The sequence below is a fragment of the Heterodontus francisci genome, chromosome 27 (assembly GCF_036365525.1).
Source record: "Heterodontus francisci isolate sHetFra1 chromosome 27, sHetFra1.hap1, whole genome shotgun sequence".
NCBI lineage: Eukaryota > Metazoa > Chordata > Chondrichthyes > Heterodontiformes > Heterodontidae > Heterodontus > Heterodontus francisci.
This window is the reverse complement of record NC_090397.1, coordinates 74,209,826-75,288,251: the sequence shown is the minus strand read 5'-3', so window position 1 is coordinate 75,288,251 and position 1,078,426 is coordinate 74,209,826. Positions and strand designations below refer to the sequence as shown.

The following is a 1,078,426-nucleotide window of genomic DNA, read 5'->3' as shown; positions in this document are numbered from 1 at the left end:
AGAACCCTCGCCACACTCAGAACCCTCGCCACACTCAGAACCCTCGCCACACTCAGAACCCTCGCCACACTCAGAACCCTCTCGCCACACTCAGAACCCTCGCCACACTCAGAACCCTCGCCACACTCAGAACCCTCGCCACACTCAGAACCCTCGCCACACTCAGAACCCTCGCCACACTCAGAACCCTCGCCACACTCAGAACCCTCGCCACACTCAGAACCCTCGCCACACTCAGAACCCTCGCCACACTCAGAACCCTCGCCACACTCAGAACCCTCGCCACACTCAGAACCCTCGCCACACTCAGAACCCTCGCCACACTCAGAACCCTCGCCACACTCAGAACCCTCGCCACACTCAGAACCCTCGCCACACTCAGAACCCTCGCCACACTCAGAACCCTCGCCACACTCAGAACCCTCGCCACACTCAGAACCCTCGCCACACTCAGAACCCTCGCCACACTCAGAACCCTCGCCACACTCAGAACCCTCGCCACACTCAGAACCCTCGCCACACTCAGAACCCTCGCCACACTCAGAACCCTCGCCACACTCAGAACCCTCGCCACACTCAGAACCCTCGCCACACTCAGAACCCTCGCCACACTCAGAACCCTCGCCACACTCAGAACCCTCGCCACACTCAGAACCCTCGCCACACTCAGAACCCTCGCCACACTCAGAACCCTCGCCACACTCAGAACCCTCGCCACACTCAGAACCCTCGCCACACTCAGAACCCTCGCCACACTCAGAACCCTCGCCACACTCAGAACCCTCGCCACACTCAGAACCCTCGCCACACTCAGAACCCTCGCCACACTCAGAACCCTCGCCACACTCAGAACCCTCGCCACACTCAGAACCCTCGCCACACTCAGAACCCTCGCCACACTCAGAACCCTCGCCACACTCAGAACCCTCGCCACACTCAGAACCCTCGCCACACTCAGAACCCTCGCCACACTCAGAACCCTCGCCACACTCAGAACCCTCGCCACACTCAGAACCCTCGCCACACTCAGAACCCTCGCCACACTCAGAACCCTCGCCACACTCAGAACCCTCGCCACACTCAGAACCCTCGCCACACTCAGAACCCTCGCCACACTCAGAACCCTCGCCACACTCAGAACCCTCGCCACACTCAGAACCCTCGCCACACTCAGAACCCTCGCCACACTCAGAACCCTCGCCACACTCAGAACCCTCGCCACACTCAGAACCCTCGCCACACTCAGAACCCTCGCCACACTCAGAACCCTCGCCACACTCAGAACCCTCGCCACACTCAGAACCCTCGCCACACTCAGAACCCTCGCCACACTCAGAACCCTCGCCACACTCAGAACCCTCGCCACACTCAGAACCCTCGCCACACTCAGAACCCTCGCCACACTCAGAACCCTCGCCACACTCAGAACCCTCGCCACACTCAGAACCCTCGCCACACTCAGAACCCTCGCCACACTCAGAACCCTCGCCACACTCAGAACCCTCGCCACACTCAGAACCCTCGCCACACTCAGAACCCTCGCCACACTCAGAACCCTCGCCACACTCAGAACCCTCGCCACACTCAGAACCCTCGCCACACTCAGAACCCTCGCCACACTCAGAACCCTCGCCACACTCAGAACCCTCGCCACACTCAGAACCCTCGCCACACTCAGAACCCTCGCCACACTCAGAACCCTCGCCACACTCAGAACCCTCGCCACACTCAGAACCCTCGCCACACTCAGAACCCTCGCCACACTCAGAACCCTCGCCACACTCAGAACCCTCGCCACACTCAGAACCCTCGCCACACTCAGAACCCTCGCCACACTCAGAACCCTCGCCACACTCAGAACCCTCGCCACACTCAGAACCCTCGCCACACTCAGAACCCTCGCCACACTCAGAACCCTCGCCACACTCAGAACCCTCGCCACACTCAGAACCCTCGCCACACTCAGAACCCTCGCCACACTCAGAACCCTCGCCACACTCAGAACCCTCGCCACACTCAGAACCCTCGCCACACTCAGAACCCTCGCCACACTCAGAACCCTCGCCACACTCAGAACCCTCGCCACACTCAGAACCCTCGCCACACTCAGAACCCTCGCCACACTCAGAACCCTCGCCACACTCAGAACCCTCGCCACACTCAGAACCCTCGCCACACTCAGAACCCTCGCCACACTCAGAACCCTCGCCACACTCAGAACCCTCGCCACACTCAGAACCCTCGCCACACTCAGAACCCTCGCCACACTCAGAACCCTCGCCACACTCAGAACCCTCGCCACACTCAGAACCCTCGCCACACTCAGAACCCTCGCCACACTCAGAACCCTCGCCACACTCAGAACCCTCGCCACACTCAGAACCCTCGCCACACTCAGAACCCTCGCCACACTCAGAACCCTCGCCACACTCAGAACCCTCGCCACACTCAGAACCCTCGCCACACTCAGAACCCTCGCCACACTCAGAACCCTCGCCACACTCAGAACCCTCGCCACACTCAGAACCCTCGCCACACTCAGAACCCTCGCCACACTCAGAACCCTCGCCACACTCAGAACCCTCGCCACACTCAGAACCCTCGCCACACTCAGAACCCTCGCCACACTCAGAACCCTCGCCACACTCAGAACCCTCGCCACACTCAGAACCCTCGCCACACTCAGAACCCTCGCCACACTCAGAACCCTCGCCACACTCAGAACCCTCGCCACACTCAGAACCCTCGCCACACTCAGAACCCTCGCCACACTCAGAACCCTCGCCACACTCAGAACCCTCGCCACACTCAGAACCCTCGCCACACTCAGAACCCTCGCCACACTCAGAACCCTCGCCACACTCAGAACCCTCGCCACACTCAGAACCCTCGCCACACTCAGAACCCTCGCCACACTCAGAACCCTCGCCACACTCAGAACCCTCGCCACACTCAGAACCCTCGCCACACTCAGAACCCTCGCCACACTCAGAACCCTCGCCACACTCAGAACCCTCGCCACACTCAGAACCCTCGCCACACTCAGAACCCTCGCCACACTCAGAACCCTCGCCACACTCAGAACCCTCGCCACACTCAGAACCCTCGCCACACTCAGAACCCTCGCCACACTCAGAACCCTCGCCACACTCAGAACCCTCGCCACACTCAGAACCCTCGCCACACTCAGAACCCTCGCCACACTCAGAACCCTCGCCACACTCAGAACCCTCGCCACACTCAGAACCCTCGCCACACTCAGAACCCTCGCCACACTCAGAACCCTCGCCACACTCAGAACCCTCGCCACACTCAGAACCCTCGCCACACTCAGAACCCTCGCCACACTCAGAACCCTCGCCACACTCAGAACCCTCGCCACACTCAGAACCCTCGCCACACTCAGAACCCTCGCCACACTCAGAACCCTCGCCACACTCAGAACCCTCGCCACACTCAGAACCCTCGCCACACTCAGAACCCTCGCCACACTCAGAACCCTCGCCACACTCAGAACCCTCGCCACACTCAGAACCCTCGCCACACTCAGAACCCTCGCCACACTCAGAACCCTCGCCACACTCAGAACCCTCGCCACACTCAGAACCCTCGCCACACTCAGAACCCTCGCCACACTCAGAACCCTCGCCACACTCAGAACCCTCGCCACACTCAGAACCCTCGCCACACTCAGAACCCTCGCCACACTCAGAACCCTCGCCACACTCAGAACCCTCGCCACACTCAGAACCCTCGCCACACTCAGAACCCTCGCCACACTCAGAACCCTCGCCACACTCAGAACCCTCGCCACACTCAGAACCCTCGCCACACTCAGAACCCTCGCCACACTCAGAACCCTCGCCACACTCAGAACCCTCGCCACACTCAGAACCCTCGCCACACTCAGAACCCTCGCCACACTCAGAACCCTCGCCACACTCAGAACCCTCGCCACACTCAGAACCCTCGCCACACTCAGAACCCTCGCCACACTCAGAACCCTCGCCACACTCAGAACCCTCGCCACACTCAGAACCCTCGCCACACTCAGAACCCTCGCCACACTCAGAACCCTCGCCACACTCAGAACCCTCGCCACACTCAGAACCCTCGCCACACTCAGAACCCTCGCCACACTCAGAACCCTCGCCACACTCAGAACCCTCGCCACACTCAGAACCCTCGCCACACTCAGAACCCTCGCCACACTCAGAACCCTCGCCACACTCAGAACCCTCGCCACACTCAGAACCCTCGCCACACTCAGAACCCTCGCCACACTCAGAACCCTCGCCACACTCAGAACCCTCGCCACACTCAGAACCCTCGCCACACTCAGAACCCTCGCCACACTCAGAACCCTCGCCACACTCAGAACCCTCGCCACACTCAGAACCCTCGCCACACTCAGAACCCTCGCCACACTCAGAACCCTCGCCACACTCAGAACCCTCGCCACACTCAGAACCCTCGCCACACTCAGAACCCTCGCCACACTCAGAACCCTCGCCACACTCAGAACCCTCGCCACACTCAGAACCCTCGCCACACTCAGAACCCTCGCCACACTCAGAACCCTCGCCACACTCAGAACCCTCGCCACACTCAGAACCCTCGCCACACTCAGAACCCTCGCCACACTCAGAACCCTCGCCACACTCAGAACCCTCGCCACACTCAGAACCCTCGCCACACTCAGAACCCTCGCCACACTCAGAACCCTCGCCACACTCAGAACCCTCGCCACACTCAGAACCCTCGCCACACTCAGAACCCTCGCCACACTCAGAACCCTCGCCACACTCAGAACCCTCGCCACACTCAGAACCCTCGCCACACTCAGAACCCTCGCCACACTCAGAACCCTCGCCACACTCAGAACCCTCGCCACACTCAGAACCCTCGCCACACTCAGAACCCTCGCCACACTCAGAACCCTCGCCACACTCAGAACCCTCGCCACACTCAGAACCCTCGCCACACTCAGAACCCTCGCCACACTCAGAACCCTCGCCACACTCAGAACCCTCGCCACACTCAGAACCCTCGCCACACTCAGAACCCTCGCCACACTCAGAACCCTCGCCACACTCAGAACCCTCGCCACACTCAGAACCCTCGCCACACTCAGAACCCTCGCCACACTCAGAACCCTCGCCACACTCAGAACCCTCGCCACACTCAGAACCCTCGCCACACTCAGAACCCTCGCCACACTCAGAACCCTCGCCACACTCAGAACCCTCGCCACACTCAGAACCCTCGCCACACTCAGAACCCTCGCCACACTCAGAACCCTCGCCACACTCAGAACCCTCGCCACACTCAGAACCCTCGCCACACTCAGAACCCTCGCCACACTCAGAACCCTCGCCACACTCAGAACCCTCGCCACACTCAGAACCCTCGCCACACTCAGAACCCTCGCCACACTCAGAACCCTCGCCACACTCAGAACCCTCGCCACACTCAGAACCCTCGCCACACTCAGAACCCTCGCCACACTCAGAACCCTCGCCACACTCAGAACCCTCGCCACACTCAGAACCCTCGCCACACTCAGAACCCTCGCCACACTCAGAACCCTCGCCACACTCAGAACCCTCGCCACACTCAGAACCCTCGCCACACTCAGAACCCTCGCCACACTCAGAACCCTCGCCACACTCAGAACCCTCGCCACACTCAGAACCCTCGCCACACTCAGAACCCTCGCCACACTCAGAACCCTCGCCACACTCAGAACCCTCGCCACACTCAGAACCCTCGCCACACTCAGAACCCTCGCCACACTCAGAACCCTCGCCACACTCAGAACCCTCGCCACACTCAGAACCCTCGCCACACTCAGAACCCTCGCCACACTCAGAACCCTCGCCACACTCAGAACCCTCGCCACACTCAGAACCCTCGCCACACTCAGAACCCTCGCCACACTCAGAACCCTCGCCACACTCAGAACCCTCGCCACACTCAGAACCCTCGCCACACTCAGAACCCTCGCCACACTCAGAACCCTCGCCACACTCAGAACCCTCGCCACACTCAGAACCCTCGCCACACTCAGAACCCTCGCCACACTCAGAACCCTCGCCACACTCAGAACCCTCGCCACACTCAGAACCCTCGCCACACTCAGAACCCTCGCCACACTCAGAACCCTCGCCACACTCAGAACCCTCGCCACACTCAGAACCCTCGCCACACTCAGAACCCTCGCCACACTCAGAACCCTCGCCACACTCAGAACCCTCGCCACACTCAGAACCCTCGCCACACTCAGAACCCTCGCCACACTCAGAACCCTCGCCACACTCAGAACCCTCGCCACACTCAGAACCCTCGCCACACTCAGAACCCTCGCCACACTCAGAACCCTCGCCACACTCAGAACCCTCGCCACACTCAGAACCCTCGCCACACTCAGAACCCTCGCCACACTCAGAACCCTCGCCACACTCAGAACCCTCGCCACACTCAGAACCCTCGCCACACTCAGAACCCTCGCCACACTCAGAACCCTCGCCACACTCAGAACCCTCGCCACACTCAGAACCCTCGCCACACTCAGAACCCTCGCCACACTCAGAACCCTCGCCACACTCAGAACCCTCGCCACACTCAGAACCCTCGCCACACTCAGAACCCTCGCCACACTCAGAACCCTCGCCACACTCAGAACCCTCGCCACACTCAGAACCCTCGCCACACTCAGAACCCTCGCCACACTCAGAACCCTCGCCACACTCAGAACCCTCGCCACACTCAGAACCCTCGCCACACTCAGAACCCTCGCCACACTCAGAACCCTCGCCACACTCAGAACCCTCGCCACACTCAGAACCCTCGCCACACTCAGAACCCTCGCCACACTCAGAACCCTCGCCACACTCAGAACCCTCGCCACACTCAGAACCCTCGCCACACTCAGAACCCTCGCCACACTCAGAACCCTCGCCACACTCAGAACCCTCGCCACACTCAGAACCCTCGCCACACTCAGAACCCTCGCCACACTCAGAACCCTCGCCACACTCAGAACCCTCGCCACACTCAGAACCCTCGCCACACTCAGAACCCTCGCCACACTCAGAACCCTCGCCACACTCAGAACCCTCGCCACACTCAGAACCCTCGCCACACTCAGAACCCTCGCCACACTCAGAACCCTCGCCACACTCAGAACCCTCGCCACACTCAGAACCCTCGCCACACTCAGAACCCTCGCCACACTCAGAACCCTCGCCACACTCAGAACCCTCGCCACACTCAGAACCCTCGCCACACTCAGAACCCTCGCCACACTCAGAACCCTCGCCACACTCAGAACCCTCGCCACACTCAGAACCCTCGCCACACTCAGAACCCTCGCCACACTCAGAACCCTCGCCACACTCAGAACCCTCGCCACACTCAGAACCCTCGCCACACTCAGAACCCTCGCCACACTCAGAACCCTCGCCACACTCAGAACCCTCGCCACACTCAGAACCCTCGCCACACTCAGAACCCTCGCCACACTCAGAACCCTCGCCACACTCAGAACCCTCGCCACACTCAGAACCCTCGCCACACTCAGAACCCTCGCCACACTCAGAACCCTCGCCACACTCAGAACCCTCGCCACACTCAGAACCCTCGCCACACTCAGAACCCTCGCCACACTCAGAACCCTCGCCACACTCAGAACCCTCGCCACACTCAGAACCCTCGCCACACTCAGAACCCTCGCCACACTCAGAACCCTCGCCACACTCAGAACCCTCGCCACACTCAGAACCCTCGCCACACTCAGAACCCTCGCCACACTCAGAACCCTCGCCACACTCAGAACCCCCTCGCCACACTCAGAACCCTCGCCACACTCAGAACCCTCGCCACACTCAGAACCCTCGCCACACTCAGAACCCTCGCCACACTCAGAACCCTCGCCACACTCAGAACCCTCGCCACACTCAGAACCCTCGCCACACTCAGAACCCTCGCCACACTCAGAACCCTCGCCACACTCAGAACCCTCGCCACACTCAGAACCCTCGCCACACTCAGAACCCTCGCCACACTCAGAACCCTCGCCACACTCAGAACCCTCGCCACACTCAGAACCCTCGCCACACTCAGAACCCTCGCCACACTCAGAACCCTCGCCACACTCAGAACCCTCGCCACACTCAGAACCCTCGCCACACTCAGAACCCTCGCCACACTCAGAACCCTCGCCACACTCAGAACCCTCGCCACACTCAGAACCCTCGCCACACTCAGAACCCTCGCCACACTCAGAACCCTCGCCACACTCAGAACCCTCGCCACACTCAGAACCCTCGCCACACTCAGAACCCTCGCCACACTCAGAACCCTCGCCACACTCAGAACCCTCGCCACACTCAGAACCCTCGCCACACTCAGAACCCTCGCCACACTCAGAACCCTCGCCACACTCAGAACCCTCGCCACACTCAGAACCCTCGCCACACTCAGAACCCTCGCCACACTCAGAACCCTCGCCACACTCAGAACCCTCGCCACACTCAGAACCCTCGCCACACTCAGAACCCTCGCCACACTCAGAACCCTCGCCACACTCAGAACCCTCGCCACACTCAGAACCCTCGCCACACTCAGAACCCTCGCCACACTCAGAACCCTCGCCACACTCAGAACCCTCGCCACACTCAGAACCCTCGCCACACTCAGAACCCTCGCCACACTCAGAACCCTCGCCACACTCAGAACCCTCGCCACACTCAGAACCCTCGCCACACTCAGAACCCTCGCCACACTCAGAACCCTCGCCACACTCAGAACCCTCGCCACACTCAGAACCCTCGCCACACTCAGAACCCTCGCCACACTCAGAACCCTCGCCACACTCAGAACCCTCGCCACACTCAGAACCCTCGCCACACTCAGAACCCTCGCCACACTCAGAACCCTCGCCACACTCAGAACCCTCGCCACACTCAGAACCCTCGCCACACTCAGAACCCTCGCCACACTCAGAACCCTCGCCACACTCAGAACCCTCGCCACACTCAGAACCCTCGCCACACTCAGAACCCTCGCCACACTCAGAACCCTCGCCACACTCAGAACCCTCGCCACACTCAGAACCCTCGCCACACTCAGAACCCTCGCCACACTCAGAACCCTCGCCACACTCAGAACCCTCGCCACACTCAGAACCCTCGCCACACTCAGAACCCTCGCCACACTCAGAACCCTCGCCACACTCAGAACCCTCGCCACACTCAGAACCCTCGCCACACTCAGAACCCTCGCCACACTCAGAACCCTCGCCACACTCAGAACCCTCGCCACACTCAGAACCCTCGCCACACTCAGAACCCTCGCCACACTCAGAACCCTCGCCACACTCAGAACCCTCGCCACACTCAGAACCCTCGCCACACTCAGAACCCTCGCCACACTCAGAACCCTCGCCACACTCAGAACCCTCGCCACACTCAGAACCCTCGCCACACTCAGAACCCTCGCCACACTCAGAACCCTCGCCACACTCAGAACCCTCGCCACACTCAGAACCCTCGCCACACTCAGAACCCTCGCCACACTCAGAACCCTCGCCACACTCAGAACCCTCGCCACACTCAGAACCCTCGCCACACTCAGAACCCTCGCCACACTCAGAACCCTCGCCACACTCAGAACCCTCGCCACACTCAGAACCCTCGCCACACTCAGAACCCTCGCCACACTCAGAACCCTCGCCACACTCAGAACCCTCGCCACACTCAGAACCCTCGCCACACTCAGAACCCTCGCCACACTCAGAACCCTCGCCACACTCAGAACCCTCGCCACACTCAGAACCCTCGCCACACTCAGAACCCTCGCCACACTCAGAACCCTCGCCACACTCAGAACCCTCGCCACACTCAGAACCCTCGCCACACTCAGAACCCTCGCCACACTCAGAACCCTCGCCACACTCAGAACCCTCGCCACACTCAGAACCCTCGCCACACTCAGAACCCTCGCCACACTCAGAACCCTCGCCACACTCAGAACCCTCGCCACACTCAGAACCCTCGCCACACTCAGAACCCTCGCCACTCAGAACCCTCGCCACACTCAGAACCCTCGCCACACTCAGAACCCTCGCCACACTCAGAACCCTCGCCACACTCAGAACCCTCGCCACACTCAGAACCCTCGCCACACTCAGAACCCTCGCCACACTCAGAACCCTCGCCACACTCAGAACCCTCGCCACACTCAGAACCCTCGCCACACTCAGAACCCTCGCCACACTCAGAACCCTCGCCACACTCAGAACCCTCGCCACACTCAGAACCCTCGCCACACTCAGAACCCTCGCCACACTCAGAACCCTCGCCACACTCAGAACCCTCGCCACACTCAGAACCCTCGCCACACTCAGAACCCTCGCCACACTCAGAACCCTCGCCACACTCAGAACCCTCGCCACACTCAGAACCCTCGCCACACTCAGAACCCTCGCCACACTCAGAACCCTCGCCACACTCAGAACCCTCGCCACACTCAGAACCCTCGCCACACTCAGAACCCTCGCCACACTCAGAACCCTCGCCACACTCAGAACCCTCGCCACACTCAGAACCCTCGCCACACTCAGAACCCTCGCCACACTCAGAACCCTCGCCACACTCAGAACCCTCGCCACACTCAGAACCCTCGCCACACTCAGAACCCTCGCCACACTCAGAACCCTCGCCACACTCAGAACCCTCGCCACACTCAGAACCCTCGCCACACTCAGAACCCTCGCCACACTCAGAACCCTCGCCACACTCAGAACCCTCGCCACACTCAGAACCCTCGCCACACTCAGAACCCTCGCCACACTCAGAACCCTCGCCACACTCAGAACCCTCGCCACACTCAGAACCCTCGCCACACTCAGAACCCTCGCCACACTCAGAACCCTCGCCACACTCAGAACCCTCGCCACACTCAGAACCCTCGCCACACTCAGAACCCTCGCCACACTCAGAACCCTCGCCACACTCAGAACCCTCGCCACACTCAGAACCCTCGCCACACTCAGAACCCTCGCCACACTCAGAACCCTCGCCACACTCAGAACCCTCGCCACACTCAGAACCCTCGCCACACTCAGAACCCTCGCCACACTCAGAACCCTCGCCACACTCAGAACCCTCGCCACACTCAGAACCCTCGCCACACTCAGAACCCTCGCCACACTCAGAACCCTCGCCACACTCAGAACCCTCGCCACACTCAGAACCCTCGCCACACTCAGAACCCTCGCCACACTCAGAACCCTCGCCACACTCAGAACCCTCGCCACACTCAGAACCCTCGCCACACTCAGAACCCTCGCCACACTCAGAACCCTCGCCACACTCAGAACCCTCGCCACACTCAGAACCCTCGCCACACTCAGAACCCTCGCCACACTCAGAACCCTCGCCACACTCAGAACCCTCGCCACACTCAGAACCCTCGCCACACTCAGAACCCTCGCCACACTCAGAACCCTCGCCACACTCAGAACCCTCGCCACACTCAGAACCCTCGCCACACTCAGAACCCTCGCCACACTCAGAACCCTCGCCACACTCAGAACCCTCGCCACACTCAGAACCCTCGCCACACTCAGAACCCTCGCCACACTCAGAACCCTCGCCACACTCAGAACCCTCGCCACACTCAGAACCCTCGCCACACTCAGAACCCTCGCCACACTCAGAACCCTCGCCACACTCAGAACCCTCGCCACACTCAGAACCCTCGCCACACTCAGAACCCTCGCCACACTCAGAACCCTCGCCACACTCAGAACCCTCGCCACACTCAGAACCCTCGCCACACTCAGAACCCTCGCCACACTCAGAACCCTCGCCACACTCAGAACCCTCGCCACACTCAGAACCCTCGCCACACTCAGAACCCTCGCCACACTCAGAACCCTCGCCACACTCAGAACCCTCGCCACACTCAGAACCCTCGCCACACTCAGAACCCTCGCCACACTCAGAACCCTCGCCACACTCAGAACCCTCGCCACACTCAGAACCCTCGCCACACTCAGAACCCTCGCCACACTCAGAACCCTCGCCACACTCAGAACCCTCGCCACACTCAGAACCCTCGCCACACTCAGAACCCTCGCCACACTCAGAACCCTCGCCACACTCAGAACCCTCGCCACACTCAGAACCCTCGCCACACTCAGAACCCTCGCCACACTCAGAACCCTCGCCACACTCAGAACCCTCGCCACACTCATTTTAATTATGACAGTTACATATGCCTGGCCGACATCTTAACTGCCAGAGTTTTGGTAGGATCTGTAACCTTTGTTACTACATGATATCAAATAGTGCATTCAGTTGGTTTAAAACTGCTACATGCAATGCTTCATATTTCTGGTAGAGGATCCCCCACCACTCAGTGGGAATATTTGTGCAGCCAGCTCTTTAGATGTTAATAGCAGTGGACAATTCAAATAATGTGGCAGAATTGCAAAGCTTATATCTGATTTGTTACTTGCAGGATGCTTCGCTCCATCAGATGCTGCTTCTGCTTTATGGCATACTAATAGTCTTGAGTTGTTGCTTCAGTAGTTTGACAACTCATGGTAGGCATGGTGGTATTCCTGGCAAATGTCAAACTTCAATTCTTTCAAGGACAAAAGTTCCAGGAGCTAAAATTCATTACAACTCCAATGCAATTACTACTCTTAGCAGAGAACTATTTTGGGAACTTTGAAGTTATTAGTTCCAGACCTCCTGATGGCTCGTCAGGCCAGTCACCTGCCAATTCTCCAACAGAACGTACTAATTAGTGTTGCTGCTGGGGGCAATTGGATACATCAATTCATCGTTTTCCCACTCCAAGTTGCCAGTGCTGCTCAAACTGTACTATCTCCTGGAAACACAATTTATGGCCTGCATTTTCCACTGGCAATGGTTGATGTGGTAGAGGAACTTCCAAGGAGTCCCTGCAACATTTGCATGAGGCCCCTCTTTACTTCTGGTCATCTCCATACAAGACCAGCTTGGGCAGATGACTAGAGCCTATGTGGGCAACATTACATGTCCAACAGTAAGCTTTGCACCTGTTAGTTGTTTCCATGAAAATTTTGTGATGCAGTCCTGCCAGCAGATCTTGAAACTGCCAAGGCAGTGATGGGAGTGCTCAAGGTGTACACAGACAGCATTACAGGACACATTACTACCAGCCACATGAGCAGCAACAATGGATTTGTCCCCTTCTGTCCACAGGTTAAGCCTGCCAAATTATTTTTCTTTATGATTAAATATGCTAGACTAGGAAATAGACAATGCTGGCATCAAACTAGAGGGTGCTCCCCAAATCAGTAAATTCCTTTAAAGCATTCAGCTTTGTTAACTGACAATGTTTGGCTATCTGTATTCTGCTTAGATTGCTCCTTCACCCCGACAGTTGTGCTGGCTCTAAAAAAAAAAAAAGCATTTTATTTGACTGTGGGCAAACAAAGTGCTGCGAAATGACTGAAAATTGCACAGAACAGTCTTTGTATTGGAGCCTGAAGACATGTTTGAAAAGGGCTTCAGTCCAGCTGCTTACATAAAAACCCTCCGTAAACTCTGGCATTGCCTGCTGCAGAATTATGCTCAAAAAGATGGTCAACATGGTTGGAGTCAGCCCATACCATTAGGAGATACACAGGGGATGGAAGGTCACTTTTGCTGTATTTGAAGTTTACTTTCATGCAACTGCTTCACAGAAGCTAGGAATCTGGGTGGGCAAAAGTATATGAAATGTTTGAAGTCCATCTGCTGACTGTCAAATGCCTTTCTCAGGCACAGCAAATTAAAAACGTACAGGCCTTTGTTTTGCTCTCCAATTACTAGTGTCAATTGAATGTTTTTGGTGCCTGTTTGCTCTGAAGCTATACTGGCTCTAAAATGGTCTTAGACAAAATGGTAAGCAGAAGCCCATTTAGAATTTCTCACCACAATCTTCCCAGCAATAAAAACACAAGGGTGAACCCATTGTCGATGGAACAGTCCAGATTTTTTTATTTTTATTTTGGCTCCAGGGGCTTTGTTCTTTTTCAATCTGCTTTATAGCAGTTTACTGCAGAGTTGGGTTCTCATCCACTTATTTGAAAGGATGTTTTGTTATTGATGGCAGTATCATGCACTGCGCACTTAGGACCACAAAGAATTTCAAACTACTCAGACCAGCTTTCCACTGCTGATTCCTTGTCAGTGTGCAGATCTTTTGCCTTTGGTGTGCTGGTCAAACACCAGATTTTAGTGCTTCAGGGAAAGTTGTTGCCAGTCTTGGTGTAAATTTCAGTTTTTTTTCCACCTGCAACTGCAAACCACCAGTCCTTTCAGATATTCAACTTAGATTGAAAGGTGCTGCAGGCTTTAGACTGACAGTCTTTGCCCCTTGGCTTGTGAACCCAATGAGCATGAGCCAACAGTTTTATTAGCACAACTTAAATTTCCTTGTCATTTTTAAATTAAACCAGTCCCCGTTTTTTCTTTTTTTGAAGTTTGATGTATCTAGTACTGCAGCTTTCCTGTGTTCCCAGAATTCTTCAACAGAATCAATGAAGTCAGGATGTTCCAGTTTAGGCTTGAAGATCATTTAATATCTGGCTCTAAGCCTGTTTTTTGGGTTTAGGCTTGAAGACAAACAGCTTAGAATGACAAAGCCAGTGGTCTGATGTGCACAGTGCAGACTGGGCACATCTCATGTGCAGGACATCCTTTAAGTCACACTTGCCCAAAGATGCAATCTCAGGTACCAGAATTAAGAGTGAGGATGCATCAATCTGTTCTTGAAGCAATCCAATTCTTCAAAAGAAAGCATTTGTTATGGACAGCTACTTTTCTGTAGAATTCCATCTGTAAGTAAAAACAAAGAAATGCTGCACTCCGGAAGCATCTGTGGAGAGAAGCAGAAATAACGCCATGTTAGTGACCCTTCATTTGAACTCGCAATTGTTTATAATGTAACAGGTGAATCAAGTCAAGTGGGGTGGGGAAAGAAAAAAAAAAGGCAAGGTGATTGGATATAGGGCCACAGAATACATGACTAGGTCATGCAAAGCCAAACAGTATCTTAATAGTGTGCTGAAAAGACAAAGCCTTACTGCAGAAGTTTTGTTTTTAATATATAAATTGATGCAAATGAAGAGCCCTGACCTAAAGCACAAAACATTAACAGGGAGCAGGCACCTTATTTTTTTCCCAAGTAACAAAACAAAGGGGGACAGTGATGCTCAGACATTGAAATTAATGTTCAGTCTGGCAGGCTGTAGCGTGACTAAAATCAATGATGCTGTTCAAGCTTGTGTTGATATTCACTGGAACACTACAGCAAGTCCAGGACAGGTATGGCTATGAGATTATGAGGGGGATGCTGTTGCAATTGAAAGCAACTGGAAACTGTTAGGCTTTTGCACAAAGCCAAGATGTTGTTCAAAGCAGTCACCGCATCAGCGCTTGGTCTCCAGTGAGCACATGACAACCAGCCGATACGGTATACTCTTTGAAAGTGCAGGTAAATTGGGCCAGCACAGTTGTTAGCACCTTCGCCTCACAGCACCAGCCACCCAGGTCCAGTTCTGGGTACTGCCTGTGTGGGGTTTGTAAGTTCTCCTGGTGACCATGTGGATTTCTGCCAGGTGCTCTGGTTTCCTCCCACAGCCAAAGACTTACAGGTTGATAGGTCAATTCTAATTTTCCCCTAGTGTAGGTCGGTGGTAGGAGAATGGTGGGGATGTGTTAAGGAATATGGGATTAATGTAAGATTAGTATAAATAGGTGGTTGTTGGTCAACACAGACTCATTGGGCCTGTTTCAGGGCTGTATCTTTTCATGTCCAAGTCTGTCTAAATTGCTGCTAAACTTGAAAAGGAGTGTTTGGGCCATTGGATAGTGAAGAGAGGGGAAGTTTAAAAAAAAAAAGGCAGGTGTCACATTCTGCAATTGCATGAGAAGCTGCTGTGCAAAACAGGAAGTGTTGAGATAATGGAGGAGTGGACCAGGGTGTCAGAGGGAATGATCCTTAGGAATGCTGACAGGGGAGGGGGAATATGCTTTTGGTAGTGGCATCACACTGGATGTGGCAGTAATGGCAAGGCCGAATGCTTTGGATGCAGAGGCTTATGAGGTGGAAAGGAGGACAAAAAGTAACCCTTGTATGTTAGTAGGAAGGAGGCAAAGGGGGTAGGGTAGAAGTGCCACTAACATGCTTGACACTGGTCAAGGACCCTGTTGAGCACAGTAGTGCTGAGCGAGGGGAATCTGTTGAGGGAGGGAGGGAGGGAGGATGGATGGACTGAGATGTACCAGAAGCCTAGTTGTGGAGGGTTGCATCATCCTCAGAACATAATGGAATTAAATAGGTTTCTTGACTCGATGTAGATAGTCTCCCTTCTAGTCAGCCTAGGTTGGACTTGGTGCTTGGCAACGAATCAGGCCAGGTGGCAGATCTCAGTGGGAGAGCATTTCAGTGATGATGACCATAACTCCCTGACTTATAGTCATGGAGAGGGACAGGAGCAGACAGGGTGGGATAATATTTAATTGGGGGAGGGGGAATTACAGTGCTATTAGGCAGGAACTGGGTAGCATAAATTGAGAACAGATGTTCAGGGAAATGCACGACAAATGTGGAGGTTGTTAGGAGAACTTGCTGCGACTGCGGAACAAACCTATCCAGATGAGGCAGGGAAGGGATGGTAGGGCGAAGGAACCTTGGATGACAAGGGATGTGGAACAGCTAGTCAAGAGGAAGAAGAAAGCTTAAGGTTGAGGAAGCAAGGATCAGACAGGGCCCCCAGAGGGTTACAAAGGTAGCCAGGAAGGAACTGAAGAATGGACTTAGGAGAGCTAGAAGGGAACATGAAAAAAGTCTTGGCGGGTAGGATTAAAGGAAAATCCAAGGCGTTCTACACTTGAGGAACAAGAGGGTGGCCAGAGTGAGGTTAGGGCTAATCAGGGATAGTGGAGGGAACTTCTGCATGGAGTTGGAGGAGGTAGGGGAGGTCCCAAAATGAATACTTTGCTTCTGTATTCATGAGGGGGACCTGGTCATTTGTGAGGACAGCATGGAACAGGCTGAGGTTAAGAGGGAGGATGTGCTGGAAATTTTGAACGATATGAGGACAGATAAGTCCCCAGGGCCAGACGGGATTTACCCAAGGATATTACGGGAAGCGAGGGAAGATATTGCCACGCCTTTGGCGATGATCTTTGCATCTTCATTGTCCACTGGAGTAGTACCGGATGATTGGAAGGTGGCAAATGTTGTTCCCTTGTTCAAGAAAGGGAATACGGATAACCCTGGGAATTATAGACCAGTCAGTCTTAAGTCAGTAATGGGCAAATTATTGGAGAGGATTCTAAGACAGGATTTATGATTTGGAAAAGCATGGTTTGATTAGAGACAGTCAGCATGGCTTTGTGAGGGGCAGGTCATGCCTCACAAGCCTTGTTGAAATCTATGAAGATGTGACAAAACACGATGAAGGAAGAGCAGTGGATGTGGAGTATATGGATTTTAGCAAGGCGTTTGATGAAGGTTCCCCATGGTAGGCTCATTCAGAAAGTAAGGAGGCATGGGATTCAGGGAAGGTTGGCTGTCTGGATACAGAATTGGCTGGCCCATAGAAGTCAGAGGGTCGTAGTAGATGGAAAGTATTCAGCATGGAGCTCGGTGACCAGTAGTGTTCCACAAGGATCTGTTCTGGGACCTCTGCTCTTTGTGATTTTTATAAATGACTTGGATGAGGAAGTGGAAGGCTGGGTTAGCAAGTTTGCCAATGACACGAAGGTTGCTGGAGTTGTGGATAGTGTGGAAGGCTGTTGTAGGTTGCAACGGGACATTGACAGGATGCAGAGCTCGGCTGAGTAGTGACAGATGGAGTTCAACCTGGAAAAGTGTGAAGTGATTCATTTTGGAAGGTCACACTTGAATGCAGAATACAGGCTTAAAGACAGGATTCTTGGTAGTGTGGAGGAACAGAGGGATCTTGGGGTCCACGTCCATAGATCGGTCAAAGTTGCCACCCAAGTTGATAGGGTTAAGAAGGTGTATGGTGTGTTGGCTTTCATTAACAGGGGGATTGAATTTAAGCGCCATGAGGTTATGCTGCAGCTCTATAAGGCCCTGGTTTGACCACACTTGGAATATTGTGTTCAGTTCTGGTCGCCTCATTATGGGAAGGATGTGGCAGCTTCAGAGAGGGTGCAGAAGAGATTTACCAGGATGCTGCCTGGACTGGAGGGCATGTCTTACGAAGAAATATTGAGGGAGCTAGGGCTTTTCTCATTGGAGCGAAGAAGGATGAGAGGTGACTTGATAGAGGGGTACAAGATGATGAGAGGCATTGATAGAGTGGATAGCCAGAGACTTTTTCCCCAGGGTGGAAATGGCCATCACCAGGGGGTATAATTTGAAAGGTGATTGGAGGAAGGTTTTGGGGAGATGTCAGGAGGTAGGTTCTTTACACAGTGGTGGGTGCGTGGAATGCACTGCCAGCGGTGGTAGTAGAAGCAGATACATTAGGGGCATTTAAGCAACTCTTGGATAGGTACATGGATGATAGTAGAATGAAGGGTAGGTAGTTAGTTTGATCTTAGAGTAAGTTAAAGGTTTGGCACACTGTGGGCCAAAGGGCCTGCACTGTGCAATGTTCTAATAGCAGTAGGTAATTCAGCCCCTTGAATGTGCTCTGCCATTCAAAACCATGACTGATCTCACCTCAGCATCAACTCTACTTTCCTGCCCATTCTTCATAACCCTTCAAGCCTTTAGTAAAAATCTGTCACATTTACTCAATGCCCTGGCATCCACCACACTCTGGAGTAGTGAATTCCAGAGACCCTTTGAGAAGTAATTTCTCCTCATCTCTGGTTTAAATCTGCAATCCCTTATCCTAAAACTATGACTTCTCATTCTAGTTTGCCCCACCAGAGCAAACATCCTCTACATCTACTTTGTCAATTCCCTTAATCATTTATGTACCTCAATTAGATCTCCTCTCATTCTTCTAAACTCTGGAGTCAAGGCCTAAACTGCTCAACCTCTTAAACAAACCCCTTATGTCTCCAGGGTTAAAGGAAAATCCCAAAGCCTTTTATTCATATATAAAAAAGGAGCAAGAGGATAACTAGAGAAAGGATTGGCCCACAAAGACAAAAGAAGGAAAGTTATGCATGGAGTTAGTGAAAATGGGAGAGATTCTAAACGAGTACTTTGCATCGGTATTCACCGAGGAGAGGGACATGACGGATGTTGAGGTTAGGGATAGATGTTTGATTACTCCAGGTCAAGTCGGCATAAGGAGGGAAGTAGTGTTGGGTATTCTAAAAGGCATTAAAGGTGGACAAGTCCCCAGGTCCGGATGGGATCTATCCCAGCTTACTGAGGGAAGAGAGAGGAAATAGCTGGGGCCTTAACAGATATCTTTGCAGCATCCTTAAACATGGGTGAGGTCCTGGAGGACTGGAGAATTGCTAATGTTGTCCTTGTTTAAGAAGGGTAGCAGGGATAATCCAGGTAATTATAGACCGGTGAGCCTGACGTCAGTGGTAGGGAAGCTGCTGGAGAAGATACTGAGGGATAGAATCTTTTCCCATTTGGAAGAAAATGGGCTTATCAGTGATCGGCAACATGGTTTTGTGCAGGGAAGGTCATGTCTTACCAACTTTATAGAATTCTTTGAGGAAGTGACAAAGTTGATTGATGAGGGAAGGGCTGTCGATGTCATATACATGGACTTCAGTAAGGCGTTTGATAAGGTTCCCCATGGTAGGCTGATGGAGAAAGTGAAGTCGCATGGGGTCCAGAGTGTACTATCTAGATGGATAAAGAACTGGCTGGGCAACAGGAGACGGAGTAGCAGTGGAAGGGAGTCTCTCAAAATGGAGACGTGTGACCAGTGGTGTTCCACAGGGATCCGTGCTGGGACCACTGTTGTTTGTGATATACATAAATGATTTGGAGGAAAGTATAGGTGGTCTGATTAGCAAGTTTGCAGACGACACTAAGATTGGTGGAGTAGCAGATAGTGAAGGGGACTGTCAGAATACAGCAGAATATAGATAGATTGGAGTTGGGCAGAGAAATGGCAGATGGAGTTCAATCAGGGCAAATGTGAGGTGATGCATTTTGGAAGATCCAATTCAAGAGTGAACTATACAGTAAATGGAAAAGTCCTGGGGAAAATTGATGTCCAGAGAGATTTGGGTGTTCAGGTCCATTGTTCCCTGAAGGTGGCAACGCAGGTCAATATAGTCAAGGCAGCATACGGCATGCTTTCCTTCATCGGACGGGGTATTGAGTACAAGGGTTGGCAGGTCATGTTACAGTTGTATAAGCCTTTGGCTGGGCCACATTTGGAATACTGCGTGCAGTTTAGAGATACTGCACTGAAACAGGCCCTTCAGCCACATTACCAAAAGGATGTAGATGCTTTGGAGAGGGTGCAGAGGTGGTTCACCAGGATGTTGCCTGGTATGGAGGGCGCTGGCTATGAAGAGAGGTTGAGTAGATTAGGATTATTTTCATTAGTAAGACGGAGGTTGAGGGGGGGACCTGATTGAGGTGTACAAAATCATGAGATATAGACAGGGTGGATAGCAAGAAGCTTTCTCCCCCCCCCCCCCCAGAGTGGGGGATTCAGTTACTAGGGGTCACGAGTTCAAAGAGAGGGCAAAAGTTTAGGGGGATATGAGTGGAAAGTTCTTTACGCAGAGTGTGTTGGGTGCCTGGAACGTGTTTCCAGCAGAGGTGGTAAACATGGGCACGATAGTGTCTTTTAAGATGTATCTGTCCAGATACATGAATGGGCAGGAAACAGAGATATAGAGACCCTTAGAAAATGGGCAACATGTTTAGATAGAGGATTTGGATCGGCACAGGCTTGGAGGGCCGAAGGGCCTGTTCCTGTGCTGTAATTTTCTTTGCTCTCTGGAACCAATCTTGTGAACCTCATCTGAACTGCCTCCAAATCCAACTACTTCCCTTTTCAACTCAGGGGACCAAAACTGTACACAATACTCCAGATGCAGTCTCATTACTGCTTTGTATAGTTGCAGCAACACTTCCCTACTTTTATACTCTATTCCTTTAGCAATAAATGCCAACATTTCATTGGCCTTCCTTTTTTACTTGCTGCACCTGCATACTACATTGACAACTCATATCAGCACACTCCAATCCCTCAGCATCAAAGCTGAGTTCTCTTGTAGCTAATTTACCTTTCTAACCGTCCAACAAAAATGGATAACCTCACTTATCCACATCGAAACCCATCTGCAAAATTTAGGCACATTCACCGAAGAACAAAGAAAATTACAGCACAGGAACAGGCCCTTCGGCCCTCCAAGCCGACACCGATCCAAATCCTCTATCTAAACCTGTCGCCCATTTTCTAAGGGTCTGTATCTCTTACTGCCCATTCATGCATCTGTCTAGTTACATCTTAAAAGATGCTATCGTGCCCGCATCTACCACCTCCGCTGGCAAAGCGTTCCATGCACCCACCACCCTCTGCGTAAAGAACTTTCCACGCATATCCCCCCTAAACCTTTCCCTTTGAACTAGTGTCCTTGTAATTGAATCCCCCACTCTGGGAAAAAGCTTCTTGCTATCCACCCCATCTGTACCCCTCATGATTTTGTACACCTCAATCAGGTCCCCCCTCAACCTCAGTCTTTCTAATGAAAATAATCCTAATCTACTCAACCTCTCTTCATAGCCAGTGCCCTCCATACCAGGCAACATCCTGGTGAACCTCCTCTGCACCCTCTCCAAAGCATCCACATCCTTTTGGTAATGTGGCGACCAGAACTGCACGCAGTATTCCAAATGTGGCCGAACCAAAGTCCTGTACAACTGTAACGTGTCCTAACTCTTGTACTCAATACCCCGTCCGATGAAGGAAAGCATGCCGTATGCCTTCTTGACCACTATTGACCTGCGTTGCCACCTTCAGGGAACAATGGACCTGAACACCCAAATCTCTCTGGACATCAATTTTCCACAGGACTTCCATTTACTGTATAGTTCACTCTTGAATTGGATCTTCCAAAATGCATCACCTCACATTTGCCCTGATTGAACTCCATCTGCCATTTCTCTGCCCAACTCCAATCTATCTATATTCTGCTGTAGTCTGACAGTCCCCTTCACTATCTGCTACTCCACCAATCTTAGTGTCGTCTGCAAACTTGATCAGACCACCTATACTTCCCTCCAAATCATTTATGTATATCACAAAGTGGTCCCAGCACAGATCCCTGTGGAACACCACTGGTCACACGTCTCCATTGAGAAACTCCCTTCCACTGCTACTGTCTCCTGTTGCCCAGCCAGTTCTTTATCCATCTAGCTAGTACATCTTGGACCCCATGCGCCTATCCATAGCCATTTGTACATTTATTTATTGCAATTTAGTTTCACCATTTTAATGTTAGCTTACAATAGCAACATAAGAGGCATCTTGACAAATACAATGGGAATATAGGGATACAGTCCCCAGAAGTGCAGAAGGTTTTAGTTTAGACAGACATCAAGATCAGTGCAGGCTTGGAGGTTCAAATGGCCTGTTCTTGTGCTGTACTGTTCTTTGCTCTTGTTAATCTGCAAATTTGACAAAAGTACCTTCTATCCCTGCATCCAATTACAGATTGTAAACAGTTGGGGCCTCAAGGAACTAACCTTGTGGCACCCTACTAGTTACATCTTGCCAACCATAAAAGGTCCCATCTATCCTATCCTCTAGCCAAGGGGATAAATTGTCCCTACCCACATTTGATCTTAAGTTATGCAGCACCTTATCAAATGCCTTCTGGAAGTCCAGATATACTACATGTACAGGATCCCCATTATTCTCTTCACTTGTTACATCTGCGAAGAACTGTAGCAAATTAGTTAAACACAATTTACCCTTCATAAAACCATGCTGACTGATAAAGTCAAAACACAATCTAAGTGTCCTATTGCTTCCTTAATAATGGATCCCAACAACTTCACTGACCCGTTAAACTAATTTGTAGTTTCTGAATTTGTGCCTCCCTCCCTTTTGAATGAGCTTAATATGAGCATTTTTCCAATGCACTGGAACCTTTCCCACATCCAGGGAATTTACAGTTTGTTAACTACTGCCCCTGCCACATACTTCAAGACCCCAAGATGTAAGCCATCAGGCCTTGAGGACTTTTTGGCCTTCAATCCCAATAGTTTGCACAGTTCCCCCATGTCATTCAGAGCAGATGACATTGGCGACAAACTAATAACAGAATTCTTCCAGGAGCCAATGTGGGACGTCTAGTTGACAGCTGTTGGATCATGTGGCCTTTAATATTTGTAGACAGCCAATCCCTATTAGATGGAGGGAGAAGTCGAGAAAGGGATAGGTCAGATGAACTGTTTTTCGTTTTAAAAACAGTGATTTAAGGGGGGGGGGGGGGGGGGAAATTGGAAGTAAAGTTTATCAAGTTTTCCAGTTCCAGGCAAGAGCAGGAAACTGCACTGCCAATGTACTGGAAAAAAGTTGGTAAGGGAACAGAGTAAGCCTAGAACATGTTTGACATATCCCACAAAAAAGACAAGCATTACTAGTACCCATGCAGGTACCCTTATCATTTATTTGAAAGTAAAGAGTGTAGTTGTCGAAGTTGTTCAATTTGAAAGCAGGTTCAGCCAGGGGGAGTGGGGCGGTGGCGGTGGTCATGGTAGATGGAGACTGATCATGCTTCTTTAAAAAAAGGAAGCAGAGAGCCCTCACACTGTCTTGGTGGGGCACGGAGGTGCAAAGGCATTGGACGTCCATAGTTTAGAGGCAGCAGTTTGTGGGGGGGGGGGGGTGGAAGACCAGCAAATTAGAAATTATCCTGATGAAATATGGCATCTGAAGAGTCACCGATGTACATGTTGGAGGCTGGACCACAGAACAATCTATAGTGTCAAGATAGCAAGAAAAATAATTCAGTGGGACAGGAACATGCAGAAAACAATGCATCTATCATGATGGTCATGTTAGTGGATTTTATGCAAGAGTTGTAAGTGGGCTGTCTGGGGTTGCAGGATTCTGAGTTTGGAAGCTGCAGAGGGCAGATGTCCAGAAGGGGGGGTTGGGGGGAGGGGCAGCAGTTGGAGACAATTTGTGAGCTGGTACTGAGCTTCTGCAAGTTGTAAGTCAGGACAACAGAGGAGAACAGTACTCCTCTTGTCTGCAAGTTTGTTAACAAGGTCAGGGTTAGACTAGAGACAAAGTGAAAACAGGTTGAGTGAGCAAGGGTGTAGAGGAATTTAGACAGCTGATCTCAGACAGAGACACTCTTCAATGACAAGATAGAGAGCAGCTAAGGAGGCACAGCTTGAGAATGCTGGAGGTGGCGGAATGAGTCTGCTGGTCAGGGAGATGACGCCAAGTCAAAAAAAAAGTGAGCCTAGAGGCTAATTGCGACAAACATTACAAAGTTAAAGCAGACTATCTTACCTAGTTATTGAAACATGCCAGGTGGCTTTGCCTGCTGACACTTCAATGCTCAGACCATTTTAATTTTATACTACAGCTATGACAAGATACAAATTATTCCACAATAGACATTAAACTAAATACACTTTCACACAACTTGGTTGCTTTTTTTTTTTTAATAGTTCAGTTGGAATATTTTATGTCCAACCATACCTTTGTGCTTGTACATAATGATTATTACAGGACTCTTTACAGCATCATTGCCTTTGTGTTTTAAGGCTTTGTGATGAGCAGCGTCTGGTACCACTGTTTTCTTCATATTCAATCCTGCATGGTATGCAATAGATAACTATGCCCAACCCCTGAACAAAAGCATAAATGCAACCTGTAATAACCTACATTCTATACTGTTTACTGCAAAAACATTGTTTTTGGATCTAATCTGTTATTTGACCATACATTAGACTTGAAGATTTATATCTATGGTAATATGGTCAAGTTAAGCTCCATGCATCATTACTTCACATTTGCAGTCTGTGTGGAATTGGTCACATTCTATAGTAGCATCTGCTCCATTTAGTCATTAGATACATAAAGTTCAATTTGATTGAAGTATAGTTTACCAAAGTGTAATTAATCCTCAGGTCCATTAGCAAAAAAATTAAATGGTTTTACCTACTTGGAATGTGTTGAACCCAATTGCACTACACACCCAAGCACCAATCTTTGACAATACAAGCTACTGAGATTAACTGCACTAAGAAATAGCAAGCTTCTGATAGCATTTGTAACATTGTAATTAATCAAACTATGACAAGTATCAGCAGGATTTAATCTCTCACCTTCACTTGGTTTTACCAAGCTTCAGCCCAGTAGCTTTTCACTGATTGAAGGTTATATGTTTGAGCAAACTTTTGTCCCCAAAGAGGCCAGAAAAAAAAAAAAAGAGAACGGGCGGCACAGTGGCTAGCACCGCAGCCTCACAGCTCGTGACAGGTTCAATTCTGGGTACTGCCTGTGTGGAAGAAAATAGAGCAGAATAAATCAAACTTCCTCACATGAGTACTCGCAAACTACTTTATTAACTTGTGCACGAGAACACAGTAGAGCTCACATTGAGACTCTGATGTTCTGAAGAATTAGTCAAACAGTGGCAATTATACTATTCTGCAACCAATAATCTTAATCATATTTTAATCGTTAATTTGCATTCTAAAGCACCAATATTACAATTGAATTCTTGCTCTAAATGAATAAAATAGTCATTTTCAATCCTTCGTTTACATATCAATCTCACCATTGGCCTTGCAGCTGGCACAGCGCAACAGAAAGAGACATCAGGCTTCAACAACACTATCAGCCAGACATGGTACATTCCTAAGGAGCAGTTTGCGTGAGAAACATTCTGACCAAGCAAACTCTCACCCCTAGTCCAAGGATGGCTCACCTCAAGTTCCACACCTGTGGAGTTTGCAAGTTCTGTGGGTTTTCACTGGGTACTCCGGTTTCCTCCCACCACCAAAAGACTTGCAGGTTGATAGGTGAATTGGCCATTATAAATTGCCCCTCGTATAGGTAGGTGGTAGGAGAATATAGGCACAGATGGGGATGTGGTAGGAATGTAGGCTTTGTATAAATGGGTGGTCGGTCGGCACAGACTCAGTGGGCTGAAGGGCCTGTTCCAGTGCTGTATCTAAATAAAAAAAAAAGTACAAAACAGGAACAGGCCATTTGCAAGTTGACAAATCAAAGTTAATCCAGCTTCAAAAGGCTGCATACTAATCTGGAGGACTGCAATATTTCCCTTTAGAAAAACATGTCTTTGCAAAACCAAGACCCACTTTTAATCTGGCAGCTTGAACTTAACAGAAATGTTCAAGTTTGGGCCCCTTAAAATGACTTTCTTGCTCCAACTTTCAAATTTTTTTTTTTTAAACCTTAAGCTCTAAGATTAGTCAAAGCACAACAGTTTCTTTAATAATGTTGGCAATGTTTTTTCAGGTCCACTTTCTTATACAAACCTGTTACATCCTTTGGTAAAAGTAAAGTTTTTGCCTAATTTTTCTTCATCTCCATTTTGTACCAATTTTGAGCTCTGCAGCATTTGACAGATTGATTAACAGCTGAAAAGGGAGGTTCAGATTTAGTCTGACCTATGTTACAGGCCACATTTTATACCAGCTAACTGAACAAGGTTGCACCCTATCTAGTCTTAAAAATCATAGCACCCATTTTTTTTTTTAAATATATAAAACTAGTGGTACCCCCAGTTTTTCAATTTGTGAACTGCTAGTTTTTCCTCAAATCTTAAGAGGAAATTTGAACTGAGTTTAAAAAGTCAGATTGGTAAATAAAAGGATGCTTGAGCACATCAAGAGACTTCAAAAACACTGCCTCTTCTGCATTTATTGCATCTCATGCTGAGCTGCCAGATTTTACAAAGCTATTTTCTGACCCATATAAAATTCTGGACCCAAGCTGCTTTTTAACTGAGTATTTCAGATTACACTAATTTTTTTTTCCCCCATAATTAATAGTGCAGAATTAAATGCAGCAGCTTTTTACAAAGCAAGGTAAATGACTAAGTTTGAGCTCCCCTCTAATAGACAGCTTTAACAGATTTACCAAAGTTTCACACTACAGCTTTTCAAAACCTTAACACAGACCAAGCTGGATTTTCTCCAACCAAGCTTTAAACAGCAGCTATTCAGATACCTTCACATTTGCACCCCCAGCTCAATTTAAAGCCCTGATGCAGACTGATGGTGCTTCCAGGAGATCTCTGCTTTCATGCAGTATTGCCAGCTTTCCACATACCTGGATCATTTGACATTTGAACCAGACTAGACATTGGCAAATAAAAGCATATAGCAAAGTGTTGCAAAGCTCAAGTTAACCCGTTTGCCAACAGGTTTAAAAATTAGACTTCTGACACCAGGCTGGAGCCAAGCAGCTTTTCTAGACTAAAGTTAAAGCCAAACTTGAGCCTGCAGGCAGTCATATTTTTAGTGACCTGAAATTATAAGTTCATGACACCCAGCTTTTATTGCAACTGCAGTTTGAGGCCAGCAGCTTTTTCATGACTAACATAACAAAATTTTCTTTAACATAAAAGTAAAACACTTACAATGTTAGAGGAACTGCTGCTCTGTTAATTACCAGTTGCATACAAAAATGGTTACCACCCAGCCTTTTACTGTGCACTAGAGAATTTTCAAACCTACGATTGTTCCTTTTAACGAGGAGTTTACTACCCAGTGCTTTTGGGGCACTTACAGTTGCAAGTGACCAATTTCACAGCCTTTTGTTGAGTGCTATTTAGAGTGCTTGAGACCAAGTTTGTAGCCTGCAGGTTTACACAAACTAATGTTGCAGACCAATGTTTGATACTAGATCGGAGGCCCACACTTGAATACATGAACACTCCAATTTCAGTCAAAATTGTTAAAGCTAAGCAGTGTTTTTCTTCAAGCCGCAAGACAAACTGCTTCCTCTACGCAAGTGTTGTAGACCATAAGACCGAAGTTTAAACCGGACTTAAAATTCAGTTACAAAATGGTTCAGCTCGCAGCTTTGTGGTTTATTACTAAATTCATATTTAGACATTTGCAACGCACCGGCTTTCTACATACCAAGGATAGATTAGGGTTTTTAAAACCAGCAGCTTGTCCCAGATGGAACTATGCAACTTTGTAACCAACTGTGCAGATACAATTAGCTAAAACACAGGCACAAGCTTCCAAGTCAAAAGGTCACATATGAAGCTCAAGTCACCCAGCTTTTTACTGACTAAAGTTGCATCTTGCTTTTGTTCGCACCTCTGAAGACCAACGTTCAATCCAAACATCAATAGCTGGAGCTTTTTCACAGCCACGTCAAACTGGTGACCCATGTTAAGGCCCCCCAGATTTTTAACCTTGGATTTGTGAAAGGACAGCTGAAGACTCAATTTGACCGCAGCAAATTTTTTACTGCTCCAAATAATCAGGTGAGATGCCCCGGCTTTTTAATAAAACATAGCAAGGTTGAGCCCTGCAATTTATTTTACTGACAAAGGTTGCATGCCCAGCTTGTTGCCAAAACTCATGTTACACATGAAGGTTGAAACCCCAACTGCTTTTCACAGCAAAGTTCCAGGCCCAGCTATTTTAACTGCAGTTTTTTTTTCTCCACGCCTCTTGGGTATCAATCTGACCAAGGTTGATAAAAATATGAGGGCAGTTCTGACTTGAGAATCAAAGTGAAAGTCCAGCATGTTTTTTTTTTAAATATAAAAAAGTCACCAGAGCCTGACATTTTGTCCACAATCTATCAACAGACCACATGAGCCTGGTAGCTTTGGTCAGACACAAGGTTGAATGCAGAGGTAGAAGCTGGCAGATTAGAACAAGGTTGCAGGCTAAAGTGAAACCTGGCTTACTTTCAAAATTACCACCAATATTTCACACCAAGTTTAAGCAAGCAAGCTTTGTAAAGCCATTGCACACCACGTTTGACAGGTACAGCTTTAACACACTAAGGGTTCACATCAGCTTCAGTGAAGTTACACCCCAGCTTTTTTTTTTTTACAAGTTAACATGTGAAGCTTCAGATTCCAGTTCATCCCACAGTAATACAGACAAGAGTTGATGACTGCAAGTTCAGACCAAAACGGATTCTGGCAACTTTAAAAAAAAAAAATTGAAGTTGAAACCCTCATCTTCAGGCTGACAAATTCCAAACAAAATGCTTTTGCCATTTTTTGTAGAAACATTTATATGCCAATGTTGACTTTCATGACCAGAGTTCTAGATAAATTGACCATTGCTGCTTTTGGAGTCATGATGCAGACCAAGTGATTCTCCATCCACTATATGACAGATGTACATACTTATTTACCTCAATATACTGGAGACACAATTATCTCATGTTAAAGGGAGGAGCTCCATACACTCAACTGAGGCATGCTCTGGAGGTTTGCTACCAAATTTTATTATGCTTTGAAACATTTGCACTTCTGACTGTAGAGTGCCTTTTATTTAAGCTCCCATCATTAATGTGCATTTCTCCTTGATCTTGATTAAATCTTCTCCATACAACACGTGTAGTTTAACCCAACTCAACATTAAGATGCTGACCATGCTAAATGTGAAGAATTTTATTGTTAAGCTCATGTTCTCTTCGAATTTATTGACAAACGAACACTCTTGCTTGGTGCCAACTCATTAAGCACGTTGTGTTTTACATTGAAAAGCACATTTACAGGCAAGATAAACGCAACATTTCACACTGCATAACCTCTATAATCCAGAGGATTTGTATGAATGACGAGATGCTGTGCAAATACTTAATACACTGGAAGCACATTTAAACTGCATGTGTAGAAGCTAGTTTTTGATCGAATAGTGATACCAAATAAAAAATTATTGACACACCCAAATAAAGTCAATTAAATGCTCCGAAACATTGAAACGGTGTCCCGTTGGGCAGAACGCTACCGTGAGCTCTATTACTGACATACTCACATCTCCCAATCTGCGCTTCATGCTCTGCAGTTTACCATGATCATGCAGTTACATTTAAAACCATCATCCCTATTTGGATCAAGCTTGATAGCGCCAATAGAACAGTACTCAACCAATGCAGTTTAATCTGTTTCAACATCGCAAGTCCCTTCTCTGCTCACACCTTTAATGACCTTGGTCTCTAATTTAAATGAGATGACACTAAAAACACACTTTTCTTACCATTAAAAAATGCGACATTTTGCTACTACAAAAAAGGACCTCACTTAGTTAATTGGAAAGGCCTTTGCTGCACTCTTGTCGGATTATTAACTTCCAGACTGAACGTACAAACTAAAACAACTTCTATGCCGGCAGGACTTATACAGATGATTTGCACATGCGAACTGCATTATTTGAGTTTATAAAAACATTCACATGACTTCAATCTCAATTCGACATTGTCCAGTTTAGGAAAGCCACCAAAGCCCCTCACATATCCACTACCTCCCGGTGTGCATCTTTCCACGTTACCAAGATTGCAATATCTTGGTCTTTGTCATTAAGACCTTTGAACGAGTCATGAATTTTGCTCCTTTTCCCTCGTTTGTGGCATTGAGGAGTTGATTGAACTCTCGTGACTGAGCTAAAAGTAATAAAGAATAAATATCCAAGTTAGAACTAAAAACGTGTACACTGCAGTTCTACCGTTCCAATCTGCTGACTGCTCGATTTGAATTCTGCTTGGTCTTATTTTTGTCCAACCAATTCTGAATTCGCACCACTGCGCCTAATAGGAGTTGCTGTTAATACCGTCTTTACCAAGTATTTGCAATGTACCAACCCTTAGGTTTCCTTAAAACATACTGGAAATTGAGCGTACCATTTCACTCAAGAAAACAACAAATACATCATTTCTGACTGAACCGTTTGAGGAACGAAGAGCATCACAACAAAGTTTTTTTCTGTAGTATTTAAGTAACCACTTCGCCTTCCAACCGTTTCAGGCGGTCAAATTAGATAAAAGTTTAATCCTGCGTTAGGCGATTCAATGTAACTGAACCGAACTGAAACATTGACGCTCAGGCTCAATTTCAGCCCTACCTCGTATTTGTAGTTATCCGCAAACAATCTCCAAATCTAGAGTACGAACACTCAGACCAAGAGGCGGCGACTTAAACTATTTGAGGGTGTTACTGCAGAACTAATAGTCACCTTTAGTAGAATACGTTTTGAAAATCCCAATAGCATTTTAATTCAGCGTTACAAATTTCATGTGCTTGTTCCACCCCTTCAAACACTATTGAATGAATGAGTTAGCTGGAACGACCGATGATGAGTGCGAGTTCCAGCTGTAGAAAAGACCGAGCTTGAATCGCAATTGCACGGTCATGAAGCAAGTCGGATCAACAGGAGTTAACTTTGTTTAACAATTACAGGCTTCAGTTCTCGCCTCTTTCTCCCCACTTCACAAACAGTATAGATAAGGAAATGAAACCTTTTCTTTCCAGATGCGTTTCTAATGACTACACAATACTTGACAGCGTGGTGAAAACAAACATTTAGTATTGTATTTTTGGACGTTTCCGTGTATTCTTCAAACTACAAGATATGACTAAGGGTCGGTTGCCACGCTCTCCACTCAAGGTTCTTTACCTTGACTCTCATCGACATGAAGCACAAAGGCACCAAGTACCAAACCAATTATTATTAACAAGGAGCCATTATGAAGGCTTTGGAGAATTCTATTTCAACCTTTAACATTTATAATTACAGTTGAATAAAAAACTTGACGAGTTACGTAATTGGCATAAAACAGGAGTTAACACCGAAAAATGCCGTGACAGAGACAGAGACACATACAATTGGGACTCTGGCTGGTGAGATAGCTTCAACCTTTAAATTACTCGCCACGAATACACAGAAGCACAAATTTGATCACAAACCCATTTTGCACACGAATGAGTTTCTGTAATTATTGACTTGCATTGTATTTACACAACGTCACTTCATAAACAGCAAGTTCAGATTTTTCTCACCTGCTCCTAGGCAACAAAACGTTTAGTGACTACATTTATTCCAAGAATAAAGTTTGGTTTCTAACTTCAAAGTGACGTACTTGACCATTAAAAACGTATTTATAAGCAAACAGAATAACCGTTTCTGTTTGAAACTGCAATTATTAGGATCAGGATTTCTTAAACCAAGTCTGAGTAATTAGACTTAAAACATATGCAGTGCGGTCCAGAGATAATTCTCATTAATTTGTGAAAACAAATGCCAAGTGAAAGACACCATCCCAACTACTTAAAAAGTTGAATAGTCAAACGTACCACTATTAGATCTCCACCAACAGTAGTATCACTATTATTACTAGCATTACACAGCGCAGAGAAAAAAAAACAGACCAGCATCAATTATTTGCTGAAATAAAACAAGCCGAAGCCACGGAAAAACAGAGCAACGTTATTCTTAATTCCAAGAAGTTGCGCAAGTACTCAATAAACTAAATGACTTCATTAAAAACGCCTGAAAAAGCTGCAAACCATGAAATCATTCGAACTCAAACATGGAACATCAATCTTAAATGAACATTTCAACAAAACGCAGTAAAAAAAAAAAACCAATCCTAGATATTTCTCGGTTAAAAACTCTTCAGTCCCCAAGAGTTAAAAAAAACTATAACCTGGACACCTGCTTTACTCAATTTCAAAACCACTTTTGTACCTTTCAGGAAAAAAAGTCAATAACAAATATTTCAGAAACAATCAAAACGTTGCTGTTACAACACTCAGTCCTCACTCTCACTCACGCAATCTTTCACTCCCCCCACCAAAAAAAACCACAAAAAACCTTAACTTTCAATGAAGGTCTGTCCAAAGTCTTCTTTCACCAGTTCTGACTCCTCTCTCCAGTCTCCCGGAGTCCATTTAAATCTCCCGCGCCCTGTCAATCATCCCCGGTCCCGCCCCGCCGGCACAAACGCAACAAAACATTTGTCTTTTTACATCTTATTTATCTTCTCCTTCTTTGGCCTCCTTATCTCGAGAGACAATGGGTAAGCGCCTGGAGGTGGTCAGTGGTTTGTAAAGCAGCGCCTGGAGTGGTTATAAAGGCCAATTCTAGAGTGGCAGGCTCTTCCACAGGTGCTGCAGAGACATTTGTTTGTCGGGGCTGTTACACAGTTGGCTCTCCCCTTGCGCTTCTGTCTTTTTTCCTGCCAACTACTAAGTCTCTTCGACTCGCCACTCTTTAGCCCCGCCTTTATGGCTGCCCGCCAGCTCTGGCGAACGCTGGCAACTGAGTCCCACGACTTGTGATCAATGTCACAGGACTTCATGTCGCGTTTGTAGACGTCTTTAAAGTGGATACATGGACGGCCGGTGGGTCTGATACCAGTGGCGAGCTCGCTGTACAATGTGTCTTTGGGGATCCTGCCATCTTCCATGCGGCTCACATGGCCAAGCCATCTCGAGCGCCGCTGACTCAGTAGTGTGTATAAGCTGGGGATGTTGGCCGCCTCGAGGACTTCTGTGTTGGAGATACGGTCCTGCCACCTGATGCCAAGTATTCTCTGGAGGCAGCAAAGATGGAATGAATTGAGACGTCGCTCTTGGCTGACATACGTTGTCCAGGCCTCGCTGCCGTAGAGCAAGGTACTGAGGACACAGGCTTGATACACTCGGACTTTTGTGTTCCGTGTCAGTGCGCCATTTTCCCACACTCTCTTGGCCAGTCTGGACATAGCAGTGGAAGCCTTTCCCATGCGCTTGTTGATTTGTGCATCGAGAGACAGGTTACTGGTGATAGTTGAGCCTAGGTAGGTGAACTCTTGAACCACTTCCAGAGCGTGGTCAGTCATATTGATGGATGGAGCATTTCTGACGTCCTGCCCCATGATGTTCGTTTTCTTGAAGCTGATGTTTAGGCCAAATTCGTTGCAGGCAGCCGCAAACCTGTCGATGAGACTCTGCAGGCACTCGTCAGTGTGAGATGTTAAAGCAGCATCGTCAGCAAAGAGGAGTTCCCTGATGAGGACTTTCCGTACTTTGGACTTCGCTCTTAGACGGGCAAGGTTGAACTGCTATTTATCTAAGATCAAAATAACATCAACAAAATCTCTTTGTAATAGCTAGAGAATATTGACAGAATATCTGAATAATATTTCACAGATCGAAGGTCTGATTGGCAGAAAGACACCTAAGCACCAGCCCCGCCCCCTACGGGTTGCTCGCATCTGCCCCTGTCCCGCCCTTCTCGCCAATGGGGTAGTGCAGGCCCCGCCCCCTTTCAACCCCGGTTTACTGCCCCTCCCCATCCCCTTCCCCCTCCCGCAATGATCACTCCGAACCTTGTGACATTCCTTTCTACATTTTAGACGATGATATTCGCATTTAATTCTTCTTCTTAAAATCTCTAAATTAATTTAAGGTGACGTCATTTTATAATCAGTAAATGTCAATCGTTTCAGAATTTCATGTACTTTTGGCATTTTTTTACTTTGAATTTGATCTCCAGTGAATTTCTTGATGTAAAGTGATGTTATATGGCTTATTATTTGGAGTGAGATGTAAGAACTGTGAACTGTTACTAATTGAATGTTATGTCAAATTCTTAGCTCACGAGTTTAATCTTAGTGTAATGCGAAGATTGAGTAAAGTGGTCATTTTATTTAAATTGAGCAATTATACTTATCAATTAAAGATAGTTACTTGTATTGTGTATAATTTGAATAATTGAGTTATTACATTTTGAGTGAAATGAAATCATTTGATCAATTTAATGTGCTTAATCTTATTTCTTCTTTTAATGTGATGTACCTTCACTAATTTCTTTTCTAAACTTTAATTCCAGCTGATCTAATTATATTCATGGTATGACGAATGTTCGGGATAGGACAATAAATACTGGAATAGCCGGCGACGCCCACATTTCCCGATAATAATTAAAAAGAAAAAAGGTCATTTATTTAGTTTAATGAAGTAATTTGATTAATGTTGAGTTAAAGTTATTTGTTAATTGACAATTACATTATATTGACTTGATGGAATATTATTTATGAATTGTATAAGTAATTTTACTTTAATGTGATCTCACATGATTAATTTCATGTCATTTCATTTAAGATGTTATTGCAATAACTTTCAACTAACTTTACTATTTCAATGCGATTTTAGGATTACTCAATTTATTGTGGTGTGATTAATGTAACCTGAGTTAATTTAATGAAATAATTTTATTGCTTGCAAATAGTCATTTGTTTAATGTTTCATTTTTTCAATGTGTTGCTATTTATTCATTGAAAACGGAATAATTTTGTTTCCTCAATTAACGTGAAATAACTCTTCGGGACTTTGCAGTCAGGGTTCTGTACACGGAAGTTGGGTCAGGTTTTGGGTTGGGGTGAGATTTCATAGCAGCATTTTCTGCAGGTCATTTAAATTTACAGTCTAGCTGAAAGTTTTGCTGCCTTCTTTCTGATTGAGACGATCTGGGGGAAGGACATTTCGAACTTTGCAAACGAATCTCTGTCTCCTCTTGTCCACTTCATACTTGTTTCAAGCCCCATAATTTCCACGAATTAAACCCCACATTCCATTCAATTTCCACTGATAGCTTGGTCTTCGTTATGGGGGCATGAGCCTGTTCCATTTTCATTATATGTGACACAAGATGAGCTAACAGAAAGGGTTAATTACAGACTTCCGAAAAGCTTTTCATCCAAGTCCATTAACGTCAATAAAATGGACAGTGGAAACCAGGTACAAAAACAAGAAATGCTGGAATCACTCAGCAGGTCTGGCAGCATCTGTGGAAAGAGAAGCAGAGTTAACGTTTCGGGTCAGTGACCCTTCTTTGGAACCGGATGCTGCCAGACCTGCTGAGTGATTCCAGCTTTTCTTGTTTTTGTTTCAGATTTCCAGCATCCGCAGTATTTTGCTTTTATTTTAGTGGAAACCAGGTACTAAGTTTGCTTCGAGACGGGAAACAGAATCGTGGTGAAAGCTTGTTTTTCACACTGGATGCCAGCCCCCAAGGGTGGGTCCGAGGACCTTTTGCTTTCCTTGCTATATATTAATGAATTAGACTTGCATCAACAGGGCACAATTTCAAAAGTTGCAGTGCGACGGGATCGAGCGGCGGAATGGGAATGACTGAAGAGCTCCGTTGGAGACCTGGCATGGACTCGACGGGCCGAATGGCCTGCGTTTGTGGTGAAAATGAGTCTGAATCTGACACAAAACCTTGAAAGATAGTAAATCGTGAGAATAGTGGCAGATTTCAAAAGTCCATAAATAGGCTGATGGAATGGAAGAGGTCACGAATTAGAACATTAGAACATTAGAACATTAGAACATTACAGCGCAGTACAGGCCCTTCGGCCCTCGATGTTGCGCCGATCATCTGACCTACACTATTCCATTTTCATCCATATGTCTATCCAATGACCACTTAAATGCCCTTAAAGTTGGCGAGTCTACTACTGTTGCAGGCAGGGCGTTCCACGCCCCTACTACTCTCTGCGTAAAGAAACTACCTGTGACATCTGTCCTATATCTTTCACCCCTCAACTTAAAGCTATGCCCCCTCGTGTTTGCCATCATCATCCGAGGAAAAAGACTCTCACTATCCACCCTATCTAACCCTCTGATTATCTTGTATGTCTCTATTAAGTCACCTCTCCTCCTCCTTCTCTCCAACGAAAACAACCTCAAGTCCCTCAGCCTTTCCTCGTAAGACCTTCCTTCCATACCAGGCAACATCCTAGTAAATCTCCTCTGCACCCTTTCCAAAGCTTCCACATCCTTCCTATAATGCGGTGACCAGAACTGCACGAAATACTCAAGGTGCGGCCTCACCAGAGTTTTGTACAGCTGCATCATGACCTCGTGGCTCCGAAACTCGATCCCCCTACTAATAAAAGCTAACACACCATATGCCTTCTTAACAGCCCTATTAACCTGGGTAGCAACTTTCAGGGATTTATGTACCTGGACACCAAGATCTCTCTGCTCATCTACACTACCAAGAATCTTCCCATTAGCCCAGTACTCTGCATTGCTGTTACTCCTTCCAAAGTGAATCACCTCACACTTCTCCGCATTAAACTCCATTTGCCATCTCTCAGCCCAGCTCTGCAGCCTATCTATGTCCCTCTGTACCCTACAACACCCTTCGACACTATCCACAACTCCACCGACCTTCGTGTCATCCGCAAATTTACTAACCCACCCTTCCACACCCTCATCCAGGTCATTTATTAAAATGACAAACAGCAGTGGCCCCAAAACAGAACCTTGCGGTACACCACTAGTAACTAAACTCCAGGATGAACATTTGCCATCAACCACCACCCTCTGTCTTCTTTCAGCTAGCCAATTTCTGATCCAAAGCTCTAAATCACCTTCAACCCCATACTTCCGTATTTTCTGCAATAGCCTACCGTGGGGAACCTTATCAAACGCCTTACTGAAATCCATATACACCACATCCACGGCTTTACCCTCATCCACCTGTTTGGTCACCTTCTCGAAAAACTCAATAAGGTTTGTGAGGCACGACCTACCTTTCACAAAACCGTGCTGACTATCGCAAATGAACTTATTCTTTTCAAGATGATTATAAATCCTATCTCTTATAACCCTTTCCAACATTTTACCCACAACCGAAGTAAGGCTCACAGGTCTATAATTACCAGGGCTGTCTCTACTCCCCTTCTTGAACAAGGGGACAACATTTGCTATCCTCCAGTCCTCCGGCACTACTCCTGTCGACAATGACGACATAAAGATCAACAACAACGGCTCTGCAATCTCCTCCCTGGCTTCCCAGAGAATCCTAGGATAAATCCCATCTGGCCCAGGGGACTTATCTATTTTCACACTTTCCAAAATTGCTAACACCTCCTCCTTGTGAATCTCAATCCCATCTAGCCTAGTAGGCTGTATCTCAGTAATCTCCTCGGCAACATTTTCTTTCTCTACTGTAAATACTGACGAAAAATATTCATTTAACGCTTCCCCTATCTCCTCTGATTCCGCACACAACTTCCCACTACTATCCTTGATTGGCCCTGTTCTAACTCTTATCATTCTTTTATTCCTGATATACCTATAGAAAGCCTTAGGGTTTTCTTTGATCCTATCCGCCAATGACTTCTCGTGTCCTTGCTCTTCTTAGCCCTCCCTTTAGATCCTTCCTGGCTAGCTTGTAACTCTCAAGCGCCCTAACTGAGCCTTCACGTCTCATCCTAACATAAGCCGCCCTCTTCCTCTTGACAAGCGCTTCAACTTCTTGAGTAAACCACGGCTCCCTCGCTCGACAACTTCCTCCCTGCCTGACAGGTACATACTTATCAAGGACACGCAGTAGCTGCTCCTTGAATAAGCTCCACATTTCGTTTGTGCCCATCCCCTGCAGTTTCCTTCCCCATCCTACACATCCTAAATCTTGCCTAATCGCGTCATAATTTCCTTTCCCCCAGCTATAATTCTTGCCCTGCGGTATATACCTGTCCCTGCCCATCGCTAAGGTAAACCTAACCGAATTGTGATCACTATCGCCAAAGTGCTCACCTACATCTAAATCGAACACCTGGCCGAGTTCATTACCCAGTACCAAATCCAATGTGGCATCGCCCCTGGTTGGCCTGTCCACATACTGTGTCAGAAAACCCTCCTGCACACACTGGACAAAAACTGACCCATCTAAAGTACTCGAACTATAGTATTTCCAGTCGATATTTGGAAAGTTAAAGTCCCCCATAACCAGTACCCTGTTACTCTCGCTCCTGTCGAGAATCATCTTCGCTATCCTTTCCTCTACATTTCTGGAACTATTCAGAGGTCTATAGAAAACTCCCAACAGGGTGACCTCTCCTCTCCTGTTTCTAACCTCGGCCCATACTACCTCAGTAGACGAGTCCTCAAACGTCCTTTCTGCCGCTGTAATACTTTCCTTGATTGACAATGCCACACCCCCCCCTCTTTTACCCTCTTCTCTGTTCTTACTGAAACATCTAAATCCCGGAACCTGCAACATCCATTCCTGCCCCTGCTCTACCCATGTCTCTGAAATGGCCACAACATCAGGATCCCAGGTACCAACCCATGCTGCAAGCTCACCCACCTTATTCCGGATGCTCCTGGCGTTGAAGTAGACACACTTTAAACCAAGTTCTTGCTTGCCAGTGCCCTCTTGCGTCCCTGTAACCTTATCCCCTACCTCACTACTCTCAACAGCCTGTACACTGGAACTACAATTTAGGTTCCCATTCCCCTGCTGATTTAGTTTAAACCCCACCGAAGAGCACTAACAAATCTCCCCCCCAGGATATTGGTACCCCTCTGGTTCAGGTGAAGACAATCCTGTTTGTAGAGGTCCCACCTACCCCAGAAATTGAAATGTAACTCTGACCAGCGTGAAGTATGGTTGGAATAAGTCATCGAAACCAGTCCATTGTAACGGGCATGCAGAAACAGAAATCTGGATGGAGGTTTTTATGGACAAATTGTGGAAAGTGCCATGGCTGTTTCAGGAACTGGTGGAAAAGGCATTTCTGATCCTTACCATTATCAATGTGCGCATTGAGTCCAAAGTATAGTAAGTTACAATGAACCTTTGAATAAATTATTGCTTCAGCCGTTATTACAGTATTGTGTCCAATTCTGGTGCACAAATATTCAAGAGTTACATGGAGGAGGGATTCCCGTTCATCACATGAACAGATTAACAAACTATTTTTGCCTCTTTCAACCACAAAACGTTTATTGCACTTTTAAGTGAGTTTCAACTTATATAAACTTTCCTTTTTGTTTCGGCAGTTTCCTTTTGCAGCGGCGACAGGGAGAGCGAGGTGGCAGCTGGGTAAGTAAGTCCTATATATTTGGGCAGCGGCTGAACCCGAGACACTACACCTGTAGTGTCTCCCACCCGCCCTCCTCCTCTAACCAAAAAAAAAAGGACTCGGTGGTGTGTAGATAAGGTAGGGCTTTTTCTATTTCTCTTTTTTTGCCCCGTGTGATTGGTAAAAACTTTTTGTTCCTTTTTCATTTATCTAAGTTAAGCTTAAGATTAAAAATGGCAGGAGATCTCAGACCCGTGTTATGCTCCTCATGCTCAATGTGGGAGCTCAGGGACACGGCTGATGTCCCTGACTCCCTCACGTGCTGGAAGTGTGTCCAGCTGCAGCGCTTGTTAGACCGCATGACGGCTCTGGAGCTGCGGATGGACTCACTTTGGAGCATCCGCGATGCTGAGGAGGTCGTGGATAGCACGTTTAGCGAATTGGTCACACCGCAGATTAGGATTGCTGAGGGAGAAAGGGAATGGGTGACCAAAAGGCAGAGAAAGAGCAGGAAGGCAGCACAGGTGTCCCCTGTGGTCATCTCCCTCCACAACAGGTATACTGTTTTGGATATTGTTGGGGGAGATGGCTCACCAGGGGAAGGCAGCAGTAGCCAGGTTCATGGCACCGTGGCTGGCTCTGCTGTTCAGAAGGGCGGGAAAAAGAGTGGAAGGGCTATAGTCATAGGGGATTCAATTGTAAGGGGAGTAGATAGGCGGTTCTGTGGTCAAAAACGAGACTCCCGAATGGTATGTTGCCTCCCAGGTGCATGGGTCAGGGATGTCTCAGATCGGCTGCAGAACATTCTGAAGGAGGAGGGTGAACAGCCAGTTGTCGTTGTGCACATAGGCACCAATGATATAGGTAAAAAACGGGATGAGGTCCTACAAGCAGAATTTAGGGAGTTAGGAGCCAAGTTAAAAAGCAGGACCTCAGAGGTAGTAATCTCAGGATTGCTACCAGTGCCACATGATAGTCAGAGTAGAAATGAAAAAATAGTCAGGGTGAATGCGTGGCTTGAGAGATGGTGCAGGAGGGAGGGGTTCAGATTTTTGGTACATTGGGACCGGTTCTGGGGGAGGTGGGACTATTACAAATTGGACGGTCGACACCTGGGCCGGACTGGAACCAATGTCCTTGGGGGGGCTTTTGCTAACACTGTTGGGGAGGGTTTAAACTAATGTGGCAGGGGGATGGGATCCAAATGAGGAGGTCAGTGGACAGTAAGGAGGTAGTAACTAAAGCCTGTAAGGAACTAGATAATGAAGTCAGCGTGACTAAGGGAAAGAGTAGGCAGGGAGCAGATAATGAACGCAAAGGGACTGGTGGTCTGAGGTGCATTTGTTTTAATGCAAGAAGTGTAGTAGGTAAGGCAGATGAACTTAGGGCTTGGATTAGTACCTGGGAGTATGATGTTATTGCTATTACTGAGACTTGGTTGAAGGAAGGGCACGATTGGCAACTAAATATCCCAGGATATCGATGCTTCAGGCGGGATAGAGAAGGAGGTAAAAGGGGTGGAGGAGTTGCATTACTGGTCAAAGAGGATATCACAGCTGTGCTGAAGGAGGGCACTATGGAGGACTCGAGCAGTGAGGCAATATGGGCAGAACTCAGAAATAGGAAGGGTGTGGTAACAATGTTGGGGCTGTACTCCAGGCCTCCCAACAGCGAGCATGAGATAGAGGTACAAATATGTAAACAGATTATGGAAAGATGTAGGAGCAACAGGGTGGTGGTGATAGGAGATTTTAATTTTCCCAACATTGACAGGGATTCACTTAGTGTTAGAGGTCTAGATGGAGCAGAATTTGTAAGGAGCATCCAGGAGGGTTTTCTAGAGCAGTATGTAAATAGTCCAACTCGGGAAGGGGCCATACTGGACCTGGTGTTGGGGAATGAGCCCGGCCAGGTGGTTGAAGTTTCAGTCGGGGACTACTTTGGGAATAGTGATCACAATTCCGTAAGTTTTAGAATACTCATGGACAAAGACGAGAGTGGTCCTAAAGGAAGATTGGGGGAAGGCCAACGATACCAAAATTTGGCAGGAGCTGGGGAATGTAGATTGGGAGCAGCTGTTTGAAGATAAATCCACATTTGATATGTGGGAGGCTTTTAAAGAGAGGTTGATTAGCGTGCAGGAGAGACATGTTCCTGTGAAAATGAGGGATAGAAATGGCAAGATTAGGGAACCATGGATGACAGGTGAAATTGTGAAACTAGCTAAGAGGAAAAAGGAAGCATACATAAGGTCTAGGCGGCTGAAGAAAGACCAAGCTTTGGACCAATCTGAAACGAGGAATTAAGAGGGCGAAAAGGGGTCATGAAATATCTTTAGCAAACAGGGTTAAGGAAAATCCCAAAGCCTTTTATTCATATATAAGAAGCAAGAGGGTAACTAGAGAAAGGATTGGCCCACTCAAGGACAAAGGAGGAAAGTTATGCGTGGAGTCAGAGAAAATGGGTGAGATTCTAAACGAGTACTTTGCATCGGTATTCACCGAGGAGAGGGACATGACGGATGTTGAGGTTAGGGACAGATGTTTGATTACTCTAGGTCAAGTCGGCATAAGGAGGGAGGAAGTGTTGGGTATTCTAAAAGGCATTAAGGTGGACAAGTCCCCAGGTCCAGATGGGATCTATCCCAGGTTACTGAGGGAAGCGAGAGAGGAAATAGCTGGGGCCTTAACAGATATCTTTGCAGCATCCTTAAACACGGGTGAGGTCCCGGAGGACTGGAGAATTGCTAATGTTGTCCCCTTGTTTAAGAAGGGTAGCAGGGATAATCCAGGTAATTATAGACCGGTGAGCCTGACGTCAGTGGTAGGGAAGCTGCTGGAGAAGATACTGAGGGATAGGATCTATTCCCATCTGGAAGAAAATGGGCTTATCAGTGATAGGCAACATGGTTTTGTGCAGGGAAGGTCATGTCTTACCAACTTAATAGAATTCTTTGAGGAAGTGACAAAGTTGATTGATGAGGGAAGGGCTGTAGATGTCATATACATGGACTTCAGTAAGGCGTTTGATAAGGTTCCCAATGGCAGGCTGATGGAGAGAGTGAAGGCGCATGGGATCCAGGGTGTACTAGCTAGATGGATAAAGAACTGGCTGGGCAACAGGAGACGGAGAGTAGCAGTGGAAGGGAGTTTCTCAAAATGGAGACGTGTGACCAGTGGTGTTCCACAGGGATCCGTGCTGGGACCACTGTTGTTTCTGATATACATAAATGATTTGGAGGAAATTATAGGTGGTCTGATTAGCAAGTTTGCAGACGACACTAAGATTGGTGGAGTAACAGATAGTGAATTGTCAGAGAATACAGCAGAAAATAGATAGATTGGAGAGTTGGACGGAGAAATGGCAGATGGAGTTCAATCAGGGTAAATGCGAGGTGATGCATTTTGGAAGATCCAATTCAAGAGTGAACTATACAGTAAATGGAAAGGTCCTGGGGAAAATTGATGTACAGAGAGATTTGGGTGTTCAGGTCCATTGTTCCCTGAAGGTGGCAACGCAGTGGTCAAGAAGGCATACGGCATGCTTTCCTTCATCGGACGGGGTATTGAGTACAAGAGTTGGCAGGTCACGTTACAGTTGTATAGGAGTTTGGTTCGGCCACATTTGGAATACTGCGTGCAGTTCTGGTCGCCACATTACCAAAAGGATGTGGATGCTTTGGAGAGGGTGCAGAGGAGGTTCACCAGGATGTTGCCTGGTATGGAGGGCACTGGCTATGAAGAGAGGTTGAGTAGATTAGGATTATTTTCATTAGAAAGGCGGAGGTTGAGGGGGGACCTGATTGAGGTGTACAAAATCATGAGAGGTATAGACAGGGTGGATAGCAAGAAGCTTTTTCCCAGAGTGGGGGATTCAAATACTAGGGGTCATGAGTTCAAAGTGAGAGGGGAAAAGTTTAGGGGGGATATGCGTGGAAAGTTCTTTACGCAGAGGGTGGTGGGTGCCTGGAACGCGTTGCCAGCTGAGGTGGTAGACGCGGGCACGATAGCGTCTTTTAAGATGTATCTAGACAGATACATGAATGGGCAGGAAGCAAAGAGATACAGACCCTTAGAAAATAGGCGACATGTTTAGGTAGAGGATCTGGATCGGTGCAGGCTTGGAGGGCCGAAAAGCCTGTTCCTGTGCTATAATTTTCTTTGTTCTTTGTTCTTTGTTTAATACGCACAGGACACGTTACCAGGTGAACAGTATAAGTGAGGCGAGTGTGGTTCCCTGATGGTTTAATACACAATGGATTCGTCACCAAGAATCCAACCCCAGATCCTCAAATCACCCAGACCACCTACTTCCACCTCCATAACATCACCATTTCTGTTCCTGATTCCAAACCCCAGATCCTCAAATCACCCAGACCACCTACTTCCACCTCCATAACATCACCGTCTCTGTCCCTGATTCCAAATCCCAGATCCTCAAATCACCCAGACCAACTACTTCCACCTGCATAACATCACCGTCTCTGTCTCTGATTCCAAACCCCAGATCCTCAAATCACCCAGACCACCTACTTCCACCTGCATAACATCACCGTCTCTGTCCCTGATTCCAAACCCCAGATCCTCAAATCACCCAGACCACCTACTTCCACCTGCATAACATCACCGTCTCTGTCCCTGATTCCAAACCCCAGATCCTCAAATCACACAGACCACCTCCTTCCACCTCCATAACATCACCGTCTCTGTCCCTGATTCCAAACCCCAGATCCTCAAATTACCCAGACCACCTACTTCCACCTGCATAACATCACCGTCTCTGTCCCTGATTCCAAACCCCAGATCCTCAAATCACCCAGACTGTCTACTTCCACCTGCATAACATCACCGTCTGTGTCCCTGATTCCAAACCCCAGATCCTCAAATCACCCAGACCACCTACTTCCACCTCCATAACATCACCGTCTCTGTCCCTGATTCCAAACCCAGATCCTCAAATCACCCAGACCACCTACTTCCACCTCCATAACATCACCGTCTCTGTGCCTGATTCTAAACCCCAGATCCTCAAATCACCCAGACCACCTACTTCCACCTGCATAACATCACTGTCTCTGAACCTGATTCCAAACCCAGATCCTCAAATCACCCAGACCACCTCCTTCCACCTCCATAACATCACCATCTCTGTCCCTGATTCTAAACCCCTGATCCTCAAATCACCCAGACCACCTACTTCCACCTCCATAACATCACCGTCTCTGTGCCTGATTCTAAACCCCAGATCCTCAAATCATGCAGACCACCGACTTCCACCTCCATAACATCACCGTCTCTGTCTCTGATTCCAAACCCCAGATCCTCAAATCACCCAGACCACCTACTTCCACCTCCATAACATCACCGTCTCTGACCCTGATTCCAAACCCCAGATCCTCAAATCACCCAGACCACCTACTTCCACCTCCATAACATCACCGTCTCTGTGCCTGATTCTAAACCCCAGATCCTCAAATCATGCAGACCACTGACTTCCACCTCCATAACATCACCGTCTCTGTCTCTGATTCCAAACCCCAGATCCACAAATCCCCCAGACCACCTACTTCCACCTCCATAACATCATCGTCTCTGTGCCTGATTCTAAACCCCAGATCCTCAAATCACCCAGACCACCTCCTTCCACCTCCATAACATCACCGTCTCTGTGCCTGATTCTAAACCCCAGATCCTCAAATCACCCAGACCGTCTACTTCCACCTCCATAACATCACCGTCTCTGTCCCTGATTCCAAACCCCAGATCCTCAAATCACCCAGACCGTCTACTTCCACCTCCATAACATCACCGTCTCTGTGCCTGATTCCATACCCCTGATCCTCAAATCACCCAGACCACCTACTTCCACCTCCATAACATCACCGTCTCTGTGCCTGATTCTAAACCCCAGATCCTCAAATCATGCAGACCACCGACTTCCACCTCCATAACATCACCGACTCTGTCCCTGATTCCAAACCCCAGATCCTCAAATCACCCAGACCGTCTACTTCCACCTCCATAACATCACCGTCTCTGTCCCTGATTCCAAACCCCAGATCCTCAAATCACCCAGACCACCTACTTCCACCTCCATAACATCACCGTCTCGGTCTCTGCCTCAGCTCCTCTGTTGCTGAGTCCTTCGTCTGTGTTTTTTTGGCTCCACACTCGACTATTCCAATTCTCTCCACCTTGTCCCTCCCATAAACTGAGCTCATCTGAACCTCTGCTGCCCGTATCCTACCTTGCATGAAGTTCCGTTCACCCATCACCCTGTGCTCCCTAACGTACATTGTCTCTTGGTCTCTGTTTTAAACTTTTCATCATCCTTTTCAGCCCCAGCTCATTACCAATAGCCTAGAAAGTGAACTGCATCCCCAAATGTCAACCCTTTGTTTTTGGTATTTTACCATAATTACTTTTCACGTTCAGGGTGACAGTAGGATTCCTACAATTGGTATAAAGGGGACAGGAGACAGAGGGGAGGGGGTGGAATTTGGCTCAGACTCAAATGAAACACCATCACCTCCATATTCCCTCCTCCAGGCCACACCCCATCTAGACTTGGACATATATTACTGTTCCTGCATCATCACTCGGTCAAAAGCCTGAAATCCTTTCTGTTACAGTATTGTGGGAACACCTTCACAACAGGGACTGCAGTGGTTCAGGATGAAGACCCACCATTTTCTCACGGTAACACGGGAAAGTAATGCCATCCTTGACAGCGTCACCCATATCCTGAGAAAAAATAGACACGAGATAAAATCAATGAGTTTATAATTGACTAACTGAAAGCAGGCGAGGGCTGCGATCACAGTGGGACGTCATAACCCCATAAACAAATTGTTAGCACAACTTGCCTCACCAGCATCTTGTGCTTGCCTTTCTGCTGTTGTCTTCATCACAAAACAAGCAACGTTTAAACTCTGACTTAAAAATCTACTGAACGTCAATTGTACACACGAGATACGTGCTCAATGGTTTCTGTTACCAAACAGTCAGAGAGTCTCCTCTGTGCTCACTGACCTACATTGGCTCCCCATCTGTCAGCACCTTAATTTTCTCATTCTTGTGTTTGAATCTCTCCATGGTCTCACCCTCCCCCAATTCGTCCCATTGCCCTGTCCATTCCCCTATTCCTGTTAATCTTATGCCTTCGAGTCTTCTTTTCCCAACTCCCTTTTTAAAGTGAGTTGCTTTCCCTCTCTCTCTCTCTCCCAGCTGTAATTTTCACTCTATGGCACGACTGGTGCCAACCTTACAGAAACTTGGATCTATAAAGTGATGTGAACTGCACAGCTGGCCATTTCTGGTGCGGCCAGCACAGTGTCCTATGCTCGGCTGGGATCTAGTGCAGGCATTGCATGTATGTGCTGTTAGTGTGAGGAGGGGTTTGAAGTAAAACCTGGTTACCCGACCAAACCCATTCAAAGCGCTTTTAGTGTTTGATTCACTGCTACTTCTCTTCCAGGAATGCCTACCTTGAAGAAGTTCTGCTCTTCTCTCCGACAGGATTTTCGTTTGCATTTGCTTAAAGCCTGTTAACATTTCTAACCTTTGCCTGTTCTGAGGAAGGGTCACTGAGCTGAAACGTTAACTCTGCTTCTCTCTCCGCAGATGCTGCCAGACCTGCGGAGTATTTCCAGCGCGTTTTGGTTTTATTGCAGATTTCCAGCATCTGCAGCAATTTGCTTTTATATTACCGACAATCTGCCTGTTGCCGAGCTCTGATTGACGACTCCCACGTACGTCAGGTGGAGGGCAGACCTGTGCCTGGCGGGCAGGGGGAAGGGGATTAGTCACTCTCTCTGACTGACAGGTGCTGCCCAGGTAGCGTTAGCACTGATTGGTGGAATACAGGACAGGTGTTGTGGGAGCAGCCGCTTCGACTGCTTTTGCACAGTTCAGTAAATCCTGCAAACTGGACAGGTCACCACCTCCACTCAACACAATTTAAATAATACAGGCATGGTAAGTGTCGGGTTGTGGAAATGGCTGCTGCAGGGAACACTGAACGGGGAGTGGGGAACTCAGAAGACACAGGGGGTGGGGAGGTGGAGAAGGGGAGAGAGTGATAGAGAGAGGAGGGAGAGAGACAGAAACAGACAGAGAGGGGGGAGAGAGACTCCTCAGATACAGAAGCAGTCCGCATAGAAATGCCAAAGGCGTGGGCTGATAAGTGGCAAGTAACATTCGTGCCACACAAGTGCCAGGCAAATGACACTTGAACCGCTGCAGTCCATTTGGGGTAGGTACACCCACAGTGCTGTTAGGAAGTGAGTTCTAGGATTTTGACCCAGCGACAGTGAAGGAACGGCAATATAGTTCCAAGTCAGGATGGTGTGTGACTTGGAGGGGAACTTGCAGGTGTTGGTGTTCCCATGCGTCTGCTGCCCTTGTCCTTCTAGTTGGTAGAGCTCACGGGTTTGGAAGGTGCTGTCTAAGAAGACTTGGTGCATTGCTGCAGTGCCTCTTGTAGATGGTACACACTGCTGCCACTGTGCGTCGGTGGTGGAGGGAGTGAATGTTTGTAGATGGGGTGCCAATCAAGTGGGCTGCTTTGTCCCGGATGGTGTCGAGCTTCTTGAGTGTTGTTGGAGCTGCACCCATCCAGGCAAGTGGAGAGTATTCCATCACACTCCTGACTTGTGCCTTGTAGATGGTGGACAGGCTTTGGGGAGTCAGGAAGTGAGTTACTCACCACACAATTCCCATCCTCTGACCTGCTCTTGTAGCCACGGTATTTATGTGGCCGGTCTAGTTCAGTTTCTGGTCACTGGTAACCCCCAAGATGTTGATAGTGGGGGGATTCAGCGATCGTAATGACATCAAACATCAAGGGGAGACGGTTAGATTCTCTCTTGTTTGAGATGGTCATTGCCTGGCACTTGCATGGGGTGAATGTTAACTGTGCTGACACTTGGAGGAAAACAGTCATGCTTAGGTTCACACCTGTTTCAAACCTGGAAGTTATTAATCCTCAGAAACATGACCAATTTCTGCATAACTCCTTAAATGAAAATAAAAATTCAGAAAATAAAATGAACTTTTAAACTCGACATATTAGCATAGCAGTGTTTTGTCACATAGTGCCAAAACAGGAAGGTAAACTACATCCAAACCTCTACTCTACTTTCCAGTTTGGAAAATTATTTTACACAGACCTGTAGGTACCTGGCAAAACAACTAGATGGCAGTGTTGTATTACCCTAAAACAAAATAGAAAATTTAACAAAGTCTAAAATTAAAGAAAACACTTTGTGAATTCAACTAGCTTGGGGCAGGAGACAAAATAGTGAACAACAAAACGTCGGAGAGAATTATTCTCTGTGGGAAAAGACCTGGCAAATGGAATATTTTTATTTATTTTATTTTAATTTTATTTCGAGATACAGCACTGAAACAGGCCCTTCGGCCCACCGAGTCTCTGCCAACCAACAACCACCCATTTATACTAATCCCATATTCGGTACCACATCCCCACCATCTACTTACACTAGGGGCAATTTACAATGGCCAATTTACCTATCAACCTGCAAGTCTTTGGGAGGAAACCGGAGCACCCAACGGAAACCCACGCAGTCACAGGAAGAACTTGCAAACTCCGCACAGGCAGTACCCAGAATCGAACCCGGGTCGCTGGAGCTGTGAGGCTATGGTGCTAACCACTGCGAAAGTGTGAAATTGTCCACTTTGGCAGGAAGAATAAAAAAGAAGCATATTATCTAAATGGTGAGAGATTGCAGAGCTCTGAGACGCAAAGGGATCTGGGTGGTCCGAGTGCACGAATCACAAAAGGTCAGTATGCAGGTACAGCAGGTAATTAGGAAAGCTAATAGAATATTATTGTTTATCACAAGGGGAATTGAATACAAAAGTAGGGAGGTTATGCTTCAGCTATACAGGGCATTGGTGAGACCACATCTGGAGTACTGTGTACAGTACTGGTCTCCTTATTTAAGGAAGGATGTGAATGCATTGGAAGCAATTCAGAGAAGGTTTACTAGATTGATACCTGGAATGGGTGGGTTGTCTTATGAGGAAAGATTGGACAGGCTAGGCTTGTATCCACTGGAGTTTAGAAGAGTAAGAGGCGACTTGATTGAAACATATAAGATCCTGAGTGGTTTTGACAGGGTGGATGTGGAAAGGATGTTTCCCCTTGTGGGAGAATCTAGAACTAGGGGTCATTGTTTAAAAATAAGGGGTTACCCATTTAAGACAGAGATGAGGAGAAATTTTTTTCTCTCCGAGGGTCGTGAGACTTTGGAATTCTCTTCCTCAAAAGGCAGTGGAAGCAGTCTTTGAATATTTTTAAGGCAGAGGTAGATAGATTTTTGATAAGCAAGGGGGTGGAAGTTATCAGGGGTAGGTGGAAACATGGAGCAATCAGTTCAGCCTTGAACCTATTGAAGCGGAGCAGGATCAAGGGGTTGAGTGGCCTACTCCTGCTCCTAATTCATATATTCGACACATCAGTGGTAGGCTGGCGGGAATCCCATGGTAACAGCTTTTCAACCTCTTTTTGCACTTTCTACACAGAGAGTGGACAATATAATGGACGTCATGCGGGCGTGAAGGTGTTCCAACTTTGGTACACACACATTTCCGTTAGCTAGACACAGCTTTCCTATCACAGTTGGACCAATTTATAAAATGGCCCAGACAATTCACCATCTATTATTGGCAGAGAGTCAAAGCCAGCCTCATAAAGGCATTGTAAGACAGGCAGATACATTAACAATTTTCCTAAAACCAGAAAACCCCATCATGGAAAACACTGAGAAAAAAAAATGGCTTCAAATTCCCAAAACTGGGCGAAGCAGACAAAACAAATTTTAATCGACCATTACAAAACTAACCTTCAAAAAAAATTGGATGATTTTATTTAATTTTATTTTTATTTAGAGATACAGCACTGAAACAGGCCCTTCGGCCCACCGAGTCTGTGCCGACCATCAACCACCCATTTATACTAATCCTACACTAATCCCATGGTCCTACCACATCCCTACCTGTCCCTATATTCCCCCACCATCTACCTACACTAGGGGCAATTTATAATGGCCAATTTACCTATCAACCTGCAAGTCTTTGGTGGTTGGAGGAAACCAGAGCACCTGGCGAAAACCCACACAGACACAGGGAGAACGTGCAAACTCCACACAGGCAGTACCCAGAATTGAACCCGGGTCGCTGGAGCTGTGAGGCTGTGGTTGATATCGGGCTGATCGCCTGAAAGAAGCTATTGCCAAAGCAAAAAGTTGGAACCCTAAAAAAAAACCTTTCAAGGCAAACTTAAAATACAAACAATGGTTGAGGTTAAAGGGAGTCACAACAAACCACGGGAAACCGGATTACAAATAATCCAATCCTAACACCAGCCGTATTGGATGACGCTTGACCCCATTCCCTCAGATTAACAGAACACTCACATTGTCACTGCAATCCTGGACAAATTGGAATCACAGAAATGTGAAAAATCTTGCTTTCAATTGTCACTAATCACTGACTCAATCCAGGAGTTAAATCAGTGATAAAAACCAGGAGCTACATTCCAGCACCAGCGGCCAAATCTTTCCAGGATTAGTCTCTGAACACATTCACTGGAGAGAGAATGCAGCAAGTATTATAATTAATAAATGGATGAAATCCTTAAACAGCAAAAGAGTTTAACCCGAGGAAAGCAGAGCCTTGGCCGAGGGGAAATCTATCAAAGGCATTTCCCACCCTACAGGACCACAGGAGAAGGTTAAGATTAAACTGACAGATGACTTCAGTGACTCAGTTTCAGACAATCTTTCACACAAACGGGCAGACCGAGGTTTTAATTTCTACTAAAGAAAGTCAATCAGAAACAGAAAAAAAAAATCCCTGCATCAAAAGACAAACAAAGTCTCACCGGAAGAGAAAGGCAGGCGATTAGGGAATTAAAAACTAACCCGAACATCATCATAAAACCAGCAGATAAGGGCAGTAGTATAGTTCTCATGGACAAACAACAGTACCTGTTTGAAGCACACAGACAATTAAATAATACGGACCACTACATTAAATTAACAAAACCCATCTTTCAGGAAACACAAAAAGAGATTGACAATATATTAGAACGACTCCAAAAGTCTAAATTTATTAAACGGAAACAGGTTGAATACCTGAGAGGGGAACAACCGCGGCCCAGAAAGTTTTACATACTGCCCAAAATACATAAACATCCGGATACATGGACAATTCCAGGGGAGATACCACCGGGAAGACCCATTGTGTCAGACTGTGGTAGTGAATCCTACAGGGTAGCTGAATACATTGATTCATTCCTGAACCCCTTGGCCCAGAAACATCCCAGTTATATCAAGGACACATATCACTTCACAGAAATAGTTAACTCGTTGACCGTACCCCCTAATGCCCTTCTTTTTACCATGGACATCGAAAGCCTATATACAAATATAGAAACAAACAGAGGTATACAGGCGGTTAAAAATACCCTCGCTAAATTGCCCCACACTAAAAGACCAGATGAAGCTATAATTCAGCTACTACATCTGGGTTTAACAAAAAATGACTTTGAATTCGATGGGGCATCTTATCTCCAAATTAAGGGCACAGCTATGGGCAAAAGGTTTGCCCCGGCCTATGCAAATATTTACATGGCAGACTGGGAGGAGAGTGTCTTCAAAAAGTGTCCCAAGCGCCCAATGTGCTATTATAGGTACTTGGATGATGTATGGGGTGTTTGGACCCACACAGAATCAGAATTAGAAGATTTCATCAACACTGTCAATAATCATCACCCCTCCATTAAAATTAAAGCCACAACTCACAAGGAAAGCATTGACTTTCTCGACACTACAGTTTTTAAGTTGCCACTAGAGAACAACAGTCACAAATTAGCAACAAAGGTATTCTTCAAAGTAACTGACACACATACACTCCTGCACACTAAAAGCCATCATCCCAGGCACACCTTTAGAGGACTGGTAAAGTCACAACTCATGCGGTTCCACCGCATATCCACAAAACTAGAAGATTTCAACAAAGCGGTCACCACCCTTTTCACCGCACTGAGACGGAGGGGGTACACAAAGAGATTCCTCAGACATATCAAGTCCAATTTCCTGAGGGAGATGGAGAACCCACAGCCACGGGATAGGCAAACTACAAGACTACCACTTGTTACAACATACTGCGCAAGAACTCAACAGATAAATAGGGTAGTGAGAAACCATTTTGAAAAATTAAAAGAGGATGTTAACTCACTGAGCCAATATAGCATAACATCAGCTTTTAAAAGAGGCAAAAACCTAAAAGACCTATTGGTCACAAGTAGCGTAAAGGCACAAGCCGTACCAAATTGCGGTGACAGACAATGTGGAACATGTAAACACCTAAAGGTCTTAAAAATCTTGCAAAACGAGAACACAGGAAAAACCGCTTTAATAAAGCAAAGAATTACATACGAGCAACAAAATGTAGTCTATGCAATTCGATGTAAACAGTGCCACATTTTATATATAGGGGTAACAGGGAACACTTTAAGAACTAGATTTACAGGACACCTTAGTTCCATCCGGACAGGGAAGGAAGACAAGGCGATAACCAGACATTTTATGCAACATGGAATTCAGTCCCTGGAAATCATGGGGCTTGAAATTAACTTGAATTGGACACCAATACAAAGGAAAAGGAAAGAGAGATGGTGGATCTTAACATTACAAACCCAGTTACCAAAGGGTCTGAACCAAATGTAGGGCAGCAAATATTTCTTCACCCATACTTAAAACGTAACACATCCAAAACAATCCTGAACTCCACATACCCCGAATCCATGGGAACACAGCACACCATCCACAACCATCTCGGACAATAACACCAGCCTTAGAAGTAGCCCATCTACCCAAAGAAAATTGGTGCACTGGGGAACCCAATTAAACAATATTAATAATCTAAAACCCAAAAGCCCAAATGGACTAGGCCGAAAATGACAAAAGTCATAATCGGTTGACCGCATTCGTTGACAACGCGAACGGTAGGTGGCGCTGTTTTGGCACATGCGCAAATACAGCATGTGCCACGAAAACGTCACAGATTGCGACTGTAGCAGCTGCCAGGACTAAAGATGGCGCTGCTCAAAGAATCACACAGAGGCAACCTAACGAACACATGGCAGTATACAATGGCCGGAGTGAGAGAGCAGCACGGGGGCCGGGGAGAGCAGCGCGGGGGCCGGGGAGAGCAGCGCGGGGGCCGGGGAGAGCAGCGTTGAGGGTGTCGGGGGGGGGGGGGGCGGGAAAGAAAAGAGGGGGAGGGGAAGAGAGGAGGGAGGGGGGGAAAGAGTGGAGGGAGGGGGGGGAAGAGAGGAGGGGGGGAAAGAGAGGAGGGAGTGGGGGGGAAGAGAGGGTGGGTTGGGGGTGAAGGGCAGGAGTGGGGGGGTGAGGGAGAGTGGGGGGGGGGAGCAGCGGAGCGCAAGAGGAGTGCCTTTTTCTGTGCATTCGCCAGAAACACAACAGCAAAAGACTTACCAGCCAGTCCCTGGACCCGGCGACACTGAGGTCTTCGCACACTCGCTCCCCGCAGCTCTCTACGGCCTCTCGCATCCGGCCCTCTCCATTCAGCCGTTCCCTCCAGCTGCGGATGCCCAATCCAATTGCTTCTCCCCTACTTCTCCACAGTACTTCAGGCATTGCAACTGTCTGGTCCCTGCATTTTGCATGCTCCCTCTCCCCACCCCTCCCTGCCCTCCCCACCCCTCCCCCCTCTCCATCTACCCCCCTACCTCCACCCCTCCCTCTACCCCCCTTCCTCCACCCCTCCCTCTACCCCCCTACCTCCACCCCTCCACCACAGTTGAATATCTGAAGTGCAGTTGCAAAGTCGGGGAAATAGCATGCAAAACAAATCCTCAACAATTCTGGGGTTAATTATTGAGAAGTTTTATTAAGTTTATTAAGCATCCGAGGCACTGCTGTGCATGGATACATGAGTGTTGTGTCCAGCATTCCCGTTAGACAGACAGGCCGAGTCTCTGCTATGCACAGCTAAAGAGATTGTTCCTGGAGAGCCTTGTGGTGAATGAACGCTTGGCTCTCTATTCCACTACTGTATTGTCCATGTGAAGAAGGCAAAGTCACAAGAGTCTGAGCTCAGTCTATTCTTGTTGAATGTTCCCCAAACGCATCCCAATGTGCACTCCCAATTCATCCATAAATGCAATGTTCCTTTCCACATCGTGACCAGCTCCGCAGCATAATCCAGTTGCCTTCGTTGCTTGAATGCTGACCTTAAGTCTCAAGGATTGTTTTCTCAACGGCATGTTTTACATGAAAAGAAATAAAGCAAATCAGAGTCAGAGCTTGCCTCCCTCCATCCACTGAAATTACTGTTGTGCACACCTTTTTAAGTTCTGCAGTGAAGGCACCAATTGATAACGTCGCCAATGAAGCACTTATTACCCACCTCAGGTGCAGGAATCAGCACATCCTTGCGTCCTCTCCCGCACTGCCTCCTTTGCTTGAATGCCGTCCTTAAGTGTCAAGGATTGTTTTCTCAAGGGCACGTTTTACATGAAAGGAAATAAGGAAAGAACATCAGTGTCAGAGCTTTCCTCCCTCCAATGAAATTACTGTTGAGCAATGTACTGATAAGGCATGTACTGATAACACCGCCAATGAATCACTTAGTACCCACCTCAGCTGTAGGAGGCAGGATGATGTTACTGCCCCTATCTCGTGATGGTTCAATGCTGCTCTCAGGGAAAACATGAATGATGTGAGGGTGCTGGAAAAGAAGCACATTTCTTTTGGGCTATGAACATAAAGCTGGCCATTTAGCCCAGCAGTTCCCTGCTAGTGGTTATGTTACTCATGCGTCTTCCCATCCATTCCCATTTAATCCTGCCTACTACTATCACCAGTTGTGTTCACAGCAAGAGCATTCACATTTCTGCTACCACTGGACACGGCATGCTTATTTCTTTTAGTGCTCAGTCTCTTCTTGCTGAATGTTCCCCAAGTGCTTGACCCCTTTGGACGCCCTCTCTGCTTGACAGTCAGCAGCTGGCAATTGCGGAGTCTCACAAGGCTCTGCATGGTTGTTTCAAAGGCGGATGGGGAAACAGGTGGCTGTGTGCCCATGTGCACTGCTCTGATGGGTGTAGGAGCAGGTAACTGTGTGTCCATGTGCACTGCCCTGATGGGCATAGGAACAGGTGGCTGTGTGCCCATGTGCGCTGCTCTGATGGGTGTAGGAGCAGGTAACTGTGTGTCCATGTGCACTGCTCTGATGGGTGTAGGAGCAGGTAACTGTGTCCATGTGCACTGCTCTGATGGGTGTAGGAGCAGGTAACTGTGTGTCCATGTGCACTGCTCTGATGGGTGTAGGAACAAGTGGCTGTGTGCCCATGTGCACTGCTCTGATGGGTGTAGGAGCAGGTAACTGTGTCCATGTGCACTGCTCTGATGGGTGTAGGAGCAGGTAACTGTGTGTCCATGTGCACTGCTCTGATGGGTGTAGGAACAAGTGGCTGTGTGCCCATGTGCACTGCTCTGATGGGTGTAGGAGCAGGTAACTGTGTCCATGTGCACTGCTCTGATGGGTGTAGGAGCAGGTAACTGTGTGCCCATGTGCACTGCTCTGATGGGTGTAGGAGCAGGTAACTGTGTGCCCATGTGCACTGCTCTGATGGGTGTAGGAGCAGGTAACTGTGTGTCCCTGTGCACTGCTCTGATGGGTGTAGGAACAGGTGGCTGTGTGCCCATGTGCACTGCTCTAATGGGTGTAGGAGCAGGTAACTGTGTGTCCATGTGCACTGCTCTGATGGGTGTAGGAACAGGTAACTGTGTGTCCATGTGCACTGCTCTGATGGGTGTAGGAACAAGTGGCTGTGTGCCCATGTGCACTGCTCTGATGGGTGTAGGAGCAGGTAACTGTGTGTCCATGTGCACTGCTCTGATGGGTGTAGGAGCAGGTAACTGTGTGTCCATGTGCACTGCTCTGATGGGTGTAGGAGCAGGTAACTGTGTGTCCATGTGCACTGCTCTGATGGGTGTAGGAGCAGGTAACTGTGTGTCCATGTGCACTGCCCTGATGGGTGCAGTAACAGGTGACTGTGTAACTGAGCAGCAAGGAGAGGGTACCGCAGGTAGGGGAAGTGGAGCTTTGAACAGGCAGGCATATGTATGGTCCATCAGATCATTAGGCCAGGGGGTGAGACGCTCAGGATCCAGGGTTTGTGACACGTGACTGATGTCCAGCGCGTGGCCACCTCCATCCGAAGGTGCTTCCGGGCAATTGTTGGGCATAGTAAATGGCTCCATCTCATCAGCCAGTCCTTGCTGCCAGCGGAGAGTCTGTTGTCGCAGCCAGTCCAGTCTCCTCACGGGAAACATGAGATGAGATAAGAAATACAGAATGCACTCCATTAAAACGTTACAAAAACGAAAGTGACCGTTAAGACGGTAGGTTGCAGCACATGTACTGCCTGCACACAGCAACTCACAACAGGGACTGGAGAACATGTGATGCCCAGACAATGGAAATGTTTTCAAAGCAACTTACAAAGGCAGAGCAACTTACCTTGGAACAATCTCCTGTGTCAAATAAAAATGAAGCAAGTCTCCAAAACGAATAAATAATTCAGATAAAATGCGAGAAAATGCCCGACGAAACCTCTCCTCCTTCCACTTTCAAAAACTCGCGCCGAAGCTTTGATGCATGCGCAGAGGTCAACCTGGCGCGTTGCCCGAGGAAGACGACGTAACGCGATGACGTCATCTGCGCATGCGCAAAATAGTCCTGGCAAGCCGGACCGCAGCGCATGCGCAGAGGGCATGAGACCGTCTGCGCATGTGTGTACCGCGGCGCATACTGATGACGTCGGCGATGACGTAGCGTTGTCATGAATTACTTTGTAATCGGTTACACGTACTATGGCAGAACCCTTGACAAACCCCTGTTGCCCAAATACCCTAATGCCAACCTAGAACTTAATGTAACCAAACCCTGAGGCTGGCCCGGATTCCTGACCCGCACCTGCGACCGTGACTGGCCCGCTGTGGCCCTCGCTCCCTAGATGCGTGGAAAGTTCTTTACGCAGAGGGTGGTGGGTGCCTGGAATGCGTTGCCAGCGGAGGTGGTAGACGCGGGCACGATAGCGTCTTTTAAGATGTATCTAGACAGATACATGAATGGGCAGGAAGCAAAGAGATACAGACCCTTAGAAAATAGGCGACATGTTTAGATAGAGGATCTGGATCGGCGCAGGCTTGGAGGGCCGAAGGGCCTGTTCCTGTGTTGTAATTTTCTTTGTTCTTTGTTCTTAGACCCAGCCCTAACCTTAACGCCCCCTAACCCTAAACCCAAAGACCGAAACTTAAGGCCCCGACCCCAGCCCCAGCCTTAGCCCTAACCCAAATCCCCACAACACTCATATAACCCCCACCCCAGACCCATCCAGGACCCTAAAATCTAACCCCAAAACCAACGGCCCGACCCCAGCCCCAACCCTAGCCCAACCCCCCGTAACATCAATTCCCATCGAGACTTCCAGTTGTTTTATTTATGTGTCTGTAAAATATTTTACTCTTTGTTTTATATTCCTTGATAATTTAATTTCACACTTCCTCTTTGCCCTCATTGTTTTTTTTTAACCTTCCTTCTAATCTTTGTATTTGCCCTTGTCTTGCTGTCCCCTGCTCTCCATGTATTTAATGTATGTCTCTTTCCTTCCCACCAGTTTGTATTTGGGCAAGTTTTGGGTCAGGTGGGACTGACTGGGTGTGCGGCTCCAGTCAAGATCTATCACAGGCACGATGGGCCGAATGGTCTTCTGTGCTGTACCACTCCATCGCTTGTCACAGGCTCGTCACCCTCTGGAACAAACACGTGTAACAGAGAGACCTTTAAAAGAGGAACTGGCTAAGGTCCTGAGAGGACATTGTGAGTTCCATGGAGTTAGTGGCCAGGTTAGATTATGATGCGTCCTCCTGGAGCCTCAGGGTGTTGACAGAGCAGCTGCCCAGAGGATTTTCCTGAATTGGTGAGGGTCCTTTCCATTCCAAGAGATTACATTAATTTGTAAGGAGGGATGGGAGAGCGTGAGGTTCTACTGTCTACTGGATGGGGCGAGCTCGATGGATCTGATAGTCTTTATGTACGTTTGTGTGGCTGACTGGGGATTCAGTTCAGGTCATAACTGGTAAGTGGCTCAGAGAGTTCACCCAATCAGCAGCTCTGTCTAAGGGCAATAGAATGGCATCGTGGTCATATTACTGGACTAGTAATCCAGAGACATGAGTTCAAATCCCACCAAGACAGCTGGGGAATTGAAATTCAGTTAATCAAATCAGAATTTGGAATTAAAAATCTAGTATCAGTGATGGTGTGCATGAAAGTAGGGGATTGTTGTAGCAACCCATCTGGCTCACTAATGTCCTTCAGGGAAGGAAATCTGCCATCCTGGTTGACTCTAAGCAGCCCTCTGAAATAGCCTCACAAACCACACAGCTTTCTTCAAGAAGGGATTGGCAATAAGTGCTGGCCTTGCCAGCAACGCCCGCATCCCGTGAATGAATAAAACAAACTGAAGATGAAGGGAACTCTTCTTTTCTTCACTTTTCTGGTCCTTATTCTAGCCCGCGCACAAATCAGAAAAAAACACAGAATGTTTGTCCAATTTGAATCCACGTTTATTTCCAGATTTCACATTGAAGTCGTTGAATTAACGTGACTTGATAGAGAATTGACGGATGGATAGGTTCCTGTCTGCTCCGTCCAGCACGTCCCACACAACTGCGATTCCTTCTCATCACAACACAGATTGACTCCCCACCCCACCCTCGACCATGTGATCTCCTGAGAGAGGCGAAAAACCAGACATAAAAACCCAGGCCAATTTGGGAAAAAGATCTGGGAAATTCCTCTCCGACCCCCTTAGGCGATCAAAACGAGTCCAGGAGATCACTCTAGCCCTCTTCAGCCACTGCTTTCCAAGACAATAGCTTTCCCAGTCACCATCTGAACACACTGCCCCAGAGCTTAGTCTCCAACCATCTGCACTCTAGCTCTGTACTAGCATGTCCAGGGTTCCCACTTCCCTGCTAACTGTGACATCTTTGAATTTGTTGGGAACTGATGCCATTCCTTTAGTCTGTGCTGGGCTCTCAGTGGATTGGAACTGAGTTACATAGCCAGCAATGTTTGGATGGAACATCAGCTCTGAAATATTGACGGCCAAATGTGGGGGAATGTGGATCTAATTATCGGGATGCATCGGCACAATTTCCCTGGGGAAAACTTGGTAAGGCGTGACCTCCTTTTTAAGCCATTTTTTCAATGCCTTATCCGTCAAGGGCACGCCCACATGCTTTTCCCCTCCCTCCGTCCCTCCCCGGCTCCCGTGCTGTGTTCAATTTTAGCACACCCCAGAACTCAGCTTGTTGACACCCAAAGACAACCCAGAACGAGGAAACTACATACCAAACACCCCCTCCAATTCCCAAGGGGCACCCAGGTGGGTGGAAAAAGCCTCGTCACTCGGAAAATGAAGAGAACCTTACAAGGGAGCAGCTTGCAAAGGATCAGCTTCCAAGGGCGCTGATCATCATTCAGACATTCTAGACGCACTGCTGCCGACGAACCAAGTGGTGCTGAGGACGAGGAGGGTGGAGGGGCCTGTCTGTGAACAGGGGCTAAAGAGACCAAGGACAGACATGATAAAAGTGAGCATCACAACCATGAGTGTCACATTGCTGCTATACCCTAATCTGATGGGCATTCCATCTGAACAGCCAGACCGTCAATCAGAAGCTGGAAAGACCCAAATCTCCTTCAGCTTACTGTTTGGTTCTGGCGCTGACTCCCACGAATAACACTCACTTTTATCAACTTGTCCTGGGAGCCGGAATCTGTTCCCATGCAGGTTCCACCCTTCTAACCCTGAGCACCAGTTGGACAGTGTCCAGCCGTGTGTGGAGGACGCTGGAATGAAAACTGATGTTCCCCTTACTAAAAGTAGGGTCATCTTTAATCTCCAAATAACTTGGCTTTCTCCGTGGGCTCCTGAAATCAGACCGGCAGTATTCAACACCAGGATGTAGAAGGAGGACGGTTTGTGAGGTCAATGAAGGGTTAACCAGAACCACCATCTGCTGTAAATTTCCCGAGCATCCTGGAGATCAGGCTACCCTGAGCAACAGAACCTCGAAACCAAAGAACCACAGACAGTCCAGCCTCCACCATGACTGCCTGAGGTCCCCCAGCAGATTGGGGATTGTCCAGTGATACGAGTAAGTCGATCGATCTGGTAAACCACCCACTCCGCTAAGTCCTGAAGATATTCTGGACCACCTCAGTGTGGATCATCCACTCGGAAGGTGAACTACACACAGCAGCTGAGTGTGTCGACTGTTGTGTTGTTCACCCCAGCCAAATGTGGCAGCAAAAGTGTCACCCTGTCCGACAAGCACCAATGAGAAGCAGCGTATCTCCTTGACAGAGGGACCCAGGAGGGACTCCCACCCTGTCCCATACCGGACTACTGTCATATTGTCTGTCTGCAGACACACTGACTTACCCCGCCGTCCCGAGTCTGAAAGTGCACACTGTCCTAATATACCGTTCACACCCTGACCGAGCCTGTTGAAATGCCAAGTGAGCTCAAGCACGCCCACTGGCCTGGAAGCCCATTCATCCTGAATGTGACCTCCCCCAACAGCACCCATTTGTCAAAGCATTAGCTGAAGAACCTGGAGAAGACAGTGTTCCCCAAGAGCATCAGCTCGAGTTCAGATGCTGTGACAAAGGCGAGCTGTGGAAACATTACTGGCAGTGGGGATAGTTATCCAGAAGTTTCACCTGGAGAAATCTCCCCAACAGTTCTCTTCTGGAGAATTATCCCTGACTCTCAGTCCCAATACTAAAAGACCATGGTGTCACCTGCCAGAATGGCCACTGGTAGATGGTTCCTCTGAGCATCAAAGCAAACCACATTGTGAGAAACATGGAGGCTCAAGCTGCCAATCCAGAGGATACTCACTACTTCTGGTCTCTTTAACCCAAGAGTGATCCCCCCCTTTCCAACTGGCAAAGGCAGGATCACTGCTTGGGGGGGTGCAGCCGGACAGGGTATCAAAGATGAAGTGTTGCTAGCTGCCTGAATTCCAGGTCCTAATCTGCAATGCAGGGAGCTAGCATGGTACAAAGGACATTCCGTTCCGGATACAGCCTGGGAAAGGCTGTTGGAGGTGAGTGGATTGGTGACTGTGAGTGTATTGGTGGGTTGATGGAAGGGGCTTACAGACTAAGTTCTAGAGTGAGCAGTGTCCACATCTTAAATGCCAATTGGGGAATGCCTGAAGGTTCTGCCGCAGCAGCTCCTCCACTTGCTCACCAAAGAAGGCCTCGGCACCAAGGGGCATCTGCAGTACCTGAAGAAAGCCCAAGGTGCTTGGCCATACTAATCAGTGATGCAAGATCCACTGGGCGATAGACTCTGCTCCTACAATGAGGGCATCCACACAGCCAGCTGCTGCAGTCGATGTTCTCTGTAGGGGGTCCACACTCTGTACCCACTCACCTGCCAGTGAGGCCACCCCCCAGTGGATATGGTGGTAGGGAATTGGGGGAGATGTGCCAAACCCTGCAGGAAGCTGCGCCAGATCCCACTTGTGGGTGGAACCAGGCGATAACTTTCCTTCTGATACCTTCACGACTACAGTTGACCAGATACCAGTAAACTGCAAGGTGTGAAGCAGGGTGCTGGAGGTCCTATGGATACTGTCTAACTTGGCCTTAACCGGAGGACGCTTATCAAGGGAAAAAGAATCCAGCAAAGGTCGATGCTTGTGGCTTTTTGTAAAACCCCAAGCATGGACTCAAACCCCCAAGTGAAGGGACTTCCAGAAGCCACAGTTTCAGACTCAAGGTCACCCTCGTGTTAAATACATGAAAGCCTAAACGACTGGAGGTCGTGGTCCGACTCAGGCTCCCAACTGGGCTTCCGAGGCAGGATGCCTCCAGGAAGCTTCCAAGGGCTCAACCGACAGGGAAGGTTGATAATAGTAAATCTCGGGGAACAGAGTCGAGGGCGGCTGGATTAGCTACGAGCTCATGAACACGAGGGCCGATGGAGATAAACCCTCGAGACATGTTCCCCTGCCACTCGGGGGAGCTGCCAGTGAGGCACACGTACCCTCCCTGCGTGAGAGAGCCCTTGGAACCTAGATACCCCTTAAGAATTGCAGGGAGTGGCTGAAGGTGAGTCCAAAGAGGTGAGGAGGCAGACACAGATCTATAAAAAGTGAACAGAGACCTGCGACTGCTCTCACCAAAGTGGCAATCACCCCCAACATAGGTGACCCTGAGTGGGGTCGAGTCCCCCAAGGGTGGTGTCCCCCAGATAAGCTGCCGCCAACTGGAGACCAATGTCCCAGGGCTGCGTTGGTGTCACCAGAGGATGGCTCTGGTGAAGGACCACCAACACTAGCTGGTGGCGCTTGGGGGAACCAGCCTTATACTGGCACCAATCGGCACGGACTCCTCAGAGCTGGCTGGCGCCAGAGGAGGACTCTTCCTCAAATTCTGGGAGGTCTCGGTACAAGTTGGTACCGGGGCCTCAATCGATTGTGCAGAGGGGATGGCAGCAACTGGCAGGCGAGTGGCCTGAACCAGCCGGTCCCACTCGACACAATCGAGGCAACAACCAGAGCGTTCCCCCTTCGAGACCTTCAACTTCAGTCCCAAGGTGGAGCTCCAGCCGATATTGGTCAGAGCTGACTGTACGGACTGGGTCCTAGCCAGTGCCAGTGCAGTTAGTCCTGAGCAATATCAAACTGAGCCTGGATGGAGCAGGGTTACTGCTTGATGCCGATGCGGGGACATGAGGGCCGGACGTGAAGGTCCAGCCTGGGGGCTAAGATGGGGAAGGGGGTGTGGGGCAAATTTCCCAATTTGGGCGGCACAGTGGCGCAGTGGTTAGCACTGCAGCCTCACAGCTCCAGTGACCCGGGTTCAATTCTGGGTACTGCCTGTGTGGAGTTTGCAAGTTCTCCCTGTGTCTGCGTGGGTTTCCTCCGGGTGCTCCGGTTTCCTCCCACAAGCCAAAAGACTTGCAGGTTGGTAGGTAAATTGGCCATTATAAATTGCCCCTAGTATAGGTAGGTAGTAGGGAAATATAGGGACAGGTGAGGATGTGCTAGGAATATGGGATTAGTGTAGGATTAGTATAAATGGGTGGTTGATGGTCGGCACAGACTCGGTGGGCCGAAGGGCCTGTTTCAGTGCTGGATCTTTAAACATAAACATAAACAACAATAAAAATAGATGTCGAAGTAAATCTAGGAGGAGCTGGTGGGGATGATAGACCTGGTGGGGATGGGAAATAAACCAGAAGGGAGAGAGAGTCGGTTTCACACCATCTCCAGCCATCGGAGGAGTGTCTAGATGGACCAGTGGCTGGGTTGTTGTTGGCCGTCAAATTAAACCAACAAATGAACAGATGTGGAGTTGGCACTGAGAAGTGGATGGGACACAGAGGGATGGGGTGAGGAGAATTTCAGGGACACGGCTCCCTCCTTTGTAGTATTTTGAGTTGGTTTGGGGCAGGATGTGCTGCTTGTTGTGTGTCGTGCTGCACTTGTTCTTTGTGCTTTTGTTACTCATCCTTTAGTCTGTGGGTAATTTGATGGAAGTTTCCTCTTGCTCATCCTGACACCAACCATGTATGTCTGGAAGAAGAAGCAAAAAACAGATCAGAATCACTGGATTGTAACGAGACATCTCTAGGCATTTTCTAATTCCACTGCTAGTTAAACCATTTAACCTGGAAATGCTGAATGCAGATTCAGAGTGCACCATTACTTCTGGACGTGTCTCTTTTCTAGTGATGTTCCTGGCCACAGATTCTGATGTTAGCTGAGTATTAAAGATTCTGGAGTCAATCAGTTGATTCCTTCTCTAGAATCACAGTGAAGCTCCAGAATGGCTGCAATGCCATCAGGTGATCCAGGGTGACTGGCACCAGGAGCTTGTCTGACACAATGAGAGGCTTTTAGAGGGCAGTACCTGAGGCATCTGACCTGGGAGGAGGGCCTTGGCATGGAGCCAGGGATTGATGAGGTCAGAGGACAGCAGAAATGCTTGGGACAAGTGTTTCTAACCGATTCCTTCAGTATCATTGACTGAGGCCCAGACTGAGCTCCAGATTTTTTACAGTTTTAAATAAGATCTAAACTTTTTCGGAACGGAACTCGAGCAATATTTCCATGATCTGTTTAACACACACACTCCCTTCCCTCACCCCCTGGAAGACATGACTACCTACAGACCATGTTACCTACAGCTCCAAAGAATGGAAGGGATTGATAACGTACCTATTTGCTCCAATAGCTAGCTCTGTCAGTCGCACCATCTTGTGAAGGTTTTCTTCCTCCCTCCCTCTCTCAGCTCGCTGTCTTCTCCATCACAAAACTGCTCAGATCTTCTCCCCGACCACATTCACTCCGAGACAGATCAGCCAGTTAGTTGCATTCAGTGCAGCTCCCTTTCCTTCACTAAAACTGCTCGTACAGCCTCCTGCCTCAAATTAACTCAGTTTACAAACCGATTGTGATGTCTGATCTCACTGTGATGTACAGTGTGAGGGTCAGATTTGCTCTGTGATGTCACGGTTTGACCCGTCCAGTTAAACAAGTCTCACCTTGATCAAACAGAGTGTTACAAAACCCTGTGAGTTTCCTTGGATTACAATAACTTGATATTTTAGAATGCACTAACACTTTTCCAGTCTCTGTAATCCACTGATTTTGACCTGTCTCTGGGATCCGTGAGTTTTCCAATGCCAGTTAAGTTTGGGGTGTGTTCAAAGCTGACAACTTCAATTTTATTCTTTGGAACTGCAGTCTGAGTTGCTCATGAATCATTTTTTTGTTTGTGAAATATTTCATTAGAGAATGGGAATTATCATGGGAAACACAGTGGTTAGCACCGCAGCCTCACAGCTCCAGCGACCCGGGTTCAATTCTGGGTACTGCCTGTGTGGAGTTTGCAAGTTCTCCCTGTGTCTGCGTGGGTTTCCTCCGGGTGCTCCGGTTTCCTCTCACATGCCAAAGACTTGCAGGTTGATAGGTGAATTGGCCATTATAAATTGCCCCTAGTATAGGTAGGTGGTCGGGGAATATAGGGACAGGTGGGGATGTGGTAGGGATGTAGGATTAGTATAAATGGGTGGTTGATGGTCGGCTCTGACTCGGTGGGCCGAAGGGCCTGTTTCAGTGCTGTATCTCTAAACTAAACTAAACTCTTTGATAAGCCAGATTGCCGATGCTTAACACATTCATATGATGCTGTTGCCAAAATATAATCCATGTTGAAATTCTTTTGCCTATTATATACCCATTCTGAAGGTTTGTTCATAGCTTCTTGCACTGTGTCGCAGTCTTGCACGACGTTGACACCCCTCCCTCCCTGTTTGGTGTGAACTGCATTCATATACGTTATGAACAGCACTGATTCTTGTGGAACATCACTTCCCACCTTCTGCCGCTCCAAATAACAACCCTTTACCCCGACAGTCTGTCTTGCAATTGGCTAACTAATTATTCTGCTACTTGTCCCCTGACTCCTCATTCTCTGACCTGATTCATGAGTCTATTACGTGGTATCATATCCCAGATCATTGAAAACCCACAGAATCACAGAATTGTTACAGTGCAGAAGGAGGTCACACAGCCCATCGTGTCTGCACGGGCTCTCCGAAAGAGCAATTCGCTCAGTTCCATTCCCCGCCTTCTCCCGGTAACCCTGCACATTCTTCCTTTTCATATAACTGTCTGATTCCGTTTTGTATGCGTCAGTTGAACCTGTCTCCACCATGTTCTCAGGCAGTGCGTTCCAGACCTGAACCACTCACTTTGTGAAAAAGTTTTTCCCCGTGTCACTTTTGCTTCTCTTTGCGAATACTTGAAATCTGTGCCTCTCATTCTCGATCCTTTCACGAATGGGAACAGTTTCTCTCCATTTACTCTGTCCAGACCCCACATGGTTTGAATACCTCTATCAAATCACCTCTCAGCCTTCTCTTCTGCAAGGAAAATTGTCCTAACTTCTCCAATCTGAAGTTCCTCATCCCTGGAACCATTCTGATGAATCTCTTCTGTACTCTCTCCAATGCCCTCACATATACCCTAAAGTGCGGTGCCCAGAACTGGACGCAGCACTCCAGCTGAGGCCTAACTAGTGTCTTATACAAGTTCAACATAACCTCCTTGCTCTTGCACTCTATGCCCCTATTAATAAAGCCCAGGATACTGTGTGCTTTATTAACCGCACTCTCAACCTGTCCCGCTACCTTCAATGACTTATGTGCATATGCATGCAGGTCCCTCTGCTCCTGCAGCCTCTTTAGAATTGTACCCTTTGTTTTATGTTGTCTCTCCATGTCTTTCCTCCCAAAATTAATCACTTCACATTTCTCTGCATTGAACTTCATCTTCCCATTCCACCAACCTGCCCATGTCCTTTTGAAGTTCTACACTATCCTTCTCACAGTTCACAATGCTTCCAAGTTTCGTATCATCTGCAGACTTTGAAATTGTGCCCTGTACACCAGGGTCTAGGTCATTAATATATATCAGGAAAAGCAAGGCTCCCAACACTGACACCTGGGAAACTCCATCACAAACCTTCCTCCAGCCTAAAATCATCCATTAACCACAACTCTCTGTTTCCTGTCACTCAGCCGATTTCGTATCCATGTTGCTACCGTCCCTTTTATTCAATGAACTACAAGTTTGCTCACAAGTCTGTTGTGTGGCACTGTATCAAACACCTTTTGTAATCCATGTACACCACATCAACAGTATTGCCCTCATCAACCCTCTCTGTTACCTCCTCAAAAAACTCCAGCAAGTTAGTTAAACATGATTTTCCCGGTCCATGCTGGCTTTCCTTAATTAACCCACATTTGTCCAAGTGACTAGTAATTATTCTTTTGAGCAATTTCCCCACCTGACTGGCCTGTAGTTTCTGGGCTTATCTTTACACCCTTTTTTGAACAATTCTCCAGTCCTCTGGCATCACCCCCAAATCGAAGGAAAAGTGAAACATTATGGCCAGTGCCTCTGCAATTTCCACCCTCACATCCCTCAGTATCCATGGATGCATCTCATCCGGTCCTGGTGTTTTATCCACTTTCAGTACAGACAGCCTATATAATATATCTTCTTTATCAATTTTAAACCCCTCCAGTGTCTGAATACCTCCTCTTTCACCATTGCCTGGGTTGCAAGGAGGGAGACAGAAAGCAGGAAACTACAGGCCAGTTAGCTTAACATCTGTCTTAGGGAAAATGTTGGAAGCTATTATTTAAGATGTAATAGCAAAAATTGGAGGAGCAAGGTTATCTTGGAGAGTTGTGGGGCTGGACGAGATTACAGAGGTAGCACTTGAACCACAAGGCTTTCATATCTGTCTCCATTCGCTAAAGTGGGCAATGGTCCCACCGCAATATGGGCAGTCAATGTGAGAGGCTCGGTACCATCAGGAAGAATTGGTCATGTCCTGTATTCTTGTGAGTGTGTTTGACAAGTGCCTTCAGCTCCAAAATCAAGTATGATATCTGACTAATCAGGTGCCATTTTCTCAGTGGTGGGAAAACTGCCATTACATCTGGGCATATCCCCGACAACGGTCACAAATAAAATGCAGGGAACTAACAACAGAAAGGAGCCTTACTGCGTTCTTTACGGCATTCATTGAAAACAATCTCAAAATTGCTTTTTCCTTTCAAAGCCTCATCTGTTAAAGTGGAGACCAATTTAGCCACCAGATGCTGAATCCCCAACAGTCCTCAGTGTTATCCTCTTGTGACATGCTAACAGTTAGAACATAGAACATAGAACAGTACAGCACAGTACAGGCCCTTCGGCCCACGATGTTGTGCCGACCCTTTAACCTACTCTAAGATCAAACTACCTACATACCATTCATTCTACTATCATCCATGTATCATCCAGTTAGCTGGCGTTGCCTGTGGGTTTCTACAGCTGAGGCATTTTGCACGGGTTTTGCGACCTCAGTACATTTTCGCAGAGCCACAGGACAGCTGGGCGGAAAGGAACGGAAGAATGTAGTACAGTTACTCGCAACTGAACTCTGCAGGTTTTACCCAACCAGCCTAATCTTACATGTGCTTGTGGGTGTGAGGCTACATTCTCCATCCTCGACCATGAACAATACGCAAAGCTCTGATGTTCTGCAAAACCTGCGAGGAGCTTCACTGCCCTCTTTAGCCAGTCTGTGTGATACTAAGAAACATGATTATCCCCTCAGCACGGAATAGTTTATTCTGGAACATTATTCAATGGAAACCACCTCCCAGATAAATGATGCATTCAGTAAGGCTCCGGCATGTATCCGTAGTTTTACGACATACCTACACGATATATAGAAACTGTATAAGTGACTGTTCATCATTGTATCTCAATCCAAACATTCTACGTAGCAGTATTTTAACACAGTTTGAATTCTGATTGTGATTTTTCCATCGAATTTGCTGCACGTAAACAGGCCATTTGGTCAGAATATGGGTATGGTAGCCTACTGCTGAAAGTAACCCAGAATGCCTGGACTAATGATTGGAAATTGTCAGTTCAAATCCCACTGTGACCACTGGGGAGTTCAAAATTCTGTTAATTAAATACATTTTGAATTATCAGCAATAGTGACTATGATTGTCACAAAAAAACCCATCTGGTTCACTCATGCCCTTTCGACAAGAAAATCTACCGTTCTTACTCAGTCTGGTCTCTCTGTGACTCCAGAACCAAAGCTATGTGGTTGACTCTTCAATGTCTTCTGAATTAGCCTCACAAACCTCTCAGCTGTATTCAGGAAGTTGGCTCGCCACCAGTTTCTCGAGGGCACTTAGGGATGGGTAATAAATACTGGCCTTGCCAGTGATGTTTAATGAATGATATTTTTAAAAAACAATCCATGCCAGTATTTATGCTCCACATGAGCCTCCTCCCACCCTTCTTCATCCAATCACCCTTCTTCATCCAATCCTGTCAGCATAGCTTTCTATTCTTTTCCACTGCTAATATGATAATGAGTTCTACATTTTCACCATTCCCCAGGTAAAGGAGTTTCTCTTGAATTCCTTATTGGATTTATTGGCTACTATTATAGTGATAGCCCCAAGTCCTGGTTTCCCCCAATGAGTGGTTTGTGCATGATTTACATTAACCTGCTGTTAGTGTCATGTGGAGCACAATTTTCATCAAATCATTCAATATTTTTGCACTTTATTTTAATGTCAGCTGTGGCTCAGTTGATCGCGCTCTCACAGCTGGAGGTTGTGGTTAAGTTAAACCCCGACACAAAAAGATTCCTCAGACATATCAAGTCCAATTTCCTGAGGGAAATGGAGAACCCACAGCCACGGGATAGGCCAACCACAAGACTACCACTTGTTACAACGTACCGCGCAACAACCCAAGGCCCTAATGCCCCCTACCCCTGAACCCAAAAACCTAAACTGAAGGCCCTGCCCTTAGGCCCAAGACCCCAACCCCAGCCCTAGCCCTAACCCCAATCCCCACAACACTCATGTAACCCCCACCCCAGACCCAGCCAGGACCATAAAATCTAACCCCAAAACCAACGTCCCGACCCCAGACCAACCCTAGCCCAACCCCCCATAACATCAATGTAACTCTTGCCCCTAGATCCAGACCCAAGCTTAAGGCTTAACTCCAAAGCCTAACGCCCCGACCACAACCCCAACTCCAACACGTAACCCTAACCCTAACCCTAACCCTAACCCTAACCCCTGAGGAAGCTGGAGTAACAGCGAAACGTCGGGAAATACTATTCCTAGCCGGAATACTCATTGAGTCAAAGAGAATTTTTTTCCACAGGTTGGAGAGAGAGAGAGAAAGGGAGAGAGAAGGATTGACTGGGTAGAGGGACTTCGGGAAACCGGAGAACCTTCCCGGAGAAGGAGAGAGAGAGGGAGCGACCAGGTAGAGGGACTTCGGGACGCCGGAGAACCTCCCTGGGGAAGGAGAGAGAGAGGGAGAGAGAGAAGGAGCGACCGGGCAGAGGGACTTCGGGACACCGGAGAACCTTAGTGCGGTAGAGTATTGTTACGAGGGGACATCCCACAGTAACTTTTCTTGCACATTTTACACCCAAACAATGCAACGTAATACACAAAGAAAACGTGGGCCTTTCCCACCACGTAGGAATTACGCACACACGGTTCCAGTAGGTAGAGGTAACTTAATTAGAGATAGTTTTGCTACAACGGTTAGATTAATTTATAAAATAGCCCAGACGATTCACCATTTAGTGTTACTAGAGAGCCAAAGGGAGCCTCCTAAAGGAATTCTCAGGCAATCAGATAAATTAACATTTTTTATAAAACCAGCAAACCCATCACGGGAAACGCTGAGAAAATTGGCTTTAAATTCGGAAAACTGGGCAAAACAAACAAGACAAATTCTAATTGAGCATTACCAAATAAACCTCAAGAAATTGGATGATGACTGGCAAACAACAGAAATTACTGACCGGCTCCAGGAAGCCATTGCCAAAGCAATAAATTGGAATAAAAAGAATCTTAAGAACAGATTTAAAGCTCAAACAATGGATTTTGTAAGAAAACACATCCGGCATCTGGCCACACGGAAAAACACAGGACAGCAGGTCAGCCCACAGACCAGGACTGCCTTGCCCCGTAGACCGGGTACTCAGACCTCCAATGTGGCCACCACCTTGAACCTCGACATCATGCCTGCTTCCCAAGAGTCCGAGCCTCAAAGGCCTCGGCAGAGCGAGGGGAACGACCGACAGCTGGCTATACCGAACCGGACTATGACTAATCGCACACACCAAGTCCCAACCTCCACCAGACCGAGCCATCCCCCTCCCCACCCCCCCAGACCATCGACGAGTCGCTCCCCCACACATTGCTTCCCTCAGACCGTGGTAGAAGAACAGCCCGTGCCACAGAGGCAGGACCAAACCAGGCCAACCTCTCCAACTCCACTGACAACCTCCTTAGCTAATTGGTACCCCGACATTACAGTTGAACGTGAACCCCTCCCGCAGAGACAGAGAGAAGGCTGGAATGAGCCGACGGCTTCGACTTCCACAACGGCCCCCTCCACTGGACAGATGAACCCCTCCCCTCCGAGTTTACACCCGAGGGCTACAGGGACACCCCCACCACAGAGGCAAAGCAGGAGCCGAACTCAGGCGACATCCTCGACCTCACCGACAAATTCTGTGACTGCATCCGCAGGCCCTGCGCCTGTCAGGGTGGACCCCGGGACGGTGACAACACGCTCACCCCCGCTACAAGGACAGAGTGAGGGCCATTCTGAATCTGACACTGATAGGGACAATCCACAGCCAGTGACAAGGCATCCTAATACTTGCCAGAAAAACAGAAATTGGCAACTCAAACCTGTTAAGCCAATCTTGATCATGGGGGACTCTAATCTCTCCCAAATAAAAAGCTGCCCAAACCCAATCACATAAATTGACAGCTTTCCAGGAGCTAAATTCATTCATGCCACGGCTGTCCTAAACAAGTTACAACCTTCCCCAGAAATTAAGAAAGTGGTGCTGGCAATTGGCATTAACCACCGCACGCAAAGACCACTGACTGCAATTAAGCAACTACAAATTCTCCTAAAAGTGGCTAAAACTAAATTCCCTAATGCACAGATTTGGGTGCCCGAAATAAATTTTAGCCAATCACTCCCAGAAGGGGAGAAGGATACAATCCGTCAGTTAAATGAATTCATTAAAACCCAATCTTACATACCAGCCATAGCTGCCAGGTCCTTCAGGGTAAGCAGGGATCACATTCACTGGACGGAGAACACGGCACTGATCATGATCAATAAATGGATGAAACATTTAAACTAAATAGTACTGCAACCCTAGAAAAGCGGTGCCTTAACTTAGGAGAAACTATTGTCAATATTTCCAAACTCTTTACCCCTACAGAAACACAGAAAGGGGTCCTAAACAAGGGTCTTACATTTGTGCCAGTCACAAAGCCATGTAAAAAGCAGATTCAGAATGACTTAGAAAGCTTTTACAGAAGAATTAAACTCACAGATTACTTTAGGGACTCAATTACAGACAAACAACCCTTCATGCCGTCATCGGACTGGACCCCAGAAGACACTGAAATACACCCAGAGATAGTAAATTTTATGAGAGTAACTCAAAAGGAAATAGAAAAAATCCCCATATTAAAAGATAAACAGAATCTCACCAGAAGAGAAAGGCAGGCGATTAGGGAATTAAAAACTAACCCGAACATCATTATAAAACCAGCAGATAAGGGCAGTAGTATAGTTCTCATGGACAAACAACAGTACCTGTTTGAAGCACACAGACAATTAAATAATACGGACCACTACATTAAATTAACAAAACCCATCTTTCAGGAAACACAAAAAGAGATTGACAATATATTAGAACGACTCCATAAGTCTAAATTTATTAAACAGAAACAGGTTGAATACCTGAGAGGGGAACAACCGCGGCCCAGAAAGTTTTACATACTGCCCAAAATACATAAACATCCAGATACATGGACAATTCCAGGGGAGATACCACCGGGAAGACCCATTGTGTCAGACTGTGGTAGTGAATCCTACAGGGTAGCTGAATACATTGATTCATTCCTGAACCCCTTGGCCCAGAAACATCCCAGTTATATCAAGGACACATATCACTTCACAGAAATAGTTAACTCGTTGACCGTACCCCCTAATGCCCTTCTTTTTACCATGGACATCGAAAGCCTATATACAAATATAGAAACAAACAGAGGTATACAGGCGGTTAAAAATACCCTCGCTAAATTTCCCCACACTAAAAGACCAGATGAAGCTATAATTCAGCTACTACATCTGGGTTTAACAAAAAATGACTTTGAATTCGATGGGGCATCTTATCTCCAAATTAAGGGCACAGCTATGGGCAAAAGGTTTGCCCCGGCCTATGCAAATATTTACATGGCAGACTGGGAGGAGAGTGTCTTCAAAAAGTGTCCCAAGCGCCCAATGTGCTATTATAGGTACTTGGATGATATATGGGGTGTTTGGACCCACACAGAATCAGAATTAGAAGATTTCATCAACACTGTCAATAATCATCACCCCTCCATTAAAATTAAAGCCACAACTCACAAGGAAAGCATTGACTTTCTCGACACTACAGTTTTTAAGTTGCCACTAGAGAACAACAGTCACAAATTAGCAACAAAGGTATTCTTCAAAGTAACTGACACACATACACTCCTGCACACTAAAAGCCATCATCCCAGGCACACCTTTAGAGGACTGGTAAAGTCACAACTCATGCGGTTCCACCGCATATCCACAAAACTAGAAGATTTCAACAAAGCGGTCACCACCCTTTTCACCGCACTGAGACGGAGGGGGTACACAAAGAGATTCCTCAGACATATCAAGTCCTATATCAAGGACCTATTGGTCACCAGTAGCGTAAAGGCACAAACCGTACCAAATTGCGTTGACAGACAATGTGGAACATGTAAACACCTAAAGGTCTTAAAAATCTTGCAAAACGAGAACACAGGAAAAACCGCTTTAATAAAGCAAAGAATTACATGCGAGCAACAAAATGTAGTCTATGCAATTCGATGTAAACAGTGCCACATTTTATATATCGGGGAAACAGGGAACACTTTAAGAACTAGATTTACAGGACACCTTAGTTCCATCCGGACAGGGAAGGAAGACAAGGCGATAACCAGACATTTTATACAACATGGAATTCAGTCCCTGGAAATCATGGGGCTTGAAACTAACTTGAATTGGACACCAATACAAAGGAAAAGGAAAGAGAGATGGTGGATCTTAACATTACAAACCCAGTTACCAAAGGGTCTGAACCAAATGTAGGACAGCAAATATTTCTTCACCCATACTTAAAACGTAACACATCCAAAACAATGCTGAACCCCACATATCCCGAATCCATGGGAACACAGCACACCATCCACAACCATCTCGGATAATAACACCAGCCTTAGAAGTAGCCCATCTACCCAAAGAAAATTGGTGCACTGGGGAACCCAATTCAACAAGTTTAATAATCTAAAACCCCAAAACCCAAATGGACTAGGCCAAAAATGACAAAAGTCGTAATTGGTTACACATACTATACCAGAACCCTAGACAAACCCCTGTTGCCCAAATACCCTAATGCTAACCTAGAACTTAATGTAACCAAACACTGAGGCTGGCCCGGATTCCTGACCCGCGCCTGCGACCGTGACTGGCCCGCTGTGGCCCTCGTTCCCTAGACCCAGCCCTAACCTTAACGCCCCCGAACCCTAAACCCAAAGACCTAAACTTAAGGCCTAGGCCCAAGGCCCCGACCCCAGCCCCAACCCTAGCCCTAACCCCAATCCCCACAACACTCATGTAACCCCTGCCCCAGACCCATCCAGGACCCTAAAATCTAACCCCAAAACCAACAGCCCGACTCAGCCCCAACCCTAGCCCAACCCCCCATAACATCAATGTAAGTCTTACCCCTGGATCCAGACCAAACCCTAAGACTTAACTCCAAAGTCTAACGCCCCGACCACAGCCCCAACTCCAACACGTAACCCTAAGCCTAGCTCCAACATGTAACCCTAAGCCCAACTCCAACACGTAACCCTAAGCCTAACTCCAACACGTAACCCTAAGCCCAACTCCAACACGTAACCCTCAGCCCAACTCCAACACGTAACCCTAAGCCCAACTCCAACACGTAACCTTAAGCCTAACTCCAACACACAACCCTAAGCCTAACTCCAACACGTCACCCTAAGCCTAACTCCAACACGTAACCCCAGCCCTAACCCTAACCCCTAAACCTAATGTGAAACCCTAACCCCTAAACCTAATGCGTAACCCTAACCCCTAAACCTAATGCGTAACCCTAACCCCTAAACCCCTAAATCTAATGCCTAACCCTAACCCCTAAACTCCTAAATCTAATCCCTAACCCTAACCCCTAAATCTAATGCGTAACCCTAACCCCTAAACCCCTAACCCTAACGCCTAACCCCTAATGCCTAACCCTCCCCCCCCAGACCGAACCCTAAACCCAAGCTAAGCCTAGTCCTAATCGGCCAAACATCCCCCCGCCCACCTATTCCTATCCTACCCAAAACACCCCCACCCCGACCCGGATGCGGACCCTGACCGAACCTCTGAATCTTCTTGATGGCCCCCACTCTAAAATCCAAACTTTGTCCAGCCCTTAGACACGACTGGTCCTTCAATTAGATATACTCATTGCAAAATTAATAGCACATGCTTTTCATTGCAATCCCACTGATAATCCGAGCTGGAAAGGCAAGCGGACTTGGATGGACACTAACGTAAGGCATGAGCCGAATAAAAGTGGCAGCTGCTCGTGAAATTAAACTCAAGAAATGAGTATATAAACACAAACCTGCCCGATTACCTTAACCTCAGTTAAAAGTGACACGCCTTCCGTTGTGCCTGGTCCAAGTGCTGCCAGCACCCAGTTCCTCTGATCAAGCTGTAGTTGACAGCGAAAAGTTGGGAAGCATCCGTAATCCAAGTTGGCAAGGCAAGCGGACAGACACCAACTCAAGGCGTGGGCCAAATAAAAGTGGCACCTGCCCGATTGCCCTAACCCCAACCCCAACCCCAACCCTGAACCCAAGCCTAGGCTAGTCCGAACCTACCAAACACCCCCACCTATTCTTAACCAACCAACCCCTCCCCACCTATTCCTAACCTATCCAAAACAACCCCACCCCCGACCTAGATGCAGACCCTGATCTAACCTCTTGGTGGCCCCCACCCTAAAATCCAAACTTTGTCCAGCTCTTAGACACGACTGATCCTTCAATTAGATATATTCATTGCAAAATCAACAGTACATGCTTTGCATTCCAATTCCACTGATAATCCTCACGGGAAAGGCAAGCGGATCTCGATGGACACTAACTCAAGGCGTGAGCCAAATAAAAGTGGCAGCTGCTAGTGAAATTAAACTCAAGAAATGAGTATATAAACACAAGAGGGGAGGCTTTCCAAGCCTTGCTGCCCGTTTACCCTAACCCCTAACCCTGACCCCTTACCCTAACCCTAACCCCTAACCCTCCTCACCGAACTCCTCCCTTGCTTCCCATGGCATCCTAGGATACACCTGATCAGGACCTGGGGATTTATCCACCTTAATGCGCTTCAAAACCTCCAACACCTCCTCCTTTGTAATGTTGATATGCTTCAGGATATTGGTGTTCCCTCCCTTGAACTCACTGGCTTCCATGCCCTTCTCCATGGTAAATACGGACGAGAAATATTCATTTAAGACCTCGCCCGTTTCCCGTGGCTCCACACATAGATTGCCACACTGATCCTTAAGGGGACCTACTCTCTCCCTAGCTACCCTTTACTCATAATATACTTATAGAATCTTTTAGGATTCTCCTTTATCTTATCTGCCAGGGAAATCTCATGGCCCCTTTTTGTCCTCCTAATTTTCTTCTTAAGTGTAGTCCTACATCCCCTATACTCCTCGAGGGACTCGCTCGATCCCAGCTGTCTATACCTGACATATGCCTTCTTCATTGTCCTGACCAGACCCTCAATATCCCTCGTCAACCAAGGTTCCCTAAACTTGCCAGCTTTGCCCTTCCATCTAACAGGAACATGCCGGCCCTGAACTCTTCCTATCTCACTTTTAAAAGCCTCCCACTTGCCAGACGTCCCTTTACCTGTAAACAGCCTCTCCCATTCAACTTTTGACGTTCCTGTCTGATGCCATCGAAATTAGCCTTCCCCCAATTTAGGACTTCAACCTGAGGACTAGTCCTATCCTTTTCCATAACTATCTTGAAGCTAATGGAGTTATGGTCACTGGTCCCAAAGTGCTCCCCCACTGACACATCAACCACCTGCCCAGCCTCATTTCCTAAGAGGAGGTCGAGTGTAGCCCCTTCTCTAGTAGGGCCATCCACATACTGCTTCAGAAAACTATCCTGGACACACTTAACAAATTCTTCCCCATCTGATCCCTTAGCACTAAGGCAGTCCTCGTCAATATTAGGGAAGTTAAAATCACCTACTATTACAACCCTATAATTCCTACACCTATCTGTTATTTCCCTCCATATATGCTCCTCTACTTCCCTCTGACTATTGGGGAGCCTATAGTATAATCCCATCAAAGTGATCACCCCTTTCTTATTTCTAAGTTCTACCCATATGGCCTTGCTGGACATTCCCCCGGAGATATCCTCTCTAAGTACTGCCGTGATGTCCTCCCTAATCAATAGTGCAACTCCCCCTCCTCTCTTACTTCCACCTCTGTCACACCAGAAAGATCGGTACCCCGGAACATTGAGCTGCCAGTCCTGCCCATCCCTCAACCACGTTTCCGTAATAGCTATAATATCACAATCCCATGTACCGATCCATGCTCTGAGTTCATCTGCCTTACCTGTAAGGCTTCTTGCATTAAAGTACATTCAGTTTAGCCTACCAGACCTTCCACGCTCCCGTCCTGCCCCTGCCCAGCCTGCCTATGGGACGTGCTTGCTTTAACCTCTACATTTGTCTCGACTATCTCATCTGAGAGACTACTACTTTGGGTCCCACCCCCCTGCAAGACTAGTTTAAACCCTCCTGAGTAGTACTAGCAAACCTCCCCACAAGGATATTGGTTCCCCTCCAGTTTAGATGCAATCCGTCCTTCTTGTACAGGTCACCTCTGCACCAGAAGAGAACCCAATGATCCAAGTAGCTGAAGCCCTCCCACCTACACCAGCTCTTCAGCCACACATTCATTTGCCTAATCCTCCTATTCCTACCCTCACTAGCACGTGGCACAGGGAGTAATCCTGAGATTACAACCCTAGCGTTCCTGCTTTTTAACCTTCTGCCTAACTCCCTATATTCACTTTGCAGGACCTCATATCTCTTCCTGCCTATGTTGTTAGTACCATTATTGACCACGACCTCTGGCTGCTCACCCCCCTCTTTCAGAATGTCCTGCAGCCGCTCTGAGACATCCTTGAACCTAACACCAGGGAGGCAACATACAATCCCGGAATCTCATTTGTGGCCACAGAAACGCCTATCTGCACCCCTTACAATAGAATTCCCGATCATTATAGCTCTTCCAACCCTTTTCCACCCCTGCTGTGCAGCAGAGCCCTCCGTGGTGCCACGAACTTGGCTATTGCTACTTTCCCCTGGGACGTCATTCCCCCCAACTGTATCCAAAGCAGTATATCTGTTTGAGAGGGGGATGGCCACAGGGGACTCCTGCACTACCTGCCTGTGCCTACTATTCCGTCTGGTGGTCACCCATCTCTTTTTTGCCTGTGCAGTCATTACCTGCAGTGTGACCACCTCATTAAACATGCTATCCACGACTTCCTCAGCATCGCGGATGCTCCACAGTGAATCCACCTGCAGCTCCAGCTCTGTAATGTGGGTAGTCAGTAGCTGCAGATGGATACACTTCCTGCACACATGGTCATCAGTGACACTGGAAGCATCCCTGATTTCCCACATAGCACAGGAGGAGCATATCACAGGGCTGAGCTCTCCTGCCATGACTTACCCTTAGATTAATTAGTTACTCCCTTCATTAAAAAAATACCAATTATACTAGTTCTACCCACTTCAATCTAAAGTCCTTAAAAAAACACTTTAGTAGTACTCACCTTGTCACCAGAGGTTTTATTTTCAACAATAAAACTAACCCCTTTTTTAAGATATTCTAACAGCTGCTACTCACCAATCAATCACCTTGCAGCTCTCCTGTGATGTCACTGTTGGCTTTTTTTGTCAAAACTCAGGCGCACTGCCGCTGCTCTTTTTAAACACTGCTGGTCTCACTCAGTCTCCTTCTTTCTCGCTGTCGCTGCTCTTTTTAAACACTGCTGGTCTCACTCAATCTCCTTCTTTCCTGCTGTCGCTGCTCTTTTTAAACACTGCTGGTCTCACTCAGTCTCCTTCTTTCCTGCTGTCGGTGCTCTTTTTAAACACTGCTGGTCTCACTCAGTCTCCTTCTTTCCTGCTGCTGCTGCACTTTGGAAACACCGCTGGTCTCACTCAGTCTCTTTCTTTCTCGCCGTCGCTGTTCTTTTTAAACACCACTGGTCTCACTCAGTCTCCTTCTTTCCCACTGCCGCTGCTCTTTTTAAACACCGCCAGTCTCACTCAGTCTCCATCTTTCCTGCTGCCACTGCTCTTTTTAAACACCGCTGGTCTCACTCAGTCTCCTTCTTTCTCGCTGTCGCTGCTCTTTTTAAACACTGCTGGTCTCACTCAGTCTCCTTCTTTCCCGCCATCGCTGCTCTTTTTAAACACCGCTGGTCTCACTCACTGTCATGCTCTGAAATTACTGAACTCAATGTTCAGTCCAGTAGATTAGGCGCACTACAGCCTGCCGGACTGAACATTGAGTTCAATAATTTCAGAGCATGACGGGCCCCCCATTTTTCTTTTATTTTTTGTTATTTTTTCTTTTTTTCTTTTTTATGCATATATTCTTTTGTTTATTTTATTTTATTTTATCTTAGTTTGTTCAGTTTGCCTGCCCACTGTTTTTTTTATGTTTGTTCAGTTTTCAGTCCATTAACACCCTCTCTGTACTAATGCTTTGTCTTTCAACACACCATTAACATATTGTTTGCCTTTGCTCCATGACCTTCTGGTCAGTTATTCTCTGTGGTCTTGTTCTCGCTACACCTTCTCCTTTGTTATCTCTTGCCCCACCCCTGCTTTACTTGCTTAAAACCTTTCACATTTCTAATATCTGCTAGTAATGAAGAAGGGTCACTGACCTGAAATGTTAACTCTGCTTCTCTCTCTGCTGATGCTGCCAGACCTGCTGAGTATTTCCAGCATTTCTTGTTTTTATTTTTAGTCCAAACTTCTGTGCTGTTTATTGAGCTGGAAGTCAGGTGGTTTCCCAGAAAATCCTATTTTCCTCACAAGATCTCAGTGCTCCTTTTAAAAAATGTTTCCAGGAACCGTTTTTCAAAGTCAAGTGGCCTTTACATAACCCCTTTGAAAACCCTAAAGTTTAATATTTCTGCGATGGTGGTGGTGGTGGTTGCTGGGGAAGGGTTTGGGTAAAGGGACATTTATAAATCCAAAGAGAGAGATCAGGGCATCAGAGCAGAATAGTGATGTGGATAATTGCCAACAGAATGGGATGGAAGGGACAGAGAGTTTAACAAAAATTGTACATCAGCAAATAAGGCCATTGCATGGAATAGAGGTAAAAAATGAAATTAAAGTTCCTTGGTCTGAATGCATGAAGCATCTGTAATAAGATAGATGAACTAGTGGCAAGAATCAAGGTAAATGATCTGGATCAAATTGCCATCACCGAGACACGGTTACAAGGAGAGACAGACAGAATGGCAAAGGAGGAGGGGTAGCCCTGATAGTAAAGGATAGCATAAGGACATTGATTCTGACCTCAGAATGCCATGAAGTAGAATCTGTTAGGGTGAAAATTAGGAATAGCAGAAGTCAGAAAACACTGGTGGGAGAAGTTTACAGGCCCTCTAATAGTAGTTATATTATTGAACAGGACATTAAACAGGAAAGTATTGGAGCATGTAAAAAAGGTAATGTATTAATTGTGGGGGATTTTAATCTGCATGTAGACCGGGACAATCAAATTGGCAACAGTGGTCTAGAAGATGAATTTATAGAATCTTTTCATGACAGTTTCTTGGAGTAATACATTGTAGAACCAATTAGGGATAAAGCTATCATAGATCTTGTACTGTGTAATGAAACAGGGTTAATTAGCAATGTCACAGTAAAAGAGCCATTGGGAATAGTGATAATAATACTATTTAATTTCATGTTAAGTTTGAAAGTGAAACTTGCTATGATTCTATGATTCAAACCTAGCATTGGAGCTATTTCTAGAGGGATAAAACTGAAAAATAAAGAGGTTATGCTCAACCTGTATTGAACCTTGGTTAGACCACACCTGAAGTACTGTGTACAATTCTGGTTGCCATATTAAAAAAAAGGTATAGACCTGGATTTCCTGCCGGCAGTGGGTGATCCCACTGCTGGGCCTAAAAGTGGGGGTGGGGCTGCCGAACCTGCTTTGGTGGTTAGCGGGACCCAGGGCAGGATTGTGTCAGTGGCAGACTGTTAATTAATTGGTTGCCACTAGGGCAGCTGTTCCTATAAACCGGGAATGGTGGCCACTGCTGGGGCTGCACCTGGAGGAGAAGGGCATATCGATGGATGTGCACCCTCATAACCAGGTAAGTGGGGTCTGGGGGTGCTGGGGCCAGTCAAGCAGGCGCCTGCAAGGAGGGGTGGGTGCTGAGGGCAGGCAACACCATTGCCATGGGGCAGTCATTACCGATTGGAGGCCCTTCTCATTGAGTCAGAGTTATACAGCACAGAAACAGGCCCTTCAGCCAATCGTGTCTGTGTCAACTAAGCACCTATCTATTCTAATTCCATTTTCCAGCCCTTGGTCTGTCGCCTTGTATGCTATGGCATTTCAAGTGCTCATATAAATACTTTTTAAATGTTGTGAGGGTTCCTGCCTCTACCACCCCCGCACCCCCTCCCCACCCCCCGCACTTTCAGGCAGTGTGTTCCAGATTCCAACCACCCTCTGGGTGAAAAGAATTTTCCTCAAATCCCTTCTAAACCTCCTGCCCCTTACCTTAAATCTGTGTCCCCGGTTATTGACTCTCCACTAAGGGAAAAAGTTTCTCCCTGTCTGTCCTATCTATGCCCCTCATAATTTTGTATACCTCAATCAGGTCCTCTTCAGCCTTCTCTGCTCTAAAGAAAACAACCCTAGCCCATCCAGTCTCTCTTCATAGCTGAAATGCTCCAACCCAGGCAACATCATGGTGAATCTCCTCTGCACCCTCTCCGGTGCAATCACATCCTTCCTATAGAGTGGCAACCAGAACTGCACACAGTACTCCAGCTGTGACCGAACTAGCATTTTATACAGCTCCATCATAACCTCCCTGCTCTTATATACTATGCCTTGGCTAATAAAGGCAAGTATCCCATATGCCTTCCTAACCACCATATCTACCTATGCTGCTTCCTTCAGTAATCTATGAACAAAAGTACACCAAGGTCCCTCTGACCCTCTGTACTTCCTAGGGTCCTACCATCCATTGTATGTTCCCTTGCCTTGTCAGTCCTCCCAAAATGCATCACCTCACACTTCTCAGGATTAAATTCCATTTCCCACTGCTCTGCCCATCTTACCAGCCCATCTATATCATCTTGTAATCTAAGGCTTTCCTCCTCACTATTTACGACACCACCAATTTTCGTGTCATCTGCGAACTTACTGATCATACCTCTTATATTCATGACCTGGAAGAGGGTGTAGAAGGGTGGGTTAGTAAATTTGCGGATGACACTAAGGTCGGTGGAGTTGTGGATAGTGCCGAAGGATGTTGTAGGGTACAGAGGGACATAGATAGGCTGCAGAGCTGGGCTGAGAGATGGCAAATGGAGTTTAATGCGGAAAAGTGTGAGGTGATTCACTTTGGAAGGAGTAACAGGAATGCAGAGTACTGGGCTAATGGGAAGATTCTTGGTAGTGTAGATGAACAGAGAGATCTTGGTGTCCAGGTACATAAATCCCTGAAGGTTGCTACCCAGGTTAATAGGGCTGTTAAGAAGGCATATGGTGTGTTAGCTTTTATTAGTAGGGAGATCGAGTTTCGGAGCCACGAGGTCATGCTGCAGCTGTACAAAACTCTGGTGAGACCGCACCTGGAGTATTGCGTGCAGTTCTGGTCACCGCATTATAGGAAGGATGTGGAAGCTTTGGAAAGGGTGCAGAGGAGATTTACTAGGATGTTGCCTGGTATGGAGGGAAGGTCTTACGAGGAAAGGCTGAGGGACTTGAGGTTGTTTTCGTTGGAGAGAAGGAGGAGGAGAGGTGACTTAATAGAGACATATAAGATAATCAGAGGGTTAGATAGGGTGGATAGTGAGAGTCTTTTTCCTCGGATGGTGATGGCAAACACGAGGGGACATAGCTTTAAGTTGAGGGGTGATAGATATAGGACAGATGTCAGAGGTAGTTTCTTTACGCAGAGAGTAGTAGGGGCGTGGAACGCCCTGCCTGCAACAGTAGTAGACTCGCCAACTTTAAGGGCATTTAAGTGGTCATTAGATAGACATATGGATGAAAATGGAATAGTGTAGGTCAGATGGTTTCACAGGTCGGCGCAACATCGAGGGCCGAAGGGCCTGTACTGCGCTGTAATGTTCTAATTCTAATTCTAAATCATTAATGTACACTACAAACAGCAAGGGTCCCAGCACCGATCCCTGCGGTACACCACTGGTCACATGCTTCCACTAGCAAAAACAACCCTCGACCATTACCCTCTGCCTCCTGCCACTAAGCCAATTTTGGATCCAATATGCCAAATTACCCTGGATCCCGTGGGCTCTTACCTTCTTAACCAATCTCCCATGCGGGACCTTATCAAAAGCCTTACTGTAGTCCATGTAGACTACATCAACTGCTTTACCCTCATCTACACATCCAGTTACCTTCTCGAAAAATTCAATCAAGTTAGTTAGACACGATCTCCCCCTGACAAAGCCATGCTGACTATCTCTGATTAATCCCTGCCTCTCCAAGTGGAGCTTAATCCTGTCCCTCAGAATTTCTACTGACAAAGTCCCCAAAAAAGGAAGCCTAGCCATCTCTCCACGTGGTGGATGTTCCCCCCCCCGCCCCCCCCCCCCCCACCCACCGATGTTTAAATGCCAGAGCAGGTGGGAAGAAGCACTTAATTGGCACTTAAGTGGCTCAATTGGGCTCTGGGTGGGATGGCCATCTGCCATCTCTCCCACCTCTGGTAAAATGGCACGATGGTGGGAAGACGCAGGTCCGTCACCCATTGCCTTCTTGTGCCATTTGGTCAGGCTTCCCATCTTCCAGCCTGTCCCCAAAGGGCTGCTCAAATCCAGCCCATAGTACCACTGGAGAGGGTGCAAAAAGGAATAATGCCAGAATTGTGAGGTTATATCTTTCAGGAAAGGACAGAAAGGCTGGGTCTGTTTTTTTCTTGAAAAGAGAAGGCTCTTGGGCACCTAATAGAGATGTTTCATATTATGAAAAGTTTTGTTAGAGTAGACTCCAAGACACTTGTGGGGAAGAGCAAAACTAGACGACATCAATATAAGATAGTCACCAAGAAAACCTATGTAAAATTCAGAAGATCCAGATTCTCTAACTAAATCTGTCGCCTATTTTATCAGGGTCTGTATCTCTTTGCTTCCTGCCCATTCATGTATCTGTCTAGATACATCTTAAAAGACACTATCGTGCCCGCGTCTACCACCTCCGCTGGCAACGCGTTCCAAGCACCCACCACCCTCTGCGTAAAGAACTTTCCACGCATATCCCCCCTAAACTTTTCCCCTTTCACTTTGAACTCGTGTCCCCCTGTAATTGAATCCCCCACTCTGGGAAAAAACTTCTTGCTATCCACCCTGTCTATACCTCTCATGATTTTGTATACCTCAATCAGGTCCCCCCTCAACCTCTTTCTAATGAAAATAATCCTAATCTACTCAACCTCCATTCATAGCTAGTGCCCTCCATACCAGGCAACATCCTGGTGAACCTCCTCTGCACCCTCTCCAAAGCATCCACATCCTTTTGGTAATGTGTCGACCAGAACTGCACGCAGTATTCCAAATGTGGCCGAACCAAAGTCCTATACAACTGTAACATGACCTGCCAACTCTTGTACTCAATACCCCGTCCGATGAAGGAAAGCATGCCGTATGCCTTCTTGACCACTCTATTGACCTGCGTTGCCACCTTCAGGGAACAATGGACCTGAACACCCAAATCTCTCTCGACATCAATTTTCCCCAGGACTTTTCCATTTACTGTCTAGTTCACTCTTGAATTGGATCTTCCAAAATGCATCACCTCGCATTTGCCCTGATTGAACTCCATCTGCCATTTCTCTGCCCAACTCTCCAATCTATCTATATTCTGCTGTATTCTCTGACAGTCCCCTTCACTATCTGCTACTCCACCAATCTTAGTGTTGTCTGCAAACTTGCTAATCAGACCACCTATACTTTCCTCCAAATCATTTATGTATATCACAAACAACAGTGGTCCCAGCACAGATCCCTGTGGAACACCACTGGTCACACGTCTCCATTTTGAGAAACTGCCTTCCACTGCTACTCTCTGTCTCCTGTTGCCCAGCCAGTTCTTTATCCATCTAGCTAGTACACCCTGGACTCCATGCGACTTCACTTTCTCCATCAGCCTACCATGGGGAACCTTATCAAACGCCTTACTGAAGTCCATGTATATGACATCTACAGACCTTCCCTCATCAATCAACTTTGTCACTTCCTCGCACTCTCTGCTTCCGAATAAGCTGCTGCAATGAAAGGTAAGTTATTTTAAACGGCCCAAATATATAGGCGTTTTACTTACCCAGAAGCCCCCTGGTCCGCCGAAAACAAAAGGAAATTAAGTTTAAGTGGAAACTGACCTTCCCAGCTGATCACTCGCTCGCACTCTCTGCTTCCGAATAAGCTGCTGCAATGAAAGTACCTGGATGAACACTTGGCACGTCATAACATTCACGGCTGTGGGCCAAGTGCTGGCAAATGGCATTAGGTAGACATGTCAGGTGTCTTTAATGCATCGGTGCAGACTCGATGGGCCGAAGGGCCTCTTCTGCACTACATTATTCTGTGATTCTGTGCTTAAGTTTAAGATTCTTCTTTGTGATTGAAATGTGTCACTTTCAAACTTAACATAAAATTCAGTCGTATTATGATCACTATTTCCCAGTGGGTCTTGTACTATGATATTGCTTATTAACCCTGCTTCAGTACACAATATGAGATCTATGATAGCTTTATTCCTAGTTGGTTCAACAATGTATTGCCCCAAGAAACTGTCACAAAAGCATTCTATAAATTTATCTTCCATACCACTGTTGCCAATTTAATTCTCCCAGTCTATATGCAGATTAAAATCCCCCACAATTAATACATTATATTTTTACATGCTCCAATAATTTCCTGTTTAATGTTCTATCGAGCAATATAACTACAGTTAGGGGACCTGCAAACTACTCCCACCAGTGATTTCTGACTCCTGCTATTACTAATTTCTACTTCATGATCTTCTGAGGCCAGATCCCTTCTTATTAATGTCCTTATGCCATCCTTTACTTTTCATCTGTGAAGAAGGACAATGTTGGTGTAGAGATCAGGGATGGGGATTGTGATATACTTGAACATATTATCTTTGAAATGGAGGAAGTATGAGCTGTTTCAGCGGGCTAAAAAATGGATAAATCCCCAGGCCCAGAGGAGATGTATCCCAGGCTGTTATGTGAGGCAAGGGAGGAGATTGCAGGGGACACAAATTTTCAAATCCTCTCTGGCCACAGGAGAGGTACCAGAGGACTGGAGGACAGCGAATGTGGTCCCATTATTCAAGAAGGGTAGCAGGAACAAACCAGGTAATTACAGGCCAGTGAGTCTAACATCAGTGGTAGGGAAACTACTGGACACGTGTAGTGTCTCCCACCCACCCTCCTCCTCTAACCAAAAAAAAAAGGACTCTGGTGTGTTGATAAGGTAAGCTTTTTATTTAAAAAGTTCAGTCCATCGGATTGCTAAGCGAACAAGTTTTGACTTTTTTTTTTTCGTTTGGTTTTTCAGTAGATTTGTTGGGAATCTAGAATAGTGGGAATGGAGGTAAAGGCAGTTGTATGTTCCTCCTGCAGAACGTGGGAAGTAGGGGTCGCCAAGAGTGTCCCTGCTGACTGCATCTGCGGGAAGTGCACCCAACTCCAGCTCCTCGCAGACCGCGTTAGGGAACTGGAGCTGGATGAACTTTGGATCATTCGGGAGGCGGAGGGGATTATTGACAGGAGTTATAGGGAGGCAGTCACACCTCAGGTAAAAGAAGTAGGTAGATGGGTTACCGTCAGGGGAAGGAAAGGGAACCAGCAGGCAGTGCAGGGATCCCCTGTGGCCGTTTCCCTCAACAACAGGTATACCGTTTTGGATACTGTTGAGGGGGACGACTTACCAGGGGTAAGCAATGGGGTGCAGGTCTCTGGCACAGAGTCTGTCCCTGTTGCTCAGAAGGGAAAGGGGAAGAGGAGCAGAGCATTAGTCATTGGGGACTCCATAGTTAGGGGAACAGATAGGAGGTTCTGTGGGAACGAGAGAGACTCACGGTTGGTGTGTTGCCTCCCAGGTGCCAGGGTACGTGATGTCTCTGATCGTGTTTTTGGGATCCTTAAGGGGGAGGGGGAGCACCCCCAAGCCGTGGTCCACATAGGCACCAATGACATAGGTAGGAAGAGAGATGGGGATTTAAGGCAGAAATTCAGGGAGCTAGGGTGGAAGCTTAGAGCGATAACAACCAGAGTTGTTATCTCTGGGTTGTTGCCCGTGCCACGTGCTAGCGAAGAGAGGAATAGGGAGAGAGAGGAGTTGAACACGTGGCTGCAGGGATGGTGTAGGAGGGAGGGTTTTGGTTTCCTGGATAATTGGGGCTCTTTCTGGGGTAGGTGGGACCTCTACAAACAGGATGGTCTTCACCTGAACCAGAGGGGTACCAATATCCTGGGGGGGAGATTTGTTAGTGCTCTTCGGGGGGGTTTAAACTAAATCAGCAGGGGAATGGGAACCTAAATTGTAGTTCCAGTGTACAGGCTGTTGAGAGTAGTGAGGTAGGGGATAAGGTTACAGGGACGCAAGAGGGCACTGGCAAGCAAGAACTTGGTTTAAAGTGTGTCTACTTCAACGCCAGGAGCATCCGGAATAAGGTGGGTGAGCTTGCAGCATGGGTTGGTACCTGGGATCCTGATGTTGTGGCCATTTCAGAGACATGGGTAGAGCAGGGGCAGGAATGGATGTTGCAGGTTCCGGGATTTAGATGTTTCAGTAAGAACAGAGAAGAGGGTAAAAGAGGGGGGGGTGTGGCATTTTTAATCAAGGAAAGTATTACAGCGGCAGAAAGGACGTTTGAGGACTCGTCTACTGAGGTAGTATAGGCCGAGGATAGAAACAGGAGAGGAGAGGTCACCCTGTTGGGAGTTTTCTATAGACCTCCGAATAGTTCCAGAGATGTAGAGGAAAGGATAGCGAAGATGATTCTCGACAGGAGCGAGAGTAACAGGGTAGTTGTTATGGGGGACTTTAACTTTCCAAATATTGACTGGAAATACTATAGTTCGAGTACTTTAGATGGGTCTGTTTTTGTCCAGTGTGTGCAGGAGGGTTTTCTGACACAGTATGCGGACAGGCCAACCAGGGGCGATGCCACATTGGATTTGGTACTGGGTAATGAACCCGGCCAGGTGTTCGATTTAGATGTAGGTGAGCACTTTGGCGATAGTGATCACAATTCGGTTAGGTTTACCTTAGCGATGGGCAGGGACAGGTATATACCGCAGGGCAAGAATTATAGCTGGGGGAAAGGAAATTATGACGCGATTAGGCAAGATTTAGGATGTGTAGGATGGGGAAGGAAACTGCAGGGGATGGGCACAAACGAAATGTGGAGCTTATTCAAGGAGCAGCTAATGCGTGTCCTTGATAAGTATGTACCTGTCAGGCAGGGAGGAAGTTGTCGAGCGAGGGAGCCGTGGTTTACTCAAGAAGTTGAAGCGCTTGTCAAGAGGAAGAGGGCGGCTTATGTTAGGATGAGACGTGAAGGCTCAGTTAGGGCGCTTGAGAGTTACAAGCTAGCCAGGAAGGATCTAAAGAGAGGGCTAAGAAGAGCAAGGAGAGGACACGAGAAGTCATTGGCGGATAGGATCAAAGAAAACCCTAAGGCTTTCTATAGGTATATCAGGAATAAAAGAATGATAAGAGTTAGAACAGGGCCAATCAAGGATAGTAGTGGGAAGTTGTGTGCGGAATCAGAGGAGATAGGGGAAGCGTTAAATGAATATTTTTCGTCAGTATTTACAGTAGAGAAAGAAAATGTTGCCGAGGAGATTACTGAGATACAGCCTACTAGGCTAGATGGGATTGAGATTCACAAGGAGGAGGTGTTAGCAATTTTGGAAAGAGTGAAAATAGATAAGTCCCTGGGCCAGATGGGATTTATCCTAGGATTCTCTGGGAAGCCAGGGAGGAGATTGCAGAGCCGTTGTTGTTGATCTTTATGTCGTCATTGTCGACAGGAGTAGGGCCGGAAGACTGGAGGATAGCAAATGTTGTCCCCTTGTTCAAGAAGGGGAGTAGAGACAGCCCTGGTAATTATAGACCTGTGAGCCTTACTTCGGTTGTGGGTAAAATGTTGGAAAAGGTTATAAGAGATAGGATTTATAATCATCTTGAAAATAATAAGTTCATTTGCGATAGTCAGCACGGTTTTGTGAAAGGTAGGTCGTGCCTCACAAACCTTATTGAGTTTTTCGAGAAGGTGACCAAACAGGTGGATGAGGGTAAAGCCGTGGATGTGGTGTATATGGATTTCAGTAAGGCGTTTGATAAGGTTCCCCACGGTAGGCTATTGCAGAAAATACGGAAGTATGGGGTTGAAGGTGATTTAGAGCTTTGGATCAGAAATTGGCTAGCTGAAAGAAGACAGAGGGTGGTGGTTGATGGCAAATGTTCATCCTGGAGTTTAGTTACTAGTGGTGTACCGCAAGGTTCTGTTTTGGGGCCACTGCTGTTTGTCATTTTAATAAATGACCTGGATGAGGGTGTGGAAGGGTGGGTTAGTAAATTTGCGGATGACACGAAGGTCGGTGGAGTTGTGGATAGTGTCGAAGGGTGTTGTAGGGTACAGAGGGACATAGATAGGCTGCAGAGCTGGGCTGAGAGATGGCAAATGGAGTTTAATGCGGAGAAGTGTGAGGTGATTCACTTTGGAAGGAGTAACAGCAATGCAGAGTACTGGGCTAATGGGAAGATTCTTGGTAGTGTAGATGAGCAGAGAGATCTTGGTGTCCAGGTACATAAATCCCTGAAAGTTGCTACCCAGGTTAATAGGGCTGTTAAGAAGGCATATGGTGTGTTAGCTTTTATTAGTAGGGGGATCGAGTTTCGGAGCCACGAGGTCATGATGCAGCTGTACAAAACTCTGGTGAGGCCGCACCTTGAGTATTTCGTGCAGTTCTGGTCACCGCATTATAGGAAGGATGTGGAAGCTTTGGTAAGAGTGCAGAGGAGATTTACTAGGATGTTGCCTGGTATGGAGGGAAGGTCTTACGAGGAAAGGCTGAGGGACTTGGGGTTGTTTTCGTTAGAGAGAAGGAGGAGGAGAGGTGACTTAATAGAGACATACAAGATAATCAGAGGGTTAGATAGGGTGGATAGTGAGAGTCTTTTTCCTCGGATGATGATGGCAAACACGAGGGGACATAGCTTTAAGTTGAGGGGTGAAAGATATAGGACAGATGTCAGAGGTAGTTTCTTTACGCAGAGAGTAGTAGGGGCATGGAACGCCCTGCCTGCAACAGTAGTAGACTCGCCAACTTTAAGGGCATTTAAGTGGTCATTGGATAGACATATGGATGAAAATGGAATAGTGTAGGTCAGATGGTCGGCGCAACATCGAGGGCCGAAGGGCCTGTACTGCGCTGTAATGTCCTAATTCTAATTCTAATTCTTAAAAAAAAATTCTAAAAAAGTTCTGTGGGACAGGATTAATCTCCACGGAGAGGGAGGGGTTAATCAGGGATAGTCATCATGGCTTTGTCAGGGGGAGATCGTGTCTGACAAACATGATTGAATTTTTTGAGGCGGTGACTAGATGTGTAGATGAGGGTAAAGCAGTTGATGTAGTTTACATGGTCTTCAGTAGGGCTTTTGATATGGTCCCGCAAGGGAGATTGGTTAAGAAGGTAAGAGCCTATGGGATCCAGGACAATTTAGCAAATTGGATCTAAAATTGGCTTATTGGCAGGAGGCAGAGGGTGATGGTCGAGAGTTGTTTTTGCGATTGGAAGCCTGTGACCAGTGGTGTACCACAGGGATCGGTGCTGGGACCCTCGCTGTTTGTAGTGTACATTAATGATTTAGCCATGAATATAGGAGGTATAATCAGTAAGTTCGCAGATGACACAAAAATTGGTGGTGTTGTAAATAGTGAGGAGGAAAGCCTTAGATTACAGGACGATCTAGATGGGCTGGTCAGATGGGCAGAGCAGTGACAAATGGAATTTAATCCTTCGAAGTGTGAGGTGATGCATTTTGGGAGGACTAACAAAGCAAGGGAATATACAATGGATGCTAGGACCCTAGGAAGTACAAAGAACCTTGGTGATCTTGTCCGTAGATCACTGAAGGCAGCAGCACAGGTAGATAAGGTGGTTAGGATGGCATATGGGATACTTGCCTTTATTAGCCGAGGCATAGATTATAAGAGCAGGGAGGTTATAATGGAGCTGTATAAAACACTAGTTAGGCCACAGCTGGAGTACTGTGTCCAGGTCTGGTCACCACACTATAGGAAGGACGTGATTGCACTGGAGAGGGTGCAGAGGAGATTCACCAGGATATTGCCTGGGCTGGAGCATTTCAGCTATGAAGAGAGACTGAAAAGGCTATGGCTGTTTCCCTGAGAGCAGAGAAGGCTGAGGGAGACCTGTTGGGGTATACAAAATTATGCAAAATTTGATATGATAGGTAGGAAGAAACTTTTTCCCTTAGCAGAGGGATCAATAACCAGGGGGCATAGATTTAAGGTAAGGGGCAGGAGGTTTAGAGGGGATTTGTGGAAAAGATTTTTCACCCAGTGGGTGTTTGGAATCTGGAACACACTACCTGAAGGGGTGGTAGAGGCAGGAACCCTCACAACATTTAAGAAGTACTTAGATAAGCACTTGGAACGCCATAGCATACAAGGCTATGGGCCAAGTGCTGGAAAATGGGATTAGAATAGATAGGTGCTTGATGGCTGGCACAGACACGATGAGCCGAAGGGCCTGTTTCAGTGCTGTATAACTCTATGACTCCTCCTTTGCCAGTCTGTCTGTCTCTCCGAAATATTGTGTGCCCTGGAATATTCATTTGCCAACCTCATGTCTCTGTAATGGTAATTAGTTCCAGATCATTTACCTCTATTCCTGCCACTGGTTCATCTATCTTATTACAGATGGTTCATGCATTAGGATGAAGGAACTTTAATTTCATATTTTTTGCCTCTACTCTCTGCAATGACCTTATTTGCCACTGTACAATTTTTGTTCAACGTCCTGTCTCTTTCTGTCCCATTCTGTTGAGAGTTACCCACATCACAATCTTGCTCTGATGCCCTGACCTCTCTCTTTGGATTTCTAAATTTGACTTTACCCAAACCTTTCCCCAGCCCCTCTGTTAGTTTAAACCCCTGTCCACAGCCCTAGTTATGTGATTGACCAGGACACTGGTTCCAGCCCGGTTCAAGTAAAGCCCATCCCAACGGAATAGCTCCCTCTTCCCTGAGTACTGATGCCAGTGCCCTAAGAATCAAAACCCCTTCTTCCTTCACCAGTCTTTGAACTACGCATTTATTTCTCTAATCTGCTTGACCCTGTGCCAATTTGCGCATGGCTCAGGTAACAATCCAGAGATGATTATCTTTGATGTTCTTCATTTTAGTTTGGATGCTAACTCCTCAAATTCTCTGAGCAGGACATCATTTCTGGTCAGTGACTTTTCATCAGAACTGGCCAAGGTTAGAAATGTAGTAGGTTTTAAGCAAATAAAGCAGGTTGGGCGAAAAAAGAACAAAATGAAAGGTGTTGATAGTACAGAGGGTCACAGAGAATAACTGACAAGGAGGTCATGGGGGAAAAGCAAAGAGTGTGCTAATGGTGTGGTGAAAGACAAAGCATTAGTGCAGAGAGCGTTTTAAATGACAGAATAATGAACAGCCCTAGCCAAAAGCACAAACATGAAAAAACAGTGGGCAGGCACATGCTAAAAAAAAAATGAAGAAACAAACGAAAATAAAATTAAAAATAAAAATGGGCCAGTCATGCTCTGAAATTATTGAACTCAATGTTCAGTCCGGCAGGCTGTAGTATGCCTAATCGGTAAATGAGATGCTGTTCCTCGAGCTTGCGTTGACGTTCACTGGAACACTGCAGCAATCCCAGGACAGACATGTGAGCATGAGGCAGGGGGGAGAGTTGAAATGGCAAACCACAGGAAGCTCGGGGTCATGTTTTCGGACTGAGTGGAGGTGTTCCGCAAAGCGGTCACCCAATGTAGAGGGGAGGACGAGGTGTCAGGGAAATTGAGAAGTGGACCAGGGTGTCGCAAAGGGAATGATCCCTTTGGAATGCTGACAGGGGAGGGGAGAGGGTGGAAGATGCATTTGGTAGTGGCATCACATGGAGGTGGCGGAAATGGTGGAGGATGATCCTTTGGATATGGAGGCTGATGGAGTGGAAAATGAGGACAAGGGGAACCCTGTCGGGATTCTGGGAGGGAGGGGAAGGGGTGAGGGTAGAGGTGCGGGAAATGGGTCGGACACGGTTGAGGGCCCTGTCAACCACAGTGCGGGGAATCCTCAGTTGAGGAAAAAGGAAGACATATCAGAAGCGCTGTTGTGGAAGGTTGCATCATCAGAGCAGATGCATCAGAAATGGAGAAACTGGGAGAATGGAATGTTGTGCTTACAGGAGGCAGGGTGTGAAGAAGTGTAATCGAGGTAGCTGTGGGAGTCGGTGGGCTTAAATCAATATTAGTGGACAGCCTATCCCCAGAGATGGAGACAGAGAAGTCGAGGTAGGGAAGGGAAGTGTCGGAGGTGGACCATGTAAAGGTGAGAGAAGGGTGGAAATTGGAAACAAAATTGATAAATTTTCCAGTTCGTTCCGGGAGCCCGAAACACCACCGATACAGTCATCAATGTACTGGAAAGAGATTTGGGGGAGGGGACCTGAGTAGGACCGGAACAAGGAATGTTGGGCATATCCCACAAAAAGACAGGCATAACTAGGATCCATGCGGGTACTCATAGCAACACCTTTTATTTGAACAAGTGAGTGGAGTTGAAGGAGAAGTTGTTCACTGTGAGAAGAGGTTCAGCCAGGCGGAGGAAGGTGGTGGTGGATGGGGACTGGTTGGGCTTCTGTTCAAGGAAGAAGCGGAGAGCCCTCAAACCGTCCTAGTAGGGCATGGAGGTGTAGAGAGATTGGACGTCCATAGTGAAGAGGAGGCGGTTAGGGCCAGGAAATTGGAAATTGTCAAAATGACATAGGGCATCAGAAGAGTCATAGATGTAGGTGGGAAGAGACTGGACCGGGGAGAAAAGATAGAGTCAAGATAGGAAGAAATAAGATCAGTGGGGCAGGAAGAGGCTGTAACAATGGGTCTGCCAGGACAGTCCTGTGTGTGGATTTTAAGAAGGGGGTAGAAGCGGTCTGGAATTGCGGGACTATGAGGTTGGAAGCTGTAGAGGGAAGATCTATAGAGGAAATGAGGTCAGTGACAGCCCTGTGGACCGAAGCTTAATGTTCGGTGGTGGGGTCATGGTCCAGGGGAAGGTAGTAAGAAGTGTCTGAGAGTTGGCCCTCAGCCTCTGCAAAGAAGATGTCGGTACGCCAGACAACAACAGCACCACCTTTGTCGGCAGATTTGACCACAATGTGGGGGCTAGACCTGAGAGAATGCAGTGCAGCCTCATCCCCTTCCCACGGCACCTTCCCGTGCAATCACAGAAGGTGTAATACCTGTCCTTTTACCTCCTCTCTACTCACTATCCAAGGCCCCAAGCACTCCTTTCAGGTGAAGCAGTGATTTACTTGTACTTCTTTCAATTTAGTATACTGTATTCGCTGCTCACAATGCAGTCTCCTCTACATTGGGGAGACCAAATGCAGTTTGGGTGACCGCTTTGCCGAACGCCTCCACTCAGTCCGAAAACATGACCCTGAGTTTCCTGTCGCTTACCATTGCAACACTCCCCCCTGCTCTCATGTTCACTTCTCTGTCCTGGGATTGCTGCAGTGTTCCAGTGAACATCAACACAAGCTCGAGGAACAGCATCTCATTTACTGATTAGGCACACTACAGCCTGCCAGACTGAACATTGAGTTCAATCATTTCAGAGCATGACTGGCCCATTTTTATTTTTGTTTTTATTTTTTATTTTAATTTTATTTTAGTTTGATTCATTATTCATTTTTTTACTATGTGCCTGCCCACTGTTTTTCTAATGTTTGTGCTTTTGGCTAGGGTTGTTCATTATTTTGTCATTTAATAGCCTCTCTGCACTAATGCTTTGCTTTTCATCACATCATTAGCACACTCTTTGCCTTTGCCCCATGACCTCCTTGTCAGTTAATCCCTCTGATCCTCTGTCCTATCAACACCTTCCCTTTTGTTCTCTTTTCCCCCACCTACACTTTACTTGTTTAAAACCTATTACATTTCTAACCTTTGCCAGTTCTGATGAAAGGTCACTGACCTGCAATGTTAACTCTGCTTCACTCTCCACAGATGCTGCCAGACCTGCTGAATACTTCCAGCACATTTTATTTTTATTTCAGATTTCCAGCATCTACAGTATTTTGATTTTATTACATCATTTCTAGTTCTACCTATGTCATTGGTTCCCACATGGACTACAACTGGATCCTGTCCCTCCCACTCCAGGTTCCTTTCCAGCCGCGAGGAGATGTCCTTAATCCTGGCACCAGGCAGGCAACACAGCCGTCAGAACTCCCAGTCACAGCTACAGAGAACAGTATCTATCCCCCTGACCATACTGTTTCCGATCACTACCACATTCCTCTTCACTCCCCCAACTGGAATGGTATCTTTCACCATGGTGCCAATGTCAGCCTGCTCATCCACCTTGCAGTCCTTCTCTTCAGCCACACAGGTAGCAAGGACCTCGTACCTGTTGGACAAGGTCAGGGGCTGAGGCTCCTCCATCACTACATGCTGATTCCCCCTATCTGCCTCACTTGCAGTCACACCCTCCAGTCCCTGACCATTGGTCATCTCTGATGGCCTCCCTACTCGAAGGGGTATGACTGCCTTCTGGAACAAAGTGTCCAGGTAACTCTCCCTCTTCCTGATACTCTGCAATGTCTGCAACTCAGTCTCTAGCTCAGACACCTCAAGGAGCCTGGTTATATTTTCTATTTGAAGACAATTGAATTCAGCCCTAATCAGCATTTTACACCTCCTACCATCTGATACTAAGTGTTAATTAAGCTTGCAATTGCAATGAATATTTTGTAGACTTACAGATGTAGATTGATGACTTCAACTCGTGGGAGAGGTTTGTGTGTGATTTCTCAACGTGCACGTTAAATCCAGCACTATATGTGTTCAGTTGCTTGGAAAAAACATTTATGTGAAAAACTGCTGGTCAGATAAAGTGATCTGTTAAAACTTTAGCAAAGGATATAAGAGTTTGAATTTTTACAAGATGTTGCTAAGTGCATAGTACATCAACAATTCTGTTCATTGATCTTGAACAAAATCTCACATGGGAACACTGTAGCTTCTCGCAAAACTTAAAATTTCAGCTTTAGTGACTTTCTTTCATTTGTTTCAGAGTTAGGTGCTCAAAGAATACAGCAGGATTCTATTTTTATATTTGTTCATGGGATGTTGGCGTTGTTGTTTCGGTCAGCATTTACTGCACATCCCTAATTGCCCTTGAAAAGGTGGTGGTGAGCTGCCTTCTTGAACCTTGTGGTCAAGGTACTCCTACAGTGCTGTTAGGAAGGGAGTTCTAGAATTTTGACCCAGCGACAATGAACGCGATAGTTGCAAGTCAGGATGGTGTGTGGCTTGGAGGGGAATTTGCAGGTGGTGGTGTTCCCATACATCTGCTGCCTTTATCCATCTAAGTGGTAGAGGTCACATGTTTGGAAGGTGCTGTCTAAGGAGTCTTGGTGAGTTGCTGCAGTGCATCTTGTAGATGGTACACACTGCTGCCACTGTGCATCAGTGGTGGAGGGAGTGAATGTTGAAGGTGGTGGATGGGGTGCCAATCAAGTGGGCTGCTTTGTCTTGGATGGTGTCGAGCTTCTTGAGTGTTGTTGGAGCTGTACCCATCCAGGCAAGTGGCGAGTATTCCATCACATTCCTAACTTGTGCCTTGTAGATGGTCGACAGGCATTGGGGAGACAGAAGGTGAGCTGCCTGCTACAGAATTCCTAGCCTCTGAGCAACTTCTTGTAGCCATAGCATTTATGTGGCTGGTCCAGTTCAGTTTCTGGTCAATCGTAACCCACAAGATGTTGATAGTAGGGGATTCAGCGATGGTAATGCCATTGAACATCAAGGGGAGATGGTTAGATTCTCTTTTGTTGGAGATAGTCATTGCCTGGCACTTGTGTGGTGTGAATGTTACTTTCCAATTACCAGCCCAAGCCTGGATGTTGTCCAGGTCTTGCAGCATCTGGATGTGGCTGCTTCAGTATTTGAGGAGTCGCGAATGGTGCTGAATATTGTGCAATCATCAGCGAACCTCCCTACTTCTGACTTTATGATTAAAGGAAGGTCATTGATGAAGCAGCTGAAGATGTTTGGGCCTAGGACACTACCCTGAGGAACCCCTGCAGTGATGTCCTGGTACTGAGATGATTGATCTCCAACAAACACAACCATCTTCCTTTGTGCTAGATATGACTCCAACCAGTGAAGCATTTTCCCCCTGATTCCCATTGGCTCAAGTTTTGCTAGCACTCCTTGATGCCATACTCGGTCAAATGCTGCCTTGATGTCAAGGGCAGTCACTCTCTCCTCACCTCTGGAGTTCAGCTCTTATGTCTATGTTTGGGTCAAGGCTGTAATGAGGTTAGGAGCTGAGTGGACCTGGCGGAACCCAAACTGAGTGTCACTGAGCAGGTTATTGCTGAGCAAGTGTACCTTGATAGTACTGTTGACGACCCCTTCCATCACTTTGCTGATAATTGAGAAGAGACTGATGGGGCAGTAATTGGCTGTGTTGAACTTGTCCTGCTTTTTGTGTACAGGACATATCTGGGCAATTTTCCACATTGCCGGGTAGATGCCAGTGTTGTGGCTGTACTGGAACAGCTTGGCTAGGGAGCAGCTAGTTCTGGAGCACAAGTCTTCAGTACTATTGCCAGAAAGTTGTCAGGGCCCATAGCCTTTGCAGTATCCAGTGCCTTCAGCCATTTCTTGATATCATGTGGAGGGAATCGGATTGGCTGAAAACTGGCATCTGTGATGCTGCGGACCTCAGGAGAAGGCCGATTTGTATCATCCCCTCAGCACTTCTGGGTGAAGATGGATGCAAATGCTTCAGCCTTATCTTTTGCACTGATGTGCTGGGCCCCCCCATCTTTGGGGATATTTGTAGAGCCTCCTCCTGTCAGTTGTTTAATTGTCCACCACCATTCATGACTGGATGTGGCAGGACTGCAGAGCTTTGATCTGATCTGTTGATTGTGGGATCGCTTAGCTCTGTCTATTGCATACTGCTTCCGCTGTTTGGCATGCAAGTAGTCCTGTGTTGTAGTTTCACCAAGCTGACACCTCATTTTGAGGTATGCCTGGTGCTGCTCCTGGCATGCCCTCCCGCATTCTTTATTGAACCAGGGTTGGTACCCCGGCTTGATGTTAATGGTAGAGTGAGGGATATGCCGGGCCATGAGGTTACAGATTGTGGTTCAGTACAATTCTGCTGCTGCTGATGGCCCACAGCGCATCATGGATGCCCAGTTTTGCTTTGCTAGATCTGTTCGAAATCTATCCCATTTAGCACGGTGGTAGTGCCACACAACACGATGGAGGATATCCTGAATGTGAAAACGGGGCATCGTTTCCAAAAGGACTGTGCGGTGGTCACTCCTACCAATACTGTTATGGACAGATGTACCTGAGACAGTTAAATTGGTGAGGATGAGCTCAAGTATGTTTTTCCCTCTTGTTGGTTCCCCCCCCTCCCCCACCTGCCACAGATCCAGTCTAGCAGCTATGTCCTTCAGGACTCAGCCAGCTCGCCAGTAGTGGTGCTACCGAGCCACTATTGTTGACATTGAAGTGCCCCATCTGGAGTACATTTTGTGCCCTTGCTACCCTCAGTTTTTCGTCCAATTGGTGTTCAACATGGAGAAGCAATGACTCATCAGCCAAGGGGGAGGCAGTATGTGGTAATCAGCAGGAGGTTTCCTTGTCCATGTTTGACCTGATGCCATGAGACTTCATGGGGTCCGGAGTCAATGTTGAGTACTCCCAGGGCAATTCCCTATCGACTGTTTCCCACTGTGCCACCACCTCTGCTGGGTCTGTCCTGCTGGTGGTGATGGTGGTGGCTGGGACATTGCCTGCAAGGTATGATTCCGTGAGTATGACTATGTCAGTCTGTTGCTTGACTAGTCTGTGAGACAGCTCTCTCAATTTTGACACAAGCCGCCAGATGTTAGTAAGGAGGACTTTGCACAGTCGACAGGGCTGGATTTGCCATTGTCATTTCCAGTGCCAGGTCGTCCGTCCCATTTCATTCCTTTTCATAAGAACAGGAGTACGCCGTTCGGGCCCTCAAGCCTGCTCTGCCATTCAATTAGATCATGGCTGATCTGTATCTCAACCATTTCCCACCTTAGCTCCATATTCCTTGATATCCTTACTCAACAAAAGTATCTCAGTCTTGAACCTCCAACTGTCTCAGCATCCACAGTCTTTTGTGGGAAAGAGCTCCGATATTCTAATTTGCACTCAGAGCGGCAGGGATAACAATACTGTAGCAGTAATGTTCACCAATTTTCTTCCTAGTAAAACGCTAATATAAAACAAATTTAATAATATTTGAAGTTAATAAAAGGCAATGGTTGTCTTTGAAAATCAGACTCTTTATGGATTAAGCTGACCTGGTAACAATATGACCAATAGCAGTTTGCTGAGTAGAACATTATTCCAAATTCTGCATTTTTCTTATCAAAAAGGCTTGTGGAGAATTTGTCCATTTTTATTATTCTTTCATGGGATGTGGGTGTCACTGGCCAGGCCAGCATTTATTGCCCATCCCTAATGCCCTTGAGAAGGTGGTGGTGAGTTGCCTTCTTGAACCACTGCAGTCCATGTGGTATAAGTACACCCACAGTGCTGTTAGGAGGGAGTTCCAGGATTTTGACCCAGCGACAGTGAAGGAACAGTGATATAGTTCCAAGTCAGGATGGTGTATGGCTTGGAGGGGAATTTGAAGGTGGTGGTGTTCCCAGGCATCTGCTGCCCTTGTCCTTCTAGGTGGCAGAGGCCACAGGTGTGGAAAGTGCTTTTGAAGGAGCCTTGGTGAGTTGCTGCAGTGCATCTTGCAGATGGTACACACTGCTGCCACTGTGTGTCAGTGGTGGAGGGAGTGAATGTTGAAGGTGATGGATGGGGTGCCAGTCAAGCGGGCTGATTTGTCCTGGATGGTATTGAGCTTCTTGAGTCTTGTTACAGCTGCACCCATCCAGGGAAATAGAGAGTGTTCCATCACACTCCTGACTTGTGCCTTGTAGATGGTGGCAAGCATTGGGGAATCAGGAGGTGAGTTACTCACTACAGAATTCGCAGCCTCTGACCTGCTCCTGTAGCAAAGTTGAGGGGAAAGACAAAAACTTAAAACGAAAGTGATTTGAAGACACAGTGCTATGTAACAGGGAGCTGAATTTTATCAGCCGGTTGTGGGTCCTGGCAATGGGATCAGATGAGGGTGGCATCGCCGCTCGTCACGTGTCCAGCCAGCCTACCGTGATCGTGTAGCGACTGGCCCATTTGAATGCCGGAGGCGTGGGGCCCGTCCGCAAGGTGAGTCCTCCATACCCATATCAGTTTTTGGGCTTGCATGTGGTCATGCAGGAGGGAGCATGACATGCTCAGGGAGTGGCTGCAAAAGGGGTGCAAAGGGGCTGAGAGGGAACCATGCAATGCTACTCATGCATCCTGGCAAATAGTGAAAATCAAATCAAACCAAGCCCAGGCTTTAACTACAGATATTCAAAGATACAAAACAATTCAGTTAAATTTAATCATGGTATTGTCAAATGTATATATTTTTTTGTTTTTTAACATTTTATTTAAACCTATAAACTGGAGCACTATAAAAGTCAGTTACTATGGGAACCCCATGATGTCAAGTGATTCATGCAGAAATAGTAACAGAAAATCATTTCTGTAGAAAGATGGCATTATAAAATGCTTATGTTGCAGTTTTAACTGTGAACCTACTTTGTGTTATTGACGTACAATAACAACTGCAATCTCAGAATTAACAATTACTATTTAATTTTTATTAAACAAAATTGGAAAATGTTATGGCTGGTATGTGTTATACAAATATAATATATGGCAGCTATCTGCTCTGTAGTCATGTAACATTGTATTCAATATGCAAAGGTCCAAAGATTGTACTTTTTTTCTAATAGTCAATCATAAAAATAATTTTAAAAAATTAAGCCCAGTTCTGATGAAAGGTCATCGACTGCAACGTTTTCCAGAGTTTTTGCAGCCCCAAAAGGTGGCGGTGGGAGGGGTGCGGGGGGGTTGGGAGGGGTGCGGAGGGTGGGTGGGAGATGTGCGGGTGGGTGTGGGGGGGGGTGGGAGAGGTGCGGGGGGTGGGAGGGGTGCGGGGGGTGTGCGGGGGTGGGGGGGTGGGAGGTGTGCGGGGGGGTGGTGGTGTAAAATTTAGAATGCAGCACGTCCGGTTGGCTGTTTGATTTGTTCCTGTCCCCATGCAGGCTTCCAGCAGCAACAGTCATCTGCCCAGTAGCAGCAGGTAGCTAATTAACGTATTTTAAAGGGCAATTAGCCCCTATTCTTGCACTTCAATAAAACTGTATGAATGGTGCATGGGCCTCACACTGTGTCAGGATCTCAGCAATGCATTGGAGATGGCTTCATGGCGGGAGGTCAGGCCGTCATCGTATGATTTTAGACATTCATGTCTGAAGGAACAGAAAGCTTGTATACGGCACATCCGCAGTCAAATGCATTCATCTGGAGGTGTTCTCTGCAGTCATATGCCCCTGACATTTCTGGCCCTTAGTTTTTGCATGTCGTTTGGACTATTAGGTGAGCACCTGCATCTTGTGGTGTCGTCTCACTTTATGTCTGCCAGAGCAGAGCTCACCATTTCCAGTGGGGCTGCTTGCTGGCCCTCCCTTTGGTCCCTCCAATTGGCCCTCCTGTGTCCATGTGCCGTGTGGATGGCAAATGCAGAGGCGGCCTACTCTAATTGGCCACTTCCAGTAAAATTAAGCCAGCAGGCGCTACCAAAATGTGTGGCCTCGGGACCTGGAAATGGTCCTGACGCTGGGTTCCTGACTCCAGGAAAATTCAACCCATTAACTCTGTTTCCCTCTCCACAAATGCTGCCAGACCTGCTGAGTATTTCCAGCATTTTCTGTTTTTATTTAAAAGATTAACCCTGATGAATAAAATCTTGGGTAACCAAATAAGGAACAAAACACATTGTTTCTTTTCAATATTTAATAGTGAGGGTAGGGTAACAGCTTTTATACAGCACAGTCTGAATCTAGTGTCTCTAGAAACTTTCCGTGTACAATCACAATACCATGACATCATGATCTTTACATTGAATGAGATTCCAGACAGATTTACAAGCATTATTTATACAGGTATCATGTGGAATAATTCTTTATTTATACAACCTTCATATTGATTCTCTTTGTAGAGAATCTGGAAACAACAAAACATAATCAACTTAATTTAAAAATTAAAGATAGTGAGCCACCCATAAAACATGCAACATCTCCAAGTGGATCTGAAATGGGGCAACACATGACTTTTTTTCAAAATCAGGGATAACTGCAATTTATTTTCATAAAATAAAGAACAGGTTTGCTGTACAGGTACTGAAAGATTGACAGCACACAAGCAATTCAGCCATCACTGAACACCTGGAACAATTAATACACAATAGCTTATAGTGGATTTTTTCATGTTTCTTTTCGTCTTTTTTTAAAGTTTTTTTTCAAATGACCAGTACATTTTCACATTCACATGCTGAATGCCAGACCAAAAAAAGGTTCAAAATCTGCTGTAGAAAAACAGTTCTATTTACATAGTACAAAGGGACCACTTTATTCGCATCAGACAAATGTTTTATTCATACTTAAGACACTAGGACACTCATCCATCAGGTAAGGTTTAATGGGCATGGGATTCACTAAAACAGACAGCAAACAGCATTATTACAACAATATGGCATTAAAGAAACAGTGTCCTTTCTGCAGGTCAACATAGGCTGTATTTCAAGGTATTTAAATACAATTTCTACAGTTCTCTTACCAACACCACGAACAATTATTTAAAGATAGATTTTTATCAAGAGTTCAATAAAATTGAAGACTATTTTCAAAAATCAAAACCAGGGGAGTTAAAAACACAGGTTCCAGATTCTTGAATCAGACTGACATAAAGGCAAGCCAAAGTTAGATTTCTATTTTAAACCGAGCCCTGCTTCACTCCAACTTGTATTAAAACTGGAATGTATTCATGCTGTTAATTTTAATTTTCTCATTTTGAAATAAAAGAATTCCTTTAAAGCTACCTTAGGAAATGTAACATCTGTATGCACATAAATGTGATGTCCTCCTCAAACACCCAGAAATAAAGACAGTTGTCATTTATAACAGTTGATATTACTGCAATAATCCATATCAATAATATTGATATAAATGATCTATAGCACATATTGAAATTGCTGTCATCTTGTATGTTTCAACTATTTTCTCAGTTCCTAGTTTCTATAAATTATATTTTTATTTAAATGTAGAACGTTTGGATTGAAAACTGTTAGCAAGTAACATAAATCCTAAGAAATATTATAATATGGTGTCAGATCTAAAAAGTCCCCGTAATAAAAGTTATGTTACCTACAATGCAGTAACATCTTCATTATCTCTTACACACATAACACAGGCTGCATGGAAATGTTAAAGCCAGGCAGGCAGTGACATATTGGATAAATCTTATTGAGATTTTATTGTTGCAATTTGCTTTTTTACTTCAACATAAAGCCTGTGTAGGCAAGCAAAAGGAAACCCTCTCTTTAAAATAATGGATTACGACGGAAATTCACTGCTGTACAGTTTTGCCTAGTAACTGGTTATTCTATTTATCAGTTACTTTTTTTTTACAGTGGTTATATTTAATATAGTATCAGCACAACCTTTTTCGCTGTCAACGCTGTACACGTCACTGCATTGGAGTGCAACATGATAAGAAAACATATACACAATGTGCTTTTACTCACAGCTTAGCCCCAACTTCATGTCATTTTTTTTTTGTTTTAACAACTGCATCCATAATTTGTAGGGTCTGTTTTGCATAGAGTACCTCCAGTCAAATTGAGCAAGTCTTATTTTATATATATATATATATGTATATATATATATATATATATATGTATATGTATAGAACAGACCATACACACTTTGGAAGCATATTACAAACTCCTTACTGCATGATTTATCTTCAGGATTAATTCTTTCTTACCCAAGCTCCCTCCTCCCACATTTCCAAAAGTATACACGCACACATATATACAGAATTGAATTTATGTATACTGAATAAAACTAAGCAGCAATGGAATCTAATTAAACATTCAGGACTACAACAGAAGGAAAATTGGTTGAACATGCGCATGTCCTCAGCAAGCCCTCTGAAACTAGTAGCAAGTCATAACTGTAAAAGAAAATTGGTCTTTTTAGCAGAAGTAAAACATGATGTGATAACTCTGCTGCTAATTGGTGATGATTAGAGGTCTTCCAGCATCCTACTGGCTAGTTCTGGTACATACCTGAACCATCAAGGTGTGCCTTCACTATATATGAATGTCTCTGAAATATACTGCCAGCCAATTAATCACTCTACTCAAATCCCACACATCGGCAGTTAGCAAATCTTTCATCTCTAGCATCAGGTTGTTTAAACAAAGGCTGCAATTCTGGGAAGAAAGCAAGAATCCCATGTAGGATTTAATAAATGGCCTAGAAAATGCCAAATTTAAGAATGATATGTGATTACCTTCAAATTTCCTGTCAGACAATTTATCTCTTCCTATAATTTAGATTATGTCCACAAGTCAATACAAAACCATTCTGCCTTCTTGCTATTGATAAACCAGTATCTTTTTTTTTGCATATGGTTCATATCTATAGTCCTTCACCTGAGTATGTCAGAGAATTACAGTAATCCACACAAAGACTTCAAAAGTACATCAGACCAGCATTCAATGCCACATGTCTCCATACAGCCCCAATAGAAAAAGGCCTGGTCTGAAATGCACATTCCATTTATAATCTCTGACTCACACAGCTTTGCCTTGCTCCCTCAATAACCAGTTTTGTTGTAAAGCAACAAAGCCTGAATACCTTTATTTCAGAGCTATCTTTTTTGAACAATACAACTTGTAAGAATCTTTTTATACCATCAAAAATACTGCAAGTTTGTGTGTGTGACTGAACATCGGAGCGATATACTGATATTTTCACCTGTAAAAGGCAGTTAACTTTCTGCACCTATCAGGGCTCATCTTCCCTTTACACCATTTAAAGGATCAAATTCCATAACCAGATATCCTTTGTCTCAGCTGGACTCCATACTTGATGCATCAGCACCTGCCTATAGGTGTATGTTACTCCTCTCAGCACTTTATTTTCTTACATTTATACACAGTGAGGTGGTAAATATATTACTGCCTAGTTTCTTCCTTTTAAATGCTGTTGTTCTGAGCCATGTGAGACTGAACTATACTAGACCTTGGTGAGGCCTGATAGCTACAGTCCAAACAGACTGGGACACATTCCCTTTGGCCTTCTAGAAGAACCTAGCTGTACAAGATGACAGGGCCAGAGAGCTGGATTTCTGCTTTCACATGGTAACGATGTCAGTTTTGCAGATTGAAACTAGGTGCAGCTCCTCGCTGGCTTTCTGTAGAGCTGACTAATAATTTGTGCCAGTTAACCACTCTCTTCCTCAGATCCACTTTGTCGAGCCAGATGTATGCCTCACCAATCAGTGTCTTCCTCATGAACTTGCCACCATTTGAGACTAGCAAAATCTAAAACAGAGAAAGCAAGTGAATAATTCTATCATGCTGAAGTTTGCAAGGCACAGGTTAACAAGAGATTAATTCTGACAAAGATATAAATGTGTTATCTTTTCACAGGTGCTGTTGATATTTCCAATTTCATTGGGACAATTCCAAGTGTTAACTTTCAAAGGATGGGATTTCAATTCTGGGGACAGGATCCCCAACATTGCGTTCATTTCTGAGTCCTGACCCCACACCGCATTGGCAATGTTGCAATTTTATTTGGAAAACCAGTTAATTGGCCCAGGGTTGCATTCGCTGCTGTTATGGCCAAATGGTGAGGGGTTTGTGTGGTTCCCACTCTTTATTTCACACCTGACCGCAGCAAGTGTGCTTTGTTATTAGGGTTGTAACCCTTTCTGTTTTATTTGTCAAATAAACAACAGTGACAAATTACTTATGGGTTTAAAACAGAAATGATTTATTGATCAATACGCCTTAAACTGAAATTGTTGCGACTGCATCCACTTGCGCGCGGGCGCACACACACACACACACAAAGAGACAGGTAGAGAGGAAAAGGGGTAAGTGGCTGTGAGCGCAGGCCACCACGTTGGTAATGTCACTTTGTGGGTCACTTGGGTATTTCTGTTGTACATGACATTAAACTGTTATACAATAAAGCCCAGGGAATGTTGTTGCACTAAGGCAGATTTGTGTGTTTCCATTTCATCATGGCGAAAAGCAGGGGAATGGAAAGTAAGGATTAGCAAAGCAAAGGAGTGTGTTGGGGAAGAGGGTGTCAGGTGGAGACTTTGGAGTCTTGCAGTGATAGTGCCATTCTAGGTTTGCTGATTTTTGTTTTGAACAGATGCTTGCTGTCACTCAGATTAATGACACTCTCCTCTCCAAATATCCTGCACGCTGAATATAGCTCAGCTGAAACATGTCTGGATCAGAGTGGCCCCGGCATCTTGATAAGTGCTTCACCTCCTGAGCCTACCACAGCAACATCCCTGAAAAGCATGGGGACCATTCTTCCGTTCTCCTTCAGCCTCTTTGTCCTCATCTTCCTCCTTCTCTTCCTCCTCCTCCAAGCTGTGCCGTTCCAGCGCTTTTCCCTCTTCAAGGTCCACTCCTTCACTGCAGGGCCATATTATGGAGAGTGCAGCAGACCACCACAGTGTGAGACACCTTTGAGAGAGTGTACTGGAAGATGCCACCTGACTGGTCAAGATGCCTGAACCTCAAGGCCTCTCAATGATGACCATTGTGTTCAGGTGGCATCGGTTGTATTGTCTTTCAGCCTCCGTGGCAGGGTCATGCTCTGGAATTATCAGCCATCTCCGCACAGGATAAGCCTTATCTGCTAAAGGCCAGCCACTGATCTCCCATGGCTCCATGAAGAGCTGCGGCACCTGCGTTGGCCGAAGGATGAAGGTGACTTGACAGCTTCCAGGATAGCGTGCACACACCTGCATAAAATGCTTGCTGTGGTTGCAGACCAGCTGAATATTTAGGGAGTGGAATCCCTTCCTATTGAGGAATCTCCCTGGCTGGTCAGTCGGTCCCTTGATGGCCACATGGGTGCAATTGATGATCCCCTGCACCTGAGGGAATCCTAGCGAGCGAGGCAAATCCCACTGCTCTTTAAGCTTGAGTGCCAGTTGGATTGGTTGGTTGGCATCCTTCCATCTAGGAAAGATGATGGGCATGCAGCAAACAATCCATTTAAGTGGGGTGTCTTCTCTTGGTGCACCTTTGTTGACTGCTGTGAAGGCCAATCCTTGAGAGGCAGGTTCTGCCACAAGTGCCGCACGTGAATCTGCCAAGTAACGCTGTGAGTTATTGTTTTTGATGTTGGCACCTGTTGCCTAGCTGCTGCAGCAACTGGTCATCGTGGTAGTGCACACCAGTCTACAGGATGTGTCATCATTTCCCTCTTTCGTCAGCTAGTGACTCCCAAGTGTGATAGACGACATTTAGGTCCTTCATAGGGCGGCACAGTGGCGCAGTGGTTAGCACCGCAGCCTCACAGCTCCAGTGACCTGGGTTCAATTCTGGGTACTGCCTTTGTGGAGTTTGCAAGTTCTCCCTGTGTCTGCGTGGGTTTCCTCCGGGTGCTCCGGTTTCCTCCCACATGCCAAAGACTTGCAGGTTGATAGGTAAATTGGCCAGTAGCAATTGCCCCTAGTATAGGTAGGTGGTAGGGAAATATAGGGACAGGTGGGGATGTGGTCGGAATATGGAATTAGTGTAGGATTAGTATAAATGGGTGGTTGGTGGTCGGCACAGACTCGGTGGGCCGAAGGGCCTGTTTCAGTGCTGTATCTCTAAACTAAACTAAACTAAAAATATCACCCTTGCAAGCATCCTTGTGCTGCTATCCACCTTGAATTCAGTGTAATCCCCTGGCCCTCTCGAACAGAGCATCTGTCACTTCCGTGATGCAATGACGTGCTGCTGCTTGCGAGTTGCCACCAATGGCTGCTGCCACTCCTTGGAAGGACCCGGTTGCAAGAAACTACTTTTACAGTCACAGGAAGGCCATGACGATGGTTCCTGAAAACCCTCGAATGGCCCTCAATGAGGATATACAAGTCATAGAGTCATAGAGTTATACAGCACAGAAACAGGCCCTTCGGCCCATCATGTCTGTGCCAGCCATACAGCACCCAACTATTCTAATCCCATATTCCTGCACTTAGCCCGTAGCCCTGTATGCTATGGCGTTTCAAGTGGTCATCTAAATATTTCTTAAATGTTGTGAGGCTTCCTGCCTCCACCACCTCTTCAGGCAGTGCGTTCCAGATTCCAACCACCCACTGGGTGAAAAAATGTTCCCTCAAATCTCCCCTATACCTCCTGCCCCTTGCTCTAAATCAATGCCCCCTGGTTCTTGACCCCTCCGCTAAGGGAAACAGTTTCCTCCTATCGAACCTATCAATGCCCATCATAATCTTGTGCACCTCAATCATGTCCCCCCTCAGCCTTCTCTGCTCCAAGGAAAACAACCCTAGCCTTTTCAGTCTGTCTTCATAGCTGAAATGCTCCAGCCCAGGCAACATCCTGGTGAATCTCCTCTTCACCCTCTCCAGTGCAATCACATCCTTCCTATAGTGTGGTGACCAGAACTGTACACAGTACTCCAGCTGTGGCCTAACTAGCGTTTTATACAGCTCCATCATAACCTCCCTGCTCTTATATTCTATGCCTCGGCTAATAAAGGCAAGCATCGCATATGCCTTCCTAACCACCTTATCTACCTGTGCTGCTTCCTTCAGTGATCTATGGACAAGTACACCAAGGTCCTTCTGAGTTTCTGTACTTCCTAGGGTCCTACCATCCATTGCGTATTTGCTTGACTTGTTAGTCCTCCCAAAATGCATCACCTCTCACTTTTCAGGATTAAATTCCATTTGTCACTGCTCTGCCCATCTTACCAGCCCATCTATATCTCCCTAATCTAAGGATTTCCTCCTCACTATTTACAACACCACCAATTTTCATGTCATCTGCAAACTTACTGATCATACCTCCTATATTCACATCTAAATCATTAATGTACACTACAAACAGCAAGGGTCCCAGCACCGATCCCTGTGGTACACCACTGGTCACAGGCTTCCAATCGCAAAAACAACCCTCGACCATTACCCTCTGCCAATAAGCCATATTTTAGATCCAATTTGCCGAATTTCCCTGGATCCCATGGGCTCTTACCTCCTTAACCAATCTCCCATGCAGGACCTTATCAAAAGCCTTACTGAAATGCATCTACTGCTTTACCCCCATCTACACATCTAGTCACCTCCGCAAAATTCAATCAAGTTAGTTAGACACGATCTCCCCCTGACAAAGCCATGCTGACTATCCCTGATTAATCCCTGCCTCTCCAAGTGGAGATTAATCCTGTCCCTCAGAATTTTTTCCAATATTTTTCCAACCACGGATGTTAGACTCAGCGGCCTGCAATTACCTGGTTTATCCCGACTACCCTGCTTGAATAATGGTACCACATTCGCTGACCTCCAGTCTTCTGGTACCTCTCCTGTGGCCAGACAGGATTTGAAAATTTGTGTCAAAGCCCCTGCAATCTCCTTCCTTGCCTCACATAACAGCCTGGGATACATCTCATCTGGGCCTGAGGATTTATTCACTTTTAAGCCCGCTAAAACAGCTAATATTTCCTCTCTTTCAATGCTAATATGTTCAAGTATATCACAATCTCCCTCCCTGATCTCTACACCTACATCGTCCTTCTCCATAGTAAACACTAATGAAAAGTAATCATTTAAAACCTCACCTATGTCCTCCGGCTCCACACAAAGATTGCCACGTTGGTCCCTAATGGGCCCTACTCTTTCCCTGGTTATCCTTCTTTCTTTTTTTTTCTTTTGGGCCTCCTTATCTCGAGAGACAATGGATACGCGCCTGGAGGTGGTCAGTGGTTTGTGAAGCAGCGCCTGGAGTGGCTATAAAGGCCAATTCTGGAGTGACAGGCTCTTCCACAGGTGCTGCAGAGAAATTTGTTTGTTGGGGCTGTTGCACAGTTGGCTCTCCCCTTGCGCCTCTGTCTTTTTTCCTGCCAACTACTAAGTCTCTTCGACTCGCCACAATTTAGCCCTGTCTTTATGGCTGCCCGCCAGCTCTGGCGAATGCTGGCAACTGACTCCCACGACTTGTGATTAATGTCACACGATTTCATGTCGCGTTTGCAGACGTCTTTATAACGGAGACATGGACGGCCGGTGGGTCTGATACCAGTGGCGAGCTCGCTGTACAATGTGTCTTTGGGGATCCTGCCATCTTCCATGCGGCTCACATGGCCAAGCCATCTCAAGCGCCGCTGACTCAGTAGTGTGTATAAGCTGGGGGTGTTGGCCGCTTCAAGGACTTCTGTGTTGGAGATATAGTCCTGCCACCTGATGCCAAGTATTCTCCGAAGGCAGCGAAGATGGAATGAATTGAGACGTCGCTCTTGGCTGGCATACGTTGTCCAGGCCTCGCTGCCGTAGAGCAAGGTACTGAGGACACAGGCCTGATACACTCGGACTTTTGTGTTCCGTGTCAGTGCGCCATTTTCCCACACTCTCTTGGCCAGTCTGGACATAGCAGTGGAAGCCTTACCCATGCGCTTGTTGATTTCTGCATCTAGAGACAGGTTACTGGTGATAGTTGAGCCTAGGTAGGTGAACTCTTGAACCACTTCCAGAGCGTGGTCGCCAATATTGATGGATGGAGCATTTCTGACATCCTGCCCCATGATGTTCGTTTTCTTGAGGCTGATGGTTAGGCCAAATTCATTGCAGGCAGACGCAAACCTGTCGATGAGACTCTGCAGGCATTCTTCAGTGTGAGATGTTAAAGCAGCATCGTCAGCAAAGAGGAGTTCTCTGATGAGGACTTTCCGTACTTTGGACTTCGCTCTTAGACGGGCAAGGTTGAACAACCTGCCCCCTGATCTTGTGTGGAGGAAAATTCCTTCTTCAGAGGATTTGAACGCATGTGAAAGCAGCAGGGAGAAGAAAATCCCAAAAAGTGTGGGTGCGAGAACACAGCCCTGTTTCACACCACTCAGGATAGGAAAGGGCTCTGATGAGGAGCCACCATGTTGAATTGTGCCTTTCATATTGTCATGGAATGAGGTGATGATACTTAGTAGCTTTGGTGGACATCCGATCTTTTCTGGTAGTCTGAAGAGACCACGTCTGCTGACGAGGTCAAAGGCTTTGGTGAGATCAATGAAAGCAATGTAGAGGGGCATCTGTTGTTCACGGCATTTCTCCTGTATCTGACGAAGGGAGAACAGCATGTCAATAGTCGATCTCTCTGCACGAAAGCCACACTGTGCCTCAGGGTAGACGCGCTCGGCCAGCTTCTGGAGCCTGTTCAGAGCGACTCGAGCAAAGACTTTCCCCACTATGCTGAGCAGGGAGATTCCACGGTAGTTGTTGCAGTCACCGCGGTCACCTTTGTTTTTATAGAGGGTGATGATGTTGGCATCGCGCATGTCCTGGGGTACTGCTCCCTCGTCCCAGCACAGGCATAGCAGTTCATGTAGTGCTGAGAGTATAGCAGGCTTGGCACTCTTGATTATTTCAGGGGTAATGCTGTCCTTCCCAGGGGCTTTTCCGCTGGCTAGGGAATCAATGGCATCACTGAGTTCCGATTTGGTTGGCTGTATGTCCAGCTCATCCATGACTGGTAGAGGCTGGGCTGCATTGAGGGCAGTCTCAGTGACAGCATTCTCCCTGGAGTACAGTTCTAGGTAGTGCTCAACCCAGCGGTCCATCTGTTTGCGTTGGTCAGTGATTATGTCCCCCGATTTAGATTTGAGGGGGGTGATTGAGTCCATTGAGGTGAAGAAGGAGCTGCAGGACCCGAGAGAAGTCCTGTGAAAAGGTGCCCCGAACACCCAAAACATCCACGAACGGCCCCCCCGGCCGCAACTTCAAAGCGCCCGCGGGAGATGGCTCGGAGAGCATCTGCAGCGCACTGTCGGCAATGCTGCATGCCTTTATTTAAACCACTGCAAAAAAAAACCCTTAGCAAATGTAATCACCTCTAAGTCTGCCAAATGATGCTTCACCTCCCGAAGGACGTGGATGAGCTTTCCGGACGTCGATGGTGGGCACTGAGGAAATGGCTTATTACCTGCACCAGATTCCACCCCCCCTCCCCCCCCCTTTACCCCCCTTCCACCCCCCCCCACCCCCGTCCCCTTCCCTGCTCCACCCTCTCAGCTCACCCCCTCACAACCCCGTCCCAGCCCGCCCCCCCCTCGCACCATCTACACCCCGCACCCCCTTCCCCTGCACCCCCCCCCCCCACCCCCTCCCTCTACCCCTCCCCCTTGCATCCCCTCCTCCCACCGGCACCATCCTACACCTGTGTAGGGGCCCCAACAACCCCACTGCCTTGTGGGCGTCTCGGGAGAGACCAAGGCTAAGGGAGTAAACCCTAACAGAAAATCCGGAGCGGAACCCCGTAGGCGGTCATGTGTCACCTTTGGCATGTTTCCGGCAGTTCCTGCAGCCATACTGGTGCCAAATGTCGTGTCCTGCACTCCTTTGGACCCCACCAGAAAGGCCGGGAGGGGGGTTTTGACGACTGGGCAACTCTCAACCTCCATAAATTTGCCCAGGCATGCGCCATGGAGAGGTCACTCCATAGTTGCCTCACAGCGACTGAAACAACACGGAAGGCAGCAGTTACGGGTTATAAGTCCAGATAAATTGGCGTAGAAACTGGGCGCCACGGGTTGCCTTTGTCGGTGGGAGAGGTCATTGCACCTCACTGGACAGCTACCGCCCGCCTCAAACCGGGCAGCCCCCGGTCAATAAGGTTCTGTCCCGCCACAGTCTGCCTGCTTCAATGGGTGCTTGGAGCTCAGGGTCTTTGCCCGAAAGGTGGACTGATACACCGCACCAAACAACATGAAAAAAGGAAAGAAGGTACCAGCCCTTCGCTTTGCAAGCTGGAACGTCAGAACTATGTGTCCTGGCCTGTCGGAAGACCTTACACAAATCAACGATTCTCGGAAGACCGCCATCATTAACAACGAGCTCAGTAGACTCAATGTGGACATTGCAGCACTTCAGGGGACTCGCCTCCCCGCGAGTGGCTCTCTAGCAGAGCAAGACTACACCTTCTTCTGGCAGGGCAGGGATCCTGAAGAACCAAGACAGCATGGAGTGGGCTTCGCCATCAGAAACTCCTTGCTCAGCATGATAGAGCCTCCCTCAAATGGCTCGGAACGCATACTGTCCATCCGACTGCTCACCACCTCTGGTCCAGTACACCTACTCAGCATCTATGCTCCAACACTCTGTTCCGCACCTGAAGCTAAAGACCAGTTCTATGAACAACTCCATAACATCATTAGCAGCATCCCCAACACCGAACACCTATTCCTGCTGGGGGACTTTAATGCCAGGGTTGGGGCCGACCATGACTCATGGCCCTCCTGCCTTGGGCGCTATGGCGTTGGAAGGATGAATGAGAACGGGCAGAGACTGCTTGAGTTGTGTACCTATCATAACCTCTGCATCACCAACTCGTTCTTTCACACTAAACCCTGTCACCAGGTTTCATGGAGGCACCCAATATCACGTCGTTGGCACCAGCTAGACCTCATTGTCACAAGGCGAGCCGCCTTAAACAGTGTTCAAATCACATGCAGCTTCCACAGTGCGGACTGCGACACCGACCACTCCCTGGTGTGCAGCAAGGTTAGACTCAGACCAAAGAAGTTGCATCATTCCAAGCAGAAGGGCCACCCGCGCATCAACACGAGCAGAATTTCTCACCCACAGCTGTTACAAAAATTTCTAAATTCACTTGTAACAGCCCTTCAAAACACTCCCACAGGGGATGCTGAGACCAAGTGGGCCCACATCAGAGACGCCATCTATGAGTCAGCTTTGACCACCTACGGCAAAAGTGCGAAGAGAAATGCAGACTGGTTTCAATCTCATAATGAAGAGCTGGAACCTGTCATAGCCGCTAAGCGCATTGCACTTTTGAACTACAAGAAAGCCCCCAGCGATTTAACATCCGCAGCACTTAAAGCAGCCAGAAGTACTGCACAAAGAACAGCTAGGCGTTGCGCAAACGACTACTGGCAACACCTATGCAGTCATATTCAGCTGGCCTCAGACACCGGAAACATCAGAGGAATGTATGATGGCATGAAGAGAGCTCTTGGGCCAACCATCAAGAAGATCACCCCCCTCAAATCTAAATCGGGGGACATAATCACTGGTTATCCTCTTACCCTTAATATACTTATAAAACGCCTTGGGATTTTCCTTTATCTTGCCCGCCAGTGTTTTTCATGTCCCCTCTTCGCTCTCCTAATTACTTTTTAAAGAGCCACCCTACACTTTCTAAACTCCTCTAGGGCCTCCGCTATTTTCAGCGCTCTGAATCTGCCGTAAGCCTCCTTTTTTTTCCTGATCCAATCCTCTATATCTCTTGACATCTAGGGTTCCCTGGGCCTGTTAGTCCTACCCTTCACCTTATTGGGTACATGTTGGCTCTGAACTCTCACTATTTCCTCTTTGAATGATTCCCACTGGTCTGATGTAGACTTTCCTACAAGTAGCTGCTCTCAGTCCACTTTGGCCAGATCCTGTTTTATCATATTGAAATGGACCTTCCCCCAATTGAGTACCTTTATTTCTGGTCCATCTTTGTCCTTTTCCATAACTACCTTAAATCTTACAGAGTTATGGTCACTATCCCCAAAATGCTCCCCCACTGATATTTCTACCACTTGTCCAGCTTCATTCCCTAGGATTTGGTCCAGTACTGCCCCTCCCCTTGTAGGACTTTCTACATACTGGCTCAAAAAGCTCTCCTATTTGCATTTTAGGAATTCTGCCCCTTTTAAGCTTTTTGCACTCAGACTATCCCAGTTGATATTGGGGAAGTTGAAATCCCCTACTATTATTATCCTATTATTTTCACACCTCTCAGAGATTTGCCTACATATCTACTCCTCTATCTCTTCCTGACTGTTTGGAGACCAGTAGTAGACACCCAGCCAAGTGATTGCCCCCTTTTTGTTTTTAAGTTCTACCCAAATGGCCTCATTTGAGGAACCTTCTAAGATATCATCCCTCCTTACTGCAGTAATTGACTCCTTTGTCAACAGTGCAATGCCACCTCCTCTTTTATCCCCTCCCCTGTCGTGCCTGAAGATTCTATACCCTGGAATATTGAGCTGCCAGTCCTGCCCCTCCCTCAACCATGTCTCTGTGATAACAATAATATCATAATCCCATGTGCTAATCAACGCCCTCAATTCATCTGTGGCATCTACTAGTAAGACTCCTTGCATTAAAATAGATGCAATCTAGCCTTGCATTTTTCACTTGTGCCTTAACAGGTCTATATTTGCTCTGCCTTCCAGACTGACTCAGTTTCTCTTCTATATTTGACTATGCATCATCCCCTACTGTACCTCCACTCTATATCCCATCCCCTTGCCAAATTAGTTTAAACCCCCCCCCCACCCCCGACAGAACTAGCAAATCTCCTAGCAAGGATGTTGGTCCTGTTCCGGTTCAGGTGCAACCCGTCCAACTTGTACAGGTCCCTCCTTCGCCAGAAACAGACCCAGTGATCCAGGAAACTAAAGCCCTCCCTCCTGTACCATCTCCTCAGCCACACATTCATCTTCTCTATCCTCCTATTCCTGTACTCACTAGCACGTGGCACAGGGAGTAATACAGACATTACAACCTTTGAGGTCCTGCTTTTTGATCTGCGACCTAGCTCCGTAATTCTTGTTGCAGGACCTCATCCCTCTTTCTACCTCTGTCATTGGTACCAATGTATACCAAGACTTCTGATGGTTCACCCTCCCCCTTCAGAATTTCCTGCAGCCGCTCTGTGACATCCTTGGTCCCAGCACCAGGGAGGCAACATACCATCCTGGAATCATGTTTGCAGCCACAGAAACGCCTATCTGAACCCCTTATGATAGAATCCCCTATCACTGTAGCTCTCCCACTCTTTTTTCTGCCCTCCTGTGCAGCTGAGCCACCCATGGTGCTAAAGACTTGGCTCTTGCTGCATTCCCCTGAGAAGCTATCTCCCCCACCTCCAAAGTGGAATATCTGTTAGATAGGGAGATGGACCCAGGGGCCTCCTGCACTAGCTGCCTAGTTCTTCTACTCTGCCTGGCAGTCACCCATTCCCTTCCTGCCTGAGCAGTCTTTACCTGCTGTGTGAACACCTCCCTGTACATGCTATCCACAATGATCTGTCTCATGGATGCTCCAAAGTGTCTCCAGCCGCCGATCCAGATCCGAAATGTGGATTTCAAGTAGCTGCATCTGGAGACACTTACTGCACACGTGTTCGTCCTGGACACTGGAAGTGTCCCTGACTTCCCACATTGCACAGGAGGAGCACTTCACGTTGCCAAGCTGCCCTGCCATGACTTACCCTTAATTTATCCCCGTAAATTACCCAATTAGAAGCAGGAGTCGGCCACTCGGCACTTCAAGCCTGCTTCGCCATTCAATAAGTTCATGGCTGAACTGATTACTCCACATTTCCACCTACCCCCGATAACCTTTCACCCCCTTACTCATCAAGAATCTATCCACCTCTGCCTTAAAAATATTCAAAGACTCTGCTTCCACTGCCTTTTGAGGAACAGAATTCCAAAGACTCACAACCCTCAGAGAAAAAAACTCTCCTCATCTCTGTCTTAAATGGGCGACCCCTTATTTTTAAACAGTGACCCCCAGTTCTAGATTCTCCCACAAGGGGAAACATCCTTTCCACATCCACCCTGTCAAGACGCCTCAGAATTTTATATATTTCAATCAAGTCGCCTCTTACTCTTCTAAACTCCATGACAAACCACAAGGCTGAGCGCACCTGCTCAGTGCAACTGTTAGAGAGAGGGAGGGAGAGAGAAAGTGTGTGTGGGGGGGGGGGGGTGAAAGAGAGATGGGGAAAACAGAGAGAGGGTGAAAACAGAGAGGGGGGAACAGAGAGAGAGGGGGTAAACAGAGAGCAGGGACAGAGTGAGGGGGGGATCAGAGGGGGGACAGAGAGCGAGAGTGGGGGGAAAACAGAGGGGGGATAGAGTGAGAGGGGGAAACAAAGAATGGGGGAAAAGCAGAGAGACAGTGGGGGGAAAACAGAGAGGGGGAAACAAAGAGAGAGAGGGGGAACAGAGAGAGAGGGGGAACAGGGAGAGAAGGGAAAACAGAGAGGGAGAATACAGAGGGGAACAGAGAAAGGGGGAACAGCTAAAGGGAGGAACAGAGAGAGGGAGGAACAGAGAGAGGGGGAAGCAGAGAGAGAGGGGGAACAGAGAGAGGGGGGAACAGAGAAAAAGGGGGAACAGAAAGAAAGGAGGGGACAGAGAGAGAGACTCAGAGACAGAGATCTCACTCCTGAAAGATGGACATCTATCCAGAATACTCTGCATCGCTACATCAAGTGTGTGGGTACAGATTGACTATTTATGCAAGCAAAAGCAATGCCACGCATGTTACTAAATCAGTTTTCAATATAGTGATGAGAAAGTAAGTCGATAGATTTGTCTTCTCATTTAAAGCTTCTTCTCAAAAATGCACATTTGTTGTTGTTTTTATTCGTAAGATAAATTTTTAATGCCTTTATCTTTCGAAATTTGCTCACCGGTCCCCCAGGCTGAGCAAAAATCATAATGCGGCCCTCTGCCCGAAAAGGTTGGACAATCCTGGTTTAAATAATCACTGCCCCTGTTCCCGCCCTCTCATTGAAATAAAAATCCCGTGCATAGGTACTGTATTTTGATGAAAAACAGTAGAAAGAGAATTCTCTGGGTCACCAGTCTATTGTTATATTAACTTTTATTTAATACAACACGTGACTTGACACTGAAATTAGGGGAGCAGCAATTCAGCACTCTACAATGCTCTTTCATTAGAACATTACAGCGCAGTACAGGCCCTTTGGCCCTCGATGTTGCACCGACCTGTGAAACCATCTGACCTACACTATTCCATTTTCATCCATATGTCAATCCAATGACCACTTAAATGCCCTTAAAGTTGGCGAGTCTACTACTGTTGCAGGCAGGGCGTTCCACGCCCCTACTACTCTCTGAGTAAAGAAACTACCTCTAACATCTGTCCTATATCTATCACCCCTCAACTTAAAGCTATGTCCCCTCGTGTTTGCCATCACCATTCGAGGAAAAAGACTCTCACTATCCACCCTATCTAACCCTCTGATTATCTTATTTCTCTATTAAGTCACCTCTCCTCCTCCTTCTCTCCAACGAAAACAACCTCAAGTCCCTCAGCCTTTCCTCGTAAGACCTTCCCTCCATACCAGGCAACATCCTAGTAAATCTCCTCTGCACCCTTTCCAAAGCTTCCACATCCTTCCTATAATGTGGTGACCAGAACTGCACGCAATACTCCAGGTGCGGCCGCACCAGAGTTTTGTACAGCTGCAGCATGACCTCGTGGCTCCGAAACTCGATCCCCCTACTAATAAAAGCTAACACACCATATGCCTTCTTAACAGCCCTATTAACCTGGGTAGCAACTTTCAGGGATTTATGTACCTGGACACCAAGATCTCTCTGCTCATCTACACTACCAAGAATCTTCCCATTAGCCCGGTACTCTGCATTCCTGTTACTCCTTCCAAAGTGAATCACCTCACACTTCTCCGCATTAAACTCCATTTGCCATCTCTCAGCCCAGTTCTGCAGCCTATCTATGTCCCTCTGTACCCTACAACATCCTTCGGCACTATCCACAACTCCACCGACCTTCGTGTCATCCGCAAATTTACTAACCCACCCTTCTACATCCTCATCCAGGTCATTTATAAAAATGACAAACAGCAGTGGCCCCAAAACAGATCCTTGCGGTACACCACTAGTAACTAAACTCCAGGATGAACATTTGCCATCAACCACCACCCTCTGTCTTCTTTCAGCTAGCCAATTTCTGATCCAAAGCTCTAAATCACCTTCAACCCCATACTTCCGTATTTTCTGCAATAGCCTACCGTGGGGAACCTTATCAAACGCCTTACTGAAATCCATATACACCACATCCACTGCTTTACCCTCATCCACCTGTTTGGTCACCTTCTCGAAAAACTCAATAAGGTTTGTGAGGCACGACCTACCCTTCCCAAAACCGTGCTGACTATTGCTAATGAACTTATTCTTTTCAAGATGATTATAAATCCTATCTCTTTTAACCTTTTCCAACATTTTACCCACAACCGAAGTAAGGCTCACAGGTCTATAATTACCAGGGCTGTCTCTACTCCCCTTCTTGAACAAGGGGACAACATTTGCTATCCTCCAGTCTTCCGGCACTATTCCTGTTGACAATGACGACATAAAGATCAAGGACAAAGGCTCTGCAATCTCCTCCCTGGCTTCCCAGAGAATCCTAGGATAAATCCCATCTGGCCCAGGGGACTTATCTATTTTCACACTTTCCAAAATTTCACTCAGCATCATTTTCAAACACAAGAACGCAAGAAATAGGAGAAAGTGTAGACCATATGGCCCATCGAGCCTGCTCCCGCATTCAAAATGATCATGCCTGATCTTAGGATTCAACTTCACTTCCCCACCTGCTTGCCAAATCCCTTGATTCCCTGAGAGACCAAACATCTGTCTATTCCAACCTTAAATGTATTCAATGATGGAGAATCTGCAACCCTCTGGGGAGAGAATTTCAAAGATTCGCAACCCTTTGGGTGAAGCAATGTCTCCTCATCTCAGTCCTAAATGATCGGCCCCTTATCCTGAGATTGTGCCCCCGTGTTTTAGATTCTCTGACCAGCAGAAATAATCTCAGTGTTTACCCAATCCAGCCCCTTTAGAATCTTATATATTTAATTAGATCACCTCTCATTCTTCTAAACTCCAGAGAATAGAGGCCCAATTTACTTCGTCTCTTAGTGCTCTAGGAATTAATTTTGGAAGCAATAATCCCAATGCATATGATAGTGGTTAAGGAAAAGATAAAATAACAGAGGTAAGATTTACACCCAATTGTTTAATCAAAGGAGCTTTCAGTTACTATCCAAGGTTTCCAAACATGCATGGACTAAATTTTCTTGAGACAGCAGAAGCCCCACAACTGGGGCTGGAAGAGGCGACCCGCTTTGACGGGCAGTGGGACCCAGGACGGCATATCGCTGGCAGTGGCCATTGTTGAGGCTGCAGTTGCAGGATAACAATGGCTCAATGCTGGGGCGGCCTCAAAGAGAGTTCAGGTAGATTGGGGGAAGTTGGGGTCTGACAACCAGACTCTGGCAATCGACGGGGGTAGGGGTTGGTATGGCGATTGTGGAGCACTGGCAGTACTGTTGCCACGAGGATGGCCATTGCCACTGGGGGGCCCTCTGTGAGCCATGGAGTGCCCATAAATGAGGGCCCCTCCCCCAGAGCCCACTGGGAGGCAGTCAGCCTTTACTTGGCAGTCTCCCCATGTGGTGGCAGTCTCCCCATGTGGTGGCAGGCTCTCCCAATGCAGGCAGAACTCACTCGGAGGTGGGAAGTAATGGGCAGCTGATCTTCCAACTTTCCCACCGCTGGCAATATGGAATGGCTCCCACTCGTGCCTTCTTCTGTCACTTTATCAGCCGTCCCGCCTCCCAGCCTGTCGCCAAAGGGCCAGGAAAATTTCCATGACACTTTCCTGGAGAACTTTGATGGCATGAATGCCACCTCGGTAAGATTGATTCCATTTTGGTAAGGCCAGTTTGTGGTCTATATAAATGAAAAGTGTGCTTCCTGGTAAAGGAATTGCAACTCTGCCACAATGTTGACTATTTTTCAACAAAATTGCTCACTTTGCTCCATTTTCTTTTTCAAAAAATGTTGACATGCAGTAAAGCACCTCATGCTATAGCAGACAACTGCAATGAATTTCAGCCTCTCACCAGATAGTTCTCTTGTTCTCACTGTAAGAACCACTCATAAAATCAAACCCTTGCTACTTATGAATCAAAATGTGAACTTTCATGGACAAAATCTGGTACTATAGCATTGTCCAGGGTCAAACACAAAGCCTTGTTTCTGTAATTTGTTTACTGAAAAAATCATGACCCCTCCTGTCTTCTCATATTATTCAGATAACAGGAGAATTATAGCTCCGTCTGACACCATGGGCTGAATTTTCACCATGGAGGCAGGAAACAGGAGTCGGGATTGTTTTCATGTCAGAAACCTACCTCCGGTGGGAAACTGATTAAAGTCCCAATTTTCAAGTCGGGAAGCCCTTAATTGATATGGAGATGATTTTCCTGTCCAATTAGAGCCAGTGGGGGTGGGAATGGAGGTGTGTCAGATGAAGTTTGGGACTGATTTAGACTCCCCACAGCAGCCATCACTCAGGCTGCTGATTGTCCTGAGGGAGAGATATTTGGTTTGTGCCAAATTCTTCCACAGCATCAGAGGGAAGTGAGATGTCACAGGACAGCCAGAGGCCTCTTCCTAGGGGGTGGAAGGAGGTGGGGTAGGATGGCCGGAGGAGGCTGCTAGCTGAAACCAAAGAGGCCTGGGTGCAGACGGCTGCTGCCATCAGTGGCAGAAGTGAGACGAGAAAAACCTGGATTCAATGCTGTAAAAGATTCAATTACCTCATTCATTCTGGCAAGGTGAGTGCAACCGCCAACCCTTAGGACAGGTGTCAGGCTGGCACCCTCCAAAAAAAAAGCCACCTGAGGAGCCACAGGGTTCATGCTGCTCCTGAACATGGGCTGGTGTGTGCTCAGGCCTCACAGACATAGCAATGCCGATGTGCTGTCACCACAGAGACATGCAGCTCCTAATGGATAGGGCCAGATAACACTGGACATAGAAGATAGCAATGCCTCATCTCGCTCTTTTGTATGTGCAAGAGAAGCAGGCACATAATGTCCGGGAGAGGATCCAGATGGGAGGAGGGTGCCGTTCTTCTACCGCATCACCCCAATGGAGCAGACAGCGATAGAGATAGCCAGGATAGTGGAAGAGAAGGCAGTCGGGCCTGGCGAAATGGGAGCTCATGGTGGATTGGGTGATTACAAAGCACATGTGGTTATTAATGGGGTGCAGTGCACTCCAGTCCATCCGATAGCATGTCGTGCACTGAGTAACATTGGGCAGCCTCAGCATTTTCTACCCTCCTACGCTAGTTCTCATCATCTCAGGGGCAGACATCCAACCCAGGGCACCCTCTCCCCCTCCCTTTCAGGACCCAGAGCAGCAAGAAGAAGATGAAGAAGCACTGTCACACTTTACAAAGTGCACTGTCAACCAGCGCAGATACACTCGCCTCAGTGGGATCTTGTGCGCATGCAAATATGGTGGCACGGGGTGATGATCACGGCAATAGTGGGAAGGAGGAGGTGCCAGAGGCAGAGGAAGCTTTGGTCAGTTCCTCTCGGAGGAGGGAGGAAAGACGCAGCCCTGCTCAGCTGGGTATGGGTGCAGGGCTTCAGGAGTCACTGGAAAAGAGGGTCTGCCTTGATGGGCAGCAGGAGATGTGCACCCACATGTCAGAGTTCCCTGAGGCAGTGCAGGGTCATGGGCAGAAGATGGAGGAGTCCATCCAGCTCATGTGCACCACAACAGCTCAAGGTTATGAGTGCATGAGCTCCTCCATAGAGAGAGTGGCCAACTTCTCAGAGAACCATATACGGCATCACTTGGAGTGCATGCAGGAAACGTGCACTGATGTCCACGGGATGCGTGAGACACTGGGAAGCGTGAACCGGTCAGTGGTGCTGGTGGTGCAGAGATCTTTAAAGGGGGTGCAGGCTGCAGCTCAGCTGGTGTCCTCCAGGAATCTGGAGCACCCAGATAGGGCTGAGGATGTCACAGAGAAGGATGAGAGTGCCACCTCTCATGGGGAACTCTCATCATACTCGATCTCCATGGCCTCCCTGACTGAGGGATTATTTATGCATCAGGACCAAATGATAGAGGTTACCCCTGCAATGCTGCAGGGGCAGAAGCTCTGGAGATTCCCCCATGGACACCATGACAAAGACAACTGTCACATGCATCTAAGCCACAAGCTGAGACAAGTGAGCAGGCTGCCTCCACCTTCTCCTAGGCCACAAGGGGAGCAATGAGTAGAAGTGGCCACATGAAGAGGCCTTTGCATTGTGCAGAGCATTGAGTGGGTCACTGGGGTGTGTTCTTACTGTCTCCATCTACTGTTTTCCTCTCTTTACACTGTATAAATGATGGCACTTTAAGCCAGACACCTGAGACATCTTTTATTGCTGCTGTGACAGGAAAAGTGGTATATGAGATGGTAAAAAAGATAATGTGATCCTCCACAGTGAGGGCAAAGCCTCTGGCAAATGTACTTCCATCATTGCTGGAAAGTGATAAGGTCTTCCAGGTTGTGTTAGCTCAGGTATCTCAGACGCCCTTCCATGCCAACCTGGGTGAGAGGAGCTCAGTTGAAATGTTCCTGAATCAAGAAATCCATGACATTCATGGCATTCTAATGAGCCCTTCGCGCCCCGGGCCATGCCTGGCCACCTCATTGTGCAGCAGGGACATCTCTCTGATTAGCGTCATCTCCGGCTTCAATTCCTCCTCTCTTACCTCCCTCTCCTGCTCCTCCTCTGATGAGCTGTCTCTTTCCTGGGACTCACCATTCTCAAGGTCCACAGCTCTCTGGAGGTCCATGTAATGGAAAGCACAGCAGACCACCACAATCACCGAGACCCTGCAGGAGAGTATTGGAGGGCGCCACCCAACCAGTCCAGGCACTGGAATTGCATTTCAGAAGCCCGATGGCTTGCCCAATGGTTGCCCAAGTGACCAGGTGGCATTGTTTGTATCGCCACTGTGTCTCTGTCTGGGGCTCCCATAGAGGGATGAGGAGCCATCTCCTCAAGGAATATCCATACGAACATATGAACATACCAATTAGCAGCAGGAGAAGGCCACTCCTAATTCCCTTGCCCCCTAGGATCCATCCATGCAATTTGGGTGATGGAGTGAAGATCTGAGGCAGCCTGGACTGGCAGAGGATGGAGGAGTCATGGCAGCTCAGTAAAGCTCTTCGTATGGTCACAGACCAGTTGGACATTGAGGGAATGGAAGGCCTTCCTTTGATGAATCTGTTGGGTGGTTGTCTTGATGACCACATCGGTGCAATTGATGTTGCCCTGCACCTGGAGGAACCCAGCGATGGAACCCAATGCCCTCTGTCTCTGTGTCTGTCATAGAATTAATATACTGTCCAGCTCTGGCAAAGAGGGCATCAGTGACATACGAGATGCAGTGGTGTGCAGCCATTTGCAAGATGCCATTAAGGTTCATAGCTGATCTTTGGATGAGCCAGAAGCTAAGATGTTCAAGGCTACATTGACTTTGATGGCCACTGGCAGAGCATGGCGAGCAGTGCAAGGTGCGAGGTCTTCAGCAACAAGGTCACAAATGTCTGTAACCATCTGCCTGGAGTGTCAGTCTCCTGTGGCACTGGGTCTCGGTCATCTTCAGGTAACTCTGTCTTTGGTGATAGATTCTCTGGTGAGAGTGTGATTTCTGATGCCTTCCTGCCCCTCTTTGCTCTCCCCTGCCCTCCTGATGCCTGGGGTTCCACCATTCCTGCAGAGGGTGTTGCCCCTCATCACCACTGGGCCCAAAATCTAAGAGTCATGCTCCCATTGCCAGCTTTCCTCTGGGCAGGTGGTCACCCTTTTGTGATTGGCAGACTTGCCCTTTGCTCTTCTGCCTCTCTATCCTCTGCCTTCTAAAATTCATGGTCTAATACAAACATATGAATTAGGAGCAGAAGTAGGCCTTTCGGCCTGTCTATCCTGCTCCGCCATTCAATAAGATCATGGCTGATCTGTTTGTGTCTCAAATTCCACACTCCCATCTGATATCCTTTGAATCCCTTGCCTAACAAGAATCTATCTACCTCCACCTTAAAAATATTCAATGCCCCCGCCTCCACCAACTTCTGAGGCAGAGAGTTCCAAAGTCGCACAACCCTCTGAGAGAAAAAAAATGTTCTCATCTCTGTCCTAAAAGCGCAACCCCTAATTTTAAAACACTGCCCCCTAGTTCTGGACTCACCCACAAGTGGAAACATCCTTTCCACATCCACCTTGTCAAGACTGTTCAGGATCTTATAAACTTCAATCAAGTCTCCCCTCACTCTTCTAAACTCCAGTGAAAACGAGCCCAGTCTGTCCAACCTTTCCTCATAAGACAACCCACACATTCCAGGTATCAATCTAGTAAACCTCCTCTGAACTGCCTCCAACGCATTCACATCCTTCTTTAAATAAGGAGACCAAAACTGCACACAGTATCCGAGATGTGGTCTCACCAAGTAACTGAAGTATAACATCCTTACTTTTATTTTCAATTCCTCTCGTAATAAAGGATAGCATTCCATTAGCCTTTTTTATTACTTTCTGTACCTATATACTAACTTTTTGTGACTCATGCACTAGAACACCTAGATCTCTCTGAACTTTGTTCATTCTCCGTTTAAGTAATACTCTGCTTTTTTATTTTTCCTGCCAAAGTGAACAACTTCACATTTTCCCACATTATACTCCATCTGCCAGATCTTTGCCCACTGACTCAACCTATCTATATCGGTCTGCAACCTCCTTATGTCCTCTTCACAACACACTTTACTACCTATCTTTGTGTTATTACGACCAGGTGAGAAAGGGGTTTAGGGGTTCCCTCTCAGTCTTTGCCAGGTTTAACCATAACAGAGTTTAATTTTAAAAACACCGTGTTTTTAGCTTCCCCTCAGTGACTCCTTGTTCACTGCTCTCCAATTGTAAGGCAAAGAAATCAACCAGACAGGTTTTCTTAGATTTACAAAAGGAAGGCAGAAGTTTATTAACCTTAAACTCTAGTTCAGTTAATGACTATGAATATACGACACGACCACGCTAGCATGCAAACACGATAAACACACACGCAGATTTATTTACAGTCTTTTGAGTTTGATGTAGTTTTTAATTGCCGGTAAGTCTTGCTATTTCATTGGGGCCCAGTACATGCTTTAAAACTTGTTTCAATGTTGAAGTCTTTTTACTCTTGAGTGACTGCAGTGGATCTGGAGATTCGTGAGAGAGAGAGAGAGAGAGAGCCAGCCAGGAGAGAGACTCTCTTCGTCCAAGTTCAGTTGCAATCTGACCCAACCTGTGCTTTTCAAACAAAACCTGGGCCAGCAGGTTAGTCATGTGACTAGCTGTTTTAACAAACTCCTGCGATTGCGGATTCTCCATCTTAGCAGACACTCTGGAATGCTGGCTTTCTAACACATTCAATGTCTGGTGATCAAAATCCATTTGGGATAATTGGATCAGGGAGCCGTTCTGTTGTCTCCAGGCAGTCTCTCTTAGTATGCAAATGTTTTCCAGCCACTGCTGATCTCTTCAAACAAGTAATCTCTTCCTTCCAGCAACAGTTTAAAATTAACGTTCATATGATGCAATTAATATGCCTCATTCCTGGCTGGTGGGGTTTTCATGACAGTGTTATTTGCAAAGTTAGCTAGCATGCCATCGCTCCCCCTCATCTAAGTCATTGATATAAATTGTAAAAAGTTGTGGCCCCAGCACAGACCCCTCCGGGACTCCACTCGTCGCTTCCTGCCACTCAGAAAAGGTCCCATTTATGCATACTTTCTGTTTTCTGCCAGCCAGCCAATCTTCTATCCATGCTAATACTCCACTACCCCATGAGCTCCTATTTTGTGCAATAACCTTTTACGTGGCACCTTGTCAAATGCCTTCTGAAAATCCAAGTACAAAGAACAAAGAACAGTCCATTCAGCCCTCCAAGCCTACGCCGATCTTGATGCCTGTCTAAACTAAAACCTTCTGCACTTCCGGGGACCGTATCCCTCTATTCCCTTCCTATTCATGTATTTGTCAAGATGCCTCTTAAACGTCACTATCGTACCTGCTTCCACCACCTCCCCGGCAGCAAGTTCCAGGCACTCACCACCCTCTGTGTAAAGAACTTGCCACACACATCCCCTCTAAACTTTGCCCCTCTCACCTTAAACCTATGTCCCCTAGTAACTGACTCTTCCACCCTGGGAAAAAGCTTCTGACTATCCACTCAGTCCATGCCGCTCATAACTTTGTAAACCTCTATCATGTCGCCCCTCCACCTCAATCGTTCCAGTGAAAACAATCCGAGTTTATCCAACCTCTCCTCATAGCTAATGCCCTCCAGACCAGGCAACATCCTGGTAAACCTCTTCTGTACCCTCTCCAAAGCCTCCACGTCCTTCTGGTAGCGTGGTGACCAGAATTGCACACAGTACGTCAACGGGCTCTCCTTTATTCACAGTGCATGTTACTCCTTCAAAGAATTCCAATAAACATGATCTCCCTTTCACAAAGCCATGCTGACAATTCCCGATTACCTTGGGTTTGTCTCAGTGCCCAGCTACAGCCTCCTTAATGATCAATTCGAACACCTTCCCCACAACAGACGTCAAGCTAACTGGCCTATAGTTACCTATTTTCTGCCTCCCCCCTTCTTGAATAGAGGGGTTATATTTGCTATTTTCTAGTCTGATGGAACCTTTCCAACATCTAGTGAATTTTGAAAAATTAACGGCAATGCATCTACTACCTCATTAGCCACCTCTTTTAAGAGTCTAGGATGAAGCCCATCAGAACCTGAGGACTTGTCAGCCCGCAGCTCCATCAGTTTGCTCAGTACCGCTTCCCTGGTGATTGTAATTTCACCAAGTTCCTCTCTACCTTCCACCTCCTGATTTACAGCCATTACTGGAATGTTTTTTGTATCCTCTATCGTGAAACTCAATGTAAGCTCAAGGAACAGGACCTCATCTTTTGATTAGGCACTTTACAGCCTTCCAAACTCAATGCTGAGTTCAAAAATTTCAGATCATAACTGCTGCTCTCATTTTGTTTTGTATTTTTTGCTTTGTTTTGGATGGTAGTTGTTGGTAAAGATTCTGTATTCCCATTTACGCCTCCTGTAGATACATCTTTTATTTATATACTTGTCCCATTATCACCCCCTTTTGCCTTGCCTTGCATCATCATCCCTTTTGTCATTTAATGTTTCCTATTTTCCACCCTATGAAAGACCTTCCCTTTTGTTCTTTCCTCTCCTTCCCTCTTTCCCTGCTGCATCTGTACTTGCTTAAAACATGTTACATCGCTAACTTTTTCCATTTCTGATGAAAGGTCATCAATCTGAAATGTTAACTCTGTTTCTGTCGCCACAGATGCTGCCTGACTAGCTGAGTATTTCCAGCATTTTTTTGTTTTTATTTTAGGTAGTGCAATTTGCCCAAAAATTGGGAATCTGCCACAAAAGATTGCAGAATTGCAAGCACAAATTACGTTCAGACCTAATTTAGTTTCCACAATCTTTTGCGCTCGTTTAAAAAGCAACATGCTAGAAGCTGACCCCACCCACAAGTTTCTGCTAATTGCACCCTTTAGTGAGCCTTCGACAAGGCTGTTACAATTAAGTGTTTTTTTAGGTACAAGAACACTAATGACACATTTTAACAGCTTTGAATTTTTTTTTGTATTTACTAAGAAACTGACTACTGTATACCATTGCAATTATTAACTTTTTAAAAATTCAATTCCACTTATTTAAAATTGGGTTACTCACAGGTGGTAAGACTAGATATTCTTACTAAAATGCTTTTATTTTATGACAAATCCATTTTCAACTGCATTAATAAAACTGAACCAGTTTACCACTCAAACATATATTTCATATAAAAAAATGTTAAGAATAAATTACATTCTAAAATGCTGTCCGATTGTACTGGTTCACAGAAGGCTTTATGTTCATTGATAAGCAAATGAGTTTGAGTAGAAACTTCAGAAAAAAAAACACTTCTGAAAACGAGTGCCATTTTTAGCTCAATATGAACCCTGTCACTAATTGTGGTCAAAGCAGAAACTTCTGGTCAGTGCCCCTTCAACTGAAATTTAGAGCTAAAATATTCCAGCTAAGAAGAAATTAATTCACAGGAGATGGATGTTGCATATCAGACAATTATTGTGGTAACAATCAGGAGTCAGCACATTGCATCCTATTCTGGTTTCCAAAGCCTCAAAACTGTGAACCTCTTCAATTCCCTTGGTTTTTCCTTCCTCACCGAATCTTCAAGAGTTAAGTTTTTTGTCACCTAACCACTAAATCTTAATTGACCTTGTCTTCTTTCCCATCCTATTCAATTTTGGCAGTATCTTACATCAGGCATCTTGGCTTTTCACAAAGGCACCCGAGTAAAATAAATGAAGTGGTGATTTGATTGTTCTCTATTACTACAGTGTCCTTTAATGACTGCTGAGGATCTTTAGCACATTGATATTCTATGTGGGTTTTTTTATGGTTGAGTGGCATGAAGCAGATTCTGTACCCTTGTTTTCTTACTAAAGAAGAATCTAAAGGATTAAAAATTCACTGTTTCTCTGGAAATCATGGAAAGCTTTACCATAAACTTTAAAAATAATTGAGCAGGAGAATTAACTGAGCAGTCCAGTGATCTATCACATGTTCAAACACAGATGCTGTAATAACATTACCTGAAGGGAGTGTCCAGCTGGGTTAAGACTAAAGCGGAACGTCTCATTAAATGACGGCTCCCGGTCATGCCTGCAGACCCGAGTTTTCTTCTTAAACACTCGCTTTTGTGTTGAAATGTTTATGATGTATAATTTCACATACAGGTCTGTGAATAAAGAAAGACTTGTATTTACATCGCGCTTTTCAGGACCACCAGATGTCTCAAAGTGCTTTATAGCCAATGATGTAATGATAGCCTACTGTTGTAATGTAGGAACTGCAGCAGCTAATTTGTGCACAGCAAGCTTCCACAAAGAGCAATATGATAATGACCAGATATGTTTTTATGGTGTTGATTGAGGGATAAATATTGGCCAGGACACCGGCAAGAACTCCCCTGCTCTTCTTCGAAATAGTTCCATGAGATCTTTTACATCCACACAAGCAGCCACAATATACAGAATAACATATCATTCCAGTCGCTGAGTGAATAAATGCATTGCCCAATGCAGTACCGAGCCAGACAGAACAAGAAAGAACCAGGTTTGACACTTTGTCAGTCATAATTTAACAGATGTCAAATAGGGACTGGTGGGGATGTTAAAATTAGCCTTAGCATTCCTGCTACTGGGAGCAAAAAATAGAAAATCACACCCTCATGGTTACTATTCAATAAACCCTGCTAAACAGTACATGGAATCGCTCAGGTTCAGGCCCAGCTGTGATGCCTTATGTGGCAGATTGAACTGCTGCTACTAAGGCCCTGGAATTCTGCATGGTTCTTCCATTTTTCATTGAATCATAGAATGTTTACAGTGCAGAAGAAGGCCATTCATCCCATCGAGTCTGCACCAGCTCTCCAAATGAGCAATTCACCTAATACTATTCTCCCGCCTTCTCCCCATAGCACATTCTTCCTTTTCATATAACTGTCTAACTCCCTTTTGACTGTCGTGATTGAACCTGCCTCCACCACCCACTCAGGCAGTGCATTTCAAACTTTAACCACTCGCTGCGTGAAATAGTTTTTCCTCTTGTCGTTTTTGCTTCTTTTGCAAATTACTTTAAATCTGTGCTCTCTTGTTCTCAATCCTTTCATGAGTGGGAACAGTTTCACCCTATCTACGTCTATCAAATCTCCTCTCAATCTTCTCTTCTCCAAGGAAAACAGTCCTAAATTTTCCAATCTATCTTCATAACTGAAATTCCTATTCCCTGGAACCATTTTCGTGAATCTTTTCTAAATTTTCTCCAATGCCTTCACATCTTTCCTAAAGTGCGGTGCCCAGAACTGGACGCCATACTCCAGCTGAGGTTGAACTAGTTTCTGATACAAGTTCAACATAACCTCCTTGCTCTTGTACTCTATGCCCCCATTAATAAAGCCTTGGATGCTAAATGCTTTATTCACCACTCTCTCAACCTGTCCTGCCACCTTCAATGATTTATGCACATATACACCCAGGTCCCTCTGCTCCTGCACCCCTTCTAGAATTATACCCTTTATTTTATATTGTCTCTCCATGTTCTTCCTACCAAAAGGAATCACTTCAAACTTCTCTGCATTGAACCTCATCTGCCACTTGTCTGTCCATTCCACCAACGTGTCTATGTCCTTTTGAAGTTCTACACTCTCCTCCTCACAATTCAGAATGCTTCTAAGTTTCGAGTCATCTGCAAATTTTGAAATTGTGCCCTGCACACCAAGGTCTAGGTCATTAATCTTTATCAGGAAGAGCAGGGGTCCCAACTCTGACCCTTGGGAAACTCCACTACAAACCTTCCTCCAGTCCAAAAAACATGCATTAACCAATACTTTCTCGTCACTCAGCCAATTTTGTATCCATGTTGCTATTGTCCTGTTTATTCCATGAGCTATAACTTTGCTCACAAGTCTGTTGTGTGACACTGTCAAACGCCTTTTGGAAATCCATGTATGCCACATCAGCAGCATTGCCCTCATCGATCCTCTTTGTTGCCTCAGTCATAGAGTCATTTATGGCACAGAAGGAGGCCAATTGGTCCATTGAGTCCATCTGGCTCTCCATGGAACTATTCAGTCAGTCCCACTCCCTCGCTCAATCCCCGTAATCCTGTAAGCCTATTTCCTTCAAGTGGCCATCCCATTTCCTTTTGAATTCATTGATCATCTCTGCCTCCACCACCCTTGTGGGCAGCAAGGTGCAGGTCATTACCACTTGCTGTGTAAAAAAGTTCTTCCTTAAAAATTCCCCTGCATCTCTTGTCTAAAACTTCCAATCTGTGTTTCCTAGTCCTTGTACCATTATTAATGGGAACAGTCTTTTACCGTCTACCTGCTCAAAAAACTCCAGCAAGTTAATCAAATCCATGCTAGCCTTCTTTAATTAATCTGCATTTGTCCATGTGACTATTAATTTTGTCCTGAGTTATTCTTTCTAGAAGTTTCTCCACCACCGAAGTTAAACTGACTGGGCTGCAATTGCTGGGCTTATCTTTACATCCTCTTTTGAAATTTGTAATTAAGAACAAAAAACAAAGAACAGTACAGCACAGGAACAGGCCATTCAGCCCTCCAAGCCTGCGCCGATCATGATGCCTGTCTAAACTAAAACCTTCTGCACGTCCGGGGTCCATATCCCTCTATTCCCATCCTATTCATGTATTTGTCAAGATGCCTCTTAAACATCGCTATCATACCTGCTTCCACCACCTCCCCCGGCAGCAAGTTCCAGGCACTCACCACCCTCTGTGTAAAAAAACTTGCCTCGCACATCCCCTCTAAACTTTGCCCCTCGGACCTTAAACCTATGTCCCCTAGTAACTGACTCCTCCACCCTGGGAAAAAGCTTCTGACTATTCACTCTGTCCATGCCACTCATAACATAGAACATAGAACAGTACAGCACAGTACAGGCCCTTCGGCCCACGATGTTGTGCCGAACCTTGAACCTACTCTAAGATCAAACTACCTACATACCCTTCATTCTACTATCATCCATGTACCTATCCAAGAGTCGCTTAAATGTCCCTAATGTATCTGCTTCTACTACCACCGCTGGCAGTGCATTCCACACACCCACCACTCTCTGTGTAAAGAAACTACCTCTGACATCTCCCCGAAATCTTCCTCCAATCACCTTAAAATTATGCCCCCTGGTGATAGCCCTTTCCACCCTGGGAAAAAGTCTCTATCCACTGTAGCTATGCCTCTCATCATCTTGTACGCCTCTATCAAGTCACCTCTCATCCTTCTACGCTCCAATGAGAAAAGCCCTAGCTCCCTCAACCTTTCTTCATAAGACATGCCCTCCAGTCCAGGCAGCATCCTGGTAAATCTCCTCTGCACCCTCTCTAAAGCTTCCACATCCTTCCTATAATGAGGCGACCAGAACTGAACACAATATTCCAAGTGTGGTCTAACCAGGGCTTTATAGAGCTGCAGCATAACCTCGCGGCTCTTAAACTCAATCCCCCTGTTAATGAAAGCCAACACACCATTCGCCTTCTTAACAACCCTATCAACTTGGGTAGTAACTTTGAGGGATCTATGGACGCGGACCCCAAGATCCCTCTGTTCCTCCACACTGCCAAGAATCCTGTCTTTAAGCCTGTATTCTGCATTCAAATTCGACATTCCAAAATGAATCACTTCACACTTTTCCAGGTTGAACTCCATCTGCCACTTCTCAGCCCAGCTCTGCATCCTGTCAATGTCCTGTTGCAACCTACAACAGCCCTCCACACTATCCACAACTCCAGCAACCTTCGTGTCATCGGCAAACTTACTAACCCAGCCTTCCACTTCCTCATCCAAGTCATTTATAAAAATCACAAAGAGCAGACGTCCCAGAACAGATCCCTGCGGAACACCACTGGTCACCGAGCTCCAGGCTGAATACTTTCCATCTACTACCATCCTCTGTCTTCTATGAGCCAGCCAATTCTGTATCCAGACAGCCAAATCTCCCTGTATCCCATGCCTCCTTACTTTCTGAATGAGCCTACCATGGGGAACCTTATCAAACGCCTTGCTAAAATCCATATACACCACATCCACTGCTCTTCCTTCATCAATGTGTTTTGTCACATCCTCAAAGAATTTAATAAGGCTTGTGAGGCATGACCTGCCCCTCACAAAGCCATGCTGTCTATCTCTAATCAAACTATGCTTTTCCAAATAATCATAAATCCTGTCTCTCAGAATCCTCTCCAATAATTTGCCCACCACCGACTTTGTAAACCTCTATCAGGTCGCCCCTCCACCTCCAATTCTCCAGTTCTCTGGCATCATCCCTGATTCTAAGGAAGATTGGAAAATTATGGCCAGTGCCTCTTCAATTTCCACTCTCACTTCCCTCAATATCCTTGGATGCATCTCATCCGGCCCTGGTGCTTTATTAACTTTAAGTATGGACAGCTTATCTAATAAGCGGCACAGTGGCGCAGTGGTTAGCCTCACAGCTCCAGGGACCTGGGTTCGATTCTGGGTACTGCCTGTGCGGAGTTTGCAAGTTCTCCCTGTGACCGTGTGGGTTTTCGCCGGGTGCTCTGGTTTCCTCCCACAGCCAAAGACCTGCAGGTTGATAAGTAAATTGACCCCAGTGTAGGTAGGTGGTAGGGAATATGGGATTACTGTAGGGTTAGTATAAATGGGTGGTTGTTGGTCAGCACAGACTCGGTGGGCCGAAGGGACTGTTTCAGTGCTGTCTCTCTAAATAAATAATACCTCCTTATCAATTTTAAACCCTTCTAGTGTATTAATTACCTCCTCTTTCACTGTGGCCTGGGTTGCATCTTCCTCTTTGGCAAAGACAGATGCAAAGTATTCATTTAATACCTCAGCTGTGCATAAATCCCCCTTTTGATCCCTAATCGGCCCTGATCCACCTTTTATCACTCTTTTACTATTTATATGCCTATAGAAAACTTTGGGATTTCATTTACATTAGCTGTCTGTCTCTTTTCATACTCTTCCTTTGCTTCCCTATTTTGCTTTTTCACTTCCCTTCTGAACCTTCTATATTCAGCCTAGTATTCCATTGTGTTGTATATATTTCAATTGATGTTACGGAAAAAAACTCAAGAGTAACAGTGCAAATGATTGTTGTGAGCAATTTATTCAATTTCTCTCGGAGTTCCAGCAGTCAAAGAATCGCTCTGTAAATTCAATGCCTAACAAGGTCTAAATTTGGACATGAAGAATGGCTACGTGGCTAAGATAACCGAAGGCTGCAGTCGCCCAGAATAAGCCACTATCTGAAGAGGAGATCAAACTGGAAAATGTTTCAAAAGGTTATTCGAGGGAACACTGGATACCTTGGAGTGGTCACTCGGTAGTAATCTCATTGGAGGATTTACAATGTTTATTTGAACACCAAATGAGATTACTCCACGACATCATGTTAGTGTCTAATAAGTTCTGTTAATGGAAGTTAAATACCTAGCAGTTGAAGGTAATAGAGTGAACAGGTGTTGGGTGTTGATTAGTTAATTCTACTCGGATGTATATATAATGAGCCAGCCAGCACTAGCTGAGTGTATTGTTAGAAGTGGAGAGGTAAGCTCTATGGCAAGCAATAAATAGTCTCCACCAAATCATCCTAGTCACAGTGTCTGCTTCACAAATAGGCTTGGAGATTTCTCCAATATTGTTAGCAAAGAATGGTTGCCTGAAAGTGAAGATTGGAGACTAAGACTTGTTTTTAGACAGGAGATTAGAATTGGAGTTTTTTTTTTAAGAAGGCTGTAATTGGAGGGATCTTTTTGAAGAAAGATGACTGAAACCAAGTGTAAGGTGTTGGGATATGATTTTCTAAGTGTTTTGTGAAGCTGAACTTTATGATCAATGGAAGAATGAAGTTGATCTCTGGACATGGGTTACATTTTTCCCAGAAAGGAAGCAAGGAATAGCCCTTGCACTTTCACTTCTGTCAGAAGCAAGATCTGGGGCAAAGTGTTCTTGGAGCTAGAGGCTCATCATTTGGACAATCTCCAGTTTTATCCATACATTTTATGAAAGATGACTTATTGAGTCAAGTCTATAAGGTGTGGTCAGACTTTATTAATTTAGAAAAATGGATGGTTCTTCCATAGAAGGGCGGCACAGTGGCGCAGTGGTTAGCACTGCAGCCTCACAGCTCCAGGGACCCGGGTTCGATTCTGGGTACTGCCTGTGTGGAGTTTGCAAGTTCTCCCTGTGTCTGCGTGGGTTTTCTCCGGGTGCTCCGGTTTCCTCCCACAAGCCAAAAGACTTGCAGGTTGGTAGGTAAATTGGCCGTTATAAATTGTCACTAGTATAGGTAGGTGGTAGGGAAATATAGGGACAGATGGGGATGTTTGGTAGGAATATGGGATTAGTGTAGGATTAGTATAAAATGGGTGGTTGATGGTCGGCACAGACTCGGTGGGCCGAAGGGCCTGTTTCAGTGCTGTATCTCTAAAAAAAAAAGAAGAAAATATTCTGGGGTTTGACCAACTATATGCAAGGTTGCAGTAATTCTACTTGGAAATTCCTAAATCAGTACTTGCCTTCAAATTGTTGGATTGTGCTAGGATGTTGAACATGGCTAGCTGCTTGGTATTAACTTGAGTTAGACTCAGGTATGCTTTTTGATCAGCTGTCTGACTCCCTGAAAAGGTTTTTAGGAAAACATTCCTTTCTGGCTGCTTTCATGCACAAACGGGTTCTTCAGTGGTGACACCAAAAGTGGGAGATACAATGCTAGCAGCATTTTGAGGCTGTTCAACTGAGTCCCAAATGCCAGTGAGAAAAGGGAATCACAAACAAAATCTCTGAGGATAGAGATCCTTTTGGCAGTTTAACAGATGGCAGAAATTGGGCAATTATGGCAGAAGGTTGAACCCAGAAATAACCAAGGGGTGGTCAATGGGTGTTTCCTATGTGACTCAAAATATCATCATGTGTTATATTGTCCAAAAGGGAATAAGTGTTTTTGAGATGACACATGACCTGGAAGGCAAAGATGATGCTACTGATCAATCAGAAGGAATTGTACTGGTCACGAGCTGCTTCAGTCTGGTAATGATTGTCTTAGTTGCAGATTTGCTCAATGTGAGCAGTACTAGACCATGGATGTACATCCACTGTATGTGGAGTGGACTGGTTAACTTGTTACATGGATTCTTAAAGTAATGTCCAAGAATATGACCGTTCTACCTGTTTCAGGTTTGTGGATGACAACATGTTGAAAACCCTAACGAGTGGTAATTCCATGTAAAATATGGGCGGCACAGTGGCGCAGTGGTTAGCACCGCAGCCTCACAGCTCCAGGGACCTGGGTTCAATTCTGGGTACTGCCTGTGCGGAGTTTGCAAGTTCTCCCTGTGTCTGCGTGGGTTTTCGCCGGGTGCTCCGGTTTCCTCCTACATCCAAAGACTTGCAGGTAATAGGTAAATTGGCCATTGTAAATTGCCCCTAGTGTAGGCGGGTGATCGGGAATATGGGGTTACTGTAAGGTTAGTATAAATGGGTGGTTGTTGGTCGGCACAGACTCGGTGGGCCGAAGGGCCTGTTTCAGTGCTGTATCTCTAAATAAAAAATAAATAAAATAGCAGGGGTAAACCATTTTATCAGTATGGATGTAGTATCCAGTGAAATAACTTTGCTGTTAAGTTACCCATCTATGAAAAAGGCTCATGAAATTAGACATGGAACATAAGATGATTGTCTTTGGGAAATCTGCAGTTTATAGTCAGGGGACATTATTGTATTCCTTTAGCGAGACTTAACTTCTCTAAGCAGGATGTTAAAGAGTTATTAATGGCATCCGGGGGTAGAAATTTAAAGGAGAAAAGGCAAATTTATTTCAAAACTACAACAGTTTACAAATCCATCTTGTCATAGGTTGAAGATTCTGCAGGAGTAATAGATGATTACAGCAAACTAGTTGAGGATATGAGTGAAAAATGTGATATTGTGAAAACAAAAATACAGGAGGACACCATCGTGACTAGTGAGTTTGCCATTAGCAAGGGACTTTAATGAAACCGTAGCGATGGACTTGAAGGTATAGGATAAAGACAAAAATTTTTATTCTACACTTTATAGACAGAGCAACTAGATTCTGTCTGTCAGTGGTAATTTATAGTAAAGACAAAAAAGTAATATTGGACAAGATAATGGAAAGATGGATAGGAACAGGACTGGGAGCACTGGCTAGGTTTCTAACTGACAATGGAGGAGAATTTGACAATGATGAGTTCAGGAGTATGTGTGAAAATATGAATATTGTAGCAATGCACACGTCAGCAGAAAGTCCTTTCAGTAATGGGATTTGTGAGAAATCATGCTGTAATTGACAGTGCTCCAAAACGTTTTAGTTGACCAACCCAATGGTAAATTGATGACTGCACTGGTGTGGGCAGTACATGTGGAAAAACATACTTTAAAAAGTTGCAGGCTAGAGCCTAGAGTTTATGGCAGGAATCTGAAAATACCTTTCCCCTGGCTTTAGAGGGGATTACAATTAGTTCAATTTTTACAGAACACTTGAATGTCATGCATACAGGGAGAAGAGCATTTATTAAGGTGGAGGTTTAAAAAAAAATCAAGAGTTTTGAGGTATTGGATCAGGCCTACAGAAAAGAATTTTAAAACCAGGGACATGGTGTATTATAAAACAGAAGGGCAGAAAGAATGAAGAGGCCCAAGAAAAGTTATAGGCACTGAGAGCAAAAGAATAACTTTGCAACATAGAATCACAGAACTGTTACAGTACAAGAGGAGGCCATTCAGTTGATCATGTCTGCACTACCACTCAGAGCAGTTCCATTCCCCTGCCTTCTCCCCATAACCCTGCACATTCTTCCTTTTCATATAACTGTCGAATTCCGTTTTGAATGCTTCAACTGAACCTGCCTCCAGCACATTCCAGACCTTAACCACTCGCTGCATGAAACTGTTTTGCCTCATGTCACTTTTGCTTCTCTTAACAAATACTTCAAATCTGTGCCCTCTCATTCTCGATCCTTTCAAGAGTGGGAACAGTTTCTCTCTATCTACTGTCCAGACCCCTCATGATTTTGAATACCTCTATTAAATCATCTCTCTGCCTTCAAGGAAAACAGTTCTAAGTTCTCCAATCTATCTTCATAACTAAAGTTCCTCATCCCTGGAACCATTCTCGTGAATCTTTTCTGTACTCTGTCCAATGCCTTCACATAGTTCCTACAAATGCAGTGCCCAGAATGGGATGCAACGCTCCATTTGAGGCTGAACTAGTGTCTTATACAAGTTCAACATAACATCCTTGCTCTTGTACTCTGTGCCCCTATTAATAATGCCCAGGACACTATGCTCTATGCTTTATTAACTGTGCTCTCAACCTGTCCTACCACCTTCAATGACTTGTGCACATATACACCTAGGTCCCTCTGCTCCTGCACCCCATTTAGAATTGTGCCCTTTATTTTATAATATTTCTTCATGTTCTTCCTACCAAAATTAATCACTTCCCATTTCTTTGCATTGAACTTCATCTGCCACCTGTTTGTCCATTCCGCCAACTTGTCTATGTCCTTTTGAAGTTCTATGCTATCCTTCTCACAGTTCACAATGCTTCCATGTTTCATATCATAGAACATAGAACATTACAACGCAGTACAGGCCCTTCAGCCCTCGATGTTGCGCTGACCTGTGAAACCATCTGACCTACACTATTCCATTTTCATCCATATGTCTATCCAATGACCACTTAAATGCCCTTAAAGTTGGCGAGTCTACTACTGTTGCAGGCAGGGAGTTCCACGCCCCTACTACTCTCTGCGTAAAGAAACTACCTCTGACATCTGTCCTATATCTATCACCCCTCAACTTAAAGCTATGTCCCCTCGTGTTTGCCATCACCATCCGAGGAAAAAGGCTCTCACTATCCACCCTGTCCAACCCTCTGATTATCTTATATGTCTCTATTAAGTCACCTCTTATCCTCCTTCTCTCTAACAAAAACAACCTCAAGTCCCTCAGCCTTTCCTCGTAAGACCTTCCCTCCATACCAGGCAACATCCTAGTAAATCTCCTCTGCACCTTTTCCAAAGCTTCCACATCCTTCCTATAATGCGGTGACCAGAACTGCACGCAATACTCCAGGTGCGGCCGCACCAGAGTTCTGTACAGCTGCAGCATGACCTCGTGGCTCCTAAACTCGATCCCCCTACTAATAAAAGCTAACACACCATATGCCTTCTTAACAGCTCTATTAACCTGGGTGGCAACCTTCAGGGATTTATGTACCTGGACACCAAGATCTCTCTGCTCATCTACACTACCAAGAATCTTCCCATTAGCCCAGTATTCTGCAATCCTGTTACTCCTTCCGAAGTGAATCACCTCTCACTTTTCCGCATTAAACTCCATTTGCCATCTCTCAGCCCAGCTCTGCAGCCTATCTATGTCCCTCTGTAACCTACAACATCCTTCGGCACTATCCACAACTCCACCGACCTTCGTGTCATCCGCAAATCTACTAACCCACCCTTCTACACCCTCATCCAGGTCATTTATAAAAATGACAAACAGCAGTGGCCCCAAAACAGATCCTTGCGGTACACCACTAGAAACTATAGAAACTATCATCTGCAAACTTTGAAATTGTTCCCTGTACACCAAGGTCTAGGTCATTAATATATATCAGGAAAAGCAAGGGTCCCAACACTGACCTCTGGGGAACTCCACTACAAATCTTCCTCCAGCCCGAGAAACAACCATTAACCACTACTTTGTTTCCTGTCACTCAGCCAATTCCATATCCATGTTGCGACTGTCCCTTTTATTCCACGAGCTACAAGTTTGCTCAAGTCTTTTGTGTGGCACTTTATCAAATGCCTTTTCGAAGTCCATGCACACCACATCAACAGCATTGCCCTTATCAACCCAATGTTACTACCTCAAAAAAAAACTCCAGCAAATTACTTAAGCATGATTTTCCCTTAAAAAATTCATGCTGGCTTTCCTAAATTAACACATTTGTCTATATGACTATTGATTTTGTCGTGATTTTTTTTTTCTCTCAGCTTTCCCCCCACCGAAGTTAAACTGACTGGCCTGCAGTTGTTGGGCTAATCTTTACATGCTTTTTTTGAACAAGGGTGTAACGTTTGCAATTCTCCAATCCTCTGGCACCACCCCTGAGTCTAAGGAAGACTGAAATTATGGCCAGTGCCTCTGCGATTTTCACTCTCTCTTCCCTCAGTATCCTTGGATGCATCTTATCTGGTCCTGGTGTCTTATCTACTTTAAGTACAGACAGCCTAACTAATATTTCCTCATTATCAATTTTAAACCCCTCTAGTGTCTGACTTACCTCCTCTTTCAACATTGTCTGGGCTGCATCTTAGTCATAGTTATACAGCACAGAAACAGAAATCTTCTTCCTTGGTAAAGACAGATGCAACATATTCATTTAATACCTCAGCTCTGACCTCTACTTCCATGTGTAAATCCCCTTTCTGGTCCATAATCAGCCCCACTCCTCTTTTTTTACCACATTTTTATTATCTATGTGCCTATAGAAAACTTTGGGATTTCCTTTAATGCTAGCTGCCAGTCTCTTTTCATGCTCTCTCTTTGCTTCTCTTATTTGCTTTCTCACTTCCCCTCTGGACCTTCTATATTCAGCCTGGCTCTCAATGGTATTTTCTACCTGGCATCTGTCATAAGCACACTTTCTTCTTAATCTCTACCTCTTTTGTCATCCAGGGAGCTCTGGATTTCTTTGCCCTACTTTTTCCCTTCGAGGGAACATACCTTGACTGTGCCCAAACTATCTCTTCTTTGAAGGTAGCCCATGGTTCATCTACCAGTTTTTCTGCCAGCTGTTGACTCCAATTTATTCTCCCCAGCTCCATTCTTACCCCATTGAAGTTGGCCTTGCCCCAGCTAATTATTCTTACCCTGGATTGTTCTTTGTCCTTTTCCATAGTCAGCCTAAACCTTATGATACAATGATCACTATCCCCTAAATTCTTCCTTACTGATACTTGATCCATTTGGCGCACCTCATTCCCAAGAACCAGGCCTAGCAGTGCCTCCTTTCTCATTGGGCTAGCAACATACTGTCGTAGAAAATTCTCCTGAACACACTCTAGGAACTCTTGCCCCTCACTGCCCTTTACACTACTATTAGCCGAGTCTGTTTGGATAATTAAAGTCCCCCATTATAACTACTCTATAATTTTTGCACCTCTCTGTAATTTTCTTGCAAATTTGTTCTTCCACGTCCTTCCCACTAGCTGGTGGCCTCCAGACAACACCGAGAAATGTAACTGCACCATTTTTTTTAAAAAAGAGATACAGCACTGAAACAGGCCCTTCGGCCCACTGAGTCTGTGCCGACTATCAACCACCCATTTATACTAATCCTACACTAATTCCACATTCCTATCGCATTCCCACCCGTCCCTATATATTTCCCTACCACCTACCTATACTAGGGGCAATTTATAATGGCCAATTAACCTATCAACCTGCAAGTCTTTGGCATGTGGGAGGGAACCGGAGCACCCGGAGGAAACCCACGCAGACACAGGGAGAACTTGCAAACTCCACACAGGCAGTACCCATAATTGAACCCGGGTCGCTGGAGCTGTGAGGCTGCAGTGCTAACCACTGCGCCACCCACTTAGTTCCAGCCAAATTGATTCTGTCCTCGACCCCTTTGGGATGTCCTTTTTCTCCAGCACAGCAATGCTCTCCTTAATCAATATGGCCACCTCTCCCCCTTTTTTTCCCTTTCCTATCTCTCCTGAACACCTTGTATTCAGAAATATCTAACCCCCAGTCCTGCCCTTCTTTGAGCCAGGTCTTTGTTCAGGCTACAATATCATATTTTCCACATGGCAATCTGCACCTGTAGCTCACCAGTCTTATTAACCACACTGCGTGCATTCACATATATGCACAATAACCCTGATTCAGACTTTATTACTTTCTCCCTTACTCTGACCCTCCCTAATAACTTACTATTCTCTACTCTCTTGCTATCTATCTCCACCAGTATTCTCTGCTCCTTGGTATTCCTCTCTGATACTTGCTCCTGGTTCCCACACCCCTGACAAGTTACATAGCAACCAAACCATTACAGTGCATTCCTCATGGCTTATTGATACTGATTATACATTGACTGAATCTGAACAAATGATGGACATTGATGCGCCATGTACTTTGCATGCACATATGTCAGACCTTTTACAAGCAACACGACTGTGGCAGATAACGGGCTAACTGAGTGTTGACCAAGTGATAAGGCCATTTATCCCAAAGGTCAACTCCTGAAAGTTGGGACTCGAGTGACATATATGCCAGAAGCAGCTAGTGAATGGAAGGAAGCCACCATTATAGGAAGAGCAGGAAAGGCCACAGGGAAATACAAACATTGTCTGAATGTGCAAGACAAGGGACAGGATATCAGACCGAGAGATTGGCAGAAGCAAGTGAAAATGTGGAAGGCCAGAAAATGTAGTGTAAGTTCAGACAGTGGGCCTGAAGATGATCATAGTCCAAGAAAAAGGTCACGAGCTTGTGAAAGGAAGTCTGGTCATAGGAGGGACAGGTCGAGTTGTAGCAGTGCAGAAAGGGAGAGGAAATCTAGTAGGCGACGTGGTCTCACAAGAGCAAGGACCAGAGAGCAGGCGAAGAGCACCACAAGAGTAGGTGCCCTTACGATACAGAAGCTCGAGTGGCTATTAACAAGTTAGATGGTAAGTTGGTAAAGGATGCAAAATAAAAAATGCTTGACAGTTGGAGAGAGTTTGGCGTATACACAGAGGTGCCAGGTAGAGGACAACCAGCATTGTCCCATAGATGGATCTGTACAAAGAAAGTACTTCCCAATGGTACGAATAAAGCTAAGGTCAGACTTGTCGCTCGGGGATTTGAGGAACGACTGGGCGACCCTGAAGTTAGAGTAGATTCCCAACAGCAGGAAAAGTAAGTTTGAGGATTTTCCTAGTCCTTTTAGCGACACACATGGGAATGTAAGTCCACTGACATCAAAGCAGCATTTTTGCAAGGGGAGAAATTTCAAAGGGAAGTATTTTTAAAGCCACCAAAAGAAGTTGGAGATATAGAGGGGAAATTATGAAAGCTAAATGTTTGTCTATGTGCTAAATGGTGCATCCAAGATGTGGTATTTTTCAGTTAGGTCTGTCCTACTAAAAGCTGGTTATATTCAGCTGAAAGCAAATCTGGCAATGTTTTTTTGATACTATGAAGAAAAACTAGAGGGCATTTTCGAGATGCACGTAGATTTTCTGTGGGGAGGATCTGCGGCATTTGAGAAATTTGTGGTAGATGAAGATCTACAGGAATTTAAAATTGGAAATCGGGCTTCTGGAGCTTTTAAATATATAGGGTTGAATATTAGGCAGACTAAGTTAGGGTAACCCTAAAATCAACAGTCCTACCTAGAGAATGTTAAGGTCCCAATAAGTCTGGCCAGATCCTCAAAAGGAAGACTCTGCAACCAAGGAAGAAGCAGACCAGTTAAGGAGCTTACTCGGGCAATTAAACTAGGCTGGATGCTTGCTATGATGTATTAGAATTGAGCACCATGCTGAAACATATTACTGTTGGGCAAGTGTTGAAGGAAAATAAGACATTGAAGAAACTGGGTTTAGACAAATGTACAATTAAGTTTCCAGCACTGGGTGACCCAGAAGAAATTAGTCATTTTTAATGACGCCTCACGCTAATCTTCTCGATGGTTATTCGAGCGCAACAGGGTTCATTATCATTTCTTCCCACCAAAAATATAAAGGTTGTCCATTATCCTGGGAAGTGAAGAAAATAGAGGATAGTTAAAAGCACCTTAGCTGCTTAGACACTTGCACTGAAAGCGATTAGAAATGGGTATGTATTTATTGAGTATTTTAAAGGAACTCTTTTATGAGGTGCAATCAGTGAAACATTTTCCTATAGAATGTTATATAGATAACCATTCTCTCTGGGACAATGTCCATTCGACAAAAAGTGTCATGGAAAAGAGGTTGAGGATTGAGTATAAAAGAAATGTTGGAAAGAAAAGAAATTTCCAAAATAAAATGGATTGATGCAAGTCATTAATTGTCGGATTGTTTTATGAAGAGAGGTGCTTGTTCAAAGAAATTGTTGGATATCCTCGAAGAGAGCCGTCTTGTGTTATGATGATTTAGGAAAATGTGGACATTTTTCTTGTGTTAAGATTACTTTGTAATTCTTTAAAACAGTTTTTTTTAAAGGTGGAGAGAATATACAGTATGTTAATGACTGGTGCTGTTGATATAATAATGTAAGATACATTTTTCTGTATCTTTTTGTGTGTCAAAGAACAAAGAAAATTACAGCACAGGAACAGGCCCTTCGGCCCTCCAAGCCTACGCCGATCCAGATCCTCTATCTAAACCTGTCACCTATTTTCTAAGGGTCTGTATCTCTTTGCTTCCTGCCCATTCATGTATCTGTCTAGATACATCTTAAAAGACACTATCGTGCCCGCGTCTACCACCTCCGCTGGCAACGCGTTCCAAGCACCCACCACCCTCTGCGTAAAGAACTTTCCACGCATATCCCCCCTAAACTTTTCCCCTTTCACTTTGAACTCGTGTCCCCGAGTAATTGAATCCCCCACTCTGGGAAAAAGCTTCTTGCTATCCACCCTGTCTATACCTCTCATGAATTTGTACACCTCAATCAGGTCCCCCCTCAACCTCCGTCTTTCTAATGAAAATAATCCTAATCTACTCAACCTCTCTTCATAGCTAGTGCCCTCCATACCAGGCAACATCCTGGTGAACCTCCTCTGCACCCTCTCCAAAGCATCCACATCCTTTTAGTAATGTGTCGACCAGAACTGCACGCAGTATTCCAAATGTGGCCGAACCAAAGTCCTATACAACTGTAACATGACCTGCCAACTCTTGTACTCAATACCCCGTCCGATGAAGGAAAGCATGCCGTATGCCTTCTTGACCACTCTCTTGACCTGCGTTGCCACCTTCAGGGAACAATGGACCTGAACACCCAAATCTCTCTCGACATCAATTTTCCCCAGGACTTTTCCATTTACTGTCTAGTTCACTCTTGAATTGGATCTTCCAAAATGCATCACCTCGCATTTGCCCTGATTGAAATCCATCTGCCATTTCTCTGCCCAACTCTCCAATCTATCTATATTCTGCTGTATTCTCTGACAGTCCCCTTCACTATCTGCTACTCCACCAATCTTAGTGTCGTCTGCAAACTTGCTAATCAGACCACCTATACTTTCCTCCAAATCATTTATGTATATCACAAACAACAGTGGTCCCAGCACGGATCCCTGTGGAACACCACTGGTTACACGTCTCCATTTTGAGAAACTGCCTTCCACTGCTACTCTCTGTCTCCTGTTGCCCAGCCAGTTCTTTATCCATCTAGCTAGTACACCTTGGACCCCATGCGCCTTCACTTTCTCCATCAGCCTACCATGGGGAACCTTATCAAACGCCTTACTGAAGTCCATGTATATGACATCTACAGCCCTTCCCTCATCAATCAACTTTGTCACTTCCTCAAAGAATTCTATTAAGTTGGTAAGACATGACCTTCCCTGCACAAAACCATGTTGCCTATCACTGATGAGCCCATTTTCTTCCAAATGGGAATAGATCCTATCCCTCAGTATCTTCTCCAGCAGCTTCCCTACCACTGACGTCAGGCTCACCGGTCTATAATTACCTGGATTATCCCTGCTACCCTTCTGAAACAAGGGGACAACATTAGCAATTCTCCAGTCCTCCGGGACCTCACCCGTGTTTAAGGATGTTGCAAAGATATCTGTTAAGGCCCCAGCTATTTCCTCTCTCGCTTCCCACATTAATCTGGGATAGATCCCATCCGGACCTGGGGACTTGTCCACCTTAATGCCTTTTAGAATACCCAACACTTCCTCACTCCTTATGCCGACTTGACCTAGAGTAATCAAACATCTGTCCCTAACCTCAACATCCGTCATGTCCCTCTCCTCGGTGAATACCGATGCAAAGTACTCGTTTAGAATCTCACCCATTTTCTCTGACTCCACGCATAACTTTCCTCCTTTGTCCTTGAGTGGGCCAATCCTTTCTCTAGTTACCCTCTTGCTCCTTGTATATGAATATAAGGCTTTGGGATTTTCCTTAACCCTGTTTGCTAAAGATATTTCATGACCCCTTTTAGCCCTCCTAATTCCTCGTTTCAGATTGCGCCTACAATCCCGATATTCTTTCAAAGCTTTGTCTTTCTTCAGCCTCCTAGACCTTATGCATGCTTCCTTTTTCCTCTTAGCTAGTCTCACAATTTCACCTGTCATCCATGGTTCCCTAATCTTGCCATTTCTATCCCTCATTTTCACAGGAACATGTCTCTCCTGCACGCTAATCAACCTCTCTTTAAAAGCCTCCCACATATCACATGTGGATTTACCTTCAAACAGCTGCTCCCAATCTACATTCCCCAGCTCCTGCCGAATTTTGGTTTAGTTGGCCTTCCCCCAATTTAGCACTCTTCCTTTAGGACCACTCTCGTCTTTGTCCATGAATATTCTAAAACATATGGAATTGTGATCACTATTCCCAAAGTAGTCCCCGACTGAAACTTCAACCACCTGGCCGGGCTCATTCCCCAACACCAAGTCCAGTATGGCCCCTTCCCGAGTTGGAATATTTACATACTGCTCTGGAAAACCCTCCTGGATGCTCCTTACAAATTCTGCTCCATCTAGACCTCCAACACTAAGTGAATCCCAGTCAATGTTGGGAAAATTAAAATCTCCTATCACCACCACCCTGTTGCTCCGACATCTTTCCATAATCTGTTTACATATTTGTACCTCTATCTCACGCTCACTGTTGGGAGGCCTGTAGTACAGCCCCAACATTGTTACCGCACCCTTCCTATTTCTGAGTTCTGCCCATATTGCCTCACAGCTCGAGTCCTCCATAGTGCCTTCCTTCAGCACAGCTGTGATATCCTCTTTGACCAGTAATGCAACTCCTCCACCCCTTTTACCTCCCTCTCTATCCCGCCTGAAGCATCGGTATCCTGGGATATTTAGTTGCCAATCATGCCCTTCCCTCAACCAAGTCTCAGTAATAGCAATAACATCATACTCCCAGGTACTAATCCAAGCCCTAAGTTCATCTGCTTTACCTACTACACTTCTTGCATTAAAACAAATGCACCTCAGACCACCAGTCCCTTTCCTTTCATCATCTGCTCCCTGCCTACTCTTTCCCTTAGTCACGCTGACTTCATTATCTAGTTCCTTATAGGCTTTAGTTACTACCTCCTTACTGTCCACTGACCTCATTTGGTTCCCATCCCCCTGCCACATTAGTTTAAACCCTCCCCAACAGCGTTAGCAAAAGCACCCCCAAGGACATTGGTTCCAGTCCGGCCCAGGTGTAGACCGTCCAATTTGTAATAGTCCCACCTCCCCCAGAACCGGTCCCAATGTCCCAAAAATCTAAACCCCTCCCTCCTGCACCATCTCTCAAGCCACGCATTCATCCTGACTATTCTTTCATTTCTACTCTGACTATCACGTGGCACTGGTAGCAATCCTGAGATTACTACCTCTGAGGTCCTACTTTTTAACTTGGCTCCTAACTCCCTAAATTCTGCTTGTCGGACCTCATCCCGTTTTTTACCTATATCATTGGTGCCTATGTGCACAACGACAACTGGCTGTTCACCCTCCCCCTTCAGAATGTTCTGCAGCCGATCTGAGACATCCCTGACCCGTGCACCTGGGAGGCAACATACCATTCGGGAGTCTCGTTTTCGACCACAGAACCGCCTATCTACTCCCCTTACAATCGAATCCCCTATGACTATAGCCCTTCCACTCTTTTTCCCGCCCTTCTGAACAGCAGAGCCAGCCACGGTGCCATGAACCTGGCTACTGCTGCCTTCTCCTGGTGAGCCATCTCCCTCAACAGTATCCAAAACGGTATACCTGTTGTGGAGGGAGATGACCGCAGGGACACCTGCGCTGCCTTCCTGCTCTTTCTCTGCCTTTTGGTCACCCATTCCCTTTCTCCCTCAGCAATCCTAATCTGCGGTGTGACCAATTCGCTAAACGTGCTATCCACAACCTCCTCAGCATCGCGGATGCTCCAAAGTGAGTCCAAAGTGTCTCTCTCTCTCTATTTTATATATATATATGTACATGTGTGTGTAATATAAATATGTATTTAATTTAAAGAGGGGAATCTGTTAGCGTCTAATTTCTGTTAATGGATGTTAACTACCTATTAGTTGAAGGTAACAGGATGAATAGGTATTGGGTGTTGATTAGTTAATTGTATTCAGATGTATATATAAAGAGCCAGCCAGGACTGACTGGGTGTGCTGTTAAGAGTGGAGAAGTAAGCTCTGGGAAGCAATACACAGTCTCCACCAAAGCATCCTCGTCTTAGTCTCTTCACAAACAGGCTTGGAAGTTTCTCTAACACATCAGCTACTTTTAATCTACAATGTGAAGTTTGCAAAATGGTTTTACTCCATTTTGGGTTATTTTTCTGATTGTTATTGTCACTGCAGATGCTGATGGTTTTCATTGTTTCTCTAAAAAATTCTCGAACACGACAAATTTCAAAAGGGCATAAACATTTGATAGCTGATCGTCTGCCTGTTTTATAACCTGCCGAATTCATTTTTCCATTCACTTCAATGACTGAATACTTTTAATTTCCTATTCTCACTACAGATTCTATTTTCTCTCCCCGCTGAACTATTGTCATAGGCTACAAAATTGCATAGTTCGAGGTATATACGGACATGCATATGAATTAGGAGCAGGAGTAGGCCACTTGGCCCCTCGAGCCTGCTCTGCCATTCAATAAGTTCATGGCTGAATTGATTACTCCACATTACCACCTACCCCCGATAACCTTTCACCCCCTTGCTTATCAAGAATCTATCTCCCTCTGCCTTAAAATTATTCAAAAACTCTGCTTCCACTGCCTTTTGAGGAAGAGAATTCCAAAGACTCACGACCCTCAGAGAAAAAAAATTCTCCTCATCTCTGTCTTAAATGGGTGACCCCTTATTTTTAAACAGTGACGCCTAGTTCTAGATTCTCCCAGAAGGGGAAACATCCTTTCCACAGTCACCCTGTCAAAACCCTTCAGGATCTTATATTTCAATTGAGTCACCTCTTATTCTTCTAAATTTCAGCAGATACAAGCCTAGCCTGTCCAATCTTTCCTCGTAAGACAGCCCGCCCATTCCATTTATTAGGCTAGTAAACCTTCTCTGTACAGCCTCCAACACATTTGCATCCTTCCTTAAATAAGGAGATTAGTACTGCAAACAGTACTCCAGATGTGGTCTCACCAATGTCCTGTATAGCTGAAGGATAACCTCCTTACTTTTGTATTCAATTCCCCTCACGATCAACATTAATATTCTATTAACTTTCCTAATTACGTGATGTATCTACATACTAACTTTTTGTGATTCATGCACTAGGACACCCAGATTCCTCTGCATCTCAGAGCTCTACAATCTCTCACCATTTGGATAATGTGCTTTTTTATTCTTCCAGCCAAAGTGGACAAGTTCACACTTTCCTACATTATACTCCACTTGCCAGGTCTTTGCCCACTCACTTAACCTATCTATATCCCTTTTGTAGCCTCCTTATGTGCTCTTCACAAGTTACTTTCCTACCTATCTTTGTGTCATCAGCAAATTTAGCAACCATACCTTCAGTCCTTTCATCTAAGTCATTTATATAAATTGTAAAAAGTTGAGGCCCCAGCACTGATACCTGTGGCACACCACTCGTTACATCTTGCCAACCAAAAAATGACCTATTTATGCCTACTCTCTGTTTCCTGTTAGCTAGCCAATCTTCTATCCATGCCAATATGTTACCCTCTACACCATGAGCTTTTATTTTCTGGAATAACCTTTGATGTGGCACCGTATCAAATGCCTGCAGGAGGTAGGCTTGTTTTAGTGCAGAATCAAACTAAATGACACTCATTAAATTGATCTATCTTTGTGCATTATTGTCTCAATGATATGCTGCAGGGTCGACATCCTTTATTTTGTTCAACAATTTAAGAAAACATTATTTCAAAAAGACCGCAGTAAATAAATCACATCAGTAATCGGGTTAAAAATTCTTCTAACTGCAGATCTTCCCTGAGGAGATGTAAGGATATAAAACACTATGGAATTATATAACAACTTACATTTATTTGGTGCTTTTAATGTAGTAAAATGTCCCAAGGTGCTTCACAGGGGCTTTATCAAGAAAGGAAAAAATCATGCTGACTGTTAAGACCGTAGAAGCTTTTTTTCTGAGAAAAATGTTAATACCATGGTTCTGGCTATAATTTTAAAAAGGGAAGTTCCAGGACATGTGTTTAGTTTAGTTTAGTTTAGAGATACAGCACTGAAACAGGCCCTTCGGCCCACCGAGTCTGTGCCGACCATCAACCACCCATTTATACTAATCCTACACTAATCCCATATTCCTACCACATCCCCACCTGTCCCTATATTTCCCTACCACCTACCTATACTAGGGGCAATTTATAATGGCCAATTTACCTACCAACCTGCAAGTCTTTTGGCTTGTGGGAGGAAACCGGAGCACCCGGAGGAAACCCACGCAGACACAGGGAGAACTTGCAAACTCCACACAGGCAGTACCCAGAATTGAACCCGGGTCGCTGGAGCTGTGAGGCTGCAGTGCTAACCACTGCACCACTGTGACATGAAAGGAACCTCTTTCTGAAATTTCCTCACTTTTTTTCTTCCAAATTCCAAATATGCTACCCTCTCAGTCTCTTTCTGTTTCATCCTCATTGTGTTGATATGTTGACTCTTTACATCATCTTCTTTCTTAATGAATTATTTCCAGGAGCTCTTGATCTCCTTTACTCTTTTCTCCTCTCTGAAGGTATTGCAACTCAAAGGTTGGCATTTTTCCTTTGAGTTTTCCTGTCTTTTCTCTTACCCTTTTAAGTCTTTCACAAGGGTCCCTCCATTAAAGAAAAATATATTTCTTGGTAATTAATTGAGATGAAGTTCCAGCCACAGTGGGAGGCACAAAACAAATACTACATCTAATTCTCAGGTTATTTGGCACTACTTCTATCATATCCAACAATTTTACCTGAAATCAAAAGCATTGAACAGGTCTCTTTAATACAGTGTGGATTCTATGATTATTAATTGAGTGAAACTGTTTCAAGGCAGTAACATACCTCAGACTCCAATAAGTTTTTGATTGCATGGTTTACACCCTCCTGTGAACTCCGCAATGGGAGTTCTCAGTGTCGGACATAAGCTTTTCTTTTCTGCCTTATCTTACCCTGTAAGCTCATTGACATCCATGGGGCTCTAGATTTGGCCACCTCACCCTTTTTCTTTACTCTGAACCCCTTGAAACTCCCCTTTGAATGCCTCCCACTCCTCTCACACTGATTTACCTTCAAGTAGCTGTTTCCAGTCCACTTTCGCTAAATCAGTTTAGTAAAATTGGCCTTGCCCCAATTGAGAGCTCTAACTCCTGTTCTATCTCTGTCCTTTTCCATAATTATGATAAAACTGACTGAATTATGATCACTACCAGCAATAGCCAACTGCACCATCTTTCCAGCCACGCATTCATCTGTCTTATCCTGCTATTTCTATACTCACTCACACATGGCACTGGGAGTGATACGGAGATTACTAATTTTGAGGTTCTGCTTGCTAATTTCTTACCTGGCTCCCTAAATTCTGACTGCAAGACCACATCCCTCTTTCTACCTATGTCGTTGGTTCTGATGTGGACCACAACTGCTGGCTGTTCACCCTCCCGCTTCAGGATACTCTGCAGCGGCTCAGTGACTTCCTTGACCCTGGCACCAGGGAGGCAACACACCATCCTGGATTCATGTCTGCAGCCACGGAAACACCTGTCTGTTCCCCTGACTATTGAATCGCCTATCACTATGACTATATGTAACAAAATTTATCAACCTACTTATAAAGAATGTTTGATTTAGCTACAAATAGCGAATCTTCCCCCGATGTGCTTCTGCATTATATTCAAGCGCATGAAACAATGCAGCTGGATTTCAAATGGAGTAGCTCGACTGCAATGATCTGCCATCTATCATGACACAAGCTGCCAGCACAGATCAAAACCAGCTAAAATCTGAACACAAATCCACCCCTCCCCTAACCACACTGCAGCTGCTTCACAGGAATGAGATTTTGTGGATATACCACTGAGTTGTGCTGTTGAAGTTTCTGCCATCAGCTTTGAGTTACTGCCTTGTAACATATCCCTGCATACATGACTTCACATGTTACATACACCAAAGGGTTCCATTATTCTGTCTGATGTCAGTCAATACAAATACCTGGTAAATGATCAGGAGACTTAAATTTGTAAGTGATGTTTCTGCATTGAAGGATCTCCACAATTAGCTGCTCTCCATCTGTCTTCAATTCCTTCTTCAGTGCTATCTTAATCTCTCCCATCACTTGAGTTTTACCTGTGAACAGGTATGGAAGAAAAAGGAATTATATTTCAAAAAAACTGACTTGATGTTCAATTATGTCAGTATCCTTTCATTTCCCTTCATAGATCAGGACAATCATTTATAAGAAGTTTCATTCTGTTTTCATTATATTGGATCAGACATTCACAAGCAGCCCATCAGTACTGAGAATTCACCACTGGGTTTAAAAAGCACTGTGCAAAACTAATTAAAAATATGTTGATGTGTTCACATGAATTAACCTGCTCAAATAATATTGCACTGCATGATTTCAACATCTTTATTTGTTAAAGAGTGAGGGTCACAACATCAGTGCACAACATTTTATCCATAATTCTTTAATAATGATGACAACTCAGTCAGTCTGATTAATTGAGCAGAGAGTGCTCTAAAGTGAAGAATAAGAAAAAGGTGAGAAACAATCACTGCAGCTAAAAAGGAAAGAAAACTGAGGCTCAGCTTCAGTGTAGTTTAGTTCTCCTTTACATATTTGTCCTAGAGAACTGTGTCCATAAACTGAGAAAGCATGATGGTACAAAGCTTTATCTGTGCCTGCACTTACATAAAGACAAGGAACAGTGCTGAGTTTCAGCCAGGTGGTACTTTCTCAGATTGAATTTCTCATTCCCAGGCAGAATTGCACCCATGTGCAAAGCTCCATCCCTGTCATTATAATTTTAATTGAGTTCTGATGAAGGCTCACTGACCTGCTTCTCTCCACAGATGCTGCCAGACTTGCTGAGTATTTCCAGCATTTCTTGTTTTTATTTCAGATTTCCAGAATCTGCAGTATTTTACTTTTATTAAAATTTTAATGTTTTGCTTCCGAATATTTGACCAAGTTTTTTTTAAAAAGTGTTTAAAAGCTCTAAGAACCCCTGACTCCTTCCTAAACCACATTTGGTACATAGAATATCTAACTCATGAGGTGCAAGATTGTTTCCTTTGACAAGTCTCCACTGCTTCTCCTGGAGTCGGCTTGGGAGCTAGGTTTCAACTTTAGCATTGTTGCAAATAGAAAACTGCTTTCCAGCAATGCTAAAGTTGCAGTATAAATACACCCAAGAGCGCAGGCCTTTGTCTCTGTAGGCATTAAGTAACAGGTATATACAGCTAACTACTCGATGTTCTCTAGTGGTTGATAAAGGATTGTTCAAACAAAACAGATTGTAGCCTTACAGACGAACATATGAATTAGAAGCAGGAGTAGGCCACTCAGTCCCTCGTGCCTGCTCCACCATTCAATAAGATCATGGCTGATCTGATTGTAACTTCAATTCCACATTCCCACCTACCCCCAATAACCTTTCATCCCCTTACTTATCAAGAATCTATCTACCTCTGCCTTAAAAATATTCAAAGACTCTACTTCCACCGCCTATTGAGGAAGAAAGTCCCAAAGACTCATGACCCTCAGAAAAAAATTCTCCTAACCTGTCTTAAATCGACGACCCCTTATTTTGAGATAGTGACCCCTAGTTCTAGATTCTCCTACAAGAGGAAACATCCTTTCTACATTCACCCTGTCAAGACCCCTCAGCATCCACCCCTATTGCAGCCAGCTGGCATATATTTAGAGACATTATGGCAAGGAAGGAAGCTATTTGGCCCATTGAGTCCATGCCTACTCTCTGTAGCGCAATCCAGTCAGTCCCATTCCTCCGCTCTACCCTATAACCCTGCAGGTTTATTTCCCTGAAGTGCCCATGCAATTCCCTTTTGAAATCATTGATCATCTCTGCTTCCATCACCCCGAATTGAGGGCGAGTTGCAGGTCATTGCCACTCACTGCGTTAAAAAAAAAAGTTCTTCCTCAAATCTCCCTGTATCTCTTGCCCAAAATCCTAAATCTGTGTCCCCCTAGTACTTGCAACATCAACTAATGGATTTAGCTTTTCTTTGTCCACCTTATTTAAACCTGTCATAATCTTGTACATCTTTGAGATCTACCCTCAACCTCCTTTGTTCCAAGGAAAACAACCTTAGCTTCTCCAATGTAATATTATAGCTAAATCCCCTCATCCCGGGAATAATTCTCCTCTGTACCCTCCCAAAGACCCTCGCATCTTTCCTAAATTGTAGTGACCAGAACTGGACGCAATACCCTAGTTGGGGACTAACCAGAGCTTTATAAATGTTCATCATATAACTTCTCTGCTTTTTGTACTCAATACTTCTATTTATGAAGCCCCAGATCCTATATGCTTCTCAAAATACTCTCTCAATGTGTTCTGCCACCTTCAAAGATCCATGCTCATGAAGTCCCAGATCCTTCTGTTCCTGCATACTCTTTAGAATTATGCCAATAAATATATATTTCCTCTCCTTATCCCTTCTGCCAAAATGCATCACATCACACTTCTGTGCATTAAATTCCATCTGCCACTTGTTTGCCAATTCTGCTTGTTATAGTTGATTGGTAGCATCCTCATGCTGCAGTTCCAAATATGGTGGTATCGGCAAATTTTAAAATTTTACTCTATTCCAATATCTAGTATACTCAAAAAAGCAGTGGTCCTCGCACTGACCTTTAGAGAACACCACTGCCTACTGCCCTCCAGTCTAAAAAAAAACAACCATTTATCATTACTCTTACAGATAGATTTTTGAAATATCGGGGCGTTGAGGGCCATGAGGAGCTGGCATGAAAGAAGAGTTGAGGTTGGGGGCAGATCAGCCATGATCTTATTGAATGGCGGGGCAGGCTTGAGGGGCTGAATGGCCTACTCCTGCTCCTATTTCTTATGTTCCCTGTTTTCTGTCCTTAACCAATTTTTTTTTTTACCCAAGCTGACACTGATCCTCTTATTCCATGAGCCTCAATTTTGCCAACCAGCCTATTATGTGGTACTTTGCCAAACACTTCCTTAAAATCGATATAGACAACATCCATTGCATTCCCTTCATTAACCTTCCACGTTTCTTCATCAAAAAATCAATTACATTAGTCAAGCATGATCTGCCTTTTACAAGTCCGTGCTGGCTCTCCTCATTTCACCCAAACCCCTCCAACTGCTTTTTTTTTCCCCCTGATTATTCTTTCTAAAACCTTACCCACTGATAAACTGACTGCCTTGCAGTTACTAGGAATATCCTTGCACCCTTTCTTGAATAAGGGTGTCACATTTGCCACTTAACAATTTTCTGGCACCTCCCCCTATATCTTGGGAAGGTTGGAAGATTATGGCACGCCCTTCTGCGGTCTCCACTCCCACTTCCTTGAGCAACCTGGGATGCAAGCCATCCGGACAAGGCAATTTTATCCACTCTAAACACAGCCAGCCTTTCCAGTACATCCTGCCCATCAATTTTCACCCCATAAATTACCTGTATTATCTCCGCTTCTCCTGCTATTTTGTCAACATCCTCTTCCTTAGGAAACACCGATCCAAAGTACTCATTAAGTATTCTAGCCTTGCTGTGTATCTAAGCATATATCAACTTCTTTATCTCTAATAGACCTCACCTGTTACTACTTACTATTTACATGCCGCACAGCCCTGCACTTTCCTCTTCAGTTGCTCGGAAGAGCACCCCCCACCCCCCCCCCACCACCATTTTTTAAACCCCTCTGAGAAATGAGCAATGTCTTCCCTTCTTTGGCCTCCTTGTCTTGAGAGACAATGGGTAAGCACCTGGAGGTGGTCAGTGGTTTGTGAAGCAGCGCCTGGAGTGGCTATAAAGGCCAATTCCAGAGTGACAGACTCTTCCACAGGCACTGCAGATAAAATTGGTTGTCAGGGCTGTTACACAGTTGGCTCTCTCCTTGCACTTCTGTCTTTTTTCCTGCCAACTGCTAAGTCTCTTCGACTCGCCACTCTTTAGCCCTGCCTTGATGGCGGTCCGCCAGCTCTGGTGATCACTGGCAGCTGACTCCCACGACTTGTGATCAATGTCACAGGACTTCATGTCGTGTTTGCAGACGTCTTTAAAATGGAGACATGGACAGCCGGTGGGTCTGATACCAGTGGCGAGCTCGCTGTACAATGTGGCCTTGGGGATCCTGCCATCTTCCATGTGGCTCACATGGCCAAGCCATCTCAAGCACCGCTGGCTCTGTAGGGTGTATATGCTGGGGATGTTGGCCACCTCGAGGACTTCTGCATTGGAGATATAGTCCTGCCACCTGATGCCAAGGATTCTCCAGAGGCAGTGAAGATGGAATGAATTGAGATGTCGATACGCTGTCCAGGCCTCGCTGCCGTAGAGCAAGGTGCTGAAGACACAGGGTTGATACACTCGGACTTTTGTGTTCCGTGTCAGTGCGCAATTTTCCCACAGTCTTGGCCAGTCTGGACATAGCAGTGGATGCCTTTCCCATGCGCTTGTTGATTTCTGCATCGAGACAGGTTACTGGTGATAGTTGAGCCTTGGTAGGTGAACTCTTGAACCACTTCCAGAGCGTGGTCGCCAATATTGATGGATGGAGCATTTCTGACATCCTGTCCCATGATGTTTGTTTTCTTGAGGCTGATGGTTAGGTCAAATTTGTTGCAGGCAGCCGCAATCCTGTCGATGAATCTCTGCAGACACTCTTCAGTGTGAGATGTTAAAGCAGCATCGTCAGCAAAGAGGAGTTCCCTGATGAGGACTTTCCGTACTTTGGTCTTCGCTCTTAGACGGGCAAGGTTGAACAACCTGCCATCTGCTCTTGTGTGAAGGAAAATTCCTTCTTCTGAAGACCTGAACGCATGTGAGAGCAGCAGGGAGAAGATGATCCCAAACAGTGCAGGTGCGAGAACACAGTCCTGTTTCACATCACTCAGGATAGGAAAGGGATCTGATGAAGCGCTGCTATACTGAATTGTGCCTTTCATATTGTCATGGAATGAGGTAATAATACTTAGAAGCTTTGGTGGACATCCGATCTTTGCTAGTAGTTTGAAAAGACCACGTCTGCTGACTAGGTTAAAGGCTTTGGTGAGATCAATGAAAGCAACGTAGGGGGGCATCTGTTGTCCACAGCATCTCTCCTGTAGCTGGCAAAGGGAGAACAGCATGTCAATGGTGGATCTCTCTGCTCGAAAGCTGCACTATGCCTCAGGGTAGACACGCTCGGCCAGCTTCTGGAGTCTGTTTAAAGCGACTCGAGTGAAGACATTCCCCACTATACTGAGCAGGGAGATTCCACGGTAGTTGTTGCAGTCACCGCAGTCACCCTTGTTCTTATAGAGGGTGATGATATTGGCATCGCGCATGTCCTGTGGTACTGCTCCCTCCTCCCATCACAGGCAAAGCAGTTTGTGGAGTGCTGAAAGTATAGCAGGCTTGGCACTCTTGATTATTTCAGGGGTAATGCCATTCTTTCCAGGGGCCTTTCCACTGGCTGGAGAATCAATGGCATCACTGAGTTCTGATTTTGTTGGCTGTACGTCCAGCTCATCCATGACTGGCAGAGACTGGGCTGCATTGAGGGTGGTCTCAGTGGCAACATTTTCCCTGGAGTACAGTTCTAGGTAGTGTTCCACCCAGCAGTCCATTTGCTTGCGTTGGTCAGTGATTGTGTTCCCTGATTTAGACTTGAGGGGGGCGATCTTCTTGATGGTTGGCCCAAAAGCGCTCAATGCCATCATGCATTCCTCTGATATTTCCTGTGTCAGAGGCCAGCTGAATATGACTGCAAGGTGTTGCCAGTAGTCATTTGCGCAGCACCTGGCTGTTCTTTGTGCAGCGCTTCTGGCTGCTTTAAGCGCTACGGTTGTTAACTCGCTGGGGGCTTTCTTGTAGTTCAACAGTGCAATGCGCTTAGCGGCTATGACAGATTCCAGCTCTTCAAAGTGAGATTGAAACCAGTCTGCATTCCGCTTCACACGTTTGCCAGAAGAGGTCATTGCTGAGTCATAGATGGTGTCTCTGATGTGGGCCCACTTGGTCTCTGCATCCCCTGTAGGAGTGTTTTGAAGGGCTTTTTCAAGTGAATTTAGAAACTTGTGCAACAGCTGTGGATAAGAAATTCTGTTAGTGTTGATGTGCGGGCAGCCCTTCTGCTTGGAGTGATGCAGCTTCTTTGGTTTGAGTCTAACCTTGCTGCACACCAGGGAGTGGTCGGTGTCGCAGTCCACACTGTGGAAGCTGCGTGTGATTTAAACACTGTTTAAAGAGGCTCACCTTGTGACGATGAGGTCCAGCTGGTGCCAACGACGTGATCTTGGGTGCCTCCATGAAACCTGGTAGCAGGGTTTAGTGTGAAAGAATGAGTTGGTGATGCAGAGGTTATGATAGGTACACAACTCCAGCAGTCTCTGTCCATTCTCATTCATCCTTCCAATGCCATAGCACCCAAGGCAGGAGGGCCATGAGTCATGGTCGGCCCCAACCCTGACGTTAAAGTCCCCCAGCAGGAACAAATGTTCGGTATTGGGGATGCTGCTGATATTATGGAGTTCCTCGTAGAACTGGTCTTTAGCTTCAGGTGGGGAGCAGAGTGTTGGAGCATAGATGGTGAGTAGGTGTACTGGACCAGAGGAGGTGAGCAGTTGGATGGACAGTATGCGTTCCGAGCCATTTGAAGGTGGCTCTATCATGCTGAGCAAAGAGTTTCTGATGGCGAAGCCCACTCCATGCTGTCTTGGTTCTTCAGGATCCCTACCCTGCCAGAAGAAGGTGTAGTCTTGCTCTCTTAGAGATCCGCTCGCAGGTAGGCATGTCTCCTGAAGTGCTGCAATGTCCACATTGAGTCTAATGAACTTGTTGTTCATGATGGCGGTCTTCCGAGAGTCATTGATTTGTGTAAGGTCTTCCGACAGGCCAGGACACACAGTCTGACGCTCCAGCTTGCAAAACGAGGGGCTGGTACCTTCTTTCCTTTTTTGTTGTGCTGTTCGGTGCAGTGTTACAGTCCACTTGTCGGGCAATGACCCTGAGCTCCAAGTACCCATTGAAGCAGGTGGACTGTGGCAGGACAGAACCATACTGACCGGGGGCTGCCCAGTTTGAGGCGGGCGGTAGCTGTCCAGTGAGATGCGATGACCTCCCACCGACAAAGGCAACCCATGGCGTCCAATCTCTACGTCAATCGAGCTGGACTTATAACCCATAACTGCTGCCTTCCGTGTTGTTTTGGTCACTGAGGCGACTATGGAGTGACCTCTCCATGGCGCATGCCTGGGCGGATGTATGGAGGTTGAGTGTTGCTCAGGCATCAAAACCCCCCTTTCGGCCTTCCGAGTGCGGTCCAAAGGAGTGCAGAGCACGATGTATGGCAACGGTATGACTGCAGGAACTGCCGGAAACCTGCCAAAGGTGACATGACCACCTTCGGGATTCAGCTCCGGATTTTCTGTTAGAGTTTACTCCCTCAGACTTGGTCTCTTCCGAGACACCTACAAGGCAGTGGGGTTGTTAGGGCCCCTGCTCAGGAATAGGTGGATGCTGGTGGGGGGAAGGGGGTGCGAGGGGAGGAGCTGGGAAGGGGGTGAGCTGGGATGGGGATAGAGGGGTGGAAGGGGTGCAGGGGAAGACGGTGGGGGAAGTGGGTGCTGGGGGCGAAGGGGAGAGGCGTCCAGTGGGGGTCGTGACCCTGGCCAGTGGGCCAGCCCACAGCCTGTGCAGCCTCCTCGATATCAGCATCCTTCAGGCCAACGCTGCGCTCGTGGTTGCCATCCAGCTGATGGTGGAGCTTCTTTCCCGGCTCCCAGCAGTAACGGCAGAATGACGACCGAGGCCAGATTGGGCATGGGCACTCGGGCTGCCTTTCACGTCCCTGGCCAGCGCCTTCCAGGTGGGCATGTCGTTCACGTAGTGGCCACACCAGGACGAGTAGAACTCCACAACCCAGGCGGACAATGCGTTCCTCAGCAGATGATATCCAAGCAGTGATATCCAAGCAGTAATAAGGCGGTAAGCGCAAAGGATGAACATTTCCCTCGTCCTTTGGAGAGTAGATGGTCAGGTCACCATTGAGTTACTTCGGGTCTACAGCACTGTAAACTAGCAATTGATTAATACTTAGGGTTGAAATGCACCCACTATTCGAGGCAGGGGAACTGAAACAATGAAAGAGAGGAGATTGGGAAGGAAAGGGCAATGGATGGGAACGGATGGCCAAGGTTAGAGTTATACAGCCAGGAGCTCCCTTGCCTGTCCAGGAGCCATCTTGGGGCACTGGAAATGAGCAATGTGACCAGGGAAAAAGTAAATGAGGTGGTTTCCTGTTGCCTTCCTCACATGTGCTTTAAAAGAAACACAAGTCCTCTTCCCGAAGGATCCTCCATCTGCAAGCAGCCGTGGTCCCTCAAGGTTCTGGGACTGCTGGGTAAGTGAGGTTACATATTTGGGCGGTTGCTTTACCCGAAACACTACTCGGGTAGTTTCTCCCACCCATCCTCCTCCTCTAACCAACAAAAACGTTCTGTCCGTTGGATTGCTAAGCTAACAAGTTTTGACTTTTTTTTTGGTTTTCAGTAGATTTGTTGGGAATTTAGAATAGTGGGAATGGAGGTAAAGGCAGTTGTATGTTCCTCCTGCAGAATGTGGGAGGTAAGGGTCGCCAAGAGTGTCCCTGCTGACTGCATCTGCGGGAAGTGCACCCAACCCCAGCTCCTCGAGAACCGCGTTAGGGAACTGGAGCTGGAGCTGGATGAACTTCGGATCATTCTGGAGGCGGAGGGGGTTATTGAGAGGAGTTATAGGGAGGTAGTCACACCTCAGGTAAAAGAAGTAGATAGATGGGTTACCGTCAGGGGAAGGAGAGGGAACCAGCAGGCAGTGCAGGGATCCCCTGTGGCCGTTTCCCTCAACAGGTATACCGTTTTGGATACTGTTGGGGGGGACGACTTACCGGGGTAAGCAATGGGGTACAGGTCTCTGGCACAGAGTCTGTCCCTGTTGCTCAAAGGGAAGGGGGAAGAGGAGCAGAGCATTAGTCATTGGGGACTCCATAGTTAGGGGAACAGATAGGAGGTTCTGTGGGAACGAGAGAGACTCACGGTTGGTGTGTTGCCTCCCAGGTGCCAGGGTTCGTGATGTCTCGGATCGTGTTTTTGGGATCCTTAAGGGGGAGGGGGAGCAGCCCCAAGTCGTGGTCCACATAGGCACCAACGACATAGGTAGGAAGAGAGATGGGGATTTAAGGCAGAAATTCAGGGAGCTCGGGTGGAAGCTTAGAGCGAGAACAAACAGAGTTGTTATCTCTGGGTTGTTGCCCGTGCCACGTGCTAGCGAAGCGAGGAATAGGGAGAGAGAGGAGTTGAACACGTGGCTGCAGGGATGGTGTAGGAGGGAGGGTTTTGGTTTCCTGGATAATTGGGGCTCTTTCTGGGGGAGGTGGGACCTCTACAAACAGGATGGTCTTCACCTGAACCAGAGGGGTACCAATATCCTGGGGGGGAGATTTGCTAGTGCTCTTCGGGGGGGGGGTTTCAAATAATTCAACAGGGGAATGGGAACCTAAATTGTAGTTCCAGTGTACAGGATGTTGAGAGTAGTGAGGTCAGGGATAAGGTTACAGGGACGCAAGAGGGCACTGGCAAGCAAGAACTTGGTTTAAAGTGTGTCTACTTCAACGCAAGGAACATCTGGAATAAGGTGGGTGAGCTTGCAGCATGGGTTGGTACCTGGGATCTCGATGTTGTGGCCATTTCGGAGACATGGGTAGAGCAGGGACAGGAATGGATGTTGCAGGTTCCGGGATTTAGATGTTTCAGTAAGAACAGAGAAGAGGGTAAAAGAGGGGGGGTGTGGCATTGTTAATCAAGGAGAGTATTACGGCGGCAGAAAGGACGTTTGAGGACTCGTCTACTGAGGTAGTATGGGCCGAAGTTAGAAACAGGAGAGGAGAGGTCACCCTGTTGGGAGTTTTCTATAGACCTCCGAATAGTTGCAGAGATGTAGAGGAAAAGATAGCGAAGATGATTCTCGACAGGAGCGAGAGTAACAGGGTAGTTGTTATGGGGGACTTTAACTTTCCAAATATTGACTGGAAATACTATAGTTCGAGTACTTTAGATGGGTCAGTTTTTGTCCAGTGTGTGCAGGAGGGTTTTCTGACACAGTATGCGGACAGGCCAACCAGGGGCGATGCCACATTGGATTTGGTACTGGGTAATGAACCCGGCCAGGTGTTAGACTTAGATGTAGGTGAGCACTTTGGTGATAGTGATCACAATTCGGTTAGGTTCACCTTAGCAATGGGCAGGGACAGGTATATTCCGCAGGGCAAGAATTATAGCTGGGGGAAAGGAAATTATGATGCGATTTGGCAAGATTTAGGATGCGTAGGATGGGGAAGGAAACTGCAGGGGATGGGCACAATCGAAATGTGGAGCTTATTCAAGGAGCAGCTACTGCGTGTCCTTGATAAGTATGTACCTGTCAGGCAGGGAGGAAGTTGTCAAGTGAGGGAGCCGTGGTTTACTAAAGAGGTTGAAGCGCTTGTCAAGAGGAAGAAGGCGGCTTATGTTAGGATGAGACGTGAAGGCTCAGTTAGGGTGCTTGAGAGTTACAAGCTAGCCAGGAATGATCTAAAGGGAGAGCTTAGAAGAGCGAGGAAAGGACACGAGAAGTCATTGGCGGATAGGATCAAGGAAAACCCTAAGGCTTTCTATAGGAATATCAGGAATAAAAGAATGACTAGAGTTAGATTAGGGCCAATCAAGGATAGTAGTGGGAAGTTGTGTGTGGAATCAGAGGAGATAGGGGAAGCGTTAAATGAATATTTTTCGTCCATATTTACAGTAGAGAAAGAAAATGTTGTCGAGAATACTGAGATACAGACTACTAGGCTAGATGGGATTGAGGTTCACAAAGAGGAGGTGTTAGCGATTTTGGAAAGTGTGAAAATAGATAAGTCCCCTGGGCCAGATGGGATTTATCCTAGGATTCTCTGGGAAGCCAGGGAGGAGATTGCAGAGCCTTTGTCCTTGATCTTTATGTCGTCCTTGTCGACAGGAATAGTGCCGGAAGACTGGAGGATAGCAAATGTTGTCCCTTTGTTCAAGAAGGGGAGTAGAGACAGCCCTGGTAATTATAGACCTGTGAGCCTTACTTCGGTTGTGGGTAAAATGTTGGAAAAGGTTATAAGAGACAGGATTTATAATCATCTTGAAAAGAATAAGTTCATTAGCGATAGTCAGCACGGTTTTGTGAAGGGTAGGTCGTGCCTCACAAACCTTATTGAGTTTTTTGAGAAGGTGACCAAACAGGTGGATGAGGGTAAAGCCGAGGATGTGGTGTATATTGATTTCAGTAAGTCGTTTGATAAGGTTCCCCACGGTAGGCTATTGCAGAAAATATGGAAGTATGGGGTTGAAGCTGATTTAGTGCTTTGGATCAGAAATTGGCTAGCTGAAAGAAGACAGAGGGTGGTGGTTGATGGCAAATGTTCATCCTGGAGTTTAGTTACTAGTGGTGTAATGCAAGGTTCTGTTTTGGGGCCACTGCTGTTTGTCATTTTTATAAATGACTTGGGTGAGGGTGTAGAAGGGTGGGTTAGTAAATTTGCGGATGACACGAAGGTCGGTGGAGTTGTGGATAGTGCCGAAGGATGTTGTAGGTTACAGAGGGACATAGATAGGCTGCAGAGCTGGGCTGAGAGATGGCAAATGGAGTTTAATGCGGAAAAGTGTGAGGTGATTCACTTTGGAAGGAGTAACAGCAATGCAGAGTACTGGGCTAATGGGAAGATTCTTGGTAGTGTAGATGAGCAGAGAGATCTTGGTGTCCAGATACATAAATCCCTGAAAGTTGCCACCCAGGTTAATAGGGCTGTTAAGAAGGCATATGGTGTTAGCTTTTATTAGTAGGGGGATCGAGTTTCGGAGCCACGAGGTCATGCTGCAGCTGTACAAAACTCTGGTGCGGCCGCACCTGGAGTATTGCGTGCAGTTCTGGTCACCGCATTATAGGAAGGATGTGGAAGCTTTGGAAAGGGTGCAGAGGAGATTTACTAGGATGTTGCCTGGTATGGAGGGAAGGTCTTACGAGGAAAGGCTGAGGGACTTGAGGTTGTTTTCGTTGGAGAGAAGGAGGAGGAGAGGTGACTTTATAGAGACATATAAGATACTCAGAGGGTTAGATAGGGTGGATAGTGAGAGTCTTTTTCCTCGGATGGTGATGGCAAACACGAGGGGACATAGCTTTAAGTTGAGGGGTGATAGATATAGGGCAGATGTCAGAGGTAGTTTCTTTACTCAGAGAGTAGTAGTGGCGTGGAACGCCCTGCCTGCAACAGTAGTAGACTCGCCAACTTTAAGGGCATTTAAGTGGTCATTGGATAGACATATGGATGAAAATGGAATAGTGTAGGTCAGATGGTTTCACAGGTCGGCGCAACTTCGAGGGCCGAAGGGCCTGTACTGCGCTGTAATGTTCTATGTTCTTCTATGTTCTGTGTTCTAGCTCTTATAAACATAAACACAAGAAATAGGAGCAGAAGTAGACCATATGGCCCATCGAGCCTGCTCCGCCACTCAATATGATCATGACTGATCTTGGGCTTCATCTCCACTTTCCTGCCCACTCCCCATATCCCTTAATTCCCTGAGAGACCAAAAACCTGTCTATCTCAGCCTTCAATACATTGAATGCTGGAGCATCTACAGCTCTCTGGGGTAGACAATTCAAAAGATTCACAACCCTCTGAGTGAAGAATTTTCTCCTCATCTCCATTCTAAATGATCGGCCCTTTATCCTGAAACTGTGCACTCTTGTTCTAGATTCCCTAGCCAGAGGAAACAATGTCTCAGTATCTACCCTGTCAGGCCCCTTCATAATTTTGTATGTTTCAATGAGATCACCCCTCACTCTTCTAAACTCCAGGGAATATAGACCCAATCAACTCAGCCCCTCATCATAGGGCAACCCTCTCATCCCAGGGACCAATCTAATGAACCTTCTCTGTACTGTCTCCAATGCAAGTATATCCTTCCTTAAATATGGAGACCAAAATTGCACACAGTGGGCAGAATTTAATGTGGCTGTTTAATGGGGGTATAGTGGTGGGATGGAAAATTGCATCAGAACCGTCCACCCGTAACTCTGGCGATGTGACGTTGCTTCCGGATTTTATCAGCAGTGGGAAAGCATCAAGGTGGCAATGCCACCCCTTCATGACAGGAAGCTATCTTAAATTGCTGAGAGTTGTTTCGAATGCATTTACATCTCATTTTTTAAATTTAGTTTATTTTTATTTTTATTCTCATTTGCAATTTAATGGCTGGCTGTTGATTTGGTGGATGGCGGGCAGCACACGCATGCCTTTGTGTTTACAACTGTTCAAATTTGTGGCACTGAGGCAAGAGCCTTCAATCCTCAATGGGGAGGCAGACATAGGCATTGCTGCATAGGTGAAACGGGGGTTGTTAGGAAGTCACTACTGGACTGTGTTGCTATGTGCTCTGCAAGGGGGCTCGAACTGTTGGGGGCTCGAGTTGTCGGGAGCTCTGCAAGATGGCTTGGGGGTGTCGGGAGCTCTGCGAGGGAGATTGGGTTCTCGGGGGTCTGCAAAGGTTTTGCGTGGGTTTGGGGAGTACTGAAATGGATCACCAAACTGTGATGTGATATGTTTGGTCACTCATACAGCTGTAAGAGAGGTTTGGGTATCTGCAAGGTTGGGCTTTGAGTGCCATCTATATAAGAAAGGAGGGAGAGAAAATAGAACAAAGAACAGAACAGCACAGGAACAGGCCATTCGGCCCTCCAAGCCTGCGCCGATCTTGATGCCTGCCTAATCTAATACCTTCTGCACCTCCGGGGCCCATATCCCTCTATTCCCTTCCTATTCATACATTTGTCAAGATGTCTCTTAAAGGTCGCTATCATATCTGTTTCCACCACCTCCCCTGGCAGCACGTTCCAGGCACACTCCACCCTCTGTGCAAAGAACTTGCCGCGCACATCCCCTCTAAACCTTGCCCCTCGCACCTGAAACCGACTTCCCCTAGTAACTGATCCTTCCACCCTGGGAAAAAGCTTCTGACTATCCACTCTGTCCATGCCACTCATAACTTTGTAAACCTCTATCATGTCGCCCCTCCACCTCCGTCGTTCCAGTGAAAACAATCCGAGTTTATCCAACCTCTCCTCATAGCTAATGCCCTCCAGACCAGGCAACATCCTGGTAAACCTCCTCTGTCCCCCCTCCAAAGGCTCCACGTCCTTTTGGTAGCGTGGCGACCAGAATTGCACACAATATTCCAAGTGTGGCCTAACTAAGGTTCTGTACAGCTGCAACATGACTTGCCAATTTTTATACTCAATGCCCCGACCGATGAAGGCAAGCATGCCGTATGCCTTCTTAACTACCTTATCCACCTGCGTTGCCACTTTCAGTGACCTGTGGACCTGTACGCCCAGATCTCTCTGCCTGTCAATACTCCTAAGGGTTCTGCCATTTACTGTATACCTCCCACCTGCATTAGACCTTCCAAAATGCATTACCTCACATTTGTCCAGATTAAACTCCATCTGCCGTTTCTCCGCCCAAGTCTCCAACTGATCTATATCCTGCTGTATCCTCTGACAATCCTCATCATTATCCGCAACGCCACCAACCTTTGTGTCGTCCGCAAACTTACTAATCAGACCAGCTACATTTTCCTCCAAATCATTTCTATATACTACAAACAGCAAAGGTCCCAGCACTGATCACTGCGGAACACCACTAGTCACATCCCTCCATTCAGAAAAGCACCCATCCACTGATACCCTCTGTCTTCTATGATAGAGCCAGTTCTGTATCCATCTTGCCAGCTCACCTCTGATCACGTGTGACTTCACCTTTTGTACCAGTCTGCCACGAGGGACCTTGTCAAAGGCTTTACTGAAGTCCATATAGATAACATCCACTGCCCTTCCTTCATCAATCATCTTCGTCACTTCCTCAAAAAACTCTATCAAATTAGTAAGACACGACCTCCCCTTCACAAAACCATGCTGTCTCTCGCTAATAAGTTTGTTTGTTTCCAAATGGGAGTAAATCCTGTCCTGAATAATCCTCTCTAATAGTTTCCCTACCACTGACGTAAGGCTCACCGGCCTAAAATTTCCTGGATTATCCTTGCCACCCTTCTTAAACAAAGGCACAACATTGGCTATTCTCTAGTCCTCTGGGACCTCACCTGTAGCCAATAAGGATGCAAAGATTTCTGTCAAGGCCCCAGCAATTTCTTCCCTTGCCTCCCTTAGTATTCTAGGGTAGATCCCATTAGGCCCTGGGGACTTATCTACCTTAATGCTTTGCAAGACACCCAACACCTCCTCCTTTTTGATAATGAGATGACCGAGACTATCTGCACTCCCTTCCCTAGGCTCATCATCCACCAAGTCCCTCTCTTTGGTGAATACTGATGCAAAGTACTCATTTAGCACCTCGCCCATTTCCTCTGGCTCCACACACAGATTCCCTTCTCTGTCCTTGAGTGGGCCAACCCTTTCCCTGGTTACCCTCTTGCTCTATATATGTATATATGTATGTATATGTATAAAAAGCCTTGGGATTTTCCTTAATCCTGTTTGCCAATGACTCTTCATGACCCCTTTTAGCCCTCCTAACTCCTTGCTTAAGTTCCTTCCTACTGTCTTTATATTCCTCAAGTGCTTCCTTTTTCTTTTTGACTGGGCTCACAATATCCTGTGTTATCCGAGCTTCCCGAAACTTGCCAAACGTGTCTTTCTTCCTCACAGGAACATGCTGGTCCTGGACTCTAATCAGCTGACGTTTGAAAGACTCCCACATGTCAGATGTTGATTTACCCTCAAACAGCCGCCCCCAATCTAAATTTTTCAGTTCCTGCCTAATAGTGTTATAATTAGCCTTCCCCCAATTTAGCACCTTCACCCGAGGACTACTCTTATCCTTATCCACAAGTACCTTAAAACTTATGGAATTATGGTCACTGCTCCCGAAATGCACCCCCAATTGAAACTTTGACCACCTGGCCGGGCTCATTCCCCAATACCAGGTCCAGAATGGCCCCATCCCTCGTTGGACTATCTACAAACTGTTTCAAGAAGCCCTCCTGGATGCTTCTCACAAATTCTGCCCCATCCAGGCCCCTCGCACTAAGTGAGACCCAGTCAATATAGGGAAGTTAAAATCACCCACCACCACAACCCTGTTACCTTTAAATCTTTCTAAAATCTGTCTACATATCTGCACCTCTACCTCCCGCTGGCTGTTGGGAGGCCTGTAGTAAACCCCCAACATCGTGACTGCACCCTTCCTATTCCTGAGCTCCACCCATATTGCCTCGCTGCATGACCTCTCTGAGGTGTCCTCCCGCAGTACAGCTGTGATATTCTCCTTAACCAGTAATGCAACTCCCCCACCCCTTTTACATCCCCCTCTATCCCACCTGAAGCTTCTAAAGACTGGAATATTTAGCTGCCAATCCTGCCCTTCCCTCAACCAAATCTCTAATAGCAACAACATCATATTTCCAAGTACTAATCCAAGCTCTAAGTTCATCTGCGTTACCTGTTATACTTCTCGCATTGAAACAAACGCAATTCAGACCACCAGTCCCGCTGTGCTCAGCAACATCTCCCTGCCTGCTCTTCCTCTTAGTCCTACTAGCCTTATTTACTATGTTCTCATTTATTTCACTAGCTGTCCTACTGCTCTGGTTCCCACCCCCTGCCACACTAGTTTAGGGAACTACAGACCTGCTAGTTTGACGCCCTTATTAGGGAAGATGTTAAAATCTATTATAAAAGATGTGATAACCGGGCACATAGAAAATAATGATATTATTGGCCAGAGTCAACATGGATTTATGAAAGGGTAATCATGTTTGCCAAACCTGTTGGAGCTTTTGAGGATGTTACTTGTAGCATAGAAAGCATAACCAGTGGATGTGGTGTATTTGAATTTTCCAAAGACTTTTGATAAAGTCCCATACATGAAGTTAGTAAACAAAATTAGAGAACATGGGATTGAGGCTACTATACTGCAATGGATTGAGAATTGGTTAACAGACAGAAAACAGAGTAGGAATAAATGGGTCATTCTCAGGATGGTAGGCTGTTATTAATGGGGTACCGCAAGGGTCAGCGCTGCAAGCCTCAGCTGTTCACAATCTACATCAATGATTTGGATGTGGGGACCAAATGTAATATTTCCAAATTTGCTGATGACACAAGACCATGTGGGATGTAAGTTGTGAGGAGGATGCAAGGAGGCTTCAAGAGGATTTGGACAGACTAAGTGAATGGACAAGAACATGGCAGATGGAATATAATGTGAATAAGTGTGAAGTTATCTGCTTTGGTAGAAAAAAACAGAAAGACAGAGTATTTCTTAAATGGTGAGAGGTTAGGAAGTGTTGATATCGAAAGAGACCTGGGTGTCCTTGTTCATGGATCACTAAAAGCTAGCATGCAGGTGCAGTTTTCAATTAGGAAGGCAAATGGTATGTTGGCCTTCATTGCAAGGCGTTTTGAGTACAGGAGTAAAGAAGCCTTACTACAATTGTATAGAGCCTTGGTGAGACCACACCTGGAATATGGTGTACAGTTTTGCACTCCTTATCTAAGGAAGAATATAATTGCCATTGAGGGAGTGCAACAGAGGCTCACCAGACTAACCTCGGATGGTGGGATTGCCTTATGAGGAGAGATTGCAGAAATTGGGCCTGTATTCTCTTGAGTTTCGAAGAATGAGATGATCTCATTGAAACTTACAAAATTTTTAAAGGGTGTGACAGGATGGCTTTAGACAGGATGTTTGCCCTGGCTGGTGAGTCTAGAACTAGGGGACATGGTCTCAGAATAAGGGGTAGGCCATTTAAGACTGAGATGAGGAGAAATTTCTTCAGTGGCAAATCTGTGGAAGCTCAATCATTGAGCATGTTCAAGACAGAAATCGATAGATATCTGAATACAAATGACATCAAGGGATATGGCGATAGTGCTGGAAAGTGGCGTTGAGGTAGATGATCGGTCATGATCGAATTGAATGGCGGAGCAGGATCAATGGGTTGAATGGCCTACTCCTGCTCCTATATTCCTATGATCCTATCAGGGACTCTGCCAGGAGAATTATCAATAGATCAGTTGCCAAGGTAGGGCCATTTCTACATCGACAGTGCTCTGTCGGGCCACAAAGCACCTGGCATGTGTCTCATACACCCTATCTTTTTGGACCTTGTGTTGTGATGCAGCGCCTCAGAGAGAGGGCTAACAGTGGTTTCCAGAGTTGGGCCCCTCCTGTTTGTGGTATATATTTATAATTTGGATTTAAATGTGGGAGGTATGATTGGGAAATTTGCTGATGACAAAAAAACTGTCCGTGTAGTTGATAGTGAAGAGGATAGCTGTAGCAACATTTAAGAGGCATTTTGGACAGGTAGTTGAATGAGAAATGCATAGAGGTATATGGAATTAATGAAAGCAGGTGGGATTAGTATAGACAGGCATTATGGTCGGCATGGACGCGGTGGGCCGAAGGGCCTGTTTCTATGCTGTACGACTCTGACTCTGAGACTGGCAAGTTCCAATGACCCATCAGGCAAACGAAATCTCAGCCTTTCTCACCCCCGATGGCTTATTTCAATGCAAAGTAAAGCCATTTGCTTTGAACAATGTCCCAGCCATGTTCCAAAGATTAATGAACCAGGTGGTAGCTAGTTTGAACAACTGTGTTGTTTACCTTGATGACTTGTTAGTTTTCAGCAACATCTGGGAAGACCATTTAAGGGAACTCTTTAAGGGTCTACAGAAGGCACATCTGGTAGCCAACTAGGCAAAAGGAGAATTCGCCAAAGCCAAAGTAACCTATTTAAGCCACATTGTGGGCTAGGGTCCTGTGTTGCCAAGGGCAGCAAAAGTGCAAGTCCTGGTAGATTTCCCTATTCCAAAAACCAAGAGGGAAATCATTGGTTTCCTGGGAATGCCTGGGCTCTACCATAAATTTGTTGTGAACTTCAGTAGCTTACCTGCTCCTCTAACAGACCTGCTAAAGAAAAGTGCAAAAGTGGTGTGGTCAGAGCAATGCCAGCTAACATTCAAAAGTTGAAGGCAATCTTAACAAATGACCCAGTATTGGCAGCCCCAAATTTCAAAAACCTTTAAAGATGGCCATTGATGCCAGTGCTGTTGGTGTAGATGCCATTTTACTCCAAGGTGATGATTCAGGCTTTGAGAAACCAATTGGCTCTTTTAAAAAAAAACTAAACAGATCAAAAAAAAATCCACCATAGAAAAAGAAGCATTAGGGCTCTTCCTAGCTCTTCAACATTCTGAAGTCTACGCAAATAACAGACACACAGATTCAAATTTACACAGACCACAACCAACTCACGTTCCTGGAAAAATTCAAAGTTAAAAATGCCAGGCTTTTTCAATGGGGTTTCCTTCACCAACCATTTAACCTGAAAATTATACACAGAGCGGGAAGCCAAAACGTCTTAGCCGATGCACTGTGCAGAATGTGAAAAGCATTTTATCAGCAAAAGCTTGTACCAGAATCAGGTCTGAAAGCCTGAGGAATGTATGAGATGAATATGTAGTAGTGTGACCCTAATTTTTTCTTTCTAAACCACAAGAAACAAACAACAAAAAATCAAATCCAAGGAATTTCCTTTTTCGGGGGAGGTGTCACGCTCACGTGAAGTGCAGCAATGGAAATACAAAATAAACTGAAGAGTTATTTAAAAAAAAAAAGAACAACTGAAAAAGACTGGTACCTTCAACAAAATCGAGGACAAAGTCACATGACACGTACCTTACCCTGCACTGAAATACACATCCATGTCTGCTAGAACTGAAACTATTAACACTGTCTGCATTGAAATTAAACAGCTCATCACACAGGAATGTGAGCGATCCACGAAGTGAGCTAAAACAAAGGCATTAGCAGACACTTTGTCTTCAGCTACAATCACTACAATAAAGTCAAAATCCATCATCTTATCAAAATGAGCTGAGATCAGAAGCTATTGTACAGTCACTCAGGAACTGAAAGCCTAAAGTCACATGAGCGAAACTGACAATTTATGAATTTACCTATAAAGGTAACTATTTTAGAGAACAAAGGAAGTCATCAAGACATCAGAACATCAGTCTGGAATCTCCAGCAACAGAGAGAACATCGAAAGCCATCTGTAACTCCAGCATAATCCCTCCTTACTTGAGGGATGTAATTGCATTAGGGGATTGGCAAAGTAGACGTAGAGAAGATGTTTCCTCTTGTGGGGCAATCTAGAATGAGAGGTCATAGTTTTAGGATAAGGGGTAGAAGGTTTAAAACAGATGAGGAGAAATTACTTCTCTCAAAGGGTCATGAGTCTGTGGAACTCTCTACCCCAGAGTGCGGTGGGTGCCGGGACATTGAGTAAATTTAAGGAGGAAATAGACAAATTTTTAATTAGTAATGGGTTGAAGGGTTATGAAGAATGGGCAGGAAAGTGGAGTTAAGGCCGAGATGAGATCAGCCATGATCGCATTGAATGGCGGAGCAGGCTCGAGGGTCTGAATTGCCTATTCCTGCTTCTAGTTCCTATGTTCTTATAAAGCTGAGAGAGGGAGATCAATTCCGGCTAAGACAGTTAAACCCTGCTGAGACGAGTTTGTGGTTGTGATTCTGTTTTATAATGTAGCCCCTAGCTGCTCATACTCCCTCAGCAGAACCTCTTTCTTAGTCCTACCTATGTTGTTGGTACCCACATGCAGCACAACAACAGGATCCTCCCTTCCCACTCCAAGTTCTTCTCCAGCCCTGAGGAGATGGAGTAAACCTTGGCACTGGGCAGGCAACACAGCCTTCAGGACTCACCTGACACATGTCTAACATGCTTTTATTTGTTTCATTATTTCTCTATCTCCCTCATCATCCAAGTTTGGTTCCCCTGTCTTTCCCTTTTGTTGGAATGGATCTAGCTTGCACCTAAACCATCTCCTCCTTTAACGATCACCCATGAGACATGAGGATAGATAAGTCCCCAGGGCCAGACGGGATATACCCAAGGTTATAACGGGAAGCGAGGGAAGAGATTGCCGCGCCTTTGGCAATGATCTTTGCGTCCTCACTGTCCACTGGAGTAGTACCAGATGATTGGAGGGTGGCAAATGTTATTCCCTTGTTCAAGAAAGGGAATAGGGATAACGTGGGAATTACAGACCAGTTAGTCTGACGTCGGTGGTGGGCAAATTATTGGCGAGGATTCTGAGAGACAGGATTTATGATTATTTGGAAAAGCATAGTTTGATTAGAGATAGTCAGCAGAGCTTTGTGAGGGGCAGGTCATGCCTCACAAGCCTTACTGAATTCTTTGAGGATGTGACAAAACATATTGATGAAGGAAGAGCAGTGGATGTGGTGTATATGGATTTTAGCAAGGCGTTTGATAAGGTTCCCCATGGTAGGCTCATTCAGAAAGTAAGGAGGCATGGGATACAGGGAGATTTTGCTGTCTGGATACAGAATTGGCTGGCCCATAGAAGACAGAGGGTGGTAGTAGATGGAAAGTATTCAGCCTGGAGCTCGGTGACCAGTGGTGTTCCGCAGGGATCTGTTCTGGGACCTCTGCTCTTTGTGATTTTTATAAATGACTTGGATGAGGAAGTGGAAGGCTGGGTTAGTAAGTTTGCTGATGACACAAATGTTGCTGGAGTTGTGGATAGTGTGGAGGGCGGTTGTAGGTTGCAACAGGACATTGACAGGATGCAGAGCTGGGCTGAGAAGTGGCAGATGGAGTTCAACCTGGAAAAGTGTGAAGTGATTCTTTTTGGAAGGTCGAATTTGAATGCAGAATACAGGCTTAAAGACAGGATTCTTGGCAGTGTGGAGGAACAGAGGGATCTTGGGGTCCACGTCCATAGATCCCTCAAAGTTGCTACCCAAGTTGATAGGGTTGTTAAGAAGGCGTATGGTGTGTTGGCTTTCATTAACAGGGGGATTGAGTTTAAGAGCCGTGAGGTTATGCTGCAGCTCTATAAAGCCCTGGTTAGACCACACTTAGAATATTGTGTTCAGTTCTGGTCGCCTCATTATAGGAAGGATGTGGAAGCTTTAGAGAGGGTGCAGAGGAGATTTACCAGGATGCTGCCTGGACTGGAGGGCATGTCTTATGAAGAAAGGTTGAGGGAGCTAGGGCTTTTCTCATTGAAGCGAAGAAGGATGAGAGATGACTTGATAGAGGCGTACAAGATGATGAGAGGCATAGATAGAGTGGATAGCCAGAGACTTTTTCCCAGGGCGGAAAGGGCTATCACCAGGGGGCATAATTTTAAGGTGATTGGAGGAAGGTTTAGGGGAGATGTCAGAGGTAGTTTCTTTACACAGAGTGGTGGGTGCATGGAATGCACTGCCAGCGGTGGTAGTAGAAGCAGATACATTAGGGACATTTAAGCGACTCTTGGATAGGTACATGGATGAAAGTAGAATGAAGCGTATGTAGGTAGTTTGATCTTAGAGTAGGTTAAAGGGTCGGTACAACATCATGGGCCGAAGGGCCTGTGCTGTACTGTTCTATGTTCTATTGTTCTTACAGTTCATCCTGTCACATTTACCCAAGCATTCAACAAATACTTGGCCCATCTCATTCCCAGCATTAGATTCAACAATGCCTCCTTCCTAGTTGGCCTGAGCACACGCCGATCAAGGAAGTTCTCCCGAACACATTTCAAAAATTCCTCCCCCTCCTTTCCCTTTACTCTAACTTTATCTCAACGATATTTGGGTAATTAGTCTCCCAATATCACCACTGTATAGTTGTTGCACATCTCTGTGATTTCCATGAAGATATGCTCCTCTCTCTCTCACACACTATTTGGAGGCATATAGAATGCCCCCAATAGTATGATCATACCCTTCTCAACTCTAACCAAATGGATTCTCTGTTTCCTCGAGGATATCCTTTCTTTCTGGATGGGGATTTGGACAGAGAATCTGAGTTAGGAACACCAGGGATTGAATTTGGTCTGCTCAGTTCTACAATTGGTGAAGTATTTACCAGGGGAAAGCAGAGCTCCTTTACTCTGCCTTCAAAGACAACTTCCAGAATCATCTTAGGAACTAGGACTTTGTGAGGCTAGTGGAACTAACTCCCATATTTTACTCTCCTTTTTAGCCCTTGCCTGCTCTAAATGATTTTTTTCTGAAGCCCAATCCAAGCTGTGACGGACAGGTGGTAAGGATTGTGGATGGTTTCCACTATTCACCTCCAACTGACCGCAATTGTGTTTTGTTAAAATTATGCTTTAGCCCCTGAGTGTCTTTAGGGCTAAATAAACAGACAAATGACAGGTTTTCTCATAGGTAGAAAAATAATAATTTATTTTAAACATCCTGAAATGATCACAATATCGCACACACACGTTCACTCTCACACGCACTCTCAAGAGAAGATAGAAAAGTTTAGGATGAGGTGTTGAGAGCTCAGGTTATGAAAGTCCGTTGTTTCAGGAATAACTTGTAGGAACCCCTTGGGAGGTGAATTTTAAAGTTGCAGGCCTGTTTGCTGGTTGTCTGGTAATCGTTGGGCTGTTGCAATCTCCTGGCGGTTCACTTTGGGTTGAAGACAGTGCTGATGGCTTAGGTCAATTCTCACCAGTAGAAAAGGTATTTTTACAAAGGTACATTCTTGTCTCTGCTGTAGCTAGCTTCCACTTGTCTCAGCAGGGTTCAACTATATTGGCTGGGACCAATCTCTCTCTCTCTCTCTCTCTCTCTCTTAGCCATGCTAGATTCAAGATGACATTTTTGTTAATTATGTGGCTGAGAGCAGACAGACTAATGTCGTCTCTAGTCCTGTCCTGTGTTAGGACCGAGGCGGGAGGAGTGCACTGTTTATTCTCATTCCACTTCTCCACAGGTCACAACATATATTTAAATCTTTTCCCAGTTACCGATACAGCCAATTATAGACTCCATTTTTATTGCAGAATAAAACACACCAACCAGGTTTCTTTAATAAACAACAAAATTATCAGTTTATTATAAAACAAGACTTAACCAGTAATGAAGCAAAGCAGAAATACACAAATCAAAATATAAACTTCCCCTTTTTACCTTTGCTCCTCACATTCACACATACACATACACCGGTTAACCAGAAAAATAAAGGGACTTTTGTTTTTAGAGCTCTATTACAGACAAAAAACATGAGCTGAATACTTGCTCATTCTTGAAGAAACAGCAGATGAGATATGTTGTGTTCCAAAACTGGCATACAGTCTGGCTTCTGAATACACATAGACAGGTCACTGGGATTTTTAGAACAATTCTTTTCAGGCGACATTGAGAATTAATCTTTTCTTCAAAGACAGGAGATGAGATGAGTTGACACAGTGGACTTCTCAGGGTCTTTTAGAGAGGTGCTGGAAAGCCAAGCTGGGTTGTGGTCTTCTTTCCTTCCTTGGGAATTTTCTTCTCTCCTTGGAAGTTCTCTTCCTTTTTATACAGTTCAACCCCAACTCAAAATGCTTCAAAAGTGAAACTGACAACAGGAGGTCAACCGTTTGACCGCCATCAATCTTGACCTGTCACTTCTTTGTAAACACCTTCTCCGGATGTCCAAATTTCTCTGTTGTTTATTGAGCTGGAAGTCAGGTGGTTTTCAGAAAGTCTTGTTTTCCCCATAAGACCGCTCAGTGCACCTTTTAAAAACATTTCCAGGGACTGTTTTTCAAAGTCAAGTGGCCTTTACATGACCCCCTTTGAAAACCCCAAAGTTTAACATTTCTTCAATCTTTCAAAAATGAATCCTCAAAAAAATATATTTAATAAAACACAGAAGCACTTTTGGAACACCTGAAAGACCCCCCCCCCCCCCCCACCTTTGTTCCTCAAAATGATGACATTTTAAGGTGAATTTTACAAGGTTGGTTTTTCCCATGTGGCTTCAGGTTTTAGTTCTATCTGAGCTGTATAATGGCCTTGATGGCCCCATTCAGAGGAGATGAGAGCAGTTGATACTCCATGTAATGGAGGTCATTCAGAGACGAGAAGTCTGTGACAGGTCATGTCTCATGGTTTTTGAGTATAACTCACATCCAGGTGTGATTATCTATCACATTTCCATGCAGACGGGGCTTAATTGGGTTTCAGTCTCAATAGGCATGGGCAAGAGATGCTGAGGGTCATGTGTCTTGTCCTCCCTTTTGTTGACAGCACATGTATCAGTTTCTTTAAAATTTTGTTTTTTATAACATCAATTTGGTTCTGTATTTTCATTGCTGCATTTTTTAAAAATGTATTAACTTGAATGTTTCATAAATTTGGCCAAGAGGCTAGGACATCAAAAAAGAAGCAACAGATAAGAGAAAAAAAACAATCACTTCCTTCAGCCATCTGACAATCGTTGACATTCCAGCTGTATAATCCAAACCAATTTTCAATTCAGTACACACACAATTCCCTCTTGAGGCATGTTTTAGAATAGCCATAAACTACAAGTGAATTCTACAGACTTCCTGAACCGTACCTTTAAAATTATTATATTATAAAGGTAATTAAGTGTAATTGTTCGTGCATTGAGGCAAAATCTTCATAAATACAGTATGCAGCAGTTGGTAGTGATTGTGTTTACTATTTCTGGACACCCAGATTAAGACTCTATAAATGCATAACATAGTCCACTGTCTTCACAGGAGCAGCTGGTCTTTCCTTAGCAAGTGAACACACGATATGACTGCCAATAAAATATGATTAATTTATGGTATGGGTCAATAGATCACTTGCAGTCTATCACTAATATTTTCTGCCCATTCAAAATAGATGTCACAAAAGAGAGTTATATATGTCTTGCACTAATAATGAATCTGAATGATACTGCCAGGGAAATCGACCAGCTGGGGCTGGAAAGAAGCCTCAGTCTCTGCTTTTGCTACCTTGGCTTGCCAGGGTCAAATGCTGAAACTGAAAGGCCATTCTCTCTGATTAAAAAGCTTTACCAGTCAGAAACAGAGTAAGAATGTCCAAGGTAAACACTACAAATATGCATATGATTTATTATAAGTCTGATTTATGAACAATGACTCATTTTATGTGAAATGTAGTCTGTATTTTTGCTTTACTGTTTTGCTTTTTTAACCAATAAAATAAGATGATTAAGACTATATTTTGACTGAACATGCGATGTCTGATGGATATAATCTGTCGCTTGGAGCCCATTAAGATGTTTGCCTTAGATCTTTGAAGGTGGCAGGACATATTGAGAGAGTGGTTAGTAAAATGCATGGGATCTTGGGCCTCATAAATAGAGGCATTGAGTACAAAAGCAAGGAAGTTATGCTGAATCTTTATAAAGCTCTTATCAGGCCCCAACTAGAGTACTGCATCCAATTCTGGTCACCACACTTCAGGAAGGATGCGAGGGTCCTGGAGAGCTTGAGATTTACCAAAATGGTTCCAGGGATGGAGAATTTTAGTTACAAGGTTGGGGAGAACAAAGGAGGTTGGAGGGGATATTAAATACACATGTACAAGATTATAACAGGCTTAGATAAGTTAGACAAGGAAAAATGTCCCCATTAACAAATGGTACAGATTAAAAGTTTTGGGCAAAAGATGCAAGGGAATGTCAGGAAGCTATTTTTTGTGCAGCGAGTAGTAATGACCTGGAAATTACTGCCCACAAGGGTGGAGGAAGCAGAGACAATGAATGACTTCAAGAGGAAGTTGGATGGCCACCTGAGAGAAATAGACTTGCAGGACTATGAGGATCGAGCCAGGGAGTGGGACTGATTGCATAGCTCTGCAGAGAGCCAGCATGGACTTGATGGGCTAAATGGCCTCCTTATGTGCCATAAATAACTCTATGGCTCTATCTTTCTTAAAGTATGGTACCCAGAACTGCACACAATTCTCCATTTGAGGCAGAACCAGTGTTCCATACAAGTTTAATAATACACATTGACAGTAGCTTAAACTTAAAAAAAAAAATTATTATATATTTGTATGAATTTTGACAGAGAAAAATGCACCATACGTCTTCAGATGTTTGCAAACTAATGTGCTTTCCCCTTAAATTAGGTAGTGAATAATCAGATTATGCCTAAACACAGAGCACTGACAAATAATGTGATGACATTCACTTTATGGAGTCCATTTGACTGTCAGAGATTAGCAAGTAATAGCAATCTGAACTGGGACAGATTTATTAGCCTACTGCTTAAAAAGCACACTGTGTACACAAGAAATTATGCATTAATACTCAGAGATGTGGCATGAAAACCCAAAATGTGAACAGCTAATGTAGACCACATAATGGTTCCGCTTCAGGCACCATGTAGAAACACAGAAAATAGGAGCAGGAGTAGGGCATTCGGCCCTTCAAGCCTGCACCGCCATTCATTATGATCATGGCTGATCATCCAACCCAGTAACTTGTTCCTGCTTTCCCCCCATACCCTTTGATCCCTTTAGACCCAAGAGCTATATCTAACTCCTTCTTGAAAACATACATGTTTTGGCCTCAACTGCTTTCTGTGGTAGTGAATTCCACAGGCTCACCACTCTCTGGGTGAAGAAATTTCTCCTCATCTCAGTCCTAAAAGATTTACCCCGTATCCTTAGACTATGACCCCTGGTTCTGGACTCCCCCACCATCAGGAACATCCTTCCTGCATCAACCCTGTCAAGTCCTGTTAGAATTTTATAGGTTTCTATGAGATCCCCCCTCACTCTTCTGAACTCCAGTAAATATAATCCCAACCAACCAAATCTCTCCTCATACGTCAGACCCACCATCCCAGGAATCAGTCTGGTAAACCTTCGCTGCACTCCCTCTATAGAAAGAACATCCTTCCTCAGATAAGGAGACCAAAACTACACACAATATTCCAGGTGTGGCCTCACCAAGGCCCTGTACAATTGCAGCAAGACATCCCTGCTCCTGTATTCGAATCCTCTCGTTATGAGGGCCAACATACCATTTGCCTTTTTACTGCCTGTTGGACCTGCATGCTTACCTTCAGCGACTGATGTACGAGAACACCCAGGTCACGCTGCATATTCCCCTCTCTCAGTTTATAGCCATTCAGATAATAATCTGCCTTCTTTTGTTTTTGCTACCAAAGTGGATAACCTCACATTTATCCACATTATACTGCATCTGCCATGCATTTGCCCAATCACTCAACTTGTCCAAATCACCCTGAAGCCTCTTTGCATCCTCCTCACAACTCACCCTCCCACCCAGTTTTGTGTCATCTGCAAATTTGGAGATATATTTAATTCCCTCATCTCAATCATTAATATATTTTGTGAATAGCTGTGGTCCTAGCACCGTTCCCTGTGGTACCCCACTAGTCACTGTCTGCCATTCGGAAAAAGATTCATTTATTCCTTCTCTTTGTTCCTGTCTGCCAACCCATTTTCTATCCATCGCAATACACTACCCCCAATCCCATGCGCTTTAATTTTACACGTTAATCTCTTATGTGGGACTTTGTCGAAAGCCTTCTGAAAGTCCAAATAAACCACATCCACTGGCTCTCCCTCATCAACTCTAATAGTTACATCCTCGAAGAATTCTAGTAGATTTGTCAAGCATGATTTCCCTTTCATCAATCCATGCTGACTCTGTCCGATTCTACCACTGTTCTCTAAGTGCTCTGCTATAAAATCTTTGATTATGGACTCTAGAATTTTCCCCACTACTGACATCAGGCTGACTGGTCGATAATTCCCTGCTTTCTCTCTACCTCCCTTTTTAAATAGTGGGGTTACATTAGCTACCCTCCAATCTGTAGGAACTGTCCAGAGTCTATAGAATCTTGGAAGATGTCCACCTATACATCCAATATTTCTAGGGCCACTTCCATAAGTACTCTGGGATGTAGATTATCAGGCCCTGGGGATTTATCGGCCATCAATCCCATCAATTTCCCCAACACCATTTCTCGACTAATACTGATTTCTTTCAGTTCCTCTCTCTCACTAAGCCCTGTGTTCCCCAACATTTCTGGTATGATATTTGTGTCCTCCTTTGTGAAGACAGAACCAAAGTATGCACTTAGTTGATCTTCCCCTGTTTCTGACTGTAAGGGGCCTGCATTCGTCTTCAGCAATCTTTTTCTCTTCACATATCGATAGAAACTTTTACAGTCAGTTTTTATGTTCCCTGCAAGCTTGCTCTCGTACTTTGCTTTCCCCTTCTTAATCAATCGCTTGGTCCTCCTCTGCTGAATTCTAAACTGCTCCCAATCCTCAGGTCTGTTGTTTTTCCTGGTAAATTTATATGGTTCTTCCTTGGATCTAATGCTATCTCTAATTTCCCTTGTGAGCCATGGTTTGGCTACCTTTCCCGTTTTACTTTTGCACTAGACAGGGATAAACAATTGTTGCAGTTCATCCATGTGCTCTTTAAATGTTTGCCATTGCCTATCCACCGTCATCCCTTGAAGTAACGTTTCCCAATCCATCATGGCCAACCCGTGCCTCATACCTTCGTAGTTTCCTTTACTAAGATTCAGGACCCTAGTCTTAGAATCAACTACGTCACTCTCCATCAATAATGAGACCCGAGATCCAGTATTATCTGCGTCTCGGGGCCCATTCAATCCAGTGTAAGTATGTTTCTTACATCCTCCAATATATCTTTCCATATCTCTTCCTGCCATTGTATGTGTAGGTATATATTTATATACTAATATAATTTTAAACTAAATTTTTAAAGTTTCAAAAGAAATTATGAACAAAGAGCATTTACTCGATGGTTTTACGCAGGGGTTTACGCCGAACTGTTAGCATTCACTGTTATTAGCCCCTAAAGCTGAGCGCAAGTTCAGGATGTCAGATATGTCCAGATTAGCATGGACATCTTGAAGTTACAGCCTATCACTCTGGGCTCTGACACAGGCTGTCCTGAGGCTCTTCCCAGAGATGGAAATCACTGAAATCAGTGGGAACGTCCACTTTCCCACCCTCACATTATCATTTGAAACCCCATAGAAAGTTACACGTTGTTCAATCAGGTGTAATTGAGTTTTTAATGGTGAAGTGATTAATATCACTTGATTAAAAACAGAATTGGTCCTTAAAAAAATTATAATTGTTGAGTGCTGTTAAATGATTAAACAGTAGATTTTTAAGCTAATTATTTTTTACTAATTTTCTTTAAAATTTTTTTATCTTAATATGTTAACTTCCACCTTCACCTGTGTGTACGTCCCAATCTTTAATTTGCTCTCTGTAAAAGTTTTTAAACGTGATTTTATTTTACTGCTTTTTGTCTCCTATTTGAGTGTCTGTGAAAATCCTTTAATGCAATTGGCTACTTGGATAGCCTGATCACATCACTCTAGCTCCATACTGGGAATCCTTAGTAAAGATCGGAGCAATCAGTTACAGTACCACTACACTGCGATAGAGGGGAAATTCTCGCCAGGGTAGCAAGCACCCTTGATGACTGCAAACTCCGGGCCCATATTTTCGACAGTCTGTGTCAGCATTTCAGGTAACAAAATTTCTCACAAGCTCTCCCTGACTTGGAAACAGTCAGCCCCGCTGGATTTTGAGCCATTTTGCTCAGATTAAATTACCCAGCGCTGGAAACTTTTGACAGATGACAACCATTTAGAAGCATTTACTCCAAGGCTATTGCCTAGCTTCAAAGCAAGCAAAGATAGCTCATGAAGTGTATTGCTGCTGAAACAGCTAAAGCCATTACTGCAAAACAACAAAGGGACAGAAGTACCAATTTTTGTATATTTTCAAAATACTGATTTACTCATCTCTCCACTATTGGTGGCCATGCCTTCAGCAATCCTTCTTGATCTCTTATTACAAAAAGCTTAGAAAGACACCATCATCTCTGCATTGTCTTCGCATCTTACCATCAGTTTCTGCCAAGCCAAGTCCCTGCTGTTTCAACTGGTCAGATACTTTGTGTTTTTCACCTTTCAGCGTGAGATCAGTGTCTTGGCTCATCTTACCCCTATTGAAAAGCAAGAACAGGAAAAAAAAGTTGCACTTTATAGAGTTGCAAGTGGGCTCGATATTCAAAGTTTATCTTATCTTTTGTAGCCAATATACTTGTCACAGCAGATAAATGTACAAAAGTTGCTATGTATTCACACATTGGGAGCTGATGCAACAGTCTCATACCAGTACAATTATAGAATTACAACATATCTTAGTCCAAAATGTTGGTATCTTGGAAAGATTTTGAATTCACCAACAATATTAAATTAAAGCAAAATCTCAATGTTGTATCTGTGTATGAGGCTTTTACAGGATTATGAAAAAACTCCACTTTCCCAGCGGATCGCCATATCCTTCCATTTCCTTAGAGTCCAAAAATTTATTGATCTTAGCTTTGAATATACTCAATGACTGAGGACTCTTAGTCCTCTGGGGTAGAGAATTCCAAAGATTCACAACCCTCTAAGTGAAGAATTTCTCCTTATCTCAATGCTAAATGGCTGACCCCTTATCCTGAGACTATGTCCCAGTTCTAGACTCCCCATCCAGGAGAAAATAGCCACTCAGAATCGACCCTGTCAAGCCATTTCAGAATTTTATGTTTCAATGAGATCACTTCTCATTCTTCTAAACTCTAAAAAGTATCAGCACAATTTACTCAGCCTCTCATCATAGGACAACCCTCTCATCCCAGAAATCAGTCTGGTGAACCTTTGCTGTCCCCTCTCAAATAAGTATGTCCTTGCTTAGGTACAGAGACCAAAACTGTGTACAGTGCTCTAGGTGTGGTCTGTGACCGGCGGCAGCGGCCATAAAAGAGGAGCGAGGAGGACCCAGACAGCGGAATTCCAAGTGACGTCAGGATTCAAAAAGTGGCGCGGGCGCAGGGAAGCAGCTGATTGGTAAGTGGGTTCAGGTAAGTTTCTCTACTTTTTCTACTATTTATACTACTGCATTAGCTTCTAAAGTAAAGGTAAAGACTTTGGATTGCAGTGGGTAGAGTTTGGAGTAGAACAAGGCTCCTAGCGTAATTAGTATTTTTTTAATTAAAGGGAGTAACTAAGTAATCTAAAGGTAAGTCATGGCAGGAGAACTCGCACCCATGATATGCTCCTCCTGCGCTATGTGGGAAATCAGGGACGCTTCCAGTGTCCCTGACGACCACGTGTGCAGGAAGTGTATCCATCTGCAGCTAATGACTACCCCAATTACGGAGCTGCAGCTGTGGGTGGATTCACTGTGGAGCATCCGCGATGCTAAGGACGTTTAATGAGGTGGTCACACTGCAGGCAAATGCTGCAAAGGCAGAAAGGGAATGGGTGACCACCAGGCAGAGTAGAGGAAGGCAGATAGTGCAGGAGTCTGCTGTGGCCATCCCCCTCTCTTATCAGATATGCTGCTTTGGATATTGTTGGAGGAGATGGCTCAGGGGAAAGCAGCAAGAGCCAAATTCATGGCACCGTGGATGGCTCTGCTGCACAGGAGGGGAGGAAGAAGAGTGGCGGGGCTATAGTGATAGGGGATTCAATCATAAGGGGAACAGACAGGCATTTCTGCAGCTACAAAAGGGACTCCAGGATGGTATGTTGCCTCCCTGGTTCTTGGGTCAAGGATTTCTCTGAGCGGCTGCAGGGCATTCTGAGGAGGGAGGGCGAGCAGCCAGTTGTCATGGTATATATCAGTACCAACGACATAGGTTTAAAAAAAGGATGAGGTCCGAAAAGCTGAATGTAGGGAGTTAGGATGTAAATTAAAAAGTAGGACCTCAAAGATAGTAATCTCAGGATTACTACCAGTGCCACGTGCAAGTATGAGTAGAAATAGCAGGATATATCAGATGAATATGTGGCTGGAGAAATGGTGTAGGGGGGAGGGATTCAGATTCCTGGGACATCTGGACCAGTTCTGGGGAAGGTGGGACCAGTACAAGCTGGACAGGTTACATCTGGGCACGACTGGGACCAATTTCCTTGGGGGAGGGGGTTTGCTAGTGCTGTCGGGGAAGGTTTAAACTAGAATGGCAGGGGGATGGGAATCTGAGCAGGGAGACAGAGGAGGGGGAAATAAGGATAGAAATGAAAGACAGAAAGGTAAGAAGCAAAAGTGGAAGGCAGAGAAAACAAGGGCGAGAAACAAAAGGGGCCACAGTGCAAAATAAAGCTAAGATGGCGAACAATGTTAAAAAGACAAATCTAAAGGCCTTGTGTCTCAATGTGTGGAACATTCGCAATAAGATAGATGAATTAACAGCAAATAGATATAAATGGTTGTGATATAGTTGTGATTATGGAGACATGGTTGCAGGATGACCAAGGATGGGAACTGAACATCCAGCGGTATTCAATATTTAAGAAGGACAGGCAAAAAGGGAAAGGAGGAGGGGTAGCATTGTTAGTAAAGGAGGAAATCAATGCAATAGTGAGGAAGGATATTGGCTCAGAAAATCATGATGTGGAATCTGTATGGGTGCAGCTAAGAAACACCAAGGGGCAGAAAACATTGGTGGGATAGTATTAGATCCAAAGAGGAGGCATATAAAATTGCCAGAAAAAGCAGCAAGTCTGAATATTGGGAGCAGTTTAGAATTCAGCAAAGGAAGCCAAAGAGGTTGATTAAGTGAGGGAAGATCGAGTATGAGAGTAAACTTGCGGAGAACATAAAAACTGACTGTAAAAGCTCTATAAATATGTGCAGAGAAAAAGATTAGTGAAGACAAATGTAGGTCCATTACAGTCAGAAATGGGGGAAATTATAGTGGGGAAGCAAAGAAATGGCAGAACAATTAAACACATACTTTGGTTCTGTCTTCACAAATGAGGACACAAATAATCTCCCAGAAATGTTAGGGAACCAGGGATCAAATGAGAGGGAGGAACTGAAGGAAATCAGTATTAGTAAAAAAAAAAATAGTGCGAGGGGAATTAATAGGGTTAAAGGCTGACAAATCCCCAGGGCCTGATAATCTACATCCCAGAGTACTAAAGGAAGTGACACTGGAAATAGTGGATGTATTGGTGGTCATCTTCCAAAATCCTATAGACTCTGGAGCAGTTCCTACAGATTGGAGGGTGGCAAATGTAACCCCACTATTTAAAAAAGAAAGGAGAGAAAAAACAGGGAATTACAGACCAGTTAGCCTTACATCAGTAATGGGGAAAATGCTAGAGTCTATTATGAAGGATGTGATAGCAGAACACCTGGAAAGCATAAACGGAAGTGGGCAAAGTCAGCAATGGTTTATGAAACGGAAATCATGCTTAACAAATCTACTGGAGTTTTTTGAGGATGTAACTAGTAGAATAGATAAGGGAGAACCAGTGAATGTGGTATATTTGGATTTTCAGAAGGCTTTTGATAAGGTCCCACATAAGTGTGCAAAATTAAAGCACATGGGATTGGGGGTAATATACTGGCATGGTTAGAGAATTGGTTGACAGACAGGAAACAGAGAGTAAGAATAACTGGGTCTTTTTCCGGGTGGCAGGTAGTGACTAGTGGGGTACCGCAGGGCCCCAGCTATTCACAATATATATAAATAACTTGGGTGAGGGAACTAAATGTAAATTTCCAAGTTTGCAGACAACACAAAGATGGGGGGAAATGTGAGCTGTGAGGAGGTTGCAAAGAGGATCCAATGTGATTTGGACATGTTGGGTGAGTGGGCAAATGCATGGCAGATGCAGTATTCTTCTTTGGCATCCTTATCTCGAGAGACAATGGGAAAGCGCCTGGAGGTGGACAGTGGTTTGTGGAGCAGCGCCTGGAGTGGCTATAAAGGACAATTCTAGAGTGACAGGCTCTTCCACAGGTGCTGCAGAAAAATTTGTTTGTCGGGGCTGTTACACAGTTGGCTCTCCCCTTGCGATTCTGTCTTTTTTCCTGCCAACTGCTAAGTCTTTTCTACTCGCCACACTTTAGCCCCGCCTTTATGGCTGCCCGCCAGTGAATGCTGGCAACTGACTCCCACGACTTGTGATCAATGTCACAGGACTTTGTCACGTTTGCAGACTTCTTTAAAGCGGAGACATGGACAGCCGGTGGGTCTGATACCAGTGGCGAGCTCGCTATACAATGTGTCTTTGGGGATGCAGTATAATGTGGATAAATGTGAGGTTATCCACTTTGGTTGTAAAAACAGAAAGGCAGATTATTATCTGAATGGTGATAGATTGGGAAAGTGGGAGGTGCAACGGGACCTGGGTGTCCTTGAAAGCAAGCATTCAGGTGCAGCAACAATTAGAAAGGTGAATGTTATGTTGGCCTTCATTGCAAGAGGATTTGAGTACAGGAGCAAGGATGTCTTACTGCAGTTATACAGGGCCTTGGTGAGACCACATCTGGAGTATTGTGTGCAGTTTTGGTCTCCTTATCTGAGGAAGGATGTTCTTGCCGTGGAGGGAGTGCAAAGAAGATTTACTAGACTGATTCCTGGGATGGCAGAATTGACGTATGAGGAGAGATTGGGTCGACTAGGTCTATATTCAGTACAGTTTAGAAGAATGAGAGGGAATCTCATAGAAACCTGTAATATTCTAACAGGACTATACAGGCTAGATGCAGGGAGGATGTTCCCGATGGCTGGGGAGTCCAGAACCAGGGGTCACAGTCTCAGGATACGGGGTATGCCATTTAGAACCGAGTTGAGGAGAGATTTCTTCACTCAGAGGGTGGTGAGCCTGTTGAATTCTTTATTGCAGAAGGCAGCGGAGGCCAAGTCATTAAATATATTCAAAAAGGAGTTAGATATATTTCTTAATGCCAAAGGGATCAAGGGATGTGGGGAGACAGCGGGAACAGGGTACTGAATTCAACGATCAGCCATGATCTTTTTAGAATGGCGGAGCAGGCCCGAAGGGCCAAATGGCCTACTGCTGCTCCTATTTTTCTACGTTTCTATGTACAATTCTAGCAAGACTTCCTTACTGTTGTGCTCAGACCCCCTCGCAATAAAGTCCAACATACCTTTTTGCCGTCCTAATTGCTTGCTGTATCTACATGTTAACTTTCTGTATTTCTTGTACAAGAACACCCAAATCCCCTTGAACACCGATATTTAGTTTAGTTTAGTTTAGAGATACAGCACTGAAACAGGCCCTTCGGCCCACCGAGTCTGTGCCGACCATCAACCACCCATTTATACTAACCCTACACTAATTCCATATTCCTACCACATCCCCACCTGTCCCTATATTTCCCGACCACCTACCTATACTAGGGGCAATTGCTAATGGCCAATTTACCTATCAACCTGCAAGTCTTTGGCATGTGGGAGGAAACCGGAGCACCCGGAGGAAACCCACGCAAACACAGGGAGAACTTGCAAACTCCACACAGGCAGTACCCAGAATTGAACCCGGGTCACTGGAGCTGTGAGGTGCGGAGCTAACCACTGCGCCACTGTGCCGCCCATAATTTAATACTTTCTTAACATTTAAAAACTATTCAGTCTTTCTATTCTTCCAACCAAAGTGAATACCTTATTTCCACACGATACTCCATCAGCCATCTTCTTGCCCACTCACTTAACCTGTCTATATCTTTTTGCAGACTCAATGTTCTCCTCGCAACTTAATTTGCAATCTAGCTTTGTATCATCAGAAAACTTGCATACATTACACTCAATTCCGTCATCTAAGTCATTAATATAGATTGTAAATAGCTGAGACCCTGGCACTGATCCTTGCGGCACTCCACTACTAACAGCCTGCCAACCCGAAAATGAACTATTTCTTCCTTCTTGCTATTTTTTGTCACTTAATGGATCCGCTAACCATGCTAATATATTAGCCCCAGTCTCATGTGCCCTTATCTTGTGAAACATTTCATGGCACCCTATCAAATGCCTTTTGAAAATCCAAATATGCCACATTAACTGGTTCTCCTTTATCCACCCTGCTAGTTACATCTTCACAAACTCGAATAAATTTGTCAAATATGATTTCAATTTCATAAAACCTTGCTGATTCTGCCTAATATTATAATTTTCTAAGCGCCCTGTTACCACTTTCCTATTAATAGATTCCAGCAGGTCCGTAGACATTGAGGCTGGAATTTTATTCCAACGAACCTGCCTTGGCCCTCTGTCGGACCCCCCGTGACATTCCATGGTGGGCAGTCAATTAACTGTCTGCTGTCGGGGATGGCGTCCCTTTAATGAACAAGCTCCCGCCTCCAGAGCTGCCAGCCAATCAGGAGGCAGGCACCTCAGCAGTACCAGCAGTTCCACTGTGAGTGATGGCCACTGCTGGTATGCAGGAGGAGACTCCGGGACACAGGTAAGTCAGGTTGGGATCGCCGGGGACAATGAGGCAGGCCTCGATGAGGGGGTGGCTGGTGAGGGCGAGGTGGGCTTTTTGCCACAGAGGCAGCCATCACCACCAGAGGCCCCTCTGTGGGCCATTGATTGCCCCCAGAAAAGGGACTTCCCCACCGAAGCCGCTAGCAGGCTGCCAGGTCTCACCTAGTGATGTCTCCATGTGGTGGCGCACCCCTCCACAATTTGTGAAATGGGAGCGAAGGTAGAAGCTGCTCTTGTGGCCCTTAATTGGCCACTTAAGTGGCTCAATTGGCCTTGGGCAGGAGGTCCATCATCAAACTTTCCCGCCGTGAACAAAATGGCATGGGGGCAGGGCAACGTTGGGCACACCACTCGAAGCCACTCCATGTCATTTTGTGTGTCCCCTTCACCTCCATTCCATTCTCCAAGGGCAGATAAAATCCAGCCCTGAGGCTGTGGTCATTTATGTCCCGGGACAGTCTTTCTGTGCATTGTGAATTAAAGTTGCATTTCCCATACTTTTAAAAAGTATACTTTTGTAATAGACAGCATGTGATAGCTGAAAGACTCAGATAAAATTGTCTGCGTTTGCCGTTTTTATAAAATGAAGGGGGTTGTCCATTGTAAGATGGCTGATAAGTGAAATATTTATATTATAGATATAGATTGTAATATTATTTGTCCCTTGGTGTGTGAGCTGTTGTTAAGAGTCACAGGATTACAAGTAATATCCAAAAACAACTTGGGTTTTATTATAATAATAAAAACAAGAAATGCTGGAACCACTCAGCAGGTCTGGCAGCATCTGTGGAAAGAGAAGCAGAGTTAATGTTTCGGGTCAGTGACCCTTCTTCGAAACAGAAGGACCCGAAATGTTAACTCTGCTTCTCTTTCCACAGATGCTGCCAGACCTGCTGAGTGGTTCCAGCATTTCTTGTTTTTATTTCAGATTTCCAGCATCCGCAGTATTTTGCTTTTATTTTGGGTTTTATTATAACTGAACTGGAACTTATCCACATAAAAGGTTACTGCACAAGCTCATCTCCACATATCTTACTATCACAGGCTCCACCCACAACTGACTGGTCATGTGTGACTTGATATCAACTCCTTTGATGACCTGCACTATACTTAAGGTGGCCTGGGCTTAAGGTCAACCCACATCAACCTCCATTTTTTCCAACGATAGAAACATATGTACAATGTTGTGGTTCAGACTAACTATAAATGATTGAGCACAGATAAGCAAATTTAACAGTCTCTAAAACAGAGAGGAGGTTTGCTTATTCGTCTGGATCTGGTTGTCATATATCTCTTCCCTTGTTTGGAAAGCTCAGAAAAATGATGACTGGCAACATCACCAATCACTGGCAATTGCTCTGATCTCCCAGTACTTGCTGCAATGAATTGAAGTCATACAGTCACAGAGTCGTACAGCATAGAAACAGGTCCTTTGGCCCATCGCGTCCATGCCGACCATAATGCCTATTTATACTAATCCCACCTGCCTGTATTAATTCCATATCCCTCTATGCTTTGCTCATTCAAGTACCTGTCCAGACACCTCTTAAATGTCACTACTGTTCCTGCCTCCATCACCTCCTCAGGCAGCTCATTCCAGATACCCACTATTATTTGTGTGAACAATTTACCCCTTTGATCCCCTTTAAAACTCCTCCCTCTCACCTTAAATCTATGCCCTTGAGTTTTAGTCACCCCTACCATGGGAAACAGACTCTGTCTATCTACCCTATCTATGCCTCTCATAATTTTATATACCTCTATCATGTCCCCTCTCAGCCTCCTACGCTCCAGGGAAAACAGACCCAGCCTATCCAATCTCTCTTTATAACTCAAGCCCTCCAAACCAGGCAACATCCTTGTGAATCTTTTCTGCACCCTCTCTAGCTTAATCACATCATTCCTGTAGTGCGGTGACCAGAACTGCACACAGTACTCCAAATGCGGCCCAACCAACGTTATGTACAACTGTAACATGACGTCCCAACTCTTGTATTCAATGCCATATGCCTTCTTCACCACCCTGTCTACCTGTGTTGCCACTTTCAGGAAACTATGTACTTGTACCCCATGGTCTCTCTGCTCAACAACACTCCCCAGGGCCCTGCCATTCACTGTATATGTCCTGCCCTGGTTTAACTTCCCAAAATGCATCACTTTGCACTTGTCTGCGTTAAATTCCATTTGCCAATCCCTTGCCCACTTTCCAAGTTTATCTATATCCTGTTGTAACCTTAGACAACCTTCTTCACTGTCCACTATACCACCAATTTTGGTGTCATCTGCAAATTTACTAATCATGCCCCCTACATTCACATCCAAGTCATTAATATATATGACAAACAACAGAGGGCCCAGCACCGATCCCTGTGGCACACCACTGGTCACTGGCCTCCAATCTGAAAAACAACCCTCCACTACCACCCTCTGCCTCCTATCACCAAGCCAATTTTGTATCCAATTGGCTACCTCACCCTGGATCCCATGTGTTTGAACCTTCTGGACCAGCCTACCATGTGGGACCTTGTCAAAGGCCTTGCTAAAGTCCATGTAGACAACGTTCTCCGCCCTGCCCTCATCAATCCTCTTGGTCACCTCCTCGAAAAACTCAATCAAATTCGTGAGACGTGATTTCCCACGCACAAAGCCATGCTGACTATCCCTAATCAGACCATGCCTTTCCAAATGCATATAAATCCTGTCTCTCAGAATCCCTTCCAATAACTTTCCCACCACTGATGTAAGGCTCATCAGCCTGTAGTTCCCTGACTTATCCCTGCTGCCCTTCTTAAATAAAGGCACAACATTAGCTATCCTCCAGTCTTCCGGTACCTCACCCGTGGCTAACGATGATACAAAAATCTCTGCCAGGGCCCCAGCAATCTCCTCCCTTGCTTCCCATAGCATCCTAGGATACACCTGGTCAGGCCCTGAGGATTTATCCATCTTAAAGCGCTTCAAAACCTCCAACACCTCCTCCTTTGTAATGTTGATATGCTCCAGGATATTGCAGTTCCCTCCCTTGAACTCACTAGCTTCCATGACCTTCTCCACGGTAAATACAGACAAGAAGTATTCATTTAAGATCTCGACCATTTCCTGTGGCTCCACACATAGATTACCACACTGATCCTTAAGGGGACCTAGCTACCCTTTTACTCTTAACATACTTATAGAGTCTTTTAGGATTGTCCTTTATCTTATCTGCCAGGGAAATCTCATGGCCCCTTTTTGCCCTCCTAATTTCCTTCTAAAATGTAGTCCTACATCCCCTATACTCCTTGAGGGACTCACTGGATCCCAGCTGTCTATACCTGACATATGCCTCCTTCTTTGTCCTGACCAGACCCTCAATATCCCTCGTCAACCAAGGTTCCCTAAATTTGCCAGCCTTGCCCTTCCATCTAACAGGAAGATGCCGGCCCTGAACTCTTCCTATCTCACTTTTAAAAGCCTCCCACTTGCCAGACGTCCCTTTACCTGTAAACAGCCTCTCCCATTCAACTTTTGAGAGTTCCTGTCTGATGCCATCGAAATTAGCTTTCCCCCAATTTAGGACTTCAACCTGAGGACCAGTCCTATCCTTTTCCATAACTATCTTGAAGCTAATAGAGTTATGGTCACTGGTCCCAAAGTGCTCCCCCACTGACACATCAACCACCTGCCCATCCTCATTTCCTAAGAGGAGGTCGAGTGTAACCCCTTCTATAGTAGGGTCATCCACATACTGCTTCAGAAAACTGTCCTCGACACACTTAACAAATTCTTCCCCATCTGATCCCTTAGCACTAAGGCAGTCCCAGTTAAAATCACCTACTATTACAACCCTATAATTCCTACACCTATCTGATTTCCCTACATATATGCTCCTCCACTTCCCTCTGACTATTTGGGGCCTATAGTATAATCCCATCAAAGTGATCACCCCTTTCTTATTTCTAAGTTCTACCCATATGGCCTTGCAGGACCTTCCCCCAGGGATATCTCTCTAAGTACTGCCGTGATGTTCTCCCTAATCAATAGTGCAACTCCCCCTCCTCTCTTACCTCAAACTCTGTCACGCCGGAAGGATCGGTACCCCGGAACATTGAGCTGCCAGTCCTGCCCATCCCTCAACTACGTTTCCGTAATAGCTATAATATCACAATCCCATGTACCGATCCATGCTCGGAGTTCATTTGCCTTACCTGTAAGGTTTCTTGCATTAAAGTAAATGCAGTTTAGCCTACCAGACCTTCCACGCTCCTTGTCCTGCCCCTGCCCGGCCTGCCTACTGGACTTGCTTGCTTTAACCTCTACATTTGCCTCAACTATCTCATCGGAGAGACTACTACTTTGGGTCCCACGCCCCTGCAAGACTAGTTTAAACCCTCCCGAGTAGTACTAGCAAACCTCCCCGCAAGGATATTGGTCCCCTTCCAGTTTAGATGCAACCCATCCTTCTTGTACAGGTCACCTCTGCACCAGAAGAGATCCCAATGATCCAAGTAGCTGAAGCCCTGAGGAGTGATTCCTGATCGTACCGCCTCTTCATGCCAAGACTGCCAGCCTTTGAGTCGTCTTTTACATGGATTGACCAATTACACTCAACTTGAATATTTTCTGCCATCTTCGGTGTTTTACTGAATTCATGTATTGTGACAAATCGTAGACCTCAGTATGCTGGAAGTCCTGCAACAGCTGGTCCAGTTGTGTCTACAATGTAGAACATTTATGGTAGCCATTTGGAACTCCCATAGCTGCACTGCAAGGTTATTGTTCCAATGCACTGAGTTGGAGAACCATTGTAGGCCGTCAGCCTTGTTGCGGTGGGTTGCACCATGGATTCCCATTTCTTGGAGTACATGTCCTTCCGTATAAGGATGGGCAGAATATTTTCACTCTGAGCTTGCCGCTCTTCTGTGGACATATAATACCGATCATGGTGAATGCCTCAGATTGTCAAATAGCATTGACATGCTGATCCAGATTGACTATGTGGAATGCTTGCTCACTGTTCACACAGCGCATTCTTTATTCGTGTCCTGCTGACAATCTGTCTCTCTGCTGACCTGATGTACCTACTTGGGCTTTTGTTGTGTCTTGGCCTACCTCTTGCTGTGTTTTCCACCCCTTCTTGCAGATGTTGTCTCTGCATGTGATCTGCCACCATTCTTGTGTGCAGTATTTGAGCTTGGTATTCTGCACTGCCTTGCCCAATATCCTCGCATGCTACAAGTTTTACACAGGTCTCTGTACGCCAGACAATTGTGATTTGGGGGAGTCAGGCCACATTTTCCACAAGGCTTAGCAGACTTCCGAGCCTTGATTACGATACCAATTGTTGTAGCCACCCCCAACGCTTGTAACTGTTCACGCCCAGCCATGATGGCTTCAAATTTCCTTCCATCATCAAGCAATGCATCTATGGTGTGCTTTTCTTTACTAGCTGGTATTTTTGAAAGGACGCTATTGGGGTCGACGTGATTACTAGCTCTTTCATCCATTCTGACAATTCAGTATCTGTGAAGTCACAATATTGAGCTTTTTCTTGGCACCTTGCAACAAACTGGTCAATAGACTCATTTTGCCTTTTCCAGTGGGTCATAAGCTCAAGCCTACGCACCCGGTAATTCAGCTTTATCTTCAGTTGCTGCTCCAGGAATGTCCAAAACTTTCTAGGGTCTTTCAGATTCTCATCTGGTAATCCTGAGGTATTGAACCATTTCAAACTTTCATTGCCCAGTGTGAGCTTAATTTTGGTAGCTCATTTCCCTGGTTCAGTCACATCCTGCTCCCAAAGAAACAACTCCATTTGCTGTCGCAATAGTTTAAATGCAGATGCTATTTCCAACACCTTCCAGTCCATAACTGGATATCTGAAAGCCATGGTCATAATGATCCTTTTTGAATAAATACATATGGCTTTACAGACTGCATTTATCACAGGAATAGTTCTTTTCTTTTTCCTTTTAAGAGAGATTCGGTACGTGCCGCTTTTAAGAGTGAAAGGTGCTAGATCTCCTTATTTGCACAAACAGGCTGTTTGTGATACAGCTGTTTGAATTTTTTTGAACAGGGAGTTGTCTTTTTTTAAGAGAACTGGAGCTTGCAGTACTTGCAGCTGCCACAGGCTTTTGCATGGTGCTGGACCTCCTGTGGCTCTGTCTAGTTCTTCCCACTCTTTTGGGCTTAAGCCCTGCCCACAAAGCATCAATAGCTTCAACCACTGCTTTTAAAATTTTTTGATGCACTGCCCGATAGGTCAAAGCTCTGATCCCCTGGCAAATTGCCTTCTCAAAGTTCCAACCTCCCGGGGTTCTGGATGTGCTCTTGGCTCACTATAGTGTTGTGGCATCTCTTGCTAGCTGCTCTCCTGCTGGATCTTAGGCCACTCAGGTAGACAGCTTAGTGTTCCGTGTTCTCTCTTGATGTATTCTTCAAGAAAAGATCAAAAGTTGCCACAATGTGACGTTCGGTGGTCTTCAGAAAAAAATAAATAGATCCTGACACAGCCACCGTGTAATATTACTTGGCCCTTGTATTTGATCTGTTGTTAAGAGTCACAGGACTACAAATAATATCCAAAATAAACTTGGGTTTTATTATAATAGAACTAGAACATATCTACATAAAAACTTACTGCACAAGCTCATCTACACCTGTCTTACTATCACGGGCTCCACCCACAACTGACTGGTCATGTGTGACTCGACATCACTTCCTCCAATGACCTGAACTTAGTCCTTAAGGTGGTCTGGTCTTAAAGTCATTCCCACAACACAGATCACATTGATAATTCACAATTGCTGGTGTTATGCACTTCTGTCAGAATGCTTCCATTTATTATAGGCATTAAAATATTTTATTGATCAAGCAGTTTAAGAATAATTATTTGAAAGCTGTTTATCTGAAAAAGGGTCTGATGTTTATGCTGCTACCTTTGCAATTTGTAATTTACTCAGTCGTCACTGCCATTCTATAGGAAGATACTTAACTCAATATGAAACCGTAAAATTCTCTCATAATGTAAAACTCAATATGTTTGGTTAACTTACATTTGAGGGGCAGTGAACACGCTGTAATCCCCTCCTGTTGTGCTGCCTTCACTGTCAACACTGTAGCCACTTCCAACACTGCTGACGGATGAAGCAGTGGAAATAGAAGACTCAGTGTTCCTGTGACTGGTGGACCTCGCTATACAGAGAGCAGAACACTGGGTTAGCTCAAAATAGAAACATTCATCACTCTGGGCCAGACATGAAATTTAATCATTTCCTTTACAGGCAAGATTTATTGATTTACTCATTCATGGGATGTGGGTGTCACTGGCAAGGCCAGCATTTATTGTCCATTCCTAATTATCCTGGAGAAGGTGAGTCACCTTCTTGAACACAACTGAGTGGCTTGCTAGGCCACTACAGAGGGCAGTTAAGCATCAACCACATTGCTGTGGGATGTGGGGTCACTCAAAGGCCAGACCTGGTAAATACAGCAGATTTCTTTCCCTAAAGGACGTTAGTGAACCAGATGGGTTTTTACAACAATCTGGTGGTTTCATTGTCACCATTACTGATACTAGCTTTTCATTCCAGATTTATTTAACTAACTGAATTTAAATTCCCCAGCTCCCATCGTGGGATTTGAACTTATATCTCCAGATCATTAATCCAGGTATCTAGGATTACTAGTCGTATGCTACCGTACCCCCTAAAAGTGTGCAAAATCTGAAAACTTGATGAAGGTTACTAGCAGCAAATGTAGTCAGTAGAATGTGAGGAACATATTTACACTTCATTATAACAATCATACTTCACTATAACAGTTCTTTGAAGGAGTGCCATGTGCTGTGGATAAAGGGGAGCTTGTGACGTACTGTACTTGGATTTCCAGAAGGCATTTGACAGGGTGCCACATAAAAGGTTATTGCGCAAAGTAAGCGCTCATGGTATAGGGGGTAATATATGAGCATGGAGAGAAGATTGGCTGGCTGACAGAAAACAGAGTTGCATAAATGGGTCCTTTTCTGAGTGGCAGGGTGTGACGAGTGGAGTCCCGCAGGGGTCTGTGATGGGGCCACAACTTTTTACAATTTATATCAATGACTTAGATAAGGAAGAGCGATGGCATGGTAGCTAAATTTGCAGATGACACAAAGATAGGTAGGAAAGTATGTTGTAAAGAGGACATAAGGAGGTTGCAGACCGATATAGATAGGTTGAGTGAATGGGCAAAAATCTGGCAGATGGAGTATAATGTGGGAAAATGTGAAGTTGTTCACTTTGGCAGGAAGAATAAAAAAGCAGAGTATTACTTAAACAGAGAACGACTGCAGAATTCTGAAGTGCAGAGGGATCTAGGTGTTCCAGTGCATGAGTCACAAGAAGTTAGTATGCAGGTACAGCAGGTAATAAAGAGGACTAATGGAATGCTATCCTTTATTATGAGAGGAATTGAAAATAAAAGTAAGGATGTTATGCTTCAGTTATACAGAGCATTGGTGAGACCACATCTCGAATACTGTGGGCAGTTTTGGTCTCCTTAATTAAGGAAGGATGTGAATGCATTGGAGGTGGTTCAGAGAAGGTTTACTAGATTGATACCTGGAATGAGTGGGTTGTCTTATGAGGAAAGGTTGGACAGACTGGACTTGTTTTCACTGGAGCTTAGAAGAGTGAGGAGAGACTCGATTGAAGATAATAAGATCCTGAACGGTCTTGACAAGGTGGATGTGAAGGGATATTTCCTCTGTGGGTTAGCCCAGAACTAGGGGGCAATATTTTAAAATTAGCGGTTGCCCTTTTAGGACAGAGGTGAGGAGAATTTTTTTCTCTCAGAGGGTTGGAACTCTCTGCCTCAGAGGTGGTGGAGGCAGGGATATTGAATATTTTTAAGGCGGAGATGGATAGATTCTTGTTAGGCAAGGGAATCAAGGGTTATCGGGGGTAGATGGGAGTGTGGAATTGGAAACACAAACCGATCAGCCATGATCTTATTGAATGGCAGAGCAGGCTCGAGGGGCCGAATGGCCTACTTCTGCTCCTAATTCGTATGTTCATATTATAACAGATCCTTGTCATTAAAAATCTCCTCTTCCCACGAATATCCGTTGGACCTGATGATGATCCATCACACTCAGTAACAAAGCTTAAACTTCTGATAAGAAGGCCTACTATGTAAATCCTTATAATTGCTTAATAATTGACTTTGACTATATTCAGTGCGATACAAACACCTCCAAATAATGAATGATTTTTTTTCATAACATTGTAGCACTCTTTTAATCTCTTTTAACCCTAACCCTAAAGTGCAAATCTCAATTGAAATCATCTTTTATAGAATCAAGTTTCCATTATTAACATACTGATATATTAGTTTAATTTTTGGAATTAATTTTTATCAGAGACTGTTCATTAACCTAAACCACGAGGAGACTCCCTCCTCACTTTGGGATAAGTTACATGGTTGTAATATAATCAGCAATAATTATATATACATAGTTATAAGGAATACATGACATGTTTAGTGAGGCAGGTACTATCTCTGGTAGTCTGAGTACTAGCTGTTCCTGACAAACTATACTGTGGATTATGGGAGTACAGTCTTTTCCATGAGTGAAAACTGCTTTCCTTTCTCTCAAAGTAGTCATCTTAGTTTTATTTTTAATCAATTTTTATTTATTCTTTCATAATTGAACCTCTCGGTAAAATAAAAGCTGCTTTCTGCAATCTGGTGCTTGAATGTGCTGTTGTATGTGTTGTCACTTGATCAAAAGTCTGGCAGTTTTCTGTTGTCAATGGAATAGGGTTAAAATACAAAAACCTTGATGATCAAGGTTCCAGCCAATACAGTAAAGTTGACATTCAAATTGATGCTTTATATTAAAAGTGTGCTCACTGTAAAGGATTATTGCCAGCAGTGCATGAGCACATTCTATGGAACTTTGTAATATAATTCAAAATAATGAGTTACTTTTCATAATAATTGGAGATAGAAATACTGTACCTTCAAATAATTTCCTGTAAGGTTGTTAGAAAGGTGAAGAACACATCATAACAAAACTATTTGCAGAGTATTTTCAAATATCACCATAAAACTATTAGAGAAATTCAAAGTGAAGTTAATTTGGTGGTTTGATTTGCATTGAAAGAAGAGAAAGAAACAAAGGAAGTCACAGATGAAAGAAAGGATATCAAAAAGGAAAAAGGGTGTTGCTATGATTGACAACTGTTAATTAATTTAGAATAAAAGAGAGAAACTGCATAACTGTCTCTCTTTTATTCTTTTGATATCTCAGAACACCATATTGGGTCTATTAGATACATTATATTTACAGCAGGATTAGTGCCAGCATGGAACCTAACATATGGCCTCATTGTGCCAAATGAAGGAGCAGAGTCGAAAATCAACCTGCCAGGCTTATGAAATTCAGGCAGTTCAACCCAGCAGCATTACCAACAATAATATCGACATAGAACAAAGAACAGTACAGCACAGGAACAGGCCATTCGGCCCTCCAAGCCTGCGCCAATCTTGATGCCTGCCTAAACTAACACCTTCTGCACTTCCGGGGCCCATATCCCTCTATTCCCATCCTATTCATACATTTGTCAAGATGTCTCTTAAACGTCGCTTTCATACCTGCTTCCACCACCTCCCCCGGCAGCACGTTCCAGGCACTCACCACCCTCTGTGTAAAAAAACTTGCCTCGCACATCCCCTCTAAACTTTGCCCCTCGCACCTTAAACCTATGTCTCCTAGTAACTGACTCTTCCACCCTGGGAAAAAACTTCTGACTATCCACTCTGTCCATGCCGCTCATAACTTTGTAAACCTCTATCATGTCGCCCCCTCCACCTCTGTCGTTTCAGTGAAAACAATCTGAGTTTTTCCAACCTCTCCTCATAGCTAATGCCCTCCAGACCAGGCAACATCCTGGTAAACCTCCTCTGTACCCCCTCCAAAGCCTCCACATCCTTCTGGTAGTGTGGCGACCAGAATTGCACGCAATATTCTAAGTGTGGCCTAACTAAGGTTCTGTACAGCTGCAGCATGACTTGCCAATTTTTATACTCTATGCCCCGACCGATGAAGGCAAGCATGCCAAATGCCTTCTTGACTACCTTATCCACCTGCGTTGCCACTTTCAGTGACCTGTGGACCTGTACGCCCAGATCTCTCTGCCTGTCAATACTCCTTAGGGTTCTGCCATTTACTGTATACTTCCCACCTGCATTAGACCTTCCAAAATGCATTACCTCACATTTGTCCAGATTAAACTCCATCTGCCAATTCTCCGCCCAAGTCTCCAACCGATCTATATCCTGCTGTATCCTCTGACAATCCTCATCATTATCCGCAACTCCACCAATCTTTGTGTCGTCCGCAAACTTACTAATCAGACCAGCTACATTTTCCTCCAAATCATTTATATATACTACAAACAGCAAAGGTCCCAGCACTGATCCCTGCGGAACACCACTAGTCACATCCCTCCATTCAGAAAAACACCCATCCACTGATGCCCTCTGTCCTCTATGACAGAGCCAGTTCTGTATCCATCTTGCCAGCTCACCTCTGATCCCGTGTGACTTCACATTTTGTACCAGTCTGCCATGCGGGACCTTGTCAAAGGCTTTACGAAAGTCCATATAGATAACATCCACTGCCCTTCCTTCATCAATCATCTTCATCACTTCCTCAAAAAACTCAATCAATTTAGTAAGACACAACCTCCCCTTCACAAAACCATGCTGTCTCTCACTAATACGTTTGTTTGTTTCCAAATGGGAGTAAATCCTGTCCTGAATAATCCTCTCTAATAGTTTCCCCACCACTGACATAAAGCTCACCAGCCTATAATTTCCTGGATTATCCTTGCCACCCTTCTTAAACAAAGGAACAACATTGGCTATTCTCCAGTCCTCTGGGACCTCACCTGTCACCAATGAAGATGCGAAGATTTCTGTCAAGGCCCCAGCAATTTCTTCCCTTGCCTCCCTCAGTATTCCAGGGCACATCCCATCAGGCCCTGGGGACTTATCTACCTAATGCTTTTCAAGACACCCAACACCTCCTCCTTTTTGATCATGAGATGACTGAGACTATCTGCACTCCCTTCCCTCGGCTCATCATCCACCAAGTCCTTCTCTTTGGTGAATACTGATGCAAAGTACCCATTTAGCACCTCGCCCATTTCCTCTGGCTCCACACATAGATTCCCATCTCTGTCCTTGAGTGGGCCAACCCTTTCCCTGGTTACCCTCTTGCTCTTTATATATGTATAAAAAGCCTTGGGATTTTCCTTAATCCTGTTTGCCAATGACTTTTCATGACCCCTTTTAGCCCTCCTGACTCCTTGCTTAAGTTCCTTCCTACTGTCTTTATATTCCTCAAGTGCTTCATCTGTTCCTAGCCTTCCAGCCCTTACAAATGCTTTTTTTAACTTTTTGACGAGAGACATACAAACAGAGGCCGCAATTTTACGCCCGTCAAAAGAGCAGGCTTCTTGGTGGGGTGCTCTTCCTGACCCGTTCCCGCCTCCGCTGCCAATTTATTCGGGGCGGTGGCGGCGAAAAACGGCTCGCCCGCCCCAGGCCAGTCAAGGCCCTTAAGTGGCCAAATATTCGCCACTTAAGGACCTCCGCCCACCCCCATGGATATTTTATGTTTGGCTGGCGGGCAGCTGAGGCCTGATAAATCTAGATGTCTTTATGGTGGGCTGGGGGGTGGAACCCTCCTGATCGGGTACCCTGTGCCCCATGGAGGGTCGTTCCTGAAGTCCCAACGCACAACACCCCCCCCCCCCCCCCCCCCGCCCTCCTAACCGACCCCCTTGACCTGCCAGGGCCTGACTGATTGTCTCCGGCAAGGCCCTGTAAACTTACCTTCTTTCCAGGGCCATCTTTCCTCTTCCTCCTGCAGCTGGGTGTAGTTCCAGCAGTGGCCACCACTCCCGGTGGTGCTGCTGGGACTAAGAGCTACCGGCCTGCTGATTGTCCGGCAGCTCCATTCAGCAGGACTTCCTGCCTCAATAAGGTGGAAGTCCTGCCCAAGACCAATTCAGAGCCTGGGGATCGTAAAATCTGGTCTGGATTCCCTAAGCCTGGCGGAGGCGGACTTGCCACCGACTTTTCGGCTTGTGGATGGGTCCCCTTCGCCCACCGTAAAATTCCAGCCAGAGTGTTTTGGTAAATCTACAGTTTTAGTAGGTTAGGTTTTTGTGCAGCGTGACACCTTGCAATGCAAAAGCTACTGAATTTTTAAAAAAAACAACTAGCCCTGGTTGTTCACCCTCCTTCATGCAATACTCTGTTTGTATTTACTGTAATGTTCATTACACTGGCAATATTGCTAGGCTAACTTTTAATTTTGAAGGCCCAAGTGTCAGTTCTCTGTGCTGTTCTCTCATTGGTGGATACATCTTATCTTGCCACTTAAGAGATCTTGGAACTCAACCCAATCAAATGAGTCCTGGAATCAATTACTTCAATAGTGAGGTTCAGCTGTGTAATTCTCATACTTGGATTCTTGACCAGGAGACCAGTTTAAATTGCACACATATCTTCACTTATTATCAACTTGTACTTTAGCATCCATTCACTGTCAGATTGGCCTTCCCAAATAAGGGCTACATGCATCTGGTTGGAAATTGGCACATTGAACGGCAGCAAAGTAAATAAAGCCCAAAAATAAATAGTATGTAGTTTAGCAGCAGGCACATCAGAAAGCATCATAATGGATATGGAGACAAAGGAGAAGATATCATGGATCCTCCACAAACCACTTGCAAATGATGGAACGATCAGAAGTACACTTCGATACATACATTTGATCATCATGCAGTAATAAGATGTATTTGTTGCGATTTTCCTCAATCGCTGCCCAGGTGTATCAAATCATCCGGCCACAAGTGCATGTCAGAAAATTGGTGAGGTTGGAAGGTTGCCTCAGAGCAACTCATTCCCATTTAGAATTTTTTTTTAGAATTAGAACATTACAGCGCAGTACAGGCCCTTTGGCCCTCGATGTTGCGCCGACCTGTGAAACCATCTGACCTACACTATTCCATTTTCATCCATATGTCTATCCAATGACCACTTAAATGCCCTTAAAGTTGGCGAGTCTACTACTGTTGCAGGCAGGGCGTTCCACGCCCCTACTACTCTCTGAGTAAAGAAACTACCTCTAACATCTGTCCTATATCAATCACCCCTCAACTTAAAGCTATGTCCCCTCGTGTTTGCCATCACCAACCGAGGAAAAAGACTCTCACTATCCACCCTATCTAACCCACTGATTATCTTATATGTCTCTATTAAGTCACCTCTCCTCCTCCTTCTCTCCAACGAAAACAACCTCAAGTCCCTCAGCCTTTCCTCGTAAGACCTTCCCTCCATACCAGGCAACATCCTAGTAAATCTCCTCTGCACCCTTTCCAAAGCTTCCACATCCTTCCTATAATGCGGTGACCAGAACTGCACGCAATACTCCAGGTGCGGTCTCACCAGAGTTTTGTACAGCTGCAGCATGACCTCGTGGCTCTGAAACTCGACCCCCCTACTAATAAAAGGTAACACACCATATGCCTTCTTAACAGCCCTATTAACCTGGGTAGCAACTTTCAGGGATTTATGTACCTGGACACCAAGATCTCTCTGTTCATCTACACTACCAAGAATCTTCCCATTAGCCCAGTACTCTGCATTCCTGTTACTCCTTCCAAAGTGAATCACCTCACACTTTTCCGCATTAAACTCCATTTGCCATCTCTCAGCCCAGCTCTGCAGCCTATCTATGTCCCTCTGTACCCTACAACATCCTTCGGCACTATCCACAACTCCACCGACCTTCGTGTCATCCGCAAATTTACTAGGTGATTTAATTAATTGGTTGGCAATAAAATTAGGTTTGATTAATTTTCATTTCATTTTCTACACTATTGTAGAATACCTTTAACTTGATTCCAGAAAAATGTATCTCTAATCCAAGTACAGAATTCCAATATACCATTATATCATAGAGTCATAATGCTGCAGCGAGAGGCCATTTGGCCCATTGGGTCCATGCCAGCTCTCTGCAGAGCAATCCATCAGTCCTATGCCCCAGCTCTATCCCCGTAGCCCTGCAAGTTTATTTCGCTCAACTGCCTATCCAATTTCCTTTTGAAATCATTCATCGTCTCCGTTATCACCACCCTTGTGAGCAGTGAGTTCTAGGTCATTACCGCTCGCTGCATAAAAATGTTCTTCCTCACATCCTCCCATGCATCTCTTTCCCAAAACCATAAATCTGTGTCCCCTAGTCCTTGTACCATTAACTAATAGATTTTCTTTGTCTACCCTATCTAAAATTGTCATAGTCTGCCACCTCCAGGCGCTTACCCATTGTCTCTCTCGCCAAAGAAGTCTGGTACACCTCTATCAAATCTCCTTTGCTGCAAGGAGAACCCTAGTTTCTCCATTGTGGATAAGTTCCTTCATCCCTGGAACTATTCTGGTAAATCTTCTCTGCACCCTCTCAAGGACCCTCACATCTTTCCGAAAGTATGGTGACCACAACTGAACACAATACTCTAGCTGTGGCCTAGACAGAGCTTTATAAAGGTTCAGCTTAACTTCCCTGCTTTTGTACTCAATACCTCTATGTAGCCCAAGATTCCATATGTTTTGTGAACCACTCTCTCAATGGGCTGAATTTTATCAGCCCCCAATGTTGGGGGTCGTGGCGGGGGCCCCAGAAAATACTTCCGGGAGAGGCCCGCAACGGGCCTCGACGCTGGGAAGGCTCCGTTGCATGTTATAAGCGGTGAGGCCTCGTGTCGGCCTCCCCGCCGCACGGCGACAGAGACCTTATTTAAATATATTAGTTACAATAAAATCAATGAATAACGACAGCTTTTAGCGACGGCCGTCCCATGCCGGTATTCCTGCCGATTGCTAGAGGTCCCACGCCTTTGGATCTCCGATTGGAAATCCAAGGTGTAACACCAGTGGAGAGGGGGAGGAGTGAAATTTTCAGGGTGGTGGGGAGCGAGTAAAGCTGTTTCAATTGGCTGAGGGGATGGTGGGAAGGGGTTGAAGGGCAAAAATCTGTACATTTGGGGGTGAAAGGTCGGGACTGGCAAAACAGTGTTTTCGGGGGGAGAGAGGGAAATTAAAGACTTGGTAGGTCAGCGGAGGGTGAAAAAGGGGCTTCACCTGTTTTTTGACTGTGCAAATGACAACATAGTTTCATTTCCCTTTAAAAAGTTAAATGTGTTTAAAGGCTTGAAGCCCTAAAGAAAAATGGCGCCGGTGCCTGTGCAGTGGCACTGAACGCCATTGCCAGGGATAGAACGCCTGCCCCCTCTACGTCATCAGGGGCGGGTGCTAAGCCCCCTCCATGCTAGTGATCCCCCGCACAAAATATCGCGGCGACTCCGCAGCACACGTCTCGTGCATGCTTCATGTACTTTTTCAAGCTCAGAACAGCAGCAAGCTTTTAAAATTCAGCCCAATATGTTTTGCCACCTTTGACGATCGATGCACATGAATCCTGTTACGGCCAAGGCAGGAGGAGTGCACTGTTAATTCAGTCCCACTTCTCCACTGGTCACAACATATATTTAAAATTTTCCCACTTACCGAAAGTCAATCAGATATTCTATTTTACCCCAGAATAAAACACACTAACCAGGTTTCTTTCATAAACAACAAAATTATCAGTTTATTACAAACCAAGTTTGAACCAATAATGAAGCAAAACATACACACTAATTGCAGTATTAAAGCCCCTTATTTATCCTAGCCCAGACATACAGACACACACAACTGGTTAACCGAGAAAACAAAAGGAATTTTTGTGTACAGCTGTTGCAAAGAAATAGAAGGAATAAAAAAAACTACTTCGGCTTAAAAGAAGTCCTTTGTTTTGAAGTGTCGCAAAGGCGAATAAGTGGCTGTCAATGGGATCTTCCTGGAACAGCTCTTTCCAGGCGATGTCGATGATCAATCTGGGTAGGCTTCCAAGAGATGCACAGAAAGCTCCAGTCAGGCTTTACAGCAGGAAGTAGCAACAAGGATTTTCTTAGGTCTTTTAGCAGAAAAGTAGCAGTGAAGGTTTCTTCAAATACAGGAGGAAATAGTAAACACACTTGATACAGGAATTCTTCAAAGATGCTGGGATTCTTCAGAGAGAAAGATATTGGCTGTCTTCTCCTGGCAGGCACACAGCAACTCTTTTTCTGTTTTCAGGCCAAAATGCCAACTGGCTTTTTTAACAGTTGTTATGAATGAGGTGGGTAGAGTGCACTTTTAATTCAGTCCCACTTCTCCACAGGTCACAACATGTTTAAAGAAAAATTCCCACTTACTGAAAAAGTCAATCAGATACACTATTTTTCCCAGAATAGAACACACTAACCAGGTTTCTTTACTGAGCAACAAAATTAACAGTTTATTATTAAACAAGTCTTAACTTGTAATGAAGTAAAATAATATCACATAGATCAAAATTTTAATAATCCAACATTAAATTTTAAAAAGTCCCCTTTCTACCTTAACTGAATTTTAAAGTCACTTTTTTTATCTTAGTGCACACACACACACACACACACACACACACACACACACACACACACACACACACACACACACACACACACACACACACACACACACACACACACACACACACACACACACAAAAAAGTAAAAAAAAACGATTTTTACAACAGAGCTCTAGTCCAGGCAAAAAATACACCCGGGCATATCACTTGCCTACGCCTGGGAAAAAAAAAAATAGCAGATGAGGCACGCTGCACCAAACTGCATACAGTCCAACCTCTGAGCACACGCAGGCAGGATCTTTAGCACAGTTCTCATCAGGTGGCATTGAGAACTATAATTAGCAGGCTTTCTTAAAATACAGGAAACAAGACAAATCGACATAGTGAACTTCACAGAATCTTTTCGGGAATTATAAGAAAGCAAGCTGGGTTGTAGTCTTCTGCTCTTCCTTGAAATTCTCTCCTTCTGTCCCTTTTTTGACACTTCAGCAGCACTTGACTTTTATCTCCTTCTAGAAGGTAACACACACACGCACTAACAACCAAGAACCTTGGTGAGTTTTTTCTGCCCATCCCAGGTGTGCTCTGTTAATACTGGTCTTGTACAATCAAAGCAGTGCTTGTCACCTTTCCGGCCCAGTAACCAGGGTTTCTATTCGAAGCCTAACCCGAGCCATGTGACAATTAGCAACACTGTTGCCAATTCGGCTCCCTCACTGTCCTCTTGATTAAAAAACTGATCCAACATTTATTTATCTTAACTATAAATTCCTTTAAAAATATATTTTTTAACAAAACAAAGTCACTTTCATAACACCGCCACCCTTGGAGGAATGAAACACCATTTTTAAATGTGTTCCATTACAAAGTGTGGGAAAAATAGAAAACACATTTTCACACTATACTCATTCACTCTTTTCATTTAAATAACTTGAACAAAGTTAGATTCTCGATAAAGCATCTGCAACAATACTACCTTTACTCACAATGTGGACAATCTTCTAGTGACATTGTTGTAACAGTAAACTCCATCTGATTTTATTTTTTTCACAAAGGTTTATCACCAAATTTGGTGACTGTAACTTTCCAAACAGAACCCCCCAGTTGTTCCAAGTGAAGAATTAGGTAGGAGTTTGTCTTTGCGATTGCATTAACTTTTCTGCAGCCTATGCAAAATCTGGTTGAACCATCAGGTTTAGGCAAAAGACTATTAGTGAACTCCAACTACTTTGACTGGGATCCAGTAGGTGGCTCTCCAGCATGTACTGGATTTCTGCTTTGACCTGAGCCTATTTCTCTGGACTTAAGCTGTAAGGAGGTTATTTTATAGGAATAGATTCCCCTATATCTCATGTGTGACTAAGATTGTACATCCTAGCTTATTCCTAAAGACTCTGTTAAATGCTAAGAGTAGCCTTGTTAGGTTTTCTCATTGGTTTGCACCTAAATATGAAAGCATAGTGTCCAATCTCCCTAACAATTCAGTATTAGCTAACCGGATACTGGGAGGCTCAATTTGAGAATTGTCTTAGCCTCCTCCTGCCTCATGGAGTCATAGAGTCATAGGGGTATACAGCACAGAAACAGGCCCTTCGGCCCATCGTGTCTGTGCCAGCCATCCAGCACCCAACTATTCTAATCCCATTTTCCAGCACTTGGCCCATAGCCTTGTATGCTATAGTGTTTCAAGTGTTCATCTAAATACTTTTTAAACGTTGTGAGGGTTCCTGCCTCCAGCACCTCTTCAGGCAGTGTGTTCCAGATTGCAACCACCCTCTGGGTGAAATTTTTTTCCTTAAATACCCCCTGAACCTCCTGCCCCTTACCTTAAATCTATGTCCCCAGTTCTTGACCCCTCCGCTAAGGGAAAAAAGTTTCTTCCCATCTAATCTATCAATGCCCCTCATAATTTTGTACACCTCAATCATGTTCCCCCCTCAGCCTTCTCTGCTCCAAGGAAAACAACCCTAACCTTTTCAGTCTCTCTTCATAGCTGAAATGCTCCAGCCCAGGCAACATCCTGGTGAATCTCCTCTGCACCCTCTCCAGTGCAATCACATCCTTCCTATAGTGTGGTGCCCAGAACTGTACACAGTACTCCAGCTGTGGCCTAACTAGCATTTTATACAGCTCCATCATAACCTCCCTGCTCTTATATTCTGTGCCTCGGCTAATAAAGGCAAGTATCCCATATGCCTTCCTAACCACCTTATCTACCTGTGCTGCTGCCTTCAGTGATCTATCACTATTCCTTCCATCCTTCATGGTCCCCACTACCTGACATCCCTGTGCTTGCTTATCCTCTTCCCGGCAATAATATTGTTTTAACATATTGATATGACACAGCTGATTCTTTTTCTGGCAAACAGGGGTGTCAATCAAATAATTTACTTCACCAATTCTCTTGACCACTTTATATGGACCACTGAACCATGCTTTTAATGGTTCACCCTGTAAAGTCATCAATACCAACACTTCATCCCCTGGCCAAAATGTATGGGTGTTAGCATGCTTGTCTGCCCATTTTTTCATAATTGTCTGGGAAGCTTTAAGGTGTTCCTAAGCCATTTTGCAAGCTCTCATGAGTCATTCCCGGAACATGGATTCATAATCTAGCACAGAGGATTCATCCCTCTGTTACAAAAATCTTTATTTTATTAGTTTTAAAGGGCCTCTTATCTCATGTCCGGAAACTAATTCAAAAAGAATAAAACCTTCAGATGAATCCCAAACGGCAAACAAAAGAAATTCTAGCCCTTTATCCCAATCATGGGGATATTCATGACAGTCTGCCCTGATCATTGTTTTGAGGGTCTGATGGTACCTTTCTAAAGCTCCCTGTCTCTGTGACTGGTATGCTGAAGACCTTGACTGTGTTATACCTAAGTTACCCATAACTTCCTGAAAAATTTTAGACATGAAATTGGAACCTTGATCCGACTGCATCTCAGTCGGTAATCCATATCTAGTGAAGAACTGGGTTAGCTTCTCTACCACTACCTTAGCAGAAATTGTTCTCAAGGGAATGGTCTCTGGGAACCGAGTAGCCATCTTCATGATAGTGAGTATATATTGGTGTCCTGCTTTTGTTTTCGGTAAAGGTCCTACACAGTCTACCAACACCCTACTAAATGGTTCCCCAATAACTGGTATGGTAATTCGAGGTAAAAACAAGAAATGCTGGAACCTCTCAGCAGGTCTGGCAGCATCTGTGAAAAGAGAAGCAGAGTTAACGCTTTGGAAGAAGGGTCAGTGACCCGAAACGTTAACTCTGCTTCTCTTTTCACAGATGCTGCCAGACCTGCTGAGTGGTTCCAGCATTTCTTGTTTTAATTTCAGATTTCCAGCATCCGCAGTATTTTGCTTTTATTATATGGGAATTAGAGGCACCGGTTTTATGGCAGATTGCGGTTTTCGCACAATCTGGCACATGTGGCTCGTTTTGCAAAACTCCACCATGTCCTTGGAAAGACCTGGCCAGTAATAATGTTGACTTATACATGCTTTGGTCTTCCAGATCCCCATATGTCCTGCTAGAGGAATCCCATGTGCTAACCTTAATAGTTCCCAGCGATACTTTGGCGGTACCACTATCTAATGAACAACCGTCCAGTCTTCATCCGCAGGTCTGTGAGGTCTCCATTTCCTCATCAGGACCCCCATTTCAATAATAGCCTTTTCACTCAGCTTTTGCTGGATCTGATTGTGCCACCTTCTTCAACTCTGGATCAGCTTGCTGAGCTGTGATTAGAGAAGGTTTATTAAAGATTTCTTTTGGATTATCCAAATCCCCAAAGAAATCTTCAGATATTCGGCTATCTGACTGTGGAGTCAATCTTACCTCTGACAATGGAACTTGTTTAGTCATTGCTCAGGTTACTACACTAGAAGAAAAATTCCTGGAACCTTTTCCTGTAACTGTTCTGCCTCTTTATCTTGTTTTTTCCGTGACTACTGGCGAAGCTACTACTTTCGCTCTGGCCAAATCATTCCCCAGGAGTAGATCAAACCCGTCTACTGGCAAGCTATGGACAACTCCTACAGTTACCATTCTAGACATTAGGGGCTGAATTTTATGAGGCCACCGGTGTCAGGGGTCATGATGGGGGGGGCCCGGAAAATTCTTTTGGGAGAGGCCCGCCACGACCCCTGATGCTAAGAAGACCCCGCCACACTTTACCGGCAATGGTGAGGCCTTGATGTAGCGCCCGCGCTGCTCAGCAACGGGGTCTTCATTTAACTATTAAAATGAAGTAAAATAAATGCAAATTAACTTTCCTTGTCCTGGCGGCCATCCCATGTCAATATTCTAGCTGCCGGCTGTAACTCGCGCGCCTGCAGAATTCAGTTCAGAGTTCTGAGTTGTGACACTGGTGGGGAGGGGGGAGGAGAGAAAATTTCAGGGTGGCGGGGGGGTGCGGGGAAAACTGCTCCGATTGGTTGTGGGGATGATGCGAAGGGGTTTAGGGTCAAAGGGAATCAAGTTCAGGGGGGAAGGTCGTGAATGCAAACTCACCTTTTTGGGGAGATGGGACAAAAAAAATCATTGGTCGGGTGGGAGAGGGGATTGGAAGTATTAATAAAATTTTATTTTAGTTTTGTAACAACTCTGTCTCTTTAAACATGTAAATGGCACTGAAAGGCTTGAAGCCCTTTAAAAATGGCGCCGGTGCCTGCACAGTGGCGCCGGATGCTGTTGGTGGGGCCGGAACGGCCACCCCACTACCCACTGCAAAATATCGTGGGGGCTCAGCAACAGCACATCTCGCCTGAAGGTCACCGACTTCAAAGCACGCTGCCGCGATTTGTGGCGCACTAGTAAAATTCAACCTAAGGTCACACTCTAGCTGCATCTGATACAAAAGTACGGGTATATACTTCCTGTCAATACCATTTACTAAACCTTTAGCATTCAGTGTGTTGTCTGGTGGAAATGTTATGCCTTTCCCCAGCAAAAGAGTTTAGGTGGCTCTTGTATCCCTAAGTATAACTATAGGTTTGCCTGCCTCACTTGAGGGATAAGGAGTTACTTTTCCTTTTGATAAAAATTCCCAAAACTCTCAGGTATCTTATTCACAACTCCTTCATCACAGTGGTTTTGTACTTGGCCTTACAGCTGCAGTCAGAGCTCCAGCCTGATGTGCTGTAGTCTCAGTTAGGGCCTCTTTCACTGCATTGGCTTTGTATACCTCAATAAGTCCCATGGGTTTACCCTGCAACTTCTAGCATCCTGTACAAAATGTCCCACCTTGTGACAATGATAACATTTAGGCTTGTGGACCTTACTTCCACCCTCAGCACCATCCTTTCTGGTCTGAGGAGGAGATCCCGGGGCGTCCCCAGCTGTCCCTTCTTGTCCTCGGATACTTGTCTCCCACCTTCTATCCTTCTCAAGTTTGTGGGGGTGATGGACAAAGGGTTTGAGCTTATATGCAATCTCATAATCATCAGAAATTTCTGCTGCCTGTCTGGTGTCATGAAGACCCCCACCTGCCAAGAATGAAGCATATTAATTTCATCATACGAACATTAATTTTAAACTGTTGCTGGAGTGAAGAAATGACTTGTTTAAAGAGATCACCAGACACTTGGCTGGAAAACATTTGCATACTGAGAGACAGTGCTTGGAGAGACAAAAGAAATGCTCAGTGATCCAATTAACAGGGATTGGTCTGGGCAATGGTGATCCACATCTTGTTGGGGTGGGAGACAGCACTACAACACCCCACAGAGAGCTTTGGAATCCACAAACGCAGGAGTGGTTAAGCCAGCTGGTCACATGACTGGTCCAGGGTTTTTGAACTAGACACAGGACAGTTTAAATTCAGACTGCAGATTGCAACTGAACCTGGAACAAGACAGCCTCTCCCCTGGCTGGCTCTCTCGCTTGCTTTCTCACAAACCTCCAGACCCATTGAAGTTGCTTAAACCTCAAGAGAGAGAAGACTCCTACATCGAAAAATGTTAAAGCATCCAACGAACAGCAACTCTTACCGGCAACCAAAGATGCCCACATTGAATTCAAAGGACCGTAAATAACCACCAGATATTGCTTCAAACTTTTCCCCTTTATTCTTTCTACCTTTTCTGCCTCTATCTGCATTTGTGTTTATCACGTGGTCGCATTGCATTTTCTTGGTCGTTAACTGAATTAGAGTTTAAGATTAATAAACTTCCACCTTTCTTGTTTAAATCTAAGAAAACCTGTCCCATTTCTTTGCCTTACGATTGGAAAGCAGTGAACAAGGATTCACTGAGGGGGAACTAAAAACACAATGTTTTAAAATTAAAACCCTGTTACGGTTAAACCAGGCAAAGGCTGAGAGGGAACCCCTAGACCCCTATCTCACCTGGTCATAACACTGGCCATCGAATCCTTCTGGTTCTCTACACGGATTCTTACTAACTGAGGGAGTGAATTTTTAAATTCTTCCAGGAGAATTACTTCCCTAAGGTTCTCCTGTGGCTTCTGTCTTTAGTGCCCGTAACCAATGATCAAAATTAATTTGTTTTACTCTCTCAAATTCTATATAAGTCTGCCCAGACAATCTCTGGAGGTTCGGAAATTTCTGTCAGTCAGCTTCAGGGACCGACTCATATGCAGCGAGAATAGCCTTTTTTGCCATCTCATAATCTGCAGAAGCCTCCTCAGAAAGCATGGCATGAACTTTATGTCATCAAACCGCTTTGCATAAGCAGTGCCCAGCTTTCCTTTGGTCATTTTTTTTGGTCATCTTTTCAAAAGCAATGAAAAATGCCTCGACATCCCTTTTCTCAAATTTCAGGTGTGCTTGCACAAATTTAAAGAGTTCTCCACTGCTTTCTGAGCTGGAGACAGATCTTTCCCCACGAGAACTTTCACTGGAGTTACAACCTCTCTTTTGACTTAGTTCCAGCTTTCTAATTTGGTATTCCCTTTTTCTTTCTCTTTCCCTTCCCTTGTCCTCAAATTCAAGATTTTTCATTGTCACTTCTTTTCCAAACTCAAATTTAAGTTTTTCTATTTCTTTTTCCTGTTCAAGTTTTCTTGTTACTAATTCTTTTACTTTTTCTTTATCAAGTTCATGCTGACTCATCTGTAACTGAATTTTAGCTAATTCAACTGCATTACCCTCTGGTTTGCTTTCTTCTTCCAATTTCAAATGGTCTGCCATTACTTCAATTATTCCTGCTTTCTTAGCCCCTGGTTGTAACTCTAATGCCAACAGGTCTGCCAAATCCTTTAGTTTAATTTTGGTTAAGTATCTCAAAAATCACTGACGGATACATCCTCCTTCCCCAGAAAAGTTTCAGCAATTGGTAAAGATATTTCAGTGGTGTAAACTTTACATTATTGCGCAATAAACCATTTCTTTTTCTTTTCCAATTATTATTACCCTACTTACAATTGTACGTTGTCAGTGTTAGGTTTATCCCAGAAAGAGAGAGTCCCCAACTAAATACAGTAAAACTGAAACAGGAGGAGTGCACTGTTAATTCAGTCGCACTTCTCCACAGGTCACAGCATATTTAAAAAATGATCCCACTTACTGAAACAGTCATAGAAACATAGAAAATAGGAGCAGGAGTAGGCCATTCGGCCCTTCGAGCCTGCTTCGCCATTCATTATGATCATGGCTCATCATCCAACTCAGTAGCCTGTTCTGGCATTCGCCCCATACCCTTTGATCCCTTTAGACCCAAGAGCTATATCTAACTCCTTTTTGAAAACATACAATGTTTTGGCCTCAACTGCGTTCTGTGGTAGTGAATTCCACAGGCTCACCACTCTCTGGGTGAAGAAATTTCTCTTCATCTCAGTCCTGAAAGGTTTACCCCGTATCCTGAGACTATGTCCCCTGGTTCTGGACTCCCCCGCCATCGGGACCATCCTTCCTGCATCTAGCCTGTCAAGTCCTGTTAGAATTTTATAGGTTTCTATGAGATCCCCCCTCACTCTTCTGAACTCCAGCGAATATAATCCTAACCGACTCAATCTCTCCTCATACGTCAGTCACGCCATCCCAGAAATCAGCCTGGTAAACCTTCGCTGCACTCCCTCTATAGAAAGAACATCCTTCCTCAGATAAGGAGATCAAAACTGCACACAATATTCCAGGTGTGGCCTCACCAAGGCCCTGGATAATTGCAGCAAGACATCCCTGCTCCTGTACTCGAATCCTCTCGCTATGAAGGTCAACATACCATTTGCCTTTTTTACCACCTGTTGCATCTGCATGCTTACTTTCAGCGACTAGTGTACGAGAACACCCAGCTCTCGCTGCATATTCCCCTCTCTCAGTTTATAGCCGTTCAGATAATAATCTGCCTTCCTGTTTTTGCTACCAAAGTGGATAACCTCACATTTATCCACATTATACTGCATCTGCCATGCATTAGCCCACTCACTCAACTTGTTCAAATCACCCTGAAGCCTCTCTGCATCCTCCTCACAACTCACCCTCCCACCCAATTTTGTGTCATCTGCAAATTTGGAGATATTACATTTAGTTCCCTCATCTAAATCATTAATATATATTGTGAATAGCTGGGGTCCCAGCACCGATCCCTGCATTACCCCACTGGTCACTGCCTGCCATTTGGAAAAAGATCCATTTATCCCTACTCTTCGTTTCCTTTCCACCAACCAATTTTCTATCCATCGCAATACACTACCCCCAATCCCATGCGCTTTAAATTTACATGCTAATCTCTAATGTGGAACTTTGTCCAAAGCATTCTGGAAGTCCAAATAAACCACATCCATTGGCTTCCCCTCATCAACTCTACCTGTTACATCCTCAAAGAATTCTCGTAGATTTGTCAAGCATGATTTCTCTTTTGTAAATCCATGCTGACTCTGTCCGATTCTACAACTGTTCTCTAAGTGCTCTGCTATAAAATCTTTGATAATGGACTCTATAATTTTCCCCACTATTGACCTCAGGCTGACTGGTCTATAATTCCCTGCTTTCTCTCTGCCTCCCTTTTTAAATAGCACCCTCCAATGTGTAGGAACTGTTCCAGAATCTACAGAATCTTGGAAGATGACCACCAATGCATCCACTATTTCTAGGGCCACTTTCTTAAGTACTCTGGGATGCATACCATCAGGCCCTGAGGATTTATCGGCCTTCAATCCCATCAATTCCCCCAACACCATTTCTCTAGTAATACTGATTTCCTTCAGTTCCTCTCTCTCACTAAACCCTGTGTTCCCTAACATTTCTGGTATGATATTTGTGTCCTCCTTTGTGAAGACAGAACCAAAGTATGCATTTAGTTGGTCAGCCATTTCTTTATTCCCCATAATAAATTCCCCTGTTTCTGACTGTAAGGGACCTACATTTGTCTTCACCAATCATTTTCTCTTCACATACCTATAGAAACTTTTACGGTCAGTTTTTATGTTCCCCACAAGCTTGCTCTCATACTCTATTTTCCCCTTTTAGAATTAGAATTTGAATTAGAACAATTAGAACATTACAGCGCAGTACAGGCCCTTCGGCCCTCGATGTTGCGCCGACCTGTGAAACCATCTGACCTACACTATTCCATTTTCATCCATATGTCTATCCAATGACCACTTAAATGCCCTTAAAGTTGGCGAATCTACTACTGCTGCAGGCAGGGCGTTCCACGCCCTTACTACTCTCTGAGTAAAGAAACTACCTCTCACATCTGTCCTATATCTATCACCCCTCAACTTGAAGCTATGTCCCCTCGTGTTTGCCATCACCATCCGAGGAAAAAGACTCTCACTATCCACCCTATCTAACCCTCTGATTATCTTATATGTCTCTATTAAGTCACCTCTCCTCCTCCTTCTCTCCAACGAAAACAACCTCAAGTCCCTCAGCCTTTCCTCGTAAGACCTTCCCTCCATACCAGGCAACATCCTAGTAAATCTCCTCTGCACCCTTTCCATAGCTTCCACATCCTTCCTATAATGCGGTGACCAGAACTGCACGCAATACTCCAGGTGCGGTCTCACCAGAGTTTTGTACAGCTGCAGCATGACCTCGTGGCTCCGAAACTCGACCCCCCTACTAATAAAAGCTAACACACCATATGCCTTCTTAACAGCCCTATTAACCTGGTTGGCAACCTTCAGGGATTTATGCACCTGGACACCAAGATCTCTCTGTTCATCTACACTACCAAGAATCTTCCCATTAGCCCAGTACTCTGCATTCCTGTTACTCCTTCCAAAGTGAATCACCTCACACTTTTCCGCATTAAACTCCATTTGCCATCTCTCAGCCCAGCTCTGCAGCCTATCTATGTCCCTTTGTACCCTACAACATCCTTCGGCACTATCCACAACTCCACCGACCTTCGTGTCATCTGCAAATTTACTAACCCACCCTTCTACACCCTCTTCCAGGTCATTTATAAAAATGACAAACAGCAGTGGCCCCAAAACAGATCCTTGCGGTACACCACTAGTAACTAAACTCCAGGATGAACATTTGCCATCAACCACCACCCTCTGTCTTCTTTCAGCTAGCCAATTTCTGATTCAAAGCTCTAAATCACCTTCAACCCCATACTTCCGTATTTTCTGCAATAGCCTACCGTGGGGAACCTTATCAAACGCCTTACTGAAATCCATATACACCACATCCACTGCTTTACCCTCATCCACCTGTTTGGTCACCTTCTCGAAAAACTCAATAAGGTTTGTGAGGCACGACCTACTTAATCAATCTCTTGGTCGTCCTTTGCTGAATTCTAAACTGTTCCAAATCCTCAGGTCTGTTGTTTATCCTGGCAAATGTATCTGCCTGTTCCTTGGATCTAATGCTATCTCTAATATCCTTGTCAGCTATGGTTTGGCTACCTTTCCCATTTTACTTTTGCGCCAGACAGGGATAAACAATTGTTGCAGTTCATCCATGCGCTCTTTAAATGTTTGCCATTGCCTATCCACCGTCATCCCTTTAAGTAATGTTTCCCAATCCGTCATAGCCAACTCGTGCCTCATACCTTCGTAGTTTCCTTTACTAAGATTCAGGACCCTAATCTCAGAATCAACTACGTCACTCGCCATCTTGATGAAGAATTCTATCATATTATGGTCGCTCGTCCCCAAGTGGTCTCGCACAACTAGACTGTCAGTTATTCCTCTCTCATTACACAATACCCAGTCTAGGATGGCCTGTTCTCTAATTGGTTCCTCAACGTATTGGTCCAGAAAACCACCCCATATACACTCCAAGAATTCCTCCTCTGCGGTATTGTGACTGATTTGATTTGCCCAATCTATATGCAGATTAGAGTCACCCATAATTACAGGTGTTCTTTTATCGCATGCATCTCTAATTTCATGTTTAATGCCATTCCCAATATCACTACTACAGTTTGGGGGTCTATATACAACCCCCACTAACGTTTTTTGCCCCTTAGTGTTTCTCAGCTCTACCCATACAGATTCCACATCGTCAGAGCTAATATCTTTCCTCACTATTGTGTTAATTTCCTCTTTAACTAGCAATGCAACTCCACCACCTTTTGCTTTTCGTCTATTCTTACTAAATACTGAATATCCCTGGATATTCATTTCCCATCCCCGGTCACCTTGCACCCATGTCTCCATAATCCCGACTATATCATACCCGTTTACATCTTTCGCGCGATTAATTCATCCATTTTATTGCGAATGCTCCGCGCGTTAAGGCACGAAGCCTTAAGGCTTGTCTTTTTAACACTACTTGTCCTCTTCCCACTATTTTTCACTCTGGTCCTGTTTGATTCTGGCCCTTGATTTCTCTGCCTATCACTTTTCTTATTTCCCTTACTGTCTTTTGTTCTTGTCTTTGATCCCCCCTCCTCTGACTCGTTGCAAAGGTTCCCATCCCCTGTCATTTTAGTTTAAACCCTCCCCACCCACTCTAGCAAATACTGTCCCTCGGATATCAGTCCCGGTCCTGCCCAGGTGTAACCCATCCACCTTGTACTGGTCCCACCTCCCCCAGAACTGGTCCCAATACCCCAGGAATCTAAACCCCTCCCCCTCACACCATCTCTTCAGCCATGTACTCATCCGATATATCCTGCTATTTCTACTTTGACTAGCACGTGGCACTGGTAGTAATCCTGAGATCACTCCCTTTGAGGTCCTGCTTTTCAACTTACTTCCTTACTCCCTATATTCTGCTTTTAGGACCTCATCCTTTTATTTACCTACGTCGTTTGTACCAATGTGTACCACGACCACTGGCTGTTCACCCTCCCCCTCCAGTAACCGCTCTGAGACATCCTTGACCCTCGTACTAGGGAGGCAACATATCATCCTGGAGTCTCTTTTGCGGCCACAGAAACGCCTATCTATTCCCCTTACAATTGAATCCCCTGGAACTATTGCATTCCCATACTTTTTACTCCTCCCCTGTGCAGCAGAGCCAACTGTGGTGCAACGAATTGGGCTGTTGCTGCTTTCCCCTGAGAGGCCATTCCCCCCAACAGTATCCAAAGCAGTATATCTGTTTTGCAGGGGAATAGCCACAGGAGATTCCTGAACTGCCTGCCTAGTCCTCTTGCTCTGCCTGGTGGTCACCCATTCCCTTCCTGCCTGTGGAGTCTGAGCCTGCGGTGTGACCACCTCTCTATACGTGCTACCCACGATACTGTCTGCCTCGCGGATGCTCCACAGTGTCCCCAGCCGCCGCTCCAGCTCTGAAACCCGGGCTTCCAGGAGCTGCAGCTGGAGACACTTCCTGCACACATGCTGGTCCCGGGCACTGGAAGTGTTCCTGGCTTCCGACATGGAGCACGAGGAGCACACCACGGCTTTGAGCTCTCCTGCCATGACATAACCCTTTAAATTAAATTAAACCTTCTGGAAGATTTTAATATCCAATAATATCAGTTACTCTAAAACCCTTCTTCCCTGGTCCTCGTTACTGCAGGATCAATCAGATACACTATTTTTTCCAGAATAGAACACACTAAGCAGGTTTCTTTACTGAACAATAAAATTAACAGTTTATTATAAAACAATTCTGAACTAGTAATGAAGTAAAACAATATCACGTAGATTACATTTTTAAAAATCCAACATTAAATTTTAAAAAGTCCCCTTTCTACTTTTACCAAATTTTCAAGTCCCTTTTTCACACACACACTCACACACCCACACCACACCCACCACACACGCACCCACCACACACACCACACACTCACACACGCACACTCACACACACACACACGCACACTCACACACACTCACACCACACTCACACACCCACACCACACTCACACACCCACACACCCACACCACACCCATACACACACCCTCACACACCCACACCACACACTCACATACACACTCACACACACCCACACATACACACTCACACACACACACACACCCACACCACACTCACACACTCACATACACACACACACACACACACACACGTATATATACATCAGTTAACCAAAAAAGTTAAAAAAGGATTTTTAGATCAGAGCTCTAGTCCAGACAAAAACCACATTCGGGCAGATCATTTGCCCACCGTTAGAAAATGATAGCAGATGAGGCACGCTGCACCAAATTGGCACACAGTCAAACCTCTGAGCACACGCAGGCAGAATCTTTCACACAGTTCCCTTCAGGTGGTGTTGAGAATTATTTTTAGCAGGCTTTCTTAAAATGCAGGATACAAGACGAATCGACATAGTGAACTTCACAGAATCTTTTAGGGAATTGCGAGAAAACGAGTTGAGTTGTAGTCTTCTGTTCTTCCTTAGAATTCTCTTCCTCTTCTGTCCTTTTTTGACACTTCAGCAGCACTTGACTTATCTCCTACTAGAAGGTAACACACACACGCACTGACTAACACCCAAAACACTTGGTGAGTTTTTTCTGCCCATCCCAGGTGTGTTCTGGTACGACTGGGCGTGTCCAATCAAAGCAGTGCTTGTCACTTTTCTGCCCTTGTTACCAGGGTTTCTGTGCGAAGCCTAACCTGAGCTATGTGACAACCAGCAACACTGTTGCCAATCTGGCTCCTTCACTGCCCTCTTGATTAAAAACTTATCCAACAATTATTTCGCTTAACTATAAATTCCTTTAAAAATATTTTTTTTCAACAAAACCGGGTCACTTTCATAACACAGTTCAAATGAAACTAAAACTGTTCAGCAGCAAGTTGCATGACAACCATAAATCTTGGCTTGTCACTCTTCTGCAACCCAAAACAACCCCTGCTGTTTTTAACTTGAAAGCAAATGCCCTCCAGTAAGACTTGTTTACCAGCCAAACCTTTTGTTGACCTTCCTTTATTTAACACAAATTTCAGCAATCTCCAAATGACTCAATGTCCATAATTTAAATATAAGTTCTTAAAACATACCTTACAAAAAAAAACAGAAGTAATCTTGTAACAACCCCCAGGTCCCGCTGTTCCCACACACTTTTTCGAACTGTGCGATTATATTGCCTCTCCCTGTCCCTTTTGCCAAAATGGACCACCTCACATTTCTCTATTAAATTCTATTTGCCCCTTGTCTGCTAGCCTATCTATGTCTTGTTGAAGTTGATTGGTATCATCCTCACTGTCTGCCATACCTCCAAGTTCGGTATCATCGTCAAATTTTGAAATTTTACTCAGTGTTCCAATATCCAAGTCATTTATGTATATCAAAAAAAGCAATGGTCCCAGCACTGACGCTTGGAGGAACACCACTGTCTACCATCCTCCTGTGTGAAAAACAACCATTTACCACAACGCACTGTTTACTGTCCTTAAGCTAATTTTTTTTATCCATTCTGACAATGACCCTGCTATTGCATGAGCCTCAATTTTGGTAACCAGCCTTTTATGTGGTACCTGCGGTGGATGTTTATATAGATTTTAAGAAAGCGTTGATGGGCCTCGGACTCTCCCCTGAGGAACTCCTGCAGCCGTGTCCTGGGCCTGAGATGATCGGCCTCCAACAACCTCAACCGACTTCCTTTGAGCTAATTATGACTCCAACCAGTGGAAAGTTTTCCCCTTGATTCCCATTGACTTCAGTATGGCTATTGTTCCTTGATGCCACACTCAGTCAAATGCTGCCTCTATGTCAAGGGTAATCACTCTCACCTCACCTCTTGAGTTCAGCTCTTCTGTCCATACTTGGATCAAGGCTTTAATGAAGTCAGGAATGGGTGGCCCTGGTGGAACCCAAACTGAGCGTCACTGAGCAGGTTATTGCTGTTTAAGTGGCGCTTGATAACACTGTCAATGACACCTTCCAACACTTTGCTGATGATCGAGAGTAGACTGATGGGGTGGTAATTTGCCATATTGCATTTGTCCTGCTTTTTGTGCACAGGACATCCTGGACAATTTCCCACATTGTCGCTAGATGTCAGTGTTATAGCTGAACTGGAACAGCTTGGCTAGGGGGGGCAGCTAGTTCTGGAACACAAGTCTTCAGTACTACAGCCAAGATGTTGTCTGGGCCCATAGCCTTTACTACATCCAGTGCCTTCAGTCATTTCTTGATGTCACGTGGAGTGAACTGAATTGTCTGAAGTCTGGCATCTGTGATGCTGGGGACCTCAGGAGGAGACCAAGATGGATCATCAACTCGGCACTTCTGTCTGAAGATTGTTGCAAATGCTTCAGCCTTATCTTTCGCACTGATGTGCTGGGCTCCCCCATCATTGAGGATGGGGATATTTGTGGAGCTGCCTCCTCCTGTCAGTTGTTTAATTGTCCACCACCATTTATGACTGGATGTGGCAGGAGTGCAGAGGTTAGATCTGATATTTCAACATGAGTTCACTGCACTAGGACAATAAGGAACAGGTTATCTTTCAGATTCTTGGACGAAATTACTGGAGCACTAAAGCATGAATATATCCTGGGATTACACCCAGTTAATTTCGAAAAATAAAAACTGTGTAGTGTCTTTCACATAAATTGAACTCAAAGGGGTAAGAAGCATCTGGCCCGTTTGGATAAATAACTTTAAAATATACGGTCATGAAATTGTGTTCCAGTAGTGCCAGTGCTGAGGCCAGGGAATAGCGCTGCCCGTGCTTCCAATCACCCTATACTGATCACTCCCAGCTGATTAGGCATTGAGCAGCATGGGATTGAGGTTTTATGTCCTTCCAGGCAGGAGTGGGAGACATCTCTAACCTATCCCACTATACTGTCCATTGGAGCATCTGGGAAGTCCAGAAGAGGCGAGTACATTGTCTTCTCCCTTGACAGGGACAGGCAGGATGAAATGACACATGGCTTCACCAGGATAGCAGGAATCCCGATGGTGCTAGGCACTATTGACTGCATGCACGTGGTTCTGTGGGGTCTCCATGACAATGGGGGAGGTACAGGTAATGCAAGGGCAACATAGGAACGTAAGAAATAGGAGTAGAAGTAAAGCATATGGGCCCTTGAGCCTGTTCCGCCATTCAATACGATCACTACTACTGTGATTTTGACAGCAACTGAAAGCACCGTCCTTGCCCTGGTGTGAGGCTCCAGGTTGTGTTGAAGGAGGTAGCACAGTTCAGCTACCATCTCCTCACTGAACATGAGATACCTCAGATACTGCTGCTGGGTGAGGTGCAGATCTGAGAAGTGCTCTTGAAAAAACCCTGGTGGGTAGGGCTTTCTGTGGAGAGCCCTCCCTCTCCATCTTCACAGAGCTTGTATCCGCTGAAATTTAGAAGAGTAAGAGTCGACTTGATTGAAACATGTAAGATTCTGAGGGGTCTTGACAGGGTGGATGTGGAAAGGATGTTTCCTCTTTCAATGTGTGTCCCCTAGTCTTTGTACCGTTTGTTCATGGGAACAGCTTTTTCTTGTCTAACTTATCTGAGCCTATCATAATCTTGTACACTTCTATTAATTCTCCCCTAAATCTCCTTTATTCTAAGGAGAATAAACCCAGCTTTTCCAGCTGGAATCATTCTGGTAAATCCCCTCAGTACCTTCTCGAGGACCTTCACATCCTTAAGTGTGGTGACCAGAACTGGATGCAATACTCCAGTTGGGGCCTAACCAGAGCTTTATAAAGGTTCAGCATAACTTCTCTGCTTTTGTGCACAATACCTCTATTTATGAAGCCCAAGATCCATATGCTTTACTAACCACTCTCTCAATATGTCCTGCCACCTTCAAAGATCGATGCACATGCACCCCCTGATCCCTCTGTTCCCACACACACTTTAGAACTGTGCCATTAAGTATATATTGCCTCACCCTATCCCTTCTACCAAAATGCATCACCTCATGTTGTATGGGACAAACGTCTAGTTGTTAAAACTAAGCTGAATCAATTCCTACATTCCCTTGCATATTCTCTCTGCTCCCTCCAGATGGTGCCAGCTGGAGTTGGCATACAGTTCCACATTTACTGGCTACCCAGCAGTAATTTTATATGTTTCAGTCAAGAGAGTGAACATTGACGCAACACTTTCCTTAGAAAGCTACCGTTATAATAACCAGCATTCTGCTTTATTGTGTAAGAGTGGCTTTGATGTTCAACAAATGGATGGTTATCCTCTGCTAGTATATAAAATATTCATCTTTGTTTCAAAGCCATTGGTTACCTGAGGTCACCACCTCACCCATAGTTTCCCATTGTACTGCACTGTGCCAGGACACATTTGGATGTGACTGTGGATCATGCAGGCTACCAGAGTGTTGGAGAGTTGCTTTGAATATGAGTTTGACTTTGGCATTTTTTTTAACGTGTCACATGGTTCCCTTGAAATCTGCCTGACACAAAAATATATGTTTGAGAAAATTATTTGTTAACAAAGGGCTCTTGATTATAACGTTTTTATATTCTTTCATGGGATGTGGGCATCGTTGGCTAGGCCAGCATTTTTTAATCCATCCCAAACTGCCCTTGAGAAGGTGCTAGTGAGCTGCCTTCTTGAACCGCTGCAGTCCAGCTGGTGTCGGTACACCACAGAGCTGTTAGGACAGCACAGAAACAGGTCATTCCACTCAACAGTTCCATGCTGGTGTTTATGCCCTACACAAGCCTCCTCCCACTTCTGTTGATCTCACTCTATCAGCAGATCCTTATATTCCTTTCTTCCTCGTGTTTATCCAGCCTCCCGTTGCTCTTTCTGATATATATTAATGACCTGGACCTTGGTGTACAGGGCACAATTTCAACACATGCGGATGATACGAAATTTGGAACAATTGTGAACTGTGAGGAGGATAGTGTAGAACTTCAAAAGGACATAGACAAGTTGGTGGAATGGACAGACAAGTGGCAGATGAAGTTCAATGCAAAGAAATGAGAAGTCATTAATTTTGATAGGAAGAACATGGAGAGACAATATAAAATAAAGGGTACAATTCTAAAGGGGGTGCAGGAGAAGTGGGACCTTGGTGTATATGTGCATAAGTCTTTGAAAGTGGCAGGACTGGTTGAGAGAGTGATTAATAAAGCATACAGTATCCTGGGCTTTATTAATAGGGGCATAGAGTACAAGAGTAAGGAAGTTATGTTAAACTTGTATAAGACTCCAGTTTGGCCTCAGCTGGAGTACTGCATCCAGTGCTGGGTGCTGTACTTTAGGAAAGATGTGAAGGGATTGGAGAAGGTACAGAAAAGATTCACAAGAATGGTTCCAGGAATGAGGAACTTCAGTTATGAAGATTGGAGAATTTGAGACTGTTTTCTTTGGAGAAGAGAAGGCTGAGAGGTGATGTGATAAAGTTATTCAAAATCATGATGGGTCTGGACAGAGTAGTGTCAGGCAAACCCCACCTGCCAAGACTGAGGCACACATTATTTCACCACATGAACATTAAAACTTAAAACTGAAAATCCTGACCGGAAAGACATTTCCATGGTAACAGACAATGTGGAAACAATGGAGATCCAGCAGTCCCTGTCTCTCCAATACACAGAAGTGGTCAGACCAGTTTTAGTCACATGGCTAACTGGTTGTTGCAGAGAAAGTTGAACCTCCAACCAAGGATGTGAAGAGACTGTTCCATATAAGGAACTAGACACATGACTAACCTGCAGGGCAACCTGGGAGCTTTTTGAATTTGAGACTCCCAACAAAGGCAGACTGCTGAGTGCTCCTGGAACTGAAGCAAGAACATTTCCTGCCTATCTGTCTGCCCACTCATCTCTCAGGGAACTGAAACCATTGAAAACACGTGAAACTCAAAGAGAGAAAGGTTTGCAATGTGAACAAAGTTTTAAGATGATTACTGGGCCCCAACGGAACACAAGACTATATCTCCAATTAAGGACTACAGCAAACTCGAGAAACAGTAACAAAATATTGCCTCAAACTGTTCTACTTATCTTTTCTTATGCTCTTTTCTGATCCTATTTTATATGTTTATATCACGTGTGCATCGTATATCCGTAGGCATGAACCGTATTAGGGTTTAAGTTTAAGGTTCAATAAATTTCATCTTTCTGCTTTAAACCAAAGGAAGCCTTTTTGTGCTCAGTTATTTGTCTGATAATTGGAAACTGTGAACAAGAATTCACACAAAGGGGAGCTCAAAACACAGTATGTTCAAAATTAAACCCTGTTACAATAAGACCAGGTGAAGACAGCAACAGACCCCCTAGACACATTGCTCACCTGGTCGTAACAATAGATAGACAGAAATTGTTCCCACTCATGAAAGAATCGAGAATGAGAGGGCACAGATTTAAAGTGCTTGGCAAAAGAAGCAAAAGCAACAAGAGATAAAACTTTTCCACGCAGCAAATGGTTAGGATCTGGAAGGCACTGCCTGAGAGTATGGTGGAAGCAGGTTCAATCGAGGCATTCAAGAGGGAATTTGACAGTTATATAAAAAGGAAGATTGTACCCCCCGGGAACGGAGTGGAGCGGACCTGTGGGGAGAACACTGAGAGTGGAGCCCATAAATCGAACCCGAGGATCGAGGCCCAGTCTCTTACCTTCTGGGAGTGGAGCGGAGCTCTTCCAATGCGCCTGAGTTTTGAAAGAAAAGAAAAAACAAGCCAACAGTGACATCACGGGAGAGCTGCAAGGTGATTGGTTGGTGAGTCACTGCTGTTAAGGAATAGCTCTGAATAGTTGGGTAAGTATCTCAGGTAAGAAAAGTTTAAAGTTTATTTCAAATATAGTAAATAGAGTTTTTTTTTTAGTGAGTTCTGTAGTAACAAGGACCAGGGAAGAAAGGCCCTAGAGTAACTGATATTATTGGACATGAAGATCTTCCAGAAGGTTTAAATTAATTTAAAGGGTTAAGTCATGGCAGGAGAGCTCAAAGCCGTGGTGTGCTCCTTGTGCTCCATGTCGGAAGCCAGGAACAATTCTAGTGTCCGGGACCAGCGTGTGTGCAGGAAGTGTGCCCAGCTACTGCTCCTGCAAGCCCAGGTTTCGGAGCTGGAGTGGCAGCTGAGGACACTGTGGAGCATCCACAAGGCGGAGAGTATCGTGGATATCACGTATAGAGAGGTGGTCACACCACAGGCTCAGACCCCCCAGGCAGGAAGGGAATGGGTGACCACCAGGCAGAGCAAGAGGACGAGGCAGGCAGTGCAGGAATCTCCTGTGGCTATTCCCCTGCAAAACAGATATACTGTTTTGGATACTGTTGGGGGGAATGGCCTCTCAGGGGAAAGCAGCAACAGCCAAATTCATTGCACCACAGTTGGCTCTGCTGCACAGGGCAGGAGTAAAATGTGTGGGAATGCAATAGTTATAGGGGATTCAATTGTAAAGGAAATAGATAGGTGTTTCTGTGGCCACAAACAAGTCTCCAGGATGGTATGTTGCCTCCCTGGTGCTAGGGTCAAGGATGTCTCAGAGTGGTTACAGGACATTCTGAAGGGGGAGGGTGAACAGCCAGTGGTCGTGGGGAAAGGTAAAAAAAGAGGATGAAGTCCTAAAAGCGGAATATAGGGAGTTAGGAAGTAAGTTGAAAAGTAGGACCTCAAAGGTAGTGATCTCAGGATTACTACCAGTGCCACGTGCTAGTAGAAATAGCAGGATATATCGGATGAATACGTGGCTGAAGAGATGGTGTGAGGGGGAGGGTTTTACATTCCTGGGGCATTGGGACTGGTTCTGGGGGAGGTGGGACCAGTACAAACTGGACAGGTTACACCTGGGCAGGACCGGGACTGATATCCTGGGAGAATATTTGCTAGAGTGAGTGGGGAGGGTTTAAACTAAAATGGCAGGGGGATGGGAACCTTTGCAAAGAGTCAGAGGGGGCGGGATCAAAGACAAGAACAAAAGACAGTAAGGGAAATAAGAAAAGTGATAGGCAGAGAAATCAAGGGCCAGAATCAAACAGGACCAGAGTGAAAAATAGTGGGAAGAGGACAAGTAATGTTAAAAAGACAAGCCTGAAGGCTTTGTGCCTTAACACGCAGAGCATTCGCAATAAAGTGGATGAATTAATCGTGCAAATAGATGTAAACGGGTATGATATAGTTGGGATTACAGAGACATGGCTGCAAGGTGACCAGGGATGGGAAATGAATATCCAGGGATATTCCGTATTTAGGAAGGACAGACAAAAAGCAAAAGGCAGTGGAGTTGCATTGCTGGTTAAAGAGGAAATTAGTGCAATAGTGAGGAAAGATATTAGCTCTGACGATGTGGAATCTGTATGGGTAGAGCTGAGAAACACTAAGGGGCAAAAAATGTTAGTGGGGGTTGTATAGAGACCCCCAAACTGTAGTGGTGATGTTTGGAATGGCATTAAACAGGGAATTAGAGATGCATGCGATAAAGGAACATCTGTAATTATGGGTGCCTTTAATCTGCATATAGATTGGGCAAATCAAATTAGTCACAATACCGTAGAGGAGTAATTCTTGGAGTGTATACGGATGATACGGGATGGACCAATACGTTGAGGAACCAACTGGAGAATAGGCCATCCTAGACTGGGTATTGTGTAATCAGAGAGAAACAATTGACAATCTAGTTGTGCGAGACCCCTTGGGGTTGAGCGACCATTATATGATAAAATTCTTCATCAAGATGGAGAGTGACGTAGTTGATTCTGAGACAAGGGTACTGAATCCTGGTAAACGAAACTACGAAAATATGAGGCACGAGTTGGCTATGACGGATTGGGAAACGTTACTTAAAGGGATGACGGTGGATAGGCAATGGCAAACATTTAAAGAGCACATGGATGAAATGCAACAATTGTTTACCTCTGTCTGGCGCAAAAGTAAAACGGGAAAGGTAGCCAAACCATGGCTTACAAGGAAATTAGAGATAGCATTAGATCCAAGGAACAGGCAGATACATTTGCCAGAAAAAACAACAGACCTGAGGATTGGGAGCAGTTCAGAATTCAGCAAAGGAGGACCAAGGGATTGATTAAGAAGGGGAAAATAAAGTACGAGAGCAAGCTTGTGGTGAACATAAAAACTGAATGTAAAAATTTCTACAGGTATGTAACGAGAAAATGATTGGTGAAGACAAATGTAGGTCCCTTACAGTCAGAAACAGGGGAATTTATTATGGAGAATAAAGAAATTGCTGACCAACTAAATGCATACTTTGGTTCTGTCTTCCCAAAGGAGGACACAAATATCATACCAGAAATGTTGGGGAGCACAGGGCTTAGTGAGAGAGAAGAACTGAAGGAAATCAGTATTAGTAGAGAAATGGTGTTGGGGAAATTGATGGGAATGAAGGCCGATAAATCCCCAGGGCCTGATGGTATGCATCCCAGAGTACTTAAGCAAGTGGCCCTAGAAATAGTGGATGCATCGGTGGTCATCTTCCAAGATTCTATAGGCACAGGAACAGTTCCTACAGATTGGAAGCTAGCTAATGTAACCCCACTATTTAAAAAGGGTGGTAGAGAGAAAGCAGGGAATTATAGACCAGTCGGTGTTTTTCCGAATGGCAGACAGTGACCAGTGGGGTACCGCAGGGATCGATGCAAGGACCCCAGCTATTCACAATATACATGAATGATTTCGATGAGGGAACTAAATGTAATATCTCCAAATTTGCAGATGACACAAAACTGGGTGGGAGGGTGAGTTGTGAGGAGGATGCAGAGAGGCTTCAGGGTGATTTGGACAAATTGAGTGAGTGGGCTAATGCATGGCAGATGCAGTATAATGTGGATAAATGTGAGGTTATCCACTTTGGTAGCAAAAACAGGAAGACAGATTATTATCTGAATGGCTATAAACTGAGAGAGGGGAATATGCAGCGAGACCTGGGTGTTCTCGTACACCGGTCGCTGAAGGTCGGCATGCAGGTCCAACAGGCGGTAAAAAAGGCAAATGTATGTTGGCCTTCATAGTGAGAGGATTTGAGTACAGGAGCAGGGATGTCTTGCTGCAATTATACAGTGCCTTGGTGAGGCCACACCTGGAATATTGTGTGCAGTTTTGATCTCCTTATCTGAGGAAGGATGTTCTTTCTATAGAGGGAGTGCAGCGAAGGTTTACCAGACTGATTCCTGGGATGGCGGGACTGACATATAAGGAGAGATTGAGTCAGTTGGGATTATATTCGCTGGAGTTCAGAAGAGTGAGGGGGGATCTTATAGAAACCTATAGAATTCTAACAGGACTTAACAGGGTAGATGCAGGAAGGATGTTCCCAGTGGTGGGGGAGTCCAGAACCAGGGGTCATAGTCTAGGGATATGGGGTAAACCTTTTAGGACTGAGATGAGGAGAAATTTCTTCACCCAGAGAGTGGTGAGCCTGTGGAATCCGCTACCACAGAAAGCAGTTGAGGCCAAAACATTGAATGTTTTCAAGAAGGAGTTAGATATAGCTCTTGGGTCTAAAGGATTCAAAGGGATTGGGGCGAAAGCGGGAACAGGCTACTGAGTTGGATGATCAGTCATGATCATAATGAATGGCGGAGCAGGCTCAAAGGGCCGAATGGCCTATTCCTGCTCCTATTTTCTATGTTTCTATGTGCTGGGTAACAGGGAGAAGGTGCAGGAATGGCATTAGGTGAATTGCTCATTCGGCAAACCGTTGCAGACAAGATGGGCCGAATGGCTTTCTTCTGCGCTGAAATAATTCTGTGATTCTGTGATTCTTGTGGGAGAATCTGGAACAAAAAGTCACTGTTTAAAAATAAGGGGTCACCCATTTAAGCAAAGATGAGAAGAAATTTATTTCTCTCAAAGAGTCGTGAGTCTTTGGAATTCTCTTCCTCAAAAGGCGGGGGAAGCAGAGTCTTTGAGTATTTTTAAGGCAGGAGTAGATAGATTCTTGATAAGCAAGGGGGTGAAAGGTTATTGGGGGTAGGTGGGAATGTGGTGTTGAGGTTACAATCAGATTAACCATGATTTTGTTGAATGGCAGAGCAGGCTCGAAGGGCTGAGTGGCCTACTCCTGCTCCTAATTCGTATGTTCTGGGGTGGAAAGGAGGAGTGTGAAATATTAGATATGCTAAGCATAATGACAGAGGAAGTACTAGAGTGTCTGACATCCTTGAAAGTGGATAAATCACCAGGGCCAGATGGATTGCATCCCATGTTGTTAAAGGAAGCCAGGGAGGAAATAGTGGATACGCTGAGGATCATCCTCAAACCCTCACTGGATACGGGTGAGGTGCCAGAGGATTGGAGGTCTGCGAACGTTACACCATTGTTTAAAATGGGTGTGAGGTCAAATAATTATAGGCCGGTCACTCTGACCTCGGTGGGGGGTAAATTATTGGTATCAATTCTGAGGGACAGGTTAAACTACCACTTGGAAAGGCACGGATTAATCAGGGATAGTCAGCATGAATTTGTTCAGGGAAGGTCATGTCTTGCTAACTTAGCTGAATTTTTTGAGGAAGTAACAAGGAGGATTGATGAGGGTAGTGCAGTGGATGTGGTCTGCATGGATTTTAGTAAGGCATTTGACAAGGTTCCACATGGTAGACTGGTCAGAAAAATGAAATCTCATGGGATACAGGGGAATGTGGCAGGTTGGATCCAAATTGGCTCAGTGACAGGAAACAAAGGAAAGTAGTCGAGAGATGTTTTTGTGAATGGAAAGCAGTTTCCAGTGGCGTTCCACAGGGCTCAGTGTTGGGTCCCTTGCTGTTTGTGGGATATATTAATGATTTGAATTTAAATGTGGGAGGCATGATTGGAAAATTTGCGGATGACACAAAAGTTGGCCATTTAGTTGATAGTGAAAAGGATAGCTGTAGATTCCAGAATGATATCAATGGTTTAATTGAGTGGATGGAAAAGTGGCAAATGGAATTCAATCCAGAGAAATGTGAGGTAATGAATTTGGGGAGGACAAACAAAGCAAGGGAATACACAATAAACGGGAGGATATTGAGAGGGGTAGAAGAAGTGTGAAACCTTTGGAGTGCATGTCCACAGGTCCCTGAAGGTGGCAGGACAGGTAGATAGAGTGGTGAAGAAGGCATATGGAATGCTTTCCTTTATTGACCGAGGTATAGAATACAAAAGCAGGGATGTAATGCTGGAACTGTATAAAACGCTGGTGAGGCCACAGCTGGAGTAATGCGTATAGTTCTCGTCACCACATTACAGAAAGGACATAATTGCTCTGGAGAGAGTGCAGAGGAGATTTACAAGAATGTTGCCAGGGCTTGAAAGTTGCAGCTATTGGGAAAGATTGGATCGGCTAGGGTTGTTTTCCTTAGAACTGAGGAGGCTGAGGGGTGACTTAATTGAGGTGTACAAAATTATGACAGGCCTAGATAGAGTCATTAGCAAGAACCTGTTTCCCCTAGCGGAGAGGTCAATTTCTGGGGGGCACAGATTTAAGGTGATTGGTAGAAGGATTAGAGCGGACATGAGGAAAAACTTTTTCACCCAGAGGGTGGTGGGTGTCTGAAATTCACTGCCAGGAACAGTGGTGGAGGCAGAAACCCTCAACTCATTTAAAGGTACCTGGACCTGCACCTGAAGTGCTGTAACCTGCGAGGCTATGGACCAGGTGCTGGAAGGTGGGATTAGATTGGGTGGCTAGTTTTTTTTGGCTGACACAGACATGATGGGCTGAATGGCCTCCTTCTGTGCCGTAATTTTTCTATGGTTCTACAATTTTATTCCAGAAAGCCAGTGGGTGAAAGATAGAATTGGAGCCAATGTTTACACACTTTTATATTTACTTACAGAGTTGCACATAACAAGCATACACCTGTTTACTAAGGAAGAGGAATCTGACAAAATATCAGTAGAAGTGGAGAAAGCAGAGGCAATGGATAGAGTAAAAATTGAAGGAGGAGGTACTGGAAAGGCTTGCGAAGCTTAGGGTAGATAAGTCATCTGGTCTGGATGGCTTACATCCCAAGTTTTTAAAGGAAGTGGGGGTGGAGATAGCAGAAGGGCTTGGCATAATCTTCCAATCTTCCCTGAATATGGATTGGAGAGCGGAAAATGTGACACCCTCATTCAAAAAAGGAGTAAGGACAGTCCTAGCAACTATAGGCCACTTAGTTTAACAGTGGTGGGTAAGGTTTTAGAAACAATAATCAGGGAAAAAATCAACAGGCACTTGGAGTGGTTTGAGTTAATTAAAGATAGCCAGTGCAGATTTGTAAAGTGCAGATCATGCTTGATTAATCCGATTGTTAATGGTTTGTACACTAATAATGCACAGTGTAGTTTCCAGGCATATCCTCAATCACACTCTTGTTGATTGTTTAATGGACTGTTATGCTAGCATTGCTCAATAGGGGTCAGGATAGACCAATTCATTATGTTGAATACCAGGGGCTCAAGTTAAAACTTGCTGTGATTGAAAATGGAAGCTTAGTTCATTTGTACACTTGGCATAACTAGAACTCACCTATAAAATAACTACCTGTTGCATCATTTATTACAATTTTGGAGAACCAATGCATAAACCCTTGACATTGGCAGTAAATCAGAAAATTACCCCATGTCTATGCTCTTAAATTCAGCAGAGCACGTATCTTCTCCATTTTAATAAATAATTTATTATTTTCTGCCATTCTGTGACCCCATTTGACACACTCAATTCATGATTCTATAGCTGGACTATAGGAATCTGACAAGAGTGATGTGTAGGATGATTCCCCTTCTGAGTACAATCCAATCCTCTGCCTCTATGTCAGAATATATTAGATCTTACACTAACTGCACGACTTCACTTCTGCAGTGTTAAATGTTTCTAATCATTCTCTCACTTACATAGCCAAAAGGGCCAATGGTAATTGTTCTTAATTCATGTACATTGGCAGTTCTGGGCAAGACTCTTTGATGCCCAATGCAAAGCTTTCTTCAGTCAAACACTGATTCTTTGAAAATTATATCTACTTCCCTTTACATTTTATTTTTGTATTTCTCTCCCATGTATTCCTTTCATTTTTCTCAGTAATGGAGGTGAGATGTTCCACCTCTTCTCATCTTGATGGATACCATCCGTAGCTGGTTCAACTGAAAGTGTGCTTAAACAATGAGCTAAGAAACTCCACCCTAGCCAATTGCTGCTTCCCCAGGTGAGCTACTGAGGCTGGTATTTACCCAGCCCCCTATTTCCTAGAAGGTTAGCTGTAAATATGAGTTGTGATTAGAACTCATAGTTCGGTCTCCTAGCTGAAAAACTTATGTCCTACTATCACAGCTATCGTCTTATACTGCCTAATATCTTAAAACTGTAACTTTACCTCCCTTAGACTTCCTACAATCTAAAAATGTTTAAATCCTAACCTTGACATCATTGCACCACTAAGACTAGATTCACCTCATCTTCCCTCTTACTGTTCTGAACCTTGGTGTGTCCTACCGGCACTAAGTGCCAGGCTTTTCACCTAGGTTTCTCAACAGTTAAGCACTAGCAAGTATCCATTGTAATGATTTTATTATCTTTGCATTGTTACAAAACACATTATTTTCTGCCCTCTGGGCAAGATATGGTGCAAGACCTTTGCAGGCTGCAAGAGCAGGTCAGAGGCTAGGAATTTTGTGCGAGTAACTCACCTCCTGACTCCCCAATGCCTACCCACGATCTACAAGATACAAGTCAGGAGTGTGATGGAACACTCTCCACTTGCCTGGATGGGTGCAGTTCCAACAACACTCAAGAAATTCAACACCATCCAGGACAAAGCAGCTTGCTTGGCTGGCACCCCATTCAACACCTTCAACATTCACTCCCTTCACCACCGACGCTCAGTGGCAGCAGTGTGCCATCTACAAGATGCACTGCAGCAACTCACCAAGGTTCCTTTGACAGCAGTTTCCAAACCCTCGAGCTCTACCACCTAGAAAGACAAGGGCAGCAGATGCCAGTGAACACCACTACCTGCAAGTTCCCCTCCAAGTCACACACCATGCTGACTTGGAACTATATTGCCATTCCTTCACTGTCGCTGGGTCAAAATCCTGGAATTCCCTTCCTAACAGCACTGTTGGTGTACCTACACCCCACGGACAGCAGCGCTTCATGAAGGCAGCTCACTACCACCTTCTCGAGGGCAATTAGGGATGGGTATTAAATGTTGGCCTATCCAGCGATGCCCACATCCCATGAATAAATACAAAAAATTAATTCAATATTCTGGATATTCTTATCTCCTGTACAATGAAATGGTATTAACTTCATTCATCAGTCAGTATAATAGAACTCAATTTCATTAAACACAAGGAACAGTGAGGAATCTTTTGTTACTGTGAATCTGCATTGGTGTGTCATAAACTTAAGAACAAAGTGTTCAAGATATGTCAAATTTCCAAGGCAGTATCTGAAAACTGAAATCTGATTTATTGCTCAGCATTTTTCAATTAACAGACAAGTGTCATGACAGTTGACTGTGCTTGGGGTTGAGCCCTGATATCAGGCTGTCTATTCTTAACTGTAATCTACAAAATTATGTGCATTACTGTTATTTAGTTCTAATATACAGATGCCTGTATGAGTAGCTTAGACTTTTAGGAGGGAGGTCTGGGTGTAAGCGATATTGTACCCTTCTTAGCCAACATTATGTTGTTTTTACTGTCCAAATTCAGCACAAGGTCCTATAATGTCACATATTCTCAATAAAGTTTGCCTGTCCTGCAATCAGAATTGGGGAAAAGTTGCCAGCAGTTAAATTGTAGATTATGAGACCTTCAATTTCAACTGATGGATATTAGAAGCCAATCGATACCTAACAAAAGTCATTAATGATTACGTTGAATTACATTGAATGAAAAGCAAGGAACAGGCCATTTGGCAAAATTGATCCATTAACTGATGACATTGTGCAAAACTTTCATTGCAAGGTGGACGTGGATTTGGAGGCAGGTGGGCTGGTAATTTCTCGCTACCAGCCAGTGTGTGGGTCTGCTAGCACATTCCCGCCTCTGGCCTATTATCAGGGAGATGGCTTCAGGGGGTGACGGATATCCGCCCGCCTGCAATAGGTAGCCAATATGGCCAAGGAAGATGCCAATTAAGGACACTCATCGCACACCATCTGGATTTTCCAGATGGCGGACAGTTTCCCAGCGTGACCTCCTGGCGGCAGCCAGGGTGGAGTGGCTTGGGGGGTGGGAGGTGGTTGCCAGGAGCACATTTTGCAAAGCAGCCCAACTGGGGCTGCGTGGGTTTCAGCTGTGGCTGCAGGCCTTCCTGTGGAGGGGTTTCCTCACCACAATGATGGCCTGGCAGTTGTGGCCACAGTATATATTTTTTTTATCATTTACCTCTCCTGGTGAGGCTGCTAGCTACCCAGAGTGTCGTGTGCACCTAAGGCCCTGTGGCTGCAGAGTTCTCTCGCTGTCCTTAATTGGACGGAGCACCTGGGGTGGCCTCTTAATTGGGCCCCATCCTCAAAAACATCCTCCAGGATCCCGCCACAGCCACTGCTGGGTTTCTACCCTGGAATTCAGCCTGGCGTCAAGATTGGGACCCTGGAACTAAAATTCAGTCTATTAAATCTGGTTAAATCAGAGACACTGGGAAGGCAATATAGAGAGCTCAGTAAACTATGTAAATGCTGCGTCAAAGTCCTGGAACTCCCTTCTTGACAGCACTGTGGGTATACCTACACCACATGGACTGCAGCAGTTTAAGAAGGCAGCTCACCACCACCTTCTCAAGGGCAATTAGGGATAGGCGATAAATGCTGCCCCAGCCAGTGATGCCCACATCCCAGGAATGAATAATAAAAAAATCAGGGTTACAGACGTAAACTAAATATAGTGAACAAGCAGACTCACAGAGAGTTAAAGGTAAAGGTTGTCCTTTAATCCACTGTCTAACCTGATTTACTGTGTTACATTTCTGCATTACTACTCAGTTATATCAGTTAATTTTAGGATACAGTCTGGGATGCAGTCAGCAATTCTGGCAATGCTTTAGCTTCAGTCAGTCTGGTACAGGATGGACTCTAGTGTGGCTATTAGTTCACTGTGCTGCATGGTTTTGGACTGTACTGAGCTCAGACATGTCTTTCTTTAGCTTGTCAAATACAACTACAATATTCTTTTAGTGGTTATATACTGGACATTGTCAAAAGAGTTGAATAGCACCCAAAAAGCTGACAATTTAAATAACAACCAACAACTCAGAGTCCTGGACAGAAGCCTATGGCCAAAGCCATAGTTGAACAACATGCTCTTTCTATTAAGATGGTTGCATTTAATGGGAAGGTGCTCTTCTAGATATAGTAAACTCTTTATCTTTTGTAATGTCTTCCAAAATAGGTTTCTTCAATTACTAAGTACAAGGTTGACTAATCGAAAATAAATAATCTGCACTGACAAGCTCAACACATTGTGTGTGATTCTGCAATCTCAGCGCATGCATGCAATAGTTTCACCATTTTTTCACTTGTGTGTGCCACATCTCAGGCTGAAGAGACACACTTGAAGTCACAGATTCAACTTTTAACAAAGATTTAACAAACTTTAATAAAGAGACTTCTGTAGAGTTCTTGTTTACTGCTTCTCATTGTGGCTACAAAGCCTATCTGACCTTACAACAACCCCCAGGTCAGGTGTTTTCTACAAAATACTTTCAAGTACCATAGAGGCTGTAATATTCAAGCCCACACACACAACCATGATATTCCTCCCTTATCAGACTGAAACATATCCCTCATTTTCGTAACTCACTAAGTATATGAATTTCTTCAATTACATTAGTTTTCAAGGGCAGCGTTTGGCATACACCCTTTTATTGTAAACATAATCACAACACAAAATCTTCATATTGCTTTGGTGATCTGCTCTTGTGCAATGGCCTTCCTGTTGTCTCAGGAACTCTGGTCACGATAACAGGATTAGGAAATGTCAATGGCCCCTCTGGTGTTAGTGTCTAAGATCTGTTAATGGATGTTAAATACCTAGTAGTTGAAGGTAATAGGGTGAACAAGTAATGGGTGTGTCATGGTCCTGTACTTTTTTTTCCGGAATATGTGGTTTGCTTTTAAGGCTTGCAAGGGATCAGTGTTGCTTTAAGAACCAGGAAGCCTCAGGAGTTATAGGAAGGTGCATTTTTGTTGCCTTAGAAACAGCCACTTGGAGTGAGTGTCATGCGATACATTTGTTAGGATTCAGTTTTGAACTGGATTTTAGTTGAAGACAGTTTGTTCCAACATAGAACACTGACAGAGGACACAGCTGTGATGTTTAGCACACCTGAAAAAGAGCTGTCAACCATTTTAACTGAAGGAATAGGATTTTAGTCTGTTTAATTATTATCTCTCAAAATTCTAAAACTTCAAGCCAAAACAGAGATCTCTGGTAATTTAAACTGAAGGGAGGGAAGTTAGACTGTGACAATCTTTTATCCCTCAAAAACTCTAAAGTTAGATTGATTCTGTTGAAAGTGTTTGCAAGTCGTTAATTGTTGAAATTCGCTGGAGAAGCACTTCAAGCAACATTCTGTGAGGACTTCAAGCAACATTGGACTGTAAATTTGCAAGGACTCTAATTTTTTCTATTTTAAATGTTGTTTATATCTTCATAGTATTTAAGAATTTAGTTCTTCTAATTAAAGGGTTAATTGGTTGATTTAAAGACGCTTGGTTTGGTTAGCCTCATTCGGGGGGGGGGGGGGGGTGGTGGTTAATAGATGGTCCAATTTAGCTGGGTCTTTCTTTAATTTGGAACGTTTTAAATGATATGTTAGCTGATCTGTGGAGCGACGGGGTTGAATTAACAGTGTGTTGGTCCCACCACAATCAGAATCATATATTTTGATTGGGGGCTTTGACAGGAGCGGTCGGTCATAACATATTTATTGGGGGCTCGTCCACGACTTGAGTAACATATTTATTGGGGGCTCATCCCAGGATTTGAATAACATATTAATTGGGGGCTCATTCAAGATTTGAATCACATATTAATTGGGTTTCTGGATTTGAATCATATCTTAATTGGGGGCTCACTTGTAGTTGAATCACATTTAAATCAGTGGCTCACATCTGGGATCAGAATCAGAGTAATCTGGAGGGCTCACATTTGGAATCATAGTAATTACTCATCTCCAGGATAACATATTTAAATTGGGGTCTTGCGTTTGGCATCAGATTAATTGCTCTCAAGTCTGGGATCTTATCAATTGGAAACTTGATTGTTGGGATCAAAATCTGACACCAATTACAAAGAAATTAAAAGAACCAGGTCTCTTGTATAATAAGTGAAAGTCTATACCATTGTTATGGCATTAGTGGTTGCAGCAGAGTATTTGGGAAAGCAGAATGTTTCCCTGAGTGACTTGATAACTTTAACTAAGAGCAAATTAAAAGAATTGGCAGCAAAATTGGGGTTGAAATTGAAATTAGGTGCCAAAAAAGCAGAGATAATTGAAATAATAGCCAAACATCTGGAATTAATAGAAGAAGATGATGATGATAATACAGATGAAGGGCAATACGAGGAACAAGAAAGGGAATATGAGAGACATGAAGGTAATAGATCCGAGACTGCTGCAGTGGAATTGATTAGGATTCAATTCGGAATGAAAAGACTGGGGCTTCAGCAGGAAAAAGGATTTTAAAAATTTGAATTGAAAAAAGAGGAAAAGGAAACGGAAAAGGAAAAATAAAAAGCAATAACAATAAGAAAACTTGAATTGGAAGAAAGGGAGAAAGAGAGAGCATTTCAGCGAGAAAGTGAAAGAGATGAGAAGGAATTTAAATTAAAAGAGATGGAACTAAAACAAAGGGGTAGTCTTAAATCCAGAGAAAATTTGGGTCTGGAAGAATCTGAATTTAGATCAGGACCCAGCAAGAAGCTGTTTAAATTTATACAGGCTCTTCCTAAATTTGAGGAAAGGGACAAAGAACAACAAAGAACAAAGAACAGTACAGCACACGAACAGGCCATTCGGCCATCCAAGCCTGCACCGATCTTGATGCCTGTCCAAACTAAAACCTTCTGCACTTCCGGGGACCATATCCCTCTATTCCCATCCTATTCATGCATTTGTCAAGATACCTCTTGAACATCGCTATCGTACCTGCTTCCACCACCTCCCCCAGCAGCAGGTTCCAGGCACTCACCACCCTCTGTGTGAAGAACTTGCCGCGCACATCCCCTCTAAACCTTGCCCCTCGCACCTTAAACCTATGTCCCCTAGTAACTGATCCTTCCACCCTGGGAAAAAGCTTCTGACTATCCACTCTGTCCATGCCACTTATAACTTTGTAAACCTCTATCATGTCGCCCCTCCACCTCTGTCGTTCCAGTGAAAACAATTCGAGTTTATCCAAACTCTCCTCATAGCGAATACCCTCCAGACCAGGCAACATCCTGGTAAACCTCTTCTGTACCCTCTCCAAAGCCTACACATCCTTCTGGTAGTGTGGCGACCAGAATTGCACGCGATACTCTAAGTGTGGCCTAACTAAGGTTCTGTACAGCTGCAGCATGAATTGCCAAGTTTTATACTCTATGCTCCAACTGATGAAGGCAAACATGCCGTATGCCTTCTTGACTACTTTATCCACATACGTTGCCACTTTCAGTGACCTGTGGACCTGTACGCCCAGATCTCTCTGCCTGTCAATACTCCTAAGGGTTCTGCCATTTACTGTATACTTCCCACCTGCATTAGACCTTCCAAAATGCATTACCCCACCTTTGTCCGGATTAAACTCCATCTGCCATTTCTCCGCCCAAGTCTCCAACCGATCTATATCCTGCTGTATCCTCTGACAATCCTCATCACTATCCGCAACTCCACCAACCTTTGTGTCGTCTGCAAACTTACTAATCAGACCAGCTACATTTTCCTCCAAATCATTTATATATACTACAAACAGCAAAGGTCCCAGCACCGATCCCTGCGGAACACCACTAGTCACATCCCTCCATTCAGAAAAGCACCCTTCCACTGCTACCCTCTGTCTTCCATGACCGAGCCAGTTCTGTATCCATCTTGTCAGCTCACCTCTGATCCCGTGTGACTTCACCTTTTGTACCAGTCTGCCATGAGGGACCTTGTCAACGGCTTTACTGAAGTCCCTGTAGACAACATCCACTGCCCTTCCTTCATCAATCCTCTTCATCACTTCCTCAAAAAACTCAATCAAGTTAGTGAGACATGACCTCCCCTTCACAAAACCATGCTGCCTCTCGCTAATAAGTTCATTTGTTTCCAAATGGGAGTAAATCCTGTCCTGAAGAATCCTCGCTAACAATTTCCCGACCACTGATGTAAGGCTCACCAGCCTATAATTTCCTGGATTATCCTTGCTACCCTTCTTAAACAAAGGAACAACATTGGCTATTCTCCAGTCCTCTGGGACCTCACCTGTAGCCAATGAAGATGCAAAGATTTCTGTCCAGGCCCCCGCAATTTCTTCCCTTGCCTCCCTCAGTATTCTGGGGTAGATCCCATCAGGCCCTGGGGACTTATCTACCTTAATGCTTTGCAAGACGCCCAACACCTCCTCCTTTTTGATAACGACATGACCCAGACTATCTACACTCCCTTCCCGAGACTCATCATCCACCAAGTCCTTCTCTTTGGTGAATACTGATGCAAAGTACTCATTTAGTACTTCGCCCATTTTCTCTGGCTCCACACATAGATTACCTCCTCTGTCCTTGAGTGGGCCAACCCTTTCCCTGGCTCCCCTCTTGCTCTTTATATACATATAAAAAGCCTTGGGTTTCTCCTTAATCCTGTTTGCCAATGACTTTTCACGACCCCTTTTAGCCCTCCTGACTCCTTGCTTAAGTTCCTTCCTACTTTCTTTATATTCCTCATGGGCTTTGCTGTTCCTAGCCTTCTAGCCCTTATGAATGCTTCCTTTTTCTTTTTGACTAGGCTCATAATATCCCTCGTTATCCAAGGTTCCCGAAACTTGCCAAACTTATCCTTCTTTCTCACAGGAACATGCCGGTCCTGGATTCTAATCAACTGACGTTTGAAGGACCCCCACATGTCAGATGTTGATTTACCCTCAAACAGCCGCCCCCAATCTAAATTCTTCAGTTCCTGCCTAATATTGTTATAATTAGCCTTCCCCCAATTTAGCACGTTCACTCGAGGACTACTCTTATTCTCATCCACAAGTACCTTAAAACTTATGGAATTATGGTCACTGCTCCCGAAATGCTCCCCTACTGAGAATTCGACCACCTGGCCGGGCTCATTCCCCAATACCAGGTCCAGTACGGCCCGTTCCCTAGTTGGACTATCTACATATTGTTTCAAGAAGCCCTCCTGGATGCTCCTTACAAATTCTTCCCCATCCAAGCTCCTAGCACTAAGTGCGTCCCAGTCAATATAGGGGAAGTTAAAATCACCCACCACTACAACCTTGTTGCTTTTACATCTTTCCAAAATCTGTCTACATATCTGCTCCTCCACCTCATGCTGGCTGTTGGGAGGCCTGTAGTAAACCACCAACATCGTGACTGCACCCTTCCTATTCCTGAGCTCCACCCATATTGCCTCGCTGCATGACCCCTCCAAGGTGTCCTCCCGCAGTACAGCTGTGATATTCTCCTTAACCAGTAATTCAACTCCCCCATCCTTTTTACATCCCCCTCTATCCCGCCTGAAGCATCTAAATCCCGGAACATTTAGCTGCCAATCCTGTCCTTCCCTCAACCAAGTCTCTGTAATAGCAACAACATCATAGTTCGAAGTACTAATCCAAGCTTCTAGTTCATCTGCCTTACCTGTTATACTTCTCGCATTGACACAAATGCACTTCAGACCACCAGTCCCGCTGTGCTCCGCAACATCTCCCTGCCTGCTCTTTCTCTTAGTCTTACTGGCCTTATTTACTAGTCCCCCCTCAGTTATTTCACCTGCTGCCCTACTGCTCTGGTTCCCACCCCCCCCACTAGTATAACCCTCCCGGGTGACGCTAGCAAACCTCACAGCCAGGATATTTGTGCCCCTCCAGTTTAGATGCAACCCGTCCTTCTTGTACAGGTCCCACCTGTCCCTGAAGAGATCCCAATGGTCCAGATATCTGAAACCCTCCCTCCTGCACCAGCTGTTCAGCCACGTGTTTAGCTGCACTATCTTGCTATTTCTAGCCTCACTGGCACGTGGGACATGGAGGCATTTTTCATATCTTTTGAAAAAATAGCCAAACAGATGAAATGGCTGAAAGAAAGCTGGACACTGCTCATGCAGGGCAGGCTGATAGGCAGAGATTATGAAACTTATGCCATGCTTTCTGAAGAGGCTTCTGCAGATTATGAGATGGCAAAAAAGGCTATTCTCGCTGCGTATGAGTTAGTCCCTGCAGTTTAGGAACTTCCGGAGATTGACTGGGCAGACATATTTAGAATTTGACAGGGTGAAGCAAATAAATTTTGACCATTGGATACAGGCATTAAAGATAGAAACCACATATGAGAATCTTTGAGAATTGATTCTCTTAGAAGAGTTTAAAAGCTCCATTCCTTCAGTAGTGAGAACTCATATAGATAACCTGAAAGTTTTGAAAGCTCGGCAAGCAGCAGAGATTGCTGATGATTTTGAGCTCGTGAATAAGCCAACCTCTTTTGTCCGTCACCCCCATAAACCCGAGAAGGATAGAAAGTGGGAGAGTGAAAGGAAGGCAAGTAGCCGGGGACAAGAAGGAACAGCTGGGAATGTCCAAGATCACCTCCTCAGGTCAGAAAGGAAGGTGCTGAGGGTAGAAGTGAGGTTCACAAGCCAAAGTGTTATCATTGCAACAAAACAGGTCATCTTCTTTCAGAATGCTGGAAATTGTGAGGTAAACCCATGGGACTTATTGGGGTACGCACAGTTAGTACAGAGGAAAAGACTCTGACTGAGAGTATAGCAGACAAGCTGTAGTTTTAACGACAGCTGTGAATATGAAAGCAGATACTAAAACTAAGAGGATTGTAGAGGTTAAGAATAAACTACCTGAGAGTTATAATGATTTTTTGTCAAAGGGGAGAGTAACTCTGTATCCTGTAAGTGAGGCAGGAAAACCTATCATTATAGTCAGCGATACAGGAGCAACCCAAACACTCTTGCTGGGGAAAGATATGAGGTTTCCACCAGAGAGCGCCATGAATGCTAATGTTTTAATTAATGGAATTGGCGGGATGTGTATACCCGTACCTTTTTATAGAGTATGCCTAGAGAGTGACTTAATAACTGGGGTAGTAACTGTAGGTGTTGTCCACAGTTTACCAGTAAAGGGAATTGATTTACTCCTAGGAAACGATTTGGCAGGATCAAAAATATTAATTTCTCCTATAGATACAGAGGAACCATGTGAAGTTAAGGAAACGGAGCAATTACAGGAGCAAGCTCTGAGAATATTTCCTGCGTGTGTAGTTACCCGAGCAATGGCTAAACAGGATCCATTGTCAGAGGTAAAAGGGGCACCACAAATAGATAATCAGGCATCTGAAATCTTATTTGGGGATTTAGATAATCCAAATGAAATGTTTAACAGATCGTCTAGCATTGCAGCACAACAAGCTGATCCAGAGATCTACCAAACAGCAAAGGCGGCTCTGTCAGAAGCTGAGGTGAAAGGAGTTCCGGAAGGCTACTATATGGCAAACGGGGTTTTGAGGAGGAAATGGAGACCACCTCATGGACCTGCCGATGAAGACTGGACAGTTGTTGAACAGGTAGTGGTACCACCTAAATATCGACAAGGATTATTAAGGTTATCACACGACATTCCTCTTTCAGGACATAGGGGAATTTGGAAGACCAAATCACACATAAGCAAATATTATTACTGGCCAGGTCTTACAAAGGATGTGAGACAATTTTGTAGGACATGCTACACCTATAAAATGGTGGGAAAACCACAACCGACCATAAAACCAGGGGATTAAGTATTAGTGTTGTTACTGTCACAGGGAGAACCAGTGAAAGCACGGTTCAGTGGCCCACATAGAGTGATCAAAAGAGTGGGTAAAGTACATTATTTGATTGACCCCCCTGATCGCCAGATGAAGAACCGGTTGTGTCACATTAATTTTCTCAAACCATATTACCCACCTCAGGGAGGTGAATGAGCCAGTACAGTTTTGTCAGGTAATCGGGACTGTGGAGAAGGAAAAGGATAGTGAGGATGAGCCAGAAGTAGGCCAAGGAAATTCTCAGATTGAACCTCCAACTATCCAATCAGCGAATGCAGAATGGCTAGGAAAATTAAATAATAGACTTTTACACTTAGAGGCAAAACAGCGTTTTCACAATGTTTCAAAATGTTTGTGGGGATAAGCCAGGATGTACAACCTTAGCCACACATGATGTGGGTATAGAGGGAGCCATTCCTTTAAAATGACATCCTTGTTGATTAGGCCCAGACAGACAGGCCCAGGTGGAGGCAGAGGCGCAATGCATGCTGAAGGGAAGCTTAGATGAACCTCGTCAGGACAGCTGGAATTCGCAGATGGTCTTGATGATTAAACCTGGTGGATCAGCTCAAACTTGCATAGACTCTAGAAAAGTCACTGTTGTAAAGAAGGCAGACTCAAATTCTCATTTAAAGGACTGTAAGGACAGAGTGGGCAACACAATGTGTCTTAAAGAGACAGATGTGTTGGAAGGATACTGTCAAATTCCTTTGACACCCCAGGGTAAGAAAAAATCAGCTTCTGTTACACCGGACAGGGTTTTCCAGTGTCAAGTGATGCCACATAGGTTAAGGGGTACTCGAGAAACTTCTCAGAGAATAGTGAACCCAGTAGTGGTCAGTGATCCTAGCTGTGCAGCTCAAATGGCTGAGGTGATGGACAATAGGGACACTTGGAAGGAAAACATGAAACAATCGGAAGACTATGCTGGTAAATTTGAAATGGGTTAACTGGAACAACCTTTTGAAAATTTTAAGCCAAATGTTCTGGTAGAACTTGTTGCTGTAGTCTAAACATATTTTTTTACAAATGTGTATATCGGTAAATACATGAATTTTTTTTTAGCGTTTTTCCAATTTGTTTTTTTTTACCCATTGTAATGAAACGCATCATCTGGAATGGAGTTTCATTCTGCTAGGGGCTGGGTGTCATGGTCCTGTAGTTTTTCTTTTGGAATATGCGGTTTGCCTTCAAGGCTTGCAAGGGATCAGTATTGCTTTAGGAACCAGCAAGCCTCAGGAGTTATAGAAAGTTGCATTTTCATTGCCATTGGAGACTGCGATTCAAAGGGTGCATTCTCGTTACCATAGATACAGCCACTGGGCATGAGTGTCATGCGATACATTCGTTACAATTCAGTTTTGAACTGGCTTTTAGTTGAAGACAGTTTGTTCGAACATAAAACACAGACAGAGGACACAGCTGTGATGTTTAGCACACCTGAAAAAGATCTCTCAACCATTTTAACTGAAGGAATAGGATTTTAATCTGTTTAATTATTATCTCTCAAAATTCTAAAACATCAAGCTAAAACAGAGATCTCTGGTAATTTAAACTGAAGGGAGGGAAGTTAGACTGTGACAATCTTTTATCCGTCAAAAACTCTGAAGTCAGATTGATTCTGTTGAAAGTGTTTGCAAGTCGTTAATTGTTGAAATTCACTGGAGGACTTCAGCAAACATTCTGTGAGGACTTCAAGCAACGTTGGACTGTAAATTTACAAGGACACAAATTTTTTTCTATTTTAAATTTTGTTTATATCTTCATAGTGTTTAGGAATTTAGTTCTTCTAATTAAAGAGTTAATTTGTTGATTTTAAAACACCTGGTTTGATTAGCCTCATTCAGGGGTTAATAGATGGTACAATTTGGCTGGGTCTTTCTTTAATTTGGAAAGTTTAAAATGATATGTTAGCCGATCTGTGGAGCAACGGGGTTGAATTAACAGTGTGTTGGTCCCACCGCAATCAGAATCGTATATTTTGATTGGGGGCTTTGACAAGAACGGTCGATCATAACACGTGTTGATTAGTTAATTGTACTCAAATGTGTATATATAAAGAAGAGTCAGCCAGCATTGGCTGGGTGTTGTTAGGAGTGAAGAAGTAAGCCATGGCCCAGCAATAAACAGTCTCCACCATATCATCCTAGTCTCAGTGTCTTCTTCATAAACAGGCTTCGAAGTATCTCTAACATTGGTAGCAGAGGGTGGTTGCCTGAAAGTGCAGATTGGAGACTAAGATTTGTTTTCACTCATGTGATTAAAATTGGAGTTTTTTTTGAGAAGCTGTAATTGGAGTTTTTCTTTGAAGAAAGATGACTGAAACCAGATGTAAGATCTGGTAGCATCTGTGGAGAGAGAAGCAGAGTTAACGTTTCAAGTCAGTTATGCTTCATCAGAACTGGCAGATATTAGAAATGTAACATGTTTTAAGCAAGTAAAGCGGGAGTGGGGCAAGAGATAAGAAAAGAGGTGTTGATAGTACAAGGTCACAGAGAATAACTGACCAGATGGTGATGGAGCAAAGGCAAATGGTATGTTAATGGTGTGCTGAAAGACAAAGCATTAATACAGAGAGAGTGTTAATAGGCAGAAAACTGAGCAGCCTGGCCCCAAGCACAAACATGATAAAAACAGTTGGTAGGTACAGAAGAAACAAACTAAACAAACTAAAATAAAATAAACACATCAGAAATAAAAAAGAAAGAAGAAAAAATAGCTAAAAATAAAAATAAAAAGGGCAGCCCGTCATGCTCTGAAATTATTGAACTCAATGTTCAGTCCGGCAGGCTGTAGTGTGCCTAATGGGTAAATGAGATGCTGTTCCTTGAGCTTGCATTGATGTTCACTGGAACACTGCAGCAATCCCAGAACAGAGATGTGGGCATGAGAGCAGGGGGGAGTGTTGAAATGTCAAGCAACCGGAAGCTCAGGGTCCTGCTTGCGGACTGAGCAGAGGTGTTCCGCAAAGTGGTCACCCAGTCTGCGTTTGGTCTCCCCAATGTAGAGGAGACCACATTGTGAGCAGCGAATACAGTATCCTACATTGAAAAAAGTACAAGTAAATCGCTGCTTCACCTGAAAGGAGTGTTTGGGGCCTGGGATACTGAGGAGAGAGGAGGTAAATGGGCAGGTATTACATCTCCTGCGATTGCAGGGGAAGGTGCCGTGGGAAAGGGGTGAGGTAGTGGGGGTAATGGAGGAGTGGACCAGGGTGTCGCGGAGGGAACGATCCCTTCGGAATGCTGACAGGGGAAGGGAGGGGAAGATGTGTTTGGTAGTGCCATCACACTGGAAGTGGCTAAAATGGCGGAGGATGATCCATTGGATGTGGAGGCTGGTGGGGTGGAAAGTGAGGACAAGGGGAACCCTGCTGCGCTTCTGGTAGGGAGGGGAAGGGGTGAGGGTAGAGGTGCGGGAAATGGGCCGGACATGATTGAGGGCCCTATCCCCATCCAAAGGATCATCCTCCGCCATTTTTGCCACCTCCAGCGTGATGCCACTACGAAAGGCATCCTCCCCTCCCTTCCTCTGTCAGCATTCCGAAGGGATCGTGCCCCCCAAAACACCCTGGTCCACTCCTCCATTACCCCCACCACCTCATCCCCTTCCCACGGCACCTTCCCCTGCAATCACAAGAGATGTAATACCTGCCCATTTACCTCCTCTCTCCTCACTATCCACGGCCCCAAACACTCCTTTCAGGTGAAGCAGCAATTTACTTGTACTTCTTTCAATGTAGGATACTGTATTCGCTGCTCACAATGTGGTCTCCTCTACATTGGTGAGACCAAACGCAGATTGGGTGACCGCTTTGCAGAACACCTCCGCTCAGTTGGAAAACATGACCCCGAGCTTCTGGTTGCTTGCCATTTCAACACTCACCCTGCTCTCATGCTCATATCTCTGTCCTGGGATTGCTGTAGTGTTCCAGTGAACATCAACACAAGCTCGATGAACAGCATCTCATTTACCGATTAGGCACACTACAGCCTGCCGGACTGAACATTGAGTTCAATAATTTCAGAGCATGACGGGCCCCTTTTGTTATTTTTCTTTTTAGTTATTTTTTCTTTTTTATGTGTTTATTTTATTTTAGTTTTATTTAGTTTGTTTCTACAGTGCGTATGCACTGTTTTTTTCATGTTTGTGCTCGGGGCCAGGCTACTCAGTTTTCTGTCCATTAACACCCTCTTTGTACTAATGCTTTGTCTTTCAACACACCAATAACATACCGTTTGCCTTTGCTCCATCACCATCTGGTCAGTTATCCTATGTGAGTTGTCCTATCAACACCTCTTTTGTTATCTCTTGCCCCACTCCCGCTTTACTTGCTTAAAACCTTTTGTATTTCTAATATCTGCCAGTTCTGATGAAGCGTCACTGACCTGAAATGTTAACTCTGCTTCTCTCTCCATAGATGCTGCCAGATCTGCTGTGTATTTCCAGCATTTCTTGTTTGTGTTTCAGAATTCCAGCAGCTGCTTTTATATCCAGGTGTAAGGTGTTGGGATATGATTTTCCACCACTGTTTTGTGAAGCCGAACCTTATGATCAATGGAAGAATGAAATTGATCTATGGACAGGGGTTACGGTCTGTACCAAAAAGGAAGCAAGGAATAGACCTTGCACTTTCACTTCCCGTCAGAAGCAAGATCAGGGGCAAAGTGTTCTCGGAGCAAGAGGCTCATCATTTGGACAATGAGGAAGGTTTGGACAATCTCTTAAAATTTATGGATAAAATTTAAATGCAAGATGACTTATTGAGTGCCTATGAGGCGTGATCAGACTTTGATGAATTTAGAAAAATGGATGGTTCTTCCACAGAAGAATATGTTCTGGAGTTTAATTGACTATATGCAAGGTTGCAGTAATTCTACTTGGAAATTCCTAGATCAGTACTTGCCTTCAAATTAAAAGCAAAATACTGCGGATGCTGGAAACCTGAAATAAAAACAAGAAATGCTGGAACCACGCAGCAGGTCTGGCAGCATCTGTGGAAAGAGAAGCAGAGTTAACGTTTCGGGTCAGTGACCCTTCTTCGGAACTTGCCGTCAAATTGTTGGATTGTGCTAGGATATCGAAGATGGATAGGCTCTTGGTATTAACTTGAGTTAGATTCAAAGAAAGAGATACGCTTTTTAATTAGATGTCTGACACACTGAAAATTTTTGGGGAATACTGGCAGCATATTGAGGCCATTCAAATGTGGGGCCCACATGTACATACGAAAGGAGAATCACACACAAAATGAATGAGAGAACCCTTTTGGCAACTATAACAAATGGCAAGAATTGGGTAATTATGGCAGAAGGTTGAACCCCAGGAATAAACAAGAGGTGGTCAACAGGTGTTTTCGATGTGACTCAAAGCATCATCATGCATTGCATTGTACAAAAGGGAATAACAGGGATTTTGAGATGACACATGATGTGGAAGGTTCGGAAGGTTCGGATGACGCTACTGATCAATCAGAAGGAATTGTACTGGTCACGAGAAGCTTCAGTCCGGTAACGAGTGTCCTAGTCGCAGATTTGTTCAATTGCACAGTACTAGACAGTGGATGTATGTCCACAGTATGTGGAGTGGACTAGTTAAGGTGTTACATGGATTCTTTAAGTAAGGTCCAAGAATATGACCTGTTTCAGGTTTGGGGATGACAGCACATTGAAATCACTAAAAAGAGTGGTAATTCCGTGTAAAATAGCAGCGGTAAACCATTTTATTAGTACACATGTAGTATCCAGTCAATTACCTTTTCTGTTAAGTAAACCGTCTATGAAAAAGGTTCGGATGAAAGTGGATTATGGAACATGATAAGGCAATTGTGTTTGGGAAATTTGTATCTTTGCAGTTTACACAGTTGGGACATTATTGAAGTTCCGAAGAAGGGTCACTGACCCGAAACGTTAACTCTGCTTCTCTTTCCACAGATGCTGCCAGACCTGCTGAGTGATTCCAGCATTTCTTGTTTTTGTTTCAGATTTCCAGCATCCGCAGTATTTTGCTTTTATTTTTGGGACATTATTGTATTCCTTTAACATCTGTAACGCTCCTTTCAGGTGAAGCAGCGATTTACTTGTACTTCTTTCAATTTAGTATGCTGTATTCACTGCTCACAATGTGGTTTCCTCTACATTGGAGAGACCAAACACAGATTGGGTGACCGTTTTGCGGAACACCTCCACTCAGTCCGAAAGCATGACCCTGAGCTTACGGTTGCTTGCCATTTCAACACTTCCCCCTGCTCTTATTCCAACATTTCTGTCTTTGGCCTGCTCCAGCGTTCATCCCCAGCTTATACAAACTACTGAGTCAGCGGCGCTTGAGATGGCTTGGCCATGTGAGTCGCATGGAAGATGACAGGATCCCCAAAGACACATTGTACAGCGAGCTCGCCACTGGTATCAGACCCACTGGCTGTCCATGTCTCCGCTTTAAAGACGTCTGCAAACGCGACATGAAATCCTGTGACATTGATCACAAGTCATGGGAGTCAGTTGCCAGCATTCGCCAGAGCTGGCGGGCAGCCATAAAGACGGGGTTAAAGTGTGGCGAGTCGAAGAGACTTAGTAGTTGGCAGGAAAAAAGACAGAGGCGCAAGGGGAGAGCCAACTGTGTAACAGCCCCGACAAACAAATTTCTCTGCAGCACCTGTGGAAGAGCCTGTCACTCTAGAATTGGCCTTTATCGCCACTCCAGGCGCTGCTTCACAAAGCACTGACCACCTCCAGGCTCTTTCCCATTGTCTCTCGAGACAAGGAGGCCAAAGAAGTGTTCCAGTGAACATCAACGCAAACTCGTGGAGCAGCACCTGATCTTTCGATTAGGCAATCTACAGCCTTGCAGACTGAACATTGAGTTCAATAATTTCAGAGCATGACTGGCCTTTTTAAAATTTATTTTTTAACCATGTGCCTGCTTTTCATGCAGTCAGAGTTGCTCATTATTCCGCTATTAACAGTCTCTCTGAACTATTGATGTGTCTTTCACCACAAGCATTAACACACGCTTTGCCTTTGTCCCAGGACAGCTTTGTTATTTAATCTCTCCTGCCCTATCAAACACCTTCCCCTTTGTTCTCTTCCCCACCCCCTCCGCTTCATTTGCTTAAAACTTAATTCTTTTCTAACCTTTGCCAGTTCTGATGAAAGGTCACTGACCTGAAATGTTAACGTTACTTCTCTCTCCACAGATGCTGCCAGAGCTGCTGAGTATTTCCAGCACTTTTTGTTTTTGTTTCAGATTTCCGGCATCTGCAGTATTTTGCTTGTAATTTACCTAACATCTCTAAGCAGGATGTTAAAGAAGTATTAATGGCATCTGGGGGTAGGGATTTAAAGGAGTAAAGGCAAATTATTTCAAAACTACATCAACAGTTTGCACATCCATCATGTCACAGGTTGAAGATTCTGTTAAAAGATGCAGGGGTAATAGATGTTGACTACACGAAACTTATCGAAGGTATCAGTGGAAAATGTGATATCTGTAAAAGATACAGGAGGACACCATCGCAACACATAATGAGTCTCCCACTAGCAAGGGACTTTAATGAAAACATAGCGATGGACTTGAAGCTATGGGATAAAGACAAACATTTTTCTTCTACACTTTATAGACAGAGCAACTAGATTCCGTCTGTCAATGGTAATTTATAGTAAAGACAAAAAAGTAATATTGGACAAGATAATGGAAAGATGGATAGGAACAGGACTGGGAGCACTGACTCGGTTTCTAACTGACAATGGAGGAGAATTTGACAATGATGAGTTCAGGAGTATGTGTGAAAATATGAATATTGTAGCAATGCACACGTCAGCAGAAAGTTTTTTTAGTAATGGGATTTGTGAGAAATCCTGCTGTGATTGATGAAATGCTCTGAAAAATTTTAGCTGACAACCAAATTGTAAATTGACTACTGCTCTGGCATGGCAGTACATGCAAAAAACACGCTTCAAATAGATGGGGCTACAGCCCTTTTCAGTTGGTTTATGGCAGGAATCCGAAAATACATTTGGTAACGTGGGATCATCCTCCGGACTTAGAGGGACTATGATTAGCTCAATTTTTACACAACATTTGAATGCCATGCATGCTGGGAGAACAGCATTTATTAAGGCGGAGGTTTCAGAAAAAATCAGGAGGACTTTGAGGTATTGGATCAGGCCACCAGAAAAGAATTTTAATACCAGGGACATGGTGTATTATAAAAGAGAAGGGCGAAAAGAATGGCGAGGCACAGGAAAAGGTATATGCACTGATGGCAAAACAGTAATTTTGCAACGTGGCAACCAAACCGTTAGAGTACATTCCTCACAGCTTATTGGCAATGATTATACATTTACAGAACCTGAACAAATGATGGGCACTGATGATGCACATATGCCAGACCTTTACAAGCAACAGATTGTGGCAGATAATGGGCTGACTGAGAGTGGACCAAATGATAGTGAAGATCCAGAAAAGGCCATTTATCCCAAAGGTCAACTCCTGAAAGTTGGGACTAGAGTGACAGATATGCCAGAAGCAGCTAGTGAATGGAGGGAAGCCACCATTATAGGAAGTGCAATACAAACAGGGAAATACAAACATTGTCTGAATGTGCAAGACAAGGGACAGGATATCAGACCGAGAGATTGGCAGAAGCAAGTGAAAATGTGGAAGGCCAGAAAATGTAGTGTAAGTTCAGACAGTGGGCCTGAAGATGATCATAGTCCAAGAAAAAGGTCACGAGCTTGTGAAAGGAAGTCTGGTTGTAGGAAGGACAGGTTGAGTTGTAGCAGTGCAGAAAGGGATAGTAAATCTAGTAGGGGACGTGGTCTCACAAGAGCAAGGACCAGAGAGCAGGAGAGGAGTGCCACAAGAAATAGGTGCCCTTACGATAGAGAAGCTCTAGTGGCTATTAGCAAGTTAGATGGTAAGTTGGTAAAGGATGCAAAACAAAAAGAACTTGACAGTTGGAGAGAGTTTGGCGTATACACGGATGCCAGATAGAGGACAACCAGCATTGTCTCATAGATGGATCTGTACAGAGAAAGTACTTCCTGATGGTACGTATAAAGTGAAGGCCAGACTTGTAGCTCGGGGATTTGAGGAACGACTAGGCAACCAAGAAGTTAGAGTAGATTCCCAACAACAGGAAAAGTAAGTTTGAGGATTTTCCTAGTCCTTTTAGCGACACACTCATGGGAATGCAAGTCCACTGATGTCAAAGCAGCACTTTTGCAAGGGGAGAAATTTCAAAGGGAAGTATTTTTAAAGCCACCAAAAGAAGTTGGAGATATAGAGGGGAAATTATGGAAGCTAAACAAGTGTGTTTATGGGCTCAATGATGCATCCAAGATGTGGTATTTTTCAGTTAGGTCTGTGGTTTTTCAGTTAGATGTTGTGTCCTACTAAAAGCTGGTTATATTCAGCTAAAAGTTGATACTATGAAGAAAAGCTAGAGGGCATTTTCTTGTTGCACGTAGATGATTTTCTGTGGGGAGGATCTGCGGCATTTGAGAAATTTGTGGTGGATAAAATTTTATAGGAATTTAAAATTGGAAATCGGGCTTCCAGAGCTTTTAAATATATAGGGTTGAATATTAGGCAGACTAAGTTGGGGGGTAACCCTAAATCAACAGTCTTACCTAGAAAACTGAAACATAGAAAATAGGAGCAGGAGTAGGCCATTCGGCCCTTCGAGCCTGCTCCGCTATTCATTATGATCATGGCTGATCATCCAACTCAGTAACCTGTCCCCGCTTTCGCCCCATATCCTTAGATCCCTTTAGACTTCAAGAGCTATATCTAACACCTTCTTGAAAATATACAATGTTTTGGCCTCAACTGCTTTCTGTGGTAGCGAATTCCACAGGCTCATAGGATCCCAATAAATCAGGCCAGTTCCTCACAAAAGGAAAACTCTGCAACCAAGGAAGCAGTAGACCAGTTAAGGAGCTTAATCGAGCAATTAAACTGGTTGTGCACACTAACTAGGCCAGATGCTTGCTATGATGTATTAGAATTGAGCACCATGCTGAGACATGCTAGTGTTGGGCAAGTGCTGAAAGCAAATAAGACATTGAAGAAATTGAGTTTAGACAAATGTACAATCAAGTTTCCAGCACTGGGTGACCCAGAAGAAATGAAATTAGTCATTTTTAACAATGCCTTACACGCTAATCTTCTCAATGGTTATTCGAGCGCAGCAGGTTTCATTATATCTTTGGTGGGAAGAAATGATAAATGTTGTCCATTAGCCTGGAAATCGAAGAAAATAAAGATGATAGTTAAAAGCACCTTAGCTGCTGAGACACTTGCATTGGTAGAAGCGATTAGAAATGGGTATGTATTTATCGAGTATTTTAAAGGAACTCTTATATAAGGGGCAATCGGAGAAAACTTTTCCTATAGAATGCTTTATAGAGAACCATTCCCTCTGGGATAATGTCCATTCGACAAAGTGTCACGGAAAAGAGTTTGAGGATTGATCTCGCGAGAATAAAAGAAATGTTGGAAAGAAAAGAAATTTCAGAAATAAAATGGGACGATGCAAGTCATCAATTGTCAGATTGTTTTACGAAGAGAGGTGCTTGTTCAAAGAAATTGTTGGATGTCCTACAAGAGGGTTGCCTTGTGTTATGATGAGTTAAGAAAACGTGGATTTTTTTTTTTGTTAAGATCGCTTTGTAATTCTTTAAACAAGCTATTTTTTGTTTAAGGAGGAATATACAGTATGTTAATGGCTGGTGCTGTTGAAGGTTAATGGTATAAAAATGTAAGATATAGAAAATGTGTCATTATTTTGTCTCTTTTTCATTTTATTTTCATATATGTATGTATTTAATTTAAAGAAAAGAGGGGAATCTGTTAGTGTCTAAGTTCTGTTAATGGATGTTAAATGCCTAGTAGTTGAAGGTAATAGGATGAACAGGTGTTGGGTGTTGATTAATTAATTGTACTCCAATGTGTATATATAAAGATCCAGCCAGCACTGGCTGGGCATTATTAAGAGTGGAGAAGTAAGCTCTGTGGCAAGTGTTATTTTTTTAGTTTTTTTTTCAGGAAGAATGCGATGTGCCTTTAAGGCTGGAAAAAGAGCCGTACTGCTTTAAGCAAGCTCTAAAGACTGAGTCAAAGAATGCATTCTCGTTGCTTTGGATACAGCCATTTGGAGACTGCGATTCAAAGGGTGCATTCTCGTTACACCTTGGATACAACCACTCAGACTGAGCATCAAGAGATACATTTGTTACAATTTAATTTTGAACTGGCTTATAGTGCAAACAGACTGTTCTAAGAATGAACACAGACAGACAGCTATATGTTAGCACCTGAAAGAAGTGCTCTTAGCCCATTTAAACGGAAGGAAGAGAATTTTGAGAGAATAATAAATAAAGTCAACCCAAAACAGAGATCTTTGATAATTTAAACTGAAGGAAGGGAAGTTAGACTGTGACAATCTTTTATCCCTCAAAAATTCTAAAGCCAGATTGATTCAATTGCGAGTTGTTGATCTACCGTGGTCATCACTGGAAGAAAGAGGAGTTTGAAACTTTGGGTGTTGGACTGTTTTCCTTTCTTCATTGGACCCTGGAAGATTGGAAGACCCAGGAAGACCCGCCTAATGAAACTGCTGACCAATCAGCGGGCCAGCAGCTCTCTGTCCCAGCAGTGCCACAAGGAGCGGTGGCCACTGCTGGGACTGTAGTCCAGCTTCAAGAAGATGATGTCAGGGAGCCCCGGAATCAAGGCAAGGTTTTGTTGCCCCGCCGGGGTGATCGGTTGGACTCCGGCGAGGCAAGGCTGGTCAATTGGGGAGACGGCAGGTGGGACGTGATAGGTGTGATTGGGGCAGCGGGGGCGGCCGCCTGCTTTTGTCAGGCGGCTTTTGTTGGTGCTGGGCCGCCTGACTAGCCATGAGTATATTCCCCGTGGGGATTGGCCTGGGGCAGGCGTGCCATTTTTCGCCACCACTGCCCTGCGAAAAGTGGCGGCAGAGTTAGGAGAGGGTCGGGAAGGGCCCTCCGAGCCTCCCGCTCCATTTCCCCCACCCACCACTTTCCCACTCTTTGCGGGGGTGGGGGCGGTGGGTAAAATTCCGGCCTCTATTTCTCCCAGAATAAAACACACCAACCAGGTTTCTTTAATAAACCACAAAACTATCAGTTTATTATAAAACAAGTCTTAATCAATAATGAAATAAAGCATAAACACACAGATTGAAATATAAAAGTTCCCTGTTTTACCTTAGCGACACACACACACACAGGCCTGAAAGCAGAAATGTGGCAACAGGGGTTTCAATTCCCACACATTTGATATGCAGCGTTTTTTTCAAATACAGGAGGAAAGAGGAGACTGACACACAGGTTTATTTCAAAGGGAGAGAAAGAGATGAGCTGGGTTTCCTTGGCAGGCAAAAACCAACTGTCTTCCAAGCAATTTTCCCTCCACCTCCCTGTCCAAAGTGAAACCAAAACAATGTCACAAGAATCAAGCCTCCTGACCCCTATAAATCTTTACCTCTCACTTCTCTGTAAACATCTTCTCCAAGTCAATACAACAAGCTCCCTGCTGGTATTTTATCTGAAAACAGGTGCCTTCCAGTAGGGGTTTGTTTACAAGCCAAGTCCAGGAAATCTTCGGGTGACTTCTTTTAAAAAACACAAAGTTCAGCATCTCTTCAAGCTTCCGGATGAATCAATGTCCATAATTCAACCATACATCCTTAAAACCTATCTTAAAAAACAAAGAAGCACAGTGGTGTAGTGGTTAGCATTGCAGCTTCACAGCTCCAACAACCCAGCTTCGGTTCTGGGTACTGCCTGTGCGGAGTTCGCAAGTTCTCCCTGTGATCGCGTGGGTTTCCGCCGGGTGCTCCGGTTTCCTCCCACAGCCAAAGACTTGCAGGTTGATAGGTAAATTGGCCATTGTAAATTGCTCCCAGTGTAGGTAGGTGGTAGGAGAATGGTGGGGATGTGGTAGGGAATATGGGATTAATGTAGGATTAGTATAAATGGGTGGCTGATGGTCGGCACAGACTCGGTGGGCCGAAGGGCCTGTTTCAGTGCTGTATCTCTCTACTACCCATAACAACTGGTTCTGGTGGATTGGATCTATTGCCATCTTTTAACAAACTGCTCCACATCTTTCTCCATCCCTGACCACCATACTTTGGCTCGTAAGTTTTGCTTGGTACCAACCACTCCTAAGTGGCCCTCAGGTGCTAGCATCACCAGTCTAGGCCTAAGCTTTTGAGGCACTATAAGTCTGTTGCCTCTGCGAATACACCTCCCAGTTGTGCATAGTTCATCTCATATAACGATGTATGCTCTGAATGGGCAATTTTCCCAATTTCCAGCTCGGATTCTCTGTCTGATTTCATGCTGGATCGCTGTCTGACTCTCTTTCAATTTCTCTAGTTGTTATTACTCTGTGTGCAGCATGAACTGCCACAAACCGCAGCTTCCTTCTCTGGTGAAGATCTGTGTGTTTGTCTTTCAACTGGCTGTTATGATGTCTTGATGAACCGGTTCTTTCATCTTTGCTTCAACCTTCCCTCTCAGACCAAAAGGTGTTCTGCGTATCGGCAGAGCTACAGGCTTCATGTTCTCGTCAATTACTAATCTCACTTGGTAGTTGTGCAACTTCCCAATTCCTCGAAATACTGGTCTAAACTCCTTGCGAAACTCTGTATAGGATTTCACAGAATTCACTTTCAATCCAATGTGTAGCGCCCCAAAGGCTTGACCAGTTTCTCTACTCAGAAGAGGCTCACCATCCTCCTCAATCACTATGAATTCTGCCTCCATGCTCAGACTCCCAGCTCTCGCACTCACAGTGAAGCATCCAACAGTCTGAAGTGGGGTTTTAGATGTGTAAGGATAAAGCTTTTTGACACATTTTTGAGATGCTGCACTTGATTATCTTCAGTTCCTCACACAGTGCTCTGCTGATGACATTACTGTGACTGCCTGAATCTACAATAATGCTCACTTCAACACCCCCAACAATCACTGGAACGTTCTCATGGTTGCTTCCATTGACAGGAAACATGTATCAATGATTACTATTCATGTCCTCACTCACTGCATCTTCTTCAACTCATCTCACAGTTGTACTACTTCCATCTCTCTTTCCTTTACATGGTTTGCCAGGCTTCCCACTCTGTTCAACTTTGCTTCTGTACTTCTTGGAAAAATAGTCTCTTCCCCTACATTTTCTGCATATCTTTCCCTTGGCAGAGCAGCAATCATCTCTTCCAAAGTGCCCCAAGTTGCCACATCTGAAACACTCTCTTTCAGACTTTTGCTCTTTACATTTACGTGTATCTGGATTCCGTTTTGTCACTCGATTAACCTCAGATTTTGTTGTGCTGATGGTGGAGACAGGACTAAGTTTCATGCTGTGAACTTGTCCATCCACTGCTTCCAATGCAGCCGTCATTTTTGAAGTGTCAAAGAACAAAGAATAGTACAGCACAGGAACAGGCCATTTGGCCCTCCAGGCCTGCGCCGATCTTGATGCCTGCCTAAACTAAAACCTTCTGCACTTCCGAGGACCGAATCCCTCTATTCCCATCCTATTCATGTATTTGTCAAGATGCCTCTTAAACGTCATTATTGTACCTGCTTCCACCACCTCCCCTGGCAGCAAGTTCCAGGCACTCACCATCCTCTGTGTAAAGAACTTGCCTTGCACATCCCCTCTAAACTTTGCCCCTCTCACCTTAAACCTATGTCCCCTAGTAACTGACTCTTCCACCCTGGGAAAAAACTTCTGACTATCCACTCTGTCCATGCCGCTCATAACTTTGGAAACCTCTGTCATGTCACCCCTCCACCTCTGTCGTTCCAGTGACAACAATCCGAGTTTATCCAACCTCTCCTCATAGCTAATGCCCTCCAGACCAGGCAACATCCTGGTAAACCTCTTCTGTACCCTCTCCAAAGCCTCCACATCCTTCTGTAGTGTGGCGACCAGAATTGCACGCAATATTCTAAGTGTGGCCTAACTAAAATTCTGTACAGCTGCAGCATGACTTGCCCATTTTTATACTCTATGCCCCGACCGATGAAGGCAAGCATGCCGTATGCCTTCTTGACTACCTTATCCACCTGCGTTGCCACTTTCAGTGACCTGTGGACCTGTACGCCCAGATCTCTCTGCCTGTCAATACTCCTAAGGGTTCTGCCATTTACTGTATACTTCCCACCTGTATTAGACCTTCCAAAATGCATTACCGGGATTAAACTCCATCTGCCATTTCTCTGCCCAAGTCTCCAACCGATCTATATCCTGCTGTATCCTCTGACAATCCTCATCACTATCTGCAACTCCACCAACCTTTGTGTCGTCCGCAAACTTACTAATCAGACCAGCTACATTTTCCTCCAAATCATTTATATATACTACAAAGAGCAAAGGTCCCAGCACTGATCCCTGCGGAACACCACTAGTCACATCTCTCCGATGTCATCCGATGTTCAGTCACCTCCTCCTTCCAGCAGCCAATGTATCTGACTTGCAATATTGGACCACCTGATCCATTGTCTGGTTATTCAGATCTGTCACAACATAATTACATCCATCCGATGCCTTCCTCAAAAGAGTCACAAACTGAGCTACTGTCTCCCCCTCTTTCTGTCTCATTTGATGGAAAACTTGCCTTTTGGAATGTGGCATTTGGCATCACCATATAATGGTCCTTCAAAGCTTTCACTGCACGTTCATAATCCACCTTTTCTCCCATGTCAGGCAATGTCTTGAAAGTCTCCTTCACCAACGCACCCGCCTTGAACAGCAATAAGGCCCATCGCAGTGCTCTCTGTACCTCTGTCGCCCCATTGAAAAACAAACCGCAACTGTCAGCATACACTTCAAACTCCTCCTGGCATGCTTTCTATTTTACACTGACGGAACTGGCACCACCTGTCAGATCAAATGGCTCAATTCCCCGGACTGCAGACATATCAGCTTCAGTAAATGCCATGTTAGAAACTTAAATATCTCCAAATTTACCTCTGTATTGCTTCCCTTGATATCCTCATTGCCAATGTCACAGCTCAGGCTGAAGAATCACACTTGAAATCACAGATTTAACTTTAACAAAGATTTAACAAGCTTTAATAGAGTAGAGTTCTTGCTTCCTGCTGTTCATTGTGGCTGCAAAGCCTATCTGACCTTACAACAACCCCCAGGTCAGGTGTTTCCCCAAAACCCTGAATTCCTTTCACTTTCACTTCCAAGTATCATATAGTCTCTAATACACAAGCCCACACATACAATCAGGACATTGGGGACCTTTCTTGACTTGCACATATTTAAAATTCCAGGCATGCAAGAAAATCTCAGGGAATATTGTTCAAACATTGCTTTCCATCAGTACATCTAACTTACTGATTGAGCTATACAACGCTGACTGAGGTGTAGCACCAGTGAGTTTTATTTTCGTACTGTTGAGGCCTCAGTCTTCAAGGCAGTAACAGCTCACAACAAATCATCCCAAAGATTATGAATTGAGTATTTCTCTTTGAAACTGGCAGTGGAAAGCTCCCCTGATGGTTACATTGATACTGATTATGTGGCTAAGCCATACAGACCAGAGAATCGCAGGTTTGATTCCCAATTTGTCTCAGATTTACTCATGCTGGGGTTTGCAGTGTGACGAGGGGATCCCAGGGTGTAGCAGTCCATACATCTGGGCCTAGAAGAGCAATTTTGATCCACCAGGGCCAACAGATCTAAGTTTTACACAGACCTGACACAGTCTTTGTCTCTGCTGTGTGCCTGCCAGGTGTTCATGGCAAGCATTCTATTCAGTAGGCAGTTACATCAGCACTGCAGTCCCATCAAAGTGATAGTCTGATTTGAATATATTTAAGAGGTTTTGGTCTGAGTAAAGCATGCACCTAAACTGCCCAAGAAAATGGCCATGTTAAATCGGCCATGTGTATGAAACGAACAACTAGTGTCGTGCTTGAATTTTAACTTGTGCTTTGTTAGGTTTCAGCCACATAGAGGGAGTGAATAGAACCAACAGATTTAATTACAACAGATCGTAACTTATCTTTTTTGATTCTTTCATGGGATGTGAGCATTGCTGGCTAGGCCAACATTTGTTGCCCAACCCTAATTGCCCTTGAGAAGGTGGTGGTGAGCTATTTTCTTGAACTGCCGCAATCCATGTGGTGTAGGTACACCCAACGTGCTATTAGGGGGGAGTTCCAGGATTTTGACCCAGTGACAGTGAAGGAACGGCGATATAGTTCCAAGTCAGGATGGTGTGCAGCTTGGAGGAGAATTTGCAGGTGGTGGTGTTCCCATGCACCTGCTGCCTTGGTCCTAGGTCGTAGAGGCCATGGGTTTGGAAGGTGCTATCAAAGAAGGCTTGGTGAGTTGCTGCAGTATATCTTGTAGATGGTACACACTGCTGCTATTGTGCATTGGTGTTGGAGTATTGAATGTTTAAGGTGATGAATGGGGTGCCGATCAAGTGGGCTGCTTTGTCCTGGATGGTGTCGAGCTTCCTGAGTGTTGTTGGAGTCACACTCATCCAGGCAAATGGAGAGTATTCCATCACACTTCTAACTTGTGCCTTGTAGATGGTGGACAGGCATTAGGGAGAAAAGGAGGTGAATTACTCCCCATAGAATTCTCAGCCTCTGACCTGCTCTTGTTGCCATCGTATTTATGCGGCTGATCCAGTTCAGTTTCTGGTCAATGGTAACGCCCAGGATGTTGATTAGTGGGGGATTCAGCGATGGTAATGCCATTGAATGTCAAGGGGAGATGGTTAGATTCTCTCTTGTTGGAGATGGTCAGTGCCTGGCACTTGTGTGGCGCAAATGTTACTTATCAGCCCAAGCCTCAATGTTTTTTTCGTCTTGCTGCATGCGGGCATGGACTGCTTCAGTAGCTGAGGTGTCGCAAATGGTGCTGAACCCTGTGCAATGATCAGCGAACAGCCCCACTTCTGACCTTATGTTGGAGGGAAGGTAATTGATGAAGCAGCTGAAGATGGTTGGACCTGGGACACTACCTGAGGAACTCCTGCAGTGATGTCCTGGGACTTGACTGGGACCTGGGACTGGGACTGACCTGCAACAACCGTCTTCCTTTGTGCTAGGTATGATTCCAACCAGTGGAGAATTTTCCCTCTGATTCCCATTGACTTGAGTTTGGCTACCGCTCCTACTTCTTATGATCTTATAGACAGATTTTTGATCTACAAGGGAGTCAAGGGTTATGGGGGGCAGGCAGGAAAGTGGAGTTAAGTCAGCCATGATCTTATTGAATGGTGGAGCAGGCTCAAGGGGTGGAATGGCCTACTCCTGCTCCTATTTCTTATGATCTTATTCCATACTCAACTCAGTCAAGTGCTGCCATGATGTCAAGGACAATTGCTCTCACCTCACCTCTGGAGTACAGCTCTTTTATCCATGATTAGACCAAAGCTGTAATGAGGTGCTGGGATACATGCTGTTTTTAGTGTAAATTAATGATTTAGACGTGAATATAGGAGGTATGATCAGTAAGTTCGCCGATGACATGAAAATTGGTGGTGTCGTAAATAGTGAGGAGGTAAGCCTTAGATTACAGGATGGGCTGGTAAGACGGGCAGAGCAGTGGCAAATAGAATTTAATCCTAAAAAGTGTGAAGTGTTGCATTTTGGGAGGACTAACAAGGCAAGGGAATATACGATGGATGGTAGGACCATAAGAAGTACAGAGGGACCTTGGTGTACTTGTCCATAGATCACTGAAGGCAGCAGCACAGGTAGATAAGTTGGTTAGGAAGGCATATGGGATACTTGCCTTTATTAGCTGAAGCATAGAATGTAGAACAGGGAGGTTATGATGGAGCTGTATAAAATGCTAGTTAGACCACAGCTGGAGTACTGTGTACAGTCTGGGCACCACACTAAAGGAAGGATGTGATTGCACTGGAGAGGGAGCAGAGGAGATTCACCAGGAAGCTGCCTGGGCTGGAGCATTTCAGCTATGAAGAGAGACTGGATAGTCTAGGGTTGTTTTCCTTAGAGCAGAGAAGGCTGAGGGGGGGCGGGGGTGGAACCTAATTGAGGTCTACAAAAATATGAGGGGCATAGATAGGAAAAAATTTTTTTCCCTTAGCGGAGGTGTTAATAACCAGGGGACATAGATTTAAGGTAAGGGGCAGGAGGTTTAGAGGGGATTTGAGGAAAAAAAGTTTCATCCAGAGGGTGGTTGGAATCAGGAACACACTGCCTGAAGAGGTCGTAGAGGCAGGAACCCTCACAACATTTAAGAAGTATTTAGATGAGCACTTGAAATACCATAGCATACAAGGCTACGGGCCAAGTGCTGGAAAATGGGATTAGAATAGATAGGCTTGATGGCTAGCACGGACACAGTGGGTTGAAGGGCCTGTTTCTGTGCTATATAACTCTATGAGATCTTGAGCTGATTAGCCCTGGTGAAACCCAAACTGAGCATTTGTTGGTAGGTTGTTGCTGAGTAAGTGCCGCTTGATAGCACTGTCGACGAACCTTCCATCACTTTGCTGATAGTCCTGCGTTCTGTGTACAGGACATACCTGGGCAATTTTCTACATTGCCGGGTAGATGCCAGTGTTGTAGCTGTACTGGAACAGGTTGGCTAGGGGCGCAGCTAGTTCTGGAGCACAAGTCTTCAGTCCTACAGCCGTGATGTTGTCAGGACCCATAGCCTTTACTGTGTCCAGTGCATTCAGCTGTTTCTTGATATCACTTGAGTAAATCGAATTGGCTGAAGACTGGCATCTATGACGGTAGGGACTTTAGGAGAAGGCCGTGATGGATCATCCACTCGGCACTTCTGGCTGAAGATGGTTGCAATTGCTTCTGCCTTGTCTCTTGCACTGATGTGCTGGGCTTTCCCATCATTTAGGATGGGGATGTTTGTGGAATCTCCTCCTCAGTTAGTTGTTTAATTGTCCGCCATCATTCACATCTGGATGTGGTCGGCTGCAACCGTCGGTTGTGGGATCACTTAGCTCTGTCTATCTCATGCTGCTTCTGCTGTTTAGCATGTATGCAGTCCTGTGTTGTAGCTTCACCATTTTTAGGTATGCCTAATGCTGCTTCTGGCAGGCTCTCCTACACTCTTCATTGAACCAGGGTTGGTCCCCTGACTTGATGGTAATGGTCGATGGGGGATATGAAGGGCCATGAGATTGAAGATTGTAGTTGATGGCCCACAGCACCTCATGGATTCCCAGTTTTGAGCTGCTCGATCTGTTCTGAGTCTATCCCATTTAGCGCGGTGGTAGTGCCACGCAACAGAATGGTGAGTATCTTTCATCTCTACAAGGACTGTGTGGTGGTCATGCCTACCAATACTGCCATGGACAGATGTGTCTGCAATAGGTAGATTGATGAGGGTGGGTCAGGTAGGTTTTTCCCTCTTGTTGGTTCTCTCACCACCTGCCACAGGTCCAGTCTGGCAGCTATGCTCTTTAGGACTTGGCCAGCTTGGTCATTAGTGGTGCTGCCAAGCTACTCTTGGTGATGGGCATCGAGGTCTCCAACCCAGACACATTCTGTGTCCTTTCTACCCTTAGTGCTTCTTCCAAGTGGAGAAGCATTGATTTATCAGCTGAGGGAGGTCAGTTGGCAGTAATCAGAAGGAGGCTTCCTTGTCCATATTTGATCCGATGCCATGCATCGTCATGGAGGTCGGAAGCAATGTTGAGGATTCAAAGGGCCACTCCCTCCCGACTGTACACCACTGTTCCACCACCTCTTATGGGTCCTAACACTGGGACAGGACATATGCAGGGATGGTGATGAAGGAGTCTGGGACATTGGCTGTAAGGTATGATTCGGTAACTGTGACTATGCCAGGCTATTGATTGATTAGTCTGCGGGACAGCTCTCCCAATTCTGGCACGAGTCCCCAGATGTTGGTGAGGAGGACGTTGAAGGATTGACTGGACAAGGTGTGCCTTTGTCGTTTCGGCTGCCGATGTCAACACCCGCTGGGCTGTCCGGTTCATTCTTATTTGACTTTTCTGTACTGGTTTAATACAACTGAGTGGCTTGCTAAGCCACTTCAGAGGGCAGTTAAGAGGCAACCACATTATTGTGGGTCTGGAGTACATGTAGGCCAAAGAGTGGGAAGCACAGAGTGATCTGGGAACAGAGTGCTTGGCCAGGAATTGGTGCAAGTGGGAAGGAGGTGCTGCTTTCTATTTTTGTTTTATCTCCAGTAGCTGGTAAGTGTACTTCTTTTGACTGCAAACTAGGAGACTGTAACTTGCTACTACTTTAGCTAACTAGTTACTAATTTAGTAATCAAATAAATAAATAAAGTTAGACAGACAGGGCAAGAATGGTGTGCCGCGACTGCAGCATGTGGGAGTTTGTGGAAAGCAATGCAGTCCCAGACAACCATATCCGTGGTGTCTGCAGCTTGAGCAACTTCTGCTCAGAGTTGTTGATCTGGAGTCTGAGCTGTAGACATTGCAGAGCATCAGTGAGGACAGTTACCTGGGCACTTTGTTGCAGGAGGCAGGCACACACCTTAGGTTATGTCAATGGTGAGGGACAGGAGGGTGTGACTGTGAGTCAGGTAGAACATAGAACATAGAACAGTACAGCACAGAACAGGCCCTTCGGCCCACGATGTTGTGCCGACCCTTTAACCTACTCTAAGATCAAACTACCTACATACCCTTCATTCTACTATCATCCATGTACCTATCCAAGAGTCGCTTAAATGTCCCTAATGTATCTGCTTCTACTACCACCGCTGGCAGTGCATTCCACGCACCCACCACTCTCTGTGTAAAGAACCTACCTCTGACATCTCCCCTAAACCTTCCTCCAATCACCTTAAAATTATGCCCCCTGGTGATAGCCCTTTCCGCCCTGGGAAAAAGTCTCTGGCTATCCACTCTATCTATGCCTCTCATCATCTTGTACACCTCTATCAAATCACCTCTCATCCTTCTTCGCTCCAATGAGAAAAGCCCTAGCTCCCTCAACCTTTCTTCATAAGACATGCCCTCCAGTCCAGGCAGCATCCTGGTAAATCTCCTGTGCACCCTCTCTAAAGCTTCCACATCCTTCCGATAATGAGGCGACCAGAACTGAACACAATATTCCAAGTGTGGTCTAACCAGGGCTTTATAGAGCTGCAGCATAACCTCGCGGTTTTGTGAAAGGTAGGTCGTGCCTCACAAACCTTATTGAGTTTTACGAGAAGGTGACCAAACAGGTGGATGAGGGTAAAGCCGTGGATGTGGTGTATATGGATTTCAGTAAGGCATTTGATAAGGTTCCCCACGGTAGGCTATTGCAGAAAATACGGAAGTATGGGGTTGAAGGTGATTTAGAGCTTTGGATCAGAAATTGGCTAGCTGAAAGAAGACAGAGGGTGGTGGTTGATGGCAAATGTTCATCCTGGAGTTTAGTTACTAGTGGTGTACCGCAAGGTTCTGTTTTGGGGCCACTGCTGTTTGTCATTTTTATAAATGACCTGGATGAGGGTGTAGAAGGGTGGGTTAGTAAATTTGCGGATGACACGAAGGTCGGTGGAGTTGTGGATAGTGTCGAAGGGTGTTGTAGGGTACAGAGGGACATAGATAGGCTGCAGAGCTGGGCTGTGAGAAGGCAAATGGAGTTTAATGCGGAGAAGTGTGAGGTGATTCACTTTGGAAGGAGTAACAGCAATGCAGAGTACTGGGCTAATGGGAAGATTCTTGGTAGTGTAGATGAGCAGAGAGATCTTGGTGTCCAGGTACATAAATCCCTGAAAGTTGCTACCCAGGTTAATAGGGCTGTTAAGAAGGCATATGGTGTGCTAGCTTTTATTAGTAGGGGGATCGAGTTTCGGAGCCACGAGGTCATGATGCAGCTGTACAAAACTCTGGTGAGGCCGCACCTTGAGTATTGCGTGCAGTTCTGGTCACCGCATTATAGGAAGGATGTGGAAGCTTTGGAAAGGGTGCAGAGGAGATTTACTAGGATGTTGCCTGGTATGGAAGGAAGGTCTTACGAGGAAAGGCTGAGGGACTTGGGGTTGTTTTCGTTAGAGAGAAGGAGGAGGAGAGGTGACTTAATAGAGACATACAAGATAATCAGAGGGTTAGATAGGGTGGATAGTGAGAGTCTTTTTCCTCGGATGATGATGGCAAACACGAGGGGACATAGCTTTAAGTTGAGGGGTGAAAGATATAGGACAGATGTCAGAGGTAGTTTCTTTACGCAGAGAGTAGTAGGGGCGTGGAACACCCTGCCTGCAACAGTAGTAGACTCGCCAACTTTAAGGGCATTTAAGTGGTCATTGGATAGACATATGGATGAAAATGGAATAGTGTAGGTCAGATGGTCGGCGCAACATCGAGGGCCGAAGGGCCTGTACTGCGCTGTAATGTTCTAATGTTGTAAAAAAAAACTCAATCCCCCTGTTAATGAAAGCCAACACCCCATACGCCTTCTTAACAACCCTATCAACTTGGGTGGCAACTTTGAGCGATCTATGGACGTGGACCCCAAGATCCCTCTGTTCCTCTACACTGCCAAGAATCCTGTCTTTAAGCCTATATTCTGCATTCAAATTCGACCTTCTAAAATGAATCACTTCACACTTTTCCAGGTTGAACTCCATCTGTCACTTCTCAGCCCAGCTCTGCATCCTGTCAATGTCCCGTTGCAACCTACAACAGCCCTCCACACTATCCACAACTCCAGCAACCTTTGTGTCATCGGCAAACTTACTAACCCAGCCTTTCACTTCCTCTTCCAAGTCATTTATGAAAATCACAAAGAGCAGAGGTCCCAGAACAGATCCCTGCGGAACACCACTGGTCACCGAGCTCCAGGCTGAATACTTTCCATCTACTACCACCCTCTGTCTTCTATGGGCCAGCCAATTCTGTATCCAGACAGCCAAATTACCCTGTATCCCATGCCTCCTTACTTTCTGAATGAGCCTACCATGGGGAACCTTATCAAACGCCTTGCTAAAATCCATATACACCACTTCCACTGCTCTTCCTTCATCAATGTGTTTTGTCACATCCTCAAAGAATTCAATAAGGCTTGTGAGGCATGACCTGCCCCTCACAAAGTCATGCTGACTATCTCTAATCAAACTATGCTTTTCCAAATAATCATAAATCCTGTCTCTCAGAATCCTCTCCAATAATTTGCCCACCACCGACGTAAGACTGACTGGTCTGTAATTCCCAGGGTTATCCCTATTCCCTTTCTTGAACAAGGGAATAACAAGGTAGGTATGGGGATGTAGTATATTGTGATGGAGGAGACACAGCCCTTGACTTTGACCAACACTAATGAGGTACTTGCTACCTGTGTGGATGAAAATAAGGACTGCAGGGTGGATGAGCAAATTGAACATAGCACCATGGTGCAAGATGCTACTCATGCGGGGGAGTGAAAAGGAATGTAACTGTGATAGAGGACAGTATAGTCAGGGGCATAGATACTGTTCTCTGCAGCTGCAACCAGGAGTTCCGATGGCTGTGTTGCCTGCTAGGGTTAAGCACATTTCCTCATGGCTGGAGATGAACTTGGAGTGGGAGGGGGAGGATCCAGTTGTCATGGTCCATGTAGAAATCAACAACATTGATAGAGCTGGGAATGATGTTCTGCTGAGAGAGTTAGAGGAGATAGGGTCCAAATTAAAACGCAGAATCTCAAAGGTAATAATCTCTGAGCCACACACCAATTGGCATAGGGTCAAGCAGATTAGAGAATTAAACGTATGGTTCAAAGAGTGGTGTGGAAAGAAGGGGTTTTGATTCATGGGACACTGACACCAGTACTGGAGAAAGAGGGAGCTGTTCCTTTGGGATGGACTCCACTTAAACTGAGCTGGGGCCAGTGTCTTGGTGAATTGTATAACTAAGGCTGTGGATAGAGCTTTAAACTAAAAGAGGTACGGGAGGGTTCAGGTGAAAGGAGATTTAGAAATCTAAAGAGAAAAGTCAAGACTGTACAATAGTGTACTGATCTGGGTAAAGACAAGCAAAGTGGGACAGGAAGGGCCTGTTGAAAGGCAGAGCATGCTCGAGGGGCCGAGTGGCCTACTCCTGCTCCTAATTTGCATGTTCATATGATCATATGACAGTGTTTAACAGTAATAATTCATTAGCCAATCAGGTCCATGCAAATGGTGGAGGCAGTGGTGCAGTGGTAATGACACTGAACTAGCAATCTAGAGGCATAGGCTAATGTCATGGGGATATGGGTTCAATTACCACCATGGCAGCTGATGGAATTTAAATCCAATTAATTAATAAATTAATACAAATCTGGAATTAAAAGTTAGTCTCAGTAATGGTGACATGACACTATCATCGACTGTTGTAAAAATCCATCTGGTTCACTAATGTCCTTTAGGGAAGAAAATCTGCCATCCTTACCTGGTCTGGCCTACATGTGATCCCAGACCCACAGCAATGTGGTTAACTCTTAACTGCTCTCTGAAATGGCCGAGCAAGCCATTCAGTTATCAAGGACAATTAGGGCTGGGCAACAAATGCTGAACTTACCCCAGCGATGCCTACATCCCATGAATGAATAAAAAAATTTAAGGCTTTTTATCTGAATGCACAAAGTATTCGCAATAAGATAGATGAACCAATGGCACAAATATAGATAAATGATTTAGATCTAATCGCCATTATAGAGACATGGGACTTGACTTTCAATTTGGTGTTGGAACCTCAACGCCCAGATAACCTCCAGGTCCTGACACCATGCCCCTCATCCCCTACTAGGGTGTCACATATAGCTCATGCTCCCTTCCACTCTCAGGGGAGATAATAGGGGTGAGATATGAAACAGGGCAGCCTATGGCTGAAATCTTGTGTCATAATCTTTTATGCGGCATCTTATCGAATGCCTTTTGGAAATCCAAATACACTACATCTTTTTTTAGATTAGATTAGATTAGAGATACAGCACTGAAACAGGCCCTTCGGCCCACCGAGTCTGTGCCGAACACCCATTTATACTAATCCTACACTAATCCCATATTCCCAACAAACATCCCCACCTGTCCCTATATTCCCCTACCACCTACCTATACTGATGACAATTTATAATGGCCAATTTACCTGTCAACCTGCAAGTCTTTTGGCTTGTGGGAGGAAACCGGAGCACCCGGAGAAAACCCACGCAGACACAGGGAGAACTTGCAAACTCCACACAGGCAGTACCCAGAATCGAACCCGGGTCCCTGGAGCTATGAGGCTGCGGTGCTAACCACTGCGCCACTGTGCCGCCCCTCTGCCGCTACTGATTCCTCTTTATCTACTCTGCTTGTTACATCCTCAAAGAACTCTAAAAAATTTGTCAAACATGATTTCTCTTTCATAAAACCATGTTGAATCTGCTCGATTGCATTATGATTTTCTAAATGTCCTGTTACTACTTCCTTAACAATGGATTATAGCATTTTCCCAATGATAGATAGACTAACTGGCCTATAGTTTCCTGCTTTCTGTTTCCTTCCTTTCTTGAATAGAGCTGTTAACATTTGCGATTTTCCAATCCGCTGGGGCTTTCTAGCATCTTGGGAATTTTGGAAGATTACAACCAATGCATCCGCCATCTCTGCAGCCACTTCTTTTAAGATCCTAGGATGCAGACCATCAGGTCGTGGGGACTTGTCAACCTTTAGTCCTATAGTTTTAAGTTCCTCCCTCCCTTTCGCCTCTTGATTTTCTACTATTCTTGGGATGCTTTTTGTGTCTTCTGTGAAGACAGATACAAAATACTTGTTCAAAGTCTCTGTCATTTCCTTGCTTCCTATTATTAATTCCCCAGTCTCATTTTCTAAGGGACAAACACTTACTTTAGCTACTCTCTTCCTTTTTATATATTTCTAGAAGCTTTGACTGTTTTTATATTGCTTGCTAGTTTACTCTCATACTCCCCCCCCTTTTTAGTCATTCTCTGCTGGTTTCTAAAATGTTCCCAATCTTTTGGCCTACCACTAATCTTCACAGCATTGTTGCTGGGGGTGTTCTTTAAATTAGTCCAATCCCGAAATAAGCTGCTCCATTGCTTCCTGAGCTTTCTAGCCTTACCTTCCTCTTTAAGGTACTGTTGCAGGCCCATAATTAATGACTGTCCACCAGATATTTTGCCCTCCCAAATGTTGAGCAACTTATAAATAGCACAATTAACCAACAAAATTGATTGAGCCTCCTGTCTGCTTGATCTGCACTCCACACCAAAATAACCCCCCATTAATTTTAAGCTACAGTTTTTTCTTCAAAACAGACAACACTTTATGAAATCTATTAACTTCTGTACAATACTACTACTTCACACTGACATGCCAAGCTCCACAGATACATTTTACTCAGTGATTTCTTTCAACTTGCAAATATGGTGAGTTATAAATAGATACAGATTCTTCTTGCACATGTTAATAAAAAAATCAAAACACTTTAATGAAGTGAATGTGATGAAAGTGAAATTGTCCAAACGAACTGGCAGTGTAGTGATTAAAGAAGCTTTGTTTAGAAAGTAACACAAAGGAAATGGGGAGTAAGAGAATTCACAAAACTATTGGCCCAGTAAAGAGATCTTAAGAACAGAGCAATAGACTGGTCAGCCTGTGGGAAAATCTCAACCCCAGTTAACATTACTGCCAGATAGTGTACTGCCAATCTCAGTCAGATTACTAGGTATACCATGAGGTGTGACAGATACTCAACCAATGTAAAAAAGCTCGTGGGCAAAATAGATTTGCAGGAGGTTGCATATTAGATTGCACTTTAGAATTTAACTGTAGTTGATGATATAATGGCAAAGGTCAAGAAAATATCTGCTTAGCAATTGAATCCTCGCTGCTAGAATACAGGAGCCTGGAGGATTACATGGTGGGAGAAACTGAGCTGAAATGTGTTGACAAACAGTGCACAAACACACTATCTGCAATTCCATTATTAATTTAGAGAGGATTGCTGAGGTAAGATGAATGCTTTAAAACAATGATTCAATAAGTATTTAAAAATGTTGGCAAATCATTCCCACCTGCCCACTTGCATAGAGAATTATGAAAATCTTGAATAATGTTGATCTCCTTACCTCCTTCAGACTTGGGCGATCCTTCTGACATCACCTTTCTTATGGCAAGCTGGCTTTGGTCTTTGTTCTCATTGGCTGGTGAAGGCAGATTGTCAGACTGAGTTCTTTGAATAGGGACGCCTGCAATGCTGTGTCTGTGCTTCCTGGAATGATTCTGAACCTGACCGCTTTTATGTGCTGTGGCAGTGTGGGTGAAATGGAAACCCAGAGTATGTATCCTCAGATGGAACCAGCTTAAGTGTTTTTTCATGCAAACAGAAGTGTTCCATTTAAATAAGTTGTGTAAACACCAAAAAGAGACACATCATGCAGAGTATTAAGGAGTCAAAACTGGCCAGTTCCTTTGCTAAGACCTGATTCCACTTAATTTGGCCAAACATTACTGTGATCTAGAATGTTGACCACAAGTGTCCCACAGACAGAATTCAGAGTTGTAAACAATAATACAGTCAAAACGCATTAATAAGAACTCTGGTGGAATGAGACCCGACATATATATGAACTCAGTCTGCAGGTCCTGTAATTAAGTGTGTTATGGAACAGGATGATGATCTGATTCTGAGATAGTAATCTCTTTTTTTAGTCCTATGGAGTTCTTACTAATGATGATTATCTGTACATGTAATGGATTAATTATCCAACACTAACCTGCGTGCAATACCATAAATAAAAACAGATAATTTAATAATGTAAAACTATTATTTAGGATAAATAATATTTGAATAGAGGGATCCATATTCTTATCACATGAATTTCATACTGCAATTGACTATAACAGAAAACAGTCCAACAGGCCTGCTCTTTGTATTAAAATACAGCTGCAGTTTCTTGGTTTGTGCACAAACATGCCCTTATTGCAAAAGTGAACCATCATAAACCAGACTTTGGATGAACAAATTCTCTCAGAGATATAATGATAAATTATGCTGCGGTGATATGTTAAGCTTTGGCTTCTGCTGGGCAATGTGATTAAGAGTATAGGGGTACATTCCATTACTAAGACTGCTTATTTCCACCTCCATAACAGCGTTCAGCTCCGTCCCGCCTCAGTCCATCTGCTGCTGAAACCCTCAATCATGCCTTTGTTACCTCTAGACTTGACTATTTTAATGCACTCCTGGATGGTCTCCCACATTCTACCCTCCGTAAATTTGAGATAATCCAAAACTCCGCTGCCGACATCCTGATTCACACCATGGGAGAAGTTTTATGCTCTCCTGTTGGCAGGTTTGGAGGTGGGGACAGCATAAAATCGGGTTGATTCCCACCACCATCCCACCTCTGCCAAAATTCCATCTGGGGCGGGAAGACCTGTGAATGGCCTTCCCACTCCACTGCCAATTGAGGCCTTTGACTGGATAATTAACTCCCAATTAAGGGCCTCTTCCCACTGCAATTGGCCATGCGGTAGGCGGCCCTGTCGCTGCATGGGAAGGACCTCACGAAAAACTGTGTGGCTGCTTCCCGGCTCCGAAGGTGGGGGTTGGGAGGCGTGATCCCTCGTTCAAAGATACTAAGTGCCTGAATGAGGGACCCTGTATCGGAAAGGGGGTTGCTTGCTGAGGGCCACCCCTCTGCCCTTGCTGCCAACCCCCCTCCCCACCACTGCCGCGAGACCCCCCCTGACCTCACCTACCTGAGGCCTGGCTCCAGCGACGTTCCTCGGCCTCCAGCAGCAGCCATTGCCTTTACAGTGGCACTGCAGCTGCCAGCCTCTGATTGGCTGACAACTCTCCAAGTGCGGGACTTCCAGTAACGGGGTCCTACATCCTAAGGAGGCCTGCCGCTGTCCACTTAAGTGCCTGTTTGGCACTAATTCAGTGGGCCTTCCAGAAAAGAGGCAACGGGAGGATCTCTGCGTTGGTTTCTCCTGACGTTGAGACCCCTGCTGCCAGGATAAAATTCCCCCCAGGTCTCATTCACTCATCACCCCTGTGCTCGCTGACCTACATTGGCTTCCAGATAAGCAACATCTTGATTTTAAAATTCTCATCCTTGCTTTAAAATTCCTCCATGGCCTTTTCCCTCTCTATCTCTGTAATCTCCTCCAACCTCACAACCCTCTAAGATATCTGCATGCCTCCAATTCTGGTCACTTGAGCATCTCTGATTTTAACTGCTCCACCATTGGTGGCCGTGCCTTCAGCTGCCCAGGCCCTAAGATCTGGAATTCTGTCCCTAAACCTCTCTACCTCTCTTTGTTTCTTTAAAACCTACCTCTTAGACCAAGCTTTTGTTCATCTGACCTAATATTGCCTTCTGGTGGCTTGGTGTCATATCTTGTTTTATAATGCCCCTGGGACATTTTATTACATTAATGTTGCTATATAAATACAAGTTTCTGTTGTCCACAATATTTTTTAATGATTCACAATACATTTTGTGTTGTATTGGTCACAGGGCACTGCAGAGAGGTGTGCTAATCCTATATTTAATGATAATGCACACTATTGAGCATTTCAGTAATGTAGTCATTACCACTCTTGTCAATTACTAGTAGTTTCTTGTTTCTTCTGGCAATACAAGTATGGTACTGGAGCTAATACAGCAGAAGCTCTGGCTTATGCTCTAATTCATTGCTATTTGTCATAGAACAACTTTGTTGTGGTTTTTGGAGGTCGATCATCTCAGTCCCAGGACATCACTGCAGAAGTTCCTCAGGGTAATGTCCTAGGCCCAAACATCTTCAGCTGCTTCATCAATGACCTTCCTTCAATCATAAGGTCAAAAGTGGGGGTGCGCTGACGATTGCACAATGTTCAGCACCATTCGTGACTCCTCAAATACTGAAGCAGCCCATGTCCACATGCAACAAGACCTGGACAACATTCTGGTATGGGATGATAAGTAGCAGGTAACATTCACACCATACAAGTGCCAGGCAATGACCTCTCAAACAAGCGCGAATCTAACCATCTCTGCTTGAAATTCAACGACATCACCAATGCTGACTCCCCCACCATCAACATCCTAGGGGGTTACCATTGACCAGAAACGTAACTGTACCAGCCATATAAATACTGTGGCTACAAGAGCAGGTCAGAGACTGGGAATTCTATGGTCATTAACTCACCTCCTGACTCCCAAAAGCCTGCCCACCATCTACAAGGAATAAGTCAGGAGTGTGATGGAATACACTCCACTTGCTTGGATGAGCGCAGCTCCAACAACACTCAAGAAGCTCGACATCATCCAGGACAAAGCAGCCCGCTTGATTGGCGCCCCATCCATCACCTGCAACATTCACTCCCTCCACCACTGACGCACAGTGGCAGCAGTGTGTATCATTTACAAGATGCACTGCAGCAACTCACCAAGCCTCCTTGGACAGCACCTTCCAAACCCACGACCTCTACCACCTCGAAGGACAAAGGCAGCAGAAGCACGGGAAGACGACCAACTTCAAGTTCCCGTCCAAGCCACACACCATCCTGACTTGGAACTATATTGCCATTCCTTTACTGTTGCCAAAAACCTGGAACTCCCTCCCTGACAGCACTGTGGATGTACCTACACCCCAAGGACTGCAGCAGTTCAAGAAGGCAGCTCACCACCACCTTCTCAACAGCAATTAGGGATGGGAACCAAATACTGGCCTAGCCAGTGACACTCACGTCCCATGAAAGAATAAAAAAAAGGATAACATCCAACATTAATTTTAGAAACTAGGTGCTGATCATATATAGCCCAAAAAGCAGCTGACATCTGTTTTCAAGTGAAAAAAGACAGACTTGCATTAAAAAAATTTCAAATATGGTAGCTTTTCTCTTCCAGTTTTTTTCTAAGAAAAAATACAATGTATTCCATTGTACAATTAAAGGCAGTTTGTGAATACACCGACTACATCACCCCAACTGTGTCAAGCAGTTTTGTTCTGTTCTATCCAATTGCAGTGAACAAGCCAATGAAGCCAAAATCTCACGGTTGCAAGAAATGTGTAAGGTTGTCTGTTGCTTTTATTAAGATCTATCTTTAAGGTACTGTCAGCCCATTCACCTTTCCACCTCAGACAGTAAATGCTGAAAGCTCTGCATACAGTGTTTGAATTTGATCTCAATGAAAGAAACAGATTTTAAAGTGCTTTTTAACTGTTATCAACATGGTGTTCCCTAAATTATAGGATGTGGTACACACCAATGATTACCAGCACAGGATCTTCTGGCTTGTGGCAGAAGGAGATGAGGGGGAGAGAGAGAGAGAGCAAGATCAGTGTCAGAATCATAGGCAGTTCTTGGACGCCTCTTAGGATCTGCTCAGAATGTCACTTCAAGTGGTTTGGTATCAGGTCAACTGCTTAGCATGCGACTAAAAACACTCAAGGTCAGGAAGAAAATCAAAGTATTAAAACAAAGTGGCCAAGGGATACATTAACCAACAGAATGACAAATAAATGTGATCTTTGTGATTAACAAAAGCAATGCATACTGATTTATAGATTTATGTTGCCCATAAGATATTTTGTTCAAACCCGAATATACAGAACAGATTGTGTTGGTGAAGGGACTAACAGTACAGGAACTGCCAGTTTCACTGCCTTATTCCAAATTAAAGTCACAGTTAGGAAAGTGATTAGTGATATATAAATACGACTACACAAAGAGGTACGACTACATACAGTGAGCAGATGGTGCAGACAGTAAAAGAGAACTGAAGAAAACCAGAGTAACTGAGGCTCAGAAAGTTAAGGGAGCTAAGACAAAAGGCAACAGATGAACGTTAAGCTGCCATGCTGAGGAAGTTATTTGCGTCGTTTACTTGGCTGGAGTCGGAGCTGCTGCACGGCTGCTTCTGCTGCAGCAATGGCGGCCCCAGCATCTTCTAGGTGGGTCTGAGTGACGCTGCTTTTGCTTTGACTTCGTGATGGTCCATGAGAACGTAAATGTCCTTCTGAAGACGATTTTGAGCTGGCAGGACTGCTCTGTGATTTCTCAATGGTGGGCACGTGCATCTCTGGGGAAACAAACATTGGTAATGAATGTTGTTATTAGCTGCAATGGGATATTCAATGTTATTTATTTGAAGTGATTTATTTTTTACCTTACAGTCTTCACACATTTCCTCTTTGACCACAACCACAGGCCGCAAATCTGCTGCTAAGCCTCCTATTCTACCCTAGCGGGCTGTGGAAGCTCAATCATTGAGCATGTTCAAAACAGAAATCGATGGATATCTGGATACTAATAACATCAAGGGATATGAGGATAGCACAGGAAAGTGGCATTGAGGTAGATGAACAGCCATGATCTAACTGAATGGTGGAGCAGGCTCGATGGACTGAATGGCCTACTCCTGTTCCTATAAAGTTACTCTGTTATTGGCCATCAGAAATATCAAAGTAATCTGTGGGATAGGTCCTTCTCCAGTCCCTCCTCCTTCCTTATAGGGAAATGCTTGTCCTAAGCTTTCAGACCCCATACCTGCCTGAATGAGATTCAAACAGACACTATGGGATAAATTTACATCTTTACTGTATGGGCGATAATCTGGAAGAGCGGATCCACCCTTTGTTCTAGAACCCATCCAATATTTATAAAAATCCCACCAATTCACAAATATCTTAAGCTTTTGATACTAATAAATTTTGGCATTCAGATTGACAATTCAACCAGCAAAGAGGCAATTGTGCTAAGGACAGACGTTTGCAAACTAACCATAAGAAATTCAGACAAGTCAAACTAGCAGGTAAGAAACATTGGGCTGGATTTTATTTTCACACTGCCGGGAGCAGCAGCAGATGTACAAAATGGCGGCGGTCCCCTCTGTGAGGTTAGTGGCCGTGCCGCCGTGCCATTTAGCACAATGATGGTGGCCGTCCTCCCCCATCACATGGCGGGGGCAGCATTGGCAATGCCGTTAATGGCGTCTCCTGATGTTGGATTGCAGACTTCCACTGCCCCCCCGCAAACAGTATCCACTTGCAAAGGTCCCTCCTTCCCTCACACCTGCAGATTGAGCTCAGTGGCAATGTCCAATGTGAAAAAAAAATTCCATAAGATAAACAACAGATAACTTACCTAACCTTTTCAGGCACCGAGGACTCTCGCCTCGGTGGCACCAGCTTTTCAAAGACGAGAAAGTGAAGGCATGTGAGTGCCGCATGTCATGTGTAAGATTGTGAATGGCTGGTAGGATTGTGGCGAATGAGATACAAATTCATGCAAAACTGTATGAAACAGATTTAAATTGCGTCATGGCAGAGGTGACACCATGGAACTTTGTTGCATCCGAGAAAATCGGAAACTGCATTACAGCGGTGGGTTTCATGGTGGATGACTCTGCACCGATTCTCCAACTCCCCCGCCAAAAAAAACACCTTCTAACGGAGCAGAAAATCCAGCCCATTAAGCACCATTGGGCCTGTGTCGGCTGTATTGTCAATTCTTGAAGGTTACCTGCAGCCCATGCAACACAGCTTGAACACCACTGTTTTCAGTTCAGATACAACATTCTGAATGTCTATTCCCTCATTACACAACTTTATTCAGCAGCAGCAAAGCTCCAGTTCACAAAGAATAAGCAAACAGGAAATCACCGAAATAATTTTCTAGAATCATAGAAAGTTTAAGGCACAGAGAGAGGCCACTTGGCCTATCGTGTCTGTTCTGGCCGAAAAACAATCCACCTATTTTAATCCCACCTGCCCACATTTGGTCCGTAGCCCTGCAGATTACAGCACTTGAGGTGCATATCCAGACTCCTTTTGAATGAGCTGAGGGTTTCTGCCTCAACTACCCTTTCAGGCAGTGAGTTCCAGATCCCCACCACCCTCTGGGTGAAAAAGGTTTTTCTCATTTCCCCTCTAAATTTTTCTACCAATCACTTTAAATCTATGCCCCCTCATCACTGACCTCTCTGCTAAAGTGAATAGACCCTTCACCTCCACTCTATCCAGGCCACTCAAAATTTTATGCATTTCAATCAGATCTCCCCTCAGCCTTCACTGTTCCAAGGAGAACAACCCCAGCCTGTCCAATCTTTCCTCTTTGCTGCATTTTTCCGGTCCTGGCAACATCCTCGTAAATCTCCTCTGAACCCTCTCTAGTACAATTACATGCTTTCTGTAATGAGGTGACCAGAACTGTACACAGTACTCAAGTTGTGGCCTAACCAATGAGTTAGACAGCTCCAGTACAACCTCCCTGCTCTCATATTCTATACCTCAGCTAATAGAGGAAAGGATTCCATATGCCTTCTCAACCACCTTATCGACCTGTCCTGCTACCTTCAGGGAACTGTGGACATTCACTCCAAGGTCCCTCACTTCCTCTACACTTCTCAGTATTTTCCCATTAATCATGTATTCCTTTGCCTTGTTTGACCTCCCCAAATGCATCACCTCACACTTCTCCAAGTTGAATCCCATTTGCCACTTTTCTGCCCATCTGTCCAGACCATCAATATCTTCCGAAAATAAAAGCAAAATACTGCTGAATCTGGAAATCTGAAATAAAAACAAGAAATGCTGGAAATACTCAGCAGGTCTGGCAGCATCTGTGGAGAGAGAAGCAGAGTTAATGTTTCAGGTCAGTGACCCTTCTTCAGACCTGACAAATATTAGAAATGTGATAAGTTATAAGCAAGTACAGCGGGTGGAGGGCAAGAGATAACAAAGGAGGTGTAGATAGGACAAGGTCACAGAATAGCTGACTAGAAGGTCATGGATAAAGCAAACAATATGTTAATGGCGTGTCGAAAGACAAAGCATTAGTACAGATAGGGTGTTAATGGACTGTAAATTGAACAGCTGCAAGTACAAACATGAAAAAAAGTGGGTAAGCAAACTGAACAAACTAAGATGAAATAAAATAAAATAAACACAAAAAAAATAAAAAATAAAAAAATAACTAAAGATAAAAGTAAAATGGGGGGCCCGTCATGCTCTGAAATTATTGAACTCAGTGTTCAATCCGGCAGGCTGTAGTGTGCCTAATCGGTAAATGAGATGATGTTCCTTGAGCTTGCATTGATGTTCACTGGAACACTGCAGCAATCCCAGGACAGAGATGTGAGCATGAGAGCAGGGGGGAGTGTTGAAATGGCAAACAACCGGAAGCTCAGGGTCCTGCTTGCGGACTGAGCGGAGATGTTCCGCAAAGCATTCACCCAGTCTGCGTTTGGTCTCCCCAGTGTAGAGGAGACCACATTGTGAGCAGCGAATACAATATCCTACATTGAAAGAAGTACAAGTAAATCACTGCTTCACCTGAAAGGAGTGTTTGGGTCCTGGGATAGTGAGGAGAGAGGAGGTAAATGGGCAGGTATTACACCTCCTGCGACTGCAGGGGCAGGTGCCGTGGGAAGAGGGCGAGGTGGTGGGGGTAATGGAGGAGTGGACCAGGGTGTTGCGGAGGGAACGATCCCTTCGGAATGCTGACAGGGGAAAACATTTCTTGTTTTGATTTCAGATTTCCAGTATCCACAGTATTTTGCTTTTATTTTAGTGTTTAATTCACGGCCACTTCTCTTCCAGGAATGCCTACCTTGAAGAAGTTCTGCTCTTCTCTCCGACGGGATTTTCATTTGTCCCTTTTAACTTGTTTACCTTCATTGCTTTCTATTTCCCTCCTGGTGTTTGATAAAGTGTCTACCAAGACCCGTTTTCACAGCCACATCTCCTTCCTCAGTGACTGTCTCCGGCTCCAACTTATTCCACGTGGATTCCAACTGAAGTTTTATCCTTCATGTTTTGAATCCACAAAGGATTACAGGTATCTCCGAGAAATACAACATTCCTCGGACTGCTATCCTTGCCTCATCCTGAGATCCACACTCAGTGCCATGCACCGCTACATGTACACACTGAACCTCTCTCTCCAGAAGCACCGCCTCACCTTATCTCAAAGCTATTCTACTCCGCAGTTTCATTTCATCCTTCGTCTCATCCGATGCATTAACAAAAAACTTTTTTTCTTCCTTTCAGGTGTCAAGGAACGCAAGCTCCAGCAGCTGATGGGGACGAATGCTCCTCCAGATCCTTCTTCCGCTTCACTTCCCTCTGACCCCCACCCCTTCTGATCTGACCCCTTGCCGTGTATTCACTATACACTCTGACCTTTCCCTCTCTGATGCTGAACGTTCTGTACTCAGCAAAGGTCTCAGTTTTATCCCCTTACGCCCCCACCTCAATGAATTTCGCGCTTGGCATGACGTTGAGCTCTTCTTCCGTCACCTCCACCTCCGGGCTCTCTTCTTTGATCAGGAGTCCTCCCCCCGACCAGTAGACCCATTCATCTGCCTCCAGCATTCTCCCTCTACCTGGACCCCTCCTCCTGGCCTCTTACCCGCTCTTGATCTTTTCATTGAAAACTGTCGGCGAGACATTGGTCATCTCAACTTCTCCGCCCCCCTCACTCACTCTAACCTGTCTTCCTCTGAACTTGCCGCACTCCGTTCCCTCAGGTCTAACCATCAAACCTGCCGACAAGGGTGGTGCTGTTGTTGTCTGGCGTACCGACCTCTACCTTGCAGAGGCTCAGCGCCAACCCTCAGACACTTCTACCTCCCTATGGACCAAGCCAAAAGACTTGCAGGTTGGTAGGTAAATTGGCCATTATAAATTGCCCCTAGTATAAGTAGGTGGTAGGGAAATATAGGGACAGGTGGGGATGTGGTAGGAATATGGGATTAGTGTAGGATTAGTATATATGGGTGGTTGATGGTCGGCACAGACTCGGTGGGCCGAAGGGCCTGTTTCAGTACTGTATCTCTAAACTAAACTAAATAAACTAAATGACCCCACCACCGAACATCAAGCTACTGTCCACAGGACTGTCACTGACCTCATCTCCTCCGGAGAAATTCCCTCTACAGCTTCCAACCTCATAGTCCCGCAACCCCGGACTGCCCGCTTCTACCTCCTTCCCAAAATCCACAAACAGGACTGTCCCGGCAGACCCATTGCTGTCAGCCTGCTCCTGCCCCACTGAACTTGTTTCTTCCTATCTTGACCCTATCTTTTCTCCGCTGGTCCAGTCTCTTCCCACCTACATCCGTGACTCTTCTGATGCCCTACGTCATTTTGACAATTTCCAGTTTCCTGGCCCCAACCGCCTCCTCTTCACTATTGACATCCAATCTCTCTACACCTCCATCCCCCACCAGGACGGTTTGAAGGCTCTCCGCTTCTTCCTGGAATAGAGGCCCAACCAGTCCCCACCCACCACCACCCTCCTCTGCCTGGCTGAACTTGTTCTCACATTGAACAATTTCTCCTTCAACTCCACTCACTTCCTTCAAGTATGTTGCTATGGGTACCCAATGGGTCCTAGTTATGCCTGTCTTTTTGTGGGATATGTCGAACATTCCTTGTTCCAGCCCTACTCAGGACCCCTCCCCCAACTCTTTTTCTGGTACATTGATGACTGCATTGGTGCCGTTTCCTGCTCCTGCCCCGAACTGGAAAACTTTATCAACTTTGCTTCTAATTTCCACCGTTCTCTCACCTTTGCATGGTCCATCTCCAACACTTCTGTTCCCTTCCTTGACTTCTCTGTTTCCATCTCTGGGGATAGGCTGTCTACTAATATTCATTATAAGCCCACCGACTCTCACAGCTACCTCGACTACACTGCTTCACACCCTGCCTCCTGTAAGGACTCCATTCTATTCTTCCAGTTTCTCCGTCTCCGACACATCTGCTCTGATGATGCTACCTTCCATGTCCCTTTTTCCTCAACCGAGGATTCCCCCCCCACTGTGGTTGACAGGGCCCTCAACTGTGCCCAGCCCATTTCCCGCACCTCTACCCTCACCCCTTCCCCTCCCTCCCAGAACCGCGACAGGGTTCCCCTTGTCCTCACTTTCCACCCCAAAGGATCATCCTCCACCATTTCCGCCACCTCCAGCTTGATGCCACTACCAAACGCATCTTCCCCTCCCTTCCCCTGTCAGCATTCCGAAGGGATCGTTCCCTCCGCGACACCCTTGGTTTACAGTCTAATGCAAAAGACAGCACCTCCTACAGTGCAGGACTCCCTCTGTACGGTACTGGGAGTGTCAACCTAGCAAGACAAATACTATTCCTGACCAAAGCAGCAATACAAGAGCCTGCTTTCCGCCAATGCCTCCCAGTTAGACCAGAGGAGATTGTCAGAAATACAGAACATGAGTTGCTCTCATGAGTGAGTCTCAAAGTGAGTTCACTTTGGAAGTAGTAACAGCAATGCAGAGTACTGGGCTAATGGGAAGATTCTTGGTAGTGTAGATGAGCAGAGAGATCTTGGTGTCCAGGTACATAAATCCCTGAAAGTTGCTACCCAGGTTAATAGGGCTGTTAAGAAGGCATATGGTGTGTTAGCTTTTATTAGTAGGGGGATCGAGTTTCGGAGCCACGAGGTCATGATGCAGCTGTACAGAACTCTGGTGAGGCCGCACCTTGAGTATTGCGTGCAGTTCTGGTCACCGCATTATAGGAAGGATGTGGAAGCTTTGGAAAGGGTGCAGAGGAGATTTACTAGGATGTTGCCTGGTATGGAAGGAAGGTCTTACGAGGAAAGGCTGAGGGACTTGGGGTTGTTTTCGTTAGAGAGAAGCAGGAGGAGAGGTGACTTAATAGAGAAATACAAGATAATCAGAGGGTTAGATAGGGTGGATAGTGAGAGTCTTTTTCCTCGGATGATGATGGCAAACACGAGGGGACATAGCTTTAAGTTGAGGGGTGAAAGATATAGGACAGATGTCAGAGGTAGTTTCTTTACGCAGAGAGTAGTAGGGGCGTGGAACGCCCTGCCTGCAACAGTAGTAGACTTGCCAACTTTAAGGGCATTTAAGTGGTCATTGGATAGACATATGGATGAAAATGGAATAGTGTAGGTCAGATGATCGGCGCAACATCGAGGGCCGAAGGGCCTGTACTGCGCTGTAATGTTCTAATTCTAATTCTAATTCTAATTTTATTTTCTTCCCCCACCTTAAGAACCACATTGCCTCCACTTGCATGAAGATATTGGACTCCCTATTCATCGTTAATAGGCAGAAAATTGAGAATTATTAGCTCTAAAAGTCCTTGACCATGTGATTCCAGCAGTATGTTCAGGTCTGGGCCTGTTGTCTGGCCCTTCCTTCACACTCCTGCTGGATAAATAGTGGGAGTGCAAATTGCTTATTGACAATCACTAGTCAAAGCAGGGTTTTTCTTTACACAATGATACAACCTGTGTTATAACCGCACAGAACAATAAGGTAATTGGAAAAGGCCCTGAGCTGGGCTGGATGAGTACAAAGGGATATGGACTGCACTGTTTTTATTTGTTCTTATCTCGAATGCTCTTACTTAATACAGTAAAATCAGAAAAAATACAATTATCTTAGTGAAAAGTTGACAGATTATGGAATTATCAAATATGATAGCAACAGCAATGTGGTGTAAACAACAGTTTGTTTTGTGGCTCCTTTGCCTTGTGTTATGATCATCTGGTTCATGGTTCAGAATATAATTTTCTAAAGGTAACTTTTAATTCAGGATAGGCAGTGGCACAGTGGTATTATCACTGGACTAGTAACCCAGGGATCCAGGGTATTGCTCTGGGGACATGGGTTCAAATCCCACCACAGCAGAAGGTGGAATTTGAATTTAATTAATAAATCTGGAATTAAAAGCTAGTCTAATGATGGCCATGATTAGATTGTCGATTGTTGTAAAAACCCATCTTGCTCACTAATGTCCTTTAGGGAAGGAAATCTGCTGTCCTTAGCTGGTCTGGCCGACATGTGACTCCAGACCCACAGCAATGTGGTTAACTCTTACATGCCCTCTGAAATGGCCTAGCAAGCCACTCAGTTGTATCTGACCACTACGAAGACAATAAAAAGGAATGAAACTGGACGGACCACCCGGCATCGACCGAGGCACCAGAAACGACAACGACAAACCCAGCCTCGTCAACCCTGCAAATCCCTCCTTACTAATATCTGGGGGCTTGTGTCAAAATTGAGAGAGCTGTCCCACAGACTAGTCAAGCAACAGCCTGACATAGTCATACTCACGGAATCATACCTTACAGACAATATCCCAGACACTGCCATCACCATCCCTGGGTGTGTCCTGTCCTACTGGCAGGACAGACTCACAAAAGGTGGTGGCACGGTGGTATACAGGAGGGAGGGAGTTGCCCTGGGAGTCCTCAACATCGACTCCGGACCCCTTGAAGTCTCATGGCATCAGGTCAAACATGGGCAAGGTAACCTCCTACTGATTATCACCTACCGCCCTCCCTCAACTGATGACTCAGTACTCCTCCATGTTGAACACAACTTGGAGGAAGCACTGAGGGTGGCAAGGGCACAAAATGTACTCTGGGTGGGGGGACTTCAATGTCCATCACCAAGAGTGGCTTGGTAGCACCACTACTGACCGAGCTGGCCGAGTCCTCAAGGACATAGCTGCTAAACTGTGTCTGCAGCAAGTGGTGAGGGAACCAACACGAGGGAAAAGCATACTTGACCTCGTCCTCACCAATCTGCCTGCCGCAGATGCTTCTGTCCATGACTGTATTGGTAGGAGTGACCACCACACAGTCCTTGTGGAGACGAAGTCCCGCCTTCACTTTGAGAATACCATCCATCGTGTTGTGTGGCACTACCACCGTGCTAAATGGGATAGATTTCGAACAGATCTAGCAATGCAAAACTGGTCATCCATGAGGCGCTGTGGGCCATCAGCAGCAGCAGAATTGTACTCAACCACAATCTGTAACCTCATGGCCCGGCATATCCCCCACTCTACCATTACCATCAAGATAGGAGACCAACCCTGGTTCAATGAAGAGTGCAGGAGGGCATACCAGGAGCAGCACCAGGCATATCTCAAAATGAGGTGTCAACCTGGTGAAGCGACAACACAGGACAATCTGCGTGCCAAACTGTGTAAGCAGCATGCGATAGACAGAGCTAAGCGATCCCATAACCAACGGATCAGATCTAAATTCTGCAGTCCTGCCACATTCAGCTGTGAATGGTGGTGGACAATTAAACTAACTGGAGGAGGTGGCTCCACAAATATCCCCATCCTCAATGATGGGGGAGCCCAGCACATCAGTGCAAAAGATAAGGCTGAAGCATTTGCAACAATCTTCAGCCAGAAGTGCCGAGTTGATGATCCATCTCGGCCTCCTCCTGAAGTTGCCAGCATCACAGATGCCAGACTTCAGCCAATTCGATTCACTCCGTGTGATATCAAGAAACGACTGAAGGCACTGGATACTGCAAAAGCTATGGGCCCAGATAATATTCCGGCAATAGTACTGAAGACCTGTGCTCCAGAACTTGCCGCGTCCCTAGCCAAGCTGTTCCGGTACAGCTACAACACTGGCATCTATCCTGCAATGTGGAAAATTGCCCAGGTATGTCCTGTACACAAAAAGCAGGACAAGTCCAACCCGGCCAATTACCGCCCCATCAGCCTACTCTCTATCATCAGTAAAGTGATGGAAGGTGTCATCAACAGTGCCATCAAGCGGCACTTCACAGAATCACAGAATAATACAGTGCAGAAGAGGCCCTTCAGCCCATCGAGTCTGCACCGATGCATTAAAACACCTGACCTGTCAACCTAATCCCATTTGCCAGCACTTGGCCCATAGCCTTGAATGTTATGACGTGCCAAGCGCTCATCCAGGTACCTTTTAAAGGACGTGAGGCAACCCGCCTCTGCCACCCTCCCAGGCAGGGCATTCCAGACCGTCACCACCCTCTGGGTAAAAAAGTTCGTCCTCAAATCCCCCTTAAACCTCCCGCCCCTCATCTTAAACTTGTGATCCCTCGTAACTGACCCTTCAACTAAGGTGAACAGCTGCTCCCTATCCACCCTGTCCATGCCCCTCATAATCTTGGACACCTCGATCAGGTCACCTCTCAGTCTTCTCCGCTCCAGTGAAAACAACCCAAGCCTATCCTTCATAGCTTAAATGTTCCATCCCAGGCAACATCCTGGTGAATCGCCTCTGCACCCCCTCCAATGCAATCACATCCTTCCTATAATGTGGCGACCAGAATTGCACACAGTACTCCAGCTGTGGCCTTACCAAAGTTCTATACAACTCCAACATGACCTCCCTGCTTTTGTAATCTATGCCTCGATTGATAAAGGCAAGTGTCCCATATGCCTTTTTCACCACCCTATTAACCTGCCCTTCTGCCTTCAGAGATCTATGGACAAACATGCCAAGGTCCCTTTGTTTCTCGGAACTTCCCAGTGTCAGGCCATTCATTGAATACTTCCGTGTCACATTACTCCTTCCAAAGTGTATCACCTCACACTTTTCAGGGTTAAATTCCATCTGCCACTTTTCTGCCCATTTGACCATCCCGTCTATATCTTCCTGTAACCTAAGACACTCCACCTCACTGTTAACCACACGGCCAATCTTTGTGTCATCCGCAAACTTACTGATCCGACTCCCCACATAGTCATCTATGTCGTTAATATAAATGACAAACAATAGGGGACCCAGCACAGATCCCTGTGGTACGCCACTGGACACTGGCTTCCAGTCACTAAAACAGCCGTCTGTCATCACTCTCTGTCTCCTACAGCTAAGCCAATTTTGAATCCACCTTATCAAGTTACCTTATATCCCATGTGCATTTGCTTTCTTGATAAGTCTCCCATGTGGGACCTTGTCAAAGGCTTTGCTGAAATCCATGTAAACTACATCAACTGCACTACCCTCATCTACACACCTGGTCACATGCTCAAAAAAATCAATCAAATTTCACTTGCTTAGCAATAACCTGCTCAGTGATGCTCAGTTTGGGTTCCACCAGGGCCACTCAGCTCCTGACCTCATTTCGGCCTTGGTTCAAACATAGACAAAACAGCTGAACTCAAGAGGTGAGGTGAGAGTGACTGCCCTTGACATCAAGGCAGCATTTGACCGAGTATGGCTTCAAGGAGCCCTAGCAGAACTGGAGTCAATGGGAATCAGGGGGAAAACCCTCTGCTGGTTGGAGTCATACCGAGCGCAAAGGATGATGGTTGTGATTGTTGGAGGCCAATCATCTGAGCTCCAGGACATCACTGCAGGAGTTCCTCAGGGTAGTGTCCTAGGCCCAACCATCTTCAGCTGCTTCATCAATGACCTTCCTTCAATCATAAGGTCAGAAGTGGGGATGTTTGCTGATGATTGCACAATGTTCAGCACCATTCGTGACTCCTCAGATACTGAAACAGTCTGTGTAGAAATGCAGCAAGACCTGGACAATATCCAGGCTTGGGCTGATAAGTGGCAAGTAACATTCGTGCCACACAAGTGCCAGGCAATGACCATCTCCAACAAGAGAGAATCTAGCCATCTCCTCTTGACATTCAACAGCATTACCATCACTGAATCCCCCACTATCAACATCCTCGGGACTACCATTGACCAGAAACTGAACTGGAGTAGCCATATAAATACCGTGCCTACAAGAGCAGGTCAGAGGCTAGGAATCCTGAGGCGAGTAACTCACCTCCTGACCCACCAAAGCCTGTCCACCATCTACAAGGCACCAGTCGGAGTGTGATGGAATACTCTCCACTTGCCTGGATGGGTGCAGCTCCAACAACACTCAAGAAGCTCGACAACATCCAGGACAAAGCGGCCCGCTTGATTGGCACCCGATCCACAAACATTCACTCCCTCCACCACCGACGCACAGTGGCAGCAGTGTGTACCATCTACAAGATACTCTGCAGCAATGCACCAAGGCTCCTTAGACAGCACCTTCCAAACCCACGACCTCTACCAACTAGAAGGACAAGGGCAGCAAATGCATGGGAACACCATCACCTGCAAGTTCCCCTCCAAGTCACACACCATCCTGACTTGGAACGATATATCTGTTCCTTCACTGTCGTTGGGTCAAAATCCTGGAACTCCCTTCCTAACAACACTGTGAGTGTACCTACCTCACATGGACTGCAGCAGTTCAAGAAGGCAGCTCACCACCACCTTCTCAAGGGCAAATAGGGATGGGCAATAAATGCTGACCTGGCCAGCAACGCCCACATCCCTGAATGAATAAAAAAAAAATTGACCAATGAAAACAGAGGTTTAAGAAGCTGGCAAACAAACAGAGGGTGATTCCAAATCAAAGGGAAGCCCATGTTTATTTTGTAAGGTTATACTGGGAACTGTGAAGACCCTGCACAATGGGAACCCCTCTTAACTTGTTGATGGAGAAAGTGGGCTGGATTTTATCAGCCCCCCGATGTGCAGGCTCAAGGCAGAGGAGGCCTGTAAAATATTTCCGGGAGAGGCCTGCCAGAGGTCTCGACGCCGGGAGGACTCCACCCCATACTACCGCCGATGGCAAGGCCGCATGACGGCCCCTCCCCCCGCCGCTCAGCAATGGGGACCTAATTAAAATATGTTAATTAATTTAAATTACTTGTATAATGACCTACCTTGTAGCGACGGCCATCCTGCTCCGATATTCAGGCCGGCTGCTGGAACTCCCACACCTTCGGATTGCCATTCGGAGATCCGAGGCGGAACACTGGTGGGGAGGGGGAGGAGTGAAGTTTTCAGGGTGGAGTGGGGAAGGAATAGCAAAAACTAACGTAATTGGCAAAGGTGGGAAGGGGTTGAAGGTGAAAGTAAAGAAAGTTTGGAGGGGGCGATCAGGATCAAGAGTTTACTTTTTGGAGGGGGAGAGTACAAAAATTAAACTGAGTAGTCATTGGGTGGGGGGGGGGGGGGTGGGCGGTGGAGAGGGGATTGGAACAGGGAATAAATGTGTAATTTTATTTTTTAAAATGCTGTGACTTTAAAAATGCAAATGATGCGAAAGGGCCTGAAGCCTTTTAAAAATGGCACCAGTGCCAGTGTGGTGCTGTTGTCGGGGACGGTGCGCCTACCGCTTCTCTGCCATCGGGGGAGGGCGTTCTGCCCCCTCCATGTAAATGAGCCACCGCGCTAAATATCACAGCGGCTCAGCGGCAAATCTCGCGCAGACGCTGTGCCATTTTTGAGGCAAGCTGTAAAAATTCAGCCCAGTGTGTCTGCAGCTCCCTCACTCAGTTTAAATTATTCATCTGATTTCCCAGATCAAAGAGAAGATTTGGAGTTGGAAATAATTAGTTTTAGTTGCTATCTGCGACATCCAACGTGTACCACATTGCTATGGAGATAAATGACGCAATGGGGTGTCTGTTGGTTTCTTGATCTGTTTGCTTGCTGACACAGTGGACTGCATTTTAAAAGCCCAACGCTGAAATAGGCAGCGGGAGGAAACATTTTCAGCCCGCGCACACGGGGCCCACGTTCCAGAACCACTGCAATTCCCAATGCAGCAGCTCATTAGCATGGCTAGGGTGGTCGCTCACGCCCCTCAATGACGTGGACCGGGTGGGCGAGCCGTCCCTGACCACGGCGTCTGTTTCCCTGAATGGAGATTCGAAGGCGCGGCAATACCAGGCGCCGGAATGAAGATCCAAACCTGCTGGCAGAATTGCTGCGGCCTGCATATTAATTAAAGGTAAGTACCCATTGCATGTTATAACGCAGGTCCCGTCGCCAAGCGGTGGGGTGGCTGCCACGGGGCCTCAGCACCGCCACCGAGATCGGGACGGGCCCTGCCAGCATAAGGGTCGGTGGCATCATCCATTGCCATCTTCATGCCTCCACTGCCACCATTCCCAGCATTGAGGACACTTGAAAATCCAGTCCAGTCAGTCAGTTGGTTTTTGGAAGTCAGTTGGACTCAGGAGCGAAGAGGCCACCTGGAACCAGGGGTGTTTCTGTTTTGGGTAAGGCTCAAGCTGGGAAGCCCAGATCCAGGAGATCTGATGTCTGAAAACAGCTGAGAAAGTAAGGAAATAGAAGTGAATTCCTAAGAGCTGTTGCACACCTTGGATTGGTCACAAAAATGAACAAACACCAAGATCCCGTAATGAATAGGGGAATTTTGGGGGTGAAAATGCAGCAAGGCCTGGACAATATCCAGGCTTGGGCAAATAAGTGGCAAGTAGCATTCGTGCCACACAAGTACCAGGCAATGACCATCTCCAACAAGAGAGAATCTAACCATCTCCCCTTGACATTCAATGGCATTACCATCACTGAATCTCCCACTATCAATATCCTGGGGGTTACCATTGACCAGAAACTGAACTGGAGTAGCCATATAAATGCTGTGGCTACAAGAGCAGGTCAGAGGCTCGGAATCCTGCGGCGAGTAACTCACCTCCTGACTCCCCAAAGCCTGTCCACCATCTACAAGGCACAAGTCAGGAGTGTGATGGAATACTCTCCACTTGCCTGGATGGGTGCAGGTCCAACAACATTCAAGAATCTCGACACCATCCAGGACAAAGCAGCCCGCTTGATTGGCACCCCATCGCCAAACATTCACTCCCTCCATCACCGACACTCAGTGGCAGCCGTGTGTACCATTTACAAGATGCACTGCAGCAATGCACCAAGGCTCCTTCGACAGCACCTTCCAAACTGCAACCTCTACCACCTAGAAGGACAAGGGCAGCAGATGCATGGGAACACCACCACCTGCAAGTTCCCCTCCAAGCCACACACCATATATATCTGTGTTCCTTCACTGTTGCTGGGTCATAATCCCGGAACTCCCTTCGTAACAGCACTGTGGGTGTACATAGACATAGAAAATAGGAGCAGGAGTAGGCCTTTCGGCCCTTCGAGCCTGCTCCGCCATTCATTATGATCACAGCCGATCATCCAACTTAGTAACCTGTTCCTGCTTTCCCCCCATATCCTTTGATCCCTTTCACCCCAAGAGCTATATCTAACTCCTTCTTGAAAACATACAATGTTTTGGCCTCAACTGCTTTCTGTGGTAGCGAATTCCACAGGTTCACCACTCTCTGGGTGAAGAAATGTCTCCTCATCTCAGTCCTGAAAGGTTTACCCCGTATCGTTAGACTATGCCCCCTGGTTCTGGACTCCCCCACCATCGGGAACATCCTTCCTGCATCTACCCTGTCAATTCCTGTTAGAAATTTATTGGTACCTACCCTACATGGACTGTCGTGGTTCAAGAAGGCAGCTCACCACCACTTTCTCAAGGGCAATTAGGGATGGGTAATAAATGCTGACTTAGCCAACGACACCCACATCGCAGGAACAAATATAAAACTAACAGTCAAACAGGAGATTCTGTTGAGATTTAGAGTTTGAAGTATACGTTTTCACATTCTGTTGAGATTTTAAATTAACATTTTAAATGTTTCCAAATTGTAGTATTAAGATAGTAGTGTTTTGCTTTATTTGACTTTTGCACAGGTAAGTTTTTTGTTTAAAACATGAAATCTTGTGGCGTAATTCAGCAATAACTGGAAATTCAATTTTCTATTTTTAAAAGATAACTGTCCCGAATGTGATCGTAACACTTGCTTATCATAAGATTGTTAATAAATCAATTCAGCCATCCAGACCAGATCCCTCAAATTACTCAGTCAGACAACACCAACAAGCTGAAAGATGTCTTGATGTGTTTGCAACCAAACAACATTTTATTTCCATGGCAACTCAAAGCAACTTGCTTGGCCTTGTGCTCCAATGCCCAAAAATGTATCCCAGAATCTTGTTTACTGCAATATTACATTTAAGTCTGGAAAAATTTAAAAAACATGAAGGCAACTATTTCTGTTTCAGACATTTACATTCAATCGGCTACTGAATGCTGGAACCACAAAGTATACTTTTTGTAGTTCTGGAATGAGGGTGCTCCTCATTGCTCGGCAATGTACCTTCCTCTACTTGCCAGTCTTCTTCAAAGAACAAAGAACAGTACAGCACAGGAACAGGCCATTCGGCCCTCCAAGCCTGCGCCGATCTTGATGCCTGCCTAAACTAAAACCTTCTGCACTTCCGGGGTCCGTATCCCTCTATTCCCATCCTATTCATGTATTTGTCAAGATGCCTCTTAAACGTCGCTATCGTACCTGCTTCCACCACCTCCCCCGGCAGCAAGTTCCAGGCACTCACCACCCTTTGTGTGAAGAACTTGCCTTGCACATCCCCTCTAAACTTTGCCCCTCGCACCTTAAACCTATGTCCCCTAGTAACTGACTCTTCCACCCTAGGAAAAAGCTTCTGATTATCCACTCTGTCCATGCCGCTCATAACTTTGTAAACCTCTATCATGTCGCCCCTCCACCTCCGTCGCTCCAGTGAAAACAATCCGAGTTTATCCAACCTCTCCTCATAGCTAATGCCCTCCAGACCAGGCAACATCCTGGTAAACCTCCTCTGTACCCTCTCCAAAGCCTCCACGTCGTTCTGGTAGTGTGGCGACCAGAATTGCACGCAATATTCTAAGTGTGGCCTAACTAAAGTTCTGTACAGCTGCAGCATGACTTGCCAATTTTTATACTCTATGCCCCGGCCGATGAAGGCAAGCATGCCATATGCCTTCTTGACTACCTTATCCACCTGCGTTGCCACTTCCAGTGACCTGTGGACCTGTACGCCCAGATCTCTCTGCCTGTCAATACTCCTAAGGGTTCTGCCATTTACTGTATACTTCCCACCTGCATTAGACCTTCCAAAATGCATTACCTCCCATTTGTCCGGATTAAACTCCATCTGCCATTTCTCTGCCCAAGTCTCCAACCGATCTATATCCTGCTGTATTCTCTGACAATCCTCATCACTATCCGCAACTCCTCCAACCTTTGTGTCATCCGCAAACTTACTAATCAGACCCAGCTACATTTTCCTCCAAATCATTTATATATACTACAAACAGAAAAGGTCCCAGCACTGATCCCTGCGGAATGCCACTCGTCACATCCCTCCATTCAGAAAAGCACCCTTCCACTGCTACCCTCTGTCTTCTATGACAGAGCCAGTTCTGTATCCATCTTGCCAGCTCACCTCTGATCCCGTGTGACTTCACCTTTTGTACCAGTCTGCCATCAGGGACCTTGTCAAAGGCTTTACTGAAGTCCATATAGATAACATCCACTGCCCTTCCTTCATCAATCATCTTTGTCACTTCCTCAAAAAACTCAATCAAATTAGTGAGACACGACCTCCCCTTCACAAAACCATGCTGCCACTCGCTAAAAGGTTTGTTTGTTTCCAAATGGGAGTAAATCCTGTCCCGAAGAATCCTCTCTAATAATTTCCCGACCACCGACTTAAGGCTCCCCAGGCCTATAATTTCCTGGATTATCCTTGCCACCCTTCTTAAACAAAGGAACAACATTGGCTATTCGCCAGTCCTCTGGGACCTCACCTGTAGCCAATGAGGATGCAAAGATTTCTGTCAAGGCCCCAGCAATTTCTTCCCTTGCCTCCCTTAGTATTCTGAGGTAGATCCCATCAGGCCCTGGGGACTTATCTACCTTAATGCTTTGCAAGACACACAACACCTCCTCCTTTTTGATAATGAGATGACTGAGACTATCTACACTCCCTTCCCTAGGCTCATCATCCACCATGTCCTTCTCTTTGGTGAATACTGATGCAAAGTACTCATTTAGTACCTTGCCCATTTCCTCTGGCTCCACACATAGATTCCCTTCTCTGTCTCTAAATATTCCCTAAATATTTTTTGGTACAGCAACAAATGAAAGAGAAAGACTCTTTCTCCTTTGCAGTGGCATAAAATATAAATACATGAGATGACCAGAGGCATCAGCAAAGAAGGAATTGCTTAAGCACTTCAGAGAAATATGGAAAGAGTGTCACATACCCTTCGATGGATCTGGGAAGATACCATGGCTCCGACTCTTGATAACTGATGGTTTTGGCGACTGCTGGCTGCTTTGACCAGAATGGGACCTTGCATGGTCAATATTTTCTGCTTGTTCCTTTAGTGGATACCACCTCAGTGTGTTATCAAAGTGTGAGGTATTAGACAAGTCAATCAGCGCCTTAGAAAGAAAAAGATGACAAAGGTTCAAAAAAATAAACTAACTTGAATTTATGGAGATTAATTTATAATCAGAGCCTAATGGAATTCATTATATTTATCGAAAGGATGTAATTAAAGATGAAGCCAAGAATATAAAAATGACTTTTATTGAGAAGGCAATTTGATCACTGATGACATTTAGAAAGTGCCATTCCACAGCTGTGCATTTTTCTTATAACATTGTGTTTCCATGAGTGTATGGTATATGTTCTGAAAATGTACCTGCAGTTGTTTAAGTGGAGAGGCTTGAAATGATAGTCAATCAAATGAAAACTCAGACCTGTACTGTCAATCTGCATCTCAGATAAGCATGTGGTGACTGGGAAGCCAAATGTTTCAGTGAAACTGCCATGAGGAGGCAATTTAAAATAAATATCCTATAATTTCAGCAGGAAAAGCATTATTGCCACTGCAATGTTTGAATGAACCAGACAGAATGAAGATATGATAAAGTTGCAGTTTTGCTTCTCTTGATGCATTTGAAGGTTTGTATTAAATTCAAATCAAATCAACTGTGACCCTTGTCTAATTTCTCATTCCTTTCTCCTTGAGGGGAGCATTTCATTTCAATTACGATAATTTATTTGCTGACATTTAATTACATCAGTTACAGGCGAAGAAGAAGCAAACAGACATCCATTTCGCTAGAATGAAATCCACAAGTAATAAGAACATCTGGATTTCCTACTTCCACTTTGCAGCAAAATTACAGAGTGGAAATCTACAGTAGTTAGGGGGAAAGACTGGAGATGATCTTGGCTTAAACCAAGCTGAAATTGGATTCTTTTAAATTTTGTTCAACTTATGGTTTTTGTCCTTTGTACACCATACAATTTTCCATCTTAGAGGTGAAAGAAACCTGCATCCAGGGCTGTCAGTGCTACATATTGTAATGAGGTTTATTTATGTAGTGTATTGTTCAACTTAGCAGTTGGCAGGAAAAAAGACAGAAGCGCAAGGAGAGAACCAACTGTGTAACAGCCCCAACAACCAATTTTATCTGCAGCACCTGTGGAAGAGTTTGTCACTCTAGAATTGGCCTTTATAGCCACTCCAGGCACGGCTTCACAAACCACTGACCACCTCCAAGCGCTTACCCATTGTCTCTCGAGACAAGGAGGCCAAAGAAGTATTGTCCATTCATTGTTCATTTAGTATGTTGTGTATTGTTTATTTGAGGCCACAGTGCATGCTTGGTGTAGCATGTGCAGTGTGCCACTAGAGGGAGTCGATAATAAAGGTTCAGTTTACAGCAGCAATACAGAAGGTAGGGCTTCCAGAGATCTCCAATGTGAGACCTTACAATTTATATACAATAGTCAGCAGGCTGTATTGCCACTTTATGCTAGATTCTAGCTTTCAAATACATACAGAGTCACAGTATTGCTTCTGTAATCAGTATTAGATAGCTAATTTTATTCAGTTACTACACAATGAACTGATAGAGCACAGTGACCTCCAATCTGTGAAAGATACAGCTGTAACAATACCATTACCCTCTACCTCTGGCCCATTGACTCTCACAATAAGAAGTGAGATCGCTCCCACCCAGATTTTTTCTATCGATGTCCTGACTGAGGTTGATACTGATGAAATGAACTTCCAACATATCCCTATGTGCCATGGTAGGCCAATCAACTAGCTAAATGGCTGTCCTAAGATATGAGCCTATCTCTATTATCACTGTCCTGCTTCACAGTTGCTGATGTGAAATTAAGAGAACAACAATAATTTGTATTTATATAGCACCTTTAATATAGTAAAACATCCCAAGGTACTTCACATGAGTATATTAAATAAAATGTGACACAAGAGGATATCACAGCTGTGCTGAAGGAGGGCACTATGGAGGACTCGAGCAGTGAGGCAATATGGGCAGAACTCAGAAATAGGAAGGGTGCGGTAACAATGTTGGGGCTGTACTACAGGCCTCCCAACAGCGAGCGTGAGATAGAGGTACAAATATGTAAACAGATTATGGAAAGATGTAGGAGCAACAGGGTGGTGGTGATAGGAGATTTTAATTGACTGGGATTCACTTAGTGTTAGTGGTCCAGATGGAGCAGAATTTGTAAGGAGCATCCAGGAGGGTTTTCTAGAGCAGTATGTAAATAGTCCAACTCGGGAAGGGGCCATACTGGACCTGGTGTTGGGGAATGAGCCCGGCCAGGTGGTTGAAGTTTCAGTCGGGGACTACTTTGGGAATAGTGATCGCAATTCTGTAAGTTTTAGAATACTCATGGACAAAGACGAGAGTGGTCCCAAATGAAGAGTGCTAAATTGGAGGAAGGCCAACTATACCAAAATTCGGCAGGAGCTGGGGAATGTAGATTGGGAGCAGCTGTTTGAAGGTAAATCCACATTTGATATGTGGGAGGCTTTTAAAGAGAGGTTGATTAGTGTGCAGGAGAGACATGTTCCTGTGAAAATGAGGGATAGAAATGGCAAGATTAGGGAACCATGGATGACAGGTGAAATTGTGAGACTAGCTAAGAGGAAAAAGGAAGCATACATAAGGACTAGGAGGCTGAAGAAAGACGAAGCTTTGAAAGAATATCGGGAATGTAGGACCAATCTGAAACGAGGAATTAAGAGGGCTAAAAGGGGTCATGAAATATCTTTAGCAAACAGGGTTAAGGAAAATCCCAAAGCCTTTTATTCATATATAAGGAGAAAGAGGGTAACTAGAGAAAGGATTGGCCCACTCAAGGACAAAGGAGGAAAGTTATGCGTGGACTCAGAGAAAATGGGTGAGATTCTAAATGAGTACTTTGCATCGGTATTCACCGAGGAGAGGGACATGACGGATGTTGAGGTTAGGGACGGATGTTTGATTACTCTCGGTCAACTCGGCATAAGGAGGGAGGGAGTGTTGGGTATTCTAAAAGGCATTAAGGTGGACAAGTCCCCAGGTCCGGATGGGATCTATCCCAGGTTACTGAGGGAAGCGAGAGAGGAAATAGCTGGGGCCTTGACAGATATCTTTGCAGCATCCTTAAACACGGGTGAGGTCCCGGAGGACTGGAGAATTGCTAATGTTGTCCCCTTGTTTAAGAAGGGTAGCAGGAAAAATCCAGGTAATTATCGACCGGTGAGCCTGACGTCAGTGGTAGGGAAGCTGCTGGAGAAGATACTGAGGGATAGGATCTATTCCCATTTGGAAGAAAATGGGCTTATCAGTGATAGGCAACATGGTTTTGTGCAGGGAAGGTCATGTCTTACCAACTTAATCGAATTCTTTGAGGAAGTGACAAAGTTGATTGATGAGGGAAGGGCTGTAGATGTCATATACATGGACTTCAGTAAGGCATTTGATAAGGTTCCCCATGGTAGGCTGATGGAGAAAGTGAAGTCGCATGGGGTCCAGGGTGTACTAGCTAGATGGATAAAGAACTGGCTGGGCAACAGGAGACAGAGAGTAGCAGTGGAAGGGAGTTTCTCAAAATGGAGACGTGTGACCAGTGGTGTTCCACAGGCATCCGTGCTGGGACCACTGTTGTTTCTGATATACATAAATGATTTGAAGGAAAGTATAGGTGGTCTGATTAGCAAGTTTGCAGACGACACTAAGATTGGTGGAGTAGCAGATAGTGAAGGGGACTGTCAGAGAATACAGCAGAATATAAATAGATTGGAGAGTTGGGCAGAAAAATGGCAGATGGAGTTCAATCAGGGCAAATGCGAGGTGATGCATTTTGGAAGATCCAATTCAAGAGTGAATTATACAGTAAATGGAAAAGTCCTGGGGAAAATTGATGTACAGAGAGACTTGGGTGTTCAGGTCCATTGTTCCCTGAAGGTGGCAACGCAGGTCAATAGAGTGGTCAAGAAGGCATACGGCATGCTTTCCTTCATCGGACGGGGTATTGAGTACAAGAGTTGGCAGGTCACGTTACAGTTGTATAGGAGTTTGGTTCGGCCACATTTGGAATACTGCGTGCAGTTCTGGTCGCCACATTATCAAAAGGATGTAGATGCTTTGGAGAGGGTGCAGAGGAGGTTCACCAGGATGTTGCCTGGTATGGAGGGCGCCAGCTATGAAGAGAGGTTGAGCAGATTAGGATTATTTTCATTAGAAAGACGGAGGTTGAGGGGGGACCTGATTGAGGTATACAAAATCATGAGAGGTATAGACAGGGTGGATAGCAAGAAGCTTTTTCCCAGAGTGGGGGATTCAAATACTAGGGGTCACGAGTTCAAAGTGAGAGGGGAAAAGTTTAGGGGGGATATGCGTGGAAAGTTCTTTACGCAGAGGGTGGTGGTTGCCTGGAACACGTTGCCAGCGGAGGTGGTAGACGCGGGCACGATAGCGTCTTTTAAGATATATCTAGACAGATACATGAATGGGCAGGAAGCAAAGAGATACAGACCCTAAGAAAATAGGCGACATGTTTAGATAGAGGATCTGGATCGGCGCAGGCTTGGAGGGCCGAAGGGCCTGTTCCTGTGCTGTAATTTTCTTTGTTTGTTCTTTGTTAAGCCACAGAGAGAGATATCAGGAGAGGAGACCAAAAGCTTGGTGAAAAATGTAGGCTTTAAGGAGTGTCTTAAAGGAGGAGAGAGAAGTAGAGAGCTGGAGAGGTTTAGGGAGGGAATTCCAGAGCTGAGGGTCTCAGCAGCTGAAAGGCACGGCCGCCAACAGTGGAACAAATAAAATCGGGATGCTCAACAGGCCAGAGTTGGAGCACAACATACAGAGCCAAAAAAACTCACAGAATCATAAAATTGTTACAGCGCAGAATGAGGCTATTCGGCCCATCATGTCTGCACAGGCTCTCTAAATGAGCAATTCACTTAGTGCCATTCCCCCATCGTCCCCCCGTAACCCTGAACATTCTTCCTTTTAATATAACAGTCTAATTCCCTTTTGAATGCCTCGATTGAACCTGCGTCCACCACACTCTCAGGTAGCGCATTCCAGACCTTAACCACTCACTGCGTGAAAACGTTTTTCCTCATATCACTTTTGCTTCTCTTACCTATTACTTTAAATCTGTGACCTCTCGTTCTCGATCCTTCCACGAGTGGAAACAGTTTCTCTCTATCTAGTCTGTCTAAACCCCTCATGATTTTGAATACCTCTATCAAATCACCTCTCAGCCTTCTCTTCTCTAAGGAACACAGTCCCAACTTCTCCAATCTATCTTCATAACTGAAGTTCCTAATCCTTGGAACCATTCTAGTGAATCTTTTCTGCATCCTCTCTAACACCTTCATATCCTGCCTAAAGTGTGACACGCAGAACTGGACGCAGTACTGCAGCTGAGGCCGAACTAGTGTCTTATACAAGTTCAACATAACTTCCCTGCTCTTGTACTCTCGGCCCCTATTAATAAAGCCCAGGATACTGTATGCATTATTAACTACTCTCTCAACCTGTCTTGCCACCTTCAATGACTTATGCACATATACACCCAGGTCCCTCTGCTCCTGCACCCCCTTTAGAATTGTACTCTTTATTCAATATTGTCTCTCCCTGTTCTTCTCATCAAAATGAATCACTTCACATTTCCCTGCATTGAACGTCATCTGCCACCTGTCCTCCCATTCCACCAACATCTCTGTCCTTTTGAAGTTCTACACTATCCTCCTCACAGTTCACAATGCTTCCAAGTTTTGTATCATCTGCAAACTTTGAAATTATGCCCTGTACACCAAGGTCTAATCATTAATATATATCAGGAAAAATAAGGGTCCCAACACTGATCCCTGGGGAACTCCACTACAAACCTTCCTCCAGCCCGAAATAAATCCATTAACCAGTACTCTTTGTTTCCTGTCACTCACCCAAGTCTGTATCCATGTTGCTACTGTCCCGTTTATTCCACGGACTATAACTTTGCTCACAAGTCTGTTGTGTGGCACTGTATCAAATGCCTTTTGGAAGAGTCCATGTACTCTACATCAGCTGCATTACCCTCGTCAACCCTCTCTGTTACCTCTTCAAAAAACTCCAGCAAGTTAGTTAAACATGATTTTCCCTTAAGAAATCCATGCTTGCTTTCCTTAATTAACTCACATTTGTTCATGTGACTATTAATTTTGTCCCGAAATATTGTTTCTGGAGGTTTCCCCACCACCGAAGTTAAACTGATTGGCCTGTAGTTTCTGGGCTTATCTTTACACTCTTTTTTGAACAAGGGTGTAACATTTGCAATTCTCCAATCCTCTGGCACCACCCCTGAGTCTACAGAAGACTGAAAAATGATGGCCAGTGCCTCCATAATTTCCACTCTCACTTCCCTCGGTATCCTTGATGCATCTCATCCGGTCCTGGTGCCTTATTCACTTTAAATACGGACAGCATATCCAATACCTCCTCTTTATCAATTGTAAATCCTTCTATTGTCTGCATTACCTCCTCTTTCACCATTGTATGGGTTGCATCTTTCTTAGATGCAAAGAATTCATTTAATAGTTCAGCTATGCCCTTTGTCTCCATGCACAACTCCCCTTTTTGGTCCCTAATCTTTTCCATTTACAACCGTTTTACCACTTTGGGATTCCCTTTAATGATACCTGCCAGTTTCTTTTCATACTCTCTCTTTGCTTCCCTTATTTGCTTTTCCATTTCCCCTCTGAACTTTTTATTGTTATGACTGACTGCTCCAGTCAAATTCCCTAATCAAAATATACGATTCTGATTGTGGTGGGAGAAATGCACTGTTAATTCAATTCCATTTACTAAAACCTTAGCATTCAAGGCGCTCTCTGGTGGAAACCTCATATCTTTCCTCAGCAAGAGAGATTGGGTTGCTCCTGTGTCCCTGAATATAATAATAGGTTTAAGTGCCTCACTTACTGGATACTGAGTTACTCTCCGCTTTGACAAAAAAATCATTATAACTCTCAGGTATTTTAATCTTACCCTCTACACTGCTTTTAGTTTTAGTATCTGGTTTCACATTCACAGCTGTCGTTAAAGCTATAGCCTGGTCTGCTATACTCTCAGTCAGAGTCTTTTCCTCTGCACTAACTTTGCGTACCCTAACACGTCCTATGGATTTACCTCGCAATTTCCAGCACTCTGAACGAAGATGACTTGTTTTGTTGCAATGATAACACTTTGGCTTGTGAACCTCACTTTTACCCTCAGCACCTTCCTTTCTGACCTGAGGAGGTGATCCTGGGGCATTCCCAGCTGTTCCTTCTTGTCCCCGGCTACTTGCCTTCCTTTCACTCTCCCACTTTTCATCCTTCTTGGGTTTATGCGGGTGACAGATGAAAGAGGTTGGTTTATTCACAAGCTCAAAATCATCAGCAATCTCTGCTGCTTGTCTAGCTTTCAAAACTTTCAGGTTATCTATATGAATTCTCACTACCGAAGGAATGGAGTTTTTAAACTCTTCTAAGAGAATCGATTCTCAAAGGTTCTCATATGTGGTTTCTATCTTTAATGCCTGTATCCAACAGTCAAAATTCAGAAGTTCCTAAACTTCTGACGGTAAGCTTCAGGGTCTAACCCATACGCAGCAAGAATAGCCTTTTTTGCCATCTCAGTCTGCAGAAGCCTCTCATGAGCTCTGTCTACCAGCCTGCCCTGCATGAGCAATGTCCAGCTTTCTTTTGGCCATTTCATCTGTTTGGCTATTTTTTCAAAAGATATGAAAAATGCCTCTACGTCCCTTTCCTCGAACTTAGGAACAGCCTATATAAACTTAAACAACTTCTCGCTGGGTCCTGATCTAAACTCCGATTCTTCCTGACCAGAATTTTCCCTGGATTCAAGACTACCCTTTTGTCTTAGTTCCATCTCTTTCAATTTAAATTCCCTCTCTTCTCTTTCACTTTCTCTCAGAAATGGTCTCTCTTTCCCCCTTGCCTCTTTTTCCAATTCAAATTTTCTTAATTCTTTTTCTGTCTCAGGTTTTTTCATTTTTAACTGAATCCTAGCCAATACCACTGCATCACTCTCAGACCTACTACCTTCAGGTCTCTCATATTCTCTTTCTTGTTCTTCGTGTTGCCCTTCATCAGTATCATCATCATCATCATCTTCTTCTATTAATTCCAGATGTTCTGCTACTATGTCAATTATCTCTGCGTTTTTGGCACCTGTTTTTAATTCCAATCCCAATTTCATTGCCAAATCTTTTAATTTGTTCTTAGTTAAAGTTATCAAGTCACTCAGGGAAACATTCTGCTTTCCCAAAAACTCTGCTACAACCACTAATGCCAATAACAATGGTATAGACTGTACCTTATTATACAAGAGACCTGGTTCTTTTAATTTATTTGTAATTGGTGTCAGATTTAGATCCCAACAATAGAGTTTCCAATTGCTATGATCCCAGACTCAAGAGCAAATAATATGATGCCAAATGCAGGATCCCAATTTAAATGTTATTCCAGAGATGAGTAGTTACTATGATTCCAAATGCGAGCCCTCCAAATTTGTCTGATTCTGATCCCCAACAAGCCCCCAATTAATATGTTATGACCGAACACTCCAGTCAAAGCCCCCAATCAAAATATACAATTCTGATTGTGGTGGGAGAAACACACTGTTAATTCAATCCCATCCCTCCACAGATCACTTAACATATCATTTAAAACGTTCCAAATTAAAGAAAGACCCAGTCAAATTGTACCATCTATTAACCCCTTAATGACACTAACCAAACCAGGTGTCTTTAAAACAACAAATTAACTGGTTAATTCGAAAAACTAAATTCTTAAACAATATGGAGATTGCTACGTTTGAGCTCCTGCTTGCTGTCATGGTCCTGTAATTTTTTTTTGGAATATGCGGTTTGCCTTTATGGCTTGCAAGGGGTCAGTATTGCTTTAAAAGCTGGCAAGCCTTAGGAGTTATAGGAAGGTGCATTTTCGTTGCCTTAGAAACAGTCATTTGGCGACTGCGATTCAAAGGGTGCATTCTTGATACCACAGAAACAGCAACTGGGAGTGAGCCTGATGCGATACATTTGTTTCAATTCAGTTTGAACTGGCTTTTCGTGAGACAGTTTGTCCGAACAGAACACACTGACAGAAGACACAGATAGCTGTGATGAGCACATCTGAAAAACAGCTCTCTACCATTTAAATTGAGGGAATAGGATTTTAGTCTGTTTATTATTATCTCTGAAAATTCTAAGAAAAAGTAAAGCCAAAACAAAGGTCTCTGGTAATTTAAATTGAAGAAAGGGAAGTTAGACTGTGACAATCTTTTATCCCTCAAAAACTCTAAAGTTAGAGTTGAAAGTGTTTGCAAGTCGCTAACTGTTGAAATTCGCTGAAGAAGGAAAGCAACATCCTCCGAGGACTTCAAGCAACATCCCGTGAGAACATCAAGCAACATTGGACTGTAAATTTGCAAGGACTCTAATTTTTTCTATTTTAAATGTTGTTTATATCTTCATAGTGTTTAAGAATTTAGTTCTTCTAATTAAAGGGTTAATTTGTTGATTTAAAGACACCTGGTTTGGTTAGCCTCATTCAGTGGTTAATAGATGGTACAATTTGATTGGGTCTTTCTTTAATTTGGAACGTTTTAAATGATATGTTAGGTGATCTGTGGAATGACGGGATTGAATTAACAGTTCGTTGGTCCCACCACAATCAGAATTGTAAATTTTGATTGGGGGCTTTGACATGAGCAGTCAGTCGTAACATTGATAATTTCTTACCCAGCTCACTAAACTCTTTATGCAGGACCACATTCCTCTTCCTACCTGTGTCATTGATACCAATGTGGACCATGACTGCTGGTTGTTCACCCTTCCCCCTCATAGAGGACTGTCTGGCAGTCATCCAATCCCTCTCTTCCTGCACACTCTTAAGCTATAGGTGACCACATCTATAAATGTGTTATCCATGAAGCTCTCAACTTCGTGGATGCACCACAGTGATGGCAGCTGCTGTTCAAGTTCCGAAACCTGGAGCTCAAGCTGTTGCAACTGAAGACACTTCCTGCATATATGGTTATCCGGGATACAAGAAGGATCCTGGACTTCCCACATAGCACAGGATGTGCACTCGAGATTGAAGCAGCTCTGCTATTCCTTTGTCTGTTAGTTAAAAAGCTTGCTACTGCTAATAAACTTTACTACTACTAATAAACCTTTACCAATACTAATAATCCTTACTATTATTGCCACAAGAATTTTGTCTTTTTATTTGACAGCTTGGAATTCTGTGTGTTTTTAAAGAGACTGAGAAAAAGGATTTTTCTTTGTGAACATTCAATGCTGAAACTTGGTATTTGAACTGAGTGGGACAGACTGCAAGACACCTGTTCCAAACAACAGCAAGGGAAATTACAGGTCACATGACTTGATTGTTAGTGTTTCAGTTTCAGTTTTGCTTTATGGAGACCAGTAAGCTGGACAGGCAGGAGGCAGAACAAACTGGTTGGGACCTGTTTTTTGGAGACCGGAGAAAAAAGACCTCTCCCTGAAAAAGGTTTGTCTCTCTTGTAAATAGAAATTCTACATTTGAGGTGGTTGTTGTGGTCTGCCTGGAGAGAAAATAAAGACCCCCGGAGAGGAAAATACCCAGGTGCATTACTCCCACCTTGGTCATAACACTATTAATAAACCTTACTAATGCTAACAAACTGTATTAATACTGATAAACTCTACGAATACTTAATACATCTTACTAGTAGTAATAAACTTTACTTTAAAAGAAAGATAAGAGATGCCAATTTATTCCCTTGTTTAGATAAGATAACTAGGAAATACAAGCCAATCACCTACCTACTTTCCTGTGATGTAATACCTCGATTAAATTCAGGTATCATGTGAGTAGCATTGTGGCGCCAATCAGCTATTTGCCACCATATGACTAATCTCGGCTATGCCACCGTGTGGAGCCAAGTGACAATCGGCTCTGGACATTTCCTAACAACAACAACTTATATTTATATAGCACCTTTAGTGTAACAGAATTCCCCAAGGAACTTTACAGTAGCATTATAAAACAAAGTATGACATCGAACCACAAAAGGAGATATTCGGTCAGCAGACCAAAAGCTTGGTCAAAGAGGTTGGTTTTAAGGAGTGTCTAAAAGGAGGAAAGCGAGGTGGAGAGGCAGAGATGTGAGTTGCTGCAGTGAATCTTGTGGATGGTATACATTGCTGCCACTGTGTGTCGGTGGTGGAGGGAGTGAATGTTTAAGGTGGTGGGTGGGGTGCCGATCAAGCGGGCTGCTTTGTCTTGGTTGGTGTGGAGCTTCTTGAGTGTTGTTGGAACTGCACTTATTCGGGAAAGTGGATAGTATTCCAGCACACTCCTGACTTGTGCCTGGTCGATGGTGGACAGGCTGTGGGGAGTCAGGAGGTGGGCTACTTGCTGCAGAATTCACAGCCTCTGACTTGTCCTTTTAGCCACTGTTTTATATGGCTGGTTCAGTTAAGTTAGGGACCAGAAAGGGGATTTACACCTAGAGACAGAGGGCATAGCTGAGGTATTAAATGAATACTTTGCATCTGTCTTTACTGGGGAAGAAGATGCAACCCAGGCAATGTTGAAAGAGGAGGTAAGTCAGACACTAGAAGGGTTTAAAATTGAAAAGAGGAAGTATTAGATAGACTGTCTGTACTTAAAGCACTAGGATGAGATGAGATGCATCCAAGGAGACTGAAGGAAGTGAGGATGGAAATCATAGAGGCATTGGCCATAATTTTTCAGTCTTTCTTAGACTCGGAGTGGTGCCAGAGGACTGGAGAATTGCAAACAATACACCCTTGTTCAAAAAAGGGTTTAAAGATAAGCCCAGCAACTACAGGCCAGTCAGTTTAACTTCGGTGGTGGGGGAAACTTCTGGAAGAAATAATTCGGGAAAAATTAATAGTCACATGCACAAATGCGAGTTAATTAAGGAAAGCCAGCATGGTTTTCTTAAGGGAAAATCATGTTTAACTAACTTGCTGGAGTTTTTTGAGGAGGTAACAGAGAGGGTTGATGAGGGCAATGCTGTTGATCTGGTGTACATGGACTTTCAAAAGGCATTTGATACAGTGCCACACAACAGACTAGTGAGCAAACTTGTAGCTCATGGAATAAAAGGACGGTAGCAACATGGATACAAAATTGGCTGAGTGACAGGAAAGAAAATGTAGTGGTTAATGGATGTTTTTCTGGCGAGAGTAACATTTGTAGTGGAGTTCCCCAAGGATCAGTGTTGCAATTCTTGCTTTTTCTGATACATATTAATCACCTAGACCTTGGTGTACAGAGCACAATTTCAAAGTTTGCAGATGATACGAAACTTGGAAGCATTGTGAACTGTGAGGAGGATAGTGTAGAACTTCAAAAGGACATAGACAAGTTGGAATGGGCAGACAGGTGGCAGATGAAGTTCAATGTGGAGAAATGTGAAGTGATTCATTTTGGTAGGAAGAACATGGAGACACAATATAGAATAAATGGTAAAAATCTAAAGGGGGTGCAGGAGCAGAGGGACCTAGTGTATCTGTGCATAAGTTATTGAAGATGGCAGGACAGGTTGAGAGAGTGGTTAATAAAGCATACAGTATCCTGGGCTTTATTAATAGGGGCCTAGAGTACAACAGCAAGAAAGTTATGTTGAACTTGTATAAGACACTAGTTCAGCCTCAGCTGGAGTATTGCGTCCAGTTCTGGGCACCACTCTTTAGGAAAGACATGAGCGCATTGGAGAGAATACAGAAAATATTCAAGAGAATGGTTCCAGGGATGAAGAATTTCAGTTATGAAGATAGATTGGAGAAGTTAGAACTGTTTTCTTTGGAGAAGAGAAGGCTGAGAGGTGACTTGATAGAGGTGTTCAAAATCATGAGGGGTCTGGACAGAGTGAATAGAGAGAAACTGTTTGCACTCATGAAAGGATTGAGAATGAGAGATTTAAAGTATTTGGTAAGAGAAGCAAAAGTGACCTGAGGGAAAACTTTTTCACGCAGCGAGTGGTTAAGATCTGGAATGTGCTGCCTGAGAACGTGGTGGAGGCAGGTTCAAATGAAGCATTCAAAAGGGAATTTGACAGTTATATGAAAAGGAAGAATGTGCAGGGTTATGGGGAGAAGGCAGGGGAATGGAACTGAGGGAATTGGTCTTTCAGAGAGCCAGTGTGGACACGATGGGCTAAATGGCCTCCTTCTGCAATATTACGATTCTGTGAAGTTTCTATTCAATGGTAATCCCCTGGATGCTTTTGGTGGGGGATTCAGTGATGTTAACACCATTGAATGTCAAGGAGAGATGGTTAGATTCTCTCCTATTGGAGATGTTCACTGCCTGGCACTTGTGTGGCATGAATGTTACTTGAAAGACTTAATCAAAGGTACAGGAGCACATTAGTTCACCAAAAGGAAAATCAAAAAACAAATAAAAATGAGACATACCCATCATTCAACAATAATTCAGAACCCAAAGGTTTGTGTTATCCACTTACACCCAAGTCCTACCCACCTGGATTCTCAGCACTGTGGGTGTACCTACACCACATGGACTGCAGTGGTTCTAGAAGGCAGCTCACCACCATCTTCTCAAGGGCAATTAGGGATGGGCAATAAATGCTGGCCTTGCCAGTGACACCCACATCTCAAGAATGAATTTTTAAAAATCTTGCACCTATGTGCAAGCCCACTTGCACCCTTCAGAGGGTGATACGCCTCATTCTTTCAGCGTATCAACCCTCAATGCTATACTGAGTCCATTCTGATCTGAGCAAATAGGTATCACTGATATAGGGAGAACCAGTGTCTTGTTTTGTTCAGCCACTTAGTGTCATTTGCATTATAAAGACACGGTGGAGGTTCTGTCCCTTACAATGCTGACCAGAAACTCACTGACTCTATGGGGACCTGCCATATCCAAGTCCCTGTCTTATTCCAGAACCTTCCACTGGATTCCTGCTGGAGTTATGATGCAAGTCCAGTGGAACACATGAGGGTATTCTGAGTCCATTTGATGGTTGATAATGAAATTACAAAATTAACATCAAGATGAAACAAAAAACGACTGCATTAACCTTCCAAGTGGTAAATTTCCTTTCCTATTTCCATGATTGCATCTTTCCATATCAGCAAAATATTTCATTTTCAGCTCCCAATACCAAGTACAGTTGAGTGCACATCTAATGTTCCAAGAAATTACATACCTGGGTCATAATACATTAGGAAATGGCAGGCAGAAGGCTGGAATTTAACACTTGACATTTACTGGCAGAGATGTTGCAGAATGCTGAAGAACCACATAAATTAATAGAATGATAGAAATAAACTTTACTTCATGGTCTGCATACATCTACAAGATGCACTGCAGCAACTTGCCCACGTTCCTTAGACAGCACCTTCCAAACTGGTGACCTCTACCTCCTAGAAGGACAGGGGTAGCAGATGCATGGGAACATCACCACCTGCAAGTTCCCCTCCAAGTCACACACCATCCTGACTTGGAACTATATCGCCGTTCCTTCACTGTCGCTGGGTCAAAATCCTGGAACTCCCTTCCTAACAGCACTGTGGGTGTACCTACCCCAAATGAACTGCAGCGGTTCAACAAGGCAGCTCACCACCATCTTCTCAATTAGGGATGGACAACAAATGCTGGCCTAGCCAGCGATGTTCACATCCCATGAATGAATAATAAAAAAGTACATATGCAGACAGGTATTTCCTTTGTGCATTACTCTTATTTTTTTCCTGCTATGGCTTATTAAAACTTTCATCATCTGTTGCAGCATCTGTTGCTACTAACTTAAATGTTTGAAGATTCCCACTCACGTAATGCTCTGTCTTTTACAAGCAAGATAGGAGACCAATTCTGTAAGGGATCATAATTTAAATCATTCCTTGGTGGAAAAATAAAGTACTTTATGATTATGAACTGTGAGGCTAATTTTCAAAACAAACCCAATGTATTTTTTCTGCATTCATAGAACAGTAAGTGGCCCTGTCTAAATACTTATTTGCCAAATGCCTTAATGATTTTTACAGTGCTAAGAGAAGCCATTAGAGAAGATGCTTCATCTGCAATCAGCTTCCTGATGTTTGCAGGAGCATCTGCACTCTCTTCACAGGCAGTTTATCTAGACAATCTAGATAATTGGTATTCAGCTGTTATTTTTGATGACATGGTTCTATACACAATGTGCATCTCTGGCTGTATTTAAGATGAAGTGATAAGTCCATGATTTCCCCCACTCCTCCCCTATTCTTAACAGTACAACCAGATGGCCAGCTACAAAAGCAAAATACTGGAAATCTGAAATAAAATGGGAAATGTTGGAAACATTCTGAAGGTCAGGCAGCCTCTGTGGAGAGGGAAACAGTTAACCTTTTGCTACCTTCCAGGTCTGACAAAAGGTCATTCGCCTGAAATGTTTCTCTCTCCATAGAAGCTGCCTGACTTGCAGAGTGTTTCCAGCATTTCCTGTTTTCATTTTGGCCAATTACAATATTATGTTTGAAGAACAATTGTTTCAGTCTTCTCTGTGGGATACAAAGAATATTATAGCAAAACTTTTATTTTACTTACTTTTTAATGTTGCTGCTCATCCTACAGACTGCACTGCATTGTCCTCAACTGTTGCTCAGTAGCCATACTCTAAATTAACCCTGCTGTTCATTTTATGATTGTTGCCTTGGAAATTAATCTATAATCAATGATCTGTTAAATACGATCATGGCAATATCCCACAGTAATTATCCCGGCATCATTTTGATTCAGATACAAAGAACAAAATGGAAAAAAACTTTGATAATTTAGCTGCAGAAACACAGATTACTGAATATTATAGTTATTAAACAATATACATCAAGATATTGTACCTGAAATGTATTTTCCATTTGAGCCATTGATTCAACAAGAGAATCATTTCTGTTTCACTTGATACAGAAAGTGTTTAATATGAAGAGGAAGTACATTTATCCCATAAGTTAATGCAAAGGATTGTGAAGCATCCTACTCACTAATGAAAAAACTTGGTAGTATTTTATATGTATGCAGAGAATTGAAATGTGCTTGCAATAAGAAATAAGGCTGAAATTCAGAGGTTTCAATCATTACACCAACTTACAACTTTTTATTATTTACCGTACGAAGATATGAACATATGAATTAGGAGCAGGAGTAGGCCACTCGGCCCCTCGAGCCTGTTCCGCCATTCAATAAGATCATGGTTGATCTGATTGTAACCTCAACTCCACATTCCCACCTATCCCTGATAACCTTTCACTCCCTTGCTTATCAAGAATCTATCTACCTCTGCCTTAAAAATATTTAAAGCCTCTGTTTCCACTGCCTTTTTGAGGAAGAGAGTTCCAAAGATTCATAACTCTCTGACAGAAAAAAATTCTCCTCATCTCTGTCTTAAATGGGCTACCCCTTATTTTTAAACAATGACCCCAAGTTCTAGATTCTCACACAAGAGGAAACATCCTTTCCACATCCACCCTGTCAAGACCCCTCAGGACCTTATATGTTTCAATCAAGTCGCCTCTTACTCTTCTAAACTCCAGTGGATACAAGCCTATCCTGTCCAACCTTGCTTCATAAGACAACCCACCCATTCCAGGTATTAGTCTAGTAAACCTTTTCTGAACTGCTTCCAACATGTTTACATCCTTCCTTAAATAAGGAGACCAGTATTGTACAGAGTACTCCAGATGTGGTCTCACCAATGTCCTGTATAACTGAAGCATAACCTCACTACTTTTGTATTCAATTCCCCTTGCAATAAATGATAATATTGTATTAACTTTCCTAATTACGTGCTGTACCTGCATACTAACCTTTTTGCAATTCATGCACTAGGACACCCAGATCCCTCTGCATCTCAGAGCTGTGCAATCTCTCACCATTTAGATAATATGCTTCTTTTTTATTCTTCCTGCCAAAATGGACAATTTCACATTTTCCCACATTATACTCTATTTGTCAGATCTTTGCCCACTCAGTTAACCTATCTATATCCCTTTGTTACCTCCTTATATCCTCTTTTTTTATTCGTTCCTGGGATGTGGGCATTGCTGGCTAGGCCAGCATTTACTGCCCATCCCTAATTGCCCTTGAACTGAGTAGCTTGCTAGGCCATTTCAGAGGGCATTTAAAAGTTAACCACATTGTTGTGGGCCTGGAGTCACATGTAGGCCAGACCAGGTAAGGACAGCAGATTCCCTTCCTTAAAGGACATTAGTGAATCAGATTTTTTTTTTTTTTACATGAATTGACAATGGTTTTATGATCATCATTAGACTAGCTTTTAATTCCAGGTTTATTAATTGAATTCAAATTTCACCATCTGTTGTGGTGGGATTCAAACCCATGTCCCCAAAGCATTAGCCTAGGCTCCTATCACCTTCCCACCCTTTGTCCTTTTAGGATTTGTGGGTGTGACTAGGAAAGGTTTTCCCCTGGGGAATCTCAACTTGTATATTAGAGCAAACTCATCAGCCAGAACTGTAGCTTGCCTCACTCTATGTACTTTTTGCTCCTCCACATGGGTCTTTATGGAGAGTGGGAGAGAGTTCTTAAATTCCTCTCGCAAAATCACCTCTCTGAGGTTTTCATAGCTGGGCTGCACTTTAAGAGCCCTCAACCACTGGTCAAAGGTCAGCTGCTTACTTCTCCCAAACTCCAAGTAAGTTTGATCAGTCTGTTTCCTTAGTGTTTGGAACTTCTGGCGGTGGGATTCCGTTACTAGCTCATATGTACTGAGGATAGCATTTTTTGTCAGGGAATAAACCTCATGGGCTTTTCCTGTGAGTTTATTTTGCAACAGAAGAGTCCAACTCTCAGCTGGCCATTTTAACTGCCTTGCAAATTTCTCAAAAGATACAAAAATGCTTCCATGTCTCACTCGTTTAATTTTGGAATCAATTGGGAAAATTTTAAAAACTCAGTACACAGCCCTGCACCACCAGTATTTTCCATGCTTTCACTGGGGTTACTCTGTCGCCCCCCAGTTAATTCAAGCCACCTCAGCTCTCTTTCCTGCCATTCCTTCTGGAAATTTCTTTCTCTCTCTCTCCTGTCTTTCTTTCTCTTCTTCTCTCTCCTGTCTTTGTTTTTGTTTCTCCTGTTTCTCACTTTCTCCTTCTCTTTCCCTGTCTTCTAATTCAAGTTTCCTCTGTTCCAAATGTATCTTTGCTAGCAATACCCTGCCGGAGTCTATTTCTAACCCTGTTTCTGATTTTTCAGATGCGAGGGAAAAATGGCTGGCCACTAGTCTTAGGAGATCCAATTTCCTAGCTTTGGCACAGAAAGTGATCCCACACTGCTCAGCTATATTCCTCAACTCCTCCATAGACAGTGCCTTTAACTTATCTCAAGTTACTTCACCCTGACTTGGGAGTGTACTGGCTCCAGTCACGGACATGTTAGTATTCTAGCATACACAACCACAAGAAAACCTGTATTGAAATCTTTTCTCTTTTTGATTGGGATCAATTTGATTTCCAACTTCCAATTTCTCATTTGTCTGTGTCCACTCTTGGATGCTAGCCCCCAAATTTATGTTCCAACCGAGTGAAGGGGTCTCAGGCTCCCCTCTCGGCCCTTTCCTGGTTTGGCCATAACAGTGCTTAACCTTTAACACACAGTGTTTTAGCTTTCCCTCACTACTCTCTAATTGTAATTGTAAAGGAACCAATTAGACAGGCTTTCTCAGGTTTAAACAAGAAGGGTGTAAGTTTATTAACCTTAACACTCTAACTCAGTGAACACTACTAAAAATACATGACACAACTATGCAAGCATGCATATGCAATAAACACACACACAAATAGATACAGAGCAGGAGAAAGAATTAAAGGGGGAGGTTTGAGGTAGTAGATGGAATTTGGTTACAGCTTTTTTGGTTTTGCAGTGAAGTCTTTGATTGAAGTCAAGTCTTGCAGTTCTTGTTGGGGCCCAGTGCACACTTTCAAACTTGTTTTGTTGGTACCAGAAGGCTGCAGGGGTCTTCTGTCTTGAGGCTTAAGTTACTTCTGTGGGTCCCTGGAACTTTGTGAGAGAGAGAGGGAGAGAGAGAGAGACCTTGCTTCTCTTTGGTCTTCAAAATTGCAGTCTGTCTCAAAACTTTACTGTAATGTACAATTCAATCAATTCCCAGGTTGGCCAGCAGGTTAGTCATGTGACTAGGTCTTTGTTTGAAACTGAATCATCTGCGAGGGTTGTTGATTCTTCAAAGCTTACTGGACACACTCAGTGGGGGGATGGAGTGCTGGCTCTTACACAGACAATGACTCTCAATATCTGTTGAACTTCACTATTGACAAAACCTATCTGGCTAATTGAATCAGGGAGCACTTCCAATGTCTCTCTGTGCAACTGTCTCTCAGAATGCAAATGTGCAGCCATGTTTTCAGCCTTTCAGTTCGGTGGTCTTTTTAAACAAGTTATGTTCAATTGTCCAGTATACGTTCAAATAGTGTTCCATATGACAAAATTAATATGTTTCCATTTGGCAGGTGTGGTTTCCATCACACACCTAAGGATGGGAACTTCAGCACACATATATCGAGATTTAGTTTTTTTTAATGTTTTATTTGCCCTTAAAACATTCTCAACTTTCGGACGTTTCATCATCGTGCTTAACTCCAGCACATCAAAACTAGCATCAGACCTAGTCTGAGAGCACAACCAGTTTAATTGACCAATCAAGCTTCGCAATTGCTCAATCATTACTTTAAATATGGCATTATCTTTCTGTGATGACCTAACACGATTAACCAGGATGGGAGTAACACTCTCTAAATAGGATTGTTGATTTAAATGCTCTGTTTAACATCTAAACCAATATATTTAAAGGCCCCTCTTTGTCTACATGGACTTTAGCAAGGCCTTTGACATGGTCCCACATGGTAGGCTGGTCCGGAAGGTTCGAACACATGGGATCCAGGGTGAGCTAGCCAATTGGATACAAAATTGGCTTGGTGATAGGAGGCAGAGGGTGGTAGTGGAGGGTTGTTTTTCAGATTGGGGGCCGGTGACCAGTGGTGTGCCACAGGTATCGGTGCTGGGCTCTCTGTTGTTTGTCATATATATTAATGACTTGGATGCGAATGTAGGGGGCATGATTAGGAAGTTTGCAGATGACACCAAAATTGGTGGTATAGTGGACAGTGAAGATGGTTGGCTAAGGTTACAACAGGATATAGATCAACTGGGAAAGTGGGCAAGGATTTGGCAAATGGAATTTAATGCAGACAAGTGTGAAGTGATGCATTTTGGGAAGTTAAACCTGGGCAGGACATATACAGTGAATGGCAGGGCCCTGGGGAGTGTTGTTGAGCGGAGAGACCTTGGGGTGCAAGTACATATTTCCCTGAAAGTGGCAACACAGGTAGACAGGGTGGTGAAGAAGGCATATGGCATGCTTGCCTTCATCGGCCGAGGCATTGAATACAAGAGCTGGGACGTCATGTTACAGTTGTACATAATGTTGGTTAGGCCACACTTGGAGTACTGTGTGCAGTTCTGGTCGCCGCACTACAGGAAAGATGTGATTAAGCTAGAGAGGGTGCAGAAAAGATTCACAAGGATGTTGCCTGGTTTGGAGGGCTTGAGTTATAAAGAGAGATTGGATAGGCTGGGTCTGTTTTCCCTGGAGCGAAGGAGGCTGAGAGGGGACATGATGGAGGCATATAAAATTATGAGAGGCATAGACAGGGTAGATAGCCAGAGTCTGTTTCCCATGGTAGGGGTGACTAAAACTAGAGGGCATAGATTTAAGGTGAGAGGGAGGAGGTTTAAAGGGGATCAAAGGGGTAAATTTTTCACACAAAGAATAGTGGGTATCTGGAATGAGCTGCCTGAGGAGGTGATGGAGGCAGGAACAGTAGCGACATTTAAGAGGCATTTGAACAGGTACTTGAATGAGCAAGGCATAGAGGGATATGGAATTAATGCAGGCAGGTGGGATTCGTATAGATAGGCATTATGGTCAGCATGGACGTGGTGGGCCGAAGGGCCTGTTTCTATGCTGTACGACTCTATGACTCTAAATCTGACTCCCAATCTTAAATTCTTCCCTAATCTTATTCATAACATATTTCTCAAAATGCGCAGTACCTCCCCATAAGAAATCATCAAAGTGCATCATGAAGATGCCTGAAAATTTTCCTTTATGATACCAATAAAACATTGCAGGATCTGCTTTTAGTTGAGCACAACCAATTTTCAACAAAACCGATCTCACCGAGAAATACCACACCCTGGAAGCATCATTAAGGTCATAGACGCATTTGTTCAGTTTCCACAGTTTTCCTTCTGCATCGGCTGCCTCTTTAGGTGGTTTCAGAAACACTTCTCTCTGAAAAGTATTACCTTGCAGAAATGTGGCTTTTATGTCAATGGATCTACATTCCCATGAATATGTGGCCAAAAGGATTTTCAACATTACTTTCCAGCTGTGGGAGAGTCGACTCTAACATCGGTATCACCCAGTTGCTCTTCAAAACTCCTTACAACTAGCCTCGATTTAGCTTTATAAGTTGCATTGGGAAGGACTTTTTTAGTACAAATCTATCTATGTGACAAGGCTGGCTGTCACCTATCTGGTACCTCAGAATAAACTACAAACTCTCCCCAACTCTCTAATTCCTTATGTTTTGCTTCTCTTATTAGTTTATCCTCAAGTTTCTTGGCGGCCATTAAAACTTCACGGTCATGAGGATTTCTGCTTCTAGCTCTATTCTGAGACTGCTCTCTAGCCTTCATTTCATTGTGGAATATGTTCAAACTACGGCCTCTATTACTGCTAGAAGATCTCCCTCGCATATTCTCGGACGCTTTTTCTCCAGTACGTGATCACTTCCTTACGCAAGAGTCACTTCCAGACTCACTACTAGAACTTGCATCGCCTTTTCTTACCCTCCACTCTTTCACCCCATTCTACCAGTCCATAGACCTTGCTTCTTGCCCATCATCTTAAACATTTCGCTAATATTTAAACTTGCCTGCATATTTTCCTATATGTCCCACAATTGTTGCATCCCTCCATCTATTAGACACCTCTGAAATATATGTCACCTGAGTACCTACTCGGGGCAATTGTCTTTTGGATGTGATACCTCTATCACGAGCATCATGATTGCTCACATTACTATCCAACACTTGATCTACCTCATTCCGTTCCTCAGGACCTTCATCATAAAACACATGAGTATTTGAGGTACAAGGTGCCTCGTTTCCCTCTATCAACTGCTCAGATTCTGAGATTTTGTAATCAACCCCAATCAATCATGAGGAGTGAACCTTAACAGCTTGATTTCCATGCTTGATAACTACTGTCTTACCATCACGACCGATTACCTTACCAGGGCCCTTCCATTCCCTATGACCCTCTCTTTTATAATACACCAAATTTCCTGAATTAAATTCCGCCTCAGATGGCCTTGTACAATACCTCAGAGAGCTCTGAATTTTCTCAGATACCTCAGCCTTGATGAAAGCCAGTCTCCCTACATGTAAAGTATTCAAATATATAGAAAAAATTAACTTATTGTAGTACCTTCTAGAGCAGGAGGACTGTCACACAGTACAGAAGGCAATTTGGGATTCCGCCCACAGACCAATTGATAGGGATTATATCCTCCAACCATTTGAAGCAAATTCTTCTCATGAACTGCCCTTGCCAGAGCAGTTGTCAACTTGCAGTTTGGCTGGTCAGCTAAGATTTTATGCAACATTTCATCAACCACTGCGTGATTCCTTTCACTGAGCCCATTGCTGAAAGGACTTTCAGCTGCAGTAGTCATAACCATAATATTCATGTTTTCACACATGTTTCTGACCTCATCATTGGAAAATTCTGTTCCATTATCAGTCAGAAACTTAGCTGGTGCCCCAACTCCAGTCCCTATCCTTTTCTCCATAATGTTGTCCATAATCACCCTTTTGTCCTTTGTTACGAATGTGTTCCATTTTGTGTTTAATTTTGAGGACTTGTGTTTTCAAACTGAAAAGGATAACATGGATTTTTTTTAACAAGGGTCACTGAGAGGTTGTTTGAAAACAACATTTACTGGAAGTCATCTTTCTTCAGATAATTACCCAGTGGCGATTTTTTGACCCGGGAAAGATGTTTACAGAGTAGTGATAGGTCAAGATTTATAGACATCAGGAGGCTTGATTCGTGTGACATTGTTTTGGTTTCACCATCAATTGTAGTGTAGATATTGTTTTGAAAGGAGGTTAAAAAAATCAACCCGCCAAGGACAAAACCCCAGCTCAGCCTTTTTCATCTCTTTGAAAAGCCTGCCAGCTTTTCCATCTCTTTGAGAAGCTCTTAGAAGCGAGTATAAGAAATAGAGAAATTGATGCTCCATTCCTCTCAGTGACAACCATCTACACGTACTTGGGAGGCCAGAATAAAAGGGACAACTGACATCTTTCCACATCTTTTTTTTTCTTCTTCAAGAATTAGCAAGTATTTGGCCAAAGTATTCATTTTTGTCTTTTTTTGTAACAGAGTTCTGCAGAGAGAATTTTCATAGGAACTTTCATATTTTAATCTGTGTGTTAATGTTTTGCTTCGTTACTGGTTAAGTCTTGTTTTATAATAAACTGATAATTTAGTTGTTTATTAAAGAAACCTGCTTGTTGTATTTTATTCTGGGATAGAGTAGAGTATATAATCGACCATATCAGTAACTGGGTAAACATTTTAAAATATAAGTTGTGACCTGTGGAGAAGTGGGACTAGAAAAGACAGTGCACTCCTCCCACCTCGGTTGTGACACCTTGCTATTTATGATTGTAGAAAGACTAAATATAGTTGCTAGGTCTATAAAGTGTACACAAGAACACAAGAAATAAGGGCAGAAGTAGACCATATGGCCCATCGAGCCTGCTCCGCCATTCAATACGATTATGGCTGCTCTTGGGCTTCAATTCCACTATCCTGCCCACTCCCCATATCCCTTGATTCTCTGTGAGACCAAAGATCTATCTATCCCAGCCTTAAATGTATTCAATGATGGAGCATCCACAACGAACATATTGTTGTCTTTATCACACACCTTTAAATCCATGGCAACTACTTCATTAAAGTCACGTGCCAATGGAAGGCTGACAATAAGACGTGATGGTGTCCTCCGATACTTTTCACAAATTTCACACTTTTCACGAATCTCTTCTATTAACCTCATATACTCTTCATCAATCATACCTGCATCCTTTAGCAGGGTTTTTAATCTCTGACAAAAAGAGTGAGCAAATTGTCTATAACTTTAAGACAATTTATCTTTTATCTCTCTGATCCTTAACATCGGATGCCATTAATACTGTTCTTACATTCTGGCTAGAAACATCAGGTTTTGTTAAGGGTATACATTAATGCCCTGACTGGGTAAATAGCAAATCCACTGACTTTCCAAAAACAATTGCTTTAGCATGCTCCATATCAAGTTTCATTTGAACTTTTTCATTGAAGGCTTACTCAACAGTAAAAGCATCTCACTAGAGATTATATCAGTACTGATAAAGTGGATACTCCAGCTATTATACATGGAATTCCTACTCTCTTCAGTGATTTCAATGTGTTGTCATCACCAAACCTAAAGCTGGTAGTACTTTTATACTCCTTAACCTTGCATTGATTTTGACTACTGAGTGAATTCAGATAACACTGTAACCAATCAGTTCCACCTACTGTCAACGTGCAAGCACTATCCAATACAGCACAGTTGAATGAATCCACAACTAACATATTCATCACAGGACTAAAACTCATTGTGACTAGTACAATTCGTTCAGATTCATCAGTATCTTCCTCTTCTGCCTCACAATTCTCTGTATTGTGTGTTTTGAGGACTGTGCCCCTCTGCTAAGGGCAGTTAATTGCATAATGATACTTTGAATCACATCTGAAGCACCTATTAACTGCTCCTTGGGCATTCCTGGGATTCATTCGCCGATGATTACAGTTCCAATTATGCCTTCCACTGTAATAGTCAGACCTGTAAAGGTGCTTTCATCCTCATTTCCCCTGTCTTTAACTCTTCCATTGTATTTATGACTTGGTCCAGTATTTTTTTAAATTCATTTCATGGGATGTGGGCATCGCTGGCCAGGCCAGCAGTTAATGCCCATCCCTAATTGCCCAAGAGAAGGTGGTGGTGAGCTACCTTCTTGAACCACTGCAGTCCATGTAGGGTAGGTACACCCACAGTGCTATTTGGAAGGAAGTTTCAGGATTTTGACTCAGTGACAGTGAAGGAACGGCAATATAATTCCAAGTCAGGATGATGTGTGACTTGGAGGGGAACTTGCAGGTGGTGGTGTTCTCACACAACTGTTGCTCTTGTCCTTCTAGGTGGAAGAGGTCGCAGGTTTGGAAGGTGCTGCCGAAGTAGCCCTGGTGCATTGCTGCAGTGCATCTTGTAGATGGTACACACGGCTGCCACTGTGTGTCGATGGTGGAGGGAGTGATTGTTTGTGGATGGGATACAAATCAAGTGGGTTACTTTGTCTTGGATGGTGTTGAGCTTCTTGAGTGTTGTTGGAGCTGCACCCATCCAGGCAAGTGGAGGGTATTCCATCACACTCCTGACTTGTGCCTTGCAGATGGTGAACAGGCATTGGGGAGTCAGGAGGTGAGTTGCTCGCCGCAGTATTCCTAGCCTCTGACCTGCTCTTGTAGCCATGGTATTTATATGTCTACTCCAGTTCAGTTTCTGGTCAATGGTAAATCCCAGGATGTTGATAGTGGGGGATTCAGCCAACGTAATGCCGCTGAATGTCAAGGGGAGATGGTTAGATTCTCGCTTGTTTGAGAGGGTCATTGCCTAGCACTTGTGTGGCACGAATGTTACTTGTCACTTAACAGCCCAAGCCTGGATATTGTCCAGGTCTTGCTGCATTTCTACGCAGGCCACTTCAGTATCTGAGGAGTCGCGATTGGTACTGAACATTGTGCAATCATCAGCGAACATCCCCACTTCTGACCTTATGATTGAAGGAAGGTCATTGATGAAGCAGCTGAAGATGGTTGGGCCTAGGACACTGGACTATTTTGAAATCGAGTAAAGATCGAGTTCTCCATTCTTTGTGTCACTGCAGAGTGCCCTTTTTGTTCTTCCAGGCTGTAGGAAATGATTGTTTCCCCAGGAATTTCTTTAATGCAGCAGACATTTGATCCAACAGGGAGTCTTTGTCCAAGAACCCAAACCCCAGTTAGAACCAGGAGCCTGTCCATATGCTACTCCCTAGCACAATCTAGCACTGAACCAGGGATCTCCAAATTGAATTTCCTCAATCCTCTATACAGTCCATGCTATATTCCTCCATTGAATAAACATCTGTTTCCCAAAATCTATCAAAGTCTGACCATATCTGATACGCTTTCAATTGGTCATCTTTCTTGTAAATTTCATCCAAGACTTCGAACAGAAGATCCAACCCTTCATCAGTATCCAATGATGACCATCAAGTACACAAAATGCTTTACTTCTGATTTTACTTCTGGTAGGAAATCACAACATCAAGGCTATGCCTTGTTTCCTCTTTGGTAGAGATGTAACCCATGCCCTCAAATCGACTTCATTCTTCCACGAGTCATATGGTTCAGATTCAGAGAATATCGGAGGGTTATCTTACCCTGACAATTTACACTTGCTTTCTGCCATATTTTCCACAACAGACCATGAGATTTTAGTTTTCTATGTTCAAAAAAAAGATCCTAGCTTCCAATCTTCTGCTTTAGACAACCATACTCTGCTACCATGTTAAATTCCAGAACGCTTGTTATGGAAGGATAATGCTGGAGCCTACCTTTACTAAGTTTCACATTTATTGTACAAAGTAAAGGATTACAAACATGTAGGTCCTCACTCAAAACCCTCCACCAGTCTCAGTAAGTGTTTGCTTATAAGTGTTCAAGTAATTCTTCTGGGAGAGGAGCTCTGCCAGTGCACCGGAGTTTTGAAATAAAAGCCAACAGTGATGTCAGAGGAGAGCTGCAAGCTGATTTGTTGGTGAGCAGCAGCTGTTAGAATATCTTTAAAAAATAAGGGGAAAGTTGTTTTTTTTGTTGGAAAAAAAATCTCTGGTGATAAGTTGAGTACTACTAAAGTGTTTTTTTTAAGGGCTTTAGATTGAAGTGGGTAGAACAGGGCCCCTAGTATGACTAGTATTTTTTAATGAAGGGAGTAACTAATTAATCTAACGACATGGCAGGAGAGCTCAGCCCCGTGATATGCTCCTCCTGCGCTATGTGGGAAATCAGGGATGCTTCCAGTGTCCCTGACGACCATGTGTGCAGGAAGTGTATCCATCTGCAGCTACTGGCTACCCGCATTATGGAGCTGGAGCTGCGGGTGGATTCACTGTGGAGCATCCACGTTGCTGACGACGTTGTGGATAGCACATTTAGTGAGGTGGTCACACCGCAGGTAATGACTGCACAGGCAGAAAAGAGATGGGTGACCACCAGACGGAGTAGTAGGCGCAGGCAGGTAGTGCAGGAGTCCCCTGTGGCCATCCCCCTCTCAAACAGATATACCGCTTTGGATACTGTTGGGGGGGATGACCTCCCAGGGGAAAGCAACAACTGCCAAGTTCGTGGCATCACGGAGGGCTCTGCTGCACAGCAGGGGAGGAAAAGGGATGAAAGAGCTATAGTGATGGGAGATTCTATCGTAAGGCGTGCAGATAGGCGTTTCTGTGGCCACAAACGAGACTCCAGGATGGTATGTTGCCTCCCTGGTGCTAGGATCAAGGATGTCTCGGAGCAGCTGCAGGACATTCTGAAAGGGGAGGGTGAGCAGCCAGAGGTCGTGGTCCATATCAGTACTAACGACATAGGCAGGAAGAGAGATGAGGTCCTGCAAAGTGAATATAGGGAGTTAGGCAGAAGGTTAAAAGGCAGGACCTCTAGGGTTGTAATCTCAGGATTACTCCCTGTGCCATGTGCTAGCGAGGGTAGGAATAGGAGGATTAGGCAAATGAATGCATGGCTGAAGAGCTGGTGTAGGCGGGAGGGCTTCAGCTACTTGGATCATTGGGATCTCTTCTGGTGCAGAGGTGACCTGTACAAGAAGGACAGGTTGCATCTAAACTGGAGGGGAACCAATATCCTTGCGGGGAGGTTTTCTCGTACTACTCAGGAGGGTTTAAACTAGTCTTGCAGGTGGTGGGGGGAGGGGGGGGTGGGACCCAAAATAGTAGTCTCTCAGATGAGATAGCTGAGGCAAATGTAGAGGTTAAAGCAAGCAAGTCCAGTACATGAATGGGCAGGAAGCAAAGAGATACAGACCCTTAGAAAATAGGCGACAGGTTTAGATAGAGGATCTGGATCGGCGCAGGCTTGGAGGGCCGAAGGGCCTGTTCCTGTGCTGTAATTTTCTTTGTTCTTTGTAGGCAGGCCGGGCAGGGGCAGGACAGGGAGTGTGGAAGGTATGATAGGCTAAACTGCATTTACTTTAATGCAAGAAGCCTTACAGGTAAGGCAGATAAACTCAGAGCATGGATCGGTACATGGGATTGTGATATTATAGCTATTATGGAAACGTGGTTGAGGGATGGGCAGGACTGGCAGCTCAATGTTCCGGGGTACCGATCCTTCCGGCGTGACAGAAGTGGAAGTAAGAGAAGAGGGGGAGTTGCACTATTGATTAGGGAGAACATCACGGCAGTACTTAGAGGGGATATTCCGGGGGAAATGTCTTGCAAGGCCATATGGGCAGAACTTAGAAATAAGAAAGGGGTGATCACTTTGATGGGATTATACTATAGGCCCCCCAATAGTCAGAGGGAATTGGAGGAGCATATATGTAGGGAAGTCAGATAGGTGTAGGAATTATAGGATTGTAATATTAGGTGATTTTAACTTCCCTAATATTGCCTGGGACTGCCTTAGTGCTAAGAGATCAGATGGGGAAGAATTTGTTAAGTGTGTCCAGGATAGTTTTTTGAAGCAGCATGATTAGATATACAGCACTGAAACAGGCCCTTTGGCCCACCGAGTCTGTGCCGACCATCAACCACCCATTTATACTAATCCTACACTAATTCCATATTCCTACCAAACATCCCCACCTGTCCCTATATTTCCCTACCACCTACCTATACTAGTGACAATTTATAATGGCCAATTTACCTACCAACCTGCAAGCCTTTTGGCTTGTGGGAGGAAACCGGAGCACCCGGAGAAAACCCACGCAGACACAAGGAGAAATTGCAAACTCCACACAGGCAGTACCCAGAATCGAACCCGGGTCCCTGGAGCTGTGAGGATGCAGTGCTAACCACTGCGCCACTGTGCCGCCCCATGTGGATGGCCCTACTAGAGAAGGGGTTACACTCGACCTCCTCTTAGGAAATGAGGATGGGCAGGCGGTTGATGTGTCAGTGGGGGAGCACTTTGGGACCAGTGACCATAAGTCTATGAACTTCAAGATAGTTATGGAAAAGGATAGGACTGGTCCTCAGGTTGAAGTCCTAAATTGGGGGAAGGCTAATTTCGACGGCATCAGACAGGAACTCTCAAAAGTTGAATGGGAGAGGCTGTTTACAGGTAAAGGGACGTCTGGCAAGTGGGAGGCTTTTAAAAGTGAGTTAGGTAGAGTTCAGGACCGGCATGTTCCTGTTAGATGGAAGGGTAAAGCTGGCAAGTTTAGGGAACCTTGGTTGACGAGGGATATTGAGGGTCTGTTCAGGACAAAGAAGGAGGCATATATCAGGTATAGACAGCTGGGATCGAGCGAGTCCCTCGAGGACTATAGGGGATGTAGGACAACACTTAAGAAAGAAATTAGGAGGGCGAAAAGGGGCCATGAGATTTCCCTGGCAGATAAGATAAAGGAGAATCCTAAAAGATTCTGTAAGTATATTAAAAGTAAAAGAGTAGCTGGGAGAGAGTAGGTCCCCTTAAGGATCAGTGTGGCAATCTATGTGTGGAGCCACAGGAAATGGGCGAAGTCTTAAATGAATATTCCTCTTCCGTATTTACCGTGGAGAAGGTCATGGAAGCACGTGAGTTCAAGGGAGGGAACACCGATATCCTGGAGCATATCAACATTACAAAGGAGGAGGTGTTGGAGGTTTTGAAGCGCATTAAGGTGGGTAAATCCCCAGGGCCTGACCAGGTGTATCCTAGGATGCTATGGGAAGCAAGGGAGGAGATTGCAGGGGCCCTGGCAGAGATTTTTGTATCATCGTTAGCCACGGGTGAGGTACCGGAAGACTGGAGGATAGCTAATGTTGTGCCTTTATTTAAGAAGGGCATTAGGGATAAGCCAGGGAACTACAGGCCGGTGAGCCTTACATCAGTGGTGGGAAAGTTATTGGAAGGGATTCTGAAAGACAGGATTTATAAGCATTTGGAAAGGCATGGTCTGATTAGGGATAGTCAGCATGGCTTTGTGCGTGGGAAATCATGTCTCATGAATTTGATTGAGTTTTTCGAGGAGGTGACCAAGAGGATTGACGAGGGCAGGGTGGTGGAAGTTGTCTACATGGACGTTTGCAAGGCCTTTGACAAGGTCCTGCATGGTAGGCTGCTCCAGAAGGTTTGAACACATGGGATCCAGGGTGAGGTAGCAAATTGGATACAAAATTGGCTTGGTGATAGGAGGCAGAGGATGGTAGTGGAGTGTTGTTTTTCAGATTGGTGGCCGGTGACCAGTGGTGTGCCGCAGGCATCGGTGCTGAGCTCTCTGTTGTTTGTCATATATATTAATGACTTGGATGCGAATGTAAGGAGCATGATTAATAAGTTTGCAGATGACACCAAAATTGGTGCTATAGTGGACAGTGAAGAAGGTTGTCTAAGGTTACAACAGGATATAGATCAACTGGGAAAGTGGGCAAGGGAGTGGCAAATGGAATTTAATGCAGACAAATGTGAAGTGATGCATTTTGGGAAGTTAAACCTGGGCAGGACATATACAGTGAATGGCAGGGCCCTGGGGAGTGTTGTTGAGCAGAGAGACCTTGGGGTGCAAGTACATAGTTTCCTGAAAGTGGCAACACAGGTAGACAGGGTGGTGAAGAAGGCGTATGGCATGCTTGCCTTCATCGGCCGAGGCATTGAGTACAAGAGTTGGGACGTCATGTTACAGTTGTACATAACATTGGTTAGGCCGCATTTGGAGTACTGTGTGCAGTTCTGGTCACCGCACTACAGGAAAGATGTGATTAAGCTAGAGAGGGTGCAGAAAAGATTCACAAGGATGTTGCCTGGTTTGGAGGGCTTGAGTTATAAAAAAAGATTGGATAGGCTGGTTCTGTTTTCCCTGGAGCGAAGGAGGCTGAGAGGGGACATGATAGAGGTATATAAAATTATGAGAGGCAAAGATAGGGTAGATAACCAGAGTCTGTTTCCCATGGTAGGAGTGACTAAAACTAGAGGGCATAGATTTAAGGTGAGAGGGAGGAGGTTTATAGGGGATCAAAGGGGTAAATTTTTCACACAAAAATAGTGGGTATCTGGAATGAGCTGCCTGAGGAGGTGATGGAGGCAGGAACAGTAGCGACATTTAAGAGGCATTTGAACAGGTACTTGAATGAGCAAGGCATAGAGGGATATGGAATTAATGCAGGCAGGTGGGGTTAGCATAGATAGGCATTATGGTCGGCATGAATGCGGTGGGCCGAAAGGCCTGTTTTTATGCTGTACGACTCTATGACTTTATAAGACCCCAATTAACACCCTCCACCTGCATGTAATCAAACAATTTATACACAATTAACAGATTAACAGTGATGAATACTGAACAACCTCTCTGGCTCTGAAAAATTAATTTTACAAGTGTGGAGTCTCATTCCCTCAGAAGAAAAGCAATGTAGCAAATTTTTAAAAAGTAATGTCTCTGTTTTTCTCTTTTATGTCTTTCCCTTAATCCCATTTGTAAGTTCCAGTCTTTACTTTGCTTCCTGTGCAATGATTTAAATGTAATTCACATGTCCTATGTTTTACTTCGTATTTTACAGTTTGTGTGCCTCAGCACGGATTCTTCAGTCTGATCGAAGAAACCTCCTCGTAGCTTTCCCTGTTCACAGGCTTCAATGATTCCCCGTAGAGAACACCACACTAAAACAGATGCAGCATGATTGGATGTCTCTGCTAAAAGCCAGTGGGTAACAGTATGCAAGGTGAACAGTAAAATCTGTTCCTTTATCATTCATAGCAAAACCCAGGCAATTATTTCACTATATTTACTCCTATCAGTGGTATCTATAATATATTATTATATACTCGCTAATCTGTGTCATTCCTCATGGGTAGTCTGTGATTGGAAGACTGTTTCACTGGTAAATGGAGCTGTGTTAAATCTAGCCTGTTCCTTTCAGGCCATAGCTTAGGCACTCAGTGGGATCAGTAATTTAAACAGACTCATCCAGTGGTCAATTGGGGACTAATTGCTGAGGGAAGCCTCTGTATATTCAATCCTCAGTTCCGATCTTGGTGAGAGAGCAGGCTAACAATGTTAGAAAAATGCCTGACTTTCCATCATATTCCTTGATAATTTTTAACACATCATATCAACTCATAACCTTCTCATTTCCATTGAAAAGCTTCTCACATTTTCTAGTGTTTCTCGTGACTAAAGCTTCCCATTGCTGGTATAATCCTAGCATCTCTCTTCTGTATCCTCTCCATAGTCTTGGCATCCAAAACTAGACAGAGTTCTAAGTCTAGATTGTCCAATGATTTATATGCTCTTAGAATTAGTTCATTGCACTCAGTGCCCTTATTTATGAAACCTAGGATGCTATATATTTTATTTTATTAACTGCATTAACATTTTCTCCACTTTTAAACATTAGTGTATCTGGACTAAGTTTCTCTGCTCTTCTACCTCTTTTAATGGTTTACCATTTCACAGGAAATGGTAATATGCAAGCCCAGAAGTGATCATAATTATGGATATTGTCCTGGATAATAAAAACATTTATAAATAAGAACAGTTCAATAATAATGCAAAAAAACTGAATATAGGCAAATCTTTGGTTTAATTTCAACAATTGATTTACTGCGATTTAATACTATTTACTTGCTAGAACTTAGAAGTACTCACTTCACCAAGGAAGTCATTCGAGGAGAATCTATCATAATCCCAGACAGTAACTTCCAGTGTCTTCTTTTTGAGCTGCAGCCAAAACAAAATACTATTAACTGGAATTTATCATAACCTTTGCCATAGTTCGAGTCAATCATTTTCTCATTGCCACACATTTCCTCTCTCTCCATTCACTCAGGCAACAAGCAGTTTGATATACAATAACAGTCTTGGTCTATAGAATTAATTCTGGAAGAAAAAACATTGTTGGATTAATGGAGTAATATATAAAATGAGTACCTATTTCAGGCTAAGACTGTGGAGAGGTGATACTGACGTTGATAATTGTTTTTAACCTGAACCAGTAGGAATCACTGGAGAGGCAATGGTGAGTGAAGGCCCATAATGTGTATGAGACACAAATACTAAAACTGAAAGGTACTGAACAACATAGTGCTTGTGTTACCGATGGCAGTTCATCATTGAGCAGATTGAGTGCTGTACTCTAGGTATAGTTAAGCAGTTCACCATTTTCTTTAACTGAGTTTAATATTTCCTTTAAAACATAGAAACATACATAGAAAATAGGAACAGGAGTAGGCCATTTGGCCAATCAAGCCTGCTCCACCATTCATTATGATCATGGTTGATCATCCAACTCAGTAGCCTGTACTGGCTTTCGCCCCATACCCTTTGATCCCTTTAGACCCAAGAGCTATATCTAACTCCTTCTTGAAAACATACAATGTTTGGCCGCAACTGCTTTCTGTGGTAGTGAATTCCACAGGCTCACCACTCTCTGGGTGAAGAGATTTCTCCTCATCTCAGTCCTGAAAGGTTTACCCCGTGTCCTTTGACTATGACCCCTGGTTCTGGACTCCCCCACCATCAGGAACATCCTTCCTGCATCTACCCTGTCAAGTTCTGTTAGAATTTTATAGATTTCTACAAGATTCCCCCTCATTCTTCTGAACTCCAGCGAATATAATCCTAACCGACTCAATCTCTCCTCATACATCAGTCCCGCCATCCCAGGAATCAGTCTGGTAAACCTTCGATGCACTCCCTCGATAGCAAGAACATCCTTCCTCAGACAAACAGACCAAAACTACACACAATATTCCAGGTGTGGCCTCACCAAGGCCCTGTTTAATTGCAGCAAGACATCCCTGCTTCTGTACTCGAATCCTCTCGCTATGAACGCCAACATACCATTTTTACCACCTGTTGCACCTGCATGCTTACCTTCAGTGACTGGTGTACAAGAACACCGAGGTCTCGCTGCACATTCCCCTCTCTCAGTTTATAGCTGTTCAGATAATAATCTGCCTTCCTGTTTTTGCTACCAAAGTGGATAACCTCACATTTATCCACATTATACTGCATCTGCCATGCATTAGCCCACTCACTCTACTTGTCCAAATCACCCTGAAGCCTCTCTGTATCCTCTTCACAACTCACCCCCACCCCCCACCCAGTTTTGTGTCATCTGCAAACTTGGGATATTACATTTAGTTCCCTCATCTAAATCATTAATGTATATAGTGAATAGCTGGGGTCCAAGCACCGATCCCTGTGGTACCCCACTACTCACTGCCTGCCATTCGGAAAAAGACCCATTTATCCCTACTCTTTGTTTCATGTCTGCCAACCAATTTTCTATCCATTGCAATACACTACCCCCAATCCCATGCGCTTTAATTTTACACGCTAATCTCTTATGTGGGACTTTGTCGAAATCCTTCTGAAAGTCCAAATAAACCACATCCATTGGCTCCCCCTCATCAACTCCACTAGTTTCATCCTCGAAGAATTCTAGTCGATTTGTCAAACATGATTTCCCTATCATAAATCCATGCTGACTCTATCCAATTCTACTACTGTTCTCCGAGTGCTCTGCTATAAAATCTTTGATAATGGGCTCTAGAATTTTCCCCACTATTGACGTCAGGCTGACTGGTCTATAATTCCCTGCTATTTCTCTACCTCCCTTTTTAAATAGTGGGGTTACATTAGCAGGAAGGATGTTCCCGATGGTGGGGGAGTCCAGAACCAGGGGTCATAGTCTAAGGATACGGGGTCAACCTTTCAGGACTGAGATGAGGAGAAATCTCTTCACCCAGGGAGTGGTCAGCCTGTAGAATTCCCTACCACAGAAAGCACTTGAGGCCAAACATTGTATGTTTTCAAGAAGAATAGTAGGAACTGTTCCAGAGTCTATAGAATCTTGGAAGATGACCACCAATGCATCCACTATTTCTAGGGCCACTTCCTTAAGTACTCTGGGATGCATACCATCAGGCCCTGGGGATTTATCGGCCTTCAATCCCATCAATTTCCCCAACACCATTTCTCTACTAATACTGATTTCTTTCAGTTCCTCTTTCTCACGAAGCCCTGTGTTCCCCAACATTTCTGGTATGATATTTGTCTCCTCCTTTGTGAAGACAGAACCAAAGTATGCATTTAGTTGGTCAGCCATTTCTTTATTCCCCATAATAAATTCCCCTGTTTCTGACTGTAAAGGACCTACATTTGTCTTCACCAATCTTTTTCTCTTCACATACCTGTAGAAATTTTACAGTCAGTTTTTATGCTCCCCGCAAGCTTGCTCTCATACTCTATTTTCCCCTTCTGAATCAATCCCTTGATCCTCCTTTGCTGAATTCTAAACTGCTCCCAATCCTCAGGTCTGTTGCTTTTCCTGGCAAATTTATATGCCTCTTCCTTGGATCTAATGCTACCTCTAATTTCCTTTGTAAGCCATGGTTTGGCTACCTTTCCCGTTTTACTTTTGAGCCAGACAGGGATAAACAATTGTTGCAGTTCATCCATGCGCATCTTTAAATGTTTGCCATTGCCTATCCACCGTCATCCCTTTAAGTAACGTTTCCCAATCCGTCATGGCCAACTTGCGCCTCATAACTTTTGGTATGGATGAGTTAAAACTATATGTATTCTTTGCATTCTTCATTAAATATAATATAAAAAGCATATAAGCTTCAAAAGGAACACAAGTGTAAAATATTTATTAAGAATTAGATGTGTTGCATTTTACACAATACATTATTTGTCATCAAACAATATGAGGGTTTAGATTTAAGGGGTAGGATTTTGTGATGTTGGTTCCGCCATCGGGACAGGAAGCAGGTGCAGCTTATGTTGGGGCCAGGAGTGGCCGGCCACATGTAATCCAGTGGCGCGGCCAATTAAAAGCACTGAAGTGCAGGGGCTGACCAATTACGTGGACAGTGGCGGGGGGCAGAGACAATGACGCCAGTGTCAGTTGATGCCGCAGCAGGTGCAGGCGCCATTTTTAAAGAACTGCCCATCCTGCAATAAATGCTGCTGTCTGTATTGATAGGATTTCCAGAGTGCTGAAAGCCTGCAGAGTAATGGCGGACAGTAGATCTGGTTGGCCTGATGCTTTAGTGATGCCTCCCTCCAAGTGCTCTTACAGGCTGTCAGGGAACGGCAGGAGATTGTTTTCCCTAGGGCGTGGAGGATAAGAGCTGAGAGCCTGACCAAGCAAGCCTGGTTGCAGATTGCGGAGGAAGTCAGCAGTCGTGGAGTCAAGCCAAGGACATGGATTCAGTGCTGCCAGTGGCTCAATGATCTCATCTGGGCAGCGAAAGTGAGTAGCTCTTAAAGCCTTCAGTTCTTGGATCTTGCATCTATCAGAGGGGGAAAGTGTGTTGGTTGGAGAGGGAGTGCCCAACCAGACGTAGGCAAAGGGCCAGTGATGCAAACAAACAGCCTGAGGCATGGCGAAATGGCCCTGAAAGGAAGCTGTTAGTCATTGGAGACCCTTATGAAGTCCCTGGAAAGAGTTCGGACCCAGGAGTCATTTGTGTGCCCCCATCAGTAACTGATGGATAAACGCCAGCATGTGTCTGGGATTGTTCCCATTGGGAGACCAACAGCATGCATCCTTGTGTCTGCAGGAGAAGATTGCACAACAATCACAGAGAGTGGGCCAAGACCAGCAGCTGCCAACTCTCCATGTCCTGAGCCTGATGGAGGAGGAGGCCATGGAGATGGCTGGACTGCAGGATGGAGAGGTGCTGCAGACGGAGAGATGGGGCACCTACCCAAGACAGTGAGTAAGGTCGTCATCTGCATCTGCAGCGATGGAGCCATGTTGCTCATCAGGCATTGGGTGCCTGCAGGGATCTCCAAAGTAGGGATATGTGCTGTGTCAGGAGGAAATATCCTTGACCCTTCAATGTCTCCGTTCTCTCAAGCAGGTCATGCAGAACTTACTTGAAGAGCCTCCAAGACTGGTGGAGAGCCTGCCATCTCTGAGCGGGAGGACAGAGCCTCGGAGGGTGCATCATCACCTCATACCCCCGCACCCTCCACCAGCGCAGATGCTCTCATGTGAGTGGATGTGTGCCTGCTGTTAAATTTGGGTACACAACTGGGGAGCACATCACAGATGTGTCCAAACAGCTGACGAAGGCTGTGTCAGCCCAGGTCTCTGACAGTCAGAGGACTGGGGGAGGCCAGGTCCATGCTGAGCCCAAGGCTCATGACGTGCCTCTGGTGTTGCCAGCTTACAGGAAATGCTGCAGTTGCAGCAAGAGGTCAGGAAACATCTGGCAGAGATGCCAGAGTCTGTGTGTGCCCAAGTGCAGACGATGGAGGAGTCCATCCAGTCTTGGGTGCTGCATGGTGCACGAGTGGCATCCTCCATTGAGAAATTGGCAGAGCTCCTGGCGAATCGCATGCGACAGAACACTCAGTGTCTGCAGGATATTTGTGTAGACATGCATACCCATGTCTGGACCATGCGTGCAAGGCAGCAATGACAGGGCGAGAGGGAGACAGGGACCTGAAGTCAGCACCAGGTCCTCTACCCTCTCAGGTCAGTATGGAGGCACTAGTGTGCCTTGCAAGGGAGGGGAAGCATCTGTCCTTGAAATCCTTGCTGAGCATACTGAAGGGCTCAACTGGACTGATCTAGGCACTTGAATCTCATCTTCAGCAGTCCAATGCTCTGCTCTATGATCCCTCTCCTTTTCCCATGGCATGTTTTGTACTTTCCTCTGCATCTATGCATAGGTTCCTCACAGGCATCAATAGCCATGTCCTGAGTGGGTAGCCCTTGTCTCCAAGGATCCATTCCTGAAGGTGCACAGTTGGCCAGAAAAGTTCTGGCATCTGGAACTACCTCAAAATGTAGGCAACGTGGCAACTTCTCAGGACATGTGCACAGACCTGCAGGATCTGTTTACAGTGGTTACAAAGTTGTACATTGTGGCAGTAGAAGCCTTTCCTGTTGATGAAGGCCACTGGCTAGTGCTCAGGAGTCTTGATGGTCACATGCGTGTAGTCGATCACACCCTGAGGGAATCCAGCAATGGCCCTGAACACAATGGATTTCTCAGCTTGAGAACTAGGATCCATGCGGATGTGCACATAGTCACCTGCCCTCCTGAAAAGGGTATTGGTGACCTCCATGAGGCACCGATGGGCCGCTGACTGTGCGATCCCAAACTTGTTCCCAATGGATCCCAGCAATGATCCAGAGGCGTAGACGTTCGGTGCCACAGTGACCTCCAGCACTGCTGGCATTGGATTTCCACCCGATCTCCTAGGGCACAGCTCATCCTGCATCATAGCACATAGGTCAGTGATGGCCTCCTTGGAGAGGCGGAGTCTTCATTGACACTGCCTCTCGGACATCTGCAGGTAATTGAGCCTCAACCGGTAGACCCTCTCTGGAAGGTAGCTTCTTCTGCATTGGGGAGTCATCTGTCTTTCCCCTCACCACCATCTGGATGCTGCTGTTGACCCTCCTGTGGCCTCATAGGTCACTGCGGTGCCACTGCCGGTGCTTGGATCTTCCTCCCACTCTGCTGCACCTCCTCTTCAATAGGGTCCTCAAAACCTGGATGAATGAGGCCCATGATAGTTGGCCTCTCCCTAAGTACAAGGCCTTCACTGCCAGTGGGCCCTCAGTATGGCAGCTTTGCCCCCCTCCTCAGATGATGTCCCATGCCCTTCCTTTTCCACCCTGCCTGGCCGCCGATGCTGCCTCCCCTTGCAGCAGTACAGTGATGAGCTCCCACTTCCATGTCTCTCCCTTCAACCAGACGAGGCTCTGAAGCCCTGTAAATCCCGAGTGCCATTAATAAAATTGAAAACTATGAATAAAATCATTGTCAATGGGCCTCTTAAGTATCTTAATTGCCTGCCTACCACATTAATGTCTGATCTCCCCTCTCCATGTTTGCTTCCATGGACAAAATCAAGATGGGACATCACGACGTCTGACAGCCCGTCTTGATTTTAGGTCCTCCCGCCTCTATTTCTGCTCCTGAGATCCGCAAAAAATTCAGCCCAGCTGTTTGTTAGGAAACCCTGATATTGCCAATATTGGTGATGTGGTTTATTGATGTGAAATGACTTATGTTTCACAAGCATATAAAATTGGTAATGTAACTTGAGGGTTTAGTAATTATTCGTGCCTGTAAAACTTGTGCGGCACTATTGAATTCTGTGGCCCAGTGTCAGCTGCCATCAAATATGCCCAGGCCAGTTATAATAAAACATAGAGTACAACTCCTTCATTTCTGCTTTAAAATGCTTTAATCACAACCTCAGAATGACACCTCCAAGTGGATTCATGTGGCAATTTACCTATTTCCCATAGCAACCAACTTTAGGTCTGTCTGAGTGACATTGCCAGTTAATGCCCAAATAAGGGCACTTCTGTGCTGTAAGTCCATGCCTATTGGGTACTGGATTGAGGATACCCATACTCACTTCACAAGGACCCTTACAGGCAGCATGTGGAGGAGAGTTTCATCTATCAGTCTGGAGCAGATATGAACCCAGGTCTCAGAAAATACTGCATGAAATAGGCGGAGAAGTGAAAGCTACAGGCCCCTTTCAGCTCTTGGACTTGATTTGAGCAGTGAAATTCAACTTTATGTTATCTGTAACGGGAGGTAGGGGGGAGGCAGGGAGCCCATTTCCAAGCAGTTTTATTAGGAGCAGGATAGGCCGGCGACAGTTTCCCACCCAGAGGATATTTGTGGCCCTTAAGTGGCCTATTAACAACCACAGGTCTTTGAAGGGGTGGGGGGAGGGGTCCTCTCCTCTGTGGGCAAACTGGATCCCCCTCCCCCTGCAGCACATGCTCACCCTCCAAACCCCGCTTGCCAGAGCCTTCCAGCCTGGCCCTGGTGACCCTACCCCACTTACCTGAGGTCCAGGATTCCAGCGCTGGGCCTCGGTCCAAGGCTTCTTTTTTTTTTGCAGCGGCGACAGGGAGAGCGAGGTGGCAGCTGGGTAAGTAAGTCCTATATATTTGGGCAGCGGCTGAACCCGAGACACTACACCTGTAGTGTCCCCCACCCGCCCTCCTCCTCTAACCAAAAAAAAAGGACTCGTGGTGTGCAGATAAGGTAAGGCTTTTTCAATTTATTTATTTTATTCGTGTCATTGGTGAAAACTTTTCGTTCCTTTTTCGTTTATCCAAGTTAAGACTAACTTAAGCTTAAGATTGAAAATGGCAGGAGATCTCAGACACAAAAACAAGAAATGCTGGATTCACTCAGCAGGTCTGGCAGCATCTGTGGAAAGAGAAGCAGAGTTAACGTTTCGGGTCAGTGACCCTTCTTCGGAACCTTCTTCTTCCAGGAGATCTCAGACCCGTTATGCTCCTCTTGCTCAATGTGGGAGCTCAGGGACACGGCTGATGTCCCTGGCTCCTTCACGTGCTGGAAGTGTGTCCAGCTGCAGCTCTTGTTAGACCGCATGACGGCTCTGGAGCTGCGGATGGACTCACTTTGGAGCATCCGTGATGCTGAGGAGGTCTTGGATAGCACGTTTAGTGAATTGGTCACACCGCAGATTAGGATTGCTGAGGGTCAAAGGCAATGGGTGACCAAAAGGCAGAGAAAGAGCAGGAAGGCAGCGCAGGTGTCCCCTGCGGTCATCTCCCTCCAAAACAGGTATACCGTTTTGGATACTGTTGAGGGAGATGGCTCACCAGGGGAAGGCAGCAGTAGCCAGGTTCATGGTACCGTGGCTGGCTCTGCTGTTCGGAAGGGCGGGAAAAAGAGTGGAAGGGCTACAGTCATCGGGGATTCGATTGTAAGGGGAGTAGCTAGGCGGTTCTGTGGTCGAAAACGAGACTCCCGAATGGTATGTTGCCTCCCAGGTGCACGGGTCAGGGATGCCTCAGATCGGCTGCAGAACATTCTGAAAGGGGAGGGTGAACAGCCAGTTGTCGTTGTGCACATAGGCACCAATGATATAGGTAAAAAACGGGATGATGTCCTACAAGCAGAATTTAGGGAGTTAGGAGCCAAGTTAAAAAGTAGGACCTCAGAGGTAGTAATCTCAGGATTGCTACCAGTGCCACGTGATAGTCAGAGTAAAAATGAAAGAATAGTCAGGATGAATGCGTGACTTGAGAGATGGTGCAGGAAGGAGCGGTTCAGATTTTTGGGACATTGGGACCGGTTCTGGGGGAGGTGGGACTATTACAAATTGGACGGTCTACACCTGGGCTGGACTGGAACCAATGTCCTTGGGGGTGCTTTTGCTAATGCTGTTGGGGAGGGTTTAAACTAATGTGGCAGGGGGATGGGAACCAAATGAGGTCAGTGGACAGTAAGCAGGTAGTAACTAAAGCCTGTAAGGAATGATAATGAAGTCAGCGTGACTAAGGGAAAGAGTAGACAGGGAGCAGATGACGAACGCAAAGGGACTGGTGGTCTGAGGTGCATTTGTTTTAATGCAAGAAGTGAAGTAGGTAAGGCAGATGAACTTAGGGCCTGGATTAGTACCTGGGAGTATGATGTTATTGCTATTACTGAGACTTGGTTGAGGGAAGGGCATGATTGGCAACTAAATATCCCAGGATATCGATGCTTCCGGCGGGATAGAGAAGGAGGTAAAAGGGGTGGAGGAGTTGCAGTACTGGTCAAAGAGGATATCACAGCTGTGCTGAAGGAGGGCACTATGGAGGACTCGAGCAGTGAGGCAATATGGGCAGAACTCAGAAATAGGAAGGGTGCGGTAACAATGTTGGGGCTGTACTACAGGCCTCCCAACAGCGAGCGTGAGATAGAGGTACAAATATGTAAACAGATTATGGAAAGATGTAGGAGCAACAGGGTGGTGGTGAAAGGAGATTTTAATTTTCCCAACATTGACTGGGATTCACTTAGTGTTAGAGGTCCAGATGGAGCAGAATTTGTAAGGAGCATCCAGGAGGGTTTTCCAGAGCAGTATGTAAATAGTCCAACTCGGGAAGGGGCCATACTGGACTTGGTGTTGGGGAATGAGCCGGGCTAGGTGGTTGAAGTTTCAGTCGGGGACTACTTTGGGAATAGTGATCACAATTCCGTAAGTTTTAGAATACTCATGGACAAAGACGAGAGTGGTCCGAAAGGAAGAGTGCTAAATTGGGGGAAGGCCAACTATACCAAAATTCGGCAGGAGCTGGGGAATGTAGATTGGAAGCAGCTGTTTGAAGGTAAATCCACATTTGATATGTGGGAGGCTTTTAAAGAGAGGTTGATTAGCGTGCAGGAGAGACATGTTCCTGTGAAAATGAGGGATAGAAATGGCAAGATTAGGGAACCATGGATGACAGGTGAAATTGTGAGACTAGCTAAGAGGAAAAAGGAAACATACATAAGGTCTAGGAGGCTGAAGAAAGACGAAGCTTTGAAAGAATATCGGGAATGTAGGACCAATCTGAAACGAGGAATTAAGAGGGCTAAAAGGGGTCATGAAATATCTTTAGCAAACAGGGTTAAGGAAAATCCCAAAGCCTTTTATTCATATATAAGGAGCAAGAGGGTAACTAGAGAAAGGATTGGCCCACTCAAGGACAAAGGAGGAAAGTTATGCGTGGAGTCAGACAAAATGGGTGAGATTCTAAACGAGTACTTTGCATCGGTATTCACCGAGGAGAGGGACATGACGGATGTTGAGGTTAGGGACAGATGTTTGATTACTCTCGGTCAACTCGGCATAAGGAGGGAGGGAGTGTTGGGTATTCTAAAAGGCATTAAGGTGGACAAGTCCCCAGGTCTGGATGGGATCTATCCCAGGTTACTGAGGGAAGCGAGAGAGGAAATAGCTGGGGCCTTAACAGATATCTTTGCAGCATCCTTAAACACGGGTGAGGTCCCGGAGGACTGGAGAATTGCTAATGTTGTCCCCTTGTTTAAGAAGGGTAGCAGGGAAAATCCAGGTAATTATAGACCGGTGAGCCTGACGTCAGTGGTAGAAGATACTGAGGGATAGGATCTATTCCCATTTGGAAGAAAATGGGCTTATCAGTGATAGGCAACATGGTTTTGTGCAGGGAAGGTCATGTCTTACCAACTTGATAGAATTCTTTGAGGAAGTGACAAAGTTGATTGATGAGGGAAGGGCTGTAGATGTCATATACATGGACTTCAGTAAGGCGTTTGATAAGGTTCCCCATGGTAGGCTGTGGGGAAAGTGAAGTCGCATGGGATCCAGGGTGTACTAGCTGGATGGATAAAGAACTGGCTGGGCAACAGGAGACAGAGAGTAGCAGTGGAAGGGAGTTTCTCAAAATGGAGACGTGTGACCAGTGGTGTTTCACAGGGATCCGTGCTGGGACCACTGTTGTTTGTGATATACATAAATGATTTGGAGGAAAGTATAGGTGGTCTGATTAGCAAGTTTGCGGACGACACTAAGATTGGTGGAGTAGCAGATAGTGAAGGGGACTGTCAGAGAATACAGCAGAATATAAATAGATTGGAGAGTTGGGCAGATGCGAGGTGATGCATTTTGGAAGATCCAATTCAAGAGTGAACTATACAGTAAATGGAAAAGTTCTGGGGAAAATTGATGTACAGAGAGATTTGGGTGTTCAGGTCCATTGTTACCTGAAGGTGGCAACGCAGGTCAATAGAGTGGTCAAGAAGGCATACGGCATGCTTTCCTTCATCGGACGGGGTATTGAGTACAAGGGTTGGCAGGTCATGTTACAGTTGTATAAGACTTTGGTTCGGCCACATTTGGAATACTGCGTGCAGTTCTGGTCGCCACATTACCAAAAGGATGTAGATGCTTTGGGGAGGGTGCAGAGGAGGTTCACCAGGATGTTGCCTGGTATGGAGGGTGCTAGCTATGAAGAGAGGTTGAGCAGATTAGGATTATTTTCATTAGAAAGACGGAGGTTGAAGGGGGACCTGATTGAGGTGGACAAAATCATGAGAGGTATAGACAGGGTGGATAGCAAGAAGTTTTTTCCCAGAGTGGGGGATTCAATTACTAGGGGTCACGAGTTCAAAGTGAGAGGGGAAAAGTTTAGGGGGGATATGCGTGGAAAGTTCTTCACGCAGAGGGTGGTGGGTGGCTGGAATGCGTTGCGAGCGGAGGTGGTAGACGCGGGCACGATAGCGTCTTTTAAGATGTATCTAGACAGATACATGAATGGGCAGGAAGCAAAGAGATACAGACCCTTAGAAAATAGGCAACATGTTTAGATAGAGGATCTGGATCGGCGCAGGCTTGGAGGGCCTGTTCCTGTGCTGCAATTTTCTTTCTTCTTTGTTCTTTGATCTGCAGTACCAGCAATCGCCACCAATCCTGGTGGCGCTGCCGCTACGGCTGAGCTGCCAGCCCTGTGATTGGCCGGCAGCTCTTGGACGCGGGATTCCCGTCTTTAAAGGGACAGAGATCCCAGTGCTGGGCACCTAGCTTCCAGGTTCCACCTGCCTTTTCAGCCTGGTATTGGGAGCCCTGCCAGCGCCAGGCACTATAAAAGAAGCTTAGTATCATCCATAACTTTTATGAGTACAATATTCACACAAAAAAATACAATATTTTTAATGCAGTGTGAGCTTTTTAAAGATACAAACTGCAATGACTGCATTAATAATATTTAATGAAAAAGTCACTAAATATACTGAGATGGTATTCGACCAGGACCGTATCTCCAACACAGAAGTCCTCGAGGCGGCCAACATCCCCCAGCTTGTACACACTACTGAGTCAGCGGCGCTTGAGATGGCTTGGCCATGTGAGCCGCATGGAAGATGGCAGGATCCCCAAAGACACATTGTACAGCGAGCTCGCCACTGGTATCAGACCCACCGGCCGTCCATGTCTCCGCTTTAAAGACATCTGCAAACGCGACATGAAATCCTGTGACATTGATCACAAGTCGTGGGAGTCAGTTGCCAGCATTCGCCAGAGCTGGTGGACAGCCATAAAGACAGGGCTAAAATGTGGCGAGTCGAAGAGACTTAGTTGGCAGAAAAAAAGACAGAGGCGCAAGGGGAGAGCCAACTGTGCAACAGCCCCGACAAACAAATTTCTCTGCAGCACCTGTGGAAGAGCCTGTCACTCCAGAATTGGCCTTTATAGCCACTCCAGGCGCTGCTTCACAAACCACTGACCACCTCCAGGCACGTATCCATTGTCTCTCGAGATAAGGAGGCCCAAAAGAAAGAAAGAATTCGACATAAAAGGATCAGACCTATGAATGAGCAGGACTATTGTACACAGCAGGGTCAATGGGCTATGGGATATGGTCTGCTTCTATTTCTTGTGCTTTTGCATTCACATGCATTCATTTGGGTAAATTTCTGTTTGATAGATTCAGCAGATATGAGGCTGGATTTTAAAGTCCCTCTGCCACAGGAATGGTGGTGGGGTGGCGCAATGAAGATTGATGTGGCTGAGGCCCGTCACCCACCCCGACGGTGGCAGGCCACGTGCCCCGTGCCCCATGCCCCATTTCCATATGAAAACTAATTTACATACCTGATGTAATGAGGGTCCCATCACCTCCTTAATCTCCGCACCGATCTCCATTCATTCGGGAAATGTGGCAAGACACCTGTTGGGTGGCGGGTAGCAACGATGCGGATTGGCTGGGAGGGGGTTGATGGGAAGGGGTAAAGGGCAAAGTTGCCAAACTTTGGGGGCGGGGGGAAGGTCAAATTGTCAATATTCGAATTCTGGGAGGGAAAAGGGCACGAATGTCTGGAAATGCCATTGTGCAGGGATGGAGGGGGGAAAATGCATTTAAAGGTCATTGAAATCTGTTTTGTGGAAATTCTACTTGCCTGTCGCTTTAATTTTTAAATGTCTATTGAGGGCTGTCAACACTTTAAAAATGGCGCCGGTGCCTGCGCATTGGCACCGGAAGCCATTGCCTGCGGCAGCTCGCCTGTCCCCTCCACAGCCATGCAAATGAGCCGCCGCGTTTGAAATCACGGTGGCTCCGTAACGCGGTGCCCATGCGGGCAGGTCGTATTTTTTTACGTCCGCCACCTACTTCGGCGGCAAGTTTAATATAACAGCTGAACATGTTCAATATTGCTTCCATGTGGGTCAAAAGTATTTCAATCTACGTATGTTAAAAAAAAATTAAAGTGTAAATACATTAAGGTGCAAGGTTAACCCATCACTCTCCATCCTTTCCTTCAGTAGAAAAAAATGCAAGGTGCTTAAATATTGACAGACCTAAAGAGCTAAGTAGGAAGTCACTTAAATCAAAACAAGAAACACTGGAAATACTCAGCAGGTCTGGTAGCATCTGTGGAGAGAGAAACAGAGTTAATGTTTCAGGTCAGTGACCTTTCATCAGAACTGGAATTAGGAAGTCACTGAACTGAGTAATATTTATAAGTTCCATCTGTGGCTGTGAAAATTATAGATGGGAACTGCATATTTGAAGGTAACTTGGTGTTTTTTTCCGAAGATGAAAATATTTTTAGGAACTAAGCATCATCACAAAATGTTCAAATTTGAGAAATGTGATTAAAAAGACTGAGCATGCATCTATCTACCAGTACAAGTTTCCAATTCAATAATTTCCTTTCACCATATTTAGCTCATGAATTAATATACCAGCAAACATTAGCCTCAAGATGGCTTGTGCAGACCTCCATAATCTGCTACATATTTGAATTCTTTCCACAATTTATTGTGCTAATTTTGGTGTTGCACTATTCCAAGGAGTGGGTTGTTTTTCTGCTGCATCTTATTTGTCCAAAGGAATGTTTTGTTTGTTAATCACATTCTCTCAGTGTTAAATTACAGTATTACCTGCTCCACAGAGATGTTTTTGTAAATCACAGTTTGATTCCATTCTGGATTGAGGCTTTTCTGCACATGCTTAGTTCTGCGCTTGTTCTCTACACTGTTGCAAAACACAATGTATTATTAAATAAATTAGAGGCTCGGAATTGGATATATATTTATTTCAAGGCAAAAGCAAACATAGAAATAAGATATACAAGTCTGCAATTTCAGTTTTTTGGAGAAAATGTGAGAACAATTTCATTCTTAGCTTTTGCTCACCCAATTGCATTTAAAATTGGCAATATTTTTTACTTAAAGAGCAACTCCACTTTAAATAAAATGGATGAGAGGATAGGCCCATTACACTACCGTTAGTGTTTAAATTCAAAGTTCTAGTATCGCGCCTTGAGATTTTTCCTGCATTAAAGGCGTTACATGAATTCAAATTGTTATTTGAGTGAGCACTGACGTGTGATAGTCTGTTGGAGCACAGTATAAGTCTATGTTCACTAGTAGGAGGTAAATGCAATGTAAATTGGAGACTACATGGAAAATCTACCCTTGTCTTGGGTCACATGCGCTTGCCTCCTATTATTCTCAATAACAGTACTAATCCCTTGACCTTACACATATGCAATTCTGCTTATTTTTCACATAAGGGATATGATTCCTTTCTATATATAACTAGTTTGATACTGTATATTCATATAGTTTCTGTACAAAGCTTGGTCACTGATCTGTGAATTTTCAATTGATAAGTTATTTAAATTATTTTGTTTCTCTTTAAACTGATGTAGTAAGAATATGTATAAGGATTCTTCAGTACAAACACTTAGCGCTTGCTAATGTTTTCAACTATATATCCTAGAGAAAATTCTTGTCCATTATTATGTTACTACAGCTGAAGGAAAATGCCAAAGCAGATATACTGTGGGTTGAATGGAGCTAATTGGTGTAGTGCACTGCTGTCCCAATGCTGTGCATTTAGTGTGTCTGATCATCAGAGACAAGGTGCTGGTAATGTTTCCCAGAAGTGGTTTGTGAAATTAAAGGATAATTTAATTTATGATACCCTTGTGTACCCTTTTAGCACCTGGCTCAGTAACAATTGCAGAAATCTGTGAGCAGCTTGCGTGCTCTCTCATCCTGTAAATGAAGGCCTGTTATGTCAATGTTTTATAATTAATGGGAAAGGAGATAGTTATCATTGTATAGTTCTCATCAAATATTGTTTTAACCTCTTCCATCTCTCACAAAAAACCATGGGTATGAAAGAAACAGGCTTAACTGGATCAGAATTCAACCAAAAAAATCTGATGCCATCTATATATGGAATAGAATGAGATCTCTACTGATGCTCTTCACTTCAAACATCCATCCAGAAATAGTAATGTCAACTGTAACTGTCTTGAAATGAATTTACAATGTAACTGTTCAATCAATTACTAAATATCTGCTCTATTTGAATTCTGGAATGATTTTTTAAAAATGTGCTTTTACCCAAGTGATTTCAGTTTTCCTTAAGCAGTTCTGTTAAAAACTGAGAATGCAGAGACCTCAATGTTTTTGTACCAAATACATTTTTACCCTCACCAAAAATGTTTCTGTTTAAATGTATATCACTGAAAGCCTAGTTAAAGCAAATTGTTAATAACAATGTCCATGTTCTTGGCCTGCACTCATTTCCAATCTCATTTAGCTAATCCTTTGGATATTCAAGTTCTGCTAAAATATTTATTAGAATTTAATTTCACATTTTTAAGAAATACATTTATACACATGTAACATTAAATTGATATAATTGCATTCCCTTCTGTCCTCTGCCCAAAGAACCAGTGAGCTCTTTACACCGTCTGGACATAGAATTTTCTCTATGGGAGGGAGCTGTAATCAGGATCATGGGAGAGCTGATGACAAGTCAGTGGGCTTGGTGTTGAACAATTGATGCAAATGAACTTATGAACAAACTCAATTGAATAACTTGCTCGTGTAAAGATCACAAAACTCATTTTCTGAATTATAGACCTGAGGCAGAATGTCTAGGAGTGCACTGAACAGACATGAATCAGAAACCCACCCTGCTGGGAGAAAGGTAGGCTCAGAAGACTGGTGGATCTGTTGTTTAATTTTTATCCTGATTGGAGACACCAGCAGCAGTGGAGAATAAAAGAGAGAGCAGGGGAACAACACAGATCTGATTGGTGTATTTCCAAAAAAGCCAGGAGTGACATCACAGGATAGCAAGTAGGTGACACATTGGTCAGTATAAGTTTTTTTTTAACCAAGGCCAGTGATTTAAATCGGCCCAAGAATCTATAAAGCACTGTATTAAATTTATAGTTTAATAGTTAAACTAATTAATAAAATTTCAATCAGACTTTGTTTAACGGAAAGTGGATTAGAATTAAGAATATCAGCATAGAGCAGGTCTAGAGGCATTAATTAGTTTAAATACCGTTGGAATTATATTCTAAAATAAGGAATAGAATGTTTCTTAGATCATGGATGGGCAGCTGACACCTGTTCCTTGCAATTCCTGCACCATGTGGGAACTTCAGGGCACTTTATATATCTTGGGGGACCACGTGTGTAGGAAGTGTCTCCAGTTGCTTGAGCTCAAGCTCAGGATTTCTGAAATTGAGGGGCAGCTGCAGTCACTGCGGACCATCAGGGAGGATGAGTTTGCTGGATCTTACATTCCAGGAAGTGGTCACCCTGCAGGCAGTGAGAGTTCAGGATAGTAGTTGGGTGGACATCCAGAAGAGAAGCAAGAGGCAGGAGGTGCAGGAGTCTTTGGGGTGTGTGCCACTCTCAAACCGGTACTCAGCTTTGGAGACTGCTGGGAGTGGTGACACCTTCAAGGAGTGCAGTGCAGACCGTGGCACCAATGGACAAGGGACTGCACAGGAGGGACCAGCAAAGAGTCGAAAAGCAGTCATTATCAGAGATTCCATTGTTAGGGAATAGACATGCATTTCTGTAACTGTCATTGTGAGTCCCACATGATGTGTTGTCTCCCTGGTGCCATGGTGAAGGACATCACAGAGTGGGTACAGAATATTTTGGCAGAAGTTGTGGTACAATTGGTACAATGACATATAGAGATCAGGTATGAAGGTCCTATGCTCAGATTTTGAGGACCTAGGAAGGAAGTTCACAGAATCGTTACAGTGCAGAAGGAGGCTATGGATAGTCAGAAGCTTTTTCCCAGGGTGGAAGAGTCAGTTACTAGGGAACATAGGTTTAAGGTGTGAGGGGCAAAGTTTAGAAGAGATGTGCGAGGCAAGTTCTTTACACAGAGGGTGGGTGAGTGCCTGGAACTTGTTGCCGGGGGAGGTGGTGGAAACAGGTACCATAGCGACGTTTAAGAGGGATCTTGACAAATACATGAATAGGATAGGAATAGAGGGATATGGTCCCTGGAAGTGAAGAAGGTTTTAGTTTAGACAGGCATCAAGATTGGCGCAGGCTTGGAGGGCCGAATGGCCTATTCCTGTGCTGTACCGTTCTTTGTTCTATTCAGCCCATCGTGTCTGCACCCGCTCTCTGAAAGAGCAATTTATTCAGTTCCATTCCCCTGCCTTCACCCCATAACCCTGCACATTCTTCCTTTTCATATAACAGTCTAATTCCCTTTTGAATGCCTTGGTTGAACCTGCCTCCACCACCCTCTCAGGCAGCGCATTCCAGACCTTAACCACTCGCTGTGTGAAAAAGTTTTTCCTCATGTCACTCATGCTTCTCTTATCAAATATTTTAAATCTGTGCCCTCTCGTTCTCGATCCTTTCATGAGTGGGAACAGTTTCTCTCTATCTACTCTGTCCAGACCCCTCATGATTTTGAATAACTCTATCAAATCGCCTTCTCTTCTCCAAGGAAAACAGTCATAACTTCTCCAATCCAGCTTCATAACTGAAATTCCCCATCCCTGGAACCATTCTCGTGAATGTTTTCTGTACTCTCTCCAATGCCCTTATATGTTTCTTAAAGTGTGGGGCCCAGAACTGGACGCAATACTCCAGCTGGTTAATCTGTTAATAGTGTGTCAATGGTTTGATTATATGCAAGTGAAGGGTACTAATTGGGGTCTGAGTGGAGCTTTTATAAGCAGACACTCACTGAGGCTGGTGAAGGGTTTGAGTGAGGTGCTACATGTTTGTAATCTTTTATTGTGCACAATAAATGCAAAACTGAGTAAATATAAGCTCCAGCATTATCCTTCCATAACAAGCTTTCTGGATTTTAACACAGCTGAGGCTGAACTAGTGTCTTATACAAGTTCAACATAACTTCCTTGCTCTTGTACTCTATGCCCCTATTAATAAAGCCCAGGTTATTGAATGCTTTATTAACTGCTCTCTCAACCTGTCCTGCCACCTTCAAAGATTTATGCACATATACACCTAGGTCCCTCTGCTCCTGCACCCCCTTTAGAATTGTACCCTTTATTCTATATTTTCTCTCCATGTTCTTCCTACCGAATTGAATAACTTCACATTTCATTGCATTGAACTTCATCTGCCACCTGTCTGCCCATTCCACCAACTTGTCAATGTCCTTTTGAAGTTCTACACTTTCCTCCTCACAGTTCACAATGCTTCCAAGTTTTGTAGCATCTGCAAACTTTGAAATTGTGCCCTGTACACCAAGGTCTAGTCATTAATATATATCAGGAAAAGCAAGGGTCCCAACACTGTCCCCTGGGGAACTCCACTACAAACCTTATTCCAGCCCAAAAAATATCCATTCACCACTACTCTGTGTTTCCTGTCACTCAGCCAATTCCGTATCTGTATTGCTACTGTCCCTTTCATTCCATGAGCTATAACTTTGCTCACATGTCTGTGTGTGGCACTGTATCAAACGCCTTTTGAAGATCCATGTACACCACATCAACAGCATTGCCCTCATCAACCCTCTCTGTTACCTGCTCAAAAACCTACTGCAAGTTAGTTAAACATGATTTTCCCCTTAAGAAATCCATGCTGGCTTTCTTTAATTCACCCACGTTTGTCCATATGACTATTAATTTGTCCCAAATTATTTTTTCTAGAAGTTTTCCCACCACTGAAGTTAAACTGATTGGCCTGTAGTTGCAGGGCTTATCTTTACACCCTTTTTTGAACGTTTGCAATTCTCCAGTCCTCTGTTACCAGCCCCAAGTCTAAGGAAGATGAAAAATTATGGCCAGTGCCTCTGCAATTTCCATTGTCACTTCCCTCAGTATCCTTGGATGGATCTCATCCGGTCCTGGTGCCTTATCTACTTTAAGTACAGACAGCCTATCTAATACATCCTCCTTATCAATTTTAAACCATTCTAGTGTCTGAATTACCTCCTCTTTCACCATTGCCTGGGTTGCATCCTCTTCCTTGGTAAAGACAGATGCAAAGTATTCATTTAATACCTCAGCTATGCCCTCTGCCTTCGTGTGCAAATCCCCTTTCTGGTCCCTAATCGGCCCCACTTTTCCTTTTACAACCCTTTTACTATTTATAAGTCTGTAGAATAGTTTGGGATTTCCTTTATTGCTAGATTTAATGCTAAAAAATAAAATTAAAAAAAATTTAAAAAATAAAAAATAAAATAAAATAAAAAAATAATAAATAAAAAAAAAAATTAATGCTAGCTGCCAGTCTCTGTTCATGCTCTCTCTTTACTTCTCTTATTTGCTTTTTTACTTCCCCTCTGGACCTTCTATAGTCAGCTTGGTTCTCAATAGTATTTTCTATGTGGTATCTGTCTTGAGCACAGTTTTTCTTCTTTATCTTAATCTCTACCTCTTTTGTCATCCAGGGAGCTCTGGATTTGCTTGACCGGGCTTAGAAAAATGCGGGGGCCCACGTCATGGAGCCAACATGATTTCAAACGTGGTGGCTCATTTCATTGGCCGCTGCGTCTGCCCCGACACCATTTTTAAAGGGCATGCTGCCCGAAAAGAGTTTTGAAATTTTTAAAGGGCCAGTAGCTTTAAAGTTTAAAAAATGAATGCACAAGTCTTCCCATGCATTCTACCACACCCCCAATGGCATATCGCAACATTCCTGCCCTTTTCCCCCCAAAAAAACCTATGTTGAAAATCTGACCATTCCCCCTCCCCCAAATTTCGGCACCTTGGTCCTTTACCCTTTCCCAGCAACACCCCCCGCCAACCCATCCGAGTCGTTCTAACCCCGCTCCCCGCCTCCCGCACAGAGAAAAAAACAGCGATTCGAAGGCACAGCATTATCGGCCGCCAGACTGAAGATTGCAACGTGCTAGAAGAATCGCTGCAGCCTGCACGGTAAGTAACAATTAACTTATTTTAATGTGGGTCCCGTCGCTGAGCCGTGGGGTGGCCGCAACAAGGCCTTGCGCTACCACTGAGTTCGGTACGGGGACTGCCGGTGTCGGGGTCGGTGGTAGGCATCCGCTGTCCCAATCTTCATTGCCTCCCGCCACCATTCCCGGTGGTGGAGGGCCTTTAAAATCCAGCCCCATACCTTGACTGTGCCCAAAGTATCTCTTCTTTGAATTTAGCCCATTGTTCAGCTATTGGTTTTCCTGCCAACCTTTGACTCCGATTTATTTCTCCCAGCTCCATTCTTACACCACTGAAGTTGGCTTTCCCTCAGTTAATTGTTCTTACTCTGGATTGTTCTTTAACCTTTTCCATAGTCAGCCTAAACCTTATGATACAATCATCACTGTCCTGTAAATGCTCTCTTACTGATACTTGATCCACTTGCCCCACCTCATTCCCAAGAACCAGGTCTCTCAGTACTTCCTTTCTCGTTGGACTAGCAACATACTGTTGTAGAAAATTTCCTTGAACACACTCTAGGAACTCTTGCCCCTCACTGCCCTTTACACTACTATTATCTCAGTCTATGTTTTTACAATTAAAGTCCCCTATTATAACTATAATTTTTGCACCTAAAAAGTAGGATCTTGAAGGTAGTAATCTCTGGATAATGCCATTCCATATGCAAGCAAGAATAGAATTAGGAAGACAGGGAGTATCAATGCATGGCTTGAAACATGGTGCAGGAGGCAAGGCTTCAGATTCTTGGGGCCCTGGGAGCGGTTCTAGGGCAGGAGGCACCTATTCAAAAGATACGGGTTGCACCTCAACAGGATTTAGACCAATGTCCTTGTGGGGAGGTTCACTAGTGTGGTTGGGGAGGGATTAAACTAAATTGGCAGGGGGATGGGCACCAGCATATAGAAGTAGAAAAGAGGAATAAGGTGCATAATGTGAGAGTGTTGGATGGTACTAGAGAAGGAAGTAGTACTATATTATATAGGAGCAGAAAAAGGACTACAAGGAACACAAAGACAGGTTTACAATGCAAGTATGTAAACACACAGTGTGCTGAATAAGGTTGGTGAGCTACAAGCGCAAATAGTCATGTGGGAATATGATATAGTGGCAATAACAGAAATGTGGCTTAAAAATGGTGAGGACTGGGCACTTAATATAGCCTTTACTGTATCCACTGCCTTCAGCTGTTTCGAGTGAATCGAATTGGCTGAAGACTGGCATCTATGATCCTGGGAACCTCAGGAGGAGGCGGAGATGAATCATCCACTTGGTACTTCTGGCTGAAGGTGGTTGCAAATGCTTCAGCCTTTTCTTTTCTTTTATACTCGCATTAACATTTTCACAGAAATGTGTGAAAGTGGCAAAATATACTAGTCTGAAGTGTTTTGCCAACTGTCTACTGAACAAAATATGAAAACCTACAGAAGACAAGGGCTGAATTTTCAACACAATATGGGGCAAGAACAGAGGCAGATTGCACGGAATTTGCCACCACCAGCACCGTTTTGACCCCAGGCCATTTTTCTGTAGGTGGGATTCCAGGGATTGGGGGGTGGAAGGACTACCGGTCCGCAAGCAGTGGGTAGCCAATTAAAGTAAGTAACAGGCCAATTATCAGAATATTCCAGTCGGCCTTGCGGGTCCCCCACAGCATCGGAGAATAGACCGGCTGTCTGGAAGTGGCCTCCCGATGACAGACCAGGGTCCAGGTTTTGAGGCCCTCTTCATCTACCTGGCCATAGCTGTGGCTCCAGACCACCCTGTGAAGGGGTTCTTCCTCCTTAATGGTAGCCTGGCAGCTGTGGCCATCCTTTAGTTGAAAAATGTATAAAGTGCTGAGACTGCACCTCAAGATGGAGGTGCCCTTTCCGTCCCTTACTTGTAACACAGGCTGCAGCTCCTTCCATGCTGGAGGGCCTCCTATTGGCCCTTCAGCTTCAAGAGCCCATCGGCTAACTTTAATTGGATAGCGAGTGTGTCATCTGGCCACTAGTTGGACAACTCAGGGAACTGCCATTTTCCTGGAGTTGGGATTTGACTATGATGTCAGGGTCCTGACCCAAATGGTGAAATCCTGCCCCATATGTCCAACATTGGAAAACTTGATCTATATTGTCCTACATCAAGTGCAAATAACATTGGGTTATGATTGGTCGGCACTGGTTTGAGTAGCCAGAGGAGTGGTGAGTCCTAATTCCATTCATCTACTCTTGTAGTTAAAGGAAATTAACTGGACATAAATTGCTCTCTTGGGAAAGAAACACTAAAGAGAAATTTGCAACCGTGTTTTCACAGAAGAGATAATCTACAATGGTGACTCAGAATGATCTCAGAATCACAGAAATGTTATAGCGCAGAATGATTCGGCCCATCAAGTCTGTATTGGCTCTCCAAAAGAGCAATTCACCTAGTTCCATTCCCCCGCCTTCTCCCCATAACCCTGCACATTCTTCCTTTTCATATAACTGTCTAATTCCCTTTTGAATGCTTCAATTGAACCTGCCTCCACCACGTTCTCAGGCAGTGCATTCCAGGCCTTAACCACTCGCTGTGTGAAAAAGTTTTCTCTCATGTCACTTTTGCTTCTCTTACCCGTTACTTTAAATCTGTGCACTCTCATTCTCAATCGTTTCATGAGTGGGAATGGTTTCTCTCTATCTACTCTGTCCAGACCCTTCATGATTTTGAATTTTGAAGGCAAAGCTTGGTTAGAATTTACACATTAGGAAATAGGCAGGCCAAGGAAATGGAATATTGTCTTTTAACTGGGAGTGCCCCAGATTCAACACCCATTCAGATAATTTATTTTTCCATCATGCACAAAATGTTAATGATAAACTGAAACATTTGTCAAGAAGGGGTTGATTTTGACTTTTGCGATATTGTAAATGGGTGACAAAGAGTTGGCAGCTGATTTTGAAATTTGCCGAGGTGTAAAACAAGCTGCCAAATCTCATACAAAGTCAAAATCTATCCCAAAGACCTGCTAACCGGCGCTCTTGTCATGCACCTCTTGAATGGAAATGCTGCTTTGATTTTAAAAGAAATGGTTCACAGTCATTTCCATTTTCTTTTATTCCTTTAAACTTTTATTAAACAAAACAACAAATGAAAATGGAGAAGCTTGGAATCAAGATGTAAATCCTAATATTTTGCAAAATACTTTGCTTAAGAGTACATAGCAAAAAACATAGCAAAAAAATATTTAGCCTTGCATCAATTTAACCACACTAATCTACCTGGTTTGGACTCAATTCTTTAATATCGCTTCACAGTACACGCAACACAAAAGCTGACATTGCTGTACATATGTAGATCACATTGTATCCAATAATAACCATGAAGGGGATGTTTACCATTTCTGCAGGAGGTGCACAATTTATAATCTGATGCTAGAAAAGCAAACAATTGTTCCTCGAACATTAATTGTCCTAATTTCAAATATTGACTCATCTGCTATTGTCATGCAACATAGACAGTTTACAGAAGGAGTGGTGAAGGGGGCCCGTAGGCCACATGCAAATATCACAATGTGGGATATTAGCAAATCTGTAGGTTTTGCTTTAGCATGTAGCCGTCAATTAGATTACAGTGCTAAGAATAGCCCTTTCTGAATCTCCAGTCCCACAACTGAAACAGGACAAACTAAACAAGTACAAAAAGTTGTTGCAGATAGAGCAAAGTTACTTTGTCTTTGTGAGCAGACATGCAGAATTGGCAAGGTAAACATGGCCCATAGGCTTTACTTTGGCTACCTCAGCGGTGCAGGATTCGACACTGAGGGGATACTGAGCCACAGTAAGTTGTCAGATTTCATCTGGTGTGTACTGTACATGCACATTTGATAACTTAATATATATGCATTAGGTAGATACAAAAGATTCAAATATTATCCTTTGTTAATTACCCAAATTGTATGCTAATAGACTGTAATGTGGTCTGTAAGAATATTCAGCTATTAAAAAGGAAACACTGCTATATCTTCAGGTATCGCTAGCTTGCAGGATTTCCATTTGATTTTGAATCTTTTAAAATTGAATTCTCCATTTAAGAAGACATCATAACCATTGAAGGTACAATAGTATGTTGACAATATAGGGGAAAATTTCACTTCTTTGAAAGTTGTGTTGTTTATGTACAAGATTTCTCCACATCTGCTATTTTGCAAAAACCTGAACCCAAATTGATCTGATAAAAGTTGTGTTCCAGCTTGGTTTTACTGAAACAAATAAATTTTCACTGATTTATATTTGGAGCCAGAAGTATATTTCCACTGTTTATCTGTTCTACCCTCCACAGACCAAAAGCTGAAGACGCATAATATCTGGGTAACTAAGGCAGAAAATTGGAAATGCTTTTCCATTATTGCATTGCATCATTTCCATGAAGCTTAATAATTTCTAACTTTGATGGAACAAACAGTCAGATTATCATGTTTAAAAGCAAAATACTGCAGATGCTAGAAATGTGAAATAAAAACAGGAAGTGGTGGAAAAGCTCAGCAGGTCAGGCAGCATCTGTGGAGAGAGAAGCAGTGTTAAAGTTTCAGGTTTGTGACCTTTCATCAGAGCTGTTCTGATGAAAGGTCACAGACCTAAAACGTTAATTCTGCTTCTCTCTCCACAGATGCTGCCCGACCTGCTGAACATTTCCACCACTTTTGTTTTTTATTTCAGATTATCATGTTTCTTTTACACTCAGGAAGTGTCTAACTTTAGAGGTGCATTTTTATTTTGAAGTGTCAAGTAATCATCAAGAAAGTTATTGATTAGTAGAATAAATAAACAATGTTTGTTATGCCACAAAATCTGATACAAATGCACTAAGAAATCCAGCTCTAAAGTCAGTCCACCCAGGCTTTGTTAGTATAACTTGCACAAAGATCTGCTCAGCAGAAATTACAAGCAGAAGGAAAAAGCAAACACTACCTTGCATTCTGGACAACCATAACTTGGCTGAATACGCCCAAAGGTTGAGGAGTGAGCAGAGCAAATAGAAAATAAAGAAGATGCACAAAGGCAAAGACCAATCAGCATGAGATAGAGAATAAAGCTGAGCATGTGAACTAATTCATATTAAAAATGTAGGAAGAGGAGGGAGAAGAAATAACTATTTGGGTTACAACAATAAAACAAATAGCTAATGTAACATGAAACAGACGGTTACCAGCCTTCTTCCTTGGATTATGCAAATCTCTGCACACCAATTAAAATTAATATTTAATATAATAAAACAGGACAACACCAAAAACAAAATCAGTATTTTTAATTAGGTTTGTGGTAGAATGAATATGGAAACATTTTATTTCCTCCTTCTACCAGCCTGAATGAGATTCTAGAGAATGAGTGTCTGTCTCTGAGCTACTTTGTTACAAGCAGACTGAGCACTAAATTCAATCCTGCCCTCACTTGATGTGTATATTGAGGAATTTCACTGACCAGAACAAACATCCATGTTTCCCTAAACAGCTTAGACGCTTGGAAAAATAGTTAAGTTTTGGTTCTATTGGGATTCTGAATGGCCTTTTCCCTTGTTAAATGTATAGTGCTGTTGGTAGATGTCAGGTTAAATTATTTTATGGACTGCTTTTATCAACATGTGGGAGGCAGTAGAGTGGAAACAGTTTGGGATAATAAAGCCTCTGTCCATGTATATTTCTCGAGGTCCATCTTCAGCAGGCAAGGACAGCAGTCATGTGATTGAATGGGATTGACCTGTGGCAGGGTTGTTCATAAAAACTGTTTTCCCATTTAGCACACACGTCATTTCTGGTCCAGGTATCTCCCCCTTTGCCAATAGAAATAACCTTTATTTTGGTTGTTAAACTGAATACTCACAACAAAGAGTCTTAATATTCAAAATATGGAGTTAGAGCGAGTAGCAGAAAATAGTTGTGACAGCAGTGGCCTGTTTCTCTGCTGTAAAATTCTATGCAACTTCACCAAATACCCACGTACTGCAAAATACAGCCCTGTGTCAGAAACATTATACAGAAGATTTGCAGAAGGAAAATAAACACGTGAGGTACATTACTGATTGTTCGAGCTTTGGTAGCTCAGGATTGGCATTTTGCCCAAAACAATAATTTGTCCAGTAACTCAAATCATTGGAATGGCTCCATTGAGTATCTCTATGGGTCTCCATAAAAGTCAGAATTAATAATGTTCCTGCTGCAAGGGAACACTTGCTTCTTTTTTTGTATTATGTAGATAAAGGAGTACCTCATGCTGAAAGCATTGCTCTAAATATTTAAGATTTAGGGAAAGCACAACAACTGGCCCTTACCTCAGTGCCTATCCTGATGGGCTCCCCTTGCACAGTTCCAATGTGTCTGATTGTTTACAATATGACTGCCGCAAGCTGTTATGACAGCTCATATTGAATAATAAACTTTCAGAAGAAGTTTTATTCAGAATCAGACCACGTCAAATACAAATGGTCCAAATTTGAAGATTGAGAAAGCAGTCTGACTCAAGTGTGATGGCGGGAACCTTTTTGGATGACATTGGTACATCGGCCCATGAACCCTTAAAAATATTAATAAGATGCACCATACAGCAGGCATACTAGTAGAGTTTCAATTCTTTACTAAAGGGTTTACATAAATCCGTTTCTTCAAGGCATTTATAAAAGGAATGCATGGAGTGAGAGGGTAGGAATAGCACTCTTCTTTGACTTTCAGTGAATACTGCTTCAAACCATTTCTCTGAGCACTTGCTATGGCATTTTGATAAATTGGTCCATCTCACGTATCATAGATTAGATCAATAATTTAAAGGCCAGTATTTTCATGAAAAAAATGCTTGCATTCCCAGGGTATGGGCCAGGAAAATTTATCCTTGTATCTTCTGTTAAGGAATATGTGATGGTAAATGTAAACATTTTCAGTTGATTGACAGGTGGTCCTCGCAACAAGTACTTCCAGCTATCCTGAGCCAGATTAATTTGCTCACTCTACTTAATTCCAAAATGTACTTTAATCTAATCTTTTCCTGCATCTAGATGGTTTTTTTCCCTCTTTCACCCCAAGTATTCTTGTTGCCTCCCAATTTGTCCAAAACATACAACCATCTTTTCTTTTGGTGCATACTCCCTCAGCACTGGATTGAAACTGTCCCAAGATCCTGACAGAGACACAGGCAGAGAAAAAAAAAATACTATCTTTGGGATGGATTAGAACAAAGGATCTCAGAAGTGAAATGAGTGTTTTAACTCACTGAACTACCACAGCTACAAATGAAAACTGGGTTCTACTTTACATAAGCAAAATATTGCTGATGTTTCTCTCATTTAGGTCAGAGGATATTGTATGGTTCTTAATGAATCAATCAACAGCTATATAAAATTAAAATGTGTTATTAAAAGGCGCAAGGGGAGAGCCAACTGTGCAACAGCCCCGACAAACAAATTTCTCTGCAGCACCTGTGGAAGAGCCTGTCACTCTAGAATTGGCCTTTATAGCCACTCCAGGCGCTGCTTCACAAACCACTGATCACCTCCAGGCGCTTACCCATCGTCTCTCGAGATAAGGAGGCCCAAAAGAAATTAAAAACAGAAGAACTTAAGCATGATCTATAAAATGCTTTCTGGATTCCAAGAATATATAATTGGCCTTTATTATGATTAGCACAGTTTTGTTATTGGAACACCTTTGCTTTGCTTTGAGCATTCAGCACATATACAATCCTAAAATGAATATGTCGCAGAAGTTAAAAAATTTAATGTCTTTGTTCTACAGAACACACTGGTTTTATATTAATGCAATTGAGATAATATCTGGGACAGTATTTATTGTTCCAAGATCTGGTATCAAGCCCATCGTGTCCCTAAATTGCTTGGTGCAGGTAACTGAGATAGGAGATAACTCTGACAGTCAAGTGACTTTATTGTCTCCACCCTAATTCAAATTGCTTTCTGCAGGTAAATTGCAAAACACTGTTCATATTATGCCACAACTCTTTACAAAGTTTTAATACAGTAAACTCGCAAGCAGGAATCCTTTGGCTCAGAGTCAGCTTCTGTGTTCATTTTTTTTTTAATGTACTCAAAGGACTTAATAATGTCGCCAAGGTTACGAAGACTTAAAATGAAACTCTAACCAGCATCTTCATAGTCCTTAATATCTGCAAATAATTTCTGAGGAAAAGGCTGGAATCTCCATGAACATTATTCAACTGCAGTTCTATATTGTACAAAGAAAACATCATCTAATATCAGCCCTAAGCCTTTTTATAAGTGCATCAGGGGAGCAATGTTTAATTTTATAAAGACATTATAGTTCATGAGATACTTTCCTTACCCTCTGCCTGGAAGAAGATAAACCTTAACAAATGGATCTGAATAACCATTGTTGTCTCTCGGAGCAAGGTTCCGGGCTTGTAGAACATGAACAATGAGATTTCCAATGTGCTTGTCATAGTTCATTTGTAACTAAGGGAAAAAAAGATTCTAAGTAACAGTAAGAAAAAGGAGTTGATATCTCTTTTTGTTGCTGCTATTTTCTGATGCCTCTTCAAGTTGCAAAATGCAATAAATTAATTCATTTAGGTTCTGTAAGATTATTCACTTAATTCTTCTTCTCCTACTCCCCTGTTGAAATATCTAACTGCTTATTTCCATAAACCTTCCAGTAGTTTGCAGAATACCTAAAATGACAAGAGAATTGTATGTCCAATGCCATTTTATGATTTCACAAGATTATATAAGCAGGTATAATGCAACATCAAGTCGATGTCAGTTCTGAAAATAGGATTACCTGATCCTGATCCAATTGGATCTAGTCTGACCTTTATGACGCTTGGAACTAACTATAATGAAGCATGTCTCATACTCAACAAATCATCCATATTGGTACAATCCATCACAATTCTCCTGTCACTTGTCAGGAAGGAATAAAATCTGTAATTATTATGATCCCAATCATATCTTTCATTAAAGGAGCTTGCAACCAGAATGGAGGAAGGAAGGGAGGGAAGGTAAAGGAGTGGAGTCACAAATCATATTTTTTTGCTTCAGACAAACCGAGTGACTTTTAGTGTCAATATAAATTTCCAGCAGGAGCCTAAATGGTCTCCATGCTTCCAAATCCATTTCCATTTGAAAATAATCACTTATACTGTAGGATCATCCTAAACTCTAATAGCAATGTAATTTAAATAATACTACTTCTATCATTAACATGTACTTATGAAAAACATTTGGAACTGATCTGCAATTCTCTTGGTTTATAAATCTTTCACATTATGCACCATTCTGATATAACATCATAGATTTATTTGCTGTTCTAAATTGTGAGGCTTACAATTCAAAGGATGATATAAAGCTGGAATTACGACCTCGCTTTGCTTCCATCTGGTATTAATTTGTGAAATATACCTTTACCATCTGATTTCAGATCAATAATCTTATGTAGATATAAAACAGGACAGTAGACAGGTTTGAAAGAACAACTTTTGAAAGCTCAATTTAGTAATCATGTTTGATACTTGGTAGTGTTAAAAATGAAGCATCAACTGCAACATAACATAAAATGACACTTGAATTTTACCTGAATTTCACCAGTAATTGGATGTGATTTGTTTGCTGTTTCAGGAGGCTGCAAAATAATGAAAATAAGATGAAATAGCTCTTTTCTATAATGAAAAGATATTTCCTGTAATTGTTACTTTTTGCCCTTGTATAAATTTGGCCGAACCAACAGCCTCAAGAAAACGAACATCACGGGGCAGGACGTCAGAAATGCTCCATCCATCAATATTGGCGACCACGCTCTGGAAGTGGTTCAAGAGTTCACATACTTAGGCTCAACTATCACCAGTAACCTGTCTCTAGATGCAGAAATCAACTAGCGCATGGGAAAGGCTTCCACTGCTATGTCCAGACTGGCCAAGAGAGTGTGGGAAAATGGCGCACTGACAAGGAACACAAAAGTACGAGTGTATCAGGCCTGTGTCCTCAGTACCTTGCTCTATGGCAGCGAAGCCTGGACAACGTATGTCAGCCAAGAGCGACGTCTCAATTCATTCCATCTTCGCTGCCTCCGGAGAATACTTGGCATCAGGTGGCAGGACCGTATCTCCAACACAGAAGTCCTCGAGGCGGCCAACATCCCCAACTTGTACACACTACTGAGTCAGCGGCGCTTGAGATGGCTTGGCCATGTGAGCCGCATGGAAGATGGCAGGATCCCCAAAGACACATTGTACAGCGAGCTCCCCACTGGTATCAGACCCACCGGCCGTCCATGTCTCCGCTTTAAAGACGTCTGCAAACGCGACATGAAATCCTGTGACATTGATCACAAGTTGTGGGAGTCAGTTGCCAGCGTTCGCCAGAGCTGGCGGGCAGCCATAAAGACGGGGCTAAAGTGTGGCGAGTCGAAGAGACTTAGTAGTTGGCAGGAAAAAAGACAGAGGCGCAAGGGGAGAGCCAACTGTGTAACAGCCCCGACAAACAAATTTCTCTGCAGCAAAGAACAAAGAAAATTACAGCACAGGAACAGGCTCTTCAGCCCTCCAAGCCTGCGCCGATCCAGATCCTCTATCTAAACATGTCGCCTATTTTCTAAGGGTCTGTATCTCTTTGCTTCCTGCCCATTCATGTATCTGTCTAGATACATCTTAAAAGACGCTATCGTGCCCGCGTCTACCACCTCCGCTGGCAACGCGTTCCAGGCACCCACCACCCTCTGCGTAAAGAACTTTCCACGCATATCCCCCCTAAACTTTTCCCCTCTCACTTTGAACTAGTGACCCCTAGTAATTGAATCCCCCACTCTGGGAAAAAGCTTCTTGCTATCCAAGCTGTCTATACCTCTCATGATTTTGTACACCTCAATCAGGTCCCCCCTCAACCTCCGTCTTTCGAATGAAAATAATCCTAATCTACTCAACCTCTCTTCATAGCTAGCTCCCTCCATACCAGGCAACATCCTGGTGAACCTCCTCTGCACACTCTCCAAAGCATCCACATCCTTTTGGTAATGTGGCGACCAGAACTGCACGCAGTATTCCAAATGTGGCAGAACCAAAGTCCTATACAACTGTAACATGACCTGCCAACTCTTGTACTCAATACCCCGTCCGATGAAGGAAAGCATGCCGTATGCCTTCTTGACCACTCTATTGACCTGCGTTGCCACCTTCAGGGAACAATGGACCTGAACACCCAAATCTCTCTGCACATCAATTTTCCCCAGGACTTTTCCATTTACTGTATAATTCACTCTTGAATTGGATCTTCCAAAATGCATCACCTCGCATTTGCCCTGATTGAACTCCATCTGCCATTTCTCTGCCCAACTCTCCAATCTATTTATATTCTGCTGTATTCTCTGACAGTCCCCTTCACTATCTGCTCCTCCACCAATCTTAGTGTCGTCTGCAAACTTGCTAATCAGACCACCTATACTTTCCTCCAAATCATTTATGTATATCACAAACAACAGTGGTCCCAGCACGGATCCCTGTGGAACACCACTGGTCACACGTCTCCATTTTGAGAAACTCCCTTCCACTGCTACTCTCTGTCTCCTGTTGCCCAGCCAGTTCTTTATCCATCTAGCTAGTACACCCTGGACCCCATGCGACTTCACTTTCTCCATCAGCCTCCCATGGGGAACCTTATCAAACGCCTTACTGAAGTCCATGTATATGACCTCTACAGCCCTTCCCTCATCAATCAACTTTGTCACTTCCTCAAAGAATTCTATTAAGTTGGTAAGACATGACCTTCCCTGCACAAAACCATGTTCCCTATCACTGATAAGCCCATTTTCTTCCAAATGGAAATAGATCCTATCCCTCAGTATCTTCTCCAGCAGCTTCCCTACCACTGACGTCAGGCTCACCGGTCTATAATTACCTGGATTATCCCTGCTACTCTTCTTAAACAAGGGGACAACATTAGCAATTCTCCAGTCCTCCGGGACCTCACCCGTGTTTAAGGATGCTGCAAAGAAATCTGTTAAGGCCCCAGCTATTTCCTCTCTCGCTTCCCTCAGTAACCTGGGATAGATCCCATCCGGACCTGGGGACTTGTCCACCTTAATGCCTTTTAGAAAACCCAACACTTCCTCCCTCCTTATGCCGACTTGACCTAGAGTAATCAAACATCTGTTCCTAACCTCAACATCCGTCATGTCCCTCTCCTCGGTGAATACCGATGCAAAGTACTCGTTTAGAATCTCACCCATTTTCTCTGACTCCAAGCATAACATTCCTCCTTTGTCCTTTAGTGGGCCAATCCTTTCTCTAGTTACCCTCTTGCTCCCTATATATGAATAAAAGGCTTTGGGATTTTCTTTAACCCTGTTTGCTATAGATATTTCATGACCCCTTTTAGCCCTCTTAATTCCTCGTTTCAGATTGGTCCTACATTCCCGATATTCTTTCAAAGCTTCGTCTTTCATCAGCCGCCTAGACCTTATGTATGCTTCCTTTTTCCTCTTAGCTAGTCTCACAATTTCACCTGTCATCCATGGTTCCCTAATCTTGCCATTTCTGTCCCTCATTTTCACAGGAACATGTCTCTCCTGCACGCTAATCAACCTCTCTTTAAAAGCCTCCCACATATCACATGTGGATTTACCTTCAAACAGCTGCTCCCAATCTACATTCCCCAGCTCCTGCCGAATTTTGGTATCGTTGGCCTTCCCCCAATTTAGCACTCTTCCTTTAGGACCACTCTCGTCTTTGTCCATGAGTATTTTAAAGCTTACGGAATTATGATCACTATTCCCAAAGTAGTCCCCTACTGAAACTTCAAACACCTGGCTGGGCTCATTCCCCAACACCAGGTCCAGTATGGCCCCTTCCCGAGTTGGACTATTTACATACTGCTCTAGAAAACCCTCCTGGATGCTCCTTACAAATTCTGCTCCATCTAGACCTCTAACACTAAGTGAATCCCAGTCAATGTTGGGAAAATTAAAATCTCCTATCACCACCACCCTGTTGCTCCTACATCTTTCCATAATAATTCATCCTGACTATTCTTTCATTTCTACTCTGACTATCACGTGGCACTGGTAGCAATCCTGAGATTACTACCTCTGAGGTCCTACTTTTTAACTTGGCTCCTAACTCCCTAAATCCTGCTTGTAGGACCTGTGGAAGAGCCTGTCACTCTAGAATTGGCCTTTATAGCCACTCCAGGCGCTGCTTCACAAACCACTGACCACCTCCAGGCGCGTATCCATTGTCTCTTGAGATAAGGAGGCCAAAGAAGAAGATTTTCCTGGAACTTTGGGCTGTTTTTTAAATTTATACAGAGCAAAGAATACATAAATACATGAATATTGATTCAAAGTTACAACATTTATTTTTATATTATCCATATCGCTTATTCCTGTTTCAATCAGGTTCTCCCTTTTTATCATATTTATTTACTGCTTTAATTTTCTTTCTTTCATCCGATATTTCTGTGGTCAGTTGCTCACTGCTAAGCTTCTGTCAGACCTCTCATTTATCCCATTTTAATCAGATGTCCTGACATTAAACAGGGATGCTGGGAAACAGCACGAATAATGAAAAAGATAAAGGAAAGCACCAACCTCAATTCTACCCTTTTCATGGTTTGCAACCTCAGAGGTATTTCTTGTGTGTTTTTCTCTGCTATTTTTTCACTCTATTTGCTTCAATCTTTCTCTCCTTCTACTCTCTCTTTCCTACATTCTTTCTTAATTGTGCTTTACAACTAGAAGTAACTCTGTGATGATTCTTGAAATATATTTCTACGTAAATGTTGTGCTTTACCCAAATAAAAGGTCAGTTCTACAGAATGAAACACATGAACATAAGAGAGTTCAAAAAGAAAAGGCCAATTGACTCATTCAATAAACATTTGTCCAGTTTTATTATATGCTGTCATTATGAAGCACATTGATCCAAGTCAATACCTGGTTGAATCCACTGGACCTTAAATCTAGCTTTCGGAAAACACTACCTTACTGGGGTTACTTCCAGTTCCCAAACCAGCCATCCTCAAGTAAGACGGTCTATTCTGTGTAATTGTGAGGTTTGTGCTTTTGACTCATGACCAGTCAGAGCAATGTGAAGACTGATAAACTTAATTTCATTAAAGATAATTACATCCCTTAGAGAAAGGGTTCAATTTCATAGCCTGGATCCAAACCAAAGTTACAAGCTGCAAAATGTGGCTCAGTAGCACCTGGTTTGTTGGTGCCACAGGTGCCATTTTAGTGAGGCCGTTCGCATACACACAGGTTGCATCTATTGGATGTATGCAGAATAGGCAGATTGCGAACTGGCGTAAGCACTGATTTGATGCCAGCGCGGTCAATGTTCCAGCTAACACCCTCTCTGAAGCTTGCCAGCAGTGGGAAGGACACCCATCAGCACTACTTAAAGGGATCAACTTCTTTCAGGTTAGTTGCTGATTGATTTCTACCGGCTGTTTAGTTTAGTTTAGAGATACAGCACTGAAACAGGCCCTTCGACCCACCGAGTCTGTGCCGACCATCAACCACCCATTTATACTAATCCTACACTAATTCCATATTCCTACCACATCCCCACCTGTCCCTATATTTCCCTACCACCTACCTATACTAGGAGCAATTGCTAATGGCCAATTTACCTGTCAACCTGCAAGTCTTTGGCATGTGGGAGGAAACCAGAGCACCCGGAGGAAACCCACGCAGACACAGGGAGAACTTGCAAACTCCACACAGGCAGTACCCAGAATTGAACCCGGGTTGCTGGAGCTGTGAGGCTGCGGTGCTAACCACTGCGCCACTGTGCCGCCCACAGTGTTACTGTGATTGTGGAAGTGTTTGGTGGTTTGCAGAGTCTACAGGGACTGGAGTGGCAGGTGCAAGAGTCTGTCCTGACTTCATAGATTTGGCACAAACTACTTGCTCCCAGACATGGGTGCAGTAGTTTGTAACCCCCTTAGATGACAGCACGATAGGGAAAATGAGCAGATGCAGCACAGAGCACAACATGCTGCTGGAAGAGGGAGGAGGAGGAGGGAGCAAAGGGCTCTCAACAGGAGGCCATAGTCTCCCAAAGTGTTCAAGGAGCAATTCTCCTACCTGAACCTCAGTGAGGAACAGTGTGTCAGATGACTCTGCTTCACTAAGGAGGTGCTCACTGAAATCTGCCACCTGCTGCAGCATATCAGCAGTTGTAAAGTGCTTTGGGATCCCCTGAAGTCAGGTAAGTCACTATAAAATACAAGTCTTTCTTTTTCCTTTTCTATATTAACTTGCAGATGTGCAGGGAAAAGATGGTACTGCCAGTGAAGGTGACCGTGGACATGAACGTATACATCTGGTTCCTTCCAGGTTGGAGAAGGCAATATTTACATCTACCAGCATGCCGTCCACTGTTGTATATGGGATTTCAAGGGAGCTGAATACATTTCATTCTCTCTTGCCAGGGAGAAGCAAGCAGAGTGTGCATGCAGTTTTCAGAGGTTTGCAGGCTTCCCCATGCTGGAGGGTGCCAATAACTGCACAGTTTGCTTTTAAAGGGGGCATGGCAGAAAGCTCAACTTGCATGACTTCAGTCTGAGCTTTCACTCAGATGTTGGGTGGCTTGTGCTTGTGCTACAACGGAAGCTGAGAAATCAGCAATCAGACACTGCATCACGGTTGGGTCCTCAAGTGTGCTAACTGAGATGGGTACCACTTCCACACTGGAAAGGTTGGACTCCCACCTCTGCGCAAAGCCACATACCAGGTTGGTGCTGGACTCCTCCATGTTTCCCGACATTGACCACAGGCTTTCTGGCAGGCCTGCCAATGCACCAAGAATCTCTGCGTGCTTCTTTTGTATCCCACCCCATCAGAGTGCTCATCTAAGTCATCTGCACCCGTGTGCAAACTCACTCTCTGGTGAGCTGACACCTTCACTATCCTTTCCTCCTGCCCTGGCTCAAGCCACTCATGCCCGGTGACTCACCACATGCATATCCTGCCTCTATGCGAGACTCGAAAGTACATGCAGTGTCAGTATCTGAGCTGGTGACTGCGTGTGTGACCAGCAAGTGATGGTCTTTCATCTTCATCACTGTCTTACTGTTCTTCCTGTTCTTGCTCCTCCTCCGCTGCTGCACCATAATGCAGTTCTTGGGTATCTGTAAGGAGAAAAGTCCAAGGGTAGAGTTGTGTTGAGGGAAGTGGTGGGGGAAGCAATAGGCCTTTTTTATTCATTTCTGGGATGTAGGCATCACTGACTAGGCCAGCATTTATTGCCCATCCCTAAATTCCCTTGAACTGAATGGCTTGTCAGGCCATTTCAGAGGGCATTTAAGAGTCAACCACATTACTATGGGTCTGGAGTCACATGTAGGCCAGGCCAGGTAAGGGCAGTAAATTTCCTTCCCTCAATAATACGTATACCGTTTTGGATATGGTTGGGGGTGATGGGGGGGGGACGACCTACCAGAGGAAAGCCACAGTGGCCAGGTCTCTGGCACTGAGCCTGGCTCAGTGGCTCAGAAGGGAAGGGGGGAGAATAGGAGAGCGATAGTGATAGGAGATTCAATGGTTAGAGGAACAGACAAGAGATTCTGTGGTCGCGAACGAGACTCCCGGATGGTATGTTGCCTCCCGGGTGCCAGGGTCAGGGATGTCTCGGGTCGAGTCCACAGGATTCTTAAGGGGGAGGGGGAAGCAGCCAGAGGTCGTGGTACATATCGGTACCAATGACATAGCTAGGAAAAGGGATGAGGACCTGAAAAGCGAATATAGGGAGTTAGGTTGGAAGCTGAAAGGCAGGACGAGCAGAGTAGTAATCTCAGGATTGTTACTGGTGCCACGTGCTAGTGAGGCTAGAAACAGAGAGCGAGTGCAGCTGAACACGTGGCTACAGAACTGGTGTAGGAGGGAGGGATTCAGATATGTGGATCATTGGGATACCTTCTGGGGAAGGTGGGATCTGTACAAGGAGGACGGGTTGCATCTGAACTGGAGGGGCACCAATATCCTGGGCGGGAGGTTTGCTAGAGCTCTTCAGGAGGGTTTAAACTAGTTTGGCAGGGGGATGGGAACCGGAGCCACAGATCAGTGGATGGGGTAGCTGTTGAACAGGCAGATACCGAGTGCAGAGAGTCTGTGAGGAGGGTTAGACAGTTGACAGGGCAAAGTTGCAGCCAGTATGATGGGTTGAAGTGTTTCTATTTTAACGCAAGAAGTGTCAGGAATAAGGGTGATGAACTTAGAGCCTGGATCAGTACTTGGAGCTACGATGTTGTGGCCATTACGGAGACGTGGATATCACAGGGGCAGGAATGGATGTTGGATGTTCTGGGGTTGAGATGTTTCAAAAGGAATAGGGAGGGAGGTAAAAGAGGTGGGGGAGTGGCATTGTTAATCAGGGATAGTATCACAGCTGCAGAAAGGGAGTTCGTCGAGGAGGGTTTGTCTACTGAGTCATTATGGGTGGAAGTCAGAAACAGGAAAGGAGCAGTCACTTTGTTGGGAGTTTTCTATAGACCCCCCAATAGCAACAGAGACATGGAGGAACAGATTGGGAGGCAGATTTTGGAAAGGTGCAGAAGTAACAGGGTTGTTGTCATGGGTGACTTCAACTTCCCTAATATTGATTGGAACCTCCTTAGTGCAAATAGTTTGGATGGAGCAGTTTTTGTCAGGTGTGTCCAGGAAGGTTTCCTGACTCAATATGTAGATAGGCCGACTAAAGGGGAGACTATGTTGGACTTGGTGATTGGCAACGAACCAGGCCAGGTGGCAGATCTCTCGGTGGGAGAGCATTTCGGTGATAGTGATCACAATTCCCTGACCTTTACTATAGTCATGGAGAGGGACAGGAGCAGACGGGATGGGAAAATATTTAATTGGGGGAGGGGGAATTACAATGCTATTAGGCAGTAACTGGGGAGCATAAATTGGGAACAGATGTTCTCAGGGAAATGCACGACAGAAATGTGGAGGTTGTTTAGGGAGCACTTGCTGCGACTGCTGGATAGGTTTGTCCCGATGAAGCAGGGAAGGGATGGTAGGGTGAAGGAACCTTGGACGACAAGAAATGTGGAACAGCTAGTCAAGAGGAAGAAGGAAGCTTACTTAAGGTTGAGGAAGCAAGGATCAGACAGGGCTCTAGAGGGTTACAAGATAGCCAGGAAGGAACTGAAGAATGGACTTAGGAGAGCTAGAAGGGGACATGAAAAAGTCTTGGCGGGTAGGATTAAGGAAAATCCCAAGGCGTTCTACACTTATGTGAGGAACAAGAGGATGGCCAGAGTGAGGGTAGGGCCGATCAGGGATAGTGGAGGGAACTTGTGCCTGGAGTAGGAGGAGGTAGGGGAGGTCCTAAATGAATACTTTGCTTCAGTATTCACTGGTGAGAGGGACCTGGTCGTTTGTGAGGACAGCATGGAACAGGCTGATATGCTCGAACAGGTTGAGGTTAAGAGGGAGGATGTGCTGGAAATTTTGAATGATATGAGGACAGATAAGTCCCCGGGGCCAGACGGGATATACCCAAGGATATTACGGGAAGCGAGGGAAGAGATTGCTGCGCCTTTGGCGATGATCTTTGCGTCTTCACTGTCCACTGGAGTAGTACCGGATGATTGGAGGGTGGCAAATGTTGTTCCCTTGTTCAAGAAACGGAATAGGGATAACCCTGGGAATTATAGACCAGTCAGTCTTACGTCGGTAGTGGGCAAATTATTGGAGAGGATTCTGAGAGGCAGGATTTATGATTATTTGGAAAAGCATGGTTTGATTAGAGACAGTCAGCATGGCTTTGTGAGGGGCAGGTCATGCCTCACAAGCCTTATTGAATTCTTTGAAGATGTGACAAAACACATTGATGAAGGAAGAGCAGTGGATGTGGTGTATATGGATTTTAGCAAGGCGTTTGATAAGGTTCCCCATGGTAGGCTCATTCAGAAAGTAAGGAGGCATGGGATTCAGGGAAAGTTGGCTGTCTGGATACAAAATTGGCTGGCCCATAGAAGTCAGAGGGTGGTAGTAGATGGAAAGTATTCAGCATGGAGCTCGGTGACCAGTGGTGTTCCGCAAGGATCTGTTCTGGGACCTCTGCTCTTTGTGATTTTTATAAATGACTTGGATGAGGAAGTGGAAGGCTGGGTTAGCAAGTTTGCCGATGACACGAAGGTTGCTGGTGTTGTGGATAGTGTGGAAGGCTGTTGTAGGTTGCAACGGGACATTGACAGGATCCAGAGCTGGGCTGAGAAGTGGCAGATGGAGTTCAACCTGGAAAAGTGTGAAGTGATTCATTTTGGAAGGTGGAATTTGAATGCGGAATACAGGCTTAAAGACAGGATTCTTGGCAGTGTGGAGGAACAGAGGGATCTTGGGGTCCATGTCCATAGATCCCTCAAAGTTGCCACCCAAGTTGATAGGGTTGTTAAGAAGGCGTATGGCGTGTTGGCTTTCATTAACAGGGGGATTGAGTTTAAGAGCCGCGAGGTTATGCTGCAGCTCTATAAGGCCCTGGTTCGACCACACTTGGAATATTGTGTTCAGTTCTGGTCGCCTCATTATAGGAAGGATGTGGAAGCTTTAGAGAGGGTGCACAGGAGATTTAACAGGATGCTGCCTGGACTGGAGGGCATGTCCTACGACGAAAGATTGAGGGAGCTAGGGCTTTTCTCATTGGAGCGAAGAAGGATGAGAGGTGACTTGATAGAGGGGTACAAGATGATGAGAGGCATAGATAGAGTGGATAGCCAGAGACTATTTCCCAGGGTGGAAAGGGCCATCACCAGAGGGCATAATTTTAAGGTGATTGGAGGAAGGTTTCGGGGAGATGTCAGAGGTAGGTTCTTTACACAGAGAGTGGTGGGTGCGTGGAATGCGCTGCCAGCGGTGGTAGTAGAAGCAGATACATTAGGGACATTTAAGCGACTCTTGGATAGGTACATGGATGATAGTAGAATGAAGGGTAGGTAGTTAGTTTGATCTTAGAGTAGGTTAAAGGTTCGGCACAACATCGTGGGCCGAAGGGCCTGTACTGTGCTGTACTGTTCTATGTTCAGGATATTAGTGAACAAGATGGGCTTTTCCAACAATCGACAATGATTTTAGAGTCACCATTAGACTCGCTTTTAGATTCCAGATTTATTAATTGAATTCAAATGTCACCATCTGCCGTGATGGGATTCAAACTCATGTCCCCAGGGCATTAGCCTGGGCTCTGGATTACTAGTCCAGTAACATTACCACTCAACCACCGCCTCCCCTAAACATAGCTGACACCATGTTCAGCTTGTAAATCAGAAGAGATTGTGGGGTGAAAGGGAAGTGGGATGTGAGAAGGAGGATTACAGGCATAGACCAGGATTTTGTTGAGCTCCCAACATTGGGCTCCCTGGTGGGGTGGCTCAACAGATTGCACCAGCAGCGGTCTGCCATGGAGTCTGATGCCGGGATTGCCAGGCCTGATCTTCCTGGTGGAGGCGAAGCTCCGTTGAGGCCCCCCTGACGCTTGGCGATGGGACACAACTTTAAATATTTAAATAAAGGAAATGCATACATTTATATACCTTTCACCGCGATCTTCCATGCGATACCTGGCATTCCCATGTCTTCACTTTCCCGTTCAGGGAAAGCTGGCACCACTGAGGTGGGGAAAGGGCAAATGTAGGATTTTTAGAGGGGTAAAATCTGCATGTGTAGTGTCGGGGGTGGGGGGTTAGTGGTGGAAAGGGGTGACCTCTGCACTTTGTGCAGTTGTGAGTGGGGGGAAGATCGCATATTAAATGTAGGTGTTTTTTGGGGGAGGGGGGAACAGGGAAGCCATTTATTTTCTTTGTATGAGAGGGGGGGGGCGCTCGGAACAGGCCAGAAATCAATCCACAGTGTTTTTGGGGGGAGGAAGGGGGGGGATATGGGTTTCAACTACCTCTATTTTTTCTACCAATCACTTTAAATCTATGCCCCCTCATCACTGACCTCTCTGCTAAGGTGAATAGACCCTTCACCTCCACTCTATCCCCTCAACATCTTGTACATTTCAATCAGATCTCCCCTCAGCCTTCTCTGTTCCAAGGAAAACAACCCCAGCCTATACGATCTTTCCTCATAGCTGCATTTTTCAAGTCCTGGCAACATCCTCATAAATCTCCTCTGTACCCTCTCTAGCTCTCATCCTCATGAATGCACCGCAGTGTTGCTAGCTGTTGCTCAAGTTCCAAAACCCGGAGCTCAAGCTGCTTCATTTGACAATACTTCCTGCACAAATGGTTCTCCAGGATACGGGAAGCATCCTGGAGCTCCCACATAGCACAGGAGGTGCACTCTTGAGGTTGAAGCAACCCTGCCATTCCTTTATTTATTAGATGACCATTTGCTACTGCTAAAAAAAACCTTACTGATACTACAACAGCTTAGAATTATTAATAAAACCTTAGAAGTATTGATAAATCCTACTAAAAATCAATACAGTTCACTAGTTGAAAATAAACCTGACTCAAAAAAAAGCTACTCACTTGTTCCTTATTATTCAGCCATTTACACACGCACCCTAATAGCAGTGTACCAACCCAGCTATTTAGAGTTATTCCCTAACAGCAGTTACTTACCAGCCAATCACTTCGCAGATTTCCTGTGATGTCACTGTTCACTTTGTTTTCAAATTCCGGCTCGCCTGGAGTCCTTTCCGCTGCTCTCCCAGAAGGTAGGTGCTGTAGGCCGTGATCCTCAGGCTCTATTTATCCACTGCCCACTCCATGTTCTTCCTGCAGGTTCGCTCCTGTCCGGTGCTCTCCTGGAAGGTAAGTATTGTAGGCCATGATCCTCGGGCTCTATTCATCCACTCCTCATTCCGTGCTCTTCCCCAGGTCCGCTCCTCTCCGCTGCTCTCCTGGAAGGTAAGTGGATGGTAGACAGCGGTGTGCCCCAAAGGTCAGTACAAGGACCACTGCTTTTTTTGCTTCATATAAATGACATCAATCTTGTAATACAGAGTAGAATTTTAGAATTTGCCAATGATACCAAACTTGGAGGATTGGCAAAAGGTGAGGATGATATGAACCACCTGCAACAGGATATTGGTATGAATGCTGGATCTTGCAACATGATTAGGTTTTAAAAATTGTGATTTTTTTTTTAAAGTTCAAGATGGAGTCCAAAAGGTCAGGTGACCTCACCTCCACTCTGCGAAAGGACAAGACAGAAATCTTGGTTCCCAAGACAATAGAAAACACAGATCAAATATTTTCTTTTGAAAAACAGAGATTACAGGGCTAACACTGAAGAACAATGGTTTTGCCCTCCCAGACGTCCAGGTTGTAAAACAAGGAGACAGTAATTCGGAAGATGCAAATGTACCAGGCAGCTGTTAACACCTGGGAACAACAGAAGGCCCAAGAGGCTCTGTGAAACCAGACTTCTGGGGCTACATTTTAAAACTCTTTGAAGTTGGCGGCAGACATTAAAAAATGTGACCCAGATTACGGAGCCTCTGCGATTTCAAATGCGGTGGCTCATTTACATGGCCATGGCGCATGCCTCCCTGCAATAGTCCAATACGCAGGCACTGCCACCATTTTTAAAGGGCTGATAGCCCTGAATGAACATTTAAAATTTAAAGGACAAGTTAACTGAATGTTTTTCTCATATAAATGCAGTGAGCTTCCCAGGGCATTCTCCCACCACCCCCCCCCCCCCCCCCCCCGCCCCCACCACAATGGCATTGCACAACATTCCTGCCCTTTTCCCCCCAGAATTCCAATATTGAAACATCGACTTCTGCCCCACACCCACCCCCCCCCCCCACAAAGTTCGGCACTTTTGTCCTTTACCCCTTCCCATCAACCTCCCAACCAATCCGAGGCTTTGTAACCCCGCTCCCCACCTCCCGCACAGAGAAAAAAACCTCCTCCCCCCTCCCCACAGATGTCGCACCACATTTCCCTGAACAGGGATTCGAAGGCGCGGCATTGTCAGCAGCAAGAATGAAGATGACAACGTGATGACAGAATTGCTGTAGGATGAATGGTAAGTAGGCATTTACATATTTTAATGCAGGTCCCATTGCCAAGCGACGGGGCAGCCGCACCGAGGCCTCACTGCCGGTGCCGAGATCGGTATGGGGCCTGCCATGTCAGGGTCGGTGGCGGGCCTGTCCTGTCCCGAACCTCATTGCCACCCCTGCCACCATTCCAGACGGTAGAGGGGCATTAAAATCCAGCCTGTGGACTCTGCATATTGGAACAATGCAATAAGCTATTAACTTTTGAGTCCAGATAAATTTAACAGACATTCTGAAGGCAGACAGGCTGTAAAAAAGGAACTCAGCAGTTGCAGCCACACAGCACGCTGTAAGAAACGAAGATACCCAGCAGTGGTAGCTCAAGAGAGGGAGGGAACATCGGAAGCCAGATACAGTAAAAGGCCATGAAAACTTGAACCCGTTTTGAAAGTTTAAGCTTGCAGGGAAGTAAAGACGAACAAGATCACCAGGACATGCCTTATTTAAGGATGTCCAGGTCGGAAGTGCTTGGAGAAGTGAGTGAAGAGGATATTGATTTTTGAAGTGGTCTGGGAGATCCAACCCACTGCAAATGGGAAGAGTTTGGGACTTTTAACCGCAAACGATTTTGTCATCAAAAAGGACTGTGTAATGTATAAGTGTGGTGTGAGGTTTTCAAATATTTTAATAAGTAAAGAAAATGCCTTTCTTTGTAACCTGGGGTATAAGCTAATTAAAAGTACTATTCAGTTAATGGGGATTTCTTTTAGTTTAGTTGCTAGAATAAAGTCTTAAACATGAAATCTTGTCATGTAATGCTTGAAGTCGATCTGGGCGTTCATATCTTGTATTTTTCATGTTAAAAATCTCACTGAGGTCGTAACAATATAGATAGGTGAGCAGAACGGGCAGACAAGTGACAGATAGAATTTAATACAGACAAGTGTGAGGTGATGCATTTTGGCAGAAGGGATAGGGTGAGGCAATATAGACTTAATGGCATAGTTCTTTCTAAATAGTGTGCAGGAACAGACAGACCTGGGGGGTCATGTGCATCGATCTTTGAATCTGGCAGAACATATTGAGAGAGTGGTTAGCAATTATATGGAATCTTTGGCTTTATAAATAGAGGCACAGAGTACTAAAGCAGGGAAGTAATGCTGGACTTTTATAAAGCTCAGGTTAAGCCCCAACTAGAGTGATGGAAGGATGTGAGGGTCCTTGAGAGGGTGCAGAGGAGATTTACCTGAATGGTTCCAGTGATGGGAGATTTTATCTGCATGGTTAGGTTGGAGAAGCTGGGGTTGTTCTCTTTGGAGCAAAGGAGATGAGGGGAGATTTGATTGAGGTGAACAAGATTATGACAGGCTTTGATAAGTTAGACAAAGAAAACCTCTTCCCATTAAGTGATGGTACAAGGACTAGGGGACATGGATTGAAGATTTTGGGTAAAAGATGCAGGAGGAATGCGAAGAAGAACTTTTTTACGCAGTGAATGGTAATGACCTGGAACTTGCTGCCCACAAGGGAAGTGAAAGTGGAGACAATGATTTCAAAAGGAAATTGGATGGGCATTTGAAAGAAATATTCTTGCAGGGCTACAGGGATTGAGCTGGGAAGTGGGACTGACTGGATTGCTCCATGGAGAGCTGGCATGGACTCGCTGGGCTGAATGGACTCCTTCTAAGCCTTAAATGTAAAAATGACTATATAAAATGAATAAATGATGTGACCAAGTCTTATAGCTTCTCAATTCTAACCAAATGGACATCCTCTCTTTCCAACACTACAATGTCTTCGCTAATCAGCACTGCCACCCCCACCTCCCTTTTGTCCTTCCCTATCATTCTGAAGACTTTGTATCCTTGAATATTAAGTGCCCAGTCCTCACCGTTTTTAAACCATCTTTTGGTTATTGCCACTAAATCATATTCCCACATGGCTATTTGTGTTTGTAGCTCACCAACCTTATTCAGCACAGTTTGTACATTTACATACTTGCATTGTAAACCTGTCTTTGTATTCCTCGTAGTCCTTCTTAGTCTGCTCCTATATATGGTACTACTTCCTTCTCTAGTACTATCCAACAGGCTCACATTATGCACCTTATTCCTCTTTTCTACTTCTATATGCTGGTGTCCACCCTCCTGCCAATTTACTTTAAACCTTCCCCAACCACATGAGTGAACCTCACCGCGAGGACATTGGTCCCAGTCCTGTTCAGGTGCAACCCGTCCCTTTTGAATAGGTGCCTTCTGCCCCAGAACTGGTCCCAATGGCTCAAGAATCTGAAGCCCTCCCTCCTGCATCATGCCTCAAGCCACACATTAATCCACCCTATCTTCCTATTTGTACTTTCACTAGTATGTGGCATTGGGAGCAATCCATAAATTACTACCTTCAATGCCATAATTATTATCTTTCTCCTTAGGTCCTGAAAATCTGACCCTAGGACCTCAATACCTGCTCTCTGTATGTTGTTGGTTTGGACATGCACCACAACTTCTGGCTCACTCTCTTCCACCGCAGAATATTTTGCTATTCTGCACCCCCTCCGTGATGAACTTTATCCTCGCACCAGGGAGGCACGACACCATGCGGGACTCACGATGATGGTTACAGAAATGACTGCCTGTCTCCATAACTAGGGAATCTCTGATAATGACTGCATTGCTACTCTTTGCTGGTCCCTCCTGTGCAGTCCCTTGTCCATTGGCGCTATGGTCTGCACTGCACTCCTTGAAGGTGTCACCACTCCCAGCAATGCGGAGTACCGGTTTGAGACTGGCACACACCCCGAAGACTCCTGCACCTCCTGCCTCTTCCTGGCTTTTCCAACTCTTCCAGTTGGTCACCCATCTACGATCCTGAACTCAGGTTGCCAGTGGGATGACCACCTCCTGGAACATAAAATCCATGAAACTCTCATCTTCCCTGATGGTCCGCAGTGACTCCAGCTGCCCCTCAAGGTCGAAAATCTTGAGCCTGAGTTCAAGCAACTGGAGACACTTCCTACACACGTGGTCCCCCAAGATACATAAAGTGGCCTGAAGTTCCCACATGGTGCAGGAATTGCAAGGAACAGGTCGCAGTTGCCCATCCATGATCTAAGAAAAATATCTCTCTTCCTTCTTTTATAATCTAGTGAGCACCTTGTATAAACTATTAATTTTCATTAAAATGTGTTGCTATCTGCTCTGTGCGAATACTCTTACTATTTAAGCTACTATTATACTTACCCTGATTGGAATTCTATTAATTACTCTAAGTTGTAAATGTAATACAGTACTTTATAGTTTCCCAGTGCTAGTTTAAATGACTACCCTAGATTAGGGAGGAAAAAACCCTTAAAAACTCACCAATCACGTACCCACTATCCTCTGACGTCACTCTACTTTATCAGGAAAATGTTGTGGAAGGTTCACTCTATCCCCACTCTGATTTATCAGCTGCTGCTGCTGCTGCCCAGTCTCTCCTGCTCCCTCTCTCGGACTGCTGCTCATTTTTTAAAAAGACCAGAACAGTACCTCATCCTTCACTGACCAAATTCCAGAGTTACGTATTCTGTCACAGCAGTACTCTGTCGAGCTGGATTTTGTGCTACATACTTAGGTATGAGGATACTGTCATCTTTGATTTTCAGACCGCTGGCCATGGCTTCAACAATGCTGAGCACCACTGCCTCCATCGGACATGCAGCTGTACCCGTTCCCCCATCAGTTATCTTCTGCTGCCTCAGGTTGGGCGCTATCTTATCCAGCAAGAGAGAGGAAGTGTGTCTGTAAGGGTAATGCAATCTGTTTGGGTGCTGTGGCTGTTGTGGTTGGATAGCTATCAGTGTGTGCAAAGTGTGAGATGTGGCAGTGAGGCTTGCAGTGTTAAGTGTGTGATGAGGTGAAGCCATGAATGTCAGGCATGAGTTGTGATTGATCAAGATTGTCAGTAGGTGAGTGATGGGGGTGTGGTGCATTGGATAGTTTGTGAGGCTAGTGGTTTTTAGTTGGTGGAATATGGCATATGAAGATGCATTCACTAATCTTGACCATTTGTGTGAGGTCATTGAACTTCTGTGACACTTCACCCACATCCGCAGGACTAGACGGCTGGCATCAACCTGCACGGCTAACTGCTCCAACAGCCTTTGCAAAGTTTGTTTGGAGGGTATCCTGGCCCCCTGTGGAATAGGGGACCTCTCTCCTCGGTCCATCTCCTTCACCAAGGTGTTTGCAACAGCATCAGAGAACCTTAAAGCACAGTCTCTGCCGTCTTGCATCAAAATTCAGTGTTCTTTTGCTCACATTCTCTTCTGCATCCAGTTCCAGCACCTGGTCCAGCCAGAATGCACCTCCCCTTTAAGAGGTGCAGGCTGGCCTTAAGTGGTGCCAATGTCATATAAACTTGGGACCCTGCTGCATGTGCAGCCAGTCAACAGCACGGTTAGAGCACTGGCTGCATGCAGTGATCATGCAAATTAGCAGGCAGCATGAAGTTTGCGATCTGCCTGCATTGGAAGCAACAGGTGTGGGTTAATTACGCATTGCAATACCTGCACCCATTTTCGGGCCCTGTTCAATTATTTGGCCACAGAGTTTAAAGGCCACTATTGCTAACTGCTGCATTACCCAGATCTTAGGAAGACACTACTTTTGCTTTCTGATAGTTAAGTGAGTTTATTCAATCAGTAACTGATTCATACAAATCAGGAAGGCCTTAGGTTTGAGCCCTCATTATAGTGATCTTGAGGCATTACAATTGACCTCAATATTGGTGTGGTATGGGTGTAGAATAATTGGCTAAGGCTCTTGCTGCTGATCCAGTGACTCTCGCTAGAATGACTGGATGCCAGGAGAGGCCAGCATCAGTTGTCCTGTCACCACCCAGACAGTCAAATGCCTACTGAAACTCACTATCAATGCTCACACATCAGCACACATTATTTTGGGTGGATACTGGATGGTGTTTGGTGATGGTACCACTGTAAAGTGCCAATAACATCAGAACATAAAGGAAAAAGAAAGACTTGCATTTATATAGTGCCTTACATGACCCAAAGTGCTTTACAGCCAATGAAGTACTTTTGAAGCCAGGCAAAAGCAAAATGCTGCAGATGCTGGAAATCTGAAATAAAAACAGAAAATATCAGAGATACTCAACAGGTCTGGTAGAATCTTTGGAGATGGAAACAGAGTTAAAGTTTCAGGTCTGTGACCTTTCATCAGAACTGGGAAAAGTTAGAAATGTAATAACTAACTCTAACTAACTAACTAATAGGTTTTAAGCAAGTGAAAGGAGAGAGGATGGGAAAAAGAAAAAAAAAGGGAAGGTCTGTGATAGGGTGGAGGATAGGAGAGATTAAATGACAAAAAAGTTGGTGGTGCAGAGCCAAAGGGAGTGGTAACGGGACAAGTAAAGAAACAAAAGATGTGTCTAGAGGAAGCGTGAATTTTTATTTTTTATTTAGAGATACAGCACTGATGAAACAGGCCCTTCGGCCCACCGAGTCTGTGCCGACCAACAACCACCCATTTATACTAATCCTACATTAATCCCATATTCCCTACCACATCCCCACCATTCTCCTACCACCTACCTACACTACGGGCAATTTTTAATGGCCAATTTACCTATCAACCTGCAAGTTTTTGGCTGTGGGAGGAAACCGGAGCACCCGGCAGAAACCCACACAATCACAGCGAGAACTTGCAAACTCCGCACAGGCAATACCCAGAACTGAACCCGGGTCGCTGGAGCTGTGAGGCTGCGGTGCTAACCACTGTGCTACTGTGCCGCCCTGTGCCAAATGGCAGAATGATGAGCAGCTGCCATCGAAAGTAAAAACAAGAGAAAACAAGAGTAAGATCAAAACCTGCAAAGAGTAAGGAAACAAATTGGAGGCAGGGATTACGTTCTGAAATTGTTGAACTCAATGTTAAATCCAGAAGACTGTAAAGTGCCTTATCGAAAGATGAGCTGCTGGAAATCTAAATGGTGAGAAATTGTGAAGCTCTGAGATGCAGAGGGATCTGGGTGTCCCAGTGCATGAAGCGCAAAAGGTTAGTATGCAGGTACAGCACATAATTCGGAAAGCTAATAGAATGTTATCGTTTCTTTCTTTCTTTTGGGCCTCCTTATCTCGAGAGACAATGGATATGCGCCTGGAGGTGGTCAGTGGTTTGTGAAGCAGCGCCTGGAGTGGCTATAAAGGCCAATTCTGGAGTGACAGGCTCTTCCACAGGTGCTGCAGAGAAATTTGTTTGTTGGGGCTGTTGCACAGTTGGCTCTCCCCTTGCGCCTCTGTCTTTTTTCCTGCCAACTACTAAGTCTCTTCGAGTCGAAGAGACTTAGTAGTTATCGTTTATCGTGAGGGGAATTGAATACAAAAGTAGAGAGTTATGCTTCAGCTATACAGGGCATTGGTGAGACCACACCTGGAGTACTGTGTACAGTACTGGTCTCTTTTTTTAAGGAAGGATGTAAATGTGTTGGAGGCAGTACAGAGAAGGTTTACTAGACTAATACCTGGAATGGGCAGGCTGTATTACGAGGAAAGATTGGACAGGCTAGACTTGTATCCGCTGGAATTTAGAAGAGTAAGAGGCAATTTGATTGAAACATATAAGATCCTGAGTGGTTTTGACAGGGTGGATGTGCAAAGGATGTTTCCCCTTGTGGGAGAATCTAGAACTAGGGGGCACTGTTTAAAAATAAGGGATCACCCATTTAAGACAGAGATGAGGAGGAATTTCTTCTCTCAGAGGGTTGTGGGTCTTTGGAATTCTCTTCCTCAAAAGGCAGTGGAAGCAGAGTCTTTGAATATTTTTAAGGCAGAAGTAGATAGATAAGCAAGGGGGTGGAAGATTATCGAGGGTAGGTGGAAATGTGGAGTAATCAGTTCAGCCATGAACTTATTGAATGGCGGAGCAAACTCGAAGGGCCGAGTGGCCTACTCCTGCTCCTAATTCATATGTTCGTATGATTCAATGGGAGGACTGTCGAACAAACACTAGTGTCCTTCTTGAAGCCAGCTCCACAAGCATTCAGGCAAAACTCCTGCAAAACTAACTTCGATGGACTGGACACTGTGTCCGGATGGCCGAAAACTGTCTCCCCTGCCACGTCCTGTTTTCTCAACTCTCAAATGGCCAGCGTTCCAGGGGAGGAAAAAGAAAATGCTTCAAAGACACTCTGAAACTCTCTTTGAAGCACAGCAGCATTAACATTGATGACTGGGAGGAGCTTGCTACCAATTTTTCAAAATGGCGACAACTTGTCCATCAAGCTGCATCATGTTTTGAGTCCAAATGGCTTAATGATGAAGCAGAATGGCAGCAGAGAAGGAAAGAAAAGGAAGCAAATCCTGCATTTCAGATCCCACTACCTCGTGAGTTGTCCTGCCCCATTGAGAATTGGCCCTGTTCAGTCACCTGAAGACCCATTGCAGAAACTCATGACCTTGAGTAGACGTCATCTTCGAATCGAGGGACAGCTGACGATGAGGTACTTAGTCAAACGTTTTCTTACCTAGGGAAGATTGGAAGAATAAGGCCAGTCCTTCTGCTATTTCCACCCCAATTCCCTTAGCAACCTGAGATGTAAGGCATCAGGACTAGGTGACTTATCCACTCTAAGCATAGTCAGCCTTTCCAGTACATCCTGCCTATCAATTTTCACCCCATCCATTACCTCTACCATCTTCGATTCTACCGATATTTTGTCAGCTTCCTCTTCCTTTGTAAATACTGATGTAAAGTACTCATTAAATATTCTAGCCTTGCCATGCACCTCAAAGCATATATCATCACCTTTGTCCCTAATAGGCCTTGCTCTGCCTCTTACTACTGCTTAGATTACCTTTTGTTAACTGTCATTCGATTCTCATATTCTCTTTGCCAGTCTTATTTTCCTCTTCACTTCCCTCTCAACTTATTGCATTTGGCAAGGTTCTCCCTTGAAAAATTCACCTGACATGCATTATGCAGCCTCTTTCTGCGTTTCATCATATTCTCTATTTCCCTAGTTCGCCCTGGCTTTGGTTCCCCTGCCTTTTCCTCTTGTTGGAACATACCAAGCCTGTACCTGAAACATCCCATCCTTAAAGATGACCCATTGTTCCGTTACAGTTTTTCCTGTCGATCTTTGGTCTTTGATCTTTACATTTTAAGCAGCCCGATTTCCTCTCATCCCATTGAGGTTAGCCTTCTTCCAATTTAGAAGTTCAACTTCAGATGGTTCTTTGCTCTTCTCCATTACGAATCCAAACCTTATGATACAATGATCACTCATACGCAAGTGTTCTCCCACAGACACTTGGTCCACTTGGCCCACCTCATTCCCCAGCACCAGATCATGAAATGTCATAATGACCAGAGAATTTGTTTCTGTGATGTTGATTGAGGAATAAATACTGGCCAGAACACCAAGCATAACTCTCCTGCTCTTCTTCCAAATAGTGTCATGGGATCTTTTATGTCCATTTGAGAGAGCAGGTGGGGGCTCGGTTTAACATCTTATCTGAAAGAAGGCACCTCTGACAGTGTAGCACTCCCTCAGTACTGCACAGCACTGTGAACCTTAATTTTTGTGCTCAAATCCTGGTGTCGGACTTGAACCCATCACCTTCTGATTCTGGCAAGAATGCTACCAACTAAGCATTGGCTGAGAGAAGACGGAGAGAAGTTAAATAACAGAAGTACATTACTCTTAAAATTATTTAAGTGACCTTAAACATTGATTACACTAAATGCAGGAAACCTAATTTCATCAATTTACAGATTCAGAGTATGGTGTGTTCACAAAAAGCAGAATAACTTGAATAAAAGTAAGCATACAAACCTGGAGAATGAACCCATGGGGAACTATACAAGCTAGGATTTGCAAGCATTTAATTAGAAGATAACAAGCCTATATAATTGTAGAAAATGTCTATCCAGATAAAGCAGACAAAATAAACAGAATAAGATTTATTACAGTTATTCACAAAATCAGTTTCTTTATTTCAGATTTCTGTCACACTGGAACATTAATAGAGCAACGGAGAATCAGTTCACCACGATAAATCAGAAGCGAGGGTATGCAGGCAACTGGATTCCATAGGAGATGCATTGAAAAGGAGCAAAGTGTAAAAACTGTGTATGAACAAAATAAATCAGATACTTACAGAAACCTAATACCAGGAATAGCGGTATATGGAGCCAAATCTACAATGAGCGTACATGATTGAGTGCTGTAAGTATTAGGAATACAATACCTGAATTAGACACCATTGTGACACAATAGGGAGCCACAATGAAACATAGAAAAATAGGAGCAGGAGTAGGCCATTCGGCCCTTCGAGCCTGCTCCGCCATTCAATACGATCGTGGCTGATCATCCAAACTCAGTAACCTGTTCCCGTTTTCTCCCCGTATCCCTTGATCCCATTAGCCTTAACAACTATATCTAACTCGCACCTCCCCCTTACCCAATCTATCGCCGTTCAGATAATAATCTGCCTTTCGGCTTTTGCCACCAAAGTGGATAACGTTATATTTATCCACATTATACTGCATCTGCCATGTATTTGCCCACTCACTCAACCTGTCCAAATCACACTGGAGCTTCTCTGCATCCTCCTCACAGCTCACACTCCCACCTAGCTTTGTGTCCTCTGCAAACTTGGATATATTACGTTTAATTCCTTCATCTATATCATGAATATGTATTGTGAACAGCTGGGGTCCTAGCACTGATCCCTGCGGTACCCCACTAGTCACTGCCTGCCACTTGGAAAAAAGACCCGTTTATTCCTAGTCTTTATTTCCTGTCTGCCAACCAGTTCCCTATCCATGTCAATACCTTACCCCCAATCCCATGTGCTTTAATTTTGCCCGCTAATCTCTTATGTGGGACCTTATCGAAAGCCTTCTGAAAGTCCAAATACACCACATACACTGGTTCTCCCTTATCTATTCTACTAGTTACATCCTTAAAAAATTCCAGCAGATTTGTCAAGCATGATTTCCCTTTCATAAATCCATGTTGACTTTGTCTGATCCTGTCATTGTTTTCCAAGTGCTCTGCTATTACATGTTTTATAATGGACTGTAGCATTTTCCCCACTACTGATGTCAGGCTAACCGGTCTATAATTCCCTGTTTTCTCTCTGCCTCCTTTTTTAAATAGTGGGGTTACATTAGCTACCCTCCAATCCATTGGAACTGTTCCAGAGTCTATAAAACTTTGAAAAATGACCAGCAATGCATCTACTATTTCTCGGGCCACTCCCTGAAGTACTCTGGGATGTAGATTATCAGGCCCTGGGGATTTATCGGCCTTCAATCCCATCAATTTCCCTAACACCATTTCCCTACTAATACTGATTTCATACAGTTTCTCCTTCTCACAAGATCCAAGCTCCCCAACATTTCTGGGATATAATTTGTGTCCTCCTTTGTGAAGACAGAACCAAAGCACATGTTTAATTGTTCTGCCATTTCTTTGTTTCCCATTATAAATTCCCCTGTTTCTGACTGTAAGGGACCCACATTTGTCTTCACTAATCTTTTTCTCTTCACATATCTATAGAACCTTTTGCAGTCAGTTTTTATGTTCTCTGCAAGCTTACTCTCATACTCTATTTTCCTCTTCTTAATCAATCCCTTTGTCCTCCTTTGCTGAATTCTAAACTGCTCCCAATCCTCCAACTTGCTGCTTGTTCTGGCCATTTTATATTTCTCTTCCTTGGATCTAATACTATCCCTAATTTCTTTTGTAAGCCACGGTTGAGCCACCCTTCCTGTTTTATTTTTGCGTAAGACAAGAATGAACAATTGTTGTAATTCATCCATGCGCTCTTTAAATGCTAGCCATTGCCTATCCACTGTCATCCCTTTCAGTAACGTTCCCCAATCTATCATAGCCAACTCGTGCCTCATACCTTCATAGCTTCCTTTATTTAGATTCAGGACCCTAGTGTCGGTATCAACTCTCTCACTCTCCATCTTAATGAAGAATTCTATCATGTTATGGTCGCTCTTCCCCAAGGGACCTCGCACGACAAGATTCTTAACTAATCCTTTCTCATTACACAATCCCAGTCTAGGATGGCCTGTTCTCTAGTTGGTTCCTCAACGCATTGGTCCCAAAAACCATCAGGTACGCACTCTAGATATTCTTCCTCGACGGTATTATTGCTAATTTGGTTTGCCCAATCTATATGTAGATTAAGATCACCCATAATTACAGTTGCACTCTTATTGCATGCCTCTCTAATTTCCTGTTTAATGCCATCCTCTCCATCAGCACTTCTGTTTGGGGGTCTATCTACAATCCCCACCAACGTTTTCTGCCCCTTGGTGTTTCTTAGCTCTACCTATACGGATTCCACATCAGGATTCTCCGAGCTAATATCCTTCCTCACTATTGTATTGATTTCCTCTTTTACTAACAACCCAACTCCACCCCCTTTCCCTTTTTGCCTGTCCTTCCTAAATATTGAATACCCTTGGATGTTCAGTTTCCATCCTTGGTTACCCTGCAGCCATGTCTCCGTAATCATAACTATATCATATCCATTTACATCTATTTGTGCGGTTAATTCACCTATCTTATTGTGAATACTCCACGCATTGAGACACAATGCCTTTAAGCTTGTCTTTTTAACATTCTTAATCATCTTAGCATTATTTCGCACTATGGTCCTATTTGTTTCTTGCCCTTGATTTCTATGCGTTCCACTTTTGCCTTTTCGTTTCCTGTCTTTCCTTTCTATGCTTGTTTCCTCCTCCTCAGTCTCCCCACTCAGGTTCCCATCCCCCTGCCATTCTAGTTTAAATCGTCCCCAACAGCAATAACAAATGCCCCTGCGAGGACATCGGTTCCGGTCCTGCCTGGGTGTAATCCGTCCCGCTTGTACAGGTCTCACCTTCCCCAGAACCAGTCCCAATATCCCAGGAGTCTAAATCCCTCCCTCCTCCACCATTTATCCAGCCACGCATTCATCTGGTCTATTCTCCTGTTCCTAGACTCACTAACACATGGCACAGGAAGCAATCCCGAGATTACTACCTTTGAGGTCCTGCTTTTTAATTTAGCTCCTAACTTCTTAAATTCATCTTGCAGGACCTCATCCCATTTTAACGTATGTCGTTGGTACCGACATGTACCACGACCACTGGCTGTTCACCCTCCCCCTTCAGAATGTCCAGTAGCCGCTCCGAGACATCCTTGACCCGAGCACCAGGGAGGCAAAATACCATCCTGGAGTCTCGTTTGCGGCCACAGAAACGCCTATCTGTTCCCCTTACAATTGAATCCCCTATCACTATGGCTCTCCCAGTCTTCCCCACCACCTCTCCCCGCTGTGCAGTAGAGCCATCCGTGGTGCCATGAACTTGGCTGTTGCTGCTTTCCCCTGGGAGGCCATCCCTGCCAACAGTATCCAAAGCAGTATATCTGTTTGAGAGGGAGATGGCCACAGGGGACTCCTGTACTACCTGCCTGCACCTACTGCTCCGCCTGGTGGTCACCCATCCCTTTTCTGCCTGTGCAGCCATTACCTGCGGTGTGACCACCTCACTAAACGTGCTATCCATGATGTCCTCAGCATTGTAGATACATCAGAAGCATGACAGACACAGAAGGACAATAATAGCTATAATATACAAGGTTATAAGGTGCACAGAAAGATAGATGAACAGGTATTGTTCTATGTGCCAAAGACACCCGCAAAGTTTAATAGTTATAGAGGATTCAATTGCAAGGGGAATAGATAGGAGTTTCTGTGGCTGGATGGTAAGTTGCCTCCCTGGTGCTAGGGTCAAGGATGTCTCGGAGCAGCTACTGGACATTCTGAAGTGGGAGGGTGAACAGCCAGTGGTCGTGGTACACATTGGTACAAACGACGTAGGTTAAAAAAAAGGATGAGGTCCTAAAAGCGGAATATAGGGAGTTAGGGAGTAAGTTGAAAAGTAGGACCTCAAAGGTAGTGATCTCAGGATTACTACCAGTGCCACGTGCTAGTCAGAGTAGAAATAGCAGGATATATCGGATGAATACGTGGCTGAAGAGATAGTGTGAGGGGGAGTATTTTAGATTCCTGGGTCATTGGGACCAGTCCTGGGGGAGGTGGGACCAGTACAAACTGGACAGGTTACACCTGGGCAGGACCGGGACTGATGTCCTAGGGGGAGTATTTGCTGGAGTGGTTGGGGAAGGTTTAAATTAAAATAACAGGGGGATGGGAACCTTTGCAAGGAGTCAGTGGAGGGGGGAATCAAAGACAAGAACAAAAGACAGTAAGGGGACTAAGAAAATGTAAAGGCAGAGAAATCAAGGGCCATAATTAAACAGGGCCACAGTGAAAAATAGTGGGAAGAGGACAAGTAATGTTAAAAAGACAAGCCTTAAGGCTTTGTGCATTAACACACGGAGCATTCACAATACAAGGGTATAAGGTGCCGGGGTGGCACAGTGGTTAGCACAGCAGCCTCACAGCTCCAGGGACCCGGGTTCGATTCTGGGTACTGCCTGTGTGGAGTTTGCAAGTTCTCCCTGTGACCGCGTGGGTTTTCGCCGGGTGCTCCGGTTTCCTCACACAGCCAAAGACTTGCAGGTGATAGGTAAATTGGCCATTGTAAATTGCCCCTAGTGTAGGCAGGTGGTAGGGAATATGGGATTACTGTTTCTTTTGGGCCTCCTTATCTCGAGAGACAATGGATACGCGCCTGGAGGTGGTCAGTGGTTTGTGAAGCAGCGCCTGGAGTGGCTATAAAGGCCAATTCTGGAGTGACAGGCTCTTCCACAGGTGCTGCAGAGAAATTTGTTTGTCGGGGCTGTTGCACAGTTGGCTCTCCCCTTGCGCCTCTGTCTTTTTTCCTGCCAACTACTAAGTCTCTTCGACTCGCCACAATTTAGCCCTGTCTTTATGGCTGCCCACCAGCTCTGGCGAACGCTGGCAACTGACTCCCACGACTTGTGATCAATGTCACACGATTTCATGTCGCGTTTGCAGACGTCTTTATAGCGGAGACATGGACGGCCGGTGGGTCTGATACCAGTGGCGAGCTCGCTGTACAATGTGTCTTTGGGGATCCTGCCATCTTCCATGCGGCTCACATGGCCAAGCCATCTCAAGCGCCGCTGACTCAGTAGTGTGTATAAGCTGGGGGTGTTGGCCGCTTCAAGGACTTCTGTGTTGGAGATATAGTCCTGCCACCTGATGCCAAGTAGGGAATATGGGATTACTGTAGGGTTAGTATAAATGGGTGGTTGTTGGTCGGCACAAACTCGGTGGGCCGAAGCTCATGTTTCAGTGCTGTATCTCTAAAAAAAAAATAAAGTGGATGAATTAATCGTGCAAATAGATGTGAACGGGTATGATATAGTCGGGATTACAGAGACATGACTGCAAGGGGACCAGGGATGGGAAATGAACATCCAGGGTTATTCAGTATTTAGGAAGGACAGACAAAAAGCAAAAGGTGGTGGAGTTGCATTGCTGGTTAAAGAGGAAATTAACGCAATAGTGAGGAAAGATATTAGCTCTGATGATGTGGAATCTGCATGGGGAGAGCTGAGAAACACTAAGGGGCAAAAAATGTTAGTGGGGGGTTGTATATAGACCCCCAAACTGTAGCGGTGATGTTGGGAATGGCATTAAACAGGAAATTAGAGACATATACGATAAAGGAACATCTGTGATTATGGGTGACGTTAATCTGCATATAGATTGGGCAAATCACATTAGTCACAATACCGTTGAGGAGGAATTCTTGGAGTGTATACATATGGTTTTCTGGACCAATACATTGAAGAACCAACTGGCGAACAGGCCATCCTAGACTGGGTATTGTGTAATGAGAGAAGAATAATTGACAATCTAGTTGTGCGAGACCCCTTGGGGATAAACGATCATAATATGATAGAGTTTTTCATCAAGATGCAAAGTGACATAGTTGATTCTGAGACTAGGGTCCTGATACTTAGTAAAGGAAACTACGAAGGTATGAGACGCGAGTTGGCTATGATGGATTGGGGAACGTTACTTAAAGGGATGACAGTGGATAGGCAATGGCAAACATTCAAAGAATGCATGGATGAACTGCAACAATTGTTTACCTCTGTCTGGCGCAAATGTAAAATGGGAAAGGTGGCCAAACCATGGCTTACAAGGGTAATTAGAGATAGCATTAGATCCAAGGAAGAGACATATAAATTCACCAGAAAAAACAACAGACCTGAGGATTGGGAGTAGTTTAGAATTCAGCAAAGGAGGACCAAGGGATTGATTAAGAAGGGGAAAATAGAGTATGAGAGCAAGCTTGCGGGGAACATAAAAATTGACTGTAAAAGTTTCTCTAGGTATGTGAAGAGAAAAAGATTAGTGAAGACAAATGTAGGTTCCTTACAGTCAGAAACAGGGGAATTTATTATGGGGAACAAAGAAATGGCGGACCAACTAAATGCATACTTTGGTTCTGTGTTCACAAAGGAGGACACGAATACCATACCAGAAATGTTGGGGAACACAGGGCTTAGTGAGAGAGAAGAACTGAAGGAAATCAGTATTAGTAGAGACATGGTGTTTGGAAATTGATGGGATTGAAGGCTGATAAATCCCCAGGGCCTGATGGTATGCATCCCAGAGTACTTAAGGAAGTGGCCCCAGAAATAGTGGATGCATTGGTGGTCATCTTCCAAGATTCTATAGGCTCTGGAACAGTTTCTACAGATTGGAAGGTAGCTAATGTCACCCCACTATTTAAAAAGGGAAGTAGAGAGAAAGCAGGGAATTATAGACCAGTCAGCCTGACGTCAGTAGTGGGGAAAATTCTGGAGTCCATTCTCAAAGATTTTATAGCTGAGCACTTGGAGAACAGTGGTAGAATCGGACAGAGTCAGCATGGATTTATGATAGGGAAATCATGCTTGACAAATCTACTAGAATTCTTCGAGGATGTAACTAGTAGAGTTGATGAGGGGGAGTCAGTGGATGTGGTTTATTTGGAATTTCAGAAGGATTTCGACAAAGTCCCACATAAGAGATTAGCGTGTAAAATTAAAGCGCATGGAATTGGGGGTAGTGTATTGCGATAGATAGAAAATTGGTTGGCAGACACGAAACAAAGAGTAGGGATAAATGGGTCTTTTTCCGAATGGCAGGCAGTGACTAGTGGGGTACCGCAGGGATCGGTGCAAGGACCCCAGCTATTCACAATATATATTAATGATTTAGATGAGGGAACTAAATGTAATATCTCCAGATTTGCAGATGACACAAAACTGGGTGGTGGGGGCGGTGGGTGGGTGGGGGGGCTGCGAGTTGCGAGGAGGACACAGAGAGGCTTCAGGGTGATTTGGACAAGTTCAGTGAGTGGGCTAATGCATGGCAGATGCAGTATAATGTGGATAAATGTGAGGTTATCCAGTTTGGTAGCAAAAACAGGAAGGCAGATTATTATCTGAACAGCTATAAACTGAGAGAGGGGAATATGCAGCGAGACCTGGGTGTTCTCGTACACCAGTCACTGAAGGTAAACATGCAGGTGCAACAGGCGGTAAAAAGGCAAATGGTATGTTGGCCTTCATAGCGAGAGGATTCGAGTACAGGAGCAGGGATGTCTTGCTGCAATTATACAGGGCCTTGGTGAGGCCACACCTGGAATATTCTGTGGAGTTTTGGTCTCCTTATCTGAGAAAGGATGTTCTTGCTATAGAGGGAGTGCAGCGAAGGTTTACCAGACTGATTCCTGGGATGGCAGGACTGACGTATGAGGAGAGATTGAGTCGGTTAGGATTATATTCGCCGGAGTTCAGAAGAGTGAGGGGGGGATCTCATAGAAACTTATAAAATTCTAACAGGACTTGACAGGGTAGATGCAGGAAGGATGTTCCCGATGGTGGGGGAGTCCAGAACCAGGGGTCATAGTCAAAGGACACGGGGTAAACCTTTCAGGACTGAGATGAGGAGAAATTTCTTTACCCAGAGAGTGGTGAGCCTGTGGAATCCACTACCACAGAAAGCAGTTGAGGCCAAAACATTGTATGTTTTCAAGAAGGAGTTAGATATCGCTCTTGGGTTTAAAGAGATCAAAGGATATGGGGGGAAAGTGTGAACAGGTTGCTGAGTTGGATGATCAACCATGATCTTAATGAATGGCAGAGCAGGCTTGAAGGGCCGAATGGCCTACTCCTGCTCCTATTTTCTATGTTTCTATGTTAAAGAAGTTGATATTGTGAGAGACAAAACTGATGCATCTTGCAACAACAACTTATATTTATAGATCACCTTTAACATAGCAAGCACAGGCAGACTTGGGATGAGAGTCAGAAGACTGTCCTTGAACAATCTGGGTGGGGTTGGTGGTGGGGGCAGTTTAAATCAATCCCCTGGTGAGGGTGGCCCCTCATACTGATTTTACCATTGATCATAGAAGCATAGAAAGTTTATGGCACAGAAAGAGGCTACTTGGCCCATCATGTCTGTGCCGGCCGAAGAACGAGCCAACAAGTCTAATCCCATCTTCCAACATTTGGTCCGTAGCTCTGCAGTTTACGGCACTTGAGGTGCATAACCAGACTCCTTTTAAATGAGTTGAGGGTTTCTGCCTCTACTACCTTTTCAGGCAGTGAGTTCCAGATCCCCACCATCCTCTGGGTGAAAACATTTTTTCCTCATCTCCTCTCTAATCTTTCTACCAATCACTTTAAATCGATGCCCCCTCGTCACTGACCTCTTTGCTAAGGTGAATAGACCCTTCACCTCCACTCTATCCAGGCCCCTCACAATTTTGTAAATTTCAATCAGATCTCCCCCCAGCCTTCTCTGTTCCAAGGAGAACAACTGCAGCCTATCCAATCTTTCCTCATAGCTGTATTTTTCCAGTCCCGGCAACATCCTCATAAATTTCCTCTGTACCCTTTCTAGTACAATTACATCCTTTCTGGAATGAGGTGACCAGAACTGCACACAGTACTCAAGTTGTGGCCGAACCAATGAGTTATACAGTTCCATCATAACCTCCCTGCTCTTATATTCTGTACCACAGCTAATAAAGGAAAGGATTCATATGCCTTCTTAACCACCTTATTGACCTGTCCTGCTACCTTCAGGGATCTGTGGACATTTATTCCAAGATCCCTCACTTCCTTTACACCTCTCAGTATTTTCCCATTAATCGTGTATTCCTTTGCCTTGTTTAACCTCCCCAAATGCATCACCTCACATTTCTCCAGGTTGAATTCCATTTGCCATTTTTCTGCCTACCTGACCTGCCTATCTTCCTGCAGTCTACAGCTATCCTCCTCACTATCAACCACACAACCAATCTTTGTGCTAATAATACAGTGCGGAGCACAGAGTGATCAAAGAACTGAGTGCTTCGTAAACTGAATGCTAAAGTCGGGAACCTGGTGCAGAGGGGGAAAGAGCTGCTAGTTTTATTCTTTTTGTTTTACATCCAGTAGCTGGAGAGTGATTTTCCATTGTCTCCAAGCTAGGAACTGTAATGTGCTATTACTTTATTTTACTAAGTTAGTAACTAATCAAATAAAAAAAGAAATAAGGTTAAACAAACATCGCAGGGCAGGCGGTGTTCTATAATTGTAGCATGTGTGAGTTTGTGAAAGTCATTACAGTCCCGGACAACTATATCTACGGGAAGTATCTGCAGCCCATGCAAATTCGACTCAGAGTTGCTAAGCTGGAGTCTGAGTTGCAGACATTGCAGGGCATCAGTGAAGAGGAGAGTTGCCTGAACACTTTGTTCCAGGAGGCAGTCACACCCCTTAGGTTAAGTAGAATTTTAAAGTTGGTCAATGGTCAGGGACAGGAAGGTGTGACTGTGAGTCAGGCATGTATGGGGATCCAGCATGTAATGACGGAGGAGCCTCGGCCCTAGATTTTGGCCAACAAGTACTTGCTACCTGTGTGGATGAGAACAAGGACTGCAGAGTGGCTGGGCAAACTGACCATAGCACGATGGTGCAGGAAGACATTCAATTAAGGGGGAATGAAAAGGAATGTGGTAGTGATAGGGGACAGTATAGTCAGGGGAGAGATACTGTTCTCTACAGTCATTACTGGGAATTCCAAATGTGGTGTTGCCTACCTGGTGGGTTAAAGACATCTCCTTGCAGCTGGAGACGAACTTTGAGTGGGAGGGGGAACGATCCAGTTGTCATGGTCCACTTAGAAACCAATGATATTGGCAGTACTAGGAATGATGTTTTGCTGAGAGAATTTGAGGAGTTAGGGTCCAAATTAAAAAGCAGAACTTCAAAGGCAATAATCTTTGGATTGTTACCTGAGCCACACACCAATTGGCACTGGGTCAAGCAGATTAGAGAATTAAACACATATCTCAAAGAGTGGTGTGGCAAGAAGGGGTTTCTATTCATGGTGCACTGGCACCAGTACTGGGGAAAGAGGGAGCTGTTCCTTTGGAATGGGCAACACTTAAACCAGGCTGGGACCAGTGTCCTGATGAATTGTATAACTAGAGCTGTAGATAGGACTTAAAACTAAAAGGAGGCGGGCGGGGTCAGGTGAAGGGAGTTACAGGAACTGAAAGAGAAAAGTCAAGGCAATAGAGCAGCGTAGTATTTTAGGTAAAGACAAGCAGAGTGGGACAGGAAGGGTCAGAGAGTTTAACGGTAATACTGCAGTGAATAAGGTCCATGCAAAGAACAGTGGTAAAAAATAAACCTAAACACTCTTTATCTGAATGTGTGAAGCATTCGTAATAAGATAGATAAACTAGCGAGAGTATTAAGCAAGAAATACTTGGAGTTTGTAACAAAAGCAACGTAATAATTGTAGGGGAACTTTAATCTTCACATAGACTGGACAAATCAAATTAGCCAAGGTAGTGGAGAAGAGGAGTTTGTAGAATGTTTTCACGGTAATTCCCTAGAGCAATACATTGTGGAATCAACTAGGACAAAGCTATCGCAGATCCAGTATTGTGTAATGAGGCAGAGTTAATTAGTAATCTCTTGGTAAACGATTCTCTTGGAAAGGACAATCATAATACAGTTGAATTCGATATTAAGTTTGAGCATGACTTACTTGAGTCCAAAACAAGAATCCCGAACTTAAACAAAGCCAATTACATAGGTATGAGGAGAGAGCTGGCTAAGGTTGATTGGGTAAATAGATTAAAAGGTATAGTGATACATCAATTGTGGGGAACATTTAAAGAAAGTATTCAAAATTTTCAACAAAAATAAATTGTATTAAAAAACAAAAACTCAGCAAGAAAGATCCATCCATGGCTTACTGGGGAAATTAAGGATGTAATTAGGTGAGGTGCGAGTAACTGCCCTTGACATCAAAGTAGCATTTTACCGAATGTGGCATCAAGGAGCCCAAGCAAAACTGCAGTCAATGGGAATCGAGGGAAAACTCTTAGGTGGTTGGAGTCATACCTAGCACAAAGGAAAATGGCTGTGGTTGTTGGAGGTCAATCATCTCAGTCCCAGAACATCACTGCAGAAGTTCCTCAGGGTAGTGTCTAGGACCAACCATCTTCAGCTGCTTCCTCAATGACCTTCCCTCCATCATAAGTGGAGATATTCTTTGATACTTGCACAATGTTCAGCACCATTCGTGACACCTAAGATACTGAAGCAGTTTGTGTCCAGATGCAGCAAGACCTGGACAACATCCAGGCTTGGGCTGATAGGTGGCAAGTAACATTCGTGCCACACAAGTGCCAGGCAATGACCATCTCAAACAAGAGAGGATTTAACCATTGCTGAATCTCCCACTATCAACATCCTGGGGGTCACCATTGACCAGAAACTGAACGGGATCAGCCACATAAATGCTGTGGCTACAAGAGCATGTCAGATGCTAGGAATTCTGGAGTGAGTAACTCACCTCCTGACTTCCAAAAGCTGTCCACCTTCTACAAGGCACAAGTCGGGAGTGTGATGGAATACTCTCCACTTGCCTGGATGGGTGCAGCTCCAACAACACTCAAGAAGCTCGACACCATCCAGGACAAAGCAGCCCCTTTAATTGGCACCCCATCCACCACCTTCAACATTAACTCCCTTCATCACAAACGCACAACGGCAGAAGTGTGTACCATCTTCAAGATGCAAGCCTCTTTCGATAGCACCTTTCAAACCTACGACCTCTACCACCTAGAAGGACAAGGGCAGCAGATGCACGGGAACACTACCACCTGCAAGTTCCCCACCAAGCCACATACCATCCTGACTTGGAACTATTAGTCCGTTCTTTCACTGTCGCTGGGTCAAGATCCTGGAACTCCCTTCCAAACAGCACTGTGGGTGTACCTACCCCACATGGACTGCAGCAGTTCAAGAAGGCAGCTCACCATAAAGGGCAATTACGGATGGACAATAAATGCTGGCCTAGCCAGCAACACCCACATCCTATGAAAGAATTATAAAGAGTCCACATAGTTTTACAAAAGGAAAATAGCATTTGACAAATTTATTAGAGTTTTTTAAGGATGTAACTAGTAGGATAAATAAAGGGAAGCCAGTAGATGCAGTATACTTGGATTTCTAAAAGGCATTCAATAAAGTGCCACACAAGTGATACACAAGATGAGGCTCATGGAGTTGAGTGTTATATATTTGAGTAGATGGAGGATGGATGGGCAAGAAGCACAAAGAGTAGGGATAAACAGGGCATTTTCAAGTTGGCAGGCTATGAATAGTGGAGTAACGCAAAGATCAGTGCTGGGCCTCAGTTATTTACAATCTATATTAATCATTTAGACAAGAAACTGAGAGTAATGTATCCAGGTTTGCTGATGATACAAAGCTAAATGGGAATGTAAGATGTGAGGAGGACACAAAAAGGCTGCAAAGAGATATAGACAGGTTCAGTGAATGGGCAACAAGGTGGCAGATGAAGTATAATGTGGGAAAATGTGAAGTTATTCACTTTGCTAGTAATAATATTAGAACGGAGGTAGTGGTAATGTCACTGGACTAGTAATCCAGAGCCCAGGTTAATGTTCTGGGAACATGGGTTTGAATTCCACCATAGCAGCTGGGGAAATTTGAATTCAATTAATAAATCTGAAATTTAAAAAAAAGCTAGTCTAATGGTGACCGTGAAATCATTGTTGATTGTTGTAAAAACCCATCTGGTTCTCGAATGTTCTTTCAGGAAGGAAATCTGCCATCCTTACCTGGTCCAGACCCACAGCAATGTGGTTGACTTTTAAATGGCCTCGCAAGCCACTGAGTTCAAGGGCAATAAATACTGGTCTACTCAGCAATGCCCACATCGTACAAATGAGTAAAAGAAAAGCAGAATTTTTTTAAAAAGGCATTAAATGTTAATGTTCAGAGAGACTTAGCTGTACTCATACCAGGAACACAAAATGTTAGCATGCAGGTACAGCAAGCAATTAGGAAATGGCATGTTGGCCTTTATTGCAAGGGGAATGGAGTACATGAAAAAAGGAAGTCTTGCTGCAACTGTATAGGGCTTTGATGAGACAGCACCTGGAGTATTGTGTGCAGTTTTGGTCTCCATATCTGAGGAAGAATCTACTTGTTTTGGAGGTGCTAAAGTGAAGGTTCACTAGATTTGTCCCTGGGATGAGAGGGCGAGTAAATTGGCCCTATCCTCTCTGAAGAATGAGAAGTGATCTGATTGCAACATATAAGATTCTGAAGAGGCTTGACAGGGTAGACACTCAGAGGTTGTTTCCTCTGGCTGGGGAATCCAGAACATGGGAGCACAGTCTCAGGGTAAGGAGCCAATCATTTAGGACCAAGATGAGGAGAAATTTCATTACTCAGAGGATTGTGAATCTTCAGAATTCTCTCCCGCACAGGGTTGCTGTTGCTCCATTATTGAATATATTTCAGGCTGAGATGGAACGATTTTTCATCTCTCAGGGAATCAAGGGATATGGGGAGTGGGTGGAAAAGTGGAGTTGAGACATTTGTCTTACCCAAGAGAATGAGGATGTAGATATGGAACTCAGAGAGAGAGACTGGGGTTCTTGAGCAAATTGTCATAGGGAGTGACAAGGTATTAGAAGGCTTAAAAGTGGACAAATCTCCAGGTCCGGACGATTTGTGTCCCAGGATGCTGTGGGAGGCGAGGGTGGAGATTACAGGGGCTCTGACCCTCATTTTTAATTCCTCTCTGGCCACGGGGGAGGTGCCAGAGGACTGGAGAACAGCTAATGTGGTCCCACTATTTAAGAAAGGTTGTAGAGATAAGCCAGGGAATTATAGACCAGTGAGTCTCACGTCAGTGGTCGGGAAACTATTGGAGAAAATTCTGAAGGAGAGAATCTATCTCCACTTGGAGAGGCAAAATTTGATTAGGAATAGTCAACATGGCTTTGTCAGAGGGAGGTCATGCCTAACAAATTTGAATGAATTTTTTGAGCATGTGACCAGGTGTGTAGATGAGGGTAGTGCAGTTGATGTAGTTTACATGGATTTCAGCAAAGCCTTTGACAAGGTCCCACATGGGAGACTTATCAAGAAAGCAAATGCACATGGGATATAAGGTAACTTGATAAGGTGGATTCAAAATTGGCTTAGCTGTAGGAGACAGAGAGTGATGACAGACAGCTGTTTTAGTGACTGGAAGCCAGTGTCCAGTGGCATACCACAGGGATCTGTGCTGGGTCCCCTATTGTTTGTCATTTATATAAACGACATAGATGACTATGTGGGGGGTAGGATCAGTAAGTTCACAGATGACACAAAGATTGGCCAAGTGGTTAACAGTGAGGTGGAGTGTTTTAGGTTACAGGAAGATATAGACGGGATGGTCAAATGGGCAGAAAAGTGGCAGATGGAATATAACGCTGAAAAGTGTGAGGTGATACACTTTGGAAGGAGTAATGTGACACGGAAGTATTCAATGAATGGCCTGACACTGGGAAGTTCTGAGGAACAAAGGGACCTTAGCGTGGTTGTCCATAGATCTCTGAAGGCAGAAGGGCAGGTTAATAGGGTGGTGAAAAAGGCATATGGGACACTTGCCTTTATCAATCGAGGCATAGATTACAAAAGCAGGGAGATCATGTTGGAGTTGTACAGAACTTTGGTAAGGCCACAGCTCGAGTACTGTGTGCAATTCTGGTCGCCACATTATAGGAAGGATATGATTGCATTGGAGAGGGTGCAGAGGCGATTTACCAGGATGCTGCCTGGGATGGAACATTTAAGCTATGAAGAGAGGTTGGATAGGCTTGGGTTGTTTTCGCTGGAGCAGAGAAGACTGAGGGGTGACCTGATCGAGGTGTACAAGATGATGAGGGGCATGGATAGGGTGGATAGGGAGCAGCTGTTCCCCTTAGTTGAAGGGTCAGTTATGAGGGGTCACAAGTTTAAGGTGAGGGGCGGGAGGTTTAAGGGGGATTTGAGGAAGAACTTTTTTACCCAGAGGGTGGTGACGGTCTGGAATGCCCTGCCTGGGAAGGTGGTAGAGGCGGGTTGCCTCACATCCTTTAAAAGGTACCTGGATGAGAACGTGGCATGTCATAACATTCAAGGTTATGGGCCAAGTGCTGGCAAATGTAATTAGGTAGACAGGTCAGGTGTTTTAATGCATCGGTGCAGACTCGATGGGCCGAAGGGCCTCTTCTGCACTGTACTATTCTGTGATTCTGTGAAGATCAGCTATGATTGTATTGAATGGTTGAGTAGGTTCGACAGGCTGTATGGTCTACTCCTGCTCCTATTTCTTTTGTCTTATGTTAATAGATTCCCTGTGCATGTATAAAGAGTACAGTGAGGTTTGTGATTGGATTTCCTGCCACTGACCACAGCCAATGAGGGTGAGCCATCAACTCTCAAATGGGAGGTCATTCTGTAAAGTGAAAAGGTTTTTTATAATGTACAGCAATAAGTTTTGATTTCTGTACAAAGCCAAATAATGCAGCACATTGTCAATATCTCTGCATCCATTGCATCTGTCGTGTATGTCTAAGTGTATATATCTCTCTTCATCTTTGAAAAAATCTTGTTAATTATTTATTCGTGGGTGCAGTAATTCCATTCCTATTTTTCTAACATTTTCTTTCCCTGCCTCAAGTCTTCCTCAGCAATGCAATCGCTATAGCTGGAGGGACACATTGCCTACGCCACTCTGAAAAACCGCCATTAGGAAGAAATGCAGTATTAGGAAGCATGGCAAGAAAAGTGGAACTGAGTTGCTCTTGCAGAGGGCTAGCATGGACACGATGGGCTGAATGGCCTCCTTCTGTGCTGTAACCATTTTATGATTCAAAGCAGAAAAAGGCAAATTCTAACTGATGTTACTGAGTACTGTAAAAGCAAAGTTAAAAACGAATTCAGCAGGAATGAAAGGAATACAGTTTTGATTCCAAGGTAGATCTGTCAAACATAAAGTTAGTAGGCCTGATACGACGGGTGGGGGGTTGGCGGGGGGTAGGTGGGTGGCGATGGCAGGGGGGGATGGACTGACCAGGACTTAAAATGATTGGGTGGGCTGTACAACTGTCTTTTCTTTGCTCAACCATTTTATGTTATGTGTTTCAATCCATTTGTACCTTCATTTTGGCCATCTGTTAGGCTTACTCTCCACTTTAGTTCTAGTCTCTACTGATAGAATCTTTTGTCTTTTATTGACTGATCCCTAAATTGAACATGCCCATTAACTTTTTGCTGAAACAAAATATAATCCTTTAATCAATTACCAGATTTTTTTCACTTCATTAAACTTTCTTTTGCACATGTATAACTTAGAAACTATATTTCACTGAATTCAATCAGTCCAATGGCTGATGCACTTACATATTTCATTGACGACTGAGATCAGTTTTAGCAAACAAGTTATGGTTTGACGTATCAGCTCACCTTACTGCTGTGTCGCTTTTTGCTAACTGCAGGCGACCCAGGCTGCCCGGGGCTGGGGGCAGCACTAGAGGTAGCTGATGTGGTTCCTGAATGGCTGTGAGTTCCTTTCTCTGTGGCTGAGGTAATCACAGAAGGTGCCTGCTGAGACACCTTCTGTAGTTCCGCAGCCAGCTGTTTCGGGTTAACTCCTGGTGACCTTTGCTTTTCTCCTGCAAAAACAAAGATCAACACATTGTTTAAGAAAAGCACCAATATAACCACATACAAAATGATACTGATCCTACTGCAGCCTCAGTTAGTGACAGAAAACACAAGTGTAGTCATAATTCCATAATCTTTCTTTGGCTGAAGCGATCAACTTGAGAGGAGCAAGAATTTTCTTGTCACACAGAAGTGAAAATAACATTTACATAGGAAAGGCTCTGCACATCAAGTGGGTGATGTTGGTGTCGTGGTAATGTCATGGAACTAGTAATTCTGTGGCCCAGGCTAATGCCCTGGGGCATGGGTTCAAATTCCCCCATAGCAGTTGGTGTAATTTAAATTCAATAAAAAAAAATTCTAGAATTAAAAGCTAGTCTCAGTAATGGTGCCATGAAACTGTTATTGATTGTTGTAAAAACCCACCTGGTTCACTAATGTCCTTTAGGGAAGGAAACTTTATGTTAAGACTCGGTGAGAAAGGGGTCTAGGGCTTCCCTCTCAACCTTTGCCTAGTTTAACTGTAACAGGGTTTAATTTTAAAAACACCATGTTTTTAGTTCCCCCTCAGTGAATCCTTGTTCACTGCTCCAATTGTAAGACAAAGAATTAATTCAGAAAGGTTTTCTTAGATTTTAAAATAGAAAGGTAGAAGTTTATTAATCCTAAACTCTAATCCGGTTACCGACTACGAATATACGACCACGCAAGCATACATACGCGATAAACACACGATAAACACACACGCAGATAGAGACAGAAAAGTAAAAGAATAAAGGGGAAACGTTTGAGGCAATAGATGCGTTTCTATTTTGCTGGCCTTTGAGTTTGCTGTGAAGTCTTTGGTTGCCGATTAGACTTGCAATTGGTTGGGGCCCAGTGCATGCTTCAACTTGTTTCAAGGTCGGAGTCTTTTCTCTCTTGAGGTTTACGTGTCTTTCATGGATCCAGTGGCTTGGGAGAAAGTGAGAGAGAGAGAGATAGAGAGAAGCTTCCTTGCTCCAGGTTCCAGTTCAAACAGCCTTCTGCCTCCTTCTCCATGGCACAATTCAAAAAACCCCAAGTTGCCCAGTAGGTTAGTCATGTGACTAGCTGGTTTGACCACTTCTATTTGTGGATTCTGCCATCTGAGCAATCATCCTGGAATGTGAGCTTCCTCACCTTCAATGTCTGGTGATCACAGTCCATTTTGGGTTAAGTGGACCAGGGAACCGGGGACCAGTCTCTCCAAGCACTGTCTGTTAGTATGCAAATGTTTTTCCAGCCAAGTGTCTCGTGATTTTTTTTAACTAGTCATTTCTTCACTCCAGTTAAAAATCAATTTTCATATAACAAAATTAATACGCCTTATTCTTGGAAGGTGGGGGTCTGCATGACACTGGTCTGACCTACATATGGCTCCAAATGCTCAGCAATATGGTTGACCCTTAACTGCCCTTTGAAATGGCCTAGGAAGCCACTCAGTTGTCAAGGACAATTAGGGATGGGCAACCAATGCTGACCTTGCCAGTGATGCCGACATCCCATGAAAGAATAAAAAATAGTTCCTAATGATCTCACACTACCCATAAATCTAAATGTTTACTGATGCTGCTATTATCCAAGACCCTAAAGAAATCATCCAGCACTAAGAAATAACTGAAAATACAGATTTTAGGGCAGAAACATTGAGAGAAATATTGGGTACTGTTTTGTTACTAGGCTGTTTGCCTTTGAAACTAAAGCACAGCTTTCATGAAACAGTAATTGACGTAATGAATGCTAGATCTTGGGCCATCATTTCATTAAATAACCTTAAGGGCAGAGGCAAGTACATGTGTCAGAGTAGTCTTTTTGTGGAAGACTGATCAGTTCCAATAGTTAATAGGCAAGTACTTATTGTAATATTCTGCTAACTATTAAGGCTTAGTGGAGAATATATAAGAGGCTTATGTTTACTGAACACGTCTTGCATCTAAGATTTCCTCTACACTCTTCACTATGTTCTATACAGATTACATTACATCACTTCCTGTGATGATGCACACAGTCTATTTATATAATCTGCCCAAGTAACAATCCAATATATTACATTATAATACATCTCCTCCCAAGTCTCTGACTTCTCTTTTCAGATTGATAAGCGCTGTGGCCTTTTCACAACTCTGTCGTAACGAGTTCTTCTTTCTTTCAAAGGGTTTTGAAGCTTTGAGTCTTCTAGTTATTCCTTCTGGCTCTGCTGTGCTTGAGTAGAATTATTGGTGACTCAAGTTCTCATTCGGATTGTCATCTGGGTTGATGGCTGATTGAGGCATCACTGGCTCATTAAACCTTTGAGCTGATTGTTGCTGCTATATTTGCTGCTTCTTTGATGTCACCACCAATGACCTCCTGTTTCTTCTGATCATCTCTTGGTCAGTTTAGAGACATAGAGTCATAGAATTATACAGCACAGAACCAGGCCCTTCGGCTCATCGTGAGTGTGCCCGCCATCAAGCACCTATCTATTCTAATCCCATTTTCCAGCACTTGGCCTGTAGCCTTGTATGCTATGGCGTTTCAAGTGCTCATCTAAATATTTCTTAAATGTTGAGGGTTCCTGCCTCTACCACCTCTTCAGGCAGTGTGTTCCATATTACAACCACCCTCCGAGTGAAAAAATTTTCCTCAAATCCCCTCTAAACCTCCTGCCCTTACCTTAAATCTATGCCCCTTGGTAATTGACCCCTCCGCTAAGGGAAAAAGTTTCTTCCTAGCTAACCTCTCAATGCCCCTCATAATTTTGTATCCCTCAATCATATCTCCCCTCAGCCTTCTCTGCTCGAAGGAAAACAACCCTAACCTTTTCAGTCTCTCTTCATAGCTGAAATGCTCCAGCCCAGGCAACATCCTGGTGAATCTCCTCTGCACCCTCTCCAGTGCAATCACATCCTTCCTATAGTGTGGTGCCCAGAACTGTAAACAGTACTCCAGCTGTGACCAAACTAGCATTTTATACAGCTCCATCATAACCTCCCCGCTCTTATATTCTATGCCTCGGCTAATAAAGGCAAGTATCCCATATGCTTTCCTACCCACCTTATCTACCTGTGTTGCTGCCTTCAGTGATCTATGGACAAGGTCCCTCTGACCCTCTGTACTTCCTTGGGTCCTACCACCCATTGTATATTCCCTTGCCTTGTTAGTCCTCCCAAAGTGCATCACCTCACACTTCTCAGGATTAAATTCCATTTGCCACTGCTCCACCCATCTTACTAGCCCATCTATATCATCCTGTAATCTAAGGCTTTCCTCTTCACTATTTACGACACTACCAATTTTGGTGTCATCTGTGAACTCACTGATCATACCTCCTATAATTCACGTCTAAATCATTAATGTACACTACAAACAGCAAGAGTCCCAGCACCGATCCCTGTGGTACACCACTGGCCATAGGCTTCCACTCGCAAAAACAACCCTCGACCATTACCCTCTGCCTCCTGCCACGAAGCCAAGTTTGGACAATGTATGATCGTGGATGTGGTGATTGTTTGACTACTTCTCTATTACTGCTATTACTGAGACTTGGTTGAGGGAAGGGCATGATTGGCAACTAAATATCCCAGGATATCGATGCTTCAGGCGGGAGGTAAAACAGGTGGAGGAGTTGCATTACTGGTCAAAGAGGATATCACAGCTGTGCTGAAGGAGGGCACTATGGAGGACTCGAGCAGTGAGGCAATATGGGCAGAACTCAGAAATAGGAAGGGTGCGGTAACAATGTTGGGGCTTTACTACAGGCCTCCCAACAGCGAGCGTGAGATAGAGGTACAAATATGTAAACAGATTATGGAAAGAGGTAGGAGCAACAGGGTGGTGGTGATGGGAGATTTTAATTTTCCCAACATTGACAAGGATTCACTTAGTGTTAGAGGTCTAGATGGAGCAGAATTTGTCAGGAGCATCCAGGAGGGTTTTCTAGAGCAGTATGTAAATAGTCCAACTCGGGAAGGGGCCATACTGGACCTGGTGTTGGGGAATGAGCCCGGCCAGGTGGTTGAAGTTTCAGTAGGGGACTACTTTGGGAATAGTGATCACAATTCCGTAAGCTTTAAAATACTCATGGACAAAGACGAGAGTGGTCCTAAAGAAGAGTGCTAACTTGGGGGAAGGCCAACTATACCAAAATTCGGCAGGAGCTGGGGAATGTAGACTGGGAGCAGCTGTTTGAAGGTAAATCCACATGTGATATGTGGGAGGCTTTTAAAGAGAGGTTGATTAGCGTGCAGGAGAGACATGTTCCTGTGAAAATGAGGGATAGAAATGGCAAGATTAGGGAACCATGGATGACAGGTGAAATTGAGAGACTAGCTAATAGGAAAAAGGAAGCATACGTAAGGTCTCGGTGGCTGAAGAAAGACGAAGCTTTGGAATAATATCGGAAATGTAGGACCAATCTGAAAGGAGGAACTAAGAGGGCTAAAAGGGGTCATGAAATATCTTTAGCAAACAGGGTTAAGGAAAATCCCAAAGCCTTTTATTCATATATAAGGAGCAAGAGGGTAACTAGAGAAAGGATTGGCCCACTCAAGGACAAAGGAGGAAAGTTATGCGTGGAGTCAGAGAAAATGGGTGAGAATCTAAACGAGTACTTTGCACCGGTATTCACCGAGGAGAGGGACATGAAGGATGTTGAGGTTAGGAACAGATGTTTGATTACTCTAGCTCAAGTCGGCATAAGGAGGGAGGAAGTGTTGGGCATTAAGGTGGACAAGTCCCCAGGTCTGGATGGGACCTATCCCAGGTTACTGTGGGGAGCGAGAGAAGAAATAGCTGGGGCCTTAACAGATATCTTTGCAGCATCCTTAAACACGGGTGAGGTCCCGGAGGACTGGAGAATTGCTAATGTTGTCCCCTTGTTTAAGAAGGGTAGCAGGGATAATCCAGGTAATTATAGACCGGTGAGCCTGACGTCAGTGGTAGGGAAGCTGCTGGAGAAGTTACTGAGGGATAGGATCTATTCCCATTTGGAAGAAAATGGGCTTATCAGTGATAGGCAACATGGTTTTGTGCAGGGAAGGTCATGTCTTACCAACTTAATAGAATTCTTTGAGGAAGTGACAAAGTTGATTGATGAGGGAAGGGCTGTAGATGTCATATACATGGACTTCAGTAAAGTGTTTGATAAGGTTCCCCATGGTACGCTGATGGAGAAAGTGAAGGCGCATGGGGTCCAAGGTGTACTAGCTAGATGGATAAAGAACTGGCTGGGCAACAGGAGACAGAGAGTCGCAGTGGAAGGGAGTTTCTCAAAATGGAGACGTGTGACCAGTGGTGTTCCACAGGGATCCATGCTGGGACCACTGTTGTTTGTGATATACATAAATGATTTGGAGGAAAGTATAGGTGGTCTGATTAGCAAGTTTGCGGACGACACTAAGATTGGTGGAGTAGCAGATACTGAAGGGGACTGTCAGAGAATACAGCAGAATATAGATAGACTGGAGAGATGGGCAGAGAAATGGCAGGTGGAGTTCAATCAGGGCAAATGCGAGGTGATGCATTTTGGAAGATCCAATTCAAGAGTGAACTATACAGTAAATGGAAAAGTTCTGGGGAAAATTGATGTACAGAGAGATTTGGGTGTTCAGGTCCATTGTTACCTGAAGGTGGCAACGCAGGTCAATAGAGTGGTCAAGAAGGCATACGGCATGCTTTCCTTCATCGGACGGGGTATTGAGTACAAGAGTTGGCAGGTCATGTTACAGTTGTATAGGACTTTGGTTCTGCCACATTTGGAATACTGCGTGCAGTTCTGGTCGCCACATTACCAAAAGGATGTGGATGCTTTGGAGAGGGTGCAGAGGAGGTTCACCAGGATGTTGCCTGGTATGGAGGGCACTAGCTATGAAGAGAGGTTGAGTAGATTAGGATTATTTTCATTAGAAAGACGGAGGTTGAGGGGGGACCTGATTGAGGTGTACAAAATCATGAGAGGTATCGACAGGTTGGATAGCAAGAAGCTTTTTCCCCAGAGTGGGGGATTCAATTACAAGGGGTCACGAGTTCAAAGTGAGAGGGGAAAAGTTTAGGGGGGATATGCGTGGAAAGTTCTTTACGCAGAGGGTGGTGGGTGCCTGGAACGCGTTGCCAGCGGAGGTGGTAGACGCGGGCACGATAGCATCTTTTAAGATGTATCTGGACAGATACATGAATGGGCAGGAAGTAAAGAGATACAGACCCTTAGAAAATAGGCGACATGTTTAGATAGAGGATCTGGATCGGCGCAGGCTTGGAGGGCCGAAGGGCCTGTTCCTGTGCTGTAATTTTCTTTGTTCTTTGTTCTCGATACTGATTTTGGTCTTGAACCCAAACTGATTCCCCTGGTTCAATGTCTGATACATTTCTTGTTCTATGATGTCTGTCATAATTTTCTCATTGATTTGACCAATCTTTATCCTCTCCCTCACTTTTCCCAAGTCTTCTGCATATAATTGTGGCTTGAGTGAACTTGTGAGTGTAGGAAGTTGGGTCTTCAACCTTCTTCCCATTAACAATTCGTATGGGGCTAAACCATTCTGAAGTGGTGCCGATTGATAACTTAGAAGTGCTAGTTGAAGATCTTCATTCTTTTCCAACAATGCCTTCACAGTCCATACTCTTCTCTCTGCTTCACCACTAGCCTGAGGGTACCTTGGCGAACTAGTAATATGGACAAATCCGTATACTTCTGCAAACTCTCTGAAGCATTTATTTGCAAATTGCGGCCCATTGTCAGACATTAGAATATCTGGAATTCCCTGCGCAGCAAAGATTTCTCTCAAGGATTAGATTACAGCTTCTGAACTTTGACCTTGTAGCTGTTTAAATTCAAATCACCTTGAATAATAATCGATTACTATTAGGAACATTTTACTTATATATTCAATCAGATCCATTCCTAGACGCTCCCATAATCTAGACGGAAAAGAGGACTTTTGTCTCCTGACTATTGATAGCACATGTGATACATCTTGATATCTAACTCTTCAATTTCTTTCGATACACCAGGCCACCATACTGAATGTCTTGCCCTGGCTTGACATTTTGAAATACCCTGATGACCTCGGTGCAATCTCTCCAAAATGTCTAATCTCAAGACTCTAAGGATAACTAATCTCTCATCGTAGATCAGTGAGTCATCATGTTTAGATGACCCCTCTGTTCATAATACTGTTTTAGAACAGAGCTGTGTGGTACACACGTTGGCCATTCATTCAAGCAATATTCCCAGATTTTCACACATACTTCGTCTGTTTTCTGTACATTTCTGATCTCACTCAGTTTCTGAGCTATAGTAGGTAAAATTATTGTCATTGTCAAAGCAAAAGATTTCTACTTCAAGAAGCAAAATATTTCCTTTTACTGGTCCTGCTGTTGAAATAGGTGATAAAGCTGCTGCCGTGATCTGCTGTTTTCCTGGAACACATTCAGTTTTTGCATCAAATCTCATCAATCTTAACCTAAATTGCGTGCAATTCTGGTCGCCACACTACCAGAAGGACGTGGAGGCTTTGGAGAGGGTACAGAAGAGGTTTACCAGGATGTTGCCTGGTCTGGAGGAGAGGTTGGATAAACTATGAGGAGAGGTTGGATAAACTCTGATTGTTTTCACTGGAATGACAGAGGTGGAGGGGTGACATGATAGAGGTTTACAAAGTTATGAGCGGCATGGACAGAGTGGATAGTCAGAAGCTTTTTCCCAGGTGAAAGAGTCAGTTACCAGGGGACATAGGATTAAGGTGCGAGGGGCAAAGTTTAGAGGGGATGTGCGAGGCATGTTCTTTACACAGAGGAAGGTGAGTGCCTGGAACTTGCTGCCGGGGGAGGTGGTGGAAGCAGGTACCATAGAGACATTTAAGAGGCATCTTGACAAATACATGAATAGGATGGGAATAGAGGGATACGGTCCCCAGAAGTGCAGAAGGTTTTAGTTTAGGCAGGCATCAAGATCGGCGCAGGCTTGGAGGGCCAAATGGCCTGTTCCTGTGCTGTACCGTTCTTTGTTCTTTGTAAACCTCTGTACTCTTGGAGGCAGTTTTGCAAGCTCCTTTGAGTTTAATAGAATAACCAATGGGTTATGATCTGTTTCAATTTTAAATTAAAGTTCTAGGAGGTAATCTGAAAATGTTTCCACATGTCCAAGTTGCTGCCGAAGCTTCCTTTTCTTGTACTGTGTATTTCTGCTTGATTTCTGTTAACGAACGAGAAGCAAAATAAACAGGTCTGCGTCTCCCAACTCTCTGCACTTGAAATAGGACTGCTCGAAATCCACAACTATGATGGTAAATAACATTCCTTTGATTTTTTCAAATGAATCTTGCTGGGCTTCTTTCCAACACCAAACATTGCCATTTTTCAATAACTCATTCATCATGGCTAAATTGGGTAGAAATTTTCCTACATAATTCTCCATTCCCATAAACCTCTGAAGCTCCGTCACATTTTTAGGTGCTGAGAATTTCCTGATCACTTTTCTCTTTTGTGGATCTGCTCCAATATCGGACCCATCTATGATATGTCCAAGAAACATTACCATTGGCTGTGAAAAATGCATTCTTCATTCAGTGTGAGACCTGCTTCTTCCAATCTCCATAGTACTGCTCTTACTTTAGCATCATGTTCTTTTCATAATTTCATAAGAACTAGGAGCAGGAGTAGGCTGTCCGGCCCCTCGAGCCTGCTCCACCATTCAATAAGATCATGGCTGATCTTTTCGTGGACTCAGATCCACTTACCCACGTTCTCACCGTATCCCTTAATTCCTTTATTGTTCAAAAAGATATCTACCTTAGCTTTAAAAACGTTTACTGAAGAAGCGTCAACTACTTCACTGGGCAAGGAATTCCATAGATTAACAACCCTCTGGGTGAAGAAGTTCCTTCTTAATTCAGTCCTAAATATGCTCCCTCTAATCTTGAGGCTATGCCCTCTTGTCCTAGCTTCACCTGCCAGTGGAAACATCCTCTCTACTTGTATCTTATCTATTCCCTTCATAATTTTATATGTTTCTATAAGTTCCCCCCTCATTCTTCTGAATTCCAATGAATATAATCCCAATCTACTCAGTCTCTCCTCATAAGCCAACCCCCTCAACTCCGGAATCAACCTAGTGAACCTCCTCTGCACCCTCTCCAGTGCCAGTACATCCTTTCTCAAGTAAGGAGACCAAAACTGCACACAGTACTCCAGGTGCGGCCTCACCAGTACCTTATACAGCTGCAACATAACCTCTCTGCTTTTAAACTCAATCCCTTTAGCAATGAAGGACAAAATTCCATTTGCCTTCCTAATTACTTGCTGTACCTGCAGACTAACCTTCTGCGATTCATGCACAAGGACACCCAGGTCCCTCTGCATAGCAGCATGCTGCAACTTTTTACCATTCAAGTAATAATCCTTTTTACTGTTACTCCTACCGAAATGAATGACTTCACATTTATTAACATTGTATTCCATCTGCCAGACCTTTGCCCACTCACTCAATGTATCTATGTTCCTCTGCAAAGTTTCACAGTCATCTGCACACTTTGCTCTGCCACTCATCTTAGTGTCATCTGCAAACTTTGACACCCTACACGTGGTCTCCAACTCCAAATCTATATAAATTATAAATAATTGCGGTCCCAACACCGATCCCTGAGGCACACCACTAGTGACTGATTGCCAACCAGAATAGCACTCATTTATCCCCACTCTCTGCTTCCTGTTAGTCAACCAATCCTCTATCCATGCTAATACTTTACCCCTAACGCCATGCATCCTTTTTGATTGGCTCCATGGATTGGGACATCATCCATATGGCAAATAATTCTGTCCAATCCTTGCAGAATCCTCAACATTGTCCTTTGAAATATCTCAGGTGCTGATGTTATTCCAAATGGTAATCTGTTAAAACAGAATCCTCCAAATGGTGTTGTGAATGTTGTTAGAAGCTTAGATTCCTCATCTAAGGGTAATTGCCAAAATCTGCTGATGCTTCCAGTTTGGTAACGATTAAACTCCTTCCTAGTTTTGCCAAACTCGCATCTACTGATGACATTGGATGTATTTCTCTTTCCACTGCCTTATTCAGTTGTGTGAGGTCAACACAAATTCTAATTGAACTGTTTGGTTTCTTCACTGGAACCATAACTGAGCACCATCCTGTAGATTTTGTTACAGGTGAAATGACTCCTTGTTTTGTCATCAATTCAATTTCCTTTTTAACTTTTTCTGCAAGTGGAAGTGGGACTTTTCCAGGTGTATACAAACATACTGACTCTACTTCCTTCCTTAGGGTAGTAATATATGCCATTTTTAGCTCCCCCAATCCTCTAAATAACTTTGGAAACTTGGCTCTAAAATTTCTAGGCTGGTCTTCCTTACATTCAAGTTCTTCCACTCTATATATGAGTTATAAATCTATGCAAGCTTTCCTACTTAGGAGTGAACAACTTGGATTTTTAATTACATATAAAGTCTGAGGAATTTCTTTTCCCCGGTAACTCAATGCTGTTTGCAACTTTCCTATTACCTTCAACTCAATGCCTCCAGGCCCATATAATTTTTTACCCCTGTTGGTTTGAGAGTTTTCTTTTTCAGCCACGGTTCTGTGTCTGGCGGTACTGAAGCTGCTGCTCCTGTGTCCAGTTTAAAATTAGTCTTGTTGCCTTCCAGCAACTCTCACTGGTTCCCTGGATTTCCCCTAAAAAGATATTTCCACACCTGGTACATTATGTACTTCCTTAACTTTTCTGTTCTCTTGGGATTTTTGTTCAAATGTATTCGGTGCTGTCTTTTTTTACTGCAACACACTTACTGAAAGTGTCCCTTCTTTTTGCATGAAAAGCACTCTATTTCCTGGCCACACCTACTGAAATTGATTGCTGCTACCTCCAGATGCTCTACCCATCTTTCTTGTCTTTTATCGGCATTTTTCTCTTTCGTTCCCTTAACAAATTCAATGGAGTCTGCTACTCTCAAGTTCTGACTCTCCCTGTCCCTCAAATAACAGATTGGTTAAACATTCTAACCTCTGCTTGTCTGCTCCACTGAATCGCTTTTGTTAACATGAGATCTGTAGATGATCTGAAAGGCATCGTCTAATATCCTTACTACAATCGTGTCTCTAATCAGCTCTTCCTTTCAGCTGCCATATTCACAATCCTCCGCGAGTTTGTATAAATCATTGATAAATGAATGCTCTCCCCTTTCTGCTGGGTATGCTTATTGACTTTGGCTTGCTCGATGATGACATTTTTTCTTATATTAAATTAAGTCTTGAATGCCTTTATAGCTTCTTCATATTCTCTTCACCTATGCCTTGAGTAGTGAGGATGTCGTCTGCACACTCCCCTATAGCATACATTAGTGTACAGACTTGCTCTTTGCTTGGTTTCTGCATGAAACCCAATGCAGTACGATACCTTGCAAACCCCCAGACCCACTTCTGCCACACCTCAGCTTGGTTCACTCCAGCTACTTTTTCGATTTTCTCCGATAAAGGCAAAGATTTCTGCACCTTTGTTTCTAATTTACTGCTGCCAACGTATCATATTCTGCTAACTATTAAGGCTTTGTACGGAATATATAAGAGTCTGACGGTTAAAGCAACGGGAGTTTATTGAACACGAATTACATCTAAGGTTTCCTCTACACTTTTCACAATGTTCTGTACCGATTACATTAAATCACTTCTTGTGATGATGCACACAGTCTATTTACATGATCTGTCCAGTAACAACCCAATGTCCACTATATTACATAATACTACATTTAACAGAGTGAATGACAGTGAATGTGTACTGGTTTGTGGGGGTTAGGGGAAGAGAGGATGAGGGTCTGGAGATCTGGTTGCTATGAGGCTGGAATGTTGCTGAGACTCTTAAGGAATTTGAGGGCCAAGAGACGGGAGTGTAACTTGTGGGTTGCCTGCCAGGTCCTTTTGTGCTAAATAAGCATATGGGTACATTTTAGGCCTCAGGCCTTTGGTAGCCCTGATAGGGGAGCTAACACTCTTGCTCCCTCTGGCCCACAAGCAATGCTGTAAAGACATTTACCCCATGGATTCAGCACCTCTCACCTCCTTTCACCTGCTGGGTTTCCTGAAGCCTGGGAAACCCAGTCGACTGTGGCTAAAAATGTTGTCACTGTTAAAATAAAGGCAATGCAAACTCATTAAAATATTTAAATGGTCAACTCTCCTCCTGAGAATGGATTGGTTGCCTAATCCCCATCCAGTCTCTGTTAAAACTGGAAGTTTGAGACACATTGCTCTCCTGTTTCAGATCTTTAGATTTTTAACATGCCACCTAACCAAAATCACCCAGCTTTGGGTGTTAAAATTACCCCCTACATATCTGCTGATATGGAAAGTAATTATGATATTTGTCTTTATAGTTTAATAATAAATATTTAGCTTAGTATAAACACTGTCCTACCAGCCTTTGCTTGGGCGTGCAACTCCAAATGTTGGAGGTTCTCCGAATCCGACAGCATGTTGAGGTCCCTAAAGGAAATATCAATAGCATTTTCAGATCATTTTAAATGGCCCAAATGCATCTTGATGTTTCATCACAAAAATAATGTGAGCAGTGGTTAATGATGCAAGTGTGTTTTCCAGCCATCCCCCATTACCGATACACCAATGAACCGGCTGTGGTGTAGTGTCAAACAGCTGATGGATTTTTTTTTTTAAAGTGAAATCTAAATAAGTTTGAATAATTCTTATAATGTATTAGATTTTATACTGGCTAATCAAAAAAAAATAGCCATGTATCAATGAAGGTGACTGGTCATTGTTTTCTCTTCTACGTCTAACTGTACAGAACTGAAAGCTTCTTACTGCTATGCGCTATTAATACTGGTCTCTAGCTGTAAAATGCTTCTCATGCTTTAATTCATATGTTGTAGAAAATTGGGGAGCAGAAATAATGGTTTGTTGTTGAGATTGTGAAGTGGCATGCCCTCCCTCTATTCTCCAACAAACAAATCAATAAATTGCATGGCATGGTATTGAGCAATGCAGATCATAAAATTCCCAGATTTCCTACTTGGACTTTGCTTATTTAACCAGTCTCAGCTAGGAATTGCTAAATTTGACTTCCATATGTTGTGTTAGGAAGCGAGGCAAAGAGGAGGGGATGAGTTGCTATTATTGCCATTGTCAAATGTCTAATTAACACTGACTATAAGCTCATTTGAGTATATAGTATCATACTTCAGAGTGAGCTGCTCTCTTCAGTAGCAGAGGCAAAGAAATAAAGTTATAGAAGTAGAGATAATTCAATGTGGGTAGACAGATCCATCTAAAATGCATTTTATGGTTCATTTTCTTTCAATTGTCAGCTGTCACAGTTATAGAAAAACTTAAGTAGTGACTTAGTTTGAGGTACCTTTTGAAATGTTCAATTGTGAGTATGTTTCATAAAAACTCTGCATTTCAACATTTTTATCTTCACAATGAGGATTTAAGCCTAAAAATTTAGACCTGAGACACATTGAACTTACTTTGGGAAGGGTATATAATTTTAAGCTAAGAGAATAATATGTGCAATTATTAATACTGACAATTTTTACCTGAAGGAACAGCTTTAATGAAAAAGGCCAGTATTGTGATATTCCTCTGTATTTTATTGTACACCAATTATAGGAGATGATGGCAGTCATCATATAACAAGGAGTTTTATAAAGGTCTCACCTTAACGTGATGTAAAATAAAAGTCATGAAGTTTGAATGGTAAACAGAAAGGTGGGGAAAAACTCACAGTCTTACACAGATTTCAGCTTCCCCAATTGGTACACCAATGATGCTTTGAACTTCCTCATAAGTTTTACCAGTCAAAGGAATTCCATTCCATTCAAGAACTTGCATTCCTATCAAACAAAGCACACAGAATGAGATTGTCAAAAAAAAAACACAAGTATAGCATTGGCTATATATTAGTATCAGCCAAATTATTGAATCCTAGATAAATCACTTGATTTTCAATTAACTCTCCACCACCTAAAAGCCTGTCATAATCTCTATTAATGAAGAGTGTGATACATTGCCATGATCAAACAGTTAGTTGTCACTAATATATTTAACTGATATGGAAATGATGGCTGTTGAAAACCAACTCTTTAGAAATATCACAATACTTTGGAGCATGTCACATAATTTCTATTCCAGAAAGCCTGGCAGTGAAAGTTAGAACTGGAGCCTAATCTTTACACACTTCATAAGCTTTTATTTACATAATACAAACACACACCTTCAGATTCAACAACCAGACTTTCAGTCTGCTCCCATATATATAGGAGCCAAATTGAATATCCAGTTAATGCCCACCACCTGAACACAATTAAACACTCAATTACTGTACAATTAACAGCAGATATATGTTGCAGCATTCAAAATGTTTACATAAATTTGGAGGTTAATAATATCTAAAACACTTCAATGAGTTAAAGAGTTATTTCACAGCAAACCTAGGGAAAATCTGTTTAAAACACACCAAACATGCAATTTTTAAATAGAGTTTTTACATATCAAATCAAAACAGATTTCACATTTTTCAGAGAATGGCCAAAGATAAGAAGAAACAGTAAAGGTTAAGCAAAACAATTGATGCTCCAACTTACACTGACAGTAATGTTAGCGAGTCAATAGAAAGGGTCGGTAATTATGGCCAAAAACATTGAGCGCTGCACAAAATAAATGGCAAAATAAAAATTACAATAAATATGCATTTACAAAGACCACCATCTTTCCCATTCTGGCATCTTTTATTTTCTTTATTTCCCAAATACGATGGCCTGCTAAACAACAAGAGACAGCTTATAAAACTAGCTTTATATTGCATACCTTTAATAGCAAGACTGTTCTTGAATAGCTTGCAGAGTGCCACAAAGAGGGCTTATTGTAGCTTTTTCATCATCAATAGTAAACATCCTTCCATATTTCTTTTGCATTAGATACATCCATACAATCTTTTCAGACCACTGATATGCCCAAGACTGCTGTCCGCGCTAGGCTGCCATCCGTTAACAAAAGGAATGCTTAGAAGAAGTCAAACTAGCCAAAGTTATTTTGCTATCCTTATCAGCCTAATGGCCTGGATGAAAATTGACATAACTCATCACAAATAAACATGGGGGAAATTCAAGTGCCATGTACCCTCTGGTAACTGCTGGGCTGTCTCTGTATATGATTCTTAGAATTTCGATTCCTTGGATATGGAAGTTCAAACATAGTTATTGTTTTCTGCTGAAGAATGGCTGAAACATCCCAATAGGCCTATGAAAAATCTATGACCAACACATTCTGTTTAGTCTCTTTCTGGTTGTAGAGAAACATCTACCTTCATCACGTTTGTTCACTGTTATACCCTGTTGTTGTGACACCTGTTATATATAAAAAAGGATTCTGCAGAATACATTTTAACACTGTAGGATGCTGTGGCAAAAGAATCTTGAGGTCCCAGCACCGATATCTACTTTCATGTTTGAAGCAAAAATAACAATATTTCAATAATTCAGTTGTGTTTAAACTCCTATATATTCAAAAAGATATTTCAAAAGCAATTGGTACATTTTTACTCCCAGCCATGATCTGAAACTTCAGTATCAAAAAATAAAATGGGATGTGATTTTAATTTTTATGTCTGTTCGACCAATAGCATTCTTATTGTTCTGTTATTTTTTCACAAGATCAATTCAAGTATCGGTTGTACCTGAATAACTATTATTTTTTAGATATCATGTAGCATGTAGTTGACAGTTTACATAGAATGCTGGGATGTTTTATTTAATTTAGCCATTTTAAAAGACTCCTGTAGAAAGCATTCAGCAAGTAATTCCGATACCTGTGCCAAGACAAATGTATCAGTGGTGGACTTTACATTTCCAACAAATAGGGCTAAATTTTACAAGTGTGCTGCTGATTGCGGCAGTGCGCTTTGAAGATAGCGGTCTGCCTGCGCAGATCACCCGTCGCTGAGCCCCTGCTATATTAAGCATCACGGTGATGTGTCGCCTCCCCCGGTGGGACATCCGGTGCCATGATTGATGCTGGCTCAGATGTGTAGCAGGTGCTGGGGTCCTATTTAAAGCGCCCCAGCGCCTGCTTCCTGACAGCTGCCACATAAATATTGAAGAGTGGGGATGCTGTCAATTTGGCAGCAAAGCAGAAAATGCTGGAGAAACTCAGCAGGTCTGGCAGCATCTGTGTAGAGAGAAGCAGAGTTAACTTTCAAGTCTGTGGCTCCACAGATGCTGCCAGTAAAGGCCAGCTAAACGACCTGAACCCGACAGGACCCGATGACATGTGTTGGGTTCAGGTCGGGTCACACATCTGGGTCCAGCATTTGGGCTCGGGTCGGGTCGGGCCGGGTTGGACACGCTCTATCACCACCTCCGGTAAGTGGCTCCAATGTTAATATACTTCTTGGATTTGAAAGGTGCTTTTGTTACAGTTATTTAAAGTTTGTATAGATGAGCAACAAAGTGAAAATCGGAAGGTAGGTAGACTGATGGTCGGGCCGGGTTGGGTCGGGCGCGGGAAAAAATGGAAGGACTCATGGCGGGTCGGGCTCGGGGTCGGATGTAGTTCTTTAGGCCTCGGGTTGGGTTTCATGTGCAGACCCGAGCTGGCCTTTAGCTGTCAGACCTGCTGAGTTTCTCTAGCACTTCCTGCTTTGCTGCCACATACTTACTCTGCTTTGTCCCAGTGGCCTGTGCAGTTGAGATCCTCTTCTTCTACTCAAGTGTAACATTCCTTCTTGTAGGTGTGCCGTTCATGGGTGAAAATCTTAATTTTGCACATACCAGAACCTGAGACTGAATTGTATCATAAAAGGCTAATACACTATCAGAAATAAAAGCATAATTTAAGAATATCTACATACGATGGGCTTTTAATTACCTGAATGTGAAAAGCCGCAGACTAATATGCATTTGGAATCTGTGTTCATTTCTCTGCTAACTGTTATGTGAAAAGACATGTAACTGGAATTAAAAGTACTTCTTAAAGAACCAAGAAAATATGTTTCTATTCGAGCTGCATTGCAAACCAGAAATATTACATCAATAACTAGCATTAACTGCTGCAAAAGCAAAGTGTATGTGAACATGTGTCGATTTGTCATAGATGAAAAATCAAGACAACAGCACAGATTTCCTCACTAGGCCTGCATTAGTTTTCAAACATGTGCAAGAAAAACCTTGCAGCCAGAAGTTAGAGCAGTTACAGGATGATACGCAACGAGGAACAATTGTGAATTGTGAGGAAGATCGTGTAGATGTTCAAAAGGACAAAGACAAGTTGGTAGGATGGGCGGACAAGTGACAAATGAAGTTCAATGTGGAGAAATGTGAAGTGATTCATTTTGGTAGGAAGAAAATAGAGAGACAACATAATGTAAAGGGTACAATTCTAAAGGGCGTGCTGGAACAGAGGGGCCTGGGGGTATATGTGCACAAGTCATTGAAGGTGGCAGGACAGGTTCAGTGAGCGGTTAATAAAGCATACAGTATCCTAGGCAGGAAAGATGTGAAGGCATTGGAAAGAGTACAGAAAAGATTCATGAGAATGGTTCCAGGGATGAGGAACTTCAGTTATGAAGAAAGATTGGAGAAGTTGGGACTGTTTTCCTTGGAGAAGGCTGAGAGGAGATTTGATCGAGGTATTCAAAATCATGAGGTGTCTGGATAGAGTAGACAGAGAGAAACTGTTCCCACACATGAAGGGATCAAGAACGAGAGGGCACAAATTTAAAGTGATTGGTAAAAGAAGAAAAAGTGACATGAGGAAAAGCTTTTTCACACAGCGAGCGCTTAAGGTCTGGAATGCCTAAGAGTACGGTAGAGGAAGGTCCAATTGAAGCATTCAAAAGGGAATTAGACAGTTAAATGAAAAGGAAGAATGTGCAGAGTTAGAGGGTGAAGGCAGGGGAATGGCACTAGGTGAATTGCTCATTTGGAGAGCAGTTATTAAAGCATACCATATCCTAGGCAGGAAAGATGTGAAGACATTGGAGAGAGAGAAAATGCTGTGATTCTGTGATATTAAAATGTATAAATGGAGCCGGATTTTGTCAATCTTTTCTCAACATTGTACAGTTAATGAAGATTTTATAATTTTTTAAAATATTCTTGTTGCTCATATATTGATTTCCATTCAGTAAAGGTCTTTCTTTGTTCTATTTTGCACTCTCTGAAAAAATAATTATGCAATCCTATTTTTACAAATGTTACCCTGTTGAGGCAAAATAAAAAATAGTGACAGCTAACAGTGTGCTGTCTAAACTGATGATTCAGACCGTGACTGGAAATATTGAGCTAGTAAACTATTTACTAGTTTTCAGTAAAGTCTCAAACCCCTTTTTTGGGAGGACTTGTATCATTTTTTGGGGATAGTGAAATAACTAATAATTTAGTTGAATCATCTTCTGAACAAAGAACAAAGAACAGTACAGCACAGGAACAGGCCATTCGGCCCACCAAGCATGCGCCGATCTTGATGCCTGCCTAAACTAACACCTTCTGCACTTCCGGGGGCCATATCCCTCTATTCCCTTCCTATTCATATATTTGTCAAGATGTCTCTTAAACGTCGCTATCGTATCTGCTTCCACCACCTCCCCTGGCAGCAAGTTCCAGGCACTCACCACCCTCTGTGTAAAGAACTTGCCTCGCACATCCCCTCTAAACTTTGCCCCTCGCACCTTAAACCTATGTCCCCTAGTAACTGACTCTTCCACCCTGGGAAAAAGCTTCTGACTATCCACTCTGTCCATGCCACTCATAACTTTGTAAACCTCCATCATGTCGCCCCTCCACCTCCATCGTTCCAGTGAAAACAATCCGAGTTTATCCAACCTCTCCTCATAGCTAATGCCCTCCAGACCAGGCAACATCCTGGTAAACCTCCTCTGTACCCTCTCCAAAGCCTCCACGTCCTTCTGGTAGTGTGGCGACCAGAATTGCACGCAATATTCTAAGTGTGGCCTAACTAAGGTTCTGTACAGCTGCAACATGACTTGCCAATTTTTATACTCGATGCCCTGACCGATGAAGGTAAGGATGCCGTATGCCTTCTTGACTACCTTATCCACCTGCGTTGCCACTTTCAGTGACCTGTGGGCCTGTACGCCCAGATCTCTCTGCCTGTCAATACTCCTAAGGGCTCTGCCATTTACTGTATACCTTCTACCTGCATTAGACCTTCCAAAATGCATTACCTCACATTTGTCCGGATTAAACTCCATCTGTCATTTCTCCGCCCAAGTCTCCAACCGATCTATATCCTGCTGTATCCTCTGACAATCCTCATCATTATCCGCAACTCCACCAACCTTTGTGTCGTCCGCAAACTTACTAATCAGACCAGCTACATTTTCCTCCAAATCATTTATATATACTACAAACAGCAAAGGTCCCAGCACTGATCCCTGTGGAACACCACTAAACACATCCCTCCATTCAGAAAAACACACATCCACTGTTACCCTCTGTCTTCTATGACCGAGCCAGTTCTGCATCCATCTTGCCAGCTCACCTCTGATCCAGTGTGACTTCCCCTTTTGCACCAGTCTGCCATGCGGGATCTTGTCAAAGGCTTTACTAAAGTCCATATAGACAACATCCACCGTCCTTCCCTCATCAATCATCTTCGTCACTTCCTCAAAACACTCAATCAAATTAGTAAGACACGACCTCCCCTTCACAAAACCATGCTGTCTCTCGCTAATAAGTTCGTTTGTTTCCAAATGGGAGTAAATCCTGTCCCGAAGAATCCTCTCTAATAGTTTCCCTACCACTGACGTAAGGCTCACCGGCCTATAATTTTGTGGATTATCCTTACCACCCTTCTTAAACAAAGGAACAACATTGGTTATTCTCCAGTCCTCTGGGACCTCACCTGTAGCCAATGAGGATGCAAAGATTTCTGTCAAGGCCCCAGCAATTTCTTCCCTTGCCTCCCTCAGTATTCTAGGGTAGATCCCATCAGGCCCTGGGGACTTATCTACCTTGATGCTTTGCAAGACACCCAACACCTCCTCCTTTTTGATAATGAGATGACTGAGACTATCTGCACTCCCTTCCCTAGGCTCATCATCCACCAAGTCCTTCTCCTTGGTGAATACTGATGCAAAGTACTCATTTAGCACCTCACCCATTTCTTCTGGCTCCACGCATAGATTCCCATCTCTGTCCTTGAGTGTGCCAACCCTTTCCCTGGTTACCCTCTTGCTCTTTATATATGTATAAAAAGCCTTGGGATTTTCCTTAATCCTGTTTGCCAATGACTTTTCATGACCCCTTTTAGCCCTCCTAACTCCTTGCTTAAGTTCCTTCCTACTGTCTTTATATTCCTCAAGTGCTTCATCTGTTCCTAGCCTTCCAGCCCTTACAAATGCTTCCTTTTTCTTTTTGACTAGGCTCACAATATCGCGTGTTATCCAAGCTTCCCGAAACTTGCTAAACTTGTCTTTCTTCCTCACAGGAACATGCTGGTCCTGGATTCTAATCAGCTGACGTTTGAAAGACTCCCACATGTCAGATGTTGATTTACCCTCAAACAGCCGCCCCCAATCTAAATTCTGCAGTTCCTGCCAATATTGTTATAATTAGCCTTCCCCCAATTTAGCACGTTCACTCGAGGACTACTCTTATCCTTATCCACAAGTACCTTAAAACTTATGGAATTATGGTCACTGCTCCCGAAATGCTCCCCTACTGAAACTTCAACCACCTGGCCGGGCTCATTCCCCAATACCAGGTCCAGAATGGCCCCATCCCTAGTTGGACTATCTACATACTGTTTCAAGAAGCCTTCCTGGATGCTCCTCACAAATTATGCCTCATCCAAGCCCCTAGCACTAAGTGAGTCCCAGTCAATAGTGGGGAAGTTAAAATCACCCACCACTACAACCCTGTTACCTTTACATCTTTCCAAAATCTGTCTACATATCTGCTCCTCTACCTCCCGCTGGCTGTTGGGAGGCCTGTAGTAAACCCCCAACATCGTGACTGCACCCTTCCTATTCCTGTGCTCCACCCATATTGCCTCGCTGCATTACCTCTCTGAGGTGTCGTCCCGCAGTACAGCTGTGATATTCTCCTTAACCAGTAATGCAACTCCCCCATCCCTTTTACATCCCCCTCTATCCCGCCTGAAGCTTCTAAAGCCTGGAACATTTAGCTGCCAATCCTGCCCTTCCCTCAACCAATAGCATCAACATCATAGTTCCAAGTACTAATCCAAGCTCTAAGTTCATCTGCCTTACCTGTTATACTTATCGCATTGAAACAAACGCACTTCAGACCACCAGTCCCGCTGTGCTCAGCAACATCTCCCTGCCTGCTCTTCCTCTTAGTCCTACTGGCCTTATTTACTGTGTCCTCCTCATTTACTTCACTAGCTGTCCTACTGCTCTGGTTCCCACCCCCCTGCCACACTAGTTTAAACCCTCCCGAGTGACGCTAGCAAACCTTGCAGCCAGGATATTAGTGCCCTTCCAGTTTAGATGCAACCCGTCCTTCTTGTACAGGTCCCATCTGTCCCTGAAGAGAGCCCAATGGTCCAGATATCTGAAACCCTCCCTTCTACACCAGCTGCTCAGCCACGTGTTTAGCTGCACTATCTTCCTATTTCTAGCCTCACAGGCACGTGGCACAGGGAGTAATCCAGAGATTACAACCCTAGAGGTCCTGTTTTTTAATTTACTACCTAACTCCCTAAACTCCCCCTGCAGGACCTCATCACTCTTCCTGCCTATGTCGTTGGTACCGATGTGTACCACAACCTCTGGCTGTTCACCCTCCCCCTTCAGAATGCCCTCTGTCCGTTCAGAGATGGGCAATAATTACTGGCCCTGCCAGAGCTGCCCATGTTCCATGAACAAATAAAAAAAATTGACAGATTCCCATTTACAATTGATTTTTTTTTCATATTCGTCATGGGATGTGGGTGTCACTGGCTAGGCCAGTATTTATTGCCCATCCTTAATTGCCCTTGAGAAGGTGGTGGTGAGCTGCCTTCTTGAACCGCTGCAGTCCATGTGGTGCGGCCACACCCACACTGCTGTTAGGGAGGGAGTTCCAGGATTTTGACCCAGCGTATCAAGCATTTCAAAAATGATGCGGTTTGATTAGAAACCATTTCGTACTGTACATGGAAGCTAATTAATCATTGAGCAGAATCACAGACGATAAATACTTATTGGTGATTGCGAAATAAAAAGTTTACAATGGTTTAACTGACGATCTTAAATCTGCATTTTTGTTATTAAGTTTAGTAGTGACATAGGTAAAAAGAGGGATGAGGTCCTGCTGCCAGATTTTCGGGAGGTAGGAAGGCAATTAGCAAGCAGGAATTCAAAGGTAGTAATCTTTGGATTACTCGCAGTGCCACATGGTAATGAGTATAGAAATAGAAGGATAGAGTAGATGAATGTGTGGCAGAAGAGATGGTGCAAGATGGCGGGTTAAGGACATTGGGACTGGTTCTGAGGGGACCTGTATAGGCTGAGCGGAGTGCATCTCAACTGGGCTGGGATCAATGTCCTGTGGGGTGGTTTGCTAGTGCTATTGGGGAGGGTTTAAACTAACGTGGCAGGTGTCGGGCATTAGGATATACTGTTACAAATGAGAAACAAGGCGTACAAGGATTGGGAGGGACGGATAGCTCTCAGGTTAGAAATAGTAAGACATTAGGTGGGATCAGAGTAAGAGGGAATGCAATAGGTTTTAAGTTAGTTTTACAGAGCATGTATGTGACTGCACGGAGCACGATAAGTAAGTAACTTGGTGAGCTGCAGGCAGAGATAGTCACGTGGGAATATCATCAGATCTAAGGTCTGCAGTCCTGCCACATCCAGTCGTGAATGGTGGTGGACAATTAAACAATTAAAGAGTTAGATATCGTTCTTAGAGTTAATGGGATCAAGGCGATAGGTTGGTGAGTATTAGTTTTTTAAAAAATTAGGGCAGTGGTTTAAGCCAGGACCGAGAAACTATGAAGTACTGGGCTGAATTTTATTAGCGTGCCGTGCTTCGCGGCGACGCACTGTGAAAGAGGCGGTCTTCCAACACGGAAATGCCGCCACAGAGCCCCTGCGATATTACCCGTGCAGGCTCATTTAAATGGAGGGGCGGAGCAGCCATCCCTAATGACATAGAGGGGGCAGCCGCTGTGCCCCGGCAACAGCGTCTGTCACCAGTGCGCAGGCACCGGTGCCATTTTTAAAGGGCTGCAAACCCTTAGAAGTAATTGTAATTTTTAAAGTAATATTTTGGTGCATTTAGTGCACAAATTGTAATAAATGGAGGCCCTTTCCCACCCACCCCTCACTGTTTGTTTTCAGGGCAATATGAGCAACATGATCTTTATTCCCAACCCCAACTTTCCCCCCAACCTATTACTTTTGCCCTTCAACCCCTTCCCACCATCCCCACAACCAATAAAAAACGCTTCCCAGATCCCCCCCGCCCTGAAAATTTGACTTCTCCCCCCTCCCACCAGTTTCTCGCCTCAGAAATCCATATGGAGTTCCAATGGCGTTCGAGTTGCAACTGGCGGCTGTAAAATCGGGGTGGGACAGCTGCTGCCAGCAGGTAGGGTCATTTGCATCTTATTTATGTTCATTTAAATATTTAGAAGATGGTCCTGCCGCAAAGGGGTGGGGGGGGGGGCCGCACTGAGGTCCCCCAGACGCCAGTAATATGTGGGCCTCTCCCCGCAGAAGTTTACGGGCTCCTCACCGCAACCCACGGAGTCAAGGGGCTGGTAAAATTCAGCCCACTATTAAACTTACAGCTTAACGAGTTAAAATAGTTTTTTTTAATTAATTGGGGCAATTATAACAGTAAGGGAATTAAGATTTGGAGTATTAGCGCAGAGCAGGTCTGCAGGCATAAATTAAAATTAACAGTTTAATTTTGAAAGACGAAGCTTTGAAAGAATATCGGGATTGTAGGCACAATCTGAAACGAGGAATTAAGAGGGCTAAAAGGGGTCATGAAATATCTTTAGCAAACAGGGTTAAGGAAAATCCCAAAGCCTTTTATTCATATATAAGGAGCAAGAGGGTAACTAGAGAAAGGATTGGCCCACTCAAGGACAAAGGAGGAAAGTTATGCGTGGAGTCACAGAAAATGGGTGAGATTCTAAACGAGTACTTTGCATCGGTATTCACCGAGAAGAGGGACATGACGGATGTTGAGGTTAGGGACAGATGTTTGATTACTCTAGGTCAAGTCGGCATAAGGAGGGAGGAAGTGCTGGGTATTCTAAAAGGCATTAAGGTGGACAAGTCCCCAGCTCCGGATGGAATCTATCCCAGGTTACTGTGGGAAGCGAGAGAGGAAATAGTTGGGGCCTTAACAGATATCTTTGCAACATCCTTAAACACGGGTGAGGTCCCGGAGGACTGGAGAATTGCTAATGTTGTTCCCTTGTTTAAGAAGGGTAGCAGGGATAATCCAGGTAATTATAGACCGGTGAGCCTGACGTCAGTGGTAGGGAAGCTGCTGGAGAAGATACTGAGGGATAGGATCTATTCCCATCTGGAAGAAAATGGGCTTATCAGTGATAGGCAACATGGTTTTGTGCAGGGAAGGTCATGTCTTACCAACTTAATAGAATTCTTTGAGGAAGTGACAAAGTTGATTGATGAGGGAAGGGCTGTAGATGTCGTATACATGGACTTCAGTAAGGCGTTTGATAAGGTTCCCCATGGTAGGCTGATGGAGAAAGTGAAGGCGCATGGGGTCCAAGGTGTACTAGCTAGATGGATAAAGAACTGGCTGGGCAACAGGAGACAGAGAGTAGCAGTGGAAGGGAGTTTCTCAAAATGGAGACGTGTGACCAGTGGTGTTCCACAGGGATCTGTGCTGGGACCACTGTTGTTTGTGATATACATAAATGATTTGGAGGAAAGTATAGGTGGTCTGATTAGCAAGTTTGCAGACGACAGACGATTGGTGGAGTAGCAGATACTGAAGGGGACTGTCAGAGAATACAGCAGAATATAGATAGACTGGAGAGTTGAGCAGAGAAATGGCAGATGGAGTTCAATCAGGGCAAATGCGAGGTGATGCATTTTGGAAGATCCAATTCAAGAGTGAACTATACAGTAAATGGAAAAGTCCTGGGGAAAATTGATGTACAGAGAGATTTGGGTGTTCAGGTCCATTGTTCCCTGAAGGTGGCAACGCAGGTCAATAGAGTGGTCAAGAAGGCATACGGCATGCTTTCCTTCATCGGACGGGGTATTGAGTACAAGAGTTGGCAGGTCATGTTACAGTTGTACAGGACTTTGGTTCGGCCACATTTGGAATAATGCGTGCAGTTCTGGTCGCCACATTACCAAAAGGATGTGGATGCTTTGGAGAGGGTGCAGAGGAGGTTCACCAGGATGTTGCCTGGTATGGAGGGCGCTAGCTATGAAGAGAGGTTGAGTAGATTAAGATTATTTTCATTAGAAAGACGGAGGTTGAGGGGGGACCTGATTGAGGTGTACAAAATCATGAGAGGTATAGACAGAATGGATAGCAGGAAGCTTTTTCCCAGAGTGGGGAATTCAATTACAAGGGGACACGAGTTCAAAGTGAAAGGGGAAAAGTTTAGGGGGGATATGCGTGGAAATTTCTTTACGCAGAGGGTGGTGGGTGCATGGAACGCTTTGCCAGCGGAGGTGGTAGACGCGGGCACGATAGCGTCTTTTAAGATGTATCTCGACAGATACATGAATGGGCAGGAAGTAAAGAGATACAGACCCTTAGAAAATAGGCGACAGGTTTAGATAGAGGATTTGGATCGGCGTAGGCTTGGAGGGCCGAAGGGCCTGTTCCTGTGCCGTAATTTTCTTTGTTCTTTGTTCTTTTTTCTTTGTTTTATACAAGGTACTAACTAGATTCTGAAAGAGGGAAAAGAGTTTTTTTTTCTCAGTTTATGGGTGGGCAGCTGAGTCCTGTTGCTTTACTAATGGGGACTTCAGGACATCTCATGTGTCTTGGGGGATCATGTGAGACAGGTGTGTCTCCAGGTGCTTGAGATAGAGCTCTGAATTTCCGAGTTTGAGGGGCAGCTGGGGTCACTGCATGAGAGTTTCCTGGATCATACGTTTCAGGAAGTGGTCACCCCAAAGGGAGTGAGAGTTCAGGATAGATGAATGGCCATCTGGAAGAGTAGGAAGAGGCAGGAAGTGCAGGAATCTTTTGGGTGTGTGCCACTCTTAAACTGGTATTCAACTTTGAAGGCTGTTGGGAGTGAGAATACCTTGAAGGAGTGCAGTTCAGATCATGGCAAGTGACTAGGCAGGAGGGAGTAGCAATGCCGTCATTATAGGAGATTCCATAGTTAGGGGAACAGACATGCATTTCTGTAACCATCATCATAAGTCCCAAATGGTGTATTTCAACTCTGGTACCAAGGAAAAGGACATCATGGAAAGAATGCAAAATATTCTGCACTGGGAAGGGAGTGAGCCAGAAGTTGTGGAATATGTCGGTACGAAAAGCATAGAGAGGGCACGTATTGAGGTCCGATGCTTAGATTTTCAGGAACTAGGGAGGAACTTAAAAAGTAGGATCTCAAAGGGTGTAATTTCTGGATTACTCCCAATGCCACATGCTCACAAGAGTATGCTGCAGCTCTTCAGGGCCTTGGTTCGACCACACTTGGAATATTGTGTTCAGTTCTGGTCGCCTCATTATAGGAAGGATGTGGAAGCTTTAGAGAGGGTGCAGAGGAGATTTACCAGGATGCTGCCTGGACTGGAGGGCATGTCCTACGAAGAAAGGTTGAGGGAGCTAGGGCTTTTCTCATTGGAGCGAAGAAGGATGAGAGGTGACTTGATAGAGGGGTACAAGATGATGAGAGGCATAGATAGAGTGGATAGTCAGAGACTTTTTCCCAGGGTGGAAAGGGCTATCACCAGGGGGCATAATTTTAAGGTGATTGGAGGAAGGTTTCGGGGAGATGTCAGAGGTAGGTTCTTTACACAGAGAGTGGTGGGTGCGTGGAATGCGCTGCCAGCGGTGGTAGTAGAAGCAGATACATTAGGGACATTTAAGCGACTCTTGGATAGGTACATGGATGATAGTAGAATGAAGGGTAGGTAGTTAGTTTGATCTTAGAGTAGGTTAAAGGTTCAGCACAACATCGTGGGCTGAAGGGCCTGTACTGTGCTGTACTGTTCTATGTTCTAGTAGAATAGGAAGATAGGGAGGATCAATTCGTGGCTTGAGGCATGGTGCGGGAGGGAGGGCTTCAGATGCTTGGAACATTGAGACAGGTTCTATGGCAGGAGGCACTTATTTAAAAGGAATGGGTTGCACCTCAACAGGACTGGGACCAATATCCTCACGGTGAGGTTCACTAGTGTGGTTGGGGAGGGATTAAACTAAATTGGCAGGGGGGTGGGCACCAGCATATAGAAGTAGAAAAGAGGAATAAGGTGCGTAATGTGAGAGTGTTGGACACGTACTAGATAAGGGAATGGTACCATATCAGATAGGAGCGAACCTAGAAGAATTACAAGGATTACAAAGACAGCTTTACAGTGCATGTATGTAAATGCACAAAGTGTGCTGAATAAGGTTGGTGAGCTACAAACACAAATAGCTGTGTGGGAATATGATATAGTGGCAATAACAGAAACAAGGCTTAAAAATGGTGAGGACTAGGAGCTTAATATTCAAGGATACAAAATGTTCAGAAAGGATAGGGAATGAAAAAAGGGAGGTGGGGTGGGAGTGCTGTTTAGGGAAGACATTGTAGCTTTAGAAAGAAAGGATGTCCTTGAGGGAGCAAAGACAGAATCTATTTGGTTCGAGTTGAATTGTAAGAATGGTATAATCACATGACTGTGAGCCTGAACTGAAGGAGATATCTTTGGTCTCTGAAGATCCATCTGTCCATTCTTCAAGCCCCCACAAGTTAAAGTATTAGCATGGAAGATGTGAAGACTGAGACAGTGGTAGCAGGCATTGACCCACATAATCGGTCAGCAGCCAGCGGTGCTCTGATGGAGTGGAACCCCTTTCTGTTTTAGTAGGCTGTAATATCAGGGGTAGAGGCCTGTATGGTCACATAAATGCCATCAACATATCTCAAACTTTGGGGAAAACTGTCACAAAGACAAACATGCAGTTCTCAGTTGTGCTGCTACCTGCTTCCGTGAGAAACAGCACAGAGAAATATAGCATAAAAGCAAAATACTGCGGATGCTGTAAATCTGAAATAAAAACAAGAAATGCTAGAACCACTCAGCAGGTCTGGCAGCATCTGTGGAAAGAGAAGCAAAGTTAACGTTTCGGGTCAGTGACCCTTCTTCGGAACTGGGAGATATAGCATCTGTCACCTGCTTCAAGCCTTATTGTACAGCTGCTGTGAATATATCCCCTACTGTTACTCAAAGGATCCAGTTGTGTAGAAATTCAAGGATCTGGCCAAGTTGGCAGCCATAGGCAGACTCATTCATCTTATAGAACTTGTTCGAAAGTCTGGCTTGAGGAGACAGCAGATTTCCTTGATTCCGCTCTAGAGAAGAATAGTGGCAGAGGTAGACACCATGGTTGGGTAGGGGTGGATGTGGCAGGTCCACCTTACATGGAAATGCCTTTTCAGATCTTCCTTTTCCTCCTCCAAAGCAATCACGATGAAATACCGTCTTCAGAAGGATTGTAAAAACATAAATTACAGCTGGCAACAAGCCACACACATTACATGGTATATCCATAGTTCTTGTGTTAAGGTGGTAAATTGTGAAAACACCACAAGATCAGTAATTCTGGTGCTGGTGTATTTCTCCTTATACTGGTACACGTTCACATACCTTGCTCAAACTGCACAGCTTGGTGGATACTTCAAAAGAAAGTGCAACTTATTCCATTTCCAGTGCAAAGCCTGAACAGTGCTGAGGCAAGACTCGGAAATTGGGATGGCCCCAGACCAAAGGCCATAAAGGAGACCCCAGAAGACAGGTGAGTGGGGTGGACTCGCCAGAGCCAGTCGTGGATGGGGGAGGTGAGAGTGGGTTGATGTGGAGGGCAGGGGGACTCTTTCAGCACGGTTGGCCCTTGCCACCGAGGGGGCCCTCCATATGCCCGATCAGGAGAGCAAACACACCCCAAAAGCCCGAAGGGAGGCCACCAGGGTATACCACACAGCATACAGCTCCCCCCGCCACTGGTAGAATACCAGCAGTGGCGGGATGAGGCCCTTAAATGGCCATTAATTGGCCACTTAAGGGCCTCAATTGGCCTCCAGGTAGGAAGGACATTCTCAACCATCCCCGCCACTGACTTAATTGAGGGGCATCGGGAAGGTGATGGACTCTCCACCCCACAGCTCCCGCACCCCACCTCCCAGCCTGCTCCCGGAGGGCAGAGGAATTAATTTCTGCCTTGTGTGCAATGCCACTGGAGATCAACCAGTAGCTCTGATACAGACTAATCAAAACTTTGAGGAAATTTTATTGATAAGTATTTCAACTGTCTGAGACAGATGTCAAGCGCATAGTTTCTTGTCACTTGAATCCACCTGTCAAAACAATGATGTATTTTGATAGAGTTTGTCTTGGCTTCTTTGTGGAAGGATTCTGTAATTGTGGATTATTTAATCTGAGGGTGTATAGACCAGAGGAGAGAAGAGAAACTACACCCAGCTATAAGCTTGCTTACTGTTAGCTACAGGTACAACAATCATTGACAAACAACAGGGGATGAATCAAGAGGCTGGACCTCTTTGCCATGCTCGCTTTACTTTCAATGAAGATGTTAAGCAAAGATAAAGTCAGATAAAAGAATGGGATAAGCAAGGCATTACAAAATTGTTATTGGTATTAAACATCGTTTCTTCTATAAATTAAAATTAAGGGCTAGCTCATTTACAATATTTAATACAGTATCGTTAAAAGTTTTATTATTCTGGTAAGCTACTTCCATAAATATTATATCACTTCCAAAAATATTAAATTGCAATTAATCTTCAAAAAATCATCTTTTCTATCTCACATGGACAGAGTAAAATGCTAAAGAATAGGGTAATAAATGAGAAAGGACATATTAACATGGAGTGACATTTTACAAGACTAATTGGGAATCATTTGCCAATAAGAAATAATTATTTTAATACAGGGATTTCCTGATCATTTCATGTGCATTGATTGTTGCCCTGATCCCTCTGCTCCCAAACATGGGTTTGACGAACTCATGATGTTACTTGATACCCAACATGATGGGTATTCCCTGCAGACCAAATGGTCAAAAGAGACTTTATAATCTGAGTTCCACAACAGCTATTCTGCATATTTACATGGGTTTTACTGTGAAATTTCTGGAATATAAAGCAACCCATTCAGTCCCCTCTCCAATATCCAAGTATCACACGAGTAATTTCACTGATGCTCAGTAACAAGCAGCAAATCCTTTCTGCAAAGAATGAGGAGAAAACCGATTTGTAAATTTCCTGAATACATTCACAAATAATGGTATCATACTTAAAATACATTTAAGATCTAAAGGAGGACACCTTCATCAAATAAGCTGGGTTTAACAGTGTGAAACTTTGTTTTATGTTGTTATAGGTTGGGGTGAAACAATACATTATATAAGAAACAATGACTGGGATTTTCTGTCGGGGCGGAGACCCCACTCACCAGGTTAAAAGTCAGGGGTGAACCCACCTCCGCTGGACCTGGCAGCCTCACAGAGATTTTACGTGGCCCAGGCCCTTAATTGGTCTCAGGCGGGACTTCCGTTCCTCTGAGGCAGGAAGTCCCACCTCCGGGAGCTGGCAGCCAATCAAGGGACCGGCAGCTCCTCAGTCCCAGCACCGTCACCGGAAGCGGTGGCCTCGTTGGGACAGCTCCCAACATGCCAAAGAAGGTAACGGGGGTTTTGGGCATCGCCGGGTCAATCGGCCGGGCCCTGGCGCGGCAAGGGGGATCGGGTGGGAGGAGGGCAATGAGGTGCAGTGGGGGTCACCTGTGCTGTGGGGGGGGCCCTCTGTGGGTCACATGGTGCTGTATCAGGAGGGCCCCCCCACACAACCTGCAAGGAAGCTGCCTGGTATTACTGGGGGGCCTTCTGCAGGTTCCGAGCTGCCCGCCCGCAGCTGGTAATATACCAGCAGCGACGGGAGGAAGCCATTAAGTGGCAGATAGTTGGCCACTTAAAGGCCTTAATTGGCCTGGGGCAGTTGGGCCATTTCTCACCGCCTCTGCTCATAAAACTGAAAAAAATGAGACAACCGACAACTGCCAAGTTAACTGCATACAACGTGTTAGCAATTCCTTGCAGTGGCACATTAACAATGCAATGCAGCTATGGCAAGTCAGCATGCAAACCTTCTTTGGCCTCCTTGTCTCGAGAGACAATGGGTAAGTGCCTGGAGGTGGTCAGTGGTTTGTGGAGCAGCGCCTGGAGTGGCTATAAAGGCCAATTCTAGAGTGACAAACTCTTCCACAGGTGCTGCAGATAAAATTGGTTGTCGGGGCTGTTACACAGTTGGCTCTCCCCTTACGGTTCTGTCTTTTTTCCTGCCAACTGTTTAGCCCTGACTTTATGACTGCCCGCCAGCTCTGGCGATCACTGGCAACTGACTCCCATGACTTGTGATCAATGTCACAGGATTTCATGTCGCGTTTGCAGACGTCTTTAAAGCGGAGACATGGATGGCTGGTGGGTCTGATACCAGTGGCGAGCTCGCTGTACAATGTGTCCTTGGGGTTCCTGCCATCTTCCATGCGGCTCACATGGCCAAGCCATCTCAAGCGCCACTGGCTCAGTAGGATGTATAAGCTGGGGATGTTGGCTGCCTCGAGGACTTCTGTGTTGGAGATACAGTCCTGCCACTTGATGCCAAGGATTCTTCAGAGGCAGCGAAGATGGAATGAATTGAGACATCGCTCTTGGCTGACATACGTTGTCCAGGCCTCGCTGCCGTTGAGTAAGGTACTGAAGACACAGTCTTGATACACTCGGACTTTTGTGTTCCGTGTCAGTGCACCATTTTCCCACACTCTCTTGGCCAGTATGGACATAGCAGTGGATGCCTTTCCCATGCGTTTGTTGATTTCTGCATCGAGAGACAGGTTACTGGTGATAGTTGAGCCTAGGTAGGTGAACTCTTGAACCACTTCCAGAGCGTGGTCGCCGATATTGATGGATGGAGCATTTCTGACGTCCTGTCCCATGATGTTCGTTTTCTTGAGGCTGATGCTTAGGCCAAATTCTTTGCAGGCAGCCGCAAGCCTGTCCATGAGCCTCTGCAGACACTCTTCAGTGTGAGATGTTAAAGCAGCATAGTCAGCAAAGAGGAGTTCCCTGATGAGGACTTTCCTTACTTTGGACTTCGCTCTTAGACGGGCAAGGTTGAACAACCTGCCACCTGATCTTGTGTGGAGGAAAATTCCTTCTTCTGAAGACTTGAACGCGTGTGAGAGCAGCAGGGAGAAGAAGATCCCAAACAGTGTAGGTGCGAGAACACAGCCCTGTTTCATGCCACTCAGGATGGGAAAGGGGTCTGATGAGGCGCTGCTATGCTGAATTGTGCCTTTCATATTGTCATGGAATGAGGTGATGATACTTAGTAGCTTTGGTGGACATCAGATCTTTTCTAGTAGTCTGAAGAGACCACGTCTGCTGATGAGGACAAAGGCTTTGGTGAGATCAATGAAAGTAACGTAGAGGGGCATCTGTTGTTCACGGCATTTTTCCTGTAGCTGGCGAAGGGAGAACAGCATGTCAATGGTGGATCTCTCTGCTCGAAAGCCACACTGTGCCTCAGGGTAGACACGCTCAGCCAGCTTCTGGAGCCTGTTTAAAGCGACTCGAGCGAAGACTTTCCCCACTATGCTGAGCAGGGAGATTCCACGGTAGTTGTTGCAGTCACCACGGTCACCCTTGTTCTTATAGAGGGTGATGACATTGGCATCGCGCATGTCCTGTGGTACTGATCCCTCGTCCCGGCACAGGCAAAGCAGTTCGAACAGTGCTGCAAGTATAGCAGGCTTGGCACTCTTGATTATTTCAGGGGTAATGCCGTCCTTCCCAGGGGCTTTTCCGCTGGCTAGAGAATCAATGGCATCACTGAGGTCCGATTTTGACGGCTGTACGTCCAGCTCATCCATTGCTGGCAGAGACTGGGCTGCATTGAGGGCGGTCTCAGTGACCACATTTTCCCTGGAGTACAGTTCTAGGTAGTGTTCCACCCAGCGGTCCATTTGCTTGCGTTGGTCAGTGATTGTGTCCCCTGATTCAGATTTGAAGGGGGCGATCTTCCTGATGGTTGGCCCAAAAGCTCTCTTAATGCCTTCATACATTTCTCTGATGTTTCTGGTGTCAGAGGCCAGCTGAATATGACTGCATAGGTGTTGCCAGTAGTCATTTGCGTAGCACCTGGCTGTTCTTTGTGCAGTGCTTCTGGCTACTTTAAGTGCTACGGATGTTAACTCGCTGGGGGCTTTTTTAGAGTTCAACAGTGCAATGCGCTTAGCGACTATGACAGGTTCCAGCTCTTCAAAGTGAGATTGAAACCAGTCTGCATTCCGCTTCACACGTTTGCCATAGGTGGTGCACTGCTGAGTCATAGATGGCGTCTCTGATGTGGGCCCACTTGGTCTCTGCATCCCCTGTAGGAGTGTTTTGAAGGGCTTTTTCAAGTGAATTTAGGAATTTATGTAACAGCTGTGGATGAGAAATTCTGCTCGTGTTGATGCGCGGGTGGCCCTTCTGCTTGGAGTGATGCAGCTTCTTTGGTTTGAGTCTAACCTTGCTGCACACCAGGGAGTGGTCAGTGTCGCAGTCCGCACTGTGGAAGCTAACTATGCTAACAAGTATGCTGACTAGTAGACACAAGTGGACCAGCGGTGGCAGGATTACCAGCGTGTAAGGAACTCAATATCATAACTGCACAAGAGCATTGCCAAGGGGAAATCTCCAAGGACCGGAACCTGCTCATAGACTCTGGCCAGCATCAAACGATGCAGTCTGGCAATCCAGCAACAGCACAACTATGCCATGCCTTCATTTCTGCTATCGACAGAACTGCCAACACCACAATGAGGCAGAATGGACTGGTACTGTGATGAGGCCAAAAACTCTTCTCCCAACAAGTCCTCAACCTTGAGCCCAAGACTGTCAGATGCGGAGGATGAGGCGAGGAGATGTACACACAATGCCCTGAAGAGGCAGAGGAGAAATGAGTTGAAGCATTACCTGCTGGCTCTTCGAGATGGGGTGCTGGAACATTCCAAGAATGACAAAGCCGCAAAAGTGGTAATTTTGAGAAAAGCAGCAGAGTATGTTAGCAGGCTGAAGGCAGAGCAGCAGAAACTGAATGCAGAGAGGGAGAAACTTCAGAAAGAACTGCAACAGATGAGACACAAATTCTCCGAGCAAGAGTTGTCAAACCACCAAAATGATATATGGACTCTTAAGCCTCTATATTTGTAAAGTTCATAATCTCCATAACTGTGTAAATCATTTTGATGTTATCTAATTTTAAGTTTTTACTGTCAGCATACGAGGCTTATCTTTGGAAAGAAAGGGGATATTGTGTGATTGCCTTTAAGAGTGATGTCCCTTTAACATCTTAGTATGCAAATGAGCCAACTAACAGGACGCAGTCATGTGACTCTGAGCCAAAGTCACTCTGGAACTGTAACATCCAGAATAAGGTTCTGTAAATAGTTAGCTCTGCACTGTACATAAGAGTTTAGCTGTAATAAACTTGTTTGAGATCTGCAACCAACTGGACTGCACGCATCTCATAGAATCATAGAGTCATAGAGTCGTACAGCATAGAAACAGACCCTTCGACCCATCGCGTCCATGCTGACCATAAAGCCTATCTATACTAATCCCACCTGCCTGCATTAATTCCATATCTCTCTATGCCTTGCTCATTCAAGTACCTGTCCAGATGCCTCTTAAATGTCGTTACTGTTCCTGCCTCCACCACCTCCTCAGGCAGCTCATTCCAGATACCCACTATTCTTTGTGTGAAAAATTTACCCCTTTGATCCCCTTTAAACCTCCTCCCTCTCACCTTAAATCTATGCCCTCGAGTTTTGGTCACCCCTACCATGGGAAACAGACTCTGGTTATCTACCCTATCTATGCCTCTCATAATTTTATATACCTCTATCATGTCCCCTCTCAGACTCCTTTGCTCCAGGGAAAACAGACCCAGCCTATCCAATCTCTCTTTATAACTCAAGCCCTCCAAACCAGGCAACATCCTTGTGAATCTTTTCTGCACCCTCTCTAGCTTAATCACATCTTTCCTGTCGTGCGGCGACCAGAACTGCACACAGTACTCCAAATGCGGCCTAACCAATGTTATGTACAACTGTAACATGATGTTCCAATTATTGTACTCAGTGCCTCGGCTCATGAAGGCAAGCATGCCATACGCCTTCTTCACCACCCGGTCTACCTGTGTTGCCACTTTCAGGGAACTATGTACTTGCACCCCAAGGTCTCTCTGCTCAACAACACTCCCCAGGGCCCTGCCATTCACTGTATATGTCCTGCCCTGGTTTAACATCCCAAAATGCACTACTTCACACTTGTCTGCATTAAATTCCATTTGCCACTCCCTTGCTCACTTTCCCAGTTGATCTATATCCTGTTGTAACCTTAGACAACCTTCTTCACTGTCCACTATACCACCAATTTTGGTGTCATCTGCAAATTTACTAATCATGCCCCCTACATTCACATCCAAGTCATTCATATATATGACAAACAACAGAGGGCCCAGCACCGATCCCTGCGCACACCACTGGTCAACGGCCTCCAATCTGAAAAACAACCCTCCACTACCACCCTCTGCCTCCTATCACAAACCAATTTTGTATCCAATTTGCTAGCTCACCCTGGATCCCATGTGTTCGAACCTTCTGGACCAGCCTACCATGCGGGACCTTGTCAAAGGCCTTGCTAAAGTCCATGTAGACAACGTCCATCAAAAGGGAATTCTATCGTAAGGGGTACAGATAGGCGTTTCTGTGGCTGCAAACGTGACTCCAGGATAGTATGTTGCCTCCCTGGCACTAGGGTCAAGGATGTCACGGAGCGGCTGCAGGACATTCTGTAGGGGGGGGTGAACAGTCAGAAGTCGTGGCACACATTGGTATCAATGATATAGGTAGAAAGAAGAATGAGGTCCTGCAACAAGAATTTAGGGAGCTCGGCAGCAGATTATAAAGCAGGACCTCAAAGGTTGTAATCTCTGGATTATTCCCAGTGCCACGTGCTAGCGAGTATAGGAATAGAAGGATAGAGCAGATGAATGCGTGGCTGAGGAGATGGTGCAGGAGGGAGGGCTTTAGTTTCCTGGACAACTGGGTCTGTTTCTGGCGAAGGTGGGACCTGTACAAGTTGCACGGGTTGCACCTGAACCGGAACGGGACCAACATCCTTGCTGGGAGGTTTGGGAGTGCTGTTGTGGGGGCGGTTAAACTAATTTAGCAGGGGGATGGGATACAGCGTGGAGTTACAGTATGGGGTAGAAACATAGAAACTTAGAAAATAGGAGCAGAAGTAGTCCATTCGGCCCTTCGAGCCTGCTCCGCCGTTCATTCTGATCATGGCTGATCATCCAACTCAGTAACCTGTTCCTGCTTTCGCCCCATACCCTTTGATCCCTTTAGACCCAAGAGCTATATCTAACTCCCTCCTGAAAATGTACACTCAACTGCTTTCTGTGGTAGCGAATTCCACAGGCTCACCACTCTCTGGGTGAAGACATTTCTCCTCATCTCAGTCCTGAAAGGTTTACCCCGTGTCCTTAGACTATGACCCCTGGTTCTGGACTCCTCCACCATCGGGAACATCCTTCCTGCATCTACCCTGTTAAGTCCTGTTAGAATTTTATAGGTTTCTATGAGATCCCCCTCACTCTTCTGAACTCGAGCGAATATAATCCTAACCGACTCAATCTCTCCTCATACGTCAGTCACGCCATCCCAGAAATCAGCCTGGTAAACCTTTGCTGCACTCCCTCTATAGAAAGAACATCCTCCCTCAGATAAGGAAACCAAAACTCCACAGAATATTCCAGGTGTGGCCTCACCAAGGCCCTGTATAATTGCAGCAAGACATCCCTGCTCCTGTACTCGAATCCTCTCGCTATGAAGGCCAACATACCATTTGCCTTTTTTACCGCCTGTTGGACCTGCATGCTTACCTTCAGCGACTGGTGTATGAGAACACCCAGGTCTCGCTGCATATTCCCCTCTCTCAGTTTATAGCCGTTCAGATAATAACCTTCCTGTTTTTGTTACCAAAGTGGATAACCTCACATTAATCCACATTATGCTGCATCTGCCATGCATTAGCCCACTCACTCAACTTGTCCAAATCACCCTGAAGCCTCTCTGCATCCTCCTCACAACTCACCCTCCCACCCAGTTTTGTGTCATCTGCAAATTTGGAGATATTACATTTAGTTCCCTCATCTAAATCATCAATGTATATTGTGAATAGCTGGGGTCCCAGCACTGATCCCTGCGGTACCCCACTAGTCACTGCCTGCCATTTGGAAAAAGACACAATTATCCCTAATTTTTGTTTCCTGTCCGCCAACCAATTTTCCATCCATCGCAATACACTACCCCTAATCCCATGCGCTTTAATTTTACATGCTAATCTCTTATGTGGGACTTTGTCGAAATCCTTCTGAAAGTCCAAATAAACCCCATCCACTAGCTCCCCCTCATCAACTCTACCAGTTGTATCCTCAAAGAATTCTATTAGATTTATCAAGCATGATTTCCCTTTCGTAAATCCATGTTGACTCTGTCCGATTCTATCACTGTTCTCCGAGTGCCCTGCTATAAAATCTTTGATAATGGTCTCAAGAATTTTCCCCACTACCGACGTCAGGCTGACTGGTCTATAATTCCCTGCTTTCTCTCTACCTCCCTTTTTAAATAGTGGGGTTACATTAGCTACCCTCCAATCTGTAGGAACTGTTCCAGATTCTATAGAATCTTGGAAGATGACCATCAATGCATCCACTATTTCTAGGGCCACTTCCTTAAGTACTCTGGGATGCAGACCATCAGGCCCTGGGAATTTATCGGCCTTCAATCCCATCAATTTCCCCAACACCATTTCTCTACTAATACTGATTTCTTTCAGTTCCTCTCTCTCACTAAACCCTGTGTTCCCCAACATTTCTGGTATGATATTTGTGTTTTTTTTTATTCATTCATGGGATGTGGGCATCACTGGCTATGCCAGCATTTATTGCCCATCCCTAATTGCCCTTGAGAAGGTGGTGGTGAGCTGCCTTCTTGAACCGCTGCAGTCCATGTGAGGTAAGTACACCCACAGTGCTGTTAGGAAGAAAGTTCCAGGATTGTGACCCAACGACAGTGAAGGAACGGTGATATAGTTCCAAGTTAGGATGGTGTGTGACTTGGACGGGAACTTGCAGGTGGTGATGTTCCCATGCATTTGCTGCCCTTGTCCTTCAAGGTGGTAGAGGTTGCGGGTTTGGAAGGTGCTGTCTAAGGAGCCTTGGTGAGTTGCTGCAGTGCATCTTGTAGATGGTACACACTGCTGCCACTGTGCGTCAGTGGTGGAGGGGGTGATGTTTTGGTGGATGGTGTGCCATCAAATGGGCTGCTTTGTTCTGGATGGTGTTGAGCTTCATGAGTGTTGTTGGAACTGCACCCATCCAGGCAAGTGGAGAGTATTCCATCACACTCCTGACTTGTGCCTTGTAGATGGTGGACAGGCTTTGGGGAGTCAAGAGGTGAGTTACTTGCCACAGGAATCCTAGCCTCTGACCTGCTCTTGTAGCTATGGTATTTATATGGCTACTCCAGTTCAGTTTCTGGTCAATGGTAGCCCCTAGGATGCTGATAGTGGTGGATTCAGTGATGGTAATGCCATTGAATGTCAAGGGGAGTTGGTTAGATTCTCTCTTGTTGGAGATGGTCATTGCCTGGCACTTGTGTGGTGCAAATGCTACTTGCCACTTATTAGCCCAAGCCTGGATATTGTCCAGGTCTTGCTGCATTTCGACATGGACTGCTTCAGTATTTGAGGAGTTGTGCATTGTGCAATCATCAGCGAACATCCCCACTTCTGACCTTATGATTGAAGGAAGGTCATTGATGAAGCAGCTGAAGATGGTTGGGCCTGGGACACTACCCTGAGGAACTCCTGCAGTGATATCCTGGAGCTCAGATGATTGACCTCCAACAACCACAGCCATCTTTCTTTGCGCTAGGTATGACTCCAACTAGCAGAGAGTTTCCCCCCTGATTCCTATTGACTCCAGTTTTGCTAGGGCTCCTTGATGCCATACTCTGTCAAATGCTGCCTTGATGTCAAATGCAGTCACTCTCACGTCACGAGTTCAGCTCTTTTGTCCATGTTTGAACCAAAGCTGTAATGAGGTCAGGAGCTGAGTGGCCCTGGTGGAACCCAACTGAGCATCATTGCTCAGGTTATTGCTAAGCAAGTGCTGCTTGATGGCACTGTTGATGACATCTTCCATCACTTTACTGATGATTGAGAGTAGACTGATGGGGCAGTAATTGGCTGGGTTGGACTTGTCCTGCTTTTTGTGTACAGGACATACCTGGGCAATTTTCCACAGTGCCGGGTACATGCCAGTGGTGTAGCTGTACTGGAACAGTTTGGCTAGGGGTGCGGCAAGCTCTGGAGCACAGGTCTTCAGTACTATTGCCGGAATATTGGCAGGACCCATAGACTTCAGTCGTTTCTTGATATCATGCGGAGTGAATCGAATTGGCTGCAGTCTGGCATCTGTAATGCTGGGGACTTCAGGACGGGGCCGAGATGGATCATCAACTCGGCACTTCTGGCTGAAGATTGTTGCAAATGCATCAGCCTTAACTTTCGCACTGATGTGCTGGGCTCCCCCATCATTGAGGATGGGGATGTTTGTGGAGCCACCTCCTCCAGTTAGTTGTTTAATTGTCCACCACCATTCACGGCTGGATGTGGCAGGACTGCAGAGCTTAGTTCTGATCCGTTGGTTATGGGATCGCTTAGCTATGTCTATTGCATGCTGCTTATGCTGTTTGGCATGCAAGTAGTCCTGGGTTGAAGCTTTACCAGGTTGACACCTCATTTTGAGGTATGCGTGGTGCTGCTCCTGGCATGCCCTCCTGCACTCTTCATTGAACCAGGGTTGGTCTCCTGGCTTGATGGTAATGGTAGAGTGGGGGATATGCCAGGCCATGAGGTTACAGATTGTGGTTGAGTACAATTCTGCTGCTGCTGATGGCCCACAGCGCCTCATGGATGCCCAGTTTTGCATTGCTAGATCTGTTCAAAATCTATCCCATTTAGCACAGTGATAGTGCCACACAGCACGATGGATGGTATCCTCAATGTGAAGGCGGGACCTCATCTCCACAAGGACTGTGCGGTCGTCACTCCTACCAATACATTTGTGTCCTTCTTTGCGAAGACAGAACCAAAGTATGCATTTAGTTGGTCAGCCATTTCTTTATTCCCCATCATAAATGATGCACAGTCAAATACAAAAGAGAAACGGTGTCATTCTGGAAGGCAGAGCAAATATAGACCTTAAGGCATAAGTGAAAAATGCAAGGCTGGATTGCATCTATCTTAATGCAAGGAGTCTTACTAGTAAGGCAGATGAATTGAGGGCATTGATTAACACATGGCATTATGATATTATTGCTATCACAGAGACATGGTTGAGGGAGGGGCAGGACTGGCAGCTCAATATTCCAGGGTATAGAATCTACAGGTGAGACAAGGGAGGGAGTAAAGGAGGAGGTGGCATTGTACTGTTGATCAAGGAGTCAATTACTGCAGTGAGGAGGGATGATATCTTGGAAGGTTCCTCAAATGAGGCCTTATGGGTAGAACTTAAAACAAAAAGGGGCCAATCACTTGGCTGGGTGTGTACTACAGGCCTCCAAACAGTCAGAGAGAGATAGAAGAGCAGGCATGTAGTCAAATCTCAGAGAGGTGTAAAAATAATAGGATAATAATAGTAGGAGATTTCAACTTCCCCAATATCAACTGGGATAGTCTTAGTGCAAAAGGTTTAAAGGGGGCGGAATTCTTAAAATGCATACAGGAGAGCCTTTTGAGCCAGTAAGTAGAAAGTCCTCGAAGAGAAGGGGCAGCACTGGACCTAATCCTAGGGAATGAAGCTGGACAGGTGGTAGAAGTGTCAGTGGGGGAGCATTTCAGGGACTGTGACCATAACGGCACAGTGGCGCAGTGGTTAGCACCGCAGCCTCACAGCTCCAGGGACCCGGGTTCGATTCTGGGTGCTGTCTGTGCGGAGTTTGCAAGTTCTTCCTGTGACCGCGTGGGTTTTTGTCGGGTGCTCCGTTTTCCTCCCACTGCCAAAGACTTGCAGGTGATAGGTAAATTGGCTGTTTTAAATTGCCCCTATGTAGGCAGGTGGTAGGGAATATGGGATTACTGTAGGGTTAGTATAAATGGGTGGTTGTTGGTTGGCACAGACTCGGTGGGCCGAAGGGCCTGGTTCAGTGCTGTATCTCTAAATAAATAAAAAAACTCTGTAAGATTTAAGGTAGTTATGGAAAAGGACAAAGACAGACAAGAAATAAAGGTACTGAATTGGGGGAAGGCTGATTTCAATATGATAAAACAGGATCTGGCCAAAGTGGACTGGGAGCAGCTACTTGTAGGAAAGTCTACATCAGATCAGTGGGAGTCATTCAAAGAGGAAATAGTTCAGAGCCAACATGTACCCATTAAGGTGAAGGGCAGGACCAACAAGTCCTGGATATCAAGGGATATAGAGGATTGGATCAGGGAAAAAAGGAGGCTTATGGCAGATTCAGAGCACTGAAAACAATGGAGGCCCTAGAGGAGTAGAGAAAAGTGTTGGGGGGGTCCTTAAAAAAGTAATTATGAGAGCGAAGAGAGGACATGAAAACCACTGGTGGGCAAGATAAAGGAAAATCCTAAGGCGTTTTATAAATATATTCAGGGCAAGAGGATAACCAGGGAAAGATTAGGGACCAAAGTGGCAATCTTTGTGTGGAGCAGGAGGACATAGGTGAGGTTTTAAATTATTACTTTTCATCTGTGTTCACTATGAAGAAGGACAATGTAGGACAGAATCACAGAATAATATAGTGCAGAAGAGGCCCTTTGGCCCATCAAGACTGCACCGAAGCATGAAAGACACCTGACCTGTCTACCTAATCCCATTTGCCAGCACTTGGCCCATAGCCTTGTTTAATGTTATGATGTGCCAAGTGCTCATCCAGGTACTTTTTAAAGGATGTGAGGCAACCCGCCTCTACCACCCTCACAGGCAGGGCATTCCAGACCGTCACCACCCTCTGGGTAAAAAAGTTCTTCCTCAAATCCCCCTTAAACCTCCCACCCCTCACCTTAAACATGTGACCCCTCGTAACTGACCCTTCAACTAAGGGGAACAGCTGCTCCCTATCCACCCTGTCCATGCCCCTCATAATCTTGTACACCTCGATCAGGTCACCCCTCAGTCTTCTCTGCTCCAGCGAAAACAACCCAAGCCTATCCAACCTCTCTTCATAGCTTAAATATTCCATCCCAGGCAACATCCTGGTGAATCATCACAGCACCCCCTCCAATGCAATCACATCCTTCCTATAATGTGGCGACCAGAATTGCACACAGTACTCCAGCTGTGGTCTTACCAAAGTTCTATACAACTCCAACATGATCTCCCTGCTTTTGTAATCTATGCCTCGATTGATAAAGGCAAGTGTCCCATATGCCTTTTTCACCACCCTATTAACCTGCCCTTCTGCCTTCAGAGATCGATGGACAAACACGCCAAGGTCCCTTTGTTCCTTGGAACTTCCCAGTGTCAGGCCATTCATTGAATACTTACGTGTCACATTACTCCTTCCAAAGTGTATCACCTCACACTTTTCAGCGTTATATTCCATCTGCCACTTTTCTGCCCATTTGACCATCCCGTCTCTATCTTCCTGTAACCTAAGACACTCCACCTTACCGTTAACCACTCGGCCAATCTTTGTGTCATCCGCGAACTTACTGATCCTACCCCCCACATAGTCATCTATGTCGTTTATATAAATGACAAACAATAGGGGACCCAGCACAGATCCCTGTGAGACGCCACTGGACACTGGCTTCCAGTCACTAAAATAGCCGTCTGTCATCACTCTCTGTCTCCTACAGCTAAGCCAATTTTGAATCTACCTTATCAAGTTACCTTGTATCCCATGTGCATTTGCTTTCTTGATAAGTCTCCCATGTGGGACCTTGTCAAAGGCTTTGCTGAAATCCATGTAAACTACATCAACTGCACTACCCTCATCTACACACCTGGTCACATGCTCAAATAATTTAATCAAATTTGTTAGGCATGACCTCCCTCTGATAAAGCCATGTTGACTATTCCTAATCAAATTTTGCCTCTCCAAGTGGAAATAGATTCTCTCCTTCAGAATTTTCTCCAATAGTTTCGCTACCACTGACGTAAGACTCACTGGTCTGTAGTTCCCTGGCTTATCTCTACAACCTTTCTTAAATAGTGGGACCACATTAGCTGTTCTCCAGTCCTCTGGCACCTCCCCCGTGGCCAGAGAGGAATTAAAAATTAGGGTCAGAGCCCCTGTAATCTCCACCCTCGCCTCCCACAGCATCCTGGGAAACAAATCGTCCGGACCTGGAAATTTGTCCACTTTTAAGCCTTCCAAAACCTCCAATACCTTGTCACTCCCTGTGACAATTTGCTCAAGAACCTCACAGTCTCTCTCTCTCAGTTCCAAATCTACATCCTCATTCTCTTGGGTGAAGACAGATGTGAAGTATTCGTTCAACACCCTACCAATGTCCTCTGGCTCCACTCACAAATTTCCCCCTTGGTCCCTAATGGGTCCTACTCTTTCCCTGGTTATCCTCTTCCCATTGATATACTTATAGAATATCTTGGGATTTTCCCTACTTTTACCAGCCTGAGCTTTCTCATATCCCCTCTTTGCTCTCTTAAGCTCCATCCTACACTTTCTGTACTCCACTGATGCTTCCATTGATTTGATAAAAGCCTCTCTTTTCCTTCTCATCGTACCCTGAATGTTTCTGGTCATCCATGGTTCTCTGGGCTTGTTGCTCCTACCTATTACCCTAGAGGGAACATGTTGGGCCTGTACCCGCCCCATTTCCTTTTTGAATGCCCCCCACTGCTCTTCTGTCGATTTCCCGACAAGAGTCATACAGCACTGAAACAGGCCCTTCGGCCCACCGAGTCTGTGCCAACCAACAACCACCCATTTTATACGAATCCTACATTAATCCCATATTCCCCACCACATCCCCACCATTCTCCTACCACCTAACTACACTAGGGGCAATTTACAATGGCCAATTTACCTATCAACCTGCAAGTCTTTGGCTGTGGGAGGAAACTAGAGCACCCGGCGGAAACCCACATGGTCACAGGGAGAACTTACAAACTCTGCACAGGCAGTACCCAGAACAGAACCCGGGTCGCAGGAGCTGTGAGGCTGCGGTGCTAACCACTGCGCCACTGTGCCGTCCCCAGTGATCAGGGAGGGGGTTTGTGATATACTTGAACATAGTTGCATTGAAAGGGAGGAAGTATTAGCTGTTTTAGTGGGCTTAAAAGTGGATAAATCCCCAAGCCCAGATGAGATGTATCCCAGGCTGTTATGTGAGGCAAAGGAGGAGATAGCAGGGCTTCTGACACAAATTTTCAAATCCTCTCTGGCCACAGGAGAGATACCTGAGGATTGGAGGACAGTGAATGTGGTACCATTATTCAAGAAGGGTAGCAGGGATAAACCAGGTAATTACAGGCCGGTGAGTCTAACATCAGTGGTCGGGAAACTATTGGAAAACATTCTGAGGGACAGGATTAATCTCCACTTGGAGAAACAGGGATTACTCAGGGATAGTCAGCATGGCTTTGTCAGGGGGAGATTGTGTCTAACTAACTTGATTGAATTATTTGAGGAGGTGACTAAATGTGTAGATGTGGGTAAAGTTGTTGATGTAGTCTACAAGGACTTCAGTAAAGCTTTTGATAAGGTCCCGCATGGGAGATTGGTTAAGAAGGTAAGAGCCCATGGGATCAAGGGCAATTTGGCAAATTGGATCCAAAATTGGCTTCGTGGCAAGAGGCAGAGGGTGATGGTCAAGGGTTGTTTTTGCAAGTGGAAGCCTGTGACCAGTGGTGTACTGCAGGGATTGGTGCTGGGGCCCTTACTGTTTGTAGTGTACATTAATGATTTAGATGTGAATATCGGAGGTATGATCAGTAAGTTCACAGATGACATAAAAATTGGTGGTGTCGTAAATAGTGAAGAGGAAAGCTTTAGATTACAGGACGATATAGATAGGCTGGTAAGATGGGCGGAGCAGTGACAAATGGAATTTAATCCTGAGAAGTGTGAGGTGATGCATTTTGGGAGGACTAACAAGACAAGGGAATATACAATGGATGGTAGGATCCTAGGAAGTACAGAGGGTCAGAGGGACCTTGGTGTACTTGTCCATAGATCACTGAAGGCAGCAGCACAGGTAGATAAGGTGGTTAGGAAGGCATATGGGATGCTTGCCTTTATTAGCCAAGGCATAGAATATAAGAGCAGGGAGGTTATGATGGAGCTGTATAAAATGCTAGTTAGGCCACAGCTGGAGTACTGTGTACAGTTCTGGTCACCACACTATAGGAAGGATGTGATTGCACTGGAGAGGGTGCAAAGGAGATTCACCAGGATGTTGCCTGGGCTGGAGCATTTCAGTTATGAAGAGAGACTGAAAAGGTTAGGGTTGTTTTCCTTAGAGCAGAGAAGGCTGAGGGGAGATATGATTGAGGTATACAAAATTATGAGGGGCATTGATAGATTAGATAGGAAGAAGCTTTTTCCTTTAGCGGAGGGGTCAATAACCAGGAGGCATAGATTTAAGGTAGGGGGCAGGAGGTTTAGGATTTGAGGAAAAATGTTTTCACTCAGAGAGTGGTTGGAATCTGGAACGCACTGCCTGAAGAGGTGGTAGAGGCAGGAACCCTCACCCTTAAGAAGTATTTAGATGAGCACTTGAAACGCCATAGCATACAAGGCTACAGGCCAAGTTCTGGAAAATGAGATTATAATAGTTAGGTGCTTGATGGCTGGCACAGACACGATGGGCCGAAGGGCCTGTTTCTGTGCTGTATAACTCTATGACTCTATGATCCCGAGACAGCAATCATGAGCAAGAACCCTTACTGATGTTTTTCTTTATTTTCTGGAAGCATTGAGGCCTCCAAAAGCAGACTGCTAACTCAGCAAAAACCCTCAGATCTACTGGTCTGCATTATACCAGGTGGTGATTTTAAACACTAGGTTAACTAGGATCGCTTATAGGCAAATTTCTACATTAAAGATTAAGTGAACCCCTAATTAGTTAATGAATAACTATTGTAGCTTCAACAACATGACACTAGTAACAGAATTCCTAATTAGCAGAAACAGAAGCTAGTCATTCGAAAAATCACATGCACAACTTCTGATGACTCTATTAACATTACCTTTAAGTGCAGATTTATACACAGAATGGGTTTTTACCAAGGATATTGTAAATAATAACTCTTTATGAAGGATTTTTGCTGTGATATTTCTAAATATTCTTTTTATAACTTTCTGTTCTGATAACATTTCTCTCATTGAATATGGATAAAAAAGCATCAACAATTTCATGCAACAAATTTGCCACAGGAACCAAATAGAATGTAGCAACAGAGTATGTTGGTAATACACCCATTGAGGCAATAATGGTCTTTTTAATTTGTCTCTGTGATGGTAAAGGCAGCTTCAGTGCATCAAAACAACAGTACAAATTACACCAAACCAGAATCCACAAATATTATATCAGATCTAAAAGAAAGAAAAATTGCTGTACAAGTGTAAGGATTCTGCCATATCTTGAATTAGTGAATTAAAGATTTCTCAGTATAATTGGGAAGAGTTGATTTACCTTCCGTGAGCTTGCCTGTTTGCTCTGCTGTTCCACCAGGAAAGATCTTGGCAATGTAAGCGCCAATTTCTCCATTTTGTCCTGGAATCTCTTTCCCACCAATAATCTTGATTCCTAATCCATTTCCTGGTATAACAATAAATGATACATATTAACAATGAGAAAGAATAAATATTTTGGGACCACATAGTTCAAAGTAACATTTATTTGAATTTCACGCTAAGCTAATCTGTTAAAAAGTAATGTGGGGGTTCGACCGTAATGTGCTCTGCCACATAGTTGGAGGCTACAGACTCACCTCCACAACCATTTACTTGGCAAGTTCTTAAATTCAGTAAGGCTGTTTGGAACAGCACTGAGGAGAAGCCAGTCAGAGAGCGATGCAAATATTTAGAGGCCAAACCACCAAGAGTTTATTTGCACACAGTGGCTTTGCACTAAGTCGCTGGCTGAAGACAAAATCATTAGAAAATTAGGCCTTTGGCGTAGTCTCTCTGTTGGAGAATAGGTTTGTGTTAGTGTTAAGGTTAATGTGCAGTGACCTTATGAGGAGAAAAAAAAACTGAGCTTTGGGTTAGACATTTTACTAAATCTGAATAGGCTAAAATATTTGTATTTTCTATTCCAGAAACCTAATACAAGGTGTGCAGGCACGGTTTGAATGAAGTATTCAGTGAAGTCAAGGCCCTCTGTTGGGAAAGAGAGAGCCAAAGGAGTCAGTGAGGAGGCAATAATGGATAACAGAGGTTTGGACAATTGATTGGAGTTTGTGCAGAGTTTGGAAGGTTGATTAAGGAGAGCATGGAAGAAATTGAGTCTGGAGGTAATAAAAGTGTGGATAAGCATTTCTGCTGCATGGGAGTGAGGTCAGAGTGAAGGTATTTTTGAGGTGATGGATAGGATGTGGGGTTTGAAAGTGCAGACTCCCCAAAGGATATATCCTTGACTCCCCTCCTCTTCTTCATCTACATGCTACCACTTGATGACATAATATGAAGATAATGGGTCAGCTTCCACATGCACACTGTTGACAGCCAGCTCTATCTCTCCACCACCTCTCTCAACCTCTCCTCTACCTCTGCATTATCAGACTGCATATCTGACCTGCAATCTTGAATGAAGCACAGTTTTCTTCAGTGAAACATTGGGAAGACTTAAGTCATCATCTTCAGATCCCAGCACCACCTCTGTATCTTTACCACTAATTCCATACCTTGGCCGGCCAGTTCCACAGATTGGAACAGACGGTTTGCAACCTTAGCGTCCTACTGAATCATGAGCTAACCCCATATGCTCTCCATCAAGAAGACTGCCTACTTTCACCATCATAGCATCACCTGCCTATCTCCTCAAATCAGTCCATCTGCCACTAAAACCCTACACTATGGCTTTTTTACCTCTTTGCCGGCAATGCTTTGTTCTATTTCGGAAGTAGTTGTTGTCTTGGTTTTGGCTTTCAGCTGGTTGAGTTTGAAGAGTTTACCATCAGTGAGATTAGTTATGACCACATCTGGAGGGACCCTGTCAGTAGTAAGCTGCAGCATTGCTGCAAGAAAGATTGAGAATAGTGTTGGTGCAATGACACGCCCCTGTTTGGTGCCTGTTTTGAGAGGGAAGGGAACTGTGGTGGAGCCATTGCATAGTACTGTTATTTGCATATTGTCGTGTAGAAGATGGATGATCTTTATGAACTTAGCTAGGTGGTCCATACTATTGTAGCACCTTCCAAAGGGCCATTCGATTCACTGAGTCAAAGGCTTTTGTTAGATCGAAGAAAGCCAAGTACAAAAGGATGTTCTGCTCTCTGCACTTTTCCTGAAGTTGTCATGCTGTGAAAATCATGTCAGTTGTTCCTCTGGTTGGTCATAAGCCGCACTGGAACTCTGGAAGGATCTCACACTAAAATAAGCAAAATACTGCAGATGCTGGAAATCTGAAATAAAAACAAGAAATGCTGGAACCACTCAGCAGGTCTGGCAGCATCTGTGGAAAGAGAAGCAGAGTTAACGTTTCGGGTCAGTGACCCTTCTTCAGAACTAGCAAATATTAGAAATGTCAAAGGTTATAAGCAAGTGAGCTGGGGGTGGGGCAAGAGATAACAAAGGAGAAGGTGTAGATTGGACAAGGCCACTTAGCTGACCAAGAGGTCATGGAGCAAAGGCAAACAACATGTTAATGGTGTGTTGAAAGACAAAGCATTAGTACAGATAGGGTGTTAACGAACTGCAGATTGAACAGCAGCAAGTACAAACATGAAAAAAACAGTGGGTAAGCAAACTGAACAAACTACAATGAAATGAAATGAACAAAAGAAACAAAATTGTAAAAAATGTAAAAAAAGAAAAAGGAAAAAATAACTAAAAATAAAAGTAAAAAGGACAGCCCGTCATGCTCTGAAATTATTGAACTCAATGTTCAGTCCGTCAGGCTGTAGTGTGCCTAATCGGAAAATGAGATGCTGTTCCTCGAGCTTGCGTTGATGTTCACTGGAATATTGCAGCAATCCCAGGACAGAGATGTGAGCATGAGAGCAGGGGGGAGTGTTGAAATAGCAAGCAACCAGAAGCTCAGGGTCCTGCTTGCGGACTGAGCGAACCTGTGTTGGGGGGGCTCCCAGTGCAGAGGAACGCTTGAGGCAGAGCTGGTTGAGACATCACCGGCCTGCATGATTTTCTGTCCATGCAGTTAAATTGATGGGAAGTCAGGCACTGGGGTCTGTGATTTCCTAGCAAGTGCTCCCTGACCGTGTCAGACCTGGGGATTCAGTCCTGGAGAGTGTTGGTGTGAACAGAACCGATAGGATAGCGCACAGGAGAGCAATGATAGAACTGAAAAGGGAAGACGTCTTTGAGTCAGCTGTTTTTTTTAAGCAGTCAGTCTACATTCTTAGTTCTTCAAAGGCTTTGGTTTCTCTCAGAGTGCAGGGCTGATGCCGAGCAGCAATGTCTCTCTGCTCCTGGTTCATGGTGGGGGAAGAGAGAGACTGGGGGTGACACAGAGGGGGAAAGAGAGAGAGAGAGATACAGAGAGGGGCAGAGAGAGTAGGGGGGGAGTGGGGGGGAAGAGAGGGACATGGAGAGGGAAGAGAGAAGGGGGAGAGATGGACACAGAGAGGGGAGATGGGGGAGAGAGATGAACACAGAGGGGGAAGAGAGGGACACGGGGGGAGAGAGAGAGAGAGGAGAAAGAAGGACACCAAGGGGAGAGGAATGGACACAGAGAGGGGAGAGGGATGGACACAGAGAGGGAGAGAGAGGGGAGAGAAAGAGATCAAGATCACTCCGAATTCTCCACATCGCTACATCAAGTGTGTGGGCAGACATCGACAACTTGTACAAGCAAAATCAATGTCAGGTATCTCACTAAAATAGGGAGAAATGTGTTTTAAATCAGACTGTGTTTTGATGGCATTAGTTGGTTATACACTTTATACACAAATTAATTGCCCCCATGTCCACGGCTGAGCCAATAATATTGTCAAATGTTCATGGTGCAACATGTTGGTGTCTATCCCTACCCTTCACCCATCATTGAAAGCATTGCCTTCTGCTGCCTCGGCCTCATGCTCTAGAATTCCCTCCCTATGTTCCTTGGCCTCTCTATCTCTCCTCGTTCAAGATATTCCTTTAAATCCAGCTCTTTATCCATGTTTTGGTCACACCTCCCAGTACCTCCTCCTCTGGCTCAGCATCTTTTTGTTTTGTTACACCTCTATGAAGTACCTTGGGACATTCTTCTACATTAAAGGCGCTATATTTAAATGAAAGTCGATGTCGTTGTTGCTGACACCATAATTAGGGATAATGTTCCTGAGGGGCAACATGTAAACAAGGAAAAGAGGGAGTCAAGAGTGGAACACTGGGATACTGCAGAGGTCACTGATTGGCTGATGGAGGAGAAGCTATTGCAAGAAAGATTTTGGAAGCATTGGGAATGGAACTGAGAATCCCAGACAACTTTCCTCAATGCAGCACCACTGCTGCACCAACCTTCGAGGAATGAAAATAACCCACAGAAAGTGTACTATTTCTCATTCTTGTTACTATTACTCTTCTTGTCTGTTAATGAATTAGAATTCTAGTTTTGTGTCAAAACACTGGAGAACTGTTTTTATATCTGAAGCAGAGCTGCACAAAATTGGTGTCTGTGGTGGAAGTGAGAATGAGAAAAAAGCTGTTGATGAAATCAAACAGAAAACTTCCAAAAACACTTCAAAAACAAAAGGCAAACTCAATTATTTCTGGGAGTACATTCATGATTTCAACACATTGTTAGGATATTTGAGATTTGATTACATCATCTAACCCAGGTATTATAGATCAGGGATATTTCCAGGTAATCTGCTGCCAATTAATTTCCTGCACTTTGCAGTAATATAATTAAAGTAGTAACTCTCAATGCTCAAGAAATTCAAAAGAAGTTCCAGCTGAAAACACTCACCCACTCTATAACTTGGGAGAAGAAAATGACCTGATAAAATATTTTTGGTCCTGATCACCATTAGAAATGCAATGAAGAGTGCAGGAGGGCATGCCAGCAGCAACGCCAGGCATTCCTCAAAATAAGGTGCCAACTTGGTGAAGCTACAACCCAGGACTACTTGCGTGCCAAACTGCATAAGCAGCATGCAATAGACAGAGCTAAGCGATCCCATAACCAACAGATCAGATCTAAGCTCTGCAGTCCTGCCACATCCAGCCGTGAATGGTGGTGGACAATTAAACAACTAGCTGGGGGAGGTAGCTCCACAAACATCCCCATCCTCAATGATGGGCGAGTCCAGTATTTCAGTGCAAAAGATAAGGCTGAAACATTTGCAACAATCTTCAGCCAGAAGTGCCGAGTTGATGATTCATCTCGGCCTCCTCCAGAGGTCCCCAGCATCACAGATGCCAGTCTTCAATCAAGTCGATTCACTCGACGTGATATTAAGAAACGACTGAAGGCACTGGATACTGCAAAGGCTAAGGACCCTGACAATATTCCGGCAATAGTACTGAAGACCTGTGCTCCAGAACTTGCCGCGCCCCTAGCCAAGCTCTTCTAATACAGCTACAACTCTGGCATCTACCCGGCACTGTGGAAAATTGCCCAAGTATGTCCTTTACACAAAAAGCAGGACAAGTCCAACCCAGCCAATTACCACCCTATCTGTCTACTCTCGATCATCAGTAAAGTGATGGAAGGTGTCATCGACAGTGTTGTCAAGTGGCTCTTGCTTAGCAATAACCTGCTCAGTGACGCTCAGTTTGGGTTCCACCAGGGCCACTCAGCTCCTGATCTCATTACAGCCTTGGTTCAAACATGGATAAAAGAGCTGAACTCCAGAGGTGAGGTGAGAGTGACGGCGCTTGACATCAAGGCAACATTTGATCGAGTATGGCATCAATGAGCCCTAGCAAAACTGGAGTCAATGGGAATCCAAGGAAAAACTCTCCGCTGGTTGGAGTCATGGCTGTGATTGTTGGAGGTCAATCATCTGAGCTCCAGGACATCACTGCAGGAGTTCCTCAGGGTACTGTCCTAGGTCCAACCATCTTCAACTACTTCATCAATGACCTTCATTCAACCATAAGGTCAGAAGTGGGGATGTTTGCTGATGATTGCACAATGCTCAGCATTAATCGCGACTCCTCAGATACTGAAGAGTAGAAATGCAGCAAGACCTGGACAATATCCAGGCTTGGGCTGATAAGTGGCAAGTAACATTTGTGCCACACAAATCAGGAGTGTGATGGAATACTCTCCACTTGCCTGGATGGGTGCAGCTCCAACAACACTCAAGAAGCTCGACACCATCCAAGACAAAGCAGCCCGCTTGATTGGCACCCCATTTACAAACATTTACTCCCTCCACCACCGACGCACAGTGAAAGCAGTGTTGTTGGAGCTGCACCCATCCAGGCAAGTGGAGAGTATTCCATCACACTCCTGACTTGTGCCTTGTAGATGTTGGACAGGTTTTGGGGAGTCAGGAGGTGAGTTACTCGCCTCAGGATTCCCAGCCTCTGACCTGCTCTTGTAGCCACAGTATTTATGTGGCTGGTCCAGTTCAGATTCTGGTCAATAGTAACCCCCAGGATGTTGATAGTGAGGGATTCAGTGATGGTAATGCCATTGAACAACAAGGGGAGATGATTAGATTTTCTCTTTTTGGAGATGGTTATTGCCTGGCACTTGTGTGGCATGAATGTTACTTTCCATTTATCAGTCCAAGCCTGAATATTGTCCAGGTCTTGCTGCATATGGACACGGAGTTCTCAGTATCCTGCCTTGGAAATATATTGCTATTCCTTCACTGTCGCTGGGTCAAAATCCTGGAACTCCCTTCGTAACAGCACTGTGAGTGTATCTACACTACATAGATTGCAGCGGTCCAAGAAGGCAACTCACCACCATCTTCTCATGGGCAATTAAGGATGGGCAACAAATGCTGTGCTTGCCAGCAATGATCACATCCTATGAATGATTTAAAAATAACTCACTCTTTCCCCCTTTGCTAATACGTAGAATTTAGTTCTAAAGTACAGGACAGTTGTTTGCATCCCTCAGATCAATTCTAACAATTTTCACAGATAGTAGAGGCAGTAACCTAAATTTACAGCAGCAGTTATTATCCTGTCACCAAGGCAAGTGGCTCACTATTTGAGGCTGTAGTGGGTCACATAAACTTTACTTGTCAGCAAACACACTCATTAAACGCAGCAAAACCATTGCCAGTGCGACTAGGCTCAACCTCTTTGTAATGAAACATCAGATTGTAATCAACATGCTGAATAAATGCTTCTTCAACTGATTCATTGTACATCATAAATAATTATTGTCAACTAGACAAGTATAATCAGGCAGACCTTAATCTGTAACTCCTCCCCATTTCTATCATTCATCTTCTGAGCAGCTACCAACTGCATTCCTGGTAAGATAATTCCACTGACAGCCAATAGTGTTTTCCGCTATTTTAAGTGTAGGGGTCATGGAATCTGCATCTGCGGGACCAGTGGGAGAGCATGTGCGAGCTGTTGTCTGAACAGATGACTTGTCGAATGTTCTGATAAGTGCACTGACCCTGGTTGCAAAGCTCGTTTCTTTTTCTGAGTCAGACTGTGAGGTACTGGAACAGACAGTGAGGAACTGGGACAGACTATCCTAATAGAAACTGAAACAAAACCTTAGGTTTCTGGGGAAACTGAAACTGGTTGGAACAAAACAAAAAAGTGACACAGAGCCATTGGAACTCAGATGGCAGGAGGATGCAGTGCAGGCAGGCTGAAGGAAGTGAAGGCTGGATCCAGGAGCTGTTTCTGTTACTTAGAGTAACAGATTCCTCAGACCCAGCCATACAGTGCACAGGATGTCATTGAAGGGCTGAGATAAAGGTAGCACTGGTGGATCCATACCATCAAGCCTGACGTGAGCAGAGCTGAAAATGTTCCGGAGAAGTGCACCGTTTTGGGTAAAGACCAGACCCGTGGAATTTGGGATGAAGGGGAACTGCTGTCGGATGAGAATCAGTGGCTGCATCTTGGAAGAAAGGAGCTGGAGATCTACCTGAGGAAGTTCAGAGTTTTGAAGAACTTTATGGCTGTAATTGGTGCCATACAGTAACTCTGTGAGATCTATCATTGTTGTATCCGATAGCTACTGTATAACGTGTAATATATATATTAACAGTGATTTGTCTGTTAATTCCTTTTTAACTTATGTTGATTTTGGATAGATTATTAAAGTAAAAATTATAAAAGTGAAATCTTGTCCCTTTGGCTTTTCTATTTGAGGTTGTTCGGTAAATTCATTTTTTTAGTTTTGTTGATCTCCACAGGGATCATAGCATCGGGCAAGCAAAGATGCAGTCTGGATGATTCAACTGCAAAATATTTTCTTACTCCAGGGTTATGTCAAACTAACGATAATTCTGGATATTGACAATGTCTTTTCAGGTGAAATATTTTTCAAAATTTGTTTGAATCTAATTTCTATCCCAGTTTGAATGAACAGCCAATAACATCTAAATATAACAAATCTGAAGCTATATCAATATTTTAAATGATATCATATACAGTTTTCTGGATGTATTATTTAATTATTTCTTACAACTGTCAGGAAAGTGCTTAATTTTTTGAAATTATGTTTTGAGGATCTGTGCTTTAGAAGTGTGGAGATGGATTTGGTGGAGGACAGAAGTGATGCCATAAGATGCTGGACTATTTTTATAAAGGGTCACTGGAAGGACTCGGTTTAAAAACATTTACTGGATGTCACATGTCTTCAGCTAAGTAAAGAACAGGTGCCTTCTGACTATGGGAGTTGTTTACAAGAGAAGTGACATATGAACATATGAATTAGCAGTGGGAGTAAGCCACTCGGCCCTTCGAGCCTGCTCCGCCATTCAATAAGTTCATGGCTGAACTGATTAATCCACATTCCCTCCTACCCCAATAATCTTTCACCCCCTTGCTTGTCAAGAATCTATTGACCTCTGCCTTAAAAATATTCAAAGACTCTGCTTCCACCACCTTTTGAGGAAGAGAATTCAAAAGACACATGAACCTCTGAGAGAAGAAATTTCTCCTCATTTCTGTCTTAAATGGGCGACCCCTTATTTTTAAACAGTGACCCCTCATTCTAGATTCTCCCACAAGGGGAACCATCCTTTCCACATCCACTCTGTCAAGACCCCTCAGGATTTCATATGTTTCAATCAAGTCACCTCTTATTCTTCTAAACTCCAGCGGATACAAGCCTAGCCAGTCCAATCTTTTCTCGTAAGACAGCCTGCCCATTCCAGGTATTAGTCTAGTAAACCTTCTCTGTACTGCCATCTCAGAGCTCTGCAATCTCTCATGTCAAGATTTATGGTGCTCAAGAGTGGGTTTTATTTTTGAATACTGTTTTGACTCAGTTGAGTTTGTAGCCTGCTGAAAGAAACACCCAGCTCATCATCTCTCCAACTCTCTGAAAAACCCTGCAAAAAAAATCCAGTGTGTGATGGCTGTAACGCCTGATACCGCATTTCTCCTGAGAAGCTTTTGGAAGACTTCCTCTCGACATCTCCTGAATGAACTACTTCTGAAAAGATCCCAGTGACCCTTATGCGTGTACTCGGATGCCAGACTGCATGCCATCTGGAACATATCATCCTTTTTCTTCAAGAATTCACAAGTACTTTGGCCAAAGCATTTTTATTTTTCCTTTAGCCGGTGTGTGTGTTGGGTATTTAGAAGGGAATATATATATATCTATTTACTGTCATATTTCATATTGTGTGTTAAAGCTTTGCATCTTTATTGACTAAGTCTTATTTTATAATAAATTAATACTTTTGTTGTTTATTAAAGAAACCTGGTTGGTGGATTTTATTCTGAAACTAAAATAGAGTGTATAATTGACCGCATCAGTAACTGGGTATACATTTAAATATTGTTATGCAGGCCCCCACCTGCCAAGAATGAGGCACAAATTATTTAGCTACATGAACATTAAAACTTAAAATTGCCGCTGGGAAGAAAAGAGGGCCTATCACAAGGAATTGCCAGGCCCCTTGCGGGAAGGACCTTTTTTTGCATAGACAACATTTGGAACAGACAAAGGGGCCACTCCCTGCTCAAATTTAATCCACAATGGACTTTTGATTACCAGACATTGAAGGTGGAGAGGCTAGCATTCCAGGTTAATTGCTAAAATGGCTTAACACACATACAGATGTGGTTAGACCAGTTTCATCACGTGACTGACTGACTGTTAGAGTTTTTTTTTTATTTGATTTTGCCACAGGGAATTCGAACTCAGAAAGTTGTTTGCTCCTGGACTGAAAAGACCTCCCTCCTGTCTGCTCTCATCTCTTTCTCATGGAACTGAAGGCCCATTAAAGACACAAGAACCCCAAGAAAAGTCTCCTACAGTGAACAAGGTTTAAGAAGAATACTGGGCTCTACCAAAAAGCAAGACTACCTACAATCAAGGACTACAGTGATCTCTAAGCACTGTAAACAAGAAACTCTTCTGATATTGCCTCTAATCTCTCTACTTTATTTTTCTTCTGCTCTTTTCTGTCCCTATTTGCATGTGTGTATCACATGTGCATGCTAGCATGGGTGCGTCGTATATCCTGTTAACCATATTAGAGTTTAAGTTTAAGTTTTAATAAATTTCAGTTTCCTTCTTTAAACCTAAAAAAACTTGGTGTGCTCATTTATTTTCCTTATAATTAGAAAGCAGTGAACAAGGATTCACCAAGGGGGAGCTGAAAACACAGTGGCCGGAATTTTACGCCACCGCAGCGAGCCAGATGGTGGCAGGGGGTTGGCGTATAATCGAGCGGGAGGCCTTCCCGACCCGCTCCCGCCTCCGCCCCACTTAACATGGGGGGGGAGGGTTTGGAAAACAGGTCGCCTGCTCCAGGTCAATCAAGGCCCTTAAGTGGCCAATTGAGGGTTGCCCCCGCTTCCTCAACCATCCCCAGGACCCAAGATGCCCCCCCACATCCCCCTAAATGACCATCCTTGCCTCGCCGGGGCATGACCGATTACCCCCGGCGAGGCCACCCAAACTTACCTGCAGTCCTGGCTCCATGTCCTCAGCTGGGCTGCAGTCCCAGCATCGGTCACCGCTCCCGGTGGCGCTGCTGGGACTAAGAGCTGCTGGCCTGTGATTGGCCGGCAGCTCAATGAGGTGGGACTTCCTCCCTCAAGTGGGTGGAAATCCCGCCTTGGAACATTTAAAGCCTGGGGACCCTTAAAATATGGGATGGATCCCCAGGCTAGGCAGAAGCGGGTTCGCCATCGAATTTTACGTCGGTAGCCAGCTTCCCTCCACCCAACATAAAATCCAGCCCAGTATGTTTAAAAATTAAACCCTGTTACAATAAGACCAGGTGAAGACAGTAAAAGACCCCGAGACACCTTTCTCACCTGGTTGTTTTTTTGACCTGCAGAGAAATGGAACTGGAGAAAGACAGTGCACTCCTCCTGCCTTGGTCGTAACACACCCATTTTAAGGCAAAACGGCAAAGAAAATGAATAAACATTAGGGAATAAATTTTCCTTTATTGCCTGTCTATTAAGCATCACCCGGGATGAACACAGAATTGCAACTTCAGTGGGAAGGTGTGCAAAACCCTTACAGAACCCATTGCACTCCCTCACATTCATTTCAATGTTTGTGAGGATCACATTGTTCTGAGGTGTCACATGGTTAGAATCAGGTTAGAGGTTTAACCGACAACAATCTTTCATGCAACAACCTGAAATGGTCAGTAAAATTCTCTGTTAGATGAGATTTCCTTTACTTCATTGGTTCAGGAGTATAACTTGTTAATAATGAAATATGTGAGCAATGTAGCAATGAAGGTTTATAGTCCTATTTTTAGTTAACATACTATGAAGCGCAGTTGCTCTGTAGAGACCCCACGCACACTTGTTTTTAGGCTCCTGTGTGAGGGGACTGATAGAAAAATGAACCAAAACACCTTTCGAATTATCCATGCAATGAAATTGTTGCATCAAGATTCCAAAACACTGCTCAAAGGCTTTCCCTGATTTTGTTCAGTACCTCACTGCACTGCTCCTCCATCCTATTGGCTGACTGATGTCATCCACCAAAGTCAAAGAAGATACCCAAGATCCTCCAGGAGCTATTCATCCAGTCTGCCATCTCTAATGGAACAAATCTTAAATGTTGGAGTGTTGTGGGGTGAATGAATCATGGCAGCTTCCAGGACACCTGGCATTAATGTGTAGGATGCTGAGGCTGGCATTACATTCACATTGATTAAGTAATAATCTTTTCTACTTTTTTCTGGCAGTTTTGCTTTATGGACTCTGAAAGGGCATGTGTGCAACTGATAATGTCCTACACCCTTGGGAAAAATCTTGCTGCCTAGAGTCTGCTGCTGTGGCTTGGTGACTAAGTGTGTGCCTTAGCAGAGCTTCACTGACATCTGGATGTGTCAGTATATTGATGAACCTTTTATTTCTATCAAATCCCTCATGGTAGCATTAAAGGACTCTGAACCATAAGAATTCAGGACTGTGACCACTTTAGAAGGCACAGAGAATTGTGCTCATGTTTGGACTGTTCCTCCAGATGACATAACCACCTGCCTCCCTGGTAGTCAATCGCATTGCAATGGGCTTGAGGTGGTAGGCTATTCTCATAGATGTCTGTTATAAGAGGCAGAGAGGATTCTATGGAGTCACCCCTTAATCTTCTGTACCTAAATAGTTTGTTATCTGCTGCACTCCAGTTATTTTAACGTCAGTTCTCAGTAAGTGTAAACAATGACTGGACTATTTATATAGAATTACACAACACAGCAACAGGCTATTTGACCCATGCTGGTGATTATGCTCCACATGAGCCTCCTCCCATCTTAGTTCATCTCAGCCTATCAACAGATCCGTCTATTCCTTCCTCCCTCATATACTTAGCCAACTTCTCCTTAAGTGCACCTATGTTAATCACCTCAGCCACTCCATGTGGTAGGTAGTTCCACATTCTCACCACTCTCCAGTAAAGAAGTGGATTAAGTGGAAATTAGTGAAAGACCACACCGATAGAGGAAATAATACTACAAATAGGCCTGATACCAGACGCAACAACAGAAAAAATCATACTAAACATTTTAACTAACTTGGAGTGACGGTTGAGATCCAGCTTCTGTCTACAACAACAACTGTCAGGTTTAATGACATACATTGTCTATATATTCTATTCAGAAGGTCCAATGTAAATCCATTATGATTGTGAATTTTCTGATCCCTTTACTATGAATCAACATGCTGCTCAGTACCAAGGCCTTACTCAGCAGCATAAGGTTTGTAAGTGGGTTGTCTTTCTTCAGGCAGGAAGTTAGAATCATAGAAGGTTTATGGCACAGAAAGAGGCTACCTAGCCCCTGTATCTGTGCCGGCCGAAAAAAAGAGCCACCCAGCCGAATCCCACCTTCCAGCATTTAGTCCGTAGCCCTGCAGATTACAGCACTTCAGATGCACTTTCAAGCGCCTTTTAAATGAGATGAGGGTTTCTGCCTCTACTACCTTTTCAGGCAGCGAGTTCCAGACCCCCACCACCCTCTGGGTGAAAAACTCTTTCCTCATCCTCCTCTAATCATTCTACCAATCACTTTAAATCTATGCCCCCTCATCACTGACCTCTCTGCTAAGGTGAATAGACCCTTCATCTCCACTCTATCCAGGCCCCTGACAATTTTGTGCATTTCAATCAAATCTCCCCGCAGCCTCCTCTGTTCCAAGGAGAACAACCCCAGCCTATCCAATCTTTCCTCATAGCTGCATTTTTCCAGTCCTGGTAGCACCCTCGTAAATCTCCTCTGTACCCTCTCTAGTACAATTACATCCTTTCTGTAATGAGGTGACCAGAACTGTACAGTACTCAAGTTGTGGCCTAACCAATGATTTATACAGTTCTAGCATAACCTCCCTGCTCTTATATTCTATACCTCGGCTAATAAAGGAAAGGATTCCATATCCTTCTTAACTGCCTTACCTACCTGTCCTGCTACCTTCAGGGATCTGTGGACATTCACTCCAAAGTCCCTCATTTCCTCTACACCTCTCAGTATCCTCCCATTTATTGTGTATTTCTTTGCCTTGTCTGACCTCCCCAAATGCATAACCTCACACTTCTCTGGGTTGAATTCCATTTGCCACTTTTCTGCCCACCTTACCAGGCCATTGATATTTTTCTGCAGTCTATAGCTATCCTCCTCACTATCTACCACATGGCCAATTTTTGTGTCAGCTGCAAACCTCTTGATCACCCCCCCCTACATTTATGTCCAAATCATTAATATCTAACACAAAAAGCAGGGGACATAGTACTGAGCCGTGCAGAACCCCACATAATAATTTGGTTAGAACAGTTTCGTAATAAACCTAATGTGATTTGCATAAGCTATATTACATTTTACAAGACTCAATCAATTTAGCAATAAGATCGTTTCCTGGACAAAGTGAATAGAATATGTGGAGCAACATTTGAAGTACACAGGAAATAACTTTTGTCAATGTATTTAATAGAAATAGGGGAGTTGCTACAGGTAACAAGGACTCCGCACTGTGAGAGTGTACTCTATAGGGAGAGACAGCACCACATTGGATATGACATCAGATGAGGATCTGAATTAAGCAGTTGCTGAGAATACAGCATTGAACATCAAGGTTCTGAGTAGGTCATTCCACCAAATTGAAAGCAGAAACCTGTTTTGTATATCTGATGAGGAAACTAAGTTTTGGGATGGTAGCTTTTGGAAGGCATTAGCTGGAGTTTGGGGAAGAGAAGATGCAGTCGTTTATTCAGGGCCTGGAGCTGACCATGATCTGACTGGAAAGAGAAAAACAGCTGATGTTGTATCCATACCTTTAACTGATGAAACCGCTGTTCAAGGCAGCAGTGTGTGTCCATCCTTATTTCTATTTAGAAATATTACCATTACAAAGAAAAACAGATTCGTGGGACAAAACCAAGTCAATCCAGTAGCCAATTATAAATCAATGTTGTCCAATTATAGAGCACATTTGTCACAGTTGTAGGCAAGTCTAATGCATAAACTGCCACAATTTCCTAAGTATAGGTAGGCAAGGAAAAGATGGGAAAGAAAATATTTCCCTGCCTGAAACTGCTGCATCCTTCCTTACTTTCACAGCTGAGAGAAGGAAACAAGAGGAGAAATGGTTGAATGGAAAAAATGGGGTTATAAAAACTCATTATTACAGATTGGCTACCATCTTTTTACGATCTTATTGCTCCTGATGACAAATATACAAACTTAAGACCTGTACATTTCAAAGCTCCAAATTTACACAATTTTGTTATCTGTTCAAAAATAAAACAAAACAAACTTTCTTTTCATCCTTTTTTTTGAGCAGAAGAAAATGCCTACATTGATTTCTGGTTAACTTTGACTAATCTAGCATGGGCACAAATCTATGAAATAGAAAGCCTGGAATGAATTTGATTAGTGCAGCTCTGAACAATTTAGGATTGACAGTCTGGAGAATAAGTATCGCAATCTGAAATCTGAACTAAAGAGCAGGGCAACATGAGTCATATATCAACAGTCGTCAACATGGCTGTGGTTACAAGGTGTACAATTTTATGACTTAAAGGTAAGAACTGTCACATTCATGTTCTCTTTCGTCTCACTTGTGCAAGTAATGACCCAAAATGGATTAGATCAATGACCACAACAGAGAAAAAAAGGTTCTATTTGGCAGTGCTGACAGTCCTTATTTTATGGGTGAAACGTTTCATCTCTTGCTTCTCATAAAAAAGTATAAAAGTGTTTCACAATGTGTGTGGAAAAAAAGTCAATGCTGAATCCAAAAATTAAAGACATTAAAGTGCAGCATGCTATGTATGAAACACTAAAACTTAACCAGAGACATCAATATTTTGCATCAGCTCAATACTGTAACTTTGTATTGTATGTTTTCCACATAATTAACAGTTTTTCACAGTTAACTACTGACATTTTTTCCTCATTACAATAAAGATTTACAAATAGGACCATTTTTGTGCAGAGTTCAGTCACTTCAATTAAGCAATTATCAGCAATATTATATCCAGGCTATTATTGTCATAGAGTCGTACAGCACAGAAACAGGCCCTTCGGCCCATCGTGTCTGTGTATTACTGATAATCACATATTTTTTGCTTTAAAAATTGAATCATTCAACGATTTGAATAAAGAAACATGAAGAACACAGCAAATGGAGATGCAGATAATTATGAATTAAGTGAGTTTTGAACTAAGAGACTGCATGTCCATGTTAAATACATGCATCAGTCTATCTGACAGCATCTTTGTGAGCTATTTTCTAGGAACTGGGAAGCTTAGCTAAATTCTTCAACAAACTGCTCTAGCTAAATTTTGCCAATGGAAAGTTTAATCATCACTCATCACAAAGGCCCACAGTATTTAATTAGCACACAATAAAACTTTCACAATATTTTACCTCAAAGCACTTAAACCTGCTCATGAAATAGTGCATCATCATTTTTTTATTTGTTCAGGGGATGTGGGCGTCACTGGCTAGGCCAACATTTATTGCCCATCCCTAAATGCCCATGAGAAGGTGGTGGTGAGCAACCTTCTAGAACCGTTGCAGTCCTTGGGGTGTAGATACACTCACAGTGCTGTTAGGGAGAGAGTTCCAGGATTTTGACCCAGCGACAGTGAAGGAACGGCGATATAGTTCCAAGTAAGAATGACGTATGGTTTGGAGGAGAACTTGCAGGTTGTGGTGTTCCCATCCATCTGCTGCCCTTGTCCTTCTAAGTAGTAGAGGTCGCAGGTTTGGAAGGTGCTGTTGAAGGAGCCTTGGTGAGTTGCTGCAGTGCATCTTGTGTGTCTGCGGTGAAGGGAATGAATGTTGAAGGTGGTGAATGGGGTGCCAATCAAGCGGGCTGCTTTGTCCTGGATGGTGTCGGGTTTCTTGAGTGTTGTTGGTGCTGCACCCATCCAGGCAAGTGGAGAGTATTCCATCACACTCCTGACTTGTGCCTTGTAGATGGTGGATAAGTTTTGGAAAGTCAGGAGGTGAGTTACTCGCCTCAGAATTCCCAGCCTCTGACCTCTTTTAGCCACTGCATTTATGCATTTGGTCCCATTCACTTTCTGGTCAATGGCGACCCGAGGATGTTAATAGTGGAGGATTCAGCGATGGTAATGCCGTTGAGCGTCAAGGGGAGATGGTTAGATTCTCTCTTGTTGGAGATGGTCATTGTCTGGCTCTTGTGTGATGCGAATGTTACTTGCCACTTATCAGTCCAAGCCTGGATATTGTCCAGGTCTTGCTGCATATGCACATGGGCTGCTTCAGTATCTGAGGAGTTGCGAATGGTGCTGAACATTGTGCAATCATCAGCGAAAATCCCCATTTCTGACTTTATGATGAAGGGAAGGTCATTGATGAAGCAGCTGAAAATGGTTGGACCTAAGACACTACGCTGAGGAACTCCTGCAGTGATGTCCAGGGACTGAGATAATTGACCTGCAATAACCACAACTATCTTCCTTTGTGCTCCAAGCAGCAGTGAGTTTTCCCCCTGATTCCCATTGACTCCAGTTTTGCTAGGGCTCCTTGAAGCCATACTCGGTCAAATGCTGCCTTGATGTCAAGGGCAGTCACTCTCACCTCACCTCTTGGGTTCAACTCTTTTGTCCATGTTTGGACCAAGGCTGTAATGAGGTCAGGAGCTGAGTGGCCCTGGCAGAACCCAAGCTGAGCGTCACTGAGCAGGTTATTGCTAAGCAAGTGTCGCTTGATGGCACTGTTGATGACACTTTCCAACACTTTGCTGATGATTGGGAGTAGACTGATAGGGCAGTAATTGGCTGGGTTAGATTTGCCCTGTTTTTTGTGCACAGGACATAATTGGGCAATTTTCCACATTGCTGGGTAGATGCCAGTGTTGTAGCTGTACTGGAACAGCTTGGCTAGGGACGCAGCTAGATCTGGAGCACAGGTCTTCAGTACTATTGCCAGAAAGTTGTCAGGGCCCGTAGCCTTTGCAGCATTAGTACCTTCAGCCATTTCTTGATATCACATGGAGTGAATCAGATTGGCTGAAGACTGGCATCTGTGATGCTGGGGACCTCAGGATGAGTCTGAGATGGATCATCCACTCGGCACTTCTGGCTGAAGATGGATGCAAATGCGTCAGCCTTGTCTTTTGCACTGATGTGCTGGGCTCCCCCATCATTGAGGATGGGGATATTTGTGCAGCCTCTTCCTCCTGCCAGTTGTTTAATTGTCCAGCACCATTCACGACTGGATGTAGCACAACTGCAGAGCATAGATCTGATCTGTTGGTTGTGGGATCGCTTAACCCTGTCTGTTGAATGCTGCTTCTGCTGTTTGTCCTGCAAGTAGTCCTATGTTGTAGCTTCACCAGGTTGACATCTCCTTTCTAGGTATGCCTAGTGCAGCTCCTGCATGACCTCCTACACTCTTCATTGAAGCAGGGTTGGTCCCCTGTCTTGATGGTAATGGTAGAGTGGGTGATATGCCGGGCATGAGGTTACAGATTGTGGTTGAATACAATTCTGCTGCTGCTGATGGCCCACAGCGCCTCATGGATGCCCAGTTTTGAGTTGCGAGAGTATGAGTCGGTATGTCAGACAAAGCATGCTCCAGGTGTTGATGAAGCGTCCACGTTAGTAGAACCGTGATATTGAGGTTTGGCAATATTCAATATCTGCATTCTTGCTCTTTCAGCAGAGGGCCCATAACAGGAGAGAGACAGCCCGGACTGGAGATGTAGTGCCCTACCTGTATCCTTTAAGTCAGGCCAAAGGGGAGGCACTGCTACTAGCTGGGAGCCAAAGAGGATGCACCATCTCAGGGGTGGACCTCGGGGGCCCAGCACAAGAGAATGATTATTGCCAATCAGATAAAAATACAATAGTCATAGTGAATTAGCTTTGGCATGCTGTCCTTAATGGGAAATGTGTAGCCTAACCCACACATATGTTATTTGCATTGTATCTTGCAGGCCGCCATTCGCAGGAGACTACAGGCCCCAATAGACTGACGACAACATCTGAGGGCGAGAAGCACTCAGAGGAGGCACCATCCCATGAATCTACTGCACCTTGCAACAGCACAGATACTTTCACCTCAGTGGGAATCTGCTCGGCTTTACAATCAGGGTCACAATCTGGTGGCAGCACAACACACATACCCGAGGTGGCCAGGCCCAAGCTGAGCTCCAGGCTGATGAAAAGCCTCTGGCTTCGACAGCATAGGACATGCTGGAGTTGCAGGGAGAAGTCAGGCAACATCTGGAGGAGATGCTAGAGGTCATGCATAGCCTTGAGCAGACATTGGGGGAGTCGATCCATGACATAACTGCTACCATATCCCAGGCATATGAGCACATGGCTTCATCCATCAAGAGGTTGGCGACCCTCTTGAACAGCCACATTCCATAGAGGCACAATAACCTACAAACCCTCACCTTGACCATGAGGTCCACTCAGCAGTGGCAGGGCGAGATAAGAACCAGGAGGCTGGAGAATGTTCCAGCTCCTAGTCCTTCTCCGGTGAACTGGGAGGCTCCAAGGAGCCTTGAGAGGGAGGGGGAGAGGATGCGCGCCACACCTCGGCTCTGCCCTCAGGGTGATTCGAGTGTGCACACCGACTCCTCATCCCCTCCGCCACTGAGCCAAACTCCAGCAGCCGCGATGCCTAACTGCAAGAATCCTTCAAGCAGCCAAGGCCCTTCAGGCCTCAGGCATCCAGAGGATGGCCGTCAAAGTCATCCCAAGCCAAAAGGCATCATGATCAGCAGCCTGCCTCCAGTCCAGCTGCTCTCGCAGGGGATGTACATGCAGGAGTACACACAAACGTATAAAAAAGACACCTTGACACACATGGGTACTCATGGGTGAAATAGATATCTCATGTTTAATGTAAGTAAAAGTTCATTGGTGCAAATCTTCAGCCTTCATTGATGGATAACCGCATTCCACCATGGCGTGGGTGTAACTACTGCACTCCCATCAAATGCCTTACTACATTGGTAAAGTGACCACTTACTTGAATAATGCCACATGGGCACTGTCTGAATTGGATATTGCCATTCATGCTGGAGGGCAAGATACTACGGAGGCAAAAAACTTCATACTACATGCATGAGGGTGAGTTTTGGTCATTGCAAGTCCTGGATTTCGGAAACGCTCCATTATAAGGCTCTGCCTTGCCTTCCTTGTGCACTGCTCAGGAAGTCTGCCCTCCATCACTCTACTACGATCTTCCATGGCTGCTTGGCCTTGTGTGCCCTCTGTGTCCTCTTCATCAAAGGAGGTTTCACACTCCCACATGTCTTCCTCTGGCAATGCCGCCCCCCTCTGTAGTGCTTGTTATGTAGAACGCAGCAGACCACAATGATGCACCCAACCTTCTGTGGGGCATACTGAAGGGCTCCACCAGATGTATCGAGGCAGCGGAACCACATCTTCAGCATACCGATGGTCTGCTCGATGGTTGCTGTGGTGGAGCCGTGACAGGTGTTGTAACGCTCCTCTGCATCATTGTTGGGGTTCTTTACAGGCGTCAGAAGCCTTCAATGGGTAGCCTTTATCTCTGAGAATCCACCCCTGAAGGTGAGCGGGGGGAGAGAAAAGATGTGGCACCTGGTACTGCCGAAGAATGAATGAGTTGTGGCAGCTTCCCGGGAAGCCTGCACACACTTGGAGGAAGTGCTTTCTGTGGTCGCATACCAGTTGTACATTAATGGAATGAAATCCCTTCCTGTTGAAGGCGGCTGCTTGGTCCGTCGGAGACTTGATGGCCACATGCAGTCGATCACACCTTGGACCTGTGGGAATCTTGCAATGGCCCCAAATCCAATGGCCCTCTCGGCCTGACGTTCAGGGTCTGTCCTTTAGCGGACACAGTTGCCGGCCCTTCTGAACAGAGCATTGGTCACCTCCTTGGTGTGGCAATGCACTGTGGATTGAGAGACCCCACAAATGTCCCTAGTGGATCCCTGGAATGATCCAGAGGCATAAAAGTTTAGGGCCACAGTAATCTTCACGGCCACAGATATTGGGTGACCAACAAAACCCATTGGTTGTAAATCATCATTGAGCAATGCACAGAGTTCTGTGATGGCCTCTATGGACAGCCACAGTCTTCTCCGGCAGTTCCGCTCAGACATCTGCAGGTATGTCAGGTGAGTTCTATATACTCGCTGCTGTATCTGTGCTCTTCGTTGCGTTCTCAGCTGCTGCTGCACATGTCTGGGAGGCTTCTCTTGCACAACAGCTGCATCTTGGGCCCACCTCAGCACAGGATATCCAAGAAAACAGGGTGAATCATACCCATCTCTATCCTCCTTGGTCCTTGGGTTTCCTTCAAAAGTTCCGTTTACCTATCTGTGCAAAGAGATTTGGAATTTTGGTTATAGGAAGGCTACATTAGCTCCATGGTATGGATTGATGTCTGACCAGCAACATTTCCAAAAGTGTGAGCTGCTTTGTCCTGGATGGTGTCGAGCTTCTTGAGTGTTGTTGGAGCGACACTCATTGAAGCAAGTGAAGAGTATCTCCATCACACTCCTGATTTGTGTCTTCAAGATGGTGGACAGGCATTGGGGAGACAGGAGGTGAGTTACTCCCCACAAAATTCCCAACCTCTAACCTGCTCTTGCAGCCACTGTATTTATATGGCTACTCCAGTTCAGTTTCTGATAAATGGTAACCCTCAGGATGTTGATAGTGGGGGATTCAGCAATGGTAATGCCATTGACCATCAAGAGGAAATGGTTAGATTCTCTCTTGTTGGAGATGTCATTTCCTGGCTCTTGTGTGGCACAAATGTTACTTGCCACTTATCAGTCCAAGCCTGGATATTGTCCAGGTCTTGCTACATCTAGGCACAGACTGTTATAGTTTCTGAGGAGTCACAAATGGTGCTGATCATTGTGCAATCATCAGCGAACATCCCCACTTCTGACCTTATAATGGAGGGAAGGTCATTGATGAAGCAGCTGAAGATGGTTGGGCCTAAGACACTACCCTGAGGAACTCCTCAGTGATGTCCTGGAGCTGAGATGATAGACCTCCAAGAACCACAGCCATCTTCCTTTGTGCCAGGTATAACTCCAACCAGCGGAGAGTTTTCCACCTGATTCCCATTGACTCCAGTTTTGCTAGGGCTCTTGATGCCATACTCGGTCAAATGCTGTCTTGCTATCAAGGGCAGTCACTCTCACCTTACCTCTGGAGTTCAGCTCTTTTTTCTATGTTTGGACCAAGGCTGTAATGAGGACAGGAGCTGAGTGGCCCAGGCAGAACCAAAACTGAATGTCACTGAGAAGGTTATTGCTGTGTAAGTGCCTCTTGATAGCACTGTCAACGACCCCTTCCACCACTTTGCTGATGATCAAAAGTAGACTGATAATTGGATAATTGGTTCAGTTTGCTTACCCACTGTTTTTTTCAGGTTGTTTTTCTTCAGGTTTGCACTTGCTGCTGTTCAATACTCAGTGTATTCACACCTAATCTTTACTAATGCTTTGTCTTTCAACACACCATTAACATATTGTTTGCCTTTGCTCCGTGACCTTTTGGTCAGCTATGTGGCCTGGTCCAATCTGCACCTTCTCCTTTGTTATCTCTTGCCCCACCCCCACCTCACTTGTTTATAATCTGTGACTTTTCTAATATTTGTCAGTTCCGAAGAAGGGTCACTGACCCGAAATGTTAACTCTGCTTCTCTTTCCACAGATGCTGCCAGACCTGCTGAGTGACTCCAGCATTTCTTGTTTTTGTATCTGATAATTGGCCAGGTTGGAGTTTTGTGTACAGGACATACTTGGGCAATTTTCCACATTGCTGGGTAGATGCTAGTGTTGCAGCTGTACTGGAACAACTTGGTGAGAGGTGCTGCCAGTTCTGGAGCACAAGTCTTCTGTACTTTTAGAAAAGCAAAATACTGCGGATGCTGGAAATCTGAAACAAAAACAAGAAATGCTGGATTCACTCAGCAGGTCTGGCAGCATCTGTGGAAAGAGAAGCAGAGTTAACGTTTCGGGTCAGTGACCCTTCTTCGGAACTGACAAATATTAGAAAAGTCACAGATTATAAACAAGTGAGGTGGGGGTTGGGCAAGAGATAACAAAGGAGAAGGTGCAGATTGGACCAGGCCACATAGCTGACCAAAAGGTCACGGAGCAAAGGCAAACAATATGTTAATGATGTGTTGAAAGACAAAGCATTAGTACAGATTAGGTGTGAATATACTGAATATTGAACATCAGCAAGTGCAAACCTGAAGAAAAACAACCTGAAAAAAACAGTGGGTAAGCAAACTGAACAAACTAAGATGAAATGAAATAAATGCAAAAAAAGATTGTAAAAAATGTAAAAAGGAATGCAAAAAAAAAAAGGAAGAAAAAATAATTTCCAGTTTCCTGGTCCCAACCGCCTCCTCTTCACTATGGACGTCCAATCGCTCTACACCTCCATCCCCCACCAGGATGGTTTGAGGGCTCTCCGCTTCTTCCTGGAACAGAGGCCCAACCAGTCTCCATCCACCAACACCCTCCTCCGCCTGGCTGAACTTGTTCTCACATTGAACAACTTCTCCTTCAACTCCATGCATTTCCTTCAAGTAAAAGGTGTCGCTATGGGTACCCGCATGGGTCCTAGTTATGCCTGTCTTTTTGTGGGATATGTCGAGCATTCTTTGTTCCAGTCCTACTCAGGCCCCCTCCCCCAACTCTTTTTCCGGTACATTGATGACTGTATCGGTGCCGTTTCCTGCTCCCGCCCCGAACTAGAAAACTTTATCAACTTTGCTTCCAATTTCCACCCTTCTCTCACCTTTACATGGTCCATCTCTGACACTTCCCTTCCCTTCCTCGACTTCTCTGTCTCCATCTCTGGGGATAGGTTGTCTACCAATATCCATTATAAGCCCACTGACTCCCACAGCTACCTCGACTACACTTCTTCACACCCTACCTCCTGTAAGGACTCCATTCCATTCTCCCAGTTTCTCCGTCTCCGACGCATCTGCTCTGATGATGCTACCTTCCATGACGGTGCTTCTGATATGACCTCCTTTTTCCTCAACCGAGGATTTCCCCCCACTGTGGTTGACAGGGCCCTCAACCGTGTCCGACCCATTCCCCGCACCTCTACCCTCACCCCTTCCCCTCCCTCCCAGAACCGTGACAGGGTTCCCCTTGTCCTCACTTTTCATCCCACCAGCCTCCATATCCAAAGGATCATCCTCCGCCATTTTCGCCACCTCCAGCGTGATGCCACTACCAGTCACATCTTCCCCTCCCTTCCCCTGTCAGCATTCCGAAGGGATCGTTCCCTCCGCGACACCCTGGTCCACTCCTCCATTACCCCCACCACCTCGTCCCCGTCCCAGGGCACCTTCCCTTGCAATCGCAGGAGGTGTAATACCTGCCCATTTACCTCCTCTCTCCTCACTATCCCAGGCCCCAAACACTCCTTTCAGGTGAAGCAGTGATTTACTTGTACTTCTTTCAATGTAGTATACTGTATTCGCTGCTCACAGTGTGGTCTCCTCTACATTGGGGAGACCAAGCGCAGACTGGGTGACCGCTTTGCGGAACATCTCCGCTCAGTCCGCAAGCAGGACCCTGAGCTTCCGGTTGCTTGCCATTTCAACACTCCCCCCTGCTCTCATGCTCACATCTCTGTCCTGGGATTGCTGCAGTGTTCCAGTGAACATCAACGCAAGCTCGAGGAACAGCATCTCATCTACCGATTAGGCACACTACAGCCTGCCGGACTGAACATTGAGTTCAATAATTTCAGAGCATGACAGCCCCCCACTTTACTTTCATTTTTAGTCATTTTTAGTTATTTTTTCTTCCTTTTTTTTTTGCATTCCTTTTTACATTTTTTACAATCTTTTTTTGCATTTATTTCATTTCATCTTAGTTTGTTCAGTTTGCTTACCCACTGTTTTTTTCAGGTTGTTTTTCTTCAGGTTTGCACTTGCTGATGTTCAATATTCAGTATATTCACACCTAATCTGTACTAATGCTTTGTCTTTCAACACACCATTAACATATTGTTTGCCTTTGCTCCGTGACCTTTTGGTCAGCTATGTGGCCTGGTCCAATCTGCACCTTCTCCTTTGTTATCTCTTGCCCAACCCCCACCTCACTTGTTTATAATCTGTGACTTTTCTAATATTTGTCAGTTCCGAAGAAGGGTCACTGACCCGAAACGTTAACTCTGCTTCTCTTTCCACAGATGCTGCCAGACCTGCTGAGTGACTCCAGCATTTCTTGTTTTTGTTTCAGATTTCCAGCATCCGCAGTATTTTGCTTTTATATTATTGAGGATGGGGATATTTGTGGAGCCTCGTCTTCCTGTCAAGTTGTTTAATTGTCCACCACCATTCATGATTTGATGTGGCAGGACTGCAGAGCTTAGATCTGATCTATTGGTTGTGCGATCACTTAGCCTTGTCTAATGCATGCTGCTTACGCTGTTGGTCACGCAAGTGGTCTTGTGTTGTAGACTGACACCTCATTTTTAGGGATACCTGGTGCTACTCCTGACATGCCCTCCTGTACTCTTCATTGAACCAGGTTTTTCCCCCGGATTGATGGTAATGGTAGAGTGGGGGATATGCCGGGCCATGAGGTTACAGATTGTAGTTGAATACAAGTTTGCTGCTGCTGATGGCTAATAGCACCTCATGGATGCCCAGTTTTGAGTTGCTACATCTGTTTGAAATCTATCCCATTTAGCACGGTGGTAGTACCACACAACACAATGGAGGGTATCCTCAATGTGAAGATGGGACTTTGTCTCCACAAGGCACGGACACAATGGGCAGAATGGCCTCCTTCTGTGCCATAATATTTCTATGGTTCTATGATTCCAAGGACTCTGCGGTGGTCAGTCCTACCAATACTGTCATGGACAGATGCATCTACGACAGGTAGATTGGTGAGGACAAGGTCAAGAAGGTGTTTCCTTCTTGTTGGTTCCCTCACCACCTCCTGCAGACCCAGTCTAACAGCCGTGTCCTTTAGGACTTGGCCAGCTCGGTCAGTAGTGGTGCTACCGAGCCATTTTTGGTGATGGACATTGAAGTCCCCACCTACACTACATTCTGTGCCCTTGCTACCCTTAGTGTTTCTTCCAATTGGTGTTCAACATGGAGAAGCACTGATTCATCAGCCGTGGGCCGGGGGGCGGGTGGTGGCTGGCGGTGGAGTGGGTGCCGTAGGTGGTAATCAGCAGGAGGTTTCCTTGTCCATGTTTGACCTGATGCCATGAGACTTCATGGTGTCCAGAGTCAACGTTGAGGACTCCCAGGGCAACTCCCTCCTGACTGTATACTACTGTGCTGCCACTTCTGGTGAGCCTGTCCTGCCCAGGGGTGGTGATGGTGGTGGCAGAGACATTATCTGCAAGGTATGATTCCATAAGTATGACGATGTCAGGCTGTTGCTTGACTAGTCTGTGCGACTCCCAATTTTGGCACAAGCCCCCAGAAGTTAGTAAAGTGGAGGGTGAACAGCCAGCAGTCGTGGTCCACATCGGAACCAACGACATAGGTGGAAAGAGGGATGTAGTCTTGCAGTCAGGATTTAGGGAGCTAGGTAAGAAATTAGCAAGTCGGACCTCAAAAGTAGTAACCTCCGGATTACTCCCAGTGCCACGCACAAGTGATTATAGAAATAGAAGGATAAGACAGATGAATGCGTGGCTGGAAAGATGGTGCAGGAGGGAGGGCTTACGATTCCTGGGACATTGGGACTGGCTCTGGGGGAGATGGGACCTGTCCAGGCCAGACGGGGACTGAGTTCCTTGTGGGACATTTTGCTAGTGCTTTCGGGAAGGGTTTAAATTAGTTTGGCAGGGGGAGGGGGACCTGAGGGACAAATTCAGAAATGAAAATGGAAGGTGGAAAGTTAATGGATGACTCTGGAAGACAGAGGAAACGAGGGTTAGAAAATAAAAAAGAGTTTGGCAGTGATCGATGGTATCAGGTTCAATGCAAGGAGTCGAGCAAATAAAGCAGAAGAGCCGAGGGCACAGATAGACAAGTGGCAGTATGATATCATAACTGTTACAGAAACATGGCTTAAGGAGGGACAGGAATGGCAGGTCAATATTCCTGGTTACAGGGTTTTCAGACGTGATAGGGAGAGGGATAAGAAAGGAGGGGGAGCGGCAATTTTGGTCAAGGGAACTATTACAGCTGTGAGGAGGGATGATATGTTGGAAGGTTCATCAAGTGAGGCCATATGGAATGAACTAAGGAACAAAAAAGGGGTAAGCAGACTGCTGGGAGGGTATTATAGACCACAAATAGTTAGAGGGATTTAGCAGGTATGTAGGCAAATCTCTGAGAACTGCAAGAAACATAGAAACATAGAAAATAAGAGCAGGAGTAGGCCATTCGGCCCTTCGGGCCTGCTCCGCCATTCAAAAAAGATCGTGGTTGAGCATCTAATTCAGTACCCTGTTCCCGCTGTCTCCCCATATTCCTTCATCCCTTTGGCATTAAGAAATATATCTATCTCCTTCTTGAATATATTTAATGACTTGGCCTCCACTGCCTTTTGCGGTAGAGAATTCCACAGTTTCACCACCCTCTGAGTGAAGAAATTTCTCCTCATCTCGGTTATAAATGGCATAACCTATCTCTGAGACTGTGACCCCTGGTTCTGGACTCCCCAGCCATTGGGAACACTCTCCCTGCATCTAGCCTGTCTAGTCATCGAGTCATACAGCACTGAAACAGGCCCTTCAGCCCACCGAGTCTGTGCCGACCATCAACCACCCATTTATACTAATCCTACATTAATCCCATATTCCCTACCACATCCCCACAATTCTCCTACCACCTACCTACACTAGGGGCAATTTACAATGGCCAATTTACCTATCAACCTGCAAGTCTTTGGCTGTGGGAGGAAACCGGAGTACCCGGCGGAAACCCACGCGGTCACAGGGAGAACTTGCAAACTCCACACAGGCAGTACCCAGAACCGAACCCGGTTTGCTGGAGCTGTGAGGCTGCAATGCTAACCACTGCACCACTGTGCCGCCCAGTTCTGTTAGAATTTTATAGGTTTCTATGAGATTCCCCCTCATTCTTCTAAACTCTAGTGAATATTGGCCTAGTCGACCCAATTACACCTCATACGCCAATTCTGCCATCCCAGGAATCAGCCTAGTAAATCTTCTTTGCACTCCCTCCATGGCAAGAACATCCTTCCTCAGATAAGGAGATCAAAACTGTGCACAATACTCCAGATGTGGTCTCACCAAGGCCCTGTATAACTGTAGTAAGACATCCTTGCTCCTGTACTCAAATCCTCTTCAATGAATGCCAACATACCATTCGCCTTCCTAACTGCTTGCTGCACCTGAATGCTTGCTTTCAGCGACTGGTGTACAAGGACACCCAGGTCTCGTTGCACCTCCCCCTTATCCAATCTATCACCATTCAGATAATAATCTGCCTTTCTGTTTTTACAACCAAAGTCGATAACCTCACATTTATCCATGTTATACTGCATCTGCTATGCATTTGCCCACACACCCAACTTGTCCAAATCACATTGGAGCCTCTTTGCATCCTCCTCACAGCTCACATTCCCCCCCAGCTTTGTGTTGTCTGCAACTTGGAAATGTTATTAAGTCATTAATATATATTGTGAATATCTGGGGCCCAAGCACTGATCCCTGCGGTACCCCACCAGTCACTGCCTGCCACCCAGAAAAAGACCCATTTATTTCCACTCTCTGTTTCCTGTCTGTCAACTAATTCTCAGTCCATGCCAGTATATTACCCCCAATCCCATGTGCTTTAATTTTGCACACTCACCTCTTATGTGGGACCTTATCAAAAGCCTTCTGAAAATCCAAATACACCACATTCACTGGTTCTCCCTTATCTATTCTACTCGGTCGATCCTCAAAAACTCAAGTAGATTTGTTAAGCATGATTTCCCTTTCATAAATCCATGCTGACTTTGCCCAATCCCGTTTATGCTTTCCAGGTGTTCTGCTATCACATCTTTTATAATAGACTCCAGCATTTTCCCCACTACTGATGTAAGGCTAACTGGTCTGTAGTTCCCTGTTTTTTCTCTCCCTCCTTTTTTAAATAGTGGGGTTACATTTGCCACCCTCCAATCTGTAGGAACTGCTCCAGAGTCTATAGAATTTTGGAAGATGACCACCAATGCATCTACTATTTCCAGGGCCACTTCTTTTAGTACTCTGGGATGTAGATTATCAGGCCCTGGGAATTTGTCAGCCTTTAACCCCATTAATTTCCCTAGCAGTATTTTTTTTTACTAATACTGATTTCCTTCAGTTCCTCCCTCTCATTAGACCCTTGGTTCCCTATCATTTCTGGAAGGTTATTTGTGTCCTCCTTTGTGAAGACAGAACCAAAGTATGTGTTTAATTGTTCTGCCATTTCTTTGTTCCCCACTATAATTTCCCCCGTTTCTGACAGTAAGGGACCAACATTTGTCTTCACTAATCTTGTTCTCTTCACATATTTATACAAGTTCTTACAGTCAGTTTTTATGTTCTCCGCAAGTTTACTCTCATACTCTATTTTCCCCCCCTTAATCAATCTCTTTATCCTCCTTTGCTGAATTCTAAACTTCTCCCAATCCTCCAACTTGCTGCTTTTTCTGGCAATTTTATATGTTTCCTCTTTGGATCTAATACTATCCCTAATTTCTTTTGTAAGCCACGGTTAAGCCATCTTTCCGGTTTTATTTTTGCACCAGACAGGAATGAATAATTGTTGTAATTCATGCACACATTCTTCAAATATTATCCATTGCCTATCCACCGTCAACCCTTTTAGTAAAGTTCCCCAATCTATCATAGCCAACTCGTGCCTCATACCTTTGTAGCTTCTTTTATTTAAATTCAGGACCCAAGTTTCCAATTCAACTACTTCACTCTCCATCTTAATGAAAAATTTTATCATGTTATGGTCGCTCCTCCCCAAGGGACCCCGCACAACAAGATTGTTAATTAATCCTTTCTCATTGCACAATACCCAGTCTAGGATAGCCTGTTCTCTAGTTGGTTCTTCACCAAATTGGTCTAAAAAACTGTCATGTTCACACTCCAGGAATTCCTCCTCCACAGTATTATTGCTAATTTGGTTTGACCAATCTATATGTAGATTAAACTCACCCATGACTACAGTTGTACCCTTATTGCATGCATCTCTAATTTCCTGTTTAATGCCATCTCTGACATCTCCACTACTGTTTGGGGGTCAATAGACAATCTCCACCAACGTTTTCTGCCCCTTGGTGTTTCTTAGCTCCACCCATACAGATTCCACATCATGATTTTCCAAGCCAATATCCTTCCCCACTATTGCATTGATTTCCTCCTTTACTATCAATGCTACCCCACCTCCCTTCCCTTTTTGCCTGTCCTTCTTAAATATTGAATACCGCTGGATGTTCAGTTCCCATCCTTGGTCACCTTGCAGCCATGTCTCCGTAATCACATCTATATCATAACCATTAATATCTATTTGCATTGTTAATTCATCTACCTTATTGTGAATGCTCCACGCATTAAGACACAATGCCTTTAGACTTGTCTGTTTAACATTGTTAGTCATCTTAGCTTTACTTTGCACTACGGCCCCATTTATTTCTCGCCTTTGTTTCTCTGCCTTCCACCTTTGCTTCCTTTTCTGTCTTTCATTTCTATCCTTGTTTCCCCCTCCTCTGTCTCCCTGTTCAGACTGCCAAGAACAATAGGGCAGTAATAGTAGGGGATTTTAATTCCCCAATATTAACTGGGATAGTTTTATTGTGAAAGGAATTGAGGGAGCAGAATTCTTGAGGTGCATTCAGGGGAACTTATTTGCCCAGTATGCAGCAAGTCCAACAAGAGAGGGCGCAGTTTTAGACATAGTTTTAGGAAATGAAGATGGGCAGGTGGAAGGAGTGGCAGTGGGAGAGCATTTTGGTGGTGGTGATCACATTTATGGAAAAGGACAGAGACAGAACAGGAGTTAGAGTTCTCAATTGGGGCAAGGCCAATTTTACTAAACTGAGGAGTGATTTAGCAAAAGTGAACTGGAAACAGCTACTTGAAGGTAAATCAGTATCAGAACAGTGGGAGGCATTCAAAGGGGAAATTCAAGGGGTTCAGTGTAAACATGTTCCCACAAAGAAAAAAGGGTGAGACGATCAAATCTACAGCCCCATGATTGTCAAGGAGCCTACAGGGTAAGGCAGAAAAGGAAAGCTTATGTCCGACACCACAAACTCAATACTACAGAAAGCCGAGAGCAGTATAGAAAATGGAGGGCTGAAATCAAAAAGGAAATCAGGAAAGCAAAGAGAGGGCATGAAAGAATATTGGCAATCAAAATCAAGGTGAACCCAAAGATGTTTTATCAATACATTAAGAGGATAACTAAGGACGAGTAGGGCCCATAAAAGACCAAAAAGGCAACCTACGCGTAGGAGCGGGAGATAGTGGTATGGTTCTTAATGAATACTTTGTGTCTGTCTTCACAAAAGAGGGGGACGATGCAGATTTTGTAGTTAAGGAGAATGAGTGTGAAGTATTGGATATGATAAACATAGGGCGAGAGGAAGTATTAATGGGATTAGCATCCTTGAAAGTTGATAAATCACCAGGGCCAGATGAAATGAAGCCTATGCTGTTAAAAAAAGCAAGAGAGGAAATAGCAGAGGGTCTGACCATCATTTTCCAGTCCTCACTGGATACAGGTGTGGTGCCAGAGGATTGGAGAACTGCTAATGTTGTACCTCTGTTTAAAAAGGGAGCAAAGGATAGACTGAATAATTACAGGCCAGTCAGTCCAACCTCATTATTGGGCAAATTATTGGAATCTATTCTGAGAGACAGTTTAAAGTGTCACTTAGAAAGGCACAGGTTAATCAAGAATAGTCAGCATAGATTTGTTAAGGGCAGATCTTGTTCGACCAACTTGATCAAATTTTTTGAAGAAGTAACAAGAAAGATAAATGAGGGTAGCACAGTTGATGTGATCTACATGGATTTTAGCAAGGCTTTTGACAAAGTCTCACATGGCAGACAGGTTAAAAAAATAAAATCCTATGGGATCTAGGGAAATGCAGCAACGTGGATACAAAATAGGCTCAGTGGCAGGAAACAAAGGGTAATTGTTGACGGGTGTTTTAGCGACTGGAGGGCTGTTTACAGCAGCGTTCCACAGGGCTCAGTACTGGGTCCCCTGCTTTTTGTGGTATATGTTTGCTATTTGGACGTAAACGTAAGGCATGATCAAGAAGTTTGCAGACGACACAAAGATTGGCCGTGTGGTAGATAGCGAGGAGGATAGCTGTAGGTTGCAGGAAGATATTGATGGTCTGGTCAGATTGGCAGAAAAGTGGCAAATGGAATTCAACTTGGAGAAGTGTGAGGTGATGCATTTGGGGAGGTCAAACAAGGCAAAGGAATACACGATTAATGGGGAAAATACTGAGAAATGAAGAGGAAGTGAGGGACCTTGGAGTGAATGTCCACAGATCCCTGAAGGTAGCAGGACAGGTCAATAAGGTGGTTAAGAAGGCATACGGAATCCTTTCCTCTATTAGCCGAGGTATAGAATATAAGAGCAGGGAGGTTATACTGGAACTGTATAACTCATTGGTTAGGGCACAACTTGAATACTGTGTGCAGTTCTGGTCATCTCATTATAGAAAGGATGTAACTGCACTCGAGAGGGTACAGAGGAGATTTAAGAGGATGTTGCCAGGACTGGAAAAAATGCAGATATGAGGAAAGATTAGATAGGCTGGTGTTGTTCTCCTTGGAACAGAGAAGGCTGAGGGGAGATATGATTGAATTATACAAAATTTTGAGGAGCTTGGATAGAGTGGGGGTGAAGGGTCTATTCACCTTAGCAGAGAGGTCAGTAATGAGGGAGCATAGATTTAAAGTGATTGGTAGAAAATTTAGAGGGGAGATGAGGAAAATCTTTTTCACCCAGTGGGTGGTGATGGTCTGGAACTTACTACCTGAAGGGGTAGTTGAAGCAGAGACCCTCAACTCATTAAAAAGGATAGATATGCTCCTCAAGTGCCGTAATCTGCAGGGCTATGGACCAAATGCTGGAAGGTGGGATTGGAATAGGTGGATTGTTTTTCGGCTGGCACAGACATGATTGGCGAAGTGGCCTCTTTCTGTGCCTAAAACCTGCAATGATTGAATGACTTTGCTGAGTCGACAGGGCAGGGTTTGCCGTTGTCGTTTCCTGTTCCTAGGTTGATGCCAGGTCGGCTGTCCGGTTTCATTCCCTTTCTTACACTTTATAGCGGTTAATAATAATGATGCTACACTGCAGAATGGCTAACTGATAGACCATCAGTAACTACATCACTGTAGCTGCATACACAACGCGAGAAAATATTTCCCTCCCCCTTTGCGGTCAGGTAACTTAGAGGATTACACGCTGTAAGGATTCTGTAGCGATAATTTGCCTTCTGACTGAATTCAGCCACATATAGCAGTTTGATCTGCTTTATGCAAACAAATAGTTGCATCACATGGCCATAAGATCTCCACCTTGTCTCTCATTTTTGTTCGTGGTTATTACCAGGATAGATCTCTGGATCACTGATTCTTTCCATTTGTAGATAGACTTTAACTTCTGTGCTGCACTTATCATGCTGGTTACTGTCTCTTTGGCTCTGAATTTGCCCTAGTAATGATGGCGAAACTGTCTGAATTTGCTGTCATTACTCCTCTGAAACTGAAGTCCATGCATTTGCAGTTAAACACAGAAATCTACAAGTTGCTGTCACTAATTCTAAGCTTCTCCATAGGGTGCACTAAATGAATAATAAATGTTTGTCAAAAATGTTGCATATTATAAATGGTGAGGAATGCAAGGGCCCTGTACTCGATGCATGGAACTGTTCTTAGATTCAGTTCGAGGTGTATCGGTGGATAATGCAAGGGGTGTACTAATGTCTCATTCACAAAATTGGAACATTTAGTGCAGCTTTCTATAACTATTGAATCTGCTCTTTGCTTCACTCTGAAGAATATTAACACATTTAAAACTGAGAAGGAATGATGTAATAAGGCTTATCCACATGTGAGTAAATCCATTCAAGAGTCTATTACTGCAATGCTGTTTATAAAAAGCACCAAACTGTCAAATCTCATAGCTCCAGTCAATACAACCTACAAAATCACCAATGCAATTATCATTCCAATTTTGTCCAGAAATAATATTGCTTGTCACTACACGATTACTAACAACTTATTGCAAAATATTGACAGACCTGCATTATTGATTCATAGCCCTTTGTATTTATTGCCATTAATTGTAATTGGAGGGTAGCAAATGTAACCCCACTATTTAAAAAGGAAGGTAGAGAGAAAGCAGGAAATTATAGACCAGTCAGCCTGACGTTGGGAGTGGGGAAAATTGTAGAGTCCATTATCAAAGATTTTATAGCAGAGCACTTGGAGAACGGTGGTAAAGTCGGACAGAGTCAGCATGGATTTACAAAAGGGAAATCATGCTTGACAAATCTATTAGAATTCTTCGAGGATGTAACTAGTAGAGTTGATGAGGGAGCCAGCGGATGTGGTTTATTTGAACTTTCAGAAGGCTTTCGACAAAGTCCCACATAAGGGATTAGGCATGTAAAATTAAAGCGCATGGGATTGGGGGTAGTGTATTGCGATGGATAGAAAATTGGTTGGCGGACAGGAAACAAAGAGGAGGGATAAATGGGTCTTTTTCCGAATGGCAGGCGGTGACCAGTGGGGTACTGCAGGGATCGGTGCAAGGACCCCAGCTATTCACAATATATATTAATGATTTAGATGAGGGAACTAAATGTAATATCTCCAAATTTGCAGATGACACAAAACTGGGTGGGAGGGTGAGTTGTGAGGAGGATGCAGAGAGGCTTCAGGGTGATTTGGACAAGTTGAGTGAGTGGGCTAATGCATGGCAGATGCAGTATAATGTGGACAAATGTGAGGTTATCCACTTTTGTAGCAAAAACAGGAAGGCAGATTATTATCTGAATGGCTATAAACTGAGAGAGGGGAATATGCAGCGTGACCTGGGTGTTCTCGTACACCAGTCACTGAAGGTAAGCATGCAGGTCCAACAGGCGGTAAAAAAGGCAAATGGTATGTTGGCCTTCATAACGAGAGGATTCGAGTACAGGAGCAGGGATGTCTTGCTGCAATTATACGGGCCTTGGTGAGGCCACAGCTGGAATCTTGTGTGCAGTTTTGGTCTCCTTATCTGAGGAAGGATGTTCTTGCTATAAAGGGAGTGCAGAGAAGGTTTACCAGACTGATTCCTGGGATGGCGTGACTGACGTATCAGGAGAGATTGAGTCGGTTAGAAATATATTCGCTGGAGTTCAGAAGAGTGAGGGGGGATCTCATAGAAACCTATAAAATTCTAACAGGACTTGACAGGGTAGATGCAGGAAGGATGTTCCCGATGGTGGGGGTGTCCAGAACCAGGGGTCATAGTCTAAGGATACGGGGTAAACCTTTCAGGACTGAGATTTAAGGTGAGAGGGAGGAGGTTTAAAAGGGATCAAAGGGGTAAATATTTCACACAAAGAATAGTGGGTATCTGGAATGAGCTGCCTGAGGAGGTGGTGGAGGCAGAAACAGTAGCAACATTTGAGGGGCATCTGGACAGGTACTTGAATGAGCAAGGCATAGAGAGATATGGAATTAATGCAGGCAGGTGGGATTAGTACAGAAAGGCATTATGGTCGGCATGGACGCGATGGGCCGAAGGGCCTGTTTCTATGCTGTACGCCTCTATGACTCTCTGATTCTATATTCCCTTTTATTTCGTAGGGGAGGCGGTGGCGTAGTGATATTGTCACTGAACATGTAACCCAGAGACCCAGGGTATTGCTCTGGGGACAAGGGTTCGAATCCCACCACAGCAGAAGGTGGAATTTGAATTCAATTAATAAATCTGGAATTAAAAGCTAGTTTAATGATGGCCATGAAACCATTGTCGATTGTTGTAAAAACCCATCTGGTTCACTAATGTCCTTTAGGGAAGGAAATCTGCTGTCCTTACCTGGTCTGGCCTACATGTGAATCCAGACCCACAGCAATGTGGTTAACTCTTACATGCCCTCTGAAATGGCCTAGCAAGACACTCAGTTGTAACTAACCGCTACGAAGTCAATAAGAAGGAATGAAACCGGATGGACCACCCGGCATCGACCTAGGCACCGGAAACGACAACGGCAAACCCACTGTCGACACTGCAAAATCCTCCTTACTAACATCTGGGGGCTTGTGCCAAAGTTGGGAGAGCTGTCCCACAGACCAGTCAAGCAACAGCCTGACATAGTCATACACATGGAATCATACCTTCCAGACAATGTCCCAGACACTGCCATCACCATCCCTGGGTATGTCCTGTCCCACCGGCAGGACAGACCCACCAGAGGTGGTGGCACAGTGGCATACAGTAGGGAGGGATTTGCCCTGGGAGTCCTCAACGTCGACTCTGGACCCCATGAAGTCTCATGGCATCAGATCAAACATGGACAAGGAAACCTCCTGCTGATTACCACCTACCTCCCTCCCTCAGCTGATGACTCAGTACTCCTCCATGTTGAATAGCAATTGGAGGAAGCACAGAGGGTGGCAAGGGCACAAAATGTACTCTGGGTGGGGGACTTCAATGTCCATCACCAAGAGTTGCTCGGTAGCACCACTACTGACCGAGCTGGCCAAGTCCTAAAGGACAGAGTTGCTAGACTAGGTGTGCGGCATGTGGTGAGGGAACCAACAAGAGGGGAAAACATGCTTGACCTCGTCCTCACCAATCTGCCTGCCGCAGATGCATCTGTCCATGACTGTATTGGTAGGAGTGACCACTGCACAGTCCTTGTGGAGACGATGTCCCGCCTTCACATTCAGGATACCCTCCATCGTGTTGTGTGGCACTACCACCGTGTTAAATGGGATAGATTTTGAACAGATCTAGCAATGCAAAACTGGGCATCCATGAGGCGCTGTGGGCCATCAGCAGCAGCAGAATTGTACTCAACCACAATCTGTAACCTCATGGCCCGGCATATCCCCCACTCTACCATTACCATCAAGCCAGGAGACCAACCCTGGTTCAATGAAGAGTGCAGGAGGGCATGCCAGGAGCAGCACCAGGCATACCTCAAAATGAGGTATCAACCTGGTCAAGCTATAACACAGGACTATCTGCGTGCCAAACTGCGTAAGCAGCATGCGATAGACAAAGCTAAGCGATCCCATAACCAACGGATCAGATCGAAGCTCTGCAGTCCTGCCACATCCAGCCATGAATGGTGGTGGACAATTAAACAACTAACTGGAGGAGGTGGCTCCACAAATATCCCCATCCTCAATGATGGGGGAGCCCAGTACGTCAGTGCGAAAGATAAGGCTGAAGCATTTGCAACAATCTTCAGCCAGAAGTGCCGAGTTGATGATCCATCTCGGCCTCCTCTGAAGTCCCCAGCATCACAGATGCCAGACCTCAGCCAATTCGATTCACTCCGTGTGATATCAAGAAATGACTGAAGACACTGGATACTGCAAAAGCTGTGGGCCCTGACAATATTCCGGCAATAGTACTGAAGACCTGTGCTCCAGAACTAGCTGCGCCCCTAGCCAAGCTGTTCCAGTACAGCTACAACACTGGCATCTACCCTGCAATGTGGAAAATTGCCCAAGTATGTCCTGTACACAAAAAGGACAAGTCCAACCCGGCCAATTACCACCCCACCAGCCTACTCTCAATCATCAGTAAAGTGATAGAAGGTGTCATCAACAGTGCCATCAAGCAGTACTTGCCTAGAAATAACCTGTTCAGTGACGCTCAGTTTGGGTTCCGCCAGGGCCACTCAGCTCCTGACCTCATTACAGTCTTGGTTCAAACATGGACAAAAGAGCTGAACTCAAGAGGTGAGGTGAGAGTGACTGCCCTTGACATCAAGGCAGCATTTGACCGAGTATGGCATCAAGGAGCCCGAGCAAAACTGGAGCAAATGGGAATCAGGGGAAAACCCTCCACTGGCTGGAGTCATACCTAGCGCAAAGGAAGATGGTTGTAGTTGTGTGAGGTCAATCATCTCAGCTCCAGGACATCACTGCAGGAGTTCCTCTGGGTAGTGTCCTAGGCCCAACCATCTTCAGCTGCTTCATCAATGACCTTCCTTCAATCATAAGGTCAGAAGTGGGGATGTTCACTGATGATTGCACAATGTTCAGCACCATTCGTGGCTCCTCAGATACTGAAGCAGTCTGTGTCGAAATGCAGCAAGGCCTGGACAATATCCAGGCTTGGGGTGATAAGTGGCAAGTAACATTAGCACCACACAAGTGCCAGACAATGACCATCTCCAACAAGAGAGAATCTTACCATCTCACCTTGACATTCAATGGCATTACCATCGCTGAATCCCCCACTATCAACATCATAGGGGTTACCATTGACCAGAAACTGAACTGGAGTAGCCATATAAATACCGTGGCTACAAGAGCAGGTCAGAGGCTAGGAATCCTGAGATGAGTAACTCAGCTCCTGACTCCCCAAAGCCGGTCCACCATCTACAAGGCACAAGTCAGGAGTGTGATGGAATACTCTCCACTTACCTGGATGGGTGCAGCTCCAACAATACTCAAGAAGCTCAACATCATCCAGGATAAAGCAGCCCGCTTATTTGGCACCCCATCTACAAACATTCACTCCCATCACCACCGACGCACTGTGGCAGCTGTGTGTACCATCTACAAGATGTACTGCAGCAACGCACCAAGGCTCCTTAGACAACACGTTCCAAACCCGCGACCTCTACCACCTTGAAGGACAAGAGCAGCAAATGCATGGGAACACCACCACCTGCAGGTTCCCCTCCAAGTCACACACCATCCTGACTTGGAACGATATCACCGTTCCTTCACTGTCACTGGGTCAAAATCCTAGAACTCCCTTCCAAAACAGCACTGCGGGTATACCTACCCCAAATGGACTGCAGCGGTTCAAGATGGCAGCTCACCACCACCTTCTCAAGGGCCATTAGGGATGGGCAATAAATGCTGGCCTGGCCCACGACGCTCACATCACATGAATGAATAAAAAAAAACTTGCAATATACCGATATATTTAAAATGCAAAAATAATTAATGTGCATGGTTATCTGTAATTTTGTTGTGGTAAGCTAAGTGCTGCCTTTTGTAGATAAATTCAATGTCACTGCCTGGAAACAGGCTGTCCTAATGGCTTTTTAAAATTACTATTTCTTCTTTTACAGTCTGCTATCCTTCCAGCAATCTCTTCCAACAAGAACTAGAGGATAATATGGACTATAATTTAAGGAAGTTGACTGATCTTGGCTTTTGAGTTCCCTCAAGAAGAAATGCCTCAATTCCTAGTGACAGTCCAACTGTTGGACTGAGAAAGATCTAATAAATATGGAGACAGAATTCCCCGACAGCTCCAGCTCAAACCAAATGATAGGTTGAACCAGTAAACTGTCACTATTACTAGAACATAGAACATAGAACAGTAGAGCACAGTACAGGCCCTTCGGCCCACGATGTTGTGCCGAACCTTTAACCTACTCTAAGATCAAACTAACTACCTACCCTTCATTCTACTATCATCCATGTACCTATCCAAGAGTCGCTTAAATGCCCCTAATGTATCTGCTTCTATTACCACCGCTGGCAGCACATTCCACGCACCCACCACTCTCTGTGTAAAGAACCTACCTCTGACATCTCCCCGAAACCTTCCTCCAATCACCTTAAAATTATGCCCCCTGGTGATAGCCCTTTCCACCCTGAGAAAAAGTCTCTGACTATCCACTCTATATATGCCTCTCATCATCTTGTACCCCTCTATCAAGTCACCTCTCATCCTTCTTCGCTCCAATGAGAAAAGCCCTAGCTCCCTCAATCTTTCTTCGTAGGACATGCCCTCCAGTCCAGGCAGCATCCTGGTAAATCTCCTCTGCACCCTCTCTAAAGCTTCCACATCCTTCCTATAATGAGGCGACCAGAACTGAACACAATATTCCAAGTGTGGTCGAACCAGGGCCTTATAGAGCTGCAGCATAACCTCGCGGCTCTTAAACTCAATCCCCCTGTTAACGAAAGCCAACACACCATACACCGCCTTAACAACCCTATCAACTTGGGTGGCAACTTTGAGCGATCTATGGACATGGACCCCAAGATCCCTCTGTTCCTCCACACTACCAAGAATCCTGTCTTTAAGCCTGTATTCCGCATTCAAATTCGACCTTCCAAAATGAATCACTTCACACTTTTCCAGGTTGAACTCCATCTGCCACTTCTCAGCCCAGCTCTGCATCCTGTCAATGTCCTGTTGCAACCTACAACAGCCTTCCACACTATCCACAACTCCAGCAACCTTCGTGTCATCGGCAAACTTGCTAACCCAGCCTTCCACTTCCTCATCCAAGTCATTTATAAAAATCACAAAGAGCAGAGGTCCCAGAACAGATCCTTGTGGAACACCACTGGTCACCGAGCTCCATGCTGAATACTTTCCATCTACTACCACCCTCTGACTTCTATGGGCCAGCCAATTTTGTATCCAGACAGCCAACTCTCCTTGAATCCCATGCCTCCTTACTTTCTGAATGAGCCTACCATGGGGAACCTTATCAAACGCCTTGCTAAAATCCATATACACCACATCCACTGCCCTTCCTTCATCAATGTGTTTTGTCACATCTTCAAAGAATTCAATAAGGCTTGTGAGGCATGACCTGCCCCTCACAAAGCCATGCTGACTGTCTGTAATCAAACCATGCTTTTCCAAATAATCATAAATCCTGCCTCTCAGAATCCTCTCCAATAATTTGCCCACTACCGACGTAAGACTGACTGGTCTATAATTCCCAGGGTTATCTCTATTCCCTTTCTTGAACAAGGTAACAACATTTGCCACCCTCCAATCATCCGGTACGACTCCAGTGGACAGTGAAGACACAAAGATCATCGCCAAAGGCGCAGCAATCTCTTCCCTCACTTCCCGTAATATCCTTGGGTATATCCCGTCTGGCCCCGGGGACTTATCTGTCCTCATATCATTCAAAATTTCCAGCACATCCTCCCTCTTAACCTCAACCTGTTCGAGCATATCAGCCTGTTCCACGCTGTCCTCACAAACGACCAGGTCCCTCTCACTAGTGAATACTGAAGCAAAATATTCATTTAAGACCTCCCCTACCTCCTCTGACTCCAGGCACAAGTTCCCTCCACTATCCCTGATCGGCCCTACCCTCACTCTGGCCATCCTCTTGTTCCTCACATAAGTGTAGAACGCCTTGGGATTTTCCTTAATCCTACCCGCCAAGACTTTTTCATGTCCCCTTCTAGCTCTCCTAAGTCCATTCTTCAGTTCCTTCCTGGCTACCTTGTAACCCTCTAGAGCCCTGTCTGATCCTTGCTTCCTCAACCTTAAGTAAGCTTCCTTCTTCCTCTTGACTAGCTGTTCCACATCTCTTGTCATCCAAGGTTCCGTCACCCTACCATTCCTTCCCTGCCTCATCGGGACAAACCTATCCAGCAGTCGCAGCAAGTGCTCCCTAAACAACCTCCACATTTCTGTCGTGCATTTCCCTGAGAACATCTGTTCCCAATTTATGCTCCCCAGTTCCTGCCTAATAGCATTGTAATTCCCCCTCCCCCAATTAAATATTTTTCCATCCCGTCTGCTCCTGTCCCTCTCCATGACTATAGTAAAGGTCAGGAAGTTGTGATCACTATCACCGAAATGCTCTCCAACCGAGAGATCTGCCACCTGGCCTGGTTCGTTGCCAAGCACCAAGTCCAACATAATCTCCCCTCCAGTCGGCCTATCTACATATTGAGTCAGGAAACCTTCCTGGACACACCTAACAAAAACTGCTCCATCCAAACTATTTGCACTAAGGAGGTTCCAATCAATATTAGGGAAGTTGAAGTCACCCATGACAACAACCCCGTTACTTCTGCACCTTTCCAAAATCTGCCTCCCAATCTGGTGCTCCGTGTCTCTGTTGCTATTGGGGGGTCTATAGAAAACTCCCAACAAAGTGACTGCTCCTTTCCTGTTTCTGACTTCCACCCATAATGACTCAGTAGACAAACCCTCCTCGACGACCTCCCTTTCTGCAGCTGTGATACTATCCCTGATTAACAATGCCACTCCCCCACCTCTTTTACCTCCCTCCCTATTCCTTTTGAAACATCTAAACCCCGGAACATCCAACATCCATTCCTGCCCCTGTGATATCCATGTCTCCGTAATGGCCACAACATCGTAGCTCCAAGTACTGATCCATGCTCTAAGTTCATCACCCTTATTCCTGACACTTCTTGCGTTAAAATAGAAACACTTCAACCCATCATACTGGCTGCAACTTTGCCCTGTCAACTGTCTAACCCTCCTCACAGACTCTCTGCACTCAGTATCTGCCTGTTCAACAGCTACCCCATCCACTGATCCGTGGCTCCGGTTCCCATCCCCCTGCCAAACTAGTTTAAACCCTCCCGAAGAGCTCTAGCAAACCTCCCGCCCAGGATATTGGTGCCCCTCCAGTTCAGATGCAACCCGTCCTTCTTGTACAGGTCCCACCTTCCCCAGAAGGTATCCCAATGATCCACATATCTGAATCCCTCCCTGCTACACCAGTTCTGTAGCCACGTGTTCAGCTGCACTCGCTCCCTGTTTCTAGCCTCACTAGCACGTGGCACCAGTAACAATCCTGAGATTACTACTCTGCTCGTCCTGCCTTTCAGCTTCCAACCTAACTCCCTATATTCGCTTTTCAGGTCCTCATCCCTTTTCCTAGCTATGTCATTGGTACCGATATGTACCACGACCTCTGGCTGCTCCCCCTCTCCCTTAAGAATCCTGTGGACTCGACCCGAGACATCCCTGACCCTGGCACCCGGGAGGCAACATACCATCCGGGAGTCTCGTTCGCGACCACAGAATCTCCTGTCTGTTCCTCTAACCATTGAATCTCCTATCACTATGGCTCTCCTATTCTCCCCCCTTCCCTTCTGAGCCACTGAGCCAGGCTCAGTGCCAGAGACCTGGCCACTGTGGCTTTCCTCTGGTAGGTCCCCCCCCCCAACCGTATCCAAAACGGTATACGTATTATTGAGGGAACGGCCACAGGGGATCCCTGCACTGTGCGCCTATTCCCTTTCCCTCCCCTGACGGTCACCCAGCTACCTTTATCCTGTAACTTAGGTGTCACTACTTCCCTATAACTGCTCGCTATCACCCCCTCAGCATCCTGAATGATCCGAAGTTCATCCAGCTCCAGCTCCAGTTCCCTAACGCGGTCTGCGAGGAGCTGGAGTTGGGTGCACTTTTCACAGGTGAAGTCAGCAGGGACACAAGTGGTGACCCTTACCTCCCACATCCTGCAAGAGGAGCATGCAACTGCCCTAGCTTCGATCCCCTCTGCACTAAATTGACAACAGAGATTTTAAAAAAAGGAAAACCTTACCTTACCAAACCCTCCACACAAGAGGCCTTTTTTTTTGGTGAGAGGAGGAGGATGGGTGGGAGACACTACACGTGTAGTGTTTCGGGTTTAGCCACTACCCGAATATATAGGTTTACTTACCCAGCAGTCCCCTTGTCCGCCGAAACAAAAGGTAAGTTATTTTAAACTGAAACTCACCTTCTCAGCTGACACCTCGCTTGCACTATCGCTGCTTCAGAAAAAGCTGCTGTACTGACACACTCCCTAACCCTATTGATTTTGGTGTGTAGTTTTTCTATTTGTGCCAGGATTCTTGAAGGAGATATTCCAAATAATTTTACAAGACAAAAGGTGGCAATCCACCCCATTGTGCCTGTACTGACTTCTCAAAACAGTGATCAGCTTAGTTCCATTCCCTTGTCCTCTTCACGTTCCCTTTTCATTTTTTCAAATATTTATCTACTTCACTGTAAAAAACTATTGTGGATTCTGGTGCAATGATTTCTGTTCAAACATCCCATATTGTAAAAAGCCTCTGTGCAAATAAAATATCAAACCCATCTTTTTGTTCTTTTGGGAATCATTTTAAATTTATGTCCTCTAATTACTACTTACTAACCAGTGGAAATAGTTTTCCAAATTAGTTCAAGTTGAATTTAATCTACGATATCAGAATTGTCAATGAGCTGAAGTTTATGGAGGGCGGAGGATGGGAGGTTGGCCCAGAAAGAATTGGAATACTTGAGTTTGGTGGTGACAGAGGCATTGGTGAGCATTTTGGGAATAGACGGGCTGAAGTGGGGTAGAGACAGGCAATGTTAAGCAGATGGTCTTTGTGATGGAGAGGATATATAGTTAAATCTCAGCACAGGTTCAAACAGGATGGCGAGTGTACGATTAGTTGGTATCAACCAGACAGTGACATTCTATTAGACAGACACTGAGGAGGGGGATGGAATTGATGATGAGAGTACAAACTTGTGATGGGACTTTAACATTACTCATGTTTAACTGGAGGGAATCGTGGCTCATTCAGGATAGGATGTCAGCTGATTAGGTTGACAGCATAGGCATAGTGGAGGGCTTGAGAGTCATAGAGAGTCATTTTTTCTTATTCATTTGGGGGATGTGGGCATTGTTGGTTAAGCCAGAATTTATTGCCCATTCCTAATTGCCCTTGAGAAGGTAGTGGTGAGCTGCTTTCAGGCAAGTGGAGAGTATTCCATCACATTCCTGACTTGTGCCTTGTACATGGTGGACAGGCTTTGGGGAGTCAGGAGGTAGGTTACTCGCCACAGAATTCCCAGCCTCTGACCTGATCTTGTAGTCACAGTATTTATGTGGCTGGTCCAGTTCAGTTTCTGGAGTGTGGTGACCCCCAGGATATTGATAGTGGGGGATTCAGTAATGGAAATGCCATTGAACATTAAGGGGAGTTGGTTAGATTCTTTCTTTGTCCAGTGGGCTGACTCTGTGAGAGGCAGTGAGAAACAGCTGCAGGTATTTGGAGCTAAATAGGTTCAAAAGCATTTCCAAGTTGCATAAATCAAGGTTTAAAAACTGCAGACTCTGCAAGCTCACAAATTCCTCACTTCTGCCTTGATCTGGCCATTCTGGCAGCTGCTGCATCTCCTAAATCTCAGTCTACGTTACTCAGATTGCTTCAGTCATGCCAACCCAGGAATTTTGCAGCTGCAATGCCACTGGATCAAACTTCTCTTTGGCCTCCTTATCTCGAGAGACAATGGGTAAGCGCCTGGAGGTGGTCAGTGGTTTGTGGAGCAGCGCCTGGAGTGGTTATAAAGGCCAATTCTAGAGTGACAGGCTCTTCCACAGGTGCTGCAGAAAAATTTGTTTGCCGGGGCTGTTACACAGTTGGCTCTCTCCTTGCGCCTCTGTCTTTTTTCCTGCCAACTACTAAGTCTCTTCGACTCGCCAAACTTTAGCCCTGTCTTTATGGCTGCCCGCCAGCTCTGGCGAACGCTGGCAACTGACTCCCACGACTTGTGATCAATGTCACAGGATTTCATGTCGCATTTGCAGACGTCTTTGAAGCGGAGACATGGATCACACTATGACATATGTAAATGCTGAGTAAATTGGGCCTATACTCTCTGAAGTTTAGCTGAATGAGAGGGTGTAAGGACAGTCCAAGCAACTACAGGACAGTTAGTTTAACTGTTTTTGTTAATATCTATATTTGTACTTAATTAAGGGGTAATTGAGTAAAAGAAATGGCAGCCAGGGGAGTGCAGTGCTCCTCCTGCAGTATGTTCGAGGTGAGGGGAACCTCCGGTGACCCTGCCGACTTCACCTGCTGGAAGTGCATCCGTCTCCAGCTCCTATCAGACCGTGTTAGGGAACTGGAGCTGGAGCTGGATGAACTGAGGATCATTCGGGAAGCTGAGGGGGTGATAGATAGAAGCTACAGGGATGTCGTTACTCCACAAAACAAAGGCAGCTGGGTAACAGTTAGAGGTGGGAAGAGGTCAGTGCAGGGATCTCCTGTGGTCGTTCCCCTCAGCAACAAGTATACAGTTTTAGATACTGTTGGGGGGGACGGCCTATCGGGGGCAGGCTGCAGTGAACGGGCCTCTGGCACGGGGTCCTGCACTGTGGCTCAGAAGGGAAGGAGGGAGAACGGGAGAGCACTAGTCATCGGGGACTCGATGGTGAGGAGTACCGACAGGCGGTTCTGTGGGCGCAAGCGAGACGCACGGATGGTTTGCTGCCTCCCTGGGGCCAGGGTCCGTGATGTTTGTGATCGCGTCTTCAGGATCCTTAAAGGGGAGGGGGAGCAGCCAGAGGTCGTGGTGCACATTGGCACCAACGACGTAGGAAGGAAGGGTGGCACAGATGTTAGAAGTGAGTTTAGGGAGTTAGGCTGGAAGCTGAAAGCTCGGACGGACAGAGTTGTTATCTCTGGTTTGTTGCCGGCGCCACGTGATAGTGAGGCTAGGAATAGGGAGAGAGCACAGCTGAACACGTGGCTGCAGGAATGGTGTAGGAGGGAGGGCTTCCAGTTCTTGGATAATTGGACTGCATTCTGGGGAAGATGGGACCTGTTCAAACAGGACGGGCTGCATCTGAACCAGAGGGGCACCAATATCCTGGGAGGGAGGTTTGCTAGTACTGTTCGGGAGGGTTTAAACTAGTTTGGGAGGGGGATGGGAACCGGACTTGTAGTCCAGGGACCAGTGGGTCCACTCAGAAAGACAAAGAGTGTAGTGAGGTATTGGGGAAGGTAGCACTGTCGCAGAGGACAGATGGGCACGGAGAAGGGTTAAAGTGCGTATACTTCAACGCAAGAAGCATCAGGAATAAGGTGAGTGAATTGAAGGCGTGGATGGGCACTTGGGACTACGATGTTGTGGCCATCACTGAAACGTGGATAGGTGAGGGGGAGGAATGGTTCTTGGAGGTACCTGGTTATAGATGTTTTCATAAGATTAGGAATGGTGGTAAAAGAGGTGGGGGGGTGGCATTGTTAGTTAGAAATAGTGTAACAACTGCTGAAAGAATTTTCGAGGAGGATCTGCCGACTGAGGCACTGTGGGTTGAGGTCAGGAACAGGAAAGGAGCAGTCACCTTGATGGGAGTTTTCTATCGGCCCCCCAATAGCAGCAGGGAGGTGGAAGAGCAGATTGGGAAACAGATTTTGGAAAGGAGCAGAAGTCACAGGGTAGTAATTATGGGGGATTTCAACTTCCCAAATATTGATTGGCAACTCTTTAGATCGAATAGTTTGGATGGGGTAGTGTTTGTGCAGTATGTCCAGGAAGCTTTTCTGACTCAGTATGTAGACTGCCCGACCAGAGGGGAGGCAATATTGGATTTGGTACTAGGTAATGAACCAGGGCAAGTGATAGAGCTGTTGGTGGGCGAGCACTTTGGAGATAGTGATCACAATTCTGTAGCATTCACTGTGGTAATGGAGAGGGATAGGTATGTGCAACAGGGCAAGGTTTACAATTGGGGGAAGGGTAGATATGATGCTGTCAGGCAGGAACTGAGGAGCATAAGTTGGGAGCATATGCTGGCAGGGAAGGGCACGGTCGAAATGTGGAACTTTTTCAAGGAGCAGATAGTAGGGGCCATTGATAAGCATGTCCCTGTCAGACAGGGAAGGGATGGTCATGTGAGGGAACCGTGGTTGACAAGAGAGGTTGAGAGTCTTGTTAGGAAGAAGAAGGATGCGTATATAAGGTTGAGGAAAAAGGGCACAGGCATAGCTCTGGAGGGATACAAGATGGCCAGGAAGGATCTGAAGAAAGGGATTAGGAGAGCTAAGAGAGGGCATGAAAAATGCTTGGCGGGTAGGATAAAAGAAAACCCCAAGGCCTTTTACGCGTATGTCAGAAATATGAGGATGACTAGGGGGACCGTAGGTCCGGTCAAGGACAATAGCGGGAGACTGTGTGTTGAGCCGGAAGAGATAAGTGAGGTTTTGAATGAGTACTTCTCTTCGGTATTTACGAATGAGAAGGGGTGTATTACTGAAGAGGACGGTGTGAAACAGACTGGTAAGCTCGAGGAAGTGCTCGTTAGGAGGGAAGATGTGTTGGGGTTTTTGAATAACTTGAAGATAGACAAGTCTCCCGGGCCTGACGGGGTATATCCAAGGATGTTATGGGAAGCAAGGGATGAAATTGCAGAGCCGCTGGCAATGATCTTTTCATCTTCTCTGTTGACGGGGGTGGTACCAGGTGATTGGAGGGTGGCAAATGTTGTGCCCCTGTTCAAGAAAGGAAATAGGAACAACCCTGGGAATTACAGGCCAGTTAGTCTTACTTCGGTGGTAGGCAAGTGGATGGAAAAGGTGCTGAGGGATAGGATTTCTGAGCATCTGGAAAGACACTGCTTGATTCGGGACAGTCAGCACGGTTTTGTGAGGGGTAGGTCTTGCCTCACAAGCCTGATTGAATTCTTTGAGCAGGTGACCAAGCAAGTGGATGAGGGTAACCCAGTGGATGTGGTGTACATGGATTTTAGTAAGGCATTTGATAAGGTCCCCCATGGTAGACTTATGGAGAAAGTCAGGAGGCATGGGATAGTGGGGAATGTGGCCAGTTGGATTAAGAATTGGCTAACTGATAGAAGGCAGAGAGTGGTCTTAGATGGTAAATACTCAGCCTGGAGCCCAGTTACCAGTGGCGTGCCACAGGGATCAGTTCTGGGTCCTCTCCTGTTTGTGATTTTTATTAACGACTTGGATGAGGAAGTCGAAGGGTGGGTCAGTAAATTTGCAGATGATACAAAGGTTGGTGGAGTTGTGGATACCGAGGAGGGCTATTGTCGTCTGCAAAGGGACTTGGATAGGTTGCAGTGCTGGGCTGAAAAGTGGCAGATGGAGTTTAACCCTGAAAAGTGTGAGGTCGTCCATTTTGGAAGGACAAACACGAATGCAAAATACTGGGTTAACGGTAGGGTTCTTGGGCATGTGGAGGAGCAGAGAGACCTTGGGGTCTATGTGCATAGATCGTTGAAAGTTGCAACTCAAGTGGATAGGGCTGTGAAGAAGGCATATGGGGTGTTAGCGTTCATTAGCAGAGGGATTGAATTTAAGAGCCGTGAGGTGATGATGCAGCTGTACAGGACCTTGGTAAGGCCTCATTTGGAGTACTGTGTGCAGTTCTGGTCGCCTCATTTTAGGAAGGATGTGGAAGCCTTGGAGAGGGTGCAGAGGAGATTTACCAGGATGTTGCCTGGAATGGAGAATAAGTCTTACGAGGAAAGGCTGAACATTCTAGGCCTCTTCTCATTAGAACGGAGAAGGATGAGGGGTGACATGATAGAGGTTTATAAGATGATCAGGGGAATAGATAGGGTAGACAGTCAGAAACTTTTTCCCCGGGTGGAGCAAAGCGTTACAAGGGGTCATAAATTTAAGGTGAAGGGTGGGAGATATAAGGGGGATGTCAGGGGAAGGTTCTTTACCCAGAGAGTGGTCGGGGCATGGAATGCCTTGCCTGGGGAAGTTGTTGAGTCAGAAACTTTAGGGACTTTCAAACGGCTTTTAGATAGGTATATGGATAAAGGAGAATGATGGGGTATAGATTAAATTGTCCTTGACAGAGGACAAAGGATCGGCACAACATCGTGGGCCGAAGGGCCTGTTCTGTGCTGTATTTTCTATGTTCTATGTTCTATGTTAACATCATTGGTGGGTAAGGTTTTAGAACCAATAACTAGTGAAGAAATCAACAGACACTAGGAGAGGTTTGAGTTAATTAAGGATGGCTAGGATAGATTTGTAAAAGAAAGATCATGCTTGACTAATCTAATTGAATATTTTGATGAAGTAACAGAGAAGGTTAATGAAGAGAATGCAGTGGATGCTGTTTATATGGATTTTAAAAAAGCGTTTGATAAGGTACTACATAAAAGGCTGGTTAACAAAATTGAGGCTGATGGAATAGGAGGGTCAGTGTCAAATTGGATAAAAAATAATTGGCTTAAGGACAGAAAAAAGCAAGTTGTAGCAAATGGTTGTTTGGGTGTTCCCCAAAGGTCAGTGGTGGGACCACTGCTTTTTTTTACTCTATATAGATGACTTGGATCTTGGAATGTGGAGTAGAATCTAAAAATTTGCCGATGATACCAAACTTGAAGGTGTGTCAAATAGTGAGGATGATATGAACCACTTACAACAGGACATAGATAGGCCAGCAGAATGGGCAGAGAGATGATGTGATGCATTTTGGCAGAAGGAATTGGTAGAAGCAATATATACTAAAGAGTGTGCAGGAACAGAAGGACCTGGAGGGGCACGTGCACCAATTTTTGAAGGTGACAGGACATATTGAGAGAGTGGTTGGTAAAGCATATAGGATCTTGGGCTTCATAAATTGAGTACAAAAGCAGGGAAATTATGCTGAACTTTAATAAAGCTCTGGTTAGGACCCAACTGGAGTATTGTGTCCAGTTCTGGTCACAAAATTTTAAGAAGGATGTGAGTGTTCTTGAGAGGGTACAGAGGAGATTTATCAGAATGGTTCCAGGAATGGGGGATTTTAGTTAAGAGGTTAGGGTGGAACAGCTGGGGTTGTTCACCTTAGAAAAAAAGTGATTGAGGGGAGATTTAGTAGAAGTGTACAAGATTATGGCAGACTTATATAAGTTATAGAAGGAAAAACTGTTCCCATAAACCAATAGTACAAAGACTAGGGGACTCAGATTGAAGGTTTTGGGCAAAAGATGCAGGGGGAATATAAGGAAGAACTTTTTTATGTAGCAGGTGGTAATGACCTGGAACTCGCTGTCCACAAGGTTGGTCAAAGCGAAGACAATCAATGACCTCAAGAGGAAATTGGATGGCCACTTGAAGGAAGTAAACTTGCAGGGCTACGGGGATCGAGCGGGGGAGTAGGATTGACTAGAAAGCTATGTAGAGAGCCAGCATGAACTCGATGGGACAAGTGGCCTCCTTCTGTGTCGTAAATGACGCGATGTCTCTAAGCCTCTCGGTGATCTCTTTGAAACATACAAGATTCTGAATGGGATAATAAAAGCAAAATACTGCGGATGCTGGAAATTTGAAGAAGGGCCACTGACCTGAAACGTTAACTCTGCTTCTCTCTCCACAGATGCTGCCAGACCTGCTGAGTTTTTCCAGATTCTGAATAGGCTTGGCAGGGTAGATGCCAAGTAGAAATTTGTAAATTGCTACTTTATATGTTGTAGTATAACTGTCAAAACAGCTTCTCTGTAATGTCATCAGTGAAACTTGGCTCAAACATCATAATATTTTGGTCTAAATCTACAGTATTAGTCCACCTACAAATGTTAATTTGAAGAAATTTTCCCAATAAAGTTACGCATGAAAAACTGATGTTGGAAGAAAAATCTTGAAATGTTAAGAACATTATAACATTATGCAGTTGGAAGGACTGTGCCTGCAGTTTTAAAGGCCATCAACAGAACAATAATATTGATAAATTCCTGATATTGCAGTCACATATTTTTACATTTTGATATGTTTGCCTCATATAAAAATGCAGTAGACAACTAGCATTAAACTATAGCATGGCAAACTGAGCAGGAAGGGAATCTCAATTTGAATAAGGCACATAAAGGAAGGGGAGGGAAAGAAAACAAAGATCTTCTACCTGATACCGTTTGGTCCTTCAGATCCTTTTGAATTCTGACCCGAGTGTGCGCAAAGTTGTACTGAACAGGCTTCCCACCAACCTAGAAAATAAAAGACAAGATTTAAGCTTCAATGTATTCTTCTTGAAATAATGCAATAAATGTTTTGGAGAACGATTTGTACACAAAGATGAAAAACAACACTTGTAAAAACAACAACTTGAATTTATATAGTGCCTTTACATAATAAAATGTCCCAAGGTGCTTCATAGGAGCGTTACAAAATAAAATTTGACACCGAGCTGCATTCGGTGATATTAGAGCAGATGGCCTAAAGCTTGGTCAAAGAGCAAGGTTTTAAGGAGTATCCTAAAAGAGGAAAGAGATGTAGAGAGGTGGAAAGGTTTAGGGAGGGAATTCCAGAGTTTCGGGCCTAGGCAGTTCAAGGCCTGGCCACCAGTAGTTGAGCAACTAAAATCGGGGATGATTAAGAGGCCAGAATTAGAGGAGCGTAGATATTTTGGAGGGTTGTGGGCCTGGAGCACATTACAGAGATAGGGTGGGGTGAGGCCATGGAGGGATTTGAAAAGGATGAGATTTTTAAATCAAAGCATTACTTAACTAGAAGACAATATAGGTCAGTGAGCCCAGGGGTGATGGTGAATGGAACTGGCGCGAGTTGGGACATGGGACATGAGTTTTGGATGTCGCCAAGTTTTTGGAGGGTAGTGCATGCGAGCTCAGCCATGAGTGTGTTGGAATAGTCAAGTCTAGGGGTAACAAAGGCATGAATGAGTGTTTCAGCAGCAGATAAGCTGAGGCAGGGGTGAAGTTACGCGTCATTGTTGAAGGGCTGCACGTAGATGAGAAATAGGAGGGGCCAAGGGTTGACTCTTGAGGGACATCAGAGGTAAGGGTGCGGCTATAGGAAGAGAAGCTTTGCAGGTGATTCTCCAGCTACGATTAGATAGGGGAACCAGGTGAGTGCAGTGTCGCACAGCTGGACAATGGTGGAGAGGCAGTGGAGCAGGATGGTGTGGTCAAATGTGTCAAAGGCTGTAGATGACTGAGAAGGAGGAGAGGGATAGTTGATGAACATGTAGACCATTATGCCTTCCTGAGGAAACTGCAACCAACTCATCTAAGAATCAACAAACTACAAAGCATGCACAATTCTCCAAGGCGGTTACTTCAACACTATATTGATTTCCACTGTAAAGCCAGTTAAAATATTACTCTCGTCAAATACTGTTTATGCATTATATTTAATAACAATCCTAACCCAGCAAGTGGTGAGGAAAAAATTTACAACATTTAAACACTTTCCATCACTTTTAAATAAATTATTTTGAACATTTGTTTAGAAACTAACTCATTGAAATATTAAATATGAATTATCATTCTCTGCCAGGGAGTTTGAATTTCTTAATAGTGGGGATGATATGAACCACCATATACTGAACTGGACCAATCACATAAATGCAGTGGCTAAAAGAGCAGGTCAGAGGCTGGGAATTCTGCGGTAAGTAACTCAATTCCTGTCTCCCCAATGCCTGTCCACCATCTACAAGGCACATGTCGGGAGTGTGAGGGAACACACTCTATTTCCCTGGATGGGTGCAGCTCCAACAACACTCAAGAAGCTCAGTACCATCCAGGATAAAGCAGCCCACTTGATTGGCACCCCATCCATCACCTTCAACATTCACTCCCTCCACCATCGACGCACAGTGGCAGCAGTGTGTACCATCTACAAGATGCACTACAGCAACTCACCAAGGCTCCTTCGACAACACCTTCCAAACCGGTGGCCTCTGCCTCTGAGAAGGGCAAGGGCAGAAGATGCATGGGAACACCACCACCTGCAAGTTCCCCTCCAAGCCACACCATCCTGACTTGGAACTATATTGCTGTTCCTTCCCTGTTGCTGGGTCAAAATCCTGGAACTCCCTTCCTAACAACACTGTGGATGTACCTACACCACATGGACTGCAGCGGTTCAAGAAGGCAGCTCACCACCACCTTCTCAAGGGTAATTAAGGATGGGCAATAAATGCTGGTCTAGCCAGCAATGCCCACATCCCACGAACGAATAAAAAAAAGTTCCATTTTGAAATAAGCCGAGATGCTAAGCCATTTGATTCTTACTCCTTTTTCTCTATTGATTTTCTCACAATTCTTTACAAATTCCAGCCGGTGGAACTGGGTCCCACACTTTCCCTTGATACTGACCAGAGAATATGTTGCAGGGATGTCCTCCACTCCCCCAGCCTTTACTGATTTCTCCCCATAGGAATCCAATTTTATCTAATTCATTCTTAGGATGCAGTGTCACTGGCAAGGCTTCCAGTTATTCCCATCTTGTTGCTCTGGGAAGGTGATGATACAAGTGGCTTGCTAGACCACTTCAAAGGCCAGTTAAGAGACAACCTCATTGGTGCAAGGCTGGAGTCACATATAGGCCAGAGTGCGTAAGGACAGCAGGCTTCCTTCCTTACAGGTCATCAGGGCTTTTTTAAACAATCCAAGAGTATATTACTTCCGGAAATGAGTGCCAATTCTCAAACAGCCATTGTGGATTTGAACTCACATCCTCTGGATTATTATTCCAAGCCCTAGTTTACTCATGCAGTAACACAACCACTACACTATACACAGGTGTTAATCTATTCATTTTAATTGAACAGAAGAATATCATTGTAATATGTTAGGCATCCATCAATCAATATTGGCGACCACGCTCTGGAAGTGGTTCAAGAGTTCACCTACCTAGGCTCAACTATCACCAGTAACCTGTCTCTAGATGCAGAAATCAACAAGCGCATGGGTAAGGCTTCCACTGCTATGTTCAGACTGGCCAAGAGAGTGTGGGAAAATGGCGCACTGACACGGAACACAAAAGTCCGAGTGTATCAGGCCTGTGTCCTCAGTACCTTGCTCTACGGCAGCGAGGCCTGGACAACGTATGCCAGCCAAGAGCGACGTCTCAATTCATTCCATCTTCGCTGCCTTCGGAGAATACTTGGCATCAGGTGGCAGGACTATATCTCCAACACAGAAGTCCTTGAAGCGGCCAACATCCCCAGCTTATACACACTACTGAGTCAGCGGCGCTTGAGATGGCTTGGCCATGTGAGCCGCATGGAAGATGGCAGGATCCCCAAAGACACATTGTACAGCGAGCTCGCCACTGGTATCAGACCCACCGGCCGTCCATGTCTCCGTTATAAAGACGTCTGCAAACGCGACATGAAATCGTGTGACATTGATCACAAGTCGTGGGAGTCAGTTGCCAGCATTCGCCAGAGCTGGCGGGCAGCCATAAAGACAGGGCTAAATTGTGGCGAGTCGAAGAGACTTAGTAGTTGGCAGGAAAAAAGACAGAGGCGCAAGGGGAGAGCCAACTGTGCAACAGCCCCAACAAACAAATTTCTCTGCAGCACCTGTGGAAGAGCCTGTCACTGCAGAATTGGCCTTTATAGCCACTCCAGGCGCTGCTTCACAAACCACTGACCACCTCCAGGCGCGTATCCATTGTCTCTCGAGATAAGGAGGCCCAAAAGAAAGATTATACAAATATTGCTATTGGCAATTTTTTAGGTTAAAATATTGGATTAAAATATTTTCTAAATATAAGTCGACTGTCTATTAAGATCTCTTATTCAAAACTGCAGAAAGGTAGATCAATATTACATTGGATATTCAATGGGAACTGTATAATTTGCAAAGAATATTTCTAATTCATGTTTAATTATGAATAAGATGGGTCAATGCAAAAAGTAAAACTAATAAATGGTTTCTTACTTCTGTTGACTGCTGTTGAGATTGTCTTGAGTGGGTTAATTTTTCTGGAAGTTTGCGATTTATGGCAGGTGCATCCTCAAGGCGGGACTCACGTGGCTTGTCAAACCAATCTGTTTCTTCCCGACGCAGATGATACGCTTTGAAAATTAAGGAAATGTCAGTTCTCCAGGTCAGACAATAGAAGTTCAGGAGTGGCAGCTTGCTGCCAAGGGAGGACGGTATATGTGCTATTTGGGCACTGCAGCATGCAAGTCTATGCATTTTTCAATACATTCATGCAAGATTACAACCTATGACACAGGGCTATGGAAATGTACAGAAAGTGCAACTGAAGAGCAGGAAGGCAATTTGTAAACATCACAGATTTAATAACTAGAGACTAAAGGTGTGCAAACCATCTGATGTTGAAATCATTAGATAGTTTTCTGAACTTTAATAGGGACTCGTTTTTGCATAGGAATACTGTAAATGCTACATTATTACTTATCAAATTTCTGTGTGAATTTTTTTTCAAGAATGAATTATATAGTTAGTAATAAAATATAAGGTCAAAACTAAATATTAAAGAACCTTCATAATCTGGGGTTATAGCCAGATTAGTTGGTCAAAAATATCATCATTGAGTCAATTATTTTTCATAGTTGTGATGAGAAAATGGAAGCTAATCAAGACAACATAAATACTGCCATAGATTCTGGGAAACATGCATTGCTTAGATTCAAAACTAAGGGTCAAGAAACTGGATAATATAAGGATATAATATTTGGAACGGAAAAAATAGGCGAGTCAGCCCACTCCTTCTAATAATCTATATCAATTTGCACTGTCATAGACATTGCCTAAATGATCAAGGGCTAGATTTTTCCACTCATTGATGATGAATGTGTGAGAAATCTAACCCTAATCTTTTGAGGGAAATTATTTTACTGAGGGCAGGTCTTGAAAACCAGCTCTATGTCTAGAAACTGGACAACATACCAATACAATTTGTTTTGGGATTTGCATTTGTTTAATCTGAATCAGTTTAATCCTCAGTTAGAACATGAAGCATGTTTCGTATCTTAATTGTTAAAATGAATAGCTGAAACTGAAATCCTACAACAACAATACACATAGATTGGTCTTTCATTTCCTCTTGTATTTTCAATACACAAATCTTCCCAAGAACCAATGGCCATGCCTTGTAATGTCACTCAGTGCTCCTTCATTAGTTAGCAAACTCAATTTAACAAAGCTGAAAGTCCAACCAAATCATTCAACTCACAATTGATTTCAATGAACTTAGTTTGGTTGGGTTCAGTTAATTGATTCAGTGCTGTGCACACCCCTGTTTGATATAAAGCAAGAGAAGGGAAAAAAGAAAAAAAAAGCAGTATCAGAATAGTTCGGTTTCTCAGATAATCCTGTTTTTATTTTTATGTGATGAAGGGTACCAAGAATTGTAACTGAAGTGACCTTCTGATTGTTAATCAGCAGCAGCATATTTAAACTAAAATCTTCAACATCACTGTTTGTACTTATTTCTTCAGTTAGTATTTGGCCAAAGGAGGGAAAATGTAAACAGTAGTAAGAAATAATAAATTCAGAATGCTTAAAGCAGCAATGGAAGTCTTTGTACAACAAGCATTAATAAAATTAATGAGACATCCTTATAACTCTTTTGAAAAACTCAATAAAATAATTTTAAAATCCAGAAACAAACTTTGTATGGCTCTGTACTTTACTCTTTAGTACTTAGTACTTAACAGAATATTTGGAGTGGAGTTTTATAATTATTAAACATAAGCAGAGATTATAATCGTGATAATATTGCCAGAGTACAGGCTGACTGATGCCATTCACTAACTTAATTTTACATACAACTACATATTAAACTATGGCACAGGGAGCATTACTTATCTAAGAAGCCACATACATTTGTGTATTCTATTTGTTTTACTTGTTGGACTCTGCGCACAGGCATTTCCAGAGTGTAGCCAACTCCAAAATATAAAAATAAATCAATTAGAAAAAAATTGAAAGAATCTCGTCTTTGTTGGCCTAGTTAAACTATAGTTCAAAATGATCAAAACACAACTTTTTTATCACTTCTGAATTCTTCGTCAATTGTTCAAAAGAAATATTGTAGAAAATCTTCACAACAGCTTCCCCATTTCTGTTAAATTATCATATAGGAATAAAAGAAACCCTGACAGTACAGTTTGACAATACAATAATAATTCTGCTAATTTCATTTTGGCTACACAACACTTAGGGCTAATAAGTGGGAATGGTTTTAACAGCACTGACATAGAACATAGAACAGTATAGCACAGTACAGGCCCTTCGGCCCACGATGTTGTGCCGAACCTTTAACCTACTCTAAGATCAAACTAACTACCTACCCTTCATTCTACTAATAGAACATAGAACAGCACAGTACAGGCCCTTCACATGTGAACTGTTCCACATACAAAAAACTAAATTATAAAGGAAATTGAAAAAAACATGCTCCTCACAATATCTTTTCAGGTAAACAGTATCATAAATTAAATAACATCATACATATTAAACTGAAATAAATGTTTGTAGTTCATTAACATCCTGATTTCCTTACTTGAAAATGTCTGACAGGAAATCCTCAGTGTGAAATGAAATCTGTAATGTTTGTAATGTGCTTGCATGAAAAACTTTTCTTTGCTGAGATACATACAAATATACAAATAAAAAGAAAGTACAGACATGAACAAGAGAGTCCATAAGGAATGAATAGAAATTATACTCATGCATAGAAGGGAAATTTTGTTGATGATAACACATCCTGAGTCCCATTTTACCTTCGCTGTCTGACATGGCATGTTGGAAGTCATCCATGATAAATGCTATGTCACGGTCATATCCACGTGTCCGTGACTCCTCTCTCATGTGTTGTTGAACTTCAGGCAGTGAATGGCTCGAACCAAACTGTTCCCTTGTATCAGCGGATATTGGTGGCAATGGGCCAGCTGCTGCTCTAGCCATTCCCATTGGCTGTCCAACTGGACTTAAGGGGCTTTCTTCCTCTGAATTCTGGGCCACTATGGGAATTCTCCCTCTACTGTGACTAATAGGTAAACTGGATGGTTTTGTTCGTACAGAGGGAGTGCTGTGTGCATAGGCGATATCTAATGGATCATTTTCCTGACCTTTTATTCGCAGTGATGTACTAGAAGGGTCTCTTTTAATTGTCAAATCAAGTCCATAAACTGATGAGGGTCTGGATCTAGTTCCACTGGTATATGCCTTGTCAATTTCATCATCTAATGTAGATCTGATGGTTGGCCCAAGGAATTTCTGTTGGTCACGGATATTCTTTCTTAGGCTAAATGTTATGTCATCCTGAATAAGCCTTGTCCTAGAAGTAGCACCAGTTACTGCTGCTGTAGTTCCCATGTAGCTAGTATAGTCAGGCTCTACATCTCTAGCTTCTTGAATGGGCAAAAACTTGGCGATTTTGGGGTCCAGCAACTGCTTTTTGTGTTTGTTTTGCTTTTGATAAATAATGGATGGCAGTAATTGTTTTGCAGCTTGCTTTTCAAGAGTAAGCCTGCCTATGCTGTATTTCTCAGACTTTGGAAAGTGCCTGTAGCTGCTATCTCCATGATAGTATTGGGGGAGGCCAGAAAGATGTTCCAAACTTTCGGTACCTCTCCGGAACTCTTGTTTGATCTGTTGCTTCAAAAGTTTTAGTTCATAAGGATCCTCCATGGAATCTTCATCTACTTTTCCATAGGAGTGTAACCGGGTTGAGGTCTGCAATGGTCCAATAAAATCTTTCACGTCCCCAGTTCTGCGTGCTTCACTTGTGCGAAGTAGGCGCTCATTCTTTTGTACTTCCTTTTGTATATCATGAAGATTGAATCCAGTAGGAAGGGCACTAGATCCTTTAGTGAGTTCGCCAATGTCATCAATCAGAACATAATTCCGGGGTGCGTGGTGCTCTAGATCTGCATAATAAGATTCTGCAGAAATGCTTGACATTGGGCTACTTGCCATGGTTCCCCTTTCATCTAGCCCTATTCTAAGGTCTAAATTGCTGTACTTACTACTCATATGAGGAATTGCATATGTGCTGTCTGCAGAAGTGGAAGCCATAAGAAGAGACTGATTATGTATCACCTCATAGTTCGTAGTTATTTTGGGTTCAAGGTCAACAAGTGTTGTTTGCCTTGGTTTTTGTTGAATCAGCAGCATTTGTGATGGATGTGGATAGGCTGTTGGTTGGGCTTGAGAAGGAGGGGCCTGTTGTTGATAAGCAATAGTGGAGACAGACTGATATGTCGGTTGTGTTTGATAGGGAGAAACTTGTTGATGGTACAATGCCTGTTGTTGGTAAGGAGATTGCTGTTGGTATTGAGTTTGGGTTTGGGTTGGTGGAGGAGCAGAATACTGATACTGTGTATAATGGCTGGGAGTGGTTGCATACTGAGGCTGTGACTTGGTCTGAGGTGACAGAAACTGATCATAATCAGGCTGTGGAGCAGTTCTAGGTCTCTCTATTCCACATTGTCCATCCATTCTGGTCTCCCTTATGTTGCTTACTTCACTGTCTGACATATAATCTCTTTCCTCGGCCACACCCTGTAAATAAGCACGCTCCCTTTTCTCTCTCTCCTTCAGCAAAGCTTCTTTTCTTCGATTGATGCCCATTTCCAAATAACGTAATCTGGCATCAATTTCTTTTTCTTCTTCATCTAGTTCTGCCTGTTTTTTCCTGAGTTTGGAGGACTCTCTTTCCACAAGCTCCAATTCCCTGTCAATGTCCTGGAGAATTTTAGCTCTAGCCATTGTGTTGGTCCTGCAGACTCTTCTGCGGGAAACGGAGCTGACGGTGGAGAAAGTTGCCTGCGTCCCTGCAATGCCAACCTCCTCTGGAGGAGGGTTCGGAAGAGTTCTCTTCACTTTTTTCTGAGTGCCGACTGGTGTGGTGCTTTGAGAACCTTTGGTCTGAAATATAAATCAAGTAGTCAAATCAATGTTGTTTGCAATAGCCAAGAACCTGCAACCAAAAGATTAGAATCTAACTAAAACTGATGAACAGTGCAAATTTAACCCCAACAAGCACCCAAAGTACATTTTATGCTAGTTCAGTTAAGTGTTAATTTTATTTTTCTTTCATGTGGGCGTCACTGGCAAGGTCAACATTTCTTGCCCATCCCCAATTGTCCTTGACAACTGAGTGGCTTGCTAAGCCATTTCAGAGGGCAGTTAAGAGTCAACTACATTGCTGTGGGTCTGGAATCACATGTGGGCCAGACCAGGTCAGGACGGCAGATTTCCTTCCCTAAATGACATTCATAAATCAGGTGTGTTTTTATGACAATTTATGATAAATACATGGCACCATTACTGAGACTAGGGCCTAAATTTTAAGCCTCTCAAAAAAGTGGGCTGGTGGTGGGCGGTGGGGGTGGGGGTGTAAAATGGAGTGGGAGGCTGGGGGGGCCCTTCCCCACCTGCTCCCGCTTCTGCTGACAATTTACGCGGGGTGGAGTCGGCAAGAAATGACCCGCCCGCCTCAGGCCAATCAAGGCCCAGGTCTCCGCCTGCTGCCACGGGGATTTTACATTTGGTTGGCGGGTGGCTGAGACCTCAGAAAAGCCCCCAGATAAAACTAAACGGTGTTCTGGTGACCTGGGGGCAGCCCTCCTGATCAGGTACCCTGTGCCCCATGGAGGGCCACCCCGAAGCTCCAACCACCCCCAACGTCCAACACGCCCCCCGCCGCCCCCCCAACCAACCTTCCTTGCCTCGCTGGGGCCTGACCAATTGTCTCTGGTGAGGCCCCAAAAGCTTAGCTCTCTTCTGGTGCTCTCTGTCATCTTCACCCTGAAGCTGGGTTGCAGTCCCAGCAGTGGCCACTGTTCCCGGCAGCTCCATTGGCAGCAGCTCCATTAGGCTGGAATTCCTGCCTCAATGAGGTGGAAGTCCCGCCCAAGGCAAATTAAGGGCCTGGAGACTGTAAAATTCAGTCTGGATCCCCAGGCCCGGCGGAGACAGGATCGCCACCGACTCTTCGGCTGCTGGAGGGTTCTCCCCACTCACCGTAAAACCCAGCCCCAGGTTTAAATTCTAGATTTTTATTAATTAATTGAATTAAAACTTCACCAGCTGCCATGGTGGGATTTGAACCCGTGTCCCTAGGGCATTGGCCTGGGTCTCTGGATTAATAGTCCAGTGACATTACCATTATGCCATCATCTCCCTGCATATATTCACTTGCTATCTGTTATGCTTTTCCAGCTTTAGATTTCTCTCACGCGTAAGTGCCAACAATTGCTGTCACAAATGAGCTCTTGCTTCCTACAAAACCAAGTCCAACATACACACAATGTCAGGAAATGTAGTATTCCTTCTGGGAGAGTAGAGGAGAAGAGTGGAGCTGTGGGAGGAACACAGAGCGGGGAACAGTTAAATAAAGCCAGAAGATCGCGGCCAATAGCATTTACCTTCCGGGAGAGGAGTGGAGAGGAATCCAGGCGCGCTGGAGTTTGTAAACAAAGTGAGCAGTGGCATCACAGGAAATCTGCAAGGTGATTGGTTGCTGAGTAACTGCTGTTAGGGAATAACTCTAAATAGCTGGGTTAGTACATTACTGCTAGGGCGTGCGTGTAAATAGCTTAATAATAAGAAACAAGGGAGTAACTGGTATTTTTTTGAGTAAGATTTATTTTAACTAGTGAAATGAATTGACTTTTAGTAAGATTGATCTGTACTTCTAAGGTTTCATTAATAATTCTAAGTTGTTGTAGTATTGGTAAGGTTTTTTTAGCAGTAGCAAAGGGTGAACAAATAAATAAAGGAATGGCAGGGTTGCTTCAACCTCGAGAGTGCACCTCCTGTGCTACGTGGGAGCTCCAGGATGCTTCCCATATCCTGGAGAACCATTTGTGCAAGAAGTGTTGTCAATTGAAGCAGCTTAAGCTCCCAGTTTTGAAACTTGAGCAGCAGCTGGCGACACTGCGGAGTATTCATGAGGATGAGAGCTACGTGGATAGCATGTTTATAGATGTGGACACCCCTCAGTTTTAGGGTATGCAGGGAGAGAGGGATGGGTGACCACCAGGCAGTCAAAAAGGTAGTGCAGGAGACCCCTGAGTGCATCTCACTCTCCAACAGGTATTCAGTTCTTAATACTGAGGAAAGTGATGCTTCACCTGGGAAGTGCAGCCAGAGCCAAGTCCATGGCACCACGGGTGACACAGCCGCACAGGGGGTACAGGGAAGACTGGAAGAGCCACAGTGATAGTGATTCAATAGTCAGGGGAACAGACAGGCGATTCTGTGGCCGCAGATGTGAATCCAGGATGGTGTGTTGCCTCCCTGGGGCCAGGGTCAAGGATGTCACTGAGCAGCTGCAGAGCATCCTGAAGGGGGAGGGTGAACAGCCAGCAGTCGAGGTCCACATTGGAACCAACCATAGATAGAAAAAGGGATGTGGTCCTGCAGTCTGAATTTAGGGAGCTAGGTAAGAAATAGCAAGCAGTACCTCAAAAGTAGTAATCTCCAGATTACGCCCAGTGCCACGTGCAAGTGAGTATAAAAGTAGAAGGATAAGACAGATGAATGCGTGGCTGGAAAGATGGTGCAGGAGGGAGGGCTTCAGATTCCTGGGACATTGGGACTGGCTCTGGGGGAGATGGGACCTGTACAGGCCGGATGGGTTGCACCTGAAAAGAGCCGGGACTGAGTTCCTTGCGGGACATTTTGCCAGTGCTGTTGGGGAGGGGTTAAACTCGCTTGGCAGGAGAATGGGGAGCTGAGGGTAGACTCAGCTGGGACAAAATCAGAAATGAAAATGGAAGGTGGAAAATTAAAAGATGACTCTGGAAGACAGAGGAAACGAGGGTTATAAAATAAAGAGTTTGGCAGTGCTCAAGGGTATCTATTTCAATGCAAGGAGTATAGCAAATAAAGCAGATGAGCTGAGGGCACAGATAGACACGTGGCAGTATGATATCATAGTTATTCCAGAAACATGGCTTAAGGAGGGACAGGAATGGCAGCTCAACGTTCCTGGTTACAAGGTTTTCAGACGCGATAGGGAGAGGGATAAGAAAGGAGGGGGAGTGGCAAGTTTAGTCAATTAAACTATTACAGCTGTGAGGAGGGATGATATGTTGGAAGGTTCATCAAATGAGACCATATGGATTAAGCTAAGGAACAAAAAAGGGGCAATCACACTGCTGGGAGTGTACTGTAGACCCCTAAACAGTCAGTGGGAGATAGAAGAACAGATATGTAGGCAAATCTCTGAGAAGTGCAAGAACAATCAGGCAGTAACAGTAGGGGATTTTTATTACTCCAATATTAACTGGGATAGTTTTAGTGTGAAAGGAATTGAGAGAGCAGAATTCTTGAGGTGCTTTCAGGAGAACCTTTTTGCCCAGTATGTAGCAAGTCCTACATGAGAGGATGCAGTTTTAGACTTAGTTTTAGGAAATGAAGATGGGCAGGTGGAAGGAGTGGCAGTGGGAGAGCATTTTGGTGGTAGTGATCATAATTCAGTCAGTTTTAACATAATTATGGAAAAGGACAGAGATAGAACAGGAGTTAGAGTTCTCAATTGGGGCAAGGCCAATTTTATGAAACTGAGGAGTGATTTAGTGAAAGTGGACTGGAAACAGCTACTTGAAGGTAAATCATGTCAGGGCAGTGGGAGGCATTCAAAGGGGAGATTCAAGGGGTTCAGGGTAAACATGTTCCCAGAAAGAAAAACGGTGAGGCGGCCAAATCTAGAGCCCCATGGATGTCAAGGAGCCTACAGGGTAAGGTAAGGCAGAAAAGGAAAGCTTACGTCCGACACCAAGAACTCAATACTACAGAAAGCCGAGAGGAGTATAGAAAGTGGAGGGGTGAAATCAAAACAGGAAATTAGGAAAGCAAAGAGAGGGCATGAAAGAATATTAGCAAGCAAAATCAAGGTGAACTCAGAGATGTTTTATCAATCTATTAAGAGTCAGAGGATAACTAAGGAGAAAGAAGGGCCCATAAAAGACCAAAAAGGTAACCTATGTGTAACGGCGGAAGATGTTGGTACGGTTCTTAATGAATACTTTGTGTCTGTCTTCACAAAAGAGGGGGACGATGCAGATATTGTGGTTAAGGAGGAGGAGTGTGAAGTATTGGATGTGATAAACATAGGGAGAGAGGAAGTATTAATGGGATTAGCATCCTTGAAAGTTGATAAATCACCAGGGCCAGATGAAATGCACTCCAGGCTGTTAAAAGAAGCAAGAGAGGAAATAGCAGAGGGTCTGGCTATCATTTTCCAGTCCTCACTGGATACAGGTGTGCTGCCGGAGGATTGGAGAACTGCTATGTTGTACCTCTGTTCAAAAAGGGAGCGACGGATAGACCGAATAATTACAGGCCAGTCAGTCCAACCTCTGTAGTGGGCAAATTATTGGAATTTATTCTGAGAGACAGGATAAACAGTCACTTAAGAAGGCACAGGTTAATCAAGGATAGTCAGCATGGATTTGTTAAGGGAAGATCTTGTTTGACCAACTTGATTGAATTTTTTGAAGTAACAAGGAAGATACATGAGGGTCGTACAGTTGATGTGATCTACATGGATTTTAGCAAGGCTTTTGACAAAGTCCCACATGGCAGACTGGTTAAAAAAATAAAATCCCATGGAATCCAGGGAAATGCAACAAGTTGGATACAAAATTGACTCAGTGGCAAGAAACAAAGGGTAATTGTTGACGGCTGTTTTTGTGACTGGAGGGCTGTTTCCAGTGGCGTTCCGCAGGGCTCAGTACTGGGTCCTCTGCTTTTTGTGGTGTGTATTAAAGATTTGGATGTAAATGTAGGGGGCATGATCAAGAAGTTTGAGGACGACACAAAGATTGGCCGTGTGATAGATAACGAAGGAGGATAGCTGCAGGCTGCAAAAAGATATTGATGGTCTGGTCAGATGGGCAGAAAAGTGGCAAATGGAATTCAACTTGGATAAGTGTGAGGTGATGCATTTGGGGGCAGTCAAGCAAGGCAAAGGAATACAAGATAAATGGGAAAATACTGAGAAGTGTACAGGAAGCAAGGGACCTTGGAGTGAATGTCCACAGATCCCTGAAGCTAGCAGGACAGGTCGATAAGGTGGTTAAGAAGGCATATGGAATCCTTTCCTTTATTAGCCGAGGTATAGAATACAGGAGCAGGGAGGTTATGCTGGAACTGTATAACTCATTGGTTAGGCCACAACTTGAGTACTGTGTGCAGTTCTGGTCACCTCATTACAGAAAGGATGCAATTGCACTGGAGAGGGTACAGATGAGATTTATGAGCATGTTGCCAGGACTGGAAAATGGAAAAAGGAAAGATTGGATAGGCTGGGGTTGTTCTCCTTGGAACAGAGAAGGCTGAGGGGAGATCTGATTGAAATGCACAAGATGTTGAGGGGCCTGGGTAGTGGAGGTGAAGGGTCTATTCATCTTAGCAGAGAGGTCAATGACGAGGGGTCATATATTTAAGATGATTGGTAGAAAAATTAGAGAGGAGATGAGGAAAAACTTTTTTACCCAGAGTGCGGTGATGGTCTGGAACTCACTGCCTGAAAGGGTAGTTGAGGCAGAGACCCTCAACTCATTCAAAGGAGTCTGGATATGCACCTCAAGTGCCGTAACCTGCAGGTCTACGGACCAAATGCTGGAGAGTGGGATTAGAATAGGTGGATCGTTTTTCGGCTGGCTCAGACACGATGGGCCAAATGGCCTCTTTCTGTGCCTTCAACTTTATGATTCTATTGCCCAGGGATTGAACAGAAATCCTTGTTGCTGTAGTTAGTTCACTGAATTCGTACAAATCCTTTTAGTTCGCCTAATCTTTAGATAGCAGAAGAGTAAACACTTTATCAGACTGTGAGAGTCAGGCTACAGAATACAAATCAGGTTTACTAAAAGTAAAACATACATAGTAGCAAATCAGTACAGCAGATTTCAGCCCACTCGAAATTTTATCTTACACCTCCTTTAAGTCAGAAAGTAATAGAATTGAACAAAACACTTTATTTTCAATAATGTATCACCATTCACAACCTAAGAATGTCCCAAAGGACTTTACAGCCAATTAAGTGCTTTTGACTTGTAGTCACTGTTGTAATGAGGCAAAAAGTAACACTAAGTAATACTAAACCTGGATTGGCATCTGTAACGTAAAACTTATACGCAAGGTTTCTTCCAAACTTCATCTCTGCTATAATGGGTTGCCAAAATATCCCTCTCTAGCTGGGCCTTTAGGTGCCCGTCATCCCCTTCCACAGAGACATCATGCAGACTACCTGCTCCCTGCTGGAAGAAACTGCCACTCCAGATAGTCTGTACAGGCATCCAGATGGTCAATCCACTTCCTGGAAATGAAATAGTGCCTGGTCTGTATGTGATTTGTTACCAGGAATTGTCTTCAGAACAAATCAAGCAGAATGTGTTCAGTGTTTTCAACATGATTAATAATGAATAGCTATTTGCTTTGAAAAACGGAACAATTTCCAGCCTCCCGTAGGGAATATGGAGCTGAAGTTTTTCCCCCCACCCCCCCCCCAGGTCAGAGATGGAGGTAGGGGGGCCCAAAAATACTGACGCCAGCAGCATGTCAGTTTCTAGACACTGTTCCCAGCACTGGTGATGTTGACCAGGGCGAGAGAAGGGAAGGACAGCGATCTTGTCCCAATTGAGGCCAATTAAAGTATTTAAAAAGCTCATGAAGAGTTTGTTAGTTCAGTTTAGTTTAGTTTAGAGATACAGCACTGAAACAGGCCCTTCGGCCCACCGAGTCTGTGCCGACCATCAACCACCTATTTATACTAATCCGGCACTAATTCCATATTCCTACCACATACCCACCAGTCTCTATATTTCCCTACCACTTACCTATACTAGGGGCAATTTATAATGACCAATTAACCTATCAACCAGCAAGTCTTTGGCATGTGGGAGGAAACCGGAGCACCCGGAGGAAACCCACGCAGACAGGGAGAACTTGCAAACTCCACACAGGCGGTACCCAGAATTGAACCCGGGTCGCTGGAGCTGTGAGGCTGCGGTGCTAACCACTGCACCACTGTACCATTAGAGGTGGAGCTCTGGATTTTGAAGGGGACACACAGTTTTCACGCACTGTCTGTTGCTGTCCAGCTGAATGGAGATGGGTACAGAGTGGGGAGCCAGTGATGGCTGCTCTAAAGAATTATCCCAGCCCCATAAGAGAGTCAGCAGGGCACAGGAAGACTTGGCATTTGGAAAGGAGGTGTCCTTGGCGCTGCACAGGTGACAGGAAGAGTAGGCACTCAGGCATTGAACAGAGTCTTCACCTCCCTGGCATTGTTGGGGCAGAAGAGCAGGGGGAAAGGTTGCCAATCACTATAGGGTGACCACCTGTCCAAAATTCCCTAGATTCTGGAGAGGTGCCAGCAGATTGGAAAATTGCAAACGTAACACCTCTATTCAAGAAAGGAGGGAGACAGAAAGCAGGCAATTATAGGCCAGTTAGTCTAACATCTGTCATTGGGAAAATGATGGAATTCATTAGTAAGGAAGTAGTAACAGGACATTTAGAAAAACATAATACAATCAAGCAGAGTCAACATAGTTTTATGAAAGGGAAATTATGTTTAAAAAATTTATTAGAGTTCTTTGAGGATGTACGAAGCAGGGTAGATCAAGGGGAACCAGTAGATGTAGTGTATTTGGATTTCCAAAAGGCATTCAATAAGATGCCACATAAAAGGTTATGACACAAGATGAGCTCATGGTATTGGGGGTGATATATTAGCATGGATAGAGGATTGGCTAACTAACAAGAAACAGAGAGTTGGGAGAAATGGGGCATTTTCAGGTTGGCAAACTGTAGCAAGTGGAGTGTCATAGGGATCAGTGCTGGGGCTCAACTATTTACGATCTGTATTAATGACTTGGATGAAGGGACCAAGTGTATTGTAGCTAAATTTGCAGATGATACAAAGATGGGTAGGAAAGCAAGTTGTGAGGAGGACACAAAGTGTCTCCAAAGAGATATAGATAGGTTAAGTGAGTCAGCAAAAATTTGGCAGATGGAGTATAATGTGGGAAATGTGAGGTTGTCCACTTTGGCAGGAAAAATAGAAGAGCAGAATATTATTTAAATGGAGACTCAGAATGCTGCGATGGAGAGGGATTGGGTGTCCTCGTACATGAAACACAAAGAGTTAGCATGCAGATACAACTAGTAATTAGGAAGGTGTTACGATTAAGTGAGAAAGGTGTCCAGGGGTCTTTCTCAGCCTTCACCTGGTCTTATTGTAACAGGGTTTTAATTTTAAACAGACTGTGTTTTGAGCTCCCCCTTGGTGATTCCTTGTTGACCACTTTCCAATTATAAGGTAAAGAAATGAGCATTAACAGGCTTTCTTAGGTTTAAAGAAGAAAAGTGAAATTTTATTAAAGTTAAACTCTAATTCGGTTAATGCCTACGAGCACACGCTGTGCCCCACGCTAGCAAGCATATGCGATAAGCACATGCAATTAGAGGCAGAAAAGAGCTGAAGAAAAATAAAGTGTAGAGGTTTCAGGAAATATCAGAAAAGTTTCTTGTTACTGTGCTTTGAGCTCACTGTCGTCCTTTTGTAGGTAATTCTTGCTTTTCATTGGGGCCCAGTATTTTTCTTAAACCTTGTTCACTGCAGGAGACTTTTCTCTCTTGGGGTTCATGTGCCTTCAATGGGTCTTCAGTTCCGTGAGAAAGAGATGTGAGCAGACAGGAGGGAGGTCTTTTCAGTCCAGAAGCAAACAGCTTTCTGAGTTTTAAAACTCTGTGGCAAGTTCAAATTCCTGCATATGACTAAACTGGTCTGACCACGTCTTCTGTGCATTGAGGGAGCAGGGACCGGTTCCTCAATGGCCCATTTCCCACACCTCTACCCTCACCCCTACGCCTCCCTCCAAGAACCGGGACAGGGTTCCCCTTCTCCTCACTTTCCACCCCATCAGCCTCCGTATCCAAAGGATCATCCTCCGCTATTTCCGCCACCTCCAGCGTGATGCCACTACCAAACGCATCTTCCCCTCCCTTCCCGTCAGCATTCTGAAGGAATCGTACCCTCCGCGACACCCTGGTCCACTCTTCCATTACCCCCAACACCTCGTCCCCTTCTCATGGCACCTTCCCCTGCAATCGCAGGAGGTGTAATACCTGCCCATTTACCTCCTCTCTCCTCACTATCCCAGGCCCCAAACACTCCTTTCAGGTGAAGCAGCGATTTACTTGTATTTCTTTCAATGTAGTATACTGTATTCGCTGCTCACAATGTGGTCTCCTCTACATTGGGGAGACCAAACGCAGACTGGTTGACCGCTTTGCGGAACATCTCTGCTCAGTCCGCAAGCAGGACCCTGAGCTTCTGGTTGCTTGCCATTTCAACACTCCCCCCTGCTCTCATGCTCACATCTCTATCCTGGGCTTGCTGCAGTGTTCCAGTGAACATCAATGCAAGCTCGAGGAATAGCATCTCATTTACCGATTAGGCACACTACAGCCTGCCGGAGTGAACATTGAGTTCAATAATTTCAGAGCATGACGGGCCCCCCATTTTACTTTTATTTTCAGTTATTTTTTCTTTTTTACATTTTTTACAACTTTATTTTGTATATTTATTTCATTTCATCTCAGTTTGTTCAGTTTGCTTACCCACTGTTTTTTTTTCATGTTTGTACTTGCTGCTGTTCAATCTTTTGTCCGTTAACACCCTATCTGTACTAATGCTTTGTCTTTCAACACACCATGAACATATTGTTTGCCTTTGCTCCATGACCTTTTGGTCAGCTATGTGGCCTTGTCCAATCTACACCTTCTCCTTTGTTATCTTTTGCCCCACCCCACCTCACTTGCTTATAACCTTTGACATTTCTAATATCTGTCAGTTCCGAAGAAGGGTCACTGACCCGAAACGTTAACTCTGCTTCTCTTTCCACAGATGCTGCCAGACCTGCTGAGTATCTCCAGCATTTCTTGTTTTTATTTCAGATTTCCAGCATCCACAGTATTTTGGTTTTAATTTTAAGTTTATGTCCATGTGGCAAAATTAAGGTGCCTCATTCTTAGCAGGTGAGGGCCTGCATGACAAAGGCAAATGGAATGTTGGCATTTATTGCAAGGGGATGGTGTTTAAAAGTAGGGAAATTTTGCTACAACTTTGCCAGGCATTGGTGAGACCACATCTAGAATACTGTATACAGTTTTGGTCTCGAAGAACAAACAAAGAACAAAGAACAGCACAGCACAGGAACAGGCCATTCGGCCCTCCAACACTGCGCCGATCTTGATGCCTGCCTAAACTAAAACCTTCTGCACTTCCGGGGCCCATATCCCTCTATTCCCATCCTATTCATATATTTGTCAAGATGTCTCTTAAATGTCGCTATCATATCTGCTTCCACCACCTCCCCTGGCAGCAAGTTCCAGGCACTCACCACCCTCTGTGGAAAGAACTTGCCTCGCACATCCCCTCTAAACTTTGCCCCTCGCACCTTAAACCTATGTCCCCTAATAACTGACTCTTCCACCCTGGGAAAAAGCTTCTGACTATCCACTCTGTCCATGCCGCTCATAACTTTGGAAACCTCTATCATGTTGCCCCTCCACCTCCGTCGTTCCAGTGAAAACAATCCGAGTTTTTCCAACCTCTCCTCATAGCTAATGCCCTCCAGACCAGGCAACATCCTGGTAAACCTCCTCTGTACTCTCTCCAAAGCATCCACGTCCTTCTGGTAGTGTGGCGACCAGAATTGCACGCAATATTCTAAGTGTGTACAGCTGCAGCATGACTTGCCAATTTTTATACTCTATGCCCCGACCGATGAAGACAAGCATGCCGTATGCCTTCTTGACCAACTTATCCTCCTGCGTTGTCACTTTCAGTGACCTGTGGACCTGTACGCCCAGATCTCTCTGCCTGTCAATACTCCTAAGGGTTCTGCCATTTACTGTATACCTCCCACCTGCATTAGACCTTCCAAAATGCATTACCTCACATTTGTCCGGATAAAACTCCATCTGCCATTTCTCCGCCCAAGTCTCCAACCGATCTATATCCTGCTGTATCCTCTGACAATCCTCATCATTATCCGCAACTCCACCAACCTTTGTGTCGTCCGCTAACTTACTAATCAGACCAGCTACATTTTCCTCCAAATCATTTATATATACTACAAACAGCAAAGGTCCCAGCACTGATCCCTGCGGAACACCACTAGTCACATCCCTCCATTCAGAAAAACACCCATCCACTGTTACCCTCTGTCTTCTGTGACTGAGCCAGTTCTGTATCCATCTTGCCAGCTCACCTCTGATCCCGTGTGACTTCACCTATTGCACCAGTCTGCCATGCGGGACCTTGTCAAAGGCTTTACTAAAGTCCACATAGCCAACATCCACCACCCTTCCCTCATCAATCATCTTCGTCACTTCCTCAAAACACTCAATCAAATTAGTAAGACACAACCTCCCCTTCACAAAACCATAATGTCTCTCGCTAATAAGTTTGTTTGTTTTCAAATGGGAGTAAATCCTGTCCCGAAGAATCCTCTCTGATAGTTTCCCTACCACTGACGTAAGATTCACCGGCCTATAATTTCCTGGATTATCCTTACCACCCTTCTTAAACAAAGGAACAACATCGGCTATTCTCCAGTCATCTGGGACCTCACCTGTCGCCAATGAGAATGCAAAGATTTCTGTCAAGGCCCCAGCAATTTCTTCCCTTGCCTCCCTCAGTATTCTAGGGTAGATCCCATTAGGCCCTGGGGACTTATCTACCTTAATGCTTTGCAAGACACCCAACACCTCCTCCTTTTTGATAATGAGATGACTGAGACTATCTGCACTCCCTTCCCTCGGCTCATCATCAACCAAGTTCTTCTCCTTGGTGAATATGGATGCAAAGTACTCATTTAGCACCTCACCCATTTCCTCTGGCTCCACGCATTTGAAAGACTCCCACATGTCAGATGTCGATTTACCCTCAAACAGCTGCCCCCAATCTAAATTCTTCAGTTCCTGCCTAATATTGTTATAATTAGCCTTCCCCCAATTTAGCACCTTCACCCGAGGACTACTCTTATCCTTATGCACAAGTACCTTAAAACTTATGGAATTATGGTCACTGCTCCCGAAATGCTCCCCTACTGAAACTTCGACCACCTGGCCGGGCTCATTCCCCAATACCAGGTCCAGAATGGCCCCATCCCTAGTTGGACTATCTACATGCTGTTTCAAGAAGCCCTCCTGGATGCTCCTCACACATTCTGCCCCATCCAAGCCCCTAGCACTAAGTGAGTCCCAGTCAATATTGGGGAAGTTAAAATCACCCACCACCACAACCCTGTTACCTTTACATCTTTCCAAAATCTGTCTACATATCTGCTCCTCTACCTCCCGCTGGCTGTTGGGAGGCCTATAGAAAACCCCTAACATCGTGACTGCATCCTTCCTATTCCTGAGCTCCACCCATATTGCCTCGCTGCATGACCTCTCTGAGGTGTCCTCCCGCAGTACAGCTGTGATATTCTCCTTAACCAGTAATGCAACTCCCCCACCCCTTTTACATCCCCCTCTATCCCGCCTGTAGCTTCTAAAGCCTGGAACATTTAGCTGCCAATCCTGCCCTTCCTTCAACCAAGTCCCTGTAATAGCAACAACATCATATTTCCAAGTACTAATCCAAGCTCTAAGTTCATCTGCCTTACCTGTTATACTTCTCGCATTGAAGCAAACGCACTTCAGACCACCAGCCCCGCTGTGCTCAGCAACATCTCCCTGCCTGCTCTTCCTCTTAGTCCTACTGGCCTTATTTACTATGTCCTCCTCATTTACTTCACTAGCTGTCCTACTGCTCTGGTTCCCACCCCCCTGCCACACTAGTTTAAACCCTCCCGAGTGACGCTAGCAAACCTTGCAGCCAGGATATGAGTGCCCTTCCAGTTTAGATGCAACCCGTCCTTCTTGTACTGGTCTCATCTGTCCCTGAAGAGAGCCCAATGGTCCAGATATCTGAAACCCTCCCTTCTACACCAGCTGCTCAGCCACGTGTTTAGCTGCACTATCTTCCTATTTCTAGCCTCACTGGCACGTGGCACAGGGAGTAATCCAGAGATTACAACCCTAGAGGTCCTGTTTTTTAACTTACTACCTAACTCCCTAAACTCCCCCTGCAGGACCTCATCACTCTTCCTGCCTATGTCGTTGGTACCGATGTGTACCACAACCTCTGGCTGGTCACCCTCCCCCTTCAGAATGCCCTCTGTCCGTTCAGAGACATCCTTGACCCTGGCACCAGGGAGGCAACATACCTTCCTGCAGTCTCTTTCACGTCCACAGAAGCGCCTATCTGTGCCCCTGACTATAGCGTCCCCTATAACTATTGCTCTTCTGCGCTTTGTCCCTCCCTGCTGAACAACAGTGCCAGCCGTGGTGCCACTGCTCTGGCTGCTGCTGCTTTCCCCTGATAGGCCATCCCCCTCAACAGTATCCAAAACGGTATACCTGTTAGAGAGGGGGATAGCCACAGGGGATTCCTGCACTGACTGCCTGCCCCTTCTAGCGGTCACCCATCTATCTGCCTGCACTTTGGGTGTAACCACTTCTCTAAAACTCCTGTCTATGATGCTTTCTGCCACCTGCATGCTCCTAAGTGCATCCGGTTGCCACTCCAACTGATCCATGCGGTCTGTGAGGAGCTGCAACTGGGTACACTTCCTGCAGATGTAGTCGTCCGGAACGCTGGAAGCGTCACGGACTTCCCACATCTCACAGGTGAAGCACTTCACCCCTCTAACTGACATTTCTAGCACTAATTAGTTAATTGATATAAAATAAATAAATACTTATTAAATCCTTACTAAATTATGATACACTTCACTATGTGGTCCCCAGTGCTAGATTTCTACAATAAATATGAAATGCTGTCTAAATACAGTAATCTCCTCCCTCTGGTTTAGTTACTCTACTTATTAATTAGTTAATTAGTGTTTTTATCAATTTTTATCCGTTTTATTTTCAAATTCGGTACAGATTCCCTACCAGCCAATCAGGTCACAGCTTTCCTGTGACGTCACTTTTTCAGTTTTGTTTTCCACCCGAGGTAACTTACTCTGTAAACTCACCGCTCCGGAACACCGCCCTCCGAGTCTGCTCCGAGAATCTCCGAGGTAAGTTTTTTTATATACTCACCGCTCCGGAACACCGCCCTCCGAGTCTGCTCCAAGAATCCCCGAGGTAAGTTTTTTATACTCACCGCTCTGGAACTCCGCCCTCCGAGTCTGTCTCCTTACTTAAGGGGGGATATACGTGCATTGGAAGCAGCTCAGAGAGGGTTCACTAGGCTGATTCCTGAGATGAGGGGTTTGTCTTCTGAGGAAAGGTTAAACAGGTTAGGCCTATACTCATTGGAGTTTAGAAGAATGAGAGGCGATCTTATTGAAACATATAAGATTCTGAGGGGGCTTGACAGGGTAGATGTTGAGAGGATGTTTCCCCTCATGGGGGAATCTAGAACTAGCGGGCACAGTTTCACAATAAGGGTCTCTCATTTAAGATGGAGCTGAAGAGGAATTTCTTCTCTCAGAGGGTCGTTCATCTTTGGAACTCTCTTCCCCAGAAAGCAGTGGAGGCTGGGTCAATGAATATATTCAATGTTGAGTGAGACAGATTTTTAATCTACAAGGGAGTCAAGGGTTAGGGGGGCAGGCAGAAAAGTGGAGTTAAGGCCACAATCAGATCAACCATGATCTTATTGAATGGTGGAGCAAGCTCGCAAGGCCGAATGGACTACACCTGCTCCTATTTCTTATGTTCTTTAACTTTGACTTCTACAGCAGTGGCGACGGATGATAAAATGTGGGCCTGTAAGGGAGCTGGTCTATGGGTTCAGAGCACCGACAACGTTCTGAAGAAAATCAAGTGTGACATCAGTGGGAAGCAAGTAAGTGATTGTTTGGTGTGTATTTTTTTTCCTTGTTTACTTTTATTCTCAACTCGGGGTATTCATTAGTAGCAGCAGGATTTATTAGTAGTAGCAAAGTCTATAATGTAATAGATAGAGGAATGGCAAAGCTGTTCCAAAGTCTGGAGTGCACATCCTGTACTATGTAGGAACTCCAGGATGCTTCTCGTGTCCTGGATAACGATATGTGCAGGAAGTCTCATCAGTTGCAGCAGCTTTAGAACTTTAGCAGGTTTCAGAACTTGAGCAACAATTGTTGTCATTGCGGAGCATCCATGAGGTTGAGAGTTTCGTGGAAAACACGTCTATAGATGTGGTCACCCCACAGCTTAAGAGTATGCAGGGAGAGAGGGAATGGGTGACCACCAGACAGTCAATTATAAACAGGCAGGTAGTGCAGGAGAGCCCTGAGTGCATCTCACTGTCCAACCAGTAGCTAGTATGAGAGAGTGCAGCCAGACCCAATGCCATGGCACCATGGCTGGCTAAGCTGCACAGGGGGTGGGGTGGTACAAGAAAGATTGGAAGAGCACTAGTGATAGGAGATTCGATAGTTAGGGGAATAGACAGGCATTTCTGTGGTTGCAAATGTGAATCCGGGACGGTGTGTTGCCTCCCTGGTGCCAGGGTCAAGGATGCCACTGAACGGCTGCAGAACACTCTGAGGAAGGAGGGTGAACAGCCAGCAGTCATGGTCACATTTACCAATGGCATGAGTAGGAAGAGGGATGTGGTCCTGCAGAAAGAGTTTAGTGAGCCAGGTTAGAAATTAGCAAGCAGGACCTCAAAAGTAGTAATCTTTGGATTACTCCCAGTATCATGCGTAAGTATAGAAATAGGAGGATAAAGCAAATGAATGCATGGCTGGAAAGATGATGCAGAAGGGAAGGCTTTAGCTTGGGACTGGCTCTGGGGGAGATTTTTTTTTATATTCATTCATGGGATGTGGGTGTCGCTGGTTAGACCAGCATTTATTGCCCATCCCTAATTGCCCTTGAGAAGGTGGTGGTGAGCTGCCTTCTTGAACTGCTGCAGTCCATCTGGGGTAGGTACACCCACACTGCTGTTAGGAAGGGAGGTCCAGGATTTTGACCTAGCGACAGTGAAGGAACGGTGATATAGTTCGAAGTCAGGATGATGTGTGGCTTGGAGGGGAACTTGCAGGTGGTGGTGTTCCCATGCATCTGCTGCCTTTGTCCTTCTAGGTCATAGAGTCATAGTTATACAGCACAGAAACAGATCCTTTGGACCATCGTGTCTGTGCCGGCCATCAAGCACCTATATTCTAATCCCATTTTCCAGCACTTGGCCCGTAGCCTTGTATGCTATGGCGTTTCAAGTGCTCATCTAAATACTTCTTAAATGTTGTGAGGGTTTCTGCCTCTACCACCCCTTCAGGCAGTGTGTTCCAGATTCCGACCACCCTCTGGGTGAAAACATTTTCCCTCAAATCCCCTCTAAACCTCCTGCCCCTTACCTTAAATCTATGCCCCCTGGTTATTGATCCCTCCGCTAAGGGAAAGAGTTTCTTCCTATCTATTCTCTCAATGCTCCTTACAATTTTGTATACCTCAATCAGGTACCCCCTCAGCACCCTCTGCTCTAAGGAAAACCACCCTAGCCTATTCAGTCTCTCTTCATAGCTGAAGTGCTCCAGCTCAGGCGACATCCTGATGAATCTCCTCTGCACCCTCTCCAGTGGAATCACATCCGTCCTATAGTGTGGTGCCCAGAACTGTACACAGTACTCCAGCTGTGGCCTAACCTGCATTTTATACAGCTAGGTGGTAGAGGTCACAGGTTTGGAAGGTGCTATCTAGCTTGCTGTGTTGCTACAGTGCATCTTGTAGATGCTGCCACTGTGCGTCGGTGGTGGACCGAGTGAGTGTTGGTGAATGGAGTACCAAGCAAGTGGGCTGCTTCTTGAGTGTTGTTGGAGCTGCACCCATCCAGGTAAGTGGAGAGTATTCCATCACACTCCTGACTTGTTCCTTGTAGATGGTGGACAGGCTTTGGGGAGTCAGAAGGTGAGTTACTCAGCGCAGGATTCCGAGCCTCTGGTCTGCTCTTGTAGCTATGGTATTTATATGGCTACTCCAGTTCTGGTCAATGGTATCCCGCAGGATGTTGATCGTGGGGGGTTCAGCGATGGTAGTGCCATTGAATGTCAAGGGGAGATGGTTAGAGTCTCTCCTTGGAGATGGTCATTGCCTGGCACTTGTGTGGCGTGAATGTTACTTGCCACTTATCAGTCCAAGCCTGGATATTGTCCAGGTCTTGCACATTTCTACACGGACTGCTTCAGTATCTGAGGAGTCACGAATGGTGCTGAACATTGTGCAATCATCAGCGAACATCCCCACTTCTGACCTTATGATTGAAGAAAGGTCATTGATGAAGCAGCTGAAGATGGTTGGGCCTAGGATACTACCCTGAAGAACTCCTGCAGTGATATCCTGGAGCTCAGATGATTGACCTCCAACAACCAGAACCATCTGTCTTAGCACTAGGTATGACTCCAACCAGCAGAGAGTTTTCCCCCTGATTCCCATTGACTCCAGTTTTGCTAGGGCTCCTTGATGCCACACTCAGTCAAATGCTGCCTTGATGTCAAGGGCAGTCACTCTCACCTCACCTCTTGAGTTCAGCTCTTTTGTCCATGTTTGAAGCAGATGGGACCTGTATAGGCCAGATGGGTTGCACTTAAAAAGAGCCAGGACTGAGTTCCTTACAGGGAACGTTTCAACTAATTTGGCAGGGGTGTGAGATGCAGGAGGAAATATCAGAGAGGAATACCAAGGTGCACAAAATACTGGGAGAGATAGATAGCACTAGAATAGGGAATACTAAGCTATTAGGTGGTTTAGTAGGTGGGGGTCAGAGTAAGGGAGAAAGTAATAAAGTCTAAATCAGGGTTACTGTATATGTATGTGAATGCACGGAGTGTGGTTAATAAGATTGGTGAGTTATAAGTGCAGATTGACATGTGGAAATATGATGTGGCTATTAGAGAGACCTGGCTCCAAGATGGGCAGGACTGGGTGTTAAATATTCCTTGTATCAACGCCTACAGGAAACATAGGAAAGGGATAAAGGAGAGCATTGCAGTGCTGGAGAAAGAGGAGATCCCAGAGGGGTCAAGGACAAAATCTATTTGGCTAGAGCTAAGGAACAAAAAAGGTTCAGTTAAATTGCTCAGTGTTGTATTTAGGTCACCAACTAGTGGGACGGTTGTCAAGGAACACATTTACAAGGAAATTACAAAAAGGTGCAAAAATTATAAGGTTGATGAAATGGGGGACTTTAACTCTCCAAACATAGAGTGGATAATAGTAGTGTGAGGGGCAGTGAGGTGCAAGAGTTCCTAGTGTGTGTTCAGGAAAATTTTCCACAGCACTATGTTTCTATTCCAATGTGAAATGAGGCACTGCTAGATCTGGTTCTCGGGTATGAGGTGGGCCAAGTGGATCAAGTATCAGTAGATCATTTCGGGGACAGTGATCATTGTATCACTGGACAAAAAGGACAAAGAGCAATCCAGAGTAAGAATAATTAACTGGAGGAGAGCCAACCTCAATGGGATAAGAACGGATTGGGATGAATAAATTGGAATCAAAGTTTTGGGATAAAAAACGGTAGCTGTACAAAGAAAAGATAGTTTAGGTACAGTCAAGGCATACTCCCTCAAAAGGGCAAATAAAACCAGACCTCCCTGGATGACAAGAGAGATGGAAATTAAGATAAAGAAGAAAAAGTGTCCTTATGAAAGATGTCAGGAAGAAAATATTATTGAGAACCAGGTTGAATATAGAAGGTTCAGAGGGGAAGAGAAAAAGAAAATAAGAGAAGCAAAGCGAGAGTATGAAAAGAGACTGACAGCTCGAAGGTTCAGAGGGGAAGAGAAAAAGAAAATAAGAGAAGCAAAGCGAGAGTATGAAAAGAGACTGACAGCTAACATAAAAAGAAATCCCAAAGTTTTCTATAGACATAGAAATAGTAAAAGGGTGGCAAAAACAGGAGTGGGGGTCATTAGGGACCAGAAAGGGGATTTAGGCATAGAGGCAGAGGGCATAGCTGAGGCATCAAATGAAAACTTTGCATCTTCCTTTACCAAGGAAGAAGATGCAACCCAGGCAATGGTGAAAGAGGAGGGAATTCAGATACTAGAAGAGTTTAAAATTGATAAAGAGGCTGTCTGTACTTAAAGTGGACAAAGCACCAGGACCGGATGAAATGCATCCAAGGATGCTGAGGGAAATGAGGGTGGAAATTGCAGAGGCACTGACCATAATTTTTCAGTCTTCCTTAGACTTGGGGGTGGTGACAGAGGACTGGAGAATTGCAAACATTACACCATTGTTCAACAAAGGGTCTAAAGATAAGCCAAGTCACTACAGGCCAGTCAGTTTAACGGATTGGGATGAATAAATTGGAATCAATGAAACTTCTAGAAATAATACTTCAGGACAAAATTAATAGTCACATGAACAAATGCAGGTTACTTAAAGAAAGCCAGCATGGATTTCTTAAGGGAAAATCATGTTGAACTAAGATTTTTGAAGAGGTAATAGAGGGGGTTGATGAGGGGAATGCAGTTGATGTGGTGTACATGGACTTCCAAAAGGCTTTTAATACAGTGCCACACAACAGACTTGTGGGCAAAGCTATAGCTCCTGGAATAAAAGGGACAGTCGCAACATGGATACGAAAACAAAGGGTAGTGGTTAATGGACGTTTTTCGGGCTGGAGGAAGGTTTGTAGTAGAGTTCCCCAGGCATCAGTATTGGGACCCTTCCTTTTCCGGATATATATTAATGACCTGGACCTTAGTGTATAGGGCACAATTTAAAAGTTTCCAGATGATACAAAACTTGGAAGCATTGTGAACAGTGCGGAGGATCGTGTAGCACTTCGAAAGGACATAGACAGTTGGTGGACAGGTGGCAGATGAAGTTCAATGTGGAGAAATGTTAAGAGATTTATTTTGGTAGGAAGAACATGGAGAGACAATGTAAAATAAAGGTCACAATTCTAAAGGGGTTGCAGGAGCAAAGGGCCCTGGGTGTACACGTGAATAATTCATTGAAGGTGGCAGGACAGATTGAGAGAACAGTTAATAAAGCATACAGTTTCCTCGGCTTTATTAATAGGGGCATAGAGTACAAGAGCAAGTAGGTTATGTTAAACCTGCATAAGACATCAGTTTGTCCTCAGCCGGAGTATGGCATCCAGTTCTGGGCACTGCACTTTAGGAAGGATGTGAAGGCATTAGAGAAAGTGCAGAAAACATTCACGAGAATGGTTCCAGGGATGAGGAGTTTCAGTTATGAAGATAGATTGGAGAAGTTGGGACTGTTTTCCTTGGAGACGAGAAGGCTGAGTGGTGATTTGATAGAGGTATTCAAAATCATGAGGGGTCTGGACTGAGTAGATAGAGAGAAACTGTTCCCACTCGTGAAAGGATCAAGAACGAGAGGGCACAGATTTAAATTAATTGGTAAAGGAAGCAAAAGCGACATGAGGAAAACATTTTTACACAGCAACTGGTTAAGGTCTGGAATGCACTGCCCAAGAATGTGGTGGAGGCAGGTTCAATTGAAACATTCAAAAGGGAATTAGACCGTTATTTGAAAAGGAACAATGTGTAGGGTTACGGGGAGAAGGTGGGGGAATGGCACTAAGTGAATTGCTCATTTGGAGAGCCGGTGTAGATACAATGGGCCGAATGGCCTCCTTCTGCACTGTAACAATTATGTGATTCTGTGAAGAAGCTTATGATGTAGGGAACAGGCTAAGGAGCCCTGATCAACACTCCATTAGGTAAGGAATATCATTGCACTTGGTCTTTCTCGAAGGAACTATCTATTTAGCTAAGGTGTAGCTAAGAGTTGCTGACAATTCGCCATATTGATGTTCTCAACACAGAACTACAATGACAAGTGTTACTGCATGCTATGTTAATTTTAACTGTCTCTCCATTGTCACAACTGAGAATTTCACTGTTCATAGGACCACTGCCATTCAACCACAAAATATAACTGGAATGCCTAAAATGTGTTATATTGATCCCTACATGTACCAATTAAACACTCCCAACAATTCAGCATGTGAGTGACATTTATTGCCTTGTACACATGGGAATGTTTAAATTGCAAAATTACACTATGGGGTTAGCAGGTGGTTTCAGCATTGACATATTTATTTCAATATATGTGTGCAGTAATTAAAATAAGGAAAATAGTAGAGAATTGATGTGATGTATGTGGCTAAAAGAGGAATATAGCAGAGCAATCCATAATTAAAACCAGATAAACTAATTCCCACACATAGAAAATATAGGCAGATCACAAGTGATATATTTTTGAATACATGAAGGGAATGGAATTTAAGGGAGCTTCATTATTACTGCAAAGGTGCCTTTGGTCTCTCCAATGTAATTCAGGCCTGGTTCTCATCAATAAGTGACTTACTGAGGAGTGTGGACCATCAGGCAGAAAACTAGTTTCAACTTCACTGCACATCAGCATTCGGAATGCAATTTATTTGGTGCTTCAAATGTTAGTTTTTTTTTTGCTTCTTTTCCATGACTTTCTCAGCACTTTGGTGCCGTTCATTCATACCCAATGTCCAGAATTTCCATAACGGAATACTGGGCTTAAAGACCTAAGGATCTTTGGTTAACATAATAAGAAAAGTGAAATTATACTTAATTTATAAAAGCATTAAGAATTTACATTATTAACATTAAACACAAAAGCAGGACATAGCAAACAGGGTCATAAGTTATAAGTTCAGTAATTCTTAGAAAGCAGACAGTGCTTATTGATGTGTATATTCAAAGTATATATTATTATTGGTTCATTTTGTTTTCAGGCACCTCCCCCTTAAAAGTTAAGTTGAAATTACTAGTCAACAAATACTAGAAAAACGCCAGTAATGTTCTGACTTTGTACTACCAGTAAAGCTTTACCTGACTGCAGTGCAGGTCAGAAAATTGTCCCTTACACGCCTCTGACTGAAAAGCAGGCTTTATGGTGAACGATGCTGCAGTAGCGAGATAGAGGTGCACCGCGATTGACAACCGGCCAATAATCAGGAATAACAAATTTTGGAAATTAACAGCCAACTTGTCAACATCTGCAAAAAGGATGGGTCAATGTCCAGGTATTGACCTTTTATCAAAAACCTTTAACAAAATAGTTTTGACCAAGGTTTTACACTTGGAAAAATTAGAACAGGCTGATCATTTCACAATTGATAATGATGGCAAATTCTTCACAGGTGAGGATCATTGGTGGCAATCCCACCTCCGCCGGGCCTGGGGAGCCAGGCCGGGACTTTTCGCTCCCCAGGCCTTTAATTGGCCTTGGGCGGGACTTCCACCTTCTTGAGTCCCGCCTAATGGAGCTGCTGGCCAGCAGCTCTTTGTTGCAGCAGCGCCACTGGGAGTGGGTGGCCAGTGCTACACCCAACCATCGAAAACAAGGTGAAGGACGGCCCAGAAGACAGGTAAGTTTTTAAGGTCTCACCAGGGACAATCGGCCAGGCCCTGGCGAGGCAAGGGGGGATTGGTTAGGGGGCAGGGAGAGTGTTGTGCATTGGGGGTAGTTGGGGCTTTGGGGGTGGCCCTCCTTGGGGCACAGGGTGCCCAATCAGGAGCCCCCCACCCCCGAGCAAGCAAGAATGCCGCCTTGTTTTACCAGGCGGGGTTCTTGGGGCCTTTGCCGTACGGTCACTGAGGGTAAATACCTGCCCCATGTAAAACTACAGTGGAGGCAGGAGGGGGTCGGGATCGGCCTCCCCGCCTCACACTCAATTTTACGCCAACCCCGCCACCAACCCGCTCATTTGGGGGCTGTAAAGTTCCAACCCATAATTCATGTGTATGCCCTGACCATGTGTGTTAACAGGCTCTCACCAGCTGGGGGAAAGGGGAAGAGGAGGGCAATCCAAGCTTTACCTGATGTGGTTTTTTCCTGATATCCACCCAGAAACAACACTGGCTGGATAGGAAACAGGAATAGGAACTCAGGCCTATTGTCCCTATACCTGAGACACTGGGGATTAACTGTAATACTCTGACTTCGACCCTGTATGAGAAAAACTAGCTCAGCACAAACTGGGGATGGAAACATGGAACTTCCTGGTGTGTACTCAGGTAAAGGCCGGCTCGGGTTTGCAAATGAAACCCGAACCGAGCCCGACAGAACCACATCTGACCCAAGCTCGACCCGGCCCGAGTCCTTTCATTTTCGTCCCATGCCCGACCCGACTATCAGTTAACCTAGCTTCTGTTTTTCACTTTGTTGCTTATCTGCACAAGCTTAAAAAAACTGTAACTAAACAACCTTTCAAGTCCAAAAAGTATATTAACATTGGAGCCACGTACTGGAGGTGGTGATAGAGTGGGTCCAACCCGGCCCGACCCGACCAGGCCCGACCCGACCAGGCCCGACCCGACCCGAGCCCAAATGCTGGACCCTGAAGAACAACCTGACCCAACCCGGCCCGGCCCAACCCGGCCCGACCCGATCCAGCCCGACCCGAGCCCAAATGCTGGACCCGGAAGAGCAACCCGACCCGGCCCGGCCCAACCCGGCCCAACCTGACCCGGCCCGACCCAACCCGGCCTGACCCGACCCGGCCCGCAATGCTGGACCCAGAAAAGCAACCCAACCCGGCCCGGCCCAACCCGACCCGACCCGGCCTGACCCGGAATGCTGGACCCGGAAGAGCAACCCGACCTGACCCGAACCCGACACATGTCGTCGGGTCCCATCAGGTTCGGGTTGGTTAGCCATGCTCTATATTCAGGCACTCATTAGTTGAGAAAGATTTAAGTTCTACTAGGAATATAGAGATATTTGCTGCAGTCTCTGTGGTGTGTACCAGAGATTATGTTGTATCACATCACATCACATCATGTTGATTCACACAGATGAGATGATTTCCAGGGTGAATTTAACCCCCTCCCCTTCCGAGTGATAAGACAAAAATCAAGTAGGGACAGATTGTTGCTTGTGTCTTGTGGAAAGTAGCAACAGAGTGTGAACTCAGCAGGAATTTTTACAATTTAAAAATGTGACTGATACTTGGTATGCAGATATTTGAGCTGCCTGTCAGTGACAGTTAAGTCAATCAGTTATATGAGATTACCTGAATTGGTGTTAATTACTGAGCTGTACCTTGGGTGTGGTTCAAAAAGGTGTATAAAAGTAAACAGTATCTGCTGATGTACAGAGTATAAAAACTGCAGAGAGGGGAAGGAGTTGCAGCTTTTTAAGCTTCAATACTTGTGGTTTGTGTTACTAAGAATGCTTCAGGTGTGTTGGTATCACAAACTAACATCTGTATTTCATCAACAGGAGCAGCACAAAGAGGCAGGTCCCCAAGTCTATCACAGCTGGAGTGGGAATTGAACCTATGCTGTTGGTAATATTCTGAACTACATGCTAGCCAACAGAGCTAACTAGTCCCCAATTATATAATATAATTTACCTGTCACTTAAACTAAAATCAAGTAATTAAATAAAAGATTAAAAACTGTAAGTAAGTTTACTATAAATATAGAGTAATTAATCAAATAAATAAAACAAGTTTATATAGGGATGACAAAGCAGGTGGTGTGCTGCATCTGCAGTATGTGGGAGTTTATGGAGAGCGATCCCAGATAACCACATCTGCACTCAGGGTCTGAATCTTGAGGAACTTCAGCTCAGAGTTTTGAGCTGGGGGTTTAGGTGCGTGAAATAAGGGAGGGGGAGAGTTACCTAGACACTTTGATCCAGAAGGCAGTCACAGCCCTTAGATTAGAAGGGGCAGGGGGAAGACAGAGGGTTCAAGTGAGGAGAAATTCTGAAATCAGTCAAGGCAATTGTAAGTTGCATGTTGCAAGTCATTATTTGGATTTCTTTCTCTATTTTGAAGATGGTTTACATCTCGAATAAAGTGATGTCTTGTGTTTGCCATCTGTAATATGTCAAACACACATTGGGCACTAGAATATTATGTCTAAAATGTATTAAAAATCTTATGTAGGCCTGCATTTTGTGTGGTGTCAAATCTGCATCACTTTCCTGTCATGCGATTTTCCATCACACATTTTATCAGCATTAAATTTACCTATTCATTTACTCACCTCAATGAGGTGACATTGTGGCTTTCTTAGCTGTGAGGTATCCTTGATGCTTCTTGCTCAAGGTAGGTAGTTCTATTTCCTACAACATCATCTGTCTTGCAGCAGCTAAAATGGGGATCAATGTCCTGATGCTGAATGCTCACTCACACCTCCCAACCCCACCGTCACCTCCCACCCCCATGAACCTTCCCCCAAGACTGATGTTGCCTGTTGTCTCCCCTGCCATGACCAAAACAAAACAAAATATCCAAAATCAGGAAGTTTCAGGTTTAATTGGTAAATTGCAGATATTGAAAGAAAAGCAGTGCACTGAAAGTGACATTAGCAATGAAATGAATCAATAAGTTGGGAACAGCTTGCAGTATGTTACACAAAATATATCTTATTCATTTAGAGTGAAAATGAGGGCAAAATGTTTTTATTTTGCAATTTAACACAGTTTGAAGAATATGCTTGCGTTTTTGGGTTTAATTAGGAATTACTTTTTGTAAGGTTTGGCTTCCATTAGGATTGAATCATAAAATTTGACAGTTTACAATTGTGGCCAAATGACTACTCAGTCCCGTATGCTAAAGTCATTATCAGAAATGTATGCCTTTCACGGTAAACAGTCTCAAACACATTCAGGGAGTCAAGTATCTAAGACTGTAGCAATCTCCTGGGATTTTCAGACCAGGCAATTCTGTTTCAAAGATCGGAACTTGCAATTCACAAAATTCACAAATTGGCCCCGGTGAGCATCTTGGAAAGTATCAACCGAAAAATATTGGATGATGCTATGTTGACAAATGGTGAAATTTCTATCTTTATTTCATCTAGTTTTTATAACAGCTGCGGTTAAGATAGATGTTATTCTTTCCAACTTACAAAATGTCAGTCAGTATGCAGAGACAGACAGAACAACTTTGTAGGTGGTGTTATGAATGCTTCCATTTAAAAATTTTTTTTTTGAGAACTTGGGTTTTAAAACTAAAAAGGATTCCATAGATGCTGGAACTTTGTGTTCAAGATTTATAGGGGTCAGGAGGCTTGACTCTTGTGACATTGCTTTTGGTTTTGCTTTGCACAGTGTTAAAAAGACAGTTGGAGAAAAGACAGCTGCCAAGAGAGCAAACCCCAAATCAGTCTGTTCCAGCTCTTTGAAAAGCCTGCCAGTATTTCCATCTCTTTGAGAAGGTCTGAGAAACAAGTGCAAGGAAACAGACTGTACCTGTTGCTGCATTTTTCCTGGAAAGCCTGCCCAAACTGATCGTCACTGTCGCCAGACAAGAAATGTTCTAGGAGGATCCCAGTGACAGCCATCTATGCTAATTTGGGACACCAAACCAAATCAAAGAAAATAGGAACATAGCAGCAGGAGCAGGCCATTCAGCCCATCAAGCCTGTTCCGCCATTCAATACGATCATGGCTGATCTTCCACTTCAATGCCTTTTTCCCACATTATCCTCATATCCCCTTATGTCATTGATATTTAGAAATCTGTCAATCTCTGCTTTAAACATACTCAATGACTGAGCTTCCACAGCCCTCTGGGGGAGAGAATTCCAAAGATTCACAACCCTCCAAGTAAAGAAATTTCTCCTCATCTCTGTCCAAAGTGGCTTCCCCCAGATTTTGAAATTGTGTCCCCTGATTCTAGACTCCCCAACCAGGAGAAACATCTTAGCTGCCTCTACCCTGTCTATCCCTTTAAGTATTTTGTCGGTTTCAATGAGACCACCTCTCATTCTTCGAAATTCTAGAGAATACAGGCCCAGTTTCCACAATCTCTCTTCATAGGACAGTCCCGCCATCCCGGGACCAAGACTGGCGAACCTTCGTTGCACTCCCTCTATGGCAATAATATCCTTCCTAAGGTAAGGGGACCAAAACTGCACACAGTACTCCAGGTGCGGTCTAACCAAAGTTCTATACAACTGAAGCAAGACTTCACTACTCCTGTACTCAAATCCTCTTGCGATAAAGGCTAACATACCATTAGCCTTCTTAATTGCTTGCTGCACCTGCATGTTAGCTTTCAGTGACTCATTAACAAGGACACCCAGATCCCTTTGTACACCTACACTTTCTAATCTTTTACCATTTAAGAAATACTCTGCACATCTATTCCTCCTACCAAAGTGGATAACCTCACGTTATATTCCATCTGACAAGTTCCTGCCCACTCACTAAGTCTGTCCAAATCCCCTTGAAGCCACTTTGCATCTTCCTCATAACACACATTCCCATCTAATTTTGTGTCATCCGCAAAGTTGGAAATATTACATTTGGTCCCCAAATCCAAATCATTGATATATGTGAACAGCTGGGGCCCAAGCACTGATCCCTGCAGTATCCCCCTAGTCACAGCCTGCCAATGCAAGAATGACCTGTTTATTCCTACTCTCTGCTTTCTGCCTGTCAACCAATCCTTAATCTATGACAGTATATTACCTCCTATCCCATGTGATTTAGTTTTGCTAACCAACCTCCTGTGGGGGACTTTATCAAAAGCCTTCTGAAAATCCAAGTATACCACGTCCACCAACTCTCCTTTATCAATTCTGTTAGTAACATCCTCAAAAAGCTCCAACAGGTTCGTCAAACATGATTTCCCATTCATAAATCCATGCTGACTATGCCCAATCAGATCATTATTATCCAAGTGTCCATTTATCACAATCTTTACTATAAAATCTAGCATTTTCCCAATGACTGATGTAAGGCTAACAGGTCTGTAAGTCCCTGTTTTCTCTCTCCCTCCCTTCTTAAATAGTGGGGTGACATTTGCTACCTTCCAATCTGCAGGAAGCATTCCAGAATCTATAGAATTTTGGAAGATGATCACCATTGCATCAACTATCTCCATAGCTGTCTCTTTCATTACTCTGGGTTGTAGAATATCAGGTCCTGGGGACTTATCAACCTTCAGCCCCATTAATTTCTCCAACACAACCTTCTTACTAATACTAATGTCCTTCAATTTCTCATTCTCCCTAGTCCCTTGGATCTCTAATTCTAGGAGACTTCTTGTATCTTCCTCAGTGAAGACATACACAAAGTAATCATTTAGCTTCTCTGCCATTTCTCTATTCCCCATTATAAATTCTCCTGACTCTGCCGGTAATGGACCCACATTTGTCTCAGCCAAATGTCTGACATCTTTCCATACCTTCTTTTTGTCTATTGTCATGAAAACCACATCTTCCAAAATGTGACATATTAATTTCATCACATGGCATATTAATTTTAAGCTGTTAGTGGACTGAAAAAATAACTTGGTTTAAAAAGACTACTGAAACATGGCTGCACATTTTGCATTCTAAAAGACAGTTGAATAAGAGAGACAATGAAACTTCTCACTGATTCAATGAAGAAAGATTGGTCTGGGCAGCAGTAATGACCCACATCTTGTCTGTGTAAGAGATGGCATTACATCACACCCTTCGCCCCTCCGCCCAACCGAGAGCTTTGACATCTACAAACTGAAGCAGATGTTGTTCCAAATAAGGGGTTAGTGACATGACTAACCTGCTGGTCAACTTGGAGTTAATTGAATTGTGCCACACAGCTGGAAGAGACTGCAATTTGAAGACAACAGAGAAGGAAGGTCTCTCCCTATCTCCTTCTCGCTGTCTCTCGCGAAGATCCAGGGATCCACGGAAGCCACTCTAACCTCAAGAAAGAAGAATCCTTCAGCTAAACAAGTTTGAAAGTATACACTGGGCCCCAACGAGAACTGCAAGACAACTGCAACCAAAGACTTTACATTAAACCCAAAAGCCAGTAACTGAACCCCAGCTATTACCTTAAACATAGAATCATACAAAATAGGAGCAGGAGTAGGCCATTCAGCCCTTCGAGCCTGCTCCGCCATTCAAAGAACAAAGAACAGTACAGCACAGGAACAGGCCATTCAACCCTCCAAGCCTGCGCCGATCATGATGCCTGGCTAAAATAAAACCTTCTGCACTTCCAGGGTCCATATCCCTCTATTTCCATCCTATTCATGTATTTGTCAAGATGCCTCTTAAAAGTCGCTATCGTACCTGCTTCCACCACCTTTCCCAGCAGCACGTTCCAGGCACTCACCACCCTCTGTGTAAAAAAACTTGCCTCACACATCCCCTCTAAACTTTGCCCCTCACACCTTAAACCTATGTCCCCCAGTAACTGACTCTTCCACCCTGGGAAAAAGCTTCTGACTATCCACTCTGTCCATGCCACTCATTACTTTGTAAACCTCTATCATGTCGCCCCTCCACCTCCGTCGTTCCAGTGAAAACAATCCGAATTTATCCAACCTCTCCTCATAGCTAATGCCCTCCAGACCAGGCAACATCCTGGTAAACCTCCTCTGTACCCTCTCCAAAGCCTCCACATCCTTAGAGTAGTGTGGCAACCAGAATTGTACGCAATATTCTAAGTGTGGCCTAACTAAGGTTCTGTACATCATTCATTATGATCATGACTGATCATCCAACTCAGTAACCTGTTCCCGCTTTCTCCCCATACCCTTTGATCCCTTTAGACCCAAGAGCTATATCTAACTCCTTCTTGAAAACATACAATGTTTTGGCCTCAACTGCTTTCTGTGGTAGCGAATTCCACAGGCTCACCACTCTCTGGGTGAAGAAATTTTTCCTCATCTCAGTTCTGAAAAGTTTACCCCATATCCTTAGACTATGACCCCTGGTTCTGGACTCCCCCACCACTGGGAACATCCTTCCTGCATCTACCCTGTCAAGTCCTGTTAGAATTTTATAGGTTTCTATGAGATCCCGACTCACTCTTCTGAACTCCAGCGAATATAATCCCAACCAACCCAATCTCTCCCCATACGTCAGTCCCACCATCCCAGGAATCAGTCTGGTAAATCTTTGCTGCACTCCCTCGATAGCAAGAACATCCTTCCTCAGATAAGGAGACCAAAACTGCACACAATATTCCAGGTGTGGCCTCACCAAGGCCCTGTATAATTGCAGCAAGACATCCCTGCTCCTGTACTCAAATCCTCTCGCTATGAAGGCCAACATACCATTTGCCTTTTTTACCGCCTGTTGGACCTGCACGCTTAACTTCCGTGACTGGTGTACGAGAACACCCAGGTCTCGCTGCATATTCCCCTCTCTCAATTTATAGCCATTCAGATAATAATCTGCCTTCCTGTTTTTGCTACTAAATTGAATAGCCTCACACTTATCCACATCTGCCATGCATTAGCTCACTCACTCAACTTGTCCAAATCACCCTGAAGCCTCTCTGCATCCTCCTCACAACTCACCCTCCCACACAGTTTTGTGTCATCTGCAAATTTGGAGATATTACATTTAGTTCCCTCATCTAAATCATTAATGTATATTGTGAATAGCTGGGGTCCTAGCACCGATCCCTGCGGTACCCCACTAGTCATTGCCTGCCATTCGGAACCTTTCCTAACCTTTCCCCTTCTTTCTCCTCACCTGTCTGTATATGTGTGTGTTTATGCTAGCGCAGTCACATCGCATATTTCTAGTAGTTTTAACTGAATTAGCGTTTTAAGGTTAATAGATTTAAACAAGAAAGGTGTAAATTTAAGAAAACCTGTTAAGTTGATTTCTTTGTCATCACAATTAGAGGGCAGTGAACAAGGATTCATTGAGGGGATGCTAAAAACACGGTGTTTTAAAAATTTAATCCTGTTATGGCCAAACCAGGCAAAGGCTGAGAGGGGAGCCCTAGACCCCTGCCTCACCAGGTCATAACACTTTGTTTTTGTAATAGAGCTCTAAACAGTAAATCTCTTTATCTTTTTGGTTAACTGGTGTGTGTGTAAGGGGCTAAGGTAAAAAGGGAACTTTTATATTTCAATCTGTGTGTTTATGCTTTGCTTCATTTCCAGATAAGACTTATTTTATAATAAACTAATAATTTTGTTGTTTATTAAAGAAACCTGGTTGGTGTGTTTCATTCTGGGATTAAAAGTGTCTATGATTGACCGTATCGGTAACTGGGAAATAAAATTAAATATATATTGTGACCTGTGGAGAAGTGGAACTAGAAAAACACTAGAAAAATACTGCAGATGTTGGAAATCTGAAATAAAAGCAAAAAGTGCTGGTAATGCTCAGCAGGTCTGGCAGCATCTGTGGAGAGAGAAGCAGAGTTAACGTTTCAGGTCAGTGACCCTTCATCAGAACTGAAACATTAACTCTGCTTCTCTCTCCACAGATGCTGCCAGACCTGTTAGAAAAACAGTGTACTGCTTCCACTTCGGTCATAACAGTGGTAAAAGAATCTGCGGGTGCTATTATAATGCATTGACAGACTTGGCGGAGATGCTTTACAATTCGGGTATTACCCAGATATTTTCTCTTGTGTTTTCATCAACATATGTATTGTCTTAAGCAGATCATATTTCCTACAAATGAAAACTTGTACACTCATATATGGTGTCTTTGGATTAATGTTCAAAGATTTAACAGGGTTTTCACATCATTTCAAAAGGTTTGTAGGGATAAGCCAGGATGTACAACCTTAGCCACACATGATGTGGGTGTAGGGGGAACCATTCCTTTAAAACAACATCTTTGTCATTTAGGTCCTGACAGACAGGTCCAAGTGGAAGCAGAGGTCCAATGCATGCTGAAGGGCAGCTTAGATGAACCTAGTCAGGACAGCTGGAATTCGCAGATGGTCTTGATGTCTATACCTGGTGGGTCGGCTCAAACTTGTGTCGACGCTCGAAAAGTCACTGCCGTAAAGAAGGCAGACTCCTCCCCAAATTCTCATTTAAAGGACAGAGTGGGCAACACAATGTATCTTAAAGTGACAGATGCGTTGGAGGGATACTGTCAAACTCCTTTGACACCCCAGAGTAAGAAAAAATCTGCCTCTGTTATACCGGACAGAATTTTCCAGTATCAAGTGATGCTACATAGGTCAAGGAGTATTCAAGAAACTTCTCAGAGAATAGTGAACCCAGTAGTGGTCAGTGCTCCTAGCTGTGCAGTTCGCTTGGCTGAGGTGATGGACAATAGGGACACTTAGAAGGAAAACATGAAACAATTGGAAGACAATGCTTGAAAATTTGAAATGGGTTAATTGGGACAACCTTTTGAAAATTTTAAGCCGAAATGTTCTGGTGGAACTTGTTGCTGTAGTCTTAACATTTTAGAAAAGTGTATGCTTGTAAATGCGAAAAAAGTTAGCATTTTTTCAATTTGTATTTTTTACCCATTGTAATGAAATGCATTCCAGGAATGGTGTTTAATTCCACCGGGATGGGGGTGTTATGATCCTGCAGTTTTTTCAGGAAGAATGCGGTGTGCCTTTAAGACTGGAAAGGGAGCCGTACTGCTTTAAGACAGCAAGCTTCAAAAACTGAGTCAAAGAAAGCATTCTCATTGCCCGGGATACAGCCGTTCGGAGACTGTGATGCAAAGAGTGCATTCTTTTAAATTTAATTTCATTACATTTTAAAAGAGGTTACTACTAATTGCTGCAATGATTTTTAATCCACCAAGAAGATTCACATTGTGCTTATTGGGAGCCTAGTTACCCATTTTCTTGTATGCAATGGCAGCGCTCAGGGAGCTATCCTATACATAAGAACATAAGAAATTGGAGCAGAAGTAAGCCATTGGGCCCCTTGAGACTGCTCCATCATTAAATAGGATCATGGCTGATCTTCTACCTCAACTTCACTTTCCCATCCAATCCCCATATCTCTTGATTTCCTTAAATTCTAAAAAGCTAGGATCCCAACCTTTAATATACTTAATGACTGAACATCCATTGCTGTCTGAGGTAGAGAATTCTGAAGAGTCAAATCCTGAGTGAAGAAATTTCTCCATCTCTGTCCCCTTATCCTGAAATTATGGCCCCCTAGTTCTGGACTCTCCAGCCAAGGGAAACATCCTCTCAGCAGCTACCCTGTCAAAGCCCTCTCAGAATCTTATATATTTCAATGAGATCACTTCTCATTTTTCTAAATTTCAGAGAGTATAGGCCCAATTGACTCAATCTCTCTTCATAGGAAAATCCTCCCATCTCAGGAATCAATCTAGTGAATCTTCATTGCAACCCCTTGTATGTCCTTCCTTATATACAGAGACCAAAACTGTACACTGTACTCTAGATGTTCTCACCAAAGCCCAGTATAATTGCAAGAAGACTTCCTTATTCTTGTACTCCAGCCACCTTGCAACAAAGGCCAACATGCCATTTGTCTTACTAATTGCCTGTTGTTCATGCATGTTAACTTTCTGTGTTTCTTGCACAAGTACACGCAAATCCCTCTGAACACCAACATTTGATAATTCCTCACCATTAAAAAAAATGTTTTTCTATTCTTCCTATCAAAGTGAATAACATTACACTTGCCCACATTATCTTCCATGTGCCACTTCCTTGTTCATTCACTTAACTTGTCGACATCTCTTTGCAGAATCTTTGTGGCCTCCTCACAGCTTGAATGAAGCACATTCACCCTGCTTCATAATCCTGTGTCATAGTGATTCCTGAGCCACCACTCGAATACACAAGAGTTTGTAAACATTCTCTCAATGCAACAGAAAAGAATTCACAGAACAAACAACCAATCAATATTAAACAGTGTAATGAAGCTGACTGAGTCAGTCTTGTTCTTGGAAATTCATGTATCCAGGAACAACTTCTCTTTGAATGATGTTGTTTGAATCACATTAATTACAGATTTTCATGGTTAAGTAACTGCTCAATATTCCACATTTATTTATTGGTCAGATAATTAGATTTGGAATTTCATATTCATTTCCCATTGTTCTTCATTAATTTTAGTCTCTAAATGAAGCTCTCAAGATGCAGCTGCCATTTGGGTAATGGAGGCATTACATGTAGAGACATTGCTCAGACTTGAATATCATGATTATTGAGACTCAAAAGTCTCCCAAATTGAGTCAGAAATAATAACATTAATCAGCTAAGTAATAATCGTCATATTAAATAGATTATTAACTGTATTTTTAAATTATGAAACTGCCCAAAAAATTCTATTTATTTCTTTAATTCCTTATTGAATGATTTCCTGGCACTTCGATAAACTTACCATTTTACACACTCTAAAGCATATAAGTGGCTTTCCTTAATTCACTGAGCTATACTGTATTCTATGTGCTATGGTAGGGCACTATAGCACTCAAAGATATAATACAATTGCTTATTCTGTTCAGTTAACTTGCAGTGAAATTATGAAGAAACTTTTACCACATAATATAAAGACTTATGGTTATGATAGTTCCTTAATACAAGCCTGCATTATCCTTCAGTATCCAGCACAAAAAACTTCAGGGCTATTCTGAAATTTCTAATGAAGTTCCTCCTGTTCAGGACAAACTCTGCTGCATCCTGCAAGTAGTGAGCGCTCTCTCTCTCTCTCTCTCTCTCTCCCTCTCTCTCTCTCTCTCCTGGTGACAGGGATTCTGATGTGATCCTACCCTGCCTATCTAATCCAGGAGAATGGATTGGAGACAAGGCAGAGGTGGGTAGTGGATGGAAGTCCTGTCCTCTCCTGCGCTGTCCCTTCTCTGGCAGTGAACTCACCCGAGAGACCAGAGTCTCCGAAATACACAGCCCAAACCAAAGTCTCTGCCTCAATTCATAGATCATCTTGCCAGCTAGGTTGTTCGATGAAGCATCCTTTTCGTGCGAAAGGGACAATTGGCAGTCCCAGGCCCAGACCACTCAGGAACAGCATTGACTGCATTGAACCAGGAATGTAGATGAAGAGTCTGGCAGAATCATAGAATCATAGAAAGTTTAAGGCACAGAAAGAGGCCACGTAGCCCATCGTGTCTGTGCCGGCCGAAAAATGATCCACCTATTTTAATCCCACCTTCCAGCATTTGGTCCGTAGCCCTGCAGATTACAGCACTTGAGGTGCATAGTCAGACTCCTTTTGAATGAGTTGAGGGTTTCTGCCTCGACTAACCTTGCAGGCAGTGAGTTCCAGACCATCACCACCCTCTGGGTGAAAAAGATTTTCCTCATCTCCTCTCTAACCTTTCTACCAGTCACTTTAAATCTATGCCCCCTCGTCACTGACCTCTCTGCTAAAGTGAAAAGACTCTTCACCTGCACTCTGCTCAGGCCCCTAAAAATTTTATACATTTCAATCAGATCTCCCCTCAGCCTTCTCTGTTCCAAGGCGAACAACCGCAGCCTATCCAATCTTTCCTCATAGCTGCATTTTTCCAGTCCTGGCAACATCCTTGTAAATCTCCTCTGTACCTCTCTAGTACAATTACATCCTTTCTGTAATGAGGTGACCAGAACTGCACACAGTACTCATGTTGTGCCCTAACCAATGAGTTATACAGTTCCAGCATAACCTCCTCCCTGCTCTTATATTCTATACCTCGACTAATAAACGTACGGATTCCATATGCCTTATTTACCACCTTATTGACCTGTCACCTTCAGGGATCTGTTGACATTCATTCCAAGGTCCCTTACTTCCTCTACACTTCTCAGTACTTTCCCATTAATCATGTATTCCTTTGCCTGGTTTGACCTTCCCAAATACATCACCTCACACTTAGATTCATAGAGAAATACAGCACTGAAACAGGCCCTTCGGCCCACCAAGTCTGTGCCGACCATCACTACCCATTTATACTAATCCTACATTAATCCCATATTTCCTCTCACATCCTCACAATTCTCCTACCACCTACCTACACTGGGGGCAATTTACAATGGCCAATTTACCTATCAACCTGCAAGTCTTTGGCTGTGGGAGGAAACCGGAGCACCCGGTGGAAACCCACACGGTCACAGAGAGAACTTGCAAACTCCACACTGGCAGTACCCAGAACTGAACCTGGGTTGTTGGAGCTGTGAGGCTGCGGTGCGAACCACTGTGCCGCTCCAAGTTGAATTCCATTTGCCACTTTTCTGCCCATCTGACCAGACAATCAATATCTTCTTGCAGCCTACAGCTATCCTCCTCGCAATCTACCACATGCCAATCTTTGTGTCATCTGCAAATTTCTTGCTCATGCCCCCTACATTTACGTCCAAATCGTTAATATACACCACAAAAAGCAGGGGACCCAGTACAGAGCCCTGCGGAACACCACTGGAAACAGCCCTCCAGTCGCAAAAACAGCCATCAACAATTACCCTTTGTTTCCTGCCACTGAGCCAATTTTGTATCCAACTTGCTGCATTTCCCTGGATCCCATGGGATTTTATTTTTTTAACCAGTCTGCCATGTGGGACTTTGTCAAAAGCCTTGCTAAAATCCATGTAGACCACATCAACTGTACGACCCTCATCTATCTTCCTTGTTACTTCTTCAAAAAATTCAATAAGGTTGGTCAAACAAGATCTTCCCTTAACAAATCCATGCTGACTATCCTTGATTAACTTGTGCCTTTCTAAGTGACAGTTTATCCTATCTCTCAGAATAGATTCCAATAATTTGCCCACTACAGAGGTTAGACTGATTGGCCTGTAATTATTCGGTCTATCCTTCACTCCCTTTTTAAACAGAGATACAATGTTAGCAATTCTTCAATCCTCTGGCACCACACCTGCATCCAGTGAGGACTGGAAAATGATGGTCATCCCCTCTGCTATTTCCTCTCTTAGGATACATTTCATCTGGCCCTGGTGATTTATCAACTTTCAAGGATGCTAATCCCATTAATATTTCCTCTCTCCCTTTGTTATCGCATCCAATACTTCACACTCTTCTTCCTTAACTGCAACATCTGCATCATTCCCCCTCTTTTGTGAAGACAGACGCAAAGCATTCATTAAGAACCAAACCAATATCCTCCGCTCCTACACATAGGTTACCTTTTTGGTGGCATAAATTTTTTAATTCTTTATATTAACAATTAAATTAAAGCTTTTTCCACATTGATTTTTGTGCTGGGTAATATAAAGAATGATGGCTTCAGCAGCTATGGCATTTCACAACAGTTTTTCATTCATTCATGGGATGTGGGCATTGCTGGTAAGGCCAATGTATATTGTCTATCCCAAATTGGCCTTGAAAGGGTGATGGTGAGCTGCCTTCTTGAACCGCTGCAGTCTGTGTGGATTGTAATTTTTCATAGTGGTTTTACACAACTGAGTTGCTTGCTAGGCCAGTGGTTCACAAACATTTTTTGTCTGTGGATCACTTTGGTGGGGCAAAAGACCCCAAGGACCCTGGTAGGATTTGAACTCATATCTTGGGATCACTTGTCTAGTATCATAACCACTATGCTACCATATACAGAGTAGCAATCCTTAGATAAGAAACTAGACTTTAAGGCATTAAACCCATCATTAGAATTTAATACTGATGTAATTTGCATCTGTGAAACTGAGAGTGAGGGCCATTTGACTGCTGCATCAGTGTACAATGTACAGTCTGAGTTTAGGCACTTCAAACCAAACTGGCTTGAGCTACAAATGCTCCTAATATTTTGCTTTTGTGTTTTGTAAAATTTTAATGAGGTTTTACAGTTCACTCAGACCTCAGTAAAATTTAGTGGCATTTTCTTGTTATCTCTGGTCACACAGCAAATTGCATCCTTGCTGTTTAACTCCAGGATACTTGAATAAATTGAAATATGAATGACCTTAAATCAGAATACTCTATAATAAAGCTGTCAATAATCACATAATTTTTACCCCAGACAGTGAGCTGATGACAGTTAGAAATCTAACTCCATGTCGCTTTCAATTCCTGCTACACACAACCTTGCTATACATCAGAACCTCCAGTTTATCACACATTCTTTAATAAACTAGCAGTAATAATTAGTGCAAATCCATATCAGCAATCCTATCACTACAGTACCCAATTTACAAATGATAGTGAAGATTTTATGATAGTGATAGGACATAATCATATCTTGGGTGCATGAGAGGACCTCCCAGTATTTTAAATAATTATGCAGTGTTCCCGATGCTGATTGGGCCACAGACTCGGATCCTGGAGTCAGGGCACGATTAATATTGCGCCTTCACATTGCATATTGTTAAGATGCGGTCTGTTGAAGCTGTAGGGGCTCCCTTATTTACAGGGAGCCTGCTGGGTGCAATGGAACAGGTGGCAGTGCAAGTCAATACATTTTCCACCATGAGGAGGTCCTCACTGAAGAGGATAAAGAGGTTTAATGCATTGAAGAGGTTTACCATGGTTAGAGTCCATTGAATGTATCTCTTCCTAAAGCTACAGAATGGCAGCAAACACACACTTTCACTTCAACTACCTCCATCCTCACATGATTATCATGCTCATCATTGGTATTGATCAGATATTGAAAATAATCATAAAGGAATCATAGTCATGCCTGCCACATCTTACAATTTCAAAACTTTTAATGATGGTTGATAGAACCATAAAATGCTCCATCTCCTGAAAGTAAATGATTTAGAGATTGTCACACGACCACTGGATGAGTCAGCAGGCCGTCAAACCTCATCCCCAAGTTAGTGCTCAACACTCAATTTGAACTTTCCTCAACAAATTTACTGCATGCAGTTAGTACATCGATAGGAAGTTTAGCAGACACCAGATTATCACTGCAGGGCATGTATTGGCTACCAGGTTGCTGATTGCAACAAATGCTTCCTATTTGATTTCCATAGATGTGATGGAAGAGCAAGACTTGCAGGGACTGACTTCCATTTCACATCACACAGCATTAATTTCTCCAACTGTCACAAGCAGCAGCTCAGGAACATACACTTCTGGGATTTGTATCTGGAATTAGACTTACAGCAACGAGCATTGCATCAAACATACGGCACGAGGAGGAGCCAATGTAGCACCAACAGATGAGCATGAAGGAACTGAGAGGAGGATTACCTTAAGCTCAACCTCAGCTGCTGAGTTCCAAAACTGGCACCATCAGGATTTTAATACAAAAGAATCCTGCTTTCAAAGCACTATCAATTCATTGGGTCATCTGAGAGTGTGCAACGCACCTTGCAAGATGTGATGGTTAGTACGGAGGAGTTCACTACCCAGCTGTGCAGTGCTGTTTGACTACTTCACAGACTCGAAGCTTGTGACACCTCTAGGGCAGCCCCTCTTAAGGCAGGTCTAAGTGCAGCTGTGGTTTCTTTATGGCATATCAACCTGATGCTAATGAGACCTTGGATTCAATGTCCACCAACCTGTCCTGTATGGATTCACCAGCTAGGAACTTATCTGGATAACGCCCTGATAAGAAGGCTATGATAACCTACTGCAGCTCTGCAGTCTATTACTACGCAGGTGGCAGCATATGCTGAGGGAGTGTCCAGGACCATTCTCTTAGGGCTGTCCTCCATCTATAGCATTCAGTTGTCTCAGTCATATGGCCCACACAGAGTCAGAAAGTGATCAGACCTAGGCAGCCAAATTAGCAGACATGATGCCAGCAGTTTTATCACCATTTTACAGAAGGCAATAAAGCAATATCAACATTCAAGCAATCATTTAGGGTAATCCATCTCACACCTTTCTTCCATAAGTGTAGCATCTAGAAGGAACAGTACAGGAGCAGGAAGTGAAACAATCCATACACAGCCACAATGATGAATTGCTGGTGTAACAGACACTGAGAAAAGAGCAAAAACCATTACACTATTACACTTCAGGAATTAAATTTGGAATTTGTGCAGATAATTTGTCCTGGGACACATTCCTGGAGCAGATGAATGGATGCACAGTAGGTGAGGTGAAATATTACATCAAATCATTGGGAACATGACACAGGAATGCTTGTGCTGGTTGCACTTCAAAGCTTAAATAAAACGTTGCAGCTCCAGTGGAACTGAAAACTCCTCAGCCTCAGTTATTGCTTCATTCCTCCTTTGACTGCTGCTACTTCACTGACAGCATCATTGTGCAGTGCACAGCACATTCTCATCATTCTGGACATGTTGTGGATCTACACAGCAGGACACTCCTGGATCAATCGAACGGTGGGATCTTTGTTTTGCATACCTGTCCTATTCTCTACCTGTGCCCTGGCAGAGACATTATAGCTTTAAGAACTTGCGTTCTGAATACCTGGAATTCTGTTTGCAAATGTACCTATTTTATAAAGAGAAACAATGAAGATTTGTATTGGAGGAGCAAAGCAGCAAGATCTTTTTAATATCATTTGTTCATGGGATGTGGACATTGCTGGTAGGCCAGCATTTATAGCCCATCCCTAATTGCCCATGAGAATCCAAGCAAGGAAAGTGCTGCCTGAAATGTCATGGCTTCTGGCCCTTTAAGAAGGCTCATGCGCTCTGGTCATGTGAGTAAAGCAAGGATCCAGAGTTGCTCAGGTGGAAAATACCAGGCAGTGTGTCACTGGTGCATTTCCAATCCTCTGATTTGGTGCCTGACATTCCCCCACCACTGCCCCACACCACCACCATGTGCCTGCTGCAAGAATTATAGAGTAGTCATAATGGGAGACATTAATTATCCTGATATAGACGGGGATAGTAATAGTGTAAAGGGCAGAGAGGGGGAAGAGTTTCTGAAGTGCGTTCAGGAGAATTTTCTACATCAGTATGTTTCTGGCCCAATGAAGAAGGCATTGCTGGATCTGGTACCGGGGAATGAGGTGGGTCAAGAATCAGTAGGAGAACATTTAGGGAAGAGTGATCATTGTATCATAAGGTTTAAGTTGGCTATGGAAAAGAACAAGAAGCAATCCAGAGTAAAAATAATTAATTGGGGGAGGGCCAATTTGAATGAGGTGAGAACAGATCAGGCCCAGGTAAATTGGAATCAAAGATTGTCAGGCAAAACTGTAACAGAGCAATATGCTGCCTATAAAGAGAAGATATTTCAGGAGCAGTCAAGGTACATTTCCATGAGGGAGAAATGTAGGACAAACAAAAGCAGAGTTCCCTGGATGACGAAAGAGATAGAGAGTAAGATGAAGCAGAAAAAGGGTGCATATGACAGATGAGGGGTGTATAATACAATTGAGAACTAGGCTGAATATAGAAAATTCAGAGGGGAAGTGAAAAAAGAAATAAGAGAAGCAAAGCGAGAATATGAGAAGAGATAGACAGAAAAGGGAATCCAAAAATCTTCTATAAGCAAATGAATAGTAAAAGGGTGGTAAAAGGAGGAGTGAGATTGATTAGGGATTAAAAAGGGATTTATATATGGAGGCAGAGAACATGACTGAGGTACTAAATGAGTATTTTGCATCTGTCGTTACCAAGGAAAAAGATGTTGCCCAAGTCACAGTGAAAGAGGAGGGAGTTGAGACAAGATAGGCTAAAAATTGATAAAGGTGATGTATTAGATAGATCGGCTGTACTTAAAGTTGATGAGTCACTGGGAACCAGATCAGATGAATCCGAGGATACTGAGGGAAGTAAGGGTGGAAATTGCGGAAGCACTGGCCATAATCTTCCAATCCTCCTTAGATACAGGGGTAGTGCCAGAGGACTGGAGAATTGCAAATGTTACACCATTGTTCAAAAAAGGGTGTAAGGATCAGCCCAGCAACTTCAGACCAGTCAGTTTAACCTCAGTGGAGGGAAAGCTTTTAGAAATGTTAAGTTGGGATAAAATTAACAGTCACTTGGAAAAAGTTAAAGCCCAAGAAATAAGAGGGACATGGATACAAAGTTGGCTGAGTGACAGGAAATAGGGAATAGTCATGAACGGTAGTTTCTCGGACTGGAGGAATGTATACAGTGGAGTTCCCTAGGGATCGGTAGTAGGACCACTGCTTTTCTTGATATATATTAATGATCTAGACTTGAGAGTGCAGGGCACAGTTTCAACATTTGCAGATTATACAAAACTTGGCAGCAGGGAAGGGGATGGTAGGGTGAAGGAACCTTGGATGACAAGAGATGTGGAACAGCTAGTCAAGAGGAAGAAGGAAGGTTACTTAAGGTTGGGAAGCAAGGATCAGACAGGGCTCTAGAGGGTTACAAGGTAGCCAGGAAGGAACTGAAGAATGGACTTAGGAGAGCTAGAAGGGGACATGAAAAAGTCTTGGCAGGTAGGATTAAGGAACATCCCAAGGCGTTCTACACTTATGTGAGGAACAAGAGGATGGCCAGAGTGAGGGTAGGGCCAATCAGGGATAGTGGAGGGAACTTGTGCCTGGAGTCGGAGGAGGTAGGGGAGGTCCTAAATGAATACTTTGCTTCAGTATTCACTAGTGAGAGGGACCTGGTCGTTTGTGAGGACAGCGTGGAACAGGCTGATATGCTCGAACAGGTTGCGGTTAAGAGGGAGGATGTGCTGGAAATTTTGAATGACATGAGGACAGATAAGTCCCCGGGGCCAGACGGGATATACCCAAGCATATTACGGGAAGCGAGGGAAGAGATTGCTGCGCCTTTGGCGATGATCTTTGCATCTTCACTGTCCACTGGAGTAGTACCAGATGATTGGAGGGTGGCAAATGTTGTTCCCTTGTTCAAGAAAGGGAATAGGGATAACCCTGGGAATTGTAGACCAGTCAGTCTTACGTCGGTAGTGGGCAAATTCTTGGAGAAGATTCTGAGAGACAGGATTTATGATTATTTGGAAAAGCATGGTTTGATTAGAGACAGTCAGCAAGGCTTTGTGAGGGGCAGGTCATGCCTCACAAGCCTTATTGAATTCTTTGAGGATGTGACAAAACACATTGATGAAGGAAGAGCAGTGAATGTGGTGTATATGGATTTTAGCAAGGCGTTTGATAAGGTTCCCCATGGTAGGCTCATTCAGAAAGTAAGGAGGCATGGGATTCAGTGAAAGTTGGCTGTCTGGATACAAAATTGGCTGGCCCATAGAAGTCAGAGGGTGGTAGTAGATGGAAAGTATTCAGCATGGAGCTCTGTGACCAGTGCTGTTCCACAAAGATCTGTTCTGGGACCTCTGCTCTTTGTGATTTTTATAAATGACTTGGATGAGGAAGTGGAAGGCTGGGTTAGCAAGTTTGCCGATGACACGAAAGTTGCTGGAGTTGTGGATAGTGTGGAAGGCTGTTGTAGGTTGTAACGGGACATTGACAGGATGCGGAGCTGGGCTGAGAAGTGGCAGATGGAGTTCAACCTGGAAAAGTGTGAATTGACTAATTTTGGAAGGTCGAATTTGAATGCGGAATACAGGCTTAAAGACAGGAATCTTGGTAGTGTGGAGGAACAGAGGGATCTTGGGGTCCATGTCCATTGATCGCTCAAAGTTGTCACCCAAGTTGATAGGGTTGTTAAGAAGGCGTATGGGGTGTTGGCTTTCATTAACAGGGGGATTGAGTTTAAGAGCCGCGAGGTTATGCTGCAGCTCTATAAGGCCCTGGTTCGACCACACTTGGAATATTGTGTTCAGTTCTGGTCGCCTCATTATAGGAAGGAAGTGGAAGCTTTAGGGAGGGTGCAGAGGAGATTTACCAGGATGCTGCCTGGACTGGATGGCATGTCCTACGAAGAAAGATTGAGGGAGCTAGGGCTTTTCTCATTGGAGCGAAGAAGGATGAGAGGTGACTTGATAGAGGGGTACAAGATGATGAGAGGCATAAATAGAGTGGATAGTCAGAGACCTTTTCCCAGGGTGGAAAGGGCTATCACCAGGGGGCATAATTTTAAGGTAATTGGAGGAAGGTTTCGGGGAGATGTCAGAGGTAGGTTCTTTACACAGAGAGTGGTGGGTGTGTGGAATGCGCTGCCAGCGGTGGTAGTAGAAGCAGATACATTAGGGGCATTTAAGCGACTCTTGGATAGGTACATGGATGATAGTAGAATGAAGGGTAGGTAGTTAGTTTGATCTTAGAGTAGGTTAAAGGTTCGGCACAACATCGTGGGCCGAAGGGTCTGTACTGTGCTGTACTGTTCTATTGGAAGCATGGTGAACTGTGAAGAGGATAGTGATAGACTCCAAGAAGACATAGACAGGCTGGTGGAATGGGTGGACATGAGAAAGATGAAATGTAATGCAGAGAAGTGTGAAGTAATTCATTTTGGTAGAAGAATAAGGTGAGGCAATATAAAATAGAGGGTACAATTCTAAAAGGGGTGCAGCAGCAGTGGGAACCGGGGATATATGTGCACAAATCATTGAAAGTGGCAAGACATGTTGAGAAAGCAGTTAATAAAGCATACAGCAGCCTGGGCTTTATAAATAGAGGTGAAGAGTACAAAAACAAGAGAGTTATGATGAACCTTTATAAAACATTGGGGAAGCTGAAGCTATTCTTAGAAATGATTGAGAGGAGATTTGATAGAGGTGTTCAAAATCATGAGGGTTCTGGACAGAGCAGATAGAGAGAACTGTTGCTGTTAGTGGAAGGATCGAGAGCCAGAGGGCACAGATTTAATATGATTGACAACAGAGGCAACGGCGACATGTGGAAAAACATTTTTACCCAGTGAGTGTTTGGGATCTGGAATGCATTGTCTGAGAGTGTGGTGGAGGCAGGTTCAGTGAGTGTTTAAGACCTGGAATGCACTGACTGAGAGTGCGGTGGAGGGAGGTTCAGTGAGAGTTTAGGATCTGGAACGCACTGTCTGGGAGTGTGGTGGAGGCAGGTTCAGTGAGTGTTTAGGATCTGGAATGCAATGTCTGAGAGTGTGTGGAGGCAGGTTCAGTGAGAGGTTAGGATCCAGAACGCACTGTCTGAGAGTGTGGTGGAGGCAGGATCAGTGACTGTTTTGGATCTGGAATTTACTTTCTGAGAGTGTGGTGGAGGCAGGTTCAATGAGTGTTTTGGATCTGGAATGCACTGTCTGGGAGTGCGGTGGAGGCAGGTTCAGTGAGTGTTCAGCATCTGGAATGCACTGTCTGAGAGTCTGGTGGAGGCAGTTTCTGTGTGTGTTTAGGATCTGGAATGCACTTTCTGAGAGTGTGGTGGAGGCAGTTTCAGTGAGTGTTTAGGATCTGGAATGCACTGTCTGAGAGTGCGGTGGACGTAGGTTCAGTGAGTGTTTAGGATCTGGAATGTACTGTCCGAGAGTGCAGTGGAGGCAGGTTCAATGAATGTTTAGGATCTGGAATGCACTGTCTGAGAGTGCGGTGGAGGCAGTTCCAGTGTGTGTTTAGGATCTGGAATGTACTTTCTGAGAGTGTGGTGGAGGCAGGTTCAGTGAGTGTTTAGGATCTGGAATGCACTGTCTGAGAGTGCGGTGGACGTAGGTTCAGTGAGTGTTTAGGATCTGGAATGCACTGTCCGAGAGTGCAGTGGAGGCAGGTTCAGTGAGTGTTTAGGATCTGGAATGCACTGTCTGAGAGTCTGGTGGAGGAAGGTTCAGTGAGTGTTTAGGATCTGGAATGCACTGACTGAGTGAGGTGGAGGCAGGTTCAGTGAGTGTTCAGGATCTGGAATGCACTGTCCGAGAGTGCGGTAGAGGCAGTTTCAGTGAGTGTTTAGGATCTGGAATGCACTGTCCGAGAGTGCAGTGGAGGCAGGTTCAGTGAGTGTTTAGGATCTGGAATGCACTGTCTGAGTGAGGTGGAGGCAGGTTCAGTGAGCGTTTAGGATCTGGAATGCACTGTCCGAGAGTGCGGTGGAGGCAGGTTCAGTGAGTGTTTAGGATCTGGAATGCACGGTCTGAGAGTCTGGTGGAGGCAGGTTCAGTGAGTGTTTAGGATCTGGAATGCACTGTCTGAGAGTGCGGTGGAGGCAGTTCCAGTGTGTGTTTAGGATCTTGAATGTACTTTCCGAGAGTGTGGTGGAGGCAGTTTCAGTGAGTGTTTAGGACCTGGAATGCACTGTCTGAGAGTGTGGTGGAGGCAGGTTCAGTGAGTGTTTAGGATCTGGAATGCACTGTCAGAGACTGTGGTGGAGGCAGGTTCAGTGAGCGTTTAGGATCTGGAATGCACTGTCCGAGAGTGCGGTGGAGGCAGGTTCAGTGAGTGTTTAGGATCTGGAATGCACTGTCTGAGGGTGTGGTGGAGGCAGGTTCAGTGAGTGTTTAGGACCTGGAATGCACTGTCTGAGAGTGTGGTGGAGGCAGGTTCAGTGAGTGTTTAGGATCTGGAATGCACTGTCAGAGACTGTGGTGGAGGCAGGTTCAGTGAGCGTTTAGGATCTGGAATGCACTGTCCGAGAGTGCGGTGGAGGCAGGTTCAGTGAGTGTTTAGGATCTGGAATGCACTGTCTGAGGGTGTGGTGGAGGCAGGTTCAGTGAGTGTTTTGGATCTGGAATGCACTGTCTGAGAGTGCGGTGGAGGCAGGTTCAGTGAGTGTTTAGGATCTGGAATGCACTGTCTGAGAGTGAGGTGGAGGCAGGTTCAGTGAGTGTTTAAGATCTGGAATGCACTGTCTGAGAGTGTGGTGGAGGCAGGTTCAGTGAGTGTTTTGGATCTGGACTGCACTGTCCGAGAGTGCGGTGGAGGCAGGTTCAATGAGTGTTTTGGATCTGGAATGCACTGTCTGAGAGTGAGGTGGAGGCAGGTTCAGTGAGTGTTTAAGATCTGGAAAGCACTGTCTAGGAGTGTGCTGGAGGCAGGTTCAGTGAGTGTTTAGTATCTGAAATGCACTGTCTGAGAGTGTGGTGGAGGCAGGGTCAGTGAGTGTTTGGGATCTAGAATGCTCTGTCTGAGAGTGTGGTGGAGGCAGCTTCAGTGAGTGCTTAGGATCTGGAATGCTCTGAATGAGGGTGTGGTGGAGGCAGGTTCAGTGAGTGTTCAGGATCTGGAATGCACTGTCTGAGAGTGTGGTGGCGGCTGTTTCAGTGAGTATTTAGGATCTGGAATGCACTGTCTGAGAGTGTTTTGGAGGCTGTTTCAGTGAGTGTTTAGGATCTGGAAGGCACTTTCTGAGACTATGGTGGAGGCAGGTTCAGTGAGTGTTTTGGATCTGGAATGCACTGCCTGAGAGGGTGGTGCAGGCAGGTTCTGTGAGTGTTTAGGATCTGGAATGCACTGTCTGAGAGTGTGATGGAGGCAGGTTCAGTGAGTGTTTAGGATCTGGAATGCACTGTCTGAGAGTCTCGTGGAGCCAGGTTCAGTGAGTGTTTAGGATCTGGAATGCTCTGTCTGAGTGTGGTGGAGGCCGGTTCAGTGAGTGTTTTGGATCAGGACTGCACTGTCCGAGAGTGTGGTGGAGGCAGGTTCAGTGAGTGTTTAGGATCTGGACGACACTGCCCGAGAGTGCGGTGGAGGCAGGTTCAGTGAGTGTTTTGGATCTGGACTGCACTGTCCGAGAGTGTGGTGGAGGCAGGTTCAGTGAGTGTTTTGGATCTGAAGTGCACTGTCCGAAAGTGTGGTGGAGGCTGGTTCAGTGAGTGTTTTGGATCTGGACTGCTCTGTCCGAGAGCGTGGTGGAGGCAGGTTCAGTGAGTGTTTAGGATCTGGAAAGCACTGTCCGAGAGTGTGGTGGAGGCAGGTTCAGTGACTGTTTACAATCTGGAATGCACTGCCCGAGAGTGTGGTGGAGGCAGGTTCAGTGAGTGTTTAGGATCTGGAATGCACTGTCCGAGAGTGTGCTGGAGGCAGGTTCAGTGAGTGTTTTGGATCTGGAATGCAGTGTCTGAGGGTGTGGTGGAGGGAGGTTCAGTGAGTGTTTAGGATCTGGAATGTACTGTCTGAGAGTGTTTTGGAGGCTGTTTCAGTGAGTGTTTAGGATCTGGAATGCACTGTCTGAGAGTGTGGTGGAGGCAGGTTCAGTGGGTGTTTAGGACCTGGAATGCACTGTCTGAGAGTGTGGTGGAGGCAGGTTCAGTGAGAGGTTAGGATCCAGAACGCACTGTCTGGGAGTGTGGTGGAGGCAGGTTCAGTGAGAGGTTAGGATCCAGAACGCACTGTCTGGGAGTGTGGTGGAGGCAGGTTCAGTGAGTGTTTAGGATCTGGAATGCACGGTCTGAAAGTCTGGTGGAGGCAGGTTCAGTGAGTGTTTAGGATCTGGAATGCACTGTCTGAGAGTGTGGTGGAGGCAGTTCCAGTGTGTGTTTAGGATCTGGAATGTACTTTCCGAGTGTGTGGTGGAGGCAGTTTCAGTGAGTGTTTAGGATCTGGAATGCACTGTCTGAGAGTGTGGTGGAGGCAGGTTCAGTGAGTGTTTAGGATCTGGAATGCACTGTCTGAGAGTGTGGTGGAGGCAGTTCCAGTGTGTGTTTAGGATCTGGAATGTACTTTCCGAGTGTGTGGTGGAGGCAGTTTCAGTGAGTGTTTAGGATCTGGAATGCACTGTCAGAGACTGTGGTGGAGGCAGGTTCAGTGAGTGTTTAGGATCTGGAATGCACTGTCTGAGAGTCTGGTGGAGGCAGGTTCAGTGAGTGTTTAGGATCTGGAATGCACTGTCTGAGAGTCTGGTGGAGGCAGGTTCAGTGAGTGTTTAGGATCTGGAATGCACTGTCTGAGAGTGTGGTGGAGGCAGTTCCAGTGTGTGTTTAGGATCTTGAATGTACTTTCTGAGAGTGTGGTGGAGGCAGTTTCAGTGAGTGTTTAGGATCTGGAATGCACTGTCTGAGAGTGTGGTGGAGGCAGTTCCAGTGTGTGTTTAGGATCTTGAATGTACTTTCTGAGAGTGTGGTGGAGGCAGTTTCAGTGAGTGTTTAGGATCTGGAATGCACTGTCTGAGAGTGTGGTGGAGGCAGTTCCAGTGTGTGTTTAGGATCTTGAATGTACTTTCTGAGAGTGTGGTGGAGGCAGTTTCAGTGAGTGTTTAGGATCTGGAATGCACTGTCTGAGAGTGCGGTGGAGGTAGGTTCAATGAGTGTTTAGGATCTGGAATGCACTGTCCGAGAGTGTGGTGGAGGCAGGTTCAGTGAGTGTTTAGGATCTGGAATGCTCTGACTGAGGGTGTGGTGGAGGCAGGTTCAGTGTGTGTTTAGGATCTTGAATGTACTTTCTGAGAGTGTGGTGGAGGCAGTTTCAGTGAGTGTTTAGGATCTGGAATGCTCTGTCTGAGGGTGTGGTGGAGGCAGGTTCAGTGTGTGTTTAGGATCTGGAATGCACTGTCTGAGAGTGTGGTGGAGGCAGGTTCTGTGAGTGATGAGGATCTGGAATGCACTGTCTGAGAGTGTGATGGAGGCAGGTTCAGTGAGTGTTTAGGATCTGGAATGCACTGTCTGAGAGTGTGGTGAAGGCAGGTTCAGTGAGTGATGAGGATCTGGAATGCACTGTCTGAGAGTGTGGTGGAGGCAGGTTCAGTGAGTGTTTAGGATCTGGAATGCACTGTCCGAGAGTGCAGTGGAGGCAGGTTCAATGAATGTTTAGGATCTGGAATGCACTGTCCGAAAGTGTGGTGGCGGCAGGTTCATTGAGTGTTTAGGATCTGGAATGCTCTGTCTGAGCGTGTGGTGGAGGCAGGTTCAGTGAGTGTTTAGCCTCTGGAATGCACTGTCTGAGAGTGCGGTGGACGTAGGTTCAGTGAGTGTTTAAGATCTGGAATGCACTGTCCGAGAGTGCAGTGGAGGTAGGTTCAATGAATGTTTAGGATCTGGAATGCACTGTCTGAGAGTGCGGTGGAGGCAGTTCCAGTGTGTGTTTAGGATCTGGAATGTACTTTCTGAGAGTGTGGTGGAGGCAGGTTCAGTGAGTGTTTAGGATCTGGAATGCACTGTCCGAGAGTGCAGTGGAGGCAGGTTCAGTGAGTGTTTAGGATCTGGAATGCACTGTCTGAGAGTCTGGTGGAGGAAGGTTCAGTGAGCGTTTAGGATCTGGAATGCACTGACTCAGTGAGGTGGAGGCAGGTTCAGTGAGTGTTCAGGATCTGGAATGCACTGACCGAGAGTGCGGTGGAGGCAGGTTCAGTGAGTGTTTAGGATCTGGAATGCACTGTCTGAGTGAGGTGGAGGCAGGTTCAGTGAGTGTTCAGGATCTGGAATGCTCTGTCTTAGAGTGTGGTGGAGGCAGGTTCAGTGGGTGTTTAGGATCTGGAATGCACTGTCCGAGAGTGCAGTGGAGGCAGGTTCTGTGAGTGTTTAGGATCTGGAATGCACTGTCTGAGTGAGGTGGAGGCAGGTTCAGTGAGTGTTCAGGATCTGGAATGCTCTGTCAGAGACTGTGGTGGAGGCAGGTTCAGTCAGCGTTTACAATCTGGAATGCACTGTCTGTGAGTGTGGTGGAGGCAGTTTCAGTGATTGTTTAGGATCTGGAATGCACTGTCCGAGAGTGCAGTGGAGGCAAGTTCAGTGAGTGTTTAGGATCTGGAATGTACTGTCTGAGTGAGGTGGAGGCAGGTTCAGTGAGTGTTCAGGATCTGGAATGCTCTGTCTGAGAGTGTGGTGGAGGCAGGTTCAGTGGGTGTTTAGGATCTGGAATGCACTGTCCGAGAGTGCAGTGGAGGCAGGTTCAGTGAGTGTTTAGGATCTGGAATGCACTGTCTGAGTGAGGTGGAGGCAGGTTCAGTGAGTGTTCAGGATCTGGAATGCTCTGTCAGAGACTGTGGTGGAGGCAGGTTCAGTCAGCGTTTACGATCTGGAATGCACTGTCTGAGAGTGTGGTGGAGGCAGGTTCAGTGAGAGGTTAGGATCCAGAACGCACTGTCCGGGAGTGTGGTGGAGGCAGGTTCATTGAGTGTTTAGGATCTGGAATGCACTGTCTGACAGTGTGGTGGAGGCAGGTTCAGTGAGTGTTTAGAATCTGGAAAGCACTGTCTGAGAGTGTGGTGGAGGCAGGTTCAGTGAGTGTTTAGTATCTGGAATGCACTGTCTGAGAGTGTGGTGGAGGCAGGTTCAGTGAGAGGTTAGGATCCAGAACGCACTGTCTGGGAGTGTGGTGGAGGCAGGTTCAGTGAGTGTTTAGGATCTGGAATGCACTGTCAGAGACTGTGGTGGAGGCAGGTTCAGTGAGCGTTTAGGATCTGGAATGCACTGTCCGAGAGTGCGGTGGAGGCAGGTTCAGTGAGTGTTTAGTATCTGGAATGCACTGTCTGAGAGTGTGGTGGAGGCAGGTTCAGTGAGTGTTTAGTATCTGGAATGCTCTGTCTGAGAGTGTGGTGGAGGCAGGTTCAGTGAGTGTTTAGGATCTGGAATGCACTGTCAGAGACTGTGGTGGAGGCAGTTTCAGTGAGCGTTTAGGATCTGGAATGCACTGTCCGAGAGTGCGGTGGAGGCAGGTTCAGTGAGTGTTTAGGATCTGGAATGCTCTGTCCGAGAGTGTGGTGGAGGCAGGTTCAGTGAGTGTTTACAATCTGGAATGCACTGTCCGAGAGTGTGGTGGAGGCAGGTTCAGTGAGTGTTTAGGATCTGGAATGCACTGTCTGAGTGAGGTGGAGGCAGGTTCAGTGAGTGTTCAGGATCTGGAATGCTCTGTCCGAGAGTGTGGTGGAGGCAGGTTCAGTGAGTGTTTACAATCTGGAATGCACTGTCCGAGAGTGTGGTGGAGGCAGGTTCAGTGAGTGTTTAGGATCTGGAATGCACTGTCCGAGAGTGTGCTGGAGGCAGGTTCAGTGAGTGTTTTGGATCTGGAATGCAGTGTCTGAGGGTGTGGTGGAGGGAGGTTCAGTGAGTGTTTAGGATCTGGAATGTACTGTCTGAGAGTGTTTTGGAGGCTGTTTCAGTGAGTGTTTAGGATCTGGAATGCACTGTCTGAGAGTGTGGTGGAGGCAGGTTCAGTGAGAGGTTAGGATCCAGAACGCAATGTCTGGGAGTGTGGTGGAGGCAGGTTCAGTGAGTGTTCAGGATCTGGAATGCACTGTCTGAGAGTGTGGTGGAGGCAGGTTCAGTGAGTGTTTAGGATCTGGAATGCACTGTCAGAGACTGTGGTGGAGGCAGGTTCAGTGAGTGTTTAGGATCTGGAATGCACTGTCTGAGAGTGTGGTGGAGGCAGTTCCAGTGTGTGTTTAGGATCTGGAATGTACTTTCCGAGTGTGTGGTGGAGGCAGTTTCAGTGAGTGTTTAGGATCTGGAATGCACGGTCTGAGAGTCTGGTGGAGGCAGGTTCAGTGAGTGTTTCGGATCTGGAATGCACTGTCTGAGAGTGTGGTGGAGGCAGTTCCAGTGTGTGTTTAGGATCTGGAATGTACTTTCCGAGTGTGTGGTGGAGGCAGTTTCAGTGAGTGTTTAGGATCTGGAATGCACTGTCTGAGAGTGTGGTGGAGGCAGGTTCAGTGAGTGTTTAGGATCTGGAATGCACTGTCAGAGACTGTGGTGGAGGCAGGTTCAGTGAGCGTTTAGGATCTGGAATGCACTGTCCGAGAGTGCGGTGGAGGCAGGTTCAGTGAGTGTTTAGGATCTGGAATGCACTGTCTGAGAGTCTGGTGGAGGCAGGTTCAGTGAGTGTTTAGGATCTGGAATGCACTGTCTGAGAGTGTGGTGGAGGCAGGTTCAGTGAGTGTTTAGGATCTGGAATGCTCTGTCTGAGGGTGTGATGGAGGCAGGTTCAGTGAGTGTTTAGGATCTGGAATGCACTGTCTGAGAGTGTGATGGAGGCAGGTTCAGTGAGTGTTTAGCATCTGGAATGCACTGAGAGTGTGGTGAAGGCAGGTTCAGTGAGTGATGAGGATCTGGAATGCACTGTCTGAGAGTGTGATGGAGGCAGGTTCAGTGAGTGTTTCGGATCTGGAATGCACTGTCTGAGAGTGTGGTGGAGGCAGGTTCAGTGAGTGTTTAGCATCTGGAATGCACTGTCTGAGAGTGTGGTGGAGGCAGGTTCAGTGAGTGTTTAGGATCTGGAATGCACTGTCCGAGAGTGTGGTGGAGGCAGGTTCATTGAGTGTTTAGGATCTGGAATGCACTGTCCGAAAGTTTGGTGGAGGCAGGTTCATTGAGTGTTTAGGATCTGGAATACTCTGTCTGAGGGTGTGGTGGAGGCAGGTTCAGTGAGTGTTTAGCCTCTGGAATGCACTGTCTGAGAGTGCGGTGGACGTAGGTTCAGTGAGTGTTTAAGATCTGGAATGCACTGTCCGAGAGTGCAGTGGAGGTAGGTTCAATGAATGTTTAGGATCTGGAATGCACTGTCTGAGAGTGTGGTGGAGGCAGGTTCAGTGAGAGGTTAGGATCCAGAACGCACTGTCTGGGAGTGTGGTGGAGGCAGGTTCAGTGAGTGTTCAGGATCTGGAATGCACTGTCTGAGAGTGTGGTGGAGGCAGGTTCAGTGAGTGTTTAGGATCTGGAATGCACTGTCAGAGACTGTGGTGGAGGCAGGTTCAGTGAGTGTTTAGGATCTGGAATGCACGGTCTGAGAGTCTGGTGGAGGCAGGTTCAGTGAGTGTTTCGGATCTGGAATGCACTGTCTGAGAGTGTGGTGGAGGCAGTTCCAGTGTGTGTTTAGGATCTGGAATGTACTTTCCGAGTGTGTGGTGGAGGCAGTTTCAGTGAGTGTTTAGGATCTGGAATGCACTGTCTGAGAGTGTGGTGGAGGCAGGTTCAGTGAGTGTTTAGTATCTGGAATGCACTGTCTGAGAGTGTGGTGGAGGCAGGTTCAGTGAGAGGTTAGGATCCAGAACGCACTGTCTGGGAGTGTGGTGGAGGCAGGTTCAGTGAGTGTTTAGGATCTGGAATGCACTGTCAGAGACTGTGGTGGAGGCAGGTTCAGTGAGCGTTTAGGATCTGGAATGCACTGTCCGAGAGTGCGGTGGAGGCAGGTTCAGTGAGTGTTTAGTATCTGGAATGCACTGTCTGAGAGTGTGGTGGAGGCAGGTTCAGTGAGTGTTTAGTATCTGGAATGCTCTGTCTGAGAGTGTGGTGGAGGCAGGTTCAGTGAGTGTTTAGGATCTGGAATGCACTGTCAGAGACTGTGGTGGAGGCAGTTTCAGTGAGCGTTTAGGATCTGGAATGCACTGTCCGAGAGTGCGGTGGAGGCAGGTTCAGTGAGTGTTTAGGATCTGGAATGCTCTGTCCGAGAGTGTGGTGGAGGCAGGTTCAGTGAGTGTTTACAATCTGGAATGCACTGTCCGAGAGTGTGGTGGAGGCAGGTTCAGTGAGTGTTTAGGATCTGGAATGCACTGTCTGAGTGAGGTGGAGGCAGGTTCAGTGAGTGTTCAGGATCTGGAATGCTCTGTCCGAGAGTGTGGTGGAGGCAGGTTCAGTGAGTGTTTACAATCTGGAATGCACTGTCCGAGAGTGTGGTGGAGGCAGGTTCAGTGAGTGTTTAGGATCTGGAATGCACTGTCCGAGAGTGTGCTGGAGGCAGGTTCAGTGAGTGTTTTGGATCTGGAATGCAGTGTCTGAGGGTGTGGTGGAGGGAGGTTCAGTGAGTGTTTAGGATCTGGAATGTACTGTCTGAGAGTGTTTTGGAGGCTGTTTCAGTGAGTGTTTAGGATCTGGAATGCACTGTCTGAGAGTGTGGTGGAGGCAGGTTCAGTGAGAGGTTAGGATCCAGAACGCACTGTCTGGGAGTGTGGTGGAGGCAGGTTCAGTGAGTGTTCAGGATCTGGAATGCACTGTCTGAGAGTGTGGTGGAGGCAGGTTCAGTGAGTGTTTAGGATCTGGAATGCACTGTCAGAGACTGTGGTGGAGGCAGGTTCAGTGAGTGTTTAGGATCTGGAATGCACGGTCTGAGAGTCTGGTGGAGGCAGGTTCAGTGAGTGTTTCGGATCTGGAATGCACTGTCTGAGAGTGTGGTGGAGGCAGTTCCAGTGTGTGTTTAGGATCTGGAATGTACTTTCCGAGTGTGTGGTGGAGGCAGTTTCAGTGAGTGTTTAGGATCTGGAATGCACTGTCTGAGAGTGTGGTGGAGGCAGGTTCAGTGACTGTTTAGGATCTGGAATGCACTGTCAGAGACTGTGGTGGAGGCAGGTTCAGTGAGCGTTTAGGATCTGGAATGCACTGTCCGAGAGTGCGGTGGAGGCAGGTTCAGTGAGTGTTTAGGATCTGGAATGCACTGTCTGAGAGTCTGGTGGAGGCAGGTTCAGTGAGTGTTTAGGATCTGGAATGCACTGTCTGAGAGTGTGGTGGAGGCAGGTTCAGTGAGTGTTTAGGATCTGGAAAGCACTGTCTGAGACTGTGGTGGAGGCAGGTTCAGTGAGTGTTTAGGATCTGGAATGCACTGTCTGAGAGTGCGGTGGAGGTAGGTTCAATGAGTGATGAGGATCTGGAATGCACTGTCCGAGAGTGTGGTGGAGGCAGGTTCAGTGAGTGTTTAGGATCTGGAATGCTCTGTCTGAGGGTGTGATGGAGGCAGGTTCAGTGAGTGTTTAGGATCTGGAATGCACTGTCTGAGAGTGTGATGGAGGCACGTTCAGTGAGTGTTTAGGATCTGGAATGCACTGTCTGAGAGTGTGGTGGAGGCAGGTTCAGTGAGTGTTTAGCATCTGGAATGCACTGAGAGTGTGGTGAAGGCAGGTTCAGTGAGTGATGAGGATCTGGAATGCACTGTCTGAGAGTGTGATGGAGGCAGGTTCAGTGAGTGTTTAGGATCTGGAATGCACTGTCTGAGAGTGTGGTGGAGGCAGGTTCAGTGAGTGTTTAGCATCTGGAATGCACTGTCTGAGAGTGTGGTGGAGGCAGGTTCAGTGAGTGTTTAGGATCTGGAATGCACTGTCCGAGAGTGTGGTGGAGGCAGGTTCATTGAGTGTTTAGGATCTGGAATGCACTGTCCGAAAGTGTGGTGGAGGCAGGTTCATTGAGTGTTTAGGATCTGGAATGCTCTGTCTGAGGGTGTGGTGGAGGCAGGTTCAGTGAGTGTTTAGCCTCTGGAATGCACTGTCTGAGAGTGCGGTGGACGTAGGTTCAGTGAGTGTTTAAGATCTGGAATGCACTGTCCGAGAGTGCAGTGGAGGTAGGTTCAATGAATGTTTAGGATCTGGAATGCACTGTCTGAGAGTGTGGTGGAGGCAGGTTCAGTGAGAGGTTAGGATCCAGAACGCACTGTCTGGGAGTGTGGTGGAGGCAGGTTCAGTGAGTGTTCAGGATCTGGAATGCACTGTCTGAGAGTGTGGTGGAGGCAGGTTCAGTGAGTGTTTAGGATCTGGAATGCACTGTCAGAGACTGTGGTGGAGGCAGGTTCAGTGAGTGTTTAGGATCTGGAATGCACGGTCTGAGAGTCTGGTGGAGGCAGGTTCAGTGAGTGTTTCGGATCTGGAATGCACTGTCTGAGAGTGTGGTGGAGGCAGTTCCAGTGTGTGTTTAGGATCTGGAATGTACTTTCCGAGTCAGTGGTGGAGGCAGTTTCAGTGAGTGTTTAGGATCTGGAATGCACTGTCTGAGAGTGTGGTGGAGGCAGGTTCAGTGAGTGTTTAGGATCTGGAATGCACTGTCAGAGACTGTGGTGGAGGCAGGTTCAGTGAGCGTTTAGGATCTGGAATGCACTGTCCGAGAGTGCGGTGGAGGCAGGTTCAGTGAGTGTTTAGGATCTGGAATGCACTGTCTGAGAGTGTGGTGGAGGCAGGTTCAGTCAGTGTTTAGGATCTGGAATGCACTGTCTGAGAGTGCGGTGGAGGTAGGTTCAATGAGTGATGAGGATCTGGAATGCACTGTCCGAGAGTGTGGTGGAGGCAGGTTCAGTGAGTGTTTAGGATCTGGAATGCTCTGTCTGAGGGTGTGATGGAGGCAGGTTCAGTGAGTGTTTAGGATCTGGAATGCACTGTCTGAGAGTGTGATGGAGGCAGGTTCAGTGAGTGTTTAGGATCTGGAATGCACTGTCTGAGAGTGTGGTGGAGGCAGGTTCAGTGAGTGTTTAGCATCTGGAATGCACTGAGAGTGTGGTGAAGGCAGGTTCAGTGAGTGATGAGGATCTGGAATGCACTGTCTGAGAGTGTGATGGAGGCAGGTTCAGTGAGTGTTTAGGATCTGGAATGCACTGTCTGAGAGTGTGGTGGAGGCAGGTTCAGTGAGTGTTTAGCATCTGGAATGCACTGTCTGACAGTGTGGTGGAGGCAGGTTCAGTGAGTGTTTAGAATCTGGAAAGCACTGTCTGAGAGTGTGGTGGAGGCAGGTTCAGTGAGTGTTTAGTATCTGGAATGCACTGTCTGAGAGTGTGGTGGAGGCAGGTTCAGTGAGAGGTTAGGATCCAGAACGCACTGTCTGGGAGTGTGGTGGAGGCAGGTTCAGTGAGTGTTTAGTATCTGGAATGCACTGTCTGAGAGTGTGGTGGAGGCAGGTTCAGTGAGTGTTTAGGATCTGGAATGCACTGTCAGAGACTGTGGTGGAGGCAGGTTCAGTCAGCGTTTAGGATCTGGAATGCACTGTCCGAGAGTGCGGTGGAGGCAGGTTCAGTGAGTGTTTAGTATCTGGAATGCACTGTCCGAGAGTGCGGTGGAGGCAGGTTCAGTGAGTATTTTGGATCTGGAATGCACTGTCTGAGAGTGAGGTGGAGGCAGTTTCAGTGAATGTTTAAGATCTGGAATGCACTGACCGAGAGTGCGGTAGAGGCAGTTTCAGTTAGTGCTTAGGATCTGGAATGCACTGTCCGAGAGTGCAGCGGAGGCAGGTTCAGTGAGTGTTTAAGATCTGGAATGCACTGTCTGAGTGAGGTGGAGGCAGGTTCAGTGAGTGTTCAGGATCTGGAATGCTCTGTCTGAGAGTGTGGTGGAGGCAGGTTCAGTGGGTTTTTAGGATCTGGAATGCACTGTCTGAGAGTGCAGTGGAGGCAGGTCCAGTGAGTGTTTAGGATCTGGAATGCACTGTCTGAGTGAGGTGGAGGCAGGTTCAGTGAGTGTTCAGGATCTGGAATGCTCTGTCAGAGACTGTGGTGGAGGCAGGTTCAGTCAGCGTTTACGATCTGGAATGCACTGTCTGAGAGTGTGCTGGAGGCAGGTTCAGTGAGAGGTTAGGATCCAGAACGCACTGTCTGGGAGTGTGGTGGAGGTAGGTTCATTGAGTGTTTAGGATCTGGAATGCACTGTCTGACAGTGTGGTGGAGGCAGGTTCAGTGAGAGGTTAGGATCCAGAACGCACTGTCTGGGAGTGAGGTGGAGGCAGGTTCAGTGAGTGTTTAGTATCTGGAATGCACTGTCTGAGAGTGTGGTGGAGGCAGGTTCAGTTAGTGTTTAGTATCTGGAATGCACTGTCTGAGAGTGTGGTGGAGGCAGGTTCAGTGAGTGTTCAGTATCTGGAATGCACTGTCCGAGAGTGCGGTGGAGGCAGGTTCAGTGAGTATTTTGGATCTGGAATGCACTGTCTGAGAGTGAGGTGGAGGCAGGTTCAGTGAATGTTTAAGATCTGGAATGCACTGACCAAGAGTGCGGTAGAGGCAGTTTCAGTGAGTGTTTAGGATCTGGAATGCACTGTCCGAGAGTGCAGTGGAGGCAGGTTCAGTGAGTGGTTAGGATCTGGAATGCACTGTCTGAGTGAGGTGGAGGCAGGTTCAGTGAGTGTTCAGGATCTGGAATGCTCTGTCTGAGAGTGTGGTGGAGGCAGGTTCAGTGGGTGTTTAGGATCTGGAATGCACTGTCCGAGAGTGCAGTGGAGGCAGGTTCAGTGAGTGTTTAGGATCTGGAATGCACTGTCTGAGTGAGGTGGAGGCAGGTTCAGTGAGTGTTCAGGATCTGGAATGCACTGTCCGAGAGTGCAGTGGAGGCAGGTTCAGTGAGTGTTCAGGATCTGGAATGCTCTGTCTGAGAGTGTGGTGGAGGCAGGTTCAGTGGGTGTTTAGGATCTGGAATGCACTGTCCCAGAGTGCAGTGGAGGCAGGTTCAGTGAGTGTTTAGGATCTGGAATGCACTGTCTGAGTGAGGTGGAGGCAGGTTCAGTGAGTGTTCAGGATCTGGAATGCTCTGTCAGAGACTGTGGTGGAGGCAGGTTCAGTCAGCGTTTACGATCTGGAATGCACTGTCTGAGAGTGTGGTGGAGGCAGGTTCAGTGAGAGGTTAGGATCCAGAACGCACTGTCTGGGAGTGAGGTGGAGGCAGGTTCAGTGAGTGTTTAGTATCTGGAATGCACTGTCTGACAGTGTGGTGGAGGCAGGTTCAGTTAGCGTTTAGTATCTGGAATGCACTGTCTGAGAGAGTGGTGGAGGCAGGTTCAGTGAGTGTTTAGTATCTGGAATGCACTGTCTGAGAGTGTGGTGGAGGCAGGTTCAGTGAGTGTTTACTATCTGGAATGCACTGTCTGAGAGTGTGGTGGAGGCAGATTCAGTGAGAGGTTAGGATCCAGAACGCATTGTCTGGGAGTGTGGTGGAGGCAGGTTCAGTGAGTGTTTAGTATCTGGAATGCACTGTCTGAGAGTGTGGTGGAGGCAGGTTCAGTGAGTGTTTAGGATCTGGAATGCACTGTCAGAGACTGTGGTGGAGGCAGGTTCAGTGAGCGTTTAGGATCTGGAATGCACTGTCCGAGAGTGCGGTGGAGGCAGGTTCAGTGAGTGTTTAGTATCTGGAATGCACGGTCTGAGAGTCTGGTGGAGGCAGGTTCAGTGAGTGTTCAGGATCTGGAATGCACTGACCGAGAGTGCGGTGGAGGCAGGTTCAGTGAGTGTTCAGGATCTGGAATGCACTGACCGAGAGTGCAGTGGAGGCAGGTTCAGTGAGTGTTTAGGATCTGGAATGCTCTGTCTGAGAGTGTGGTGGAGGCAGGTTCAGTGAGTGTTCAGGATCTGGAATGCTCTGTCTGAGAGTGTGGTGGAGGCAGGTTCAGTGGGTGTTTAGGATCTGGAATGCACTGTCCGAGAGTGCGGTGGAGGCAGGTTCAGTGAGTGTTTAGGATCTGGAATGCACTGTCTGAGAGTGTGGTGGAGGCAGGTTCAGTCAGTGTTTAGGATCTGGAATGCACTGTCTGAGAGTGCGGTGGAGGTAGGTTCAATGAGTGATGAGGATCTGGAATGCACTGTCCGAGAGTGTGGTGGAGGCAGGTTCAGTGAGTGTTTAGGATCTGGAATGCTCTGTCTGAGGGTGTGATGGAGGCAGGTTCAGTGAGTGTTTAGGATCTGGAATGCACTGTCTGAGAGTGTGATGGAGGCAGGTTCAGTGAGTGTTTAGGATCTGGAATGCACTGTCTGAGAGTGTGGTGGAGGCAGGTTCAGTGAGTGTTTAGCATCTGGAATGCACTGAGAGTGTGGTGAAGGCAGGTTCAGTGAGTGATGAGGATCTGGAATGCACTGTCTGAGAGTGTGATGGAGGCAGGTTCAGTGAGTGTTTAGGATCTGGAATGCACTGTCTGAGAGTGTGGTGGAGGCAGGTTCAGTGAGTGTTTAGCATCTGGAATGCACTGTCTGACAGTGTGGTGGAGGCAGGTTCAGTGAGTGTTTAGAATCTGGAAAGCACTGTCTGAGAGTGTGGTGGAGGCAGGTTCAGTGAGTGTTTAGTATCTGGAATGCACTGTCTGAGAGTGTGGTGGAGGCAGGTTCAGTGAGAGGTTAGGATCCAGAACGCACTGTCTGGGAGTGTGGTGGAGGCAGGTTCAGTGAGTGTTTAGTATCTGGAATGCACTGTCTGAGAGTGTGGTGGAGGCAGGTTCAGTGAGTGTTTAGGATCTGGAATGCACTGTCAGAGACTGTGGTGGAGGCAGGTTCAGTCAGCGTTTAGGATCTGGAATGCACTGTCCGAGAGTGCGGTGGAGGCAGGTTCAGTGAGTGTTTAGTATCTGGAATGCACTGTCCGAGAGTGCGGTGGAGGCAGGTTCAGTGAGTATTTTGGATCTGGAATGCACTGTCTGAGAGTGAGGTGGAGGCAGTTTCAGTGAATGTTTAAGATCTGGAATGCACTGACCGAGAGTGCGGTAGAGGCAGTTTCAGTTAGTGCTTAGGATCTGGAATGCACTGTCCGAGAGTGCAGCGGAGGCAGGTTCAGTGAGTGTTTAAGATCTGGAATGCACTGTCTGAGTGAGGTGGAGGCAGGTTCAGTGAGTGTTCAGGATCTGGAATGCTCTGTCTGAGAGTGTGGTGGAGGCAGGTTCAGTGGGTTTTTAGGATCTGGAATGCACTGTCTGAGAGTGCAGTGGAGGCAGGTCCAGTGAGTGTTTAGGATCTGGAATGCACTGTCTGAGTGAGGTGGAGGCAGGTTCAGTGAGTGTTCAGGATCTGGAATGCTCTGTCAGAGACTGTGGTGGAGGCAGGTTCAGTCAGCGTTTACGATCTGGAATGCACTGTCTGAGAGTGTGCTGGAGGCAGGTTCAGTGAGAGGTTAGGATCCAGAACGCACTGTCTGGGAGTGTGGTGGAGGTAGGTTCATTGAGTGTTTAGGATCTGGAATGCACTGTCTGACAGTGTGGTGGAGGCAGGTTCAGTGAGAGGTTAGGATCCAGAACGCACTGTCTGGGAGTGAGGTGGAGGCAGGTTCAGTGAGTGTTTAGTATCTGGAATGCACTGTCTGAGAGTGTGGTGGAGGCAGGTTCAGTTAGTGTTTAGTATCTGGAATGCACTGTCTGAGAGTGTGGTGGAGGCAGGTTCAGTGAGTGTTTAGTATCTGGAATGCACTGTCCGAGAGTACGGTGGAGGCAGGTTCAGTGAGTATTTTGGATCTGGAATGCACTGTCTGAGAGTGAGGTGGAGGCAGGTTCAGTGAATGTTTAAGATCTGGAATGCACTGACCGAGAGTGCGGTAGAGGCAGTTTCAGTGAGTGTTTAGGATCTGGAATGCACTGTCCGAGAGTGCAGTGGAGGCAGGTTCAGTGAGTGGTTAGGATCTGGAATGCACTGTCTGAGTGAGGTGGAGGCAGGTTCAGTGAGTGTTCAGGATCTGGAATGCTCTGTCTGAGAGTGTGGTGGAGGCAGGTTCAGTGGGTGTTTAGGATCTGGAATGCACTGTCCGAGAGTGCAGTGGAGGCAGGTTCAGTGAGTGTTTAGGATCTGGAATGCACTGTCTGAGTGAGGTGGAGGCAGGTTCAGTGAGTGTTCAGGATCTGGAATGCACTGTCCGAGAGTGCAGTGGAGGCAGGTTCAGTGAGTGTTCAGGATCTGGAATGCTCTGTCTGAGAGTGTGGTGGAGGCAGGTTCAGTGGGTGTTTAGGATCTGGAATGCACTGTCCCAGAGTGCAGTGGAGGCAGGTTCAGTGAGTGTTTAGGATCTGGAATGCACTGTCTGAGTGAGGTGGAGGCAGGTTCAGTGAGTGTTCAGGATCTGGAATGCTCTGTCAGAGACTGTGGTGGAGGCAGGTTCAGTCAGCGTTTACGATCTGGAATGCACTGTCTGAGAGTGTGGTGGAGGCAGGTTCAGTGAGAGGTTAGGATCCAGAACGCACTGTCTGGGAGTGAGGTGGAGGCAGGTTCAGTGAGTGTTTAGTATCTGGAATGCACTGTCTGACAGTGTGGTGGAGGCAGGTTCAGTTAGCGTTTAGTATCTGGAATGCACTGTCTGAGAGAGTGGTGGAGGCAGGTTCAGTGAGTGTTTAGTATCTGGAATGCACTGTCTGAGAGTGTGGTGGAGGCAGGTTCAGTGAGTGTTTACTATCTGGAATGCACTGTCTGAGAGTGTGGTGGAGGCAGATTCAGTGAGAGGTTAGGATCCAGAACGCATTGTCTGGGAGTGTGGTGGAGGCAGGTTCAGTGAGTGTTTAGTATCTGGAATGCACTGTCTGAGAGTGTGGTGGAGGCAGGTTCAGTGAGTGTTTAGGATCTGGAATGCACTGTCAGAGACTGTGGTGGAGGCAGGTTCAGTGAGCGTTTAGGATCTGGAATGCACTGTCCGAGAGTGCGGTGGAGGCAGGTTCAGTGAGTGTTTAGTATCTGGAATGCACGGTCTGAGAGTCTGGTGGAGGCAGGTTCAGTGAGTGTTCAGGATCTGGAATGCACTGACCGAGAGTGCGGTGGAGGCAGGTTCAGTGAGTGTTCAGGATCTGGAATGCACTGACCGAGAGTGCAGTGGAGGCAGGTTCAGTGAGTGTTTAGGATCTGGAATGCTCTGTCTGAGAGTGTGGTGGAGGCAGGTTCAGTGAGTGTTCAGGATCTGGAATGCTCTGTCTGAGAGTGTGGTGGAGGCAGGTTCAGTGGGTGTTTAGGATCTGGAATGCACTGTCCGAGAGTGCAGTGGAGGCAGGTTCAGTGAGTGTTTAGGATCTGGAATGCACTGTCTGAGTGAGGTGGAGGCAGGTTCAGTGAGTGTTCAGGATCTGGAATGCTCTGTCAGAGACTGTGGTGGAGGCAGGTTCAGTCAGCGTTTACGATCTGGAATGCACTGTCTGAGAGTGTGGTGGAGGCAGGTTCAGTGAGAGGTCAGGATCCAGAACGCACTGTCTGGGAGTGTGGTGGAGGCAGGTTCATTGAGTGTTTAATATCTGGAATGCACTGTCTGACAGTGTGGTGGAGGCAGGTTCAGTGAGAGGTTAGGATCCAGAACGCATTGTCTGGGAGTGTGGTGGAGGCAGGTTCAGTGAGTGTTTAGTATCTGGAATGCACTGTCTGAGAGTGTGCTGGAGGCAGGTTCAGTGAGAGGTTAGGATCCAGAACGCACTGTCTGGGAGTGAGGTGGAGGCAGGTTCAGTGAGTGTTTAGGATCTGGAATGCACTGTCAGAGACTGTGGTGGAGGCAGGTTCAGTGAGTGTTTAGTATCTGGAATGCACTGTCTGAGAGTGTGGTGGAGGCAGGTTCAGTGAGTGTTTAGTATCTGGAATGCACTGTCTGAGAGTGCGGTGGAGGCAGGTTCAGTGAGTGTTTAGTATCTGGAATGCACTGTCTGAGAGTGTGGTGGAGGCAGGTTCAGTTAGTGTTTAGTATCTGGAATGCACTGTCTGAGAGAGTGGTGGAGGCAGGTTCAGTGAGTGTTTAGGATCTGGAATGCACTGTCTGAGAGTGTGGTGGAGGCAGGTTCAGTGAGTGTTTAGGATCTGGAATGCACTGTCTGAGAGTGTGGTGGAGGCAGGTTCAGTGAGTGTTTAGGATCTGGAATGCACTGTCAGAGACTGTGGTGGAGGCAGGTTCAGTGAGCGTTTAAGATCTGGAATGCACTGTCCGAGAGTGCAGTGGAGGCAGGTTCAGTGAGTGTTTAGGATCTGGAATGCACTGTCTGAGTGAGGTGGAGGCAGGTTCAGTGAGTGTTCAGGATCTGGAATGCTCTGTCAGAGACTGTGGTGGAGGCAGGTTCAGTCAGCGTTTACGATCTGGAATGCACTGTCTGAGAGTGTGCTGGAGGCAGGTTCAGTGAGAGGTCAGGATCCAGAACGCACTGTCTGGGAGTGTGGTGGAGGCAGGTTCAGTGAGTGTTTTGGATCTGGAATGCACTGTCCGAGAGTGTGGTGAAGGCAGGTTCAGTGTGTGTTTAGGATCTGGAATGCACTGTCCGAGAGTGCGGTGGAGGCAGGTTCAGTGATTGTTTCGGATCTGGAATGCACTGTCCGAGAGTGCGGTGGAGGCAGGTTCAGTGAGTGTTTTGGATCTGGACTGCACTGTCCGAGAGTGCGGTGGAGGCAGGTTCAGTGAGTGTTTTGGATCTGGAATGCACTGTCTGAGAGTGAGGTGGAGGCAGGTTCAGTGAGTGTTTTGGATCTGGACTGCAGTGTCCGAGAGTGTGGTGGAGGCAGGTTCAGTGAGTGTTTAGAATCTGAAATGCACTGTCTGAGAGTGTGGTGGAGGCAGGGTCAGTGAGTGTTTGGGATCTAGAATGCTCTGTCTGAGAGTGTGGTGGAGGCAGGTTCAGTGAGTGTTCAGGATCTGGAATGCACTGTCTGAGAGTGTGGTGGCGGCTGTTTCAGTGAGTATTTAGGATCTGGAATGCACTGCCTGAGAGTGTGGTGAAAGCAGTTTCAGTGAGTGTTTACGATCGGAATGCACTGTCCGAGAGTGTGGTGGAGGCAGGTTCAGTGAGTGTTTTGGATCTGGCGTGCACTGTCCGAGAGTGTGGTGGAGGCTGGTTCAGTGAGTGTTTTGGATCTGGACTGCACTGTCCGAGAGTGTGGTGGAGGCAGGTTCAGTGAGTGTTTAGGATCTGGAATGCACTGTCCGAGAGTGTGGTGGAGGCAGGTTCAGTGAGTGTTTAGGATCTGGAATGCACTGTCCGAGAGTGTGGTGGAGGCAGGTTCAGTGAGTATTTAGGATCTGGAATGTACTGTCTGAGAGTGTTTTGGAGGCTGTTTCAGTGTGTGTTTAGGATCTGGAATGCACTTTCTGAGGCTGTGGTGGAGGCAGGTTCAGTGTGTGTTTAGGATCTGGAATGCACTGTCTGAAAGGGTGGTGCAGGCAGGTTCAGTGAGTGTTTAGGATCTGGACTGCACTGTCCGAGAGTGCGGTGGAGGCAGGTTCAGTGAGTGTTTTGGATCTGGAATGCACTGTCTGAGAGTGTGGTGGAGGCAGGTTCAGTGAGTGTTTTGGATCTGGAATGCACTGTCTGAAAGGGTGGTGCAGGCAGGTTCAGTGAGTGTTTAGGATCTGGACTGCACTGTCCGAGAGTGCGGTGGAGGCAGGTTCAGTGAGTGTTTTGGATCTGGAATGCACTGTCTGAGAGTGTGGTGGAGGCAGGTTCAGTGAGTGTTTTGGATCTGGAATGCACTGCCTGAGAGTGTGGTGGAGGCAGGTTCAGTGAGTGTTTTGGATCTGGAATGCACTGTCCGAGAGTGTGGTGAAGGCAGGTTCAGTGTGTGTTGAGGATCTGGAATGCACTGTCCGAGAGTGCGGTGGAGGCAGGTTCAGTGATTGTTTAGGATCTGGAATGCACTGTCGGAGAGTGTGGTGGAGGCAGATTCAGTGAGTGTTTTGGATCTGGACTGCACTGTCCGAGAGTGCGGTGGAGGCAGGTTCAATGAGTGTTTTGGATCTGGAATGCACTGTCGGAGAGTGTGGTGGAGGCAGATTCAGTGAGTGTTTTGGATCTGGACTGCACTGTCTGAGAGTGAGGTGGAGGCAGGTTCAGTGAGTGTTTAGCATCTGAAATGCACTGTCTGAGAGTGTGGTGGAGGCAGGGTCAGTGAGTGTTTGGGATCTAGAATGCTCTGTCTGAGAGTGTGGTGGAGGCAGCTTCAGTGAGTGTTTAGGATCTGGAATGCTCTGAATGAGGGTGTGGTGGTGGCAGGTTCAGTGAGTGTTCAGGATCTGGAATGCACTGTCTGAGATTGTGGTGGCGGCTGTTTCAGTGAGTATTTAGGATCTGGAATGCACTGTCTGAGAGTGGTTTGGAGGCTGTTTCAGTGAGTGTTTAGGATCTGGAAGGCACTTTCTGAGGCTGTGGTGGAGGCAGGTTCAGTGATTGTTTAGGATCTGGAATGCAATGTCTGAGAGTGTGGTGGAGGCAGGTTCAGTGAGTGTTTTGGATCTGGAATGCACTGCCTGAGAGGGTGGTGCAGGCAGGTTCTGTGAGTGTTTAGGATCTGGAATGCACTGTCTGAGAGTGTGATGGAGGCAGGTTCAGTGAGTGTTTAGGATCTGGAATGCACTGTCTGAGAGTGTGATGGAGGCAGGTTCAGTGAGTGTTTAGGATCTGGAATGCACTGTCTGAGAGTCTCGTGGAGCCAGGTTCAGTGAGTGTTTAGGATCTGGAATGCTCTGTCTGAGTGTGGTGGAGGCCGGTTCAGTGAGTGTTTTGGATCAGGACTGCACTGTCCGAGAGTGTGGTGGAGGCAGGTTCAGTGAGTGTTTAGGATCTGGACGACACTGCACGAGAGTGCGGTGGAGGCAGGTTCAGTGAGTGTTTTGGATCTGGAGTGCACTGTCTGAGAGTGTGGTGGAGGCTGGTTCAGTGAGTGTTTTGGATCTGGAATGCACTGTCCGAGAGTGTGGTGGAGGCAGGTTCAGTGAGTGTTTACGATCGGAATGCACTGTCCGAGAGTGTGGTGGAGGCAGTTTCAGTGAGTGTTTTGGATCTGGAGTGCACTGTCCGAGAGTGTGGTGGAGGCAGGTTCAGTGAGTGTTTAGGATCTGGAATGCACTGTCCGAGAGAGTGGTGGAGGCAGTTTCAGTGAGTGTTTTGGATCTGGAATGCAGTGTCTGAGGGTCTGGTGGAGGCAGGTTCAGTGAGTGTTTAGGATCTGGAATGTACTGTCTGAGAGTGTTTTGGAGGCTGTTTCAGTGAGTGTTTAGGATCTGGAATGCACTTTCTGAGGCTGTGGTGGAGGCAGGTTCAGTGAGTGTTTTGGATCTGGAATGCACTGTCTGAGAGTGTGATGGAGGCAGGTTCAGTGAGTGTTTAGGATCTGGAATGCACTGTCCGAGAGTGTGGTGGAGGCAGGTTCAGTGAGTGTTTAGGATCTGGAATGCACTGTCCGAGAGTGTTTTGGAGGCAGTTTCAGTGAGTGTTTTGGATCTGGAATGCAGTGTCTGAGGGTCTGGTGGAGGCAGGTTCAGTGAGTGTTTAGGATCTGGAATGTACTGTCTGAGAGTGTTTTGGAGGCTGTTTCAGTGAGTGTTTAGGATCTGGAATGCACTTTCTGAGGCTGTTGTGGAGGCAGGTTCAGTGAGTGTTTTGGATCTGGAATGCACTGTCTGAGAGTGTGATGGAGGCAGGTTCAGTGAGTGTTAAGGATCTGGAATGCACTGTCTGAGAGTCTCGTGGAGCCAGGTTCAGTGAGTGTTTAGGATCTGGAATGCTCTGTCTGAGTGTGGTGGAGGCAGGCTCAGTGAGTGTTTTGGATCAGGACTGCACTGTCCGAGAGTGTGGTGGAGGCAGGTTCAGTGAGTGTTTAGGATCTGGACGACACTGTCCGAGAGTGCGGTGGAGGCTGGTTCAGTGAGTATTTTGGATCTGAAGTGCACTGTCCGAAAGTGTGGTGGAGGCTGGTTCAGTGAGTGTTTAGGATCTGGACTACTCTGTCCGAGAGTGTGGTGGAGGCAGGTTCAGTGTGTGTTTAGGATCTGGAATGCACTATCCGAGAGTGTGGTGGAGGCAGGTTCAGTGTGTGTTTAGGATCTGGAATGCACTATCCGAGAGTGCGGTGGAGGCAGGTTCAGTGATTGTTTAGGATCTGGAATCCACTGTCTGAGAGTGTGGTGGAGGCAGGTTCAGTGTGTGTTTCAGATCTGGACTGCACTGTCCGAGAGTGCGGTGGAGGCAGGTCCAGTGAGTGTTTAGGATCTGGAATGCACTGTCTGAGAGTGTTTTGGAGGCTGTTTCAGTGAGTGTTTAGGATCTGGAATGCACTGTCTGAGAGTGTGGTGGAGGCAGGTTCAGTGAGTTTTTTGGATCTGGAATGCAGTGTCTGAGGGTGTGGTGGACGCAGGCTCAGTGAGTGTTCAGGATCTGGAATGTACTGTCTGAGAGTGTTTTGGAGGCTGTTTAAGTGAATGTTTAGGATCTGGAATGCACTGTCCGAGAGTGTGGTGGAGGCAGGTTCAGTGAGTGTTTAGGATCTGGAATGCACTGCCTGAGAGTGTGGTGGAGGCAGGTTCTGTGAGTGTTTAGGATCTGGAAAGCACTGTCTGAGAGTGTGATGGAGGCAGGTTCAGTGAGTGTTTAGGATCTGGAATGCACTGTCTGAGAGTGTGGTGGAGGCAGGTTCAGTGAGTGTTTAGGATCTGGAATGCTCTGTCTGAGTGTGGTGGAGGCAGGTTCAGTGATTGTTTAGGATCTGGAATGCAATGTCTGAGAGTGTGGTGGAGGCAGGTTCAGTGAGTGTTTAGGATCTGGAATGCTCTGTCTGAGTGTGGTGGAGGCCGGTTCAGTGAGTGTTTTGGATCAGGACTGCACTGTCCGAGAGTGTGGTGGAGGCAGGTTCAGTGAGTGTTTAGGATCTGGACGACACTGCCCGAGAGTGCGGTGGAGGCAGGTTCAGTGAGTGTTTTGGATCTGGAGTGCACTGTCCGAGAGTGTGGTGGAGGCTGGTTCAGTGAGTGTTTTGGATCTGGAATGCACTGTCCGAGAGTGTGGTGGAGGCAGGTTCAGTGAGTGTTTACGATCGGAATGCACTGTCCGAGAGTGTGGTGGAGGCAGTTTCAGTGAGTGTTTTGGATCTGGAATGCACTGTCCGAGAGTGTGGTGGAGGCAGGTTCAGTGAGTGTTTAGGATCTGGAATGCACTGTCCGAGAGTGTGGTGGAGGCAGTTTCAGTGAGTGTTTTGGATCTGGAATGCAGTGTCTGAGGGTCTGGTGGAGGCAGGTTCAGTGAGTGTTCAGGATCTGGAATGCACTGTCTGAGAGTGTTTTGGAGGCTGTTTCAGTGAGTGTTTAGGATCTGGAATGCACTTTCTGAGGCTGTGGTGGAGGCAGGTTCAGTGAGTGTTTTGGATCTGGAATGCACTGTCTGAGAGTGTGATGGAGGCAGGTTCAGTGAGTGTTTAGAATCTGGAATGCACTGTCCGAGAGTGTGGTGGAGGCAGGTTCAGTGAGTGTTTAGGATCTGGAATGCACTGTCCGAGAGTGTGGTGGAGGCAGTTTCAGTGAGTGTTTTGGATCTGGAATGCAGTGTCTGAGGGTCTGGTGGAGGCAGGTTCAGTGAGTGTTTAGGATCTGGAATGTACTGTCTGAGAGTGTTTTGGAGGCTGTTTCAGTGAGTGTTTAGGATCTGGAATGCACTTTCTGAGGCTGTGGTGGAGGCAGGTTCAGTGAGTGTTTTGGATCTGGAATGCACTGTCTGAGAGTGTGATGGAGGCAGGTTCAGTGAGTGTTTAGGATCTGGAATGCACTGTCTGAGAGTCTCGTGGAGCCAGGTTCAGTGAGTGTTTAGGATCTGGAATGCTCTGTCTGAGTGTGGTGGAGGCAGGTTCAGTGACTGTTTTGGATCAGGACTGCACTGTCCGAGAGTGTGGTGGAGGCAGGTTCAGTGAGTGTTTTGGATCTGGACGACACTGTCCGAGAGTGCGGTGGAGGCAGGTTCAGTGAGTGTTTAGGATCTGAAGTGCACTGTCCGAAAGTGTGGTGGAGGCTGGTTCAGTGAGTGTTTAGGATCTGGACTACTCTGTCCGAGAGCGTGGTGGAGGCAGGTTCAGTGTGTGTTTAGGATCTGGAATGCACTGTCCGAGAGTGTGGTGGAGGCAGGTTCAGTGTGTGTTTAGGATCTGGAATGCACTATCCGAGAGTGTGGTGGAGGCAGGTTCAGTGTGTGTTTCAGATCTGGAATGCACTGTCTGAGAGTGTTTTGGAGGCTGTTTCAGTGAGTGTTTAGGATCTGGAATGCACTGTCTGAGAGTGTGGTGGAGGCAGGTTCAGTGAGTGTTTAGGATCTGGAATGCACTGTCTGAGGCTGTGGTGGAGGCAGGTTCAGTGTGTGTTTAGGATCTGGAATGCACTGTCCGAGAGTGTGGTGGAGGCAGGTTCAGTGATTGTTTAGGATCTGGAATCCACTGTCCGAGAGTGCGGTGGAGGCAGGTCCAGTGAGTGTTTAGGATCTGGAATGCACTGTCTGAGAGCGTTTTGGAGGCTGTTTCAGTGAGTGTTTAGGATCTGGAATGCACTGTCAGAGAGTGTGGTGGAGGCAGGTTCAGTGAATTTTTGGATCTGGAATGCAGTGTCTGAGGGTGTGGTGGAGGCAGGCTCAGTGAGTGTTCAGGATCTGGAATGTACTGTCTGAGAGTGTTTTGGAGGCTGTTTCAGTGAGTGTTTAGGATCTGGAATGCACTGTCTGAGGCTGTGGTGGAGGCAGGTTCAGTGTGTGTTTAGGATCTGGAATGCACTGTCCGAGAGTGTGGTGGAGGCAGGTTCAGTGAGTGTTTAGGATCTGGAATGCACTGCCTGAGAGTGTGGTGGAGGCAGGTTCTGTGAGTGTTTAGGATCTGGAAAGCACTGTCTGAGAGTGTGATGGAGGCAGGTTCAGTGAGTGTTTAGGATCTGGAATGCACTGTCTGAGAGTGTGGTGGCGGCAGGTTCAGTGAGTGTTTAGGATCTGGAATGCTCTGTCTGAGTGTGGTGGAGGCAGGTTCAGTGATTGTTTAGGATCTGGAATGCAATGTCTGAGAGTGTGGTGGAGTCAGGTTCAGTGAGTGTTTCGGATCTGGAATGCACTGTCCGAGAGTGTGGTGGAGGCAGGTTCAGTGAGTGTTTTGGATCTGGACTGCACTGTCCGAGAGTGCGGTGGAGGCAGGTTCAATGAGTGTTTTGGATCTGGAATGCACTGTCTGAGAGTGAGGTGGAGGCAGGTTCAGTGAGTGTTTAGGATCTAGAATGCACTGTCCGAGAGTGTGGTGGAGGCAGGTTCAGTGAGTGTTTAGGATCTGGAATGCACTGCCTGAGAGTGTGGTGGAGGCAGGTTCTGTGAGTGTTTAGGATCTGGAATGCACTGTCCGAGAGTGTGGTGGAGGCAGGTTCAGTGAGTGTTTTGGATCTGGAATGCACGGTCTGAGAGTCTGGTGGAGGCAGGTTCAGTGAGTGTGTAGCATCTGGAATGCACTGTCTGAGAATGTGGTGGAGGCAGGTCAGTTAGTGTTTAGGATCTGGAATGCACTGTCCGAGAGTGCGGTGGAGGCAGGTTCAGTGAGTGTTTTGGATCTGGAATGCACTGTCTGAGAGTGTGGTGGAGGCAGGTTCAGTGAGTGTTTTGGATCTGGAATGCACTGCCTGAGAGTATGGTGGAGGCAGGTTCAGTGTGTGTTTAGGATCTGGAATGCACTGTCCGAGAGTGCGGTGGAGGCAGGTTCAGTGATTGTTTAGGATCTGGAATGCACTGTCCGAGAGTGTGGTGGAGGCAGGTTCAGTGAGTGTTTTGGATCTGGACTGCATTGTCTGAGAGTGCGGTGGAGGCAGGTTCAGTGAGTGTTTAGGATCTGGAATGCACTGTCTGAGAGTGTGGTGGAGGCAGGTTCAGTGAGTGTTTAGGATCTGGAATGCACTGTCCGAGAGTGCGGTGGAGGCAGGTTCAATGAGTGTTTTGGATCTGGAATGCACTGTCTGAGAGTGAGGTGGAGGCAGGTTCAGTGAGTGTTTAAGATCTGGAAAGCACTGTCTGAGAGTGTGGTGGAGGCAGGTTCAGTGAGTGTTTAGTATCTGAAATGCACTGACTGAGAGGGTGGTGGAGGCAGGGACAGTGAGTGTTTGGGATCTAGAATGCTCTGTCTGAGAGTGTGGTGGAGGCAGCTTCAGTTAGTGTTTAGGATCTGGAATGCTCTGAATGAGCGTGTGGTGGCGGCTGTTTCAGTGAGTATTTAGGATCTGGAATGCACTGTCCGAGAGTGTGGTGGAGGCAGGTTCAGTGAGTGTTTAGGATCTGGACGACACTGTCCGAGAGTGCGGTGGAGGCAGGTTCAGTGAGTGTTTAGGATCTGGACGACACTGTCCGAGAGTGCGGTGGAGGCTGGTTCAGTGAGTGTTTAGGATCTGGACTACTCTGTCCGAGAGCGTGGTGGAGGCAGGTTCAGTGTGTGTTTAGGATCTGGAATGCACTATCCGAGAGTGTGGTGGAGGCAGGTTCAGTGTGTGTTTAGGATCTGGAATGCACTATCCGAGAGTGTGGTGGAGGCAGGTTCAGTGTGTGTTTCAGATCTGGAATGCACTGTCTCAGAGTGTTTTGGAGGCTGTTTCAGTGAGTGTTTAGGATCTGGAATGCACTGTCTGAGAGTGTGGTGGAGGCAGGTTCAGTGAATTTTTGGATCTGGAATGCACTGTCTGAGGGTGTGGTGGAGGCAGGCTCAGTGAGTGTTCAGGATCTGGAATGTACTGTCTGAGAGTGTTTTGGAGGCTGTTTCAGTGAGTGTTTAGGATCTGGAATGCACTGTCTGAGGCTGTGGTGGAGGCAGGTTCAGTGTGTGTTTAGGATCTGGAATGCACTGTCCGAGAGTGTGGTGGAGGCAGGTTCAGTGTGTGTTTAGGATCTGGAATGCACTGTCCGAGAGTGTGGTGGAGGCAGGTTCAGTGTGTGTTTAGGATCTGGAATGCACTGTCCGAGAGTGCGGTGGAGGCAGGTCCAGTGAGTGTTTAGGATCTGGAATGCACTGTCTGAGAGCGTTTTGGAGGCTGTTTCAGTGAGTGTTTAGGATCTGGAATGCACTGTCTGAGAGTGTGGTGGAGGCAGGTTCAGTGAATTTTTGGATCTGGAATGCAGTGTCTGAGGGTGTGGTGGAGGCAGGCTCAGTGAGTGTTCAGGATCTGGAATGTACTGTCTGAGAGTGTTTTGGAGGCTGTTTCAGTGAGTGTTTAGGATCTGGAATGCACTGTCTGAGGCTGTGGTGGAGGCAGGTTCAGTGTGTGTTTAGGATCTGGAATGCACTGTCCGAGAGTGTGGTGGAGGCAGGTTCAGTGAGTGTTTAGGATCTGGAATGCACTGCCTGAGAGTGTGGTGGAGGCAGGTTCTGTGAGTGTTTAGGATCTGGAAAGCACTGTCTGAGAGTGTGATGGAGGCAGGTTCAGTGAGTGTTTAGGATCTGGAATGCACTGTCTGAGAGTGTGGTGGCGGCAGGTTCAGTGAGTGTTTAGGATCTGGAATGCAATGTCTGAGAGTGTGGTGGAGTCAGGTTCAGTGAGTGTTTCGGATCTGGAATGCACTGTCCGAGAGTGTGGTGGAGGCAGGTTCAGTGAGTGTTTTGGATCAGGACTGCACTGTCCGAGAGTGCGGTGGAGGCAGGTTCAATGAGTGTTTTGGATCTGGAATGCACTGTCTGAGAGTGAGGTGGAGGCAGGTTCAGTGAGTGTTTAGGATCTGGAATGCACTGTCCGAGAGTGTGGTGGAGGCAGGTTCAGTGAGTGTTTAGGATCTGGAATGCACTGCCTGAGAGTGTGGTGGAGGCAGGTTCTGTGAGTGTTTAGGATCTGGAATGCACTGTCCGAGAGTGTGGTGGAGGCAGGTTCAGTGAGTGTTTTGGATCTGGAATGCACGGTCTGAGAGTCTAGTGGAGGCAGGTTCAGTGAGTGTGTAGCATCTGGAATGCACTGTCTGAGAATGTGGTGGAGGCAGGTCAGTTAGTGTTTAGGATCTGGAATGCACTGTCCGAGAGTGCGGTGGAGGCAGGTTCAGTGAGTGTTTTGGATCTGGAATGCACTGTCTGAGAGTGTGGTGGAGGCAGGTTCAGTGAGTGTTTTGGATCTGGAATGCACTGTCTGAGAGTGTGGTGGAGGCAGGTTCAGTGAGTGTTTTGGATCTGGAATGCACTGCCTGAGAGTATGGTGGAGGCAGGTTCAGTGTGTGTTTAGGATCTGGAATGCACTGTCCGAGAGTGCGGTGGAGGCAGGTTCAGTGATTGTTTAGGATCTGGAATGCACTGTCCGAGAGTGTGGTGGAGGCAGGTTCAGTGAGTGTTTTGGATCTGGACTGCACTGTCCGAGAGTGCGGTGGAGGCAGGTTCAATGAGTGTTTTGGATCTGGAATGCACTGTCTGAGAGTGAGGTGGAGGCAGGTTCAGTGAGTGTTTAAGATCTGGAAAGCACTGTCTGAGAGTGTGGTGGAGGCAGGTTCAGTGAGTGTTTAGTATCTGAAATGCACTGACTGAGAGTGTGGTGGAGGCAGGGACAGTGAGTGTTTGGGATCTAGAATGCTCTGTCTGAGAGTGTGGTGGAGGCAGCTTCAGTTAGTGTTTAGGATCTGGAATGCTCTGAATGAGGGTGTGGTGGAGGCAGGTTCAGTGAGTGTTCAGGATCTGGAATGCACTGTCTGAGAGTGTGGTGGCGGCTGTTTCAGTGAGTATTTAGGATCTGGAATGCACTGTCCGAGAGTGTGGTGGAGGCAGGTTCAGTGAGTGTTTTGGATCTGGAATGCACTGTCCGAGAGTGTGGTGAAGGCAGGTTCAGTGTGTGTTTAGGATCTGGAATGCACTGTCCGAGAGTGCGGTGGAGGCAGGTTCAGTGATTGTTTCGGATCTGGAATGCACTGTCCGAGAGTGCGGTGGAGGCAGGTTCAGTGAGTGTTTTGGATCTGGACTGCACTGTCCGAGAGTGCGGTGGAGGCAGGTTCAGTGAGTGTTTTGGATCTGGAATGCACTGTCTGAGAGTGAGGTGGAGGCAGGTTCAGTGAGTGTTTTGGATCTGGACTGCAGTGTACGAGAGTGTGGTGGAGGCAGGTTCAGTGATTGTTTAGAATCTGAAATGCACTGTCTGAGAGTGTGGTGGAGGCAGGGTCAGTGAGTGTTTGGGATCTAGAATGCTCTGTCTGAGAGTGTGGTGGAGGCAGGTTCAGTGAGTGTTCAGGATCTGGAATGCACTGTCTGAGAGTGTGGTGGCGGCTGTTTCAGTGAGTATTTAGGATCTGGAATGCACTGCCTGAGAGTGTGGTGAAAGCAGTTTCAGTGAGTGTTTACGATCGGAATGCACTGTCCGAGAGTGTGGTGGAGGCAGGTTCAGTGAGTGTTTTGGATCTGGCGTGCACTGTCCGAGAGTGTGGTGGAGGCTGGTTCAGTGAGTGTTTTGGATCTGGACTGCACTGTCCGAGAGTGTGGTGGAGGCAGGTTCAGTGAGTGTTTAGGATCTGGAATGCACTGTCCGAGAGTGTGGTGGAGGCAGGTTCAGTGAGTGTTTAGGATCTGGAATGCACTGTCCGAGAGTGTGGTGGAGGCAGGTTCAGTGAGTATTTAGGATCTGGAATGTACTGTCTGAGAGTGTTTTGGAGGCTGTTTCAGTGAGTGTTTAGGATCTGGAATGCACTTTCTGAGGCTGTGGTGGAGGCAGGTTCAGTGTGTGTTTAGGATCTGGAATGCACTGTCCGAGAGTATGGTGGAGGCAGGTTCAGTGAGTGTTTTGGATCTGGAATGCACTGTCTGAAAGGGTGGTGCAGGCAGGTTCAGTGAGTGTTTAGGATCTGGACTGCACTGTCCGAGAGTGCGGTGGAGGCAGGTTCAGTGAGTGTTTTGGATCTGGAATGCACTGTCTGAGAGTGTGGTGGAGGCAGGTTCAGTGAGTGTTTTGGATCTGGAATGCACTGCCTGAGAGTGTGGTGGAGGCAGGTTCAGTGAGTGTTTTGGATCTGGAATGCACTGTCCGAGAGTGTGGTGAAGGCAGGTTCAGTGTGTGTTGAGGATCTGGAATGCACTGTCCGAGAGTGCGGTGGAGGCAGGTTCAGTGATTGTTTAGGATCTGGAATGCACTGTCCGAGAGTGTGGTGGAGGCAGATTCAGTGAGTGTTTTGGATCTGGACTGCACTGTCCGAGAGTGCGGTGGAGGCAGGTTCAATGAGTGTTTTGGATCTGGAATGCACTGTCTGAGAGTGAGGTGGAGGCAGGTTCAGTGAGTGTTTAGCATCTGAAATGCACTGTCTGAGAGTGTGGTGGAGGCAGGGTCAGTGAGTGTTTGGGATCTAGAATGCTCTGTCTGAGAGTGTGGTGGAGGCAGCTTCAGTGAGTGTTTAGGATCTGGAATGCTCTGAATGAGGGTGTGGTGGTGGCAGGTTCAGTGAGTGTTCAGGATCTGGAATGCACTGTCTGAGATTGTGGTGGCGGCTGTTTCAGTGAGTATTTAGGATCTGGAATGCACTGTCTGAGAGTGGTTTGGAGGCTGTTTCAGTGAGTGTTTAGGATCTGGAAGGCACTTTCTGAGGCTGTGGTGGAGGCAGGTTCAGTGATTGTTTAGGATCTGGAATGCAATGTCTGAGAGTGTGGTGGAGGCAGGTTCAGTGAGTGTTTTGGATCTGGAATGCACTGCCTGAGAGGGTGGTGGAGGCAGGTTCTGTGAGTGTTTAGGATCTGGAATGCACTGTCTGAGAGTGTGATGGAGGCAGGTTCAGTGAGTGTTTAGGATCTGGAATGCACTGTCTGAGAGTGTGATGGAGGCAGGTTCAGTGAGTGTTTAGGATCTGGAATGCACTGTCTGAGAGTCTCGTGGAGCCAGGTTCAGTGAGTGTTTAGGATCTGGAATGCTCTGTCTGAGTGTGGTGGAGGCCGGTTCAGTGAGTGTTTTGGATCAGGACTGCACTGTCCGAGAGTGTGGTGGAGGCAGGTTCAGTGAGTGTTTAGGATCTGGACGACACTGCCCGAGAGTGCGGTGGAGGCAGGTTCAGTGAGTGTTTTGGATCTGGAGTGCACTGTCTGAGAGTGTGGTGGAGGCTGGTTCAGTGAGTGTTTTGGATCTGGAATGCACTGTCCGAGAGTGTGGTGGAGGCAGGTTCAGTGAGTGTTTACGATCGGAATGCACTGTCCGAGAGTGTGGTGGAGGCAGTTTCAGTGAGTGTTTTGGATCTGGAGTGCACTGTCCGAGAGTGTGGTGGAGGCAGGTTCAGTGAGTGTTTAGGATCTGGAATGCACTGTCCGAGAGAGTGGTGGAGGCAGTTTCAGTGAGTGTTTTGGATCTGGAATGCAGTGTCTGAGGGTCTGGTGGAGGCAGGTTCAGTGAGTGTTTAGGATCTGGAATGTACTGTCTGAGAGTGTTTTGGAGGCTGTTTCAGTGAGTGTTTAGGATCTGGAATGCACTTTCTGAGGCTGTGGTGGAGGCAGGTTCAGTGAGTGTTTTGGATCTGGAATGCACTGTCTGAGAGTGTGATGGAGGCAGGTTCAGTGAGTGTTTAGGATCTGGAATGCACTGTCCGAGAGTGTGGTGGAGGCAGGTTCAGTGAGTGTTTAGGATCTGGAATGCACTGTCCGAGAGTGTTTTGGAGGCAGTTTCAGTGAGTGTTTTGGATCTGGAATGCAGTGTCTGAGGGTCTGGTGGAGGCAGGTTCAGTGAGTGTTTAGGATCTGGAATGTACTGTCTGAGAGTGTTTTGGAGGCTGTTTCAGTGAGTGTTTAGGATCTGGAATGCACTTTCTGAGGCTGTTGTGGAGGCAGGTTCAGTGAGTGTTTTGGATCTGGAATGCACTGTCTGAGAGTGTGATGTAGGCAGGTTCAGTGAGTGTTAAGGATCTGGAATGCACTGTCTGAGAGTCTCGTGGAGCCAGGTTCAGTGAGTGTTTAGGATCTGGAATGCTCTGTCTGAGTGTGGTGGAGGCAGGCTCAGTGAGTGTTTTGGATCAGGACTGCACTGTCCGAGAGTGTGGTGGAGGCAGGTTCAGTGAGTGTTTAGGATCTGGAATGCACTGTCCGAAAGTGTGGTGGAGGCTGGTTCAGTGAGTGTTTAGGATCTGGACTACTCTGTCCGAGAGCGTGGTGGAGGCAGGTTCAGTGTGTGTTTAGGATCTGGAATGCACTGTCCGAGAGTGTGGTGGAGGCAGGTTCAGTGTGTGTTTAGGATCTGGAATGCACTATCCGAGAGTGCGGTGGAGGCAGGTTCAGTGAGTGTTTAGGATCTGGAATCCACTGTCTGAGAGTGTGGTGGAGGCAGGTTCAGTGTGTGTTTCAGATCTGGACTGCACTGTCCGAGAGTGCGGTGGAGGCAGGTCCAGTGAGTGTTTAGGATCTGGAATGCACTGTCTGAGAGTGTTTTGGAGGCTGTTTCAGTGAGTGTTTAGGATCTGGAATGCACTGTCTGAGAGTGTGGTGGAGGCAGGTTCAGTGAGTTTTTTGGATCTGGAATGCAGTGTCTGAGGGTGTGGTGGAGGCAGGCTCAGTGAGTGTTCAGGATCTGGAATGTACTGTCTGAGAGTGTTTTGGAGGCTGTTTAAGTGAGTGTTTAGGATCTGGAATGCACTGTCCGAGAGTGTGGTGGAGGCAGGTTCAGTGAGTGTTTAGGATCTGGAAAGCACTGTCTGAGAGTGTGATGGAGGCAGGTTCAGTGAGTGTTTAGGATCTGGAATGCACTGTCTGAGAGTGTGGTGGAGGCAGGTTCAGTGAGTGTTTAGGATCTGGAATGCTCTGTCTGAGTGTGGTGGAGGCAGGTTCAGTGATTGATTAGGATCTGGAATGCAATGTCTGAGAGTGTGGTGGAGGCAGGTTCAGTGAGTGTTTCGGATCTGGAATGCACTGTCTGAGAGTGTTTTGGAGGCTGTTTCAGTGAGTGTTTAGGATCTGGAATGCTCTGTCTGAGTGTGGTGGAGGCCGGTTCAGTGAGTGTTTTGGATCAGGACTGCACTGTCCGAGAGTGTGGTGGAGGCAGGTTCAGTGAGTTTTTTGGATCTGGAATGCAGTGTCTGAGGGTGTGGTGGAGGCAGGCTCAGTGAGTGTTCAGGATCTGGAATGTACTGTCTGAGAGTGTTTTGGAGGCTGTTTAAGTGAGTGTTTAGGATCTGGAATGCACTGTCCGAGAGTGTGGTGGAGGCAGGTTCAGTGAGTGTTTAGGATCTGGAATGCACTGCCTGAGAGTGTGGTGGAGGCAGGTTCTGTGAGTGTTTAGGATCTGGAAAGCACTGTCTGAGAGTGTGATGGAGGCAGGTTCAGTGAGTGTTTAGGATCTGGAATGCACTGTCTGAGAGTGTGGTGGAGGCAGGTTCAGTGAGTGTTTAGGATCTGGAATGCTCTGTCTGAGTGTGGTGGAGGCAGGTTCAGTGATTGTTTAGGATCTGGAATGCAATGTCTGAGAGTGTGGTGGAGGCAGGTTCACTGAGTGTTTCGGATCTGGAATGCACTGTCTGAGAGTCTCGTGGAGCCAGGTTCAGTGAGTGTTTAGGATCTGGAATGCTCTGTCTGAGTGTGGTGGAGGCCGGTTCAGTGAGTGTTTTGGATCAGGACTGCACTGTCCGAGAGTGTGGTGGAGGCAGGTTCAGTGAGTGTTTAGGATCTGGACGACACTGCCCGAGAGTGCGGTGGAGGCAGGTTCAGTGAGTGTTTTGGATCTGGAGTGCACTGTCCGAGAGTGTGGTGGAGGCTGGTTCAGTGAGTGTTTTGGATCTGGAATGCACTGTCCGAGAGTGTGGTGGAGTCAGTTTCAGTGAGTGTTTTGGATCTGGAATGCAGTGTCTGAGGGTCTGGTGGAGGCAGGTTCAGTGAGTGTTCAGGATCTGGAATGCACTGTCTGAGAGTGTTTTGGAGGCTCTTACAGTGAGTGTTCAGGATCTGGAATGCACTGTCTGAGAGTGTTTTGGAGGCTCTTACAGTGAGTGTTTACGATCGGAATGCACTGTCCGAGAGTGTGGTGGAGGCAGTTTCAGTGAGTGTTTTGGATCTGGAATGCACTGTCCGAGAGTGTGGTGGAGGCAGGTTCAGTGAGTGTTTAGGATCTGGAATGCACTGTCCGAGAGTGTGGTGGAGTCAGTTTCAGTGAGTGTTTTGGATCTGGAATGCAGTGTCTGAGGGTCTGGTGGAGGCAGGTTCAGTGAGTGTTCAGGATCTGGAATGCACTGTCTGAGAGTGTTTTGGAGGCTCTTACAGTGAGTGTTTAGGATCTGGAATGCACTTTCTGAGGCTGTGGTGGAGGCAGGTTCAGTGAGTGTTTTGGATCTGGAATGCACTGTCTGAGAGTGTGATGGAGGCAGGTTCAGTGAGTGTTTAGAATCTGGAATGCACTGTCCGAGAGTGTGGTGGAGGCAGGTTCAGTGAGTGTTTAGGATCTGGAATGCACTGTCCGAGAGTGTGGTGGAGGCAGTTTCAGTGAGTGTTTTGGATCTGGAATGCAGTGTCTGAGGGTCTGGTGGAGGCAGGTTCAGTGAGTGTTTAGGATCTGGAATGTACTGTCTGAGAGTGTTTTGGAGGCTGTTTCAGTGAGTGTTTAGGATCTGGAATGCACTTTCTGAGGCTGTGGTGGAGGCAGGTTCAGTGAGTGTTTAGGATCTGGAATGTACTGTCTGAGAGTGTTTTGGAGGCTGTTTCAGTGAGTGTTTAGGATCTGGAATGCACTGTCTGAGAGTGTGGTGGAGGCAGGTTCAGTGAGTGTTTTGGATCTGGAATGCACTGTCTGAGAGTGTGATGGAGGCAGGTTCAGTGAGTGTTTAGGATCTGGAATGCACTGTCTGAGAGTCTCGTGGAGCCAGGTTCAGTGAGTGTTTAGGATCTGGAATGCTCTGTCTGAGTGTGGTGGAGGCAGGTTCAGTGAGTGTTTAGGATCTGGACGACACTGTCCGAGAGTGCGGTGGAGGCAGGTTCAGTGAGTGTTTAGGATCTGGACGACACTGTCCGAGAGTGCGGTGGAGGCAGGTTCAGTGATTGTTTAGGATCTGGAATCCACTGTCCGAGAGTGCGGTGGAGGCAGGTTCAGTGAGTGTTTAGGATCTGGAATGCACTGTCTGAGAGTGTGGTGGAGGCAGGTTCAGTGAATTTTTGGATCTGGAATGCAGTGTCTGAGGGTGTGGTGGAGGCAGGCTCAGTGAGTGTTCAGGATCTGGAATGTACTGTCTGAGAGTGTTTTGGAGGCTGTTTCAGTGAGTGTTTAGGATCTGGAATGCACTGTCTGTGGCTGTGGTGGAGGCAGGTTCAGTGTGTGTTTAGGATCTGGAATGCACTGTCCGAGAGTGTGGTGGAGGCAGGTTCTGTGAGTGTTTAGGATCTGGAAAGCACTGTCTGAGAGTGTGATGGAGGCAGGTTCAGTGAGTGTTTAGGATCTGGAAAGCACTGTCTGAGAGTGTGGTGGAGGCAGGTTCAGTGAGTGTTTAGGATCTGGAATGCACTGTCTGAGAGTGTGATGGAGGCAGGTTCAGTGAGTGTTTAGGATCTGGAATGCTCTGTCTGAGTGTGGTGGAGGCAGGTTCAGTGATTGTTTAGGATCTGGAATGCAATGTCTGAGAGTGTGGTGGAGTCAGGTTCAGTGAGTGTTTCGGATCTGGAATGCACTGTCCGAGAGTGTGGTGGAGGCAGGTTCAGTGAGTGTTTTGGATCTGGACTGCACTGTCCGAGAGTGCGGTGGAGACAGGTTCAATGAGTGTTTTGGATCTGGAATGCACTGTCTGAGAGTGAGGTGGAGGCAGGTTCAGTGAGTGTTTAGGATCTGGAATGCACTGTCCGAGAGTGTGGTGGAGGCAGGTTCAGTGAGTGTTTAGGATCTGGAATGCACTGCCTGAGAGTGTGGTGGAGGCAGGTTCAGTGAGTGTTTAGGATCTGGAATGCACTGTCCGAGAGTGTGGTGGAGGCAGGTTCAGTGAGTGTTTAGGATCTGGAATGCACGGTCTGAGAGTCTGGTGGAGGCAGGTTCAGTGAGTGTGTAGCATCTGGAATGCACTGTCTGAGAATGTGGTGGAGGCAGGTCAGTTAGTGTTTAGGATCTGGAATGCACAGTCCGAGAGTGCGGTGGAGGCAGGTTCAGTGAGTGTTTTGGATCTGGAATGCACTGTCTGAGAGTGTGGTGGAGGCAGGTTCAGTGAGTGTTTTGGATCTGGAATGCACTGTCTGAGAGTGTGGTGGAGGCAGGTTCAGTGAGTGTTTTGGATCTGGAATGCACTGCCTGAGAGTATGGTGGAGGCAGGTTCAGTGTGTGTTTAGGATCTGGAATGCACTGTCCGAGAGTGCGGTGGAGGCAGGTTCAGTGATTGTTTAGGATCTGGAATGCACTGTCCGAGAGTGTGGTGGAGGCAGGTTCAGTGAGTGTTTTGGATCTGGACTGCACTGTCCGAGAGTGCGGTGGAGGCAGGTTCAATGAGTGTTTTGGATCTGGAATGCACTGTCTGAGAGTGAGGTGGAGGCAGGTTCAGTGAGTGTTTAAGATCTGGAAAGCACTGTCTGAGAGTGTGGTGGAGGCAGGTTCAGTGAGTGTTTAGTATCTGAAATGCACTGACTGAGAGTGTGGTGGAGGCAGGGACAGTGAGTGTTTGGGATCTAGAATGCTCTGTCTGAGAGTGTGGTGGAGGCAGCTTCAGTTAGTGTTTAGGATCTGGAATGCTCTGAATGAGGGTGTGGTGGAGGCAGGTTCAGTGAGTGTTCAGGATCTGGAATGCACTGTCTGAGAGTGTGGTGGCGGCTGTTTCAGTGAGTATTTAGGATCTGGAATGCACTGTCTGAGAGTGTTTTGGAGTCTGTTTCAGTGAGTGTTTAGGATCTGGAAGGCACTTTCTGAGGCTGTGGTGGAGGCAGGTTCAGTGTGTGTTTAGGATCTGGAATGCACTGTCCGAGAGTATGGTGGAGGCAGGTTCAGTGAGTGTTTTGGATCTGGAATGCACTGCCTGAGAGGGTGGTGCAGGCAGGTTCTGTGAGTGTTTAGGATCTGGAATGCACTGTCTGAGAGTGTGATGGAGGCAGGTTCAGTGAGTGTTTAGGATCTGGAATGCACTGTCTGAGAGTCTCGTGGAGCCAGGTTCAGTGAGTGTTTAGGATCTGGAATGCTCTGTCTGAGTGTGGTGGAGGCCGGTTCGGTGAGTGTTTTGGATCAGGACTGCACTGTCCGAGAGTGTGGTGGAGGCAGGTTCAGTGAGTGTTTAGGATCTGGACGACACTGCCCGAGAGTGCGGTGGAGGCAGTTTCAGTGAGTGTTTTGGATCTGGAGTGCACTGTCTGAGAGTGTGGTGGAGGCAGGTTCAGTGAGTGTTTACGATCGGAATGCACTGTCCGAGAGTGTGGTGGAGGCAGTTTCAGTGAGTGTTTTGGATCTGGAGTGCACTGTCCGAGAGTGTGGTGGAGGCAGGTTCAGTGAGTGTTTAGGATCTGGAATGCACTTTTCGAGAGAGTGGTGGAGGCAGTTTCAGTGAGTGTTTTGGATCTGGAATGCAGTGTCTGAGGGTCTGGTGGAGGCAGGTTCAGTGTGTGTTTAGGATCTGGAATGTACTGTCTGAGAGTGTTTTGGAGGCTGTTTCAGTGAGTGTTTAGGATCTGGAATGCACTTTCTGAGGCTGTGGTGGAGGCAGGTTCAGTGAGTGTTTTGGATCTGGAATGCACTGTCTGAGAGTGTGATGGAGGCAGGTTCAGTGAGTGTTTAGGATCTGGAATGCACTGTCCGAGAGTGTGGTGGAGGCAGGTTCAGTGAGTGTTTAGGATCTGGAATGCACTGTCTGAGAGTGTGATGGAGGCAGGTTCAGTGAGTGTTTAGGATCTGGAATGCACTGTCTGAGAGTCTCGTGGAGCCAGGTTCAGTGTGTGTTTAGGATCTGGAATGCACTATCCGAGAGTGTGGTGGAGGCAGGTTCAGTGTGTGTTTCAGATCTGGAATGCACTGTCTCAGAGTGTTTTGGAGGCTGTTTCAGTGAGTGTTTAGGATCTGGAATGCACTGTCTGAGAGTGTGGTGGAGGCAGGTTCAGTGAGTGTTTAGGATCTGGAATGCACTGTCCGAGAGTGTGGTGGAGGCAGGTTCAGTGAGTGTTTAGGATCTGGAATGCACTGTCCGAGAGTGTTTTGGAGGCTGTTTCAGTGAGTGTTTAGGATCTGGAATGCACTTTCTGAGGCTGTTGTGGAGGCAGGTTCAGTGAGTGTTTTGGATCTGGAATGCACTGTCTGAGAGTGTGATGGAGAGGGGTTCAGTGAGTGTTAAGGATCTGGAATGCACTGTCTGAGAGTCTCGTGGAGCCAGGTTCAGTGAGTGTTTAGGATCTGGAATGCTCTGTCTGAGTGTGGTGGAGGCAGGCTCAGTGAGTGTTTTGGATCAGGACTGCACTGTCCGAGAGTGTGGTGGAGGCAGGTTCAGTGAGTGTTTAGGATCTGGACGACACTGTCCGAGAGTGCGGTGGAGGCTGGTTCAGTGAGTATTTTGGATCTGAAGTGCACTGTCCGAAAGTGTGGTGGAGGCTGGTTCAGTGAGTGTTTAGGATCTGGACTACTCTGTCCGAGAGCGTGGTGGAGGCAGGTTCAGTGTGTGTTTAGGATCTGGAATGCACTATCCGAGAGTGTGGTGGAGGCAGGTTCAGTGAGTGTTTAGGATCTGGACGACACTGTCCGAGAGTGCGGTGGAGGCAGGTTCAGTGAGTATTTTGGATCTGAAGTGCACTGTCTGAGAGTGTGGTGGAGGCTGGTTCAGTGAGTGTTTAGGATCTGGAATGCACTGTCTGAGAGTGTGGTGGAGGCAGGTTCAGTGATTGTTTAGGATCTGGAATGCACTGTCTGAGAGTGTGGTGGAGGCTGGTTCAGTGAGTGTTTAGGATCTGGAATGCACTGTCTGAGAGTGTGGTGGAGGCTGGTTCAGTGAGTGTTTAGGATCTGGAATGCACTGTCTGAGAGTGTGGTGGAGGCAGGTTCAGTGTGTGTTTCAGATCTGGACTGCACTGTCCGAAAGTGTGGTGGAGGCTGGTTCAGTGAGTGTTTAGGATCTGGACTACTCTGTCCGAGAGTGTGGTGGAGGCAGGTTCAGTGTGTGTTTAGGATCTGGAATGCACTATCCGAGAGTGCGGTGGAGGCAGGTTCAGTGATTGTTTAGGATCTGGAATCCACTGTCTGAGAGTGTGGTGGAGGCAGGTTCAGTGTGTGTTTCAGATCTGGACTGCACTGTCCGAGAGTGCGGTGGAGGCAGGTCCAGTGAGTGTTTAGGATCTGGAATGCACTGTCTGAGAGTGTGGTGGAGGCAGGTTCAGTGAGTGTTCAGGATCTGGAATGTACTGTCTGAGAGTGTTTTGGAGGCTGTTTAAGTGAGTGTTTAGGATCTGGAATGCACTGTCTGAGGCTGTGGTGGAGGCAGGTTCAGTGTGTGTTTAGGATCTGGAATGCACTGTCCGAGAGTGTGGTGGAGGCAGGTTCAGTGAGTGTTTAGGATCTGGAATGCACTGCCTGAGAGTGTGGTGGAGGCAGGTTCAGTGAGTGTTTAGGATCTGGAATGCACTGTCTGAGAGTGTGGTGGAGGCAGGTTCAGTGAGTGTTTAGGATCTGGAATGCACTGCCTGAGAGTGTGGTGGAGGCAGGTTCAGTGAGTGTTTAGGATCTGGAAAGCACTGTCTGAGAGTGTGGTGGAGGCCGGTTCAGTGAGTGTTTAGGATCTGGAATGCTCTGTCTGAGTGTGGTGGAGGCAGGTTCAGTGATTGTTTAGGATCTGGAATGCAATGTCTGAGAGTGTGGTGGAGGCAGGTTCAGTGAGTGTTTCGGATCTGGAATGCACTGTCTGAGAGTCTCGTGGAGCCAGGTTCAGTGAGTGTTTAGGATCAGGACTGCACTGTCCGAGAGTGTGGTGGAGGCAGGTTCAGTGAGTGTTTAGGATCTGGACGACACTGCCCGAGAGTGCGGTGGAGGCAGGTTCAGTGAGTGTTTTGGATCTGGAGTGCACTGTCCGAGAGTGTGGTGGAGGCTGGTTCAGTGAGTGTTTTGGATCTGGAATGCACTGTCCGAGAGTGTGGTGGAGGCAGGTTCAGTGAGTGTTTAGGATCTGGAATGCACTGTCCGAGAGTGTGGTGGAGGCAGTTTCAGTGAGTGTTTTGGATCTGGAATGCAGTGTCTGAGGGTCTGGTGGAGGCAGGTTCAGTGAGTGTTTAGGATCTGGAATGTACTGTCTGAGAGTGTTTTGGAGGCTGTTTCAGTGAGTGTTTAGGATCTGGAATGCACTTTCTGAGGCTGTGGTGGAGGCAGGTTCAGTGAGTGTTTTGGATCTGGAATACACTGTCTGAGAGTGTGATGGAGGCAGGTTCAGTGAGTGTTTTGGATCTGGAATACACTGTCTGAGGCTGTGGTGGAGGCAGGTTCAGTGAGTGTTTTGGATCTGGAATGCACTGTCTGAGAGTATGATGGAGGCAGGTTCAGTGAGTGTTTAGGATCTGGAATGCTCTGTCTGAGAGTGTGGTGGAGGCAGGTTCAGTGAGTGTTTTGGATCAGGACTGCACTGTCCGAGAGTGTGGTGGAGGCAGGTTCAGTGAGTGTTTAGGATCTGGACGACACTGTCCGAGAATGCGGTGGAGGCAGGTTCAGTGAGTGTTTAGGATCTGGACGACACTGTCCGAGAGTGCGGTGGAGGCAGGTTCAGTGAGTGTTTTGGATCTGAAGTGCACTGTCCGAAAGTGTGGTGGAGGCAGGTTCAGTGTGTGTTTAGGATCTGGAATGCACTGTCCGAGAGTGTGGTGGAGGCAGGTTCAGTGTGTGTTTAGGATCTGGAATGCACTATCCGAGAGTGTGGTGGAGGCAGGTTCAGTGTGTGTTTAGGATCTGGAATGCACTGTCCGAGAGTGTGGTGGAGGCAGGTTCAGTGTGTGTTTAGGATCTGGAATGCACTGTCCGAGAGTGTGGTGGAGGCAGGTTCAGTGTGTGTTTAGGATCTGGAATGCACTATCCGAGAGTGTGGTGGAGGCAGGTTCAGTGTGTGTTTAGGATCTGGAATGCACTGTCCGAGAGTGTGGTGGAGGCAGGTTCAGTGTGTGTTTAGGATCTGGAATGCACTGTCCGAGAGTGTGGTGGAGGCAGGTTCAGTGAGTGTTTAGGATCTGGACTGCACTGTCCGAGAGTGTGGTGGAGGCAGGTTCAGTGAGTATTTTGGATCTGGAATGCACTGTCCGAGAGTGTGGTGGAGGCAGGTTCAGTGTGTGTTTAGGATCTGGAATGCACTGTCCGAGAGTGTGGTGGAGGCAGGTTCAGTGTGTGTTTAGGATCTGGAATGCACTGTCTCAGAGTGTTTTGGAGGCTGTTTCAGTGAGTGTTTAGCATCTGGACTACTCTGTCCGAGAGCGTGGTGGAGGCAGGTTCAGTGTGTGTTTAGGATCTGGAATGCACTGTCCGAGAGTGTGGTGGAGGCAGGTTCAGTGTGTGTTTAGGATCTGGAATCCACTGTCCGAGAGTGCGGTGGAGGCAGGTCCAGTGAGTGTTTAGGATCTGGAATGCACTGTCTGAGAGCGTTTTGGAGGCTGTTTCAGTGAGTGTTTAGGATCTGGAATGCACTGTCTGAGAGTGTGGTGGAGGCAGGTTCAGTGAATTTTTGGATCTGGAATGCAGTGTCTGAGGGTGTGGTGGAGGCAGGTTCAGTGAGTGTTCAGGATCTGGAATGTACTGTCTGAGGCTGTGGTGGAGGCAGGTTCAGTGTGTGTTTAGGATCTGGAATGCACTGTCCGAGAGTGTGGTGGAGGCAGGTTCAGTGAGTGTTTCGGATCTGGAATGCACTGCCTGAGAGTGTGGTGGAGGCAGGTTCTGTGAGTGTTTAGGATCTGGAAAGCACTGTCTGAGAGTGTGATGGAGGCAGGTTCAGTGAGTGTTTAGGATCTGGAATGCACTGTCTGAGCGTGTGGTGGCGGCAGGTTCAGTGAGTGTTTAGGATCTGGAATGCTCTGTCTGAGTGTGGTGGAGGCAGGTTCAGTGATTGTTTAGGATCTGGAATGCAATGTCTGAGAGTGTGGTGGAGTCAGGTTCAGTGAGTGTTTTGGATCTGGACTGCACTGTCCGAGAGTGCGGTGGAGGCAGGTTCAATGAGTGTTTTGGATCTGGAATGCACTGACTGAGAGTGAGGTGGAGGCAGGTTCAGTGAGTGTTTAAGATCTGGAATGCACTGTCTGAGAGTGTGGTGGAGGCAGGTTCAGTGAGTGTTTTGGATCTGGACTGCACTGTCCGAGAGTGCGGTGGAGGCAGGTTCAATGAGTGTTTTGGATCTGGAATGCACTGACTGAGAGTGAGGTGGAGGCAGGTTCAGTGAGTGTTTAAGATCTGGAATGCACTGTCTGAGAGTGTGGTGGAGGCAGGTTCAGTGAGTGTTTTGGATCTGGAATGCACTGTCTGAGAGTGAGGTGGAGGCAGGTTCAGTGATTGTTTAGGATCTGGAATGCACTGTCCGAGAGTGTGGTGGAGGCAGGTTCAGTGAGTGCTTTGGATCTGGACTGCACTGTCTGAGAGTGTGGTGGAGGCAGGTTCAGTGTGTGTTTAGGATCTGGACTACACTGTCCGAGAGTGCGGTGGAGGCAGGTTCAGTGATTGTTTAGGATCTGGAATGCACTGTCTGAGAGTGTGGTGGAGGCAGGTTCAGTGAGTGTTTAGGATATGGACTGCACTGTCTGAGAGTGTGGTGATGGCAAGTTCAGTGGGTGTTTAGGATCTGGAATGCACTTCCTGAGTGTATGGTGGAGGCAGGTTCAATGTGTGTTTAGGATCTGGAATGCAGTGTCTGAGGGTGTGGTGGAGGCCGTTTCAGTGAGTGTTTAGGATCTGGAATGCACTGTCTGAGTGTATGGTGGAGGCTGTTTCAGTGAGTGTTTAGGATCTGGAATGCACTGTCCGAGAGTGTGGTGGAGGCAGGTTCAGTGAGTTTTTTGGATCTGGAATGCAGTGTCTGAGGGTGTGGTGGAGGCAGGCTCAGTGAGTGTTCAGGATCTGGAATGTACTGTCTGAGAGTTTTTTGGAGGCTGTTTCAGTGAGTGTTTAGGATCTGGAATGCACTGTCTGAGGCTGTGGTGGAGGCAGGTTCAGTGTGTGTTTAGGATCTGGAATGCACTGTCCGAGAGTGTGGTGGAGGCAGGTTCAGTGAGTGTTTAGGATCTGGAATGCACTGCCTGAGAGTGTGGTGGAGGCAGGTTCTGTGAGTGTTTAGGATCTGGAAAGCACTGTCTGAGAGTGTGATGGAGGCAGGTTCAGTGAGTGTTTAGGATCTGGAATGCACTGTCTGAGAGTGTGGTGGAGGCAGGTTCAGTGAGTGTTTAGGATCTGGAATGCTCTGTCTGAGTGTGGTGGAGGCAGGTTCAGTGATTGTTTAGGATCTGGAATGCAATGTCTGAGAGTCTCGTGGAGCCAGGTTCAGTGAGTGTTTAGGATCTGGAATGCTCTGTCTGAGTGTGGTGGAGGCCGGTTCAGTGAGTGTTTTGGATCAGGACTGCACTGTCCGAGAGTGTGGTGGAGGCAGGTTCAGTGAGTGTTTTGGATCTGGACGACACTGCCCGAGAGTGCGGTGGAGGCAGGTTCAGTGAGTGTTTTGGATCTGGAGTGCACTGTCCGACAGTGTGGTGGAGGCTGGTTCAGTGAGTGTTTTGGATCTGGAATGCACTGTCCGAGAGTGTGGTGGAGGCAGTTTCAGTGAGTGTTTTGGATCTGGAATGCACTGTCCGAGAGTGTGGTGGAGGCAGGTTCAGTGAGTGTTTAGGATCTGGAATGCACTGTCCGAGAGTGTGGTGGAGGCAGTTTCAGTGAGTGTTTTGGATCTGGAATGCAGTGTCTGAGGGTCTGGTGGAGGCAGGTTCAGTGAGTGTTTAGGATCTGGAATGTACTGTCTGAGAGTCTTTTGGAGGCTGTTTCAGTGAGTGTTTAGGATCTGGAATGCACTTTCTGAGGCTGTGGTGGAGGCAGGTTCAGTGAGTGTTTTGGATCTGGAATGCACTGTCTGAGAGTGTGATGGAGGCAGGTTCAGTGAGTGTTTAGAATCTGGAATGCACTGTCCGAGAGTGTGGTGGAGGCAGGTTCAGTGAGTGTTTAGGATCTGGAATGCACTGTCCGAGAGTGTGGTGGAGGCAGTTTCAGTGAGTGTTTTGGATCTGGAATGGAGTGTCTGAGGGTCTGGTGGAGGCAGGTTCAGTGAGTGTTTCGGATCTGGAATGTACTGTCTGAGAGTGTTTTGGAGGCTGTTTCAGTGAGTGTTTAGGATCTGGAATGCACTTTCTGAGGCTGTGGTGGAGGCAGGTTCAGTGAGTGTTTTGGATCTGGAATGCACTGTCTGAGAGTGTGATGGAGGCAGGTTCAGTGAGTGGTTAGGATCTGGTTTGCACTGTCTGAGAGTCTCGTGGAGCCAGGTTCAGTGAGTGTTTAGGATCTGGAATGCTCTGTCTGAGTGTGTGATGGAGGCAGGTTCAGTGAGTGGTTAGGATCTGGTTTGCACTGTCTGAGAGTCTCGTGGAGGCAGGTTCAGTGAGTGTTTTGGATCAGGACTGCACTGTCCGAGAGTGTGGTGGAGGCAGGTTCAGTGAGTGTTTAGAATCTGGAATGCACTGTCCGAGAGTGTGGTGGAGGCAGTTTCAGTGAGTGTTTAGGATCTGGAATGCACTTTCTGAGGCTGTGGTGGAGGCAGGTTCAGTGAGTGTTTTGGATCTGGAATGCACTGTCTGAGAGTGTGATGGAGGCAGGTTCAGTGAGTGTTTAGAATCTGGAATGCACTGTCCGAGAGTGTGGTGGAGGCAGTTTCAGTGAGTGTTTAGGATCTGGAATGCACTTTCTGAGGCTGTGGTGGAGGCAGGTTCAGTGAGTGTTTTGGATCTGGAATGCACTGTCTGAGAGTGTGATGGAGGCAGGTTCAGTGAGTGGTTAGGATCTGGTTTGCACTGTCTGAGAGTCTCGTGGAGGCAGGTTCAGTGAGTGTTTTGGATCAGGACTGCACTGTCCGAGAGTGTGGTGGAGGCAGGTTCAGTGAGTGTTTAGGATCTGGACGACACTGTCCGAGAGTGCGGTGGAGGCAGGTTCAGTGAGTGTTTAGGATCTGGAATGCACTGTCTGAGTGTATGGTGGAGGCGGTTTCAGTGAGTGTTTAAAATCTGGAATGCACTGTCTGAGAGTGTGGTGGAGGCAGGTTCAGTGTGTGTTTAGGATCTGGAATGCACTGTCCGAGAGTGTGGTGGAGGCAGGTTCAGTGAGTGTTTAGGATCTGGAATGCACTGCCTGAGAGTGTGATGGAGGCAGGTTCAGTGAGTGTTTAGGATCTGGAAAGCACTGTCTGAGAGTGTGATGGAGGCAGGTTCAGTGAGTGTTTAGGATCTGGAATGCACTGTCCGAGAGTGTGGTGGAGGCAGGTTCAGTGAGTGTTTAGGATCTGGAAAGCACTGTCTGAGAGTGTGATGGAGGCAGGTTCAGTGAGTGTTTAGGATCTGGAATGCACTGCCTGAGAGTGTGGTGGAGGCAGGTTCTGTGAGTGTTTAGGATCTGGAAAGCACTGTCTGAGAGTGTGGTGGAGGCAGGTTCAGTGATTGTTTAGGATCTGGAATGCAATGTCTGAGAGTGTGGTGGAGGCAGGTTCAGTGAGTGTTTCGGATCTGGAATGCACTGTCCGAGAGTGTGGTGGAGGCAGGTTCAGTGAGTGTTTAGGATCTGGAAAGCACTGTCTGAGAGTGTGATGGAGGCAGGTTCAGTGAGTGTTTAGGATCTGGAAAGCACTGTCTGAGAGTGTGGTGGAGGCAGGTTCAGTGATTGTTTAGGATCTGGAATGCAATGTCTGAGAGTGTGGTGGAGGCAGGTTCAGTGAGTGTTTCGGATCTGGAATGCACTGTCCGAGAGTGTGGTGGAGGCAGGTTCAATGAGTGTTTTGGATCTGGAATGCACTGTCTGAGAGTTTGGTGGTGGCAGGTTCAGTGCGTGTTTTGGATCTGGACTACACTGTCCGAGAGTGCGGTGGAGGCAGGTTCAGTGATTGTTTAGGATCTGGAATGCACTGTCTGAGAGTTTGGTGGTGGCAGGTTCAGTGCGTGTTTTGGATCTGGAATACACTGTCTGAGAGTGCAGTGGAGGCAGGTTCAGTGATTGTTTAGGATCTGGAATGCACTGTCCGAGAGTGTGGTGGAGGCAGGTTCAGTGAGTGTTTTGGATCTGGACTGCACTGTCCGAGAGTGTGGTGAAGGCAGGTTCAGTGTGTGTTTAGCATCTGGACTACACTGTCCGAGAGTGCGGTGGAGGCAGGTTCAGTGATTGTTTAGGATCTGGAATGCACTGTCTGAGAGTGTGGTGAAGGCAGGTTCAGTGTGTGTTTCGGATCTGGAATGCACAGTCTGAGAGTGTGCTGGAGGCAGGTTCAGTGAGTGTTTAGGATCTGGACTGCACTGTCTGAGACTGTGGTGATGGCAAGTTCAGTGTGTGTTTAGGATCTGGAATGCACTTCCTGAGTGTATGGTGGAGGCAGGTTCAATGTGTGTTTAGGATCTGGAATGCAGTGTCTGAGGGTGTGGTGGAGGCAGGTTCAGTGAGTGTTTAGGATCTGGAATGTACTGTCTGAGAGTGTTTTGGAGGCTGTTTCAGTGAGTGTTTAGGATCTGGAATGCACTGTCTGAGAGTGTGGTGGAGGCAGGTTCAGTGAGTGTTTAGGATCTGGAATGCACTGCCTGAGAGTGTGGTGGAGGCAGGTTCAGTGTGTGTTTAGGATCTGGAATGCACTGTCCGAGAGTGTGGTGGAGGCAGGTTCAGTGTGCGTTTAGGATCTGGAATGCACATCTGAGAGTGTGGTGGAGGCAGGTTCAGTGTGTGTTTAGGATCTGGAATGCACTGTCCGAGAGTGTGGTGGAGGCAGGTTCAGTGTGCGTTTAGGATCTGGAATGCACTGTCTGAGAGTGTGGTGGAGGCAGGTTCAGTGAGTGTTTAGGATCTGGAATGCACTGTCTGAGAGTGTGGTGGAGGCAGGTTCAGTGTGTGTTTAGGATCTGGAATGCACTGTCCGAGAGTGTGGTGGAGGCAGGTTCAGTGAGTGTTTTGGATCTGGAATGCACTGCCTGAGAGTGTGGCGGAGGCAGGTTCAGTGAGTGTTTAGGATCTGGAAAGCACTGTCTGAGAGTGTGATGGAGGCATGTTCAGTGAGTGTTTAGGATCTGGAATGCACTGTCTGAGAGTGTTTTGGAGGCTGTTTCAGTGAGTGTTTAGGATCTGGAATGCACTGTCTGAGAGTGTGGTGGAGGCAGGTTCAGTGAGTTTTTTGGATCTGGAATGCAGTGTCTGAGGCTGTGGTGGAGGCAGGTTCAGTGTGTGTTTCGGATCTGGAATGCTCTGTCCGAGAGTGTGGTTGAGGCAGGTTCAGTGAGTGTTTAGGATCTGGAATGCACTGCCTGAGAGTGTGGTGGAGGCAGATTCTGTGAGTGTTTAGGATCTGGACTGCACTGTCCGAGAGTGCGGTGGAGGCAGGTTCAATGAGTGTTTTGGATCTGGAATGCACTGTCTGAGAGTGAGGTGGTGGCAGGTTCAGTGAGTGTTTAAGATCTGGAATGCACTGTCTGAGAGTGTGGTGGAGGCAGGTTCAGTGAGTGTTTTGGATCTGGACTACACTGTCCGAGAGTGCGGTGGAGGCAGGTTCAGTGATTGTTTAGGATCTGGAATGCACTGTCCGAGAGTGTGGTGGAGGCAGGTTCAGTGAGTGTTTTGGATCTGGACTGCACTGTCCGAGAGTGTGGTGAAGGCAGGTTCAGTGTGTGTTTAGGATCTGGACTACACTGTCCGAGAGTGCGGTGGAGGCAGGTTCAGTGATTGTTTAGGATCTGGAATGCACTGTCTGAGAGTGTGGTGAAGGCAGGTTCAGTGTGTGTTTCGGATCTGGACTGCACTGTCTGAGAGTGTGGTGATGGCAAGTTCAGTGTGTGTTTAGGATCTGGAATGCAGTGTCTGAGGGTGTGGTGGAGGCAGGTTCAATGTGTGTTTAGGATCTGGAATGCAGTGTCTGAGGGTGTGGTGGAGGCAGGTTCAGTGAGTGTTTAGGATCTGGAATGTACTGTCTGAGAGTGTTTTGGAGGCTGTTTCAGTGAGTGTTTAGGATCTGGAATGCACTGTCTGAGAGTGTGGTGGAGGCAGGTTCAGTGAGTGTTTAGGATCTGGAATGCACTGCCTGAGAGTGTGGTGGAGGCAGGTTCAGTGTGTGTTTAGGATCTGGAATGCACTGTCCGAGAGTGTGGTGGAGGCAGGTTCAGTGTGCGTTTAGGATCTGGAATGCACTATCTGAGAGTGTGGTGGAGGCAGGTTCAGTGTGTGTTTAGGATCTGGAATGCACTGTCTGAGAGGGTGGTGGAGGCAGGTTCAGTGAGTGTTTTGGATCTGGAATGCACTGCCTGAGAGTGTGGCGGAGGCAGGTTCAGTGAGTGTTTAGGATCTGGAAAGCACTGTCTGAGAGTGTGATGGAGGCAGGTTCAGTGAGTGTTTAGGATCTGGAATGCACTGTCTGAGAGTGTTTTGGAGGCTGTTTCAGTGAGTGTTTAGGATCTGGAATGCACTGTCTGAGAGTGTGCTGGAGGCAGGTTCTGTGAGTTTTTTGGATCTGGAATGCAGTGTCTGAGGCTGTGGTGGAGGCAGGTTCAGTGTGTGTTTAGGATCTGGAATGCACTGTCCGAGAGTGTGGTTGAGGCAGGTTCAGTGAGTGTTTAGGATCTGGAATGCACTGTCTGAGAGTGTGGTGGAGGCAGGTTCTGTGAGTGTTTAGGATCTGGAAAGCACTGTCTGAGAGTGTGATGGAGGCAGGTTCAGTGAGTGTTTAGGATCTGGAATGCACTGTCTGAGAGTGTGGTGGAGGCAGGTTCAGTGAGTGTTTAGGATCTGAAATGCTCTGTCTGAGTGTGGTGGAGGCAGGTTCAGTGATTGTTTAGGATCTGGAATGCACTGTCTGAGAGTGAGGTGGAGGCAGGTTCAGTGAGTGCTTAAGATCTGGAATGCACTGTCTGAGAGTGTTTTGGAGGCTGTTTCAGTGAGTGTTTAGGATCTGGAATGCACTGTCTGAGAGTGTGGTGGAGGCAGGTTCAGTGAGTGTTTAGGATCTGGAAAGCACTGTCTGAGAGTGTGATGGAGGCAGGTTCAGTGAGTGTTTAGGATCTGGAATGCACTGTCTGAGAGTGTTTTGGAGGCTGTTTCAGTGAGTGTTTAGGATCTGGAATGCACTGCCTGAGAGTGTGGTGGAGGCAGATTCTGTGAGTGTTTAGGATCTGGAAAGCACTGTCTGAGAGTGTGATGGAGGCAGGTTCAGTGAGTGTTTAGGATCTGGAATGCACTGTCTGAGAGTGTGGTGGAGGCAGGTTCAGTGAGTGTTTAGGATCTGAAATGCTCTGTCTGAGTGTGGTGGAGGCAGGTTCAGTGATTGTTTAGGATCTGGAATGCACTGTCTGAGAGTGAGGTGGAGGCAGGTTCAGTGAGTGTTTAAGATCTGGAATGCACTGTCTGAGAGTGTGGTGGAGGCAGGTTCAGTGAGTGTTTCGGATCTGGAATGCACTGTCCGAGAGTGTGGTGGAGGCAGGTTCAGTGAGTGTTTTGGATCTGGAATGCACTGTCTGAGAGTGAGGTGGAGGCAGGTTCAGTGAGTGTTTAAGATCTGGAATGCACTGTCTGAGAGTGTGGTGGAGGCAGGTTCAGTGAGTGTTTTGGATCTGGACTACACTGTCCGAGAGTGCGGTGGAGGCAGGTTCAGTGAGTGTTTAGGATCTGGAATGCACTGTCCGAGAGTGTGGTGGAGGCAGGTTCAATGTGCGTTTAGGATCTGGAATGCACTATCTGAGAGTGTGGTGGAGGCAGGTTCAGTGAGTTTTTTGGATCTGGAATGCACTGTCTGAGAGTGTGGTGGAGGCAGGTTCAGTGAGTGTTTAGGATCTGAAATGCTCTGTCTGTGTGTGGTGGAGGCAGGTTCAGTGATTGTTTAGGATCTGAAATGCTCTGTCTGTGTGTGGTGGAGGCAGGTTCAGTGATTGTTTAGGATCTGGAAAGCACTGTCTGAGAGTGTGATGGAGGCAGGTTCAGTGAGTGTTTAGGATGTGGAATGCACTGTCTGAGAGTGTGGTGGAGGCAGGTTCAGTGAGTGTTTAGGATCTGAAATGCTCTGTCTGTGTGTGGTGGAGGCAGGTTCAGTGATTGTTTAGGATCTGGAATGCACTGTCTGAGAGTGAGGAGGAGGCAGGTTCAGTGAGTGTTTAAGATCTGGAATGCACTGTCTGAGAGTGTGGTGGAGGCAGGTTCAGTGAGTGTTTAGGATCTGGAATGCACTGTCCGAGAGTGTGGTGGAGGCAGGTTCAGTGAGTGTTTTGGATCTGGAATGCACTGTCTGAGAGTGCGGTGGAGGCAGTTTCAGTGAGTGTTTAGGATCTGGAATGCACTGTCCGAGAGTGTGGTGGAGGCAGGTTCAGTGTGCGTTTAGGATCTGGAATGCACTATCTGAGAGTGTGGTGGAGGCAGGTTCAGTGAGTTTTTTGGATCTGGAATGCAGTGTCTGAGGGTGCGGTGGAGGCAGGTTCAGTGAGTGTTCAGGATCTGGAATGTACTGTCTGAGAGTGTTTTGGAGGCTGTTTCAGTGAGTGTTTAGGATCTGGAATGCACTGTCTGAGGCTGTGGTGGAGGCAGGTTCAGTGTGTGTTTTGGATCTGGAATGCACTGTCCGAGAGTGTGGTGGAGGCAGGTTCAGTGTGTGTTTAGGATCTGGAATGCACTGTCCGAAAGTGTTGTTGAGGCAGGTTCAGTGAGTGTTTAGGATCTGGAATGCACTGCCTGAGAGTGTGGTGGAGGCAGGTTCAGTGAGTGTTTAGGATCTGGAATGCCCTGTCTGAGAGTGTGGTGGAGGCAGGTTCAGTGAGTGTTTAGGATCTGGAATGCAATGTCTGAGAGTGTGGTGGAGGCAGGTTCAGTGTGTGTTTTGGATCTGGAATGCACTGTCCGAGAGTGTGGTGGAGGCAGGTTCAGTGTGTGTTTAGGATCTGGAATGCACTGTCCGAAAGTGTTGTTGAGGCAGGTTCAGTGAGTGTTTAGGATCTGGAATGCACTGCCTGAGAGTGTGGTGGAGGCAGGTTCAGTGAGTGTTTAGGATCTGGAATGCACTGTCTGAGAGTGTGGTGGAGGCAGGTTCAGTGAGTGTTTAGGATATGGAATGCTCTGTCTGAGTGTGGTGGAGGCAGGTTCAGTGATTGTTTAGGATCTGGAATGCAATGTCTGAGAGTGTGGTGGAGGCAGGTTCAGTGAGTGTTTCGGATCTGGAATGCACTGTCCGAGAGTGTGGTGGAGGCAGGTTCAGTGAGTGTTTTGGATCTGGAATGCACTGTCTGAGAGTGAGGTGGAGGCAGGTTCAGTGAGTGTTTAAGATCTGGAATGCACTGTCTGCGTGTGTGGTGGAGGCAGGTTCAGTGAGTGTTTCGGATCTGGACTACACTGTCCGAGATTGCGGTGGAGGCAGGTTCAGTGATTGTTTAGGATCTGGAATGCACTGTCTGAGAGTGTGGTGAAGGCAGGTTCAGTGTGTGTTTCGGATCTGGAATGCACTGTCTGAGAGTGTGCTGGAGGCAGGTTCAGTGAGTGTTTAGGATCTGGACTGCACTGTCTGAGAGTGTGGTGATGGCAAGTTCAGTGTGTGTTTAGGATCTGGAATGCACTTGCTGAGTGTATGGTGGAGGCAGGTTCAATGTATGTTTAGGATCTGGAATGCAGTGTCTGAGAGTGTTTTGGAGGCTGTTTCAGTGAGTGTTTAGGATCTGGAATGTACTGTCTGAGAGTGTTTTGGAGGCTGTTTCAGTGAGTGTTTAGGATCTGGAATGCACTGTCTGAGAGTGTGGTGGAGGCAGGTTCAGTGAGTGTTTAGGATCTGGAATGTACTGTCTGAGAGTGTTTTGGAGGCTGTTTCAGTGAGTGTTTAGGATCTGGAATGCACTGTCTGAGAGTGTGGTGGAGGCAGGTTCAGTGAGTGTTTAGGATCTGGAATGCACTGCCTGAGAGTGTGGTGGAGGCAGGTTCAGTGTGTGTTTAGGATCTGGAATTCACTGTCCGAGACTGTGGTGGAGGCAGGTTCAGTGTGCGTTTAGGATCTGGAATGCACTGCCTGAGAGTGTGGTGGAGGCAGATTCTGTGAGTGTTTAGGATCTGGAAAGCACTGTCTGAGAGTGTGATGGAGGCAGGTTCAGTGAGTGTTTAGGATCTGGAATGCACTGTCTGAGAGTGTGGTGGAGGCAGGTTCAGTGAGTGTTTAGGACCTGAAATGCTCTGTCTGAGTGTGGTGGAGGCAGGTTCAGTGATTGTTTAGGATCTGGAATGCAATGTCTGAGAGTGAGGTGGAGGCAGGTTCAGTGAGTGTTTCGGATCTGGAATGCACTGTCCGAGAGGGTGGTGGAGGCGGGTTCAGTGAGTGTTTTGGATCTGGAATGCACTGTCTGAGAGTGAGGTGGAGGCAGGTTCAGTGAGTGTTTAAGATCTGGAATGCACTGTCTGAGAGTGCGGTGGAGGCAGGTTCAGTGAGTGTTTTGGATCTGGACTACATTGTCCGAGAGTGCGGTGGAGGCAGGTTCAATGAGTGTTTTGGATCTGGAATGTACTGTCTGAGAGTGTTTTGGAGGCTGTTTCAGTGAGTGTTTCGGATCTGGAATGCACTGTCTGAGAGTGTGGTGGAGGCAGGTTCAGTGAGAGTTTAGGATCTGGAATGCACTGCCTGAGAGTGTGGTGGAGGCAGGTTCAGTGTGTGTTTAGGATCTGGAATGCACTGTCCGAGAGTGTGGTGGAGGCAGGTTCAGTGTGCGTTTAGGATCTGGAATGCACTATCTGAGAGTGTGGTGGAGGCAGGTTCAGTGTGTGTTTAGGATCTGGAATGCACTGTCCGAGAGTGTGGTGGAGGCAGGTTCAGTGAGTGTTTTGGATCTGGAAAGCACTGTCTGAGAGTGTGATGGAGGCAGGTTCAGTGAGTGTTTAGGATCTGGAATGCACTGTCTGAGAGTGTGATGGAGGCAGGTTCAGTGAGTGTTTAGGATCTGGAATGCACTGTCTGAGAGTGTTTTGGAGGCTGTTTCAGTGAGTGTTTAGGATCTGGAATGCACTGTCTGAGAGTGTGGTGGAGGCAGGTTCAGTGAGTTTTTAGGATCTGGAATGCAGTGTCTGAGGCTGTGGTGGAGGCAGGTTCAGTGTGTGTTTCGGATCTGGAATGCACTGTCCGAGAGTGTGGTTGAGGCAGGTTCAGTGAGTGTTTAGGATCTGGAATGCACTGCCTGAGAGTGTGGTGGAGGCAGATTCTGTGAGTGTTTAGGATCTGGACTGCACTGTCCGAGAGTGCGCTGGAGGCAGGTTCAATGAGTGTTTAGGATCTGGAATGCAGTGTCTGAGAGTGTGGTGATGGCAAGTTCAGTGTGTGTTTAGGATCTGGAATGCACTGTCTGAGAGTGTGGTGGAGGCAGGTTCAGTGAGTGTTTAGGATCTGGAATGCACTGTCTGAGAGGGTGGTGGAGGCAGGTTCAGTGAGTGTTTAGGATCTGGAATGCACTGTCTGAGAGGGTGGTGGAGGCAGGTTCAGTGAGTGTTTAGGATCTGGAATGTACTGTCTGAGAGTGTTTTGGAGGCTGTTTCAGTGAGTGTTTAGGATCTGGAATGCACTGTCTGAGAGTGTGGTGGAGGCAGGTTCAGTGAGTGTTTAGGATCTGGAATGCACTGCCTGAGAGTGTGGTGGAGGCAGATTCTGTGAGTGTTTAGGATCTGGACTGCACTGTCCGAGAGTGTGGTGGAGGCAGGTTCAATGAGTGTTTTGGATCTGGAATGCACTGTCTGAGAGTGAGGTGGTGGCAGGTTCAGTGAGTGTTTAAGATCTGGAATGCACTGTCTGAGAGTGTGGTGGAGGCAGGTTCAGTGAGTGTTTTGGATCTGGACTACACTGTCCGAGAGTGTGGTGGAGGCAGGTTCAGTGATTGTTTAGGATCTGGAATGCACTGTCCGAGAGTGTGGTGGAGGCAGGTTCAGTGAGTGTTTTGGATCTGGACTGCACTGTCCGAGAGTGTGGTGAAGGCAGGTTCAGTGTGTGTTTAGGATCTGGACTACACTGTCCGAGAGTGCGGTGGAGGCAGGTTCAGTGATTGTTTAGGATCTGGAATGCACTGTCTGAGAGTGTGGTGAAGGCAGGTTCAGTGTGTGTTTCGGATCTGGAATGCACTGTCTGAGCGTGTGCTGGAGGCAGGTTCAGTGAGTGTTTAGGATCTGGAATGCACTGTCCGAGAGTGTTTTGGAGGCTGTTTCAGTGAGTGTTTAGGATCTGGAATGCACTGTCTGAGAGTGTGGTGGAGGCAGGTTCAGTGAGTTTTTTGGATCTGGAATGCAGTGTCTGAGGCTGTGGTGGAGGCAGGTTCAGTGTGTGTTAAGGATCTGGAATGCACTGTCCGAGAGTGTGGTTGAGGCAGGTTCAGTGAGTGTTTAGGATCTGGAATGCACTGCCTGAGAGTGTGGTGGAGGCAGATTCTGTGAGTGTTTAGGATCTGGAAAGCACTGTCTGAGAGTGTGATGGAGGCAGGTTCAGTGAGTGTTTAGGATCTGGAATGCACTGTCTGAGAGTGTGGTGGAGGCAGGTTCAGTGAGTGTTTAGGATCTGAAATGCTCTGTCTGAGTGTGGTGGAGGCAGGTTCAGTGATTGTTTAGGATCTGGAATGCACTGTCTGAGAGTGAGGTGGAAGCAGGTTCAGTGAGTGTTTAAGATCTGGAATGCACTGTCTGAGAGTGTGGTGGAGGCAGGTTCAGTGAGTGTTTCGGATCTGGAATGCACTGTCCGAGAGTGTGGTGGAGGCAGGTTCAGTGAGTGTTTTGGATCTGGAATGCACTGTCTGAGAGTGAGGTGGAGGCAGCTTCAGTGAGTGTTTAAGATCTGGAATGCACTGTCTGAGAGTGTGGTGGAGGCAGGTTCAGTGAGTGTTTTGGATCTGGAATGCACTGTCTGAGAGTGAGGTGGAGGCAGCTTCAGTGAGTGTTTAAGATCTGGAATGCACTGTCTGAGAGTGTGGTGGAGGCAGGTTCAGTGAGTGTTTTGGATCTGGACTACACTGTCCGAGAGTGCGGTAGAGGCAGGTTCAGTGAGTGTTTAGGATCTGGAATGCACTGTCCGAGAGTGTGGTGGAGGCAGGTTCAATGTGCGTTTAGGATCTGGAATGCACTGTCCGAGAGTGTGGTGGAGGCAGGTTCAGTGAGTGTTTCGGATCTGGAATGCACTGTCCGAGAGTGTGGTGGAGGCAGGTTCAGTGAGTGTTTTGGATCTGGAATGCACTGTCTGAGAGTGAGGTGGAGGCAGCTTCAGTGAGTGTTTAAGATCTGGAATGCACTGTCTGAGAGTGTGGTGGAGGCAGGTTCAGTGAGTGTTTTGGATCTGGACTACACTGTCCGAGAGTGCGGTAGAGGCTGTTTCAGTGAGTGTTTAGGATCTGGAATGCACTGTCTGAGGCTGTGGTGGAGGCAGGTTCAGTGTGTGCTTAGGATCTGGAATGCACTGTCCGAAAGTGTTGTTGAGGCAGGTTCAGTGAGTGTTTAGGATCTGGAATGCACTGCCTGAGAGTGTGGTGGAGGCAGGTTCAGTGAGTGTTTAGGATCTGGAATGCACTGTCTGAGAGTGTGGTGGAGGCAGGTTCAGTGAGTGTTTAGGATCTGGAATGCACTGTCTGAGAGTGTGGTGGAGGCAGGTTCAGTGAGTGTTTAGGATATGGAATGCTCTGTCTGAGTGTGGTGGAGGCAGGTTCAGTGATTGTTTAGGATCTGGAATGCAATGTCTGAGAGTGTGGTGGAGGCAGGTTCAGTGAGTGTTTCGGATCTGGAATGCACTGTCCGAGAGTGTGGTGGAGGCAGGTTCAGTGAGTGTTTTGGATCTGGAATGCACTGTCTGAGAGTGAGGTGGAGGCAGGTTCAGTGAGTGTTTAAGATCTGGAATGCACTGTCTGCGTGTGTGGTGGAGGCAGGTTCAGTGAGTGTTTCGGATCTGGACTACACTGTCCGAGAGTGCGGTGGAGGCAGGTTCAGTGATTGTTTAGGATCTGGAATGCACTGTCTGAGAGTGTGGTGAAGGCAGGTTCAGTGTGTGTTTCGGATCTGGAATGCACTGTCTGAGAGTGTGCTGGAGGCAGGTTCAGTGAGTGTTTCGGATCTGGACAGCACTGTCTGAGAGTGTGGTGATGGCAAGTTCAGTGTGTGTTTAGGATCTGGAATGCACTTGCTGAGTGTATGGTGGAGGCAGGTTCAATGTATGTTTAGGATCTGGAATGCAGTGTCTGAGGGTGTGGTGGAGGCAGGTTCAGTGAGTGTTTAGGATCTGGAATGTACTGTCTGAGAGTGTTTTGGAGGCTGTTTCAGTGAGTGTTTAGGATCTGGAATGCACTGTCTGAGAGTGTGGTGGAGGCAGGTTCAGTGAGTGTTTAGGATCTGGAATGCACTGCCTGAGAGTGTGGTGGAGGCAGGTTCAGTGTGTGTTTAGGATCTGGAATGCACTGTCCGAGAGTGTGGTGGAGGCAGGTTCAGTGTGCGTTTAGGATCTGGAATGCACTGCCTGAGAGTGTGGTGGAGGCAGGTTCAGTGAGTGTTTAGGATCTGGAATGCACTGTCTGAGAGTGTGGTGGAGGCAGGTTCAGTGAGTGTTTAGGATCTGAAATGCTCTGTCTGAGTGTGGTGGAGGCAGGTTCAGTGATTGTTTAGGATCTGGAATGCAATGTCTGAGAGGGTGGTGGAGGCAGGTTCAGTGAGTGTTTCGGATCTGGAATGCACTGTCCGAGAGTGTGGTGGAGGCAGGTTCAGTGAGTGTTTTGGATCTGGAATGCACTGTCTGAGAGTGAGGTGGAGGCAGGTTCAGTGAGTGTTTAAGATCTGGAATGCACTGTCTGAGAGTGTGGTGGAGGCAGGTTCAGTGAGTGTTTTGGATCTGGACTACACTGTCCGAGAGTGCGGTGGAGGCAGGTTCAGTGAGTGTTTAGGATCTGGAATGCACTGTCCGAGAGTGTGGTGGAGGCAGGTTCAGTGTGCGTTTAGGATCTGGAATGCACTATCTGAGAGTGTGGTGGAGGCAGGTTCAGTGAGTTTTTTGGATCTGGAATGCAGTGTCTGAGGGTGCGGTGGAGGCAGGTTCAGTGAGTGTTCAGGATCTGGAATGTATTGTCTGAGAGTGTTTTGGAGGCTGTTTCAGTGAGTGTTTAGGATCTGGAATGCACTGTCTGAGGCTGTGGTGGAGGCAGGTTCAGTGTGTGTTTTGGATCTGGAATGCACTGTCCGAGAGTGTGGTGGAGGCAGGTTCAGTGTGTGTTTAGGATCTGGAATGCACTGTCCGAAAGTGTTGTTGAGGCAGGTTCAGTGAGTGTTTAGGATCTGGAATGCACTGCCTGAGAGTGTGGTGGAGGCAGGTTCGGTGAGTGTTTAGGATCTGGAATGCACTGTCTGAGAGTGTGGTGGAGGCAGGTTCAGTGAGTGTTTAGGATCTGGAATGCACTGTCTGAGAGTGTGGTGGAGGCAGGTTCAGTGAGTGTTTAGGATATGGAATGCTCTGTCTGAGTGTGGTGGAGGCAGGTTCAGTGATTGTTTAGGATCTGGAATGCAATGTCTGAGAGTGTGGTGGAGGCAGGTTCAGTGAGTGTTTCGGATCTGGAATGCACTGTCCGAGAGTGTGGTGGAGGCAGGTTCAGTGAGTGTTTTGGATCTGGAATGCACTGTCTGAGAGTGAGGTGGAGGCAGGTTCAGTGAGTGTTTAAGATCTGGAATGCACTGTCTGCATGTGTGGTGGAGGCAGGTTCAGTGATTGTTTAGGATCTGGAATGCACTGTCTGAGAGTGTGGTGAAGGCAGGTTCAGTGTGTGTTTCGGATCTGGAATGCACTGTCTGAGAGTGTGCTGGAGGCAGGTTCAGTGAGTGTTTCGGATCTGGACTGCACTGTCTGAGAGTGTGGTGATGGCAAGTTCAGTGTGTGTTGAGGATCTGGAATGCACTTGCTGAGTGTATGGTGGAGGCAGGTTCAATGTATGTTTAGGATCTGGAATGCAGTGTCTGAGGGTGTGGTGGAGGCAGGTTCAGTGAGTGTTTAGGATCTGGAATGTACTGTCTGAGAGTGTTTTGGAGGCTGTTTCAGTGAGTGTTTAGGATCTGGAATGCACTGTCTGAGAGTGTGGTGGAGGCAGCTTCAGTGAGTGTTTAGGATCTGGAATGCACTGTCTGAGAGTGTTTTGGAGGCTGTTTCAGTGAGTGTTTAGGATCTGGAATGCACTGTCTGAGAGTGTGGTGGAGGCAGGTTCAGTGAGTTTTTTGGATCTGGAATGCAGTGTCTGAGGCTGTGGTGGAGGCAGGTTCAGTGTGTGTTTAGGATCTGGAATGCACTGTCCGAGAGTGTGGTTGAGGCAGGTTCAGTGAGTGTTTAGGATCTGGAATGCACTGCCTGAGAGTGTGGTGGAGGCAGATTCTGTGAGTGTTTAGGATCTGGAAAGCACTGTCTGAGAGTGTGATGGAGGCAGGTTCAGTGAGTGTTTAGGATCTGGAATGCACTGTCTGAGAGTGTGGTGGAGGCAGGTTCAGTGAGTGTTTAGGATCTGAAATGCTCTGTCTGAGTGTGGTGGAGGCAGGTTCAGTGATTGTTTAGGATCTGGAATGCAATGTCTGAGAGTGAGGTGGAGGCAGGTTCAGTGAGTGTTTAAGATCTGGAATGCACTGTCTGAGAGTGTGGTGGAGGCAGGTTCAGTGAGTGTTTTGGATCTGGACTACACTGTCCGAGAGTGCGGTGGAGGCAGGTTCAGTGAGTGTTTAGGATCTGGAATGCACTGTCCGAGAGTGTGGTGGAGGCAGGTTCAGTGTGCGTTTAGGATCTGGAATGCACTATCTGAGAGTGTGGTGGAGGCAGGTTCAGTGAGTGTTTAGCATCTGGAATGCAGTGTCTGAGGGTGCGGTGGAGGCAGGTTCAGTGAGTGTTCAGGATCTGGAATGTACTGTCTGAGAGTGTTTTGGAGGCTGTTTCAGTGAGTGTTTAGGATCTGGAATGCACTGTCTGAGGCTGTGGTGGAGGCAGCTTCAGTGTGTGTTTTGGATCTGGAATGCACTGTCCGAGAGTGTGGTGGAGGCAGGTTCAGTGTGTGTTTAGGATCTGGAATGCACTGTCCGAAAGTGTTGTTGAGGCAGGTTCAGTGAGTGTTTAGGATCTGGAATGCACTGCCTGAGAGTGTGGTGGAGGCAGGTTCAGTGAGTGTTTAGGATCTGGAATGCACTGTCTGAGAGTGTGGTGGAGGCAGGTTCAGTGAGTGTTTAGGATATGGAATGCTCTGTCTGAGAGTGTGGTGGAGGCAGGTTCAGTGAGTGTTTAGGATCTGGAATGCACTGTCTGAGAGTGTGGTGGAGGCAGGTTCAGTGAGTGTTTAGGATATGGAATGCTCTGTCTGAGTGTGGTGGAGGCAGGTTCAGTGATTGTTTCGGATCTGGAATGCACTGTCTGAGAGTGTGGTGAAGGCAGGTTCAGTGTGTGTTTCGGATCTGGAATGCACTGTCTGAGAGTGTGCTGGAGGCAGGTTCAGTGAGTGTTTCGGATCTGGACTGCACTGTCTGAGAGTGTGGTGATGGCAAGTTCAGTGTGTGTTGAGGATCTGGAATGCACTTGCTGAGTGTATGGTGGAGGCAGGTTCAATGTATGTTTAGGATCTGGAATGCAGTGTCTGAGGGTGTGGTGGAGGCAGGTTCAGTGAGTGTTTAGGATCTGGAATGTACTGTCTGAGAGTGTTTTGGAGGCTGTTTCAGTGAGTGTTTAGGATCTGGAATGCACTGTCTGAGAGTGTGGTGGAGGCAGCTTCAGTGAGTGTTTAGGATCTGGAATGCACTGTCTGAGAGTGTTTTGGAGGCTGTTTCAGTGAGTGTTTAGGATCTGGAATGCACTGTCTGAGAGTGTGGTGGAGGCAGGTTCAGTGAGTTTTTTGGATCTGGAATGCAGTGTCTGAGGCTGTGGTGGAGGCAGGTTCAGTGTGTGTTTAGGATCTGTAATGCACTGTCCGAGAGTGTGGTTGAGGCAGGTTCAGTGAGTGTTTAGGATCTGGAATGCACTGCCTGAGAGTGTGGTGGAGGCAGATTCTGTGAGTGTTTTGGATCTGGAATGCACTGTCTGAGAGTGAGGTGGAGGCAGGTTCAGTGAGTGTTTAAGATCTGGAATGCACTGTCTGCGTGTGTGGTGGAGGCAGGTTCAGTGAGTGTTTTGTATCTGGACTACACTGTCCGAGAGTGCGGTGGAGGCAGGTTCAGTGATTGTTTAGGATCTGGAATGCACTGTCTGAGAGTGTGGTGAAGGCAGGTTCAGTGTGTGTTTAGGATCTGGACTACACTGTCCGAGAGTGCGGCGGAGGCAGGTTCAGTGATTGTTTAGGATCTGGAATGCACTGTCTGAGAGTGTGGTGAAGGCAGGTTCAGTGTGTGTTTCGGATCTGGAATGCACTGTCTGAGAGTGTGGTGGAGGCAGGTTCAGTGAGTCTTTAGGATCTGGACTGCACTGTCTGAGAGTGTGGTGGAGGCAGGTTCAGTGAGTGTTTAGGATCTGGAATGCACTGTCTGAGAGTGTGGTGGAGGCAGGTTCAGTGTGTGTTTAGGATCTGGAATGCACTGTCTGAGAGTGTGGTGAAGGCAGGTTCAGTGTGTGTTTAGGATCTGGAATGCACTTCCTGAGTGTATGGTGGAGGCAGTTTCAGTGAGTGTTTTGGGATCTGGAATGCACTGTCTGAGAGTGTGGCGGAGGCAGGTTCAGTGAGTGTTTAGGATCTGGAATGCACTGTCTGAGAGTGTGGTGGAGGCAGGTTCAGTGAGTGTTTAGGATCTGGAATGCACTGTCTGAGAGTGTGGTGGAGGCAGGTTCAGTGTGTGTTTAGGATCTGGAATGCACTGTCTGAGAGTGTGGTGAAGGCAGGTTCAGTGTGTGTTTCGGATCTGGAATGCACTGTCTGAGAGTGCGGTGGAGGCAGGTTCAGTGATTGTTTAGGATCTGGAATGCACTGTCCGAGAGAGTGGTGGAGGCAGGTTCAGTAAGTGTTTTGGATATGGAATGCACTGTCCGAGAGTGTGGTGAAGGCAGGTTCAGTGTGTGTTTAGGATCTGGACTACACTGTCCGAGAGTGCGGTGGAGGCAGGTTCAGTGATTGTTTAGGATCTGGAATGCACTGTCTGAGAGTGCGGTGGAGGCAGGTTCAGTGTGTGTTTCGGAACTGGAATGCACTGTCTGAGAGTGTGGTGGAGGCAGGTTCAGTGAGTGTTTAGGATCTGGACTGCACTGTCTGAGAGTGTGGTGATGGCAAGTTCAGTGTGTGTTTAGGATCTGGAATGCACTTCCTGAGTGTATGGTGGAGGCAGTTTCAGTGAGTGTTTTGGGATCTGGAATGCACTGTCTGAGAGTGTGGTGGAGGCAGGTTCAGTGAGTGTTTAGGATCTGGAATGCACTGTCTGAGAGTGTGGTGGAGGCAGGTTCAGTGAGTGTTTAGGATCTGGAATGCACTGTCTGAGAGTGTGGTGGAGGCAGGTTCAGTGTGTGTTTAGGATCTGGAATGCACTATCTGAGAGTGTGGTGGAGGCAGGTTCAGTGTGTGATTAGGATCTGGAATGCACTGCCTGAGAGTGTGGTGGAGGCAGGTTCAGTGAGTGTTTAGGATCTGGAATGCAATGTCTGAGAGAGTGGTGGAGGCAGGTTCAGTGAGTGTTTTGGATCTGGACTACACTGTCCGAGCGTGTGGTGGAGGCAGGTTCAGTGATTGTTTAGGATCTGGAATGCACTGTCCGAGAGTGTGGTGGAGGCAGGTTCAGTGAGTGTTTTGGATCTGGACTGCACTGTCCGAGAGTGTGGTGAAGGCAGGTTCAGTGTGTGTTTTGGATCTGGACTACACTGTCCGAGAGTGCGGTGGAGGCAGGTTCAGTGATTGTTTAGGATCTGGAAAGCAATGTCTGAGAGTGTGGTGAAGGCAGGTTCAGTGTGTGTTTCGGATCTGGAATGCACTGTCTGAGAGTGTGGTGGAGGCAGGTTCAGTGAGTCTTTAGGATCTGGACTGCACTGTCTGAGAGTGTGGTGATGGCAAGTTCAGTGTGTGTTTAGGATCTGGAATGCACTTCCTGAGTGTATGTTGGAAGCAGTTTCAGTGAGTGTTTTGGGATCTGGAATGCACTGTCTGAGAGGGTGGTGGAGGCAGGTTCAGTGTGCGTTTAGGATCTGGAATGCACTATCTGAGAGTGTGGTGGAGGCAGGTTCAGTGAGTTTTTTGGATCTGGAATGCAGTGTCTGAGGGTGCGGTGGAGGCAGGTTCAGTGAGTGTTCAGGATCTGGAATGTATTGTCTGAGAGTGTTTTGGAGGCTGTTTCAGTGAGTGTTTAGGATCTGGAATGCACTGTCTGAGGCTGTGGTGGAGGCAGGTTCAGTGTGTGTTTTGGATCTGGAATGCACTGTCCGAGAGTGTGGTGGAGGCAGGTTCAGTGTGTGTTTAGGATCTGGAATGCACTGTCCGAAAGTGTTTTGGAGGCTGTTTCAGTGAGTGTTTAGGATCTGGAATGCACTGTCTGAGAGTGTGGTGGAGGCAGCTTCAGTGAGTGTTTAGGATCTGGAATGCACTGTCTGAGAGTGTTTTGGAGGCTGTTTCAGTGAGTGTTTAGGATCTGGAATGCACTGTCTGAGAGTGTGGTGGAGGCAGGTTCAGTGAGTTTTTTGGATCTGGAATGCAGTGTCTGAGGCTGTGGTGGAGGCAGGTTCAGTGTGTGTTTAGGATCTGGAATGCACTGTCCGAGAGTGTGGTTGAGGCAGGTTCAGTGAGTGTTTAGGATCTGGAATGCACTGCCTGAGAGTGTGGTGGAGGCAGATTCTGTGAGTGTTTAGGATCTGGAAAGCACTGTCTGAGAGTGTGATGGAGGCAGGTTCAGTGAGTGTTTAGGATCTGGAATGCACTGTCTGAGAGTGTGGTGGAGGCAGGTTCAGTGAGTGTTTAGGATCTGAAATGCTCTGTCTGAGTGTGGTGGAGGCAGGTTCAGTGATTGTTTAGGATCTGGAATGCAATGTCTGAGAGTGAGGTGGAGGCAGGTTCAGTGAGTGTTTAAGATCTGGAATGCACTGTCTGAGAGTGTGGTGGAGGCAGGTTCAGTGAGTGTTTTGGATCTGGACTACACTGTCCGAGAGTGCGGTGGAGGCAGGTTCAGTGAGTGTTTAGGATCTGGAATGCACTGTCCGAGAGTGTGGTGGAGGCAGGTTCAGTGTGCGTTTAGGATCTGGAATGCACTATCTGAGAGTGTGGTGGAGGCAGGTTCAGTGAGTGTTTAGGATCTGGAATGCAGTGTCTGAGGGTGCGGTGGAGGCAGGTTCAGTGAGTGTTCAGGATCTGGAATGTACTGTCTGAGAGTGTTTTGGAGGCTGTTTCAGTGAGTGTTTAGGATCTGGAATGCACTGTCTGAGGCTGTGGTGGAGGCAGGTTCAGTGTGTGTTTTGGATCTGGAATGCACTGTCCGAGAGTGTGGTGGAGGCAGGTTCAGTGTGTGTTTAGGATCTGGAATGCACTGTCCGAAAGTGATGTTGAGGCAGGTTCAGTGAGTGTTTAGGATCTGGAATGCACTGCCTGAGAGTGTGGTGGAGGCAGGTTCAGTGAGTGTTTAGGATCTGGAATGCACTGTCTGAGAGTGTGGTGGAGGCAGGTTCAGTGAGTGTTTAGGATCTGGAATGCACTGTCTGAGAGTGTGGTGGAGGCAGGTTTAGTGAGTGTTTAGGATATGGAATGCTCTGTCTGAGTGTGGTGGAGGCAGGTTCAGTGATTGTTTCGGATCTGGAATGCACTGTCCGAGAGTGTGGTGGAGGCAGGTTCAGTGAGTGTTTTGGATCTGGAATGCACTGTCTGAGAGTGTGGTGGAGGCAGGTTCAGTGAGTGTTTAAGATCTGGAATGCACTGTCTGCGTGTGTGGTGGAGGCAGGTTCAGTGAGTGTTTTGCATCTGGACTACACTGTCCGAGAGTGCGGTGGAGGCAGGTTCAGTGTGTGTTTAGGATCTGGACTACACTGTCCGAGAGTGCGGCGGAGGCAGGTTCAGTGATTGTTTAGGATCTGGAATGCACTGTCTGAGAGTGTGGTGAAGGCAGGTTCAGTGTGTGTTTAGGATCTGGACTACACTGTCCGAGAGTGCGGCGGAGGCAGGTTCAGTGATTGTTTAGGATCTGGAATGCACTGTCTGAGAGTGTGGTGAAGGCAGGTTCAGTGTGTGTTTCGGATCTGGAATGCACTGTCTGAGAGTGTGGTGGAGGCAGGTTCAGTGAGTGTTTAGGATCTGGACTGCACTGTCTGAGAGTGTGGTGGAGGCAGGTTCAGTGTGTGTTTAGGATCTGGAATGCACTGTCTGAGAGTGTGGTGGAGGCAGTTTCAGTGAGTGTTTTGGGATCTGGAATGCACTGTCTGAGAGTGTGGTGGAGGCAGGTTCAGTGAGTGTTTAGGAACTGGAATGCACTGTCTGAGAGTGTGGTGGAGGCAGGTTCAGTGAGTGTTTTGGGATCTGGAATGCACTGTCTGAGAGTGTGGTGGAGGCAGGTTCAGTGTGTGTTTAGGATCTGGAATGCACTGTCTGAGAGTGTGGTGGAGGCAGGTTCAGTGTGTGTTTAGGATCTGGAATGCACTGTCTGAGAGTGTGGTGGAGGCAGTTTCAGTGAGTGTTTTGGGATCTGGAATGCACTGTCTGAGAGTGTGGTGGAGGCAGGTTCAGTGTGTGTTTAGGAACTGGAATGCACTGTCTGAGAGTGTGGTGGAGGCAGGTTCAGTGAGTGTTTAGGAACTGGAATGCACTGTCTGAGAGTGTGGTGGAGGCAGGTTCAGTGAGTGTTTAGGATCTGGAATGCACTGTCTGAGAGTGTGGTGGAGGCAGGTTCAGTGAGTGTTTAGGATCTGGAATGCACTGTCTGAGAGTGTGGTGGAGGCAGGTTCAGTGAGTGTTTTGGGATCTGGAATGCACTGTCTGAGAGTGTGGTGGAGGCAGGTTCAGTGTGTGTTTAGGATCTGGAATGCACTGTCTGAGAGTGTGGTGAAGGCAGGTTCAGTGTGTGTTTCGGATCTGGAATGCACTGTCTGAGAGTGTGGTGGAGGCAGGTTCAGTGAGTGTTTAGGATCTGGACTGCACTGTCTGAGAGTGTGGTGGAGGCAGGTTCAGTGTGTGTTTAGGATCTGGAATGCACTGTCTGAGAGTGTGGTGGAGGCAGTTTCAGTGAGTGTTTTGGGATCTGGAATGCACTGTCTGAGAGTGTGGTGGAGGCAGGTTCAGTGAGTGTTTAGGAACTGGAATGCACTGTCTGAGAGTGTGGTGGAGGCAGGTTCAGTGAGTGTTTAGGATCTGTAATGCACTGTCTGAGAGTGTGGTGGAGGCAGGTTCAGTGTGTGTTTAGGATCTGGAATGCACTGTCTGAGAGTGTGGTGAAGGCAGGTTCAGTGTGTGTTTCGGATCTGGAATGCACTGTCTGAGAGTGCGGTGGAGGCAGGTTCAGTGATTGTTTAGGATCTGGAATGCACTGTCCGAGAGAGTGGTGGAGGCAGGTTCAGTAAGTGTTTTGGATCTGGACTGCACTGTCCGAGAGTGTGGTGAAGGCAGGTTCAGTGTGTGTTTAGGATCTGGACTACACTGTCCGAGAGTGCGGTGGAGGCAGGTTCAGTGATTGTTTAGGATCTGGAATGCACTGTCTGAGAGTGCGGTGGAGGCAGGTTCAGTGTGTGTTTCGGAACTGGAATGCACTGTCTGAGAGTGTGGTGGAGGCAGGTTCAGTGAGTGTTTAGGATCTGGACTGCACTGTCTGAGAGTGTGGTGATGGCAAGTTCAGTGTGTGTTTAGGATCTGGAATGCACTTCCTGAGTGTATGGTGGAGGCAGTTTCAGTGAGTGTTTTGGGATCTGGAATGCACTGTCTGAGAGTGTGGTGGAGGCAGGTTCAGTGAGTGTTTAGGATCTGGAATGCACTGTCTGAGAGTGTGGTGGAGGCAGGTTCAGTGAGTGTTTAGGATCTGGAATGCACTGTCTGAGAGTGTGGTGGAGGCAGGTTCAGTGTGTGTTTAGGATCTGGAATGCACTATCTGAGAGTGTGGTGGAGGCAGGTTCAGTGTGTGATTAGGATCTGGAATGCACTGCCTGAGAGTGTGGTGGAGGCAGGTTCAGTGAGTGTTTAGGATCTGGAATGCAATGTCTGAGAGAGTGGTGGAGGCAGGTTCAGTGAGTGTTTCGGATCTGGAATGCACTGTCCGAGAGTGTGGTGGAGGCAGGTTCAGTGAGTGTTTTGGATCTGGACTACACTGTCCGAGCGTGTGGTGGAGGCAGGTTCAGTGATTGTTTAGGATCTGGAATGCACTGTCCGAGAGTGTGGTGGAGGCAGGTTCAGTGAGTGTTTTGGATCTGGACTGCACTGTCCGAGAGTGTGGTGAAGGCAGGTTCAGTGTGTGTTTTGGATCTGGACTACACTGTCCGAGAGTGCGGTGGAGGCAGGTTCAGTGATTGTTTAGGATCTGGAATGCACTGTCTGAGAGTGTGGTGGAGGCAGGTTCAGTGAGTGTTTAGGATCTGGACTGCACTGTCTGAGAGTGTGGTGATGGCAAGTTCAGTGTGTGTTTAGGATCTGGAATGCACTTCCTGAGTGTATGTTGGAAGCAGTTTCAGTGAGTGTTTTGGGATCTGGAATGCACTGTCTGAGAGGGTGGTGGAGGCAGGTTCAGTGTGCGTTTAGGATCTGGAATGCACTATCTGAGAGTGTGGTGGAGGCAGGTTCAGTGAGTTTTTTGGATCTGGAATGCAGTGTCTGAGGGTGCGGTGGAGGCAGGTTCAGTGAGTGTTCAGGATCTGGAATGTATTGTCTGAGAGTGTTTTGGAGGCTGTTTCAGTGAGTGTTTAGGATCTGGAATGCACTGTCTGAGGCTGTGGTGGAGGCAGGTTCAGTGTGTGTTTTGGATCTGGAATGCACTGTCCGAGAGTGTGGTGGAGGCAGGTTCAGTGTGTGTTTAGGATCTGGAATGCACTGTCCGAAAGTGTTGTTGAGGCAGGTTCAGTGAGTGTTTAGGATCTGGAATGCACTGCCTGAGAGTGTGGTGGAGGCAGGTTCAGTGAGTGTTTAGGATCTGGAATGCACTGTCTGAGAGTGTGGTGGAGGCAGGTTCAGTGAGTGTTTAGGATCTGGAATGCACTGTCTGAGAGTGTGGTGGAGGCAGGTTCAGTGAGTGTTTAGGATATGGAATGCTCTGTCTGAGTGTGGTGGAGGCAGGTTCAGTGATTGTTTAGGATCTGGAATGCAATGTCTGAGAGTGTGGTGGAGGCAGGTTCAGTGAGTGTTTCGGATCTGGAATGCACTGTCCGAGAGTGTGCTGGAGGCAGGTTCAGTGAGTGTTTTGGATCTGGAATGCACTGTCTGAGAGTGAGGTGGAGGCAGGTTCAGTGAGTGTTTAAGATCTGGAATGCACTGTCTGCATGTGTGGTGGAGGCAGGTTCAGTGATTGTTTAGGATCTGGAATGCACTGTCTGAGAGTGTGGTGAAGGCAGGTTCAGTGTGTGTTTAGGATCTGGAATGCACTGTCTGAGAGTGTGCTGGAGGTAGGTTCAGTGAGTGTTTCGGATCTGGACTGCACTGTCTGAGAGTGTGGTGATGGCAAGTTCAGTGTGTGTTGAGGATCTGGAATGCACTTGCTGAGTGTATGGTGGAGGCAGGTTCAATGAATGTTTAGGATCTGGAATGCAGTGTCTGAGGGTGTGGTGGAGGCAGGTTCAGTGAGTGTTTAGGATCTGGAATGTACTGTCTGAGAGTGTTTTGGAGGCTGTTTCAGTGAGTGTTTAGGATCTGGAATGCACTGTCTGAGAGTGTGGTGGAGGCAGCTTCAGTGAGTGTTTAGGATCTGGAATGCACTGCCTGAGAGTGTGGTGGAGGCAGGTTCAGTGTGTGTTTAGGATCTGGAATGCACTGTCCGAGAGTGTGGTGGAGGCAGGTTCAGTGTGCGTTTAGGATCTGGAATGCACTATCTGAGAGTGTGGTGGAGGCAGGTTCAGTGAGTGTTTTGGATCTGGAAAGCACTGTCTGAGAGTGTGATGGAGGCAGGTTCAGTAAGTGTTTAGGATCTGGAATGCACTGTCCGAGAGTGTGGTGGAGGCAGGTTCAGTGAGTGTTTAGGATCTGGAATGCACTGCCTGAGAGTGTGGCGGAGGCAGGTTCAGTGAGTGTTTAGGATCTGGAAAGCACTGTCTGAGAGTGTGATGGAGGCAGGTTCAGTAAGTGTTTAGGATCTGGAATGCACTGTCTGAGAGTGTTTTGGAGGCTGTTTCAGTGAGTGTTTAGGATCTGGAATGCACTGTCTGAGAGTGTGGTGGAGGCAGGTTCAGTGAGTTTTTTGGCTCTGGAATGCAGTGTCTGAGGCTGTGGTGGAGGCAGGTTCAGTGTGTGTTTAGGATCTGGAATGCACTGTCCGAGAGTGTGGTTGAGGCAGGTTCAGTGAGTGTTTAGGATCTGGAATGCACTGCCTGAGAGTGTGGTGGAGGCAGATTCTGTGAGTGTTTAGGATCTGGAAAGCACTGTCTGAGAGTGTGGTGGAGGCAGGTTCAGTGAGTGTTTAGGATCTGAAATGCTCTGTCTGAGTGTGGTGGAGGCAGGTTCAGTGATTGTTTAGGATCTGGAATGCAATGTCTGAGAGTGAGGTGGAGGCAGGTTCAGTGAGTGTTTAAGATCTGGAATGCACTGTCTGAGAGTGTGGTGGAGGCAGGATCAGTGAGTGTTTTGGATCTGGACTACACTGTCCGAGAGTGCGGTGGAGGCAGGTTCAGTGAGTGTTTAGGATCTGGAATGCACTGTCCGAGAGTGTGGTGGAGGCAGGTTCAGTGTGCGTTTAGGATCTGGAATGCACTATCTGAGAGTGTGGTGGAGGCAGGTTCAGTGAGTGTTTAGGATCTGGAATGCAGTGTCTGAGGGTGCGGTGGAGGCAGGTTCAGTGAGTGTTCAGGATCTGGAATGTACTGTATGAGAGTGTTTTGGAGGCTGTTTCAGTGAGTGTTTAGGATCTGGAATGCACTGTCTGAGGCTGTGGTGGAGGCAGGTTCAGTGTGTGTTTTGGATCTGGAATGCACTGTCCGAGAGTGTGGTGGAGGCAGGTTCAGTGTGTGTTTAGGATCTGGAATGCACTGTCCGAAAGTGTTGTTGAGGCAGGTTCAGTGAGTGTTTAGGATCTGGAATGCACTGCCTGAGAGTGTGGTGGAGGCAGGTTCAGTGAGTGTTTAGGATCTGGAATGCACTGTCTGAGAGTGTGGTGGAGGCAGGTTCAGTGAGTGTTTAGGATCTGGAATGCACTGTCTGAGAGTGTGGTGGAGGCAGGTTCAGTGAGTGTTTAGGATATGGAATGCTCTGTCTGAGTGTGGTGGAGGCAGGTTCAGTGATTGTTTCGGATCTGGAATGCACTGTCCGAGAGTGTGGTGGAGGCAGGTTCAGTGAGTGTTTTGGATCTGGAATGCACTGTCTGAGAGTGAGGTGGAGGCAGGTTCAGTGAGTGTTTAAGATCTGGAATGCACTGTCTGCGTGTGTGGTGGAGGCAGGTTCAGTGAGTGTTTTGTATCTGGACTACACTGTCCGAGAGTGCGGTGGAGGCAGGTTCAGTGATTGTTTAGGATCTGGAATGCACTGTCTGAGAGTGTGGTGAAGGCAGGTTCAGTGTGTGTTTAGGAACTGGACTACACTGTCCGAGAGTGCGGCGGAGGCAGGTTCAGTTATTGTTTAGGATCTGGAATGCACTGTCTGAGAGTGTGGTGAAGGCAGGTTCAGTGTGTGTTTCGGATCTGGAATGCACTGTCTGAGAGTGTGGTGGAGGCAGGTTCAGTGAGTGTTTAGGATCTGGACTGCACTGTCTGAGAGTGTGGTGATGGCAAGTTCAGTGTGTGTTTAGGATCTGGAATGCACTTCCTGAGTGTATGGTGGAGGCAGTTTCAGTGAGTGTTTTGGGATCTGGAATGCACTGTCTGAGAGTGTGGTGGAGGCAGGTTCAGTGAGTGTTTAGGATCTGGAATGCACTGTCTGAGAGTGTGGTGGAGGCAGGTTCAGTGAGTGTTTAGGATCTGGAATGCACTGTCTGAGAGTGTGGTGGAGGCAGGTTCAGTGTGTGTTTAGGATCTGGAATGCACTGTCTGAGAGTGTGGTGAAGGCAGGTTCAGTGTGTGTTTCGGATCTGGAATGCACTGTCTGAGAGTGCGGTGGAGGCAGGTTCAGTGATTGTTTAGGATCTGGAATGCACTGTCCGAGAGAGTGGTGGAGGCAGGATCAGTAAGTGTTTTGGATCTGGACTGCACTGTCCGAGAGTGTGGTGAAGGCAGGTTCAGTGTGTGTTTAGGATCTGGACTACACTGTCCGAGAGTGCGGTGGAGGCAGGTTCAGTGATTGTTTAGGATCTGGAATGCACTGTCTGAGAGTGTGGTGAAGGCAGGTTCAGTGTGTGTTTCGGATCTGGAATGCACTGTCTGAGAGTGTGGTGGAGGCAGGTTCAGTGAGTGTTTAGGATCTGGACTGCACTGTCTGAGAGTGTGGTGATGGCAAGTTCAGTGTGTGTTTAGGATCTGGAATGCACTTCCTGAGTGTATGGTGGAGGCAGTTTCAGTGAGTGTTTTGGGATCTGGAATGCACTGTCTGAGAGTGTGGTGGAGGCAGGTTCAGTGAGTGTTTAGGATCTGGAATGCACTGTCTGAGAGTGTGGTGGAGGCAGGTTCAGTGAGTGTTTAGGATCTGGAATGCACTGTCTGAGAGTGTGGTGGAGGCAGGTTCAGTGTGTGTTTAGGATCTGGAATGCACTATCTGAGAGTGTGGTGGAGGCAGGTTCAGTGTGTGATTAGGATCTGGAATGCACTGCCTGAGAGTGTGGTGGAGGCAGGTTCAGTGAGTGTTTAGGATCTGGAATGCAATGTCTGAGAGAGTGGTGGAGGCAGGTTCAGTGAGTGTTTCGGATCTGGAATGCACTGTCCGAGAGTGTGGTGGAGGCAGGTTCAGTGAGTGTTTTGGATCTGGACTACACTGTCCGAGCGTGCGGTGGAGGCAGGTTCAGTGATTGTTTAGGATCTGGAATGCACTGTCCGAGAGTGTGGTGGAGGCAGGTTCAGTGAGTGTTTTGGATCTGGACTGCACTGTCCGAGAGTGTGGTGAAGGCAGGTTCAGTGTGTGTTTTGGATCTGGACTACACTGTCCGAGAGTGCGGTGGAGGCAGGTTCAGTGATTGTTTAGGATCTGGAAAGCACTGTCTGAGAGTGTGGTGAAGGCAGGTTCAGTGTGTGTTTCGGATCTGGAATGCACTGTCTGAGAGTGTGGTGGAGGCAGGTTCAGTGAGTGTTTAGGATCTGGACTGCACTGTCTGAGAGTGTGGTGATGGCAAGTTCAGTGTGTGTTTAGGATCTGGAATGCACTTCCTGAGTGTATGGTGGAAGCAGTTTCAGTGAGTGTTTTGGGATCTGGAATGCACTGTCTGAGAGGGTGGTGGAGGCAGGTTCAGTGTGTGTTTCGGATCTGGAATGCACTGTCCGAAAGTGTTGTTGAGGCAGGTTCAGTGAGTGTTTAGGATCTGGAATGCACTGCCTGAGAGTGTGGTGGAGGCAGGTTCAGCGAGTGTTTAGGATCTGGAATGCACTGTCTGAGAGTGTGGTGGAGGCAGGTTCAGTGAGTGTTTAGGATCTGGAATGCACTGTCTGAGAGTGTGGTGGAGGCAGGTTCAGTGAGTGTTTAGGATATGGAATGCTCTGTCTGAGTGTGGTGGAGGCAGGTTCAGTGATTGTTTCGGATCTGGAATGCACTGTCTGAGAGTGTGGTGGAGGCAGGTTCAGTGATTGTTTCGGATCTGGAATGCACTGTCTGAGAGTGAGGTGGAGGCAGGTTCAGTGAGTGTTTAAGATCTGGAATGCACTGTCTGCGTGTGTGGTGGAGGCAGGTTCAGTGAGTGTTTTGTATCTGGACTACACTGTCCGAGAGTGAGGTGGAGGCAGGTTCAGTGATTGTTTAGGATCTGGAATGCACTGTCCGAGAGAGTGGTGGAGGCAGGTTCAGTAAGTGTTTTGGATCTGGACTGCACTGTCCGAGAGTGTGGTGAAGGCAGGTTCAGTGTGTGTTTAGGATCTGGACTACACTGTCCGAGAGTGCGGCGGAGGCAGGTTCAGTGATTGTTTAGGATCTGGAATGCACTGTCTGAGAGTGTGGTGGAGGCAGGTTCAGTGAGTGTTTAGGATCTGGAATGCACTGTCTGAGAGTGTGGTGGAGGCAGGTTCAGTGAGTGTTTAGGATCTGGACTGCACTGTCTGAGAGTGTGGTGATGGCAAGTTCAGTGTGTGTTTAGGATCTGGAATGCACTTCCTGAGTGTATGGTGGAGGCAGTTTCAGTGAGTGTTTTGGGATCTGGAATGCACTGTCTGAGAGTGTGGTGGAGGCAGGTTCAGTGAGTGTTTAGGATCTGGAATGCACTGTCTGAGAGTGTGGTGGAGACAGGTTCAGTGAGTGTTTAGGATCTGGAATGCACTGTCTGAGAGTGTGGTGGAGGCAGGTTCAGTGTGTGTTTAGGATCTGGAATGCGCTATCTGAGAGTCTGGTGGAGGCAGGTTCAGTGTGTGATTAGGATCTGGAATGCACTGCCTGAGAGTGTGGTGGAGGCAGGTTCAGTGAGTGTTTAGGATCTGGAATTCAATGTCTGAGAGAGTGGTGGAGGCAGGTTCAGTGAGTGTTTCGGATCTGGAATGCACTGTCCGAGAGTGTGGTGGAGGCAGGTTCAGTGAGTGTTTTGGATCTGGACTGCACTGTCCGAGAGTGCGGTGGAGGCAGGTTCAGTGATTGTTTAGGATCTGGAATGCACTGTCCGAGAGTGTGGTGGAGGCAGGTTCAGTGAGTGTTTTGGATCTGGACTGCACTGTCCGAGAGTGTGGTGGAGGCAGGTTCAGTGAGTGTTTAGGATCTGGAATGCACTGTCTGAGAGTGTGGTGGAGGCAGGTTCAGTGAGTGTTTAGGATCTGGACTGCACTGTCTGAGAGTGTGGTGATGGCAAGTTCAGTGTGTGTTTAGGATCTGGAATGCACTTCCTGAGTGTATGGTGGAGGCAGTTTCAGTGAGTGTTTTGGGATCTGGAATGCACTGTCTGAGAGTGTGGTGGAGGCAGGTTCAGTGAGTGTTTAGGATCTGGAATGCACTGTCTGAGAGTGTGGTGGAGACAGGTTCAGTGAGTGTTTAGGATCTGGAATGCACTGTCTGAGAGTGTGGTGGAGGCAGGTTCAGTGTGTGTTTAGGATCTGGAATGCGCTATCTGAGAGTCTGGTGGAGGCAGGTTCAGTGTGTGATTAGGATCTGGAATGCACTGCCTGAGAGTGGTGGAGGCAGGTTCAGTGAGTGTTTAGGATCTGGAATTCAATGTCTGAGAGAGTGGTGGAGGCAGGTTCAGTGAGTGTTTCGGATCTGGAATGCACTGTCCGAGAGTGTGGTGGAGGCAGGTTCAGTGAGTGTTTTGGATCTGGACTGCACTGTCCGAGAGTGCGGTGGAGGCAGGTTCAGTGATTGTTTAGGATCTGGAATGCACTGTCCGAGAGTGTGGTGGAGGCAGGTTCAGTGAGTGTTTTGGATCTGGACTGCACTGTCCGAGAGTGTGGTGAAGGCAGGTTCAGTGTGTGTTTTGGATCTGGACTACACTGTCCGAGAGTGCGGTGGAGGCAGGTTCAGTGAGTGTTGAGGATCTGGAATGCAATGTCTGAGAGAGTGGTGGAGGCAGGTTCAGTGAGTGTTTCGGATCTGGAATGCACTGTCCGAGAGTGTGGTGGAGGCAGGTTCAGTGAGTGTTTTCGATCTGGACTACACTGTCCGAGCGTGCGGTGGAGGCAGGTTCAGTGATTGTTTAGGATCTGGAATGCACTGTCCGAGAGTGTGGTGGAGGCAGGTTCAGTGAGTGTTTCGGATCTGGAATGCACTGTCCGAGAGTGTGGTGGAGGCAGGTTCAGTGAGTGTTTGGATCTGGACTACACTGTCCGAGCGTGCGGTGGAGGCAGGTTCAGTGATTGTTTAGGATCTGGAATGCACTGTCCGAGAGTGTGGTGGAGGCAGGTTCAGTGAGTGTTTTGGATCTGGACTGCACTGTCCGAGAGTGTGGTGAAGGCAGGTTCAGTGTGTGTTTTGGATCTGGACTACACTGTCCGAGAGTGCGGTGGAGGCAGGTTCAGTGATTGTTTAGGATCTGGAAAGCACTGTCTGAGAGTGTGGTGAAGGCAGGTTCAGTGTGTGTTTCGGATCTGGAATGCACTGTCTGAGAGTGTGGTGGAGGCAGGTTCAGTGAGTGTTTAGGATCTGGACTGCACTGTCTGAGAGTGTGGTGATGGCAAGTTCAGTGTGTGTTTAGGATCTGGAATGCACTTCCTGAGTGTATGGTGGAAGCAGTTTCAGTGAGTGTTTTGGGATCTGGAATGCACTGTCTGAGAGGGTGGTGGAGGCAGGTTCAGTGAGTGTTTAGGATCTGGAATGCACTGCCTGAGAGTGTGGTGGAGGCAGGTTCAGTGAGTGTTTAGGATCTGGAATGCACTGTCTGAGGCTGTGGTGGAGGCAGGTTCAGTGTGTGTTTTGGATCTGGAATGCACTGTCCGACAGTGTGGTGGAGGCAGGTTCAGTGTGTGTTTAGGATCTGGAATGCACTGTCCGAAAGTGTTGTTGAGGCAGGTTCAGTGAGTGTTTAGGATCTGGAATGCACTGCCTGAGAGTGTGGTGGAGGCAGGTTCAGTGAGTGTTTAGGATCTGGAATGCACTGTCTGAGAGTGTGGTGGAGGCAGGTTCAGTGATTGTTTCGGATCTGGAATGCACTGTCCGAGAGTGTGGTGGAGGCAGGTTCAGTGAGTGTTTTGGATCTGGAATGCACTGTCTGAGAGTGAGGTGGAGGCAGGTTCAGTGAGTGTTTAAGATCTGGAATGCACTGTCTGCGTGTGTGGTGGAGGCAGGTTCAGTGAGTGTTTTGTATCTGGACTACACTGTCCGAGAGTGCGGTGGAGGCAGGTTCAGTGATTGTTTAGGATCTGGAATGCACTGTCTGAGAGTGTGGTGAAGGCAGGTTCAGTGTGTGTTTAGGATCTGGACTACACTGTCCGAGAGTGTGGCGGAGGCAGGTTCAGTGATTGTTTAGGATCTGGAATGCACTGTCTGAGAGTGTGGTGAAGGCAGGTTCAGTGTGTGTTTAGGATCTGGACTACACTGTCCGAGAGTGCGGTGGAGGCAGGTTCAGTGATTGTTTAGGATCTGGAATGCACTGTCTGAGAGTGTGGTGAAGGCAGGTTCAGTGTGTGTTTCGGATCTGGAATGCACTGTCTGAGAGTGTGGTGGAGGCAGGTTCAGTGAGTGTTTAGGATCTGGACTGCACTGTCTGAGAGTGTGGTGATGGCAAGTTCAGTGTGTGTTTAGGATCTGGAATGCACTTCCTGAGTGTATGGTGGAGGCAGTTTCAGTGAGTGTTTTGGGATCTGGAATGCACTGTCTGAGAGTGTGGTGGAGGCAGGTTCAGTGAGTGTTTAGGATCTGGAATGCACTGTCTGAGAGTGTGGTGGAGGCAGGTTCAGTGAGTGTTTAGGATCTGGAATGCACTGTCTGAGAGTGTGGTGGAGGCAGGTTCAGTGTGTGTTTAGGATCTGGAATGCACTATCTGAGAGTGTGGTGGAGGCAGGTTCAGTGTGTGATTAGGATCTGGAATGCACTGCCTGAGAGTGTGGTGGAGGCAGGTTCAGTGAGTGTTTAGGATCTGGAATGCAATGTCTGAAAGAGTGGTGGAGGCAGGTTCAGTGAGTGTTTCGGATCTGGAATGCACTGTCCGAGAGTGTGGTGGAGGCAGGTTCAGTGAGTGTTTTGGATCTGGACTACACTGTCCGAGCGTGCGGTGGAGGCAGGTTCAGTGATTGTTTAGGATCTGGAATGCACTGTCCGAGAGTGTGGTGGAGGCAGGTTCAGTGAGTGTTTTGGATCTGGACTGCACTGTCCGAGAGTGTGGTGAAGGCAGGTTCAGTGTGTGTTTTGGATCTGGACTACACTGTCCGAGAGTGCGGTGGAGGCAGGTTCAGTGATTGTTTAGGATCTGGAAAGCACTGTCTGAGAGTGTGGTGAAGGCAGGTTCAGTGTGTGTTTCGGATCTGGAATGCACTGTCTGAGAGTGTGGTGGAGGCAGGTTCAGTGAGTGTTTAGGATCTGGACTGCACTGTCTGAGAGTGTGGTGATGGCAAGTTCAGTGTGTGTTTAGGATCTGGAATGCACTTCCTGAGTGTATGGTGGAAGCAGTTTCAGTGAGTGTTTTGGGATCTGGAATGCACTGTCTGAGAGGGTGGTGGAGGCAGGTTCAGTGTGTGTTTCGGATCTGGAATGCACTGTCCGAAAGTGTTGTTGAGGCAGGTTCAGTGAGTGTTTAGGATCTGGAATGCACTGCCTGAGAGTGTGGTGGAGGCAGGTTCAGCGAGTGTTTAGGATCTGGAATGCACTGTCTGAGAGTGTGGTGGAGGCAGGTTCAGTGAGTGTTTAGGATCTGGAATGCACTGTCTGAGAGTGTGGTGGAGGCAGGTTCAGTGAGTGTTTAGGATATGGAATGCTCTGTCTGAGTGTGGTGGAGGCAGGTTCAGTGATTGTTTCGGATCTGGAATGCACTGTCCGAGAGTGTGGTGGAGGCAGGTTCAGTGAGTGTTTTGGATCTGGAATGCACTGTCTGAGAGTGAGGTGGAGGCAGGTTCAGTGAGTGTTTAAGATCTGGAATGCACTGTCTGCGTGTGTGGTGGAGGCAGGTTCAGTGAGTGTTTTGTATCTGGACTACACTGTCCGAGAGTGCGGTGGAGGCAGGTTCAGTGATTGTTTAGGATCTGGAATGCACTGTCCGAGAGAGTGGTGGAGGCAGGTTCAGTAAGTGTTTTGGATCTGGACTGCACTGTCCGAGAGTGTGGTGAAGGCAGGTTCAGTGTGTGTTTAGGATCTGGACTGCACTGTCTGAGAGTGTGGTGATGGCAAGTTCAGTGTGTGTTTAGGATCTGGAATGCACTTCCTGAGTGTATGGTGGAGGCAGTTTCAGTGAGTGTTTTGGGATCTGGAATGCACTGTCTGAGAGTGTGGTGGAGGCAGGTTCAGTGAGTGTTTAGGATCTGGAATGCACTGTCTGAGAGTGTGGTGGAGACAGGTTCAGTGAGTGTTTAGGATCTGGAATGCACTGTCTGAGAGTGTGGTGGAGGCAGGTTCAGTGTGTGTTTAGGATCTGGAATGCGCTATCTGAGAGTCTGGTGGAGGCAGGTTCAGTGTGTGATTAGGATCTGGAATGCACTGCCTGAGAGTGTGGTGGAGGCAGGTTCAGTGAGTGTTTAGGATCTGGAATTCAATGTCTGAGAGAGTGGTGGAGGCAGGTTCAGTGAGTGTTTCGGATCTGGAATGCACTGTCCGAGAGTGTGGTGGAGGCAGGTTCAGTGAGTGTTTTGGATCTGGACTGCACTGTCCGAGAGTGCGGTGGAGGCAGGTTCAGTGATTGTTTAGGATCTGGAATGCACTGTCCGAGAGTGTGGTGGAGGCAGGTTCAGTGAGTGTTTTGGATCTGGACTGCACTGTCCGAGAGTGTGGTGAAGGCAGGTTCAGTGTGTGTTTTGGATCTGGACTACACTGTCCGAGAGTGCGGTGGAGGCAGGTTCAGTGAGTGTTGAGGATCTGGAATGCAATGTCTGAGAGAGTGGTGGAGGCAGGTTCAGTGAGTGTTTCGGATCTGGAATGCACTGTCCGAGAGTGTGGTGGAGGCAGGTTCAGTGAGTGTTTTGGATCTGGACTACACTGTCCGAGCGTGCGGTGGAGGCAGGTTCAGTGATTGTTTAGGATCTGGAATGCACTGTCCGAGAGTGTGGTGGAGGCAGGTTCAGTGAGTGTTTCGGATCTGGAATGCACTGTCCGAGAGTGTGGTGGAGGCAGGTTCAGTGAGTGTTTGGATCTGGACTACACTGTCCGAGCGTGCGGTGGAGGCAGGTTCAGTGATTGTTTAGGATCTGGAATGCACTGTCCGAGAGTGTGGTGGAGGCAGGTTCAGTGAGTGTTTTGGATCTGGACTGCACTGTCCGAGAGTGTGGTGAAGGCAGGTTCAGTTTGTGTTTTGGATCTGGACTACACTGTCCGAGAGTGCGGTGGAGGCAGGTTCAGTGATTGTTTAGGATCTGGAAAGCACTGTCTGAGAGTGTGGTGAAGGCAGGTTCAGTGTGTGTTTCGGATCTGGAATGCACTGTCTGAGAGTGTGGTGGAGGCAGGTTCAGTGAGTGTTTAGGATCTGGACTGCACTGTCTGAGAGTGTGGTGATGGCAAGTTCAGTGTGTGTTTAGGATCTGGAATGCACTTCCTGAGAGTGTGGTGGAGGCAGGTTCAGTGAGTGTTTAGGATCTGGAATGCACTGTCTGAGAGGGTGGTGGAGGCAGGTTCAGTGAGTGTTTAGGATCTGGAATGCACTGCCTGAGAGTGTGGTGGAGGCAGGTTCAGTGTGTGTTTAGGATCTGGAATGCACTGTCCGAGAGTGTGGTGGAGGCAGGTTCAGTGAGTGTTCAGGATCTGGAATGTACTGTCTGAGAGTGTTTTGGAGGCTGTTTCAGTGAGTGTTTAGGATCTGGAATGCACTGTCTGAGGCTGTGGTGGAGGCAGGTTCAGTGTGTGTTTTGGATCTGGAATGCACTGTCCGAGAGTGTGGTGGAGGCAGGTTCAGTGTGTGTTTAGGATCTGGAATGCACTGTCCGAAAGTGTTGTTGAGGCAGGTTCAGTGAGTGTTTAGGATCTGGAATGCACTGCCTGAGAGTGTGGTGGAGGCAGGTTCAGTGAGTGTTTAGGATCTGGAATGCACTGTCTGAGAGTGTGGTGGAGGCAGGTTCAGTGATTGTTTCGGATCTGGAATGCACTGTCCGAGAGTGTGGTGGAGGCAGGTTCAGTGAGTGTTTTGGATCTGGAATGCACTGTCTGAGAGTGAGGTGGAGGCAGGTTCAGTGAGTGTTTAAGATCTGGAATGCACTGTCTGCGTGTGTGGTGGAGGCAGGTTCAGTGAGTGTTTTGTATCTGGACTACACTGTCCGAGAGTGCGGTGGAGGCAGGTTCAGTGATTGTTCAGGATCTGGAATGCACTGTCTGAGAGTGTGGTGAAGGCAGGTTCAGTGTGTGTTTAGGATCTGGACTACACTGTCCGAGAGTGTGGCGGAGGCAGGTTCAGTGATTGTTTAGGATCTGGAATGCACTGTCTGAGAGTGTGGTGAAGGCAGGTTCAGTGTGTGTTTCGGATCTGGAATGCACTGTCTGAGAGTGTGGTGGAGGCAGGATCAGTGAGTGTTTAGGATCTGGACTGCACTGTCTGAGAGTGTGGTGATGGCAAGTTCAGTGTGTGTTTAGGATCTGGAATGCACTTCCTGAGTGTATGGTGGAGGCAGTTTCAGTGAGTGTTTTGGGATCTGGAATGCAGTGTCTGAGAGTGTGGTGGAGGCAGGTTCAGTGAGTGTTTAGGATCTGGAATGCACTGTCTGAGAGTGTGGTGGAGGCAGGTTCAGTGAGTGTTTAGGATCTGGAATGCACTGTCTGAGAGTGTGGTGGAGGCAGGTTCAGTGTGTGTTTAGGATCTGGAATGCACTATCTGAGAGTGTGGTGGAGGCAGGTTCAGTGTGTGATTAGGATCTGGAATGCACTGCCTGAGAGTGTGGTGGAGGCAGGTTCAGTGAGTGTTTAGGATCTGGAATGCAATGTCTGAGAGAGTGGTGGAGGCAGGTTCAGTGAGTGTTTCGGATCTGGAATGCACTGTCCGAGAGTGTGGTGGAGGCAGGTTCAGTGAGTGTTTTGGATCTGGACTACACTGTCCGAGAGTGCGGTGGAGGCAGGTTCAGTGATTGTTTAGGATCTGGAATGCACTGTCCGAGAGTGTGGTGGAGGCAGGTTCAGTGAGTGTTTTGGATCTGGACTGCACTGTCCGAGAGTGTGGTGAAGGCAGGTTCAGTGTGTGTTTTGGATCTGGACTACACTGTCCGAGAGTGCGGTGGAGGCAGGTTCCGTGATTGTTTAGGATCTAGAAAGCACTGTCTGAGAGTGTGGTGAAGGCAGGTTCAGTGTGTGTTTCGGATCTGGAATGCACTGTCTGAGAGTGTGGTGGAGGCAGGTTCAGTGTGTGTTTAGGATCTGGAATGCACTTCCTGAGTGTATGGTGGAAGCAGTTTCAGTGAGTGTTTTGGGATCTGGAATGCACTGTCTGAGAGGGTGGTGGAGGCAGGTTCAGTGAGTGTTTAGGATCTGGAATGCACTGCCTGAGAGTGTGGTGGAGGCAGGTTCAGTGTGTGTTTAGGATCTGGAATGCACTATCTGAGAGTGTGGTGGAGGCAGATTCAGTGTGTGTTTAGGATCTGGAATGCACTGTCCGAGAGTGTGGTGGAGGCAGGTTCAGTGAGTGTTTAGGATCTGGAATGCACTGTCTGAGTGTATGGTGGAGGCAGGTTCAGTGAGTGTTTAGGATCTGGAATGCACTGTCCGAGAGTGTGGTGGAGGCAGGTTCAGTGATTGTTTCGGATCTGGAATGCACTGTCCGAGAGTGTGGTGGAGGCAGGTTCAGTGAGTGTTTTGGATCTGGACTGCACTGTCCGAGAGTGTGGTGAAGGCAGGTTCAGTGTGTGTTTAGGATCTGGAATGCAGTGTCTGAGGGTGTGGTGGAGGCTGTTTCAGTGAGTGTTTAGGATCTGGAATGCACTGTCTGAGTGTATGGTGGAGGCTGTTTCAGTGAGTGTTTAGGATCTGGAATGCACTGTCTGAGGCTGTGGTGGAGGCAGGTTCAGTGTGCGTTTAGGATCTGGACTGCACTGTCCGAGAGTGTGGTAGAGGCAGGTTCAGTGTGTGTTTAGGATCTGGAATGCACTGCCTGAGAGTGTGGTGGAGGCAGGTTCAGTGTGTGTTTAGGATCTGGAATGCACTGTCCGAGAGTGTGGTGGAGGCAGGTTCAGTGAGTGTTCAGGATCTGGAATGTACTGTCTGAGAGTGTTTTGGAGGCTGTTTCAGTGAGTGTTTAGGATCTGGAATGCACTGTCTGAGGCTGTGGTGGAGGCAGGTTCAGTGTGTGTTTTGGATCTGGAATGCACTGTCCGAGAGTGTGGTGGAGGCAGGTTCAGTGTGTGTTTAGGATCTGGAATGCACTGTCCGAAAGTGTTGTTGAGGCAGGTTCAGTGAGTGTTTAGGATCTGGAATGCACTGCCTGAGAGTGTGGTGGAGGCAGGTTCAGTGAGTGTTTAGGATCTGGAATGCACTGTCTGAGAGTGTGGTGGAGGCAGGTTCAGTGAGTGTTTAGGATCTGGAATGCACTGTCTGAGAGTGTGGTGGAGGCAGGTTCAGTGAGTGTTTAGGATATGGAATGCTCTGTCTGAGTGTGGTGGAGGCAGGTTCAGTGATTGTTTCGGATCTGGAATGCACTGTCCGAGAGTGTGGTGGAGGCAGGTTCAGTGAGTGTTTTGGATCTGGAATGCACTGTCTGAGAGTGAGGTGGAGGCAGGTTCAGTGAGTGTTTAAGATCTGGAATGCACTGTCTGCGTGTGTGGTGGAGGCAGGTTCAGTGAGTGTTTTGTATCTGGACTACACTGTCTGAGAGTGCGGTGGAGGCAGGTTCAGTGATTGTTTAGGATCTGGAATGCACTGCCTGAGAGTGTGGTGGAGGCAGGTTCAATGTGTGTTTCGGATCTGGAATGCACTGTCCGAGAGAGTGGTGGAGGCAGGTTCAGTGTGTGTTTAGGATCTGGAATGCACTGTCCGAGAGTGCGGTGGAGGCAGGTTCAGTGAGTGTTTAGGATCTGGAATGCACTGTCCGAGAGAGTGGTGGAGGCAGGTTCAGTAAGTGTTTTGGATCTGGACTGCACTGTCCGAGAGTGTGGTGAAGGCAGGTTCAGTGTGTGTTTAGGATCTGGACTACACTGTCCGAGAGTGCGGCGGAGGCAGGTTCAGTGTGTGTTTCGGATCTGGAATGCACTGTCTGAGAGTGTGGTGAAGGCAGGTTCAGTGTGTGTTTCGGATCTGGAATGCACTGTCTGAGAGTGTGGTGAAGGCAGGTTCAGTGTGTGTTTCGGATCTGGAATGCACTGTCTGAGAGTGTGGTGAAGGCAGGTTCAGTGTGTGTTTCGGATCTGGAATGCACTGTCTGAGAGTGTGGTGGAGGCAGGTTCAGTGAGTGTTTAGGATCTGGACTGCACTGTCTGAGAGTGTGGTGGAGGCAGGTTCAGTGAGTGTTTAGGATCTGGAATGCACTGTCTGAGAGTGTGGTGGAGGCAGGTTCAGTGAGTGTTTAGGATCTGGACTGCACTGTCTGAGAGTGTGGTGGAGGCAGGTTCAGTGAGTGTTTAGGATCTGGAATGCACTGTCTGAGGCTGTGGTGGAGGCAGGTTCAGTGTGCGTTTAGGATCTGGACTGCACTGTCCGAGAGTGTGGTAGAGGCAGGTTCAGTGTGTGTTTAGGATCTGGAATGCACTGCCTGAGAGTGTGGTGGAGGCAGGTTCAGTGTGTGTTTAGGATCTGGAATGCACTGTCCGAGAGTGTGGTGGAGGCAGGTTCAGTGAGTGTTCAGGATCTGGAATGTACTGTCTGAGAGTGTTTTGGAGGCTGTTTCAGTGAGTGTTTAGGATCTGGAATGCACTGTCTGAGGCTGTGGTGGAGGCAGGTTCAGTGTGTGTTTTGGATCTGGAATGCACTGTCCGAGAGTGTGGTGGAGGCAGGTTCAGTGTGTGTTTAGGATCTGGAATGCACTGTCCGAAAGTGTTGTTGAGGCAGGTTCAGTGAGTGTTTAGGATCTGGAATGCACTGCCTGAGAGTGTGGTGGAGGCAGGTTCAGTGAGTGTTTAGGATCTGGAATGCACTGTCTGAGAGTGTGGTGGAGGCAGGTTCAGTGAGTGTTTAGGATCTGGAATGCACTGTCTGAGAGTGTGGTGGAGGCAGGTTCAGTGAGTGTTTAGGATATGGAATGCTCTGTCTGAGTGTGGTGGAGGCAGGTTCAGTGATTGTTTCGGATCTGGAATGCACTGTCCGAGAGTGTGGTGGAGGCAGGTTCAGTGAGTGTTTTGGATCTGGAATGCACTGTCTGAGAGTGAGGTGGAGGCAGGTTCAGTGAGTGTTTAAGATCTGGAATGCACTGTCTGCGTGTGTGGTGGAGGCAGGTTCAGTGAGTGTTTTGTATCTGGACTACACTGTCTGAGAGTGCGGTGGAGGCAGGTTCAGTGATTGTTTAGGATCTGGAATGCACTGCCTGAGAGTGTGGTGGAGGCAGGTTCAGTGAGTGTTTAGGATCTGGAATGCACTGCCTGAGAGTGTGGTGGAGGCAGGTTCAGTGAGTGTTTAGGATCTGGAATGCACTGTCTGAGAGTGTGGTGGAGGCAGGTTCAGTGAGTGTTTAGGATCTGGAATGCACTGTCTGAGAGTGTGGTGGAGGCAGGTTCAGTGAGTGTTTAGGATATGGAATGCTCTGTCTGAGTGTGGTGGAGGCAGGTTCAGTGATTGTTTCGGATCTGGAATGCACTGTCCGAGAGTGTGGTGGAGGCAGGTTCAGTGAGTGTTTTGGATCTGGAATGCACTGTCTGAGAGTGAGGTGGAGGCAGGTTCAGTGAGTGTTTAAGATCTGGAATGCACTGTCTGCGTGTGTGGTGGAGGCAGGTTCAGTGAGTGTTTTGTATCTGGACTACACTGTCCGAGAGTGCGGCGGAGGCAGGTTCAGTGTGTGTTTCGGATCTGGAATGCACTGTCTGAGAGTGTGGTGAAGGCAGGTTCAGTGTGTGTTTCGGATCTGGAATGCACTGTCTGAGAGTGTGGTGGAGGCAGGTTCAGTGAGTGTTTAGGATCTGGACTGCACTGTCTGAGAGTGTGGTGATGGCAAGTTCAGTGTGTGTTTAGGATCTGGAATGCACTTCCTGAGAGTGTGGTGGAGGCAGGTTCAGTGAGTGTTTAGGATCTGGAATGCACTGTCTGAGAGGGTGGTGGAGGCAGGTTCAGTGAGTGTTTAGGATCTGGAATGCACTGCCTGAGAGTGTGGTGGAGGCAGGTTCAGTGTGTGTTTAGGATCTGGAATGCACTGTCCGAGAGTGTGGTGGAGGCAGGTTCAGTGAGTGTTCAGGATCTGGAATGTACTGTCTGAGAGTGTTTTGGAGGCTGTTTCAGTGAGTGTTTAGGATCTGGAATGCACTGTCTGAGGCTGTGGTGGAGGCAGGTTCAGTGTGTGTTTTGGATCTGGAATGCACTGTCCGAGAGTGTGGTGGAGGCAGGTTCAGTGTGTGTTTAGGATCTGGAATGCACTGTCCGAAAGTGTTGTTGAGGCAGGTTCAGTGAGTGTTTAGGATCTGGAATGCACTGCCTGAGAGTGTGGTGGAGGCAGGTTCAGTGAGTGTTTAGGATCTGGAATGCACTGTCTGAGAGTGTGGTGGAGGCAGGTTCAGTGATTGTTTCGGATCTGGAATGCACTGTCCGAGAGTGTGGTGGAGGCAGGTTCAGTGAGTGTTTTGGATCTGGAATGCACTGTCTGAGAGTGAGGTGGAGGCAGGTTCAGTGAGTGTTTAAGATCTGGAATGCACTGTCTGCGTGTGTGGTGGAGGCAGGTTCAGTGAGTGTTTTGTATCTGGACTACACTGTCCGAGAGTGCGGTGGAGGCAGGTTCAGTGATTGTTTAGGATCTGGAATGCACTGTCTGAGAGTGTGGTGAAGGCAGGTTCAGTGTGTGTTTAGGATCTGGACTACACTGTCCGAGAGTGTGGCGGAGGCAGGTTCAGTGATTGTTTAGGATCTGGAATGCACTGTCTGAGAGTGTGGTGAAGGCAGGTTCAGTGTGTGTTTCGGATCTGGAATGCACTGTCTGAGAGTGTGGTGGAGGCAGGATCAGTGAGTGTTTAGGATCTGGACTGCACTGTCTGAGAGTGTGGTGATGGCAAGTTCAGTGTGTGTTTAGGATCTGGAATGCACTTCCTGAGTGTATGGTGGAGGCAGTTTCAGTGAGTGTTTTGGGATCTGGAATGCAGTGTCTGAGAGTGTGGTGGAGGCAGGTTCAGTGAGTGTTTAGGATCTGGAATGCACTGTCTGAGAGTGTGGTGGAGGCAGGTTCAGTGAGTGTTTAGGATCTGGAATGCACTGTCTGAGAGTGTGGTGGAGGCAGGTTCAGTGTGTGTTTAGGATCTGGAATGCACTATCTGAGAGTGTGGTGGAGGCAGGTTCAGTGTGTGATTAGGATCTGGAATGCACTGCCTGAGAGTGTGGTGGAGGCAGGTTCAGTGAGTGTTTAGGATCTGGAATGCAATGTCTGAGAGAGTGGTGGAGGCTGGTTCAGTGAGTGTTTCGGATCTGGAATGCACTGTCCGAGAGTGTGGTGGAGGCAGGTTCAGTGAGTGTTTTGGATCTGGACTACACTGTCCGAGAGTGCGGTGGAGGCAGGTTCAGTGATTGTTTAGGATCTGGAATGCACTGTCCGAGAGTGTGGTGGAGGCAGGTTCAGTGAGTGTTTTGGATCTGGACTGCACTGTCCGAGAGTGTGGTGAAGGCAGGTTCAGTGTGTGTTTTGGATCTGGACTACACTGTCCGAGAGTGCGGTGGAGGCAGGTTCAGTGATTGTTTAGGATCTAGAAAGCACTGTCTGAGAGTGTGGTGAAGGCAGGTTCAGTGTGTGTTTCGGATCTGGAATGCACTGTCTGAGAGTGTGGTGGAGGCAGGTTCAGTGTGTGTTTAGGATCTGGAATGCACTTCCTGAGTGTATGGTGGAAGCAGTTTCAGTGAGTGTTTTGGGATCTGGAATGCACTGTCTGAGAGTGCGGTGGAGGCAGGTTCAGTGAGTGTTTAGGATCTGGAATGCACTGCCTGAGAGTGTGGTGGAGGCAGGTTCAGTGTGTGTTTAGGATCTGGAATGCACTATCTGAGAGTGTGGTGGAGGCAGATTCAGTGTGTGTTTAGGATCTGGAATGCACTGTCCGAGAGTGTGGTGGAGGCAGGTTCAGTGAGTGTTTAGGATCTGGAATGCACTGTCTGAGTGTATGGTGGAGGCTGTTTCAGTGAGTGTTTAGGATCTGGAATGCACTGTCTGAGAGGGTGGTGGAGGCAGGTTCAGTGAGTGTTTAGGATCTGGAATGCACTGCCTGAGAGTGTGGTGGAGGCAGGTTCAGTGTGTGTTTAGGATCTGGAATGCACTATCTGAGAGTGTGGTGGAGGCAGATTCAGTGTGTGTTTAGGATCTGGAATGCACTGTCCGAGAGTGTGGTGGAGGCAGGTTCAGTGAGTGTTTAGGATCTGGAATGCACTGTCTGAGTGTATGGTGGAGGCAGGTTCAGTGAGTGTTTAGGATCTGGAATGCACTGTCCGAGAGTGTGGTGGAGGCAGGTTCAGTGATTGTTTCGGATCTGGAATGCACTGTCCGAGAGTGTGGTGGAGGCAGGTTCAGTGAGTGTTTTGGATCTGGACTGCACTGTCCGAGAGTGTGGTGAAGGCAGGTTCAGTGTGTGTTTAGGATCTGGAATGCACTGTCTGAGGGTGTGGTGGAGGCTGTTTCAGTGAGTGTTTAGGATCTGGAATGCACTGTCTGAGTGTATGGTGGAGGCTGTTTCAGTGAGTGTTTAGGATCTGGAATGCACTGTCTGAGGCTGTGGTGGAGGCAGGTTCAGTGTGCGTTTAGGATCTGGACTGCACTGTCCGAGAGTGTGGTAGAGGCAGGTTCAGTGTGTGTTTAGGATCTGGAATGCACTGCCTGAGAGTGTGGTGGAGGCAGGTTCAGTGTGTGTTTAGGATCTGGAATGCACTGTCCGAGAGTGTGGTGGAGGCAGGTTCAGTGAGTGTTCAGGATCTGGAATGTACTGTCTGAGAGTGTTTTGGAGGCTGTTTCAGTGAGTGTTTAGGATCTGGAATGCACTGTCTGAGGCTGTGGTGGAGGCAGGTTCAGTGTGTGTTTTGGATCTGGAATGCACTGTCCGAGAGTGTGGTGGAGGCAGGTTCAGTGTGTGTTTAGGATCTGGAATGCACTGTCCGAAAGTGTTGTTGAGGCAGGTTCAGTGAGTGTTTAGGATCTGGAATGCACTGCCTGAGAGTGTGGTGGAGGCAGGTTCAGTGAGTGTTTAGGATCTGGAATGCACTGTCTGAGAGTGTGGTGGAGGCAGGTTCAGTGAGTGTTTAGGATCTGGAATGCACTGTCTGAGAGTGTGGTGGAGGCAGGTTCAGTGAGTGTTTAGGATATGGAATGCTCTGTCTGAGTGTGGTGGAGGCAGGTTCAGTGATTGTTTCGGATCTGGAATGCACTGTCCGAGAGTGTGGTGGAGGCAGGTTCAGTGAGTGTTTTGGATCTGGAATGCACTGTCTGAGAGTGAGGTGGAGGCAGGTTCAGTGAGTGTTTAAGATCTGGAATGCACTGTCTGCGTGTGTGGTGGAGGCAGGTTCAGTGAGTGTTTTGTATCTGGACTACACTGTCTGAGAGTGCGGTGGAGGCAGGTTCAGTGATTGTTTAGGATCTGGAATGCACTGCCTGAGAGTGTGGTGGAGGCAGGTTCAATGTGTGTTTCGGATCTGGAATGCACTGTCCGAGAGAGTGGTGGAGGCAGGTTCAGTGTGTGTTTAGGATCTGGAATGCACTGTCCGAGAGTGCGGTGGAGGCAGGTTCAGTGAGTGTTTAGGATCTGGAATGCACTGTCCGAGAGAGTGGTGGAGGCAGGTTCAGTAAGTGTTTTGGATCTGGACTGCACTGTCCGAGAGTGTGGTGAAGGCAGGTTCAGTGTGTGTTTAGGATCTGGACTACACTGTCCGAGAGTGCGGCGGAGGCAGGTTCAGTGTGTGTTTCGGATCTGGAATGCACTGTCTGAGAGTGTGGTGAAGGCAGGTTCAGTGTGTGTTTCGGATCTGGAATGCACTGTCTGAGAGTGTGGTGAAGGCAGGTTCAGTGTGTGTTTCGGATCTGGAATGCACTGTCTGAGAGTGTGGTGAAGGCAGGTTCAGTGTGTGTTTCGGATCTGGAATGCACTGTCTGAGAGTGTGGTGGAGGCAGGTTCAGTGAGTGTTTAGGATCTGGACTGCACTGTCTGAGAGTGTGGTGGAGGCAGGTTCAGTGAGTGTTTAGGATCTGGAATGCACTGTCTGAGAGTGTGGTGGAGGCAGGTTCAGTGAGTGTTTAGGATCTGGACTGCACTGTCTGAGAGTGTGGTGGAGGCAGGTTCAGTGAGTGTTTAGGATCTGGAATGCACTGTCTGAGGCTGTGGTGGAGGCAGGTTCAGTGTGCGTTTAGGATCTGGACTGCACTGTCCGAGAGTGTGGTAGAGGCAGGTTCAGTGTGTGTTTAGGATCTGGAATGCACTGCCTGAGAGTGTGGTGGAGGCAGGTTCAGTGTGTGTTTAGGATCTGGAATGCACTGTCCGAGAGTGTGGTGGAGGCAGGTTCAGTGAGTGTTCAGGATCTGGAATGTACTGTCTGAGAGTGTTTTGGAGGCTGTTTCAGTGAGTGTTTAGGATCTGGAATGCACTGTCTGAGGCTGTGGTGGAGGCAGGTTCAGTGTGTGTTTTGGATCTGGAATGCACTGTCCGAGAGTGTGGTGGAGGCAGGTTCAGTGTGTGTTTAGGATCTGGAATGCACTGTCCGAAAGTGTTGTTGAGGCAGGTTCAGTGAGTGTTTAGGATCTGGAATGCACTGCCTGAGAGTGTGGTGGAGGCAGGTTCAGTGAGTGTTTAGGATCTGGAATGCACTGTCTGAGAGTGTGGTGGAGGCAGGTTCAGTGAGTGTTTAGGATCTGGAATGCACTGTCTGAGAGTGTGGTGGAGGCAGGTTCAGTGAGTGTTTAGGATATGGAATGCTCTGTCTGAGTGTGGTGGAGGCAGGTTCAGTGATTGTTTCGGATCTGGAATGCACTGTCCGAGAGTGTGGTGGAGGCAGGTTCAGTGAGTGTTTTGGATCTGGAATGCACTGTCTGAGAGTGAGGTGGAGGCAGGTTCAGTGAGTGTTTAAGATCTGGAATGCACTGTCTGCGTGTGTGGTGGAGGCAGGTTCAGTGAGTGTTTTGTATCTGGACTACACTGTCTGAGAGTGCGGTGGAGGCAGGTTCAGTGATTGTTTAGGATCTGGAATGCACTGCCTGAGAGTGTGGTGGAGGCAGGTTCAATGTGTGTTTCGGATCTGGAATGCACTGTCCGAGAGAGTGGTGGAGGCAGGTTCAGTAAGTGTTTTGGATCTGGACTGCACTGTCCGAGAGTGTGGTGAAGGCAGGTTCAGTGTGTGTTTAGGATCTGGACTACACTGTCCGAGAGTGCGGCGGAGGCAGGTTCAGTGTGTGTTTCGGATCTGGAATGCACTGTCTGAGAGTGTGGTGAAGGCAGGTTCAGTGTGTGTTTCGGATCTGGAATGCACTGTCTGAGAGTGTGGTGAAGGCAGGTTCAGTGTGTGTTTCGGATCTGGAATGCACTGTCTGAGAGTGTGGTGAAGGCAGGTTCAGTGTGTGTTTCGGATCTGGAATGCACTGTCTGAGAGTGTGGTGAAGGCAGGTTCAGTGTGTGTTTCGGATCTGGAATGCACTGTCTGAGAGTGTGGTGGAGGCAGGTTCAGTGAGTGTTTAGGATCTGGACTGCACTGTCTGAGAGTGTGGTGGAGGCAGGTTCAGTGAGTGTTTAGGATCTGGAATGCACTGTCTGAGAGTGTGGTGGAGGCAGGTTCAGTGAGTGTTTAGGATCTGGACTGCACTGTCTGAGAGTGTGGTGATGGCAAGTTCAGTGTGTGTTTAGGATCTGGAATGCACTTCCTGAGTGTATGGTGGAGGCAGTTTCAGTGAGTGTTTTGGGATCTGGAATGCACTGTCTGAGAGTGTGGTGGAGGCAGGTTCAGTGAGTGTTTAGGATCTGGAATGCAATGTCTGAGAGTGTGGTGGAGGCAGGTTCAGTGAGTGTTTAGGATCTGGAATGCACTGTCTGAGAGTGTGGTGGAGGCAGGTTCAGTGTGTGATTAGGATCTGGAATGCACTATCTGAGAGTGTGGTGGAGGCAGGTTCAGTGAGTGTTTAGGATCTGGAATGCAATGTCTGAGAGAGTGGTGGAGGCAGGTTCAGTGACTGTTTAGGATCTGGAATGCACTGTCTGAGAGTGCGGTGGAGGCAGGTTCAGTGAGTGTTTAGGATCTGGAATGCACTGTCTGAGAGTGTGGTGGAGGCAGGTTCAGTGTGTGATTAGGATCTGGAATGCACTATCTGAGAGTGTGGTGGAGGCAGGTTCAGTGAGTGTTTAGGATCTGGAATGCAATGTCTGGGAGAGTGGTGGAGGCAGGTTCAGTGACTGTTTAGGATCTGGAATGCACTGTCTGAGAGTGCGGTGGAGGCAGGTTCAGTGAGTGTTTAGGATCTGGAATGCACTGCCTGAGAGTGTGGTGGAGGCAGGTTCAGTGAGTGTTTAGGATCTGGAATGCAATGTCTGAGAGAGTGGTGGAGGCAGGTTCAGTGAGTGTTTCGGATCTGGAATGCACTGTCCGAGAGTGTGGTGGAGGCAGGTTCAGTGAGTGTTTTGGATCTGGACTACACTGTCCGAGCGTGTGGTGGAGGCAGGTTCAGTGATTGTTTAGGATCTAGAAAGCACTGTCTGAGAGTGTGGTGAAGGCAGGTTCAGTGTGTGTTTCGGATATGGAATGCACTGTCTGAGAGTGTGGTGGAGGCAGGTTCAGTGTGTGTTTAGGATCTGGAATGCACTTCCTGAGTGTATGGTGGAAGCAGTTTCAGTGAGTGTTTTGGGATCTGGAATGCACTGTCTGAGAGGGTGGTGGAGGCAGGTTCAGTGAGTGTTTAGGATCTGGAATGCACTGCCTGAGAGTGTGGTGGAGGCAGGTTCAGTGTGTGTTTAGGATCTGGAATGCACTATCTGAGAGTGTGGTGGAGGCAGATTCAGTGTGTGTTTAGGATCTGCAATGCACTGTCCGAGAGTGTGGTGGAGGCAGGTTCAGTGAGTGTTTAGGATCTGGAATGCACTGTCTGAGTGTATGGTGGAGGCTGTTTCAGTGAGCGTTTAGGATCTGGAATGCACTGTCCGAGAGTGTGGTGGAGGCAGGTTCAGTGAGTGTTTTGGATCTGGACTGCACTGTCCGAGAGTGTGGTGAAGGCAGGTTCAGTGTGTGTTTAGGATCTGGAATGCAGTGTCTGAGGGTGTGGTGGAGGCTGTTTCAGTGAGTGTTTAGGATCTGGAATGCACTGTCTGAGGCTGTGGTGGAGGCAGGTTCAGTGTGCGTTTAGGATCTGGACTGCACTGTCCGAGAGTGTGGTAGAGGCAGGTTCAGTGTGTGTTTAGGATCTGGAATGCACTGCCTGAGAGTGTGGTGGAGGCAGGTTCAGTGTGTGTTTAGGATCTGGAATGCACTGTCCGAGAGTGTTTTGGAGGCTGTTTCAGTGAGTGTTTAGGATCTGGAATGCACTGTCTGAGGCTGTGGTGGAGGCAGGTTCAGTGTGTGTTTTGGATCTGGACTACACTGTCCGAGAGTGTGGTGGAGGCAGGTTCAGTGTGTGTTTAGGATCTGGAATGCACTGTCCGAAAGTGTTGTTGAGGCAGGTTCAGTGAGTGTTTAGGATCTGGAATGCACTGCCTGAGAGTGTGGTGGAGGCAGGTTCAGTGAGTGTTTAGGATCTGGAATGCACTGTCTGAGAGTGTGGTGGAGGCAGGTTCAGTGAGTGTTTAGGATCTGGAATGCACTGTCTGAGAGTGTGGTGGAGGCAGGTTCAGTGAGTGTTTAGGATATGGAATGCTCTGTCTGAGTGTGGTGGAGGCAGGTTCAGTGATTGTTTCGGATCTGGAATGCACTGTCCGAGAGTGTGGTGGAGGCAGGTTCAGTGAGTGTTTTGGATCTGGAATGCACTGTCTGAGAGTGAGGTGGAGGCAGGTTCAGTGAGTGTTTAAGATCTGGAATGCACTGTCTGCGTGTGTGGTGGAGGCAGGTTCAGTGAGTGTTTTGTATCTGGACTACACTGTCCGAGAGTGCGGTGGAGGCAGGTTCAGTGATTGTTTAGGATCTGGAATGCACTGCCTGAGAGTGTGGTGGAGGCAGGTTCAGTGTGTGTTTCGGATCTGGAATGCACTGTCTGAGAGTGTGGTGGAGGCAGGTTCAGTGAGTGTTTAGGATCTGGAATGCACTGTCCGAGAGAGTGGTGGAGGCAGGTTCAGTAAGTGTTTTGGATCTGGACTGCACTGTCCGAGAGTGCGGTGGAGGCAGGTTCAGTGAGTGTTTCGGATCTGGAATGCAGTGTCTGAGAGTGTGGTGAAGGCAGGTTCAGTGTGTGTTTAGGATCTAGACTACACTGTCCGAGAGTGCGGCGGAGGCAGGTTCAGTGATTGTTTAGGATCTGGAATGCACTGTCTGAGAGTGTGGTGGAGGCAGGTTCAGTGAGTGTTTAGGATCTGGAATGCACTGTCTGAGAGTGTGGTGATGGCAAGTTCAGTGTGTGTTTAGGATCTGGAATGCACTTCCTGAGTGTATGGTGGAGGCAGGTTCAGTGAGTGTTTAGGATCTGGAATGCACTGTCTGAGAGTGTGGTGGAGGCAGTTTCAGTGAGTGTTTTGGGATCTGGAATGCACTGTCTGAGAGTGTGGTGGAGGCAGGTTCAGTGAGTGTTTAGGATCTGGAATGCACTGTCTGAGAGTGTGGTGGAGGCAGGTTCAGTGAGTGTTTAGGATCTGGAATGCACTGTCTGAGAGTGTGGTGGAGGCAGGTTCAGTGTGTGTTTAGGATCTGGAATGCACTATCTGAGAGTGTGGTGGAGGCAGGTTCAGTGTGTGATTAGGATCTGGAATGCACTGTCTGAGGCTGTGGTGGAGGCAGGTTCAGTGAGTGTTTCGGATCTGGAATGCACTGTCCGAGAGTGTGGTGGAGGCAGGTTCAGTGAGTGTTTTGGATCTGGACTACACTGTCCGAGAGTGCGGTGGAGGCAGGTTCAGTGAGTGTTTTGGATCTGGACTGCACTGTCCGAGAGTGTGGTGAAGGCAGGTTCAGTGTGTGTTTCGGATCTGGAATGCACTGCCTGAGAGTGCGGTGGAGGCAGGTTCAGTGATTGTTTAGGATCTGGAATGCACTGTCCGAGAGTGTGGTGGAGGCAGGTTCAGTGAGTGTTTTGGATCTGGACTGCACTGTCCGAGAGTGTGGTGAAGGCAGGTTCAGTGTGTGTTTTGGATCTGGACTACACTGTCCGAGAGTGCGGTGGAGGCAGGTTCAGTGATTGTTTAGGATCTGGAAAGCACTGTCTGAGAGTGTGGTGAAGGCAGGTTCAGTGTGTGTTTCGGATCTGGAATGCACTGTCTGAGAGTGTGGTGGAGGCAGGTTCAGTGAGTGTTTAGGATCTGGACTGCACTGTCTGAGAGTGTGGTGATGGCAAGTTCAGTGTGTGTTTAGGATCTGGAATGCACTTCCTGAGTGTATGGTGGAAGCAGTTTCAGTGAGTGTTTTGGGATCTGGAATGCACTGTCTGAGAGGGTGGTGGAGGCAGGTTCAGTGAGTGTTTAGGATCTGGAATGCACTGCCTGAGAGTGTGGTGGAGGCAGGTTCAGTGTGTGTTTAGGATCTGGAATGCACTATCTGAGAGTGTGGTGGAGGCAGGTTCAGTGTGTGTTTAGGATCTGGAATGCACTGTCCAAGAGTGTGGTGGAGGCAGGTTCAGTGAGTGTTTAGGATCTGGAATGCACTGTCTGAGTGTATGGTGGAGGCTGTTTCAGTGAGTGTTTAGGATCTGGACTGCACTGTCCGAGAGTGTGGTGGAGGCAGGTTCAGTGATTGTTTCGGATCTGGAATGCACTGTCCGAGAGTGTGGTGGAGGCAGGTTCAGTGAGTGTTTTGGATCTGGACTGCACTGTCCGAGAGTGTGGTGAAGGCAGGTTCAGTGTGTGTTTAGGATCTGGAATGCAGTGTCTGAGGGTGTGGTGGAGGCTGTTTCAGTGAGTGTTTAGGATCTGGAATGCACTGTCTGAGTGTATGGTGGAGGCTGTTTCAGTGAGTGTTTAGGATCTGGACTGCACTGTCCGAGAGTGTGGTGGAGGCAGGTTCAGTGAGTGTTTTGGATCTGGACTGCACTGCCTGAGAGTGTGGTGGAGGCAGGTTCAGTGTGTGTTTAGGATCTGGACTGCACTGTCCGAGAGTGTGGTGGAGGCAGGTTCAGTGTGTGTTTAGGATCTGGAATGCACTGCCTGAGAGTGTGGTGGAGGCAGGTTCTGTGAGTGTTTAGGATCTGGAAAGCACTGTCTGAGAGTGTGATGGAGTCAGGTTCAGTGATTGTTTAGGATCTGGAATGCAATGTCTGAGAGTGTGGTGGAGGCAGGTTCAGTGAGTGTTTCGGATCTGGAATGCACTGTCCGAGAGTGTGGTGGAGGCAGGTTCAGTGAGTGTTTTGGATCTGGACTGCACTGTCCGAGAGTGCGGTGGAGGCAGGCTCACTGAGTGTTTTGGATCTGGAATGCACTGTCTGAGAGTGAGGTGGTGGCAGGTTCAGTGAGTGTTTAAGATCTGGAATGCACTGTCTGAGAGTGTGGTGGAGGCAGGTTCAGTGAGTGTTTTGGATGTGGACTACACTGTCCGAGAGTGCGGTGGAGGCAGGTTCAGTGATTGTTTAGGATCTGGAATGCACTTTCCGAGAGTGTGGTGGAGGCAGGTTCAGTGAGTGTTTTGGATCTGGACTGCACTGTCCGAGAGTGTGGTGAAGGCAGGTTCAGTGTGTGATTAGGATCTGGACTACACTGTCTGAGAGTGTGGTGGAGGCAGGTTCAGTGAGTGTTTTGGATCTGGACTGCACTGTCCGAGAGTGTGGTGAAGGCAGGTTCAGTGTGTGTTTAGGATCTGGACTACACTGTCCGAGAGTGCGGTGGAGGCAGGTTCAGTGAGTGTTTAGGATCTGGACTGCACTGTCTGAGAGTGTGGTGGAGGCAGGTTCAGTGATTGTTTAGGATCTGGAAAGCACTGTCTGAGAGTGTGGTGAAGGCAGGTTCAGTGTGTGTTTCGGATCTGGAATGCACTGTCTGAGAGTGTGGTGGAGGCAGGTTCAGTGTGTGTTTTGGATCTGGACTACACTGTCCGAGAGTGCGGTGGAGGCAGGTTCAGTGATTGTTTAGGATCTGGAAAGCACTGTCTGAGAGTGTGGTGAAGGCAGGTTCAGTGTGTGTTTCGGATCTGGAATGCACTGTCTGAGAGTGTGGTGGAGGCAGGTTCAGTGAGTGTTTAGGATCTGGACTGCACTGTCTGAGAGTGTGGTGATGGCAAGTTCAGTGTGTGTTTAGGATCTGGAATGCACTTCCTGAGTGTATGGTGGAAGCAGTTTCAGTGAGTGTTTTGGGATCTGGAATGCACTGTCTGAGAGGGTGGTGGAGGCAGGTTCAGTGAGTGTTTAGGATCTGGAATGCACTGTCTGAGTGGATGGTGGAGGCTGTTTCAGTGAGTGTTTAGGATCTGGACTGCACTGTCCGAGAGTGTGGTGGAGGCAGGTTCAGTGATTGTTTCGGATCTGGAATGCACTGTCCGAGAGTGTGGTGGAGGCAGGTTCAGTGAGTGTTTTGGATCTGGACTGCACTGTCCGAGAGTGTGGTGAAGGCAGGTTCAGTGTGTGTTTAGGATCTGGAATGCAGTGTCTGAGGGTGTGGTGGAGGCTGTTTCAGTGAGTGTTTAGGATCTGGAATGCACTGTCTGAGTGTATGGTGGAGGCTGTTTCAGTGAGTGTTTAGGATCTGGAATGCACTGCCTGAGAGTGTGGTGGAGGCAGGTTCAGTGTGTGTTTAGGATCTGGAATGCACTGCCTGAGAGTGTGGTGGAGGCAGGTTCTGTGAGTGTTTAGGATCTGGAAAGCACTGTCTGAGAGTGTGATGGAGTCAGGTTCAGTGATTGTTTAGGATCTGGAATGCAATGTCTGAGAGTGTGGTGGAGGCAGGTTCAGTGAGTGTTTCGGATCTGGAATGCACTGTCCGAGAGTGTGGTGGAGGCAGGTTCAGTGAGTGTTTTGGATCTGGACTGCACTGTCCGAGAGTGCGGTGGAGGCAGGCTCACTGAGTGTTTTTGATCTGGAATGCACTGTCTGAGAGTGAGGTGGTGGCAGGTTCAGTGAGTGTTTAAGATCTGGAATGCACTGTCTGAGAGTGTGGTGGAGGCAGGTTCAGTGAGTGTTTTGGATCTGGACTACACTGTCCGAGAGTGCGGTGGAGGCAGGTTCCGTGATTGTTTAGGATCTGGAATGCACTTTCCGATAGTGTGGTGGAGGCAGGTTCAGTGAGTGTTTTGGATCTGGACTGCACTGTCCGAGAGTGTGGTGATGGCAGGTTCAGTGTGTGTTTAGGATCTGGACTACACTGTCCGAGAGTGCGGTGGAGGCAGGTTCAGTGATTGTTTAGGATCTGGAATGCACTGTCTGAGAGTGTGGTGAAGGCAGGTTCAGTGTGTGTTTCGGTTCTGGAATGCACTGTCTGAGAGTGTGCTGGAGCCAGGTTCAGTGAGTGTTTAGGATCTGGACTGCACTGTCTGAGAGTGTGGTGATGGCAAGTTCAGTGTGTTGTTAGGATCTGGAATGCACTTCCTGAGAGTGTGGTGGAGGCAGGTTCAATGTGTGTTTAGGATCTGGAATGCAGTGTCTGAGGGTGTGGTGGAGGCAGGTTCAGTGAGTGTTTAGGATCTGGAATGCACTGCCTGAGAGTGTGGTGGAGGCAGGTTTAGTGAGTGTTTAGGATCTGGAATGCACTGTCTGAGAGTGTGGTGGAGGCAGGTTTAGTGAGTGTTTAGGATCTGGAATGCACTGCCTGAGAGTGTGGTGGGGGCAGGTTCAGGGTGTGTTTAGGATCTGGAATGCACTGTCCGAGAGTGTGGTGGAGGCAGGTTCAGTGTGTGTTTAGGATCTGGAATGCACTATCTGAGAGTGTGGTGGAGGCAGGTTCAGTGTGTGTTTAGGATCTGGAATGCACTGTCCGAGAGTGTGGTGGAGGCAGGTTCAGTGAGTGTTTTGGATCTGGAATGCACTGCCTGAGAGTGTGGTGGAGGCAAGTTCTGTGAGTGTTTAGGATCTGGAAAGCACTGTCTGACAGTGTGATGGAGGCAGGTTCAGTGAGTGTTTAGGATATGGAATGCACTGTCTGAGAGTGTTTTGGAGGCTGTTTCAGTGAGTGTTTAGGATCTAGAATGCACTGTCTGAGAGTGTGGTGGAGGCAGGTTCAGTGAGTTTTTTGGATCTGGAATGCAGTGTCTGAGGGTGTGGTGGAGGCAGGTTCAGTGAGTGTTCAGGATCTGGAATGTATTGTCTGAGAGTGTTTTGGAGGCTGTTTCAGTGTGTGTTTAGGATCTGGAATGCACTGTCCGAGAGTGTGGTGGAGGCAGGTTCAGTGTGTGTTTAGGATCTGGAATGCAATGCCTGAGAGTGTGATGGAGGCAGGTTCAGTGAGTGTTTAGGATCTGGAATGCACTGTCTGAGAGTGTGGTGGAGGCAGGTTCAGTGAGTGTTTAGGATCTGGAATGCTCTGTCTGAGTGTGGTGGAGGCAGGTTCAGTGATTGTTTAGGATCTGGAATGCAATGTCTGAGAGTGTGGTGGAGGCAGGTTCAGTGAGTGTTTCGGATCTGGAATGCACTGTCCGAGAGTGTGGTGGAGGCAGGTTCAGTGAGTGTTTTGGATCTGGAATGCACTGTCTGAGAGTGTGGTGGAGGCAGGTTCAGTGAGTGTTTCGGATCTGGAATGCACTGTCCGAGAGTGTGGTGGAGGCAGGTTCAGTGAGTGTTTTGGATCTGGAATGCACTGTCTGAGAGTGTGGTGGAGGCAGGTTCAGTGAGTGTTTCGGATCTGGAATGCACTGTCTGAGAGTGAGGTGGAGGCAGGTTCAGTGAGTGTTTAAGATCTGGAATGCACTGTCTGAGAGTGTGGTGGAGGCAGGTTCAGTGAGTGTTTCGGATCTGGAATGCACTGTCCGAGAGTGTGGTGGAGGCAGGTTCAGTGAGTGTTTTGGATCTGGACTACACTGTCCGAGAGTGCGGTGGAGGCAGGTTCAGTGATTGTTTAGGATCTGGAATGCACTGTCCGAGAGTGTGGTGGAGGCAGGTTCAGTGAGTGTTTTGGATCTGGACTGCACTGTCCGAGAGTGTGGTGAAGGCAGGTTCAGTGTGTGTTTAGGATCTGGACTACACTGTCTGAGAGTGCGGTGGAGGCAGGTTCAGTGATTGTTTAGGATCTGGAATGCACTGTCTGAGAGTGTGGTGAAGGCAGGTTCAGTGTGTGTTTCGGATCTGGAATGCACTTCCTGAGTGTATGGTGGAGGCAGTTTCAGTGAGTGTTGTGGGATCTGGAATGCACTGTCTGAGAGTGTGGTGGAGGCAGGTTCAGTGAGTGTTTAGGATTTGGAATGCAGTGTCTGAGAGTGTGGTGGAGGCAGGTTCAGTGAGTGTTTAGGATCTGGAATGCACTGTCTGAGAGTGTGGTGGAGGCAGGTTCAATGTGTGTTTAGGATCTGGAATGCAGTGTCTGAGGGTGTGGTGGAGGCAGGTTCAGTGAGTGTTTAGGATCTGGAATGTACTGTCTGAGAGTGTTTTGGAGGCTGTTTCAGTGAGTGTTTAGGATCTGGAATGCACTGTCTGAGAGTGTGGTGGAGGCAGGTTCAGTGAGTTTTTAGGATCTGGAATGCACTGCCTGAGAGTGTGGTGGAGGAAGGTTCAGTGTGTGTTTAGGATCTGGAATGCACTGTCCGAGAGTGTGGTGGAGGCAGGTTCAGTGTGTGTTTAGGATCTGGAATGCACTATCTGAGAGTGTGGTGGAGGCAGGTTCAGTGTGTGTTTAGGATCTGGAATGCACTGTCCGAGAGTGTGGTGGAGGCAGGTTCAGTGAGTGTTTAGGATCTGGAATGCACTGTCCGAGAGTGTGGTGGAGGCAGGTTCAGTGAGTGTTTTGGATCTGGACTGCACTGTCCGAGAGTGTGGTGGAGGCATGTTCAGTGAGTGTTTAGGATCTGGAATGCACTGCCTGAGAGTGTGGTGGAGGCAAGTTCTGTGAGTGTTTAGGATCTGGAAAGCACTGTCTGAGAGTGTGATGGAGGCAGGTTCAGTGAGTGTTTAGGATCTGGAATGCACTGTCTGAGAGTGTGGTGGAGGCAGGTTCAGTGAGTGTTTAGGATCTGGAATGCTCTGTCTGAGTGTGGTGGAGGCAGGTTCAGTGATTGTTTAGGATCTGGAATGCAATGTCTGAGAGTGTCTGGTGGAGGCAGTTTCAGTGAGTGTTTTGGGATCTGGAATGCACTGTCTGAGAGTGTGGTGGAGGCAGGTTCAGTGAGTGTTTAGGATCTGGAATGCAGTGTCTGAGAGTGTGGTGGAGGCACGTTCAGTGAGTGTTTAGGATCTGGAATGCAGTGTCTGAGAGTGTGGTGGAGGCACGTTCAGTGAGTGTTTAGGATCTGGAATGCACTGTCTGAGAGTGTGATGGAGGCAGGTTCAGTGAGTGTTTTGGATCTGGAATGCACTGTCTGAGAGTGTGGTGGAGGCAGGTTCAGTGAGTGTTTCGGATCTGGAATGCACTGTCCGAGAGTGTGGTGGAGGCAGGTTCAGTGAGTGTTTTGGATCTGGAATGCACTGTCTGAGAGTGTGGTGGAGGCAGGTTCAGTGAGTGTTTCGGATCTGGAATGCACTGTCTGAGAGTGAGGTGGAGGCAGGTTCAGTGAGTGTTTAAGATCTGGAATGCACTGTCTGAGAGTGTGGTGGAGGCAGGTTCAGTGAGTGTTTCGGATCTGGAATGCACTGTCCGAGAGTGTGGTGGAGGCAGGTTCAGTGAGTGTTTTGGATCTGGACTACACTGTCCGAGAGTGCGGTGGAGGCAGGTTCAGTGATTGTTTAGGATCTGGAATGCACTGTCCGAGAGTGTGGTGGAGGCAGGTTCAGTGAGTGTTTTGGATCTGGACTGCACTGTCCGAGAGTGTGGTGAAGGCAGGTTCAGTGTGTGTTTAGGATCTGGACTACACTGTCTGAGAGTGCGGTGGAGGCAGGTTCAGTGATTGTTTAGGATCTGGAATGCACTGTCTGAGAGTGTGGTGAAGGCAGGTTCAGTGTGTGTTTCGGATCTGGAATGCACTTCCTGAGTGTATGGTGGAGGCAGTTTCAGTGAGTGTTGTGGGATCTGGAATGCACTGTCTGAGAGTGTGGTGGAGGCAGGTTCAGTGAGTGTTTAGGATTTGGAATGCAGTGTCTGAGAGTGTGGTGGAGGCAGGTTCAGTGAGTGTTTAGGATCTGGAATGCACTGTCTGAGAGTGTGGTGGAGGCAGGTTCAATGTGTGTTTAGGATCTGGAATGCAGTGTCTGAGGGTGTGGTGGAGGCAGGTTCAGTGAGTGTTTAGGATCTGGAATGTACTGTCTGAGAGTGTTTTGGAGGCTGTTTCAGTGAGTGTTTAGGATCTGGAATGCACTGTCTGAGAGTGTGGTGGAGGCAGGTTCAGTGAGTTTTTAGGATCTGGAATGCACTGCCTGAGAGTGTGGTGGAGGAAGGTTCAGTGTGTGTTTAGGATCTGGAATGCACTGTCCGAGAGTGTGGTGGAGGCAGGTTCAGTGTGTGTTTAGGATCTGGAATGCACTATCTGAGAGTGTGGTGGAGGCAGGTTCAGTGTGTGTTTAGGATCTGGAATGCACTGTCCGAGAGTGTGGTGGAGGCAGGTTCAGTGAGTGTTTAGGATCTGGAATGCACTGTCCGAGAGTGTGGTGGAGGCAGGTTCAGTGAGTGTTTTGGATCTGGACTGCACTGTCCGAGAGTGTGGTGGAGGCATGTTCAGTGAGTGTTTAGGATCTGGAATGCACTGCCTGAGAGTGTGGTGGAGGCAAGTTCTGTGAGTGTTTAGGATCTGGAAAGCACTGTCTGAGAGTGTGATGGAGGCAGGTTCAGTGAGTGTTTAGGATCTGGAATGCACTGTCTGAGAGTGTGGTGGAGGCAGGTTCAGTGAGTGTTTAGGATCTGGAATGCTCTGTCTGAGTGTGGTGGAGGCAGGTTCAGTGATTGTTTAGGATCTGGAATGCAATGTCTGAGAGTGTCTGGTGGAGGCAGTTTCAGTGAGTGTTTTGGGATCTGGAATGCACTGTCTGAGAGTGTGGTGGAGGCAGGTTCAGTGAGTGTTTAGGATCTGGAATGCAGTGTCTGAGAGTGTGGTGGAGGCACGTTCAGTGAGTGTTTAGGATCTGGAATGCAGTGTCTGAGAGTGTGGTGGAGGCACGTTCAGTGAGTGTTTAGGATCTGGAATGCACTGTCTGAGAGTGTGATGGAGGCAGGTTCAGTGAGTGTTTAGGATCTGGAATGCACTGTCTGAGAGTGTGGTGGAGGCAGGTTCAGTGAGTGTTTAGGATCTGGAATGCTCTGTCTGAGTGTGGTGGAGGCAGGTTCAGTGAGTGTTTAGGATCTGGAATGCACTGTCTGAGAGTGCGGTGGAGGCAGTTTCAGTGAGTGTTTTGGGATCTGGAATGCACTGTCTGAGAGTGTGGTGGAGGCAGGTTCAGTGAGTGTTTAGGATCTGGAATGCAGTGTCTGAGAGTGTGGTGGAGGCACGTTCAGTGAGTGTTTAGGATCTGGAATGCACTGTCTGAGAGTGTGGTGGAGGCAGGTTCAATGTGTGTTTAGGATCTGGAATGCAGTGTCTGAGGGTGTGGTGGAGGCAGGTTCAGTGAGTGTTTAGGATCTGGAATGTACTGTCTGAGAGTGTGGTGGAGGCAGGTTCAGTGAGTGTTTAGGATCTGGAATGCACTGCCTGAGAGTGTTTTGGAGGCAGGTTCAGTGTGTGTTTAGGATCTGGAATGCACTGTCCGAGAGTGTGGTGGAGGCAGGTTCAGTGAGTGTTTAGGATCTGGAATGCACTGTCCGAGAGTGTGGTGGAGGCAGGTTCAGTGAGTGTTTTGGATCTGGACTGCACTATCCGAGAGTGTGGTGGAGGCAGGTTCAGTGAGTGTTTAGGATCTGGAATGCACTGCCTGAGAGTGTGGTGGAGGCAAGTTCTGTGAGTGTTTAGGATCTGGAAAGCACTGTCTGAGAGTGTGGTGGAGGCAGGTTCAGTGAGTGTTTAGGATCTGGAATGCTCTGTCTGAGTGTGGTGGAGGCAGGTTCAGTGAGTGTTTAGGATCTGGAATGCACTGTCTGAGAGTGTGGTGGAGGCAGGTTCAGTGAGTGTTTAGGATCTGGAATGCTCTGTCTGAGTGTGGTGGAGGCAGGTTCAGTGATTGTTTAGGATCTGGAATGCAATGTCTGACAGTGTGGTGGAGGCAGGTTCAGTGAGTGTTTCGGATCTGGAATGCACTGTCCGAGAGTGTGGTGGAGGCAGGTTCAGTGAGTGTTTTGGATCTGGACTGCACTGTCCGAGAGTGCGGTGGAGGCCGGTTCAATGAGTGTTTTGGATCTGGAATTCCCTGTCTGAGAGTGAGGTGGAGGCAGGTTCAGTGAGTGTTTAAGATCCGGAATGCACTGTCCGAAAGAGTGGTGGAGGCAGGTTCAGTGAGTGTTTTGGATCTGGACTGCACTGTCCGAGAGTGTGGTGAAGGCAGGTTCAGTGTGTGTTTTGGATCTGGACTACACTGTCCGAGAGTGCGGTGGAGGCAGGTTCAGTGATTGTTTAGGATCTGGAAAGCACTGTCTGAGAGTGTGGTGAAGGCAGGTTCAGTGTGTGTTTCGGATCTGGAATGCACTGTCTGAGAGTGTGGTGGAGGCAGGTTCAGTGAGTGTTTCGCATCTGGACTGCACTGTCTGAGAGTGTGGTGAAGGCAGGTTCAGTGTGTGTTTCGGATCTGGAATGCACTGTCTGAGAGTGTGGTGGAGGCAGTTTCAGTGAGTGTTTTGGGATCTGGAATGCACTGTCTGAGAGGGTGGTGGAGGCAGGTTCAGTGAGTGTTTAGGATCTGGAATGCAGTGTCTGAGAGTGTGGTGGAGGCAGGTTCAGTGAGTGTTTAGGATCTGGAATGCACTGTCTGAGAGTGTGGTGGAGGCAGGTTCAATGTGTGTTTAGGATCTGGAATGCAGTGTCTGAGGGTGTGGTGGAGGCAGGTTCAGTGAGTGTTTAGGATCTGGAATGTACTGTCTGAGAGTGTTTTGGAGGCAGTTTCAGTGAGTGTTTTGGGATCTGGAATGCACTGTCTGAGAGGGTGGTGGAGGCAGGTTCAGTGAGTGTTTAGGATCTGGAATGCAGTGTCTGAGGGTGTGGTGGAGGCAGGTTCAGTGAGTGTTTAGGATCTGGAATGTACTGTCTGAGAGTCTTTTGGAGGCAGTTTCAGTGAGTGTTTTGGGATCTGGAATGCACTGTCTGAGAGGGTGGTGGAGGCAGGTTCAGTGAGTGTTTAGGATCTGGAATGCACTGCCTGAGAGGGTGGTGGAGGCAGGTTCAGTGAGTGTTTGGGATCTGGAATGTACTGTCTGAGAGTGTTTTGGAGGCAGTTTCAGTGAGTGTTTTGGGATCTGGAATGCACTGTCTGAGAGGGTGGTGGAGGCAGGTTCAGTGAGTGTTTAGGATCTGGAATGCACTGTCTGAGAGTGTGGTGGAGGCAGGTTCAGTGAGTGTTTAGGATCTGGAATGCACTGTCTGAGAGTGTGGTGGAGGCAGGTTCAGTGAGTGTTTAGGATCTGGAATGCACTGTCTGAGAGTGTGATGGAAGCAGGTTCAACATTGTTTTTCAATAGACAATTGGATAATTAAAGTCAAAAAATTTGCAGGACTGCAGGGAAAAGGCAGGAGAGTGTGACTTGCTGATTTGCTCTTGCTGAGAGCTAGCACAGGTACAACAGACTGAATGGCCACCTTCTGTGCTTTATCCATTGTATGATTCTATGATTTGACACTGGTTGACGGAATCAGAAGATTCCTGTGCCTTGCAGTAACACATATTTACTTTGACATACACAGAAGAGTATTATGGGGAGATTTTCAACATTCTGACAGCCGGATGTGGGTGAACATTGTATTGTGTGGGAAACCTGAAATTCAGGTTTCCCCACATGCTGTGGAGTTTTAACTCCTCGGAGTGCATCTTTTTTGATTGACAGGTTCCCATCCAGAAGTCAGCCTCATTGACTGACTTAGCTTGCAGTCAGATAGGGAGCATTCTGGAGGAGGCTGCGGGACCACGTAGGTCCAATCCTTGAGCCTGGAAGTTGGGGGTGCGTCTGGTCCCAAGGAGGAGGTCCAATCCCTGACTGGGAGGGTCTGATGGCTGGGGGAGCTTGTGGAGCCAAAAGGAAGCATTCTTGCTCCTTCTGGCCCATTGGCAGTGCTGTGAAGGCAGTGCTTCTTCCCAAGGCTGTCCTCACAACGATGCAGCTGCCGAGTTTCCCAAGGTCTGGGAAATCCAGCCGGCCACAGTTCATATGTAAAACAAGTTGTCACAGACTTCTAGCCTCATCAACATATTTAAAATGTCTTCCCACCTCCAGGTTGTGAGCAGGTTGGGTCCCTGCCCCTTGTACCATTTCAGTGAAACCCTGAAGTCTATGAGTTGGAGCTGGGTTCCCATCATGCTTGCATTTTTTGCCCATTTAACTCCTCACCTGTATCCAATCCCAGTCACTCTCCCATGGTAAAATGCCCCCTTGTCTGCTGAATTTCAAATTATGAAAAATGTCACCTATGCTAGTTTCCAGTGTATTTTTTAAAAAATAGTCATTGCAGTTGCATGTTCAGAGGCAATCGCTATGCTCGTACGCCAATAAGGATCCAGCACTAACCTGGGCTAATTAGTTCAATGTCTTTGAGAAATGAACATTCTTGCCTCCAGGGAAACATAGACTTTTCAGCCTTGTCTCTCAGCAAGCACATAATCCTGTAAAGCACTGCCCTGCTTTCAGAAGTCATGTGGGATTCAGTGACTCTCTCAAATTAATTTTGTTACAGCATCAGCCAGATATTCTCAACAATTGTGGTAACTTATTTCCAACCTGAGGTTCATTTGGAAAAAAACAAAACAGAAACACAGGAACCTTTTCCAATTTGCTGACTCCCAGTTCGCTAAAGTGCTGCCACTGAGAGAGGATTTAATCACCAATCTCAAAAGATGTATTCGGGTGTATAGTAATGATGATCATCACTTGTACTCCAGTACTGAAATAGCTGAACAAGCCTGGCTTCATGCCGACAGTACAATTTATTTGACATCTTCAGCAGTCAAATTGATGACATAATGATGCAATTCTCCCCATGATACATTTGCCATGGTAACTATGCATGTGGAGCAGTTTCTATTTCCGAGTGCACAGTGAAAGCTCCAATCACCAACCATTTTTCTCAAAGGTCAAGGGGGAGAATATTGGTTCTCATTGCACTCATTTACTGACAGAAAATGGGGCAAAAAGCGATTCATTTCACATTGCAATGTCTTGTTCCTCAAGGAAGCTGAAAATGCATTTGCCCCCATATTGGTATCCCTGATGACAGCTAAACAGGCATTTGGCACCTTAAATATAAAAGGGAAAGTCCTAACGTCTTTCTATGTACCTTTCCCCAATATTCGTCAGTGCCGAGTGGCGCAGATGCCGAGCTCTTAACAGAATAAACAGTTGCTGCTTAGAAGGACCGTTGCAGGTCACTACCAAATTCTTTAAAATTTACCTTTATGTGAAGCAGGGGAGGATTGGAGGTGGTGGGGAACAAGTCGGAGTGTTTCTCCTGGCTCCACAACACTAGAGAGCTGCTGCTAGCCCACTGCAGCCACTCACCTACACTGCCCTCCCCAACTCCGCACCACCTTCTACTGCAGCCACTCACCTACACTGCCCTCCCCAACTCCGCACCACCTCCTACTGCAGCCACTCACCTACACTGCCCTCCCCAACTCCGCACCACCTCCTTCTTCTCATTCTCTCCCCTCCAGGACTTGCTCTCATCCCATTGTGACTGAGGAGTTGTCTCTGGATCTACAGTTTCTGGTGTGGGCCAAGACTAATTTTGGCTTTAAGCAACCCTAAAGACACTATAGTTTACCAGCATTTTAAAATTAATTCATGGAATGTGCGCATCATGAGCAAGTCCAGCATTTATTGCCCATCTCTAAATGTCTCAAATAACCATTTGAAGGATTGTAGTAAAATTATGCTGACCGATTCTGGATGCAGTCAATCCCATTTAGTCAAGTCTTGCATTTTACCTTTTCAGTTTTTTCATCTATATAGAGCTCCATTTCGCATAAACTCAAAGTTGTCTAAAACTACAGCACTCCCAGTAAAGGTTCAGAAATGAGCCAATCATGCTCTAATAAAACTTGTTAAAAATCTTTACAGGTCAGGTTTGCTCCCAAACTCTTTACTCATGTGCACAAGAGATAGCTCTCTGTGAAGGTCTGCACCTCTCATGAACTGAAAAGCAACCTCTTGTGTGGAGTGAATGGGACAAGCTCTCCCACTGAACTATACCGTGTATAGCAACTGTGAAATTTTACATGGTGTAATGATCACCTGGTTCATGGTTTGTATTACATTTCTAGAGGTAACTTTTAAATTGGGAATTGGTGATGAAAGGAGGAGTGAGGCTGATTAGGGGCCATAAAGGGGATTTACACATGGAGGCAGAGGGCATAGCTGAGGTATTAAATGAATACTTTGCATCTGTCTTTAACAAGGAAGAAGATGTAGCCCAAGAAATGGTGAAAGAGGAGGTAATTGAGACAATAGAAGTGTTTAAAATTGGTAACGAGGGCGCATTTAGATAGGCTAATATAGAACCAGGCCCACATGAGATGCATCCAAGGATACTGAGGGAAGTGAGAGTGGAAATTGCAGAGGCACTAGCCATAATTCTTCTGTCTTCCTTAGACTTGGGGGTTATGCCAGAGGACTGGAGAATTGCAAACATTACACCCTTGTTCAAAAAAGAGTGTAAAGATAAGCAGAGCAACTACAGGCCAGTCAGTTTAACCTTGGTGGTGTGGAAACTTCTACAAAGAATAATTTGGGACAAATTAATAGTCACATGAACAAATGTGGGTTAATGAAGGTAAGCCAGCATGGATTTCTTAAGGAAAAATCATGTTTAAGTAATTTGCTGGACTTTTTTGAGGAAGTAACAGAGAGGGTAGATGGCAGCAATGTTGTTGATGTGGTGTACATGGATTTTCAAAAGGCATTTGATACAGTGCCACACAACAGACTTGTGAGCAAGGTTATAGTTCATGGAATAAAAGGGACGGTAGCAACATGGATATGGAATTGGCTGAGTGACAGGAAACAAAGTGTAGTGGTTTTTCAGGCTGGAACAAGATTTGTAGTGGAATTCCCAGGGGTCAGTGTTGGGACCCTTGCTTTTCCTGGTATCAATGACCTAGACCTTTGTGTACAGGGCACAATTTCAAAGTTTGCAGATGAGACAAAACTTGGAAGCATTGTGAACTGTGAGGAGGATACTGTCGAACTTCAAAAGGACATTGACAAGTTGGTGGAATGGACAGACAGGTGGCAGATGAAGTTCAATGCAATGAAATGTGAAGTGATTCATTATGGTTGGAAGAACATGGAAGGACAATATAAAATAAAGGGAACAATTCTAAAGGAGGTGCAGGAACAGAGGGGCCTGGGTATATACGTGCAAAAGCCATTGAAGGTGGCAGGACAGGTTTAGTTTAGAGAGATACAGCACTGAAACAGGCCCTTCGGCCCACCGAGTCTGTGCCAACCATCAACCACCCATTTATACTAATCCTACACTTATCCCATATTCCTACCACATCCCCACCTGTCCTTATATTTCACTACCACCTACCTATACTCGTGGCAATTTATAATGGCCAATTTACCTACCAACCTGCAAGTCCTTTTGCTTGTGGGAGGAAACCGGAGCACCCGGAGAAAACCCACTCAGACACAGGGAGAACTTGCAAACTCCACACAGGCAGTACCCAGAATTGAACCTGGGTCACTGGAGCTGTGAGGCTGTGGTGCTAACCACTGCGCCATTGTGAGAGTGGTTAATAAAGCATACAGTATCCTGGGCTTTATTAATAGAGGCATAGAGTACCTTCAGGAGCGGAGAGCAGTCGGACCTGTGTGGAAACGCTGAGAACCGGGAGCGGATAAATCCAGTGGGCAAGGCTCGGGCCTTCACTTACCTTCAGCAGCGAAGAGCAGTAAGACCTGTGTGGAGACGCCAAGAACCGGGAGCGGATAAATCCAGTGCGAGGCTCGGGGCCTTCACTTACCTTCAGGAGCAGAGAGCAGTCGGACCTCTTCAAACACACCGAAGATTTGAAAAGAAAAATGTAACAGTGACGTCACAGGAAAGCTGTAAGGTGATTGGTTGGTGAGTCATTGCTGTTAAGGAATAGCTCTAAATAGCTGGGTAAGTATCTAAGGTAAGAAAGGTTTACAGTTTATTTCATATATAGTAAGCAGTGTTTTTTTAGGGAGTTCTGTAGTAATGAGGACCAAGGATGAAGGGCCCTAGAGTAAGTTGATATTATTTGATAAAGAACAAAGAACAGTACAGCACAGGAACAGGCCATTCGGCCCTCCAAGCCTGCGCCGACCTTGATGCCTGCCAAAACTAAAACCTACTGCACTTCCGGGGACCGTATCCCTCTATTCCCATCCTATTCATGTATTTGTCAAGATGCCTCTTAAACGTCGCTATCGCACCTGCTTCCACCACCTCCCCCGGCAGCAAGTTCCAGGCACTCACCACCCTCTTTGTAAAGAACTTGCCTCGCACATCCCTTCTAAACTTTGCCCCTCGCACCTTAAACCTATGTCCCCTAATAACTGACTCCTGGGAAAAAGCTTCTGACTATCCACTCTGTCCATGCCGCTCACAACTTTGTAAACCTCTATCATGTCGCCCCTCCACCTCTGTCGTTCCAGTGAAAACAATCCGAGTTTATCCAACCTCTCCTCACAGCTAATGCCCTCCAGACCAGTAAACCTCCGAGTAAACCTCTTCTGTAATTTGACATTAAGATCTTCCAAAAGGTTAATTTAAAGGTTTAAGACATGGCAGGAGAGCTCAAAGCCGTGGTCTGCTCCTCGTGCTCCATGTCGGAAGCCGGGAACAATTCCAGTGCTCGGGACCAGCATATATGCAGGAAGTGTCTCCAGCTGCAGCTCCTGGAAGCCCGGGTTTCGGAGCTGGAGCGGCAGCTGGGGACACTGTGGAGCATCCACGAGGTGGAGAGTATCGTGGATATCACGTATAGAGAGTTGGTCACACCGCAGGCTCAGACCACACAGGCAGGAGGGGAATGGGTGACCACCAGGCAGAGCAAGAGGACTAGGCAGGCAGTTCAGGAATCTCCTGTGGCTATTCCCCTGCAAAACAGATATAGTGCTTTGGATACTGTTGGGGGGAATGGCCTCTCAGGGGAAAGCAGCAACAAACAGCCCAATTCGTTGCACCACAGTTGGCTCTGCTGCACAGGGGAGGAGTTATAAGTGTGGGAATATAATTGTTATGGGGGATTCAATTGTAAGGGGAATAGATAGGCGTTTCTGTGGCCGCAAAAGGGACTCCAAAATGGTATGTTGCCTCCCTGGTGCTAGGGTCAAGGATGTCTCAAGAGCGGTTACTGGACATTCTGAAGGGGGAGGGTGAACAGCCAGTGGTCGTGGTACACATTGGTACAAACGACATAGGTTAAAAAAAAGATGAGGTCCTAAAAGCAGAATATAGGGAGCTAGGAAGTAAGTTGAAAAGTAGGACCTCAAAGGCAGTGATCTCAGGATTACTACCAGTGCCACGTGCTAGTCAGAGTAGAAATAGCAGGATATATCGGATGAATACGTGACTGAAGAGGCGGTGTAAGGGGGAGGGTTTTACATTCCTGGGACATTGGGACCGGTTCTGGGGGAGGTGGGACCAGTACAAACTGGATGGGTTACACCTGGGCAGGAACGGGACTGATGTCCTAGGGGGAGTATTTGCTCGAGTGGGTGGGGAGGGTTTAAACTAAAATGGCAGGGAGATGGGAACCTTTGCAAGGAGTTAGAGGAGGGGGGATCAAAGACAAGAACAAAAGACAGTAAGGGGAATAAGAAAAGTGATACACAGAGAAATCAAGGGCCAGAATCAAACAGGGCCACAGTGAAAAATAATGGGAAGAGGACAAGTAGTGTTAAAAAGACAAGCCTTAAGGCTTTGTGCATTAACGCGCGGAGCATTCGCAATAAAGTGGATGAATTAATCGCGCAAATGGGTATGATATAGTCGGGATTACGGAGACATGGCTGCAAGGTGACCAGGGATGGGAAATAAACATCCAGGGATATTCAGTATTTAGGAAGGATAGACGAAAAGCAAAAGGCGGTGGAGTTGCATTGCTGGTTAAAGAGGAAAGATATTAGCTCTGATGATGTGGAATCTGTATGGGTAGAGCAGAGAAACACTAAGGGGCAAAATATGTTAGTGGGGGTTGTATATAGACCCCCAAACTGTAGTGGTGATGTTGGGAATGGCATTAAACAGGAAATTAGAGACACATGCAATAAAGGAACATCTGTAATTATGGGTGAATTTAATCTGCATATAGATTGGGCAAATCAAATTAGTCACAATACCGTAGAGGAGGAATTCTTGGAGTGTGGTTTTCTGGACCAATACGTTGAGGAACCAACTAGAGAACAGGCGATCCTAGACTGGGTATTGTGTAATGAGAAAGGAATAATTGACAATCTAGTGATGCGAGACCCCTTGGGGATGAGCGACCATAATATGATAGAATTCTTCATCAAGATGGAGAGTGACGTAATTGATTCTGAGATTAGGTTCCTGAATCTTAGTAAAGGAAACTACGAAAGTATGAGGCACGAGTTGACTATGATGGATTGGGAAACATTACTTAAAGGGATGACGGTGGATAGGCAATGGCAAACATTTAAAGAGCGCATGGATGAACTGCAACAATTCTTTATCCTTGTCTGGCACAAAAATAAAACGGGAAAGGTAGCCAAACAATAGCTTACAAGGAAAATTAGAGATAGCATTAGATCCAAGGAAGAGGCATATAAATTTGCCAGAAAAAAACAACAGACCTGAGGATTGGGAGCAGTTTAGAATTCAGCAAAGGAGGACCAAGGGATTGATTAAGAAGGGGAAAATAGAGTTCGAGAGCAAGCTTGCAGGGAACATAAAAACTGACTGTAAAAGTTTCTATAGGTATGTGAAGAGAAAAAGATTAGTGAAGACAAATGTAGGTTCCTTACAGTCAGAAACAGGGGAATTTATTATGGGGAATAAAGAAATGGCTGACCAACTAAATGCATACTTTGGTTCTGTCTTCACAAAGGAAGACACAAATATCATACCAGAAATGTTAGGGAACACATGGCTTAGTGACAGAGAGGAACTGAAGGAAATCAGTATTAGTACAGAAATGGTGTTGGGGAAATTGATGGGATTGATGGCCGATAAATCCCCAGGACCTGATGGTCTGTATCCCAGAGTCCTTAAGGAAGTGGCCCTAGAAATAGTGGATGCACGGTGGTCATCTTCCAAGATTCCATAGACTCTGGAACAGTTCCTACGGATTGGAGGGTAGCTAATGTAACCTCACTATTTAAAAAGGGAGGTAGAGAGAAAGCAGGAAATTATAGACCAGTCAGCCTGACGTCCATAGTGGGGAAAATTCTAGAGTCCGTTATCAAATATTTTATAGCAGAGCACTTAGAGAACAGTGGCAGAATCAGGCAGAGTCAGCATGGATTTACAAAAGGGAAATTTGCTTGACAAATCTACTAGAATTCTTCGAGGATGTAACTTGTAGAGTTGACGAGGGGAAGCCAGTGGATGTGGTTTATTTGGACTTTCAGAAGGCTTTCGACAAAGTCCCATATAAGAGATTAGTGTGTAACATTAAAGCGCATGGGATTGGGGGTAGTGTATTGTGATGGATAGAAAATTGGCTGGCAGACAGGAAACAAAGAGTAAGGAGAAATGGGTCTTTTTCCGAATGGCAGACAGTGACTAGAGGGGTACTGCAGGGGTCGGTGCTAGGACTCCAGCTATATATTATATTATTATATCTTATATATATTAATGATTTAGATGAGGGAACTAAATGTAATATCTCCAAATTTGCAGATGACACAAAATTGGGTGGGAGGGTGAGTTGTGAGGAGGATGCAGAGAGGCTTCAGGGTGATTTGAACAAGTTGAGTGAGTGGGCTAATGCATGGCAGATGCAGTATAATGTGGATAAATGTGAGGTTATCCACTTTGGTAGCAAAAACAGGAAGGCAGATTTTTATCTGAATGGCTATAAACTGAGAGGGGAATATGCAACGAGACCTGGGTGTTCTCATACACCAGTCGCTGAAGGTAAGCATGCAGGTCCAACAGGCGGTAAAAAAAGGCAAATGGTATGTTGGCCTTCATAGCGAGAGGATTCGAGTACAGGAGCAGGGATGTCTTGCTACAATTATAAGGGCCTTGGTGAAGCCACACCTGGAATATTGTGTGCAGTTTTGGTCTCCTTATCTGAGGAAGGATGTTCTTGCTATAGAGGGAGTGAAGCGAAGGTTTACCAGACTGATTCCTGGGATGGTGGGACTGACGTATGAGGAGAGATTGAGTCGGTTAGGATTATATTCACTGGAGGTCAGAAGAGTGAGGGGGGATCTCATAGAAACCTATAAAATTCTAACAGGACTTGACAGGGTAGATGCAGGAAGGATGTTCATGATGGTGGGGGAGTCCAGAACCAGGGGTCATAGTCTAAGGATACGGGGTAAACCTTTCAGGACTGAGATGAGGAGAAATTTCTTCACCCAGAGAGTGGTGAGCCTGTGCAATTTGTTACCACAGAAAGCAGTTGAGCCAAAACATTGTATGTTTTTAAGAAGGAGTTAGATATCGCTCTTGGGTCTAAAGGGATCAAAAGATATGGGGAGAAAGCAGGAACAGGTTTCTGAGTTGGGTGATCAGCCATGATCATAATGAATGGCAGAGCAGGCTCAAAGGGCCGAATGGCCTACTCCTGCTCCTAGTTTCTATGGGTCTATGTTTCTAAGAGTAAGGAAGTTAGATTGAACTTGTGTAAAACAGTAGTTCGGCCTCAGCTGGAGTATTGCTTCCCGTTCTGGGTGCCACACTTTAGGAAAGATGTGAGGGAATTGGAGAGAGTACAGAAAAGATTCACAAGAATGATTCCAGGGATGAGGAACTTCAGTTATGAAGATATATTGGACAAGTTAGGACTGTTTTCCTTGGAGAAGAGAAGATTTCGAGATGATTTGATAGAGGTATTCAAAATCATGAGGGCTCTGGACAGAATAGATAGAGAGAAAATGTCCCAAATCGTGAAAGGCTTGATAACAAGACGGCACAGATTTAAAATATTTGTTAAGAGAAGCAAAAGTGACATGAGGGAAAACATTTTCACGAGTGAGTGGTTAAGGTCTGGAATGCAGCACCTGAGAGTGTGGTGGAGGTAGGTTCAACTGAAGGACTGAAAAGGGAATTAGGCTGTTATATGAAAAGGAAGAATGTGCAGGGTTATGGGGAGAAGGTGGGGGAATGGAACTGAGTGAACCGCTCTTCCGGAGAGCCAGTGAGGGCACGATGGGCCAAATGGCCTCCTTCTGCATTGTAATAATTCTGTGAATTTTTTTTCGTCCAAGACAAATGATAACACCTGGTTTGAGAAACTGGCAACAAACCTAGGATGGTTACAATTCAACGGGTGGCCCATGTTTATTTAGTAAGGTCACATTGGGAAGTCTAAAGAAACTACACTATGTTCACTTCTCTTAACTTATTGATGGAGACAGTGTGTCTGCAGCTGCCATCATCTGGGATTTAAATTATTAATATAATTTCCCAGAACTAAGAGGAGATTTAAAGTAAAAAAATCTCTCCATGAGTACTTACCGAAACAGTTAGCGAGATGAGAGCAATAAAACCACAGGTGGCCTCATTTTGTTGGGCAGTTGGGACCAATAAGTCCAGAAGGGTTTGCTCTGTCATTGTTAGCTTTATTAATTAATCATGTTGGTATCAGGAATCCAAGACAAGATTTGGAGTTGGAAATAATTAGTTTAAATTGCTATCTGGGACATCCCATATGTACCACAGCTATGGAGATAGATGATGTCGGGGGTGTTCTGTTAGTTTTTTGATCTGTGTGTTTTCAGACAGTCAGTGAGCTGGCTTGCAGAAAAGTAGGTTGGCTGTTGGAAAGCTGTTGGCTTTGGGAGCAGATGGACTCAGGAGCAGAGATGTTTCTGTTTTGAGGCAGGGCTGTGCTCAAGCTGGGATGTCCAGATTCGTGAAGTGTTGAAGATGAACTGAAGGATTTGCCTAACTGAAGCTAGAGGGAGAATCCCCAGGAAACCTCATACCTGAAAGACAGCTGAGAAACTAAGGAATCAAAGTGAATTCTTAAGAGCTGTGCTATACTTTGGATTGGTCCCAGGAGAAGTGAACAAACCACCAAGATCCTGTAAAGTACAGGGGACTGCTGGGGTGGAAGTAACAGTTGAATAGGAGTGTTTGGGATTTAGAGTTTTAAAGTATACGTCTTCATGTTCTGTTAAGATTTTAAGTTTAAAGTATGTGTTTCCAGATTGTAATATTGTTAGTAGTATTTTGCTTTGTTTAACTCTTGTACAGTAAAGTTTTTGTTTAAAATGTGAAATCTTGTGGTGTAATTCTTTCACTAATAACTGAGAATTCAAATTTCTCTTTTTAAAAGTAAATGGTCCCTAACGGGATTGTAACTATGGCCAGTTACCCTGATATTGCACAGCTAAACTCAGACTTGCACCAGATCATCCACTTCAGTGTTCATCCTGCTTCAAATTGCAAGGTCAATTCAATAAAATATCCATTTGTGTTGGCTGAGCAAGAGTATTGGGCTGGGGGATTGACAATTGCATCCCTTAAAAGGCCTAGAATGACAGACAATTTCAGCAACAGGCTGAATAAGCAATAACTGGCAGTGTTAACTGTGGCTCAGTGGTTAGCACTTTTGCCTCTCAGTCACAAGCTTTCAGGTTCAAGCCCCACTCTAGGGCTTGAGCACAAAAATCAAGGCTGATACTCCAGTGTGGTACAGAGGAAATGCTGCACTGTTGAAGGTGCCATTTTGTTGGATGAGACATTAAACTCAGGCCCGACCTGCTCGCTCAGGTTGATGCAAGAGATCCCATCATATTATTTTGATGAAAAGCAGGAGGGTTCTCCCCTGTGTACTAAACAATATTTCTCCCTCGATGAACAGCACAAAAACAGATTATCTAGTCATTATAAAACTGTTTTTGTGGGAGCTTGCTGTGCGCAAATTGGCTGCAGCATTTCCTATATTACAATAGTGACTACACTTTAAAAGTACTTCATTGGCTGTAAAGCACTTTGATGCATCTGGTGGTTGTGAAAGACGCTATATCCATGCAAGTCTTTTCTTTTCATTCTATTAAATGTAAACTCTTAAGTAGCTGCAACAAATGACCCTGGTGAGATTTTGGCAGCACCTTTGAAGAACAGGCAGAGGCTTCCCAAGAAGAGAACAGAACAGTGAAAAGAAGCAGAAAAGAAGGAAAGAACATTTCTTTCAGTCTAATTTATAGAGTCCTGGATGAAATGTACCACAGGAGAAAAAGACTGTTGGGTGGCCATTGTCATGAAGACCCCCAAAAGCCAAGAATGAGGCATATTAATTTTGTCATCTGAACATTAATTTTAAACTGTTGCTGGAGAGAAGAAATGACTTGCTTAACGAGATCAGCAGTGGCTGGAAAAACATTTGCTACTAAGTAACAGTGCTTGGAGAGACAAAAGAATTGCTCACTGATTCAATGAACAGAGATTGGTCTGGGCAATGGTGATCCACATCTTGTCGGTGTAAGAGACAGCACTACACCACCCCCACTGAGAGCTTTGAAATCCACAAATACAGGAGTTACTGGCCAACTTGGAGTTTTGAATTGTGCTCACAGGACAGTTTGAAATCAGACTGCAGACTCTTACAACCTGGAACAAGACAGTCCCTCTCCTGGCTGGCTCTTTCTTGCTTTTTCACAAACCTCCGGACCCAGTGAAGTTGCTTAAACCTCAAGAGAGAGAAGACTCCTACATCGAAACAAGTTAAAGTGTGCACTGGGCCCCAATGAACAGCAACCAAAGACTCCACATTGAATTCAAAGGACCGTAAATAACTACCAGATATTGCTTCAAACTTTTCCCCTTTATTCTTTCGACTTTTTCTGCCTCTATTGCGTATGCATGCTAGCGTGATCACTTTGCATATTTGTGATCGTTAACCGAATTAGAGTTTAAGATTAATAAACTTCCACCTTTCTTGTTTAAATGTAAGAAAATCTGTCTGATTTCTTTCCCTTACAATTGGAAAACAGTGAACAAGGATTCACTGAGGGGGAACTAAAAACAGTGTTTTTACAATTAAACCCTGTTACGATTAGACCAGGTAAAGGATGAGAGGGGACCCCTATCTCACCTGGTCGTAACAGAAGGATGTCTAAGAACCATCAACTAGAAGCTGATTCTGAGGTCAGTCTCTCGAGATGTGCAGCAACTGACAGGTGTGATTCTGGAGTCAACAGCTCTTGTTTGCAGGAATGTCAAGGAAGTGGTTTCCTTTTTGAAAACGTCAATGAAGTGTGGAGCAGCTGCACTAGAATCCAGCTCAGAAGAGGCCAGGGACCATAGGTGACTTCTTCCATGGAGGAAAACTGCGTGACTTGTTGGCTGCGGAGGAACAGATTAAACAGCAGCTGATGTTCCAGCTTTCTTAGGGTAATGAGGATCTTATACCTGCCATTAGAGCAGCCTTCCCATTGGCCAGTGGGCACACAATTCCAGGGCCGAGCAAAATGGAAACAGTAGTAGATATGCATGGAGAATGTGATTTCTCTGGTCAGCAGTGTGAGACTGTGAAGGAGAGAGAGAGAGAGAAAGAGCCTGAGGAAGTCAGCGAGAGAGAGAGAGAGAGAGAGAGAGATGGAAGGAGTTGGCAGGAGTCAAAGAGAGAGAAATGGAGGGATTCAGCAGGAGTCAGAGAGAGAGAGAGAGACGGAAGGTGTCAGCTGGAGTCAGAGAGAGAGGGAATAAGCAGGAGTCCGAGAGAAAGAGATGGAAGGAGTCAACTGGAGTGGCAGAGAGAGAGAGAAAGAGACAGACGGAGTCAGAGGAGTGGTAGGGAACACTGTGGAAACAAATCAACAACAAAACAAAATCAAGGAGTGACATCACAGAACAGCAGGTAGGTGATTAGCTATTTGGAGAGCCCTGAGGTGAGCAGCATGAAGCTGAAGGAGTTCAGGGACAGAGAAGCAGAGCAGAGTAAGAGCATCAGGGAGCAGGGTAAAAAAATCTAAAAGTATTGTCAGCACAAGTGGGGTAAGTACAACAATTCTTTGGCCTCCTTGTCTCGAGAGACAATGGATACGCACCTGGAGGTGGTCAGTGGTTTATGAAGCAGCGCCTGGAGTGGCTATAAAGGCCAATTCTAGAGTGACAGGCTCTTCCACAGGTGCTGCAGATAAAATTGGTTGTCGGGGCTGTTACACAGTTGGTTCTCTCCTTGCGCTTCTGTCTTTTTTCCTGCCAACTGCTAAGTCTCTTCAACTCGCCACGCTTTAGCCCCACCTCTATGGTTGCCCGCCAGCTCTGGCGATCGCTGGCAACTGATTCCCATGACTTGTGATCAATGTCACAGGACTTCATGTCGCGTTTACAGATGTCTTGAAAGCGGAGCCATGGACGGCCGGTGGGTCTGGTACCAGTGATGAGCTCGCACTACAACGTGTCCTTAGGGATCCTGCCATCTTCCATGCGGCTCACGTGGCCAAGCCATCTCAGGCGCCACTGGCTTAGTAGGGTGTATATGCTGGGGATGTTGGCCGCCTCGAGGACTTCTTTTTTTTTAGATTAGAGATACAGCACTGAAACAGGCCCTTCGGCCCACCGAGTCTGTGCCGAACATCAACCACCCATTTATACTAATCCTACACTAATCCCATATTCCTACCAAACATCCCCACCTGTCCCTATATTTCCCTACCACCTACCTATACTAGTGACAATCTATAATGGCCAATTTACCTATCAACCTGCAAGTCTTTTGGCTTGTGGGAGGAAACCGGAGCACCCGGAGAAAACCCACGCAGACACAGGGAGAACTTGCAAACTCCACACAGGCAGTACCCGGAATCGAACCCGGGTCCCTGGAGTTGTGAGGCTGCGGTGCTAACCACTGCGCCACTGTGCCGCCCTGTGGTGTTGGAGATACGGTCCTGCCACCTGATGCCAAGGATTCTCCGAAGGCAGCGAAGATGGAATGAATTGAGACGTCGCTCTTGGCTGACGTACGTTGTCCAGGCCTCGCTGCCGTAGGGCAAGCTACTGAGGACACAGGCTTGATACACTTGGGCTTTTGTGCGCTGTGTCAGTGCACCATTTTCCCACACTCTCTTGGCCAGTCTGGACAAAGCAAAGGAAGCCTTTCCCATGCGCTTGTTGAATTGTGCATCGAGAGACAGGTTACTGGTGATAGTTGAGCCTAGGTAGGTGAACTCTTGAACCACTTCCAGAGTGTGGTCGCCGATATTGATGGGGCATTTCTGACGTCCTGTCCCATGATGTTTGTTTTCTTGAGGCTGATGATTAGGCCAAATTCATTGCAGGCAGCCGCAATCCTGTCGATGAGTCTCTGCAGACACTCTTCTGTGTGGGATGTTAATACAGCATCGTCAGCAAAGAGGAGTTCCCTGATGAGGACTTTCCGTACTTTGATCTTTGCTTTTAGACAGGCAAGGTTGAATAACCTGCCACCTGATCTTGTGTAGAGGAAAATTCCTTCTTCTGAGGACTTAAATGCATGTGAGAGCAGCAGGGAGAAGAAGATCCCAAACAGTGTAGGTGCAAGAACACAGCCCTGTTTCACGCCACTCAGGATAGGAAAGGGGTCTGATGAGGTGCCGCTATGCTGAATTGTGCCTTTCATATTGTCATGGAATGAGGTGATGATACTTAGTAGCTTTGGTGGGCATCCAATCTTTTCTAGTAGTCTAAAGAGACCACTTCTGCTGACGAGGTCAAAGGCTTTGGTGAGATCAATGAAAGCAACGTAGAGGGGCATCTGTTGTTCACGGCATTTCTCCTGCAGCTGGCGAAGGGAGAACAGCATGTCATTGGTCGATCTCTCTGCTCGAAAGCCACACTGTGCCTCAGGGTAGACGCGCTCGGCCAGCTTCTGGAGCCAGTTTAAAGCGACACGAGCGAAGACTTTCCCCACTATGCTGAGCAGGGCGATTCCACAGTAGTTGTTGCAGTCACCGCGGTCACCCTTGTTCTTATAGAGGGTGATGATATTGGCATTGTGCATGTCCTGTGGTACTGCTCCCTTGTCCCAGCACAGGGAAAGCAGTTCGTACAGTGCTGAAAATATAGCAGGCTTGGCACTATTGATGATTTCAGGGGTAATGCCATCCTTCCCAGGGGCTTTTCCACTGGCTAGAGAATCAATGGCATCACTGAGTTCCGATTTTGTTGGCTGTACGTCCAGCTCATCCATGACTGGTAGAGGCTGGGCTGCATTGAGGGCGGTCTCAGTGACAACATTCTCCCTGGAGTACAGTTCTAGGTAGTGCTCCACCCAGCGGTCCATTTGCTTGCGTTGGTCAGTGATTGTGACCCCCGATTTAGATTTGAGGGGGGCAATCATCTTGATGGTCGGCCCAAAAGCTCTCTTAATGCCATCATACATCCCTCTGATATTTCCTGTGTCAGAGGCCAGCTGAATACGACTGCATAGGTGTTGCCAGTAGTCATTTGCGCAGCGCCTGGCTGTTCTTTGTGCAGCGCTTCTGGCTGCTTTAAGTGCTACGGATGTTTACTCGCTGGGGGCTTTCTTGTAGTTCAGCAGTGCAATGCGCTTAGCGGCTATGACAGGTTCCAGCTCTTCAATGTGAGATTGAAACCAGTCTGCATTCCGCTTCACACAATTTCCTTAGGTGGTCATTGCTGAGTCATAGATGGCATCTCTAATGTGGGCCCACTTGGTCTCTGCATCCCCTGTGGGAGTGTTTTGGAGTGCTTTTTCAAGTGAATTTAGAAACGTGTGTGACAGCTGTGGATGAGAAATTCTGCTCGTGTTGATGCGCGGGCGGCCCTTTTGCTTGGAGTGATGCAGCTTCTTTGGTTTGAGGCTAACCTTGCTGCACACCAGGGAGTGGTCATAAGTGAATTAATAATGAGTATTAGCACAGAGCAGGTCAAGAGGCATTAATTAAAATCAACCGTTTTTAGCAAGGTACTAACTAGATTCTAACAGAGGGAATAGAGATTTTTTTAGATCATGAATGGGCAACTGAGACCTGTTGTTTGAAATTCCTGTAGCACGTGGGAACTTCAGGACACTTCATGTGTCTTGGGGAACCAAGGAAGCATCTTCAGCTGCTTCAGCTCGAGCTCAGGATCTGAGCTTGAGGAGCAGGTGGAGTCACTGCGGAGCATCAAGGAGGATGAGAGTTTCCTGGATTGTACGTTCCAGGAGGTGATCACCCCACAGGCAGTGAGAGTTCAGGATAGTAGAAGGGTGGCCAATCGGAACAGTAGGAAAAGGCAGGAAGTTCAGGAGTTTCGGGTACTGTGCCGCTCTCAAACAGGGACTCAGCATTCAAGACTGCTGGGTGTGATGACACTTTGAAGGAGTGCAATCCAGACCATGGCACCAAAGGGACTGCACAAAAAGGAATAGGAAAGAGCAGAAATGCAGTCATTATAACAGATTCCAGAGTTCAGAGGACAGACAGGCATTTCTATAACTGTCATTGTGAATCCCACATGATGTGTTGCCTCCCTAGTGACAGGGTAAAGGACATCATGGAGCAGGTGAAGAATATTCTGCAGGGGGAAGGGAGTGAGCCAAGTTGTGGTACATGTCGGTACCAGCAACACAGAGAGAGCAGGTATTGAGGTCCGACAGTCTGTGCTGAAGGAGGGCACTATGGAGGACTCGAGCAGTGAGGCAATATGGACAGAACTCAGAAATAGGAAGGGTGCGGTAACAATGTTGGGGCTGTACTACAGGCCTCCCAACAGCGAGCGTGAGATAGAGGTACAAATATGTAAACAGATTATGGAAAGATGTAGGAGCAACAGGGTGGTGGTGATAGGAGATTTTAATTTTCCCAACATTGACTGGGATTCGCTTAGTGTTAGAGGTCGAGATGGAGCAGAATTTGTAAGGAGCATCCAGGAGGGTTTTCTAGAGCAGTATGTAAATAGTCCAACTCGGGAAGGGGCCATACTGGACCTGGTGTTGGGGAATGAGCCCGGCCAGGTTGTTGAAGTTTCAGTAGGGGACTACTTTGGGAATAGTGATCACAATTCCGTAAGCTTTAAAATACTCATGGACAAAGACGAGAGTGGTCCTAAAGGAAGAGTGCTAAATTGGGGGAAGGCCAACTATACCAAAATTCGGCAGGAGCTGGGAAATGTAGATTGGGAGCAGCTGTTTGAAGGTAAATCCACATGTGATATGTGGGAGGCTTTTAAAGAGAGGTTGATTAGCGTGCAGGAGAGACATGTTCCTGTGAAAATGAGGGATAGAAATGGCAAGATTAGGGAACCATGGATGACAGGTGAAATTGTGAGACTAGCTAAGAGGAAAAAGGAAGCATACATAAGGTGTAGGCGGCTGATGAAAGACGAAGCTTTGAAAGAATATCGGGAATGTAGGACCAATCTGAAACGAGGAATTAAGAGGGCTAAAAGGGGTCATGAAATATCTTTCGCAAACAGGGTTAAGGAAAATCCCAAAGCCTTTTATTCATATATAAGGAGAAAGAGGGTAACTAGAGAAAGGATTGGCCCACTCAAGGACAAAGGAGGAATGTTATGCTTGGACTCAGAGAAAATGGGTGAGATTCTAAACGAGTACTTTGCATCGGTATTCACCGAGGAGAGGGACATGCAGAGACTGCTTGAGTTGTGTACCTATCATAACCTCTGCATCACCAACTCGTTCTTTCACACTAAACCCTGTCACCAGGTTTCATGGAGGCACCCAAGATCACGTCGTTGGCACCAGCTAGACCTCATTGTCACAAGGCGAGCCGCCTTAAACAGTGTTCAAATCACACGCAGCTTCCACAGTGCGGACTGCGACACCGACCACTCCCTGGTGTGCAGCAAGGTTAGACTCAGACCAAAGAAGTTGCATCATTCCAAGCAGAAGGGCCACCCGCGCATCAACACGAGCAGAATTTCTCACCCACAGCTGTTACAAAAATTTCTAAATTCACTTGTAACAGCCCTTCAAAACACTCCCACAGGGGATGCCGAGACCAAGTGGGCCCACATCAGAGACGCCATCTATGAGTCAGCTTTGACCACCTACGGCAAAAGTGCGAAGAGAAATGCAGACTGGTTTCAATCTCATAATGAAGAGCTGGAACCTGTCATAGCCGCTAAGCGCATTGCACTTTTGAACTACAAGAAAGCCCCCAGCGATTTAACATCCGCAGCACTTAAAGCAGCCAGAAGTACTGCACAAAGAACAGCTAGGCGTTGCGCAAACGACTACTGGCAACACCTATGCAGCCATATTCAGCTGGCCTCAGACACCGGAAACATCAGAGGAATGTATGATGGCATGAAAAGAGCTCTTGGGCCAACCATCAAGAAGATCACCCCCCTCAAATCTAAATCGGGGGACATAATCACTGACCAACGCAAACAGATGGACCGCTGGGTTGAGCACTACCTAGAACTGTACTCCAGGGAGAATGCTGTCACTGAGACTGCCCTCAATGCAGCCCAGCCTCTACCAGTCATGGATGAGCTGGACATACAGCCAACCAAATCGGAACTCAGTGATGCCATTGATTCCCTAGCCAGCGGAAAAGCCCCTGGGAAGGACAGCATTACCCCTGAAATAATCAAGAGTGCCAAGCCTGCTATACTCTCAGCACTACATGAACTGCTATGCCTGTGCTGGGACGAGGGAGCAGTACCCCAGGACATGCGCGATGCCAACATCATCACCCTCTATAAAAACAAAGGTGACCGCGGTGACTGCAACAACTACCGTGGAATCTCCCTGCTCAGCATAGTGGGGAAAGTCTTTGCTCGAGTCGCTCTGAACAGGCTCCAGAAGCTGGCCGAGCGCGTCTACCCTGAGGCACAGTGTGGCTTTCGTGCAGAGAGATCGACTATTGACATGCTGTTCTCCCTTCGTCAGATACAGGAGAAATGCCGTGAACAACAGATGCCCCTCTACATTGCTTTCATTGATCTCACCAAAGCCTTTGACCTCGTCAGCAGACGTGGTCTCTTCAGACTACTAGAAAAGATCGGATGTCCACCAAAGCTACTAAGTATCATCACCTCATTCCATGACAATATGAAAGGCACAATTCAACATGGTGGCTCCTCATCAGAGCCCTTTCCTATCCTGAGTGGTGTGAAACAGGGCTGTGTTCTCGCACCCACACTTTTTGGGATTTTCTTCTCCCTGCTGCTTTCACATGCGTTCAAATCCTCTGAAGAAGGAATTTTCCTCCACACAAGATCAGGGGGCAGGTTGTTCAACCTTGCCCGTCTAAGAGCGAAGTCCAAAGTACGGAAAGTCGTCATCAGAGAACTCCTCTTTGCTGACGATGCTGCTTCAACATCTCACACTGAAGAATGCCTGCAGAGTCTCATCGACAGGTTTGCGTCTGCCTGCAATGAATTTGGCCTAACCATCAGCCTCAAGAAAACGAACATCATGGGGCAGGATGTCAGAAATGCTCCATCCATCAATATTGGCGACCACGCTCTGGAAGTGGTTCAAGAGTTCACCTACCTAGGCTCAACTATCACCAGTAACCTGTCTCTAGATGCAGAAATCAACAAGCGCATGGGTAAGGCTTCCACTGCTATGTTCAGACTGGCCAAGAGAGTGTGGGAAAATGGCGCACTGACACGGAACACAAAAGTCCGAGTGTATCAGGCCTGTGTCCTCAGTACCTTGCTCTACGGCAGCGAGGCCTGGACAACGTATGCCAGCCAAGAGCGACGTCTCAATTCATTCTATCTTCGCTGCCTTCGGAGAATACTTGGCATCAGGTGGCAGGACTATATCTCCAACACAGAAGTCCTTGAAGCGGCCAACATCCCCAGCTTATACACACTACTGAGTCAGCGGCGCTTGAGATGGCTTGGCCATGTGAGCCGCATGGAAGATGGCAGGATCCCCAAAGACACATTGTACAGCGAGCTCGCCACTGGTATCAGACCCACCGGCCGTCCATGTCTCCGTTATAAAGACGTCTGCAAACGCGACATGAAATCGTGTGACATTGATCACAAGTCGTGGGAGTCAGTTGCCAGCATTCGCCAGAGCTGGCGGGCAGCCATAAAGACAGGGCTAAATTGTGGCGAGTCGAAGAGACTTAGTAGTTGGCAGGAAAAAAGACAGAGGCGCAAGGGGAGAGCCAACTGTGCAACAGCCCCAACAAACAAATTTCTCTGCAGCACCTGTGGAAGAGCCTGTCACTCCAGAATTGGCCTTTATAGCCACTCCAGGCGCTGCTTCACAAACCACTGACCACCTCCAGGCGCGTATCCATTGTCTCTCGAGATAAGGAGGCCCAAAAGAAAAGAAACTTTGCATCGGTATTCACCGAGGAGAGGGACATGACGGATGTTGAGGTTAGGAACAGATGTTTGATTACTCTAGGTCAAGTCGGCATAAGGAGGGAGGAAGTGTTGGGTATTCTAAAGGGCATTAAGGTGGACAAGTCCCCAGGTCCGGATGGGATCTATCCCAGGTTACTGAGGGAAGCGAGAGAGGAAATAGCTGGGGCCTTAACAGATATCTTTGCAGCATCCTTAAACACGGGTGAGGTCCCGGAGGACTGGAGAATTGCTAATGTTGTCCCCTTGTTTAAGAAGGGTAGCAGGGATAATCCAGGTAATTATAGACTGGTGAGCCTGACGTCAGTGGTAGGGAAGCTGCTGGAGAAGATACTGAGGGATAGGATCTATTCCCATTTGGAAGAAAATGGGCTCATCAGTGATAGGCAACATGGTTTTGTGCAGGGAAGGTCATGTCTTACCAACTTAATAGAATTCTTTGAGGAAGTGACAAAGTTGATTGATGACGGAAGGGCTGTTGATGTCATATACATGGACTTCAGTAAGGCGTTTGATAAGGTTCCCCATGGCAGGCTGCTGGAGAAAGTGAAGGCGCTTGGGGTCCAAGGTGTACTAGCTAGATGGATAAAGAACTGGCTGGGCAACAGGAGACAGAGAGTAGCAGTAGAAGGGAGTTTCTCAAAATGGAGACGTGTGACCAGTGGTGTTCCACAGGGATCCGTGCTGGGACCACTGTTGTTTGTGATATACATTAATGATTTGGAGGAAAGTATAGGTGGACTGATTAGCAAGTTTGCAGACGACACTAAGATTGGTGGAGTAGCAGATAGTGAAGCGGACTGTCAGAGAATACAGCAGAATATAGATAGATTGGAGAGTTGGGCAGAGAAATGGCAGATGGAGTTCAATCAGGGCAAATGCGAGGTGATGCATTTTGGAAGATCCAATTCAAGAGTGAACTATACAGTAAATGGAAAAGTCCTGGGGAAAATTGATGTCCAGAGAGATTTGGGTGTTCAGGTCCACTGTTCCCTGAAGGTGGCAACGCAGGTAAATAGAGTGGTCAAGAAGGCATACGGCATGCTTTCCTTCATCGGACGGGGCATTGAGTACAAGAGTTGGCAGGTCATGTTACAGTTGTATAGGACTTTGGTTCGGCCACATTTGGAATACTGCGTACAGTTCTGGTCGCCACATTATCAAAAGGATGTGGATGCTTTGGAGAGGGTGCAGAGGAGGTTCACCAGGATGTTGCCTGGTATGGAGGGCGCTAGCTATGAAGAGAGGTTGAGTAGATTAGGATTATTTTCATTAGAAAGACGGAGGTTGAGGGGGGACCTGATTGAGGTGTACAAAATCATGAGAGGTATAGACAGGGTGGATAGCAAGAGGCTTTTTCCCAGAGTGGGAGCTTCAATTACTAGAGGACACGAGTTCAAAGTGAAAGGGGAAAAGTTTAGGGGGGATATGCGTGGAAAGTTCTTTACGCAGAGGGTGGTGGGCACCTGGAACGCATTGCCAGCGGAGGTGGTAGATGCGGGCACGATGGAGTCTTTTAAGATGTATCTAGACAGATACATGAATGGGCAGGAAGAAAAGAGATACAGAACCTTAGAAAATAGGCGACATGTTTAGAGAGAGGATCTGGATCGGCGCAGGCTTGGAGGGCCGAATGGCCTGTTCCTGTGCTGTAATTATCTAAAAAAAAAGTCAGGTTTTCAGGAGCTAGGGAGGAAGCTAAAATGTAGGACCTTGAAGGAAGTAATCGCAGGATTACTCCCAGTGCCGAGTGCAGCGAGAGTAGAAATAGGAAGATCGGGAGGCTCATTGCACGGCTTGAGCAATGGTGCAGGCAGGAGTGCTTCCGATTCTTGTGGAATTGGGACCAGTCCTGGCAGGAGGCACCTATTCAAAAGGGACCAGCTGCACCTCAACAAGAGTGCAACCAATGTCCTCATGGGGAGGTTCACTAGTGTGATTGAGGAGGGTTTAAATTAAATTGGCAGGGGGATGGGCACCAGCATATCGAAGCAGAAAAGAGGAATAAGATGCATAATGTGAGTGTGTTGGATAGTCCTAGTGAAGGAAGTAGTAAAATATTTTAAAGGAGCAGACTAAGAAGCACTATGAGGAATACAAAGACAGGTTTGGAATGCAGTAATGTGAATGCACAAAGTGTGGTGAAATAGATTGGTGAGCTGCAAGCACTGAGCCTTGTAGGAAATGATGTATCTGCAATAATGGAAAAGGGCTTAAAATGGTGAGGACTGGGCACTTAATATATAAGGATACAAAGTGTTCAGAAATGATAGGGAAGATAAAAAGGGAGATGAGGTGGCAGTACTGATTAGGGAAGACATTGTAGTGTTGGAAAGAGAGGATGTTCTTCAGGGGGCAAGTAAATAATTCATTTAGTTAGAATTGAGAAGCAAAAATGTGATGATCCCACTATTGGGGGTATTCGATAGGCTTCCAAAAAGTGAGAGAGAGATAGAGGAGCAAATCTGCAGGGAAATCACAGAAATGTGCAAGAACTATAGAGTGGTGATATTGGGGGACTTTAAATTACCCAAATATCGATTGCGATAATGTTAGAGTAAAGGGAAAGGAGGGGGAGGAATTTCTGAAATGCATTTAGGAGAACTTCCTTGATCAGTATGTCCTTAGTTCAACTCAGAAGGAGGCATTGCTGTATCTGATGCTGGGATGAGGCGGGCCAAGTGGATTAAGTGCCTGTGGGGAGCACTTGGCTAAGAGTGATCATTAAGATTTAGAGTAGCAATGGAGAAGAGCAAGGAACAATCTAAAGTAGAACTTCTAAATTGGAAGAGAGCTAACTTCAACGGGATGAGAGGGGATTTAATGAGGGTAAAATGGAACCAAAGACTGACAGGAAAAACTGCAACTGAACAATGGGTGGCCTTTAAGGAGGAGATGCTTCAGGTACAGGATGGATACATTCCAACAAGGAAGAAAGGTAAGGGAACCAAAGCCAGGGCTCCTTGGATGATGAGGGAGGTAGAGAATATGTTGAAACAAGTAAAGAGGGTGTATGATGCATGTCAGGTGAATTCTTCAAGCAAGAACCAGGCCAAATACAATAAGTTGAGAGGGGAAGTGGAGAAGAAAATAAGACTGGAAAAGAGAGAATATGAGAATAGAATGGCAGTTAACATAAAAGGGAACCCAAAAATCTTCTACCGGCATGTAAATAGTAAGTAGCAAGAAAGAGGTGAGAGTCAGGACTGTTAGGGACAAAGAGAGTGATGTATGCTTAGAGGTATTGATGTTTACTAAGGAAGAGGATGCTGAAAAAATATCAGTAGAAGCAGAGATGGTGGAGATAATGGATGAGGTGAAAATTGACAGTCACAGAATCACAGAACCATTAACAGCACAGAAGGAGACCATTCGGCCCATCGTGTCTGCACCGGCTCTCTGAATGAGCAATTCTCTAATGCCATTTCCCCACCTTCTACCCGTAACCCTGCATATTCTTCCCTTTCAGATAACAGTCTCATTCCCTTTGAAGGCCTTGATTGAACCTGCCTCTAGCACACTCTCAGGCAGTACATTCCAGATCCTAACCACTCACTGCATGAAAAAGCTTGTCCTCTTTTGCTTCTTTTGCCAATCACTTTAAATCTGTGCCCTCTCGTTCTCAATCCTTTCATGAGTGAGAACAGTTTTTCCCTATTCACTCTGTCCAGACCCCTCATGATTTTGAATACCTCTATCAAATCACTTCTCAGCCTTCTCTTTTCCAAGGAAAACAGTCCCAATTTCTCCAATCTATCTTCATAACTGAAGTTCCTCATCCCTGGAACCATTCTTGTGAATCTTTTCTGCACTCTCTCTAATTCCTTCACGTCTTTCCTCAAGTGCGGTGCCCAGAACGCCAGCAATACCCCAGCTGAGGCCGTACTAGTGTCTTATACAAGTTCAACATAACCTCCTTGCTTTGTACTCTATGCCCCTATTAATAAAGCCAAGGATACTGTATGCTTTATTAACCACTCTCTCAATCTGTCCTGCCACCTTCAATGACTTATGTACACATACACCCAGGTCCCTCTGCTCCTGAATCCCCTTTCGAGTTGTACCCTTTATTCTATATTGTCTCTCTATGTTCTTCCTACCAAAATGAATCATTTCACATTACTCCGCATTGAACTTCATCTGCCACCTGTCTGCCCATTCCACCAACTTGTCTACGTCCCTTTGGAGATCTACGCTATCCTCCTCACAGTTCACAATGCTTCCAAGTTTTGTCTCATCTGCAAACTTTGATATTGTGCCCTGTACACCAAGGTCTAGGTCATCAATATATATCAGGAAGAGCAAGGGTCCCAACACTGACCCCTGGGGAACTCCAACAAACCTTCCTCCAGCCCGAAGAACTTATGTTAACCACTATTCTCTGTTTCCTGTCACTCAGCCAATGCCGTATCCATGTTCCTACTGTCCCTTTTATTCCATGAGCTATAATTTTGCTCACAAGTCTGTTGGCACTGTATCAAATGCTCTTTGAAAGTCTGTGTACACTACATCAACCGTCTCTGTTACCTCTTCAAAAACTCCAGAAAGTTGGTTAAACAAATCCATGCTGACTTTCCTTAATTACCCTGCATTTTTCCATACGAGTATTAATTCTGTCCCTAATTATTGTTTCTGGAAGTTTCCCCACCACTGAAGTTAAACTGATTGGCCTGTAGTTGCTGGGCTTAGCTTTACATCCTTTTTTGAACAAGGGTGTAACATCTGCAATTCTCCAGTCCTCTGGCACCAGCCCTGAGTCTCAGGAAATCTGGAAAGTTATAGCCAGTGCCTCCGCAATTTTCATTCTCATTTTCCTCAGTATCCTAGGATGCGTCTCATCCAGCCCTGGTGCTTTATCGACTTTAAGTACAGACATTCTATTCAATACCTCCGCCTTAACAATTTAAATACTTCTAGTATATTAATTATCTCCTCTTTCACTGCGGCTTGGGTTGCATCTTCTTTGGTAAAGGCAGATGCAGAGTATTCATTTAATACCTCAGCTATTCCACCTGACTCGATGCGTAAATCCCCTTTTTGGTCCCCAATCGGCCCCACTCCTCCTTTTACCACCCTCTTACTATTTACATGCCTATACAAGACTTTAGAATTCCCTTTTATGTTAGCTGCCACTCTATTTTATACTCTATCTTTGCTTCCCTTATTTGATTTTCACTTCCCCTCTGAACCTTCTATATTCAGCCTGGTTCTCCATTGTATTATCTACCCAACATCTGCCATAAGCACATTTTTTCTTCTTTATCTTCATCTCTATTTCTTTTGTTATCCAGGGAGCTCTGGATTTATTTGCCCGACCTTTCCCCTTCGAGGGAATACACCTTGACTGTGCCTGAACTATCTCTTTTTGAAGGTAGCCCATTGTTCAGCTACTGTTTCTCCTGCCAACCTTTAATTCCAATTCATTCATCCCAGATCCATTCTTACCCCATTGACGTTGCCTTTCCCCCATTTAATTATTCTTACTCTAGATTGTTCTTTGTCCTTTTCCATAACCAACCTAAACCTTATTATACAATGGTCACTGTCTCTGAAATGTTATCCTACTGATATTTGATCCACTTGGCCCACATCATTCCCAAGAACCAGGTCCAGCAGTACCTCCCCTTGCATTGGACTGGAAATATAGTGCTGTAGAAAATTTTCCTGAACACACTCTAGGAACTCTTGTTGCTCTCTGTCACTTACACAGCTACTATCCTAGACTATATTTGGATAATTAAAGTCCCCCATTATAACTACTGAATAATTCTGGCATCTCTCAGCAATTTCCTTGCAAATTGGTTCCTTTTCATCCTTTCCATTAGTTGGTGGCCTATAGACTACACCGAGAAACTCAACACTGCCTGCAGAGTGCCAGTGCAGCCTGAGGAACATAGCAGCAGGAGTAGGCCATTCAGCCCATCAAGCCTGCCCTGCCATTCAACATGATCATGACTGATCATCCACTTCAATGTCTTTTTCCCACACTATCCCCATATCCCTTTATGTCATTGGTATTTCAAAATCTGTCAATCTCTGCTTTAAACATACTCAATGACTGAGCTTCCACAGCCCTCTGGGAAAGAGAATTCCAAAGATTCACAAGCCTCTGAGTAAAGAAATTTCTCCTCATCTCAGTCCTAAGTGGCTTCCCCCTTATTTTGAAATTGTGTCCCCTGGTTCTAGACTCCCCAACCCGGGGAAACATCTCAGCTGCCTCGACCCTGTCTATCCCTTTAGGCATTTTGTAGGTTTCAATGAGACCACCTCTCATGCTTTGAAACTCTAGAGAATACAGACCCAGTTTCCACAATCTCTCTTCATAGGACAGTCCCGCCATCCTGGGAACAAGTCTGGTGAACCTTTGTTCCACTCCCTCTATGGCAATAATATCCTTCCTAGGGTAAGGGGACCAAAACTGCACACAGTACACCTGGTGCGGTCTAACCAAGGTTCTATACAATTGAAGCAAGACTTCACTATTCCTGTACTCAAATCCTCTTGCAATAAAGACTAACATACCATTAGCCTTCCTAATTGCTTGCCGCACCTGCATGTTAGCTTTCAGTGACTCATTAACAAGGACACCCAGGTCCCTTTGTACATCTACACTTTCTAATCTCTTACCATTTAAGAAATATTCTGCACATCTACTCTTACCAAAGTGGATAACCTCACATTTTTCCACATTATATTCTATCTGCCACATTCTTGCCCACTCACTAAGTCTGTCCATATCCCATTAAAGCTGCTTTGCATCTTCCTCACAACACAAATTCCCACCTAGTTTTGTGTCATCCGCGAACTTGTAAATACTACATTTGGTCCCCTCATCCAAATCATTGATATATATTGTGAACAGCTGGAGCCCAAGCACAGATCCCTGCAGTACCCCACTAGTCATAGCCTGCCAACGCGAGATTGACCCATTTATTCCTACTCTTTTCTGCCTGTTAACCAATTCTTAACACCTGTTTGCCTTATATTAGTCGTTGGGAAAATGCTAGAATCTAATCTAAAGGATGTGATAAATAGACACTTGGATAATAATGATCTGATTGGGCATATTCAACATGGATTTATGAATGGGAAATCATGTCTGATGAACCTGTTGGCGTTTTTTGAGGATGTTACTAAGAGAATTGATAAATGGAAGTTGGTGGACATAGTGCACTTGGATTTTCAGAAGACTTTTGATAAAGTCCCCCACAGAAGGTTGGTTAGCAAAATTAAAGCACATGGGATAGGAAGTAATATACTGTCATGGGTTAAGGATTGGTTAACAGGCAGAAAACACTACATCCCCCCACCCCACCCCCCACATTGAGAGCTTTGGAATCCACAAATGCAGGAGTAGTTAAGCCAGCTGGTCACATGACTAACTGGCTGGTCCAGGCTTTTTGAACTAGATACAGTACAGTTTGGGGTCAGACTGCAGATTGTAACTGAACCTGGAACAAGACAGCTTCTCTCCTGGCTGGCTCTCTTTCACTTTCTTACAGGCCTCCGGACCTACTGAAGACACATAAACCTCAAGAGAGAAAAGATTTCTACATCGAAACAACTTAAAGCGTGCACTGAGCCCCAACGAACAGCAAGACCTACTGGCAACCAAAGACTCCACATTGAACTCAAAGGACCATAAATAACTACCAGCTATTACCTCAAACTTTTCCCCTTTATTCCTTCTACTTTTTCTGTCCCTATCTGCGTGTGTTTATCGCGTATGCATGTTAGTGTGGCTGCGCGCGTATTCGTAGTTGTTAACCGGATTAGACTTTAAGATGAATAAACTTCCACCTTCCTTGTTTAAATCTAAGAAGACCTGTTGGATTTGATTTCTTTGCCTTGCAATTGGAAAGCAGTGAACAAGGATTCACTGAGAGGGAGCTAAAACACAGTGTTTTTAAAATTAAACCCTGTTATGGTTAAACCAGGCAAAGGCTGAGAGGGAACCCCTAGATCCCTGTCTCATCTGGTTGTACCAATGTCCAGACTACCTTTGCCAATTTGATTTGTCTGGGATATATGAAGATTGAAGTCCCCCACAATTATTACATTGCCTTTGTTCTCTTCACTGAGATCGTCATATGATCTGTGAGGTGTGTAATTTATTTTGGGGCAGGGGAGTAATATCTTGTAAGATGAATCCTCTTCATATTCTGTCCCACTCTCTGCAGCAAAATGTTTCCCTCCCTCCATGGCCAAATATGTGCCTTAGAAATGACACAACATGTGCTCAAAATATTCAAAGTAAACTGACCCCAGGGTTTCTGACAGTCAAAACACACTGGCTTTGGCAAGAGGAACTTAATTCAATCCCAGTTACCATCTCCCATCACTGCCCCACCTGCTGCCATCTTTCCCCTCCCTCCCACCCCTAACCCTCCCACCCCCATCAGAAATTTCAGGGCCGCATTGTTTAAATTTTTATGGTAAAAACAGGATATCTCCCAGTATCATACAGTTAGTGTTATAAAATCAATGACCATATACTGAATTACTGTATCAATCCCATACCTTTCTGGATGCAAGTTGGCAGATTCCACACTCACAATCTGAAAGACTCTGTTGAAAAGAGTTAATGAAATTTTCTTTTGCTGGTAAATTATTGCATCCAGTCAATTGTCAGTAAACATTTACTGTATTCAGTTCTTGAATGCCACAACCTTTACATAAATTAAGTACATTACTACTGTGCCTTATGCATTATCATGCAAACAAATAACAAAGGAAGCTTTTATTTACAACTGCAGTAATATGATACAAAGAGGATTTGATTAATCTCAGCCTGGGTTAAGTTCTCTTTTCCTATCATCCCTGTCCTTGCCAGTTCCTCTTGTTTCCCCATCTTTAAAGCACTGAATTCAAAATGCCTTTTCCCCCTTCACAGTCTTTCTGCAGGTGCATCCTCCTCCAATACAACCTGACAGTTGCACATCCAATTCCTCTGACTCTGGCCTTCTCTGTAGGCCCCCCCACACCACACCCCCCCAACCCCCCCACAACACACCCCCCAACCCACCACACCCCCACCACCACACCCCCACCAACCCCCGCCACCACACCCCCCCAATCCCCCCACCACATACCCCCCCCAACCCCACCACACACCCCCCCCAACCCCACCACACCACACACTCCCCCCAACCCCCCCCACCACACACTCCCCCCAACCCCCCCCCCACCACACCACACACCCCCCCAACCCACCACACACCCACCCCACCCCCACCACAACCCCCGCCCCAACCCTAACAGAAAATCCCGAGCGGAACCCCGAAGGCGGTCATGTGTCACCTTTGGCATGTTTCCGGCAGTTCCTGCAGCCATACCGTTGCCAAACATCGTGCTCTGCACTCCTTTGGGCCCCACCAGGAAGGCCGAGAGGGTTTTTTTTGACGCTTGGGCAACTCACAACCTCCATACATCCGCCCAGGCATGCGCCATGGAGAAGTCACTCCATATTCGCCTCACAGCGACCAAATCAACACAGAAGGCAGCAGTTACGGGTTATAAGTCCAGCTCAATTGGCACAGAGATTGGGCGCCACGGGTTGCCTTTGTCGGTGGGAGAGGTCATCGCATCTCACTGGACAGCTACCGCCCGCCTCAAACCGGGCAGCCCCCGGTCAGTAAGGTTCTGTCCTGCCACAGTCCACCTGCTTCAATGGGTGCTTGGTGCTTGGAGCCCGACAAGTGGACAGTAACACCGCACCAAAGAGTATGACCAAAAAAGGAAAGAAGGTACCAGCCCTTTGTCATGCAAGCTGGAACGTCAGAACTATGCATCCTGGCCTGTCGGAAGACCTTACACAAATCAACGATTCTCGGAAGACCGCCAACATTAACAACGAGCTCAGTAGACTCAATGTGGACATTGCAGCACTTCAGGAGACACGCCTCCCGGCGAGCGGATCTCTAAGAGAGCAAAACTACACCTTCTTCTGGCAGGGTAGGGATCCTGAAGAACCAAGACAGCATGGAGTGGGCTTCGCCATCAGAAACTCTTTGCTCAGCATGATAGAGCCACCTTCAAATGGCTCGGAACGCATACTGTCCATCCGACTGCACACCGCCTCTGGTCCAGTACACCTACTCAGCATCTATGCTCCAACACTCTGCTCCCCACCTGAAGCTAAACACCAGTTCTACGAGGAACTCCATAATATCAGTAGCATCCCCAATACCGAACATTTGTTCCTGCTGGGGGACTTTAATGCCAAGGTTGGGGCCGACCATGACTCATGGCCCTCCTGCCTTGGGTGCTATGGCATTGGAAGGATGAATCAGAATGGACACAGACTGCTTGCGTTGTGTACCGATCATAACTTCTGCATCACCAACTCATTCCTTCATACTAAACCCTGTTACCAGGTTTCTTGCAGGCACCCAAGATCACGTCGGTTGCACAGGCTGGACCTCATCGTCAGAAGGTGAGCCTCTTTGAACAGCGTTCAAATCACACGCAGCTTCCACAGTGCGGACTGCGACACCGACCACTCCCTGGTGTGCAGCAAGGTTAGCCTCAAACCAAAGAAGCTGCATCACTCCAAGCAGAAGGGCCGCCCGCACATCAACACTAACAGAATTTCTCATCCACAGCTGTTACACAAGTTTCTAAATTCACTTGAAAAAGCCCTTCAAAACACTCCCACAGGGGATGCAGAGAGCAAGTGGGCCCACATCAGAGACGCCATCTATGACTCAGCAATGACCACCTATGGCAAACGTGTGAAGCGGAATGCAGACTGGTTTCAATCTCACATTGAAGAGCTGGAACTTGTCATAGCCGCTAAACGCATTGCACTGCTGAACCACAAGAAAGCTCCCAGCGAGTTAACATCCGTAGCACTTAAAGCAGCCAGAAGCGCTGCACAAAGAACAGCCAGGCGCTACGCAAATGACTACTGGCAACACCTATGCAGTCGTATTCAGCTGGCTTCTGACACCGGAAACATCAGAGGAATGTATGATGGCATTAAGAGAGCTTTTGGGCCAACCATCAAGAAGATTGCCCCCCTCAAATCTAAATCAGGGGACACAATCACTGACCAACGCAAGCAAATGGACTGCTGGGTGGAGCACTACCTAGAACTGTACTCCAGGGAAAATGCTGTCACTGAGACCACCATCAATGCAGCCCAGTCTCTGCCAGTCATGGATGAGCTGGACGTACAGCCAACAAAATCGGAACTCAGTGATGCCATTGATTCTCTAGCCAGCGGAAAAGCCCCTGGGAAGGACGGCATTACCCCTGAAATCATCAATAGTGCCAAGCCTGCTATATTTTCAGCACTATACGAACTGCTTTGCCTGTGCTGGGATGAGGGAGCAGTACCACAGGACACGCGCGATGCCAATATCATCACCCTCTATAAGTACAAGGGTGACCGTGGTGACTGCAACAACTACTGTGGAATCTCCCTGCTCAGCATAGTGGGGAAAGTCTTCGCTCGAGTCGCTTTAAACAGGCTCCAGAAGCTGGCTGAGCGTGTCTACCCTGAGGCACAGTGTGGCTTTCGAGCAGAGAGATCCACCATTGACATGCTGTTCTCCCTTCGCCAGCTACAGGAGAAATGCCGTGAACAACAGATGCCCCTCTATGTTGCTTTCATTGATCTTACCAAAGCCTTTGACCTCGTCAGCAGACGTGGTCTCTTCAGACTACTAGAAAAGATCGGATGTCCACCAAAGCTGCAAAGTATCATCACCTCATTCCATGACAATATGAAAGGCACAATTCAGCATAGCGGCGCCTCATCAGACCCCTTTCCTATCCTGAGTGGCGTGAAACAGGGCTGTGTTCTCGCACCTACACTGTTTGGGATCTTCTTCTCCCTGCTGCTCTCACATGCGTTCAAGTCTTCAGAAGAAGGAATTTTCCTCCACACAAGATCAGGTGGCAGATTGTTCAACCTTGCCCGTCCAAGAGCGAAGACCAAAGTACGGAAAGTGCTCATCAGGGAACTCCTCTTTGCTGACGATGCTGCATTAACATCTCACACAGAAGAGTGTCTGCAGAGACTCAGCGACAGGATTGCGGCTGCCTGCAACGAATTTGACCGAACAATCAGCCTCAAGAAAACGAACATCATGGGACAGGACGTCAGAAATGCTCCATCCACCAATATCGGCGACCACACTCTGGAAGTGGTTCAAGAATTCACCTACCTAGGCTCAACTATCACCAGTAACCTGTCTCTCGATGCACAATTCAACAAGCGCATGGGAAAGGCTTCCTCTGCTATGTCCAGACTGGCGAAGAGAGTGTGGGAAAATGGCGCACTGATACAGAACACAAAAGTCCAAGTGTATCAAGCCTGTGTCCTCAGTACCTTGCTCTATGGTAGCGAGGCCTGGACAACTTACGTCAGCCAAGAGCGACGTCTCAATTCATTCCATCTTCGCTGCCTCCGGAGAATCCTTGGCATCAGGTGGCAGGACCGTATCTCCAACACAGAAGTCCTCGAGGCGGCCAACATCCCCAGCATATACACCCTACTTCTGAAACGAGGAATTAAGAGGGCTAAAAGGGGTCATGAAATATCTTTAGCAAACAGGGTTAAGGAAAATCCCAAAGCCTTTTATTCATATATAAGGAGCAAGAGGGTAACTAGAGAAAGGATTGGCCCACTCAAGGACAAAGGAGGAATGTTATGCGTGGAGTCAGAGAAAATGGGTGAGATTCTAAATGAGTACTTTGCATCGGTATTCACCGAGGAGAGGGACATGACGGATGTTGAAGTTAGGGACAGATGTTTGATTACTCTAGGTCAAGTTGGCATAAGGAGGGAGGAAGTGTTGGGTATTCTAAAAGGCATTAAGGTGGACAAGTCCCCAGGTCCGGATGGGATCTATCCCAGGTTACTGTGGGAAGCGAGAGAGGAAATAGTTGGGGCCTTAACAGATATCTTTGCAACATCCTTAAACACGGGTGAGGTCCCGGAGGACCGGAGAATTGCTAATGTTGTCCCCTTGTTTAAGAAGGGTAGCAGGGATAATCCAGGTAATTATAGACCGGTGAACCTGACGTCAGTGGTAGGGAAGCAGCTGGAGAAGATACTGAGGGATAGGATCTATTCCCATCAGTGATAGGCAACATGGTTTTGTGCAGGGAAGGTCATGTCTTACCAACTTAATAGAATTCTTTGAGGAAGTGACAAAGTTGATTGATGAGGGAAGGGCTGTAGATGTCATATACATGGACTTCAGTAAGGCGTTTGATAAGGTTCCCCATGGTAGGCTGATGGAGAAAGTGAAGGCGCATGGGGTCCAAGGTGTACTAGCTAGATGGATAAAGAACTGGCTGGGCAACAGGAGACAGAGAGTAGCAGTGGAAGGGAGTTTCTCAAAATGGAGACGTGTGACCAGTCGTGTTCCACAGGGATTCGTGCTGGGACCACTGTTGTTTGTGATATACATAAATGATTTGGAGGAAAGTATAGGTGGTCTGATTAGCAAGTTTGCAGATGACACTAAGATTGGTGGAGTAGCAGATCGTGAAGGGGACTGTCAGAGAATACAGCAGAATATAGATAGATTGGAGAGTTGGGCAGAGAAATGGCAGATGGAGTTCAATCAGGGCAAATGCGAGGTGATGCATTTTGGAAGATCCAATTCAAGAGTGAACTATACAGTAAATGGAAAAGTTCTGGGGAAAATTGATGTACAGAGAGATTTGGGTGTTCAGGTCCATTGTTCCCTGAAGGTGGCAATGCAGGTCAATAGAGTGGTCAAGAAGGCATACGGCATGCTTTCCTTCATCGGACGGGGTATTGAGTACAAGAGTTGGCAGGTCATGTTACAGTTGTATAGGACTTTGGTTCGGCCACATTTGGAATACTGCGTGCAGTTCTGGTCGCCACATTACCAAAAGGATGTGGATGCTTTGGAGAGGGTGCAGAGGAGGTTCACCAGGATGTTGCCTGGTATGGAGGGCGCTAGCTATGAAGAGAGGTTGAGTAGATTAGGATTATTTTCATTAGAAAGACGGAGGTTGAGGGGGGACCTGATTGAGGTGTACACATTCATGAGAGGTATAGACAGGGTGGATAGCAAGAAGCTTTTTCCCAGAGTGGGGGATTCAGTTACAAGGGGACACGAGTTCAAAGTGAAAGGGGAAAAGTTTAGGGGGGATTTGCGTGGAAAGTTCTTTACGCAGAGGGTGGTGGGTGCATGGAACACATTGCCAGCGGAGGTGGTAGATGCGGGCACGATAGCGTCTTTTAAGATGTATCTAGACAGATACATGAATGGGCAGGAAGTAAAGAGATACAGAACCTTAGAAAATAGGCGACAGGTTTAGTTAGAGGATTTGGATCGGCGTAGTCTTGGAGGGCCGAAGGGCCTGTTCCTGTGCTGTAATTTTCTTTGTTCTTTGTTCTTTGTACTAAACCAGCGGCGCCTGAGATGGCTTGGCCATGTGAGCCGCATGGAAGATGGCAGGATCCCCAAAGACACATTGTATAGCTAGCTCGTCACTGGTATCAGACCGACTGGCCGTCCTTGTCTCCGCTTTAAAGACGTCTGCAAACGCGACATGAAGTTCTGTGACATTGATCACAAGTCGTGGGAGTCAGTTGCCAGCGATCGCCAGAGCTGACGGGTAACCGTAAAGGTGGGGCTAAAGTGTGGCGAGTCGAAGAGACTTAGCAGTTGGCAGGAAAAAAGACAGAAGCACAAGGAGAGAGCCAACTGTGTAACAGCCCCGACAACCAATTTTATCTGCAGCACCTGTGGAAGAGTCTGTCACTCTAGAATTGGCCTTTATAGCCACTCCAGGCGCTGCTTCACAAAGCACTGACCACCTCCAGGCTCTTTCCCATTGTCTCTCGAGACAAGGAGGCCAAAGATTGGAAGATTGTTAGTTACTGATGAGAGAAGGCCATCAGACCCATGCACACTCACCCCATTTTTTGCTGGACTCATTTCAATGCACCTGACCCTTCCTCTGTTCTATCAACTGGGGGCAGACAACAAAACACAAAGACCATAGCCAATTCAGGGTTCTGCTAGCAAAAAATCCTCTCTGACCTGTCAAAGGTGCTCAGGCAAATCTCATGAGTGCCTATAAACTTCACCATCCTCCAAAATAGCCACATTTATAAATCACCTTTAAAATGGTAAAGCACCTTAAGGGTTTGTGCAAAGCTGGGAATAATTGTACAGTGCAATGACATGGTGCTATTCCAGTTAATGCAAGTGTTTTGTGATATGCACTTACATCACTGGGATGAATGACTGGCTTGCTAATTCAATGTGCACACAAACCCAATTCAAACAATTCTAAAATGCGTGTTTTCTTAAAGTCTTGCATAGTGTGCAGATAAACATCACAGAATCAGCTAAATGTGCATGATTTTGACATCTAAAATTTGAGGGTACTTTGTATAGCTGCAGCTCCCCTCTGTTCTCTTACCAGCCCATTCCCTGCAGCATCAGCTGCTTATACTAATCATAGAATGGTTACAACACAGAAGGAGGCCATTCAGCCTTTGTGTCCGTGCTGGCTCTCTGCAACAGCAACTCAGCAAGTCCCCCACTCTCCCGCCTTTTCCCCATAATCCTACAGATGTGTTCTCTTCAGCTCATTATCCAATTCCCTTTTGAAAGCCACGATTGAATCTGCCTTCACCACACTCTCAGGCAGTGCATTCCAGAACCTAAACACTCACTGCGTAAAAAAGTTTGTCCTCATCTCGTCTCTGGTTCTTTTGCCAATCACTTTAAATCGATGTCCTCTGATTCTTGACCTTCTGCCAATGGAAACAGTTTCTCTCTGTCTACTCTGTCCAGCCCCCTCATGATTTTGAACACCTCTATCAAATCTCCTCTCAACCTTCTCTTCTCTAAGGAGAGGAGGTCCAGCTTCTCCAATCTACTCTCGAGAGATGTTAGGAGGAATGAGCCTGAGGACAGTTTCGTGGCAGCAAGAACTGATTTTTGTTTGGATTTGCTCAGGTTTTAAAAAAAGGTATTTACCTCTGTACAAAGAATGTTGATACCCTTGGACAGAAAATAAATCACTCTTCAAATACTTTACCAAGATTGAAATATGTAAATCATTCCATTTCTAATATAGAAATTATTAGTATACTATTGAAATAATAACCTACATTTTACTGCAAACTCATATGTAACACCAAAACCTTCTGAAAACAAATATTCCAGTGTGGGAATATTCATATTTAATATCAGTACAATCAATTGTAACATTACACTTTAATTCAGAATAAATTCTGCTTTAATGCAATCTATATTTATGCCACTCATTATATGTGGGGAAAATACATTCTAATTGGGCAGCAAAATTTCCACCCTCAGTACTTCTCTCCTCTGCACTATCTATTCCTTCATGCACATACACACTGATTTGCAGTTACGCCATATCTCACTCAGGCAAGTGAAGCTACTTCACTCCTTTTATGCATGAACAAAGACGGTATTAGACACAATGCCTTCTTGTAACCACTGCAATGCTGTGGTTACTTTGGCATAAAACAACCATGAACAATCGTTCCTCCTGTAAAATCCAGTCCACATCTGCAGCATAGTTTCATTGATGTATAATGAGATATTAAGCTTAAAACTGAAGCTTCACAATGACCCATTCCTACAGCTGTCACCGAATATATTACTGGAAATACAAATTCCAAGACTGATGTCACTGAGTATGGGCTCCGTCTTGAGTTCATAACAATCCAATAAATGTTTCTGCTCACACATTAACCAGTTATTGTAAATACTGCACATGAAAACTATTGAATATGTATAAGGCGGAGAAATTAATGTCTCCCTTACCACTGACATTGTGCCTAGAAGTTTCTCATCAATAACACAGTCGACAATATTGTTTGCTTGTCTTCTAATACTTCACTGAACTGAAGAATCATTTATTATTTAAGACAGTATGAAATGGCTTAGATGCTTCAGTAACTGTAAAACCATTTGCCAGCTCTCCACATAGCTATTGATTAAAGTGTTATTTACTGTGTGCTTATTCACTTCCTGGTCAGATAATACCTCAATATGCAATATGTACAGTATCAAGGAATCCTTAATGTTCTGGATAGCACTATAAATAGTTACATCTTCCAGACTAAATTATTTTTGAGTGACAAAATGGTACTGATGAGACACAGAGTAATAGAGCACAAGAATAAAGGACAAGAATAATGCTGAAACATGACTTTTTCTGGCAAAAATCTGTTCAATAGCTAAATTTAATGTAACATTGCATAATAGCTAAAATAACAATAATCTACTTCATAAAAGATTCACTTGACATAATACATTAAACAATGACACAGGCTATGAATGGATTTCATAATCTGCAGGACAGTAACCCTGAGTGGCTTCATTTTAACAGTGTATTATGGTACACTTTCATTTTAATGTATCACTCTCTTTAATTGATTTAGTCATAATAAATAATTAAATATTTCTAGAGCCTTAACAATCTTAAGTCAGGGTAACAGCCTCACTGCTACTTCTCTATTCTACCAAAGAGGAATAAAACAAAGAACAAAGAACAGTACAGCACAGGAACAGGCCATTCGGCCCTCCAAGCCTGCACCGATCTTGATGCCTGCCTAAACTAAAACCTTCTGCACTTCCGGGGACCGTATCCCTCTATTCCCATCCTATTCATGTATTTGTCAAGATGCCTCTTAAACGTCGCTATCGTACCTGCTTCCACCACCTCCCCCGGCAGCAAGTTCCAGGCACTCACCACAATTTAAGAGATTTGTAATTGTTTTAAACTACAAGTAAATTTACAATTATTTACATCAAATTTGTGCTGAAAAATTATGGCTTTCTTTAAACATCTGCATATTTATTATCTGAATATACAAGTAATGTCACAATGTGGATAACAGTTTACACATAAACACATTAACCTTACTATCTAAGGTAAAACAATGTAATGAATGATAGAAGGATTCAATGGCTTTTCATTATTTAAATCTTTTGTTCTCTCTCCCTACTTTCCCATTTTCTCCTTGTTTCAGGCTCTCTGTCTCTGTACTGTCTTCCTCCAACTGAGAGGATGTGCTGAAGTTCCCCTTCTCCAAAATAAATAACTGCTGAACAGTCAACAAAAATATTCTTGTACATGTTCCCCTCAAAGCCACACACCATCCTGACTTGGAACTATATCGCCGTTCCTTCACAGACGCTGAGCAAAATCATGGAATTCCCTTCCTAACAGCACTGTGGGTGCACCTACACCCCAAGCACTGCAGCGGTTCAAGAAGACAGCTCATCACCACCTTCTTAAGGGGAATTAGGGATCGGCAATAAACGCTGGCCTAGCCAGCGATGCTCACATCTCCCGCATAAATAAAAAAAACTAAATAATTCATGACTTAAGGCACAGTTTGATGTATTTACTGAAGTGGCTCAAAGGGGGAGAAAATGTTTTCAGCTGTAATGAATATCTAAACAAATATCTATAGTATTTCAGTAAGATTCCACTGAAACCCTTATTCATAATTCAACAATTAGAAGTTACTAGTTACATTAAATGATTCCTCTGATCTGCTCCAGTTCTATTAAAGTAAATAGGATATTGTTTGAGATGAAAGATGCAAAAGGTACTCTGTTGACTTTGATGATATCAACCGTTTGTATCTCTTCAATGATTGATTCATTGATCTATTTATGAAAGCTCATGTCTTGCATTTTATCAATGATTAAAATGCAGTTAAAATATGCCATTCTTCATTCTGAATGAAGGTGACAAAATTTAAGACCAAACAGAATTTTGTTTATCTTGATAGGAAATGATAGAAAACATGTTTCCTTTAAGAATTGGCAGATGGCAACGTAATGCTTCCCTTGTGACATATAAATGAGTTACTGTAAATAGATTACAATTGGATTGTGCAGACAGCTGCAAGAAATTAGTTTTCCATTAGATACATCAGCATATGCATACTGAATGAAAGTTTTATGTTTTATTTTATAAATATATATATATATATATATATAATTTTACCACTCAGTAATTCATTATGGAAAGAAAAAAAGATTGCCAAACTATAGTACCTGCCATAAATATTATTTATGCATGTTAGGAAGATTATAGGAGCAAACACAATCTATGCTAAGAATCCTGATGTGCATAATTGCCTTCAAGAACTATTATTCTTTTTAACATAATATTTTATGCATGTTAAAAATCTTGAGGAACTGCTTAGGAAATCCTAAGCTTTTTCATATTGCAACTTACCTGCCTGCTGAATTGTCTGATGTCTCGAAACCCAACCCCATTTTTTAAAAATTTATTTTATTTTTATTTAGAGATACAGCACTGAAACAGGCCCTTCGGCCCACCGAGTCTGTGCCGACCAACAACCACCCATTTATACTAATCCTACATTAATCCTATATTCCCTACCACATCCCCACCATTTTCCTACCACCTGCCTACACTAGGGGCAATTTTTAATGGCCAATTTACATATCAACCTGCAAGTCTTTGGCTGTGGGAGGAAACCGGAGCACCCGGCGGAAACCCACACAATCACAGCGAGAACTTGCAAACTCCGCACAGGCAGTACCCAGAACTGCCTGTTCTTTTCCTAATTTTTGTTCTAATTTCATCACCTGCTGGATATCCATCTGCAATTCACCTTGTCCCCGTCATAGTCTGCTCAATCTTCTCATCGTTAATGTCTGCCACTTACACTTAGACTTGCTCTCACAGCAACAGGAAGATTATGCAAGCTTTCTCAGTGCCAGTCATTTTCACTGGCATTTTTCTGCATCTGTAATATTCCTCTCAACTCTCAGTGAAAGTCCAAGCAAAGGAACAAAAGTCAGAGTGGTTGGGAAGCACTGACATGTACAGGAACAGGAAAGATCACTGTAGTCTGTCTGCCGGTCCCAAAGTTTGGAAAGAAATAGACTAGACTCTCTTTTATATCCCTAAATTGCTTCTTTTTCCAAGGTACTAGTTTCCTCTTGATTTTACCAAGTCATCTGCTGCATTCTTGGTCAGTCTGTTCAACAAATTTAGAACCCTCTATGTGAAGCAATTAAATGTAGACTATCTGTTTACCTTCCTTATTCTGAGCTTCAATCCATCTCCTCTAGTTACAGAGTTTGTGACCTTGTCAAACAAGTCATTATGCAAACAATTCATTCGGATCTTATTGGGGAACATGGAGAAAGATTTTACAGGTAAGAACTGGGAGGGTATCTCACAGACACACAAATGACAATGTTAAATCTTGGAAACAAGGACAAGGTAGATGCAGTGCTGCCAGGGTTGTTGTTAGGCAGAATGCCATCAGGCTGGGATGATAGCCTTGTGATGTCTGGAGTAGATGGAGGTGTATTCCCAACTATGCCCTCATTTAAGCCTGCCTCTCCCTCTATCATTATACCTCACATCTTACAATTGACCAGAGTGAAAATTAAAGCATAACATTGGCATAATAATTGATTTTTTTTAGTTCTAGATTCCCAATGAGGGAAAGCATCCTCTCAGCATCGAACGTGTCAAAGCCCTGTCGGAATCTTATACATTTCCATCAGATCACCTCTCATTCTTCTAAACTCCCATGAGTATAGACCCAACCTGCTCAACCTTTCCTCATAAAACAACCCTTCATCCCAAGAATCAGCCTAGCGAACCTTCTCTGAGCTGCTTCCAATGCAAGTATATCCCTCCTTAAATAAGGACATCAAAACTGTACACAGTACCCTACGTGTGGATTCACTAATGCCCTGTACAGTTGTAACAAGACTTCCCTACTTTTATACTCCATCCTCCTTGCAATAAAGGCCAACATTCCATGTGCCATCCTAATTATTTTCTGTATCTTCATGCTAATTTTTTGTGAATCATGTACAAGGATACCCAGATCCCTCCGTACTGCAGCATTCTGCATTCTCTCTCCATTTAAATAATATTTTGCCCGTCAAATTTTTGCCCACTGACTTAACCTATCTATATCTTTTTGCAGACTCTCTGGGCAGCATTTTATGTGGACTTCAGGGACAGGGACAGAGGACGGGGGATGGGAGTGTGGGGTATTAAATCAGGACAGGCGGCATCGGAACAGAAGTCTGACGTCGTGACGGCCCATCATGATTTTATCGTTGGCGGCAAACATGGTGGGCAGAGAGCAGACATCGACATGGTGGGCAGAGAGCAGACATCGACATGGTGGGCAGAGAGCAGACATCGACATGGAGGGCAGAGAGCAGACATCGACATGGTGGGCAGGCAATTAAGGTAGTTAAGAGACCTATTGACAGCAGTTTATTCTTAATTTTAAATTTTATTCATGGTGCTTGGAAATCACAGGGTTTCAGAGCCTCACCTGGTTCAGGGAGCTGGGAATTCATCGTAGGCTGCAAAGGGAGGCCATCAGGAGAGGCAGTATCGACTGCCAGGTGGGGTGGAGAAAGGAGGGATTCGGGAATCATCTGAGGATGGGGGCAAAGGTCCCAGCACTGTGGGAGAACCATACCAGGGGGGCAATGGGCAAGTACCACCTCATTAGAGGTGACAAGTGAGTGGTGGGGAGGGGGCTGTTGGCAAGGACTTGAACTCAGGGAGAGGCCACCTTCATGGGCCTCATGAAGTCATTGAGTATCTCCACTTCCACCGCCCTTGTGGGTAGTGAGTTTCAGGTCATTAACATCCGCTGTGTAAAAAAGTTCTTCCTCATATTCCCCTGCATCTCTTGCCCAAAACCCTCAATCTGTGCCTCCTGGTCCTTGTACTATTTGTTAATGGGAACAGTTTTTCCTTGTCTAACTTAGCTAAGCCTGCCATAATTTTGTACACTTATATTAAATCTCCCCTCAATCTCTTTTGTTCCAAGGAGAACAACCCCAGCTTTTCCAACCTAAGTTTGCAGGACAAATCTAATCCAACCAATTATCACCCATCAGTCTACTCTCGATCATCAACAAAGTAATGAAAGGTGTCATTGACAGTGCTACCAAGCGCCACTTAAACAGCAATAACCTGCTCACTGATGCTCAGCTTAGGTTCCAGCAGGGCACTCAGCTCCTGATCTCATTATAGCCTTGGTCCAAATTTGGACAAAAGAGCTGAATCCAAGTGGTGAGGTGAGACTGACTGCCCTGAATATCAAGGCAGCATTTGCCCAGGTGTGGCGAGCGCTAGCCAAACTGAAGTCAATGGAAATCAAGGGGAAAACTCTCCACTGGGTGGAGTCATACTTAGCACAAAGGAAGATGGTTGTGGTTGTTGGAGGCCAATCATCTCAGCTTGAGGGCATCACTGCAGGATTTCCTCAGGGTAGTATCCCAGGCCTAACCATCTTCAGCTGTTTCATCAATGACCTTCTCTCCAACAGAAGGTCAGAAGTGCGGATGTTTGCTGATGATTGCACAATATTCAGCACCATTCACAACTCCTCAGATACTGAAGCAGTCCATGTCCATATGTAGCAAGACCTGGACAACATTCAGGCTTGGGCTGATAAGTGGCAAGTAACATTCACACCACACAAGTGTCAGGCAATGATGTTCTCCAATCTGAGAAAACCTGACCATCTCCCCTTGACATTCAATGGCATTACCATCACTGAATCCCCTACTATCAAAATCCTGGGGGGCACCATTGATCAGAAACTGAATTGGACCAGCCACATAAAAATACTGTGTCTACAAGAGCAGATCAGAGGCTGGGAATTCTGTGGCAAGTAACTCACCTCCTGATTCCCCAAAGCCTGTCCACCATCTACAAGGAACAAGTCAGGAGTGTGATGTAATACTCTCCAATTGCCTCGATGAGTGCAGCTCCAACAACACTCAAGAAGCTCGACATCATCCAGGACAAAGCAGCCCACTAGAATGGCACCCCATCCACAACCTTAAACATCCACTCCCCCTACAACTGGCACACAGTGGCAGCAATGTGTACCATCTACAAGATGCACCGCAGCAACTCACCACGCCTCGTTCAACAGCACCTTCCAAAACCATGACCTCTACCAACTAGAAGGACAAGGGCAGCAGACAAGTTCCCCTCCAAGCCACACACCATCCTGACTTGGAAATATATCGCAGTTTCTTCACTGTCGCTGGATCAACATCCTGAAACTCCCTCCCAACAGCACTGTGGGTGTACCTACACCAGATGGACTGCAGCGGTTCAAGAAAGCAGCTCACCACCACCCTTTCAAGGGCAATTAGGGATGGGCAACAAATGCTGGACTAGCCAGTGACGCCCACATCCCATGAAAGAATTTTTAAAAATCCCATCCCTGGTAAATCTCCTCTGAACCATCTCAAGGACCCTCAAATACTTCCTAAAGTGTGGTGTCCAGAACGGAATCCTCCAGTTAGGGCCGAACTAGAGCTAGGTTCAGCAAAACCTCCCTGCTTTTGTACTCAATTGCTCTATTTATAAAGCCTAAGATTCCATGTGCTTTACTAACCACTCTCTCAATATGTCCTGCCACCTTCAAAGATTGATGCACATGCACCCCAGGTCCCTCTGTTCCTGCACACTCGTTACAGCTGTTGATCCTTCAGGTCTGTGCATGCTTCCTGTGAAGTTACCAATGACGCCTACATTTTAAATCTGTCCCAGGTGTCAGAGCTTTTCCAACCTCTCGCACACCTTGGAGACAAGGGCTACCCACTGAGGACATGGCTATTGGGACCTGTGAGGAACCTACGCACAGATGCAGTGGAGAGGTACAACACCTGCTATGGGACAATGCGAATGACCATACAGCAGGCCATTGGTCTACTCAAGATATAGTCCTTCACTATGCCCAGTGAGGGTCTCACATATCGTAGTGGTCTGCTGTGCACTGCACAACCTGGTGCAACAGTGTTGGGAGGTGTTGAACAATGAGGAATGCGAGGAGTGCGCTGCTCCCTCAGATGATGAGGATGCAGAGGGGGAAGCTGGCCAAGCATCACCCGATGAAGGACCCCAGGGACAACAGGAGAGATGCCATGAGAGATGTGCAAGGAAGGCTCGTGATGCCATTATACATTCGCGTTTCCTTTGCTCCGTAATGCCAGATGTTGATCAATAAAGACGGACCTTTATGCAACTCTATTGTCACCTTCCTTCCTTCAGGAAGCTTTTGCCCAGTGTCCAGGGACACAGAGCTCAGCTGACAAGCTCCAGGCTTGACTCCTTGCAGCATGATCCCTCGCCTCAAACCCCTTCACAGAGGCAGGGTTAAAATGAAGCACCAAAGGCCATAAATAAGAGGAAGGAGATCTTGTTCAGTAGAAAATAATGTTTATTATCCCTGGCACCAAATGTTAGCCTTTCTATTTATATTAGACATTCACCTGTTAATCCCCTGTGCTTCGAAGTGCACTTCTTTATTCTTTTGTGTGCACTCCTATGTGGTGCTCCCCCTGCACTGTCAGCTGAAATGGTGACCAAAACTGTACACAATACTCTAGGTGTGGTCTTGCCAATCCCTGTACAGATGTAGCAAGATTTCTTTACTTTGATATTCCATCCCTCTTGCAATAAAAGCTGACATTCCATTTGCCTTCCTAATTGCCACCAGCAAGTGGGAAGGACGTGGAAGAACAAAATTGCAAGGAAATTACAGAGGTGCAAAAAGTATAGGGTAGTTGTAACGGGGGACTTTAATTATCCAAACATAGACTGAGATAACAGTAGTGTGAGGGGCAGTGAGGATCAAGAGTTCCTAGAGTGTGTTCAGGAGAATTTTCGACAGCAGCATGTTTCTAGTCCAATGAGAAAGGAGGCACTGCTAGACCTGGTTCTTGGGAATGAGGTGGGCCAAGTGGATCAAGTATCAGTAGGACAGCATTTAGGGGATAGTGATCATTGTATCATAAGGTTTAGGCTGACTATGGAAAAGGGCAAAGAGCAATCGGGGTAAGAATAATTAACTGAGGGAAGGCCAACTTCAATGGGGTAAGAACGGAGCTACGGCGAATAAATTGGAGTCAAAAGCTGGCAGGAAAACCATTACATGATCAATGGGCTACCTTCAAAGAAGAGATAGTTTAGGCACAGTCAACGTATGTTCCCTCGAAGGGGAAAAGTAGGGCAAACAAATCCAGAGCTCCCTGGATGACAAAAGAGGTAGAGAGTAAGATAAAGAAGAAAAACTGCTGATGACAGATGCCAGGTAGAAAATACTATTGAGAAGCAGGCTGAATATAGAAGGTCCAGAAGGGAAGTGAAAAAGCAAATAAGAGAAGCAAAGAGAGAGCAAGAAAAGAGACTGGCAGCTTATAGAGTCATAGAGTTATACAGCACAGAAGCAAGCCCTTCGGCCCACCATGTCCATACTGGCCATCAAGCCTATCTATCCTAATCCCATTTTCCAGCACTTGAACCGTAGCCTTGTATGCTATGGCATTTCAAGTGCTCATCTAAATACTTCTTAAATGTTGTGAGGGTTCCTGTCTCTACTACCTCTTCAGGTAGTGTATTCTAGATCCCAATCACCCTCTGAGTGAAAAATATTTTCCTCAAATCCCCTCTAAAGCTCCTGCTCATTACCTTAAATCTATGCCCCCTTGTTCTTGACCCCTCCGCTAAGGGAAAAGGTTTCTTCCCATCTACCCTATCTATGCCCCTCATAATTTTGTATACGTCAATCAGGTCCCCACTCATCCTTCTCTGCTCTAAGGAAAATAACCCTAGCCTATCCAGTCTCTCTTCATAAGTGAAATGCTCCAGCCCAGGCAATATCCTGGTGAATCTCCTCTGCACCCTCTCTAGTGCAATCCTTCCTATAGTGTGGTCCCCAGAACAGTACACAGTACTCCAGCTGTGGCCTAACTAGCATTTTATACAGCTCCATCATAACCTCCCTGCTCTTATATTCTACGCCTCGGCAAAAAAAGGCAAGTATCCCATATGCCTCCCTAACTACCTTAGCTACCTGTGTTGCTGCCTTCAGTGATCTATGGACAAATACACTAAGATCCCTCTGACCCTCTGTACTTCCTATGGTCCTACCATCCATTGTATATTCCCTTGCCTTGTTAGTCCTCCCAAAATGCACCACCTCATACCTATCAGAATTAAATTCCAAGCTAACATTAAAAGGAATCTCAAAGTTTTCTATAGGCATATAAATAGTAAAAGGGTGGTAAAAGGAGGACTGGGGCTGATTAGGGACTAGAAAGGGAATTTACACATGGAGGTAGAGGGCATAGCTGAGGTATTAAATGAATACTTTGCATCTGTCTTTACCAAGGATGAAGATGCAACCCAGGCAATGTTGAAAGAGGAGGTAAGTCAGACACTAGAGGGGTTTAAAATTGATAAAGAGGAAGTATTAGATAGGCTGTCTGTACTTAAAGTGAATAAAACACCAGGACCGGATGAAATGCAACCAAGGATACTGAGGGAAGTGAGGGTGGAAACGCAAAGGCACTGCTCATAATATTTCAGTCTTCCTTAGACTCGGGGGTGGTGCCAGAATACTGGAGAATTACAAACGTTACACCCTTGATCAAAAAGGATGTAAAGCTAAGCCCAGCAAATACAGGCCAGTCAGTGTAATGTTGGTGGTGGGAAAACTGCTAGAAAAAATAATTTGGGACAAAATCAATAGTCACATGGACAAATGCGAGTGAATTAAGGAAAGCCAGCATGGATTTCTTAAGGAAAAATCATGTTTAACTAACTTGCTGGAGATTTTTGAGGAGGTAACAGAGAGGGTTGATGAGGGCAATGCTGTTGATCTGGTGTACATGGACTTTCAAAAGGCATTTAATACAGTGCCACACAACAGACTTGAGAGCAAACTTGTAGCTCATGGAATAAAAGGAACGGTAGCAACACGTATACGAAATTGGCTGAGTGACTGGAAACAAAGAGTAGTGGTTAATGGATGTTTTTCGGGCTGGAGGAAGGTTTGTAGTGGAGTTCCCCAGGGTTCAGTGTTGGGATCCTTGCTTTTCCTGATATATATTATTGACCTAGACCTTGGTGTACAGGGCATAATTTCAAAGTTTGCAGAGGAGATGAAACTTGGAAGCATTGTGAACTGTGAGGAGGATAGTTTAGAACTTCAAAAGGACAAAGACAAGTTGGTGGAATGGGCAGACAGGTGGCAGATGAAGTTCAATGCAGAGAAATATGAAGTGATTCATTTTGGTAGGAAGAACATGGAGAAATAATACAAAATAAAGGGTACAATTCTAAAGGGTGTGCAGGAGCAGAGGGACCTAGGTGTATATGTGCATAAGTCATTGAAGGTGGCAGGACTCTCACAAAAAGCAGGGACTGCAAATGGATTTCAAGAAGACAGCAACTCCCTGTGTTTCTCTCTCCCTCTCACACAAAGACAGTGACCCACGAAAGAAACTAAGCGTCAAGACGGAAAACCATTGAAATAAATTTGAAAGTGTGCACTGGGCCCCAATGAGACGGCAAGATTTAACTGCAATCAAAGACTTTACATCAAACTCAAAAGACAGTAAATGAACTCCAGCTATTGCTTCAAACCTTTCCCCTTGATTCTTTCTCCTTTTCTGTCTCTATCTACGTTGTGTTTAACGCGTATGCATGCTAGCATGGTCCCGTCGCGTATTTTTAACCGAATTAGAGTTTTAAGGGGAATAAACTTACACCTTTTTTTAAAATCTAAGAAAACCTGTCTGGTTGATTTATTTGCTATTACAATTGGAGTGCAGTGAACAAGGATTCACTGAGGGGAAGCCAAAAACACATTGTTTTTAAAATTAAATTCTGTTCTGGCCAAACGAGGAATGACTTGTTTAAAGAGATCAGCTGTGGCTGGAAAACATTTGCATACTAAGAGACAGTGCCTGGAGACAATAGAACAGCTCTCAGATCCAATTAACCCAAATGGATTTTGATCACCAGACATTGAATGTGTAAGAAAGCCAGCATGCCAGGGTGTCTGCTAAGACAGAGAATTCACAAACACAGGAGTTTGTTAAAACAACTAGTCACATGAGTAACCTGTTGGCCAAGGTTTTGTTTGAACAGCTCACAGCACAGTTAGGTGAGATTGCAACTGAACTTGAAAGAAGAGAATCTCTCTCCTGGCTAGCTCTTTCTCTCTCTCTCACGAATTTCCGGACCCACAGAACTCACTTAAACCTCAAGAGAGAAAAAACTCCTACATCAAAACAAGTTTTAAAGCGTGCACCAGGCCCCAACGAAATGGCAAGACTTACCGGCAATCAAAGACTCTACATCAAACTCAGAGGACCGTAAATAAACCCCAGCTATTGCTTCAAACTTTTTCCCTTTATTTTTTTCTATTTTTCTGTCTCTATCTGTGTGTGTTTATCGCGTATGCATGGTAGTGTGGTCACATTGTGTATTCGTAGTCGTTAACTGAATTAGAGTTTAAGGTTAATAAACTTTCACTTTTCTTGTTTAAATATAAGAAAACCTGTCTGGTTGACTTCTTTGCCTTACAGTTGGAGAGCAGTGAACAAGGATTCACTGAGGTGAAGTTAAAAACACGGTGTTTTAAAATTAACCTCTGTTACGGTTAAACCAGGCGAAAGCTGAGAGGGAACCCCTAGACCCCTTTCTCACCTGGTCGTAACAATTGATATAAGTTCCTCCCTCCCGTTTGGCTCTTGATTTTCCACTATTCTTGGAATGCTTTTTGTGTCTTCTATTTGTTCAAAGCCTCTGCCATTTCCTTGTTTCCCTTTATTAATTCCCCAGTCTCACTCTCTAAGGGACCAACGCTCACTTTAGTACTCTTTTACTTTTTATATCTTTGTAGAAACATTTCTTGTCTGTTTTTATATTTCTTTCTAGTTTTCTCTCATGCTCCAGTTTCTCCCTTTTTTGTAAAGTCATCCTTTGATGGTTTTGAAAATTTTCACTAATCTTCACAGCATTGTTGCTTTTTCTTTCAATTTGATACCACCCTTAACTTCATTAATTATCCACACATGGTGCATCCTTCTAGTAGAGTCATTTTTCCTCAATGGAATATATCTTTGTTGAAAGTTATGAAATATCTCCTTAAATGTCTGCCACTGTTTCTCTATCATCTTACCTCCTGTTTCTACTAGTTTACCATCTCTCACTTCCAGCAACTTGCAGAGCAAAATATCATCAACATTAAACAGGGAAGGACAAGTCGAATCAACAGTGAGAAGGCACTGTTCCCTGTTCTGCCACAGGAAATTTTTGGGCCATAGCTTTTTTGGCTGCAAATTTTTGTGGAAGACAGCAGAACCAGTTTCACCTTAAAATGAAAATAACTTTAGTTGTGGCAGCTGATCTACATTCTGCTCACATCATCACTGTCTATAAAAATAATTACTGACAAAACTCAACTCAGTTGATAAGCTGCACAGTTCGATTACCCTTACCACTCTTCGGGCATTTCCAAAATGCCTGGTCATCACAACAAATGAAAAATACATTAGCGGCTGGGACATGCAAACAGTTTGAATGTGCTTTATCAAGTGGAAAGAGGAAAAATAATTTGTTTGGACACTATTTCCCTCTCCAGTCTTTTTATATTGAATAAAACAGTCTTTCAATGTCATCATTCTTTATAAATGAACGAATATGTCAGAGCTTCACTCAGTAAGCTTACATGACAAAGGTTGTAATCTCTGGGTTTCTTCTGGTGCCACGGGCTAGTGATTATATGAATAGGAGGTTAGAGCAGATGAATGCAAGGTTGGGGAGATGGGGCAGGAGGGAGGGCTTTAGATTCTTGGATCACTGGGCCTGTTTCTGGTGAAAGTGGGATCTGTATAAGATGGACGGGTTGCACCGAACTAGAATGGGACCGGCATCCTTGCTGGGAGGTTTGCTAGTGCTGTTGGGGTGGGGGGGGGTTTAAACTAATTTGGCAGGGGGATGGGATACACAGTGGAAGCACAATAGGGGTGATATTCAATCAAATATAAATGTGAAGCTAAGTCAGTCGGGAGGACAGAGTAAATGTAGCCCTATTGAGGCTCAAACAAATAATGCAAGGCTGGATTGTATCTATTTTAATGCAAGGAGTCTTACTAGCAAGGCAGGAATTGAGGGCGTTGATTAACACATGGGAATATGATATTATTGCTATCACTGAGACATGGTTGAGGGAAGGGGGCAGGACTGGCAGCTTAATATCCCAAGGTATAGAATCTTCAGACGTGATAGGGGAGGTGGTAAAAGAGGAGGTGGTATTGCACTGTTGATTAAAGAGACAATTACTGCAGTAAGGAAGGATGATATCTTAGGAGGTTCCTCTAATGAGGCCATATGGGTAGAACTTAAAAACAAAAAGGGGGCAATCACTTGGCTGGGAGTGTACTACAGGCCTCCAAACAGTCAGGGAGAGATAGAGGAGCAGATATGTAGGTAATAATAGTAGGGGATTTCAACTTCCCGTATGGAAGAGAGGATAGTATTAGTGCAAAAAGCTTAAAGGGAGCGGAATTCTTCAAGTGCATTCAGGAGAGCTTTTTGAGCCAGCACGTAAAGGGTCCGACAAGGGAAGGGGCAGTACTGGACTTAATCCTAGGGAATGAAGCCGGACAAGTGGTAGAAGTGTCAGTGGGGGAGCATTTCAGGGATAGTGACCAGAACTATAAGATTTAAGGTTGTTAAGGAAAAGGACGTAGAGGGATCGGAAATAAGAGTACTGAATTGGGGTAAGGCAGATTTCAGTATGATAAAACAGGATCTGGTCAAAGTGAACTGGCAGCAGCTTCTTATAGGAAAGTCTACATCAGACCAGTGGGAGTCATTTAGAAGGGAAATTGTGAGGGTTCAGGTGCAGCATGTTCCAGTAAAGGTGAAGAGTAGGACCAACAGCTCAAGGGAACCCTGGATGTTAAGGGATATAGAGGATTGGATAAGGAAAACAAAGGAGGCGTATGGCAGATTCAGAGCGCTGAAAACAGCCGAGACCCTAGAGGAGTATAGAAAGTGTAGGGGAGTACTTAAAAAAGTAATTAGGAGAGCGAAGAGGGGGTATGAAAAAACACTGGCAGACAAGATAAAGGAAAATCCCAAGGTGTTCTATAAGTATGTTAGGGGCAAGAGGATAACCAGGGAAAAAGTGGGGCCCATTAGGGATCGAAGAGGCAATCTGTGTGTGGAGCCGGAGGACATAGGTGAGGTTTTGAACGATTACTTTTCATCTGTGTTCACTACGGAGAGGGACGATGTAGGTGTAATGATCAGAGAGGGGGATTGTGATATACTTGATCAAATTAGCATTGAAAAGGAGGAAGTATTAGCTGTATTAGCGGGCTTAAAGGTGGATAAATCCCCAGCCCCAGATGAGATGTATCCCAGGCTGCTATGTGAGGCAAGGGAGGAGCTAGCGGGGGGCTTTGACACAAATTTTTAGATCCTCTCTGGCCACAGGAGAGGTACCAGAGGACTGGATGACAGTGAATGTGGTCCCATTATTCAAGAAGGTAGCAGGGATAAACCAGGTAATTACAGGCCGGTGAGTCTAACATCAGTGGTAGGGAAATTATCGGAAAAAATTCTGAGAGACAGGATTAATCTCCACTTGGAGAGGCAGGGATTAATCGGGGATAGTCAGCATGGCTTTGTCAGGGGGAGATCATGTCTAACAAATTTGATTGAATTTTTCGAGGAGGTGTCTAGAGGTGTAGATGAGTGTAAAGCAGTTGATGTCATCTACATGGACTTCAGTAAGGCTTTTGATAAGGTCCCACATGGGAGATTGGTTAAGAAAGTAAAAGCCCATGGGATCCAGGGTAATTTGGCAAATTACATTCAAAATTGGCTTAGTGGAAGGAGGCAGAGGGTGATTTGTCGAGGGTTGTTTTTGTGAATGGAGGCCTGTGACCAGTGGTGTACCACAGGGATCAGTGCTGGGACCCTTACTGTTTGTAGTGTACATTAATGATTTAGATGTGAATATAGGAGGTATGATCAGTAAGTTCGCAGACGACACAAAAATTGGTGGTGCCGTAAATAGTGAGGAGGAAAGCCTTAGACTACAGGACAATATAGATGGGCTGGTAAGATGGACGGAGCAGTGACAAATGGAATTTAATCCTGAGCAGGGTGAGGTGATGCACTTTGGGAGGTCTAACAAGGCAATGGAATATATAATGGATGGTAGGACCCTAAGGAGTACAGAGGGTCAGAGGGACCTTGGGGTGCTTGTCCATAGATCACTGAAGGCAGCAGCACAGGTAGATAAGGTGGTTTGGAAGGCATACGGGATACTTGCCTTCATTAGCTGAGGCATAGAATATAAGAGCAGGGAGGTTATGATGGAGCTGCATAAAATGCTAGTTAGGCCACAGCTGGAGTACTGTGTACAGTTCTGGTCACCACACTATAGGAAGGATATGATTGCACTGGAGAGGGTGCAGAGGAGATTCACCAGGATGTTGCCTGGGCTGGAGCATTTCAGTTATGAAGACAGACTGGATATGCTGGGGCTGTTTTCCTTGGAGCAGAGAAGCCTGAGTGGGGACATGATTGAGGTATACAAAATTATGAGGGGCATTGATAGGACAGATAGGAAGAAACTTTTTCCCTTAGCGGAGAGGTCAATAACTAGGGGGCATAGATTTAAGGTAAGGGGCAGGAGGTTTAGAGGGGAGTTGAGCAAGAATATTTTCACCTAGAGGGTGGTTGGAATCTGGAACACACTGCCTGAAGGAGTGGTAGAGGCACGGCATTCAAGAAGTATTTAGATGAGCACTTGGAACGCCTTGGCATACAAGGCTAAGGGCCAAGTGCGGGGAAATGGGATTAGTTAGGACGGGTGCTTGATGGTCGGCACAGGTGCGCTGGGCCGAAGGGCCTGTATCTGTGCTGTGTAACTCTATGACTCAATGTCAAGCTTTGGGTGCACTCCACCTCAATAAAAGCCAAAGCTGCATCTCTGAATGGGTGAAGTCACGTGATAATCTAGCAGAAAATCATTACAGTGAATTATATGAATTCAAAATTGAGATTTTGTTTGTTGGTTAACATATACTGAGCCTGTGACAACGCACTGGTCACATTAAGGGCAGCACAGTGGCGCAGTGGTTAGCACCGCAGCCTCACAGCTCCAGCAACCCGGGTTCAATTCTGGGTACTGCCCGTGTGGAGTTTGCAAGTTCTCCCTGTGACTGCGTGGGTTTCTGCCGGGTGCTCCGGTTTCCTCCACATCCAAAAACTTGCAGGTTGATAGGTAAATTGGCCATTATAAATTGCCCCTAGTATAGGTAAGTGGTAGGGGAATTGAGAGAAGGTGGGGATGTGGTAGGAATATGGGATTAATGCAAGATTAGTATAAATGGGTGGTTGATGGTCGGCACAGACTCGGTGGGTCGAAGGGCCTGTTTCAGTGCTGTATTTCTAAATAAAGTACATCGATTGAGCACTGATTTAATTCCTGTTAAACTTTTTCCCTTGCTATATACTTCGTATATGGTGAGTAATATTTTTCAAAAGATTGTCAGTTTCAATTTACAAATTATTTTGCCTTGTGTGATTTTGAAAGCAAAAATTTGAGAAATGTGTTTTGAGTTCACTCAAGTAGTTACCTTACGAACATGTGGAATCCAATTTTAACCCAACCTGCTTGGCATGAAAGTGGTAGAAGAGCTGTTTAAAATTGTGAAAATCAACTTACTGCCCCATTCCTGCTGATTGCTATTTTTATTATGGAGCTGACTTGGGTCGCTAACGCACCCATCATAAAGAGGCAGGTGCCTCGTAAATAAATCCAAATAGGGAACGAATGATCTCAATTGGATTCCAACATGATTTTAACTGGGTTGGTGAGAAGCCCCACAAGCAGCAAATCTGCTGGATCAAACCAAATGGGTATTTGTGGCAACTCGATAGTTTCGTGATCATCATTAATAAGACTAGCATTTTACTCCACATTTATTAATTAATTGAATTTAAATTCCCACAGCTGCTATGGTGGAATTTGAATTCATTTTCTCCAGGGCCCTCGTCAAGGCTTCCAGATAACTCATCCAGTAACAAAGCACCATCCCTTAGTCCTAGTGAAAGGCTGCTATTGCTCATGTGGATGCCTGTAGCCAGTGACTTCTGGGAGCTCAAGCCTGGGAGAGGCCAGCTCCAGACAGCAGCTCTCCACAGAATGTAATTCTGTGATCCACATGTGTGTGTGTGTGTGTGAGACGGGGACGGGGAGGGAAGGTCATTGAAGTACGTTCATGAGGAATCTCAAGGAACTAGAGCAGGAGGGTAATATCTTAACACAGGCATTAAATCACTTCCTACAGTTTTTCAATGGAAAATACCATTTCTTACCTTCCAATAGGAATGTAAATCGCTTAAGACGATCAAACATCACTGTCACATTTCAGGATTTTTGCTAATCATTTCTCGAGGAATGAATTGTGTGACTGAATTATGCTGAAGGGTTGTGCCTGAGTTTGCACAAGTTTAAAATGACCAGAGGCTGCAGTCATTAAATGTGAGAGGCCAAATGGGCCAGTTTGTAGAAGTCACAAATGATATCAGGCCCCGTAGCTAGAACAACCCGAATTCATTAAGAAACTTGTAGGAAAAAGTCCTTCTTCAAATTCACATCTCAATGTGGAAGGACAGGGAACTAGTTTCATTGACAGGTTTACTGGCAGGTCACTAGCAGGAGGAAGCCAAGGGAAATCAAGTTTTGAACAAGAGTTTATGGCACACAGTCCTAGACCTGTTGTAAAGCTGAACAGATGCAGCAGGTCAGTTTTCTAAGTAGTCTGAAAGAATGGTAATGTCAAAATAACAAAGTTAGCCCACGGAAGGGATAAGGTGTGTGGTTTATTACTTTTTATGTTTCCGAAGAGAGAAGTGAGATTGAGCAAAGTAATTATCATTTGCTTTGACTCTTTTACTTTGTATGTTCACTTGCTGCCTGTGAAATAATGTGGTTTATTGATTTGGATCTGGCCTTGAATCATCAAGTATTCCAGTCAGTTTTTGAAAAGATTGGACAATTACATGTGAGGGCATGTGCGAAAGACACAATATCTGGTTCAGATCACAAAGTGGCCCCTATGATTGTATTCCTGGGTTATTCCGAGTTGGATATGGGGCAGTATGGAGACACTCCAGAATAAAGTTGGAAATCTGCTATGGGAATGGCCAGCATCATTGTGCCTGAAAGAATATCAAAAGAAGATCCTAAACGTCTAACACGTCACCCAACTGTCATAATCATAAACTGAAATAGCAGGAAATGAGGCAACTGACCAGGCAAAGCTAATGCTGCCGGAGCAGATTTGGAAATATCAACCATATAGTATAAAAGCAGAGAGGATCCCCATAGTGGAGTGGGAATCCTTAGCCAGTGAAACTGAACTAAGATGGTGTCTGAAAACATGATACAATACTGTCCAGGGGATGAAAATATTACTGGATCATTGGTTTGAAGGTAAATATGCACAATCCCTTTGACTAAAACTCCCCTTTAAAGAATTCTAACACACATGACTTGTGAATGGTAGTAAAGACTGAACTCCACTGCAGCTGAATGTTTAGCCTGGTTTAGTTGCAGCAAGATGGAAGATAAAATGTTCATGAATACTTCATTGAAGACTCTGAATTTTATAATCTCATTAGAGCAATTGGCACAGGGATGAAAAAGTGATGGGAGCAGGTCTCAGACAAATGTAGCAAGGACTCTTACTGCAGTTTTACGCTGCCTGTGTTTTGGATCTAGAGTGTTTTCATACATTAATGTTGTGGTCTTACTGTGGCCCAGAATATCTGATGAAATTTCCCAGCTTTTGCAATGGGATTGTACTCCTTCCCTACAAAACCCATGTTGAATGTGTGCAAAAGATGCTTCCTGTGCATTGGAGGCCTTCAAGGGGAATGGGTATTTTTGTCTGATCTTGCAACATTTACAATTTTTTAAAATTAATTTTGCTTTTATAATTTAAACAGAGATTTCAGGAATTTTTATTCCAATGAATTTGAACATTTTGGGAATTTTTATTTATTCATCATGATAAGTTTGGCTTTAAACTAAGGTACTGAAAAGCAGAGAGTAAATAAGTAACTTACATGATTTCAGCAGAACAGAAACAGATGAGAAAAGGGGGCTGATGAAAGGGAGTTCTTTCATAACGAACATACGAACATATGAATTAGGAGCAGGAGTAGGCCACTCAGCCCTTCGAGCCTGCTCCGCCATTCAATAAGGTCATGGCTGAACTGTACTCCACATTTCCACCTACCTCTGATAATCTTTCACCCCCTTGCTTACCAAGAATCTATCTTCCTCTGCCTTAAAAATATTCAAAGACTCTGCTTCTACTGCCTTTTCAGGAAGAGAATTCCAAAGACTCACGACCCTCTGAGAGAAAAAAATTCTCCTCATCTCTGTCTTAAATGGAGGATCCCTTATTTTTAAACAGTGACCCCTAGTTCGAGATTCTCCCACAAGAGGAAACATTCTTTCCACATCCACCCTGTCAAGACCCCTCAAGATCTTATATGTTTCAATCAAGTCGCCTCTTACTCTTCTAAACTCCAGCAGATACAAGCTAATCTTTCCTTGTAAGACAGCCGCCCATTTCAGGTATTAGTCTAGTAAACCTTCTCTGTACTGCTTCCAACACATTTACATCCTTCCTTAAATAAGGAGACCAATACTGTACACGGTACTCCAGATGTGGTCTCACCAATGCCCTGTATAGCTGAAGCATAACCTTCCTACTTTTGTATTCAATTCCCACGCGATAAATTATAACATTCTATTAGCTTTCCTAATTACGTGCTGTACCTGCATACTAACCTTTTGCAATTCATGCATGAGGACACCCAGATCCTCTGCATCTCAGAGCTCTGCAATCTCTCACCATTTAGATAATATGCTTCTTTTTTATTCTTCCTGCCAAAGTGGACAATTTCCCACTTTCCCACATTATACTCCATTTGCCAGGTCTTTACCCACTCACTTATATCCCTCTATATCCCTTTGTAGCCTCCTTATGTCCTCTTCACAACTTACTTTCCTTCCTATCTTTGTGTCATCAGCAAATTTAGCGACCATACCTTTGGTCCCTTCATCCACGTCATTTATAAAAATTGTAAAATGTTGAGGCCCCAGCACTGATCCCTGTGGTACACCACTCATTACATCTTGCCAAGCAGAAAATGACCCATTTATGCCTCCTCTCTGTTTCCTGTTAGCTAGCCAATCTTCTATCCATGTCAATATGTTAACCCTTACACAATGAGCTTTTATTTTTTGCAATAACCTTTGATGCGGCATCTTATCAAATGCTTTCTGGAAATCGAAGTACAATACATCCATCGGTTCCCCTTTATCCACAACACATGTAACTCCCTCAAAGAACTCCAAGAAAAAACATGATTTCCCTTTCACAAAACCATGTTGACTTTGCCTGATTACCTTAAATTTTTCTAAGTGCCCTGCTATAACATCTTTAATGATAGTTTCTAACATTTTCCCTAAGACATATGTTAAGCTCACTGGCCTGGAGTTTCCTGCTTTCTGTCTCCCTCCCTTTTTGAATAAAGGAGTTACATTCGCTATTTTCCAAACTAATGGAACTTTCCCCGAATCTAGGGAATTTTGGAAAATTAAAACTAACTATCTCATTAGCCACTTCTTTTAAAACCCTAGGATGAAATCCATCAGGACCCGGGGAGTTGTCAGCCCGCAGCTCCAACAATTTGTTCAGTACCACTTCCCTGGTGATTGTAATTTTCTTGAGCTCCTCCCTCCCTGCCATTTTATGACTTACAGCTAATACTGGGATGTTACGTGTATCCTCAATAGTGAAGACCGAATGCAAAATACCTGTTCAGTTCATCTGCCATCTCCTTATTGTCCATTATTAATTCCCCAGACTCACTTTCTATAGGACCAACACTCACTTTGTTAACTTTTCTTTTTATAAATATCTATAGAAACTCTTACTATCTGTCTTTATATTTCTAGCTAGCTTTCTCTTGTACTATAATTTTACCTTCCTTATCAATCTTTTCGTCATTCTTTGCTTTTTTTTATATTCTGTCCAATCTTCTGACCTGCCACCCATCTTTGTGCAATTATAGGTTTTTTCTTTAAGTTTGATACTATCTTTAAATGTTTTATTTAACCACGGATGGCGGGTCCCACCATTGGAAGTTTTCTTTCTCGTGGAAATGCATCTATTCTATGTATTCTGAAATATCGCCTTAGATGTCTGCCACTGCATCTCTATTGACCTATCCCTTAAACTATTTTTCCAGTTCACTTTAGCTCGCTCTGCTTTCATGCCCTCATAATTGCCCTTACTTAAGTTTAAAATAGTAGTCTTGGACCCACTCTTCTCACCCTCAAACTGAATGTAAAATTCAATCATATTATGATCACTGCTACCTCAGGGTGCCTTAACTATGAGATCATTAATTAGTCCTATCTTGTTGCACAATCCCAGGTCCAGTATAGCCTGCTCTCTGGTTGGCTCCAGAACGTATTGTTCCAAGAAATTATCCCCAAAACATTCTATGCACTCCTCATCTAGGCTACGTCTACCCATCTGATTTTTCCGGTCTATATGTAGTTTAAAATCCCCCAGAATTATCGCTGTACCTTTCTGACAAGCTGCCATTATTTCTTCCTTTATACCCCGTTCTACAATGTGGCTTATGTTAGGTAGTCTGTACACCACTCCCACAAGTGACTTCTTGCCTTTATGATTTTTCATCTCTATCCAAAATGCTTCTACATCCTGGTCTCCTGAACTTAGGTCATCCCTCCCTATTGCACTAATACCATCATTCTAACAGCAACAACTTGCATTTATATAGTGCCTTTAATGTAGAAAAATGTCCCAAGATTCTTCACAGAACTGTAATCAGGTTAAAATCAACATTAAACTAAACAGTTTCCTTCACAACCAGCTTTCACGGAGCTCAGCAAAACCATAAAGCATAAACTGTAGAGTCCTGTGGTTAGCAACTAGGGGAGGTAAAATAGAATAGAATTGGTTAGTTTGTGATTGAAGTGATGCTAGAAGGCAGCATGCCAGGGAGATGAGCAGACACTGAAGTAGCACTGGCTGCATCTGGCATTATGTCATCCAGCAGACTTCCAGGCCTTGACACACCAACCTATTAACGGTAGAGTATAGGCTCCAGATCAGCTCACTGGCTGCAAGGGTTTTCACTGTCTGCTGCAAGGACACCAGTGTCAAAGCTGCAACATTGGAAAGGTGCTTCAGTGTTATCTTCTATGCCTCAGGCTTATTGCAGGCATTCTGCACTGCTGGCCTATGGATCAGATATCCTGATTTACCAAAAAGAGATAATCTTTCTCAGTCTTGCCTCATACAGCATACGTGCACTTTGCTCGGCATGAAAGGTAGGTTGAGTCTGTCCTGCTGCATTGATTTCCCCCAGAGTTAGTATCATTCCGCTGTATCATTTCCTCCATTTACTTTTCAGCCTTGGCAAAGCTTTCCAACCATTTAAAATGGCTTTTGCACTTTTCTAACAGGTGTAAAATGTTTTGCCTCCTGTGTCAGCACTTACACTTAAGTGGCTTTTTCCCTTGAAATTTCACCTATATTGTGATTTTCCAGTCCCCCATTAAACCGGACCCTGCACAAATCCAAAGGTGCACTGCAAATTGTGAGTAATTGAGGAAACAAACTGAGTTCGGAAAATTGCATGTTGTCAGTGCACTATACTTCTGGGTATATTTGCACTAGAAGTTAGCTATACTGGACTGAATTATTAGCAGTGTTACAAGGTGCTATTGTTATAGTTGACTGAAGTATCCCAAACAGATTCACCACAAACTATTTGTTTAAAAATAACTAATGGCAATCAGAAACAATTAAGTAGCAAAATTCTTACCGAGTAGCTGTCGCTATACTGGAAATGCAACCTAGAGCTTTCTTCTGCTGTAGGACTCAGTGGTTTTGGATCAGACATGGATCGCTGTATCACCTTGATGGTCCGAGGACTTAATGGTTGATTCTTTGGTAGTTCAGGAGTCATTAGTTTCTGTGAGCTTTTGTCAACTGAAGGGGATTTCTCATAGGGCACAAGCACTGCCTCCAATTCTTTATTTGGAGACATTGGTGAGATTGGTGAGTACAATACCTTTGGCGATTTGGGCGGGGAGGGAGCAACTTGGAAGGAGGAATCTGCTCGAAGGTGATTTGAATAACCTATTTCTAATGGTGTTGGACGCTTTTTATCAGTTTCTTGTGGGGATACGGCTGGAATTACCTTATGGCTCAGGTACTGCGGGCTTTGCCCGTCTGAGTCTGTTTCTGTCTGGCAACCTAAGCTTTCGCCTTTATACGTTTTCTCTGGAGCTGAAATGTGCTTTACAATTTCTATCTTAGACTCAATTTGAGCCCTTATTGAAGGTGTCCTTATAATTCCCTCAGGTTCCGTTTGAACAGAAATCTCAGCTACAGTCTGCATAGCAATATTAGAGAGTTTTGCAAAATGTGGACGCTTTGTTTTATCTATCTCTGTTCCACCATCAGTATACTTCCCCACACGAGACTTTCGCCTTCGGGTGGGTATGTCCCAGTCCTCTTGATTATCTTCATCATCAGTCTGAACACTGCTATCCACACTCTTCTTAGCTCTTCTTCTTCTACTCGTGTAGCATCTTTCTGTCCCTTCCTCATCATCAGTCTGGACTCCGCTGTCAACTATCTTTTTGTATGATCTTGGCTCTTGCATATTTCCATCAAGATCATCACTGTACTGACCACGCAACCTTGGCATGGAGCTCCTCTTCCTCAGTGGTCTTCCCTCTCTAACATCAATATCTTTCAAAGACATTTCTGATACTGAGCTCAGCATGCAAGGCTGGGGCATGTGCTGAGGAATGCCGTCTGACTGAGCAGTATACCATGGCTGTGGTATATCATGCCCCATCATGACTGAAGCTGTTGTACTAGCATCTTGAGCATGCCAGAACTGACCATTCTCTGCTGTTGTGTACTGGGATTCTATCATTGCTTGCTCTGTTCTTGTCTGAGTTGTGGCTGTACCAGAAGGGTCATATGTGTACTGATATATCTGGCGAATCTTTTGCTCCTCGAGCTGTTGTTGTAGTTGCTGCTGCAGCTGCTGAATTTGCTCAAGTTGCATCTGTTGCTGTGCTATTGTTTCTTGTTGTATCATAAACTGTGCTTGCCGCTCTTCTTCTTGCTGGTACAGGAGTTGTTGCTTCATTGTTTGGAGCTCCTGAAGTTCTCGCTGAACGATAAGCTTTTCTTGCTCTCGGAATATCTGGATCTCATGCCGTTCACGCTCCAGCTCTTCAGCTAAACGTATCTGTTTCATCTTCTCAAACTCTAGCATTTCCCTTTCCATCAACAAATGTTTGTTTTCTTCAGATACAGGTGAAGCAACAGGTGAGAGTTTAGGAACCACTGAAGGGTCAATGCCATGTTTTTGCACGTAATCAGTTTCAGGGGGCATAAAACTGACATCCGTTGATGTATCTGGATATGTTGCTGCAATTGTTGTTAGGTTAGGCAGAAGCCCAGATGTATCTAAACCGAGAGAAATCCCAGCATCCATCTCTCTTCCTATGTCTGCCGTTGTCAAGAAACTGGAAGATTTGGGCATTGATTGAATATGCTGTAATGCTGGTAATGAAGGCATAGTATCATTGCTATGGAGACTAAGGGAAGTGCTGAATATTGAACCTGGCTGGGTAGTAATCGCAAAAGTGGATGGGATTGGAGTTGCCACAGAAGAATAAACAACACCACCAGAAGAACGTAAAACACTTGGCATGCCATAGTGACTTCCTATAGTTGGTGTTATTCTTGCTTGAGAATACTGTGGCGTGCCAGTGGCTGCAATCACTTGACATGTCTCTGGATAACTCAGTGTTCCCTTGCTGAGATGATCTTGAGGCTGAGTACAAACTGCAGAAAAGTCCATTAATTCACCTGTAATTATAGCGTCAGAAATAGAGCTCATTCCTAGATAATCAAATTGATTTGTGGGGATAATCATTGCCATTTCATCCAGATGATTAAAGCAAAGACTGCATGCAATTCTTCATTATAATTATAGTTGCAATTTCATGTGAAACAAAAACAATGCTGAAAAATCATGCAGGCGCATGCAACCAACTGTGTGCAAAAATAACCAAAAGATCAACCAAAAATTAAATTGCATTCCATTTTCACATGCTTAGGGTTCTGTACCAAATGAAAAATTAAGAATTAGAAATGATGCAAAAGAAAAAGATTAGCCCAAGACGAGTTGAGGGAAACCATGCAGTCTTAATTTTAAGGAAAGATCTGTTGCTGTATCATACTGACCTGTAGTCAGTTTTCCTGATGTAAGATCTACTGCTGCATCTGTAGCACTACTACAATAGTCAAAGCTATGCTTGCTTTTATATAGAAACAGACCAGCTTCAGCCAGGTTTGTATCAGACATGGAAGGCTTCATGCTCCCAAATCCTCGGTAACCATGCGATCCACTACGGCCATATTGATAGTGGTCATCTCTGTACCCATAACGATCTTCAGGTAGGGTGGAAGCAGGTTGCTGTGTCAAAGATGAACAACTGCGACCAAATGGAAACTTGTAAACCATATCGCAGCAAACATTCCGTCTTCCTGCAGTAAGATCTACAGGCTTGTCTTCCTCCTCTACAATTGTCGTAACAATTCCAGATGTTAATCCATCCATTGTCACCATCATTCGATGGGGCTTTGTGGTGCTTAAATCAACTGCTTTAACCTCTGTAGATTCTGCATCTATCCATCCATTTGTTGTACTAATAGACGCTTTGGTCACTGGTTTTGTAATAGGCCAACCTGACATAGAAGCAACAGTGTTACAAGACAGGTTGATTGGAACTTCTACTGTACTTGTGGCAGGTGACTGACTATGAGCAACGCTGCATGCTGCTTCATCAATCTTGGTCGTTAGTTGAAGTGGTATAGACACGGCATGCCCAAGATCCACAGGTCTTTCAAAAGTGTTAGTAGTTGTAGTAAAAGTTGTAGTAGCTGAGCAGGTAACTACAGTCATACTTCCAGTAGACATCGCCAGTGTAGAAACTGGAATTTGTTCATCTGATCCTGTTGTACTTAGATTCACAATGGCAGGCTGAACTGCACTGATATGACATATGCTACCAGAATCAATCACTAAAGCATGCCTTCTTCCATCTGTAGAGAAAGTAGATAAATCCATACCATTATCTGTCATACCAGCATCTAAATTTGACAAAGTACGAAGATCAATTACATCACTTGTGAACAGTGCTGCATGTTCTAGTGTTCTCCCGTTTTCTTGAAATTGTGGTTGTTCAGAGTATTTTCTTTCAGGAGGTATGGTTATAGCAACACTAACTGTGTCTGTACTTGGTACTTTGTCATATATCATTGAAACTGGTGTCTGGGACACTTCAGTTGATATCCCATGTGCCACTGTTGATACAATACCTTGTGACAAACTCTGATAAAAATAAACTGTCTCTGTTTTTCCCTTTTCAACTATTTTCTGAGTTTCCAAAGATTTGGTAAAGTGAGCCAAGGAGATGGCAGATGGTAGACACGATGGACCATGCTGTATCGAAGGGGATACTGATGGCTGGGTGGAAGATGCTTGGCAGGTTACAGATTCTGTTGGAGTACCAGGTTCAGATGGCAAAGTGATTACAACATAAGTAGCTTGAGAATGCATAGTTAACTTTGGAGAAGATCTATTTGAATATGGGGACATAGGAGATGTAGGAGAGATCAGATTGAAATCTCCTGGTGAAGCCAAGTTCAAAGACAAAGTTGTAGCTGAGGTTGAAGATTTGTGTTGTAATTCACTTGGTCTATGCACAGTGATAGGAAGGTGAGCAAGTGAAGGTTTTGGTGGAATCTCAGGTCGTATTCCATCTGCTGATCTAGTGGTGAAAACCAACCCCGATGGAATTGAGGCTGGTTTTGGAGGGACAGGAGGTGGCATTGGATGAAATATTTTTCCATTTGCTGTTAAACTGCTCTGATCTAATGTATTGGATAAGCTAGTTACAACACTAGTGTGTGTAGGGGTTCCCATTCTATAGATTGGTACTTGAGCTGGGGATTTCTTCTTTGGGATGATAACTGGCTTTGGAAAAGTTGGAGGAGGTAAAGGAGGAGGAGGTGGTGGTGGAGGGAGTGGTGAATCCGGAGCAGACTGTAATGATGACTTTGTGAAGAATGAAACCATTTCAAAAGGAAGAGAAGGAGCCCAAGTAGAGGTCTGTGGTAGTTGTGAGGTAGTGCTGGCTACAGAAGTGGAAAGTGTTGGAGAGACAAAGGAAGTTGGTGCTGCACTTGAGGCAGCTGCAATTTTCTCTTTTCCTGGTACTGACATCGTGGAAGCCAATGTAACAACTGGTATTGGCTGTGATATCCTTGGGGATGCAGAAACAGCAACCCCCACTGAAGCTGGTGCCATAGACACTGAAGAGATGTCTTTATCAGAAATACCACCCACAGCAGATTGTTTATTCAAAATCTGTCTAGTTTCTGGCACTGAAGTCACTGTAGTGGAGGTGAGAATTACAGAACTGTCTGGATTAGGAGGCACATAAATAAGGGTATGATCTGACATGGCTGAGAGCCCAGATGGTCCAGTGGTTGAAATGGGATATACTTGAGAAATTCCTGCTGTTTCAGAAGTTAATGGATGCATGGTAGTCTTGACAGTAGATGTGGGTGGCTGTGTTGAAGTGTAATTTTCTTCACTTGTGGTTATACTAACGACAACAAAGTCTTTTGTCTCTAATTGACCAACTGGTACTGTGGAACAAATTGGAGAGCTGCTAGTTATACTAACAGTCGAGGCAATTGTGCTAACAGGAGTTGCAAATTCCATAGGTGCTACTGTTGTTGATACCATACTGCTGGTTGTAGTCCCTGGTTTGCTCTGTTTTACTGCTTTAGTGGTTTCATGTGACATCTCTCTGTTATCTACATAATATTGTTCTCCATATTCTGCTTCAATGTCCTCTTCCACAGTAAAGTGCTGTGTAATTTTGACATCAGGGATAGCATGCATCATACTACCTATTGATGCAATTTGCACTGGTACAGTACCAGAAAGTGGTATTGAGGTTAAAAGTTTCCCATGCACCTTAGTGGAAGCAGATGTAGATGTTAGTGAAGGGCTACCAGCGGCCTCTGATTGAGCAGACACAAGTGATTCAGGAGAACTCGGCTGAGTTGGACTGGTTCCAGGAGTCAGCAGTGCTTTTTGTCGCATCATGAGCTCTTCATAAGCAGCATCAGCATCTAACAACTGTTTTTCCATCTTTGTGGAAGATTCTGTGACATCTAATGGAAGTGTAACAAATGTTTCTTTACCACCAGTCACAGTGGAAGCCAATTCCTGATGATGAAGGTTTACAGATAAAGGTTGGGTGTAATAATACTGTTCATGATCACTGAGACCAGTGGTTTTCTTCATTATTTCTTCATAAATTTCATCTGGACTTCTTAATTCCTTTTCAGATTCGTGCAACAAACCAGTGCCAGTCTCCTGTCCTGTGTTAAGGAAACGGTTATCCGTTGTTCCATTGTAAGTATCTTCTACGAGAGATTCATAGATATAATCTTCTATTAACATGCCCCCGTATAAAGGCTCCTTTTCAAATACATCTTCAGGTTCTTTTTGATTCTGAATTAATCTTGCTTTCTGCATCATCTCTTCATACGCTTCTTCTGCACTTTTCAAAGACTTATGATTAACAGCATCGACTTCTTGCATAATGCTACCAGCTTTCTCATCTGTTGGAGAATATAATGACACAGATACAGGCAATTTGTAAACTTTCTGTACTTCTAGAATTTTTTCTGGATGTACTTCAAATCCTTCAGGCTCAGATTCAATGCTTGGTGAATATTCAGAACATGAAGACCGATGTAACTCCTCCATTTCTGCTGCTTGTCGTAACTCTTCTGTAGGTGAGGCATCTTCAATTGGTGAGAGATTACTTGGAGGGGTTTTTGGACGCTCACGTCTTCTCTGAGCTCTTAGCTCATCTTTATCTTTTTTTGATTTCTTTGTTGAACTCTTTCTTTGTTGCTGTTCTAATTCTCTCTGTTTCTCTTGCTCTCGCAAATGTTCTTCTTCCTCTCGCAATTCTTCTTCTTCAGACGAGTCTTCAATCGTAGGCAACAGGGGACCAGGTGATCTGTGTCTAGCCTTTCGTTGCTGTTTACTCTCTCCAAGCATCTTCTTGTGACTTGGACTACTGTCACTGTCTTCATCCAATGATGATACTGATGTAGGTGAAGTACCAGGTGTAAAACTAGATGTTGCATGCAGACTGGATGAGCCTTCACCTCTTGACCTATCTTCTGGTGAATCAGTTAAGCTCTCCATCTCTAGCTCTGGTTCTTCTTCATCGTACAATCCTTCCTTTTTGTTCTCAGAATCATCTTCTGTGTATTTATTTGAAATAGAACTGTTCAAATCGATTGTTTTAAAACGTCTAAGGCCTCCACCAGCTGAAACGGACAACTCTTCATTGTCTTGACTTTTAGTCTCTCTGTACTTAGACTCAGGACTTTCATCATACACTTCTACTTCATCATCGTCATCATCATCGTGCCATGAATGGCGCCTCCCTGAATCATCATCATGACTTGTGCTACTTTTTTTTGAAAGACGTTTGTGCTTAACAGTTGGTCCTTTGCTCTCTGGACGCCCTTTACCACTTATCTCTTTCAGCTGACTCCTGATATATTCATCCTCATCAGATCCTGATGCATCTTCTTCTGCACTCATCTCAATGATCTGTTTTCGAATAAAGTCTTCTTCATCACCAGATCCTTGGCTATCACTGCTTGATGACCCAACACTGATCTTCCTCTGCCTATGAGGACGGGGTGAGTGCTCACTTTCACTACTGTCTTCTACAGAATCATATCGTTGCCTCCTCGCTATTGCTTCATCCTGAGAATCACAGCTTTCTCTACAGGCTTTTCTAGCTAATGTATCTCCAAGAGCTTCATCCTCCAGAGCTTCCTCATCTTCTTCCTGAATGTCTTCTAGATCTTCTTCATCTGAGCTATAAGACTCTGGTGTAATTGATAAGGTTCTTGGTCTGTGTCGTTCCCTTTCATGGTCAGTGTAAAGTCCATAAGGATCTTTGTACTGGCCTGACTTTTCATTATTTAGTGTATTAGCCTGAGCTTCTAAGATTGAAAGAACTGTACTTTCCAACTTGGCAAGATCTGATGGGCTTGAAGGACTACTTTCCTGAGAAATGGTATCTTTCCTGACCGGTTCTCTAAGCAAATCTTTATCTTCACTTTGAAGAATAGTTGGAATTTCACCCAGTGAACTTGATATACCATCAGATGAATAGCCCGTATCACTCAAACCCTGGGGACTTCTCTGCTGTTGAAGTGCTGAAGAATCTGACTTTTCTTCCTCTTTTTCCTGTTTAAGAAAAATAGTATTTTATTGACTGTAATGCAATTATTGATCATATATATTTACAACTTCAACAATTACAACTGATTTCTTAAAGTCAGTAAGTAACCCTGTCATAACCACAACAGAACCAAATAAAAGGATGTCAACTCTACATAAAATTCCAAATTTACAGCAAAACTTTTATACCAAAATATTTCACATCTTTTCTACTTTACTTTTTAGAAACAACATTTAACCATCTATCTGTATCAAACTGAACATGCATAAAAATGCTCTTACATTTCTAACATCTAATTACTTTCATTTACATATTAAACAATTACAGGAATGTGCAATTATATTTTCTAAATGATTTACATTAGAAAGTGATTAGTGTTAATGCACAGAATAAGTTAAACTAGTGACTCTTAATAAGTAATCCAGTAAATAATATCTGATTAATTTATAATTTCCTAAAAGACTGGGACATGTTCAAATTGAACAGTTGAATTGATCCATTTATAATTATCCTGAATTTCTGTCATTTTAGGTAAATATTTGCAGCTTACTTGATTTTTGATCGCTGAAATTAGGAAATATCTTTAAAACAATCTGTGTCTTTCACTGCAGTACTTAATATTGAGTTTTATAATTACATTTTTTAAATGTTACATTTTGTCATAATTATAACTTTGAACATAAAATTCATTAGACCTGAAACGTTAACTCTGCTTCTCTCTCCACAGATGCTGCCTGATCTGTCGAGTATTTCCAGCACTTTGTGTTTTATATATTATATAAAATTCATTACATTGTTTAGATAAAGCCGACTAAATCATATGTTGCTTACCACCTAACAAAATATAAAGATCTGTCCTTGATGTTTACAAATTAAAATATGCGTCTGGATCAATGACATCAAAGATGCATGTAAATCGAAGCTCTCAAAATGTCAGATCTCTTAATAATCTCCAGAAGGAAAGGCACAATATTAAGAGTAGAAATGAAAAGTAACCTACAATAGCATCTCCCCCCTAACCTGACCAATAGTAATATGGTTTTCATTGCATTTTTGGACCCTCTCTTTTGAACATTACAGCCTGCATTAAAATGTTTTGGTTGAAGCAACAATTTTCTGAGATCACATGTTTTTATGGAATAAGTGAGAATACAGAAGGGTTGTAAAAAAGCATCGATAGTATTGTGCTTATATTCTGAGAAGCATGAATCTGTTCCCAACTAATAGAATTTGAGAAGTTCTGATGTACATGGCCTGCCAATATCTATTCCATCAATTGAAAGTGGATTGGGATGGACTCCATAACACTATTTATACAAAAAATTAGTTGCACTTATGTTAAGAAATATCACTAGTCTTGTACCATATAGTGCCATTACAGTAACTGGAGTATCTCTGGGCATTGTGAGGCAATGGGAAAATAAATTTAATATTTTTACTGTACTTAAAATGATACTGGCTACAGGATTCCTGGTTAAATGGCTCTGCCTATAATTTCACAATTTAACAGCTACCTTCAGCAATCATACTCAACATAACGACAATCTGATGGGGAAAGTATCGAACAACTCCAATTTTATTTCCAACCATTTTACATGGAAGGAAATCAGGCTGGTTCAGTTCGAGATGTGCAATCTTTCACACTAGATACTCCATTCTGCACCTCACCCAGGCAATGCTTAACGCCCAAGCAGCAAAGATAAAAATCTACCTCACATCATTGTTTTTAATATTTTGACAATGTGGACATTTCCTCAACACAGTTTTACCAAAAATTTCTATGGAAGTTCTTCTTCCATAGATGGAGATGGTGGCATATTGGTAATGTCATTAAACTAGTAATCCAAAGGACCAGGCTAATGACATGGGGACACAGGTTCAAATCCCACCATGGCAGCTGGTCGCATTTAAATTCAATTAATTAATAAAAATTTGGAATTGAAAGCTGGTATCAGTTTCATGGCACCAATACTATCATCGATTGTCATAAAAACCCATCTGATCTGTCCTTTACCTGGTTTGGCCTACATGTGACTTCAGACCCACAGCAATGTGGTTGACTCTGAACTGCCCTCTGAAATGGCCTAACAAGACACTCAGTTATCAAGAGAAATTCGAGTTGGCCAACAAATTCTGGCCTTGCCAGCAACACCCACATCCCATGAAAGAATAAAAAAAAATCTCCGATCGTAACTTCAGTGGTAGGTTGGAGTAATCCTCGGAGAAATTGTGTAAACTGTCATTTACATCATTGTTCTATGGTTCCCATCCATTTTTTGTTAAGTTCACAGAAGACCAAGAGGACCCCATGAAAACATAAAATAAAAGCAAAATACTGCAGAGGCTGGAAACCTGAAATAAAACAAGAAATCCATGAAAACATTGTCCCTTTTAATATAATGGCTGGGAGCTGAGCTCCATTTGTGTGCAGAAGGGTGTGCAGGAGTGTGTGCAGGAGCGTTCTCCTGGTCCTGAGAATTTGATTCACAGATGTACAAGATATATTGAATTCTTTAGGTTGGAACTCTGCCTATAGCTACTGGTTTCTGAGCATTTCTGTAACCCACCTTTATTTTCATTAAAGCATGATGATTTTCAGGCTCCACATACAGGACAAATCGTGTTTAACTAACTTGCTTGAGTTTTTTGATGATGTAATAAAGAGGGTTGATGAGGGCAATGCTGTCAATGTGGTGTACATGGACTTCCAAAAGGCATTTGATAAAGTGACACATAACAGGCTTGTCAGCAAAGTTCGATCTCATAGAACAAAAGGGACAGTAGTAACGTTGAGACGAAATTGGCTGAGTGACAGGAAACAGAGAGTAGTGGTTAATGGATGTTTTTCGGGCTGGAGGAAGGTTTGTAGTGAAGTTCCCCAGGGGTCAGTGTTGGGACCCTTGCTCTTCCTGAAATATATTAATGGCCTAGACCTTGGCGTGCAGGGCACAATTCCAAAACTGTGAAGAAATGTGAACTGTGAGGAGGATAGTGTAGAACTTCAAAAGGACATAGAAAGGTTGCTGGAATGGGCAGACAAGTGACAGATGAAATTTAATGCAGAGAAGTGTGAAGTGATTCATTTTGGTAAAAAAATAAAGCAGAGATATAATGTAAAATAAAGAGTACAATTCTAAAGGAGGTGCAGGAGCAGAAGAACCTGGGTGTACGTGCATAAATCATTGAAGGTGGCAGGACAGGTTGAGAGAGCAGTTAATAAAGCATTTAGCATCCGAGGGTTTATCAATAGAGGCACAGAGTACAAAAGCAAGGAAGTTATTTTAAACTTGCGTAAAATACTAGTTTGGCCTCAACTGGAGTATTATGTCCAGTTCTGGGCACCACAATTTAGGAAAGCTGTGAAGGCATTACAGATAGTGCAGAAAAGATTCATGAGAATGGTTCCAGGGATAAGGAACTTCAGTTATGCAGATAGATTGGAGAAGTTGGGACTGTTTTCCTTGGAGAAGAGAAGATTGAGAGGAGATTTGATAGAGGTATTCAAAATCACGAGGGGCTGGACAGAGTAGAGAGAGAGAAACTGTTCCCATCGGTGGAAGGATCGAGAACCAAAGGACACAGATTTAAGGTAATTAGCAACAGAAGCAATGGAGACATGAGAAAAAACTTATTCACGCAGCGAGTGTTCAGGATTCGGAATGCACTGTCTGAGAGTGTGGTGGAGGCAGGTCCAGTGAGTGTTTAGGATCTGGAATGCACTGTCTGAGAGTGTGGTGGAGGCAGGTCCAGTGAGTGTTTAGGATCTGGAATGCACTGTCTGAGAGTGTGGTGGAGGCAGGTCCAGTGAGTGTTTAGGATCTGGAATGCACTGTCTGAGAGTGCGGTGGAGGCAGGTCCAGTGAGTGTTTAGGATCTGGAATGCACTGTCTGAGAGTGTGGTGGAGGCAGGTTCAGTGAGTGTTTAGGATCTGGAATGCACTATCTGAGAGTGTGGTGGAGGCAGGTTCAGTGAGTGTTTAGGATCTGGAATGCACTGTCTGAGAGTGTGGTGGAGGCAGGTTCAGTGAGTGTTTAGGATCTGGAATGTACTGTCTGAGAGTGTGGTGGAGGCAGGTTCAGTGAGTGTTTAGGATCTGGAATGCACTGTCTGAGGGTGTGGTGGAGGCAGGTTCAATCAAGGTTTTCAAGAGGGAATTGGATTATTGTCTGAAAAGACAGAATGGGAGAAAGCGTGGGAGTGACACTAGGTGAATTGCTCCTTCAAAGAGCCAGCGCAGACACAACGGGCCAAGTGGCCTCCTTCTGTGCTGTAACCATTCTATGATTTTTTTTGTGTCCTCACTGTTAATCTCTCCTTATCTCTCAGGCAATTTCTGTCCATTTTATTTTCTCTCTGGCTCTTTGTACTTCACTCTTTGTGTTTTCTCCCCGGTTCAGATTTCTCCATTCTAAGCTGTTGCTTAATTCCCACTGGCACCGCTGTCCTTCAGCATCACAAGTGATGGCAGTCTCAGGCTCGTTTTACAGCATAAATGCCAATCACTGCCATCACTGAAACACTGATAAAATATGGTTTGATAATTCTGTAGCATATTTACTTTTAATATACACTACAATTTCCAAATAAAATAAATATATTACTAAATACAATGACACAGTATAATTTGAACATAAATTTCTCAAGCTCCTAATCATACTCTTGACTCAGCTAAGCATGATGTAGGCTTTTAAATTCATCAACCAATCACTTTTTGCACATCAATAAATTAGATTATCTGTTATCAAAAGTGTTCAATTGCCCTTTAATTATCAATTGAAATGACAGGTGTTGGACGACATACTGGTCAACCTATCTATCACTGGTTCTGACGAGCTCTCATTGGCTACAACTACAGGTCCCCTTTGTCCAATAGAATAACACGAGTTGCATTTTATTGTAAGTAACAGATTTTATTTTGAGTTATTGTGCATTGAGTTTTGGTAGTATAGTTAATTTATTCAGTTTATTGTAAAGCAAGTCTGAACTAGTAATGAAGTAAAACATAAACAAAGATCAGAGGAGAGAGGAGGTGGCTCCACAAACATCCCCATCCTCAATGATGGGGGAGCCCAGCACATCAGTGCGAAAGGTAAGGCTGAAGCATTTGCAACAATCTCCAGCCAGAAGTGCCGAGTTGATGATCCACCTCGGCCTCCTCCTGAAGTCCCCAGCATCACAGATGCCAGACTTCAGCCAATTCGATTTACTCCGCGTGAAATCAAGAAATGACTGAAGGCACTGGATACTGCAAAGGCTATGGGCCCTGACAATATTCTGGCAATAGTAGTGAAGGCCTGTGCTCCAGAATGTGCCGCGCCCCTAGCCAAGCTGTTCTAGTACAGCTACAGCACTGGCACCTTCCAATGTGGAAAATTGCCCAGGTATGTCGTGTACATAAGAAGCAGGACAAGTCCAACCCAGTCAATTACCGCCCCATCAGCCTACTCTCAATCATCAGTAAAGTGATGGAAGGTGTCATCAACAGTGCTATCAAGCGGCACTTGCTTAGCAATAACCTGCTCAGTGACGCTCAGTTTCGGTTCCACCAGGGCCACTGAGCTCCTTATCTCATTACAGCTTTGGTTCAAACATGGACAAAAGAGCTGAATTCGAGAGGTGAGGTGAGGTGAGAAAGACTGCCCTTGACATCAAGGCAGCATTTGACCGATTATGGCATCAAGGAGCCCTAGAGAAACTGAAGTCAATGGGAATCGGGGGAAAACTGTCCGCTGGTTGGAGTCATACCTAGCGCAAAGGAAGATGGCTGTGGTTTTTGGAGGTCAATTATCTCGGCTCCAGGACACCACTGCAGGAGTTCTTCAGGGTAGTGCCCTAGGCCCAACCATCTTCAGCTGCTTCATCAATGACCTTTCTTCAATCAGAAGGTCAGAAGTGAGGATGTTCGCTGATGATTGCACAATGTTAAGCACCATTCGCAAACTCCTCAGATACTGAAGCGGTCAGTGTAGAAATGCAGCAAGACTTGGACAATATCCAGGCTTGGGCTGATAAGTGGCAAGTAATATTCACGCCACACACATGCCAGGCAATGAGCATCTCCAACAAGAGAGAATCTAACCATCTCCCCTTGACATTCAATGGCATTATCATCGCTGAATCCCCTACTATCAACATCCCAGGGGTTACCATTGACCAGAAACTGAACTGGAGTAGCCATATAAATACCGTGGCTACAAGAGCAAGTCAGAGGCTAGGATTCCTGCGCTGAGTAACGCACCTCCTGACTCCCCAAAGCCTGTCCACCATCTACAAGGCACAAGTCAGGAGTGTGATGGAATACTCTCCATTTGCCTGGATGGGTGCAGCTCCAACAACACTCAAGAAGCTCGACAACATCCAGGACAAAGCAACCCACTTGATTGGCACCCCATCTACAAACATTCACTCCCTCCACCACCGACGCACAGTGGCAGCAGTGTGCACCATCTACAAAATGCACTGCAACAATGCACCAAGGCTCCTTAGACAGCACCTTTCAAACCCGCGACCTCTACCAACTAGACGGACAAGGGCAGAAAATGCATGGGAACACCACCACCTGCAAGTTCCCCTCCAAGTCACACACCATCCTGACTTGGAACAAATCGCCGTTCCTTCACTGTTGCTGGGTGAAAATCCTGGAACTTCCTTCCTTACAGCACTGTGGGTATACCTACCTCACATGGACTGCAGTGGCGCAAGAAGGCAGCTCATCACCACCTTCTCAAGGGCAATTAGGGATAGGCAATAAATGCTGGCCTTGCCAGCGACGCCCAGATCCCACAAAAATGAATTAAAAAAAAAATCAAAATTTTAAAGTTCCTTTTTTTTCGACCTTAGTCCCTTTGCACTCACACACAAACACACAAAAACACTGATTAACCGGAAAAAAGGGATTTTTTTAAAATTCAGAGCTCTGTTACAGACAAAAAAATCTTGAGCAGATTACTTGCTCATTTTTGAAGAAAACAGCTGATGAGATATGGTCCAAAACTGGCATACAGTCTAACTTCTGAGTACAGGTAGACAGGTCACTGAGATCTTTTAGAACAGTTCTTTTCAGGCGGCATTGAAAAGTAATTTAGCAGGCTTTCTTCAAAAGAGATGAATTGACAGTGAACTTCTCAGGGTCCTTCAGAGATACTGGAATGTGATCTGGGTTGTGGTCTTCTCTCCTTTTTACATTTCTTCAGCAGACTTGACTTTTTCAGCCGCTCACTCCAGAAGGTAAAACACACACTGATCCTCAACCACAAAGCTTGAAGGTTTTCTGCCAATTCCAGGTGTGCTCTTCTGCTACTGGGCTTGTCCAATCAAGGGACGCTTGTCACTTCTTTCTTTTTAGAACATTACAGCACAGTACAGGCCCTTCGGCCCTCGATGTTGCGCCGACCTGTGAAACCATCTGACCTACACTATTCCATTTTCATCCATATGTCTATCCAATGACCACTTAAATGCCCTTAAAGTTGGCGAGTCTACTACTGTTGCAGGCAGGGCGTTCCACGCCCCTACTACTCTCTGAGTAAAGAAACTACCTCTGACATCTGTCCTATATCTATCACCCCTCAACTTAAAGCTATGTCCCCTCGTATTTGCCATCACCATCCGAGGAAAAAGACTCTCACTATCCACCCTATCTAACCCTCTGATTATCTTATATGTCTCTATTAAGTCACCTCTCCTCCTCCTTCTCTCCAACGAAAACAACCTCAAGTCCCTCAGCCTTTCCTCGTAAGACCTTCCCTCCATACCAGGCAACATCCTAGTAAATCTCCTCTGCACCCTTTCCATAGATTCCACATCCTTCCTATAATGCGGTGACCAGAACTGCACGCAATACTCCAGGTGCGGTCTCACCGGAGTTTTGCACAGCTGCAGCATGACCTCGTGGCTCCAAAACTCGATCCCCCTACTAATAAAAGCTAACACACCATATGCCTTCTTAACAGCCCTATTAACCTGGGTAGCAACTTTCAGGGATTTATGCACCTGGACACCAAGATCTCTCTGTTCATCTACACTACCAAGAATCTTCCCATTAGCCCAGTACTCTGCATTCCTGTTACTCCTTCCAAAGTGAATCACCTCGCACTTTTCCGCATTAAACTCCATTTGCCATCTCTCAGCCCAGCTCTGCAGCCTATCTATGTCCCTCTGAAACCTACAACATCCTTCGGCACTATCCACAACTCCACCGACCTTAGTGTCATCCGCAAATTTACTAACCCACCCTTCTACACCCTCTTCCAGGTCATTTATAAAAATGACAAACAGCAGTGGCCCCAAAACAGATCCTTGCAGTACACCACTAGTAACTAAACTCCAGGATGAACATTTGCCATCAACCACCACCCTCTGTCTTCTTTCAGCTAGCCAATTTCTGATCCAAAGCTCTAAATCACCTTCAACCCCATACTTCCGTATTTTCTGCAATAGCCTACCATGGGGAACGTTATCAAACGCCTTACTGAAATCCATATACACCACATCCACTGCTTTACCCTCATCCACCTCTGCCCCGTTACCAGGGTTTCTATTCTATCTTTAACTTGAGTCATGTGACAACCAGTAACATTGTTTCCAATCCAGTTCCTTCAGTGCACTCTTGGAAAAGAAACTGATCCAACATTTAATTCAGTTTGACTATAAATTCCTTTAAAAATGTTTTTTTTTAACAAAAACAGAATCACTTTCATAACAGTCGCTTTGACACAGGCTTTACTTTACCTTCTTAAAAAACTCATGACAATGGTTCCAGGGATGATGAACTTCAGTTACGTGGATAGATTGGAAAAGCTGGGGCTGTTCTCCTTGAAGAAGAGAAGATTAAGAGGTGTTCAAAATCATGAGGGGTCTGGACAGAGTAGATGGGAGGAAACTGTTCCCATTGACCAAAGGATCCAGAACCAGAGGACATCAATTTAAGGTGATTGGCAAAAGAAGCAACAATGACATGAGGAAAATCATTTTTACACAGGGAGTGGTTAGAATCTGGAATGCACTGCCTGAGAGCGTAGTGGAGCAGATTCAAAAGATGACTGAATAATTATCTGAAGAGAAAAATTTTGCAGGGCTACGGGGAAAAAGCAGGGGAGTAGGACCAGGTGAGTTGCTCTTGCAAACTCCCTGCATGGGCACAATGGGCCAAATGGCCTCCTTCTCTGCTATAACCATTCTACAAGTTTATGATTTTATGCTTTTGTTCTCTCACTGTTGCCCTTTTCCACTTTCGTTGCCCACTTCTCTTTTTACATTGCTGCTAGCTTTTCAAAATTCCATTCGCTTTTATTCCTCTACATAGTTCTTCCTTTTCTGTGCCTCAGTTTGATTGCTACAATCACTGGCTCACCTGCTCCACTATAAACTGCGTCATTCTCCAGCTCCGACTGTCACTTCTATTTCCTTACTCAGCCTGAATGACAGTCAAATGCTGATCATATTCAGGAAGGCATTTCCTTTGGATAATTATCACCACAACTCACGCATCTGCCATACATGCCTGAATTATCTCTAGATGGTCGATATTTCAGTTTACAATCATCTGAATTTACCGCATGAATCATTCTATGGTAATTCTAAATTTGGGTTGCTACCACTGAACTCATGAATGGCCATCCTAAACAAAGCTCAGCAACAACAAAACTGCCAAGGAGATAAACTCAGTTCCTGATCAATCAATGAGTAAATGCATCAACATTGGTGGTACTGACCTAATCAGACAGAATGGGCAAAATTTTACCACTGAGTTCAGGACCCTGACATCAGGACCAAATGGAGGTCCTGAGCCCACACTTGTTGGCAGCAAGACTGGCAGCGCCATCTTCCAGGAGACGGCCTCCTGTAATTGGCTGTCTCCTCGTATGCAGTCCTATTAAGGACAGTGGTGGGTCCCTGATGCTTCAGGCCCAACCAGAGGTCCCGCAGCTCTGGAGTCTCGGCAGCACAACTGGCAGAGGTAGGTGCTGCTGAAGCAGGTTGGGGACTGCAAGGGCGCCTCAACACGGAGGCACCCTTGCTGGTCAACACAGAAGGATTGCACTGAAGACTCCCAAAGCCGCTAGGGACATTGGGATGGAGGGAAAAAACCCCTGCTGGATTGGATGCAGATGTGATTGCCTCTTTTCATCCACACAGCGCCGTTATTGGGGGATGGAGCCTCTGGCTCTAAGCGTCCCCCCAGCCTGCCACTGGGAGGCTGCCTCCAATGAGCGGGCAGTCTCCTCACATGGCAGGGGGCCACTCCACTGGTGGGAAAGCTCCAGCAATGCCACAAAAATCACTTCTAATTGGGGCCTTAATCACTCTAATTGGCTACCTGCTCCATTTAGTGGGCAGCTGATCCTCTTCCCAGCCTGCATCTGGGAAAGGTCCTTGGGTGTGGGAATGTGCTGGGAGCCGTCCCAATGTGGCTGCCCCCTATTTTCCTGCCCCTCCCCCTGCCTCCAAGCCCATCTCAATGGGGCAGAGAAAATCAAGCCCAATGAGTATGAATAGTCACAGAGGTAAACTAGTGTATTAGTGTCATTGGCCGGAATTTTTTGTTGGGCGGGAGGCCTCGTCCACTGGCCAAAAAGTCAGTGGAAACCCGTCTCCACCGGGCCTGGGGAGCATTTTTCGCTTCCCAGGCCTTTAATTGGTCTTGGGCAGGACTTCCACCTCCTTGAAGCAGGAAGCCCTGCCTAATGCAGCTGCCAATCTTAGTCCCAGCAGCGCCACTGGGAGTGGTGGCCATTGCTGGGACTACATCCAGCTTCAGCAGTAAGAGGAAGAATGGCCCAGGAAAGAAGGTAAGTTTTTAGACCCTTGCCGGGGACAATTCGTTGGGCCCCGGTGAGGCAAGGATGGTCAGTGAGGGGGAAGGGGGGAGTGTTGTGCATTGGGGGCGGTTGGGGCTTTGGGGGCAGCCCTCTTTGGGTCACAAGGTGCCCCCACCAGCCCACAAAAAGGCCGTCTGGTTTCACCAGGTGGGCTTTTTGAGGCCTCAGCTGCCCCTCAGCCAAAGACAAAATACCTGCGGCAGCGGGAAGCAGCCCTTAAGTGCCAGTTAATTGGCCACTTAAGTTCCTCGATTGGCCTGGGGCGGGCGGGCCGTTTCTCACCACTGCCGCTCTACGTAAAATTGCAGTAGGGTGGGAGGGGGTTGGCAACCCCCGCCCCCACCCTGCCTCCCACTTAATTTTACGCACCCCCTCGCCACCAGCCCGCTTGTTTGGGCGGGCGTAAAATTTCAGCCATCGCTTTCCAAATTATATTCCAGCCTGAATGATTCCCTTCAGAAGTGAGGGATAAGGAAAAGTAGAGAAAGCACAAAGACGGACAACTCTTAGCAACTGCTAACACAATAAAGAGGGATTCTTTACATAAGAGAAAGAAATCATTTCACTCAGCTATCGTGCTTCCGTCTACCTCTCCAATTAGCAGGTGAAAAAGATCTCTGACAGAATTCTGGAACCTGAGCATAGATTTTTTTTATTCATTCATGGGATTTGGGCGTCGCTGGCTAGGCCAGCATTTATTGCCCATCCCTAATTGCCCTGGAACCACTGCAGCCCATTTGGACTTTGTAGCAGTTAGATACAACTGAGTGGCTTGCTAGGCCATTTCAGAGGGCATGTAAGAGTCAACCACATTGCTGTGGGTCTAGAGTCACATGTAGGCCAGACCAGGTAAGGACAGCAGATTTCCTTCCCTCAAGGACATTAGTGAACCAGATGGGTTTTTACAACAATCGACAACGGTTTCATGGCCATCATTAGACTAGCTTTTTAATTCCAGATTTTTTTTTTTTTATTAATTGAATTCAAATTCCACCTTCTACTGTGGTGGAATTTGAACCCATGGCTAAAAGGGGTCATGAAAAGTCATTGGCAAACAGGATTAAGGAAAATCCAAAGGCTTTTTATACATATATAAAGAGCAAGAGGGTAACCAGGGAAAGGGTTGGCCCACTCAAGGAGAGAGATGGGAATCTATGTGTGGAGCCAGAGGAAATGGTCGAGGTGCTAAATGAGTACTTTGCATCAGTATTCACCAAAGAGAAGGACTTGGTGGATGATGAGCCAAGGGAAGGGAGTGCAGATAGTCTCAGGCATCTCATTATCAAAAAGCAGGAGGTGTTGGGTGTCTTGCAAAGCATTAAGGTAGATAAGTCCCCAGGGCCTGATGGGATCTACCCTAGAATACTGAGGGAGGCAAGGGAAGAAATTGCTGGGGCCTTGACAGAAATCTTTGCATCCTCATTGGCTCCAGGTGAGGTCCCAGAGGACTGGGGAATAGCCAATGTTGTTCCTTTGTTTAAGAAGGGTGGCAAGGATAATCCAGGAAATTATAGGCTGGTGAGCCTTACGTCAGTGGTAGGGAAACTATTAGAGAGGATTATTCGGGACAGGATTTACTCCCATTTGGAAACAAACAAACTTATTAGCAAGAGGCAGCATGGCTCAAAGAAAGGCAGGAATAACAGCTCAACATTCCTGGTTACACTCAAGATAGTGAAGGATTAAAAAAAAGAAGGGGTATCATAATATTGGTTAAAGTTTACGGAGAGAGTTTCCATTATAAATATACACATAGAAATTGATGATGACAGCATAAAATTAAGGACAGATGTATGACTATAAAATTAGGACTGAATTATGTCTGCATGCCCTGATCCAGATATCCCCAGCCCACTTCAACTGAAGACGACATTTGCTCATAACTCACCGTTTGTAAAGCCACAGATAATCGACTGGTTGGGTCTGAAAATTGCTGGGTGGGTAACAGCATTCCATTTAAAGATGCTTTTGTTACGGGCTTGTTTCTATTGGGTGTTGGTAGACTGTGTCGGACCTTTACCGAAAACAAAAGCGGAACACCAATATATACTCACTATCATGGATATGGCTACTCGGTTCCCAGAGGCCATTCCCTTGAGAACAATTTCTGCTAAGGTAGTGGTAGAGAAGCTAACCCAGTTCTTCACTAGATATGGATTACCGACTGAGATGCAGTCGGATCAAGGTTCCAATTTTATGTCTAAAAGTTTTCAGGAAGTTATGGGTAATTTGGGTATAACACAGTCAAGGTCTTCAGCATACCAGTCACAGAGACAGGGAGCTTTAGAAAGGTACCATCGGACCCTCAAAACGATGATTAGGGCAGACTGTCATGAATGTCCCTATGATTGAATTAGAGATCCAAGGGACCAGGGAGAATGAGGAACTGAAGGAAATTAGTATTAGTAAGAAGGTTGTATTGGAGAAATTAATGGGCTGATGGTTGATAAGTCCCCAGGATCTGATATTCTACATCCCAGAGTGTTTAAAGAGATAACTATGGAAATAGTGGATCCATTGGTGACTTCCAAAGTTCTCTAGATTCTGGAGCGGTTCCTGCAGATTGGAAGGTAGCAAATGTCACCCCACTATTTAAGAAAGGAGGGAGAGAGAAAACAGGGAACTACAGACCTGTTAGCCTTACATCAGTAGTAGGGAAAATGTTAGAATCTATTCTAAAGGATGTGATAAATGGACACTTGGATAATAATGAGCTGATTGGGCGTAGTCAACATGGATTTATGAATGGGAAATCGTGTTTGACAAACCAGTTGGAGTTTTCTGAGGATGTTACTAACAGAATTGATAAAGGGGAGTTGATGGACGTAGTTTTAGATTAGATTAGATTAGAGATACAGCACTGAAACAGGCCCTTCGGCCCACCGAGTCTGTGCCGAACATCAACCACCCATTTATACTAATCCTACACGAATTGCATATTCCTACCAAACATCCCCACCTGTCCCTATATTCCCCTACCACCTACCTATACTAGTGACAATTTATAATGGCCAATTTACCTATCAACCTGCAAGTCTTTTTGCTTGTGGGAGGAAACCGGAGCACCCGGAGAAAACCCATGCAGACACAGGGAGAACTTGCAAACTCCACACAGGCAGTACCCGGAATCGAACCCGGGTCCCTGGAGCTGTGAGGCTGCGGTGCTAACCACTGCGCCGCCCCAAGTAGTATACTTGGATTTTCAGAAGGTTTTTGATAAAGTCCCCCACAGGAGGTTGGTTAGCAAAATTAAATCACATGGGATAGGAGGTAATATACTGGCATGGATTAAGGATTGGTTAACAGGCAGAAAGCAGAGAGTAGGAATAAACAGGCCATTCTCGGGTTGGCAGGCTGTGACTAGTGGGGTACTGCAGGGCCCCTTGGGCCCCAGCTGTTCACAATATATATCAATGTTTTAGATGTGGGGACCAAATGTCATATTTTCAAGTTTGCAGATGATACAAAACTAGGTGGGAATGTGTGTTGTAAGGAAGAAGCAAAGCAGCTTCAAGGGGATTTGGACAGACTTAGTGAGTGGGCAAGAACGTGGCAGATGGAATATAACGTGGAAAAATGTGAGGTTATCCATTTTGGTCATAGGAACAGATGTCAAGAATATTTCTTAAATGGTAAGAGATTAGGCAGTGTAGATGTACAAAGGGACCTGGGTGTCCTCGTCAATAAGTCACTGAAAGCTAACATGCAGGTGCAGCAAGCAATTAGGAAGGCTAATGGTGTGTTAGCCTTTATCGCAAGAGGATTTGAGTACAGGAGTAGTGAAGTCTTGCTTCAATTGTATAGAACCTTGGTTAGACTGCACCCTGGAGTACTGTGTGCAGTTTTGATCCCCTTACCTTAGGAAGGATATTATTGCCATAGAGGGAGTGCAATGAAGGTTTACCAGACTTGTTCCCGAGCTGGTGGGACTGTCCTATAAAGTGAGATTGGGGAAGCTCGGCCTGTATTCTCTAGAGTTTCGAAGAATGAGAGGTGAGCTCATTGAAACCTACAAAATACTTAAAGGGATAGACAGGGTAGAGGCAGCTAAGATATTTCCCCTGGTTGGGGAGTCTAGAATCAGGGGACACAATTTCAAAATAAGGGCGAAGCCACTTAGGACAAAGATGAGGAGAAATTTCTTTACTCAGAGGGTTGTGAATCTTTGGAATTCTCTACCCCAGAGGGCTGTGGAAGCTCAGTCATTGAGTATGTTTAAAGTAGAGATTGACAGATTTCTAAATACTAATGACATAAAGGGAATATGAGGATAGTGTGGGAAAAAGGCATTGAAGTGGATGATCAGCCATGATCGTATTGAATGGCGGAGCAGGCTCGATGGGCTGAATGGCCTCCTCCTACTCATTTTGTTCCTATGTTCCTATTGGGATGAAGGGCTAGAATTTCTTTTGTTTGCCGTTAGGGATTCACCTAATGAATCTATAGATTTTAGTCCTTTTGAATTAGTTTACGGACATGAGATCAGGGGTCCTCTAAAACTAATTAAGAAAGGTTTTTAGTACAGAGGCATGGATCTTCTGTACTAGATTATGTATTCATGCTCCGGAAATGGCTCATGAGAGCTTGCAAAGTGGCTCAGGAACACCTTAAAGCTTCCCAAACAACTATGAAAAAATGGGCAAACAAGCATGCAAAGACCCGAACACTGCAACTGGGAGATGAAGTGTTAGTATTACTACCTTTGCAGGGTGAACCGTTGAAAGCACGTTTCAGTGGTCCATATAAAGTGGTCAAGAAACTTGGTAAGGTGAATTATTTGATTGACACCCCCGATCGCCAGAAAAAGAATCGACTGTGATGTATCAATATGTTAAAACAATATTATCGCCGGAAGGAGGATAAGCAAGCACGGGTATGTTAGGTAGAGGGGACAGTGAAGGATGAAACAGATAGTGAGGATGAGACAGAAGGAGGCCTAGACGATTCTCAAATTGAACTTCCTACTATCCGGTTAGCTAATACTGAATTGTTAGGGAGATTGGACACTATGCTTTCCTATTTAGATGCAGAACAACGAGAAGACCAAACAAGGCTCCTCGCAGCATTTAAAAGGAGTCTGTAGGGAAAATCCAGGATGTACAACCTTAGCCACACATGATGTGGATGTAGGGGAATCCTTTCCTACAAAACAGCATCCTTACCTGTCCAGAGAAACAGGCCCAAGTAAAAGCAGAAATCCAATACATGCTGGGAAACCACTTAATAGAACCCAGTCAAAGCAGCTGAAATTCACCAGTAGTATTAGCGCCTAAACTTGATGGTTCAACTAGACTTTACATAGACTACAGAAAAGTTAATGCAGTAAGAAAAGCAGACTCCTACTGAATCCCTTGCTTGGAAGATTGTATTGACAGAATGGGCTGTGCCATGTTTCTTACAAAAATAGATTTGTTAAAGGGATACTTGCAAGTTCCTTCAAAGCCGAGTTAAAGAAATATCATCTTTTGTTACATTGGATGGTTTTTTCCAGTGCCGAGCGATGCCATACACACTAGGTGGTGCCCCAGCCACTTTTCAGAGACTAGTGAACCAAGTGGTAGCCAGTGTTCCTAACTGTATGGTTTACCTTGATGATGTGCTGGTCTACAGTTACACTTGGAAGGACCACTTGGAACAACTGGGGGGCTCTGTTTGGAAGATTTCAGTCAGCTGATTTGGTGATAAACTTTGTGGAAAAACCAGAATGCCAGATTATTCCGATGGAGTTTACTATTACAGCCCTATCATCACTTAAAGATTATCCATATAGCGGGCAAAAATAATGTTATTGCCGATGCTTTACCAAGAATCTAACTTTGTTTGCAGTTATATGAGTGCAAAAATGGTACAAAGCAGAATTGTATTAACTACAGGTAAAGAGTGAATGGGGATGAGTGTGAAACTGTGTTTTAAAATGTTGTCATCACTTTTTTTTTACATTTTGTAGTGAAACGCATTTAAAAATGTAATTTCATTTCTCCAAGGGTGGAGGTGTTATGAGATTGTTTCTATTTTTTTTGTAAAATATGTTTTAAGGACATATAGTTGAATTATGAGCATTGATTCATCGGGAATCAGGAAGAGATGTTGAACTTTGTGTTTTTTAAACAGTCACCAGAAGGTTCCTGGATTTGGCTTGTAAACAAGTCTTACTGGAAGGCACCTGCCTGTGGATAATCACCCAGAAGGGGTTGTTTTTAATTTGGGGAGATGTTTACAAAGAAGTGACAGGTCAAGATTTATAGAGGTCAGGAGGCTTGACTTCTGGACTGTTTTTAGTTTCAGTTTGAGCTGTTACTAGAGATGATTGGTTTTTGCCTGCCAGGAGAAGACCCAGCTCTCTTGCTCTCTCTTGAAAAGAAATCCTGCATTTCCAGTGTGTCAGTTTCCTAGTTCCATCTGTAGTTGAAGAAACCCTGCATATCAAATGTGTGGGAATTGAAAACCTTCTTGCCACATTTCTGCTGTAAGACTTATCTGAAGGCTCTGTAGCTGCATTTATTGGAAAGCCTACCCAATCTGATATTCAGCATCACCTGGAAAGAACTGTTCATGGAAGATCCCAGTGACAGCTGTCTATATGCATTTGGGACACCAAACCAAAACCAAGGACAAGTATTCCGCCTAAGTGGTTTTTTTCTTTTTAACAGTGCTATAAACAAAAATCCCTTTAATTTTTCCAGTTAACTGGTGTATGTATGTGTGTGTGTGAGGGGCTAAGATAAATAGGGGCTTTAATATTTCAATTTGTGTGTGTTCGTGCCTAGTGTTCTTCTTAAACCTTGTTCGCGTAGGAGACTTTTCTCTCTTTGAAGTTCACGTGTTTTCACAAGATTCAGTTCCGTGGAAAAGCAATGGAGGCAGGCAGGACTGGAGTGGAGGTTCTGTTCCAACTGGGAGCACATGTCTTTCTGAGTTCAAATCCTCTGTTAGAAGTTCAAATACAAAAACACCAACAGTCAGTCATGTGACCAAAGCTGGTCAGACCACTTCTTCTGTGTATTCGGCCATCTTAGTAGTTAGCCTGGAATGCTTCAATGTCTGATAATCAAAAGCCCAGTGTCGGTTAAATGTGTCAAGGCATGGTCCTTTGTCCGTTGTTCCAACACAGCTTGATACCATGCAATTTTATGTTTTAATATTCGTGTGGCGAGATAATGTGTGCCTCAGTCTTGGCAGGTGGGGGGGCTTGCCTGACAGATTGCTCAGCTCTATCTATTGCATGCTGATTCCGCTGTCTGGCATGCAAGTAATCCTGGGGTGTAGCTTCACCAGCTTGACCCCTCATTTTGAGGTATGCCTGGTGCTGCTCCTGGCATGCCCTCCTGCACTCTTCATTGAACCAGGGTTGGTCTCCTGGCTTGATGGCAATGGTAGAGTGGGGGATATGCCGGGCTATGAGTTTACAGATTGTGGTTGAGTACAATTCTGCTGCTGCTGATGGCCCACAGCGCCTCATGAATGGCCAGTTTTTCATTGCTAGATCTGTTCAAAATCTGTCCCATTTAGCACGGTAGTAGTGTCACACAACACGATGGAGGGTATCCTCAATATGAAGACGGGATTTGTCTCCACAAGGACTGTGCGGTGGTCACTCCTACCAATACTGTCATGGAGATGCATCTGCGGCAGGCAGATTGGTGAGGATGAGGTCAAGCATATTTTTCCCTCTTGCTGGTTCTGTCACCACCTGCTGCAGACTCAGTCTAGCAGCTATGTCCTTTAGGACTCAGCCAGCTTGGTCAGTAGTGGTGCTACCGAGCCACTCTTGGTGATGGATTTTGAAGTCTCCCACCCAGAGTACATTCTGCACCCTTGCCACCCTTAGTGCTTCCTCCAAGTGGTGTTCAACATGGAGGAGTACTGACTCATCAGCTGAGAGGGGGGACGGGACGTGGTATGTGGTAATCAGCAGGAGGTTTCCTTGCCCATGTTTGACCTGATGCCATGAGACTTCTTGGGGTCCGGAGTCGATGTTGAGGACTCCCAGGGACACTCCCTCACAACTGTATACCACTGTGCCACCAGCTCTACCGGGTCTGTCCTGCCAGTGGGACAGGACACATCCAGGGATGGTGATGACGACGTCTGGGACATTGTAAGGTATGTTTCAGTGTGTATGACTATGTCAGGCAGTTGCTTGACTAGTCTGTGGGACAGCTCTCCCAACTTTGGTACAAGCCCCCAGATGTTAGTAAGGAGAACTTTGCAGGGTTGACAGGACTGGGTTTGCCATTGTCCTTTCCGGTGCCTAGGTCGATACCAGGCGGTCCATCTGGTTTCATTCCTTATTGACTTCCTAGCGGTCAGATACAATTGAGTGGCTTGCTAGGCCAATGTTGTCCATTAGCCTGGGAATCAAAGAAAATAAACAGGATAGTTAAAAGCACCTTAGCTGCTGAGACACTTGCACTGATAGAAGCGATAGATATGAGTATGTATTCATCAAGTATTTTAAAGGAACTCTTGTATAAGGGGCAATCAGAGAAAACATTTCCTATAGAATGATCTATAATCATTGTCTCTGGGACAGTGTCTATTTGACGAAAAATGTCACGGAAAAGAGTTTGAGGATTGATCTCGTGGATATAAAAGAAATGTTGGAAAGAAAAGAAATTTTCAAAATAAAATGGGTTGACACAAGTCATCAATTGTCGGATTGTTTTATGAAGAGAGGTGCTTGTTCAAAGAAATTGTTGGATATCCTCGAAGAGAGCCGTCTTGTGTTATGATGAGTTAGGAAAACGTGGATAATTTTTTGTTAGATCACTTTGTAATTCTTTAAACAATTTGTTTTTGGTTTTAAAAAAGGTGGGGGATATACAGTATGTTAATGGCTAGTGCTGTTGAAGGTTGATGGTATAATAATGTAAGATAAAAAAGTATCATTATTTTGTCTCTTCTTTTTTGATATATGTATTTAATTTAAAGAAATGAGGGGAATCTGTTAGAGGCTAATAAGTTCTGTTAATGGATGTTAAATATCTACTGGTTGAAGGTAGTAGGGTGAACAGGTGTTGGGTTTTCATTAGTTAATTGCACTCAAATGTATATATAAAGAGCCAACTATGGACTTCAATAAGGCTTCTGATAAGATCCCGCATGGGAGATTGGTTAAGAAGGTAAGAGCCCATGGGATCCAGGGCAATTTGGCAAATTGGATCCAAAATTGGCTTAGTGGCAGGGGGCAGAGGGTGATGGTCAAAGGTTGTTTTTGCGAGTGGAAGCCTGTGGCCAGTGGTGTACCACAGGGATTGGTGCTGGGACCCTTGCTGTTTGTAGTGTACATTAATGATTTAGACGAGAATATAGGAGGTATGATCAGTAAGTTCGCAGATGGCATGAAAATTGGTGGTGTCATGAATAGCGAGGAGGAAATCCTTAGATTACAGGACAAAGAACAAAGAACAGTACAGCACAGGAGCAGGCCATTCGGCCCTCCAAGCCTGCGCCAATCTTGATGCCTGCCTAAACTAAAACCTTCTGCACTTCCGGGGTCCGTATCCCTCTATTCTCATCCTATTCATGTATTTGTCAAGATGCCTCTTAAACGTCTCTATGGTACCTGCTTCCACCACCTCCCCCGGCAACAAGTTCCAGGCACTCAGCACCCTGTGTAAAGAACTTGCCTCGCACATCCCCTCTAAACTTTGCCCCTCTCACCTTAAACCTATGTCCCCTAGTAACTGACTCTTCCACCCTGGGAAAAAGCTTCTGACTATCCACTCTGTCCATGCCGCTTATAACTTTGTAAACCTCTATCATGTCGCCCCTTCACCTCCGTCGTTCCAGTGAAAACAATCCGAGTTTATCCAACCTCTCCTCATAGCTAATGCCCTCCAGACTAGGCAACATCCTGGTAAACCTCTTCTGCACCCTCTCCAAAGCATCCTTCTGGTAGTGTGGCGACCAGAATTGCATGCAATATTCTAAGTGTGGCCTAACTAAAGTTCTGTACAGCTGCAGCATGACTTGCCTATTTTTATACTCGATGCCCCGACCGATGAAGGCAAGCATGCCGTATGCCTTCTTGACTACCTTATCCACCTGTTGCCACTTTCAGTGACCTGTGGACCTGTACGCCCAGATCTCTCTGCCTGTCAATACACCTAAGGGTTCTGCCATTTACTGTATAAAGATGTATAAAGACATTTACTATATAGATGGGATGGTAAGATGGGCAGAGCAGTGGAAAATGGAGTTTAATCATGAGAAGTGTGAGGTGATGCATTTTTGGAGGACTAACAAGTTGAGGGAATATACAATGGATGATAGGACCATAGGAAGTACAGAGGGTCAGGGGGACCTTGGTGTACTTGTCCAAAGATCACTGAAGGCAGCAGCACAGCTAGATAAGGTGGTTAGGAAGGCAAATGGGATACTTGCCTTTAATAGCCGAGGCATAGAATATAAGAGCAGGGAGGTTATGATGGAGCTGTACAAAACGTCAGTTAGGGCACAGCTAGAGTATTGTGTACAGTTCTGGTCGCCACACTATAGGAAGGATGTGATTGCACTGGAGAGGGTGCAGAGGAGATTCACCAGGATGTTGCCTGGGCTGGAGCATTTCAGCTAGGAAGAGAGACTGAAAAGGCTAGGGTTGTTTTCCTTGGAGCAGAGTAGGCTGAAGGGGGACATGATTGAGGTATACAAAATTATGAGGGGCATTTATAGATTAGATAGGAAGAAACTTTTTCCCTTCGCGGAGGGGTCAATAACCAGGAGGCATAGATTTAAGGTAAGGGGCAGGAGGTTTAGAGGGGATTTGAGGAAATATTTTTTCACCCAGAGTGTGGTTGAAATCTGTAACACACTGCCTGAAGAGGTGGTAGAGGCAGGAACACTCACAACATTTAAGAAGTATTTAGATGAGCACTTGAAATGCCATAGCATACAAGGCTACGGGCCAAGTGTTGGAAAATGGGATTATAATAGTTAGGTGCTTGATGGCTGGCACAGACACGATGGGCCGAAGGACCTGTTTCTGTGCTGTATAACTCTATGACTCCAAGAAATAGTCAGCATGGCTTTATGAAAGGGAGATCATGTTTAAACAATTTACTGGAGTTCTTTGAAGGCATAACATGTGTTGTGGATAAAGGGGAGCCCGTTGAAGTACAGTACTTGGATTTCCAGAAGGCATTTGACAAGGTGCCACATAAAAAGTAATTGCACAAAGTAGGAGCTCATGGTGTAGAGGATAACATATTAGCATGGATAGAAGATTGGCTGGCTGGCAGAAAACAGAGAGTATGCATAGATGGGTCCTTTTCTGATTGGCAGGATGTGATGAGTGGAGTCCCGCAGGGGTCTGTGCTGGGGCCTTAACTTTTTACAATTTATATCAATGACTTAGATAAGGGGAGCGATGGCATGGTAGCTAAATTTGCAGATGACACAAAGATAGGTAGGAAAGTATGTTCTTACGACCAGGTGAGAAAGGGGTCTAGGGCTCCCCCTCTCAGTCACTTCCTGATTTGGCCGTAACAGGGTTTAATTTTTAAAATGCTGTGTTTTTAACTTACCCTCAGTGAGTCCTTGCTCACTGCTGTCTAATCAACCAGACAGGTTTGCTCAGATTTAAACAAGAAAAGTGTAAGTTTATTAACCTTAAAACTCTAATTCAGTTAAAACTACTAAAAATACCCAACGCGACCACGATAGCATGCAAATACAATTAACATATACACAAATAGAGAGAGGAGGAGAAAGAAGGGGAAAGGTTTGAAGTAATAGCTGGAATTCAGGTACTGGCTTTGGGTTTGATGGATGGTCTTTGATTGAAGTTAAGTCTTGTAGTTCTCGTTGGGCCCAATGCACACTTTCAAACTTATTTCGCTGGTCTTGTGTCTTGAATCTTAATTTACTTCCGTGGGTCCCTAGAACTTTGCGAGAGAGAGAGAGAGACAGGGAGAGATCTTCCTTCTCTTTGGTCTTCAAATTGCAGTCTGTTCCATCAGTTCTGTGAGCACAATTCAATTAATTCCAAGTTGGCCAGCAGGTTAATCATGTGACCAGCTCCTTACTTGGAATAGCCTCTCCTGCGAGGTTTTGAGGATGCCTTCAAGCTCCAGACACTCCGTGGGGAGATTGGGGGGGGGGGGGGGAGGGGATGGAATGCTGGCTCAATGGCTCTCAATGTCTCTTGATCATCACCATTGACAAAAATCCATCTGACTACTGAATCAGGGAGCACTACCATTCTCATCAGGCAACTGTATTTTAGAATGCAAATGTGCAGCTATGTTTTCAGCCACTGTTGTGGTCCTTTTAAACAAGTTATTTCAAGTCCAGTAACAGTTCAAAAATAATGTTCCATATGATGAAATTAATATGTCTCATTTTGGCAGGTGTGGTTTCTGTCACAATATTGTAAAGAGGACAGAAGGAGGTTGCAGACTGATATAGATAGGTTGAGTGAGTGGGCAAAAATCTGGCAGATGGAGTATAATGTGAGAAAATGTGAAGTTGTTCACTTTGGCAGGAAGAATAAAAAAGCAGAATATTACTTAAACGAAGAATGACTGTAGAACTCCGAGGTGCAGTGTGTTCTAGTGCATGAATCACAAAAAGTTAGTATGCAGGTACAGCAGGTAACAAAGAAGGCTAATGGAATGCTATCCTTTATTACGAGAGGAATAGAAAATGAAAGTAAGGATGTTATTCTTCAGTTGTACAGAGCATTGGTGAGGCCACATCTCGAATACCGTGTGCAGTTTTGGTCTCCTTATTTAAGGAAGGATGTGACCGCGTTTGAGGCGGTTCAGAGGAGGTTTACTAGATTGATATCTGGAATGAGCGGGTTGTCTTATGAGAAAAGGTTGAACAGACTGGGCCTGTTTTCACTGGAGTTTAGAAGAGTGAAGGGAGACTTGATTGAAGTTTATAAGATCCTGAACGGTCTTGACAAGGTGGATGTGGAAAGGATGTTTTCTCTTATGTGTGAGTCCAGAACTAGGGGGCACGGTTTTAAAATTAGGGGTTGCCCTTTTAGGACAGAGATGAGGAGAAATTTTTCTCTCAGAGGGTTGTGTGACTTTGGAAGATTCTGCCTCAGAAGGTGGTGGAGGTGGGGTTGTTGAATAATTTTAAAGCGGGGATAGATAGATTCTACCAAGGGTTATCGGGGGTAGATGGGGGTGTGGAATTTGATACACACAGATCAGCCATGATCTTATTGAATGGCAGAGCAGGCTTGAGGGGCCGAATGGCCTACTTCTGTTCCCAATTCATATGCTCGAATGTTCATATAAATGATTCTATGACTCTTAGTGCTTTCCAACATCATTATAGTGTAACTATGTGGACCTAAGTATGATTTTTTTTAAACCTAGCAGGGCACATGTCCTGCATTATGTTTTTAGCTCATTGCTCACTCTGCAGGGACTCCATTAAATATATCACCTGCCCTTATATGCAAGGACAACTGAAGTGTATTGACCATCTGTAAAAATGTCTTGTGATTGAATTAATACTGGCAGCTCAACCATGCAGCTAGACTTTGCTGTGGTGTTGCACAATCCCTCTGATGTATATTTAATGGTCCCCATTCCGCTTGAAGTGTTTGCCAGCATTCCACCCTCATACATCCCCAACCCCTCCCCCACCCCATCTCCTGCACTCAGAGCCTTTGTGAGTTTTACACATCTCCTCTGAAGTGTCTCGGCTATTGATTGTGCATCCATTCATTTTGATCATCTGGTCAGGATTTCATCCCTCTCCACTCCCACTGAATAGTGAGCACATGTGTGGAGCTTCTATATAACATAGCAAACCTTGAAATTCTGATGCTGACATTGGCCATTAAAAGTAGTAAAGTGTTCAATTCCTCCACATTGACACCTTTAAAATGAGCAGAAAAACCCCTTCCAAAAAAAAAATATGCGTCATATTTAGCAGAACAAGATAATCTTCGAGATGGATAGATGGGTGGAGACATTTACCAAGGTCCTGTCTAGGTCAAAACGCAACTACTGAAACACTGAAATCATTATAAATGATTGGCATTTCATTTTACTTTGCATGACCTAGGTAAATAGTACTTACATCTATAATATTTGGGTGTAAACAACCTTTATTTCTCGTCTAACCTACTGGTGTAGAATTTAATCTGGAGACATTTCTGGCCCTAGACTCAGTGCTGCTGAAGTAGCACAAGCCTAAACAAAGAGACCTGAGGCCAGTCCGACATTGGATCTTGGGCCTCATTAGCATTTTATGCTATAGCAGCCCATGCCTGTAGCACTGACACAGGCAGCTTGGCCATTGGTGCTTACACATGCTGGACAATTTGCTACACTAACAGTGTCCAGGAGAGTAGTTGGAGCAGGATGACATGGGGAAGCCCATTGCAAGAAGTTGGTCTGCCTGGCTGCACAAAAAGATCTTAATAAACTACTTACCTCCAGTTGTCAGCAGCAGGGGCCGCTGAAGGTTCTATGTTTCCTTCAACAGAGGTTCGGTCCTTAATTAACATATGCTATCAGGGACCTCAATAAATGGTTTTATCAGTGATCTGAATGCCCAGATTTGGTGCAGGCTGTCCCAATACTGTAATGGTCACCATTGGGCCCATTTTGCACCCAAATACCAATTTCTGCTCGATTCTGTGGAAACTTACATGTGAAACTTTATCCAAGAATTCTTGATAAGAAAGGAAAATTAACAGGAGATGTTTACTCACCATTGTAAGTTTTTCTTTTGCAGTCTCCAGTAGATCAGGCGTTTTAAGCTGTTCACTCGGCATCTTCATGACTTTAGAGGGAAGTTTTGGAAGACCTGTATCAGGCAGGCCATCTTCAGGTTTCACTGTCTTTGTTTCAGCTGGTTCTTTCTTGACTATTGACTCCGCAGTTTTTGGTGCAGTTGTTTCTTCTGATTGTTTATCAGCATCTTCTCTTTGCACAGGTGCAGATGGAAGCTTCTTCTCCTGAACTGCTGGAGACTTTTCTTTTATAACTTGTTTTGTGACATTTAATTCCTGATCTAAAGGTTTCTCCTGTTTGACTACAGATGGGGTTTCTGTTGGTTTGGCAGGAACTTTAGCTCCTGTTTCTTTTTTCTTTGCTACTTTTGAAGCAATTGCCGGGGGAGTTGCCTTTTGTTGCTGTGGTTCTTTTGGCTGAGGGATAGTTGGTTGTTCTGCTGAAGGTTTTGAAGGTGATGGACCAGCAGGAAGTGGACCTTTCTGAGATGGCTGTTGCTTAGGCCCAGACTGAGCAGGAGCAGTTTGTTTTGGTGGTGATTTTGATGAGATTGGAAGGGAAGGTGGCATTTTTCCAAGGTCTCCCAGTTGTCCACTTAGAGCTCGTTGGGTTTGACAGGTCAAGCACAGCCACTCTTGGACCTAGAACACAGAAACACTGTTTAATTTTTTTAAAATCCTTTTTGTTATAATCTACTCACTTTCTAGTCAGTTTTTGGCAGGTTTTATAGCAAAGAACACAAACAAAAATGAAAATACATTGTTGTCATTTCCATCCTACTTTAATCATTATTGTAGTGCAGCAATAAAAATTGGGCAGATAAGTTCCTGCTTGAAGGATGCATGAAGTGAATTTTCTTTACCTACAATAGGATGGAAAAATTGACACATAGCAATAGAATGTTCCACTTTCAAAAGTAGTGATGACCAGAAAACTGCTTGTTGACTTTTAAACATTTCTTCTACAGTGTAAGATTTGATAAGATAGGGGTGTTTTACACCCACTTCTAATGTGGGAACAGACTCTGCAGCACAACAGCTTGTTGTGAATCGACTTTATTGAGATAAAGGTAAGGACAAGTTTGTTAAGTTTTCAGATAAATCATAGTCACAAACTCAGATAGTAATTAAAAATCTAACACAGATACTACCCATATTAGAGACTGGATGGCACAGCACACGACTCTTTCTTTTGCAGCTTTTGGTGTTGAAGTTTCCCTTGTCGCTCTCTCTCTTGTCTCTTGTTGTTGTTCTCTGATGAAGAGCTCTGATGAAGGGTCACTGACCTGAAACGTTAACTCTGCTTCTCTCTCCACAGATGCTGCCAGACCTGCTGGGTATTTCCAGCATTTCTTGTTTTTAATTTTAGATTTCCAGCATCTGCAGCATTTTGCTTTTATTTTAGTACCCCTTCGTGTTGACTACTTTATCTCAATGCTTTTACATTTCGAGGTTCCTTATCTTATTCCAAGGCAAATCTATTCAGAAGCTGTTTCACTATCTGCTCTCAAAGTCTCACCCTTTTGCTACAAGTAAGCATTTTAAAATTTGACATAATCTCCCAGAATCCCTCTGCCTTGACATCTTATCTATACTGAGCCTTATTTCCTAAGTTTTTCAATCTTACCATACTACAAAGAAGGGTTCTAATAAAGCTAGATGTTAGTTTATGTAATTAGTTAGTAGTTAGATTATAATAGCTGGATTTTAACAGTTCGTACACTGGTTAGTAACATTTAGCAAAATAATAATCTTACAACCGGAATCTTTACATAACAGTTTGCATTAATTCCATTATTCTATTACATTATTTAATGATAAGACACTCTTTGAGAAAACCCGTGGCAGTGGCCATCAACATTATAGAATAATAGGCCATTGTATAATAAATTGTCAGCTACTGTTGTTGAGGAGTGTATACTCAGTGAAAATGTTGGTCTGTTTTCCCAGAGAATAAAATAACTGGAAACCTCCAAGAATACAAGCCAGGAAATTACTGCTGGTGATATTACTGTATAAAATATGTGTACAATATTACACTGCTTGCTCTTTTAATTGACATGTTAGTGCATTTAAAATACATATTAAATTGGAAACAGAGAAATGTCATGTTAATGTCTTAAAGTCCAGCTTTTCCAGTTGGTGTTATTTTATCATTGCCGGTATTATGATTGAGGCAGAGGTAGTGCACTGTCAATTCGGTCCCATTAATCCACAGGTCATAGCATATTATTAAAGTTTTCCCACCTACTGGAAATTAGCCAAATTAAACACTTTATTAACCCCTCAGAATAAAACAGGTATCTTTAAACAACAACAAATTACCTATTTATTTAATAATCTTAAACACTATTGAGATAAACCTATGTCTACATGACTTTAAAACCTATTTCTCTTAACCCTAATGCACACACACATGCATTGAAAAATCAATGGTTGTCCAGTTTAAAAATAATGTTTCTTAGGAATAAATAAGTAGCTGGGCTGTAAGTCCTGGTGATCTATGTTTCCGGTTGGTGAGGTGTCCCAGAGTAGAATAATGAGATACCACTTGAAGTCTCCAGGCGAATTCAACAAACAGTCTTTAAGGGATAGGCGTTCAAAGCACTTTGGTTTCAGCAGGCTTCACACAGTTCTTTCAACAAGCAGTATAGCAACAGGTCTTTTTGGATTTTTAAATTGGCAGTCTGTCAGTAGAAAATTTGCTGAGAATTCCAGAAAACACAAACAGGCAACAGAGAGTCAGTTCTGAAGCACAGACTTCTTAGAGTTTGGAAGTAAAAAAAGGAATATGCTACCTCCAAAAATACAAATGCTCTTTTCTGGAGGGTTTCTCTACTTGGGCAATACAGAGACTGAAGATAAATGTAGATTTTTCTGCTAAGAGAGAGAGATCCTTCCTTCAGTGTAGAGTACACTTCGCTGGTCTCCAGTTCAAACCAGTTATAGCCAGTCTTTACACACAGTCAAAATTTGCAATACAACATGCAACCTCCTCTCTCTCCTGCTGTTGCCTAGGAAACAGGTGCAGCTGCTGACACAGTGCCCCTTAGTTTCTAAAGGCACAATGTGCCCCTTAGTTTTTAAAGGCACACTGTTTTTAAACAGTTTTAGTCATAGAGAGATACAGCACTGAAACAGGCCCTTCGGCCCACCGAGTCTGTACTGACCAACAACCACCCATTTTTTTTATACTAATCCGACATTAATCCCATATTCCCTACCACATCCCCAACTTCCCTCAATTCTCTAGGAGCAATTTACCATGGCCAATTTACCTATCAACCTGCAAGTCTTTGGCTGTGGGAGGAAACCGGAGCATCCGACAGAAACAGGGAGAACTGACAAGCTCCACACAGGCAGTACCCAGAACTGAACCCGGGTTGTGGGAGCTGTGAGGCTGCGGTACTAACCACTGCGTCACTGTGCCGCCCATTTTGTTTTAAAGGCACACTTTTTTTAAACAAAGGAGAAAAAAACAGTTCCATGACACCAGTTACCCACTAATTTCAATTCATTTGTACACAAGGATTAGAAGCAGAAACTTCTAGACTATGCAGCTTAATACTGTGAAACATCAGTACTAGTAGCCTTATTGACACCTTCTCCTTCAGTGCCTTATTACTTTGCTTTCGATGAGAGACTGAGTTCTTTTTTGAGTGACAGCATTAGCTGAATAGATGAGCTGAGTTGCACTTCCCTATGCACGAGAAGCTGATCTCCTCACTTCCAAACGGAAAGCAACTGTTTCCTGAAAGAAACAGCATTCACCATCGACCACTGTCAGGTGCTTCCAAAGTTCAATCTAAGATTTGTGTTGACAGAAGCCTGGGAGTAAGTTAGTCACGCATTTTCATAGACTTGTTGTCATAAAACTCAAGGAAGCTTGGGGAATTAGAAACATGAGTATTGCAAATTCATGCATGTACTCCAAAACAAACAGAGTGTGCATTTCTATCGGGAGATCAAATTCCAAAGTTCAAAAGTGGTTGATATCCATGATCAATTGAATGATCAATGAGATATTTAGGGCGGCACAATGGCGCACTGCTTAGCACCGCAACCTCACAACTCCAGTGACCCGGGTTCAATTCTGGGGACTGCCTGTGTGGAGTTTGCAAGTTCTTCCTGTGACTGCGTGGGTTTTCGCCGGGTGCTCCGGTTTCGTCCCACAGCCAAAGACTTGCAGGTTGATAGGTAAATTGGCTGTTAAAAATTGCCCCTAGTATAGGTAGGGGGAAGGTAGGGAAATGGAATTAATGTAGGATTAGAATAAATGGGTGGTTGATGGTCAGCACAGACGTGGTGGGGCCGAAGGGCCTGTTTCAGTGCTATATCTCTAAAATAAAAAAATATATTATGGCAGTTAAGATCATGTTCATTTAGTCAAACTACTTAGCCTATATATTTATTTAAACAATGTTATAATAACACTTCTGAACACTTTCAGGACCCCTCCTGAAGTCCCCAGCATTATAGATGCCAGACTTCAGTCAATTCAATTCACTCCGCGTGAAATTTGAGACATAGTCTAAAAATTAGGACCAGACCGTTCAGAAGAGATGTTAGGAAGCACTTCTTCATGCAAAGGGTGGTAGAGGTTTGGAACTCACTCCAACAAACAGCAATTGAACCTAGAACAGTTGTTAATTTTAAATTTGAGATAGATAGATTTTTGTTAAGCAAAGATATTAAGGGAAATGTGCAGCATGGTTTTGTGAAAGGGAGGTCGTGTCTCACTAACTTGATTGAGTTTTTTGAGGAAGCGACGAAGATGATTGATGTAAGAAGGGCAGTGGATGTTGTCTATGTGGACTTCAGTAAAGCCTTTGACAAGGTCCCTCATGGCAGACTGGTACAAAAGGTGGAGTCACACGGGATCAGAGGTGAGCTTGCAAGATGGATACAGAACTGGCTTGGTCATAGAAGACAGAGGGTAGCAGTGGAAGGGTGCTTTTCTGAATGGAGGTCTGCGACTAGTGGTGTTCCACAGGGATCAGTGCTGGGACCTTTGCTGTTTGTATTATATATAAATGATTTGGAGGAAAATGTAGCTGGTCTGATTAGTAAGTTTGTGGATGACACAAAGGTTGGTGGAGTTGCGGACAGTGATGAGGATTGTCAGAGGACACAGCAGGACATAGATCGGTTGGAGACTTGGGCGGAGAAATGGCAGATGGTGTTTAATCCGGACAAATGGGAGGTAATGCATTTTGGAAGGTCTAATACAGGTGGGAAGTATACAGTAAATGGCAGAACCTTTAGGAGTATTGACAGGCAGAGAGATCTGGGCATACAGGTCCACAGGTCACTGAAAGTGGCAACGCAGGTGGGTAAGGTAGTCAAGAAGGCATACGGCATGCTTGCCTTCATCGGTCGGGGCATACAGTATAAAAATTGGCAAGTCATGCTGCAGCTGGACAAAACCTTAGTTAGGCCACACTTAGAATATTGCGTGCAATTCTGGTCGCCACACTACCAGAAGGACGTGGAGGCTTTGGAGAGGGTACAGAAGAGGTTTACCAGGATGTCGTCTGGTCTGGAGGGCATTAGCTATGAGGAGAGGTTGGATAAACTCGGATTGTTTTCACTGGAACGACGGAGGTGGAGGGGCGACATGATAGAGGTTTACAAAGATATGAGCGGCATGGACAGAGTGGATAGTCAGAAGCTTTTTCCCAGGGTGGAAGAGTCTAGGGGACATAGGTTTAAGGTGAGAGGGGCAAAGTTTAGAGGGGATGTGCGAGGCAAGTTCTTTACACAGAGGGTGGTGAGTGCCTGGAACTTGCTGCCGGGGGAGGTGGTGGAAACAGGTACGATAGCGACGTTTAAGAGGCATCTTGACAAATACATGAATAGGAAGGGAATAGAGGGATACGGACCCCGGAAGTGCAGAAGGTTTTTGTTTAGGCAGGCATCAAGATCGGCGCAGGCTTGGAGGGCCGAATGACCTGTTCCTGTGCTGTACTGTTCTTCGTTAAAGGCAGGTATATGGAGTTAGGCTGCGGATCAGCCATGATCTCAATGAATGGCGGGACAGGCTCGAGGGCCTGAATGGCCTACTCCTGTTCCTATCATTCTATGTTGGCGGGCAACCATAAAGGCGGGGCTAAAGCGTGGCGAGTCGAAGAGACTTAGCAGTTGGCAGGAAAAAAGTCAGAAACGCAAGGAGAGAGCCAACTGCGTAACAGCCCTGTCAACCAATTTTATCTGCAGCACATGTGGCAGAGTCTGCCACTCTAGAATTGGCCTTTACAGCCTCTCCAGGCGCTGTTTCACAAACCACTGACCACCTCCAGGCGCTTACCCATTGTCTGTCGAGACAAGGAGGCCAAAGAGAAAGAGATGTTCGTATGTCCTATATGAAGAAACGACTGAAGGCACTGGATTCTGCAAAGGCTATGGGTCCTGACAACATTCCGGCAATAGGACTGAAGACCTGTGCTCCAGAACTTGCCGCACCCCTAGCCAAGCTGTTCCAGGATAGCTACAACACTGGCATCTACCCGGCAATGTGGAAAATTGCCAAGGTATGTCCTGGACACAAAAAGCAGGACAAGTCCAACCTGGCCAATTACTGCCCCAGTCTACTCTCAATCGTCAGCAAATGATGGAAGGTGTCATCAACAATGCCATCAAGCAGCACTTGCTTAGCAATAACCTGCTCAGTGATAACCAGTTTGGGTTCCGACCGGGCCACTCAGCTCCAGACCTCATTACAGCCTTGGTTCAAACATGGACAAAAGAGCTGAACTCCAGAGGTGAGGTGAGAGTGACTGCCCTTGACATCAAGGCAGCATTTGACCGAGTATGGCATCAAGGAGCCCTAGAAAAACTGAAGTCAATGGGAATCAGGAGAAAACTCTCCGCTGGTTGGAGTCATACCTAGCGCAAAGGAAGATGGCTGTGGTTGTTGGAGGTCAATCATCTGAGCTCCAGGACATCACTGCAGGAGTTCCTCAGGGTAGTGTCCTAGGCCCAACCATCTTCAGCTGCTTCATCAATGACCTTCCTTCAATCATAAGGTCAGAAGAGGGGATGTTCGCTGATGATTGCACAATGTTCAACACCATTCGTGACTCCTCAAATACTGAAGCAGTCCGTGTAGAAATGCAGCAAGGCCTGGACAATATCCAGGCTTGGGCTGATAAGTGGCAAGTAACATTTGCGCCACACAAGTGCTAGGCAATGACCACCTCCAACAAGAGAGAATCTAGCCATCTCCCCTTGACATTCAATGGCATTACCATCGCTGAATCCCCCACTATCAACATCCTAGGGGCTACCATTGACCAGAAACTGAACTGGAGTCGCCATATAAATACCGTGGCTACAAGAGCAGGTCAGAGGCTAGGAATCCTGCGGTGAGTAACTCACCTCCTGACTCCCCAAAGCCTGTCCACCATCTACAAGGCACAAGGCAGGAGTGTGATGGAATACTCTCCAATTGCCTGGATGAGTGCAGCTCCAACAACACTCAAGAAGCTCGACAACATCCAGGACAAAGCAGCCCGCTTGACTGGCACCCCATCCACAAACATTCACTCCCTCCACCACCGACACTCAGTGGCAGCAGTGTGTACCATCTACAAGATGCACTGCAGCAATGCACCAAGGTTCCTTAGACAGCACCTTCCAAACCTGCGACCTCTACCACCTTGAAGGACAAGAGCAGCAAATGCACGGGAACACCACCACCTGCAAGTTCCCCTCGAAGTCACACACCACCCTGACTTGGAACTATATCGCCGTTGCTTCACTGTTGCTGGGTCAAAATCCTGGAACTCCCTTCCTAACAGCACTGTGGGTGTACCTACCCCAAATGGACTGCAGTGGTTCAAGAAGGCAGCTCACCACCACTTTTTCAAGGGCAATAAATGTTGGCATAGCCAGCGACGCCCACATCCCATGAATGAATATAAAAAAAATACTTAATTAGCTGGATTTGCAGCTGCACAAACAAATGTGGCATTCCAATTATTTGGTATTCATCTGTTATATTTGCCTTCATCAGGTGAAATATTTGAAGAGATGCTCAGCATCGTTAAATGACAAAAAGCCACTACCAGTCACTGAAATGTACCTTCGTCAATTGTATGTAAATTATAACTTTGAAACAAATGTCAGTTGAAATGCTGGCCGTTTACTGAAGCACTTCAATTAATTCTGAAAACTGATACCAATCCAAAGGAGGAACTCCATTATGCAACAGCTGGCAAGATGCACATTGTGATTGAAGACGCATTCAACTGCAGGACTGCAGAGGTTACGAGAGGTCACAGTCAGGAACAATTTGACAATCGGGGGAATGAGGGGCTGCAATTCCCTTCAGCAATGCGATTATCGGCTTTATATGCTCACATTAACTGGTGAAATTATGCAGGAAATATTTCAGCATCAAGTTATTTACTAAAAGCTATTTCAGATATTTATAGAAGATATTTGAAATAGATATTTAACCCATTACAAAATATTGTACATCAGATTTCTGAGTTCTATTTTATCTTTGGCAATTGTTAGGTTAATTTGTGCATCACCTGTTCCCTTAAATATGAATGCTAGTTGGTTTAGTTTGAAAAACTTCTGGTCTGTGTTTGTTATTCAGCTGTTCAAAGTGACTGCCAGCATGGTAGATTCCATGAAATAGATTACGCCAAGCAATGTTCCCCTTAAAATTTTGTTGCTGTGCATGGCCAGTTTTGTCAGTGCGCAGTTCAGACCCTTTAAAATTTTTGTGCAGCCACAAATTTTTTCCCCGAACAGTGTGGCACACACCCGGGCACGAGTCAGTTTAAGTTGGAATGATCTGGAACGATTGGAATAGTTTGAAACACTGGAAAATTCAAAATGCGTATTTGTTTTTTGTTAAATTGTTGCACCAATATAAAATGAAGCTGTATAATAACGCTGTGCGATTACATTCTGCAAGATTTCAACTTCAGTCTCTGATCTCTCAAATATCAAAACTGTTATAGTCTGTAAATATGATACACATAGGTGGTTTTTTTATTTTTTATTTTTAGAGATACAGCACTGAAACAGGCCCTTTGGCCCACCTAGTCTGTGCCGACCATCAACCACCCATTTATACTAATCCTACAGTAATCCCATATTCCTACCACATCCTCATCTGTCCCTATATTTCCCTACCACCTACCTATACTAGGGGCAATTTATAATGGCCAATTTACCTATCAACCTGCAAGTCTTTGGCATGTGGGAGGAAACCGGAGCACCCGGAGGAAACCCATGCAGACACAGGGAGAACTTGCAAACTCCACACAGGCAGTACCCAGAATTGAACCCGGGTCGCTGGAGCTGTGAGGCTGCGGTGCTAACCACTGTGCCACTGCACCGCCCTGCGCCATTATTGAAAGAAAGAGGCAAACGTTCCTTGAATTGGGTAATGCGTTTAATCTTTCCAATCTGGAATGTGGAGCTTCAATGTTTTATAATTGACTTATTTTTAATTCATAATTCATCTATCTACACGTGGCAAAAGTTCAGCTGTGAGAATATTTTTTACACAGCCAGGCCATGTTAAAGAAGCCACTTCTGTCAGAAATAATTCATTGTTTATTCTTGTCAGACAAGGGAGAAGCACCGACTGAGCAGATACCAGTTCTTAGCCTCAGGCAGAATTATTTATATGGCATTGTGGAGTGGACTAGCTGTCTACCCAACAAGGTCATTGATGTAAGGGGGTGGAGTGACATTTGGGAAGGGGTTCCCTCAGTTAAGAGTTCCTGATCCTGGGCCGTCAGTGGGTAGATGATGCAAAGTTAATGGTAGAAAACTATAGAACGGCAGAGCACAATTTCAGCATATGTGCCTCGAGTAAGTTTGTACAGGGCAATCCCTAGGCCGCAGTTAGGGTACACAGTGCAGTTTTGGGTGCCCTCCGAGAAAGGGCATGATTGCCTTGGGGACGTACAGTGTAGAGTCACCAGGATGATACCTTGGATAAGAAACTATAATTGTGAGGAATACTTGGAGATACTGGGCCTATTTCCACTACAGAAGGTTAAGAGGAGACCTAATCATAGAATCATAGAAGGTTTAACACACAGAAAGAGACCACTTGGCCCTTTGTGTTTGTTCCAGCTGAGAAACAATCCACCTATTCTAATCTCACCTTCCACCCTTTGGTCCGTAACCCTGCAGATTACGACACGAGGTGCATATCCAAACTCCTTTTGAATGAGTTGAGGTTCTCTGCCTCAACTACCCTTTCAGGCAGTGAGTTCTTGATCCCCACCACCCTCTGGGTGAAAAAGCTTTTCCTCATTTCCCCTCTAATTTTTCTACCAATCACTTTAAATCGATGGCCCCCTCGTCACTGACCTCTCTGCTAAGGTGAATAGACCCTTCACCTCCACTCTATCCAGGCCCCTAGAAATGTTGTACATTTCAATCAGATCTCCCCTCAGCCTTCTCTGTTCCAAGGAGAACAACCCCAGCCTATCCAATCTTTCCTCATAGTTGCATTTTTTCAGTCCTGGCAACATCCTCATAAATCTCCTCTGTACCCTCTCTAGTGCAATTACATCCTTTCTGTAATGAGGTGGCCAGAACTGCACACAGTATTCAAGTTGTGGCCTAACCAATGAGTTATACAGTTCCAGCATAACCTCCCGGCCCTTATATTCTATACCTCGGCTAATAAAGGAAAGGATTTCATATGCCTTCTTAACCAGCTGAACGACCTGTCCTTCTGGGATATGTGGACATTCACTCCAAGGTCCCTCACTTCCTCTTCACTTCTCAGTATTTTTCCCAATGATCATGCATTCCTTTGCCTTGTTTGACCTCCCCAAATGCATCACATCACACTTCTCCGGGTTGAATTCCATTTGCCACTTTTCTGTCCATCTGTCCAGACCATCAATATCTTCCTGCAGCCTACAGCTATCCTCCTCACTATATACCACATGGACAATCTTTGTGTCGTCTGTAAACTTCTTGATAATGCCCCAATCATTTACATCCAAATCGTTAATATACACCACAAAAAGCAGAGGACCCAGTACTGAGCCCTGCGGAACACCACTGGAAACAGCCCTCCAGTCGCTAAAACAGCCATCAACAATTACCCTTTGTTTCCTGCCACTGAGCCAATTTTGTATCCATCTTGCTGCATTTCTCTGGATCCCATGGGATTTTATTTTTTTAACCAGTCTGCCATGTGGGACCTTGTCAAAAGCTTTGCTAAAATCCATGTAGACCACATCAACTGCACTACCCTCATCTATCTTCCTTGATACTTCTTCAAAAAATTCAATCAAGTTGGTCAAACAAGATCTTCCCTTAACAAATCCATGCTGACTATCCTTGATTAACCTGTGCCTTTCTAAGTGACAGTTTATCCTGTCTCTCAGAATAGATTCCAATAATTTGCCCACTACTGAGGTTAGACTGACTGGCCTGTAATTATTTGGTCTAGCCCTCGCTCCCTTTTTAAACAGAGTTACAACATTAGCAGTTCTCCAATCCTTCGGCAGCACACCTGTATCCAATGAGGACTGGAAAATGATGGTCATACCTTCAGCTATTTCCTCTCTTGCTTCTTTTAACAGCCTGGTGTCCATTTCATCTGGCCCTGGTGATTTATCAACTTTCAAGGATGCTAATCCCATTAATACTTCCTCTCTCCCTATGTTTATCACATCCAATACTTCACACTCCTCCTCCTTAACTACAATATCTGCATCGTCCCCCTCTTTTGTGAAGACAGACACAAAGTATTCATTAAGAACCGTACCAACATCTTCCGCCCCTACACATAGGTTACTTTTCTGGTCTTTTATGGGCCCTACTCTCTCCTTAGTTATCCTCTTACTCTTAATGGATTGATAAAACATCTTTGGGTTCACCTTGATTTTGCTTGTCAATATTCTTTCATGCCCTCTCTTTGCTTTCCTAATTTCCTTTTTGATTTCACCCCTCCACTTTCTATACTCCTCTCGGCTTTCTGTAATATTGAGTTCTTGGTGTCAGACATAAGGATTCCTTTTCTGCCTTACCTTGCCCTGTAAGCTCCTTGACATCCATGGGGCTCTAGATTTGGCCGTCTCACCCTTTTTCTTTGTGGGAACATGTTTACTCTGAACCCCTTGAATCTCCCCTTTGAATGCCTCCCACTGTCCTGACACGGATTTACCTTCAAGTAGCTGTTTCCAGTCCACTTTCACTAAATCACTCCTCAGTTTCATAAAATTGGCCTTGCCCCAATTGAGAACTCTAACTCCTGTTCTATCTCTGTCCTTTTCCATAATTATGTTAAAACTGACTGAATTATGATCACTACCACCAAAAGGCTCTCCCACTGCCACTCCTTCCACCTGCCCATCTTCATTTCCTAAAACTTAGTCTAAAACTGCACCCTCTCTTGTTGGACTTGCTACAAAAGTTCTCCTGAATGCACCTCAAGAATTCTGTTCCCAAAATTCATTTCACACCAAAACTCTCCCAATTAATATTGGGATAGTTAAAATCCCCTACTATTACTGGCCTATTATTCTTGCACTTCTCAGAGATTTGCCTACATATCTGCTCTTCTATCTCCCTCTGACTGTTTGGGGGTCTATAGTAAACTCCCAGCAGTGTGATTGCCCCTTTTTGTTCCTTAGCTCAATCCATATGGCCTCATTTGATGAACCTTCCAACATATCATCCCTCCTCATCGCTGTAATAGTTTCCTTGACCAAAATTGCCACTCCCCCTCCTTTCTTATCCCCTTCCCTATCGTGTCTGAAAAACCTGTAACCAGGAATATTGAGCAGCAATCCTGTCCCTCCTTAAGCCATGTTTCTGCAATAGCTATGATATCATACTGCCACGTTTCTATCTGTGCCCTCAGCTGATCTGCTTTATTTACTATACTCCTTGCATTGAAATAGATACCCTTGAGCACTGCCAAACTCTTTTTTTATTTTCTAACCTGTTTCCCCTGTCTTCCAGATTCATCCAATAATTTTTCACCTTCCATTTTCATTTCTGATTTTGTTCCAACTGAGTCTCCCCTCACCCCGTCCTTCTGCCAAACTAGTTTCATATCCTCCCCAACAGCACTAGCAAACCGTCCTGCAAGGAACTCATTCCCGGCTCTGTTCAGGTGCAACCCGTCTGGCCTGTACAGATCCCATTTCCCCCAAAGCCGGTCCCAATGTCCCAGGAATCTAAAGCTCTCACTCCTGCACCATCTTTCAAGCCACACATTCATCTGTCTTATCCTTCTATTTCTATACTCACTTGCATGTGGCACTGGGAGTGATTTGGAGATTCATAGAAACATAGAAAAATAGAAGAGGAGTCGGCCATTCAGCCCTTCGAGCCTGCTCCGCCATTCAATACGATCATGGCTGATCATCCAAACTCTGTACCTGTTCCCGCTTTATCCCTGTATCCCTTGATCCCTTTAGCCCCAAGAACTATATCTAACTCTTTCTTGAATATATTTAATGATTTGGCTTCAACTGCTTTCTGTGATAGAGAATACTTTTCATGGAGATTCTTAAAATTGATAGATTTTCATCGGATGAAAAAGAGTATTTCCTCAGCTCGGTTAATCAGTGGCAAGGGATCAATTTAAAGTTGTCATTCAGGAGAGAATTTAGAAGAAATATCTATAGAGTGATTTATTAGAGTATGGAATAGTTTGTTACAGGGAACAGTTAAGGCAAAGGCCATTGTATATTTTAAGAGAAGAATAGATGAATACTTGGAGCAGAGGAACATACAGGGTTCTGGAAAAAGAACACTTTTGGATTGCTCCAACAATGACCTCCATCCCAATGTAAACATCTGTGATCAAAACCACTTTAAGGGTGGTATTTTATGTAGGCAACAGGGGTCTCAGCCATCAGCTCAAGAGCTGGTGAGAGCCCCGCGTCACCTCTTTTTGGGAAGGCCCTCCGCATCATATGCCAATCAGGCACTTAACTGGGCAGCAGTGGTCCTTTGCTCGATTAAGGACTCCAGTGATGGAAGTCCTACCCACTGAGAACTGCCAGCCAATCAGAGACTGACAGCTCTTTTACTCAGCAGTGCCACTGCGAGGGCAGTGGCTGCTGCCAGTTATGCACCCTCCCGAGGCCTAGGATTGTCAAGGGACCCAGGCCACAGGTGAGATGTGACAGGAAGGGTTTCCCAGGGTGGGGGTCACCGGGGAGGGGGCTGGAGGAGGTGTCAGCAGCAAGGGAAGGGGTGTGACTCTCAGCGGGCCCCTTCCTTCCTGATGCTGGGTCCCGCAATCAGGCAGTAAGTGCTTTTGAACGAGAGACCACACCCACCCCCTCTCCCCATTCCACTGGAAGACAACAAGCAACCCACACGGATTTGCTTGGAGTGTTCCTTGTGTGCGACAGGCCCGCTCACCACGACACTAATACTAGTGGTGGGAAGAGGCCTTTAATTAGTCATTAATTGCCCATTAAAGGGCCTCAATTGGCTGTGGATTGGGAAGACCATCCTGGGGCCATTCCACCACGGACTTAATTGGGGTGGAGGCTGGAAGTTGGCGGGGGTCCCCACCCGCCCGATTAAATGCTCTCTCCCCCCCCTTCAGATTCACCATGGGGGAAAGCATAAAATCCAGCCCTAAGAAACTCTGCCATTCTGACTGACTGTTTACTGCTTAGTGAATGGTAGGGTTTTTTAAAGTACTAATTTGGTTACAGCATCCTTCTGCTTACTTGTTCCTCATTGTTAGTCACTTTATAGAGTCATCGAGTCATACAGCATAGAAACAGGCCCTTCGGCCCACCGCGTCCATGCCGACCATAATGCCTATCTATACTAATCCCACCTGCCTGCATTAATTCCATATCCCTCTATGCCTTGCTCATTCAAGTACCTGTCCAGATGCCTCTTAAATGTTGCTACTGTTCCTGCCTCCACCACCTCCTCAAGCAGCTCATTCCAGCTCATGTGTGAAAAATTTACCCCTTTGATCCCCTTTAAACCTCCTCCCTCTTACCTTAAATCTATGCCCTCTAGTTTTAGTCACCCCTACCATGGGAAACAGACTCTGGCGATCTACCCTATCTATGCATCTCATAATTTTATATACCTCTATCATGTCCCCTCTCAGCTTCCTTCACTCCAGGGAAAGCAGACCCAGCCTATCCAATCACTCTTTATAACTCAAGCCCTCCAAACCTGGCAACATCCTTGTGAATCTTTTCTGCACCCTCTCTAGCTTAATCACATCTTTCCTGTAGTGCGGCGACCAGAACACAGTACTCCAAGTGTGGCCTAACCAACGCTATGTACAACTGTAACATGATGTCCCAACTCTTGTACTCAATGCCTCGGCCGATGAAGGCAAGCATGCCATATGTCTTCTTCACCACCCTGTTTACCTGTGTTGCCACTTTCGGGGAACTATCTACTTGCACCCCAAGGTCTCTCTGCTTAACAAGACTCCCCAGGGCCCTGCCATTCACTGTATATGTCCTGTCCTGGTTTAACTTCCCAAAATGCATCACTTCGCACTTGTCTGCGTTAAATTCCATTTGCCAATCCCTTGCCCACTTTCCCAGTTGATCTATGTCCGGTTGTAACCTTAGACAACTTTCTTCACTGTCCACTATACCACCAATTTTGGTGTCATCTGCAAACTTCCTAATCATGCCCCCTACATTCACATCCAAGTCATTAATATAGATGACAAACAACAGAGGGCCCAGCACCGATCCCTGCGGCACATCACTGGTCACCAGCCTCCAATCTGAAAAACAACCCTCCACTACCACCCTCTGCTTCCTATCACCAAGCCAATTTTGTATCCAATTGGCTAGCTCACCCTGGATCCCATGTGTTCGAACCTTCTGGACCAGCTTACCATGCGGAACCTGGTCAAAGGCCTTGCTAAAGTCCATGTAGACAAAGTCCACAGCCCTGCCCTTGTCAATTCTCTTGGTCACGTCCTCAAAAAACTCAATCAAATTCGTGAGACATGATTTCCCACGCACAAAGCCATGCTGACTAACCCTAATCAGACCATGCCTTTCCAACTGCATATAAATCCTGTCTCTCAGAATCCCTTCCAATAACTTTCCCACCACTGATGTAAGGCTCACCGGCCTGTGGTTCCCTGGCTTATCCCTGCTGCCCTTCTTAAATAAAGGCACAACATTAGCTTATCCTCCAGTCTTCCGGTACCTCACCCATGGCTAGCGATGATTTTGAAAGCCTCTATCAAATCTCCCCTTAACCTTCTCTGCTCTAAGGAGAAGAATCCCAGTTTACTTCTCTCCACATACCTGTGATGAGGAAAACAATCCCAGTTCTGTTGCTAATGTTCTTTCAGTTTGTTTCCACAGTAAAGCCTCGGGCCTCTGTGTATTGATTGCTCTGTTCATTAGCAATTAGCCTGAGGTTAATTTAACGTACAGGTAGCAGAGACCTGGAATGATGGTCAAGAAGGTATTTCAGAGAATGTTTTAGTCCAGGGCTATTTCCTAATTCGGAAATGATGGGCTCACAGGTGAGAAAGGTGTCTCGGGGTCCCTTTCAGCCTTCACCTGGTCTTACCGTAACAGGGTTTAATTTTAAACACACTGTGTTTTTAGCTCCCCCTTGGTGAATCCTTGTTCATCGCTTTCCAATTATAAGGCAAAGAAACCAGCACAAACAGGCTTTCTTCGGTTTAAAGAAGAAGATTTGAAATTTATTAAACTTAACTTAAACTCTAATTCGGTTAACGTCTACAGATACATGACATACCCACACTAGCATGCACATACAGAATCAAACTATTTTTATTTCATGTTTAGTCAATTTGATTCGTATTTTTATAGATAAATTCTCATTTCAGTCAATTTTCATTCCATGGGTATGCAACACCTTCAATAAGGTGGCCTATAATAGATTAGTACATGTATATAAATGCATAAAGTATGGTGAATAAGATTTGTGATCTACACGCACAAATAGCCATGTGGGAATATATCGTGGCAAAAGCGGAAAATGGTGAGGATCGAATGTTTAGTTTTCAAGGATACAAAGTGTTCAGAAAAGATAGGGAAGGAAAAATGGGAGGTGAGGTGGCAGTAATGATTAGGGAAGACATTGCATTGTTGGAAAGAGAGGATGTCCTTGAGGGGGAAAAGTCAGAATCTATTTTGTTAGAGTCGAGAAACAAAACGAGTATGATCATGTTACTGGGGGTATTCTATAGGCGTCTAAATAGTGAGAGAGAGAGACATAAGAGCAAATCAGCAGGGAAATTAGAGATGTGCAAGAACTATAAAGTGGTGATATTGGGTGACTTTGATTTTTTTTTATTCATTCATGGGATGCGGGCGTCGCTGGCCAGGCCAGCATTTATTGCCCATCCCTAATTGCCCTTGAACTGAGTGGTTTGCTAGGCCATTTCAGAGGGCATGTAAGAGTCAACCACGTTGCTGTGGGTCTGGAGTCACATGTAGGCCAGACCAGGTAAGGACAGCAGATTTCCTTCCCTAAAGGACATTAGTGAACCAGATGAGTTTTTATAACAATCGACAATGGTTTCATGGCCATCATTAGACTAGCTTTTAATTCCAGATTTATTAATAGAATTCACATCCTACCTTCTGCTGTGGTGGGATTTGAACCCATGTCCCCAGAGCAATACCCTGGGTCTCTGGGTTACTAGTCCAGTGACAATACCACTATGCCACCGTCTCCCCATTGATTGGGACAATGTTAGAGTAATGGAAGAAGAGGGGCAGAAATTCTGAAATGTGTTCAGGAGAACTTCTGTGACCAGTCTGTTCTCAGCCCAGATAGGAAGGAGGCTTTGCTGGATCTGGTGCTGGGGTGGGCAAGTGGACCAAGTATCTGAGATAACACTTGTATAAGAGTGATCATTGTATCACATGCGAAGATGATTCTCGACAGGGGCGAGAGTAACAGGGTAGTTGTTATGGGGGACTTTAACTTTCCAAATATCGACTGGAAATACTATAGTTCGAGTACTTTAGATGGGTCAGTTTTTGTCCAGTGTGTGCAGGAGGGTTTTCTGACACAGTATGCAGACAGGCCAACCAGGGGCGATGCCACATTGGATTTGGTACTGGGTAATGAACCTGGCCAGGTGTTAGATTTAGATGTAGGTGAGCACTTTGGTGATAGTGATCACAATTCGGTTAGGTTTACCTTAGCGATGGGCAGGGACAGGTATATACCGCAGGGCAAAAATTATAGCTGGGGGAAAGGAAATTATGATGCGATTAGGCAAGATTTAGGATGCGTAGGATGGGGAAGGAAACTGCAGGGGATGGGAACAATCGAAATGTGGAGCTTATTCAAGGAGCAGCTACTGCGTGTCCTTGATAAGTATGTACCTGTCAGGCAGGGAGGAAGTTGTCGAGCGAGAGAGCCGTGGTTTACTAAAGAAGTTGAAGCGCTTGTCAAGAGGAAGAAAAAGGCTTATGTTAGGATGAGACGTGAAGGCTCAGTTAGGGCGCTTGAGAGTTACAAGCTAGCCAGGAAGGATCTAAAGGGAGAGCTAAGAAGAGCAAGGAGAGGACACGAGAAGTCATTGGCGGATAGGATCAGGGAAAACCCTAAGGCTTTCTATAGGTATATCAGGAATAAAAGAATGACTAGAGTTAGATTAGGGCCAATCAAGGATAGTAGTGAGAAGTTGTGTGTGGAATCAGAGGAGGTAGGGGAAGTGTTAAATGAATATTTTGCGTCAGTATTTACAGTAGAGAAAGAAAATGTTGTCGAGGAGAATACTGAGATACAGACTACTAGGCTAGATGGGATTGAGGTTCACAAGGAGGAGGTGTTATCAATTTTGGAAAGTGTGAAAATAGATAAGTCCCCTGGGCCAGATGGGATTTATCCTAGGATTCTCTGGGAAGCTAGGGAGGAGATTGCAGAGCCTTTGTCCTTGATCTTTATGTCGTCATTGTCGACAGGAATAGTGCCGGAAGACTGGAGGATAGCAAATGTTGTCCCCTTGTTCAAGAAGGGGAGTAGAGACAGCCCTGGTAATTATAGACCTGTGAGCCTTACTTCGGTTGTGGGTAAAATGTTGGAAAAGGTTATAAGAGACAGGATTTATAATCATCTTGAAAAGAATAAGTTCATTAGCGATAGTCAGCACGGTTTTGTGACGGGTAGGTCGTGCCTCACAAACCTTATTGAGTTTTTCAAGAAGGTGACCAAACAGGTGGATGAGGGTAAAGCAGTGGATGTGGTGTATATGGATTTCAGTAAGGCGTTTGATAAGGTTCCCCATGGTAGGCTATTGCAGAAAATACGGAAGTATGGGGTTGAAGGTGATTTAGAGCTTTGGATCAGAAATTGGCTAGCTGAAAGAAGACAGAGGGTGGTGGTTGATGGCAAATGTTCATCCTGGAGTTTAGTTACTAGTGGTGTACCGCAAGGATCTGTTTTGGGGCCACTGCTGTTTGTCATTTTTATAAATGACCTGGAAGGGGGTGTAGAAGGGTGGGTTAGTAAATTTGCGGATGACATTAAGGTCGGTGGAGTTGTGGATAGTGCCGAAGGATGTTGTAGGGTACAGAGGGACATAGATAGGCTGCAGAGCTGGGCTGAGAGATGGCAAATGGAGTTTAATGCAGAGAAGTGCGAGGTGATTCACTTTGGAAGGAGTAACAGGAATGCAGAGTACTGGGCTAATGGGAAGATTCTTGGTAGTGTAGATGAGCAGAGAGATCTTGGTGTCCAGGTGCATAAATCCCTGAAGGTTGCTTCCCAGGTTAATAGGGCTGTTAAGAAGGCATATGGTGTGTTAGCTTTTATTAGTAGGGGGATCGAGTTTCGGAGCCATGAGGTCATGCTGCAGCTGTACAAAACTCTGGTGAGACCGCACCTGGAGTATTGCGTGCAGTTCTGCTCACCACATTATAGGAAGGATGTGGAAGCTATGGAAAGGGTGCACAGGAGATTTACTAGGAAGGGTCACTGACCCGAAACGTTAACTCTGCTTCTCTTTCCACAGATGCTGCCAGACCTGCTGAGTGAATCCAGCATTTCTTGTTTTTGTTTACTAGGATGTTGCCTGGTATGGAGGGAAGGTCTTACGAGGAAAGGCTGAGGGACTTGAGGTTGTTTTCGTTGGAGAGAAGGAGGAGGAGAGGTGACGTAATAGAGACATATAAGATAATCAGAGGGTTAGATAGGGTGGATAGTGAGAGTATTTTTCCTCGGATGGTGATGGCAAGCACGAGGGGACATAGCTTTAAGTTGAGGGGTGATAGATATAGGACAGATGTCAGAGGTAGTTTCTTTACTCAGAGAGTAGTAGGGGCGTGGAACGCCCTGCCTGCAACAGTAGTAGACTCGCCAACTTTAAGGGCATTTAAGTGGTCATTGGATAGACATATGGATGAAAAAGGAATAGTGTAGGTCAGATGGTTTCACAGGTCGGCGCAACATCGAGGGCCGAAGAGCCTGTACTGCGCTGTAATGTTCTAATTCTAATAAGATTTAGATTAATAATGCAGAAGAGCAAGGAACAATCTGAAGTAGAACTTCTAAATTGGAACTTCAATGAGATGAGAGGGGATCTAGTCAGGGTAAAATAGAACCAAAGATTGACAGGAAAAACTGCAACGGAACAATGGGTGATCTTTAAGGAGGAGATACTTCAGATACAGTCTAGGTACCGTTACAAGGATTTTTTTTGTATTAAAACTTAGGATTCTGTGTTTTTAAAAACTGAAAAAGGATTTCACTGGACATTGAGGCACCTTCAAATAGTTGAACTTGATGGATGTTTTGAAAGGAAGTTCAACAGAAGCTGAACCGGTAAACAAGGACTGGAATGCAGATAATTTCAAGGAAACCGCAGGGAGTTGTCCTCAGAGTTACCCTCTGTTATAACAAAAGAGAATTTATGACTGGGCACGTGACCTGTTTCAGGAAAGTTTTGGTTTCAGTTTGGAACTTTAAAAGCCAGCGAGTTTGGACAAAAAGCAGGTCTTCTGAAATTTGATTTTGACCTGCCTGGAGATCAGAAGATCCAGAAAAAGTATTACCTCTCCGTAAAGGAATCCTGCATCTCTTGAGAAGAAACCCTGTATTTCAAATGTGGCAGATTCCTATTGCCTCCCGTCTCTGAAGAATCCCTGCATCAAGCTGTACTGTTACCTCCTGGTTTACAAAATCCTGAATATTGGAATAACCCTTTTACTGCTATACTGCTGCTGTAAGACCAAAGAAGATCCTTTTGCTGCACACCTGATGGAAGACCTTGTGACGCCTTCTACTGTTGAAGTTCTTTGAATGCCTACCCATCACAAACTGTTCATCAATCTCGCCTGGAAAGAGTTCAAGTGGCAACCAGCTTTTTGACTTTGCAACACCTCACCAAACCAAGAGAACTTCCCTCCAGATCATGACAGACTAAGTTTTTTTTATTATTCCTTTCATTCTTATGAATCAGTTGTAAATAAAAATCCTTTTTTTTGCCTGGTTAACCGGTTTTTGGATGTATGTGCGTGTGCATGAGGGCTAGGAAAAATAAGGAGCTTTAATATCTCAATTCGTCTACAGATTTACATCATTATTGGTTGAGACTTGGTTTTATAATAAACAGTTTATTTTGTTGTTGATTAAAGAAACCTGGTTGGTGTGCTTTATTCAGGAACAAATAGAGTATCTAAATGGCTGCTTTGGCTAGGGGGATAATTTATTCATATGCTGTGACCTGTGGAGAAGTGGGACTGAATTAACAGTGCACTTCCTCTGCCTCGGTCATAACAGTACATTCCAACATGGGCGAAAGGCAAGAGAACCAAAGCCAGGGCTCCTTGGATGACGAGCACATAGAGAATATAATGAAACAAAAAAAGAGGGTGTATTATGAATGTCAGGTGAATACTTCAAGTGAGAACCAGGCCAAATACAATAAGTTGAAAGGGTAAGTGATGAGGAAAATAAAACTGGCAAAGAGAGAATATAAGAATAGAATGCCAGTTAACATAAAGGGAACCCAAAAATATTCTACCGATATGTAAATAGAAAGTGGGTAGTAAGAGGCGTATTAGGGACAAAGAGGATGATAAATGCTTAGAGATGCAGGGCAAGTCTAGGATACGTAAAGAGTACTTTTTAATGGTGTCCACAAAGGAAGAGGATGATGACAACATATCAGTAAAAGACGAGATGGTAGAGGTAATGGGTGTGGTGAAAATTGACAGGATGTACTGGAAATGCTGACTATGCTTTGGCAGGAAAAGTTGCCTAGTTCAGCTGACTTGCACACTATGTTGCTAAAGGCAGGGGGAGTGGAGATAGTGGCAGGGCTTGCCATAAATCTTCCAACATTCCTTAGCCATGGGGGAGGTGCTAGAGGACTGGAGAATGACAAATGCAGCACCCTTATTCAAGAAAGTGTGAATGAACATTCCTATTAAATACAGGCCAGTCAGTTTAACATCAGTGGTGGATAAGATTTTAAAAACAATAATCAGGAAAGAAAAAAATCAACAGGCACTTGGAGAGGTTTGAGTTAATTAAGGAGAATCAGCACAGATTTGTAAAAGGCAGATCATGCTCGACTAAACTAACTGAATTGTTTGATGTAACAGAGAAGATTGATGAAGGGAAAGCGGTGAATGTTGTTTATGTGGATTTTAAGAAAGTGCTTGACACCATAACACATAAAAGGCTTGTTAACAAAATTGAGGCTTATGGAATAGGAGGGTCAATGTAAGTTTGCATTAAAAAAATTGGCTGAAGGACTGGAGGATGGAAGACACTGGTGTTCCCCAAGGGTCAGTGCGGTCACCACTGCATTTTTGGATATATATTGGACCAGAGAGAGAGAGAGAGAGAACACAGCGGGAGCAGAGCTTTAAAAAGCGCACCAAAAGGACAGTCGGAGACATGAGAGAGAGAGAGAGAGAGAGAAAACTGTGGGAGCATAGCTTGAAAAAGGGCAGCAAAAAGACTGAGTCCAAGACTAGACAGTGAGAGAGAGAGAAAGAGCACAACGGGAGCAGAGCCAGGGAAAAAATCGAAAAGTGACATCAGAGTGATGTTGCAGTCGACAGAGGGAGCAGGGAAACAGAAAGCAGCCAGGGTGAGTGTATGGGTAAGCTTTTAATTTAATTTTATCTCAATCAATCAAATATAAAATAAGACTTGATCGATTCAGTAGTATATAAACTAAAAACTAAAGCAGATTTTATAATTTATCATACAAAGTAAGAGAATGAGATCAGCTGGGAGAGTATTCACTCAAATTTGGACAACTTAATACATATGCTGTATTAAGTATTATCGTTTAACAGTATTCGTAAGGTTTACTAATAGTAGTAAGGTTTATTAGAATTGGCAAGCTTTATTAGCATTGGTCAGGTCTATTACCAGTAGGAAGGTCTACATATCTGTGCAATCAAGAAAAGTATAACTTTAGAACATGTGAGTAGCTGATGAGTATTGTGAACAAGTCAGTAGATGGTAAATATTTTTTTTGAGTAAGGTTTATTTTAACTAGTGAACTGTATTGATTTTTAGTAGGATTTATCAGTACCAGTAAGGTTTTACTAATAATTCTAAGCTGTTGTAGTATTGGTAAGGTTTTGTTTATCGGTAGCAAAGGGTTAACTAATAAATAAAGGAATGGCAGGGTTGCTTCGTGGGAGTGCACATCCTGTGCTATGTGGGAGCTCCAGAATAATTCCCGTATCCTGGAGAACCATTTGTGCAGGAAGTGTTGTCAATTTGCGGTAGCATGAGCTCCGGGATTTGGAACTTGAGTGGCAGCTGGCGACACTGCGGAGCATTCATGAGGATGAGAGCTACGTGGATAGCATGTTTATAGATGTGGTCACCCCACAGATTAAGAGTATGCAGGGAGTGAGGCAGTCAAAAAGAATCAGGCAGTTAGTGCAGGAGACCTGAGTGCATCTCACTCTCCAACGGGTATTCAGTTCTGAATACTGAGGAAAGTGATGCTTAACCTGGGGAGTGCAGCCAGAGCCAAGCCCACGGCACCACAGGTGGCTCAGCTACACAGTGGGGTACAGGGAAGACTGGAAGAGCCATAGTGATAGGTGATTTAATGGTCAGGGGAACAGACAGGCATTTTTGTGGCCACAGACGTGAATCCAGGATGGTGTGTTGCCTCCCTGGTGCCAGGGTCAAGGATGTCACTGAGCAGCTGCAGAGCATCCTGAAGGGGGAGGGTGAACAGCCAGCAGTCATGGTCCACATCAGAACCAATGACAGAGGTAGCAAGAGGGATGTGTTCTTGCAGTCAGAATTTAGGGAGCTGGTAAGAAATTAGCAAGCAGGACTTCCAAAAGTAGCAATCTCTGGATTACTCCCAGCGCCACGCGCAAGTGAGTATAGAAATAGAAGGATAAGACAGATGAATGCGTGGCTGGAAAGACGGTGCAGCAGGGAGGGCTTCAGATTCCTGGGACTTTGGGACTGGCTCTGGGGGAGATGGGACCTGTACAGGCCGGACGGGTTGCACCTGAACAGAGCCAGGTTTGAGTTCCTTGCGGGACGTTTTGCCAGTGCTGTTGAGAAGGGTTTAAACTAGCTTGGCAGGTGAATGGGGACCTGAGGATAGACTCGGCTGGGAGAAAATCAGAAATGAAAATGGAAGGCAGAAAATTAATGGATGAATCAGGAAGACAGAGGAAACAAAGATTATAAAATTAAAAACGAGTTGGACAGTGCTCAAAAGGTATCTATTTCAATGCAAGGAGTATAGCAAATAAAGCAGATGAGCTGAGGGCACAGATAGACACGTAGCAGTACGATATCATAGTTATTACAGAAACATGGCTTAAGGAGGGACAGGAATGGCAGCTCAACATTCCTGGTTACAGCGTTTTCAGATGCGATAGGGAGGGGGATAAGAATGGAGGGGGAGTGACAGCTCAACGTTCCTGGTTATAGCGTTTTCAGATGCGATAGGGAGGGGGATAAGAACGGAGGGGGAGTGACAGCTCAACGTTCCTGGTTACAGCGTTTTCAGATGCGATAGGGAGGGGGATAAGAAAGGAGGGGGAGCGGCAGCTCAACGTTCCTGGTTACAGCGTTTTCAGATGCGATAGGGAGGGGGATAAGAACGGAGGGGGAGTGACAGCTCAACGTTCCTGGTTACAGCGTTTTCAGATTCGATAGGGAGGGGGATAAGAACGGAGGGGGAGCGGCAGCTCAACGTTCCTGGTTATAGCATTTTCAGATGCGATAGGGAGGGGGATAAGAACGGAGGGGGAGTGACAGCTCAACGTTCCTGGTTACAGCGTTTTCAGATGCGATAGGGAGGGGGATAAGAACGGAGGGGGAGTGGCAGCTCAACGTTCCTGGTTATAGCGTTTTCAGATGTGATAGGGAGGGGGGATATATGATATATAACGGAGGATATATATATGATATGATATTATGGGGATAAGAACGGAGGGGGAATGGTAATGTTGGTCAAGGCCAGGGAGGAAATAATGGATGCTCTGAGGATCATCTTCAAATCCTCACTGGATATGGACGAGGTGCCAAAGGATTGGAGGTCTGCGAGCATGATACCATTGTTTAAAAAAGGGTTAGAGGAATAGGCCAAATAATTATAGGCCAGTCAGTCTAATCTCAGTGGTAGGCAAATTATTAGAATCAATTCTGAGAGGTAGGATACACAGCCATTTAGAAAGGCACAGATTAATTAGGGATACTCAGCATGGATTTGTTCAGGGAAAGTCATATCTTACTAACTTAATTGAATTTTTTGAGTAAGTAACAAGGAGGATTGATGTGGATAGTCCAGAGGTTGTGATCTACATGGATTTTAGTAAGGCATTTGACAAGGTCCCACATGGCAAAATGGTCAGAAAGATAAAAGCCCCTGGGATAGGGGGGAATGTGGCAGGTTGGATCCAAAATTGGCTCAGTGACAGGAAACAAAGGGTAGTGGTCAATGGATGTTTTTGCGAATGGAAAGCGGTTCCCAGTGGCGTTCCACAGTGCTCAGCGTTGGGTCCCTTGCTGTTTGTGGTATATATTAATGATTTGGACTTAAATGTGGGAGGCATGATTGGGAAATTGGCTGTGACACAAAAGTTGGCCATGTAGTTGTAAATGAAGACGATAGCTGTAGACTCCAGAATGATATCAATGGTTTGGTTGAGTGGGCGGAAAAATTGCCTAATGGAATTCAATCTAGAGAAGTGTGAGGTAATGCACTTAGGGAGGGCAAATAGAGTGAGGGAATACACAATAAATGGGAGGTTATGAGAGGGCTAGAAGTGAGAGACCTTGGAGTGCATGTCCACAGGTCCCTGAAGGTTGCAGGACAGGTAGATAGAGCGGTGAAGAAGGCATATGGAATGCTTTCCTTTATTGGCCGAGGTATAGAATACAAAAGCCGGAATGTAATGCTGGAACTATATAAACGCTGATTAGGCCACAGCTGGAGTATTGCGTATAGTTCTGGTCACCACATTGCAGGAAGGACATAATTGCTCTGGAGAGAGTATCATGAAATTTACAAGAATGTTACCAGGTCTTGAAGTTTGCAGCTATGAAGAAGGATTGGATCGGCTAGGGTTGTTTTCCTTAGAACAGAGGAGGCTGACGGGTGACGTAATTGAGGTGTACAAAATTATGAGGGGCTGAGTTAGAGCAGACAGGAAGGACCTGTTTCCCATTGCGGAGAGGTCAATTACCAGAGGGCAGAGATTTAAGGTGATTGGTAGAAGAATTAGAGGGGACATGAGGAAAGACATTTTCACCCAAAGGGTGGTTGGTGTCTGGAATTCACTGCCAGGAATGGTGGTGGAGGCAGAAACCCTCAATTCTTTTAAAAGGTACCTGGACATGCACTGAAGTGCTGTAACCTGCAGGGCTATGGACCAGGTGCTGGTCCATTAGGTGCTGGGATTAGATTGGGCGGTTAGTTTTTTCAGCCGGCATGGACACGACAGGCTGAATGGCCTCCTTCTGTGCTGTAATTTTTCTATGATTCTATGGTTCTAGGAAATTATTACAGCTGTAAGGAGGGATGATATGTTGGAAGGTTCATCAAACGAGGCCATATGGATTGAGCTAAGGAACGAAAAAGGGGTAATTACACTACTGGGAGTGTACTATAGAACCCATGTCCCCAGATCACTAGCATCAGCCTCTGCATTGCTAGTCCAGTGACATTACCACCACCGTCTCCTTTCAAACTGGATGTAAAATTCAATCATATTGTGGTCGCTGCTACCTAGAGGTGTCTTTACTCTGAGGTCATTAATTAATCCCATCACATTACACAATATCAAGTCTGGTTGGTTCCAGAACATGCTGCTCCAAGAAACTATTTCGAAAGCATTCTATGAATTCCTCATCCAGGCTACTATAGTCAATCTGATTTTTCCAGTTTATATATAGATTAAAATCATCCATAATTATTGCTGTCCCTTTATCACAAGCATCCAGTATTTCTTCTTGTATACTTCGTCCTACATTGTAATTACTGTTCGGGGGCCTGTAGACCACTCCCACTAGTGACGTCTTTCCCCCATTATTCCTCATCTCCACCCAAATAAATTCTACATCCCGATCTCCTGAACCAAGGTCATCTCTAACTATTGCACCAATGTCATCCTTGATTAACAGTGCTACCTCTCCACCTTTACCTAGCTTCCTATTCTTCTTGAATGTCATATACCCCTCAATATTCAGGACCCAACCCTGGTCATTCTGCAGCCATGTCTCTGTAATGGCTATCAGATCATACTTCTTTATTTCTATTTGCGCTATTAATTCATCTGTTTTGTTTCAAATTCTGTGCATTCAGACACAGAGCCTTTATTTTTTTCCTTTTATTATTTTTGTAACCTCTAGCCTTGTCTGCTGATTTACTGTTAGTTTTATAATCACTGTCCTTCCTGTCACGGTCTGTTTATCTTTTCCAATATTAATACCTTTCTCGCTTGCCTTGTCTGTACTCTTTGATTTACCACATCTTCCCAAATGTGATCTCTTGCCCCAACTATTTAGTTTAAAACCGTCCTAAGGTAGAATTTGACCGAGTGTGGGATCAAGGAGTCCTTGCAAAATTGAAGTCAATGGGAATTGGGGGAAAACTCTCCACTGGTTGGAATCGTACCTAGCACAAAGGAAGATGGTTGTGCTTGTTGGAGGCCAATCATCTCAGCCCCAGGACATTACTGCAGGAGTTCCTCAGGTTAGGGTCCTAGGCCCAACCATCTTCAGCTGCTTGATCAAATGACCTTCCCTCCGACAGAAGGTCACAAGAGGGAATGTTTGCTGATGATTGCACAGTGTTCAGTACTAGTCACAACTCTTTAGATTTTGAAACAGTCCGTGCTTGCATGCGGCAAGTCCTGGACAACAGTCAGCCATGGGCTGATAAGTGGCAAGTAACATTTTCACCACACAAGTGCCAGACAGTGACCATCTCCAACAAGACAGAATCTAACCATCTTCCCTTGACATTCAACAAGATTACCATGGCTGAATCTGCCACCATGAACACCGTGGGGTTAGCATTGACCAGAAACCTAACTGGATTAGCCATATAATTACTGTGGCTACAAGGCACAAGTCAGGAGTGTGATGGATTACTCTCCACTTGCCTGGATGGCTGCAGCTCCAACAACACTCAAGAAGCCCGACACCATCCAGGACAAAGCAGCCCGCTTGATTGGCACCCCATCCACCACCTTCAACATTCACTCCCTTCACCACTGGCACACTGTCCCGGCAGTGTGTACCATCTACAAGATGCACTGCAACAACTCAAAAGGCTCCTTCGACAGCACCTTCCAAACCCGCGACCTCTACCACCTAGAAGGACAAGGGCAGCAGACGCATGGGAACACCACCACCTGCAAGATTCCCTTAAGTCACACACCATCCTGACCTGAAAATATATCGCCATTCCTTCAATGTCGCTGGGTCAAAAACCTGGAGCTCCCTTCCTAACAGCACTGTATACCTACCCCACATGGACTGCAGTGGCTCACCACCACTTTCTCAAGGGCAATTAGGGTTGCGCAATAAATGCTGGGCTAGTCAGTGATGCTCACATCCCAAGAACCAATAAATGCATTTCTTGCCCACTCACTTAATCTATCTATATCCCTTCGCAGACATTTTGGGCTGAATTTTCGCTTTGAGGGAAGGAAACAGGAGCCGGGACTGTTTTCCTGTCCAGAACCCACCCTTGGTGGGAAACAGTCATTCATTGGAATTTTAACTGGGTCATTGAGACAGGTTCCCTGTCCGATTAAGTGTGGCAGGTGGGAATCCTGAAGCTGGAGGGCCCATCACAGGCCTTCCAACTTTAGAGGAGAAACCAGCTGCAGTAAATGGGAAGTAACTGAGAGAGTGCTTCAAAAGGAAGATGTATTCACAGCCACTTTTTCAAAACTTTAATTAAAAATAGAGAAAGCAGCCAGGCTATCACTGTGGTAGTGGTGGGGAGGGTGAGGGCGGGGGTGTTACGGTTAGGTCGGGTCGGCGGGGGGTGGTGGGTAGCCTTTCTACAGGGTGGCCTTTGGCTGCACTCTCACCCAGGCAGGAACCAAAGACTGATAGGAAAAACTGTAATGGAACAATGGGTTATCTTTAAGGAAGATATGTTTCAGGTTCAAGTTAGGGATATTCCAACAAGGGCGAAAAGTAGAGGAATCAAAGCCAGGGCTCCTTGGATGATGAGGGAGGTAGAGATTATGATGATACAAAGAAGGGGGTGTATGATGCATGTCAGGTGAATTCTTCAAGCAAGAACCAGGAGCGTGGCAAATATGACATACTTATTCAAGAAAGGGTGTAAGGACAGTCCGATCAACTACAGGCCAGTTATATTAATATTAGTGGTGCATAAAGTTTTGGAAACAATAATCAAGGAAAAATTCAACAGGCACTTGGAGAGGTTTGAGTTAACTAAGGATAGCCAGCACAGATTTGTAAAAGTCAGACTATGCTTGACGAATCGAATTGAATTTTCTAATAAAGTAACATAGAAGGTTGATGAAGGGAATGTGGTGGATGGTGTCTATTTAGATTTTAAGAAAGCCTTTGACAAAGTACCACATAAAAGGTTGGTTAACAAAACTGAGACTCATGGAATAGGATGATCAGTGTCTAATTGGATAAAAAAAAATTGGCTTAAGGACAGAAAACAGCAAGTTGTGATAAATGGTTGTTTTTCAGACTTGAGGATGGTAGACAGTGGGTCCCCAAGTGTCAGTGCTAGAACCAGTGCTTTTTTTGCTGTATATAAATGACTTGGACATTAGAATGCAGAATAGATTTTCAAAATGTGCTAATGATACCAAACTTGGAGGAGTGGCAAACAGTGAGGATGATACCAACTGCTTGCAATGGGATATGGATAGGTGAGCAGAATGGGCAGACAAGTGGCAGATGGAATTAAATACAGACAAGTGTGAGGTGATGCATTTTGGCAGAAGGAGAATAGGGTGAGGCAATATAGACTTAATGGTGCAGTTCTAAAGTGTGTGCAGGAACAGAGGAACCTGGGGTGCATGTGCATCAATCTCTGAAGGTGGCAGGACATATTGAGAGAGAGGTTAGCAAAGCATTTGGGATCTTGGCTTCATAAATAGAGCAAAATGTACAAAAGCAGAGAAGTTATGCTGAACCAGATCTGGTTAGGCTCCAACTAGAGATCTGGTCACCACACTTTAGGAAGGATGTGAGGGTTCTTGAGAGGGTGTAGAGGAGATTTACCAAAATGGTTCCAGGGAGGAGGGATTTTAGTTGCAAGGTTGGGTTGGAGAAGTTGGGGTTGTTCTCCCTGGAGCAAAGGAGATTGAAGAGAGATTTTATAGAGGTGTACAAGATCATGAAAGGCTTAGATAATTTAAATAAGGAAAGACTGTTCACATTAACTGATGGTACAAGAACTAGGGGACACAGTTTGAAGGTTTTGGGCAAGAGATGCAGGGAGAATGTGAGGAAGAACATTTTTACGCAGTGAGTGGTAATGACCTGGAACTTGCTGCCTATGAGGGTGGTAGAAGCAGAGACAGTGATTTCAAAAAGAAATTGGATGGGCACTTGAAGGAAATAAATTTGCAGGGCTACGGGGATCAAGCGGAGGGGTGGGACTGTCTGGATTGCTGCACAGAGAGTCGGCATGGACATGACGGGCCGAATGGCCTCCTTCTGTGCCGTAAATGACTTTATGACTTCCCCTCGGCACCTTCCATGTTCAGCCTGGTTCTCAAGTGTGTTATCCATCTGACATCTGACATATACGCTGTTTTTCTGCTTCATCTTACTCTTTATCTCTTTCGTCATCCAGAGAGCTCTGGATTTGTTTGCCTTGTTTTGCCTTGAAATTGCTTTGTTAATCGTTCAGTTGGGAAATGAAACTTCAGACAAATAGAGGTGGGGGGGCAACTGAATTCTGAAGAGGGGATTTATAAAATTTCTGAAATGAAGTGTTAAAAATTAAAGTCAACAAGCTATTGAGTTCAATCAGAAGGAAACATAATACCAATCTTAGCTATGCTGTTATGAGAGGGCACAGAATGACAGCCAATCATATATCCTTACAAAGGAGGGAAATCTGAAGAGAAAGTCTCTCCATTCTTAGGAATCTCCATTCGGGCAGTCATCCGATAGTTTGAACAGGAGACAACACAAAGAAGTAAAGCTCTGTAGTTGATCCGCTTAGGAAGTGGTTTATTCTGGAGTACAGGTTGTGCAAATCCCTTTAATTATGTTGGCTGTGTATAGATATCCTAATTTGCTTTCATAATCGGTCACAGTCCTTGTCTAATTTAAAGACGGTTGATCTCTTCCACTCCAGCTTTTCATTAAAGCACTTAACTATAAATCAATTCAAAAATCCAGGATTTCCAAATTGAGGACCTCAAGTTCTCTAACTATAAATGCGTCACCCGTACACCCTGTCTGTGCATGTTCACTGTCTGTATTCCTCTGCTTTTGGACACATGCAATTCCATGTTACAGTACAAGGGAAGACAATGGATTTAGGACAGTGCCCTTCACTTCCTCAGGGCAGATATTTCACAGCCAATGAATTCTTTTCAGATGGCTTTTGATAATGTCCCACACAGGAGGTTCGTAAACCTAATTAGAGCACATGGGATTGGGGGTAATATACTGGTATGGATTGAGAATTGGTTAACAAACAGAAAATAGAGAGTAGGAATAAATGGGTTATTCTCAGAATGGCAGGCTGTTACTAGTGGGGTACAGCAAGGATCAGTGCTGAGGCCACAGCTGTTCACAATCTATATAAATGATATGGATGTGGGGACCAAATGTAATATTTCTAAATTTTCTGAAGACACAAACTAAGTGGGAATGCAAGTTGTGAGGAGGATGCAAGGAGGCTTCAATGGGGCTTGGAGGCTAAGAGAATGGGCAAGAACATGGCAGATGGCATAACGTGAATAAATGTGAAGTTATCAATTTTGGTAGAAAAAACAGAAAGATGGAGTATTTCTTAAATGGTGAGAGGTTGGCAAGTGTTGATGTCCAAAGCGTCCTGGGTGTCCTTGTTCATGAGTCACTTAAAGCTTGTATACAGGTGCAGCTTTCAATTAGGAAGACAGATGGTATAATAAAAGCAACTGTGGATGCTGGAAATCTGAAATAAAAACAAGAAATGCTGGAAATATTCAGCAGGTCTGGCAGCATCTGTGAAGCGAGAAGCAGAGTTAACGTTTCAGGTCAGTGACCCTTTTTCAGAACTGGCAAATATTAGAAATGTGAAAGGTTATAAGCAAGTAAAGAAGGGGTGGGGCAAGAGATAACAAAGGAGAAGGTGTAGATAGGACAAGGTCACAGAATAGCTGACCAGAAGATCATGGAGCAAAGGCAAACAATATGTTAATGGTGTGTTGATAGGTAAATTGGCCATTAGAAATTGCCCCTAGTATAGGTAGGTGGTAGGGAAAATATAGGGACGGGTGGGGATGTGGTAGGAATGTGGGATTAGTGTAGGATTAGTATAGGTGGGTGGTTGATGGTCGGCACAGACTCGGTGGGCCGAAGGGCCTGTTTCAGTGCTGTATCTCTAAACTAAACAAAACTAAACTACAGATAGGGTGTTAACGGACTGAAAATTGAACAGCAGCAAGTACAAACATGAAAAGAAAAACAGAGGGTAAGCAAACTGAACAAACGAAGATGAAATAAAATAAAATAAACATTAAATAAATATATATAAAAAAAAGGAAAATGAAAAAAATAACTAAAATAAAAGTAAAAAAGGGGGCCCTTCATGCTTTGAAATTATTGAAATCAATGTTCAGTCCGGCAGGCTGTAGTGTGCCTAATTGGTAAATGAGATGCTGTTCCTCGAGCTTGCGTTGATGTTCACTGGAACACTGCAGCAATCCCAGGACAGGGATGTGAGCATGAGAGCAGGGGGGAGTGTTGAAATGGAAAGTAAACGGAAGCTCGGGGTCCTGCTTGCGGACTGAGTGGAAGTGTTCCACAAAGCTTTCACCCAGTCTGCGTTTGGTCTCCCCTCCCTCCCAGAACCACGACAGGGTTCCCCTTGTCCTCACTTTCCACCCCATCAACCTCCATGTCCATAGGATCATCCTCTGCCATTTCCGCCACCTCCAGCATGATGCCACTACCAAACGCATCTTCCCCTCCCTTCCGCTGTCAGCATTCCGAAGGGATCATTCCCTCCGCGACACCCTGATCCACTCCTCCATCACCCCCATCACCTCGTCCCCTTCCCATGGCACTTTCCCCTGCAATCGCAGGAGGTGTAATACCTGCCCATTTACCTCCTCTCTCCTCACTATCCCAGGCCCCAAACACTCCTTTCAGGTAAAGCAGCTTTCTTTCAATGTAGTATAATGTATTCACTGCTCACAATGTGGTCTCCTCTACATTGGTGAGACCAAATGCAGACTGGGTGAACGCTTTGCGGAACACCTCCGCTCAGTTCGTAAACATGACCTCGAGTTTCTGGTTGCTTACCATTTCAACATTCCCCCCTGCTCTCATGCTCACATCTCTGTCCTGGGATTACTGCAGTGTTCCAGTGAACATCAATGCAAGCTCGAGGAACAGCATCTCATTTATCGATTAGGCACACTATAGCCTGCCGGACAGAACATTGAGTTCAATAATTTCAGAGCATGACGGGCCCCCCATTTTACTTTTATTTTTAGTTATTTTTTTCTTTTTCCTTTAAAAATTTTTTATTGTGTGTTTATTTTATTTTTTATTTATTTATTTAGAGATCCAGCCCTTCGGCCCACCGAGTCTGTGCCGACCAACAACCACCCATTTATACTAATCCTACATTAATCCCATATTCTCTACCACATCCCCACCATTCTCCTACCACCTACCTACACTAGGGGCAATTTACAATGGCCAATTTACCTATCAACCTGCAAGTCTTTGGAGGTGGGAGGAAACCGGAGCACCCGGCGGAAACCCACGCAGACACAGGGAGAACTTGCAAACTCCGCACAGGCAGTACCCAGAACTGAACCCGGGTCGCTGGAGCTGTGAGGCTGTGGTGCTAACCACTGCGCCACCCATTTTATTTTATTTCATCTTAGTTTGTTCAGTTTGCTTACCCACTGTTTTTTATTTCATGTTTGTACTTGCTGCTGTTCAGTTTCAGTCCATTAACACCCTATCTGTACTAATGCTTTGTTTATCGACACACCATTAACATATTATTTACCTTTTCTCCATGACCTTCTGGTCAGCTATTCTGTGACCTTGTCCTATCTGCACCTTCTCCTTTGTTATCTCTTGCCCCACCCCCGCTTTACTTGCTTTTACATTTCTAATATTTGCCAGTTCTGATGAAAGTTCACTGACCTGAAACGTTAACTCTGCTTCTGTCTCCAGAGATGCTGCCAGATCTGCTGAGTATTTCCAGCATTTCTGCAGCTGTACAGAACTTTAGTTAGGCCACACATAGAATATTGTGTGCAATTCTGGTCGCCACACTACCAGAAGGACGTGGAGGCTTTGGAGAGGGTACAGAAGAGCTTTACCAGGATGTTGCCTGGTCTGGAGGGCACCAGCTATGAGGAGAGGTTGGATAAACTCGGATTGTTTTCACTGGAACGACGGAGGTGGAGGGGCGACATGATAGAGGTTTACAAAGTTATGAGCGGCATGGACAGAGTGGATAGTCAGAAGCTTTTTCCCAGGGTGGAAGAGTCAGTTACTAGGAGACATAGGTTTAAGGTGCGAGGGGCGAAGTTTAGAGGGGATGTGCAAGGCAAGTTCTTTACACAGAGGGTGGTGAGTGCCTGGAACTTGCTGCCGGGGGAGGTGGTGGAGGCAGGTACGATAGCGACATTTAAGAGGCATCTTGACAAATACATGAATAGGATGGGAATAGAGGGATACGGTCCCCGGAAGTGCAGAAGGTTTTAGTTTAGGCAGGCATCAAGATCGGCGCAGGCTTGGAGGGCCGAATGGCCTGTTCCTGTGCTGTACTGTTCTTTGTTCTTGTTTTTATTTAAGGCAAATGGTATGTTGGCCTTCATTGCAAGGGGTTTTGAGTACAGGATTAAAGATTAGATTAGATATACAGCACTGAAACAGGCCCTTTGGCCCACCGAGTCTGTGCCGACCATCAACCACCCATTTATACTAATCCTACACCAATCCCATATTCCTACCAAACATCCTCACCTGTCCCTATATTTCCCTACCACCTACCTATACTAATGACAATTTTTTTTTATAATGGCCAATTTACCTACCAACCTGCAAGTCTTTTTGGCTTGTGGGAGGAAACCAGAGCACCCGGAGGAAACCCACGCAGACACAGGGAGAACTTGCAAACTCCACACAGGCAGTACCCAGAATCGAACCCGGGTCCCTGGAGCTGTGAGACTGCAGTGCTAACCACTGCGCCACTGTGCCAAAGATGTCTTGCTGCAATGGTAAAGAGCTGTGGTGAGACCGCACCTGGAGTATTGTAGATAGTTTTGGTCTTCGCATCTAAGGAAGGATATACCTGCCATCGAGGCAGTGCAATGGAGGTTCACCAGACTAATCCTTGGGATGGCAGGATTGTTTTATGAGGACAGATTAAGGAAACTGGGCCTGCATTCTCTAGAGTTTTGAAGAATGAGAGGTGATCTCACTGAAACTTACAAACTTCTTATAGGGTGTGACAGGGTAGATGTATTTAGGATGTTTCCCCTGGCTGGTGAGTCTAGAACCAGGGGACATAGTCTCAGAATAAGGGGTAGGCCATTTAAGACTGAGATTAGGAGGAATTTCTAAGCAAGGGGGTGGAAGGTTATCGGGGTAGGTGGAAATGTGGAGTAATCAGTTCAGCCATGAACTTATTGAATGGCGGAGCAGGCTCGAAGGGTCGAGTGGCCTACTCCTGCTCCTAATTCGTATGTCTGTATGTTCACTCAGAGGGGGGGGTGAATCCTTGGAATTCTCTACCCCAAAGAGCTGTGGAAGCTCAATCATTGAGCATGTTCAAAACAGAAATCAATGGATATTTGGATACTAATGACGTCAAGGGATATGGGGATAGTGCAGGAAAGTGGTGTTGAGGTGGATGATCAGCCATGATCTGTTTGAATGGCAGAGCAGCTCGACAGGCTGAATGGCCTACTCCTGCTCCTATGTTTCTATGATAACTCCCTTGTTCTGTATGGAAATTGGCAGCTAATTTGTGCACTAAATCTGCGTTGGGGGCATTGGCTCATTACAGCCAGAAAAATAGGAGATCAGCATTTCTTCAAAAACATCCTGTGGAGTCTTTTGTGTGTCCTTGAACAGACAGAATAGGCCTAGGTTTAACACCTCGTGAAAAATGGGACCTTAAACAGGCCAGCATTTCCTCAGTACTGTACTAAATTGTCAGCCTGGACACCTGTTCCCAAGTCATGGAGTGCGTCTCAAATCCACAACTGTTTCAGCCAAGCTGATAACCCCTTCCAACAAACAGCATGCTGTCCTGTTTCAAACGCCTGCATCAAGAAAAGATTGGATGTCCACCAAAGCTACTAAGTATCATCACCTCATTCCATGACAATATGAAAGGCACAATTCAACATGGCAGCACCTCATCAGACCCCTTTCCTATCCTGAGTGGCGTGAAACAGGGCTGTGTTGTCGCACCCACACTTTTTGGGATTTTCTTCTCCCTGTTGCTTTTGCATGCGTTCAAGTCTTCTGAAGAAGGAATTTTCCTCCACACAAGATCAGGGGGCAGGTTGTTCAACCTTGCCCGTCAAAGAGCGAAGTCCAAAGTACGGAAAGTCCTCATCAGGGAACTCCTCTTTGCTGACGATGCTGCTTTAACATCTCACACTGAAGAGTGCCTGCAGAGTCTCATCGACAGGTTTGCGGCTGCCTGCAACGAATTTGGCCTAACCATCAGCCTCAAGAAAACAAACATCATGGGACAGGACGTCAGAAATGCTCCATCCATCAATATCGGCGACCACACTCTGGAAGTGGTTCAAAAGTTCACCTACCTGGGCTCAACTATCACCAGTAACCTGTCTCTCGATGCAGAAATCAACAAGCGCATGGGAAAGGCTTCCACTGCTATGTCCAGACTGGCCAAGAGAGTGTGGGAAAATGGCGCACTGACACGGAACACAGAAGTCCAAGTGTATCAAGCCTGTGTCCTCAGTACCTTGCTCTATGGCAGCGAGGCCTGGACAACGTATGTCAGCCAAGAGCGACGTCTCAATTCATTCCATCTTCGCTGCCTCCGGAGAATACTTGGCATCAGGTGGCAGGACCGTATCTCCAACACAGAAGTCCTCGAGGAGGCCAACATCCCCAGCTTGTACACACTACTGAGTCAGCGGCGCTTGAGATTGCTTGGCCATGTGAGCCGTATAGAAGATGGCAGGATCCCCAAAGACACATTGTACAGCGAGCTCGCCACTGGTATCAGACCCACCGGCCGTCCATGTCTCCGCTTCAAAGACGTCTGCAAACGCGACATGAAGTCCTGTGACATTGATCACAAGTTGTGGGAGTCAGTTGCCAGCATTTGCCAGAGCTGGCGGGCAGTCATAAAGGCGGGGCTCAAGTGTGGCGAGTCGAAGAGACTTAGCAGTTGGCAGGAAAAAAGACAAAAGCGCAAGGGGAGAGCCAACTGTGTAACAGCCCCGACAAACACATTTTTCTGCAGCACCTGTGGAAGAGCCTGTCACTCTAGAATTGGCCTTTATAGCCACTCCAGGCGCTGCTCCACACACCACTGACCACCTCCAGGCGCTTACCCATTGTCTCTCGAGATAACGAGGCCAAAGAAGAACTAAAACGTAATTTTGTATTCTACAAATGTAAAAATATTTAGTTATTCCAGTTTGACTTCAGTTTCCGTGATTTGATATGTTGAATTAAAAATTAACTTATTTACTCAGTTGTAGAACGTAATAATGGCATTTTTTTCCACAAATCAGCAGTTTTTCCATTTTAGTTTTTACTGTTCTTTCAATAAATAGTAACTGACAGGAAATGAGGAAAAAAAAACTCTGCAAATATGTGTAGAAAGAGGTAATTAAAAGGTGCTCATCACTTGTGTTCCTCATGGATTATTCCCCAAACATACATTAGGTTAACAATAGCAGGATATGGACAAGGTACAAATTATCCATATCCGTGTTCCAGCTACACCTTCTCTTTTGTTATCACTTGCCCCACCCCCGCTTTACTTGCTTAAAATCTTTTACATTTTCTCGCATCTGCTAGTTCTGATGGTCACTGACCTGAAACGTTAACTCTGCTTCTCTCTCCACCAATGCTGCCAGTATTTCCAGCATTTCTTGTTTTTATTACAAATTATCCATACATGGTTGTACAGAACGGGACTGGATAAGTTACAAGTAAAAGGTTTCTTTTTTAACTACAATTCAGTTAATCATTCCTATGCATGCTGGTGAAATTTGGAAATCTGACCTGAGAGATTTGATTGTGTAATCCTCATCTTGCCTTAATTCTATAAATTCCAATCAGTGACACAGACTTTTCCCCACCAGGTGGAGCTCAGGCTAGCAGCGAATGTGCAATCCCAGGCAATGTTCTGACTGCACAGTTTGTGTCTCATTGTGCCATGGGTGATAAAATACGATGGTATGATTTAACCTTTGCAATCATATTGTGATATATCAAAACAAATATATTGGAACACACATGTTCATTTCCCCAGAAAATACAACTAATTTTTCACAGTTCATAAGAGGTTATTAATGTTCTCTAGCAGTCTGTTTTCCATCTGTTTCAGTCATTAAAATTATGAAGAGTATTGTGATTTTAGCATAAGAACAGGAGTAGGCCATTTAGCCCCTCGAGTTTGTTCTGGTATTCAATAAGATCATGGCTGATCTGCACTTAACTCCATACACCTGCCTTTGCCCCATAAAATATATCAATCTCAGATTTAAAATTTACAATTGATTTGGCATCGATTGGTGTTCCCTGAAGAGAGTTCCAAACTTCTACCACCATGTGTGCAAAATTGTTTCCGAATTCAACTCCTGAACGGTCTGGCTCTAATTTTTAGACTATGCCCCCTAGTCTAAGACTTCCCAACCAGCTTGAATGGTCTCTCTCTATTCTCTTTATCTACCCTATCTGTTCCCCATAATACCTTGAAAACTTTAATCAAGTCACCCCTTAACCCTCTGAACTCCAGGGAATACAATCCTAGTTTGTGTAATCTTTCAACATAATTTAACCCGTAAGAGTCCAGGTGTCATTCTGGTAAATCTAAGCTGCACCGTCTCCGAGGCTAATATGTCCCTAAAGGTCAGCATCTCATGAGCTTTTTTGATTATTTTCTGTACCTGTCCATGACACTTTAACAATTTATATATATGGACCCCCCCACCCCCGCAAGTCTCTTTGGACCTTCACTATTTATTGTATTTCACCTTTTATAAAGTCCTCTATTCTATTCTTTTTAGGTCCAAAGTGGATGACATTGAAATCCATTTGCCACAGTTTCACCCATTCGCTTAATCTATTAATAACTCTTTGTAATTTTATCCTTCCATCTACACTGCTTACAATGCCACCAATCTTTGTGTACTCCGGAAACTTGGATATTTGGCTTTCTATTGCATCATCTAAGTCATTAATAAATACAATGAATAATTGAGGCCCCAACATAGATCCCTGTAAGACACCACTAGTTGCCTCCTACCAATTGGAGTACCTGTCCATCATTCTTACTCTCTGTCTCCTGCTGCTCAAGAAAATTTCCTGACTAGGTCAATAATTTGATTTCAATTACATGATCTTTAACTTAAACTAACAGTATCTTCTGAGAAAGTTTATCTAATGGCTCCTGGAAATACACCTCTTCAAAAAAATTCAATCAGATTCATCAGGCATGACATATACTTTACAAATCCATGCCGGCCATCTCTGATCAGCTGATAAATTTCAAGGTGTTCAGTCACGCTTTCCTTAGTAATTTCCCAACAACAGATGTTCAGTTAACTGGTCTAAATTTCCCTGGTTTCCCTCTCTCACCTTTCTTCAATAGAGGAGCGACATGCACAATTTTCCGATCTAAAGGAACAGTTCCTGAATTGAGAGAACTTTGAAAGATTATAATTAAGGTATCTACAAAGTTCTCACCTATGTGCTTAAAATACTGGGATAGAAACCTACCTGGTCCTGGGAATTTGTTACTCTTTAGTGTCATTATTTTCTTCATTACTCTTATTTTGTTCACATTGATTTTGGTGATTTCCTGTTCCCGATTCAATAATAGTTTTCTTGCAATATCAAGCATGCTTACCTCTTCCTCTACTATAAATACCGATGAAAAGTAATGATTTAACATGTCTAGAATTTCATTATCATTGACAACATCATTGTATCAGTTTTCACGGAGCCCATATTGCTCCTGATCACCCTCTTTTTCCTAACAGAAGTGTAAAAAAACTTTTCTGATGGTTTGATATATCTTGCAAATTTCTTTTCATATTCACTTTTTGTAGCCCTTACAATATGCATTGTCACCCTTTGCTGTTCTTCATATCTTTCCCTTTTGCTAGGATCTGGACTATTTTTTGCATTTTTGTATGCTTTTTCTCTTTGTTTTATGTTGTCTCTTACTTCTTTAGTTGTCTATGGCTTTTTTGACAAATACAGCTCTTGTCCCTTAGGGGTATAAACTGCTTCTGTATCGCATTAAATTCTTCTTTGAATACCTCCCACTTATATTGTTCTTTTTTACCTATTGGCAGTTTTACCCAGTTTAATGTGGACAGTCTCTCCTTTTTTCCCACACCACTCCTTCAGCTATGTGTTCACCTCCCTAATACATTTATGCCTACACCAATTTGCACGTGGCTCAGATGATAATCCAGAGATTATAACCCTTGAGGTCCTGTTCTTTAATTTAGCTGCTAGTTCCTGATACTCTGCAACCAGGACCTCTTTCCTACTCCTTCCAATGTTGTGGTCCATGGATTACAACAACTGGATCCTCCCCCTCCCTCTCCAATATCCTTTCAAGTCATTTTGAGGTGTTCCTCATCCTACCACTGGGCAGGCAATATACCATGTGGGACCCTCGATTCTGTTTACAAAGGATGCTATCTGTCTCCCTAATTATTGAATCCTCTACAACTACCAATTACACTTCCCCTCCTCCTCACTTTGGACAGCTCACTGCTCCAAGGTGCCATGGTCCACAGTCTGGCTATCCATCAGACAATCTTTGGCCAGAATTTTACGTGGGGCGCGACACCCCGCCCATCAGATAAAAGGTCAGGGGCGAGCCTGTCTCTGCCAGGCCTGGGAGCCAGGCTATGATTTTATGTGGCCCAGGCCCTAATAGACCTCGGGTAGGACTTCCGCCCCTCAAAGGCAGGAAGTCCTGCCTCCAAGAGCTGCCGGTCAATCAGCGGGCCAGCAACTCTGTCCCAGCAGCATCCCTGGGAGCAGTGGCCACTGCTGGTACTACACCCAGCCAGAAGAGCAAGAGGGCACCAGATCCGGAATCAAAGTAAATGTGTGGGGACAATCGGACGGGCCCCGGCAAGTCAAGGGGGGTGTGGTTGTGGGACGGGGGAAATGTAATGTAGTGGGTTCGGCTTGTGATATGGGGGGGCTCTCTGTGGGGCACAGAGTGTCCGATCAGGAGGGCCCCCACAGCCCACAAGGAGGCCACCAGGTTTTACTGAGCGACCTCCTGGAGGTGCTGAACCGCCCGCCCGCCGCTGGTATTTTACCAGCAGCAGTGGGAGGAGGCCCTTCAGTGGCAGTTAATTGATCACTTAAGGGCCTTAATTGGCCAGGAGCGGGCAGGCCGTTTCTCACTGCCACCGCCCCTCATAAACTTGCAGCGATGACGGGCAGGCGACAGGAACGGTACCCCGCCTCCCCCTCAATTTTACGACACCCTACCTCCAGCCCGCTCCTGTTGGTGGTGGGGGCGTAAAATTCTGGCCTTTATCTTTATTCTCACTGGTAGCAAGTACACTGTAACTTTTGAATAGGATAGGTTTCCGCAGAGTCTCATAATCTATCTTACCTCCATTCCCCTTACACTGCACACTATTGGTCACAGCAACTCCATTCTGAACCTACTCCTCTCTTTGAGATGCGACCAAAAACTGGAGTTAACTGTCCTGATACTGTTCCTCCCTCCCTTATGTGTCAGAGTGTCTCCAACCCGCACTCGAGCTCAACTTTGAGCCAGATTTGAGACAGAGGCATCTACTGACTTGGAACTATATTTGCGTTCCTTTACTGTCACTAGTTGAAAAACCTGGAACTCCCTCTCTAACAGCACTGTGGGTGTCCCTACACCAGATGGACTGCAGCGGTTCAAGTAGGTGGCTCACCACCACCTTCTCAAGGGCAATTAGGGATGGGCAATAAATGCTGGCCTTACCAGTGACACCCACATCACATGAAAGTATTTTTAAAAATGCATTTGTTAGGGACAGTCACGCTGTCCACAAACTCTCACATTCTGCAGTCTGGACACACAGATTGCTCTGGGAAAAGGAAAGAAAAACATTGCAGCTTACAACAGAGACCAATGGGGAAATATTTCTGTGTTTGCATCACAGGAATGGCTGATAAATGGAACATTTTTCAGAATATGCGTATTATTAGCTCTGGTAGGATGATGAGTTAAAACTCCAGTTTCACTAGGGAGGTGGTGGTGTAGTGACAATGTCACTGAACTAGTAATCCAGAGACCCCAGCCAATGCCCTGGAGACATGGGTTCAAATCCCACCATGGCAGTTGGTGGAATTTAAATTCAATCAATTAATAAAAAAATCTGGAATTGAAAACTAGTCTCACTAATGGTGCCATGAAACTATCATTGATTGTTGTAAAAACCCATCTGGTTCACTAATGTCCTTTAGGGATGGAAATCTGCTGTCCTTACCTGGTCTGGTCTACGTGTGACTCCAGCAGATCCACAGCAATGTGGTTGTCTCTTAACTGCCCTCTGAAATGGCCTAGCAAGCCACTCAGTTATCAAGGGCAGTTAGAGATGGGCAACAAATGCTGGCCTTGCCAGTGATGCCCCCATCCCATGAAAGAATTAAAAAAGCACCCAGCAAGGGAATATTGTAGACCTACCTTGTAAGCTTCAAATAAAAAGCTTGACGATACAGTTTATACTTGTGTGTCACCCTTTCCAATTACAGTTCCCTCTCTCTGCTACCTGCTCATCATTGAAATATTTAATACAAGACACATGCTGCATTTTTTATTCTGTTCATAATCATTTGAGTTTATTACATCTGAGATTGGTGCTTTAGATTTGTCACAAGGATGAATTTGAACTTTCAGCCTCTAGAGACAAAAGACATTTGAAACTATTATATTAGGTAACCATTTATTCCTTACAAGGCTCCAACAATTCAAATTCATTCCAGAGTCACAATAAACAGACTGAATTGTATCACTTGGTTATTGTGTGGTGGTAATCTTGCCAATGGGTAAATGGAAAGATGATATAAAAACATGTTTTACTTTACTGTCAATATTACATTATTTAAGATGCTAAAGATGCATTGTTTAGTGGCTGATTTGAGGATAATTTATTTTGAGTTACTTTTTAACAGAAGTTATTTTGAGAAATGTGATAATTTATGCATGTCATTCTGATCTGCTGGCTCACTGAATTTTTCAACACTTTAAAAAAAATACTTTTTTGTGAGTTTACAAAAAGTCATTGTTAAAATGATTGCTGTCATGTTTTATATTTGTAATTTCCATTCACATCCCACCACAGATAATTACACAAGCTGCACTTTTAATAAAAGATCTCCCACTTTGGAAACAGATATTGAAGTTCTACAGTCAGATTTTCAGGAACTAGGGAGGAAAAAGTAGGATTTTGAAGGTAGTAATCTCTGGATTACTCTCAGTGCTACGCACCAGCGAAGGTAGAAATAAGAAGATACAAAGGATTAATGTGTGGCTTGAGACATGGTGCAGGAGTGCGGACTTCAGATTCTTGGAGAATTGGGACTCACAGGGAGGTTCGCGACTGTGGTTGGGGCGGGTTTAAATTAAATTGGCAGAGGTTGGACACCAGCAAATAGAAGTAGCAAAGAGGAATAAGGTGCATAATGTGAGCATTTTGGACGGTCTGACACAAATATCCTTGCAGGAAGGTTTGCTGGGTTGGGGATGATTTAAACTAGATTGGCAGGGGGATGGAAACCTGGGGCAGTTTCAGATAGGACAATTTCAGGGCAGGGAATGGGAGGCAGAAAGTTAGCCAGTGACTCTGAAAGACAGAAGAACAAAAGGTTAAAAAGTGTGCAGCACAGGAATTTGGCAGTGATAAAAGGTATTTATTTAAATGCAAGGAGTATAGTAAATAAAGCCAATGAGCTGAGGGCACAGATAGAAACATGGCAACACAATATCATTAGGATAATGGAAATTTGGCTTAAAGAGGGGCAAAAATGGCAGCTCAACATTCCTGGATATAGAGTTTTCAGATGGGATAGAGAGGGGGATTAAAAAAGGAGTGGGTGTAGCATTATTGGTTCAGGAATCAATAACAGCTGTGAGGAGGGATGATATCTCAGTGCTGTATCTCTAAATTAAAAAAAATTAAAAAAATAAAATATGCTAAATGAATCATCAAATGAGGCCATACAGGTTGAGCTCAGAAATAAAAAAGGGGCAGCCACACTACTAGGATTGTACAATAGACCCCCAATTAGTGAGAGGGAGATAGAAAAACAAATATGTAGGCAAATCTATGAGTGCAAAAACAATCGGGCGATAATAGTTGTGGATTTCAGCTACCCCAATATCAACTGGGTTACAAACAGTGTGATGGGCACAGAGGGCACAAAATTCTTGAACTGCATTCAAGAGAACCTTTTTAGCCAGCATGTAACAAGCCCAATAAGAGGGGACGCAATTCTAGATTTAGTCTTTGGAAATGAAGTTGGGCAAGTGGATGAAGTAGCAGTAGGTGACCATTTTGGAGATAGTGACCAGAATAGTTCGTTTTAGCAAAAACCCTGGAAAAGGACAAAGATAAAACAGGAGTAAAAGTTCTAAATTGGGGGAAGGCAAATTTTACGAAGTTGAGGTGATCTGGTGAAAGTGGACTGGATACAGCAACTTGAAGGAAAATCAGTGGCAAACCGGTGGGAGGCATTCAAAAGTGAGATTCTATAGAAACAGTGTAGGCATGTCCCCACAAAGATAAAGGGTGGTACGGTCAAATCTAGAGCGCCCTGGATATCTAGAAGCTTACAGAGTAAGTTAAAGCAGAAAAAGAAAGTTTATGACCGTCACAAAAAAGTTAATACTTTAGAAAGCCTAGAGGTGTCTAGAAAGTGCAGGGGTGAAGTAAAAAAGGAAGTTAGGAAAGCAAAGAGAGGACACGAAAAATTATTGGCAGGTAAAATCAAGGAAAACTCGAAACTGTTTTATCAGTACATTAAGAGCAAGAGGATAACTAAGGAAAGGGTAGGGCTATCAGAGATGTACAAGGGAACTTATGTGTGGATGCAGAAGATGTGGGCAGGGTTCTTAATGAGTTTTTTGTCTCTGTCTTCACAAAGGAGAGGGATGATGCAGACATTGTAGTTAAGGAGTAGGATTGTAAAATATTAATACAATAAGCATAATGAGAGAGGAAGTATGACAGGATCTGAAATACTTGAAAGTGGATAAATAATCCAGGGTCAGATGGATTGTCTCCCAGGTTGTTAAAGGAAGCCAGGGAGGAAATAGCGGATGCTCTGAGGATCATCTTCAAAACCTCACTAGATACAGGCGAAGTACTAGAGGATTGGAGGTCTGCAAAAGTTGTACCATTGTTTAAAAAGGGTGCAAGGGATAGGCCAAATAATTATAGGCCAGTCAGTCTGATCTCGGTGGTAGGCAAATTATTAGAATCAATTCTGAGAGGTAGGATAAACTGCCATTTAGAAAGGCATGGATTAAACAAGGATAGTCAGCATGGATTTCTTAAGGGAAGGTCATGTCTTACTAACTTAATTGAATTTGTTGAGTAAGTAACAAGGAGGATTGATGAGGGTAGTGCAGTGGATGTGGTCTACATGGATTTTAGTAAGGCATTTGACAAGGTCCCACATGGCAGACTGGTCAGTAAAATGAAAACCCATGCAATACAGGGGAATGTGGCAGGTTAGATCCAGAATTGGCTCAGTGACAGGAAACAAAGGGTAGTAGTCGATGGATGTTTTTGCGAATGGAAAGCTGTTTCCAGTGGTGTTCCACAGGGTTCAGTGTTGGGTCCCTTGCTGTTTGTGGTAGAAATTAATGATTTGGACTTAAATGTGGGAGGCATGATTAGAAAATTTGCTGATGACACATAAATTGGCTGTGTAGTTGATAGTGAAGAGAATAGCTGTAGATTCCAGAATGATATTGATGGTTTGGTTGAGTGGGCGGAAAAGTGACAAATGGAATTCAATCCAGAGAAGTGTGAAGTAATGCATTTGGGGAGGGCAAACAAAGTGAGGGAATACACAATAAACAGGAGGATTTTGAGAGGGGTAGAAGTGAGAGACCTTGGAATGCATTTCCACAGGTCCCTGAAGGTGGCAGGACAGATAAATAGAGTGGTGAAGAAGGCATATGGAATGCTTTCCTTTATTGGTCGAGGTATAGAATACAAAAGCAGGGATGTGATGTTGGAACTGTATAAAACACTGGTTCGGCCACAGCTGGAGTAATGCGTATAGGTTTGGTCACCACATTACAGGAAGGACATAAGGGCGGCACAGTGGCGCAGTGGTTAGCACCGCAGCCTCACAGCTCCAGGGACCCGGGTTCGATTCCGGGTACTGCCTGTGTGGAGTTTGCAAGTTCTCCCTGTGTCTGTGTGGGTTTTCTCCGGGTGCTCCGGTTTCCTCCCACAAGCCAAAAGCCTTGCAGGTTGATAGGTAAATTGGCCATTATAAATTGTCACTAGTATAGGTAGGTGGTAGGGAAATATAGGGACAGGTGGGGATGTTTGGTAGGAATATGGGATTAGTGTAGGATTAGTATAAATGGGTGGTTGATGTTCGGCACAGACTCGGTGGGCCGAAGGGCCTGTTTCAGTGCTGTATCTCTAATCTAATCTAATTGCTCTGGAGAGAGTGCAGAGGAGATTTACAGGAACGTTGCCAGGGCTTGAAAGTTGCAGCTATTGGGAAAGATTGGATCGGCTAAGGTTGTTATCCTTAGAACAGAGGAGGCTGAGGGGTGACTTAATTGAGGTGTACAAAATTATGAGTGGCCTAGATAGAGTCGACAGGAAGGACCCGTTTCCCCTAGCGGAGAGGTCAATCACAAGAGGGCACAGATTTAAGGGGATTGGTAGAACGATTAGAGCGGACATAAGGAAAAATGTTTTCACCCAGAGAGTGGTGTGTGTCTGAAATTCACTGCCAGGAATGGTGGTGGAGGCAGAAACCCTCAACTCATTTAAAAGATATCTGGACCTGCAACTGAAGTGCTGTAACCTGCAAGGCTATGGGCCAGGTGCTGGAAGGTGGGATTAGATTGGGTGGCTAGTTTTTTTCAGCCAGCACGGACACGATGGGATGAATGGCCTCCTTCTGTGCCGCACATTTTCTATGGTTCTATGATACTAGGGAAGGAAGTAGCACCATATTAGATAACAGACTAAGAAGGACTTCTCAGAATACAAAGACAGGTTTATAATGTATGTATGTTGACGCACAAAGCGTGGTGAATAAGGTTGGTGAGCTACAAGCACAAAAGCCATGTAGGAATATGATGTAGTGGCAATAACGGAAACATGGCTTAAAATTAGTGAGGACTGGGAGCTTAGTATTCAAGGATACAGTGTGTTCAGAAAAGATAGGGAAGGAGAAAAGGGAGGAGGGGTAGCAGTATTGATAAGGGAAGACATTGTAAAATCATAGTATCATAGAATGGCTCAGAAGGAGGCCATTCAGTCCCTTGTGTCCATGCCAGCTCTCCGCAAGAGCAACTCACCTAGTCTCACTCCCCTGCCTTTTCCCCCGTAACACTGCAATTCTTTTCTCTTCAGGTAATTATCCAGTCATCTTTTGAAGGCCTCAATTGAATCTGCCTCCAGCACACTCTCAGACAGTGCGTTCCAGATCCTAAACACTCACTGAACCTGCCTCCACACACTCTCAGACAGTGCATTCCAGATCCGAATCACTCACTGCCTAAAAACAGTTTTTCCTCATGTCGCTGTTGTTTCGTTCACCAATCACTTTAAGTTGCTGTCCTTTGGTTCTGGATTCTTCGGTCAATGGGAACAGTTTCTCTCTATCTATTCTCTCCAGAGCCCTCATGATTTTGAACACCTCTATCAAATCCCTTCTTAATCTTCTCTTCTCCAAGGAGAACAGACTCAACTTCTCTAATCTAGTAACTGCAGTTTAACATCTGTGGTGGGTAATGTTTTAGAAGCAATAATCAGGGGGGAAAAAAACAGACTCTTGGAGAGGTTTGAGTTAATTAAGAATAGCCAGCTGGGATTTGTGAAAGGCAGATCAAGCTTGACTAATCTAATTGAATTTTTTAATGAAGAAACAGAGATAGTTGATGAAAGGAATGCAATGGATGTCCTGTATTTAGATTTTAAGAAAGTGTCATTAAGACTCCACCTGCCAAGAGTGAGGCATATCAATTTTGTCATATGAACAATCACTTTAAACTGTTGCTGGCTTGAAAAGATAATTGGTTTAAATATATCACAGCAGTGGCTGGAAACATTTGCATACTAAGAGATAGTTGCTTGGAAAGACAATAGAACTGCACCCTGATCTAATTAACCCAAATGGATTTTGACCAACAGACATTGAATGTGGAACAAGGCAGCATTCCATCCACCATCCCTCACTGCAGGTGTCAGAGTTTGTTAAAAAAACGACTAGTCACATGACTAACCTGCTGGCACAGGTTTGGTTTTGAACTGCTCACAGAATAGTTCGGGTCAGACTGCAACTGAACTTGAAGAAAGAGCCTCTCTCCTGCCTGGCTCGCCCTCTCCTAAATTTTCAGATCCACTGAAGACACTTAAACCTTAAGAGAGAAGACTCCTACATCGAAACAAGGAAGAAAGTGTCCACTGGCGCCCAACAAAACGGCAAGATTTACTTGCAATCAAAGACTCTACATTGAAGTTAAAGGACAGTACCGAAACCCCAGCTATTGCTTCAAACTTTTCCCCTTTATTCTTTCTACTTTTCTGTCTCGATCTGCATGTGTGTTCATCGCGTATGCATGCTAGTGTGTTTGTGTCGTGTATTCGTAGTCGTTTTAACCGAATTAGAGTTTTAAGGTTAATAAATTTCCACTTTTGTTGTTTAAATCTAAGAAAACCTGTCTGGTTGATTTCTTTGCCTTACAAAAGGGGCGGCACAGTGGCGCAGTGGTTAGCACTGCAGCCTCACAGCTCCAGGGACCCGGGTTCGATTCTGGGTACTGCCTGTGCAGAGTATGCAAGTTCTCCCTGTGACCGTATGGGTTTCTGCCGGGTGCTCCAGTTTCCTCCCACAGTCAAAGACTTGCAGGTTGATAGGTAAATTGCCCCTAGTGTAGGTAGGTGGTAGGAGAATGGTGCGGATATGGTAGGGAATATGGAGGATTAGTATAAATGGGTGGTTGTTGGTCAGCACAGACTCGGTTGGGCCAAAGGGAATGTTTCAGTGCTGTATCTCTCTATGACTACAATTGGTGAACAGTGAACAAGGATTCACTGAGGGGGATCTTAAAACATAATGTCATAAAAATTAAACCCTGTTCCGGTTAAACCGGGCAAAGGCTGAGAGGAGACCCCAGACCCCTTTCTCACCTGGTTCTAATAGAAATCTGGGGGCTAACATCGGGATTTGACCCACAGACAAACGTGGGAATGGGAAGTCAAATTGATCCCAATTTTAAAAAAAGAGAAAACATTCCAATGCAGGGTTGTGTGTGGTAGAATACGAACACGTCTGCAGCTGAAGGCAGTTATTCCCCAAGGCAGGGTGAAGTAACTCGGGATAAGTTAAAAGCACCGTCTATGGAGGAGTTGAGAAATATGGCTGAGCTGTGTGTGATCACTGTCCGTGCCAAGGCTAGAAAGTCTGAACTCTTAAGACTAAAAGGGTTGACGGAGGATAGGCAATGGTTAATATTTAAAGAACGTGTACATGAATAACAATAATTATTCATTCCTATCTGGCGCAAAAATAAAACCAGAAAGGTGGCTTAACCGTGGCTTACAAAAGAAATTAGGGATAGTATTAGATTCAAAGAGGAGGCATATAAAATTGCCAGAAAATGCAGCAAGTCTGAGGATTGGGAGAAGTTTAGAATTCGGCAAAGGAGGACAAAGAATTGATTAAGCAGGGGAAAATAGAGTATGAGAGTAAACTTGTGGGGAACATAAAAACTGACTGTAAAAGCTTCTATAAATATGTGAAGAGAAAAAGATTAGTGAAGACAAATGTAGGTCCCTTACAGTCAGAAACAGGGGAAATTATAATGGGGAACAAAATAATGGCAGAACAATTAAACACATACTTTGGTTCTGTCTTCACAAAGGAGGAGACAAATAATCTCCCAGAGATGTTAGGGAACCCAAGGGTCTAATGAGAGGGAGGAACTGAAGGAAATCAAAAATACTGCTAGGGAAATTAATGGGGTGAAAGGCTGACAAATCCCCAGGGCCTGATAATCTACATCCCAGAGTACTAAAGGAAGTGACACTGGAAATAGTGGATGTATTGGTGGTCATCTTCCAAAATTCTATCGACTCTGGAGCAGTTCCTACAGATTGGAGGGTGGCAAATGTAACCCCACTATTTAAAAAAGGAGGGAGAGAAAAATCAGGGAATTACAGACCAGTTAGCCTTACATCAGTAGTGGGGAAAATGCTAGAGTCTATTAGAAAGGATGTGATAGCAGAACACCTGGAAAGCATAAACGGGATTGGACAAAGTCAGCATGGGTTTACGAAAGGGAAATCATGCTTAACAAATCTACGGGAGTTTTTTGAGGATGTAACTAGTAGAATAGATAAGGGAGAACCAGTAGATGTGATGTATTTGGATTTTCAGAAGGCTTTTGATAAGGTCCCACATAAGAGGCTAGTGTGCAGAATTAAAGCACATGGGATTGGGGGTAATATACTGGCATGGATTGAGAATTGGTTGACAGACAGGAAACAGAGAGTAGAAATAAATGGGTCTTTTTCCGGCTGGCAGGCAGTGATTAGTGGGGTACCTCAGGGATCAGTACTTGGGCCCCAGCTATTCACAATATATATTAATGACTTGGGTGAGGGAACTAAATGTAACATTTCCAAGTTTGCAGATGACACAAAGCTGGGTGGGGGAATGTGAGCTGTGAGGAGGATGCAAAGAGGCTCCAATGTGATTTGGACAAGTTGGGTGAGTGGGCAAATGCATAGCAGATGCAGTATAACATGGATAAATGTGAGGTTATCGACTTTGGTTGTAAAAACAGAAAGGCAGATTATGATCTTAATGGCAGTATATTGGGAAAGGGGGAGGTGCAATGAGACCTGGGCATCCTTGTACACCAGTCGCTGAAAGCAGTTAGGAAGGCGAATGGTATGTTGGCCTTCATTGCAAGAAGATTTGAGTATAGGAGCAAGGATGTCTAACTGCAGTTATACAGGGCCTTGGTGAGACCACATCTGGAGTATTGTACGCAGTTTTGGTCTCCTTATCTGAGGAAGGATGTTCTTGCCAAGGAGAGAGTGCAAAGAAGATTTACTGGGCTGATTCCTGGGATGGCAGGATTAATGTATGAGGAGAGATTGGGTCGACTAGGCCAATATTCACTAGGCCAATTTAGAAGAATGAGAGAGGATCTCATAGAAACCTATAAAATTCTAACGAGACTAGACAGGCTAGATGCAGGGAGGATGTTCCCGATAGCTGGGGAGTCCAGAACCAGGGGTCACAGTCTCAGGATACTTCGGCAAACCCAGGTGCTATAGCTCTTCAAGCCCCCCACTTGTCTTCAAGGATGGATTCTCAAGGACGAGGGTTCCCCATTGGCATTGCTCATGACTGCACATGGCCTCTGGCATCTCCTCCAGATGTTGCCTGACCTTTCTCTGAAACTCCAGCATGCCCTGTGCTGTTGACAATAGAGGTGCATCATCACCCTGAGGTTCAGCATAGGCCTGGGCACTCACAGTCCTCTGATTGTCAGAGGCCTCGGCTGTCTCAGCCGGCTCTTCAGGGGCGTGTGTGTGCTGTTCTCACCAGCTTGTGACCTTAATTCTACATCTGAGCGGAAACCCACCGAGGTGAAAGTACTTGCATTGGTGGAAGGTGTAGGAGAGTCATGGGACGGTGCATCCTCTGACTGTAGTTCCTCCTTTTTTTCTATACATTCATGGGATGAGGGCGTCGCTGGCCAGGCCAGCATTTATTGCCCATCCCTAATTGCCCTTGAGAAGGTGGTGGTGAGCTGCCTTCTTAAACCGCTGCAGTCCATGTGGTGTAGGTACACCCACAGTGCTGTTAGGAAGGGAGTTCCAGGATTTTCACCCAGCGACAGTGAAGGAACGGCTATATAGTTCCAAGTCAGGATGGTGTGTGGTTTGGAGGGGAACTTGCAGGTGGTGGTGCTCCCATGCATTTGCTGCCCTTGTCCTTCCAGTTGGTAGAGGTCGCGGGTTTGGAAGGTGCTGTCTAAGGAGCCTTGGTGCATTGCTGCAGTGCATCTTGTAGATGATAAACACTGCTGCCACTGTGCGTCGGTGGTGGAGGGAGTGAATGTTTGTAGATGGGGTGCCAATCAAGTGGGCTGCTTTATCTTGGATGTTGTCGAGCTTCTTGAGTGTTGTTGGAGCTGCACCCATCCAGGCAAGTGGAGAGTATTCCATCACACTCCCGACTTGTGCCTTGTAGATGGTAGACAGGCTTTGGGGAGTCAGGAGGTGAGTTACTCACCGCAGGATTCCTAGCCTCTGACCTGCTCTTGTAGCCATGGTATTTATATGGCTACTCCAGTTCAGTTTCTGGTCAATGGTAGCCCCCAGGATGTTGATAGTGGGGGATTCAGCGATGGTAATGCCATTGAATGTCAAGGGAAGATGGTTAGATTCTCTCTTGTTGGAGATGGTCATTTCCTGGCACTTGTGTGGCGCGGATGTTACTTGCCACTTATCAGCCCAAGCCTGGATATTGTCCAGGTCTTGCTGCATTTCTACATGGACTCCTTCAGTATCTGAGTTCTCAGAGGTTGATGGCTGTCCCCCTTCTGCTGGAGTCTCCTGCAGACGCCTACCTGCATGACATGTGTGGGTAAGGAGGAGCAGAACTCGTCATGCCAACCAAGCATGATGTTTGTCTCCAGACGTGACCTGCATGTTGATGGAAGACAATCCTCACTCTTTCGAGGAGACTCCAGTGTCACTAGCTGCTATTGAGCAGCGACCCTGGGTCCCTGTTAGTTCAAGTGCCTTCTCCTCAGCTGTGGAGAGAGGCCTGATGTCTGGGATGCCTCTGCTAGTCTATGATGTCTCCCTGTTGTTCTGGACCCTCCTGTCCTGCAAGTGGAAAGAGCCATACTTCAGACAGAGATCAACATGACAGTTCTGCTAGTGGCAGCCCCTCATCCCTCCTGGGGTATCACTTATAGCTCATGCTCCTGTCCGCTCTCAGGGAGTGAGCTGTGGAAGAGGATGGCTTGTGGCTGAGATGCAGCCAAGCATCTGTCAGAATGAGGTGATGAATCGCCCTCTTTGCCAGCACATTTGTGGTGCCTCCCTCCTTATGTCTCACTTCCTCTTGCATAGCAACATGGATCCCTAAAACGGAGAGAAGTATGGAGCACCAACCTTGGCAGAACGAAGGAGGTCATTGACCCTCTTGTGGCACTATAACCATGTCCTGGGGGTGACCCCACAGCTGCTGACCTCCTCTGTGATCTCCATCCAGGCTTGCTTGCTCAGGCAGGAGGATGTCTTCTTGCCATCGCTGGGGAACAGGACCTCCTGCCTTTCCCTTGCAGCCTAGAGCAGAATCTCGAGGGTGGTATCACTAAACTGGGGGGCCACCTGGTCTCTTTTTTCCACCATGGTTGCTGCAGGCTTGTGTTCAGCTCTGTGCCTATCAGGCAGCAGAGGCAGCAGAAGGGGTCCTGGGGCAGCAGAGGCAACAGAAGGGGTCCTGGGGCAGCAGAGGCAGAAGGGGTCCTGGGGCGAGAAGCAACAGAAGGGGTCCTGGGGCGAGAAGCAACAGAAGGGGTCCTGGGGCAAGAGAGGCAGCAGAAGGGGTCCTGGGGCAAGAGAGGCAGCAGAAGAGGTCCTGGGGCAAGAGAGGCAGCAGAAGGGGTCCTGGGGCAAGAGGCAGCAGAAGGGGTCCTGGGGCAAGAGAGGCAGAAGAAGGGGTCCTGGGGCAAGAGAGGCAGAAGAAGGGGTCCTGGGGCAAGAGAGGCAGAAGAAGGGGTCCTGGGGCAAGAGGCAGCAGAAGGGGTCCTGGGGCAAGAGGCAGCAGAAGCGGTCCTGGGGCAAGAGAGGCAGCAGAAGGGGTCCTGGGGCAAGAGAGGCAGCAGAAGGGGTCCTGGGGCAAGAGAGGCAGCAGAAGGGGTCCTGGGGCAAGAGAGGCAGCAGAAGGGGTCCTGGGGCAAGAGAGGCAGCAGAAGGGGTCCTGGGGCAGGAGAGGCAGCAGAAGGGGTCCTGGGGCAAGAGGCAGCAGAAGGGGTCCTGGGGCAAGAGGCAGCAGAAGGGGTCCTGGGGCAAGAGAGGCAGCAGAAGGGGTCCTGGGGCAAGAGAGGCAGCAGAAGGGGTCCTGGGGCAAGAGGCAGCAGATGGCACTCAGGAATGCATTCTTTTGAACTAGGCAAGAGTGAATGCAGGGCTGGCAGTCCTTTAAATATGGCACCAACACCTGCTCCTGTCATCTGATGCTGTATTCGGCATCTTGAATCACGCCCATGCCACGTGATTGGCCAGGCCCCGTGCCTCTATTATAATTGGTCACCCGCCACGTGATCATGGTGGGCCGGCCGCACACATGACAAGTGAGGACAGAGCCCACTTCTGGATCTGCTACTGGGAGCCATGACGGGCTCACTAAATTCAGCCTATAGTTTCTGTACTGCCTTTGGAGACTACAAGTGCACCTATTTATTCCAGCTGCAGCTTGGCCGAGAGGCATACAATATTAGCAGAACATCTGGGGATTCCTACACAGCTAATTTGACAATCTAATCCAACGGTTACAGATCAGATTTTGGCCCCAAATCTTTCATGGTGATCCTAGATCATAAAGGGCAGGCAGTGGCGTAGTGGTATTGTTACTAGACTAGTAACCCAGAGACCAGAGTATTGTTCTGGGGACATGGGTTTGAATCCCACCACAGCAGAAGGTGAAATTTAAATTCAATTAATAAAAATCTGGAATTAAAAAGCTAGTCTAATGATGGACTAATGCACTTGAGGGAATGAAATCTGCTGTCCTTCCTGGTCTGGCCTGCATGTGACTCCAGACCCACAGCAATGGGGTTGACTCTTTAAATGCGCTCTGAATTAGTCTAGCAAGCCTAACCACTACAAAGTCAATAAGGAATGAAACAGAACGGACCACCTGGCCTCGACCTAGGCACCAGAAATGGCAAACCCAGCCCTGTCGACCCTGCAAAGTCCCCCTGACTAACATCTGGGGGCTTGTGCCAAAGTTGGGAGAGCTGTCCCACAGACTAGTCAAGCAACAGCCTGACACAGTCATACTCACGGAATGATACCTTACAGACAATGTCCCAGACACTACCATCACCATCCCTGGGTATGTCCTGTCCCACCAGCAGAACAGACTCACAGAACACTGTGGTGGCACACTGGTATACAGTCAGGAGGGAGTTGCCCTGGGAGTCCTCAACATCGTCTTCAGACCCCATGAAGTCTCATGGCATCAGGTCAAACATGGACAAGGAAACCTCCTGCTGATTACCACATACTGCCTCCCCCTTGGCTGATGAATCATTGCTTCTCCATGTTGAACACCAATTGGAGGAAACACTGAGGGTGGCAAGGGCACAGAATGTACTCTATGTCCATCACCAAGAGTGGCTTGGTAGCACCACTACTTACCGAGCTGGCCGAGTCCTAAAGGACATAGCTGCTAGACTGGGTCAGCGGCAGGTGGTGAGGGAAGAGCTAAGCAATCCCATAATCAAAAGATCAGATCAAAGCTCTGCAGTCCTGCCACATCCAGTCATGAATGGTGGTGGACAATTAAACAACTAACTGGAGGAGGAGGCTCCACAAGTATCCTCTTCCTCAATGCAAAAGGTAAGGCTGAAGCATTTGCACTGATGTTCAGCCAGAAGTGCCATGTTGAAGAGCCTCCTCCTGAGGTCCCAGCATCACAGATCCCAGTTTTCAGCCAATTCGATTCACTCCACGTGATATCAAGGAATGACTGAAGGCACTGGATACTGCAAAGGCTATAGGCCCTGGCAATATTCCGGCAATAGTACTGAAGATCTGTGCTCCAGAACTTGCCGTGCCCCTACTCAAACTGTTCCAGGACAGCTACAATACTGGCATCTACCCGGCAATGTGGAACATTTCCCAGGCATGTCCTGCACACAAAAACTAGGACAAGTCCAACACGGCCAATTACCACCCCATCAGTCTACTCTCGATCATCAGTAAAGTGATGGAAGGTGTCATCAACAGTGTTATCAACCGGTATTTGCTTAGCAATAATAAAAACAAGAAATTCTGGAAATACTCAGCAGGTCTGGGAGCATCTGTGCAGAGAGAAGCAGAGTTAACGTTTCAGGTCAGAGACCCTGCTTCAGAACTTTTGCCAGGGCCACTCAGCTGCTGACCTCATTACAGCCTTGGTTCAAACATGGACAAAAGAGCTGAACACAAGAGATGAGGTGAAAGTGACTGCCCTTGACATCAAGGCAGCATTTGACAGAGTATGGCATCAAGGAGCCCCAGCAAAACTGGAGTCAATGGGAATTGGGGGAAAACCCTCCACTGGTTGGAATTGTACCTAGCACAAATGAAGATGGCTGTGGTTGTTGGAGGGCATTCATCTCTGCTCCAGGACATCACTGCAGGAGTTCCTCAGGGTAGTGTCCTAAGCCCAACCATCTTCAGCTGCTTCATCAAGGACCTTCCTTCAATCATAGGGTCAGAAGTGGGGATCTTCGCTGATGATTGCACAATGTTCAGCACCATTCGCGACTCCTCAGATACTGAAGCAGTCCATGTAGAAATGCAGCAAGACCTGGACAATATCCAGGCTTGGACTGATAAGTGACAAGTAACATTCATGCCACACTAGTGCCAGTCAATGACCATCTCCAACAATACAGAATCTAACCACCTCCCCTTGACATTCAATGGCATTACCATCGCTGAATCCCCCACTATCAACATCCTGGAGATTACCATTGACCTTAAACTGAACTGGAATAGCCATATAAATACCGTGGCTACAAGAGCAGGTCAGAAGCGAGGAATCCTGCAGTAACTCACCTCATGACTCCCCAAAGCCTGTCCACATTCTACAAGGCACAAGTCAGGAGTGTGATGGAATACACTTCACTTGCCTAGATGGGTGCAGCTCCAACAACACTCAAGAAGCTTGACACCATCCAGGACAAAACAGCCCATTTGATTGGCACCCCATCTACAAACATTCATTTCCTCTACCACCGACGCAGTGGCAACTGTGTGTACCATCTACAAGATACACTGCAGCATCGCACCAAGGCTCCTTAGACAGCACCTTCCAAACCCACTACCTCTACTACCTAGAAGGACAAGGGCAGCAGATGCATGGGAACACCACCATCTGCAAGTTCCCCTCCAAGTCAGACACCATCCTGACTTGGAACTATATCCTTTCCTAACAGCACTGCAGCAGTTCAAGAAGGCAGCTCACCACCACCTTCTCAAGGGCAATTAGGGGTGGGCAATAAAGGCTGGCCTGACCAGCGAAGCCCACATCCCAGGAACGAATAAAAAAAAATAGGTAAACAGCTGGCGGAGAATGCAGGATGCATCGACCAGCTCACAAGGGCACACATACTGTTAGACAACTACACATAGGTTAAAGTAGCTGTCCAGATTTATTTTCAGATGAAATGATGTGTAGGAGGAGAAAGGTAGGCATGATACTGCTGCAGCACGGTTACCAAATGTATACTATATATAGTATTTAGTATACATATATACTATATAGAAACTGAGTTGGTTGTTGAAAACAAGAAAAAAAAAGCAGAAGTCTGAAAGGGTTTTAATGCAAGTTCCAGGAGACACTGGCTCTGACCTTGAATGTGGTGGGTTTTCCAAATGGGTAAGCGGAGTAGTGGAATCCGGGTATCCTGCATGCTATGGGAAAGATGTGAGGGTCCTTGAGAGGGTGCAGAGGAGTTTTACCAGAATGGTTCCAGGGATGGAGGATTTTAGTTCAAGTTTAGGTTGGAAAAGCTGGGTTTGTTCTCCTGAGAATAAAGGAGATTTCAGGGAGATTTAATCGAAGTGTACAAGATTATGACAGGCTTCGATAAGTTAGACAAGGAAAAGCTGTTCCCATTAACAAATGGTACAAGGACTAGGGGACACAGATTGGAGGTTTTCGGCAAAAGATGCAGGGGGAATATGGGGAAGCACTTTTTTTATGCTGCGGGTGATAATGACCCGGAACTCGCTGCCCACAAGGGTGGTGGAAATGGAGACAATGACTTCAAGAGGAGGTTGGACGGCCACCTTAGAGAAAGAGACTTGTAGGGCTACGGGGATCGAGCCAGGGAGTGCGACTGACAGCATAGCTCAGTGGAGAGCCGGCATGGACTTCATGGGTCGAATGGCCTCCTTCTGTGCCATAAATGACTGTGACTCTATATTAAAAGCAAAATACTGTGGATGCTGGATGCTGGAAAGGGTCACTGACCTGAAACATTAACTCTGCTTCTCTCTCCACAGATGCTGCCAGACGTGCTGAGTATTTCCAGCGTTTCATATTTTTATATCTGTGACTCTATGTCTCTATGTGGTTTTAACTCCATAGTGTGTGCTTTTTATTCCCAGCAGGCTCCCTGCCGAGACATCAGTCTGATTGTCAAGCCAGGGAACACTCTGGAGAAGGCAGAATATTTTTTAAAAGGTGTGGAAACTGCTAAGTGTTGATGTTCAGAGAGACTTGGGGGGTAGTCGTACAAGGAACGCGTAAAATTAACATGCAGGTGCAGCGGGCTATCAGGAAAGCAAATGGCATGTTGGCCTTTATTGCAAGGGGATTGGAGTACAGGAATAAAGAGCTCTTACTAAAATTGTACAGGGCTTTGGTGAGACCGCACCTGGAATACTGTGTGCAGTTTTGGTCTCCACATTTAAGAAATGATATACTTGCACTGGAGGCAGTGCAGCAAAGATTCACTAAATTGGTCCCTGGGATGAGGGGGTTGTCCGATGATGAGAGACTGAGTAAATTGGGCCTGTATTCTCTGGAGTTTAGAAGAATGAGAGGAAATCTAATTGAGACATACAAGATTCTGAAAGGGCTTGATAGGGTAGAAGCTGAGAGATTGTTCCCACTGGTCGGGGAATCTAGAACACAGGGATTTCTTTTGGGCCTCCTTATCTCGAGAGACAATGGATACGCGCCTGGAGGTGGTCAGTGGTTTGTGAAGCAGCGCCTGGAGTGGCTATAAAGGCCAATTCTGGAGTGACAGGCTCTTCCACAGGTGCTGCAGAGAAATTTGTTTGTTGGGGCTGTTGCACAGTTGGCTCTCCCCTTGCGCCTCTGTCTTTTTTCCTGCCAACTACTAAGTCTCTTCGACTCGCCACAATTTAGCCCTGTCTTTATGGCTGCCCGCCAGCTCTGGCGAATGCTGGCAACTGACTCCCACGACTTGTGATCAATGTCACACGATTTCATGTCGCGTTTGCAGACGTCTTTATAACGGAGACATGGACGGCCGGTGGGTCTGATACCAGTGGCGAGCTCGCTGTACAATGTGTCTTTGGGGATCCTGCCATCTTCCATGCGGCTCACATGGCCAAGCCATCTCAAGCGCCGCTGACTCAGTAGTGTGTATAAGCTGGGGGTGTTGGCCGCTTCAAGGACTTCTGTGTTGGAGATATAGTCCTGCCACCTGATGCCAAGTATTCTCCGAAGGCAGCGAAGATGGAATGAATTGAGACGTCGCTCTTGGCTGGCATACGTTGTCCAGGCCTCGCTGCCGTAGAGCAAGGTACTGAGGACACAGGCCTGATACACTCGGACTTTTGTGTTCCGTGTCAGTGCGCCATTTTCCCACACTCTCTTGGCCAGTCTGGACATAGCAGTGGAAGCCTTACCCATGCGCTTGTTGATTTCTGCATCTAGAGACAGGTTACTGGTGATAGTTGAGCCTAGGTAGGTGAACTCTTGAACCACTTCCAGAGCGTGGTCGCCAATATTGATGGATGGAGCATTTCTGACATCCTGCCCCATGATGTTCGTTTTCTTGAGGCTGATGGTTAGGCCAAATTCATTGCAGGCAGACGCAAACCTGTCGATGAGACTCTGCAGGCATTCTTCAGTGTGAGATGTTAAAGCAGCATCGTCAGCAAAGAGGAGTTCTCTGATGAGGACTTTCCGTACTTTGGACTTCGCTCTTAGACGGGCAAGGTTGAACAACCTGCCCCCTGATCTTGTGTGGAGGAAAATTCCTTCTTCAGAGGAGTTGAACGCATGTGAAAGCAGCAGGGAGAAGAAAATCCCAAAAAGTGTGGGTGCGAGAACACAGCCCTGTTTCACACCACTCAGGATAGGAAAGGGCTCTGATGAGGAGCCACCATGTTGAATTGTGCCTTTCATATTGTCATGGAATGAGGTGATGATACTTAGTAGCTTTGGTGGACATCCGATCTTTTCTACTAGTCTGAAGAGACCACGTCTGCTGACGAGGTCAAAGGCTTTGGTGAGATCAATGAAAGCAATGTAGAGGGGCATCTGTTGTTCACGGCATTTCTCCTGTATCTGACGAAGGGAGAACAGCATGTCAATAGTCGATCTCTCTGCACGAAAGCCACACTGTGCCTCAGGGTAGACGCGCTCGGCCAGCTTCTGGAGCCTGTTCAGAGCAACTCGAGCAAAGACTTTCCCCACTATGCTGAGCAGGGAGATTCCAAGGTAGTTGTTGCAGTCACCGCGGTCACCTTTGTTTTTATAGAGGGTGATGATGTTGGCATCGCGCATGTCCTGGGGTATTGCTCCCTCGTCCCAGCACAGGCATAGCAGTTCATGTAGTGCTGAGAGTATAGTCTCAGGATAAGGGGCCAATGATAGTCTCAGGATAAGGGGCCAATGATTCAGGACTGAGATGAGAAATTACTTCACTCAAAGGATTGTGAATCTTTGGAATTCTCTACCCCAGAGGGTTGTGGATGCTCCATCATTGAATACATTTAAGGCTGGAATAGATAGATTTTTGATCTTGCAGAGAATCCAGGGATATGGGGAGCAGGTAGCAAAGTGGAATTGAAGCCCAACATCAGCCATGATCATATTGAATGGTGGAGCAGGCTCAATGGGCTGAATGGTCTACTCCTGCTCCTATTTCTTGTGTTCTTGTGAAAGCTGCAGCCTAGGAGCAGGTATGGAACCTGCAGTTGTGGTAGTGATAGCATGGGGCAAGTAGGTCTGATCCTGCATGGGAAGCAAATTAGGTAGGTGGGGGTGGGGGGTGGACTATAAGGAAGCTTTCCTGCTCCTCCTGACCCACAAGCAGTGCTGGAAAGGCACTTACCTGATCTATGCAGCATTCCTCGCCTTCCTTCAGCTGCCAGTTTCCCCAAGTGTGGGAAAGCCTGCCAACCAGGGATAAACCTGGAACAGAGGAAATCTGAGGCACACAGCCTCATTATAATATTTAAATGTAAAACCTTCCTCCTGAAAGCTGATTTGTTGCCCCCTTTCTCATCCCACCTCTTTTAAAACTGGAAGTGTGCGGGTTGGAGGTAGATTGGAAAGTTTTGAAATTTTCACAACCCAACTGACCCAAATCCACCTGTTTTTAGGGGCTAAACCTCCCCCCACAGTCTCTGGTGCCAAACATGAAACTGTTTGTCAACAGAATTCCTATGGGTCTGTCATGTAGCAAGCTGCCATGAACACAAACTGGAAACCATGCGGAAATACCTGCATTTGTTTTGATCTGAAGCATGAGATGACATCAACCATCAGCTTTGACTGAACTAATTTTCAATTCTACAACGGCATCATACCTCATAACAATGGCATGAATCCTGAATCCTGAATCACATAATGCAAAGGATTCTTCAATTAATTAGCAATAATAGAACATAAAGCTGTCTTCATGCTGTTGTTAATTTGCCACTGAAATGTCACAGCAATTACATATCTGCCAAAATATATACAGCTAACTCCTCTTTTAAACCTGTTTATCCAAGCTTTGAAGTACATTTTTCTGATTTCTGAACAAATAGTCTTTGCCCCCTTTTACAGACTGCCAACTGCTGCTTCTCATTTAATGATGAAAGATTAACTTCTCTCCGAACATCAGTTGCTTTTATCATATAAAATCAGGTCAGACATCACTATTTCCATCACACCTGCATTTTATCAGCTTTATTCATTGCACCTTCACAGTTTTTCAGTGTGCTGAGAGTTGCATCATTAACGCATCTCGTCTCTTTCAGATTTTCATCAATTTCTATTCCACGGAGTATCTGGGTACTATGATTACAACCAACATTCATGCATTTGTCTGTACTAAACCTCATTTATCATTAATTAGCCAAGGGGGAAATTTGTGGATTTCTCTTTCTTAAATCTTAGCTGCCACCTCCAAGTCCACAGTTTTCAATGGCTTCTTAGCCTTAGTGCTGACTTTGTTTGCACTGGAGTGCTGACTTGGGTTGCATTAGAGTACTACAGTGGAAGTTTGGTAACTGAGGATAATTAAGGGTTAATTTTATCTTAAATCTAATTTGTCTTTTATTTAGCAGATCAACTTAACCGTTGCTGTCAGGGTTGGAGAAGGTGAGTTTCAGACCAGCTTTAAACAGGGTTCACTCAGGCTCTGCTTGCAGCTGCACCTTGTTAATTAGAGAATTGGCTTAAACCAGTTTTCAGGGGGCTAGAATCAGTCAGTATAAAAGTGAGCCATCTTACAGTGCTGAGTTTGTTTGCATTGGAGTGCTGACTTAGGTTGCATTAGAGTGCTACAGTGGAAGTTTGGTAACTGAGGAAGTTCGGTAAGGAGGGAGCGAGGAGCTCCTTTCATTTCCTACCTGTCCTCAGGGTGAGGGGAGCTGAGAGCTTCCAAAGAGCACAGCTGACTGGGAGAAGACTCGGAGCGCAGAGTTCCGGACTGGTAAGTATAAAAAACTTACCTCTGGTAAAAAAAAAACTGAAAGTGATGTCACAGGAAAGCTGTGACCTGATTGGCTGGTAGGGAATTTTTTTTACTGAATTTGAAAATAAAACATTGATAAAAAATTGATTAAAACCCTAATTAACTAATTAATAAGTAGAGTAACTAAACCAGAGGGAGGAGAGTACTGTATTTAGTTGGCATTTAATATTTATAGTAGGAATCTAGCACTCGGGACCATATAGCTATTATAACAATTTAGTAAGGATTTAATAAGTATTTATTAATCTTAAATTAATTGATTAATTAGTGCTAGAAATGTCAGTTAGAGGGGTGAAGTGCTTCACCTATGAGATGTGGGAGGTCCGTGACACTTCCAGCGTTCCGGACGACTACATCTGCAGGAAGTGTACCCAGTTGCAGCTCTTCACAGACCGCATGGATCGGTTGGAGCTGCAACTGGATGCACTTAGGAGCATGCAGGTGGCGGAAAGCGTCATAGACAGGAGTTTTGGAGAAGTGGTCACACCCAAAGTGCAGGCAGATAGATGGGTGACCGCTAGAAGGGGCAGGCAGTCAGTACGTGCAGGAATCCCCTGTGGCTATCCCCCTCTCTAACAAGTATACCGTTTTGGATACTGTTGAGGGGGATGGCCTATCAGGGGAAAACAGCAGCAGCCAGAGCAGTGGCACCACGGCTGGCACTGTTGTTCAGCAGGGAGGGACAAAGCGCAGAAGAGCAATAGTTATAGGGGATGCTATAGTCAGGGGCACAGATAGGCACTTCTGTGGACGTGAAAGAGACTGCAGGAAGGTATGTTGCCTCCCTGGTGCCAGGGTCAAGGATGTCTCTGAACGGACAGAGGGCATTCTGAAGGGGGAGGGTGAACAGCCAGAGGTTGTGGTACACATTGGTACCAACGACATAGGCAGGAAGAGTGATGAGGTCCTGAAGGGGGAGTTTAGGGAGTTAGGTAGTAAGTTTAAAAAACAGGACCTCTAGGGTTGTAATCTCTGGATTACTCCCTGTGCCATGTGCCAGTGAGGCTAGAAATAGGAAGATAGTGCAGCTAAACATGTGGCTGAATAGCTGGTGTAGAAGGGAGGATTTCAGATATCTGGACCATTGATATCTCTTCAGGGACAGATGCGACCTGTACAAGAAGGACGGGTTGCATCTAAACTGGAGGGGCACAAATATCCTGGCTGCGAGGTTTGCGAGCGTTACTCGGGAGGGTTTAAACTAGTGTGGCAGGGGGGTGGGAACCAGAGCAGTAGGACAGCTAGTGAAATAAATGAGGATGACATAGTAAATAAGGCCAGTAGGACTAAGAGGAAGAGCAGGCAGGGAGATGTTGCTGAGCACAGCGGGACTGGTTGTCTGAAGTGCATTTGTTTCAATGCGAGAAGTATAACAGGTAAGGCAGTTGAACTTAGAGCTTGGATTAGTACTTGGAACTATGATGTTGTTGCTATTACAGAGACTTGGTTGAGGGAAGGACAGGATTGGCAGCTAAATGTTCCAGGATTTAGAAGCTTCAGGCGGGATAGAGGTGTGTGTAAAAGGGGTGGGGGAGTTGCATTACTTGTTAAAGAGATCACAGCTGTACTGCGGGAGGACACCTCGGAGGGGTCGTGCAGCGAGGCAATATGGGTGGAGCTCAGGAATAGGAAGGGTGCAGTCACGATGTTGGGGGTTTTCTACAGGCCTCCCAACAGCTAGCGGGAGGTAGAGGAGCAGATATGTAGACAGATTTTGGAAAGATGTAAAGGTGACAGGGTTGTAGTGGTGGGTGATTTTAACTTCCCCTATATTGACTGGGACTCACTTAATGCTAGGGGCTTGGATGGGGCAGAATTTGTACGGAGTATCCAGGAGGGCTTCTTGAAACAATACGTAGATAGTCCAACTAGGGATGGGGCCGTACTGGACCTGGTATTGGGGAATGAGCCCGGCCAGGTGCTCGAAGTTTCAGTAGGGGAGTATTTCGGGAACAGTGACCATAATTCCATAAGTTTTAATGTACTTGTGGATGAGGATAAGAGTAGTCGTCGGGTGAAGGTGCTAAATTGGGGGAAGGCTAATTATAACAATATTAGGCAGGAACTGAAGAATTTAGATTGGGTGCGGCTGTTTGAGGGTAAATCGACATCTGACATGTGGGAGTCTTTCAAATGTCAGTTGATAAGAGTCCAGGAGCAGCATGTTCCTGTGAGGAAGAAGGATAAGTTTGGAAAGTTTCGGGAACGTTGGATAGTGCGGGATATTGTGAGCCTAGTCAAAAAGAAAAAGGAAGCATTCGTAAGGGCTGGAAGGCTAGGAACACACGAATCCCTTGAGGAATATAAAGACAGTAGGAAGGAACTTAAGCAAGGCGTCAGGAGGGCTAAAAGGGGTCATGAAAAGTCATTGGCAAAGAGGATCAAGGTTAATCCCAAGGCATTTTATACGTATATAGAGCAAGAGGGTACCGAGGGAAAGGGTTGGCCCACTCAAGGACAGAGAAGGGAATCTATGTGTGGAGCCAGAGGAAATGAGCCGAAGAGAAGGACTTGGTGGATGATGAGACTAGGGAAGGGAGTGCAGATAGTCTCAGTCATCTCATTATCAAAAAGGAGGTGGTGTTGGGTGTCTTGCAAAGCATGAAGGTAGATAAGTCTCCAGGGCCTGATGGGATCTACCCCAGAATACTAAGGGAGGCAAGGGAAGAAATTGCTGGGGCCTTGACAGAAATCTTTGCATCCTCATTGGCTACAGGTGAGGTCCCAGAGGACTGGAGAATAGCCAATGTTGTTCCTTTGTTTAAGAAGGGTAGCAAGGATAATCCAGGAAATTATAGGCCGATGAGCCTTACGTCAGTGGTAGGGAAATTATTAGAGAGGATTATTCGGGACAGGATTTACTCCCATTTGGAAACAAACAAACTTATTAGCGAGAAGCAGCATGGTTTTGTGAAGGGGAGGTTGTGTCTCCTAAATTTGATTGAGTTTTTTGAGGAAGTGACAAAGATGATCGATGAAGGAAGGGCAGTGGATGTTATCTATATGGACTTCAGTAAAGCCTTTGACAAGGTCCCTGATGGCAGACTGGTACAAAAGGTGAAGTCACACGGGATCAGAGGTGAGCTGGCAAGATGGATACAGAACTAGCTCAGTCATAGAAGACAGAGGGTAGCAGTGGAAGGGTGTTTTTCTGAATGGAGGGATGGGACTAGTGGTCTTCTGCAGGGATCTGTGCTGGGACCTTTGCTCTTTGTGGTATATATAAATGATTTGGAGGAAAATGTAGCTGGTCTGACTAGTAAGTTTGCGGACGACACAAAGGTTGGTGGAGTTGCGGATAGTGATGAGGATTGTCAGAGGATACAGCAGGATATAGATCGGATGGAGACTTGGGCAGAGAAATGACAGATGGAGTTTAATCTGGACAAATGGGAGGTAATGCATTTTGGAAGGTCTAATGCAGGTGGGAAGTATACAGTAAATGGCAGAGCCCTTAGGAGTATTGACAGGCAGAGAGATCTGGGCGTACAGGTCCACAGGTCACTGAAAGTGGCAACGCAGGTGGATAAGGTAGTCAAGAAGGCATACGGCATGCTTGCCTTCATCGGCCGGGGCATAGAGTATAAAAATTGACAAGTCATGCTGCGGCTGTACAGAACTTTAGTTAGGCCACATTTAGAATATTGCGTGCAATTCTGGTCGCCACACTACCAGAAGGATGTGGAGGCTTTGGAGTGGGTACAGAAGAGGTTTACCAGGATGTTGCCTGGTCTGGACGGCATTAGCTATGAGGAGAGGTTGGATAAACTTGGATCGTTTTCACTGGAACGACAGAGGTGGAGGGGTGACATGACAGAGGTTTACAAAGTTATGAGCGGCATAGACAGAGTGGATAGTCAGAAGCTTTTTCCCAGGGTGGAAGAGTCAGTTATTAGGGGACATAGGTTTAAGGTGCGAGGGGCAAAGTTTAGAGGGTATGTGCGAGGCAAGTTCTTTACACAGAGGGTGGTGAGTGCCTGGAACTTGCTGCCGGGGGAGGTGGTGGAAGCTGGTACGATAGCGACGTTTAAGAGGCATCTTGACAAATACATGAATAGGATGGGAATAGAGGGATACGGACCCCGAAAGTGCAGAAGGTTTTAGTTTAGGCAGGCATCAAGATCGGCGCAGGCTTGGAGGGCCAAATGGCCTGTTCCTGTGCTGTACTGTTCTTTGTTCTTTGTTCTTTGAATGTAACGACCCTACACGGAGACTGATGTTTTACACCATTCTGGAACCTAGGAAACCTGAGACAATCCATGCAACGCCTCCCCTAATGACACCGATGGCTCTTTAGTTCTCTTCTCTGTCTCCTTTTCTTTTACTAGTTAATAATCCATGTCCATGCCTCACAGATGAAACCTTATCAAGATCATGTTGGAAGTCTAGATATACATCATTTTGTTTCTTCCACCATCCCAATCCCTGGGATGTGTTTCCTCACAAATCAGAGATTAGCCCCCTTTTAAAACCACCTGCTCTTTTATTTTGTTTGAGATATTGATCCCACTATGCTGCTGATTAACAAGAGGCTAATGAGTCTGTAGTTACCAAGTATGATTCTGTTTTCCTTGCTTGAACATAGGAACTAAATATGTCACTTTCTGGTCTGCCAGAACCTCCCGAGTGCTTCGGTCTACTTCAGTTTTGAATGTCCAAAGGGCTGCATGGACACAAATTACTGTGGCTTATCAAGAATTCAACAGACAATCATTAATGCAAGAGTCAAATTGTTCTCTGGCAAATGTCACCATGTGAAATGAAGGAAGAGAAGTCAGATAATCAGAGAAAAGGATGTTCAAAGGATTCTGCGCTCTAATAAAAATAAGGATTTAATGTAATTTTCTGGCAAACATCTCTTGATGAGGTAGGAGATTGTGACTTATTCTCAGTCAGAGAATACTGGATAAAAATATCAGATTAGTTTGGTAATTTAACATAATACAATTGTTCACTTCCACATGTGCTATTATCAATAAAATTCTTTGATAAGATTTTTTTACTAATGAAGAACAAAGAGTTTTACACACTTTCACCTATTTAGACAATATTCACAAGGGAGATAATTCGGCTAACAATGAAGTAAACTGTGTGATTGACCACAGGGATTTTTTTATAATTTATTCAGAAGTCATTGTCTTTACTTCTCTCTGATGTCTCCTTATTTTCTCTAACTGAGGGGGCAGCTTTGATAACTCTCACTCCTGGCACAAAAATTAACATTAGTTTCTCAGGCATTTTAAAATTTGTTCTGCACATTGATGCAGTCTTCCATTAGATTTCCCCCTCTCTCCCTGTGCAGCATCACCTGACGATGATATGACTGGCATCAGTAATTTATTAACATTTATCTAATAATGCTTTTAAAGAGATACCATTTTCCACTTTTACTGTTGACTCATGGAGATCATCAGCCCAGTCTGTGATTCACATCACCAGTAACTTTGGGTTCAGTTTGATGCTATATCCCAGGACACCGTCTCTGGCAGAAATTAATCACTGTTTCTCTCTGACATTAGCACATCCATCACTTTTTACTCAGTTAAGATATCTGTATAAATGGAATCCGAGAGATGGTTGCCTACTTACATGTATGAATACAGTTTCAGGTTACCCATTGTTATTTACAGGGAAGATTAGCAGCCATCAAATGTTTGCAATATAGGCATAATTTCACCAATCATATTTACATTCCTAAAAACCTTCCAATAAGAGTGCTCACTTTTGTTAGAATAGCCAGACCTTATTTTTGAAAACTGCTGTGCTCTCGTTTGAGGATTATAGCACAGAACAAATTATTCCTATGGTTACATTGTGAACTATAAGTTCTCGAGTCAAAGGTTAGCATTTATCGCCAGACAAGCAACAGAAATAGTGTTTTAAAGATTGTAGCTGGGAAAATGTACTTCAATATAATCAGTGAAGTAAACATCTCAGAAGACACAGCTTTGTAGCGATACTGAAATGACAGATGGTTCGATAATGCCACTGCTCATTTGCCACCTTTCTTTCTTAAGTAACTACTTCTCTCTCAAGTGAGTCACCAGGCCACAGAATCACAGAATTGTTACAGCACAGAAGGAAGCTATTCGGCCCACGGTGTCTGCACCGGAAAGTATCAACAGTATCAAACCTTTAGTGCCATGTCGTAGCCTTTTAACTAATCACCAAAGGAATATTCCTGTCTTAGAACATAGGAACGGGGAGAGGCCAGTCAGCATCTCAAGTCTGTTCTGCCATTCAAGGAGATCATGGCTGACCTGGTACCTAACTCTATATACCCACTTTTAACCTACATCCCACAATGCCTTTGGTTAACAATAATCTATCAATCTCAGATTTAAAATTAACAATTAATTTCCATTTGTGGAGGAAACATCCTTTGTGTGTAGAAGTGTTTCCTAATTTCACTCCTGAAAGGTCTGGCTCTAATTTTTAGACTATGCTCCCAGTCCTAGACTCCTCCACCAGTGGAAATAGTTTCTCTCTATCTACCCTATCTGCTGTTACACTGGAGGTTGGAGGAATGCACTGTCTTTCTCTTGTTCCACTACTTCACTGGTCACAATATATATTTGAAGAATTTACCCAGTTACCAATGCGGCTAATTGTATACTTTATCAATATTAGTTTCAGAATAAAAATATGCCAACCAGGTTTAATAAACAACAAAATTGTAGATTTATTATAAAACAAGACTTTTCCAATAAAGATGCAAAGCTGATTAACACGCAATTTGAAATATGAAAGTATAAACACCTACCCTTCTATAATAACCTCACACACACACACGTTAAAGAAAGAAAGATGAAAAACTGGCTCTGCAGAGATCAATTTTAAAAAAAAACTTTGGCCAGGTTATTGTCAATTCTGGAAGAAAAAGTATAAGATATGGAATGTTCCAGATGAGTTTTGGTTTGGCGTCCCGATACACATAGATGGGTGTCACTAGACACATGCGGTTGTCACTGGGATCTTTTCAGAAGCAGTTCATTCAGGAGATGTCGAGAGGAAGTCTTCTAGCAGCTTCTCAGGAGAAATACTGCATCAGTGGGTTCAGCTATCACACTGGATTCTCAGAAGATTTTTCAACACAGGTGGCAAAGGACGAGTTGTGTGGCTTCTCTCTTAGCAGGATACACATCAACTAACTATTCAAACAGTCCAGCCCCAAAATAGAAAGTCCCAAAAACACCTGACAACCATAAACCTAGACATGTGACTTCTCTGTAAACAACTCCAATAGCCAGCAAGGCTCCTTATAATTATTTAGCACTTTATTGTCTCTTCCAGTGTTTTTTTTTTAAATCCGAAGTGTCCTTCCAGTAACCTTTAAAAATAAACAGATCCAGGCATCTCCTCAGTCTTCCAAATAAAACAATTTTCACAATCTTTTAAATACAAGTCCTCAAAAAATATTAATAATGGAAGCACGTCATGACACTGTATACCTTAATATCTTCAAAACTTCAATCAAATCACTCTTTAACGCTCTAATTTCCAGGGAATACAATCCTAGATTGTGTAATCTCTCCTTGTAATTTAACCCTAGGGAGTCCAAGTGTCATTCTGCTAAATCTAGGCTACACTCCCCACAAGGTCAATATATCCTTCCTAAGGTGTGGTACCCAGAACTGCTCACAGTAACTCTAGGTGTGGTCCATCCAGGGCTTTGAATAGCTGATGCATAACATCTATCCCCTTGTATTCTATATATTTGGATATAAAAGTCAGCATTCCATTAGCCTTTTTTATTATGTCCATGACATGTAAATGATCCGTATACATGTACACCCAAGTTTCTTTGGACCTTCACTGTTTATAGCTTTTAATCATTTAATAAGTATTCTGTTCTATCCTTTTTAAGTCCAAAGTCAATTATATCACATACATCAGTGCCTACATTGAAATACATCTGCTACAGTTTCACCAATTCACTTAATTTATCAATTTTTCTGAAAGTTTGATGCTTTTATCTACACTGCTAACAATGCTGCCTATCTTTGTGTCATCAGTAATCTTGGGTATGTGGATTTGTATCCCATCATCTAAGCTATTCTTAAAAATGCTGAATTGTTGAGGCCCCAACACAGATCCTTGTGGGGCACCACTAGTCACACCCTGCCAATTAGTGTACCTGCCCATTATCCCAACTCTCTGTCTTCTCCCACTCAGCCAATTTCCTAACCAGGTCAATAATGTGCCTTCAATTTCACAAGCTTCAACTTTAGTTAACAGTCTCGTATGAGGGACTTTATTAAATGCCTTCTCAAAGTCCATATAAACAGCATCCATAGACATTCCCCAGTCCACTGCTTTAGTCACCTCTTCAAAATTTCTATCAGATTTTTCAGGCATGACCTACCCTTTGCAAATCCATGCTGACTCACTCTGATCTGCAGAAAAGATATTCAGTCATCCCATCCTTCATTATGGATTCTAGTAACTTCCCGACAGCAGATGTTAGGCTAACTGGTCTCTAATTCCCTGGTTTCCCTCTCTCACCTTACTTAAATAGCAGAGTGATATTCACAATTTTCCAATTGTTACGAACGAGGCGGGAGGGGTGGACAGTTTTTTCCAGTTCCACTTCTCCACAGGTCACAAATGTATTTAAATGTTTACCCAGTTACTGATACGGTCAATCATAGACTCTATTTTTATCCCAGAATAAAATATACCAACCAGGTTTCTGTAATAAACAACTAAAGTATCAGTTTATTATAAAACAAGATTTAATCAGTAATGAAGCAAAACATTCACACACAGATTGAAATATGAAAATTACCTTTTTACTTTAGCCCCTCACACGCACACGCACACACACTCACACTCACACTAACCGAAAAATAGAGATTCTTTAGAGCTGTTTAGCTGAGGATGATTTAGCAAATGTTGTCCAATCACAAAATCACATCTAATGTTGGACACTGTTTTGAGTTTACCCTGACAACCAATTTAAGATTGTCAGTTCGGCTCGCAGTGTGGCACATTTGCGCATACTGGAAGCGACATATATTAATACACAGGGCCCTGTTCTTTGCAGACAGAAAGAACACGTACACACGTTGCGCCTGTTTCAGCTAAACAAAATAATTGACAGCCATTCGCTGGTTTATTCCTCAGGGCAATGTCTTGACCAATCAGAGTCAAACTGTCTGGTTTAACTTCAAACAAAGCTTTTCAGTTAACTGTCAGTCACCAAACAGCTGCATTCTCCACGGCAACGCCTCTACCAATCGCCAACCAATCAGCACTCTCTTCTCATGCAGTATAAATTTGATGCTTACCCTTACATTGGTATTCTTGTGATTTGTCCTGATGAGTGCAAGACAAATAGCTTAGACAAAATGTCTGTTTTCAGCAATATTTAAATTTATTAATTTTATTAATTGGAATATTTAAATTGTGGTCCTATTGCCCAGCGGTGGTGGGGCCACTTCGGAGCCTTGCTGCTGCCGGGGGGATCGGGCAGGGCCCTCACGGTGCCAAGGTCTGTGGCAGGCCTCATCTGGAGCCATCTTCAGGCCCCCCCTGCCACGGAACCAGACGCCTGGGGGAGAACCAAGATCCAGCCCTTGGTCTCTCATCATAGGACAACCTCGTCATCACAGAGACTAATGTAGTGAACCTCCGCTGCACTGCCTCCAATGGAAGTATATCCTTTCTTAAATGTGGAGACCTAAACTGCGCACAGTATTCCAGATGTGGCCTCACCAAAACCCTGTACAACTGTAGCAATACTTCCTTATTCCTGTACTCCAATCCCTTGCAATAAAGGCCAATGTGCCATTTGCCTTCCCACTTGCTTGTTGTACCTGCATGTTAACATCCTGCATTCCTTTTACAAGCACACCCAAGTCTCACTAAACATACGAATTAGGAGCAGGAGTAGGCCACTCGGCCCTTCGAGCCTGCTCCACCATTCAATAAGGTCATGACTGAACTGATTACTCCACATTTCCACCTACCCCTGATAACCTTCCACCCCCCTGTTTATCAAGAATCTATCTATCTCTGCCTTAAAAATATTCAAAGACTCTGCTTCCACTGCCTTTTGAGGAAGAGGATTGCAAAGACTCACAACCCTCAGAGAAAACATTTCTCCTCCTCTCTGTCTTAAATGGGCAACCCCTTATTTTTAAACAGTGACCCCTAGTTCTACATTCTCCCACAAGAGGAAACATCCTTTCCACATCCACCCTGTCAAGACCCCTCAGGATCTTATATGTTTCAATCAAGTCACCTCTTACTCCTCTAAACCCCAGCGGATACAAGCCCAGCCTGTCCAATCTTTCCTCATAAGACAACCCGCCCATTCCAGGTATTAGTCTAGTAAACCTTCTCTGTGCTGCCTCCAGTGCATTTACATCCTTCCTTAAATGAGAACAGTACTGTATACAGTACTCCAGATGTGGCCTCACCAATGAACATTGACACTTACAAGTTGCACACCTTTTAAAAAACATTTTGGTTTTCTATTCTTACGACCAAAGGGCATAGCTTCACACTACCCTACATTATATCTGCCATCTGTTGCCCACTCACATAACCTATCTATATCACTTTGCAGCCTCTGTGTGTCCTCCCCACAGTTTACCTTTTCACTTACCTTTGTATCATCATCAAACTTAGATACATTACTCTCTGTCTCTTCATCTAAGTCATTAATATAGATTGTAAAAAGCTGAGGCCCCAGCACTGATCCTTGCGGCACCCCACTGTTCACCAACTTGAAAATGCCCCATTTATGCCCACTCTTTGCTTCCCGTCTGTTAACCAGTCATCTATCCACATTAATATATTACCCCAACTCCATGCGCCCTTATCTTGCCAACTAACCTTTTGTGTGGCACTTTATCGAATGTCTTTTGGAAATCTAGGTATACTACATCTACTGGTTTCCACTAGTTACATCCTCAAAAAAATGCTAATAAGTTTGTCAAACAGGATTTCCCTTTAGTAAAACTATGTTGTCTTGTTCTAATCATACTGTGCTTTTCTACGTGCATTGTTAGGACTTACTTAATAATAGTGTCTCTCTCTCTCTCTCATCATCCAAGGATACCTGTTCTTCGTTGCCCTGCCTTTTGTCCTTGTTGGAATGTACCTAGCTTGTACCTGAAGCATCTCTTCATTAAAGATATTGGGAAGACAGTGGCACAGTGGTAATATCACTAGACTAGTAATCCAGAGGCCAGCCTAATACCCTGGGGACATGGGTTCAAATTCCATCATGGCAGCTGCTGGAATTTAAATTCAATTAATAAAAATCTGATTCGTAACTGCAGTCTGAAATGGCCTAACAAGCCACTCAGTTGTCAAGGGCAACTACGGATGGGTAACAAATACTAGCCTTGCCAGCAATGCCAACATCTCATGAAAGAATAAAATAAAGCCATCATTTTGAGAGACACACTCAACACATGGCTTGCAAAGGGCACACACATGCTTGTGAGGGAAAGACAGGGACCCGAGGCCATGCAATGTAGATAAGACAGACAATAAATAGTGTTTATGTTGAATCCGAATATAAAGCCTGCAGTTATCATTTAAGAAGACATAAAAACACAGATCAACACTACATTTTCACAAATGTACATTAAAATACTCTTTGACATATTGTTAAGTTTGGAATTCGTGTTCATTGAATCTGTATGGGAGAATGCAATTTCAATAACAACTTGTATTTATATAGCACCTTTAATGGAGCAAAACATCCAAAGGCATCTCAAAGGAGTGTTATGAAACAAAATTTGACACCGAGCCGCTTTAGGAGTTATTCGGGCAGATGAAGTAGATTTTAAGGAATGTCTTAAAGGAGGAGCCAGAGGCAGAGAAGGAATTCCAGAGCTTAGGACCTAGGTGGCTGAAGTCACGGCCACCAATGTTGGGGCGATTAAAATTGTGGATGAGCAAGAAGCCAAAACGGGAGGAGTGCAGTTATCTCAGAGGGTTGTGGGGCAGGAAGAGATTACAGAGATAGGGAGGGGTAAGATATTGGAGGGATTTGAAAACAAGGATGAGAATTTTAAAATCGAGGCATAGTTTAACCAGGAGCCAACATATCTTAGTGAGCACAAGGGGTAATGGGTGAACAGGACTTGATGTGAATAGGGATACAGGCAGCAGAGTTTTGAATGACCTCAAGTTCTTCGAGAGTTCCAGGTGACAGCCTGGCCAGGAAAGCATTGGAATAGTCGAGTCTGGAGGTAACAAAGGCACAGATGAGGGTTTTGGCAGATGAGCTGCAAAATTAATTGCGGCTTTTGTTGTTACTATGCAACATTCCAAGACCTAAACATCCTGGAACATAGGCAACATCAAGACCAAATCCCTGAGATTCTCTACAATTGACAGGTGCTATAACTGTTACAGGAATCACCATAACAGACAACCAAAAACTATAAATGCCAGAAATCTGAAATAAAATGAGAACATTCGGGAAAATGGAGAGCTGGTCAGTGAGCAGCTGTAAAGCCAAAAGCCAAATTAACATTTAGGGTATGTGTATTCAAAACAGCAAGTGGCAAAGACTTGTATACAAGGAAGGATCCATGTAGAATGCCAGTTGTTTGTTGAATTGACTTATCAGGGTTGGGTGGTGGAATGTTAGAAGGATAAGAGATGAGGCTTGTGTGGAGCATAAACACTAGCATGGACCAGTTGGACTGAATGACCGGTTTCTGTGCTGTAAATTCTATGAAATGATCTTATGTGCTCCTGTGTTAAGGAGTACAGCAGCCAAGATTCTAGCTTGTGCTCACAATCCAGCATCTCTGGCAGGAAGCATTTGGCAGGCTGTGCTCTGATATCCCTGCGGTTGAGCAGCTACTGACACTCCCTGTCAAGGTTCATGTGAATTATGGCAAGTTGGGTGAAGTAGCAGACTGTGCTCAGTGCTTATGGAAATGCACTACAGCAGAGCCAGCATCTTCAGGGGAGAAAAAACTGAACAAAAGAACAAGCTGGCCAGGTAGGTAAAACAGATATGAAGCAAAGAGCTGTATTATTGTTCTTTTCTTTTGGGCCTCCTTATCTCGAGAGACAATGGATACGCGCCTGGAGGTGGTCAGTGGTTTGTGAAGCAGCGCCTGGAGTGGCTATAAAGGCCAATTCTGGAGTGACAGGCTCTTCCACAGGTGCTGCAGAGAAATTTGTTTGTTGGGGCTGTTGCACAGTTGGCTCTCCCCTTGCGCCTCTGTCTTTTTTCCTGCCAACTACTAAGTCTCTTCGACTCGCCACAATTTAGCCCTGTCTTTATGGCTGCCCGCCAGCTCTGGCGAATGCCAGATGTATTATTGTACAATAACCAGAACTGCATTTTGCTCTGATGAACATTTTAAGTGACTATATAATATAAAAATCTTGGACAAATGACTAATAATCATGAAAGGTTTTCTACTTTTGCCTTAGAGCATAAATGGGTCATTTCTAGTATTTTCTGGTTGGCAAGATGTAATGAGTGGTGTACCACAGGGATCAGTGCTGGGGCCTCAACATTTTCCAATTTATATAAATGACGTGGATGAAGGGACCAAAGGTATGGTCGCTAAATTTGCTGATGACACAAAGATAGGTAGGAAAGTAAGTTGTGAAGAGGACATAAGGAGGCTACAAAGGGATATAGAGGGATATAAGTGAGTGGGTAAAGACCTGGCAAATGGAGTATAATGTGGGAAAGTGGGAAATTGTCCACTTTGGCAGGAAGAATAAAAAAGAAGCATATTATCTAAATGATGAGAGATTGCAGAGCTCTGAGATGCAGAGGATCTGGGTGTCTTCATGCATGAATTGCAAAAGGTTAGTATGCAGGTACAGCACGTAATTAGGAAAGCTAATAGAATGTTATAATTTATCGCGTGGGAATTGAATACAAAAGTAGGAAGGTTATGCTTCAGCTATACAGGGCATTGGTGAAACCACATCTGGAGTACCGTGTACAGTATTGCTCTCCTTATTTAAGGAAGGATGTAAATGCGTTGGAAGCAGTACAGAGAAGGTTTACTAGACTAATACTTGAAATGGGCGGCTGTCTTACAAGGAAAGATTAGCTTGTATCTGCTGGAGTTTAGAAGAGTAAGAGGCGACTTGATTGAAACATATAAGATCTTGAGGGGTCTTGACAGGGTGGATGTGGAAAGAATGTTTCCTCTTGTGGGAGAATCTCGAACTAGGGGTCACTGTTTAAAAATAAGGGATCCTCCATTTAAGACAGAGATGAGGAGAATTTTTTCTCTCAGAGGGTCGTGAGTCTTTGGAATTCTCTTCCTGAAAAGGCAGTAGAAGCAGAGTCTTTGAATATTTTTAAGGCAGAGGTAGATAGATTCTTGGTAAGCAAGGGGGTGAAAGATTATCAGAGGTAGGTGGAAATGTGGAGTACAGTTCAGCCATGACCTTATTGAATGGCGGAGCAGGCTCGAAGGGCCGAGTGGCCTACTCCTGCTCCTAATTCATATGTTCGTATATGTTCATTTATCTGCAAGGGACTATGAAGAGAAAAACTAAGGACAAGAAATCAATAGGGCACCAAGAAAAATAATGCACAAGGGGACAGAGTGAGAGCTAAACTTGGGGGAACTATGAAAGGGAAAAAAACACTCGAGACAGAGAAAAATACTGGGGATTAGTGAGACGGAGAATACTCCAGGGAAAAGGAGAGGCAGAACTCTGTGGAAGAGAAAGAAAGAATGCATTGAGGCACAGAGTGATAGACAAACAATGGTCTGCAGAGGTGAACTCCTGAGAGTAACTGCATTACTTAAATACAATAAATGTGAAGATAGAAAGTTTTAAATAATATAGTCCTCAAATTCTGTGATCCTTTCAGGGCAAAAGTTGGGTAGATCCAGCATAGGGGATTGGAACTGCAAGCTGCAAGGCTATGGACCAGGTGCTAGAAGATGGGATTAGATTGGGTGGCTAGTTTCTATTTTTTTTTCTTCTCAGCCACATGGACACGACGGGCTGAATGGCCCTTATGTGCCGTAATTTTTCTATGGTTCTATGGAACTTGGCTCAGAAATGTTCTTCTCAGAAACAGGCTTGGGGCTAAATTGTGGTGGCAGAAGATGCTCCCACCAAAGTGGTCTGTGTATACAGATAAGATATACAACTAAAGCTCACAAGAAGTTTGAGTTCTCCTAGATACCTAGTGTTCTGGAATTTCCATTTTTGTGTTAAAACTTGGGAATCTATATTTTTAAAAACTAAAAAGGATTTTATGGACATTGAAACATCTGGAGATAGCTGAATTTTATGATGCTTTAAAAAAAAAGGAAGGTCAACAAGAGGTTCCTGGTTTTGACCAGTAAACAAATACTGGAAAACAGGTGATTTCAAATAAGCACCACAAGGGGGTTGACTTAAGAGCTATCCTTTGTTGTGACAAGAGAGAATCTATGATTAGCATGAGACTTGCTTGGAAAAGTAGTTTCATTTTGAACTGTTAAAAGCCAGTGGGTTTGGACTAAAGCAGGCAACTGGAATTTTGATATGGACCTGTCAGGAGATCAGAAGAGAAAACAGATAACTGTTACCTCTCTTTGAAGAATCCCTGCTCTGGAAAAGCAAAAGTTGTACGAAGTTGTGCTGTTGCCTCCTGCATTTTTGAAGAAACCCTGAATGGTTGCAGAAACCTTGCATCTTTAAAAACAGACTTTGCATTGAATGTGTGAGGATTAAAACCTCTGTTGCTGCATACCTGCTGTAAGACCTATGTGAAGCCTTCTGCAGTTGAATTTCTTTGAACGCCTACCCAAAACAGACTGTTTATCTACCTCGCCTGGAAAGACTCTTAGTGGCTGCCAACTATTCGAATTTGGGACACCTCGCCAAAACAAAGGACTTCCATCTCTCTTCTCTTCAGTAGCAGTTTTTTTTTATTTCTTCTATTTCTTTGTAACAGCTATAAACAAAATTCCTTTTTTTCCCTGGTTAACCGGTTTTTGGATATGTGTGTGGGGGTGGGGGTGGGGGAGGAGGGGGCTTTAATATTTGAATTGGCATATATATTTACTTCATTATCGGTTAAGACTTGGTTTTATAACAAATGAATAATTTTGTTGTTTATTAATGAAACCTTGTTGGTGTGCTTTATTCTGTGAACAGGGTATCTAATTGGGTGTTTCGGTAAGTGGGAAAATTTATTGATGTGCTGTGACCTGTGGAGAAGTGGGACCGAATTGACAGTGCACTCCTCCCACCTCGGTCATAACACTTGTTCAGAAATAAAGCCTATATTCTGGGGCTATTGCATCAAAACATGTTGGGCTATTTTCTGTAAGTGAACCTAATTTTTAACCCTATATATAAGAACATATGAAGAAAAAGTAGGCCATTCAGTCCTTCGAGTTTGCTCCACCATTCAGTAAGATCATGGCTGATCTTCTGCTCATCTCCATTTTCCCCAACTATCCTCATATCCCTTATTTCCCTTTTCTTCTTTCTTTTGGGCCTCCTTATCTCGAGAGACAATGGATACGCGCCTGGAGGTGGTCAGTGGTTTGTGAAGCAGCGCCTGGAGTGGCTATAAAGGCCAATTCTGGAGTGACAGGCTCTTCCACAGGTGCTGCAGAGAAATTTGTTTGTTGGGGCTGTTGCACAGTTGGCTCTCCCCTTGCGCCTCTGTCTTTTTTCCTGCCAACTACTAAGTCTCTTCGACTCGCCACAATTTAGCCCTGTCTTTATGGCTGCCCGCCAGCTCTGGCGAACGCTGGCAACTGACTCCCACAACTTGTGATCAATGCCACAGGATTTCATGTCGCGTTTGCAGACGTCTTTAAAGCGGAGACATGGACGGTATTTCCCTTACTATCCATAAATACATTTATCTCTTGAATATATTCAACAATTAAGCACCCACAGCTCTCAGCATCTGAGTGAAGAAATTTCTCCTCATCTGAGTCATATATGGCCGACTACTTATCCTGAGACTATGAGTCCTTGTTCTAGATTCTCCAGCCAGGGGAAACATCCTCCCAGCATCTATCTTGTCAAGCCCGTTAAGAAATGTATATATTTCAGTGAGATCACCTCACATTCATAGAATCATAGAATGGTTACAGCATAGAAGGAGGACAGTTGGCCTGTCATGTCCATGGCAGCTCTCTGCAACAGTAACTCAACTAGTCCCACTCCCCCACCCTTTCCCTGGAGTCCTGCAATTTTTTTTCTCTTCAGATAATTATCCAATTCCTTTGTGAAAGCCACAATTGAATCTTCCTCCGTCACTCTCTCAGGCAGTGCATTCCAAAACCTAACCACTCGCTGCATAAAGTGTTCTCTCATGTCGCCTTCAGTTCTTTTGCCAATCATCTTAAATCGGTGTCCTTTGGTTCTCGACCCTTCCACCAATGGGAACAGTTTCTCTCTGTCTACTCTGTCTAGACCCCTCATGATTTTGAACACCTCTATCAAATCTCCTCTCAACTTTTTCTTCTTTAAGGAGAACAGGTCCAACTTCTCCAATCTACCCATGCTTTCTGTAGGTATATAGATAGTAAAAATGTGTTGGAGGGATGAGTGGGGCAGAATTAGGGACCAAATAGGGGATTTTTACATAGATGCAGGGGGCATGACTGAGGTATTAAATGAATACTTTGCATCTGTCATTACCAAGGAAGAAGATGCTGTGCAGGTCATGGTGAAAGAGGAGGTAATTCAGACACATGACGGGTTTAAAATTGATAAGGAGAAGGTATTGGATAGGCTGTCTGCACTTCAAATTGATAGGCACAAGGACTGGATGAGATGCATCCAAGGATACTGAGGGAAGAGAGAGTGGAAATTGCGGAGGCACCGGCCATAATTTTTCAGTCTTCCTTAGAGTCAGGGGTAGTGCCAGAGACTGGAGAATTGCAAATGTTATACCCTTGTTCAAAAAAGGATGTAAAGATTAAGCCCAGCAACTACAGGCCGGTCAATTTAACCTCCGTGGGGAGGAAGCTTCTGGAAATGCTAATTCAGGACAAAATTAATAGGCACTTGGACAACTGTGTTTAATTAAAGAAAGCCAGCAAGGATTGGTTAAGGGATAATTGTGTTTATCTAACTTGCTGAACTTTTTTTGATGAGGTAACAGAGGGTTGGATGAGGGTAATGCTGTTGATGTGGTGTACATGGACTTTCAAAAGGCATTTCATTAAGTGCTACACAACAGACTTGTGAGCAAAAATGGAGCTCATGGAATAAAAGGGACAGTAGTAACAGGGATACAGCATTGGCCGAGCGACAAAGTAGTGGTTAATGGATGTTTTTCGGGCTGGAGGAAGGTTTGTAGTGGAGTTCCCCAGGGATCAATGTTGGGACCCTTGCTCTTCCTGATATATATTAATGATCTACACCTTGGTGTACAGGACACAATTTCAAAATATGTGGACAATACAAAATTTGGATGTATTGTGAACTGTGAGGAGGATAGTGTAGAACTTCAAAAGGATATTGACAAGTTGGTGGAATGGCCGAACAAGTGGCAGATGACATTTAGTGCAAAGAACTGTGAAGTGATTCACTTTGGTAGAAAGGACGTGGAGAGACAATATAAAATAAAGGGTGCAATTCTAAAGTGGGTGCAGGAGCAGAGGGACCTGGCTGTATATGTGCATAAATTAAAGGTGGCAGGACAAATTGAGAGCGTGGTTAATAAAGCATACAGCGTCCTAGGCTTTATCAATAGGTGCATAGAGTACAAGAGAAAGCAAGTTATGGGGGAGATGGTGGCAAAGTGTCAATGTCACTGAGCTAGTAATCTAGAGGCCCAGGCTAATGCCCAGGGGACACAGGTTCAAATCCCACCATGGCAGCTGATGGAATTTAAATTCAATTAATTAACAAAAATCTGGAATTGAAAGCTTGTCTCAGTAATAGTGCCTTGAAACCATCAATTGTAAAAACCCAGCTGTTTCACTAATGTCCTTTAGGGAAGGAAATCTGCCATCCTCATCTGGTCTGGCCTACATGTGATTCCAGACCCACAGCAATGTGGTTGACTCTTAACTGCCCTCTGAAATGACCTAAGAAGCCACTCAGTTGTCAAGGACAATCAGGAATGGGCAACAAATGCTGGCCTTGCCAGTGACGCCCACATCCCATGAAAGAATAATTTAAAAAATTATGTTAAAAAAATGCTAGTTCAGTCTCAACTACAGCATTGCATCCAATTCTGGGCACTGCACTTTAGAGAGGGTGCAGAAAAGATTCATGAGAATGATTCCAGGGGTGAGGAACTTCAGATATGTAGATAGCTTGGAGAAATTGGGACTGTTTTCCTTGAAGAAAAGGTTGAGAGGATATTTGAGAGTTTTAGAGTTATTTATGGCACAGAAGGAAGTCAATCAGCCCAGTGAGTCCATGCCGGCTGTCTATGGAGGTTTGCAGTCAGTCCCACTCAGAGGGATTCAAAATCATGAGCAGTCTGGACAGAGTAGATAGGGAGAAACTGTTCCCATTGGTGGAAGGATCGAGAACCAGAGGGCACAGATTTGAGGTAATAGGCAAAAGTAGCAATGGCAACATGAGGAACATCTATTTCACACAACGAGTGGTTAGAATCTGGAATGCACTGCCTGAAAGTGTGGTGGAGGTAGGTTCAATTGAGGCATTCAAGAGGGAATGGATTATTATCTGAAAATGAAGAATGTGCAGGGTTATGGGGAGAAAGGGGGGAGTGGCACTAGGGGAATTGCTCCTTCAGAGAGCCAGCACAAACACAACAGGCCAAATGGCCTCTTTCTGTGCTGTAACCATTCTATGATTCTACTACTTTTAAGCAGAGCCTTCATCCTCTACCTAAATAACATCACCTGGTTACCTCTCTCCTCCTCTTCAAATGTTTCCTCAAATTATACCCGTTTGAGTGTGGTTTTGGCCACCTCACTGACCTCCTCTCAATTCTTAGTGTTTGTCCCCTCCCCCCAACCCGGGTGAAACACCCCAAGACATTTCATTAAAAGTGTTATATAACACATATAAAGTAATGTATGAATTTTTGCATCATACTGATGTGATGCTATTTATAACATAATATTTTCAAAGTTTTTTTTATCTGCCTTGCAACAATTTTAATGAAGGAAATTAAATTTGCAAATAAGCATCACCGGCTTTAAGGAACTTGTAAGATTATTAGGTTACTAAAAGTTACTAACCAGAGTACTAATTGTTAAAATCCAGCTATTATAAACTAACAACTAACTTATTACCATAAATTAATTAACACTTAGTTTTATTAGAACCCTTCTTTATAGTATGGTAAAGTGGAAAAAATTTAGGAAATAAGGCTCAGTATAGACAAGATGTCAAGGCAGGGGGATTATGTCAAATTTTAAAATGCTTACTTACAGCAAAAGTGTGAGACCTTGAGAGCAGACAGTGAAAACAGCTTCTGTGTTGATTTGCCTTGTAATGAGATAAGGAACCTCGAAATGTAAAAGCATTGAGATAAAGTGGTTAACACAAAGGGAGTACTGCTTGCTCAAATCTGAAAGGTTAGCAACCATCACAAAATGATCCTTGATTGGTTAAGAAAGGCATCCTTTAATACAAGACTAATCACTGATCGGGAGAGGGGAGGGTTAACTGAAAAGCTGTCAGGATACAAGAAGTCCTGTCTTTGACACTGTACGGCAGAGAATTTTAAACAACAAACCTGTTCCCCCCTTAGAAGGGGATATAAAACACCCTATCTTATCAAATCTTATTACATAATATGTATTAACAAGCTTCTTAGAACTTTTTACAAAGGCAAGATTTTGTTATTATTTTTCATATTAATATGTTTACTGTGTCTGTTGTCAGGTCACATTATAGGTTCTGAACCTCACATGCCTGAATTCTGATAGCAGCTCCTGGCAACTTGAAGCTGTACATTGGAAAAGCTAAGGATGAGAATTTATCTCAGATTAAGACATTCCCTGAAGCACAGAAGGTCGCACAGCCTTGTCCTTAAAGGTATGATGCAAAACTTAAGGCAGGTGAGCAATGATAAGTGTTGTGATCTGGGGCGGCACAGTGGCGCAGTGGTTAGCACCGCAGCCTCACAGCTCCAGTGACCTGGGTTCAATTCTGGGTACTGCCTGTGTGGAGTTTGCAAGTTCTCCCTGTGTCTGTGTGGGTTTCCTCCGGGTGCTCCGGTTTCCTCCCACCGCCAAAGACTTGCAGGTTGATAGGTAAATTGGCCATTATAAATTGCCCCTAGTATAGGTAGGAGAATATAGGGACAGGTGAGGATGTGGTAGGAATATGGGATTAGTGTCGGATTAGTATAAATGGGTGGTTAATGGTCGGCACAGACTCGGTGGGCCGAAGGGCCTGTTTCAGTGCTGTATCTCTAAATCTAAATCTAAATATAATATATAACTGGATCAGAAGTGTATTTTTACTCCAGAGATTGCATCTGACAAACAATCATAATTCTTAAAGCATCACAAGATTAATTCTTCAACTAAAACTTGGAATTCTTCATGTTGAAGTTTGCTCTTTTGCTTTATGCCTTTGTCTGTCTGATTATAGAATCCTTAGCTGAAGTTTAGTAATTAGCTGCAATTTAAAATGATGCATTCTTCTCACAGTCATTAGCTGTGATTGGTTCCATTAATAAAAATGCAGGGGACAAGTGCGACCATGATTTATTTTATATATAACTTATGTTACACTTTTCTGTGATAAATGTAATTGTGGAGAAGCAGAAGGAAAATAGGTTGCTCAAATGGTGGCGGGTCAAAGGGAAAGGCATCCTTCAGATGTCAGTCTGTTCATTAAATGCTTACAATCTGTCCCCATTGACTGCTGGAGGAAATTCTAGCCATCTATTATAAAGTTATGGACAAAGTTAACAGGAAGTTTTTTTTTATAAAACTGATGATCATAGAAATTAGTTAGTGTATTAGAAATCCAATTGTCATATCATAGACTTCTTATAGCATAGTTTACCTCAGTTACATCATTACTCTAACAATAATAATTCTAACAATAATCCCTGAGCACAGGGCAGCTGTCGAGCAGAGAGATCCACCATTGACATGCTGTTCTCCCTTCACCAGCTACAGGAGAAATGCTGTGAACAGCAGATGCCCCTCTACGTTGCTTTCATTGATCTCACCAAAGCCTTTGACCTCGTCAGCAGACATGGTCTCTTCAGACTACTAGCAAAGGTTGGATGTCCACCAAAGCTACTAAGTATCATCACCTCATTCCATGACAATATGAAAGGCACAATTCAGCATAGCGGCACCTCATCAGACCCCATTCCTATCCTGAGTGGTGTGAAACAGGGCTGTGTTCTCACACCTACACTGTTTGGAATCTTCTTTTCCCTGCTGTTCTCTCACACATTTAAGTCTTAAGAAGGAATTTTCCTCCACACAAGATCAGGGGGCAGGTTGTTCAACCTTGCCCGTCTTAGACGAAGACCAAAGTACGGAAAGTCCTCATCAGGGAACTCCTCTTTGTTGATGATGTTGCATTAACATCTCACACTGAAGAGTGTCTGCAGAGACTCATCGACAGGATTGCGGCTGCCTGCAATGCAATTGGCCTAACCATCAGCCTCAAGAAAACAAACATCATGGGACAGGACATCAGAAATGCTCCATCCATCAATATCGGTGACCATGCTCTGGAAATGGTTCAAGAGTTCACCTACCTAGGCTCAACCATCACCAGTAACCTGTCTCTCGATGCAGAAATTAACAAGTGCATGGGAAAGGTGTCCACTGCTATGTCCAGACTGGCCAAGAGGGTGTGGGAAAATGGCGCACTGACACGGAACACAAATGTCTGAGTGGCTCAAGCCTGTGTCCTCAGTACCTTGCTCTACGGCAGCGAGGCCTGGACAACTTATGTCAGCCAGGAGTGATGTCTCAACGCATTCCATCTTCGCTGCCTCCGGAGAATCCTTGGCATCAGGTGGCACGAACGTATCGCCAACGCAGAAGTCCTCGAGGCGGCCAACATCCCCAGTATGTACGCTCTACTGAGCCAGCGGTGCTTGAGATGGCTCGACCATGTGAGCCGCATGGAAGATGGCAGGATCCCCAAGGACACATTGTACAGCGAGCTCATCACTGGTATCAGACCCACCGGCCGTCCATATCTCCGCTTTAAAGACTTTTGCAAACGCGACATGAATTCCTGCGACATTGATCACAAGTCGGGGCTAAAGAGAGGTGAGTCGAAGAGACTCAGCAGTTGGCAGGAAAAGAGATAGCTGTGTAAGGAGAGAGCCAACTGTGTAACAGCCCCGACAACCAACTGTACCTGCAGCGCCTGTGGAAGAGTCTGTCACTCTAGAATTGGACTTTATAGCCACTCCAGGCGCTGCTCCACAAACCACTGACCACCTCTAGGCGCTTACCCATTGTCTCTCGAGACAAGGAGGCCAAAAAGGAAAAGAAGTCCTCCTGTTCCGCACAACCAACATTGAAAGTTGTTTCTTTGGTAGTGTTTAGTTTGGATCATTGTAAAATGTAGAGCATTCAGTGTCTTGGTCTTTCCACATTTTCTAAGTGGAAAGATTCTACTCGAGTACCTACGCTGGGAGTGTGCAACTGCTTTCAGTTCCATCTCCTCATACCATGTTAATTCAAGTCACATCAGATATGTTTGAGCAGACTGTTCTTTATTAATATCAAATGTTTACAAATCAAGCATGCAAAGAAGACATTTTAAAACCTATGTAATGCTCAGTGGTGTTATTTCAAAAGGAAGATTGATCATGTAAAATATGATCAGAACAATTCTTTGCATAGTGTATATCTGTTGTCCAAGTGTTTATCATTTTTAACATTATTAGGGATAATATATTGCATGGGGATGTGAGCTGTACCAATTTCTGAACTGAACTAAATTTCCAAATGCCCATCTTTGGGAGGTGATATCTTGCCTTTCCAATGCCCTCATCAGTCTGCTGTCCTTTACCTCTACAGATTCCAAATCAGCCAAGGCTCTGTCGAATGGTCTATTCATATTCCTATCTCTTATGTTCTTATAGGAAAGTGGGGTTAAGGCCACAATCAGATCAGCCATGATCTTATTGAATGGTGGAGCAGGCTAGAAGGGCCGAATGGCCTACTCCTGTTCCTATTTCTTACATTCTTATGCTGCCAAAATTCTGCACTGCACTAAGCCCCACTAGCCCATCAGCCCTATTTTTAGGGACTTATATTGATTCCCCATTTCCTCAATAGATTGAGTTTAAAATCCTTGTCCTCATCTTTAAATCCTTCCTTCCACCTGACCTCTGCAGCCTTCTCTTATGTTACGCTGTCTAGTGTTTTCTACCTCTGGACTCCTGTGCTTTCCTTCTTCAGTTGCCTCAATCCTACTCTTTGGAACTAACTCCACCTCTCTACTTCTAATCTCCTTACCAAAAGACATCAGTTTAACTGAACCTTATGCCACCTCATATACCTTCTGCAAAAGTTCAATACCCTCTGTTTCCCTCCTGTGAAAATGCTTTTTCTACATTAAAGCAGTTTTATAAAAGTAAGTTGTGCTGCAGATGAACACAAAAAATGGAAACAAGTGGAATATCCATTAAATCTATTCTTTGATCTTTGGTGATTCTACTGCTAATACAAATCAAGTTTAAGAATACAAGTTTGGACATTATTGAAATGATCAAGAACACAGCAATATTGCCATAACTGTTCAAGCATGTCAATGTTACTTATGCTTCAATGTATGAAACTAGGATACTCTCGTCAACATTGTTCACTGGTGCTATGTTGCAAATATTATTACCAGCAGACACAGAGTTGATGGATCACCTAAATTAATCTCAGAAGCCCATGCCATATATGAATTCTCTGTAGAAGATTTGTGGGTCCAGTGTGTCTTCCTATCTCTCATTGTCTCATCTAGTGACAGTATTTCTTTTTCATTTTCCAAAAAGCCTCTCCAAGAAATAATCAATATTTACCACCCTTCACAGATAAAGGACAATCATTTAGTTTTCAGTCAAGAAATAAAAAGAGCATAATAAGCATATTTTTTGCTTGCCAGTAACAGACAGGTAGGTTATATGATTCCAGCTCTTCACAGGTTATTACTCTTGCTAGTATCTGTTCAGTTTTCTGATTAACTGACAAAATAACATTTTACTACATACAAGATAAGTGAGCAGAACAGTTAGTTATGCTAAATCACTTTCCTCTTTTGCAGCTGTACTTTGCTGTCGCTGCATTTCTGTAATGTTTTGGACTTATTTTTCTATTTTTCCTTTCTCTAATTTCTCGCTGCCACTAGATCCTTCCATCAAGGAACAGAATAGCCTCACTGACAACACAGCTCAACAGATGACCAACTGGAGGCAGCATCACTCAACCCTATGCCATGTGAGCAGCATCTGAACATGTCCCGGCCCTTCTTGTCCAATGTTCAGCAAAACAGACAGGTACAGATTGCTCACTTCCACAATATGAATTGACAAGCAAAACAATTTCAAATCATTCCTCGTGAAATTATAGGAACTTGAGATTGTAATAAGACACAGCTATTGTAAAACAAAACAACTCATCCAGAAGACAAGGGAGGGTTGGGGGTGGAGTGAAGAGAAGAAAGAGGCAGATAGATTCTTTTAGAGGTCCAGTTCAGAAGAACGTGTGATAGAGGAAAGCAGGGGAGAGCAGAGGAGAGAGAGAGAAGGGGGCTAGAGTATGGGCAAGGTGAAATGTGGGCACTAAAATGCCCTTTTATCTTTCAGTTTCCAGTTCTGGGAAAGATCCTATGAGCAACATTAATTTTCTTTTTTCTGTACCATTGTATTTCCAGCATTAACCGTTTATTCAGTTTGTTGAGAAGTTGCCACTGTTTATGTGTGAGGGGATAGTCTGATACACTGCAAAACTTACAGGGCCAAAAATAAATTCAGAAATGATCCATGGTTTTAAAAGAAAAAGCAGAGACAGGAATTTTCTTGGAGCTCCACCTGTGAAGTGCAGTGAAAATCCCGTTCATGCACGTGGACAGGCTTCAACCACATTTGTGACACGGTTACTGCAGTGGAGCAGCTGTGAGGAAGCTCCAGGCCATAGATATTCAGTCAACATGCGTGGTCCATTAATTTAGTTCCTCTAATTATGCAGGAAGAAACTGAGGATAGCTCAGGCTCACTGAGGGTGCCTTGTAGATTTTATCATGTGATTTTGATGAGATTACATTTAACTGCATATATTAAGGAAAGGTTTGCTGTAGTGTACTGTTCAGTTAGTGTGCAGTGCCAAGATATGTTGAAATAAAGTGTTAAAATTTTGAGATGTGAAGGAAGGTCAGTAAATACTTTATATTCGCTGCTTGTCAAATGAAGGACAGACTCTCAAGATTAATGATTGGCTATTCTTTAATTGTTAATTTTTCAGAAGGTGGTAGTTATGTGTCAATGCTGTTATCTCATTAACATCTTCCTTGGCATTTCTCAAAGATGAAAATTTACAAAGAAATATTTGATGATGTAGCTGATTAAATTTAGTTATTCACCCACACCAGTACAGGAATAACGCTTCCTTGCCTGACACTCAAATGACAGATAAAACAGAGGAATGTCAGTAATATAGAGAATAGATAGCCAATCGTGGGAATATTAGAATCATATACAAGCTAAAATATATCACATTGCATAAATAAATGCAATTATGTATAATTTCAGATCTATCAAAATATTTAATTGTATACAATTCTACACAACTATATGTTAGTCACAATTGTTATATATTTTAAAAATATTAAATTCAAGATCTTTCAAATTTCTAGGTGAGACTACAGCCCAGCTACTAGGATTGTAGAATCACCCCTATATCGCGAAGATATAGCTAGGTAGAGTTTTATTCTAGGGTGCACAAGGGAGAGAGAAGCTCCAAAGTACCACTGGAGACATCAATCTCTGTCACTATTTCTTTAGCTACAAGAGAGCCAATGATAACTTTTGTGACTGCATCTATGGCACAAGCTTGGCTAACAGCAGATCTTGTCTAGTAACAATTATGCAGTTCAGAGGATAAGCCGTCAGTTAAGTGACTTCAGGGATACAATTCTGAATGAAAATACGACAGATATTGAATGCTGAAAATAACTAATCAGAGAGAACATCAACAGATTTAATGACTTTCTTGTACTATTCGGATTTTGGTTGTCTGCATGGGCATGTCTGTGTGTGAGAGAGAGACAGTTGCATTACATTTTAGATAATCACCCTCTCTCAGTGGGTCTGAGAGTAATTCTTGTAGGTGAACATTGTCAACTATGACCCAGAAATGTTCCATACCTTCTCCCTACAGACGTTTGTACCCGATCATTACCCACCCATGTGGTTTAATGTATCATGATAGATGTTGCCCCCTGACCAGACAATTAGACTAACTTTCTTTTTGGCAACTAGAATGCAATATCAAGCACAAATTGGTAGGGGGAATGGGAATCAGCATATAGAAATAGAAAAGAGGAATAAGGCACAAAAAGGAGTCAGTGTTGAACAGTACTAGAGAAAGAAGTAATAACACATTGGATAGGAACAGACGAAGAAGGACTACGAGGAATATGGACAGGTTTAGAAATCAAGTATGTAAATGCACAAAGTCTGGTAAATAAAGTTGATGAGCTGCAAGTGTAAATAGCTGGGTGGGAATACGATGTGGCAATAACATAAATGTAGCTTAAAAGTGGTAAGAACTGGATGCTTAATATTCACAAAGTGTTCAGAAAAGATAGGGAAGGAAAAATGGGAGGTGGGATGGCAGTACTGATTAAGGAAGACATTGCAGTGTTGGAAAGAGATGATGCCTTTCAGGGGGCAAGGACAGAGTCCATTTGGTTAGAGTTGAGAAGCAAAAGGATATGATCATACTACAGGGAGTATTCTATAGGCCTCCAAACAGTGAGAGAGAGAGGAGCAAATCTGCAGGGAAATCATATCCGTGGTGGGTAAGGTTTCAGAAACAATAATCAGGGGAAAAAATCAACAATTAGGGAGAGCCAGCACAGATTTGTAAAAGGCAGATCATGCTTTTCTATATGGATTTTAAGGAAGTCTTTGACAAAGTACCATAGGAAAGGCTGGTGAACAAAATTGAGGCCCATGGAATAGGAGGGTAAGTGTCAGCTTAGATAAAAAAATTGCCTCAAGGACAAAAAATAGTGAGTTGTGGTAAATGGTTTGTTTTTCAGACTGGAGGATGGTAGACAGTCGTGTTCCCCAGGGTTCAGTATATTTTTTGATATATATATATATATATGAATTGGAAATTGGAACAGAGAGTAACATTTCAAAATCTGCCAATGTTACCAAACTTGGAACTTGGAGGTGTGGCAAACAGTGAGGATGAAACCAAATGACTGCAACAGGACATAGATAGGCTAGCAGAATGGGCATACAAGTGGCAGATGAATTTGAATACAGACAAGCGTGAGGTGATGCATTTTGGCAGAAAGGATAGCAAGAGGCAATATAGACTAAATGGTACAATTCTAAAGAGTGTGCAGGGACAGAGGGACCTGCGGGTTCATGTGATCTTTGAAGGTGGCAGGATATATTGAGAGAGTGGTTAGTAGAGTGTATGGGATCTTGGGCTTCATAAATAGCGGCATTGAGTACAAAAACAGGGAAGTTATGCAGAACCTTTATAAAGGTCTGGTTAGGCCCCAACTAGAGCACTGCGTCAGTTCTGGTCACTATAAATTAGGAAGGATGTGAGGGTCCTTGGGAGGGGGGTGTAGAGGAGATTTACCAGAATGGTTCTAGGAATGAGGGAATTTAGCTACAAGGTTAAACATAGAACATTACAGCGCAGTACTGGCCCTTTGGCCCTCGATGTTGCGCCGACCTGTGAAACCATCTGACCTACACTATTCCATTTTCATCCATATGTCTATCCAATAACCACTTAAATGCCCTTAAAGTTGGCGAGTCTACTACTGTTGCAGGCAGGGCGTTCCACGCCCCTACTACTCTCTGAGTAAAGAAACTACCTCTGACATCTGTCCTATATCTATCACCCCTCAACTTAAAGCTATGTCCCCTCGTGTTTGCCATCACCATCCGAGGAAAAAGACTCTCACTATCCACCCTATCTAACCCTCTGATTATCTTATATGTCTCCATTAAGTCACCTCTCCTCCTCCTTCTCTCCAACGAAAACAACCTCAAGTCCCTCAGCCTTTCCTCGTAAGACCTTCCCTCCATACCAGGCAACATCCTAGTAAATCTCCTCTGCACCCTTTCCAAAGCTGGGGTTGTTCTCCCTGGAGCAAAGGAGGTTAAGGGGAGATTTGATAGAGGTGTACAAGATTATAACAGGTTTAGACAAGGTAGACAAAGAAAAACTGTCCCCATTAGCTGATGGTATAAGGACTAGGGGACATATATTGAAGGTTTTGGGCAAAAGATGGAAGGAGAATATGAGGAAGAACATTTCTATGCAGCGAGTGGTAATGACCTGGAACTCACTGCCTATGAGGGTGTTGGAAGTGGAGGTGATGAATGATTTCAAAAGGAAATTGCATGGGCACTTGAGGAAAATAAACTTTTAGGGCTACAGGGATAGAGTGGGGGAATGGGACTGAGTGGATTGCTCTAGAGAGCTGGTATGGACTCAATGGGCTGAATGGCCTCCTCTGTGCTTTAATGACTCTGTGACTATGACACAAAAATCAGCAAGCATCAGTTAATCTTCTGTGGCATTGCTCTCCAACAAAAATACTCACCAAGGCTCTTTCCAATAGCAACGCCCAAACCCACGACCCCCCACCACCTAGAAGAACAAGGGCAGCAACACATGGGAACACCACCACATGCACGTTCCCCTCCAAGCCATCCTGACTTGGAACTATACAGTCAAACAGTAATTTACAGCATACGAGGAGGCCATTCAGCCCATCAAGTCCATGCCGGTTCTCCGCGGAGCAATCCAGTCAGTCCCACTCCCCCGCTCGATACCCGTAGCCCTGAAAATGTATTTCCTTTGAGTGCCCATCCAATTTCCTTTTGATATCATTGATTGTCTCTGTTTCAACCACCCTTGTGGGCAGCAAGTTCCAGGTCATTACCACTCGCTGTGTAAAAATATTCTTCCTCACATTCCGCCTGCAGCTCTTGACCAACACCTTCAACCTGTGTTGTACTTGTACCAATGTACCAATAGTTAATCACAGAATAATGCAGTGCAGAAGAGGCCCTTCGGCCCATCGAGTCTGCACCGATGCATTAAAGACACCTGACCTGTCTACTGAATCCCATTTGCCAGCACTTGGCCCATAGACTTGAATGTTATGACGTGCCAAGTGCTCATCCAGATACTTTTTAAAGGATGTGAGGCAACCTGCCTCGACCACCCTCCCAGGCAGGGCATTCCAGACCGTCACCACCCTCTGGGTAAAAAAGTTCTTCCTCAAATCCCCCTTAAACCTCCCGCCCCTCACCTTAAACTGGTGTCCCCTCCTAACGGACCCTTCAACTAAGGGGAACAGCTGCTCCCTATCCACCCTGTCCATGCCCCTCAATCTTATACACCTCAATCAGGTCACCCCTCAGTCTTCTCTGCTCCAACGAAAGCAACCCAAGCCTATCCAACCTCTCTTCATAGCTTAAATGTTCCATCCCAGGCAACATCCTGGTGAATCGCCTCTGCACCCCTTCCAATGCAATCACAGGCAGTTGTATGTTCCTCCTGCAGGCAGTTGTATGTTCCTCCTGCAGAATGTGGGAGGTAGGGGTCGCCAAGAGTGTCCCTGCTGACTGCATCTGCGGGAAGTGCACCCAACTCCAGCTCCTCGCAGACCGCGTTAGGGAACTGGAGCTGGAGCTGGATGAACTTCGGATCATTCGGGAGGCGGAGGGGATTATTGACAGGAGTTATAGGGAGGCAGTCACACCTCAGGTAAAAGAAGTAGGTAGATGGGTTACCGTCAGGGGAAGGAAAGGGAACCAGCAGGCAGTGCAGGGATCCCCTGTGGCCGTTTCCCTCAACAACAGGTATACCGTTTTGGATACTGTTGGGGGGGACGACTTACCAGGGGTAAGCAATGGGGTGCAGGTCTCTGGCACAGAGTCTGTCCCTGTTGCTCAGAAGGGAAAAGGGAAGAGGAGCAGAGCATTAGTCATTGGGGACTCCATAGTTAGGGGAACAGATAGGAGGTTCTGTGGGAACGAGAGAGACTCACGGTTGGTGTGTTGCCTCCCAGGTGCCAGGGTACGTGATGTCTCCGATCGTGTTTTTGGGATCCTTAAGGGGGAGGGGGAGCACCCCCAAGTCGTGGTCCACATAGGCACCAACGACATAGGTAGGAAGAGAGATGGGGATTTAAGGCAGAAATTCAGGGAGCTAGGGTGGAAGCTTAGAGCGAGAACAACCAGAGTTGTTATCTCTGGGTTGTTGCCTGTGCCACGTGCTAGCGAAGAGAGGAATAGGGAGAGAGAGGAGTTGAACACGTGGCTGCAGGGATGGTGTAGGAGGGAGGGTTTTGGTTTCCTGGATAATTGGGGCCCTTTCTGGGGTAGGTGGGACCTCTACAAACAGGATGGTCTTCACCTGAACCAGAGGGGTACCAATATCCTGGGGGGGAGATTTGTTAGTGCTCTTCGGGGGGGTTTAAACTAAATCAGCAGGGGAATGGGAACCTAAATTGCAGTGCCAGTGTACAGGCTGTTGAGAGTAGTGAGGTAGGGGATAAGGTTACAGGGACGCAAGAGGGCACTGGCAAGCAAGAACTTGGTTTAAAGTGTGTCTACTTCAACGCCAGGAGCATCCGGAATAAGGTGGGTGAGCTTGCAGCATGGGTTGGTACCTGGGATCCTGATGTTGTGGCCATTTCAGAGACATGGGTAGAGCAGGGGCAGGAATGGATGTTGCAGGTTCCGGGATTTAGATGTTTCAGAAAGAACAGAGAAGAGGGTAAAAGAGGGGGGGGTGTGGCATTGTTAATCAAGGAAAGTATTACAGCGGCAGAAAGGACGTTTGAGGACTCGTCTACTGAGGTAGTATGGGCCGAGGTTAGAAACAGGAGAGGAGAGGTCACCCTGTTGGGAGTTTTCTATAGACCTCCGAATAGTTCCAGAGATGTAGAGGAAAGGATAGCGAAGATGATTCTCGACAGGAGCGAGAGTAACAGGGTAGTGGTTATGGGGGACTTTAACTTTCCAAATATTGACTGGAAATACTATAGTTCGAGTACTTTAGATGGGTCTGTTTTTGTCCAGTGTGTGCAGGAGGGTTTTCTGACACAGTATGTGGACAGGCCAACCAGGGGCGATGCCACATTGGATTTGGTACACGGTAATGAACCCGGCCAGGTGTTCGATTTAGATGTAGGTGAGCACTTTGGCGATAGTGATCACAATTCGGTTAGGTTTACCTTAGCGATGGGCAGGGACAGGTATATACCGCAGGGCAAGAATTATAGCTGGGGGAAAGGAAATTATGACGCGATTAGGCAAGATTTAGGATGTGTAGGATGGGGAAGGAAACTGCAGGGGATGGGCACAAACGAAATGTGGAGCTTATTCAAGGAGCAGCTAATGCGTGTCCTTGATAAGTATGTACCTGTCAGGCAGGGAGGAAGTTGTCGAGCAAGGGAGCCGTGGTTTACTCAAGAAGTTGAAGCGCTTGTCAAGAGGAAGAGGGCGGCTTATGTTAGGATGAGACGTGAAGGCTCAGTTAGGGCGCTTGAGAGTTACAAGCTAGCCAGGAAGGATCTAAAGGGAGGGCTAAGAAGAGCAAGGAGAGGACACGAGAAGTCATTGGCGGATAGGATCAAAGAAAACCCTAAGGCTTTCTATAGGTATATCAGGAATAAACGAATGATAAGAGTTAGAACAGGGCCAATCAAGGATAGTAGTGGGAAGTTGTGTGCGGAATCAGAGGAGATAGGGGAAGCGTTAAATGAATATTTTTCATCAGTATTTACAGTAGAGAAAGAAAATGTTGCCGAGGAGATTACTGAGATACAGCCTACTAGGCTAGATGGGATTGAGATTCACAAGGAGGAGGTGTTAGCAATTTTGGAAAGAGTGAAAATAGATAAGTCCCCTGGGCCAGATGGGATTTATCCTAGGATTCTCTGGGAAGCCAGGGAGGAGATTGCAGAGCCGTTGTTGTTGATCTTTAAGTCGTCATTGTCGACAGGAGTAGTGCCGGAGGACTGGAGGATAGCAAATGTTGTCCCCTTGTTCAAGAAGGGGAGTAGAGACAGCCCTGGTAATTATAGACCTGTGAGCCTTACTTCGGTTGTGGGTAAAATGTTGGAAAAGGTTATAAGAGACAGGATTTATAATCATCTTGAAAAGAATAAATTCATTTGCGATAGTCAGCACGGTTTTGTGAAAGGTAGGTCGTGCCTCACAAACCTTATTGAGTTTTTCGAGAAGGTGACCAAACAGGTGGATGAGGGTAAAGCCGTGGATGTGGTGTATATGGATTTCAGTAAGGCGTTTGATAAGGTTCCCCACGGTAGGCTATTGCAGAAAATACGCAAGTATGGGGTTGAAGGTGATTTAGAGCTTTGGATCAGAAATTGGCTAGCTGAAAGAAGACAGAGGGTGGTGGTTGATGGCAAATGTTCATCCTGGAGTTTAGTTACTAGTGGTGTACCGCAAGGTTCTGTTTTGGGGCCACTGCTGTTTGTCATTTTTATAAACGACCTGGATGAGGGTGTAGAAGGGTGGGTTAGTAAATTTGCGGATGACACGAAGGTCGGTGGAGTTGTGGATAGTGTCGAAGGATGTTGTAGGGTACAGAGGGACATAGATAGGCTGCAGAGCTGGGCTGAGAGATGGCAAATGGAGTTTAATGCGGAGAAGTGTGAGGTGATTCACTTTGGAAGGAGTAACAGCAATGCAGAGTACTGGGCTAATGGGAAGATTCTTGGTAGTGTAGATGAGCAGAGAGATCTTGGTATCCAGGTACATAAATCCCTGAAAGTTGCTACCCAGGTTAATAGGGCTGTTAAGAAGGCATATGGTGTGTTAGCCTTTATTAGTAGGGGGATCGAGTTTCAGAGCCACGGGGTCATGATGCAGCTGTACAAAACTCTGGTGAGGCCGCACCTGGAGTATTGCGTGCAGTTCTGGTCACCGCATTATAGGAAGGATGTCGAAGCTTTGGAAAGGGTGCAGAGGAGATTTACTAGGATGTTGCCTGGTATGGAAGGAAGGTCTTACGAGGAAAGGCTGAGGGACTTGGGGTTGTTTTCGTTAGAGAGAAGGAGGAGGAGAGGTGACTTAATAGAGACATACAAGATAATCAGAGGGTTAGATAGGGTGGATAGTGAGAGTCTTTTTCCTCGGATGAGGATGGCAAACACGAGGGGACATAGCTTTAAGTTGAGGGGTGAAAGATATAGGACAGATGTCAGAGGTAGTTTCTTTACGCAGAGAGTAGTAGGGGCGTGGAACGCCCTGCCTGCAACAGTAGTAGACTCGCCAACTTTAAGGGCATTTAAGTGGTCATTGGATAGACATATGGATGTAAATGGAATAGTGTAGGTCAGATGATCGGCGCAACATCGAGGGCCGAAGGGCCTGTACTGCGCTGTAATATTCTAATTCTAATTCTAATAATGTGGCGACCAGAATTGCACACAGTACTCCAGCTGTGGCCTTACCAAAGTTCTGTACAACTCCAACATGACCTCCCTGCTTTTGTAATCTATGCCTCGATTGATAAAGGCAAGTATCCCATATGCCTTTTTCACCACCCTATTAACCTGCCCTTCTGCCTTCAGAGATCTATGGACAAACACGCCAAGGTCCCTTTGTTCCTCGGAACTTCCCAGTGTCAGGCCATTCATTGAATACTTCTGTGTCACATTACTCCTTCCAAAGTGTATCACCTCACACTTTTCAGGGTTAAATTCCATCTGCCACTTTTCTGCCCATTTGACCATCCCGTCTACATCTTCCTGTAACCCAAGACACTCAACCTCACTGTTAACCACTCGGCCAATCTTTGTGTCATCCGCGAACTTACTGATCCTACCCCCCACATAGTCATCTATGTCGTTTATATAAATGACAAACAATAGGGGACCCAGCACAGATCCCTGTGGTACGTCATTGGACACTGGCTTCCAGTCACTAAAACAGCCGTCTGTCATCACTCTGTCTCCTACAGCTAAGCCAATTTTGAATCCACCTTATCAAGTTACCCTGTATCCCATGTGCATTTGCTTTCTTGATAAGTCTCCCATGTGGGACCTTGTCAAAGGCTTTGCTGAAATCCATGTAAACTACATCAACTGCACTACCCTCATCTGCACACCTGGTCACATGCTCAAATAATTCAATCAAATTTGTTAGTCATGACCTCCCTCTGACAAAGCCATGCTGACTATTCCTAATCAAATTTTGCCTCTCCAAGTGGAGATAAATTCTCTCCTTCACAATTTTCTCCAATAGTTTCCCTACCACTGACATGAGACTCACTGGTCTGTAATTCCCTGGCTTATCTCTACAACCTTTCTTAAATAGTGGGACCATATTAGCTGTTCTCCAGTCCTCTGGCGCCTCCCCCGTGGCCAGAGAGGAATTAAAAATTTGGGTCAGAGCCCCTGCAGTCTCAACCCTCGCCTCCCACAGCATCCTGGGACACAAATTGTCCAGACCTGGAGATTTGTCCACTTTTAAGCCTTCCAAAACCTCCAATACCTTGTCATTCCCTATGACAATTTTCTCAAGAACAGGGAACAGTTTTTCCTTATCTAACTTATCTAAGCCTGTTTATAATCTTGTATACCTCTATTAAATCTCCCCTCAATCTCCTTTGCTCCAAGGAGAACAACCCCAGCTTCTCCAAACTAACCTTGTAAATAAAATCCCCCATCCCTGGAACTATTCTGGTAAATCTCCTCTGCATCCACTCAAGGACCCTCACATCCTACTCTAGTTGGGGCCTAACTAGAGATTTAAAAACGTTCAGCATAACTTCCCTGCTTTTGAGCCCTTTACCACTATTTATGAAGCCCACAATCCCATATACTTTGCTACTCACTCTCTCAATATGTCCTGCCATCTTCAAAGATCAGTGCATATGCACCCCCAGGTTCCTCTGTTCTTGCACACTCTTTAGAACTGTGCCAATAGGTCTATATTGCTTTATCGTATCCCCCTTCCGCCAAAATTCATCACCTCACACTTGTATTAAATTCCATCTGCCACCTGTCTGTCATTCGGCTAGCCTATCTATTTCCTATTGCAGGCAGTTCATATCATCCTCACTATTCGCCACTCCTCCGTTTGGTATCATTAGCAAATTTTGAAATATTACTCTGTATTACAAGATCTAAGTCATTTATATTTATCAAAGAAACTAGTGGTCCTTGCACTGACCCTTGGGGAGCACCACTATCTACCATCCTCCAGTCTGAAAAGCAATCATTTACCACAACTCACTGTTTTCTATCCTTTAGGCAAATTTTATCTAATTGGACACTGACCCTCCTATTCCATAAGCCTCAATTTTGTTAACAAGCCTTTTATATGGTACTATATCAAACACTTTATCAAAATCTATTTAGACAACATCCACTGCATTCCATTCATCAACCTTTTCTGTTACTGCTCCAAAAAATTCAATTAGATTAGTCAAGCATGATCTGCCTTTTACAAGTCTGTGCTGACTCTCCTTAATTAATTCAAACCTCACCAGGTGCCTGTTGATCTTTTCCCTAATTATTGTCTCTAATACCTTACCCACCACTGATGCTAAACTAACTGGCCTGTAGTTGCTTGGACTGTCCTTACACCCTTTCTTGAATAAGGGTGTCACAATTGCCACTCTCCAATTCTCTGGCACCTCCCCCCTATCTAGGGAAGATTGGAAGATTATGACAAGCCCTTCCGCTATCTCCATCCTCACTTTCTTTATCAACCTGGGATGCAAGCCATCTGGATCAGGTGACTTATCTACCCTAAGCACAACCAGCCTTTCCAATACTTCCTCATTCTCAATTTTTACCCTGTTCATTGTCTCTACTCTCTCCACTTCTGGCAGTATTTTGTCAGATTCCTCTTTCTTAGTAAACACCGATGCAAAGTACTCATTAAGAATTCTAGCCTTGCCCTGTGCCTTTAAGCATATATTACCCTCTTTGTCCCTAATAGGCCCCACTCCATCTCTTACTACCCACTAGCTAGTTACACACTAGAAGATGATTTTTGGGTTCCTGTTTATGTTGACTGCCATTCTATTCTCATATTCTCTCTTTGGCAGTCTTAATGTTCTCTTCACCTTCCCTCTAAACTTATTGTATTTGGTCTGGTTTTCACTTGAAGAATTCACCTGATGTGCATCATACACCCTCTTTTTTTGTTTCCTCATAGTCCCTATCTCCTTCGTCATCCAAAGAGACCTATTTTGGGTTTCCCTGCCTTCCACCCGTGTTGGAATGCACCTAGCCTGTACCTGAAGCATCTGTTCCTTAGATATACTGGGGAGACGATGGCATAGTGGTAATGTCACTAGACTAATAATCCAGAGACCCAGGCCCTGGGGACACTGGTTCAAATCCCATCATGGCAGCTGGTAGAATTTAAATTCCATTAATAAAAATCTGTAATTGAAAGCTAATCTTAGTAATGGTACTGTAAAACTGGTTCATTAATGCCCTTTATGGAAGGAAATCTGCCGTCCTTATCTGGTCCGGCGTACATGTGACTCCAGACCTACAGCAATGTGGTTGACTCTTAACTGCCCTCTGAAATGGCCCAGCAAGCCACTCAGTTCAAGGGAAAATAGGGATGGGCAACAAATGCAAGCCTAGCCAGCAACACCCACATCCTATGAAAGAAAAAAAAAACATTGTTCTGTTACAGGATTTCCTGTCAGTCTTTGGTTCCATTTTATCCTGGATAGATCCCTTTTCATCATGTTGAAATTAGCCCTCTATATCACCATTCCTTCATTGCCATTGGATTAAAATCCTGGAACTCCCTTCCTAACAGCACTGTGCGTGTACCTACACCTCAAGGACTGCAGCGGTTCAAGAAGACAGCTCACCACCACCTTCTCAAGGGCAATTAGGGATGGGCAATAAACGTTGGACTTGCCAGAAATGCCCACATCCCAGGAACAAATTGACAAAAAAAAGCGGAAGGCTGCTGCTGCACCAGGAGAGAGGGGGCTACTTAAAAAGGACAGAAGAGCCCCAGCGTTTAGCACCTTGGCTGACGCACAGGTTCTCCTGGTTGGTGACTGTAACACTGAGGGAGACCTTCCTCATCCACAGTAATAGTAGTTTCCACAAAAATGTTATGACTGATCAGCAGAACATACAAGCATACGAATTAGGAGCAGATGTAGGCCATTCAGCCCCTCGAGCCTGCTCCGCCATTCAATACGATCATGACTGATCTGTTTGTGTCTCGAATTCCACACTCCCATCTCCCCCCGATAACCTTTGATTCCCTTGCCTAAAAAGAATCTATCTACCTCCGCCTTAAAAATATTCACTGACCTCGCCTCCACGACCTTCTCAGGCAGAATCTTCCAAAGTCACACAACCCTTAGAGAGAAAAAATTTCTCCTCATCTCCGTCCTAAAAGGGTGTCCTTTTAATTTTAAAACAGTGACCCCTAGTTCTGGACTCATCCACAAGAGGAAACATCTTTTCCACATCCACCTTGTCAAGACCGTTCAGGATCTTCTCAACTTCACTCAAGCCTCCCCTCACTCTTCTAAACTCCAGTGAAAACAAGCCCAGTCTGTCCAACCTTTCCTCATAAGACAATCCACTCATTCCAGGTATCAATCTAGTAAATCTCCTCTGAACCACTTTCAACTCATTTACATCCTTCCTTAAATAAGAAGACCAAAACTGCCCACAGTGTTTGAGATGTGGTCGTACCAATGCTCTGTATGACTGAAGCATAACATCCTTACTTTTATTTTCAATTCCTCTCGTAATAAGGGGTAGCATTCCATTAGCCTTCTTTATTACTTGCTGTACCTGCATACTAACTTTTTGTGACTCATGCACTAGAACACCTAGATCCCTCTGCACCTCGGAATTCTGCAGTCATTCTCCGTTTAAGGATTACTCTGCTTTTTTATTCTTCCTGCCAAAGTGAACAACTTCACGTTTTCCCACATTATACTCCATCTGCCAGATTTTTGCCCACTCACTCAACCTATCTATATTGGTCTGCAACCTCCTTATGTCCTCTTCACAACACACTTTCCTACCTACCTTTGTGTCATCTGCAAACTTAGCTACCATGCCATCACTCCCCTCATCTAAGTCATTGATATAAATTGTAAAAACTTGAGGCCCCAGCACAGACCCCTGCGGGACTCCACTCGTCACACCCTGCCAATCAGAAAAGGACCCATTTATGCATACTCTCTGTTTTCTACCAGCCAGCCAGCCAATCTCTATCCATGCTAATATGTTACCGCCTACAACATGAGCTCCTATGTTGCACAATATCCTTTTATGTGGCACCTTGTCAAATGCCTTCTGGAAATCCAATTACAGTACGTCACAGGGCTCCCCTTTATCCACAGCACATGTTACTCCTTCAAAGAACTCCAATAAATTGGTTAAACATGATTTCCCTTTCACAAAACCATGCTGACAATTCCCGATTACCTTGAGTTTTTCTAAGTGCCCAGCTACAGCCTCCTTAATGATCAATTCGAACACCTTCCCCACGACAGACGTCAAGCTAACTGGCCTATAGTTACCTGTTTTCTGCCTCCCCTCCTTCTTGAATAAAGGAAATTCCTGACACTGAGAGCTGATGCCACCTTAACTGGAAATGCTGGAAAGCTCAAGAAAGCTATTACAATAACAGAAATAAAAATAATTGATGTAAGTTTGTATAAAGTTTTCACACAGTCCCAGCTAGAAATTCTCTTTGTTATCCAAATTACTTTACTGTATCACAGCCCTGTTCTCACTGAATTATTCCTTTCTCCACAGATACTGCCTGACCTGCTGCGTATTTCCAGCATTTGTTGTGTATTTCAAATTTCCAGCATCTGCAGTATTTTGCTTTTTGGAATCGTTACCTGATTATCTTTTGAGTGATAGGAGATATATCCGAGTACACCTCACTCCAATAGAAGTTTTTCCTGTGGTTATTAATCAACATCAAGGGATTCAATATTTTGGGAAGAACGTAGAGCACTGTCAGTTGTACTTGGTGCACAAGGAGCAGTGGGCTTTTCCCATTACATTCCTCTCAAACTAGTAAATTCACTTCTTTACTCCGTCCACTCTCCGTCTCGTTCAGCAGGAACTATAGTCTAGAATGAGACTAGAATAAACTTGCCCACTAGCTGCTAGCTCACCTTAACTTACAGTAGCTGTAATATTACAATACTATAATTATTATTCTGACAATTCACAAAATTGATTTTTTTCTTTTTAATGTGCTATATTATACATATAAATTTGAAATGTAAATTGCCACATGCACCCTCTTAATTATCAGAACACTGAAAGTGAACCAACACTAAAGGTATTATTTTATTTTGGTGCAAGAATGCTTGTATCAGCCCCAGGGGCTTGAGTCCATTAAGTTCAAAGTAATAAATTGCCTCAGGCATTTGACATCCATTATAGTCTAGTTTGACGACATTTCCTGTGTAATTAGTTAAATCTACTGTGCTTAATTCACATTGCACTGTGTCAGGCCAGAAATGTCTCAGGTTTTCAGTGCACAGCAAAAGATTTTTTTTTAATCACAAACTGTGATGCAGGCAGAAATAAGAGAAAAAACTAAGTGACATAATGTAGGCTGGCAGCTGATCCAGAAGTTGAAAACCACTGAGCCTTTCCTGCTTTATAAGAGATTACAAAAGAGGAAGTTTCACCCACAGGGAATATTAATGCCACATTGATCACCAAGAATATCCAGTAAGGTGGAAAGGGCAGCAGCCTGTTCACTTCTGTAACAAATGACTAAAAAGATTACTTATAGATGCTTCAGCTATTTTTAGCAGTGGACTAAATCCCACATGAATTTCATGATGAATTTAGAAAAGCTATTGCGTGTTATACGATGATTTTGACTAAGGTTGAAATCAATATCTCAAAGTTAGATTTGCGTTTAACGACGAGATAAATTATCACATTTCTGCAGATTTAATGAGGGTCCACTCCATCAATCTTAGTTAAACACAATTTAATTGCAGTTTTGCCACACTTTTGTTATGTTATGGCAGCAAAGTGGGAATAGAGCAAAGAAAATTCCTGCTACCACAATGGAGTACTTCAGTGAGAGACCCTCACTGGTTCTGGAGCATCAGTTCACTCATTCAGCTGTATGTACGGAAGGGAAGGGTAAAACGGTTGGGTGGTCTCCTGCTCGGTTTGCTACAGCACACTTCCTAATGTTGTTTAAATTACCAAAGAGAAAGAACAGCCTGGATGTTGGGTGGGTCTTTTCTTTTCCCAGGGAGTAGCGAGCCTCTGGAATACATTGTTGGCAGGTGTAGTGGGTGCTGACTTTCTGTAGGCCTTCAAGAGGAAGCTAGACCTGCTCCTGGCTGGTTCAGTGATTGTATTATAAAGAAGGCAAGTGTCTTATAGATAACACTTGGTCTGTGTGGTCTCCTGAACTGGTTTTGATTGCCACAGGGGGTCGGACAGGAATTTTCTAGAGCATTTTTTCCTTGTTGGCCCTAGATTTAATTTCTGTTTGTTTGGCCTCTGCCAGGAAATTACATGCTGAGGGGTTTGGGTGGGCGGGTGTGGGAGGGAGATTGAGATTTGGGGGTGAGAAGGAGAAGTGTTTAGTTCTGATGCTGTGGTCATCATGGTGTGGTGCAGGCTTGATGGCCCAGCCAATCTTTTCATGCCCGTCAATATTGTGTGCTGTTATGTTCAACCAAACAATGAAACTGTAAAAAGCTGACCATGGTTTGGGCTGTTCCCACAAACACACTTTCAAACTTAATTTAAATCATCATAATTTTCAACTTTTTCTCCTGTAGGGAGCTCACTTCAACAGTGTTGTCTCAATTTAGTGTGCTTTCAAAAAACAAAACAACCACCTCTCTTCCAGCAATACCCCAGAATCTAATAGTCAATGGCATTCTTCTTTGGCTTCCTTGTCTCGAGAGGCAATGGTTAAGTGCCTAGAGGTGGTCACTGGTTTGTGAAGCAGCGCCTGGAATGGCTATAAAGGCCAATTCCAGAGTGACAGACTCTTCCACAGGCGCTGCAGATAAAATTGGTTGTCGGAGCTCTTACACAGTTGGCTCTCTCCTTGCGTTTCTGTTTTTTTTCCTGCCAACTGCTAAGTCTCTTCGACTCGCCACTCTTTAGCCCCGCCTTTATGGCTGTCCACCAGCTCTGGTGATCGCTGGCAACTGACTCCCACGACTTTTGATCAATGTCACAGGATTTCATGTCGCGTTTGCAGACGTCTTTAAAGCGGAGACATGGACGGCCGGTGGGTCTGATACCAATGACGAGCTCGCTGTACAATGTGTCCTTGGGGATCCTGCCATCTTCCATGCGGCTCACAGGGTCAAGCCATCTCAGGCGCCGCTGACTCAGTAGGGTGTATATGCTGGGGATGTTGGCCGCGTCGAGGCCTTCTGTGTTGGAGATACGGTCCTGCCACCTGATGCCAAGGATTCTCTGGAGGCAGCGCAGATGGAATGAATTGAGACATCACTCTTGGCTGACATATGTTGTCCAGGCCTCGCTGCCTTAGAGCAAGGTACTGAGGACACAGGCTTGATACACTCGAACTTTTGTGTTCCATGTCAGTGCGCCATTTTCCCACACTCTCTTGGCCAGTCTGGACATAGCACTGGATACCTTTCGATGCGCTTGTTGATTTCTGCATCGAGAGACAGGTTACTGGTGATAGTTGAGCCTAGGTAGGTGAACTCTTGAACCACTTCCAGAGCGCGGTCGCCGATATTGATGGATGGAGCATTTCTGACGTCCTGTCCCATGATGTTCGTTTTCTTGAGGCTGATGGTTAGGCCAAATTCATTGCAGGCAGCCGCAAACCTGTCGATGAGACTCTGCAGGCACTCTTCAGTGTGAGATTTTAATGCAGTATCGTCAGCAAAGAGGAGTCCCATTTAGAAAGTACCCTGCTCTATCCTTTTTTGGTCCTAAATGGATGATCTCACACTTGCCCGCATTGAAATCCATCTGCCACAGTTTTGCCCACTCACCTAGTCTGTCAATATCTCTTTGCAATTTTATGCTATCATCTAGACTGTCTACAATGCTGCCTAACTTTGTATCATCAGCAAATTTGGACATATGACTTACTATGCCATCATCCAAGTCGTTAATGAATAATGTGAATAATTGAGGCCCCAACACAGATCCCTGCGGGACACCACTAGTCACATCCTGCCAATCAGAGTACTTACCCATTATCCCAACTCTCTGTCGCCTACCGCTCAACAACTTCCTAACCATGTCAATAATTTGCCCTCAACTCCATGGGCTTCTACCTTAGTTAACAGTCTCTTATGTGGTACTTTATCAAATGCCTTCTGGAAGTCCATATAAATAACATCCATAGACATTCCCCTGTCCACTACCTTAGTCACCTCTTTTCAAAAAATGTATACAATCTAACACCTCAGAACTGCTACCAGGGAAACTATACACAACACCTATTACAGTTTTAGATCCTTTTCTGTTCCTCAATTCCACCAATAAGGTCTTCACTGGATGCTTTCCCCTCATTATATCCTCCCTCACCATATTATTTCTAATCAGTAAGGCTTGACAAATCATGCTTGACAAATCTACTGGATTTTTTTGAGGCTGTAACTAGTAGAATAGATAAGGGAGGACCAGTGGATGTGGTGTATTTGGACTTTCAGAAGGCTCTCGATAAGGTCCCACATACGAGATTAGCATGCAAAATTAAAGCACATGGGATTGGGGGTAAGGTATTGACATGGATAGGGAACTGGTTGGCAGACAGGAAACAAAGACTAGGAATAAACGGGTCTTTTTCCAAGTGGCAGGCAATGACTGGTGGGATACCGCAGGGATCAATGCTAGGACCCCAGCTATTCACAATATATATTAATGATATTGATGAGAGAATTAAATGTAATATATCCAAGTTTGCAGATGACACAAAGCTGGGTGGGAGTGGGAGCTGTGAGGAGAATGCAGAGAAGCTCCAGTGTGATTTGGACAAGTTGAGTGAGTGGGCAAATACATGGCAGATGCAGTATAATGTGGATAAATGTGAGGTTATCCACTTTGGTAGCAAAAACAGGAAGGCAGATTATTATCTGAACAGCGATAGATTGGGAAAGGGGGAGGTGCAACGAGACCTGGATGTCCGTGTGCACAAGTCGCTGAAAGTAAGCATGCAGGTGCAGCAGGCAGTTAACAAGGCAAATGGTATGTTGGCCTTCATAGCGAGAGAATTTGAGTACAGGAGCAAGGATGTCTTGTTGCAATTATACAAGGCCTTGGTGAGACCACATGTGGAGTATTGTGTGCAGTTTTGGTCTCCTTATCTGAGGAAGGATGTTCTTGCTATGGAGGGAGTGCAGTGAAGGTTCACCAGACTGATTCTTGGGATGGCAGGACTGACGTATAAAGAGAGATTGGGTCGATTAGGCTTGTATTTGCTGGGATTTAGGAGAGTGAGAGGGGATCTCATAGAAACCTACAAAATTCTAACAGGACTGGACAGACTTGATGCAGGTAGGATGTTCCCAGTGGTGGGGGAGTCCAGGACCAGGGGTCACAGTCTAAGGATAAGGGGTAAGCCATTTAGGACTGAGATGAGCAGGGATTTTCTTCACCCAGAGAGTGATGAACCTGTGGAATTCTCTACCACGGAAAGCAGTTGAGGTCAAATCATTAAATATATTCAAGAAAGAGTTAGATATAGTTCTTAGGGCTAAAGGGATCAAGGGATCAAGGGATCAAGGGATATGGGGAGAAAACGGGAACAGGGTACCGATCGTATTGAATGGCGGTGCAGGCTCGAAGGGCTGAATGGCCTACTCCTGCTCTTATTTTTCTATGTTCTATCTCTTCTATAAAGAGAGGTTCCCAAAAGCTTGGTCAAGGAGGGCAATTTTAAGGAGGACTTTAAAGGGAGAGAGGGAGACAGGACAGATTTTAGGAAAGAATTCCAAACATGAGGCCTAGACAGATGAAAGTATCATCAATGTTGGGGTGAGGGAAGGGAGGGATGCACAGAGGAATGGAAAGTTCTAAATGGGGTCGGTTATAGGGCTGCAGGAGGTTACAGAGACAGGAAGGGATGAGGCTAAGAAGGGGTTTCAACACAAGGATCGAAATGTTAAATTTCTAGGAGCCACTGTAGGCCATTGGGGTTAGGGGGGATTGATGAGCAGGACTTGCTCTGGAACAGAATTGGGTGGTGACATTTTGGAAAAGCCGAAGTTTATGGAGGGTGAAGGATGGGAGGCCAGCTGGAGATCATTGAAATCGCCTTTGTAATCTTTGCCTTTGTTACTTCTGGACTTGACTATTCCAACGCTTTCCTGGACGGCCTCCCATCTTCACTCTCCAAAAACTTAAGCTCATCCAAAACTCTGCTTCCTATATCCCATCTCGCACCAAGTCCCATTCACCCAGAACTCCTGTGTTCGCTGACCTACATTGGCTCTGGTGAAGCAAGGCCTTCATTTTAAAATTCTCATCTTTGTTTTCAAATGGCTCCATGGCCTCCCCCTCCCTATCTCTGTAAACTCCTCCAACCCCACAATGCTCCAAGGTATCTGCACTCCTTCAATTCTGGCTTCTTGTGCATCCCCGATTTTAAATCCTTTCATCGCTGATGGACATGCTGTGACGAGGCCGTAAATTCTAGAATTCCTGCCCCAAACCTCTCCGCCTCTCTGCTGCTTTTTCCTATTTTAAGATGCTCCTTAAACCTGGCTCTTTGACTAAGATTTTGGTCATCTGCCCCAAATCAACGTATGTGGTTCAGTGTCAAATTTTGTTCGATAACATTCTGTGAGATGCCTTGGGACATTTTACTATGTTAAAAGTGCTATAGAAATGCAAGTTGTTGTTGTAGTCAAGTTAGGAAGTGACTAAGACATCCAAGTAAAGGTCTGCTTGGGTCTGCAAATGAAACCTGACCTGAGCCCGACAGAACCACATCCGACCCGAGTCCCTTCAATTGTTCCCGCGCCTGACCCGAGCACAGAATGTTCAGTTAACCTAGCTTCCGTTTTTCACTTTTTAAGATTATGCAAATAAGCAACAAAAACTGTAAATGGACTTGAAAGGTTGTTTAAAAAGTACATTAACATTGGAACCACATACCGGAGGTGGTGATAGAATGTGTCTGACCCGACCCGACCCGAGCCCGAATGCCGGACCCCGAAGAGTGACCTGACCCAACCCAACCCAAACATGTCATCGGGTCCCGTCGGGTTCGGGTCAGGTAGCCATGCTCTACATCCAAGGGGTTTTTAGTTGGGTAGGGATGGAAGCGGGTGAAGCTATGGAATGGAAGCAGATGGTCTCGGTGATAGACAGATTATGGGATGGCATGCTAAACACATGGTCGAATAGAAGGTAAACATTGTGAACAAAAGCAAAATACTGGGGATGCTGGAAATCTGAAATAAAAACAGAAAGTGATGGAAATACTCAGCAGGTCTGGCAGCATCTGTAGAGAGAGAAGCAGAGTTAACATTTCAGGTCAGTGACCTTTCATCAGAACTGGCAAAGGTTAGAAATGTAATAGGTTTTAAACAAGTGAAGCAGGGGTGGGGGTAGAGAACAAAATGGAAAGTGTGTGATAGGACAGAGGGCTGGAGAGATTAACTGTCAAGGAGGTCATGGAGCAAAGGCAAAGAGAGTGTGGTAATGGTGTGATGAAAGACAAAGCATTAGTGCAGAGAGAGTGTTACTGACAGAATAATGAACAACCTTAGCCAAAAGCACAAACATGAAAATACCAGTAGACAGGCATTGTGAACAGTCTGGTTCAGATTGTGAAAATGGCCGAGGTGAGGGATCAAGATGGTGGCTAGGGTACAGAATTTGTTGTTGGGACTGAAGACAATGGCTTCAATCTTGCCCCTATTTAACTGGAGGAAATTCTGACTCATCAAAGACTGGGCATTGGAGAAGCCATTGCTGGACATGTTCTGGCTACTATCAAATAAGTGAGAGTAGAACTAAGAGAGGGTGGTTCCACTGGACAATGGCAGAGAGGCATTGTAGGAAGACCGAGTGATTGACCGAGTCAAGACTGTGGAGAATTTGAGGAGGGTGAGGAATGATTATGGATCATGGACACACAGAATGCCATATGATTTTGGTTTGGGTTGTTTTTGATGCTGTGACAGTGGTGGCAGCCTGATTACAAAGATTCAAACATGGAGTACTGGGGAAGGAACTGGGAAAAGGATGACAAAATTCATTTCCTAACATTTGACATTTCTGCTACAAAGCATTAACTATAGTGAAGAAAATGTCCCCTGAAAATTAGGACCAAATTTTATTCCGATGTCAGGGATCCCAGTGACGGGCCGGAAGGAACAGCACCCAGTCATTTTGTTTGCGCCCCCACCTCTGTGCCCACCTCCAAGGGCAGCACAAAATCCTGCCCTTAATATTGAGTAAAATGTGCATTTGATGGTTTCTAAATTTTTACAAACAGTTTGAATAGAGAATGACCAATGCTAAGCCTATGAAGAAAATGCAACAGATCTTTCTCTCTATAGATATTAATGTTTCACACTCTCATGCATCAATGGACTCGTCATTATGCAACACTTCTCTACAGTGTAGCTATGACAACCGGGTTAATATGTTTGCAGTAAAATACTGCTGCATCAATTTAAAATGCTGTCTCTGCACCATTCCTCAGTCACTACAGACAAATACTCAGCAATCCATATGCACATCAACTTTACTAATAGAGGAATCCAGGAGTTGAGATTATAGCAAGGCACTTGCACTATACAGCTGATGATTGGTCCCATCAGATACTTGAATGGATCAAAGATGGGAAAAGATGATATGGAAGATCAAAGCTGAGATGATGAGCCTATAGCCAGGAAAATCCTTGAAGCTGCTCCTGCTTTGCCAGCATTCTTTCACCAGATATGTCATGTTAAATACCCACTTACATGAGGAAAATGAATTCCCTTTGCCATCTGGCAAAGTAATACAGCTCGAGCATAAGCAGCTCCGGGAAATTTCCCCACCCATGCAGGCAAAAATTCTGGCCGGAATTTTACGTCGGGACAGCGGCCCTGCCCACTGGCCAAATAGACAGGGGCGAGCCCGCCTCCGTTGGGCGCGGAAGCCATGCAGAGATTTTTTGTGTCCCAGGCCCTTAATTGGCCTTAGGTGGGACTTCTGCCCCTCTGGGGCTAGAATCCCGCCTCCAAAAGCTGCCAGCCAATCAGCAGGCCAGCAGCACTTCAGTCTCAGCAGCTCCACTGAGAGTGGTGGCCACTGCTGGGACTGCATCCAGCAAGAGCAGCAGCAATGGAGGCAGCCTGTGAGGGAAAACAGGTCTAATAGGCTTAATTAAGTAGAATTTTGAAATAGTTAGTATATTATGCCTTTTAGAAGTAAAGATTGAATAAATGGTCAGTTTTCAGACCTCACTGAAATTCCCCTTTAAGAAGGTAGAGTTAAATATTTCAAGATCCCTGTTAGAGGAGAATTTCTGTTGCCAGGGAATTGGAAGATAAACACACACATTGAAATATCCTGTGTGACCTCAGTAAGAGGTAGCAATAAACTTAATTAGTTTATGGGGTTGTTGATGCAGACAAATCGGCTCCGGAAGTTGCTTTAAGGCACCATTAAAAAGGCAATTATAGAAAATGGACTCAACAGGAACAAGAAGTCAAGTAAACACAATTATAAACATTTTGACCAGATAAAGGCTTACAACTTCAGAAAGCAAGGGGTTTCCAGTAAAACATTAAGTGGAAATGGTAATTAAAGATATGGATTTTAAAAGGAACACAGGAATTCATATAAATGCTGGAAGCCAGATGACACCTTAGAAATAGTACAAAAATGAGAGGTTTTGAAAGCAAAATTTAAGGGTATTGTATCCTCAAACAACACTTCCCATCCCATGCCTTAATTGGAGGATTTAAGGTAAAAGTTTACTTGATATTTTAATGGATATTCTGGGATAATTTTGCTGTCACATTAGCAAGGTTAAACTTTTGGATTCTCTATTAGAAATAAGAATGTGTGTTCCATCTCTCAGTAGTATTTGATATTGTGAAATACTTAAACACTTAAGAAGTTTATTGCATGTTAAATTCTTTAATGAATATATAAAAGTTAATAAATCGTCTCATGTAGCATTCTGTATACAACTACAAGAACCCCCTCTCTGTGTCTGTTTAAGTGGAGAGATACGTATTGAAGAGAGTTTCCCAGACCCTTATAATATCTGGGATATTTATGACTTAGCTATAATATTAAAAATAGGCTATCTGAAAGATGGTAATATTCTCTGTTGGTTTTCTTTCTTTGAGGGAAAGCTACTACAATTCTTTGGACACAAATAAGCGAGAATTTGTCTGGTTTGAACTTAATTAAAGGAGATTCATAGGGATGTACTCCTGATTTGGTTTAGTCCCTATAAGGGGTAAAGTCATAAATCACATCAGCCCTGGAATTGAGGTAAGTGTGTAGAATCTCACCGGGGACAATCGGCTGGGCCCCAGCAATGGGGGAGGGGCATATCAGTCGAGGGGTAGGGGGGGGGGTGCTCCAGCAGAGATGGCTTGTGCCATCGGGGGCCCTCCATGGGGCGCAGGGTTCCCGATCAGGACGGAACCCCCTCCCAGCCCGCAAGGAAGCCACCAGGTTTTACTTTATATACCAGCGGAGGCAGGAAGAGGCCCTTAAGTGGCAATTAATTGGCCACTTAAGGGCCTTAATTGGCCTTGGGTGGGCGGGCCATTTGTCATCTCCTCTGCTGCTCGTAAAATTGCAGCAGAAGCAGGAAGGTGATGGGAACGACACCCCCCACCTCCCACTCAATTTTACGCCTCCCTGCCACTAGCCCCACTCCAGCGGGGCATAAAATTCCAGCCTCTGAGTCTAAACTCTTTAGTGAAGTTTCAGCATTTTCACTGTTTTAAACAAAGTTCAACAAAGTGTATATAACCAACAAGAGACAGGTAAAGACCCTCTGCTCCATGCAGCCTGTCCCCCACTATAGGGATAGGGTTTTATGCTCACAGCAGGGTTCTCAAAAATGGTGGAAACCAACACTGAGATCCCCACGGCCCCTCGTCTACGAAAGGCCCGCCGGATTTAGTGACAATCAGACACTTAACTGGACAGCGGACAGCCTTGCATAGTATTTAGGACCCCATCGTTGGAAGTCCCGGCCTTACAAAGCTGCCAACCAATCAGAGGCCAGCAGCTGCTGCGCCACTGCGGAGGTGCTGGAGCCAGGCTTAAGGTAGGTCAAGGCGGGAGGGATCTTGCGAGGTGGGGGTTGTGAGGGAGGGGGGAGTGAGGGTTGGCAGCAAGGACAACCTTGCTGATGCTGGGTCCCTCATTCAGGCCCCCCCCCACCACCAAGCCCCCGGAGCCGGGAAGCAGCCCACACACATTTTCCTACCGTGCTTCCCGTGTGGCGATAGGGTCGCCTGCCACATGGGTAATTTTGGCTACGGCAGGAAAAGACCCTTCATTGGGGTTTAATTACTCAGTTAAGGGCCTCAATTGGCAGCAGGGCAGGAAGGCCGTTCACAGGCCAGTCCACCCTGGTCTAAATTTCAGCGGAGGTGGGATGATGGCGGTTCCCCCCGCTCCACCATCCCACCCAATTTTATGCTCTCCCCAGCTCCAAATCTGTTGCAGGGGAGAGCATAAGATCCTACCCCATGTGTAGCACAATACAGACACTCTCCACCCACCCAAAACCATATGATCTCCTGATGAAGAAAACCAGATTAAAAAGCTGGCTCCAATTTCGGAAAAATATCTAGGAAGTTCCTCCCTGACTCATCTAGGTGATTGAAAGTAGTCCAGCAGATCACTCTGGTCCTGACTACCCAGAAATACTGACCTTTTCTAAGAAGTAATTTCTACACAAGCTAGAAAGATGTCCAGCTGTCCATAAAAGTGGACAGATAAAATTCACCATCACAAGCAACAAATACAAAGCATAGGATGAGAAAACAGGTGTTTATTTAGAGATACAGCAATGAAACAGGCCCTTCGGCTCATCGTGTCTGTGCTGACCAACAACCACCCATTTTATACTAATCCTACATTAATCCCATATTCCCTACCACATCCCCATCATTCTCCTACCACCTACCTACACTAGGGGCAATTTACAATGGCCAATTTACCTATTACCTGCAAGTCTTTGGATGTGGGAGAAAACCGGAGCACCCGGCGGAAACCCACGTGGTCACAGGGAGAACTTGCAAACTCTGCACAGGCAGTACCCAGAACTGAACCTGGGTCGCTGGAGCTGTGAGGCTGCGGTGCCAACCACTGTGCCGCCCAGTATTATAACTATGCCATTGATAGTGTTGACAAAATTGAGAGAAATTTGAAAGGGACCTCAAGATTCTAGTAAACATAACACTCAACATGTCAAAGCATTCTGGAGCAGCAAGCAAAGACTCAAACAGAATGTTGTCTATGTAGCCAATACATGCTTAAACTGTATTCTGCCGTGGTCAGACCAAACTTTGAGTAGTGTGTCCAATTCTGGTTACTGAGACACATGGAAGACACCAAGGACAAGTTGCGAAGGTTGGGTAAAGCATATGGGATCCTTGGCTTTATTAATAGAGGAAATAGAGTAAAAAAGAAAGAAAATTATGGTAAGCCTTTACAAAACAATGGTTAGGCCTCAGATGGAGCACTCTATTTGATTCTGGGGGACACACCCTAGGCTTCGGAGGGGAAGCAGAAGAGATTTACTTGAATTGTTTTAGAGATGAGGGACGTGAGTTATGTGGAGAGACTGCAGAAGCTGGGGTTGTTCTTTTTTTTTTATTTGTTTATGGGGTGTGAGCATCACTGGCAAAGCCAGCAGTTGTTGCCCATCCCTAATTGCACTCGAGATGGGGGTAATGAGCTGCCTTCTTGAATTACTGTAGTCCATGTCATGTAGGTACACTAACAGTGCTGTTAGGGAGGGAGTTCCAGGTTTTTGACACAGCAACAGTGAAGGAACGGCGATATATTTCCATGTCAGGATGGTGTGTGACTTGGAAGCGAACTTGCAGGTGGTGGTGTTCCCATCCATCTGCTGCCCTTGTCATTCTAGGTGGTGGAGGTTGCGGGTTTGGAAGGTGCTGTCGAAGGAGCCTTGGTGCATTGCTATGGTACACACTGCTGCCACTGTGCATCGGTGGTGGAGGGAGTGAATGTTTGTGGATCGGGTGCCAATCAAGTGAGCTGCTTTGTTCTGGATGGTGTCGAGCTTCTTGAGTGTTACATAGAAACATAGAAAATAGGAGCAGGAGTAGGCCATTCGGCCCTTCGAGCCTGCTCCACCATTCATTATGATCATGGCTGATCATCCAACTCAGTGACCCGTTCCCGCTTTCCCCCCATATCCTTTCGCCCCAAGAGCTAAATCTAACTCCTTCTTGAAAACATACAATGTTTTGGCCTCAACTGCTTTCTGTGGTGGCAAGTTCCACAGGCTGACCACTCTCTGGGTGAAGAAATTTCTCCTCATCTCAGTCCTGAAAGGTTTACCCCGTATCCTTAGACTATGACCCCTGGTTCTGGACTCCCCCACCATCGGGAACATCCTTCCTGCATCTACCCTGTCAAGTCCTGTCAGAGTTTTATATGTTTCTATGAGATCCCCCCTCACTCTTCTGAACTCCAGTGAATATAATCCTAACCGACTCAATCTCTCCTCATACGTCAGTCCTGCCATCCCAGGAATCAGTCTGGTAAACCTTCGCTACACTCCCTCTATAGCAAGAAAGGTCACAGACCTGAAACGTTAACTCTGCTTCTCTCTCCACAGATGCTGCCAGACCTGCTCAGTATTTCCAGCACCTTTTGTTTTTCTTTTGGATTTCCAGTATCTGCAGTATTTTGCTTTTATTACATCAAATTGAAGTATATTCGGGAACAGAGATTCAGTGTAGGTCAATGAGGATTTGGGTGATGGGCAAGTAGGACTTAGCATTGGATAGGACATGGAGGGGACTGAGTTTTAGATCGTCTTAGAAGATATGAGACTTTGATATTAGATTTACTTTAAAACTAGGCAATAAGATAGAACAAAGATTCCAAACCATTCAAATTAGATGTTCTGTTCATACAGCAAATGCCTAAATGATGCTCTGCCACTTGATATTATGAGTATATTTAGTAATTATTATATTACAGTCTAGTAACAAAGCAATCTAAGGCACCCTGGAGAAGAACACCCTTAACACACCAATACTGAAATCCTTTACTACAATGTAATCTAAAAGTTGAATAGTCTAAATGTTTCTGAAATTTAGATCTAATAATCTGCTTGATACTTAGATCAGGTACATGTATCCCTGCTCTTAGCTAATTTATGGGATACACTGGTAAAGATCCAGTTGTGGTTAATTAATACATTTGTGTGTGAGTAATTTATCAATGACACAAAAGTTCTTGATGAGCATTAGTCACTGAATGAGGTCCAAATATCTCAGAAGTTAAAAAGTTAACAGGCTGAATATTAGCATTGCGAGATAGCGTGGCTAAAACTAAAGCTATTAGTTCTATTCCTGATTATACATCGTAGTTTTGCTGCACTCTAATATCTCATTGTGATCTCAAATGGAAGTCAAAAACCTGAAGAAAACTGGATGATTTAACTAGAGTTTATGACTTTATAATGAATTAAATCAAGAAAACAAGAAAGAAATCCACTTTGGGTTCATCTATTCCAAATATTGTAAACACAGAGCTCCTACCATTGCTAGTCTCATGGTGGCAAAACCAATGTGCTTTCTGGCAGTTTGCTTGGTTCAAACCCTTGCAAGAAATAAACTGCAACCACTCTAATACCTCAACTTTACATTCCTGATCATTTTGATTCAAGGATTTAAAGTCAAGATGACAAAAAAGTGGGAAAAATTACAGGGGAAATTTTGAAAAGCCCTGTTCTCTTGGCGGAGCCAAACTCAGAAGCAAAAGAGACCCAAGTATCTGAAATGGAAGATAATGCACCCAATAGTCTGTTGAGAAAAAGAGAGGGTTAGAAAATCAGGAGAACAGCAAACTGTCTGAGAAAACTTCAACATCCAAAAAATCCAATCTGCACTCCTGTGCCAGGAGCCAGGACTGAAATCTCAAAACATTATATTTTTAAATCTGTGAATCTGCTAACGTGAGTCACACTGGAAAACTAAAAAGATCAGCTTTTTCCTTATTGACTTTAAAGCAGGACATTCAGAAATGGATCATCCACCAGGGCTGTATCTGACCAAAATGTTTTCAACAGGACGAGCAGAAGTGCCTTGGCATCTCTCATGTTGTCAGTGCCAGGATACATTGCTTTAAAGATTAGGTGTGTCATGCCAGGGAAAGCGTGTCTATTGACAGGCATCTGTAGAAAATCCCAGCTCTCCTCTTTGGGAGAGGCTTTTGATATCAGCAGAAATTACCAGGATAGGACTGACCTACTTTGTGTCTCTCCATGAATTTTTTTTAAAGATACTGCTACATTGACAAGTTCCCTGTCTGTTCATCAGTGATTTGTGCTGTTATATTGACAATATTTATTCCAAGTAGGTGAAAATATAACATGCATTTTGCTCGTGTGACTTTTGTGGTTTGATGGCTAATCTTTTGTACAATTAGTAGCTTTCGTGTGAACAGTAGGTCCAAAGGACATATGAACATATGAATTAGGAGCAGGAGTAGGTCACTCAGCCCAGCGAGCCTGCTCCGCCATTCAATAAGTTCATGGCTGAACTGATTACTCCACATTCCCACCAACCCCTGATAACCTTTCACCGCCTTGCTTATCAAGAATCTATCTATCTATCTCTGCCTTAAAAATATTTAAAGACTCTGCTTCCACCGTCTTTTGAGGAAGAGAGTTCCAAAAACTCTGTGATAAAGAATTCCTCCTCATCTCTGTCTTATATGGGTGACCCCTTATATTTAAACACTGACGCCTAGTTCTAGATTCTCCCACAAGAGGAAACACCCTTTCCACATCCACCCTGTCAAGACCCCTCAGAATCTTATGTATTTCAATCAAGTCATAGAGTCATACAACACAGAAACAGGCCCTTTGGCCCATCGTGTCTGTGCTGGCCATCAAGCACCTACCTATTCTAATCCCATTTTCCAGAACTTGGCCCGTAGCCTTGTATGCTATGGCGTTTCAAGTGCTCATCTAAATACTTATTAAATGTTGAGGGTTCCTGCCTCTACCACCTCTTCAGGTAGTGCGTTCCAGATTCCAACCACCCTCTGGGTGAAAATTTTTTTTCTCAAATCCCCTCTCAACCTCCTACCCCTTACTCTAAATCTGTGCCCTCTGGTTCTTGCCCCCTCCGCTAAGGGAAAAAGATTCTTCCCATCTAACCTATCAATGCCCCTCATAATTTTGTATACCTCAACCTTCTCTGCTCCAAGGAAAACAACCCGAGCCTTTTCAGTCTCTCTTCATAGCTGAAATGCTCCAGCCCAGGCAACATCCTGGTGAATCTCCTCTGCACCCTCTCCAGTGCAATCATATCCTTCCTATAGTGTGGTGACCAGAACTGTACACAGTACTCCAGCTGTGGCCTAACCAGCATTTTATACAGCTTCATCATAACCTCCCTGCTCTTATATTCTATGCATTGGCTAATCAAGGCAAGTATCCCATATGACTTCCTAACCACCTTATCTACCTGTGCTACTGTCTTCAGTGATATATGGACAAGTACACCAAAGTCTCTCTGACCTTCTGTACTTCCTAGGGTCCTGCCATCCATTGTATATTCCCTTGTCTTGTTAGTCCTCTCAAAATGCATCACCTCACACTTTTCAGGATTAAATTCCATTTGCCACTGCTCTGCCCATCTTAGCAGCCCATCTATATCGTCCTGTAATCTAAGGCTTTCCTCCTCACTATTTACAACACCACCAATCTTCGTGTCATCCAGGAAATTACTGATCATACCTCCTATATTCACATCTAAATCATGAATGTACACTACCAGCAGGGGTCCCAGCACTAATCCCTGCGGTACACCACTGGTCACAGGCTTCCACTCTCAGAAACAACCCTCGACCATCACCCTCTGCCTCCTGCCACTAAGCCAATTTTGAATCCAATTTGCCAAATTGCCCTCGATCCCATGGGCTCTTACCTTCTTAACCAATCTCCCATGCGGGACCTGATCAAAATCCTCACTGAAGTCCATGAAGACTACATCAACTGTTTTACCCTCATCTACACATTTAGTCACCTCCTCGAAAAATTCAATCAAGTTGGTTAGACACGATCTCCCCCTATAAAGCCATGCTGACTATCCCCGATTAATCCCTGCCTCTCTAAGTGGACATTAATCCTGTCCCTCAGAATTGTTTCCAATAGTTTCCCAACCACTGATGTTAGACTCACCGGCCTGTAATTACCTGGTTTATCCCTGCTACCCTTCTTGAATAATGGTACCACATTCACTGTCTTCCAGGCCTCTAGTACCTATCCTGTGGCAAGAGAGGGTTTGAAAATTTGTGTCAGAGCCCCTGCTATCTCCTCCCTTGCCTCACATAACAGCCTGGGATACATCTCATCTGGGCCTGGGGATTTATCCACTTTTAAGTCTGCTAAAACAGCTAATAGTTCCTCCCTTTCAATACTAATATGTTCAAGTATATCACAATCCCCTTCCCTGATCTCTACACCGACTTCGTCCTTCTCCATAGTGAACACAGATGAAAAGAAATCATTTAAAACCACACCTATGTCCTCCGGCTCCACATACAGATTGCCACTTTGGTCCCTAATGGGCCCTACTCTTTCCCTAGTTATCCTCTTGCCCTTAATATACTTATAAAATGCCTTGGGAATTTCCTTTATCTTGCCCACCAGTGTTTTTTCATGTCCCCTTTTCGCTCTCCTAATTACTTTTTTTAAGTACCCCCCTACACTTTCTATACTCCTCTAGTACCTCCACTGTTTTCAGCGCTCCGAATCTGCCATTAGCCTCCTTTTTTTTCCTGATGCAATTCTCTATATCCATTGACATCCAGGGTTCCCTGGACTTGTTGGCCCTACCCTTCACCTTAATGGGTACATGTTGGCTCTGAACTCTCACTATTTCCTCTTTGAATGACTCCCACTGGTCTGATGTAGACTTTCCTACAAGTAGCTGCTCCCACTCCACTTTGGCCAGATCCTGTTGTATCATATTGAAATCGGCCTTCCCCCAATTCAGTACCTTTATTTCCAGTCCGTCTCTGTGCTTTTCCATAACTACCTTAAATCTTAAAGAGTTATGGTTACTATCCCCGAAATGCTCCCCCACTGACACTTCTACCACTTGTCCGGCTTCATTCCCTAGGATTAGGTCCAGTGCTGCCCTTTCTCTTGTAGGACTTTCTACGTATTGGCTCAAAAAGCTCTCCTGTATACATTTTAAGAATTCTGCCCCCTTTAAGCCTTTTGCACTAAGACTATTCCAGTTGATATTGGGGAAGTTGAAATCCCCTACTATTATTACCCTACTATTTTTACACCTCTGAGATTTGCCTACATATCTGCTCCTCTATCTCTTCCTGACTGTTTGGAGGCCTGTAGTACACTCCCAACCAAATGATTGCCCCCTTTTTGTTTTTAAGTTCTACCCAAATGGCCTCATTTGAGGAACCTTCGAAGATATCATCCCTCCTTACTGCAGTAATTGACTCCTTGATCAACAGTGCAATACCACCTCCTCTTTTATCCCCTCCCCTGTCATGCCTGAAGAATCTATACCCTGGAATATTGAGCTGCCAGTCCTGCCCCTCCCTCAACCATGTCTCTGTGATAGCAATAATATCATAACCCCATGTGTTAATTAATGCCCTCAATTCATTTGCCTTACTAGTACACCACGTTACATCTTGCCAACCAGAAAATGACCCATTTATGCCTACTCTCCTGTTTGCTGTCTGCTCGCCAATCTTCTATCCATGCCAATATGTTACCCCCTATACCATGAGCTTTTATATTCTGCAATAATCTTTGATGTGGCACCTTATCAAATGCCTTCTAGAAATCTAAGTACAATACATTCACCAGTTCCCCCTTATCCACAGCATATTTTACTTCCTCAAAGAATGCCAATAAATTGGTTAAACATGATTTCCCTTTCACAAAACCATGTTGATTCTGCCTGATTACCTTGAATCTTTCTAAATGCCCTGCTGCAATATCTTTAATAAAAGCTTCGAACATCTTCCCTCTGACAGATGTTGAGCTAACTGGCTTGTAGTTTCCTGCTTTCTGTCTTCCTCCCTTTTTGAGTAAAGGAGTTACATTCGCTATTGGAACCTTCCCCGAATCTAGGGAATTTTGGAAAATTAAAACTAATGCATCAACTATCTCATTAGCTTCTTTTAACTCCCTAGGATGAAGTCCATCAGGACCCGGGGACTTGTCAGCCCGTAGCTCCAACAATTTGTTCAGTACCACTTACCTGGTGATTGTAATTTTCTTGAGTTTCTCCCTCCCTTCCATTTCCTGACTTACAGCTAATACTGGGATGTTACTTGTATCCTCTATAGTGAAGACCGATGCAAAGTATCTGTTCAATTCAACTGCCATCTCCTTATTATCCATTATTAATTCCTCAGACTCACTTTCTATAAGACCTGGATCAGCAGTTTTCTATTTTAGAATTTGACTAAGTGATTTAGATTTGATTTTTCAATACAGTTATTTTTGGAACAGGCGCCTGATAGTCAGGACAGGGAATTTGTAAAACGAATGGCCGGAATTTTACGCCCCCTCTCCAAAGAAGGCGATGGTGGCGGGTGGCGGGGGCACATAAAATGAAGCAGGAGGGTTGGGAGACCCTTCCCGACGCACTCCCCCCTCTGCCACCATTTTACGCAGGGTGGCAGCAGCGAAAAATGGCCCGGCTGCCCCAGGCCAGTCAAGGCCCTTAAATGATCAGTTAACGGCCACTTAAGGGCCTCCACCTGCCGCCACGGAGATCTTACCCTTGGCCAGAGGCCCAGGACTGAGAAAAGCCACCTGTTAAAAGTATGCGGCCTTCTGACGGCCTGGGTGGGGGGAGGGGGTTGCCCTCCTGATCAGGCACCCTGTGCTCGACGGAGGGCTGCCCCGATGCCCCAACCACCCTCAATGTCCAAAACGCCCCTCATCCCCCCAATCCAGCACCCTTGCCTCACCGGGGCCCGACCGATTGCCCCTGGCGAGGCCTCAAAAACTTACCAGTTCTCCGGGGTTCCCCAACATCTTCTGTCTTCAGATGGGTTGCAGTCCCAGCAGTGGCCACCACTCCCGGTGGTGCTGCTGGGACAGAGAGTTGCTGTCCCGCAGATTAGCTGGCAGCTCCTTTAGGCGGGACTTCCTGCCTCAATGAGTTGGAAGTCCTGCCTCAGACCTATTAAGGGCCTGGGAACTGCAAGTGCGGTCTGTGTTCCCAGGCCTGGCAGAGGCAGGATTGCCACCGACTTTTCGGTCGGTGGATGGCTCCCGTCCGCCGTGGGTAAAATTGCCAATATTTTTTGGGGGTAGAGTTGGATTGGACAGTGGAGCCTGCAGAGTGGGACCAGAGATTTATTTTTCATATTACTTTATGGAGTGGGGTCTGGACTTCAGATTGTATCTATAGAGCAGAAAAATAATTATTTAATATCTTGGGATGTGGAGTTGGTCTCAGGAGGGACATAGGATCTTTTAATATATATATATATTTTAAAAAGTGTGGCTGGGCCAGAGAGTGGGTCCTGCAGTCAGGTTAGAGAAGATCAGAATTAGAAAGAGTCAGAATGCAGGCAAATCAAGGGGCTCGCAGGGACAGGAATGAAGCTTGAGGCTGAGAGGTCAGATAGGAATGGATCAGTGCACAGCATTACTAGTGGTGGGAAACCTGCAGCTACAGTGTGACAGGCAACTGTTTACATTAAAGATTGCCAATGTAAATGCTTACATAGGCAGCTTCAATAAAAATGCTGACATAAAAAGCTCAAAATCACAACACAGGACAAGAGCACAAATATGCAAGAATTTGAATAACATGAGTATTTATAGAGAGATACATAAATAAATCTAGAACAGTAGAGGTATTTTTAAAAATGCAACAATGTGATTTTGCTGACATTCTGTAAATGTGCTCCGTTCATTTTCCACTTACAGCTTTGCAGTTTGTAGATACTAATGGCAAATAGAATCCTGAACACCAGAGAGCAAATACATTTTAAAAAGGAGAAAAGCTAAATAATACAAAACTGAACAATACCAGTTAACAACCACTTTCAATAAAGCAAAAGGTAGTATTTATTTTAAAACCATTCACAATCTTTAAAGGGTTCAAAGCACTTAAATAATAAAAACAGCAGTGATTTTACAGTTGAAGTGTAAATATGAAGGCTAAAGCAAAGTGCAGCACTGAATTGATGAAATCATTGCCAACCTTCAGTTAAATGCTCATTTATACTGCACAAAATTTGGTAGCAGATATATCTGTACCTGAATGAAATTGGTTAAAAAAAGCATTAGATTGAACTGAACCCAACATTTTAGTAAATATACTTTTGAATTGAAAATATTCACATCACTCTAAAATACCCAGACTTCCATTAACTTTCACTGAATCATGCATAAAAGACAAGTTAGCTTCTTAATCCTCAACTCCCCTCTTCTTCAGAGTCCTCATTCACTAAAATCTAATGTAAAAACAATGTTTTTTTTTTACCCCTCCTCCTTTAAAACTGGAAACTGCATTCAAAATACAGTCTGAATAAAACATTGGTGTTGCTTTTCATGACCGGAATCCTTTCAGATTCTAATGGCTCACAGCCTCAACCAAAAAACACCTTCATAATGCAATGCAAACGTCATTCCAGACCTAAAAAGTGTGGTTATTGATTAAATTTTTATGGGATTCCTTTTATCTACATCCAGTTGGTATTTTCTCTCCATTATATTTCAGATGATTGCTAGACTTCAGCTTTGGATCATCAAAAATTGAAAAGGGAGGGCAACAAATCGAACACTTTGAGAAGAATCTACATCCTGTTCACTTCCACTTTACAAACATGTTTATTGAGAAGGCTGACCACTGTAATACAAAACTAAACAGCTGCTAAATGTTCTGTGCTCCCATTTCCACAAAAAAAAAACAGTCAGGAAAACCAATATACCAAATGGGAAATATTAATTTAATCAGTTGCAAATTTACCTTAGACTCTTAATGGAAAAAATCCTACAAGTTAACTTTTAAAAAACTGGGCAGCCAAGATGGCCACTGCAATTTACATTTGAAATACCAGGAGATTGAACTGGAGACAAAAAGTCTAACAAGAAGCCCAGCCAGAACAATGCTTTGGCTAATTGAGTAGATTAGCCAGATCACCCTCGTTAGCAGGACATACCAAACCATCTGGAGGCATTCATAAATGGAGACCTCCCTCCAGGAGTGTAAACGCTGACAACGCCACCTGACAGAAGTTTTAGGTTTTAGACTTTGGACCTCATTCAAAACAAAGGGGATTTATAGAACCATGTGACCGCCTGTTCATCTCTGAAGAAACTAGAAGTTTGTGACACAGACAGCAAACAGGCACTAACTGTGTGTACAGCAGCAAAGAAGGCGGCTGCTCCCCTCTCTCTCTCCCGCAACACCCCACACCCCCAATACCAGAAAATATCAAGAAAAGAATCATTTGCAACAGGGGGACCCTCCAAGCCTACAGACTGCTACAGCCAGTGACCAGGGAAAGAGAATCAACTACCAATTCTGCCTTCAAGAAAACTCTGAGCAAAGCAAGCCGACCAAAGTGCACTTTGACCAGCGAGGACTTCAAGAATACAGCTTCAGCCGAGGACTATTGGATTTACAAACTGTATTTAAATTCCATTTATTCTGGATTTTAATCCAACCACCAAATCTGCTTCCCTCTGTAATCTATTTGTGTGTGTGTGATTCTCGTGTGAATGTGTGCGTGAATGTGTATCCTATTTTAAAATCTGGTTAGTGTTTTAGTTTTAGAGATACAGCACTGAAACAGGCCCTTCGGCCCACTGAGTCTGTGCCGACCATCAACCACCCATTTATACTAATCCTACACTAATTCCATATTCCTACCACATCCCCACCTGTCCCCTATATTTCCCTACCACCTACCTATACTAGGGGCAATTTATAATGGCCAATTTACCTATCAACCTGCAAGTCTTTGGCTTGTGGGAGGAAACCGGAGCACCCGGAGGAAACCCACGCAGACACAGGGAGAACTTGCAAACTCCACACAGGCAGTACCCAGAACTGAACCCGGGTCGCTGCAGCTGTGAGGCTGCGGTGCTAACCACTGCGCCAATGTGTTAAGTAAATAAACTTACCTCTTTATTGTTTAAACTCAAGAAAACCTGTCCGATTGGTTCTTTTGCAATCACATTAAAGGAAAAAGCTAAAACACTCACTGAGGTGGTAAATTCAACCACTGTTTTTAAAAAGGAATAAACCCTGTTGCGGTCAAATAAGAGGAAGGGTGGGAGGGGAGCTCAAGACCCCCTCCTCACCTGTCCGTAACCACACTAATTCCTGATTATCAAAAGTCAATAATTTCTGTTAATTCATTGATTAGTTTACAAAGCAACAGTTTAAAAAAAATACTTTGTCAAAATAATGGGCAAAATAATTTCATATGGAAATTGTAAGGTGTCCATTATTATACTAATACACACACAGTGTGATTTCAACCTCATCTTATTTGTTGTCAAAAAACTGGTAACTGGACTGGATTTTATCCAGAAGCGGCTTTCATCAGGGCCATTAGTGACCGGCCGCATGCAATTAGTGGCAGCCAGCCAATTAATCTTAATGAGGTGCGGGGGCAGTTGAATGAAATTGACAGCAGCGGGGGCGGAGGTGGAGATGCTGACATCAGCTGACGCTGCGGCAGGTGCTGGCGCCATATTTAAAGGGATGCCAGACCTACATTCAATGTATGATCTATAACTGCAAGGGTTTCTTCAGGCGACACAGGCTGCAGAGCGAAGGCAGAAGGAAGACCTCAGGTGGCCCCACGCTTTAGTGAAGCTTCCCCCCGGGTTCTCTTAAAGGCTGCCAGGAAAAGGCAGGAGATTCTCTTCCTGGGTACTTGACAAAGCAAGCCTGGCTGCAGATAACGGAGCAGGTGAGCAGCATGGGTTCACTCCAAGTATCTCACTCTGGTGCTGCAAGCAGCTCAACAACCTCATCCAGGCAGCGAAAGTGAGGTGAGGTGGTGCATAGTAGTAATGTCACTGGACTAGTAACTCAGAGACCCAGGCTACTGCTCTGGGGACATATGTTCAAATCCCACCATGGCAGATGGTGAAATTTGACTTGAGTTAATATGGGAATTAAGAAAAAAGCTAGTCTAATGGTGACCATGAAACCATTGTCGATTGTTGTGAAAACCCATCTGGTTCACTAATGTCCTTTAGGAAGGAAATCTGCTGTCCTTACCTGGTCTGGCCTACACGTGACTCCAGACCCACAGTAATGTGGTTGACCATTAAAAAATGCCCTCCGAAGTGGCCTAGCAAGCCTCTCAGTTCAAGGGCAATTAAGAATGGGCAATAAATGCTGGCCTAGCCAGCGACACTCACATCCCACAAAGAATTTTAAAAAAATGTAACCCTGCCTCTGTCAAGGGGTTTGAGGCGAGGGATCATGCTGCAAGGGCTCAAGTATGATCCTTGTCAGCTGAGCTCTGTGCCCCTGGGTGCTGGGCAAATGCTTCCTGAAGGAAGGCGACAATAGGGCTGCTGAAGGTCAGTCTTTATTGGTCAATCTACAACTGGCAGTATGGATCAACGGAAACATGAATGTAGAAGGGCATCACGAGCCTCTCTTGCACTCATCTCATTGTGTCTTTCCTATTGTGCATGGGTCCTTCATCTGGCGATGCTTGGCCAGCTTCCTCATCCACATCCTCATCGTCTGAGGAGGCAGCATGCTCCTCACATTCTTCATTGTTCAACACTTCTCCCCTCTGTAGCGACATGTTGTGCAGTGCACAGCTGACCACCACGATGTGCGACACACTCGCCAGGGCATACTGAAGGGCTCCACTGGACTGATTTTTGCACCTAAAACTCATCTTGAGTAGACCAATGGCCTGCTGTATGGACACTTGCGTGGACCCATGGCAGATGCTGTACCTCTCCTCTGCATCTGTGCGTAGGTTCCTCACAGGCGTCAATAGCCATGTCCTCAGTGGGTAGCTCTTGTCTCCAAAGATCCATCCCTGAAGACATGTGGGAAGCCAGAAGAGCTCCGGCACCTGGAACTGCCTCAAATTGTAGGCATTGTGGCAGCTTCCCAGGAAGCGTGCAAGGACCTGCAGGATCTGTTTTCGGTAGTCGCAGATAAGTTGTACATTGAGGGAGTGGAAGCCCTTCCTGTTGATGAAAACCACTGTCTTGTGTGCAGGAGCCTTGATGGCCACATGCGTGTAGTCAGTGACACCCTGCACCTGGGGGAGTCCAATGCTGGCTCCAAATACGATGACCCTCTCAGCCTGATAGTTGGGATCTGTGCGGAAGCACACGTAGTCACCAGCCCTCCTTGATGAGCCGATGGGCTGCTGTGAGATCCCACACATGTCCCCAATGGATCCCAGGAATGATCCAGAGACACGGACATTCAGTGGCACAGTGACCTTCAGTGCCATTGGCATTGGATTTCCACCAAGTCCCCTGGGGCACAGCCCATCCTGTATTATAGTACATAGGGCAGTGACGGGCTCCCTGGAAAGGCGGAGTCTTCATTGGCACTGCCTCTCTGACATTTGTATGTAGTTGAGTCTCGACTGATAGACCCTCGCTGGAGGGTAGCTCCTTCTGCGCGGAGGAAGCTGCTGGCTTTCCCTTCTGCACCATTTTCCACTGTCTGGAGGCTGATGCTGACCCTCCAGATTACTGCAGTGCTGCTGCTGGTGCCTGGAACTCCCTTCCACTCTGCTCCACTTCCACTTCAATGTGGTCCCCAAAGCCTGGATGAATGAGGTCCATGATAGAATAGGTGGCTTCCCCTATTGTAGAATACACACAATAGATACAGTCCGTTGAGGAAGAAAAATTCCAAGGGGAGGGCCCACTATCCGTGGTTAACTAAAAAGGTTAAAGATAATATCAAAATTAAAGAAAAAAGCATATAATTGCGCTAAGATGGGTAGGTCAGAAGATTGGAATAATATAAAAAAAACAGCAAAGAATGACTAAAGTTTAATAAGGAGTGAAAAATAAGAGTACAAGAAAAAGCCAGCCAGAAATATAAAAACAGATAGTAAGAGATTTCAAAGATATTTAAAAAAGAAAGGAATTAACAAAGTGAGCATTGGTCCGATAGAAAGTGAGTCTGGGGATTTAATAATAGAAAATAAGGAGATGGCAGATGAATTGAAAAGTACTTTACATACAAACATACGAATTAGGAGCAGAAGTAGGCTATTCGGCCCCTTGAGCCTGCTCCGCCATTCGATAAGATCATGGCTGATCTGTTTGTAACTCAAATTCCACACCCCCAGCTACTCCTGATAACCTTTTGTTCCCTTGCCTAACAAGAATCTATCTACCTCCGCCTTAAAAATATTCAATGAACCCGCCTCCACCACCTTCTGAGGCAGAGAGTTCCAAAGTCTCAGAACCCACTGAGGGAAAACATTTTTCCTCATCTCTGTCCTAAAAGAGCGAACGCTAATTTGAAAACAGTGCCTCCTTGTTCTGGACTCACACATAAGAGGAAACATCCTTTCCACATCCACCTTGTCAAGACCATTCAGCATCTTATAAACTTTAACCAAGTCTCCCCTCATTCTTCTAAATTCCAGTGAAAACAAGCCCAGTCTGTCCAACCTTTCCTCATAAGACAACCTGCTCATTCCAGGTATCAATCTAGTAAACCTCCTCAGAACTGCCTCCAACATATTTACCATCCTTCCTTAAATAAGGAGACCAAAACTGCACACCGTATTCGAGATGTGGTCTCACCAATGCCCTGTATAACTGAAGCATAACATCCTTACTTTTATTTTCAATTCCTCTCGTAATAAAGGATAGCATTTCATTAGCTTCCTTTATTAAAGCAAAATACTGCGGATGCTGGAAATCTGAAACAAAAACAAGAAATGCTGGAATCACTCAGCAGGTCTGGCAGCATCTGTGGAAAGAGAAGCAGAGTTAACATTTCGGGTCAGTGACCCTTCTTCGGAAGAAGGGTCACTGACCCGAAACGTTAACTCTGCTTCTCTTTCCACAGATGCTGCCAGACCTGCTGAGTGATTCCAGCATTTCTTGTTTTAGCTTCCTTTATTACCTGCTATACCTGCATACTAACTTTTTGTGATCCATGCACTAAAACACCTAGATCCCTTTGCACCTTGGAATTTTGCAGTCGTTCTCCATTTAAGTAATACTCTGTTTTTTTTATTCTTCCTGCCAAGGTGAACAACTTCGCATTTTCCCACATTATACTCCATCTGCCAAATTTGTGCCCATTCACTCAACCTATCTTTACCGGTCTGCAACCTCCTTATGTCCTCTTTACAACATACTTTCCTACCAATCTTTGTGTCATCTGCAAATTTAGCTACCATGTCATCACTCCCCTCATCTAAGTCATTGATATAAATTGTAAAAAGTTGAGGCCCCAGCACAGACCTCTGTGGGACTCCACTCATCACATCCTGTCAATCAGAAAAGTACCCCTTTCTGCATACTTTCTGTTTTCTGCCAGCCAGCCAATCTCTATCCATGCTAATATGTTACCCACTACACCATAAGCTTCTACTTTGCACAATAACCTTTTATGTGACACCTTGTCAAATGCCTTCTGGAAATCCAAGTACAGTATGTCAAAGAGCTCCCCTTTATCAACAGTGCATGTTACTTCTTCGAAGAACTCCAATAAATTGGTGAAAAATGATTTCCCTTTCACAAAGTCAAGCTGACTATTTCTGACTACCTTGAGTTTTTCTAAGTGCCCAGCTAAAGGCTCCTTAATAAAAGCAAAATACTGCGGATGCTGGAAATCTGAAACAAAAACAAGAAATGCTGGATTCACTCAGCAGGTCTGGCAGCATCTGTGGAAAGAGAAGCAGAGTTAACGTTTCGGGTCAGTGACCCTTCTTCGGAACTGACAAATATTAGAAAAGTCACAGATTATAAACAAGTGAGGTGGGGGTTGGGCAAGAGATAACAAAGGAGAAGGTGCAGATTGGACCAGGCCACATAGCTGACCAAAAGGTCACGGAGCAAAGGCAAACAATATGTTAATGGTGTGTTGAAAGACAAAGCATTAGTACAGATTAGGTGTGAATATACTGAATATTGAACATCAGCAAGTGCAAACCTGAAGAAAAACAACCTGAAAAAAACAGTGGGTAAGCAAACTGAACAAACTAAGATGAAATGAAATAAATGCAAAAAAAGATTGTAAAAAATGTAAAAAGGAATGCAAAAAAAAGGAAGAAAAAATAACTAAAAATGACTAAAAATGAAAGTAAAGTGGGGGGCTGTCATGCTCTGAAATTATTGAACTCAATGTTCAGTCCGGCAGGCTGTAGTGTGCCTAATCGGTAAATGAGATGCTGTTCCTCGAGCTTGCGTTGATATTCACTGGAACACTGCAGCAATCCCAGGACAGAGATGTGAGCATGAGAGCAGGGGGGAGTGTTGAAATGGCAAGCAACCGGAAGCTCAGGGTCCTGCTTGCGGACTGAGCGGAGATGTTCCGCAAAGCGGTCACCCAGTCTGCGCTTGGTCTCCCCAATGTAGAGGAGACCACAATGTGAGCAGCGAATACAGTATACTACATTGAAAGAAGTACAAGTAAATCGCTGCTTCACCTGAAAGGAGTGTTTGGGGCCTGGGATAGTGAGGAGAGAGGAGGTAAATGGGCAGGTATTACACCTCCTGCGATTGCAAGGGAAGGTGCCCTGGGACGGGGACGAGGTGGTGGGGGTAATGGAGGAGTGGACCAGGGTGTCGCGGAGGGAACGATCCCTTCAGAATGCTGACAGGGGAAGGGAGGGGAAGATGCGACTGGTAGTGGCATCACGCTGGAGGTGGCGAAAATGGCGGAGGATGATCCTTTGGATATGGAGGCTGGTGGGATGAAAAGTGAGGACAAGGGGAACCCTGTCACGGTTCTGGGAGGGAGGGGAAGGGGTGAGGGTAGAGGTGCGGGGAATGGGTCGGACACGGTTGAGGGCCCTGTCAACCACAGTGGGGGGAAATCCTCGGTTGAGGAAAAAGGAGGTCATATCAGAAGCACCGTCATGGAAGGTGGCATCATCAGAGCAGATGCGTCGGAGACGGAGAAACTGGGAGAATGGAATGGAGTCCTTACAGGAGGTAGGGTGTGAAGAAGTGTAGTCGAGGTAGCTGTGGGAGTCAGTGGGCTTATAATGGAGCTTATAAAGGCTCCTTAATGATTGATTCTAACACCTTCCCCATGACAGACGTCAAGCTAACTGGCCTATAGTTACCTGTTTTCTGCCTCCTTCCCCCTTCTGGAATAGAGGGTTATATTTGCTACTTTCCAATCTGTTGGAACCTTTCCAAAATCCAGAGAATTTTGGACAATTAACACCAACGCATCTACTACCTCATTAGCCACCTCTTTTAAGACCCTAGGATGAAGCCCATCAGGACCCGGGGACTTGTCAGCCCGCAGCTCTATCAGTTTGCTCAGTACCACCTCCTGATTTACACCTATTACTGGAATGTTTTTAGTATCCACTTTCATGAAGACTGAAGCAAAATATTTGTTAATTTCATCTGCCATTTCCTTATTATCTACTATTAATTCCCCATTCTCACTCTCTACAGGACCAACACTCACTTTACTTACTCTTTTCCTTTTCAAATACCTGTAGAAACTCTTGCTATTTGTTTTTACATTTCTAGCTAGCTTCCTGTCATCAGTCTTATTGTGGAAAATAAAAGCTCATGGTGTAGGAGGTAATATATTGACATGGATAGAAGATTGACTAGCTAACAGGAAACAGAGAATAGGCATAAATGGATCATTTTCTGGCTGGCAAGATGTAACGAGTGGTGTGCCACAGGAATCAGTGCTGGGGCTTCAACTTTTTACAATTTATATAAATGACTGGGACGAAGGCACCAAAGGTATGGTTGCTAAATTTGCTGATGACGCAAAGATAGGTAGGAAAGCATGTTGTGAAGAGGACGTAAGGAGGCTACAAAGAGATATAGTTTTTTTTTATTCATTCATGGGATGTGGGAATCGCTGGCTAGGCCAGCATTTATTGCCCATCCCTAATTGCCCTTGAGAAGGTGGTGGCGAGCTGCCTTCTTGAACCACTGCAGTCCATGTGGGGTAGGTACACCCACAGTGCTGTTAGGTTCAGCGAGTGGGTAAAGATCTGGCAAATGGAGTTATATGTGGGAAAATGTTAAATTGTCCATGTTAGCAGGAAGAATAATAAAGAAGCATATTATGTAAATGGTTAGAGATCTGGGTGTAAGTGCATGAATTGCAAAAGGTTAGTATGCAGGTAGAGCAAGTAATTAGGAAAGCTAATAGAATGTTATCATTTATTGCAAGGGAAATTGAATACAAAAGTAGGGAGGTTATGCTTCAGCTATACAGGGCATTGATGAGACCACATCTGGAGTAGTGTATAGTATTGGTGTCCTTCTTTAAGGAAGGTTGTAAATGCATTGGAAGCAGTTTAGAGAGGTTTACTGGACTAATACCTTGAATGGGCGGGTTGTCTTATGAGGAAAGATTGGACAGGCTAGGTTTGTATCTGTTGGAGTTTAGAAGCGTAAGAGGCGTCTTGACTGAAACATATAAGATCCTGAGGGGTCTTGACAGGGTCGATGTGGAAAGGATGTTTCCCCTTGTGGGAGAATCTAGAACTAGGGGTCACTGTTTAAAAATAAGGGGTCGCCAATTTAAGACAGAGATGAGGAGAATTTTTTTTTCTCAGATGTTTGTTAGTCTTTTGGATCTCTCTTCCTCAAAAGGCGATGGTAGCAGAGTCTTTGAATATTTTCAAGGCATAGGTAGATAGATTCTTGATAAGCAATGGGGTGAAAGGTTATCAGGGGTAGGTAGGATTGTGGAGTTGAGGTTACAATCAGGTCAGCCATGATCCTTTTGAATGGTGGAGCAGGTTTAGGGCCGAGTGGCCTACTCTTGCTCCTAATTCGTATGTTCATATGTTCGTATGTTGTGTACTCATGAGGTAAATCTAAAATGAGTCTTACTGTAGGCAGCCATTGTGGAACTTTTTATTTCCACCTCCCCAACGGAGAGGGCAATAGAGTGGCAGTATAGCAGTATAAAAATGCTTAGGTATCACAATAAACTAGCTCAGCCAGACCAATACAGTACACTACACTCCCTCCCCTCTTAAAACAAATCCAACTTAGACAGTAAATTGTAAAATGGTACATGAACTTAATTTCCCAGAATACAATAACTATACCCTGAAATTTAACAGATTGGATGGCATGCTTGTGATTACTGTAATCACAACTAAAACATATATAACCAAATTTGCAGTTAAAAATGATTTCCCTTAACACCAGTATGTCTTTCACAAAAATATCATTGACAAAAAGTAATGAAAAGAACAACTTATTTTTTTTTCCATCCGACATACTTTCAATTACCCTATCAGGCTTCTTTCTCTTTCTGTCTGGATATCTTCTTCCATTTCCATTAGCTTGACTCTGCTCTTCCAACATCTCAGACTGTACCAATGCTGAACTTTGACTTTGACGACCAAGTCGACTTAATGTTTCGGACTGTGAAATTGATTGATTACTCTTCATCAAAGATCTTGACTCACTTTGCTCTACTGGTGGATTCTGTGATAACGGCAATTTTTCAGTTCCTTTGTGACTCGCACTTCCATTCTGACTTTCACTTGAGATTGTAGGAGTTTGGACAACAGGAGGTTTTTCATGCTCGCCCTTTGTCAGATTTTCTCCTTTAAGCAAACGATCTACAAGACACTGATGGAGTCTCTCCTCAATCTTCACTAGATATGTGAATGCACCTAGTCTTTTTACAACTCCAAATACATACTTCTCCTTATCACCTTGGTGGTTTTTCACCATGACCTTCTGACCAGTACTGAACTGGCTAAGTTTCATGCATCGTGTATCATGACTTATTTTCACTCTGTCTTGCTTTTTGCTTCATTTGCTATTGACGTCAGGCTTAAGCAAATTAAACCTTGTCCTAGGAGCATGTTTAAACACTAACTCATAAGGTGAGCAACCTGTTGTAGACTGTGGGATTATTCTGTAACAGAACAGAAAATTGTCTGGCCTGCATCGAAGGGAAACATGGAAATTACTGCCTATCCTGTCACCTAGCAAATATGTCTGCAAAGACCTCTTCACGATTTGTACACTTCTTTTTGCAGCACCATTCAATGCTGGGTGATATGATGGCATTAGAGTGTGTTTGACTCCATTCTTACTCAGAAATATTTCAAACTCTTCTGATGTAAAGTGTGGACCATTATCTGACACCAACACTTATGGCAACACAAAATTGCAAAACAACTTCTCAAAACCTCAATAGTTTTGGCACGTGTGATATTGGGCATAAACTCATATTTATCCAGTTGCTATAGCTATCGACCAAAACAAAATACTCTTTACCTTCCACTTCAAAGAAATCAACATGCACTCGTTCCCACGGTTTTCTTGTGCTTGACAATGGAATAAAAGGAACTTTGGTTGGACCATTTCTCATTCTGAGACGCATTTAACAACTTTTCACCAGCTCTTCAATATCTCCATCTACCTTCAGATACCAGAAAAAGCTTCTTGCTACTGCTTTCATATGGACTTTCCCCATGTGCTCTTGATGAAGTTCCTTTAACAATCTCTCTAAACCTTGGTGGAATAATGGCTCTTAAACCCCATAGGAGACACCCTTGATCTACATTCAGTTCATTTCTACGTGTGAAATACTCTTGCAATTTCTCATCATCACACTTTATACCAGCCATTCATAGTGTAATTAAATATTTTACTGAGCACCACATCCTTGTGAGTTTCTTCACTAATTTCTCTGGCAGACACTGGCATGTCATTTGTGTATGTAAAGTAATTCACAGGTAGCTCATTTAATAAAAATGAATCAGTCTTCATGGGAAATCTTGAAAGAATGTCCACATTTGCACAATGTACTGACTTACGATATCTAATATCATACTGATGTGCCATCAAAATCAATGCCCATCTCTGAAGCCATGCTGCCACTAGAGATGGTCCTCCCTTCTTTGAACCAAATATAATCATAACAGCTTAGTGGTCAGTTAACAAAGTGAACTTTGTACTGTACAGGTACTTGTGGAACTTTGTAACACCTTATATGATCGCTAATGCCTCTTTCCCAACTTGTGAGTAATTTTGCTCTGACTTCATTAAAGTATGTGAAGCATAGGATTAAGGAAAATCCCAAGGCGTTCTACACTTATGTGAGGAACAAGAGGATGGCCAGAGTGAGGGTAGGGCCGATCAGGGATAGTGGAGGGAACTTGTGCCTGGAGTCGGAGGAGGTAGGAGAGGTCCTAAATGAATACTTTGCTTCAGTATTCACTAGTGAGAGGGACCTGGTCGTTTGTGAGGACAGCGTGGAACAGGCTGATATGCTCGAACAGGTTGCGGTTAAGAGGGAGGATGTGCTGGAAATTTTGAATGATATGAGGACAGATAAGTCCCCGGGGCCAGACGGGATATACCCAAGGATATTACGGGAAGCGAGGGAAGAGATTGCTGCGCCTTTGGCGATGATCTTTGCGTCTTCACAGTCCACTGGAGTAGTACCAGATGATTGGAGGGTGGCAAATGTTGTTCCCTCGCTCAAAGTTGCCACCCAAGTTGATAGGGTTGTTAAGAAGACGTATGGTGTGTTGGCTTTCATTAACAGGGGGATTGAGTTTAAGAGCCGCGAGGTTATGCTGCAGCTCTATAAGGCCCTGGTTCGACCACACTTGGAATATTATGTTCAGTTCTAGTCGCCTTATTATCGGAAGGATGTGGAAGCTTTAGAGAGGGTGCACAGGAGATTTACCAGGATGCTGCCTGGACTGGAGGGCATGTCCTACGAAGAAAGATTGAGGGAGCTAGGGCTTTTCTCATTGGAGCGAAGAAGGATGAGAGGTGACTTGATAGAGGGGTACAAGATGATGAGAGGCATAGATAGAGTGGATAGCCAGAGACTATTTCCCAGGGTGGAAAGGGCTATCACCAGGGGGCATAATTTTAAGGTGATTGGAGGAAGGTTTCGGGGAGATGTCAGAGGTAGGTTCTTTACACAGAGAGTGGTGGGTGCGTGGAATGCGCTGCCAGCGGTGGTAGTAGAAGCAGATACATTAGGGACATTTAAGCGACTCTTGGATAGGTACATGGATGATAGTAGAATGAAGGGTAGGTAGTTAGTTTGATCTTAGAGTAGGTTAAAGGTTCGGCACAACATCATGGGCCGAAGGGCCTGTACTGTGCTGTACTGTTCTATGTTCTATGTTCTATATGCTACAGATGTCTCCACACCGTCTTTTATCATGTGAGATAACACCACACCTAACCCCTGTGGTGAGGCATCATGCGCTAAAACCAATGGCTTCTTGGGTCATATTGAGTCAAAATAGCATCACTAGTCAGTACTTTCTTCACTTCTTCAAATGCTTTCCGACACTCCACAGACCACTCCCTATCTATTCCCTCTTTGTGCAGTTGATACAATGGAGTGACTGTATTAGCTAAGTGGGATGAACTTAGGAATTGTTGTGTATTATTCTGTGAATATTCTAAGTTCTTCTTTGCTCTTTGGTCTCTTTGCTTTCAAAATCCCCTCACCCTTTCCTGCGTTGGGTGAATACCTTCAGCATCTAATTAGTGACGCAGGTATGTTACACCTGACACTGTGAAGCAACACTTGTGCCTTTTAGCTTTGATGTCATACTCTTGAAGTCGATCTAGGATTTTGTTCAACCTGACAATGTGCTCTTTCTCTGTCTTACTGCTAATGAAAATGTCATCCAAGAAACAGCACATTCCTTTCATCCCACTTAGTATTTGATCCATGACACTCTGGAACACTGTGGGAGCAGCAGACACCCCAAATAGTAATCTTTCATACTGTTACAATCCTTTGTGTGTATGAATGATAAGCAATTCCTTGCTCTTGTCAGTTAATTCTAATTGAAAATATGCATTTGACAGATCTATCTTACCAAGAACATTCCCATTTGCTAAATTAGAAAACAAATCATCACTAGTAGGCAGTGGGTAAGTATCATTTTCAATCATCTTATTTACCGTTTGTTTATGACCTCCACATATTCGAGTGGATTCATCTGCTTTTTGAACTACCACAATGGGTGCAGCCCATTCACTGCTTTTCAGCTTTTTAATTGCCCCTGTACTTTCTAATCTATCCAGTTCTTTACTTACTGCTTCTAACTATGTATAAGGCACAGGCCTAGTTTAACAAAATGTCAGCTGTGCATTGTCCTTTATCTTGACTTCGGCTTTGTGATGCCTAATTTTATCATTTGGTCCTCCTTGCCCAAAGACTACTTTGTGCTCTCTTAGCAGTTCCTCAATGTCAGATATACGCTTACCGATCCCTTCTGTAAATAACTCGGCCCAGTTTAAACGTATTTTCTTAAGCCAATTTCTTCCCATCAGGGAGACTTTGTTCCTTACTACTACCAATGGCAGGTATTTTTTTTATTCTTTCATGGGATGTGGGTGATGCTGGCAAGGCCAGCATTTGTTGTCCATTCGTAATTGCCCTTGAGAAGGTGGTGGTGAGCTGCCTTCTTGAACCACTTCAATCCATCAGGTGTGGGGACACCCACAGTGTTGTTAGGGAGGGAGTTCCAGGATTTTGATCCAGCGACTGTAAAGGATGCATCATTGTATTCCACCCTAACACTGACTTCACCAACTTCTGGAATACTTTTGTTGAAATAACTAGTCAGTTTCATACCAGGTTTTTGTAAGGGAATGTGACTTAGGGACTTCTTGTACTTTCCTTCTGAGACAACAGACACTGTTTCAACGATGAAAGTAAGTTGTAAATCTGCAACTTTCATTTTTACTGTGAACACTGGAATTATATCTTCAGCCCTTTTTCTTTCAACTTCCATTATCTTTTTTTCTTGTTCTCTGACCGAGTACAACTCTTGCCCTTCCTACTCAATAACCTCAACTTCTGTTTCCATATCATGTGCGCATTTGAGGACTTCCAGGCTCCTGAACTAGCTTTAGGTCCACCACACCCTCGACCTGGTGCATTGCTGCAACCTGGAGCTTTACCATGACCTGGAGCATTAATTGTTCCTCTACTCCTGCATCCCGTCTTGATCTGACCATCTTTCCCACAGGCATAGCACTTTGACTGGAAATAGGAGCATTTAGATGGTTGATGGATACCACGGCAATGGTAGTATCTAAATTTCTGACTCTAAGTCTATGAAGTTAGATGCTGTGGCTTGGTTTCTGTTGAAATCCGGTGGACCTCCACTGTCGGCTCAGGAAAAGAAATACCTTGCAATCTGCAACTATCTCTTCCTGCCATTTCCATGGCTATGGCATCATCGCAGGCCTTCTTTCACATCAGCTTATTGCCTTTTCCAGATTTTACTGTTCTTTAGACCTCCAACAAATGTATCTCTAAGGTTGACTTCTAAGTTTGTGCCATAACCACAGTGACGAGGCAGTTTCTTTAATTCAATACAATCAGCAATAAATTCACTTGGCAACTGCTTCCTTCTATGAAATGCAACTTGGAATGCAATTTCATTCTTAGTCATGCCATAATATGAGTTCAGAATCTCATTCATGTCAGAATGGTTCAAACTACTGGAGTCTCATGGGCAACATTGGTTAAACACTGCCTCAAAAACATCAGGCCCCATCATGGTGAGGAAGACATTCACTTTATCCTCAACCCCTATTTTATTAGCTTGCAGCCAAATGTGTAACCTTTGTTGATAATTACCAGTCCTCTTTGTTAGGGTTGAATTTCCCATTGTTCCAAAATATATCTTCAGTGCCACTTTTTTCAATCATATACCATGCTGCAGACACAACAGAAGCAATCTTTCAAATCACCCAAACTTCTTCAAAATTGACTTTGGGAGTTTCAAAAAGTGTCCCAGAATGGTCTTCAGACTGTGATTTCTCAAACGAAATGTAAAATAAAATTCAATCACATCCTCGTCACTGTCTTTCTGTTGTGTATTCACAGAGTAAATCTAAAATGAGTCTTATGTAGGCAGCCATTGTTGAACTTTACACCTCCCCAACAGAGAGGGCAGCAGAGAGGCAGTATAGGAGTATATAAATGCTTAGCTGGCACCTTTGCCCCTAATTCTCAGACAATTCCTGATGCCTTCCCTTCTTTGCCCTGCCTGGCAGTTGATGCTGTCTCTCCTGATGGCCTCCCCTCACAGCCAGCAATAAGCTCCCACCTTCATGTCACCTCCCTCAACCAGGTGAGGCTCTGAAGCCCTGTGAATCCCATGTGCCATTCATTAAATTTAGAACTACGAATAAAATCGTTGTAAACAGGCCTCTTAATTACCTTAATTTCCTGTCTGCCGTGTGGATGTCTGCTTTCTGCCCTCCATATTTGCCACCATTGATAAAATCAGGATGGGGAGTCTGCCATCGCAATTTAATGCTCCCCATCCTGCCACTATTCTCGTCCCCAAGGGCTGCATAGAATTCAGTCCAATCTTTCAATAATGCCTTTCAGATAGGCCTGAAAATAGCAAGCCAGGAAGGGAGAGGCTACAATGGGGTTACTGAAGGCTTGATTAAAGAGATGGATTTGAGTAGGTTTTTAAAGGAGGAGAGAGAGCTGAGCAGATTTAGGGAGGAAATTCAAGATGGATTAATTCAAAATACTGACTGAATGCAAAAAGCATTGAACTTCTAAATACACTGTTATGACTGAGGTGGGAGGAGTGTAACGTCTTTCTCTAGTTTCACTTCTCCACAGGTCACAATATATATTTAAATGTTTACCCAGTTACAAATATGGCCAATTATGTACTCTATTTTTTATTTTAGAATAAAATCCACCAATCAGGGTTTCTTTAATAAACAACAAATTATGAATTTATTATAAAACAAGACTTATTCAGTAAAGATGCAAAGCATTAACACATAGATTGAAATATGAAAGTTCCCTTTTAAAATGAGCCACACACACAAACACATTGGTTAAAGAAAAAATAAACAAATTTTCTCTGCAGAGATTTTTTTTTACCAAAAAAGACAAAAAAGAATACTTTGGCCAAATACTTATTAATTCTTGAAGGAAAAGAAGATATGGAATGATAAGGGTTGTCCCTTTATTCTAGCATCCAAAATATGCAAAATAATAAATTAAAATCTAATTAAATAAAATAGAGATGCAGGGCCAGGCGAAGTGTTGTACCTGCATGATGAGAGCTGGTGGACCCCAGTGTGGTTCCTGGTGACCACATCTGTAGCAAGCGTTGGCTGCTCGAGGAACTCCGGCTCAGAGTTGATGAGCTGGAGTCTGAGCTTCGGATACTGCGACACATCAGGGAGGGGGAGAACTACCTGGATGCTGTGTTTCAGAACACAGTCACACCCCTTAGATTAACTACCTTGAATTTGGCCAGTGGTCAGGGACAGAAGGGTGTGACTATGAGTGAGGCAGGTAGAGGGATCCAGGAGGTAGTGCTGCAGGAGCCTCAGCCATTGTCCTTGTCCAACAGGTTCGAGATTCTTGCTCCCTGTGTGGACGAGAGCAGGGACTGTAGGGAGGATGAGCAAACTGACCACAGCACCGTGGTACAGGGAGCCATTCAAGTGGAGGGAGAAAAGAGAAATGTAGTTGTAATCGGGGATAGTATAATTAGGGGCATAGACACTGTTCTCTGTGGCCAGGATCGAGAGTCCCGAAGGCTGTGTTGCCTACCTGGTGCCAGGGTTCGGGATATCTCATCTGGGCTGCAGAGGGACTTGGAGTGGGAGGGGAAAGATCCAGTTGTCGTGGTCCACATAGATACCAACAATATAGGTAGAACGAGGATAGAGGTTCTGCTGAGGGAATATGAGCAACTAGGAGCTAAATTAAAAAGCAGAACGAAAAAGGTAATAATCTCCAGATTACTACCTGAGCCACGAGCTAATTGGCACAAGATCAATAAGATTAAAGAGGTAAATGCGTGGCTCAAAGATTGGTGTGGGAGAAATGAGTTTGAATTCGTGGGACATTGGCACCAGTACTGGGGAAGGAAGGAGCTATTCCAATGGGGCTGGCTCCACCTGAATCCTGCTGGGACCAGAGTCCTGGCGAGTCGCATAACTAGGGCTGTAGATAGGGCTTTAAACTAAATAGTGAGGGGGAGGGTTCAGTTGCATGGAAAAACAGAAAGTTAAAGGAGAAGGTAGGAGCGCAGGTTAGTGGTGAGGCTGATTGTTACCAGAAAATAAAAGGAAGGGACAGAACATGTGAACGTCATATTGCACCAAGGAATCGTACAAGAGTAGGGAAATTTAATAATAGAACAAACTTAAAGGCTTTGTATCTGAATGCACAAAGCATTCGGAATAAAATAAATGAGTTAACAGCGCAAATAGAGATGAATGGATATGATTGAGTGGTGATTACTGAGACGTGGTTGCAGGGAAACCAGGTTTGGGAATTGAATATCCAAGGGTACTCATTATTTCGGAAGGATAGGCAGGAAGGAAAAGGAGGAGGTGTAGCTTTGTTAGTAAAGGAAGAGATCAATGCTGTAGCAAGAAACAATATAGGCACTGGAGATCATGACAGAGAATCAGTCTGGGTAGAAATAAGAAATAGCAAGGGAAAGAAGTCACTGGTGGGAGTAATCGATAGGTCCCCAAACAGTAGTTCCGCAGTGGGGCACAGTATAAACCAAGAACTGCTGGAGGCTTATAAGAAAGGTACGGCAATAATCATGGGTGATTTTAATATGCATATAGACTGGATTAGTCAAATTGGCAAGGGTAACCTTGAGGGAGAGTTCATTGAATGTATTAGAGATTGTTTTTTGGAGCAATATGTTGTGGAACCAACCAGGGAGCAGGCTATTCTAGATTTGGTGTTGAATAATGAGGTGGGATTAATAAATGATCTCATAGTTAAGGATCCTCTAGGGAAAAGTGATCATAGCATGCTAGAATTTCAAATTCAGTTTGAGGGCGAGAAGCTGGAGTCCCACATGAACGTTCTGGAGTTAAACAAAGGTAATTATATAGGCAGGAGGACAGATTTGGCCCTAGTGGACTGGGCAGGAAGACATATAAGGTAGGACAGTTGACGAGCAGTGGCAGATGTTTAAGGAGATATTCAATTTATGCCAACTAAAATATATTCCAGAGAGGAAGAAAGATTCTAGGAGGGGGAAAAGACATCCATGGCTAAGCAAGGAAGTTAAGGATAACATAAAGACAAAAACTAAGGCATACCGTATTGCAAAGGCCAGTGGCAGGCTGGAAGATTGGGAAACTTTTAAAGATCAACAAAGGGTTACTAAAAAAGTAATAAAAAGAGCAAAGGTAAATTATGAAAGAAAACTAGCGCAAAATATAAAAACGGACAGCAAAAGCTTCTATAAGTATATAAAAGGGAAGAGAGTAGCTAATGTAAATGTTGGTCTTTGGAGGATGAGACTGGGGAGTTAATAGAGGGCAACACAGAAATGGAGAGACACTAAATCAGTATTTTGCTTCAGTTTTCATGGTGGAGGACACTAATACCATCCCAATACTAACAGGTAATGCAGAGGATATAGAAAGGGAGGAACTTAGAACAATCATCATCACTAGGGAAAAAGTACTTAGCAAACTATTGGAGTTGAAGGCAGACAAGTCCCCAGGGCCTGATGGCCTACATCCTAGGAAGTGGCAGTGGAGATAGTGGATCCACTGGCTATAATATTCCAAAATTGTCTGGATACGGGAAAGGATCCAGTGCATTGGAAAAATGCTAATATAACGCCCTTATTCAAAAAGGGAGGGAGGCAGAAAGTAGCGACAGGGAGAGCGAGGTGGCAGCTGGGTAAGTGAGTTTCAACTTATATAAACTTACCTTTTTGTTTCGGCAGTTTCTTTTTGCAGCGGCGACAGGGAGAGCGAGGTGGCAGCTGGGTAAGTGAGTCCTATATATTTGGGCAGCGGCTGAACCCGAGACACTACACCTGTAGTGTCCCCCACCCGCCCTCCTCCTCTAACCAAAAAAAAGGACTCGGTGGTGTGTAGATAAGGTAAGGCTTTTTCTATTTCTTTTTTTTTCTCTCGTGTGATTGGTAAAAACGTTCCATTCCTTTTTCATTTATCTAAGTTAAGACTAAGTTAAGCTTAAGATTAAAAATGGCAGGAGATCTCAGACCCGTGTTATGCTCCTCTTGCTCAATGTGGGAGCTCAGGGACACGACTGATGTCCCTGACTCCTTCACGTGCTGGAAGTGTGTCCAGCTGCAGCTCTTGTTAGACCGCATGACGGCTCTCGAGCTGCGGATGGACTCACTTTGGAGCATCCGCGATGCTAAGGAGGTCGTGGATAGCACGTTTAGCGAATTGGTCACACCGCAGATTAGGATTGCTGAGGGAGAAAGGAAATGAGTGACCAAAAGGCAGAGAAAGAGCAGGAAGGCAGCGCAGGTGTCCCCTGCGGTCATCTCCCTCCAAAACAGGTATACCGTTTTGGATACTGTTGAGGGAGATGGCTCACCAGGGGAAGGCAGCAGTAGCCAGGTTCATGGCACCGTGGCTGGCTCTGCTGTTCAGAAGGGCGGGGAAAAGAGTGGAAGGGCTATAGTTATCGGGGATTCGATTGTAAGGGAAGTAGATAGGTGGTTCTGTGGTCGAAAATGAGACTCCCGAATGGTATGTTGCCTCCCAGGTGCACGGGTCAGGAATGTCTCAGATCGGCTGCAGAACATTCTGAAAGGGGAGGGTGAACAGCCAGTTGTCGTTGTGCACATAGGCAACAATGATATAGGTAATAAATGGGATGAGGTCCTACAAGCAGAATTTAGGGAGTTAGGAGCCAAGTTAAAAAGTAGGACCTCAGAGGTAGTAATCTCAGGATTGCTACCAGTGCCACATGATAGTCAGAGTAGAAATGAAAGAATAGTCAGGATGAATGCGTGGCTTGAGAGATGGTGCAGGAGGGAGGGGTTCAGATTTTTGGGACATTGGGACCAGTTCTGGGGGAGGTGGGACTATTACAAATTGGACGGTCTACACCTGGGCCGGACTGGAACCAATGTCCTCGGGGGTGCTTTTGCTAACGCTGTTGGGGGTTTAAACTAATGTGGCAGGGGGATGAGGAGGTCAGTGGACAGTAAGGAAGTAGTAACTCAAGCCTGTAAGGAACTAGATAATGAAGTCAGCGTGACTAGGGGGAAGAGTAGGCAGGGGGCAGATGATGAGCGCAAAGGGACTGGTGGTCTGAGGTGCATTTGTTTTAATGCAAGAAGTGTAGTAGGTAAGGCAGATGAACTTAGGGCTTGGATTAGTACCTGGGAGTATGATGTTATTGCTATTACTGAGACTTGGTTGAGGGAAGGGCATGATTGGCAACTAAATATCCCAGGATATCGATGCTTCAGGCAGGATAGAGAGGGAGGTAAAAGGGGTGGAGGAGTTGCATTACTGGTCAAAGAGGATATCACAGCTATGCTGAAGGAGGGCACTATGGAGGACTCGAGCAGTGAGGCAATATGGGCAGAACTCAGAAATAGGAAGGGTGCGGTAACAATGTTGGGGCTGTACTACAGGCCTCCCAACAGCGAGCATGAGATAGAGGTACAAATATGTAAACAGATTATGGAAAGATGTAGGAGCAACAAGGTGGTGGTGATAGGAGATTTTAATTTTCCCAACATTGACTGGGATTCACTTACTGTTAGAGGTCTAGATGGAGCAGAATTTGTAAGGAGCATCCAGGAGGGTTTTCTAGAGCAGTATGTAAATAGTCCAACTCGGGAAGGGGCCATACTGGACCTGGTGTTGGGGAATGAGCCCGGCCAGGTGGTTCAAGTTTCAGTAGGGGACTACTTTGGGAATAGTGATCACAATTCCGTAAGCTTTAAAATACTCATGGACAAAGTTGATTGATGAGGGAAGGGCTGTAGATGTCATATACATGGACTTCAGTAAGGCGTTTGATAAGGTTCCCCATGGTAGGTTGATGGAGAAAGTGAAGGCGCATGGGGTCCAGGGTGTACTAGCTAGATGGATAAAGAACTGGCTGGGCAACAGGAGACAGAGAGTAGCAGTGGAAGGGAGTTTCTCAAAATGGAGACGTGTGACCAGTGGTGTTCCACAGGGATCCGTGCTGGGACCACTGTTGTTTGTGATATACATAAATGATTTGGAGGAAAGTATAGGTGGTCTGATTAGCAAGTTTGCAGACGACACTAAGATTGGTGGAGTAGCAGATAGTGAAGGGGACTGTCAGAGAATACAGCAGAATATAGATAGATTGGAGAGTTGGGCAGAGAAATGGCAGATGGAGTTCAATCCGGGCAAATGCGAGGTGATGCATTTTGGAAGATCCAATTCAAGAGTGAACTATACAATAAATGGAAAAGTCCTGGGGAAAATTGATGTAGAGAGAGATTTGGGTGTTCAGGTCCATTGTTCCCTGAAGGTGGCAACGCAGGTCATTAGAGTGGTCAAGAAAGCATACGGCATGCTTTCCTTCATCAGACGGGGTATTGAGTACAAGGGTTGGCAGGTCATGTTACAGTTGTATAAGACTTTGGTTCGGCCACATTTGGAATACTGCGTGCAGTTCTGGTCGCCACATTACCAAAAGGATGTAGATGCTTTGGAGAGGGTGCAGAGGAGGTTCACCAGGATGTTGCCTGGTATGGAGGGTGCTAGCTATGAAGAGAGGTTGAGTAGATTAGGATTATCTTCATGAGAAAGACGGAGGTTGAGAGGGGACCTGATTGAGGTGTACAAAATCATGAGAGGTATAGACAGGGTGGATAGCAAGAAGCTTTTTCCCAGAGTGGGGGATTCAATTACTAGGGGTCATGAGTTCAAAGTGAGAGGGGAAAAGTTTAGGGGGGATATGCGTGGAAAGTTCTTTACGCAGAGGGTGGTGGGTGGCTGGAACGCGTTGCCAGCGGAGGTGGTAGACGCGGGCACGATAGCATCTTTTAAGATGTATCTAGACAGATACATGAATGGGCAGGAAGTAAAGAGATACAGACCCTTAGAAAATAGGCGACAGGTTTAGATAGAGGATCTGGATCGGCGCAGGCTTGGAGGGCCGAAGGGCCTGTTCCTGTGCTGTAATTTTCTTTGTTCTTTGAAACTATAGACCTGTTAGTTTAACATCTGTCATTGGGAAATTGTTAGAATCCATTATTAAGGAAGTAATAACAGGACATTTAGAAAGTCAAAACACAATCCATCAGAATCAGCATGGTTTTATGAAGGGTAAATCATGTTTGACTAATTTGCTAGAGTTCTTCGAAGCTGTAACAAGTAAAGTGGATAATGGGGATCCTGTAGATGTAGTATATCTGGACTTCCAGAAGGCATTTGATAAGGTGCCACACAAAAGGTTAATACACAAGGTAAGATCACATGGGGTTAGGGGCAATTTATTAGCTTGGATAGAGGATTGGCTAACCAACAGAAAACAGAGAGTGGGAATAAATGGGTCTTTTTCTGGTTGGCAAGATGGACTCGTGGGGTGCCACAGGGTCCAGTCCTCGGGCCCCAACTATTTACAATCTATATTAATGACTTGGATGCAGGGATAGAAGGTACTATAGCCAAATTTGCAGATGACACTAAAATAGGTGGGATAGTAAGTTGCAATGAAGAAATAAGAAATCTACAAATGGATATGGATAGATTAGATAAATTGGCCAAAATTTGGTAGATGGATTTTAACATGGATAAGTGTGAGGTTATCCATTTTGGTCGGAAGAATAGAAAGGCAAATTATTATCTAAATGGAGAGAAACTTCAGAGTGCTTCAGTGCAGAGGGATCTGGGTGTCCTTGTGCATGAATCGCACAAAACTAGTTTGCAGGTACAGCAAGTGATGAGAGGCAAATGGAATTTTGGCATTTATTGCTAAAGGAACAGTGTATAAAAGTAGGGAAGTGTTGCTGCAACTGTACAACGTATTATTGAGACCGCACCTGGAGTACTGTGTACAGTTTTGGTCCCCTTACTTGAGAAAGCATGTAGTTGCATTTGAGGCAGTTCAGAGGTGGTTTACTAGATTGATTCCAGAGATGGGGGGCTTGTCTTATGAAGAGAGATTGAGCAGTTTAGGCCTTTACTCTCTGCAGTTTAGAAGAATGAGAGGAGATCTAATTGAGGTATATAAGATGATTAAGGGGATTGACAAAGTAGACATAGAGAGGATGTTTCCGATTGTGGGGCAATCTAGAATGAGAGGTCATAGTTTTAGGATAAAGGGTAGCTGATTTAAAACAGAGATAAGGAGAAATTACTTCTCTCAAAGGGTCGTGAATCTGTGGAATTCACTACCCTAGAGTGCGGTGGATGCCGGGACATTGGGTAAATTTGAGGAGCTAGACAGATCTTTGATTAGAAATTGGTTGAAGGGTTATGGAGAACGGGCAGGAAAGTTGTGTTGAGGCTGAGATGAGATCAGCCATGATTGCATTGAATGGCGGAGCAGGTTCGAGGGGCTGAATTGCCTACTCCTGCTCCTAGTCCTTATGTTCTTACTGGGATCTTTCTGGAGCAGTTCTTTTCAGGTGGCACTGAGAAGTAATATGGCAGACTTTTCAAGAGAAATGCGGCATCAGGGGTTTCAGCTCACACACTGGATTCACAGGGTTTCTCTGAGAGGTGGAGAAACGATCAACTGGTCTTCTCTCTTAGCAGGCTGACCTCCAACTGACTCAAAATAATATTCAAAATGAAACCAACTCTTGACCACCATAAATCTTGACATGTCACTTCTCTGTAAACAACTCTTATAGTCAGAAGGCACCAGCTGTTTACTTAACTGAAGACATGTTACTTCCAGTAAGTGTTTTTAGACAAAGTCCTTCCAGAGATCTTGAAAAAAAAACAAAGTTCAGCATCTATGGAATCACTTGTCCTCCAAAGGAATTCACCTCTACAATCCTCAACCATGAGTCCTCAAAAAAAAAAATTAAAATAGAAGCACTTTCATAACAACACGAAATGTCTTATGCACAAATTGAATATTGATGCTTGCTTCTATGCCCTCTCTGTCCCATATATATTGCTTATTTTTTTCTGTCTGAGTTGGCACCATGTATTACATACTAAATTTGGTACATGGGCTTGCATTTCATTGAGCACTCCTGATACATGCAGTACCTACTTGTCCTGTAGGTGGTGATGTTTGAGGTATTTTAAATGTTTAAGGCTATCACATAAACCAGTGATATTTTGCCAGGAGAATGAATGATCTGTCATTGTTTACTGCCTTTCCTACAAATACCTAAAATTCGTTCTGATTTTTTCCTCCAACACTTACTTTTCTCAATAACTTACATTTTTCCTGCCCACATTAAGAGTTCCAACAGCAATATTCAAAGTACATATTTCATAACTGCATAATTAAATGAAATATTTTTCATTTCTTTTAATTCCTTCATTAAAGTTTTTACTTGAGGCTTGAGCTTCTGGCAGACGGCTGAGTTTGAAGAGCAGGGAGCTGTGGCTCCTGCAATAGCAGGAGCATTGCATTGTGATAATGTTTCTTTTGAGAATCAACAACTGCCCTAGAAAGAACTGATAAATCAGCCTCATTGTAATCAGCACAATTCCCTTACACTCTGTCGCATCTGTTTTGACAATCCCACCTTCCATACTAGTGCTTCCGATATGTCTTTCTTTTTCATCAACCAAAGGATTCCTCTCCACCATGGCTGACACGACCCCAAACAAAGTCCATCTCATTTCCCGCACTTCTGTTCTCACGCCATCCCCTCCCTCCCAGAACCAGGACAGGGTTCCCCTTTGTCCTCACCTTCTACCCCACCAGTCTCCACATCCAAAGGATCATCCTTTGCCATTTCTGCTACCTCCGGTGCGATGCCACCACCAAACACATCTCCCGCTCCACTCCGCTTTCAGCATTCTGAAGGGACCATTCCCTCCATGGCACCCTGGTCCACTCCTCCAATATCCCCTCCCTTTCCCATGGCACCTTCTTATGCAAGTGCAGGAGATGCAACACCTGCCCTTTTGTCTCCTCCCTTCTAACTGTCCAAGGCCCCAAACACTCTTTCCAGGTGAAACAGCAATTTACTTTGCTTCTTTCAATTTTGTGTACTGTATTGGCTTCACACGATGTGGTTTCCTCTACACCGGTGACTGCCTTGCAGAACACCTCCATTCAGTCTGAAAGCATGACACTGAGTTTCTAGTCACCTGTCATTTTAGGTCTCTGCCCCATGGAACCATAGTAAAACTACGGCACCGAAGGAGGCCATTCAGCCCATTGTGTCTGTGCCACTCACTCTGATCTCTCTGTCTTCGGCCTCTTGCACTATTCCAATGAAGCTCAATGGAAGCTCAAGGAACAGCGACTTATCTTTCGATTAGGCACTTTACAGCCTCTGGACTTAACATTGAGTTCAACAATTTCAGACCATAACCACTATCCCCATGTTTTGGACCGCAGCTGTTGGAATGATTCTGCTTTTCCCATTTACACCGCCTCTAGACCCATCTTTAGTTTCTTTACTTGTCCCATTACTGTCTTGCACCATCATTCCTTTTATCATTTCATCTCTTCTGCCCTCCACCCTATCATAAGCCTCCCTTCTGTTCTTTCCTCCCCTCTCCTATACCCCTGTCTCTGTACTTGCTTAAAACCTCTTACATCTCTAAATTTTTCCAGTTCTGATGAAATGTCATCAACCTGAAACAATAACTCATTTTCTCTCTCCACAGATGCTGCCTGACTGGCTGAGCATTTCCAGCATTTTCTGTTTTGATTATCTCTTACCCTGTTATCCCTGTTAATTGTATCATATGGCTGAGTGCATATTGAATCACACACCAGAATCAAACTAAATATTCTTGCTGTGAAAGGAAAACAGAATAAAAGCTGTATGAAATAAACAAGACCAGCCGTTCCTGATCCATGTGTTAATGTTGCAGTGAATTATCCATAAAAAAAAGGTAAAGCTCTTTCCTACTTTACAACAGTAACTACACTTCTAAAGTACTCCATTAGCTGTGGAGCGCTTTGGGAATCCTGAGCTGGTGAAAGGTGCTATATAAATGCAAGTCTTTCTTTCTCTTGAATCTGAAATGAATTTTGTCTTTTATTACAGACACACAAGCACAACTGGCAGGGCATCACTTGAAGAAAGTTAGTAAAATTAGGAAAAGAATGCCTAGGAGCTGACAATATGACTGAACTCAATTCCAAATATCCAAAATCTTTCAGTTGCTTTCAAAAGTAGTCTTTGAGCACATCCTTCCATATTAAACTTTGCATCGCAATCTCAAACATAATGCTTGGTCACAGTGTTGTCCTCGGTTTCATTTTGTCAGTTCTTGCAGTGCTAAATGTCTTGCTACTTTTTCAAAAACTTAAGCCCCATTTCAAACTAGGGGGGGAGGAGGAGAGGGAGAGAGGGGGGAGGGGGAGGGGGAGAGGGGAGAGAGGGGAGAGAGGGGAGAGAGGGGAGAGAGGGGAGAGAGAGGGGGAGAGGAGGGGGAGGGGGGGGAGAGGAGGGAGAGGGGGGGGGGAGAGGAGGGAGAGGGGGAGAGAGGGGGGGGGAGAGAGGGGGGGGGAGAGAGGGGGGGGAGAGAGGGGGGGGGAGAGAGGGGGGGGGAGAGAGGGGGGGGAAGAGAGAGGGGGGGAAGAGAGAGGGGGGGAAGAGAGAGGGGGGGGAGAGAGAGGGGGGGAAGAGAGAGGGGGGGAAGAGAGAGGGGGGGGAGAGAGAGGGGGGGGAGAGAGAGGGGGGGGGAAGAGAGAGGGGGGGGGAAGAGAGAGGGGGGGGAAGAGAGAGGGGGGGGGAAGAGAGAGGGGGGGGGAAGAGAGAGGGGGGGGGAAGAGAGAGGGGGGGGGAAGAGAGAGGGGGGGGGAAGAGAGAGGGGGGGGGAAGAGAGAGGGGGGGGGAAGAGAGAGGGGGGGGGAAGAGAGAGGGGGGGGGAAGAGAGAGGGGGGGGGAAGAGAGAGGGGGGGGGAAGAGAGAGGGGGGGGGAAGAGAGAGGGGGGGGGAAGAGAGAGGGGGGGGGAAGAGAGAGGGGGGGGAAGAGAGAGGGGGGGGGAAGAGAGAGGGGGGGGGGAAGAGAGAGGGGGGGGGAAGAGAGAGGGGGGGGGGAAGAGAGAGGGGGGGGGAAGAGAGAGGGGGGGGGAAGAGAGAGGGGGGGGAGAGAGGGGGGGGAGAGAGAGGGGGGGGAGAGAGAGGGGGGGGAGAGAGGGGGGGGAGGAGAGAGAGGGGGGGGAGAGAGGGGGGGGAGAGAGGGGGGGGAGAGAGGGGGGGGGAGAGAGGGGGGAGCAGGGAAAACACTTTTGATTGGATGTGGGGATAGTGGGCGGGGTGAAGATTGAAGGTTAGGCGGGAGGTTCGGGTGTTTGAAAAAGCCAATTTGGGCAATGAAATGAAATGAGTGGTTCGGGAAGGCCCTGCATCATAATTTGTTTTTATTTAATAAAGTCTAACACTGATCCCTCTTTAAAAATTAAAATTTTGCTGAAGGCTTAGAACCCTTTAAAAAAGACGCCGTTGCCAGGACGCGGAGGCAGCTGCTCCACCCCCTCTATTTAAATGAGCCCTCATCAGGGACGGTGCATCTGTGCGGGTTGCAGGTTTTTTTTAGAGTGCGCTGCTGCGAACTATGTGCATTCATAAAATCCAGTCCAATGTGTCTGCTGAACACGAGGCACATTTACATCTGATGTGTGATATAAAATTGGCCTTTTTATCAAACACTTCTTTGACTCAATAAAATCTGAATATCAACAGGGTGTAAATCGGGCCTCTGACTCGATCCTGTCCTACTCCCATCCACCGTCTTACATTAAAATCTTCCAGTTTCAACAATGACTTTCTGCAGCATTTTGTAATTTTACCCCAAATGCCCTCGACAGATCGTAAATGTTCTTATAAATGTGAAAGGAGAATTATTTTCTTAAATGCTTGGCAAACCTTTTTTTAAAAAACACTTTTCCATGAGGATGGTGTCATTTTAATATTCACAATCAGTCTAGGACATTACAGGTTGAATTTTATGCAGGCGGGTTCCCTACACCAGGCAAAAAAAGCAAGGGGAACCCTACGCCGGCCATTTGGGAGACCCCCAGCTGCATTTAATGGCATCAGGCAATTAACTACCCAGCGCCAGGTCCCTGTCCCTTTAAGGATGGATATCCCGTCTCCAAGAGCTGCCGGCCAATCATAGGACTGGTAGCTCAGCATTTCCAGCAGCAACACCGGGTGCAGTGGCCACTGCTGGGATCGCCAGGAGGCCCCCGACCAGGAGAAGCCCTGGAGAGCAGGTAACGGGACGAGTTCACCCAGGCAGGCCCCGGTGAGGGGTGGGAACGGTTGGATTATTGCGGGGTGGGGGGGGGGGGGGGGGGGGCGGTTGTTGGCACCGGGGTGGCCTTTGCTGCCGAGGGTCGTCTGCGGGTCAGAAACTGCCCAAGCAGGAGGCCACTCCCCCATCGCCTCACCCACCCACATGGAGGCCGCCTAGCGTTACTGGGCAACTTTCCCATGTGGTGGAGACCCTCCCCTCCTCCCCCTCCCGCCAGTGGTTAAATGCCAGTGGCAGCAGGATTAGGCTCTTAAGTGGCCATTAATTGTCCACTTACGGACCTCAATTGGTCCAAGGGCAGGAAGGCCATTCTCTGCCTTCCCCACTTCTGACAAAATTGAATGGTGTCAGGAAGGTGACGGGTACTCCACCCCCTGCCTTCCCTCCCAATTTAATGACCCTCCCACCACCCTGCCTATCCCTAGAGGGCTGATAAAATTCAGCTCTACAAGTGCAGAGGTTGAAACTTTTTATTGAAGTAATGATGAGTCAGCTTGTCTGTAGAATTCACTAATAAGCTGATTCAGGTAGACAGAAAATGATGATGTGGTGTCGATAAGGCAACATTGATCTCATGTTAAATTCATCTCTTATAAATCGTTTTCCATCATGCATGCAGGTAACAATTGTGAAAAGATAGTATAGTGAGTAAAACCAATGAGTGTAAACATAAACAGTGGCCAAACAGTTCTCCTTTATGTGTCAGGACTCCTAGTTATACAGTGGCAATATCTGTGCATGATCTGGAACTAAGCTGCAAGATGGTTTTATGACAAAAAGGGAAATGGTTTCAGGCGGTGAGAGCCCCATTTCTTCCTGACCTTCAGCTAGAAGGGAAGTCAACCTGATATCAGACACTTCACTTTCCTCAGTGAGGATCTAGATTGTGCAGCTCGGGGCAAGTCTTAGAAAAAGACTTGCTCATGAGGGGGAGAGTTAGGATCCTTCAATCCTCCGAGGGGGAGAGTAGGACCCTTCTATCCTCCGAGGGGGAGAGTAGGATCCTTCGATACTCCGAGGGGGAGAGTCGGGTCCTTCTATCCTCCGAGGGGGAGAGTAGGATCCTTCTATCCTCCGAGGGGGAGAGTAGGATCCTTCTATCCTCCGAGGGGGAGAGTAGGGTCCTTCAAAACTCCGAGGGGGAGAGTCGGGTCCTTCTATCCTCCGAGGGGGAGTGTTAGGATCCTTCGATACTCCGAGGGGGAGAGTTAGGATCCTTCTATCCTCCGAGGGGGAGAGTAGGATCCTTCTATCTTCCGAGGGGGAGAGTAGAATCCTTCGATACTCCGAGGGGGAGAGTCGGGTCCTTCAAAACTCCGAGGGGGAGAGTAGGATCCTTCTATCCTCCGAGGGGGAGAGTTAGGATCCTTCAATCCTCCGAGGGGGACAGTAGGATCCTTCTATCCTCCGAGGGGGAGAGTAGGATCCTTCTATCCTCCGAGGGGGAGAGTAGGATCCTTCTATCCTCCGAGGGGGAGAGTAGGATCCTTCTATCCTCCGAGGGGGAGAGTAGGATCCTTCTATCCACCGAGGGGGAGAGTTAGGATCCTTCAATCCTCCGAGGGGGACAGTAGGGTCCTTCTATCCTCCGAGGGGGAGAGTCAGGATCCTTCAATCCTCCGAGGGGGAGAGTTAGGATCCTTCAATCCTCCGAGGGGGACAGTAGGATCCTTCTATCCTCCGAGGGGGAGAGTAGGATCCTTCTATCCTCCGAGGGGGAGAGTAGGATCCTTCTATCCTCCGAGGGGGAGAGTAGGGTCCTTCAAAACTCCGAGGGGGAGAGTCGGGTCCTTCTATCCTCCGAGGGGGAGAGTCAGGATCCTTCAATCCTCCGAGGGGGACAGTAGGATCCTTCTATCCTCCGAGGGGGAGAGTAGGATCCTTCTATCCTCCGAGGGGGAGAGTAGGATCCTTCTATCCTCCGAGGGGGAGAGTAGGATCCTTCTATCCACCGAGGGGGAGAGTAGAATCCTTCTATCCTCCGGCGAGAGTAGGATCCTTCTATCCTCCGAGGGGGAGAGTCAGGATCCTTCAATCCTCCGAGGGGGAGTAGGATCCTTCTATCCACCGAGGGGGAGAGTAGAATCCTTCTATCCTCCGGCGAGAGTAGGATCCTTCTATCCTCCGAGGGGGAGAGTAGAATCCTTCTATCCTCCGGCGAGAGTAGGATCCTTCTATCCTCCGAGGGGGAGAGTAGAATCCTTCTATCCTCCGGCGAGAGTAGGATCCTTCTATCCTCCGAGGGGGAGCGTAGGATCCTTCTATCCTCCGAGGGAGAGAGTAGGGTCCTTCAAAACTCCGAGGGGGAGAGTAGGGTCCTTCTATACTCCGAGGGGGAAGAGTAGGGTCCTTCTATCCTCCGAGGGGGAGAGTAGGGTCCTTCTATCCTCCGAGGGGGAGAGTAGGTCCTTCTATCCTCCGAGGGGGAGAGTAGGGTCCTTCTATCCTCCGAGGGGGAGAGTAGGGTCCTTCTATCCTCCGAGGGGGAGAGTAGGGTCCTTCTATCCTCCGAGGGGGAGAGTAGGGTCCTTCAAAACTCCGAGGGGGAAGAGTAGGGTCCTTCTATCCTCCGAGGGGGAGAGTAGGGTCCTTCTATCCTCCGAGGGGGAGAGTAGGGTCCTTCTATACTCCGAGGGGGAGAGTAGGGTCCTTCTATACTCCGAGGGGGAGAGTAGGGTCCTTCTATCCTCCGAGGGGGAGAGTAGGTCCTTCTATACTCCGAGGGGGAGAGTAGGGTCCTTCTATACTCCGAGGGGGAGAGTAGGGTCCTTCTATACTCCGAGGGGGAGAGTAGGGTCCTTCTATCCTCCGAGGGGGAGAGTAGGGTCCTTCTATACTCCGAGGGGGAGAGTAGGGTCCTTCTATACTCCGAGGGGGAGAGTAGGGTCCTTCTATACTCCGAGGGGGAGAGTAGGGTCCTTCTATACTCCGAGGGGGAGAGTAGGGTCCTTCGATACTCCGAGGGGGAGAGTAGGGTCCTTCGATACTCCGAGGGGGAGAGTAGGGTCCTTCTATCCTCCGAGGGGGAGAGTAGGGTCCTTCGATACTCCGAGGGGGAGAGTAGGGTCCTTCTATCCTCCGAGGGGGAGAGTAGGGTCCTTCTATCCTCCGAGGGGGAGAGTAGGGTCCTTCGATACTCCGAGGGGGAGAGTAGGGTCCTTCTATCCTCCGAGGGGGAGAGTAGAATCCTTCTATCCTCCGGCGAGAGTAGGATCCTTCTATCCTCCGAGGGGGAGCGTAGGATCCTTCTATCCTCCGAGGGAGAGAGTAGGGTCCTTCAAAACTCCGAGGGGGAGAGTAGGGTCCTTCTATACTCCGAGGGGGAAGAGTAGGGTCCTTCTATCCTCCGAGGGGGAGAGTAGGGTCCTTCTATACTCCGAGGGGGAGAGTAGGGTCCTTCGATACTCCGAGGGGGAGAGTAGGGTCCTTCGATACTCCGAGGGGGAGAGTAGGGTCCTTCGATACTCCGAGGGGGAGAGTAGGGTCCTTCGATACTCTGGATGATGATCCTGGCTCTCCAACAGAGTCAGAAGGTTAAGAACGGATAGGAATCTGCTCCTGAATAAGAAAGAGACCACAGGAAATTTTTATCTCTCCTGACAAATTTTAAAAGAGTATTTGCTAAAAGGCAGACATGTGAAAAGCAGCTTTTTAATTGCTTCACTATTCTCCATATTTTTGTTAAGAATTCCCCCAACTAGGAGGAACAGCAAAGTTGCATTGTTGGCCTGTTTTCAGGTGCATGGAGGAGTAACTCAGCTTGATTCAGCTTTTAGAGTAACAACGTGTTTTTTCTCAGCTTGTCTTGATAGCTTCACTCGGAACAGGAACTCCCTCTGTAGGTGCAGAAAACAATATGGTTTGTTGTCTACAGATTGCCCATACATCATATGGTTTACACGTTTACAACAGGGGCTCATTAATGAGGAATAATCAGGGGTTTCTGAGATTTTATTTTCTGAACCATTGCTTGTTCAGTGGATCTAACAGGCAGGAAAAGCTCATTCACAGAGTGCCAACCACAAAAGTAAAAAACACCCAACAACATTAAATCGCAAGTAATCAATACATCTTCAGCAAATGAATCTCTTAATGACTTGGGGTTCATTGAAGAGATGAGTTACTGAATAAACACTGCACATTGGGTTTGACCTGTCATCAGATAAGTGGCCCGTTTGCAGTGTCCTGACTTCGGTCAGGGCTCTCCCTCAGTTTATTCCATTTAAAATGCAGCTTGTTATATTAACAGACTGATTTAATTGTTCCACACAGAAGATTCACTTGCTGTCAGTGCATCATGCAACATCAATTTGTACTTTTGCCCACACTCACCTACAGCTGAAAAATTGAAATCTTGTATTTGAGCTGAGATTCTGTAATCAATGTGCTGTTTTCCACTATTTTAGGGAAATTATTTATTATTATAGCCTGCTGCAATTAGAAACAGATATTTCATGATTCCCCAGGGATAATAGAAAGTAATAACCAGGACGTATTCTTCCTCTCTGAAACCTAGTCCCAGCTTCTGCTTGAGTTTAAAGGCATTGTGCAAATTGTTGGCAAATTCTCTAATTTGTGTTTCATTGTGACAAAGAAAATGAAACTTACAGTAAGGCTAACTCGTATAGTGTTTCAGTTTACAGTATTTGCATCTATTGCAGTTTACTTTTCTTCCAGACACACATTGACAGATCTGTCAAAGCATTGCTCACTGTGAGATGGAGATCAGCTGTCTTATAACAACAGGGGTGTTATCAACAAAATGCGATGAGAAAAGGTTACAGGATACAAGTCTCACACTTTCAAGAAATGCATTCCATAGTATAGATGTTTAATGTGCTAGTCAATCTCCTGTGGCTTTGCACATGGTAAATGTCCATTTGATCGGCACCCCATTTACCACCTTCAACATTCACTCCCTCCACCACAGACGCACATTGGTAGCAGTGTGTGCCATATATGCACTGCAGCAACTCACCAGGCAACCTTCGACAGCACCTTCCTAACCCTCTACCACCTACAAGGACAAGGGCAGCCGACGCATGGGAACACCACCACCTGCAAGTTCCCCTCCAAGTCACACACCATCCTGATTTAGAACCATATTACCATTCCTTCACTGTCATTGGGTCAAAATCCTGGAATTCCCTGCCGAACAGCACTGTGGGTGTATCAACACCACATGAACTGCAGCGGTTCAAGAAGGAAGCTCACCACCACCTTCTCAAGGGCAATTAGGGATGGGCAATAAATACTGGCCTAGCCAGCGACACACAAATTCCAAGAATGAATTTTTAAAAATCAGAAAAGATGGTCACTCTCTTATCTGCTTATGCCTTTGTTGCTGTTTCTCTCTGTTTCACATCTTCTACTTTTGTCTCTCTTTCTCTTCACGACTACTGCTCTCCCTTAACTCTTTTTGTATCCCTCAGGCCTCTTCTGATGCACTCCCTTTTTCTTCTTTTCTGCTTTCCTTCTGGATGGGTGTTGGTGGGAATGAATCCACCAACAGCTGTAGATTGTATTTGAGGAGAAGACAGCAGATAAAATGTTGTTCTTTTTTCTCAATCACATTTCCTGTTACCGTCATGACCTCCATCCCTTCACCTTGCAACTATTCATTCCACTTTCCAAAACCCCGATTCCCATCATTACTCCTATTTCAACCCTTTACTCCACCTGTCCCTCAATGTGCTGTCATTCAACACACCGTTAACTTCAATTCACTCCCATTTGAGTCCCAACAAGGAGAAGTGGCAAGGGGCTAGTGATCTGTTTACACCCTTGACCAGTTTCCCTCCACATTCCATTCATATCAATGTGTTTTTAAAGAAATTGAATTGGAGTCAGGGAAGAAAATTTCTGTCTAAAATAAAAGCAAAATACTGCGGATGCTGGAAATGTGAAATAAAAACAAGAAATGCTGGAAATACACAGCAGGTCTGGCAGCATCTGTGGAGAGATAAGCAGAGTTAACATTTCAGGTCAGTGACCCTTCATCAGAACTGGCAGAGGCTAGAAAATGTAATAGCTTTTAAGCAAGTAAAGCGGGGATGGGGCAAGAGATAACAAAAGAGAAGGTATTGATAGGACAAAGTCACAGAGAATAACTGACCAGAAGGTCATGGAGCAAAGGCAAATGGTATGTTAAGGTCTGCTGAAAGACAAAGTGTTAGTACAGAGACAGTGTTAATGGACAGAAGACTAAGCAGCCTGGCACTGAGCACAAACATGAAAAAAACAGTGGGTAGGCACAGTAGAAACAAACTAAACAAACAAAAGTAAAATAAACACATAAACAAGAAAAAAGAAAAACACTGGAAAACTTCAACTTTGCTTCTAATTTCCACCCTTCTCTCATCTTTACATGGTCCATCTCTGACACTTCCCTTCCTCGACCTCTCTGTCTCCATCTCTGGCGATAGGTTGTCTACTAATATTCATTATAAGCCCACCGACTCTCACAGCTATCTCGACTACACTTCTTCACACCCTACCTCCTGTAAGGACTCCATTCCATTCTCCCAGTTTCTCCGTTTCTGACGCATCTGCTCTGATGATGCTACCTTCCATGACAGCACTTCTGATATGTCTTCCTTTTTCCTCAACCGAGGATTCCCCGCCACTGTGGTTGACAGGGCCCTCAACCGTGTCGGGCCCATTTCCCGCACCTCTACCCTCACCCCTTCCCCTCCCTCCCAGAACTGCGACAGGGTTCCCCTTGTCCTCACTTTCCACCCCATCAGCCTCCATATCCAAAGGATCATCCTCCACCATTTCCGCTACCTCCAGCGTGATGCCACTACTAAACGCATCTTCCCCTCCCCTCCTCTGTCAGCATTCTGAAGGGATTGTACCCTCTGCGACACCCTGGTCCACTCGTCCATTATCCCCACCACCTCATCCCCTTCCCATGGCACCTTCCCCTGCAATCGCAGAAGGTGTAATACCTGCCCATTTACCTCCTCTCTCCTCACTATCCAAGGCCCCAAACACTCCTTCCAGGTGAAGCAGTGATTTACTTGTACTTCTTTCAATTTAGTATACTGTATTCGCTGCTCACAATGTGGTCTCCTCTATATTGAGGAGAACAAACACAGATTGGGTGACCGATTTGCGGAACACCTCCGCTCAGTCCAAAAGCATGACCCCAAGCTTCCGGTTGCTTGCCATTTCAACACTCCCCCCCTGCTCTCATGCTCACATCTCTGTCCTGGGATTGCTGCAGTGTTCCAGTGAACATCAACGCAAGCTCGAGGAACAGCATCTCATTTACCGATTAGGCACACTACAGGCTGCCGGACTGAACATTGAGTTCAATAATTTCAGAGCATGAAGGGGCCCCCTTTTTATTTTTATTTTTAGGTTTTTTTTCATTTTTTATGCGTTTATTTTATTTTGTTTCTACTGTGCCTACCCACTGTTTTTTGCATATTTGTGCTCGGGGCCAGGCTGCTCAGTTTTCTGTCCATTAACACTCTCTCCATATTAACGCTTTGTCTTTCACCACACCATTAACATACCGTTTGCCTTTGCTCCATGACCTTGTCCTATCAACATCTTCTGTTTTGTTATCTCTTGCCCCACCCCCGCTTTACTTGCTTAAAACCTATTACATTTCTGACTGTCAGTTCTGAAGAAGGGTCACTGACCTGAAACGTTAACTCTGCTTCTCTCCCCACAGATGCTGCCAGACCTGCTGAGTAGTTCCAGTATTTCTTGTTTTTATATAAGAAATTTTCTGTCAGTGTCTTCCACACTCTGTCTCACAGGCGTTAGAAACTCTGTTACACACAGGTATGAAACGAACAATGTTCTAATTCTATCAACAAAACACAGGCGGTGGAGTTCAACTGAGGCTTCTTTAGAAAATGGAAGCAATGTTAAACAAAGAAAGTTTCTCTCTATCTACACACAAGTACAGGCACATGAAGCCTCTCGGTCAAAATAAAAGTTAGATATTTTGCTTTGGTAAAGATTTTGAAATGTGTTTTTCATAATTATTTCAGAAATTGCTCGAGTTAATGAAAAATATCCCATCAGTACTGAATGTTACCTGATGCATGCTGGGAAACTAGGTATAATAACTTAATGAGTGGCCCTCATGATAAAAATCACATTTTTTACAATTTATTTTAGTAGAATCAAGTCAATGACCCTCTTCATCAGCACAACCTCGTGTTGCTAACTCAGCCCCATACTGCACATTGAGCTCCCATCGCACCCATTCCCCTACCACTACCCACCCCCCCCCCCCCCCCCCACCACTCCACACATGCACACTGGGCATCCAAGTCGAATGCAGCAAGCAACAGTAGTGTGCTCTACTGCAAATAAAAACACAGTATTTAGAGTGAGGAACTGAATTGTTATAAAAGTCTAAATGCTATCAGGCAATACAAGATGGATAGGAAAAGAAAAGTAAAATACTGTAGATGCTGGAAATCTGAAATAAAAACAGAAAGTGCTGGAAATACTCAGCAGGTCTGGCAGCATCTGTGGAGAGAGAAGCAGAGTTAACGTTTCAGGTCAGTGACCCTTCATCAGAGTCATGGTTAGGAAATTTCTAGGTTGCTGGCTGAAAATATTTTAACTTGGATCTCTGAGATGTGATTTAACAGCCTACTGTGTAATGAAGGTACACTACAGGATGGGCAGAAGTATTTAGCAAGTTACTCCTGCTTACTTTCTGTTACTTTGGTGAAAGAGCAGCAAAGCCAAGGAAAAACAACAGAAAGACATTCCCTCCACGATACCCTGGTCCATTCCTCCATCACCCCAAACAGCCCCTCCCCTTCCCATGATACCTTTCCATGCAAATGCAGGAGATGCAACACCGACCCTTTTACCTCCTCCTTTCTCACCATCCAAGGCTCCAAACATTCCTTCCAGGTAAAACACTGATTTACTTTATTTCTTTCAATTTAGTATACTGTATTCGCTGTTCATGACGTGCTCGCCTCTGCATTAGGGAGACCAAACACAGACAGGGCGACCACTTTGTAGAACACCTCCATTCAGTTCGCAAGCATGACCCCAAGCTTCCAGTCGCTTGCCATTTTAATTCTCCACCTTGCTCTTGCACGAACCTCTCTGTTCTCAGCTCCTGCAGTGATCCAATGATACTCAACACAAGCTCAATGACCAGTGCCTCATCTTTCAATTAAGCACTTTACGGCCTTCTGGACTCAACATTGAATTCAATAATTTCAGCCCATAACCCCATCTTTCAGACAGCAGCTGTTGGTGATGATTCTGCTTTTCCCATTTACACCTCCTCTCGACCCATCTTTGTTTCTTTACTTGTCCCATTACCATCTCCTTTTGCCTTACACCATCATCCTTTTTATCATTTAATCTCTCCTGCCCTCCACCCTATCACAGATCCAGCTTTTGTTCTATCCTGCCCTCTCCCCTTTCCCTGCCTCTGCACTTGCTTACGAACATATGAACATACGAATTAGGAACAGGAGTAGGCCATTCGGCCCCTTCGAACATTCTTCGCCATTTAATACGATCATGGCTGATCTGATTGTGGCCTCAACTCCACTTTTCCACCTACCCTGATACCCTTTGACTCGCTTGTTAGTCAAGAATTTATCTACCCCTGCATTGAACATATTCAATGACCCTGCCTCCACTGCTCTCCGGGGAAGAGAATTCCAAAGTCTCACAACCTCTGAGAGAAAGTTTTCCCCCATCTCTGTCTTAAATGGGCGACCCTTATATTTAATCTGTGTCCCCTAGTTCTAGTCTCTTGCCACAAGGGGGAACATCCTTTCAGTATCCACCCTGTCAAGTCCCCTCAGCATCTTATATGTTTCAATAAGATCACCTCTCATTCTTCTAAGCTCCTATGGATACAGATCCAACCTGTCCAATCTTTCTTCATAAGATAACCTCTGCCATCCCAGGTATCAGTCGCGTGAACCTTCTCTGAATTGCCTCTAACACATTTATAACCTTTCTTAAATAAGGAGGCCAAAACTGCACACAGTACTCCAGATGTGGTCTCACCAATGCCCAATGCAACTATAACAAAACATCCCTACTTCTATATTTCATTTCCCTTGCAATTAACAGTAACATTTCATTTGCTTTCCTAATCACTTGCTGTATTTGCATACCAACCTTTTGTGATTCATTTACCAGGACATCCAGATCCCTCTGTACCACAGAGTTCTGCAATTTCACTCCATTTAATTAATATGCTGCTTTAAAAGCTGTTACATCTCTAACTTTTTCCAGTTCTAACGAAATGTCATCAACCTGAAACATTCATTCAGTTTTTCTCTTCATAGATGCTGTCTGACTGGCTGAGTATTTCCAGCATTTTCTGATTTTAACTCTTACACTGTTATCTCTGTTAATTGTATCATATGGCCTTCCAGACTCAACATTGAGTTTAAAAATTTTAGATTGTAACCTCTGCCCAATTTTGTTTCCTTTTTCTTTGCTGGTTTTGGTTTTTCTCTTTTTTTTTGTTTTCAGATGGCAGATGTTCAGGATCTAGCCATCCACTCCTCTAGACACATCTTTTGTTTCTTCACGGTCCTATTACCACTGCCTTTGGCCTGTCCCCATGAAACCTTTTGTCATTTAATCTCTCCTGCCCTCCACCGGGTTGATTTTCCACCCTCCCCCATTTCACTTAATTAAAACCTGTTACATTTCTAACTTTCCCTGGGTTCTGAATGAAAGGTTATTGACCTGAAACATTAACTCTATTTCTCTCTCCACAGATGCTGCTAAACTGGCTGTGTATTTTCTGTTTTTATAAATGCTTTGAATCACTTTTCTGGCTTTTTTTTGCCAAAGTTACAGCAGCCAAGGGGAGAATCCCCTGGTGATTCACCAGAACGTAAAGAGACAAAGAAATGAGCTTGTTTCCCACAACAAGATCATGCAATCAATTGGAGATTTACCCTTGATGACTCCATCATGTAAACTGATTTCTCATTTCACTGCTTTGCCAAAGAGCTCTGGAGAAGGAACATGAGGGAGGAAATCTCTTTGGGGCTGTCTTGGTCCAGTATGATGAACAGCCTATAACATGATAAGAATAGCCCAAGTGTAATTGCAAACACATCTTCCTGACTCTTTCTAGACTGGGACACTGACCTTGAACTACCAGCAAAGAGCGAGGCTATACAATGGAACAGAATGGGCTGAATTTTACTAGCTTGCCACTGCAAGATCGGCAGCGAAGTTCTAAGATGGCAGCCCGCATGCAAGGCTTTTACTCCACGGAGTCGCTGCAATATTATACAGGGTGGCTCATTTACATGGCCAGGGTGGACTGCTACCTCTGCCCACCAACCCCCCTCCCGCCCCCGATGATGTGGACGGGGTGGGTGGTCTGTCCCTGGCAATGGCATCCGGCGCCAATGCGCAGGCGCCATTTTTAACAGGCTTCAAGCCCTTCCATGGAATTTTAATTTTTAAAGTTACAGGCAGTATAAATTTGATTTTAATAATTCAATAAAAGGTTCAAGCACCTCTCCCTGCCCCATATATTTAAATGATTTGGAGGAAAATGTAGCTGGTCTGACTAGTAAGTTTGCGGACGACACAAAGGTTGGTGGAGTTGCGGATAATGATGAGGATTGTCAGAGGATACAGCAGGATATAGATCGGATGGAGACTTGGGCGGAGAAATGGCAGATGGAGTTTAATCTGGACAAATGTGAGGTCATGCATTTTGGAAGGTCTAATGCATGTGGGAAGTATACAGTAAATGGCAGAAGCCTTAGGGGTATTGACAGGCAGAGAGATCTGGGCGTACAGGCCCACAGGTCACTGAAAGTGGTAACACAGGTGGATAAGGTAGTCAAGAAGGCATACGGCATGCTTGCCTTCATCGGTCGGGGCATAGAGTATAAAAATTGGCAAGTCATGCTGCAGCTGTACAGAACTTTAGTTAGGCCACACTTAGAATATTGCGTGCAATTCTGGTCACTACCAGAAGGATGTGGAGGCTTTGGAGAGGGTACAGAAGAGGTTTACCAGGATGTTGCCTGGTCTGGAGGGCATTAGCTATGAGGAGAGGTTGGATAAACTCGGATTGTTTTCACTGGAACGATGGAGGTGGAGGGGCGACATGATAGAGGTTTACAAAGTTATGAGTGGCATGGACAGAGTGGATAGTCAGAAGCTTTTTCCCAGGGTGGAAGAGTCAGTTACTAGGGGACATAGGTTTAAGGTGCGAGGGGCAAAGTTTAGAGGGGATGTGCGAGGCAAGTTCTTTACACAGAGGGTGGTGAGTGCCTGGAACTTGCTGCTGGGGGAGGTGGTGGAAGCAGGTACGATAGCGACGTTTAAGAGGCATCTTGACAAATACATGAATAGGATGGGAATAGAGGGATACGGTCCCTGGAAGTGCAGAAGGTTTTAGTTTAGGCAGGCATCAAGATCGGCGCAGGCTTGGAGGGCCGAATGGCCTGTTCCTGTGCTGTACTGTTTTTTGTTCTTTGTTCTGTGCCTTTTCTCCTCCCTCCCTGCACAGCTGAGCCACCCATGGTGCTCTGGTCATGACTCTCGCTGCACTCTTCAGAGGAACCTTCTCTCCCATTGGTACTCAGAACTGAATACCAGTTAGAAAGTGGGATGCTCTCTGGGGACTCCTGCACTGCCTGCCTTGACCTTCCTATCTGTCTGGCAGCCACCCAGTCCCTCTCTGCCTGTGTTCTCTTAAACTCAGGGTGACTACCTCCTGAAACATGCTATCCACGTAGTTCTCCGCCTTGCAGATGCACAACAGTGACTCCAGCTTCCTCTCGAGTTCCGAAACACGGAACTCAAGCTTCTACAGCCGGTGACACTTCCTGCAGATGCATTTGTCTAGGACACGTGGTGCATCCACGACTTCGCACATACCACAGGAGGCACTTTCCACTTGGCCGAGCTGCCCTGCCAGCTTCTTCCCTGCACCGTAGAGGCTGAAAAGGCAGAAAAGAACAGAAAGACTGCAAAGAGCACTTCCTTCTGCGAGTCAGTAAAATCCCTCACACACAACTCACAGCCTCACACTCTGTCCAAACAGCACTTTCCAATTACTAATAAATTTCACTAACTAAAACCTTAGTCGTATCAACCTTACCTCTAACAAGGTAGCTATTTGAAGGTTTTGAAAAAAGAACATTTTTTCTCTGATTTTTCAAGCTACTTACAGGCAATAACAGCTGTTACTTACCAACCAATCAGCTTACAGATTCCCCGTGATGTCACTGATAGTTTTTTTCACTTTTCAAACCCAGCGCCGATTCTCCTCCTCGAGCCCCGCTCTCGATTTATACTCCAACTCCTCAGGTAGGTGTAGGCCTCAAGCCCCGCTCTCGATTTATACTCAGACTCCTCAGGTAGGTGTAGGCCTCGAGCCCCGCTCTCGATTTATACTCCCGACTCCTCAGGTAGGTGTAGGCCTCGAGCCCCGCTCTAGATTTATACTCCGACTCCTCAGGTAGGTGTAGGCCTCGAGCCCCGCTCTAGATTTATACTCCGACTCCTCAGGTAGGTGTAGGCCTCGATCCCCGCTCTCGATTTATACTCCGACTCCTCAGGTAGGTGTTGGCCTCGAGCCTCGCTCTCGATTTACACTTCCCACTACGGTCTCGTTTCCTCACAGGTCCGCACTGACTGCTCCGCTCCTCTGGTAAGTCAGGTAGGTACCCCTTCCCACAACCGCCTAGACCTATCAAAAACATTTTACCCTGCTCGCACCCCAGCCCTCCACCCTGCAAACCTACCTGCTCCCCCCTCCCAACCAGTGTTCCGCCTTAGACCTCCAAACAGAGATCTGAAGGCGCGGGAGTCCCGGCAACCTAACCGAATATTGCAGCATGATGGCCGAAGGGGGCTGGTAGGTCATTAATTCATTAGGTTACATTCATTTAAATATTTAGATCCCGCTCCCATTACCGATTGGTGATTTGACTGCCACGAGACCTTGCCGCTGCCAGTAATATGGGGTGAGGCCTTCCCGGTGTTGAGGCCTGTAGTGGGCCTCTCCCAGAGGCATTTTCCCGGCCCCCCCATCACGACCTGCAATGTCAGGGGGGCAGTAAAATTCAGCCCAATGAATCCTTGACAGAGGGGAGAGAGAAATACATACACTTCAATGGCCCGTATTTATCTCTATCAGCGCTGTCGACAAAAATCAGCATCGCTCCCAGTTGTGTTTCTTAGGATCACTCCTGTCTCCTGTCTGACGCTGCTCTGAGGGCGGAACATTACCAGGGGGTGGGAATAATTGAGATAGTTTGTAAGATCAGGAACTTCTTTCCACAGCAGAATTCCATTCCTGAAGCTGTCACAGTATTAAGTAGGAAGGAGTAGTGGCAGTGATTTCAGAGACTATGAGTTTCTGGTCAGAGTCTGCATGACTCACTGAGCAGAGGCACAATACTTGTCCAGACACACAGCATGATGAATAGATTGGGAGAAAAGCAAAAACCAGCAAAAAATAAAATTACGCTTTTGTTTGCTTGCTTGACACAGAGGTTGTTGCAAATGGTTTTCTTCATTACCTGCGGGGGGGACTAAGGTCAATGGCAGTTCTGCTACAGCTGTCTCACTTAGACCAGGGATCAAACCTGGGATCTTTCTATTCTGCATAGTTCATTAGTTAAACGTTGAGACACAGGGTGAAGTTTCCCATCGTCCTTTCTTGCACTGTTTTCAGTGACTCTGTCTGTCTGTCTACAAAAAATTGATTTATTTAACTACATCCTGCATTATATCAAAATAATCTATTTACAAAACAAGAAGGAAAATATATATCCAATAGGTCTCTTTATAACCAAACACACTGACCATTCCACTCAGTAAATTTCAGTTCCCCTAAAATATTCCTTCATACCCATCCATCCTGCACCATGTCCGGTTGGCGCATTACCCCTGCCCTACATTGACTGCTGGTCCCTCAATAACTCAAATGTTAAATTCTCCTCTTTGTGTTCAAACCCATTCATTGACTCACCTCAGCTTATCTCTGTAACCTCCTCCAGTGATACAATCCTCCCCAAACTTTTTATGAGATAGTTTCATGCTAACAATCGATGGCGATTTCTGTATAGGGCTATCACCCTCTGACCAATCTTTTTTTGACAGCCCACTTATTTTTGAGGGGTTTTATCCATCATCATTATGATGTCTTCAGTACGGGACTGTTCTAACAGCTTTGTGACTGCAAAATCACCAAGGGCTGTAAAGGAAGTTCAGTACAATCAGCAAGTAAAGGAGAAACCATTCCTGGGAACACCTTCAAAACAAGGAGAGTGACAACATACGATGCAAAAAAAAATTAGCAGAAAAGATATTGTGCTTGTACATTTAAATTGTGAGGATTCAGAGTGGAAAGTCTAACCTAGCTGAGGGGGGATCAGATTGAGGGATACAAAATTATGAGGGGCATTGATAGATTAGATAGGAAGAAACTTTTTTCCCTTAGCAGAGTGGTCAATAACCAGGGAACATAGAATTAAGATAAGGGGCAGGAGGTTTAGAGGGGATTTGAGGAAAAATTATTTCACCCTGAGGGTGGTTGGAATCTGGAACACACTGCCTGAAGAGGTGGTAGAGGCAGGAATCCTCACAACATTTAAGAAATATTTAGATGAGCACTTGAAATGCCATAGCATACAAGGCTACGGGCCAAGTGCTAGAAAATGGGATTAGAATAAATAGGTGCTTAATGGCTGGCACAGACGTGATGGGCTGAAGGGCCTGTTTCTGTGCTGTATAACTCTATGACTATGACTCCATTGATCTCTTTTTGATGATGACTAACACGGAAAATTGAGTCAATGCTTATTTGATTATCACCTCAAGTTGAGTATGGTAGCTGTATGATTGGCAACTCTTTAACAATAGAAAATACTGCAAGTATACAGCAGGCTTTCAGCATTTGAATAATGAACACAAGACGGCTTGTTGTGAGAATAAAAACTGAAAAAGCTGCATCAGAACTGCAGGATCTTTTCCAAATGCCAATGAACCTGCTGTGTATTGCGATCATGTTCGATTCAGCTTTCCAGTAATTGCAATCTTTGTATTTTGATCTCTCCTGTGACAAATGCAGTCTAACTCCCTTATAATACATACAAGATACACGCGTGACACAGGTCAGAGACCTGCATCAGTGTTACTGTTGTACTGTACAGCTGTTTTACCAGATTGAAACCGTGACTAAGATTGACTTAATAACACCTGTTTTAGCAGAGTCCAGCATCAATTCTATCAAAGCTCTCTCAGCAGCTGTACTGAAAATAACAAGTCTTTCCAGGGGTGAGGCACAGATTCTGCTGAGGGGGGCTCAATCTGGAGCTGCAGTGATGTACACTCTACCCCTGTATATGATGAGTTGAACCTGGAGAAACCAGTACCAGCTGGACCCAGTATTGCAGATCAATAAGTGATCTGCTTTAAAGTCATACAGCATAGAAACAGGCCCTTCGGTCCATCGCGTCCATGCTGACCATAATGCCTATCTATACTAATCCCACCTGCCTGCATTAATTCCATATCCCTCTATGCTTTGCTCATTCAAGTACCTGTCCAGATGCCTCTTAAATGTCACTACTGTTCCTGCCTCCACCATCTCCTCAGGCAGCTCATTCCAGATACCCACTATTCTTTGTGTGAAAAATGTACCCCTTTGATCCCCTTTAAACCTCCTCCCTCTCACCTTAAATCTATGCCCTCTAGTTTTAGTCACCCCTACCATGGAAAACAGACTCTGGCTATCTACCCGATCTATGCCTCTCATAATTTTATATACCTCTATCATGTCCCCTCTCAGCCTCCTTCGCTCGAGGGAAAACAGACCCAGCCTATCCAATCTCTCTTTATAACTCAAGCCCTCCAAACCAGGCAACATCCTTGTGAATCTTTTCTGCACCCTCTCCAGCTTAATCACATCTTTCCTGTAGTGCGGTGACCAGAACTGCACACAGTACTCCAAATGCGGCCTAACCAACGTTATGTACAACTGTAACATGATGTTCCAACTCTTGTATTCAATGCCTCGGCCGATGAAGGCAAGCATGCCATATGCCTTCTTCACCACCCGGTCTACCTGTGTTGCCACTTTCAGGGAACTATGCACTTGCACCTCAAGGTGTCTCTGCTCAACAACACTGCCCAGGGCCCTGCCATTCACAGTCTATGTCCTGCCCCAGTTTAACTTCCCAAAATGCATCACTTTACACTTGTCTGCATTAAATTCCATTTGCCAATCCCTTGCCCACTTTCCCAGTTGATCTATATCCTGTTGTAACCTTAGACAACCTACTTCACTGTCCACTATACCACCAATTTTGGTGTCATCTGCAAACTTACTAATCATGCCCCCTACATTCACATCCAAGTCATTAATATAGATGACAACAACAGAGGGCCCAGCACCGATCCCTGTGGCACACCACTGGTCACCGGCCTCCACTCTGAAAAACAACCGTCCAATACCACCCTCTGCCTCCTATCACCAAGCCAATTTTGTATCCAATTGGCTAGCTCACCCTGGATCCCATGTGTTTGAACCTTCCGGACCAGCCTACCATGCGGGACCTTGTCAAAGGTCTTGCTAAAGTCCATGTAGACAACGTCCATCGCCCTGCCCTCGTCAATTTTCTTGGTCACCTCCTCAAAAAACTCAATCAAATTCGTGAGACATGATTTCCCACGTACAAAGCCATGCTGACTATCCCTAATCAGACCTTGCCTTTCCAAATGCATACAAATCCTGTCTCTCAGAATCCCTTCACTAACTTTCCCACCACTGATGTAAGGCTCATCGGCCTGTAGTTCCCTGGCTTATCCCTGCTGCCCTTCTTAAAGAAAGGCACAACATTAGCTATCCTCCAGTCTTCCAGTACCTCACCCGTGGCTAACGATGATACAAAAATCTCTGCCAGGGCCCCAGCAATCTCCTCCCTTGCTTCCCAGAGAATCCTAGGATACACCTGGTCAGGCCCTGGGGATTTATCTACCTTAATGAGCTTCAAAACCTCCTCCTTTGTAATGTTGATATGCTCCAGGATATCGCTGTTCCCTCCCTTGAACTCACTAGCTTCCATGACCTTCTCCACGGTAAATACTGATGAGAAGTATTCATTTAAAACCTTGCCCATTTCCCGTAGCTCCACACATAGATTGCCACACTGATCCTTAAGGGGACCTACTCTCTCCCGAGCTACCCTTTTACTCAATAGACTTATAGAATCTTTTAGGATTCTTCTTTATCTTATCTGCCAGGGAAATCTCATGGCCCCTTTTCACTTTCTTGTATCTCAGTTTTCCTCTGTCTGAACCTCCTCTCCGAAAGACATGAATTCTTGCTGGTAAACAGTTTCACAGGCACTGGCCATACCTCCAGCTCCCCATCCAAGTGGTTCTTATAGTGTTCACAGTTCCTTGTTCTGGGAACCCAGTCCTGTCATCACCAACTTGAGTGCACTTGACTCATGAATTTTCTTGGGCTTCTGTGGTGGCAGACAAGTGACGCCACTGAGTTGGGGGGGGCGGCCAGTGGGATGGAAATTTGAAACATGAAGATCTCTCACATCATACACACTTCCCCACATACTCCATCTGCCACTTTGGGCAGAATTTTCTTGGGAATTTTTCCTGGGAGATCCATGCCCTATTCTGGGAGATTCTGGGTCAATCGAGAAAGGTTGATAACTCTAATCATTGCCCAACATCTCCACACAAACGCTTTCTGGCAAGAGTCACAAAATAGCAAGCAGGAGTGGAACACATGCTATTTTCCCTCTCGTGCTCACAAGCACTGGGATTGATTGTAGCATACCTATCATCCAATCACATACCAGGAATAGAATCTGGGACCTCAAGCCTAAGAACATTATAAATAGGAGCAAGAATAGATCACATGGTCTTTCGAGTCTGCTCCACCATTTAATATGATCATGCCTTATCTTTTATTTCAATGCAGTGAGACCTGGGTGTTCTTGTACACCAGTCGCTGAAGGTAAGCATGCAGGTCCAACAGGTGGTAAAAAAGGCAAATGGTATGTTGGCCTTCATAGCGAGAGGATTCGAGTACAGGAGCAGGGATAACTTGCTGCAATTATACAGGGCCTTGGTGAGGCCACACCTGGAATATTGTGTGCAGTTTTGGTCTCCTTATCTGAGGAAGGATGTTCTTACTATAGAGGGAGTGCAGCGAAGGTTTATCAGACTGATTCCTGGGACGGTGGGACTGACGTATGAGGAGAGAGTCGGTTAGGATTATATTCGCTGGAGTTCAGAAGAGTGAGGGGGGATCTCATAGAAACCTATAAAATTCTAACAGGACTTGACAGGGTAGATGCAGGAAGGATGTTCCCAGTGGTGGGGGAGTCCAGAGCCAGGGGTCATAGTCTAAGGATATGGGGTAAACCTTTCAGGACTGAGATGAGGAGAAATTTCTTCACCCAGAGAGTGGCGAGCCTGTGGAATTCGCTACCACAGAAAGCAGTTGAGGCCAAAACATTGTATGTTTTCAAGAAGGAGTTAGATATAGCTCTTGGGGCAAAAGGGATCAAAGGGTATGGGGCGAAAGCGGGAACAGGTTACTGAGTTGGATGATCAGTCATGATCATAGTGAATGGCGGAGCAAGCTCGAAGGGCTGAATGGCCTACTCCTGCTCCTATTTTCTATGTTTCTAACTCCACTTTCCTGCTCGCTACCCATATCCTTTGATTTCCTGAAAGACCAAACAGCTATCTGTCTCAGCCTTAAAAATACTCAGCAATGGAGCATCCACAACCTTCTGGAGTATACAATTCCAAAGATTTACAACTCTATGAGTGAAGAAATTTCCCCTCACCTCAGTCCTAAATGATTGACCCTTTATCCTGAGACTGTGCCCATATTCTAGATAGGGGAAATAACCTCTCAGTGTCTACCCTGTGAAGCTCCTCCAGAATCTTAAATGTTTCAATGAGATTCCTTCTCATTCTTCTAAACTCCAGAGAGTATGGCCATAATTTACTCAGCCTAGCATCATAAGACAATCCTCTCATCTTAGGGACTAATTTAGTGAACCTTTGTTGTTTCACCTCCAATGAAATATATCCTTCCTTACATATGGAAACCAAAACTGCACAAAGTACTCGAAGTGTGGTCTCACACCTGGAGCAAGACTTCCTTATTTTACTCCAATCCCTTTGCAATAAAGGCCAACAGGCTATTTGCCTTCCTTATTTCTTTGCTGCAACTGCACGCTAACTTTTTGCGTTCTTTCTACGAGTACACCTAAGTCTGTCTGAACATCAACATTTACAAGTTTCATGCCTTTGAAAAAATATTGTGCTTTTTTGTTCTTACTACCAAAGTGAATAACCTCACACTTCCCCACATTATACTCCATCTGCTACCGTGGCTAGAATTTTCCTGTTCAAAAGGAGGTGGGTTTGAAGGCAGGGCTGTTCCAGCCTCCCACCAATCTTGCCAGAGGCGGGTGAACATCGGCCTCAACTCATAGCTAATAATGAACAATTAGGAACTAATGTGGGGATGGGGAAGACTCCACCAGAGTCTTCCTGGCATCAGAGCAGACCCACTCTAAGCGCGGAGCCTGGCAGCTCCTTAGAGGCGCAGGGATGAAAAGCTGCACCCACAGCAGAAACGTGTCTTCCAGAACGGATTGTCCTCCCTTGCAATAGTCCTACCAGCTTTGTTCCTGTTTATTTTTGGAACTTTATTCACGCTTCTGACTGCCTACATTTTTAAGGCGTCCTTGTGCTCTCCTTTCTGCCTGAGAAGCACCTCTGCCGGTGAGGCTGCTGGCTTTCCAAGGCTGTGGGTCCTCTGATTGGGCTTGCAGCCTCAGGAACCTGCCCTCCAACCTTAACTGAATGGTGGATGCGGAGTTGGTCAATTAGGAGGCTGCCTCCTGGAAGATGACACCAGAGGGTGCACTGCAGACCTATGCGGGGTTGGGACCTGGACATAGTCCCGACACCGGAAAATAAACTATCATAAGATTCTACCCTTTGTTGCCCACTCACTTAACCTGTGTATATCTCCTGGCAGCCTCTGTGTCCTCCTCACAGCTTAGATTTCCAGCTAACTTCATCAGCAAAATTAGACGCATCACTTTTTTCTATTCTTCCATGGGATGTGGGCATTGCTGGCTAGGCCAACATTGGTTGCCCATCCTTAACTGCCCTTGAGAAGGTGGGGGTGAGCCGCTTTCTTGAACCGCTGCAGTCCATGTGCGTTGGTACACCCTCAGTGCTGTTAGAGGGGCAGTTCCAGGATTTTGACCCTGCGACAGTGAAGGAACGGCGATACAGTTCCAAGTCAGGATGGTGTGTGCCTTGGAGGGGAATTTGCAGGCGGTGGTGTTCCCATCCGTCTTCTGTCCTTATCCTTCGAGGTGGTAGAGGTTGCGGGTTTGGAAGGTGCTGTCGAAGGAGCCTTGGTGCATTGCTGCAGTGCATCTTGTTGATGGTACACACTGCTGTCACTGTGCACCGGTAGTGGAGGGAGTGAATGTTGAAGGTGTTGGATGGGGTGCTGATCAAGTGGGATGCTTTGTCCTGGATGGTGTTGAGCTTCCTGAGTGTTGTTGGGGCCACACTCATCCAGGCAAGTGGAGTGTATTCCATCACACTCCTGACTTGTGCCTTGTAGATGGTGGACAGGCTTTGTGAAGTCAGGAGATGGGTTACTCACCTCAGAATTCCCAGCCTCTGATCTGTTCTTGTAGCCACAGTATCAATGTGGCTGCTCCATTTCAGTTTCTGGTCAATGGTGACCCCCAGGATGTTGATAGTAGGAGATTCAGCAATGGTAATGCCATTGAACATCAAGGGGAGATGGTTAGATTCTCTCTTGTTGGAGATGGTCATTGCCTGGCATTTGTGTGGTGTGAATGTTACTTGCCACTTATCAGCCCAAGCCTGGATATTGCTGCATCTGGACACAGACTGCTTCAGCAAACATCCCCACTTCTGACATTATGATGGAGGGAAGGTCATTAATGAAGCAGCTGAATATGGTTGGGCCTAGGACACTACCCTGAGGAACTCCTGCAGTGATGTTCTGGGACTGAGATGATTGATCTCCAACAACCACAACCATCTTCCTTTGCGCTAGGTACGACTCCGACCAGTGGAGCGATTTCCCCCGATTCCCATTGACTCCAGTTTTGCTCGGGCTCCTTGATGCCATACTCGGTCAAATGCTGCCTTGATGTAAAGGGCAGTCACTCTCACCTCACGTCTCGGGTTCAGCTCTCTTGTCCATGTTTGAGCCAAGGCTGTAATGAGGTCAGGAGCTCAGTGGCCCTGGTGGAACCCAAACTGAGCATCAGTCCTGACTGAGTGCAGCACTCCACTAGTCACAGCCTTCCAACTTGAAAATGCCCCATTTATCCCTACCTTCTGCTTCCTGTCCATTAACCAATTCTCTATCCATGATAATATATTACCCCAGCTCCATGAGCCCTTATCTCACATATTAATCTGTTGTGTGGCACCTTATTGAATGCCTTTTGGAAATCCAAGTTTACTACATCTACTGGCTCCTATTTTATCCATCCTATTCGATGCATCCTCAAAAAACTCGAATAAATTTGCCAAATATGATTTCCCTTTTGTCAAACCATATTCACTTTATTTGATCATACTATGATTTTCTAAGTGCATTGTTAAGACTTGTCAATGTTTTTATTCTTTTATGGGATGGTGATGTCACTGGCAAGGCCATCATTTGTTGGTCATCCCTAATTGCCCTTGACAACTAAGTGGCTTGCTAGGCTATTTCAGAGGGCAGTTAAGAGTCAACCACATTGCTGAGGGTCTGGAGTCACATGTAGGCCAGACCAGGTAAGGACAGCAGATTTCCTTCCCGAAAGGACATTAGTGAACCAGATGGGTTTTTACAACAATTGATGTTAGTTTCATGGCACCATTATGGAAACAAGCTTTCAATTCCAGATTTTTATTAATTAATTGAGTTTGAATTCCACCAGCTGCTGTGCTGGGATTTGAACCCATGTCCCCAAAGCATTAGCCTGGGCCTTAATAATAGATTCCATCATTTTTCTGATGACTGATATCATACTAGCTGGCCTGTAGTTCCCTGTTTTCTCTCTCCCTCCTTTCTTGAATAGTATTGTGACATTTGCTAACTTCCAATCCCTAGGACCATTCTAGAATCTAGGAAATTTTGGAAAATCATAACCAGTGCGTCCACGATCTCCTCGGCTACCTCTTTTAAAACCCTAGGATGTAGGTCATCGGGTCGTGGGGATTTGTCGGATTTTAGTCCCTTAAGTTTTTCCAATATTTTTCTCTGCTGATATTAATTAGCTTAAGTTCCTCAATCTCATTAGCCCTTTGGTTACCCTCTATTTCTGGTATGTCATCTGTGTCTTCCACTGTGAAGACAGACACAAAATATTTGTTCAATGTCTCTGTCATTTCCTCATTTCCCCCTGATAATTTTTCCTATCTCTTCCTCTAATGGACCAACATTTACTTTAGCTATTATCCTTTTCATATCCTTGTAAAAGCTCTTACAATCTGTTTTTCGGTTCTTGTCTAGTTGAATGTCATCTGCTATTTTTTCCCTTTTTATCAACTTTTTGGTGCCCTTTGCTGGTTTCTAATACACTCCCAATCCTTTGGTTTACTACTGTTCTTTGCAATATTATAAGCCTCTTTTTTTAATCTAATACTATCCTTAACTTCCCTAGTCAACCATGGATGGATCTTTCTTGCTGAGTTCTTGTGAATGGAATGCATTTTTATTGGACATTTTGAATTGTTTCTTTAAATGTTTCCTGCTGTTTATTTACCACCATACCGGTTAGTCTATTTAACCAATTAACCTTAGCCAGCTCTCCCATCATACCTAAGTTATTGGCTTTAAGTTCAAGATTCGTGTTTGGGTCTGAAGTATATCACTTACAAACTTAATATGGAATTCAATTGTATTATGATCACTTTTTCCCAGAGGCTCTTTTACTATGTGATTACTAATTTAACCTGTTGCATTGAACAATACTAGATCTAAAATAACTTGATCTCTAGTTGTTTCCACAATGTATTGCTCCAGGAAACTGTTACGAAAGCATTCTACAAACTCATCTCCCAGACTAGCTTTGCCAATTTGATTTGTCCAGTCTATATGGAGATTAAAGTCCCTCACAATTATTACATTGCCTTTGTTACAAACTCCAATTATTTCTTGTTTCATGCTCTATCCACTGGTATATCAACTGTTAGGGGGCCTATAAACTATTCACACCTGTGTTTTCTGACCCTTCTTATTCCTAATCTCCACCCGTTCTGATTCTACTTCCTGATCTTCTGAGCTAGGATCCTTTCCCACTACTGTCCTTGTGTCATCCATAGAACCAGAGAACCATAGAAACATTATGGCAGAGAAGGAGGCCATTCAGCCCATTGTGTCCATGCCGGCTGAAAAAACTAGCCGCCCAATCTAATCTTACCTTCTAGGACCTGGTCCGTCGCCTTGCAGGTTACCGCACTTCAGGTGCATGACCAGGTACCTTTTAAAAAGAATTGAGGGTTTCTGCCTCCACCACCATTCCTGGCAGTGAAATCTAGACACCCACCACCCTCTGTGTGAAAAAGTTTTTCCTCATGTCCCCTCTAATCCTTCCACCAATCACCTTAAATCTGTGCCCCCGGTAATTGACCTCTCCACTAGGGGAAACAGGTCCTTCCTGTCTACGCTATTTATGCCCCTCATAATTTTGTACACTTCAATTAAGTCACCCCTCAGCCTCCTCTGTTCGAAGGAAAACTTACTATCCTTTACTATCAGGGCTACCCCTCCTCCTTTTCCATTCTGCCTGTCTTTTCAAAACGTTGTGTACCCTTGAATATTTATTTCCCAACCTTGGTCAATTTGTAATCATGGGAAGTGTTTTGGGTTGGGACCCTGATGTCGGGCTCAAATGGGGGTCACAACCCCGCACTGTGTAGAGAACAGTCACCCAGTAGTGAATTTCACTGAATTGGTCTATTAGTCGCCAGCGGGCATACCTGCTGTCAGTTAAGGACAATGGGTTGTCTCTCGAAGCTAGAGGGCCAATAGGAGACCCTCCAGCTCGAAAGATGCAGCAGGCTGCTTTTTAGGTAAGAGAGAGAGGGTGCCTCAAGATGGAGGCTTACACTCTCCAACTTTTTAATATGTTAAATACAACATAGACACAGCTGCTGAGCCACTGTTGTGGAGGGGAGGTCTTCCCCAGTGTGGACTGTGGCCACAACTGTAGCCAGGCAGATGGGGAGGGTCTCAAAGCCTGCCGGGAGTGCTGGCTCCCAGTCTGCAACCAGGAGGCTGCCTTCAGGCAGCTGGCCTAGTCCCTGATGCCTCAGTAGACCCAGAGGCCAACTGGAAAATTCCAGTCGGCCTCTGACAATAGGCCTTAATTGGCCTTTAATTCCTATTAATTGGCTACCCGCCACCTGGGGGCAGGTGGCCCTGCAACCACCCCACCGACCTCCCCCAACTATCCCCCAAATTTTGCATTCGGGAAAATGGCCCGGGCAGCGGCATGATGCTGGAAAACTGACATGCTGGTCAGTGGCGTAAAGTTTTGTGCCCGCTCGCCTCCATACTTGCCCCCATCGGGGACTACAAATCCTGCCCCATGTCTCTGTAAAGGCAATTAGCTCTAAATTATTTCTCTCTATTTGTGTTGCTAGTTCACTTATCTTATTGCAAATGATTTGTACATTCATTAAAACAGCCTTTAACTATTACCGTTAAACTCTCTGTCCCTTCCTGTCCCATTCTGCTTGCCTTTACCCAAATCACTACACTGCTCTATTGACTCGACTTTTCTCTTTAGATTTTTAAATCTTCCTTCACCTGATGCCTCCCGCCTGTAGTTTAAAGCCTAGTCCTAGTTATCCGATTCACCAGGACACTGGTTCCAACCCATTATAAGTGGAGCCCATCACAAAGAAACAGCTCCCTCTTTCCCCCAGTGCACCATGAATAGAAACTCCTTCTTCCCACACTACTCTTTGAGCCATGCATTTAATTCTCTAAGCTGCTTGATCCTAGGCCAATTGGTGTGTGGCTCAGGTAACAATCCAGAGATTATTAACTTTGAGATTTTGTGTTTTAATTTTGGGCCCTAACTCCTCAAACTCTCTCAGCAGAACATCGTTCTTAGTTATAAAAACAAGAAATGCTGGAAATATTCAGCAGGTCTGGCAGCATCTGTGGAGACAGAAGCAGAGTTAACATTTCAGGCAGTGACCCTTCATCAGAACTTAGGTCTACCAATATCATTGGTTCCTATGTGGGCCAAGACAACCGGATTGTTCCCCCTCCCACTCCAAGTTCATCCCCAGCCGTGAGGTGATGTCTTTAACCCTGGCACCAGGCAGGCAACACAACCTTTGGAACTCCTGGTCGTGGCTGTAGAGAACAGTATCTCCCTCCTGACTATACTGTTCCCTGTCACTGCCACATTCCTTTTCATTTGCTCCACTTGAATGGGCGCCCTGCACCATAGTGCCACAGTCAGTTTACCCAGCCACCCTGCGGTCCTTGTTCTCATCCACACAGGTATCAAGTACCTTGTACCTGTTGATCAAAGTCAAGGGCCGAGGCTCCTCCATCACTACATCCTGGATCCCCATAACTGCCTGAATTGCAGTCACAAGGGGTGTGGCTGCCTCCTGGAACAAAGTATCCAGGTAACTCTCCCCATCCCTGATGCTCTGCAATGTCTGCAACTCAGACTCCAGTTCAGTAACTCTGAGCCGAAGTTGCTCAAGCTGCAGACACTCATCACAAACATAGCTGTCTGGAACTGCAATGCATTCCCCAAACTCTCACATGCAGCAGTAACGACACACCACCAGCCCTGTCACGTCTATCTAACGTTACTTAATTATTTGTTTAGTTAATTAGTTACTAATTTAGTAAAGTAAAGTAATAGCAAGTTACAGTCTCCCAGCTCAACGATCAGATACTGGAAATAAAATTTAAAAAACAGAGCCTCCTTCCCCCTCTGTACCGAATTCCTGACTTTAATACTGTATTTATGAAGCACTATGTTCCCCAATCACTCTGCGTGGTAGCAAACACTGTCCTCTTGTACAGACAGCTTCTGACTCGCACCCAAGTTACAACTGTTAAGTCAGCTTCCTGTTACAGTAATTAACACTTACTCATGTGACCACTTTCAGCCGACTGACCGTTAACTGTCACTGACTGGCACTTTCTGTTAACTAGGTAGCTTAACTAGCTTGCAGTTTCTTTTGCAGTTTTTAAGTTCTAAGACAAATTATAAATGCTAAATTAAATTACAGCTTGAGAAGTACATACAAGAGATCCCACTTGCACCAAATTCCCAATGTTAGCACTGTTTACAAAGCATCTGTTCACCTAACACTCTGTGCTTCTCACTCTCAATAGTGTATGTAGCTCAGCTCATTACCAGACGGTGCCTTTATCGGCCAGAGCATACGGCTGCCAATATTACTCTTCTTTATAAAAAATTGTTCTGATGAAGGCCACAGACTTGAAACGTTAACTCTGTTTCTCTCTCCACAGATGCTGCCAGACCTGTGGAGTATTTCCAGCACTTTGTTTTTATTTCAGATTTCCAGCTTCCTCAGTATTATGCTTTTACTCTTCTTTATAATGTACTGCTCGAAAAATAGTGATTGCAGGTTGGTATCAGTACCCCAAATCTTCAAAAGCCTGAAAAGATGCTTCAACAAGTTTTGTGACAAAATGCCATAATGTGGATTTGCACAAACACCACCCTTCCCCATTCCCAACAGGTTTCAACTCAATGAGTCCTCATTAAGAGGAGTTGCCAATCTGCTACTGCGCCCAATTCTTGACAATCTCTTTTTTTTCCATAAGATGGCATCATTCCAGTACTATATTATTTCCAGAGATATTTTTCGCCCTTGTAAACTTCTTCCATAGGAAAATTGCATTAAGCTTGGACTATACACAATGCATGCTAAAGATGGAGGTGTTGAGAGTGGTTGGTACAATTGGCAGGTTGCTCTAGATGAACATAACAGCGCAGAGTTTCACTTGTTTATATTTACGCCAGTAATGTCTGCAATTTCAAGCAGCACAAAGTTCAAGGAATTTTTAAACACAAGTGAACTACATCCAAAACCAGTTAAGCTTGTGTGTTCTTTACTCATGTTCAAGATTCCATTTGCTGGATCAGGCCTCACCCCAAAACTGACCCCCACCCCCCACCGTTGAAATTGAGAGTTTCTGCTGGTTTGAGAAGTCTCTTCAAATTGTGTTCATTTTCTTTAGCACACAAGCACTAATAGGCACTAGTAGTAGTAGGCACATTTTAACAGTTTTTTTTCATATCAAAAACTATTTAGTTTATTGACAAACTGACTAGAGCACACAAATGATAGTAAATAGTTTGGTATTTCTTTTAAGTTTTTTAGTGATTTTAAATCAGGATACTCACAGGTGGAGCATTGGACATTCTTCTCAAAAATGCTTCTTTTTTGTGAGAAACCCATTTTCAGCTGTATTAATAAAACTAGACCAGGGTACCCCTCTTAAATAGTTCAACAAATTTTTTAATGGAAAGAAACGATTCTGTTCCATTACACTGCCCGATTACACTGGCTCATAGAAGATTAACGTTTCTGATGATGCAAATGATTTTTAGTGGAAAAATTCCCAATTGCACCCAAAGCAGAAACTGTATCCCAATGTGTATATGTAGATACATGTGGTTGGACCTAGCAGATGTACATGGAATTTTGCACAGTCTCATATTTGCAGACTTGTATACGTCTTTAGTGTCCATTAAAGCTGTTAAATGATGTAACATGAGCAGTTTGTCAGGCACATTATAGCTATTTATATGATGAAATATGGGGCAATGGACACCCACACACCAACCAAAACTGCTCCCACATGTTGTGAAATGACAATCTCCAGAATCAAAAGCCAGGAGCCAGGCAGCCAAAGCACGAGAGGACTCAGTCCATCTAAAGAGATAATTTTATTTCACTGAATGATTCACTTTCATTTACAGCGCACATGCATTCATTATATCTCAACATTAGAAGCTAACAACAAAAACAATTTATTGGTAGAGCCAACCGATTTATTTGAAAAGCAAGCTGTACAATGGAGAATAAAGTTGTTTATTAGACAGGATAGTAGCTGAATATTGCAACGTCCTAAACATATCAAGTACTTCTGTATGAGCAGCTAAAGTCAAATAAATTTCTAATGATAAAAATCCACAGCGATGTGTGGCTCCTTCTGAACTGGCTGAGAATTTCTACACTACATTCTGGAAGCTGTGTCCCTCGGGATGTTTCTTCAACTCACGTGTACATAGCAACAGTCAATGTGACATGATACAAAATCCATTACATTTGATTGTGACTGTCAGCCCATATTGGCTACTGTTAAAGATGCATTGCTGTGTCTACTGACTCATGTATTACAACTTGGCAGTACAGCTCACTAGGACAGTGTTTACTAACTATTGCTTGCACTAATGACTGCGCCATAAGCAAGACTCAAGCTTTAAGAGGTGTGCGTAATGATTTATTCTACCACATATACAATTTATATGTTGCATCAGTACCAATGAGGAGGACTGACAACATTTTGGGTTTTAAAAACAGCTTGATTAACAAGAATTTCTATGAAATTTGCTGAAGAGTTTTTATTTCCCATAGGGATAAAGAGTCAAAGGAAGAGTCAATATTAACTACCAAAGTATTATTTTAAATTGTGAATGTGTGCTAATACAAAAATCAACACATGACTAAATCAATAGCAAAACCATCAGTAACTATAGCAACAGCAGTTCCCAGCCACACAGCAGCACTACCAAGAGTGGTTGTGCTCTGCAAGCTTTGACAGGCCAGTATTAAATCCTCCTCCAACTTTACAAAGATGCAAAGACATTTTCTGAGGTGTGAACAGCCTATAAACTAAAAGCTTGGTTTCTCCCTGTGCAGGTGGTAATACATTTACTACAGCTGGTAATATCACTGTTCTCCCATCAGTATCATTCATTGTGAGGGGAATTGAATACTAAAGTAGGGAAGTTATGCTTCAGCTATACAGGGCATTGGTGAGATCACATCTGGAGTACTGTGTACGGTTCTGGTCTCCTTATTTAAGGAAGGATGTAAATGCACTGGAGGCAACACAGAGAAGGTTTACTAGACTAATACCTGGAATGGGCTGGCTGTCTTATGAGGAAAGATTGGACAGGCTAGTCTTGTATCCGCTGGAATTTAGAAGAGTAAGAGGCGACTTGATTGAAACATATAAGATCCTGAGGGGTCTTGACAGGGTGGATGTGGAAAGGATGTTTCCCCTTGTGGGAGAATCTAGAACTAGGGGTCATTGTTTAAAAATAAGGGGTTGACCATTTAAGACAGAGATGAGGAGAAATTTTTTCTCTCAGAGGGTCGTGAGTCTTTGGAATTCTCTTCCTCAAAAGGCAGTGAAGCAGAGTCTTTGAATATTTTTAAGGCAGAGGTAGATAGATTCTTGATAAGCAAGGGGGTGGAAGGTTATCGGGGGGAGGTGGAAATGTGGAGTAATCAGTTCAGCCATGAACTTATTGAATGGCGGAGCAGGCTCAAAGGGCAGATTGGCCTCCTCCTGCTCCTAATTCATATGTTGATAGATGGTATACACTAACCATGATGCAGCTAATGTCTGTGTATCCCATCACGAGCATTCAAAGATTGAGAAAAATTAAAACTTGGCAATACTGGAAATGGGCTTCAGGGAAGTAGGAAATAAGGCCAGGAAATTTCCAAAACAAAGATGTGGTGAGATGCAATTTAAGCCTAATTTGCCACTGCCTTTGTGATTCACTGATAGATTCAGTGGCATATCTGTAGTTTAAGGTAGTGAATTCAATGGAATTTTATCAGAAACATGCAAGACCAGCTTTTGGATGAAGTCAATATTCAGCTTTTTATTGGTTGGAGAATTAAAAAGTTTGGAAAATGTTCACTTAATCTCTCTTACCAATATATTTCAAATTGAGTAAAGGGTTGATGGGAGGCGCAGTTTAAAACTTACACCATAATTTGAATATTGATAAGTAGATCTCCGCCTGCGAATGTAAGTACATAAGTGAGGGGCTTTGCTCAATGCAAGCAGTGTGGTGTATAGCTGAATGAACGCTGCTGTTTATTTACACCACTCTGCTGGTGTACCATTGGCCATGCAATATAAAAGCACAATTGCAGTCTCTTTTAATGGAGTTATCTAACCGTAATATTACAATAAGCCAACAAAATATATTTGTCTTGGAATAGAACAAAGAACAGTACAGCACAGGAACAGGCCATTCGGCCCTTCAAGCCTGCGCCGATCTTGATGCCTGTCTAAACTAAAACCTTCTGCACTTCCGGGAACCGTATCCCTCTATTCCCATCCTATTCGTGTATTTGTCAAGATGCCTCTTAAACGTCGCTATCATACCTGCTTCCACCACCTCCCCTGGGCAGCAAGTTCCAGGCACTCACCACCCTCTGTGCAAAGAACTTGCCTCGCACATCCCCTCTAAACTTTGCCCCTCGCATCTTAAACCTATGTCCCCTAGTAACTGACTCTTCCACCCTGGGAAAAAGCTTCTGACTATCCACTCTGTCCATGCCGCTCATAACTTTGTAAACCTCTATCATGTCGCCCCTCCACCTCCGTCGTTCCAGTGAAAACAATCCAAGTTTATCCAACCTCTCCTCATAGCTAATGCCCTCCAGACCAGGCAACATCCTGGTAAACCTCTTCTGTACCCTCTCCAAAGCCTCCACATCCTTCTGGTAGTGTGGCGACCAGAATTGTACGCAATATTACAACTGTGGCCTAACTAAGGTTCTGTACAGCTTTAGCATGACTTGTCAATTTTTATACTCTATGCCCCGACCGATGAAGGCAAGCATGCCACATGCCTTCTTGACTACCTTATCCACCTGCGTTGCCACGTCCAGAACTTTCTGCCTTTTAAAAAATTAATTCATGGGATGTGGGCATCGCTGGCTAGGCCAGCATTTATTGCCCATCCCTAATTGCGCTCGAGAAGGTGGTGGTGAGCTGCGTTCTTGAACCGCTGCAGTCCATGTGAGGTAGGTACACCCACAGTGCTGTTAGGAAGGGGGTTCCAGAATTTTGACCCAGCGACAGTGAAGGAACGGCGATATAGTTCCAACTCAGAATGGTGTGTGACTTGGAAGGGAACTTGCAGATGGAGATATTCCCATGAATCTGCTGCTCTTGCCCTTCTAGGTGGTAGAGGTCACGGATTTGGAAGGTGCTGTCTAAGGAGTCTTGGTGCGTTGCTGCAGTGCATCTTGTAGATGGTACACACTGCTGCCACTGTGCGTCGGTGGTGGAGGGAGTGAATGTTTGTAGATGGGGTGCCAATCAAGTGGGCTGCTTTGTCCTGGATGGTGCCGAGCTTCTTGAGTGTTATTGGAGCTGCACCCATCCAGGCAAATGGAGAATATTCCATCACACTCCTGACTTGTGCCTTGTTGATGGTGGACAGGCTTTGGGGAGTCAGGAGGTGAGTTACTCGCCTCAGGATTCCTTGCCTCTGACCTGCTCTTGTAGCCACGGTATTTATATGGCTACTCCAGTTCAGTTTCTGGTCAATGGTAGCCCCTAGGATGTTGATAGTGGGGGGGTTCAGCGATGGTAATGCCGTTGAATGTCAAGGGGAGATGGTTAGATTTTCTCTTGTTGGATATGGCCATTGCCTGGCACTTGTGTGGCGCGAATGTTACTTGCCACTTATCAGCCCAAGCCTGGATATTGTCCAGGTCTTGCTACATTTCTACACGGACTGCTTCAGTATTTGAGGAGTCGCGAATGGTGCTGAACATTGTGCAATCATCAGCGGACATCCCCACTTCTGACCTTATGATTGAAGGAAGGTGTTTGATGAAGCAGCTGAAGATGGTTGGGCCTGGGACACGACCCTGAGGAATTCCTGCAGTGATGTCCTGGAGCTCAGATGATTGACCTCCAACCACCACAACCATCTTCCTTTGAGCTAGGTATGACTCCAACCAGTGGAGAGTTTCCCCCCTGATTCCCATTGACTCCAATTTTGCTCGGGCTCCTTGATGCCATATTCAGTCAAATGCTGCCTTGATGTCACGGGCAGTCACTCTCACCTCACCTCTTGAGTTCGGCTTTTTTGTCCATGTTTCAACCAAGGCTGTAATGTGGTCAGGAGCTGAGTGGCCCTGTCGGAACCCAAACTGGGAATCACTGAGCAGGTTATTGCTAAGCAAATGCTGCTTGATGGCACTGTTGATGACACCTTCCATCACTTTGCTGATGATTGAGAGTAGACTGATGGGGTAGTAATTGGCCGGGTTGCACTTGTCCTGCTTTTTGTGTACAGGATGTACCTGGGCAATTTTCCACATTGCCGGGTAGATGCCAGTGTTGTAGCTATACTGGAACTGCTTGGCTAAGGGTGCAGCAAGTTCGGGAGCACAGGTCTTCAGTATTATTGCCGGAATTTTGTCAGGACCCATAACCTTTGCAGTATCCAGTGCCTTCAGTCGTTTCTTGATATCATGCGGAGTGAATTGAATTGGCTGAAGTCTGGCATCTGTAATGCTGGGGGCTTCAGGAGAGGGCCAAGATGGATCATCAACTCGGCACTTCTGGCTGAAGATTGTTGCAAATGCTTCTGCCTTATTTTTCGCACTGATGTGCTGGGCTCCCCCATCACTGAGGATGGGGATATTTTTGGAGCCACCTCCTCCAGTTAGTTGTTTAATTGTCCACCACCATTCACGACTGGATGTGGCAGGACTGCACAGCTTAGATCTGATCCGTTGGTTATGGGATCGCTTAGCTCTGTCTATCGCAGGCTGCTTACGCAGTTTGGCACGCAGATAGTCCTGTGTTATAGCTTCACCAGGTTGACACCTCATTTTGAGGTATGCCTGGTGCTGCTCCTGGCCTGCCCTCCTGCACTCTTCATTGAACCAGGGTTGATGTCCTGGCTTGATGGTGATGGTGGAGTGAGGGATATGCCGGGCCATGAGGTTACAGATTGTGGTTGAGTACAATTCTGCTGCTGCTGATGGCCCACAGCGCCTCATGGATGCCCTGTTTGCATTGCGAGATCTGTTCGAAATCTGTCCCATCTAGCACAGTAATAGTGCCACACAACACGATGGACGGTATTCTCAAAGTGAAGGCGGGACTTCGTCTCCACAAGGACTGTGCGGTGGTCACTCCTACCAATACAGTCATGGACAGAGGCATCTGCGGCAGGCAGATTGGTGAGGACAAGGTCTCGTGTGTTTTTCCCTCGTGTTGGTGTTTGAGTGCCATCTATATAAGAAAGGAGGGAGAGAAAATAGAACAAAGAACAGAACAGCACAGGAACAGGCCATTCGGCCCTCCAAGCCTGCGTCGATCTTGATGCCTGCCTAAACTAACACCTTCTGCACTTCCGGGGCCCATATCCCTCTATTCCCTTCCTATTCATGTATTTGTCAAGATGTCTCTTAAACATCGCTATCGTATCTGCTTCCACCACCTCCCCTGGCAGCAAGTTCCAGGCACTCACCACCCTCTGTGTAAAAAACTTGCCTCGCACATCCCCTCTAAACTTTGCCCCTCGCACCTTAAACCTATGTCCTCTAGTAACTGACTCTTCCACCCTGGGAAAAAGCTTCTGACTATCCACTCTGTCCATGCCGCTCATAACTTTGTAAACCTCTATCATGTCGCCCCTCACCTCCGTCGTTCCAGTGAAAACAATCCCAGTTTTTCCAACCTCTCCTCATAGCTAATGCCCTCCAGACCAGGCAACATCCTGGTAAACCTCCTCTGTACCCTCTCCAAAGCCTCCACGTCCTTCTGGTAGAGTGGCGACCAGAATTGCACGCAATATTCTAAGTGTGGCCTAACTAAGGTTCTGTACAGCTGCAACATGACTTGCCAATTTTTATACTCTATGCCCCGACCGATGAAGGCAAGCATGCCGTATGCCTTCTTGACTACCTTATCCACCTGCGTTGCCACTTTCAGTGACCTGTGGACCTGTACGCCCAGATCTCTCTGCCTGTCAATACTCCTAAGGGCTCTGCCATTTACTGTATTACTCCCACCTGCATTAGACCTTCCAAAATGCATTACCTCACATTTGTCCGGATTAAACTCCATCTGCCATTTCTCCGCCCAAGTCTCCAACCGATCTATATCCTGCTGTATCCTCTGACAATCCTCATCATTATCCGCAACTCCACCAACCTTTGTGTCATCCGCAAACTTACGAATCAGACCAGCTACATTTTCCTCCAAATATTTATATATACTACAAAGAGCAAAGGTCCCAGCACTGATCCCTGCGGGACACCACTAGCCACATTCCTCCATTCAGAAAAACACCCATCCACTGATACCCTCTGTCTTCGATGACAGAGCCAGTTCTGTATCCATCTTGTCTGCTCACCTCTGATCCCGTGTGACTTCACCTTTTGTACCAGTCTGCCATGCGGGATCTTGTCAAAGGCTTCACTAAAGTCCATATAGATAACATCCACTGCCCTTCCTTCATCAATCATCTTCATCACTTCCTCAAAAAACTCAATCAAATTAGTAAGACACGGCCTCCCCTTCACAAAACCATGCTGTCTCTCGCTAATAAGTTCGTTTGTTTCCAAATGGGAGTAAATCCTGTCCCGAATAATCCTCTCTAATAGTTTCCCTACCACTGACGTAAGGCTCACCGGCCTATAATTTCCTGGATTATTCTTGCTACCCTTCTTAAACAAAGGCACAACATTGGCTATTCTCCAGTCCTCTGGGACCTCACCTGTAGCCAATGAGGATGCAAAGATTTCTGTCTAGGCCCCAGCAATTTCTTCCCTTGCCTCCCTCAGTATTCTAGGGTAGATCCCATCAGGCCCTGGGGACCTATCTACCTTAATGCTTTGCAAGACACCCAACACCTCCTCCTTCTTGATAATGAGATGACTGAGACTATCTGCACTCCCTTCCCTAGGCTCATCATCCACCAAGTCCTTCTCTTTGGTGAATACTGATGCAAAGTACTCATTTAGCACCTCGCCCATTTCCTCTGGCTCCACACATAGATTCCCATCTCTGTCCTTGAGTGGGCCAACCCTTTCCCTGGTTACCCTCTTGCTCTTTATATATGTATGAAAAGCCATGGGATTTTCCTTAATCCTGTTTGCCAATGACTTTTCATGACCCCTTTTAGCCCTCCTAACTCCTTGTTCAAGTTCCTTCCTCCTGTCTTTATATTCCTCAAGTGCTTCATCTGTTCCTAGCTTTCCAGCCCTTACAAATGCTTCCTTTTCTTTTTAACTAGGCTCACAATATCCCGTGTTGTCCAAGCTTCCCAAAACTTGCCAAACTTGTCTTTCTTCCTCACAGGAACATGCTGGTCCTGGATTCTAATCAGCGACGTTTGAAAGACTCCCACATGTCAGATGTTGATTTACCCTCAAACAGCCGCCCCCAATCTAAATTCTTCAGTTCCTGCCTAATATTGTTATAATTAGCCTTCCCTCAATTTAGCACCTTCACCCGAGGACTACTCTTATCCTTATCCACAAGTACCTGAAAACTTATGGAATTATGGTCACTGCTCCCGAAATGCTCCCCCACTGAAACTTCGACCACCTGGCCAGGCTCATTCCCCAATACCAGGTCCAGAATGGCCCCATCCCTAGTTGGACTATGTACATACTGTTTCAAGAAGTCCTCCTGGATGCTCCTCACAAATTCTGCCCCATCCAAGCCCCTAGCACTAAGTGAGTCCCAGTCAATATAGGGGAAGTTGAAATCACCCACCACCACAACCCTGTTACCTTTACATCTTTCCAAAATCTGTCTACATATCTGCTCCTCTACCTCCCGCTGGCTGTTGGGAGGCCTGTAGTAAACCCCCAACATCCTGACTGCACCCTTCCTATTCCATAGCTCCACCCATATTGCCTCGCTGCATGACCCCTCTGAGGTGTCCTCCCGCGGTACAGCTGTGATATTCTCCTTAACCAGTAATGCAACTCCCCCACCCCTTTTACATCCCCCTCTATCCCGCCTGAAGCTTCTAAAGCCTGGAACATTTAGCTGCCAATCCTGCCCTTCCCTCAACCAAGTCTCTGTAATAGCAACAACATCATATTTCCAAGTACTAATCCAAGCTCTAAGTTCATCTGCCTTACCTGTTATACTTCTCGCATTGAAACAAATGCACTTCAGACAACCAGTCCCGCTGTGCTCAGCAACATCTCCCTGCCTGCTCTTCCTCTTAGTCCTACTGACCTTATTTACTATGTCCTCCTCATTTATTTCACTAGCTGTCCTACTGCTCTGGTTCCCACCCCCCTGCCACACTAGTTTAAACCCTCCCAAGTGACGCTCGCAAACCTCGCAGCCAGGATATTAGTGCCCTTCCAGTTTAGATGCAACCCGTCCTCCTTGTACAGGTCCCATCTGTCCCTGAAGAGAGCCCAATGGTCCAGATATCTGAAACCCTCCCTTCTACACCAGCTGCTCAGCTACGTGTTTAGCTGCACTATCTTCCTATTTCTAGCCTCACTGGCATGTGGCACAGGGAGTAATCCAGAGATTACAACCCTAGAGGTCCTGTTTTTTAGCTTACTACCTAACTCCCTAAACTCCCCCTGCAGGACCTCATCACTCTTCCTGACTATGTCGTTGGTACCGATGTGTACCACAACCTCTGGCTGCTCACCCTCCCCCTTCAGAATGCCCCCTGTCCGTTCAGAGACATCCTTGACCCTAGCACCAGAGAGGCAACATACCATCCTGGAGTCTCTTTCACGTCCACAGAAGCACCCATCTGTGCCCCTGACTATAGAGTCCCCTATAACTATTGCTCTTCTGCGCTTTGTCCCTCCCTGCTGAACAACAGTGTCAGCCATGGTGCCACTGCTCTGGCTGCTGCTGTTTTCCCCTGATTGGCCATCCCCCCCCAACAGTATCCAAAACGGTATACCTGTTAGAGAGGGGGATAGCCACAGGGGATTCCTGCACTGACTGCCTGCCCCTTCTAGCGGTCACCCATCTATCTGCCTGCAGCTTGGGTGCAACTACTTCTCTAAAACTCCTGTCTATGATGCTTTCTGCCACCTGCATGCTCCTAAGTGCATTCAGTTGCCGCTCCAACCGATCCATTGCTTGGTGCTTCCCCATAATTAAGGAGAGAAATCCATTGTGCCTTTTTAGTGACCATTTATGCGCTGACACTGGCTGAGAACCAGCACAGGCTGCTCCTCAGTTGTTTGGCCATGCAGCATTAAATAGTGAAAATTAGAAAGGAAGGAAAGAAAAATAAAGAATAATTTACATCCCATTCCACCAAAGGCACTGCTCTGAAATGAAAGGTGGTTACATTTATGTTTTCCCATTACAACATTCACAGAACTAATCGGATGCAGGTGCTGATTAATTTTATTGATGAATACAAGACACTATTGCCAATGTCAATCTGTGAACAAAGCTTCCTGTCACTTTGCAATGTGTCAAAACCCTCGAGCCTGAGTCACGTTGCACAGTCCATGAATTTGTTGCTCAGCTTACTGCCTTTTGAGTCAAAACTCCTTCCCAAATTGAGTGTATCAAATAAATGTTTCCTTATTACATTTTCAAAATTTTACATTTTATAAAGAAATACATTACAGCAGGTTTGCAAATAATAATTAATCTAAGAATTCTGATGATGCTCACGAAATGCTCAAGTTGCTGATCAAATGTTCTGATATTATCTGAAATCACAAAAATATTGTGAATTTACACTTCACCCCCATACTCCTTCCATCCTATATACAAACTACAAATCACCCCCATGTCACTTCCATCCGAGATACAAACTACACTTCACCCCCACATCACTTCCATCCTAGATACAAACTACACTTCACCCCCATGTCCCTTCCATCCTATATACAAACTACAAATCACCCCCATGTCACTTCCATCCGAGATACAAACTACACTTCACCCCCACATCACTTCCATCCTAGATACAAACTACACTTCACCCCCATGTCCCTTCCATCCGAGATACAAACTACACTTCACCCCCATGTCCCTTCCATCCGAGATACAAACTACACTTCACCCCCATGTCCCTTCCATCCGAGATACAAACTACACTTCACCCCCATGTCCCTTCCATCCGAGATACAAACTACACTTCACCCCCATGTCCCTTCCATCCGAGATACAAACTACACTTCACCCCCATGTCCCTTCCATCTGAGATACAAACTACACTTCGCCCCCACATCACTTCCATCCTAGATACAAACTACACTTCACCCCCATGTCCCTTCCATCCGAGATACAAACTACACTTCACCCCCATGTCCCTTCCATCCGAGATACAAACTACACTTCACCCCCATGTCCCTTCCATCCGAGATACAAACTACACTTCACCCCCATGTCCCTTCCATCCGAGATACAAACTACACTTCACCCCCATGTCCCTTCCATCCTAGATACAAACTACACTTCACCCCCATGTCACTTCCATCCGAGATACAAACTACACTTCACCCCCACGTCACTTCCATCCTAGATACAAACTACACTTCACCCCCATGTCCCTTCCATCCGAGATACAAACTACACTTCACCCCCATGTCCCTTCCATCCGAGATACAAACGACACTTCACCCCATGTCCCTTCCATCCGAGATACAAACTACACTTCACCACCATGTCCCTTCCATCCTAGATACAAACTACACTTCACCCCCATGTCCCTTCCATCCGAGATACAAACTACACTTCACCCCCATGTCCCTTCCATCCTAGATACAAACTACACTTCACCCCCATGTCCCTTCCATCCTAGATACAAACTACACTTCGCCCCCACGTCACTTCCATTCTAGATACAAACTACACTTCACCCCCATGTCCCTTCCATCCTAGATACAAACTACACTTCGCCCCCACGTCACTTCCATTCTAGATACAAACTACACTTCACCCCCATGTCCCTTCCATCCAAGATACAAACTACACTTCACCCCCATGTCCCTTCCATCCTAGATACAAACTACACTTCACCCCCATGTCCCTTCCATCCTAGATACAAACTACACTTCACCCCCATGTCCCTTCCATCTGAGATACAAACTACACTTCACCCCCATGTCCCTTCCATCCTAGATACAAACTACACTTCACCCCCATGTCCCTTCCATCCTAGATACAAACTACACTTCACCCCCATGTCCCTTCCATCCTAGATACAAACTACACTTCACCCCCATGTCCCTTCCATCTGAGATACAAACTACACTTCACCCCCATGTCCCTTCCATCCGAGATACAAACTACACTTCACCCCCATGTCCCTTCCATCCGAGATACAAACTACACTTCACCCCCATGTCCCTTCCATCCGAGATACAAACTACACTTCACCCCCATGTCCCTTCCATCCGAGATACAAACTACACTTCACCCCCATGTCCCTTCCATCCGAGATACAAACTACACTTCACCCCCATGTCCCTTCCATCCGAGATACAAACTACACTTCACCCCCATGTCCCTTCCATCCGAGATACAAACTACACTTCACCCCCATGTCCCGTCCATCCGAGATACAAACTACACTTCACCCCCATGTCCCTTCCATCTGAGATACAAACTACACTTCACCCCCATGTCCCTTCCATCCGAGATACAAACTACACTTCACCCCCATGTCCCGTCCATCCGAGATACAAACTACACTTCACCCCCATGTCCCTTCCATTCTAGATACAAACTGCACTTCACCCCCTAGGTGCATATCATTAGAATCAGAGAATGACTCCAGCAGAGAAGGAGGCCATTTGTGCTGTTTTGCCATCTCATCTGTCCCATTCAATATTCCCTCTAAGCTGCCTCGGTGTGTGGGAACACAGCAATCCGGAATGTGCTGCACAAGACAGGCTGCGCACAAGCAAAGTTACCTTCAAGAAGCATGCAGGTGAGGATGTGTAGGTATCTGAAAGGAACCTCGCAGTGCAACAAGCAGGCTGCAGAGGAAAGAGAATTTAGAGAGAACATTGGTCCCACTTCCGTGCTCTTTCCCAATAGACATACAAAATTGTTGCTGTTTTTAGTATTTACCGAGTTCACTTTGGAAAGTGATCATTGAATCTTTCAGGCATCACTTTCCAGGTCATTACTCGCTCTATAAAATAGTTTCTCCGCCTCTAGTTCTTTTGCCAATTGTCTTAATTCTGTGCCCTCTGTTTATCAACCCTTTTGTCAATGGAAACAGGTTCTCCTTAATTACTCTATCAAAAACCTTCATGATTTTGAACATCTCTATCAAATTTTTCTTTAACTGTCTCTGCTCTATGATGTTACATAAACTGTAGTTCTCCTCATGCGTATCACCAACTCTTAAATATCTACAATGCTTTCACCATATTTAAGCCAACCACTTCCACTCACACTGTGAACAGAATTTTGTGTTAGCGGCAGGGGCCCTGACACTGGGTCAGGAAGGTGAGGGGAACCCCGCCTCGGCCGTTTGGGGGTCACCCGGCTGTATTTGACGGTGCTCGGACAATTAACTACACAGCACCAGGGTCCCAGTCCCTTTAAAGATGAGGATCCCGCCTCTGAGAGCTGGCGGCCAATCAGGGGGCCAGCAGCTCAGCAGTGCCACCGAGAATGATGGCCACTGCTGGGCCTGCAGGTAGACACAGGACCAGGAGCAGCCATGGGGCCCTGGACTGGAGGGAAGTGGGGCAGACGCACCAGGGCCAGTCAGATAGGCCCTAATGAGGGAGGGTGGGTCGGTGGCTGTTGAGGGCAAGTGGGGAGGTATTGGAGCGGGGGCAGCCTTTGCCACTGGGGGCCCTCCGTGAGCCACACAATCCCACAGAGGAGGGACGCCCCCCCCCCCCCCACCAACCCACAGGGAGGTCGCCCGGTTTTACTGGGTGACCTCCCCACATGGTGAAAGCCCCTGCACCATCACTGCCGTCCACAGCCTTTCCTGCCCCAGACTTAATCGGAACTCCGTCCGCCCCCCCACCCCCACCTCCCTGTCCACTCCTGGGATTAAATTCCACCCTGTATTTCACTCCTTCACCATTAAATAAAGATTAATCTTAATTACTTCCTTTCACAAGTCACCAATTACAAATTGCCATCTACCTGTATTTTTCATTGCTATTTTTAATGAAAAAACAGATGTGAATAAAGATTGGTGGTAAATAATATTCCAAGTCCTCCAAATTTAGACGAAGGAACTTTAGCAAAAAAAAAGTTATGAAGAAAGGTCTATTCAGTATGTTAAGGGCCAATGGTAAGAAACGGATTGAGAATTATAGAGCTGATGAGGGCAATGCAAAACTAAGCATTGAACCCTAAATGATAATAAGTAGAGTTTTCTGCTCTGGTACTCGCTAGAATTGTTGTACATTCGCCAGCTGATGAGTCCAAAAGTAATGGGACTGACTGGATTGCTCTGCAGAGAGCCAACATTGACTCGATAGGCTGAATGGCCTCTTTCTGTATTGTAATGAACAGTCCTTTGGCGAGGAGCTGGGAGGCGACAGGCCTTGTATAATAGTGGCAGAAGGCATTGGGAGGGGAGATCAGCCTCAGCATATTGTGGGAACAGTACCGCCGTGACTGCTCCCCGTGGAGGTGGGAGGCCAATTAAACCAATTAATAGACCAATTAACTGCCATTTCCCACTCCCACCGGCATTTTATCCATGGTGAGACAGGCAAACGCCACTCGGGGAGTCCCAGCAGCTCCCTTGGGGGGATCCTGTCTTACATGGCTGATCCATAGGCCATGGATGGGCCACCAATGGCCACCCCAACAGCTCCGATGCAGCCGCTGGAGGGTTCACCCCTCCGATTGCTGAGGCCTGCCTGCATGGCCCTCGCACATTAAATAAAAAAGCTTACCAACATGGAATAAAAACAAGAAATGCTGGAACCACTCAGCAGGTCTGGCAGCATCTGTGGAAATAGAAGCAGAGTTAACATTTCGGGTCAGTGACCCTTCTTCGGAACAGAAGGACCCGAAACGTTAACTCTGCTTCTCTTTCCACAGATGCTGCCAGACCTGCTGAGTGGTTCCAGCATTTCTTGTTTTTATTTCAGATTTCCAGCATCCGCAGTATTTTGCTTTTATTACCAACATGGAGGTGCCCTCTTCCTCTGCCTACAACCTCAGTGGAGGTGCCCTCTTCCTCTGCCTACAACCTCAGTGGAGGTGCCCTCTTCCTCTGCCTACAACCTCAGTGGTGGCCACCTCTATCAGTAGTGCTGGCCGTTCTGCCAAGCTGATTAGGCTGGCAGCAGTCCCAGTGGCAGCCTCTTAACTGACCATGGCTGGTAAAATCCTGCCCCAGGTCCTGCCATCTGGCCGCGTAGGCTCGGGACCCACCTTTGGTCCTGACGGTGGGACAATCTAGGATTTGGGAAAATCGTGGCCTATGAGTCTAAGTAGCAAGTTCTAGTCTGAAAAATCAATCAGTATGAAAACTTACAAGAATCGTCACATGAGTCAGAAATGAAGAGCATGGAGGACCTTTCTGGTCAAGAAGATGGGTTCACAGCGGCCATTGCTGTTTGTACAGCAATAGCTAGAGCAGATGAGGGCCAGGGAGTCCAGTGTGCATCAGTGCTGCTCTACTCCTAGCAGTAGCACACACAGCCAGTCTATTGTAGCAGTCAGTTAACTCCTATAATGGAATAACAGACTGGGAAAGAAGTTCAGGTTACTGAAGAAGTTGCAGCTGGGGTGTGCAATTGATCCAAGAAGAGCTTCAGGTACAGCCATATATCACACTGCACTGTGAGACGCACTGAAAATCATTGTTTATAGCAGAGGACACATCTAGGCGCTGACGATATCTTGCAGTCAGACACACTTTGTGCAGTAATATGTTTACAGAGTCAGAAAGTACCAGATTTTCCTTAAAAAGCTCAATAATTCCTGTTGCACGTATATTAATCACATTCATACTTTGCTTTATTTTTCACTGTTGGACTGATTGGGTTGTTTGTCTATGACGCAGCATTACTGGAAACTTGTGTTAAAATGATAGTATCAGTCTCTACATCAGCAATTAAAATTGATATTGTGCTCACAGAATTTCCCAGAAATCTACTGTAAATTTTTTACAAGAATATTACATTTGACACTGGGCAACCTCTTGCCATTCTTTTTTTTAATTCATTCTGGTTTAGTCTAATTGAACTTTGCCATCAGCAAACCATTTCAGTTACATATGACAAACCCAAAATAGCTAAATTCAAAGCCACCTCTTTCACCCATCCTCATGTACTGACTAATTAGATAAAATCTGCCTTATTCACGCATCCTTAATGAAAATAAAACAAGCAACATATTTACTTAATAACTAGTTAGGAAAATGATCTCACAGATACAACGACGGTAATTCTTTAATTAGAATAATTGCTGGGTAAAGGAAAGAGACAATCTGCAGAACACAACCCAGCGCAATGTTTCCCAAAGAAAAACACGTTAATCAATAAATCTGCAATAATGGATTTGGGGGAGAGAAGGTAATAATTTAATTGATGGATTCATCTATATAGTACTAAATCAAAGCCGAGCATGTGGCATTCCAACAGATACCTGCACTTTCTCTGGGGAACTCTTGTTTATGACTGATGGTGCTCCCACGCCCTCCAAATAAATTTACCATTACTAGTTGACTGAAGACTCCTGATAAACAAATCTACCGCTCACGAACAGGCCATTTAACCCAACTGGTCTATGCTGGTGTTTATGTTCAATATGAGCCTCCTCCCACTCCCAATTACCTCTTCCCTCCCTGTCCCCATAACTTTCTATTCCCTTCTTTCTCAGGTACACATCAAATCTTTCCTTCAATGCATTAATTAATTAATTAAAAAGCATCTAGAATTGAAAGCTCCTCCCAGTAATAGTTTCATGATACTATCATCCATTGTCGTAAAAACCCATCTGGTTCACTAATGTCTTTTAGGGAAGGAAATCCGCCGTCCTTACCTGGTCTGACCTACATGTGACTCCAGACCCACAGCAATGTGGTTGACTCTTAACTGCCCTCTGAAATGGCCTAACAAGTCACTAAATTGTCAAGGACAATTAGGGATGGGTAACAAATGCTGGCCTTGCCAGTGATGCCCACATCCCATGAAAGAATAAAAAAAATGAGAGAGGGTACAGAGGATATTTATGAGGATGTTGCCAGGAATGGAGAATTTTAGCTGAGGTAGGCTGAGGTTATTTTCTTTAGAACAGAGGAGGCTGAGGGAGATTTAATTGAGGTGCATCAAATTATGAGGGGCCTAGATAGAGTGGATAGGATTGACCTATTTCCCTTAGCAGGGGGTTTAGCTTTAAAATAATTGGTGGAAGGATTAGGGGAGTTGAGAAGAAATATTTTCACCCAGAGAGTGGTGAGGTCTAGAATTCACTGCCTAAAAGGGTGGTTGAGGCAGAAACGCCAATCACATTTAAAAGAAATACTTAGATATGCACTTGAGATACCGTAACCTACAAGGCCAAGAGATGGAAAGTGGGATTAGGCTGGATAGCTCTTTTTCAGCTGGCACGAACACAATGGGCTGAATGGCCTTCTGCAAATCTTTCTACATTTCTATCTACTTCAATCACTCCATGTGGCACTGAATTCTACCTTCTCAGCAATTGGTGTAAAGAAATTCCTCCAAAATTCTTCAATTGATCTGTTGGAAGCTACAATCAAATCAGTCATGATCTTATTGAATGGTGGAGCAGTCTCGAGTGCTGAATGGCCTACTCCTGTTTATATTCCTTATGTTCTTATATTTATGCCCCCTTAGTCTCCTGGGATAACATCCGAAACCTGCCAATGAGGAGATATGCTGACAACAGACTAACTCGCCACGACTGGAGTCAGAAAAGGAAAGTGAAAAGGCCGAGAGTTACATTGAGAAGTTCCCGCAAGACTGATGTTAATTCAAGACACACTAATGTGTTATTCAATGTAGAGCTAAGCTGTACCTGTAGAAAATGCAGGAATACAAGAACACAACTGGAAAACCCAGCAGAGTGGGATCAGACCAAAAATGCTTTGCTAAATTGAGGTTTACTTATAGTCATAGGGCTATACAGCACAGAAACAGCCCCATGGGCTCTTACCTTCTTAACCAATCTCCCATGCGCAACCTTATCAAAAGCCTTACTGAAGTTCATGTAAACTACATCAACTGCTTTACCCTCATCTACACATCTAGTCACCTCCTCGACAAATTCAATCAAGTTTGTTAGACATGATCTCCCCCTGACAAAGCCATGCTGACTGTCCTTGATTAATCCCTGCTGCTCCAAGTGGAGATTAATCCTGTCCCTCAGAATTTTTTCCAATAGTTTCCCAACCACTGACGTTAGACTCACCGGCCTGTAATTACCTTGTTTATCCCCGCTACCCTTCTTGAATAATGGTACCACATTCACTGTCCTCCAATCCTCTAGTACCTCTCCTGTGGCCAGAGAGGATTTGAAAATTTCTGTCAGAGCCCCTACAATCTCCTCCCTTGCCTCACATTTATTTATCCACTTTTAAGCCGCTAAAACCACGAATACCTCCTCCCTTTCAATGCTAATTTGTTGGAGTACTCACAATTCCCCTCCCTGATCTCTACACCTACGTCTTCCTTCTTCATAGTGAACACATATGAAAAGTAATCATTTAAAACCTCACCTACTTCAATATATTGAAGTAAATTTCAATGCAATTTACCACTAGGGTCCAAGACCATTACCAAACTCAGATATACTGATACACAATAAAGCAAAGTTTGATCATATCAGGACACTACAAACTATAATAGCAAAAATCAAGCAGCTTATAAATAATACACTGAACCCCAAATTTGATGACAGGCTGGAAAACAATCTGTCTATACATCAATATTTACAATACACATGTGGAATTGAGGGGAGCAGCATGTTTCAGCTAATAAGTTATGCAGAGATCAGTGACAATTGTGCCTTCTAGAATTGAGCTATAATGAAGGATTAATAATTATCATTGTATTCTCTAAGAATTCATTGAGTGCTAAACCAGTTAGTAATTCATTGTAATAAAACATCCCTCTAACCCCTTTGATTAGCAGCATTCTCTAAACTATTGACCTATTGTTAAATGTATGCTACCAGCATATTGTGGTTAACTATGCTCAAGCATATTAATAAATGCAAAAAAAAGCATCGACATGGGAATGCTCAGAGAGAATGGCAGTGAAAATGTTTCATATACTTGAACAGCTAGTTCATTCATGAAGGTAAATGGGCCAAGCACAAGTTATATAATTGGCTTAGGCAGATGAATCATAATTTTTTCCTAAAAATAGATGTAATGTAAGCAAACCCAAACATAAATTGAATAGCTGACAGGGGTCTGAATGAATTAGTGAACAAATCTATTGTTGTGCCTGCCTGTTTACTGTGTACTCCTCATAAACAGTAATTCAGATGGACACTAAATTCATTCCAGAATTGGAACTGTTTACTAAATTCCACAGGCAAAGGTAATGACTTGTCCTAATCACAGGTAGCTCGAAATCTATTTTTGTAATATGGAGATTAAAAGCTAACACATAGCCTTGATCTTCGTTCCAGATTCATCTTTGCATATTATACCAGATGTATTGGAGCAAACATGATCAGGTCAAGAAAGTCATGCTTGCATAACATTATTCTGTTACAGTAAGAGTCTCTGCAGCCTAACCTGTGTTCATTCACAATTGGTCTACACGTTGAACACAACAGTAGACCTCTAGTTACCATAAACATCTTGCAAAGAGAAGTACATTGAATGCTATTTCACAATATAAGTACAAGAAAGCATGGCATGAGTGATGGTCACTCAGCTTGTTCACTCCACAGACAATGCTGAATCTAATCATGGCATTTACGTCTTGTCTTGTCTAGGTAACTGGTCCAGATTTCTCTTCTCTTCTAATTGTTAGCTCGATAGCTGGCTTGGTGGTACCAGCAAAATTTACAGTATTGCAAAGTACTCTGTTCTATACTATTTTGAACTTCAACAGCATGGAACACTAAACAGAGCCCTCAGAATGCCAATTATTAATTTGCTATTAATTTCATGAGTCTTAACTTATGTAGAAGTCTGACATATGAAGCTTTATGAAATGTCTTTTGAAAATATAACTAGAGTAAACTCCTTTTACCTACATACATCAGAAGCCAAGCAAAATATTGGAGTTAGAACTAGCCAATGGATATAGGAGATCTGCTAAATTCTTAATCCCCCCAGCTGGATTAACATTTTATTATATTTCAATGGTTTGAGTTTTGACTCTTCATTGTCATATGATTAAAATATGGGGGATGCAACCAGAACTCACTGCTAATGTAGGATTGTAAGTTAACCAGATAGGAGTTAAAATGGCCCATACTGTAAATCTCATCCATTGAATTACCTTCATACAGCGTTTCATCCAATAATTTATTCCCTCCAAATCTAGAATAAATGAATCTCAATATCCATACATATGTTTTGTACCAACAGATTAAGTTCAACATCCGGCTGTATGTAGACCATTCTTCCTGAACGTGCTCCTGCTCCTTAGATCAAAGGAGATTGAGAGAAGATCTAATAGAAGTGTACAAGAATATGACAGTCTTAGATAAGTTAGACAAGGGAAAACTGTTCCCATTAACGAATGGTACAAGGACTAGGGGACACAGATTGCAAGTTTTGGGCAAGAGATGCAGGGGAAATATGAGGAAGATCTTTTTTACACGCTGGTTGGTAATAACCTGGAACTTGCTGCCCACAAAGGTGGTGGGTGAGGAGACAATGAATTCAAGAGGAAGTTGAACAGCCACTTGAGAGAAAGAGACTTGCAGGGCTAAGGGGATCGAGCTGGATAGCTCTGTGGAGAGCTGGCATGAACTCACTGGGCTGAATGGCCTCCTTCTGAGCCATAAATGACTCTATGACTCTACATTCACCTGTTCTCTTCTCTGCATAATTTAACTTTTAGCTACTGAAGTCAGTTTTCTTGCTTATTCTTTCCATTGCTCGAACAATATTGGAACCATTGTCTAAAACTTACCAAACATTTATCAACCTCCTTTAATATTTTTCCCGATATGCAAACCCCTCTACTGATTAAGTCTCTCTCACTTTATTGGCCTAGCTGATTCAAAACAAATTTGCAAAAAACAATCCTACAAATGTTGTAACTGGTATAGTTTGGAAAGGGTACTGTGGAGGGTATTTTAGGGAGTAATCTGTTTTGATAAACAAACTCCACAGGTCTAATCCTGCCCTGCAGTTTCTTAGAAAGGAACTCCAATGACACCTCAGAGCTGACTATCTGTTTACATCAGCAATACCATATGATAGAAAGCAGAGTGCTGATTAAAAGCAGTTGTGACATTCTGAGAATAGCATTGGCCATATGGAACCAAGGAATGTTTGTACAGCAGGACACTTTCACAATTCAACTGACACCAGCAGGATGGAGACATTCACTCCTTTATCTGCCTACAGCAATAAAATATTCAAAGTTAGCAAAATAAATTGCACTATTAACTGTTTGGAGGACATGCAAAGTTGTAATCCTTAACATTTCAACAACCCAGCAAGCCTAGTACTATGAATATGGATAGTTAAAGGATGAATATCTTACTATTAGCGCTACAAAAATAATAAACAATAACTTACATTTATAAAATCTTTAACATCGAAAAATACTTACACAGAACACGTTCCAATAGGTACAAGGTACGAGCTACCTGTCAGAGGATAAATTCAGGGGACTCTCAGTGCTGCTTGTCTGCACTGAGTGTGAAAAAGGGAGTTTGGTAAGTGAGTAAATTTTAAGGGTTAATCTCTCAAAACTAGCTTTTGTTTTGTTTACATCTAGCAATTAATAGAAATTCCTGTTTCAGTTAAGAGGTAAGTTAGGTTTCTTGCAGTTTTAAACAGGGGTATACTAACACTCAGAGTAGCTGTAGCTAGTTAATTAGATAGCTATCTTCAACTGGTTTCTGAGCTCTAGCAGGGCTGACACAGCATTGTTTTCAGAGTATAAATTCAGGGGACTCTCACTGCTGCTTGTCTGTAGAGTGCTGCTGGAGGGTACAGAGTGTTATAGAGTCACAGAGAGATACAGCACTGAAACAGGCCCTTCGGCCCACCGAGTCTGTGCTGACCATCAACCACCCATTTATACTAATGCTACATTAATCCCATATTCCCTACCACATCCACACCTTCCCTCAATTCTCCTACCACCTACCTACACTAGGGGCAATTTACAATGGCCAATTTACCTATCAACCTGCAAGTCTTTGGCATGTGGGAGGAAACTGGAGCACCCGGCGGAAACCCATGCAGTCACAGGGAGAACTTGCAAACTCCACACAGGCAGTACCCAGTACTGAACCCGGGTCGCTGGAGCTGGGAGGCTGCGGTGCTAACCACTGCACCATTGTGCCATCCTAAAGAAGTGAGTTTGGTAATTGAGGGAGTTCAGTAAGGAGGGGTAACTATAAATTACGAAAAAATAAATTTGAGTGCACAGAGTGTAAAGTGGGAGTTTGGTGCACGAGTGAGGGGCTCCTTTCTTTCTTCTACATTTTTTCAGCCTCCAGTAACTGCCTCTCCCTTCAGTACAGGGAAAGAAGCTGATTGGTGAGTAACTGGTAAGTTATTTTACTTCTCTGTAATAAAAGGTTTTTAACATTACATTATGGCAGGTCAGCTCAGCCAAGTGCAATTTATGTCCAACGGTATGTGGGTAGTCATGGACGCACCACGTGTCCTAGATGAACACATCTGCAGGAAGTGCCACCATCTACCAGCTGCAGAAGCTTCAGCTCTGGGTTTCAGAACTCGAGCAGCAGTTGGAGTCACTGTTGTGCATCTGCGAGGCAGAGGACTATGTGGATAGCATGTTTAGGGAAGTGGTCACAGCGCAGGTTAGGAGCATGCAGGCAGAGAGGTAATGGGTGACTGCTAGGCAGCCTAAGAGAACCAGACAGGCAGTGCAGGAGTCCCCTGAGTCTATCTTGCTTCTAATCAGTTTTCCATTTTTGACACTGGTGAGAGCAATGGTTCCTTGGGGGACTGCAGCCAGAGCAAAGTCTGTGGCACCATGGGTGGCTCAGCTGCACAGGAGGGGAGGAAGAAGAGTGGAAGAGCAATAGTGATAGGGGATTCGATTGCCAGGGGATCAGTCAGGTGTTTCCGCGGCAGTAAACGTGACTCCAGGATGGTGTGTTGCCTCCCAGGTACCAGGGTCAAGGATGTCACGGAGCGGCTGCAGGACATCCTTCTCGGGGAGGATGAACAGCCAATGGTTGTGGTCCACATTGGTACCAATGACATAGGTAGGAAGAGGGATGAGGTCCTGAAAGCAGATTTTAGGAAGTTAGGAAGGAAATTAAAAGCAGGACCTCCAAAGCAGTAATCTCAGGATTACTCGCAGTGCCGCGTGCAAGTGAGCATAAGAATAGGAGGATTGATTAATTGAACAAGTGGCTGGAGAATTGGTGCAGGAGGGAGGGCATCAGATTTCTGAGGCATTGGGACCGGTTCAGAGGCAGGTGGGACTTGTGCAAGATGGACGGGCTACACCTTAACAGGACCAGAACTAACATTCTCGCAGGAGATTTGCTAGTGCTGTTGGGGAGGGTTTAAACTAGCTTGTCAGGGGGATGGGAACCTGAGGAGTAGCTCAATGAGCTGAATGGCCTCCTCCTGCTCCTATGTTCCTATGTTTCTATGAGAACAAAGACTGTAGGGTGGTGGCCAAATTGACCATGGCACCATGGGGCAGGATGCAATTTAAAGTAGCGGGACGGTGTGGTCGGTGGGGTGGGTGGGGGGGATGGTGGTGAAAAGAATTGTGTTCGTGATATGGGACAGTAGAGTCAGGGGATACTGTTATCTGCAGCCATGACCAGGAGTTCCAAAGGTTGTTTTGCCTGCACAGTGCCAGGGTTGAAGACATCTCTGCATGGCTGGAAATGAACTTTGAGTGAGAGGGGGAAGATCCAATTGTCATGGTCCACGTAGGAAGCAATGACATAGGTAGAACTCGGAATGATGTTCTGCTGAGAGACTTTGAGGAGTTGAGGTCCAAATTAAAATGCAGAACGTCAAAGGGAATAATCTCTGGATTGTTACTTGCACCACACGCCAATTGCCACAGGATCAAGCAGATTAGAGAATAAACATATTCAAAGGGTGGTTTGGGAAGAAGGGGTTTCAATTCATGTAGCACTGGCACTAGTACTGGTGAAAGAGAGAGCTGCCCCGTTAGGATGTGCTTCACTTAAATCGGGCTGGGACCAGTGTCCTGGCGAATCGTACAACTAGGGCTGTGAGTAGAACAAAGAACAAAGAACAAAGATAATTACAGCACAGGAACAGGCCCTTCGGCCCTCCAAGCCTGCGCCAATCCAGATCCTCTATCTAAACATGTCGCCTATTTTCTAAGGTTCTGTATCTCTTTTCTTCCTGCCCATTCATGTATCTGTCTAGATACATCTTAAAAGACTCCATCGTGCCCGCATCTACCACCTCCGCTGGCAATGCGTTCCAGGTGCCCACCACCCTCTGCGTAAAGAACTTTCCACGCATATCCCCCCTAAACTTTTCCCCTTTCACTTTGAACTCGTGTCCTCTAGTAATTGAAACCCCCACTCTGGGAAAAAGCCTCTTGCTATCCACCCTGTCTATACCTCTCATGATTTTGTACACCTCAATCAGGTCCCCCCTCAACCTCCGTCTTTCTAATGAAAATAATCCTAATCTGCTCAACCTCTCTTCATAGCTAGCGCCCTCCATACCAGGCAACATCCTGGTGAACCTCCTCTGCACCCTCTCCAAAGCATCCACATCCTTTTGATAATGATAATCTCTCTGGACATCAATTTTCCCCAGGACTTTTCCATTTACATAGAGCTTTAAACTAAAAGGTGGGGATAGGGGGTCAGGTGAAGGGAGATTTAAAAATCTAAAGAGAAGAGTCAATTCAATAAAGAGTTGAATAAGGTCAATCAGAATGGGACAGGAAGGAACAGAATTTAACAATAATAGTGATCAGTGAATAAGGTCAATTCAAAGAATATTCGTTAAAAAATAAAATTAAATGCTCTTTATCTGATTGCACAAAGCATGCGTAACAAGATAATCTAGCAGCACAAATGGAGATAAATGGTTTACAGCTAATGGTCAGTACAGAGGTGACCAAGTTTGGGAAATAAGTATTCCAGGATACACAACATCTCAAAAAGACAGGCAGAATGGAAAAGGAGGCGGATTAGCCATGATAATAAAGGATGACACAAGGACAGCAGTGAGAAAGGATGTTGGCTCAGAGATCAGGAAGTAGAATCAGTGTGGGTGGAGATTAGGAATAAAAAGGGTCAGAAAATGCTGGTGAGAGTAATTTATAGGCCCCCTAACAGTAGTTGTACCATTGGATAGAGCATTAAGCAAGAAGTAATTGGAGCTCATAACAAATGCAATGTAATAGTCACGGGACACTGTAATCTTCATAGAGACTGGATAAATCAAATTGGCAAAGCTAGTCAGGAAGAGGAGTTTGTAGAATGCTGTCATGACAGTTTTCTGGAAAAATACACATTGGAATCAACTAGGGATAAAGCTAAAATAAAAACAGAAAATGCTGGAAATACTCAGCAGGTCTGGCACCATCTGTGGAGAGAAACAGTTTTAATGTTTCAAGTCTTTGGCCTTTCATCAGATCTGAAAAGCTAACTCCGTTTCTCTCTCCACAGATGCTGCCTGACCTGCTGAGTATTTCCAGCACTTTCTGTTTCTAGTTCAGATTTCCAGCATCCACAGAGTTTTGCTTTTATTTTAGGGATAAAGCTATTTTAGATCTAGTGTTGGTCAATAAGGCAAGTTTAATTAGTAATCTCACAGTAAAAGATCCTCTGGGGAAAAGTGATCATAACACAATTGTTATGCCAATGTGTTTTGTTGAACGACAATTTTCTTTGGACAACTGACTGGAGATATGACTTTATTTTTTTTGAAGTAATTTAAAAAGGATATTTAAAACAGGATGATTGCGAGCAACTTAGTTTGCTACACTGTATCCTACATTGCACAGAGCTTTGAGGAGGGAGACTAAATGTCTGCTAATATTCCAGAAAGTACCAAGACCCAGAAAGTTTAAAGAAAATACCAGTTCTCTCAGAGAAATACAGCTAACTGCGATGTTTGAATGAGTGCGATGCAACAGGCTCCTCCCCATCTGTGGTCCCTTACAGTCAGAAACAGAGGAATTTATTTCAATAGGTATATGAAGAGAAAAAGATTAGTGAAGACAAATGTAGGTCCCTTACAGTCAGAAACAGGGGAATTTATTATGGGGAATAAAGAAATGGCTGACCAACTAAATGTATATTTTGGCTCTGTCTTCACAAAGGAGGACACAAATATCATACCAGAAATGTTGGGGAACACAGGGTTTAGTGAGAGAGAGAAACTGAAAGAAATCAGTATTAGTAGAGGAATGGTGTTGGGAAATTGATGGGATTGAAGGCCGATAAATCCCCAGGGCCTGATGGTATGCATCCCAGAGTACTTAAAGAAGTGGCCCTAGAAATAGTGGATGCATTGGTGGTCATCTTCCAAGATTCTATAGACTCTGGAACAGTTCCTACAGATTGGAGATTTGCCAATGTAACCCCACTATTTAAAAAGGGTAGTGGAGAGAAAGCAGGGAATTATAAACCAGTCAGCCTGACATCGGTAGTGGGGAAAATTTTAGAGTCCATTATCAAAGGTTTTATAGCAGAGCACTTAGAGAACAGTGGTAGAATCGGGCAGAGTCAGCATGGATTTACGAAAGGGGAATCATGCTTGACAAATCTATTAGAATTCTTCGAGGATGTAACTAGTAGAGTTGATGAGGGGGAGCCAGTGGATGTGGTTTATTTTGACTTTCAGAAGGCTTTCGACAAAGTCCCACATAAGAGATAAGCGTGTAAAATTAAAGTGCATGGGATTGGGGGTAGTGTATTGCAATGGATAGAAAATTGGTTGGAGGGCAGGAAACAAAGAGTATGGATAAATGGGTCTTTTTCCGAATGGCAGACAGTGACTAGTGGGGTACTGCAGGGATCGGTGCGAGGACCCCAGCTATTCATAATATATATTAATCATTTAGATGAGGGAACTAAATGTAATATCTCCAAATTTGCAGATGACACAAAACTGGGTGAGAGGGTGAGTTGTGAGGAAGATGCAGAGAGGCTTCAGGGTGATTTGGACACGTTGGGTGAGTGGACTAATGCATGGCAGATGCAGTATAATGTGGATAAATGTGAGGTTATCCACTTTGGTAGCAAAAACAGGAAGGCAGGTTATTATCTGAATGGCTACAAATTGAGAGAAGGGAATATGCATCGAGACCTGGGTGTTCTCGTACACCAGTCACGGAAGTTAAGCGTGCAGGTCCAACAGGCGGTAAAAAAGGCAAATGGTATGTTGGCCTTCATAGCGAGAGGATTCGAGTACAGGAGCAGGGATGTCTTGCTGCAATTATACAGGGCCTTGGTGAGGCCACACCTGGAATATTGTGTGCAGTTTTGGTCTCCTTATCTGAGGAAGGATGTTCTTGCTACAGAGGGAGTGCAGTGAAGATTTACCAGACTGATTCCTGGGATGGCGGGACTGACGTATGAGGAAAGATTGAGTCGGTTAGGATTATATTCGCTGGAGTTCAGAAGAGTGAGGGGGGATCTCATAGAAACCTATAAAATTCTAACAGGACTTGACAGGGTAGATGCAGGAAGGATGTTCCCAATGGTGGGGGAGTCCAGAACCAGGGGTCATAGTCGAAGGATATGAGGTAAACCATTCAGGACTGAGATGAGGAGAAATTTCTTCACCCAGAGAGTGGTGAGTCTGTGGAATTCGCTACCACAGAAAGCAGTTGAGGCCAAAACATTGTATGTTTTCAAGAAGGAGTTAGATATAGCTCTTGGGTTTAAAGGGATCAAAGGGTATGAGGCAAAAGCGGGAACAGGTTACTGAGTTGGATGATCAGCCATGATCATAATGAATGGCCAAGCAGGCTCGAAGGGCAGAATGGCCTACTCCTGCTCCTATTTTCTGTGTTTCTATGTTTCTAAGCTGGTATTTTTGTCTGCAGCAGAGGTGAAGCAACTGGACTCTGACATGAGCACACCCGAAGTGAGGGTCCTTCTCTCTCTCCATTCCAGCTTGAAAGCTTTCAAATCATACAGCATACTTCGGCTATAATCTGAAACCCCACTGGAGGAAATCGTCTGCATCACTATTTCCAAGAGACTCAGTGAACCAGTCATCTACCTCTTTAAACTAAAAGCCTCAGGATCACTGAATTCAGCTGAAAGCCATCCAAATCACCAAATGCCACAGACTGTATACCTTTTTTACGGACTGTAACTCAAGCAATCTACCTTTCCACACTCTGTAACCTACTTGTTTAGTTTTGTTTAGAGATACAGCACTGAAACAGGCCCTTCGGCCCACCGAGTCTGTGCCGACCATCAACCACCCATTTATACTAATCCTACACTAATTCCATATTCCTACCACATCCCTACCTGTCCCTATATTTCCCTACCACCTACCTATACTCGGAGCAATTTATAATGGCCAATTAACCTATCAACCAGCAAGTCTTTGGCATGTGGGAGGAAACCGGAGTACCCGGAGGAAACCCACGCAGACACAGGGAGAACTTGCAAACTCCACACAGGCAGTACCCAGAATTGAACCCGGGTCGCTGGAGCTGTGAGGCTGCGGTGCTAACCACTGCGCCACTGTGCCGCCCCATTTGTGTAAACCTCCAGAGTGTGTGTGAGTGAAAGTTGGTGCATTTTTTTTTTTATTAGTTCAGTTTCGGTACAATAAAGTTACCCCCATTCTTTGTTAACTCAAGAAAACCTGTCCTGTTGGTTCTTGTTATGATCATAGCAGTAAGTAACCAAACACCTACTGAATTGGCCAGTACATCCACTTTGTAAAAGAATTAAAACTATTGTTGTCAAACAAGAAGAGGGAAAAGAGGAAAGTCCTTTGACCTCTCCCTACTTGACCGTAACACAATTGAATTCCATGTTAAGTTTGAAAGCAGCATACCTGGGTCCCAAACAAGAATCTTAAACTTAAACAGCCAGTTACATAGGTATGAGGGCAGATCTGGCTAAGGTTGATTTGGTAAATAGACTAAAATGTATGATAGTAAATAAACAGTGGGAAATATGTAAAGAAATAATTCAAGATGTTCAACAAAAATACATTCCAGTAAAAACAAAAACTCAGCAAGAGAGATCCATCTGTGGCTTAGTAAGAGGTGAAGGATAGTATTAGATTAAAAGAAGAGGCTTATAATGTTGCAAAGAATATTAGTAAACTTGACATTTGGGAGTGTTTTAGAATCACAGAATTGTTACAGTGCAGAAGGAGGCCATTCGGCCCATCGTGTCCACACTGGCTCTCCGAAAGAGCAATTCACTTAGTGCCATTCCCCTGCGTTCTCCCCGTAACCCTATGATGGAATATAGGTATAACGGTCCTAATTAGGTAGAATTTCGAAATAGTTAAAATATTATACCTTATTGAATAAATGGTCAGGTTTTCGAAACTCGCTGACATTCCCCTTGAAGAAGGTCGAGTTAAAAATTTTCAAGGTCCCTGTTATGAACCAGACACAAATTGGGAAATCCATTTGTGTCTCTGTTGTCAGGGGCTTGTAAGATAAACACACACATTGAAATATCCTGGGTGACATCAGTAAGAGGTAGCAATAAACTTAATTGGTTTGTGGGGTTGTTGATGCAGATAGGTTCGCCATGGAGGATGCTTTGGGGTGCCATGGAAATAGCAATTATAGATAATAAAACAATAAATGGAATGGACTCACAGGAACAAAAGGTCAAATAAACACAATTATAAACATTTTGATCAGATAAATGCTCACAACTTCAAGAACAAGAGAATTCCAGTAAAACATTAGGTGGAGATGGTAGTTAACGATATAGATTTTAAAAAGCAGGAAAAACACACACAAGAAGGTAACATTTAAAAGCTAAAAGTCAGATGACACTTTAGAAACAGCATAAACATGAGAGGTTCTGAAGCAAAAAATTAGAAGTGTTGAATTCTCAACAATGCTTCTCAACTACAGGGAATTTAAGGTAAAAGGTTTACTTTAAATTTTGATGGTTATTCTGGATATGCTAAGATATTTTGCTATAACATTAGCAAGGTTAAACTTTTGGATTCTATGTTAGAAATAAGATTGTGTATTACATCTTTCAGTAATATTTGATATTGTGATATACTTATTCACTTAGAAGTGTATGCATGTTAAATTCTTTAATGAATCTAACTTCTTCTTTGGCTTCCTTGTCTCGGGAGACAATGGGTAAGCGCCTGGAGGTGTTCAGTGGTTTGTGAAGCAGTGCCTGGAGTGGCTATAAAGGCCAATTCTAGAGTGACAGGCTCTTCCACAGGTGCTGCAGATAAAATTGGTTGTCGGGGCTGTTACACAGTTGGCTCTTTCCTTGCGCTTCTGTCTTTTTTCCTGCCAACAGCGAAGTCTCTTCGACTCGCCACTCTTTAGCCCCGTCTTTATGGCTGCCCGCCAGCTCTGGCGATCACTGGCAACTGACTCCCACGACTTGTGATCAATGTCACAGGACTTCATGTCGCGTTTGCAGACGTCTTTAAAGCGGAGACATGGACAGCTGGTGGGTCTGATACCAGTGACGAGCTCGCTGTACAATGTGTCCTTGGGGATCCTGCCATCTTCCATGTGGCTCACATGGCCAAGCCATCTCAAGCGCCGCTGGCTCAGTAGGGTGTATATGCCACATGCTGGGGATGTTGGCCGCCTCGAGGACTTCTGTGTTGGAGATACCGTCCTGCCACCAGAGCCCAGGATTCTCCGGAGGCAGCGAAGATGGAATGAATTGAGATGTCGGTCTTGGCTGACATACGTTGTCCAGGCCTCGCTGCCGTAGAGCAAGGTAGTGAGGACACAGGCTTGATACACTCGGACTTTTGTGTTCCGTGTCAGTGCGCCATTTTCCCACACACTCTTGGCCAGACTGGACATAGCAGCGGACGCCTTTCCCATGCGCTTGTTGATTTCTGCATCGAGAAACAGGTTGCTGGTAATAGTTGAGCCTAGGGTAGGTGAACTCTTGAACCACTTCCAGAGCGTGGTCGCCAATATTGATGGATGGAGCATTTCTGACATCCTGTCCCATGATGTTCGTTTTCTTGAGGCTGATGGTTAGACCAAATTTGTTGCAGGCAGCCGCAATCCTGTCGATGAGTCTCTGCAGACACTCTTCTGTGTGGGATGTTATTGCAGCATCGTCAGCAAAGAGGAGTTCCCTGATGATGACCTTCCGTACTTTGGTCTTCGCTCTTAGACGGGCAAGGTTGAACAACCTGCCATCTGATCTTGTGTGGAGGAAAATTCCTTCTTCTGAAGACTTGAACGCGTGTGAGAGCAACAGGGAGAAGAAGATCCCAAACAGTGTAGGTGCGAGAACACAGCCCTGTTGCACACCACTCAGGATAGGAAAGGGGTCTGATGAGGCGCCACTATGCTGAATTGTGCCTTTCATATTGTCATGGAAGGAGGTGATGATACTTAGTAGCTTTGGCGGACATCCGATCTTTGCTAGTAGTCTGAAGAGACCACGTCTGCTGACGAGGTCAAAGGCTTTGGTGAGATGAATGAAAGCAATGTAGAGGGGCATCTGTTGTTTGCGTAAAAGTTAATGAATCATCTCATGTAACATTCTGTATACAACTACAAAGAATCCCCTCGCTGTGTCTCTAAGTGGAGAAATACGTATTGAAGAGAGTTCCCAGACCCTTATAATATGAGATATTTATGACTTCGCCATAATTGTTAAAAATAGGCTATCCAAAAGATGGTAATATACTCTGTTGTTTTTCTTTCTTTGAGGGAAAGCCAGCACAATTCTTTGGACCCAAATAAGTGTCCATGAGAATTTGGCTGGCTTGAACTTGATTAAAGGAGATCCATGGGGATGTACTCCTGATTTGGTTTAGTGCCTATAAGGGGTTAAGTCATAAATCACTTCAACCCTGCACATTCTTCCTTTTCATAACAGACTAACTCCCTTTTGAATGCTTCAATTGAACCTGCCTCCACCACACTCTCAGGCAGTGAATTCCAGACCTTAACCACTCTCTGCGTGAAAAAGTTTTTCCTCATGTCGCTTTTGTTTCTCTTACCCATTACTTTAAATCTGTGCCCTCTCATTCTTGATCCTTTCACGAGTGGGAACAGTTTCTCCCTATCTACTCTGTCCAGACTCCTCACGACTTTGAATACCTCTATCAAATCACCTCTCAGCCTTCTCTTCTCCAAGGAAAACAGTCCCAACTTCTCCAATCTATCTTCATAACTGAAGTTTCTCATCCCTGGAACCATTCTCACGAATCTCTTCTGCACTCTCTCCAGTGCCCTCACGCCTTTCCTCAAGTGTGGCGCCCAGAACTGGACGCAATACTCCAGCTGAAGCTGAACTAGTGTAATATACAAGTTCAACATAACTTCCTTGCTCTTGTACTCTATGCCCATAATAATAAAGCCCAGGATACTGTATGCTTCATGAACTGCTCTCTCAATCTGTCCTGCCACTTTCAATGACTTATACACATATACACACAGGTCCCTCTGCTCCTGCACCCCCTTTAGAATTGTACCCTTTATTCTATATTGTCTCTCCATGTTCTTCCTATCACAATGAATCACCTCACATTTCCCTGCATTGAACATCATCTGCCACCTGTCCGCCCATTCCACCAACTTGTCAATGTCCTTTTGAAGTTCTACACTTTCCTCCTCACAGTTCACAATGCTTCCAAGTTTTGTAGCATCTGCAAACTTTGAAATTGTGCCCTGTACACCAAGGTCTAGGTCATTAATATATATCAGGAAAAACAAGGGTCCCAACACTGAACCCTGGGAAACTCCACTACAAACCTTCCTCCAGCCTGAAAAACATCCATTAACCACTACTCCCTGTTTCCTGTTACTCACCCAAGTCTGTATCCATGTTGCTGCCATCTTTTTTTATTCTATGAGCTATAACTTTGCTTACAAGTCTGTTGTGTGGCACTGTATTAAATGCCTTTTGAAAGTCCATGTACACCACATCAACAGCATTGCCTCATCAACCCTCTGTTACCTCTTCAAAAAACTGCAGCAAGTTAGTTAAACATGATTTTCCCTTAAGAAATCTTTTCTTTAACTGACCCACATTTTTGCAAGTGACTATTAATTTTGTCCCAAAACAGTTTTTCTGGAAGTTTTGCCACCACTGAAGTTAAACTGACTGGCCTGTAGTTAGTGGGCTTATCTTTACGCCCTTTTTTGAACAAGGGTGTGATGTTTGCAATTCTCCAGTCCTCTGGCACCACCCCACAGTCTAAGAAAGACTGAAAAATTACGGCCAGTGCCTCTGCAATTTCCATCCTTACTTCCTTCAGTATCCTTGGATGGATCTCATCTGGTCCTGGTGTCTTATCCACTTTAAGTACAGACAGTCTATCTAATACGTCCTCCTTATCAATTTTAAATCCTTCTAGTGTCTGACTTACCTCCTCTTTCACCATTACCTAGGTTGCATCTTCTTCCTTGGTAAAGACAAATGCAAAGTATTCATTTAATACCTCAGATATGCCCTCTACCTCTATGCGTAAATTCCCTTTATGGTCTCAAATCAGTCCAACTCCTGCTTTTACCACCCTTTTACTATTTATATGTCTATAGAAAACTTAGAAGCCAGCAAAGAACCACCAAAATGTTGATAAAAGGGGGAGAAAAAGGTGAGAGTAAACTAGCCAGGAATAGAAAAGCAGATTTTTAGAGCTTTTACAAGTATATAAAAATGAGGAGAGTAGCTAAAGTAGATGTTGGTCCCATAGAAGCAGAGATAAGCGAAATTATCATGGGAAATGAGGAAATAGCAGAAATGTTGAACAAATATTTTGAGTCTGTCTTCACAGTAGAAGACATAAGTTACATACCAGAAATAGAGGGTAACCAAAGGGCTAATAAATGCAAAGATCTTAAGGTAATTACCATCAGAAGAGAAAACGTATTGGAGAAACTTAAGCAATTAAAAACCAAACAATTCCCAGGACCTGATGGTCTACATCCAAGGGTTCTAAAAAAGGTAGCTGCAGAGATAGTGGATGCACTGGTTTTATGAAAGGGAAATTATGTTTGACAAATCTTTGAGTCTTTTGAGGATGTAACTAGTAGGGTAGATAAAGGGAAACCAGTAAATGTAGTATACTTGGATTTCCAAAATGCATTTGATAAGGTGCCATACAAATGGTTAATATGCAAGATAAGGGCTCATGGAGTTGGGGGTAATACATTGGCATAGATACAGAATTGGTTAATGGGCAGGAAGTAGAGAGGAGGGATAAACAGGGCATTTTCAAATTGGCAAGCTGTGACTAGTGGAGTGCTGCAAGGATCAGTGCTGGGGCCTCAGCTATTTTATATTACTGACTTACACAAAGAGACAGTGAGTAATATATCTAAGTTTGCTGATGATACAAAGCTAGGTGGAGTGCAAGCTGTGAGGAGGACACAAAGAGGCTGCAAAGAGATATAGGCAGGATAAGTGAGTGGGCAACATGGTGGCAGATGGAGTATCGTGTGGGGATGTGTGAGGTTATTCACTATCAGTCAGAACAGAAAAGCAGAATATTTTTAAAAGGTGTTAAATTGTAAATGTTGATAAGATGTACTTGGGTGTACTCATACCAAGGAACACAGATGTCAGAATTTAATGTCCCCTCCACACACCCTGTAAGCAGGCTAGTAGGCAGGGGGCATAAAACCGTATGGGAGGTGGGGAGTGCTGTGCCTATTGCCTACCACCACCCCCCCACCTTGGCTCTGCTCTCTGTCCCACCACCCCCTTGCTGGGGCCCAGCTGATTGTCCCTAGCGATGCTTGACCCCCACTTACCTCTCTCAAGGGCGACATCCATTGTCCACTTCTGGCTGGGTGCAGTCCCAGCAGTTGCCACTGCTCGCTGTGGTGATGCTGGGACTGAAGAGCTGCCAGTCCTCTGATTGGCTGACAGCTCTTGGAGACGGGACTGTCTGCATCAGAAGGGTGGAAGTCCCGACCAAGGCGAATTAAGGGCCTGGTTATGCAAAACAGCAGTGTGGCTTCTAGGCCCAGTGAAGTTGGGCTTGCCCCCAACTTTTCAGCCAGTGAGCAGGGCCACTGCCTCAACATTAAATTCCAGCCAGAAAGTTAGCATGAAGGTACAGCAAGCAATTAGGAAGGCAAATGGCATATTGGTCTTTACTGTACATGGCTTTGGTGAAACCACACTTGGAGTACTGTGTGCAGTTTTGGTCTCCATATCTAAGGAAGGATATACTTGCCTTGGAGGCAGTACAGCAAAGGTTTACTAGATTGGTTCCTGGGATGACAGGATTGTCCTATGATGAGAAGCTGGGTAAATTGGGCCTATACTCTCTGGAGTTTATAAGAATGAGAGGTGATCTCATTGAAACATACAAGATTCTGAAGGGGTCTGACAGGGTAGACACTAGAGATTGTTTCCCCTGGCTGGGGAATCTATAACACAGGGGCACACACTCAGGATAAAGGGTCAATCATCTAGGACTGAGATAAGGAGAAATTTCTTCACTGAGAGATGTGAATCTTTGGAATTCTCTACCCAGAGAGCTGTGGATGCTCCATCATTGAATATATTTAAGACTGAGATTGATAGATTTTTGATCTCTCAGGGAATCAAGGGATTTTGAGAGTGGGCAGGAGAGTGGCATTGAGATAGAAGATCAGCCATGATCGTATTGAATGGCGGAGTAGGTGTGAGTGGCTGTATAGCCTACTCCTGCTCCTGTTTGCTACGTTCTTATTCCGAAGTCCTTCACAGAAGCATAACCAAAGGAATGGACAGAGAGACAAAGCAGGAGGGTAAGCTGTTCAAAGAGGTAGGTTTTAATCAGGAGGAGAAGGTGTTGGAGAAATCAAGGGGTTTAGGTAGTCAGAGCATGGAGATAATACAGCTGAAGGCATGGCCACCAATGGGAGGAGGGATGTGTTAGGGCTAGAGTAACAGAGAATTTCTTTAGGAAGTTTTCATTCTCCCCACTCTCTGGCCGAAGAAGTTTCTTCTGAATTCCCTATTTGCTCGAGACAAGTTAAGCATAACTTCTGTACTCTTGCATTCTATCCCTCTGGAAATAAATATTAATGTCTGGTTTGCTGTCTTTATGGCCTTATTAACCTGGACCAGAAATACAAATTTGAAGTGTGGGGGGACTGGGAGCCAATATCGGTCAGCAAGCACAGGGTGGTAAGCAAAGGACACTTTGGGGGATAGCATATTGTAGCAAAGTTTAATGATCTGAAATTTAGTAAGGATACAGGATGGAGGTTGGCCAAGACAGCAATTAAGTAGTTAAGCGTGAGGTTACAAAGACATAGATAAGGGTTTCAGTTGCAGATTACATAGAAATTGGCTGTTTGGCCAATCAGTCCATATTGGGGTTTAACTTTCACAAATCGGCTGGGCCAGGGGTCCGGGCAAACACTGTTACAGAGTTGTTATTGGGTACTCCTTATGACACAGTCATGAGTTCAACTCAAGATCAAATAGGCCACCAAGGTTAGAAACAGTTAGCTCAGACTGAGGAAGTAACTGGGGAGTGCTGGAGTTAACGTTGAAAACATTTCAATGGGGCCTGAAGATGATGCCTCGTATCTTTCTAATGTTTAGTCTAATCCAATACACAATACACAAATGACAGGAACAATATGAAAAATATTCAGTGAAAGCTGGCTTTAAGTGGACCATCAGCAACAGTAGAATGTATTCTACCACAATCTATAACCTCATGGCCTAGAATACTCCGATTGTGGGGGAAATCTAGGACTAGGGGACACAAAAGCAGATGCTGAAAATCTGAAATTAAAGCAGAAAATGCTGAAAATGCTCAGCAGGTCAGGCAGCATCTGTGGAAAGAAAAACAAGTCATAGACCTGCCTGACCTGCTGAGTATTCCTAGAACTAGAGGACACAGTTTCAGTATAAGGGGTCTCCCATTTAAGACAGATGAGGAGGAATTTCTTCTCTCTGAGGGTCATCAATCTTTAGAATTTTCTACCCCAGGGAGCAGTGAAGGCCGCATCATTGAATGTATTTAAGGCTAAGATAGACAGGTTCTTGAACAATAGGGGAGTCAAGGGATATGGGAACAGGCAGGAAAGTGGAGTTTAGGCCAAGATCAGATCATCCATGATCTTATTGAACAGCGAAGCAGGCTTAAAGGGCCAAATGGCCTACTCTTGCTCCTATTTCTTATCTTCTTAAATCCTGACCATTATGCCCTCTAGCATTATCATCAAGCCAAACCCCGTTTCAATGAGAAGTGTGGAACTGCATGCCAGAAGCAGCATCAGGCGTACCTAAAAATAAGTTTAAGTACTGTTGTTGGTTCTCTCACTCCCTGCTGCAGGCCCAGTCTGGAAGATATGTCCTTCAGGACTCAGCCAGCTCAGTCAGTACTGGTACTACTGAGCCATTCTTGGTGACGGACATTGAAATACCTCACTCACAGTACTTCTTGTGCCCTTTCTACCCTCAGTGCTTCTTCCAAGTGGAGGAGTACTGATCATCAGCTGAGGGAGCGCAGTAGGTGGTAATCAGCAGGAGGTTTCCTTGCCCATGTTTGTCCTGATACCATGAGACTTCGTGGTGTCTGGAGTCAATGCTGAGGACTCCCAGGGCCACTCCCTCCCAATGAATCCCACTGTGCCACCACCTCTGGTGAGTCTGTCCGACCAGTGAGTCTGTCCGACCAGTGGGACAGGACATTTCGGGGATGGTGATGGTGGTATCTCGGACGTTGTCTGTAAGATATGATTCCGTAAGTATGCCTATGTCAGGCTGTTGCTTGACTAGTCTGTGGGGCAGCTCTCCCAACTTTGGCACAAGCCTCCAGATGTATATATTAACGATTTGGATGTAAATGTAGGGGGCATGATCAAGAAGTTTGCAGGCGAAACAAAGACTGGCCATGTGGTAGATAGCGAGGAGGATAGCTGTAGGCTGCAGGAAGATATTGATGGTCTGGACAGATGGGCAGAAAAGTGGCAAATGGAATTCAACCCGGAGAAGTATGAGGTGATGTATTTGGGGAGGTCAAACAAGGCACAGTGGCGCAGTGGTTAGCACCGCAGCCTCACAGCTCCAGCGACCCGGGTTCAATTCTGGGTACTGCCTGTGTGGAGTTTGCAAGTTCTCCCTGTGTCTGCGTGGGTTTCCTCCGGGTGCTCCGGTTTCCTCCCACATGCCAAAGACTTGCAGGTTGGTAGGTAAATTGGCCATTATAAATTGCCCCTAGTATAGGTAGGTGGTAGGGAAATATAGGGACAGGTGGGGATGTGGTAGGAATATGGGATTAGTGTAGGATTAGTATAAATGGGTGGTTGATGGTCGGCACAGACTCGGTGGGCCGAAGGGCCTGTTTCAGTGCTGTATCTCTAAAAAAAAAAAGGCAAAGGAATACACGATTAATGGGAAAATACTGAGAACTGAAGAGGAAGTGAGGGACCTAGGAGTGGTAACAGGACAGGTCGATAAGGTGGTTAAGAAGGCATATGGAATCCTTTCCTTTATTAGCCAAGGCATAGAATATAAGAGCAGAGAGGTTATGCTGGAACTGTATAACTCATTGTTTAGGCCACAACTTGAGTACTGTGTGCAGTTCTGGTCACCTCATTACAGAAAGGATGTAATTGTACTAGAGAGGGTACAGAGGAGATTTACAAGGATGTTGCCAGGACTGGAAAAATGCAGCTGTGAGGAAAGATTGGATAGGCTGGGGTTGTTCTCCTTGGAACAGAGAAGGCTGAGGGGTGATTTGATTGAAATGTACAACATTTTGAGAGGCCTGGATAGAGTGGAGGTGAAGGGTCCATTTACCTTAGCAGAGAGGTCAATGACGAGGGGGCATAGATTTAAAGTGATTGGTAGAAAAATTAGAGGGGAGATGAGAAAAAACTTTTTCACCATAGGGTGGTGGGGGGTCTGGAACTCACTGCCTGAAAGGGTAGTTGAGACAGAAACCCTCAACTCATTTAAAAGGAGTCTGGATATGCACCTCAAGTGCTGTAATCTGCAGGGCTACGGACCAAATGCTGGAAGGTGGGATTAGAATAGGTGGATCATTTGTTCGGCCAGCACAGACACGATGGGCCAAGTGGCCTCTTTCTGTGCCTTAAACTTTCTATGATTTAGTTTTAGTTTTTAGTTATACAGCACTGAAACAGGCCCTTCAGCCCACCGAGTCTGTGCCGACCATCAACCACCCATTTATACTAATCCTGCACTAATCCCATATTCCCTACCACATCCCCACCACCTACCTATACTAGGGGCAATTTATAATGGCCAATTTACCTACCAACCTGCAAGTCTTTTGGTTTGTGGGAGGAAACCGGAGCACCCGGAGAAAACCCACGCAGACATCTATTCTATGTTGCTGAGGAGGACTTTGAAGGCCTGACTGTGCTGTTTAAAAATGAAAGGTTCACTACATATTCTAAAACTGCTTTTGCTGTATATATAATTCACCAATCCATTTGGAGAGTTAGCTATGGCTCAGAAGGTAGTATTCTTGCCTCTCAGTCAGTAGGTTGTGGGGTGAACCCACACTCCAGAGACTGGTGCACAAGATCTAGGCTGGAAGGAATATGGTAGGAATATGGGATTAGTGTAGGATTAGTATAAATGGGTGGTTGATGTTCGGCACAGACTCGGTGGGCTGAAGGGCCTGTTTCAGTGCTGTATCTCTAATCTAATCTAATCTAATCTAGGCTGACACTCCATGCGGTACTGAGGTAGTGCTGCACTGTCGGAGATGCCATCTTTCGGATGAGGCATTAAGTCACTTAAAGGAAGCTTTCGCTGAATCCAAGGCCCTGTCTGTCCTCTCAGGTGGGCGCAAAGGATCCTATGATACTTTTTCAAAGAAGAGTAGGGGAGTTAACCCTGGGTTCCTGGCCAATATTTAGCCCTCAACCAACATCGCTAGAACTGATTATCTGGTCATTACCACATTTTTGTGGGAGCTTGCTGTGCACAAATTTATTGCTGCACTTCCTAGATTACAACAGTATTATACAGAATCACAGAATCAGAATCACAGAATAATACAGTGCAGAAGAGGCCCTTCGGCCCATCGGGTCTGCACCGATGAATTAAAACACCTGACCTAACTTCAAAAGCATTTTGGCCATAAAGCACTTTGTGATCCTGAGGTCATGAAAGGCACTATAGAAATGCAAGTCTTTCTTTTTTTATATTGAATTATAGTTAAATGCTAGCGCAAATACAAACCATAATACTGTTCATGCAGGTGCACTACAGCTTCAAATCAAAGATAGCAGAGATAAGGGAGCACAATCTCATTTTTGCCAACTAATCAGATGGCTATTATTCCCATACACCATGCCTTCCATTATTACAGAGCCCAATAGTTTTCAGTCATGCTTGACATTCAACAGCAGAAACCAATAATGGCTCTTTTCAAAGGGTTGCATACTGTCTTAATTATAGCTCTCGAGTGACTTGCTGTATTAACCTTCAGGTTGAACAATTATTCACTATCCGAAAGCATGAAATACACATTTTATCTTTCAATCTTACAACAGTGATTTTTTGCTATTTATTTCAAATAGAAATCACTCTTTGCAATACAGCACAAGAAACAAAACAACAAGCATTTCAAAACATAATGAATGGTTCTTGTAAACTAAGGTTTCCACTCTACATTGATTAAATTCCTTCTGTCCTCAGCATATATCCCTCAGCACATACAAACCCTAATCCCCTCTCAGAGCAGTGGCTGAATTGTTGGGGCAAATTTCCTGGGGGGACATTGATTGGGGCAGATGGCTACCTCCTGGATTTCCTGATGGCCTTCATCAGACCAGAGAGGACAGATTTCTGTGTGAACATCAAAGCACCTATGTGCTAGAGAGAGCTCAGGTAACATTGCGTTCAGGCACACCACAAACCTTAAAGGTCTAAAGCTTCTTGAAAGAGCATGGAGCATCAGGAAACTAAACTGGAAAAACTGTCGCAGAATCATTGTTCACTGGTCCTGAAATTCCTGGAAACTCAGTCACTGCTTTTGCTGTTCCTGTTTTAAGGTTTAAAATTGAATCTGCCTATAAGTTTTGATAAAAATGTTTTAAATATGTTCCTTTTATACATGTGCTTTTTATTGGTTTGAAAATTCCATCCTTTGATATCGGTTATCTGCTCCTTTGGGAGGAGAGGATGGCAACAAGAGGAGGACGAAAGAGGGCTCTACATGAGGGGAGTACAGGAGCTGCCCCAGACTGTGGTGTGGTGGAACCAATGCTGTATTCTACCTCTGGCAAAAAAAATCTCGAAAACAGCTGGACACAAAGCATGGCAGCAGATAGCAGAAAAACTAACCTCTGGTTCACTGATAGTCAGATGTGGCACTGGATGGCACTGGATGGCATGCTTCTCACCAAGAAGAAAGTGATTGCTTTTTGCATCTCAATGCATCCTGCTCTTCACAAGCTTATTTGGCACCAATCCTGAAAGCCCTTTGTCTTCACTGTTCTCAGTCCTCTTTTTACCACCACTGGCCGAAGGGAGACTCTGGGGTCAACTTTACCTCTCAGCAGGTGTCCTCCATGAGTTTGCTGCTAACAGGAAGTCATCACTGCATCACTAGAGTTCTATTCCGCTGTTGGTAGCAATACGTTATTTAACTAAGTGAAGAAGGGGGAGGAAAATCCAGCCAAACAGTGAAGTGCGGCTGAATAACAAAATCACAGTATTTTTCTCAGTCCCTCCACCCACCCTTATACTCCTACATACAAGTAGAGTTGTCTCATGCTATGGACTGACATTCAATGTTATTGTGCTCTGTCTACAGAAGAAGTTTCAGATATAGATAGTGAGACTGATCCAGAACAAGCAAAATAATTAGTGTTCCAATCGGAGCAGCACTTGATGTTCCAAATACAGTTAAACTGCAGCATTATCAATGTTCAGTTGAGCGGAAAATCCAGCAACTTATCCACCAGGGCACTTGTCTTTCTTGAAAAATATTAATATGTCAGAATGGAATAAAATTACAAGTAAAACATTTTGCATTAACACAAAGGAAAGCTAGCAGAGAATCCATTGGAATTTACGTGGCTGGTCCTGTGATAGAGTGCACTCAATTCTTGCATTCATAGGAGGTAAATTATTTGCTTTTATGATAAGAAATTTGGTCTTTAATGAAAGAATAAAGTTAAAAGTTAGCTATCATAAAGCTTATTGTTTGATAAATTGCCTCTGACAGGAAATTTACCACACAGAATTTTAAAAACATTTTTACTACTCGCTTCAGGATATACAAGAAAAAAATTCTTGTAATTTTATCACATTAGTTAAATGACAGTTGCCAAAGCCAAAAGACAGGGACTGCAATCAGCTCCGAATATTGAAAGGATATTTCATTCATTCCCACCTCATTTCTGTTATTTTGGACACTGTCTGTCTGAAGTTACCTAAAATTTAATTACTCATTGTTTATAAAAATCACGTGTATAACTTTTCATACCCATAAATTACATTAAGGATGCTTTTAGATGTGATCAAATGGTTCAAAGAGAATCTGGTTTTCAAGTGGGAATATTGAATATGTCACTTTTCATTCAAAAGACATTCTTCTTACAAGATTTGCTGAATTCCAGGAAGAAGCCAGATGTTGGAAATGAAAGTTATCAATAGAATCAAGCTTTACTGAATTGAGCATATACATTCACACATGACTGATTCCCTAATAGAAACTGATTCCCTAATAAAAACACAGGAGCTGCTGTAGGCCATTCAGCCCTCCAAGCCTGATCCAGCATCCAACTGATACATTGGCTGATCAAACATTTCCTTTGAATATACTGAAACCCTGAATTTTTCTATTCTATGTTTTGACTCATGCAGTAAAATCCTACAGGAAATGCGGCTGAATGTTTTTGAAACCCAAGGACTCCGGTATTCATCGCAAACAATGGGAAATGTTGCTGTTTGGTGACAGGAGGGGGCCATGCTGATATCACTGGGCTACCTCCAGCTCTTTGCTGCAGTTGCGAGTACAGTCTGGTTGGACTTTCAAATTCAGAAGACCAAATTTGGCAATGTCAAGTTGATCTTCAGAAAAAAAGTCCTACGCTTCAACAGAAAAGTAAATGCAAAGGTAACTTGTCTGTGGAGATTGTCCAGTCTCTGTATATCCTCTTACTAGATTATAACGAGTTTCATTATAGTTGGTGTTTGTGCATGTATGTAATCCATGCAGAGAAAAAGAGAAGTTTGAGATCTCAAATATAACAAATGAAATTAGAAAGGGGATTGAGAAAAATCTCATAGACTGCAATCATAGAATGATAGAATACAGAAAGAAGCCATTTGATCCATCGTGTCTTTGAAAGAGATATCCAATTAGTCCCTATCTGCCCTTTCCCATAGCTCTCCAATTTTTTATCTTCAGGTATTTATCCAATTCTCTTTTGAAAGTTACCACTGAATCTACTTCCACCGCCCTTTCAGGCAGCGCATTCCAGATCACAACAACTCACTGTGTTAGAAAAAAAGTCATGTTGCCTCAGGTTCTTTTGCCAATTATCTTAACTCTGTGTCTTCTGGTTACTAACCCTCCTGCCACTGGAAACAGTTTCTCCTCATTTACTCAGGAATTTGAATGCCTTCATTAAACCTTTCCTTAACTTCTTCTACTTTAAGGAAAACAACCCCAGTTTCTCTAGTCTCTCCATATAACATACAAACATATGAGTTAGGAGCAGAAGTAGGCCATTCGGCCCCTCGAGCCTGGTCCACCATTCAATAAGATCATGGATGATCTGTTTGTATCTCCAATTCCACACTCCCATCTACCCCCGATAACCTTTGATTCACTTGCCTAACAAGAATCTATCTACCTAGCCTTAAAAATATTCAATGACCCCACCTCCACCACCTTCTGAGGCACAGAGTTCCAAGTCGCACAACCCTCAGAGAAAAAATGACTCCTCACCTCTGTCCTAAAAAGGCAACTCCTTATTTTAAAATAGTGTCCCCTAGTTCTGGACTCACCCAGAAGAGGAAACATCCTTTCCACATCTACCCTGTCAAGACCATTCAAGATCTTATATATTTCAATCAAGTCTCCCCTCACTTTTCTAAACTCCATTGAAAACAAGCCCAGTCTGTCCAACCTTTCCTCCTGAGAAAAACTGCTCATTCCAGTAAATATAGTAAACCGCCTCTGAACCACCTCCAACATATTTACATCCTTCCTTGTAGCTCTTGCAGCCACAGCATTTATGTGGCAAGTCCAGTTCAGTTTCTGGTCAATGGTGACCCCCAGGATGTTGATTGTGGGGGATTCAGCGATGGTAAAGCCATTGAATGTCAAGGGGAGATGGCACAAATGTTACTTGCCACTTATCAACTCAGGCATGGATGTTGTCCAGGTCTTGCTGAGTCTGAACATAGCTACTTCAGTATCTGAGGAGTCGCAAATGGTGCAGAGCATTATGCAATCAGGGAATATCCCCAATTCTGACCTTATGATGGAGGGAAAGTTATTGATGAAGCAGCTGAAGATGGTTAGTCCTAGACACTACCCTGAAGAACTCCTGCAGTGATGTCCTGGGACTGAGATGATTGACCTCCAACGACCACAACCACCTTCTTTTATGCTAGGTAGATGCCAGTGTTGTAGCTGTACTGGAACAGCTTGGCTACGGGCGCAGCTAGTTCTGAAGCAGAAGACTTCAGTACTATTGCCGGAATATTGTCAGGGCTCATTGCCTTTGCAGTATCCAGTGCCTTCAGCCATTTCTTGATATCACACAAAGTGAATCGGATTGGCTGAGACTGGCATCTGTATGCTGGGGACCACAGGAGGAGGCCGAAATGGATCATCAACCCGGCACTTTTGAATTGCTAGATCTGTTCGAAACAGATCCCATTTAGCCACAACATGGTTTGCAAATGGGACATTGTCTCCACAACGACTGTGCGGTGGTCACTCCTACCAATATTGTCATCGACAGATGCATCTGCAACAGGCAGATTGGTGAGGACAAGGTCAAGTAGGTTTTTCCCTCTTGTTCGTTCCCTCACCACCTGCCGCATGCCCAGTCTAGCAGCTTCGTCCTTTAGGACTCGGCCAGCTCGGTCAGTAGTGGTGCTACAGAGCCACTCTTTGCGATGGATATTGAAGTTCCCCACCCAGAGTACATCTGTGCCCTTGCCACCCTCAATGCTTCTTCCAGTTGGTGTTCAACATGGAGAAGCACTGATTCATCAGCTGAGGGGGGGAGGGCCCTGCCATTCACTGTATATGTCCTGCCCTGGTTTAACTTCCCAAAATGCATCACTTCGCACTTGTCTGCATTAAATTCAATTTGCCACTCCTTTGCCCACTTTCTCAGTTGATCTATATCCTGTTGTAACCTTAGACAACCTTCTTCACTGTCCACTATACCACCGATTTTGGTGTCATCTGCAAACTTACTAATCATGCCCCCGACATTTGCATCCAAGTCATTAATATAGATGACAAACAACAGAGGGCCCAGCACCAGTCCCTGCGACACACCACTGGTCACCGGCCTCCAATCTGAAAAACAACCCTCCACTACGGGCGGCACAGTGGTTAGCACTGCAGCCTCACAGCTCCAGCGACCCGGGTTCAATTCTGGGTACTGCCTATGTGGAGTTTGCAAGTTCTCCCTGTGTCTGCGTGGGTTTCCTCCGGGTGCTCCGGTTTCCTCCCACAGCCAAAAGACTTGCAGGCTGATAGGTAAATTGGCCATTATAAATTGCCCCTAGTATAGGTCGGTGGTAGGGGAATATAGGGACAGGTGAGGATGTGGTAGGAATATGGGATTAGTGTAGGATTAGTATAAATGGGTTGTTAATGGTCGGCACAGACTCGGTGGGCTGAAGGGCCTGTTTCAGTGCTGTATCACTAAATCTAAAAATCTACCACCCTCTGCCTCCTATCACCAAGCCAATTTTGTATCCAATTTGCTAGCTCACCCTGGATCCCATGTGTTCGAACCTTCTGGACCAGCCTACCATGCAGGACCTTGTCAAAGGCCTTGCTAAAGTCCATGTAGACAACGACCATCGCCCTGCCCTCATCAATCCTCTTGGTCACCTCCTCGAAAAACTCAATCAAATTCGTGAGACATGATTTCCCATGCACAAAGCCATGCTGACTATCCCTAATCAGACCTTGCCTTTCCAAATACATATAAATCCTGTCTCTCAGAATCCCTTCCAATAACTTTCCCACTGCTGATGTAAGGCTCATCGGCCTGTAGTTCCCTGGCTTATCCCTGCTGCCCTTCTTAAATAAAGGCACAACATTAGCTATCCTCCAGTCTTCCGGTACCTCACCCATGGCTAACGATGATACAAAAATCTCTGCCAGGGCCCCAGCAATCTCCTCCCTTGCTTCCCATAGCATCTGTGTCTTTTTCTATAGTGGTCTTTTGTTACCGTGCCAAACAGCTATATAGATTGAAGCTGATATAATCAATGCTGGTACTTGATTCGACCATGGACAGCATCACATCTAGCTTATGGTCTACACACACACACACCTGTCACCTGATATCAAGGGTGGGAACTCTGGCTTTTGTATCTGCTCTACAACAATGCTGTCTGTCTTTAACTCTCCAAATGTTATAAAAATGCAAGTTGTTGTGGGGGACTAAGGTCAGGGAAATCACCACACAGGCAATTCACCCATTCAGTTATCAGTCAAGTTGGTTGGCATCCTTCCATCTATGATGGACACACAGCAAACAATCCATTTAGGTGGGGTGTCGTCTCCTGGTGCACCTTTGTTGATGGTTTTGAAGGCCAATCCTTGAGAGGCAGGTTCTGCTACAAGTTCTGCATGTGAAGCTACCAAGTTACGCTGTGAGTTGTTGTTTTTGATGTTGGTATCTGTTGCCAAGCTGCTGTCGCAACTGGTCATCATGGTAGTGCACACCAGTCCACAGGATGTGTCGCCATTTCCCTCTTTCACCAGCTAGTGACTCCCAGTTGTGATAGTCGACATTTAGGGCCTTCATGTCACACTTGCAAGCATCGTTGAAGCGGAGCTTTGGGCTCCCCACTGGTCGTCTGGCCCCGGCTACCTCACCATACAGAAGGTCCTTGGGTATGCGACTGTCTTCCATCCTGTGGACGTGTCTGATCCAACAAAGCCGCCTCTATTTGATTAGTGCCAAGACACTTGGGAGCTCTGCCTTTGAGAGGACTGTCACATATGTGTGTATCGAGCTCTGCATCAAGGGACAGATTGTCTGTCACCGTGGACCCAAGGTAGCAGAATTTGCTAACCACTTCCAGTGGGGTGTTATTTAGTGTGATCAGGGGCAGAGATGCAACATCTTGTCCCATGACCACAGTTTTCTTGATGCTTATAGTCTAGGAGAACAAGTTACAGGCATGGGAGAGACAGACCATGAGTTCGTAACTTTAAGTTAGCACCTTCTGGCAACTCCTGCAACCAAATAGGCCTCAGAAACATAGACTTTCAGCAGTCAAGTTACAACAGTTGCTTCATTTAAAATTATGGGCTGAATTTTATGGGGCTTGCAAGAGCGGGTGGGGAGGGAGGGCAAGAGGTGGAGTGCTAGCACCTTCCTGCCGCCATGGCATTTTATAACGGCGAGGAAGGTGAAGGACGACCCTCCTGCCCAGAAGCCAATTCTGCCACTTCAGTGGACAATTAAGGGCCTCTTCCCAACTGTGATGGCATCTAACCAGCGGTTGGCAGACCCTCTGCCACATGGGAAGACTGTCTGGTAAACCCTAGCGACCTCCCTGTGGGATCTGTGGAGGGCAGCAATGCCCACCCATAACAACACCTTCCCCTGCCGTCAGCAACAACCACCCTGCCCCCTTGCCAGGATCTACCTGATTGACCCCCGATCTCGCTTACTTTGCTGCGAGGGTGACGTCCATTAATGAGTTTCACAGCTGGGTGCAGTTCCAGCAGTGGCCACTGCTCCCATTGGCATTGCTGCGACTGAGGAGCTACCGACCCTCCGATTGGCCAGCAACTTTGGAAGGCGGGCTCTCATCCGTTAAAGGGACGGGATCCCTGATGACAGCTCAATCGCTGCTAGATTGGCAGAAAATCTGGCCAGGGCTCCCCCCAACGGTCAAAGCAGGGTTGGCCCCAGCTTTCCTGCCTGGGCTCAGGGCCACTGCTGCCCCAACAAAATCCAGCCGTACAGGTGGGCTTCCTCTCTGAACAATGCTTTATTTAAAGTTACAATGAGCTCACTTTCTGACATTAAAATTCTTTTACTTTTCTGAAATAGCATTGTCAATTAATCTATTTTCTCTATATACCTTTGAAGATAACGCACTTCTGGCTAGTCCCTTCCTTCTACCCTCCATAAACTTGAGGTTATTCAAAACTCTGCTACCCATATCCTAACTCACACCAGATCCCGTTCCCCTATCATCCCTGTGCTCACTGACCTACATTGGAACCTGGTCAAGCAACACCTTGATTTTAAAATTTGCATCCCTCCATGGCTTCGCCCCTTCCTATCTCTGTAATCTCCTCCAGCCCCACAACCCTCTGAGATACCTGCACTCCTCTAATTCTGGCCTCATGTGCAGCCCCAATTTCAATCGCTCCGGCATTGGTGGTCATGCCTTCAGTCGTCTAGGCCCCTAGCTGTGGAATTCCCGCCCTAAACCTCTCTGCCTCACCACCTCGCTTTCCTCCTTTAAGCCACTCCTTAAAACCGACCTCTTTGACCAAACTGACTTAATATCTCCTTATGTGACTCCGTATCATATTATGTTTGGTAATGCTCCTGTGAAGCACCCTGGGATTTTTATTATGTCAAAAGTCCTATTTAACTATAAATTGTTGTTGTTGTTGTTGACGAGTCGTCACAAGAATTTTGTTTTTTTTTAAACTAAGAGGTCTGTATTCCTTTAGAAACTGGGAGAAAGGGGTTTTCTGTGAACACTGAATACTGACACTTGGTGTTAGAAGTGCAGGCTGTAAAACTTGTATCCAAACAACCAGAAAGATTTATGACTGTCTTGTAACTTGGTTGTTGAAAATTTAGTTTCACTTTTGGGTTGAAAATCCAGTTGCTGCCAGAAACCGGCATTTGCAGACAAGGAAAAGACCTCTCGCTGAAAGGAAGGTGTGTCCCTCTTGCAAAAAAAAGGTATCTTATGTTTGAGTTGGGGTTGTTTTCTGCCTGGAGAGGAAAAGACCCAGAGAAAGAGGAGTTGCTGCTCTGTGGAGAAAGGTTCCTTTGCTGAGAGGAAGCCTGCATTGTTAAAGGTAGAAAATTCCAATTGCCTCCAGTCTCTGGAAAATCTCTGCCTCAAGAGTGATTCTTGTTGCCTTTTGTGTTTTTGGGAAGATCCTGAAAGGTCAAGGAAGTTTCTACTGTTAGACTGCTACTTTAAAATTTAAGTAGACCTGTTGCTACACCTTAAGCTGAAAGATCCGTGTGATGCTTGCTGCAGATGAATTGCCTTGAATACCTACCTGTTAATCAAACTCATCTGCAGAGACTGAGTGGCATCTGACTATTCAACTCTGGGACACCTCACCGATCCAGAAATATCCTACCAGAAGTTACAACCCAGTTATTTTTATTATCCCTAAGAAACTGTTACAACTTAAAACAACCTTTTAAAACTGGTTATCCATTGTTTTTGAAGGTATGTGTGTGCGCATGAGGGTTAGGAAGAATAAGAAGTTATAAAATCTTTTCATACATATAAAAACTTGGTTTATTAATAAATAGTTCATTTTGTTATTGTTTAAAGAAAGCTGGTTTGATGTGCTTTATTCTGGGGAATAAATAAAGTGTTTAATTTGGCTATTTTCCAGTAGGTGGGAAACTTTACTAATATGGTGTGACCTGTGGAGTAGTGGGACTGAATGAACAGTGCATTACTCCCACCTTGGTTGTAACAGAGTAAATAGAAATGATTATTTAATAGAATATTCTTTATACCCTGTACAAAATTGGTTACACTATAATCATTGGTACTGGGAATCTTTTCAATTAATTTCAAAATATGCATCCATTTCCAGTTCAATTCCTTCTGGGATTTTATATTTCAATAACCATTGCTTGAAATTTGACCCTAAATGTGAAACAAATATCAACAGAAAACTTTGTGGAGAAATTTAGATCCTGGAACAGAATACCTAACTTTTAAATATCACCAAATTGACAGTAAATTTGCAATCAGCAACTTGCTTTATGTAAGTTTATTTCACTTCAGACATCCTGTTTTTATATAATCATAAACAACATTGGAGTACTATTTTGCTCTTTTTGATTTTAAAAAGCAGTTGAAAAGTTTCCCAAATTTTCCCCAAGGTTCTCTCATGTCATTCTTTTAATAAACTCATTTTATAATGTATCACACTTTGATAGACACCTTTAGATCAGTATCACAAGAGAAAACAAGGCACAACTTGTAAGTTCAAAGGTTATGTATTTGAATGCTGCCAGGCAGCAACAGAATGTTTCCTTGCTGCACAAATATTGAGTGATCTCCCTCCTAGACAAGTGTCTCGGAAACATTATAATGAAGCAAATTTGACACAAGTTCACAAAGAAGCAAAGTCTAAATGCTCAATGGCTCTGGTTTTATTACAGCACCATAAAGTGGACAGAAAACCAGTTAATCCAAAGCTTTCTTTATTTTTGCATAGTTGATATTGAATCAGGCAACAAAACTTGTATTTATATAGCGCCTGTAGGATAGTAAAATGTTCCAAGATGCTTCACAGAATTATCAAGGAAAATTTGAGACTGAGCCAATAAGGAGCTATTAGGACAGGTGACCAAAAGCTTGGTCAAAGACGTAGAGTTTAAGGAATGTCTTAAAGGAGGAAGGAGAGATATAGGCCGGAATTTTCCACACCCCTGGGAGTGGGCTGGGAGGTGGGGGGAGCGTAAAATCAGGTGGGATGGGGGGCTGGGGGGGGGAGGGATTGGTGGTGCAGGACGTGGTATGTGTAAGGACACGGAGAGCAGAGTTTTGGATGACCTCAAGTTTATGGAGAGTAGAATATGGGAGACCAGCCAGGAGTGAATAATCAAGTCTGGAAGTAACAAATAACCTGAGTCAAAGACAGAGTTGGGCGATGTGACAACGTGGAAATAGGCTCAGTGACAACTCTCAGGGTCAGCTATGACACCAAGGTTATGAACAAACTGGTTTAGTCTCAGGTAATTGCCAGGGCAGGGGATGGAATCGGGAGTGAGGGAACGGAGTTTGTGGTGGGGACTGAAGGCTGTGGCTTTGGTCTTCCCAATTTTTATTTGGAGCAAATTTCTGCTCATCCAGTGCTGGATGTTGGAGAAGCAGTGTGATAATTTACCAACATTGGAGGAGTCGAAAGAGGCGGTGGTGACGTAGATCTGGGTGGCTCAGCGTACTTGTCAAAAATGAAAGCAAAATACGGTGGATGATGGAAATCTGAAATAAAAACAGAAAGTGCTGGAAATACTCAGCAGGACTGGCAACATCTGTGGAGAGAGAAACAGAGTTAACGTTTCAGGTCAGTGACCTGCATGTTTCTGATGAAGGGTCACAGACCTGAAACGTTAACTCTGTTTCTCTCTCCACAGATGTTGCCAGACCTGCTGAGTATTTCCAGCACGTTCTGTTTTTATTTAAGGTTTGAAATGTAATAGCTTTTCAGCAAGTGAAGGGTGGGGTGGGGGGGAAGAAGAGCAAGAGGGAAGGTCTGTGATAGGGTAGTGGGCAGCAGAGATTAAATGACAAAGATCTCATGGGACAAAAGGCAAAGGGAGTGGTAATAGTTGTAGTAAAAGACAAAACATTTGTCCAGAGAGAGTGTTAATGGCAGAATAATGAATAACTCTATCCGAAAGCTAAAACATGAAAAACAAGTTTAAGATTGGCACATGGTTAAAAAAAAATCAAAACAGGGTCATGGTCTGAAATTCTTGAACCCATTGTTGAGTCCCGAAGGCTGTAAAGTGCCTATTCACAAGATGAGGTGCTGTTCCTAGAGCTTGTGTTGAGCTTCGCTGCAACACTGCAGCAGGCCGAGGACAGAAATGTGGGTGTGAGAGCAGGTTGGTACTTGCAGACTGAGTGGAGTTGTTCCACAAAGTAGTCACCCAATCTGCTTTTGGTCTCCCCAATGTAGAGGAGACCGCATTGTGAGCAGTAACTGCAGTATACTAAATTGAAAGAAGTACAAGTAAATCAATGCTTCACCAGGAAGGAGTATTTGGGGCCTTGGATGGTGAGGAGAGAGGAGGTAAAAGGGCCGGTATTACACCTCCTGCGATTGCATGGGAAGGTGTCGTGAGAGCGGGATGAGGTGTCGGGGATAATGTAGGAATAGACCAGCGTGTTGCGGAGGGAACGATCCCTTCGGAATGCTGACAGGGAAGAGGAGGGGAAGATGTGTTTGGCGGTCTTCACTAATTGCCCTTGAGAAGGTGGTGATGAGCTGCCTTCTTGAACCGCTGCAGTCCATGTGGGGTAGGTACACCCACAGTGCTGTTAGGAAGGGAGTTCCAGGATTTTGACCCAGAGACACTGAAGGAACGGCGATATAGTTCCAAGTCAGGATGGTGTGTGGCTTGGTGGAGAACTTGCAGGTGGTGGTGTTCCCATGCATTTTCTGCCCTTGTCCTTCTAGTTGGTAGAGGTAGCCAGTTTGGAAGGTGCAGTCTAAGGAGCCTTGGTGCATCTTGTAGATGGTACACACTGCTGCCACTGTGCGTCGGTGGTGGAGGGAGTGAATGTTTGTGGATGGGGTGCCAATCAAGTGGGCTGCTTTGTCCTGGATTGTGTCGAGCTTCTTGAGTGTTGTTGGAGCTGCACCCATCCAGGCAAGTGCAGAGTATTCCATCACACTCCTGACTTGTGCCTTGTAGATGGTGGACAGGCTTTGGGGAGTCAGGAGGTGAGTTATTCGCTGCAGGATTCCTAACCTCTGACCTCCTCCACAGTATTTATATGGCTACTCCAGTTCAGTTTCTGGTCGATGGTAGCCCCTAGGATGTTGATAGTGGGGGATTCAGCATTGGTAATGTCATTGAATGTCAAGGGGAGATGGTTAGATTATCCCTTGTTGGAGATGGTCATTGCCTGGCACTTGTGTGGCGCATATGTTACTTGCCACTTATCAGCCCAAGCCTGGATATTGTCCAGATTTTGTTGCATTTTACACAGACTGCTTCAGTATCTGAGGAGTCGCAAATCATATTGAACATCCCCACTTCTGACCTTATGGAGAGAAGGTAATTGATGAAGCAGCTGAAGATGGTTGGGCCTAGGACACTACCCTGAGGAACTCTTGCATGATGCCCTGGAGCTCAGATGATTGACCTCCAACAACCACAACCATCTTCCTTTGCTCTAGGTATGACTCCAACTCGCGGAGAATTTTCCCCCGGCTTCCCATTGACACCTGTTTTGCTAGGGCTCCTTGATGCCATACTCATCCAAATGCTGCCTTGATATCAAGGGCAGTCACTCTCACCTCACGGGTTCATCTCGCTTGTCCATGTTTGAACCAAGACTGTAATGAGGTCAGGTGCTGAGTGGCCCTGGCGGAACACAAACTGAGCATCATGAGCAAGTTATTGCTAAGCAAATGCCGCTTGATGGCACTGTTGATGACACCTTCCATCACTTTGCTGATGATTGAGTGTAGTCTGATGGGGCGGTAATTGGCCGGGTTGGATTTGTCCTGCTTTTTGTGTACAGGACATACCTGGGCAATTTTCCATATTGCAGGGTAGATGCCGGTGTTGTAGCTGCACTAGAACAGCTTGGCTAGGGGTGCGGCAAGTTCTGGAGCACAGGTCTTTAGTACTATTTCTGGAATATTGTCAGGGCCCATAGCCTTTACAGTACCCAGTGCCTTCAGCTGTTTCTTGATATCACGTGGAGTGAATCAAATTGGCTGAAGACTGGCATCTGTGATGCTGGGGACTTCAGGAGGAGGTCGAGATGGATCATCAACTCGGCACTTCTGGCTGACGATTGTTGCAAATGCTTCAGCCTTATCTTTCGCACTGATGTACTGGGCTCCCCCATCATTGAGGATGGGGATATTTGTGGAGCCTCCTGCTCCTGTTAGTTGTTTAATTGTCCACCACCATTCACGGCTAGATATGGCAGGACTGCACAGCTTAGATCTGATCCGTTGGTTGTGGGATCGCTTAGCTCTGTCTATCGCATGCTATTTATGCTGTTTGGCATGCAAGTAGGAGTAGGTCATTCAGTCCATCGAGCCTGCTCCACCATTCAATACGATCATGGCTGATCATCCACTCCAATGCCTTTTTCCCCACACTATTCCCATATCCCTTTATGTCATTGGTATTTAGAAATCTGTCAATCTCTGCTTTAAACATACTCAATGACTGAGCTTCCAAAGCCCTCTGGGGTAGAGAATTCCAAAGATTCACAACCCTCTGAGCAAAGAGATTTCTCCTCATCTCAGTCCTAAGTGGCTTCCCCCTTATTTTGAAATCATGTCCCCTGGTTCTAGACTCCCCAACCAGGGGAAACATCTTACCTGCATCTATCCTGTCTATCCCTTTAAGTATTTTGTAGGTTTCAATGAGATCACCTCTCATTCTTCAAAACTCTAGAGAATACAGGTCCAGTTTCCCTATTCTCTCTTCATAGAACAGTCCCGCTATCCCGGGATCAAGTCTGGTGCACCTTCATTCAACCAGGGTTGATCCCCCGGCTTGATGGTATTGGTAGAGTGGGGGAATATGCCAGGCCATGAGGTTACAGATTGTGGTCGAGTACAATTCTGCTGCCGCCAATGGCCCACAGGGTAAGGATGGCAGAATTCCTTCCCTGAAGGGCACTGGTGAACCAGATGTGTTTTTATGACAATCCAGTAGTTTCATGATCATTATTAATGAGACTAGAATTTGATTGTAGATTTATTATTAATTGAATTTAAATTCCTCCACATGCCATGGTGGGATTTGAACACACGCCTCCAGAGCATTAATCCAGGCCTCTGGAATACTAGTCCAGTAACATTACCACTAGGCTACAAATATTCGTTGCCCATCCTAATTGCCTTTGAGGTGGTGGTGGTGAGCTGCCTTCTTGAACCGCTGCAGTCCATGTGGGGTAGGTACACCCACAGTACTGTTAGGAAGGGAGTTCCAGGATTTTAACCCAGCGACAGTGAAGGAACGGCGATATAGTTCCAAGTCAGGATGGTATGTGACTTGGAGAGGAACTTGCAAATGCTGGTGTTCCCATGTGCCATCTGCCCTTGTCCTTCTAGGTGACAGAGGTTCCAGGTTTATCATAAAAATATCACCACAATCAATTCTGGCACTACTGGAAGTCCCCCGGCAACCACTCCCCGCCACCCCCACCCTCTCCAACCCCTTCCCACCCCCCCATCCCGCAGTGGAACATACGAACAGCCTGTTCCACCAGTTCTAATATTAACTTACACTGGAATCCGACCTTAGATCTCCTAACTATGAGTTAAACACTCCGGTATTGCAGTCATGGGGTCACCTTACTGCTGATACTTATGTTTGCCGTCTGTTTTACACATCCAGCCAAAGACTGCACTTCCGATTTCATTATGAGGAACTGGCTAACCCTTGTGCTCAAATTCCCTTAGCAACCTGAGTATTTTGCATTTTAATGGGCAGACATTTTGCTGCTCTATATTTGTCTCCAATGAATTATTTTTAATTGAAAAATTGTAATAGTTACAATGAGCCACATTTTTAACTTGCATGGAAGTCTGGCATTGCCAATCAGCTGGACATTATTAGAAAATACCTTATTGTAATTTCCATTGAAGAGCTTAATGAAACTAGCAGGCTGTCGCAGTGGAGGTGCGATCTGGGTTCTTTATCAAGAAAAATCTATACGGCTGATTATTGAGATTTGCTGTGCCTTGTTGGATAGACCATTAGAGTGTCTGTGAGTAGACGTTACAGATAATGTAAAATCGTAAATTCTAAACTTGATTAAAAGGAGCCTGATTCTACTGCACTGCCACACTATAAAAGCAACACTATAAAAAGAGGTACCTCTGTGCCTACTGTTAGCTCTGATTATCCACTTGTTATATAGGGGTTACATAATAAAAGCCTGTGGAATGAGATTGATATCCCAGGCCTGCACTGACTTGATAATTCACCAACAACTAAGTAATGAATAATTTACAACTAGTTTCCTGAATGGGATATAAATAGTACTCCATGGCCTTCATCTGTTTCTATAAAATTGTTAAACACATTTTTGTTCCTCTTTAGCTTCAAGTGCTTCAAATATATCTTCCGAAATGTTCTCCCCACTTCTTGCGGATCAGAATGTTCAAATCCAGGCTCGGCACACCGCCTCCTATTTTAACTCGCTCTTTGCCAGCAACATACCCAGTGCTCATTACTCATAAGGCTTCAAATTCTAATGCAAGCTACAGACTGTCATCAGCATATGACAACTGTACAAATTGGTTACCGTGTTTATGAAACACAACACTTTATATAGGAGACATTTGGGGATATTTCTCAGCTTGATACAATGCCAAAAACTCAAGTCTGTTTCTGAATTCCTGATTTGTCTTACCCTTTCCAACTATGGGCCCTGGTATTAACCTAGATCAAACAGTAAAAACAAACAAGTAATTTAAATTAAAGAGTTAAATTAGGATATTCATTTTGTACATAACTATTTTGTATTTTCTGTGCAAACTGGTGGAGTCGATGTCATCGTGAACACTTCCTCCCCACCGCACCATCTGCTCTCGGTTTGCTGACAATTCCATGAAAAAAAGCCACAGAGCTGAACGTTGTTATGACCAGGTGAGAAAGAGGTCTAGGGTTCCCTTTCAGCCTTCACCTGGTCTTACTGTAACAGGGTTTAATTTTAAAGACACCATGTTTTTAGCTCCCCCTTGGTCAATCCTTCTTCACTGCTTTCCAATTATAAGGCAAAGAAACCAGCACAAATAGGCTTTCTTAGGTTTAAAGAAGAAAAGCTGAAATTTATTAAACTTAAACCTAAACTCTAATTCGGTTGATGCCTACAGATACAAGTCACGCCCCACACTAGCATATATATGCGATACACACATGCAAATAGAGACAGAAAAGAGCAGAAGAAAAATTAAGCGGAAACGTTTGAGGCAATATCTGAAGATTTGTTGTTACGGTTCTTCGAGCTCACTGCAGAGTCCTTGATTGAAGGTAGATCTTGCTTTTCATTGGGGGCTCAGTATTCTTCTTTAAACCTTGTTTGCTGTAGGAGACTTTACTCTCTTGGGGTTCATTGGACTTCAGTGGATTCAGAGGCTTGTGAGAAAGAGATGGGAGCAGAGAGGAGAGATCTTCTCAGTCCAGGAGCAAACAGACTTTCTGCCCAAACTGTTTGGACAAATTCAAGAAACTCAAGTTGCACAGCAGGTTAGTCATGTGACTAGCTGGTTTGACCACATCTATTTGTGAATTCGGTCATCTTAGCAGTCAACATGGAATGCGAGCTCCCTCACCTTCAATGTCTGGTGATCAAAAGTCCATTGTGGGTTGAATGTGTCAGGGAATGGCTGCTTTGTCCTTCCAAACACAGTCTGTTAATATGCAAATGTCTTTTCCAGCCACGGCTGATCTGTTTATCAAGTCTTCTTCACTCCAGTAACAGTTTAAAATCAATGTTCATGACAATGTGCCTCATTCTTGGCAGGTGGGGGCTAGCATGACACCTCCACACCCAGCAGAATGAAATGCGATTTGAGAAAAGCGCATTTCATTAAAAGGGTCAAGAGAAAAATGTAAGATACAGAAAAAAACATGCATTTCGCTCATTCATTCCCATTCATTCATAAATCCTAAAACTTATTACAGCCTGCCTTCCCTTGGTGCCAGTGCTGCTTTAATTTTCCCCTTTTTGGCATCCCAAGAAACATGTGTATTTTTTGCAGGGGGGTTTTCTCTTCTGTTTTCCCATTTCCATGGCTGCCCAGGGTGTTTGTTGACCTCCCAGTTGAGCTGCAGTCTTCACATGCATGCAGTCCATCACACCTTGCACCTGGGAGGAATCCAGCAATGGCCCCGCGTCTGATGGCCCCCTCAGTCTGACTGTCAGGGTCAGTCCGGTATCGCACGTAATCCCTGACCCTCTTGAACAGGCATTGGTCACCTCCTTGATGCCTGGGAGAACCCACATGTCCCCTGTAGATCCCTGCAAAGATCTGGAGGCATAAAAGTTGAGTGCCACAGTGATCTTCAGGCCTACAGGCATTGGATGTCCACCGAAGCCTATGGGCTACAGCTCATCCTGCAGCAGGGTGCATCAGTTGGTAATGACCTCCCAGCTGAGCTGCAGTCTTCACTGACACTCGGACATTTGCAGATAGTCGAGGCAAGGCCGGTACACACTCTGCCGCAGATAAGTCCTTCTTGGCAAGATCAACTGCTGTCACTTCTCTTGTTGATCTTCACCAGCTTGCCCAGCTGCCACCAGGCTCTGCCTCCCTCAGAGTCTCTGCTGTGCAGCACCTACAAAGACAGGGTGTTTGAGCCGCATGCCAGCAGGTCACTCCTCCTCCCTTGTGCTGTCGCTCGAGAGAGGACCTTGCCTTTGGAAACCTCCCCTTGCCACACCCTTCTGAACATGGGCTAATGTCCCTCAGCCTCCACCTTTGCAGAAAGCCCACCACCCAAGAGGAAGCCCACCCTTGCCTCGAGGGTTGCACTGCTGTTAGGCAATGGCTGCCGCACCCACTTGTTCCCCTTCCTGCATTCATCCAATGCTCCCATGGCTGCTTTCCATGGGCGGCAATGAGGCATTACCTCAGTACTGCCACCTTTAACCCAGTGGTGATCAGAAGGCACGTGATCCCCCGCACCATTGATTAAATTCGAAACCCTTCATAAAATCAGAGTGAGATCCAAGTGAACGCATATTAAGTACCTGCTCAGGAATTCAAATTGCTGTCCCGCCACAACTCCGCCTTGAACCTTTCCCACCACTGACAAAATCCTGGAACCACCATTACAACGGCAGGTTTCCGGGCAAGTGCATCCCTCCCAATTTTCCATGCTTCCAATTCTGCTTCTGCTGACTGGATAAATCCAGCCTTTGATTTCGATACTCTTCCTTTGATGAAGTGCGTAGCGGAAGAGAGGAAATCCATGAAATGCATTTCAACGTCAATCAATCACAACCATCAGGGGGAGCCAGTGGATGTGGTTTATTTGGACTTTCAGAAGGCTTTCGGCAAAGTCCCACATAAGAGATTAACGTGTAAAATTAAAGTGCATGGGATTGGGGGTAGTGTATTGCGATGGATAGAAAATTGGTTGGCAGACAGGAAACAAAGAGTAAGAATAAACGGGTCTTTTTCCGAATGGCAGGCAGTGACCAGTGGGGTACTGCAGGGATCAGTGCTCGGACCCCAGCTATTCACAATATATATTAATTATTTAGATGAGGGAACTAAATGTAATATCTCCAAATTTGCAGATGACACAAAACTGGGTGGGAGGGTGAGTTGTGAGGAGGATGCAGAGAGGCTTCAGGGTGATTTGGACAAGTTGAGTGAGTGGGCTAATGCATGGCAGATGCAGTATAATGTGGATAAATGTGAGGTTATCCACTTTGGCAGCAAAAACAGGAAGGCAGATTATTGTCTGAACGGCTATAAACTGAGAGAGGGGAATATGCAGCGAGACCTGGGTGTTCTCGTACACCAGTCGCTGAAGGTAAGCATGCAGGTGCAACAGGCGGTAAAAAAGTAAATGGTATGTTGGCCTTCACAGCGAGAGGATTCGAGTACAGGAGCAGGGATGTCTTGCTGCAATTATACAGGGCCTTGGTGAGGCCACACCTGGAATATTGTGTGCAGTTTTGGTCTCCTTATCTGAGGAAGGATGTTCTTGCTATAGAGGGAGTGCAGCGAAGGTTTACCAGACTCATTCCTGGGATGGTGGGACTGACGTATGAGGAGAGATTGAGTTGGTTAGGATTATATTCGCTGGATTTCAGAAGAGTGAGGGGGGAATCTCATAGAAACCTAGAAAATTCTAACAGGACTTGACAGGGTAGATGCAGGAAGGATGTTCCCGATGGTGGGGGAGTCCAGAACCAGGGGTCATTGTCTAAAGATACGGGGTAAACCTTTCAGGACTGAGATGAGGAGAAATTTCTTCACCTAGAGAGTGGTGAACCTGTGGAATTCGCTACCACAGAAAGCAGTTGAGGCCAAAACATTGCATGTTTTCAAAAAGGAGTTAATTATAGCTCTTGGGGCGAAAAGGATCAAGAATATGGGGGGAAAGTGAGAACAGGTTACTGAGTTGGATGATCAGCCATGATCATAATGAATGGTGGAGCAGGCTCGAAGGGCCGAATGACCTATTTTCTATGTTTCATTTGCATGTCCTTTGGAACTGAAGCAGGAACGGCTTCCATTCAGCAATAAAATATGATGGCGTTCAGATTAATGTTTTGGGCCTTGAAGTGACTCCAAGCTTGTCAGATAATTTCAGAAGTTCTCACATAAACAGCAGCAAAAGTGAATTTTCAAACAAGAGGTATTAACCAATGCAGCAATTACAGCTTTAACTAGAAGCCAATTCCATGGCCGGGGGAAAAGGATGTTTTTTACATAACTGTTGTTACATGTTGTTTCTTAATTTTATATTCCTGCCCTCTATGATCCCTTTCACATTCAAATCAAGTAACTTGCTTGACCAGATCAACATTATTTACATTGATTAGACACATTGGGGTTAAGAGCGCTGATCCTGAAAGCATTCCAGTCCCCAGCATATCTCCTCAGTTCAGTGTCTCTCTTTTAACTATTACCTACAGCTTCCTCGCTCTCAGTCCATTTCTTGCCTGCATCCAAGTTTTACTTTGGATATCCATTTAAGCTTGTGTGGAAACGTTTTTACGCAGAACTTTAATCAACGGCTTGCTGGAAGTCAAGGCAAACAATATAACAGGGCTCTCTGATATCATCCTTCTGAAGATACTGAAGATAGGTGAAGGGATGGGAGGCAGAGAGTAGTGGTGAACAGGTGGTTTACTGACTGAATAGTCTGTAGTGGGGTCTCCCAGCAATCAGTATTAGGATCATTGCTTTTCCTGTTATATATCAATGATTTGGACTTGGAGTACAAAGGAGTACAATTTCAAAGTTTTCTAACTATAAAAAACTTGGCTGCATAGTAAATAGTGAGCATTGTAGTAGCAGACTACAGAAGGACATAGACAGACTGGTGAAAGGGGCAGACACATGGCAGATGCAATTTAATGCAGTTAAGTGGGAAGTGATCCACTTTGGGAAGGACAACATGGAGAAGCAGCATAATCTAAATGGTTTTCATTTCAACACCCCCCCCCCCCCCCCCCCCATTTACAAAGCCAAGTATCCCATATTCTTTCTTAACCATCTTATCAACTTGCCCTGCCACCTTCAAAGATTTATGAATATGCACCCCCAAGTCCCTCTGCTCGTGCACCCCCCTCCCCCCACCTCAAAGTAATACCATTTAGATTAAAAGCAAAATACTGCAGATGCTGGAAATCTGAAATAAAAGCAAAAAGTGCTGGAAATACTCAGCAGGTCTGGCAGCATCTGTGGAGAAAGAAGCAGAGTTAACGTTTCAGGTCAGTGACTTTTCATCAGAACTTGCAAAGGTTAGAAATGTAATGGGTTTTAAGTAAATAAAGTGGGGGTGGGGGAAAAGAGAACAAAAGGGAAGGTGTTGATAGGACCGACTGCACTCTGCAAGAGGAGCAGCAATGGAGGAGGCCCCAGAATTGAGTAAGTGTGTGGGACCTTGCCAGGGACAATTGGCTGGGCCCTGGCGAGGGAAGGGGGGGGGGGGGGGGGGGGGAGGGGGAATGTGTGCTCCAGTGGGGGCGTCTTTTGCCATGTGGAGGGCCCTTCATGGGGCACATGGTGCCCGATCAGGAGGGCCCTCCCCCAGCCTGCAATGAGGCCATCAGGTTTTACTGGGCAGACCCTTGAGGTGCTGAGCCACCCATCCACTGTGAGTAATATACCAGTAGTGGTGGGCGAGGTCCTTAAGTGGCAGTTAATTGGCCTGGGGTGAGTGGGCTGTTTGTCACCCACCCCGCTGCTTTTAAAATTGCAGCAGGGGCAGGAAGGTGATGTGAACTACACCCCGCCTCCCGCTCAATTTTACTCCCCTCTGCCTCCAGCCCACTCCCGCGGAGCGTCTTAAATTCTGGCCCATGATTCTTATACTCATTTCATTGTATTTGAATATTTGGAGGAAGTATTGTTTAAAAGCTAATTGTCTTCTGTTTATCCTCAAATTCAGTGTTCTTAGCATCTTTTAGGGCTCTCACTTCTTACACAACTACTTTCGTACTGTCCTCCCATTGAAAAGATTTCTTACATCTGACGCTGTGCTTTTTTTTCCACTTCTCTATTTGCAACACTCATCATTATTAGACGGAATAATAGCAAGGCATTAGCTCAATAGATTCTGGAATGCAATCCGTCAGGTTTATAATTCTGTATAATAGCATTCTGCCCTATTATCAGCATGTCAAATCCTACAATAACAGTAACCTGATAGTTTGGAAAAGGACAAAACTATCTATTGGAATCAAGTATTTTGATATTGTTGAAGAGAGAATATTTTAATGTTAAATAGTGAAAGGACATTTTTCTCATTAGTTTAGATCAGCACTCAAATCACCAGCTCTTTGTATATTTACAAGTGTAGCAGATGTAATGAGAGTTGGGACTGTTAGTGCCATTAAATACAGTATTTATTCAGTCACTCCTCACTCTTGCAAAGAAGACCCCATGCCCCCATTCTGTTAGAAAGGCCAGTAGAAGCCATTATTACTGGGTTACTTGCAGAGTACAAGTAATTGTAGCCTGAGCTGCAGCTACCATTCACATTCCTGACCTAACTCATTATTCTTCTTCTCAAGTCATTCATAACCTCTCATGTTTGTAACAGCGTGTAGGCCTGATCTAATTAACTTTTTAAAAAACATTCCATTCAGATTGTGTTACTGTTGGTCCACCATCTGTTACCCAAAGCTTTAAGAATATGTTAAAAGCTTGATAAAGTTAAACATATCTCAGCATTTCTTCTGTTTAGGCTCCAGTGCAGAGCTTAGAATTAAAAATGATTGGCCCGGATTTTGCAGTCAGCGAGTAGTAATGGTACTCACTGTTGACCTCAAAAAAAGCTGACTGCAAACATGGAGCAATCTCTGTGATGTCCATTTCACCTTTCCCAGTGTTAATTTCATTCTGCAACCAGCTCAAGGGAAATTCTGGCATCCAAGGAGTGACATCATCAAGCAGGCTAAGTAGCCAATCACATTGAAGATTCTCACAGTCAGCAAATCAGGATATAACAAGCTAGTTCTATCATTCACTTTTTATAAGCTTACAAAAGTGAAATAAAAATTGGGACATACATATGGGATTGAGCTGAAACATCATAAACAAACTTAAAAATAGTTTAAATCTATTCATGAATAGGATGGGAATAGAGGGATACAGTCCCCGGAAGTGCAGAAGGTTTTAGTTTCGACAGGCATCAAGATCGACGCAGGCTTGGAGGGCCGAATGGCCTGTTCCTGTGCTGTACTGTTCTGTGTTCTTTGTTCAACATAACTTCCTTGCTCTTGTACTCTCTGCTCCTATTAATAAAGCCCAGGATACTGTATGCTTTATTCTCCGCTCTCTCAACCTGTCCTGCCACCTTCAATGATTTATGCACATATACACCAGGTCCCTCTGCTCCTGCACCCCCTATTAGAATTGTACCCTTTATTTTATATTGTCTCTCCATGTTCTTCCTACCAAAATGCATCACTTCACATTTCTCTTGTCATGCAGGCCCCCACCTGCCAAGAATGAGGCACATTAATTTTTACACATGGACACTAAATTTCAAATTTTTGCTGGGAAGATGAGAAGGCCTGTACCAAGGAATTCTCAGGCCCCTGGCCATAAAGACATTTTTCACATTAGCAGATAGTGTTGGATCAAAGGAGCTATCCCCTGCTCCCATACAATACACAGAAAAGACCTGGTCAAACCTGTCAGTCACATGACCATCCTGCTGGCCAACAGGGGGTGTGTTAAAATGTAGAGACAGTGCTTGAATTGGTAGAAAGCTCATGGCTCCTGGATTGAATACAGCCTCTCCTGTCTGTTCCCATCGCTTTCTCGCGGAACTCCAAGACCCATCGAAGACACACGAACCCCAAGAGAGAAAAGTCTCCGACAGTGAACAAGGTTTAAGAAGAATACTGGGCCCCAACTAAAAGCTCGACCATATCTTCAATCAAGGACTCTACAGCAAGTTCAAAACACAGCAACAAAAAACCCTCCTCAGAGATTGCCTCAAACTTTTCCACTTAATTTTTTCTTCTGCTATTTTCTGTTCCTATCTGCATGTGTCCTTCAGGGAAGGAAATCTGCTGTCCTTACCTGGTCTGGCCTACATGTGACTCCAGACCCACAGCAATGTGGTTAACTCTTACATGCCCTCTGAAACGGCCTAGCAAGCCACTCAGTTGTATCTAACCGCTACGAAATCAATAAAAAGGAATGAAACCGGACAGACCACCCGGCATTGACCTAGGCACCGGAAACGACAACGGCAAACCCAGCCCTGTCGACCCTGAAAAGTCCTCCTTACTAACATCTGGGGGCTTGTGCCAAAGTTGGGAGAGCTGTCCCACAGACTAGTCAAGCAACAGCCTGACATAGTCATACTCACAGAATCATACCTGACAATGTGCCAGACACCGCCATCACCATCCCTGGGTATGTCCTGTCCCAGCAGCAGGACAGACCCAGCAGAGGTGGTGGCACAGTGGTATACAGTAGGGAGGGAGTTGCCCTGGGAGTCCTCAACATCGACTCTGGACCCCATGAAGTCTCATGGCATTAGATCAAACACGGACAAGGAAACCTCCTGCTGATTACCACCCTCCCTCAGCTGAGGAGTCAGTACTCCTCCATGTTGAACAGCACTTGGAGGAAGCAAGGGCACAGAATGTACACTGCGTGGGGGACTTCAATGTCCAGCACCAAGAGTGGCTCGATAGCACCATTACTGACCGAGCTGGCCGAGTCATAAAGGACATATCCGCTAGACTGGGTATGCGGCAGGTGGTGAGGGAACCAACAAGAGGAGAAAACATACTTGACCTAGTCCTCACCAATCTGCTTGCCACAGATGCATCTGTCCATGACAGTATTGGTAGGAGTGACCACCTCACAGCTCTTGTGGAGATGAAGTCCCGCCTTCACATTGAGGATACCCTCCTTCGTGTTGTGTGGCACTATCACCGTGCTGAATGGGATAGATTTCCAACAGATCGAGCAAAGCAAAACTGGGCATTCATGAGGCATTGTGGGCCATCAGCAGCAGCAGAAGAATTGTACTCAACCACAATCTGTAACCTCATGGCCCGGCATATCCCCCACTCTACCATTACCATCAAGCCAGGAGACCAAACCTGGTTCAATGAAGAGTGCAGGAGGGCATGCCAGGAGCAGCACCAGGCATACCTCAAAATGAAGTGTCAACCTGGTGAAGCTACAACCCAGGACTACTTGCATGCCAAACTGCATAACCAACATACAGTAGACAGAGCTAAGCGATGCCATAACCAATGGATCTAAGCTCTGCAGTCCTGCCACATCCAGCCGTGAATGATGGTGGACAATTAAACAACTAACTGGAGGAAGTGGCTCCACAAATATCCCCATCCTCAATGATGGGGGAACCCAGCACATCAGTGCGAAAGATAAGGCAGAAGCATTTGCAACAATCTTCAGGCAGAAGTGCCGAGTTGATGATCCATCTCGACCTCCTCCAGAAGTCCCCAGCATGACAGATGCCAGACTTCAGTCAATTCGATTCACTCCGCGTGATATCAATAAACGACTGAAGACACTGGATACTGCAAAAGCTATGGGCCCTGACAATATTCCGGCAATAGTACTGAAGACCTGTGCTCCAGAACATGCTGTGCCCCTAGCCAAGCTGTTCCAGTACAGCTACAACACTGGCATCTACCCGGCAATGTGGAAAATTGCACAGGTATATCCTGTATATACACAAAAAGCAGGACAAGTCCAACCCGGCCAATTACCACCCCATCAGCCTACTCTCAACCACCAGTAAAGTGATAGAAGGTGTCATCAACAGTGCCATCAAGTGGCACTTTCTTAGCAATAACCTGCTCAGTGATGCTCAGTTTGGGTTCCACCAGGGCCATTCAACTCCTGACGTCATTACAGCCTTGGTTCAAACATGGACAAAAGAGCATGAACCAAAGAGGTGACTGCCCTTGACATCAAGGCAGCATTTGACAAAGTATGGCATCAAGGAGCCCTAGCAAAACTGAGGTCAATGGGAATCAGGAGGAAAACTCTCTGCTGGCTGGAGTCATACCTAGCGCAAAGGAAGATGGTTATGGTTGTTGGAGGTCAATTATTTGAGCTCCAGGACATCACTGCAGGAGTTCCTCAGGGTAGTGTCCTAGGCCCAAACATCTTCAGCTGCTTCATCAATGACCTTCCTTCGATCATAAGGTCAGAAGTGGGGATGGTCGCTGATGATTGCACAATGTGCAGCACCATTCGCGACTCCTCAAATACTGAAGCAGTCTGTGTAGAAATGCATCAAGACTTGGACAATATCCAGGCTTGGGCTGATAAATGGCAAACATTTGCGTGACAAGTGCCAGGCAATGACCATATCCAACAAGAGAGAATCTAACCATCTCCTCTTGACATTCAATAGCATTACCATCGCTGAATCCCCCACTATCAACATCCTAGGGGCTACCATTGACCAGAAACTGAACTGGAGTAGCCATATAAATACCATGGCTACAAGAGCAGGTCAGAGGTTAGGAATCCTGCAGCGAGTAACCCACCTCCTGACTCCCCAAAATCTGTCCACCATCTACAAGGCACAAGTCAGGAGTGTTATGGAATACTCTCCACTTGCCTGGATGGGTGCAGCTCCAACAAAACTGAAGAAGCTCAACACCATCCAGGTCAAAGCAGCCCGCTTGATTGGCACCCCATCTACTAACATTCACTCCCTCCACCACAGATGCACAGTGGCAGCAGTGTGTACCATCTACAAGGTGCACAGCAGCAATGCACCAAATCTTCTTAGACAGCACCTTCAAAACCCGTGACCTCTACCAACTAGAAGGACAAGGACAACAAATGCATGGGAACACCACCACCTGCAAGTACCCCTCCAAGTCACACACCATCCTGACTTGGAACAATATCGCTGTTTCTTCACTGTCGCTGGGTCAAAATCCTGGAACACCCTTCCTAACAGCACTGTGGGTGTAGCTACACCACATGGACTGCAGTGGTTCAAGAAGGCAGCTCACCACCACCTTCTCAAGGGCATTTAGGGATGGGCAATAAATACTGGTCTGGCCAGCGAAGCCCACATCCCATGAATGAATTTTTAAAATGTGTATCACTTATGCATGCGAGCGTGGGTGCGTTTTGTATCCCTTGGCATTAACCGAATTAGAATTTAAGTTTAAGGTTTAATAAATTTCATTTTTATTCTTTAAACCTAAGAAAGCTTGTTTGTGCTCATTTCTTTGCCTTATAATTGGAAAGCAGTGAACAAGGATTCACCAAAGGGGAGTTCAAAACATGGTGTGTTTAAAATTAAACCCTGTTACAGTAAGACCAGGTGAAGGCTGAGAGAGACCCCTAAACACCTTTCTCACCTGGTCCTAACACTGCATTGAACTTTATCTTCCACCTGTCTGCCCATTCCACCAACTAGTCTATGTCAAAGAACCAAGAAAATTATAGCACAGGAACAGGCCCTTCGGCACTCCAAGCCTGTGCCGATCCAGATCCTCTATCTAAACATGTCGCCTATTTTCTAAGGGTCTGTATCTCTTTGCTTCCTGTTCATTCATGTATCTGTCTAGATACATCTTAAAAGACGCTATCGTGCCTGCATCTACCACCTCCGCTGGCAACGCGTTCCAGGCACCCACCACCCTCTTCGTAAAGAACTTTCCACGCATATCCCCCCTAAACTTTTCCCCTCTCACTTTGAACTCGTGACCCCTAGTAATTGAATCCCTCACTCTGGGAAAAAGCTTCTTGCTATCCACCCTGTCTATACCTCTCATGATTTTGTACACCTCAATCAGGTCCCCCCTCAACCTCCGTCTTTCTAATGAAAATAATCCTAATCTACTCAACCTCTCTTCATAGCTAGCGCCCTCCATACCAGGCAACATCCTGGTGAACCTCCTCTGCACCCTCTCCAAAGCATCTACATCCTTTTGGTAATGCGGCGACCAGAACTGCACGCAGTATTCCAAATGTGGCCGAACCAAAGTCTTATACAACTGTAACATGACCTGCCAACTCTTGTACTCAATACCCCGTCCGATGAAGGAAAGCATGCCGTATGCCTTCTTGACCACTCTATTGACCTGCGTTGCCACCTTCAGGGAACAATGGACCTGAACACCCAAATCTCTCTGTACATCAATTTTCCCCAGGACTTTTCCATTTATTGTCTAGTTCACTCTTGAATTGGATCTTCCAAAATGCATCACCTCGCATTTGCCCTGATTGAACTCCATCTGCCATTTCTCTGCCCAACTCTCCAATCTATCTATATTCTGCTGTATTCTCTGACAGTCCCCTTCACTATCTGCTACTCCACCAATCTTAGTGTCGTCTGCAAACTTGCTAATCAGACCACCTATACTTTCCTCCAAATCATTTATGTATATCACAAACAACAGTGGTCCCAGCACGGATCCCTGTGGAACACCACTGGTCACACGTCTCCATTTTGAGAAACTCCCTTCCACTGCTACTCTCTGTCTCCTGTTGCCCAGCCAGTTCTTTATCCATCTAGCTAGTACACCCTGGACCCCATGCGACTTCACTTTCGCCATCAACCTACCATGGGGAACCTTATCATATGCCTTACTGAAGTCCATGTATATGACATCTACAGCCCTTCCCTCATCAATCAACTTTGTCACTTGACATGGAGTTCTACACTATCCTCCTCACAGTTCACAATGCTTCTAAGTTTCGTATCATCTGCAATCTTTGAAATGGTGCCCTGTACACTAAGGTCTAGATCATTAATATATATCAGGAAAAGCAAGGGTCCCAACACTTCCCCTCTGGACCTTCGATATTCAGCCTGGTTCTCAGGTAATTTCTACCTGGCATCTGTCATAAACACACTTTTTCTTCTTTTTCTTAATCTCTACCTCTTTTGTCATCCAGGGAGCTCTGGATTTGTTTACCCTACCTTTCCCCTTTAAGGGAACATACCTTGACTGTGCCCAAACTATCTCTTCTTTGAAGGTAGCCCGTTGTTCAGTGACTGTTTTTCCTGCCAACCGTTGACTCCAATTTATTCACCCCAGCTCCATTCTTACCCCATTGAAGTTGGCCTTCCCCCAGTTAATTATTTTTACTCTGGATTGTTATTTGTCCTTTTCCATAGTCAGCCTAAACCTTATGATACAATAATCACTATCCCCTAAATGCTCTCCTACTGATACTTGATCCACTTGGCCCACCTCATTCCCAAGAACCAGGTCCGCTGTGCCTCCTTTCTCATTGGAATAGAAACATACTGCTGTCGAAAATTCTCCTGAACACACTCTAGGAACTCTTGCCCCTTATTGCCCTCTAGACTACTACTATCCCAGTCTATGTTTGGATAATTGAAGTCCCCCATTCTAATTATCCTATAATTTTGCACAATTAATTACTTCAGGCAGTGGAGAGCATTCTGTCCATATAATTCAAATTATTTTTGGGTTGAAATTTATCAGTTCTGATGAAAGGTCACTGACCTGAAACGTTAACTCTGCTTCTCTCTCTACAGATGCTGCCAGACCTGCTGAGTATTTCCAGCACTTTCTGTTTTTATTTCAGATTTCCACCATCCACAGTATTTTGCTTTTACATCTCTAACATCTGCCAGTTCACATAAAAGACCATCAAAAAGTTGGGCAGAATCTTTTCGGCCCCGTGGAGGTGAGTTAGGAGGCGGGACTGGGAGAAAACATGGGAATTAGTGTGTCGCATTGACTACCTGACACTTTCCCGCTTCCAAGCAATCTTGCTGGAGATGAGGCTACTCACCCGGCAGCCAATTAGGCTAATTAAAGGGCCAATTGGGGGAACATTGAAGGCACCATCAGCATCTTCCCGACAGTGGATGAGCCCCTTGATGAGGTCCAAGCCCGGCAGGTAACTGGAGGGAGCAGCCATCAATGCTTCCTCTCAATCACCCCATCTCAGATCTGCTGGGTGCGATGGCCATGTCTGCAGCTGCAAGCCATCCCATGGAGGGGGATTCCCCCTTCACACCCATCGGCTGACAGCTGTGGCCCTGATTGAACTTTAAATTTTTAGATTGCTGCAGAGAGTACTTCCATTTTGAGGGGTCTAGTAACCTCTCCTGGTGGGGCTGCAGGCCATCCAGAGCTTCGGGCCCTCTGTTTAGGCCTCCCACCTCCTCAATTGGATGGCAAAAGCATTGGGGTTCTCTTAATTGGCCGCCTCCCATAGGATTGTGATGCTGTGTGGCCTGCCGACTGCAGCGGGGTCGTGACCTGCATTTGTTCCCGACTGCATAAGTTTTTCAAAGACTGTAAGGTTCCACCCATTCTCCCTCCACAGCTGCTGCCAGACCTGCTGAGGGTTTCCAGTATTTTCTGTTTTTATTTCAGCTTATTCAGAGTCCTAAACCACTTATGCTGATGGTTTAATTAGTTTTTTTCTAATCTGAGATTTGACTTTGCATTTTTACTTAGTCAGTATTCACGTTGCACATTTTTCTAAATGCTTTTTCCTGAAATTCATGTATGTTGCATGTGTTCAAATAAATCAGATAAATGTGTCGAGTTAGACTCCAGATTCAAAAATCAAAGAATGACATTTTCTTGAGTTGCTCTCGTCATTCTCTGACAGTAAAATCAGGATAGTGCGAAGCTGCTGCAACTATCAAGTTGATAATTGTAGAATCTTAAAGCACAGAAGGAGGCCATTTGGCACATTGAGCTTGTGCTGGTTCTTTGAAAGAGTTATCTAATTAGTTCCACTCCCTCACAATTCTCCACAACCCTAAAAATTTTTCCTTTTCAAACATGTACCTAATTTCCTTTTAAAAATGATCAAGTCTGTTTCCACCACCCTTTCCAAGCAACTAAAAACAGATTAAAGAAGGCCAACATTTCTTTCACTGCCGATGCTGTACAATATCCCTGTAAACTCTGTAAAGTCACAATACAAGGACTATGGCTCAAAACTACCTGAAAACGTGTTTCTATTTACTGAGAAACCAGGTTGAAGGGCTATAGTGCAGGACAGCACCAGGGTTCATAAGAGTAAAAAGAACAAGAGAAAACCAGTTGTGATGAGGTGAGATTCTGAAAAAAGAACAAGATTGTAAGGAGTTCAGAATTTGGACATTTTAATGCATCTTGATTATACAAAGTTACCAGGAATTTACTCTCATCATTTTCTTCTACTCACTTTTCAAAACTGCAAAGACTACATATATGCAAACATTTTCTAATCATTCTATATGGCCTGCTACTGACAGCTCAAAAGCATCACTTAAAGCCATCCAATTACAAAGCCCTACGGCATACTCAAAGGCTAATTTAACAGCACCCACAGAGATTTACTTTGTCTTGTTGAGATTTAATAGTGACCCTGAGAATAAACTAAAAGTCCTGCAGGATTTAGCACTAAGCAATTGAACGGAGAGACAGACAAGTGAAAGTACACAAACGATTTACTTAACCAACCAGTAGGACATGACAAGTTATAATTTACAGCACCACAAATAAAGGAGTAATCTGACACCCACTTCTCTTTTTTTGAAGGGACGTCAGAAATGCTCCATCCATCAACATTGGCGACCACACTCTGGAAGTGGTTCAAGAGTTCACCTACCTCGGCTCAACTATCACCAGTAACCTGTCTCTAGATGCAGAAATCAACAAGTGAATGGGTAAGGCTTCCACTGCTATGTCCAGACTGGCCAAGAGAGTGTTGGAAAATGGTGCACTGACACGGAACAAAAAAGTCCGAGTGTATCAGGCCCGCGTCCTCAGTACCTTGCTCTATGGCAGCGAGGCCTGGACAACGTATGCCAGCCAAGAGCGACGTTTCAATTCATTCCATCTTCGCTGCCTCCGGAGAATACTTGGCATCAGGTGGCAGGACCGTATCTCCAACACAGAAGTCCTCGAGGCGGCCAACATCCCCAGCTTGTACACACTACTGAGTCAGCGGCGCTTGAGATGGCTTGGCCATGTGAGCCGCATGGAAGATGGCAGGATCCCCAAGGACACATTGTACAGCGAGCTCGCCACTGGTATCAGACCCACCGGCCGTCCACGTCTCCGCTTTAAAGACGTCTGCAAACGCGACATGAAATCCTGTGACATTGATCACAAGTCGTGGGAGTCAGTTGCCAGCGGGCAGCCATAAAGACAGGGCTAAAATGTGGCGAGTCGAAGAGACTGAGTAGTTGGCAGGAAAAAAGACAGAGGCGTAAGGGGAGAGCCAACTGTGCAACAGCCCCGACAAACAAATTTCTCTGCAGCACCTGTGGAAGAGCCTGTCACTCTAGAATTAGCCTTTATAGCCACTCCAGGCGCTGCTTCACAAACCACTGACCACCTCCAGGCGCGTATCCATTGTCTCTCGAGATAAGGAGGCCCAAAGAAGAAGACAGCTACAGATTTCGTCTTAATGAGGAAGATTCCACAGTGGCCATAAAATGATTTAATTTGGTGTAACACTTCACTGTAAAAGCCTTATTCATTCTGCATTATCATCAGTGTCTCAACATTACAACTCCTGTGGTCCAAATCAAAGTTTTCTCTTAAATCCACAGGAAAATCAATGGCCCAATTCAGCAGTTTTAGATTAACATTTTTACTTGGGTAATAGGACACACATTTAAGATGGTTGAATTAGAATGAAACAGAGGAAAAACTGGCAGAAAAGAATGAGAAATTTATGAAACAACAAACATTTTCCCATTGTTCACACTGAGCAGTTAGACTTTTCAGTTGTGTTACAGATGTTCAGGGACTGGTGAATCCAGGGCTTATGGTTCTAAATCATCAGAATAGTTTTACCCAACATTTTTAGCGAAAGGATCGAGAGGAATGGATCATGCAGATACTAGCAGTTTTAACTCCACTTGTCCTGTGTTCACAGTAGATTATGGGCACACAGTTAGTAAAACACCAAGCAAGACTTCAAATTGGAAGGAATTATCTTCCACCCCACCCAATAGTGGATACCTGGAATAAATTCATCAGAAGCAGTTCATGCTGCTTTAATAACGCATTAACAAAAATAACTCCACCAATATTTGGTTAGAAATGCAATTAGCAGTTGTAAGATAATGTCATGAATGGATGAAAATCAACTGCAAATTGTAAGTATTTTCATGTACTTGGGTGTTACTGTCAGCTGTCATTATACACAGCATGTCAAGTTTAGTTTAGAGATACAGCACTGAAACAGGCCCTTCAGCCCACCGAGTCTGTGCCGACCATCAACCACCCATTTTTATACTAATCCTACACTAATCCCATATTGCTACCAGATCCCCGTCTGTCCCTATATTTTTCCCTACCACCTACCTATACTAGGGGCAATTTCTAATGGCCAATTTACCTATCAACCTGCAAGTCTTTGGCATGTGGGAGGAAACCGGAGCACCCGGAGGAAACCCACGCAGACACAGGGAGAACTTGCAAACTCCACACAGGCAGTACCCGGAATTGAACCCGGGTCGCTGGAGCTGTGAGGCTGCGGTGCTAACCACTGCGCCACTGTGCCGCAAGTTGCTTTACTTTTGTGTTCAACTTGTTTAAAATGGAGGGGAGAAAATTACTTCAACAGGAGGTGGGGCAGTTATTTGAAGGGGTCTAGTCACATGACCCAGAAGCCACTCTTTTTAGCCTGTTCGGTTTTGAACCAGTTTCAGTCAGAGAACAACTCATACAAAAAGAAACAGCTGCCTTGAAGCTGCATCTCACTATCTCCGGGACCTGCCTGCAAGAAGAAGGAAAGAAGCCACAGTCTGCAAAGCAGCAAGAAAATCTCTCTGCTCTCTGCCAGTTTCTCTCTCGTCGAAAAGAGTGAAATCAGAAACTAAGCTGCCTTAGATTATCTCTGATAATAAGACGAAAGTTTAAGAGAAGAGATTTCCTATGACTCCCACTCCACTCGGCATTTCCAGTCGGTTAATTCCAGCTTTGGACTTTATGTTAGCTCAAAAATAGACACTAGTTTCAAATTGAAACCCCATCAGTTTGTAATTAAGCAATTTTTCTACTTGGCAAATGTCCTTGCCCTTTTGACTCCTTTATCTTTCCTTGTATGTTTGTGAGCATGCGTTGCGAAGTTAACCCCTCCAGAGTTTCAGAGTGTGTGTTAATAAACACTACTTCTTTGTTTTAACTTTAACAACAGTGTTGTCACGGACCTTTAAAAGTCAGGGTTAACACCATCAGGGTTTTTTTAAATGGAAAAATTTAAACCACAATCTTATAGACAGGTTGTTGAAATTTGTTTTAAAAACCAACTACCTGTTTGTAACAGAAATTTGGTGCTCAAATCCATGATCAACTCGTGAGAATAAGACTAAATAATAAGAAACGAGCTGAATCAGAAATTAAAATAAACTGATTGGAAGCCAAGAGGGGAAAATCTGATAGCCGAAAAGATTGTTAAAACAAATAATGGACCGCAGGAAAACTCTCTTACTCTAACATTAGAAAATTGCACATTGTGATTCAAAGATGTTTTTGGAGTAAGTTGATGTAATTGCTGACAAACTGGCAAACCTGAGTACAGAGCAGTAAAAAGCTGCAGACAGGGAGATACAAGCGAAACTTCCCAACAAGGTGAAAAAAACTGAGGTCCTAAAAGTGCTGGCTGAGCACTTAGGACACAGTCCCATTCTGGAACAGGGAGATGAGGGATTAACTCCTGAAACTGACCAAACTCCCATGGCCAGAATGGAACTGGAAAAATTCAGGACGCAACTGGAGTTTTAGGAGAAAGAGAGAGACAGGGTTTTCCAGCTAAAACAAAATTGGAAATGGAGCTGAAGGCTCAAGCACAGAGAGAGAGGTGAGACAGTTGGAGGCTGCGAGGGAAAATCTCTCTTCACCTGGTAACTGCCCAAATCTCCCTAACCCAAAATCAGGCTTTGAGTCTCTTAGGTATGCAAAGTCCAGACCAAAATTTGAAGAGTGAGGTGGAATCATTTTTTGCCACTTTTGAGAAGGTAGCAGGATAGATACGATGGCCGCAACAAATGTGGACCCTCATGATTCAGGGTCAGTTAACAGGGAAGGCTCAAGAGTCTATTCGATGCTGACCTTGAAATGTGTGCTAGTTACCATTTGGACCCAGAGGCAAATCACCAGCAATTCAGGAATGAACACAAAGAACAGTACAGCACAGGAACAGGCCATTCGGCCCTCCAAGCCTGCGCCGATCTTGATGCCTGCGTAAACTAAAACCTTCTGCACTTCTGGGGCCCATATCCCTCTATTCCCTTCCTATTCATGTATTTGTCAAGATGTCTCTTAAACGTCGCTATCGTATCTGCTTCCACCACCTCCCCCGGCAGCAAGTTCCAGGTACTCACCACCCTCTGTGTAAAGAACTTGCCTCGCACATCCCCTCTAAACTTTGCCCCTCTCACCTTAAACCTATGTCCCCTAGTGACTGACTCTTCCACCCTGGGAAAAAGCTTCTGACTATCCACTCTGTCCATGCCGCTCATAACTTTGTAAACCTCTATCATGTCACCCCTCCACCTCCGTCTTTCCAGTGAAAACAATCCGTGTTTTTCCAACCTCTCCTCATAGCTAATGCCCTCCAGACCAGGCAACATCCTGGTAAACCTCCTCTGTACCCTCTCCAAAGCCTCCACGTCCTTCTGGTAGTGTGGCGACCAGAATTGCACGCAATATTCTAAGTGTGGCCTAACTAAGGTTCTGTACAGCTGCAACATGACTTGCCCATTTTTATGCTCCATGCCCCGACCGATGAAGGCAAGCATGCCGTATGCCTTCTTGACTACCTTATCCACCTGCGATGCCACTTTGTGACCTGTGGACCTGTATGCCCAGATCTCTCTGCCTGGCAATACTCCTAAGGGTTCTGCCATTTACTGTATACTTCCCACCTGCATTAGACCTTCCAAAATGCATTACCTCACATCTGTCCGGATTAAACTCCATCTGCCATTTCTCCGCCCAAGTCTCCAACCGATCTATATCCTGCTGTATCCTCTGACAATCCTCATCACTATTATTGCTGGAGGAATTCAAAAATTGCCGACACCCCCAATCTGAGAATGCGCTTAGCGGAGCAGAGAGTCTGCACAGCTAGAAAGGCCGCAGTTACTGCCGATAGCTATGACCTCACACATAGGCCTGGCAACTCAAGCAGACCCTTTCAAAACCACCCCCAAAATCAGTGCCAGGATAAGAGGGGAGAGTGGAATAGAAAGGGAGCCATACCCGGAAAAGGAGTACAAACGAGGGTGCGAAGAGTCCATTCCAAATCCACAAAGACCTGTGTGCTCCCACTGTGACAAAGTGGGTCACTCTAGGCCCGAATGCTGGAGGCTGAAAGGAAACCCAATGGGTCGAATAGGTCTCCACAAGGCCGGTCCCAAGGAGGATACCCTAGTAGAGAGCATAGTAGGACCAGCAGAGGCCTTCACTGCAGAGCCTAGACCCTCTGAGGGTATTACCCTATGCATTGTCGGACTGAACTAAATCTCCAAGAGTTACCAGAGTTTTGTCCTCACCGGAACCATGTCCTCCTACCCTTCCCAGGAGGTGAGCAAGTCCATTGTACTGCTCAGGGATACAGGGGCCACTCAGTCCTTAATGTTAGAAAACAGCCTAAGCCTTCCTTCCAAAACCTCCACGAAAGCCAAGGCCCCGATCAGCAGAGTGGGAGGAAGTTACCTGTCTGTCCCCCTCCATCAGGTTCACCTCCAGTGCGACTTAGTCTCGGGCCCCGTAACAGTAGGAATTGTCCCAGAGTTACCAGTAGCAGGGATAGACTTCATACGGGAAATGACTTGGCTGGTAGCAAGATAATAGCAGCCCCTATAATCCTAGACCAGGCCAGCGAAAACAGGGAAACCGAACAACTACAGGAGGAAGTACCAAGGAGCTTCCCCAATTGCGGAGTGCCTCGGTCCAAAGGCAGACAGGCCAGATTAGTTGAGAGGGAATCAATGCCCCAGCTGGATGACCAGAGGCCTGCTAGGCTGAAACTTTCTTCAAAGGACCTGTCTGAAGGGGAGGAGGTGCTCAGCCGAACCTCCCTAATTAATGCCCAGCAGGCAGATCCTGAAATAAAGTGCATAGCACCGACTGCTTGCTCTGAGGCAGAGGCCACCCCAATCCCTGAGTGTTACAATGTGTGAGATGGGGTGGTAATGCAGAAGTGGAGACCTCTTGGGAGACCAATTTAGTAAGGATTTAATAAGTATTTATTTATTTTAAATTAATTTATTAATTAGTGCTAAAAATGTCAGTTAGAGGGGTGAAGTGCTTCACCTGTGAGATGTGGGAGGTCCGTGATGCTTCCAGCGTTCCGGACGACTACATCTGCAGGAAGTGTACCCAGTTGCAGCTCATCACTGACCGCATGGATCAGTTGGAGCAGCAACTGGATGCACTTAGGAGCATGCAGGTGGCGGAAAGCTTCCTAGACAGTTTTAGAGAAGTGGTTACACCCAAGGTGCAGGCAGATAGATGGGTGACCGCTAGAAGGGGCAGGCAGTCAGTGCAGGAATCCCCTGTGGCTATCCCCCTCTCTAACAAGTATACCGTTTTGGATACTGTTGTGGGGGATGACCTATCAGGGGAAAACAACAGCAGCCAGAGCAGTGGCACCACGGCTGGCACTGTTGTTCAGCAGGGAGGGACAAAGCATAGAAGAGCAATAGTTATAGGGGACTCTATAGTCAGGGGCACAGATAGGCGCTTCTGTGGACGTGAAAGAGACTCCAGGATGGTATGTTGCCTCCCTGGTGCCAGGGTCAAGGATGGCTCTGAACGGACAGGGGGCATTCTGAAGGGGGAGGGTGAACAGCCAGAGGTTGTGGTACACATCGGTACCAACGACATAGGCAGGAAGAGTGACGAGGTTCTGCAGGGGGAGTTTAGGGAGTTAGGTAGAAAGTTAAAAGACAGGAACTCTAGGCATGTAATCTCTGGATTACTCCCTGTGCCACGTGCCAGTGAGGCTAGAAATAGGAAGATAGTGCAGCTGAACAGCTGGTGTAGAAGGGAGGGTTTCAGATATCTGGACCATTGATATCTCTTCAGGGACAGGTGGTACCTGTACAAGGAGGACGGGTTGCATCTAAGCTGGAGGGGCACAAATATCCTGGCTGCGAGGTTTGCTAGCATCACTCGGGAGGGTTTAAACTAGTGTGGCAGGGGGGTGGGAACCAGAGCAGTAGGACAGCAAGTGAAATAAATGAGGGGGAACTTGTAAATAAGGCCAGTAAGACTAAGAGGAAGAGCAGGCAGGGAGATGTTGCGGAGCACAGCGGGACTGGTGGTCTGAAGTGCATCTGTTTCAATGCGAGAAGTATAACAGGTAAGGCAGATGAACTTTGAGCTTGGATTAGTACTTGGAACTATGATGTTGTTGCTATTACAGAGTCTTCGTTGAGGGAAGGACAGCATTGGCAGCTAAATGTTCCAGGCTTTAGAAGCTTCAGGCGGGATACAGGGGGATGTAAAAGGGGTGGGGGAGTTGCGTTACTGGTTAAGGAGAATATCACAGCTGTACTGCGGGAGGACACCCCGGAAGGTTAATGCAGCGAGGCAATATGGGTGGAGCTATGGAATAGGAAGGGTGCAGTCAGGATGTTGGGGGTTTACTACAGGCCTCCCAACAGCCAGCGGGAGGTAGAGGAGCAGATATGTAGACAGATTTTGGAAAGATGTAAAGGTAACAGGGTTGTAGTGGTGGGTGATTTTAACTTCCCCAATATCGACTGGGACTCACTTAGTGCTAGGAGCTTGGATGGGGCAGAATTTGTGAGGAGCATCCAGGAAGGCTTCTTGAAACAGTATGTAGAGAGTCCAACTAGGGATGGGGCAGTACTGGACCAGGTGTTGGGGAATGAGCCTGGCCAGGTGGTCGAAGTTTCAGTCGGGGAGTATTTCGGGAACAGTGACCATAATTCCATAAGTTTTAAGGTACTTGTGGATGAGGATAAGAGTCGTCCTCGGGTGAAGGTGCTAAATTGGAGGAAGGCTAATTATAACAATATTAGGCAGGAACTGTAGAATTTAGATTGGGGGCGGCTGTTTGAGGGTAAATCAACATCTGACATGTGGGAGTCTTTCAAACGTCAGTTCATTAGAATCCATGACCAGCATGTTCCTGTGAGGAAGAAGGATAAGTTTGGCAAGTTTCAGGAAGCTTGGATAACGCGGGACATTGTGAGCCTAGTCAAAGAAAAAGGAAGCATTCGTAAGGGCTGGAAGGCTAGGAACAGATGAATCCCTTGAGGAATATAAAGACAGGAGGAAGGAACTTAAGTCAGGAGTTAGGAGGGCTAAAAGGGGTCATGAAAAGTCATTGGCAAACAGGATTAAGGAAAATCCCACGGCTTTTTATACGTATATAAAGCGCAAGAGGGTAACCAGGGAAAGGGTTTGCCCACTCAAGGACAGAGAAGGGAATCTATGTGTGGAGCCAGAGGAAATGGGTGAGGTGCTAAATGAGTACTTTGCATCAGTATTCACCAAGGAGAAGGACTTGGTGGATGATGAGCCTAGGGAAGGGAGTGTAGATAGTCTCAGTCACCTCATTATCAAAAAGGAGGAGGTCTTGCAAAGCATTAAGGTAGATAAGTCCCCAGGGCCTGATGGGATCTACCCCAGAATACTGAGGGAGGCAAGAGAAGAAATTGCTGGGGCCTTGACAGAAATCTTTGTATCCTCATTGGATACAGGTGAGGTCCCAGAGGACTGGAGAATAGCCAATGTTGTGCCTTTGTTTAAGAATGGTAGCAAGGATAATCCAGGAAATTATAGGCCGGTGAGCTTTACGTCAGTGGTAGGGAAATTATCAGAGAGGATTCTTCGGGACAGGATTTACTCCCATTTGGAAACAAACAAACTTATTAGCGATCGGCAGCATGGTTTTGTGAAGGGGAGGTCGTGTCTCACTAATTTGATTGAGTTTTTTGAGGAAGTGATGAAGATGATTGATGAAGGAAGGGCAGTGGATGTTATCTATATGGACTTCAGTAAAGCCTTTGACAAGGTCCCTCATGGCAGACTGGTACAAAAGGTGAAGTCACACGGGATCAGAGGTGAGCTGGCAAGATGGCTACAGAACTGGCTGTGTCATAGAAGACAGAGGGTAGCAGTGGAAGGGTGCTTTTCTGAATGGAGGGATGTGACTAGTGGTTTTCCGCAGGGATCAGTGCTGGGACCTTTGCTCTTTGTAGTATATATAAATGATTTGGAGGAAAATGTAGCTGGTCTGATTCGTAAGTTTGCAGACGACACAAAGGTTGGTGGAGTTGCGGACAGTGATGAGGATTGTCAGAGCATACAGCAGGATATAGATCGGTTGGAGACTTGGGCGGAGAAATGGCAGATGGAATTTAATCCGGACAAATGTGAGGTAATGCATTTTGGAAGGTCTAATGCATGTGGGAAGTATACAGTTAATGGCAGAACCCTTAGGAGTATTGACAGGCAGAGAGATCTGGGCATACAGGCCCACAGGTCACTGAAAGTGGCAACACAGGTGGATAAGGTAGTCAAGAAGGCATACGGCATGCTTGCCTTCATCGGTCGGGGCATACAGTATAAAAATTGACAAGTTATGCTGCAGCTGTACAAAACCTTAGTTTGGCCACACTTAGAATATTGCGTGCAATTCTGGTCGCCACACTACCAGAAGGAAGTGGAGGATTTGGAGAGGGTACAGAGGAAGTTTACCAGGATGTTGCCTGGTCTGGAGGGCATTAGCTCTGAGGAGAGGTTGGAAAAACTCGGATTGTTTTCACTGGAACGACGGAGGTGGAGGGGCGACATGATAGAGGTTTACAAAGTTATGAGCGGCATGGACAGAGTGGATAGTCAGAAGCTTTTTCCCAGGGTGGAAGAGTCAGTTACTCGGGGACATAGGTTTAAGGTGCGAGGGGCAAAGTTTAGAGGGGATGTGCGAGGCAAGTTCTTTACACAGAGGGTGGTGAGTGCCTGGAACTTGCTGCCGGGGGAGGTGGTGGAAGCAGATACGATAGCGACGTTTAAGAGACATCTTGATAAATACATGAATAGGATGGGAATAGAGGGATCCGGTCCCCGGAAGTGCAGAAGGTTTTAGTTTAGGCAGGCATCAAGATCGGCACAGGCTTGGAGGGCCGAATGGCCTGTTCCTGTGCTGTACTGTTCGTTGATCCTGAAATCCATGATTAGGATCCACTGCTCTGAGTATCCACATGACTGGGACAAGGGTTTATGGTTCCACTAGGGATTTCCCAAATGAGTCCACTGGCTTCAGCCCCTTTGAATTAATTTATGGGCATGAGGTGCGGGGCCCCATGGAACTCCTGAAAGAGAAATTCCTGGAACACCAGGGGGACACTTCCATGTGGGAGTATGTTTCCACCTTTTGGGAACATCTCTTCAATGCCTGTGCGGTGGCCAAAGAGCATTTAAAAACCTCTCAGCAAATCATGAAACAACAAGCAGACAGGCATGCCCAGGCACAGGCCCTTCAACCAGGAAACCAGGTCCTAGTGCTACTACCCCTACCCACTGACCCTTTCCGAGCCAAATTCAGTGGCCCGTATCAAGCGGCCAAATAGGTCAGCACAGTTAGTTACCTGATCCACACCCCTGACAGGAGGAAAAAGCATCGGTTATGCCACATTAACATGCTTCAGAAATATTGCAGCCAAAAGCCCAGTCGACCAGTGGGTGTTTGCTAGAAGGTGGAAATATCTGAGGGCAGTCTGGAGGAGTCAGTTGAGGAGGAGAAGACCCCAGTTGAACCCTGGGCTACCAGACTGGCAAACGCGGAAGTCTTGGCAGACTTAACCACCCAGCTGGCACATCTAACCCAAAAGCAGCAGGAGGACGTGTCCACCCTGCTGGGAAAATCTAAGGAAATCTGTAAAGATCAGTCAGGTCATACCACCCCACAGTCCATGACGTGGATGTGGGAGTCACACCACCAGTCAAACAAAACCCCTATTGGCTGGTTCGGCGGGAAATCCAGTACATGCTGGATAATGATATAATTGAGCCTAGCCAAAGCAATTGGAGCTCTCTTACTGTACTGGTTCCAAAGCCGGATGCATCCAGATGGCTCTGTATTGATTACTGAAAGTTTGTCCCAAACTTTAGCATCCTAGCCGCCCCACTAACCAATGCACGAAAAACAAAAGCAAAGGTGATATGGACAGAGGCATGCCAGGAGGCTGTTACAAAATTGAAAGCCATCCTAGTAAATGAGCCCATATTATCTGCCCCAGATTTCAGCAAACCTTTAAGTGTGAATGAGAGAATTAGTAAATATGTCTTTACTTCTTTCTTTCCTTTTAATGAAAAACATGTTATCAGGCAAACCCCTACCTGCCAAGACTGAGGCACACATTATTTCGCCACATGAACATTAAAACTTTAAAAATTGCAATCTCTGACTGGAAAGACATTTCCATGGTAACAGACCATGTTGAAACAATGGAGACTCTGCAGTGGCTCTCCAATACACAGAAGTGGTCAGACTAGTTTTAATCACATGGCTAGCTGGCTGGGGCAGAGAAATTCAAGCCTCCAACAAGGGATGTGAAGAGACTGTTCCATATAAGGAACTAGTCACATGACTAAACTGCTGAGCACCCTGGGAGCTTTTTGAATTGGAACTCCCAGACAAAGGAATTGCCAGGCAGAATGCCATGTGCTCTCCTGGAACTAAGAACACCTCCTGCCTGCCTATCTCTCAGGGAACTGAAACCATTGAAGACACGTGAAGCTTAAAGAGAAAAAGGTTTGCCATGTGAACAAAGTTTTAAGACAATTACTGGGCCCCGAGAAAATGCAAGAATATAACTACAATCAAGGACTGGAGTGAGCTCAAAAAACAGTAACAAGATATTGCTTCAATCTGTTCTACTTATCTCTTCTACTCTTTTCTGTCCCTACTTAGCATGTTTATATTGTGTGTGCATGCTCGCTTGAGTGTGTCGTAAATCCGTAGGCGTCAACTATATTAGAGTTAAGTTTAAGGGTGAATAAATTGCATCTTTCTGTTTTACACCAAAGAAAGCCTGTTTGTGCTCAGTTATTTGCCTGATAATTGGAAACTGTGAACACGGATTCACAAAAAGAGCTCAAAACACAGTGTTTCAAATTAACCCTATTACAATAAGACCAGGTGAAGACAGCAAGCAACCCCCTAGACACATTGCTCACCTGGTCATAACAGAAATTGGGTGCTAGAATCCGGATTGTAGCGGGGGCGGTGGGGTAAAATTGAGCGGGAGACTCTGGGAGGCGTTCCCGACCTGCTCCCGCCTCCGCCCACTTTACGTGGGTCGGTGGGGTGGGTGCGAGAAACGGGCGAACAGGAGACGTGAAAGGCCACCCAGTGAAACCTGGCAGCCTCTCAGCGCACCAGTGGAAGGGCGGCCGGACAAATGAGCACAGGGTGCCCGATTGAGGGCTGCCCCCGTTTCCCCAAGCACCCCCAGGACCCAAGACACATCCTCCTTTCCCCCAAACGACCATCCTTGCTTCACCGGGGCATAACCTATTAGCCCAGCAAGGCAACTCTATCTTACCTGGACTCCTGGCTCCATGTCCTCGGCTGGGCTGCAGTCCTGGCAGTGGCCACCGTTTGCGGTGGCGCTGCTGGGAGTAAGAGCTGCCGGCCTGATGATTGGCCAGCAGCTCAATGAGGCGGGACTTCCTCTCTGAAGCGGGTGAACGACCCGCCTTGCAACATTTATAGCCCAGGGACCCGAAAATGCGGGTCAGATCCCCGGGCCGGGCAGAAGCGGGTTCACCACCGAGTTTTAGGTCAGTGGCCAGCTCCCGTCCGCCTGGCATAAAATCCAGCCCGGAGGCTTAATGGGCCAAACCATCTTTTCTCATTCCATTCTTGATGCTATATTTGGGTGGATGCAAACCACACATTTCCATAAGATTAACTTTAAAAAAAAACTCTGTTGAAATGCAAAGCAAAAGAACATTGCTGCCATGAATTTTAATATATTTTAGTGTAAAGATTGTGCAATAGTATAATCCCTTTGTTCTGTTTGCTGTTCTCAAGAAACAGTAAAGAAATCTCAACATTAAACTTTCTTTGGTGAAACATTGAACACAGAACTAAGTTTCTATCCCGGACTGCAGTGACAGTGGATACGGAACTATACGCATTTGTTTAAAAACACATTTCAGTTGTTGAATTTCACTCATGGCAGCTTTTATTCAGTTTGAAAGCAGCAGAGAGGATAGTTGGATAGGTTGCTACAAAGAGATGCAACCTGTTCTATTTCATAATGGCTGTCCCTCCTGCATGCCACAAATGCTATCTCCCCATCATTATCACTGTGAGGGATGTGAAAGCACCATCTCTGCCTGTGCAACATCTGCTAAGCAACAGACGCAAATACACATTAGCACTGGTGCAAATAGCGTATGTGCCATGGCAAACATTTTGATTAGTAATGTGAACGTCATTCTCTGCTTCATAAAGAATTGCTGCAACAAATAAATTAGCGTTCCCCCACCTCTTAGAATTTTCAAAACCTTAGACTGTATTATAATTTTTTTTTAAATTCCTAAAATAAAAACACAAAAAAGTTTTCTTCTCGTATAAAATCATTACATTCTGTAAGTAAAAAGTTGAAATCTCACTGGTATTGTATGAGATATTGTTGTGGGATTCATGTACCTGACTGTGACAGAATGAAGGGAGCTTTACATGTCTTTGGTATTTTTTAGAGAAAATTAGAACATTACAGCGCAGTACAGGCCCTTCGGCCCTCGATGTTGCGCTGACCTGTGAAACCATCTGACCTACACTATTCCATTTTCATCCATATGTCTATCCAATGACCACTTAAATGCCCTTAAAGTTGGCGAGTCTACTACTGTTGCAGGCAGGGCGTTCCACGCCCCTACTACTCTGAGTAAAGAAACTACCTCTAACATCTGTCCTATATCTATGTCACACCAAGCAGTGCGTTATGCAGAGACTTGATGCCAGAGCTCTGCTGATTGTCCAGTGTAACTTCAGCATAAATGGCATTATTGTGGCTTTCACGCTTCTTCCATCAAATTTGAGGTGGACGATTGGGAAAATCCCTGGGGAAAATCATCCTCTACCTATCAAGGGAAGAAAAAGAGAACTCTGTCCTGCACTGACACATATCTCCTTGGTCAGTACCAAAATTCAACTCCACAAAGAAATTTGATAATGTGTACGAGAGAATTTTCCAAATTATGGCTTATGCTATATTAGACCAGTGGAAAAGTTGAGCATTTACAAACCAACCAGGTTAACAGGGTTCCAAACAAATCTCTCAGACTAATTCTGTCAACTAGAAAGAAAATGTCACCTTGGAAGTAGGTGTAGGAGAGAGAAAGTGATTGGAGGAAGGATATAAACTGACAATTTCCAACTTCTCTCCACTGGGAGAGTACCTAGTGCTAATTAATCAGGTCGAAGTATTGTAAGGAAGAAACTTTATTTTTCTGGAGACAGTTTTCAAGCTGGACGTTAAATAAGAACAGTGTTCTTGGAGGAAAAACTTATTTTAACATCAAAACCTGTTGGGCTGTTGAAAAGTAGCAACATCAAATGGTGTTATCAAGAAGCAACAAAAGACATTGTGCAGTTAAAAGGAGATGTCTGTGTAAACAAGGCCTTGACGAGGTTACACAGAACTCAGTGGGGCTTGTCAATAAACCTTCCTTATTGGAAATTAAAAGCAAAATACTGCGGACGCTGGAAATCCGAAATAAAAACAGAAAGTGCTAGAAATACACAGCAGGTCTGGCAGCATCTGTAGAGAGAGGAGCAGAGTTAATGGGCGGAGTTTTATCCTGACGGCAGGGGTCTCGACATCCAGAGAAACCAACGCCGAGATCCCCGCATTGCCTCTTTTCCAGAAAGCTCGCCGAATTTAGTGCCAATCAGGCATTTAAATGGACAACGGTGGGTCTTCCCCAGGATCTAGGAGCCTGTTGCCAGAAGTCCCGCCCTTGGAGAGCTGCCAGCCAATCAAACGCCAGCAGCTGCTGCTGGAGGTGACTGTCCCAAAGGGAGTCGCTGGAGCCAGACCTCAGGTAAGTCAGGGCAGAAAGGGTCTCACGGAGTGGAGTCTCACAGGGTACAGAGGGTCAGCGCAAGGGTAGGGGGGAGGAGTGCGGTTATCCCTCATCGGGCATCCCCTCTTCCTGTTGCCGGGTTGCTTATTCATGCACTAAGTTCCTTTTAACAAGGCAGCAATATAAAAACAGATTGCAAGAGGTTTTGTATTGCTGAAAACAGAGACATTTTGTCTTGTACTTATCAGGACAATTCGCAATATTACCAATATAAGGGAAAGCAACAAATTTATACTGTATGAGAAGATGTATGGATCATTGGGATCTCTTCTGGTGGAGAGGTGACCAATACAAGAAGGACGGGTTGCATCTGAACTGGAAGGGGACCAATATCCTTGCGGGGAGGTTTGCCAGTACTACTCGGAAGAGTTTAAAATAGTCTGGCAGGGTGGTGGTACCCAAAGTAGTAGTCTCTCTGATGAGATAGTTGAGGCAAATGTAGAGATTAAAGCAAGCATGTCCAGTAGGCAGGCCGGGCAGGGGCAGGACAGGGAGTGTGGAAGGTCTGGAAGGCTAAACTGCATTTACTTTAACGCAAGAAGCCTTACAGGTAAGGCAGATGAACTCAGAGCATGGATCGGTACATGGGATTGTGATATTATAGCTATTACGGAAACGTGGTTGAGGGATGGGCAGGACTGGCAGCTCAATGTTCCGGGGTACCAATCCTTCCGGCGTGACAGAAGTGGAGGTAAGAGAGGAGGGGGAGTTGCACTATTGATTAGGGAGGACATCACGTCAGTACTTAGAGAGGATATCCCGGGGGAAATGTCCAGCGAGGCCAAATGGGTAGAACTTAAAAATAAGAAAGGGGTGATCACTTTGATGGGATTATACTATAGGCCCCCCAATAGTCAGAGGGAATTGGAGGAGCATATATGTAGGGAATTCACAGATAGGTGTAGGAATTATAGGGTTGTAATAGTAGGTGATTTTAACTTGACTGGGACTGCCTTAGTGTGAAGGGATCAGATGGGGAGGAATTTGTTAAGTGTGTCCAGGATAGTTTTCTGAAGCAGTATGTGGATGGCCCTACTAGAGAAGGGGCTACACTCGACCTCCTCTTAGGAAATGAGGCTGGGCAGGTGGTTAATGTGTCAGTGGGGGAGCACTTAGCTTCAAGATAGTTATGGTAAAGGATAGGACTGGTCCTCAGGTTGAAGTCCTAAATTGGGGGAAAGCTAATTTCGATGGCATCAGACAGGAACTCTCAAAAGTTGAATGGGAGAGGCTGTTTACAGGTAAAGGGACGTCTGGCAAGTGGGAGGCTTTTAAAAGTGAGATAGGAAGAGTTCAGGGCTGGCATGTTCCTTTTAGATGGAAGGGCAAGGCTGGCAAGTTTAGGGAACCTTGGTTGACGAGGGATATTGAGGGTCTGGTCAGGACAAAGAAGGAGGCATATGTCAGGTATAGGCAGCTGGGATCAAGCAAGTCCCTCGAGGAGTATAGAGGATGTAGCAGTACACTTAAGGAAATTAGGAGGGTGAAAAGGGGCCGTGATATTTCCCTGGCAGATAAGATAAAGGAGAATCCTAAAAGATTCTAAGTATATTAAGAGTAAAAGGGTAGCTAGGGAGGGAGTAGGTCCCCTTAAGGATCAGTGTGGCAATCTATGTGTGGAGCCACGGGAAATGGGTGAGGTCTTAAATGAATATTTGTCGTCTGTATTTACCGTGGAGGTCATGGAAGCTAGTGAGTTCAAGGGAGGGAACAGCGATATCTTGGAGCATATCAATATTACAAAGGAGGAGCTGTTGGAGGTTTTGAAGCGCATTAAGGTGGATAAATCCACTGGGCCTGACCAGGTATATCCTAGGATGCTATGGGAAGCAAGGGAGGAGATTGCTGGGGCCCCGGCAGAGATTTTGGTATCATCGTTAGCCATGGGTGAGGTACCGGAAGACTGGAGGATAGCTAACGTTGTGCCTTTATTTAAGAAGGGCAGCAGGGATAAGCCAGGGAACTGCAGGCTGGTGAGCCTTACATCAGTGGTGGGAAAGTTATTGGAAGGGATTCTGAGAGACAGGATTTATATGCAGTTGGAAAGGCATGGTCTGATTAGGGATAGTCAGCATGGCTTTGTGTATGGGAAATCATGTCTCACGAATTTGATTGAGTTTTTTGAGGAGGTGACTAAGAGGATTGACGAGGGCAGGGCAATGGACGTTGTCTACATGGACTTTAGCACGGCCTTTGACAAGGTCCCGCATGGTAGGCTGGTCCAGAAGTTTTGAACACATGGGATCCAGGGTGAGCTAGCAAATTGGATACAAAATTGGCTTGGTGATAGGAGGCAGAGGGTGGTAGTGAAGGGTTGTTTTTCCATATTGGCCGGTGACCAGTGGTGTGCCACAGGGATCGGTGCTGGGCCCTCTGTTGTTTGTCATATATATTAATGACTTGGATGTGAATGTAGGGGACATGATTAGTAAGTTTGCAGATGACACCAAAATTGATGGTATAGTGGACAGTGAAGAAAGTTGTCTAAGGTTTCAACAGGATATAGATCAACTGGGAAAGTGGGCAAGGGATTGGCAAATGGAATTTAACGCAGACAAGTGCAAAGTGATGCATTTTGGGAAGTTAAACCAGAGCAGGACATATACAGTGAATGGCAGGGCCCTGGGGAGTGTTGTTGAGCAGAGAGACCTTGGGGTGCAAGTACATAGTTCCCTGAAAATGGCAACACAGGTAGACAGGGTGGTGAAGAAGGTCTATGGCATGCTTGCCTTCATTGGTCGAGGCATTGAGTACAAGAATTGGGACGTCATGTTACAGTTGTACATAACGTTGGTTAGGCTGCATTTGGAGTACTGTGTGCAGTTCTGGTCGCCGCACTACAGGAAATATGTGATTAAGCTAGAAAGGGTGCATAAAAGATTCACAAGGATGTTGCCAGGTTTGGAGGGCTTGAGTTATAAAGAGAGATTGGATAGGCTGGGTCTGTTTTCCCTGGAGCGAAGGAAGCTGAGAGGGGACATGATAGAGGTATATAAAATTATGAGAGGCATAGATAGGGTAGATAGCCAGAGTCTGTTTCCCATGGTAGGGGTGACTAAAACTAGAGGACATAGATTTAAGGTGAGAGGGAGGAGGTTTAAAGGAGATCAAAGGGGTAAATTTTTCATACAAAGAAAAGTGGGTATCTGGAATGAGCTGCCAGAGGAGGTGGTGGAGGCAGGAATAGTAGCAACATTTAAGAGGCATCTGGACAGGTACTTGAATGAGAAAGGCATAGAGGGATATGGAATTAATGCAGGCAGGTGGGATTAGTATAGATAGACATTATGGTCGGCATAGATGCGGTGGGCCGAAGGGCCTGTTTCTATGCTATTCGACTCTATGACTATGATAAGAGGGTGCTGATTGGTTGGCAAGTGGACTCCGATTGGTAGAGGCTTTGCTATGGAGAATGTACCAGTTTATGGTAACTGATAGTTAACTGCCAAGCTTTGTTTGAAACTTCAACCAGGCAGCTTGAGTCTGATTGGTCAAGGAATAGGTCAAAGCTTTAAGAAGTGTCTCAAAAGGAGGAAAGAGGCAGAGATGTTTAGGAAGGGAATTCCAAAGCTTAGGGACTTGACAGCTGAAGGCATGGCCGCCAATGGTGCAGAAGGTAAAATCAGGGATATTTAAGAGGCCAGAATTAGAGGACTGCAGATATCTGAGGATGATGGGGCTAGAGGAGATTGAGACGTTGCTTAATAGAAATCCAATATCGGTCACCAAGCACAGAGCTAATGAATGAACAGGACCTAACATGAGTAAGGACACAGGTAGTACAGTTTTGAATGCCTCAAGTTTACGGAGGCCAGAGTGCAGGAGAACAGCCAGGAGTGACGTGGAATAGTCAAGTCTAGAGGTAACATGGGCATGGATGATGATTTCAGGAGCAGATGAGCTGGGACGGGGAGGAGTCAGGCAATGTTACGGAGGTGGAAATAGACAGTCTCAGTGATGACACGGATATATGGTCGGAAGCTCATTGGGGCAAAACAATCTGGGATTCATTCATTTCCATTACCTTTAGAATTGTTGGATGACTCTGTGGAATTAAGCTGCCAGTTTTGGTGTCCACACTAAGATCACAAAGCTTCCTTTTAGAAATACACACTGCCTGAAGTTGTGTGGATTCGACATTTCACACAGGAATCTCAGGCAAATGTGTTAATAGAGCCACTAAAAATAATGGCGTTTTTACCCTAAAGGGAATAATATACTTGCCACTGTGTCAGTTCCCTCTCATTTCCATTGCAGACGGCTCCTGGTTAGAGGCAGTTGAGAAAGCATCATGTTGTACAGAACCTACCTTCATCAGACATCTCAAAATCCACATCCACTGACGTCATGAATCAATAAAGCTGCTTATAATCAGACATAATTTGTGATATCAGTTAAGTACTAGTAATGACTCTGCTCAGTGCAAATCGATCCCAGTGACACTCCACTTACCGCACTCCCCCACCGCCACCCCCCCCCACTCCCACCTCCCCAGGGAGTATCCACTCCTTCCTCCCTTTCAGTCAATCTATTATTCCCATCCCCATGTTTTGCCTGGTATACCTTCTGCCTTAAGCTGTGTAGTAGTCATTCTCAAAACTTTTTTTTTTAAAAAGGCTTTTGAGGAATCTAGGAACACTAGTGGTGCCCAACATCCATTTGGGAAGCCACTTCCTCAAAAAAGTCTCAAACGAATTCTGAGATGTGTTCAGGTTTGATATAAGTGGAAGTCTGTCTTTTATTTCTTTAAGAACTCATTTACAATAAATGGCATGACTAGATGTTTGAATAGGTATTCAAAAATGTGTTAATTCTTAAGTGTCTAACTCTTCCCCTTTTAGGCACTGATTTTAGTCAAAGTATATCATTTTTAAAGTTCTCTAAAAAGGTTTCTTAAAAGGCAAATGGATGTAACAACTGACCTTCATTTTTTGTTGGTTTCACATATTTCTCCCCTTTCCACCTTTGTTTGCCTTCTGCCACAAACCATATCTGGCTGAGAGAATAGGCAGACAATTTAATGTCACTCTGTTGGCTGCAGCAGATGGACAATACACAGCAGGAGGGTTCACTCTCCATCTTTTCATTTCTGCTTGTGGCAAAATCCCTGGCCTTTTCTCAGGACCTTCTTGACAGCACGGCTAAAAATAGAATTGTGTGGCATAAACCCATGTCTTAGGTAATGAGCTGTACAGCACACTGACACATAGCTGTCCTTTGGGACATCTCGTCAGACATCACCTGAACCCAAATGACACTTGCCTTCTGTGAAAGTCTCTAGGTACAGAGTGTTGTAATAATTCAGTGCATTAATCTCAAGAATTGGGGTTAAATCCAGATCTCTCATGAACTTTATCTGGATGTCCTAAGACTTTGATAGGATTTGATGCATTGGAACATTTGTTCAATTCAATGTAATGTTTTTTCTAATCTCTTGCAAAATACATTTACACAGCCACAGAGCTAAGGAATGTCACAAACTTGTTCTTACAACAAATGTCCATTGATCAGCAAATGGTTAATAGTTGTTACCCTGGTATTGCTGTAGTGCAGAACAGGGATTGACTTCAGGCACCAGACAAAAGATGGACTTATTACAAGAATGTCTGTAATGTGAAAGGGTTCTTTATTATTTAACATTTGTTGTATACAGTCATTTTACAGAAAACAGTCCAACCAAAAAGCGTTTGATGGTCAAAAAAGTACAATATGAGACCCATTACTACTCTCATATTACGAAGAGTGAATAAAAGCTTGGTAGAAGTAAGTTTTATGAAGTGTCCTAAAGGTAAACAGAAGACGACCTTTCTGTCGGTTGATGGTAAGTGGGTTTTAAAAACTAAAATAGTATTTGCAATTTCAAGCTGCAGTGATTTTATCTCGGCTAAGTGGTTCTTATACTAAGTGCTTGCAAAAAATGAAATAAGGTAAAAAAAAATTGCAACTGTTAACGCAATTTAAATCAAAACCCTGCAGCCACACAGAACAAGATTATAAGTCAATAAAATGTTTTATAAAGGTCATAGTAGATGTTTTAAATGTCTTTATGCTTAAAAGTTAATGATGAGGCACTTTTACTGCAGGTGATTGCCTCTAATGGTGTGTAATTGCACTCATTTTCATTTTAAAAAAACAAAGTCTGTCTCACATTGGGATCAATACTAGTTTACAAAAATTGGACTGGTGCCAATTCACAGTGAAGCCGACTTATGAGACCCATTACTACTCTCATATTACGAAGAGTGAATAAAAGCTTGCTCAGAGGTAAGTTTTATGAAGTGTCCTAAAGGAGGGATGGGGGAGTTTGGGGATGGAACTCCAGAATTTAGTGCTGAGACGGGTGCAGGCACAGCTGCCAATGATTGGGCAAAGGGATGGGATGTGGTTAATAAGAAGACAGAGTTGGAGGAATGCAGACTTTTCAAGAAGCTTGGAGGACTACAGAAGGTTCCAAAGATAGGGTGGAGTGAGGCCATGAGGGAATTAAACATGTGAATGAAAATTTAAAAATTGGGATGTTGGGTGAGCTAGGAGTTAGTATAGGTAAACAAGTACTGAAATAATGATGGGTCTTGGGTTAGGATATGGGCAGCAGAGATTTGAATGAGTTCAAGTTTATAGAGGGTGAAGGATGGGATGCCAACCCAGGGAGTATTGGAACAGTGTAGTCTGGAGGTAACAAAAGAACAGATGCAGATAGGCTGAGGTAGGTGGAGGGATGGGGGATGTTATGAAGGTGGATGTATGTGGTCTTTCTGATAGGGTCAGAAGTTCAGATTAGGGTCAAATAGGATAGCAAGATTGTGAACGGTCTGGTTCAACCGAGACAGTGGCCAGGAAAGAGAATGAAATTAGGTGGTAATGGAATGGAGTTTGTGGTAGAGCCTATAGACAATGACTTTGGTCCTACCAGTGTTTAATTGGATGAAATTGTGTCTCATCCAGGATTGGATGTCGGACAAACAGGCTGACAACAGAGGCAGTGCAGGGGTCAAGAGAGGTGACTCTGGGTGTGTCAGTGTACATGTGGAACCTGATGTCATGTCTTTGGATGATGTCACTGAATGACAGCATGTAGATCGTTGCAGATGGGAAGGTGCTGAGGAGGAACCAGAGGTGCCAGTGGAAAGTACTGTTTGCAGAGAGTCACAAGAGTCCAGTAACACAAGTGAAGATACCCTGGAAGTCCACAGGGAACATCTGTAGCCATAATGACCGAGAAGAAAAGACAAGCCCATCGCCAGTTAATCAACATAACCGACCACCAGAGTTCCATATTCCTTGAAACACTTGCCTAACAATTGACCCCCAGCATCCATGACCTTTTGGAGGAGAGAGTTCCAGATTTCCACTACTCTTTGTGTGAAAAAGTGTTTCTGGATTTCACTTCTGAATGGTCTAGTTCTATGGAGGACAACCATGTCTTCTTGTTCTGAATTGCCCACAGGAGGAAATAGTTTGGGGTAGAGTTTCTGCTTTGAATGTTATCAGCAGTCCAGGTACAAATTGCACTGGAAATTACACTCATTTTCCAAAGTGAATTTATGCTTCAGTTCCCACTCAAACCCCTTTACACAATCGCAAAGGTAAAATCTTCCATGAACCAGTGCAATCAGGCAGTGTAATCGAACATAATCATTTATTTTTGCATTAAAAATATCCCTTAATATATTTAAGAATGGTCACTTGATGCAGGTTTATTAATGCTGCTGAAAATGGGTTTATCACAAAATAAGCATTTTTATGAAGCCACCACCTGTAAGTAACTTGATTTTTAATTACTGAAAATTACTTTAAAAAAATTATACTGAACCATTGACCAATTTCGCTAGTGTACACTAGTCAGTTTCTTAGTAAATTAACAGCTTTCCTGGAAGAGCCGCAAATGGGTACAATCAGTGGAAATTTGCCACCTCATTATTTCGAGATTGCAGTGTGGCCCGTTTTTGGGCAGAGTCAGCTTCCAGTATGATGTTTTTGAGTCAGCATTAAAGATTATGAAAATTTGATTTCTGCTCAGTGTAATTTGCACTTAAAATTCCTTGATCTTTTCCTTTGGCTTCCAGCAAGAAACTCTAGGCCAGTTTGTTTATCTCTATCTACTTTATCAAAACCCTTTGTCATTTTAAACACTTCAATTAGATCAGCCCTCAACATTCTAAAGACAAGGGAATACAAGCCAATTTTATGCAATCTGTCCTCATAATTCAACCCTTTAAAGCCAGCAACATTTTGGTGAATCCCTTCCAGAGATAGGTGTCCAAATTTGAATGCAATACTGTAGACAGGATCTGACCAGACTCTTCACAGCCAAAGCATAACTTCCTTCCTTTATATTCCAGCCTCCCCTCAAGATAAAGGTGAACATTCCATCAGGTTTTGATTACTTTTTGTACCAGTGCACTAGCTTTTAGTGATTTGTGTACCTGGACATCCAATTCCTTCTGTTCCGACACAGTTTCTAGTCTCTTGCCATTAAAAAAAATCCTGATTTGTCTTCCTTCGATCCAAAGTGGCTGATGTCACACTTCCCCAGATTGAACACTCTCCACCAATTTTGTCTATTTATCTCTGGCCCTTTGCAATTTCCTGCTCCCATTTACACAACTTACTGTGCCTTTTAATTTAATGTAATCTACAAACTTGGATATGCAACTCTATTCCTTCATCCAAAATCATTTATATATATATGTTGAACCCCACTTGGCACATCTCACCCATCAGAGTACATTCACTTTATCCCTTCCCTCCATCTCCTATCTCCCAAACAAATACTGACCCATGGCACAAGGCTATCTCCAAATCCGTGTACTTTTGTGTTTGTTAATAATCTTGCATAGAACTTTATCAACTGTCTTCTGAAAGTCCATATTGCGGAAAGATTGTAGAAACTCAATTTCCACTTAAAATTCCATGATCTTTTGTGTTGGTTTGGCCGATTGTGAAAATTGCACCAAAAAATAAGTTTAACTTATTGAAAACTCCTGCCTCCTGTTTTGAATCTTTGAAGTCTTCTGTAGCTTGCTGCCAACAGAACTGAACACCAAAAACTACCTAGTGTCTTCCTTATGCAATAGTTCAGGAGCTGTAGGTTTAGTTGTTTTTTGCAGTCACTGGAGTGAAACAATATGAGGGGGAGATGAAGAAATTCTATAAAAATATTACTTTTATAGTGTAAATGAGGCAAAAAATCCACAAAGGTTGAAACATTTGCAACATTTCAAAGCTTTCAAGAAAGTAAGAAAAATTAAATCAGCAATCTTTTTTAGACTCTGTCCATAATGGGAGGGTAAAGCAATTCTGATCACTCTGACTGTTTGCACAATTTCTTCTTAATATGCTCAGGGAATCACACAGCAATTGTCATTGCCCTCACAGGTACATGTAAAGTTCAAGTAAAACACATATGATAACATAAATTGCCCGTGGTGGCTGTGTTATCAGCAAAACCCAATCAAAATGTTTTGAGTCATGGTGTCGAATTTAATCCTGGCATGAAAGTTAATAAATTATGTTGCATCTCACTAACTCTGGAGACTAGAAGTATGGAGCCTGCAGTTTTACAAGTCATTTTGTTATATTGATGTGGTTTCTCAGTCTGTTGAGTCTAATTTCTCTCCAGTAAATTTCTACTTAACTACTCAGCTATTCCAGCCTTAGACCTGTGCACCTGGTCACATGAGCACAAGTCTCAATTTTTGTTGGACGGCAGGTGCAAGTCATGGAGTCTGCTGTGGATCTTGTGTTCTTTACTTGTTCTATGAGAATATTGTCCAACAGGGAATACATATCAACATATCCCAGGTGTTTCTCAGGATAAACATAAAGGAACATAGGAACGGGAGAAGGCCATTTGCCCCTTCGAGCCTGCTCAAAGATACATCAGATAAACTGTAATAAAATGTTAATATTTAACAAACAACCATACATAGGGCTTCAGACTTTAAAAAGCATTAGTGTTTAGGGATAAAATTGTGGGAGAGACTGCTGGACTGGTGCACATTGGATTACAGTCATCATATTCTTTGCCAAATTATTACCACTGACAATTAACAGCAACAAGTAGAGACAGAGAACTGAAAGGAAGCCTGCAGAATACAGTATCATATTCAGTTATTGAAGATGTACAAAAAAATGAGTCTTTAATGTAAAACAGGTAGACATTTCATTGGACGGGTGGAATTCTGTCAGAGTTGTGATGGGAGGAATGCAGTTTGGGTGGGACTCAGACTAATCAGCTTTTCACCTCATTCAAGCAGGATCTATGTTCACTGAGAGAAGGCATTGAATTCCAGAAGGATTGATTACCATTGATTAAAATTGATTCGCAATGCGATGGAATTGGGCATTGTCTTAGTAAACAATTTGTAAAACTAGCTCTTTTTGATTGGTCCATACTAGGTCTCTGTCTCCCCAATCTTAGAGTGGCAGGGGCCATGGCATAGTAGTAATGTTACTGGACTAGTAATCCAGAAGTCTCAACTAATGCTATGAAGACATGAGTTCAAATCTCATCATGACAGCTGGTGGAATTTAAATTCAACTAAGTAATAAATCTGGAATTAAAAGTTAGTCTCAGTAATTGTGACCATGAAACTATCAGATTGTCCTAAAAATCCATCTGGTTCACTAATGTCCTTTAGGGAAGGAAATCTGCTGTCCTTACCTGGTCTGGCCTACATGTGACTCCAGACCTACAGCAATGTGGTTAACTCTTAACTGCTCTCTGAAATGGCCTAGCAAGCCACTCAGTTGTACCAAACCGCTGCAGAAAAGTCGAATAAGGATAAAACTGGATGGACAACCCAGCATCGACCTAGACGCTGGAAATGACAAAGGCACACCAAGCCCTGTCGACCCAGCAAAGTCCTCCTCACAAACATCTGGGGACTTGTGCCAAAGTTGGGAGAGCTGTCCCACAGACTAGTCAAGCAACAGCCTGACATAGTCATACTCACGGAATCATACCTTACAGACAATATCCCAGACACATGGAATGGAATGCTATCCTTTATCATGAGAGGAATGGAAAATAAAAGTAAGGCTGTTATGCTTCAGTTATACAGGGCATTGGTGAGACCACATCTCAAATACTGTGTGCAGTTTTTTTTTTAGTTTTGGTCTCCTTATTTAAGGAAGGATGTAAATGCGTTGGTGGCGGTTCAGAGGAGGTTTACTAGATTGATACCTGGAATGAGCGGGTTGTCTTATGAGGAAAGGTTGGACAGACTGGGCTTATTTTCACTGGAGTTTAGAAGAGTGAGGGGAGACTTGACTGAAGGTAATAAGATGCTGAACAGTCTTGACAAAGTGGATGTGGAAAGGATGTTTCCTCTTGTGGGTGAGTCCAGAACTAGGGGGCAGTTTTAAAATCAGGGGTCGCCCTTTTAGGACAGAGATGAGGAACAATTTTTTCTTAGAGGGTTGTGCGGCTTTGGAACTCTCTGCTTCAGAAGGTGGTGGAGGTGGGGTCATTGAATAATTTTAAGGCAGAGGTAGATAGATTCTTGTTAGGCAAGGGCATCAAAGATTATCAGGGGTCGATGGGAGTGTGAAATTTGAAACACAAACAAATCAGCCATGATCTTATTGAATGGCGGAGCAGGCTTGAGGGGCCGAATGGCCTACTTCTGCACCTAATTCAAATGTTCGTGTCACCATTCCTGGGTATGTCCTATCCCACCGGCAGGACAGACCCACCAGAGGTGGCAGCACAGTGGTGTACATTCGGGAGGGAGTTGCCTTGGAAATCCTAAACATTGACAGCAGATCTCATGCAGTCCCATGGCATCAGGCCTAACATGGGCAAGGAAACCTCCAGCTGATTACTTCAGCTCATGAATCTGTACTGTTCCATGTTGAACACCACTTGGAAGAAGCACTGACGGTTGCAAGGGCACAGAATGTACTCTGGGTGGGGGATTTCAATGTCCATAACTTAAAGTGGCTCAGTAGCAGCACTACTGACTGAGCTGGCTGAGGCCTGAAGGACATATCTGTCAGACTGGGTCTGCAGCAGATGGTGAGGGAACCAACAAGAGGTAAAAACCTGCTTGACCTCGCCCTCACCAATCTACCTGTCGCAGATGCACTTGTCTCTGACAGGCATGTAGGAGTGACCACCGCAAAGTCCTTGTTGTAGCAGGAAGGTTGCGCTGTCTCCCTGTCAGCTGCTGTGAACTGATGAGCAAGCATTTCCTCAGACGCTGGAGCAGTTTCTGCTCCATTGGACATTTCCTCAGGGTGCGCACCTCAGGGCCAGTACGTGGCGGTGATGGTGGAGAGTGCCAGGGTGGGGCAGTTTTCAGCACTCAGAAGTCCCTTTGGGACTGTATCGGTGTCTTTGGTGGGCACGGGGGTGGAGCCAGAGAGCCATGGGCAGCAGGGAGAAGTGTTGGCAAGAGAAGGAGGAGCCGGAGGGAGGGGCCTCAGGTTGCTGATTGAGAAATGGTGCTGGCAAGGGGGAATTAGGGTGTACATCCAGGTACCGAGGGCCACGGAGGACTAGCTAGGGAGCATGGAAGCCTCAAAGATCGAGAAGCCCTGAGATGCTGAACAGGCCTCTGGTGAGCTGGATCAGGGTAATCTGTGGCTTACGGCTTCAAGTGGAACTAGAATCAGGAAGGCCACAAGCTCATTGGCTCTCAACATTGTTCTTGCGGTGCTTCAAGTACAGTATTTAAGTGCAAAACCCCATTGCAAAGAGTGGGGATAAGAGTCAAGAGAAAGGTTCAGGATCACAAACCTGCTCTCCTGCTGAAGTGAGGAGTTCCTGAGTCCCATTGTTTAATAAACAAGTTGGCAACTCTGCTGATTCAAAACAAACAGTTAAACTCTTTGAACGGTTCTCCTGCTTCAGGGCAGTGAGCAACGGTCATCCACTGTAATGAGTTTGTTTCTTTAAGATAGTTTTTTTTTTAATCATCACAGTGTACTTTCCTGTTTGGTGCAGTGGACTAAAGAGAAACTGAGCTGGACCATTCACACTTTCAGTATGATTTTTCCTGCATTTACATTGTGAAGACACCACTTCACACTGAGGACACCCTCCATCATGTTGTGTGGCACTCAACTCAAATCTTGTAACTCAAAACTGGGCACTGTGGACCATCAGCAGCAGCGGAATTATGTTCAGCCACAATCTGTAACCTCATGGCCCAGCATATCCCTCTCTCGACCATTACCATCAATCCAGGGGATCAACCCTGCTTCAATAGGAATTAGGGGAGCATACCAAGAGCAGCAACAGGCATACCTAAACAGGAGATTCCAACCTGGTGAAGCTACAACACAAAACTTACAATTATGCTAAACAGCAGAAGCAGCATGCTATAGACCGGGCTAAGTGATCCCACAATCAACAGATCAGATCAAAGCTCTGCAATCCTGCCACATCCAGTCATGAATGATGGTGGACAATTAAACAACTAACCAGAGGAGGAGGCTCCACAAATATCCCCATCCTCAAATGATGGGGGAGCCCAGCACATCAATGCAAAATACAAGGCTGAAACATTTACAACCATCTTCAGGCAGAAGTGCAGAGTGGATGATCCATCTCTGCCTCCTCCTGAGGTCCTCTCTCCGGTCTTCAGCCAATTCTATTCATGCTGCATGATACCAAGAAACGGCTGAAGGCACTGGATACTGCAAAGGCTATGTGTCCTGACAAACATCCAGGCTGTAGTACTGAAGAATTGGGCTGCAGAACTAGCCACACGCCTAGCCCATATAGCTACAACACTGGCATCTACCCGACAAGATGGAAAATTGCCCAGGGATATCATGTCCACAAAAAGCAGGACAAATCCAATCCAGCCAATTACCACCCGAAAAGTCTACTCTTGATCATCAGTGTCATCGACAGTTCTTTCAAACGACATGACACAGCAACATTAATGCTCAGTGTGGGTTCCGCCAGGGCCACTTGGCTTCTAACCTCATTATAGACTTGGTCCAAACATGGACAAAAGAGCTGAACTCAAGAGGTGAGAGTGACTGCCCTTGACATCAAGGCAGCATTTGACCGACTGCAGCATCAAGGAGCCCTAGCAAAATTGAAGTCAATGGGAATTTGGGGAAAACTCTCTATTGATTGGAGTCAGACCTAGCACAAAAGATGGTGGTTGTGGTTTTTGGAGGTCAATCATCTCAGCCCCAGGACATTGCTGCAGGGGCTCCTCAGGGTAGTGCCCTAGCCCCAACCATCTTCAGCTGCTTCATCAATGACCTTCCCTCCATCATAAGGGGGGAGGCGGTAGCATAGTGGTAATGACACTAGACTGGTAATCCAGGACCCATGCTAATGCTCTGGGTACATTGGTTCAAATCCCAGCATTTCAGATGGTGAAATTTGAATTCAATTAATAAATCTGGAATTACAAGCTAGTCTAATGGTAACCATGAAACCATTGTCTATTGTCGTAAAAACCCATCTGGTTCACTAATGTCCTTTAGGGAAGGAAATCTGCTGTCCTTACCTGGTCTGGCCTACATGTGACTCCAGCCCCACAGCAATGTGGTTAACTCTTAAAATGCATCCTGAAATGGCCTAGCAAACCACTCAGTTCAAGGCAATTAGGGATGGACAATAAATGCTGGCCTAGCCAGCGGCACCCACATCCCACAAACGAATATATAAAAAAAGGCCAGAAATTGAGACGTTCGCTGATGATTGCACAATGTTCCGTATGATTTGCCACTCTTTAGATACTGAAGCAGCCCGTGTCCACATGCAGCAAGACCTGGACAATATCCAGGCTTGGGTTGATAAGTGACAAATAACAATCACGCCACACAAGTGCCAGGCAATGAGCATCTCCAACAAGAGAGGATCTAACCATCTCCCCTTGACATTCAACGGCATTACCATCACTAAATCCCCCATTATCAACATCCTGAGGGTTACTATTGACCAGAAACTTAATCAGCCATATAAATACTGTGGCTCGAAGAGCAGGTCAGAGGCTCGGAATCTTGCGGCAAGTAACTCACCTCCTGACTCCCCAAAGCCTGTCCACCATCTACAAGGCACAAGTCAGGAGTGTGATGGAATACTCTCCACTTGCCTGGATGAATGCAGCTCCAACAATACTCTCAAAACTTGACACCATCCAGGATAAAGCAGTCTGCTTGATCGGCAACCCATTCACAACCTTCAACACTCACTCCCATGAAAGAATTTAAAAAAACAAAATGTCTGCACTTCTGATGGCACATTGTGCCATGGGATTTCAGCATCTTGTTTTTAAAAATATTTAATACAAAACAAATAAATAATACTTTAATTATAATGCAGCTAATGCAAATGATAACTCAACAATTTGCATAAGCACAATTAAGGCAAAAGACACTTCATCTCAGAGAGAGATGGACTGTGCACAAAACGACTCAGGGAAAAAGGTGGGACGGCTGTTGATTGTATATTAATTGTGTTAAATTAGATGTAGGTGGTCAGCATTAATTGAGAATTCACTTGTGCCCCTATAAATAGACACAGACTGAAATTGTGGTTGTTGGGTTAGGAGATGCATGCTCATAATGTGTATCTCTTTAAATAAATACCTATTAAAGTGTGTAAAGATTGACTCCAGTTCTATTCTTCACCAACTAGCTTTCTGAAATAGAACAGTGGCAACACAAAGAGGCTTCGGGAGGGAGTTCCAGAGGATGAGGCCAAGACAACTGGAAGCTTTGCCTCGAGTGGGATCAGTAGGAAGGGGAGCATGCACAGACATCACTAGTTAGTACAGTGCAAGGTGCAGGCTGCAAAACAAGATTGGAGAACATTGCAGAAATAGGTTTGAATGAAGCTGTGGAGCTAATTATAGACAGGTGTAAGGATTCTGAATGCAGTGCACTGGGGGAAGAGCAGCCGGTCGAGGTCACCAAGGTCAGAGGTGCTGAGTTTACGGATGTCGTGTAGGAGAGGATGTGTCTCGCAATAACCAGTTTCCACCAGGCAGTGAAAGCGAGAATATACCCCATCAAGAGATATGAAGCTGAATGATCTACGCCTGTTCAGATGTTCCAAAAATAAATTTGATATGATTGCATCTTTGTCCTCAGTACTGGAGGAAGATTTGGATTATATTAGGAAGTTCTAAAGAACTGAAACAAACAATTCAGAGGCGAGGTTGATCAAGTGAATTTGACACAACTCAAAAGGGTTGTGTTACTTCACCAGATAATCTTTGGGCTCAGGTGAACCTAGGTTCAGCGTGACTACACTGTCATCATCCATGTTAACCGTCAGGCAAAGGAAAAAGCTCTGGTACTTTCGACAGTCTGAGCGTTACACTGCATGTTTCCTCTCTTTAGCCTACAGTTTTTATTAAAAGATGAGAAAATACCTTTCATTACATTGACAAATGCATTATTACAATCTCTTCCATTAAACAGTGAAGTGGGTTTTACTAGATGCTGCCACTCAGCTGCTCCTTCAGTTAGATGGATAAGAAATTCCATTCCTATTTGAAGTCTGAGCTTCACTCACAGACTGCTGAAAGAAAGGTAAATAAAATTTAAAAATATATTCCTCACTGAACTCCATAAAAACCAAATCAATTTTCCTTCCTGCCAAACATTTTACCAAAAAAATGTGACTTTTGTCAGTTTACTCACCAGTTAAATGTAGAGGGGAAGCAACAAAAAAAGTCAATTTGAGGGTTATATAAAAACAGCAGAACTTGGAGCTTAATGGATTAGAAATGACCGTGATCTCTTACTCATCCATCAGCTAGTCACAACACTTGGTTTGATGAGTGTTCACGGTTGAGCAGGAATGAGAAATGTGCTTTTTAAAATAGTAACGGTTCCTATTGGCAAGCTGGGCATGATCATCACGAAAGAAAACTGCAGACCAACATTTTCACTAACTTTGGAAGCCTCCCAATGTATCTCACTTTAATTCGCAATACTGAAGCCCGACCAGAAGTAGTGGATGCAAGAAGGTTCCAGGCCCAATCCTTGTCAATGCCTCAGTATCAGCTGATCAAGGCTGAAACAATCAGCCCCAGTAGCTCCAGTTCAAGAAAAGTCACCAGCGTTTCCCATTCCTGATCATTAGCCATGTGGACAAGTGCATGTGAGGACATATTTATATTCTAATAGGAAAATAAATACCACAAAGATATGTGAGTAATAATAGGTTAGAACAGCTTATTGAAAGAGTCCATAACAAATAACAATAGTCAGAAGGCTACAACCACTGAGAGTTTCAGATGATGGTGCAAGAGACAGAAGCAAAGTTCAAATACTTTACAAGTGTCATCTGAACCTTAGATTCTGTTACAATCTTTTACTTTTTCCTAGATGTGTGTTATTGTATATTGTATATTTCATTCAAGTAGCTTTCTTTATATTTTCTCTTGACAGAGCATGTTTATGATCAGCAGCTTCGCTCCACAATTAATGAAGATTGCTGAAAACAGACACATTTTGTTGAAGCTTTTCATCTTGCACTCAGGACAACTGGCAGAATACCATGTAAGTGAGGCAACAAATTTATACTGTATAAGAGAGTGCAGATTGGTTGGCAAGTGGACTCTGATTGGTAGAGGTATTGCCATGGAGAATGCACCAGTTTATGGTGACTGACAGTCAATTAATGCGAGTTAATGAAGACTGTAAGGAGCATGTTATGATGAAATTAAATGAAATGGTGAATTGTGACAAATACCTGACAGTTTTACTTTCCCCAAGTGTGATACTTGTTTTTTAACCTTCTCTTTCCCAGCAGTTGCAATGTTCCTTCTGCACTGATATAAAGCACTTTTGCATTTGCAGGATGCAAAAGCACAAACATGAATGTCAGAACCCAAACTGATGCCGGCACACTGAACAGTGCAAAGCTCTAAGCGGAGCGCACCTGTGGGGAGAACACCGAGAGCGGAGCCGATAAATCGAACCTGAGGATCTAGGCCCAGTCTCTTACCTTCCAGGAGCGGAGCAGAGCAGACCTGTGGGGAGAGCAGTCCAGGCCTGCCAGATTTGGAAAAAAAAAAGTCAACAGTGACGTCACAGGAAAGCTGAAATGTGATTTGTTGGTGAGTAACTGCTGGAACTTCGGATCATTCAGGAGGCTGAGGGGGTGATAGCGAGCAGTTATAGGGAAGTAGTGACACCCAAGTTACAGGATAAAGGTAGCTGTGTGACCGTCAGGGGAGGGAAAGGGAATAGGTGCACAGTGCAGGGATCCCCTGTGGCCGTTCCCCTCAATAATAAGTATACCGTTTTGGATACGGTTGGCGGGGGGGGGACGACCTACCAGGGGAAAGCCACAGCGGCCAGGTCTCTGGCACTGAGCCTGGCTCTGTGGCTCAGAAGGGAAGGGGGGAGAATAGAAGAGCAATAGTGATAGGAGATTCAATGGTTAGAGGAACAGACAACAGGTTCTGTGGTCGCGAACGAGACTCCCGGATGGTATGTTGCCTCCCGGGTGCCAGGGTCAGGGATGTCTCTGATCGAATCTACAGGATTCTGAAGGGGGAGGGGGAGCAGCCAGAAGTCGTGGTACACATTGGTACCAATGACATAGCTAGGAAAAGGGATGAGGACCTGAAAAGTGAATATAGGGAGTTAGGTTGGAAGCTAAAAGGCAGGACGAGCAGAATAGTAATATCAGGATTGATACCGGTGCCACGTGCTAGTGAGGCTAGAAACAGAGAGCGAGTGCAGCTGAACACGTGGCTACAGAGCTGGTGTAGGAGGGAGGGCTTCAGATATGTGGATCATTGGGATACCTTCTGGGGAAGGTGGGATCTGTACAAGAAGGACGGGTTGCATCTGAACTGGAGGGGCACCAATATCCTGGGTGGGAGGTTTGCTAGAGCTCTTCGGGAGGGTTTAAACTAGTTTGGCAGCGGGATGGGAACCGGAGCTACGGATCAGTGGATGGGGTAGCTGTTGAACAGGCAGATACAGAGTGCAGAGAGTCTGTGAGGAAGGTTAGACAGTTGACAGAGCAAAGTTGCAGCCAGTATGATGGGTTGAAGTGTGTCTATTTTAACGCAAGAAGTGTCAGAAATAAGGGTGATGAACTTAGAGCATGGATCAGTACTTGGAGCTACGATGTTGTGGCCATTACGGAGACTTGGATATCACAGGGGCAGGAATGGATGTTGGATGTTCCGGGTTTAGATGTTTCAAAAGGAATAGGGAGGGAGGTAAAAGAGGTGGGGGAGTGGCATTGCTAATCAGGGATAGTATCACAGCTGCAGAAAGGGAGTTCGTCGAGGAGGTTTTATCTACTGAGTCATTATGGGTGGAAGTCAGAAACAGGAAAGGAGCAGTCACTTTGTTGGGAGTTTTCTATAGACCCCCCAATAGCAACAGAGACATGGAGGAACAGATTGGGAGGCAGATTTTGGAAAGGTGCAGAAGTAACAGGGTTGTTGTCATGGGTGACTTCAACTTCCCTAATATTGATTGGAACCTCCTTAGTGCAAATAGTTTGGATGGAGCAGTTTTTGTCAGGTGTGTCCAGGAAGGTTTCCTGACTCAATATGTAGATAGGCCGACTAGAGGGGAGGCTATGTTGGATTTGCTGCTTGGCAACGAACCAGGCCAGGTGGCAGATCTCTCGGTGGGAGAGCATTTCGGTGATAGTGATCACAACTCCCTGACCTTTGCTATAGTCATGGAGAGGGATAGGAGCAGACGGAATGGGAAAATATTTAATTGGGGGAGGGGGAATTACAATGCTATTAGGCAGGAACTGGGGAGTTTAAATTGGGAACAGATGTTCTCAGGGAAATGCACGACAGAAATGTGGAGGTTGTTTAGGGAGCATTTGCTGCGACTGCTGGATAGGTTTGTCCCGATGAGGCAAGGAAGGGATGGTAGGGTGAAGGAACCTTGGATGACAAGAGATGTGGAACAGCTAGTCAAGAGGAAGAAGGAAGCTTACTTAAGGTTGAGGAAGCAAGGATCAGACAAGGCTCCAGAGGGTTACACGGTAGCCAGGAAGGAACTGAAGAATGGACTTAGGAGAGCTAGAAGGGGACATGAAAAAGTCTTGGCGGGTAGGATTAAGGAAAATCCCAAGGCGTTCTACACTGATGTGAGGAACAAGAGGATGGCCAGAGTGAGGGTAGGGCTGATCAGGGATAGTGGAGAGAACTTGTGCCTGGAGTCAGAGGAGGTAGGGGAGGTCCTTAATGAATACTTTGCTTCAGTATTCACTAGTGAGAGGGACCTTGTCATTTGTGAGGACAGCGTGAAACAGGCTGATCTGCTCGAACAGGTTGATGTTAAGAAGGAGGATGTGCTGGAAATTTTGAAAGACATGAGGACAGATAAGTTCCCCGGGCCAGACGGGATATACCCAAGGTTATTACGGGAAGCGAGGGAAGAGATTGCCGCGCCTTTGGCGATGATCTTTGCGTCCTCACTGTCCACCGGAGTAGTACCGGATGATTGGAGGGTGGCAAATGTTATTCCCTTGTTCAAGAAAGGGAATAGGGATAACCCTGGAAATTACAGACCAGTCAGTCTTACGTTGGTGGTGGGCAAATTATTGGAGAGAATTCTGAGAGACAGGATTTATGATTATTTGGAAAAGCATTGTTTGATTAGAGATAGTCAGCATGGCTTTGTGAGGGGCAGGTCATGCCTCACAAGCCTTACTGAATTCTTTGAGGATGTGACAAAACACACTGATGAAGGAAGAGCAGTGGATGTGGTGTATATGGATTTTAGCAAGGCGTTTGATAAGGTTCCCCATAGTAGGCTCATTCAGAAAGTAAGGAGGCATGGGATACAGGGAAATTTGGCTGTCTGGATACAGAATTGGCTGGCCCATAGAAGACAGAGGGTGGTAGTAGATGGAAAGTATTCAGCCTGGAGCTCAGGGAAATTTGGCTGTCTGGATACAGAATTGGCTGGCCCATAGAAGACAGAGGGTGGTAGTAGATGGAAAGTATGCAGACTGGAGCTCTGTGACCAGTGCTGTTCCACAAGGATCTGTTCTGGGACCTCTGCTCTTTGTGATTTTTATAAATGACTTGGATGAGGAAGTGGCAGGCTGGGTTAGTAAGTTTGCCGATGACACAAAGGTTGCTGGAGTTGTGGATAGTGTGGAGGGCTGTTGTAGGTTGCAACGGGACATTGACAGGATGCAGAGCTGAACTGAGAAGTGGCAGATGGAGTTCAACCTGGAAAAGTGTGAAGTGATTCATTTTGGAAGGTCGAATTTGAATGCAGAAAACAGCCTTAAAGACAGGATTCTTGGCAGTGTGGAGGAACAGAGGGATCTTGGGGTCCACGTCCATAGATCCCTCAAAGTTGCTACCCAAGTTGATAGGGTTGTTAAGAAGGCGTATGGTGTGTTGGCTTTCAATAACAGGGGGATTGAGTTTAAGAGCCGCGAGGTTATGCTGCAGCTCTATAAAGCCCTGGTTAGACCACACTTGGAATATTGTGTTCAGTTCTGGTCGCCTCATTGTAGGAAGGATGTGGAAGCTTTAGAGAGGGTGCAGAGGAGATTTACCAGGATGCTGCCTGGACTGGAGGGCATGTCTTATGAAGAAAGGTTGAGGGAGCTAGGGCTTTTCTCATTGGAGCGAAGAAGGATGAGAGGTGACTTGATAGAGGGGTACAAGATGATGAGAAGCATAGATAGAGTGGATAGTCAGAGACTTTTTCCCAGGGTGGAAAGGGCTATCACCAGGGGGCATAATTTTAAGGTGATTGGAGGAAGGTTTCGGGGAGTTGTCAGAGGTAGGTTCTTTATACAGAGTGGTGGGTGCGTAGAATGCACTGCCAGCGGTGGTAGTAGAAGCAGATACATTAGGGACATTTAAGCGACTCTTAGATAGGTACATGGATGATAGTAGAATGAAGGGTATGTAGGTAGCTTGATCTTAGAGTAGGTTAAAGGGTCGGCACAACATCATGGGCCGAAGGGCCTGTACTGTGCTGTACTGTTCTATGTTCTATGCTGTCAGGGAATATCTCTAAATAGCTGGCTTAGTAACTAAGGCAAGAAAGGTTTACAGTTTATTTTCATATATAGTAAGTAGTGTTTTTTAGGGAGTTCTGTAGTAACGAGGACCAGGGAAGAAGGGCCCTAGAGTAACTGATATTATTTGATGTTAAGCATCTTCGAAAAGGTTTCATTTGAAGGGTTAAGACATGGCAGGAGAGCTCAAAGCCGTGGTGTGCTCCTCATGCTCCATGTCAGAAGCCAGGAACAATTCCAGTGCCCGGGACCAACATGTGTTGCAGGAAGTGTCTCCAACTGCAGCTCCTGGAAGCCCGGGTTTCGGAGCTGGAGCGGCGGCTGGGGACACTGTGGAGCATCCACGAGGCAGAAAGTATCATGGATAGCACGTATAGAGAGGTGGTCATACCGCAGGCTCAGACCCCACAGGGAGGAAGGGAATGGGTGACCACCAGGCAGAGCAAGAGGACTAGGCAGGCAGTGCAGGAATCTCCTGTGGCTATTCCCCTGCAAAACAGATATCCTGCTTTGGATACTGTTGGGGGGAATGGCCTCTCAGGGGAAAGCAGCAACAGCCCAATTCGTTGCACCACGGTTGGCTCTGCTGCACAGGGGAGGAGTAAAAAGTGTGGGAATGCAATAGTTATAGGGGATTCAAAGAACAAAAAATTACAGCACAGGAACAGGCCCTTCGGCCCTCCAAGCCTGCATCGATCCAGATCCTCTAGCTAATTGTAAAGGCAATAGATAGGAGTTTCTGTGGCCACAAAAGAGACTCCAGGATGGTATGTTGCCTCCCTGTTGCTAGGGTCAAGGATGTCTCAGAGCTGTTACAGGACATTCTGAAGGGGGAGGGTGAACAGCCAGTGGTCGTGGTACACATTGGTACAAACGATGTAGGTAAAAAAAAGGGATGAGGTCCTAAAAGCAGAATATAGGGAGTTAGGAAGTAAGTTGAAAAGTAGGACCTTAAAGGTAGTGATCTCAGGATTACAACCAGTGCCACGTGCTAGTCAGAGTATAAATAGCAGGATATATCGGATTAATATGTGGCTGAAGAAATGGTGTGAGGGGGAGTGTTTTAGATTCTTGGGACATTGGGATTGATTCTGGGGGAGGTGGGACCAGTACAAACTGGACGGGTTACACTTGGGCAGGACCGGGACTGATGTCCTCGGGTGAGTATTTGCTCGAGTGGTTGGGGAGGGTTTAAACTAAAATGGCAGGGGGATGGGAACCTTTGCAAGTAGTCAGAGGAGGGGAGATCAAAGACAAGAACAAAAGACAGTAAGGGGAATAAGAAAAGTGATAGGCAGGGAAATCAAGGGCCAGAATCAAACAGGACCAGAGTGAAAAATAGTGGGAAGGGGACAAGTAATGTTAAAAAGACAAGCCTCGAGGCTTTGTGCCTTAATACATGGAGCATTCTCAATAAAGTGGATGAATTAATCACGCAAATAGATGTAAATGGGTATGATATAGTCGGGATTACGGAGACATGGCTGCAAGGTGACCAGGGATGGGAAATGAACATCCAGGGTTATTCAGTATTCAGGAAGGACAGACAAAAAGCAAAAGGCGGTGGAGTTGCATTGCTGGTTGAAGAGGAAATTAATGCAATAGTGAGGTAGGATATTACCTCTGACAATGTGGAATCTGTATGGGTAGAGCTGAGAAACATTAAGGAGCAAAAAACATTAGTGGGGGTTGTATATAGACCCTCAAACTGTAGTAATGATGTTGGGATTGGCATTTATCAGGAAATTAGAGATGCATGCGATAAAGGAACATCTGTAATTATGGGTGACTTTAATCTGGATATAGATTGGGCAAATCAAATTAGTCACAATACCGTAGAGGAGGAATTCTTGGGGTTTATACGGGTGGTTTTCTGGGCCAATACGTTGAATTGGCAGGAAAAAAGACAGAAGCGCAAGGAGAGAGCCAACTGTGTAACAGCCCCGACAAACAATTTTATCTGCAGCACCTGTGGAAGAGTCTGTCACTCTAGAATTAGCCTTTATAGCCACTCCAGGCGCTGCTCCACACACCACTGACCACCTCCAGGCACTTACCCATTTTCTCTCGAGACAAGGAGGCCAAAGAAGAAGAAGAATAAGGGGAAACATGCTTTCACCATCCACCATCTCAAGTCCCCTCAGGATCTTATTTCAATAAGATCACCTCTCCTCCTAAACTCCAATGAATACAGACCCAACCTGTCCAGCCTTTTCTCATAAGACTTTCATATCTCAGTAATCAGTTGAGTGAACATTCTCTGCACTGCTACGATATAGTTCCAAGTCAGGATTGTGTGTGGCTTGGAGGGGAACTTTCATGTTGTGGTGTTCACATGCATCTGCTGCCCTTGTCCTTCTAGGTGGAAGAGGTTGTGGCTTTGGAAGGTGCTGTCGAAGGAGGCGTGGTGCAGTGCATCTTGTAGATGGATTGTATATAAATTTAGTGTCTCTCGCCTTTTCCCTAACCAAGCTCTAATCTCTGTAATTAAAAAGTTTTGTATTTGCATGATTGTAATTGGGAACGTAGTGTAGTGATTATGGCAAAGGGATAGCAATTTAACAAAATGTGCTTTAGGGAAGGAAATCTGCTGTCCTTACCTGGTCTGGCCTATATGTGACTCCAGACCCACAAAAATGTGGTTGATTCTTAAATTCCCTCTGAAATGGCCAAGCAAGACACTCAGTTGTATCTAACCACTGAAACCGGACGGACCACCTGGCATCGACCTGGGCACTGGAAATGAAAATGGCAAACCCAGCCCTAATGACCCTGCAAAGTCCTCCTTACTAACATCTGGGGGCTTGTATCAAAGTTGGGAGAGCTGTCCCACAGATTAGTCAAGCAACAGCCTGACAGTCATACTCACGGAATCATACCTTGCAGAAAATGTCCCAGACACCGCCATCATCATCCCCAGGTATGTCCTGTCCCACCGGCAGGACAGACCCAGTGAGGTGGTGGCACAGTGGTGTACAGTAGGGAGAGAGTTGCCCTGGGAGTCCTCAACATCGACTCCGGACCCCATAAAGTCTCACGGCATCAGGTCAAACATGGACAAGGAAACCTCCTGTTGATTACCACCTATCACCGCAACCCCCCCCCTCCCTCAGCTGATGAGTCAGTACTCCTCCATGTTGAAAACCACTTGCAGGAAGCACTGAGGGTGGCAAAGGCACAGGATGTATTCTGGGTGGGGGACTGCAACGTCCATCACCAAGAGTGGCTCGGTAGCACCACTACTGACCGAGGTGGCCGAATCCTAAAGGACATAGCTGCTAGACTGGGTCTCCGGCAGGAAGTGAGGGACCCAACAAGAGGGAAAAACATACTTGACCTCATCCTCACCAATCTGCCTGCCGCAGATGCATCTGTCCATGACTCTATTGGTAGGAGTGACCAATGCAACGTCTTTGTGGAGACAAAGTCATGTCTTCACATTGAGGATACCCTCCATTGTGTTGTGTGGTACTATCACCGTGCTAAATGGGATAGATTTCAAACAGTTCCAGCAAAGCAAAACCCGGCATCTATGAGGCACTGTGGGCCATCAGCAGCAGCAGAATTGTACTCAACCACAATCTGTAACTTCATGGCCTGGCATATCCCCCACTTTACCATTACCATCAAGTCAGGAGACCAACCCTGGTTCAATGAAGAGTGCAGGAGGGCATGCCAGGAGCAGCACCAGGCATTCCTCAAAATGAGGCGTCAGCCTGGTGAAGCTAAAACCCTGAACAACTTGCGTGCCAAACTGCGTAAGCAGCATTCAATAGACAGAGCGAAGTGATCACAGCAGCAATGAATTAGATATAAGCTCTGCAGTACAGCTGTGAATGATAGTGGACAATTAAACAACTAACTGGAGGTGGTGGCTCCAGAAATATCCCCATCCTCAATGACGGTGATCCCAAAACATCAGTGCAAAAGATAAGGCTGAAGCATTTGCAACAAACTTCAGCCAGAAGTGCCGAGTTGATGATCCATCTCGGTCTCCTCCTGATGTCCCAGCATCACAGATGCCAGACTTCAGCCAATTCGATTCACTCCACGTGATATCAAGAAACGACTCAAGGCACTGGATACTGCAAAGGCTAAGGACCCTGACAATATTCCGGCAATAGTACTGAATACCTGCCTCTAGCCAAGTTGTTCCAGTACAGCTACAACACTGGCATCTACCCGACAATATGGAAAATTGCCCAGGTATGTCCTGTACACAAAAAGCAGGACAAGTCCAACCCGGCCAATTACCGCCCCACCAACCTACTCTCAATCATCAGTAAAGTGATGGAAGGCGTCATCGACAGTGTTATCAAGTGGCACTTGCTTAGCAATAATCTGCTCAGTGACGCTCAGTTTGGGTTCAGTCAGGGCCACTCAGCTCCTAACCTCATTACAGCCTTGGTTCAAACATGGACAAAAGAGCTGAACTCAACAGGTGAGGTGAGAGTGACTGCCCTTGACATCAAGGCAGCATTTGACCGAGTATGGCATCAAGGAGCCCTAGCAATACTGAGGTCAATGGGAATCAGGGGGAAAACTCTCTGCTGGTTAGAGTCATACCTAGCACAAAGGAGGATGATTGTGGTTGTTGGAAGTCAATCATCTCAACTCCAGGACATCACTGCAGGAGTTCCTCAGGGTAGTGTCCTAGGCCGAACCACCTTCAGCTGCTTCATCAAATGACCTTCCTTCAATCATGAGGTCAGAAGTGGGGATTTTCGCTGATGATTGCACAATGCTCAGCACCATTCGCAACTCCTCAGATACTGAAGCAGTCCGTGTAGAAATGCAGCAAGACCTGGACAATATCCAGGTTTGGGCTGATAAATGACAAGTAACATTTGTGCCACACAAGTGCCAGGCAATGACCATCTCCAACAAAAGAGAATCTAACCATCTGTCCCTTGATACTCAATGGCATTACCATGCTGAATCCCTCACTATCAACATCCTAGGTGTTAACATTGGCCAGAAACTGAATTGGAGTAGGTATATAAATACCATGGTGACAAGAGCAGGTCAGAGGTTAGGAATCCTGCGGTGAGTAACTCACCTCCTGACTCCCCAAAGCCTGTCCACCATCTGCAAGGTGTAAGTCAGGAGTGTGATGGAATACTCTCCACTTGCCTGGATGGGCGCAGCTCCAACAACACTCAAGAAGCTTGACACCATCAAGGACAAAGCAGCCCGCTTGATTGGCACCCCATCTACAAACATTCACTCCCTCCATCACCGACGCACAGTGGCAGCAGTGTGTACCATCTACAAGATGCACTGTAGAAACTTACCAAGGATCCTTAGACAGCACCTTCCAAACCCGCAACCTCTACCACCTCGAAGGACAAGAGCAGCAGATGCATGGGAACATCACCACCTGCAAGTTCCCCTCCAAGTCACACACCATCCTGACTTGGAACTATATAGCCGTTCCTTCACTGTCGCTGGGTCAAAATCCTGGAACTCCCTTCCTAACAGCACTGTGGGTATACCTACCCCAAATGGACTGCAGCAGTTCAAGAAGGCAGCTCACCACCACTTTCTCAAGGGCAATTAGGGATGGGCAATAAATGCTGGCCTGGCCAGCGACGCCCACATCCAATGAATGAATTAAAAAAAAGGTTCAAAGCTCAAATCCCAAAAGAGCAAGTTGTGAAAATGAAATGCGGTAATTTATGAGTGACTCTAAAAATCAATAGCACAACATTGTTTTGCATTTGCAACTCTTGCCTACATTGTAAATGTTTTCAATGTTCAGTAAATTATTAAACCTATCGCTTTTTCTTTACTCCTCTTATTTGTCGTATTAGTAAAGTCTAACATCAACAAGCATCATCTTGTTTTATCAAGGTTGTAATGCATCTTCCCAGTTGCTATTGTTAGATTTTTGTTTTCACCACCTGTACAATCATCCTTTACAAAACCTGACTGACTTTGATTTTCTTGGAATCAATGGAATATAACTAAAATTGTTTCCATAATAGATGGACAACCTGCTCGACCAGACTACCAGGCAGGTGGTGAAGGTGAAAATGGACACCTATATCTCAACGACATTTTACCCTTTCCTCGAAGCATCCTGTTTTTCTCCACAATCTGATATCATCTCCAGACCCGGCTATCCTTCTCTGAATAGCGTCACTGTCATTAATAAGTACAATGACCAGCAAAGACACTTGGGTGAACCCACGGTTCACAGCTATCCAATCTGATCTGTCATCATTGATCATTATCCAATTTCCAATTCCTTCATTTATGACAACAGCTTTCATTTTAGCCACAAGTCTGTCATGAAACACCTTAAATTCCTTCTGAAAGTCAAGATTTATAACTTCTACCATGTCATCCATCACCCTTAGAAGAACCCCAACACAATAATCAGACATGACCTGCCTTTCATCCATGCTGACTTCAAATTATAGTCTTTGCTTAACTGCACTTCAGTTGCTTGCATTGTAATTAACTACAACATTCACTTACATTTACACAGTTTCAAGTACAGTCGTGTTTAGTTCCTTATTTTCAAAGAAATAAAACATAACATTTTATGTTTTATTATCCAGTATTTACATAATAATGAGTTCAGTCCCAGAAGTGACTGGATAAAATGGTCGTTGTGTTGTCAGCATTGTTGATTCAAGCCATGTTTTTTTCCCTACAACATCTATAATCCTATTTCCCAGCTTTTTTTTTTTTTAAATCCCTACTTGATAACCTAGTCTCCATTGCAATTCAGCATCTCTGCATGTACGTCACAATTGATGAAGCAGAGGCCATAGACTGAGCTGTACGCTACAGGCAACTGTCACAGGAACCTCTGGCATAATCGATGTCTGTTAAAATAATGATCAAATGAATCCCAAAAACAAAGTCTCAATTTTCCTATTTCATTGGGTCTCTGAATACATTGGAACCACTGGATCTCTAGACCTGTACTGTGGGCAGGAATTTAAATCAAATGAGGACATAAATTTGTTGTTGCAATGTTGTTCTGCATAAAGATGTTCTTTTGTGTCATATTGATTGGATGTGGAACATAAACAATTAAGTGAAGCCTTATTCCCATCCCCTGGATCCAACTATCTGTGTGTAGAAAAAAAAGCATGAAAAATCACATCACAAAATCTTGTGGTGTAGCATTTACTCTATTTGTTAATACTCGATGCAGATTGTTCAACTGCACATATTAGAGGATTGGGAATAAGATCACAGCTTTCTAGCTAATTCTAATTTAGATGATTAATAATTTCACATCAATGCCCAACAGTTGGTCATTTAAGATAAGGCCCTCCTCAAATGGCTGCTCATTTACACAACAAAAGCCCAAATAGATTTCAATGTCACTTGTCCAAAATACTACACATAAATTTGAAAGATTAGGCAACATGCATTTTGAGGGGGAGCTTTCCTAACAGCTTTTCTGTCTAATTTTATTTTAGCATGTCACCTAAAAACAAGTGGTAGTCTCCTAGGCCCAACCATCTTCAGCTGTTAATTTTTGTACACTGTTATCAGAATGCTGTGCAGCATTGAGGGACCTGATCAAATCCTTTTGGTTTAATATATCTGATGAAAAAAGTCTATCCTTGGTAAGACGCATTTTGGAGAGACTAAAAATTGAGCAAGTAAAAATACAAAATGTAGCTGAGGGGGAGCACATAGAGTGCCTATAAAGCAAAGTGGGAATGTGAACAGCAACTTAATTGAAAATAAACATATTTTCAGCTAAATCCTTAGGTTAATAGCTTACAGACAATAGCTGATTCATACATTCTTCATATTCACTGTTATCACTTTGTTACAAAGAACAATAGAGGAAATATTTCTTCATTATGTTGCTTGTGATGAACCACAACTTCTTCCAATTCAACATTGGGCAGACTGAACACTCTGGCCTCTGCAACAAACCCTGCTCCCATGCTACTAATTCCATTTCCTTCCCTGTCTCAGATCCAATCACTCTTTCACAATTTTGACATCCCGTTTAACCCTAGGTAATGGATCACATATCGTGTCCATCACAAAATCTGCTGGCTTCCACCTCCACAACAACACTAGCCTTCACCAGTACCACAGCCCCTTCATTCCCTCATCACCTCCAAATGTTTTCCTGATCTCCAACATCCAGAAACTCCAATTTGTCCAAATCACTGCCTCATGCATCGTAACCTATCCTGAGTCCCACCTGTTCATTATTCCTGTCCTTGCTCAACTACTTTGGCTCCCCATTCCTTTATGCAACAACTTTAAATCCTCATTCTCATTTTTAATCTTACTATAGCTTTGCCCCATCCTCTGTCTGCAAACCCCATCAACCCTAAATCTTGCCCCTTAACACTCCATTCATGTGTCTCTGGCCATTTCTGGATTTGCCCTTTCTTGACTCACCATGAATGGTAAAGCCTTCTACCGCTAGGATCGGACTGCCTGGAAATCCTTTCCTAAACCTCTTCACTAAACCGCTCTTGTCCTGGGAACTAGGAGCAGGAGTAGGGCATTCAGCCCCTCAAGCCTGCTCCGCCATTCAACTAGATCATGGCTGATCTTCGACTTCAACACCATTTTCCTGCACCAGAACAAGAACACAAGAAATAGGAGCAGGAGTAGACCATATGGCCCTTCAAGCCTGCTCTGCCATTTAATATGATCATGGATGATCATATTAACTCCACTTTCCCCATATTCCTTGATATCTTTAATATCCTCTTCTCTCCAACTAAGCATTTTGCCACTCTTCCTGCTTATCCACAGCTATTCTCGTCTTCTTTATCCAGGAAGCACCTTAGGATATTCCTTATGTTAAGACCATTACATAAATTAAAGCTGTTATGTGTGATGTCATCTCAATAAAAAGCCTTCCAACTCCTCTTCCTCTCTACAATATAAATAGTGTTTCCTTAAAATGAAGTCAAATGGAGATGAATGGCAGGTGTTTTTGTTGTAACCTACGTTCTCCGAGCCTTCATCATCAGCACCAAGTGCTATACTTGGGGAATCCTCCTGATTGTGGCAGTCCATAACTGTTTCATCAAAGCAAAACCTTTCAGATTACATCATTACAACAGTCTATGTTCCTCTGAATAATAATCCATTTCTGGCAGGTAAGGAAAACAGAAACTGTTAATGAAATGCTGGCCTTTATATCTAAAGGACTAGAATACCAGGGGGTAGAAGTCCAGGGGCGGCACAGTGGCGCAGTGGTTAGCACCGCAGCCTCACAGCTCCAGCGACCCGGGTTCAATTCTGGGTACTGCCTGTGTGGAGTTTGCAAGTTCTCCCTGTGTCTGCGTGGGTTTCCTCCGGGTGCTCCGGTTTCCTCCCACACGCCAAAGACTTGCAGGTTGATAGGTAAATTGGCCATTATAAATTGCCCCTAGTATAGGTAGGTGGTAGGGAAAATATAGGGACGGGTGGGGATGTGGTAGGAATATGGGATTAGTGTAAGATTAGTATAAATGGGTGGTTGATGGTCGGCACAGACTCGGTGGGCCGAAGGGCCTGTTTCAGTGCTGTATCTCTAAAACTAAAGTCATGTTTCAGCGAAACAAAGCCCGAGTTAGAACACACCTGGAGTTACTGTGAGCAGTTTTGGGCCCCACACCTTAAGAAGGATATATTGGCCTTGGAGGGAGGGCAGTGTAGATTTACCAGAATAATTCCTTGACTCCAAATGTTAAATTGCAAGGAGAGATTAAACAAACTATGGTTTTATTCCCTAGAATTTGGACAGTTTGATCAAAGTTTTCGAGATATTAAAGGGAACATATAGGGTAGAGAGAGAGAAACTATTTAATCTTGTTGGGGAGTCGAGGACTAGGGGGCAGACTCCAAAAATTAGAGCCAAACATTTCAGGAGTTTGGTTTAAAAACATAGTTCATGTTACTCTTAAAATAAACACTGTGCCAGTAGGCTTACAATCCAAGACACTCTTGATCATGTAATTTTCCTGATGTTCAGTCCTCTAGCTTTCTGTGGTGTGTATACGATAGTTGGTGTGTGCACGTTTACAAAACTATGTTTTGTATAATATCACATCACAGTCAACAATTCCATTCTTCTCTATCATCATCCCTCTTTTGTCCACCTCCCTAGTTTAGTTTTATCCTAATGCATTAGCACATCTCCTGCAATTGCTTCTATTCACATCCACACACAATCATATCAAATATACACAAACTTCCATCCTTGGTCTCCTCTTTTTCTTCATTTACCTGCTGTTCCTTGGCAACATAATTCCCAAGCATGGGATCAGTTTTCATATGTTTGCTAACAACACACATGGCTCTATTTTTCTGCCACCAACATTGACCGCAGGACCAGCTTCTATCAAAAATTTCACTCCCAGCTGCTCAATCAGGCTGAACCCAGAAGTATCCAACCTCATTTGCTGTTTAATTCACATTCAATCTATCAGCAGAACAATCTATTTATATATTGCCCACCTCTGTTCACCCTTGATGAAACCTCCACACCTTCATCATCTTTTGGCCCAGCTACTGAAAGGTTCTCCTGAGAGCAGAAAAGATTAAGGGGAGATTTAATAGAGGTGTTCAAAATCATGAAGGGTTTTGGGAGAGTAGGTAGGGAAAAACACCTTCCACTGGTAGAAGGGACAGTAACCAGATAATTAGCAAAAAAGCTGGGGGGTGGGGGTGGGGGGGTGGGGAGATGAGGATAATTATTTTTTATGCAGTGAGCTACAATGATCTGGAATGCGCTGCCTGAAAGGGTGGTGGAAGCAGATTCAATAGCAACTTTCAGACAGAACTGGATAAATATTTGAAAAGGAAAAGTTTAAGACTGTGGAGAAAGAGCGGGGAGAGTTGGACTAATTAGATAGCTCTTTCAAAGAGCTGACACAGATATGATGGGCTGAACGGCCTCCTTCTGTGCTGAGATTCTATGAAACCACAGAACCTGTACTTATTCATTCAATGACAATTCTTAGTGCAGTTTTGAATGGTGAAAAAGAAAATTACATGTCTGTACATTCCCATTATTTAACCTTTTAGATTTCCTGTCTTCACGTTTTGTCATTTACTGAAAAAGGAAAATCATTAAGACTGCAGAATTTTCTACATGCATCATTTAAATAGCATTAACAACTCATGGTACTGTGATGTTGACCAATCAAAAACGAGAGGTACGTAGCTCTCCAAGACTCAACAAACTTATTCAGCAAGCAGTGAGCCACACGAAGCTTGAGGGTCCCATGTTCCTTGTTCTGTGCTCAATTAGTTGTTGTAGACCAGCATGGAAATTCACTGTCATAAATGTCTTCAACATCTTTCACCAGGAATTGGTACCAGGACTCCTGCATTTATCAATCAATATTAATGACCTAGACTTGGTGTGCAGGGCACAATTTCAACATTTGCAGATGACAACATTTGGAAGTATTGTAAACTGTGAGGAGGATATTGATAGACTTCAAGAGGACATAGACAGGCTGGAATGGGCAGACAAGTGGCAGATGAAATTTAATGCAGAGAAGTGTGAAGTGATTCATTTTGGTAGGATGAACAAGGAAAGGCAATATAAAACAAAGGGTACAATTCTAAAGGTGGTGCAGGAGCAGAGAGACCAGAGAGTTCTTTTGGGCCTCCTTATCTCGAGAGACAATGGATACGCGCCTGGAGGTGGTCAGTGGTTTGTGAAGCAGCGCCTGGAGTGGCTATAAAGGCCAATTCTGGAGTGACAGGCTCTTCCACAGGTGCTGCAGAGAAATTTGTTTGTTGGGGCTGTTGCACAGTTGGCTCTCCCCTTGCGCCTCTGTCTTTTTTCCTGCCAACTACTAAGTCTCTTCGACTCGCCACAATTTAGCCCTGTCTTTATGGCTGCCCGCCAGCTCTGGCGAATGCTGGCAACTGACTCCCACGACTTGTGATCAATGTCACACGATTTCATGTCACGTTTGCAGACGTCTTTATAACGGAGACATGGACGGCCGGTGGGTCTGATACCAGTGGCGAGCTCGCTGTACAATGTGTCTTTGGGGATCCTGCCATCTTCCATGCGGCTCACATGGCCAAGCCATCTCAAGCGCCGCTGACTCAGTAGTGTGTATAAGCTGGGGGTGTTGGCCGCTTCAAGGACTTCTGTGTTGGAGATATAGTCCTGCCACCTGATGCCAAGTATTCTCCGAAGGCAGCGAAGATGGAATGAATTGAGACGTCGCTCTTGGCTGGCATACGTTGTCCAGGCCTCGCTGCCGTAGAGCAAGGTACTGAGGACACAGGCCTGATACACTCGGACTTTTGTGTTCCGTGTCAGTGCGCCATTTTCCCACACTCTCTTGGCCAGTCTGGACATAGCAGTGGAAGCCTTACCCATGCGCTTGTTGATTTCTGCATCTAGAGACAGGTTACTGGTGATAGTTGAGCCTAGGTAGGTGAACTCTTGAACCACTTCCAGAGCGTGGTCGCCAATATTGATGGATGGAGCATTTCTGACATCCTGCCCCATGATGTTCGTTTTCTTGAGGCTGATGGTTAGGCCAAATTCATTGCAGGCAGACGCAAACCTGTCGATGAGACTCTGCAGGCATTCTTCAGTGTGAGATGTTAAAGCAGCATCGTCAGCAAAGAGGAGTTCTCTGATGAGGACTTTCCGTACTTTGGACTTCGCTCTTAGACGGGCAAGGTTGAACAACCTGCCCCCTGATCTTGTGTGGAGGAAAATTCCTTCTTCAGAGGATTTGAACGCATGTGAAAGCAGCAGGGAGAAGAAAATCCCAAAAAGTGTGGGTGCGAGAACACAGCCCTGTTTCACACCACTCAGGATAGGAAAGGGCTCTGATGAGGAGCCACCATGTTGAATTGTGCCTTTCATATTGTCATGGAATGAGGTGATGATACTTAGTAGCTTTGGTGGACATCCGATCTTTTCTAGTAGTCTGAAGAGACCACGTCTGCTGACGAGGTCAAAGGCTTTGGTGAGATCAATGAAAGCAATGTAGAGGGGCATCTGTTGTTCACGGCATTTCTCCTGTATCTGACGAAGGGAGAACAGCATGTCAATAGTCGATCTCTCTGCACGAAAGCCACACTGTGCCTCAGGGTAGACGCGCTCGGCCAGCTTCTGGAGCCTGTTCAGAGCGACTCGAGCAAAGACTTTCCCCACTATGCTGAGCAGGGAGATTCCACGGTAGTTGTTGCAGTCACCGCGGTCACCTTTGTTTTTATAGAGGGTGATGATGTTGGCATCGCGCATGTCCTGGGGTACTGCTCCCTCGTCCCAGCACAGGCATAGCAGTTCATGTAGTGCTGAGAGTATAGCAGGCTTGGCACTCTTGATTATTTCAGGGGTAATGCTGTCCTTCCCAGGGGCTTTTCCGCTGGCTAGGGAATCAATGGCATCACTGAGTTCCGATTTGGTTGGCTGTATGTCCAGCTCATCCATGACTGGTAGAGGCTGGGCTGCATTGAGGGCAGTCTCAGTGACAGCATTCTCCCTGGAGTACAGTTCTAGGTAGTGCTCAACCCAGCGGTCCATCTGTTTGCGTTGGTCAGTGATTATGTCCCCCGATTTAGATTTGAGGGGGGTGATCTTCTTGATGGTTGGCCCAAGAGCTCTCTTCATGCCATCATACATTCCTCTGATGTTTCCGGTGTCTGAGGCCAGCTGAATATGACTGCATAGGTGTTGCCAGTAGTCGTTTGCGCAACGCCTAGCTGTTCTTTGTGCAGTACTTCTGGCTGCTTTAAGTGCTGCGGATGTTAAATCGCTGGGGGCTTTCTTGTAGTTCAAAAGTGCAATGCGCTTAGCGGCTATGACAGGTTCCAGCTCTTCATTATGAGATTGAAACCAGTCTGCATTTCTCTTCGCACTTTTGCCGTAGGTGGTCAAAGCTGACTCATAGATGGCGTCTCTGATGTGGGCCCACTTGGTCTCAGCATCCCCTGTGGGAGTGTTTTGAAGGGCTGTTACAAGTGAATTTAGAAATTTTTGTAACAGCTGTGGGTGAGAAATTCTGCTCGTGTTGATGCGCGGGTGGCCCTTCTGCTTGGAATGATGCAACTTCTTTGGTCTGAGTGCACAAATCATTGAAGGTGGCAGGGCAGGTTGAGAAAATGGTTAATAAGGCATATTGGATCCTGGACTTTATAAATAGAGGCATAGAGTACAAAAGCAAGAAAGTTATGGTGAACCTTTCTAAAACACTGGTTCGGCCTCAACTGGACTATTATGTCCAATTCTGGGCACCACACTTTAGGGAGGGTATGACGGCATCGGAGAGGATGCCGTAAAGATTTATGAGAATGGTTCCAGGGATGAGGAACCTCAGTTACGTAGATAGATTGGAGAAGCTGGGGCTGTTCTCCTTACAGAAGAGAAGGTTGAGAGGAGATTCTGTAGAGGTGTTCAAAATCATGAGGGGTCTAGACAGAGTAGATAGGGAGAAATTGTTCCCATTGGTGGAAGCATCAAGAACCAGAAGACACTAATTTAAAGTGATTGGCAAAAGAAATAGAGCCGACATGGGGAAAAACATGTTTACACAGCGAGTGGATAGGATCTGCAATGCACTGTCTGAGAGTGTCCTGGAGGCAGATTCAATCATGGCTTTCGAAGGGAATTGAACAATTATCTAAAGAAAAATGATTTGCAGGGCTATGGGGAAAAGGCAGGGATGTGGGAACTGAGTTACTCTTGCAGTGAGTTGGCATGGACACAATGGGCTGAATGGCCTCCTTCTGTGTTGTAACCATTCTATGGTTCTATTATAACCTTTGTTGCTGATGGACTCTTTCAATAATATTGTGCATCTCTCAAAGAGTTCAAATCTCCTCTATGTATATTGTACAGCTTATTTAAAACATATATACAACGTAAAGTGGGTATTTTCAAATCCACATAATTTACAGGGAAGATCTGACATCTTGCTTCCTCTTCAAATATTTTGCCCAGTTACGAAGCCCTTATGTCTGCCACACTTTAATAAGAGCATTAAGATTTTCACAAGAGACAATCTGCAGATAATCAATTATAAAGCTATAGGAGACAGATTCTCCTGATTATGGATTCTCCCAAGGTAGAATGGCCAAGGAAACTCCTAGTGATTAGCTCCCACCATCTTTGCTAACTAATCAGGACCCTACATGGCAAATTATCTTGCAAGCAAAATATAAATTAATATGAATGGGCAAAACAAAAAACAATCTAAAAGATCCAGTGATTTACATTAATCATCTTCTGGAATATTCCATTTACAAGGTCATTTAGTTATTGTCTCTTCAATAAGCAGCAGCCGAGTTCTATGAAACAGCTCAAAAGCAGACTTCATTATCTCACAAATCTTTTCTTTGACAATTGATTTTGCTATAGCCTCAATAATACCTGTTTTTTTTTTCATTTCAGTGATTATACTGTAATTTCCTGTCTTAAGCATTTATTGTGACTTGACCTATAACTTTCAATTCCTTGGTCTCTGCCCTATAAACACTGCTTGACAGCAGTGGCAATGGCAATTATTTGAGAGGTTTAGAACGCAGAATATCTGCCATCAAATCCACCAAGGAATTCTCTTCCTTGCAGGTTCGTTGCAAAATTACTTCAGAATATCCTAAAGTCAGCAAATTCACAGTGCATCAGTTTCCTCTGCATACTGATTGAAGCAGTGAATTATTATGCTGCAGTAGGAAGTAGGTTAGCTATGGAATAATTTTAAAAAAGAGTATTAAATTAAGGAATTTACCAAAAAGTGAGAATACTTTTGTCAGATACATAGGTCTGTACTCCATGCTTCCAATTTACTTTTAATGGATAAAATAGAAGCTTCTAGTTTTGAAGACATTTCTTTGAAAGGAAAAACATGTCTTGCGATACTTGGCTTTGGAAGTGAGTGTAAAGGAATATACTTTGGAACATGTCACTGTTGCTGGGAGAATTGCTAATGTTGTGACTCAATCTGTTAAATATAAATGTCCCAACATCGGGGCAGTTACTTTGCAGCTCATTCCAACTACATCTTTGTTCCTCATCTTCCACTGCTATCAGCTATTTCATAGTATATTGTCCAGGCATGATGGACTCTCACCAAGTGACCCAGAAAAAAGGAGGGGGAGGACTTGTTGCATCCAGGAATCAATTCCATCATCTAAAATGCTATATATTCTAATAGTTCCCTTCAGGAGGAAAAATACATGAATATTTAAAGAAATTTTCTACCTTTATACTCTTCAAATTAAAACAGACTTTGATCAGTTAATATATAATTAAGCTCATTATTGGATATAAAATGATTAATTGCATTCCGTATGCAATCAAATCTATAGTATTTTCTTTTGGAACTCAAATATTATTTTTGTATTTAAAGCTTTTCAATATACAGGACCAATTATCAGTTGTAGTGATTGTCACTGAGTATTAATGTGGTGAGCCTCTGAAGTTAACTTTTTGAAGTTCCTATTTGAAGTCATTTGTGTGGCAAAAATGAAGTTTCTTTTATTTTTGAATACAGAGGGTGAACATCATTGCATCATTAGTTTTCACTTATGATGCCAGTGCCTCCAATTCTTAATCACTAACACGTCTCAGAACCATCCTGGTGGTTGCAACTGATGGTTGTCTGGAGGAAGCTAGGTGGTGAAAGGAATACCAAATCAACTTTATGAATAAATTAACTTTTCAGGAAAATCTTTGCAATGATAAACTATATAGAGAGGTTCAGACAAGAGAGCCTGTGTCCTTACAGAAGGGCAATATTGAAAATCAGGATAGTGTTTAAAAGTTAGATCCTGAATAACATATCATCTGGACCCTTCCTTGTTTGTAAGGGCTGCGATGGTTTCATTGTTATTAAGCTAGTGCAATGGAAGAGCAGCAAACCAACTGTCAGGGAGGCAACGACAGAGGCAACCAAAAGGCTTTTCATTCTGGCAAAGATAAAGGCATTAACTAAAGGAACAAATAGCATACAAAATGATAAAACCTGAAGTCAAAAGATCCTTTTAATCCTTCATTTCATCCTGTAAAATTCAATTTGGACAGTACAGTGCTGTCCAACCAGCACCACGTTTGCTGCAAATTCCAGATTGCTGGGAATTATTCATAAACAAGGCTATTGGTTGGTAATGGCTAAGTCAATTTTTAGTTTTATATTCTGGGATTCTTATCAGTGTTTTGTGGATTGCATTTGGAGATCCTGCCCATTTTCTGTGTCAACTGCAGTACATCCAAAGGATGAAAGCCCTGCTTGGAATATTCTACCAGCATGCATGTAGATATCAGGTTTTGGTAGAGCTTAGAATCACAAGATCATCACAGCACAGAAGGAGGCCATTCATTCCGTTTAGCCCATGCTGGTTCACTGCAAGAGCAACTCAGCTAGTACCACTCCCCACCCTTTCCCTGTAGCACTGCAAATTTTTTTCCCTTCAGGTACTTATCCAATTCCCTTTTGAAAGCCATGATTGAATCTGCCTCCACCACATGCTCAGGCAGTGCATTCCAGATCCTGAACATTTGCTGAATAAAAAAGCTTTTCCACTTGTTGCCTTGTTTATATTTGTTCTTGGGATGTGGGCATCGCTGGCAAGGCCATCATTTATTGCCCATCCCGAATTTCCCTTGAGTAGGTGGTGAGTTCTTCTGTCAATCACCTTAAAACCATGTCCCCTGGGTCTTGACCATTCTGCCAATCGGAATAGGTTCTCTCTATCTACTCTATCTAGACCCTCCGTGATTTTGAACACCTCTATTAAGTCAAACTTCTCTTCTCCAAGGAGAAGAACCTCGGTTTCTGGGATCTATCCATGTAATTGAAGTCTCTCATCCCAGGAACCATTCTCATACGTCTTCCACATTAGACGTAAAAATAGTGCTGAAAAGTGAAAGTGACATTAAACTACCCTAAACACTCTCAATTACATATAAAGCAATAATTATATACCATGCTGTAGAAATAAAGATACATGTCAGGGAAAAGTGGTTTACAGAAAATAAACCATTCATGTCACATTCTGCATAAATCACCAACACCATTTATGAGATATGCTGCCAAGGACTGTGGATAGTTAACTTTCTGTACACAGAATGCAGAGACAGATTAACTGAAATTTGGAGTAAAAATTCAATCTTGAGTTGATCTCAGTTGCTGAAATGTTATGTTCTATTGATTTCATGCTGGCCCCCACCTGCCAAGAATGAGGCATATTAATTTTGTCATATGAACATTGATTTTAAACTGTTGCTGGAGTGAAGAAAGGACTTGTTAAAAAAAATCACCAGACACTTGGCTGGAAGGTTATTTGCATATTAACAGACAGTGCTTTTGGAGACAAAGGGCTATTCCCTGATCTACTTAACCGACAATGGATTTTGATCACCAGACATTGAAGGTGTAAGGAAGAGCATTCCAGAGACTGCTAAGGTGATAAAATCCATAAAAGCCAGGAATGGTTAAACCAGCTGGTCACACGACTAACTGGCTGGTCCAGGGTTTATTTTTCGAACTAGCCAGAGAGTGTGAACTCAGAAAGACTGTTTGCTCCAGGACTGAGAAGACCTCTCCTGTCTGCACCCATCTCTTTCTCACTGAACTCTAAATCCACTGAAGATGTGAACCTCAAGGGAAAAAAGTCTCCTACACTGAACAAGGTTTAAGAAGAAAACTGGGCCTCAACGAAAAACAAGATCTACCTACAAACAAGGACTCTACAGCGAGTTCAAAGAACAGTAACCAAAACCATCTTCAGATATTGCCTCAAACTTTTCCAGTTTATTTTTTCTGCTCTTTTCTGTCTCTATCTGCATGTGTGTATCGCGTATACATGCTAGCATGGGTGCATCGCTTATCTGTAGGCGTTAACCGAATTAGAGTTCAAGTTTAATAAAGTTCAACATTTCTTCTTTAAACCTAAGAAAACCTGTTTGTGTTGGTTTCTTTGCCTTATAATTGGAAAAGAATGAACAAGGATTCACCAAGGGGGAACTAAAAACAGTGTGTTTAAAATTAAACCCGGTTATGGTAAGACCAGGTGAAGGCTCAGAGGGAAGCCTAGACCCCCCTTTCTCACCTGGTTGTAGCAATAGGAACCAAAAAGTGTGGTTCCATTGAGCTGCTGATTTAACACCACCTGCTGAGGGATCAGAATTGGAGGCCACCTGTAAGAACAGAATGAGGAATTTGAGCACTCTCCATTTAGCTGTGGTATTAACATGGCTGTGAAGGTGAAATCAAATTATCTGACATTCTTGTAGAACAGATCATAAAGAAAGGCAAAAGAAAGGGAATTGTGAAAGAACAATTCAAGCAATTCAGAAGAGAGATAAAGCAAAGGTGGTACAGTATTGCATTAAACAACATTTATATTAAACTAGGAGAGTTCTGATGAAAAATTCAGATCTGAAATATTAGAATCGCAAGTGGAGGGATGTGTTGATGGACCTCCTGTGTATTTGTAGTCCTGAGGTTTTTTTTTCTTTTCTTGTTTTTCAGCAGCTTTACACAATTTTCTCTCCCTCTCCAAATATTTAAAAACAGGGGCCCTGAAATTACAAATGCTCAATATGTTCTTCAGAAATTTCAATCTTTGCTATTTTAACAGAGATATTAATCCATTTGTTTGAGATGGTTTAGTGCCTCCACTAAAATACAGGTGAAATAAATTTCAAACACATGTGTTCTCTGTACAAACCAAGCATATTCCCATAAGGAGGAAAGATGGAGCTTCCAATGCTGGAGCTCCCTGGATTACAAAGGAAATAGAGGTTAAAGTTAAACAGAAAAAGGAGATTTATGTCAAATGTCAGGTACAGAATGCAGTCGAAAACAAGGCAGAATACAGAGTGCAGGGGGAAACTGAAAAAGGGCAAAGCGAAAGTATGAGAAAAGGGAACCCAAAAATCTTGTACAAACTTATAAAAGTAAAAAGATAGTTAAAGGAATGGTGGGGCTGATTAGGAACAAAAACAGAAATCTTCTTTGTGGAGGCAGAGGGCATGACTGAGGAGGAAATCTGTCTTCTCAAAAGAGGATGAAGTTAATATCACTGTAGAGGAGGAGGGAGTGGAGAAATTGTATGGGACTAAAATAGATAGAAAAGAGATGCTAAATTGGTTAGCATCATTCAAAGTCAACAAATCTACCGATCCAGATGAGATGTCAAGGGAAGCTAGTGTGGAGAAAGGATAAGCTCTGACCATAATCTTTCAATCTTCTTTGGATATGGCAGTGGTGCCAGAGGACTGGAGAATTGCAAATATTGCACACTTGTTCATAAAAAGGGGGGAGGAATAAACCTGGGACTGGATTTTATGCAGGCAGCAGGGGTCCCGACGCCAGGCTAGAAAGGTGAGGGAAACCCGCCTCAGTCGTTTTGGGGACCCTGGCTGCATTTTATGATGCTCAGACAGTCAAATGCCAGGCACCCGGGTCCCCATCCCTTTAAGGATGGGGATCCTGTCTCCAAGAGCTGCTGACCAGAGGGCTGGTAGGTCAGCAATCCCAGCAGTGCCACCAGAAGCAGTGGCTGCTGTTGATACTGCAGTAGACTTGGGACTAAGACCAGCCACGAGACCTCAGAGAGCAGGTAAGTAGGGCGAGTGGGCAGGCCCCGGAGAGGGGTGGAAGGGGTATTGGCGCAGGGATGGCCTTTGCCGCCAGGGACCCTCTATGGGCCATAGATTGCCCAAGCAGGAGGGCACCCCCCACAAGCCCATCATGGAGGCCATCTGGTGTTACTGAGCAGCATCCCCATGTGGTGCAGCCACCCCACCATTGCTGGTTAAATGCCAGCAGCTGCAGGATGAGGCCCTTAATTCGCCATTAATTGGCTACTTGACTGTCCCAATGGCCTCCGGGTAGGAAGGCCGTTCTCGATTTTCCCATCACTGACTTAATTGAAGGCACTCCATCCCCCGCCTTGCCTCCCAATTCTCCGGCCATCCCCCTTCTCTCACCCTCTCGAGGGCAGAATTAAATTCCTCCCTTGGTAACTATAGGCCAGTCAGCCTAATGTCAGTGGTGGGAAAACTACTGGAGACCATTGTCCAGGACAAAATGAATTTTCATTTGGAGAAGCATGGGTTAATAAGGAACAGCCCACACAGTTTTGTTAAAGGAAAATCATGTCTGACTAACCTGATTTTGAGAATTTGGATGAAGTAACAGAGAGGGTTGATGGAGGTACTGCAGTAGATGTTGTAAAACATGAACTTTCAAATGGCATTTGATAAAGTACCACATATAGACTTATTAGAAGCACATGGGATTAAAAGGACAGTGGTACCTTAGCTATGTAATTGCTAAAGAATAGGAGGAGGTAGTGTTAAATGGATGTATTTCAGACTGGAGAGAAGTATGCAATGGGGTCTTTCAAGGGTCAGTATTAGGATTATTGCTTTTCTTGTTATATATAAATGATCTGGACTCGGGCATAAGGGAGTATAATTTCAAAGTTTGCAAACAGTACAAAACTTGGCTGCGAAGTAAATAGCGAGCATTGTAGTAGCAGACTACCAAAGGACAGACAGACTAGTGAAAGGGGCAGAAACATGACAGATACAATTTAATGCAAATAAGTGTGAAGGGATCCACTTTGGGAAGGACAACATGGAGAGGCAGCATAATCTAAATTGTATTATTTCGAGGTGGGTGCAGGAGCCTCGGGCCCTGGGGGTGTATAGTCACAAATTCTGAATGGTGCCAGGTCAATTGACAAGGCGGTTAAGAAAATGTGTGGGATACTTGGCTTTGTAAAGAGGCACATTCAATACAAAATAAAATAAGTCATTTAAACCATTACAAATCACTGGTTAGACCTCAGCTGGAGGATTATGTACAATTCTGGGGAGCACACTTAAGGAAGAATGTCATGGCCCTAGTACAGAGGAGGTTTACTGGAATGGTACCAGGAATGAGGGACTGTAGTTATGTGGAGAGACTGGAGTAGCTGGGATTGTTCTTTTTAGAGTAGAGAAGGTTAAGTGGCGATCTAATAGAGATATTCAAAATTACGAGGGGTTTTGATAGAGCAAGTTGGTCAAAATGGTTGCCTCTGGCAAGTGGGTCAGTAACCAAAAATCATAGACATAAAGTAATGGGTAAAAGAACCAGAGGGAAATTTAGGAGAAATTTCTTCACACAGGGTTGTTAAGATCTGGAATGCACTACCTAAAAGTGTAATGGATTCAGATCCCATCGGAACTTTCAAAAGGCAATTGGACATGTATTTGAGAGAACTCATTTTCAGGGTTATGCAGAAAATGCTGGGGCGTGGAACGAAATTGGACAGCTCCTTCAAAGAGCCGGTATAAGCGTGATGGGCCGAACAACAACCTGGTGTTGTAAGTTTCGATGAATCTATTGTAAACATTAATATGCAAATATCTTATTGAAATTAGTCAGGGTCAAAGTTTAGTAAGTTCCCAAGTGGTCAATGGAACCAATGCAAAGCCCAAGTGGAACAAGACTTCTTCCTAAAAATAGTCTCACATTCCTTCCCTAAATTATATTTGGGTGCCTTCATATACTCTGTTCATCAGCTTGTGTTAATGACAAGCCCAACCATTTCTTATTGATACAAAGCACTAATAAAACTAGATCATAAAATGAAGCATGTCCAGGTGCTACAGGAATAAATATCAAACCTCTATCCTTTATATCAGAAGGAACACTAAGCAAATTTAGTCTGGATTCACATGTAATAATTCATGTGGAGGAGCTATTCATACACAGTCATTTGTTTTCCTTCAGAGACACAGCAAACATTGCTCAGTTTACATACGACAACACCGACAGTGAAGCAAACAAACTGTGACCATAGGTTCTCACACAGTGATGGAGATTGAGCACCAGCCAGTTGAGAAGAATTTCTATATTGAACACGAACACTTGACCAACGTTTCTGTGCCCCTATTCACAGCACTAACCACTCTTCGATCAGCTGAAGACAGCTTGCATACAGTGTATGGATTCTCTCCAAGTCCACTACAGAAGAGGTTGCAAGCTAAAAAAAAAATTTCTCCTTAGCTTATAGTTAATTATAAAGGTTTTTCTAGCTGCTCATCTTTTCCACTGTGATTGGCACAGTCTCAAATCATGAGAAAAAAACACTACAGTTTCTCATAAGTAGGGAAGAGCTTAGTCACAACTTATATCAATCTGTTCTGTCCACACATTATATTCTGAAATTTACACAAATTGTGCCAAGTATAGGCTTCAGATTGGAGCGTTTATGTAGTCAATGACAAAACAAAAAGATTTGGCCATGATTTACAAAGATACTTTTAAAAAAACTTGTTAAAATGATTTTAAAATCACAAATGAATACAATTGTACTGAAACATTAGATATTGATCTAAAGGGATTTTGAATTATATCAAAGTGGGGAACATGTGATGATACAGTTCATTTTCACTGCAAACTAGAAAATGGACACATTCATTCAAATGATTTCCCACATGATAAGCTATTAATTTTAGGCTTCTTGTATATAAATGTATAAAATTGTCTCAAGATGGAACGGTGTTACTCATTTGAAAGATTTTCCATCTATACAACATTTTACGGTCTTAAAGTTGTAAGTTCCCACAACTTATTTTCATCTCTTCCCCTCCTGGCAGAGAGTTTTACTTTCACACTATTCAAAAGGACCATTTGCTCTCCTTCCTACACATTGGTTTCTGCCTACATAGCTGGATGTTAAATAACAAGTGAAAAAAATGTAATGACAAAGTTAGAAAGCTTTTACCATTAGATTCCACACAATAACCTTGAATGCTTTACAATTAGATTATACCAAACGCAAGGCACACATTGTTCCAAACTTTCCTGAAGGAAAACTAAGTTTTATGTTTATAATGCAGCTACTGATAAGAAAAGGCACAAAGACAATTTGAATACACATATTGAAAGGAACTGTATCAGCCGACAATCGTGTAAAATTACCTGCTACTGAAGGATAGAATATGACTTTTTAACAATAGTGAACTGAGAGAAGAATATTGATGTAAACCACTTTCCTCAGCACAGACAACAAAAAATGCTTACTAAAGTCAGAGTCAACTATGCAGAAGGAATGGGTTAGCAATATTGAGCGAAAAAGTGAAAGAGAAAACAAAGAAAGAGAGGGAAGAAAAACAACATAAACAGGAGAGAGAAAAGATAAAAAAAGATAAATGAAAATTCTTTGTAAACAGTGAATACATTGAGTACATAACTTGTTTGTTCTCTTTAATTTACACAAACAAATCGGCATAACAAAGCATCTGAAACTCTTTCTGGTGAAAGAAAGGTACTTGAACACTTTAGATATAAATCATGAATTTAAAATGTTCCTTGAAACTGCAGTGAGTTATTTTATATGCAATAACTTGTCTGTGATAGTTATAACCACTGCTTAATGAGGAGAATGACCCAGAGGTCAGTCTTATGAGGCTCCTCTCAACACTACAATCAAATACATGATCATACAAATTACAAACAGACCAGTTATCAGCAGCAAAGACAATCATTCCTCTTTCCTGTTTTGTTATGTCAGTAGCTGTTAGTCCAATTAACTTTATCTTGGCATTTTATGAATGACCTTTATATGAATCTGTAAGTAATAATTTTGAAAGATGATGATCACCATTATGATTGTATTTTTTTTGGATTTTTGTAAATTGAAAAACACAAAACACCTGAAGATGCTGCAAACAAAAAGTAATAACTGCAAAGTCTCAGAGACCTACTTAGCTACAGTGAAAGTGAATCTATTTCTCAGCAAGTGTGATCTGGAGGTATTTTACTGAAGGGGAGAGGAGGCGGTCAGCCAGTCAGAACCCAATGCTTTGGCCTGGCTCTAAATCTTCCTATCCAACCCCAGATATATCTAACAAAATTTCCCCAAATTTTGATATGGAGTTTTGCCTGGACTAGCAGGAGAAAGCTTACACATACTCAATATACATTTAAGGTTGCCAACTCTTGGCTCGTCATTGTGCATCCAAACTCTTTGGGCTCAGGTATGTAGACTGTGTCCCTAGAAGGGAGGAGTGCACACTTCAAATTAAGCAACTGGTCTGAATTTCTCAGTAGGTCAAGCACAGGCAGCATCAGACTGCAGTTTTTTGGAGCCAGGTGTTGCCCTTCAGTTCCTCCCGCATCCACAAAATCTACCCCGCCACCACCCCCCCCAAAAAAAAAAACCCCTTGGGCTTTTTCAAAGTGGCCACCAGCCATCCCTTTGAGAGCTGATGACCCTGATTTATCCAACTGAAAATTGCATCAACACCAATTTACACTTATTTAGTGCCTTTAATATAAAACATCCCAAAGTACTTCACATAAACAAAATCTGACACTGAGCCATGCAAGGAGATTTTAGGACAGGTGACCAAAAACTTGGTTGAAGAGGTAAGTTTCAAGAGAAGAGAAACGGTGAGAGGCCTTTGGTATCAGGTGGGCCTTGGGCATCTATGCTGCGCGGGAGGTGCCCCCTCACTCAATTTTCAACTATCGACCACCTGGGTTTCCCTTGCACCCAAAAAATCACACATACTGTAAAGTAATATTTATTTTCATTAGGTATATTTTAGTTAAAGAAATGATCTCGTGTGTGGCTCCTGTATCAAATCTAAGATCGGAATTGCTATGGTTTCCTTTCTAGTTGACAGTGTAGGAAATTGAAATATTTATTTGTTCAACCTAGTGACATCACATCCAGTACATCTATAACTGAGAAGCAATGGCTAATTTGTCAGACGGTCATCTCATTTAATAAGCAAGTGTCTAACCTGCAAGAAAAGCCCTCAGGCAAATACTAATGACAAAAACACTTTTGCGAATGTTTCTTTTAATTCATGAATTTGAGAAATGATCAGGATGCACAATCAAGTTCATTTCTTCATCCAGTTTTCATATTAAGCCATCCTGATTAGGTAGAGAACATACCTTGCAGGGAACTGCACACAAACAAACCCACGTACTCATTCTCAGAACAAGTCCCATAGCTTCAAGATTTTCCATTTCTCACACTAGTGTTCCACCCAAGATATGAATATCTAAGCAATGCTGAATTATAGGGAAATTTAAGCTGTGGTGTAATAACTCCTGGGAAATGTCCTCAAATTCCCCAAGGTCATTCCATCGAAAGCAGCAGCCACCAGGGAACGCAGGCGATCCCATCTGCTTCCATTGGATTTGAGGTCATATCCCAAAGGTGATCTTTCACAGTGCCACTCAATCCCTTTCTTGCTTTGATAGTCAGTCATAAAGACGACATCAACTTAGTAAGCAAAATATGAAACTTAATTACTTTTTAAGATACGCTTTACACAATTAATTTAAAACAACCTTAAACTGTCTAGCTGGTCTCAATCTACACGAATGATCAACTCATTTAAAACAATAAGCATCAATAAGCTAGCACCCTAAAACATTGATGTGTTGTACTGATACATAAAATGCACAGAATATGAAGATAGCTTTACAGTGTTAAAACAATACTTTTTCCCTAACAGCAGTGAATTATTAAAAGATAATGTGTAGTATGTCAAATTCTGTTGTTACTCTACTACAGTTAATATTCTTCTTACAACAGAGGTGCAAGACAAAAATATTTTCTCAATGAAATGTTTCAGAATCTCTAATATTGAATGACTTCATTATACTATGGTTGCTGGGAAGAGAGTTCTTATTCTTGTAGAAAAGTTGTGCATGCAAAGAGATTTGAAATTGTGCCACAAATGATTTAAATTTTTTTTAAATTTAATTTTAATTTAGAGATACAGCACTGAAACAGGCCCTTCGGCCCACTGAGTCTGTGCCGACCAACAACCACCCATTTAGATTAATCCTACATTAATCCCACATCCCCACCATTCTCCTACCACCTACCTACACTAGGGGCAATTTTTTTTTTTACAAGGGCCAATTTACCTATCAACCTGCAAGTCTTTGGCTGCGGGAGGAAACCGGAGCACCCGGAGGAAACCCACGCGGTCACAGGGAGAACTTGCAAACTCCGCACAGGCAGTACCCAGAACTGAACCCGTGTCGCTGGAGCTGTGAGGCTGCGGTGCTAACCACTGCGCCGCCCAGTACTGGAGAGGATTCAAAGCCAGATGCCAGAGGCGAAACCCATTGCATCTACCAGCCCCTTACCAGGTCACCCAAGTTCCACAAATGTATCAGAAACATGTACAAATCTCTAGTATTCATGGAATTTTGGTCTTTAAGCAATTCATGATTATAACTTCTACAGAATGATTTACAGTAAAGAAACAAATGAGAATTCACATGCAATATGCTGACACAGATTTGGATAGTAATGTATGTGCTAGAAGTCCTACACAATTTAATACAGCTGGGATCTAATTGTTTTTTAATCTTTCAAAGGTATCTGCCTTCAAACTAATAGAAGTGTCTCGAGGGCAATTAGACATGGCAACAAATACTGGCTTTGCCAGTGATGCTCACATCCCATGAACGAATAAATAAAATGCAGATCCAGTCTACTTCATTAGAAGAACAGAAACAATCAGCTGGATTTTCGTTCTGAGTTTGGGACCCGAAATCAGGAGAACTTCCAGGTTCCAACCCCACACCACGTTGGAAATAGAAGTGCGACACAATTTTAGAAGAAAAGGCCACTAAGTAGCCAGAGGTCGACATCACTGTCCAATTAGTGGCTGTGGGAGGAGGTGGGGTTTACACAGTGGGTCCGATTTAAAGGGGAAATGGCAACCATTGTGCTGCTGACCGTTTCCACCACAGATAGAGGAGAGAGCAAAGCAGAGGACCAACAACATGTCAGGCACCCGTGCCAGGGTAGACCCACGTTTATCTGATGTCTCCAGAGAAGTGCTTTTGGAGGCTGTGGCAACATGGAGAAGCATTCTTTTCCTTGAGATCAGCAGGAGAAGACATTCCATCCAAATGGAGGAGGTATGACTGGAAGTGGCTCACAATGTGAGTTGCCATGGCATTGTGAGGAGCCCACGGGTTCAGTGCTGCAAGCACTTCAATGACCTTAAATCTGACAAGATTAGTGCAGCGCGACACGCAGGTGAGAGGCCTTCAGGTTTGGAGTCACCAGCATACACATGAACTGTGCAGCCTGAGGGCACATAGTGCTCCTGAATATAGGAGAAATGTGTGCCCAGGCGTATTACTGAGCCCTGAGCAAAGATTACAAGCCTAACGTTATTGTGGAGGAAGTGACAGTGAAGACTGTTAAGTCTTATGTGATTGATCTACTGGAACTGGTGAGGGAAGGCAGCATTGTCTTAACTCTCTTGCATCCTTGCAGGAGAAAAGAATGCATAATGTGAGAGAAAGGGCTCGCTCAGGTGGTGGAATGCTCCAGCTTGCTATCCTTACTCCCATGGACTAGGCGATGGAGAGATGGCAATCCATCCAAGATAGAATGAAATTATCTCAAAATCTGCAGGTGAAGGGGTTCGAATGCACTCCTCCCTGCTCTACACCATGTTAATACATCAACTGTGATGTCATGACTCAGCTCTGCAGAAGCATCCACTGCCAGAGGCATGATCTCCTGACCACCTTATGTCTCCAACAGGCCCCGTTGTGGAGGGGGAGCCGACAGCTACGGGAGCGATGTCGTCCACGGAAGATGAAGCACCAGAGCCTGCACCATCACGTCATTTAAGCGCATTCTCCACCCACGCAGATACCTTCAAATCGGTAGGTCAAAGGAACATAGGAGCAGGAGTAGGCCATTCAGCCCATCGAGACTGCTCCGCCATTCAATATGATAATGGCTGATCTTCCACTTCAATACCTTTTTCCCACACTTTCCCCATATCCCTTTATGTCATTGGTATTTAGAAATCTGTCAATGTCTGCTTTAAACATATTCAATGACTGAGCTTCCACAGCCCTCTGGGGTAGAGAATTCAAAAGATTCACAACCCTCTGAGTAAAGAAATTTCTCCTCTTCTCCGTCCGAAGTGGCAGGTCAATAGAGTGGTCAAGAAGGCATATGGCATGCTTTCCTTCATCGGACGGGGTATTGAGTACAAGAGTTGGCAGGTCATGTTACAGTTGTATAAGACTTTGGTTCGGCCACATTTGGAATACTACGTGCAGTTCTGGTCGCCACATTACTAAAAGGATGTGGATGCTTTGGAGAGGGTGCAGAGGAGGTTCACCAGGATGTTGCCTGGTATGGAGGGTGCCAGCTATGAAGAGAGGTTGAGTAGATTAGGATTATTTTCATTAGAAAGGCGGAGGTTGAGGGGGGACCTGATTGAGGTGTACAAAATCATGAGGGGTATAGACAGGGTGGATAGCAAGAAGCTTTTTCCCCCAGAGTGGGGGATTCAAATACTAGGGGTCACGAGTTCAAAGTGAGAGGGGAAAAGTTTAGGGGGGGATATGCGTGGAAAGTTCTTTACACAGAGGGTGGTGGGTGCCTGGAATGCGTTGCCAGCGGAGGTGGTAGACGCGGGCACGATAGCGTCTTTTAAGATGTATCTAGACAGATACATGAATGGGCAGGAAGCAAAGAGATACAAACCCTGAGAAAATAGGCAACATGTTTAGATAGAGGATCTGGATCGGCGCAGGCTTGGAGGGCCAAAGGGCCTGCTCCTGTGCTGTAATTTTCTTTGTTCTTCGATTTTGAAATTGTTTCCCCTGCTTCTAGACTCCCTAACCAGGGGAAACATCTTAGCTACATCTACCCTGTCTATCCCTTTAAATATTTTGTAGGTTTCAATAAGATCACCTCTCATTCTCCGAAACTCTAGACAATACAGGTCCAGTTTCCCCAATGTATCTTCATAGGACAGTCCCGCCATCCCGGGAACAAGTCTGGTGAACCTTCGTTGCACTCCCTCTATAGCAATAATATCCTTCCTAAGGTAAGGGGACCAAAACTGCATACAGTACTGCAGGTGCGGTCTAACCAAGGTTCTATACAATTGAAGCAAGACTTCACTACTCCTGTACTCAAATCCTCTTGTGATAAAGGCCAACATACCATTAGCCTTCCTAATTGCTTGCTGCACCTGCATGTTAGCTTTCAGTGACTTATTGACGAGGACACCCAGGTCCCTTTGTATATCGACACTTTCTAATCTCTTACCATTTAAGAAATACTCTGCACATCTATTCCTACCAAAGTAGATAACCTCACATTTTTCCACATTATATTCCATCTGCCACCTTACGAAGTCTGTCCAAATCCCCTTGAAGCCATTTTGCATCTTCCTCACAACACACATTCCCACCTAGTTTTGTGTCATCCGTGAACTTGGAAATATTACATTTGGTCCCCTCATCCAAATCATTGATATATATTGTGAACAACTGAGGTCCAAGCACTGATCCTTGCAGGACCCCACTAGTCACAGCCTGCCAATGCAAGAATGACCCATTTATTCCTACTCTTTTCTGCCTGATAACCAATCCTTAATCCATGCCAGTATATTACCTGCTATCCCATGTGCTTTAATTTTGCTAACCAACCGCCTGTGGGAGACATTATCAAAAGTCTTCTGAAAATCCAAGTATACTACATCTACCAAGTCCCCTTTATGAATTCTGTAAGTAACATCCTCAAAAACCTCCAACAGGTTCATCAAATATGATTTCCCATTCACAAATCCATGTTGACTACGGGATAGACAGGGAGGTAAAAGGGGTGGAGGAGTTGCATTACTGGTCAAAGAGGATATCACAGCTGTGCTGAAGGAAGGCACTATGGAGGACTCGAGATGTGAGGCAATATGGGCAGAACTCAGAAATAGGAAGGGTGCGGTAACAATGTTGGGGCTGTACTACAGGCCTCCCAACAGCGAGCGTGAGATAGAGGTACAAATATGTAAACAGATTATGGAAAGATGTAGGAGCAACAGGGTGCTGGTGATAGGAGATTTTGATTTTCCCAACATTGACTGGGATTCACTTAGTGTTAGAGGTCTAGATGGAGCAGAATTTGTAAGGAGCATCCAGGAGGGTTTTCTAGAGCAGTATGTAAATAGTCCAACTCGGGAAGGGGCCAATCTGGACCTGGTGTTGGGGAATGAGCCCGGCCAGGTGGTTGAAGTTTCAGTAGGGGACTACTTTGGGAATAGTGATCACAATTCCGTAAGTTTTAGAATACTCATGGTCAAAGACGAGTGGTCCTAAAGGAAGAGTGCTAAATTGGGGGAAGGCCAACTATACCAAAATTTGGCAGGAGCTGGGGAATGTAGATTGGGAGCAGCTGTTTGAAGGTAAATCCACATTTGATATGTGGGAGGCTTTTAAAGAGAGGTTGATTAGCGTGCAGGAGAGACATGTTCCTGTGAAAATGAGGGATAGAAATGGCAAGATTAGGGAACCATGGATGACAGGTGAAATTGTGAGACTAGCTAAGAGGAAAAAGGAAGCATACATAAGGTCTAGGAGGCTGAAGAAAGACGAAGCTTTGAAAGAATATCGGGAATGTAGGACCAATCTGAAACGAGGAATTAAGAGGGCTAAAAGGGGTCATGAAATATCTTTAGCAAACAGGGTTAAGGAAAATTCCAAAGCCTTTTATTCATACATAAGGAGTAAGAGGGTAACTAGAGAAAGGATTGGCCCACTCAAGGACAAAGGAGGAAAGTTATGCGTGGAGTCAGAGAAAATAGGTGAGATTCTAAACGAGTACTTTGCATCGGTATTCACCGAGGAGAGGGACATGACGGATGTTGAGGTTAGGGACAGATGTTTGATTACTCTAGGTCAAGTCGGCATAAGGAGGGAGGAAGTGTTGGGTATTCTAAAAGGCATTAAGGTGGACAAGTCCCCAGGTCCGGATGGGATCTATCCCAGGTTTCTGAGGGAAGCAAGAGAGGATATAGCTGGGGCCTTAACAGATATCTTTGCAGCATCCTTAAACACGGGTGAGGTCCCGGAGGACTGGAGAATTGCTAATGTTGTCCCCTTGTTTAAGAAGGGTAGCAGGGATAATCCAGGTAATTATAGACCTGTGAGCCTGACGTCAGTGGTAGGGAAGCTGCTGGAGAAGATACTGAGGGATAGGATCTATTTCCATTTGGAAGAAAATGGGCTTATCAGTGATAGGCAACATGGTTTTGTGCAGGGAAGGTCATGTCTTACCAACTTAATAGAATTCTTTGAGGAAGTGACAAAGTTGATTGATGAGGGAAGGGCTGTAGATGTCATATACATGGACTTCAGTAAGGCGTTTGATAAGGTTCCCCATGGGAGGCTGATGGTGAAAGTGAAGTCGCATGGGATCCAGGGTGTACTAGCTGGATGGATGAAGAACTGGCTGGGCAACAGGAGACAGAGAGTAGCAGTGGAAGGGAGTTTCTCAAAATGGAGACGTGTGACCAGTGATGTTCCACAGGGATCCGTGCTGGGACCACTGTTGTTTGTGATATACATAAATGATTTGGAGGAAAGTATAGGTGGTCTGATTAGCAAGTTTGCAGACGACACTAAGATTGGTGGAGTAGCAGATAGTGAAGGGGACTGTCAGAGAATACAGCAGAATATAGATAGATTGGAGAGTTGGGCAGAGAAATGGCAGATGGAGTTCAATCAGGGTAAGTGCGAGGTGATGCACTTTGGAAGATCCAATTCAAGAGTGAACTATCCAGTAAATGGAAAAGTCCTGGGGAAAATTGATGTATAGAGAGATTTGGGTGTTCAGGTCCATTGTTCCCTGAAGGTGGCAACGCAGATAAATAGAGTGGTCAAGAAGGCATACGGCATGCTTTCCTTCATCGGACGGGGTATTGAGTACAAGAGTTGGCAGGTTATGTTACAGTTGTGTAGGACTTTGGTTCGGACACATTTGGAATACTGCGTGCAGTTCTGGTCGCCACATTACCAAAAGGATGTGGATGCTTTGGAGAGGGTGCAGAGGAGGTTCACCAGGATGTTGCCTGGTATGGAGGGTGCTAGCTATGAAGAGAGGTTGAGTAGATTAGGATTATTTTCATTAGAAAGGCGGAGGTTGAGGGGGGACCTGATTGAGGTGTACAAAATCATGAGAGGTATTGACAGGGTGGATAGCAAGAAGCTTTTTCCCCAGAGTGGGGGATTCAAATACTAGGGGTCACGAGTTCAAAGTGAGAGGGGAAAAGTTTAGGGGGGATATGCGTGGAAAGTTCTTTACGCAGAGGGTGGTGGGTGCCTGGAACGCGTTGCCAGCAGAGGTGGTAGATGCGAACACGATAGCATCTTTTAAGATGTATCTAGACAGATACATGAATGGGCAGGAAGCAGAGAGATACAGACCCTTAGAAAATAGGCGACATGTTTAGGTAGAGGATCTGGATCGGCGCAGGCTTGGAGGGCCGAAGGGCCTGTTCCTGTGCTGTAATTTTCTTTGTTCTTTGTTCAATCAGATCATTATTTTTATTTTTGTTTTTTATTCGGTTCATGGGATGTGGGTGTCACTGGCCAGACCAGCATTTATTGCTCATCCCCAATTGACCTCAAGAAGGTGGTGGTGAGCTGCCTTCTTGAACCGCTGCAATCCATGTGGGGTAGGTACACCCATAGTGCTGTTAGGAAGGGAGTTCCAGGATTTTGGCCCAGCGACAGTGAAGGAACAGCGATATTGTTCCAAGTCAGGATGGTGTGTGACTTGGAGGGGAACTTGCAGGTGGTGGTGTTCCCATGCATTTGCTGCCCTTGTCCTTCTAGTTGGTAGAGGTTGCGGGTTTGTAAGGTGCTGTCGAAGGAGCCTTGGTTCATTGCTGCAGTGCATCTTGTAGATGGTACACACTGCTGCCACTGTGCGTCGGTGGTGGAGGGAGTGAATGCTTGTGGATGGGGTGCCAATGAAGCCGGCTGTTTTGTCCTGGATGGTGTTGAGCTTCTTGTGTGTTGCTGAAGCTGCACTCATCCAGGCAAGTGGAGAGTATTCCATCACACTCCTGACTTGTGCCTTGTAGATGGTGCACAGCCTTTGGGGAATCAGGAGGTAAGTTACTTGCTGCAGGATTCCTAGCCTCCGACCTGCTCTTGTAGCCACATTATTTATATAGCTACTTCAGTTCAGTTTCAGGTCAATGGTAGCCCCTAGGATGTTGAAAGTGGGGGATTCAGCGATGGTAATGCCATTGAATGTCAATGGGAGATGGTTAGATTCTCTCTTGTTGGAGATGGTCATTGCCTGGCACTTGTGTGGCGCGAATGTTACTTGCCAATTATCAGCCCAAGCCTGGATATTGTCCAGGTCTTGCTGCATTTCTACACTGACTGTTTCAGTATCTGAGGATTTGCGAATGGTGTTGAACAATGTGCAATCATCAGCGAAAATCCCCACTTTTGCACATGATTGAAGGAAGGTCATTGGTGAAGCAGCTGAAGATGGTTGGGCCTAGGACACTACCCTGTGTGACTCCTGCAGTGATGTCCTGGAGCTCAGATGATTGCCCTCCAACAACCACAACCATCTTCCTTTGCGCTAGGTACAACTCCAACCAGCAGAGAGTTTTCCCCCTGATTCTCTGACTCCAGTTTTGCTAGGGCTCCTTGATGCCATATTCGGTCAAATGCTGCCTTGATGTCAAGGTCTCCCTTGACCTCTCGAGTTCAGCTCTTTTGTCCATGTTTGAACCAAAGCTGTAATGAGGTCAGCAGCTGAGCGGCCCTGGCGGAACAAACTGAGCGCCACTGAGTAGGTTATTGCGAAGCAAGTGCCGCTGGATAGCACTGTCGATGACACCTTCCATCACTTTACTGATGATTGAGAGTAGACTGATGGGGCAGTAATTGGCTGGGTTGGACTTGTCCTGCCTTTTGTGTACAGGACATACCAGGGCAATTTTCCACATTGCCGGGTAGATGCCAGTGTTGTAGCTGTACTGGAACAGTTTGGCTAGTGTCGCAGCTAGTTCTGGAGCACAGGTCTTCAGTACTATTGCCGGAATATTGTCAGGGCCCATAGCCTTTGCGGTATCCAGTGCCCTCAGTCATTTCTTGATATCATGTGGAGTGAACTGAATTGGCTGAAGACTGGCATCTGCGATGCTGGGGACTTCAGGAGGAGGCCGAGATGGATCATCCACTCGGCACTTCTGGCTGAAGATTGTTGTAAATGCGTCAGCCTTATATTTTGCACTGATGTGCTGGGCTCCCTCATCATTGAGGATGGGGATATTTGTGGAGACACCGCCACCAGTTAGTTGTTTATTTGTCCACCACCATTCACGACTCGATGTGGCAGGACTGCAGAGCTTAGATCTGATCCGTTGGTTGTGGGATCACTTATCTCTGTCTATCGCATGCTGCTTCTGCTGTTTGGCATGCAAGTAGTCCTGTGTTGTATCTTCACCAGATTGACACCTCATTTTGAGGTATGCCTGGTGCTGCTCCTGGCATGCCCTCCTGCACTCTTCATTGAACCAGGGTTGGTCTCCTGGCTTGATGGTAATGGTAGAGTGGGGGATATGCCGGGCTATGAAGTTACAGATTGTGGTTGGGTACAATTCTGCTGCTGCTGATGGCATCCATGAGGTGCTGTGGACCCAGTTTTGCATTGCTAGATCTGTTCAAAATCTACCCCATTTAGCATGGTGGCAGTGCCACACAACATGATGAAGGTATCCTCTATGTGAAGACGGGACTTTGTCTCCACAAGGACTGTGAAATGGTCACTCCTACCAATACTGTCATGGACAAATGCATCTGCAAGAGGCAGATTGGTGAGGATGAGGTCAACTACTTTTTTCGCTGTTGTTGGTTCTCTCACCACCTGCCGCAGACTCAGTCTAGCGGTTATGTCCTTCAGGACTCGGCCAGCTCGGTCAATAGTGGTGCTACCGAGCCAATCTTGGTGATGGACATTGAAGTCCCCCACCCAGAGTACATTCTGCATTCTTGCCACCCTCAGTGCTTCCTCCAAGTGCTGTTCAACATGGAACAGTACCTGTTCATCAGCTGAGCGGTGGGGTGGGGGGTGGTGGTATGTGGTAATCAGCAGGAGGTTTCCTTGCCCATGTTTGACCTGATGCCATGAGACTTCATTGGGTCCGGCGTCCATGTTGAGGATGCGCGAAGCAACTCCCTCCCGCCTATATTCTACTGTGCTGTCACCTCTGCTGTGTCTGTCCAGCCGGTGGGACAGGAACAGCTCTCCCAACTTTGGCACAAGCCCCCAGATGTTAGTCAGGAGGACTTTGCAGGGTCAAGCTTGCTGTTGTCATTTCCGGTGCCTAGGTTGATGCCAGGTGGTGCGTCCGGTTTCATTCTTATGGTCTTTTTAGTGGTTATGTACAACTGAGTGGCTTGCTAGGCCATTTCAGAGGGCATTTAAGAGTTAACCACATTGCTGTGGGTCTGGAGTCACCTGTCGGCCAGACCAGGTAAGGACAGTAGATTTCCTTCCCTAAAGGACATTAGTGAACCAGATGGGTTTTTGCGACAATCGACAATAGTTTCATGGCCATCATTAGACCAGCTTTTAAATTCCAGAGTTTTTTTTTTATTAATTGAATTCAAATTCCACCTTCTGCCATGGTGGGATTCAAACCATGTCCCCAGGGGAATACCCGAGGTCTCTGGGTTTCTAGTCCAGTGACAATACCACTACACCACCACCTCCCCCAGTGTCCATTTATCACACCCTTTAGAATAGATTCTCACATTTTCCCGACTACTGATGTTAGGCTAACAGGTCTGTATCTCCCCATTTTCTCTCTCCCTCTCTTCTTAAATAGTGGGGTGACATTTGCTACCTGTCAGTCTGCAGGAACCATTTCAAAAGCTATAGAATTTTGGAACATGATCACCAATGCATCCACTATCTCCACAGCTACCTCTTTCAACACTCTGGGATGCAGAATCTCAGATCCTGGGACTTATCAACCTTCAGCCCCATTAATTTCTCCAATACAACCTTCTTACTCATACTAATTTCCTTCAATTTCTCATTCTCCCTAATCCCTTGGATCTGTAATTCTGGGAGATTTCTTGTATCTTCCTCAGTGAAGACAGACACAAAAGTAATCATTTAACTTCTCTGCCATTTCTCTGTTCCCCATTATAAATTCTCCTGACTGCCTGTAATGGACCCACATTTGCCTTCGCCAAATGTTCCCTTTTTACATATCTATAGAAGCTTGTACAGTCCGTTTTTATATTTTTTGCTAGTTTACATTCAAATTCTATTCTCCCTTTCTTTATCAGTTTCTTGGTCCTCCTTTGTTGTATTCTAAAATCCTCCCAATCTTCAGGTTTACTACTATTTCTGGCAACTTTATAGGCCTTTCATTTTAATTTTATACAATCCTTAACTTGCGTTGTTGTCCACGTTTGACTGCCTTTACTTTTGGGGTTTTTGTGCCTTGAAGGAATGTATAGTTGTTGTAATCTATGTACTATTTCTTTAAAGATTATCCATTGCCTATGCACTGTCAGACCTTTCAATGTATTTTCCCAATCCACTTCAGTCAATTTTCCCCTCATGCTTTCAAGAACACAAGAGCTGATCTGTTATACCGTAACTTTAAAAACTATTTTATTACAATTAGATTGAGAATAACTTACCAGTTACTTACCAATCAGCCTCTTCCCCTATACCACTGTAGGAGCCAGCTACTGGAGGCTGAAAGCAGGTACCAGAAAGAAATCAGTCGGTCGGTCGCCAAACTCCCACTTCACACTGTGCACTCAGTGCAGACAAAGCAGCTCTGAGGAAACCCTTCTTTTATACTTTCTGAAAAACAACTGACTCAAGCTTCTGAAAACCAGTTTAAGCCAGCTACCTAAATAACCAGCTGTAGCTGCTCCCAGAGAGCTTGTATACCTGTTTTAAGGCTGGAATAAAACTTAACTTCTCTTAACTTAAGTAGTAATTTTTAGTTAATTGAAGAAAACATTGGACTTTAGAAAGAAATTAACCCTTAAAACTCCTTCTCACCAGATTCACCAACTCTCAATGCAGACCCTCAATCCAGTTTAGAATGGTTGACACAGGATGAAGAACACTCCACAAGTGAGCAGGAAGAGGTGATGGAGGCAGAGACAATTGTGGGCAGTCCCCCGCAGGAGGATGGAGGACAGACACAGCCATGCCCATCTGGGGGGTATGCACGAGGAGTCACACACAAGTAGGTATTCCTCAACCAGCAGCATGAGATGAATGTCAATATGTCA

At 45.1% G+C, this 1,078,426-nt stretch overlaps 3 protein-coding genes across 3 annotated transcripts; 1 reads left to right on the top strand and 2 right to left on the bottom strand.

The window, feature by feature from the left end:
- Positions 1-103,470: 103,470 nt before the first annotated feature.
- LOC137384960 (protein piccolo-like) lies at positions 103,471-734,486 on the bottom strand. Its single transcript, XM_068059672.1, has 31 exons — positions 734,406-734,486; positions 733,445-733,476; positions 731,613-731,718; positions 727,596-727,685; positions 727,296-727,466; positions 719,549-724,667; positions 718,661-719,170; positions 717,099-718,591; positions 505,156-507,304; positions 502,340-502,476; positions 498,556-498,637; positions 447,404-447,529; positions 414,172-414,280; positions 412,846-412,913; positions 400,223-400,431; positions 361,021-361,068; positions 359,773-359,903; positions 356,402-356,428; positions 345,193-345,286; positions 331,144-331,215; positions 297,971-298,151; positions 280,073-280,267; positions 198,561-198,699; positions 195,279-195,311; positions 192,998-193,010; positions 185,138-185,162; positions 154,280-154,414; positions 130,933-131,078; positions 106,752-106,884; positions 103,933-103,986; positions 103,471-103,496 (listed from the first exon to the last, which is right to left on the bottom strand). Exons 1-31 carry the CDS (start codon positions 734,484-734,486, stop codon positions 103,471-103,473), a joined length of 11,934 nt encoding a protein of 3,977 aa, XP_067915773.1.
- A 70,190-nt stretch (positions 734,487-804,676) lies between these two features.
- LOC137384958 (LWamide neuropeptides-like) lies at positions 804,677-805,890 on the top strand. The gene is made up of 2 exons (XM_068059671.1): positions 804,677-805,167; positions 805,827-805,890. The coding sequence occupies exons 1-2, from the start codon at positions 804,677-804,679 to the stop codon at positions 805,888-805,890; spliced, it is 555 nt and encodes a 184-aa protein (XP_067915772.1).
- A 72,062-nt stretch (positions 805,891-877,952) lies between these two features.
- LOC137384957 (putative nuclease HARBI1) lies at positions 877,953-878,768 on the bottom strand. The gene has a single exon (XM_068059669.1). The coding sequence runs from the start codon at positions 878,766-878,768 to the stop codon at positions 877,953-877,955; it is 816 nt and encodes a 271-aa protein (XP_067915770.1).
- Positions 878,769-1,078,426: the final 199,658 nt, after the last annotated feature.

What these genes read in the sequence shown, in the direction of transcription:
- LOC137384960 (XM_068059672.1), bottom strand. Translation starts at nt 734,486, where the DNA reads ATGGCGCTGCCAGTCTTGCTGCCAACAAGTGTGGGCTCAGGACCTCCA. An exon ending in AACTGATTACGTGCAAAAAC is followed by an intron (nt 718,592 to 718,660) that starts ATGGCATTGACC and finishes AAGAAAACAAAC; the next exon opens with ATTTGTTGATGGAAAGGGAA. An exon ending in GCAGCTCCGACTCCAGCCAA is followed by an intron (nt 198,700 to 280,072) that starts GTAAACGACGCA and finishes CTCTCTGTATAG; the next exon opens with CGAGGTCCACCAGTCACAGG.
- LOC137384958 (XM_068059671.1), top strand. Translation starts at nt 804,677, where the DNA reads ATGGTTGCTGCAGGCTTGTGTTCAGCTCTGTGCCTATCAGGCAGCAGA. An exon ending in GCAGCAGAAGGGGTCCTGGG is followed by an intron (nt 805,168 to 805,826) that starts GCAAGAGAGGCA and finishes CAACGGTTACAG; the next exon opens with ATCAGATTTTGGCCCCAAAT.
- LOC137384957 (XM_068059669.1), bottom strand. Translation starts at nt 878,768, where the DNA reads ATGGCACTGAAGGTCACTGTGCCACTGAATGTCCGTGTCTCTGGATCA.